This window comes from Phaenicophaeus curvirostris, chromosome 38 (genome assembly GCF_032191515.1).
Source record: "Phaenicophaeus curvirostris isolate KB17595 chromosome 38, BPBGC_Pcur_1.0, whole genome shotgun sequence".
NCBI classification, from domain to species: Eukaryota; Metazoa; Chordata; class Aves; order Cuculiformes; family Cuculidae; genus Phaenicophaeus; species Phaenicophaeus curvirostris.
The window spans coordinates 22,501-1,067,811 of NC_091429.1; the positions used below are offsets into that span (position 1 = coordinate 22,501).

Here is a 1,045,311-nt window from a genome sequence, read left to right on the forward strand (position 1 = left end):
GAGGGGGTGGGGCGAGTGGGCGGGTCCTGGGGGAGGGGTGAGGGGGCGGGGCGAGTGGGCGGTTCTGGGGGAGGGGTTAGTCGTCAGGTCCTGGGGAGGGGTCATGGGGGCGGGGCGAGCGGGTCCGGGGGCGGGTCCGGGGGCGGGGTGAGTCTGGAGGAGGGGTCCGGGGGCGGGTCCGGGGGAGGGGCGAGTCTGGAGGAGGGGTCCGGGGGCGGGTCCGGGGGAGGGGCGAGTCTGGAGGAGGGGTCCGGGGGCGGGTCCGGGGGAGGGGCGAGTCTGGAGGAGGGGTCCGGGGGCGGGTCCGGGGGAGGGGCGAGTGTGGGGGAGGGGTCCGGGGGCGGGTCCGGGGGAGGGGCGAGTCTGGAGGAGGGGTCCGGGGGCGGGTCCGGGGGAGGGGTCCGGGGGCGGGTCCGGGGGAGGGGCGAGTCTGGAGGAGGGGTCCGGGGGCGGGTCCGGGGGAGGGGTCCGGGGGCGGGTCCGGGGGAGGGGCGAGTCTGGAGGAGGGGTCCGGGGGCGGGTCCGGGGGCGGGGCGAGTCTGGAGGAGGGGTCCGGGGGCGGGGCGAGTCTGGAGGAGGGGTCCGGGGGCGGGGCGAGTCTGGAGGAGGGGTCCGGGGGCGGGGCGAGTCTGGAGGAGGGGTCCGGGGGAGGGGCGAGTCTGGAGGAGGGGTCCGGGGGCGGGGCGAGTCTGGAGGAGGGGTGAGTCTGGAGGAGGGGTCCGGGGGCGGGTCCGGGGGCGGGGCGAGTCTGGAGGAGGGGTCCGGGGGCGGGGCGAGTCTGGAGGAGGGTTCCGGGGGCGGGGCGAGTCTGGAGGAGGGGTTCGGGGGCGGGGCGAGTCTGGAGGAGGGGTCCGGGGGCGGGGCGAGTCTGGAGGAGGGGTCCGGGGGCGGGGCGAGTCTGGAGGAGGGGTCCGGGGGAGGGGCGAGTCTGGAGGAGGGGTCCGGGGGCGGGGCGAGTCTGGAGGAGGGGTCCGGGGGCGGGGCGAGTCTGGAGGAGGGGTGAGTCTGGAGGAGGGGTCTGGGGGCGTGGTTTCTGGGGCAGGGGAGTGGTGAGGGTGTGGTGAGTGCTCAGTGGGGGTATGGTGTTGTGTGGGGGTGTAATTAGGTGTATGTTGTGGGGGTGTGGTGGGTGTGTGGGTGGTGGAGTGTGATTAAGGCTGTATGGTGGGTGTGTGAGGGGTGTACAGGTGGTGGGGGAGGGTAATTTCCCTATATAGTGGTATATATAAAAGAAGAAAAATATCAAGTATACAGCCTGGTGCAGCCCTCGAACATGGGTTGGTCTCTGGGAGTAAATTTTTTTTTAAATTTTTTATTTTTTTAATTAAAAATTTATTTTTTACTCCCAGAGACCAAGTGATGTTCTAGGGCTGCTCTGATTCAAAAAATTGAATCAGAAAACTAAAGTGAAAGTTAAAAGGAAAGAAAAGGAATCACAACAACAGGCGCAACAAGAAAAACTCTGACACCACAACAGGAAAAAAGTTTATTACAGTGTTTAAGATGGAAATATGTGAGTTTTGGATTCCTTTATTAGTGAAAAAGTAGGACAGCATGTTTTCAATTACAAGACATGAATACAACATTACAGAGTTCAACACAACACTACAAAGTCAAACACGGAGCAATATACAAAGTTGAGGCGCAACACAACACTACAAAGTCAAACACGGAGCAATATACAAAGTTGAGGCGCAACACAACAGAGTCAAACACGGAGCAATATACAAAGTTGAGGCGCAACACAACAGAGTCAAACACGGAGCAATATACAAAGTCAAACAGAGCAATATACAAAGTTAGGGCACAATACAACAAAGTCAAACACAGAGCAATACAACAAAGTCAAACACAATGCAATATGCAAAGTTGGGGCACAACACTACAAAGTCAAACAGAGCAATATACAAAGTTAGGGCGTATTACAACAAAGTCAAACAGAGCAACGCAACAAAGTTAAACACAGTGCAATATACAAAGTTAGGGCACAACACAACAAAGTCAAACACAGAGCAATATACAAAGTTAGGGCGCAATACAACAAAGTCAAACACAGAGCAACGCAACAAAGTCAAACACAGAGCAACGCAACAAAGTCAAACAGTGCAATATACAAAGTTAGGGCACAACACAACAAAGTCAAACACAGAGCAATATACAAAGTTAGGGCGCAATACAACAAAGTCAAACACAGAGCAATACAACAAAGTCAAACACAATGCAATATGCAAAGTTGGGGCACAACACTACAAAATCAAACACAGAGCAATATACAAAGTTAGGGCGCATTACAACCAAGTCAAACACAGAGCAATGCAACAAAGCCAAACAGAGCAAAGCAACAAAGCCAAACAGCGCAATATACAAAGTTGAGGCGCAATACAAAGTCAGACACAGCAATATACAAAGTTGGGGCGCAATACAACAAAGTCAGACACAGAGCAATACAAAGTCAAACACAATGCAATATACAAAGTTAGGGCACAATACAGCAAAGTCAAACACAGAGCAATACAAAGTTAGGGCAGAAAACAGAGTCAAACACAGTTCAATACAACAAAGTCCAAGACAAACACACTGCAGTACACAAAGTCAAACAATACAATAAACAAAGTCAGATCACAACAGTACTAAGTCAAGGACAATACCATACTACAAAGTTCAGACACAATGCATGAGTACACACTTAGGGAACCACACAGCAGTACAAAGTCAGACATAATGCGAGACAATAGTAGAAACTTAAACACAAAGCAATACTACAAAGTTACAGCATAACACAAGAGTACTAATTTAAACACACTGTAAGACAACACAGTTAAAGGTGCAACACCACAGTACAGAGTTAAGGCGCAACACCACAGTACAGAGCTAAAGGCGCAACACCACAGTACAGAGCTAAAGGCGCAACACCACAGTACAGAGCTAAAGGCGCAACACCACAGTACAGAGCTAAAGGCGCAATGCAATACAACAGCACCAGGTTAAACATGGCACAACACAACAGTACAGTGACACAATGTAACACAAGACTACAGAAGTAGACACAACATAACACTACATATTTAGACACAAAGATCACTGTGTGCATTAAACAACTCCACTGGCCATCCCGAGGCGCAGCTCCACAGCGACTCCGCTGGCCGTCCCGAGGCGCAGCTCCACAGCGACTCCGCTGGCCGTCCCGAGGCGCAGCTCCACAGCGACTCCGCTGGCCGTCCCGAGGCGCAGCTCCACAGCGACTCCGCTGGCCGTCCCGAGGCGCAGCTCCACAGCGACTCCGCTGGCCGTCCCGAGGCGCAGCTCCACAGCGACTCCGCTGGCCGTCCCGAGGCGCAGCTCCACAGCGACTCCGCTGGCCGTCCCGAGGCGCAGCTCCACAGCGACTCCGCTGGCCGTCCCGAGGCGCAGCTCCACAGCGACTCCGCTGGCCGTCCCGAGGCGCAGCTCCACAGCGACTCCGCTGGCCGTCCCGAGGCGCAGCTCCACAGCGACTCCGCTGGCCGTCCCAAACACGTCTTATTTTTAGCTTTAAGCTGCCTGCAAAGCAAAAAATAACACACAGAACATTACACACACAACCTCAAAAAGCAACCCCTCCACCCCCAAACCCTCTCCCACAAACCCCTCCTCATGCTCCAGCCATGCATTCAACCTCCTGCCAGCCACAACAGGCCATCCCTCCTAGGCCCCTGGCTCCCCAGGAACAGTGTTCCCGGGCGCCTCAAAATTTAGCCCTGCCTCGAGAAAACCCAGCCCCAGGTCAGTCTGCACCCAAACCTTGGCGATGAACATCGCCTCACAGACTGGCCGGGACCGGGGAAAAAAAACCCAGCTGGGGGAAAAAAAAAAATCCCCCAGCTGGGAGTTTTTTATTCTAAAATTTATATTTTTTTTAAAAAAGCTAAAGTACCTGCAAAGCAAAACATCACACACTCACAACCTCAAAAAGCAACCCCTCCACCCCCAAACCACACACACACAAACCCTCTCCCACAAACCCCTCCTCATGCTCCAGCCATGCATTCAACCTCCTGCCGGCCACAACAGGCCATCCCTCCTAGGCCCCTGGCTCCCCAGGAACAGTGGTCCCCGGGCGCCTCAAAATTTAGCCCTGCCTCGAGAAAACCTGGCCCCAGGTCAGTCTGCACCCAAACCTTGGCGATTAACATCACCTCACAGACCGGCCAGGTCCAGGGAAAAAAAACCTAGCTGGGGGAAGAAATATTACAAATCCCAGCAGGACTTTCTTCAATCTATTCTCAATTTTCGGTCCTAACTGCTTGCAAAGGAAAACATTCCATTCCACATACAAACACGAAAGAGACAACAAGAAGTGACACCCACCTCCACACACCCAGCCACTACTACACCTTCACAAATACACCTCCATGCACCAAAACCCTCAACCCTAGACAGTCTCACAGAGCAAATCTTAAGTCCCACATAAGTAACCATAAGTAACATACTGGATTATGAACTGCTTTCCTCCTGCTTCAATAGTTCAGCCCCAGAGCCTTGATCATCGCTCCTGCAGCTGTGTAGCCAAGAAAATTCTACTCTCCTCACCTGCTTCACCTATGGCTACTTGTTCAGCAGTGTATGACCCTAGACTACAAGTACTCAGCATATCCACATATTAACCATATCATTACTTCATTGCCTTGGGCAGAGCAGCTCCAGCCAGACAAACACATAGAGCAACACCACACGTGATAGACCAATTGCAATGCAGATAGAAAAGAAGACTCTAAGGAGGAAGACACCCAGACCAGAGATGCCATGGGGCAGGAAGACCTAGAGACTGAAAGGAGAACTCAATAACAGTTCTGCAAAAGTAGCCCCTCACAAAGGGATATGGCCACAAGTGGGAGGATGGACATACAAGTAAGCTGTGCTTAAAGACTTAAAATGTAGGAAACAGATGCAAAAAGTCCCAGGAGCGGGGGCGAGGGACGCAAAAAGTCCCAGGAGCGGGGGCGAGGGACGCAAAAAGTCCCAGGAGCGGGGGCGAGGGACGCAAAAAGTCCCAGGAGCGGGGGCGAGGGACGCAAAAAGTCCCAGGAGCGGGGGCGAGGGACGCAAAAAGTCCCAGGAGCGGGGGCGAGGGACGCAAAAAGTCCCAGGAGCGGGGGCGAGGGACGCAAAAAGTCCCAGGAGCGGGGGCGAGGGACGCAAAAAGAGACCACAGAGATGAAGGCCAAGTGTGCCTTGAGCACAGACAGCATCAAGACCTGTGGAAGACCCAAGACACAGTACACATACTACATCAACAACACAACAGCTGGAACTGCCCTGCCCAACACATGCTACATCAACAACACAACACCACAACGGCTGGAACAACCCTGCCCAGCACATGCTACATCAACAACACAACAGCTGGAACTACCTTGCCCAGCACATGCTACATCAACAACACAACAACACAACGGCTGGAACAACCCTGCCCAGCACATGCTACATCAACAACACAACAACACAACAGCTGGAACAACCCTGCCCAGCACATGCTACATCAACAACACCACAACGGCTGGAACGACCCTGCCCAGCACATGCTACATCAACAACACAACGGCTGGAACAACCCTGCCCAGCACATGCTATCTTCAGCCTGAGAAGTAGGCCCCTCTGCCTTTACCTGCCCAAACAGGATTGTCACAACATAGTACTCTTCTCTATGCTACTGCTAAAACCCCTCCAGGCTAGGACAAACCACCTCCCTTCTTCTCAACATAACCTCAGCCCCAATCCCTCAACTTAACTGTCAGAGGTCCAAGAGCCTGAAGCCATGCTCGGCAGAAGCAGCCCAAACCGCATCCACTGTCAAGGATGATCCTGCAGTCACCAGGTTCCTCTGCATCTACAAGAAGACAGAACAACAAACACTATGTCAACAGTCAGCTCCACACTACACAGGGCCCTGCTTGTGGCAAATCCACAGGCCCATGCTTCACCTCCCCGCTACCGAACTGACCTCAAATACTCTTCCCGTTGCAAAGGCAGCCCACGTGGCACCTACAAAACAAAAGAGAAACGCTCAGCTGAGTTGCTCTGTCAAACTTGCCTCTCAGACATCTGTTCAAATAACAGCCTCCTCACCTCTCAGACTAATTGTCTATGTGAAGCTTCACCCCCGCTAGGCTGCATGTGGCACCTACAGAAGATAAAGCAAAAAACACACATGCTCAGATACTACCCTAAAACAAAGACAGCCCACTGTCCTTATTGCCCAGCTCCTGCTCCCTTACCTTGACCGCTCCCCACCTCAGGCACCACCATCTTCTCCTCTCAATTTCAGGCTTACGCACCACCTGTAATACACAAACAGCAAGGAAGGCTTGCAAATCCATAAACTAAGAAATGCGAGCAATAAGTGCTTCTTCAAGTAACTCACCATTGCTGTCCTTCACCAACATGGCTCCCAGACTGGTATTCCATTTTGCTCGTTGCTCTGTATCTTGAAAGACAAAAAATATAACCAAAAAACAATTACTAGCTGTGTAGGTACAAATAATACCTAACTGCTGACTAAGCAGCCAACCCACCTGGCTATGGGAATCTACCCCCGATTCAATTGTCACCCCTTGCTGCCAGACCCGATGCCTCTGCACCTGTAAAACTCAACATTCAATAACTCACCCCCACACTCAAAAAGAACTAAACAATTCCGCATGCTGCTTTGAGTCAGGAATACCACCTCTTCTTCACACAACAGTCAGGCAGAAAAAAAAAAATAAAATCAAATCTTAACAACCATACACACCAGATTTATTGCCCCAAGAATATAAACTGCCCTACCGATGCTCCAGCAGCATACCTCAGACGGCTTTGGTCATTCCCTCTGTGGCTGCATAACCAACCAAAAATAATTCTCCTCACCCCATATATCTATGGTTACTTGCTCTGTAATGCACCGTATGGCCTCACCCATCAAAGTCTAACTATATGGGTATATCTAAAGATAGAATTTCACTGCTATTCTTCTGCTAACTACCATTTCTTCAGCTCAGGCAGAGCAGCTCCAGCCAAATACAAACATGCACAGACTCACTCTGCACAGAAAACCAATGACAGGATGCAAAAACAAAAAGGAAAGTCAGTAAGAATGACTCTCAAAAGAGAGCTGGCACTGGGCAAGAAGATGTAGGGAGCTGCAAGAAAGATTATGTGAGCCCTTGAAAAATGGAAGGCTGTGGCCCCTTAAAGAGACATAGCCACAACTACAAGGATGCAAGGATGAGCCCTGCTTAAAGACAACAAAACAGTATGTATGGAAGAAGTCCCAGAACAGGGATTTAAGAAAATTGAACAATAAGGGCTGAGGATGCTGACATGTCCTGCAATGCCTATCCAATAGGCAACTGACCGCAAATTGCCAAAAGGCAAGACCTATCTGCGCTTCAAGATCGCAATGCAAGAAAAGCAGTGCCCGATCGGCACCTTACTAAGAACAGACATCCAAGAGTCTAGAGATGACACGTGGCTCAAACGCAAAGATGACATCAAGACCTGCAGAAGATTTAAGACCCAGCAGAGTCTACATAGTCTAAACAACAAGACAGATATAGGCTGGAACTGCCCTGCCTGGCACACGCTAGCTTGAGGCAGAAGATTAAACCCATCTCCAACCGTGTAACAAAGCGTACTCTTCCTGCAGAACCCTCTACCCTATGCTAAATGCCCTCCCTGCAATTCTCAACATTCTGCCCTCTTCCCAGCCCAAAACCACAGCCCCCTTAACTTTCAGAGGACCGAGGGACTGAAGCCATCCTTGGCAGAAAAAACTCAAACTGCATCAACTAACTGGAAAAATCCTGCACACTCACATTGTCCTGGACTATAATCTTCAAAAAAAAACAGGCAGAAAACACAATGCCAAACCAGCATCACACCGCTCGCCGCTAACATCTTGTTCTACAGCCACTGTAAAAATCTTGTTCTACACCCACTGCAAAACTGCTGAGGCATTCTGCTCACCTGTTCAGTGCCAATTCAAACATTGGATGCTGCAGTCATCACCACCTAGGGCACTTCAGGTAGACAGAAAATTCACTACTGCGCTTCTGAGAAATCAGTCCCATGCTCCATCTCTCTACTGTCCATTTCACCTCAACTGCTCTTCACGTGCTAAAAGTGGACCGCACAGCATCTACAAAACCAAAGGCCAATGTTCAATGGAGTTGCTGTGTACTACGGGGTTCTAACACACCTATTCGAACAACCTCCTCACCTCTCAGACCACATGTCAGCATGAAGCTTCACCCCTTTGAGGCTGTATTTGGCACCTGCCACAGAAAAAGCATGCTTATGTAGTATACTAAAGCACAGGCTGCCTCAAGTGACACCCATCTCCCACTGCATTACCTTGACTGCTCAGATGCCCAGCTTCCCTCATCCTCTGTGGCTGTGCTGAGGCTCGAGCTCCACCTGTAATATACAAACAGCAAGGATGATTATCGCTTCACAGACTAAGACCAGCACACAGTAACTGATCATACAGCCACCAGTTACATTTCCCTACCGACACAACAGCCAACACACCTCGCTATGACACTGAGCCCACTACTCCATCAACAGTCTTTGGCAGACAAGACATCCCTCTGAATCTGAAAAAAAGAAAAAAAAAAAAAAAAAAGTAGTTACCCCATCGCTCAGTGAAAACTCGCAGTTCCAGACCTCTTGCTTCATCTCAGCAGAACCATCTGTACTGCACATTACAGCCAAGCAAAGCTAGTCCACAACCAAACCCAAACATGAATTGCCGCTCCCTTCACATACAAACCCCTTCGCCACCCCTACCACTGCCTTCTCCCAAGCAGTTATGCTTGTCCCCTCATTGGCTCCAGAGAGTAGCAGAAACTACCCTCCTCACCCGCCACACCAAGGGCTGCTACTTCTGCAAAGTAATGGACACCCCTAGACTGCAAAGTAATGGACGCCCCTAGACTGCAAAGTAATGGACGCCCCTAGACTGCAAAGTAATGGACGCCCCTAGACCGCAAAGTAATGGACGCCCCTAGACCGCAAAGTAATGGACGCCCCTAGACCGCAAAGTAATGGACGCCCCTAGACCGCAAAGTAATGGACGCCCCTAGACCGCAAAGTAATGGACGCCCCTAGACCGCAACGTCTAGTCTCGTCAAAACCTTAAGCATGCAATCAGGCCACTCTACCTCGGCTGACTCTTATCAATTCCTCTACGCACCGGGCAGAGCAGCTCCAACCAGACACAAATACGCACACAACACCAGCACACAAGACCAACGTCGGGAACCGGGCACAAAAGAAGACTCACAGCGACAGAGAGGACTCCGGGACTACCCCTGCCAATGGGCAAGGCAATGGACAGGGCTCCGAGGGAGAACCTACGGCAGCCCTGGAAAAGCCGTGAACCGTGCAGGGTTCCAAAGAGATGTGGCCGCAACTGGCTAGATGGACGGGCAAGAAGCCCCTTTTAAAGGCCTAAAGATGCAGAGGACGCGTGGAACGAGTCCCACAACAGGGATCCAAGAAAGTTTAAGACACAGCACGTGGACTACAAAACCTAGACAACAACAGATACAGGCTGGAACTGCCCTGCCCAGGCAAGGTTTGGGCTCAGAAGTAGGCCCCTCTGCCTTCACCTGCCCAAAGAAGACTCTCCCTGTACTGCCCTCTCCCCTGTTCTACTTTTAAAACCCCTCCCTGCCATTCCCAGCTCACCAGCACCCCAAAAGTCCATGCCATCTGCTTACCTCTCCTCTCCACCACACACATTGTAGCAACATAGTAGTGCTGATACCCAGGACAAAAGAAAGATGAGCCATGGAGATCTCAGCTCTAAGAAGTTACAACACTTCAGTCACAGGAGTGAACAAAAAGAACTTGAAAAATTATAACCTCTACTACTTTTCAAAAAGAACAAACACAGAAGGCCTAAAAACAGAGAACACTCACCACACAGCAAAGGAGACTGGAATTACAGAGGCTGTCAGCCAGTGAAAAACTCACAGCAGTGAGATTTGACAAATTTTAGACCTAGATTGGAAACTCAATGAACGTTAAGAAACCCACAACAGATAACAGGGACAAAATAACAACCACTGTGAGCAATAATAGAGCAAACCTCACCGGTAAGTTCAGGAAAAACCCAAAACTCTACTAAATAAGGGAGACTTGTGTGCTCACAGACCAGATGAAGACAAGTTGCTCAGCTGCTAACAGTTACAAGTCAAAACAACAACCAGCCTCTTCCCTGAGAAATACAGAAGACAGGGACAGAACCCTGCACTGTAGAGAGGCAGCGAGTCCATACCTTTAAGTAGCGAAGTCTTTGACATTCGGATGGATGGAGACAGGACAGATGCAAAGAAGTCAGTCGAGGAATGCAATAAGTAGAAGGTACGAGGCAGCAGACATCTTAGAGTCCTAGAGATTACATTTCCTAGGGCAACTAATGCTTCTCAAGATAAAACTCCTCTGATGGGCAAACCAGACAATTGCTGTACAAGGGTCCAGATGATCCATACCTTATGTTTCATCCTCATCGTGACCTCCCATCGACTACAGAGAGACTACAATGACAAAAACCTGAATGGCACTTACCTCTGACTGCCCAACCGACCCAAGTAAAACAGATGAACCCATCTCCCTTTCCCCAATTCCAAACCGCTAAAGCCTTTTTCCACCCCTGAAGAGTCAGAGAAGGAACTCTGCTCCTTCCTAACAGAACCTACCCTATATTTTAACCCCTTGACCCTTCCATGTTGATGTTCTTTGGGAGCTGTGCTTCTAAGCTTTTCCCAGGGTTCCCCTAGTCCCTTCTGTCCTCCACCAGCCTACAGAATGAACTTACTCCCTCCTAGGCTAACGCAGCAAAACCTAAATTACTATCCCCCGTGAGGTGCCTGCTACAAACTGTAGAGACTCTAGGATGAATATGTCATCCCCCACAGAATGAGAAACAGCCATATGTTGCCCCATAACCAGAAATCCTAAACAAAGGGAAAACACACAGGAAAAAAAGCCAACAAACAAACAACCCCCCCCACCCTCCAAAAAAAAAAAACCTGCTAAAACATCATACCCCCTCAAACACCCAATCAAAAAGTACTGACCTAAAACAAAACATGCACCTACGTACAAAAGAAAAAAAAAACATTCGCAGCAACATGAACTGTAAAAAAAAAAAAGCTTACCGCTCCAGCATACCCTCATCAAAAGGCACAATGAGCTAAAACAACAGCAAAGCTCCGATCTCAAGGAGAGCCAGAGGCTGAATGACTTCCCCAGGCCAGGCCTGTGGCTTATATACCCCCTGAGCCTTCACACACATCACCTGTGAATGAGGTGGGGCGAACCCCCTGCAAGGTATAAATAGGGCCTGGGGAGCAGCTGTGTTTTGTAAATGCTACCTTACATTTTTGGTAAGAATGATGCTGTTACTCTGCCCGAAAACCTCCTTGTAAGGAGTAAGGGTATGTGTGCTTTTACTGGAACGCTGCTTCTTGTGACAGCAATGGGACTAGGTAGTGAACATTTTAGAGCTGGACTTCTTGGTTCCTATCCTTTATTGTGCCGCAAGACAATTTTTATTCTTTGGCATTCCTTCACCCCTACTCTTTTATTTTTCTGTGGTGCTTTCTCTTTCTTCCCCCCCCCCCCCCCAATCTTTAGTATCTGTCTTGTGTCCGTAGTTCTTTTTTTCTTTTTCCGTCTTTGTTCCAATCTGCATTTTTCTCTTTTTCCCCACAATGTTATTGGCCTAGTCCCTGGAGTTCGTTTGTTCTTTCTCTGCACCTGCGACTGCCTTGCCTTCCTTTCTCTTTTCCCATTCCTCTATTTCTTTCTCAATCCCTTTGTTTTGCTCGCCGTTGCTGTTCCAGTTTTTCCATTCCCTTTGTATATTGATATTCCCCTTTACCGCTCCGCTTGCTGTTTTAGAATCTTTGTGCTAGTCCCTGCCCTTTTTTTATAATCCTTTGTCTGTCTGTAGGACTCCTAGTTCCTCTCAAACATGTCAGTTCTTCTTTATGTACACACGTGGCTCTATAAGAGGCCCAGGCTGAAATGGTCCTCTTAGCTTCTGCTCAGAAAACTGCTGCTAAAAAGATCCGTGTGTTGTTATCTTCAGGATGACTGAAGTGGCAGAGTTTTAGGGTATTTTGTTTCCCTCTCCTCCTCCCCACCCAAGTGCTCTGTAACTCAGAGGCACGGGACCCTAGCTGACTTGATTTTGGCACGTGCCAGGGATTCACAGACCCCTGCAACTGACTAATGATGTTGCAGCAGTGATCGTATTGAGTTAGCTCTGTGAGAGGAAGGGCCATAACTCAGCTGATAAAAGCGCAGGCTGTCTCTGCCCTTGCACAGCCTTTCCTATTATGTCTGGAGTCTGCTATTACAGTTAGCTTCTCTGTGACAGCTTTATTGTTCTTCTCAGCCTGGACATTTTGGCCTGATGACCGCCCAAAAGATGCGGCTGCGTGCAGTGGTAAGGCTGGTAGGAAAAAGGCCAGGGGAGAATCAATGACAGAGTTGAAAATGCCCTTTAGAGTTTGCTGCTTCATTGGCTGCTGACAAATAGCGACGCCTCTGTGATTTTGCTACCCTAGAGACAGATCAAAGGCATTTAAGCAGTACTCAGAATCACAGAATCACAGAATAACCAGGTTGGAAGAGACCCACCGGATCATCGAGTCCAACCGTTCCCATCAAACACTAAACCATATCCTTCAGCACCTCATCCACCCATGCCTTAAACACCTCCAGGGAAGGTGACTCAACCACCTCCCTGGGCAGCCTCTGCCAGGGACCAATGACCCTTTCTGTAAAGAATTTTTTCCTAACGTCTAGCCTAAACCTCCCCTGGCGGAGCTTGAGGCCATTCCCTCTTGTCCTGTCCCCTGTCACTTGGGAGAAGAGGCCAGCACCCTCCTCTCTACAACCTCCTTTCAGGTATTTGTAGAGAGCAATGAGGTCTCCCCTCAGCCTCCTCTTCTCCAGGCTAAACAACCCCAGCTCTCTCAGCCGTTCCTCTTAAGGCTTGTTCTCCAGCCCCTTCGCCAGCTTTGTTGCCCTTCTCTGGACTCGTTCTAGAGCCTCAACATCCTTTTTCTGGTGAGGGGCCCAGAACTGAACACATTATTCGAGGAGGGGCCTCACCAGTGCCGAGTACAGAGGGAGAAGAACCTCCCTGGACCTGCTGGTCACGCCGTTTCTGATCCAAGCCAAGATGCCATTGGCCTTCTTGGCCACCTGGGCACACTGCTGGCTCATGTTCAGTCGGTTGTCAACCAACACCCCCAGGTCCCTCTCCTCCAGGCAGGTTTCTAGACAGACTTCTCCTAGTCTGTAGCACTGCATAGGGTTGTTGTGCCCCAAGTGCAGGACCTGGCACTTGGCCTTGATAAACCTCATGCCATTGGTCTCAGCCCAGTGGTCCAGCCTGTTCAGATCCCTTTGCAGAGCCTCCCTGCCCTCCAGCAGATCCACACTTCCACCCAGCTTAGTGTCGTCCGCAAACTTGCTAAGGGTGCACTCGATGCCTTCATCCAGATCATTGATGAAGACATTGAACAGGGCTGGACCCAGCACTGAGCCCTGGGGAACCCCACTTGTCCCTGGCCTCCAGCTGGATTTCACACCATTTCCCACCACTCTCTGGGCCCGGCCAGCCAACCGGTTTTCCACCCAGGAGAGTGTGCGCCTCTCCAGGCCAGAGGCTGACAGTTTCTCAAGCAGAACGCTGTGAGAGACTGTGTCAAAGGCTTTGCTGAAGTCCAGGAAGACCACATCCACAGCCTTTCCCCCATCCAGCAGCCGAGTCACTTTGTCATAGAAGGCGATCGGGTTTCTTTGGCAAGACGTGCCTTTTGTGAACCTGTCTGGACTGGGCCTGATCACCTGGTTCTCTTGCATGTGCTTCATGAGAGCACTCAAGATCACCTGCTCCATGACTTTCCCTGGCACTGAGGTCAGACTTACAGTCTAACTGAGACCCTACTCAGTTCTATCTAAATGATGTGTTAGAGTCTTATTATTGTACATGCAATTAAGTTACGTAATTTAAATAGAGCTTCGCCATGCTACTTACGTAAAAACTTTCATTGAACCACCAACACATTTTATTTAAGTTGCCCAGTGACAGAAGAGAGCTTGGATCTCTCGCTCCACTATGCGTGCGGGTCACCCGGGCAGGGGTGCCGCATGTCCGTCACCCGATGGCAAAAGAGAGCCGGGTTGATCTATTCAGGTTGCGACACCACGTATGTGTCACTCCATAGCGGCAGAGAGCTCGGTGGGACGACTCGGCCTGCAGTAGCACGAGTCGGTGACCGGGCAACAGCAGAGAGTCGGGTTTGATAACTCGTGGTGCAGAACCACATTTTTGTCACGCAGTGGAAGCAGAGAGCAGGCCTGCACGGCTCGGGCTGCGGTACTGCTTTTCGGTGTCCCGGTGGCAGCAGAGAGCCACCCTAATCGATTCGGGCTGCAGCAGCGCAACTCGCTCCCCCGCCAGCAGCAGAGCGTCGGCTTCGACGACTCGGGCTGCAGTACCGCGTTTTGGTGACCTGGTGGCAGTAGAGAACCGGGTTAGGAGACTGGGGTGACAGAACCGACTCGCTTTCGCTCTGTGGCAGTAAAGCACCGTGTGTGACGACATGGGCTGCGGTAGTGTGATTCGGTCACCCGCTGGCAGCAGAGACTGACAACAGATTGGACAACTTGGACTACGGTACTGCGTTTTAATCACTCGATGCCAACGGCGAGCCAGGTTAATAGACTCGGGCTACGGAACGACCTTTCTTTTACCCGGTGGCAGCAAAGAGCCGGGTTTGACGACTAGGGCTGCAGTAGCGCCTTTCGGTCACCCGATGGCAGAGAGCCGTGTTAATAGATTAAGGCTGCAGCACCGCATTTTGGTCATTCGGTGGCAGCACAGAACGGTATCTGACAATTAGGGGCTACGGAACCGCTTTTCGGTCACCCGGTGGCAGCAAAGAGACGGGTTAATGAGAAGAAGAGGCCGTCGGCCCTCCCGGACGGGAGGGCTTTCCTCTTTCGCCCATTGTCCCTTCTTTGTCCTTCCGGTTCCCGCCATCCTGGGCTGTTACGCATCTAAATAATGGTGAGAAGATAATCTCTTTCAAATTAGTAGCAAAAGCTTTTACTTGTGCCCCTGAAAGTAAAATGCGAGCTAAGTGAGGACGTGCGAGACTGTAAGCGGCATCGCTGGACTGAGTTTTATAAATCACCAGGAAGAATCTGATTTGTTTAAGTATTTATTCTGTTATACGTACATCAGTAACAATCATTACATTACTAAATAAACAATCGTGTTATTAGTGCATGATTAATAGTAGTTAAAGCAAACTCTATTGCCGGGATGGGAGGGACCAAGCGATCGAATCAATATGATTGATAAAGCAAGGCTGTCTTTATTGAAAAAGAATCAGGTTATATACTTTTCTTCTACTTGATTACATCATTGTTTTATAATTTCATTGGTTGATCAAAGACATAATTATACGTTCCATGGTTACAAGCATATTGAATATCCATCCCCCCTTATACTAATATATCACTACCTGTCACACGCTATTTTACTCTTAACGTCTTGTGCGACCGCTATGATCGAGAACGCAGCATACTGTTACGGTTTCTGCATCCGTGAACACGCTACCTTATCTATAGCTAAACTTAATGTTCTACCAGGGAATTGCTTGTACGGCCAACCGCTCCCAGCTATTGTTCAGCTAGGAGCCTGTTTGTACAATTCCTCCAAAGGAAAATGTACTTGCTCGTTTAACCGTTTCTCAACACTCTATCTCACCAAATACGAATGCTATACGCTAAGGGGTTATCAATCTTGTTCCCGTGAAAGTTTGCCGCAGAAAAGCAGCCCGGACACCCTCTTAGTGTTGAAGCACGCTATTTCTAGCAATGTTTACAGAAAAGCGTAGCGAGAGGAATAACTCATTCAGACCGTACCGCTCAATATGCTTCTACAGACAGACAGTGCTGTGCTGAACACATGTGCTCTGGGCTCGTTTGAGGGATAAAGGGGGCTTGCGTTGGGGTCTCTGGGCCGATGCTGGGGACTGCTGTACTTGCTTTAGGGTGTCTTTACTCAACTGGGGGGGGCTCTAGTCCCATCTGGGGGATCCAGAGGCTTCTTTTTTAAGTCTGTTCCCATTTGAGGGACTCAGTTTGCTGGGTGTCTGAAGCATTTTGGGGTTGTCTGCGTGCATGTTGGAGTACCTGGGGTTTGGGTCTCCGTGCTTTGGTTCAACGTGTCTGTGCCCATTTTTGTCATCTCTGGCCTTGTTTTGTGGATGTCTGCGCTCGCTCTTTCTTTGTCTCTCTGCTCCTTGTTGTGTCCTCTGTGTGTGCGCCACCCCGGGATCTCTATTAATCGTAGCATCTTACTGTTAGTTTTCTCTTGACTAGCATTTCTATGCTTTAGGAAGAGCAGCTCCGACCAGACGCAAACATCCACAGGCGGGCCTGGCTGAGTAAATGACTCCGGCTGGAAGTCGGAAAAAGGAGGAAAATGTACAAGTTCTGGCACGAGGGGCAAGTAAGTAACGAGAAGTACAAAGGTGAAGTGGGATCGCGTAAAGAAAAGAATCGGAAGGGCTAAAGACCAATTAGAACTCAGATTGGCTCATTGTCTGAACGATAACGAAGAAATCCTTCTAAAATATATTGATAATGAAGGAAGGACTGAGGAGATTCTCCATCCTTTGCTGAATGTAGAGGGAAATATAGTGACAAAAGATGAGAATAAGGTGGAAAGGCCGCCTTTGCCTCAGTCTTTAATAGTAAAACAAGATGTTCCCTGGATGCTCCGCCTCACGAGGCTGCAGGCAGAACGGAACGTGACTCCCTTGAACTGAGAGGAAGCGGCCATCGGTTCCAGATGAGAGAGGGCTTTCCTCTTTTACCTATTTCCCCCCATCCTGGGCTGGGACCCATTCAGATGAAGATGAGAAGAAAAACATCCTTCGATTTAGCGTCAGAAGTTGTCGCTTGTGCCCCTGAATGGAAAAGGCATGGAAATTTAGGAATTGCAAGACTCAAAATGGCATCGCTAGCGTAAGTTTCATAAATAATTGAAACAAAGTAACTTACGCTTAGTAGTTTTATTTAACTGTTAACGCAGGTATAGTTTATACAGCACTAGAGAAGACCCAGAAATGGTCCTCAGAGTGCTTCTGCTGATCAGGCATTTCAGAGAACTTTACATACGCGGAACTGTTTTCGTATCCATATTTTTCCCTAAAATGACAGGTACGTTTAGCTCCTGGAACGTCATCTCATGTCGGGGGGGAAAGGGGGGATGAGTCATTAAGGTATGGCCGTATCTAAGCGGTCGATCTCAACGATCCTGAGTGACAAGAAAATAAGAGTAGTTACCATTATCTTAGTTGTTAATCTTGTCGTTTAACACGCTGCAGTTGACGTTCCATCCTACCATTTACAAATCACTGTTTCGTAATCAGAGAGAATCCGATTGAAGTATTTATTCTGTTATTTGTACGTGATTAACAATCGTTACATTACGAAATAATGAATCGTGTTATAGTACACGATTAGATGTTATTTAAACCATAGGATCTCACCAAATATAAATGCTGTACGCTGAGGTATTCTTAATCGTGTTCGTGTGAATGTTTGCCGCGGAAAAGCAGCGCAGGCACCCTCTTAGTGTTGAAGCACATGATTTCTAGCAATGTTTACAGAAAGGTGTGGCAAGAGGCATAATTTGTTCAGACTGTACCGCTCAAAATGCTTCTACAGACAGACAGCACTGCAGTGAACACACGTGCTCTGGGCTTGTTTTAGGGGTAAACGGGGCTTGTGTTTGGGTCTCTGGGCCAATTTCGGGGACCGCTGTACTTATTTTAGGGTGGGTTTGCTCATTTGGAGGGGGGCTCTTGTCCCATTTGGGAGGCCTGAGGCTTCTTTTTGGGGTCTCGGTGCCCATTTGAGGGACTCTGTGCCCCTTTGAGGGACTTGTTTTTCTTGGGATCTCTGAGCCCATTTTGGGGTTCTCTCTGCACATTTTGGGGGGCCTTAGGTTTGGATCTCCAACTTGGTTTCAGCATTTCTGTGCCCATTGTTGTTATGTCTGGCCTTGTTTTGTAGGTGTCTGTGCTCTTCCTGTGTGTCGCTACTCCTATTTTTGTGCTCTCTGTGTGCGCCACCCCAGGTGCTCTATTTATCATAAGATCATACTGTTATTCTGCACTTGACTAGCGTTTCTGCATTTCAGGAAAAGCAGCTCTAGCCGGACACAAACATCCACAGATAGGCCTTGCTGAATAAGACTATGGAAAGCAGGAAAAGGAGGAAAATACGCAAGCTCTGGCAGAAGGGACAGGTAACTCGTGAGGACTACAAAGACAAAATGGGATAGTGTACAAAAAAGAAGCAGAAGAGCTGAAGAGGGATTAAATTCAGATTAGCCTGTGCTCTAAAAGATAAAATAAAAATCATTCTAAAAATCTATTAATAAAGAATGAAGGACTGAGGAGAATCTCCATCCTTCCCTGGATGCGGGGAGAAGAATAAGGATGAGGATACAGTGAAAAGGCCACGCTTCCCTCAATCTTTTTTATAGTAAAATGAGATGTTCCCTGGATACTCAACTTCACGAGGCTGCAGGCAGGAAGAACAGAACGAGGTTCCTTTGAATAGAGAAGAAAGGACTAGATACCCTCTAGGCAAACTTGGTATTCATAAGTCTATGGACCCAGAGGGGATTCACCCAAGGGTATTGAGAGTGAGAGTGGGTGGAGGTGCTTACCAAATCTTTTTGCGTGATCTCAGCAGTCGTGGCTGACCGGTGAAGTTCCGTTGGACTGGAGGCTGGCAAATATTGCACCCATTTTTAAGAAGGACGGGAGAGAGGAACTAGGAAACTACAGACCCGTCAGCCTGACCTCAGTGCCAGGGAAGGGTGTGAAGATGTTTTACAGGGAAGAAGGACTCGATGCTGTAGGCCTTGTTGATATTGAGCAACTCTGACAAGACCTTGAAACAGAGAGCTGGGAAGAGACAGCCTCCTGATAAACAAGAGGCAGCCGAGAGAAAAACAAGATCTAGTTCAGTGGGAACACGTACCGACTGAGAGAAAAACAAAAGAAGAAAAATATCAACATAGTTAATTTTAGTGTAGCTTGTCTTTTTAGCATGTGCAGTTGTTTAGCCAATAATATGTTAGTAATAGCTTTATGGAAGGCTACATTCAGCCGATGATATTCTGTAGATAGCCTCACGGACGGCCTGTTATGTAACCCAAAAGGGTATATAAAGAAACAGCTAACTCAATAAAGTGTCTTGGATCCATCACGTTGAAGTCTGTGCCTTAATCCCCTCGTCATATGGTGACCCCGACGTGATGCGACTGGCAGCCTGATTCTGGAAGACAACCGGAGATACTGAAGATAGCTGGAGATGCTGAAGATGACAGGAGATACTGCAATACGCTGGATCAATAAAGCACACCGCATTGACGTGTGTCCAGGGGGGAACACTTGGCTGATCCATCATCTACTGGCTGGACCAATTAGGCACACAGCTTGAAAAGGAGAAGAAATAGAATAAGTTCCAGAACTGCCTGTTCTCTTCAGGATCAGGTGAGCAGCTGAGATGGTAATGGGGAAGAATATGTGAGCAGAAGAAAAGTCTGTGTTGAAGATGGTTAAGCGGTTTCAAAGAAACAGGGGGGGAGTATAAAAGGAAAAACCTTCAAACTTTTATTGACCTGGTTAAAGAGTAAATGAATGCCCCCAGAGGGCTCTCGAGTGTTTAATTCAGAAAAACATGGAAGGACACCGGAGGACAGTGATATTCCAAATTTGGAGTTGAGTGCAGGGGCATCAGCACCTCCCGATAATCCCTTAGATCTGTGGCCAGCAGCCCTGGAGAGAACTTTGATTTATTTTCGTCCGTGGAGTTGTGGTGACCTTAAACAGCTACAAAGTCTTCCTGGGATTTGTTTGTGGGAGGCCGGAGACTCAAAATCATAGAATAACCAGGTTGGAAGAGACCCACCGGATCATCGAGTCCAACCGTTCCTATCAAACACTAAACCACGCCCCTCAGCACCTCATCCACCCATGCCTTAAACACCTCCAGGGAAGGTGACTCAACCACCTCCCTGGGCAGCCTCTGCCAGGGACCAATGACCCTTTCTGTAAAGAATTTTTTTCCTAATGTCCAGCCTAAACCTCCCCTGGCAGAGCTTGAGGCCATTCCCTCTCGTCCTGTCCCCTGTCACTTGGGAGAAGAGCCCGCTCCCTCCTCTCCACAACCTCCTTTCAGGTAGTTGTAGAGAGCAATGAGGTCTCCCCGCAGCCTCCTCTTCTCCAGGCTAAACAACCCCAGCTCTCTCAGCCGCTCCTCGTAAGGCCTGGTCTCCAGCCCCCTCACCAGCTTCGTTGCTCTTCTCTGGCCTCAGTCCAGAGCCTCAACATCCTTTTTCTGGTGAGGGGCCCAGAACTGAACACAGGATTCGAGGAGCGGTCTCACCAGTGCCGACTACAGAGGGAGAAGAACCTCCCTGGACCTGCTGGTCACGCCGTTTCTGATCCAAGCCAAGATGCCATTGGCCTTCTTGGCCACCTGGGCACACTGCTGGCTCATGTTCAGTCGGCTGTCAACCAACACCCCCAGGTCCCTCTCCTCCAGGCAGGTTTCTAGACAGACTTCTCCTAGTCTGTAGCACTGCATAGGGTTGTTGTGCCCCAAGTGCAGGACCTGGCACTTGGCCTTGATAAACCTCATGCCATTGGTCTCAGCCCAGTGGTCCAGCCTGTTCAGATCCCTTTGCAGAGCCTCCCTGCCCTCCAGCAGATCCACACTTCCACCCAGCTTAGTGTCGTCCGCAAACTTGCTAAGGGTGCACTCGATGCCTTCATCCAGATCATTGATGAAGACATTGAACAGGGCTGGACCCAGCACTGAGCCCTGGGGAACCCCACTTGTCCCTGGCCTCCAGCTGGATTTCACACCATTTCCCACCACTCTCTGGGCCCGGCCAGCCAACCGGTTTTCCACCCAGGAGAGTGTGCGCCTCTCCAGGCCAGAGGCTGACAGTTTCTCAAGCAGAACGCTGTGAGAGACTGTGTCAAAGGCTTTACTGAAGTCCAGGAAGACCACATCCACAGCCTTTCCCTCATCCAGCAGCCGAGTCACTTTGTCATAGAAGGCGATCAGGTTTCTTTGGCAAGACCTGCCTTTTGTGAACCTGTCTGGACTGGGCCTGATCACCTGGTTCTCTTGCATGTGCTTCATGAGAGCACTCAAGATCACCTGCTCCATGATTTTCCCTGGCACTGAGGTCAGACTGACAGGCCTGTAGTTCCCTGGATCCTCCCTGCGACCCTTCTTGTAGATGGGCACAACATCAGCCAGCCTCCAGTCCAGTGGGACTTCCCCAGTCTTCCAGGACTACTGGAAGACAATGGAAAGGGGTTTGGTCAGCACATCTGCCAGCTCCTTCAATCCTCTTGGATCACGGGAGCCTCATTTTACTCCTCTGGCTCCTGGGTTTGTACACAGAGGGGACAACTTTCTTTACAATTAAAGACTGAGGCAAAGAAGGCATTAAGTACCTCAGCCTTTTCCTCATCCCCTGTCACTGTTGTTCCTTCTGTGTCCAATAGGGACTGTATGGTCTCCCTAGTCCTCGTTTGATTATTTATGTATTTGTAGAAAGATTTTTTGTTATCTTTCACAGACTTGGCCAATCTGATTTCTAGCTGAGCCTTAGCCCTTCTGATTTTTCCCCTACACAATCTCACTTCCCTCCTGTAGTCCACCCAAGAGGCCTGTCCCCTCTTCCAGAGCCCATAAACGTTTCTCCTCTTCTTGATATCACTCACGATCTCTCTGTTCAACCAAGCTGATTTTCTCCCCTGCCGGCTTTTTTTCTGGAACATAGGCATGGCCTTCTCCTGAGCTGCTAGGATTTCCTTTTTGAAGAGCTCCCAGCCCTCCTGGGCTCCCTTGCCCTTGAGTACTGTCTCCCACGAGACTTCGCCAACCAGCCTTCTGAAGAGATCAAAGTCTGCCCTCTGGAAATTTAATGCTACCGCCCTACTAACGACCCTCTTCACTTCTCCTAGAACAGAAAACCCCATCATCTCATGGTCACTTAGTCCTAGGTGTCCACCTACTGCCACATCCCCCACGAGGCCTTCTCTGCTCACAAACAGCAGGTCAAGGAGGGCACCCTCCCTTGTTGGTTCATTCCCCAGCTGTGCGAGGAAGTTGTCTCCCACGCACTCCAGGAACCTCCTAGACTGCTTCCTTTCTGCTCTGTTGTACTCCCAGCAGATGTCAGGCAGATTGAAGTCTCCCACAAGAATGAAAGGCATTGATCTAGAGATTGACCCCAGCTGTTTATAGAAGAGCTCATCAGCTGCTTCTCCTTGGCTGGGTGGTCTGTAACAGACTCCCATCACAAAATCTACCTTCTTATGGGCTCCTCTGATTTTAACCCACAGGCACTCGACCTCCTGATCGCCACAATCCATCTCAACGGAGTCCAAGTCCTCCCTTACAAAGAGGGCTACCCCGCCTCCTCTCCTACCCTTCCTGTCCCGCCTGAAGAGCTTGTACCCCACCATAGCTGCACTCCAGTTATATGAGTCGTCCCACCACCTTTCCGTGATGGCAACGACATCATAGGCCCCTTGCCCTACGACAGCTTCCAGCTCTTCCTTCTTATTCCCCGTGCTGCGTGCAGTGGTGTAAATGCACTTCAGCTGAGCTGCCGAGCCTTCAGCCCTCTTAGAGGGAACAGAGTTCGTTCCCAATGGCCTGGTAACTGCAGTAGCTCACTCCAGAGCGCCCGTATCTCCCTTAGCACCCCCAGAGCTGTTCTCCCCCATCTTTCTGTATGGTGAGGTACTGGCGGTCCAGACAAGCACACCCTCTCCAAATCACCATTGCCCCATGTCCAGGCTTGTTCCTGTCTAGCCTGGGCTCAACCCCCTCCCCCTTCACATCTAGTTTAAAGCTCGATTTATGAGCTTAGCTAGGTTTTTAGCAAGGGCTTTAGCCCCCCTAGGAGACCCGCGTGAGCCACCCCACGATCAAAGAAACCAAAGCCTCTCTCCTCAAACCAGGCTCGGAGCCAGGCATTAATTGAATTGTTCTTCCTGACTTTCAGCTCCTCTCTATTTAGCCTTGGGATGGAGCAGAATGCTACTTGTGCCCCAGAGCCCTCCACCATTTTCCCAATGGCCCTGAAGTCTTTCTTGATCGTTTTGGTCCTTCTGTTTACTAGATCATCGTTACCGGTTTCGACTACTATCAGAGGATAGTAGTCTGTCTCGTGGACGAGGGAAGGAAGTTTTCTAGCTACCTCCTTCACTGATGTCCCCGGTAAGCAGCAGATCTCTCTGTGGAGAGGGTCCGGTCTGCAAATGGGTCCCTCCGTTCCTTTAAGGAGGGAGTCTCCTACAACAATCACCTTCTTCTTAATGGAGGATGTTTTTATCTTTTTCTGGGGATGCTGCGGCCTAGGGAAGGATTCTAGGCTGTGGGAGCCAAAAAGCTGTAGAGAAAGTACTGACTGCTCCGCTACTGCTGGGGGGGGCCGCTGCCCTGGGCCGACGGTTGGGAGGGGGGCACCCACCACTGCTTATGCCACCGCTTTCTGTAACCCAGGCAGTTTTGGCATTACGGAAGGGACTGTTAGCGGATACAATACGAAATGACTCAATTAAACAATGTTGGTAGCAGTTCAAGAATCAAGACAGCTTAAATAATGCCATTTTACAACAGGTGCAGCTTTTAGGTTTATCAAACACTTTTAAAGACGCTGGATTTTGGAAAGTTGAAATAGGCATGACCTGTACGTGGCGTTTGTAGACAGATTGAAGCATGCGCTCGACAAACAGATAGAAGACGGAGCAGTTAAAGAAGCCTTAATCTTGCAATTAGCAATAAAAAAGCCTAATGATGAATATAGAAAGACATGTGGTGGTCTGAAAACTCCTACAACAACAGCAGTGATCATTTACCTAGCAAGCACAGCTCGTGGCTGCTGTCCTGACTGTACACAGGGACAGAAAGACGTTTTGTTATAGATGCAAGCTTTACTGGAATAATTCAAGCAAGGGAAATCATATACGGGGAGACGGAGGCTTTGGCTTGACGGACCGGTCCACGATTCTACAAATCAGAAACTACAAAAATCATCAACCTACAAAGGACGACACTTGCAGAGCAAAGAAGAATAATATTTTATCAGACATGAAATATTTGTTAGACAATCGATGTAAGCTTTATTAGATAATGTATATGCATATTTTAAGTATTGTATGTGCTCGGTACTGTGTGTAGTTTAAATATTAACAGCATCAAAAAACTGTGGATCCAATGGTGATAACCAACACGGTATGAATGTATTTGGCTAGCTTGGAAATGAGTGGTAGAGTATGCGTCTGTGTGTGTGTGTGTTTGAAGCACTTCAAACATTTGTAAGACTTACAAATTAGTTTTGATTACTCTTGGAAATACGTGTCTGGGACCTTTCACTCCCAAAGGTCCACTAAAGCAACAAACAGGTAGATTTACCTGGGAGGATCTTTGGAATGGAAGACTTCAGAAGGAAAAATTTTAAAATGCCTAGCAAAACAAAAAAATACCAAAAAAACAATGGAAAAAGCCTTGCAGCTATGTGTGTGAGTGCCCACCCACCCCCCACAACCCCCCCCCACGGCCCCTTCAGCTTTGTAGAAGTCCAGAGGACTTAACGGTATTATCGCTTTAGGGGAATGCCAATTTGTGAGAACATTCTGCGTTCTAGTGTCCCTTATCAGATCACCAATTGCTGGGCCCTAGCACAGACAGCCGTGAGGGATATTAAGCCAAGGAATAGATGAAAATTCAAAAGACTCGTTACGAGTTATTGAGTGGGTATTTTACCACATCAACCTTAAAAACAAAGAAACCAACCAGAATCACGAGTTTTGAAAGGACTGAAGGCGGACGCTGTTTCACCAGACCTTATGTGGTGGCAATCCCAAGGAACCTCACAAGAAGGGATTTGTTATCACATTTGAAATGTATCATCCATACACCGGCGATGGCCCCTTTTCAATATTGGCCACCGGTCAGCGACGGACGCTCAAGCTGAAGTGGAAAACAGATTTGGGGTAGATCAGTCGCCGCTATCAAAAGGAAAGGTCACAATCTTACAACAGTTAATTTTAGAGCAATTGGACGTGGACGTATTAAAGAATCTGGTAGTCCATAGAATACACCACTGTTCATGACCGCGAAGAAATCAGGCAAGTGGAGACTGTTACATGACTTGCGAAAGATCAGGGAGATAATGGGAGATATGGGAGCGTTAGAGCCAGGACTACAATCGCCGACCGTGACTCCGAGAGACTGAAACATTTTGATCATAGATCTCAAAGGTTGGTTTTTTACCATACCTATTTGTCCAGAGGATGACGACAAGTTTGCCCTTTTGGCGTCAGAAGTGAATAAGCAAGCACCTATGAAAAGATATCAATGGGTAGTATTGCCACAAGGCGAGAAATCCCACCGACGATTTGTCAACAATAGGTGGCTAAGGCACTGGAACATTTCCAACAACAGCATCCGCATTTGATAGTCCTTCCTTATATGGATGACAGGTTGATAGTAGAACAAGATCAGCTTGAACAATGTCAAACAGAGCTTGTAGATGACTTAGACCGATTAGGGTTATCCATAGCCTCAGAGAAGGTACAGGCCCAACCGCCATGGAAGTATTGGGGTTGGAAGGTACTGGACCAAACTGTTGTACTACAGAAGTTGACGCTACGGGTTGACATCAAAACACTAAACGATGTGCAAAAGGTGTTGGGAAATATCAGTTGGGTGCGATAGAACCTTTGTTTAATTTATTGAAGGGCAATACAGATTTGAACACCCCAAGAAAATTGACAAAAGAGGCAGAAAGGGCATTAGAGCAAATTAAGAGGGCCATGGAAGAGCGTCAAACGCATCCAGTGATGTTTGAACAGCCTGTGCATTTACGGTTAATTAACAATAAAGTTCAGTCTGTGGGAAGTATAATGCACTAGCTGGAAGACAGAGTAGAAAGTGATAAATGGGGAATTATAGAACTGTTGTTTGTAAAACATCAGATGAATAAAACAATAGTAACCAGACCCGAAGCTTTTGCCATGCTGCTGATTAGACGTAGAGAAAGAGTTTTCAAGTTAAGAGGGTATGAGCCAGACAGCGTTATAATTCCCATGAAAAAAGAATATTTACAATGCTGTTTGCAAAAGAATTTAGCTTTGCAAGTGGCATGAGAAAATTATAAAGGACAATTAAAGACTCATCATCCTAGTAGTAAGTTGACAACCTTATTAGAGAATCAAGTTATTAAAGAGAAAACAAAGTTAAGTCTGGTGCGGGTGCAAGGCCAGACTTTTTGTCCAGATGGAAGCGGAAGAAAGGGAAAAGCGGTAAGTGTAGGGTTGGAGGAAGAAGAAAGGAAAAAGGTAACATTTTTGATACAGTCATCTCCGCAAACTGGAGAGCTAAAGGCCGTGGTCGAGGCTTTGAATAAGTGGCCCGACCTACCTTTGAATGTTATCGCTGATTCAAAGTATGGAGCAGGAATCATGCAAAGAATGGAAAGACCAATTCTGAAAGACATTTCAAATCAGCAATTGAGTTATTAAAACAGCTGTTACAGTTGTTGAATCAGCAAAGAGAGATGTAGTATGTATGCAATCATAGGAGTCGCATGAGTTAGCCAAGGTTTTGCACAGAAGGAAATGGTAAAGCAGACAAGTTACAGTTATGGCAAGCTGATGTGACTCACATTGCAGAGTTTGGAAGATGGAAATATGTACCTCTTTCTATAGACACATACTCAATGGCAGTCATATTGACGGCGTTATCAGGGGAAACATCACAGCATGTACAAACACACTTTAGACAAGCTTTTGCCACTTTAGGAATTCTGCAGGTAATCGAGACGGATAATGCAGCAGCATACGTTTCACAGCGTACGCAACCCTTTCTAAGAAAGGGGGGTATATCACATAAAACAGGAATCCCAAATTCCCACACCGGCCAAGCCGTTACTGAACATACCTATCAAACAGTAACACAATTGTTAGCAAAACAAAAAAGGGGGGAATCGGGAGAGACACTGCAAACCAAATGGATGAAGGAGCAATAGGGGATGAATATTTTGCAATTAGCAGGAGGTGATCAAATTGTGCCAGTGTAAAAGCATATGCAAACCATGTTGTCAAAACCAGACCAAGTACAAGACAATGTGAAAGTGCTATTGAACAACAGAAAAGGGCAAAGGACAGGTCCCTATAAGCTATTAACGTAGGGATGAGGTTATGCCTGTGTTTTAACAGATAAAGGACCGCTTTGGGCACCAGTGAGGTGGATTGAGCCTGCATTGCCGTGTGATAACTGTGAAGCCCCAGCTATGATAGCAGTCGACAAGAATGAGAAGGATGTTAACAGTAGATATGCTCTTAATCCCATGTGTGATACTTTACGGAGGTCCTGGGCAATTGATACTGAAAAGAATGCGTGGATAACATTTGCGACCATGACAGGTCAAGATTTAGTTTGTCTCTCTTCAGCCACTCCAAGACATCTGTTTAGAACATGTCTGGTAGGATTGCCATTACTGCAAAGAAACTATTCGAGTTTTAAACCTTTCGTAAACCATAACTCGACCCTTACGGTACGTAAGACCACAGATGTCAAAATCTTTATACTAAGTTTAAAGTACAGTGGCTTGGAGCCTCAAGACTTAGCACTGTTACATGCACTGAGAAATAGAAGCTGCGTATTTAGTTATGCACAGGAAGCCCCAGGATGTTGGGAAGGATCTTCTAGCCACCAATTTGTTTATGCTGAAAGCAGGTGGGATAATGTATCATGATGATGTAAAGGAAAAAAAAAACCATAGAAGAAACCATACTTGGCACTGGTGAGACCGCTCGTTGAATACTGTGTTTGGTTCTGGGCTCCTCACCACAAGAAGGATGATAAGGCTCTGGAGCGAGGCCAGAGAAGAACGAAGCTGTTGAAGGGGCTGGAGAACAGGCCTTATGAGGAACAGCTGAGAGAGCTGGGGTTGTTTAGCCTGGAGAAGAGAAGGCTGAGGGGAGACCTCATTGCTCTCTACAACTACCTGAAAGGACGTTGTGGAGAGGAGGGAGCTGGCCTCTTCTCCCAAGTAACAGGGGACAGGACAGGAGGGAATGGCCTCAAGCCCTGTCAGGGCAGATTTAGGCTGGGCATTAGGAAAAAATTTTTCACAGAAAGGGTCATTGGGCACCGGCAGAGGCTGCCCAGGGAGGTGGTTGAGTCACCTTCCCTGGAGGGGTTTAAGGCACGGGTGGATGAGGTGCTAAGGGGCATGGTTTAGAGATTAGTGGGAATGATTGGACTCGATGATCCGGTGGGTCTCTTCCAACCTGGTTATTCTATGATTCTAAGTTAATACAACCTATAGTGGGAAGAAATTAGCTCCTGGCATCTTCCTGATATGTGGCAATCGAGCCTGGTCAGGAATCCCCTCCAGACCTAAGGCGGACCCTGAATTCTGCGGTGGGTAACCATGTTTGTGCCACCTATGCAACAACTACTGTGGCAGCACAAAAGAAACAAAAGTCAAGCTAGAGGTAGAGTCACTTATGCTGAAAATTTTAATAGTCAGATACAGAACTGGGATCGTACTTCCCAAATTTTAACTGCCATTTTGGCACCACAACTAGGAGTAGCCAAAGCACTGAAGTTGGCCATTTGTAAAACAGGTGAATTTAACTTCAAGAGTATTGACAACACTTAGAGCAAATGTAGATTCTATAAGACATGCCAGGCTTCAGAATCGAGCAATAGATATATTATTAGCACAAGGCCATGGATGTGAGGAGTTAGAAGGAATGTGTTGTATGAATTGATCAGATCATTCCAAATCCATATATAAAACCATAAAGAAGCTACAAGGTATGACAGAGCAATTAATGCATGAGCAAGGGTTTGTAGAGAATTGTCAAGCAAGGTTTGGGATAGCAAGATGGGTACAAGAACTGTTGATCAAAGAAGGAATGTTATTCTTAATGGTGTTAATTGCTGTTACAATTAGCAAGTGTGTTACAGTGTATGCAACATCAAGTCAATCATATGTGTCACGCGAATGCTTTACTCTTAAAACAAAAACAGGGAATTGTAGAGACATAAAGGGAAGGACAAGTCAATCCTGTAGGGCATGTGGATATCGAGCAACTCTGACAAGACCTTGAAACAGAGAGCTGGAAAAAGACAGCCTCCTGAAAAACAAGAACCAGCTACTAGAAAAACAAGAGCTAATTCAGTGCAAACAAGTACCAACTGAGAGAAAAACAAAAGAAGAGAAACATCAACATAGTTTTTTTAGTGTAACTTGGTTTTTTTAGCATACACAGTTGTTTAGCCAATAATATGTTAGTAATAGCTTTATGGACGGCTACCTTTATCAAATAATATACTGTAGATAGATAGCCTCATGGACAGCCTGTTATGTAACCCAAAAGGGTATATAAAGAAACAGCTAGGAGTCTTGGATCCATTACACTCAAGTCCGTGCCTTAATCCACTCAAAATATTGTGGAAGAGTTTATCTTGGGTACGATCGCAAAACACATACAGGGCAACTGGGCAACCAGACCCACTCAACATGAGTTTATTAAATGCAGTTCCTGCCAAACTAACCTAATGGCATTCTATAACAATGCAATCCACTTGCTGGATAGGGGAAAAGCTATGGATATGATCTACCTGGACTTCAGCAAAGCCTTTCACACAGTATGTCACAGTATCCTACTTGCAAAACTGGCATGGACAAGCATACCCTCAGCCTAGTTAACATCGGGGTCGAAGGCTAAGCCTCAAGAGTGGGGATAAACATACTTGAATGCACAGGGAGACGGGTAACAAAATACGGTCCCAAGGGCATTGTGCTGAACCCAGAGCAGTTCAATATCTTAATCAAGAACCTGGATGATGGGGTGGAATGTACCCTTAAAAACCTTATAGATGATATTAAAATAGAATCATAGAATAACCAGGTTGGAAGAGACGCACTGGATCATCGAGTCCAACCCTTCCTACCAAACACTAAACTATTCACTTCAGCACCTCGTCCACCCGTGCCTTAAACACCTCCATGGAAGGTGAATCAACCACCTCCCTGGGCAGCCTGTTCCAGTGCCCAATGACAGTTTCTGTGCAGAATTTTTTCCTAATGCCTAGCCTAAATCTGCCCTGACAGGGCTTGAGGCCATTCCCTCCTGTCCTGTCCCTTTTCCCTTGGGAGAAGAGGCCAGTACCCTCCTGCCAATCTCCCGCTACATTACTTTCACCGCTCGGCCACAGAACCTCCATCACCTGGGGCTGCCACGTCGAGGACGCGCTCCACCTGGAATCCACAAGCAGTCAAGGACGGCTGTACCTTCACGGACTCGAGGACACATGAACAACAACTGCTGCTTCACGCAACTCACCGTTGCTCTCTTCATCCAAGCCAGCTCCTCTGCCACTCTGCTGCTTTGACCACGGCCCCGTACCTTCAAAGCAAAACCAAAACCCATGATCTAGTCGCAGAGCCCCCGGCCACATCTTCCCACCGACACCGCGGCAGACCCACCTCGCTACGGCACTCGACCCGCACGCATCTCCATCCCTGCCTCTCGGCGGGCAGGTCCGGCCTCTACATCTGAAAAACACAACGGCAAAGACATCACCCTGACGCTCAGCAACGCCCTAAGAAATCCAAGCCTCTCGCTTGCTTTTACTGAGGCCGCCTCCACTGGGCATTACAGCCAAGCAAAGCTAGTCCACAACCAAGCCCAAACGTGAATTGCTGCTCCCTTCACGTACAAACCCCTTCGCCACCGCTCCCACTGCCTTCTCCCACGCAGTTTTGGCTGTCCCCTCCGTGGCTCCGAGAGTAGCAGAAACTACCCTCCTCACCCGCCACACCAAGGGCCGCTACTTCTGCAAAGGAATGGACGCCCCTAGACTGCAACGTCAAGTCTTGTCAAAACCTTAAGCACGCAATCAGGCCACTCGACCTCGGCTGACTCTTATCAATTCCTCTACGCACCGGGCAGAGCAGCTCCAACCAGACACAAATACGCACACAACACCAGCACACAAGACCAACGTCAGGAACCGGGCACAAAAGAAGGCTCACAGCGACAGAGAGGACTCCGGGACCACGCATGCCAATGGGCAAGGCAACGGACAGGGCTCCGAGGGAGAACCTACGGCAGCCCTGGAAAAGCCGTGAACCGTGCAGGGTTCCAAAGAGATGTGGCCGCAACTGGCTAGACGAACGGGTCAGAAGCCCCTTTTAAAGGCCTAAAGATGCAGAGGATGCGCGGAACGGGTCCCGCAACAGGGATCCAAGAAAACGGAAGAGTAGCTCTTCCGGATGGCGAGGCGGGCTGCAAGGCCGCAGCAAAAGCCCGGCGTGCCTTGACCACAAAAGAGGACATCAAGACCTGCAGAACATTTCAGACGTGGCACGGTGACTAGACAAACTAGACCCCAACAGATACAGGCTGGAACTGCCCTGCCCGTGCAGGGTTTGGGCTCAGAAGTACGCCCCTCTGCCTTCACCGGCCCAAAGACGACTCTCCCTGCACAGCCTAGGCTACCTTCAAAACCCCTCCCTGCTAGCCCCAGCCCGCCTCCCGCTTCCCAGCTCTGCTCCCTCAATTTAGCTTTCAGAGGGCCACGACTCAAGCTGTCCTGGGCCAAAGCAGCTCAAATCACAGCGGCTAACGGAAATAATCCCGCAGTCACGGGGTTCCTCTTCGGCATCTGCAAGAAAAGAACAAAGAGGAAAACACAGGGCCAGCCGTCGGCACCACACCGCTCGCCGCCAACATCTTCTACTACGCCCCGTCACCCATCGCAAAACCGCCCGGGCATTCTGCTCACCTGCCCCTTGCTCGCTCAAACGTCAGAACTGGCAGCTGACACGGCCTGGGGCACCTGCAGTTCCAAGACCAAAACCTGCTTTTGTGACCATGAGAAATCTACGCTCCCACGCTCCTCCTCACGACGACCCAGTCTCCCCTCAGGCGCTCACCCTCTTCCAGAGGCTCCCCGCACAGCACCTGCCAAAACCAAAAACGCTCAGCTGAGTTGCTACATAGCACTCGGCTCTTAGACACCGCCTCGGACAACCACCTCACCTTCTCACGCCGTTTGCTGACACGAAGCTGGGCCCCTCCGACGCCGCATGCTGAACCTGCAAGAAGAGACCTGCTTAGACACAACCCAAATAGACAGGCAGCTCCCAGCGAATCCCATCTCCCGCTACGTTACCTTCACCGCTCGGCCACCGAACCTCCGTCACCTTGGGCTGCCACGTCCAGGACGCGCTCCACCTGGAATCCACAAGCAGTCAAGGACGGCTGTACCTTCACCGACTCGAGGACACACGAACAACAACTGCTGCTTCACGCAACTCACCGTTGCTCTCTTCATCCAAGCCAGCTCCTCTGCCACTCTGCTGCTTTGACCACGGCCCCGAACCTTCAAAGCAAAACCAAAACCCATTACCTAGTCGCAGAGCCCCCGGCCACATCTTCCCCCCCGACACCGCAGCAGACCCACCTCGCTACGGCACTCGACCCGCACGCATCTCCATCCGTGCCTCTCGGCGCGCAGGTCCGGCCTCTACACCTGAAAAACGCAACGGCAAAGACATCACCCTGACGCTCAGCAACGCCCTAAGAAATCCAAGCCTCCCGCTTGCTTTTACTGAGGCCGCCTCTACTGGGCATTACAGCCAAGCAAAGCTAGCCCACAACCAAACCCAAACAGGAATTGCCGCTCCCTTCACGTACAAACCCCTTCGCCACCGCTCCCACTGCCTTCTCCCACGCAGTTTCGGTCGTCCCCTCCGTGGCTCCGGAGAGTAGCAGAAACTACCCTCCTCCCCCACCGCACCAAGGGCCGCTACTTCTGCAAAGTAATGGACGCCCCTAGACTGCAACGTCTAGTCTCGTCAAAACCTTAAGCACGCAATCAGGCCACTCGACCTCGGCTCGCTCTTATCAATTCCTCTACGCACCGGGCAGAGCAGCTCCAACCAGACACAAATACGCACACAACACCAGCACACAAGACCAACGTCGGGAACCGGGCACAAAAGAAGACTCACAGCGACAGAGAGGACTCCGGGACCACGCATGCCAATGGGCAAGGCAACGGACAGGGCTCCGAGGGAGAACCTACGGCAGCCCTGGAAAAGCCGTGAACCGTGCAGGGTTCCAAAGAGATGTGGCCGCAACTGGCTAGACGAACGGGCCAGAAGCCCCTTTTAAAGGCCTAAAGATGCAGAGGATGCGCGGAACGGGTCCCGCAACAGGGATCCAAGAAAACGGAAGAGTAGCTCTTCCGGATGGCGAGGCGGGCTGCAAGGCCGCAGCAAAAGCCCGGCGTGCCTTGACCACAAAAGAGGACATCAAGACCTGCAGAACATTTCAGACGCGGCACGGTGACTTGACAGACTAGACCCCAACAGATACAGGCTGGAACTGCCCTGCCCGTGCAGGGTTTGGGCTCAGAAGTACGCCCCTCTGCCTTCACCGGCCCAAAGACGACTCTCCCTGCACAGCCTAGGCTACCTTCAAAACCCCTCCCTGCTAGCCCCAGCCCGCCTCCCGCTTCCCAGCTCTGCTCCCTCAACTTAGCTTTCAGAGGGCCACGACTCAAGCTGTCCTGGGCCAAAGCAGCTCAAATCACAGCGGCTAACGGAAATAATCCCGCAGTCACGGGGTTCCTCTTCGGCATCTGCAAGAAAAGAACAAAGAGGAAAACACAGGGCCAGCCGTCGGCACCACACCGCTCGCCGCCAACATCTTCTACTACGCCCCGTCACCCATCGCAAAACCGCCCGGGCATTCTGCTCACCTGCCCCTTGCTCGCTCAAACGTCAGAACCGGCAGCTGACACGGCCTGGGGCACCTGCAGTTCCAAGACCAAAACCTGCTTTTGTGACCATGAGAAATCTACGCTCCTCCTCACGACGACCCAGTCTCCCCTCAGGCGCTCACCCTCTTCCAGAGGCTCCCCGCACAGCACCTGCCAAAACCAAAAACGCTCAGCTGAGTTGCTACATAGCACTCGGCTCTTAGACACCGCCTCGGACAACCACCTCACCTTCTCACGCCGTTTGCTGACACGAAGCTGGGCCCCTCTGACGCCGCATGCTGAACCTGCAAGAAGAGACCTGCTTAGACACAACCCAAATAGACAGGCAGCTCCCAGCGAATCCCACCTCCCGCTACGTTACCTTCACCGCTCGGCCACCGAACCTCCGTCACCTTGGGCTGCCACGTCCAGGACGCGCTCCACCTGGAATCCACAAGCAGTCAAGGACGGCTGTACCTTCACCGACTCGAGGACACACGAACAACAACTGCTGCTTCACGCAACTCACCGTTGCTCTCTTCATCCAAGCCAGCTCCTCTGCCACTCTGCTGCTTTGACCACGGCCCCGTACCTTCAAAGCAAAACCAAAACCCATGATCTAGTCGCAGAGCCCCCGGCCACATCTTCCCCCCCGACACCGCAGCAGACCCACCTCGCTACGGCACTCGACCCGCACGCATCTCCATCCGTGCCTCTCGGCGCGCAGGTCCGGCCTCTACACCTGAAAAATGCAACGGCAAAGACATCACCCTGACGCTCAGCAACGCCCTAAGAAATCCAAGCCTCCCGCTTGCTTTTACTGAGGCCGCCTCCACTGGGCATTACAGCCAAGCAAAGCTAGCCCACAACCAAACCCAAACAGGAATTGCCGCTCCCTTCACGTACAAACCCCTTCGCCACCGCTCCCACTGCCTTCTCCCACGCAGTTTCGGTCGTCCCCTCCGTGGCTCCAGAGAGTAGCAGAAACTACCCTCCTCCCCCACCGCACCAAGGGCTGCTACTTCTGCAAAGGAATGGACGCCCCTAGACTGCAACGTCTAGTCTCGTCAAAACCTTAAGCACGCAATCAGGCCACTCGACCTCGGCTCGCTCTTATCAATTCCTCTACGCACCGGGCAGAGCAGCTCCAACCAGACACAAATACGCACACAACACCAGCACACAAGACCAACGTCGGGAACCGGGCACAAAAGAAGACTCACAGCGACAGAGAGGACTCCGGGACCACGCATGCCAATGGGCAAGGCAACGGACAGGGCTCCGAGGGAGAACCTACGGCAGCCCTGGAAAAGCCGTGAACCGTGCAGGGTTCCAAAGAGATGTGGCCGCAACTGGCTAGACGAACGGGCCAGAAGCCCCTTTTAAAGGCCTAAAGATGCAGAGGATGCGCGGAACGGGTCCCGCAACAGGGATCCAAGAAAACGGAAGAGTAGCTCTTCCGGATGGCGAGGCGGGCTGCAAGGCCACAGCAAAAGCCCGGCGTGCCTTGACCACAAAAGAGGACATCAAGACCTGCAGAACATTTCAGACGCAGCACGGTGACTAGACAAACTAGACCCCAACAGATACAGGCTGGAACTGCCCTGCCCGTGCAGGGTTTGGGCTCAGAAGTACACCCCTCTGCCTTCACCGGCCCAAAGACGACTCTCCCTGCACAGCCTAGGCTACCTTCAAAACCCCTCCCTGCTAGCCCCAGCCCGCCTCCCGCTTCCCAGCTCTGCTCCCTCAACTTAGCTTTCAGAGGGCCACGACTCAAGCTGTCCTGGGCCAAAGCAGCTCAAATCACAGCAGCTAACGGAAATAATCCCGCAGTCACGGGGTTCCTCTTCGGCATCTGCAAGAAAAGAACAAAGAGGAAAACACAGGGCCAGCCGTCGGCACCACACCGCTCGCCGCCAACATCTTCTACTACGCCCCGTCACCCATCGCAAAACCGCCCGGGCATTCTGCTCACCTGCCCCTTGCTCGCTCAAACGTCAGAACCGGCAGCTGACACGGCCTGGGGCACCTGCAGTTCCAAGAGGAAAATCTGCTTTTGTGACCATGAGAAATCTACACTCCCACGCTCCTCCTCACGACAACCCAGTCTCCCCTCAGGCGCTCACCCTCTTCCAGACGCTCCCCGAACAGCACCTGCCAAAACCAAAACTGCTCAGCTGAGTTGCTACATAGCACTTGGCTCTTAGACACCACCTCGGACAACCACCTCACCTTCTCACACCACTGGCTGACACGAAGCTGGGCCCCCCTCACGCCGCAGGCTGAACCTGCAAGAAGAGACCTGCTTAGACACAACCCAAATAGACAGGCAGCTCCCAGCCAATCCCATCTCCCGCTACATTACCTTCACCGCTCCGCCACCGAACCTCCATCACCTCGGGCTGCCACGTCCAGGGCGTGCTCCACCTGTTATCCACAAGCAGTAAAGGATGGCTGTACCTTCACGGACTTGAGGACACAGGAACCACAGCTGCTGCTTCACGCAACTCACTGGTGCTCTCCTCATCCAAGCCAGCTCCTCTGCCACTGTTCTGCTTTGCCCCAGGCCCTGTGCCTGCAAAGCAAAACCAAACCCCGTTATCTAGTCACGTAGCCACCGGCCACATCTTCCCACCAACACCGCAGCAGACCCACCTCGCTATGGCACTCTACCCGCACGCAACTCCATCCGTGCCCCTTGGCGCACAGGTCGGCCCTCTACATCTGAAAAACACAACAGCAAAGAAGTCACCTTGACACTCAGCGACACCCTAAAAATTCCAAGCCCCTTGCTTGCTTTTAGCGAGACCACCTCTATCACACATTACAACCAAGCAAAGCTAGTCCACAACCAAAGCCAAACATGAATTGCCGCTCCCTTGACAAATTGCCTCGGTATCGCTCTACTGGCTTCTCCCATGCAGTTTTTGTCATCCCCACCATGGCTCCAGAGACAAGCAGAAACTACCCTCCTCACCCACCGCACCTAGGGCTGCTAGTTCTGCAAAGCAACAGACGTCCCTAGACCACGATATCTAGTCACGTCAAAACGTTAAGCACAGAATCAGGCCTCTATACCTCTGCTGACTCATATCACCTCCTCTATGCACCGGGCAGAGCAGCTCCAACCAGACACAAATACACACAGAACACCACCACCACATGCAAGACCAATGTCGTGAACTAGGGATAAAAGAAAACTCGCCGCAACAAGGAGGACTCTGGGACCAGCCTTGCCAACGGGCAAGGCGATGGACAGGGCTATGAGGAAGAACCTACGGCAGCCCTGGAAAAGCCATGAACCGTGCAGGGTTCCAAAGAGATGTGGCCGCAACTGGCTAGATGGACGGGCAAGAAGCCCCTTTTAAAGGCCTAAAGATGCGGAGGATGCGCGGAACGAGTCCCACAACAGGGATCCAAGAAAATGGATGACTAACTACCCCGGATGGCAATGCGGGCTGCAAGGCTGCAGCAAAAGAAGACTCACCAGATTCTTCCAAAACACAAGACTGATCCAGGCTTTAGGAGCGTGATGCAAGAAAAGCAGTGGCCGATCAACACTGCCTTGATGAGCATGAGCATTTAAGACCCTAGAGATGCTGCTCAAGGCACATCCTACATGCCTTTAAAGGAAGACAACATCAAGACCTGCAGAAAGTTTAAGACACAGCACACAGACTACAGAGACTAGACAGCCACAGACATAGGCTGAAACTGCCCTGCCCGTGCTAGGTTTGGGCTGAGAAGTAGGCCCCTCTGCCTTTACCTGCCCAAAGAGGACCCTCCCTGTACTGCCCTCTCCCCTACGCTACTTTTGAAACCCCTTCCTGCCATTCCCAGCCTCCCCCCTCTGCCACAGCCCACCCCAGCCCTGGTCCCTCAACTTAACTTTCAGACCGCCAAGAGACATGCTCAGCAGAAAAAAAACTCCAACGGCATCAGGTCACTGGGATGATCCTACAGTTGCCAGGTTCCTCTTTGCCATCTGCAAAAAAACCATACAGACAACTAAAATAGTGCAGACAGTCAGTGGAACACTTATCCATGTCAGCGTTTCACATGACAGCTTCCTCTGCCTAACTGCCATGTTGTTCCACTTGCTCTGCAGCAGTCCTCACGTCAGATGCTGCAGCAGTTATCTGCGGTAAGTAAGTTAAAAGAATTACTGTCGCACTTCTGAGAAGCGTCCCATGCTCCTTCTCCCAACTACCCAGCTCATCTCAAATGGTCTTCCCATTCCCGAGGTGGCCCGCACAGTGCCTGCCAAACCAAAAGTAAATACTGAGTTGCCAAATACTACTTTGCTCTTTGAGACATGCTTAACTTCCTCCTCACCATCAGCCCCACAATGGTGAGAATAAGCCTGACTGCCTCACCTGTGCTCCAGAACTCCATGCAGTCTGCTTACCCCTCCTCTCCACTGCTCCCACTGTAGGAACGTAGTGGTGGCGATACCCAGGACGAAAGAAAGATGAGCCATGGGGATCCAAATTCTAGGAAGTTACCAGACTTTAGTCACAGGAGTGAACAAAAAGAACTTGAAAAAATATAACCTTTACTGGTTTTCAAAAAGAATAAACACAGAAGGCCTAAAACCACAGGACACTTGCCACACAGCAAAGGAGACGGGAATTACAGAGGCGGTCAGCCAATGGAAAAACTCGCGACAGTGGAATTTGGCTACTCAAAGACCTAAACTGGAAACTCAACGAATATAAAGAAACCACAATGGATAGCAGGGACAAGGTAACAACTGCTCTGAGCAATAATAGAGCAAGCCTCACTGGTAAGTTCAGGAAAAACCCAAAACTCTACTAATAAGGGAGGCTTGCGTGCCCACAGACCAGATGAAGAGTTGCTCAGCTGTTAACTGTTACAAGCCAAAATAATATACCCCCTCTTCCCCGAGAAATGCAAGGGAAAGGAGGGACAGAATCCTGTACTGCAGGATAGGCAGCAAGTCCATACCTTTAAATAGTGAAGCCTCTGATATTCGGATGGATGGAGACAGGATGGATGCAAAGAAGTTCATCAAGGAACACAATAAGTAGAAGGTACAATGGAGCAGATATCTCAGAGCCCTAGGGATTACATTTTTTAGTGTCTCAACCTCATCATTACCTCCCATCGACTGCAGAGAGACTAGAACAATAGAAACCCAAATGGCACTTACATCCGACTGCCAAACCAACCCAAGAAAGGCTGATGAACCCATCTCCATTCCCCCAGTCCTAAACCATTAAAGCCCTTTTTCACTCCTGAAGGATCAGAGAAAGAGCCCTGCTCCTTCCTAACAGCACCTAACCCCGTAACCCTTCTGTGTTGCTGTTGCTTAGGAGCTGTTCTTTTGAGCCCTTCCCAGGGTTGCCCTGGCCCCTTCTATCTTCTACCAGCCCACAGACTCAACTTCCCACGCTAAGCTGACAAACTGAATTTCAGATTATTATCACCCATGAGGTTCCTGCTGCAAACTGCAGAGACTCTAGGACCAATGCATCATCCCACACAGAATGAGGAACAGCAACAAGTCATCGCATAAGCAGAAATCCTCAGCAAAGACCAAGCATCCAGGGAGGAAAACAAAAAAAGAAGGGAGGAAAACAAAAAAAGAAGGGAGGAAAACAAAAAAAGAAGGGAGGAAAACAAAAAAAGAAGGGAGGAAAACAAAAAAAGAAGGGAGGAAAACAAAAAAAAAAGGAGGAAAACAAAAAAAAAAGGAGGAAAACAAAAAAAAAAGGAGGAAAACAAAAAAAAAAGGAGGAAAACAAAAAAAAAGGAGGAAAACAAAAAAAAAGGAGGAAAACAAAAAAAAAGGAGGAAAACAAAAAAAAAGGAGGAAAACAAAAAAAAAGGAGGAAAACAAAAAAAAGGAGGAAAACAAAAAAAAAGGAGGAAAACAAAAAAAAAGGAGGAAAACAAAAAAAAAGGAGGAAAACAAAAAAAAGGAGGAAAACAAAAAAAAGGAGGAAAACAAAAAAAAGGAGGAAAACAAAAAAAAGGAGGAAAACAAAAAAAAAGGAGGAAAACAAAAAAAAAGGAGGAAAACAAAAAAAAAGGAGGAAAACAAAAAAAAAGGAGGAAAACAAAAAAAAGGAGGAAAACAAAAAAAAAGGAGGAAAACAAAAAAAAGGAAAAAAAAAAAGAAGGAAAAAAAAAGAAGGAAAAAAAAAAGAAGGAAAAAAAAAAAAGAAAGTATTAAAACATCTTACCCCTTCCAACACCCAATCAAAATTACTGACCTAAAACCAAACCTACACCTATACACAAAAATAAATAAGCATAGCTACAGCTATACATGCTGTAAAAAAAGCTTACCACTCCAGCATATCCTCATCAAAAGCTATAGCAAGCTGAAACAGCAGCAAAGCTCTGACCTCAAGGAAAACCAGAAGCTGAATAATCACCTGAAGAAATGCCTGTGGCTTATATACCCCCTGGGCCTTCACACCCACCACCTGTGAACAAGGCGGGGCAAACCCCTCAAAGTTATAAATAGGGCCTGGGGAGCAGCTGTGTTTTATTAGTTCTGACTTACATTCTCAGTGAGAACACCACCACTAAATGCCTGAAAGGATCCTTACAAGAAATGAAGTGCTTTCACTGCGACATCGCTTGTTGTGCCAGGGATGGGACTACGGAGCAAACATTTTAGAGCTGGACTGTTGGTTCCTTTCATTTACCATGCTGCCATACAATTTTTGTTCTCTGGCATCCCTGTACCCCTTTTCTTTTATTTTTCTGTTCTGTTTTCTCATCCTTTTCTTTTCAGTCTTCAGCGTCTGTCCTGTGTCCATAGTTCTTTTTTTCCTTTTCCATCTTTGTGCTAATCTGCCTGGTGAAATGCATCTCCTGTGGGCTGTCCAGGCTGAGCTCATTAGCGCCTTGGGTGAGGACAAGGAATCAGGGATGGATGCTGGGGTTTCCCGTGTACCCCTCCCCTCATGTTCTTCTCCCCAGGTTTGCAAAAGCTGTTGCTGTCTGTGACACACCTGCTGGCCCCTGCGTGAGCCCTTCTAGGGATGGGGGGACACGTCCCCTCCCACCATGGTGCCCCCAGGATGGGGCTACCAGCCATAGAGCCACCTTTTGGGGCTTCAGGGACATCGGAGCCCCCCCCAGACTGCAATACACAGTCCCTTTTTTTGATATAAAAATATCCGAATCAGGGGGCTTATTGTTCCCTAGGGCAGGGCCCGGTAGTGGGGCATGCCATGAGTTGGGGGGTGTCCAAGTCCTGCCCCTCCTCCTTCCTCTCTGCCTGGGGACCATAATTAATCTTTGTCCTGGCAGGGGGGTAATGACACTCATCCAGGAAGGGCCGAAGGTGAGGGACCCCGAGGGTGTTGGGGGGCATTGGGCTGCTTTGGCGGGGAACCTGAGCTGCCCCAAGTGAGTGGCACGGGGGGGCTTGATCCCCTGTGCTCCTGGTGATGCGGGAGGGTCGTGAGGCTGTAGTGGAAACTGCCCCGGGAAGCAGCACCCACACCCATCCTGCACCAGCTGGGGCCCTGCCAGGCTGCCCCCACCATGGCGAAGGTGGGGTCCCAGGCGCCCCCCCCGCCCCCCGCCATGGCCGGGGCCGGGGCCGAGCAGGAAGCGCAGGAAACCTGGTTTATATTGCAGGAAATGAGAACATCGGTGCCCGCGATTTCCCCGTGACCTCCTCCCCCTCCCAGTCACCCCGAGCTGGCACCAGGGCTGGGGGGGGGGGGGGGGCACTGAGGAGGGCTGGGTCCCCCCAAACCACTCCCAGTCCTGGGGTGCCCTGGTCCCGTGGATGCCTGAGCCCTGGGGTAGCCCTGTCCCATGGATGTCCCTGTCCTTGGGGGTGCCCTGATCGCTGGGGATGCGTCAGTCTTGGGGTGTCCCTGTCCCCGGGGCTCCTGTCCCACGAGTGCTCCTGTCCTCAGGGAGCCCAGTCCCGGGGTGCCCGGGTCCCATGGGTTCCCCAGTCCTTGGGGTGCCCTGGTCCCATACGTGCCGCTGTCCCCGAGGCAGCCCAATCCCTGGGTGCCCGGTCCCGGCGGGGCTTGGGGGGGGGCGGGCAGCGCGGGGGGGGGCGGCCCCGGGGGCTGTGGCCGCCGCTGCCGCCGCTCCCGGGGGCCGGGTCCGAGGCGGGGCTGGAGCCGAGCGGCCGCCGGTCGGGGACAGCTCGGCCGGGGCGGCTGCGGGCGGCGCACAGGGCGCACTGGCACCCCGGGCAGCCGGTACCGGCAGCCGGGCAAGAGCGGGGACCGATTCGGGGGACCGGTACCGGGCGTCGAACCGAGCAGCGAGGACCGGGACAGCGCCGGGAAGGGGTCCCGGAGCGCGGCTGTGCCGGGGACGGAGCAGGTGCCGGTACCGGCGGTGCAGCGTTAGGATACCGAGCGTCCCGGTATCCTAAAGTGCCGGGGCAGCGGTGGGAGAAGAGGGACCGGCAGAGGGGGCGGTCCCCGTTGCCAAGAGGTGGTGACAGGAGAGGGGAGAGATCCCGGGACCAAAAGCACGGCGTTAGGACCGGGATAAAGGGAATCCCGGTACGGGAACGCGGTGCTCGGAGCAGGGAGAGGAGCCGGTACTGGGTTCGGACTGGAAAGAAGAGGCGGAATCGGGTCCCGGTGCAGTACGAGAGGCGAGGGCAGGTGTCCGGTGCTAGGGCAGCGCCGGGAGCCGAGTGTCCGGTGTCCGGTACGGGGGCAGCGCCAGAAGACAGGTGCCCGGTGCCAGTGCCCGGTACCGGGACGCGGCGGTGGGAGGACTTTCCTAGAGGGTCGGGGAGCCCCGGGGCCGGGGTGCAGCGCTAGGCGAAGGGGAACCGGACCCGTGGGTGCGGAGCCTGCGGCGAGGGTGCTGTCCCGGTGCCCGGTGGCCGCTCTCCGTGCGGGTGGCGACACCGGCGGGGAGGGTGGTACGGGTGGGGGGTCTCAGGCATCCCGGGCAGCCGTGGGTGTGAGAGGGAAACGGCCCCGAACCCCTGGCCCTGCAACCGTCTAAGAGCCCCGGGGCCGCCGCACCGGGACCATGCCCGCCCCGGCCGCCCCCGGTGACTGAACGGGACCCGCGGAGGCAACGGCACCCGGTGGCCGGGATGCCCCGGTGGAGCCCGGTCGCCCTCGGGCTGCTCGGCCTCGCCGCTTGCCTGCTGGCCATCCCGGCGCTGGGCTGCGGGCCGGGCCGGGGCCCGGGGGGGCGGCGGCGGTCGGGGGGGCGGCGGCAGCTCTCGCCGCTGCTCTACAAGCAGTTCGTGCCCAACGTGCCCGAGCAGACGCTGGGGGCGAGCGGGAAGGCGGAGGGCAAAGTCCTGCGAGGCTCGGAGCGCTTCAAGGACCTGGTGCCCAACTACAACCCTGACATCATCTTCAAGGACGAGGAGAACACGGGGGCGGATCGGCTCATGACCGAGGTGGGGGCTGCAACCCGCCTGGCCTGGCTCCCGGGGGCAGGGGGGTGCCGAGGAGGGGCGGGCGGGAGAGGGGCGACCTTGCCCGGGGGGCACCGACCCCGCGAGGCACCGACCTTTCCCTGTGAGGTACCGACCCATCCCGAGGGGCATAGACCCTCTCTGTGGGGCACGGACCCTTCCCGGGGGGCACCGACCCCACCCGGGGGGCACGGACCCCTCTTGAGGGGCACGGACGCTTCCCCGAGGCTCAAGGACTCCTCCTGGGGGGCATCGACGCCTCCCGGTGGGTACGGACCCTTCGTGGGAAACACCGACCCTTCCCCGGTGGGCACGAAGTTCTCACGGGGGGCACCCACCCCTCTCGGGAGGCACTAACTCTTCCACGGTGAGCACTGACTCTTGCCGATGGGCAACGACCCTTCTCGGGGGGCACGGACTCTGCCGGGGGGCACCGGACCTTTTCCCGTGCTCACAGCCCCTCCCGGGCGGGCCCGATCCTCCCCCTCGCTGCTCCCCGGGCCGGGGCGATCGTTCTGCAGAGGGCACTGAGTAGCCGCCGTCGTCCGGAATTAACGGGGAGGGGGCGGCTCGAGATGCGCTGGGGGCACCGGCGGCTCCGTTCCCCCCGGGCCGGTACCGGTGGGGCGGGCCTGGTACCGGAGCGGGGGGGATTTCGGGCGGCGGGAGCCAGAGCTGCCCCGCCGGGATGCTCACGGTTGCCATGGCGAGGGGCGGCTCCGCGCCGCCATAGCAACGGGGGATGCTGCGAGTGGTCCAGGCGGCGGCGGCTGCGAACCGGGGCGGCGGGGCCGGGGCGGCGGGGCCTGGCGGGTGAAGGGGTGCGGGCGGCTGAAAGGGTTCTTTGTGGCCGGGCCGGCATTCCCGGGGCCTGAGGTCAGCGCCGGGATGGAAGGAGCCCATTGTGGCCGGGCCGGGCCGGGCCCAGCCTGGTGCATTCCTGCCCCCCCGCCGCTGTCCCCCACCGGCTCCCGGGAACGGCCGGCCCGCACCCCCGCCCCCGTCCTCCCGGGAGCGGCTTTGTTGCACGGGGGAGCGGGGGGTACTGGGGAGGGGGACACCAGGGTAAGACCACATTGCAGGGGAACCGGGGGGGCTCCGAGTCTTGCATCCCATGTCAGTGCTGGGGTGATGATGAGGAGAGGGACCCCCGCACCATCACCCTTGGCTCTGGGCACTGGAGTCCTGGATCCCCCTGTGCCCCCCCACTGCCTGGACCCCACATGGGTGCTAGGTGCTGATAGGGAGAGCCAATACCAATACCCTTGGCTCTGAGCAATGGAGTCTCAGACACACCTGTGCCCCCCCCAGGCCCTGTACCCCACATCGGTGTGGGGGTGCTGATGAGGAGAGGGACTCCAGAGCCCCCCCAAGGACATCTGCATTGCCCTAAGCTCTGGGCACTGGAGTCTTGGACCCCCTCTGTGCCACCCCCACAGGCCACAGTGTCCTTCCAGGACTCAGGGCAGGTTTAGACTCAGCTGCACCCCTACCTTTGCCCCACAGCCCCCCCGCCGTGGGTTAATCAGTCATGGCCATGGCCGTGGGGAAGGTGACCCTGTCCCGGTCCTCTGCCCATTCTGCCTGGCTGCCCGCACCGGGGAGCAGCTCCAGCGGGACCCCAGGGCATGTTAACATTCAACCTGTGCCCAGCCGGGGTGGGGTGTGGGGTGGGGAGGTGAAGGGGCAGATTGGTTACCTTAGGGGACTCCAATCTGCCCCCATCAGTGGCCCCTTCACCTTCCTTCCATGCCCCACACAGGCGTGGTGTCCGTTTGTCCATCTGTGTGCGTGCAGGACCCCCAGGGAGGGGTGCAGGCGCTGTGGTGGGGCTGGCGGTCACACCAGTGTTGGTGTCGTCCCCCCCCTCGGCAGCGCTGCAAGGAGCGGGTGAACTCGCTGGCCATCGCGGTGATGAACACATGGCCGGGAGTGAAGCTGCGGGTGACAGAGGGCTGGGATGAGGACGGGCACCACCTCCCCGACTCTCTGCACTACGAGGGCCGTGCGCTGGATATCACCACCTCGGACCGTGACCGCCACAAGTACGGCATGCTGGCACGCCTGGCCATCGAGGCTGGCTTCGATTGGGTCTACTACGAGTCCAAGGCGCACATCCACGTCTCCGTCAAAGCAGGTACCACATGGAGAGGGTTGTCACCACAGCAGGGGATGACACATCCTGATTCGCGGCCACACATAGGATCATTAGAGTGGAAAAGAGCTTTGAGACCATCCAGCCCAACCATGCTAAACCCTTTTTTGGCATCCTGGATCCATGTGGGATCCAGCCCCGCTCCAGCTCCACAGGCTCAGCCCATGCCTGGCCCCAGCCCAGCTCCCTTCAGCTTTTCCAGCCACCAGACTGGTGAAACACACACTTCCTCCCCCAAATTTTGCCCGTGTGGAGCAAATCTCACCATGCGGGGCACAGTGAAGGGTGCTGAGCTGCTCCGGCCAGAGGCCAGTTGTGACCCCAGCCCCGCGGCCGCTCTGGCTGCAGCCCTCGTGTCCAGCCCAGAAGTGACAATTGACAGAAAGCGAAAGCGGCCATAAATGTCACCGTGCCCAGTGCCAAACAAAGCACGTCAGTGCGGGGCGGACAAAGGGGCCCTGCAGCACCCAACGTCCCTGGAGCCATGCAGGAACCGGGGGGGCTCCAGAAAATACCCCCTTTGTTCTGGGAGCGGTTGGGGGGCAGCTCTGCCAAGGGCTGTGTCTGTCGCTGGGTGTGGTGGCTGGTGGAGGTAGCCGATGGGAATGGGCAACTCACAGCTTTGTCCATCTGCCCAGATAACTCATTGGCCATCCGCACTGGCGGCTGCTTCCCTGGCCACGCCACCGTAACGCTGCAGAGTGGCGAGCGCCGGGGCTTGGCCGACCTGCGCCAGGGTGACTGGGTGCTGGGTGCCGAGCCAGGCGGGCGCCTGGTGCCCACCAAGGTGCTGCTCTTCCTTGACCGCAACCTGAGCCAACGCGCCTCCTTCGTGGCCATTGAGACAACCAGTCCGGCTCGCCGGCTACTCCTCACGCCATCCCACCTTGTCTTCGCAGCCCGCAGTGCGGCCAACAGCACGACTGCATTCTTACCCGTTTTTGCCCACCGCGTGCGCCCAGGCGACGTGGTGCTGGCCCACGGGGCTGGCGGGCAGGGGCTGCACCCTGCGCAGGTGCTGCGGGTCTCGCGGGAGGAGGGGGTGGGGGTCTTTGCCCCTCTCACCTCCCATGGGACCTTGTTGGTCAACGGGGTGCTGGCATCCTGCTACGCCGTCCTGGAGAGCCATCGCTGGGCTCACCGCGCCTTCGCGCCCCTTCGCCTCTTCCAAGGGTTCCTTTCGCTGCTGCCCAGCCGTGATGAGGGCAATAGGACAGCACCAGAGGCCGGCATGCACTGGTACTCGCGCCTGCTCTACCGGCTGGCCGGAAGCATGTTGGGCCACGAGGCACTGCAGGTATAGGGGTCCCCAGCCCCCCAAGTCGCCGCACTGCAGACCATGCCATACACTGGAAAATGGGGGGGGGGTGCTCCAGCCTCTGCTCACACCTGGGGAAGAGGGACAGGGGCGCCTATGGGATGGTGGGGATGGGGTCCCTGCGGTGGGTGCTATGAGGTGGCCCCTTCCTGTGTCCTGGAGCCCCTCAAAGTGCTGCCAGGTCCTGGCTGCATCCCCGGACACACCCCCCCCCCACCTCATCCCCTGTATTTATTGCTTTATTAACCACTGCAGCCAGGACATGGCTGCTGCTTTTCAAGCTGAGTCTGGGCACCACCAGACCCTGCCCCATGGGCCAAATCCAGCCCAGAGGATGAAATAACCCCAACCCCAAACACCTGGCACAGCTCCTGCCTGTCCCCCAGCTCCAGATTGTCCCTCTGTCCCCCGCGCTGTCTCTGTCCCCATCCCTGTGCAGCTCAGTGCCCAGGGCAGCTGGAGAGGGGTATCTGCCACAGGCATCTTGCACTGCACCCGGCTCTAACCATGCTAACCGCTAACCCACCCTGCTTGAGAGGTTTATTTTTCTATTTATAAATGGTAATATAAACACCCCCTGCACTGCCTGGCCTGGCTGCGGGGCAGGGGCGCAGCCTGTTTAACCACTTCTGTTTAAAGAAACACTACTATTTAATTGTTTAGGTCAATAAAGAGAATTTATGGCTTGGGTGGAGCCGTGGCTGGGAGCAGGGGCTGCACAAAGCTGGGATTGGGGGGCTAGGGTATCCTGGGGGGCTGTGAGTCCCTGGGGCTGGGGGTCCTGGAGACTGGGGCCCTGGAGTTGGGGTGGGGTGTTTCAAGGGGGCTGGGGCATCTGAGGGGGGCTGGGGTATCCCTGAGGTGACGTAAGTCCCTGGAGTTGGGGTCATGCATTCTAGGGGGCTGGGACTGGGCATCGTGGGGGCCTGGGGGTCCCTGAAGCTGGGGTTGGGCATTCCTGGGGTCCGAGGGGCTTGAAGGCACAATTTGGCACCTCTGAGGTCTGGGGAATCCCCGAGGGGCTGGGGATCCCTGGGGCTTGGATTGGGCGTTCTTGGGGTCTAGGGGTCCCTGGGTCTGGGGTCGAGCATCTAGGGGGGGACTGGGGCATCCCCAGGGTGCTGGGGGTCCCCGAGGCTAGAGTCGGGTATCCAGGGGCTGGGCGTACCTGCGGCTGGGGTCCGGCATTTCTGGGGACCCTGGGGCTGGGCATCCTGTGAGGCTGGGGTGTCCCTGGGGGTCTGGGAGCCCCTGGGCGTGGTGTCGGGCATTCCTGGGGTCTGGGGAAGTTGGGGGTCCCTGGGGGGCGGCTGGCAGTCCCTGGGAGGGCTGGTGGGAGGGCATTCCTGGGGCCTGCGGGGCCTGGGTCTGGGTTTCCCCGGCGGGGGGGAGGTGTCTGGGGATCCCTGAGGGGTCTGGGGGTCCCTGGGGCTGGAGATCCTTGGTGGGGCTGGAGTCCCTGGGGCGACTGGGAGTCCCTGGGGCTGGGCTTCCCCAGGGTGGGTCTGGGGTCGGGCATTCCTGGGGTCTGGGGCATCCCCGGGGGTTCCCTGGGGCTGGAGGAGGCCGAGGCTGGGCTCTCTAGAGGGATGTGTGGGTGCCCCCCCGCCCCAGCCCAGGTGCGCGGCCACCACGTGGCCCCGGCCGTTCCCCGGGTTTTCATGAATGGAGCCGTGGGAGCCAGCGCGCACGCGCCGCCGCCTGGCGGCCAATGGGCGCCGTGTTGTGGTCACGTGGCCCCGCCGCTGTAGTGGCGGCGGCGGCGGCGGCGCGGCCGTGGCGGGAGGTTTTTACTCCGCTGTTTGCCGCGCCCGCCCGCCCCGCGGGCCATGGCGCCCGTCCGGCACCGCAAAGTGCTCCTCCTCGGGTACCGCGCCGTGGGTCAGTGCGGGGGGGGCGGGGACGGAACGGGACGGGACTCAACTCTGTCACCTGCCCCATGCGGGTCAGGTCGGGGGCGGGGGGGTGGTCCCGCCCCACAGCGGGGCACCGGAGTCTCTCGTGGGTGCCTCTTGCAGTCGCGGGCTCGGAACACGGGGGTCTCCACCCCATGGGGGGATGCGGGAGCCTCGACGCCCACCCCGAGGGTCCCCATCACCCCCAGGGGTCCCCATCACCCCTCGAACCCCCCGATAAACCCTAGGGATGGGTATCGTGGGGAGGGGGCTGCGGGAGCCTCGACGCCCACCCCTGGGGTCCCTATCGCCCCCCGAACCCCCCATAACCCCCAGGGATGGGTACCATGGGGAGAGGGCTGCGGGAGCCGTGCTCAGCCTGGACGCCCACCCCGGGACCCCCATCATCGCCGGGGCAGGGATTTGGGGAGGGGGCGGCGTGGAGGCGGTTCCCTTCCTTCAGTGGGGCTCCCTCCCCACCCCTGGGGTGATGTTGGGACCCCAGCTCCACGCTTTCCTCCACCTCAAGGTGATGCTGAGACCCCAGCCCTGTGCTTCCCCACCCCAGGTAAAACCTCCCTGGCTCACCAGTTTGTGGAGGGGAAGTTCGTGGAGTGCTATGAGCCCACGGTGGAGAGCAGTAAGTTTGGGGGGGTGCCTGGGGTCCCCCTTCCTGTTGCCTCTGTGGGCCCACAGGTGATGAGGAGAGACGTGTCCCCACTTCTGGGCTGTGCCCGAAAAACCTTGTGCGTGGGGGGCATTAACCCCCCTTGGAGCGGGGTGGAGAAGTTGGTGCTGGGGTGGGGGGGCCTGGGGTTCCTGGCTCCCCCCAGTGACCCTGTGCCACCCTCACAGCCTACAACAAGGTGGTGGTGGTGGGCAAGGATGAGTTCCAGCTGCAGCTGGTGGACACGGCCGGGCAGGTAATGCTGAGAGGACACAGAGGGGACACAGAGGGGCTGATGGCCACAGAACAGCCCCTGACACCATCCCCATCCCCTCCTCAGGATGAGTACAGCATCCTGCCGCACTCCTTCGTCATCGGCATCCACGGCTACGTCCTGGTCTACTCGGTGACGTCCCTTCGGAGGTGAGGGACACGGCCGTGGGGCTGGGAATGGGTCTCCTCGTGGCAGGGGCGACAGAGACCCTGGGGTGGGGCTGATCCCCAAGCTCCCCTTCTCCCCACAGCTTCCAGGTGGTGAAGACCCTTCACACCAAGCTGTATGAGAGCCGGGGGAGGACGCGGTAGGTGCTGTCCCAGGCGGGAGGCGGGGGCCCGGGGTGGGGGGCCACATCCTGACCCTCCCCATGCCCGCAGCATGCCCGTGGTGCTGGTGGGGAACAAGGCGGACCTGGCCCTGCAGAGGTAAGGGGGGCTCTGGGGGCCCCCTCCTGCTCTGTCCCCTCCCAGGGACACATCCTGCCCGTCCTGTGCTGTGTCCCCAGCCGGGAGGTGAGGACGGATGAAGGGAAGAAGCTGGCAGAGTCGTGGGGGGCCGTGTTCCTCGAGTCCTCAGCCAAGGAGAACCAGGTGTGGGGTGGGGAGGGCTGTGTCCCATCTAGGGCTGGGAGTGGGGTCCCTGGGGATGCTGGCACTGATGTCCCGTGGGAGCAGGGGGGCCTGGGCTGATGTCCCCCAAAAATGAGGTCCCATGGGAGTAGGGTCCCCTGGCTGATGTCCCCTAAGTACGGGGTCCCTGAAGTGCTGGGACCAATGTCCCCTGGGTGTGGGGTCCCTGAGGCGCTGGGACCGATATCCTCTGGGTGTGGGGTTCCCCAGGAGCAGGGTCTCCAGGGCTGCTGGGGCCGATGTCTCCCAGGAGCGGGGTCCCCGGAGGTGTCAGCACTGATGTCTCCTAGGATCTGGGGTCCTGAGGGTGCTGGTGCTGACACCCCCTCATCCCTAGGTGACCCAGGGAGTCTTCATGAGGATCATTGAGGAGATCGACCGGGTGGACAACTCGTACGGCGGGTCGGCCGGCTGCCGCCTGATGTGAGCCCTGCTTGGGGCAGCCCCCCCCCACCAACGATGGGGCACAATTGCCATGGGATTCCCCTCCCGCCAGGATCCAGGACTCTAGGGTCCCCACTTTTGTCTGGGACCCCTCCCTTTGCACGGGCTGGGGGCTCACGGAGGGCTGGGAGTCGGGGTCCCATCCCAAATGGGGGACACACCCTGCTCGTAGTCCCTGTGTCCTCCTCCACACCCCTTGCACAAGGACACGGTGGCAGCGTTCCTGTTCCAGCTGCGGGTCTCGGGGCTCAATGTGGGTGTTGTTGCTGCGGTCCGGCTGTGCCGCGCTGGCAGCCGCCGCTCGTGGGAGTCGGGGCTGGAACAATTAAAGGGTGTTTTGTCTGTAAACCCTCTCAAAACCCAGGCTATGGGGGGGCGCAAAGGGAGGCAGCAAGGGGGGATCCCCAAGCACCCCAGGATTGGGCTCCCTCCAATCTCAAATGCACTGGAAGCAGAGCTCTTACCACCCCCCGCCACAGGGCTGAGCCCCACAGGGACATCACTGGGATCCTTGGGACACCCCTGGGGTGGTCTGCAGCCCCCCCAGGGCCATCACTGGGACCCCAAGGTCTCTGCAGCCCCCTCGCTCCCTGGGGCCCTTGGAACCCCCCTGGGGTCTCTGCTCCCCCCACCACTCAGAGCCACTGCCTGGGCTGGAGGGGCCTGGGGGGCTCTGCAGTGGCGTGGGGGGTCACCCTGGCTGCAGTTCCCCAGGTGGCTTACCTCTGCTCAGGCAGGCTAATTACTGCTAATTACCCTAATTGGGTAATTAGGGCTGTTCGAGAAGGAAGGGGGGTGTTGGGGCTGGGGGGGCACTCTGTGCCCCCAGTGCTTGGTGGGAGCTGGGATCTTGCAGTTGGGGGAGAATGGGAGTCTGCACCCCCAAATTCCCCCCCAGAGGCTGCACTCTGGGTCTGGAGGTTATGGGGGGGGACCCTTCCCCCCTCTCTTGTCCCCCCGGGCTGAGGGGTCCTCGGGGTCCCCGGTGCTGGCCGCTGTGGTGGCTGCTACGGGGACACCGGGAGCCGGCACGGCACGAGCCCTGGGAACCGGGCAGGGTAGCAGAACCGGGGATACCGGGACCAGGTACGGCGGGAGCTTCGCAGACACCGGGAACCGGGCAGGGTGGCAGAGCCAGGGACACCAGGACCGGCCACGGAGCACACCGGGGTCCGGTGGGGCAGCAGCTCCAGAGAGACCGGGAACAGAGCGCAGAGGCAGCCCCGGCGACACGGCGGGAGCTCTACGGATACCGGGCACTGGGCACGACGGCAGCCCTGGGGGCACCAGCACCGTGCGCGGAGCCCCTCTCCACGGACACCGGGACCGGGCACAGCGGGATCTCCGGAGGCACCGGGCGCCGCGGCAGCCCCGGGGATTCCGGTACCGGGCGTGGCGGAGCCTCCGCGGACACCGAGAACCGAGCACAGCGGGAGCTCCGGAGGCACCGGGACTGGGGGGGGGGGGGGTGGTTCTATGCACGGTAGCCACAGAGCTTCCACGGCGCCCGGTTCCGGTGTCCCCGGAGTTCCTGGTGTTCGCGGTGGGGGCTTCAGTCCCGGGGCTCCCGCTGTGCCCGGGGCAGCCTCCCCTCCCCACTTCCTGTTGGTGCCGCTCCGCTTCCGCGAGGGTTTGGGGGGCGGAGCCTCCGCGTTGCCCACGTGCGCTCCGCCCGCCGCGGCGCCGCAGGGGTTAAGCGTGGCGGAGGGATCTCTCCCTCCCGGTAGCGCACGCTGCGGTCCGCGCCGTCACCACCTCCTCCTCCTCCCCCTTCTCCTCCGCAGGCCGCAGCGCGCGCGCCGCGAACCGTCGCCGTCCGCCCTCCCCCTGCCCCCCCACCCCAAAATCCCTTGCCGCTAAGTAGTGCGGCGGCGGCGCCCCGCGAACGCGGAGCCCAGGGTCGCAGAGCGGCAGAGGCGGCGGCGGGCGGGGCGGGCCGGGCCGGGGCGGGGCGGGGGCGGGCGGCGGGACCTACTTTCCTCTGGAAATGGCCGCGCCGGGAAGCAGCGCCCGGCCCGCGCCCCGAGCCCCGTGGGCGTAGGGCGATCGTGGGGGTAAGAGCGGGTGGGGGGGAAAGGGTGGGAAACGGCGATACCGCGACCTCCCCCACCCCCTCCCGCGCGATCGATACTGCGTCCTTTCCTGGTCTTGGGAATGGGGAAAGGGCCCTGGGCCGTCTCGTCCCTGGCCAGGCCTCTCCGGGGCCCTGGAGCGCGGCTCCCGCCTCCCTTTGTGTCCCGGTACCGGTACCGGCCGTGCCCGCCGCCCGCGGGCCCGGGAGGGCTGCAGGGCAGCTTTAGCTCCGGGACTGAGGCCGTGAGGCTCCAGGACCAGGTAGGCCGCGGCGGGTCCTGGCTGCAGGCGAGGCTCCGGTTTGCACGGGGGCTGGGAGCCTGGGGAGGCTCTGGTTGCACAGGGGCCTGGCTGGCTCTGAGGCTCCGTTTGCACCGGGGACGGAAGGTGGGGGCAGGGAGGCTCCGGTTGCACCGGGGTCGGGGGAGGCAGCGCGGTCCGGTTGCGCTGGGAGTGGGGTGGAAGAGGCGGCTCCGTTTGCTCCGGGAACGGAAAGGTTGGAGGGGGACATGACAGCACTGGCCGCTTGCATCGGACGCGGCGGTTGGGGTTTCTGGGTACCGGGGACTGCCCCAGCGCCTCCCCCCACACCGCACCCGGTTCTTTGGGGTGTGAGCCCTCCCCTTCCCCGTTTCCCCTCCCTTGGGGCTCGTGGTTGGGGTTGGGGTCCCCTTTGACCCTCCGCTTTCACTCCCTGTTTTTTTGGGGTGCACATAAATTACCACTCAGAGGGGGTACAGCCCCTTCTCCCGACTTTCACAGTGGTTCTTGGGGGTGACACCCCCCCTCAGCTGCCCCCATTCCGCTCCGCCCCATGTCAGTGCTGTGCATGGGGAGACTGAGGCACGGATGGCAGATCCCTGCGGGCACAGGGAACCCTGGGACTCCCCGCAGGTGGGAGGTACTGGGGGTGGGGCTGGCTTTGCCATTGGGCAGTGGGGGGCTTACCCCCCCCCCCGCCCCGAACTGGTGCTGCTGGGGGTCATAGTGGCTTCTCATGGGTCCCAGTGTGTGGTGGAACTGGGGTCCCCCCCAGGGTTAATCAGGGTCACACACCCTTAGGGTGTCCTTGTGCTGTCCCTGAATTTGGGAGAGGGATGTGAGGGGGACAGCAGGTGCTGGGGGTGGGCAAGGAGGCACAGGGTAGGGTTGGTGCCTCCTTGTCGTGGTCTCCCCCAGGAATCGAGACCCCCACCCACTCATACGTGGGTGGAATGAGAGCTCCCTTTAGGTTGGGACCCCCCAACTTCACTGCAGGCGGAGGAACGGGAGGCCCCCCTCTCCATCCGTTGGGGGGGGGGGGACCCGAGAGGGGTCCCTGTGCTGACCCCTCTCGCCCCCTGGCAGCCACAGGCCCCTCCAAGGGACAGGATGGACAGACAGAAGGCGCCCAGTGAGGAGAAGGACGTGGATGCGCCAGGTGAGGGTGGAGCCGTGGGTTTTGGCGGGGGGGCTGGCACTGTGTCCCCCCCTTGCCGTGTGGTGTGTGTCGTCCCCCCCCACCCCAGAACCGAAACCCTCTGACCCCACAGCTGATGGAGCCGTGGCCTCAGAGGAGATGGGCAGCGAGGGGGTGGACCCCCTGAAACCCCCCGAAGGAGCCTTTATGGAGGCAGAGAGCACGGACACGAAGGGACCTCCTCAGACTGGGTGAGGATAAGAGGGCTCAGGGGGTGGCATGGGGCAGATTTGGGGGGTCCCGAGTGTCTAACCCCCCCACCCCATCCTCCCAGCAGACCCACAGCCCCCCGCTGTGCTCTCTGCAACTGTGGGGACTGGAGCCCGCATGGGCAGCGGGAGCTACAGCGCTTCACGCCGGCACCTGACTGGTCCGAGCGGCTAGCGGGCTACCAGCCCCCCGAGGGTCCTGGCCAGTCCTCCCCGCAGCCAGCGGGCACTGACCTGGCACAGATTGGCTTCTCCGAGTGGGTGACGCCAGTCCAGCTCTTCGAGCCGACGGAGTGAGCGCCGTTACAGCTTTCGGGTCCCCGTCTCGGTGGCCGTTGTGGCTTGAGACCCCTACCCGATCGTGTGCTGGCCCCCCAGTATCGCTGCCCCCCCCTCCCTACAGGGCACTGCTGGGTGCACCACTGGTGCGCGGCGTGGGCGGCTGGCGTGCGTCCGGAGCCAGCAGGGCTTTCCGGAGTGGACAGAGCTGTTTTCTCAGGGATCTCACAGGTGAGCGGCGAGCACATGAGGGGCCGCGGGGGCTTCTCTTCAGTTTCGGAAACTCCAATGTGGTTTGTCTTTCAGAAATGTGACCACTGTTGGCGGCGGGGGGCCACCATCCCGTGCCAGGCGGGTGGTTGCCCCCATCTCTACCATTTGCCCTGCGCTGCCGCCAGCGCCTGCTTCCAGTCCCTGAAGACGCTCCGGCTCCTCTGCCCAGAGCACGTGGGCGAAGCCGTGCAGATGGGTACACGGGGCTGGGTCCTCTCCTGCTTTGGAGGTCAGGGGGCTTGGGGAGGGGCAGCTCTGACAGACTCCCCCATTCTGTTTCTCCCCACGCAGAGGACGCCCAGTGTTTGGTGTGCGCGGCGCTGGGTGATGTGCGGGATCTGGTGTTGTGCACGGGCTGTGGGCAGCACTACCATGGGCGCTGCCTGGACGTGGTGCTGACGCCCCACAAGCGCATGGGCTGGCAGTGCCCCGGCTGCAAAGTCTGCCCGGCTTGCAGGTGAGCACGTGGCACCGCCGTGAGGGGTGCAGGGTTTATTGGGGGGGGTATAACACAGCCCTCACGCTGCCCCCCTCGGGCCCCATAGGAAACCTGGCCGGGATTCCCCGATGCTGGTATGCGAGGTGTGCGATAAGGGCTACCATGACTCCTGCGTGGAGCCAGCCAGCCAGGGGCTCCCCGGTGGCTCCTGGAAGTGCAAGGTGAGTCCTGCCCCAACCGAGGGGCTACAGGGGTGCCTGGTTGTGCCCCCCACCCCTCATGTGCTTCTGCCTCTTCCCCCACCCCAAGAACTGCCAGGTCTGCTCCGACTGCGGCCGGTGCCTGGCAGGGCTCGATCCCGGCTCCTTGGTTTGTGAGGGCTGCCAGCATCACCGTGCTGCAGCAGAAGATGTCCACGGAGCACCAGCACATGCCCCCCAGCCAGACCCCTCTGCCCAGACGTGAGTGGGGATGGGGGGGACTGGTTGGGGGGCAATGCTGCTGGGTACCCCATCTTTTTGGGTGGGGGGATGTGGCCCCCGGGAGCCTGAGCTCCGCTCCCCTCACCCCGTCCCTCCCCATCCAGGTCGGCATCCCCTAGCCACAGCGAGCCAACGGATGTGCCCGTCCCCCAACCCGAGCTGGGGCCTGCGGGGTGTGATGAGAAGGCACAGCCAGGGGGGGACTCCCAAGAAGCCCCCCTAGGTGATGGTGGGGGTCGTACTGGCAAACCGAGCCCTGTGGAGGTGGCTCCTGATGAACTGCCCCTTGACAAGGCACCCCGTGACGTGCAGCCCGGCAACGAGCCCCCTCTTATCACGGTACCCCCTCCTCTCGAGGAGCCCCACGAGGAGCCCCCTCCTCTCATTCAGCCTCCTGAGGAGCCCCCTCCTCTCATGGAGCCCCCTCCTTTAATTCAGCCCCCCGAGGAACCCCCTTGTCTCGTGGAGCCCCCTCCTCTTATGCTGGCCCCCAATGAGCCACCCCCTGATGAGCTGCCCCTCGAGAGACTCCCCATTGATGAGCCCTCTCTTGAGGAGCTGCCCCGCACCAAACCCCACCTCGATGATCTGCCCATCAATGTAACCCCCCTTGAGGAGCTGCCCCCTGACAAACCACCCCTTGAAAAGCTGCCTCCCGACAAATCACCCCCTGATGAGCTGCCCCCTGAAAAATTACCCCCCAACGAGCTGCCCCCTGACAAGTCTCCCGCCAGCAAATCACCCCTCGATGAGCTGCCCCTTGAGGAGCTGCCCCCCAGCAAGTTGCACCTTGGGGAGCTGCCTGTTGAGGACCTGACCCACAATGAGCTGCCCCTTGGTGAGCTGCCCCTCAACGAGCTGCCCCCTGAAGAAGCTGCCCCTAATGAGCTGGTCCACGAAGAACCCCTCCCTGACCAGCTGCCCTCTGAAGAGCTGTTTTCCACCGAGCTGCCCCCCGAGAAGGACCCCAAGCCGCCAGGTGAGTGAGGGACTCCTGGCTCTGTCCACTTTTGCCTCCTGTGGGTGGGGAGGTCACACATCTTGGTCTTCTCCCAGCACTTGTGGGACCATCAACCTGTTAACCCTGTTTGATTCCCTATTTTGGGGATGGGTGGGGAGTTTGGGGGTCCCTTGGCCAAGCTGAGGCAATGCTTGTGGCCCCTCAGCCCCAGCCCAAGGGCACAGGGGACCCCCATACCCCCTTCACCCACCACCCCATCCCATAGGTCTCGTCCCTGAGGCAGCTGCGGTGGAGGAAGCACCAGCCCTGGCCCCCGAGGTGCCCTGTGAGGAGGAAATGGATCTGGAGACAGGGCCCTTGCTGCCCCCTGAGACGACCCCCCAGGCTCCGCCAGGTGAGGATGGAAACGCGGTGGGGTGGGTGGAGGTCTCCACTGGGGGCTGTGATGTCACCGTCCTCTCCTGTCCCATATCTAGATCTCTGTGCCATCTCGCCCCTTCGCCCCCCAGACCCTTTGCCAGACATCAAGGAGGATGAGATCCCTGAGCTGCCCCCCCGAGCCCTGCCTGAGCCCCCTGGCAGCACTATGGACACGGAGCCCCCTGGCTCCCCGCCGCCCCCCCTGGGCTCCCCAATTTGTGCCCCGGCTCCCACCGAGCCCCCCGAGGACGAGGAGATGGAGACGACTGGAGGCGAGAGGGAGTCACCTGCCAGCCCCACCAGAGACAACCCCCACGCCAGCCTGGCCCCAGAGCTGGGACCCTTCTCAGGCCTCCCAGAGGAGGAGGAAGAGGAGGAAGAAGAGGCGCCGAGGCTGGAACGGGAGGGCACCAGTGGGAGCTCCCCGCCACTGAGCGAGGAGGATGCACTAGAGGAAGGCCGTACTGAGGGGGACCCTGAAACCAAGGGGGGGTCCCCTTTGCTTCTGGAGCCGGAGGAGCTGGGTCTTGAGACCCCCATGGAGGTGTGCGCTGCCACAGAGAAGCTGCTGGGGCCTGGAGACGAGGGGGGCCCTGAGCCCCCAATCCTGCACCCCCGCCCTGACATCCTCAATGAGGTCTCCAACCTGAGCCAGGGGGACACGAGCAGCAGCTTCCCTGGCTCGGAGCCGCTGCTGGGCTCACCAGACCCTGAAGGCGGGGGCTCACTGTCCCTCGAGCTGGGGCTGCCCTCAGCCGACACCAGCCTGCAGAAGGAGGACACCGCGTCGCTGCCGTTGGGTACTGAGACCGATGACTCGCTTCTCTTCGAGCCTGCAGCCAAGGGTGATGGGGACAAGAGCCGTCGGCGCAGCTCCCCGGGGCGCTCCCGCGTCAAGCAGGTAGCAGGGAGACGCTGTCATCTGCATTCTTGGGGGGGGGGGGTTCCACCATCCTCACCACCTCGCTGGGGCTATGCCCCCCTCCTTGGGCTGCCCCTGCAAGGACCGAGCACGCAGTGAGTGTGGCATGGGGGCTGTGTTTCTCTGCCACTCTTGCCCCAGCTGGGGTGTATGGTGGGGGTCCAGCTGGGCCCACCAATTGCCTTAATCCCCCCCTAGTTGCCATAACCCCTCCTCTCCCCTTGGCCCTAGGGTCGCAGCAGCAGCTTTCCGGGGCGGAGGCGCCCCCGAGGTGGGTCCCATGGGAGCCGGGGCCGGGGCCGTGCCCGCCTGAAGTCAACCACCTCATCTGTTGACACCTTAGCAGTAAGGCTGGGCTGGGGCAGGGGTTGGGGAGCTGGGTGGGGGTCCCCAAGCTGTTAGGTGGTAGGGCTGTGAGCTGAGTGTGTCCCCTCACCTCCTTAGGAGCCTTCAGGGTGGTGGGTGGGAGATGTGACTGCCTGGGGCTTTGCTGTGGGTCTCGGGGCTTCACCCCACAAGTGCAGGGCTGGTGTGGGGATGGGTGGAAAATGGGGAGGGGGTTTATTACCCCTGTGTGTTCCTGTACCTCAAATTCAGCCCCAGGCTATGGCTGGTGCACCCCTAAACCCCTCAGTGCTTAGCCCCCTGCTCCGTCCCCAGCTCGCTGATGTGGAGAGCTCACCCAGCAAGGAGGAGGATGAGGATGATGATGACACCATGCAGAACACAGTCGTTCTCTTCTCCAACACTGACAAGTTTGTGCTCATGCAGGTAACTGGGGTGCTGTTGGACAGATGGATGGATGGGGCGGGACAGACTCCTGTCCTCCCGCTGCTCCTGTCTTCCCCAGCTCTCCTCACGGTCTCTCTTCCCCTAGGACATGTGCGTGGTGTGTGGCAGCTTTGGGCGTGGGGCCGAGGGACACCTCCTTGCCTGCTCCCAGTGCTCTCAGTGCTACCATCCCTACTGTGTCAACAGCAAGGTGAGGGGGACCGGGAGCTCTGAGCCTGTGCTGAGTGGGCAGTACTGTGCTGTGTCACCTTTGGGGACCCACGTGGCCAGGCTGAACAATTCTGTGGCCCCCATGGGACCCAGAAAGCCAGGCCACATCCCTTGGACGCTCACAGGGCCAGGCTGGACCATGCTCTGTCCGCTTTGAGGACCCAGAAATCCAGTCTGTGTCCCCTTGGGGACCCACATGGCCAGGCTGGAGCGTGCTGTGCTCTCTTTGGGGACCCAGAAATCCAGGCTATGTCCCCTCTAGGACCTATACAGCCAGGACATGTCCCTCAGACCCATATAGTCAGGCTGGACCATGCTGTGTCCCCCCTTGGGGACCTGCACGAGCAGGCTGTGTCCTTTAGAGGACCCATGTGAGGTCGTACCCAGTGTGTCCCTGGGGCAGTGCCATGCTCAGAGGTGTTCCTCACAGCCGGGCCGAGCCTAGGGTCCCCCATGGCTATGCCCAGGGCTCATGAAGCCACCACCTCGTCCCCAGATCACGAAGGTGATGCTGCTGAAGGGCTGGCGCTGCGTGGAATGCATCGTCTGCGAGGTTTGTGGCAAAGCATCTGACCCTTCCCGGCTCCTGCTCTGTGATGACTGCGACATCAGCTACCACACCTACTGCCTGGACCCCCCCCTGCAGACTGTCCCCAAGGGTGGCTGGAAATGCAAGTGGTGCGTGGGGAGCCTGAGGGCAGACTTGGTGGGGGCGGGTCTCAGGGCTATTGGGGAGGCACAAAGAGGAGCACCAGGGGGTTCTTGGGGCGTTGAGGGCAACAGAGAGGAGCCTCAGGGGGGAATTGGGGCTTTTGGGGGGTGCAAAGGCAGCCCTGGTCGGGGACTCAGAGCTGGTGGGGGCCACGAAGAGGAGCCCCAGGGGGAATTCAGGGCTGTTGAGGGGCAGAAAGAGGAGCCCTGGAGGGGACTTGGGGCTGGCAGGGGGCACTAGGGGATCATCAAGTGATGCTTGAGACCGATGAGGGAGGTGCTGGGGGGTGTCAGAGGTGGTGCTGACCTCTTGGGTTCCCCCCCAGGTGCGTGTGCTGCGTGCAGTGTGGGGCAGCTTCTCCTGGTTTCCACTGTGAATGGCAGAACAACTACACCCACTGCGCACCCTGCGCCAGCCTGGTCGTTTGCCCCTTCTGCCGTGAGAAATACGTGGAGGACGACCTGCTCATCCAGTGCCGGCACTGTGATCGGTGAGCACCGTGTTCCCCAGGGCTATGGGGGTGCATTTGCAGTCCCCTGAGGTGCGTTTGGGGTCGCCAGGGTGCTTGATGGGGTCTCCGCCGCTTGCAGGTGGCTGCACGCAGCGTGTGACAACCTTTTCACGGAGGAGGAGGTGGAGCAGGCTGCAGATGAAGGCTTCGACTGCAGCGCCTGCCAGCCTTATGTGGTCAAACCGGCTGGTGAGCAAACGGGAATGGGGGATGCTGTGGGGTATGGGGACGTGGGGACTCACCTCCCTGTCTGCCTTTCCATCTAGTGCCTGTGCCTCTACCAGAGATTGCATCGCTCAAGACCAAGGAACCAGGTACGTGCAATGCCAACATCAGTGCTCCCTGGTTTGTCCCTAATGGTGATTTTGTCCTTAACGTTGGCTTTCATCCCCACAGAGCCCCAGTATTTCCGCTTTGAGGGCGTGTGGCTGACGGAGACAGGGATGGCAGTGCTGCGCAACCTCACCCTGTCGCCTCTGCACAAGCGGCGGCAGCGCAAGGGCCGGCCAGGCGCCCTCAATGGGGATGGGGGGATGGAGGGCGGCGACCCCCTGGGCCCCGACGACAAGAAGGACGGCGACCTGGATGCTGAGGAGCTGCTCAAAGCTGAAGGTGGGTGTTCCAGGACTGAAAGAGGGTCCAGGAAGTCTGGGGAGGGGCGCTTGATCAGGGAGTGCAGGGATAGGATGAGGAGAATGGCTTTGAGCTGAAAGAAGGGAGATTGAGATGAGATCTTAGAATCATAGAATAACCAGGTTGGAAGAGACCCACCGGATCATCGAGTCCAACCATTCCTATCAAACACTAAACCATGCCCCTTAGCACCTCGTCCACCCATGCCTTAAACACCTCCAGGGAAGGTGAATCAACCACCTCCCTGGGCAGCCTGTTCCAGTGCCCAAGCGTTTCTTGAGGAGAAACATTTTGCTGTGAGGATGGGGAGGCCCTGCTCAGTTTGCCCAGAGAAGTGGTGGCTGCCCCATTCCTGGAGATGTTCAAGGCCAGGTTGGATGGGACTTGGAGCAACCTGCTTCAGCAGGAGGTGTCTCTGCTTGTGACAGAGGATGGAACTGGATGGGCTTTGAGGTTCCTTCTAACCCAAACCATTCCGTGATTCTCACTTGCTGTCAACCACAACCCCCAGATCCGATCCCTGGAGATGTCCGTGGCCAGGTTGGATGGGGCTTGGAGCCCCTAATCCAGTGGGAGGTGTCCCTGCCCATGGGAGGTGTGGGACTGGATGAGCTTTAAAGTCCCTTCCAACTCAAACCATTCCAGGATTCCTGTGGGTGGCTGTGGTGTGGGAATTTCAGGGGCCCCCACTAACGTGTGTCTCTCCCCTGGCAGTGGGTGTCGAGCACATGGAGTGCGAGATCAAACTGGAGGCTCCAGCCAGCCCTGACCGCGACATCGGGGCTGACGTGGACTTGGGGAAGGGTCTGGAGGATCCAGAGGAGAGCAAGAAGAGGAAGCGGAAGCCGTACCGGCCTGGTGAGTGTCACCCGGGACCACCCCCAGGGCTGGTTCCCCCCCTGGCCCCTGCCAGGCCTCACTGTGACCCCACCACCTCCTCTTCCTCTGCCCACCAGGCATCGGAGGCTTCATGGTGCGGCAGCGCAAGTCCCACACCCGCCTGAAGAAGGTGTCAGTGGTGCTGGGTGAAGTGGGGCGCGAGGGGCTGAGCACTGACGGGCACCCTGAGGACGGTAGGGCCTGCTGGCACCCCTTCCTTCTTCTGTCCTTCCCTTTCTCTTCTTCCTTCCATCCTTCTGTCCTTCCTTTTGCCTTTCCCTTACCTTCCCCTTCCTTTTCCCCCTCCTTTTCCCCCCCCTCCTTCCCCCTCTTTTTCCCCCCCCTTCCTTCCCCCTCCTTTTCCCCCCCCTTCCTTCCCCCTCCTTTTCCCCCCCCTTTCCTTCCCCCTCCTTTTCCCCCCCTTTCCTTCCCCCTCCTTTTCCCCCCCCTTTCCTTCCCCCTCCTTTTCCCCCCCTTTCCTTCCCCCTCCTTTTCCCCCCCTTTCCTTCCCCCTCGTTTTCCCCATGGAAAGGAACGAGGCCTGGTGAGGTTCTATGACAATCCCCTGTCCTTCCAGTGGCACGGGGACAGCCCCAAACTCTTTCGGGGGGAGGTGTTAACAGGGGTGGCTGTTGCAGGAGCTCCAGGTGACCTCCCGGCTGAGGGCGGCCTGGACCCAGGCTCGGCGGAGGGGGATGAGAAGAAGAAGCGTCGGGCCAGGAAGAAGAGCAAGCTGGAGGATATGTTCCCTCCATACCTGCAGGTGGAGTGGCCTGCGGGTGGATGGAGGGAGGTGGGACACCCAGGTGGGGCTGGAAGGAGATGGTCCAGGAGTGGAGAGAGGTGGCCCAGGGGCTGGAAGGGTGGAGGAAGGTGGCCCAAGGATGGAGGAGGGGACACCCAGGTGGGGCTGGAAGGAGGTGGCCCAGGAGTGGAGATGACACCCAGGTGGGGTGGCTGGAGGTGGCGATGGCCACAGAGGGGGCACCCAGCAGGTGCTGTGGTGCTGATGGCCGCTCCTCCTTTGACAGGAGGCATTTTTCGGGAAGGCACTGATGGATCTGAGCCGGAAGGCACTGTTGGCGGCAGGCGGCGTCGGGGACGGGGCCGCTCGCCCTTCCCTGGGCCAGGGTGCCCCGCGACCTAAAGGGGACCCCAACCTGGCTGGGGCACTGCAGGGAGCCCCCCCAAACAGGAGGGATACCCCCACGCACCCCCGAGGTGAGTGCAGCCACCACTTAGCCTGGGAAGCCCAGACCTTGGCCACCATCCCTGAGGGGTCCTGCTGCACTGGGGAGGGTTTGAGACTTGTCTGCGATACTTGGGGTTTGTTGGGGGGTAAATGGTTGGGATTTTGGGGGGTAAGGAGGGCTGGGGGATTGTTTGGAAGCTCCAGGGTTCTTTGTGGGTGCCTGGGGGTGGGGGTGAGGCTTTTGGGAGAGAACTAGGGGTTGTTTGGGGGCTCCTATAATTGAGGTGGGGGCTGGGGTTGTTGGGGAGGGGGACCTAGGGGTTGGGGGATCAGGGGCTTTTGAAGGGCTTAGGTTGTTGGAGGCCCCAAGGGCTGGAGGGGCAGTGTTTGGGGTGGGCTCCAGAGGTGGGGGGGGACGTAGGGATTGGCTGAGGGCCCCAGGGGTATGGGGGGATCAGGGTTATTTTGGGGGCTCCTGGGGTTGGTTTGGAGGCGGGGGGGTGGGGCGGGGAGGACAGACTTGGTTGTTTGGGAGCCCTGGAGTGGGTTGGTTTGGGGTGGGGGGGGTGGCCTGGGGTGCTGGCCCCCCCTTCTACCCTGAGGGTGAGGCCCGGTGCCCCCCCCCCCCGCCCCAGGGGATGACAGCACGGACGGCAACGCCGTCGCCCCTGACGACGATGGGAAGGACGACACGAAGGCCGAGGAGCTGGGTGAGGCCCGGACACACCCCCCCCCCCCACCCCCGCCATCCCTCCACCCCCGGCCATCCCTGTGGCTGCCGGGGCTGACCCAGACCCGGGGCTTTCGAGAGGCGGCCCAGAGCATCCGCAACCATAGAGACCGCTCTGTTCGGTGCTTGGGGAGGACGCTCTAGGCAGGCCGGGAAGTGCGGGTAGTAGTGGGGAACTCTATGGTTTTCCCAAAGGGCTTCATGGGGTGGATGACCATAGAGTGGTGCTTGGAGCACCTCCGCGTGGCGCGGCGCTTGACTGGCCGTGGAGGCCTCATGTCTCCCTGCGGGGGGCAGAGGGGATGGCGTTTGTGTCCCCCTGCAGAGGCTTGGGGGGGAAGGGGGGGCGATGAGGGGCCTTGTGTCCCCCTGCAGGGGCTGGGGGGGGCAATGAGGGCCTCGTGACACCCCCTGCAGGAGCTGGGGCGGTTGGTGATGGGGGCTGCCCCATGTGGGCCCCAGGCTTTGAGGTCTAGAGCCCTGCAATGAGGGGTTCCTGGGATGCTGAGAGCACTTGCTGATTCCTCCTTGTAGGGACTGATGAGCCAAAGGATTCCCCAGACCCTGGGGATGCTGAGAAACCAGCTACCCCAGGCGAGGGTGCGCTCAGCTCTGACCTCGACAAGATCCCGACAGAAGGTGAGGATCCTAGTGTCATCGTCCCCGTCCCCCCCCCCCCCCCCCCATCAACTGAAGCCCCTGGTGTGTCCCCCCCATCAGCTGAAGCAAGGTGATCGCAGAGCCAGGACCTCTGAGGACCCCCTCCTACCTCCCACCAACGTGAGCCTTGCCCTGTGTGATGGCTCAGCTCTCCCCTTTCTGCCTTCAGAACTGCCCAAGATGGAGAGCAAAGATGTCCAGCAGCTCTTCAAGGATGTGCTGGGCTCAGCTGAGCGCGGGGAGCAGCCTCTGAACTGTGTGGCCACAGGGGTGGAGGCCACCAGCAGTGCAGGTCAGGATCCCGCCTGGGTACAGAGTCTGTTCCTGCAAGGAGACCTCCAGCTGCCAGGCCAGGGTGGGTGGAGATGGCACGGGCTCAAGATGTGGCAGTCAGGGAGCAGGGGATCCCAGTGGGTGGGGGAGAAAGGCAGGGCACCCCATCTACCCTGGGAAAGTCGACACGCTGCATCCTCGTGGGGCTGAGCTGCTTAAGCAGCAGCGGTGCTGCGGTGCAGGACTCTTAGGTCTTCCTTGTACTCTGGGCATGAACATGGAAGCATTTTGGGGATGTACAGGGGGTCTTATATTGTCCGAAGGCCCCCAGGGCAGGCACAAGCTTGAACCTCAGCTCTACCTTCCCTGCAATGCGTCTCCTTTCCCTCACAGGAAGCGTTTCCCTGGGCTCGCTCTCTGGAGGTGTCTCCTTGGAGTCGTTCTCAGGCGTCTGCCAGTCCCCGTTCCTTGATAACAGGTATGTGGGGGGCTGGGGTGGGAGGGGTTGAACTCCAGAATGCTGCTGGGAACCCCGTCTTTCCCTTCTCTCTCTCGCCCTCTTTCCCCCCTTCTTACTGCTGGCCCATGAAGCACTTTTTCCCCCACACAGGGAGCGGAGTGGCTTCTTCAGCCCGGATCACTGCGAGCCTGAGAGCCCCTGGGCCAGCAGCTCAGCGGCCACCACCCCCTCAACACCTACAACGCCCACAACGGAGGGCGAGAGCGATGGGCTGTCCTACAACCAGCGCAGTCTGCAGCGCTGGGAGAAGGATGAGGAGCTGGGTGAGCTCTCCACCATCTCACCCGTCCTCTACGCCAACATGAACTTCCCCAATCTCAAGCAGGATTATCCAGGTAGGGCTCTGGGGGGGCTGTGGCCTCTCCATTTTGGGGGGAGATGAGTGCAATTTAATACCCTTGGTCCCTGTTTAAGTGGGAGATCCCATCTGCTCTGCCTGCGGACTTGTAGCAGCCCTGCGGGGGTTTCAGTGTCAGCTCAGGGCTGCTGGGGCATGTAAGAGATGCCCCGGGGGGTGCTTAGGGTTGCTGGGGGGCACGAAGAGAGCCCCGGGGGGTGCTTAGGGTTGCTGGGGGGCATGAAAAGAGCCCTGGGATGGAATCAGGGCTGTGAGGGGAGCCCCAAGGGGACGCTTGTGGCTGGCAGGGGGCATGAAGTGAGGGACCTCAGCACCAGCTCCTGGGCACAGGGCTGTCCCCACGCATGAAGGGGCACGGTTGCCCACCAAGGGCATGACTGGGATCATCAGGTATGGGCTAACGTCGTTTTCCTTCTCTCCCTCTGCTCCTACTGGTCTCCCAGACTGGTCGAGCCGCTGCAAACAGATCATGAAGCTGTGGAGGAAGGTGCCCGCCACAGACAAAGCTCCCTATTTGGTGAGTGTCAGGGTGTTGCTGGGACAGGGGGGCCTGGGTGCCGGGGGCTGCAAGTCAGCTGGCTTCGTGTTTTTGTTAGCAAAAGGCCAAAGATAACCGGGCGGCTCATCGCATCAACAAGGTGCAGAAGGTATGTGCTGCAGCGGGGAGGTGCCCGGCGGCCCTGGCCCAGCCCTGGGGGTTAATACAGATATGGTACAGCCACCCCCCATTCTCTCAGCCCCTTCCCCAGACCAGGCATGGGTCCCCTGACGGCCGGGCTCTCTCTGCAGCAGGCCGAGAGCCAGATCAACAAGCAGACCAAAGGGGAGGGACTGCGCAAGCCGGAGAGGCCCTCGCTGCACCTGCGGATCCCGGTGCCACCAGGGGCACAGCCTGTCTACATCGGCAGCCCCCCTGCTGCCAGCGAGGGCTTCCTGAAGCCCCCAGCGGGTGCCGGAGGTGGCCCGGAGTCACCCAGCGAGCTCTTCCTCAAGGTCCCGCCCCAGTCCCCTGCCCAAGTGCCTTCACACGATCCCTATGGCGCAGCCTACGCGCTGGAGCCCCGCTTCCCCTCACCCCTGGGCCAGAGCCCCACAGTGGGCACTGCCTTCCAGCCCTTTCCTGGCCAACCCCAGCCCCTCACCGGTCCCCGAGCTATCCCTGGCTCCCAGCCCCCTGATTTCCACCCCACGCCACCCGGTACCCCACGGCACCAGCCTAGTACCCCTGACCCTTTCCTGAAGCCCCGATGCCCCTCCTTGGACAACCTCTCGGTGCCGGGGAGCCCTGGGCCCCGCCCCCCTGAGGCCCTGCTCTCTCCCTTGCCTTTTGGGGAGCAGAAGAAGGGGCTGGAGGTGAAGAAGGAGGAAGGGGGGAGCCTGGGGGTCTGCTCGCCTGGTTACACCCCTGCCATGGGCTACGGGGACTCCCCAGGAGGCCCCCACCTCTCTGCTGCAGAGCTGAAGGCGGCCGATGTCTTCAAAGCCCCCCTGACCCCACGGGTCTCTCAGGTAGAGCCGCAGAGCCCGGGACTGGGGCACCGGCCCCCCGACACCCATCCCCTCACTCACTCGCCCCCTGGCCACCCCGATCTCTACCGCCAGTCTCCCTACCCAGACCCCTACTCGCAGCCCCCGCTGACGCCTCGGCCGCAGCCCCCAGAGCCCTGCTGTGCCCTCCCACCACGCTCCCTGCCCTCCGAGCCCTTCTCCCGTGTTCCTGCCAGCCCCCAGTCCCAGTCCAGCTCCCAGTCCCCCCTCACCCCCCGGCCGCTTTCTAATGAAGCCTTTTGCCAGTCCCCAGTCACCCCACGCTTCCAGTCTCCGGACCCTTATTCCCAGCCCCCCTCGCGGCCCCAGTCCCGAGATCCCTTCACGCCCCTGCACAAGCCCGCCCGACCCCAGATGCCGGAGATGGGGTTCAAGTCAGTGCCGCTCTTGCACAGCCCGGCGGCCAGTGGGGGCTTCGGGGCTACCACAGTGAGCGAGCCCCTCGCCAAGGTGCCAGGTGGGCAGCAGCCACCTTTTGCTCGCTCCCCTGGTGCCAGCGTCTTCCCTGGAAGCCAGGCCCCCATGCGCTTCACCTTCCCGCCATCTGTCTCGGAGCCACTCAAGGGCTCCCCGTCCCACCAACCCCATGGGATCAACAGCCATTACGGCCCCGGCAAGCCCCAGAGCTCAGCCTATGCCTCGTCTCCCGGCTTCCACCAAGCCAGCAGCCCACTGGCACCGGCTGCTGCTGACACCTACAGCCTCTCACCCCTTCGGCCACCCTCTGTGCTGCCACAGCAGCCGCCAGCCGCCCCACCACAGCCAGATGCCTCTGTCGCCTTCCTGCCCCGAGCCGCGCTGGGGCCGCCGGCCGAGAAGAGAGAGGAGGCAACCGTGGGGCTCTCAGCACCCCCAAACCGGGACCTGACAGAGCTGCCCAGCAGCCAGGACGGGACCTTGGGCACTTTGAGCCAATCAGAGCTGGAGAAGCAGCGGCAGGTAAGGGCTTACCAGTGGCTGAACTGGGAATGCGAGGGAGAAGGTGGGTTCCCATAGGAAACTGGGGCTCCAGGAAAGCTGGGGAGGGGCTCTTGATCAGGGAGTACAGGGAAAAGATGAGGGGGATCATTTTGAGCTGGAAGAGGGAAGATGGGGATGAGATCTTTGGGAGAAATGTTTTTCTGTGAGGGTGGGGAGGCCCTGGCCCAGGTTTCCCAGAGCAGTGGTGGCTGCCCCATCCCTGGAGGGATTCAAGGCCAGGTTGGACGGGCCTTGGGCAGCCTGATCCAGTGGGAGGTGTCCCTGCCCATGGCAGGGGGTGGGATGGGTGGTGAGGTCCCTTCCAACCCAAACCATTCACGGTTGGGCTCAATGATCTCAAAAGTCTTTTCCAACCTAGCGATTCTATGATTCCAGGATTCTATTTTATGATTCTGTGATCTCTGTGGTGAGGAGCCCAGCTCTGCTTGTGGCTTCACTAGATCTATGGAGGAGGCATGGGCCCCAGGGTTGGGTGCATAGATCGGTATGGCCATGCATGGTTTGTCTGTGGATCCTGAGGATGAGTTGGTTTTGTTCCTGCGTCCTTGTCTTCACTGGTTTCACCCCCATGACCCTGCCCTTGTTCCTAATGCTTGGTTTCTTCCAGCGCCAGCGGCTCCGTGAGCTGCTCATCCGCCAGCAGATCCAACGCAACAGCCTGCGGCAGGAGAAGGAGAGCGCAGCAGCGGCTGCTAGCTCCTCGCCGGCAGGCTGGGCCCCCGAGGCCGGTAGCCAGGCCTTTGGCATGGCTCCCTACCAGCCGGCACAGGTAAGAGAGCTTGGGTTAATGGTTTTGCTGGGAGGCTGGGGTGGATGGAAGGGTTGTGACATGTTCTTCTCTTCCAGGACAAGGGTCTTCTTGGGACGCTGGCCACGGCAGCCGGCACTGGAAAGCTGCCGGGCTCTGTCATGGTTCAGGCAGCATTCGCACAGGATGAGCGGCTTTCCCGGCCTCTGCCGGCAGCCACGCCATCTGCCCTGGACATCAACGGGAGGTGAGCACCTGTAGACGGGGCAGTGGGCTCTCTGCAGCTCTTGGGTAACAACAGGGGGTGTGCTCTGATGGGGCTCTTCCCCAGGATCACCCAAGAGGGACAGGGTGGCTGTGGGTTTGCTTGTTGCCCAGCGTGGTCCGAGGGCATAGGTTTAGTGAGAACCTCGTGAGGTTCAACAAGGCCAAGTACAGGGTCCTACACCTGGGTCAGGGCAATCCCTGATTTCAGTACAGGATGGGGGATGACATGATTGAGAGCTGCCCTGCAGAGAAGGACTTGGGGTGCTGATCGATGAGAGGCTTGAAACCTACCATGTCCTGGGTTGCATCAAAATAAGTGTGGCCAGCAGGGCGAGGGAGGTGATTCTGCCCCTCTGTTCCTCTCTTGTGAGACTTCACCTGGAGTATTGTCTCGTTCTGGAATCCTCAACATAAGAAGATGTAGCTGCTGAAACGGGTCCAGAGGAGGCTACAAAGATGATCCGAGGGCTGGAGCACCTCCCATATGAGGACAGGCTGAGACAGTTGGGCTTGTTCAGCCTGGAGAAGAGAAGGCTCCAAGGGGATCTTGGGGCAGCTTCCAGTACCTGAAGGGGCTCCGAGAAAGCTGGAGAGGGAGGGGCTGTTCACAAAGGTTTGGAGTGATAGGATGCAAGGGGCAATGGGTATAAACTGGAGAGGAGCAGATTTAGACTAGACATTAGGAAGAACTTCTTCACCGTGAGAGCTGTGAGGCCCTGGCCCAGGTTGCCCAGGAAAGTTGTGGCTGCCCCATCCCTGGAGGTGTTCAAGGCCAGGTTGGATGGCGCTTAGGCAGCCTGATCTAGTGGGAGGTGTCCCTGCCCATGGCAGGGAGTTAGAACTGGATGATCTTTAAGGTCCCTTCCAACCCAGACTATTCTATGATTCTGTGATCATGTGTTGTGGCTGTGGCAGCACCAATCTGGTCCAAACACCACGGTGTTTTGCAGGACAGCGGTGGGCCCCCCCCAGGCCTTCTACCCTCGCGGGGCCTTCCCGACACCATCCTCACAGCAGCAGCACCTTTGGCAGCAGCAGCAGCAGCAGCAGCAGGCGGTGGCCGCAGCCCTGCGGCTCCCAGTCACCTCTCGCTTTGCCCCGCCGGCCACCAGCCCCTCCATGGGCAACCTGGGCACACGCCTGCCACTGCCCGCCGAACCGGTGCCTGCCTCACCCGCCACAATGGGTGCCCCCTTCATCGAGCTGCGGCACAACATGCAGAAAGGACCAGGAGGCGTCATGGGCTCCCCCTTTGCCCCCCAAGCTCCACGGCCTCGCTTCTTTCTGCCCGGAGAGGAGGGCACTCCCCAGGCTCTCTGTGCTCCGGTTGTGCCCATGCAGGCGCTCCCTGCTGCAGCGGTGCAGCCGCAGAAGATGCCAGTGCCTCCCACCTCACCACAGGGCACAGAGATGAGCCACAGCCACCAACAGCCGCACGCCAAAGTGGCCGCCCCGCCGCCACTGCCAGCCCCTAGCTTGGAGTTGCCGCACGTTTCCCCACGTCCGCTGTCCTCCAGCTCCACTCTCCGCCCTGAGGGAGCCAAGGATGGCTCTGTGCTGGATCCTGCGGCAGGGAAAAGCCATCTGAGCCTGGAAGGGGCGCGTCTGCCTTGTGAGGTGCCTGTGGAGCCAGATTTGGATGATGACTTCGGCTCCCACAAGGATCTGGAAGACGATGATGATTTGGCCAACCTGAGCCTGGATCCGGATGTGGCCAAAGGGGACGATGACTTAGACAACTTGGACAGCCTAGAGACTGCGGATCCCCACCTCGATGACCTGCTGAATGGCGATGAATTCGACCTGCTGGCCTACACTGACCCTGAGCTGGACACTGGTGACAAGAAGGACATCTTCAATGAACACCTCCGCCTGGTTGAGTCTGCCAACGAGAAAGCTGAGCGCGAAGCCCAGCTCAAGACAGAGCCGCCAGTGCCTAGCTTGAAGCTCCCCAACCCTGAGGACAGCAAAGACGCAGTCCCATCCACAGCGGATCAGGAGGTGCCCAAGGAAGGGGTGGTGCCTGGGGTGGGCTTGGGACCCACTCCCTGTCCGACGGATGCTGCGTTGACACCTGACCCATCTTTCAAGGCGCAGGGCACAGAGGCGCAGGCAGGCTTGCTGCCCACTGAAGTCAAGCCCAAGCTGGAGGACGGCTGCCTGAAGACTTCACCCTGCCAGTTCACCACCAGTGGCCCCGAGCGCCTGTCGGGCCCTGTCAAGTCAGAGACTCTGCAGGGCACGGATAAGATCTCTGCCTCACTGGGGCTGAGCCTCAAATCCAGCCAGACCCTCCCGAGTCCTGGGGCTGGCCCAGCTCGCCTCGGCTTGACTCACTTTGCTAACAACAGCCATGCCAGTGTCCCTGTTCCAGAGAAGGATCCCTATGTTGGCCCCAGCCGTGGGCTGGCCCCTACCCAGCTAGGCAACCAGAGCAGCCCCTTGCTGGAGAAGTTTGAGCTGGATGGTGGAGCCCTGGGCCTGGGCAGTGCTCGGCAGTCACCAGCTGATGATCTAGACAAGATGGAGAGCTCGTTGGTGGCCAGTGAGTTGCCCCTGCTCATCGAGGACCTCCTGGAGCATGAGAAGAAGGAGCTCCAGAAGAAACAGCAGATGTCAGCTCACCTCCCCCGGGGCACCCCCCACCTCCCAGCCCCAGCGCACCCCATGCTGCACACAGCAGTGCCTGGGCAGCCCGCTGAGGGGCAGCCCCCCAGCCTGGGCGCCCCACAGCCCCAGCTGCAACTGGGACTAGTGGCCAGGCCACCCTTGATGCCACCACAGCCAGCCCGGCTGGGTGCGCCCCAGCAGGGCGCGGCACTGGCCCCACACATGGGTGGCATGGCCCCCGGGCAGCCCCACGTGCTGGCAGCTCCCCATGGCGTCCAGGTGGCCCTGGCGCAGCCGCAGCAGAGCCAGCAGCAGGTCCTAGCGCAGAAGCCAATGACCAGTGTACAGCCGCCCACCATGGGCCTGAAGCCGCCCCAGCTTGTCATGCAGCAGCAGTTGGCCAACAGCTTCTTCCCAGACACAGGTAGGGGCTGCAGGCGGTGGTTTTGGAGGGTGTGGGACCCTTTTGGGTGGTGGGTGTAGAATGAGCTCCCTATGGCATCGTTCGCGCACTCTTTCTTGGCAGACCTAGACAAGTTTGCAGCCGAAGACATCATGGACCCCATTGCCAAGGCCAAGATGGTGGCACTGAAGGGCATCAAGAAAGTAATGGCTCAGGGCAGCATCGGGGTGGCCCCAGGCATGAACAGGTAAGAGGGTGCAGCAGGGACGGGCAGGACACGGTTGGGGTAGGCAGGACATGGCTGAGGCGTGCAAAACATGGTGGCCCCAGCTCATCCCTCGTCTCTGTGTGTTCTCCCAAAAGGCAACAGGTTTCCCTCCTGGCCCAGCGGCTCTCGGGGGGCCCAGGCGTCTCTGAGATGCAGAATCACTTGTTGGTGGGGAGCGGGCAGGTGAGTGGGGGGCTCAAGGGGACAGGGTCCCCTTGGGGCTGCCTGGGTTGGTGCTCGGGGCCCTGCCAGGCAGGAGCTACTCTGGCCCTTGTCATCATGGTTGTCTGGGGGATGTGGAGAGGGGGCAGCGGGGCACTGGGAAGGGGGCATGGTGCAGCGCATGTCCCCAGCACTCCCCTCTCTTCCAGGAGCGAAGCAGCACCGACCCGACCCAGGCTCGCCCCAACCCACCCACCTTCGCACAGGGTGTCATCAGTGAGTGCCGAGGGGGAGCCAGGGATGCGCTGGCCGGGTCTCATCCCGCCCACGCCGGCTGGGCTGAGCAGGGCCGTGGCCAGGCTCACTCTCGAGCCGGGCTCCCTGCTGATTGGAATCCTCTCCATGCTCCCATAGATGAGGCCGACCAGAGGCAGTACGAGGAGTGGCTCTTCCACACGCAGCAGCTCCTGCAGATGCAGCTGAAGGTGCTGGAGGAGCAGATCGGGGCGCATCGCAAGTCTCGCAAAGCCCTCTGTGCCAAGCAACGCACCGCCAAGAAAGCTGGCCGGGAATTCCCAGAGGCCGATGCTGAGAAGCTGAAGCTGGTGACAGAGCAGCAGAGCAAAATCCAGAAGCAGCTGGACCAGGTAGGACCCTGCATGCATCCATCCCCATCTTTGCTGCAAATGCCATGTCCCCAGTGCTCAGGCTGTGGCATACCTGGCACTAATGCCATGCCATCCGAGGTGTGCGTGCTGTGCCATCTCTGGCGCTGATGGCATCCCATTCCCGGCAGGTCCGAAAGCAGCAGAAGGAGCACACCAATCTCATGGCCGAGTACCGCAATAAGCAGCAGCAGCACCAGCACCAGGCCTCAGCAGTCATGGCCCTGAGCCCCTCGCAGAGCCCCCGCCTCATGTCCAAGCTCCCCGGGCAGTTGCTCTCAGCGCACGGCGTCCAGCAGCCGGCTGGCACTGTGGCGGGCACGCAAGGCCTCGGCCAGCAGCCAGGGCAGGCTGGGGGTCTGCGGCTGCCGCAGGGCAGCATGTCCATGGCCATGCAGCAAAGCCTGTCCTTCATGGGCCAGCAAGCGGTGGGTAACGTGCCGGGGCCCAGCACCTCCAACGCCTTCTTTGCTGGGAACTCCACGCTCCGCGGGCTGGCCACCGACAGCCGCCTGATGCAGGAGAGGCAGCTTCAGAGGATGCAGCTGGCTCAGAAACTGCAGCAGCAGAGCATGCTGGGACAAGTGTCACTGCAGCAACAGCCAGGCATGATGGGCCAGGCGTCCATGCAGCAGTCAGGTGTGATGGGCCAGGCGTCCATGCAGCAGTCAGGTGTGATGGGCCAGGTGTCCATGCAGCAACCAGGCATGATGGCACAGGCGTCGATGCAGCAATCAGGTGTCATGGGACAGACCGTGATGCAGCAGTCAGGCTTGATGGGACAGGCATCCATGCAGCAGTCGGGTGTCATGGCACAAGCATCGATGCAACAACAGGGTGTCATGGCACAGGCATCCATGCAGCAGCCAGGTGCGATGGGTCAGGTGTCGATGCAGCAGTCGGGTGCAATGGGTCAGACCACGATGCAGCCGCAAGGCATCATGGCACAGACACCGCTGCAGCAGCCGGGCGTCGTGGCACAGACATCGATGCAGCAGCCGGGCCTGATGGCACAGACATCCGTGCAGCAGCCGGGCCTGATGGCACAGACATCCGTGCAGCAGCCGGGGATGATGGCACAGACATCCGTGCAGCAGCCTGGCGTCATGGGACAAACAGCTATGCAGCAGCCCGGCATCGTGGGCCAAGGCTCGCTGCAGCCAGCCCCTATGCTGGGGCAACAGCAGCTGGGCGCGGTGGGGCAGCCGATGATGCCGAAGCAGCCAGGGTTGCCGGGCAGTCAGCAGAGCCTGCTGGTGCAGCAGCTCTCACCACAGCAACAGCCAGGATTACTGGGCCACACGCAGACTGTGGGGCTGCAGCACCAGGCAGGGCTGGGCCAGCCCCAGCGCCAGGTCCTCCTGGCCCCCCAACAGCAGCGAGTGCTGGGGTCCCCCCAGCTGGCACCACAGACTCCGGGGATGCTGGGCCACCGCCTCGTGTTGTCCCAACACGCAGGAGGACAATCGCGGGCACTGCTGGCCCCGCAGCAGCAGAACTCTGCGGCCGCGCAGTCCAACCTCCTGGGGCTGGGCCAGGGGCAGCCCCCGATCCAGCACTTTCCGCAGCATGGGGCGGGGGGCCAGGCCCCCTCTGTGCTGCATCTGAGTCAGGGAATGCAGGCGGCTCCGGCGGTCCTGGCTGCCAAGGACCAGCCAGGAGGCACAGATGGCAGCACCCTGCCCACCGAGAGCAGCGAGAGCACAACGCAGCTGCCCGGGGTCCCCCAGGAGGTGCAGGGAGCCCTCAACCCTGCTGGGCTGGGGGGCCTGGAGCCCCCTGCCCCCAAGCACCAGGCTGAAGTGGGACAGAGCCAGCAGCTCCTCTTGGCCTCCCCGCAGCCTGGCAACCTGGGCTCGCAGCCAGCACTGCGGACAGCCCCAGTGCAGCCAGGCTCCCTGCTCACCACGCCACTGCAGAGCCCCAGCACTGTGCACCCCGAGCTGGTGGAGCTGCCACTGGGCTGTGGGATGGGTCATACGCAAGGTTTGGTGTTGCCACAGGTGCAGCGACCGCTGGAGCAGCCGGTTAAGGGGCTGTCGGGCTCACTGCAGGGGCAGCCGCAGCCCCCGCGGCTCCAGAGCCCTGGGCAGCACAAAGCAGGGCTGTCAGCAGGTACAGCTGCAGCTGCCCTGCCCCCAAACCTCCTGGGGCAAGTGCCAGGGCCGGTGATGGGCCAGATTCGGGCGCAGCTCCAGGGCGTCCTGGCCAAGAACCCGCAGCTGAGGCACCTGACACTGCAGCAGCAGCAGCAGCTTCAGGCACTCCTGGTGCAGCGGCACCAGCAGAGCCTGCTCCAGCAGAACCAGGTGCTCCGGTCCCCCGGACACTTCCCCGGGCAGGCCCCGGACCCCAGCTCCTTGGCCCCCACCACACGCCAGCTGCCTCGCCCGCTGGGGCCCCATTTCCAGGCACGACTGGGTGCCTTGGCTGAGGCACAGCCTGGCTTTGCCACAGAGCCAGGGCGAGCACTGCCGGCGCAGCCAACCCAGCAGCCGTTTGCCGAGGCGGTGCAGGCAGCCCTGGGTGCTCGTGGCCCCCAGCCCAGTCTTGTCCAGCTCCCCACACCACCAGCCTCCTCACCCCTGGGCTGTGCCAGCCCTGAGCAGAGCCCCCAAGAGCCAAAGAAGACATCACCAGGGGTCCCAGCCAAGGCCCCCAGCCCTTCAACACCAGCGGAGCAGGAATTGACGCCTACGCCGAGCAGCACCCTCCCTGAATTGGCACACGGCTCCTGGGACCCCGAGGTACCTGGCGCAGAGCCAGCTGGCCCTGGTGAGCCCCACATCAATGGGGCTGTGCCAGAGGGGGCCTCCACGGCCAGTGAGACCCCCCAGCTGCTGGTGAAGCAGGAGCCAAAGGAGGAGGCGGTGGTTGCGCAGTGTGAGGTAGACACAGATGAGGCAGTGGCGAAGCTGGAGGCCAACGGGGACCCCAGTGTGGGCCAAGCCAACTGTCTGGCACCGGGCAGCCGCGCTGAGGCCGGTCACCTCCTGTTGCAGAAGCTGCTGCGGGCTAAGAACGTGCAGCTCTCGGCGCAGAGCCCAGGCGAACTCAACGGACACACAGAGAACCGGGGCGCTGGGATAGAGCTGCAGCCACAGCCAATGGTACTGGGCCGGGAGGAGAGCGGGCGAGATGGGGTGGATGGGATAGGACACGGCTGCGCTCAGCACGGCTCCCACTTCCCTCTCCCTCCCTAGGACCCTTCCGTCGCCAGGAAGCCGGCGGCCACCAAGCCCAAGCGGGTGCAGAAGGGCAGCGAGCGGGTGCCAGCATCCCGCAAGAAGTTGCGGAAGGATGAGGGGCTGCATCCCAGTGAAGCCCTCATGAGGCAGCTGAAACAGGTATGGCTGTGGGCACGGCGAGGGGGCTGTGTGTTGCCCCTATCCCCTCCTCACCGCTCTCTGCCTGCAGGAGCTGTCGCTGCTGCCGTTGACGGAGCCGACCATCACAGCCAACTTCAGCCTCTTCGCGCCGTTCGGCAGCAGCCCCATCAATGGCAAGAGCCAGCTGCGCGGCACCTTCGGCAGCGCCGTGCTCGACAGTGTGCCTGACTACTACTCCCAGCTGCTCACTAAGGTTAGGCAGAGGTATCCCCTCACCCTCTACCCCATCTGGGTATCTCAGGCCACCTCATGTGCTTACCTCATTTTCTTCTCCACACCCCACCCAGAACAACCTCAGCAACCCCCCCACACCACCGTCTTCGCTGCCCCCCACGCCGCCCCCCTCCGTGCAGCAGAAGATGGTGAACGGTGTCACAGCCTCCGAGGAGCTGGGAGAGCAGCATAAGGACGCTGACCGTGAACCCCATGGCCAGAAAGGTGAGCGGGGCTGGCATCGGGGTGGTCCAGAGCCACTTTGAGGTGACAGAATCCCTCTCCCCACCCTGTGACACCCATTCTGTTCTCACTCAGACACCTCAGCTGTGGAGGTGAAGAGCCTGGACCTGCTGGCAGCTCTGCCCACTCCTCCCCACAACCAGACTGAGGATGTCAGGTGAGCCCTCAGCTGCTGTGACCCCCCCTTGGGTGACATTAGGCCTTCTTGGGTGACACCAACTTCCCCTCTGTGACCCCAAGTCTTCCACGGGTGACCCCAGCCCCTGACAGCTTCTTCCCTGCAGGATGGAGAGCGATGATGACAGCGACTCCCCCGACAGCATCGTCCCCGCTTCATCCCCCGAGAGCGTCCTGGGCGAGGAGCTGCTCCGCTTCCCGCTGCTCAGCGAGGCCAGACCAGAGCTGGAGGAGCGCGGGCTGTCCCCCATCATCCCCATCATCCCGCGGGCCAACATCCCAGGTGGGATTGAGATCAAGGGGTTTATGGAGCAGTGCACAAGAGGGGCTGTGGGGTGTGTGGATTGGGCACAAAAGGAGTCTGTAGGGCACATGGGTCCCGGATGAAGGGAGTTTGTGGGGTGTAGAGACTTGGGAGGGATCCCTAGGGTCATTAATGGGTCTGTGCAGGATACAGATGGGGCAGGAAGAGTTCCCTGGGTATGTGAAGGGGTCTTGGGGAGCATGCAGGCTGTGGGGAAGGGGGCTGTGGAGTGTGCACCCCCATGCGTGGGGCAATTCTCTCCTTGAAGCCTACCTGCCATTTCCTACTGACACTGGGTTCTCTGTCCCTGCACCCCTGTCTCCATCCTGCATGGTGGATTTCCAGTGGGAAAGGGCACATGGATGATTGTCAGCAGGGCTGGTGCTGCATGGCACTGATCCCCCTCTCCCCACTCCAGTGTTCCCCGATGCGAAGCCCTTTGAGGCTGTGGAGCCTTTTGGGGCACCCCCCGGGAAGGTGGGGACAGCCAGCCTAGGCACCCCGTGGGAGAAGAGCAGGAGCGGTGAGGTCTCCGTGATGCTGACGGTGTCCGCGGCAGCTGCCAAGGTGAGCAAGGGGCCAGGGGGCAGTGAGATCCTTGAGGGTCTTGGCTGGTGACCCTACATGGTGGCATCTGTGGTTCTGTACTCCCCTCATGCTCCCCTCTCCCAGAATCTCAATGGGGTGATGGTGGCTATGGCCGAGTTGCTGAGCGTGAAGATCCCCAGCTCCTACGAGGTGCTGTTCCCGGACGGGCCCGTGCGAGCAGCCGTGGTCGAGGCCAAGAAAGTGGAGATGGAAATGGCTGGTGAGCACCTGTCTTGTCCCCGTGGGATCCCCCGTGTCCCTTTTTGCCAGGTTCCCTATGGGCTCCCGCGTGTCCCTTTACCAGGTTCCCCCTGTCCCCATGGCTACTCCCTAAGCCAAGAACCCCCATGCCCCTGCACCAGGATCCTCTATGGGCTCCCTGGGATCCCTGCACTGGGATTTCCTGTGTCCCCGTGGGTTCCCCTATGTCTCTAAGCCGGGTTCTTCTGTGTCCCCCTGGGTTCCCCTGTGTCCCCACACCGGGTGCCCTGTGTCAGGCTGCCTCCGTCTCTTGCAGGGATGCTTGGGGGCAAGGAGAAGGTGGCCCTCGCCGGGAAGGTGCCAGACGGCAGCTCGGAGTGGCTGAAACAGTTCGACGCGGTGCTGCCTGGCTACAGCCTCAAGGGCGAGCTGGACCTCCTGACACTGCTCCGACAGGTCAGTGTGGCACTGGGGGCCCTGGGGGCTGCAACCCTGTGGGATGGGAGATATTGGGGTGCCTGTGAGGCTGTGGGGGTGCAGGAGGAACCCTTTGGGACCAAGCAGACTAGGGGGGCTCCCCGTAGGGCCCCCCTTACAACTGCAGGGTGGGACAGGGAGCCCTGAAGGGCCAGGTCCTCGCCTGGAGAGGTGCTGAGTCTCCTAGGACTGCTTGGAAGGGGTTGAGGGGGCCCTTATGGGGCTGCGGGGTCCCTGCAGGGGCAAGGACACCTTACCGTGATGCGCAGGGAGGTTGGGGGTCTACATCCTGGGTTGCTCTGACCCGTGTCCCCCTCCCCGTGGCGCAGGAGAGCCCTGCACCTGAGAAGCCCCTGCATCACTGCTACGTCAACAACGTCTCTAACCTGGACGTGCGGCAGCTCTCTATGCTGCCCCAGGAGCCCTCGCCTCCGCTGTCCCCCTCCGTCCCCTCCCCGTCAAGCCCTGCCGAGGCTGCCAGGGTCCCTGATCCTGAGGCAGCTCCCGAGGCAGCCCCGGCCCCTCCATCACCTCTGCCGCCAGCCCCCTCGCCAGCCCCCCAGGAGGAAGGGGCCACAGCCCCCCACTCGCCGCCCCGCTTCAAACCGCGCTCACGGCCGCCGGAGGATGGGGATGAAGCACGACCCCGGCTGAAGAAGTGGAAGGGAGTGCGGTGGAAACGGTTGCGCTTCCTTGTCACCATCCAGAAAGGGGGGGCTAAGCGGGATGGTGACAAAGAGATCGCGGAGTTCATCGATAAACTGGGCACCACCCTGCGCCCCGAAAAGGTCCCACGGGACCTGCGCAAGTGCTGCTTCTGCCATGAGGAGGGCGATGGCGCTACGGATGGGCCAGCCCGCTTGCTCAACCTCGACCTTGACCTTTGGGTCCACCTGAACTGCGCCCTATGGTCCACGGAGGTGTACGAGACACAGGGAGGGGCCCTGATCAACGTGGAGGTGGCCCTGCACCGCGGGCTGCTCACCAAATGCTCCCTATGCCAGAAAACTGGGGCTACCAACAGCTGCAACCGCATCCGTTGTCCCAGTGTCTACCACTTCGCCTGCGCCATCCGCGCCAAGTGCATGTTCTTCAAGGACAAGACCATGCTGTGCCCCTTGCACAAGCTGAAGGGCCCCTGTGAACAGGAGCTGAGCAGCTTCACCGTCTTCCGACGCGTCTACATCGAACGGGATGAGGTGAAGCAGATTGCCAGCATCATCCAGCGTGGCGAGCGGCTCCACATGTTCCGCGTTGGCGGCTTGGTCTTCCACGCCATCGGGCAGCTCTTGCCGCACCAGATGGCCGACTTCCACAGTGTCACAGCCCTCTACCCGGTGGGCTACGAGGCCACACGCATCTACTGGAGCCTGAGGACCAACAACCGCCGCTGCTGCTACCGCTGCACCATCTGCGAGAACAATGGCCGCCCCGAGTTCGTCATTCAAGTCATCGAGCAGGGCCTGGAGGATCTCATCTTCTCTGACTCCTCACCACAAGGTGAAGCGGGATCAGGAGCTGTGGGCGCTAGGCTGCTGCCTCCCTCTGTCGTCCCCTGCCTCCCTCTGTCGTCCCCTGCCTCCCTCTGTCGTCCCCTGCCTTCTTCCCTCCATACCTTGCTCTGCCAATGGCCAAGCCACCCTAAAACAGGGAGGACAGGGTGCTGGGAGGTCCCAGGTTGGCCCAGGCTTTGGGGTTCCTCGCTGAGGTCCCCGGCTCCATCCCTCCATTCCCTCGGCAGCCGTCTGGAACCGGATCATCGAGCCGGTGGCAATGATGAGGAAGGAAGCTGACATGCTGCGCCTCTTCCCTGAGTACCTGAAGGGCGAGGAGCTCTTTGGCCTCACGGTGCACGCAGTGCTGCGCATCGCTGAGTCGGTAGGTCCTGGACACGGGGAAGTTCTCTCTACCCTGGGAGTGGGGCTAGGAGCAGCTGTGGGACCCACGGCCCTTCTGCTTCCTCCTTGGCAGCTCCCTGGTGTTGAGAGCTGCCAGAACTACCTGTTCCGCTATGGCCGCCATCCGCTGATGGAGCTGCCGCTGATGATCAACCCCACTGGCTGCGCCCGCTCCGAGCCCAAGATCCTCACCCACTATAAGCGGTAAGCAGCGCTGGGGTCCACCAGGAGAGTTGTAATCAATGGGAATCATTTACCCTGGGAGCACTGGTCATCAGCGGCTGAACACGAGCCAGCAGTGGCCCAGGTGGCCAAGAAGGCCACCAGCATCCTGGCTTGGATCAGCCATAAGGTGGCCAGCAGGAGCAGGGACAGGTTTGTCTCCCTGGATTTGGCTGCACCTGGAATTGCGGGTTCAGTTTTGGGTCCCTTGCTTCAAAAGAGACCTTGAGGGGCTGGAGCGTGTCCAAAGGAGGGAATGGAGCTGGGGAAGGGGCTGGAGAACAGGGGTTGTGAGAGAGGCTAAGGGACCAGGGGGGTTTGGTGAAGAGAAGGCTGAGGACAGATGTCAACAAACTTGTCAACAAAAAGGTGACGGGGAGGTGGGTGCTGCTGGCTTCTCCCAAGTAACGGGATGAGAAGAAATAGCCTCAAATTGCTCCAGAAGAGGGTTAGATTGGATATTGGAAAGAATTCCTTCATGGAAAGTGTTCTTGGATGATGGCAGAGATTGCCCAGGGCAGTAGTGGAGCCATCATCACTGGAGAGGTTCAAAAGCCAGTTGGACTATGTCCTCAGGGATGGCTCAATGGTGAACAGGGATGGTTAGACTCAGTGATCTTAAAGGTCTTTCCCAACCTAACAATTCTATGGATTCCTCGGCTCTGAGCCCCTCTTGCCCCACAGGCCACACACGCTGAACAGCACAAGCATGTCCAAAGCGTACCAGAGCACCTTCACAGGCGAGACCAACACGCCTTACAGCAAACAGTTCGTGCATTCCAAGTCCTCCCAGTACCGGCGCCTCAAGACGGAGTGGAAAAACAACGTCTACCTGGCACGGTCCCGCATCCAGGGGCTGGGGCTCTACGCAGCCAAGGACATCGAGAAGCACACCATGGTCATCGAGTACATCGGTACCATCATCCGCAACGAGGTGGCCAACCGGCGCGAGAAGATCTATGAGGAGCAGGTGGAGCTCTGACCATATCTGGAGGGCTCCAGTGGGACGTTGGGGGTTCTGAGGGGCTCCAGTGTGATGTTGGGGGGGCTCTGATGTGATGCTGGGTATTCTGGGATGTTGAGGCTTCTAGTTGGGTTGTTGGGGGCTCTGATGAGGTGTGGGGAGCTCCGGGGTGGCAGGGTGGGGCTGTGACAGGATGCTGGGGGTTCTAGGATGTTGGGGGGCTCCAACGGGATGTTGGAGCTTTTGAGGGGCTTCAGTTAGATGTGGGGAGCTCCTGGGGGGCTCCAGTGGGATGCTGGGGGTTCTGAGGGGCTCCAGTTGGATGGAGGAGCATTCCTGGGGGCTCTTAGGGGATGTTGGGGGGCTCTGACAGGTATATGGGGAGCTCCTGCTGTGATTTGGGGCTCCTGGAGGGCTCTAATGGGACTGGGGGGGCTCTGACAGGACTAGGGGTCTTGGCATAGCTGCTGATGCCCTTTTCCCCCCCTCAGAACCGCGGGATCTACATGTTCCGCATCAACAATGAGCATGTCATTGATGCCACGCTGACAGGGGGCCCAGCCAGGTGAGCACAGGGAGGGAGGGGTTTGGGGTACTGGGGTCCCCCGTTTACCCCAAGAGGAGCAGTGTGTGTCCATCTGTCCTGCTGACCCCCGCTGTGCTCCCCTCTCAGGTACATCAACCACTCGTGCGCCCCAAACTGCGTGGCTGAAGTTGTCACCTTTGACAAGGAGGACAAGATAATCATCATCTCCAGCCGGCGCATCCCCAAGGGAGAGGAGGTTAGGGAGGGGCTTGTGGGACAGCTAGGGGGAAGCTGGGGGGCACTGGAGGGGCTTGGGGGGCAGCCTGGGGGGTTGCAGGGGGTGAGGGGTGCCTGGGGGTGTCTGTGAGGAGGCTGGGGGTGCCTGAGAAGAGGCTGGAGGGGCTCCTGGGAGAGCTTTGGGGGGGTTGGGGTGGAAGTTGGGATGGCTTGGTGCACCTGGATGGGGTCTAGAGTGGGGCTGGGGGGAGGATTTTGGGGAAGCTGGGGGCACTGGAGGGTAGCTTTGCGGGAGCTGCAGGGGGAGTGGGGGCCTGCAAGGGGTCGGAGGGAGCTTTGGGAGTCTAGGGGATTGTTGCAAGGTGCTGTGAGGAGTCTGGGGGAGCTTTGGGGAGGGTGGGAGGCTTAGGGGATGCTTTGGCGGGGGTGGGGGGTTGGGGTCCAGAAGGTTCCCGGTGTCATGTGTGACTCTCTGTGCCCACCCCCCGCCCCAGCTTACCTACGATTACCAGTTTGACTTTGAGGATGACCAGCACAAGATCCCGTGCCACTGCGGAGCCTGGAACTGCCGGAAATGGATGAATTAGGTGGGAGCAGGGGCTGGGAGGGGGACACACACACAAATCCCCTCTTCCCCCCCAAAAAAAAAAAAATACGGAGCCCATGGGGCTGCCAGGGCAGCCAGGCAGGCAGCGGCCGGAGCGCGTGGATGCTTCGGCGGGGAGACGGACGGACGGACAGACGGACTGGCAACTCAGGGTTTTCTTTGCTTCGTCCTGCGAGGAAGAAGAAGAAAGGAAGGAGGGGGGTGCTTAAGTGACATCCCCCCCCCGCCCCTGCCGCCCGCCTCCCTCCCTGCACGGGCATGGGAGCAGCGCGGTCCCAGCGAAGCCGGAGTGAGTTGGGAACCGGCCTGGATGTGACTTTATTAATGAATTCTTTCTTTTTAGAAACAAAAAAAAACCCCACAAAAAAATCAAAAAAATCAAAACAAAAACAAAAAAAACAAACAAAACTTAATCACCTTTGCTCGCTAATTACCAAGGTAACTCAGACTCCTTGAGCTCGACAATCCAGGCTCTGCCCCGTCGCTCGCTCGGCGGTCGGAGCTCATTCGGTTCCTTTTTCTTTTTTTTCTTCTTTTTCCCCTCATTTTTTTGGATCTCTGTTTTATTTTGTGTGTGGATGAGAGACGCGCCCCCCCCACCCACACCTTGGCGCAGGAGGAGGTGCCTGCGGTGAGGGCCCCCACTCCCTCCCTAGCAGACACAAGGAGCTTCTGCACCCGAACCTACCTCATTTTAAGTGTTAGATTCTCTTTTTTTGTTGGTGTTTTTAAATGTGAGCCCCTGCCCTTCCCGGACCCCCCCTTGGAGGCGGGGTTCTCTCTCTCCCTTGGGCCTCAGGGGATGCAGACCCTGCTCCCCTCCCTGCTCCTGTCCTGGGTTTGGGGTCCCCAGTGAGGAGGGAGGAACAGCAACCCTTACACACCCACACACACCCACACACCCCGCCTCAATCCTGGGATCCCTGCTGAGGGGGGGCACGCTTGTCTCATGTGTCCCCCCTAAATCCTGGCATCTCCAGTGAGGGAGGAGCACAGAGGGGACCCCAATCCTTGTCCCCACCCTTGCCCTGGGAGGTCCCAGCCCTGTGAGTGCCAAGGTGGGTATGGGAGGGGCCAGGCCTGTTCCCCAGTGCTGGGGTGGGGGGCTTGGGGGAGGGCCCTCCACCCGCCCCCAGGGCTGCGTAGCTGCCCTCAAGCACGGGGAGGTGGTGGTGGGGGAAGGTTATTTATCTATTTATACCTTATATTGTATATATTAGATGGGGGGGGCCGTTTGTGCTCTGCTGGGCTGAGATTTGATGATGCAGGGGCAAGGGGGAGGCATTTTTAAACCCAATCTCTGTGGTTTTGGGGGCGGGGGTGGCCCCTGGGGCAGCCTCGGAGGGCGAAGCAGCAAGTGGGCATTACACACCGTGCCCCCCACCCCGTGCATCCCAACTCCCCCCACCACCCCCAAGGCTGTTTCCTCCCCCCCCACCCAGGCTTGGAGGGGGCACTCAGAGCGGGGGACTGGGCTCTCTTAACGCACAAATGCACGGTGAGGGGGACCACCCTCCTGCCCCCCCATCCCAGGGGGTTCTGGAACCCCTTGGGGCTGGTGAGGAGGGGGGGAAGAGGGTCGTTACCTCCTCCTTTCACCCCCCCACGCCGGCACAGAGTTGGGGGGACGCAGGGGGGGTGTTTGAGGCAATCTTTAAAAGCTGCTTCCGCAACTTCGTCAAAAGCTGCAAAAAGGTTTAAGGTAAAAAAAAAAACAAAAAAAAATAAAAATTTAAAAATAAAAAACCCAAAAAAAATATTTAAAAAAATATAAGAGAAAAAATCAATTAAAAAAATATTAAAAAAGCGCAAGTGGGGGTGGGAGGAGGAGGTTGGAGCCGCGGCACTGAGGCTGAGCAGAGCAGGCGACAGCCCCATTTTTACCAATTCCGGAACCACTGGATGTTATTTTAAAATAAAGCGCGAGAGAAGCCAGGGCGGCTGCGCCCCTGCCTGGGGTGGGGGAAGAATAAGGGGGGTGGGGAGCTTGGGGGTGGGATTTGGGGGGGTGAGGGAAGGGCTTTGGGGAGGTTGGGGGAGATTTGGGGGGTTTGGAGAAGGGCACCAGGGGCGGCTGAGGAAAGGGTATAGAGGGGTTGGGGGGCTTGGGGAAGGGCGTTCAGGGGGGTTAGGAGGCTGAGGGGCTTGGGGAAGGGCACTGGGGGGGCGTGAAGAAGGGGGTTTGGGGGGCTGAGGGGCATAGGGGAGGGCAGTGGGAGGGCTTTGGGGGGCTGAGGGTCTTGGGAGGGGATCAGGGAAGGGCGTGGAGGTATGTCCGGGAGTCTTTGGTATTCGGGGGTGGGACGGTTCAGAGGGGATCTGAGTAGGGTTTTGGGGAGGGGGGGTTGGAGGGGCTCCAGGGAGGCTTGGCGGGGGTGTGGGTGGTGAGAAGAGGCCTGGTGGCCTGAGGAGAGCATCGGGGTTGGTTTGGGGGTGGGGGGTCAAGGCGGGGTGAGGAGGGGCTGAGGCATCTGGGAGGAGGGCTGGGGGAGGATGCATAGGGGCTGGGGGGGTTAGGGGCGGGCTATGGAGGAGTCCTAGAGGCTCTGAGGGGGAAATGGGGGGGTCCCAGCAGTTTTAACCAGGGACAGCCCACCCAACCCCAGCTCGGGGTCCTCCCTGCTGTTCCCCCGGCTCCTCATCTTCCCCAGGGCACCCCGAGGCCCTTGGGGACCCCAAGCCGCCTCCCGCTTCGTGACCCTGTGTGGGAGGGGGAAAGGTCGCGTTGCGGTCATGGGCTACGCGCTTCCGGTCACGTGAGAAGTGCTGGCGGGTGAGGCACAAAGCCGGGCGGAAGTAGAGCCCGGACCGGGCGGAAGTGAGGCGGCGGCGAGAGGGAGCGGGGGCCATGGAGGTGCAGGGGGACAGCGGGGCCGGGGGCACCGGGAGGAAACGGGGACCGGAAGTGGGGGCGCGGGGGTGCTGGGGGGAACGGTGACCCGGGGGGACCGGGCTGGGGGTAACGGGACAGGGAGGAGACGGGGGCCAGGGGGGGACGGGGACCAGGAGGGAATGGGGACAGGGATGGGGCTGCAGGTGCCAGGGGGTTATGGGACCGGGAGGAAACGGAGCCAGAGTGCACGGGGCGGGGGATCCAGGGATAGGAGTAACGGGCACCGGGAGGCTGGGCATGGAGGAGGTGGGGACGGGAGGGTAGCAGGGCTGGAGGGGACGGGAAATGGGGTGTTGGGGACTGGGAGGGAAGGGGGCCGGGGGCTAGGAGGAAAGGAGAAATGGGGAGGATAGAGCTGGGGGTGCTCGGGTTGAGGGGATCGAGGATGGGAGAAAACGGTTACAGGAGGCCATGAGGAGTTGGGGGAAGCAGGTACTGGGATACTAGGAACAGGGCCAGGAGAGTTGGCACGGAGGTGCTTGGACTGAGGTGAAGTGGGACTGGGAAGAAACGGGGACAGGAGGGGATGGGGTGCTGGGGGCAGGAGGATGTGGAGGGAATGGAGATCGAGGAGGAGACGGGGACTAGGGGGCTGGGAGGGAACGGGGGGACTGGGAGGGCAGGCATGGAGATGCTGAGAAGGGAACAAGGGGGACCGGGATGAGGAGGGAGGGGGGCAGTGGGTGCTAGTGGGTGCTGAGGCCGGCGAGGGGGGCACAGGGCAGGGGGAAATGCGGGCCAGGAGTGAACAGGACCAGAGGCTGCCGCCTGGCCTGACCTGGGTCTGCCTGCAGGATCCCGGCCCGGCCGCAGAGAGCCCGGCAGAGCTGAGCCCCCCGGGGCTGGAAGGTGCGGTGAGGGTGTTTGGGAAGGCAGGGTGTGGGGAGTCCCAGGAGGTACTGTGTAGGTTTGGGTGTCCTGGGGTCTACAGTGGCCTTGGGTGTCCCTGTACTGGAGTTTGAGGGGTCGCTGGGCCCCAGAGTGGGGATCTTGGGTGACCCTAGGTTTGGCGTTGTCCAGGGTTTAGGATACCCTGTGGCCCCACGGTGGGGGGGGTCTGGGCTGTTGCAGAGCCTGGGGCATACTGGGGTTTGGGCTGTCACAGGATTTGGGTGATTCCCAGGGTCTACGGTGTCCCAAGATTTGGGTATCTTGGGGTTTGGGGCTGTCCTGGATTCTGTGGTGTTCAGGCTTTGGGCTGTCTTTGGGTTTGGGGTGTCCTGGGGTGCCTCCTGGCTGCTGGCAGGTACCTCATGTTGCCTGTCCCCAGGGGAGCCCCCCCGCGGCCCCTACACCACCTTCATGAAGTCCCATCGCTGCTACGACCTCATCCCTACCAGCTCTAAACTGGTCGTCTTTGACACTTCTCTGCAGGTGGGATAGGGGGCAGAACTTGGGTTGGGGGACAGGGACCGGGCTGCAGTCTGGGGGCTTAACTGGGACCAGGTGTAGGATGGAGGCTGGAGGCTGGGGGGCAGGACCCTGGGGGCTTAAGTGGGACCAGGAGTAGAACTGGGTTTGGGAGACACAGACTGAACTGGGCTAGGGGCTTAACAGGGATCAGGAGCAGAATTGGGGCTGGGGGACAGAGACTGGGCTGGGGGCTTAACTGGGACCAGGGGCAGGGCTGGGGCTAGGGCCTGTGGGACAGGGACCAGGCTGGACCCTAGTGGCTCAACTGGCACCGGGGGGAGGGTTGGGGCTACAGGACAGGGACCAGGCTGGGATGTGGCTACTGCGGGGTCCTTGCTCCTGTGTGACGTCCTCTGTCCCCTCTGTGGTGTCCCCTGTCCCCCCATCCCCGGCCACAGGTGAAGAAGGCTTTCTTTGCGCTGGTCACCAATGGCGTGCGAGCCGCCCCGCTGTGGGACAGCAAGAAGCAAAGTTTTGTGGGTGAGTGAGCAGGAATGGGAGGGATCTTTGTGGGGCTGGCAGGACACCCCCTTACCCTGCCCGTCCCCCCCAGGCATGTTGACCATCACTGACTTCATCAACATCCTGCACCGCTACTACAAGTCGCCTATGGTGAGGAGCGGGTGTAGAGCTTGACCCTTTGGTATCCTGGAGTGGTTTGGGTGGGAAGGGATGTCAAAACCCACCCAGTTCCACCCCTGCTATGGGCAGGGACACCTCCCACTGGAGCAGGGGCTCCAAACCCCATCCAAGCTGGCCTTGAACCCCTCCAGGGATGGGGCAGCCACCACTTCTCTGGGCAACCTGTGCAAAATCTTCATCATGAAGAATTTCTTCCTGAGATCTCATCTCAATTTCCCCTCTTTCAGTTCAAAACCGGTCTCCCTTGTCCTCTCCCTGCCCTCCCTGATCAAGAGCCCCTCCTCAGCTTTCCTGGAGCCCCTTTCAGTCCTGGAAGCTGCTCTAAGGTCTCCCTGGAGCCTTCTCTTCTTCAGGCTGAACAACCCCAACTCTCAGCCTGTCCCTGTGGGATCCTGGCCTCTGCCTACCCCAGGGTTGATCCCTGTTTCTCTCCTTGTGCGTAGGTGCAGATCTACGAGCTGGAGGAGCACAAAATAGAGACCTGGAGAGGTGAGTGGGATCACTGCCACCTACCTCCCGTCCTCCCAGTCCTGCCTGTGTGGCCAGAGCCCTGCAGGCCCGCACCTCGCAGCACTGCCGGTCCCCTCAGCATCCCCTCTCCCCACAGAGGTCTACCTGCAGGACTCCTTCAAGCCACTGGTCTGCATCTCCCCCAACGCCAGGTACCCCCAGGCTCCAGGGAGGGAGGTACAGCTGGCAGCAGCACCCTCGGGTGCAAGGCTGGGGTCTGGGCAACCCTCAACTTCCTCTCTCCCTTTTTTCCCACAGCCTCTTCGATGCCGTCTCCTCCCTTATCCAGAACAAGATCCACCGCTTGCCTGTGATAGACCCTGACTCAGGGAACACACTCTACATCCTCACCCACAAACGCATCCTCAAGTTCCTCAAACTCTTTGTGAGTCCTGTCCCTGCTCCCTGCCCTGTGGCAGCGGCGGGGGACATGCCCAACCCCAGCTGTGCCAGGTGCCCCCAGCTCTGGGATGGGCGCAGCTCTGGTGTCTGGTGGATTTTGGGGTCCCCCAGGGCTCTGCGTGGACCCTGCTGCTCGTCCCCTGCGCCGTCGCCACCCGGGGTTCCCCAGACCCCGCTCTGCACCCAGCGCTCTCTGCTTTCACTCCTAGGACCGTGGCCCAGGCCCCCCACAAGGCAGGAGTGGCTGGAGCTGTCAGCGCCATGGGGCCTGGGGCGCGGCGGGCTGAGCCAGCGTCAGCACTGTCCCCCTCCCCGTCCCCTGCAGATTGCAGAGGTCCCAAAGCCTGAGTTCATGGCCAAGACACTGGAGGAGCTGCAGATTGGCACCTACAGCAACATCGCCGTGGTGCGAACCAGCACCCCCATCTATGTGGCGCTGGGCATCTTCGTGCAGCACCGCGTGTCCGCTCTGCCCGTTGTCGATGATTCGGGTAAGGATGGGGCATGGCGTGGGGCACGGCACATTCCGGTTGTCTCCAAACCACGAGACTAGACATAAGGAAGAATTTCTTCACCATGAGAGTGATGAGGCACTGGAACAGGTTGCCCAGGGAAGTTGTGGCTGCCCCATCCCTGGAGGTGTCCAAGGCCAGGTTGGATGGGGCTTGGGCAGCCTGATCCAGTGGGAGGTGTCCCTGCCCATGGCAGGGGTATTGGTGCTACATGATCTTTAAGGTCCCTTCCAACCCAAACCATTCTATGATTCTATGAGCTCAGGGTCCGCAACCCTCAATGTGCCGTGGACCCATCCGTACAGAAACCCAGCACCTCTCATGGCCATTTTTTACCCTCCTAGGGCGGGTGGTAGACATCTACTCCAAATTTGATGTTATTGTGAGTATTGAGGGGGCTGCAAAGGTGGGGAGGGGGGAAAGCCTGAGCTGTGAGGGTCCCATGGGATCTGGCTGTGTCTGTGACACCTCTCTGGAGGTGCTTGGAGCACAAGTCCTTGGAGGAGCGGCTGAGGGACATGGTGGGGTTTGATCTGGAGAGGAAGAGGCTGCGGGGAGACCTCATTGCTCTCTGCAGCTCCTGGAAAGGAGGTTGTGGTGAGGTGGGTGTTGGTGTCTTCTCCCAAATAACACATGATCAGATGAGAGGAGACAACCAGAAGTTATGCCAGGGGTGGTTTAGATTGGATATTAAGAAGAATTCTTTCACTGAAAGAGTGGTGAAGTCCTAATAGATGTTGCCTAGGGAAGCGGTGGAGCCTTCATCCCTGGAGGGGTTCAAACCCCATGCAGACGTGGCAACTTAGGACATGGTTTAGCAGACACAGTGGGGTTGGGCTGGTGGTTGGACTGGATGAGCTTAGAGGGCATTTCCAACTCTAATGATTCCATGTTTCTCTCTGCCCCAGAACCTGGCGGCAGAGAAGACCTACAACAACCTGGATGTGACGGTGACGCGGGCGCTGCAGCACCGCTCCCACTACTTTGAGGGCGTCCTCAAGTGTTACAAGTATGAGACGTTAGAAACCATCATCAACCGCCTGGTGGAAGCCGAGGTAACTGTCCCGGGGCGCCGGTAATGGGGCGTGATGGGGCTGGGGTCCCCGCGCCGGCTTCAGACCCCCTGTGTCCCCCAGGTTCACCGGTTGGTGGTGGTGGACGAGAGCGACGTGGTCAAGGGGATCGTTTCCCTTTCAGACATCCTGCAAGCCCTGGTCCTCCCACAGGGCCCTTGAGGTGGTGGGGATGGTGACGTGGGGGGGATTCAGCCCCTCCTGGTGCCGCCATCCTCCTCTCTTGCCACACTGTGCCCCCCCGCAAGCTGGCGGGGACCCCACAGCACGGACCACAGTCACCAGCAGCGTCCAGCAATAACCTCCAGTCGTGGGACAGCCCCACGCCACCGCACCCCTTCTCTAAGGGAGTGGGAGCCCCCATGGCTCCCCCTGCACCCTGAGGCTGCGTTTGTGGGGTGCTGGGGCCACCCCCTGACCCCCTCCAGGGGTGCAGGGCTGGGTTTGGGCACCTCCAGCCCAGGGCCATTCCTTGTGCGCACACTCACCCGACTTGCCCCACAAGGAATTTCACTGAGAGTGGCTTGAATCGCCCTCCTCTAGCTCCGTCCCTTTTGGGGCTGCCCCCCCGGTGCCCCCCACCCAGCATTATTCCCCTCTGTGCGCCCTCACTGTGCTTCCCGGCCGCTCTCCCACCATGCCTGCACCTGCTACTGCTTCGTGTGTGGAGAGGAATGGTGAATAAACACGGATCTGGCAGGCACAAATCCAGCCTCGCTGGTGGGGGGCAGCGCGGGGAGGGGATGCCCGGAGAGGGAGGAAGATGGGGGGGAATCTGCTGAGCTCACCCAGACCCTCAAATCCCTGTTTGTTCTGCCTGTGGCTTTTCTAAAAGGCTGGGATTGGGGACAGGGACCAGGCGGGACATGGGGACGCTGGTGGTGGGGACAGCAGTGAGCACGAGGCACTAGATGGCACTGGGGGGGTCACCAGGCACCTGGGTCATAGCCGGTGCAGCTCGGGGGAGGTGCGAGTCCCGGCTGTGTGCTGAGCACGGCACATTCCAGGCCAGGGGGGAGGCTGGGACGCGGCCACTGCCAGTGCCGAGGTCCGGCACAGAATCCGGCGCAGCGGTGCCAGGTGAGAGCTGGGACGGGTGCCTGTGGGGATGGGAGGTTTTGGGGGGGCCTGGTGCCACACTGGGGGGCTGTTACCGTTGCCATGCCGCCGCCGGAGGGTTGCTAAGCTCCGCTCGGAGCCCGCGTGGGCTGCAGCGCTCGGTGCCAAACCCGGCATCGCTTTGCTTTGGCGCAGGGGGGGAAGGGATCCCGGGGGGTAGGGGCACCCTGGGGACGGCCGGTGGAGTCCCCGCAGCGCGCGGGGCTCCCACCTGGCAAGGGCTTCGTTCACCACGGACGCTGGCCTCACGTGGCACCGGGCAGGACACGGGGTCACGCGTGAGGGTGGCCACACGCGCGGGCAGGCGGGCCCGTGGCTGTGGCGAGCGTGTGGCGGCGGGGTCCCCCGTGGCGGGGACCACCCCGGGGCCATGCTGGGTGGTCCTGAGCAGGGTGCTGGGCGCCTGCGGATCTGCGAGAGGACCAAGCTGCTGCTGGTGGAGATCGACACAGTAGCCTGCTGCAGCCCGGGCACTGGCATGGCCGCGGGGTGCCAGCCTGCGCCCCCCTGGACCTACCGCCGTGTCGCCGGGGAATACGCGTGAGTGGGGATGAGCAACGAGGTGGGGGGCTCTATCCTGTGCCCCAGCGCCCCCCCCCCAACCCCTCACACCCTCCCTTCTCTTTCTTGCAGGTACCTGGAGCAGCGCTTTGTGGCCGAGGTGGCCCCGCCCTGGCCCCCCGTGCCCCCCACTCTGCCCCAACGCCCACAGGACTTTGCCTCCCACCCCCCCCCGACCCGTTGCCCCCCAAGACGACGCGAGGGCATGTGGCGCAGAGCAGCCTGGGGCCAGCCCCCCCCATCTACTCCCCATCTTCCAGCACAGGGGGAGCGGCTTGGCCCCCCCAGCTACGTGGCCCACATGCAGCGGGTGCAGGTGGCTCCCCTTCGCCATGGGGGGCCCCCCCCTTACATCTCGCCCCCAGCTTATGACGCTCCCCACCGCACCCTGCAGCTTCGTCCCCCCCAGGGACCACACAGCGCCCCCCCTGCCCTCCCCACGGGCCGCAGGCCTGTGCCGGGGGGCTGGAGCCACACACTGCCCCGGGCAGCCACTGAAAGTGGCCACCAGCGGCCCCGCGGGACGCAGCCATCGCCGGGGTGGGGATCTGGCACCCCCCAGCACAGCCAGACGCTGCCCAGGGCGGCAGCCAGCAGGGAGCGTGGCTGGGGGGCTGGCAAGGGGGGGCGGCGGGGGACGGGGGGCCACGTCCTCATCGATGCCACCCGTGTGGTGGTGCGAGCTCAATATGTACCCACCCCACAGCGGCACCAGGTCCGTTACACTGGGGGGTCCCCAGGACCTGCCGCACCCCTGGGCACCTCCCTGGCACCTTCCAGCACTGCAACTCCCCCAGCAGCACCCAAGCCCAGCCAGGAGCCTCCAGGTAGTCCACGCAGTCCTTGGATTAGCCCAAACAGCCACTCCCGGGGGCATCCCCCACCGCGGCGGCCAGTGCTGTATGCTCAGGCGCTGCGCGAGGCCGTGTCACGTATCCGGCGGCGCACAGCGCCAGACTCCGATTCGGAGGTGGAAGGGGGCATGGGGGGGTCCTGGCGGCAGCTCTGCCGTGACGCCCACACCTACAGCAGCAGCAGCAGCAGCTTGGAGAGCATTGGGGGCCCCCCGCGCCGTGCCAGCCCCCCCTGTGTGTAAGGGGTGGTGCTTAGCAGGGTGTGACATATGTGGGTGGGGCTTAAGGGGGTGTGGGGGTTGTGTGGGTGGAGCTTAGCGGGGGGGTGGCTCAGGGGTGGTGGGGCCGTGGAGCCCAATAAAGGCTGCGACATCCAGGTGTCGGTGCTTCTGTGTGTGTGTGGTGAGGGAGGGGTTGATCAACCCTGGGGATCTAGCAGGACCAGGGATCCACCAGAAGACTTGGAATCTATGAGGGAAAAGGGGCTGGGGATGCTGGTTGACAATGGCCAAACATGAGGCAGCAGTGGCCCAGGTGGCCAAGTAGGCCACTGGTATCCTGGCTTGGATCAGCCAGGGGGTGGTCAGCAGGAGCAGGGATGGGATTGTGTCCCTGGTGAGCCCACACCTTGAATCTTAGGTTCAGTTTTGGGTCCCAAGAAGGACCTCAAGGGGTTGGAGAGCAGGGATTTGGGGAGAGGCTGAGGGACTGGGGTGGGGGGGGCTGGTCTGGAGGAGAGGAGGCTGAGGAGGGACTTCATTGCTCTACAACTGAAAGGAGGTGTGGGGAGGTGGATGTTGGTGTCTTCTCACGAAGTACAAGGGATGGGATGAGAGGAAATGGCCTTGAGTTGCACTAGAAGAGGTTTAGATTGGATATTGGGAAGAATTCCTTCACGGAAAGGGCTCTCAGGCACTGGCAGAGGCTGCGCAGGGCAGTGGTGGAGTCCCTATCCCTGGAGGGCTTCAAAAGCCACGGAGATGAGGTGCTCAGGGATGTCTCGGAGGTGGCAGGGATGGCTGGACTTGATGATCTCAAAGGTCTTTTCCAACCGGACTCTTCCAGGATTGTATAATGAGGGGGTGAGCGCGGCAGCCCCGGCCTCGCGTCATGGCCCCGGGGGGGACCCTGCATGAGTCACTGGGGGGTTCGGTCCACCCCCTGAGCTGCAGCCACCTCTGAGTCACAGCACGGGGGGCGAGGATCCCCGCGGCCAGGGGAAACCGCACAAACACCGCGTCCAATTTGCACGTTATTTAAAACCGGCTCCTCCTCCGCCCCGCTCTGGACCCTGTCATTATCCCGTGACACCGGCCTGGAGGTCGCGGTGTGGGGCAGCCAGCGCAGCGGGGGACCCAGGCGTCTGGGGGGGCCACTGTGGGGCAACCCTGTGGCCACGTCACCCCACGCATCCCTGTCCTGGCACGGGGCCTCAGGTGTCTGGCACAGCACCACTGTCTGGGTCTGACCTGAGCCGCAGTGGCAACCTTGGCCGCCATGGCGCAGCGGTGGGGCTGCTCCAGCTGCTCCGAGGCTGGCAGGGCTGGCGTCACCTGGCACAGTGCGGAATGGTCTGGCGTAGCGTTGCCTGGTATGGCACGGCTCATCACAGCACAGAAGAGCTCAGTATGGCCTGGCACGGCTCGGTGAGGCCTGGCGCGGCCCGGTGCGGCCTGACACAGCTCGGTGGGGCTTGGCACGGTTTGGTGGGGCCTGGCACGGCCCGGTGCGGCCTGGTACTGCTCGGTGAGGCCTGGCACGGCCCGGTGCGGCCTGGTGCCGCTCGGTGCCCTCGGAGCGGTGCCGCCCGCGGCCGCCAGGTGGCGCTAGGCACCGGGAACCGGGGTGGACGCCGAGAGGACCCGGAGATGGATGCGAGGGTTCCCAAGAGCCGTGACCCGTGTGTCACTCGTGTCCCCAGAGAGACACTGTCAGTGCCAGTGGCATGTGCCAGTGCCAGCCGTGTCCCCAAGAGCCGTGACCCCCACGTGCACCTGGCACTGGCCACACCACACCCGCCACGTGCTGGCAGCACTGGCCATGTCCCCAGAGAGTGGTGCCTCACGCCCCATGCTGGTGCCAACCGCCCCATGGCCACACAGTGCCACCTGCCATGTCCCTGCACCAGCACCTCCCACCTGCAGCCACTGTGCCCACCCTGTCCCTGCGCCACGCTGGCCACCTCATCTGCTGGCCACCCAATGCTGGCCGTGCCATGACCCACCTGCGCCACGGTGCCAGCCGTGTCCCTGTGGCACACTGTCTGTCTCGTTCGGTGGCCACAGGGTGCTGGCCGTACTGTGTCCCTGTGCCGCGCTGGCCATGCAGTGCCGGCCACGCTGCCGCCTCTCCCAGGCCGCTTGAAGGAGCCGGCGGGAAACGGCGATGCGGCGATGCGGTGAATGTGGCATTGTTGCGCAGGGTTGGAGTCACAGATAATTACCTCAATTAGTTACAATGGCAGAGTAATAAATACAGGCTTAGCGGCTCCTACCCCACTGTGGCTTCTCAGATTAATCCAGAGCGGGCGAGCAGAGCTGAAAGGAGTGATGGACAATTCATTAAACCCGCCGAATGCCGCACAAGGCACCCGTGAAGGCCGGCGTTAGCCCCCAGCAGCTCCGGCTTTGTCCCTAATTGTTCGTCTCGGGTCTTGGTCACCTATCGGGGTGTGGGTGACGGCGACGGTCCCCCCGCGGCTGGCATGCCCGGGGATTAGAGGCCAGACCTGCCACGGTTGCTGGGTGCTCTGGCCCCTCGCCCAAGGAATGTGGCAGCCAGGGAGGGGGGAACGGCGGCTGGACAAGCCAGGAGTTGGCGGGATGTGGGTCCACAGTGCCGGAGGCGAGGGCAGCCGGGATGGGGTGCAGTGAAGGCGGCAGCTCACGGGGTGTGGGATGGGATGGGATGAGATGGATGGGGATGGGATGGGATGGGATGGGATGGGATGGGATGGGATGGGATGGGATGGGATGGGATGGGATGGGATGGGATGGGATGGGATGGGATGAGAATGGGATAGGATAGGATAGGAATGGCAGTGGGATAGGGATAGGATGGTATGGGAATGGGAATGGGAATGGGAAAGGGCCCACAGCAGGGCAAAGGCCATTCACCAGCCTGTGCAGCTGGGCATGGTCCTGTCCCTCTGTCCTACAGTCCTGGGCGCAGCCCTGTCCTTCTGTCCCACACCTTTAGATGCAGCCCTGTCCTTCTGTCCCACACCTGTAGACACAGCCCTGTCCCTCTATGTGGCACCCCGGGCACTGTACTGTCCCTCTGTCCCACACCTCGGGGGTCCATTCTGTCCCTCTGTCCTGCACCCCTGGGCACAGCCTCATCCCTCTGTCCTGTCCCCGGGGATCCCAGCTCACACAGACCCCACTTGCCGCCCCTACCCAGCTGTCACCCACCTTCCCAGATGTGCTGGGCTGCCACGGGGTGGGACTTCTCTGTCCCTGTCCTATCCAGCCCTGGCTATTTCCAGCACCTGGCTGGATTTGGCCATGCTGGGTTGCCCCTGCCAGCCCGGGGGTCGTGGCCACCCGGGGTGCCCGGCAGTCACCAGCATGCAGGAAAAGCTGAGTAAGAGAGGTGACTTATGCGAATGTCATTATCTCTATTCCTCTCTCTACCGCAAGAAAACAGGCTATTTTCATGCCCTCTGCCTGGGCATAATTTAGCAGGCAGATAACTCCGGCAGGCGGGAGATGCTCCCGTGGTTATTTCGGGCTCTGTTCCTTTCCAGTCGTTTTCTCTCCCATTTTTTGCTTTCCTTTCCCCACACCAGGCTCTGTTTTTATCTTAGCATGGACAGCGGGGGCCCCCGGTGTTTTTTTACCACGCCCCCCCCTCCCCTCCTAGGTCTAAACATCAATTTTTCCACTATCGGATATTTTGGGTTGCAGCGTCATCGCCGCAGCCTTTGATGTCGCGGATCCCCAGGGGCCCCGCGAGGTTCCCGGCTCCGGCCGTGGGGCAACCCGGGCACCGGGGACCCCCCCGCCCCGGCGTTCACCCGGTGCTGGATACAGGGATGGGAGGTTGCAGCCCATGACTTTGTGCTATCCTGTTTCCAAGGTGAGGAGTTACGGAGCAGAAGGGGAATGTGAGCCCTGGAGGATGCCCTTCTCAGGGGTGCCTGTCCTGGAGCTGTGCCCATCCCCTTGGGATCCTTCTCCCAGGGTAAAACCCATCCCAAGGGAATGCCCACCTTGGTGGGATGCCCATCTCCATGGGATACCCGTCCCAGTGGGATACCTGTCCTGGAGAGATGTCGTTCCCAAGATGCCCACCCTGGGGATGTGCCCATCCCTCTGGGATCCTTTTCCCAGGGGAAAACCCAAACCCAGTGTGAAACCCACAAGCACTCACGCAGCACCTTGGTGGGATGCCCATGCCAGGTGAACGTCCCTTCTGGGGGGAAGCCCACCTTGATGGGACTCTTGTTCCAGTGGGAAACCCATCCTGGAGGGATGTTCTTCCCTGGGATGCCCATCCTGGGTCTGTGCCCATTTCCCGAGGTGAAAATACATCATGGAGGGATGCCCAGCCTGGGGGACACCTGTCCCAAGGGGATGCCACCACCACCACTGGTGCCCATCCCAGCAGGTAAATCCTAGCCATGGAGCTGCACGCCCCCACCCCTTTGCCTCCAGCTGCAGCCAGACCCCACGTGAGGGTATGGGGCTGCGTGTGGGCCTGGTGGCCGGTCCTGGCCCCGCTCCCAGCTCTGGTCACCGCGGTGCCCTCCCTGGCCCCCCTCCTCCCCCAGAGCCACGGGGAGCCGTCAACCCCAGCCGGGAGCGGTGATGGACGATGTTCATTCCCTGTCTGCCGTCTTGTACCTCCCGTCGGCTGCTCCCAACGCCTGGCCCCGACGGAACAAGCCGCACCACCCCGGTGAATTCCAGCGGCTGAGGATGCTGCAGCCAAGGTGCCATGGTGATGGGCGCCCTGGTCAGGAGTGGCAGCGGGGATGGCTGGACTGGAGACGGGCATGGGGGGAGAAAGAAGGAGGGGAGGGTATGGAGGGCAGAGGGGAAGAGGAGAAGGATGGGCAGACAGATGGTTGGAGGGGCTGATGAACATGGAATGGGGAGGTGATGGATGTAGGAAGGGATGGATGGATGATGAAGGGATGAAGTGATGGATGAAGGGAAGGATGCATGGATGATGAAGGAATGGATGGAGGGAAGGAAGGATGATGAAGGGACAGATGATGAAGGGATAGATGGATGGATAGATGGATGGATGGATGGATGGATGGACGGACGGACGGATGTGGGAGATGCCCATCCCCACTGTTTGGGGGACACTGCCCCTCTCCACACCTCATCCTCTCCCTCCTCCAGTCCCCCTCAAACCAATTCAAAGCAAGACTGATAAAAATATATCTTTTATTCTTTTCTAAAGGCTATCAGTGAAACCTGTACCAAAGTATTATTATTATTATTTATTATTATTAATTATTATTAATTATTATTATCTTTACTTATAAAAACCAGGGCCTGGGACCAGCAAAGCACGGCGGCGGCAGGGGTGGGGTGGGGTTGGCCTTGAACCGTCCACAATAAATATTTTATTTACAGCAAAAAGGGGCCCCCGCGAAGCCAGGAACATGGCCAGGAAGGTGCGTAGCCCCAAGTCCACCCAGGCCGGCTGCTGGCCCTGGGGTGGCCATTCTGCCCGGGGATGGGCAAAGCCACCCATGGGTGCCTTCAATTCAGCCGGGCATCCATCATGGGGGGCGACGCGGACCCCCTCTGGGGCTGGGCAGGAGGGTCCCTGGGGGCTCACAGGCACTCGTGCAGCACCTGGGTGTTGGTGCAGTTCAGGCAGCTGACGTGGCAGCACCAGTGGAAGGTGCAGTTGCAGCGCTCGGTGACACGTTGGGTGCGCGTGCGGTACCCGCGCCCACAGCACAGCAGCTCGCACCCGTCCAAGCCCGGCGAGGAGCTGTTGCAGAAGCGCCCGGCCGTGCCTGCCGTCCCCATCTTCCCGCTGTAGGTGCAGAAATTGGGCGACTTCTCGAAGTAGACGAGGTCGTGGGGTGAGGGAGGTTTGTGAGCTGGGTTCTCGGGCTCCAGGTGATGCAGCTCCACCCGCGACGCCCGGTTGCTGCCCTTGTTGCCATAGATGACGCGGGAAGCACCATCGAAGCGATCCTTCAGGACGTCGCCCACGGCGCGGAAGGTGGGCAGCCGCATCCAGCATGTGCGGACGGTGCAGGAACCTGACATGCCGTGGCACTTGCACTCCTGGCGCATCTCCGAGAAGACAGTCTGCAAGGGTCGGGGGGGACATAGGGTGCCATGAGCAGTCTGAGACTCCCCTAGGGACCAACACCCCCTCGCTCCTGCTTCCCCATGGCATCGCATCACACTCAGCTCATCAAAACCATATGGGAAATAACTCTCTGATGGTTCCCAACCCATGTTTGGGGTGGGGGGCTCCATGGCTGTGCCTGTCCCCCAACCCTGGCGCTGCCCTTGGCATCACCGTGCCCTCACCATGCGACCAGCCTCGTTGTTGTGCAGGTTCATGAGGAAACGCAGGTCACGGCCCTTCTCGCTGGAATCCACAAACTCCCTCCCGAAGAGGCGACCGAAGTCGATGTTGTCGCTGCAGCCCCCCCAGTGCCAGTCGGGCCCCCCAGGACCGCGGCGCCGGTAATCGCAGGTACAGGACTCAATGGAACCCTCGGAGCAGGACCGGGCTACCGAGTGGGTCACGCCGGCGCTGGTGATGGCGAAGATGAACGCTGTCTCCCGGCAGCCTACAGAGAGGAGCAGAGCCTTGGGGTGGTGCTGGGATGGGGACAAGGGGATTCCCAGCAGGCCCCCCAAACCATAGCCACGAGGGCTTGGGAATGGGTTGAACCAGGAGCTGTTTGCTGAGCAGCCCAGCTTGGGGATGCCACGGAGGGGATGTTGGGAGCCCCGTGTTGCCCCACGGTCTCACCTCGGTTAACGATTTTGCCAAAGATGTTGGGGCCTTGGGAGGTGGGACAATTCCAGCGGCGGTTGCGGAATTGCCACTTGCACTCCTTGATGGCCGTTTGGAGGCCAGAGCTGACGCTGTGCAGGATGCCGGGGTTCTGGCGGATCAGCTTGCGCTGCTTGCGGCTCAGGAGCTGCAGGCTGGGGTCCAGCACCAGCTGCACGTTCTTGGAGTCCGTCAGCAGGTTGGTGGACGAGGCCACGTTGATGATGCCCCTGCAGCACAGGAGGCAACAGCGATCACTGGGGAAGGGTCCCTGCACCCTGCTCCCCACATTTAACCCCACTGGGTGTCCCTAACTCAGCTCCTCTCCCACTATCTTAACCCCACCAGGGGTCCCTGCACCCCACTCCCCATATTTAACCCCACTGGGGGTCTCTGCACCCCTCTCTCCACCTTAATGCTGCCGGGAGTGCCTGACCTGGCCCCTCTCCCCCTACCGTGGGGAATGGCTGCACCCCACGGGGGTCCCTACACCCTGCTCCCCACATTAACCTCACCGGGGGGCCCATCTGAGCTCTAAGGGGTCCCTGCACCCCACTCCCCATGTTTAACACCCCCGGAGGGGTCCTTGTCCCCTGCTCCCCGCTTTAACCCACCCAGGGGTCCCTGCATCCCACTCCCCACCTTAATCCCAGCAGGGATCCCTGCACCCTATTCCTCTCCAGGGAGGGGTGCTTGCACTCCACTTTAACTGCACCCAGGGGTCCCTGCGCTCCTCTTCCCCACCCAAACCCCACGGGGGGACCCTGACCCAGTCCCTCTCGGTCACCAGAGCACCCTCCTCCCCGGGCACCCCTGAGGCTTCACAGCCCCGTGCACATCCCCGGTTGCACCGGGACAGCCGTGACAGTCCCAGCCCGGTTCCCCCCTGCCCCTCCCCGGTGCCGGTGCCGCCGGACTCACCACCAGCGCCCGCTGTTGTTGACGGCCAGGGTGTTAGAGAGCGAGGAGAGCGCCAGCGCCCAGAGCGCCCGCAGCGCCAGCCCCAGCGCGGCCGCTCGCATCGCTCCGGCGCCGGGAGCCCCGGCAGAGTGCGCGGGCGAGAGCCCGCCCGGTATTTATGGACCGCGGAGCCCCCGGCCCGGCCGCTACATCCACGCGTGTTTCCGGACACGCGGGGCGGGCGGCGACGGGAGGCGGCGGGGGGGAGCGACGGGCGGGACGGCCGCGGGACCGGCCACGGGACAGGCACCGGCTACGGGACCGGCAATGGTAGCGGGACCGGCTACGGGACCGGCACGGGGCTGCAGCCGGTGCCGCGGGGGCGGGAATGCGGTGCCCGGGGGTCCCGGCTCGATCCCCGGGTGCGGCGTCGGGTGGGACGAGCGCGGTGCCCGGTGCCGCTGCTCCGCTGTCCGTGCACGGTAGCCGGTGCCCGGTGCTCGGCTGTCCGTGCTCGATATCCTGTGTCGGTGCTCACTGCCCGGTGCAGGTGCTCAGCGGTCCGTGCACGGTGCCCGGTGCCGGGTGGTCCGTGAGTGCTACCCGTGCTCTGTGCCCGGTGCCCGGTGCCGGTTCCCAGTACCCAGGGCCGGTGTTCAGTGCCCGGTGCCGGTACACGTTGCCTGGCACCCGTTGCCGGTGCTCAGCGTCCGATGCCGGCACCCGGTACCGGGGCTCAGCGCCCGGTGCCAGTACCTGGTGCCGGTGCCCGGTACGCCGCGGCTCCCCGGGGAGATCGGACTCTCCTGGGCGCGGCGGGGGCGCAGCGCTCAGCACCCGGGAGCATCTTCCAGCCCCTTCCCTCTTATAGGGGCGGCGCGGAGGGTCCCCACGGGCCGCTCCCCGCGCCCTCGCCCGAACAATGACGGGGCGGCGGGAGCGGCGGCGCCGGGGCTGTCCGTCACGGACCGGATTACCCGGCGGGGCGGCTGCGCCCCGGCCCCGCGCGCGACCGGCGGGGGGGACCGGCTGCTGCCCCCCCTCCTCTTCGCATCCCCGGTACCGGCGGGGGGAACCGGCTGCTGCCCCCCCCCCCCCCGAGCACACACTCTACCGGTACCGGGGCGGAGGAGAGGGAGCAGGGGAGGGAGGGAGAGAGGGAAGAGCGGGTCCGGGAACGGCCCGGGATCTCCCGGGACAGCACGGGGGGAGCGGGGACCGGGACAGCCCCGGGCGCACGGTGGGGGCAGAGCTCAGGGACGCCGTCTGGGGACCACCGGGTTCGAGGGGGGCGGGGGGCGTCGTGCAGCACCCCGGGGCCGTCGGGGCTGCGCCGGGGCTGCTCCGAAGCTCCCGTTCCCCTCGGCCGCAGCCGGGCAGCAGCGGTCTTTGACCGGGCAGGGCTGTCCAGGTGGCGGAGCCGGTGGCACCGGAATTGGGATCGGTGTGGATGGGGATCCGCTACCGAGAACCGGGAGGGAGGGATGGGTAGATGATGGAGAAAAGGATGGATGAGGAGATGGATGGAGGGAGAGGGAGATGGAGGAATGGACAGTTGGATGGAGGGGTGGAGGGGCAGAAGGTTGGATGGGGAGATGGTTGGAGGAATAGAGGGAGAGATGGATGGTTGGATGGAGGGTGGATGGAGAGATGGACGGTTGGATGAGGAGATGGATGGAGGCGGGAGGGAAAGATGGATGGAGGGTGGATGGGGAGATGGATGGAGGGAGGAATGGATGGATGGAGGGATAGGGAGATGAGATAAGATTGGATGGTAAGATAGAGGGAGGGAGGGAGGGATGGTGGGATGGATGGTTGGATGGGGAGATGGAGGGAGGGATGGTGGGATGGAGGGGTGGAGAGATGGAAGGTTGCATGGGGAGATGGAAGAAAAGATGGAAGGAGGGATGGATGGAGGAATGGAAGTTTGGATGATGTTATGTATGGATGGTGAGATGTATGGGGGGTAGCTGGGGAGATGGAAGTTTAGAAGAGATGGAATGAGGGATGGACATGAAGACGGTGGAGGGCAGGTAGGGCAGGGGGGGCCCTGGGTGCCTGTGGCCAGGACACGGTTCTGTGGGGGCAATGCTGGCACGTGTCCCATGTGGATAAGGGGGGAGCAGGGGGGGCTGTAATCCCCCCGGGGCCGTTGCCCCGGACCAGTCATGCGGGGCCGGATTAGCCCCGCTCATGGCTTCAATTCAAGGTGGGACAAAGCCCGTGGCCGGGGGGGGGGGGTCACACCGCGCACCCGCCCCCCTCCCCCCTGCTCCAGCAGGCAGCTCCTCCCGCCCCTCCGCCCCCGTTCCCGGCCGGGCCGGGCCGTGTCCGCGCCCTCGAGCCGCCGCCCCGTCGGGGCTCCCGGGGCTGAGGTCAGCGGGGCCGGGGGGGGCCCTGCCCGGGGCCGTGCCCCCCCTCCCACCACTCCAGGGTCCCCGTTCCTCCTGATTCCACTCCCCCCACTTCCACTCCGAGGATCCTTGTTCTTCCTGACCGTCCCCGTCCTATCACGACCGTCCGTCCCGCCGTGCCGTTATTGGGGTCCTCGCCCCACCCCCCCGTTGTCGCCCCTCCCCAAAGCTGCTCACACCGGGGGAGGGGGTCCAGTGCCGATATTGAGGTCCTTGTCCCCCCGCCCTGCCGTTATTGGGGTCCCTTGGCCCCTCCCGTGCAATTAGCGGGGTCCCCGGTGCCCCCCTGCCTCAAGCACAGGGCACCCTCCACCCCCCCCCCCCGACATGGCCCCCCCAAAGCAGCCCGTATTTGTGGGGGACACCGCCCCCCGTGCCATTATTGGGGTCCTCGGTTCCCCTCGTGTCCCGTCCCCCCCCCCGTCGAGGCTCTGCCCCCCTCCCCAAGTTGCTCATACCAGGGGGGGCACCGGGACCCTCATGCAATTATTGGGGTCCTGGTCCCCCCCAGTGTCGTTATTGAGGATCCCGGTGCCCTTCATCAAATTATTGGAGTCCCCGCCACCGCCGTCCAACACAGCGCATCCCCGCGCCGTTCCCCACCAGAGCAGCTCATACCGGGGGGGGTGCACGGGGAGCCCCATGCAGTTATGAGGGTGTCCCCCCCATGTCGTTATCGGGCTCCCCCTGCAGCTGCTCATACCGGGGGGAGCGACACACGGGGAGCCCCGTGCAGCTACGGCGGGGGGGGACGACCCCGGCTTTTCTCCCCCCTCCCCGCCATCTCTCGCCGGTTCCCCCCTCCCCCGCACTGCTGCATCCGTTGCCGTGGGAACGGCTCGCGCCTCTCGCGAGCTCGGTGCCCCCCGCCCTGCGCGCGCCCCCAGCCCCGGTGCTTCGGCTTGGGGGGGGGGGGGGGGGGCGCACCGGGCGCTGCTCTCGCGAGATCGGCGCGATCGGGGCCTCCGCTTCCGGCGGCGGGAGCGGTGCAGAGTCAGAGCGGGCGGGGGCACCGGCACCAGGTGCGGGGGGGGGACACCGGGGGCGGGAGATGTACCGAGGCCGGTTCCGGAGAGGGAGGGGAGGCACCGGTGCTGCGCGAGGGGGGGTCACCGGGGAAAAGAGGGGGTGGGATACCCTCACCGTCTTCAGGTGCGGGGGGGGGGGGGGGTGTTCCTTGTGGGGGGCTGCACGGGGGTTGGGGGGGGCACTGCGACCGACACCGGGTGCGGGGTGTGGGGCACTGTGGGGGCTGCACGGGAGGGGGGACGGGATCCCTGTACCCCACCCCCTCCCCCGGTATGAGCAGCTGCGGGGGTTGCAGGGAGGGGGGGCACCGGGGGGGCAGCAGGCATCGCCGCACTAGGGGGGGGGCATTGGGAGTACGGAGCATCGGGGGTGGGGGAATCGCACCGGGCTGGGGGGGCACCGGTAGCAGGAGGAGCTGCACGGGGGGGGGGGGCACCGGGACCGACACTGGGTGCGGGGGCGTCTGCACGGGGTGGGGGGGGGTAACTGGCACCGGGGGCGGCTGCGCGAGGTGGGAGGGACACCGGCTATCGCCAGCTGGGGGGGGCAGCAGTGTCTTTTTTCGGGGTGGGGGGTGTGCATTTGGGTTATGGAGCGGGGGGGGGGGGCACCGGGCATCACTGCATGGGGGGTGGGGTTGGATGGGCAAGTGGATCTCAAGGCTCCCTCCCCCCAGTACGAGCCACCGGAGGGGGCAGAGCCCTGACATGGGGGACACGGGGGTGGGGGGGGCTGCGGTGCTTTTTTTTTGGGGGTGGGGTGTGCATTGAGGTTACAGAGCACCGACGGTAGGGTGGGATCTGTGCCTCAGTTTCCTCCAGTGCAGAACCCTGGCCTGGCCCCTTGTAGGGTGCAGCCTTGGTGGGGGGACTGCAGGCTGCACCCCCAGCACGTCACACACATCCCCACTCATTGAGCCCCATGGCCCCTCACAGCACACGGGGGGAGTCCATAATCCCCACAGCCTCCCTGCCTGCTCCCCCCGATATGGGGGGCCCACCATGTCCCTACTTGCATCCCTGTGTCCCCCACCATATTAGGGGGATCCTCAATCCCCAGAGTCTCCCTGTCCCCCCCAGTATGTTGAGGGAGTCCCCAATCCCCACTGCACGCCCCACCCGGTTTGGGGCCCCTTTGGAATCCCCCATTCTCCCCCCTCTGGTCCTCAGCCCCCACTCCAGCACCTGCCCCATTGTCCCCCAGCTGATGAGGAGGTCTCTAATCCCCATGGCCTCCCTGTGCCCCCATGTCCCCTCCTCTTCACTATGCCCCCCAGCATCTGCTTGTGTCCCCACTCCCCACCATCTCCCTGTGCCCCCCATGTCCCCACTGTCATCCTGTGCCCCACAGCATATGGGGCCCCCCATTTCCCCCCCCTTCCCTGTGCCCCCAGCACAGGGTGGGGTTCCAATCCCCACGGCCTCCCTGCATCCCCAGCTCCACATCCTCCCCGTTCCCCCAAGAGCTCAGGTCCCCATTGGAGCCCCCGGTTTCCCAGTGCTCAGCCCCCGCCCCAGCGCCTGCCCTGTGCCCCCGCAGGATCCGGCGTCACCTGCGGACGCAGCCAGCGCCGCCGTCACCATGGGCAACATCTTCGGGAACCTGCTGAAGAGCCTTATCGGGAAGAAGGAGATGCGGATCCTCATGGTGGGGCTGGATGCCGCCGGCAAGACCACCATCCTCTACAAGCTGAAGCTGGGTGAGATCGTCACCACCATCCCTACCATAGGTGTGTGGGCTTTAGGGGGCAGATGGGCAGAGACCCCTCCCTGCCTGGGCTCCTTAGGAGGGGGCTCGCAGCCCTGTGTGCCTCAGTTTCCCTGCACCGTTGCTCCCCACAGGGTTCAACGTAGAGACGGTGGAGTACAAGAACATCAGCTTCACCGTCTGGGACGTTGGTGGGCAGGACAAGATCCGGCCCCTCTGGCGACATTACTTCCAGAACACCCAGGGTAGGGAACGCTGGGAGGGAGTGGGTGCTTGGCAAGAAGCAGGGCAGCAGCAGGATTGGCCGCATCCTGCGTTCCCAGCACCGACCGCTCGCTGTTTCCAGGTCTCATCTTCGTGGTGGACAGCAACGACCGGTGAGCGGGTGAACGAAGCACGCGAGGAGCTGATGCGGATGCTGGCGGAGGACGAGCTGCGGGATGCCGTCCTCCTTGTCTTTGCCAACAAGCAGGTGGGGCTGGGAGCATCCCCAGGGTGTCGGGGCTGTGGGGTGGGCGCCCATCCCCGGGGCGTCAGTGCTGTGGGGCCACAGTGCTGGTGTTGGCACCTATGGCAGCATGGTGCCCATCCCTATGTCCTTGGGGCTGCTGTTGCTGCCCGTGGAAGCATGGTGCCCATCCCTACTAGGGTGTTTGAGCTCATCCCCATGGCCTTGGGGTTGCTGTTGGTACCTATGCTGGAGCTGGTACCCATCCCTGTTGTCTTGGGGATGGTTTTGGCACCCGTGGTGGAGCTGATGCCCATCCCCATGGCCTCAGGCCTGGTTCCAGTCCCTATGATGGTGTTGACGTTCATCACCATGGCATTGACATTGGTTTTGGTACCCGTGGTGGTGGTGGTGTTCATTCCCTTGGCCGTGGGGCTGGTTTTGATAGCCAGGGTGGTATTGACACCCATCCCCATGGCCTCAGGACTGGTTCCAACCCCCCCCTTTTTTTTTTTTCGCTTCCCAACCCAGGACCTGCCGAACGCCATGAACGCTGCTGAGATCACGGACAAGCTGGGGCTGCATTCCCTGCGCCATCGCAACTGGTACATCCAAGCTACCTGCGCCACCAGTGGTGACGGCCTCTACGAGGGCCTCGATTGGCTCGCCAACCAGCTCAAGAACAAGAAGTAGGGGGGGGACTGCCAGCCCCGGCCCCCCACGCCCTGGGACCCCCCCTTTTTGCCCCCCGGTGAGGGTTTTTTTTGCTTCCTTCTGGCACCGGTTGCTGTGGGGTTGATTTGCCTTCTGGTTTGGGGTTTAGTTTATTTTTTTGGGGGGCGGGGGGTGGTGTGGCTGGGTTCCTCGGATCTCGTGTGTGTGTGTGTGTGTGTGTGTGTGTGTGTGTGTGTGGAGTCAGAGCTCTGTGTAAAGGGTGGGGGGTGGAATTTCGGGGTGGGGGGCTATGCCAGGGTGTCCCCCCACCCCACTCCATGCATGTCCCTTGCCTTCCTCTGGACCAAATTGTGGAGGGGGGTGGCATTTGGGACCATAAACTGACCCCCCTGGAACAGTCGTGTGTCCCCCCCAGTCACTTCAGGGCAGCGGGGGGTGGGGGGGGGTGGGGGAGAGGCATTTGAGACCATAAACTGACCCCACCTCCCAGCTCTATGTGTCCCCACTAGATGGTTCTTTCCCCCCCTGCCCCCCATCAGAAGACAGGGGTGAGGGAGTGCATTTTGGACCATAAACTGATCCTCCCCAAGCCCTATGTGCCCCCCCTCGAACGGTATTCCCCCCCTCAATCACTTCAAGGCAGCGGGGGGGGCATTTGGGACCATAACCCCTGCAGCACCCCCTCCCAGCCCCATATCCCCCCCTCAGTCACTTCAAGGCAGCGGGGAGGGGAGGGTGGCATTTGGGAATATAACCCCCCTCAGCCCCCCCATCTCACCCCCATGTGTCCCCACCCCACCCCATCACTTTGAGGCATGTCCCTCCCCCATGGGAGGGCAGGGGGAGGGGATGACACAGCACTGCTCCAGCCATGCTCCCCTACTCCCATCAAGATCCCTAATGGGGAGGGGAGGGGCACAGCACTGTTGGGACACCCCTCCCAACCATCCCCCCCCCCCCCCATGCTAGCATAGTGATTGTATGGCCCTACCCCTCATGGATGGACATATGGACGCCCCCCTTTGCCCCCCCATACTGTTTCCCCCCTCCCCGGCACTGTATTTATGCCCCCCACCCCGGTCTGTGCTTGGTGTGACGTTGTCGCTGCGGCTCTGCCCTGGCCGGGGATGTGTGTGCTCGCCCCCCCCTTCCCCCCCCTGCACCTCAGATGGTGGGTGACCCTCCCCCCAAACCCCTGCCCCCTTGGATATTAAACATGTTTTATGTAGTGCTGCCCCCCCCCCAGAGGCTCTGCTTCCACTGCGGGGGGGTGGGGTATGAACAGCCCTGGGGTCTCAATGGGGAGGGTGGCGGGGGGTGAGTGCTGTGGTCCTGTACTGGGGGCAGGGTCACTGTGATGGATGGCCCTGGGGTCCCGTGGAGGTTGGGGTCCCGCGGAGGGGGGTGTCACTGTGATGGGCAGCCTTGGGGTCCCATGGAGGTTGGGGTCCCGCGGAGGGGGGTGTCACTGTGATGGGCAGCCCTGGGGTCCCATGGAGGTTGGGGTCCCGCGGAGGGGGGTGTCACTGTGATGGGCAGCCCTGGGGTCCCATGGAGGTTGGGGTCCCGCGGAGGGGGGTGTCACTGTGATGGACAGCCCTGGGGTCCCGCAGTGGGGGTTGATGATGGACAGCCCCGCGCTGGGTTTAATTAGAAAGGGCTTAGTGGGGCGTGGGGGCTGGGGCAGGAGGGGTTCCCCCATTCCCAGCCTCATCTTTAAGGCAATATGGGATGAATTGGTAAATCCCATTAGCGCTAATCCTGGCCGGGGGAGGAGGGAGGGGGACAACAGTGCCAGCGCCCCCCCCATATCACACACATTCACCCCAGCAGCACCCGGTGCTCTTGTCCCCACGTCCCCTCTCTTGGGGGTGTTGCCCCCCATCCTGTGCCGGTGATGCCAAACGGGGGGGAGCTGTGCCAGCTCCTGGAGTCCCCCTGGATTGGGGCGGGGGCAGCAGGACTCCCCCGGTGGCTTTTGTGCAGCGGGGGTCAGCGTGGTGCTGACCCGGTGGCCCTAATCCCATTAGCCCCTCGGCCGCCGCCGCCAGCCCGGCTGCCCCACCTCTTGGCAACCGGGGCCGGTATGTGGGTGCACCGTGGGGCCGGCGTGCCGGGGCCGTCGCCCGGGAGCTGCCCCGGGGCCTGCGCCGGCACCAGGGCCTCGGCTGCTCCAACGGAGCTACCGCCGCTGTCAACGGGGCCACCGCCAGGGGGCTGATGCAAGCGGGGAGCCTGGACCCGGGGCTGGGGGGGTGGACGCGACAAGTCCTGAGCCCCAGGGGTACCGGCTTCTCGGGCTTTGCTGCCGCCTGCTGGTATTGGCCCCCCTGGTGTCGGGACCCCCGGAGGCACCCGCCCCCCAGCCCGTGGCCCCAGACCCAGCACCCCCTCGGTCCAGCCCCTCCCTCCCCGCACCCACCGGGTTCCAGGACACCCCCGGGACCCCTTTCCCCCCAGCCCCGGTCCCTCCTGGGGCTCGGGTGGCCGCGGGGGCGGGTTGGGGGGGGTGGCTCCGGGGGCGGGGGGTGTCACCGGGGGTGTCACCGGGGGCGGTGCCGGTGCCGCCCCCCCCCGCAGCCCTGGCCATGCCGACCCCCACCGCGTTGCTGCTCCTGGCGCTGCTGCTGCCGCCCCCCGCCCGCGGCGAAACGGAGCCCCGCGAGCTGCGCCTCGAGACCCTCGTGAGGACCGGGGCGGGGGAAGGGGAGGTTGCACCGGGGGCGACCGGTGGCCGCTTGCGACGGGGAGCGGGGACTGGGGGGGGGGGGGAAACCAGGTACCCGGGGGGCACCGGGAGGGGAGGGAACGACGGGGCACCGGGGGAACCGGGAACACCGAGCTGCGGGGAGGGGATGGAACGATGGGGGACCGGGGGGATAGGGGGGCACCGGCTGCGGGGAGGCGGGGGGAGCGACAGGCCACCGGGAGGCACCGGCCGGACTGGGCTACGGGGAGGAGGGGGTACGACGGGGCAAAGCGGGGACTGGGTTGGGGAGGAGGGGGGGCACTGGGGGGACCGGGCTGCGAGGCGGGGGACACACGCAGGGCACTGGGATTCGAGGAGACCGACCCTCCGTGCCCCCTCCCGCCGCAGGTGCCCCCCCCCGAGGGCTGCTCGGAGCTGTCGGCGCCGGGGGACACGGTGCACATCCACTACACGGTGCGACGGGAGGAACACGTCAGCACCGGGGGGAGCCGGGGCGGGGAGCGGGCGGGGACGGGGGTGGAACCGGAGCGGCCCCGGGGGGAGCTCAGGGTGGGGGTGGGAGTGGAACCGGAGCAGTTCTGGGGTGGACGTAGAGGTGGCACTGGGGTGGGCACCAGGGTGGCGTTGGGGCAGGAAGGGGGTGGCACGGGAGTGACTGGTTTGGGCGTGGGGCTGGAACTGGAGTAGTATTGGGAGGGACACAGAGGTGGCACTGGGGCAGCACTGAGATAGGCATGAGAGTGCCACCGGGGTGGGCATGGGACGGGCTTGAAGATGGCACTGGGGTGGCACCAGGGTCTTGCCGAGGGGGCGTGGTGACAACCCTGGATGAGCCCTGGGTGGCGCCTGGACTGACACAGCCGGGGCACTGGGACTGGCACAGGGGCAGCACCAGGTTGGGCGTGGGTTGGCACTGGGACTGCTGCATCCTGGGGCTGACGGTGCCCGTGCCACGGTCTCGCAGGGCAGCCTGGAGGATGGCCGCATCATCGACACCTCACTGAGCCGGGACCCGCTCCAGGTGGAGCTGGGCAAGCGCCAAGTCATCCCCGGTAAGCGGGGGCCGGGGGGACTTGAGCGGGACCTGAGCATGATGGGATACCCTGGCTGCCCCCCACTCACCCTCTCCCCACTCCTCTCCTGGCAGGCCTGGAGCAGAGTCTGCTGGACATGTGTGTGGGGTAAGTGGGGCGAGGGGGGACAGCTAGGGGGCCCCCCAGCTTCCCTGCCATGGTTCAGCACGGGCATCGGCACCAAGTGTCTCTCGCCACGGCAGGGAGAAGCGCAGAGCCATCATCCCCCCTCACCTGGCCTACGGCAAGCGCGGCTCCCCTCCCACCATCCCAGGTGAGCGCAGCTCTCGAGGGTCCCCGGGGGGGTCGCTGCCAGCCCCCGCTCAGGCTCCGTGTCCCCCTCTCTCCTCTCCAGGTGACGCGGTGTTGCGGTTCGAGGTGGAGCTGGTGGCTTTATCCCGGGCCAGTTACTGGCAGAAGGTGGTGAACGAGGTGGTGCCGTTGCTGTGTTTGGCGCTGGTGCCGGCACTGCTGGGGCTCATCGGGTACCACCTTTACCGCAAGGCCAGCAGCCCCAAGCTCTCCAAGAAGAAGTTGAAGGAGGAGAAGAGGAACAAAGCCAAGAAGAAATAAAGCCTTCCCATCGGTATCCGTGGCTGCTCTGACTGGCTCCGGTGGCGAGGGGGATGCAGAATGGTGGGAAGGGCCTGTGCCCCCTCATGAGCGACTTGCCTGCTCCAGCAGCGGGGATTTGGTCACTGTCAGCCCTTCGCAGGAGGTGACAAACTCACGTCTGCCCTGACAAAGCTCGGTGTGACCAGAAAGAAGACCCCAGAGCACTTTTTTAGGCGTACTTTAGCTCTTTTATGGCTGCTTCAGGCAGTTGCGGTCCCTCTGGCGTCCCTGAGCAGCAGGCTGGGCACCATGCTCTGCAGGGGGATTCAGTGCCAGCGGAGCAGAGGATGGGGTCCAGGAGGGTGTTGGGGTGTGCTGCACTCTGCTGACCTTGTGCATGGTCTCCCGGGTGCAAGATGAGTCCCTGGGGACACAGTTCTTGTGCTCGATGGCAGGGAGCAGGTTGCATTCGCTGAGCATCTCCTGGGTGACGGAGAACCCCGCCAGGTACCGCCGGAGCAGCTCCCGCAGCCACTGGTTCCTTTGGCTCAGGGCCACCCGCTCCCGTTCCAGCGCCTTCTCCTCCAGCTTCACCTTGTTGAAGCGCTGCCAGAAGCGCTCCAGCCCCACATAATCCCTCATGGCCTGGGCGAGAGGCAGCGAGGTGGGCAGGGGGTCCTCACCCTGCCCATGCACCGTCCTGGCTGTCCCCAAAGCCAGATCCCAACCCTTGCTCCCCAGCAGCAGCGTTTGGGATCCCAGCGCTGCCTCCTCACCTGCGCCAGGGACTCTGTAGGTGACTCCTCAAGGATCCGTCGGGCATCTTGCTGCTCGTCCTCTGCCAGCGAGGAAGGATAGAAAGGCAGCACCTTCTCCTCCTCCGTCTCCAGCCTGCGGCACATCTCAGCAAGCCGCAGGATGCACTCTGCCTGGGAAGGGGACACAGGAGAGGAAGGTGGCACCATGGTGGCACCTCCCCCGTGCTCCCTCTTGCCACAGGGTGCCAACCTCACCTTCTTTACCACCTGCGTCAGCACCTTCAGGGCAGTGCCGCTCTGCACCGTGAGCGTTGCCAGGCGGTTGTGGGCACTGGTTCTGGCCTCCTTCATCTCAGCCTTGAGCTCCTGGAGCTGCCTGAGGACCTTTTTCTTCTCCTCCCGCATGCGCTGGTTCTGCTCCTCACTCTCGTGGAGGTGAGCCAGGATCCGGCCCTTGGTGGTTGCGACCAAGTCCTGGAGAGAGGTGGAACATGAGCGCTGGGTTGGATGTCACCATGCTCAGAGCCATCCCTGCACCTGTCCGCAACCTGGAGCTTTTGCAGCTTCTTTGTCTGCATCTCGATTTCCCTGGAGCGCTTCCTGTCCTTCTGCTTCAGCTCCTCAAACGCGATCTTCTGGTGCTCGGTGGCTTCCACATAGCTCCGCGTGGCGTGCTGGAACTGCTCCCAGAGCGCCTTCGCCCTCCCGCTCAGCTCTGTGCGGCAGTAGTGCTTCTTCAGCAGGCTCTGGGGACAGACAGGGCTTGGGGTGAGCCACGACCTCCAAAACCTCACTGCAGAGAAGCTGAAAAAGGCTCCTTGATGGTTACTCCTGCCCATGCCTTGTTCTTGGTGTCATCTCGCATGCTCTGGAAACTGATCACGGCCTCGTGGTTGTTCTTGGTGTAATTCTGCTCCGTGGCCATTGCCATGGCCTGCAGGTAGCAGCTTTCTTGCTCTTGCTGCTCGAGGATGGATCTCCTGGGGAAAAGATGGAGGAGCTGCTCATAGAGGGAAGGAAAAATGAGCCAGCAGCATGCCTAGGTGGCCAAGAAGGCCAATGGCGTCTTGGCTTGGATCAGAAACGGAATGGCCAGCAGGTCCAGGGAGGCGATTCTGCCTCTGGACTCGGCACTGGTGAGGCCGCACCTCGAATCCTGAGGTCAGTTCTGGGCCCCTCACTACAGGAAGGATGTTGAGGCTCTGGAGCGAGTCCAGAGAAGAGCGCCGAAGCTGGGGAAGGGGCTGGAGAACAAGTCTTATGAGGAACAGCTGAGGGAGCTGGGGTTGTTTAGTCTGGAGAAGAGGAGGCTGAGGGGAGACCTTGTTGCTCTCTTCAACTACCTGAAAAGAGGTTGTAGAGAGGAGGGAGCTGGCCTCTTCTCCCAAGTGCCCGGTGATAGGACGAGGGGCGATGGCCTCAAGTTGCACCAGGGGAGGGTCAGACTGGACATCAGGAAGAAATTTTTCACATAAAGGGTCCTTGGACACTGGCAGAGGCTGCCCAGGGAGGTGGTTGAGTCACCTTCCCTGGAGGCGTTTAAGGGATGGGTGGACGAGGTGCTGAGGGACATGGGTTAATGGCAGATAGGAATGGTTGGGCTCAATGACCTAAGAGATGTTTTCCAACCTAGTGATTCTATGAAAAGGGTTCTCAGGCGGATCCAGGAGCTCATGGGTGAGGTGAACCAGGCCAGGGACAAGGCTCATGGCAGCTAGTGGTGCCATGAGAGTGCTCAGCAGCAGGACAGGATAGCCAAGCATGTGCCACCATTGGCCCTCTCCCTTTCCATACCTCTCAGACTCAAATTCCATCTCCAGGACTTGCAGCTGGGCCCTGTATGCCTCCTCCAGGAATGCCAGGCGGCAGCGCTGCAGCTCCAGCAGGCGGTCAATGTTGTCCACGTGGCCGCGCAGGGCCCGAGCGTGCTGCTCCTCCGCCTGCTCCAGGTCGATCACCAGGGACTGGGAGCGGTTTGGGGACAGGTGATGGCTGGGTCCTAGTGTTGTGTCCCCCCACCAGCCCTGCGCTCTCACCTCGATGACCTTGTCCTTGCAGTCCATCACGCGTGCAAAGGTCTGGCTGAGGACCATGATGTCCTGGTGCAGCTCCTCGTCTTTGGCCTTGCGCAGCAGAGCCTGCCATTGCGTGTGGATCTTGTGGAGGCTCAGGGCGTTGTTCTGCTCCTCCCTGGCCAGTTTCTCCTGCGGAGGGCAGGGGCTAGGAGCTGAAAAAACCCTTGGGAAAACATGGTGTCACCCCACCCTGGCACCCCCTGGCACCTTCCGGAACCGGGTAAGCAGCTCCTCCTTAATCCTGGCCTCCTCCACCTTGGCCAGCACTTGACTCTGCAGCAGCAGGAGCTTGTCTGACGCTGTCATGGGGGTTTCCTTCCGCGAGTGGCGCTTCATGGGAAGGGTCACTTCACACTGGGCCTGGGGTGGTGGGAGGGGTAGGAGGGTTGCACAGGGTCCCTCCTAGATCCCTACCAAGCCCTGTTCCTCTCCAGACTCCCAGGCTCTGTTTCCTCCTGTCCATCCCTCTCCTCCTCGTGGGGTCTCTCCCAGACCCTCTCCGCTTTGGGGTAACTCTAGACCTCTCCACACTCCCCCAGGCCCTATTCCCTCCCACCCACCCCTATCTCCCCCTCCTGGGGACTCCCCCCCCACCAAGCACCTTCCCGCTATTACAGTCCCTAGGGACCCATTCCCCTCCCCCCGGCAGCACCCACTATTGGGGTCCCCCCAACACCCCCTCAGGCCCTGTTCTCCCTCAGACGCCCCCATTTTGGGGTCCCTCACACATCCAGACCCCGAGTTCCTGTTCCCTCCCACCCATCCCTATCTCCTCCTCTTGAGGTCCTCCCCAGGCCCTGTTCTCCCCCAGACTCCCTCCCCCATTTTGGGGTCCCCCCCCATCATGTGCTCTCCCCACTATTGTGGCAGCCCCAAACCCGCTCTAGCCCCCTCTCTCTGGTTCTTCCCCCAACCCTGGGAGCCCCAGAAAGCTCCCACCCGCTTTTTCCACCCCGGTACCGGTCGCGCCCCCTCCCCAACGTCCACAGCCCAGCAGCCGGCGTCGCACCGGTCTCCTCGCAACCGCCACTTCCGGTCCGCTTGCGCCCGCAGCTGCACGCGCGCCCCCTAGCGGGCAGGAGCAGCTTCGCACCCGAGAGGGCGACTTCCGGCTTCCCCTGCTTTTTCGCTATTGGCTGGCGGGCCTGCAGAAGCCACAGCAATTGGCTGGTGGGCGCATCGTGGGCGGGGCTTAGCGGCGGCGGGGTATATAAGGTGGCTGCGGCGGCAGCGTGCGGGGTTGGCGGGTGGCGGGAGCGGCTGTGCCGCCGCCATGCGGGAGCGGAGGCCGGTACCGGCGGCGCCGGCTCGCTGCAAGCTGGTGCTGGTGGGCGACGTGCAGTGCGGCAAGACCGCCATGCTGCAGGTGCTGGCTAAGGATTGCTACCCCGAGGTGAGCCGGTAGCCCGAGCACCGGGAAACCGAGCACCGGTAACGGGACCGAGCGCTGACGCTCTCGGTGCCGTTGCAGACGTACGTGCCCACCGTGTTTGAGAACTACACGGCGTGTCTGGTCAGCGAGGAGCAGCGGGTGGAGCTGAGCCTCTGGGACACCTCCGGTACCGGGAGGGGGTGGGAGGAAAAGGGCCCCCCCGGCCCGGTACCGAGGAGAGGAGAGGGGAACGGGGCTCCCCCCGGTACCGAGGGAGGAGAGGGGAACGGAATCGCCCCTCCCTGGGAGCCCTAAAGGGTTTGGGGAGGCCGGGGGGGGCTGATGCTGCACTGTGTCCCCCCTCCCCGTCAGAGGGGGGGTCCCCACCACCCGCGGTCCCCGCGTTGCCATGGCGATGCGCTGGCGCAGCCTCTTTGCTATTCTGTGCACGGAGCGTCTGGGCTGCCCCCCTCCCACCTCCCCCCCGAGGTCTTTTAGTAATGGGGAGGCACCCCTGCGCCCCGAGGCCCCCCCCTCATCCCAGCACGCCGCCTCCTCCCTGCCCCCCCACCCACTGCGGTGTTGTGGGGCCCAGCTCCCCACTGACCCCATCGGGGAGGCCGTCCTGCCTCGCTCACCCCTCCCGCGTGCCCCCAACACCCCAGCCCGCTGGGGGTCCTCCCTCCAGTGTTTAGGGGGGGCTGTTATATAAACACTGCGGGATCTGTTCCCCGTTAGGGGCAATGCGGATGATGATGTTAATAGGCTGCAGGGAGCGGAGGTGGCGGTTTAGGGGGTGGGCTCTGAAACTGGGTGGCCCCCTGCCCCCCAACACTGCATTTGGGGGCCCTGGGTTCCTGGGGGGGGTGCTGTGCAGTGACCCCCCCAGTTTTTCCAGCCATGGGTCCCTTGAGAGTGGGGTGGGGGTGCTACGCAGTGACCCACTCCCCGTTTCTATAGCCTTGCGTCCTGTGGGGGGGAGCCATATCCTTTGGGGGGTGCTGAGCAGCGCCCCCCACCCCTGTTCTCCACCCCTGGGTTTGTCAGGAGTGGGGTAGGGGGTGCTAAGCAGTGATACCTCCTCTTCTCCAGCCCTGGGTCCCTTTGTGGGGTGCTGTTCCCCTTGGGGGTGGGGGTACTGAACAGTGACTCCCCCTTTCTTCAGGCCTGGGTCCCTTGAGGGTGGGGTGGGGATGCTGTGCAGTGACCCCCCCGCCACTTTCTCCAGCCCTGGGTCCCTCAGAGGGAGTGCTGTGTCCCTTGGGGGTGGGGATGCTGAGCAGTGACCCCCCCCTGTCTCATTCCCTAGGCTCTCCGTACTATGACAACGTGCGGCCGCTCTGCTACAGTGACTCGGATGCCGTTCTGCTCTGCTTCGATGTCAGCCGCCCTGAGACCCTGGAGAGCGCGGCCAAGAAGGTGAGGAGGGGGCCGCAGGGGGCACTCCCTGGGGGCAAGCAGTTTGGGGTGGGGGGGATCCCTTAGATCTGACAACCCCCTTCCACCCCCTAAAACTGCAGTGGAAGACAGAGATCCTGGACTATTGCCCCAATACGCGGGTGCTGCTTATCGGCTGCAAGACGGATCTTCGGACAGACCTGAGCACCTTGATGGAGCTCTCCCACCAGAAGCAGGCGCCCATCTCTTATGAGCAGGTTTGGGGGGCCCCTGTGGTGAGGGGAAGGTGGTTTTGGCTTGGGGGGGTCACACAAGCCTCATGCTATGGTTGTTGGGTTGTAGGGTTGTGCAGCCGCCAGGCAGCTGGGAGCTGAGAGTTACCTGGAATGCTCGGCATTCACCTCGGAGAAGAGCGTGCACAGCATCTTCCGGATCGTATCTGGCATCTGTCTGAGCAGGGCCCCCCTGCGACCCCCACGCAGCCCGCCCCGCGGCCTCTCCAAGCGCATCCTCCACCTCCCCAGCCGCTCTGACCTCATCAGCTCCACCTTCAAGAAAGAAAAGGCAAAAAGCTGCTCTGTCATGTGAGGAATGGGGGGGCCCTAAATACACCCCCTCCAGTGTGTGTGTGTGTGTGTGTCCCACCAGAGTTGCCAGGATGAGCAAGGGGGGCAGACAGGGCCACAAGAGTCCCCTGCTTCAAAGGATGGGGTGCCTGCTGCCCTCTCATCACACTGCTCCCCCCCCAGCACCCATCTTGGGGGGAAACCCCTGTGAGTAGGAGTTGGGGGATAGACCTAAATGCCCTCCCCCCCGCCAAGTTACCAGTATATGGGGGGGTGGGGGCTGGCCAGACCCACAGAGTCCTTCCCATTATGGAGATTTGGGTTCCATCACACTGCTCTGCCACCCCCAGCACCCATCCTGGGGGTCAGTCCCCATCAAGCTGCCATGAATGGAGATTGGAGGGGGTGGGGGGGTTAAATACAACTCCCCCCAAAGCCCCCAGCCCCCCTGAGGCCATAGAATGGGGTGGGGTGACCAGACAGGGGCCCCCCCTCAAGGAGGATGGGGTTGTATCCCTACCACTTCCCCAGCACCTATCCTGGGGGCAGCCCCTAGAGGGGGGTGGGCAGGGGGGTGCTCAGCTGTGTCCCCATCTCTCTCCTTAGTTGGGGGGGGGGGGGGGTCCTTCATGGACTCATTCTACTTCCCCCCATCCCCCATGCTGCCCCCATCCTTCATCTGCTGCTTGGCCTCAGGACTCCCAGTGGGGAGGAGGGGGGACTGGTTTATTGAGGGGGGGGGGTGTCTGTTCCATGGTCAGTGTTATTAAAAAGCTTATTTATTATCAGAAATACAACAGTCACTCACGTGCAGCGGGGCCTGGGTCTGTGCTTTGGGGGGGGTTGTGTGGAGACCATGGACTGGGGGGGATCCTGTTTTTTGGGGAGGAATTGTTTGTTTTGGGGGGGGGAGAATTGTGGTTTTGGTGGGAGGATCTTGGGTTTGGTGGAGATCCTGTGGATTCTGGGGGGGTGAATCTTTGGTTGGAGGGGGGAATCTTCAGTTTTGGAGAGTAATTGTGTGTTTTGGGTGGGGGGAGTTGTGTTTTTTAGGGGTAGGATCTTGGGGTTTTGGAGTGGGGAGAGAATCTTGGGGTTTGGGGGGATGCTTTGGGTTTTTTTGGGGGGAGGAACAGGTTTGGGGGGAATCCTCTGGTTGTCTTAGGAGGAGGGAATCTTGTTTTCTCGGGGGAGGATCTTGAGTTTCTAGGGAGGGGGAGAGAATCGTGGGTCTGGAGGGAGAATCCCTGTGCTTTGGCGGGTAGAATCTTGGATTTTGAGGGGGGAATCCCTGTACGGTGGGGGGATCCTGTGGGTTTTCTTCAGGGGGGATGGGGGGTTAGAATTTTGGGGTTTTTTGGGGGGGGGGCAGGTTTGGGGGAGGATCCTGTGTGGTTTTTTGGGGGAGAGGATCTTGTGGGGTTTTTTTTTTGGGGGGAGAATGGAAGCCTGTGTTTCAAGATCTGGGAGTGTTATTGGGGTTCAGCAGATGGCAAAATCCCTGGGGTGGGTTGTGGGTCCCTGGGCATCCCCCCCCCCGCCTCTCCTCCTGCCCTCGCTTGTGCCTGGGCTCCCAGTTTGGCGATGAGGGTGTCAGTGGGGCTGGGGGGGTGCGTGGGGACACGGTGGGGGGGGGTACGGGGACAGTATGGGGTTTTGGGGTGCGCGGCGGAGGGATCTGCTAGCAGTTGTAGTTCCGGCACGCGCGCTTTGACGGGAGGGCTGATGGGAGATGTAGTCCTGGCAAGGGTGCAGTGGCCTCGCACGAGGGAGCTGCTGGGAAGTGTAGTCTCGACCCGGGCGGCTTCGCGTTCCCGGCGTGCCCCGCGGCAGATATGGCGGCGCGGCGGCGCTGAGGCCCGGGCTTGCGGGCGGCGGTGAGCGCGGGCCTCTCCCTTCTCCTTTCTTAGGTCCCCCAGCCCCTCGTGCTCCTTCCCGAGTTCCCCAGCCCTCCCTCTGCCAACCGCCCCCGTGCTCTTTCCTGGCCCTCCCACCCCGGGTGCATCAGTCCCCTCAGGGGACCCGTGTGCCCCCCCTGCTCCTTCCCGGGGTCCCTCAGCTGATGCTTCCCGGCTCTCCCCGTGCCCTGTGCTGGGGTCCCCTGTGCCCCCCGGCTCGTTCTGCTCCTTCTGTGAGCTCCCGGTGCTCCGACCCTGGAGCCAGCCCCCTCCCTGTGCCTTTTCTCCTCCTTTTCAGAGTTCCCCAGTTCTTCCCACTCCTTTTGGGGGTCCCCTGCTTCCTCCCCAGGTCCCCTGTCCTCCTGGGTCCCCCAGCTCTCCCTACTGCCTCTAAAGGTCCAGTTCTCCCAACTTCCCTCTCCCTAGATGCCCTCTGCCCCTTCCTGGGCTCCCAGCCCTCCCTGCTCCTTCCTAGGTTCCCCTGTGCCCCCACCTCGGGTTCCCCAGCCCTTCCCAGTTCCCCCAGCTCTCTTTACTCTCTCCTAGGGTCCATCCCTGCTCCTTTCTGGGATCTCCTATGCCCCCTGTACTACTTACTTCTCAGGTCCCCCAGCTCTCCCAGTGCCCACCCAGCTCTCCCCCAGTCTCACTCCCGGTCCCCCCAGCCTCCCATTCCACCTGACCTTCTCTCCCCTAGATGGCCAGAGAACTGGCAGACAAGAAGGACCGGGACATCTCCCCTGTCAAAGAGGAGAGGAAACGTTCCCGCTCCCCAGACAGGGACCGGGATCGGGACCGCAAGGGTTCCCCCTCCAAGGACAGGAAGCGACACCGGTCCCGGGACAGGAGACGTGGCAGCCGATCACGGTCCCGCTCCCGCTCCAAGTCAGCAGAGAGGTGAGGGATGTTACTGGGGGCTCCCCAGGTTTTAGAGAAGAGCTACCCTGCTTCCGTATCTCTGTGAAGGGATATGGGCGTGGGGTGTTGGGCTGGAGCCGTGCCATGATTGCTGTGCTTGGCAGGGATCGCCGGCACAAAGAACGTGACAGAGACCGGGGAAAGAAGGACCGGGAGCGCGAGAAGGATGGGCACCGGCGGGATAAGGACAGGAAGCGGTCAAGGTGAGCCTCCCCTCTCTTCTTGGGGGTTTCCTTGCTCTCCCATAAGTTTTTCCTTGTAGGAAGCATAGCACTGGGTGAGAAATGAGATTCCTGGAGTTGGTGGGAATGGAGTGACCTGGGATAGGGCCTGATTCCTCTTTGTTCCGCTGGGAAGTTTGTCCCCAAGCAGAGGAAAGGATTCCAAATCCCGGAAGGAGCGGGACTCGAGGAAAGTGGAGGAGGAGGAAGAGAATGCCCTGAAGAAGGAGAAGGTGAGGCGGAGGCAGAGGGGGCTTGGCTGGGAATGGCTCTGGGGTGGGGGGGGGGGGTGTGCTGCTAATGATCCAGCCCCTGTTCCCAGGCACAGCCGCTGTCCTTGGAGGAGCTGCTGGCCAAGAAAAAGGCTGAAGAGGAGGCAGAAGCCAAGGTAGGACTAGAAACTACCTCCTTGCGTTGGATCTCCTCTGTAATCCTGCCTTGACGGGATGGGGTGGGTGTTCGAGGGGGGAGGGATCCTGTCCCAGGCCAGCCCCAGCAGCGAGGCGGTTGTGGCCAGGCTCGGTGTGAGCCTTTGCATCTCATCTTCTAGCCCAAGTTCCTGTCCAAAGCAGAGCGCGAGGCTGAGGCCTTGCGGCGACGGCAGCAGGAGGTGGAGGAGCGACAGCGGCTGCTGGAGGAGGAGAGGAAGAAGAGGAAGCAGTTCCAGGAGATGGGGAGGAAAATGCTGGGTAAGGTGTCATTTCCTGTGCTCTGACTGGCCCAGAGGGACTGAGGCCAGAACCCCTGCAGCCCCCCTGGGAAGGGGGGGCTTGGCTCTGAGCCCCTTCCCCTGCTCCCCAGAAGACCCCCAGGAGCGTGAGCGCAGGGAACGCCGTGAGCGCATGGAGAGGGAAACCAATGGCACCGAGGACGAGGAGGGCAGGCAAAAGATCCGGGAGGAGAAGGATAAGAGTAAAGAGCTCCATGCCATTAAGGTAAGCCCTGGGACTGCACAGGGGCATGATGGTGGCAGTGCCAGGATGCCCAGATTCCTGCCCTGCTGATCCTCTGCTTCCTACAGGAACGTTACCTGGGCGGCGTGAAGAAGCGGAGGCGCACGCGGCACCTGAATGATCGCAAGTTTGTCTTCGAGTGGGATGCGTCGGAAGACACCTCCATTGACTACAATCCCCTGTGAGTGGTGGGGCGTCCGTGGGGCTGTGGGTGTCCCTGGGGGTTCCCCTAGGGATGTGGGTATCCCCTAGGCTTTCTTTGGGGCTGGGGGTGCTCCTAGGGCTGTCCGAGGCTGGAGGGCCTCCCATCCCTGATGCTCCCACCCCACTCCAGGTACAAGGAGCGGCACCAAGTGCAGCTGCTGGGCCGGGGCTTCATCGCAGGAATTGACCTGAAGCAGCAGAAACGGGAACAATCACGCTTCTACGGGGACCTGATGGAGAAGAGGCGGACGCTGGAGGAGAAGGAGCAGGAAGAGTGAGTGCCGGTCAGCTGGGAGGGCACTGGCAAGTGTTTGGGGTGCTGGCTGCCTCCATTTGTCTGGGCTTTGGAGCTGGGGGGTGGCTCTGGACTGTAGCACATCGTTCAGATGGTGGCAGGTTAATTCCAGCCTTTCCAGGGGCACAGGGATGAGCCCTGTCTCCTTCCTCGCCCTCCACCCAGGGCCCGGCTGCGGAAGCTGCGCAAGAAGGAGGCCAAGCAGCGCTGGGATGACCGGCACTGGTCCCAGAAGAAACTGGATGAGATGACAGACAGGGACTGGCGTATCTTCCGTGAGGATTATAGCATCACCACCAAGGGGGGCAAGATCCCTAACCCCATCCGCTCCTGGAAGGATTCCTCCCTGCCCCCCCACATCCTGGAGGTCATCGACAAGTGTGGCTACAAGGTGGGGTCAGGGGGCTGCCACCAGCAGAGCCCGATGGCCCTTGGGAAAGTTGGGTGGAGGGGAGAGGGCTGGCTGTCAGGATCTGGCCTTTGGAAGGATGAGAAGGAAAGTTCTGCTCCTAAATCTGCTGCTCCCCCCACCAGGAGCCCACCCCTATCCAGCGGCAGGCAATCCCCATCGGCCTCCAGAACCGCGACATCATCGGCGTGGCTGAAACTGGCAGCGGAAAAACCGCAGCATTCCTCATCCCGCTGCTGGTGTGGATAACCACGCTGCCCAAGATTGACCGGTAGGGGGGATGGGGCTGTGGGGGAATGCAGTTTGAGGAGCGGGACAGGGGGGGATGAGGGGATGGGACTGTGTGAGGATGTGGCCAAGCCATGGGATGGGACAGGGACGAAGGGGGATGCTTCCAAAGGCAGGATGGGATGGGGCTGTAGGGGCGATGCTGCTGATGGTGACATGTGACAGGATGGGAGGGGATGAGGTCACGGGGATGCAGTCAAGAGCAGGATGGGATGCGGCCATAGCGGGATGCTGCTGAGGGTGGGATGGGATGAGGCCACAGGAGTGTGCTGCAAAGGGTGAGATGGGATGCTGCTGAGAGTGGGATGGGATGAGACAGGATGGGATTGGGGTCACATGGGGACGCTGCCATGGGGCAAGGGTGTGGCTCAGTGCATGCCACGGCTGTGCCACAGGATTGAGGAGTCAGACCAGGGCCCCTACGCTATCATCCTGGCCCCAACCCGTGAGCTGGCCCAGCAGATTGAGGAGGAAACCATCAAGTTTGGGAAGCCTCTGGGTATCCGTACAGTGGCAGTGATTGGAGGGATCTCCCGTGAGGACCAAGGCTTCCGCCTTCGCATGGGCTGTGAGGTGAGTGGTGGGGGAACCTGGGGGGAGTGGTTTATCCCTGGGTTGCAGATGCTGACCCTCCTGACCCCCCCCAGATCGTCATTGCTACGCCGGGGCGTCTCATCGATGTGCTAGAGAACCGGTACCTGGTGCTGAGCCGCTGCACCTATGTGGTGCTTGACGAAGCGGATCGCATGATTGACATGGGCTTTGAGCCAGATGTGCAAAAGATCCTGGAGCACATGCCCGTCACCAACCAGAAACCAGACACTGATGAGGCTGAGGACCCTGAGAAGATGTTGGCCAATTTTGAGTCAGGAAAGCACAAGTACAGACAGGTGGGTGCAGGCTGGAGGTCTAGGGTGGTGGCATGGGTGTCCAGTGTGGTTCACGGGGTCGAAAGAGGACAAATTCGGCCTGGAGAACCAGCCAAAGGAGCAGCAGCCAGGTTCCTGCCCCAGGGAACGTTGCTCACTGCCCTGCTGTCTCGCAGACCGTCATGTTCACAGCCACCATGCCGCCAGCGGTGGAGCGCCTGGCCCGCAGCTACCTCCGTCGTCCGGCCGTGGTCTACATTGGCTCTGCTGGCAAACCTCATGAGCGGGTGGAGCAGAAGGTCTTCCTCATGTCAGAATCAGAAAAGAGGTGCGGAGGGGGGAGGCTGAGTTTTGGGGGGACAGTCTTGGGCGTTTAAGGGTGAGGGACCTCTGGGAGGAGATCCTTAGAGAACAGAGAGGTTCCTTTGTGAGTATCTTGGCCTCTCCTTGCCCAACCATCTTTCTCCTACCAGGAAGAAGTTGTTAGCCATCCTGGAGCAGGGTTTCGACCCACCCATCATCATCTTTGTCAACCAGAAGAAGGGCTGCGACGTGCTGGCAAAATCTCTGGAGAAGATGGGGGTAAGGCTGGGCTGGAGCCCTTCGGCTCTGGTGGTGGGGGTTGTTCTGACTCCCTGCACCCCATTTTCCTGGTTAATGACCCCCCCCCTTCATCCTACAGTACAACGCCTGCACTCTGCACGGCGGCAAAGGCCAGGAGCAACGAGAGTTTGCCCTCTCCAACCTGAAAGCTGGAGCCAAGGACATCTTGGTGGCTACAGATGTGGCTGGACGCGGTATCGACATTCACGACGTCTCTATGGTCGTCAACTATGACATGGCTAAGAATATAGAGGGTGAGTTGGGGGCTGTGGCGCGCGCCGGGGTCTTCCTGGTCCCACCACAGCCCTGCCTGATCTCCTTGCCCTACTCCAGATTACATCCACCGCATTGGGCGGACGGGCCGAGCTGGGAAAAGTGGTGTAGCCATCACCTTCCTCACCAAGGAGGATTCCAGCGTTTTCTATGACCTCAAGCAGGCCATCCTCGAGAGCCCGGTGTCCTCCTGCCCACCCGAGCTGGCCAACCACCCCGATGCCCAGCACAAGCCTGGCACCATCCTCACCAAGAAGCGGCGGGAGGAAACCATCTTCGCCTGAGTCCCTGGTGCAGGTGTCTCCTTCCTGGCCACTCCTTTGGGGACAACGGGACCAGCAGGGCCAAGGGCCACCAGGACGTTTCTTGCTTCTCTTTTCCCAGTCTCTGTGCACCCAGGACTGCCAAGAGCATTGACCGGAGCTGGGCCTGTCCCAAAGTGTGCCCCCTCTTCTCCCAGTCCCTCTCCCCATGCATCAGTGGAGCTGCCAGAGGCTGTTTGGGGGCAGGAACCTCGGTGCCTGCCTGCTGTTGGGCTGCCGCTGGCATTTGCGCACTGGTTTTTAGGCAGGGCAGGTGCAGGAATTGCATTCACTTCCTCCTTTTTTTAGCTGCACTTCCAGGCTGCGGGAATAAACCCACGGCTGCGTTGCTGGGTGTTGTCTTCTCCCACTCTTGCTTCCTGCTGGATCCCAGCGCCTTCCCGGGGTGCTGGGGACCAGGAGTTCCCCACAGGGAAGCACCTTTGGGTGCTCAGTGCCCACTAGAACTGGGCCCTTGCTCCGCCTCTATCCCCAACTCCCTGTCCCTCCCCAGCCCCACCATCCTCCTTCTGTGGTGTCCCTTGTCCTCTCTCCCAGCCCAACACCCTTTGTCCCACAACTCAATGTCCCTGTTCCATGGTGTCCCCTGTCCTGTTTCTCCCACTGCCAGAGACATGGATGCGGGCGCTTCCGAGCACTCTTGTGTTTCTGAAACCGGTTACAGGGAAATCAGTACTTTCTACAAAAGAAATTATAACAAATCGTGCCCCCCCCTGCCCCCACCCAGCTCCTCCTTGGGGAGGGTTTGCCCCAGGCCAGGCCCCCCTGCCCCCTGGCTGAGGCTGGTGGTGCTGTATTTACAGGACTGCGGTGACAGCTGTGTGGGGAGGGAGGGGGCAGGGAATGCAGGTGTGGGGCAGCCCTCACCTTCAGGTGGAGGTCCAGCTGCCCCCCTCTGCCCCCATCCCTTGTCTGGGGCAGTGGAAAGGAAGCATTTTGGCTGCGGTGACCAGGGAAATCAGTGCAGAGCAAAGCAAGTGATGTGGTCCCCTCCTCCTGGGGGTCCCATGCAGGGGAGGGGGACACCTTAACCTTCTTCCTTGGGTCTGTGGGGTGGGAGTGCTGCTAAAATTGTGTGTCCATTTGTTCCCCCCCCCCCCCCCCCGCAACCCATAGGCTTTTCTGGGGCTGTGCCTTCTGGTTATGGTAACTGCCCTGTGGAGAATGAACTGGCAATGTGGGGAAACTGAGGCAGGGAGAAGGCATATGCCTGTGCCCATATCCCCGAGAGCCAAGGTGGGGGAACCTGGGGGAGACCCAGGGTGTCTGAGGGTATCCTGGCCACCCCACAGCCCTGTGCTTATGGCTGAAGACGTATAGCCCCGGGCGTGAGGAAGCTGCGGGGTGGGGGGGTGGGGGGGGGGGGGGGATCCCGGAACGAGATTGTCTGAGCACCCCCAGCGTGGGGCTGGGGTGGGGGGGGGGGGGCCGGTTCCCAGCTGTGTCCCCCCACTCCTCACCCCCCTAATAACTGTCCTTGGCCCAGGGCCGGCTGCGCTGCCAATTCCTGTCGTGGTTGCGCTCGCCGTGGCGGTCGGGCGTGCCAGAGCCCTGCAGGCCGCTGTTGTGCCGGTGAGGCTGGTAGAGCTCAGGGTAGGGGTCCCCATATTCCTCCTCTTCCAGATGCCGGGAGCTGCGCTGTGACGTGGCCCCCCAGGGCTGGGGTGAGGTCTCCCCAGCTTCATCCGATGGCATCAGGCTGTCGTGCTCCAGGGGCGAGTGCTCACCCCGCTCCCCCAGCAGCTGCTGGCTCTGCGGGTGGGAAGGGGGCTGGTGACCCCCAATCTTGCTGCCTCTGTCTCCCCATCCCACTCCATGTGTCCCCCTCCCTGTGTCACACCCCCCCCGTGTCACTCCCCAAGTCCTGCTCCCAGGGTGCCCCCCCATCCCATTCTGAATGTCCCTCATCCCTCTCCATGTGTCCCCCTGTCCTCCTTCACTTCTCCCTCTGTGCATTCCCCTCCCATTCTCTCTGTCCCCCATCCTCCTCTGTGCCCCCCCCATCCTACTTCAGGTGCCTCCCTAGTTCTCCTCTGTGTGTCCTCCCCTCCCACTCTAGAAGTCCCCCTCTAGGTCTCCCCCCTGCCCCATCCTGCTGTCCTGCAGGGGGGTCCAGGGCCACCTGGAGGCCCGGGAGGCCGGTGGGCGAGGGTGCAGGATGGGGCGCGTGTGCGGGGTGGTGCGTGGCTCTCCAATAGACCTCCAGGTACTCGGCCAGGTGCTCACAGGCGTCTTCCAGCTGGTTCTCATCCAGGATCACATCAAAGAGCTCCTGGGGGGCAGGTGTAGAGGGGGGTTCAGGGTGCCCCCCAGGCATGGAATTATAATTACTTGGTTGGAAAATGAGATCATCAAGTCCAACTATCCCTGACCACTACTGAACCATTCCTGAGCCACCCTCTGGCTTTTGAACCCCTCCAGGCATCAGGCTCCACCACCTCCCTGGGCAACCCGTTCCAGTGCCTGAGAACCTTTCTCTGAAGAAACTCGTCCTGATGTCCACCCTAAATCTGTCCTAGCACAACTTAAGACCATTTCCTCTCATCCTGGCCCTTGCTCCTTGGGAGAACAACCTAGCACCCACCTCCCCATGTCTCCTTTCAGGAAGTTGTAGACAATGCTAAGGTCTCCCCCAGCCGCCTCTTCTCTAGGCTGAGCCCCCCACATCCCTCAGCTGCTCCTCAGACCACTTGTTCTCCAGCCCCTTCCCTTTCACTGGATGTGCTCCAGCCCCTACACGTCCTTCTTGGAGTGAGGGACCCAACATTGAACTCAGGATCACCAGGGGGATGAACCCTTCTGTGCTCCTGCTGGGCACCCCATAGCTGATCCAAGCCAGGATGCTGGTGGCCTTCTTGGCTACCTGGGCCACTGCTAGCTTGTGTTCAGCCGCTGTTGACCAACACCCCCAGGTCCCTTTCCAGCTACTCTTCCCCAAGCCTTGAGCCTTGCGCAGGGTTGTTGTGACCCAAGGACAGGACTCGGACCTGGACCTTGCTGGACTCCTACGGACTGTCACATCCAAGCCAGGATGCTATTGTCCTTCTTGGCCACCTAGGCCACTGCTGGCTCACGTTCAGCTGCTGTCAACCACCTCCCCCCAAGTCCTTCTCTGCCAGGCATCACAAGGGTGGGGGGGGAGCTGCTGCTCACCGGGGGACACTGCACCAGCTTGTCGGCTGCCATCATCTGCACATTGAGGTGCTTCACCTGGGATTTGCCGCGGGACTTGATGAGCCGCTGCAGGACCTGAGGAGGGGAGCGGAGGTTGATGGCACCATGGATGGTGATGGTGCCACGCGATGCAGCCAGAACCCTCCTCCCCAGAACCACGGTCACCGCTTACCTTGGGTGATGACACCTTGACGTACACGATGATGGGTGCCAAGGAGGTTTTGGCCAGCTGGGCGGGGTGGTTGATGGTGTCAGCATCCAGCACCACCAGCTGCAGGGACTTGGCCAACTCGAAGATGCGCTCGATCTCGCTCTGCACCTCAGCTGGGGTAGAGGGGGACATGGTGGGGACGTCAGGCTGGGCTGGCTCTTGGGGAGGTCACCACAGTGCGGGGCGAACCCAGCCTCTCACCGATGCTGGAGCGGGTGGTGGAGCGCTCCAGGATGGCCTGCTTGCCCAGGTTGTTGAGGATGGAGCGCTTGGCCAGCGAGAGGTCAGCTGTGATGTGGGTGATGGAGATCCTGGGGGAGAGGGGGCAGTGGGATGGTGGTGGGGACCTGGGTGTCCCCCCAGCCTTGGGCAAGGAGAGGAGGAGAAGGTCCTGGGATGGGGAGCCTCACCTGCCATCAAATCTGTGCTTGAGGAAGTCAAAGAGGGCTTTCTGCATCATGTCGGTGACCTGCCGGCAAGGCCACCCGTGGTGAACCGGTGGCAGATGGCACCGGCAGGGAGGTGGCGGCCACCCAGCCCCCTGCCAGCTGCCCCTGCCCCCTGCCTGGCACCGGGATGGGGTGGGCAGGGCGGGGACAAGAGGTACAGGCCACCACCCCAGGGATGCAGATGGGACACAGGGCGGACAGTGAGCCACCACCCTTGGGATGCAGATGAGCCACTACCCTGGGGAGGCAGATGGGCCACCATCCTGGGGACAGGGGATGCAGGGGGTGTTGTGTAGCACCCCCCCGTACCTCGTATCCTTTCAGCGAGGGCCCCACCAGCACCACGGGCCGCATGGAGGGGACCACGTCGTAGGGCGGGATGTGCTGTGTCTGGGGGGGGACATGGGGACACAAGGACACGTCAGCACCCTGCCAGGGGGGAGGGGGATCCATGCCCTATTCCAGAGAATCCTGGAACCCCCCAGCCCTATAACCGGGGGGGGTGTCTCTGACTCCCCATGGACTCACCTGCTTCTGCTTCTGCTTGGCTGGGGGAGAGAAGAGAGGAGACAGATGTTGGGGACAGCAAAAGGGGGACAGCCCCCCCCTCCCAGAACCCCCTTGGTGACAGCAAAGAGGGGGGACACACACAGCCAGGTTCCCCTGGGGGCCAAGACCTGCCCTTACCTAGGGAGGGGGGAGGCGATCGCCGGTTCCCGCTGTCGCCGAGGCCAGAGGCATTGCCAGCTCTCCTAAGGGAGAAGGAGGGGGAATGAACATTCTTGAGGGGGTGCCCGGGGGAGATGATGTTTCAAAGGTGGGGGGGGAGTCCTGTCCCCACCTGGCTTTCTGCTCCTGCTTAAGCCTCATGGCTTCCAGGCGCTGGGGGCTAGGGATGAAGGCGATGTCCCCCCCCTCCTTCACTAGGCGTCCGATCCACCAGTCATTGCTGTATTTCTGGGTGAGGGCGAGGGGTAAGGCTGGGGGGGGGGTGTGTCCCTTGATTCTGACACACCCCCCGACCCCCCTGTACCCCAACTCACCTCCTTGATGTGCAAGAAATCTTTGGCTTCAAAGTTGATGGCAGCTCCCTGCACTGGGCACTCCTCGTCCAGCGCCCCGCAGTAGCTGACATTGGTGCGGACGGCGAAGGCAACCGGCTTGTGCTGGGGGGGGTAGTCAGCACTCCAACAGCCCCCCCCCGGGCTGGGTTCTGGGTGTCTTTGCCCTCCCTCCCTGTTCCTGGTACCTTGGCGCTCTCATTGCTGTCCCCCACCCCAGCATCCTCAAGTCCCTCCCCAGCTCCCTCCTTCCCTGATTGCCATGCCTTTCCCCTCCCCAATCACCCCCCCCCCCCCCGATCCCCCCAGCATCCCCACCCCACCCTGGGTAACCACTCCCTTCCCTGATCCCCATATCTTGACCCTCTTACTGTCCCCCTCATCCTCAGCTCCCCCCCCCAGCATTCTCACCATACACTGGGTGCCCCCCCTTCCCATTCCTGGTACCTTGGCGCTCTCATTGCCCCCCTCCAGCATCCTGACCCCTCACCTCCCGCCGACATCCGCTCCATACCCTGGGTGCCCCCCTCCCCAATCCCCATATCTTAAGCCTCTCCCTGCCCCCCCCAGCCCCCTCCCTCCCCAATTGCCACACCTCAGCCCTTTCATTGCCCCCCCCAACACCCCCAGCATCCATCCCATACCCTGGGTGCCCCCCCCGGGCTCCCCCCCATACCTTGGCCCTCTCGAGCTGCTGCTGGGCCTGGTTCTCCACCTCGCGTCGCGCGCCCTCTCGCTCCTCGTCCAGGGAGACGTCGGAGTCGAGCGAGGGGCGGCTGGTATAGGAGTCTGCCGAGCCCTGCGGGGGTGGGACAGGACTGAGTAGGAAGGGGGGGGGGCACTAAAATGCAAGGAGCACCCCCCGAGGTGCTGTCGCCCCCAGAGTGACCCCCAGCCCCTTCCCATGGTGGCACTGAGCTGGGCAAACTTAGGGGTCATCGCCTGTGGGTGCAACCCCTTCAATATGGGGGGGGGGGGGTAAGAGGGGGGCCCCCCAAACCTGGGGCTATGAATCTGTGGCAGCTGCTCAGTGGGGCGTCAGTGCAGCCCCCCCTTCTCCTCTGCCCGCCCCCCCCCCGCTGCTTTCCCATCTCCCGCTGTGCCCGGAACAGGCACAGAAGCTGCGGTGAAATATTTATAGGTGCCTGGATGTGACTGAGCCCCCCCCCCCGCCACCCCCCGGGGCCCTGCTCACATCGAGCCCCCCCTCGACGCAGGCAATATGGTTTCCCAGCATAGCCCCCCCCAACATGGCCTCCACTGCACGACCCCCCCCCAGCATCGCCCGCATCCTCACCGCCCCCCCAGCATCATCACCGCCCCCCTTCCCGAGCATCCCCAGCACGCCCCCCCAGTACGCACCTCCCAGCCCAGAGACAGACCCCCCCAGCATCTTCCCCTCCTCCCAGTATCCCCAGTGCCCCCCACCCCGCACCCTTCCTCAGCCATGGGGGTCGCGTCCGTCCTCTCCACCCCCTGCCCGGTTTTGGTCCCGGTGGCACCGGGAAAGGGGGGGAACAAAGCGATCAGCGCTGCCGGGGGTGCAGTTGCCTCCCCAGAACCGGGATTTCCCCGGTACCGGGACAACCACCACCCCCGGTACCGCGATCACCCTCTCCCGGTCCCCATCACCGAGACCACAGCCCCGGTAATGCCACCACCCCCTCCGGCCCCCAGTCCCCGTTACCGGGACCAACCTCCCCCCGGTCCCTGGTACGGAGACTATCGCCCCCCTTTCCCGGTGCCGGGATGGGGTTCAACCCCCCCGGCATTCCCGGTGCCGGTACCGGGATCAACCTCCCCCACGTTCCCGTTCCCGGTACCTCGTTGAGCAGGAAGGTAGCGCTGGAGTCAGAAAACGACATAGACGGGGCGAGCCGAGCCGAGCCCCCCCTCCGCCGCCCGGCTCCGGTACCGGCACCGGCTGCGGCTCGGGCTCCGCCTGGCCCTGCCCGCTCCGCCGCCGCCCCTCCCCGCCCCTCCCCGCCCCCGCCGCTCCCCCGGTGCCGCACGGAGCCGCCCCCGCCGCTCAGCCGCCCCCTCCACGGGGGAGGAACGGGGCTGGAACGGGGGAATCACGGTTCCCCCTTCCCGGGGGGACGAGGGGCCCGGCTCCGTCTCCGGTGGGTCTCCCCCCGTGAGGGCTGCACCGGGAACCGGAGTCCCGAGGGACCCCGATGCCGGGAACTGGTTGTTTGGGGTCCCGGAGCGTCTCCCGGGGAATGCGATTCACAGAGCGGCTCCCGGTGCAGGGACGGGGGGGCAGTGCCGGGGGTCCCGGTGGGTACCTCCATGCTCCAGTGCGGCGGCCCCGGTCCTGCCCCGAGCCGGTAACAGCCCCGTCTGCGGGGCGAGCCCTGCGGCAGGGCCGGAGCCGCTCCCGCCCCCCCGCCGCACCCCCCCCCCCCCCGCCCCCGTGGAGGGGGGCAGCCCCGGGGGACCGGCCCGGCCCGCCCCGTCACCGGGCACCGGCCGCACCGGCGCCGGACGGGGCCGCACCGGGGGCCGCGCTCGGTGGGGCGGGGGCTCCGGTGCCGGGCACCGGCAGGACTGGCGGCGGGCTCCGGTACCGGGCTTTGGCCAGCGGGCACCGAGCCCCGGTAGCGGGCACCGGGCAGCGGATACCGGGCAGCAGACACCGGTACCGGTACCGAGCGGCGGGGCCGGGCTCTCTCCGTGGTGCTGAAGGGGCCGCGCCGGGGGCACCGGAGGGGTAGGTGCCACCCTGGGGGGCAAACCGGGCGCTCGAGCCTCCCTGCCCCCCCGGGGCCGCCCCTACCGGACCCACCGTGGCCGCCCCGTTCCCCCGGGGTTAAACCGGAGCGGCGGGGGTTGTCCTGCTCCCCGTGGCAGCGCGGGGAGGCGGCCCGGGGCAGGTTGATAGAGCGGGCGGGGCGGCACAGCGGACACCCCCCCCCCCCCAATCCCTGCCTCCCTGTTCCCCCTCCGCTGCCTCAGTTTCCCCGGAGCCGCCCCCCCACCCCCGGCGCCGCAGTGCCGGTACCGGGCGCCGAGCCCGGCCCTGACGCAGCACTCGCTATTTTTAGCCGCGGGGAGCGGCTGTTGCGATCCCACCGGTACCGGAGGGAGCGGCGGGGAAGAGGGGCGGCTTCCCGGTTCCCTCCCCGGTGCGAGGATTGGGGAGCCCGATCGCTACCCCCGGGCCCCCGGTCGGTGCTTCAATGCGGAGCCGCAGCCCCCGGAGCAAGCGGCGGCGGCCGGCGGGGTGCCCCGCCCCGGGGTCGGTTACCGGCGCCGGTCTCGGTCCCGCTCACCTGCCTGCGGAGGATGCTGGAGGTGGTGTCGGACGAGGTGCTGCCGTCCGAACGCTTGAACCGGCTCTTGCGCTTCGGGAGCCTCCGGGGGCTCTGCGGGAACGGGGGATACCGGTCAGCACCGGGCGTCGGCGGGGAGAACCGCTCAGCACCGGGAATCACCGGACGGAACGGAACCGGAGCGGGAGGGCTCCGGTATCCCTCACCTGGAAGGAGCCGGGAGCGGCGGGCTGCGCCGGGACGGACATTCCCGGTGCCTCCCCCCGGGATCCCGCCCCGCACCGGACCCGCGCTCTACCGGGAACGGCGCCGCCGCCGCGCTCCGCATCACACTGGGCCGCGGGGGGCGTCCCGGCCGTCCCCGCCCCCGCCCGCCCCCGCGGCCCCCGGGAAAGGACCGACAACACCCCCCCCCCCACCCCGGGAGCCCACGAGGGTTCGGGAGTCCCGTGTCGCGTGTGTGCGCGTCCCCGGTACCTTCCCCTCCCCCGGGTTACAAACCGCCCCCCCCCGCCCCGGGAGCCGCTCCCCCTGCCGCAGGGGTAACTATCCCCTCCTCGAAGTATCTCCCCCCTGGGGTATACCCCCCCCCCCGGTATCTGCCCCCCCCCCGCCCTGGGAGAAGGGCAGAATCGGTCCCGGGGATCCCCGCATTCCGAATCGGTGCCGGTTCCCGGGGGGGGTTTCACTGGCACCTGCCGTCCCGTCCCGTCCCGCCCCCCCGCTGCGGGGTTTCCTCTGCCCAGCCGTTGTTAATTACTGATTAATGATTAACTGCGCTCCCCGGGGCCCCGCGCTGCTGCGGGGGGGGGGGGGGGGGGGGGGGGCAGGGCCTGAGCCTCGCTCACGCGGGGGGGGAGCACCTGCAAGGAGGGGGTGTCTAAGGGAGGAGGGGGTGTCCAAGGAGGGAGCGTCCAAAGGGGGGGTGGGTGTGTGTGCCAGAGGTTCGGGGGGGATGCAAGGTGTTGGAGGGTGCAAAGGGGGGGGGCATGACAGGAGGTGGGGGGCTCAAGGAGGGCCTGCAAGGGGTGAGGGGTCACGCAAGAGGTTTTGGGGTGTAAGGGGTTGGGGGTTGCAAAGGGAGGGTGTGCAAGGAGGGGAGCCAAGCAAGAGGTGGATGGAAGCGTGCAAGCGTGTGTGTCTATGTGAGTCTGCAGGGGAGGGGGGTGTGCAAGGTGGGGCGTGTGAGGGTGGGGGGAGTGCAAGGGGGGGGGGTGTATGTGGGCAAAACAAGCACGTATGTGTGCCTGGATGCGTGTGTGTGTTTCATGTGTGCAAAACAGGTGTGTGTGTGCGGGGGGGTGTTTGTGAGGATGCCCACGCGTGCACAAGGGGGTGTGTGCGGGGGTGTGTGTGTGCAAGCGCTGGGCCTGCTTCAGGGCCGTGTAGGTGTGTGTCAGTGTGTGTGTGCACACGCAAAGGGACGTGTGAGTGTGCAAGGGGGCACCGGGGGGGTGCGTGCACAGACGGGTGTGCAAGGGTCACACTCCCACGGAAGGGTCCCCGTGCAGACCGGGGGGTGCCCGGTAGGGGGGTGCCCGTTGTCCCCGCCATGTCGGTGCGTGTGTCCGTGTGTCCGGGTGCGTGTGCGCAGCCCCCGGGGATCCCGGCTCGCCCGCCCCCCGCTCCGCCCGCGCCTCGCCCGCCGCTCCTACCGGGCAGCACCGGCCGTACCGGGCCCTACGGAGCCCGACCGAGCGGTACGGACCGGACCGAGCCCTGCCGGGCAGCACCGGCCGTACCGGGCGCCGCCGCTGCGCCTTTAAGGCCGCCGGCCGGGAGCGCCCGGGAGCGGATCCGGGCGGGGGGAGGGTGTGGAGGGGCGGGCACCGGCCGGGGCTGCGGCCGCCACCGGGACCGGAGCCGCCGCCGCCGCCGCCACCGGGGACCCGGCCGGGATGGGGCGGCGGGGGCGCAGCGCGGCCGCCGCGTAGGAACGGGCGGCGGGGCCGGAGCCCCCGAGGAGGCGGAGGTGAGCGGGGCCGGGCCGGGGGGACCGGGATCGGACGGCGGGGACGGGGGACGGGGGGGGGGGCGGGTATCGGGCGTACCGGGACCGGGCGCTGCGGGTGGGGGACACCGGGACCGGGAAGCAGCGGGAGAGCGGGGACCCCGGGGCCGGGGGTAACCGTGGCGCTGCGCGGGGTTCCAGGGCGGCGGCACCGCGCTGGGCCCCGGGGCGCGGTGCTCGGAGCAGCGAGGCGGCGGTTACCGGGGCCCGGCCGGCTCCCCACCGCCGCTCGCCCCGGGGCTGGGACCGGTTGCCACGTCCCCTCTGGTTCCCCGGTGCCCGGTGCTGCCCCTTGGCCGCCGTTCAAGATAAACAGAGCCGGGACGGTGCCAGCTCTGCCGCAGGTCACTGCGCCGGCACCGGGGAACGGGCCCGGGGCAGCCTCGGTAGGGCAGGCACCGGCACCGGGCACCGGCACCGGGGAGGATGGGCTCTGGGTGGCCTCTGTGGGGCGAAGCACCGGGTACCGGCACTCGGTACCGGCACTGGGACCAGGGTTGGGCTTGTGGTGGCCTCGGTAGGGACAAGCGCTGGGGCGCTGGGCTCCGGGACTGGGGACAGACACTGGGGCACTGGGACCAAGCATGGGCACTAGGCACTGGGACGCTGGGACTGTGCACTGGCAGATGGGGCACCAGTACTGGGCGTGAGCACTGGGGCACTGGGCACCAGGACTGGGACTGGGCGCTGGCCATTCCCACGGTGGCCGAAGCGCAGCCAGGGGTCTGTGGGGGGTCGGTCCCTGGCGCTGATGCCGTTCCGGCGCCCGCAGCATGTCGTGGTTCAGCGGCATCCTGGTGCCCAAGGTGGACGAGCGCAAGACGGCATGGGGCGAACGCAACGGCAAGAAGGGCGCCCGCGCTGCGCTCTGCGGCCCCCGCTACATGAGCTGCCTGCAGGACCCTGAGATGGAGCGGGGTGCCGGGCCCCCCCGGGGGCTGCGCTGGACCTGGCAGGAGGACCACTACGGCAAGAAGGGCACCGTGGGCGACCCGGCGCTCAAACCCGTAGATTTGGGTTTGGAGGAGAACGAAGCCAAGGGCCCCAAGGGCGCCAGAGCCAGCGAGCGGCCAGCGGCTGCTGAGTGCTGGCAACGCCTGCTCCAGGTTTTCCGCTCCAAACGCTTCCAGTCGCCCAAACTGGAGCGGCTTTACCAGCGCTACTTCTTCCAGATGAACCAGAGCAGCTTGACGGTCTTGATGGGAGTACTGGTGTTGGTGTGTGCCGTGATGCTGCTCTTCCACTGCTTGCCTGGCAAGCCACACGTGCCGGCTACCATCGCCTTAGCGGTGGCCACCGGTCTTTTCTTGCTCTTGATGGTGCTGTGCAGCTGCAGCGCCTTCCCGCACGACTCCATGTGGGTGGTGAGCTACGTGGTGCTGGGGCTGTTGGCTGGCGTGCAGGTGCTGGGCACGGTGGCCGTGGCGCCGCGCAGCGCGGCCGAGGGCGTTTGGTGGAGCGTCTTCTTCATCTACATCACCTACACGCTGCTGCCCGTGCGGATGCGGGCGGCCGTGCTGGCCGGGGGGCTCCTCTCCGTCCTGCACCTCGTGATCGCCTGGCATCGCAACGCCGATGACCCCTTCCTCTGGAAGCAGGTAGGGCTGGTGGGGACGGAGGACACCCCCCAACAGAAGGTGGGGGGCACCAAATCCCTGCCGGCTGCACCCTGGGTCCCGCTAAGATTGGGAATTTTGGTGCGGGATGGAAGGTTCTGGATACGGGAGGGGCCCCTCGGCTGTCAGCACTGAGGAGAGGGGGGTCCCATGGCTGGGGTCCCATGGGTGCTGCTGGCAGTGTGACCAGCGGTCACCCTGCGGGTTGTGGGGGCCCCTCGTCCCGGCAGGGCTGCACACAGACCCTCCATTGTGGGCTGTGCTGGCAGGATTTGGGGGGGGGGGGGGCACCCACAAAGCCCCCGTTGTGGGGCTGGCGGAAACCCCGCTGGGGGGGACACAGGGGGAGGACCCCAGGGTGGGGGTGAGCTGCCATGCAGGGGGGGCAGCTGGGACCCTGGTGGGGTCCCCTGTCCTGTGCCCCCTTCTCCACCCTGGGGTGGTGGTGGGTGCTCGTAGCGCGGTGCTCGCAGTGGGACTGGGGCTCCCCTCAGGGCTGCGTGTGTGTCCCTAAGCTCCCTAAGTGGAGGTGATGGGGCCGTGACCCCCAGCCGTGGGGTGCAATGGGGACAGTGCGGGGGTGCGAGGCCCTTGTTCCCCGCCTGCCCGGGCGTTATAAATAACCCTAGCCCTGATCCCGGGGGACAGGGGAAACCGCAGCGATCCCGCTGCAGCCACGGCCGCTTCCCGGCCCTCCCCCAGCTTCCTCCCCTTCCCCAGGGCCTGGCTGGGTCCCCATGGCCCCCCCGACCCACGTTCCCGTGCCCCCCAACCCCCATCCCCATGTGCCCCCTGACCTGCGTCCCTGTGTCCCCTTGGGTCCCCATGTGCCCCCCACCCTGGGTCCCTTCATCGCTGGGTTCCCACTCTCTCACCCCCCCACCCTTGTAGGTCTCCTGTGACCCCCTTTCCCCATGTCCCCAGGTCCCCTGTGACCCCCCTCCATGTCCCCACATCCCCTGTGCTCCCCCTTTCCCTGTGCCCCCTACCCTTTCCCTGTGTCCCCATGTCCCCTATGCCCCTCCCAGGTCCCTGCATCCCCCTGCTTTCCTGCAGCCTCAGGTGCCACCTGTCCTGGGTCTCCAGGTCCCCCGTGTCCCTGCTGCCCCCCCTGCTCTGGTTCCCCACGTCCCTGTGTGTCTTCCCCCCTTTGTCCGCTGTGTCCCCGTGTCTCTGCATCTCCATCTCCACCTCTTCTTGCCCCGCAGCCCCCCTTGCACCCCCCTGATACCAGCGCTGGCGTTTTGGGGGGCCGAGACGTGGAGGGCAGAGCTGACCAGGTCTCACCATAGGGCTGGTGGTCCCTGGGTGGCTCCACTGAGCCCTCATCCCATCCAACTCCCCCAGCTCCTCGCCAATGCCCTCATCTTCCTCTGCACCAATGTGGTGGGGGTCTGCACCCACTACCCGGCCGAGGTGTCGCAGCGCCAAGCCTTCCAGGAGACGCGTGGGTACATCCAGGCGCGCCTGCACCTCCAGCACGAGAACCGCCAGCAGGTGAGCTTGGGGGGATCCGTGGCAAGCTAGGGGATCCCTGCCAAGCTGGGGGGTCCATCGGAGCCCTGACACCCCCACTAACGATGGGTTCTGTGGGGCAGGAGCGCCTGCTGCTCTCAGTGCTGCCCCAACACGTGGCCATGGAGATGAAGGAGGACATCAACACCAAGAAGGAGGACATGATGTTCCACAAGATCTACATCCAGAAGCACGACAACGTCAGGTATTGTGGGGAGAGAGGAGGTTTGCGGGGGACTGGCAGCAGGTGAGGGAGGCTTCTACGGCTGGGGGTGGTCCCTTGCCACGCCATGCTCTTCTTCCCGGCAGCATCCTCTTCGCCGACATCGAGGGCTTCACCAGCCTGGCCTCGCAGTGCACAGCCCAGGAGCTGGTGATGACACTCAACGAGCTCTTCGCTCGCTTTGACAAGCTGGCGGCAGTGAGTGATGGGGCTGGGGGGCCTGGAAGGGGGTCCTAGAGCCCCCCTTGACCTGCCTGTGTCCCCCGATTCTCCAGGAGAACCACTGCCTGCGCATCAAGATCCTGGGCGACTGCTACTATTGTGTGTCAGGGCTGCCGGAGGCACGTGGGGACCACGCACACTGCTGCGTCGAGATGGGGGTGGACATGATCGAGGCCATCTCGTGAGTGGGGCAGAGCGTGGTGGGCGCGCACAGCCCCAGGGCTGGCACGTGGCACGTTCCTGGTGCCACAGCGGCTTGGGTGGCTGTGCCCATCCCTGGTGCTGGCACATCCCTGGTGCCACCACAGCTCCTGGTGCTGTGTCCGTCCCTGGTTCTCGTTGGCCTGGTCCCGGTGCTGCGTTGCCCGTTGCTGATGGTGCCGGTGCCGCCCACAGGCTGGTACGCGAGGTGACGGGAGTGAATGTCAACATGCGCGTGGGCATCCACAGCGGGCGCGTGCACTGTGGCGTCCTGGGGCTGCGCAAGTGGCAGTTTGACGTCTGGTCCAACGATGTCACCCTCGCCAACCACATGGAAGCGGGCGGCAAAGCCGGGTGAGCTGGGAATTGGGGCAGGGACACCGAGATGGGGACCGGGAGGAGGTGGGCACCGGGCAGGGATGTTCAGCGCCTTCTTCGCCCCCATTGCCAGGCGCATCCACATCACCTGGGCAACGCTGCAGTACTTGAACGGGGACTACGAGGTGGAACCGGGGCACGGGGGCGAACGCAATGCCTACCTCAAGGAGCACAACATCGAGACCTTCCTCATCGTTGGCTGCAGCCAGAAGCGCGTGAGTCAAAGGGGTGGCGTTTTAGGGTGGGGATGGGACACACAGAGGGGACCCCAAAGCTGAGCATCTTACGGCTGCGTTCACCCTGTAGAAGGAGGAGAAAGCCATCCTGGCCAAGCTGCAGCGGGCACGAGCCAACTCCACTGAGGGTTTAGTGCCACGCTGGGTCCCCGAGCGCTCCTTCTCCCGCACCAAGGACTCCAAGGCTTTCCGGCAGATGGTGAGTGGCTTTGGGGGAGGCACCGGGCACTGGCGGGGGGTCCACCGTGGTGATGTCAGCCGCTCAACACCTTTCTGGGGCTGCTGTTGGGCTTCCACAGCCCTCACTGGCTTCCTCCTGCCTGCCACAGCCTCAGGGAGCTTCTGGGATCTCCCTGTCCTCAGCAGCCCTTGGGGACCCCCAGATGTCCCCTCCATCCTCACCATCCCTTGTCCCCTCACCCCCGGCGTATCCGCCATCCTCAGCAGCCCGCGGGGATGTCCCCTGTCCTCCCTGACCCTGGGGACCCTTGAGGTCTCTCATCCTCACTGGTGCCATACGTCCCCCCTAGACCTTTCCTCCTCCCTTTGCAGACTCCTGGGGACCACCTCCATCCTTGACAGGCCTGAGGAATCTTTAGGGATCCCCCCCACCCCTTCCTGGTTACCCTTAGGACTCTGTCCCCCATCCTTGGTGACCCTGGGGGATGTCCTTATCATCTCTGGGGGTGCTGGTGTCCCCGACACCCCCCATCTCCCTCGTGTCTCCCCAGGGCATCGATGACTCCAGCAAGGACAAGTAAGTGTCCTCATGCCGGGGCACCCGGGGGGTTGTGACCAGCCCCTCCCTGGGGCAGAGACAGAGTTTGGGGGGGGCCTGACCCCCCTTTGTCCCCAGCCGTGGTGCCCAGGAGGCCCTCAACCCCGAGGATGAGGTGGATGAGTTCCTGAGCCGGGCCATTGATGCCCGCAGCATCGACCAGCTCCGCAAGGACCATGTCAAGAAGTTCCTGCTCACCTTCCAGACACCCGAGCTGGAGAAGAAGGTGGGAGTCCCTCTGTCCCACTCTGTCCTGGCCCTGGTGTCCCCTCCATCCCCTGAAGTCCTCTCTGTCCTGGTCCTGTCAGCACCCCCTCATCTCACCTGCATCCCCTGGGCTCCTTTCTGCTCCATCCCTCTTCATCCCTCACGGCTCTCTCTGTCCTAGTTTCAGGGTACCCTCCACCTGCCCCACCCCAGCTGTGGATCACCTCTGTCCCCTCTGATCTGTGAGATTCTCTCCACTCAACTGGCTTCACAATACTCTCTATTCTGGTCCCTCCATCCCATTCCATCCCTGGGGTCCCTTCCATCCCATCTCCTTCATCCCATCCCCTGGAGTCCCCCCTGTCCCCCTCCATCCCCCCAGTTCCCTCCGTCCCCCCACGTTACCCCTCTTTCGCCCCCCAGTACTCCAAGAAAGTGGACGACCGCTTTGGTGGCTACGTGGCCTGCACCCTCCTTGTCTTCTGCTTCATCTGCTGCCTCCAGATCGTGGTGTTCCCCCAGTGAGTGCCGCAGCCCTCCCAAACCCCAGCTCCCCCCCAGCCCCGAGCCTCCCTTGGCCCTCACAGCCCCCACCTCTCCTCAGCTCCTCGCTGATGCTCGGTGTCTTTGTCACCATCTTCATCCTCCTTGCCGCTATCCTCTTCATCTGCGCCATCTACTCCTGCGTCAACGTGAGTACGAAGTTGATGGGTGAGGGGCTCTGAAGGGGCTCAGCCACATGTGACGGGGTCTTTTCCCACCCCCCCAGCTCTTCCCCCCGGCCCTGCAGCAGCTCTCACGGACGATTGTCCAGTCCCGTGCCCACAGCACTGTCATCGGCGTCTTCTCCGTCCTCCTCGTCTTCATCGCTGCCTTCATCAACATGGTAGGGACGCAGGGTTGGGGGCTTTTTGGGGGGGAACTGGGGGCACCGCCTCAACCCTCTCATCTCCCCCAGTTCGCCTGCAGCCGTGTGGCCCTGCGAGACTGCGTTGCCCACGAGCTTAACGTCACCCCCGAGGCTGTGGGACCCTGCCAGCTCCGGGCCCTCAACTTCTCCTTGGGGACCCCCGCGGGTCCCTGTCACCTCGATGCACTGGCCTGTGACTTCCCTGAGGTAAGTGACTGCACAGCACCTACGGGTGTGGGGCTCCCGCGGCGGGATGGGGTCCTGTGTGGGTGCGACATGTGGCGCTGCGGGTGCCAGCTCCTCCTTGGGTGCTGGCTGGGGTTCCCGAAGGGGCCCCAAGGGTGCTGGAATGGGGGTCCCACAGATGCCGGGTGTTGGACCCTGTGGGGTCCCTGATGTGGGGTTCCTGAGTGTGCCAGCTGCTGGCATGGGGTCCCTGCAGGCACAGTGTCCCCAGGGGTGCTAGCACAGGGTCTCCAAGGGTGTAGGGTTCTGGCACAAAGTCCCCAAGGGGGCTGGGAGGGGGATCCCTAGGGATGCAAGGGGCCAGCATGGGGTCTCTGCAGGTGCAGTGTCTCCAGGGTTGCTGGCATAGGGTCCCCAAGGGTGCGGGGTGCTGGGAGGGGGTCCCCATGGGTTTCTGGTCCCCGTGAGTGTCTCCACAAGGTGCCGGTGCCTCCCATCAGTGTGTCCCCCCCGCAGTACTTCAGCTACAGCGTGGTGCTGAGCCTGCTGGCCTGCTCCGTCTTCCTGCACATCAGCAGCATCGGGAAGCTGCTGCTCATGGTGGCCATTGAGGCCACCTACCTGGTGCTGGTAGAAGGGCCCCACGCCGCCCTCTTCGACAATGCCGACCTGATGGTGGTGACCAATGCCCTGTGAGTGCCCCGTGCCCCTTCCTGGGGGTCCCCACGCTGGGAGCTGCGTTCCCACCCTGCTAACCCCTGGCTTCTCTCCCTGCAGGATCTCATTCAACGTCACCCAGGGTGAATGGTGAGTGGGGAACTGGGAGGAGGGGGCGGTGAGGGTGGGAGCAACAGGAGAGTGCCCTTGGGAGTCCCTGGGGTGTGGGTGAAGCTTTGGGGTCTGGGTGCAGGTTTAGGGGTCCCGTGGGTGGGTGCATCTTTGGGACCTGGGTGCATCTTTGGGAGTCCCTGGGGTGGATGAGTCTTTGAGGACTGGGTGCAGGTTTGGGGGGTCCCTGCAGTAGTTGCATCTTTGGCGACCCCTTAGTTGGGCACATCTTTGGGTTTTGGGTGCAGATTTGGGTTTTAGGCGCATCTTTGGGGATCCTTTGGGTGGGCACATTTTTGGGTTTAGGGTGCAGGTTTGGGGTCCCTGGGGTGGGCATGGATGGGTCTGTTCTCCCCCGGCTGATGCGGGCACGGGTGCCGGCAGCACGGCGGAGGGGAAGGTGGCTCTGCGGTACGTCACCCCCGTCATCCTGGCTGTCTTCGCGCTGGCACTTTACCTGCATGCGCAGCAAGTCGAGTCCACCGCCCGCCTCGACTTCCTCTGGAAGCTGCAGGTGGGGAGGGGCAGGGGCTGGGGATGAGGGATGTGGGGCTGGGAGCAAGGAATGAGGAGATGTGGGGCTGGAGATATGGGGCCAGGGATGAGGGTATGAGAGACATGTGGCTGGGGGTGAGGGACAAGGGGCTGAGGGGCAGGGGGCGAGGGATGAGGGATGAGTGGAGGAGGGATGAGGGGCTGGGGGCGAGGGATGACAGACGTGGGATGTGGGGACAAGGGATGAGGTGCCAGGGATGAGGGTTGCGGGATGCAGGGATGAGGGATAAGGGATGAGGAGCTGGGGGTGAGGGTTTGGGGGCGATTGACGTAGGGCTGGGGGTGATCCACCACCCCACATGGCCCCACGTGGCGCAGGCGACGGGTGAGAAGGAGGAGATGGAGGAGCTGCAGGCGTACAACCGCCGGCTGCTGCACAACATCCTGCCCAAGGACGTGGCGGCGCATTTCCTCGCGCGGGAGCGTCGCAACGATGAACTCTACTACCAGTCCTGCGAGTGCGTGGCCGTCATGTTCGCCTCCATCAGCAACTTCTCTGAGTTCTATGTTGAGCTGGAGGCCAACAACGAGGGCGTCGAGTGCCTGCGGCTGCTCAACGAGATCATTGCCGACTTCGATGAGGTGGGGTGCGATGGGATGCGTGGAGATGAATTGCTTGGGGCTGAGGTGCACGGGCTGGGGCGTAGGAGGTCCCAGAAAGTCCATGCATGCTGCTCCACAGCCTACACGGAGATGGGGTGCTGGAGAGGCCATGGGGAAGTGCATGTAGGGTGGACAGGCATGGGGGGCAGGAGCTGGGGTGCACGGGGTGCTGGAGAGGCCATGGAGCAGCGTGTGTGGGGTGCAGCAGGATGAGGTGCAGGAAGATAGGGGCGCAGGGGCTGCTGGAGAGGCCGTGGAGCAGCGTGCGTGAAGATGGGGTGCATGGATATGAAGTGCATGGGGCTGGGGTACAGGGGGGTTCTAGAGAGGCCATGGAGCCATGTGCATTGGGAGCACAGGGCATGGGCTGCAGGGCATCCTAGAAAGGCTGTGGGGTGCAGGGGGTCCTGGAAAGGCTGTGGAACCACATGTACGGGGTGCACGGGGATGGGGTGGGAGTGATGCTGCCTCCCGTGCCCCCTAGATCATCAGTGAGCAGAAGTACCGGCAGCTGGAGAAGATCAAGACGATCGGTAGCACCTACATGGCGGCGTCCGGGCTCAACGCGTCCACATACGACCGCGAGGGCCGGAGTCACATCGCGGCGCTTGCCGACTATGCCATGCACCTCATGGAGCAGATGAAGTACATCAATGAGCACTCCTTCAACAATTTCCAGATGAAGATTGGTGAGTGTCTCCCCCACACCCCACCTTTCTCCTATTTTCCCCCTTCCCCCCCCAAATCCAGCTCGGCGGGGGCCATGACCCTGTCCCCCCCGTGTCCGCCCCCCAGGTCTGAACATGGGGCCGGTGGTGGCCGGGGTGATCGGGGCACGCAAACCCCAGTATGACATTTGGGGTAACACCGTCAACGTCTCCAGCCGCATGGACAGCACTGGTGTCCCTGATCGCATCCAGGTCAGCTGGGCTAGGGGGTGGCGGGTAAAAAGCCCCCCTCAAAGACACCCCCCCTCACCCCAATATCTCTGTGTGTCCCCCCCCAGGTGACCACAGACTTGTACCAGGTGCTGGCAGCCAAGGGCTACGCGCTGGAGTGCAGGGGGGTGGTCAAGGTCAAGGGCAAAGGCGAGATGACCACCTATTTCCTCAATGCTGGCCCTGCAGGCAGTTAGGGGGGGGCCCTATGGAGCCCCCTCCCTTGCCCCCCCAGCCCCCTAAACCCCCTTACCCCCCTCTTCAGCCAGCCCTGGCATCAGGCAAAAAAGGAAAACACAACCCAATCCCTGGATTTCACACAAAAAAGGGAAGAATGGGCAGAAGGGAGGGGGGGTTAGGGGGTACCCTCCCCCCAAGGTGTGGGTTGGGGGGAGTTGTGTCCCCCAGGGTGGTGTGGTTTGGGGATGCCCCCCCCACCCCCCAAGGACAGGGAGGTTTGAGGGTGCCCCCCTTGAGGGCAACGTGGGTTGGGGGTTTGAGGGTGGCCTCCCCCTCCAAAACCACACTGCCCCCAGCCCCCCCCCTTTGCCAAAATCCCCCATGTGCCAAAGAGGGGAGATAGGGGCCCCCCTACCTTGGGAAGAGGTGGGGGTCTCCCTGTCCTCCCACTCCAAGAAAGGGATTTTTGGGGGGGAGGGGCTTTCTCCTGAGCCCCCTGTCTGGCGAAGGGGTTGGGGGTCTCCTTCCCCCCCCCCCTCAGGGAAGGAGGGGGGGTCAGAGGTCTCCCAGCTTCCCCCCCACTCCAAGGAAGGGGTTGGAGGGTGGTCTGCCCCCCCCCTTGACCTGGGGAAGGAGTTGGGGGTCTCTCAACCGCCCCCCCCCGTGTGCCAAACTGAAGTGCCACCGGCCCGGGGGCGTGGTGGGGGCACAGGCCCAGCATCTCAGCACCTCCCCCCCCACCCCTTCCCCAGCACCGGGAGGGGGGGCAGCTTCCCCCCCTTTTAAATGCAAAAAAAATAATGAAGTGACTTTTTTTTTTTTTCTTTTTCTTTTCTTTTACTTTTGAAGCAGTTTTGGGGCGGGGGGGGGACACACACACTCAGCCCTGTGCCCCCCCTCCCCCTGCGCAGACTGAGGTACCGTGTCCGTGTGTACAGATAAATTATATATAAACTCACTTTGGATACGAGATGGGGTCTGGCCTGTGGGGGGGGGAATCTTGGGGGGGGAGGGACAGGAACTTGTGAGGGGGGCTGAGAGCCGTGGTGGGTGGGGGAAAACAAGGATTTGGGGGGGCTTAGAGCCCCGGGGGTGGAAACCAGGGAACTGGGGGGGAGGGGGAGCCAGGGAATTGGGGTTAAGAGCCTCCGGGGGAAACCAGGGATTTGGGGTGGGGGGGGAACCAGGGAACTGGGGGGGCTGAGAGTCTGGAAAGGGAGGGAAACCGCAGAACTGGGGGGGGCTGAGAGCCCCGCGAGGGGAAGCTGGGTAACCTGGGGATGCTGAGAGCCTGGTAAGGTGACTTGGGAGGTGATGGACACGGGATGGGGGTGGGGGGGCGCTGAGAACCTGGGGACACGCCCCCCCCCGCCCCCAACAACGCAGAGTCCAATGCGCGTTCGCACAGGCGGCCCTGACCCGGTGAGGCCAATGCGCACGCGCACCCGTGACCCCGCCCTGCTCCTCTGGCCCCGCCCCGCGGGGCGACCAGGGCGCACGCGTCTCTCCCGTCCCCGCCCCGACAAAAGCGCATGCGCATAGCGCCCCTGCTCCTAGCCCCGCCCCCCGCAGCGCCAATGCGCATGCGCATTTCTCTCACAGATTCCCGCCCCTCAGTCTTTTGGCCACGCCCCCTCCGGAAACGGGACCAATGCGCACGCGTATCTCTAGCACTGACCCCGCCCCTTTGCCTCTACGGGCGCGACCAGTGCGCATGCGCATATCTATCACTGACCCCCCCCCCCCGCCCCTCCACCCTTTTGGCCCCCCGCCCCAAACAGAGCCCAATGCGCATGCGCACCACTAGCCCCGCCCCCTCCCTGTGACGCCACCATGCGAGCGCGCCACCGTCCCCTGTGACGTCACCGCGCCCGTGGCGGCGGCTGCAGCGCGCGCGCGCGCGCGTTCCGCCATGGAGGCCTCGGCGGGCGGCGGGCCCGGCCGGCGCTGGTACTTTACCCGCGAGCAGTTGGACCGAAGCCCCTCCCGCCGGGCCGGGCTCGACCCGGATAAGGAGCTCTCGTACCGGCAGCAGGCGGCGAATCTACTGCAGGACATGGGGCAGCGCCTCAACGTGTATCCGGCCTCCGCCAGGCCGCGCGGCCTACACCGGGGCGGCGGGGAGAGCGGGAACGGAGAGAGAGCGGGGTTGAACGGGGGTGTGGGGAGAGACCAGGATTGAACTGGAGCCCAGAGAGACCGGAACGTGGGGGGAGAGCGGGGTGGGATCGGAGTTTGGGATCAGAGCGGGGTGTGGGGAGAGAGCGGGCTGGAACCGGAGAGACTGGGATTAAACAAGAGCGTGGGGAGAGACTGGGGTGTGCTGAGAGAGAGCGGATTGGAACCGGAGCTGGGAGAGACGGGAGCCGGGAGCGGGGAGAGGCCGGGGCGTGTGGAGAGGCATGGCTGGAACTGGAGTGTAGGGAGAGACCACAGCATGAGGAGAGACTGGGCTAGGAGTGCGGAGAGGCCGGGCTGGAACTGGATTGGGCGGAGAGACCAGAGTGTGGGGAGAGACCGAGCTAGGAGCTGGGGGAGAAATCGGGCTGGAACTGGAGCTACAGGGGAGAGACCGGAGCAGAAAGAGAGAACGGGATGGAGCCAGAGTGTGGAAAGAGACCAGGCTGGAACCGGAGGGTGGGGAGACTGGGATTGAGTCAGAGCATAGGGAGAGATTGGGCTGGAACCAGAACGTGGGGAGAGCTGAATTCATTTTGGGAGCTAGGAGAACCACCCTGGGAGAACTGAGCCTGGCCTGGGAGCAGGGAAAGAGAACGGGCTGGAACTGGATCACGGGGAGAACCAGGCTGGGAAGCTGGGAGAGTGAGATTGGAATGTGGGGAGAAGCGGGACTGGCAGGAGCTGAGTGTGTTTTCAGAGAGCCCTATCTAGGAGTGGGGAGAGCCCTATTCATCCCAGCTGCAGGGAAAGTGAGGTCCATCCCGGGAGCAGGGAGAGCTGAGAGTTTTAGGAGCTGGGAGAGTTCGGCCCAGGAGTAGGGAGAGCCAGATCCAGGAGTGGGAAGAGCCAAGTGTGTTTTGGGTGCTGGGAGAGCTCGGCCCAGGAGCGAGAAGAGCCAGTGGGATGTCTGGAGCTGAGGGTGCTGCTCAGGGATGGCCCTGTGCATTTCCTTAACCGCCCCACCAGCTCCCAGCTCACCATCAACACGGCCATCGTGTACATGCACCGCTTCTATATGGTGCAGTCCTTCACCCAGTTCCACAGGAACGTAAGTGCACTGGGGCCTGGCTGCTGCCGGTCAGCCAGTGGGAGGGGGTGATGCGGTGGGGTGAGAAGGGAGGGGGCCTGGGAAAGGGAAGGGCTGTCACAGGAGACCCTTTCCCTCCTGGTGGCGTTTGGACTTGCGCTGACTTTGTTTACTCGAGGATATTTGTTTCGGATGTGAGAAGTAGCTGGATTTATTGGTTTCATCGAGGAATATTTGTTTCAGATGGAGAATTACCTGGATTTATTTGTTTTAATATTGAACTTAATCATTTTATTAAAACACCGTTATTTTTTCTCCACAGTCGGTGGTACCGGCGGCTCTGTTCCTGGCGGCCAAAGTGGAGGAGCAGCCTCGGAAGCTGGATTATGTCATCAAGGTAGCCCATGCCTGTCTCCATCCCCAGGAACCTCCTCTAGACACCAAGAGTGAGGTAAGTGTCGAGAGCAGAGGCACGAGGAATGGGAATGGCAGAAGCCTGCGGCATCCCGAATCATATGGCTACAGCAGCTCATGAAGTTGGGTTTGGCAGGACCTGCTCTGTAAGCGAGCGGCCGCGTCTCAGGATGGTCAGACCTTGCTTTCAACTGCTCTGATGCTGCCGGAAGCTTTTTGGCTTCTGTACAGCAGGAGGCTTCCCTCTCCTGCTCTTTGGTGGCCTCTTTTCCCTTCTGCTCTGCTGTGCTGCTGCAAACATGACTTGAGTGTGCTGTGTCTGTCTGAAACGCTGCTGAGGAGGGTGTAGATCTTGGCTGCTGTGATTGAGTAGCACCTGTGGCAGAGCCAGGAGCTGCTGCGCATGGCTTGGTTTGGTTCTGTCTGGGCACCTTTAACAGTGGGTCTGTTAAAAACGTTGCCCATTCCCCATCTCTTGAGACAGACCCTGTCTTACCTGGAACCAAGCAGCCAACCCTGCAAGGGGTAGCTCGATCCAGGAAAGCTTAATAAAAAGCGGATAATTCCTCTCTGGTAGCCGTCCCTGTGTGGTGCGAGGGACCAGGACTGAGAGGGCCACTGGATCCCGAAGGAATTACTCCCTCGTAGAGGCAGTGGCAGGGAGCAGGGCCACCCCAGCGCTCTGCTTTATCTTTCTGTGGCAGGGAATCCATGCCTGTTCCCCCAGCACAGAGCAGCAAGAAAGATTCCCCTTTGCTTTTTTTTGCCTCCCTGAGAAAAAGGGGATTTGAAATGTGCAGGCTTTATCTGGAGTGCCTCCTCGTAACTTGCCTGTCCTCTCAACCCCAGGCTTACCTGCAACAAGCCCAAGACCTGGTCATTCTAGAGAGCATAATACTGCAGACCCTGGGTAAGTTTTTCAAAGCGGCCGGGCTGCCACATGAATTCGAGACCCAGGAGTTGTTCCGCAGAGCGGAGAGCGTAACCACTCAGCCTTCTCCACAGCCGGAGGGCAGATGTACAGCTGGCCAGTGGGAAAGCAAGAGCCCAGGCAACAAATTCCGTTTTTCACACACCTGCTCCTTCCCTTTTCCTTCATAACATTGTTTTTTTGCAGGTGGAACTCACACTCAGAGAAATTAAAGCATAGAAGCGTAGTTTGTCTTCTTTTTTTCCCCCTCCCACAGCAGGTTTTGTTGTGTTTGGATGCTGATTGCTGGCCTCTGTTGCTCTCTTGAGCTCGGGAGTGGCTGGGAAGCAGTTTTCACTGCTAGATGTCTCACAAAACCTGGGCTGAAAGTTAAGATTTTGATCAGATAGCTGAATATGAGGGAAAAAAATGAATAGCAACAGCTTTGGGTTTCTTTATTTGAAAGTAGAAGCTGGAGCCAGCACTTGGGGCTATGGCCATTAGGTCTGATACCCTGTTCCTTTCTAAAATGTGTCTTTACTCCCTGTTTGTACTCACATGGGTTTAATTCCAGAGGCATCACAGTGGTAGGCAGTGTCTGGCTCTTGAATACACAGCAGCCCTTCATTTATTCCTGTCTTGGTGCTGCAAATGCCACAAATCCCTCACCTGCGAAACCCCAGGGGGCAGGAACACCCGTGGGTTGCACGCACTGGCCTGGCAAGCAGCTAAACTGGGATCTCAGCTCTGCCCCGACTCCCTTCTCCAGTTGCCTTTTTTAACATCTCAGTTCTTCCAGAATGTTCCTCATGGGAAGAACCAAATCTGTTGCACACATGGACTGACTGGAATCCTTTTTCCCTTTTAAAACGTAATGCCCAAACTGAATAGGAAACCGAAGTGAGGATGGTTCAATTGTCTTTAGCGCTGTAGGCTCCTTCAAAGGGAAAATGTCTGCTTCCTCTTAGCTTTTTGGGTGACACAAATTCCTTTGAGCAGATGCCATTGTCTTCTCCTTCCTCCCAGCTGCTGTAAGAGACTTTGTCCTGCTATTTTTAAAATCCTTAATAGTTGTTTTGTTTGCAGCAAGGTTCTACTGAGTGCAGAAGTCCTTTAGCTGCTTGGAGGTCTGGCAGCAGCAGTGTCCTTTGGGTTTTGTGACCAGAGAACCTGAGTCTTCTGGATACAGGAAAACAGGCTCCTTTATTCCTGCTGGCCTCTGAGCAGAAATCTGGGGCTGTAGGAGGGAAGGGAAGAAGGCCTTGTCCCCCAGGAGTAGGGAACGTGGGGTTTTGGGATGCATTGCTGCTTTCCTGATGTCCGTATGTCTTGTGTTCCTCCAGGTTTTGAGATCACCATCGATCATCCCCATACCCATGTGGTGAAGTGCACGCAGCTGGTGCGAGGTGAGCAGCACAGGCGGGCGCTTGCGGCTTCTCCTCCACATAGCGAGAAGAGCTGTGAAAATCGTGGAATGGGTTGGGTTGGAAGAGACCTTTAAGCCCAGACAGTTCCAACTGCCATGGGTGGGGATGCCTCCCACTACATCTGGGGCTCCCAAGCCCCATCCAACCTGGCCTTGAACCCCTCCAGGGATGGGCCAGCCACCACTGCTCTGGGCAACCTGGGCCAGGGCCTCCCCACACTCACAGGAGAACATTTCTCCCTAAGATCTCATCTCAATCTCCCTTCTTTCAGCTCAGAACCATTCCCCCTTGTCTTTTCCCTGTACTCCCTGATCAGGAACCCTTCCCCAGCTTTCCTGGAGCCCCTTTCTGTACTGAAGGCTGCTTTAAGGTCTCCCCGCAGCCTTCTGTCCTCCAGGCTGGACAACCCCAACTCTGTCAGCCTAGCCTGCACCCGTTCTAGTGCTCAGCCAAGAGCTGGCCTGCAGTCGCTCTCCTTAATAACCGTAACAAAGGTCCAAATAGAGGCAGTTTCAAATGCCTGATGCAAGTGTTGTGGCTCTGTCGAACCACACAGAGCTCATTACTTACAGTAATTCCTAAACCCCTTCTTGCTGTGGCGGGGTCGCACCGTGCTGGGTGTTTTGGGGGGCGGGGGCGGTGGCAAGATGCCTGTGGGTCTTGCACTCAAACATCACAATATTGGTTGGGATGCGCAGACTAACGTCCCACTTTCTCATTTTCTCTTCCAGCCAGCAAGGACTTGGCGCAAACTTCCTATTTCATGGCTACCAACAGGTTATTGTTTTACAATTGATTCATATTTGATGGAGGGTTTTATTTGGTGCTGCTAGTGACCCAGGGCGTTGGTTGGCCTTGTGGGTAACTGGGCAGCACTGGTTTGTTTCAGGGAGAGCAGGAACCCTTTCTCCTTTGAGCTGCTGGTCAGAACTAGCTTTAGAATTGGCCGTGGAAGCAAGGGAGATAAGATGCTCAGGAGCGTCACTGCTTGCATTTCTGGGCAGTTAGGTAGTTGGGAAAGTTTAAAAAAAATAAACTGAAACAAAAAGGGAGACTGGAAGTGAATAATTTTTAGTGGATTAGGGTCAGAGGGAGTTTTTCCATTGAACCAGGTGCTGTGCAAGTTGTCAGCCAGTTCAGTCCATACCCTGGAGAAGATGGATCTCGAGGATAAAGGAATAAGAAGGGGGATTGGGTGCAGGCACAAGGCATTCAAAAGGAAATGGTTGTTCAGGTTCTGTGACTGCATAGAGTCTTATAAGCTGAGCCTTGGAAAGGATAAAAGCTTTTTTTTTTTTTTTTTTTTCACCCTGAGGGGTTGCGGGTAGCTCTGTCTTGAGGTTTTCACCGATAGCTGGCCTTGTGTTGGGGCTTGTGATGCTGAAAACTGAGTTTTGTGGATTACGAGCTTTAGGCAAACTGTGGAGTTGACGTTTGGAACAGACCAAGTCATGGTAAATCTTGTGATGTTAAGAAAGAACTTGCAGAAGTGAAAGGAGGGGAGGAAAAGGTGGTTCATGCGCCAGCGCAGGGGAAGCTGTAGAGTCGGAGAATGCTTCCAATGCTTCCGAGCCCTGAACAGCCTCAGGCGAGTCTATTCTCCGTTCACAGCACCGTGTGGGTTCCTTGCGTAAATCAACATGAAGGGAAGGTGGTGGTGGTGGTAACATGTGTGGGTAAAGGCATCCTTGAAACGTGTTTTATCCCTGCAGCAATAACTGCAAACCCAAGGAATGACGAGATTAAGGTTGTAATTGAAAGAAATCCAGGTGGAAAGTACAAAACACAGCCAGGCAGCCTCAATTTTGCCTTAAAGTGATGCCATGGAGCGCCAAATGAAGGTGCTGAGGTGATAAACTGGGTTTATCAGGCATTGCTACAGATGTTTAACTTCTGCTTCCTTCTGGCATCATTCTGGGGCAGAGTTCAGGCTCTTTGTGCACCTGAATGTCGCTTCATACCTTGGCAGACCCCATAAGGGCTCCAAATTCCCCAGGTGTGTGTTCTCGATGTATGGATAAACACAGTACCCGTAAAACAGCTTCTGACTGTTTGGCTGTAGGTGCCTTTCCCTGTTCTCTCCGCTTTGCACTGATTGATGAAGGTTTAATAACTAGAGTGTGGTGCAGAAATGTGGTTTGTACCATCCTGTGGCTGCACAGAGACACTCAGAGCTCCACTTCCTCTTGGAAAGGGCTGATTCCTGAGCATGGCAGCGGGCAAATCCTGCGCTTGGCTTGCTGTTGTGGTTCTTGAGGCTTAGTGGACCTGGTGTTGCTGCGGGGAGGGAGCTGGATGCTTGCTTAGTCTATCAGATCTTTTCCGAGGGCTCCCAGCACTGACATCCGAGCTGTAACGTGGCAAATTAATTCACTAATTAAGGGGCTTGATAGGTATTCAGGCTCCCTTTCTGGCACTCCTGGGTCACATGGTGCTTTTCACAGCCAATGCTTTGCATAAAACTCATTTGGGAAAGCCCAGTCCCTTCTTAAAAGCCAAAGAGGGTCTGTTTGCTCCTTGAAGTTGAACTTGGAAGTGTCTTGAGTTCCCAGAGCCCATGGCGGCGATGCTGTGGCTTGTCAGGGAACAACACAGCAGCTTGCTTTCTCCCTTGGAGAAACCTTCGGCAGGAGCCACAGAGCCTTGAGCTGCTCAGTTCCCTGGGGAAGAGCAGGGAAGGAATAAGCACGTCGGCGGAGTTGGGATAGAGACACCTGTAACAGTAGGACTGTACTGGGAGAGGAATGGCAGGGACTTCCCCACCATGTGGTCTGAGTGCCGGTGTTGGGGCTCGGGAGTTGATGGCTTTCTGTTTCTCTCTCCCGCTGGTGTCAGCCTGCACCTGACCACCTTCAGCCTGCAGTACACCCCTCCCGTTGTGGCCTGCGTCTGTATCCACCTGGCTTGTAAGTGGTCCAACTGGGAGATCCCAGTCTCCACGGACGGGAAGCACTGGTGGGAATACGTTGATGGCACTGTAACTCTGGAGCTCTTAGATGGTAAGTTTTGGAGCGAGGATCTCCCTTCCCAAAGGGCTCTTCCATTATTTTGGCATCTCTCTTCCTGGGTCTGCCATTCCAATGCGGCCACTGGCCGGGCTCATGGACTCCAGGATTTTGGGTCTCGCCAAGGTTTCCAGGGCAGCAGAGATGGCAAAAGGCTCAGAGAGAGGAGTTGAAATGTGATCAGGGATACCAGCTCTCAGCATTTCCCCTCCTGGAGTAGCTCCATCTCCCCGGTAGCTCCATCCATCCATGCGCAGGGGGTTGCGCTGACACTGTCCCGTCCGCCTCTGACCCCTCTTGCCTGTGTTTGTGTCTCCTCTGCAGAACTGACTCATGAATTCCTGCAAATCCTCGAGAAAACTCCCAACCGGCTTAAACGCATCCGGAACTGGCGGGTAAGAACCTTGCTTTGGGCTGTGGGTGCTTGCGGGAGAACAGAGGCTGTGGTTTCATCCGTGTCTCTGGAATTACAGTGCAAGGCAGTATCCGAAGGGCTTGCGTAGTGGGGAACAGGAATGCTGCGCGTCTGCAAAATGTTTTGACACTCAGGTTCCTCTGTAGTGCATGAATGCTGTGGGGACCTTGGGTTGAAAGTGTTCTGGCAGCCCCGCTCCCACAGTTTGGATCTTTTCCCGCAAGGAGAGATGTGGGCAGAGCGGATTTGTCTTTAACTGAGTGCATGCGTATCATAGGAGGCGAGCTGTTTGCATCACCCCAGCTTCAGTGCGAGCCCAAAGGAAATGACCACTCGCTGCTTTTATTCCAGGCCTCTCAAGCAGCCAAGAAGTCTAAAGTTGACGACCATGGCGAAGACGAGAGCCTCTCGGAGCAGACGATCCTCAACATGATTTCCAGGAACAACAGCTCAGACATGAACATTGCTGGATTAATGAGCATGTCGACATCCTCGACTGCTGGAGCAGGGCCTTCTCTGCCGGCCGCAGCGGACTCTCCCAGTGAGCAGAGCGGTGCCGATGTGTCCCAGACTGACCACTGGCATCCTCCAGCCAAGCTGGACATCAGCCAGAGTCACAGGACTAACGAAAGCTCCTTGGCTGCCGAGCATCCATCACAGCAAGATGGTGCTGGCTATCAGAAACACCCCGGCAAGAACGCTCCGTCAGCCAAAGTCTCGCTTAAGGAATACCGGGCCAAGCACGCCGAGGAGCTGGCGGCGCAGAAGCGGCAGCTGGAGAACATGGAGGCCAACGTGCGCTCTCAGTACGCCTACGCCGCGCAGAACCTTCTGGTCCAGCAGCAGCGGGAGAGGGAAGTTCAACAGGACAGCAACCCCTCTCCCATCATCCTGAAAATCCCCATTGGGGGCCCCGAGAACCCTGAACGCCCTCCTGGGCCCGAAAAGGGTGACAAAGCATCAGCTCTGAAGCTGAGGCTCCCGGTGGCAGGTGGAGTTGGGGAAAACAGGCCGCTCCCCTCCAAGCAGGAGGAGATAAAAATGCGGATCAAGATGCCAACCGGTGCAGACAGGCACGGCTCCTCGGATGAGAGCAGTGCCAAGAACCGGGAGCACAAGGAGAAACACAAGGGCCATTCTTCCAACCACCACCACCACCACCATAACCACCATTCTCACAAACACTTGCACACCCAGCTCAGCGCTGGCCCCAGTGCTGTGCCTGGCAAGCGGCCAGGAGACTCTAAACACGGTGGCCCACCCGGCTCCCTGCCCCACAAGAGCTACGGACCCCTCGGCTCCTCATCCCGCAAGAGGCCCCTGCCTGAGGAGGCGGCAGCGGCGGCCCATGACCACCAACCTAAAGTCAGCAAAGCCTCCAAAGGCCCCGGTGTGCCGTTTCCGTACCCGCACCTCCCCGGAGCGGTCCATCTCCCGGGGCACGGCTCGGATACGAGCAATCTTCCTTTATCCCAAGCTAACAAAGCTCGGGGTACCCACAGCAAATCGGACAAGGGTCCCACGGGGGCCAACGGGCACAACGCCAGCCAGGCCAGTGACTACCAGGATACGGTCAATATGCTGCACTCTCTGTTGCACGCGCAGGGCATGCAACCCACCCAGCCCTCTGCCTTCGACTTCCACGCTTACGGCGAGCTCTTGAATCCCCGCGCTTCCACCAGCTCCAGAGTCGCTGCCAACACGGACAAACCCCGGCCCCCGCCCCTGCCCTCAGAACCGCCCCCTCCGCTCCCACCTCTCCCCAAGTAACAAAAACCCTTTTGACTACTGAGTTTATAGAGCCCGAGCCCGAAGCAGGGGCTGGGGAGGGCTTCGTTCCATCTCCACTGCCTCACGAAGAACTATTTTATTATATTATAACTTTTATTATTGATTATTTAGAGCACGGAGTTGTTGAAGCTGTGAAAGGATAAGAAACCCTTTCTCTGTTCCTTGCTCCCTCCTCCATTGCCTTCCAGTTCCCGGCTGGAATTGGAGCCTCCTCTGGTGAACACACATTGAGGAGGGGCTGGGGGCTATTTAAAAATATGTGGAAAAAAAGAATTTAAGGCGTTTTACAAATAATTTAAGCAGTAACTTATATCTTAGTGCTTTCTTCATTTTGATTTGGTGGGGGATCCTGTCGAGGAGCCAGCGGAGTAGTTCCTTTTGTGCTATTGGCAGTGGAAAGTGGATTGGGGAGGCTCTGCTTGAGCTGTTGGTGGCAAAAAGTGGATTGGGGAGTTTTAAGGGGCTGGAGGGTAGGAAAGGGGTGCAAGGAACTGCTCCCGGAGCGGAGGCTGCTTGGCCTGTGGGGTGAGGGAATTCCAGCTGCTGCAGCAGCTAGGCAATGGGAGCAGCTCCATGGGCTGCCACTCCTGTTTCCTTGCTCCCAAAGGAGCTCTGGTTTTGGGATCCAGTCTGCAGCTGTTCTACACCAGGGCTGCTCTGAAAAGTGGCCGCTGGGGGTGGTGGGAGAACCCTGGCAACATTGGGGTCAGAATTTAGGGTTCAGACTCCTGACTTCGGCTTCCCTCAGCTCCTTTTGAAGCCAGCTGCTCCCGGGATGTTTGGCGTTGCATTGAATCGCTTGCTCTCCCCTTTCCGTTAATCACCAGAGAGTGATGTCTGCCTACAGCCATCATGGGAAACTGAGGTAGAGCCAGAGGGGAGTTGGGGGTTCCTGGTGCTGTGGGATGGAACTGGTATTGCTGGGGCCACTGGGAGCTCCTGCTTGCCTGGAACTGCACCGCAACCGGCCCTGCTGCCCCAACGTGTGCACTGGAGAAGTGGCCTCTGCAAACCTCATGAGGTTCAACAAGGGCAAGGTCCTAGACCTGGGTCAGGGCAATCCCCAATTTCAGTACAGGATGGGGGATGACGTGATTGAGAGCTGCCCTGCTCAGAAGGACTTGGGGTGCTGGTCGATGAGAAGCTTGACATGACCCACGATGTGCTCTCGCAGCCCAGAAACGGTGTCCTGGGCTGCATCAAAAGCAGCATAGGGGAAGGGAAGTGATTCTGCCCCTCTGTGCCTCTCTTGTGAGACCTCAGCTGGAGTATTGTGCCTGGTTCTGGACTCCTCAACATAAGAAGGAGATGGAGCTGTTGGAACAGGCCCAGAGGAGGCTACAAAGATGATCTGAGGACAGGCTGGGAGCGTTGGGCTTGAGCCTGAGGAAGAAGAGGCTCCAAGGAGATCTTACAGTGACCTTCCAGTACCTGAAGGGGCTCCAAGAAAGCTGGAGAGGGGCTGTTCACAAAGGTGTGTAGTCATAGGACAAAGGGCAATGGGTATAAACTGGAGAGGGGCAGATTTAGACTAGACATAAGGAGAAATTTCTTCACTATATGAGAGTTGAGAGGCCCTGGAACAGGCAGGCTGCCCAGAGCAGTGGTGGTTGCCCCACCCCTGGAGGAGTTCATGGCCAGGTTGGATATGCCTTGGGGCCCCTGATCCCGTGGGAGGTGTCCCTGCCCCTGGCAGGAGTGGGACTGGATGATCCCTGAGGTCCTTTCCAACCCAAACTCGTCTCCGATCTTTTCCCGCCACGCCGCCGGGGGGGCGGGGCTGCCCCGCGGAGTGACAGCGGCCTCAGCCAATCACGGCCTGGACCCACCGCCAAGCCTTTAGCGGACTGGCTGCCGCGCTGACCAATCACACACAATCCCCGCCCCCGCCCCTGATTGGCAGCTGAGCTGACCCATCGCGTCACTAACCCGGCCACAGGCGCTGATTGACGTCCGGCCCGACCAATGAAGCTTTGGCCTCCCCTTTTCCCGCCGCGGATTGGCTGTCGCGCCGGCCAATGAGGAGGCGGGGCGGGCGCGCGGCGCCGGCGGCAGGGAAGCCGTGCAGCGAGGTAAGATGGCGGCTGCGGCGCCCGCGCGGAGTGGAGCCCTTTGAGCGCTTCACTGCCGCCTTTCCGCGTTCTCACGGGGCTCCTCCGCCCCGCCTCGCCCGGGGGGAGTCGGGCCCCGCCCCGTTTTTCCGCTCCGGCAGCGCTGCCCGGGCCTCGCTGGGGAGCGCCCCACACGCGCGCCGCCCGCGGACAAAATGGCGGCGCCGGGGCGTGGGGGGGGGGGGGGGGGGGGAACGGGAGCGAGTGCGCGTGCGCGGGGGGCGGCGGAGCACGTGGGGGGCACCGGGAGGCAGGGGACTGGCGTGTGTGACCACCGGCATGTAGGGGATGGGCACCGGCAGCAGGAACGGGGAACCGGGATGTGTGGGATGGGCACCGGCAGCAGGAACGGGGAACTGGGATGTGTGGGATGGGCACCGGGAGCAGGAACGGGGAACCGGGGGCCCGGGTGAGCACGGAAGCACAGGTGGGTACCAGGAGCACGGATGCGCATCAGAGTGCAGGAGCGGCACGGGTGAACACCGGGAACAGGAGCTGGGGACGGGCACCCGGAGCGCGGGAGGAGCACTGGGATGCAGCAGGTGGACACCGGGATCGTGGAGGGGGCACTGGGCAAGGTCAGGCAGGAGTGTGAGACAAGCGCATGGGTTATGGATGAGTCCTAGGGGCATGGGATAGGTTCCGGGAGGGTTGTAGGGTACAGGCACCAGGGACACAGATGAGCACTGGGATCCATGGGATTGGCACTGGGTGCAGGAACTGTCAGAGGGAGCATGGATGAGGACCCAGGAGCACAGCTGGAGTGGTTTTAAGCTGAAAGAAGAGGGGAAATTGAGATGAGATCTTGGGCACATCTTTTGCTGTGAGGGTGGGGAGGCCCTGGCCCAGGTTGCCCAGAGCAGTGGTGGCTGCCCCATCCCTGGAAGGGTTCAAGGACAGGTTGGATGGGGCTTGGAGACCCCTGATCCCATAGGAGGTGTCCCTGTCAAGGGCTGAGACTGGCTGGGCTTTGAGGTCCCTTCCAACCCGTCCCTTTCAGGTATTCTGTGATGTTCACAGGCGCTGCTTTTCCTTTTAATCAGCAGTTTGTTTTGTTTCATTTAACTGCTGTATTTGTCTCGAGCAGGTGTTGGCATGAACAGAATCCGGATCCATGTTCTGCCGTCCAGCCGAGGCCGCCTCACGCCTGTGCCACGGCTGCAAGAGCCTCTGTCCTGCGCCTTCACCCAGCGCCAGTGCTCCCAGCCACGCCTGGAGGGGCAGGAGTTCTGCATCAAGCACATCCTTGAAGACCGGAGTGCCCCGTTCAAGCAGTGCAGCTACATTTCAACAAAGAATGGAAGGCGATGTCCGAATGCTGCGCCCAAACCGGAGAAAAAGGATGGGTGAGTGCCTCTGTGTCCTTGTGCTCTGGTTCTGCGTGGTGCAGAATCAAAGAATCGTAGAATCCTGGAATGAGTTGGGTTGTAAGGGACCTCAAAGCCCATGCAGTTCCAACGCCTGTCTCATCCAACCTGGCCTTAGATACCTCCAGGGATGGGACAGCCACCACTTCTCTGGGCAACCTGTGCAAAACGAAGAATTTCTTTCTAAGATCTCATCTCAATCTCCCCACTTCCAGCACAAAACCGTTCCTCCATGTCCTCTCCCTGCACTCCCTGATCAAGAGCCCCTCCCCAGCTTTCCTAGGGCCCTTTTCTGTACTGGAAGTTGCTCTAAGGTCTCCCTGGAGCCTTCTCTTCTCCAGGCTGAACACTGCAATTCTCTCAGCCTGTCTTTGTACAGGAGGTGTTCCAGCCCTTTGGTCATCTTCGTAAACACCTCTGGACTCACTCCAACAGATCCATGTCCTTCCTGTGTTGAGGACTCCAGAACTGAATGCAGGGCTCCAGGTGGGGTCTGGGCTGTCTGATTCACCTGCTGTGCTTCAGACAAGCAGCTGCCTTTTCCTGAATTTTCTTTAAGCATGGAAAAGGCTCTGCTTGCTGGACTCTGTGGATTCATCTCAGTCCTGCAGGACTGCCGGGCCATCAGAAGGTGGCTGCAGTGATCAAGGGCCATCATACGAGCTGTGAGTGCGCCCACACTGTGCTGCAGCCCTGCTCAGCCCGGGAAATTCAGCTCACTGCTCGTAGTCCTTATGGTTAATCCTCAGCACAGACACTCTGGCTGCCTGTTTTGTGGAGCTGGTGACCTGGTTGTGCTCCTGGCAGTTTAGAGTGGTAGCTGTGGTCATGTTTGTGGAGGGGGTGTGCTTTCCTGGTGCCAGGGAACGTTTCTCACTGCATTGCTTGTTTGTTTTGCTGACTGAGGGCTCAGAGTCATAACAAGGTTGTGATTTCTTCCCGCAGCACATCATTCTGTGCTGAGCACGCCCGTCGGAATGCGCTGGCGCTCCAAGCTCAGATGAAGAAGCCCAATCCTGGACCTGCAAGTGAAACTCTTCTTTGCCAGCTTAGTTCTTACGCTAAAACAGAGCTGGGCTCCCAGACTGCCGAGAGCAGCCGCAGTGAAGCCAGTCGTATCCTCGGTAAGAAATTGAAAGTGAAAAGTAGTGAGAGAGGACCTGGACTTCTCTGTTTTGTGTGGAAATGCCAAGAATATCACTTAAATCCAGTATGAAAGAGATTCCATGGGTTTGTGGGTAGCAGATCACATTCTGCTCGCTCTGGCGTGCCCTGTTTGCTGCTGAATGTCACACCACCAGACCAAAACCCTGCCAGATTACTTCCCTTGCATTCGCAGAGTGGAAGTGCTGCTGGATTCCCTCTCTGCTGGGTCAGTCTCTAGTGGTGTCTGTCCATCCCCATCTTGTAGGGTTGCTCCGTGGGGGCAGCCAGCAGTTCGTGGTCCCTAGGAGGGCAGGAGCTTTCCCCCTCAGGAGCTCTGTGTGGTGGCTTTTGTCTTGTTCCGTGTCCCTTGCTCGCACTGTGCTGGGGAGAAGTTTCTCTTGACATGAGGCAGAGCTGCTTTGCTTCCTTGTGGCTGTGGAGCTGAGCTCCTGGAATCCCTCTCTGTCCTCACTGCTGGAGCAGTGAGTTTTGGGGTGCAGGGCAGTATCCTATCACTCCAGGTGATATCTCTTTCCAGATGAGGACAGCTGGAGCGATGGCGAGCAGGACCCTATCACAGTGGACCAGACATGGCGAGGGGACCCAGACAGCGAGGCCGACAGCATCGATAGCGACCAGGAGGATCCCTTGAAGTAAGTTGGATGCTGCTGGATGCGTGCAGAGTGTTTTGAGCTCTGTCTGGTACCAGGGGAGATGGCATTTCTATTGGAGAGGTGATGTTATCAATGGTGTTACAGTTAGAATTTGTGCCTTGTCTGGGTGTGAATGATTACAAGTCTGGGAGAAGCTCAGTGTGAGTTGGCAATGTGCTCTCGCAGCCCAGAAAGCCAAACCATTTCCTGAGCTGCGTCCAAAGCCATAGGACCAGCAGGGAGTGAGGGAATTGTGACTCTCTGCTCCACCCTGGTGAGACACCACCCGGAGCCTTGTGTCCAGTTCTGGAGTCCTCAACACAGGAAGGACATGGATCTGTTGGAGCAAATCCAGCGGTGGCCACAGAGGTGATCCAAGGGCTGGAGAACCTCCTGTATGAGGACAGGCTGAAAGAGTTGGGGTTGTTCAGCCTGGAGAAGAGAAGGCTCGGAAGAGACCTTAGAGCAGCTTCCAGGACTGAAAGGGGCTCCAGGAAAGCTGGGGGTGGGCTCTTTGTAAAGGAGTGCAGGGAGGGGATGAGAGGGAGGGGTTTTAAGAAGCAAGAGGGGAGATTGAGATGAATTGATTCAGTATTTCTGCTCATCCCCCATTGATCTGTCCAGTCCAGCCCGGCTCAGCACACACTTCCGATAACATCCATTTGGTCAGAGCAGCCTCGAGGGATCCTTGGAAACCTCACCCCATTTCTGTGGGTGTTTTTCAGGCACGCGGGCGTGTACACAGCTGAGGAAGTGGCTTTGATCATGCGAGAGAAGCTGATACGCCTGCAGTCTCTTTACATTGACCAGTTCAAACGTCTCCAACACTTACTAAAGGAGAAGAAACGTCGGTACCTGCACAGCCGCAAGGGCGAGCACGAAGCCATAGGCAAGTATGGGGCCAGGCAGTCATCAGGCTGGACTCACCCTGCAAGGGTGCAGTACTTCTCCGTAACACATGCACATTAAAACACTCTACATTAAAAAAACCTAGTTTGTTTTTTTTCCCTGTTAGAAGCAGATTTCAGAGCCGCACAGTCTTGGTAAGGGTGAAAATCGCTGTAGGAGTCAAACTTGGTTTGAGAAGGTATTTTTGTGTCTGGCCTCCTGCCCAGAGATTGGTATTGTCTGGGTTAGAAAGAGTTGCAGGGTTTCCTTGGTCTTCAAAGTTAGCAGCGTCATCAGGAAATGAGGCTACAAAGTGAATTCTGAGACAAAAGTTCTTTTTTTGTGGGGGATTTCCTGTTTTTAGTTTTATGAACAACAACATTTATTCATCTCTATGGCCCGTCCATGTTGGCCGAGGTTTCTTGCAGCGTAATGATGCATTCCTGCTTAGCACGAGTGCAGCTTTCCCTTGCAAAAGCATTTCTGCTTTGCTTGGAATCCTCTGTACGGCATACACGGAGGCAGTAATTTGTGGTTCAGCAGAGGCAGAGCCGTGCTGTGCAGCTGATGGCGAGGACTGCAGTGGGCAGAACGCAGTGCCTAGTGCAGTCTTAGAATAGCTCGTCCTGGAAGATGGCCTCGGGCAGCTCCGTCTCCGGTAAAAATAACTGCAAGTTTGGTACATAACAATTTTGTAGAGCTCTTTTTAGGAAACGCATGATAAAAAAGCACATCCCGAGTGTTGCCCTTTAATTACAGCCGGGAGCACGTACGGGAAGCTTCCAGAACTCGCACAGGAGCGAGGTGGTGTTTGGCAACTTCAGTTTTGCCTGCGGGAATCATGATAGACTTTGCAGAGGCCAGATGGTTTTAAAACCGCTCTGTCAGCCCAAGTGCAGCTGATGCACACGGGGAAGTTGGGAGAAAAGTCGGGATGGAATCTGCTTTGTCAGCTTCTTTTGTAAGTGAGAGACATTCCTGTTCATACCCGCAGCCCTGCGTGATGATGTAGATGCTGTTAAAGCCGTTGGAGCTCTCAACTGTGGGTTTTGGACAGTCCGGTGGCCATCAGGGTGGTGGTTTCTGAGCCCTCTCTTGCTCCCCGCAGGCAGCAGCCTCCTGACGGGCCCAGAGGGACTGATGGCCAAGGAACGGGAAAACCTGAAACGCCTCAAGTGTCTGCGCCGGTACCGGCAGCGCTACGGCGTGGAGGCCCTGCTGCACCGGCAGCTGAAGGAGCGCAGGATGCTGGCGACGGACGGTGCTGCCCAGCAGGTACGGCCAGTGCCTTGGGGTTGGCATTACAGCCTTGCTGGGAAGAGGAGTCTCTCCTCTCTTCCTGGGAGCAATCCTAGGCCAGGTCTGCTCTGGCCCTGCTGGATTGTCCCTTTGTGCCAGGATGTAAAGAGTGGGGAGAGTCCCACAGCCCTGTGCTGCAACGCCTCCTGAGGACAGGCTGAAAGAGTTGGGGTTATTCAGCCTGGAGAAGAGAAGGCTCCAGGGAGACCTTAGAGCAGTTTGCAGTGTGAGAAGGGGCTCCATGAGAGCAAGGGAGGGGCTCTTCATCAGGGGGGGCAGGGAGAGGATGAGGGGAAATGGTTTTGAGCTGAACGAGGGGAGATTGAGATGAGGTCTTGGGCTCTGGTTTCCCAGAGCAGTGGTGGCTGCCCCATCCCTGGAGGGGTTCAAGGCCAGGTTGGATGGGGCTTGGAGCCTCTGATCCAGTGGGAAGTGTCCTCACCCATGGGACTGGCTGGGCTTTGAGGCGCCTTCCAACCTAAACCATCCCAGGATTTCATGATCTGGTCTGGGCCGGCGCCCTCAGCATCCACACCTTGGAGTTCCTGGAGTTGTTCTTGATAGGCAAAACTGAATTTTGGGTTGGAGAGTTTTCCCTGTCGAAGGGGAAGGCTCAGCACGAGGCGACCAGGCTTCTGCCAGTGGAAAACATGTGGAAAAAAACTTGTAGTGCTGAGACCCTGATTGGTCCTGAGCCTGTGGGACCTCCAAGGCTTCTTGCACCACCCATGACACTGAATTTGAAGCTGTGTGCAGCCATTTCTTTGTAACCACTTTGAATTTGAAGTGTTCTCTTAACGAACTTCTGATAAGCCTGAGAGAGCTCATTCTTTGAGCTGTGCTTCCAAGGAGGTGGTCTTTGTGTTGAAGTGGAGCTGGGCTTTATTATGTTGTCTCTCTTTAATGAAAGCTTGATGTGGAAGGACCTGATGAGGAGTAGGGCTCTGCTGGAGTGCAGTGGGTGTGGTTTTGGCGTGTTTGGAAGGCAGGATGCGAGTGTCGTACAGCCAAGGGTGTTTCTCGGGCATGGAGCTGGCAACAGAGTGTGGATCTGAGCTCTTCTGTCTTGCAGGCGCACACAACTCGCTCCAGCCAGAGGTGCTTGGCCTTTGTTGATGACATCCGCTGCTCCAACCAGTCCCTCCCGATGACCCGGCACTGCCTTATGCGTATCCTTCGACCCATTTGGGCTGCGCTTCTGACCGTTTGAAGTGTGTCGGATCCTCCTTTCTGGCCCTGAATCAAGGCCATCGGTTTGCTGTAGCCGTTGGTTTCAAACAGGAGCCCAAAGGAAACGTCTCCCGGTCTGTTGGCGCTCCCGTCCCCATGGAATGGCCAATTCGTTTGGGAGTGACAAAAAGCTGGCCTTGTCCTCCCCTCTGCCTGGGCAGACGCTGCTGTAGCGGTTCTGTGGAGCGCTGGCCAATCCAAGCATCCAAACAAGGTGGCCAGTTCACTTGGAAGCGACCATGGAAGCTCACAAGGTCCAAACGAGACATGAGCCGGATTCAGGATGTGTGAAAGAGGGGTAGGAGCAAGTCTGTTCTTGGTTTGGCTGCGGGTGTTGAGTGCCAGTAGGCATCCTGAGCAGGATCTGTGAGTCCTGCTGGGAGGGAAGCTGGTAGGAAAGGGTGGCTCCCTGCTGAAGGATGTGCTTGGTGATTTTTGGGAGGATCTTGGAGCCCTGTGTTCAGTTCTGGAGTCCTCAGCACAGGATGGACATGGATCTGTTGAACCAAGTCCAGAGGAGGCCATGGAGATGATTGAGGGCTGGAGCGCCTCCCATATGAGGACAGGCTGAGGGAGTTGCAGTGTTCAGCCTGGAGAAGGCTCCAGGGGAACCTTGGAGCAGCTTCCAGCACTGAAAGGGGCTCCAGGAAAGCTGGAGAGGGGCTTTTGATCAGGGAGGGCAGGGATAGAATGAGGGGGAGTGGTTTTGAGCTGAAAGAGGGGAGGTTGAGGTGAGATCTTAAGAAGAAACATTTTGCTGTGAGGGCGGGGAAGCCCTGCCCCGGGTTGGCCAGAGCAGTGGTGGCTGCCCCATCCCTGGAGGTGTTCGAGGCCCTGCTGGATGGGACTCAGAGCAACCGGATCCAGTGGGAGGTGTCTCTGCCCATGGCAGTGATGGAACTGGGTGGTGCTTTGAGGTCCCTTCCAACCCGAACCGCTCCAAGGTTCCATGATCTGAATTGAGGGAGCAGTTCCTTGCCGTGTTTTTAGCTGCCATGGCCCAGCTCCATCTCCTTTTACTCCTTAAAAGCTTTGCACACGTGTGTGTGTGAGCAGCCTTGAGCTGTCCAACCTCAAACAGCCTTGGCTTTTCTAGGGCCAGCTCTGAAATTCCCACCGGGATCCCCCCTGCTCAGGGATCGCTGCTCCAACATGCGATCCACCAACCAAGCGGATCCACCAACCAAGCGGATCCACACGTGTGTTCGTGCTCCTCTTGTCCAAGTGGGTAGGTTTGGATAGTGTTGGAGCTGCATTAGCTGCTGTTGCTGGGCTGAGTCGGGAGAAGCCTGGGTCCCAGAGCAGAGCTGGCAGCCCGGGGAGGATGAGCTCTTTGTTTGAGCTCTTGGTTGTGTTTTGCTATTGAAGTTGGCAGAGTCTCTGTGCAGGGAGCAGCCTAGAGAGCAGGAAGCTGCCTTTTGTTTCTCTCTAGCGACCATCTACTTCAAAATAAAGGCAGAAGAATCACCTCTAAAGCACTCAGAGCCAGTTGCTGTTGGCAGCTGGCTCACTGGGAGAGGAGCAGGGCAAGGAGGGAATGGAAGAAGCAAGGTCTGATCACCTTATGTCGCAGCCGTGAGCTGGCTTTCACTGACACAAACAAGGTTTTACTTTGCCAATAACATCTGCAGCCCATGCTGCTCTGTATCTTGTCGAAGGCTCTTGGGCTTTGTTTGCTTTTTAGGAGCCGGATTGTTTGCCACGGTGCATTAAAGGGACCGAATCCAGCTGGGCTGCTGGGCTCCAGGTGGAGTGTGTGATGTTGTCAGCTTGGCAGTTGGTGCTTTTTGGCTACTGATAAAGTCAGCGCTTGAACTGGGAGTCCTTCAGGGAGATAAAAATGTGGCTTCCCCACCCAGCTGTTCATACTGAGGCGCTTCCCTTGAGGCTCTGCAGGGTGAGGCTCCCCACAGCCTTCCAGGAATCCTATCATGGAATCATTGAGTTTGGAAAAGCCCTCTAAACTCACCCAGTCCAACCGTCAGCCCAGCCCCACCGTGCTGACTAAACCATGTCCTGAAGCTCCACATCTACACAGTTTCTGAACCCCTCTGCCACTGCCCTGGGCAGACTCTGCCAGTGCTTCACCACTCTGCCAGTAAAGGCATTTTTCTCAATATCCAATCTAAACCTCTCCTAGCACAACTTGAGGCCATTTTCTCTCGTCCCTTCCCTTGTTCCTTGGGAGAAGAGGCCAACGTCCACTTTGCTGCAGCCTCCTTTCAGGGAGTGTCAGGTATCTGCACGTTCACAGCTGCCTCGGAGCAGGGAGGAGAGGAGGAAAGGATAGATCTGAAACTTAAATGGCTTCAGAAACTGGGTTAAACTTGGTGCCTTTTGCCAGTTTGTGTAGGTTTGGGGTTTTTCTTGGCTGCCCTGTGTGAAGAGGAAACGGTGATCAGAACCCTGCCAAGGTCAGCAGCAGCCAGGCGGTTGGGTGGGTGGGTTTGGTATTCAGGTATCTGACCCGAAAGCCTTGGTCTGCATCTATCGTCCGCTTTGACCTCAGCCCCAGGTTGTCACCGTTTCAGGGCTGTCAGCAAAGTATTTGTGGAATCACTCCTGCAGGCTTGGTGTTGGGTCCAGGCTGGCTGTTGTTCCCCGGGGCTTCTGGAAGAGGGTGGATTTGTGTCTGTGGCTTCTCTCTGCGAGTTCAGTGTGATCGGAGTGGAGTTTCTGTTTGTGATTAAAGGCAGGAAATCCCATTTACACCTCGAGCAGGAATAGGTTTTCCATTGGGAAGGAAAATGTACTGTGAAGACAGAAATACCGGAACAAAACTCCTGGCTGTGGAGAAAGCACTGTGTGTGCTTGCATCTCTGCTGTGTGTTCCACGTTGAGGCTTGGACGGGTGCTTTTCAAATGGGCGTAAGCCTGTGTTTGGAATCCCTTCCATCCAAGGATCAGCAAGTGCTTTACAGGGATCCAGCTGCATCTCCCAGCCCCCACTGGGAGTCTGTGCCTGTTGTCCCCATTTCCCATCGTGCAAGTAATGTGGCCCAGATCGCCAGGCAGTTGGGATGCGACTCTGGAATCTGGGCCTTGAGGAAGAATGAGGGGATTTTACGCTATTGGGTGGATGGGTAACATTTCTGTCTCTGGATGTGTCTGTAGCTTGGCTGCTATGCCCGTTTTCCTTGACCATACGTTCCCAGACATCTGTCAGGACACGAACCAGACGCTGTTCAAACCCTGCCAAGGCTCCGAGGAGGTGCCCTGCAACAAACCCGTTCCCGTCAGCCTCTCTGAGGATCCCTGCTGCCCGCTGCACCTCCGCTTGCCTCCACAGATGTACGTACCCGAGCAGGTCCTTGCTGTCCCTGAGGAGCTGGAAGCTGCTCCCACCGACCTCTACTTGAGCGCTGCTGAGCTCCAGCCCACGGAGAGCTTGCCCCTGGAGTTCAGCGATGTAAGTCGGAGTGGTGTGCGCTGCAGACCATGGCGTGCATGCAAGCTGCCCTGCAGGAAAACGTCCCCTGGATGATGCTCATTCCATTGTGTGCCATGAAGCCACACTGAGATACCCGGGAAGCACGTGGTAGAGCGGCTGCTCCCCACGTGGAGTTGGGCTCCAGGAAAGCTGGGGAGGGTTCTTAATCAGGGAGTGCAGGGAGAGGACAAGGAGGAACAGTTTTGAGCTGAAAGAGGGGAGATTGAGATGAGATCTTGGGGAGAAATTCTTCATGATCAGGAGTTTGCACAGGTTGCCCAGAGAAGTGGTGGCTGCCCCATCCCTGGAGGTGCTGAAGGCCAGGTTGGGTGGGACTTGGAGCCCCTGATCCAGTGGGAGGTGTCCCTGCCCATGGCAGGGGTGGGACTGGCTGGGCTTTGAGTTCCCTCTCAACCCAAAGCATTCCATGGTCCAGTGATTCTGTAGTAGGAAAGCACATGGGCATCGTGTAAAGCCCCTGCCTTGCAGCACAGACAGCCTGGAATTGGTTTTATTCTCGCTGGCTCAGAGAAGCAGAGTCTCTTGAGGAATATTCAGGAATGCAAAAGGTTTGGGATGAGTTTGTTTCTGCAGGGTTGGTGACCGCTCCTTCCGAAGGGCTGTGTGCTCATTTAAATCCCTATTTAGGGGCTTTTTAAAAAGAGGATTTCCTCCCCCTTCTTTCCCATGAGGAATCCATGAGGATTTTAATCCCCAGATTATTATGATGTCAGCACTTATGTTAAGCCTGCGTGCCTAAAATCCTCTGGGATTGGTTTTGTGACCATTTGGAGCTGCTCTCTGGACCAGGGGCTGCTGCCTTCAGTGTTTGGATGCTCCTGAGATTCTTGAGCACCGCTGTTAGGATGCAAATCCCACCACCACCTTGGAGTTTGCTGCTGGAGGAGGGATTGCCAGCAGCGATTAACACGGGAGAGGCTGTGGGGTCAGGCTGAGCCCAGGTAGGGGGAATGCTCTTCCTCCCTTCAGTGGGCGTTGCAGCAGATCCTAGCCCTCCTTTCCATGCTCTGGAACCACCCTTTGTGGGAGAGGTAGGTTTTCAGGTCAGAAATGAAAACCAGAGCTGTTCCCTTCCCTCAGCTTGACTTTCCGAGGGTCCTCAGCCCTGCACAGAAATTTGGGGGCTCCAGGCAAGACCCAGGGCGCCTTGTTTCTGCGTCTTCTCCCAGTCTGGGATGCTGGGTGCCTCACTACTCTCCCATACCCCAATCCATACCCTAGGGACTTCGTTCCTGCCCCGTATCCCGATCTGTGCCTGGATGTGACTGCAGGCTCCCTGTGCGAGCTCTGTGTCCTCAGCTCAGAGGCTTGTGGAGCTCCAACAGTGTTACGGCTGTGCAGGGCATCTGTGTTGTGTCTGGCATCACCCTGGGCTCATAGCGTGCCCTGCATGAATTGCAGACACCTCGCCAGGATGTCAAACGCCCTCCAGAGCCAAAACAAATCCCATCTTCTAACGGCAGCCTCGCAGGAATCCCAGCCTCTTGCCACAGCAGGGTTGTCCATGCCCACAGCAGCGAGCCAGGGTGATGGAAGAGGAAGCCAGAGATGTTAGGGCAAACAAAGGGCGTTGTGTGAAACCCTAGGAGAGGGCTGGCAGCTCTGGCTGCCCCAAGGAAGGCAGGATGGGATGGATTCTTTTACATCCCTCCTGGCTGCAGCAGGGGTGCATCCAGTGCAACGCGTCTCACTGGGCTCCAGACCTTGCACCCTACACCTTGATTATGGTGGGAGTGCAGCTGCCAGCCTAGACCCTGACGTTCCTGGAGGAGGTTCCTGGTGCGTTCCTGGCTCCCAAGGCTTGAGGATCGCAGTGGCACAGTGCCCACTGCTCTGTCTTTCTCCTCCCATGCCTGTAAAACTGAGGAGCAGCCTGCTCCTCACTCCTGCCCCACTGCTGAGGGTTCGAGAAGGGCTATGAGCATTCCCACTACCCCGTCCTCTGCCTGAGCCTCTCCTGGTGTTTTCTCTCCTAGGACCTGGACGTGGTGGGCGATGGAATGCAGTGTCCTCCGTCCCCGCTGCTCTTTGACCCGTCTGTGGCCCTCGATCCATCCCTCCGAGATGTCGCTGAGGCTGCCATAGACATCCTGGCCCTGGAGGAACCTTCCCACCCATCCCTCCCAACGCAAGTGTCGTCGGCAGATGGAGGGAGCTCCCTGGCTGCGGAGCCGGTGGCTGAGCTGCCCGCACAGGTACAGCCGGAACAACACCGGCAGCTCCCAGCACCACACAGTCCCCGCAGCACTGGGAGATGAGCCTTCATCCAGGGAAGTTGTAGCTGCCTCATCCCTGGAGGTGTTCAAGGCCGGGTTGGATGGGCCTTAAGGCAGCCTGATCTAGTGGGAGATGCCCCTGCCCGTGGCAGGGGGGTTGGAACTACATCATCTTTAACGTCTCTTCCAACCCAAAGTGTTCTGTGATTCTATGATTGATTCATCCCCGTTTGCCCCACAGCCGGGCCCTGGGGGGTTCCTCTCCCACGCAGTGGAGCTCAGCCCATGCCTGGATGGCGTTAAGAGTGGTGAGGGAGTGGAAGCCAGCCTAATCCTGCTGGCTGTCTCTTCTCTGTGGGTGGCTCGGTGCCACCCTCTTGCTGCGCGTGGGATGGGTGTCTGGGAAGCGATGGGGATGTCTCGCAGGCTTGGCATCCCCGCTGGCTCCCATCTGGGGAGGTGAAGAGAAGCTGTCGCCTTCCGGGCAGAGTCGTTCTGACTTCCCTGCCTTAAGAGCCTCACAACTCGCTCCCTTCATGGCTCACCCAGAGCCTGGGGCCACTGATGCCATGGAGTCTTGTCTTTGGGGGTGTCCTCACCCCCTCATCCTGCATTCCTCCCAAGGAATCCTTGTGGGAACCTAGGGTTGGGATGGGGGGACCCCAATCCCGGAGCCCCCCAGGCCCTGGCTGAAGACCACCGGTTTACCGTAGCCGTTGGTTTCAAGTAGGAGCCGAGAGGAAACGCCTCCTGCTCTTGGTGCTCCCGTCCTTGTGGAACGGCTGCTTCATGTGGGAGCCACACCGAGCTGCGTGTGCCGTCGGCTCCATTGGGGCACATCGCACTGCAGCCGGCTCACCGTCCCCTTTCTGTCCCCTCCAGGATCCCACGCTGATGGCAGCGGGACAGCCGGCACCTGGCAGTGACAGGCAACCGGAAGAAGCCACCTCGGCCAACGGGAGCCTGGAGCCGGCGCCCATGAGCTGAGACCGGTTGCTGCCAGTGAATCCTCATGGTGGGACATGTATGGGAATGGTGCCCATGTCCTTGCCAACAGGGACCTGGTGTCCATGAGCTGAGCCCAGCCGCACATCGTGGCTCCTTGCTCCCAGTGAATCCTCACACTGGGATATGTGTGGGAGCAGCGCCCACGTCCTCGCCAATGGGAGCCTGGAGCTGGCGTCCGTGAGCTGAGCCCAGCCGCAGGCCGTGGCTCCGTGCGTCTGGTGAATCCTCGTAGTGGGACACGCATGGAATGGTGCCCGTGTCCTCACCAGCCTGGAGCCGGTGTCCAAGAGCTGAGTCTGGCTGTGCAGCGCAGCTTGACGCTCCTGGTGAATCCTCGCGGTGGGACATGTGGAAACGACACCCCTGAGCTGAGGTTGGCGTTGGGCTGTGGCTCTGTGCTTCTGGCAAATGCTAATGGTGGGACATGTTCGGGAATGGTGACCGTGAGCTGAGCCTGGTCTGGTGCCGTGGCTCCCCGCTCCCCGTGAATCCTCGTGGTGGGACACGCGTGGAAGCAGCACCGTTGTCCTTGCCCAGCACCGGCTCCAGCTCCTCTGCAGGCAGCAGTGCCAGAGCAGCAGGGTTGGAACCCCAGGACTGAAGATCCTGGACCCTCAGTTGTGTGGAGAAGCCGTGGGGGCTGTCGGCGCTGTGGGGCCTTTGCCATGGGGAGCAGCCGGTGCCGCTGTGGGACGTGGGGGGGGCCCCCCAGTGTTTTTGGTCTGGGGGGAGAGGTTCCCCCGCCTTATATCTCCCATAATAAAGTGATGGACGGAGTGTTCCTGTGTCCTGCGGAGGAGGAATTAAAAGGTGGGAGTGCCCTAGGGGGCTTAGGAGTGCTCTGGGGGCTTGGGGGATGTGAGGATGCCTGGAGAAGGCTGTGGGATGTCTGGGGGGAAGTTTGGGGTGCCCTGAGGAGTTTGGGGGTGCATAGGAGGTACAAGGCTGTCCAGGGGAGTGGAGCCCCTTGGTGGGGCTGTGGGGTGTCGTGGGGGTGTCGTGGGGGTGTGTGGGGTACACAAAGGGGTGGGGGGTGCTTCAGGGGGCACAGAGGTCCCTGTGGGCTTCAGGGCTGTGCTGGAGTGCCTGGAGGGGTTTGGGGGTGCATGGAGGGGATTTGGGGCTGCTCTGAGAGGTTTTGGGGTCCCCAGATGGGTGTGGGGATGCCCTAGGGGGTGCAGGGGTCCCCTGAAGCGGGGTTGGGGGGTGTGGGGGTTGCCCTGCGGGGTTTGGAGGTACCTAGGGGGGTGTGGGGCTGCTCTCGGGGGTTTCGTGGTCCCCAGAGGGATGTGGGAGTGGCATGGGGGGGTTGGGGGTGTTCTGAGGAGTTTGGGGTGCCCTGGGGGGTTCGGGTGGCTCCGGGGGGGGGATGCGGCGGCCCCGGGACTTCCCCGCCCCTCCCGGCTCCGATTGGCGGGGGGGGGGGGGGGGGGGGGGGAGGCGGAGCCGGGGCGGCCGTGACGTCATCACCGGGTCCGCCGCCGCCGCAGCCCCGGTGAGTCCGGAGAGGGGGGGGGCAGCTCCCTGCGGGCGTCGGGAGGGGGGTCCCTGTACCCACAGTGCATCCCCGGTGGTCCCCAGTGTCCCCAGCATCCCCACTGCATCCTGGCTGTCCCCGGGGTCCCCAGTGCATCCCGACTGTCCCTGCTGTGTCCCCAGTGTCCCCACTGCATCCTGGGTGTCCCCAGTGTCCCCAGTATCCCCACTGCATCCTGGCTGTCCCCAGTGCATCCTGGGTGTCCCCGGGGTCCCCAGTGCATCCCGACTGTCCCTGCTGTGTCCCCAGTATCCCCACTGCATCCTGGGTGTCCCCAGTGTCCCCACTGCATCCTGGGTGTCCCCAGTGTCCCCAGTGTCCCCACTGCATCCTGGGTGTCCCCAGTGTCCCCAGTGTCCCCACTGCATCCTGGGTGTCCCCAGTGTCCCCAGTATCCCCACTGCATCCTGGGTGTCCCCAGTGTCCCCAGTGTCCCCACTGCATCCTGGCTGTCTGCGGCGTCCCCACTGCAGCCTGCATGTCCCCATTACATCCCTGGTGTCCCCACTGCAGCCTGGCTGTCCCCGGTGTCCCCAGTGCATCCTGGCTGTCCCCGGTGTCCTCACTGCTCCCCGGGTCTCCCCAGCGTGTCCCCCAGTGTCCCCAGTGCTGTCTGTCTGTCCCCAGTGCAGCCTGCACGTCTCTGTTACATCCCCGGTGTCCCCACCGCATCCCTGCTGTGAGTCCCCGCTGTCCCCAGGCTGTCCCTGCTCCCCCAAGGCTGTTTCTCCAGCACATCCCGCGTGTCCCTGCTGCATCCCGGCTGTCCCCAGGGTGTCCCCGCTGTCCCCAGTGCATCCAGGCTGCCCCGCGAGCAGCGCAGCCCCTGCAGCTCCGTGGGGTTGGGGACACTCGGGGTGTCACCCCACATCCCTGGGCTCGCGGAGGGGGGACTTTGGTGTGGGGCAGCCCGAGGCCAGACACATTGTCCTCAGCCGCGCCGTTTGGGCACGTGGGGGGTGCCAGCGGCTGCTGCCCCTCGGCCCAGGGTGACCGAGGGGCCTGGGGAGGGGGACACGGGCTCCAGGTGCCCCAGGAAGCATCCCCGTCCCCTAGGGACACACCAGGGAGAGGCGAGAGTCTGGATGGAGCGGGGGACAGCTGGACGGGATGGCAGAGGTGGGATACACTGGGGATACTGGGGACAGACAAGAGCCTGGATGGACTAGGGGATGGTGGAGATGGAATGGGGACACTGGGACGCACCAGAGACAGGGGAGAGCCTGGATGTCTTGGGGGACAGCGAGGATGGACGGGTGACAGGCGGGATGCACTGGGGACACTGGGAAACATCAGGGACAGACGAGAGCCTGGATGGACCAGGGGATGGTGGGGACAGCTGGGGGACAGCTGGGATGCACTGGGGACAGCTGGGATGTGCTGGGGGGGCCACGGAGTGTCCTGGGGACACCAGGGACACGCACCCTTGTGTTCCCCTCCCCATGGGGACGCTGGCGCTGCCGCTGTGGGGTCCCAAGCTGGGGGAGGTGACAGCCGCACCATCTATCTGTCAGGACCCCCATCTGTCCCCGCCGGCGGGGCCTGGGGGGGCTGTGGGCTGCTCTTCCCCTCCAGACAGAGCCTCATTTCCCACCATGACGCAGCCGGAGCTGCCGGACGGGGGCCGCTTCCTGACCTGGGGGCAGCAGGAGGGGGACACGCACCCACGGCCGCCACGGGGACCCTCTGGGCCCGTGGGCTGAGGGGATGGGGACAGTGCGGGTCACGTCTGGCTGCGTGCATGGTGCTGGACGTGGGGCCGGGGTCAAGGAGCTCAGTGGGTTGGGGACAGCCAGCGCAGGGCTTGGGGGGGACACGGGGAACATCCAGCACCATCCTAGAACAAATCCCGTCCAAGGAGGGCTGAGGAGAGTTGGGGTTGTCCAGCCTGGAGAAGAGAAGGCTCCAGGGAGACCTTAGAGCAGCTTCCAGGACTGAAAGGGGCTCCAGGAAAGCTGAGGAGGGGCTCTTGATCAGGGAGGGCAGGGAGAGGATGAGCGGGAACCGTTTTGAGCTGAAAGAGGGGAGATTGAGATGAGATCTTGGGGAGAAATGTTTTGCTGTGAGGGTGGGGAGGCCCTGGCCCAGGTTGCCCAGAGCAGGGGTGGCTGCCCCATCCCTGGAGGGGTTCAAGGCCAGGCTGGATGGGGCTTGGAGCCCCTGATCCTGTGGGAGGTGGGACTGGGTGGGCTTTGAGGTCCCTTCCAACCCAAACCGTTCCAGGGTTCTAGGATCTTATGCCTGTTGCTGCACTGAGTGGGGCTGGAGATACCAGCCCTCCGGTTCTTTGCTGGGTGCATCTCCCAGGATGCCCGGTGTCTGGTACCCGGGTTCTCCCTCTCCCGGGATGCTCGGAGGCCCCGGTGCCGTCTCTCCCGGGGTGCCCGGTGCCCGGTTCTCCCTGTGCCGGGGCTCCCGGGGCCGGGGGCGGGGGTCCCTCCCGGCTCCTCCCCGGTCGCGGCGGGGGAGGTGGAGCCGGGGCCGCCGCCGCCTCCCAACAATAGCGCGGCCGGGCCGGGCCGGAGCCGCCGCCGGGGCCGGGGCCGAGCCGGGCGAGCGGGTGAGTGCGGGGGGGCCGGGCCGGGGCTCGGGGGCCGGCGGCGGGGGGAGCCCCGGGGGCCCCTCGGCACCCCCGGCGTGCGGGCACCGGCTGCGGCCCGGCCGCCGCTCCGGAGATGGAGCCGGCGGGGGGCGCTGAGCGTCCCGGTGCCCCGGGGCTGGACCCAGGGGGCTCTGTGCCCCGGCTGCCCCGGGGCCAGTGCCAGTGCTGGTCCCAGTCCCAGTCTGGGGTGCTGTGCATCCCAGTGCTGGTCCCAGTCCCAGTTCTAGGGGTGCTGTGCATCGCAGTGCTGGTCCCAATCCCAATCCCAATCCCAATCCCAATCCCAATCCCAATCCCAATCCCAATCCTGGTCCTGGGGTGCTGTGCATCCCCCCGCCCCCCCCAGATGGGTCCCAGTCCCTGGGTGCTGTGGCCGGCAGGGTTGGGGCTCAGCTCGGGGTCCCCCCAGCTCTGTCCCCACTCACCCCGTTCTGCCCCACAGGTGTCACCGTGCTGGGACGGGGCTGGGGACGCCCCGAGCGAGGCAGAGGGGTCCGGGTTGCCCAGGGCCTGGCGGGCTGGGGGGCCAGTGGCCCGGGGCTAGCGGGCCACCCGGCCGGACACGTGTCCCCCCACAGCCAGCGATGTCGGAGAGTGCGGCCAAGGCGCCCGGAGATGGGAACCCCGCGGCACTCGCTGAGACAGGCACCAGCCAGGAGCTGCTGCAGCGGCTGCGGGAGCTGGAGGTATGAGCAGGGCCACCAGGAGCTGGGACTGGTGGCCACCATGCGGACGTGGCCATGACCGCTCTGCAGCTGCAGCTAGTGCCACCAGGCAGCTGCGGCCACCAGGCAACCGTGGCCATTGGCATCATGTAGCCACTGCCACTGGGCAGATGTGGCCACCAGGAACTGGGGTGACCAGGGCAGCCGTGGCCATCAGGCAACTGTGACTGGTGCCACCAGGCAACCTGTGGCTGTGTCACTATAGCTGTGACCATTGCCTTTGGGCAGCTGTGGCCACCGTGCATCCGTGGCCACAGAGCAGGGGGTGCCACAGCGCCAGCAGCCCAGACACCAGGGTGAGGGGCAGCACCTTCTTGTCATGGGGAGGCCCCGTCCCTGCAGGGGGGGTGGCCGGTCCCCTAGGGGCCAGAGGGGGAGTCCAGGCCCCTCTGTCCCCTGAGCCATCCCCACTGTCCCCAGGCGGAGAACTCGGCCCTGGCCCAGGCCAACGAGAACCAGCGGGAGACGTACGAGCGCTGCCTGGACGAGGTACGGGACGGGGGACACACAAACATGTGGTACGGGGGGGGACACGGGGAGGACACGCATGTGCTGTGGCATGGGGGCTGTGGGGGCCCTCGGCCCCCCTACCCAGACCCCCCCTCTGCTCCCCAGGTTGCCAACCATGTGGTGCAGGCGCTGCTCAACCAGAAGGTGGGTGCTGGCGGGGATACTGGGGGTGCTGGGGGGATACTGGGGGTGCTGGGGGGATACTGGGGGTGCTGTGGGGGATACTGGGTGTGCTGGAGGTAACTGGTGGGGCTGGATGGGGACTGAGGGGGGCCCGGCTGACACCCCCAACTCCTGTCCTTCCCAGGACCTGCGCGAGGAGTGCATCAAGCTGAAGAAACGTGTTTTTGACCTGGAGCGCCAAAACCAGGCGCTGAGCGACCTCTTCCAGCAGAAGCTGCAGCTCTCGGCCGGGTCCCTGCCCCAGGTATGGCCGGGGGGCAGTTGGTGCCAAGGCTGGGGGGTCACAGGGCAGAACCTCCCGTTCACCAGCCCCAAAACTTAATCTGGGGTCTCTCCCCTCTCCAGCTGCTGCTGCAGCCGGTGCCGCTGGACGCCCCGGTGAGCCCCGTGCCGGGCTCTGCCGAGCAGCCGCCCCCCCCGTTGCCTCCCAGCCGCTGCGTCCCCCCCCCAGAGGTGGGTCCCTGTGTCACCCCCAGCTCTGCCCGCGCTGTCCCACGTCCCAAACGTGGGGCACCCCGCTTCCTAATCCTGCTGTGTCCCCAGGGCGATGGGACCCTGCTTTCCGAGGCCACCCATGGTGCCACCCTCCCCGGGCCCATGGCATCCCTGTCCCTCCTTGTCGTTGTGCCTGTGGCGTCTCCCTTGCCACCTGCCCACAGTGTCCCTGTCCCCATCCTTGCATTGTCCCCCTCTCTGGGTTCGCGGCATCCCCGTCCTTGTGCCATCGCCCTTTCCAAGCCCGTGGTGTCCCCATCCCTGCAGTGTCCCCTTCTCCGAGCTGTGGCATCCCCAGTCCTCATGCCCACGGCATTGCCCTTTCCAAGCCCACCCGCCTACGGTGTCCCTGTCCCTGCAGTGTCCCCCTCTTGGGGCTGGCGCATCCCAATCCTTGTGCTAAATGCATTGCACTTTCCACGCCCACGGTGGCCTCGTCCCCATCCCCGTGGTGTCCCCCTTCCCAGGTCCAGGGCATCCCCCTCTCCAAGCCCCTCCGCCTGCCACCTCCTTGTCCCCAAACCCCTTTGTCCCCCACGTCCCCAGCCCTTTGTGTCCCCTCCAGGCCCCGCCGCATCCCTCTCCCCATCCTTCTCCCCCCACGCTGTCCCCAGGGTGTCCCCTCTCCCACCCTTGGGGCTCAGTTCTCCCTCTCCCGGTGTCCCGGTTCTCCCTCCGGGCGCGGTGACGGTGCCCGTTCCCGCAGGTGGCCCCCCCGGTGCCCTCGAGCAGCCCTGGGCTCGGCCCCGCTGCCCCCACCTTGGACGCCCTCTCGCCGTTCTTCAAGAAGAAAGCCCAGATCCTGGAGGTCCTTCGCAAGCTGGAGGAGACGGACACGCTGCTGGGGCCCTCACCGGGCTCCCCCGGCTCCCCCGAGGCCTGCGTGGCACCGGGCTGGGCCCCCTGCGCGCTGCGGGGGCCGGGGGGCTGCCAGGGGGCCGAGGGGAGCCCCTGCTCGTCGCCGGAGGAGCCGCCGCGGGGGGCTCTGCTCAGCGCCTTGGCCGAGCGGCTCCTGCTGCGGGGGGACGGCGGGTGCCGCCGGCGCAACGGCGAAGCCCCCGGGGGCCCCCCCCGCCCACGGCGCCCCGAGCACCCCGCTTTCCTCGGGCTCTACGCCCCGAGCGAGGACAACCCCGAGGGTGGCTTCCCTTCGCTCTCGCCCGCCCTGGGGGGCTCCGACCCCTTGGGGTCCCCCCCAAAGGTGCTCAAGCTGCCGCCCCCCCCCGGGGCGCTGCGCCTCAGCCCCCAGCTCGCCCGCGCCTCCAAGATTCCGTGTCGCGGTGCCAACCCCGAAGCCTCGCTGGCGCTCAGCCGCCGCGCCTCCCCCGACACCCCTCCCGAACCCGGCTCCCCTGAGGCCCCCGCTTTCCCCGCGCCGTGCGCCTGCGATGCGAGCGAGCGGCCCCCCAACCCGCCGGGACCCCCCACCTCCAGCGGGGAGCGGGCGGCCGCCTCGCCCCCCAGCGCCCGCCGCGGCACGGGGGGCTCGGTGCCCTCGCGCCGCCCCGGTAAGAAGCCCCCCGAGCCGGGCTACTTGCCGTTCAAGGAGCGCCTGGCCGCGCTGGGCAAGCTGCGGGGGGCTGAGAGCCGCGAGCCCCCCGCGCCGGGGCGGCCGGAGCGTGGCCACGGGGCCGAGCCGCGTCCCCCACCCCGGGGCAGCTTGGGGGGCAGCCTGAAGCACCCCGAGCCGGCGCACGGGGCCGAGCCCCTCGCCCGCTGCTACTCCTCGGGTTCCATGGGCGAGCCCGGCAAGCTGGGGGGCAAGGGGCGTCCCCCCGGCGGCAGGACCCCCCCGCGCGCCCCCCCGGCCGCCCCCGCCAAGGCCGCCCGCAGCCCCCACGGCAGCCCCACCAAGCTGCCCACCAAGGCGGGCGCCGGCAAAGCCGCTGCGCCGCGTGGCGAGGAGCCCGGCAGCGCCAAGGCGGCCGGGGGCTCTCGGAAAAGCCCCGCAGCTTCGGAACCTTCCAGCACGGGGCTGCCGGCAGGTGCTGCCGCACATTCGGCTATCGAGGAGAAGGTGATGAAGGGCATCGAGGAGAACATGCTGCGGCTGCAGGGCCAGGAGCGGGCGCCGGCCGGGGAAGCCAAGGGCAAGGCGGCCGGCGGCTTGGCCAGCTGGTTCGGTTTGCGCCGCAGCAAGTTGCCGGCTTTGAGCCGTCGCGGTGACGGCGGCCGAGGCCGCGAATGGGCCGGAACGCCGGCTCCGTTACGGCGAGAGGTCAAGTTGGCCGCTCGTAAGCTGGAAGCCGAGAGCCTCAACATCTCGAAGCTGATGGAGAAGGCGGAGGATCTGCGGAAGGCGCTGCGCGAGGAGCACGCGTTCCTGCAGGGGCTGGCGCTGGACAAGGGGCGCCCGCGAGGGCCCCCCCGCGCCCCCGGCCACGTCCCGGTGATGTACCAGGAGGTGACGGCTGAGACCTTCATGCAGCAGCTCCTGGATAGGTTAGAGGGGGTCCGGGGGGGGGGGTTATGGGATGTCTGTTCCCCCCCCACCAACAGATCGGGGGGTCTAGGGGGGGTTATGGGGTGTCTGTACCCACTCTGTAGCTCCTGGACAAGTTGGGGGGATCCAGAGGAGTTGTGGGGTGTCTTTTTCCCCCTGACACCATGTTGTCCCCAGGGTGGACGGGAAGGACGTGCCCTACGAGAGCCGCCGGGAGCACAAGCGAGAGCTCTGTGACCTCCGTCGGGTCCCCCCTGACGCCAAAGACCCCCGGCTCTGCCACCCGCCCCGCAACGGCATCGTGGGGCACCTGCAGGGCCCCCCCGACAAGGTGGGGACCCCCTTACTCCCCAACTATGTGTTTTGGGGGGACTCTGTGACCACTTAGGCTCTCCCCCTGCTGCAGGTGCCCGATGTGGGGCTCCGGGACGAGCTGCCTTCGGACGAGAGCTTCTCCGAGTTGGGAACGTCACAGCTCTTCACGGGTGAGGGGGTGCTGGGATGGGGGGGACCCAGTGGGGAGCAGGGAGGGACCCCGGCACTGACACCTCCCCTCGTGCCAGCAGCCTGTGGGTCACTGACACGGACGCTGGACAGCGGGATCGGGACCTTCCCACCCCCCGATTATGGGGGAGTCCCCGCCAAAAGCACCCCCAAACCACGAGGCCGGCCTGAGCCGCTGGCCGGAGCTGTGCTGGCGCGGCCACCTGCCATCACCAAAGTGCCACGCAAGGCTCGGACGCTGGAGCGCGAGGTGCCCAGTGCGGAGGAGCTGCTGGTGGCCGGCAAACACCGCAGCACCCCAGCGTGCCACGTCCCGGCACCCCCCAGCAGCCACGGCCACCGCACGGCTCCCCAAGGTCAGTGTCCAACCCTACGGCATGCCCCGATTCTTGTGCAAGGTGCTATGGGGCTCAGGACCCACTGGGGATGCTGGGGGGCCCAGTAGGCCAGCAGTGACCCCCCCCCCCCCCCAACTTTTCCCACAGACACTGGTGACGAGGCCGGGAAGCCGCGGCGTGTCCAGCAGAGCAAGAACTGGACCTTCCCCAATGCCAAAGCCTGTGGTGCCGCAGACCCCTTCCTCTGCCCAGCCGGGGGGCTGGAGGGGCTGCACCGACCCGCCATGGTAAGGGGGCTTCGGGGGGGTCTGTGGGGCCACCCCACCAGCCCCAGGGTGGGGATTTGGCATTGGTGGGGAGTGGGGGGCACAGGGACCCCGGCCACATCCCGGTGATGTACCAGGAGGTGATGACTGAGACCTTCTGGCAGCAGCTCCTGGACAGGTCAGGGGGTCCCGGGGGGTTATTGGTGGGGAGTGGGGGGCAGAGGGGACAGCGCTCTCTCTCCCCAGGCACCCGTCTGCAGCCCGGCTGGGTGTCGGGGGGCTTCCCCAGAGGCCCCCCCACCGCTACCCCCAACCCTGAGCGCCAGCAGCAGCCGAACACCCAGCGCCTCGGACGTGGGGGACGAGGGCAGCACGGAAGCCCAGTCACGGGATGGGGGGCACGGCCCCCTGGGCTTGGAACACTCGGAATCCCTCAGCGATTCCCTCTACGACAGCCTCTCCTCCTGTGGCAGCCAGGGCTGAGCCTCCTGCCTGGCTGCGCTCACATGTCTTCCACTCCCCAGCCCGCTCCCCACTACCCCGGTTTGGGGGTGCAACTGGGGCAGGGGGGTCCCGGTGCCCCGTGCCCCCTGCCCCAGCTCTCTCCAATGGTGCTATTGCAGTGTACAGCCCCTGCCACTGGGTTTTTAACTCAATAAAGTTGCCCTTGCCCTGGTTTATTTATATACGTTCTCATGCAGCTGCTGTTGTCTCTGCCTCGGCCGCATCCTGCCCAGGGGAGGAGGAGGAAGGGGTGGAAAAGAGGGAAGAGGGGCCAAAAAATTCCAACTCTGAAGATTTTATTGAATCTTCCCAGTGTACAAAGAGAGGCGACAGCGGGATTGGGAAGAGCTCGGAATCGCAACACCTTTGTCCCCGCCGGCTGGCTCGAGTGTGTTCCCGGCGCGGTTCTTGGCACTGGTGCTAAAGGAGAGGCTGCTCCGTTGAGTTTGGCTTTGGGCGAGCACCCCGTGGGGCGGCCTGGGGGTCTGCTGCCCCCCAACTTCCCCCGGCTGGTGTTGGGGGGCCCACAGGCTGCGGGGGAGAACGCCCCAGCTTCCTGCACAAGGGTGCAGCGAGGCCACAGCATCCATGGAGCCGGGGAGAAACCTCCTCCCGAGGGACACAGGCTCTGGGCTGGGGGCTTGGGGGGGTGTAAATCTCCAGCAGGATCTGCAAATTGGCCGCTTTCTACTCAACAGAAAAAAGCTCAACAAGAGAAAAACCCACAAGGTGCAAAAGCTTCCGGGCTGCTTTTCATCGGCAGCAAAGCGCAACCCCTTTAATGAAACAGAGAGGGGACAAGGATGGGGATGGGGACCGGACAGGGACAGGAGCTGCTTCACTTCTTCTCCTTCTTCTTGTTCTGCAAGAGGAGCGGCGTTTGGTCACTGCTGGCCCCGCGGTGGTGCCCGTCCCATGCCCGAGGGCCCCTCGCACCCACCACGCTGCCCCTGAGGCCCCTCACCCACCTTGGTCATGCCCAGGATCATCAGGAGCTCCTGGAAGATGTTGACGAAGTCAAGGAAGAGGTCGACGCAGTGCCTGCGGGCGGGAGGGAGCGTGGCGCTCAGGTGTGGGGTGGCCCACCCCTATTTCCCACTCCCCTGTCCACTACCTCTTCCCCTTCCCGTTTCCCCTCCCCCTTATTCCCTTCCCTCTCTATTTTTCCCTCTCCCCTTTTCCATTCACCTCCCCTTTCCCATTTCACCTCCCACCTTTTCCCTTTCCCTTCCCACCTTTTCCCTTTCCCTTCCCTCTTTCCCATTTCCCCCTCCTTTTCCCTCCTCCCTTTCCTGTTCACCTCCTTTTCCCAGTTCCCTACCCCCTTCCCATTTCCCCTCTCCTTTCCCATTTCCCTCCCCTTTCCCATTTACTCCTCCCTTTCCCGTTTCTCTCTCCCCTTTCCCTTCCTCTCCCCGCTCCCCACCAGATGTAATCCTTGTCCCCACTCTCCGCCTTCTCGATGATGAGCTGCGTGTCGAAGAGCACGAAGCCACACATGATCATCAGCCCCAGGTAGAGGTTGGCCTGTGGGAAGGAGAAGGGGGGGACATTAAAGGGGGGACAAGTCCCAGAGTGGCACCACCGGAGTGAGGTGACATCCGTCCATCAGTCTGTCCTCACCGTGAAGAGCCAAGTGGATCCCATGAAGGTGTTAACCACGGAAGAAAGGAGCATCAAGGTGAGGCCGGAGAGCAGGAAACCTGTGGGGTGAGGGCAGGGCTGGGGGTGAGGCCTGGACTCGGCCCCCCTGCCCCACACAGGGACCTCCCCCAGCAGCCCCCAGACCCCTGTGGGTCCCCAGATCCGCACAAGGAGCCCCTAACTCCCCTGTGCACCCCTCTCACCTCCCAGGTAGAGGAAGCTGCGGCGCCGGGCATACAGGGCACTCAGGGAGAAGCAGGCGAAGATGGTGGCGGTGCCGAGGAAGGCGGTGGGGATGACGCTAGGAGAGAGAAAAGGGGGTGAAGGAGGTCTGAGGGGGCAACAGGGAGGGGCGGGGGCGGGGGTATCACGCTCCTACCTGGGGTTGATGGAGATGCACATTTCCAGGAGGGGTCCCAGGTTGATGCCTGGAAGGACAGAGCAGGATGTCACCGGAATCATTTTGGGGGTGGTAGGTCTGTGCCGGAGTCCCCGTCCCCCCTTCCTCAGGGCCTGGGGTTCCGTGGGACTCAGGGTAACGAGGGAGGTTCCCGGTGCCCACCTACCTGTCAGGAAAGCAAAGCCAGCCAGCATCCCCAGCCGCTTCTGCTCCGTCTCCCGGCTGTGTGGGGTAGCCGTGAGCCAGATCATCAGCCCCAGAGCACCAAAACCAGTCAGGAAGCTGAACTGTGGGGCGAGAGGCAGTTTGGGGGCCCAGCATCGCCTCGCCAGGGTGGCACAGGCAGCGAGCTGCACACAGGGACCACCGCCACGCCCCTAAGGCCCCTCACCTGGAAGAGGTGGGTCACCACATTGATGTAGGCGCCTGTGGCCGCCACAAACATGCAGATGGCGAAGCTGGCATAGACCTTCTTGAGGTGCTCCTGGGTGGAGGCCGAGCTGCGGGCGAGGAGAAGGCAGTGAGGCCGGTGGCGAGGCCAGCGCAGCCCCCCGTGAGCCCCTGGCCCTGCTTGCTCGAGGGAGTTACTCACATGTGAGAGAACTTGAAGAGGGCATCAAAGTTGATGTTTCGATCAAAGACGTTCATGGTGCCAGGCTGCGAGTGGGCCCACCGGCCGCTTCGCAGAGGTGGAAGCTGCAAGAGAAGAGGTGGGCAAGGGGGCTCAGGGGTATGTTGGAGTCCTCCCGGGCTCCCAAAGCTCCTGCCTCGCTGTGCAGGAGCTCAGCGGGAGCTGAGGAGCTACCCGTCCCGTGCGGAGCGAGTGGCAGGAGCTGCGAGCTGCTGGGGCCGCGCCGCGCTCTGTGCCGGCTGGTGCAAGTGTTGCCGGCTGTTGCGAGACCAGGGCTGCCCCCGGGGAGGCTGCGACCCCGCGGGAGTGCTGCTGGCAGCTGGAAAGCGTCTTTCTGCCAGGCTACTATTAGTGCCCTTAATGACATCCCCGGAGGAGGCTTCGGCAGCGCGAGGCTCCCTTTGGGGCCTCCTCCTCCTCACTCCTTGCGCCGGCCTCTGGTTCGGCCGGCTTGGCCGCTGCTGTTTATCCTGGCACCTGCGGGAGCCCATCCTGCCCAGCGAGTCCCAAGGGAGGGGACTGACAGGATGGGGCTGTCAACCAGCTGCCCCGGCACACAAAAGGGCTTGGGGACCCCTCTGGCCATCCTGGTGCAAGAAAGGGCCCAGGATCTCCTCGCCGGGGGTTGAGCAGGCGGCGGAGCAGCCGAACCTGTGCGGCTGTGGCAGGCGCAGAGCTGCGTGCCAGCCTCCTCCCGGTGCGGCGGTGACAGCGAGTTTCGTCAGGCAGGGCCCACACTCCCTTTGGGGCTGGGGGCCTGAACCCCTGGGAATGCTGCCCTTCACCTCTCACGGGTGACTGAGACGCGGCTGAAGCTGCTTCGGCTTCACCTGGTGACGTCCAGGGGCAGAGACTGCAGCTGTTAATGGGGAACCGTGGCTGCCAAGCGACCTTTACCCATGGCCACAGCCCTGCCAGCCACCACCCGGGCACCACCGAGGGCGCTGGGGGCGGCTGACACTGGGCTGCAGTCCCCCCGACTGGAGGAGGCCCCTGAAACTGGGAGAACCCCCCCAAAAGCAGACCTGTCCAACTGTCCCCACCAACCACAGGCTCAGTTTGGGGGTGGGGGTGTCCAGAATGGCCCCCCCAAGGGCTGCGACCTGACTGGAACTCAGCGGAGGTTGCCAGGACCCCCAGGAAAAGGATGGAGCTGCCGGGGGGGGGCGGGTCCCCTATGTCCCCCAACTTCCCAGAGACTGAGTGTGGTGGGGGGCTGCTCAGGCCGGGTCCCCCCGGGGTTGAGACCTCCCAGGGCCCCGGTGGGGGCTGCCAGGGCCCCATGGGGAGATAAGGCCCCCCCCCCAGTGCTCAAACTCCCCATCTCCCCCAGACCCAGTGTGGGGGTCGGGGCTGCTCACACCGGCGTCCCCCCGGGTCTGAGACCTGCCAGGGCCCCATGGTGGGGGTTGGGACCTCGTGGGGGGCAGTGCGGGCTGAGCCATCCGGTATCCCCCCTTTGCCGCACCCCCCCGTTACTGAGACCTAACCGGGCCGTACTGGGGGCTGCAGACTCCCAGGGCCCCCCCATCCCCTCCCCTCTCCACCCCCCCCCAAGCCCCAGAGCCAGTGTGGGAGCGGGAGCTGACCAGACCGCCCCCTCCCCGGTTATTGAGACCTATCCGGGCCCTACCGGGGGCGGCAGCCGCCGCTCGGGATCCCCGCGGGGGGGAGGGCGGAGCCCTGGGGCGGGGCGGAGACCCCCGAGGCCGCCCCCTCCCCTTTCTCCCCCAGCCCTAGCGGGGGGGCGGGGGCTGCCCAGACCGCCCCCCAGCCCGTGTTTGACACCTGATCGGGCCCTACCGGGGCCGCGGCCGCCGCTCGGGCCCCGCAGGGCCTCGCCCTCACCTGCGCTGCGCCGTCCAGGCCAGGCCGCGAGCGTCGGCCGCTGCGCCACGCACGGGGCTACGATTGGCCAGCGCCCCCCGAGGCCCCGCCCCTCCCGCCTCGCGATTGGTCCGCTCCGGCCCCCTCCCCGCCGCTCATTGGTGTGTAGCCGCGCCATCCCCGCCCACGCGCCGGGTACGCGACGCTGATTGGTTGCCGAGGGCGGGGCGGGGGCCACTGGGAGCCGCCCGCTGGGCTCCTGCGCGCCCCCGCGTGGCGGCGCCGCGGCGCCCTCGAGCGCCCCCCGGCGGCTCCGGGCGGGCGGGGCGGGGCGGGCGGGGCCGGGACTCGACGGGCTGAGCCCCCCCCCCCAACCTCCTCCTCCGCGCCCCCCGGTGCCTGGACCGGGGATGGGGAACGTGGAGAGCGCGGATGGGGAGGCGCTGCCCCGGGGACCGGGAACGGCGGCGGTCCCCGGGGGACCCGGGCTGCTCGCCCCCGGGAAGATGCCGATGCCGGAGCCTTGCGAGTTGGAGGAGCGCTTTGCCTTGGTGCTGGTAAGAGACCGACCCCCTCCGGTACTGTTCCCCGGGGCTCCATCCCTCCTCCGGGGGCGCCCTCTCCGGTTCCCGCTGTTCTTCCCCGGGCTCCATCCCTGCTCCCGCTGCTCCGGTTCCCGGTGCTCAGCCCCTCCCGGGACCCCTCCCGGTGCGGTGTTCCCCCTCGGTTCCCCTCCCGGGACCCCTCCCGGTTTTCTCTTTCCCCCGGTTCTCCCCCCTCCCGCTGCCTCCCCCGGTGTCCGGTCGCGGGGTCGGGCGGCGATCGCCGGTGCCGGGACAGCCCTGGGTCTGGGGGGGACGGGGGCGTTTAGGACCCGTTCCCGGAGCCGCCGTTGCCCCGCAGCCCCGGGGCTTTTTGAGCAGGGGAAGTCCCGGGACTTGGGGATCCCCCGTGGGTGCTGGGGATCCCCCGTGGGGGCGACGTCCCCGTGGTTGGGGGTCCCCGATTCTGGGGTCCCCATGGATGCCATGTCCCCATGGTTGGGGGTCCCCGATTCTGGGGTCCCCATGGATGTGGTGTCCTTGTGGCTTGGGGTCCCCATGCGTGTGGTGTCCCCATGGTTGGGGGTCCCCGATTCTGGGGTCCCCATGGATGCGATGTCCCCATGGTTGGGGGTCCCTGATACTGGGGGTCCCCGTGGATGTGGTGTCCCTGTGGCTTGGGGTCCCCATGCGTGTGGTGTCCCCATGGTTGGGGGTCCCCAAGGATGTCCCCATCCCTGTGCATGTGATGTCCCCGTGGCTGGAGGTCCCTGGTGCTGAGGGTCCCCATGGCTGGGGGTCCCCGTGAGTGTGGAGCGTCCCCATGGCTGGGGGTCCCCATGGCTGGGGGTCCCCGGTACTGGGGGTCCTCGTGGCTGGAGTTCCCATGGGTGCAGGGTCCCCACGGGTGCCCTGCGTGACCCCCCATCCCGCTGTCCCTGCGGGGCGGTGGCCATCGTGCCGCGCTCACCAGCCAAAACTGTGATGCCAACCGCTTTCCGGGCACAGTGACCCCATCCCCACACCGTCCCCTCGGGGCCACGGGGGCCACCAGCCCCACGGGGGCCACCGCTGGCTCGCGGCGCAGCGAGGGGCTTTGTTTTGGGGGGGGCCACCGTGGCCAAGTGACACCGGGGCATGCGGCCTCCGGTACCACCATCCCAGTGGCCACGGCCAACGGAAGCCGCAGCCGGGCAGGAAATGCCGAGCGTGGTCCCAGGGGGCTCTGGGAGCTGGAACTGGGGGTACTGGGGGGCACTGGTCCCCCCCAGTGTGGGACTGTCCCACCCGTGGGGCCGTCGCTCATCCTCGCGTCCCACGCGGGGCGGATGTGGCACCCGGTCACCGCGGGGCCGGTGGCGGGGGGGACGCATCCTGCTTGACGATGCTGGGGGGGTTCATGGATTTTTGAGCCCATCCCAGTGTCGTCACCCCCAAAATCCATCGCCCCCTCCCCTCTGCCCCAGAGCATCATCCTGGAGGAAAACATCCTGTCGTGCGCCAGGGACCCCGAAGGGGCAGGATGGGACCCCGGTGTCCCCAAGCCGGGTGGGCTGGAGCCCCTGGTTCCCGGGGGGGCTCGGTGTGGGGCAGCCGGGATGGGGGTCCCGGGGGGGGCGTTGGCGGAGGAAGCGGCCGAGCTCCCGCCACAAAGGCAGGAAACCGAGCGGCTGGAACGTGGGCGAGGGCGGCTGCGCTTCCGAGCCCCCCTTGTATCCCCCCCAGCCCGCGACCCCGTGTACCCCCCAGCACTGCCCAGGACCCTCGTGTCCCCCTGTGCCCAGGGTTCCGTGTCCCCTGGGGTCTCCATGTCCCCCCTCCTAGGTTTCCGTGTCCCCTGGGGTCTCCATGTCCCCCTCTCCCCAGTGCCTCAGTGTCCCCCCTGCCTGGGTTTTCGTGTCCCCTGTGTCCCCCTGTGCCTGACACCTCCATGTCCCCCAGCACCTCCATGTCCCCTCCCCGTGTCCCGTGTCCCCTGCCATCTCTGTGTCCTGCCCTGCCCATGGCCTCCGTGTCCCCCCCCAACTTCTCCTCCATCCCTGGGGTCCCTGGGAACCCCTGGCTTTCTCCGGTGGCCGCAGCATATGAAGCCCCATCCCCGTCACAATTTTGGGGGTCCCCATCGCGGCGGTGATGCTCCTGTCCCGTGGGATTGTCCCCCCCCATTCGGGGGTCACGGCCGTGCCCAGGCTGGGGCTCGGTTTCCTGCGGGCCGGGATGACGGATAATTTTAGCTGCCACCGGGTGGGTGGAGTGCGGGCACCTCCCCGCTGCCGCGATGGCCAAGCGGCCACCGGCACTGCCCGGGGGCCACCTCGCTGCGGTGGCACCAGCCATTGGGGTGGCAGCGCTGCCCTGGTGGCGTTATTCTCTGTGGTGGCATTGCCCAACGTGGTGGCATCACTCCTTGGGGTGTCATTGATGCCCTGGTGGCATCATTTGTTGGGGTTGGCATTGTCCACCGTGGTGGCATCACTGCCCTGGTGGCATCACCTGCCACGGTGACATCTCCCATCAAAGTGGGTTTGGTGCTGCGGCAACATCACCCGCCGTGGTGACATCACCCACCAGGGTGGCATCTCCTGCCAGGGCAGCCCTGAGCCCGTGGCCCCCGGTGTCCCCGGGTTCCCCAGTGCCACCGCTGCGTGTCCCTGGTGGCAGCGGTGCCAGCGCCGCGCTGTGCCGGGCGCCCAGCCGGGCGTCGCGCCGCGGTCGGGGCTGCGGTTTGCGGGCGAGGAAGCGGGTGCAGACAGGAAGGAGGCGGCGGCGCTGGCGGGACTCGGTGCTGCTGGCAGCTGGCACGGGGCACTGGTGGCACTGGTGACACTGGTGTCCTGTGCTGTGCCCATGGCCTTGTGCCCACCACTGCCTCCCAGTGCCAGGGACCCTGGCTGTGAGGCTGGGTGACATCGGGGGGACCCTGACTTGTGCCATGGGGCTTGGTGACTTTTGGGACACCCTGGGGCTTGGTGACATCGGGGGTCCCTGGCCGTGCTGTGGGTCCCCTCGTGGGGGGGACAGTGTCCCCATGTCCCCCAGCGTGACCCCCCTTTCCCCCAGAGCTCCATGAACCTCCCCCCGGACAAAGCCCGCCTGCTGCGCCAGTACGACAACGAGAAGAAGTGGGATCTCATCTGCGACCAGGTGGGGGTTTAGGGGGTCTGAGGGGGGCTGGGGGAGCTGTGCCAGCATCACTGACCCCCCCAAATCTCCCCCCCAGGAGCGGTTCCAGGTGAAAAGCCCCCCACATGCCTACATCCAGAAACTGCGCAGCTTCTTGGAGCCGGGGGTGACACGGAAGGTGAGGGGCTGGATGGTTTCTGGGGGCTGGGGGTGTCTGGGGGGGCTGGGGAAGTTCTGGGGGACTGGGGAGACCCGGGGGGGTCCGGCTCAGCCTGGCTCTGCCCCCCAGAAGTTCAGGAGGAGGGTGCAGGAGTCGACCAAGGTCCTGCGGGAGCTGGAGATCAGCCTGAGGACCAACCACATCGGGTGAGTGGGGGTCGCAGGGAGGGGCACAAGGGGTCCTGGCGGGGGCACAGTGTCCTGGGGGGATGGCACAGGGTCCCCGTGCAGGAGGTGGGGGGTCTTGGGGGGGCACACAGGGTTCTGGGGGGCACAGGGTCCTAGGGCAGGAGGTGGCAGGGGTCCTGGGGGTCCTGGGGTGGGGGCACAGGTCCCTGGTTTCAGCCCCGCTGCAGCTGCAGGGGAAGTCGCAGGCGCTGCAGGAACTGGGCCTGTTCCTGCGCCGTCGGTGCTGCAGGTCAGGAGCGGATGCCGCGGGCGGATGCACCAGGATGACGCCCTGCGAGGAGCCGCGGGGCTACATCCTGCACCTCCTGGCACCGCAGGCTTCAGCGCTGACCCCGCACCGCGGGCTGCACGCCCTGGCTCCTCGTGCACCCACTGCGCTCGCCCCCCATGCACACACACCCCCATGCACACCCCAATGTGCACCCCCATGTCCCCATCACCCCGGGGTGCCCAGGGATGGGGTCACCGTCCCCTCAGCTTCGCGCTCTGCGCCCGCAGCCCAGCCCTCCCCGTGCTGCAGCCGGCAGATAAAACTGCGAGGGTGCTGACACGGGTGATAGCGGAGGGGCTGCAACTGTCACTGCAGCCCGAGGTGTCCCCAACGTCCCCACCCCAGCCCTGAGCCTGGCTGGGGGTCCCCATGGTTTGGGGAGGAGGGGTTTGTGCCAGGAACTGGAGCAGAGTGGGATGGGGGGACTGGGCGGACTGGGTAAGGCTGAGAGAGAGGATCAGGACCCAGGGAATGCAGGAATTTGAGGCACCAGTATGAGGCTGGGATGAGAGCACTGGGGGCACCAGGACCAGGCTGGGATGGAAGAGCAGAACTCGGAGGATGGAGGGACTAAGGGGACGGGAGCAGAGTGGGATTGGAGCACTGAGGCCACCAGGATCAGGCTGAGACAGAGGACCAGGACCCAGGGAGTGCAGGAACTGGGGGTACTGGGGGCACCAGGACCATAGTGGGATGGAAGAGCAGGACCCAGGGAATGGAGGAACTGGGGGGCCGGGAGCCTGCGGCTGCTGACGGGTGCTCGGTGCTGTAGGTGGGTGCGCGAGTTCCTCAACGATGAGAACAAGGGGCTGGATGTGCTGGTGAACTACCTGTCCTTCGCCCAGTGCGCTGTCATGTGAGTGGGGGCTGGGGGTCTGGGAGGCCCTGGGGATGGAGATGGGGAGAGTCCCAGTGTCACCGGGGCAGCCGTGGGGATCCATCTCCTGTGGGGTCCCGAGGGAAGCGGGGTCCCGAGGGCCGTGTGATGCTTGGTCCCCTCCTTTGTGCCCAATCCAAGGGTCCCAATGCCACCTTCGCGCCAATCCCTGCTGCTGCCGCCCGCTTCAGCGCTTGCCGCGGTGGCTGTGGCATCGCGCGTGCCGAAGCTGCGTGCGTGTCGCACCCAGGTTGGATTTTGAGGGCGTGGAAGGCGGCGAGGACGGCGCGCTGGAGAAGCTGCGCGCCTGGAGCAGGTCCATCGAGGATCTGCAGCCCCCCAGCTCCCTGCCCGCCCCCTTCGCCAGCAGCCTCGCCCGCTCGGCACGCCAGACTGCCCTACGGTACGTGTGCCCACCGCGGCCACCGGGCACGAACCGCAGCTGTGCTGCTCGGGGCTGCATGTCCGGCGCCGTGTGCCGTGCCCAGCGCCATCCTGGCACGGTGTGTGCCATGATGTGTGCCGTGCCATTGTGCCCTGCGCTGAGCGCTTGTCCTGGCTGTGCTGTGCGCCGTGCCAAGCGCTGTCTTGCCCGTGGCGTGTGCCATGCGCCATCCTGCCCATGGAGTGTGCCGTGCCAAGCACCATTGTGCCGTGGCATGTGCCTTGTGCCATCCTGCTGCGGTGTGTGCCGTGCCGCTGTGCCTTGTGCCACACGCTGTCCTGCCCACAGTGTGTGCCATGTGCCATCCTGCCGCGGTGCACGCCTGGCCACGCCGCATCCTGCCGTGTGGTGCGAACCACACCGTGCCCTGCCCTGCTCTGTGCATGGTGCATGCTCCATCCCGCCTGCCGCCTGCTCACGGTGCAGTTGGGCCTTGGCGCGCGCCGCCTCCTGTGCCGTCTCGCATGTCCCATTGTGCTGGTGGCATGCGCCGTGCCCTGTCCTGCTCTGCGCCATCGCATGCACAGCGCACGCCCCGTGGTGCCCCCCGAGCGCCGTGCCCACCGCTCCGCCGGCCACGCCGCCTCTGCTCGCCCTGCTCTGGCTGTGCCGCACGCTCGGGGTAACGCGCCCCATCTCTGCTTCCAGGCCTGGGTCCCCTCTCTCTGGCTGCGCTCTCTTCTCTCTCTCCTCTGCGCCCGCCTCGCCGGGTAAGTAACCGGCCCGGCACCGGTGGTGGCTTCGCTCCGCGTCTCTGCCAGCCTCTGTCCTCTCACCCTCCGGCCGCTTCTCTCTGCCTCTGCCCCTCTGAGACCCACGCCGTCCCCACGCCGTCCCCACCGTGGTGCCGGTTGAGTGCTGGCGGTTCCTGCTCACCGGTGTCCGGTTGTCCCCCAGTTACGGCACGCTGCCGAGCCGCAGAGCGCTGAAGAACTCGCGCCTGGTGAGCCAGAAGGATGATGTCCACCTCTGCATCATGTGCCTGCGAGCCATCATGAACTACCAGGTACCACTGCCCCGTGGAGGCGGGGGGGACGCCAATGTCACCGCGATGGCGTGGCTAATGCCGTCCCCGCTCCGACCCCACAGTACGGCTTCAACCTGGTCATGTCGCATCCCCACGCCGTCAACGAGATCGCCCTGAGCCTCAATAACAAGAACCCCAGGTGAGGAGCGAACCGGGGGTGTTTTTTGGGGGGGGTCCCTGGTGCCAGCCGGGGGTGACAGTGGTGGTGACGGTGATGGTGACGGTGCTGCTGGGTCCTAGGACGAAGGCGCTGGTGCTGGAGCTGCTGGCGGCCGTGTGCCTGGTGAGGGGCGGCCACGAGATCATCCTGGCCGCCTTCGACAACTTCAAGGAGGTACGAGGGGAGCCGGGGAACTGCGTGAGACTGGGATGGGGGCACTGGGGACACTAGAGCAGAGTGGGATGGGGGCCCCGGGGGCACCAGGACCACACTGGGATGGAAGAGCAGGGTCCGGGGAATGGAGGAACTGGGGACACCAAGTTCAGACTACAGTGGGAGCACTGGGGCCACCAGGATCGGGTTGAGATGGAGAACCAGGACCAAGGGAATGGAAGAACTGGGGCCACCAGGACCAGGCTGGGATGGGGAGACTGGAGCACAGGGGATGGAGAGATCTGGGAGGATGAGGTCAAGGTGGGACTGGTGGCTCCAGGACCATGCTGGGATCTGGGGCTTGGAATGTAGGAGATTTGGGGACAGTGGCTGGTGGAGGGGGGTCCAAGCCAGGTTAACCCCACAATCTGCCGCCTGCTCAGGTCTGCAAGGAGAAGCACCGCTTTGAGCGGCTGATGGAATATTTCCGCAACGAGGACAGCAGCATCGACTTCATGGTGGGACACCCGGTCTTGAGGGGGCTTTAGGGTGGCAGGAGGTGCTGGGCTGGGGGCTCCTGGTGACCCCTGTCCTACCCGCAGGTGGCCTGCATGCAGTTCATCAACATCGTGGTGCATTCGGTGGAGGACATGAACTTCCGCGTCCACCTCCAGTACGAGTTCACTAAACTGGGGCTGGAGGAGTTCCTGCAGGTACAGGGGGTCCTGCAGGGACAAGGGGAAGGAAGAGGGGGATGAGCCGCTCCCCCTGCAGCCCCACCACTTCTTTACTGGTGGAACTGGGAGCACTGGACCCTCAAGGGGAAGGAAAAGGGGCTCGGGGTGGGGCAATTTCTCTCCCCTGCTGTGAAGCTCCTGAAGATCCCAGGTGGATTTTGGGGTGGGAGAGTGGGAAACTGGGAGCCCAGACACTGATCCTAGGGGGTGGGTGTTCCAAGGAACACCCCAGTCCCTGATGTCGCCCCGGTGCCCACAGAAGTCGAGGCACACAGAGAGCGAGAAGCTGCAGGTGCAGATCCAGGCATACCTGGACAACGTCTTCGATGTTGGGGGCCTGCTGGAGGATGCTGAGACCAAGAACGTGGCTCTGGAGAAGGTGGAGGAGCTGGAGGAGCATCTGTCCCACGTATGTGAGCACAGGGGAAGCCGAGGATGCTCCTTTCTGGGTCCTGGGACATCTCTGCCCAGGGTCTGGATTTCGTAGAGTGGGTGGGATTGGAAGGGACCCGAAAGCCCATGCCAGGCAGGGACACCTCCTATGGGATCAGGGGTTTCCAAGCCCCATCCAGCCTGGCCTTGAACCTCTCCAGGGATGGGGCAGCCACCCCTGCTCTGGGCAACCTGGGCCAGGGCCTCCCCACCCTCATAATGAAGAATTTCTTCCTAATGTCCAATCTAAATCTTCCTCCTTCCAATTTAGAGGCATTCCCCCTCATCCTGTCACTCCAAGCCTTTGTGAACAGCCCCACCCCAGCTTTCCTGGAGCCCCTTTCAGTCCTGGACGCTGCTCTTAGGTCTCCCCTCAGCCTTCTTTTCTCCAGGCTGGACAACCCCAACTGGCCTCGTACAGGAGGTGCTCCAGCCCTTGCATCGTCTCTGTGACCTCTTCTCGACCTGCTCCAACAGCTCCGTGTCCTCCTTATGTTGTGCTTTTCCCCTGGGGAGGTTGGTTATGATACCCGGGAGGTCCCCAAGCTGGTGCCACAGCTGTGTCCCCCCCCGTAGCTAACAGAGAAGCTGCTGGACCTGGAGAACGAGAACATGATGCGGGTCGCGGAGCTGGAGAAGCAGCTGCTGCAGCGCGAAAAGGAGCTGGAGGTGGTCAAGGTGCGTGGGGGCCACCGTGAGGACCATGGGGAGCCTAGAAGGGTCCTGTTCCCCCCCCCAACCTGACACTTACTGTCCCCAGGAGACCTTCGAGCACACGAGCCACCAGGTGCACACGCTGCGGCGGTTGATCAAGGAGAAGGACGAGGCTTTCCGGCGGCGCTACGGCTCCGAGCCAGCCCCCAGCACTGAGCCCCCTCCTCAGCCTGAGCCCCTGCCCCTGGATGAGCCCCCCCGCCTCCCCGTCCTCCCCCCAGTGGAGCCTGCGCCCCCGCCGCCCCCCCCGCCACCTCCCCTGCCACCCCCCGCACCCCCACTGCCAGGTGAGGGGGTGGTGTCCCCAAAAATGAGGGGTCCCAGGGCTTGGAGCATCCCCAGGATGGGGCTGGGATCCAAAACTGGGGAGTCCCCAGTCCTGGGCCACTCTCAAGGCTGGGGGGTCCCCAGAACTGGGACACAGCGTCACCTTCTCCTCCCTCCACAGGCAAGTGTCCCCCAGCTCCGCCACTGCCCGGGGCCTCGCCCTCCATCGCCCTCACCGTCGGGCTCTCAGGTAGGGGTTGGGGTGCAGGGACCATGGGGATGGGGACAAGGAGGGTGCAGAGACCCTGGGGACGAGGACAATGAGGGTGCGGGGACAATGGGGACAGAGGAGGGTTGCATGGCTCAGGGTGTTTGGATTGCAGTGGCCAAGGGATGGGTGGAGGGACCCTTGGCTTGGGGATGGGGTGGCCCAGGGATCTGGGTCAGATGGACCAGGCTGGGGTGGCTCCTGGTGGGGCTGAGCTGGCTCCTGTCCCGCTGGCAGCCATCCGGATCAAGAAGCCCATCAAGACCAAGTTCCGCTTGCCCGTCTTCAACTGGACGGCGTTGAAGCCCAACCAGATCAGCGGGACAGTGTTCAGCGAGCTGGATGACGAGCGGGTGCTCGAGGTGAGCTCAGGACCTCAACTCGAGCGGCTGGATGAGCGTCTGGTGCCACCTCTGAGCTCCCAACTCTTTGTCCCCAAAGGACCTCGATCTGGAGCGCTTCGAGGAGCTGTTCAAGACCAAGGCGCAGGGACCAGCCCTCGACCTCGTCTGCGCCAAGAACAAGGCGTCGCAGAAGGCGGCCAGCAAGGTGACGCTGCTGGAGGCCAATCGTGCCAAGAACTTGGCCATCACCCTGCGCAAGGCCGGCCGCAGCGCCGAGGAGATCTGCAGGGCCATCCACACGTACGGGGGGACACGAGGGGTGGCTGGGGTGCAGTGGTGGGGGTGCAGGGTCTGATTTGGGTTCAAGAGGACCAGGCAGAATGCAGAAGGTCCAGTAGGGCTGCAGGGGGAATGCTTGGAGTGCACAGGGTCCAGTTGGGGTGCAGGGGGATTGGTTGTGGTGCAAGGGGTCTGGTTGGGGTACAGGGGGGCTAGACAGGGTGTAGGGGAACTGGTTGGGGTGCAAGGGCTCTGTTTGGGATGTGGAGTGACCAGGCAGGAGGTCTGGTTTGGGCTTAGGGGGACTGGTTGGGGTTCAGGGGGATTAGTTGGGGTTCAAGGGGACTGGTTGGGGTGCAAGGGGACTGGTTGGGGTGCGGGGGGTCTGACCGGGACACAGCGGGGATCCCATCTCCACCACTGTGGGCGCGGGGCAGGTTCGACCTGGCGACGGTGCCGGTGGACTTTGTGGAGTGCCTGATGCGGTTCCTGCCGACGGAGGCGGAGGCGAAGGCGCTGCGGCAGTACGAGCGGGAGCGCAAGCCGCTGGAGGAGCTGGCGGACGAGGATCGCTTCATGCTGCAGTTCAGCAAGGTGGAGCGGCTGCCGCAGCGCATGGCCATCATGGCCTTCCTGGGCAACTTCACCGAGAACCTCCAGATGCTGACACCGGTACGGAGCCGGGGACGGGGGAAAAAACCCAACATTTTATGGGCTTGGTTCCCAGCTGAACCCCCTTGTTCTGCCCCCCTGCAGCAGCTCAACGCCATCATCGCAGCCTCAGCCTCCGTCAAGTCCTCGCAGAAGCTGAAGCGGATGCTGGAGGTGAGTGTGGTGGGACAAAGGGATGACCTGGACAGACTGGAGAAGTGGGTCTGTGAGAACCTCATGAGGTTCAACAAGTCCAAGGGCAAAGTCCTACACCTGGGTTGGGGCAATCCCCAATTTCAGTACAGGATGGGGGATGGCGTGATTGAGAGCTGCCCTGCAGAGAAGGACTCGGGGTGCCCCATCCCTGGAGGGGTTCAAGGCCAGGTTGGATGGGCCTTGGGCAGCCTGATCCAGTGGGAGGTGTCCCTGCCCATGGTGGGGGCTGGAACTGGATGATCTTTAAGGTCCCTTCCAACCCAAACTCTTCTATGATTCTATGGGGGAGCCACAAGTCGCACCCTCTGTCCTCGCTGTAGCTGGGTCAGGAGGTCCTAGGGGACTCTTACTCCTCCCTGACCCCCCAAATCTTGTGCTTCCCCCCTTGCAGATCATCTTGGCGCTGGGCAACTACATGAACAGCAGCAAACGCGGCGCCGTCTACGGCTTCAAACTGCAGAGCTTGGACCTGGTGGGCAACCCCGAACCCCATGTCCCGGTCCTTGGGGCCACGTTGACTCCAGCCCATAGCCTTGACCCCCCCAAATTGTCCTGCAGCTCCTGGACACAAAGTCAACGGACAGGAAGATGACGCTGCTGCATTTCATCGCGCTGACGGTGCGGGAGAAGTACCCGGAGCTGGCGACCTTCTGGCAGGAGCTGCACTTCGTGGAGAAGGCGGCTGCAGGTGCCGTCCCTGCGCCCCTCAACTCGGCGTGTCCCCCCTTCCCGGGCTTCATGTGACATCTGTGACCCCATCGCCGTGTCCCCACAGTGTCCCTCGAGAACGTGCTGCTCGACGTGAAGGAGCTGGGCCGGGGCATGGAGCTGCTGCGGCGGGAGTGCGGGCTGCACGAGCACGGGGTGCTGCGCGCCTTCCTGGCCGGCAGCGAGGGCAAGCTGGAGCGGCTGCAGAAGGACGCGCGCACGGCCGAGGTGAGCGCCGTGCGGCCGCCGTGCCTCGCACGCACCTTGCTTTGCACGGCGCTTGTGCAAATCTTGCTTTGCATGCTCCTCGTGCACAGCTGCTTTGCTTCGCATGGCTCTTGTGCAAGCCTGGTCACACCTGCCTTGCTTTGCACGCTCCTTGTGCACACCTTGCTTTGCACTCTCCTCCTGCACAACTGGCTTTGCAAACTCCTCATGCACAACTGGCTTTGCAAACTCCTCATGCATGCCTTGTCACATTCCTCGTGCACACCTTGTTACACACACCTTGTTTTGCACACTCCTCGTGCACGCCTTGTCGCACTCCTCACGCACACCTTGTCACACACACCTTATTTTGCACTCCTCTCCTCCCATCGTGCTTTGCATAAACCACATGTGAGCCTTGCTTTGCACGCTCCTCGTGCATGCCTAGTCGCACGTCTTTGCACGCTCCTTGTGCACGCCCATCGTGCTTTCACACCCCTGGTCCGGTGACACCCGGTGCCGTTGCAGGACGCCTACAACGCCGTGGTTCGCTACTTCGGTGAGAGCCCCAAGACCACCCCCCCGTCCGTCTTCTTCCCGGTCTTCGTGCGCTTCATCCGCTCCTACAAGGTGAGGGGGAGGCCGGGAGGGGACAGGCGGAGGAGGGGGACCTTGGGGACAGCGGGGCTGGGGAGGGGGACGCTGGCTGCCACCGCTGTCACCCCAGGACGCGGAGCAGGAGAACGAGATGAGGAAGAAGCAGGAGGAGGTGATGCGGGAGAAGCTGCTGGCGCAGGAGGCAAAGAAGCAGGAGAAGGTGAGCAGGGAGAGGGCATGGGACACAGAGGGGACGCCTATGTCCCCAGCTTAACACCCTGGACCCTTTGTGGTCCAAACCTGGGCCCCCCATGTCCCCAACCTGTGACCTCTGTGTCTCTGATACGACACTTGTGTCCCCAACCTGGGACCACCCGTGTCCCCCACCCTGGACCCCCATCTCCCCAGTCTGGGACCCCCATCTTCTCAACCTGTGACCCTTTTGTCCCCACCGTGTCCCCCCCTCGCAGCGGAACAAGTGGCAGCAGCAGGAGCTGATCGCTGAGCTGCGCCGCCGCCAGGCCAAGGACCATCGCCCCGTCTACGAGGGCAAGGACGGCACCATCGAGGACATCATCACCGGTAACGGCCCCCCCCGTCCTCCCCGACGCCGGGGTCCCCGGGCGCACGGGGGCTGACGCGTCCCCGTGTCCCCCTGCCCCAACCCCCCTGCAGCGCTGAAGAGCGTCCCCTTCACCGCCCGCACTGCCAAGCGGGGCTCCCGCTTCTTCTGCGACCCCTCCCACCACGACGAGTCCACCTGTTAGCCCCCAGGTACCGCCGGCACGCCGGGACCCCCGAGAGCCCCCCGAGCGCCCCGCATGCCCCCTCCTGCACGCCCCCCAACCCGCATGCCTCACCCCGCGGCGCAGGGCACCGAGCGTGGGGCTCAGCATCCCGGCACGGGAGCCCGGGACGAGGATGGGACCTGGTGCAGGATCCTGGCACAGGATCCTGGTGCGAGACTGGGACCTGCTGTAGGATCCCAGCACAGGATCCCGGTGTGAAGCTGGGACCTGGTGTAGGATCCCAGCACAGGATCCTGGTTCAAGGCTGGGACACGCTGTAGGATCCCGGCACAGGATCCCGGCACAGGATCCCGGGGCGAGGCTGGGACCCAGTGTAGGATCCCAGCACAGGATCCCAGTTCAAGGCTGGGAGCCGGTGTGGGAACCCAGCACAGGATCCCGGGGCGAGGCTGGGTCCTGGTGGAGAATCCCGGCACAGGATCCCAGCACAGAATCCCGGTGCAAGGCTGGGTGTCCTGGTGGAGGATCCTGGTGCAAGGCTGGGATCTGGTGTAGGATCCTGGCACAGGATCCGGGTGCAAGGCTGGGTTCTGGCATGGGGTCTTTACTAGAGTACTGGGTCCCAGTGCAGCACTGGATCCTGGTGTGGGGTCCCTGACACTGTCCCTTCTGTCCCACAGCGCGATGGTGGATCCGCCTGTAGCCGAACGTGGGTAAGGCTGCAGAAAGGCGGGGATTCAGCTGCAGCAAGGGGGGGTCCAGCTGCCTCAGTTTCCCCTCCTCACCCCACTTCACCCCCCAGGACCCAGGGGACAGCTCCATCCTCGCAGGCAATGTCCCTGTACCCTCCAAACTGGGGGGACCCCGTGGCTGGGACCCCCTCCCCACAGCAGGGGCCAAATCCTGCCTGTGGCTGTGGTGGGGGCTGAGCCCATGGGGTGCCCCCCCTTCTGGATCGGGGGTCCTCAGGGGGGTCAAAGCCCCCGTGTCCCACCACAGGGACCCCCCTGACCCCGCGCTAGTCACTTTGACCACTGATATCAACACTAACTGCCAAAAAAAGGGACCAAAGCCAGGCTGGGGTGGGGGGGGGCAGAATGGCCCTCTTACCCCCCCAGCATTCCACCCCCCACCCCAAAACTCCAACCCCTCCCCAATTCCCGGTGACTTTTTGTACATGTGAAATATATGGAATCTTTTACGTGGTCGCTGCTTGCTTTGTGGGGGGGGCAAAGGTGACCCAGGGGTCCCAGGGTGTGTATGTGGGGCCACCATCCTGCCCTTAATTGTTAAAGCTGGGGGATTAAGGGGGGGGCACCCTTTAATTGGGGGGAGGAAGAAGCGCGCCCCCCCCCCCCATTCCCACCCCCACTTAGGGTGGGGTGGCCCCAGTTCATCCCAGTGGGGCAGCTGGGGGGCACTGGGAACCATTTGGTGGGGGGGAGCAGGATGAGGCCCTGGGAGGGAAGGAAAAGGGGGCAGAAGGGGTCCTGAGCACCCCCAGGGCAGAGCAAAAAGGGGATGGAGGGGCAGGATGGGGGCTGAGCACCCCCAGGGCAGGGTCTGTCGGGCTGGGAGGATTGCGGTGCTGTCCCCGTATCCCTCAGCGAGGGGCAGAAATGGTTTGGGGTGTCAGGATGTGTCCCCAGCATCTCTGCTGGGGTTCAGCTGGGGTTGGGGTTCAGAGGGGCAGGATGTGGCCCCGGACCCTCCCCACGCCCAGGGATTAGCCCTGAAACAGAGAATAAAAGTTTCCCCTAATCCTCTCCGATGGGATTACCAGCACTGCCGCGCCCAGGGCCGCATCCAGCCCTGGCTCAGGACCGATCCCTGGCTCCGCTGGCCCCGTTGCCTTTTAATCCATCTGTACAAGGCAGGGACGCCGTGACCCCAGCGCCATCCTGTTCCGTTCCCAAGTGCCATTGGAGGTGATGCTGGCTGGCTGTCCCTCCATCCATCCATCCATCCATCCATCCATCCGTCCATCATCTGGGCTCGGCACCGGTCCCTACGCCCTCTCGGCCTCACGAGACGCCCGTCGCTCACCCTGAGCCGGCGCTGCCGCCAACCCCTCCGCCTGCAGCAGCAGGTTGCAGCCGAGGAAGAAGACGGCAAAGGTGACGGCGAGGCAGAGCACGAGGACGACGGCGATTTGTGCGGCCTCAGCCACCATCATGTCCCCCCAGGCACCAGTCTGCGTGCTGGCATTCATCTCCTCTTCCTTTTCTTCCTCCCAGGAGCAGAATGTGGGCGTGCAGGGCGGTGGCCGCAATAATGGGAAGGGTTTAAGTGATGCAGCTGCCCGCATGGCCCCCCTCGCTCTGCCGCCACGCCGGTGCCTGCTGGATGCTGGATTCTTCCCCTCTGGAAAGGGGAACATGGCTTTGACCCTGCAGAGGCTCATGGAGTCCCGCAAGGAATGGGGATCACACCGTCCCCTCCTCTCAGGGCTGCCCCACGTGGGGTGTTGTGACACCATGGTGCCCCAGCCCCACAAAGAATGGGACAAAAATCCACGGGAAAGGAGAAATACTTTATTTTTGCCCCCCTAAATGGCAGCGAGCTCAGCTCCAGGCTGTGCAGGGAAGGGGCTCAGGGCCAGGGGACACACAGTATTGAGGGACAAGGCCAGCACTGGCTGTGGGTGCAGCCGCAAACAGGGCTGGATGGGATTTGGGTGCCATTGCTGCTCCGTGACGATCCCCAGTGCTGCGGTGTGGAAACCACAGCAGCTCCCACCCCTCAACCAACCCGGGAGCCACCCAGCCGGTTCTCCAGGACAGGCGAGCGTAAACCAAACCAGCAGCAACCCCCAATTAAGAGCCAGGAGAAGCCCAGGTTCTCACAGAGGCTTCTTGGAGGTGGAGAGGAGGAATCCAAGCAGATGGCAACCCAAAAATCCATGAGCTGTGCTGGCGAGGTGCCACCACGCTGTGGGGTGAACCTACAGAGCCAGCGTGTCCTTGATGAGCCGGCGCATGGTGGTGGTGACCGAGGTGCCCAAGGAGTCCGTGATCTGGTAGGAGATCTTGTAGAGGTAGGGCTGCACATCCTTCAAGCTGGTGTCAAAGACGTTGTCCACCTCCGACTGCGTGGGCATCTTGGGGAGGTACTCGTGGCGGTTCATCACCTCCACGATGTTAATGATCTTCTCGCAGAGCTTCTCACCCACCTTCTCACGGCAGATCTGCCGCTCCTGCTCATTGGCCAGGTTCACCACGTTCACCTTGATGGTCCACAGCTCCCACAGGATGCACTCATCGGAGAAGGGCCAACGCGACTTCTTCTTCTGGTAGAACTCCAGGGAGATCTGCCCCATCCCATCGCTGCCCGAGCTGCGCAGCGCGTCCTACAGAGAGAGTGCATGGCCCTGCTCAGGGGACAGGGACCACCCTGACCATCTCCAGGGATGGGGACTCCACCACTGCCCTGGGCAGCCCCTGCCAGTGACCAAGAGCCCTTTCCTTGAAGGAATTCTTCCCAATATCCAATCTAAACCTCCCCTGGTAAAGCTTGAGCCATTTCCTCTTCTCCCACAGAACAAGTGATGGGATAAGACACCAACAACCACTTCCCCACAACCTCCTTCCAGTTGTGGAGTGATGAAGTTTCCCATCAGCCTCCTCTTCTCCAGACCAAAACTCCCTGGTCCCTCAGGCACTCCCAGAGCCCCTGTTCTCCAGCCTCTTCCCCAGCTCTGTTCCCTTCTCTGGACACGCTCCAGCCTCTCAAGGCCCAAAACAACCCAGAATCCAAAGTGTGGCCTCACCAGGGGGACAATCCTGTCCCTGCTCCTGCTGGCCACCGCATGGCTGATCCAAGCCAGGATGCTGGTGGCCTGCTTGGCCATCTGGGACACTGCTGGCTCATGTTTAGCCCCTATTGACCAGTGCCCCAGGGCCTTTTCTGCAAGGCAGCTTTTCAGCCACTCTTCCCCAGGCCTGGAGCAGCACAGACCCAGCACTTGGCCTTGGTGAACCCCATCCCGTTGGCCTCAGTCCATTGATTCAGCCTGGGCTGATCCCTCTGTAGATCCTTCCTGCTCTTCAACCACGGATGCAGCCTGTTACAATCCCTCTGTAGATCCTCCTTGTCCTCCACCCATGGATACAGCCTGGCTTGATCACTCTCTGAACCCTTTCTGCCCTCCAGCCCACGGATCCAGCTTCTCCAGATCCCTCTGTAGATCCTCCCTGCCCTCCAGCTCATGGATCCAGCCTCTCCAAAGCTCCTGCTTTCCGCCCTGCCCATGGAGCTCCTCACCTTGAACTCCCCGACAGCCTTGCGGAGGGCCCGGTCGAGCTCCTCCGAGGAGACGCGGACGTAGGCGAAGTCGATGAAGTCGCAGTCCACATCCTGGGTGCCGACGGTGCCGATGGAGTAGGTGCCTTCCTTCTTGTAGTGGAACTTGCCGGTGCTGCGGTGCAGGAGGATGGTGTGGAGCACAGCCAGCATAGCCTCCTCCACCTGCCGCCCCTCCACCGACACCTCCAGCACCTCCGCACGGCAGTTCATGGCGGGGGCAGCTCTGGGGGGGGCACAACAGCGGCTCCTGTGGGGAAAAAAGAGGGTTTAGGGGGGTGTCAGTGCATGCCAACCCTTCTACCGACCCCTTCACCCACCCCTGGGGACACCGGTGGCCCAGTGTCTGCTCTCCCCACCCCACAGAGACCCAGCGGTCTCAGTCTGGGCTCCTTCAAGCACCACTGGGGCGGCCGACACCCCTCATCCCTTCCTGCCCCCCCGTTACCACCCCCCCAGCCTCAGACACCTCTTCCTAGCGCCCCATAACCACTCCCGAAGGACCCGCACCCACCCAGGACCCCCCCAGCCCCTCCCGGGGGTCCCGGTCCACTCCCCAGCCCCTCCCGGAGGTCCCGGTCCCGCCCCCAGCCCCTCCCGGAGGTCCCGGTCCCCCCCCAGCCCCTCCCGGAGGTCCCGGTCCCCCCCCACAGCCCCTCCCGAGGGTCCCGGCGCCCCCCGCACGCACCTCCCGGTCCCGACCATCCGAGAGCGGGGAGGCAGGAAGTGGAGCAGCCCATCTGCAAGGGGGGAGTCGGGACACACCATCTATAGAAACAGCCGCGCTGCCTCCAGCACCAGGCGTGTCCCCTCAATATAAAACCCTTGTCGTTCATGCTGTGCTCGTCGGTAGCGGGTCCCGACCCCGGGGATGCGGCGAAATCGCTGTCCCAGTTCCCCCGCCCACCCTCCCCGCTGCACACTTGGTTCGTTCCAGCATGAGCACGCCATAGAGCTGCGCGGTGGCGGTACAGAGCGGCAGAAAGCGGCCTCACTTCCTTGGGGCGTGTGTGGGCTCACAGCGCCCCCCTGGGCTGGAGGCTCCGAGGAGGAACTGCAGGGTGGACGGGGACCCCGGGGACAGGGGGACATAGGGATGCAGGGGATCCTGGGGACAGGGGGACATGGGGATGCAGGGGATCCTGGGGACACGGGGATGCAGGGGATCCTGGGGAGAGGGGGACATGGGGATGCAGGGGATCCTGGGGACACGGGGATGCAGGAGATCCTGGGGACAGGGGGACACGGGGATGCAGGGGATCCTGGGGACACGGGGATGCAGGAGATCCTGGGGACAGGGGGACACGGGGATGCAGGAGATCCTGGGGAGAGGGGGACATGGGGATGCAGGGGATCCTGGGGACACGGGGATGCAGGGGATCCTGGGGATCCTGGGGACAGGGGGACACAGGGACATGTGGGTGGATGGACATGGGACACAGGGTCATGGGGATGGACGGGCATGGGGACATGGGGACAGGAGATGGATGGACATGGGGACATGGGGAATGGATGGACGTGGGACACAGGCACGTGGGGATGGACGGACATGGGGACACAGAGGACACAGGGCTGGCTGGACATGGGGTCCCCCTCCTGCTGGGAGGCCCCGGAGCGAGCGCTACTGGGGACACCGAGGGCCGGCGTGGAACAAGGGCCACATTGAGGCGCTGGGCAGGGGGGTGCGGCCGCCACCAACAAGGGCCCCTCTGTGTCCCCCGCCCCGGGCCAGCGCTGACGCACCCGGGGCCGCGGCGTGGGAGGCCAGGGGACAGCGGCACGGCCGTGGGGTGGGAATGGCCACGCCACCCTGTGCCGTGTTGTCTCCCCATGTCCCTCTGTCCCCTGTGTCCACATGTCCCCATGGCCATCCACCCCCATGTCCCTCTGTCCCCCATGTCCCCACATCCCCCTGACCCCCCATGTCCCTCTGTCCCCCATGTCCCTCTGTCCCCCTGACCCCCCCATGTCCCCATGTCCATCCACCCCCATGTCCCTCTGTCCATCCACCCCCATGTCCCTCTGTCCCCCTGACCCCCCATGTCCCCATGTCCATCCACCCCCATGTCCCTCTGTCCCTCATGTCCCCACATCCATCCATCACCATTTTCTTCTATCCCCCATGTCCATCTGTCCCCATGTCCCCATGTCCCCCTGTCCTCTGCCACCCCAGGACCCCCCAGCCCACGTCCCAAGCTGTGATGGGAACCCCAAACCCTGTCCCCCCCCCCCGTCTCTGGCCACGTTCCCAGGGACCTGGGGAGCAGGGGTGGGGACGGGGACACCCGGTCACGCTTCCCGGTTATTTTGGGGATGATAAATCCATCGGGGACAGGTGCGGGGCCGCGGGTGAGCGCCGTTCAAGGGCAGCGGCGTGGGCGACGTGCGGCTCTGGTGCCCCCCCCAGCCCCCCCGAGTCCCTCCCCCCCCCCCCAACCACCAGATATTAAATAGAGATGATATCACCAAGGCGGGACACACACACACACATATTAGAGAAACGGCCCTCGCCGTCCGTACGAGTTTATATACAGAAAATGGCCCAAAAAAGAGAAAAAAATATATATAAAGGGGAGGGGGGTGAGACTGGGGTGGGGGACAGAGCCCCCCTCCCTGTCCCCTGCCCTCCGCTCTGTACAGGAAGAGGCCGCTCGCTATTTACACTGGGGGAGTTTGTACAGGGGAGGGGGGAGCATGGTGATGCCCCCCGGGGGGTAACGGCACCAGGGGCCGCTGTGCGTCCGCGTCCGGCACTGGGAAGGCACATGGGGGGGTCCCAAGGGGACCCAGGCATCTGAGACGGGACACAAGCGTCCCCAAGGGGATCCAAGTCTCCCTGGGGCTTTTCAGGCATCCCTGGGGGAGGGGTGTCCAAGTGCTCCCGTGGGGGGTGGGCACCCCCGGGGTGGATCCAGGCATCTCCAGGGGGGGTGCAGTTGTCCCTAGGTGGGACCCAAGCATCCCTGGGGGGACCCAAGCGTCCCCAAGGGGGGACTCAAGCATCCCTAGGAGGATTCGGGCACCCCTGGAGGGGTCCATGCCACCCCAAGGGGGGACCCAAGCATCGCTGGGGGAGACCCAGGTGTCCCCGGGGGGGATCCACGCATCCCCAGGTGGGTCCAGGTGTTCCTAGTGGGGGATCCAGGCACCCTAGGGGGATCCTAGGGGGTTCCCATCACGCCCTAGGGGGCAGGGGCTGGCAGCAGCCCCCCACAGGGGGCTCAGAAGGGCAGTGTGTCCATGAAGATCTTGTCAACGATGGGCGGTGGTGGCACCAGGTCCTCCAGCTTCAGGTAGAAGATGCGCTGGAGGCCCTGGGTGCAAAGGCTCCGTAGCTCGGGCAGTTTGCCCAGCAGCTTGGAGAGGCAGCCGGGACGTCCAGGCTCGGCCCCCGCCGCCGCGACGTGGTCCTTCAAGCAGCCCACGATGCGGTTCTGCAGCTCCTCCACCCGCTTTGGTTCCTTCAACCCGTGGCGATCTACGGGGAGGACACACGGGTGTGAGGCCAGGGTGACGGGCGCAGGGTGGGGAAGGGGATAGTGAGCGAAGTGGGGTCTCACCTGTGATGATGACGAGGGCAGCGAGGCAGGAGAAGGAGGGGACATCGACGTTCATGCGGTGGAGGCTCTGGGAGAACTCGAGGATGGCGTCGATCCACTCACCGAAGCCCCGCACGCACTGCAGGCGGTGCAGCACCACCCCGTTGCAAAAGATGAGCTTCCCTTCCTCCGGCTTTGAGCTGTGGGAATAACCACACTAGGTCACCACCCTGGCACGGGGCTGGGCTCCCCATATCCCCGTGTCCATCCATCCCTCATGTCCATCTGTTCCCCATGTCTCCATGTCCTGCATGTCCACCCATTTCCCATGTCCCTATGTCTGCTGTGTCCACCGTGTCTCCATGTCCATCCATTCCTCACGTCCCCGTGACCCCCATGTCCCCATGTCCATCCAGCCCGCAGTGCCCATATCCTCCATCTAGCCCCCAATTCCCATGTCCCCATGTCCATTCATCCCTCAGTCCCCATGTCCCCACATCCATCCAGCCCCAGTCCCTGTGTCCCCCCCGTCCCCATGTCCATCCCTCCCCAGTCCCCGCGTCGTGCCGTGGCTCACCGGTACGCCAGGCGCAGGATGAAGAGCTCGAGGAAGGCCGACTCCAGCAGCAGGTCTTGGTCCTCCTTGGGCAGCTCGGTGAAGCCTTGGATCTTCTCAGCCCACTTGCGGATGACGTCCATGGAGCCGGTGAGCAGGTCATAGAACTGCTGCACGTCCACCGAGTCCTCCTTCTCAAACTGGCACGGCACCGACTCCTGGAACTGCCGCAATGACGGGGTGGGGGGTCAGGATCCAGCTCCAGCGCAGCCCCGGGGAGGCCACGGCATGGGACCAGCCCTACCTTGGAGTAGTCGAGTTTGGTGGCGCTGGGGATGGAGTCGATGTGCGCCCGCACCAGGGAGGTGATGAGGCTGACGGGGGACGCGTCCGGTGGCTGCTTGGGCTTGGAGGGCAGCCGGCCCCGTCGCCCCTTCAGGCTGTCGGTCCGGACCACTGCGGCAAGGGACACGCAATGAGTGTGTCTGTTCTCAGCTCACGTCCCCATGTCCATCTGTTCCCCATTTCCCCATGTCCATGAATGCCCCAGTCCCTGCGTCCTCCTCGTCCCCATGCCCATCCATGTCCCCATGTCCATCCATGTCCCCCCAGTTCCTGCTGGGACCCCTCCCTGTTCCCGGATGGGCTCCTGGTACCTTCTTTGACCATTCCGACCGCCAGGCACTTCTGGAAGCGGCAGAACTGGCAGCGGTTCCTCCGCCGCTTGTCCACAGGGCAGTCCTTGTTGGCCAGGCAGATGTACTTGGCGTTCTTCTGCACCGTGCGCTGCGGGCGAGGAAGGAGCGGCCCAAGCTCAGCCCGGGGCGCTGAGCCACCGAACAAAAGCCCTTCTGTCCTCCTCCGCCTCCCGCTCCAACCCGGCATCCGGCTCCGCGTCCGCGGGGAGGGCTCCTAGGGCCACGCTCCTGCCCGTTCCCTCCTCGGGGTGACCCGCAGCATCCTCCGGCTGCCGCAAAGCATTGTGGGAGTATCCCGGCAGCGGGTTGAAAGGGGGTCCCCTTACCTTGAAGAAGCCCTTGCAGCCCTCGCAGGTGCGCACGCCGTAGTGCTGGCAGGAGGCGTTGTCCCCGCAGACGGCGCAGCGACCCTCGCCGGCCCCGGGGCTGCGCGCCTTGGCGGGGGCCAGCGGCGGCCCCTCCAGCAGCGGCGACGCGGGGGCCAAGGGCAGCGCCGCGAAGCCCCCCTGCGCCAGGGCGAAGGCGTCCGTGTCCAAGAGCCGCGGCTCCAAGCGGGGCGAAGGGCTCAGCTGCCCCTTCGAGGTCCCGGGGGTCCCACCAGGACCGGGTGCTGGGGGCGCGAAGGCGAAGAAGGGGGGCTGAGTGCCGCCGCCCTTGGCCGGCTCGGCCCAGGGGCGCCCACTTTCGTAGTTCAGCGTCGGGGAGTACGGCCCGAAGGAGCCCTCCCAGTTTGGGGCCTGGGGCGGCTGGAAGCCCGGCGTGGCGGGCGAGGGGATGGAGCAGGGGCTACCGTAACAGTCCGAGCCGCTGGAGGAGAGGGTCTCATCCTGCTGCGCCCCGAAGGCACCGGGGTAGCAGCCGTACACCTGGAAATCCTCCAGCTTGAAGGCAGCGCTGGTGGCGCTGGGTTGGCTGCCGGCGGGCAGCTGGTAGAGGAAGGCGTCGAACTCTCCGGCGTAGCCCTCCATGAAGGTGCTGAAGCTGGGCAAGGCGGGAGCGGCTGCCAAATCCGCTCCGGCCACCTCCATGGCGAAGCGGCCGCCGTCGGGGCTGAGCAGCTCGGTCGGGCAGCGCTCGCAGGGCCCGGTGCCCGCCGTGCCGTACTGCGCCTGGATGCAGGGCATCTCTGTTGGGGAGAGCGCGGCTTCAGCGGGGACCCCAGCACCGCGCCCCCCCCGCGCCGCGCAGACAACGGAGACGGGGCGAGAGCCACAAGGGGCTTCACCGGGGTCCCCCTTCGCGGGCAGCCGGACCCCCAGAGCCGCTGGCTGAGCCGTGGTGGCCGCCGTCGCCGTCCCTGTCCCCAGGAAAGGTCACGCCACAGCCAATGGGCGCAAAGGACATTGCCCAAAACGCTGGCTTAGCAAAGTCGCCGAAAGGGAAGGAGGTAGGAATGCGGCCGGCGGATTCCCGAGCCCTGGGGAAGCCAACGCCAGGGCTGAACCAGCACTTGAGGGTCCCGATCCCCCAATTTCGAGGTCTTTTGGAAACACAAATGCAGCCAGAGACATTGGATACAGGGGGTGAGGACTCTCCCCTCCATCCCTGCACCCCCTGGCACGGATCCGACCCCACGGAAGACAGAACAGGAGTCCCGCATCCGGCTGAAAGCCAAGCCAGGAGTGACCCCGATGGCAAGACGATAATGTAATTCATCTCGTAGACCTTTAAAGGTCACGCCTGGCTCCCGGCCGCCGTAGCCCCGGCACGACATCTTTTCCAGCTCACGCGCCGGCCCCCGGCTTCCCCCAGCCAAGTCCAGGCAGCTTTCGCCAGCGCCCGGAAAGCCGATACCCACTTGGGTATTAAAATACCCAGCGTGAGTTCAGTTCTGGCACCCACAGGTCCCGGTGTCCTGGTGGGGCTTGTGCCCCTTTGCCAGGGACTGGAGCTGTGCTGGGTGCCGGTGGTGGGTTCAGAGGGGACGGTGACCCCCCAGCTGCCTCCTGTCCCCAAACGCAGCCGTGGGACACAACAGGGACATGGCAACGGGGGACACCAGCTCTGCCTGCATGCAAATCCTGCTGCACAGCACCGGCGGGGCTATGCAAAGCCTCAACCCGTCCTGCAGCCCCAGCGCAGGGTTTGCCCGGCAGCAGCTTCCTTATTGTGGGAGGGAGAGAACGAGGGGAAGGGGTTTGAGCTGCTAGAGGGGAGATTGAGATGAGATCTTGGGGAGAAATGTTTTGCTGTGAGGCTGGGGAGGCCCTGGCCCAGGTTGCCCAGAGCAGGGGTGGCTGCCCCATCCCTGGAGGGGTTCAAGGCCAGGTTGGATGGGGCTTGGAGCCCCTGATCCAGTGGGAGGTGTCCCTGCCCATGGCCGGGGTGGGACTGGGTGGGCTTTGAGGTCCCTTCCCACCCAAACACGTCAGGTTCTATCACTCAAATAGTTTTGCCCCCACCCACTTGCTGGCGGCTTTTGGGGTCCCCCCTGCCATCAGCCCCCAGGGGAGCAGGCACAGCGTCCCACGCCACCCACAGCTGGGGTGGTCATTGCTTATTCCTTATCTGGGAGTGTGGGCAGCTGCCACCTCCACGTCCTGAGGACGCTGCCCACGGGGGCTGCTGGCGCCGCTGGCACCGGGCTCTGGGCGATAGCGGCCGGCAGCGCCAAAGGGGAGGCAGAGCTGCCCACTCCCTGCTGCACCTGCTGTGTCACCGCGCCAAAGCGCAGCCGCTGCCAGCCCTGCGAGGGTGGCAGGGGGTCTGTCTGCACGGCAGCGCCCCTGAGCCTGCTCGCCTGCCATGTCATAGAATCATAGAAGAGTTTGGGTTGGAAGGGACCTCAAAGATCATCCAGTTCCAACCCCCTGCCACTGGGTCAGGCTGCCCAAGCCCCATCCGACCTGGCCTGAACACCTCCAGGGATGGGGCAGCCACAGCTTCCCTGGGCAGCCTGTTCCAGTGCCTTTCCACTCTCATAGTGAAGAAATTTCTCCTTATGCCTAGTCTAAATCTGCCCCTCTCCAGTTTACACCCATCATCCCTCGTCCTAGCACTCCAAGCCTTTATGAACAGCCCCTCCCCAGCTTTCTTGTAGCCCCTTCGGGTACTGGAAGGTTGACCTAAGTTCTTCTCAGAGCCTTCTCTTCCCCAGGCTGAACAAGCCCAACTCTCTCAGCCGTCACTGCCGTGTCCTTGGTGCTGCCCACACGGTGCCCCCCGCACGGCGGTGCCCCTGGGGCTGCCTGCACCGCGACGGCCTCGCTGCTGCCGTCACCGACACGTCCTTGGTGCCACCTGCACCGCCGTGGCCCTGGGGCTGCCTGCATCGTCCTGGCCCAGTGCTGCCCGCACGGCGATGCCCGCACGGCGATGCCCGCACGGCGATGCCCGCACAGCGATGCTCCTGCTGCTGCCTGCAAGGTGCTGCCCGCACCATCCTGCCCGCTCCAGCTCCACCCCGGCTCTGCTCGGGACCCCTCGTTCCGCAGAACCCGCCCGTTGTGCTTCCCCTTCTCCCTGCCCGGTTCTCCCCGGTGCCACCGGGTAACCCTGAAGGGGCAGCCCCGCCTGGAACGCGCCGCCCGGTCCCTCTCCCCGGGACCCTCGGCTGCGCCCCCGATGGCACCCGGGACGCCCGGCCCCGTGCGCTTTGCGGGACGGCCCCGGTGCCCCCGGGACACCCGAACCGGCTCCCCCCGGGGACACCGGGACACCCGATCCCGGTGATCTCCCGGTGACACCCGGGACACCGGCCCCCGGGCACCTCCCAGGGCGCGCAGCCCTCATCCCCGGTGCTCCCCATCCCCATCCCCACCGCCCCGTCCCGCTCCCCGCACCCCGGTGCCGCCCGTACCCGGTGCCGGCGCGGGACACCCGAACCGGCTCCTCCGGTGGCCCCCGCGACACTGCACCCCGGGCACCCCCGGTGACACCCGTGACGCCCGACCCCCTGCACCTCCCGGTGCCCCGCAGACCCCGTGCCCCTCCCGGTGCCCCCGGCGCTGCCCCCGGCGCTCCCCGTCCCGCCGCCCCCCGGTGCCGCCCGTACCCGGTGCCGGCGCGGCGGCCGCTCCGGTTCCCGCTCCGGTTCCCGCTCCGGTCCGCGCTCCGCCGGGCTCCGGCCCCGCCACTACTTTCTCTTAAGCGGTCGGTGACGCGGGGGGCGGCCCCGGTGACGCGGGGGGCGGCGCGGCGGGGGCGCGGCCGTGACGCACTCGGGGTTCCATTGACGCACCCGCGGCCCCGGCTAAAAATACCCGCGGGCACCGGCTAAAAATAGCCCGGGCGCTCCTCGCCCCCCCCCGGGGCTCCCGGGGCCGCCGGAGGGGGGGGACGGGGGAGGGAGGCCCCGGTGGCGGCAGCGGGACCGGGACCCGCAGGGGGAGGACCGGGGCCGGTACCCCCGGTGCCCCCATCTCCCCGGTGCCCCCATCATCTCCGCTATCCCCGGTGCCCCCTTTCCCGGTGCCCCCATCATCTCCGCTATCCCCGGTGTCCCCTTTCCCGGTGCCCCTTCGGGACTGGTATCCCCGGGGCCGGTATTCCCGGTGCCCCCATCTCCGGACTCTCTATCTCCGTTGTCGATATCCCCGGTGCCCCCGTGCTCGGTGACCCCCGCCCCGCGGGGCCGGTATCTCCGTCGCCGGCTTCCCCGTAGCTCCCATCCTCGGTGCCGGTATCCCCGGTATCCCCGTCGCTGCGGGTCCCCCGGTGCTGGCATCCCCCTGTGCCCCCAACACCGGTGGCCGCTAAGTGTTGGCATCCCTGGAGCCCCCATCCCCGGTGCCGCTATCCCCGGTGTCAGTATCCCCGGTGCCGTTATCCCCGGTGCCGTTATCCCCGGTGCCCCCCGGTGCCCCCGGTGCCCCTTTCCAGCTCTCCCCCGCTATTCCCGGTGCCCCTCTGAGCCGGTATCTCCCAAGCTCGGCTCCCCCGCTGCCGGTACCCCCGGTTTCCTCCCGTCCGGAGCCCCGGTACGAGGCGGGGGGCCGGGGGGGCGGCTGCTCTCCCCCCTCGGTCCCCGCGGGAGCCCCTGGCCGGGGCGGTGGAAACAGCGGCGGCTGCTGGCGGGGACCCAGGGCCGGGAGCGGCGCCCGCGGGGTGGAAAGATGAGATCAGCCGGGGCGGGGCGCACCCGGGACCCCCCCGGGACCCCCCGGGACCCCCCCCGGACCCACCTGCGCCCCCCGCCACCCCCTCGGAACCCCCCCGGGGCCTCCTTGCGCCCCCCGGCACCCCACCGGGACCCTCCAGTACCTCCTCTCTTCCATCTGGGACCCCCCGGGACCCCCCCGGGACCCCCCGGCACCCCACCGGGACCCTCCGGTACCTCCTCCCTCCCCTCCCGGACCCTCCCGTCCCCGCTCCCAGAGGCGAACGGGGGGTGGGGGGTGGGGGGGCGGTCCCCTCTTCCCGGTGAGGCAGGTCGGGAAATGCCCCCCCGTTACTGCCCCCCCCTTAGTGCCCCCAGAACTGTCCCCCCCGCCGGTGCCGCCCCGAGAGGGGGGTCCCGGGGGTTCCTGCCGGGACCGGTGCCGCTGCCCCCCCCCGCCCCGTGACGTCACATCTGTCTGATGACGTCACCGGGATCCCAGGGCATCCCCGGGGCCGCCCCCGCGGGGATTCCTCCCCCCGCCCCTCCCCCCCCCGATCGGCTGACCCCCCGCGAGATGGAGCCGGGGCAAACGGGGGGGGGAGGTATTGGAGCCATGGAGTGTCCCAGAGATGGGGGGGGGGCTTGGAGCCAGGGGATGTCATGATGCCTGTAGGGGTCCTGGAGATGGTGGGGGGGTTCCAATGCCGGTGTGGGTCCTGGAGCTGGTGGGGGTCTTGGAGCCGCGGGGGGGGGAAACCCAGAGCCATTGGGGGGCTCCAAAGCTGGTGGGGGTCCAGGAGCCATCAGGGGGCTTGGAGCTGGTGGGGGCCCTGGAGATAGCGGGGGGATCCCAGAGGTGGTGGGAGGCTTGGATCCATGAGGGGGCCCAAAGCTGTTGGGGGGTCCCAGAGCTGTTGGGGGGCTTGGAACCATCGGGGGGCCAGAGGCTGTAGGGGTCCTGGAGACTGGGGTGGGGGTCTGGGAGCCTTAAGGGACCTGGAGCCCAAGGGGTTCCCGAAGGTGACGGGGTGCTGCTGCCCCCAGGACCGGGAGGCTGGGGTTGGGTGTCAGTCATGGGGGGCCCGTGGGCCAGCGGTGGCCTTAGGGCGCCCATAGGTGCCCACAGGCCCAGGGCTGCTCGCAGGACACCCCCGGGGGCTGCCAGGCCGCGGTGTCCCAGCCTCGCCCCGCGGGTGCCCCGTGTGCCCCGTGTCCCTGCCCAGCCCCGGCCACGCGTGGCTCCGCGTTGGGGCTATAAAAAGCCCGGCGTGGGCCTGCAGCTGGCGCACGGGTCCCGTGATGGGGACGGGGTGCCCCGACCTGGCAGCGTTGGCGGGCGCCACCGGCGCAACCCGACCATAAATGTCCAAGCCTTGAGCCGGCCTGGAACGGGGACAGGAGAGGGACAGGGAGCCACGCACGCGGCACAGCCCCGAGGCACACGCAGCCCTGCAGCTCGCACGCGCTCGCACACGCAGAGCATGCAGCCCTGCAGCCCCACACAGAGCATATACGCACACGCAGCCCTGCAGCACGTGTGCACACGCAGCCCTGCAACACACACAGAGCACACACATGCAGCCCTGCAGCATGCACACACAGAGCATGCAGCCCTGCAGCCCCAGAGAGCATATACGCACACGCAGCCCTGCAGCACGTGTGCACACACAGCCCTGCAGCACACACAGAGAGCACACACGCGTGCACATGCAACCCTGCAGCCCCCCACAGAGCATATATGCACACGCAGCCCTGCAGCTCCACGCAGCACGTGTGCACACATGCAGCCCTGCAGCACACACAGAGAGCACACACATGCAGCCCTGCAGCATGCACACGCACACAGAGCATGCAGCCCTGCAGCCTCGCACAGCACGTGTGCGCACAGGCAGCCCTGCAGCACACAGAGAGCGTGTGCACACACAGCCCTGCAGCCTGGAAGGAAAGGGAGAGCTTGGGGGGGGCAGAAAGGGGGGGGCAGCAGCTGGGGAGTCCCCAGGGCATGTGTGTGTGTCCCCCCCGCCAAAGTCACAGCCACAGCCGCTGCAAAAAGTCTCTGTATTGGCAAGTGCGGTACAAAAGCCCCTGGGGTCCCCTCAAAGTGGAGGGGACACAGCCCCCCCCCCCACCCCGCCCCCAATTCCTGAGCTGAGCGGAAGCTTTGCAGCCATGTCCCAGGGACTGGGACCCCCAGGGCTGAGACCCCACGGTCTTGGGGGCCAAACTGAGACCCCTGGGTCTGTGACACCCCCCACTCCTGGGATCTCCAGGGCTGAGACCCCCAACAGTCTGTGGGGGTTGCAAACTGGGACCCCCATGTCCATGATCCCCCATGATGGGGGGCGGTGACCCCCCTCGACTGGGTGTCCATGACCCTCCCCTGGGCTGGAGGGGGGCCAAGCTGGGACCCCCAGGCCCGACCCCGAGCTCCTTCCAGCAGCCTCAGGTGGGCTGGGGAGTGGGTTCCCCACAACCCCTTGCAATAAATAAATAAATAGTGGGGGGCGCAGTGCCCCCCCTCCGTCAGAGCTGGCTCTCCTCCTCCTCCAGCGCCCGGTTCAGCCCCGGGATGAACTTGAGCAGCCGCCGGCGGAAGCTGCTGTGCCGGCACTTTCGGGGCGCAGCCGCCCCCCCACCTTCAGGGGGGTCCCCGGCGCGTGCCCACAGCCGCCCCGCGGCCCCCGCGCCCCCCAGCTTGAGGCTGGCGCTGCGGCTCAGGGCTGGCCGGGGCCGCGGGGGGGGCGGCACGGGACCCCCACTGTCCGCATCCCTGGGTGCATCACTCGCTGCATCATTGTCTGCGACCCCGGCTGCATCCTCGGCTGCATCTCTGGCCGCATCCCCGGCCGCATCGCTGCACGCAGCATCCCCGGCTGCATCCTTGTCTGCATCCCCGTCGTCGGTGGCGAAGAGGCACGTTTGGTAGAGGGAATCGTCGCTGCCGCACGCGCTGCCGCGGGGGGAGCCGCCGGGGAGCCCCCCCGCAGCCTGCAGGCACCAGCGCACCGACTCCAGCGTGGCGTAGATGCTGGGGTCCTTGGCCACCACACCTGCTTGAGGGAGAGGGGGGACACGGAGGGAAGGATGATGGGGAGTCAAGGCGGGGGGGGTCTTCACCCCCCATACCACCCCCCCCTCCAACTCACCTCGCACCAAGCGCTGCTCCTGCACCATCAGCGAGCGGTACTCGCCCCACTTCTCGTAGAGCGTTTGCTGGGAGAGGGAGCAGAGGGGGGTGAGGATGCTGGGGTGGGGCTCCCAGCCCCATCTTGATCCCCCCAACCCCATCTTGACACCCCCTAACCTTCAGGTACTGCAGCCGGGCCTCCAGCTCAGCCCTCCGGACGGACGTCCCGTACAGCGTGTCGAGGCTGTGGGGCAGCAGCCGTCAGTGTTGGGGGGGGAGGTGGGGGGGCACATCCCCTGTGCCCCCCTCCCTTAAACCTCCTCCCCCCGGCTCACCGCAGCGCGTTCCCCGAGTTCTTGATGATCTCCACGATCTCGCGGTGCCGCACACCCTCCACATTGAGCCCATTCACCCCAGTGATGGCATCCCCTGTGCATTGGCGGGGGGCACAGGTTCAGGGGGCTGAACCCCACTGCTGGACCCCCCAACATCCAGGAGGCAGGAGGTGGGGCTTGGGAGGGGCACTGGGATGATACTGGGGCAGGACATGGGGCTTGGGGGTGAGCACTGGGATGGGGCTTGGAGCGGGGGCACTGGGATGGCCCTGGGGCAGGACGTGGGGCCTGGGGGGGCACCGGGGTGGCCCTGGGGCAGGATGGTGCTGTGCTCACCGGGCTGCAGCCCCGCCGCCTCGGCCGCGCTCCCGCCGTGCACGCGGCACACGAAGGTCAGCAGCTCCACGCGGTTCCTGTCAGGGTGGTGCAGCCCGTAGGTCTGAAATGGGGTGGGGGGGACACGGTGAGGGGCACAGGGTGGGGGGGACGCCCCTTTTGCCCCCCACCAGTAATCCCAGTATTTCCTTGCTGCTGGAACCCAGCGGGACTAAAAATACCCGAGGGGCTGCTTAAAAATAGACGGGAGGGAAAGAGCAGGGCAGGCGGGGAGGGTGGCGAGGGCGGCACGGCTCGGTACGGCACAGCTCGGCTCAGCACCCACCTGGATCTCGAAGCCAAAGGTCTCCTCCGCCTCCTTCTGCAGCGTCACCACCCTCCTGGGGGACACGGGGGTCAGGGACAGCGGAGCCCCTGCACCCCCGAACCCCCCCTGAGGCTCTGGGGGGGGCTGCTCTGTGCTGGATGAGACCCCAAGAACAAGCCCCCCGAGCCCCAAAGCCTCTCCCATGGGTGCTGGGTGGGACCCCAAGGACAGGACCCCCCTCCCCAAAGGATGGCCCCCCCCAGTGCCCCCCCAGCCTCTCCCATGGGTGCTGCGCAGGGTTCCCATGGGGTCCAGGGGTGCCAGCTCCCACCCCAGTAAGCAATCCCCTCCTTCACCCCCTCATGTCCCACTCATAACCCCCCCCACTTCCAGCCCCTGCGGGGACTCTGGGGCAGCGAGGGGACCCCAGCCCCACTCCTGTGTGTCCCCCCCTCCTTACCTGTGCTCCTGGGGGGACTCGCTCGGGGACGCCCACCGGAGCCCCTCACCCTGCGGCCGAGCAGGAACCATCAGGGGGGGCCCCATCGCCAGGGCCACCCGAAATGGGGTGTCCTAGCAGGGCCCCCCCCTGAATCCCAGCCCCAAACCAGCCCCCCCATTTAGGGACTGTCTGAATCCCTGGGCCAAACCACACCCCCCCCATTTGGGGACCCCTCAACCCCTTGGGCCAAATCAGCCCCCCCCGCATCCCTGGTCATAACAAGAGGCTTTGATGGGGGCTCCAGGCCCCCCCCATCTCCTCGGCACTCGCCCCACGCTTGGACGTCACCACATGTCACCCTCCCACCCCATGTCCCCGCCCGGGGGGGCCCCGGGCACAGAGGGGACCCTGTTTTGGGTCCAAAGGGGAGGGGTTTGTGGGCCAAATTTCCCCCCCTCCTTGGCCCAGACAAAGGCTCCGTTGTGGGGGACGCGGGGGTGGCCGGAGGGACAGGCAGGCAGGGCTGGACCCTCGCTGTGGGGTGGGGTGGGGGGGGCAGGGCTGTCCCCAAATGCCCCTCCGTGCCCGCTGGGCTCCGGTTCGGCACGGTTGACGTCATCATCTTGAGAGCGCCCCTTTGCTCTGGGCCACGCGGGTGGCACCAGCGTCACGGGTGTCACCACAACCCCCGTGGGTGCCACCAGCCTCGGTGGGTGTCCCTAGCCCTGTAGGTGCCCCCAGACCCTTGTGGGTGCCACCAGACCTCTGCAAGCACCTCCTGATCCTTATGGGTGCCACCATCCCCCCACGCATGTCCCCAGCTCTATGGGTGCCACCAATGCCCCACAGGCGCCACCAGTGTCAAATGTGTCACCAGCCTTTTGGATGCCACCAGTGCCAGTGTCACCAGAGCCCCTGTGGGCATCGCCTGCCCCCCACCATGGGTGCCACCAGAGCATTGTGGGTGTCCCCTAGACCTCCATGGGTACCCCCAGCCCTATAGGTGTCCCCAGCCTTATGGGCACCCCTAGCCCTATGGATGCCACCAGTCCCCATGGATGTCCCTGGCACCATGAGTGCCACCGGCCCATCGTGGGTGTCCCCAGTGCCCCATGGGTGCCACCAGCTCTATGGATGCTCCTAGTCCTCATGGGTGTCACCAGCCTTATGGGCATCCCCAGCCACCAAGGGCGTCCCCAGACTCCCACAGATGCCACCAGACCTACGGGTGTCCCCAGCTCCACGGGTGCCACCAGCTCCCCCAAGGACATCCTCCAGCCCTATGGGTGCCACCAGACCTCTGTGAGTGCCCTGAGCCCATGGGTGTCCCCAAGACCCCCGTGGGCATCCACCTCATGAGTCTCTATGACCATTTAAGTCCAATCTCCCCAAACCGAGCGCGTTGGCCGCTGGGAACGTTGCCACCTGTCCCGTTGAGCCCCCACGTCACCCCAGTGTCGGGGAGGTGACGCACGGCAGGCCACCCCCCTTGGGGACAGCTCTGGCCTCGGCCGGTGAACAGGAGCCAGGACCCGCACGTGACCCAGCGCCACTTCTGCTCCGGATGTCGGCTCCGCTCTCGCTTCCCCCACTCGACGCTCAGGAAGCGCCGTGGGGCCAGGGGGGACACTGGGGCGGTGGCAGCGCCGGCGCGAGGGGGCTCCCCTGGGGACATGGTGGCAGAGGGTCCCACGCTCCACCAAGCCGAGGAACCTCACGCCCCAGCCCCCAACCCTCTCCGCGGGGCAGAACGTGGGGAGATGCTGCCCCAGTTCCCGCGCCCCAAAGGCCGTGGGGCAGGGGGGGACACACTGGGGTGATGCTGGGGCAGGACATGGGGCTCGGGGGGGCACTGGGGCAATAGGTTAGGGGGTCAGTGGGGCAGGACAAGAGCCTGGGAGAGGACAACAGGGCAGCCTCACAGGCTGGAGACACCAGTAGCCCCTGGTCCATCTCTCCACTCTGTTCCCAGTCCTGGTGCAAAACCAGGGTGTCCCCCCTCAACCCAGTGTCCCCCCAAGCGCCACGTCCTGCCCCAGCATCGCCCCACTACCACCCCAGTGCCCTCCAAGCCCCCAGTCCCGCCCCAGTATCATCCCAGTGCCCTGTGTCCTGCCTCAGTATCACTTCAGTGTCACCCCAGTGACCCCCAAGCCCCCAGTCCTCCCCCAGTATCATCCCAGCGCTCCCGTCCAGCCCCGGTATTGCCCCGGTGCCCCCCCCCGAGCTCTACCTTCTGCCCCAGTATCGCCCCCTAAGCCCCCCGTCCCGCCCCAGTGCCCCCCCAGTCCCCTCCCAGTGCCCCCCAGTGCCCCCCTCTCACCGTGCGCACGCGGGGCAGGGTCCCCCCGGCGGCCGCCAGTGCCCGGTACAGCTCTGCGGGCGCGGGGCGCTCCGGAGCCGCCGCATCCTCCTCCTTGGTCCGGAGCCGCCGCAGCCGCCGCAGGGTCATGGCCGGGCGGCGCCGCGCCGAGCGCCGCTAAATCCGCGGGGGGACACGCCCCCCCGAGACCACGCCCCCAACCTAGAGACCACGCCCCCTCCGGGAGGAGCCACGCCCCCTTGCTAAGAGCCGCGCCTTCTTTGAGTAAGCCACGCCCCTTTAGGAGGGAACCACGCCCCTCCTGGAGGAAGCCACACCTCCTCGGGAGGAAGCCACGCCCACTTCGGGAGGCCACGCCTCCTTTTGAGGAAGCCACGCCCCCTTCGGAGCAGCCACGCCCCCTTCGGGCAATAACCACCCCCGTACAGGAACAAGGACCCCAACACCAAAGCCACGCCCCCTGCCGGCCAAGCCCCGCCCCCCCCGCGCTGTTAGACACGCCCACCGCCCCAAGCCCCGCCCACCCATGCCCTAAGCCCCGCCCACCTCCCTCCCAGGGGCCTGGGGGGGACCCAGTGGCTCCCGGGGGCTGCGGGGCCCCCAGTTCCTGAGCTGAGAGCTGCCAGCGGAGAGGGACTCGGGGTGCTGGTTGATGAGAAGCTCGACACAAGCCGGCAATGTGCCCCTGCAGCCCAGAAACCAACCGTGTCCCGCGGGGAGGGAGGGGATTCTGCCCCTCTGCTCCTCTCCTGGGAGACCTCAGCTGGAGGATTGTGTCCAGACCCGGGATCCTCAACACAAGGAGGAGATGGAGCTGTTGGAACGGGTCCAGAGGAGGCTGCAAAGATGATCTGAGGGCTGGAGCACCTTCCATACGAGCCCCTGCTCCAGTGGGAGGTGTCCCTGCCCATGGCAGGGGTGGGGCTGGATGATCTTTAAGGTCTCTTCCAACCCAAACTCGTCTATGATTCATCCAGGTGGGACACAGGGTTGGGAATGACATGAGGTTCTCTGGAACAGAAGCTCTGCTGATTCCTGGAGCTGGAATTGCAGCCAAGCATCCACAGTGGATTCACCCCATGGGACAGCATCCCACCACCACCGCTTTCAGGGGTGAATTCCAGGCAGCGGGAACACCGGGCTGCACTTCCAGCGAGGGTTTGAACCGTTCCTGCAAGGTCTTTGGATGCACTGAGGATGGGGACACAGAGGGAGGAACAATTCCCGGAGGCAGACGCAGTGTTGTGTGGCTCGGGGTGGTGGCAGGAATTTCCAGCTGGAATTAAAGGCTTTGCTCAGATGTTTATTTAAAATTGGCCCCCAAAAAATCCACTTTGGAACCATCCCAGCGACGTTCCCACCCACCGGCTCCGGCTGCTCCGGTTTGTAAGCGCTTGGGAAAGGCCAGGGTTGAACCTGCCACTCATCCCAGGGCACCACGCCACGACCCTCGCTCAGGGAGCGAAGAACATCCCACCCTGTTCCCACAACCTGGCAGGGATGATCCAGCCCCTCCACCGAAGCCATTCCAGATCTGTTTTCCCATTGAATTTCCTATAAAAAACAGGGGTAAAGATGAATTTTCCTATAAAAAACCCCTACATCCTCAACTTATGAAGCTGCTGCCTCCATTTCCAGGATGGGATCCAATCTCCAGAGCCGGAGAACAAGTCCAGATGGTGCCTCCACCCCCCCAGCTCCGTCTGAGCCCACGGGATCCCCCGGCCCCGGCAGATTTTCCCCTTGATCCGCTCCCACCAAGGAGGCCCCAGTTAGGGGGAAGGAGGGAGGGGCTCGCGCAGCCCCTGAGCAAACAGGATTTCCTCCTAACTGAGGACAGGCTGAGTTGGGCTTGGAGAAGGCTCCAAGATCTCATAGTGACCTTCCAGTACCTGAAGGGGCTCCAAGAAAGCTGGGGAGGGGCTGTTCACAAAGGCGTGTGGGGATAGGACGAGGGGCAGTGGGTATAAACTGGAGAGGGGCAGGTTTAGACTGGACATAAGGAGGAATTTCTTCATCATGACAGCGGGGAGGCCCTGGCCCAGGGAAGGTGTGGCTGCCCCAGCCCTGGAGGGGTTCAGGGCCAGGTGGGGCCAGAAGCTGCTCGGTTCCGATCCCTCCCCCTCCTCGCATCAAACCTCCAACGCTTCAAGTGAATAAAACCACCTTTAATCATGTACAGCAGAAAGACGGCCTCGTTTTATATTAAACAAAGATCTCCTATCTTACACGGTATGTACAGTTGCATACGGAAGAGGTAAAGTGTCTAAGTGGCTATTTTACAGTCCATTTCTAATCAAATAGACAAACCCAAACAAATAAAAAGGAGTGGGGAAGTACCAAGAGATCCGTTCCGATGCCGCCGAGATGGCGAGCTCCGTACCTTCTGCATCTCCCTGTTCGCCCTCGAGTATCCGACGTCTCCATTTGGAGCCGCTGCTCACGTCTCTCTCGTCCTGGAGTGCCTGTGGGGTTGGGTTTTCCCACAGCCACCTCGGAGCCGGGCGCGTTCCAGAGCTGGGCAGCAATTCCTATGTTTGCTCCCAGTCGTTAAGCGAGCACTGAGCCTCCCTGGCACGTGTTTGCATGAAAAGTGCTGGAGAAATGCTACATAGTCAGCGTTCCCACCTCGGATTTGACCATTTCACGATGGCATCGCTCTACAAACAAGGCTTATTCCGCGACCCTACTTCCACCTTCTCGCCCTGCCCTCATCCCTTCGGACTCCGCTCCGGTTTGGTTTAGCGCTGAGGCAGATGCGTGTGTGGCTACAGTTGAGGGGCAGGGAGGCAGTGCCAGTTCCACGGCTGGTTGAGCATCCTCGAGATGGGACGAGAGTCAGAAACGGCGCTCGCGGAGGAGCAGGCGGCAGCCGTGCCTACTGGCACGACGAGCTTTCCTACGACAGCTTATTTCAGTTGCTAAGGCTTCCAAACCCCGCATACCAGGACGGGCACCGAAGGGTCTGTAGGGCGAAGCGCCCACCACCTCAGTTTCTAAATGCAGAATTTGGTTAAAGGACGTGCGGTACCGGAGACACACGGCAACCTCTGGCTGAGAGATGGGTTAGAACACGTCGGAAAAGGAGGGAAGAAGCTGTACGTTCACCGAGCGGACACCCCGTGCTGCTCCGACCAGCGTCCCCGTCGAGGACACAAACCGACTCCGAACACGACGCCAACCCCGCGCTCCTCACTTGACACAGAGTCACGGACAAAAGACAGGGAGTGTGGGTGCAGACGGACACACAGACAACGAGAACAGAGTGTTTAGAAAGGAAAATTCACCCCAGAGCAGAGCTGAAACCTCACCTCAGAGCAGGCGCAAGGTTTGAGTAGAAACAGTTCCAGTGTAAATCGAGCTGTGTGCATTTGGTTTGTTTCTTCTCTTTTTGTTTCTTTTTTTTTTTTTGTTGTTGTTTTTGCAGTGATTTCTTTACAAACAAACAGGTCAAGAGGTAATCATTAGCGATTGGATTTCTTCTCTTAGAAAGAATTAACAACATTAAAAAAAGTTAAAATCCAGACCCTCCCATCAAATAATAATAACAATAATAATAATAATAAAAAAAAATAATAATCAAACCCACTCCAGTTAAAAGTTATGGCTTCAGAGTTCTATTCTGTAGATGCCGACCTAACCACCAAGCAACCGGCGCTTCCCAGTGGCAGGACAGGCTCAAAGCCTCAGCTGCTCCCATTCCAGCCGCAGCCACCGCCACAGCGGTGCTGCCGTCACCCCGACGCGGCGTTTAACCAAAGGAAAAAGCCATGCAGTTCCCCCCACCCGTTAACTACAGCCGCTTCCAGATTAGGAGATATTTCTATTATGGATATTAAAAAGATGGATATCGATTTCCAAACCCCACAGCCCGAGCGGCGGGAGGCGCAGAGCGCACCCGAGCCTTGAGATGTCGGTCGAGAGCGCCGGGATGTGGGAACCGCGTTCCTTGAAGGGTCTCCAGCATTTCCCCACAGCACAGTCGCCTTCCAGCCGCACTCCGAGGCATCTCCCCTCCCCAGGGCTCTCCACCCTAGCAAGAACTACAAACCTCAGGGGGCTCAAGACAAAATAAAACCTGGATTCCAGGAGTGAAGTCGCTTCCTCGTAAAAAAAGGGAGGAGGTGGCAGTGAGGCAACCTGCTGGGAAGCTCCTGCAGCCGGCGCGGGGACGGCGAGGCCGCAGCACCCATGGGAGAGCGAAGGACCTGGTTCCAAGCAGCCTGTCCAAGCCAGACAATGCTCACGACTCAACACGGAGAGCACCAGCGCGCACAGCTCAAAACAAGGACACTCTGGATTTTGTTTGCACATGCACGGAAAGCACGAACAAGAGAGGAGTTCGCCGCACGTCTACGGGAGATGAACAGGCACAGGGACACGCGCACCTCGCGCATGCATACACCATCGCGCACACGGACAGCCAGTCGGATTTTCGGGTTCGAATTGTTCAAGCTTAAGAAAAAGGAAGGAAATAGGGTCGTGAAGCTGATGAACTGCTCAGGCTCAGCCTCTCAGAAGGGAGCACCATTTGTTTTGCAAACCACTTTTTTTCCTGCATTAATGTGCCGGTCCCTGGAAAAAATTCCTCAGAGTACGGCAAGAAAACTTTCCCTTTCCCTTCCCGCTCCCGGCACCCCAGCCCCAAACGCTGCCAAGGGCTGCGCCGCGCGCAACTTTACAGGGGTTTCTGTTAAAGAAACAAAGAGTTAACGATCGTGGCTGAGATCCCCTCAGGTTGAGTCCCTCCTCATGTCTTCACGCTGTCAGGAGGTGATCGTAAAAGGTTTCTGATTGTTTCATACCCAAGCAGGGAAGAGAGCGATTCGATAGGCTCCGTCACCCCGCCTAGCAGCCTGCAGGTCACGCTGTCGGGTTGGTAGCAGTAGGTTGGGCAGAAACACGAGGTAGGCCTCCGTCGCACGTCTACTCTAGCATGGCAGCTTCTGTGCAGTTTCCTCCTGCTGGGGCTCAGGGTTTAGATTTTCACATCTTCCTGGACGCTGAGCTGCGAGAGGGTTTTCTTAATGCGGAGGGCGGTGAGCCGAGCCGCTCCGTTGGCGTACCAGCACTCCCGCATCATCTTCCCCATCACCCGTAGTGCCTAGAGGAGAAACAACGGCGGATGTTAGTGCTTTCCTCTCCTCTCCCCAGCCCTACGTAAGTCTCTGCCAACACTGATGCCGCCCCCACACCTCCTAAAATCGGATCTCAACTTACAGTGCTTCCATAGAATCACAAAACGCTTTGGGTTGGAAGGGACCACAAAGGTCATCCATTCCAACTCCCCTGCAGGAGCAGGGACGTCTTCAACCAGATCAGGTTGCTCAGAGCCTCAACCAACCTGACCTTGAATGCCTCCTGGGATGGAGCCTCCACTGCCTCCTTGGCCAACCTGGGCCAGTGTTTCACCACCCTGAGTGTAAAGAGGTCTTCCTTATTCAGTCCAAATCTCTCCTCCCTTAGTTTAAAACCATTCCTCCTCATCCTGTCACAACAGGTCTTGCTTAGAAGTCTGTTTCCAGCTTTCCTGAAGCCCCTTCCAGTATTGGAAGCTGCTCTAAGGTCTCCCCAGAACCTTCACTTCTCCAGGCTGAACAACCCCAAATCTCTCAGCTTGGCCTCATATCAGAGATGCCCCAGCCCTCGGATCATCTCCGTGGCCTCCTCTGGACTTGCTCTGACAGCTCCACATCCCTCCTGTGTTGGGGACTCCAGAACTGGACACAGGCCTCCAGGTGGGGTGTCACCAGCATGGAGCAGAGGGGCAGAATCCCCTCCCTCCCTGCTGGTCCCACGGCTTTGGATGCAGCCCAGGATGCTCACCTCATCAAGGGGGAAGGCATTTACAAGGTGAAAGCAGACCTTACCTCATAGCTTTGCCACCAGTTTGGGATATTAGGCCGTAATTTCTGATCACATACGACCTTCCGCATCTCCTCAATAGAAGGATCGGAGGGTACGAGGTCGTAATATGGCAGCTGATATTCCTCGTGGATACCTGAAAGGCAGAGAAGGGACGATGCAGCTCCTGGGGGAACAGATCATCCCCACAGGCTCGCTGACGGCAGACTGATACCGCTTTGGATGACATGACTCATCGCTGAGATGCGTCAAGGCTTTGCAGTTATTTAGAACAGAAACGGAGAATCTGGGATTTGAGTTTACAAGAAAAATTCAGGGAAATAAAATGCAGCTGCCCAAACTGGAACAGACTCAGCGGGCTGCGATCAGCACCTCCCAGCAGAGGCAGGGCCATCGCATCCCAGCTGAGCCAAAGGCAGAACCGTCAAGTGCATCATGGCTTCACACTCCTGCCCGCAGCCGGAGGGGCCAAAACACTCATTTCTACTGATGGGGGAAGAAACAAAAAGGGGGCCTCCAAGAAAGCTGAGGAGGGACTTTCTCCAAGGGCATGGAGTGACAGGATGAGGGGGAATGGCTTTAAACTGGAAGGGGAAAGATTTAGATTAGACATTAGGAAAAAATTCCTCATGATGAGGGTGGAGAGGCCCTGGCACAGGTTCCCCATCCCTGGAGGGGTTCAAGGCCAGGCTGGATGGGGCTTGGAGTCCCCCGATCCAGTGGGAGGTGTCCCTGCCCATGGCAGGGGTGGAACTGGATGGGCTTTGAGGCCCCTTCCAACTCAAACCATTCTCTGATTCCTTAAAACCCACCCAAGGGAACAGCAGCCACCAGCCAGAGCATTAACCCCCGTTTCCCCAGCTGCTGCAGGTCGCTCTTGTTCAATCCCTCAGCACCAACACACACGGATGCATCTTCACGCAGCCCAGTTGTCCAGGCTCCCCTCAAACCTCACAAGCTCTGATGAACAGGAGCCGCGGAGGCTGGGAAACCCAGGAACAAGCCAAGGTGACAGCTGCGGCACACGAAGGGCGTTACCTCCAGCATTACACCTTCGAGCAATCTCCCAGTAGACCAAGCCCAAGGCGTAGATATCGGCACATTTAAATGAGTCAAAATGCTTCATGTTAATGGTTTCATCCAGGACTTCTGGGGCCATGTATCTGCAGGACAGAAACAGAACAGCACGTTAATTCTGAGAGGAGATTCTCTGGAAGACAGTAAATGGCAAGTCTTCCCACACAGCACGTCTCGGCAGACAAAACTGCTCTGCACAGCCTTAATCACAACAGAACTGGGCCCCACGGTCTATTAGAGGGAATAAAATAACTCAAAAAGAATAGCAAGTTGGGAAAGAGGTAAGAACATCCAAAAGCCCATCAGGCTCCCAACAGCAGGATCCAAAGGGCTTTTGAGAACACTAAGCTTGTTGTCAAGTGTTATGTGAGCTCCCTGGCACTGAGTTCTCGTAGCTGGCCTACAGTTCTCAACCTGACGGCACCTGAAGATGATGAAGGAACTGATGTCCCTCCAACATCCACCCACTGCGAGACACCTGGAAACACCTGAGAACATCACCCATGCTCAACCAGCAGCTCAGATGTTTGCCAGTCATGCTCCAATGCCTTCCAACGTTGGCCAAGCAAACCATTCTCCTACCGTTTGGTTCCGACCCTTTGATTTGGTGCGATGTCAATCGTATCCGTAACAGAGTCGTGCCGGACGGCCAGGCCAAGGTCAGCGATGGCGCACGTGCCATTCTTCTTCACCAGGATGTTCTTGGATTTCAAGTCTCTGTGAGCAATCCCAGGCTTTCCTAACAGAGCGAGACAAAAAAAGGAGCAGGGGTCTGGTGAAATCTTGTTAGTCAAACTGGTGCAGAGGCAGGACCGGATTTCAGGGCGTTAGTTAAACTCAGTGTTGCAACACATTTTCCTGTTTGGATACGCTTCAACGCCAAGAACACAGTGGTGCTGACAGCCTATGGGATGCAAAGGCCCCACGGACGCTTCTGCGGCGCCGCCGATGCAGTAGCATCCAGAGGCCTCAAGAGGGACAAACTCCCTCCTCCCAGGCATTAGACAGAGTTTATAATCCTGCTGCTCACGCTAAGTACCATCGCACCCAAGCAGCACCAGTTTTAATATGAAGATGCTACAGGAAAGCTGGGGAGGGGCTCTTGATTGAGATGAGATCTTAGGCAGAAATGTTTTGCTGTGAGGGTGGGGAGGCCCTGGCCCAGGCTGCCCAGAGCAGGGGTGGCTGCCCCGTCCCTGGAGGGGTTCAAGGCCAGGCTGGATGGGGCTTGGAGCCCCTGATCCAGTGGGAGGTGTCCCTGCCCATGGGGATGGACTGTGGGGCTCCTTCCAACCCAATCCAATTCATTCCAGGATTCTGTGCCGCTACAACTCCCAGGGTCAGCACAAGGCTAATCCACCTGTTTCTGGTCAATGCTGACCAGATGGATCCACGCTGCCCTAGCCAGGGTTTTCCACACAGACCGCTCGACAACTCTGCTTTATTCTCCCCTCAAGAACTCCCAGCATCTTTTCAAACTTTGTTCTTACCCTGAGTTCCCACGATCTCCATGTGCAGGTGGGCCAGCCCGCTGGCAGCAGACAGGGCGAGCTTGATCATCCCCTCGATGGTCACCGTGTACCGATTTAGGTAGTCAAAGAGAGAGCCGTGCTCGTGGTAGTCAGAGACAAGCCACAACTGGGTCCACGTTCCGTTATCTGCAGCAGGAAAGACACTGCTCTCAGACAGGTACAGCGCACGGATATTTGGTACAGCACTTGAACATCAAGCGTTCTCAGAAGCATTCCAATAGGCAGCTACTTGAAAAGCATGCTGACAGCTTTCTGTAACCATTTAATTGCAAATCCAAGTGAAGAAACGCGACTCCCGAGTGCAGACCGCACGCTGGCGAGGTCTCTCCTCTCAGGACCGAGGTGCTTTTTTACCTTTATTATCTGCAGCAATAAATCCCAGGATGTTCTCATGGCGCAACATAACAGTTTGATAGATTTCTGCTTCCCTAAACCAGGACCGCTCCTCACGTGAAGAGAAGATTTTCACTGCTACGTCCCCTCCGCGCCACCTGCCACGCCACACTTCTCCGAATCGGCCTTTCCCAATGATCTCCTGCAGGACAATCGTTCGGGCCACAGTGCGCTGGACAAAAAGCGGCAACCCTAGGGACAAGAAATTGGAGGAATGAATGCCTGTTGCAGCCAGAGAAGCTCACGTAACCCTGGAGTCCAAAGCAGAGCATTGTCAAACGCAAAAGACTCCACATTGGATCACAAGCAGCAGCCTGAGCAAGCCCCGAATCGGCAGACGGTGCCAGCTCCCACGTAGGACGTTTGGCTGCCGGGGCAGCATCTGCCTATTGCTTTGAAGTAGCTCGCAAACCACCAGTGAGGAGGCACAGAGCAGTTGGGGAACTTCTGCTCTCCGCAGATCAAAGTCACTTTAGCCTGAATATGCAGACTGGAACTCGTTGAGGACAGGTTCTGTTGAAGAGCAGTAATCCCAGAGCTTCTCTAAGGAACAGAGTCTTAACATTGCTGCCGCTTCTTATGCAAGCGACAGAGCTCACCCCGGCACAGAAGAGATCTCTGAACAGTTTATACACAGCAGACGTGGTGCTAAAGGTTTATTCCCTGGCCAAATACCTGGTTGTTGTATTCTCTGCCCCTGTGGATTATCCTACAGTTCCTACCTGCTGCAAAATCCAATTTTCAAATCTATCTGCTTCCAGAGTTCAAAGCCATCGATAAAATGACTTCCCTGCCTGTTCTGGGGATGATTTCTTAGTGCGACAAAAGTCAACCCTGGACACCGTTTGCTTTGAAGACACCAGGATTCTTTGGGGTGAAATGAGCTGTGCCAAAGCAGTATTTGCACGCTGTAACATTTTCAGCTGCTGGGATCTTTCCCACTTTCCTACCAGCTTTGAGGCAGGCGATATCCTGCATCATCCTTTGAAAGCCAGCAACCCACAGGTAACAGTTAATGCCTGTTTCCAACCCAAATCCCACTCCAGGGCTAAATTTGAAGTAGATGTAGCTGCTTGGCTTGAGTTCTCCTCTCGCAGCCAAGGAAGAAAGCTACACAAAACTGTTCCCTCACATCAGCAGTTAAGGAGGAGCTGAACTATTGCTCTTCCCTTGCCTGAACACTGACACGAGGCCATGGCTAAGGAGACTCCTGCGTGACTGAATTTGAACCCTGCCCTTCGCATTGCTCATGCCAGGGCAACCCCGACAGGCTGATGAGGCAACCTGCAAAGCTGCGGCAACCAAGAGCCCAGAACAGGCTATTCCATTACAACTACAAAGTTCTCATCCCTCATTTCCAGTCGTTATCTTAATACCTGAGCCAGAGCCGGAGGTGGAGAGATCGTAGACCAGATCTTGCAAGGTCTTATCCTTCGACAGGCACATTTCACAAGAAGGGTCTTCCACGTCCAGCCGCTGGCGGTTGTGGTAGACGCGTTGGTGGTGAAGAAAACCAAAGACTACGATGATCACGACAACAAACAGAAGGAAGACAGGCCCGGCAATCACTGCCACTAGCTCCACAGGACCCCAGCTCGACGGGGGTTCGTTATCCTTCAGGTGTCCTTGAGGGGAAAAGGAGGAATAAAAAGAAATTTAGCTGGCAAACACCGGCTAGAACCTAGAAACAGGACAGTGCCTCAGTTGTAGGATCAGGGATGGAGGCACCTGCTCTCTGAAGGAGGATACCGAGCTGCTGAGTGCAGGTGGGGAAAAAAACACTGAACTTTGGAAGCTTCTCCTGCCCTGAAGTACAACCTCATCATCTGGTGACATTTTGTCAGCCACGGGGCAGGGGGGAATTCAGGCAACTTCACGTTTTAATTTGAAGCAGTCTTATTATTTCCACTTTGGAGATCAAGGAAATAAACCTAGCACTTGAATTCATGCAGCAACAGAAGGGAAGAAGTGAAACCAGGCCGAGAAATCCTTATTCCCAATCCCAAGCAGACAGTTTCTTCCCTCCCTGCTTCCAAGAGATGATTTATTGAGCTTTCTACTCACCACTGGGAACCATTAAATCAATTTTGTTGCAAAAATCAGAGTAGCAGCAGTGAGTATTACGCAGATCTTCTGAGCTCAGACAATAGAAGGGTTTCCCAGCAGGAATCAATTTTGCTTCAGGAATGCAGGTCCGAACGTGATGTTTGACACCATCGAGGTTGAAGACCGAGACCATGCAGGCGCCGTCTGTTTCGCAGGTGGAGTTCGCTTGTTTGCAGTCGGAGCACAAACAGGTCAAAGCTGCAGAAATGGAAACAAAACCACCTCTTTAAAATCCTCGAGACCAAAAGGCTCAAACGAAAGAAAGGTTTCTTCTCTACGTTTACTATTTCAGAGGGAACGGGTAATTTCTAGGCTCAGGAATTAAACGCTGGGAACAGAGCAAGTCATACTCTGATGAGAAGCTCAACATGAGCCAGGAATGAGTGCTCACAGCCCAGAAAGCCAAACGTGTCCTGGGCTGCATCCAAAGCAGTGGGACCACTGTTCTGCTCTGGTAAGACCCCACCTGGAGTCCTGTGTCCAGCTCTGGAGCCCCCAACATAAGGATATGGATCTGTTGGAAGGGGTCCAGAGGAGGCCACAGAGATGATCGGAGGGCTGGAGAACCTCTGCTATGAGGACAGGCTGAGAGAGTTGGGGTTCTCCAGCCTAGAGTCAAGAAGGCTCTGGGGAGACCTTAGAGCAGCTTCCAGGACCGAAAGGGGTTCCAGGAAAGCTTCGAAGGGACTCTTGATCAGGGAGGGCAGGGAGACGACGAGGGGAACAATTCTGAGCTGAAAGAAGGGAGATTGAGATGACATCTTGGGAAGAAACGTCTTCCAGTGAGGGTGGGGAGGCCCTGGCCCAGGCTGCCCAGAGCAGGGGTGGCTGCCCCATCCCTGGAGGGGTTCAAGGCCAGGCTGGATGGGGCTTGGAGCCCCTGAGCCAGTGGGAGGTGTCCCTGCCCATGGCAGGGGGTGGGATGGGCTGTGAGGTCCCTTCCAACCCAACCCATTCCATGGTTCTACGACACTCAGTGTTTCAGACCGGCAAGAACTCCACTGAAACACGAAACAGAGCGTGGACATTGAGAAGCCTTTCCCGGAGACAACTGCCCAGACAGTCTTTTTCCCCGCCCTGACTGCAACCACTAACTGAGACGGCCCAAGTCATCCCTGCCAGCATCCCAACCCAACCTGGGGCCAGAACTCACCCTGAAAACAGTAATTACTCAAACCAACACACTCGATTTCACCTGAGCTGCCTGCCCAGGCTTCCCCAGCTGCGCCCCAGAAGAGCTGCCTGCTTCTGGGCAGCGAGGAACGACCACCCCAGCCTGTGAGAGACAACAAGCGCCTGGCAGATGCCAAACCAAAACCGACTCAAACCAACTCCACCAGCCAAGCGTGCTACACCCAACTTGACTGGTCACTTATTTAGTAACTGCCTTCCTGATCCGAGACACTACCTGGGGTCAAATACATTCCTGGCTTTTTGCCGCTCCGCGAAGAATATTTGGGTAGAGAGCGAAGGAGGAACTCCAAGGCAGATTCCCACATCTTTCCACCTCCCAGCTGTCATTGTGCTTTTCTCAAGCTACCCAAAAAACTGGAAGCAAATCCCCAGGCCTCTCCATCCTTGTGAACAAAGAGCGAACACAACAATGTCAAGGAGAAGGGTGGGGCTTGTTGAGCAGCAGGCAGCACGTTCCACAGCTTCCATCAGATCTCAGCCTCCCTGGAGGGATTCCGGAACATGTACTTACCCGCTGTTGAGAGAGGCTGAAGAAGTGTTTTAAGAGATAAAAGTGCCATGGTTAACTCTTCCCAGCCTGACAGCTGAACCTTCAACGTCTGCTCCTATCTCTACTACCCCTGCGAGCCAGGGACCCACGCGGTTTAAAGGCACAAATGAAAGGCAACGTCAAGACTTAGGTGTCCATGTGTGCGTTCATGTCCCCTTCCTGGGGACAAGGGAACACCGAGCCTTCACATCTTTGCTGGCAACCAGAAGACTTAAGGAGGATCAGCATTCAAGGATGTTCACGGCACTGGAAGAGGCTCTTGCTCTCATCCAGCTCAAGCTTCACAGCAAACAAGCAGGTCCTGATCAACTCTGGGGCAGGTTTAGGAGGAAGATGCCCATTATCCCTTATCACCGGTGTCCTAGGTAAATCAGTCAGGCTAATTGCATCACTGTCCACTTAATTGTCTCTGGACGCTGCTCTTATTTCCTAGCTGTCGTTGTGAGCTGCTTCCCAGCGCGAAGGCGGCTGCAGGATTTCAGGCAGGGGAAATGCAGGCACTGGCGAGTTCTGAACCCCCAGATTCTACGCTGCTGAGGCAGGAGAAAGCCAGTAAAACCCCAGAGAGGTGGTAAGTGAGACACCTTAACAGCACCGCGAGCAAACTTCTTGCTGTGTGCTTGGCACAGGTCACAGAGCTGAAAACAGACAGGGAAGACCCTGCGTCTGAACCGAATCAGAAGGGCTGAGTGCTAAACACTCATTTATGCAGCTTCTAAGGAGAAACTGTACAATGAAAGGAAAAAAAAGAAACACTAATGTTCAACTTGACAAGCAGCGCTGAGCACCGTGTTCCCTCTGTTTGCAGCTGAGCACAGAAAAGACAATTCTGCCGAAAAATACCCACACTCGGAGGACCAAAGGTTAGCTATAATGGAGATTTTCTGCAAACATGAGAAAGGAAAAAGCAGCCAGGGCACGTTCCTACCTTCCAGGAAAGAGTGTTTTAAAGCATCTCCTATATTACTTTATCAAAAACTCAAGGTATGAATTAAAAACATTTAAACCACACACATTTCACCATGCAAGCTCTTTTCAACTTGATTCAGATACAACGAAGCTGAACTTGTTTCCTGTTAAGACTCATTTCTAAGGTCTCAAAGCCAAGATTTAGGCGAGGGCAGCTTTGCTTCCAGAAGCTCAGAAGTAAACAAAACACTTCAGTAAGAAGTTTACAAAACCCTTGAACTATCTGGCCAGGAACTAAGCATCTTCTCGTGAAGGAAAGGAGAGGAGCTGGTTGTATCAGCTCAGTTTCATTTGTAGGATTAAAAAAGGGAAGAAATCAGTTTACCTGTGGGGTAGGACAGCAGAGCCCTGGTGCAGAGTAAGAGGGGTATCAGCACAGAAAGGACACGGAGTCCAGAGACCATGAGGATGATCTGAGGGTTGGAGCATCTTCCATACAAAGACAGGCTGAGAGAGTTGGGGTTGTTCAGCCTGGAGAAGGGAAGGCTCTGGGGAGAACTCAGAGCAGCTTCTAGTATGGAAAGCAGCTCCAGGAAAGCTGGGGAGGGGCTGTTGATCAGGGAAGACAGGGATAGGATGAGGGGGAATGGTTCTGAGCTGAAAGAAGGGAGATTGAGATGAGATCTTTCAGAGAAATGTTTCGCTGTGAGGGTGGGGAGGCCCTGGCCCAGGTTGCCCAGAGCAGGGGTGGCTGCCCCATCCCTGGAGGGGTTCAAGACCAGGTTGGATGGGGCTTGGAGCCCCTGATCCAGTGGGAGGTGTCCCTGCCCATGGCAGGGGTGGGAGTGGGTGGGCTTTGAGGTCCCTTCCAACCCAAACCATTCCAGGATTCTAGGATCTGAGTGAGCGAGCAATTCCTGGCCTGTGTCTGTCTGTCTCTGAAGGACACACAGCTCCCATGGCTACAGCCGTGTTCTCCCTGAGCATCACCTCCCGCCGCCTGCCCGGCTCCCGCAGGTGCCAAGCGTGCCGGGAGGAAAGGCTCGTCTGCACCGGGGAGCTGCCAGCAGAGAGGAGAATTACAGGGCAACCCGCGCAGGGCCGGCATTTCAAGTCTGATTAACCAGAAGGGAAAATTCTTCTCCTATCAGTAACACCAGAAGCTGGGAAAAAAACCAAAACCCCGACTGTTCTTTTCCCTTGGGTCGGGGTCAGAAACCAGACAGGTACAGAGCTCCCTACCTGGCATCTCCCCGGTGCTCCGAGAGGAGCTGGGGATGCCCGGCAGAGCGAAGGGAGACGGGAGTGAATAAAGGCAGTTTTCATGCCAACAGCATTCTTTTTTCATTCAGGAAGAAAAGCTCCTATTGAGTAAAACATATAATCCACTTAATAAAAGAAACCAACCGGGTGAAAGAAAAGAGATGGGGCAAAGGAAAACAAAAGAGCAGTTCACAGAGCTGGGGCAGCAAGTTCCCCTCGCACAGAACACCTGGGGATGAGTCTGCATGAAAGGTGCTCCAGGAGCTGGCAGCAGAGCTTGCTCTATCTGCTCAGCACGCTCGCTCCGACGTCCTGCTCGCAGACAAACCCAGCCCTTTCCAGAAGCTGTTTAAACAAGCCTAGCATTAAGCTGCAGATCCTCGGAATGAAAGCTTTGTTCTCGCTCAAAGAGATGGATCAGGTTGGTATTTATACCGAAGCAAACCCGCGCTGAGACTTAATCCAAGGCAGAGGGCAGGCGGTTGTGGCATCAGTCGCAGGAGTGAGCCAGCCAGATGCCGCTCCTCATCGCTCTTCCTAGAATCCAGAGGGGTCAGGAGGCACTGCTGAAGACAAACTCTCCTCGACCCTTGCCTACCACGGCCCCCCCGAAGTGACCTTCCAAGTCTGTAAGGTCCCCAGCGTGGTTCAGAGAATCCTGGAATAGGCTGGGTTGGAAGGGCCCTCCAAGCCCATCCAGTCCCACCCCGGCCATGGGCAGGGACACCTCCCACTGGATCAGGGGCTCCAAGCCCCATCCAGCCTGGCCTTGAACCCCTCCAGGGATGGGGCAGCCACAACTTCCCAGAGTGACCTGGACGAGCGCCTCACCACTCTCATAATGAAGAATTTCTTCCTAATGTCTAATCTAAATCTTCCCCCTCCAATTTAAAGACATTCCCCCTCATCCTATCACTCCATGCCCTCGGAAAAAGTCCCTCCCCAGCTTTCCTGGAGCTGCTTTCAGTGCTTGAAGCTGCTCTAAGGTCTCCCCGCAGCCTTCTCTTCTCCAGGCTGAACAACCCCAACCAACTCTCTCAGACTGTCCTCATAGCAGAGGTTCTCCAGCCCTGGGATCATCTCCATGGTCTCCTCTGGACCCATTCCAACAGTTCAGGATCCTTCTTACGTTGGGGATTCCAAATCTGGACACAGGACTCCACGTGGGGTCTCACCAGGGTGGAATCGAGGGGCAGAATCCCCTCCCTCACCCTACTGGCCACGCTGCTGCTTTCGATGCAGCCTAACTGGGCGACATCAGAAGGTCTGTGGGTTCCAAGCGGCAGCAGGTTCACTCCCAGCAGGAATCGGGGGCACAGAGCTCTCGCTATCCCTTTGCGTTAACTACAGCAGAGAGGAAAACAAGATAAGGGGCCCTCTTGTCCCAAACTCCCTTGCTAAATGACATGCATTTACAACTGGATCCAAACAAACAGGCGGGGCTGGTGGATCACAGCTCCAGCGAGACGACAGCATCGAGCTCGGACAGGCAAAGCACATTTCTCTTTTTCCCCCAGCCACTCTCTGAGCTCATTTTGCACGTATTTATTCTCTCGCAGGATCGCATGTGTCAAGATGTCTACACAGCCAGACAGGGGCAAGTTTCACAGCAAAAACCTCACAGAATGGTGTCAAACAGCTCTTGGAATACATTTTCCAACGCTCCCGAAGCTGTGCTGTGCATCTTCTCAGGGCTAAACCCTACCTGCTCAGGATGCAGTATTGCGATAACGAACCTGAAGCTGATCACTGGTAATATTGCCAATAACCGCCCCCGTATTTACCAGATAAACAGATTTTTGTAGAGATTGCACGCTGCTGCTCTTTTTCAACAGTTTGGAAGAACAATGATTCCCCTTCGTAAGACTCTGGAGCAGGAGCTGCAATTTATTGTGTCTCTGTACAGCACCTAACTTAATGAGACCCAGTCTGGTCGTGATATTTTAACTCTGCAGCACCATAATGTTAGCAAAAGAAATGAAAAACAATTTGGTCTGTGCCTGTGCTGTTTCTTTAGATGCTGTAATGAAGAAGGACGTGTGTAAACATGCTTGGAAGAAAGAAATACCTTTCTATGTTTTGCCGTGTGCTGAAACAACTAACGAATAACCTTTATCAGAGTGTTTTGCCCCAAAGCAAAGTAGGAATAAACCTCATTCTCTTGTGGCAAGAGAACAGGGGCCTGTACCAAGAGCCCCTTCACGCTCCTCCTCCAACTGTACAACCCTGAGACACTCAAAGCCATTTGATGGAGACCTGAAATACGAAGATTTACTTTCCAATATGTTCACCTCCATCCTTGGTCTACAACTGGGATCCCTACATTCCTCTCTAGGATACATCCAATTCCAAAATGTCTGCTTTGTATGGCACACCAGTATCTTCTCTGTGCCCCAGAGCCACCTCAGCTACACCCACCACCCCCAAAGCCAAGTGTGAGCCCCGTTCTGGACGCTCACGTTGCCCCCGTTTCCTTGAAAAGGAGCTGAGGAAATGAATATGGAATTGCCCTCATGTAGATACAGCACCACCACCTCAAATACGCTTCCTACATGGCGCTGCCCTGTCTTCTCCTGCTTTCAGATCCCAACATCTCTTTTGCTCCTTGCTGGTGCTGATGAAATCTACTGACCCGCTGCTGTAACTGAAACAGAGTTAAAATTAGCTGCAAAGCACCGTGAAAAAAAAAAAAAGCGCTTTCACGCAAGTCAGCCGGCAACTAAAAATTATAGTAGGATATTTAAAGCTGGAAACAAGAATCCCAACTTTTTCAAGCTGGCTGCAGTCCCCTGGCACAGGCTGAACCTGACGTGAACACATCACGGCTGACTAGAAAACATACACTAAATGGAAAAAAAAAAGGCAGGAAGAATGTGTTCTCACTTTTAAAGTGACGAACTTTTCCTGCCTCTACTCCAGGAACACAAAAAGAGATCTCCCAAATGAATTTTAAATAAGCGAATTGACAGGAGTCTCATCATTAATAGGTAAATTAGAAGAAGCCTTGACATTTCTGCTGCTGTTGCTCTCAACTCAGAAAACAGCCATATGGCTCCCAACGCCTGCTCCAGGCTCTGGTCTGACACCTATTTTGTGTTTTAACTTGTGAGGAAACCAGTTCAAAGCCACCAGCGCTGTGGGAGAACATCCTGCAGCCCAGCTGAGAGTCAGGGAGACACAGGGATCGGTACCGATAGATTTCAGGACTTAAACCCAAAGCTGGGTACTCTGGCACAGGTTTTTTCAGTCTAAATAACCAGCTGGTTAATGTGTAGTTTGTGTTCCGACACCCAGCAGTCCACAGGTTACTTCCAGAAAACCCACAGAAAGCAGCAAGCACTAGAAACCAAGCCAAGAGGCTTCAACGTGCAGTGGAGCCCATATTTCTGATGAAAAAAAAAAAAAGAGTCCGTGGGCAAAAGGAAAAGAGACTGAAGGGGCTGCAACAAAAGAAGCATGTGCAGAAGGGTGAGGGAGGGGATTCTGCCCCTCTGCTCCTCTCTTGTGAGACCTTATCTGGAGTATTGTGGCCAGATCTGGAATCCTCAACATAAGGAGGAGATGGAGCTGTTGGAACAGGTCCAGAGGAGGCTGCAAAGATGATCTGAGGGCTGGAGCACCTCCCATACGAGGACAGGCTGAGAGAGTTGGGCTTGTTCAGCCTGGAGAAGAGAAGGCTCCAAGGAGACCTTATAGCAGCTTCCAGTACCTGAAGGGGTTCTGAGAAAGCTGGAGAGGGGCTGTTCACAAAGGCTTTTAGTGACAGCATGAAGGGCAATGGGTATAAACTGGAGAGGGGCAGATTTAGACTAGACAGAAGGAAGAATTTCTTCACCGTGAGAGTGGAGAGGCCCTGGCCCAGGTTGCCCAGGGAAGGTGTGGCTGCCCCAGCCCTGGAGGTGTTCAAGGCCAGGTTGGACGGGGCTTTAATCCCCCTGATCTAGTGGATGTCCCAGCCCATGGCAGGGGGGTTGGAACTGGATGGACTATAAAGTACCCCGCGAGGGCCGACTCCTCCTCAGCCTGCTCCGATAACCACGCCGGCCGTGCAGTGGAGAACATATTTCCATGGGTCAACACCCAGTGAACTTTGCTTGCTGTGAAGAGAATTGACGTTTTACTTCACTCCTTTCGCAACAGCCGTTTCCGCAGCATCCACTCCTGGCAGCGAGCGGCATACCCAGGGCAAAAAAAATCACCCGAGCTGTCTGGCCAAGGAGCTGAAGGAGTTCAAGAATGCTCGTTGGACACTGTTTTTAATTTCCAGTTAGAGAAGTCTTTCTTGGAAAGTTTTAAGATACAACTTGCGGACCACACGGAGTTTGCCTGATTTAACCGGGTAAATATTTTAAGCAGGTGTTAATAATAAAATCTGCTGGCCCGAGCCTGCTCCCCATGGGACTCTCGCTTTATTTCAAGCACGTGATTACCTACAACCTACCTTTCAAACAATGCCTACCTACAACCGATTCATCACCATTGCTGCAGAGGCACCTTTTGTATTTTCTTTCCCTAGTTTTTCAAGGAAGGAGTGCAAGGCAGTGCTTTCTGCTCTCTTTATGGATCCACACAGAGGTTCACAGCTCCCAAGCCACACAGAAAGCAGGATGCTTTTCCAGCCTACCCCAAAATAAGCACAGAATCATAGAATAGTTTGGGTTGGAAGGGACCTTAAAGATCATCCAGCTCCAAGCCCCCCGCCCTGGGCAGGGACATCGCAGGGGCAGCCACATCGTCCCTGGGCAACCTGGGCCAGGGCCTCACTCTCACAGTGAAGAAATTCTTCCTTATACCTAGTCCAAATCTGCCCCTCTCCAGTTTATCCCCACTGCCCCATGTCCTATCACCACAAGCCTTTGTGAACAGCCCCTTCCCAGCTCTCTTGGAGCCCCTGCAGGTACTGGAAGGTCTCTGAGGAGGCATAGCCAGTGCACATCATTGCTGCTCAAGCAGCATCCAAATCCCAGAGCGAAGTCTCTGTTCTCTGCCGTCCAAGCCCCAAGCTCCACAAACACAGCTCCCTCGTGTCCCCAAAGCCAGTCTGAGCTCACACCTTTCACCGGAGAGCACAAACACAACCGTACAGAGCATACCGAGCAGAAACAACAGCCCGATATCAAAGGCACCAAGAGTCAACCGAGCATCCAGCAGATATGCAGCCAACTGGCCCTTTCCTGCTTCTTTACTATTATTTCTTTAAATAAACACCAACAAAATGTGAAGTGAAAGTCTGAGACCAGTGGTGGGATGTCTCACTTGGTCCTGCTTTGCCATTTATCATCAAAAAGCTGAAACACCTTCCTAATTCTACTTTAGGTTCAAACAAAGCCCAGCTGCTCTCCTCTAAAGCACATTCGTATGACCAGGTTCAACAGGACTTGCAAATACACCCCTAACCTACTGCCCTACTGGGGTTTAAAGCAGTTTCTGAAGCTAACAAGTCCAGATCTGCACACACGAAGTTATTACCCTCCGACAGTCGGTTGGGAATACACAAAAGGTGAGAGGATTGGGGAGGAGAAACATATTTCAGCGCGGTTCCTGTTGGAACAGGTACCCACATTACGAAAGCAGCGATCACCCCCGATAGCCACGAGAGAGACGGACGGCACGGCAAAGCCTCGGATGCTGGAGGGGCTGCTGCCACCAGCCCTGCCAAGAGGTTCTGAGATGCTTCCAAGAGGTGCTCTGGGCCCATCCAGCTCCAGGGAAAAGGTCCAACCTCTTTAAGAGCTGAAACCTGTCTTCCCCCAGGAGCGGCAGTGGTTGCAACCCCCCAGGTAAATAAAGAGAATAGAACAGTCAAAACAAAGAGTTTCTCTCACTCGCCTCCCTCCAAACAAATATTTACAGTTGTTACAATCCAGAGGCACAGAGTTTTGGAAAGGTTTCTTATAAAACACCCCAAGAATTCCAAAAGGTGTATATTAAGCACGCACCGCAGTCTCTGGTGCCCGGGGGGCTCCTGATTCCCCCTCCTTGGCTGGGTCAACAGCCCAAGGGAAGAGGCCACAACTCCTGATGAGGCTCACAACATGGTAGCACCTCCCAGCCAGGGCTGAGATGCTCTCCCCATGACGAACCCCTGCTTCCCAGAGCTGCAAAACACCCTGGAGCCCCACTCGTCCAGACCCCCAATACACACAGCCCCCCCGACCCCAGCTCTTCCTCACTCTGGAAAAAGCCCATCCATCTCAGTTTCCTTCGTTATCTCTGCAAAACAAGCTGGAAGGTTCCCAGATCCCTTCTCAGTCAAAGCAAAAGCAAGCGTGTGCCTCCTCGCAGCATCCTCGGGCACGCAGATGGCCCCACTCCTCTGGTCCCCATCCCCACACGCTGCTGCCCCCACCCCGACACACAACAGCCCCCTTCGTGGGCTCCAAATAAGCCCAAGGGTCCCCTTCAAACCACACTCGACCCGCTAGCCAGACTTGGCCCCCTATCCTTGGGGGTCAGTGCTACCCACCCTACACAATGCCCTCCCCTCCACGGATCCCCATCTTGAAGCACCCTCCCTTGCCTGCCCCCTCGAACCCCTCAGGGCCCTCCCTATAGCCTCGGGGGCACCTCACGGCCCCCAAACCCTCTCACACTCCCTTGCCCCCCCAGTCTCATCCCTGGCTTCCCAATCCCCTCCTCCCCCCTGCCCCACAGACACCCCCCAAGGCGACCTTCACCCTGTTCCCCCTCCTCTGGTTCCCCTCATTCCCCCCCCCCCGCCTCCCCTTGGTTCTCCTCATCCCTCCCACCTCCGCTCCCCCCCATCCCCCTGTTCCCTTCTCGATTCCCCCCGAATCGCCCCAACCCACCCTCCCTGTTCACCCCCTGGTGCCCCCCATCTCGATCTCCCTGCTCCCCCTTGATCGCCCCCCCCCGTTTTCCTCCTCACCTCCCCTCCTGTTCCTCCTCTGCTCCCCGTTCCCACCACAATCCCCCTCCTCGTCCCCCCATCATCCTGTCCCCCTTCCCATCCATTGGATTCCCCAATGGATTCCCCTCCATCTCATCCCTACCTGCAACCCCCATTTACCCCCGCGCTCCCATCCCGCCCTCCCCGTTCCCATCGCTCTCTGCACCCCCATTTCCACCCCACCTCGCACCCCCTGTTCCCTGCTCCCCACCCCCCGTTGCTCCCGTTCTCCCCACGCACCCCCCGATCCCCGCAGTCCCCGTTTACCCCGGTTCCCATCCCTACCCGCCCCCCAATTCTCATTCCATTGCCCCCATCCCCTCCCCGTTGCCCCCGTTCCCCCCCCCGCGCCCCCATTTCCATCCCATCCCGCCCCCCCTCGATCCCCGTCACCCCCATTCCCATCTCCATCCGTTCCCCCCGTATCCATCCCACGGCGCGGCCCCCCCCGTTCTCCCCATTTCCATCGCTACCCGTCCCCCGGCTGCCCCCGTTCCCTCATTCCCACCCCCAATCCCCCCCGTTCCTCGGCTTCCCCCGTTCCCCCCCCCGGCCGCCCCCCCACTCCTCGTTCCCCCCCCCCCCCAGCCGCCCCCCGCTCCCCGGTTCCCCCCTCTCCCGTTCCCCCCCCGCTCCCCGGTTCCCCCCTCTCCCGTTCCCCCCCCGTTCCCGTTCCGGGGGGGGGGCGGGGCGCCGCCATGTTGCGCCTCGGCCCCGGCCCCGCACTCACCGCGGGCCCCGCCGATGGCCGCGGCCACGAGCAGCAGCGGGAGGGCGGCGGGCGGCGGGGGGCGGCGGGCGCGGCGCGGCGGGGGGGGCGCGGCGGCCATGGCGAGCGCCGCGGGGCCCGTGGAGAGCGGCCGGCAGCGCGGCGGGGGGGGCGGGGCCGCGCGGGGGCGGCGGGAGGGGCGGGGCGGGGGGAGCGTGAGGTGGGGGGGGGGAGGCGTGAGGGGGGGAGGGGGCGGGGGGAGTGTGCAAGGAGGCGTGTGCAACGGGGAGGGGGGAGGGGGAGTGTGCAAGGAGGAGGGTGCAACGGGGAGGGGGCAAGGGCGTGCGAGGGGAGCGTGCAAGGGGAGGGCAAGGGCAAGGGTTGGAGTGGGAGGAGGCAAAGGCGTGTGAGGGGAGCGTGCAAGCGGCAGTGTGCAAGGGTGGTGTGAGGGTGAGTGTGCAAGGAGGCGTGCAAGGGGGGAAAGGGTGTGCAAGGGGGCGCAGCTGAGCGTGCGAGGGTGTGCAAGAGTGGGGGGCAAAGGGCATGGCTGAGTGTGCAAGGGGGAGCGTGCAAAGGGGTGCCAGGGTAGCAAGAGTGAGCGAGCAAGGGGTGGCTGGGGAGGTGCGAGGGCGGCACGAGTGGACAAGAGGAGTGAGGGGGGAGTGCAAGGGGGACAAAGGTGTGCAAGGATGTCCACGGGGGGTCAAGGGTGAGTGTGCAAGGGGGCAAGGGTGGGGGTGCAGGGAGGGAAAGGGTGGGCAAGGGTGAGTGGGCAAGGGGGGCACTGGCTGGGGGGGCAAGGGGGGATGGAAAGGTGTGCAAAGGTGGGTGTGCAATGATGTGTGCGCAGCTGAGCACCCCAGCCCCCAGGGCCAGTAGCCACGGGGGCCAGTAGCCGGGGTCACACCCTGCCCCGTCGCCCCTTGGGAGAGGTTGGGCGGTCATTAAGCGCTAAAAGAGCTTTCCACTTTATTCAATATATTAAAATCTTAATAATTAAATAATTCTGGAGGAGGGCGCGAGGCTGCAGAACATCCTGGTCCTGGGGGCCGCGGACTGGAGGGGAGCTGGGGCGCTCTGGAGGACGTCAACATGTGGGCTTGGGAATGGTGACGGCTGGTGGCTCCTCAGGGAAGGACGAGGCCACCATGGCTGTGAAAACCACCATCCTAGGGGTCCCTGTGGCACTTGGGGTGCTGGGACCCTGTTTGGTGCCAGCATCTCCTCATCCTCGGAGCCCTGAGATGTGCCGGGTGCAGGTCCAGCCAGGCCACGGGGACGCTGCTCGGGGCCATCCTATCCCAACACCATCCGGATCTTTCCTTCTGCCCGGCCGGCGACGTCCCCGCTGCCAACGCGCCAGGAGGGCAGGTCTGGGCCTCCCCCGCAGTGGGTGCTCAGGGACGGGGTTGTCTCCGGTGCCCTCACCGTGGCGTCTGGCCGGGGGCTCGGGGTGGTCACCAGCTCTCGGCACCCGTGTCCCTCCGTGCTGCGCAGGCGAGACGAGCCGGCGTCGGGTGTCCGGTCTGGGGGTATTTTTATAACCGGGCTGGAAGATATGAAGATTCCTCCTTTGATTTTTTTTTTCTCCCCTCCTATTTTTTCCGTCCTTGCGAATCCAAAAGGGGTGGGAGAGGTGGGGGCTGTGGGTAGAACTCCTTCCATGACCGCGAGCCATCCCAGCGTTGGCTCCACCACCCGCAAGCAGCTCGGGCGCTCACTGCTCCGGTTTAGGCTTTTCCAAGGAGTTGTTCAGCTTCTTCAGCGTCTTTTTAATGCGCAGGGCGGTGAGGCGGGCCGAGGGGCTCTGGTACCAGCACTCCTTCATCACCTTCGCCAGTGCCGACAGAACCTGAGGGCAACATGGAAAGGTTTCATAGGATCCTGGGATGGGTTGGGTTGGAAGGGACCTCAAAGCCCATCCAGTCCCACCCCGGCCATGGGCAGGGACACCTCCCAGTGGATCAGGGGCTCCAAGCCCCATCCAACCTGGCCTTGAACCCCTCCAGGGATGGGGCAGCCACCCCTGCTCTGGGCAGCCTGGGCCAGGGCCTCCCCACCCTTTTTGTGAAGAATTTCCTCCTAAGATCTGATCTCGTCTCAATCGCCCTCTTTCAACTCAAAACTGTTCCCCCTCATCCTCTCCCGGACCAAGAGCCCCTCCCCAGCTTTCCTGGAGCCCCTTTCAGTCCTGGAAGCTGCTCTAAGGTCTCCCTTCTCTTCTCCCGGCTGAACAACCCCAACTCTCTCAGTCTGTCTCATACGGGATGTTCTCCAGCCCTCGGATCATCTCCGTGGCCTCCTCTGGCCTCGCTCCAACAGCTCCACATCCCTCCTGTGTTGGGAACTCCAGAGCTGGACGCAGGGCTCCAGGTTGTGTCTCTCCAGAGCGGAGCCGAGGGGCAGGATCCCCTCCCTCCCTGCTGGTCCCACGGCTTTGGATGCAGCCCAGGACATGGTTGGTTCCTGGGCTGCAAGTCCATGTTGCCGGCTTGTTTTGAGCGTCATGGGGAGCAACCGTCCGGCTCAGGGTGGGAGGCAGTGGCTCCACCTGGGACTCACCGGGTCGCAGAAGAGGCGGTTGGGGACCACGGGGGTCTGCTGGTCGATGCACACCACCTTCTTCATGTCCTCGAAGCTGGGGTCGCTGGGGACGGCGTCGAAGAAGGGCGGCCGGTACTCCTCCACGATGCCTGCGGGTGGGGGAGTTGGTGTGAGGGTAGGGAGGGCGCAGGATTCACTCCCCACCCTGCACATCACAGCACACGGGATGACCACGTTGCACCTTGCTCTGGGGGGCACGTGGGTGCCCCCTGGGACCTCTCCGGGGTGGCTGGGGCTGGGTCCAGCACTGACTCTAGTACTGGTGGTGACGCCAGCACCAGCTCCAGGACTGACTTCAGAACCATTAGTGAGTCCAGCACTGCTGGTGACCCCAGCACCAGTTCCAGAACTGCTGGCAGCTTCAGCACCAGTTCCCGAACCACTGGTGACTCCAACACCGTCTCCAGCACCAGTTCCAGAACCACTGGTAGCTTCAGTACCAGTTCCTGAACCAGCTCCAGCACCAGCACCTCCCTGATGGTGGCACTGATGGTGGCACTGCTGGTGGCACTGCTGGTGGTGCTGATGGTGGCGCCGATGGTGGCACTGATGGTGGTGCTGATACCACCTCGCAGCCCCACACCTCCACCCAGCAGCCCCATGGCGAGCCTGCCAGCTGGCCCAGCTAATCTCTGCTTAGCGCCTCCGTATGTCTGTGTGTCTGCAGGGTTTAACCTCTCAGGGCCACCTCGAGCACCCGTTGTCTCCCTGAACCCTATGAGGTGGCTCTTGAACCTCGAGGTCCTCTGGAACCTCCATCCCCGATGCCCTGGGGCCACGCGGGGGCTGCACGGCCCATCCTGGAGGGGGAGGGCTCCTGGAAGGGTTAAAAGTAGCCGGCTGAAGGTCATCCCGTGCATATGGCTTTATAATTCGGAGTAAATGTTTAATCTGAAGGAGCTCCAGGGCGGTAAATGAGATTATCTTGGCCAGACTGTGCCTCGGGGGGACCTCCTGCCTCACTCACCAGTGCCCACCATTTAATTAATGCTTCTAATGGACTTGGGTGATGGGGAGCAGTGCCGGCTTCGCAGCCCTGAGGAGGCTCCTCTGCAGCGTGGGGGACCCCATCCCTATCTGTGTCCCCCCAAAGCCAAGCCCTGCCGGCCAGAGGTCCCGGCCGTGGCCGGATTCCAGGCTGCGCTCCACGCTGCTTGTTTTCTAATCAGCACTGAACAAACAAAGCACTGATTGAGTCTAATGGGCCCTTTAATCAGGGAGCCGGGTGCTGACACTAGATTACAGTGTTTATAATTTACAGCTAATCTTCTGGGCGAAGGGAGAGAAAAAAAAACCCAACAGAAAAGAAGGGAAGGAGGGAGCAGGCGCTGAGCCCTCGCCGGAGCGCGGCAGCCGGCCTGGAGCTGCTCACCGTTCACCACCGTCCGCCGGGTGATCTCCCACAGCACCAGCCCGTACGCCCAGATGTCCGTCTTCTTGTAGGACTCAAAGCAGTCGGTGCGGATCTGCTCGCTGAGCACCTCGGGGGCCATGTAGCGCTTGGTGCCCACCCGGGGGTTGTTGCCGATGTCCAGATAGTCGCTGCCCTGGGAGTGCATGACGGCCAGTCCTGCAGGGATGCCGGGCCTGGTTAGAGCCGTGCTGGGCATTGTCAGGGTACCACATTCCCGGGGTACTGCCACCCCAGGGTACCACATCCCCAAGTTATTGCATCCTTGGGGTACCACATCCCCAGGGTAGCACATGCCCAGGGTACAGCATCCTCATGTTACCACATCCCCAAGTTACTGCATCCCCAAGTTACCACATCCCTGGGGTATCATCACATCATGGGGTACCGCATCCCTGGGGTACCGCATCCCTGGGGTATCACATCCCTGGGTTATGGCATCCCCAGGGTACCGCATCCCACCCCGCCTCACCCAGGTCTGCGATGCAGCACTGCCGGTTGCTTTTCACCAAGATGTTCCTGCTCTTCAGGTCACGGTGGGCGATGGCGGGCTTGCCCTGGGTGCCAAAGATCTCCACGTGGAGGTGGACAAGGCCACAGATGATGGAGGAGGCCAACCCCAGGCAGGTCTCCACGTCCAGGGCCGTTCTCTGCAGGTAGTCGTAGAGCGAGCCGTTCTCGTGGTAGTGTGTGATGAGCCAGAGCTGGGTGCTGGAGTTCCTTGACGTCATGTCAGAGGCGATGAAACCTGGATACAGAGAAGAGCTGGGACCGTGGAGCCACCACGCAGCCACCCCTGGCCATCTCGGCCCCCCACTCACCCAGAATGTTGTCGTGCCGGAGGAGGACGGTGTTGTAGATCTCTGTCTCGCGGAACCACGATTGCTCATCCCGGGAGGAGAAGATCTTCACGGCCACACTCTCCCCGTGCCACACGCCTCGCCACACCTCGCCATAGCGTCCTTTGCCTGCCGTGACCGTGGCACTGCGTCACGCAGCCCCTTCAGCTCCTGACCCCCTCCCCATACCCGGAGCGAGGAACCCAGCTCCTGGCGTGGAGCGCCTGGCGTGTCCATTGGCCTTGGCCAACCATGACCCACCCCCACGGCCACACTCTGCCCCCACCAGCAGGACAGGGGGACAACTTAGGGTCCTGGTGGGGTTTTGTCTGAGATGGTCACATCCAACCCCACCTCCTGGGTTTGGTGTTGTGGTGCCATCGCCGGTTGCTGTGGGGAAGGGGTCTGGCATGGGCCGAAACACCAACTGGAGGGGTTGGGGCAACCTCTCGCCATGCCTGGCTGCTCTCCTTACCCACACACTCCACGAGGGTGATTTGCCGAGCCACCGTGCGCTGGACGAGGAAGGGCAACCCTGAGCCGCTCCCCGTGGTGCAGTCGTCATTCATCAAGTCCTGCGAAGCCAGGGTGGCACGGGGTCAGCCCAGCGGCCACCCCAGAGCCGGCACATCCCTCCCTCCCACAGAGGGTCTTGGGGGTCCCTCCTGGGGCTCACCCACCTCCAGAGTGCTGTCTCCCACCATGGATGCTTTCAGCATGAGGTCCATGTCTCCAAAGTCACTTTTTTTGTGGCGATGCTGAGCGACCTTCCAGCAGAAGAGAGCCGTGAGCGCCACGAGGACGAGGAGGGCAAGCAGTGGGACGAAGATCATCAGGAGGAGGTTGGGCAGGGAAGGCTCCTTTCCCAGGGCCTCTTCTCCTGGGTGGAGGAAAGGATGGATGAGAGCACGAAGGTGACCCGTGAGGGTGGAGGTCTTGGTGCTCGGGCTTAGACCTAGGCAGGGCAGCTCTGCAGTGAGGTCAGCCCTGTGGGTGGCAGCTCTGCAGGCACAGCCCAAGAAGGGACACCTGCACACCTCACTGGCCCTGTCCTACTTGGAAAAAGGTGACTCTTGAGGTGCTGAGTGAGGATGAGGATAATCTGGAGACCCAACCACACCTCCAGCTGTGTGAGCAGCCCTGCCCCTCTCTGCCTGGCTCTTCGAAGAGGACCGTAGCCTTTGTACCTTGAAGGAAGATCTCCAGCTCGGCATTGCACATGCTGGACTCGCAGCACCTCATGCCGTAGTGCTCCGTCACAGGCGTTTGGCAGTTCTCCAGGATGTTCTGGGAGAAGCAGCCCCTGTGCTGGGTGATGGTCCCCTCTTCCTTCCTCTTGCTGATGAAGCACACCTTTCCAGTGCAGGTGGGGAGGCTACAGTATGGGACATCACAGGCGCACAGCAGCTCATCTGCAGACACGAGGAGAGGGTGCTTTGTGCCATGAGACCACCACGCTGGCGGATTTGGAGACAGTGACTTCTGTCCTAAAGACTCTTGAACCAGATTTCCAGAGCGGGCAGCCCAGGACTGGCAGGGTCTGGGCTGAGGGAGGCAGCTGTGGTTGCTCAGGACCTTGAAACCTCCTGGAAAATCGCTCTCTCATGATTAGGACCCAAGTGCCAGCTCTAAAGCTGGGGGTCACCTCTCCCCATGGTCCTGGAGAAGGAGTGGAGGGGCCGTGCATCCAGCCCCACCAACTGGGATTAACTGGGATGCACTGGCTCACAGCACACAGGGTCACATTCTGCCTGTGGGGTCCCCTAGGGATGTAGAAGCCCCCCGCTCTGGGGCCACCTGGGGCTTGGAAGCCAGGATGGGACCGAAAGCCTTGAATTCAGTATCTCCCCAGCAGGTGCCGCGGGGATGTTGTGTTTTGGGAGTTGGGCACCAAATCTGGAGCTACTTCAGCTGCCCCGAGGACGCTTCCCTGCGCCTCAGCACCGGCACAAGGGACGGCTGCGCCCCCAACCTCCCGATTTAGCTCTGCCCTTTCGCACAGAAAATATCCCTCCTGGAATCAGCGAGTTCAGCGTGAGGGCAGCCAGACCGACGGTGAGAGGATGGCCAGGCGGTGGCGAGGGCACGGGCGGCTCCTGCCCCAAGCCTGGATCCATTCCAGGTCACCCTGGTGCTCCCCTGGGATCCGGAGCATCTCCTCCTTGCTCCCCACCATCGCTACCTTCACCCCTGGGAGAAGCCAAGTTTCAAAGCACATGCACGCAAGCCTTTTCCCCATCTTCCCTCCTGTGACGTCAAAGCACTTGATGAACCATAATTAATTAAGCTGAGCTCCTCTCTGGGAAGGAGGTCACTGCCCCAAGGCGGACAAACCCCTCACTGGGGACACCGTGCGTCCCCGAGGAGCCCTGGCTCGCTGCTCGCTGGAGGCCAAGCTGCCCTCCTTGGTGGTTTATTTGGAGCAGAGAGAGCAATGATGCTCCCAAAGCCCCGAGGGTTTATTTTACACCCCTGTGTGTGGTGGGGAGCATCCAGCACCTTCACCACCTCGGTTTGGGACTCACCGGCGGCGACACCGAGGGAGAGGGTCAGCAGTGCCAGCAGCGCCCGGGCACACGCTCCGCACGGCATCGTCCTGCGGAGAGCACAGGGGGTGAGGGGCAGCCCCCCATGGCCCCCAGGAACCCTCTATGGAGGCCCTAGTGCTCTATAACCACCCCCCCAGCCCATCCCCAACCCTCTATAGCCCCCCACAGCCCTGCATAATCTTCCACAGCCCCCCCAACACTCTGTGGCCCCCCCAACCTTCTACAACCTCCACAGCCCCTCAGAGATCTCTGTGGTCCCCCAAAGCCCCTGACAACCTTCTGCAGCCCCCCCTCAACCCTCCATAGCCCCCCTTAACCCTCCATAGCCCCCCACAACCTTCCATAACCTCCCACAGTCCCCCAGAGCCACTCCACACCCTCAGAGACCCCCAATCTTACATAGCCCCCCAACCCTCCAGAATACCCCACAGCCCCTCACAACCTCCCACCGCAGCCCCCCAGCCCCCCAATGCCTCCTGCAGCTCCCCAGAGCCCCAACAGCCTTCCACCACTTTCCAGAGCCCATCAGAGCCCCCTCCCCGCAATCTTCAACAGCCCCCAGAGCCCCCCACATCCCGTGGGGCTCCTCACTGGGCTGGGGGCATCTGTGGGGGCTTTGGGAAGGAAGCAGGGGGGTCGTGGGGAGCGATGGAGGCTGGGGGGCAGGGAGAGGCGGAGGGGGGCGAGGTAGGATGTGCTGCTGCTTCCAAGAGGAGTTCGGCTCCGGACGTCCCGGGTACAGCCCTTCCTGAGAGCAGATCCCTGGGACCTCCTGAGCTCGAGGGACTTCCCAGCCATGGCATGGGAAGCCACAATCGGGAGCGTTCTAGAATTCCCACCATGGCTCACCTACCCCAGCATCCTGCCTTTATCCCATCTACCCCCTTCCTAGGGTCCCACCACCTCCCGCTCCATCTCTCTCCACCAGCCCCTTCGCTTTGCCCTCCACAGTGAAGATGTTCCCCTTCCCCAGGGCTGCTCCATCCTCCAGCCAGCGCCACAGCCCAGTCCCCGTCACTCCCAGCCACTCCTGCCCCCATTCCAAGAGGACTTAATTAGGTTTTTTTCCCCTTCTCCTAACACTGCTGCAGATCCCAAAGGATAGAAAGACGGAACACGGCAACATGAGTTGTCACGACCCTCCAGTCAGGCTGGGAAAGATGCTCTGGGTGGTGTGTGAGCTGCAGCTCCAGGGTGAGGGAGAAGGAATGAGAGGGAATAGCCTCAAGTTGCACCAGGGCAAGTTCAGATTGGACATCAGGAAAAATTTCCTCACCAAAAGGGTCCTCAGGCACTGGGAGAGGCTGCCAGAGAGGTGGTGGAGTCACCATCCCTGGAGGAGTTTAAGAGACAGGCAGATGAGGTGCTCAGGGATGGTTTAGCTGTGTTGGGCTTGATGACCTCAAAGGTCTTTTCCGACCAAATGATTCTATGAAGGGAGGTTGGGGACGGGGATAGGGACACAGAGGCCAGCTTGGCAGGGTGTTCTCCCCATGGGATGAAGCTGATGGCTCTGGGTTAAGGTTCGCTCTTGGTCAGCACCAACGACCCATGCGATGCTGTTTTACTTGGACAGCAAAGCTGTGAGAGAAACCTTCAACGCCCTTTGCTTCATGGCCAAAATCCCTCTGGATTTTATGGAAGGGAGTGAGCCCGAGATCCCAGCTCCAGCCAGGCCAGAGTTATGGGATGGAGCTGGAAGCCCCCACGCCGCATCGCTCACCCCTGGCTCCGGATCCTCTGGTTTGTCCCCGGGGGAGATTTTGTACGGAGCTGAGCGATGACACAAGCTGAGGCGCTGCAGGTAGCCAAGAATCCCAGAGCTGTGCCTTTGGGGGAAACCGAGCTATTTTTTCCTCTCTTTTTTCCTTAAAAAAGACACTTTTCTGCCAAGCCAAACACGACAAAGCCACCGCTGCCCCTTCCGCATGGCCGCGAGCTCGGCCGGCGGCAGCCGGGGCTCCCCAGCCCCTCCTGGGCTCATTCTTCGCCGTTCCTGACATAAACACGCCAAAGTCGCCGTTTCCTGCAATTGAAGGAGCCCTGCCCAGGGCTGCCGGGACAGGAATCAAGATTGTTTAGATTCTGGCCTTGATGGGGAAGCGGAGTCACGCAAACCCGGTCCTCGAGAGCACGCGCAGCTGGGGCCGATCCAGACAGGCTGCAGCCGCAGCCGAAAACGGGCTTTTCCTCCCCGAAATAGGTCACTAGCTTTTAGCTTGCAGGGAGGAAAGTAGCTTTTAGAAGGTATTTTCCTCCTTAGAAGTTTTAGAAGTCCATCAGATTGGATATCAGGAAAAATAACTTCACAGAAAGGTTCTCAGGCACTGATTGCCCAGGGAAGTGGTGGAGTTACCATCCCTGAGGGTGTTTAAAAGCCAAGAGGATGAGGTGATTCTATGGCATTCGATGATTCTATGAATCTGTGATTCCCCTGGAGCTGGGCTGCTGCACCCCAAGCCTCCAGGATGCTCCCAGGCATGGAGCTTCTCCTTGCAGTCCCGAGAACTACAAAACAAGTAGTCCGAAGTGGTGCATTCCCTCCTCAAGGGCTCCATGAAATCCTGAGGGATTTTTGCCGTGAAACACAGAACGCCGAGGGCACCTCCCGCAACTTTGCAGTATGAGTAACACAATCGCATGGATCGATGGTGCTAACCAAGAGTCAATCTTAACCCAGAGCCATCACCAGCATCCCATGGGAGAAACATCCCAGGTGCTTCCATAGTGGGTCAAACTGGATCCTGTGTCCCCATCCCTGTTCCCAACCTCCCTTCCTTCTCTCTCACCACGAGTTGCAGCTCACGCACCCTCCAGAGCATCTCTGCCAGCCTGGCCCGGGAGTGATGACAACTCATGTTGCCGTGTTCCATCCTTTGGGATTTGCAGCAGCATTAGAAGGGGAAAAAAACCCAATTAAATCCTCTTGGAGGGGGTGTGGGTGCCAGCAGAAGCGGCTGGGAGTGATGGGAACCGGGGGCTGGAGGATGGAGCAGCCCTGCAGAAGGGAGCAAAGTGAAGGGGCTGGTGGAGGGAGGTTGAGTGGGAGGTGGTGGGACCCCAGGAAGGGGGTGGCTGGGCACGGCAAGGAGGATCCTTTGCTCTTACTGGTGTGGCTTGGTGGAACTTTGCAACACCAGCGCTTCCCACACCCCTGTGGTTTCTGCTGCTGCTGGTGGGGGAAGATTCGTCGCGGGATGCAGCTCGTGACTCAGTTCCCCTCTGCTGCTTTTTCCCAGGGAGCCAAGAACAGCGAGACCCTCGTGCTGCCTGGGCAGTGCTGATGCCAGCACCGATGCTGGCACCGGCTGCAGGCGTGAAGGGCTGGATGGACACCACATTGGAGTCACCGAGAGCTTTGCTGCAGACTCCCAGGGCTTCAGCCTGGCTGCAGGCAACAGACAGAGGCTTTTCTCTCCCATCCCTGAGGCTGCAGGGCGAGCATGCACGCAGCAAAGCCGCTGGCACCGTCCGGTGCAGCCGGCGCAGCAGGGACGTTCAGCTCCAGCCCCTCTGGCATCGCTGCACCGTAAACAGGAGTCACATAAAGAGAGCAGCAAAACCAACTCGTGTTCATCTCTTCGCACGGCCGGTGCCACACGTGGCTCCTCGTGCAGGGCACAGACCAGGGAAGAGTCCCTGCCCCGGCCTCGTGGCAGGGTTCAGACGCCGGCGGTGGGGCAGAGCCCCCGGCACGGCTCACGCTGGCTTCACCGCGGACACTTTGCTCTGAAACTGGAGCATCTTTAGCAGCCATTCAGCCCTTCCCCACCCGCTCCTCCTCCGAGGGCCCTGGGGTTTGGCGTTACCGAAGGGGAGCAGTGAGATGGGGTGTCCTGCAGCATTGCTGTCGCCGGTGACCACTGCCCTCACTCCCACTTCCAGCCAGCAGAGCTGTCAACCCTCCTTTGTTTTTCCCCATGCTTTTTCAAAATATATTCAAATTCCCCATTTCCCGTGTCAGTTTTGGGCTTTTTGTAGCAGCCGGGTATCACTTCAGCTCTTTAGTAAGGACCTGGGGATGGATCCGGCTCCGGCTGCAATAATTTACATTCCCAGTCCCACCAGAGCCCCCATTCCAGCCCTCGCTAACCCTGACATCAACCTCAACGTCCCACCGAACGTGAAGGAAACGGGGCCAAATCCTGCTTTCAGCTCAAAGGGGTAAATCAGAAGGGAAACGCTGAGCCTGGTGCAGCCCTGGACCTTGCAAGCGCACGGCACTTCCCCACTCACCTACAGCATCCGCGTCCCGCAGCGCCCGCAGCGCAGCCCGGCTCCCGGCCGCGATCCCAAGCTCGGAAGCGACGCACGGCTCAGCCGGGGCAGCTCCGCTCCGTGCCCTGCGCCCCGCTTTGGGGAGGCTTCATGGGCCCACACGCCTCCCTCCACCCGTCCTGGCACCGCGGTGGCTCCCGCAGCCACGACAGTGCCCGTTGCGGGGGGAAATCGCCTCCGTGACCGGCCCGGGGGGCTCGGCGGCCCTGACCACAGCCGCTTGGCGAATGCTCTGTGGTCTGGATGTGGGAGAAGTCAAAAAAATGTTTCTTATTACTGCCTCTTCCTGCCTGGCTTCTCTCCACCACTCCCAGCTAATAAAGCATTTCCTATTGCTGAGCACACATCCACCGCCAGCCTCCTTTCCTCCCGCACACCGGGCCCCAGCTCCATCCTGGTTGCTCTCTTTGGACCATTCCTCCCTCCCCTGTCCTTCACCAAGCTCTTTCCCATCCCAGCTTCCCAGGCAAACACAAGCTCTCGGGCTACAGCTGGTGGGAGGATGTCCATCGTTGCTCCTTCTGTGAACACCTAAAGACCTTTGGCAGAACGCAGCTGGTTGATGGTGTTGAGGGTGGGAATCATAGAATAGTTTGGGTTGGAAGAGACCTCAAAACTCATCCAGTCCCACCACTGATGCCCTGGGCAGGGACACCTCCCATTGGATCAGGCTGCTCAAAGCCCCCAAGTGGCCTCGAACAGCTCCAGGCTGGGGCAGCCGTAACTTCTCTGGGCAGCCTGGGCCAGGGCCTCCCCACCCTCACAGGAAAACATTTATTTCTAAGAGCTCATCTCGATCTTCCGCCTTCCAATATGAAGTCATTCTCCCTTGATACGTGTAGTCCTCCCTCCTACTCCAGCATCCAACCATCACGATGTGCCATCCCTGGAGGTGTCCAAGGCCGGGTTGGATGGGGCTTGGAGCTGCCGAATGGTTGCCCTGTGAGGGATGCTCTAGATGCAGAGGTTTGGCTGGTGCCTCCTGCCACGCTGTCCCCGCATCCCCCAGACGTGGCTTTCGAGCCCTGGGGGCAGCAGGTGCTGGGACACGGGTGGCGAGGCTGTTCCCACGGGGAGGTTGGGCACTTCCCCCTCCCCATGATATGGGGGATGCTCAGGGCAGCGGAACCACTGCTTCCCCTTTTGCCACGTCGGGGTTGTTCTTTGAGCCTGCCCGTTCTCAGCAGCTTCACATTCCTCCTGCCCCCCTCCTGCACCTTTCCAAGCCCCATCCCTGCCCTCGTCCTGGCTGCTCCCCTGGTACGGGGACCCCATCCCCTGGGCAGAGGCAGCGCTCACGTTGGCATCACAGCCTCTTTCCTAACAAAGCCACGGGGCCCGAGTAACCTCCCTGCTCCCCATTACATCACCAACCCCAGTCACACCATGAACCCAAGTGGCACCGGGAGCCTCTCCCTGCCCGAGGAGCACAGCTGCGATGCTTTGAGGTCTCGCCACCTGCCTCTCCCCTCCTATCACCCATGATCTAGGAAGTTCAAACAAAACAAAAGCACAAAACCAGGATAAAACACGAAGGACCTTCACGCGTGACCTTGCCCGCGCCAGGGCTGGGAGCTTTGGGGAGCCGGCGCAGGGGAAACGGGTGGTTTCCATCAGATAGGAGCCACCCGGGAGGAAGCCGGTGCCTGCAGACGCTTTATCACCTTGACCATCTTTGCTCCAGCACACGGGTCTCAGATCTGACTGGCGATCGGCTGCTCCCAGGGTTATTCCTGGATGGCTCCTGTGACCCCGCTGCTGTCCAGAGGCACACGGTGGGTGCTGGCTCCCACTTCTACGGCTGCAGAAAGGAGTCTGCCCCCAGCAGCCAAGATCTCCAGTTCTCCAGTGAGGGTTGGTGCCGGCTGCTTCAGTTCCCGTGCTTTCATCTTCCAAATGGGGCAGCTTCTATTTTTGAACTGTCAGCATCACCAGGGATGCAAATCCTTGCTTGAAAACTTCTAAAAGATACTAAGTCCTAGCCCTGGGTGACTCAAAGAAGGGGGGTGGGTGGGAGCCCCAGGCCAGGCTGCAGCACCGGCCCTGCCGTGGTGGGAAAGCAAACTCCTCCAGAGCTGGGACCAGCCGTAGCGACACGTTAAACACCTCAAACCCAGCCCAGGCTCTCTCAGCTGTGGGCAGGGCGATCCCTGCCCCTCTCTGCACTCGCTGGGGCAGACGGGGGTGAATCAGCAGGGATGGGCACCCATCCGGGCACTGAGCTGAGCAACACGGTGCAACCACCCACCGCCTGCTCGAAGCCGGACTTCCCATCACCGCCGCTCGTCCCCGCACGCCGCCCTGCATCACACAGAGGGATGCGGGTCCTCTTGGACCGCGGTCGGATGCTTCCAGCCACCCCTTGGGGTCTCACCAAGGCATTCCTGCAGTGGCAGAGGGGGACAAGAGGCCCGCAAGAGCCCATCCCTCTGTTCCCCCTGAGCGGTGGGAGCCAGGCTGGCGCAGGCGAAGGCTGCTCCATGTGCCGCCCGCCCCCGGCTCATCTGCGAGTCCCCGCCAGGAGCTGGCGAAGGAGGGCAGACACGTGCCAGGGAGCCCAACACGAGCCAAGGGCTGGAGAGGAATGGACGGGGAGGTTGTAGATCCTTCCCACCAAGCATCCCTCCTCACCTGCCAGCAGCTTGGCCCGACTGGCCCCTGCACCCTGGAAATGGGGAGCGAGAGGGATGTGGGGGTTTTTGTCCCCCTGAAGAAGGGGGTGGCAAAACGTGCCCTTTGCCATGGGGAAGATGTATTTATTACCTGGATAATTAGTGCCTCAAGCACCTCTTGCTGCCAGTTCCAATCCCCCTGCATGGGAAGCAAACCCACCAGCCCAACAAGCAGCCCTGAGCTTTATTCATTAAATCAATCCTGTTAACATGGAAACTGCTTCCATTTCAGTTTGCATGGTTGTGTTCCACCATGTGCTGCAAGATGCAGACCTCGGGAAGATCAGAGAAAAAAAAAAACAAAACCAAAACTAGAAAAGCCCCTTCTGGCCCAGGTCAGGGTCCCAGCACAACCAGAGCAGTCACGCTCAAGGCAGGAGAGGACAAGGGGCTGGGGCAGGGGTTTGGGGACCCAGGACCACAGGGGCCAGGGCATCTCAGCCAGGTACGTCCACAGTGCCTCCTTCCCTCAGGCATCACCATCCCACCAGGGTAGGAAAACACCCCTGTGCCACGTGAGCAGGTCCAGGGGGACAGCTGGGACCTCGTCCTCACCCTGACATATCTCACTTAACGCGTCTTCCCCTCTTTCTTCTTCTTTTTCTCCTCTTTCTTTGCCTCCTTGGCTGCTTTCTTCTCCTCCTTCAGCTCCTTGTACTTCCACTTCGGTGGCTGCAGGAGGTTCTTGTCCCCCTTGCGCTGCCTCCGCTCCCTCGAGCTGGCAGGCGGGCAGGAGTCTTTGCTCACTCTGATTTTGGGGATGGGGTCTCCGGGGAAGATGCTGTTCCCGCGCCGCAGCCACAGGGGCAGGAAGCTCAGGAGGCCGCGGGCCTGCCGGCGCGAGGGCAGCAGCCGGATCTCCGACGTGGCTTGGCCGTTGCAAGAGGACGCGCCGGTGCTGAGACACGAGGTGGATTCCGCTTCATCATCCGGATCGAGTACGTGGTGCCCAAGGATCTCTGGCACGGAGAGCCGGCGCTTGCCCACCTCGGGAGGGCTGTCGGGGCAAACCGTTTGGCAAGCAGTGGCCACAAAGGGGCTGGCGAGGGAGGTGGTCATCCTCACCATGTGGTCCATCACCCCATCCTCCTCCGGGTCATGGGGGAAGCTGAAGGTGAATAAGGATCGGATCTTCTCCGACAGCCTCTTGCCTGTTGATTTGGGGCTCAGGGCTTTGGCTACCAACTCGGCCAGGGCTGGCCACTCGGGCCGGTACCGGGTGCTGAACTGCTCTGCCCGCGGGCGCCGCAGGAGGCTCCGGATCCTCACCGTTGTCTCAAAGCGGCCGGTGAAAGCTGCCCACTCCCTGGCAGTCTTCCCCTTGATGGGATCCATCGCCTGCAGGTCTGCTCCTAGAGCCACCACGATGCAAAGAGCATCACCACGCTGTCCCACCCCAGAGCGTAGGGTGCAGGAGCAGGGACACAGCCCTTCCCAAAAGGGTCCTGCCCTGGGAGATGCTCACCAGCTAGGAGGAGGGCGGACACGCAGTCCTGCCGCCCCTGCACCGCTGCCTTCATCAGCGCCGTCAGGCCCCGGGGGTCCCGCTTGTCCACCTCGAGCGCAGGGTAGTAGTTGAGGAGGTAGTTGACGATGGTGATGTGTCCTTAACAGCCAGAAAGAAGCTGCGTTAGAGTTTCGACAGTTAACAAAGGAGAACTGCTGATGCCCCGATGGAGAAAAAACATTTCACAAGCACATCTCACGAGGACAAAACTGCAGAAACTTGGAGGGACCAGGACTGAAAGGGTCTGGGCTTGTTTTGGGTTGGGCTTGGCAGCGTAGGGAGCAGCGCTGGCACACCAGCTGCTTCAGCAGAGAACGCAGGAAGGAGGCCAAAAATGCAAAACCCATCCTCAATTCCAGCACAGATAAAATGGGAACATAGGGTGATGCCCACTTTGAGAGCTGCCGCCTCTCCCCTGGGGTTAAAGCAGGGCAGAAGGAGGTGAACTCTCCTTGCTCTAGCAAGGAAAACCATCGTGACTGGAGATTTGGTCCCTACACACGGTGTTTGCCAGCTTGAACCTTGTGTGCAGGTAAATCACTGCAGCTCACGGGGCTTTGCTGGACCAGGTGGGGCAGCTCCAGCTCAGCTCTGCTGCTTGGATGGGATGTGTGGCAAGAGAACAGTGCTGCAGGCATCTCCAGCTTTGCATCCCCTAGCCAGTTTTAAAATGATGCTAAGATGAACTAGAAATTTGGATCGGAGGGTCACACCCCATGGGAGCATCGGCTTTCCCAACAGCTCATTTTGGGCACCACACCGTGTCTCGGGAGGGCTCACAGGGTCTGTCCCACGCCAAGCGTGGTGCCTACCTGCCTGTGCTGCCATCATGAGGGCCGTGTTCCCATCCTTGTCCTGCTGGTTGACGTTTACGTAGGGGCACTTCTGCAGCAGGGGCACGATGTCCACAAAGCCCTTGTAGCAGGCAACCATCAGAGCGTTCTGGAGAGGGAGCACGCTCAGCACCAGGGCCGGCATCGCACCTCCCCGTGGTCCCCCTGATTCTTCCTCCCACCCCAAACTACGCAGGCTCCAGATGTAGCAGAACCTCCTCTGCCCTCCCAAGATCAACCCCCGGAGACCCATCCTGCCCAGGACTCTTCCCTCCTCCTCCTCCACCTGCTTTAGCAGCCACCATCCTTCAGGACGTGCCTGTTCCCAGGGAATCCTCTTTCTGCTCCGCAGGGCGCCCACCCAGCCACTCACCCTCCCGTTGGCGTCCAGCTCCGTGGCCTCGCTCCGGGTCACCCCGTGCTCCAGCCTCTCCTGCACCAGCTTGGCATCGTTCCTGGCACAGCACTGGTAGAGGCTGAGGTCCCCAGCCCCACCAGCCCCCAGGGAGACCTCGTAGCAAGGGTAGACAGAGTCATCAGAGCAGATGCTGACGGTGTCCGAGGACTCCGATTCATCCTTCTCCTCTTCCTCCTCATAGTGCAGCTCCGGGTCGGAGGCATCCAGGCTGGAAGCAGGGGCTGCAGCAGGTTCTCCTCCACCGCAGGCATCTGTCATCCGGCCCAGCCAGGGGGAGCAAGCCCAGCTTGGCCCCGAGCCCCGTCTGGGACCAGGAGCCTCTCCCGGGGGGATGAGGGGGCACCGTGGACTGTTCACTCCCCCTGTGCAGACACAGAGCGGGCATGGGAACCGTGTGAGCTCCAGCATCCTTCATCCCACCAAGAAGCCTCATCCGGCTCCCGGCCTCCAGCACAGCCTGTGGGTCCAGTTCCCATCCTCTGCCCCTCACAAACGCTTCCACCGGGGGCTTGGATGAAGCAAAACCCCAGGGCTCAGCTCCCCCCAGCACCATCTCCAGCATAGAGTGGGGAAATAGAGGGGACAACACGGGAGTTTGAATGGACCACAGTCTAGGCATGGAAACCAGGAGGGTGAGGAGACTGGGAATGTCTCCGGGGTGGCAGGGATGCCAGCAATCAAGCTGCTGTGTCAAGCACCAGCAGGGAAGACCCTCTCCATCCCTTCCCAAGCAACACAGCTGGGGTCTGAGCCCTTCCACGGTGCCCTCCCCTCTTCACTGCTCCACATCAAAGCAGCTGCAAAGACCTTTCCCAGCAGCAGCAGATGAGCAGCGTGCAGAGGGAAGAATTAAATCCGGATTCTTACGCCCAAGCAGCCGGGGAGCAGGTGCCAAAGCAGCTCCCGGCTCCCAAAGAAGCCCCTTACACCACTCAGACCTGCAGCCCTGGTGCAGGAGCTCTGGGGCAAGGACAGCCTGGCAGCACAAACCCAACTGTTTTGCTTCTAAGCAGAAGCCAAACAATAACTGATTGGAGCTGTGAAAGGAAGGAAGACTTTGCAATTCCATTAAACTTTCCCACCCATCTAGGACACCCCAAAGCAGGATTTGAAGCTGAGAGATGCTTTTCTCCCTGTATCCTGGTCTTACCTGGGGATGCTCAGACCTTCCCTGTGGGTCCCTCTTCAGCTGGGCAGCATCACAGCTCCATCTGGGGAAAAAACAACCTTGAGACGGCTGAAACTGCCCCTAGCTTTTGTGGTGGGGAAGGGTTTTCTGCTCCAGGTCTGAGGTGGCCTTTAGGCACCAAAGCCGTGATAACCTGCACGTTGATGTGGGCTCAGCTGGCCAAGATAACTTAATTTAAACTGCTGCTTAAAATGGCTCCATTCATCCTGAGCAGGATCAGAGCTGCTTGGGCAGGATTTAGAATCTTTAGCTGAGGAGCTGCAGGGACTCCTGGGCTGTATTTTTATACCTGTCTCACCTTGGTAAGATGATGCTGCCTGAGCAACCCCCACCAGCTCAGCTAAACCCCTCCACCCCCCATCCAGCTCCCTTCATTGCAGGGGAATTTGCTGATCAGAAGCACCTGGGGAGCTGCTGCTCCATCAAGGACACCAGAACTGTGCAGGTGCATTAAATAAACTTGCAATCCTCCCTCCAGAGATGCCTTGGAGCCGCCCACCCTCCTCCTTCTCTGGGCACCTCGATGCCAAAGCTCAGGGCAGCGTTCACCAAGGAAATACAAATCCTGGTTTCCTGATTTCCACATGAAACCTGGCTGCACCCTTATCTTCATCATGGAATTAATTTTTTTTTTTTTTGCAGTTGGTTGTTTTTTACATGTTTTCCAAAGTACAGGGGCCTGTGGGATCTGGGAAAGTCCCGGGATCAGCTGTTTTCATAGCAAAAAGGCATAGATTTGGTCCCGGAGCAGACTGTGGGAGGCCGCATCCTCCGTTTAAAGCAATCATCAAGGCAGAGTCCCAAAGGTCACTTTGCTTGCATCTGTGAACTTGGAAACATGGAGCAGATGAAGGATCCCAGCTGTTCCCTCTGTGCCTGGCGCATCCTGCTGGGAAACACGAGCTGAGGATCCTGAACACAAGGATCCTGAACACCAGGATCCCGATGCTGAACATGAGGATCACGATGCTGAAGGCTGTGGGGCTGGAGCTGGGCTCTGCGCCTGCAACGTTCTCCCAAACCCTAGTGTCATCCTGGCCGTGTCCGTCCCTGCCAGGGGCCAGGACCTGCTCTGAGCCGCTCGGCACCGTGTGTAGCCGGGCTTCAGCCCCCTCTGAGCCGCTGTGCCTGGGAGAGCCCATGGGGGAACCTCGGCAGCGCTGGCTCCCCTCCTGCAGCACCAAACCCCGACCCTCGCCCCTTGCCTCGGGGCTGAGCCCTCTGCTCCTGCTGCAGCAGCGGGATCGCGGGGCCAGCGCGGTGTCACCCTTCTGTGACACCTCCTGCCCCTCAGCCACCCTCCCACACTGCCTTATCTCGGGAGGGGACTGGGAGCAGATTTAGGGCTTATAGAGTTATCCGGGGAGCTCCGTGCCATAATCTGACGCCTGCCGCGAGCAGCAGGCTCTGAGCCGGTTGCATAAGGGTGAGCGAGGTCTGGGCGGCCGTGGGCTCAACTCACCCTTTTGCTGGTGGTTTTGACACAAGAAGCAGTTATTATTATAAAAAGTGGAGTATTTTTCCCTTCCAACCCAAACGTCTTGGGTGAAGTAGGAGCTGTGCTGAACAGATTCCTCTTCTCCTGGAACCCCCTCTGCGCGCAGGATTTCCCTCTCTCAAAGCGAAGGTCAAGCAGAGCTGCAGCCTGCTCCAAACGGACAAGAGTTTTGACTGTTGTGGAGGTTCATAACAACATTAAAATGAGACCTTGGAAAGTGATAGAATATGCATCAGATTTCTGGGAAAATGGATACACACGCGTGTGAGAAATCTGTTCTGTCCCCAGCTCTGGTTCGGTCGCACGTGATCGATGGGGATGACTCTCTCCCGTTGCCCGGCTCTGGCAAAGGATGCTCGCCTTCCGAAACTCCAAAATGAGTCTTAGAGGGTTTGACTTGCCGGCGTTTTCGGTGTCTCTGGGCGGGGATGGGGCTCTGCTCCAGCCCGGAGCCGGGCAGGCAGGGCTGGCAGCGAGCGAACAGTCCTCGCTGCCGGTTGGTTTTGCAAAGCCAGCGGCTGCCACAAGGGGGCGCCGGAGCCCGCGGAGGAGGCTGAGCCCGCCCGGGAGGGACCGCATCCCGCCGCTCCTCCCTGCCTCCAGCGCATCCCTGTCCTCCCACCGGCTGGGGAGGCTCCTGCGGCTTCCCCGAGGGCAGCGGCGGGTCGGGATGAGGTCTCATCGGGTTTTATTTTTATTATTATGACTTATGTTTCTAAGAAGTTTGGATACAGACGTCACGGCATCCTCCCGAATGTTGTAGCATCCTCCCAGATGTCATAGCATCCTTCCAGATGTCATAGCATCCTCCTAGATGTCATAGCATCCTTCCAGATGTCATAGCATCCTTCCAGACTCGATGGCATCCTTCCAGATGTCATAGCATCCTTCCAGATGTCATAGCATCCTTCCAGACTCGATGGTATCCTTCCAGATGTCATAGCACCCTCCCAGATGTTACAGCATCTTCCCAGATGTGGTGGCATCCACCTCGATGTTGTATCATCCTCCCGGATGTGATGGCATCCTCCCAGATCTCATAGCACCTTCCCAGATGTCATAGCATCCTCCAGATGTGGTGGCATCCTTCCAAACATCATAGCACCCTCCCAGATGTGGTGGCATCCTCTCAGGCTTCGTTGTCTGTACCTGAGCCTCGCTGTCTGGGAACCTGTTAAGGACACCCTGGAGAGAGAGAGAGGGAGGGAACTGCAGCTCAGGGATGAATAACCCAGCCGACACATGGAAATGGTTGCAGGGAGAAGGATGTCCCTGCCCAGAGCACCAGCGCTGGCTGCTTCACTGCAGAGACGCTGTGGAGAGGGTCTGCTCTGGTGGCAGAGCATCACCCGCTCTCCCGGTGAGCTCGCACACACTAAATCACAGCTGACACTCAGGAGCATCCACACAGGGGAGGAAAGGGCTGGAGGACAGCCCTGATCTTTCACCCCTCGCCCATGGTCCAGCAGGGAGCCCCGAGCCTGGTGGTCTGGCCCAGGTCACTCATCCCTCACTGCCCGGTCATCTCCATCACAAAACCAGGGCGCAATAACTCAGCATGGAAGGGAAGTGGAGGGTGTTGATTTAAACCTGCGGTTGGGCTCTCCTAACCCTGGGTCTCCTGGCCGTGGTCAGCGCTGGGTCACGGCCGAGTGCAGCTCCTGCAACACGGTAACGGGCATCGCTGCGCGGCCGCAGCCAGCCCTGCCGCCTCCACTCCGGGATGATGCTCAGGGAAGATGCAGAGCAGCGGGGAAAGGGCTGGATGCCGCCGTGGCCGCGGAGTGTGAGGAGGTGTCTGGTGTGTCACAGCCTTGCTCCCAACCCGGCCGTAAATCAGTAGCCGGTGTCACTGCACGAGATGACGAGGCCAACCCTTCGCAGAGGGCCGGCAGGAGGTGCAAACCTGGGGTCAAGCCGTGATTTATGCCGCTGTGCTTGTGCGAGCACGGCAGTCGTGGCTGTTCCTGGCGCAGCTCCAGCGCACGCAGCAAAATCTGGTGCATGCAGGAGTTCACCGGGGTTTGGTGGAGGCAGGTGGGGGGGTTTATAATATCTGGGAGGGTGACCTCACATCTGGGAGGATGCTATGGTGTCTCGAGAATGCTGTGAGGTCTGGGAGGATGCCACCACATCTGTGAGGATGCTATGACATCTGTGAGGACGCTATGAGGTCTGGGAGGATGCTGTGATGTCAGGGAGGATGCCACCACATCTGGGAGGATGCTGTGTCATCGAGGATGCGGGGCAGGTGCCACGGACACAAAGTGGGATGTGAGGATTCCTGTATCTTGGTGCCAAACCCCATTTTCAACCTTTCCCATCAGCCCCGTGGCTGGAGACCAAACCATCTGCCTTCCCCGCTGCCTGCATCCCTTTTCCTTACCCAGAACACCACGGAGGAGGGATTGCCTCCCTCGGCGGGTGCTGTCCTGCCGAGGAATGTCACTCCCTGCCACCAGCCAGGACAAAGCGATCCCTGCGTCCGTCACACTTGGCGCCCTGGTGAGCTGCTGCCCACGGGGTGGGGGGACAATAACCCCTTGTCTTCTGCTGCCTGGTACCGTGCCAGGACATCCCGAGAGGTGACACGCACTGAGCGGGGCAGGAGCACGCCTGTTCGCTCCAGCACGTGCTCAAAACCAGGGGATTTCACTGGGATTTACCTCGGATACGCACTAAGACTATAAAGCGCCTTATCGGAGGCTGCGGGCGGGCGCTCTGGCAGGGATGTTATCTCCGAGCAGGCAGCGCTGAGGCACGCAGGGTGACAAGGATTGCAAGGAAAAGTTCTCTCAGGCAGTTGAAAACAAACACAAAATACAATGGGAATCAGGATTTCGTCCCCTTATTTAACGCGGGGTTTCTCAAACCCAGTGCCGGCAGAGGAACCTGAAAAGGACTTGGGTTTGTTTGTTAAAAGTGATTCCTTCCTCATTTTTGCTCCCGTGACAGCAGCATCAGGACAAAAGGGGTTTTACGAGGCTTTTGCATCCAAGTTTTGCCATTTGCCTTTGGTTCTGGAAGCCCAGCTTGAGCATAAGGTGACTAACAACCCCAAATCCAATCCAGATTCCAATCCAGCCCCAAATCCAGCCCCTGGATCGCGGGTGTCCATGGGGAGCAGGGTGCAGGACTGGACCCTGGGGACCAGGTTATCAAACCAGCCCTGCGTGGGGTCACCCGTCAGCAAAGCTCATGCAGAAGCTGGTGAGAAGCTCGGCTCCCCAAAACAGCAGCCGAGGCTCCAGCCGCTCCAATTCCCACCCCACCAGCATCCTTTTTAATTTAGGACCTTGGGGTTAAAAAAAATAAATAAATGCCAAGCGAGAGGCTTTTCTGATTAAATTACAGCTGCCCAGAGCCAGAGCCGGAGATCAATTTCAATTTCTCCCTTTTTTTTTTTTTTTTTTCTCCTTTCAGAGGAGAGGGAAGAGCTGGGAACAGCACAGGAGAAGGGGGAGAAAATCAGACTTGCTAATTCCCTGGCTGTAATTATACCTAAAGGGAGACGGTGCTGCGTGAGGTCCCTGGTGTGCGAGGGGTAATTTAGGGTTGCTTTGCGAAGCTTCTATGAAATTTGGAAGGAGAGAGGCTGCCCCCCACCTCGGTAATTGTATTTCTGGTCCCGCAGATGGTGCTGGCTCCGGATCCTTGCTATAAAGAAGATGGATCACAGCGCGTGGAGGGAGGCGAGGGGACGGCATCGCTCTCTCGCCTTCATGATGAGCGTTATCCATCAGACGCTTTACAAGGCAGCAGGAGCTGGGACAATAAGGAATTGCCCGGCAGGTAAAGGCCACCGCGTCCAGTGCCCGGTGTCCCTGTCCCCAGCCAGGGTCTCTGCCTCCACACAGTATTTTTTTCAGCCCATCTTCTTGGTTGTTGTCAGACCCTTCAGCCTTCCCACATCTCCAGAACGGCAGCTCTTAACCAGGAGCCCAGATCCAGGCCAGGGGGATGGAGCCGCGTGGTGGCCACGTCATCACTCGTCTCTCTGCACAAGCAGGGAGATGCCCAGTGCTCCCCGGATATTATCATGGAATCCTGGAATGGTTTGGGTAGGAAGGGACCTCACAGCCCATCCAGTCCCACCCCTGCCATGGGCAGGGACACCTCCCACTGGATCAGGGGCTCCAAGCCCCATCCAACCTGGCCTTGAACCCCTCCAGGGATGGGGCAGCCACCCCTGCTCTGGGCAGCCTGGGCCAGGGTCTTCTCACTCTCACAGGAGAACATTTCTTCCTAAGATCTCGTCTCAATTTCCCCTCTTTCAGCTCAAAACTGTTCCCCTCATCCTGTCCCTGCCCTCCCTGAGCAGGAGCCCCTCCCCAGCTTTCCTGCAGCCCCTTTCAGCGCTGGAAGGTGCCCTAAGGTCTCCCCAGACCCTTTTCTCCAGGCTGAACAACCCCAGCTCTCCCAGCCTGTCCTCGTTTGGGAGGTTCTCCAGCACAAGGTATTCAGGAAAACTCTTGAAATCCTGATCATGGAAGACCCATTATGTCACGTGTGTCTGTCCAGGGGCTGAGGAAGAGCTTGACCATCAGGGCTGCAAAGGAAAGCCTGGAAATGAGCCCGAGCCCAGCAGGACGCTCCCCTGAGCTGATGGGGACAGGGAATGAAGGAATTGGTATTTTTAATTGTGTGCAGCAGGGAAAGCGACTGCGTCGTTTGCAAGTATTTCCCCATGGTTGTAAAATGATGTTTCTTGAGTGTCTCTCCGGGTGTCTCCCAGCAGCACGAGCGAGCACAGACAAGCTCACAGACCCATCCTCTTCCTCATGCCGGGTCCCTCCCCACCTAATGCAGCTGCTGCTCAAGGAGGGGATTTCAAGCAGCTCCGTGTGATCCTCAGCTGGGGGAAAAGCAGCTCCTGGGGCAGAGGAAACCACCTCAAAACCTCCCCCACCACCCCAGCCCTCTGCAAGGTCTCCTGGTTTTGGAGCCCAGGGAGAAACAGGGGCCAGAGGAAACCTAATAACCACCCCGGGCGGCCGAGAGCGCAGAGCTAAAAGAGGAGCCGGGTTCCCGGCTATGTAAATAAACGTCAAGTTATCTGATCATGCAGCCAATAAATAGAAACAGGAGAGAGCGGTGATGGGAGCTGCATCTGCCTGGAGCGTCGCTGCGTGGATGAGAAGGGTGGGATGCCCAGGACCTGGGATGCTCCGGAGGAACCGAGGATGGAATCGGGTGGGTGATTTACAAGATGTGACAAAGTCAGCTGAAAATGATGGATAGGAGGTGGGGAACGCCGCTCCCCAGCTGGGCTCCGCTGGTGCTAGTGGAGAGGAGAGGACGTCCCCAGCTATTTATCATCTCTCCCCAGGCCCCTCCAGGACCGAGAACCCTCAGTGTCCAGCACACGCTGGGTGGGTTAACTCTTTCCGAGGATGCCTGGGGGTAAGACGCTGCTGCCTGTATCCTGGTTACCGCAGGAGGAGATGTTGATTCTTTGCTTCTCTGTTTTTGCCCCAAAGCACCCACGGATGGGTGGGCTCCTGCTGCTCCAGAGGAGAGCTGGGCGGGTCGGTTCCTGGATGGAAAACTGGGTTCCTGGATGGAAAAGATGGTCTTACCCTTTCTCCATGGCTTTTAGAGCTTGGGGTGATGCAGGGGGAGCGCTGGCAGGGAGGAGGGGCAGCACCAGGCAGGCTGAGGGCAGCAGCTCATCACAGGAATGAGGACGATGAACCCCAGCACGGGGAGGGGAAGGACAACAGAAAACTTTGAATGGCAGCTGAAGCCCCAGGGAACCCTCTTGGACCCCAGGCGTTGCTGATCCCTCCCACAGCCTCTCGGCCAGCGCTGCCTTATTAGATTTGGCAAAATATTAGGGGAGTGTTTGGAAGGTTAATTAACACAAGGCACGGCGGCGTTGTAACCCAGCGTCGCCAGTGGGTTAGCCCACGGCCAGCTGAGTTCGGGCTGTCGAGCTGAAATAAAACCTGCCTCAGCATCATGTGCTCAGGACCACCCGGCGCCTTTTACCGCCGTGAGGTCTGGGCAGGATTAGACCTGGCACGGTCCAGCCCTTCCCACCGCTGACTGTGCAGCGTCAGAGCGTGCGAGCAACCCTCAGAGCATCCCCGATGCGACCATTCCCAGTTATCCTGGCCTCGTGGGTCCCAGGACCTGCTTCATCAGTGGGAGAACTGAGGAGTGAGGCTGTGAGGGGAGCTGGGCTGGGGCTCTGCCCACACTTCACACATTCCTGCTGCTCAGTAGCAAGGAGCAGCCTCAGCCCCTGGCCTGGGAGCTCTTCTTGACTCAGGTGAGCCCCAAGTGATGGGGAAGCACCATCCCTGGCGTTGTTCAAGGCCAGGTTGGATGGGACTTTGAGCAACCAGACCCCATGGGAGGTGTCCCTGCACCTGGCAGAGAGTGGAACTGGATGGGCTTTGAGATCCCTTCCAACCCAAACCGTCCTATGATCCTCCAAGCCCCATCCAGCCTGGCCTTGAACCCCTCCAGGGATGGGGCAGCCACCCCTGCTCTGGGCAGCCTGGGCCAGGGCCTCCCCACCCTCACAGCAAAACATTTCTCCCTAAGATCTCACCTCAATCTCCTCTCTTCCAGCTCAAAACCGTTCCCCTTTGCTCTCTCCCTGCCCTCTCTGACCAAGAGCCCCTCCCCAGCTTTCCCGCAGCCCCTCTCAGTGCTGGAAGCTGCTCCGAGTCTCCCCAGAGCCCCCTCTTTCCCCTGGGTGTCAGGGTGCAGCCCCACAGCCCGTAACCCGATGCTCCCATTCCTGTCATGTTTTACATGGCCGGGCATGTGGTTGTATTTTGTTTTGCCAACCTTTGCTTTCCCCAAAGGAGGGAATGAAAGGGCCAGTGTGCCGCCAATTTATTGTGCCTCCCGAGAGCCCCTTGGCTGCCAAAAAAGCAGATGCCTTCTGCTTAATCTGGCCTGTTGCTATGTAAACCTCCTTCCCGCTTTGATGTCCTCTATAAATACTCCATGTGTTTCCAATAAACTGGCATTTTTATCACTGGAGCTGTTAAAGGCAGATCTGTGTCAGATTTGTCCCTGGGCTCGACCGGAGCTTCGCTGGGGATAACCTCCCTGCCCTCGTAAAGGGGCTTATTGTATCTGGGAACGATGGGGGGACGATGCCGCCACGGGGATGGCATCTCTCAGGTCCAACATGATGCTCCCAGGCGAAGGGGATGGTCCCTGAGGGTTGATCCCCATCCCCTGGGGCTGAACCCTGCACTGGGACCACTGTGACTCCAGGGACACTCAAGGCTTTGCTGATCCCCCCGGGCTGGTCTCTCCAGAAGTGCCGCTCGCCCATTTCTTCGCCTCTCACAGGCAAACAGGAATCTCAAGCTCCTTGGAGGTGGTCTCAGGCATCTCATTTTCCCTCCCCAGCCCCCAGTTTCGTAGCTTACGTGCTGCAACAGCCAGAGGGTGTGTGGGGAACGCAACCCAGAAGCAGGGACCTCCCTTCTTTCCGTTAATATGATTTCACAGTGACGTTAGGAGGAAACCCACCTCACCTGCTCACCAACACCTTCTTCATCTCCCTGTCATTCCCCCTTGCCCTTTCACCAATATAAATCTCTCTGATTATCGTTGTCACCCAAAGAGGGAGCACAAAGCTCCCCAGGCTGGGGTCACCTCCTCGCTCGTGGTCACGGGTCAGGCTGTGTCCCCTCCAGCGGGTTCTGCTGCTGCCGGTGATGCTGGCAGCACAAGAGGCTTTGGGGAGCTCAACCCTGAGGGGAGACCCCTGGGGGACCCAGGTTGTGGCTGGAGCATCAGCCTTGCTCCTCTCTCTGCAGGAGGAGATGCAGAAGGGTGAATAAGTCCCCGCATCCTGGGATGTTTTGGGGATGTTTGTGGTTTGGTGCATTAACAGCCTGGGACAGACCTGAGCTGGATGTGTGTGGTGCTTTCAAAGGGTGTTGGAACTGGATGATCTTTAAGGTTGCTTCCAACCCAACCCATTCTATGATTCTATGATTCTACGTTTCTGTGATTCTATGACTGAAGGTCTGGCTGTGCTCCTGCAGCTCCAGCATCTCCATCCAGATGCCCCACCACACACGGAGGGCTTGGACCATGCTCTGGGCACGACCAGCATGAAGCTGAGCTCCGCATCAAAGTCCAGTGGCAGCTGGGGCTGGGCAACCAGCATCTCTGCCCCATCGGGAAACTGGGGGAGGGGTTGTTGTGGGTTTGTTTTTTTTTTTTAATCCCTATTTTGGTCTGAAATGCAGTGTCAGGAGCCCGGCTGATATATGTTGCAAAAGAAGAGGTCGGCAGCACTGGTATTCTTTATTTTGACAGGGCAATGAAAGTGTTATGTAGTCGTGACGCCTCCCTGCTGCTCCACCCCCCTCCGCCTTTATCAACCTGAAAGAGCCCAGGATCCTATTTATAACCTAACCTGAATTGTGCGATGCATGGGGAAGGGGCCACAAAGAGCAGTGATTTATGAATGCAGGAAAAAAAAACAATGCAGACCCTCCACGCTCTCCTCGGTCTGGAGGGGATAGTCCTTCATCCAGCCCCAGCGTCGTGGGGAGGAACCCAAGGGGGGGTTCGAAACCTCCCTGCTTGGTTTGCACAAGGTGAAAGCAGCCCCTGTGCTCGGTTTTGGTGGTGAGATAGGAAAATAGAGCTGGAATCTATCATGGAACCTGATTCCTCCTCCAGGCACTCGATGCCCCCTCCCCAGGCGCTACAGCTGCTCTACAGACTGAGCGATGCGCCCTGTCCCGTTAGCTCCACGAGTGATTTGTGTTGAACATCCCAAGGGTGTTTGTACCCCAGGTTACCTCCTCGTGCTCTTCTGCAACGCTCCTCACCTCAAGAGGTCCAAGAGCTTCTTTCTACAATTCTTTAATAGGTTTTAAATTAATTACTTGGATAAAAAGCGCTTTCTGCTCGCGTGTCAGGAGCCCTGACAGATTGCAAAGCCCCTCGTTACGGCACGGGGGGAAGGGGAGGGATGACAGGGAAGCTTGTCTCTCCAAGGTCAAACCACTTCCATTCCTCACCCTCACGTTTCTAACAACGTTGTCAATGAACGCCGGCAACGGCAGCTTCGGGGGGAAGGAGATGCCATCAAGCTTGGCTCCATGCACATGAGCATCCACGACAGCATCTTGGGCACGGGTCTGGGGGGCTGAGGACTTCCCTGGCCCTTAAATGCCCGACAGCCGCCCTCATCAAGGGCAATTAAGGCTTTTGATATCTCTTGATGGCTGTGAGTAGTCAAGAGGAGAGCACCCACACTGTCCCTGGTTGTGCTGGGTCTGCTGGTCCCTCTCTCCCCTTCTCCAGCGCTCTGCTGGCATTTCTCCTTTTCCACCTCTTTTTCAGATTGAAACTGGGGAGCAGCCAGGGCAGGGATGGTGACGCCGGAGCCCCTTGCACGTGTATCAGGTTATTGCTGATGACATCTGAATTTGGCATTTGGAATACCTCCCTTCTGGGCCGTGACACGTTGATGGCTGAAGGAACCCAGCAGCGGGTTGACTTTCCCTGCCTAATTACTGCCAGATTGCTCAGCCCCCTCCACGCTCTCCAGGGACGCGGCTGCACGCGTGGGGAACCGGGCAGGGGCAGGTCGGGCTGCCCAGGCTCTCCTGGGCTTGGGGAAACTCACTCTCATCCCGGCTTCACCGACACCAGGCTCTGCTGAGAGACACATTGCACCAGAATTAATTTATTAGCAATTTCCAGTGCAAGCGTGTCTGGAAGTTGAGCCGGGCAGTACTGTTTCATTGAGGATGGGATGCGCCACTGGCTGGTGGAGATCTCCTCCATCTCCCCATCTCTGGCCCATCAGCTGGGGGTTGATGTGCTGGGTGCCGCCGTCCGCTGGTGTCGGTCCACAAATTCCCTGCTCCCGGCACCTCCCCTGTGCTGCCGTTTCACGCGGAAGAGCTTAACGAGGGTGTTTCTTCTATCTTAACTAATTTATTCTCATATACATGGAGGTCAAACAGGGTGCAGGGCACTGCAAGCAGAGTGAGAAAAGCTCTTGACAACGGAGATCTTGCTCTGCTTTCCATCAAGCGTCAGCCCCGCTGCCATCAGCGTTTTCCTTTGGTGTCGGAGCCGCGGGCTGGGGACGTGGCACCTCCTTGCTGCTGGTGTGGATTCAACGGGGAATGCTGCTGAGGACCAGCAGCCTGGGCACGCCAGGGACACTTTACACCAAGGTTCCGTCTTGCCTTATCAGCAGAGCCATGGGAGAGAGCGGAATGTGGCTTCGCGCGCCCGTTTGGAGCTGCGGTCACTTGAGGTGCCGGCTCCTGGGCTGTGGTGAGCGACGGCACCGGCAGGACTGCCCGGAGCTGAGAGGGGAAAAGAATAATAAAGAGATTTTTTACGAGGCAGCTGCTTGCAGGGGCTTGTTGTGGGAAAAGCAGATCCAGGTGCTGCACTCAACCAAGCATGAAAAATAGCAGAGGGGAAGGGGAAGAGCTGGGGTGGTCGCCTGGCTTTTACTGTTCAGGAGAGATCGAGAGGCTCTTCTCATGCCCCCAAGATACTGGGGGCAGGAGGACCCAAACTGGCAGGAGAGGTGGGATGTGGCTGGGTGGGAGATCTTGGGGATGCGAGGAAGCGATGGAGCTGCTGGGGCCCGGCTGTTCGGTGCTGGCCAAGCTGCTCCAGCACATTCCTCCCTCCCCCTTCGCTCGTTTGTATGAACGGGCTTTTGACCCCACTCCCCCTCAGAGTCCGCAGAGGGAACAGAGGCTGGAGGTCCTGCATCTGCCTTCTGAACTGCACCCACTGGTGTTCCTGCTGCAGGGAGCAGGTGTGTGGCTTCTCCTCCCTCCGGCCTCTTTGGTTTGGGGAGCTGGTGGGAAGATGTATTGGATGGTAAATGTCACCATCCTGGGTGCCAGACATCAGCACTTGCCTCCTCAGCCATCTTCTGCTCCCACCACAACCTCAACTCAGAAGAAAAGTGGTGTCTTGGTGGGTTCATGAGCAAGAAGGATCAAATCTGGACTTCTCTAAGCCTGGACATGGTCATATAGTCGGTGCTTTGTCCTAAATTCAGGTAACATTGGTACCGGTATAACTCCACCCTAGACCTATGGCTTTCTTCTTCCAAAACTGAACCAATTTTGACCCTCAGAGCTGTAGGGTCTTCAGATTTAGAACTTTATCAAAATACTGTTCTTTCCTGGTTTCTGGAGACAATGGGCACATTCATGATGTGTTCCAAGTTGTGCTACCTAACCAAAAGTCTTGCAGAAAGTCAAGAGGTTCCTCAATGGAGACATTCAAAATGTCTGTAGCGATGCCCGCCCAGAGTTCATGTTTCATTGCGCGTTGATTTATCATCCCTTGAGTTAATTATTGACCTTAGCTTTGCCTTGGTCAATATTTACCTCCCCAGGTCAATAAATCTTGACATTCACCTCAACAGAAGTCAATATCTCCTTAGTGTTTATCTATTCCTTCTGTTGCTAATTTTGCTGAAAGCTTTTATTTATTCTTATAGAGTGTGCTCGCTTGGCACAAGGCTCGCTTGGAGAGGAGCAACCTTTGCTTCTCTGCTACAGACAACATCTTTGCTTCTCTGTGATGGCTCACGTGGGATGTCACGGACACCAGCCGTGGGTGGCATCACTCCAGCTGAGGCAAGACCCTGCTTTCTGTCATCCGGCTGATGAGATCTGGTCCATTTTCCATCAGCAGCAGCACTGGCTTTTCTGATGGAGCTGACAGCTTTGCTGGGACCGCAGCCTGGCTGCTGAGAAGACCATGTGTTCCTACCAGCCAGGCTTGGAGATGATCAAATATTGGGGCAGGAGGAAGAAGAATCACAGCTTATCCTCAAATATTTATGGGAAGATAGGCCAACTCTTGAAGCTGTCGGCCCTGCTTTGCTGCTTTGTCCTTGAGCTTTGCAGGTGGCTTGTGGGTGCTGCTCTCCTGACCCCACTCCTGGCAGAGGAGACCATCTGTAATGGGGATGAACGAGGGGGTTGTCATCATAAAGATGTTATTTCCATGGTTTGAATAGTCTCCTTTGAGTCCAGCAGTACTGGGGTCTACGTCATTCCCCATTCCTGCCTGCAGAGGTGGGAGCATCCTACCGTGCCCTCAGCCTTGGGGGTCCAGGGGTCCTCCCAGGTGATGCGTCTGCCTCAAGACCCTGCCCTTCCCTTCTTTCCGTTAAATGGAATTAGATGAATTGCTGATGTGTCTGCACGCTCCGTCCTCTCTCCTTTTGATTACTCCCGTGACAAAGATTAATTGGAGTTGCTGTTGGAGGCTGCAAAAGGGTGGGAGAAGCCCTTTCGATGAGGATGTGAGTGGATTATGTACAACGCCAAGAGCCTGACCACCTCCTGAGTGCTCTGGCTCTGCTGTGGCCAAATGTCCTGGCCACCATCAGCAGAAAAGCCCTGAAATCCATGGAGACACAAACCAGAACCTGCAGGGCTCCTTCTGCCCCCAGACGCCGACACGGGTGGGTAGAGCCGCTCTCCAGTTGGTGCTTGTCCATGGCAATGCCACGCAGGCAGCATCGGCCCCTTGGTTCAGAAGCTGAATTCAACACCTTCTCCACCAATTTTCTGCAAGCCCAGCCCAAGTCCCAGCCCTCTTTTCACCAGCGCAAGTACCAAGGAGGCCCCTGGCTGGGGTGGGGACTCTAGTCCTTCAATAGTGCTGAGCAGCGGTAGGGATGGAGTGGAATCTGGTGGTGGGACACGTTGGCTGGAGGTGGCTGCTACCTCCCAGCATCCTAAAGCTAAGAACACACAAATTCATAGAATCATAGAATGGTGACCTTAATTTCATGGATTCTCCTCTCCTGTCCCTGATTCCATCCATGGCGTCTGGGCTCCTGGTTTTGGGCCAAGCTCTGATAGACACTGGCTTCTGTAGGATTGGAGATGATCAGAGATTCTGTCTTACAGTCATCAGGTTTGGGCCTAAATCTGATCCTTGCTTCTCATCTCATGCCTGCTTGCCTACCAGAACACCTCGACATAATCCCTGATCTCTCTCCCCCTGTGAGGAGGAGAGGGGAAGAACCTCCATCTCTGCGCTCCTGCCTCGAACTTTTAATATTTTAATTGAGTGAATTGACCTGGAGTAGTCTGTTGAACTCCGCCTGACCTTTTAAATAACAGGTCAAGGATTTAGCTTTGCAGCGCTGACCTCTTCCCTTATCTGCTAATACTGCTCCTCTCTCAATTAGCTGCCGTCCCCCCGACCCCGTGAAGTTGGGACCACTTTGCAGGCGTCACCGTGGCCTCCTCCACGCACGAGTGGGTAACGGTGCGAGGCACCCACCTCCGTGGCTCTGAAACGGAGATCATTGATGCTCCCTTGGGATTTGCTGCCTTTGTCCTGCAGCATCCTTCTTCGGTGGACCTGGGGCATGAGACTCTCCGCAATCCCATCAGCTCGAACACGATGTCCTGTGTCAAACACCCCCAGCAGGTCCCTTGTTCTCTGCACACCTGAGCATCTCACTCCTGTCCAGAAGATAGACTCCCATCTAGAAGAACCATGGGGGGTTTTAAGCCTCTCCGTGTGGCCCCTTGTTAGAGGTCGGAGCCTGTTTCTCAGGCCATGGCCATGCCACCCTCTCCCATCCAAGGCTGCCGGCTTGTCCATCTGCTCGGCGAGGCGGCCGGTGCCTTTGCAGGGAGCATCATTTCACTTTTATGGGGATCTGAGGGGGCCAGGGAACAAATGCAAAGATTTGTAAACCCATAAAAACTCTGCCTGGCCCAATTTCAGCTCCGCGAGAGCCCAGTTTGGAAAGCGGCCCTGGGTTGCCCAGCCCTGTTAAATTAGCACTGGGCTCTGCATTCCAGAGTATAAATATCTGCCATTGTAGAGCTGAGGAATGCAAGCGCGTTGGAGTCTAAAATTAAAGAGCTGGGACGAAGGCATCTCGGGTTACCAGAAACAAGACTCCATTGTGCTCCCGTTGGGGCTTCGCCTTGGTGTGGGGAAGTGGACTGTGAGTGTTTAGAAACTGCCTGGGTTAAATGCAAGGGGCAAACCAGCCTTTAATTACAACAGTTTGATACGTATCTTCAACCGAACCCCTCCAGCCTGCCACTCCGCAGGGCAGGGGGTCCCACCAGGGGCAAGGTGTGAGGGACGGGGTTCTGGAGCGTGTCCAGGGGCTTTTCTCTCACCCATGTGGGGGTTTTGGCTGTCCTGCCCACTTCTGCCTCCGCTCACCACATCTTTAAGCACACGCTCAAATGAAGAGACTGCGTTAACTCACATCCCGTGCCGCAGGGAGGAGCGGGCTGCGAGCCCCCATCTCGGCGCTCGGCCCCAGCCGTGCCCACCCTGAAACGCTCACGTCGCTTCGCTCTGCTGAACACGCGGAGCCAGAGATGCTCGGCTGATGTTTACTGGCCATGAGGCCACTTGCGCAGAGGAATTTTGGGCCCCTGGAAAATAACCTGGTGCCGGGGAAATGAGCGTCTTTTTACTTTTACCGATACTCTATATTCTGAAAAGGGGGGAAAATGGCTCAAGGCAGGGTTGTGCTGACATTTCACTGGGGATTCTCGGGTGTTGTTTGACCTCCCAGGTTTTCCTGAGCTGCAGCATCCCAAGGGTGACCCGGTCTTGGCGAGTTCTGCCCAGCGGCAACCTGGATTTAAATCCTTTAATGAAAGAATAGTTTGGGTTGGAAGGGACCTCAAAGATCATCCAGTTCCACCCCTGCCATGGGCAGGGACACCTCCCACGGGATCAGGGGCTCCAAGCCCCATCCAACCTGGCCTGGAACACTCCAGGGATGGGGCAGCCACCACTGCTCTGGGCAACCTGGGCCAGGGCCTCACAGCTCTCATAGTGAAAAAATTCTTCCTTATGTCTAGTCTAAATCTACCCATTCCCCCTTGTCCTGTCACTCCAAGCTTTTGTGAACAGCCCCTCCCCAGCTTTCTTGGAACCCCTTCAGGTACTGGAAGCTGCTACAAGGTCTCCTCGGAGCCTTCTCTTCTCCAGGCTGAACAAGCCCAACTCTCTCAGCCTGTCCTCGTATGGGAGGTTCTCCAGCCCTCGGATCATCCTTGCAGCCTCCTCTGGACCCGTTCCAGCAGCTCCATCTCCTCCTTATGTTGAGGATTCCAGATCTGGACACAGTAATCCAGATGAGGTCTCACAAGAGAGGAGCAGAGGGGCAGAATCCCCTCCCTCACTCTGCTGGCCACACTTCTTTTCATGCATTTCTTCAAGAGAAGCTCTCCCTGTTTTTCACTTCAGATGCAAACATCTCATTGGCGGAAGAGGGAGCAGGATTAGAAAGAAGAGAGGATGAAAGGACCAGAAAAAAAGTCAGATTTGCTTATTATTTGCTATTGTGCTCCACTGTTTTGGGGGAGGATGGTGTTCTCCAGAATGGGGTTGGGATGCTGACTGTTACTTCTCTGTGCCTGGAGCAGTTTTCTTGCAGGTTGTGTGCTCTCAGCTCCTATTTCCAAGCACCCGATGCTGCCAGAGCAGCAGCTGCAGAACGCGTGGCTCGTGGGATGCTGGAGGTGGTTCTGGGATGGTCTGCAGGGAGAGCTGTGACGTTCCTTGCTTTTGATGAGGATTTCGTTTCCCGCTGGTGGTTGCTGGCAGCATGGATAGGTGCTTACATAGCCACGGGGAGAGACTATGCAGAGACTCCAGTCGTCTCCTTTTAATCCCAACCCACCAGCATGGGCTTCGATTGCAGTTCCAGACTCATGTGCCTGCGGTCCGTGATGCGGAAAAAACACAGAAACCTCCGTAAACACGAAGCTGTTTCCTGTTGCCGTCGCCGTGTCCCCTGAGCAATCAATTTATGGCCCCTAAAGCTCCTCTAAGTGGATTTAGCCTCTCAAGATAAATCTTTTCCCTTTGTGCATGCAGAGCGCGGCCCCGTTTCTGCAGCCACTGTTGCTAAATCAGGCGTTTGGGGGGATCAGCGCCCCAGACCCATGTCCCCAGCCGGCATCGGTGGCCATACCAAGCCCTGTGGCAGCAGCTGCTCTGCTGGTCTGTGCTGGTGGCATCTCATTGTAATCAGGCTTCTCTTTTCTCTTTAATTCAGGGGCCATAGAATCGTGGAACCATTTGGTTGGAAAAGACCTTTCAGATTATTAAGTCTAACCATACCTGTCCACTACTAAACCATATCCCTGAGCATGTCTGCAAGATCTTAGGGCTTAGTTCGGATTTTTCAGGTACAAATGGACTTAACAGGAGCTCTCCAGCTCCTGGAAATGGCCTCCCTGCTCCCCTCTGCTACAGAGATAAACCCATGAGGACCCTTCTCAGGACGGACTGAGATCCTCAAGCTGCTATGTTTATCCCCAGGAGACACTTTAAGTAAATAAAGCTGCTCGTGGACCCTCTGCCTTCTCTGTCTTTGCACAGTTTGGGGTGGATGGGATCCCTGTATCCCCATGCTGGGGGTGATGCTCTGGGATGGCTCACCCATCCTGCTGCTCCTCTTCTGCAAAGCAGGCACCGCTGCTCTTCTCCCTCGCGGCAGGGAGCAGAGCAGCCAGGCCGTGGTTATTTCCTCTCCTCCGAAGAGAAAGGGGAAGGGGACTGAGGCAGCTTCACCTCTTGCTGGGTCTAATTGCAAACGGGAGCGGGGATGCTCGGGATGGGGGACGCTTCCCAGCCGCCAGCAGCGCAGCCCCCAGCTCCAGCCTTCTGCTTGCACCGGGCTGGAAAAAAAAGCCCTATTAGCTACACGAATTTTAAGCACAACCAGATGTGGGAGATGAAGCTGTTAAACTCCTTTTGTGCTCTCAGTGGAGGCTGAAGGGCAGGATCCTAGGCCCCCTCAGCACCCCGTGCCCCCTCTGCTGCGGTTACTGAAACCAGAGGCTTTGCTCGGGCCAGGGAGGGGACGGTGCCGCTCAGATATTGACCTTCATGGTCCCTCCCAACGCAAACCATTCTATGATACTATGGCTCTGTATTCCACACGTGACAATTCAGAGAGGCCCTCCTTGCTAAAATGAAGACTAAGGCTTTTGCCACCAGCTCCTTCCCCAGTTTCTCCCTATTTACAAGCGTCATCTCCTCCAGAAATTCAACACAAGCTCTTTATGAACAGGAGACCCATTTCCAAGAGGCAAACTGTGAGTTCTGGAGGTGGAAGGACTTTGCTTTCCAAAAGCATGGGAACACTGAGCTCCCTTTAGGAGCTGATGAGATTTTGGTGGCGTCGCTGGGAGCTGCTATCCCCGAACCCCCGAATCCCAGGAGGGAGCACGAGCAGCAAGGGCCCAGCAGCCCCCACTAATAAATCAGCAGCGCTCTGTAATTTTGTGTAACGTTAATAAATCAGACAAATGAAAATAGCTCAAGCCTTGTAAGGCATAAATCAACCTTCCGCCCTGGCATGGTGCTTTAAAATAATTTGTGGATTGATGGGTGTCTGCCTGAATGAGGGAGTTGGGGGCCTGGGAAGATTTTTAATGACCGCTGCAGTGCGATGGTTCCCCGGGCAGCGTCCCAGCTCCTCCCCCCTTCCCAGTTTGCCAGAAGTGGCTCCAGAGGGAGCTGGGGGATGGATGGAGCTCAGGGAGCAAGGGGGAAGGATCTGGGCTGGCTGCCCTGGCACCGCTGGGCACGCAGAGCCCTGGGTGCTCCTCGCCCTTGGCTGGGATCGGTGGCTTTGCTGGTGCGATGAAGCTGAGGTCCTTGGGCTCTGGGTGTGAATTCAGCGGGACCAGGTCCCCTTCCTCCTGCTGGCACAGGATCCATGCCCCCAGGTCCCCTTCCTCCTCCTGGCACAGGGTCCACGTCCCCATCACAAGGGGCTTTCATAGTTTTGGAAGAGGAAGAAGCAGCAGGAGATGCACAGCCTGGCAGAGTTTCTCACGCACCCTATGAAAGCAACGCTGATCGGAGTGCAAGGGACCCACCAGACCTGCTTCCAAAAACCCACCCCGCGCCCTCCCCTGCAGCTCCCGCGGGCTCAGCGTGGCCGCTCTGGGGCAAGTAAGGACCTCACGTTTAACAGCAATCCCAGGATAGTGTTGGCAGGCTTGGAAGGGACCTTAAAGATCATCTAGTTCCAACCCCAATTAGACCTACCCAGATGCTGTAACTGGTTATACTGGCACGACTGGTATCCTTCGCCTGCATTCGTAGGCTTGGTGCTCACCACCAGCCCAAGCTGGATGTCTCTGTGGACCTCTCAAACCTGCCTAAATCCCTGCCGAGCTCAGACCCCTCGGTAGCTGGTTTGCAGGCATCCAGCCCCTCTCCTCACCGCGGACACCTTGGCTCTTGCCCATCCCACCCCCTTTGGCCCAGGAGAGACTGGCTGCAGGTTTTGCACCAGGGATTTTTGTCGGGGCTGCGTGTTTTACTGCTTTTGGAGGTGTGAAGAGTTAAGTGTTCAGCCGGAGGGCGGTGGATCAGGGTAATTGCTCCCTGACACGAAGGCAGCGTGTTCCAGCAGGACAACCCGCTCTGCCTGCGGGTTTTATTCCTGCGCATGGGGCTTCCAGCGGGATCCCGGGTGCTTGGTGGGTCTGGGACTCCCCAGAGGCACCGCTGCATCTCCCGGCTGCCCCAGGGAAGGGTCCCTTTTGCTGGAGAGCAGCCAGATTCTTGGGATCCCCGGGGTTTTCATCCAGACTCCTGCTCTGAGGACAACGCGGAGAGGCCGGCACCGCAGGGCGATGCTGTGCCAGCAAAGCAGGGCTGGGATTAAAGCCACCGTGCAAGGCTCTTCATCCCAGTGTGGGGATTCACAGGGATGCGAGCGCCTGCCACGCCGCGCCGGCATCCCACGGCCACAATATCCACCGAGAGGAAAGCCAGATTGGATGGGGCTTGGAGCCCCTGATCCATGGGAGGGGTGGGACTGGATGGGCTTTGAGATCCCTTCTGACCCAAGACATTCCAGGGAGAACGCAGAAGCAGATCTAAACCTCATACCTTACCCTGGGATGAGCCAAGGGCGTTTCACCTCACCCTCTCACAGATTTGTGGCCAGATTTAAACCCTTTGTAGGGGGGATTTATATCTCTTCCCGGTCCCTAGGGAATGGGGACATTAAATAATTAGAGACCTCTTCAATTAATGCCTCTCGCTCAGCCTTGGGCATTTTGAGGACCTCAGATGTGCTCGTGGCACAGCTGCTCCCACCGAGGGACGCGCAAACGACGCAGGGAGACGGCAACCTCTGCATGAACCGGTAGGAAATATCAGGCATCACATGCCCGAACCCCCCAGCCCTCGGATTATCATATTTTGTCGTTAAAGCCTAATGTGAGCTGTGGAATGCCAGCTTCCCTGTGGGAGAAGAGAAACCCCAGCGTTTTGAAGCAGAAGGTGTCAGCACAGATTTTTGCTGATGGTTTCTATTGCTGATCAAACAGAGGAATAATTAACGAATTCGGACTTTTGATGAGGAGTTTATTTTTTAAAGGAATCATGGGGAGTGATTAGTGAAAATAAATTGTGTGACCCCAAGGTTCCCATCCAGCGTTTCCTTGGCTAATGAGGTGAGTTTGAACCCTGCAAGCAGGGCTAGAAACCCAGCTTCCCACTTTAATAAAAGGCGGCTTATACCTAGTGAAACCAGAACCACGGTAAATGTCAGGTTCGTTTTATAGCTCGCTGGGTTTAATATCAGTAGATACTGTTTTCAGGACAGCAGCACCCAGATGCACGCAGCCGAGGTCACGGTCCTGTGATGCCGGAGACCCCCAGCCCTGCAGGACCCACTGAGGGGAGCCCAAAATAAGCAACGTGGTCGAGGGCTGGAGGCGGTTGGCATCACCTCGACAAGCTGCCTCCTGGCGGGGCCCTCGTGGTGTCCTGGCTACGTGGAGATGACACCAGAACAAGCCAAGCTTGATCCCACCAGCAAAGATCATCCTGCTTTGTCCCTCCTGCAGCACTTGATTCCCAGGAAGAAACAGTGGTGGGTGCAGAGGTGGGTGACGGTCTTGGAGGGGAGCAGGTTTTAGGCATTTTCCCCTGATAAAACATTTAGTGGTGGGGATAAAATGGGAACTTCCAGCACCTGGTGGTTTCCTACCGACATGGGAAGAGCGAGAAGACCCTGCCAGGTCGCTGAGCAGGAAGCTAGGATGTATAACCCCTCTCCCAAAACTGAGCTGGAGAAGAACTGAGCCTCCAGTGTTTAAGCACCATGTCCACGCGCGCTCCCAGCGTTGAGCGGGGCTCGGTGCGTGTTAAATAACAGCTTCTTCTTTGTCACACCCAGATTCAGAAGCACAAGGGTGCATTGTTGCAGCTGGGAGTAGAAAGAAAGAGGGATTTTTTTTGCATGCAAATAAGCTGCACAAAGAGAATTGAAGGTGGGAGCAAAACGTGCTCACAGATGGGGGTGGATCCTCCTACCCCAGCATCCTGCACCCCTGCCCCCCTCCACCCCAGCCTCCATATCCCTGGGCCCCAGCCCGTTGCCCTCCAGCTTCAGCCTTGCTCGTACCCCCAGGGACCCAAGTCATTTGTCCTTTCCAAGCTTGGCTCAGGCGAGCCGGAGAAGCGATATTCCCGTGCCTGGATTGTGCATCCACTCCACAGCAGCCTTGGGGAGTCGGTGCTGAGCTGCATCGCTCGTGGATGGGTGGGTGGGTGGATGGATGGATGGATGGATGGATGGATGGATGGATGGATGGATGGATGCAGCTCTAACACCCGCCCAAGAACAGGCAATGCTCGCCTGTTCCTGAAAGGAAAAATGTGTCCTAATCCCTGAGGGCTACCACACAACATTCGTGTGAGGAGAATGAGGCCAGAATGTGATTACATTTGAGCAGAGCCTGAGCTGGTTAAAGTAAATGAAGCTGGGGTTCAGAGAGCAAAGGCGAGGTGGCTGCGGGGCATCCTTGGTGCAAATTGATCTGAAGAAGGGGAACGTTTGGGCCTGGAGAAGGGAGCATGTCACTCACCATCCCTGCTCCGCCGATCCCAGGCTGACTGGAGACAATGTGGGTGTGGAGGGTTTTCGGTGGGGTGGATAATCCTTAATAAACGGGTTGTCCCGTGGCCACCTCGCGCTGACACAGTATCCTTGGGGCAACTGTTTTATTTTTGCACGGTAAACTAATAGTAGGAAAATATTCCAGGTATTTGTGATTCCTCCGAGCGCAGTTCGGCAGCTGAGGACCCAGCCCAGGGCTGCCCGCACACAGCTGGGACCCCGGGGGTGTGGGCAAGGCCAGAGCCGGGGTGCAGGGGTGATGGAATGAGGGGGGGCAGGAGGATGAAATGCATGGGAGCTGGGGTGCTGGGGAGCTGGGGAGCTGGGGTGCATGGGTGCTGGGAGGCAGGGGTACAGGGTGTGAGGAGGCCGGGGGAGCAGGGAGCCAGGCAATGGAGCACATGGATGCTGGGGAGTCAGGGTGCAGGGGCGCTGGGATGCTGGGGTGCAGGAGGTCAATGTGCATGGGTGCTGGGGGACAGGAGGTGGGATGGACTGGGTGCACGGGTGCCGGTGTGCTGGGATGCAGGGGCTCAGGGTGCAGGGGCGCTGGGGTCGGGGTGCAGGGGGTCAGGGTGCACGTGTGCTTGGGATACTGGGGGTGGGAGGTCGGGGTGCATGGATGCAGAGAGTCGGGGTGCAGGGGCTCGGGATGCAGGGGTGCTGGGATGCTGGGGAGCAGGTATTGAGGTGCATGGGTGCCGGGCGTCGGGGTGCACATGTGCTTGGGATACTGGGGGTGGGAGTTCGGGGTGCATGGATGCAGAGGGTCGGGATGCAGGGGGTCGGGATGCAGGGGCTCGAGTTGCACGGGTGCAGGGGGTCGGGATGCAGGGGGTCGGAGTGCTGGGGTGCAGGGAGTCGGGATGCAGGGGCTCAGGGTACATGGATGCAGAGGCTCGGGATGCTGGGGTGCTGGGGGTCGGGATGCTGGGGCTCGGGATGCTGGGGTGCAGGGGCTCAGGGTGCTGGGGTGCCGGGTCTCGGGGTGCTGCGGCGCCGGCACCGCCCCCCTCCCCGCTGCCTTTGTGCCCGTCCCTCCCCTCCCCGGAGCCGCGGGTCCCCCGGCCCCTCTCGCCCCTCGGGCCGCCCCCTCCCGCTCCGCTCCTCCCCCCGCGGCTCGGGGGCGGGCGGTGGGCGGGGGGGGACGCGGATCCGGCCCCATCGGCCCCTTCCCCGCGCGGCCGCAGCCCCGCCGCCCGCGGGCCGCCCCGCATTGTCCGGCGGCAGCGCGAGGGACGCTGCGCCCCGCTCGGGCCCCGCCGGCATGAGGAGGTGAGCGGGGCGGGGGGCCGGGGGGCCCGGGGGGGGCCGGGGGGGCCGCGGGGGCCGCTCCCGCTCCGGGAGGAGGCGCCTCCCGAGTTTTGGGGAGAAAACGCACGGGTTACGGGCGCGGGGGGGGATGGGGCTGGCGGTAACCCAACCCCTCCCCCGGGATGGGGCATCCCCCTCGGTCTCTCCCCTCCCTCCCGTCCCCGAAAAGGGTTCAGGGAGCCCCGGGCAAACGTGCTCGTGACGTGAACCGCCCGACGGGGAGCTCCGGCGGCCGGAGGGGCGCACGGCGGGGGCAGCGTCCGACCACCCCCTTCCACCCCTCCTCTCCATCCATCCATGCATCCATCCATCCATCCATCCATCCCTGCATGCATCCATCCATCCATCCATCCATCCCTCTGTGCATCCACCCTTCCATCCATCCATCCATCCATCCATCCATCCATCCATCCCTCCCTCTGTGCATCCACCCTTACACCCACCCTTCCATCCACCAACCCTTGCATCCATCCATGCATCTATCCACCCTTCCTCCCATCCATCCATCCATCTGTGCATCCACCAACCTTTGCATCCACCCATGCATCCGTCCACCCTCCCATCCATCCATCCATCCGTCTATGGATCCACCCTTCCACCCACCACCCTTCCACCCACCCTTCCATCCATCCATCCATCCACCCACCCACCCACCCAGGAACAATGCATGCTCCCCTCGGCCGCTGTCGCACGTCAAGCGCGCGCTGGAGCGCTTGTCTTGAAAACAGTCGTGGTGTTGAGGAGCTGATGGCGATTTTTAATTAGGAGCTTTGCCTGAAAGGTCCTTTTTTTCTCCTTTCTAAGTGTGCTTTTTCCCCTTGGGGGACAAAAGGCGCTGGGGAAAAACCCAGACAGGTTATTAAATAGCTTTGTACTGTGCCTTCCAGTGTGAATTCTCCTGGATTTGGAGACACCATGTGTTGGTTTACATCATTCCTAGTTTCACAAAATTGACCGTTATCATTAGGTGGATCCCAGGTTTTGTGACAAATGGATTTCAATGGGCTAGATTGAATTCCAAAGAGAACTTGGGTGCGCGTGGTGGTTAAGTTGGATGCCTGCTCTCTGTGGAGGGTGCATGAGGACAATAATAAGGGCTCAGAATTGATGTCCTGAGTTGCCGGTGGCCGGGAGCTGCCTGGCTCGCTGCTGCCGGCGGTGACAGGGCGCTGGGTTGCCGTCCCCAGATGCCAGCGTGCGGCTCCGGCGCCTGTTTGTTCTTAGAGGTGGCTCTGAATTAAACATTTCTGCGGGGTCTGAGGCCCAGGAGTTGTTTATCACATTAAACATTTGTTTTAGCTCTTTTTAGCCAAAGTGTGTTGACATTTTCTCTTGGGGGACGGCGGGGGATAATGAATGGCACGTACTGTATTGTGTTCCTCGGAAAGCCGCGGGATCCTGCAATAACATAAACACCCAGGGCTGAATTCATCCCAGATCTGAGAGGAATGGGCCAGCTGTTTACATCAATGCCGCTCCGGAGCAGCATCTCACATTTCAAGTTTCTTATTGACGATGAAAACATCCGTATGAATCCTTCTCTGATATGGTTTTATTCCGTTGCCGGCAGCTGCAGTTTCACTCCCTGCTCCGTCTTTCAGTTGTGAGGCTTTCGGGGAGGAGAAGGCGTGAGCCGGGTGGGTTCTGGCCTCAGGAGGAGCGACCGCGGGCTCTCCCCGGTTCGGTGTCTCTGGGGCCGAGGGTTTCACAGCCGCCTTTGTTCTCCCACGGAGCCCCCGCCGCATTCTTCCCTTTTGCCATTATCATTTTGGTTAAACAGAAAGGCAAGTTGTGTACCATATGGATCATGTTAACAATTGCTTATCTGGAGATGGTGTTTTCTCCTCCCTCCCTTTCCCCCGGCCTTTTTCTCCCTCCTGAGCTCCGGCTCGGGGCTTTCACGGCACCTTGGGGTTGGCGGTGCCAGTGCGACGCAGTCCTGTAACCCAAACCTCCCCTCCTGCATCCCGCTGGAGTTAATTCCCCAAGGTAAAATACAGAATAAACGCTGAGAAATCTCCAAAGCAGCTTTCCCTGGATGCCCTGAAATACGGAGACCAGTTGTTGAAGAAACCAGCGTGTCTGTGTTCATAGATTCGTGCCTCTGGCCAGCGATGTTGCCTTTATTAGGTGAGGAGTTGATGGCCAGGGGATGATGAGGAGTGTAGTGAGAGGACGATGGGGAAATGGTTTTCAGCTGAAAGAGGGGAGATTGAGATGAGGTCTTAGGAAGAAATGTTTTGCTGTGAGGGTGGAGAGGCCCTGGCCCAGGTTCCCCATCCCTGGAGGGGTTCAAGGCCAGGCTGGATGGGGCTTGGAGCCCCTGATCCACTGGGAGGTGTCCCTGCCCATGGCCGGGGTGGGACTGGCTGGACCTTGAGGTCCCTTCCAACCCAAACCGTCCTATGATCCTGCTGCTGCTTTGCGTGGTTGTCCAGACTGATACAAGCAGGGGCTGTGGTTTTCCCAAATCCCTCTTCCAGGTGCTCCCAGGCTGGTATTGAGGCACCTCAGTAAGCGGGCTGAAAGTTTAGAGCCCTCATCCTGCATCCAGCCTCGGCTCCAGAGAACTCCAGTAGCTGCTGGAGAAAAAAAAGGCTGCTATTTTGGGTGCCCAAATACAGATTGGAGGGGCGAACCTTAGGCCAAGGGAGTGGCCATCGGGTCACTTCATCCACCTCCTCCTCCCCCGCGGAAAATGTAAACACAAAAGCCTCTGGGAACATTCGCTTCCAAAGCCGGTATCGAATCCTGCAGCAGCACTGGTGGATTAGAAGGAATGAAACGATTCTGCACGGCACATCGGCACCTCCGCCACGACGGCATCTCGAGCGTTGTTAAACAAATCCCTGGCAGGAGCCTGGAAGCGTGTGCTGTGTCACGCTGGCGTTTGTAGATGCCGCGGACTTAATTTGTATTAATTTATTCAGGTCCAGAGGAGGCCACGGAGATGATCCGAGGGCTGGAGAACCTCTGCTGTGAGGCCAGGCTGAGAGAGTTGGGGTTGTTCAGCCTGGAGAAGGCTCTGAGGAGATCTTAGAGCAGCTTCCAGGGCTGAAAGGGGCTCCAGGAAAGCTGGGGAGGGGCTCTGGAGCAGGGAGGGCAGGGTCTGAATGCAGGGGAAAGGTTTTGAGCTGAAAGAAGGGAGATTGAGATGCTCTGTCCCTGGGGGTGTTCAAGGCCAGGCTGGATGGGGCTTGGAGCCCCTGATCCAGTGGGAGGTGTCCCTGCCCATGGCAGGGGTGGAACTGGATGGGCTGTGAGGTCCCTTCCAACCCAAACCATTCCAGGATTCTATGATTCTATGATTTTTCTCACGGAGAAGCTTTTCCCAAGGAGGGAAATGCCATCTCCAGGTTGTTCTACAAATGGTCGCGTACATGCGTTTCTTCCCTTCTGTCCCTGCTCTTCTAAGGGTTCGGGATTCCTACACCTCCCTTCTTTCATCCCTGCAGCTGGAAGGGGATGGTTGTGCCTAGGGAAGGAGAAATCCCTCAACGCACAGTTTACGGCAGCAGATGTGGAAGCTCCAGATTTGAGTGAGGATTCCTAAAGGGAATTTCCCTGCAGGTGACATTAATGCATCCAGAGAAGCGATAGTGACCCTTGCACGACTCTGACCCTTGCATTTATGCCATTGCAAATACTTTTCAGTTGTATTTTTTGAGCTCCAGTGATTCTATGGCTGGAAGCAGAGCTTTGACGTTTGACAGGGGCCATTGGGGAGAATCGTTTTTGTCATCCCAGGGTAGATCTCCTCGCATCTGGCCAAATGTCAGCTGGAATTTTTCAGCGTGCAGGAAAGCTTGAGGCTCACGGCTCTGAGCGTCGCATTTGCTCGGCACGGTCCTTCCTCTGCTGCCTCCTCCAGCAGGCAGCCCCGGCTCAGGTGTTGGTGAGGCAGGTCCCTCTGTTGTGGCTTTTTAGCCAAATAAAGATGGTTTTCTTCCTTTTGGGGCATGGAGGGGCGTGCTGGGTAGTGCATGTGTTTAGGAACACAGTGACTCCCTTCTGCTGGCACTGGTGCTACTGGTGCTACCTGTGCTGGTGGCACTGGTGCTGCTGGTGCTTGGTCACCTGCTCGTGTCATCGTGCATCCAGCACTCTCGTCCCACAGGACACCTGAGCCAGCAGTGGTGCCCGGCTCCCTGTCCCCATCCCAGCTCCCCTGCAGCAAAGTTTATTTTGCTGCGTGACAAGGGTGTTGTAAAATCTCTCCCCTGGCCTTGTGGCCTTGTCATCAGCTGAAGTTAACGTTGGTTAAATTGTACAGATCACTAGCACAATTTTTCCTGCTGTGGTGATGCCTGGGATCGCTTATCAGCAGGTCCTGATCTTTATTGGGGCCCCAATAAACCCAGCCAAGGCCTCGCAGATGCTGCTGGCTTCGAGCTGAGAGCAGGGGAGGATGGAAATGAAGAGTTTTCTCCTTTAGCTCCGTTCTCCCGAGCACAGGCAGCTCAATTATGGAAAAATCGGCATGTTTGTTTAATTACAGCGACGCTGGCATGGTGTGCATTTGGCGGTGCCCTGGGCAGGATGCTGGGGTGCGCTGCCTGCTGTGGGATACTGGGATGCATTCCCATGCTCCGATGGTGGGATGTGCTCCCTGGTTGGGATGTGGTGCATTCCCAAGCTCAGATGCTCTCCCCACCCTGGGATACTGGGGTGTGCTCCCAAACACGATGCTCGGCTGACAGAGGTGTGATACCCAGGCGAGTGTTTTCCCTCAGAAGATAAAAGAGCCATTTTTTTCCCCTCCTTTTCCTCCAAGAAAGTGAAAACGAATGTCAAGACAAATTGCACTTTAACCCACACTTGTCTTGCCTACAAAAAAAAAGCTGAATAATAGCTCAATAAGTACCCCTTTCCCTGCCCCGGCCGCGCTCGGAAGAGGAGCCTGTTCCTCACAAAGAATTTGCTGTGTAAATAGATGAGAGGTGTGGCAGCACCGAGCTGGAGGGGACTCGTGGCATCAGAGGATGCTGGAACCCAGGTCCTCTTCCTGTGATTAATCTTCCTTGGCATTGCTTTCGGCCTCAAGAGCAGCAGGACCGGCTGCCGCGCGGCTTTGTTGGCTGCCTTGGCCGTGCTGCGGCGAGCGGATGCTCTTGTCGGAGGCCGTTTCTTGCCTTTGGAAAGAGTCTGAAGCACTTGACTCTGCTCCCTGTGTCCTGCTGGAAGGGGATAATGGGGCTGTAATTGATGGTGAGAGGACTAATGGCTGCAGAAATGTGTAATTAAAGGCCAGGGGTGACGTGCTGCGAGGCTGCACCGTGCACGGGAGGTTAGAGAGGTTGAGTGTGCTTTGAAGGGCTTGTCCTGCATGTCCTGCCTTGGGAGAGCAGGTCACCCTGCGCGGGGTGTCCCACACGCCTGGCACCTTCAACGTAAGAAGAAGGAACTGTTGGAACAGGTCCGGAGGAGGCCACAGGGATGATCTGAGGGCTGGAGAACCTCTGCTGTGAGGACAGGCTGAGAGAGTTGGGGTTGTTCAGCCTGGAGAAGAGAAGGCTCTGGGGAAACCTCAGAGTAGCTTCCAGTACAGAAAGAGGCTGCAGGAAAGCTGGGGTTGGAATTGGATGAGCTTTGGGGTCCCTTCCAACCCAAACCATCCCAGGATTCTGTGATTCTGTAATAATGAGATTTAAAACACACCTTTTGAAGCATTGATCCTGTTTTCCACCTTAAATGTTGTGGGTGCTTAGGGTCAAAGAGAGCGACATCCACGCAGCGCGACGCAGGGGCTCAGCCGCAGAGGCTGGCGGGCAGCACTCACAGAATCGAATACCTGCTACTATAAAGAGATTTCTGTTTGCATCTTAATCATCACTAACCCGAGCAGTGAGGCCGGACCCAGCCACGGCGCCGAAGCTGCCGGCTCTGCTGGGGCTGGGATCGTAGCGTGGCTGCTGATCAGCACGAGCCAGGTACACGCTCCAGAAATAACGTCATTATGGATCTGACCTTGGGCTGTTCATATCCTCCTCCTACAAGGTGATTACTTTTTAATGAGTGACTGCTGAAAAGGGAGGAAAATGAATTATTTCTGCCGTAGGATTAGCTCTAGGAGACCGAGGCGGCGCTGCCACGATCGATACGCTTGTACAGAGCCAGCCCGGCACCAAACTTCTCCCTGATTGCCCGGCAATACCTTCTGCCACTGTAATATCCTTTATTCTTTCTGAGCAGTAGCAGCTTGAAGTGTTTGCACCCTCTGCTGCGTAATGGTCATAGAATCGTGGAGTCGTTAAGGTTGGGGAAGCCCTTTAAGCTCTCCCAGTTCAACCACCAGCCCAACCCCACTGTGCCTGATAAACCATGTCCTGAAGTGCCACATCCACATGAATTTTGAACCTCTCCAGGGATGGGGACTCCACCACTGTCCTGGGCAGCCTCTGCTAGGGTTGACGGCTCTGTCAGGAAAGTCATTTTTCAAGATATCCAATCTAAACCGCCCCTTCCCGGCACAACTTGAGGCCGTTTCCTCTCATCCCATCGCTTGTTCCTTGGGAGAAGAGCCCAGCACCCACCTGGCTCCAACCTCCTTTCCGGGAGCTACAGAGAGCGACGAGCTCTCCCCTCAGCCCCCTCTTCTCCAGACTAAACAGCCCCAGGTCCCTCAGCCGCTCCTCTGAAGACTTGTTCTCCAGATAAATGATGTTTAACTATAATTGGCTTAATCGTAGCCGGGTATCTGTGCGAACTTCCCGGGTGCAGAAGGTGGGAGGCGTCGGGGCGGTGGGTCCATGTGTGGCTCACGGGTCCCCAGAGTCAAGCGTCCGTCCGTCCATCCCCCGGTGCAGGCGTGAGGCCGAGGGGACCCGTGGCCTCGGGCGTGGACGAGGGCAGTGGTGTCAGCAAAGAAAGCAGCCCCAAAAAAAGAGAACTTCTGGAAAATCCATTAGTGAATGGAGTTCGGGAGGGAGCTCGGCTTTTCAGGCTGCTGAGGCGGTGTTTGAAAAAAGAATCCGCGAGTCAAAAGGCTTGTGAAAACAAAAGCCACCGAGAGAGGCCTCCCCCAGCCCAGCTCCGGCCGGGGTGGCGAAGCTGCGGGTGCCGAGGGCGGGGAAGGTGCCCACAAGGCTTGGGGTCCCTCATCCCGCAGGGCGTGTGGCGGGGACGCATGGGGGTGGTGAGAAAGGAGATGCAGAAATGATGGAAAAGAGGAGGTTTTGCTCAATTCCCTGTGGAGCACGCTGCCCGGCAAGGCACCGAAGCGGAAAATACAACCGCGTTGCGCGGTGCTGGATAGGGCTGGGAGGCTCCTCAGAATTAGAGTTAATTAAGATTGATTCGTTCCGTGGAGGAGATGAGCTGGAGCGTTGCTGCTGCTGCTGCGGACAGGCTCTAGTGCACGGCACAAATTATCTCCCTGCTGCAGCCTGGTCCCCGCGTCCTCCACAGCCCCCAGCACTGACCCCGACCCAAGGCCAGATACTGGAGAAGATAGAGCAAGGGCTGGTGGCTCCTGCCTTGGCTTTTGCACCTGGCGGAGCTCATTGTTGGAGTTTTGTTTTGGAAAAAAAGTCCTGGGAGGAGAGGGCTTGGTCAAGGACTGGGGGTGCCCAGTCCCTGGGCCCCTTGCTGGTCTGCAAGAGCATCTCCTGCATTTGGTGACCTTCATCCAAGTGCCTGTGGGGAGATGAAATGTGATGGCAATGTTTTCTTCTTGGAAAATAAAAGTCATTGTGAATTGTTTTCAGCCTTCTGGGGTGTAGGTGGGTGTCAGGGTTTGTAGACACCCCCCCCCAGCACCTGCACAGCATGCACGGTGGTGGGTGTGGATCAGACCACGGTTCTCCAGGGTGGAGCAGTGCTCCAGCAGCCGGGCTCAGTGTCTGTCCCTGAAATGCTTTGGCTTCGCTTCTTCTCATTCCATCGTAGTGCAGATCCCAGAGGCTCCATCCTCCAGGTGTCCCACCACTGCTGACATCCCCCTGCGTGGTAGCACAGGCGCTAGCTGGGGTCTGGTGGGGTCCATCAGGAGAGCACGGTCCCCGAGATCCTCCTTCTGCAGGTCCAGGTGGGTCCAGTGGGGAAAGTGCTGAGTCCTGATGGTTTCCAACAAGTGGTTTTGAATAGAGTGAGGTCAGGACAAGAAGTTTTTCAGAGCAGCTTCTGTCTGTTTGCTGATATCATGTCCTTTGCTAAGTAGCTTCTGTAGGAGAAGAGCTGGAGCTGGTATAAAAATGCCTTTAAACTATTTCTCTACATCCCTCTATAGACCACGCGATTTGCATACACACAGCTGGAATGTCCTCAGGTGTTTTCCTGTGGAATGTTTCCAGGTGGGCTTGAGGAGGTGATCATAGAATCATGGAATGGTTTGGGTGGGAAGAGACCTTAAAGCCCACCTAATTCCACCCCCTGCCGTGGGCAGGGACACCTCCCACTGGATCAGGGGCTCAAAGCTGCATCCAACCTGGCCTTGAACCCCTTCAGGGATGGGGCAGCCACAGCTTGATGAGGGGCCACGGTCACATCCATGCCAAGCACAGACTTACAGCCCAGGTAGGAGAAGCAACATCCTCACTTCACCGTGTCCTCCATCATTGCTGTGGGTTGGGAGAAGAAGCAGGAGGCAAAGTCCAGTGTCAGCCTGGGGTGGTGGGACCAGGAGCTTTGAGGAACGCTCACCACCCTTTCTGTCTTGGCTGCTGTAACGCACATTGCCTGTAAATTTGGTCCATTTGATTTCCTGACCTTTTTATGAGGCCACGTCTGTTTGGGGAAATGGTTCTGCTGAATAGAAATGGATTTTCCTCTCTAACGTAATGCTCCAAAAGTGGACCGGGTCCAACCCCAGGTCCAGGGGAGCATCACCTACCTCAACATTTGTAATATCCAGCTTTTTTTTGCCCTACCCCACCGTTTCCCAGGGCCACGCGGTGGCTACGGTTTCCTCGCGGTGGCATTTAGCAGCGAGTTTCTCCTCGCACCGTGACAGATGGGTGATGCTCAGCTGCTGCCAGGCTGAGTAGATCCATATTAATTTTTCATCTGCCGGCCGAGTGCTGGAGCAGCACAGATGGGCGATGGCCCGTTGGTCACTCCCGGTTCGTGCTGGTGTCCAGCTGCTCTGCACTTGATATATGAGCGGACGGAGCGGACGTTGGAGCCTTCGGCTCACGCTGGCCGGGGCTGAGCCCATTTTTCCTGGGGGTGGGGAGAGGGCACGGTGGGGAGTTAGCCTAAATCCTTTTAACATATGTACATTGACCCTGCTCTGATTGCAACACCATCCTTCGCTTTGTCGGCCCCGGTTAGGAGGGGACGGGGAATGTGGCTCACAAAGAAATGCTGCTCCCTCCGTGGATTTGCCAAACAACCCAAATTTGCCTTGGAAAAAGCTCAATGTTTGCGCTGCGGCAGCGTGCCAAGAAATGGGCTGCACAGCCTGGGCGTGCGGGGAAGGGCTGGGGGATTTAAAGAGCTCGCCCTATGCAAATGCTCCCAAGTTCTTGGGTTCTGTTACGGCTTTGTGCTCTTCTTGCCCTGGTCCTGGCTTTGGGACTGACTCTGCCGCTGGTGTAAATTGCTGCCAGGCTGTTTGTCCTATTCTGGCCCTGCCGGTGCAGGGATTTATTCGAGATGAGCCGTATTTGGCTTAAACGTGTGCATCAACGTGCAGAAGCGTTGCCATAATCTACAGCATTAATGCAAAAGCATTTCAGAAACATCACCATGACCCATAGGTCCGTGGTGAGTGCAAGTGGAGCATCTGCAGGGGTTGTAATTCTGATTTATAGTGGTGATTTGACTTGTGATAATGCTGTCGCACTTTGCCTACGCTGTTCTTAAGAGGCAGGGATGAACCCCGGCCCAGGGCGAGCTCCTGGCAGCAGAAGCTGAACCGATCATCAGGAAATACCTCATTAAAACAGAAAAAAATCATTCCCCTGCCTCCTGTTCACTGAGTGGACTCGGGAGAGTCTCTTTTCTCTTGTCCTGCAATTTTTTCCCCCCCCCGGCTTGCCTTTAGCCTTGATAACATCCCTGCTGCTGCTTCAAGACCTGGAGCATCTCCGCATGCATGCGGGCACCTCTTGGTGGCGTGAAACCAGGTGCAGCAGCAAAGCTTCGGTGCAGGAGTTGCATCGATGTGAGGCCGCATTGCTGCTGTGGGTGCTGAGTCCAGGTCCTTGTCTGGAGCCACCAGCAGGAGCTGGTGGCAAAACTCAACACGGAAGATCCATCGTGTACAACATCCCTGATACCAATAGGGCTTCAAAGGGTTGGGAACACCAAGAGACAGCTGGGATATGGAACGGGTCTCCCAGCATCCTGGTTTGCTCCCTCTGGGTCCAAAGTTTGCACATCAGAGCTTACCTGGGAACTCAGGTAAGCCTGTAAGCAGGACGGGCTCTCCCGTGGGGAGATTGCAGGGGTAATGCAAGTGCTTGATGTCTTCTGAAAAAAGCATAAATCCTCCAAGCTGGCAGCTCTGCAGAAAAAGGAGCCGTTAGCATTTAAACCAGTGGTGATAGGAGTAAAGCATCACTGGGACGGCTCATCAGCTCATTCCTGCACCAGGAGCCTGAGGGTGGCATCCTGAGGGTGGCATCTTCTACTCCTTCCCAAGGGCTGGGGTGCTTCTGCAGAGCAGCAGGGGCTGCCCAGGGAGATGTTGAGCCACATCCAGCTCTTGTACTGGCAGGCTGCAGCTCCCTCTGAGGTGACCTTTGGAGCTGGTCCCTCTTCCCTGGGCGCAGGTGCTTGGGAGAGTTTGGTTGGATTTAAACCTGGATTTCGTGCATCCTCAGCTTGAACATGTTTGCTCTTGCACGCTCCCTCTCCTTCTTTGCCTTCCAAACCTATTTGAACACTTTCCTGATCCCTCTGGGGACGCCGGGTTGCTGCAGCCGTCAGTACATGCTGCTTGTGGGTCACCTCTGGACTCGCCTGCGTAGAATTAGCCGTGGAGTTTTATGCATGAGCATTAGTGATGGGTTCATGTAAGCGTGGCTGGGACAGGAGCATCTAAAATACATGTATGTGCGTGCATACGTGGTGTGCTCTGCATCCTCAGCGCTGGCCGTGGGTGCGTGTCCGTGTGGTTGGGACACGAGCATCCAAAACACGTGTGCATACATGGTGCGCTCTGCGTCCCAGGGCTGTGGACGAGCGACGTGCTCCAACAAAGGCGGCCAGTGCCAGGACGCCGCTCGGGGCTGCGCTTGAAATCCCTTGGCAGGAGCTTTTTCCCGGGGGAACGTCAGCGGGAGGGAGCGCACCCCATCCCCAACGCGGAGCCGTTGGACACCCTCGGCGGAGCGCCCCGCTAAAAAGCCCCCGAACAAAAGCCCAGTTCAGAGTCGCTGCTGAATAGATTAACAAGATTTCCATAATTAGGGCGGGCGGGAACAATAGGATTCTCCCCTGCCCAGCCCCCCCCGGCCGCCTTTGTCTTGCGCTGCGGATAATGGGCAGCAGCGAGGGTGGGAACCGGCCTGGCCATTTGGTCACTGGACAGTAATTTTCTCACACTGCCAAGGGGAGCATTGAAACATCTGTCCCGCTCCGCCGCCTCATTCATGTCCCATTTCAAACCCCTGACAACTTCTCCCTGCCTGCTGGCCCTCCCCCTCCGCCTGGTTTTCCAGGGTGCGACTGGGCTTTCCGGGAGTTTCGGCTTTTCGTCTTCCCCAACGCGTCTCGTCGTTAAAGGCTGGGATGGAGGCACGTTTGCTTCTCCGTCCTTCTGCGCTTGAGTTTGCTGTGGTGGCAGGAGCTCTTGCAGGCTCCCAGAAAAGCCATTCCCAGCCCTGTGCTTGTTTTGTAGGCGCCAGTTTTCAGCTGGCGTTGGAGCAGAGGGGATCAGGGGTTGGTGTTGATCCTAACTACGGGAAAGAGCTGGGCGCTCCTTGGAGAAATGACCGTTTGTGGCTGTCCTCGGGCTGTGTTGTCCCTGGAAATCAAGCTGCTCTATTGCAGAAGGCAGCTGTAGAGCTGCTTGGGCTCTGGGCTGCCAGCCTCCTATCTCCATCAGGGGGTGGGTGAGGGTCTCTGTGCCACCGCCAAGGGCAGCTCCAGAAGAAACAGCCTGGAAATGCTGCCAGGATTTGCTGGTTGTGGTGGTGGCAACTCGTTCCCACCGCGCCAAGCCCAGTGCTGTGGTGGATGCTGGAGCAATTGGCCACCCCCGGGCACTTCCCAAACCCCTTTGCTCCTCCCTGAGCTCCTTGTGGTTTGGGGGGACAGAAGCTGCCGCGCTGCACATCACCCACCGTGGCCTGATGCTCTGAGCAAGGGTGGAAACTCCTGGTGGTTTAGTGCCTTCAAAAAAGAGAAAGTCTTATTCCTTGTGGAGTCATCCCCACCCATTAAGAGATTCTCAATGCCTTTTGCTCTCCAGCAGGGAAGGGTCCCCTCTGCCCCTCTGTGTCTCAGGGAAGGGTTTGTTTCAGGAGCAGGGGTCTCAGGGAAGGTTTTGCTTCGGGAGCAGGGGTTTCGTGGGCAGTGTTGTCCTTTGTGTCCATTAAAAAAGGCCCTTTTCCCGCAGGCACTCGGGGCTGGCTCTGCCGGGCGCTGATCTATCAGAAGCACTTTAATAATGGCCAGTAAATGCAGGGAGGATGCCGGATAAAGCCCCGCAAAGCTGCCATTTAAATCCTCTTGTGTAAGTTTGATATCCAAAGTGGAAGTACAAATGCCATATAAGTCAATTAAAGCATTAAGTAATCTAATTGTGCGGTGGTCACAAAGTGGCTTAAAGGCTGAGAGAGGCGAGGGAATGGTGCGCGAGGTCCCCTCCTGGTTCCTGCTTTCGCCGTCCCCCGAGGCGCCAGGCAAAGAGCAGGGGGGACCCGCGCTGGGGGGGTGATGGGGGCACTGCCACCCCCTTTTGCAGGCACTCAAGGGCCACCTGGTACTTGGGGCTGGAGAAAGAAAAGGTGGCACCGACCTCTGCACCCTGGTGATGTGGAGCCGTTGTGGGGGACGGTGCCGCAGGGTTGGTGGGTCCCTGGACGTGCTCCAGGACCTCAATGTCCTTTTTGGAGTGAGGGGCCCAAAACTGAACCAAGGATTCGAGGTGTGGAGCTGCTTCCCTCGTGAAGGTGTTTGTGTGCACAATGCAGCTCCTATTTCCCCTGCCACCTGGCTACACGCTGTTCATCTGGTATTCATATTTTATGCATTATAATTGTAGTATTATAATTACACTTTGCTCCAGGTGGGGCATCTCAAGGCAGGGTGCTCAGCACCGCGGCACTGCCAGCAGCACCGGGGGCTGCACCGGTCCCGTCTCCTTGGCTTTGCCATGGTTTGGTAACCTGGATATTCGATTCTGTTGGGTGATGTGACCATCAAAACTTGAGCTGGCTGGGTTCTACAAAGTGCTGACAGTTACTGTTGCTGGGGGACGTTTGCCCTGGTGGTGGCTGGGGGTGGGTTGTGTGGGAAATGTACAGTGTGGGCATGACTGAGAGCAGGAGTTTGTGGTCACGAGGTGCAAGGTGGTCCAGGAGGACAGGGCAGCGCGGTGGTTTTTGGAGATGTTCAACGCAGAGAGGCGCTCGTCCCTGTTTTGCCGGTCTCACCCTGTGCTGTCCTGCCCCTCTCCAGGTCTGTTGAAGATGCACTGGTCACCAGAGCATGCCCAGTCCCTGAACCAGTGGCCGGAGCAGCACCTCGACGTCTCCTCCACCACCTCCTCGCCAGCCCACAAGTCCGACCTCTACCCCAGCACTCGCCAGCGCTTCAACTACGCCTGGGCCAACGACGACATTTCCGCTCTCACGGCCTCCAACCTCCTCAAGAGGTACGCCGAGAAGTACTCGGGGGTGCTGGACACGTCCTACGAGCGCTCGGCGCTGAGCAGCTACGGGGATGGAGCCTTCGGGCCGGTTAACGGGCAGAAAGGGGACGGGGAGCCCTGGCCGGTGGCGCACGGCTCCGACGGCACCTACCCGCTGACCCCCATCCACGATGGCCTCGCCAGCGCCAAGGGGGTGGTGCCGCCCGCCGTGCCCCCCAGCGGCGGGGCCATCGGGCTCGGGGGCTCCCCGGTGGTGTCCGCCAACCTCGCCGACCCCATGTACCCCGGGAATTCCTGCGGAGGAGCCGCCACCGGCTCCGGCGGGCTCGGGTCATCTCAGGAGTACCCCTCGGGCTACGGCGGCACCTACTTGCCCTCTGGCTACTGCACCCAGCCGGCGGCCGCGCTCCCTCCGCCTCACCCCCCTGCCCTCCACGGCTCAGGGCTCCTGCAGCCCCCGCACCCCTCGTCCGCGCTGGTGCCGGGCTACGGCTCCTCCGGCCCCATGTACAACTACACCGCCGGCAGCTACGCGCCGCAGCCGGGCTACGGGACCATCCACGCGCCCCATCCCTCTGCCTCCTACCTGCCCTCCGGCATCGCGGCGCCCACCCCCATCCCAGCCCCGCCGCCCGCCGCCCGCCCGCCTGGCGTCCCCGGCTACGGCTACCAGGGTGCCGGGTTGACCCCCCTGGCCGTGCCGCCCCTCGGCACCGAGGCGTCGGGCGCTCTGAAGAGGAAGGCGTTCGACATCTCTGGCGGGGAGGACGAGGGGGAGGGCAGGTATAGGAAATACAGCTATGAGCAACCAAAGTCCCCCTACCCCATGTCGGACAACGGCGAGTGCCGGGGCAACGGGTTTGTGAGCAACGCCGAGTCCCCCCAGGTGGCCTTCAAGCCTGGGAAGCAGCCGGCGGGAGCCGGGAACGCCGAGGAGCACGCCGGCAAGTACGGAGGGCAGACGATGAAGAGTATGGTCTCACCGCCCTACGGTGCCGGGGATGCTCCACTGCGGCCGACGGAGCCTTTTGAGAAGTTCAGCCCCCCCCTTGCCAATGGGGAGCGGGCGGCCGAGCCAGGACCCCCCTTCCCGCTGCGGCTGCCCCCCAAAGCACTGGTCTTCGGCAACCCGCCGATGGAGGAGCAACCCAAGAACGTCGATCCCTTGGTCTTGGAGCTGGTGAACAGCAAGATCGTGGAGCGGGGGCCTCCCGTGCAGTGGACAGACATCGCCGGGCAGGTGTCCGTGAAGGCCACCATCGAGGAGGAGTTGGTGTGGCCCATCCTGCGTCCCGGCGCCTACACTGGGGTGAGCCGACCGCCCCGAACCATCCTGCTGTTCGGTCCCCGTGGCACGGGGAAGACCCTGCTGAGCCGGTGCATCTCCACCCAGCTGGGCTCCACCTTGCTGAAGCTCAGCGGGGCGACCCTGCTCTCCACCTGGAAAGCTGAAGCCGAGAAGATCCTGCAGACCGTCTTCTTCGTGGCCAGCTGCCGGCAGCCCGCGGTGGTGCTCATCACCGAGACCGAGTCCTTGCTGGCAGCCCGGGCTGGTGAGGACGGCAGCCAAGCGAGCAACCTCAAGTCCCAGCTTCTCTCCTACCTGGACAACGTGGCTACCTCATCCGAGCAGAACGTGGTTGTCATCGGCACCACCTCCCGGCCCGGCAGCATGGATGAAGCTTCCCACCGGCGCTTCGCCAAGCGGTTCTACATCTCCCCGCCGGACAGCATCGCGCGGCGGCAGATCCTCCATCACGCCCTGGCCCAGCAGAGCTCCTGCCTTAGCGAGCGGGAGATGGCTTCCCTGGTGCAGCACACGGAGAGCTTCTCGGGCAGCGAGCTGCTCCAGCTCTGCCAGCACGCCGGGACCACCACGCTGCACGGTTTGCCGGGCCAGATCCAACCCACCTCCTACCAGGACTTTGAGAAGGCGTTCTGCAAGGTCAGCCCTGCCACCTCCCAGAAGGAGCTGGACTTGTTCCTGGAGTGGGATAAGATGTACGGCACCAGGCACTGACGGCGCGGCATCGGGGGGGCCGGGGGCGTGGGGACAGACCCTTTGCCCCAGCCCTGCTTTTGGGGAGGGCGTCCTCACCTCGTGGGATCCTCCAAGCCCCATCCAACCTGGTCTTGGACCCCTCCAGGGATGGGGCAGCAACCGCTTCTCTGGGCAGCCTGGGCCAGTGCCTCCCCACCCTCATCATGAGCAATTTCTTCCTAATATTTCATCTGATAGATATTAGGAATAATAGGATGTAATAATATCATGAATGCGGGGTTTGGAGGGGCCAGGTTGGGGGCTGCAGGGGCTTTGCTTCTCTAGCAGGGCTGGGCACCATCCAGCCGCTCAGGAGACCCTGGACAGCCCTGTCCACACGCGCCGTCCTCTTCTTCACCATTCTGGACTCCACTGGGCTTTCCTCTCCTCGGCAGCCGTCGCCCACTGAACTCAGGATCACCTATTTATTATTCTCCCGTTCATCCATCCCTGGACCAGCGATGTGGGGCCGGTGGCACCTCGGGATCCGCCTTTCGGACGCACGAGCCTCCCTCCCCCTGCCCCCCCCCCCCCCCGGCTCCCCAGGGGCTCAATTATCCTTATTTTTTAATTGCTTTTATTGTTCTGAACAGAAATACCTCGAGCGCCTTCAGAGCAAGGCAGCCCCTCGCAGCCCGGGGGCGATGGCCTCGATGGGGAAGGGAGGGGAATGGGATGAGGGGGGAACCCAAAACCAGGGCGTTTTGCAGTAAAACGCTGTAGATTGTTGAAGATACTAGACTTGGTTCTTTTATTTTTGTAAGGTATGTAGTATTTTTTTTTGTTGTTTTCTTTTTAACTACTCAGGAAAAGAATTACCTCAGAAAAAAAAAAGAAAAAGAATGTGTTTCTAAAAACTCTTCTCTCAGAAAAAAGGAAAAAAAAAGAGATTTTTAAGAGTTTTTCAGACCTACGACAAAGCTGCTTCGTGCATTCGCTTCCAAAGGGGGTGGAGGAAGAGAGGAAAGGAACAAAACTTGAAGCTGTTACAAAGATGAAAGTTGAATGTATTTTGGGTGCTTTTTCACATGTATTATGCCATAATTTTATTTTAAGATGGGTTGTTTGGTTGTTTTTTTTTCAAACATTGTTATTGTAGCGTTTGGTGGAGTAACGTGTCTGCAGCGGGAAGAGTGGTAGAGCCGTAGGTTGGACGCTGTCGCCAGCACCACTTTTTGCATCAGGTTGGGGCTGTTATAGAATCGCAGAACGGTTTGGGTTGGAAGGGACCTCAAAGCCCATCCAGATCTGCCCCTCCACGGGCAGGGACACCTCCCACCGCATCAGGGGCTCCAAGCCCCATCCAGCCTGGCCTTGAACCCCTCCAGGGAAGGGGCAGCCACCCCTGCTCTGGGCAACCTGGGCCAGGGCCTCCCCACCCTCATCATGAAGAATTTCTTCCTAATGTCTAATCTAAGCCTTCCTCCTCCAATTTAAAGGCATTCCCCCTCTTCCTATCACTCCGTTCCCTTCTAAAAAGTCCCTCCCCAGCTCTCCTGGAGCCCCTTTCCGCACTGGAGGCTGATCTAAGGTCTCCCCAGAGCCTTCTCTTCTCCAGGCTGACGAACCCCAACTCTCCCAGCCTGTCCTCAGAGCAGAGGGGCTCCAGGCCTTGGATCATCTCCACGGCCTCTGGATCCATTCCAGCAGTTCCATCTCCTTCTGATGTTGAGGATTCCAGAACTGGACGCAGGGCTCCAGATGAGGTCTCACGAGGTTCTCATCCATCAGCACCCCAAGTCCTTCTCTACATGGCTGCTCTCAATCCCATCGTCCTTCATCCTGTACTGAAACCACACTATCTGATAGCTGATCAATATGTATTTGCTATATCACAGAAGCTCATCCCTCCAGCCCCCCTGCAGGAGCAGGGACGTTTTCAACCAGATCAGGTTGCTCAGAGCCCCAACCAACCTGACTTTGAATGTTTCCAGGGAGGGGACGATCCTCCAGCATCTCCTGCTGCATCCCAGGTCCCCCCCACCTCACGTTAGGACTTTTGGGGGTGTCCAGGCTTACTGGAGTTGGGGTTTTTTTCCCCAATCAAAGAAAATATTCATTTTTATTTGTATTTTTTCAGAGCTTTACCTCATACCAGGGGTGGGGGGCAGTAGCTCTAGGGTCACCCACCAGCCGCTGCTCAGACCCCCCCAACCTCAGGGTCTGCACACGCAGAGGACACGCGAGCTCCCTCCCTCCCCCAGTCTGCCAATTTGGGGCAATTTACCCCGTTTTTCCACAGTTGCCTGCGTGCAAAGGGCATTACGGGGGGCAGATGCCCCTCTCCCTCCTTCCAAAAAGTGGTGCTGGGGTCCTGAAGCCTTTTTATTATTAATATTATTATTATTATCCTATTTGACTTTGTACACTCTCTGTAACCATTTCTACCTCATTTTGCAACGTATTTGTACATGAAAGTATTTAATTCATGGCTTATTAATGTCGGAGAGAGAGAAATGCTTTAGAGCTGCAATGGTCTACCTCAAGAAATGCTGTATTTTAAAAAAAAGAAAAGTATTACACAGTATTAAAGAGATTACCTGAAATCCACCCTGCCTGCACCCAGCGCTGACCCCCCCTCCCTGATTTTACAACCCTGGGGGGGCTGGAACGAAGATGGGGGGCACAGGGCGAGGGTGTGAGGAGAGGGAAGAGCCTCAGCCCCCTCTCCTCACCCCATTAGGGGTGATGGGGGGTGTCTAGGTGAGCCCCCCTCCTCGTTAGAGGTGTTTGGGGGGGGGGGTCTGGGAGTGGTTCCCCTCATTAAGGGTATTAGGGGTGTGTGGGTGAGCCCTCCTCCTCATTAAAGGTGTTGGAGGGGGGGTCTGGTTCTCCTCATTAAGGGTGTTTGGGGGGGTCAGGGTGTTGCCCCCACCCCCCATTACAGGTGATGGGGTGTCCAGGTGTGTTGCCCCTCACTAGGGATGCTGGGAGGTCCATTGGGTGATGGGAGGTCCAGCTGGGTTCCATCTCCTCGTTAGGGACGTTGGGTGTGTCCTGCTCATTAAGGCTGTTTGAGGGGGGTCCAGGTGGGCCCCTCCCCTCAATAGGGGCAGCTCCCAGGTAGGAATGGGCTGGGCTGGGCTGGGCTGGGCTGGGAGCAGGGTGGCTGTGGTGGGAGCTGTGACCTTAGCATTGCCGTAAGTACGCGATGGGGGGTCCCTGCTGATGCCCAGGAATCCTCGGCCCCGAGCTCCGGGCGGCAGCTCTGCTGCAGGGATGGATTTTTTTGCCCTTTGCTGCTGTAATTCATAGAATAGTTTGGGTTGGAAAGGACCTTAAAGACCATCCAGTTCCATGGCAACCCACTAGATCAGGCTGCCCCTAAGCCCTTCCAACCTGGCCTGGAACCCCTCCAGGGATGGGGCACCCACCCCTGGGCCAGGGCCTCCCCACCCTCATTGAGAAGAATTTCCTCCTTATGTCTAGTCTAAATCTGCCCCTCTCCAATTTATACCCAGGAATAACGATGACAATCAGTGGGGCGTCGTCAGGGTGTTTCTGTGGGCTGGGGGGCAAGGAATGGGGTGCCATCCCCACCGGGGGACGTGGTGGCATCCCCGGCTGGGGACCAGGAGGTGCCCGGAGCCTTTGTGCCGGCGCATCCAGCACAATGCAGCAGCTCTGGCCTTTTATTGGGACCCCCTGAGGTTACCACGCTATGAATAAATTACTTGGTGGCTGGGCTGCAGAGTCATGAGCCGGAAAAATAGGAGGAAGGCTCCCTCCTCCTCTTCTTCCTCCTCCAGCAAAGGGAGGCTGGGCTCCTCTCCACCTGTGCCAAGGATGCTGAGCACATCCCTGCTCCCAAGCCTCGCAGACGTTGTTTGTGCCTTCGTTTTGTCTGGGTTGAGGGTTGGGGTTCACCTCAGGTGTCGACCAGGGTGGCACCAGGCCAGTCTGGGCTTTCAGAGGGACCTCCCAGCTCAGCTGTGGTTGGTTTCTTTGCCAAGCCCAGCAGTAGCCGGCACAGGGTCCCAATCCATAAGCAGAAAGATAGGGAGACATGGATGGAGAACCCCTCCTGAGCCAATTATCCCGCCTGGGGTAACAACATCCAGCCACGCTCTGCCGACCCCATCCTGGGAAAACCCAGGCTTGGCCAGGGTGCTCCAAGTCGGGATGTGCTGGCGCCGAGGCAGAAGCTTCCCAGCATCTCAGGTTGTTCAGGTGAATTTGTGGCTGGACTCTGACCTGCTGGAGGCTCATTCCACCAAATTCATGAAACCCGCCTGCTCTTCCCAAACCCAGGCCAAGTCCCGCACAGGCTAACGGCTCCGGCATTCCTGGAATTCCTCCCCAGCCGGGCCACATGTGCTGCTCTCCTGCCTCCTCTTCGGCTGGACAGTGGGACACACACAGGGCTTTCCTCCTGCCCCATCGGTCTGGTGGATCTGCCCTGGCTTGTGTTTCCATCCCAGAGAGACATGGATGGCTTTGGCTCCTCCTTGGTCTCCCTCAGCCGAGCGCGGTGATGATACCACCTGAACCGATATCACCAGAACCTCCCGAGAGGCTCTCCTGAATCTTTTGGCAGCGAGGATGTGGAAGGGCACCTCCAGGGGCTTGATCCAAGCCAGGATGCTGGCGGCTTCCTTGGCCCCCTGGGCCACTGCTGGCTCGTGTTCTGCTGCTGAGTGGAGACAGAGCTGGGGCTGAGACCTTGGCACAAGGGCCGTGGATCCATCCTTACTCCAGCAAGGTGGCTGCAGCAGGAGGTGTTTTGCTTGGTGGGTTTGGGGCTCTGTTTGCCCAGTTTCCCATGTTTTCCTTATTTATTCTCTCAAAAGAGCCGTACGGGTCCCTTCCCTCCATCCCCATGGACCATCCTGGGGAGGGGGGATGTTGTGGAGCTGCTGCACCTTGGCTTTCCACCCCCTCAAATCAGCAGCATCTGCAAATCCTCATGGCAAGATGAGCCCCTTGGCCTCCGGCACGGCCAGCAGCTCTGGGGCTTGAAGGGTGGAGGATGCTCGGAAGGGTCAAATGTTTCCTGGAGCTGAGAGAGGCAGGAGTTGATGACAAATGATGGAGCCCCTTAAGTTAAGCCCAGGCAAACCTCCAGCGGGTGTTGGTGGGGAGGTGGCGCGGCTGCATTGCCACCTCGTGGTTATGGGCTCCTGGCCCCATCCCAGAGCTAAACCACCTCAACTCAACTCCACTCCTTTGATTTGGGCTGAACTCGCAGGTTCCTGGCAAGGAGTGTGGGGGCTCCGTCCCTGCTCCTTGTGGAGGGAAAGGAGCTTCTCCCTCTGCCTTGGGGCCTTCCAGAGGTGAAGGAGGGTGGTAGAAACATCCCAGGGAAGCAATGACCATCTCCTACCCCTGCTCTTGCACCTCCAGGGATGGGGCGGCCCATGGATTTTAGTTGCACCAAACCTGCACTGGGAGAGAGAGCAGGAAGGGAGCGAAGCCCCCAGATCATCAGCAGCTCAGGTGGCCGCAGCTCCGGGCACCCAAGATGACTCCAGGCAGCACAAAACTCCTCTACCGCAAGAGCAACCAGGCTGCTGGTGTTGTAATTAACCTCTCTGTGAGAATAATTAACACCAGGTGCTGGTGTTATAGCACAATAACCCAGCTGAGAGGGCTCGTGGCCTTGCTGGCTGTGGGGGCTGGGAGGTGGGGAGCCCCCGTGCTGGGCTGCGCGGCTGCAGGGAGGACCTGGTCAAGGCTGCTCTGCCCGCTCCCTCCCTGCTGTCACGTCCAGTGATAACTGGGGTCACCTCCAGCCCAGCCGAGGGTGATGGTGGTGACTGACCCATCCCTGGATGCTCCAGCAGGACCCAAGCCAAGACTGAGACCCTCCCTGTCCAGAAGAACGAGCAGGGTTGGTCTCTGAAACACCACAAGGCTTTATTTGGTCTCATTTTCCCTCCAACAGCTTCTGGGAGCTGCTCCAGTTTGGGTGACGTCCCAGTTTCAGGTGGTGTCCATGCCCACCGCCCAGCGGCAGGAGTACGCGGCGGCCACGAAGAAGAGGATGGAGGCGAGGAAGCCCCCCAGGATGCCCGAGACCACAGGGCCGACCCAGCCCAGGAGGCTGCGGGTGTACGGGGGTGGTGGGCGCCTCTCGAAGCGCAGGTCGCCCAGGTCCCCGTCCGGGGCTCTCCTGCCTCGCGCCCTGGCGAGCCGCTCGCCCTCCAGCAGCAGGGAGGAGCTGAGGTGCTGCCCGCTGCGGCCGTACCCCTGCACGTTCCTCCGCAGCTCCAGGGTCCGGTCCTGGTTCAGGTTCTTCCCCAGCTCATGGGCGATGTCGAGGCGTCCAATTCGGCGCAGGGTTCGGATCAGCCGGTCCCAGGTCGCCACCTCTCCTGCCGTCCTCAGCCAGTACCGTAGGGCATCCGAGCATCCCATGGGGCTGCGGACATGCCGCTGGTGGTGGGGATGGATGGGATTGTTCTCCTCAGAAAGCTTCTCCAGCTCGTGTTCCTCCAGGTCCTTGTCAGGTTCCACCAGCTGCTGCTGGAGCTGGCGGCACTCGGAGGGCGACAGCAGCTCAGCGATGCGGCTCATGGTGTGGAGGCCGACGCTGGCCGCCACCGTGTCCTCGCACCAGCCGCCCGCCACCAGCAAGAGCAGGATGAGTCCCACAGGTTCCAGCCCGGCTTGCATGCTCCTCAGCATCAAGGTGGCCCAGGAGTGCAGACCTGCCCCCTCCCACCCCGACTGACCTCACAAACCAGCGGTTTCTAGCGACGTCTCCCCCGGTGCGTTGTCCCCTGTCCACGCTGCTGTGCCCCAGCTCAGCCCCTCCAGCCTGGCCTCGCTCCCAGCACTGAGAGGACAAGGGGGACGGCTTTAAATTAGAAGGGGGAAGATTTAGACTAGACGTTAGGAAGAAATTCTTCATGGGGAAGGTGGCGAGACACTGGCACGTGCTGCCCCTTCCCTGGAGGGTTCAAGGCCAGGCTGGATGGGGCTTGGAGCCCCTGATCCAGGGGGAGGTGTCCCTGCCCGTGGCAGAGGGTGGCACTGGACGATCTTTAAGGTCCCTTCCAACCCAAACTAGTCCATGATTCTATGATTTTCTATTAAGAAACGGCTTGCATCAATGCGATCACCTAGCAGCGGCGTGCAAGTATTGGCAAGGAGAGGGAAGAACAAATAACCCTGAGTATGATTTTAAAAGATGAGCAAAAGAAAGGGTTAATAATTACTTACGTAATACATATGTTTTTTAAATGAAATTGTACCCACTGCCCTTCGAATTTGCCATTTCCAGAGTCGCCAGCACAGCCAGTTCCTGGCACCGAGCTGCTCCTCTCGGGGTGGCTCCTGACTGGGGGTGAAGGTCGGGGCTCAGCGGCCGCCCCGCTCCTGCTGCCGCCCCAGCGTGGGAACCGCAGCTCCTGGAGGGAAGGGCTGTTTCGCCATCTGCCACGCCAGCCTCCCTCGCTGCGGGGTGGTGGCATGGAGCTCAGAGGATGCTGCGTGGCTGACAGTGTTAGAGGTTTAAGGGAGAGCAGCGTTCACTCTGGAGCAGGAGGAGGGATGGTCTGAAAGCCAAAGGTGCTGTGCAGGGATGCAGATCTCCCTGGAGGGGTGTGTGCTTGCAGTGGGGGGTGAATGCAAGGGAGCTGATGCAGAATACGTCCTCTTTCCAGTATTTCAAGGTGCTACCTTGGCCATTTGACCTGCAACATCTTCAGGTTCAATCCTGCTCCCCGCTGAGGCAGAGCTGGTACCGAGCTCGTGCCCTGCTCAGCTCTTCGGGTTCAAAGGTTCTGGGGAGATGCTGGAGAGGGTGATGGGCTGGTGGTGGGTGTGGGTAGCAGCAGCCCCCCCGGCAGTGTCACCGCCCCCCAACCCGGCACCGCAGGATGGAGACCGAGGCTGAGCCGAGACCCGCAGAGCCCCGACACCAAATACCGAAGCCCTTGAAACAGCAACCGCCTCTGCTCTGTCTCCTTGGGGTACAACCCCGCTAAAAGAAGCCTCGAGGGGAAGCAGAACGCACTCAGTCAAATAATCGGGACACCAAGACGAGCTCTACCTTGTACAGTGAAAAGGGTAACGTTTATTTGATTCTCTTTTGGCTTATAGTAACGTAATCGTTCATCATGTTGGGTTAAGATCGTTATGAGCCACCATGCAATTCCTAATACACTAATTGATCTTCACTATTGGTCTTTTACAGCTTTAACAATTTATTTATTTTTTCTCTTTTTTTTTTCTTTTTCTTGCGGCGGAAAATTAAAGAATTCAAACTCGGGTGTGGCCTCTACGCAACATCATGGGTTTATTGGGTTTTTTTTGTTCAACATCTGATTCTATCATTTAAAAAAAAGAAAAGGTGAACAGGAAAAGTGAAGAAAAGCAGCTTGAGTTGGTATTTATCGCCCTTCCCCTCTCTGCGCGTTGAGGGGCGCAGTCGCAGCTTAACCCCAGAGGGAGGATTTCATACAGGCGGGGAGGAAAGTGAGTGACTTGTAGTCTTGATTTTTGGCTACGTCCTTTTGACGTCACCCCCTTGTTCGATTCCTCCAACCCGTAATCCAAATTCCACAGATGCGTTTGAACCGGGAGGTTTGCGTACGACCCCAACGTCCCCAACACTCTTTGACCAAAGGTTCCTCGCCTTCACCCAGTGAAGATGCACAGAGACCCCTCGCTCTCGGTGACCCACGCCGGATAGAAAGAGCTGGAAAACCACGAGAGAAGAACAACCCAACCCCACCCTTGGAGCAGAAGGATCGATCCCAGCCAACGAATGGTCCAAGAAACTCATTCCCGTGCCCTCTCAGCACGGCTGACGGCGGCACCACCGGCCTCGTGCCTTTAATACAGATCTAAAGGTAAAAAAAAATAAACTTCTATACATAGTTTGAAGGGAGTTTTTATTTTAAAGTAATTGAGTAGCTTAATGAAATTGCCAGCACAAACGCTAAACAAACCAAGCTTCACCTACGAGTCAGTAGCCCAGCTCAAGAACAAAGATGAAGTTTCACCAGATCTTGCATAGAAGTGGTCTACTTATTGCACGTTGGAACCCAAAAAAATAGAGGTTTTTGGCTGTTGCAAAGATCATTTGCAATAAAGCTTTTTTTTTTTTTTTTAATCTAGTTTGGGGGTAGGGTTTCGTTTGTATTTCTGGTTGGTTTTTTTTTTAACCTTTGGGGCCGTTTCCTGGCTCTCTAAAGTCAAAGGAAAACCGAAAACTATTAAAAAAATAAAAATAACCATGGACAATGGCAAAAGCCAGAAGCCATTCTATTATTTTTTTTTAGTTCTTTGTATTTACAAAAAGGCATGCCGATAAAATAAACTGATATATTACAGTATTTATAATATTCTCTTAAAAAGTTCAACCACACTTTTCAGCTATTTTTTTCTTTAGTTTTCTTTTTTTTTTTTTTGTGCTGTTTACAACGTAGCCTGTACAGATGTGTCGGTTTTTCTTTATTTTACATCGTATCCTAGGAGCAACTGGGGCAAGAGCTGACGGGATAGAAAAGGGTCCTTGCTGTGGTCCTGGGGGCAGCGGAACTGCTCCGCCGGCATGGCGATGGCTCGGCCGCGCCGCGAGGACGCCGGCCGCGGCACGGATGGCTGCTGGATGGCTTCCTGCTCGCTTTTGGTTTCTTTTGGAAGTGACTCCTGTCATTTTCTGGGTTGTGAGACTATGCAAAACCGGAGATTCAGCCTGTCACCGAGTTCTGGTCTCTTGGGTTTCGTTCTGCTGTTCTGGGGACCCTTCGTTTGGTCCACGCTCAACCTCGGCACCTCGGCACCGCCAACCCCGCGCTCCCCCTGGGGCGGCCGGGCTGCGGCTCTCCTACCCTGTGAGAAGATCCATGCTCGGCCCCGAAGGAAAAACATCGCAACTAGAGACGCCTTAGTCAAGAGGACACCACGAAACAGGATCTGGGGATGTCTGAGCCCGGTCAGTGAGAAAAAGAAACGGTTGGAGCCGGCCGGTGATGCCGTCGCGGCATCTTTCGCCGCTGCAGTGGGACCAGGCAAGAGGTAGCTCCGATTCCTACCCAACCTGCGGGGCCGTTTCAGTCGCTGCTCTATGAAAGTGTAAGAAATGGGAAGAAAGTGAAGGCACCTGACAGCCGGCTCTCCACCCTGCACCTCCTCAGAAACCCTCCTGGCTCCCCAAGGGAGAAGAACCACGCAGCGGCAACGTGCGGAGCTGCAAAAAAACCCAATGATGAGGGAGTGGAAGGAGGGGACAAGGGTTCTGAAAGCCGCCCGCACGCCTCGGCATCCCACCCGGAGCCCCAATCCCCACAGCTGGGGACAAGCGGGTGCCAAGAGTCGTGACCCCAGCCCCGCTACCGGGCTTGCTTCAGGCAAGCGCCACAAATGTCTACCGGTAGAGATAACGCTGCTTTTTTAGCACTTATCTCTACCAAAGAAGCATCTGCGCTGCAGGATGGAGGCTGAATAATAATTAATCTTAATGATAAATATTGCAGGATACAAAGGAATTTACTGAGTGGGATTTAAGCCCTAGAGTTTGAGTTGACATGACAGAGTAGAACAAGCCAGTCCCAGTTCTTATCATCTTTCTCTCCCCTCGCATGAGGTCCAGAGCAGCGTTTAGGTTTTGTTCTAGTTCAGTGTGCAAAAAAAGCTGGCTGTACGGGGGAAAAAAGACACATCGTTCAACACACACACACACACACACGCAATTATTTCATCTGCTTGGCTCTTTTTGTCAGTTGTGGTGGGTTTTTTTGCTCCCAGGGGTGGCTCAAGGAGCAGTCGCTAAGGACGGGGAGGTCCCGGTGAAGGGCACGGTTCTCCTGATCGGTTTCTCTCGGCTACAGTGCACGGTAGTCAGTGGAGCGCCTTGACTTTATGGCTTAACGCGCTGCTGTGGACAGGTTACTGAGTGTCTCGTGGTCTCATGGTTCCTCATGCATGGTTCCTGGTCGCGGCATGCCAGCATGCAGGTCGGTTCTAGGCATTGAACGAGCACTTTTAGGGGGGAAGGGGATCAACCCGAGCTGGCTCTGGGCTGAAGGGACCCGCTGACCCCATCTCCCAAACCAAGTAAAGCCCATGTAGAAAGTTGAATGCAGATAATAAATATCAAATAAACTATGACAATTAAACGGCATGGGCTAAATGGGGGGGGGGGGGGGGGGGAAGTGGGGTGTCTTTTTCCCTTTTTTTAACTCATTTTAACGTTTTTCCTTTTTTTCTTGTTTTTTTTTTCTCTTTTTTTGTTTTTTTTGCTGCTTAACTAAATGCAAACCTAGTTTTGCATGAACAAACCCTTTAAACATTGTGACTTCTGGGTTTTTGTGTCAAGAATAATCAACAAAATGGGAAAATAAAATCCGTTTTTTGGCTGCTTTGGAAAATATATGAATCCCAGCAGCGGGTTTCATTTCTGTGTGGGTGTGTGAGTGTGTTTTATTTTGCTTGTTTGTCCTAAGTTGCATTGACTGACGTGGAACATGCAGTATCCACCTGCCCAAACAATAGAAAAATCCATTTTTTTTCCTTTTTTTTGTGTGTTTAAATGTTTGTTTACAAGGGTCCTTTAAAGAGGTGGTAGGTCACTGCTTTAGATGCAACGCTGTCACACAGGAAGCAGACTATGTTTGGTATAAGATCTTCAGGTAAGTGTCTCCACAGCTGTTCTGTATTGATATTATTTCATGAAGTTTGTAAACAATCTTTTCACTCGCAAATAGTTTAATCTGTACAATGATATGATTTTGTTTGGGTTTTTTTTTTTGTCTCAACACTTGGATTCCCTGACGTCTTTTGGTCTTTTCGCTCTTTCTCGTCTTCCTTCCTCCGCCCGTTGTTGTTTCTCCTTCTCTGGTTTGGTGACGCTGTCGTAGGACGGGAGAGATGCAGTGGACGGGGTGCCTTCTTTTTTCTCCCTGTTTGTTCCTCCATTTTCCAGTTTCGTGGAGACAGGCCTTCGGCTAATAAAGCCCCGTCTGGCTAAGCGAGCCCTGTAAGCCCTCTGGATAACCACTGCTGAAACCTCCTCCTGCTTACGCCGGAGCGTGGTTGTGATAGGCTCATAAGACACTTTGGAAGGGTTGGATGCCACAAATCTTTCCTCCATCTGCTGTCTCAGTATATCCAGCTCTCCGCTGTCCCCGAGGACACGTTTGGTGAAGGCAAACAGGATGTCTAAACAGTGGATCCTGTCTCCACTCACCATAGGCAGGTCCATGGCAATGAGTTCAATGGTGTTGGGTTTTGGGACGCGGAGAGGATGTTCCAAAGCATCAGCAAAGTCTGCGAGCTTGCTGTACTCTATGAACTGTGTGGCGTCAGGGTCGAATTTCTCCCAGATCTCATAGAAGGTCTCAAAGTCATCCTCACTTAGTGGATCTGCGCTCTCCTCTGTCGCCACACTGAAGTTCTCCAGGATGATGGCGATGTACATGTTGACCACAATCAGGAAGGAGATGATGATGTAACTCACAAAGAAAAATATCCCCACCGAAGGGTTCCCACAATCCCCCTTAAAACCACTCCCAGGGTGCTCCTTGTCCAGGTCGCAGTCTGGAGGCCGGTTGAGGATCGGCAGCAGCAGGCCATCCCACCCAGCTGACGTGGTGATCTGGAACAAGCAGATCATGCTGTTGCCAAAGGTCTCAAAGTTGAACATATCATCTATGCCAGCCTCATGCTTGACGTAGGCAAAGTTTGACATGCCAAAGATGGAGAAGATGAACATGACCAAGAACAGCAAGAGGCCAATGTTGAACAAGGCAGGCAAGGACATCATTAAGGCAAAAAGCAAGGTGCGGATTCCTTTGGCTCCTTTGATCAAACGCAGGATACGTCCAATGCGAGCCAGTCGGATGACTCGGAAGAGAGTGGGTGACACAAAATACTTCTCAATTATTTCAGCCAGGAACATTCCTAAAGAAGAAGAGGAGAGACAAGCGTGACAATGGAGACGTGCTGTTTGCTGCTGCTTCTGAACCTAAGTCAAGGGATTGGGCACACAGGACACCTTGGTCAGGTTTTCAAAGAGGGGCTGCGATGAAGAGGCCTCCTAAAGGAACTCCTGAAGAGTTCTCTTAAATGGAGGGGGAGAGAGATACACCTGCAGAGTGATTCCTTCCATCTGGAGAAGGATGGAGGAGCTGTTTCTTGGAGGTGTTTAGCTCTCAGTGCCTCACTCTTATCACGAATGTGCTAAATAATATGGAAGATAAATCTTATTTCAAGCCTCAGACAATCCTGAATCACAGTTTTAGACCACAGGACAGTCTCTAAATATTGGTGTTTTGCCACGATGTCCGGGCAGAGCTGCATGCAGCTGAACTTTTTGAGTGACCCTGTTGTATTTGTGAAGTTAGGCGTATTTTACACACTAGCCGCTAAAACCCAAAAACCTGTTGGAGGAAACTGGTTGATTCAACATTCAACCAAACTGGAAACAAGAGTGCAACTCACACGCCGAGGTAGAAAGCACTGCAATGCTATTTTCAGGGGCTGGTGAGCATTCAAACTTTCTGATGAGGTGAGTAAAATTTCTGGTTTTAAAGACAGGACAAGTAATTGTCAAGTGTTTTACTCCGTACAACTGGAAATGAATGCCAGAACAGGGGTAAGAGGGTGAATTAGTCAGGATTGCAAGCTGCCAGCTTCTGCCACAGTCTCTTCACAGGGCTAAAAAGAGAACCTAGAAGTCCTGGTACCCCTTCAAAGACAAGAACGTGCTCTAGTCTGCAAACACCAAGACAGCCTAGCACTCACAGACCTCTAACTGGTGTCACACTTACCCACGATGGACAGAATCACAACCACGAAGTCAAAAATGTTCCACCCGATGGTGAAATAATAGTGCCGCAAGGCGAACATCTTCAGCACACACTCACAGGTGAAGAAGATGACAAACACAAAGTTGATCCAATAAAGGATGTCCTCCATCTGCTTGCTTTGCGTGTCTGTCTCTACCATCATGGTCACCATGTTGAGGCAAATGAGCATCATGATGACGATATCAAATGCTTGCTGAGTCACAAAATCAAAGACAGCCCCTTGGATGCGGTTCTGTGCAACAGGAGAGAGAAAATGAACCAGATGCATTTGAACAATATACCATTAGTCAACAAATTATTTCACTGTTGGAGGAAATAGGGATGAGGACACAGTTTGTTCAGTATCTTATGAAACTTTCAAGGTAAACCCTACCCATAATTCAATCTGGTTACGGGAGAGGTAGGAAAATGCTATTATTTATACCCCAAACATGCTGGCACAACCACATTACCAGCATTTCTTCGTTGAGATGAAAGGCAGAGTGATGCCCTTCCACTCACAACTAGAGAAAGCAGCCAGGTCTGCCTTGTGGTGGTGACTCTGGTTGCAGAGTACTGGTAAGAGATTTCAACTCCCTCTCTTGTGTCCTAGCAGTGGGCAGAGCAGCGGGATGCCTTATCCCCAGCAGAATCTATAAGATTCGCCCAATATCATGTACAAAGCCTTTCAGAAAGCCAGGAAACGTGCTTAGGTCCCGATGAACGTAACCATATGGCTGGCTGATTGTCCAAAACCCTGCTCCCTAGTGCTAGGAGGCCTCCTACTCTTCATCTACAGCCTCTCAGCCAGACAGGAGTTTCAGATCATTTTCTTGGTTGGAATGAGCCGACTGATTAACATCAAGCACAGCTGTAGCATTTTAACCTTTCTCAGATCATACCTGAATTACGATGACAAGAACCTGGTGATGTGGAGTCCACCCAGAGTCAGAACAAAGGATGCTTTTGGAGCCGAAGCTCCTTTGAAAGTCTACTCTGCAGGTTTTTTCCCTTCAGTTCCCTCTCTAACATACTCACCAGAGGTCGGGGAATAGGTTTTTGAGGCTTCTTTGAGCCCAGTTTTTTCATGGCATTATAGTACTTCTTTTGTTCTTCTGTCATGAAAATATCTTGACCTCCAAAGTAAAGGGGCAAAAAGAAAACTGGTTACAATCAGCTCATACACCAGCAGGGAAAGGAATAACATCCTAGCTAAGTCATGAGGATACCTGCCATATGGGAAGTTGGAGGCAGCTGTTTTAGACACAAATAACTTACGCCGATTCCCAAAGCGGACTGATTTGCCTTTAAAGAAAACAGGATTTTTCCTATGAGAAGCAGCTGAAGTCCCTTGGTTGGTTCAGTCTGGGGGAGACTGAGGGGAGACCTCATCCCCATCTCCAGCTTCCTCACAAGGGAAAGAGGAGGAGCAGGTGCTGAGCTTTTCCCTCTGGATCCAAGGGAATGGCAGGAAGATGCCAGGGGAGGGTGAGGTTGGAACTTAGGGAAAGGTTCTTCATCCCAAGGGTGCTGGAGTTCTGGAAGAGCTCCCCAGGGAAACAGTCACGGTGCCAAGCCTGACAATATTCCAGAAGCATTTGGCCAACACCCTCAGGCTACAGGAAAGCTGGGGAGGGATGGTCTACAAAGGCTTGGAGTGATAGGACGAGGGCCAATGGGGATAAACTGGAGGGGAGCAGATTTAGGCTACATGTAAGGAGGAATTTCCTCACAATGAGAGTGGAGAGACCCTGGCCCAGGCTGCCCAGAGCAGTGGTGGCTGCCCCATCCCTGGAGGTGTTCAAGGCCAGGTTGGATGGGGCTTGGAGCCCCTGATCCAGTGGGAGGTGTCCCTACCCATGGAACTGGATGATCGTTAAGGCCCCTTCCAACCCGAACTATTCTATGATTCTAATCAGCAAACAGAGATCACTTATCTTTTTCTTTTGTTGATTGAAGTTGTCAATGATGACACCAATGAACAAGTTCAGAGTGAAAAAGGAGCCAAAGATAATGAAGATAACGAAATAGATGTACATGTAAATGTTGTCCTCATACTTGGGTTGCTCTTCTTGCTGGAGAGGAGATGAGAAGAGAAATAAATGACACTTCAAAGACATCATACAAACATATTCAAAATAAGGTTGGCCCCCATAATTTATTCTGATGATGAAATATATGACTTCATTGTACTCCTTTCATCGCTGTATTCCAATTCCAGCAGGAGTTTCCCTGCCCCTCGAGCAACCAGAAGAACCTGGCCCTCTTTGGGATGGTCTTGATCATCATTTAACGTGGCCCAAGACCACTGAAAATTAAACAATCACAGCACAAAATACACAACATAACCATAATTCTATAATTTCTACCAAAGCAAAAGACCAGAGTGAAATACTGGGAGGTGGGATTGTGGTTATGCACGTTACCTTTCTGGAATCTACTGCTGCGTACATGATGTCCATCCAGCCCTTGAATGTAGCCTAAGGAAGAAAACACACATTCTCTTAGACAGAATTCAGCCGAAATAAAAGAACAAGTCAGATCCGAGCCAGCTACATCAAGGATTCCCCTGCTCTCCTGATCGCCCGTTAGACTGAACTTTAATATTAAAGATTTCTCTTTTCCTTGAATCTAAATGAACCTAGCAAGGCCAACTATTGCCTCATAAGAGGTTCGATAGACTCTTCCAAGACTAAAGTTGAGGCTGTGCTGGGAGACCCTGATTACGCACAAGGACAAAAGGCACCCCAAGACCCAAAACAGGGGCACCCTGACCCCAAACAGCACCTCCTGCCCCAAAGTGGGGGCACCTCGACCCGAAGTGTAGGGAGATGGTGGAAGCCAAACTTACGACTTGCAGCAGAGCCAGGTATCCTGCCCCAACGTTGTCAAAGTTAATTTTCACATTCTTCCATCGGATCTCGGTGGAGTTGGGCGACATCAGCGCTTCGCAGTCGGTCTTGTTGTTAACAATGTCTATTTCGAAGCGCTCCTCAGCTGTTTCATTAAAGCAGTAATGATATTTCCCGGCAAACAGGTTAACCCCCATAATGCTGAAAATCAGCCAGAAGATAAGGCAGACCAACAACACATTCATAATGGAAGGGATAGCGCCAACCAAGGCGTTGACAACCACCTGTGTTGGAAGGGGTGGGAAAAAGTTTCAGTATAAAACACGAGGCAGGAGACAGCAAGCATCAATACAGCTGTTTTTGGGGGGGAATAGGAGGTAAGGCCACTGACAGATCCGTGGCGTTTGCTCCACGCAAAAGTTGGCAGTGAACTTATTCCAAGCAGTACAAAAAAATCGGCTCAAAAGGCACCAAGGGAAGCTCTGTTTTTAAAACAAAACAGGCCAGGTTGTAAGATGGATTTGGTTTGTGTTTGGATCGGTACTTCTTTGGTTAAATAACCACGGGGTTAAATGATTTTATTTGCCAAAAAGGAGAGGGAGGGGCGTTACTGGGTGAGGTTCAGACTCTCTTCTGAGGAACAAGCAGGCTCCTAGCTAGAATTTTCTGAGGGCCAAGTTTGAGGACACTTTTGTTCATGGATTTATCCATGGGTCTCATCAGCCAGTGGCCATTCCGGCCATTCCCCACTTTCAAACAAGGCTGTTAGCACTTCAGAGCCTGTCTCCTGCTCCCACCGAGGTCACCAGCAAATAGGGTGGCACCGACTCCGGTGGGGACAGGACCAAGCCCAGCATTGCTCTGTTAAGACTAAGCAGTGAGTCGCCGTAAACATCAAGATCATATTTGTGACTAAGCAAGGCCAATCATGTTGTCTCAGGCAGACAGCTGAGCATGCAGCTAGGCAGGCTCAAGAAGACAGGAAAGCCATGTTCCTTCCTCCAAACTGCAGCAAACACCACGGGAAGCGATAACGGGTTTTGTCAGAGCTCGTATCTTCCACCTTCTCCTAATTTTAGCCCTTCAGAGGTTGGGAGCACCGTGTCCCTAAGCATCCCTGGCCACCGCGTGGCAAAACGTAAGCTATCAGGCTTTCAATAGAGTTAGGTCAGCAGGATATTAAATCTTTTATGATGACCTACTAATTTAGATTCCTTTAATATGTGAACAGAATCTAAACTGTTTTTACCCCTTTGCCTCAGTTCTGAAAGTTTGTTCAATTCCACGTGAGTCCTCACGTGGTGGCACCTGAGCCACGACTGCTCCTGGCCACCACCAAGCATCTTCTCTCCTCCTACAACACGGGTTTGCTGGATGCAACCGCCACACACGCGATAAGCTCTGCCTTCCACGGTAATGGGTGCGAAGGAGAGTTGAAGACAACAGTGAGGAGCACCACGACTGCTAAATGACATTATGAATTCCTTATTGTATCCCCAGTAAGGGATAATGGCACAGATTAGAGTCAGGCCGTCCAGACAGGCTCTATGCTCTGCTTTTGTTCTCCCTTCATCCAACTAGGATGCTCTGCTGCGGACACCACCACCGCAGCACCACGTCCTTAGGGTTCAAGCTCCTCCGGGTATTGATATGTTGGTTTATTCCAGCACGGCAAGCAAACAAAGGGTCAGATCCTCCTGAAATATGGTCACTTATGGGACATTAAATTTATCCAACGTTCAAGATGTGAGTGAAGGAACATGGCTTTTGTGTGCGGACTGACAAAAACGCATGCACGTTTCATAGCATTACTGTCAAAGTTCCTGAATAATTGAAGAGCAGAGCAAGCTCTTGAAAATGCAGATTACTATGGAGTAGAGAAAAGCAAAGAACTACATTTTTGGTTTCCTTTGCAAAGGCACTTCAGATCTCTATTCTCTGGCTCAGAAGAGTTGCTTTGGCTGTACGGGGCAGAAACACTTGTCTCCAAGTCAAACCAAAGGAAGAATAACTGGGTTTAGGCAACTACCAGGGCTGCAGCCACAATTCTCTATCAATTCTGCTGTGGGGAAAATCCCCCACTTTAAACATGAGAATTTCCTGACTGGGCATTAGAAATCACAGCTTCTCTCCAGCACGGCTTCAAAAATAGCTTTTAATATCTACAGGTTTAGTGCTAGGTCTTTTCCTTTGTGATCATTCTCCTAGGCGGGACCTGCACCCAGACCAGCAAAAGCGCCGGCTTTGGGTCGATGGAAGCGTTTTCATCCTTTCAGCCTGTATTCTACAATAAGGTTTGAAATGAAGCTGACTCACACAAAGAAAAAAATAGCAGGATAAGATATTAGGGGAAAAACCACCCTCTCTGGACTTGTTACGGTGTCGTTTACTCCTATCGCTTCTGGAATTTGAGGATCCCTGCTCAGGCTGTCGCCTCTCTCACGCTGTTACAGCAAATTCAAGGGAGAGCAGGAAGATCCAAGTGGATTAAAAAAATACATAATTTTATCTCTTGTCGCATCTCTAATTGTGAGCCGAATGGGATTTAGCACAAAAGATCTAAATTATTGCTCTAAGAGGAACTGGGAAGTCCATTAAGACACCGTACCCTTCACTTAATAGAAACACAACTGTTTTGCCTGTTCTTAGAGGGTTATTTCAATCCCAAATGGGGAAAAAAGCACCAAAATACAGAGTCCTAGGGGCAAAGTAAGGAGACGCTGCAATAATTTCGAATCCCCAAGGCGATGGTGCCGTCTAATAATTTAAGGAAAGCTTGTTAAGTTCAATGCTTTGCTTGTGCTTTGTTGCTGGTTCCACAGTGACAGGACAGGGGACCATAAAGCATGGTAGAAGGGAGGGAGTGGAAAGGAAAAGCTTCACTATCAGACAAGGCTTCCAGTCACCACCAGACTGGACCGAGAACAACAAGGTGCAACAAGAGGAATTAAACCAAAGCCTTTTTTTCAAAGAGCTGAGCTCCCCGCCAGTCCCTTCCTGAAGGTCTGAGTGATCCAAGAAAGGAAGCAGCCCTTTTCCCCCTTGCAGGCAGACTGCATTTTGAAAAACCCCTTTCGATATAGTGTTTCAATCCAACTCCACCAGCAGCCAACACTGAGAGGGGCTGGAGACACTGAGGTGGTTCAAATTCTGCTTCTTTGCACCTGGTGATTCTCCCTAGATAAGAAAAGTTACAGCTGAGAAGCCCCCTCAGATGCTAGAGGTCAAAGCCAGGCTCAATGAGAACAGCCAAGTGTTAACATCATCTACAAATGGCATGTGGTTTGGGCCAGTAATTAATGTAATGAGGCAGCTGGATGCATCTCCCGTTGTTAAGAGGGGAGGGTGCAGCGGTGGGCAGGGTGAGGGGACATCCACGGTAGAGGTGATCGAGTCAGCAGCTGCATCATGATTCTGTTTGGAATTGTCTTTCCACCAGTTTTGATCAGTTCTAGCATGCTTAAAAAAAAACGCTCCACGGGCATGCAGAAGGATCAGCTGCTAATGGCATCTTACCCTCATCCCCTCAAATCGGGACAACGCTCTTAAAGGCCTCAAAGCTCTTAGTGTCCTAAGGGACTTTATGGCACCTAGTTCCGAGTAGCCCAGGGCATTAGCTATAAGGCTGACTAAAGAGACCTACACAGGAAATAGAAAGAAAAAGAAAAGAAAGAAAGAAAAGAAAAAACAAAAAAAAAAAAGAAAGAAAACAAAGGTTCCAGACTGTTAGAATGAATCCCCTAGCACTGATTGCCCAGCCCAGCCTGCCAGCCAGGAATAAATACCGAAGACATGACACCAGCTGCCTACTTCACTTGACTGAAACGACCTGGAAGGAAATAATGCGGTTGAGAAAGGCATAAGAAAAGAACATAGGGGAAAGATAAGTGAGAGAGAGGCAGAGACACACAGACGGAGAAGGGGTCTGTCGGAAGGAAGAGCCCAAACGATGACAAAAACCTTACCCTCGCCCTTTACTGTCTGCAGGATCCCAGCGGCTCCCATTAAATTGAAGCCAGACAAATGTTAAAGGTACCTATGAGAAAGAATACAGATAAATACACACACTGCACCGCCTGCGCTCAACGCGTACAGCACGCCACGCGGAGCAGCGCGGCCTCACCCGTTTACGGGGCCTGGGCTTGCTGCTGCCAAAGCGACTCTGCAAAACACAAACAGGTGGCCGGTTCTAACTTTTACTGTCAGAAAACCCACGGCTGGGGCTTCTTTTTTCTGCTTGTGACACAGAGCAACTGACAGGCGCTTTTTTTGCCTGCTCCAAGCTGCTCCCTTTTGGGAAGTCGCTGAGCTGCACAGTGATCGTGGGGCTGCTCAGACGCCGACACCGCGAACCAGCTGGGGACAAGTTCCTTACACCCATTTTTCAGCACTAGAACCACAATCTCTTTTCTTGAGCAGCTTGGAATCAGCTTTAGGCTCTAACATGTGTGAATGACTGAACACCCACCACCAGACGGTTCTGAGGGCAGCTCAGGTCCTGCAGGATTAAATCCCATATGATTAAAGGTCTAAGAGTGTGGGGCCATCTACTTTTTGACCTGGCAGCCCTCCATTCCCCACATGAGCCAACTGAAAACCCTTTAGATTAGGATCAGACATGACTTGGCCATATATAAAGAGTTTCTACAGACACTGCGCCACCGGCATCCCACTGGCTTCCAGTTTTGGCCAGTACCACGTTACAGACACAGATAAACAGATGTATCAGCCATTTTCAAGGAAAAAAAAAAGACAACATCGATATACAGGAACAAATAATGGAAAATGGGAGCCCTCCTCCTACAAGAGGCGGGGTTTCAGCTTAATTCCCACAATAGGACACTTCCTACTTAGTGTTTTCTTTTTTAAAAAAAGAGACATTAAGATAATGACACGAAATTAATTACAAGGATGACTCAATCCACTCATATTCCAGGAAAACCACAGGACCAGATTTCAAATACAGAGACACACAGGAACACGAAGCGATTTCATCTCATTTGACTGTTCACACATGTGCTTTGTGCTTTTTCTGTCTTCCTATTTGCCCCAAAATGAGTGGCCACAACCTTTTGCAACACGGCTCTCTGGATTTTTCCATGTGGCTTTCTTGATTTTAAAATTCTACAGATTAAAACCATGCCAGGAGTGTCCCAAAGGTCCACAACAAAGCCTTAGGGAAGCAAAACCAGCCTATTCGGAACAAGGCTCAAGCCCACAGCGACACCAGTACATTCAAATCCTGTTCCCAAATGTCAAAGTGAGGATGGGATCTGGAGGTGTGGGATAAGCTGAAAAGAGGGGAGATTGAGATCAGATCCTGGGGAGAAATGTTTTGCTGTGAGGGTGGGGAGGCCCTGGCCCAGGCTGCCCAGAGCAGGGGTGGCTGCCCCATTCCTGGAGGGGTTCAAGGCCAGGTTGGACGGGGCTTGGAGCCCCTGAGCCAGTGGGAGGTGTCCCTGCACACAGCAGGGTTGGAACTGGATGGGCTTTGAGGTCTCTTACAACCCAAACTGTTCTATGATTCTATGATCCCAAGCAGGCAGGAACCCGCCTCGAGGCTGGTTTGGCTTTCGGGGGGTCTTGTCAGGGTTATTCTCTGGGGACACTCCAACAGGAGACACAGCAGGCAGCGATGTCAGACAAGGAATTCCAGATTGACTGAAAAGCAGAAGCCTTCATTATTACCCACAAAAAGACTTTGTCTTCACAAATACACCCAGCAAGCTTTGAGAATCAGAGGAGGGTTATTTGACAATGCTATCAAACCTGAAAAATAACATTCAAGAGCGTCGTTATGATGCAAAGTTTTATTTCTCTATCAGTTCCAGCTGCCATCCTGACTGCACTGAACCCCATCTATGGCACCTTAGAAAACTGGATTGAAAAAAATGTGATTTAACACATACAGGGCACACTGCAGAACTGAGATTTTGTTGATTTGGTATCTCAAATTCACATTTCAAGTTTTTTGTAGGCAAAAATGCTCAACTTCCCTATCCGTGATGCCAAGTAAAATGGGAGATTTTGCCTAAGGCACTGGGAATTCAGGATCCTTGTACATACACGCTTGTTCCTTCCTTGTAAACGTGTTACCTGGCTGGCAAGTGCCTTCCCTTTACTCCAGCAACCAAACACTTGGGAAGAAAATGAAACTTGTAACATAGCTGGCAATGAAACTGCACTTGGCTCCCAACACAGCTCAGTGACGCCCTGGTCCCGTACGTCGCTGGTGGGTGCTCATCATACAGCCCTGCCCTCCCACCCCGTCCCTAAAGCATCTCACTGGTCCACTAAAGACAAGACACTGGGCTGGATGGAGCCAGACCCTGAGTCCCTTCTGCCCCTGGATTCCAAGCCGAGCTGCTCCACCTGCTCAGCAATATTTCCAGAGTGATAATCACACTGAACAGCATCTTGGCATCACTGAATCAAAGCATTCCACATGGGAAGCTTTGAAAGATATAGATCCATTGGAGTGAGTCCAGAGGAGGCCACAGACGATCCGAGGGCTGGAGAACCTCCTGTATGAGGACAGGCTGAGAGAGTTGGGGTTGTTCAGCCTGGAGAAGAGAAGGCTCCAGAGAAACCTTAGAGCAGCTTCCAGCACTGAAAGGGGCTCCAGGAAAGCTGGGGAGGGGTTCTTGATCAGGGAGTGCAGGGAGAGGATGAGGGGGAATGTTTTTGAATCACAAGAGGGGAGATTGAGATGAGATCTTGGGGAGAAATGTTTAGCTGTGAGGGTGGGGAGGCCCTGGCCCAGGCTGCCCAGAGCAGGGGTGGCTGCCCCATCCCTGGAGGGGTTCAAGGCCAGGTTGGATGGGGCTTGGAGCCCCTGATCCTGTGGGAGGTGTCAGTGCCCATGGCAGGGGTGGAACTGGATGGGCTTTAAGTTCCCTTCCAACTCAAATCATTCTGTAAATCTATGATCTCACGCTATGCTCCACAGAGGAATTCCAGGGCAATCATACCCTGAACTGTCCAGACTGACCATTTCCCTTATTTGTGCTGCAATATCCTCTCACCGAGCTCTCTTTGCTGTTTGATCTGATCCTGCTTTTTCTCTTCTGAGCTTTAGATCTTTTTAGCAGGAGGAGGATGAAGTCGAACTTCATTTTGCATAAGAAGCTTTCAAAAGAATTAAACTTCCGCCAGTGCCTGCGCCCAGTGCTCAGAACAACGAACCTTGTTAGGTGGGAGGAGGGGAAGCCTTTGCCTGCCTCATCATCCCCTCACGGTTAATAACGCAAGCAAACGTTTACAGAAAGAGGATGTCACCGAGGAATACCACATCTGCCCAAGTTCTCCCACTGTTAACACCTCCCAGGAGCTCAGCATGCAGGCAGGCTGCTCAGAAACTGTATTTTCAGCGAAGCAGAAGAGCCAAGGGCTGGAAACCCCTTATTGTGTCTCTGCAGGCTCTTTAGGACCTGCAGGGCAGAAATTCCACAGTTGCATGGGAAACACCAGCTCAAAGGGCTCAAGGGTTTCATCCTGCGTTTGGAACCTTACAGGCATCTGGGACTGAATCCTCATTAAATACATGATTCAGTTAGGACACTTGTCAGGAGAAAACACAGCCCCATCGTGGCTCTAACATTTTTGCCCAAGCAGAAAAAAGGAGGAGAGGATACATACAGCCACAATGAGGAAATCCAGCCAGCACCAAGCGTTAGTGAAGAACTTGACGAATCCATAAGCACACCACTTTAGCAACATCTCCAGGATGAAAATGTAAGTGAAGACCTTGTCCGCGTACTCCAGGATGGTCCGTATGGTTTTTCGCTGTTCTATGTAAATATCCTCAAAAGCCTGGGAAATAAGCAGGAACTTGTGTTATTATATCAGATTTATTCCATGGTTCAATGTTGTTACCCACAAGCTTATTCAAAGGACACCGATATGAGCAGAGAATTACATTTTTTAAACAGCGCGCCTTATCTGCTCTGGTAGTTGCAATGCCAAGGGAAAAAACACCCCAAAAAAAGGGAAAGTCATCCTTCCCCTGTGCTCAGCGCTGTGGAGGCCGCACCTCAAATCCTGGGTTCAGTTTGTGCCCCTCACTCCAAGAAGGACACTGAGGGGCTGGAGCGTGTCGGGAGAAGGGAACGGAGTTGGGGAAGGGGCTGGAGAACAGGGGTTGTGGGAGAGAATGAGGGACCTGTAATGCATGAAAGCAAATGCACACAGTGGCTATTTGAGTTGGTGGAATACCAGGAGGTCAAGAAGCTCTGCAAACACAGAAAAGCAAATAAAGATAATAAATAATGTGAAAATGGAACATAGATACAGGCTTTGTCCAAAATCCTGGCATTTCTAGTCAAGCTGTGATCAGAATGCAGAATTGCAGGCATTCAGTCTTCATTCTTAACTTAAACTAAACAAAAATAATTAGAAAGGGCTTTTGTACAGCACCCGCCGCAACGGAACTGTGCTGTTTTCCAGGTAAGAATCATCATAACTTGCTTTTCCACCCAATTTACAGCATTCCCAGCCAGATGTTCCTACCTCAACCCCACTGGGCTGCACAGATTCCTGTATTTTACTCACCAGAGCCCCACTGCTCAGGAGGATCATAAAGATGATGAAAGTCTCAAACCAATTATGCTCCACAATCAGAAAACAAGTCTTCCTCAAGGTCCACCAAGACTTCCCCAGGCCTTCTTCAATATTGACCTGACAACATTTACAGCGCTGCATACAACCTGTGATGGGGAGAGTGCACAAAGCAAGATGAGCCTCAACTCTGTTAGGGACCATAGATCTATGTTAAATCTTAGCTAAGAACATAAAACTGTCATCATCTCAAAGCAAATATTAAATACGCTGAGTTTTAGTTGAAATTCTTGAATCCTTGAGGATTCGATGATTGCTTTCGCCACTTCTGCACCCAAGCACCTGAATTAACATCAATTTGGGGACAGACTGAACTCATTCTATTTGGTGAGGTATCCATGCACTCGACAAGAAAAGGAATGGAAAACTTGCGGATAAAATGACCTTGAACCACTTAGAACATCTTTGCCATGGGAATACCTGTAACAGAGCAGTTGCTGAAAGACATTGAGGCCAGGGATGGGAAGAAAAAACTGACCACAAGCCAGATTCTTCTCCCTCTAAGTACTCAAGACATCAGTTGTACAAAAGATCAACTTGCCCAACCTATAGGTCATCTACAGCCTTGAGAGGGCAACTGCATCCCTGAGGCTTCCACTTTGCAAGTGATGCAGGGTCCAAGAAGGGTCTCAAAATAAGCTGAAAGCCAGCCCAGATCCAGACTGAGATCTAACTTTAAGGGAAGTTTGCAGTGGAGAGGTCCCCAAAACAACCTGGAGGTTTCTTTCCACACTTATAGTCAGCTTACCTTCCGTGAAGCACGCATCTGGGTCCAGATACTCCTCTGGTGCCTCCACAGGGACTTCTTCCACTTCAGGCTTTATATCAATGGTGCTACCTTCAGAGGAGCTGGTATCATCGAGTTTCTTGAACACAAAATAAAAGCCCATCCAGTCTATAATTAGTTCCCAACAAATATTGAGTACATGATGACTCAGCATGGGCAGGGACACCTCCCCCTGGATCAGGGGCTCCAAGCCCCATCCAGCCTGGCCTTGGACACCTCCAGGGATGGGGCAGCCACCCCTGCTCTGGGCAGCCTGGGCCAGGGCCTCCCCACCCTCATCATGAAGAAATTCTTCCTAATGTCTAGTCTAAATCTTCCCCCTTCCAATTTAAAGCCATTTCCCCTCATCCTATTACTCCATGACCTTGGAAAAAGTCCCTCCCCAGCTTTCCTGGAGCCGCTTTCTGTGCTGGAAGCTGCTCTAAGGTCTCCCCGCAGTCTTCTCCTCTCTAGGCTGAATAACCCCAACTCTCTCAGCCTGCCCTCGTAGCAGAGGTGCTCCAGCCCTCAGGTCATCTCTGTGGCCTCCTCTGGACCCCTTCCAACAGTTCTATATCCTTATGATGTTGGAGATTCCAGAATCGGACACGGGACCCCAGGTAAGGTCTCATGAGAGTGGAGTAGAGAAGAAACCCCTCCCTCACGCTGCTGGCCACGCTGCTTCTGATGCAGCCTGGAATATGGATGGCCGCCTATATATAAATATATATATATATATATAAGTACTTGCGGCTCTCCATCAACCAAGACAATCCTGTCTCGAAGGCATCTGAATACGAACAGAAGTTTGTGCTGGGAACTGTCTAGTTCTCCCTCCCAAGACGCTTCCAGGCACTCCCACCAGGGCTAAATGACTAGAACGAAGTTTTAGTGTTTCATCCTACCTCTTTGCTGCCATCGGGGTCTGTGTCGCTGCTGAAATCTTCTGTGTTGAGGTTTTCAAAATCTGATTCCCCTACAGCAATAGGCACCCGGACAGTGAGGTTGGGGTTATTGATGAAGGACATGTGATCCTCATCGATGATGTACTTCTCCACACTGCTCCCAATCCCACTCGTCGTGCCGTTGCCGTTCTTCTGGTAATCAATGTCTCGGTTGATATCGGCCCCTGTATGGTTAGCGATACAGTTCACCTTCTTGTCATACAATTCATCCAAGGGTTTGACCTCATCTGCCTCTCTCTGCTTGAAATGAGCCTGCATGAACTCCCGCACTTTGGCCTTGGTCCAGGCAATGCCCTTCTTGATGCGAATAACAGAAATCTGCAGGTTGTTCATCTCTCCATCATCATCTGTTGCTGCCAAGTTGTCTGCGCTGAAGGAGCTCAGCAGCAAGGCTAAGAACAGGTTCAGCACCTGAAAGAGAGGAGGCCACGCTTGGCAGAGCTGACACACAAGGGCTTTATCTCCCCAGCCAAGTCCTGCTGATGTTAACAGGGGCTGCAGAGCTGATGCGGAGAACCAGCTTTGTGGCCCACAGACTTATTGAGGACTCGAGGAACAAGACGTTGACACTGCAACGTGTTCCATGAATGGGGGAGCCCTGTGCAGCACAACTCTGCTGGTGTCGGTGGGATCTGGTGCAGGTACTGGTTTAGTCTCATCTCCGTCTCAAAGGGAACGGGCCAAATCAAAGCATTTTGAGTGATGGCTCCTAGCTCTGCTTCCTCACTTGCATCTAGTGATAGTCCCCAAGACTTATTGTGTCAAAATCCCTTGGTGAGACAAGTCCTCTCAGCGAGGGCTCACAACGCTACTTCTAAGATATGCAACTGTTTACACTGCTTCATTCTTGCTTACATATTCCTCCATAGGCTTTTCTTCATAAAATTTAGGACCAGAAGGAAACATCATGATCCAGTCTAGCCTCCCACACAACAGGCCGTGCAACTCCACCAGCTGACTCTTCACACAACTCCACCTCATGACTAAGCTAGTGGGCAGATGAGAAGAAACTTCCGACCCAATTTGAACACTTCAGGTACCCTGTGTACCAAATTATTTCCTCTCCAGGCTTTTGGAAAGACAGGTTTTGCTTCTTTTAAGCTTCTTTTACCCCCTAAGGCAAGGGATGGGTCTGTTGCCCTCGACTGAGGGTTTTGTACCTCCAGCTTTTGTTTGCAAAGTGCTCAGATACTTTATTTGTAGCAACCATTTAAGGTCCTTATCAAGCAAAGCACATCCTTAATATTGTGCTATCAAAGTCAACAGGACTGTTCATATGTCAAAGGCCATGAAGGACCCCAAGAGACTCAAAAAACATTACTCCCTAACCCTGCGGTCTCCCCAGTGCCTACCCCACCCCAAGGCAACCAATAAAGACCATCAGTAACCATTTACTGACCACTAAATTTCCGATGACCATGACCATCATGAAGACAATCAAGCACATGGCCTGTCCTGCTACTTCCATACAATCCCACATGGTCTCAATCCATTCCCCACACAACACACGGAAGACAATAAGGAAGGAGTGGAAGAAATCGTGCATGTGCCAGCGGGGTAGCTCACACTCCGAATTGATCTTGCAGACACACTCCTTGTAGCTTTTGCCGAAGAGCTGCATGCCCACCACAGCAAAGATGAACACGATGATGGCTAGCACCAAGGTCAAGTTCCCCAGAGCACCCACTGAGTTACCGATGATTTTTATCAGCATGTTCAGAGTGGGCCAGGACTTGGCCAGTTTGAAGACTCTCAGCTACAAACAAACAAAACAAAAAACAGAAAAATGACAATTTAATTTCATCTCAAGCAAAGAGGAACATCAGGCAGAGCTTTCTAAATGGCAGCTATCTTGTATTTTGCATAAACATCAGCCCATGCTCCAGTGGGAGGAAGGACTGCTCAACTTCCCTTCGACTCTGGCCTCCTGTATTTTGTACTTCATTATCCCCCCAACAGTGATCTCCTTTTACAAAGGAAAAGTACGGAGCTTCTATCTTGCTTACGATACTGTAACATACAACCTGCCACATCCGAGCACATGAAATGAAGGCCATTCTTACGTGGTCCATCCCTATTCGTGTTGGGCACCATACACCAAGGTATCTCCCAAGCCATCCTTCACCACCTCCACTCCTCAAGTTTAGCCTCTACTCCTGTAAAAAGCTTTCTAGTGGCTCCAGTAACATTCAAAAAAGGACCAGAATATGGAATACCAATCGGAAAGATCGCAGCACAGAAAGTCCTTCCACGTCTGCTAGACTCAGTTCCATCAAACTGAGAGAGACAATAAATCCATCAAAGATGTTCCAGCCTTCTTGGAAATAATAGTAGGGATCCATGGCAATGAGCTTGAGGAACATTTCTGCTGTGAAAATGCCGGTGAAAACCTGGAGTGGTGAGGAGAGAGACAGACAAAGAACAGACAAAGTTTCACTTCAGTTCATTTTCTGATCTTCAGGTTAAACATCGAACAACGCAACCTGTCACACCAGCTCAAACGTGCAGTCTGTGTGATGCCACCTCCTTGTCCACAAGAGTCTCTGCTCCCCTGACGTGGCATGAGGATCGCTGTGATTCTAAGACCTCTGAGCGGCTGCAGACTACAGTGAGGACAAGCTCATGCCACTCAGTGTCCTCTAGAGCTGGGACTAGCCCTTCTTCTTGCTAAAGTCTAGATTAAGAAGCAACATATCCCAGCAGATCTGTAAAGAATAATTTCCAACAGTCTTACCAGATTTCCTACGGAGAGCACATGTTCAAACTCTGGGGTCATGGGATGGTGCTCCATGGCCATGAACAATGTGTTCAGCACAATACAGATGGTGATGGCCAAGTCAACAAAAGGATCCATGACGATTAAGTTCACTATCTCCTTCAGCTTGATCCAGTATGGGTGGCATTCCCAGATCAAGAACGTGTTGGCAAATTTGTACCAGCAAGGTGGACACTTCCTCTGAGACTCTTCCAGCTCTAGTTACAAAACAAAACAGCAAGAGGGTTCAGTCTTCACCTCTGAGGCTGCTGGATCCATCTGATGCTCAGCATGGCTAAAATACTGATTTTGCCTGTACTGGACCTCTCTTGTGTCTCCCTACTTCTACAACAACTCAATATTCTCGGGCCAAAGACACATTTTGCAGTATACATAGATGACACTCAAACCAAAAGAACCTCAGGACGGTTGGCAAGAGCTTCAGACAAAGAGTTCCTAAGCCATGAATCTTGTGACCATGGGCAATCGTGCAGAAGGCCACGAGAGAAGAGCCAAGCCCAGTCTTGGTACTGAGCTTCACCAACTTCTTGGCACCTACGCAATAGCTACAGCCCATCTGCACGGGGTTACAACGAAGCACGGTTCTAAAACAGCATCCTGTGGGTCCTCTGATTTGATCCCAATTATTTGAAACAAGGGGATCCACTTAACTCAGAACCGATCAAGGTAAAATGGTTTGAATGCAAGTTACGGATTCTGAACTGCCTTCAGTGCCAGCTTTTAAATAACTGAAATGAATTCTGTGCCGAATGCAGGCACGGTCTAAAAGAGGAAATCTATGACATAATCCTGCACAGGATTTTTGACAGGAATAACCCAATTAAGACAAACCACCTCCATTTACAGAAGTTAAGCGTGACACTGCATCCACTTCTTTAAACTGGCCTCTTTCAAGTGCTTAGGGGAAAAAACGAAGCCAGGAGTTCCCCCTCTCTCTGTTCTTTGACTTTTCAATGGTTCCATTCAGGCTGCACAGCTGTTCATGGCCAAGTTTTATTTTTTATGGGTAGGAAAAGGACCAGGGCGCTCTCCTTCTCATTGGTTCCCTGGTTGCTTAGTGTTTAGTTGCCTTGGAATTTCTAAAGTTAAAAAAGAGGAGCGTAGCCCTGGAGCCTGTGGGCGTTTGCGCAGGAGGGAGGCAGCAGCAGAACCTTGCTCTGTTTCTAAGTATATTTAGTTTTCATACAATTTTATTGCAGGAGACAGCAGGAATTTGAGATCATCGGCCTCACATGGCTGCTGTTCATAAATTCCTGCTGGCTCCTGCATAACGTAGTCGGAAATCTCATCCCCGTGTGCTGTCCATTTGAGAATTTCCCTCATGCAGAAGTCCCTCTCTCTTTTGACAGCTCTCACATTTCAGCTCCTCATGTAGCTCAAACCTTTTTCTCCTGCGGGCTGTAAGGAAGGGAGAGTTTCTCCAGTTCTTGGGAGATGGCAGAAGACAGAACACCTCTATCAGACGTTGTCTTACTCCTGTAATCTCCACACCGCATATTCATTAGCGTAAAATCACAACTCTTTGTTGCATCGACATAATTCAGATGCAAAACCAAGTACAAGAAAGTCTAATAAATACTTCTGTATCGATAATGACTCAAAAGATGCAGGTTTAGGCAAAATTAATGCAGGAATCTGTACTACCTGAAAGCAGCGACAGCTAAATGCTGGGTGTCTGAAGGACACACACGTTCCCTCCTGGGAACCTGAGGCTCAAAACTGATCTCTGCAGCACTTGCCCCAGCAGACAGGGCCTGACCTGAGCCTGCATTCCCAGCTGTCACTCTTCTCCCCTGAGCCACCATGAAGCCATCTCATGTAGTTTAACATGACCGTGCAGCACCCTCTTGGACAGACTGAGCAGACACACGTGTCCATTCCTGTATTTTGTGACCAGCCACCCCTCCGGCCATGCGGAGGGACAGCCAGCACAGCCCCAGCACAAGGAACCCAGGGCAGATGTGAGGCATGACCCTCTAACTGCCAAGCGGATGGGTCCTCTGTGTTCCTACAACAAACCACAAGAGGGCAATCGATACCTACGGACTGAAAATCCCCCCAGCAAACCTTCAAACCATACCTACCCTCAACAAGGGTATTTGTCAACCCGGTCATCACACTGTTGGTTCGATCCTTTCTTCCATAGGACGCGTTCACCTGATCCATCGAGACCAAGAGAGACCCACCAGGCTTCTTTCTAATTTCGATTTCAGTAGTACCCTGCAAAAATCCATATAATGATTAACAGAAACTCTTTGTCTTCCCAGTATTTTACATACTCTCAGCCTAGAAACACGGCACGTACACCCAAAAGAGAGAAACATCTTTGGTCCTGCTATCCTCCTCCATTTCCTACATTATGCAAGTGGTCAAACCAAGGCTCAAGCCCTCATTCCTGCCAGCACCAGTGCTCTGGAGCCTTAGACAAATTAAGGACTATATTTTAAAGAACATTTCTAATGAAGACTGCTGGAGCACAAAATAATTTACACTCTGTATCAATACCAAGGAGTTCAGGCAGCAGTAACTCTTCTAACCAGGCCACTTTACAATGGTCAGAGTGTGAACGTGCCCCAGCCTCATTGGAGCCACCCAAACCGATCAAGTTTATGAACTCAGCACTTAACAATATCAACATCAATTTCAATATCCGTATCGGAAAATTAGGATACAAGAAGCTCAGCCACATCCCTGTCTGGGAACTAACAGAGACTGGATCTCTCCCACTCTGAAGCTGATTTTCTAACACAACAGGGACATGAAACCGCACCTCGGTTTCATCCTTGTGGAGCAGCACCTCATTCCCCTCGACTCAAAGAGCTTGCACTGCTAAAGGTACCTTGCAGTTTCCCTTCTAAGACAGCTCTGGAGATGCCAGTCTCTGTCAGGCACAGACAATCTCTTGTACTAAGAGATAACTGTCTTTTTTTCCTCATCACGGGGCTGTCTGCTCGTGAACCGAGGTCTCTGTGCAGCCCATGCAGGTCTCCCCCCACGACAGCTAAGGAATTGCTTGTTGCATGTTGAACTCTACAGGCAGAGTCAGCAAAATCACTGCTAGGTAATCCCTTCTCTTTTACACATGCATCATGCAGATTGCTTCTCCTACCGCATTCATGCTGTGTTAGAAAGGAATTAAATACTGAAGCAAAACACTGTATTCACATGCTAACCAGGGAAGGAAAAAAAAACAGGTAGTAACTGATGCTTTAACATAACCAGTTAAGGTCAAAATAGCTTGGAATTTATAGGCACGGCAACCAGACTTGTCAGAAACAACTGATTCAGGGATCTCTCAGATGATGTTTTTTCAATCCTATCCAGATTATTTTACACCCTCCGAACTAATATTCCTTTTGTTGTTGTTGTTGTTTCTCTCTGCATTCTTAAGCGTTCTTGAAGTTACTCGGGACCAATTCAATTAACTGATTACAAAAAGCCACAGGCATGGCAAATTCAAACATTAAAATTACTTAGTTTTAAAAATCATTGTTTTCCTAACAGCCTCCTTTGCAAAAATGAGCAAGGGGGGAAAGACTGCTTGTATTTCCCTTTAAATCCCCAAATATTTGATCTTATTGTGGAGAATACTTGCAACAGACTTGGGTTGGTTTCCCCATTCCTTTGTTTTAAATAACAGCCCCTTGCAAATCGTCCTGACGTGCATCAGGGGTTCCTAATAATCTTAGTCCTTTAATTAAGGACTCAATTCCAAGCCTTTTTTTCCCCGGGAAGCCAGGGGGAGAAGGAGCTGCGTCGTTAAGTTCAAGAAGGAAAGAAAGGGGAAGTTAAAGCACGAGGTGTTAAATGTGATACAGACTTCATCGTCTGTGCTCAGAGCGAGTGACTCTCATTCCGCCAGGGTCTCTGGTTCACTCGGAGGGCGGCATTCAGGAGAGGAGAGGGCAGACTGGCACACCTACGCTACCCGCTCATCGACTTCCTTACACTGTCATTGGCAGCTGCCTTATCTATTTTCACCTCAGGCAGAAGGCGTCCCCCCGGCATGCTGGAAGGAGGGCCACCGATGAGGGACACCACGCCGTTACAATCCACCGTGCTGTTCCTCTTCACGTTGCGGCGCAGGTTGGGGAAGATCCGAGAGGACCGGCTGCCTTGGCTGTAACCGCTGTAGCCGCTGTAGCTGCTCCTTCGATCGCGACCGCGGATGGGGATGAACAGGGAGTCTCTCCTGCCTTCACTTTCCTCCACCGTGCTGTGCTCGTCATCAGCAAACTCATTCTCTGAACCTGGGTCACGAAATCGCCCTTTGTAGCTGAAGATGCTGCTCTTGCTATTGTGTCGGGAGAGAAAAGGGGAGCCGGGGATACTGAGGAGAGACTAGGAGGGAGAAAAGAAAGAATGACAACAGTGTGAGGAGTAAGAAAAGAAAACACTGCAGTGCTGTCAAGTGCTACTAAAGTGGTTTTGCTCCCTCTCCTGATCTACCCAAACAATCACCACTCAGCCTTCAGCTGCACTTAAAGAGTTGTTCACTCTTGGCTGGCTGAGCTGCGTCGGTGAAGAGTTATCTGGTTAGATTCACTGCTCTCAGGAACAATTTATGCCGGGCTAAGGGCATGCAAGGGCTGTGCCCTAAGTGCCCTCCTGCTCTGCTACAAGTTTAAGATGGTGAGCAGATGCCTTTGACAAGCTAATCAGGATCTAAACTAGAATATTATCTTGACTATAAGCAAGCATAAATATTAATGAAGGAAAATAAGACTACCTGGTTCATGATAGAAAACTTCCTTCCTAGCCTGTTATCTGGTAGCCTGAATGCTTTCCTCCTCAAGCCATCCTCAGATTCAGACTTGAACACCTTTTCACTGTCACACTTCTCCTCTCCTTCTGACAGTTCTTTGTCCTTTCGTTTCTTCCTCCTGTTTCGACGCTCCTTGGCGCTCTTGGAACTGAGTTTAGAAATCTCCGAAGAGCTCCGAGACATCCTCCCCCCACCATCATCCTCCACAGCATCTTCAGAGACCGTCCCTGCCGAAGTGACCATAGCAGCAGCCTGAGGGTGAAGGCAAGAGGATGGACAAATAAATCAGCTCTTACCATAATTAATACTCCATTTTCTGCTTTAAGAAAGGGCAGGGCTTAATTCACGTAAGCACAAGTCCTTGGAACAGGATTGAGATGTGTATTCTTTCTCTTAGAAAAAACCTGCAGCCAGGACTTGTAAACATTTTTAGTCTACTTTTGCAGGTATTAATATCTCTCTCAGCCCCTCAGCTTTGTGTACAGGCATTTCATAAAGGATCAACAAATATGTACTTGCTGTCTTGCAAAGATATTCCCGAACTTATCTAGAAATTCTGGGAGCATTTCGTAGAATCACAGGATCCTGGAACAGGCTGGTTGGAAGGGACCCCAAAGCCCATTCAGCCCCACCCCTGCCATGGGTAGGGACACCTCCCACTGCATCAGGGGCTCCAAGCCCCATCCAGCCTGGCCTTGAACCCCTCCAGGGATGGGGCAGCCACCATTGCTCTGGGCAACCTGGGCCAGGGCCTCACCATTCTAGCAGGAAACAATTTTTTGCCACCTAATGCTTCCAGACACACTCACCTGTGCTTCTTCCTGCTGCTTTTTCAATTGTTCTAACATGGCTTTAAATTCGGCCTCTTTCTGCTCTGCCTCCTCCAGCGTGGCCTGGTTCTGCTCTTCATAAGCCATTGCCACCACAGCCAGGATGAGATTAACCAGGTAGAACGATCCCACAAAGATCACCAAGACAAAGAAGATCATGTAGGTTTTTCCTGCCGCTCGTAAGGTCTGGAAGAAGAGGAGCATGGTAGGGGGAAGAGAAAAGTAAAGGAGAAAGTAGTTTCAGAGGGACACCCGATACAGGAACTGATCCCAAATTTCTTAACCTGAAAGCTTCTAAGAAAGTACAGCGGTGCCAAATATTTAACATCTCAGCACTTCCACTGCAAAGCACTAAGACACCTCACATTAAACACAAAAGGTGACATCCCTCTTCTTCAATGAAGGAAACACCCAGAGGATGCAAACTGAAGAGGATTCAGAAGCACAGTGTGAAACTCAATGCTAAGACTCCTTTAAAACAAAACAAAAGAGAACAAAAGCCATTTCAGCAAGGTCCACAAACCATCCTTGGGTTACAAGGAAACATGCTGCCCTCCAAAGCGCCTGAGCACCTTCCATGAGCAGAGCTGAACCACACACAGTTTTCTGTGGTGGAGGATCTATCACCCCTTCTGGACTTGTGAGTACAACACCCACTTAGAGGCGATGTCCCCTTCCTCCTCCACACACAACATCTCATTGTGCATCCTGACTTGTAGTTACTCTTCCAGACAGGAGGAATAAAGTAAAGCTTGGCACGTTTTCCTTTCCTGTACTACCCCCAAATTCCCATCTAACACCAAAGCAAAGTGTTTACTTACTAATTGATACAAGTTTTCCCAAAAGTCCTGAGTCATAAGGCGAAATAAAGCCAGAAAAGCCCAGCTGAAAGTGTCAAAGCTTGTGTAACCATAGTTGGGGTTCCGTCCTGCTTTCATGCACGTATAGCCCTCCGGACATTGGCTGCGGAGAAGATGACAATGCTGTTTCAGGGCATCAAGGTGGAACTGGATGATCTTTAAGGTTCCTTCCAATCCAAACTATTCTATGATTCTATCATCATCCGTGCTTACGGAGAGTTTCACAACTCTCGTAACAAACAGCATGCAATTTGCTTTCTGTGTCGAGTCAGGATGGCAGACGAGGCGACTGACAGGATTTCAGAAAAGCTCAGTTATCTTTGTCCTATGGAAACACGATGTGGTAACATGAGGCTTTTCACCCAATGAGAGCCAAAAGGACCAGCTTTTGCCGTAAAGGTCTTCAGAGCTGAAGGACTTGGGGAAAACCCAACTAGAGACAACAGCACATGGACAATTTCCATCTCTGAACATCCATCCCCTGCTCCTCTGGTGATTCCTATCACCGGATTCAGAGGGAAACGCTGCCACTCGTGATCATCCCCAGCCTTATCTGCCTCCTGAGATGACGTGCAGAACACCAGCTTACATCGTATTAGTCAAATAGACAGTAACAATAGATTAATAATTTGATTAAGAAATCTAAAACCTTTTACATATGAAATAACACCAGGACCAACAAAGGAAGCAGCATAAAATATCCCAAAGGTTCTGCCATCATTAGCCAACATCAGTGGTAATTAGAGTCTCTTAATAAAGCTTAACACTCACCCTGCATCTGAGCTGTTGCCACAGAGCAAAGGATCAGGGGCACCAGGAATTGTGTAAAAATTGGCTGAAGAAAATGAAAAAGAAAAGATAACATGCACATACATACGGAGTTAGAGGATTTAGACCACAAAACCCTTCCCTGACGAGCCCTCTAGATCCCCCCCGATAAATTTATCAGTAAAGTAGCTCAGCTTTCAATAACATTAACCCCGTGAACTGAGGTTAAACACCTTTCTGGGTTCCAGGACAGCATCTGATCTAAAACTGGCTGCCTGCACAGCAGAGAAGCTCGAAGTGAGAAGGGAGGAAGAAATCAAGTTACAAAAACCTGGAGGCTGGTTCCTTGCTCATCCACAGCATCATTTACAGCTGGGAAATCCTGCCAGCATGGAAGGATGCTGCAAGGCTCAAACAGGAACCAACAACTCCATGAGCATTTGCAGAAGAACTTAGCAAAACCAAATGAGGGACCTGATGTCCAAGCCCTGGCAGAGGCTGCCCAGGGAAGCGGTGGAGTCCCCATCACTAGAGGGGTTCAAAATTCATGTAGATGTGGTACCTGGGGACATGGGTTAGTACGCATGGTGGGTTTGGGCTGATGGTTGGACTGGATGAGCTCAGAGGGCTTTTCCAATCTTAATGATTCCGTGATTCTATGATATTCAGCCCAGGGGTTTAAATGGGCAGAGCTACTTCCCATTTACCATATTTAAACAGCTTTTAATTGGAAACAAAATGGAAAATACCAACATTTTAGACAAAATATTCAGATAAAAGAGCACAGCCCAGACTTTCTAGAGAACGAACCCAACCAGAAACACCTCAACAAGGCCAGGTTTCTAAAAACTGAAAAATACCCGAGGAAGGGGGGGTTTACTGCACAAAGCTGGACCCCCGCATTACCAGCCACGTCAGAAATCCTGGTTAGAAGAATTAAGTCAATTAAGAAGGTTTTAGGGAGTATCACTGCAGAAATACCTACACATATTGTTGGTGTATTCCTCCCAGTCAAAGCCCCTGGAGCCGTTATCCAGGAAAGTCTCGTTCACATTAATTGGCCAGATCACACACTTGTTCCTTAAATTGCCCATAAAGAGCTGCAACCCGATCAGAGCAAAGACACTGAGACAAAACACTGTCAAGATCATTACATCTGACAGCTTCTTCACAGACTGAATTAGGGCACCCACAATGGTCTTCAAGCCTGCAGAGAGGAAAAGAAGACTAGAAATCAGTCCTGTAGAACGAAAAGACATTGAAAATACAAATACATGCGTCACCTTCCAAAAGATTGCTGCCAGAAAGTGGCTGGGTTCCTGGGAACCACCACTCGCACTCTGTTTTTATCACACAGTGCAATAAAGGTGATGAATGAGCAGAGCTCAGCGGTTTCGATAGTTAGAACAACCCAAAATACCAGCGTTTGACCCTGAGAATACCTGAGCCTTGCAGCAGAGGATGCAAAGCGCGCTCAGGAGTCGCTACTGTGAAAGCAGGGGTTGTCCAAACAGAGATGTTCATTTAAGAGACAAACCTCTCCATGGACACATTCCGTTGTGTTTAAGCCTGGCTTATTGGCACAAACTACAACAACTTACAAAGATCAAATAACTTCCAAACTGTCTACATCTTAATGTCTTACTGCTTAACTAAACGGTTTCAGCTCTTCCCCTTCCCTTGTAGGAGCTGAATCTTTCATTTAGACCATGGGTTTTGTTACGAGTAGGGCAAGATTTCATCTGGAGTGCTGGCCCGTTGGGTTTTACCAAGGCCGTCAGGATCATTAATAGGCAAAGCTCAATAATAAAAGCAAGCTCAGGCGTAAGCCTGGATTTCCAAACCAGTCTGGTCCATATGAAGAACCATGCATGAACTTGGAGGAGAGAGCAGCACTAATGCTGCTCTAAAAGAGCGAGATGCAGAAACAACACAATATTAGGACCCTTCAATCAGCGTTTCTGATGTGATCTTGCATTTCTAAAGGAGAAGGAAGGAGGTGGAAGGGAGGAAGGAGGGAAAAAAGAAAAGAACGCAGATCCTGCTGAATTCAGGGCTGCTCAGACCCAAGGCTCTAGCTGAGGCCACAGGGGCATTCGGCAAGAAACCTTTGCTGGGGTGATCCCACCCCGGAGCCCGACACGATCAACCATGGTTTTGACACGTACAGTTGCAGGCAAACAGGAATCCTCGCAGCTGGGTGTAGCAAATCACCCCTTTAATCAAACGCATGGCTGCAAGGGACTAAGAAAGGCTGAGATTCCATCACCCCCTCCTTGCTTTCATTTGGAATTATTTTGCCTTTTGTGTCCAATATTCCACTCTGCACACAATTTAAATACACAACTAAAAGGCAAGTAGAAAAAGAGCAGAGACTCAAGAAAAATCAACAACCATGGGTGCAGAAATCAGCCAAAAAAGGCATTTTACATGATTAAAGCATATTACTAAAATTAAAAACAAGTGCTCTTGAAGGGAGGGAAATGCCCCATCCCTGGAAACGTTCAAGGCCAGGTTGGATGGGCCTTGGGCAGACTGGTCTAGTGGGAGGTGTCCCTGCCCATGGCAGGGGGTTGGAACCGAATGATCTTTAAGGTCATTTCCAAACCAAACCATTCCATGCTCCGACCCCGTGAAAACCAGGGCACGGAGCCTTCCAACATGACCTCTCAGTTTTCATCGGCTGTTGTCGACTACGCAGTTGAACAACTTCATTAGATTTGAGTAGTATGGAGAGAATGATCCAAAACGGAACTGTTCTGCTCCTTTCCATCAGAAGACAAGGCATGCTGTCGGTAAGCAGCTCATTAAAGTTGCATCATCTTCACTTTGCAACGATCATGAATGCAAATCACATACGGAACTTATCGTAACATCGATGCTTTTCTTGGAGCAAGGCAGTTGATACTCGCAGCAGGCTGATGGAACCACAACTGGACTTCAGGTCCACCTAGCACGCTGCTAACAGCAATAACCAAATCTCTTTTGTTCTTTTTATGTGCACTGCCAAACATCAAGGAAGGCTAAGGAAGAAGGTTATGCTAGCAAACTCTTATTCAGTGCAAGTAAAGCATATGCCTCTAGAGAACATCATGCACAACAGCCATGTACGTCTGATGGGGTTAGCAGTCTGGAAAGGGGACAAAAGTGACGAGCCCCTACAATTCCATAGTCTCTTTGCTGGCAAAGGTCTCTGCAAGTGTAGCCTGAGAAAGCAAAAGCACCCTTATCTGTTCATGCTGGTAACACAAAAAAATAGAAGAGAGTTGGGATTGTTCAGCTTGGAAAAGAGAAGACTCCAAGGAGACCTTATTGCAGCCTTTCAATACTTACAGGGGCTCTCAAGGCCAGGCAGGGTGGGCCTTGGGCAGCTTGATCTAGTGGGAGGTGACCCTGCCCAGGGCAGGGGGGTTGGAACTAGATGATCTTTAAGGTCCCTTCCAACTCAAACTATTCTAGGATTATAAGAAAGACGGGGAAAAACTTTTTACCAGGGCCTGTAGCAATAGGAAAAGTGGGGGTGGTTTTAAACTAACAGAGGAGAGGTTTAGATTAGGTATTAGGAAAAAATTTTTTACACTAAGAGTGGTGAAACACTAACCCAGAAGCCTTAATTTCAGACTTCTCTGTTTATACAGACTGCAAAGCCCATCAAAAACACCCCAATGCCATTTCTGAGGAATAAAGCGATGCAGGACCAGGGGGAAATACTGAAGAGAGATGCACGCAAGCCCAGCCTTTAATGCTTAATGGTTCTCACCTGGAATAACAGAGATAGTTTTCAAAGCTCGGAGAACTCTGAAAGTTCTCAATGCTGAGACATTCCCCAGGTCCACAAACTCTGTGACATATCTGCAATGAGGGAGGTCACACACAAAAAACACAATGACAATACACACACCAAAAGAAAACAACCACTACAGACAAAGCAATACATCACTCACAGGGGCCTGTACCCAACAGCTAACACCAACCGGAGGCCGCCTTACCTGGAATTACAGAAATAGTTTTCAAAGCTCTCAGAACCCTGAAAGTGCGCAGAGCTGAAACATTGCCTAGGTTTACAAACTCTGTTATATACCTGCAGAATTAAACCAGAGTTAATGGCACCGTTGGGGTCACCTTCCTTCGCACACAGCTGCCTGTAGGAAACAGTTTGTGATTTAAAATGGTTGCGAATTGACATTGAAAAGAGAGCGAGGGTCTGTCTACACTGCAAGCGGCTCACCCAGGAGCAGGGCTGGATTCCTGCGCTCTCATCTACATGGACGTGAACATCTAATGCTCTCTCTACAGAAAGTGGTAACAGTAAAACTGTCCAATATGTGAGGACTCTTGGGGACGTCTCCTCAGTTCAGTGGTTTTGGGTCTATTAGCTCCGTTTCATATTTTTAATCAAGCGTGATCATCTTTTGCTTTGATTAGCGCCCTCCGTTTGAATCCTTTATGCCTCACTACCTGTTTGTGAGCCCCAGCGAGGTACGGTTATCCCTGTTTTACAAGGGGATAAACCTGAACTACACAGAGAAGAGGCTTCACGCAAGGTTCACAGAGGGATATTTTACCCCAACCTAGAATCTTTCTGTTGTGCCATCTGGGCAGAAAAAGAAAAGAAATGCACAATATTCAAGATTCTTCCTGGTGCTGAAAGGCCACCACAAGTGATTAATAAAATTTAGACCCTCCTAGCAAGGTCTAAATAGCACACAGGCTCGCTTGACCCAAAAATAACCCCTTGGATTTGGGGTCTACAGGCAAGTTCAGAGGAAATAAGGAGGTTACAGAGTTAGATCAGCTAGAGATTCAGCACATCTATGCAAGACCAATGCATCGGGCCTTCAAAAGCTGGCATGCTTGTTAATTTATCAAGAGTTTAATTTACCAAGAATTCCAACTATCAAGAATTTCAATTATCAAGTATTTAATTCATCAAGAATTTAATTTATGGGCTTGTTAATTTATCAAAAATCAAAGGAAAGAAGCAATTCACAGGTTTAATCACAGCTGGGAGCCTCACCCACACACGTGTGTTTACGTCATGCACAGCAGATCCCCATCTATTCTGAAGTAAAACTACAGTGCGGATTGAGTCACCCGTTATTTTGCCTTTTGTGTACAACGTCCAACTCCCCATTTAAATTAAATACACAACTAAAAGGCAAGTAGAAAAAGAGCAGAAACTCAAGAAAATCAACAACTTTGGGTGCAGAATCCAGCCAAAAAAAAAGGGGGTTTACACGATTAAAGCACATAACTATAATTAAATTCAAGTGCTTTGAACCCTTGAAAACTACGGCCCTAAACAACAGGACTCCTTGGTTTTCATTGGCCAATGTTGACTCCGGGAGCCCAACCATGCACACGTACAGTATTCCAAGAAGAAATGGAAAAGGGAAAAAGAAATCTCTTCCACTGGCAAATCAAGCCTGCCAGGGAGCAGCGCCTGGGTTCCCCCAGAGCCCGAGCCACTGTCAATGCAGGCTTGGACAGAAAAAACAGAACCCTAGCGCACCTCTCCTGGTTCAACTGGGAATCCCAACATCCCCATGAGCTCCCCAGTGTCAGATCAACGTATGCTGATCCGGCACAAGAGAAAGGGCTGAGGAAGGACAACCAAGTGTCTCCTTTTCTGACACCGCACCCTCCTCGGCAGCGGGTTAGGAACGGGCCAACCGCAGCCACATCCCAGGAGATGTCAGCGTGCAAGGCCAAGGAGGGCAGGAGTTGCAGAGACTGGAATTGGCAGAGGTTTGGCTCCAGGTCCTGCGCTGAACAGGACACGCTGCCACTCTGGCACAGGAGCAATCAAAACGGCTGGGCACTGTTACAAAGCCTGATATTAATAAAGGTAATCTTTGGGGGATTCGCTTCCGTTTTCCTTCATTTCTTTTTTCCTTACACATCCAACCCCTTCCTAAGGTCTCGTCCCCTCCCGAATGCCACAAATACCTGCAAGAATCTGAAAACACAACTTACGCCATCATGATCACGCTGAAATCCAGCCAGTTCCATGGATCCCGTAGGAAAGTAAAGCCGTCTATACAGAAACCCCTTGCAATGATTTTCACAAGTGATTCAAACGTATAAATACCGGTGAACGTGTACCTGTTACGGAGAAGAAAAAGCACTGAGAAGCTTGTAGAAAAGCCATTATAGTCGTGAAAAATGACGAAGCACAAACACTTTTTGTCTAAACAAAGTGGAAACAAAAGACAAGTTGGAGTCATGCTCATGGAAAAGATTTCTCGATAGAAGAAAACAACATTCTGTGAGATTGGTAAAAATAAAAGCTTTACTTACTCCACATTCTTCGACCATTCGGGTGGGTTACTAAAAGTCATGAATACACAGTTGGTCAAAATAGTGCACATAATGATCATGCTAAATACTGTAGAGCAAAGTCAAGGATCAAAGGGACACTGACGTGGCTCTTTACATCACCTTACAGCTCCCTAAAATCACTGCACTACAACAAAATCCAACTACAATTGCCAGACCGTTCTCTGGAGACGACAGAGAAGAGCCAAGACGCTTCTAGCAGCCATGGGAAATAAGAGCAGGGTGACTACAGAGAAATAGTATTTTTACATCACCATTCCATTTATTTTCTATTTTCTTAGCAGTCTTAGCAGTTCAAAAAAACCACATGCCTGGATGAAAACATCTCCCCAGACAATTCCATCTATTCAGTTAACATCAAAACACATCGTCTGCTAATATATCCAACAGGAAAGCAGCACTGCAATCCATGGACATCGAGGACTAAGCTTGGAGAAAGGCTTACGGATCTTTCCAAACATCAACACTCCCTCTGAGTGTTCAAGATCTCCCGTGTCCCATTTGCACCTGGAAGGCGTTGGACTCCCTGATTCAAATCCAAGATCAGACCCAAAGCTGTTTGACTTCCCAAACTGTTTCAAGCCGAATCAAATGATCGTAGACCAAGGCCCAAGATCCACTGCCAGCATCTCGGTCTCAACCTGACAGATCTGCATCTCTCAGCTGCATCCCAGAGCAACCAGAGGGGAGGAAAGGCCACGAGAAATAGCACACGAGCCAAGGAAAACGTTCCCAGCCTCCCATCTCAAGCTGAGTTGTGACCATTAAAGGATGGAAAAGCTTTTTCTTCATAGGAGATGCAGGAAGTCAGGCTGCAGAAGCCTCTAAAACAACAAATGAAGGTGTTTCCATTTCAGAGCCGCTTTCTATAAATAAATAAATAGACGGGGCAAAGCAGCTCATTCAATGTACTTGTGGGGATTTTTTCTCTCCCAGTAATAACTCAGACCGATGGTGCTCCAAAGCTACCGGAGCGGCCTGAAGCCCTGCAGTGGGACTGTTTGGAATAGCCTTGCCGTTAGAAGGAAGCCCGAGAGATGCCAAAAGAGCAAGAAATTAGTCAGCGTCTAATTACATCCAACGGATCTTTGGCTCCTTCTCCAGACACTGATTCTATTGAACCGGCTAAAGCTCAACTCTTCTTCATGTGAGGCATAACCTTAAACCAGATCTACTCCACAACTTATCCGTGTCTGTGCACTCATGAAAGAGTGGGCACAGAGGCATAATTTAGCAGGGAAAAAGAACGAAAAGTTTACTTGATTGGCTGTCTAGAGGACCAGGCTTTTTCACTCAAAACCAGTACAGTTTGGGGTAGATCCAGCTTCACCAGATGCAGAACTATCATCCACAAACACTGTCTGAAAGGAGCAATAAGATCATAGATAAGAGATTTTTCAATCAAATTACAGAAGTAAACATAACTCCGTAATCAAAAGGATATGAATGTATCAAAATTTTAATAGCTATTCTTCTAAACAGATTAAAAGGACTTAAAATGTACAAGGCAGGTGTGGCACTAAATCGGAAGAGTGTTTTCCCTCTGTTTAGTACTACAAAGGTCTGTGGAGAGACAGAAAAAGAAAGAAAAAGAGAGAGAAAGAGTTAATGTACGAAAATCAAAGCACACACTGTACAAAAAAAGACAACTTCCACAGTAAGAAAGAGCATTTTCTGCTTTTTTAACGAGCAATCTCCTTGATGAAGTTCCCATTAGGGCAGAACATACCTACCAGTACCTCCTGAATAATTCTACTCCAAACCATCCACGTTACCAGGCACCTCGTCCAGAGTAGAAGCAAAATCTCCCATCCAAGAGCGCCCATTTTCATCGCGTGACGATAGAAGCACTGTTATCCCTATCTAACAGATAAGAACCGAGCCCCAAAGGAACGAAGGACCAGAAATTCAGGAGGAGAACCGGCAGCAGAACCAGACTTCACGCCACGGCCCAGCGCACAGGACCAGCTTTATGGCGGTGCCCGCGCCTCCTTCCCAAACCTGCCTAAGAGCTACCACAATGAATCCTGGTTTTATAAAGACAGCGCCTCACCTGCAAAGAAAGATTGACAGGTAAGAAGAAAGAGAATGTCACGGCAGAGGCCCCCACCCCAGCAGACACAAGGCAGAACCCACGGTCCCCGCTCACTGGCAGCTCTGGGCACGTTCCAGCCCGGTGCACCAACTCCAGGCAGAGTCATGCGCTCTCACTGCCTTTAATTAGCGAGATGTTGAGGTTCCCTATTTTATACAGAACCTGTGGAATGAATCATGTAAACGTGAGGCAGAATTGATCTCGTCCCTCCATCTCCAGCCTTAAAATACAGCCCCGCTAGTTCGGCTTCTCGCTAGCGAACACGCGGAGCAAAAAGCACCGGGAGAATCGCACGCAGCCATCTGGAGAGGCAAAATTAGAACGGTGAGTGCTTCATCCCAGCACACTCAATGCACCTCCCGCACGGCTTGAAGGGAAATAAGCAATTTTTGTGCGCTGAAAAGCCAAAGCCCTTTCCCCAGTAGCATTTTTCCCATTCTACATTCCCTCCGGGATGCCCCAGCAGGGCAGGAGGAAACCCAGAGCGCTGCAGAGGAGCAGAGAGAAGCCGGTCTCGCTGCAGGCTCGGTCCCCGGCACCAGCCCACCGGTTGGCACAGCCTCGAGCCTCCCGGAGTCCAACACAAGGGAATCCACAAGGGCTTTCTGCCAACGCAGTCGCTGTGCTTCCCCAGGAGACTCGCTCGTCTAAAATTTGTCATTTCCCTCCTAGTAAGTGAAACAACATCTTTTAGCTCGTTTGGCTCAATTAGACCATTGAGCAGTAAATTATTTGAAAAGGAAATCAAAATCAGATTGTGGTTCAGCACTGAGTGAAAAAGATTAGTTAGCATAACCACTAATGCATCTCCCTTTAAAGACAACCCTGGGCAGCTCTTGAATTGCAGCATCAAGAATTAATGAACAGATTACCCTGGCATGTGACAATAAAAGGCTATAAGATTTTCCAAAGTTGAGGTTTACAGAGTGGTCAAGGGGCAACCAGTTTGAAGAACCAGCTGTCTCTCCTTCCCTGACACCACAAACTTTTCAAGACTCAAATACCATTCTGTTTTAAACCTTCTTTCAGAGCCCTCTGCAGAGGCTTCGGAGCAGGAGCCCTGCACAGGAGCCTTTGTGGTTTGCTCAGGTACAGCTCAGTAAGGAGAAGGAAACCAGCTCTTCACACGGAGACACAGGCACGTGCGTGCTGCTCCACAGATGTAAACCAGCCTAAAGACTTTCAACATGCGTGAGAAGAGCAAGGCAGAACCAGGCAAGAAAAGCAGCTGGAAACCGCTCTGTATGGAAGGTCGGAGGGCATTTGCCTTGGCACACTGGAGTGATGACATGGGAACATACATTTGCAAAAGCTGTTTCACAAGGATCAACCCAGAAATTCGGCATTCCCTGCTGTAACAGAAGCCGTTTCATCCAATGATCAGGGCCATCGCCTACCAAAGATGAACTCTGCATTCTGCCAGCCAGCTTAGCCCTTCAAAGAATCATAGAATTGTTAAGGTTGGAAAAGACCTCTAAGACCATCAAGTCCATCTATTAAATTACTTACATAAGGCAACTCCTCGTTTTCTTCTCCATGCTCTGCACAGCTTTCTTTTTTTAAGACCATAATGCTTCTTGGACTTATTCCTTACTCTATAAAACCCATCACAACTGTGCCTCTCGGAACAACTGGAACACAAAGAGGATCCTGTACATTCCAGTCTGCTCATCGACGCCGACAGTTTCAACATCAGCTGCTCCAGTTCCCCTGTGTAGCTCCTAAAATCCTGGGTGAATCGCTGCTCCGCCCCATCAATCGAAAGAAGAGCACAAAAGCCAAAAAGCGTTTGGCAATTTAAAACCTTCACTTAGTTTTGCTTTATGCTGCTGACATATTAAAACTCAATTTCAAAATGGCTGCAGGCTCTTAAAATGTTTGCTGGTTCAGGTCCAAGAACATCCCTCAGCCCTTTTAAGATCTGCTGAGGCAAAGCTCAAAACTCGGAATGAGGCGATACCTGCATTTTGCAGTATCTTCGAAGAGACGAATCATAGAATCCTAGAACGATTTGGGTTGGAAGGGACCCCAAAGCCCATCCAGTCCCACCCCTGCCACAGGCAGGGACACCTCCCACTGGATCAGGGGCTCCAAGCCCCATCCAACCTGGCCTTGAACCCCTCCAGGGATGGGGCAGCCACCCCTGCTCTGGGCACCCTGGGCCAGGGCCTCCTCACCCTCACAGCTAAACGTTTCTCCCCAGGATCTCATCTCAATCTCCCCTCTTGTGATTCAAAAACATTCCCCCTCATCCCCTCCCTGCCCTCCCTCATCAAGACCCCCTCCCCAGCTTTCCTGGAGCCCCTTTCAGCACTAGAAGCTGCTCTAAGGTCTCCTCAGAGCCTTCCCTTCTCCAGGCTGAACAACTCCAACTCCCTCAGCCTGTCCTCGTACAGGAGGTTCTCCAGCCCTTGGATCATCTCCATGGCCTCCTCTGAACTTGCTCCAACAGATCCATGTCCTTTCTGTGAAAAGGACTCCAGAACTAGATGCAGGGCTCCAGGTGGGGTCACGAGAGCAGAGCAGCGGTGGAGAATACCCTCCCTCACTCTGATGCTCACAGTCCTTCTGATGCAGCCCAGGATATGGTTTGGCTGCACTTTCAAAAGTCTCAGTTTGTCGACAGAGTCGTGAGAAAGGCTCTGTCCACTTAAGTTCTTTTGAAGCTGGCCCGGAATCTGCACTTTACAGAAACTTTAGAAAAGTTCTTCTATGAAAAGAAGTCAGGTGACAAAACAGAAGTCTTCTCAAAATCAATTTGTATTAAAGCAGCTACGCTGGAGAACGTGACAGAAGCGATCAAGTGACGACAAAAAGCCTTCAAGTTCTATGAGGATTTAAACCACTTTGGCTTCTAGCAGGTTTTACATTAAGCAGTTCTGTAATGGCTGAAAAGTGAGGAAGAGTGGGCAGAAGACTGAAGATGAAAACAGCTTTACGAACAACCGAAGAACATATGGAACCACATCCCGACCGCAGTAAGCGCTGACTGACTGCCTTACTCTCGGTGTTAAGCAAGAGGGAGCGACGGCTTCCCGATGACGCCCTGAGCAATATACTTCACCAGAGCTATTTTCAAAATGCATTTACAGGGAGCTCTCACACCCTGTAGGCTGGAGAAGTATTTACAGAATTAAACGTCAATGCAAAATCCTTTTCAAGTCTGTTTTGGCTCATAGCACTGTGCTACCTACTACAGAAATCACTGTATTTAATATTTATTTGTCCATTCCCCCAAAAAGGGGATAAATTTATTCTTTTTAGGTAACTCATTCTTCACCACTGAAATGCTTACAGGGAAAAAAGGGCCTGCTCCATTTTTTGATACCTTTATTCTCTTGTTTCGAGCCCAATATAGGAAGAACTCTTAATATTTTTTTGACATGTAAGAAATAAAACATTCCTGAAAGAGATATTTTGTTAAATAAACAGTGTTCAACACACGATCTCGAGACACCGATCTGCATTCCAGTTCTAACGACATCGCAATCTGCCTATGTAAGGAAATTCATTCTGCCTCGGGAGCGGAAATGATTCTCCTTCCTTCCACTCCTCACCAGTGGGTTGCAGCTATTTAGGTGACTGCAGCAGAGATTCTCTCGCCTCCCGCTCCGTGCCGCACTCGACAGGCCCTGATCACACCACGAAAGCTCTTCTTGCTACGGCAACGCCTTGGGCTGGACGTGAGGAGCACCGTTCTCTGCCGTCTCACGAAACGCCACACAACAGCAAACAAGCCCAGACACTTTGCCTTCAACCCAACATCCAGAAAGGACTGGAGAAGACACCTGACAAGGATTACACTCTCCTTTCTTCATTCTATCATGACAGCGGGGAGGACAGCTAGGAAGGGCACACTCACTTTTCCTGCTCCTTTGAAGGCTACTGGAGAGACGGAGTGGAAGAACAAATAACACTAAACACACACGACCTTGAGAAATTAACTAGCTGTTGGAAATAAGGACAAAAGGTTGATTTTTGAGATGGTTCTGACTCTTCTCTCTTGTTTCAGTTACTTTACTGAAACGCAAATCCCATTATTGGTATTGTGACCTTGTAGGGCCCCTACCTTGCCATTCGGAAGTCGTAAGCAAAGGTTCCTTGAAGCACATGCTAAAGCCAGACAAGCTGGTCCCTCACATCCCTGTAATTTTCCCAGTTCCAGGCGGTCAAGGTGACATTCTGGACCGGAGGGCCCATTTCCAAACCGTGCACGTGACTTGACGAAGTTGCAAGTCACTCCATTGGCACATACACACTAGAAAGAGCCTCAGGTGCTCATCCGTAAGCTCTAGGTGACCTCAGACAATCCCACTCCAGCCTCAGATGGTCACAGATTTATAGACAGTCTTCTACAACTGCAGGGTTGATTCTTCCATTGAAACCAATCTACCTCAGCTTATACACGACCTCAGTTCCCAGAACTGAGGGACCTTCCATTCCCACAATTCAGGGACCTTCTACTACTTTGCCTTGTAAATGGAGCCACTGCAGGAGCACAAGCTTGTTCGGTAGCAAATATGAGCTTCATACCAAGTGAAATGGAAGTTACTTGAGGAAAATGACCACAACCTGGCAAAAGTCGCATTCAACGGACAAGACCAGGGTAAGGAATTGTTTAGTAGGAGTGATCGTCTAGGCCATAAATGGAAAAGAAGAGGCCTAACAGATAGAAAAACATTAAAGAATAGAAATCCTCATAAAGCTGTGGAAATAAGAGAGGATGATGGCCCTTACCTCTTGTTTAAGTGCACACTGAAGGAAGACCAGACCATTTGGCAATCGGCAGCTTTGCTTTCATCGCTCGGGGTGCTCACACAGGTCGCTTTCCTAGATTTTGTCTGCACGTGGACACAAGGATGTTGACATCGCTACCTTCTGGGTTTGTGTAATTGAAATGTTTCAGGTTTCCACAACAACTATCATGGGCAAGGATTGCTTCTACCATTGCTTTAGGCCAGGAATTGAAAGGCGATTACTACTTGCAAAACAAAGAATCATGAAAAACTTCTCTCTGGTACTTACATAAAGACAAAAAAGAGCTGAATTAGCACCAAAATCTACTCCCTGTGAGCAGAAGAGCCTTCCTGATTCCTCCAAGAATCATCGCTCCCATTTTGCAACATGAAACTGAGCAGAGAAAAGAGAAATAGCTCAGACAAAACCATCGCTCGCAAGGCTGGGCTCCAAACCCAGGAGTTTTGACTCCATGTACCACGGTTCTGTTTCTAGGTCACACTGTTTCTCCTTTAAATATCAGTTAACAGGCCACAGGCGAGTTCAGCTTCTCTGATAAAATGCAGTTTCAGTTTCCTTAGACAAACCAAGATCAGCGTGTCCTACCGCAAGGGAAAGCAACCAGCTGATTTGTCCCTGTGCATGCCGTACGTCTGGCTTTAAAAGACAGGACCTGTGATGCAAAACCTTCTGGCAAATGCTGGAGAGGAGGAAAATATCTTGGAAAACTTCCCATGATTCAAGCAGATTCACAATTCCCGATGATTCAGAGAAGGGCCTTTTTTAATGGTCTTAAAAAAACTCCTTGGTGGGAAGTTGCTGCCTGCTTGAAGCAGCAAAGAAGCAGCACAGACCTAAGCTATGGCCCTAATGAAGCTGAAGGAAAGAAGCAGAACCATAAAACATTAAACCAGGGTTGGTGGGAAGAGCGAGTCTCTTCGCACAGAATAGCGAGTGCAAGGTGGCAGGGCTGGGTGAGATTGTCTCCCATCTCCAGAACTTTCCCCTCCACCTACAGCTGCTCCAGCTCTGTGGGGAGCTTGTATCTCCACGCGGCAGGCAGTGAGCAGGGCCTCAAGGAGCCTCCACGTGCAGAAAACATCTCCGTCTCTTCTGGAGACAGGACAGATGCCTTCAAAGTTGGGAATGTGGCTTATTTTTCTCTAAAAATGAAAGATTTTTTAATAGCATCATCTTGGGAGGAAAATCTGGAGACTGGTAAAGCGTGAGGATTACTGGGGTTTCTCCATGCCTCCTACTTCTGGTAGAACATCAAGACAACAAAGAAGCTTTACCCAACGCTCCAGGACATGGCAATGCCCACTGCCCTTTCAGCACTTCTCTCTTATTTCAGCTAGGAAGAATAAGGCTCATTTCCCTCTCGTTCAGCTACACAAGCACAAAGAGAGCACAAAATGACACCCCACTGGTGACAGAATCACAGCCAAAAGTGGCAAGAAACGTCTGCCCCAACACAAAGCCATAAAATATGACCACTGACTGATTTGACATGACAGCCATTCCACTCAAGTTTTGTACAGTCACATCACAACTGTTGTCACATACACAGACAAAACCCCAGCTTCTCAGATGAGTTATAGATGAGAATTCCTTCAACTTGTTCACTTTAGATTTCTATCAAAGAAAGCAATGAAATCAAACAGGAGACAAGGACCTCAGTTTGAAGTCATCCAGCCTTCTAAGAAACTCGGTGACCGTGCTCTTCTGTATCTCACCAGTAGCAGTTTCCTCCCCTCCATTTCCAACACACGTTGCTTACTCACCACGACACCTATTCTTAACACAGCTTGGCACCATCGATGCCTCCTACCAGAGCATCTTCATTCCAAGGATATATGTTTTAAAATACAAAAATCAGGAAGATAAAAGCGAGTTAATTAGTTGATCTCACTTTTCTGTCACGTTTCCATACCCCACTGCTTCACAACCACCAAATTCAGCCCGAGTTCCACACAAGTCATGAAATACACACTTAAAACCATGTTACCCTCTCAATTAAATTCTTCTTATCGCCCTCACGGTTATAATTGGCACATTAGCATAACTTCATCTGTTAGCAGTTTCCAGACCTTGTTCTCCTAACTCCATCCAAGCAGGTGCTTCAAGATCGATCACACTGTCTCTATTAAACCTCCAAGAAACATACATAATGACCCAACCAACCAAGCCTGATCCAAAGATTCCATTCTTTGCCTTCTACTTAAACCACACCCAAACCTGCAATTTCCTAAGAAAAAGGCGGTTTAGCGACTTCTTTCTTGCAGAACTCACTTTCTGGGTCATATAATAAGGGTCAAAGTCCTCCAGTGGAACAGCAACCAGGCCTTTTGGGATGTCCCCGTAGATGAAAGGCAAATTCTTCCCCGCCTCAAGGTCACTGTTTGGTTTTGGTTTGCTGTCTTCGTCGTCATCCCGGTGGCTGCTGTCTTGCTTTGGACGCTGCTTCTTTTTCAATTCTGCGATGTGTTTCTCAATGTTAGCCAGGGACTCCGGAGTGAAGGGTTTAAAACTATCAGGGCCTGGTGGTGCGAGCAGCCGTGCTGCCATCTTTTCATCCTGCAGCTGCTTCTTTAGTTGTGTTGCACCCTGGACAGGTCAGCTCTGCAGAGGAGGAAAAAGCACAGGTAGAACAAAATCAGTCACTGCAGCATTGAGGATCCAAAGGAAACTCAGCGCTTCAGATTCTCACAGAGCCAGGCAAGGAGATCTGCTGCTTTTCACAGTCTCACAGAACCATTTGGTTGGAAAAGACCTTGGAGATCATCGAGGCCAACCGTCCCTGTCCACTACCAAACCATCCCTGAGCGCCTCATCTACACGGCTGTTAAACCCCTCCAGGAACAGGGACTCCACCACCGCCCTGGGCAGCCGGTTTTATTGCCTGAGAACCCTTGCAGTGAAGAATTTTTTCCTGATATCCCATCTAACCCTCCCCTGGTGCAACTTGAGGCTATTTCCTCCCATCCTATCGCTTTTTACTTGGGAGAAGAGACCAGCACCAATCTTGCTACAACCTCCTTGCAGGGAGTCGTGGACAATAACGTCTCTCCTCTGCCTCCTTTTCTCTAGGCTAAACAAGCCCAGTTCCCTCAGCCGCCTCTCATAAAGCTTGTTCTCCAGCCCAACCAGCAGAGGAGCACAGACGGGATTTGACCCTGTCCCTCCAAAGAGCACCTTGCTCTCTTCCCCCGACTCCTACAAAACATCAGAGCTGCAAGGAAGTTCATTTATCTGAATCCAGCCGCCTACAAACCCTCTGCAACTTTGCACCTTTTGCCAAGCCCTTGCACAAGAACCAGCAACAAGAATCCTTCGCATTTCTGAGCTCCCGGTACCTCTCTGAGCTTTTCACACTCCAGGAGGAGGCCAAGACAGGAGAGGAATTACAGAAACCCTGCACTGATGCAACAGCACTGCAGCACTGCAGGCTGGAATACAACCCAGCCCTGACAGGGCTCAGCACTTCAGGGAGGATCCCAAACACCAACGTGGCAATGAATTCAAGAGGAAAGGCAAAGTAACTACGAGTATACGGCACAGAAAGAAGACAAAAGCTCTGTGGGATAAGGTCTCTTAAGTACAGAAAAAAAGATCACCGGCGAAGTCCAATTTTTTGAGCTAACACACAGAGGGCATCAAAATACCAAGTCAAGATTTGGCATCTCTGAAAGAAGAATGACTTTCAGATTCCTTGGAAACATGATATAGGACTGAATTGTTAATATTCAGCTGTTTTACCATGAAGTTACCCCACAATGGCCTTTACAGCCCTGGGCTTTGAAGACTGTCCTGTGTTTCATAGAATCATAGACTGGTTTGGGTTGGAAGGGACCTCCAAGCCCATCCAGTCCCACCCCTGCCATGGGCAGGGACACCTCCCACGGGATGAGGGGCTCCAAGCCCCATCCAGCCTGGCCTTGAACCCCTCCAGGGATGGGGCAGCCACCCCTGCTCTGGGCAGCCTGGGCCAGGGTCTCCCCACCCCAGGGCCCCCAGGTCCTTCTCCGCAGGGCGGCTCTCAGTCTCACTGCATCCCGGGCGGGAGAGGCTGCCGCAAGCCTCCCTCGTATTAAAATATCAGCCATCAAATATATATGAAATATTTGATATATATTCAATATATGTTTGACATATTGTCAAATAGAGGCATCCCTCCCACAGCAGGAATTGGAACTGGGTGATCTTTAAGGTCCCTTCCAACCCAAACTGTTCTATCAGCCAGAAAACTTAAGCACAGATCCCTCTCCTGACTTAACTCCACACCATATTCCGAGTGAGGATTCTTTTCACGTAAACTTGACCAGGTATTCCTAGTGTAATAACACTAAAAACTCAAAAAAGATGGCAAGAGGGGAAAGAAAAGCCAGTGTCTTGGTCACATTATCTCTAGAAACATCACGGAATGGCCTGCTGATATTAAGGAAAAATTAATTTATTCTATTCTTGCAGCATTTGCATGCATTTAATTACCAAATTTCCCACATACTGAGAAACTCTCTAGCAGCATCGGGGATGTGGTCTAATTGAATGGCACAGATAAATATGTGAGGCCTGAATTTAGAAACCAAAGTAGCTCAGGGACACAGCATAAAAAAGGAAAAAGAAAAAAGAAGGCATAAATGAACGCCTGATTTGTATGCAGAATGCCACAACCGGCAACTGGAAGCAACCAACTCATCTGCTAAGCGGCCATTTAACAAACAAACCAAAACAAACCCAACAAAAGGAACCACCACCATGACCACACGCTCCCAGACCGGGCACCCAGCGGCACCTCACGGTGCTTTGGCAAAGATCTGTCTGTTAATAAACCGAGGGACACTCGGATGCTGCATCCATAAACCCGTTTGCCTCGTGCCACTCCCACTCCGAGTTCTGCCACGGCGCAGGCTGCTTTGCTGCTGGAGTTAGGAGAAGCGATCGCTTTGGTTTCAGCTTCTGGTACTCCCTCACCTGGCTGGTGCTTGTCTGGTATCAACACAGCACAGTGACCAGGGGCTTGCGGCGTCCTGGGAAGCTCTTGCCTGTTCTGACTTCATTTTCCTCCTAGTAAATTATCCCATATTAAGATAATGGACAAAACTAAGATGAAAACTGAAAGGATGGCAATGAAATGTTCATTGAATTTCTTAAACCAGACCCATAAAGCAGTTTTGATATCTTTAATAGCACAGCAGGAGTCACTCTTATGAGGACAGGCTGAGAGAGTTGGGTTTGTTCAGCCTGGAGAAGAGAAGGCTCTGAGGAGATCTTAGAGCAGCTCCCAGTACCTGAAGGGGCTCCAATAAAGCTGGGGAGGGGCTGTTCATAAAGGCTTGGAGTGACAGGACGAGGGGCAATGGGGATAAACTGGAGAGGAGCAGATTTAGGCTAGGCATAAGGAAGAATTTCTTCACCTCACAGCAAAACGTTTCTCCCAGTACCTCATCTCAATCTCCCCTCTTTCAGCTCAAACCTGCTCCCCGTCACGCTCTCCCTGCACTCCCTGATCGAAAGCCCCTCCCCAAGATTTAACATTTTTTCTCAGCAGGAAGTAAAGAAACCTCAATAACAACAAAAAATGCTTCGTATGAGGCTACAATAATATCTCTTTAATATCTGTCAGCATTTATCAAGGACAGAGTTTCCAGTGTTCATTGGAAACACAGGACGTGTTTAGAGTGCATGAATATCTGCTAAAAACCCCTCCAAATCCCCCCCAGAGCAGCTTCACGCTGCAAGGTTGTCAGCACATCGGCTCCTTGGGTGAACACAGGCTCCAGTCTCCACATTTTGGTCAAAGGTTCTGCTGGAGAGGCCTGTGTGGGACGGACAGCCAAGAGGGTAAGGTGGTTTTCATTCCTTTCCCTTTTATTTGTATTAAATTGTATTCCCTTTTATTTGTACCAGCCAATACCTAATTATTCGATTATTTAAAATAAAACTACTACTTAAAGACCTTCACTGCAATTAGTCCGTAGCCACATGTTGACTGAACGGACACTAAACCATCTTCCTGCTGAAGAGCTCAGGATTCAAGTAGAAAAGTTTCCCTGCAGAAAAAAAGAGAGACATAGAAAGGGAAAATACTTTGTCCAAGGTCACCTGGAAATTGGTGGTAGAACTGGAAGCTGATCACAAGCACTGGGACTCTCCCAGGCTCCGATGCTGTTAATAATGGGTCATGTATAACAGCCTCCTGCTTACATACTCTCTCCAGCCACCAGAACTGCTTTGCACTAGAGAGTGGGACAACAACTCCTTTTGTCTCCCACGTACCTGTCCCGTTAGAGCTGGGTGGCTCAACCCCAGCTCCATCAACAAAGACACCTCCACAACGGCTCCGCTGGAGCTCAGCCTGGGCAGTCCGACATGGGAAGTTTCTTCAGCCCAAAGCTTCTTCAGCTTGTCACTGTTATTTTATAAGTAAATGTGGTCTTGCTGGGACGTGCAGAAACTGGTAAGAACAAGAGGCCCGACACAAAAAAATCCCACGAGACTTGTCAGATGCTGTCAACATTCAAAGCAATCCCACAGATCATTTCCTGAAAGGCCGTTGAGGATCTCTGTCATTTTTGCTTTCCACCAACAAGAAATGGTTCCTTTGAGCACCAACCGGATCCTTGGGCAGAGGGAGCCAGGTCTGGCCAACAGGATGGGTGCTCAAACACAGGGATGTTGTCAGTGGCTAAAAACTGCTTCACAAAGCACCGTAGGCTGGCGCGCAGCGATATTTTCCATCCAGTGAGCGTCAGGAACACCACCACACTCAGCAGTGCTGCTCCCAGTGATTCCAGGGTGCCTCAAGTTCAGCACACAGAACTCCCTGGGCCCAGATCACGTATTCACACACACCGTTTTCCAAAGACCATAGAAGCATGGAATGGTTTAGACTGAAGGGACCTCCAAGCCCATCCAGTCCCACCCCTGCCATGGGCAGGGACACCTCCCACGGCATCAGGGGCTCCAAGCCCCATCCAACCTGGCCTCGAACCCCTCCAGGGATGGGGCAGCAGCCACTGCTCTGGGCGAGATCAAATATTTTACACCAGAAAAAAATCTGTATTGAGGTGCCCAGTTGCTAAGACTTAATTATTGTTTCTAAATGTTCCCAGCAGTCCATTTACTGGTACATTATGAAATATTCTAATAAATTATTCAAACTGATTGTCAAAATAAATTAAGAAACACTTTTGAGGCGAAATCTTTGCTTTAATACATTTCTTCATGTATTAATTGGCACGATTCAGTCACTCATAAGACATCTTTCCATTCCTTTGAGAGAGAACCCTTCGAGATGTGTTTTTATATAACCCACATAGACACACGTGGCTTCTGATTTGAACATGCAGGGTTGAGGCAGAAAGGAAAACAGTGTAGAGGAACAGTCAAGGAATGGAATGGAACAGAATGGTTTCGGTTGGAAAAGACCTTTAAGATCACTGAGTCCAACCACTGATCCAGCCCTGCTAAATCTGTCACCAAACCATGTCCCCAGGCACAACATCTACTCCTCCTTGAAACTCCTCCAGGGATGGGGACTCAACCACCTCCCTGGGCAGCCTCTTGCAATGCTTGACGTCCCTTTCAGTCAAGAAATTCCTCCTGATATCCAACCTAAATCTCCTCTGGCACATCTTGAGGTCATTCCTGTTTGTCCTGTCATTGGCTACCAGGAAGAACAGGCCAGCACCCACCACGCTACAACCTCCTTTCGTGCAGTGGCAGAGAGTAGTAAGGTTTTCCCTCAGGCTCATTCCTCTGAAATTCTACTGCATGAGAGTCTGAAACACTCAAAATATCCACGCATGAGAAAAATCCATGGCTGGAACTGGCCTTCAGAAGAACTTGGCGATCTTCTCCATCTGCAGGAAATTCCATGTGCCTGGAACAGGCTGGTTTTATCAATGAAAAGGTACAGCAGCACCGCTGGCTGAGTGGGAGGATGAACCTTTCCCTCAGAAAAGCTCTCAGGTCACATTTGATGCTATAAAGAGGAAGGAAGAGGAACTATTTTCCCCTTCAAGCACTATTTACTGGTTTGTTGCTGGTCATTTCCCCACTCTAGGTACGACACAGCAGAAGTCTCCTGGGCTCTCATCTCTAAGCAGACTCAAGGGCAGCCTCTGGACAGGACAGGGGAGTGGTTATGCTCTTGAAAGAGCAGCAGCAAACCTGAACTTAAACACACGCTTCTAAAGGTCAAAAAATGAACAGAAACATAAGGAAAAGAGAGCAGAAAAAATGCAATCCAAAACAACAGAAAAATATTAGAAATTAATAAAAACCTGAGAAACTAAAGATCCAAGACTGCAGGCATTTTCAGTCCCTATCAGTAGCAGAACGACTTCTGTAATAACACTCAGTAAGTTACAAGAACTCTACCCAATGAAGCCAGCTCTCCAGTTCCAACAGCTCCGTATCCTTCTTGTGCTGGGGATTCCAGAAGTGGACATGGGACTCCAGGTGGGGTCTCACAAGAGCAGAATCCAGGGGAAGAATCCCCTCCCTTGCCCTGCTGGCCATGCTGCTTTTGATGCAACCCAGGATAGGACTGGCCTCGCTGCGAGCACACGTCCCCATTCCCGGGCAGCCTTTCATCACAAGTGCTAAACACCAGGTTTGAACCGGAGCTAACGCCGAGGAGGAGTTTCAGCACACTCCTGCAGCCACCTCTTCTTGACTTGTATTCTCCAGCCTAGCGACTGCCCACTCCGCACAGAAACGGAATAATAGGGCACAAGGGGAAAGTCCAAGTATCTTGTTATTGTTATTTCTGATGCCCCCCACTTAAACTCAAGCCAACAGTCCAACAGCGACAAGCTCTCTGCCCGACTACCACTAACACGACCCAACACATGCAATTTCCTCTCTGTGGTTTCTCAAATTATTTGTCCCATGCTTGTTTTCAAGTCTAGCACTTTCGTTTTGTTATTTTACCGCATCTTCTTTAATCCAAACTATTTCTTTAAACACAATAATAAATGATCGATTCCAGTGTATTTGTTGATGTCAATGGCAGCTGCAGCCGCTTTGGGAGGAAGGCGATCGATAGTGAATGGAAATCATGTGACCGCATGAACACAGCATGCCCCGAGTCACATACGGCCTCTGCTGCCAATCGTGTCACCAGTCATTGAAAAATAGTACGGATCAATTGATATGTAAAGCCGTATCAGCTCACTTTAATGAAAAAGCAAGCCAAGCAAAGCCACAAACGAATGCAAACGTAACAACAGAAAGGAGGAAGATGATACATTCATTTAGATTTTCAAGCTGCTTTGTTTTCACTCAACGCTGACTTTGTTTCTGTTTTATTTCATCTCCTTTAACTGAGAAGTACATCCGTGCTCAATTCCTTGTAACACACAGTCACTCTCCCTTCTATTTATTAGCAACCCAGCTTTCCAGCTCTGTCACAAATATTCACATAATTACACTCATCCCACTGAGCTGCACGGTATCTATACCATGATCTAGAAATAAGCCATATGTATGAGCTTATATAACTGGTTAAATCATTTGCGATAGCTCTAGGCACTTTCACCCAGGATGAATGCCACCGGAGGAGTGTTGAAAAAAGACCAAGTAGCCCTTCTGTCACACAGTTAATCGTTTTAGTTAAACACCCCGGAAACTAAGAATGGTGTCTTTCTAAATACACAGCAAATGAAAACCACAAGGCGAGCTCTGACAGGCCTTGCATTTTACTTGTATGGAAAATCACACTGCGGAGCACCCCTACGAACACCAACCATTTGTTTATTACTCTAAAATGCATTAACACCTTTCCCGTCGCTTTATGGCTATTTATAGGTTACAAACGGCCTCACAAACTTTATGTAACAGCACCCTGTCCCCCGAGAAACAGCAAGAGCCACTGGGTGGGGATGAGCCCAGCTCTGCAGGGGTGGAGGAAAGGCTGTGGGCCCTGGCCCCGCTGCCCAGGGTGGGCAGCATGGTACTAGGAGAGGTCTGTTTTAGCACCTCCGGCCCTGGGAGGGGTCCTCTTCAGCACCCTTGGCCCTGGGAGTTATGGGTTTCAGCACCCATTGCGCCGGGGGGTGGGTCTGCTGCAGCCCCCATCGCCCCAGGAGCAGCACCCCTGGCCTCGCCACCCGGGGAGCTGTGGGTTCCGCGCCCCCGGCCCCCGGAGGGGCTCGAGTCAGCCCCCCCGTCCGTTCAGCACCCCCCGGGAGCTGTCCACTTCAGCACCACCGGCTGGGGGGCCCTTCAGCACCCCGACAGCCGCCCCCTTCAGCCCTGATCCCACCACCCAACCAAGGCCAACATGGCTTGTGCCGGCACCTCCAGCATCGCACACAACATTCCGAAGGTAAAACACGAGGGCAACGGCAAAAATGACCTCACCCCCCCTCCCCAAAGCCACCCCCTCCAGAAGGAAACGCTCCAAGGCAGCTGCCACTGGAGTTACCCCCGCACACTGCCTGGCCCGTATCCAGATTGCTTTTTAGAAGAGCTTCCGTCACGAAAACAGAAAAATAAGCATTCCTATGCAAGAATATTTCCAGGCCGCCTCCCTCCCAACCAGGACTGCCAGCCATGAGAAAAGCCCTGATGTAACGCTTTTGTCCCTTTTTGCCTCTAAAGGTAGGTGTAACGGGGCAGTCAGGCTCCTAAAACCCCCTCCTTCCTCATAATTAAATCTTCCCTCATGTGAAACGAGGACATAATGGTCACGGGTTCCCATTCGGAGCAGAATGCTGCAGTGTTACAAGGACCACGTTCCACGTCTCCACACCACGGAAAATCAACCAGCGCCCCACAGACTGACCCCACCTGCCCAGCTCCTCGAGGATCTCACACCTATAACACAGCACACATGGAAAGCCAGCAGTGGAGGAACCTACCGCACCTGGGATCCCTCTTCTAAATGGAGCTCAGGGCCCTCACAGAAGCCCAGATCCAGCTGTGCTGGCCCTCACGCTCAGGCTTTCTGCTCATACACTCCCCTTCCCGTCAGACTTTCAGACTTTACCTCGGCTCATCTGCAGCTCCTCTTCCAGCTTCCCCACCCCCACATCAGCTGGGCATAACCCGCACCAGAAAGGAGCCGGGGGGAGGGGAAGAAGACACCCAGATTTTTAATAGAAAAGGCTTGGGAACATGCAATTCCCTCTCCCCAGGAAGAAAGAAAAAAAAAAATCTGCCCTCACCTTTCCCCCAAAATCTATGCGGTGGAAGGAAGCAAGAATGCAAACCACGATGCCGACAATTGGGTCAGGGTGGAACCTCAAAGCCGCCCACGCATCTGCCCCCCAAAACTCTGTCCTCCAACTTCTCCCCCTCCCCTGAGCCTCAGGATGCTGAAGGGTGGGAGCAAAGCGGGGGGTGACGGGGGTGCTGAACCAGCTCTGCAGCGAGGGCTGCGGGGGGCAGGGATGCCGAGAGCTCCGATTCTCCCTTCTCTCTCCCTCCCCACAATGCAGACAAAGAGCACAGCCTGGCATTTTAGGGCCTGGGAGGAGGGCCCCGCAGGCTCCCCGGGCTGGGGGTGGGTGGAGGCGGCCCAGACGGTGCTTCTGCCCCAGGCTGAGGGTGGGGGCCGGCGGGCATCGCCCCCCCGGGCAGGGCTGCTGGGGGGCTGAGCCCCCCCTGGGCCCCCCTCCGCTCCACGGGGACCCCGGGGCGCACCGGGCGAGACGGGGAAGGGGCGGGCGGGACCCCGAGGGTCTCGGTTGCGGCTGGGGGCGCGGAGAGCGGCTTCGGGTGGGGAGAGAAGCGAGGCCCCCCCGGCGCCCCCTCCCCGAGCGCCCATCGGGGCAGCTCCCCTAAGCGAGGGCTGCGGAGGGAAGAGGCTGCCCCCCGCCCCAGCACCGCTACACGAGGCGCATTTGGGGAGGGGGCTGCCTTCGCCTCCCCCTCGGGGCTCCCACCTGCGCCCAGAGCGGCTGGAAAACCGCTCTGCGGCAAAAGGACCCGGAGGAGGAGGAGGTGGGGGGGGGGTGCGAGAAAGAGGACGTGCGGGGAGGAGGAAGAGGGGCGAACGTAAAAAAGCTGCTAAATGCGGGGGGCGAAGGCTGGGGACCCCGCCCGGGGCTGTCACTTACTGCGGCCGCTGCCCTAGCGCGTCTCCCGCAAGGCGGTGCTGGACTGCGGCGCTGGGGGAGCTGCGGGAGGAACTGCGGTTGTCGCCATCTTGGTTGGAGCGCGGCCGCCCCCCCCCCCCGCCCCCCCCGAGCGTGGGAACCGCCGGGCCGGGCGGGGAACCCCGGGCAGCCCCGGGGCCGCGGGGAGGGGAGAGAGCAGGGAGGGGATGGAGGGGGGACACGGGATGGATGGGAGAGGGGATGGGAGAGGGGATGGAGGGGGGATGGATGGGGAGTGGAGAGGGAATGGATGAGGAATGGAGAAGGAAGGGAGAGGGAATGGATGGGGAATGGATGGGGAATGGATATCAAATAGTGAATTGATAGTACATAGATAGTGAAGAGATAGGACATACTTAGAGAAAAGTTAGGAATTAGTGAATAGCTAATCAATAGGACATAGCAAAGAGAGAATAGATAGGAAACAGAGCGAATAGATAGGACAGCGAAGAGATGGGACATAGAAGAAATGGGACATAGATAGCGAAGAGATAATGAATAGACAGGAAATAGCAATTAGATAGGACAGATAGCGAATAGCGAATAGATAGGAAACAGATAGCAAATAGGACATAGCAAATGGAAATCGAATAGCAAATAGATACAGCGAATAGGTAGGAAACAGTGAATAGATGGGACAGACAGCGAATTGTTAGGAAACAGCAAATAGGACATAGGTAGCGAATAGATAGGGCATAGATATTGAATAGACATCAAATGGATAGGAAACATAGGAAATGGCAAACAGATCTCAAATAACGATTGAATAGATATCAAATATATACGAAACAGCAAATAGATATTAAGTAGATAGGAATCAGATCAAATAGATCCATTATAGATCAAATCAGATAGATTTATCTGATTATATATTTGATATCTATTTGCTATCTATCCAGTATCAATAATACATTTGATACATATCACATATACTTGGTATACATTATTTTATATATATTAAATATATGAAATAGAATATATATTGAACATATATAAAATATTTTATATCTATTTGATATCCACTATTTTATGGTTAATATATGTATCAAATAGATATCAAATATATATATTACCAAACTCTCTCAGCCTGTCCTTGTACAGGAGGTGCTCCAGCCCTCGGATCATCTCCGGGGCCTTCTCTGGACCTGTTCCAACATTTCCATTTCCTCCTTATATTGGCAATTCCAGAACTGGATGCAGAACTCGAGGCAGGGTCTCATCAGCGAAGAGTAGAGGGGGAGAATTCCCTCCCTCGCCCTGCTGATGCAGCCCAGGACACGACTGGCTTTCTGGGCTGTGAACACTTGCCTGTGAGCAGAACAGTGAAGCTGATTAAAACCATAAACCTCTTCCCTGGGTCAAAAAGGAGAACCAAACCACCCAGAACTTAGGCAACAGAATGAAGATACTTCCATCACTATCGATGGGGACAGTGACTACCTGGCTGTGCAGTGTCTCTTTAAGGAGCACACAGCTGCTCCGTACAGGAAAAATGCTTGATAAGGAAACTGCCTTCGCCAGATTTCATCATTACAGCCCTCGCTCCTCCCTTCCCCTTCAGCATAGTGACTCCTGAGCTGCCTCCTCCGTTCCTCAGCTCTCTGGACCGGGATGGGTCACATCCCCACCTCCCCAGGGCGTGCAGGGTGCTTGCACTTCGGTCCCTATAACCAAGCAATTGAATCTTTGCCCTGTCGCAAGGCAAGGGAAGCTGAAGAAAGTTTAAGAGCCAGCATGGCAATGCCATTTAAACGTGTGCATAGCCAGAGAGTCTAAAAGACCTCTCCTGTCTAAAACCCTTCCGTTACACAAGCACACCAGCACCCACCTCACCACAACCTTCTTTCAGGGAGCTGCAGGGAGCAATGAGGTCTCCCCTCAGCCTCCTCCAGCCTAAACAACCCCAGTCCCTTCAGCCACTTCGAGAACACCTGGGCTCCAGCTCTGTTCCCTTCTCCAGACGCGCTCCAGCATCTCAAAGTCTTTCTCGTAGTGAGGGGCCCAAACTGAACCCAGGATTCGAGGTGCAGCCTCACCAGTGGAACTTTGCGGTTCAAAACATGAATCTAACATCTAGGAAAGAAGCCTGGTCTTCAGAGAGGTAGTAAAAGGCAGCAGGTTTACCAATATGCAAGAGAGAAAATTCTCCATAGAGAGGTGAACAGCCCTAAGTTCTTTTCAATTCTCAGGGTCACTGTTTTCCAGGGTGGAGCTTTTTACTTCTTGGAGCACGTGGCTGCAGATCATTCCAGTTTGACTTACTTTTGGCAAAAGGTCTGTGACCCAGCCCGGCAGCACTTTGGAGATAGGTGTTCCTTGAGCAGAGACACACAGACAGAGCTGGAGAAAACCAATTTCTCAGAGCTGCATTTGAGATGCACTGATGTTGCGCCTCACTGGACTCCTACAAGTCCTCATATCATCGGGTGTGCAGTAAAATAAACAACCATGAGCGCTGCAGGGTGCAGGACCTCCCTTCAGTGCTCCTGTCATGCTTTATAAAAGATTTTTCACTCTTAAAGTCAGCCCAGAATAAAAGTACAGAAAACTTTCTGAGCATCTGTAGCACATTCCAGCCGGGAATTGCCTTCTTCCCTTTGTCAGGCAGGCTCTAAAATAGAGCTGCTGCACAGGGATCAGGCAAGCAGCAAAGCTGGCCGACAACACCTTTCAGTCCAACACAAAATAAAGGAGGAGTCAGCACCTTAGGGAGCTGAGAAGGAGGAAGGGGAACAGAGGATGCGTGCAAGCAACTACAAAGGCTAACGCTTTTCTAAGGGCAGAGAATAATACCTAGCCTCTAACGTTTCCGAGACAGGGCACATGCATAATAGATACAGCATCAGTACGAGCATTTTCATTTCACTCTTCCCATTAGGAGACAGATTTACGAGCAGGCGTTGGTCTGCCCATGCCAGTACAGTTTGCCCTGACAGGACCTGGGAAGTGCTCAACACCAGCTCCCTGGGCGTAATTCTCACCGGCCAGGGGATGCTAATGCCATCAGCACAGATTTAATGTGAAACAGCAACTCAAAAACCAGAACTTCTCTTTACGCGGGAAGAAAATTGGTGTTTGTTAAATCAGATGGCAGAAATCCCATCTCTGCTGTGAAAAGCTGTGACAGATCAGCCCTTTTGTCATGCTTTACTACCACGTTTCACCTCCAACCCAGATCACACTTTAAAGAAGTCTTTGTTAATAGCCAGGAGTTTCGTTAGGAACATTTCCCAGCTAAACTTCCCTGGGACACCAAGAGAAAGTGCTGCTGTCTTGGCCACCGTTTAACCTCTTCTGTGATGTCCTGCAGTAGAGAAGCAAGGACTTAAAGCCTGGTACAGATGTTATTTATAAGAAGACAATCCATTAATATCTCTATTTTGTGCTCCAGACATCCCTAATGGGTCTACACAGAAGGTAACTCCCATCATTCAAACTTGTTCAACTGATGTGGTCGCCACAAGGTGGAGATACGAAGGTCTCTGACAACAGAGCTCGTTAATAAAGCGGACTAATAACACGCCGCCGTATGCGGGATTTATACTTGCTTTATTACCACTAGAGGGAGGAGGTGCCTCATCAGACAAGGGGACTAAGACTACCTTCACCTCAACAAAGAAAAACAATTTTCCAATGCAGTTCACAACCGAACAGCCTCAATTAGGGACCTGGAGTCCTCCTTTCCCTGTACCAGGCTCACCTGGAGCAGAGCAATTAAATGCTGGTGGGCGACCCGCACTGCTCCCGGGTCCTCTGAAAAAGCCCTGGCGACTGCAGGGTTGAAACAAGTTTTACAGAATGCATTTAGCACAGAACAGCCCATTCCTTGTTGACTCAAGCTTAGAAGCCTACAGGAAAGCTGGGGAGGGCCTCTTGATCAGGGAATGCAGGGAGAGGATGAGGGGGAGCGGTTTTGAATTGAAAGAGGGGAGATTGAGATGAGGTATCATAGAATCACAGAATCATACAACAGTTTGAGTTGGAAGGGAACTTAAAGATCATCCAGTTCCAATCCCCATGGGCAGGGACACCTCCCACTGGGTCAGGCTGCCTGAGGCCCATCCAACCTGGCTTGGAACCCCTCCAGGGATGGGGCAGCCACAACTTCCCTGGGCAACCTGGGCCAGGGCCTCCCCACCCTCATGGTGAAGAAATTCTTCCTTATGCCTAGTCTAAATCTGCCCCTCTCCAGTTTATACCCATTGCCCCTTGTCCTAGCACTCCAAGCCTTTGGGAATACCCCCTCCCCAGCTTTCTTGTAGCCCCTTCAGGTACTGGAAGGTTGATCTAAGGTCTCCTCAGAGCCTTCTCTTCTCCAGGCTGAACAAGCCCAACTCTCAGCCTGTCCTCGTATGGGAGGTGCTCCAGCCCTCAGATCATCTTTGTAGCCTCCTCTGGATACAAAGGAAGAAATCGGGAAGAAATGTTTTGCTGTGAGGGTGGGGAGGCGCTGGCCCAGGCTGCCCAGAGCAGGGGTGGCTGCCTCATCCCTGGAGGGGTTCAAGGCCAGGTTGGATGGGGCTTGGAGCCCCTGAGCCAGCGGGAGGTGTCCCTGCCCAGGGCAGGGGGTTGGAACTGGATGGGCTTTAAGGTTCCTTCCAACTGAACCCATTCTGTGATTCTGTAAGTTAATAAAATCATATACTGTACGCAGCAATTACTGAATTAATACATTGATTTATGTCTGTGCCATGATTCCCATAAAATGTCTGAAAGATAACTAAGAAAATCAAGCTCTTTCACTGCAAAAGAGCCCACCTGCGCAGACCAAAGCATTTTAGATGTCCACGGAGTGGACAGACTGAGAACTGCTGTTGCAGAGAGAGCACAGAGACAACTAGCTCTCCCAGCTACTCACAATGGAGTGGAATATTAACTCTTAATCAGGTGCATTTTAGTTGAAACTTCAATCTAACTCCTCATGAAACGCCTACAGCAAATCCAGAGAGCACATTGGCTTCCTTCAGCTTGCCAAAGATAATAAAAAGCAGCTTTAAGAGATATGAACTGTAACTTGAAACTGCTCAACACCGAATTAGGGCATCCCATGACATTTTGCCAGTGGCTTCATGCCAAGTTGTTCTGCCTAGTTTACCCGGGTTGCATAAGAAAAGGCAGCCCCTCTCTGCCAGCACTGGGACACAGCGGTGGCTGTTTGCTATGCATGTCCTGCTTGTCCCTTCCTTGCCTGTGGCCACATTTTAGAATCGTCTTCAAAGTCTACCAGATAAACCCAAGGAGCTGAATATCCTTCAGGAGGAACACGCCCAGCACACACGCACAGCTCTGTCTGACTTTCAAGGGCTCCCACAGACAGAAGAACTAGTTCTGCTCTGCACGGATCCTCTGCCCCGCGCTGGAAATGCCAGAGCCCAGCGTCCTCTTCCTCCGCACCTGCCTCGCGGTGCTCGCCATGCCCATCTACCTGCTCTCTTTCCTGGGCATATGGGAGCCTTTCTGCAGGAAGATATTTTTTCCTTACTTCTTAGAGAGGATTTCTGTGATTCATGAAAAAAAAGTAAAGAAGAAAAAACAGGAGTTATTCCGTAACCTACCTGAATTCACCAGTCCATCAGGGGAGCTGAGGCTGCTGGAGATCGGGACCGGCTGTGGTGCCAACTTTCAGTACTACCCTCCAGGCTGTAAAGTCACCTGCACCGATGTAAACCCCCACTTCCAAGCATCTCTTTCGAGAAGCATGAGCAAGAACCCGCACATCCACTACGAGCGTTTCCTGGTAGCTGCAGGGGAAGATCTGCACCAGGTGGCCAGCGGTTCCGTTGACGCCGTCATCTGCACCTTGGTCCTCTGCTCTGTGCACGACGTGAACGGCACCCTCAAGGAGGTCCTGCGAGTGCTCAGACCAGTGAGTATCCGAATAATAGCTTTGTTATGACCTCTATCAGAATTCCAGAAGCACCGCACTAATAGAAAAGGAAAACAGAAGGGAAAAAGAAGGAAAAAAAAAAATTAATTTGAGCTTCCAAAACAGACCCAGTTTATTTCCCAAGTTAAATCAGATTTACAGCCACTCTGCACTGCTAAACCGTGCAAAGCAGTGGCAACATACGGGGCAGACTGTACTGTTCTTAAAAGTAAAGCCCTAAATATGACATAGTCTGGTAACTACAACTGCCACCCATTTCAGAAGTCATTACGGTGCATAATTTAATGCAGAACTGGTTCCTGAGGTCCTTTCACTCAGATTTGCTTTAGGTGAAAGGGTGAAAGTAGGTGACTTTGGCCTCTTAGAAGCGGGGCTGTTCTACCCGTCTGACTACAGCAGCCTCATTAAATGCCTTTGCTCCTTGGCCTGCACTGATCAAACCAAAGATTTAAAAAATGCTGGTTTATCAGGGTATTTTTGCAACAGACTTTCAACATCGAGGGCCGTTTTCAAGGCAATCTTATGGGTCATCAAAAAATGGATGAGTTTGAGTAGGATTTGTACATTTATCTTAGTTTCCCTTGAAAAAATGATGTCCTAGCAACTGTAATTAAAACAAAAAGACAACAAATAATTGCTATAATAAAAGAAGGGTCAAAGAGGTACATGATTCCTGGGTTTTGAATAGGCATTTTGAACCTGTGCACATTTCCTGCTTACATTAATTCCAGCCGACACGGCAAAAGCTAAATGCAGGCAGGGAAAGGGTGGGAGAATGCTGACGGACGAGTGGGCCACGGGTCTGTCCACAAGAGGAGGTGGGACAGCCGGAGGAGCTCGGCACGGCCCCAGCACCCGTTGCAGCTCTGTAAAGACGACTTTGTTTTTCCCAGGGAGGCGCTTTCTACTTCTTAGAGCACGTGGCCGCTGACCGTTCCAGCTGGAAGTATTTTTGGCAGCAGGTTTGCCACCCGACTTGGAAACTCATCTTTGCTGGATGCTGCATAACAAGAGAGCTGTGGAAGAATCTCGAAGAGGCTAGCTTCTCGGAGCTGAAGGTGCAACACATCAGCATTCCGCTGACTGGGACACCCATTACGCCTCACATCATCGGGTATGCTGTGAAATAACTCAGCCGCCCTGCCAGACCTTCTGCCCTACCCCATAGGAATTCCTCGACATAATCAACACAGCACAGGCGAATCTAGCGTCCGAATATGGCAAACATGGTGAAAAATTTGAGTTAAGTTTCTGATTCAAGTGTCAAATGAGAAGAAGGTCAGTTTTCCAAATGTATTTGAAGACCTGGTGGCGCTGACCATCCCCAGCCAGGCCCCGGCGCAGCCAGGGGGCATCCCAGGAGGCTGCAGGGAAGGGAAACAGCCCAGCAGGCAATAAAAAAGAACATTTATTCCCGGAAACTCCTGTCTTGGTCTGGTTAACTCTGGGGAAGAATTCCCTCAGGGGTGGCACATGCAGCCTGAGCTCGGTTGGCTATTGCATACAGCCCTTGGCCACCACACATGGGCTCTGGGCTCCTTTGGCCACGACACGTGGTCCCTTGGCCACCGTACAAGGGCTCTAAGCTCCCATGGGCACCAGACATGAACTCTGGGATCCCTTGACCACCACATGCAGTCCCTTGGATACCCCACAGAGTCTCTGGGCTCCCTTGGCCACCTCACGCAGTCTCTGGGCTCCTTTGGCCACCTCACGCAGTCTCTGGGCTCCCTTGGCCACCACACACAGTCTCTGGGCTCCCTTGGCCACCACACGCAGTCTCTGGGCTCCCTTGGCCACCACACACAGTCTCTGGGCTCCCTTGGCCACCACACGCAGTCTCTGGGCTCCCTTGGCCACCTCACGCAGTCTCTGGGCTCCTTTGGCCACCTCACGCAGTCTCTGGGCTCCCTTGGCCACCACACACAGTCTCTGGGCTCCCTTGGCCACCACACGCAGTCTCTGGGCTCCCTTGGCCACCTCACGCAGTCTCTGGGCTCCTTTGGCCACCTCACGCAGTCTCTGGGCTCCCTTGGCCACCTCACGCAGTCTCTGGGCTCCCTTGGCCACCACACGCAGTCTCTGGGCTCCCTTGGCCACCACACGCAGTCTCTGGGCTCCCTTGGCCACCTCACGCAGTCTCTGGGCTCCCTTGGCCACCTCACGCAGTCTCTGGGCTCCTTTGGCCACCACACACAGTCTCTGGACTCCCTTGGCCACCACACACAGTCTCTGGGCTCCCTTGGCCACCTCACGCAGTCTCTGGGCTCCCTTGGCCACCCCACGCAGTCTCTGGGCTCCTTTGGCCACCTCACGCAGTCTCTGGGCTCCCTTGGCCACCTCACGCAGTCTCTGGGCTCCTTTGGCCACCACACACAGTCTCTGGACTCCCTTGGCCACCACACACAGTCTCTGGGCTCCCTTGGCCACCTCACGCAGTCTCTGGGCTCCCTTGGCCACCCCACGCAGTCTCTGGGCTCCCTTGGCCACCTCACGCAGTCTCTGGGCTCCCTTGGCCACCTCACACAGTCTCTGGGCTCCCTTGGCCACCTCACGCAGTCTCTGGGCTCCCTTGGCCACCCCACGCAGTCTCTGGGCTCCTTTGGCCACCTCACGCAGTCTCTGGGCTCCCTTGGCCACCCCACGCAGTCTCTGGGCTCCCTTGGCCACCACACACAGTCTCTGGGCTCCTTTGGCCACCTCACGCAGTCTCTGGGCTCCCTTGGCCACCTCACGCAGTCTCTGGGCTCCCCCTTTCCCGCCCCCGCCGGGCGCCGTTGGCCGCGCGGGCGCCGCCGCCATTTTGCGCCCGGGGGGCAGGATGGGGCCGCCGGGGGCGGGGACGCTGCTCGCCACCGCGGGGATCCTGCTCGCCACCGCGGGCTCCGTGCTCGCCACCGCGGGCTCCCCGCCCTGCACCGTGTCCGCCGAGGGTAGCGGGGGTGCAGGGGGCGGGCGGGGACGCAGAGAGGGGGCAGTCGCAGCGGGACGAGGGCAGCAAACCGCCTGAAGCCCCCAAAAACAGCCCCCAGAACGCGGCCAGCGCTCCAGAAGCTCTGTTTGCCCCAAAAAAGCTGTTTCCCAAAAAAAGCTCTGCTTTAAAAACTGGTTCCCCCCAAAAAATCCCGTATTAAAAACCCTCTTTCCCCCAGAAGCTGTTTTAAAAACTGTTTCCCTCAAAAGATCTTCTAGAAATTCCGTTTTCCCCAAGGCTTTTATTCCCCAAAAGCTCTTTCCCCAAGAAATCTGTTATTCCTCAAAAGCTGTTACTTCCCAAAAGCTCTGCTTTTCCCAAAAAGCTCAGTTTCCCCTTAAAGGTTGTTTTCCCCCAAAAAAAGCTGGGTTTGCCTCAGAAGCTCAGTTTTGACCCGAAAGCTCTGTTTTCTCCCCAGAAGCTGGTTTTCCAAAAAAAGCTGTTTCCCTCAAACAGCTCAGTTTTCCCCAGAAGCTCTGTTTTGCCCCAAAAGCTCTGTTTACCTCCAAAAGCTCCATTTTGCCCCAGAAGCCGTTATCCCCCAAAAGCTCAGTTTGCCCAAAAAAGCTCTGTTTGGCCACCAAAAGCCGATTCCCCCCAAAAAAGCTCTGTTTTCCCCCTAAATCTCAGTTTGACGGTGTAACCACCTGTTCTCTGTGTTGCAGAGTGTGGACAACGTCCGCTCCTCAACGGCCCGGGGGGCTCTCGGATCGTGGGCGGCCACGAGGCGCGGACGGGAGCGTGGCCGTGGGCCGTCAGCCTCCAGCATTCCTACAGCCCCGGACGGTTCAGGCACATCTGCGGTGGGGTCCTGGTGAACCGGAGTTTCGTCCTGACGGCCGGGCACTGCACAAAGGATAAGACGTATGTATTGATGCCAGTACCTCTTCCACAGAATCGTGGAAGCGTTAGGGTTGGAAAAGCCCTCTCGGCTCATCCAGTCCAATCTCCAGCCCAATCCCAACAATTTCCCGCATTCCTGTCTAACAGAACCACGATTTGGCACTTTGCTTCTACTTTTTTTGACAGCATGGTGGTACCATTTCTCAGAACAAGCCTTTTTCTTGTCCTCACAGCAATTCTGCTGTGTTTCAGCACTCTCATTGCTATTTTCTGTTCTCTATAACACAGTTACAAAATCCGTTCATGCAAGTTCCTGTCAGATGTGTTGACGAAACCATGACCTGAGGGAAAACGAACTGTAAAAACCTCTGAACTTTGGAATTTCAACATTTATCAGGACCCTGTTAGATTAGTTCCTTGTTTCTTTAAGCAAACTTTTACAAACATTAATTTAGAGAGGGATTATATTGCAAATAATTTATTTTGATCATAGAATCACTTGGAGGTTTATCTGTGTCTTATAGCCTGCCCTTTGCTTTATCCCAGGCCAAATTCAGCTCCCACTTAATCATAGAGTCATTTGGTTGAAAAATGCCTTTGAGATCACTGAGTGCAACCATCCCTGTCCACTACTTAACCATCCCTGAGCACCTCGTCCACCCAAGTTTTAAATGCCTCTAGGGATGATGGGGACTTAACCACCTCCCTGGGCAGCCGGTTCCAGTCCCCAAGAACCTGATAACATCAATAAAGATATTATTTCAACCTGTTTTAATAGGAATCATTTCTGAGTGACCCCACCCCTATTTCTAAATCTAATTAATGTGTTAATAATCATTATTTGTAACTTCTAGTTGATGGATTTCCCAATGCTAGCTACAAGCACAGTCTTTGTAAGCACTGTGGGTACACAACTACTTCTTGCTGCAAAGTCTGTGTTGTCTTAAAACATTAATCTGAATTGACCTTAATGGCTATAACCAGGCAAAGCAAGTGTTCAAACCAGACAGAAGGGCAATGAGCCAGATTTGTTCCAGAAAATACAAAGGAATTGTCAATGGATCTTCCTAAAGGTGCACAAGGCAACAGTAAAACATTTGTTGAGACCCAGCGCTGTCAAGACACAGATGTGTGCTATCTGTAAAAAGTCCCTGAATTCTCTCTTAGGGATGTGCATTCCTGGAGAGCAGCTTTGGGAACGCGGAGCCTCTTGAAACACGATAAACACACAGCAAGGAGAAAAATCAGCAGCATCACCGTGCACCCCGAATTCAACATGGAAAGCTTTGAAAATGACCTTGCATTATTTAAACTTGATTCCGCTGTACACTACAGCAACTACATCCAGCCGATCTGCCTGCCGCCGGCAAACTTCTCCCAGGCCATCGAAAACCAGACCGAATGCTTCATTATCGGCTGGGGACGAACGGCAGAGAAAGGTACAACTTTGCTGGCGTTGTTGATGCATTTCTAAGCTCCTAATGTCGGTCCCAGCCCAGGCTCACCCAGAACTGTGTGTGTTCAGGCTTTAGTCTCATCACTCAACATCTTTAAATGCTTTTGCAAGAGAATAGCTGGTTTCTGTGCTTTTTTTTTTCCATCGAAAGCCAATTAGATCTACACAGATGTAACCAAAGGCACTAATTTTCTAGCCTTTTTTCCAAGTATAACATGAAAGAAAAGGAAAATAAACTACCTTGACTTTCAGATTAATGGTAGGGCCTGGCCTAGTGGGAAGCATCCCTGCCCATGGCAGGGGGTTGGAACTGGAGGGGCTGTTAGGTCCCTTCCAAACCAAACCATTACATGATTCTCTACTCTCGTGTTTCTGCTAGAAAGAACTTTTTTATTGAAAAACAACAATTCTGATGAACTTATGGGTCCCTGTGTGTTTTATGAATGGCTGCACTCCCTCAAATCCTGTCTTTAATCACAATGAGCACATTTTGATATGAGGACAGCCGGTGCACTCATCTTTCTTGTGTGACCAGGGAGACCTGAGGATCATGAGCTCCTTTGGTCCATCACCTCTGGCATTTGGAGCAAGGCTGGTGTGCAATGTTGTTATAATCTTATTCTTGAATACGAATTGCAAGACCCCACATCAAATCTAGATCTGCAAATCCCCTCAAGTTTAAATCCGTTTGGAGTAGGCACAGTCTCTGTGTTACACACATGTCTGAATACGTACAGAAACAAGCTTGAGATGCTAAACAGGAGAAAAGAGCGTGGTAGGAATTGCCACACGCAACAGAATAAATATTTTGACTTTCCATCTTCCATTACAGGTAAAATGTCCCCTGTGTTAAAAGAAGCACGAGTGGAAATCATTCCCTCTAATGTCTGTAACAGTCCTTATGCATACGGCGGCCTGATTAACAAGAACATGATCTGTGCCGGCTTGCCATTTGGAGGCATCGATAGCTGTCAGGTAGGAATAAACATTGTGTCTGACCTGCCAGCAGGGAAACCTTCCAGTTGTGGAAAGGTTTGGGTTGGAAGGGACCTTAAACCCCAAAGGGTTCAGCTTTCACTTGGTCATCAGTGTGGTTACTAACGCTGCTGTTACAGGTTTTGCAGTTTATATAAGTGGTATTTCATCATTTTTGAGCAGTTTTCATAATAAATTTCATAGAATCGTAGAATGGTTTGGGTTGGAAGAGACCTCAAAGCCCACTCAGTTCCACCGCCTGCCACATGCAGGGACACCTCCCACTGCATCAGGGGCTAGTGATGATACAGGCATGGTACCTGAGTCCAGAAGATCAGCATCACCAAATCTTGATTTTCCTGTGCACTCTGGTATCACCGTTGTTACTCCTGTCCAGTTAGCTCAGCTGATTAACAAGAGTTAAGAAAGCAGGTGCATTACTGACTTAATCATACATTGTTTCCTGGAAAGGCACATATGTTACTTGTTTTTTATGTTGTTTATTTACAGGGAGACAGCGGCGGACCCTTAGCGTGCTATCACCCCTGCACCAAAAGGTACTACCTCATCGGGATCACCAGTTTTGGAGTCGGCTGTGGCCGACCGACGTTTCCTGGAATCTATGTCCGTTTATCTCAGTACCTGCAATGGATCGAATCCGAACTCCTGCGTAACAAGGCTGTGAATCCCATCAGCACAACGCTTGCCCTCCTCCTGGCCGCGGTAGGTACGGTGCTGGCACAGACCTTCTAGCGAGATGAGCAGAGGCCTCTGAGCCTTTTGGAGAGAGATGGCTCCTGCTTCAGAATAAATCTAAGAGTGAACAGACACGTGCTTCTTGTGCCGAACTCGTCTTCGCAGTTGTGCTCTGGTTTATCTGCCTTTGTTCTCCACAGTCAGAGCAGAGGAAACATAACAGCCTTGGCCCCAGTAATGGAATCAAATATACAATCATTTCCAACTGAATGTGCTCTTTTCCCACCCTGTTTCTGGGCTCTCCCAGCAAGGGCAGCTCAGGTGCCCCCAACACGGCAGCCGGCAGGGACTCCCTCTGCAGGAAAAACCTTGCAGAGCACAAAGTGTGTTCAGTTACCGAACCCTAAAAAGGGATAAAATCCCTGCAGAAAGATGAAGATATTTCCTACTCATTATTTTTAGCAATGGCTAAAATTTATGCACGAATAACTCTGCCTGCTGAAAGAGCACAGAGAAAAGATCTCTGTGTGCTGTTCCAAACACTAAATTCAGTCTTGGTCACCATAAAACACCCAGTACCGCACACTGTGTGCATATTTGGGCAGAGCCACTGCAGAACGCTGTTAATTAAACACAAATAAGGGACATCACAATTATATTTTGGCGACTTTATTTACCAAGGTCAAAATTTGCAACCATCTATTGTTTCGACAACTATTTACATTTCATATAAAGCCCATACGTCTGTTTGGGACGACCAGAAGAACAGCAGGTGGTGCCGATCGCTCACTCTCAGGATACAGAATTTATTCCCTTACAATTGAGATTTTGAAGTAAATCCAAAATAAGTAACCTCATTCAAAGTAATTCTTTAAAGAGCAGACTCGTTACTGTTTAATATATCCACGATGAAAAGCCAGCTGCTCTTTCCAAAACGCTGTTTTAAGAGGACAGAGATTTACTAACATTGTCTGGCAGCGCCGCATTTGGTTCACTTGCTGAATACAGAATGAATTTGCCACTGTTTTCTTTTTACAGTCTTAACACTTAATGGCTTTTTTAATTATTATCCCGTATTACAAGAGAAAGTAAAGGAGCAACAGCACGCGGCAAGGATCAAACACCACACAGAGGAGTCACCAGTCAGGGCTGCAGTCAAACCCGATTTAGCACAGGCCGAATAGCACCTGACGGGAGACAGAGTGCAAAGGTCCAGCTTCCCAGGTGCCAAACACCTTCCGAGGTGTTTGTTTGTCCTGAAATCCCACCAAGAGAAACAGGAGGCACCAAGCTCCTCTGTGGAGCAGCTCCCAAACGGAATGACTTCCTCGACCTTGCTTATTCTTTTTGATGTGTAAAGCAGCGTTCTGTGACGCGATGGCAAACACAAACATTTGCTCCGGTTTAGCCTAAGGTATCAGGGATCACATCCAGAACCATCAGGTAGTGAGAAACTGCAGAAGAAAATACAATTTTGTAGCCTAGGACCAATGTGGTTGTGGAACGTGGTCTTTTTCCCACCGCTCCTACTGCTCACAGCGAGCGCTTCTTTCTCTGAAGTCCATTATTTGAAAAATGAGTAAAATAAAGAACACTGACTGACCGCATGATGAGTGTCAGACATCCAGGGAGCGAGCACAGCTTCAAATTCATCTCAGTCCAAGGTAGCATAACACACACGCGGAGCTCTAACACCTTGGTAAGAGCGCAGTCCATAGTGCAATTCCCGCTGACGTAACTGGAAGCAGGATTCAATCCTAACTATGGAAATAGTGTATTTATAATTCATGCAATAAGCACTGCAGACGCGTTTCTCTACGTCACAGAATCACAGACAGCCAAGGCCGGACGGGGCATCTGCGGGTGCCCTTGTCCCCTGCCCAGGTGCGGTGACCTCGAGCAGGATGCCCGGCACCGCGGCTTCAGAGATCTCCAAGAACGGAGATTCCACACCCAAGAGTCCTGATCACATCAAACATTTAATTTGCACCTGAAATAAAACCATACAAACTCGAGTCTCTGACAGCAATCAGATCGAATGTGCAGACATTATCACCTGGGGGAATAAAAAGCCCTGATCTCTCTTTTTTTTTTTTTTAACCTTTTTTTCCCCCAATATTCTTTAGGATCCTTTTTCTTTTGCAAGTTGCCTACAGACATACAAAATTAATTCAAATATTTCCTACACCAAAGAGGATCTCATTTGACTTTGTTCTATCCATAAAAATATAGGCTCGAAAATCTGGTTCACAAAATATTTCATTTGTTTACTAAAATGAAATCTATAAACTGTCAAAATACGAATATAAACTCAATTTCAGAATTTGTAAAGATCACAATTTAGCTACAAAATATACCAACTATCTCCCCGTTTGCAATAGAATTTGCTTATAAAGATACCATTCCTTTGCAAAATATCGCCTACCGTACAAAATGAGTCCGGACACTTTGCGCTTTCAGCACAGAAACCACATGTCGGAGCCTCCAGAACCCTTTGGTATAGATCTTCCATTTGTCACTTGATCATTCCTCTTCTATTTGGTTTAAAACTTCCAAAGCACAGCAGAATCTCCCGACAGAAGAAGCGTTTAATGGTACAGATAATCAGCACACAATTTATTTTCAATTATAGATGGTTATCATGCCCAGAACTAAGAACAAACAACCGTGAGATCACTCTGCAGAACCTTCTGGCCACCTGCCCTCGTCCTACCACGCCCTCCTTGGAAATAACGGGACGCGTTGGATTCTCTGAAGAGAAATCAACACCTCCTTTCCCTGGCCTCTCGCTGCTTCCTGCAGATCCTCTCCAAATCAGATATAAACACAGCAAACATTGAAAACAACCCCAACTTTTTAACCTGCCAGCTGAGAAAGAGTAAACATAATTTATACTTCTAGCAAAGTATCAGCTCTCATCACTCGCACCTGTAAAGAGTGACTTACAGGTTAAAAGAAGAATATTTACAGACAAGGAACTGAAAGAAAAAGTAAGGATTGAAAAAGAGTAAGAAAGCAAAACATATACTGGTTATAAAGGTACTAATAATGTCAGCTATGGTGAGGATTCCATTCCGTCCACGGTTTAACCCAGCGCTGCCTCTGTCTCCAGAGGCACCTGTAGGAATTCTCAAGCAGTTCTCGTCTGCCCAGGCGAACGCGGCTCTTGTCCACCTGGAGACGCAATCGCCGCTTTATGCGGTTTCCAGTTGTGCCAGCAGGAATTGTGGTGAGGTTTTCTCGTTTGTACTTTGTCACCAACACATTGTAAATAAAATCTAGACAAATCTTTAAGTTGTGAAATCTAGGTAGAAAAGTTTCATTTTTGACCTTTCATCTAGTTTAAAAAATTCAGTATAAAAAAACTTCTCCTCTGAAATTTCAGTCCACACAAGTTTTACCTCCTCCTCTTACACGCTTTTATGACAGTAAAGATCTTTCAAAGTTTTTAGCTCTTCAATTAGAGTTTTGTTCTGATTTTCCAGGACTGCAACTCGATTTTCCAGGCATTTCACATACTCCTTCTTCTTCCTGCGGCATTCTCGAGCAGCTTCCCTGGAACAGACAAGCAGAAATGAGTCCTGTGTCCAGATCTGGAATCCCCAACATAAGAAGGAGATGGAACTGTTGGAATGGGTCCAGAGGAGGCCACGGAGATGATCCGAGGGCTGGACCCCTCTGCTCTGAGGACAGGCTGAGAGAGTTGGGGTTGTTCAGCCTGGAGAAGTGAAGGGTCTGTGGAGACCTTAGAGCAGCTTCCAGTGCGGAAAGGGGCTCCAAGAAAGCTGGGCAAGGACTTTTTCCAAGGGCCTGGAGTGACAGGACGAGGGGGAATGGCTTTTAAATTGGAAGGGGGAAGATTTAGATTAGACAGTAGGAAGAAATTCTTCATGATGAGGGTTGAGTGGCCCTGACCCAGGTTGCCCAGAGCAGGGGTGGCTGCCCCATCCCTGGAGGTGTCCAAGGCCAGGCCGGATGGCGCTTGGAGCCCCTGATGCAGTGGGAGGTGTCCCTGCCCATGGAGGAGGTGGAATCGGATGGGCTTTGGGGTTCCTTCCAACCCAAACCATTACATGATTGGTTATTTGAGATTGGTCTGGCTCAGGAACGCTGCGAAAGGAGAGGAGAGCGCAGGTGCTGCACCCACAAGCTGAGCAAACCGGCAAGAACACGGGGATACGTGTGGAGAGCAGGAACTTAGCCAGACCTGACAGCGCACAGGGCAGTCAATCGGCAGGGGAAAACGCATGTGTACTCCTCAAAAGACACAGCGTGTGGTGTTGACGGACCTGCCCGTGGGTTTGCTTGCTAATGCGGCGCATCAGCTAACAGCACAGGCAGTAAAAACAGCTCGCGGGACTCAGAATCCCTGCTCTGAAGCTACATTTTCAGCACCCTAAACAAACAAATCCAAGCAGCCCATGTGCACAGTTGTACCTGTTCTTCATCAGTCTTATTTCTCGTTTCAACTGCGGATCATCGGTCTTGCTCGTCTGTGACGTCAGAGTGACTGGAGATGTCATCACCACAGTCTGGGGCAGAGACGTGGTCGTCGGTGTGGTGCGGATCTGGTAGGTCTGCATGTCTCCCGATGCAGCTGTAGTGATGAGACATCAAAACAAGGTGGTGTTCGGAGGTTCCATCTCCGTTAGGGATGGGATTTGGGAGCGTTTCCAGGCGTACTCACTCTGCACCACCACTTGGTTGCTGGGGACCAGGATCTGCTGGCCGTCCGAGGTCTGTGCGTACTGCAGGATCGTCGTCCCAGGCTGAGCGCCACTGGCGTTCGTCATCGTTAGCGTCTGCAGCCCTTGCACGCCGTCGGAGCCCGGGCTGGCCAGCTGCAAGCCATTCGCAGCAATGGCAACTTAAAGAAAAAGAACAGACACAACAGTGTCAACATTTGTAGCTGTACCTTACGACAGAAAGGGAAATCTGTGGGCTGTGCATCTGCCCCCACTGCTGAAAAATAGAACCAGAGAATCATGGAGGTTGGAAAAGACCTCTAAGCTCATCCAGGCCAACTGCAGCACAACCCCACTGTGCCCAATAAACCATGACTTAAAGGTGCAACATCTACATGAGTTTTGAACCCCCCCAGGGATGGGGACTCCAGCACTGTCCTGAGCAGCCTCTGCCAGGGCTTCACCACTCCTTCAGTAACAAAATTTTTCCCAATATCCAATCTAAACCTCCCCTGGCGCAACTTGAGGCTGGTTCCTCTCATCCTATCCTTGTTACTTGGGAGAAGACCAACAACCGCTTGACTCCAACCTTTCTGGAAGCTGTAGAAAGTGTGCAAAAATTAAGACTGAGTTTATCTGGAGCCCCTGATCCAGTGGGAGGTGTCCCTGCCTGTGGGGTTGGAACTGGATGGGCTTTGGGGTCTCTTCCAACCCAAACCATTCCAGGATTCTATGATTCTGAGGCAAGTTGACAGCTGCGTCCAGTTAGGCATAAGCTTTGTGTAACGTACTGTACTGTCCCGTGCTCGTCTGGTAGATCGGGGTGGGAACGGACATGGATGTAACAGTGGAGACCCCCGGACTCTCCTCATCTCCTTTCCGATCACGCGTGTCATCAGAAGAAAGGTCTTTCAAAATTTTTCTATAAAAAAGGAGTTTATCAGCTCGAATAGTAGGCAAACCCCACAAATCACTGCAACAGTGACAAACAACCATCCCCATTTTCTGTTACTGAAATATTAAAGCATGACAGCTTTTGGAATTAACAACAAATTGTACGAGCAGATCGAACACACATTTCAAGAGAAAAACAACCCAGAGGCTGACAAAGTGTACGATGCAATTTTGGTTTCAGGTAAGAATACAAAATATATCAGGTACGGTACTCACCGGTAAGAGGGACGGCGAGCAAGGATGCCGCGAGCTTTCTGCGAGGAGCCGATGCTATCCGATGAATCCTGAGAATCTTCGCTCTCAGACAAAGATACCTAAAAAGACATTCCGTGGGTTTATCCAGTGCATTTCCAAAGAAACATCCAGAAGCGGTTACACATTTTAATTGCGTATAAGCTAAAACTGCACAAAAACTGCACAAACTGAGAGACTCCTAAACTCTATCACACCAAGAGCCACTTCAGTGCTACAAAGAATTTCAAGCCTAAAAATCTTTATCTATGATGTCTCCCCCAGTTTCCACCACTGGGTCGCTGGCCACCTCCTACAGCTGGGCCAGAAAGGCCGCGCTGTGGCAGCGTCGGCTGAGTCAAACAAGCCTTCACAAGCCTCTTCCTGCACGGAACACGGGATTCCGGGTGGTTTAGCAGACATTCTGTAGTTACCTGCACTGTTTGCACCTGGGGTGAGTGGATGACAGAAGAAGACTGAGCCGTCTGGATGACTCCCTGGACCTGGACTTGTTCTCCAGGAAGCTGGACGACGGTCAGGGGAGCAGGACCTCTCAGAGACATCTACAACAAACCACAGGTTCATTAACAGAAGTTTGTAATCAGAAAGGTTACATACATGCGGGACAAACAGTGGAAAAGACGCATCGGCAGAAGCTTCCTTTAAGTCATATTAGGTCACAGAAGTTACCCTTTAAAGGTGATATAGATCTGCATCCCACAAAGGCTGGAACGGTTCCTTCTTTGGCTTAGGTGAGGGGAAAAAATCAAACACACAGCACCGTGCCAGTGATTAAACAACTTCAACACACGCAGTTCTACTGTGAACCACAGGGAAGCCGAGTTCTTCCAAACAACACTGAGACTGCACATGCTGCTTTCATCCAACTCCATCCACCTGCCTATGGGTTAGTGACACATGATCCAACAGAACCATGGGCTGTGTTTTCGCATTGAGCAAGCATGAAAACTAATTTTGCTCCTTTTAATCCAACCCATTGCATTCATTTTGTGCCGCCCATCACCAAACTGGTCCGTTTTTCTCAACCTTCTTTAGTTTTTTCTTTTCTGTGCGTTTCTAAACCTCAAGAATTAATAATCTGTAGTACGTAAAAAATTGCTTTTAACTACCTCAAATGTTTGCTGAGATTTGGCCAGGCTTTACCTGTTGAGCAATATGAGAGAGCTGAGCTGCCTGTAGTGTTGTACCTTGTACGGCGGCTGTTTGGGAAGGCGCCCCGGAGCTGTTGCTGCCGCTCTTGTGCACCTCTTCCATAATCAGCTACGAGAAAAGCAACAAGTTAAATGCAGTTAATGATCAATTTCAACAGCAGACAGGTGCCTGACTTCATGGAATCTCAGCCCATCATGCTTTTAGCCTAATTTGGATGTTTCTAATTCACCCTTTGATGTCATTTTCTATTACAAAACAGCATTGTGTGCTGCAACGTCCCGCGTCTTGTTGTGCCTTCAGATGGGGCACGAGGGGAGCGACGTGGTGGGGATGAGGTGGTGGGGGCTTTCCACGCAGCCCCCACGGCAGCACAAAGCCTGCTCAGCACAGGAGACTCGCTCTGCAGATGCCGCAGATCAAGCAGCCGACAGCACAGCCCCTGCCCCACCCCAGGCTGTGGGCGCTGTCAAACCCATCTACTGAATTTCCTGGCTTTCCATAAAAATAAACAAAGAGGTCATGAGAATTTGGACGAAAACCAGGATAAAGCATTTATACTAAAGAATATCCTGCTCCAAGTAAAATAGTTTTCTAACATATTTTACCCAAGCACCAGCCAAACCTATTTTAAAACATCTGAAGGTGCAGAAAAACAAAACCAGGAGTCACAATCGAAGCACAGAGAACAGTTTTGAACTTTAAGCCCTGCAGAACTCGCTCCGTCTCCATATAATGCGGACAGTTACGCTTCCCTCCTTTCCAAGACCTGATATTTAACTGTCCAGCGCGTCCTGACAGCATCTCCCCTCCGACACTGTGCGCGCAGGGGTGGAAACCGCCTGCTGTCGGAAGCCTGAGTGGGTGGAGGAGACGAGAGCACCGGGAGCTGATGGGTGAGCGTTAAACATTTTGTCACAGAAGGGTTGAAACTGTTGAGAGGACAGTTGCTATGAGACTGGAAATTACATTTCTTTCTGTGGAAATGTGAGTCATTGATTTTTCCCTACTGAGATAAAACCACAGCTCCGGCAGCCTGACGTACACCGAGAGGGTAAAAAGTCAGCCAGTGCCGAGAGCAGAGCCACATTCTGGTGATCCTTACTCATCCGAGGAGTCCCCTGCACAACTCCTCCACGGCGTTACCAAACAGGGCTTTGGGGGGAGAAAACTGATAGTCTGGTGACACACGAAGCTGTGTCCTTTACAGCACAGAGCAAACCTTCTCCAAGATACGATAGAACTGCTGCCCCTCTGTTTCTCTCCTGTGAAACTTCATCTGGAGTATTGCGTCCAGTTCTGGAATAGTCAACACAAGAAGGAGATGGAGCTGTTGGAATGGGACCAGAGGAGGCTACAAAGATGATCCGAGGCCTGGAGCACCTCCCATACGAGGACAGGCTGAGAGAGTCGGGCTTGTTCAGCCTGGAGAAGAGAAGCCTCCAAGGAGACCTTAGAGCGACCTTCCAGTACCTGAAAGGGCCTACAAGAAAGCTGGAGAGGGGCTGTTCATAAAGGCTGATGGTGATAGGATGAGGAGGAACGGGTATGAACTGGAGAGGGGCAGATTTAGGCTTACTGTGAGGAAGAATTTCTTCACCATGGGGGTGGGGAGGCCCTGGCCCAGGTTGCCCAGAGAAGCTGTGGTTGCCCTGTCCCTGGAGGGTTCAAGGCCAGGTTGGATGGGGCTTGGAGCCCCTGATCCCGTGGGAGGTGTCCCTGCCCATGGCAGGAGGATTGGAACTGGATGACCTTTAAGGTCCCTTCCAACCCAAACGATTCCATGATTCTATGATTCCCGACAAAGCGGTGTTTATAAACATAAACCAATCTGTCCATAGTTTTGGCTGAAGCAGCAAAACGAAGGCTTTGCTTTGGAATAAACGCAAGGAATAGCTTTGGCTGTTCCCAGCTCCTGGACCTCTTCAGATTCCCAACCCTACCCTGACGGCCTTTGCTAGGATCATCCCATCGCCACAGTGCTTCTCCTCCGCATGGCCCAGAGCTGGGGATCCCACACGGCCTTGGGAGAGCCGGCCCCACGGCACCGTCCTGAGCCCTCTCCTTGTCTGCAGAGCAGCGAAAGCTGGGAAGGTCGCTTGGGCTTCTTTTTATTAGGGAAAGAAAATCAAAAACTAAAGTAATTTAAGAATCTTGAAGCTATAAAAAAAATGAAGAGCAGAATTAACAACAGGCCAGTAATGGGATGCAGCTTTATCCTCCCTCGAGTGTAGCTTTAGGTTCTTACGAAGGCAAATCCACATTTTGTGCCCCTGCGCACCGTGTCATGGTTAAAGAGGGCACTGCTAAACAGAAATCCAGCCAACAGCAACAATTAAAATAAGTTTCCAGCACTACAGAAACCCCCAACTCATTTCTGTAGCACTAAACCACCCTCTGCCTCACCCTCTCTTCTTATGTTTTTCTACTGTGAAAGGGTAACAACAGCCCCAAAAATGACCACAAGAAACAATGAAACAGAGACAGAAACCAACTGAAAATAAACAAACCAGGGAGAAAGCACAGAGGGTTTTGCTAATCTTTCTCTCCCAGGTGTGAAGTCCCACTTACAGGAAGAAAAGAGTAAGTATTTCCCATTATAAATCTGATTTTTGAAGTTTACTTCATCTCTGCTCGCCTGTGATATTTAACTGCACATTCATTCACCATCTATCGGTTTTAGTCAAATAATATTAATACCAAAAAGATGTAGAAAGCAATTTTAACAGCGTGAACCACATCCGACACCCTGGGCCTGGCCAGGACAACACCTCTGCCCAGTTAAAACCACCTCGTTAGCTGGAAACCTGCAAGTTTTTTGCTGGGAACCTGCAAGTTTTTCACTGGAACGACCCTCTATTAACACCTGAAACAGCGGTTCCCATCTGTTGACTTTTAGAGAGGATGTTCCAAGGAAAAACCTCAACCTGCAAGGTCTCAGCTCAGAAAAGCAGCATCAAAGGTGGAAAATGTATCAGGGCTTTAGCTTTTCATGGGTAAAACTGCCTCCAACAACAGAAGACGCGTTTAGCTGAAGCCGCACACCTTGGGGTGAAGGATCAGTCTCACCACCACCATGATGAGGAGCATCACTTAAAGAACAAACAGACAAACAAGAAAACCCCATTCCAACAACTTTCACTAATCCTGATGAAAAACACCCTAAAATGCCAAAGACCTGCATATGCTGCACCTGCGCACCCTGAACTTTGCAAGATCTCGCTCCGAATCCCTCCTCGCTCCTGTGTCCCACAGCCGCTGCCCTGCGCTCACAGCTTCAGCTCTGCCCTTTCACATCGTGGAGCAGCCGAGACAGCGAGTGTCTGCAGTCGAATGCTCATAAAATGACAAAAATTGTGGATTCTCAGCCTCAGCTGAAGCTTCAAAGCATAATTAGGAGGCAAAGGATGAGAGAATAGAATGTAAAAGCTGTCATCAAGGCAGAGAGGAGCGAGCTGGCCTTCGGCACCTCCAGGGATGGGGCAGCCACCCCTGCTCTGGGCAACCTGGGCCAGGGCCTCCCCACCCTCACAGCAAAACATTTCTGCCTAAGATCTCATCTAAGTTCTGTTTTGCGCTTTGAAACCCAGCAGAGGAGAGGCCTGGGAGGTTCCTCAGGGTTGAAATATTGCAAGAGGCAAATGCTTTATTTTAAAGCCTTTATAAAGTCAGAAATCAAAGAACCCCGGACACAGAATTTCATTCTCGAGTACCAAGTGACCAGAGTCAAACACTGAGACACAGGAAGCGATTAAAGCACTCAGTGAGATTATACTCCAGCGATCCAGTGAAATTCTGCATCCTTTAAGGTCTCGCACGAGCTGCCGTCACAAGCCACAGCAGTTCAAGCCCCACTGACTTTATTCTGCAATTAAGACACGTGGGGAAGGTTTATTTCATCCAGCAGACTGGCAGAACTCCATTTTTTTCCATAAATGAGGGGAAAGCGGAGGCCAAGGGCAGCACGTCCCAGCCCGCGCCAGGAGCCTGCGAGGACCCCGCTCGGCACGCGGAGGCTGCTCGGAGTGCCAGGGGCGCTTCCCATGCGCGTTCGGCTCCGCCGGCGCCGCCCGGGGCCCCCGCGGCCACTCGGAGCTCGGCGAGCGGCCCCGCGAGCAGCGGCTGCGGGAACAGGAGCCCGAGCCCGGCCCCACGTGCGCTGCCCCGGCGGGAGGGAACACGGCGGGACCGCACCCCCCGCGGCCCCCAGCGGGGAGCACGAGGCTCCCCGAGCGGAAACCAGCGGGGAAAAGGCGGAGGGCGACGCCTGCGGACCCCGAGGGGCTCGGGGAAAGGGACCCTCTCACCAACACCCCCTCAAACGGCGCTGGAGCCGGAGGGAGCCCAGTCCCCGCGTCCCTCCCCGCGCAAGAGCCCTCGAGAAGGGCCGGGGCCGGGGGGAACTCGGTGCCCGTGTCCCCCGCGGGGCCCTCAGCAGGGGCTGGAGACAGGGGGCTCGGTCCCCGTGTCCCCCCGCACGGGCCGGTGGAGCCGGGAGGGGGCTCGGCGCCGGCCCGCGGGGCGCAGCCCGAGGCGCGGGGGAGCAGCGGCCGGGGCGGCGGGGCAGGAGGGTCCCGGGGTCCCCGGGGAGGGCCGAGCCGTGCCGGGAGCCGCCCCGGGAAGGGGCCGGGGGGGCCCGGTCCGCGCCGGGCCCCGGAGCTGCGGGAGCGGCCTGGCCCGGGCCTGGGCCCGGCGGGAGCGGCCGCGCGGGGCCCGGCGGAGGGGAGCGGGGTGGGGGGGGCTCCCCCTGCTCTTACCTCGGAGGCCCGCGGGGCCCCGGCAGCAGCGCGGGGGGAGCCGCCGTCTCCGCCTCAGGACGCCGGCGGCATCGCTAACCCGGCGGGGCCGCGCGGGACGGGCGGGCTGCGACCATAGAGTCCCCGCCGAGGCCTCGCCTAGAAAGGCCCACCATAGAGATCCCGCTTCGAGAACAGCGCGGGCGGGGGGATAGAGCGGCCAGGCACCGCCTCCGGCCGCCGCGCCAAAGAGCGGGAACCATAGAGAGGACGAGATGGAGCGGCGCCGCCGGCCCGCAGGAAGTGCGGGCGCCCTGGAGGACCGAGGGGCTCGCCCGGAAGGGGCTGCGCGGCCTGAGGAGGCTGAGGGGGAGCGGCTTCCAGCGCTGAGTGGGCCCCGGGAGGGCTGGGGAGCGGCCCTGGGTCAGGGAGGGCGCGGACAGGTCGAGGGGGACGGGCTTGAGCTGCAACAGGGGAGGTTAGGCTGGACATTAGGAAAAAATTCTTCACAGAAAGGGTCATTGGTCCGTGTCTGAGGCTGCCCAGGGAGGGGGTTGAGTCCCCTTCCCTGGAGGGGTTTGAGGGCCGGGTGGACGAGGTGCTGAGGGACATGGGTTAGTGATTGATGGGAATGGTTGGACTCGATGATCCGATGGGTCTCTTCCAACCTGGTGATTCTAGGATTCTAGGATTCTATGATCTGAGGAAGGAATTCTTCATGCCTGCTGAAAGGCTTCGTGGCTGCTCAGCGGCAGCGTCTCTCCCAGCACCAGAACAGCCTCCTCCTTCCAGCAGCTGCAGCGACCAAGCTGGGGAGAATCCTGGAAAGGACCTCAAAGCCCACCCAGTTCCAACCCCATGGGCAGGGACACCTCCCACGGGATCAGGGGGCTCAAAACCTCATCCAGCCTGGCCTTGAACCCCTCCAGGGGTGGGGCAGCCACAGCTTCCCTGGGCAACCTGGGCCAGGGCCTCCTCACCCTCACAACAAAACATTTCTGCCTAAGATCTCATCTCAATCTAAATTTCCACACACAAGTGGCAGAACCATCTGCAAAAATACTTCCAAGTTCTCCCCTTCCCCGGGAAAAATGCTCCCTGGTGTCTGCTTCCTTCAAAAAATCAAATCTCCTCCCGAAGAACAACAGCAGAAGAACCAAGCGAACTCAGGCATCAATATTTATTAACACAAGACAAAGGAAACACAATCAATGCGTTAATGGAACACTGTCCAGTCAGGTGTTAAATTTAAAAACTTATATCTAATCTAATTTTTAAATAAATAAAAACTTTATACATAATTACAGGACGCTGTAGTTGGAATTTGACAATGGTGAATAGGTTGACAGAAATGAAAGAAAAATTGCATCTAGGGCTAAAATTTACCTCATTTTTCCAGCCTTTTTAGACAGTTAGTAGGACACATTGCAATTACAGTTTTTTAAATCCGAAATGCAGTGCAAATTGTAACAAAACAGGACTTGAAGTTACCTGTACCCATGGATTTTGCTTGGGGAATATTCATAAACAGGAAGAAATAAAACCATTTTAGTTCAAAGCATTAAGAATTCCTAGTTCTTAAGTTTCACGGTAGGTCTGAGCACGGGAGCTGATGGACAATAGGAGGAAATAATTTGCCTTCTGCAAATGGATAAAGAGAAACTGGCACTGAGTCTGCGTCCTGGGACTCGGCACTGGATTCAGTGGGTACGGAAAAGCCTCCGACTCCCAGCCTGGAGCTGAAACATCAGCGTCCCGGCTGGTTTTCCGGAGGGAAGCACCTCAGGTTGTTCTCCTGTGGGGAAGATACCAAGGAACTGCTATAAAGCAGAGCAGCCCGGTCCTTTTCTGGCCTTCCCACATCAACCGATCAGTCGGGAAGAACAAACCGAGCTCAGCTCAGCGAGCAATGAAGCACACAGGGCTCAGCAGTCGCGCTGCGAAGATGAGCTGCAATCATCAGCAGAGGGAGAAACGGGAGAGGGAATGGCCTGGCTGAGGGCTCTGTCCCAAGTCATCAGCAGAGCCAGAGCTGGGAATCGGGGATTCTGGATTCCCAGCTCCACGCTTCCCTCCCCAGTCCATCACTTCCCTGCGCCAGAGCTGAACAGCATTCAGTGAAGTGAAAACGGGGCGGCTGCTCCGCGCCACTGGCCGTCGAGGAGGGAGCATCACCTCATCCCCCAGGCAGGACTGTAAACACACGCAGAGAAATGCCACCCGCCCGGAGAAAGATGAGGAGTACACAGTAAACTTGCAGGATAAAACCCCAAATCCTAAGAAACTGTCAATGCCAACATCAAAAGCCAAATAAAAAACAAGGGAAGAAATCAAATCAATCCAGTACATCACGCAAAAACACCATTTCCCAAAGTCCATCGGCCGCCTGCTGGGAATCTCCGATCAGATCGATATCGGCAGCTTTTACATCTGAAAAACCGTGAGTGAAAATAAAAGACAATCCTAGAATTGTACTCAAAATCCACTTCAATGAACAAATAACATATTTTTCAGGACAATTTATCCAAAGCTTTAATTTGGGGAAGAAAAAGGTCAAGACCATCAGATTTTTTTCTGGAACGGGCAACTGCGAGTCACTTTGTGGTGCAAGGGAACATGAACAAGGAAGTGACAAACAGAGACCACCAGGACTGGCTGAAAAGGGAGAGCAGTTTCTGTGCATTTGACACCCCTGGTAAAATCGTGGCACTAGCAGCGTCTGCCCCTTCCCTCAATCCGTGGCCAATCTGTTCAAAACTAAATCTGTTCAAGACTTGATGCAGAGGTGGGTTTGGATACACGCCGTAAGGAGCCAGACAGCATCCCCACTGCTAAGAGAGCCACCGTCCGCACCACGAGAGTCCCAGCCGCATCGCTGTCCTGCAGCCGTGGCAGCACCAGAAAAGGAAACGGCTTAAAAACCCGTGAACCAAAGCGTTCACCAAGAACTCAAGTCCAGGCTCGCCACGGTAACTTCTAAATAGATTCACCCACCAGATATTTATCAAACAGATCATTCAGAACTCCCCGTCTGGATGTTCAGGCTCCTCTCTGCGAGAAAAAGCTGACAGAATGCACTAGGAGTTGTTGAAGGACGGGATTAGGGTTTGCTTAGAGACGCCCCACGTCAGCTCCACCAGCTGCCTCGGGATCTCCAGCCTTCCTGCCGTAACCCTTGTCAGGACGACCTGCCCTCCGAGTGAGGAACCTCTGAATATCGCAGCGATCGAGGCTGCGCATCACATCGGACTCAAAATCCCCAATGTGGCACCTGGCATCAGCTCTCGCTGCTCTCACAACTGTATTTCCTTAACATCCCCAGGAATTTCAATGCTTTTAGAGGATTATTAAGCATTAGACAAAACAAAGGTAATTTGGAGTCAAATAAGCACCATCTAAATCTCAAGCACCATCTCACTCCTCCTTGAAGGAGCAGCTCACACCCCCTACGCCAGGGCTCCCGTCTGCTGACTTTTACTCATTTTTACACCAACACTGCCTTTTGCAGACTGGGTTATTCGTTTTCCCAGTTATTTAGCGATGCGTTTACCAGAACTTCTCTGTCTCAGTTTTGTGCTCCTCCTGTAAAAACAAAACTGCGTTCAAGTCAAACCTCACAGTTATCCGCGGGAAAGCTTTGAGGAGAACTGGGTTGTTGCCTCCCAGGTTACATTAAAGCCTGTTTACAAGATTTCTTGCTCTGCCAAGCCGACTGAATCGCAGAGGGAATTTAACCGTCTGAAGGTTATTTTCCTTTCAACACGAGGGGTCTCAGAGGCAGAGGTCGCTCAGCGACATCATTTCAGTCGAGCATTTTGGATTTGCACTGCGATTTCTACCCAATTCCACATTCCTGTTTCGATTCAGCCTCCTTCAGAGAGCTGTGCCTTAAACCCGGGGGTTTCAAGGCGCTGGGACACACTTCTGGCCAGCAATAAAAGACTATGGACTGAAATAAGAAAACCCGTGACGGTCGTGCGTCTCTCACACTCGTTGTTGAACCAAACGTAATTATGCCAAGAACCACAAAAGTTAATTCATCCTTAAAAACGCCTAATTCATCCTTAAAAACGCCTCCCTTCCACTGTCATCGTTATCCAAGTTAATTTTCTATCTAAGTGAATTATGTATAATAATATTTACATATTTAAAATATAGGCAAAATTCTTTTTAAAGTCAAGAAGTCTCTATAGGAATAAGTAACTCTTCGATTCCGTAAGTTATCGATTTGGTCATGGCACGATCTTAAATAGGTTGTGTGATCCCATGGAACGAGAAGCTACAGCAGAGATGCAGAGCACGTTATAGAGCAGGGAACTGCAGAACTCTGATGACCCTTTTCTTAATAGTTTATTATCTTAACTAAATAAACCCTCCCCTTATAGAATCCTAAAACAGTATTAGATAAAAATACAAATATGTACAACGGATGAAAAAGTAACACTACTGTAAAGGCCTTAGGAATCTCGTAGCTCACACGTTTGCCAACTCTGCGTTTGCTATAAAGCTAATATTTCAGTAAACTGTTACGAGTGTTTTCCATCGCCTACCACATCGCCTTGTGCCCGTCGGTAGCGACTGGGATCTTACCACCACAGGAGGAGATGAAGGGAATATGGCAGCAATCTCAAACTTTAGCTCAAGTATTAGTAATTTTCACCAGCTTCATTTCTAGAGCCACCCTCTGTCAGTCCGTGGTCCCACCAAGCTCTGACCATCCCTTCCCCGTCCACGTTACATGTTATAAGCCACATAGATGGGGTCTAATTGATCCGCTAGGAAACTGTCACGGAGGTGCATTCGCTGTTTCTCCCCTCTGGAGTTGATAGGGATAACTCCAGGATCCACTACCACCACCACTCCCACAATTAGGTAATGTTCTTCCAAGACCACGTTTGTAACGAGAGGAACCAAATCCAGGGCTTCCTGTTCACAGCCGCACAGCTCGACCACCACCACCAGCAGGTTGGTCCACGTGAATACAGCACTAGAAGTGAAAAAGTAACAACAAACCAGAAAACCCAGTTATTCTCACAAACGCCAAGATCCAGAGTTCACAACTCTTTATCCTTGGATGGAGTTGGCCACCTGCTGTGGGCTGCGACCTAACTCCAAGAAGTCCTCGTCCCAGCACGTCAGAAATCTTGCACAGGCTGCCCAGAGCAGGGGTGGCTGCCCCATCCCTGGAGGGGTTCAAGGCCAGGTTGGATGGGGCTTGGAGCCCCTGATCCCGTGGGAGGTGTCCCTGCCCATGGCAGGGGTGGAACTGGATGGGCTTTGAGGTCCCTTCCAACCCAACCCATTCCAGGATTCTATGATTCTGATGGTAACACAAAAACGGAACTGAATTTGCGTGGTGTATTTTTTTCTGTCAAACCCTGCATAAGTGTGGCTACACCTCAGCTGGGGGAGGACGAGTTTATTTTTCAAGGCCATTTTACCATTCAGCGATGCTTCTGTGCGTTCGAGATACAGAAGTTTCGATATCGATTGGATGGTAACGCAGTCCCCTCAGCTCCAACGTTTCATCCAGTGCTCCGACAACATACAGTGCATCGTGGCGCTCTGGGAAGGAGAGATGGGACATGAGGTGTGCATATAGCATGAAAACAGACAACATCAGATGGCATTTGGATAAAGCAAAGCCTCTCTTATATCCAGACAAGCCAATCAGGACTGATTCGCTGTGTGGTATGAAAGAAACTCATCTTCATTTAAAAGATAACACCTCATTCCGGCTGTACCTCCGCTGGCAGCCGTGAGCTCTGTCCGACGAACAAACCCGAGGTACCCAGTCCGAGCCCAAAGTGTCTGAGCGGCGTCGCCAAAGCTCAGCCGGGTGTTGAAATGATCAGCTTGCAGGGTTTCGTTGTCATAGATGGTGTAGTAGCCACTGGCCGTGTGGGGGCTGTTCACCCAGATCTGTACGGGAAGCAGAAAAGAAATCAGGTCCAGATGGTACCAAACCAGAGCGTCTGTTGTGTACAGAGATGAAGCAGCTGATACAAGGAGAATCTTCTTACAGTTTATCTAAGATTTTTCAGATCCAAAAATCAAGTCCAGAAACTTATAATAATCTCTCGACACAGATCAGATAAACTGGTGTGTAGTCAAGAAAAGAAAAGGAAAAATGTAAATTAGATGATTTGGAAGCCAGTTATACAGGATTTAGAGTGGAATAAGCCTCCCTTTCTGGCAGGCTGTCTTTTTCTTTAAACTTAACAGTGAAATAACACATCCAAATTCTTCTCTTATGGAGAAAAGAAGGCTCCGAGGAGATCTTAGAGCGAACTTCCAGTATCTGAAGGGGCTCCAAGAAAGCTGGGGAGGGGCTGTTCATAAAGGCTTGGAGTGACAGGATGAGGGGCAGTGGTAATAAACTGGAGAGGGGCAGATTTAGACTGGACAGAGGGAGGAATTTCTTCACCATGAGAGGAGTGAGGCTCTAGCCCAGGTTGCAAATAACCAGAGAAGTGACCCCAAGAGTGAAATCTGCATTTACCTCTCCTAGGTGAGAATCTCCAAGAGGCCCTTTTGTCTCAGGATTAACGATGACTACTTTGACTCCAGGTAATATCTAAGGATCAGAAGATGGAATACGTTATCTGTAAGTGAATTATCTTCACACGCAACTTGCATGCAAACGCTGCTCGTTTACCTCCAGAAAGGCAGGATTTCACCCACAGGAATTAAATAGAGGTATAAAACAGGCTAGGACACACACGCTGAAGTTCCAGCAGTGCTATGAGTGGATTTCATGACTAAAGAGCCGCACAGGTAAGGCCCTCCAGGCCTGGAAACTTTGCTAGCTCTTGATTTTGAAGAATTCAATGTTAAAAACTACTGAGAAATATCGTTTTATTAAGGCAAATCTTACTCCCACTTAAGGAGGTAATGGCTAGAGGAAATCTCAAATGCAGGAGGATTCCAAGGACGCAACAGCAGATACTTTTGATGTGGTTCATTGACCATAAACAGAACCAATTGTCCTAGTTGCTTTAGCAAAGCACACTCCTAAATCAATATTACTTCATTATAAACCAAAACTAACTTCCCAGAGGAGCAGTGCAGCCAACTATCACCTCAGCCACGCCACGAGGCTGCCTGTCCTAGCTCCACATCTACAGCAGAAGGGGCAGAAAAAGCAAAGCCCAGTGATGGGACGCCACATGCCACGTCTCTACGCAGTAACACGACGTTACCTTCCCAGATTCCGAAAGCAGCAGGCTCTGTGGAGCTCCCCTTTCCACCAGACGTACTCTGAACGGAAAGAAAACATTGTCAGGGAAGAAAAGAGCTGAAATCTACTGAGAGGCGCTACAGCTCCTCATCACAATGTTTTATATATTATCTTACTGTACCTGTCATGTCTCAAGGATTTCAGGTCTACGTACACTGTGGTGGGATCAGGCCCAGATGTTCCCTGAGGAGTGAAAGTTTGTAAAGCAAGTTGACATCTCTGGATAAGTCGGGGTAACTCCTGTCTGAGTGCATAAACGTTCCCCAGGGTTTCTTACTGGCAGCAAAGTTCACGTTCCCATTTCCCCACCTTTGCTGTCCCACTAAAGGGAAATACTTCCACAAACAGGCTGTTTTTCCCTCTCTACTGAGTGTCACACCCATGCGGGATGCAAATTTGGGGAGGTGGGAGCTGCTACAGAGACAGCCCAAGCACCCTCAGCTACTGGCCCTGGGGCAACTCGTCATCCTAGATGGCAACGAGCCGTTCTCCGAGGCCACGTCTCAGTTATTTTGAGCACCGGAGATGATATCTGGCAGCTGGGAACAAGAGAAGCTGCTCACATCTGGTGCCAGCTGTTCTGCACAGAGCAGATGTCAGGCCACGCTGACAACACAGGAGCATGTGCCGATTAGGAAGTCTGCCAATTCACACAACGGAATCTAGGAACCTGACGCCAGTGAGAACACCCGCACTAAAATGCCTCGTGTTACCTGCAAACAGATAGCGACGTTGACTCTGGAGCCAAAGGTGGTGCTGACAGCACGGGACGAGAGGCCAATGTCTTTGAAGAGTTTGGAGAAGGACTGAGTGAGAGAAACCCGCGGCCGTTCCTCTGCAACCACCACACAAGTCCGGACACAGGACAGATTAATCCCTCGGGCCTGGAGAAGACACAAGGAATGCAAAGGACTGTGTGTGTTACTGATCTCCAGCACACCGCACAAGATCTGTGCGCGCACCAGGAGCAGCATTTGCTTTTTATCCCTGGAATCCCAAAGAAATCTCTCAAGAAATGCAGGACAAACCCTGTTCTTCTATTCAAGTTATTCCCACTTTTCAGTTTCCGTTTGTAATGATAAAATGGTGTCTGACCAGTGCCCTCGTATGGGAGGTGCCTCTTGCACCATGGAAACCGTATTTAATAACCCTGTTGCTTTGCTTTACAACCACAGTTTCCTTAATTCATAACACAAACTTCAGGAAACATTTCTTACCTTTAACATCTCAACTTGGTTTCCAAGTCCCTTCGTGCACAGTTCCATGACTGAATAGGAACAAAACGTGTCCCTTATTTTATACTGGCTGACAGTAGATAACCAGAGAAAAAGGTTGGATTCCAGCTCCATAGGAGGAATTAAAACTGACTGGTGTCCAGAATACACGCTGTGAAGAACATCAAGGAAGAAAACATTTTTGTGCAGCACGTAGTTATCTTTCAATTAATATTGACTGTATTTTTGTGTTACATTCCTGCCAGCCCAAAAGCTGCATGTAGGATTCTGCATTGGAGACAGACTCAGAGCGCCTGTGCCCACTTTAATTGGCAAGAGCGCTTTAAAAATACAACTTACTGTATCAGAATAATGATTTCTAGACACACAAACATGCACACACGCTGCCAGAGCGAAGGAAGAGAATTGGCTCAACCACACAATTCACAGAAAGAGAATTCCCTTCCTGCACCATATAATCAAGGAAAAAAGGCAAGAGAAACGTTCTGGAGCCAGAAATATTTGGCAGCACAAATACCCGTTATCAAGAGAGGATAAATTCTTGCTAATCTGGAGGAAAAGGGAACATATTATTGTCTGTTCAAAGACGAAGTCTCCCCTTACTGTAAAGCAGTCATTTTTGGTAACATCACCATATTTGCCTGTAACCCCAGCAGGTAAAGACCCAGGCTGCCAGTTCCCATTCATAACCAGCCAAGAGTTCCTCTCGAAGCCGTACCTGCAAAGGCACCAGAGCACAAACCCGAGCCCACAATAGGGGTCCAGACAAATCGCAATCTGCCGAGAGGAGTAGAGCTCACACTGGAGCTTGATGGCCCTGCAAAGGCCGCTCACCGCCGCGTGGGACATCTGCGAGAGACAGAGAAACCCTGCTGGAATCCGAGCACATCAGAACACGGCTTCATCGAGACAGGTACACGAGAATATAGACAGGTTTGCCTTGGTAACACTTCTCCCTAAATTGTTTTTAATTCCCTTATCCTCCCTAGCAGACGGAGAGCACTCGGAGCCCTCTGAGGCCCAGTAAACCGGACAGTGATACCTACAGCTACTGCTGCAGCTTTGGGCACCCCAAACCCAGCCCATTAATGGCAGCCTAAGCCCTTCCTTTTCTAGTTTCTGCTCGGTCAGCTCCATTCCCATCCTGCTCTTGGTGGGGAGAAAACAGCAGCTCACAGCTACGCTGCTCACATTGCTCCCTGCTCCCCTAACAGGCAGCTCGCTGGTGGAAGCCCCGATTCTCGCTGCAGAGACCCAGCTTCCCCCCTGCAGAACTAATGCTCTGGCACAGGAGTACCGCATCGTCTGCAATGAACCCACAGCTCTATCGCAATAAAAGCACAGTCTTTATTTAAGCTGCAAGAGCAAACTTTGGTGGAGGGAGAGGCGACCCAGAAGATCAGGCAAAGACAAGACTCCAAAAACTCCACCTTCTAAAACCATTTGACTGTACCTTTACTCCTGTAAGCATGCCCGTTGTGGAAACACTAAAATCTAAGTAGGCTAACATTTCAGGTGTAGGTGGCTTATAGATCTGCGTCAGCCGCTTCCTGGGCAGGTCATCTGTACGAGAAAGGAAGAAATGTGGTTAACTTTTGATTAATCAAAAGGCTTTCTATCAATTCTCCTTCCAAAAGAGGCAACCTAGTTTATGAGAAGGCTCTCCTCAAAGTTCCCACATAGGAAATTATTTATTCTCAGGAAAAAGGAGAAAAAACTAACTTGCTGTCTGAAGGAAATTAAGAGTTGTCTGCAAGGTGTCTCACATCTGAGATGGGGATGGCCCCGTCCTGTTCGCAGTCAATGGTAACCCCTACACGGAACTTCAGGCACTCTCTTGACCCACAGACCTCACCTGTGTCGATGATGGTTGGCCAGGTTTTCACATCTACGGCAGCCGCTGCCTCTCTGGATTTCAGGAGCCTCATTAAAGTCTGGGTTGTGAGAATACAGGCAGCTTTGCTCACCTAGAAAGATAAACACTTACTACAAAGTAAAAGACAGCCAAAAGCCCGTTGCAGCGGCGCTGTCACTACCAGACGCGATGGTCCGAGGGCACATTTCACCCCCTGCAGTCTGCTTCACCCAGCAAACTTCCCTTCATTTCTCTGGGTTTCACAACACTATTCTCTACTCTTCCTTCACTACAACCCCAGAGACTAAAATGCAAATAACCACGCTTAGAGCAGGTGAGAGCGCTACATGGTCTAAATCCAGCTTTCTTCCCACCATTAGAACAGGGAGGCATCCTTTGCTGGTTACTGGGCTGGGAAGTAACCAACAGTAGGACCTGCGCTTGCCCAGCAGGAAGGGGCATGAACCTCACACGCTGCTATCACTCTGACACCACCAATTTCAGTTTCACAGCAATTCATCCTGCCACACAAGGAGAGATGCTTCTCCCTGGCATTTTGAGAAGGAAGACACTGTCCTTCAGTTTTAAGACGCGCTTCAATCACGGCTGTCTTGTAACCAGCACGGGTTGGACAGCGGGGTTAACCACTCGTGCTAGAGGCTGAAGGGCAAGCGCTCCGGCCACGCTCTCAGCCTGTTACTCACTTCCACGATCATTCGCACAGTGGGCAAAGTAGCAGTGAGGCTCTGAGCATGAGGTGGTCTGACGGTCACAGGGATGCAGCCAGCGTACAAACAGCCATAGAAGGCGGTGATTAGCTCAATGCCTGCAAGGACACAAGAGGTGTGGTGGGTGGGCAGCCTGGGGACACCAGCTTTTCCTCCGAGGGCTTCTTCTCCAAGCGTCGGTTTTCATTAGAAGATACACACACATATACCAGTCACTTCCACAGCGTGGATGTGCAACGCAGGCAGTCCCGACACCGTGAGGAGCACAACAAGAAAGCTGAGAAAGCTTAGGAAAGGGGGCTGGGGAAGTAGGGAATCATAGAATAATAGAATAGTTTGGGCTGGAAGGAAGTCTGAGTCCTGATACAGCAAGACGTTAGAACAGCCCTCTCTGGAGTCAAAGCAAGACCAGTGAGTTCCACAAGCCCTAAGGTATCGCTGTTGCGATACCCTCCTCTACTTCCAGATCTCAGTGAGATTTCAAAGGAAGACCGTGCTGTGTTGCCACACTGGGACACAGTCATCGGGAAAGCTTGCTTACCAGGAGGATAAAGAAGCACCACATTGTCTCCTGCATTGAGATGTCCTTTGTCACACAGAACTGATGCAATTCTTTCTGCTTTTTTGTGCAACTGAAGGCAGGTGGCTGTGCACACAGTGGTTCCCTTGAAAGGAGACAAAAATGCTCTCAAGAGGGCCTGGCGCAACCCGTGTGTCAGTAAAATGCCTGCTGCAAAAAGAAAACCCACCCAAACTTGCTTTCTAGCATCAGTCTCTAGCTACTGGTTATCTAAATCTATAGCTGCTGGCATTTAACGAGTCATTTATCCACTACAATATCAAACAGAGATGGAGTTAGATCTGCTCTAGAAAATTCTACCTTCCAGGAAGTCAGTTCAGGTCTTCTTGCACCAGAACCTTGCCAGAATATACTCAACAGGGACACACCATTAACTGACACCGGAATCAGTGGGACCTACAAGCAGGCTCAGTTTTAAAACGAAGCACTGAACCACGGCAGTTGTTCAGGTGAAAGAACCCAGAGGTCCAAATATTATGTTACAAATCCATGGGCAAAATCAGATACAGAGATTAAAGAGAGGACACTGGAACGGGCAGAAGATTTTAAACAAAGCCTCAAACTTGGTGCTGAATAACACGGTGACCTTGCTCACAGCTCGGCACTGACTGTACCTTGGCGTTTAATAAAAGGAAGAGTGGGTGGTCAGGAGTTGCTTGAGCTCTCCACTGCAACACCTCTGTCAGGAACTGGTGCTGCAAAAGAGAGGCAGGAATTAAACCCCAGTGCTTCTACTTCGGTCCATTCCACATTGCTGCTTTGTGTTCAGCTGCAGGGTAAATCCTTTCCCTATTCTCTAGCTCTAACAAATACCCATTTACCTTTTTAACTAAATCGTTGTCTTCTATTTGACCAAGATCTCTTCCAGAGGCTTGGGCAATGCGCTTCCCAGCAACCAGGTTCCCCACCATCACAGAGGCAGGGCCAACGCCTGTTGATAAAGAACAGCCACATGAAATCCTGACACGTGCGAGGGGCTCAAGACAAGCTCTGGGATGGTGAACCTCAGGTTACCAACAGTGAAGCCAAAGGGGTTCACATTACCTGGCTGTTTCTGTCTGGGTTTTGGCAAGTTTGTCACACACGTGTGCGGGCACATGAGGATGTTGCACGGATGCAGAGAGCCCTCCAGAAAGTGCTGTTTAGTTTGAGAGATATGGATCCCTCCCAGCGGCGTTTTTGGCAAGGTGTTGGCTGGCACAAGAGCAAGGCAATACACACCCACTTGGTGAATGCTGTCGATTGCCTGGAGAAAGGAAAGACAGAGAATTCTGGGGACTCCCGCGGACAGCCCAGCTCCTGGCCGCACTGCAAGGAAACCCAGCAGTTAGAAGGTACCAGAGGAGCACACCGGCCACTACCATTCCATTTCACCTCTAGGATTCATCTCATACACAAGAGATCCCTTCTGAAACCTTTCGTGACCAATGACCCAGAATATACACAGCTGCTCAATGAATCGTGATTTTAGGGTTTGATCCATCTGTCTCCTCCGAACCATCACACTCTGTTCCGTTGTGTCTGCCTCAGCATTATTCAGACCATCAGGTACTTCCCTAATTTTCCTCCCCAGTTTGCATACATTACAACCTGAACCATTCCCAAGAATGACACATGTGCAAGGCAGGCAACTCTCAAAGTATTTGCTCCTCATTTTCCATTCTTAGGACTGCACTCATTCAGCTGTTTTAACCTTTCTCTTACTGCTTCCCTGCTGAAAGTGCATCTCCAAAGAGAAAGGCGGCTTTAAAGCCGAACTCTGAGCCCCAGCCTGATCCAAAACTAAAAGCAGAACTAGGCTTGACCACTGGATCTGCTTTGCAGTGCTGAGAGGGAACTGTGTTTCTCCTCACAGTCATCTTGGTAGCAGAATGCTGACTGTTTGGTCTGAGCCCACGTTGTTCTATGCTACAGTTGCTTTCCCAGGACCTTCAGGACAGAACAGAACAGCTTGCACGCAGCAGATGAACCCAGCTTGTGATCCTGTAACAACGCCTGGTGCCAAGAGGGGCCGTAAGCCTGTGCTCTTCCCATCTGCGGCACGCTGGCGGCCTCCGATCTGCCCACACAAACTCACCTCAGCCACCTCCACAAGAGGCCTCACCTGCAGCACTCGACTCATCCACTGGAAACTGTCCTCTTCAGACGCATCCGGCCTCTGCTCCGCAACCACCACAATCCTCTCGTCATAGAAGACGGACACTGAGAACACAGCAATCCTGAGGAAAAGCAGAAAACCATATTGGCACGAGTTCCAGTTTTACTGGAAGAGGAAGCCAAAGACACAGTGTAAAGACAGAGCTCATAAAAAAGAGAAAACCCATGGGGCAAAGCCTGAGAAAAAACATTAGACAATTAAAACTGAATCGAAAAGGAAAGACTTTGTGAAGTACAGAAGAGATTAATTCCATTTTCTGATGAAATTTCTACCTAGCACAGTCCCCTGCCTCTCATCCTGCGGTCCCATTGCTGTTTCAAGCTGGCAAATCGCCAATGAAACAGAAGCTTTAAAGCATTTATGTGATGTAGGGGGCTTAAAATCTCCTGTTAAGTCTGAGATGTGAGCTCCATCCCTGCTCGAAGATCTAGAACATGGTATCGACAACTGCTGAGTTAAATTAAGTGTCTTTGGGCATTAATGAAACTCTTCCTTGCTTCAGAGAAATCAGACAGAGACAGAGAATTAAGTTCTCCATGTGAAGAATTACCTTGTTATTTGATTCCTTCCCCTAAAGTGCGCAGGCTTGATGAAAAAACAGACAGGAGATTGGGGAAAACACACCTGTGTTGGGCAGGATCAGGCCCGCTACTGTCCAACCCAAACCATTTTCATTTTAACCAAGCTACGCAAACATCCCAGTTACCAATATTGAAGATCCTGTTTCATTACAGCACATGCAGAAGCTTATATGGAGGGGCAAGGTTTACTTTGCTGACCTTCCTCTGTAAACTGTTTTTATCGACTCTACTGCCAATCCCGTCGCTACGATGTCATCAGCGTTATGTCTGCGGCCGCTAACTGTCAGCAACCCATCCATTTTCCCAACCACAAACACCAAACTGCCCTGAAAGACAAAAAGGTATCAGTGAGTGACTTACCTACAGCAGATATTCAAACGTCTTTGATGATTTGCATGTTTCCTACCTACAGCCAGATCAACAGAATTTGTATAATACAGTTTCTTTCGTTTTAAATGACAGGTTGTCCAGGGAAGCTGTGGATCCTGGAGGTGTTCAAGGCCAGGTGAGAAGGGCCTTGGGCAGCCTGATCTAGTGGGAGGTGTCCCTGCCCATGGCAGGGGCGTTGGAACTGGATGATCTTTGAGGTCCCTTCCAACCCAAACTGTTCTATGATTCTATGATTAACATGAATAAAAGAATACAGCAAGGCAAGCTCAAAAAACTTATTACGTACAGGTCCAACAAAGCCCAGCAAGCCGGAACGGACGAAGGGCACATCGCCCACCGGAGAGCCTGCTGAGTTCACAGGGATGACCTGCAATGGAAGGGAGGACACTGGAGGCAAAGTGGATTTGCCTGAGGATAGGAAAACATTCCCCACATCAAGGATTGCACTGTATGCGAGTGAAGGGATGAGAAGCGGAGGGAATCCTCAGCACAGTCACCATTTTAGCAGTGTGGGAGACCTTTATGAAAGGGGAACACTGAGTTATTTCAAACTGTAAGTTTGTCAGAGTATCTTTAAAAAACAATGTTAACACTAAGTAACAAAAGCAAGACATTATATAAAGGCTACCAGCTCTAGGCAGGAAACAGGGAAAGAAAGATGTGTTCCATTATACATACCTCGAATGTGTTCTTTGTCACTCCTGCCAGCCCATAATACATCATTCCTCCTGCTCTGGAGCTAACACAGATCTCACCGATCTCATCAGTTTTACAGAGCTGAGGCGGCCCGTCGGGTTTCACGATACACATCATTCCTAGGACAAAGCAGGCCCGGTTACATCAGTCCCCGACATCCGCCTCGCGTAGGAACGGACACGTCTAACGGCGACAGACAGACGCTGCGGTACAGGGACTGCCCGACCGCCCCCAGCACCGAGCCGAATACGGGAGAGAATATTGATAGCTTCTTGTTCTAAAACATCTCAGACCGTTCCCAAAAAGGTCTTAAAGGGGCCCCTGCTGCACATTTTTACCTCCTGGCATCACGTGGCCAACGTCCTGGACAGTAAGAGCGGAGTTTTTATCTTCAGTGTTGACACGAATCACACCAAAGCTCAGCCCGTTCATGGACAGGATGGCTCTTCCAGGCAAAGGCGCCCCGGGGACCCCAGGCCTTTGAAGGACACAAGATCAATACACTCAATCAGGAATGCAAACCATTATTAGACTCGGACGAGGATAATGCAGTGACAGAAATACGTGCATTTCAGTGCCTCTTCTTTGTGTAAGAGATTTAAAGCTGTGAGATGGCAGCAGAGATTGCCTCCCAGAAGAGCCGAGATGAAAAAAGAAACGCTATTCTTGGGCAAGCGCAACACTTCAGCTTCAGGAATACCACACTGGCTGCGTAAACTGAGGAGAAGGCAGCGCACAGTCCATACAGGCACTGTTCACAGAATCACAGAATGACCCAAGTTGGAAGAGACCACGAGGATCACCAAGTCCAACTCCTATCCCTGCACCGGACACCCCAACATTCCCACCGTGGGGCTGAGGGTGTTGGTCAAACGCTTCTGGAATATTGTCAGGCTCGGTGCTGTGACTGCTTCCCTGGGAGCTGTTCCAGATCCCTTCCCGCAAGGCTGCTCTCCAGCCTCTTGCTCCTCAGTCTCTGTCCATCCAGGGCTGCTGTGTCCCAGGTACAAAACCCAGCACCTGCCCCTGTTAAACTTCATGCTTCACGTTGAGCTGACAGATGTCTTAGAGGGAAACAAAACCCACTCGTATCTTCAGAGAAATGTTTAACCACTGAGCCCCTGAATACCTGAGCATACACAGTAAAAGTCAGAAGAGCTTAAGGCAACTACGACTAACCAACACATGAACAAACCTCAGCCTGACCACTTCATCTAGCAAACAGACCACTTGTTACCTCCTTATTGCAATGGTCATCGCTTCTGGAGATGTGGCACAGGGACAAATCGCCTCTGGTTTGAGCCCATGGCTCTGAAACAAGCTCAGGAAGGCATCGCATGAGGAAACAGACCCTGGAAAGAAAGAGAATACACACCACTAGGACTTTACATAGCTTAATTTAAAAAGCTGGCTGTAAAATAACCTAGAAATAAGAGCAGCACACCTGCCGAGTCACATAAAGAATCGTCTCTGAAACCTGCAAGTAGCATGTCCAGGACACCAGCCACACAGGAGCTGCTGTGCCCAGGGATCGTGGCTCGGGAACAGGCGTGTTCTCTTGAAGCAGCCTGTTACAGGCTCGCTGTAGCGATTATGCACACATAAACAGGTCTGGAATTCCTGGTATCCCTCTCAGCTGGGGCCATCCAGACAAAGGTTCCTTAAGCCTTTTCACTAAGAGCATTCCTCGCAGACTTTTCTGGGCATTTTTTCCCCTTCGCAGTTCTTCTTGCGAGCCTTCACACTCTCCCTTCTCTCCTCCTCTCTCACCCTGTCTGCCAGAATTGTGTTTTACACACATGAGCTGCCCATTCAGCTCTCGTTCCTTACTCTGCAGCGCTTTTCGCAACAGAAGCACAGAACACTCCTTGCCCTGGTGCTTGAGCATCACAATGCCGAGCTCCGTGTTCCAGACAGCTGCCCTAACCCAAACCTTCTCGGAAGGATCTCCGAAAGGAGTCAAGTTGGAGCCTGCGAGACAACGAGCTGAGAAACCTCCCTCCTGAAGGCAGCAGGATGTCATACTCACAAGGATTTGCACCATCAGTTACAATCAGCATACGTAGAGAACTCAAACTGACGTCTCTTTGGTCTCGATGGGCCATCATGGCCCAGTGCAAGTCGCGACACTTGACTAAAGCAACTTTTGCTGCAAATCAACACAAAAAAAAAAGCACATAAGGACAAACGAAAGCTCCATGATCTCAATGCGTTCAACTGTTCTCTTGGTCTGATAAAAGGCATTGGCTTCAAGCACACAGGTCGTGAGTCCTCATGGAGTTCACCGCCACCTGGCTCGGGGCAATTCCTACAATTCTTTGATTCACTGACATAGAATCATAGACTGGTTTGGGTTGGAAGGGACCTTAAAGATCATCCAGTTCCAACCCCCCTGCCACGGCACGCACACGGCATTAGGAATTTGCGCATATTTAGACACAAGTTAGAGTTTTGGCTCTTGGGATTCATCACGGATGAGCAAGAAGACAGGCACCAAAGCATTTGAGACTAGCCCCTTACTAGTTTATCCTCAGCACTTCAAGCTAGAGTTGTGGAAGACGCAGTTACCTTTGTGGGCGTGAACTCTCTGCACCCAGGACAGCGGGCAGGTTTTCATCACAGAATAGGGCACGCTGATCGTATGCAGTTTGTTCATTACATTCTGAAAGCAGAAAGGGATTTTTAGATAAGGGCTCACAAAATTTATGATGGAGCAAAAAAAGGTTTCACCCACGCTCCCCACCACCACTCCCCACCGCAAAGGCACATGAGTTCACTGAAGATGTTTCCACGCTTCCCCAGAGAATTCCCCATCTAGCAGGGAGAGAGATGGTCGATTTAACAGGTAACAGTCCGCGACCATGTCCTCAATCACTGCAACTATAAAGGGTTATGAAATGCTTCAGGAAGGCCTTACAGGCTCAACTCACCGTTAGAATGCCATGCCATAACCCTGCATCCTTCTTAAAATCCAAAACATTCACTATCGTTTCACCTGGGGAAAGAAAGTTGTAGTTGAAGTGAAGTGAAACGTGGCAGGACAGCTGTGACCATCACTTAGGCTCGAATCCGCGTATGTTTGAATCTGTCAGCTCTGCTCCAGGAGGTACCCAGGCAGCAAGGGCAGAGCCTCATCTGTCTGATTACATGTCTGACTGTCAAGAGCTCCTTGTTATGCAAAAGAACACAACTGAACATCAATTTAAGAGAAGGAACACGTCCCAGAGTTGCTAGAAAATTCCATTCCAGCCTGTAAAGTGCGTCTGGAGAACAGAAAGGGTCTGAAGCGCATTATGCGTGAGTGGCAGCAGCAGGGGAAGAGAGCAGAGAACATCACTCAAGCACTGACTCCCAGAAGCAATGGAAATTAAAAGCGAGGGCTTCCAGAAGACAAACTCTGCATTTTAAATTACTATGACATACAGCTCTAAAAATACCATTTCAGTCATGGATACATAAATTAGCTTTATTTAGAAGACAGATCAGACAAAAACCATATCCTGTAGCAGAACTCTCTGCCCTCGCACCAGCAATATCCAGACTCTGTTTCCAGGTCAGCCCAAAAGGCTCCTATGATGAATACAGAAGCAGTTCATGCGAGAGGTGCCGAGGCATTTACAGCCACTATCAAGAACTAAAGCAGAAAAGACATTTTCATGGCTGATCTTTCAGTGCAGCAAAAGACTTAAGCTTAGAGAACGCTTCACTTTTGATTGATCTGAACAGACCTATTAACTTTCTAGACAGGCTGCAAATCTCTTTTCATTCCTTTTCACTTCGGCAGTGAAAATTATGCAGCTTTGGATTAAAAAGGTTATAGATAGTCTTCGCTTTTGGGGGAAGAGTTCATCTGCACTTTGTACTCGAAGCAGATACTATTGTGCATTGCTTCTTCATAGAGAGCTGTTAAAAACATGAGAGGCAACTCCCAAAAATGACATTGCTGGCCTTTCCTTTCTTTGATGTTTCTGTGACATCACCTACCTTCAGAATAGTTGCAGGCCTGCGACAAGGCTTGACAGTGAGCCAGCATGGCAATCCGAGACACCGTCACGCCCATCACGCTGCCCTCCTTGCTTGTCTTGTACTATGGAAGAGAAGAAAAAGTCAGAGCACGACTCTGGTTCCCACACACAGAGGAAACCAAGTCACAGAATCCATATTACAGAAAATTTTGTTTCTCTAAAGCTGCTGAGACCAACTCGGAGAAGTACCTGCTTGTAGAAAGGTACCAGCAGGGTTCACTCCTGAGAAGAGAGTTATTCAGGTAGCAAACACGTTCCAATAACCCCAGAGACACGATATAAAGATGCCAATTGAACGTATTTATGTTTATTTCTGTTACTGCTTCTCACAGCATCTCTCCCTGCTCCCAGAAGTAAACTGAGAAGCCAATGTGTAATTTCAGAGTGGCCAAATCCCTAAGCTCCTGCGATTCCTAGGTATAAAAATGAGAATAAGCTCTGCTAGGAGAAAAGAAAACCCAAAATGCTGTTGGCTTAAGTGGTTTCAGGAATTCGTGTTATCAACTGCACTGTTCCGGAGAGCTTGGTCATCTCAATTATGAGCTTTCTGGAACAAGACTAGCTTCTCCCATTCATTCTGAGCAGCACTCAAGGCCACAAAGGTATTCAACACTAAATGAAGCTCCACAGCCAGTCATATACAGTGGAAGATGTGCTTCAGTGGCTACAAACCGGGAAGTTTAGGGTAGCGAGGTGAAAGCATTGTCTCTCTGGTAATGAGAACATTAAATTCAGCTCACAGAAACCGCTTTCTGTTCCCCATCCGCTGCTTACCTCAATATACGCTGGCTCAGTTCCCGCAGCTGAAATGTTGGGCTGCCAGTCCTTTGGAGATTTGGAGAGATACTTTGAATCTGTCACAACCCACTTGAGTCTGGGCCAACCTAGAGCCAAAATTAAAGTGGAATATTAATACCAGTTTATTTATTGAGGGATTTATATTCTGCAAGAAGACACTAAACTCCCACCCTTTGTCCAAGTTCAGATAAACAAGCAAAATGCCAAGCCATGCCACTAGCCAGAAGGTTCATCTCACGGCTCATCAGGGAGTTCAGTGGGCAACAAGACGCTTCCTCCCCTCAGGGAAGAGCCCTGCAGTACTTCTAAATATAACTTAAATTAATAAAACTGCATTTGGACCAGCCAAATGCCACTGAAGGGATCTGAGGACAACCCTGGCTCGCGAGGTGGATTCACTGTGACTTCCAGAATACAGAGCGATTCCGTCAGACACACGACTCAACCGACACCACAGGCACCAAACCTACAACGGTTCAGTGATGCAGCCAGAGAAGTCACTTGCTTTGCCCTCCCTTTGCACTCAGACTTCTGATGGGCGTTTTCAGATGGTTCAGCTACAGCAAAAATAGAATGAAAAGCAAGCGCAAAACTGATCTGACCTTTAAACTGCACAATTTCTCCATTTTGGGTTTTTGGAAGCCCTTTCAGACAAACTTCAGTGGTGAGGGCCAGAGCGATCCCACAGCTCCCCAGCAGAAAACCAATCTGCTGACCACCAGCATCCTGAGGGAAGAGGGGGAAGAAAGTCATTTCTGTTTAAAGATGACAGAAGTCAACTTTCCCCTTACCGAAATCCAAGGTCTGGGGATGCTCTAACTGGATGGTAACATTATGGATCACAGGGGGAGGAAAAAGAAGCAACCTACACCCTCAAACATGTTTTCCATTGGTTTGGCCTTCTGCTCCCACATCCACTGTGTGGCAACACTTTGAAACTCAAATGATTAAGACGATCCGAGTGCTGGAGAACTTCCCAGATAAGGACAGGCTGAGAGAGCTGGGTTTGTTCAGCCTGGAGAAGAGGAGGCTCCAGGGAGACCTTAGAGCAGCTTCCAGTATGGAAAGGGGCTCCAGGAAAGCTGGGGAGGGGCCCCAAGCAGTGGTGGCTGCCCCATCCCTGGAGGGGTTCAAGGCCAGGCTGGATGGGGCTTGGAGCTCCTGATCCAGCGGGAGGTGTCCCTGCCCATGGGGTTGGAACTGGATGGGCTTTGAGGTCCCTTCCGACCCAAACCATTCCAGGATTCCATGGTTCTGTGACAGCTGCTGCCTGGCAGGGATGAATACAACTGCTTCTAAGCTTCCATAATAACACATTTTGGATCAGGATGAATATCCAGCACCGAGGCCTGCTGGCTGACAATGGAGATGCACCCACAAGCCAATAAAAGTCCACAGGGAACCAATAAGCCACTGTAAAACCGCAGAGGGGCCACTGGCCTCTCTGCATAGACAGTCTGCTCTTCTCAATTCATTTTGTTCAAAAATGAAATGATTACATAAACTGGGGATGGATTGCAGAGAAATCCGGCGATTCTAAAAAAGGGAACCCTTCGTACATAAAACAAATATTACATTAGCAGGACTAAAATGCTCTGGATCTGAAATCCAACAAGTGCTCTTGCCCAGCATCCCAGCAGTGAGCACACACCATTCATTTTCATTAATGGAAGCTCAGATGCTTCAAAGAGGAATCATGAGGCAAAAAAAGCAAACCGTATAATTATACTGAAACAACCTGCATCTAATTTCTGTTGGCCAATGACAAAACCACTGGAATGAGGTAGCTCACTAAGAAATCTGATTGAGCAAACACTTAATTTTGAGTTTTGTTGCTACGGCAGTTGTCACGCTGCAGACAAATGAAAGCAGAGCCTTGTGACTCCTGCAGCATTGTCAGCCTCGCTCACCACCTCATTACCACCTCTCTTGCCACGTGTTTGCCATTACCCTGCTGCTTTTGACTCCTCTTATGAGATCTAAAGTTTTAGACAGTTAGTGACATGGAAAGAATATGACAATATTGCAAAAATTCTGGTCAAGGTAAAGAAAATGCTTCATCGGGCAAAGAATTTACAAGAAGAGCCACAAATTCTTCAGGAATACTCAGCAGCTTCAGTCTGTAGCCAAGTCAAGACTGGCAGATGCGAAGCAAGGCTGGAAACAAGACCCACTTAGCATCGAACAGAGGGCAGAGTCCCAATATTATCTGTACCACTTGCAATAACAGAAGGAAGACAACAGCATTTAAGTGAATCGACCATTTCCAGCTACCCAGCACAGCTCTCTGGTCGATGTCTTTCCATTTTTAAACAGCTATTCCAGGTTCACAAATGCCTTGCACACTGCGTTGGAGCTGCTAAGGCAGCAGCTGGATGCTATGAAACACTTTGAGGTTGATGGTCCGGCTTGGTTTTCATCCAACATCAGCCTATTGCTCCTCTATGTTCCATCAACGTTACCTTTCTGGTAAGAGGTACCTCTATAGGCACTGGTATGACTTCTGCAAGGAGACAGCCGTAAAACGCCACCATGAACATGACGGGGTCGTTGTTGGGATAAACGAGGGCTACCTACAATCCACAAAGAACATTTTGTTAGTTGAAATACAAGGAGAAACTGTGAAGTGTAGATCTACAGTGACTAAAAGTCAGAAAACATTGTGTTATTTCAAATTCTACCGCATCATTTTTCACAGGGCATCTTCAAGCTCTCTTTCTTCCACAGAATACCTGGTACGCGCATGAGCTCCTCATGCAGTAACGTCAGCATTCCCTGTGTGCCTGTACTTACAAAGATGCACACACAGCAAAACCCCACAGAGATCTAAAGCCCTGTGCTTCTCTCAGAGGTGCAATGCTCTTCCTTAGATGCATTTTGAAGTCCAGAGTTTGCTTAGAGGAGCCAGCAGGGCTGAAAAATCACAAAAGGTTCTTTCCCAAACAGCCTGCCCCTGGGATAAAAGCTTTGCTATTAAAAGAACAAGATTACAGTGCCTGCGGTTAAGTTACAGCCCCCCAGAACACTCTTTGGATTTCAGAGGGAGGACCAGGCGGTCCCAAACTCATTACCCTATCTCCAGGTTTTAACACGGGTTCATTTTTGGTCCCCAGTTTATTAAGCAGTGTGTAGGCCAGCTTGAGACTTCTGCTCCACAATTTGCCTAGAACACAAAGAAGAGAGACTTGCACAACTCTAAAGCAACCCAGCATACAAGAGAACATTTCAATTCTTGACTGCTTTTACCCTCTATAGCCACATCCTCCATTTCAGTTGCGCTGCTTTCTCTACAAAGCTCTCAAAATCCAGGAAGGACTTTGCAACCACACCAAAACCAACCACCCTGTGTTCTATCCTCCACTCTTCCTTTGGAGTGATGGAAACCACAGCTCAACTCACCATAGGTGAGGGTATAAACCGGTTTTCCTGTGACATCCAGTGCTGTCAGGCAGGGGCACTTGGCTTGCGTGGTTCCCCAGCGCTGCAGAGCTGCTTCTAGGGCAGGAGGCCAGTTACAAACAACTCCCAGGGGTTCTCCCTTCACAGGCGTCATCTGGCGACCCTCCGGCTTCGGCTGGTTGGGGTCGGGCTGGGGAACTGAAGGAAATTCAATCATGTTTCCAGTTCATCTTTGCCCGTTGGTTCCCTGACGGTTAAGCTGGAAAGACATGCTGAAAACAAATGCTTTTCCTCATCGCCTTTAGGTTTAACAAGCCCTATCCTGGTTCGTTTTCTAGGAAGCCTCGCACCAAAATCGCGAATACAGGCTTCTCCCGTGCCGTTAACAGGAACTCAACCCCACAGCAAGGGAGGGGGCACAGAATCGGAGGAAAAAACAACAGTCCTACAAAATCAGGTTGTAATGAAATTACCAGTGAAACAAATCCCTTCTGGGAATTAATTAAAGCAGCCTAAGCGCATAAAAAGGGGTTTAAAATAATATTTAAGTATTTTTGCTAATAAGTTTTAGTTATTGTACGAAGTTTTGGGTTGAGAAGGCCACTCGGCACTCGGCTGTACAGGGAATTACTCAAAACATTGGCTTGGTATCACTGTTCACAAAGGCTGCTGCTGCAAAGAGTGAATCCCTAGGCTTCAAAACCAATGGCATAAATAAACCCAGCACTGGCCATGTCTGAGTAATTCAACAAATTAATAATAAACCCCATTATTTGCTGCTATTACCTTCTACAATTTCTTCAAAATCATCCACAAAGAACTCCTTCAGCGGTGGCCGTTTGGGTCTTTTCAAGGTGTTAAGCAACTGCTGAATTTTCGTGGAGACTCTGCTACTCACAGGAACACCTGGAGAGAAAGATTTTGGCTCAGCAAAGTGTTCATCGCGGCTCTAACCATTGATGCCTCCCTCCTCCCACCTCTGGACACCTCTCTGAGCACCTGCTCACTCTGCTACCTGCTCCCACCGCTCGAGGCTGTGCCAGGCAGGACGACCCAGGTGTTGTATCAGTTCTCTATCGACTCGGCTGCCAGAAAATGCCAGTAATGGAAATTGGGTTTTAAAGCATTTACTCCCTCCCAAAGCCCGATTTCCATCTCTCTCTCTCTCTCTCACCGTGAACGCCAGCAGCATCGACTGAAGGCAGCGCAACGCTGCCAGCAGAAGGAGGACACAGCCAGGCCAGAAGCATCAACGCTGCTCCACTGCACAAAGGTTTAGGCCAGCTGCGAGGTGTGTTATCAGCTTCATGGGAGCTTAATTACAGCTAAGAATTCCATTATTTCATTGATCTTACCTTTCCTTTGGCACATTCTAGGAGAAAAGCTTTTAAAAGCATGTGATTGTCACTTTTTACTTAAAAAGCTGTAGAGGGGGAAAGTCTATCATCTCTCCTGTGGTATTTTCCAGTTCAGTCCACGGCAGAGAACTGCAGCGCAGGGATGTGTTAATGCCGATGCCATAACTGTGACACAGGGATGTGTGAATCACAGAATCATAGACTAGTTGGGGTTGGAAGGGACCTCAAAGCCCATCCAGTCCCACCCCTGCCCTGGGCAGGGACACCTCCCACTGGCTCAGGGGCTCCAAGCCCCATCCAACCTGGCCTTGAACCCCTCCAGGGATGGGGCAGCCACCCCTGCTCTGGGCAGCCTGGGCCAGGGCCTCCCCACCCTCATCAATCCCAATGCCATAATCATGTACGAAGTCCTTAAATGGGATAAATAGGAATTGGGAGAATAAACCCCATGACTGAGGTCCTTCCTTAACACCTTCCCAACGTCTGGTGACTCCGAACGGCTCCATACCATCAGCAGTATCCATGAGACTGGATCGGTTTGATCCCTTGTGCATCCCTTTCACGATCCCTGCGGGAGGCAGGTCAATCACTGCCGGGCGTGCCGAGGACAAGGAGGTAGTTGCTGTGACATCGGGGGGAACCGAGACATTTTCTAAAGAAAGGGAGAAAATTGAGACGGCAATTAACATCACCCTGTCGTTAGAGAAGGAAACAGCACAGTGTGAGTTACCTGTTACCACCTCTCTTAAGAGTTTAAAGAGTTGAGAGGGCAAGAGCTGTTACTAAGGCTAAACACACCACTTCCTAAACAGAAGTTGCTCTAGGAGGTGCACGTTGTTCTGGAAAACAGAATACAGAGGCATAAGATCATAGAATCCTGGAATGGTTCGGGCTGGAAGGGACCTTTGCAGTCCATCCTGTTCAAACCCCACTGGATCACTGGACACCACCCACGGGGTCAGGTCATTGAGTGGCTCTGTCCACGTCAGGACAGTGGGTCACCAGAACAAGGTTCCTATTCTTGGTCTCTAACCCTCAAACCCAGCTGAACCTCTTCTCCTCCAGCACTGGGAAAAAGAAAAAAGGGAAAAAAGGGAAAAAAATGTTTGAGATCTGTATGAGCTCCACAATATTCCAAGCTCCACAGCAAACCGCTCCATTGCCTACGCAGGAACTTCGCTTGTTAGAATTGTGCTCTTTCACTTTTTGGTCAGTAAGAGCTTCCTAAAACAAAACACACAGAAGGCTGTTGGCTAAAGCAGATCAGCAAAATATCAGGCTGGGTTTAAACTTCTTCCAGCTCGGTGGCTGAGCAGCATCAGTCCATCCAGCAGTTCAATAACAAATTGAAAATCTAATGAATCGAGTGAGCCGGGTCTTACTTTTGCTTTAAGTTGCCAACCCTGTTCTGCTTTTCAGATGTGAGCTTCAAAACCACAAGCAACTCGGAAGATTTCAAGGATTCGCTCCTTTGCTTTCTCTTAAATACGTCATTTTTGCTTACATTTGTTTATATAAGAATATTTCTTTATATGTTCTTTTATATAATTTTCTTATTTCTCTATACAACGCAGCAGGTTCAACCCTCCGATAGGGCACGCATATTCTACTCCAGCTTAACAGAACCAGCAGCCGCTGCTTGTGAAGGAAAAAATCCAACGCCTTTGGAACTGCCTGTTGGCTTGTGCAGGGAGGCAAAGGAAGTCAGACTCCAATTAACGAGGTTTTGCGGATGATTGGATTCTCTGTGCCTCTTTCTAGGAAGGAAAAAAAGTCATTTTCTGCATCCCTTTGGTGGCAAGGAATATTTCTGAGGTATTAGAGCTTTGGAGATTGCTGTGAAGGACCCAGGTTTTGTACAACTCCAAATATTTGTAGGAATCGTCACTGCTCTCTCCAGAGAGATGGATGAAATTGAGTCTGTGAGAGCTCCTACTCATTTAAATCAGGCATTAACACAGGATGCACGTGGCGTCTACACAGCAAAGGCAACTCCAACTGAGATTTAAAACTTCTGTTTTGCATAAAACACTGATTATATCAGCTAGGAGTTATTCTGTAGGTAAAAAGCTAAATTACGTTCCTTCATTACAAAAGGCAACATGGCTTTCTGTGTGCTCCATTAAAAACAGCCTCCCTGCTTCAAAGACACATTAGTTATACTGGTTCCATTTTATGGGCAATTTCCCCAGTTTTCCACGCCAGAAAAGAACTTGCATTCCCACAAATAAACAAAAATAACAGCGATAAAAACAATCGAGTGAGACAGTTAAACCCCCAGCATTTCTAGGCACTGCTCGCCCCAAACCAGTTAAGCATAAGCAGAGAGCGTTGCAAACACCTCCTGAGATGCAGGAACGTCCTCAGCAGCAGATTAAATTAAAAAAAGACAAACGTACACAGAGCAAAACCAAACTTTGGCATTTCAAACAGAAGCATCAGCAGCAAGGAGCACCTCAGAGCCTCAGAAAACTGAGCCTGGAGGATCCAGATCTGTGGATTTCCCTCCATCTTCTCAGGAACCTCGATGCTCTGAACATTCCTAAGAGCGGTCACCAAATGTCTGTGCTAAATCTTTCCTCTGCTATCACAAATTTTTTTGAATCACGTGCTCTTTTGTTCGCATGTATGGCTGGGGTTGGTCCTTTTTCTTTTCTTTTTTAATCTAACATAAACAATAAACCATCAGGGCTCAGAGCAAAAGGAGAATATTAGAACACAGCATTTTCCCCACCCGCCAGGCAGAGACTGCGGTATCTGTCAGGACACGGATGCCAAACGCTACTCGCAGACGGAGCTCTGCGCACACAGGAGCTCAAGCGGCCGTAGACGGAAGCAGCACAGGAGACAGAACAGATGTTGTGCCTGACGAAGCTGTCGATACTGCCATCACCCCTGGAGCTTCTCTACTTGGACACGCTCCTGCTCCCCACCCTCTTTTCCAATCAACTCAATGTGCTGGAATTGTTGAGGGAAAAAGAAACTGTGACAGTGCAGCTCCACCAAATCCTAGTGACTTCCATCAAAACTACCTCAGCTCTTGGTCTGAATTTCCCTCGCGCAAGGGACAACTCCGGCTTTATTTACACAGTCTGAACTTGAAGCGATTTTTCTGTTCATACCCATCTCCTACCTATTCGAGTATTGGCAAACACATCAGCTAGTGACCCACTGGTCCCTTTGCCTTCTCCATGGGAAAGTGTAGAAGATGCTGATGAGGATGTGGATGACCCCTGAATAGATCGGTTGATCCAAGACTCAGCATTCTGTAAGCTCTGATGCAATGCAGCAGAAAGAGCAGCTTGGCGCCTTAGCGAGCCCTCATCCTCGGATGCGGAAGACGTGTCTGTGTGGAAGCAGAAAAGAAAATCTAGCTGCTTAGGGAAAAGCACATCACACCGAACATGCCCTCCTTCCCGTTCACACAGCAACGCACAGGCTTGCAAAACAAACATCTTTTTTAATTTGCAGGCTGTGTCAAACAAGGTTACATCAGCCAAAACAGAAGTTAAGGAGCAGACATCTCCAACGTGAACGCATTCCCCCCTGGTGTTTTGCTCCTGTTCAAAGCACACACAAGATTCACCTCCTCGGGATCCTTTCCCTGAGTTTTCCAAGTTTATTAACTTCTCTCGTTACTTTTCCATTCATATTCTGGAATATCTGAGGCTGCCTTGCTTAGCTTTGCTAATTCCGGAATGGAAAGCGAGGAGTCAGTATCGCTGTCAGAACCAAAAGTTCACAGAACAAAGCAGAGCGCGGGCACTGGGAAACAAATGTGCCAGGGTCACACACAGACAAACACTGTTGTTTGCTTTTCTAAAGGGTCCCTTTCAATTGTAGAAAACAAACAAAACAAAAATGCCAACCATAAAACAAAAGAGAAAATTACAACAAGGAACTGCATCCTGCCTTTCCAAGAGAGCGGATCCCTCATCTGTCCTAAAGCTGAGAATGAATTATTTACCATGAAGAAAGTGCTCGTCACTCGGTATCTCCAGCTACACAAATACTCAAGGCGGGCTCTGGCCTGAAATGCCCGTGTTCTTCCAGGCGATTGCCTGCCTGTGGCCTGGTTGTAAATCAAGCTGTTAAATCTGGCTGGAGTAGAATGCAATGAGGAAGAAAAGCCCGATTCCAGACCCAGCGAGGACCTGCGTGTGTGCGGGACCCACAGCTCAGAGCGCGCTGCAGCGCCGGACAAGTCGGTACAGAGCAGAGAGCGAGGAAACAGGGAACGTGCACCAGGCCCCGGGAGAAAGGAGAAGACGAAGCGTGAAGGAAAAAGGAGGTAAAGGAATCGTGGCGAGTGAAGCGGGCTAGCAGAGCTGTTTCAGAGCGGCATATGAATTCACAATGAGGTATGAATTCATAATCTGCAGGTGACTTCACCACCAACACAAGTGACTGTGATGCTTTTGCACAAGGAGACACAACACAAAAGTCATCGCCGAGAATGACACGCGTTCGTCTTAGAAGCCAGCGCATGCAGCTGCTTGAAAACAGGGCGCTTGATTAACATCTGAGGCACATGCACCACAGCAGACAGCACGTTATCCGAGGGATTCTGCTGCAGTCGTTTCATGGGAGGGGTTAGCAAGGAAAGTCCCCGAGTCACAGAATCCCACAGGACCCCCTCAAGGTCCTTGCCCAGAAATGTACATTGCTGCAAATCCTTTTCTGGTATTCCCTGAGTATTAAACCTGAACAAAATGAAAATGTGAATTATGCAACTGAAAGAGGTGCGAGGGAAGCAGAAGAAGCAGCCTCAGTCCAGAAAAGCCTGCTCAGCTCTCGCCAATCTAATGGTTCCCAGAAGAGAAGTCATTCTCACAGCCCCACCAGCAGCTCCCTGAACACAAGCAGCTGCTCAAACAGCATGAGAGTTGCAGGAGTAACAGAGACTCACAGGACTGTTAGGGCTGGAAGAGACCTTAAAGCCATCCAGCCCTGCTCCCGGCCACGGGCAGGGACACCTCCCACTGGATCAGGGGCTCCAAGCCCCATCCAACCTGGCCTTGAACCCCTCCAGGGATGGGGCAGCCGCCCCTGCTCTGGGCAGCCTGGGCCAGGGCCTCCACCCCTCACAGCAAAACATTTCTCCCTAAGATCTCATCTCAATCTCCCCTTTTTTAGCTCAAAACTGTTTCCCCTCGTTCTCTCCCTGCACTCTCTGATCCAGAGCCCCTCCCCAGCTTTCCTGGAGCCCCTTTCTGTACTGGAAGGTAACTATAAGGTCTCCCCAGAGCCTTCTCTTCTCCAGGCTGAACAACCCCAATCCTCTCAGTCCTCATACGGGAGGTGCTTCAGTCCTCAGACCATCTCCGTGACCCTGAGATGCACTAGGACCTACAGACGTGTGGAGAAGCCTGGCTGCTGTGACACCTGCAGCCTCTGGCTTTGGGTCCTGTGTCTACCACGTACCTCAGCATCCCCGGACACGCACGCAGCGGGGCCTAACCTGGGGGAGTGCAGGCATCCGCTGGGGACTGGACGAACGTAGACCGCCTTTTTGTGGGCATGGGCAGGGCCATCTTCTGTTCTTTGTGTTTTGCCAGCGCTGCTTGAACTGCTTCTGTGTGGATATCTGCAAATAGAAGCTCGTATGTTCAGTTCTGCAACAGGAGTGGAGGAGAAAAAGGCTCAGGGCTGACACATGTGCAACTACTGCTAGTCCTCTGGATTTGTACAACCCCTCATTCTACAGCACCTTCCCAGACAACCACATTTTGCCACTGCAAGAGCAACAGTTCCCTTTTGGTTTTCTGTTTAAATGAGATAAGGAGCTGAGGTCCCTCCTCGTTACAGGAATCCCAGATGAGTTCTTGCCCTGCCCTTACCGGATCGGTAGCGTTCATCCCTGGCTCCCCCTGAGCGAGCTCGGTGAAATTTGGATGAGGAAGATGATGATGCTGAGGCCGGGGTTGCAGACGGAACAGACATCTGAGTTCTGGATTCCTTCTGTAATGCTGGATCAACTCCTGGAAAACAGGCCACAAATCTCTAAGAGCAGGAAATAAAAGGAGCTTTTTCTGACCATGCTTTTCTCTTTCACTATAGACAAGATTTCCCCTTTTTTTTTTTTAATTCTTTCATAGTGAAGCGGATCTAATTAGTTAATACATTTGTGCAATTACACCTTAATCGGTTCAGAAATACCTGGCCCTCCTCTGACCTTGCCCTTAAAGAAGTTTTTTCCAGCTGTTTTCTTCTCAAGGGGTTGTTGGGCGCTGGAAGTGTAAGGCAAATTCACAGCACCTCTGGAGCAGGGGACAGAATACACATTTCATGTAATTTATGTAACCTCTCAGGGATAAAGGGGGATGGAGTCACCTTTAAAGAGTCCATAACAAAGTACAAAAGCAAAGGTGATGAGATTCAGACAAATCTTGAGTCATGAAACAGCCAAGTCCTGCGTTTCCACACCCTGAACAGGGCATTCACAATGAACTTCAGTGTCTTGTCATTCAATATCTGTGTGTTTTGCTCCTGTTTTACCATAGAATCATGGAATGGTTTGGTTTGGAAGGGACCTCAAAGCCCATCCAAGCCCCATCCAACCTGGCCTTGGACACCTCCAAGGATGGGCAGCCACCACGGCTTTGGGCAACCTGGGCCAATGCTTCACCACGTTTCCAATGGGAACAGGATTGCACCACACTCATTAATGCATTAAGATGGAAAAGAATTAGCAGTTTAACTCATAGTAAAGCGATGCAGCAAGCTGCTTTTAGAGATCCCAGTCACTTCCCCGAGTTTCCTTCCATCGCTGCCACAGGCACGATGCACAAAGGGCTCTTACTGATGCAGTCAGTCATTATCCCAAATTAAGCCTGAGCTGTGAGGAAGAGCAAACCCAGAGGAAAATAACGTTGAGAAGCCAGGTTCGTTACCCTGGGCTCCACTGACCCGTGCACATTATTGACAGGAAAACCAATAATCCACCCGCGGAAAGAGCCTCTGCCACTCAGTGATTACAAAACCAAATGGACCTCTGGCTGTCCAGGTTCTGGCTCCTTTCAGCGTGTCAAGAAGCGAGTGGCTTTATCGTTGGGCAGCCTGGTCTAGTGGGAGGTGTCCCTGCCCATGGCAGGGGGCTGGAACTAGATGATCTTTAAGGTCCTTTCCAACCCAAACTATTCTATGATCCCATAATCATCCTGGAAAAGTTTGTTTTTCCCATGAACACGGGGAGCTAAATAGATAATTGGATAAGAAATCACCATTTCACAATTCAGCAAGAGACACTGGGAATCAAGGCTACCGGAGTTTCTATTCCAAAATGAATCTGTGCGCCCATGAGGACCCAGAGGTCACAGAGCTGTGATTTCCTCCGTGCTGTCACCCCAAGTCATGCAAAAAGAGGAGCAGCTGTGCCAGTTCAATACACGCTGCTCACGAATTCTCACAGCCAACCAAAGGATTCAAGAAATGAAGAGGAAACCACAAATGCTGGAGCCCAATTCCAGTTTCACCACTTTCGCAGTGTGTGGTTTTAGGTAAACAACTTCAGGCCAGCGCCTCAAGCTCAGGGAACCAACAATACCAGCAAATCACATCCAACTCGTTGCAGAAATCTTCAGGCGCCTCCTGTACCTCCCAACATTCTGAAGAGCAGAATATTAATTGAGTGTTACAGAAAACACCCTCTCCCCTCAGCCCAGTGCCACAGGCTTTGGGAAAAACCCAAGCACGCGGGGACACCGTGCTCCTGGAAGCCGTTCTCTCTCTTCACCCCAGCATCACCACACTCCAACCTCCTTTCCGGGAACTGCAGACAGCGATGGAGTCTCCCTTGTAAATCACAAGCTCTGTATTTGCTCATCTGAGGACAATCATCACCGTACAGTGGTGCCAAAGGAAGAAACCTTGGTGGTTTAGGTGCAATCAGAAGACCTGAACTTCAGAGCAAGGTTTTCAGTTCAAAACATCAGTTTAACTCCATCCAAGAGAGTCGGTGTTTGCAGCCCCTCCACACCGCTCTGGAATGCCACTCACCGATAACCAGTTTAACGTCTCCATAGCATCTGTTTGCCTTAACCAAAACCAAAAGGCTTTTATTTCGATCCCAAGACAACTTCACAGACTGAGAAGAAAAGCTCAGAGCTCTCTGATCATCTGGGTATTTAGGAATTCGAGCACCCACTAGATGTCAGCAGCAGATTTGACACTATTTTAAATGAATTATTAAATTCATATTCAGTTTTCTCTTACAAGTCGTACAAAAGCATCTCATCTGCTCTGCAGGGCATCACGAGGAGAACATGACATTCCGTTTAGGAAGGGATCAAATGTGTCTGTAAGCGATGCGACACACCAAGAGTGAGCTCTTTGTTTTGATATCTTGCTATGACATAACAACACGTCAAAGCACGGATGACAAAACGTCCCCGACAGCTGCGGGGAGCAGTGAAGAAGCCACAGTAAATCACAAAGGTTTCTACAGCAAAGCGACCTGAGCGAGCCAAGCCTGGCAGGTGAGAGGTGACCGACATAGCATTTGCTTTGCAATAACCCAAGGAAAATTAATTATTTCATAGAATGGGTTGGGTTGGAAAAGATCTCCAAGCCCATCCTGTCCGCCCCCTGCCATGGGCAGGGACAGCTCCCACGGGATCAGGGGCTCCAAGCCCCATCCAGCCTGGCCTTGAACCCCTCCAGGGATGGGGCAGCCACCACTGCTCTGGGCAACCTGCCTTCTATGAGTTAATCGTTGTGAGTGTTTAAGCAGAACTGACTGCTGGGCGATTCCACCATTCTGGTGAAGGTTTGATGATTTAGGGATTATATTTTTTTCCATAAAAAGATTTTTAGATTAAAAGACTCATTATGAGCATCATATGTGGTGAAGGATAAACATTTACATGAATAACAAGGACAGTAAGTGCTGGATTCACCTGGCAGAAGAAAAGCAGCAGGCAAACCTGTTATTCTGCTGTTTTGCATACAGAATAGAACAGAAGTGCTAGTGCTGTGATGGTTATTCCTTACAACATGATTTTTCCAAGCTACGTGCCTATAAAGTTCATGTAAATGACAAACTCCAGATGTATGAGTTTACAAGTCAGGCTGAACACGGGGACAGGGTCTCAGCAGCTGTGGCTGCACGGGCTTTGCACGATTGCTGCAGTCTTCCCATGCCGAGAACTCACCAGACCTAAAGGATTCAGAGACTCCTGCAGGAGTTTCCAGCTAGATTTTAGTCCTGCCCTTTACAAGACATGGCTCAGCTGAAAGAGGGGAGATTGAGATGAGATCTTAGGAAGAAATCTTTTCCTGTGAGGGTGGGGAGGCCCTGGACCAGGTTGCCCAGAGCAGGGGTGGCTGCCCCATCCCTGGAGGGGTTCAAGGCCAGGTTGGATGGGGCCTGGAGCCCCTGATCCCGTGGCAGGAGTCCCTGCCAATGACAAGGGGGTTGGACCTGGATGGGCTTTAAGGTCTCTTCCAATTCAAAGCATTCCAAGATCTATGATGATTCTTTGGTTCTGTGAACCTGCCAGCATTGCTCCAACACAAGAGGTCTCCCAAAGCCCCAAGAGTTTCAAAGGGAGCGGGTGAGTTCCCAAAGTTCCGAAGGGAGTGGGTGGCTTGGCCGCAGCTCTGCATGTTCAAAAGGACATCACAGCAGGGATGACAACCAGGCAGCCTGGGCTTTATCTCGCGGGCGGTCAGTCAGCAGCGTAAGATGGAATCAGCCCTTGTCCTTCCATCTGGGCCCAGGCCACGGTGAAATCAGCAGCATCGTTTAACACGCAGAGCCCAAGAAGTGACTCAAATCACTCCCTCTCCAGCCTTTCTGTGCAGCAGCCAGCACGTACCAGAGGAGGAACAATCCCGGTATCGCAGCTTCATCACCTCCGTGAGTTCCATTTACAAAAATGGATGTTGCACCAGGAAAACATGTATCTTTAGGTAATTAACATTGCTGCCTTAACTCTGCAGTAATGAGGCAAGCTCCCAGAGGCAATGTGAACGGAGAACAGATTGAGCAATAGGCATCTGCCCAATTCCAACACCGACGTGCGCTGACGTGCCATCATGCCTCCCTTTGCCTCCTCTCATCTCCAAAATGGAGACAACGCACTCGTAACATCAGGAAGGTGCTTGGAGAAACGTAACGCACTAAATTTAGGAGTAAATATCTTATTTTGTGGTGGACTATGTTAATTCTCTTCTCATTAACAAGGTGACCTGGTTCTGAATCCCTCGTGCATGACTTCAGATGGATTTTTACAACAGGAGAATCCTAGATACAGGAGCAGCTGGTTGTAAGACAGATGAAAAGCTGGAGGGCTAAGCCAGAACTGCAGTGAAGATGCTGTCCTAACTGGTGACCTCCTACCCGCCTCTGTCTCCTCCAGAACTCCGGCTCATCGAGCAGCTTCCAAAAGCACAATAATCGAAGAAGGAGGGCCACAGACCGAGAGGCTGTAAAACCTGCTGGACAAATATCTCCTTACAAAGACCATAAAGAGGGATTAGTCATGTGTTTCACTTTTTGGTTTCTTTAAATAATAGGAACAGATTTGATACAAAGGCAGCAATCGAGCCTGCAGAGATTCCTATCGCATCCTGGGTCAGAGAGGCAGTCCCGGCACTCGGAGTCGCTTGGAACAACAGCTCGAGGTCAAAGGCTACGAAGTTTTGCCTTGCCTCCCTCGGAGCAGGCAGAACCCACTCTTCTTCTGCATCTAGAGAACCCACCATGGCAATAAAAGGGAAAGGGCACCAGCTTTTGTTGGATACGCAAGGAAAACCAAATTGAGAAACAAGTGGGATGGAGCAGAGCAGGAATGCACCCACAAGTGTTACGGGGTGGCAGAGCCCACAAGCTCCACATGACAGCAACAGAGTCCTTCATGCTCCTCATGTGACTGCCTGAAGCGAACTGCTGGCATTTCAGCAGCAAACCCCGCACCACCTTCCCCCAGAGGACACGTGGCTGACGGGCAATAAAGGCACTTTTAGCCTTTGCTCTTGTTTTTCAGCCTCGGCAAATGCCACCATGTCCAGCCCCGTCTGCCCAGCATCCCCGTCACTCCCCACACTGCGAAGACCCAGACGCATCTGTTCTTACGGTGAAGCATCTCAGCGTATGAGGACTGTAATTATTTTGGGTAAGCATCCCCACAGTAATTAGCAGGCGCACTTTCGGCAGGGTCCTTCAGTTTACAATTATATATAACTATCTCGCATACAATCAGCTCTGCCGCCGAGGAGCTCCAAACCAAGAGAAACAGAAGTACACGATGGACGTGAATTCAGCTACTCTGGTAAATAAACCAACAAATGATGAAAAACCTCATGTTTCTCCAGCAAAGAATTAGGGTGGCAGAGAAGACACGGCCTGGCCCACCTCTGCAGCTCAGCCATTCCTACGAAGGTTTCAAGAATGATTCCGGAGGAGCTCACACTGCAGGACTGATTCCAGACCTGGCAGTTCTCAGCCGACAAGGGAGCAGGATGTGCGTTACGGATGTGGAAGATGAAGACGGGGGATATGAAATGCTGAACTACACCGCACTCTGCAGAGGCCCAAACTGCTCCAGAACTGCCAGCAACCCCTAGAGATCAAAATGAACAAGAAAACCAGAGGGAAAGCACTGCTCACGACTCCTTGACCTCCGTGCAGCCCCCACAGCGTAGCTATCAGGCAGCTATGGAAGCACACGTGGAACAGAAGAGTTTGGAGTTGGCAAATAAGTCCCAGAGCTCTGCTCCATGGCCATTCCGTGGATCCCTTCAACATCAAGGCTACACGAAACACTCCCGCCAGCCGAAAGGTACCTACCTTGGGTCTGTGGAACATAGGGAGCCAGCAGCTTCGCTCTCTTCTTCTCATACCCCTTTTGCGTGATGTCCCCTAAAACCAATGAAAGAAGACTCACTTAATCATGCCCACGTTTTTCAGTTTGAGGGCTGTTTGCTTTTCATTTCGGTAACACAGAAGCTTCACCTCACATACAGCAATGGATACGCTGAAGAAAATCTGAGACCAAATAAATACGAGTAGGTTGCAATTTCAAAGCCTCCACATTACAGAACTGCTGCAGTTTCCCTTGGGAGCAGAGAGACACACCGCACACTATTTAAATTTGATAATTTGAATCAAAACAGCTATCTAAATGGAATATCAAAGCAATGGAAACTTTAAAAAGGGAGACTCGGAGTGCCTGAAAATATTCTGTAACCACAAAGCCAGCACAGGTTGACACAGATGAGCAATTCCCAAACAACACAGTAGAGGGAAAGCTCAAATCCTTGTCTTCAACTGATCAAATTGAGAACAGCTTTTAGCAAATAAAGCGGGCCCCAGGCAGGAACCGCCTAGAGCACATCCAAAAACTGAGGCGAGGGCAAACAGAGTCAACTTCTGCAGCGCCACCCAGCCAGAAAATCAGACTTTTAACCAGGTCTATTTGCTATTCAGGGAAAGCTGGGGGGTTGTGGGTTTTTAACCCAGTCATAGCTGCAATTCCACTGTTTGTTGACTGTGAGAAGCATGCAGGAGAGATGCTTGAGCTCCACAGAAGCAAAAATTCCAGAAGAGAATAAGCATTAGCAAACTTTTCCCCTTTTTAAAAATCTAATCTGTCTGATCCTGGACATGAACCATCTGGCTGCCGCCTTTTGTTTTAATTTCTCACATTACATCAGAACCACAAGAAAGACTGAAACCTTGGAGGGATTAAAACAAAAAGCCCTGCAGCATTTCAAGCCTTCTCATAGCCTGACCTGCACTCGTAACCTCTTATCTCTTGGGACCAAAGATTGGAAGCGACGAAACCCCGAGCAGTAAGAAAACAGTGTTATTTGGTATTGCTTCTTAAGCTAAAATTGAGCCCATACTTGCACTGCGTGAAGAAACCTGTGATGGCACACGGCGTCTTTGCTGTGCCACAGCCCGGTTCCTGCGGGGCAGCAGAGTATTAGAGCAGCGCAGGGCGCCGTGTGTGCTCCTTCCCGCATCCTTCTGCCAGACGCTGCCAGCCTGATCCGGAGCAGCCGCATCAGGAAAGGTGATTACAGGGTTTAGGCTCTAAGCTTCCCAACACAGCCAGCGTCTTGGCGAAAACCTCCCAGCTAAGTGGCCGTTTGGGTTATAAAGGCGATTGTGCAGCACTGAAATACTTGGCAAGGGAATGGCCTTCCCTCCTTTGCGCTGGGCAGCCCGACGTCAGCGTCGCTTGGAATGCCAAGAGCAAGAGTTCTGAAACTGAAGTGGGTACTCACACTGCTTAGCGGAGGGCGTGCATTTGCACACAAACCTTTATCTCGCTGCTCTAACACTATGGTTGAGTCAGGCCCCAGCAAGTCCAAACAAATCCAGCAGCTGAAAATTAGAATGTCCACGAAGCACTGAAATGCCAAGCAAAGCAGTAATTTTAATGCTTGATTGCAATACCGCGCTCGGTTAAATTAACCCAGCTCACAGGAAAGGTATGCTGCTGTGTCGGAAAAGTGCACCTTCGGCAAGAGCCCTACAGAGAACGTACACCAAAAGGACAACGTTTGGATCCACCACGAGCTCCAAAACCCAGAAGCTTTCCCACACAACGGCAGCTTTACTGCTTCACATTCGTTCACTCGGGGTGCAGACAGACCGGGGTGACTGCTGCATCAGGAAAACCAAACCTAGACGGAACAGGGAGGGATTTGTCCTTATAAGCCAACTCATAGATTTGTTTGCAGCTTGTTATTTTGTGATTAATTGCTCCACAACCTTTAATTGGGCTCCTGACATTGGTGGTTACACTTCGAATATAATGAAACATTCGTCACAGAAAACTGACGGAATTACTAAGGAACAAGAGGACATCACCACGAAATAACAGCACACTCAGTTCATAGATTCACAGAATGGGTTGGGTTGGAAGAGACCTCAAAGCCCATCCAGTTCCACCCCCTGCCATGGGCAGGGACACCTCCCACTGGATCAGGGGCTCCAAGCCCCATCCAGCCTGGCCTTGAACCCCTCCAGGGATGGGGCAGCCACCCCTGCTCTGGGCACCCTGGGCCAGGGCCTCCCCACCCTCACAGCAAAACTCTTCTCCCTAAGATTTCATCTCAGTCTCCCCTCTTGCAACTCAAAACTGTTCCCCCTCGTTCTTTCCCTGCCCTCCTTGATCAAGGGCCCCTCCCCAGCTTTCCTGGAGCCCCTTTCAGTCCTGGAAGCTGCTCTAAGGTCTCCCTGGAGCCTTCTCCTCTCCAGGCTGAACAACCCCAACTCTCTCAGCCTGTCCTCATACAGGAGGTTCTCCAGCCCTCTGATCATCTCCGCAGACTCCTCTGGACTTGCTCCAATAGCTCCACGTCCGCCCCGTGCCAAGGGCTCCAGAACTGAATTTTGATAAACTCATGATCCGATTACCACAACCACAACAGTTACACCCACATGGACATCTCAGCTCTTGGAAACAAGCGTCCCTTCACTTTGCTGCTTGAGCTTCTTCTCTCTGATCACATATCCAGACTTGGTATCAATTCACAGAGACAGAAAGCAAAGACTAACTGAAAGAGACATTTCCTTTCACCCTTTTCCTTTCCTGTGGATCTACAGGAAATGGAAATAGCTTGATCCAAACATGAAGGCGGACGGACGTCCTCAGTGAGTATCAGAAGTTCCAGCCACAGGAAGAGAATCGAGACAATAGGGCTACAATCTCACCAACCGATCACTCCTACTGCACAAACCTGGTAAATCATCAACCCCGCTCCCATAAATCAAACACTTTGTGATGTTTGGTGTGCTGAATCCTTCCAGACAGCTGAAAAAAACCAACCCAAGAACCGCAAGTCTTCTGCAACACAGATGCAGCAGAAGGGATTCTGGTGAGCTGCAGCTCATCTACCTGGATGTTACACCTCCATTCAAATCATGGAATTGAGAACCTGGAACTTCAGGAGTCTCATCACCCTGTGACGCCAGACTGCTTTTTAGCAATTAAGAGTTGATGATCTATTCTAAACCATGGTGCTCAATCAGTGCAAGGTGGTAACACCAGCTAATCCTGCTACACGCAGACAATGCTCCTCTTTCAACATCCTTGCTCCCCTTCCCCCCATGGAATGAGAACACTGAATCATTTACTGTCGAACAAAACCATAATTACTACAGTGGAGAAATTAAGGAAAATGATCACGTAGTGCACAGCATCTCCCCAACAAAGACTCCAAACACTTGACTGTATCAAGCACAAGACTCAAATTTGAAAGCAGTTTGCACACATTTGTATGCTTTTTGAAAATCCAGCGACGTTTCCAGCAGTTTGTGCTGACAGAGACCCACGGAAACGCTTCTGATCCATCCACTACCCCAAAACACAGAGAGCCACTCTATTTAACAGCAAATACTGTAACAAGATCTATTAGCACCACTGCATCTGCTCTTCTAGTCTCACCTTTGGTAATGACTTGGATGACTTTGACCTCCTTGCCTACTCCCCTGCTTGATCTCTCAGGATACGGAACAGGGAGTGCCTCCCTCTAGTTCTCGTGCGGCTCAGTGCTGGTGACTCTCTCAGTTATGGTCTTGGCAGAAAACAGACACCGAACCAATCCACCCAGCACAGCAATTTAAGTTCGGTACCCTCTGTTTTCTGTCTCCTGGAGGACTGGTAACCTGCACACCCCCTCACTTCCCGATGTCTCACCAAGGCGTGAAGCTGGATGTCCTCGATCCCAGGCTCCAGCAAACGAACTGACAACATCAAATCCTTTTTTCCAAGGCTCTGCATTCAAACAGACTCTACCTGTGAGATGGTCTCGCCTTCGTAACACTCTCCAGCTGTAATTTCACCACAAAAATGATGTTTGGAACAAGTTTAGACAATCGCCTCTTTCTGTCTGAGGCCAAAAGATGATGCAGCTTCAAAGATTCCCTCCTCCTTCCTTTGGGTGAAGCTGTTTATCAGGTTTCCTCCTTGAAGACAACACCAAGGCCTACAAACTAGAAAGCCTTCAAGAAAAAAAAAGCCATTGGGTTCTTGAAAGAAATAAAACCTCACTCACTCTATGTCACTCCCTCAAAAATACCAAATTGAAGCCAACCAGTAAAAAAAAAGACAGCAAGTTGGTGCTTTGCAGTTTCCCTTTAACAGCACCATTCTGCTCCCATTAGGAACATGAATAGTCTACAGAAAAAAACAGCAACTCTCACAAAGCTGTGTTTGTTGAGCGCAGGCATTATCCCCCGACAGTTCCAGCACTCAAAGTTTCACGGGCAGATCAGCCGCAGATTAATTTATACACACAGTACAAGGCCACTTGGCTCCAGCACTGCGGGGGCTCTGTTCTACCACTTCAGGAATCTCTCCTAAAGGCTTATGAATGTTGCTTTACCAAATTAAAACTACTTTAATCTCCATGTTTCTTATTTCTAAGGAATGCGATTCAAGATGAGGTTCTTGTGGCACAAGGTCCCTGCGCACACGGTCACTGCTCCACGCCCTTCGAGGCCCCATTCACCACCGGTCGCTTAACGTGGACCTTAAGCCTCTTCAATTCTTTGGTTGTTTCACCTTTCAATAATAAATCCAACGACTGAAGCTCTGCTGAAGAATCTCTGATCTTACTGCAGCGTTGCGGCTGATCCACTGTCCTCGGCTCACCCGTCTGGGTCCGTGCTTTACGGGCCGTAATCTCCGCTGCCATATGCGACGCCTCGGCGCGCTGGGTGAGCTGAGGACAGGGTTCGGTTTGCTTTGTGTGCGTGGGCAGGGGGGACCATTGAAACGGAGGGGTCACCAACTTCAGCCAAAGCCCCTCCCTCCCAAAAAATACACATACAGTAATTTATCATCACCATTTCTGCTGAAAACAGCACTAGTTGGAGGCACGAGCGCTACGAGGAGCAGCTGAGGGACCTGGGACTGCCTAGCCCGGAGAAGAGGAGGCTGAGGGGACCTCATCGCTCTCTACAGATCCCGGAAAGGAGGTTGGAGTCAGGTGGGTGTTGGTCTCTTCTCCCAAGTAACAAGTGATGGGATGAGAGGAAACGGCCTCAAGTCGCGCCAGGGGAGGTTTAGGCTAAATACTGGGAAAAAATTCTTTACTGATAAGAGTGGTGAAGCCCCAGCAGAGGCTGCCCAAGGTGGAGGCTCCATCCCTGGAGGAGTTCAAAAAAACATGTAGACGTGGCACTTTGGAGCATGGTTTAGTTCCCATGGTGGGTTGGGCTGACAGTTGCAGTGGGTGAGCTCTATTCCAGCCTTAATGATTCTGTGATTCTATCAGATCCATGTACTTCCCGCAGCAAGGACTGCAAACCTGGGTGCAAGCACCACGTGAGGTCTCACCAGAGCCAAGCAGAGAGGCAGAATCCCCTCCCTCACCATGCTGGTCACACTATTGATGCAGGGGGAACATCTACCTTTACAAAAGCTGAAGTCTTTAAAAATGTTCAGAAAACTCTTGAAGAAAACCCCTTAAAACCCTTAAATACATCACCAAATGCTGTTAACCCAAGAACCCTACAGGCTCTGCTCACCACCTCTAAGAACTATCAGCAAAACACAGTCACTGAAGTCAGCTTTATACACGCTATCACGTTGCGAAGTGCAGCCATTTCAATTGTACGTTACCCATAAAACCAGCACATGTACATAAATAGCTAAATCCCACAGACAAATGATAAATCTTGCCTGCAACCCCATCCTGGGAAAAGAAAATCTTTTAAAATAGCTACAACTTCTCATGGGGAAAAAATGCATTTTCCCTTCCGAATGCTCTAAAGGGCCCAGACCGAAGGCTTTGTCACAAATAGGATTTCACCAAATCTATTCAAGAGAAACATTTTCATCTATTTTTAATAATTAGTCAATGAGAAGAAAGTGGATTCTATATCAGAGTGCTTCACAGCGTGTATAATACTTGTGCCGCATCAGAACAAGGCACTGAAATCATAGAATGGTTTGAGTTGGAAGGGACCCCAAATCCCATCCAGTCCCACCCCGGCCACGTGCAGGGACACCTCCCACTGGATCAGGGGCTCCAAGCTCCATCCAACCTGGCCTTGAACCCCTCCAGGGATGGGGCAGCCACCACTGCTCTCGGCAATCTGTGCAAAATCCTCAAACTGAAGAATTTATTCACAAGATCTCTTCTCAGTCTCCCTACTTCCAGCTCAAAACTGTTCCCTCTCATCCTCTCCCTGCCCTCCCCCACCAAAAGACCCTCCTCAGCTTTCCTGGAGCCCCTTTCCGCACTGGAGGCTGATCTAAGGTCTCCCCAGAGCTTTCTCTTCTCCAGGCTGAACAACCCCAACTCTCTGAGCCTGTTCTCAGAGCAGAGGGGCTCCAGCCCTCAGATCATCCCCGTGGCCTCCTCTGGACCCGTTCCAACAGTTCCATCTCCTTCTTATGTTGGGGATTCCAGAACTGGACACAGGGTTCCAGGTGAGATCTCACGAGAGCAGAGAAGAGGGGAAGGATCACCCTGAATGAGGAGGAACACCTGCAGAAGAGGCGGCTTTGCACTCACGGTCTGTGCTGAGTAAGGCAGGGCAAGGCATCGAAAATCCCCGGTGAGGCGATTCTGCCCTGAGTAACGCTCCGCTCTGACTAACCCGCGGGTCAGACACCAGCAGAATCCAACCAGCATTCTCTCCGCAGCCCCAGCGCACAGACCGGGCCCTCCACCACCCGCCTGCAAGCCAGAGCTTCCCAGGAAGTGACTAAACTTTGTGCAGGAGCGGCTGCCCTGTGATTCAGCAGGAATTCTGCAGGCAGGGACATCCCCGTCTCCCTTAAGGTAGGAAGGCAATGGCTGGAACAGTGAGCGCTGATACCTCTCTCCTCGGAGTCACCTGTCCAGCCCGACTGCACGGATTACACGCAGATTCGCTCCGCGGCTTCTGACCGCACGCGCTTTCTCCACAACTGACTGGCAGGGAAAGATGATTTTCCAAATCAAGCCCGTTTTTAGCCCAGGAATAAAACCAAAACCGCACAGGCCCCCTAAGAGAACTCTGCATGTCACCGCAAAACACTGAGACTGCGGATGGGCTCTTGATCAGGGAGGGCAGGGAGAGAGCGAGGGGGAATGGTTTTGAGCTGCAGGAGGGGAGATTGAGGTGAGATCTCAGGGAGAAATGTTCTCCTGTGAGGGTGGGGAGGCCCTGGCCCAGGCTGCCCAGAGCAGGGGTGGCTGCCCCATCCCTGGAGGGGTTCAAGGCCAGGTTGGATGGGGCTTGGAGCCCCTGAGCCAGTAGAAGGTGTCCCTTCAAACCCATTTGGTCCCTTGCAATCACTCCATGATCCTCACACGCAAGCCCCAGAGTCTGTGCAGGCTTCTCAATGCCAAGATCAGGCCATCTTTTCCAGACTGAAGAGCACAAGCCATTCAAATTCATTACAAGCTTGGGAAACCAGATTTAAATAGACAGAGCAGAAGAAAACTGCACTGTACAGCATGGCAGAAGCAGCAGATTCCAGGCCCTGAGCTCAGTAAGGGCTGTGTTTGGCTTTCAGTTACATTTACATCAGCAACCACGGCTTCTTGAGGAATTTCACTGCTAAGGAAACCATGTTGGCACGTCACCAGCAAGCCTAAAAAACCCATTATTCTGTCAGCTGCAATGTGCTTTGCAAGAAAGATCATGCAGGGAAGGACTTCTGTTCGGGGCTCTCTCAGTGCACTAAAGAGGAGTCGACATCTGTGGCAGAATCACTTTGTTCAGAGGCTGGAGAGCAGGATGTGGCAAGATTCTTCTATGAAAGCCTTTAAGCTGCGTGGAAGATCAAAATAATGAGCAAAGCGTTCGCAGAAGAGAGAGGAAATGGCCTCAAGTTGCACCAGGGGAGGTTTAGATTGGATATTGGGAAAAATTTCTTTACCAAAGGAGTGATGAAGCCCTGGCAGAGGCTGCCCGGGGCAGTGGTGGAGTCTCCATCCCCGGAAGGGTTCAAAAAACATGTAAATGTGGTGTTTCAGCACATGGCTCAGTAGGCACGGAGGGGTTGGGCTGACGGTTGGACTGGATGAACTTACAGGGCTTTCCCAACCTTCACAATTCCATGATTCTATGACTGATGTCCTTCCTACGTTGACACCAATAGACCTTGAATCCAAACTAACTGGCTCAGAAGTAAGGAAGACCTCATTCAACGAGCTATCTCCAAACCCACAGCTACGATCAACAGTAAATTTTCCTGCCGTGGCCTCTCTGAGGGTGCAACATCTCCTTCTCCAACTTAAATAAACTGAATTCTCAAATGTCTGACTTGCAGAGGGAAGGAAGTGTGGAGCAATCAGAGAGGTTAGTTCAGAGCACAGTCAGCAACTTGACAAAAAGAAAAGGCAAACAAAGAGCTTACGCAAAGACTGCAGTTTCACATGCGATTCCGTTTGAAAACTGAAGCCTTTGACAGCAAATTAATACAGAAATCATGTATAATCCAACACGCTTCCAAAAGCGTCTTTATTACATAATTGGTCACTGCAACCTTGTGAAAAAGCTCCTTCTGAGATCACATTTTCTCATCAAACATTTGCACAATCAAACTCCATGCAAGAATGTTTCTGTCTTGGTAATTTTTCACTAATGCAAAACAAAGCGGATGATAACAGGGGAATAATCACAGCAAACGACTCTAAAACACCTTGCTTGAAACTCCAAGCGAGTCAGGGATTAAGACTCTCAATAAAACAAAACCAGAGGGGAAGACAAAGCCTTGGACAGTCGCTGTGCTGTTTGCAAAGTGACTCTGATCTCCACAGCAGCCGGGATGGAGCGGCTGAGCAAACACCTCGTCCTGGTTCCTCCCTGGGCCAGTGTTTCCATAAAACTGCTGTCAGACTCCAAACTGCTTGGAAAATCTGAAGGTGCTCCCTCCCCTCTTCTTTGCGGCCACAAAGGCCAATGGCATCTTGGCTTGTATCAAAAACAGCATGACCAGCAGGTCCAGGTAGGTTATTCTGCTCCTGGACTCGGCACTAGCGAGACCGCACCTCGAATACTGTGTTCAGTTCTGGACCCCTCACTCCAAGAAGGATGTTGAGGCTCTGGAGCGTGTCCGGAGAAGATTTAGACTAGACACAAGGAAGAATTTCTTCACCATGAGAGTGATGAGGCCCTGGAACAGACTGCCCCATCCCTGGAGGGGTTCGAGGCCAGGTTGGATGGGGCTTGGAGCCCCTGATCCCGTGGGAGGTGTCCCTGCCCATGGCAGGGTGGGACTGGATGGGCTTTGAGGTCCTTTCCAACCCAAACTATTCTATGATTCTGTGGTACGTGTAACATCGACAAGTCAGTCCCTGAACTGCACAGACAAGCCGAGCAGCGATGGAAAAGGAAGCAAGTTTTACCTCTGGCACATCGGAAGAGCTGCTGGGTAAGCAAACACCACAATACAATCACTCTCCACACTGTTCTGTTTTATTTTGATACTTCTGCACTCTGTTCCTGTGAAGGCCAGAGACATTTGATACAGTGGAAATAAACTGATTGTGGTTTATTTATAATAAAAAGGGAAGGAAAATAAACATGTTCCTCTGGAAAAGACCCAGCCTTCAGCAGGTAAGGGAAAGCTCCCGTTGGTAAATTCAGCAAATAAGTACGAAAAGCCAGAGTCAGCAGTAAACAAACTCTTTTAAGCAGCCGATGGACTGACCCAGCACAGCCAAAAGGACAGAAACACTCACTGGGAAATAGAAACAGCGCTGCCAGGGGCCAGGACGCCAAGGGCGCTTCCCCTTTGTTGTTTCCATCTTGAATCAGGAGTCTCGGGAGTCCCTCCAAGGGGACTCGGCCACAGCTCGCAGCACAGTCAGCTGAGAAGCATCGACTCCTGCCCAGGCTGAACCACAAACCCAGCAAGAACAGCAGAAAGCAGCGATGCAGGCAGAGGGGAAAAAAAACAACCCATCTCTAAACTGGTCCCAAATGTTTCTCAGGCCAGATTACCTCATTACACTGAACCTGCCAGCACCAGACCCGCCCTCACACTGCACGCTCTGCACCCAAAACACCTTCAACCTGGGAAGAGCAGGAACTTCATCTCTCACAACAGGCAAAAATTTCATGGTGTTTCAGCTACTAAGCTGCAATCTCACCAAGATCAAATACCCCCCATCCGAGGACAGGCTGAGAGAGTTGGGCTGGCTCAGCCTGGAGACGAGAAGGCTCCAAGCTGACCTCAGAGCAACCTCCAGCACTGAAAGGGGCTCCAAGAAAGCTGGGGAGGGGCTCTTGGTCAAGGAGGGCAGGGAGAGATGAGGGGGGAAAAGTTTTGAGCTGAAAGAAGGGAGATGGAGATGAGATCTTAGGGAAAAACGTTTTGCTGTGAGGGTGAGGAGGCCCTGGCCCAGGCTGCCCAGAGCAGTGGTGGCTGCCCCAGCCCTGGAGGGGTTCAAGGCCAGGCTGGATGGGAGTGGGAGGTGTCCCTGCCCATGGCAGAGGGTAGAATTGGATGGGCTTTGAGGTCCCTTCCAACCCAAACCATTCTACGATTCTGTGAAATGTATCACAAAAATGGCTCAAAAATGATGAAATATCATTTATATAAGCTGCTAAAACCATAAGAGCAGCGTCAGTAACCACACTGATGACCAAGTGAAAGCTGAACCCTTCCTAGTCACCAAAACACCCGTTTGTGTTGGCACTGCTCTCTGGCAGGAAAGCACCACAGGGCTCAGGCTGAGAACAGAAGGATTTCTATCCCACAAAATCCCGTCAGGATTCAGAGTCCAGTGGCAGCGCCCTGCCCCGCACCGAGCAGAGCGAGGGAACGGCAGTGGCAGAGGACGCACCACGAGGGCTCCTGCTGCTCCCCACACAGCACAGCCGACCGCATCCACCTTCTTCCCTGGAGAACCACAACGCAGGCTGGTCTTTACGGGCAAGAAAGTCTCATGGGATGTGGCAAAGGATCTGCTTGGCTACAGAAAAGGAAAAACTGCAGGATTTGTTTTATGGTTCAATTTATGGCGAAGTTACTTACGGAACAGGATGAGCTTCTTCAAAGTACTTCAGACACAAATCTAGTCATAAATAAAACCACTCTCCAATGTAAGTTAATCAGAACGCTCTCCTGAGTTGTCCTCACACGCACTTCCACAGGGATGAAACCCTGACAAAGCTGCTAAAAGCTTTAAAAAGACTAAATTAAATATTAATATTCTGAAAATGATTAAGCCAGTGCAAAAACACAAGGCTCCTTTGCCACTCCAGTTCTGTATGGCCCAGAGCAAGAGATGAAAGATTTCTTGCAAGCATCTATGCTGAGATGGAATTATGAATAAAAAAGAAAACCACCCAAGCTACAGCTGTGCAGGTCAGGAGCTGGAAGAGCAACAGCCGGTAAAACCATTCACAACAAACCAGTAACAACAGTGCATGGTAATCATGCAGCTGATGAAGAGTAGAGACGAAAGGTTACCAATAGAAACACAGAATCCTGGAATGGTTTGGGTTGGAAGGGACCTCAAAGCCCATCCAGTTCCACCCCTGCCACGGGTGCCACCTCCACAGCCTAATTCCTGCTCGCTTTTGGCTGGTAGCCTTGCTCCACCAGGATTTCACCATTCTTTCAGTAGAGAAATTTTTCCCAGTATCCAATCTAAACCTCCCCCGCTGCAACTTGAGGCCAACCATCGCCTGGCTCCTACCTTTCCAGGAGCTGCAGAGAGCGATGAGCTCTCCCCTCAGCCTCCTCTTCTCCAGACCAAACAGCCCCAGGTCCCTCAGCCGCCCCCACAACCCTTGTTCTCCAGCCCCTTCCCCAGCTCCATTCCTTCTCCGGACAATCTCCAGCCTCTCGATGAGCTACCTCCTCCTCGGTCACATCAATCTGAGCTCTCCAGTGCACCACATGCTGCACTCCCCAGCCTCAGGACCGAGGAGATGAGAATTTAACATGGCCTTTCATTTCAGCATTTCTGCTGTAGATGACAACAGAAAAAGCACTCCTCTAGTGACCATCTGTTCCTGCGCCTAACGGAGCCGTAATCACCAGATATCAAACCATTTCAAAGAGCTCTAGGATGTTTATAAAACCAGTGTGGCAGCGTAATAATACTAACAGGGAGATGCTTGTAACTTTTTGATAAAATATCATATTCGCACCAGGCTTTGCTTTCAACTACAAACATAATGGCCTTTTCCAGCCACCGCTGAGCAGCACAGGTTTGATAGTGAGGAATTTATCACATGGAGAAAGTAGTCCTCCCAGTAGCAGCCACCCTTCCCAGGGGTGACGCAGCAGAGCCTGACCACTGGAACCATCTCCTTCTTCAAGATGGGAATGAAATCACCTGCGGGCTCCAAGCAGATCGGTAAGAGACCGGTTTTGCAAGAATTCTTGCACAGAAGGTGCTTTCCTGATGGTTCAGTTTCAACAGATGGGTTAAGCACTGTACTGACAGACCCGCGGGATGAAAACCCCGAGAGTGGAGCGCAAGATCTTAGCATTCAAACCCAACCACCAGGGCCTGAAGAGCTAATGTAGGCTGACATGCAAAAGTGTGCGACCATTTCCATGTGGCTGCCTTCATCTTCTCTCCATAGGAGGCCAGGAAAGCCCCTGGGGCTGTATAGGAGCCTAATAGGCGCAGGTTTCCTTTAGTCTCCAACAAAGGCTTTGAGCAATTGGCAAGCTGCCCCTGCTTGGCTGCCTTCTCCCTTTTCAGATGTGCCTCCATCCAGAGATAAGGCAGGGCGGCTTTGGATTCGCACCCTGCACAATCCGAGGTAAAGGATATCGCAGGAAACCCAAGTCAGCTTTTCCCTTCCATGAGGTAACTCCCTGGAACAACCAGCACGGGCTTTCTCGTTGACGTATCTAACAGTCTGTGACACTTCAATTGCAGGCGATGCGTTCAAAGCTCAAGCGTTAACTGGTTTAGTGAGTTAAGGAGAGATGCTGTCTGCAATTGCTCAGGGCAGAATGCACTGAAGGAGCAGAAATCTACCTTTCAACTAGGAATCCATGAAAGAGCTTCAAACAAACCCTTTAGAACGTGGAAACAATCCAACGACTGCTGGCATGTTCTGATGTGACAATAATCCTTGGAGACTTGTTGTCACTTTTCACCCATAGAAAATTTAAGCCATTCTTAAATTCCTATTCCTGAGTTACAGACAAAAAACATCTTCAATGTCCCAGACCTCTTCACTTAACCAATCCCTTCCGTCCTCCATCCTCTGCCCTGTGCTGCAGGTTTTCCTCTCGCCATGTCGAGCACTCACCAGCAATACTGTTCATTTTTGAAGCCTGTCAACCCAGATCCCATGGCAGATCCTTGAGAAGCGCTACCGGCACAACCCGTCACTCCACACGGCCGCAGCGATAGGAAGCAGCAAACACGCTCCGAGCTGCACTGCTGCCAGATCTTTCATAACCTGAAGCCAAACTCCATCCTAATAGAAGACTATTTACTCCTTCACCAGTTCTCCATGCCAAGTCTTTCCTTTTATCCTTCTGCCCAAATAGCTCTGTCTCTGCTGGAAGAGGAGTGCGCCTGCAGTGCCATACAACGCGTCTGTGTCTTTCACACAACTTGATTGTTCACAGGAAGGTAATTCTGTAATTTTAAACACGAGAACACAAGGAGTAATTGCTCTCCTCAGAGAAGAAGTGAAGTTACAGCATCCTGCATGGCACAGAGAACTCTACCGCTATCGTCTGCCTTACTCCGTGACCCTCTTCCCTCGTAGCTTTGCCAACTCCATTTAAATCTCTTCAATGTGAAAAAAAATAAAGCGTCACCTCTGCTACAGACTCGATACAGACAAGCGTGAGCCTCCTTGGGTTGGAAGGGACCTTAAAGATCATCACTGCAGAGAAACAAATGGGGTGGATCCCCTGAGCCACCACATGACCAAACCAAGGATCACTGCAGGTGAGTGTGTGTAAGGGCAAACTCTACGACTCTTTGGAGCCAGAGGATCACATTCCACAGGCCACATCCAAAGCCCAAAGGAGAGCAGTCAGTACAAAAGAACAATGCAAAGTGTTTGGACAAGAACCAAAAACCAAACCCTGACCTCTGTCAAGAAGCCCTTGAAATCAGCGACAGCCAAGCTCAGCAGAGGAAACTTCAGGCCCCTCTTTATGAGAGCTACAACAGAAGAACTGGAATCAGAGGAGGGAGAGAGGGAGGGGAAGGGTTCAAATTGCCTTTTTTCTTCAAGTCCCACATGAAAAAAATCACTTGGTTCAGGTTTATTAAGGATCAGTTCATCCACCAGAGACGCGAGAAGAGACACATGCTGATAGGTACGTAATTACCCAGCGAGATACGTGACAGCAATCACGATACAGGAATGATTCTGCTGGACCCGCTTTGCTTTACAGCTTCCACGCTATAACCAGATACCATAAGTGTTTTACCAAGGCGTTCTACAATGAACATTCTGAAACGCAAAAGCCACGGAGCAATTACATCTTCCTGTTTGCTGTTGTAGCCAGGTTTTTTTTTTTTAAAGCCCTACTGAAAAGAAAAAAGAATCACCTTGAGAGCCCTGCAAGGCAACCCAACTGCAAGGGTTCCTTCTGATCTTCAATACTTAAAGAGGCCTTAGAAGAAAGATGGGGAAGAACTTTTTAGCAAGGCCTGTAACAATAGGACAAAGAGGGATGGTTTTAAACAAAACCAGGAGAGGTTTAAATGGGATATTAAGGAGAAATTTGTTACCATGAGTGTGGTGAGGCATGAGCACAGGTTGCCCAGAGGGGTGGTGGATGCCCCATCCCTGGGAACATTCAAGGTCAGGTTGGATGGGGCTTTGAGCAACCTGATCTGGTTGAAGAGTCCCTGCTCACGGCAGGGGCATTGGACTGGATGACCTTCATAGTTCCTTCCTTCCGACTCAAACCATTCTGTGATCTGGGGGACAGACAAGAGCACAGTAACACACTCCAGCACAGGCAGCCGTGCCTCCGGTCAGAATTACTAACCAGCATTGGGAAGCGTTTAACACCAATGGTGACCAGCTCTGCACCATTTTTGCAAGCTGCAATCTGAAAACAGGGCTTAACAAATAAAGTGTATCAAACACAGGAATAACTAAACAGAACAACAATGTTTGTTCAAGGTTTCTAGGTGTGGCTGCAGCCAAGACATAATAGGAGTATTTATACCTGACTCATTTGGTTTGTCTTCATCCACAATTCTCAACTATTGACTTTTTTCTGCACCGCAGGACTTCTTCAATTCAGAATATCTTCAAGAAGGACTTGAGATTGAAAGCAGAGAGGAGAAATCTCACAAACGCAGTTGGTTTACATCATGTTCAACCCAAACTCACTATCACCATTGTAGCACAACTTCAGATTACCTGAACACACAGAAGAGTGTGCAGACTCTTGGCACGCTGCACAGAAATCCACTCACTCATTACCAGACCGAGTACTTCAGAGTCTTTCTCCATTCACACCCTCAATCCACAGAGCAAAGGGCTGAGTGTCAGATCCCGGCTCTGCTGCTGCTCTGGGTGACCAGGCAACCCTCCTCACCCCCGTGCATCCCAGCTTCCCGTCCACGGACTAGAAATAACAGCACTTCCCCTTCGCGCTGCAGCAACTTCCAACTCAGGATTGCATAAGTACAGAGGTTTGCATTCCAACGACAATAAGAATTGTTCTTCTTTCTAATCCACAAGGGATCATTTAAGAGTTTCTGCCCTAAGAATAAACATAGCTCTCGGTCTCAAAAACCATTTACATGAGTATACAACTACTACAAGATCTGCTTTTTGCTCACATCAGACAAGCTGCAGTCTCGTGCGATCGGTATGTTTTTCAAGATTGCTACGGAAGATTAACACCCCACACCCCCCTGTATCAACCTGATTTGACAAACTGATTTGCTCTCACAATGGAAAAGAGCGAAGGGGTAAGAGGTGGGAGTACGTGGAGACAATGCTGCTGCCAAAGGTTTGTTAGGGAACGATGGCTGTGGTCTTTGAGGACACACCACAGGCACAGCCACGCTTTTCTCCAGGACCCACCTAGAGCAAAGTTTTCAGCACTATCCTTCTCCTTTCACATATACAAGCAGCGCTGCAAGAAGCCCTGCAGTTATCCAACCAAATGCCATCAGTCCCTTGCTGGAATAACCTGTGGATACAGAATATTTGGTTTACTGCCAGAAATTTTCTGCTTATATTCAATTAAAGAAGAAAAAAAAAAGACGGCAGAGTTTAATAAGCTTTATTCCTCTCCCAGAGCTGCGAAAGATCAAGGACCTTCTATCTCCGCTCAGATCACCTGACTCAGCTCTGCACCGCATAGTGAATAATCCCAGGCTGGAATTTGCCGTGCCACTTCCCAGATCTTCTCCTTCTCCTCACCACAGTGACAACGCACATTGTGAGCAGGAACGTCAGCTGCTGCCACACAGCACAAACCCCTGTAAGCTCCACTCCTCGTCCTCGACAGAGGGGCAGGAGCAGCCTTTCACAACACCCTGCCCCATCTCCCACTCTCCATCCTCGCAACAACACCTCATATGGAAAATTCTTAATGGGAAAATACTACTTCTTAGCTTTCTGCAATGAAATCCAGCGGCTCAAAAGGAAGAGCTGGAAGTACCACATGATGAGCAATTCCCAACAGAGCAGCGGGCTGTGCTCGCACGACAGAGATGCGCAAAGGCTGCACCAGCAGCAGCGTCTCCCCTCTCTGCAGGGCAGCTCTGTCAGGAGAGGAAAGGATAAAGAACCTCCCTCAGCGAGTCACCTGCACTGCTCCCAGAGGAATTAATTCTAAACTTGTACTGGAGCAACACCAACGCTGCTGCTCCTAAATCAGTGTCCTTACTGCGAAGTACAACCTGGAAACGCAGGCACCAACTCCCCCTCTTTGCAATTCACACTATTGCCAGCAACAGGATGGTTTATTTCTCAAACTCCTTTAGGACTAACGTACACGAACAACATCCCTGTTAAGAGAAAAGGACAGGAAAAACATCCCAAATTATTCTTTTCCATTGCTGCACTTTAGACCTGATGTTTGACATTAGTCCTGATCCCAGAGGCAAAGTGGGAGTGCTTTATCCACTAAGTCAACCAGCTCCCACGGCTACAGACATCCTAAATGGAATGCATTATTCCTGCATTAAAACATATGTTTTTCAAGGCAGCCATCCATCCGGCTGTTCCAAGAGAGATTACAGCAGACCTAATTTTATCAGGCAGGGATACAATTCTCCTGGTTGTTTTTACTCCCTAAGGACACGGAGCTGGAGAAAGCAGGTTGCCTGACTGCCGGGGAACAATTCCGAGAGGCTCAGTTGCTGCTCACTGAGGCAGCAACTCACGTTTCTGGGTTCCCAAAATACATTAATGCATGCCCTGGAGGCTCCATGGGCTCCCATCCCCATGGAATTCAAAGTCCAGGAGGACCCAGTTTGTATCAGCAATTCTCCAGTCAACCAGAATTAGAATAAGTTTATGTTGGCACGGAAGTGCTAAAACTCTAAGTAAGGGGTGTTTTTCTTTTAATCAGCTTAAGTTACACTAAACAAAATGAGGTGTTTGCTCTCAAGAGTGGCAGGGGACATTAAGTTACTCTTATGGTGACAATTTTTGGTGGAAACAGAACCTCTCCTGTCTGTAACTAATTCAGAAACCCTCAGCTTTGGAAAAAAGTTCAAGCTGACAGAAATCAGAAAGAATAGCCAGGCGAGAGTAAGCACTGACAAATATTGCTCCGAACGAGAAACACGGGCGCGAGGCTTCTCCCAAGACTTCTCATCAAAATGTAATGGGGAAATCCATGTAGCAGATGGAACACCGCTGCCTGCAGAGCATCCGTTCACTATAAATCACTGTTTCCTCACACATGGCACAAATTTAAGAGTCTTCCATTCTAATTAATCGAACGAGACATCCTGGCCTGATGACTCTTCCCCGATTTCATAAGCTCCAGGAAAAAAACGGAGCTCAACGGAGCGACGCTTCTATTCCTCTTGCTCTTAATCCAAGTCCAAAAAGCAGCCGAGCAATCCGCCGAGAGAGTCAGGAAATGCTTTTTATAACTTTGAGGGACACAGCGTAAAGAAAACCACTTTAAGAAATTATCTGCACATTGTATTCGAAACCAATGCAAACAGGATACTGCCCGGCTTCTGGTGCACCCCTGGGACTTCACACCATGAGTTCACTCTCTGGCTTCTGAAACTCGCCACTGAATAAACACGATAAATCCAATGGACAAGAACTAATCAGAGAGAGGGAATCAGGAAGGAACCCATCACCCTTTCCACAGCATCACTGATGAACTAGAAACACGAGGGGTCTTTGTGCATGTACTTTCCTATGGAACTCCAAGCATCGTCCGGTTAGAAGAACGTCTGAACGACCAGCGAGACGGCTCCATGCAGTTAAGCTCCCATCCATCACATTTACTGCTTAATATTTCATGCTACAGAATTTAAAATAGAAAACTGAAGATCGGTTATCTAGGACACCACGGCAAGAACACCAAACACGGCTCTAGCGCAGATATGTCAGGCTAACAGGTCTGATCAGCATTTCCTGCCCAAGCACCCAGCTGAAACTGCTCACACCACCCGTACGAGAGGCAGTGAGAATGAGAAAAGACAAACCGGGAGTCACCGCTACCAGATGTCCCGCCCACCCCACGAAGGAAACTGGTTCTGACTCCAGCACAGCTTCAGAGAAGCGGAGGTGGTGAAGGACTCTCCTTCAAGCCTCTAATTTCCTCCTCTCCCCGAGGTGAAGGGGTCAGATGTGCAGCTTTTAAAAATAGCCCCAAACTCACTCCTCATTTCCTAAGCACGAAAGGGGCAACACAAAACTATGCATGTTCTTTAACTCTCCCAGTTATTCTTTATTAAATCAGCCTGGATGCTCCAAACCCCTTCCTTTTCTTCACCATACTTACATGCTTCAATCATGAACCAACAGCAAAACCTACTCCCATCCACAGGAGTCAAAATATTTCTTTCAATATTTGTATTTAACTCGCTCTCTCCAAGCCATTAATCACCAGAATCATTCTGCTTTGACCATTTGCACAGTATAAATTTGTGACCATCTTTTGGACCTTCTGTGTGATGTGACAGATTTGTTCCTTTGCTCCTCCTGGTCATGACTTCAGCTGCATTTCCTCTTCCTGTGAGACAGGCTGGAAGGAACACGTGTGCTGCCAGGCTTGTATCACCATTTCCTGGGCTGCAAAGCTTAAGAAAACACAATATCATCTGCAGTGAAGGCTCTTATCGGAATAAGGCCAAACGAGGCAGGAATGATCATCTCAGAATGGCCACAAACAGCTCCCTCTGACATGCTCCGAAAGGTGTTTTACGTTCTTCAAAGCCAAACCTCTGCTGGCCACGTACAAAAATCCTGGGTCAAAGCCACGCACAGATTTCTCAGCAGATTTGCTCCCTACCAGCAGTCAGTCCCACAGGTAAATTAAGAAAGCAACATAAAAGCTTTCCCATTGCTGTTTTGCCTAATGCAAGTCTTGTGGGCGAGATGCTGCACAAACGCACACAAACCACCTGCAGGTCCTGCTAGCAATGAGATGATCAGACCCAGCTCGCGTTCCTAAGCTCTTCCACCTCTTCTGCACAGCAGCCACGGTTCTCCTTCTGCATGGCAGGGAAGAAAGTGAAATGAAACCTTCCGGCTTGCTCAGCAAAATCCATGTTACCCGTCTTCCCTCGGACAATCACTTCCTTTGATTCTTCTCTGATCTATTCAAATCCCGGGCTTCAGCTGCTGAATCTATAAACAAGACGTTCACGTAGTTTGATAGGTGCCAGGCAATCAAAAGAATGAAAACTGAAAGGCAAAGTTTTTGATAGAACAGAAAAACACCATGATTCCATAGGAAATTTTCAAGCCAAACAAAATAAAGATTCTACCTATTTGCTGGAGTCAACACGTTTTCTTCCAGGAAGGCTCTTTCCTCTTTGGCTGCCCTGCAATCCTGGGTTTCAACTGTTCTGCTGACACTACTTTTTCCACACGTGCCACCATCCTCGCTTGCTCTTTGGCTTCCAAAAACCCCAACGTGAGTCTTCTCTGCAGACAGAGCCTCAGCATTTCAGCAAGAGACAAACGGCTTTGAAAGGAACAAACGCAGGTGCACGAAGCCGTTCACAGAAACACCCACGCGGCATCACAAACCAGACAGCCCCATGCATGTTTAACCAGAAAAGCAAACAGAAACCAGCTCCTTCCGTACGTGAAGCAAGAGCGATGACATGGTAACCCTGTCGAACACAACCCTGTCACACAACCCAAAGGGACTGACTGGCATTATGTTCGAGGACGACGTTCATTCCCTAATAGGGGAATTCCTTGCTACTGCTCAGCGGAGTTTCCCCCTGCTCTCACACTTCCATGGATACCGCATACTGAAGTTCACTCTACTTTACCAGTTAAAAACATCGGACAAGACAGAAACCACAGCTAAACAAAACCCAGCAGCCAAGTAGGCTCTTTATGGGCGCTTAAACCTCTCGGAGACACGATGGCCCGTGCAGGCAGCCATCGGGCAGCTGTCCCCCTTCCCAAGTCAAAGCTCGTACCGAGAGAACAAATTTCACCACCAAGCTGGACAATGGTCTCAACATGCACTGCAGAAAGCAAATCTATGGAAGGAGCATAATTACAACCGTTGAATTGGTCGACTGAAGAGTTCTCAGCTCTATTAATAGAGCTCTGATGAGGTTAATGCCACAGGAGCTGCTTAAAAATTCCACCCAAAGTATCAGAGCACCCAGGCAACCCCCAAGCCCAGCGCTGAAGTGCTTCAAAACTCATATTAGGGGACAAAATCAGCCATTTACCTGTTCCGTGACCTCATCAGCACACACTGCAAACGTTTCAAGAAATAGCATCCCACAGCGGATCAAAGTCACCTTCACGCACAGTTGCGTTCAGCCCCCAAGGCATCAAACAGAGCCCCCATATTCATGGAAATGGGGGTAGCCGTCTACTCTGAAGTTCATATCCCTGGCAGCTTTACTCATGAAAAGGAGATGCAAATACCAAGCCAGCCCTTCCCATCATTAGCGATGCACAATGTGGGAGTCACTGACAGATGAAGAACAGCAGGAGGAAGGAAAAAACCCAAATGTGAGAAAAGAAGGAAAACGTGAGTAATCCCAGAATCACAGAATGGTTTCGGTTGGAAAAGACCTTTAAAATCGAGTCCAACCATCCCTGCTAAGTCCACCACCAGATCACGTCCCCAAGTACGACATCTACTCATTTTTTGAGCCCCTCCAGGGACGGTGACTCAAACACCTCCTTGGGCAGCCTCTGCCAGTGCCCAAGAACCCTTTCAGTAAAGAAATTCCTCCTACTATACAACGTAAACCTTTCCTGGTGCATCTTCAGGCCATCTTCCTTGTCCTGTCACTAGCTACCAGGGAGAAGAGACCAACGCTCACCGCACTACAATGTCCTTTTAGGCAGAGAGTGATCAGGTCTCCTTTCCTCCAGACTAAACAACCCCAGCTCCCTCAGCTGTTCCTCATAAGACTTGTGTTCTAAACCCTAATGTGCAAGGTCTAGTTTCGTAGAGTCCCGGGACCAAATCCACTGCTTACATACAGTTATTTATCATTTCATTTCAACGACACCCATCCCTTCTCTATGGGAATGGGACATCTCCATAACACATGCTGTTTAAGACTTGGGTATAACGTACTGCACGGTGATAGAAAACAACCCAATTCTTACCTACACTTAGAAATAAATGAGTTCAACTCAAACTGATTGCTGAGGTTGAATCACAGAATGCTTTGGATTGGAAGGGACCATGAAGGTCACCCAGTCCCACCCCCCTGCAGTGAGCAGGGACATCTTCAACCAGACCAGGCTGCTCAGAGCCCCAACCAACCTGACCTCGAGTGTTTCCAGGGATGGAGCATCCACCATCTCTCTGGGCAACCCGTGCCAGTGCTTCTTCGTAAAGAAACACAGTAAAAGACTGAAGAAACAATAACGAAATGCAATTTCAGTTGATTAATAAACAATTACTGATTCTTGAAACACATCCCACTAGTTTGCACAATTTCACTGTACTCAGGAACAGGACTAGGATTACTTCCACACTGACCACAGGGCTCCGTAAGGAATGATCCAGGGATGGCAGAGGTGTAATTAGTCCGGTTGCTCAGTCCGCACAGATTGCTCCTGAAGGAAGTTTCTTGGCTCATCGTTGCAAACTACGATTTCTATTTTAAGCAGATGTTAAACTCACCCTGCTCCACTTTGCATTCTACTTGCTGACACAGCACCTTTCACAAGCTGAACACCAGAGAAGATTTTAATATGATATTTCCCCGACATTGTTAGGAATTCTCTGCGCTGGCTTGGTTCATGGTAACACCACGCAGCATAGAACTCACTGCAAGGTTCAGCACACAAGCTGTTCATGCTGAGTCTGCATCCAAAGTCTCCAGGGACTTCTCACTGTAAGAACACAGAATCCTGGAATGGTTTGGGTTAGGAGGGACCTCAAAGCCCATCCAGTCCCACCCCTGCCATGGGGGCTCCAAGCCCCATCCAGCCTGGCCTTGAACCCCTCCAGGGATGGGGCAGCAGCCACTGCTCTGGGCAACCTGGGCCAGAGAACATTTCCTCCTAAGATCACCCCCCAGGACAAGACAATCTCCCAGTTCCTGCTGCCAGGGACCCTGAGGTCTTTGTACGGCCTCACTGCAGAAGCGGCTCCTCTCCTGTCCCAGAGGCGAGGGATTCTAATGCAGAAAAACCCACAAAAACACTTCCACATTCAAACCGAGGGACAAACACAGCTGCGACAAGGGAGTGGGGGAAAATAAAGGGATTGAGTGTTCTTATCTGAGCAGCAATTAATCAGTTAAACATGAAGCACTGCTGCCATTTTAATAAAATGCTTCTATTCAATATTGTTTACTATAAACAGCCCGTAGTTCTTACCCAGCTGAACAATGCACACATACGCCTCAAAATCTTTACACTTAAGCCTCAAACTAGGGTGTATTTTTCAGGACCTCCACAATGCCCTGAACTCATCGGCTCCCTCAGCTCCCAGACAGGTCAGGGCCCAGTTACCTCCACAACGAGACACCGCGAAACGCATCTCCAAGAGCTTGAGGACACAGCCACATGAAGTTCTTTGTCCTCATTGGGTTTTGATAGAAAAAAAAGTGATTTGCACACACAAATCCATACTAAGCATATGAAGAAACTTGAGGATTAAAGACACAGAGGAGCGGTGGGTGCAATAGTCATCAAATTACTGCCATAGCATAGAAAACTTCACTCATGGCCAGCAGGGTGAGGGAAGAGATTCTGCCCCCTTAAAATATGCAGGAAATCCTAAAATAAAAATGATACCATATCATATTGTGAGCAACAGAAGAGAATGCTCTTCAGTTCTTTGTTATCACCCAAACCCAAACACCAGATAGTGTTATCGCTGTAGTTAAATGTTTACAGAAAGTATATCACGTAACATCGGCCAAAAAAATGAAAAAAAGAAACCCAGCTAACATTAAAAGTTTAAATACAAACAACTCGTGCCAAGAACACGCTACCACGGCTTCTTCATCTGGCAAAACATCAACTGCCCTGTCCCAACGCGAGCAGCTGGGGCTCAGTGAATGAAATCCTGATCTTTGGATTAGTGAACAGGTCTCCTTTACACCCCGTGTGTTCTGAGACAACGCAAGAGTTATAAAGACATTAAATCAACTTGGGTTTTCATCAATTTTAGCGCCAAGAGCTCCAGAGAGGATTGCAACCAGGCAGTGAGCCCCACAATGATCCCGACAGTGGGTTTGCACCGTGACAGAGCGAGGGAACTCAGAGAGATGTAAAACAGAGCTACCTGCTCTGCAACCTTCACCCTCTCCCACAGCTTCATCCCTCGCCCTCCGGCTTCACGAGGGAACTTGACAACAAAGCTATATTAGGAGCAGCGTTTTAAGCACTAGAACACAAAGGCAAACCCATGCAAAAAAGGAAACAACAAAAAAAACAAAGCGCATGCTCTGTCCCGGTTATGGCTTTGCAAAAGAACTTATTCAGAAGTGGGAAGCAGAGCGGGCTCGGCTTCCATGTGGATCCCGAGCTCCTTCGCCTCGCCCCCAGACCCCCGGCTGCCCCCTCGGCGCAGAAACCGCAGGGGAGAGGCTGCACGAAGGAAAAGTGGAGGGGAGCGAACAAGAGGGCCCTGAGGACAGGCAGAGCCGGGGGGCTGGGGTCTTCCTCGCCCAAACAGACTGGAAGGGAGAGCAGGGAAGATATGGGGGTCTCCCTCTCCCAGGGCAGCCAGGAAGGGAGGCGGAGGGAGTCTCTCCAGCAGGACAAGCACGAGAGATGTGGGGGGGCTCCCTCCCCCAGGACAGGCAGGAGCGGAGGGGAGGGAGGTTCTCCCTCTGCCAGAGTAGGCAGGAGAGGAGGGGGCTCCCTCCTCCAGGACAGAAAGGAGGGAAGATATGTGGAGGGTCTCCTTCCCCCAGAGCAGAAAGGAGGGGAGATATGGGGGTGTCTCCTTCCCCCAGAACAGGCAGGGGAGGAGATGGGGGTCTCTCTTTCTCCCAGGATAGACAAGAGGGGAAGCGGGGGTGTCTCCCTCCCCCAGAACAGGCAGGGGAGGAGATGAGGGGAGATACGGGGGCCTCTCCCTCCCTCAGGAGAGAGAGAAGGGGAGGTGAGGGAGGCTGGGGGGTTCTCCCTCCCCCAGAACAGACAGGAGAGAAAGCAGGGGGGGGCCTCCCTCCCCCAGGACAGACTGGAGGAGAGATAAGAGGAGATAAGGGGAGATAAGGGGAGATACAGGGGCCCGTCCTTCCCTCAGGACAGGGAGAAGGGGGGGTGGGGGAGACGAGGGGGTTCTCTCTCCCCCAGAATAGAAAGGAGGGGAGGTGGGGGGTGTCCCCCCGCCCCTAGGAGCAAGCAGGGCCTTCCCTTTCGCCTCCCCCTCCCCTCACAGACGATCCCGGCGCCCCTCACCTTCCGAGAGCTCCAGCTCCAGCTCGGCCAGCTGCTCGCGGACCTCGCGGGGCAGCGACGAGATCCCCGCAGCCGTCGGCTCGGCCATGGCGGCGGCGGAAAGAGGAGGAGGAGGAGGAGAAAGGAGGGGGTGAGGGGAAGGGAAGAGCAGGCTCGGCGCGGCTCCGGCTTCAGCGCCGGCGGCTCCGGGTCGCGGGCGCTGCGGGAGCGGCCGCCGCCTCCGCCATGCTGGGCGCCGCGGTCACGTGACGGGGGGCGGCGCGGCGCGCGCGGGCGCCCCCTGGCGGCCACGCCCCCGCCCTGCAGGCCCCGCGCGCCCCCTGCTGGGGGCGCGCGGGGCCTGCAGGGCGGGGGCGTGGCCGCCAGGGGGCGCTCGTCAGCGCCTTCATTCCCCAGAAACCATAAAAGGAACCGTCTCTAGGGCCCCCCGGGACCCCTCTAGAGCCCCCCAGGACCCAGCTATGAAGCCGATCACCCCTCTAGGGACCCCAAGACCCCTCTAGAGCCCCCCAGGACGCAGCTAGGGAGCCGATCACCCCTCTAGGGACCCCAAGACCCCTCTAGAGCCCCCCCCGGGGTCCCTCCAGGACCCTCAGACTATTCAAGGGCCCCCCAGGACCCAGCTAGGAACCCGACCACCCCTCTAGGGACCCCAAGGAAAACTCTAGGACACCCGGGACCCGTTTAGGACTTCCAAGAACCTCACTAGGGCCCTCCAGACCCGTCTAGTACCCTCCCCCAGGGCCTCTCTAGGGACCTCAGAACATGCTCCAGGACCCCTCTTGGACCCCCAGGACCCCTCAGGTACCCCAAGGACATTGAAGGGACCCGCAGGACCCGCCTAGCCCCCCACCCCAGACCATTTAGGGACTCCCCCCTAGAGCCCCCCAGGACCCATCTAGGGACCCCAGTACCCCTCTACCCCCCCAAACCATTTAGAGACCCCCAAGACACATTTAGGGCCCTCCAGGACCCCCCCACCCCCTCCTCAGGTGCCCCCCTCAAGTGCCGCTAATCACCCCATAGCACCCCCCAATTTTTGTGGCCCCCCTCAATCCCCAGGTGCCCACATTAACTCAGAGACCCCCCCAACTGCACCCCATCCTCAGCCCCAGGTGACCCCCTCCCCTCCTCAAGCTGCCCCTCCATCATTCTGGGGTTGCCCCCCTCATAGCCCCCTCCAGGTACGTGTTCCCCCATCACACCAACCCCCACCAAAAAAATTCCATCACTTTATTTAGCAAAAATAGAAAAGTCCCGGGTCCCCCCCCAGCGTGGGGAGGGCGGGTGGGCTGTAAACATGGCAGGGCCCCCCCCCAAGGGGAGGGGGGGCAGCTTGGGCACTGGGGGGAGGCAGCAGGGGGGCAGCGGCACCACCACCCCCCCCAGGGCCGGGGGGGCCCTGGTGTAAACGCAAAGGAATAAATAAGGGGGGGCAAAGTGCTGCCCTGGGGGGGGCAACCCCCCCCCGGTAGTGTAACAGAACCCCCTCAGGGGCTGCACCCCTAAATTAAGGGGGAGGGAAGAGGGAGCCCCCTTCCAGCCAGTCTGGGGGTAACAGACATTTGGGGCAGGGGGCGAAGTTGGGGTGTGACCCCCCTAAACTGCCCCGGGGGGGGGGGCACTGTGCAGAGCCCCCCCATGGCATTGTCTTCCTTGTTCCTATGGCTTGGGACCCCTCCTCAATCCTTGGAGGGGTGGCAGGGGGAGCACCTTGTGCCCCCCCCTCTTTGGTCTCTGTAGTGTTCTGTGCTGGGGAGGGAGATTTTGGGGTTCTCCCCTAAAATAAAAGAGTCAAAAAGCAAAACCCACAAGCAGCGCCCCCCACCCCCATAGAAAATAAACCAGCACATAAGATGCCCACCCCCCCAAAATAAGGGGGAGGAATGGGGGTGTCCCCCCAAAAAAAATCCACCCTGTCTCCAATAAATAAAGCCCCCACCTCCAGCCTGATGGGGGGGGGCAGCCCAGGGGCATCAGGCATTAATTTGGGGGGTGGTGGTGAGTTTTGTCCCCCTTAAATCCCCCCCATTACAAAGGGGGGGCTGGCAGTGGGGTTTTGGGGGTGGGGGGGGACAGGCTTTGGCATGAAGCTGAGGTTGGGGTGGGGGGGCCAACCCGGCCCCCCAGCTTAAGGCAATAGCTGGGCCACGGGGTCCCCCCCGCACTGGCTCCATCAGTCTTGGGGACCCCCCCCCAACTTTGAGAGAGGGGGACACCATGGAGGGTCTGTGCCCCCCCCTCACCAGAGGGGGCAGAGGGGGTTATGGGGAGGCCGGGGGGCTGTCGTGGCCTGGGGGAGCGTCCAGGGGGGCCCCCCCTTCCTCGTCGTCCTGGAAGATGTCGGGGTTCTCCAGCATCTCGCGGATGAGGGGGGGCATCGGCCCCGGGATCTCCATCTTCAGCGAGATAGCTCGCTCAGCGCCTGCGGGGATCCCCCCAAGTCAGAAATAACACCCCCCTGAGCTCCAATCCCCCTTGGGGATCTTGGTGGGGGCCTGGGGGTTCCTGGGGGGGGTTCCTCTGGGTTCCTGGAGGGTTCATGGGGTTCCTGGAAGGGTCCAAGAGGGTCCCCTTTGGGTTCCTCTGGGTTCCTGAGGGGTTACTCTGGGTTCCTGGAGGGTGTGCTGGGGGAGGGAGGGTCCAGGGGGGTCCTAGGGGTCCTGGGGGTTCCTTTGGGTTCCTGGAAGCCCCTGGAGGTTGTCCTGTGGTTCCTGGGGTTCCTAGGGGTCCTGTGGAGTTCCTTTGGGTGCCTGGGGTCCCCGTGCCCCTCACCCTTGGTGCTGATGCCGCGCAGGTCCGTGATCTTCATGAGCATGCGGGGGAACATGTGGGGCTGGCGCGGGCGGCGGCGGCGCGCGTAAACCTTCAGCGCCTCCAGCAGCGGCTCCTGCAGCTTCTCCACCTTCTCTGGCTCCTCCAGGTCCATGCGGTCTGCGAGGGACAGGCGGTGGCAGGGGTCACCCCACACCCCGGGTCACCCCCTTCCGTCCTTGCTGCCCCCTTATCAGACCTGAGCCAGGGGGGCCTGGAGGTCATCATGTCCCCACCACCTCCTGGACCGAGATCCCCATGTCCCTGTGTCCCCTTGACCTCCTGGACCAGAGGTCTCCATATCCCTATCTCCCCGCTGCTTCCTGCTCCAGGAGGTCCCCAGTGTCCCTGTGTCCCCTTGTCCCTGCTGCTCCTGATGCAGAGGTCCCCTCTGTCCCCACCGCCCCTCAGCCCCCGTGTCCCCACGTCCCCACCTCCGCAGATGAGGCAGATGGCGCTGAGCAGCCCGGTCTCCGTGTCGTCCATCTCCAGCGGCAGGAGTTGCCCGGCAAAGGCGAAGACCAGGTCGGTGAGGGGCCCGAAGCCCGCGTTGTGCATCTGCGTGCGGTTGAGGGTCAGCCCATCCGAGAAGGTCATGGTGTCCTGCTCCGGCGTGTAGCGCGTGCAGATCCGCAGCATCTGTGGGGACAGCGCAGGATGGGGACCCAGCAGAGCCACCACAGCCCCGTGTCCTCATAGTCCCTCTGCCTCCTGATCCAGAGGCCCCCAGGGCCGAGCTGCCTCCTAATCCAGAAGTCCCATGTTCCTGCTACCTCCCGGACCAGAGGTCCTCGTGTCCCCGTATCCCTGTGTCCCCACATCTCAGCTGCCTCCTGCTTCAGAGGTCCCCGTGTCCCCACTACTCCCTGGACCAGAGGGTCTCCATGGCTCCATCTCCAAGCTGCCTCCTGATCCAGAGATCCCTCTGTCCCCGTGTCCTCACCAGGATGTCGAGGCAGGCGGCTTTGAGCAGGGTGATCTGATCGGCCATGGTGAGCCCGGTGAAGCCGGGCAGGCGCTTGGCGAACTCCACGATCTTGATGATGCACTTGGTGGCCAACTCGCTGAACTTGTCCCACAGCCCCAAGTCCAGCTGCACCCGGTGGTCGGCGCTCGAGTTCTGCAAGAGGGGGACAAGGACGGCGACTCAGCTATGGACCCGGTGACACCCTGTGTCCCCCCCAGGACCCCCCGGCTCACCGTGGTGTATTTCCCCAGCTGGCAGAGCGACGGGAAGGTCTCCTGGTGGGCTCGGCGCACCTTCTCCACCAGCTCCTCCAGCTCCGGACTCAGCTCATAGCTCTCCACCACCACCTCCTCCTTCACTTCTTTCTTCTTTTTCTTATCATTGCGGACGGCTGCGAGGGGACAAAGGGGACAGGGGAGGTCGGGGGTGTCCCCTGTCCCCACCCCATGTGGTGGTTCCTGCTCACCACCTCAGTTTGGGGCAGGAGGCCATAAATAGCACAGGGACGCAGGGGACACCAAGGGGCCCTCAACCCCCTGTCACCTCCATCTTGCCATAAGGGTCCCCATGTCCCTCTGTGCCACCCCCCATCCGTTCATCCATGTCCCCTGTGCCACCCCTTTTCCCACCTTGGGTCCCGAGGTCCCCTGTGTGACCTCACTTGTGTCCCAAGAGCCACCCCATGTCTCCCCGTGTCCACTTGTGCCACCCCCTATCCCTCCACGTGTCCCCACATCCCCTGATCCACCTCATGCCCCCCACCCCCCAAAACCCCTGCCACGTGTCCCCCCGCAGGGGCACCAGCTCCATGGGGCTGGACCTGCAGGACCCTGGGGACATGGAGGCAATGTTGGGGACCTCCCTGTCCCCCCGGACGCCCCATCGCGCACCTTCCTTGGACATGCCAACCTCGAGGCACTTCTGCAGGCGGCAGAACTGGCACCGGTTGCGCGTCACCTTGTTGATGTGACAGTTCTTGTCCCGGTGACACGTGTACACCATGTTCTTCTGGATGCTGCGCCGGAAAAAGCCCTGGGGGGGGGCACAAGGGGACTGCAGGGGGGCCTCCAGTGCTCCCAGTTTGGATCCCCAGTCCCAGCTCCTCAGTATCAGCTCCCCAGCATCCCTAGGGCGGAGGGGGCACAGGGTTTGGGGGGGCCAAGGCCATCCGGGGGTTCTCCCCAGTGCCTCCTAGTATCCTGGGGGGGCACACATGGATTGGGGGGGGCACTCCAGTGCTCCCAGTTTGGATCCTCAGCCCAGCTCCTTTGTATCAGCTTCCCAGTGCCTAGTACCAGTACTTGGGGGGGTGGGGGGCGACGTCCCTGTGCTCCCAGGGGGGTCCCCATTTTCATGGGGGTCCCCAGTATACCTAGCGGGGGGTCCCCATGTCCCCCTCCAAGCACCCCATGCCAGGGGGTCTCCATTGCCCAGGGGGTCCCCACTCTCCCCAGTAAGGCTCCCAGCTCCAGGGGGTCCCCGAGCCCCCCAGGGGGTTTCCCCATGCCGGGGGGGTCCCCGTGCCCCCCCTCACCTTGCAGCCCTCGCAGGAGCTGACGCCGTAGTGGTAGCCGGAGGATTTGTCGCTGCAGACGAAGCACGGCTTGTAGACGCGGGGCGGGGGGGGCGGCGAGGGCGAGCGGGGCGCCAGCTCCTCCGCGCTGCGGGCCTGGGGCTCTACGGCTGCGGGGGGCGGAAAAGGGGGGGTCAGACAGCCACCAGGGACCCCCCCAACATCAAACAGGAGCCCCCCAAAAAGGCTGCGAGCTGCCATCCCCCAGCAGAGCTGGTTGGGGAAACTGAGGCACAGGGGGAGGCAGGCGGGGGGGGTTCACACCCATGCCCCCAGCCCCAAAACCAGACCTGGGGAGGGGTGGGTCCCAGCCTTAAAATCCAGTTTGGGGGGGTCCCAGCCCCCCTTAATCGCCATTGCGGTGGCTGGGGGGGGTCACACCCACACACCCCCTGCCCCAACACCCAGTAAGAGCGGGGACGCCAGCCTTAACACCCAGTTTGAGGAGGTCCCAGCCCTAAAATCTGGTTTGGGGGGTCCCGCCCCCCCCCAAATCCCCCATTGTGTTGTTTGGAGGGGGGTGGGACCCCAGTGTCCCCTCTAGGGGGGTCCCAGCCGCCCCCCCTTGCGGCGCTGCCCGGGGCTGGGGGAGGCGGGGGTTGTTTTTTTCCCCTCTGTGTGTGTGTTTTTAGACAAAAAAAAAAAAAAAAGCCAAAATTGCTGAAATTGAGGAAATTCCTGCCCGCGCCCGGCGTCAAACGGGCCATTTATAACCCAAACCGCTTCCAGCTGGGCCGGGGGGGGCACGGGGGGGGGGGGGGCACAGAAAAGGGTGGGGGGCTCCCTATCCCCCATCCCCAGCCTCCTACACACACACCAGGGGCCCCCAAATAGAAACAGGGCCCCCCAAAACCACAGCCCCCTCCACCCTGGAAATAGAACCACACCCTGTGCCCCCCCCCGCACAAACCACAGCCCCCCCAGCCCCGTCCCAGTTCCCCCAGCGTCCCCAGTTCCTCCCCTCCAGTTCCCCTCACTCTCCCCCAGTGTCCCCATTTCCCTCCCCAGTTCCCCCCAGCGCCCCCAGTTCCACACCAGCCTCCCCCAGTGTCCCCAGTTCCTCCCCAGTGTCCCCAGTTCCCCCTCAGCCCCCTCCAGTTTTCCCCCAGCCTCTCTCAGTTCCTCCCAGTCCCCCCAGTTCCCCTCCAGTCCCCCCCAGTTCTGCCCCCAGTTCCCTCTCACCCCCTCAGCCTCCTCCCCACCTTCCCGGTGTCCCCCCCAGTTCTTTAATTAGGGGCCCTAATTAAGGGGGGGGTGTTCCCCCCCAATCTGGGGATGCTGCCCCCCCATGCCCATCCGAAGCGGGGTGGGGGGGGCAGTTTCAGAGCAGCCCTGAAAGGGTTAAATGCCACATTGGCAGCGGTGCTGGGCGGGGGCAAACTGGAACCAGTTGGGCCAGGGAGCTGGGAGGGGATGGGGGGGGCACAAAGAGGGAGGGGGGGGCACAAAGGAGGTTCCTCTCCTTCCAGCTCCCCCCCCAGACAGCTCTGGAACCCCAAATCGGGTCTAATTCACCCAAAAAAGAGGGTTCTTTTTGCTCCCCCCAGTCGGATTCACCCCCCTGTGCCTCCCACCCAAACTGGGTCCCAATTGCTGCTCCCCCCAACTGCTCCAGGACCCCAAAATTGGGTCTAAATCACCCCAAAAAGGGGTGATTCAACCCCCTGTGCCCCCCCCAGTAGTTCTAGGATCCCAAACCAGGTCCAGATCACCCCAAAATGGGGATTCTTTGTGCCCCCCCAGCTCCCTGTGCCCCCCTCCCCAAATTGGGTCCTGATTGTTGCCCCCCCAGTGGGCTCCAGGACCGCAAATTGGGTCTAAATCACCCCAAAAAAGGGGTTCTTTGTGCCCCCCCTGCCCCAAAGCGGATTCATCCCCTGTGTCCCCCCCAAACCGGACTCTGGGACCCCCCCATTTGTCACCCTCCCCCGGGTTACGTCACAGCCGCACCCCCCGTCCCACGCCTGCGGAGCCGCACACGCCGACACGCGCTGACACGCTTGCACGCCCACTCAGGGACACATGTGTACACGCAGCGACACACGTCACGGACACACGGACACACGCCCCGACACGCTGACACACGGACACGCAGAGCCACACACGGACACAAACCTGCGTGCAAAGGCTCTGACCCTTGCACACCCACTCGGACCCACACACGGGCACGGACACGCGTGCACACGCGCCGACACGTGTCACGGACACGCGTGCACACACGCTGACACACTCACCCCACTCCAGACACACCCGCGGCCTCACGCCCACTCCTGCGGCCGCACACGCCCCCACTCTGCCCCACGCAGGGTCCCAGACACGCGTGCACAGGGCACGCTCCCATTTACACACCCACTCCCACTCCAGTCGTGCTCAGGGACTCCCACACCCCCTTGCACGCTCAGAAACTCACGGCCACTCACCCACGCTCCCTCCCACCCTGCCCCACACAGGGGCACGGACACTCGTGGGCCATTTCACACACACATTTTCACACCCGCTCCCACTCCAGACACGCTCCCGTGGCCTCACCCCCCCTTGCACACTCAGGCACGCTCGACACGCTCCCTCCCCCTCGTCCAGCTACTCAGGAACCCACTCCCACGCCACACAGGGTCACGGACACGTGTGAACCATTGCACACTCGTATTTTCACACCCACTCCAGACACGTTCCCACAGAGTCACACCCCCTTGCACACTCCCCTATGCTCCAACACACCATGACACCCCTCTCGCCCCCTGCCCCACGCAGGGTCGCGGACACCCGTGGCCTATTGCACGCTCACATTTTCGCTCCCACAGCCTCGCGGCCCTCGCACGCTCACACACGCTGCCCCACTCACACCCGCGGAGCCTTGCACACTCACCCCCACACCCTGTCCCGCTCCACACCCCGCGCACACCCCACGCCGGGGCACGGACACGCGTGAGCCTTGCACACTCAGCCTCCCCCTCCCCTTGGACCCCCCCTCTCCCCTTGGACACCCCCCTCCTCCCCTTGGACAACCCCCCCCTCCTCCCCTCGGACCCCCCTCCTCCCCTTGGACACCCCCCCCTCCCCTTGGACCCCCCCTCTCCCCTTGGACAACCCCCTCCTCCCCTCGGACCACCCCCCCCTCCTCCCCTTGGACACCCCCGTCTCCCCCTACCCCCCCCCCCCTCCAGGTTCTTCCCTCTCCCAACCCCTCCTCACCCCCCTCCCCTTATCACCCACTGTCCCAGGTCCCCTCCATGACCCCCTCCCTCTGCGCCCCCGACCCCTCCTCACCCCCCGGTGCCCCCCGGTCCCTCTCAGCACCCCCGGTGCCCCCCACACCCCTCCTCACCCCCCTCCCGTGTCCCCCCCGGTCCCCCCTGCACTCTCGGTTCCCCCAACCCCTCCTCGCCCCCCCCCCCGCCCCCCGGTACTCCCCGCGCCCCCCCCCCCCCCAGCCCCCGGGGCCCCCCCGCTGCCCCCTCGCGCTCCTCGCCCCCGGGCCCCCCTCGCTCCCGTCACCCTCGCGGTCCCCCCGGCCCCCGCGGCGGGTCCCGTACCGCGGCGGGCGGGGGCCGGCCAGGCGCAGGGCGCCGCGGCCCCGCAGCGCGGCCCGAGAACCGCCTTGCGCAGGACGCAGCCGCCCCGGTTCGTCACGTCGTGCAGCCGCCGGGGCCCCGCCAGCGCCTCCAGGCAATCGTACATGGCGGCTCCGGGCGGCACCGGGCACCACCGGGCACCGGGAACCGCCCCCGCGGGCCCCGAGCGCGGCCCCGGCCCCGCGGCTCCGATCGGGCGGGGCGGGGGGCGGGGCCCTCGGCGGGGACGGGGCCCGGAGGGGGCGTGGCTTTTGGAAGGGGGCGTGGTTTGAGTGTGGGCGTGGCTTTGGGAGAGGGAGGGTTTGTGATTGGGCGCGGGTTGTGAAAGGGGCGGGGCTTGGGAAAACGAGGCTTTTGATTGGGCGTGGCTCGGCGGGGGGCGGGTCTTTTGAAGGGTCCTGCGTGGTGGGCGGGGCTTAGCGTGAAAGGGCGGGTCTGTGAATGGGCGTGGCTTGAGCAGGGGCGGGGCTCAGCGGGAAGGGGCACGTGCTTGGGGGCGGGGCTTGGCGGAAGGGGCGGGGCTTGTGTTAAAGCGCCGGGGGGGGCGGGGCTGGGGGGGGGCGGACACGGTGTCACACGAGGTGTCACCTGTCCAGTCCCTCCCAGCCTTCCCAGTCCCCGTGTCACCTCCCCAGTCCCTCCCAGTCCTCCCAGTCCCCGTGTCACCTCCCCAGTCCCTCCCAGTCCTCCCAGTCCCCGTGTCACCTCCCCAGTCCCTCCCAGTCCCTCCCAGTCCTCCCTGTCCCACCCCATGTCCCTCCATGCACGTGATTGTGCCCCCTCGCACACCCACGCAGCCCTTGCACAAACGGGGCAGGTGCATAAATGTGCACGAGCGGCTGTGAGCTCGCACGAGCATGTGCAAGCACGAGCGGGTGAGCGTGCACGAGCTCCGTGACCGTTCACGTGTATCGTGAGTGCGTGCTGGCCCACAGAAGCGTGCGCGAGCGTGCACGGGTGTGGGGTGAGCGTGCACGGGTGCGTACGGGCGTGCACAAGCATGCACAACCACGTGTGAGCACACCCAAGCGCACACGTGAGCGTGCATCAGGACCAACGAGTGTGCAAGCCCCCACTGAGGGGCACCCTGCACGCCCGCGTGTTGCTCGCACACGCGTGTGCCCTCCCTGCCGTGCCCCCCGCCGCCTGGTGGTGCTGCCTGGCGTGTCCCGGCGTGTCCTGGCGTGTCCCGGCGTGCGAGGCCGTGCGAGGCCGTGCGAGGCCTGCGCTGCTGCACCCGCCTGGCTGCATTCCTGCCCCCCCAGCACCCACCAGCCCCCCAGCCTTGGGGTGCAGCGGGGTGGGGGAGCCGGGGGAGCTGAAGGTGGGGGGGACGCTGGGAGGCGTGTTTCTTGCACGGCTCAGAGCTGCATCGCGCAGCACGGAGCTGCACGGCAGTGCTCCTTGTTGCACGGGGGGTCACGGGGGGATATGGGGGACACAAGCGGAGGCAGGACACGCACAAGAGATCTGGAGAGGGGACAGGGGTCCTGGGAGCCGGGGGGGGGCACAGGGGAGGGGACGGGGGGTCCCTCCGGGGGTGGCCGCAGTGGGGCTCAAGCAAACCCCCAGGGAGCAGGGGGGCATCTTCCATCCAGGCTTTTTCCCTGGCCACAGCGGCTGCGGGACCACCCCAGGCCCCTGGGGCCCTCTATGTCCCCATGCCCCCCCATGTCCCCCGATGTCCCCATGTCCTCTCAATATCCCCCCATGTCCCCATATCCCCATGGCCCTCTCTGTCCCCAATGTCCCCCCATGTCTCCATGTCCCCCCATGCCCCCCTATGCCCCCATGTCCCCTACACACCCCATGTCCCCATGTCCCCTCAATGCCCCCCCATGTCCCCCCATGCCCCCTGTCCCCATGTCCCCCCACAACTCCCCCCGTGTCCCTACGTCATCTCATGCCCCCCCATCTCCCCATGTCCCCCCTACACCTCATGCTCCCATATCCCCTCATGCCCCCCCATGTCCCCCTGTCCCCCCCGTCCCGTGTCCCCATGTCCCCCCATGTCCCCCATCCCCTCCATGCCCCCCATGCCCCCCCATCCCCTCCACGTCCCCCCTGCCCCCCCATGCCCCCCATGTCCCCCCACCCCCCCCCGTCCCCCTGTCCCTCGGGGTCCCCAGCAGAGCCGCCCCCGCCCCCTCGGGCGCTGCCACGTGCTCCCCCCCCGCCCCCCCGCGGCGGCCTCGGGCCGTAAATCCCCTGGGGGGGGCGAGGGGGGGGCCGCTATGGGGCTGGGCTGGCCGGGACCCCGCTGCCACCCCCCCATGGCCGGTCCTGCCTGCTGCTGCTGCCCCCCCCCCGGCCCCCCGCACCCCTGCTGCCCCCCCGCCTGCCCCCCCCCGGCTCACCCCCCCTGGCACCCCCCGACCTGCTGCCCCCCCCCATGTCACCCCCCCTGCTGTCCCTTCCCTTGCTGCCCCCCGCCCTGCTGCACCCCCCATTGCCCCCCACCCTGCTGCCCCCCCCACTGCACCCCCCAACCCTGCTGCCCCCCACCCTGCTGCCCCCCCCACTGCCCCCCGTGTTGCCCCCCTTGCTGTCCCCTCCCCTGCTGCCCCCCTCCTCCCTGCTGTCCCTTCCCCTGCTGCCCCCCCCACTGCCACCCCCCTTGCTGCCCTCCCCCCCGATGCCTCCCCTGTGTCCCCCCCTGCTGCCCCCCTCCCCACTGCCCCCCCCCCTGTTGCTCCCCTCCCCTGCCTTGCAGAGCCCCCCCCCGGTGCCGCCCCCGCCTCAGCATCAAGTGAGGGGGGGGCCCAGCATCTCCCCCCGGACCCCCCAGGGCAGGCACCCGGCGGCTGCGGTGAGTACGGGGGTGTCGTTTGCTCCCCCTTCCCATGGGGAAACTGAGGCACGGGCAGGGCTGACGATCCCCCCCCCAAACCCTGAGCTCCCACATTGTGCAGGGGGCAGGGGGGGTGTTTGCATGGGGAAAGAAGCAATTGCACAGTGGGCTGAGGTACTTGCACAGGGCTGGGGCAATTGCTATGGGGTATTTGCACTGGGGGGGCATTTGCACAAGGTCCTGGGGCAATTGCTATGGGGTATTTGCACTGGGGGGGCATTTGCACAAGGTCCTGGGGCAATTGCAGGGGGGTATTTGCACCAGAGCTGGGGTGTTTGCACCTGGGGGGCATTTGAGCAAGGGCTGGGGCATTTGCATGGGAGGGTGGGTGCATTTTGATGGGGAGGGGGCATTTGCACGGAGGGGAATGTGCACCGGGGTCATTTACACAAGGGCTGGGGTATTTGCACCATGCGGGGGGGGCACACCAGCTCAGCAATTGGGGCATTTGCACAACTAGGAGGAATTTGCACGGGGCCGTCGGTGCCCGCTGCAGGGGGGGCTACATGGGTGGGGGCTGCGCCTGCAGCGAGGGGCACGGGGGGGGACATGGAGCAGGACCTGGTGCCACGTGGGTTTATTCGCACGTGTTGGCGTGCGAGGAGGGGGCGGGCTGCCTGCTGTGACCCCCCCCCAGTTAATCCCGTGCAAGCGCAGCAGCTCAGCGTCGCACGGCTCCGCGTCGCACGGCTCAGCGTCGCACGGCTCAGCACCACTGCAGCTCAGCTGCACCAAACCCATGCAGGAAGGCGCCTCGCGGGATGCGGGTGCGATGCAGCCGCGCGGGGCTGCACCAGGGCATGGGATGCATCGCGCAGGGCTGTGCCAAGGTGTGTCCCTCAGCCACCGAGCAGGAAACCTTCTCGGAGAGGAAGATCAGGTTGGTCAGGCAGGACCTGCCTTTCCTCAACCCGCGTAGGCTGCGATCGTGAGGCTGACTTCAGATTAAACCTTCATTTAACCCTGTTCTTAGAATCCTGGGATGGTTTGGGTTGGAAGGGACCTCAAAGCCCATGTGGTTCTGTGCCAGAAGAGATGCTGAGCGAGAACGACCACGAATGCTGCAGAGGCTCTGGAGATAAGACTGCAAAGAGCTTTGATAACCAGCTAGCCTCCAGCCTGAGATAATTGACCATCAGTGGCAAAACCAAGAAGGCGTAGAAACAACAACAGTGGTCACGAGGAGCTGGGAAGGAGGAGAACAGCTGTGGAAACTTTTATGAAGGATTTGCAGGACCGTTGTTGACATTTCACTGAGGTACAAACACGAGGTTGTAGCAATAAACTTGGTCTCAGCTTGAAATGAAAGCAGAGTCCGTGTCGGTTTAATACGCCGCAGTCCCACCCCGGCCATGGGCAGGGACCCCTCCCGCTGGACCAGGGGCTCCAAGCCCCGTCCCACCTTGGCCGCTCAGGAGTTGCTTAACGTTTGCACCAGCTGGAAAATGAACAAAATTTCACAAATGGGGCTGCAGGAGCAGAACAAAAATCAAAATCACTGTGACGGAGCCTGCTCTGTGGCACTTTTGTGCCACAAAACAGATTCAATCCTTGGTGACTTGAGCACCTCGAGAGCTTCCCGCGAGAGAATTCCACCAGTTTCCATGTTTCCAAGCATCCTGAGAGCTTCCTGCAAGAGAACAACTGAGCAGCAGCCCAGAACACCTTCAAAAGGCTCCAGGCTTCCAGGACTCCAGAATTCTCCGCTACTAAAATAAATAGACTTGTTTCTTGTAGGCAAAAATGCATTGATTTTAATTGTTCTTATTTCAATTAATGAATTTACTCTAAGCTGAGATCATAGAACCATAGCGTCGCTAAGCTGGAAAAGACCTTTGAGATCACCAAGTCCAACCATCCCTGTTCACTACGAAATCACATCCCTGAGCAGCTCATCCACCCGGGTTATGAACCCCCCGGGACGGGGACCGACCACTGCCCCGGGCAGCCCCTGCCAGGGCCCGAGAGCCCTTTCTGTGAAGGAATTCCTCCCAATATCCAACCTAAACCTCCCCTGGTGCAACTTGAGGCCATTTCCCTTCATCCCATCACTTGTTATTTGGGAGAAGAGCCCAGCACCCGCCTCACCACAAACTCCTCTCCAGGAGCTGCAGAGAGCGATGAGGCCTCCCCTCAGCCTCCTCTTCTCCACACAAGCCCCTCCAGCTCCCTCAGCTGCTCCCACAATCCCCATTCTCCAGCTCCATTCCCTTCTCCGGACACGCTCCAGCCCCTCAAGGTCTTTCTTGGAGCGAGGGGCCCAAAACTGAACCAGGATTTGAGGTGCCACCTCATGGCACGAGCCCAGGGGGACGATCCCTTCCCTGCTCCTGCTGGCCACCCCAGGGCTGATCCAAGCTGCGTGCTGGTGGCCTCCTGGGCTGCTGCTGGCTCATGTTCAGCCCCTGTTGACCAGCACCCCCAGGTCCTTCTCCTCCAGGCAGCTTTCCAGCTGCTCTTCCCCAGGCCTGGGGCTGCCTGGGGTTGGTGTGACCCGAGTGCTTGACTCCGGGATACAGAATCACCTGAGACATGGAATCCTCGAGTCACAGGGCGCTGCCGCCTGCTGCCGGAGAAACCTCTCCAAGCCATAAAATGGGATAAAACGTGCATGTCCTGGGGTGGCAGCGAGCATTGAGGGGGGGTCCCTGCACCCCAATCCCATTGCAGGGGGGTCCCTGCACCCCAATCCCATCGCGGGGGGGTCCCTGCACACCCACACTCATGGCGGGGGGCCCTGCGCACTGTGGGAGCCAGAGGTGGCCTTGAGGCCGCTCGGCATCAGCCAAAACACCCGAGCGGTGTCAGACACCGGTGGTTTTGCTCCTGAATCCACGGCAGCTGCGGGAACAAACGACTCTGTCCTGCCCGGAGCCGGACAGTGGGGGCTGCGCAGTCGCCACCATCGCACGGGGGGCCTTGCACACCAACCACTTTGCACAAGGGTCCCGGCGGGCTGGCCGCCATTGCACAGGGGTCTCTGCACCCCAATCCCATTGCACGGGGGTCTCTGCACCCCACAACCACTTCATGGGGGTCTCTGCACCCCACAACCATTTCAAGGGGGTCCCTGCACCCTGACCCCATTGCACGGGGGTCCCTGCACCCCACAGCCACTTCACGGGGGTCTTTGCATCCCAATCCCATTGCACGGGGGTCCCTACACCCTGACCCCATTGCAAGGGGATCCCTGCACCCCACAAGCATTGCAAAGGGTTCCCTGCACCCTGAAGCCACCGTACAGGGGTCCCCGCACCCCAACTCCGTCGCACGAGGGTCCCCGCAGCCCCTCCGCCTTCCGAGCCCCGCGCACAAACGCTGCCCCCAACGCCGGCGGTCTGGACTACAACTCCCGGCGTGCCCCGCGCGGGCGGCGGGCGACCATAGGGAGCTGGGGCAGGGACTACAACTCCCGGCGTGCCCCGCGCGGGCGGCGGGCGACCATAGGGATCTGGGACAGGGACCACAACTCCCGGCGTGCCCCGCGCGGGCGGCGGGCGGTGCCGCGCGCTGATTGGCCACGGCGGGTATTTGAACGCGGCGCGCGGCGGCGGCTCCATCAGTGCCGGCGGTGGCGGTGGGTGAGCGGCGGCGGCCTGGGGGGCCCCGGGGGGCTGGGGGGAGACCTTCGAGGGGCTGAGAGGGGGCGCTGGGGTGCCCTGAGAGGGGTGAGCTGGGGGGGACTGGGACCGGGGGGTGGGGGAGCAAGGCGTGGGACTCGGGGGGCTACGGTCTGGGCCTTGGGGGGTGCTGAGTGCCCTGTGGGGCTTAGGAGGGGGTCTGGGGGGATGCTGGGTGCCCTGTGGGGCTGGGGGGAGCGAGTAGTTGCATTGAGGGGGGCTTGGGACTGCTGGGGGCTGAGGTGTGGGGCTGGAGGGGGAGGGCTGGGTGTCCTGTGGGGCTGTGGAGAGGGGCTGGGGGTGAGCTGAGTGCCCTGAGGGGCTGGGAGAGGGGCTGGAGGGGCTCTGTGCCCTGTGGGGGTGGGGGTCAGCTTGTCCCCTATGGAGTAAGGAGTGGGGTTGTGTGCTCTGTGGGGCTGTGAAATAAGGCTAGGGATGTTCCAAGCCCCTGGGGGGGGGTTTGAGCCCTGGGGTCCTCGTCTTTTCCCTCCACCCCATCCCACCTGTGCCACCAGCCTGTTGCCATGTATGAAGGCCCCGCTCCAGGGAGCTGATCCATCTGCCCGCATGGACGCCCACAAGGACACAACCGAGCTGTTTGCCCAGCTAAGGGTGAGCTGGGACTGGGGGGTTCTGCTGTCAGCACCGGGGGCAATAGGGGCTGCTGGGCTGGGCACCGGCGTCTGACACCCTCCCCTCCACAGAAATGCCTCTCCTGCTCTCCGGGAGGCGATTCCACCACCAGCCAAGCCTCACGGCTGCGGAAAAGCCAAACCTGCGACCGCATCCTTCGCATTTGCGTCGAGCGGATGGGCCAGCCCGATGGCTCCCCAGCAGATGCCACCACCCTGGTGGCCCTGGCCAAGGAGGCTTGCCAGGGCTATCTGACAGCTGTGCCACAGCCTACCCACTTCTACCTTGAGAAGATCCTCTACCACCTCCTGCGGAATGCAGCCGGCCGGCGCAGCAGCGATGCTTGCAGTTCGGTGGCTGATCTCCTCCATGCCCGCCTGCTGAGCTACTGCCCCGTCCAGGTGCCCTGCGAGGACTTCACAGCCATCGCCTACAGCAGCTTCAGCGTTCTCTGGAGAGCAGCGGAGAGCCTGGTGGAGCCCGACAGGCTGCAGGAGAAGGGGAGAGCCACCCTTGTAATCCGTCTGCAAGCCTTGCGCTTCCTCCTGCTGCTGGAGGGTGACGGGGCAGCCTTGCCGCTGCTGCAGCCCCCCTTCTTCACCTCGCAAACGGCACAGCAGGCAGCAGCCGCTGCCACTTTGTATGAAGCTGAGCAGGCACCGTCCTCATCTTTCCTTGGCCGACAGCTCAGGGACTGCTTGCTTGCGGTCCTACGAAAGGAGGCAGCAGAGTCACCCACCCTTCAGCAGTGCCTCTGCTTCTTTGAGCTCACCCGAGAGCAGTGCCGGCACTTCTGCAAGGGAGGCCGGTACCAGCACACCGAGGAGGCGATTAAAAACTTAAGGGACTTTGTTGGGGCCGCTAGCAACTCTGCAATATCTTTTGATGCCCCCCTGTCCCTCCTGGATGCTGGAGTGCACCTGAGCCGGGCGCTGGCCAAGGGCACTGGCTCCACGGGGCTGCTCTTCTCCCAGGCCGCAGCAGCTCTCAGCGTGGCAGTGGAGGCCTCGGAGAGGTTCCTCATGGTGCTCGCTGAGAGCTGCCAGTTCATCATCTCCTTTCTCAGCGAGTCCATGAAGGGGAGCAAACCACAGCTCTTTAGCCGGGAGGACGTGCTTGGCCTCTGCACCTTCACCCAGGGGCACTGCCGTGTCCTCCACCGGCTGCTGGAGAGGGTGAGGATGGGGCTGGGAGTGGGGTGGCCATAGAGCATGGGTGGTTGGAGCCTCTGTGAGCAGCTTGAGGGGTTGTAACCACACTGTGGGGTCAATGCTCCCTTTAATCCATCAGTAGAGCATCCCTCTCCAGCGTCCCCATCCTGAGCAGAAGTATCCGGTGCTGCTGGGCACCATAAACACTGTTTTTTCCCCTTCTCTTTGCAGATTCCTTCTGATGGTGCAAAACGGAAGCTTATGGTGAAGCAGCTGCTCTACTACAACATCCAGCTCTTTGCCAACGTGGCCTACGATGCCTTCCAGTCCTGCCAGGTACTGGCACTGGGGGTGGGCGAGACCCTCACTGTGCCAGGTGGCTTCTCCCTTTGGAGATTATGCATTGAAAGGTTGGAAGGGGCTGCTCAAGCTGCTCTAGGTGGGTCTGGGGTGGGCTGTGGGTCCCCAGTTGCCCCTTGCTGGTCACCCTCTCCTTTTCCCCACAGCTGTCGGGCTGGCTGGCTCTGGAACAGCTGGTGGCGGGATGTGGGCAGAGCGTGACCTGGATGCTGGATGCACTGGAGGGGCTTTCTGGGAGCAAACGAACCAAATACCTCGATGTCACCGGTCAGTGGGCCCAAACCCAGCTCCGCAGCCCTGGCTGGGATCTGGTGTGGTTGCAGAGCTCTGTCTGCGTCCTTGCTGAGCGACAAGGGGCTTCTCTGCCGCGTGCATGTGGTTGTTGGGCAGTGGCAGAGGGTGACAGTCTCTGGATGGAGAAGAGGGGTGGTTCTCTCTCCATCACATCTTTAATATTTGGGTTTTGTTTGCGGCAGTGTCATGTGCCTTCAAGCTGGCCTACATCTTCTACCACCAGAACCTTCACGAGGAGGCCAGCTCCCTCTGCGAGCTCTTGTGTAAGAGGCTGCAGGCAGAAGATGCCTACGCATGTTCAGAGATACCCCCAGACAAGGTGAGCGCTTCTCTGATGCTTCAGAACCAGGGCTGAACTGAAGGGTCTGATCCCGGGTTAAGGAGAGGGTAGGAACAGATTTGCTCCTGGAACAACCTCAGTTCCCTGCTCTGAGGTCTTCCCTTTGCCCAGATGGGGAAGGGGCTGTGATACGGGCCATGGTAGGCAGGGAGTTTGCTCCTTCAAGACACCAAAGCGGGTTCTCTTTGCTCTCCTTGCAGCTGCACAAATGCTTCAGGCTGCAGATAGAAAGCTACTGCAAGCTGGGGCAGCTGGAGAGGGCCCTGCAGTGTGTGGTGCGATGGCTGGGCACCCTGTGTGGCCACAGCAAGGAGCTGCTGGCAGAGCCTATCTCCCTCTGGGTCAGAGTCAAAACAGATGCTGCAAAACAGGGGGATGAGGAGTTACGGTTACGGTAAGACCTGGAAGTCTGCCCGGTGCATGGGGGGTGGATGCCTTGAGAGCTCTGGCTCCCAGGCTGGTAAAATCAGGATGTTTCTCCTTATGAAACAAGATCATGGATGATTTGGGTCAGAGAGGACCTTGAAGCCCATCCAGTCCCACTCCTGCCCTGGGCAGGGACACCTCCCACGGGATCAGGGGCTCCAAGCCCCATCCAACCTGGCCTTGAACCCCTCCAGGGATGGGGCAGCCACCCCTGCTCTGAGCAACCTGGGCCAGGGCCTCCCCACCCTCATAGCAAAACATTTCTCCCCAAGATCTCATCTCAATCTCCCCTCTTTCAGCTCAAAACCATTCCCCCTTGTCCTCTCCCTGCTCTCCCTGATCAAGAGCCCCTCCCCAGCTTTCCTGGAGCCCCTTTCCATACTGGAAGCTGCTCTAAGGTCTCCCTTTTCTTCAGGCTGAACAACCCCAATTCTCCCAGCGTGTCAAGGCTGCACTGTGCTCAGCACAGTCCCCCTTACCGCTCCTGTTTCCCACAGGACCCTGAAGGAAGGCTTGGAGGGGCACAACCTGGACACGGATACCCTGGTGACTGTCCTCTTTGCGGAGCTGAAGGCCTACAAGGCCATCCGAGCTGACACAGGGCAGGAACGCTATAACACGCTCTGTGACCTGTTGGAGATCTGCTCGGAGGAGAGTGGCCGCCTGTACGAGCGAGCTCTCTGCTTGGTGGAACTGGCCCAGGTCTTGTGCTACCACAGCTACCCCCAGCACACGGAGTGGTGAGTGGACGCCAGCGCACCGGGATTGCGTCTCTGTGTTCCTGGGAGTCCTTAAGGAACATTTGAGGTTCCTTGGGGAGCTTCAAGGATCTGGAAGGTTATTGCTCTGGCTCCTTGCTGTTTGGGGCCTTGGGGTGTATCTGTTGCTCTCCCTAAAATAATCCAGGGATTTTGAGGCCTAAAAGCTGTTTCTAATACCTCTTTCTGGTAGCTCCTCCCTGGAATCGATCCATGAAGCTTTACGACTGCTGGAGTTGGTGCCCAGGAGCGAGCAGAAGCAGGACCAGCTCCTTGATGAGCAGGCACAGGCTCTGCTCTGGCTCTACATCTGCACCCTCGAGTCCAAGCTGGAGAAGGTGAGTGAGGGGGTTGTGGGATGCCGAAATGGATCCTGGTCTGGAAACACCATGGGACTCCATGCACATGTAGGGTGCCCTCCACAGTCTTTCTGGCAATGCTCAGCTCTGCAGTGAGGCCACCAAAAGCCACTCAGACCCCGCTGGAAAGCTTGTTGTGTACCTTAACGTGCATCTTCTCGCCTGCTGCAGAACATAGAGAGGGACCAGAGAGCCAAAGGTATGGGGCTGAAAAACCTGGATGTCTTTGAGACCAACGATCTCAACTACAAAGGCCGGCAGCTGGAGGACAGCTTCTTGTATGATGGCATCTGCTTCAATCTGGTGACAGAGACTGGTGAGAAGATGTTGGTGGGTTTGGGCTCTTCGGGAGCACCTGGTCGCAGGTCAGGGTGTCTCAGACCTGTGGTGTGCCCTCAGCTCTGTCTAAAAGCCTGGATGATGCCTTTGCCTTGTGGAAGCAGCTCCTTGCGAAGCCGGGTGTCCCAGCCTTGCGCAGCCCTGAGCAGACTGTGGCCTCCCTGCACCTCCTGGCAATTCTCTACAAGCTGATGGCCAAGGTAGCGCTGCTGGGGAGGAGGCAGGTGGGGTCAGCAGCTTCCCTAGGGACACAGAGCCCCTCCAGGGTGGTGTGGGGAGGTGGCTGGTTGGGTGACAGCTTCCCTGGGCCCACAAACCTTCTCTGGGGTGGTGTGGGGAGGTGGCTGGTGGGCACTGCGGCTTCTCCAGGCACAGAAAGTCCTTCCAAGGTGGTGTGGACAGGCGGCTGGTGGGACAGCAGCCTCCCCCAGTCCATGGGGCACCTCCAAGGTGGTCTCTGAGTTGTCACTGTGCGGGTTTTCCTGCCCCCCAGCCCTTGCAAGCTGTGGAGAGCTATATCCTGGTCAGAGCCCTGTGCAGCACGCTCGGGGACAGCCTGGGCATGGCCAATGCCCTGTGCCACATCACCAAGCTGCTCTTCGAGCTGGGATGCCCCAGCTATGCCCAGGTGAGTCTGGCAGGGAGGGAAGGGTCTGCAGGGTGAGCTCACCTGATCCCCGAGGCTACAGCCCTCGTGTTGGCGCTCTGGTTTCCAGCTTTTCCTGGAGGAGACAGAATCCTGCCTGCAGAAAGCAGACAGCAGCGACAATTCCTACCTGCTGGTGCAGCAAACCTGCCTTCTGCTCCGCAGCCAGCTCTGCTGTGTCAGCCACCAGGTAGGGCTCCAAACCCCTTTTTTCTGTCCCAGAAGTAGTGTCAGAGGACAAGAGGAGACGGCAGCAGCGCCGTCTGGCTGTCTCAATCCCTCTCGCTGAGAACCTTGGATGTGGAGACACCCTGTGGACTGCAAATGGTGACTTCTTCTCCCTCTGCAGACTGAGGAGGGTGTTGCCCTTTTGCTGAGGGTGCTCCAAAACCCAGCTCTGCAGAAACCCGTGAAGGTCTGGTACCTGCTACGAGCCTCTGTCCTCCAAGTGGTGGCCTTCTACCTGAGCCTGCCCCCTGCCCGCCTCTCCCCAGAGCTCCGGCAGCAGATCTCTGAGCAAGGTGAGTTGGTTCAAACCCTCCCAATGAGCACCAGGCTGACTGGGGGATATGGGTGAAGCTCCATGCTATGATTTGACCACCGAGTTTCTCCAAACCAACCCGTTTGGGGTGAGGAGAGAGGGGATATGGGGGAGTCATGCTGTGCTGGGGCTGGGGAGGGTCTTGGTTGGAGCCGATACCCATGACTGACCCTGGTGCAGGATGGAAGGTGCCCGAGATGGCTCTCGCTGAAGCCCACAAGCTCTTACGTAGCATCATCCTCATGCTGATGGGCAGCAAGGTGCTGGGCTGTCAGACAAAGCAACGTGACGTCCAGTTCCTGGATTATGGTGAGCTGGTCGGTGGTGGGGACTGAAACCCAACCTTGCTGCTCTGGAAAGAGTGAGGCTCCTGGCTCTGCCTCTCCAGGTCACCTCCGTGTCCTCCCTCGCAGGGGAAAACCTGCTGCTCAAGTGGCAAGTGCTGGCAGACGTGCTGGCCTGCTCGAAGCACCACGTGGCCCTGCTCAGCAGCTTGGAGCTGGTGTGCAGAGCCAAGGCCTTCTGCTTGGAGACCATCAAGCTGGCCATGAGGCTGCAAACCACCCGGTGGTGAGTTGGCTGTGGTTGTGGGACAACCTGATCCTGAGCTTGGGGGAGGCTTAGTTTGGATGGCCCCGTGGCCACAGGGAACATCGCTGTCTGTGTTACAGAATCATAGAATCCTGGAATGGGTTGGGATGGGAGGGACCTCAAAGCTCATCCAGATCCAACCCTCTGCCGTGGGCAGGGACACTGCCCGCTGGATCAGGGTGCAGTGTCCCTTGATGGGGGAGGCTTTGGGGTGTTTCTGTCCCTTGTTGAGGGAGGTTTTGGAGTGTCTGTCTCTTGGGGAACTAGCCCTGGTGCAGGAGGCTGTGGGGTGGCTGAGTCCCCTGGTGTGGGAGGCTTTGGGGTGCCTAAGCCTTGGTTTGGAGGCTGTGGAGGTGGCTGGGTCCTTTGGGGAACTGGGGGGAGCCTTTGGCACCTTCTCCACGTGATCTGGAGTAAGCAGCTGCTCTTGTGTGTGTTATCCCAGGAGTTCAGCTTGCCAGATCCAATGAGAGCATGTTCCTTGCTGCCTGCCTGCCTCTGTCCCAGACCTGGGGATGGCACAGGGGGGTGCTCTGAGGGCTGTTTTTTCACCCTCCATCCCCAGGTGTTGTTTTTTCCTGATGCTGAAGGCCCAGCTAGAACTGCAGGAGGATGAGCTGGAGCTGAGCCACCACGACCTCCAGCAGGCTCTGTTGCTCCTGGAGTCTGACACCGGTGAGTCCCCGCTCTGAAGGAACTTAGAGGAATGGGGGGCACTGAAGTGAACCCCAGGCCCCAGGGATGACCTCTCCTGTGCCCACTTTAGGCGTGGGATGGAAGATCTGCCTTGTGCAGATGCTGCTGGAGCGGTTGATCCCCGTCAGGCAGGAGGGAGCAGAGGGTGGTGGGATGACCGTGGGCTGTGTTTTGCTCTATCAAGCGACTCCTCCAGCTGATAAAGGCGTTGCTGGGGACAGAAGCGTTGGGTCTGTTTCCCTCACCTGTCCTCAGCCTGGCTGTGCCGGGAGCTGAAGGAGGGCTATGAAATAACCCTCTCCTCTTCCTGCAGAGTTTGAAGCTGTCAAGGAGCAGAAAGGCCAGACAAAGATCCTGCACAGGAAGGGCAAACTTGAGGGCAACAAGCCACCCAACCCCATCTCTGAGCCCCCGGGGGAAGAGGAGGCCTTCCTGAAGGGCCCTGCGCTGGAGTTTGTGGTCACAGTGAGTGAACCAGAGAAGATAGATGCTCTCACTGCCTCCCCGGAGCTGAAGTCCAAGAGGAGGAAGAGACTGGCCTTCCTCAGTCATCCAGCCGACTGCCCGTGCCACCTCTGCTCCGACGTGGTCCTCTCGGCCCTCTGCCTGCGCTGGCTCCTCTCCTGTGCCCAGATCGAGCTGGCAGAGGGCAGCCTGACCACAGGACTGGGTCTGATCCAAGCCACGTTGCCACGCTGCACCACTGTGGCCACCCGCTTTGATGCCGTGCTGCAAGACAAGCTGCAGCGCGGCTCTGTCGCCCGTGTCCCTGCGCTGGAACTGCTGGACAATCTGGTGGCCGCTGGCTATGCCACGTTAGCCCTGCAGAGCCTGGGCAGCCCCTGGCTGGCAGAGGAACTGGCGGAGGAGCTGGAGACGGGGTTGACCTTCCTAGCGTCCTGCAGACCCCACTTGCCCAGCCTGGAGGTGTCCAGGGCCAGCCTGCTGCTTGCCAAAGCCACGCGTGCCATCTGGCGCTTGGCCTCCAAGAGCGGTGACTCCGTGGATGGCGTCTTCGCCGGCTCTTGGACCTGCCAGCTGCCCACGCCGACACCAGCAGGAGGGCCCAAAGTGTCTTCCGTGCTCCAGACTCCCAAGAAGGACAATGCTCAACCCCAAAAGAGCAAAACGAAGACAGCGGTTGCCTCGGCTATTCCCAAGCCTGGAGTGAAGAAGCAGCAGAGAGCGAAGCCGCAGGCTCCGCCAAGTGCCGATGCCTTTGCTCCGGATGACCTGGACAGCGAGGTTCCCTCCATCGTCATCCGGCCAGTGATGCCCCGCACCCCACAGCACAGCGCCTGCCCCCCTGCCAAGGCACGCGTAGCTCCCAGCTCCAGGGTTCCCTTCACCATCTTCAGCGACGCTTCCCCGCCACCTGCCAAACCCCAGCCGCCGCCAGCGCCCAAGTGCTCGGGCAGAGTCAAATCTCGCTTAAAGGTGAGCGAGGAGGGAGGCGGGGGCAGCCTGGCACCCCCAGTACCAACCCTGACACCCTGTCCCTCTGCTTTAGGTGACGTTCAGTGATGACAGCGATAGGGAGAGTCCTCAAGTGACACGGACTCAACCAGCTACCCGCAAGACCTGTTGCACCCGGAAAGCTCTGCCCTCTGAGGACCCAGGGCCCCAGGTGAGCTCCCAGAGCAGCAGCTCCCAGCCCCGCAGAGGCCGGCCGGCCGCACGCCAACGGGGGGCTGTGGAGGAGAAGAAGGAGCAGACGAGGCGCAGGGCTCCTAGCAAGAAAGCGGAGAAAGAGATGAAGAAAGTGCTTGCTGTGACCTTTGAGGTTTTGCGGGCCTCCGAGGAAGAGGGAGGAGCCCCAGGTGAGCTGAGCTACCCCAGGGATTAGAGGAGCTCTTGCTTTTATGCACCCCTAAGTGGTTGCAGCCCACTGTCGTCACTGCTGCTGCCACCAGTCTGGGCACTTGACGCCTTTTTTCCCCTCTCCACAGGAAGGAGGCAGCTGCCCCGGCGTAGGCAGAAGGGAGCAGACGAGGAGCAAGAGGTCCTGCGGCGAGAGGCCTGCAAGGATGTCCTGGTAACGCAGCGGCCAGGCAGCGGGGACCCCATGAGCCTGGAGGGAGCCCTGTCCACCCTGCCTGCAGCCGGTGGTGAGCACCCGGCACGGTGCGGGGAGGGTTTGGAGCTGGGGAGCTGTCGGGGAGACAAGCTGAAGCTGAGCTGGGCGGTTGCCACATCTGTCCCTCCTGCTCCCTCCTCCTTGCCTGCTCAGCGGCTGATCCTGCCCTGGGATTTTGCTGCTTTGTCCTATCCAGACATCTCCCCGCTGGATACGGCTGTGGAGCTCCTGAAAGAGGCTTTCAACTGCATCAGCCACTGCCCTCCCAGTGCGCTTTACAGCCAGCTCTGCCAGCTCCTGGCTCTGGCCACGGGCAACCAGGACCCCCTCTCCACTGCCTTCCTGCTCTCCGAGTCTGTCTCCATCACCATCCGCCATCAGCTGCTCAGCATCATCCCCAGGAAGATCCAGTGAGGCCCTTGCTCACCCCTCTCCATCCCCACAGCATCCCAGAGCAGGGGCTCCTCCAAAAGGGACTTTTGAGGAGGCGATTCCTTGCTGACAGCATTTCCTTCCACAGTAAAGAGCAGAAGTCAGCGAGAGCCGTGGTCGAGCAGCTCTGTGAGCTCTCCTTGCAGGAGGAGAGTGCTGTCCAGTCTAGTCCCCACCTCGCCACTCTTGAGGGGTTCGCGTTCAGCTCCACAGGGCTGGGCCCTGAGGTGCGGGATGACTTCCAGAGGCAGCTCCAGCAGATCCCCAGTGGTATGGATGCCTGGGAGCGGGCAGTGGTGCACTGGGAAGGCACCCAGGGTGGGATGGTGCCCTCAGGGCTGTCCTCAAGGCCTGGTTGTGCCTTTCAGGGGTGACCGTGTGTATGCTGACCCTCACCAGCGCCCAGCTGGGTGCTGTGGGGGCCACGCTGCTGCTGACACGGCTGGAGAAGGGCACAGCTCCCATCACCATCCGCATCCCAAAGGTGAGGGCAGAGATGGGAGAGAGGCAGCCTGACCGTGTCCAGGGCTCAGATCACAGCTCCCTTTTCCTCCTGCAGGTCCCGCTGCACTCGCTGCTGAGCGAATTTGATGCCATCCTCAAGGAACAGAAGAAAGTCAATGGCTACACGGACAAACAGGCCTGGTGGCTGTGCCGCTCTGAGCTGGACCGCAGGATGAAGGTGGGGGAAAAAAAAAACCCTGTGCCCTGATGTGGGGCGTGTTTTGGAGTGGGCTGGGGGGGTCCTGCTGCCCTAGTGACACTGGGATCTCTTGTAGAGCATCATTGAGACCATGGAAACGCAGGTGCTGGGCTGCTGGCAGAGTGCCTTGATCCCCAGTGGCCCCGAGCAGCCCCGTCTGGCCAAGGAAGCCGCCTGCTTGTTCCCAAGGCTCCGCCAGTGCGGCTGGAGGGACGCGGAGCCCGGCCTGCTCCAGGTGCTCAGCGGGGGCAGGATCACAGGGAGCTGAGCTGCTGCTTTACCCCTTGCTCACCCCTTCTTGCTGTGGCTGCAGGTGCTGCTGAACGCCGCTCCCCTCCTCACCCCCCAGGAGGTGCAGGCCCTGGCCTTCGGCCTCTGCCCAGCGCAGCCCCACAAGGCTCAGCTCCTCTTGCAGAAGGCGGTGGAGAAGCAGAAAGCCCACACTGTGCAGGCTCGTGGCTCCCTAGTCCTGGTTCTGGATAAGGTGAGAGCCCAGCTCCTGTTTAGCCTGTCGCCCTGACCCCCCATTGCCCTGACCCCCCTGTACCTGTCGCCCTCGCAGCACCTGCAAAAACTACCCTGGGAGAGCATGGAGTGCCTGAAGACTGTGACCGTGACCAGGCTCCCTTCCCTGCGCTTCCTGCTCAGCTATTCCCTGGCGCAGAAGGTGGGAGCGTGGCAGACTCGGTGTTCCCCAGCCTTTAGGGGTTCTGGGGACCCCCCCAGACCTTGCGCTGGGCTGGCACCTACACTTGTGTCCCCCTGACAGCAGCCGGAGTCGGTGCTGAGCAGCGGTGTGAATCCCAGCAGCACTTTCTACCTTCTCAACCCCCACCGCAACCTCCCGAACACCGAGAAGCTGTTTCGGAGCTGGTTTGAGAGGTGGGTGGAGATCTCGGGGGCCTGGGAGGGAGGGGGTCCTGTGCCTTCCACCCTTTCTCACTAACTCTCCCGCAGCGAGCCGGGCTGGAAGGGGGTGACTGGAGCCATCCCAAGCCCCGAACAGATGCAGGCGGCCCTCCAGGAGCGTGACCTCTACATGTGAGCATCACCTGGGTGGCTCGGGGACAGCCCTGGGGTGGGGAGCAAGGCCTGGGGGCTCACCCGGCGAGGTGCTTCTTGCAGCTACATGGGGCACGGAGCGGGCGCCCGCTTTCTGGATGGACACAGCATCTCCAGGCTGACCTGCCGTGCTGTCACCCTGCTCTTCGGCTGCAGCAGCGCTGCGCTCGCCGTCCGGGGCAACCTCGAGGGCTCCGGCATCATCCTCCAGTACATCATGGCTGGCTGGTGAGTGCTGGGGGTGTCTCCTGGTGTTGGGGGGCTCTGTGTGCTCAGGGCTGGGTGTTCTTGGCGTGGGAAGGGGCGTTAACACCCTCCTCCCTTCCAGTCCCCTGGTTTTGGGGAACCTGTGGGACGTGACGGACCGGGACATCGACCGCTTCGCCTTCGCGCTGCTGGGGGGCTGGCTGCGGGGGGGCTCGGGCGCTTCGCTCTTGCAGCACGTCGCGCAAGCGCGCCAAGCCCCCAAGCTCAAGACCCTCATCGGGGCGGCCCCCATTGCCTACGGGCTGCCCGTCAGCCTGCAGTGACAGTGCCTGCTCCCCTTCCGAGTAAGAAAAGTGATTTTATTGGGTTATTGGAGGATAATAAAGCCGATGGGTTTGAAACCTTAAACCCCTCTCTCTCTGTTCTTTCTGCTCCTTCTTTGTCCTCAAAGTTCAACCCCTTGGAGGACGCCAAGGTCCCTCCCCTCCTCTGCTGCTCGAGGTGCCCTAGCCCCCCCTCTTTGCTCCTGCCCCTCATTCCTTGCGATGTGGGGAGTCCTGGGAAGCTGGGGGGCTCTCTCCCTAGGGCGGTGATGGAGGGTGAGGGTGAGCACTAGGACCATGCACGGGGCTCCTCTTTCCCCTGTGGGGCTGCTCATTAAGGGGGGGGCACTAGGACCCTGGATGACCTGGGAGCCCCTTTGGTTGCTCTGTGGGGCAGGGGAAGGCCTGACCTGGATCTGGGCAGGGCGGGGGGGTCTCTGTGGGGTAGAGGAAGCCCCCGGGAGCTGTGTCGGGTAGAGGAGGGGGGCCTCTGTGGGGCTGCGGGGGGGTCGGGCAGGGTGGGCACTAGGACCCGGCGCGGGGACGTTCTCCCCGCGGTCCGCCTGCCGCCAGGGGGCGCCCTCTGCCCGGGGGTGAGGTGGGGGCAGGGTGGGGCACTAGGACCCGGCGCGGGGCCGCTCTGCTGGGGGGTGAGGTGGGGGCAGGGTGGGGCACTAGGACCCGGCGCGGGGCCGTTCTCCCCGTGGTCCGCCTGCCGCCAGGGGGCGCCCTCTGCCCGGGGGTGAGGGGGCGGCAGGGTGGGGCACTAGGACCCGGCGCGCGGCTGCTCTCCCCGCGGTCCGCGCGCCGCCCAAGATGGCGCAGGCGGTGAATGTGGCGGAGCTGTCGCTGCCGCAGCTCGAGCTGCTGAAGGGGCAGCTGGAGCAGGTGGGGACGGGGCCTCTCCCCCCGCCGGCGCTCGGTGGGGCTGGGGGAGACCCCCTGGGGCTGACGTGGGGCGGTCTGGGGGCTCTGCGGGGCAGAGGGAGCGTTCTCTGGGGCTGGGAAGGGCTGACGTGGGCCTCTGTGGGGCGGGGGGAGCCTGTTTGGGGCTCTGTGGGGCAGAGAGGGGGCTGGGGGAGCCTGCGTGGGGCGAGGGGGTTGCTCCGTGGGTCTAGGGGAGCCACCTGGGGCTGTGTGGGGCTGGGGAAGGCCTCCCGGGGTTCTGTGGGGCAGAGAGGGGCCGTGTGGGGCCAGAGGGTCTAGCCTGGGGCTCTGTGGGGCAGAGAAGGGGGCCTGACCTGGGGGTCCCCTCCTGCTCCCCTCCATCCCCCTCTCACTCCCCCCGTCCCTCGGGCCTCCTCCAACTCCCCACAGCCCCCTGGGACACCCCCAGATCCCCTCCCGCTCCCCCAACCCCCCCCAGGCCCCTTCCTGCTCCCCAGACCCTCCAGTCCCCTCCCCACTGACGGGGCCGCGCTGCCTGCAGGAGGTGGAGTTCCTCTCGACGTCGGTGGCGCAGCTCAAGGTGGTGCAGACCAAGTACGTGGAAGCCAAGGAATGCCTCAACGTGCTCAACAAGAGCAACGAAGGCAAGTGAGATCCCCCACCTCAGCCTGGGGGGAGCCCTGCTGAGGGATGTCCCATCCCCCTGCCCAGGTGTTGAGCTTCGCCCCCGACATCTCCCCTTACCTGTCTCCACTTGCTTTTTCACAGGGAAGGACCTGCTGGTGCCGCTCACCGGCTCCGTATCCTTTCCTGCTCCCAGCAGCCCCAAATTCGCTCTCCTCGGGGCCGTTTGTGCCAAAGTGACACCCGGCACATCCTGCTCCCAACCTGGATTTTTGCCAGAGCCGCGTAACCCTCCTGGTTTAGAATCATGGAATCATTGTGGTTGGAAAAAGCCTCCAAGCTCACCCAGTCCAACCGCCAGCCCAACCCTGCTGTGACTGAACCCTGTCCCCAGGTGCCACACGGTGTTTGAACCCCTACAGGGACGGGGACTCCACCCCCGCCCTGGGCAGCCTCTGCTGGCTCGTGTTTAGCTGCTGTCGACCAGCACCTCCAGGTCCTTCTCCACCAGGCAGCTTTCCAGCCGCCCTTCCCCAAGCCTGGGGCTGCCTGGGGTTGGTGTCACCAAGAGCAGGACCCAGCACTGAGCCTGGTTGAACCCCATCCCGTCGGCCTCAGCCCATGGATCCAGCCTGTCCCGATCCCCCTGCAGAGCCTCCTGCCCTCCAGCCCATGGATCCGTGCCCAGATCCCTCTGCAGAACCTTCCTCAAGCTTTCCCTGACCGCTCCTCCCAGATGTACGTCCCTGGGAAGCTCTCGGATGTCGAGCGTGTCCTGATTGATGTAGGAACGGGTTACTATGTGGAGAAGGTGAGGGGTGCGCAAAGGGAAGATGCTATTGGGTTTGGGGTGGTGGCTCGATGCCTTCCCTGAGGAGCTTCTCCCCTTTCTCCTCTCTCCCTTCTTCTTCTCCTCATCCTCCTTCTCCCCTGCCTCATCCTCTCTTCTCGCAGTCGGCAGACGGCGCGCGCGAATTCTTCAAGCGCAAAATCGACTTCCTAACCAAGCAGATGGAGAAGATCCAGCCGTCGCTGCAGGAGAAACACGCCATGAAGCAGGGTGAGCACCCAGCTCCTCCCTGCTCTCGGGGGGCTCCCCCATTGCAGCCCCCCCAACCTCCCCAGCCCCCTTCTCTCCCCGCAGCCGTGGTGGAAATGATGAGCCAGAAGATCCAGCAGCTCACGGCCCTGGGAGCCGCGCAGGGAGCAACCACCAAGGCGTAGCCTTCGGCCTCGCGGGCCGCCCTCATCGCCATCACCGCTGGGACGGGAGCGGAGGGAGACGGGGGTGCAGCGCAGCCCCCCTGATCTTATCTCTCCCTCTCCCCATCCTGCTTTTCCAGCGGCTTTTCCCACCCTGGCAGTACCCGCCCCCTGGTTCTGGAGGCAGCTCCTCGCTGCTGGAGCACGGAATAAAGGAGAGACTTCTCAGAGCAGGGTGGTCCTGGGGGGCGGGGGGGCTGCAGCCTGATCCGGGAACGCTGCTGCTCCCGGGAATCCCACCGCCCACTTTACACGGTGCAAGGACTCATCGGGGCTCCCTGACACCCCCCGTGGGGCTTTTCAGCCTGCTGTGGGGCTCTAACCTCCCCCTGGAGATTTTCACTCCCTTATGGGACGTTTCGAACACCCCCTGGGGTCTTTTGTCTCCCCTGTGGGGCCTTTCACCCCCCCCCCAGTGGGGATTTTCATCTCCTGGTGGGGCCTATTCCCCCCCGTGGGGCATTAAACCCCCTGGCATGGTGCTTTTCACCCCCCCATAGTTCCTTTTACCCCTTATACCCCTGCCTGGGGCTTTTTGCCCCCGATGGGGCCTTTTACAACCCCATGAGGCATCAAACCCCCTACTGTGAGGCTTTTGATGCCCCCATAGGGCTTTTACCCCCCCGTGGGGCATTAAATCCCCTGCCATGGGGCTTTTCACACCCCTGCAGGGCTCTTACACCCCTGCTATGGGGCTCTAAGCTGCCCCCCTGGAGCCTTTTACCCCTCTCCCCGTGTGGATTAACCCCCCCCCCAGAGGAAACAGCCCACAGTTCCCAACCAGCTGTTGTTTATTTGGGGTCGAGGCCCCCCCCGGCCCCCTCCCCTGCACCCCCCCTACAGCTGGGGGCGCCCCACGGGGGTTGGATCAGGTCCTTGGGGGGCACATGAAGCGCAGTGGTGGCCGGGGTGGCTCTGTGTCACCGTGTCCCCTTCCCACAGCGCCATCCGTGTCCCTTGGCGTGGTGGCACAGTGTCCCCAGCACCGTCCGTGTGTCCTCCAGCTCCGTGCCACTGTGTCCCCTGCCTGCAGCGCTGTCCGTGTGTCCCCAGGCTCTAGGTCACCTTGTCCCCCACCCGCAGCACCGTGTCCCTTGGTGTCACTGCGTCTGTGCCCGCAGCGATGTGTCCTCCAGCTCCGTGTCACTGTGTCCCTTGCCCGCAGTGTCCCCTGCTGTAGTCACTGGGTCCTCTGCCCACGGCACTGTCCGTCTGTCCCCTAGCTGTGTCACCATGTCCCCGTGCCCACAGCGGTGTCCATGTGTCCTTTGGCATGGTGTCACTATGTCCCCTGCCCACAGCACCGTCCGTGTGTCCCCCAGCCCCGTGTCCCCTGCACACAGCACTGTCCACGTGTCCCACGATGTGGTGTCACCATGTCCTGCTGCCCACAGTGCCGTCCGTGTGTCCCATGACATGGTGTCACCACGTCCCTTTCCTGCAGTGCAGTCTGTCCTCCAGCTCCGTGTCACCATGTCCTGCTGCCCACAGCGCCGTCCGTGTGTCCCGTGACGTGGTGTCACCGTGTCCCCTGCCCACAGCGCTGTCCGTGTGTCCCGTGGCGTGGTGTCACCGCGTCCCCTGCCCACAGCGCCGTCCGTGTGTCCCGTGACGTGGTGTCACCGCGTCCCCTGCCCGCAGCGCCGTCCGTGTGTCCCGTGGCGTGGTGTCACCGCGTCCCCTGCCCGCAGCGCCATCCGTGTGTCCTGTGGCGTGGTGTCACCGCGTCTCCTGCCCGCAGCGCCGTCCGTGTGTCCCGTGGCGTGGTGTCACCGCGTCCCCTGCCCGCAGCGTCCCCCTCAGTGGACGAAGAGGGGCTTGTGGACGCGCTTGTGGCGGTTGAGCGTGGCGCTCTTGGCGAAGCTCTCCCCGCACTCCACGCAGATGAAGGGCTCGTGGCCGTGCGCCTGCGCCCGGTGCCGCTCCAGCTCGGCTCCGTCGCGGCAGCCGTGGCCGCAGTCGGGGCAGGCCGGGGCTGGGCCGCGGGCCGCGTGGACGCGCTGGTGTTTGAGCAGGTTGGTGCTCTGGGCGAAGCCGCGGCCGCACTGCCCGCAGCGGTGGGGCCGGGCGCCCGAGTGGGTGCGCTGGTGCTTGATGAGGTTCTTGCTCTGCGTGAAGCTCTTCCCGCACTGCCCGCAGCTGTAGGGCTTCTCTCCGGTGTGGATGCGCTGGTGCTGGATGAGGTTGGAGCTCCAGCTGAAGCTCTTGCCGCAGTCCCCGCAGCGATACGGCTTCTCCCCGGTGTGCGTGCGCCGGTGCTGCACCAGGTGGGAGTTTTGGCTGAAGCTCTTGCCGCACTCGCCGCACGTGCTGGGCCGCTCGCCGGTGTGAGTCCGCTGGTGCCGCAGCAGCTTCGACCAGTGGCTGAAGCTCTTGCCGCACTCGTTGCAGATGAAGGGGCGCTGGCGGCCGCCCCGGTGCCGGCCCGCGAGGCCTTCGCCCTCCTCTTCCTCGCCGAAGCCCCCGGCCGAGCTGGCGGCGGCCGCGCTGGGCTGCCCCCCGCGCTTCTTGGCTTTGGGGGCCAGCGGGCTGTGCGGGATCACGGTCTGGATGATCTCGTGCGGCAGCACCTCGTCCTCGCAGTCGCTCACGATGCCGATGCCGTCGTCGGCTGCCGAGGCGGGGGGCGAGGAAAGAGGATGGGGAGGGGGCTGGCAGCCTTCTCGGTGCCGCAGCCCCCTCCTCAGCACCAGATCCCCCTCTCCAACCCCAACTCCCCCTTCCCAGCACCACAAACCACCCCCCAAAACCAGATTCCCCTCTTCAGCCCCAAATCCCCCCTCCCCAGCCCCAAATCCCCTTCCTGAGCCCCAAATCCCCCCTCCCCAGCCCTAAATACCCCCTCCCCAGCCCCAAATCCCCCTCCCCAGCCCCAAATCCCCTTCCTCAGCCCCAAATCCCCTTCCTGAGCCCCAAATCCCCCCTCCCCAGCCCCAAATCTCCCCTCCCCAGCCCCAAATCTCCCCCCCATCTCCAAACCCCCCCCCTCCAATGCCACCTCCCCCCTCCCCAACCCCAAAAGGCCCCCCCGGCACCCCCTTTGCCCCCCATACCGATATAGACCCTACGGACCACATCCCCCTCATCCGAGTCGTGCAGCTCCACCACGCAGGGCTCCTCCTGCTCCATATCTGCGTGTCCTGGGGGGAAAGTGGGGACCCTTCAGCTCGGGAACCCCAAAACCTGCCCCCCCCCAGCCCCAATTGCTCCCCACAATTTGCATCGTGGCTCCTTTTCCCCCTCAAATCCCCCTTTACCCCTAAATGCCTCTGAGCCCAAACGCCCTCATGCCCCCCAAATCCCCTTTGGCCCCCAAATCCCCTTGTGCCCCCCAAATCTCCCTGTGCCAGCCCCAAATCCCTCTGTGCCCCCCAAAATCCCTTTGTGCCTCCTAAATCCCACTGTGTCTCCTAAAGCCTTTGTGCCCCCCCCCCAAACCCCTCTATGACCCCCAGAATCCCACAGTGTCCCCCAAATCCCTTGTTCAGTCCCCAAATCCCATTGTTTGGCCCTCAAACCACCCTCTGTACGCCCCCAAATCCCTCTGTACCCCCTAAATCCTATGGTGTCCCCCCCAAATCCCCTTGTTCAGCCCCCAAACTCCCCTGTGCCCCCCAAATCCCTCATTGCTCCCCCTAAATCCCACTGTGCCCCCCCTAAAATCTCAGAGTCCTGCCCCCAAGTCTTTCTGTGCCCCCAGATCCCCTTGGTTGGCCCCCAAAACCCTCTTTGCCCCCCCAAGCCACCTTATTCAGCCTCTAACCCCCCACTGCAGCCCCCCAAATCCCCCTGTGTCCCCCAAATCCCCATTTCCCCCCCTCAAATCGCCTTGTTCAGCCTCTGCCCCTGCACCCCCCCAAATCCCCCCTGTGCACCCCCAAATCCCCGTTTGGCCCCCCAAATCCCCTTGTTCAGCCCCCACCCCTGTGCCCCCCCAAATCTCCCTGTGCCCCCCCAAATCCTCGTTTGCCCCCTCAAATCCCCTTAATCAGCCCCCAAACCCCTCTGTGCCCCCCCAAATCCCCTTAATCAGCCCCCAAACCCCTCTGTGCCCCCCCAAACCCCCCTTTACCTTCACTGGGGGGGTCCCGCTCTGCTCTCAAGATCTGGGGGGTGGGGAGCAGAGACACAGGGGCTGTTACCAGTCTGCCCCTCCCTTATCTGCCCCCTCCAAGGACTTGGGGGGCTGCAACCACCCCCTGAACCCCTTTTCATGCCCCCCCAGCACAGAGCTGGGGGGTCCTGGACCTCGGGCACGAGGTGGGGGGGGCGGGTTCGAACCCCCCTTGTCTTGGGGGGGCTCAGACCCCGCCCCCCCTTCCGCTGCCGAGGGGGCGGGGACGGGGGGGGGGGGAACTGGGGGAAACTGGGAGGGGATGGAGGAAACGGGGGGGGGGCGAGAAACGGTGAAAAGGGGAGGAAAGGGGAAACGGGGGGGGAAGGGGGAAAAAGGAGGGGGAGAACATGGGGGGGTGGGGGGGAGTCCCCCAGGTTTCCCAGTGCCCCCCAAATCCTCCGAGGGCCCCCCCAGGGCCCCCCACCCCACTCCCCCTCCGTGCCTCAGTTTCCCCCCCTATTTATTGGGGGGGGGGGATCTGCAGTGCTGGGGCTGAAACACAAAGGAAACCAAAGCACCGCCTCCCCCCCCGCTCTCTGCCCCCCCAGCCCCTCCCCAAGAGGAGGGGGCGCCCCATTTTTAAGGGGGGGTCCCTCCCCTCCTATTTCCACCACCCCCCCCCAAGGAACCCTCAAGGACAACAGCTTCATCCCCCCCCGGCCCCATCCCTGACCGCCCCCCCTCCACCGCTCCCCACCTCCCCCAAGCCGCCCCCCCAGCCTCACCCCAAGACGAGGGGGTCCCCCATTTTTGAGGGGGGGTCCCCACTCTCCTGTGTCGTGTGTCCCCCCCCCAAGGACAACGGCTTCATCCATGAATGGCTTCATCCATCACCCCCACCATGGCCCCCCCAGCAGCTCCCACCCCAATATAAGGGGGTGCCCCATTTTGGGGGGTCCCCACTCTCCTGTCGTGTGTCCCCCCCCAAGTACAAAGGCTTCACCCACGCTCCCCCCCATCCACCATCATCCCCCGCGCCCCGCGGCATCTCCTCAGCCCCACCCCAAGAGGAGGGGGTGCCCCATTTTGGGGGGGGTCCCCACTCTCCTGCCGTGCCCCCCCCCCAACAGCTTCACCCACGAACATCTTCATCCGTGACCCCCCCATCCGCCGCTCCCCATCTCCCCGAAACCGCTCCTCAAGCCTCACCCCAAGAGGAGGGGGTCCCCCATTTTTGAGGGGGGGTCCCCACTCTCTATCCCCCCTCCCCTCGCCCTCAGCCCCCCCCCAAGGACAACAGCTTCACCCACCAACGGCTTCATCCATACCCCCATCCACCGCCGCTCCCCGCGTCCCCCAGCTCCCACCCCAAGAGGAGGGGGTCCCCCATTTTTGGGGGGGTCCCCACTCTCCTTCCCCCCCCCCAAGGACAACACCCTCATCCCTGCCCTCTCCCCCCCCTCAGCCCCCCACTCACCTCTCCGAGGCCGCAGGATGAGGATGGAGCGAAGGGCTCTGGGAGAGGGCGACGGGGGCTTTTGGGGGGCCCTGGCGGGGGGGTCTGGGGGAGCGGGGGGGCCCCGAGCTGGAGGCTGGTGGGGAAGGGAGGCTGAGAACAGGAAGGTCCCAGCCTCATCCCAGTCCCCCGGCCTCGCTGCCGCACGCCGGATGCTTTTTTCCGCTTGGCGAAGACAAAATGGGGGCCGAAAGCTTGGGAAAAAAGAACAGGATTGAGGATTTCGGGGGATGGGGGGGGGATCCCCAACCACGACCCCCCCCAAACCCCACAGCTGAAGGGGTTCCAAGGGGGGAAGAGGGTGGAAGGAGCTCAACCCCCTGCGGGGACGGGAAAAACGGGGATTTAGGGATTTATGGGGTGTTTTTTTCTCCCGCTCTGAAATCGTTTTCCGATCAGGAGGGTTTTGGGGGAGGGGGGGGCACAGAGCTGGGGGTTTTGGGGGGGAATGAGCAGCCAAAGCGTCCTTAACCCCCCCAGCTTTGTGTAACAGCTCCAACTCCAACCCTGACGTGTTTCCCGCCCCCCCCCGGCAAAATAAAATGGTTGGAAATTATGCAACCGGGCGCCTTCGTTAGCGGGATTGCGGCCAGCGCGGCACCAGCCCCAGGCAAAGGGGTTTTGGGGTGCCCTCAGCACCCCCTCCCTGCCAGGGAGCCCCCCAGGGGGGTTTGGGGGTGCACGGGTGGGAGCAGAGGGGTCCCTACGCTCCTGTCCCCCCCCTCGGCTGCCCCCAAGAACAACAGCTTCATCCATGCCCCTCACCCCATCCACTGCCGCTCCCTGTCCCCCCCAAGCAGCTCCCCCCCCGAGATGAGGGGGTGCCCCATTTTGGGGGGTCCGTCCCGTTTTGGGGAGTCCCCCCCTCAGCTACCCCCAAGGACAATCGTTTTGTTCATCAACAGCTTCATCCATGGAGCCCCCCGTCCACCGCCACTTCCCATCTACCAGCCCCATCCTAGGATGAGGGGGTGCCCCACTTTTGAGGGGGGGTCCCCCCCATTCTCCCGTTCCCTCCCCCCTCGCCCTCAGCCAGCCCCAAGGACAACGGCTTCATTCATGAACCTCCTCCATCCAACGCCCACCAGCCTCACCCCAAGATGAGGGGGTGCCCCATTTTTGAGGGGGGTCCCCACTCTCCTGTTCTCCCCCCCCGCCCTCAGCCAACCCAAAGGACAACGTCTTCATCCATGAACAGCTGAACCCCTGCAGCCCCCCAGGAGGGTTTGGGGGTGCCCAGGGGGGAGCAGGGTCCCCAGCGCCGCGGCTGCCGCAGGGAGGGTGGGTGACGCGTGGTGGCAGGCGGCGCGGGAGCAAACCCCGCAGGGCACCCGGCTCCGTGCCAGCACCCACTGGGGGGACGGGGAGAACCACACCATGGTGGCACTGGCAGGACTGGGATGGTGCCACCACCATCGACTCATCCCCAACACCGTGATGCTCGGCAAACGCTGCTGCTCAGGGACCTTTTATTGACCTCATCTGCACCCCAGCCCCGCAGCCCACACCTTCCCTGCCTTTTGGGGTGCAGATGGCAAACCTGGCTCCGCTCTGGGAGCATCCAGCCCCATTGCCGGCTGCCACAGTCACCGCGGTGATGCTGGTTCCCCCTCTTGGTGGGGATGTTCCCCCAAAACCATCCCTATCCCCATATCCTCATCTCCATCCCCACAACCCCAACCTGCTGTTCCCATCCCCATCCTGGTGTCCCCATCGCGGTGTCTTCATCCCCATCCCGGCATCCTCGTCCCAGTGTCCTTCATCCTCGTCCCAGTGTCCTTCATCCTCGTCCCAGTGTCCTTCATCCCCATCCCAGTGTCCTCATCCCCATCCCAGTGTCCTTCATCCCCATCCCTGTGTCCTCATCCCCATCCCAGTGTCCTTCATCCCCAACCCAGTGTCCTCAACTCCATCCCAGCATCTCCGTCCCAGTGCCTCTATCCCCATCCTGGTGTCCCCATCCCAGTCTCCTCATCCACATCCCGGTGTCCCCATGTGCGTCCTAATCCCAGTGCCAATGTTCCCATCTCAGTGTCCTCATCCGCATCCCACCATCCTCATCCCCATCTTGGCATCCCCATCCGTGTCCTCATCCCTGTCCTGGCAACCCCAACCCAGAGTCCTTCCTCCCCATCCCAGTGTCCTCATCCCCATCCTGGCGTCCCCAACCCAGCGCCCTTCATCCCCATCCCAGCGTCCTCATCCCCATCACGCCACGTGAAGCTTCTGATGCCGCCGGAGCTGGGACTTGTGGCGAAAGCCGTCCCCGCACTCCCCGCAGATGTAGGGCTTCTCGTCGGTGTGGGTGCGCCGGTGGCGGATGAGGTTGGAGCTGACGCTGAAGCGCTTCCCGCACTCGCCGCAGCTGTAGGGTTTCTCCCCGGTGTGGGTCCGCTGGTGCTGGATGAGGGCCGAGCTCTCGCTGAACCGTTTCCCGCAGGCGCCGCAGGCGTAGGGCTTCTCGCCGGTGTGGATGCGCTGGTGGGTCACCAGGTTGGAGTTTTGGCTGAAGCCTTTGCCGCAGGCGCCGCACGTGTAGGGTTTCTCGCCGGTGTGGGTGATCTGGTGCCGCGCCAAGTCCGAGCTGCGGCTGAAGCCCTTCCCGCACTCGCTGCAGATGGTGGGGCGCAGGCGCGTGCCCCGCAGCCCCAGCAGCTCCGTCAGCGGGCCCAGCCGGCCCGGGCGGCCTCGGGCTTTGGCCGCTCGCCGCGTTGGGGTTTTCCTTGGTGGCCTTGCCGGGCGGGCGGGCGACTCGCTGCCGGAGGCCGGTGGGCTGGGATCAGCTGCGGGGAGAGCAGAGCTGGGCACCGGGATGGCGTGAGGACTGAGGGCTGGGAGGACACCCAGGGCCGTGGCCCCTCTGCGCCATCCCAGTGGCACCTTCTCCAGCCCCCAGCCCTTCTCCAGTCCTACCACCCCGTCTCATCTCTTTCCCGCTGGAGAACCATGACTGGAGCTGGGACAACAGGAAACCCTGTGGCGAGGGATCAGGGCACCCCTGCACCCCAGAATTGGGGCATCCCCTCACTGGGGAATCAGGGCACCCCTGCACCCCAGAATTAAGACATCTCCACACCCTGGGTTTGGGGCACCCCTGCACCCCAGAAGTGGGGTACCCCCATGCTATAAGAGTGAGACATCCCTGCACCCCAAAAGTGGGGCACCCCCATATCTTGGGATCGGAATATCCATGTGCCAAGGGAATGGGACACCCCCGGATCCCCTAGGATACCCCCAGACCCCAGATTTGGGGTACCCCTCGTCATGGGAACCGGACCCTCGCACCCTCCAGGATCAGGGTTCCCCTGCCCCCCAAGATTGAGGGGTCCCCATGCTGTGATATTGGGGTACCCCACAAGAGGAGGGTGACACCCCCCACCCAAGCCCCTCGCCATGGCCGGGTGCCGCTCCGGGGGGGCTCACCTGCAGAGGTTCCCTCCGGCAGCTCTGTGTCCCGGGGGTCCCGGGCAGGTGGCTCCATGTCCAGAGCCGTCTCAACACTCAGAGGTGGGGGGACCCTATAAGGGGAGTGGGGGGGCATGCAAAGAAATGGGGTGGCAGGGGGGCACCCCAAGGGGAAGGAGCCTGGCTGCACCCTAAGGGGGGGTCCCACACCCCTCTGTGCTTCAGTTTCTTCTCCTGATGCTGGGGGAGCTCAATTTCCCTTCTTAATTCTTGGGGTTGGGGGCATCGATGCATCGCCCTCCCCACACCCAAGACCCCCCCCTTCCCTCCCCAAGACCCCCCCAAACTGGAGGGGGGAGGACTCATTTTCCCATCCTGATGCTGCGGCGAGATGTGGGGGGGCTCAGTTTCCCATCCTGGTTTGGTGGGGGGGGCTCAATTTCTCCTCTGGAATCCCGGGGCAGGGGGGGGTCCCAACACATCCCCCTCGCCCTCAGCCCCCTCCCCATCCCGAAGACCCCCCAAATTTTGGGGGGGGGGGTGTCAGTTTCCCATCCTGATGCTGAGATGGGGGGGGCTCAGCTTTCCTTCCTGATGCTGGTGGGGGGGCTCAGTTTCCCATCTTGATTTGGGGGGGGGGTGGCTCAGTTTCCCCGCTCGGGGTGGGGGTCCCTCAAGACATCCCCCTCCCCTTCCCCACGCCCCCTCTTCCCTCCCCAAGACCCCCCTAAATAAGGGGGGGGTTCCCTTCTCCCTCCCCCCCTCCCGCCTCGCCGCCATTGGGGGGGGGGGGTGTCGCTTCCCCTCTCAGTTTTTTGGGGTTGGGGGGTTTGTGACTCACCTCTGCAGCTCGGGGGGGGTCCCGGGGGTTCTGGGGGGGCCGTGGTGGTTGGGGGGGGCTGGGGATGGCGAGGAGGCAGCTGGAGCAGGGGCCGCTCCCGCATGGCCGCCTCGGCCCCGGCGCCGCCGCCGCCGCAGCCCCCCCGGACCCCGGCTCGGGGGGCAGAGCCCCCCCCCTCCGTGCCTGAAGGGGCTTTTGGGGGGGGCCCCCTCTCCCCAGTGTGCCTGAAGGGGCTTTGGGGCCCCCCCTCCCCTCCCCAGTGTGCCTGAAGGGGCTTTTGGGCCCCCCCCCCAATGTGTCTGAAGGGGCTTTTGGGGCCCCCCCCTCCCCTCTCCAGTGTGTCTGAAGGGGCCTTTGGGAGTCCCCCCCCCCCAGTGTGACTTAAGGGGGTTTTATGTGTTCTCCCCCTCTTCAGTGTGTCAGAAGGGGCTTTTGGGGGTCCCCCTCCCCCCGCTAGCATGTCTGAAGGGGAGTTCAGGGTTCCCCCCCTCACCTCAGTGTGTCTGAAGGGGGTTTTAGTGTGACCCCCACCCCCTTTGTGTGTCTGAAGGGGGTTTGGGGCCCCCGCCTCACTCCAAGTGTGTCTGAAGGGGGCTTTGGGGGGGTCCCCCCTCTCCCTTGTGTGACTTAAGGGGGTTTTGGGGTGTCCCTCCCTCCCTAGTGCGACTTAAGGGGGTTTTGTGGGTCCCTCCCTTCCTTGTGTGTCTGAAGAGGGGTTTGGGGTGACGCCCCCTTGCTCTGGGGTGTCCCCCCATCACTTGTGTGTCTGAAAGGGTTTGGGGACCCCCAGCTCCCCCCCACTCTGTGGTTTTAACCCTTCCTGCCCTGAGCTGTGGCTGTTGGCTGGGGGCGGTGGCTGGACTAGGAGTCACTGGGTTGAACTGGTGGCACTGGGAGCCACAGTTATTGCGAGGGTGGGGGCAGGTTTAGGGGTGCTGGTTCCCAGTGTCACCTGCTGGGGCTGTCAGTGTGCCAGGCTGGGTCACCCCTAGCCCCACTGTCACCCTGCTGGGGTGTCAGGCCACCCCCAGCCCCGTTGTCTCCGTGTCAGGGTGCTGGGTCACCCCTCGGCCCCATTGTCACTGTGGGGTTCAGGGGGTCCAGGGGGGGGCTCTGTCAACACCAGGACTGCCTCCAGCAGCTCCGGAGAGGTGTTCCCTGCACGAGAAGGCTCTGCAGTGGTGCTGGAACCACAAGAACCTCGTCTTGGAAGAGGCTGTAAGAACCATAGAATCAGCAAGTGGGATCATCGAGCCTAACCATTCCTATCTGCCCCTAATCGATGTCCCTGGGCACCTTGTCTCCCCATCTTTTAAACCCCTCCAGGGATGGAGACTCAACCACCTTCCTGGGCAGCCTCTGCCAGTGCCCAATGACCCTTTCAGTGAAAATTTTCTTTCTGATATCCAGTCTGACCCTCCCCTGGCGCAGCTTGAGGCCATTCCCCCTTGTCCTGTCACTTGGGAGAAGAGGCCAGCACCCTCCTCTCTACGATCTCCTTTCAGGGAGTTGGAGAGAGCAACAAGGTCACCCCTCAGCCTCCTCTTCTCAAGGCTAAACAATAGTTTGGATTGGAAGGGACCTTAAAGATCATCTAGTTCCAACCCCCCTGTGACGGGCAGGGACACGTCCCACTAGACCAGGCTGCAGGGCTCTTTCTCATCTTGGCACAAAGACCGTGGCTGGGGGGCAGAGGGATATTCCAGGATGGGCACCTGGACCCACGGTACGAACTCCAGAGGAGGCAACATCTTGAGGCCATTTCCTCTTGTCCTATCGCCTGTCACCTGGGAGAAGAGACCAACAACCACGCCACCACAACCTCCTTTCAGGCAGTTGTAGACAGTGATGAGGCCTCCCCTCAGCCTCCTCTTCTCCAGGATAAACCCCAGGTCCTTCAGCTGCTCCCACAGCCCCTGTTCTCCAGCCCCTTCCCCAGCTCCGTTTCCTTCTCCGGGCTCGCTCCAGCCCCTCAAGGTCTTTCTTGGAGCGAGGGGCCCAAAACTGAACCCAGGATTCGAGGTGCAGCCTCACCAGCGCCGAGCACAGGAGGATGATCCCTTCCCTGCTCCTGCTGGCCACCCCATGGCTGATCTGAGCCAGGTGCTGGTGGCCTCCTGGGCCACCTGGGCCACCACTGGCTCATGTTCAGCCCCTGTTGACCAGCATCACCAGGTTCTTTTCCACCAGGCAGCTTTCCAGCCGCACTTAGAATCATAGAATCCCCAGGTTGAAAAGACCCACAGGATGATCTCCCCAGGCCTGGAGCTGCCTGGGGTTGGTGTGACCCAAGTTCAAGGGTCAGCCCTGAGCCTGGTTGATCCCCATGGATCTCAGCCCATGGATCCAGCCCAGGTCCCCCTGCAGAGCCCCCTGCCCTGCAGCCCCATGGAGCCCGAGGGGCGCTCTGCGGGGATGGGGGGGGAGCAGGCCGAGGCGAGGGGGCGTGGCCTCGGGGATGCCGGGAGGTGATTGGTGGAGAGCCGGGAGTGGGCGGGGCTTTAGGGAGGTCGCGCCTGGCGATTGGAGGAGAGCGCCGCCAGGGGGCGGGGAGCGGGAAAGGCGGCAGGGGGCGTGGCCTCCGGGGGCGCCGCGAGCTGATTGGCGGATGAGCAGCGGCGAGGGGGCGTGGCCTCGATGGACGACGCGCTCTGATTGGCTAAGAGTAGCTAGGGGGCGTGGCTTCGCTTACCGCGCCTGCGCCGCCGCGCGCGCCCGTCACTTCCGGGTGGCGGCTCGTTCCCGCCGGTCGCCGCCGCCGCTCCGGGACCGCGCGAGGCCCCCGGGGAGCGCCGGGACCCCCCTGACCCCCCCTCTGCTCCCCCCGGGGCGGGGCGGGGCCTCCCGGGGCATGGGGCGAAGCGGCCCCCGCCATGTGGTACGTCATGCAGAGCATCCAGAGCAAATACTCGCTGTCCGAGCGCCTCATCCGCACCATCGCCGCCATCCGCTCCTTCCCCCGGGACAGCGTGGAGGATCTCATCGCCAGGGTGAGCCCCGCACCCCCTTCTCCCTTGTCCGGGGGCGGCAGGACTAACGGAGGGGCTCCCCGGCGCTGGGCCCGCCCGGGTGGGTGGATCCGGTGGGAAAAGCGAGCCCTGAGCTGCCTTGGGCTGGGAGAGAATCACAGAATCACCGGGTTGGAAGAGACCCACCGGATCATCGAGTCCAACCATTTCCATCAATCACTAACCCATGTCCCTCAGCACCTCGTCCACCCGTCCCTTAAACCCCTCCAGGGAAGGGGACTCAACCCCCTCCCTGGGCAGCCTCTGCTACTGCCCAAGGACCCTTTCTGTGAAGAATTTTTTCCTAATGTCCAGCCTGACCCTCCCCTGGTGGAGCTTGAGGCCATTCCCTCTCGTCCTGTCCCCTGGCCCTTGGGAGAAGAGCCCAGCTCCCTCCTCTCCACAACCTCCTCTCAGGGAGTTGCAGAGAGCAATGAGGTCTCCCCTCAGCCTCCTCTTCTCCAGGCTAAACACCCCCAGCTCTCTCAGCTGTTCCTTGTAAGCTGGTGAGCGGTGCTGGGGAGGAGGGTTTGGGTTGCTGGGGAGGAGGAGCTCAGTGGGAGCAGGCAAAGTGCCTTTCCTGACTGGTTTTCCCAAGTGACCCCTTCCCGTGGTGATTCCATGGGGGAAAACAAATCCCAGCTCTCCCGAGGCTTCGCCGTGGACCTGTGTGAACTTGAGGGAGTTCAACAAGGCCGAGTGCAGGTCCTGCACTGGGTTCAGGGTGAGCCCAAACACAAATCCAGGCTGGGCAGAGAATGGATTGGGAGCAGAAGGACTTGGTGTGCTGGAGGGGGAGACGCTCCACGTGAGCCAGCAAAGGGCACTCACAGCCCGGGAACCACACATGTCCTGGGCTGCACCCAAAGCAGAGGGACCAGCAGGGAGGGAGGGGAGGGATCCTGCCCCCCTGCTCCACTCTGATGAGACCAAACCTGGAGCCCTGTGTCCAGCTCTGGAGTCCTCAGCACAGGGAGGACATGGAGCTGTTGGAGCGAGGCCAGAGGAGGCCACAGAGATGATCCGAGGGCTGGAGAACCTCCTGTACGAGGACAGGCTGAGAGAGTTGGTGTTATTCAGCCTGGAGAAGAAAAGGCTCTGGGAAGACCTTGGAGCAGCTTCCAGGACTGAAAGGGGCTCCAGGAAAGCTGGGGAGGGGGTCTTGATAAGGAAGGGCAGGGAGAGGATGAGGATGAGCAGTTTTGAGCTACAAGAGGGGAGATTGAGATGAGATTTTAGGAAGAAATTCTTCACGATGAGGGTGAGGATCCTGAACCATTCCCTGATTCAATGAATTAATTAATTAAACCCAGCCTGAGAGCAGGGACGGAGACTCAAGCAGCCTGGCAGGGAGCAGCCGTGGTTCCCAGCCTTAAAACAAACCCCAGGGCTCCTGTGGGAGCCTTAACACTGGATAATCTGTTAATAAACCTTTTCTAATGATTCATATTGAGGTGCATCAGGCTTGAGGGTGGAGATGGAGCGGGTTTGTTAATCCTGGCTGTGGTTTCCTGTGCTCTTGCAGGGTGCGGATGTGAACTGCATGCACGGCACCCTGAAACCACTGCACTGTGCCTGCATGGTGGCTGATGCCGACTGCGTTGAGCTCCTGCTGCAGAAGGGAGCAGAGGTAAAGACATTTAAAGAACAAAAAACTCCTTAAAAAGGCAAAAATCCCTTGGAAAAGGGGCTGGGATTTGGGAGGTGGCGCCGGCTGCTGATAAACAGCTGGGATTTTTGGTGGTAGTTTGAAGCGGTGCTGGTTTTGTGCCCCCTTGCAGGGAAAATGGACCAGGGTGAGGATTTATTGTCTTGGTAGGGAGTGAAATGTTTGTGTCTGAGATCCGAGAGGCACAGCTGGTCTGGGAGGGCGGGGACTTTTGCTGTGGAAGCCTGAAGGAAGGGTTTAAACCTCTATATTGCCTGATTTTTGGCACTTCCTTCTGGCTGCTGCCCCTGCTCCATATGTTATTTTCCCCATCTGCTAAATTTGGGATATAGAAATGGTTTTGTGCGGCGCTGGCAGAGCTTCCTGTGATGCTGGTTGGAGCTGGGGCACCAAATCTGGTCTCCTGCCTCCATTTCTCCTGCAGGTCAACGCCCTGGATGGCTACAACCGAACGGCCCTTCACTACGCAGCGGAGAAGGATGAGACCTGCGTGGAAATCCTCCTGGAATACGGAGCCAACCCCAACGCGCTGGATGGCAACAAGGACACCCCGTTGCACTGGGCTGCCTTCAAGAACAACGCGGAGTGCGTGCGGTCGCTGCTGGAGAACGGCGCCTCGGTCAACGCCCGCGACTACAACGAGGACACCCCCTTGAGCTGGGCGGCCATGAAGGGCAACCTGGAGAGCGTCAGCATCCTGCTGGACTTCGGAGCCGAGGTGCGGGTGGTGAATTTGAAAGGGCAGACCCCGATCTCGCGCTTGGTGGCTTTGTTGGTTCGCGGATTGGGGACGGAACGGGAAGATTCCTGCTTCGAACTTCTCCATCGAGCTATCGGACACTTTGAGCTCAGGAAGAACGGCAGCATGCCCTGGGAAGTGGCCAGAGACCAGCAGCTCTGCCAGAAGCTCACCTTGCTGTGCTCGGCGCCCGGGAGCCTGCAGACGCTGTCGCGTTACGCCGTGCGGCGTAGCCTGGGGGTGCAGTTCCTGCCGGAGGCGGTGAAGCAGCTGCCCCTGCCCACCTCCCTGAAGGAATACGTCTTGCTCCTCAGCTAAGCGGAAAACCGGGTGCTGGGGCTCTTCCAGCTCTTCTTTCGGTACCCCCTCCTTGCAGGAGTGAGGTTTATCACTTGATTTGGACTCGCGGGGGCCGGATTGCCCTTCCTGGTTGCTGTTCTGGTTTGCGTCCCGCTCTGCTCTTCCACCGGAGCTGGTGTCGGGCAGCGAGGCTCCTCTGGCAGGCGGCTCCGTGTTGTCCCTCTGCCCACAGCGCCTGCTTGGCCGTTCCTCCCACTCCCCCTTCCCTCGATTTCAGCTTTAATGGCAAATTATATCCCAGCTGTTGGATTAACCTGGTTTTATTCCCTTTTTATTTGCATCGGGGCGGCCCTCGGGGAAAGGCAGGGTTCGTGGGGAGAGCAGGAAAACCCTCGTTCCTTGAAAGCAGAGGAAGTGTTGGACACACAGATTCCTGTGGGATGTGTTGACTGGAAAAGCTGACACCTTTGCCCGGAACAGCCTACGCATCGCTACTCCCAGTGGATGTGGGGGCCTCCCTTCTGTGCGCAGAAGTGTAGTTTTCCCTTCTTATTCGTAATTTCTAAGATAAATCAGCACGGAAGAGGGTGGGAGGACTCATACCCCCTGGTGGGTGAAAAACTGGCATCATGGCCGGGGCCAAAGAGTGATGGGGAGTGGAGTTCAATCCAGGTGGAGACCAGTCCCAGGTGGTGTCCCCAGGGCTCCAGGTTGGATCCAGTTCTGTTCAGTGTCTTTATCCGTGATCTGGATGAAGGGATCGAGTGCTCCCTCAGTCAGTTTGTGGATGACACTAAACTGGGTGGGAGTGTTGATCTGCTGGAGGGCAGGAGGCTCTGCAGGGGGATCGGGACAGGCTGGATCCATGGGCTGAGGCCAACAGGATGGGGTTCAACCAGGCTCAGTGCTGGGTCCTGCTCTTGGTGACACCAACCCCAGGCAGCTCCAGGCTTGGGGAAGAGCAGCTGGAAAGCTGTCAGGGAGCAGGAATGTGTGCAGGGAGCGGGGATGTACGAGGGGCTGTGGGAGCCTGTGGGAGGCGTGGTCGCCTTCCCAGAGGGCTGAATACCACAGGGTTGGAGCGCGATTCCCATTCGCCACCAAGAGTGAGCATTAAGTTTATTGAAGCATCTTTAATTCTGAATTTTTAAGACTAAAGCAGTGCCCCAGGGACTCGACTTGTCACCACATCCTGCCCCAGCACTTGGGAAATGGCTTTTCAGGGGGAAAACCCCATAAAATACCTAAACCAATCCCAAATTCATTCTGAGGAAACCCTCTGCTTCCAGAAACCTGAGGCAGTGGGTGCCCTCAGGGCAGGGAGGTGCTGTTCCTGTGACCAGAGTGATGCGGGGACACACGTTCCGAGGCGCGAGAGGCTGTGCCAGCCGTCACCTCTTAAATGTTGGACTCAAGCAAGACGTTCTTGCGCGTGATGTGCTCCAGGTGGGCTTTTTCCGAGGTGTCCAGCTCAATGTTGTACTTGGCCAGGATTTTCAGGATGGGGCGAAGCTTCAGCCACCACTGCTCCTTGGGAATGCGGTGCCTGGGTGAGAGAGAGAGGGTGATGTGATGATCCTGGAGGGAAACGGTGTTCCCAGCCCGTATTTCTCTTTTCGTGGGGCTGGGGAATGGTGTCAGGGCTGGGGGAAAAGGAGGAGGGCGCCTACTCGAAGTCCGTCTGCTCCTTGAGCTCGGTGATGGGTTGGAAGACGAGGCTGCGCTTCCGCATGCCCAGCAGGCAAGCGGAGTCAGCCGTGTTGGCAAAGATCCGACCTGCGAGGGGAGGTGGGAAGCGGGATGAGCATTTTGGGGCCTCTGAGATGAGAAAGCAGCCGCGAGCAGCCCCCGAGAATTTGCAGGGGAGCCCTGAGCTGTTGGCGTTGAAAGGTGGGAGCACAAGGAAAGGGCTGGGGTTTCCTTTTGGTCATCCCTGCCCTGCAGCTGGGGTGAACCATGGTGGGATTGGGGTCAGGAAGGGCACCCCCATCCCAGGATTCCCCATCCTGGGGGTTCCCCCTTCCCTGTGGGGCCACGGCTGCTGCTTTTCAGGGCCATACCCCACCCCATGCACCCCATTTTCCCGCTGGCTTTGGAAACAAAGCAGAGAAACCCCCTCCTCACCGTGCCGGGTACATTCCTTGATCTTCCCAGTGATCCAAGCCACCGCCTTGGCACCCATTTTAGTGCCAAAGTTCCTATCGAAGGGGGTCGGGGTGCCACCCTGTGCCAGAAAAGTCTCTGGATGAGGAGGGGGGAAGGTGAGGGTCTCCCAGCTCGCGGCCCCTTCCCCGGGGGCTGCGTTCCCGTTGCTTGGCGAGCGTCCGTACCTGCTGCATGTGTCCCAGGACGTTCTTGCGGCAGTCGAAGATGCCTTTCCCTTCCTCCGAGTACAGGTTGTAGATGAAGTCGGTGGTGTAGTTGTCGTTGCAGCGCTCGTTCCTGCGCCGGGAGAGGGAATTGAGCTCACAAGGGGAAGAACGACGATGGCTGGGCTCAGCCACCCCCGTCCCACCCTATTCCGGCACCGTACCGGAGCACCAGCCCCCTCTTCACCGTCGTCTTCATCTTCTCTGTTAAATGCTCCACGTTGATCTACGGGGAGCACAAAACAGGGTGCAGAAGCAGGAATAAATGCAGCCCCTGCTGCTCCAGGGCTGGGGAATAGGGGGACACGGGATGCAAGGGGGTCCCCAACCTGCAGGTCGTGGATGTTGAAGGGGTCCTCGTAGATGTAGGCGGCGTCGGCGCCGGCTGCCAGCCCGGCCATGGTGGCCAAGTACCCGCAGTAGCCCCCCATCGTCTCGATGATGAAGACGCGGCGCTTTGTCCCAGCTGCCGATTGCTTGATACGGTCACAGGTCTGCAGAGGTGGGAGAATCGGGGTGGAAAAAAGGGATTTTAGTGAAGGGACCGTTGTGAAATGGAGAAGGAATTGGAAGGGGGGTGAGGCTGTACCGTGGTGATGGTGTTGAGCGCCGTGTCGGCACCGACGCTGAAGTCGGAGCCGGGGACGTTGTTGGAGACGGTGGCGGGGATGATGCAGAGCGGGATGCAGAGCTCCTCGAACTTGGCTCTCCCTTCCATCAGCTCCAGGCTGCCTGTGAAAGCCTGCGGGGAGCAGGACGCAGGGTTTTGGTGCTGGCACAGCACCGGCACCGTGCCGGCGGCTGCCCTTCCTGCATCCCTGCTCACCTCAAAGCCACCGATGATGATCAGCCCGTGGATGCCGAAGTTGCTGATGTTTACGCTGATTTCCTCAAAGTATTTCTTGGGCAAGGTCCTGGGAAGGTGAAAATGCCCTGGCTGAGCCTGCCCGGTGTGGGGGCCTCAACCCGGGGTTCCCCCGGGATTCCCAGCGTGGGATCGTTACCTCTTTGTCCCCAGTTTGGATCCTCCCAGTCCTGTCCAGCCGCCGACCCTGTCCCAGCTGATCTCTTCCACCTGGGAAGAAGGAGTTTTGGGATGCAGTGGCCTTGGTGTGAGTGGATTGCAGCGATTTTGGGGTGACCCAGTGCCCTCCAGGCTGAAAGACGATGGTGGGAAGCTCCACGGTGGAGCTGGGCTTTGGAAGGGGGTCCAGCATCCCCATCCCGGGGGGGATTCCTATCCTCGGGGATCCCCCTTCCCTGTGGGGCTGCGTTTTGGCGCTGCACCCCGTGTTCCTCGGGGATCGCACCTGCCCGTGGGCGAGCCCTTCGAAGCCGTCGTGCACTGCCAGCATCCGGTGCCCGTGGATGAGGCCGATCCTCACGGTTGAGCGGACGGCGGCGTTCATGCCGGCAGCTGGAGCGCCCACGTTGAGCACGGCCACCGTGTAGCCGCTCTGCGGAGAGGAAGGAGCCGGTGTTGGGGGGCCCAGGGGGGTCCCCGTCACCCCCTCCCCGCTTCCGTACCTTGGTGGAGGGAGGGCGGATGTGCGCCAGCAGCTTATACACGTTCCAGTTGTTCTGGAAGCTCCTGCAATGGAGGGAAAGGGGGAGTGGGAGCCCTGGGGGTGCTGAAGCCCCGAATCCCCCCCAGGGATGGGGTGCGGGCGCTCACCGGCCCCGCAGCTTCAGGGCTTCCTCGAAGCGCCCCTCGTTCATCGCTGTCGTCACGTCCTTGGTCTGTGGGGAGCGAGGAGGGTGGGTTTGTGCGGCACGAGGTGGGTTTTTGCGGCACGAGGTGAGCCTGCGCCCACGCCGCGATGGATTCGCGTGGCACAGGGTGGGTTTGTGCAGCGTGGGGTGGGTTTGCACCCCTGGGGGATGAGTTTGTACCACGCCAGCCAGGTTTGCCTCGCGTGGGATGGGTTTCCACCATGCCAGCCAGGTTTGTGCCCCCGTCGGATGAGTTTGCGCCCACGCTGGATGCTTTTACGCAGCGTGGGATGGGGTCGCACAGCACGGAATGTGTTTGCACCCACGCTGGGATGGGTTTACACCCACATTGGATGGGTTTGCACCATGGGGCTTTGCAGTGTATTTGTTGGGCTTGCAGCTGTGCCTGCTGCATTTACACAGCACCAAATGGGCTTGCACCACGCTGGCTGGGCTGGTTTGCTGGACACCGGGGCGGGTTCGCACCCACGTAGGATGAGTTTGCATGGTGCTGGCTGGGTTTGCAAGGCATTAGACGGGTTTGCTCCACATGGGATGGGTTTGCTTCACCCCTGGCCAGGCTTGCACCGTGCCAGGTGGCTTTGCTGCCTGTGGGGTGGCTTTGCCGCCTGGATTTGCTGCCCATGGGATGGGTTTGCACCCCCTCTGTCAGCAGGGAGCTGGGGGTCCTCGAGGTCCCGTCCTACTCACCACCTGGACGCACTCCATGAGGGGCAGGCGCACGGCCTGGTTGCCCGAGAGGCTGACGACGCAGGCGGGGGTGTCGGGGGTTCCCTCCAGCAGAGCCATGACGGCTTCGACGCCCATCCGGCTGCCCTGTGGGGACGGGGATGGGGACAGGGACGGGGATGTAACCTCCTCTGGTTCCCTTCTGCCCCTGGATCGTGCCGGGAAGGAGCTCCCTACCAGGATGCGGTCGAAGGCGGAGGGTGTCCCACCACGCTGGACGTGGCCCAGGATGGTGACCCGGGTGTCGTATCCCAGACGCTTCACCACCAGCTGCAAAACCAGGGATGCGCTTGGATCCAGGGCCGGGAGAGGGCTGGGAAAAACCCAAGGGGCTTCTCCTTCCCCTCCCCGCTCACATTTTTGATGTCGTCGGAGGTGATGGTCTTGCCGTGCTTGTCAATGGCGCCCTCGGCCACGATGATGATGTTCAACCTCGAGCCGCCCACGCGGGTCTAGGGGGGAGCAGGGGGTGACAAAGATGGGGACGATGGGGATGAGGATCAGGGACAAGGATCAAGGACAAGGCACCTGCTGGAGCCCATCCTACCTCCGTCAGCCTCCGGCACAAGTGATCTTCCCAGTCATCCTCAGGGGGGGACTCGGGGATGAAGACCCAGTCGGCGCCGCAGGCCAGCGCGGTGATGAGCGCCAGGTAGCTGGAATTGGGGAAAAAAAAGGCCGTTTAGGTTTTTTTTTCCAACTTTCATTCCCGGGAGGCGGATCAGGGTGGTGGGACAGGGACATACCCGCAGTGGCGACCCATCACTTCCAGCACGAAGGTCCTCTGGTGGCTGTGGGAGACAGGAGTTTCACCCCACGGCGAGGTCGAGTGGGTTCCCTGTGGCGTTGGGGACGCCGGGACGGGGTCCCCTCGTCACCTCTGGGCCGTGGTGGTGATGGCGTCCACGATCTCCATGATGCGGTGCAGCGCCGAGTCGGTGCCGATGGTCATGTCGGTGCCGCAGAAGTCGTTGTCGATGGAGCCCACCATGCCCACGATGTTGAGGTAACTCGACTTCTTCGCCTCCTCCGCTGTGATCCCGCCTGCCGCAGCGTGGGGACCCCCTTGTCCCTCTGGATCCCCCCCAGACCATCCCCAACACCGGCGCAAGCCTGCTCTGGGCATCAGCTGGAGGGGATCTGGGGATCATTTCCCTCTGTGTCCCCCCCAAACCCATCCTGACGGGATCAAACACTGGCACAAACCTCCCAGCTGTAATGGGATTGGCTGTAGGGATCAACTGTGTTGGGATCTGCTCTGGGAATTGGCTGTAACGGGTTTGGATGCAGGGATTGGCTGTGGTGGGATCGGCTGTGATGGGATCTGCTCTAGGGATCAGTTGTGGTGGGATCTGCTCTAGGGATTGGCTGTGATGGGATGGGCTGTGATGGGATCTGTTCTAGGGATTGGCTGTGATGGGATCGGTTGTGATGGGATCTGCTCTAGGGATCAGTTGTGATGGGATCTGCTCTAGGGATTGGCTGTGATGGGATGGGCTGTCGCTTCAGCTATAGTGGGATCGGCTGTGATGGGATCTTCCCTAGGGATCCACTGTAATGGGATGGGCTGTAACAGGATCTGCTCCAGGGCAGTGGAACCCCCACCTTTCTGTGTTCGCCCCCTCTGATTTTGGTACCAAATCCCCTTTCTCTGTCCCGCTGGCCTCCCGGGGGCCACGCGCACGTACCCCCCTTCACCAGCTCGGCCAGGAGGCTGCTCCACTCGGCACGGAAGGTGTCGGCGCCGGTGAGGCTCCCATCGCCACCGATGACGCAGAGGTTGGTGATCCCACGTTTCACCAGGTTCCGGGCTGCTTTCAACCGTCCCTCGCGCGTCCGGAAGTCCTGGCAGCGGGCGCTGCCGATGACTGTGCCCCCCTGCGGGACCCCCAGGTTTCCATCTGGATCCCTCTCCCTCCTGCCCCCATCCCAGCTCCGGTTTCGGGTTATTTTCAGGCTTGACCCCGGTGCCGCGGCGTTGGGTTACACCACAACAAGCCCTCCGGCCTCCGCCACCGCTCACCAGCTGCAGCATCATGGAGACGCTCTCCCACGTGGCCTCCTTGATGTTGTCGCCTCCGTCCACCAGCCCCTGGTAGCCCTGGCATTCGGGAGACACAGACACGCTCTCATGTCAAAGGGATTGAATGGACCCTTAGCAATGTCACAGGTGACACCGAGCTGGGAGGAACCGTGGATCTGCTGGAGGGCAGGAAGGGTCTACAGAGGGATCTGGGCATGGATCCATGGGCGGGAGGGCAGGAGGCTCTGCAGGGGGATCGGGACAGGCTGGATCCATGGGCTGAGGCCAACGGGATGGGGTTCAACCAAGCCAAGTGCTGAGCCTCACACTGGGGTCACACCAACCCCAGGCAGCCCCAGGCCTGGGGAAGAGTGGCTGGAAAGGTGCCTGGTGGAAAAGGACCTGGAGGTGCTGGTCAACAGCAGCTGAACACGAGCCAGCAGCAGCCCAGGAGGCCACCAGCACGCGGCTTGGATCAGCCCTGGGGTGGCCAGCAGGAGCAGGGAAGGGATCGTCCCCCTGGGCTCGTGCCATGAGGCCGCACCGCGAATCCTGGGTTCAGTTTTGGGCCCCTCGCTCCAAGAAAGACCTTGAGGGGCTGGAGCGTGTCCAGAGAAGGGAACGGAGCTGGAGAACGGGGATTGTGGGAGCAGCTGAGGGAGCTGGAGGGGTTTGTGTGGAGAAGAGGAGGCTGAGGGGAGGCCTCATCGCTCTCTGCAGCTCCTGGAAAGGTTGGAGCCAGGCGGGTGCTGGGCTCTTCTCTCAAGGAACAAGTGAAGTGATGATGATGGTGCCTCAAGTTGTGCCAGGGGAGGTTTAGGTTGGATATTGGGAGCAATTCCTTCACGGAAAGGGCTCTCGGGCCCTGGCAGGGGCTGCCCGGGGCGGTTGTGGGGTCCCCGTCCCTGGGGGGTTCAAAAGCCGGTGGATGAACTGCTCAGGGTTGATTCAGTAGCGGACAGGGATGGTTGGACTCGATGCTCTCCGAAGTATTTTCCAACCAAGTGATTCCATGAAAAGACCCCCCCAAAAGCTTTAGGAGGGGCTGGGAATGTTGTGGGGTGGTGGGCTCAGCACCAACCTCATGCACGAAGTAGACTTTGGCACCGGTGTAGATGCCCACCCGCACCACGGCACGGACGGCGGCGTTCATGCCTGGAGTTGGGGGGACAGCACTGTCACCGTGGAGCCCCCCAACACCCCTCGGTGCCCCCCGGCTCGCACAGCGCCGGCCTCGGCCCCCCCAGCCCCCCCGGCCCTGCAGGTGCCCCCGGTTTATTTTTGCCGCGTTGACCTTTAGCGGCGCCGCGGTGACACCGCGTGACACGGGGGGATGAGGGGGGGGACACCCCTTTGGGCTGGATGATCCCCCCCAACTTGGGTTCCCCCCTTCCCCCACCCCCTGTGTCGCTTTGGGTTGAATCCTTGCATTTTTGGACAACCCCAACGCTTCTGCGGTGTTGGCTTTGTGCCGCCAGCCCCGTCAGCCCCCCCAGATCTCAGCGTGGGGGTCCAGCACCCAGACCCCCCGCACCCCAAAGCTCTCCCTCTTTCCACTCCACAGCTCCCTCCCCCCACTTTCTCCTCAAGGTCACCCCTAAAACCACAACTTGGAGTGAAGCCCCGGAGCGACTCCTCGACGTTTGGCCACCCAAGTCCCGTTTTCCCCTGGTTTCTCCCCAAAAGAGGGGCCACCCCCCCGCCCCGCCGGCTCTCGGGGTGCCCGGGTGCCCCTTACCCTGTGCGTCCCCCCCCGAGGTGAGGACGGCGATGGCTTTGCCGGCGCCCAGGCTCTCGCCGTGCCCGCGTCCCGCCGTCGGGGCCATCGGGGCCATCGTCTTGGCTGGAAAAAGAGGGAACTGGGCAACGAGCAACGGTGGGAGACGCTGCGGAGACCCCCGGCAGTGGCACCAGCGCCCGCCCCGAGCCCTAAATGGGGCACCCAGGGGGAGGGGCGGCCGTGCGGGGCACCGGGCCAGCCTGCCCTTACTGGGACCAGGCTGCTCACCTTACTGGGACCAGGCTGCTCACCTTACTGGGACCAGGCTCCCCTCCCCACTGGTTCTAGCCCATGTTCCTCACTGGTTCCAGTCTGCCTTCCTTACTGGAGCCAGTCTGCCTTCCCTACTGGTTCCAATCTACTCTCCTTGCTGGTTCCAATCTACTCTCCATACTGGTTCCAGTCTACTCTCCTTGCTGGTTCCAGTCTACTATCCGTACTGGTTCCAGTCAGCCCTTACTGGTTCCAGTCAGCCCTCACTGGTTCCGCTCAGTATTCCGTACTGGTCCCAGTTTGCCCTCGCGGCACTGACCTGGGGGGCTCCGCCGCCTCGGGGCCGGGGGGAGGAAGCAGAGGAAGACGAGGAGGGCGGCGAGCGAGAGCGCGGCCGGGACGAGGAGCCGGGAGAGCTCGGGGGAGACCTCGGGCACCGGCACCATCGCCCCGCGAGGGCCGGCTGGAGCGGGATCGGCCCTGGGGAGCGGCTGTAACGGGATCGGCTGTAATGGGATCGGCTCTAGGGATCGGCTGTAATGGGATCGGCTGTAACGGGATCAGCTCTAGGGATCGGCTGTAACGGGATCGGCTCTAGGGATCAGCTGTAATGGGATCATCTGTAACGGGATCAGCTCTAGGGATCGGCTGTAAGGGGATCATCTGTAACGGGATCAGCTCTAGGGATCGGCTGTAAGAGGATCAACTCCAGGGATCGGCTGTAACAGGATCAGCTCTAGGGATCAGCTCCAGGGATCGGCTGTAACGGGATCAACTCTAGGGATCGGCTGTAAGGGGATCAGCTCCAGGGATCGGCTGTAAGGGGATCAACCCTAGGGATCAGCTGTAAGGGAATCAGCTCCAGGGATCGGCTGTAACGGGATCAACTCTAGGGATCGGCTGTAACGGGATCAGCTCCAGGGATCGGCTGTAAGGGGATCAGCTCCAGGGATCAGCTGTAAGGGGATCAGCTCCAGGGATCGGCTGTAAGGGGATCAACCCTAGGGATCAGCTGTAAGGGAATCAGCTCCAGGGATCAGCTGTAAGGGGATCAACTGTAATGGGATCAGCTCTAGGGATCGTCTGTAATGGGATCAACTCCAGGGATCGGCTGTAAGGGGATCAACTCCAGGGATCAGCTGTAACAGGATCAGCTCTAGGGATCAGCTCCAGGGATCGGCTGTAACGGGATCAACTCTAGGGATCGGCTGTAAGGGGATCAGCTCTAGGGATCGGCTGTAATGGGATCAACCCTAGGGATCAGCTGTAACGGGATCAGCTCTAGGGATCGGCTGTAACGGGATCAGCTCCAGGGATCAGCTGTAAGGGGATCAGCTCCAGGGATCGGCTGTAAGGGGATCAACCCTAGGGATCAGCTGTAAGGGAATCAGCTCCAGGGATCAGCTGTAAGGGGATCAACTCCAGGGATCGGCTGTAACGGGATCAACTGTAATGGGATCAGCTCTAGGGATCGTCTGTAATGGGATCAACTCCAGGGATCGGCTGTAACAGGATCAGCTCTAGGGATCAGCTCCAGGGATCGGCTGTAATGGGATCAACTCTAGGGATCAGCTGTAACGGGATCAACTCTAGGGATTGGCTGTAAGGGGATCAGCTCCAGGGATCGGCTGTAAGGGGATCAACTCCAGGGATCGGCTGTAACGGGATCAACTCTAGGGATCGGCTGTAAGGGGATCAACTCCGGGAATCGGCTGGAACAGGATCAGCCCTGGGGATCGGCTGTATCAGGGTCTGTGGTAACAGGTTCCAGGATCCCTCCAGGGATCGGCTGCAGCAGGATCAGCTCTAGGGATCAGCTGGAACGGGATTGAGACGAGGGATCAGCTGTAACAGCATTTTCTGTAACGGGGTCGGCTTGAGGGATCAGCTGGAGGGATCAATAACGCGATTCCCTCCCTCCCCAATAATCGATTTCCCCCCCGGGTCCTCCAAGCCGTTAGGAGGGCGCCTTTCTCCCTCCCGCTCCCCACAGCGCATGCGCCTATCTAGCCCAGCCCCCTGCCCGTTTCTCTATCGTCACTTCCGGTAACGGCGCTTCCGCTTCCGCCCGCCTGGCTGCCGGTAGCCGCCACCGCGCCCGGCACAGGTAGAGGCGGCCCCGAGCCCCCGCCACGAGCTCCGAGCCCCGAGCCCCCCGCCACGAGCCCCCCACCCCGAGCCCCCGCCCCGAACCCGAGCCCCTGAGCCCCCGCCCCGAGCTCCCGCCCGGCGGCTCCCTCTCTCTCCCGGTCCCGCTCGAGGGCTCCGTCCCCGCCCCGCTCGGTGGCTCCGTTCCTGTTCCCTTCCCTGCCCCGTTCGGCAGCTCCATCCCCGTCTCCCGTCCCCGCCCCGTTTGGCGGCTCCGTCTGCGTCCCGGTCGGTGGCTCCGTCCCCGCTCCGTTCGCTCCCATCCCGCGTGAAGTTTCGCGATGCTTTTTCTCTTTATCTTCGTCTTTTAGGGCAAAACCCGGAGTCGCCGCCGCCTGTCGCTCTCCCTCCGAGCCGCCCCCGCTCCTCCGCTTCCCCCCGCGGCTCCCGGGGCGGCTTTGGGGCTCCGCGCCCTCCATGCGGGGCCGGCGCCCATGAGGATGGAGGCCCGGGACGGGGCGCGGGCCGAGCGGGGCTCCGTCTTCCAGGCCTTCTCCCTGCCCTCGGCGGCCGGCCTGCGGGATCCCCGCTCCCCGCCTGACACCAAGGTGAGGCGGCAGGGGCGGGAGGAGGGGGTTTGCGGGGCCCGACTCCTTCCCTGGCACCGTTGAACTCATCGTGTGGGGTTTCCTGGGGGCTGGGGGGGCTGTGGGCAGCATTCCCAGAGCCTGGAGATCCAAACCTGCCTGGGGCCGGGAGGGCTGACAGCTGTCAGTGACCTGCATGTGGAACTGAATTCCCGTGTGGAGCCAAAATCCACCTTGGAACCTGCCCGTGGGGATAACCCCGTACCTGAACGAGCTCATCTCTCAGCCCTGGTGGGTGCGTGCAGCGAAAATCTTGTGTGGATCCTGCCTGTGGGGTAAACCCACCCCTCGCTCACGGCCCCAGCGAGTGCCTGCTCCTGTCTTGCCGCTGCTGTTGTCTCTGGAGGAGTTGACAGCATAGCTGGAAGCAGCTCTTTTCCCCTGTACCGAGATGAAATCGGTGTTTATCTCTTTCCTCATTAAAACGGCTCTTGTGCCAGCAGAGCAGATTTTGGGAGGGACTGGGAGAGCGAGTGATGCTCTGGCTGCGTCACCAGCCCCATGCTGATGTCTCAGGGCACCGCGCTGCTTTGCTAATTGCTAGTTCCTAACGATGGAGCTGGAGAGGATGTTCCCCTCCTTTTCTCATCCCTGGGATTGTGCCATGCTTCCTTCTGATAACCTCCTGTGCTCTTTCCATGCAGTTTTTGCCCAACAAGACCAGTGGTTTTACGTGCCCGGCTGGAAACGCATCATGTGCTCTCAATTACAGCCCAGGTAAGAGCGTTTTCCCGTTTAGAGTGTTGTTTTTTCTGGCTGTTACCCTGCCCCAAGCATCCTTGGGAGGAAGCTGTGGCTCTTTCTTACTGCTGCTATCTCTCTCTCCCCTGCAGAAATCCACTGCTCCGAGAGCTACCGGGCAGCGGCGGAACCGCGAGCCTTCAGCTCCAGTGCCAACGGGCAGTGGAGGGGCTTGGCTTCGCTGTGCTCCGTGCCACCGAAGCTGAGGCTGAGCCGAGGCTCTTACCTCGAAGCTCGTAAAACCCCCAGGTACGTCCAGCTCTCTTCTGTGTTCAGCGCTCCGTGCAGAGCCCAGTGGGAGCCTCCAGCAGGGATTTTATCCCCCACAAACCATTTGAATCAATACAAAGTGTGTTCGTGGTGGAAACAGTTGTGTGGGTCAAGGGTGTGGTTGGGTCTGTAGGCACTTTTGGTGTTGATAAAGCTCCCCGTGGCAAAGATGCCTCGAGCAGGGTGCTAGCGGCGCTTTGGAGAGGGTGCAGAATGGTGTAACCTGCCCGTCTGGGAAGCTGCTAGTGGAACGGATCCGTTTGGGATGCTGGGAAAAGAATGGGAGCGATCACTGCGCTGCTGGGAAACTGGGAGGAAGAGCATGTTGTTGTTTTGGGGCGACAGCACGCTGATTAGGGCACAGTGCGGGAGCTCGTTTGGCAGCTGATGGGAGCTGTCGCTCTGGACTGGGTTGAGCCTTTATGGCTTCTGAAAATCCCCGTGGTGGCCAGTGGTTGTTTGGAAACAGGGAAAATAAATTTCAAGGGCAGAAACGCCTGATGGATCCAGGTGTTTTGTCACGAGCTGTTAGGTGGAAGCGTGGGAGTGGGGAGCAGCGAGGCGAGGGTGGGAAGAGGCTCCCAGCAGATGCCGATGGTGGCGGTGCCGGCGGTTCAGCCATTTTGTGTGCGGGCTTGGAGTGGGAGCGGTGGATGTTGGCGGGAAGCGAAGCGCCGCGGGCTTGGCGGCTTTGGCTCCTTGGCCTTGCAGTGCCATCTGCTGGCATCTGCTCCGGAGAGCCGGACTCCGGCGTCTAAGCGGTGTTTAAATCATAAATGGAATACTTGGTTCTGGTCGTGGTCAGGCAGCCAGGTTTTTGGCTGGGTTTGGGGATGAAGGAGAATGAAAGTATGGACTATAACAAGCATAAAATCAAATAAAGCGTTTTCCTTCTCACAGCGGGACGTCCAACAGTTTTGTAGGAAAATCAAACCACCATTGCCATGCGTCGGCTTTTCCGATCAAACCCGCTCAGAGTCCGTCCTGGAGCGGTCCGTGTCGTCGCAGCCTGCTTAGCCCCAAGAAGACTCCCCGGCGGTTCGTCAGCACGGCAGAAGAGGTAAGGAAGAGGCTGGGAGACATTCCATGCGTGGGTTTCTCCAAAGAGATCCGTTTGTGCGTGTGGTGGCTCTGACTGTCTGTCCTGCGCTGGATTCACTCCTCTGCCAGGCAGAAACGGCCTTTGGTTCTGCTCGCACTGAGACCTCGGCCGTGGTTGCTCTCGTCGCACCTGATGGCTGGATGCTTCGAGAGCCCTGGATGTTCTTCCATCAATACAATTCCACACGTATCTACTCATTATTCACGGTGTTGATGTTGAAATTGTGTTGGTGATTCATATTTGGTTGTTTCCCTGCAGACTGTTCGAGAGGAGGAGCGGGAGATCTACAGGCAGTTGCTTCAGATGGTCACAGGAAAGCAGTTTTCCACATCCAAGCTCTCTTCACTGTCCCCCTTCCATCTGTGAGTCCATAAATTGCTCTCCCCCAGCTTACGGTGCCACAAGTTTTTGCAGGGAGCTTACTTTCCGTTGGTCCTAGGTCCAGATGTTCCAATTCCAGCAAATCTGCAGTGAAAGAAACTCCCAGCAAGAACTCAAAGCTGTTTGAAGCGCCCAGGGTTGCGCCAGCCAGTTCGGCAGCCAGTGTTCTTGGAGTGCCAGAGCAGCTCTCCCACAAACCAGCACTCTACTCTGCCCCCACTTATCCCACCAGGAGCTTCGAGTCCAGTAACTCCACAATCCAGCACCAGCAGGAAGATCTACCAGCATCAAATTCGCAGTCAGAAGGTAAAAAAGAAAACCTCAGCCAGCCAAAAACAGAACCCAAAGGAAAACCTTAAAAACTGACAATCAAGTTAAATACGCATTTCCTACAGGAAAGCTGCTGCAGTGGGAGGTGTCCCTGCCCCTGGCAGGGGGTGGAGCTGGATGGGCTTTGGGGTCCCTTGCAGCCCAAACGATTCCATGATTCTGTGTGGCAAACTCTCTGTATTTGGACCCCTGCAGCAGTGACTGCGAGGTAACGACAGTCTCTGAACTTCTCTCTCTCTTTAGGGTCGGACTCTGTCATTTTACTCAAAGTAAAGGATTCCAGAACTCCAGCACCGAGGTAAGCGGCTGTAAAATGCTGTCTGGAGGGAGGGGTGGATTTTGCAGCTGACACTAAGCCGGGCAGAAGCATTGATCTGCTCGAGGGCAGGAAGGTTCTGCAGAGGGATTGGTTCAGGCTGGATCCTTGGGCTTAGACCACCGTGACGAAGTTCAGTAAGACCAAGTGCCAAGTCCTGCACTTGAGACTCTACAGCCCCGAGCAGCTCCAGGCCTGGAGAAGAGCGGCTGGAAAGCTGCTTGAAGGAAAAGGACCTGGGGGTGCTGGTTGACAGCAGCTGAACATGAGCCAGCAGCAGCCTGGTTGGACAAGAAGGCCAGTGGCTTCTTGGCTTGTATCAGAAACAGTGTGGCCAGCAGGAGCAGGGAAGTGCTTGTGCCCCTCTATGTGGCACTGGAGAGGCTGCACCATGAATCCTGGGTTTGGTTTTGAGCCCCACGCTCCAAGAAGGACATTGAGGAGCTGGAGCGTGTCCGGAGAAGGGGACAGAGCTGGGGAAGGGGCTGGAGAACAAGAGTTATGAGAGGCAGCTGAACCAGTTGGGGTTTAGCCTGGGGAAGAGGAGGTTGAGGGGAGACCTCATCACTGTCTACAACTACCTGAAAGAAGGTTGGAGCGAGGCGGGTGCTTGTCTTTTCTCCCAGGCGTCAGGTGATGTGATGAGAGAAAATGGATTCAGGTTGCACCAGCGGAGGTTTAAATTGGATATTGGGAAATATTCCTCCACAGAAAGGGTTCTTGGATGCTGGCAGAGGCTGCCCAGGGCAGTGATGGAGTCTTTATCCCTGAAGGGTTTAAAAGCCAGGCAGATGAAGTGCTCAGGGATGGCTCAGTAGAGGAAAGAGATGGTTGGGCTCAACCTCAAAGGTCTCATCTAACCCAGTGATTCTGTAATTCTATTCTGTTTACTGCTGGCTCTTCCTGCTCAGGCAGCAGCGCTGTCCTCAGGTCGTACTTAGAAACCACTCTTCAGGGAATTCCTCCCTTCCCACATGGAGGAGCACGCTGACACCTCTCCTTTCTCCCTCTCTCTAGCCTTCCGTTCTTCCAGGCAGAACTGTGGATCAAAGAACTGTAAGTCCGTGTTTTCTGCTCTGTTTTCCTGATCACATGTGGAAATAAAACGTGGATTTGTTGACACAAACTCTGCTTTTCAGAACCAGCGTCTATGACTCGCGTGCTCGGGAGAGATGGCGGCAAATCGAAGAGCAGAAGGCGCTGGCCTTACAGCTGCAGAGCCAGGTAACAGGGAGCAGTTACTGCAGGGGCAGGCTCTGTGAGTCCAGCTGTTCAACCACAGAATAGAAAGTCAAATCTGAAATAGAAAAGTGACAGAAATCAACTTCTTGGGGCTCTGGTGTCTCCATTGCTTCCCCTTGCCATGGCAGGGCTCTCGGTCCTGTCATTCTCAGGATAAATGCTCCCCCTCCCTACCCCTTTCTGCATCTCGTGTAGTGATTTGCTCACGTAGCTCCCTCACGAGCCCTTGGAAACCCCCTGATCCCAAGGTCTTTCCTTCAGCGGTTGCAGGAACAGGAACACTCAGTGCAGGATCTGGTAGATTTAAATCTTCGAGTACCCCTTGAGAAGGAAATCCCTGTCACGGTGGTCCCGGAAGAGAAAGAGGACGCAAAGTCAGCTGATGGCGAAGAGGAGTTCCCTGAGATCACCGAGGTGAGTCCTTCTGCATCTGTGTATGTGCACAGGTGGATAAAAGACCTGGATATGAAGGTGAGTTCAGTTCTGAAGTTCTCAGCACAGGGAAATCTGTGCGTAGAAATTGGTAGCTGTTCCTTTTGCCGTGTGGATTTTGTAGTGAGTTTATCCTTGTGGAGCAAATAATAAACCCAGGTTTGAATCCAACCTTTGTGATGGGAATAGCAGGAGCTTCCCTTATCTGCTCCTCTTTCCAAACCTGCCCGTGTCCTCCCTGCAGGAAATGGAGAAGGAAATCAAGAACGTGTTCCGTGGTGGGAACCAGGACGAGGTCCTCAGTGAAGCTTTCCGGTTAACAATCACTCGGAAGGACATCCAGACTCTCAATAACCTGAACTGGCTCAACGATGAGGTGAGGATCCCCCTTTGGCTGGTAATGGCAGTTTCCTTTGGCAGTTGGAAGCATTCCGTGCTCCAAACCATTCCATGATCTGTGGAGAAAAGCCAGCGTAGAGCAGGCATGTGAGGAAATGGCAATACTGGGAGGTGTGGGACATGGGGAATCTCTAATAGAGACAACTGCGTTCTTAAATCTCTCTGGGATTTGGGGGGTTTTAGGGCTGCAATTCCCCTCAGGACACATCTTTGAAGGGACTGGTAGAGCCCAAACCAGTTTCTTCTGTATTTTTGCACAGGGACAGAGCACCTTGTGCTGAAATGTCGCTAGTCTTAACACATCCTGGCTGCCTTTTCTTCTCCAGATCATTAATTTCTATATGAATTTGCTGATGGAGCGGAGCAAAGAGAAGGGGTTGCCAGCAGTTCACGCCTTCAACACTTTCTTCTTTACCAAATTGAAAACGGCGGGGTACCAGGCTGTGAAACGATGGACTAAAAAAGTGGATATCTTCTCCGTGGATCTCCTCTTGGTGCCCATCCATCTGGGAGTGCACTGGTGCCTAGCGGTGAGTGAATAATCACAGGAGAGCATTGCCAGAGTGTGTTCTCCTTTAAACCCACCCTGCTGAGGCTCAAATTCCACGGATTTTGAGACGCAGCCGTTGGTACAGGGAGTTAAGGTTGGCGTTCGTGCCTCAAATCGAAGTCGAGATCAAGTAGAAAGATAACTGTGGCTTTTCGGTGTGGTTCGAGTCTTTAGAGATAGAACACACAGTCGTGAAGGTCACAGCGGGCTCGCTTGGTCTCCAGAGAATGATCTTGTTTCCACGTTCCCACAAACTGGCCTTTAGAGGCGTTGCTGCGGGATCATTTGGGGGAGATTTAGAGGACTGATACCGCGCGGTGCTCTGCCTCCTGCCCTGTCCCGGCCCGGCTCTTGGGCACCGGCGCAGGAACAGATCGCGTGTGGCTGTCGAGCCTGCGTCAGCCTCCAAGCTCAACCCTCCTGGAAGGTGTGGAAATGGGGCATGGGGCCCCCAGGATCCCACTGGGGGCACTCGTGTCTCGAACTGCTCGGTTATGTGTGCGGAGCAAAGCCTTTGTAAACCTAACAATAAGCATAACAGAGCACTCTTGTGTTGTACTCAATTTAGAGATTCAGGTGCTTAAGTAACACAGCAGGAAGGGGTGGGGTTGGGAAGGATGTGGAGGATGACAGAAGTCCTCTGAAATCCTCTCTGCTTTGAAATGGTGAAAACTTGCTTCGTTCCAGGAGCAAAGCCCGTGGTCCTGGCAGAGAGACGAGCTCCCTGTGCTCTGTGTTGTTAATGAATCTCTCCTTGTTTAGGTCGTAGACTTCAGGAAAAAAACCATCACCTATTATGACTCCATGGGTGGAATAAACAGCGAAGCCTGCAGGATCCTGTTGTGAGTAACGCTTCTTTGAGTTGTGCTTCTTTAAAAACCAAACAGCTTCTTGGCTCACCCTGGAAGCAACAGGACAGTCACTTTCTGGGTCCTGAAAGGAGGATTTGGAGGAATAACCTGGTTTACTCTGCGTGTTTCACCACGTGTTGTCAATGTTGTCTGCAGTTACAAAGCTGATGTGCGGAGAGCCCTGTGCTGATGCCGGCTCTTCGCCTCGTCCCAGGAGGCTGGCATGGCCTTTGTGGGTCTGGAGAGGTCTTGGAGCCATTCACTCAGGACAGCAGGCTCTGCCGGTCTGACAGAGGGTCCTGGGCATCGTTTTTAGGAGGAAAACAGCATCCAGGCCCCTGAGGGACATGGGACCCTCCCTTGGGGGAGTAGCTGCTTGGAGAAATGGCATCTCCTGGCCCTCCCTCCAGGTGGGAGCTGTTCCTGCCTGTGGCAAAGCTCAGCTCAGGAGCTCGGCCCTTTGTTTCCAGGAGGAGATTCTGGAGAGCGTGGTGGTAGATGCAGGGTGTGTGAGCGTCTCTTGCATCGGGCCATAGATAAAGGCTTGCACGGGTCACTTCATTCCAAGGCCCAGCAGGGCGTTACGTGCTGCGCTGTGCCTGCACCCCAGAACTCAGAGAAAGCTGTTCTTCTGGTGATCAGACCACAGAGGATGTCTTGGTTTTCCCATCCTGAGCTGTGCTCTGCGAGGGAGCCGAGCTGGCTGCCTGTGCTCTTGAGCTCTTGTAGAAGAGAGGTGTTCTTGTATCACATCCAGAGTTGTTTTCCCATATTTGGAAGCTGCTCCTGAATGGAGTGCGATTAAAAATGAGCTGGTTAAGGGAAGGTAGTGAACCATCCCCCCTTTTCCAAGGTCCCCGATCACGTCAGGCTGTCAGGTTTGATATGAATCAGATCGCAAAGTGATTGACAGAGCAGTCGCCAGCCCCTCTATCGCTGCGACGTTGACCCTGGGGCGGCCGTCCGTTCTGCTTCTCGTCTCAGTTGCTCTGACGCTGACTTGGGAATCTGATCCTGAGTCTGGTGTGAGGCTGAGTGTGTCAGCGGGGCTGTCACTCATCCGGTCAAGGAATGTGAATCATGATAAAGAGAGACAGCAGGGAAATGCCATTTCCAGTCCACTTAGCGCCTTCCTTTTCCAGTTCAGGTGCTTTGCAGTCTGCGCACAGCGGGTTCGTTCAGATAACTCTGAAAATGCCTGTTTCCCTTTTTGTAGAATCCTGTGAAAGTTTGGGTTGGAAGGGACCTCAAAGCCCATCCAGTCCCACCCCTGCCATGGGCAGGGACACCTCCCACTGGATCAGGGGCTCCAAGCCCCATCCAACCTGGCCTTGAACCCCTCCAGGGATGGGGCAGCCACCCCTCTGGGCAACCTGGGCCAGGGCCTCTCATACTCAGATCAAAACATTTCTTCTTAATGTCTAATCTAAGTCTTCCCCCTTCCAATTTAAAGCCATTCCTCCTTGTCATGTCACTCCATGCTCTTGTATAAAGTCTCCTCCAGATTTCCTGGAGCCCCTTTCAGTCCTGGAAGCTGCTCTAAGGTCTCCCCAGAGCCTTCTCTTCTCCAGGCTGAACAACCCCAACTCTCTCAGCCTGGCCTCACAGCAGAGGGGCTCCAGCCCTTGGATCATCTAGTGAAATGAAGCACCTGGGAGGTGAGAGAGGGACCCAGGGGTTCTTCCCATGCTTCCTTTACGGATCTGGGATGAGGAAGGAGGTCCCCAAGCTTGTGGCAGAGAACAGCGGAGGATACAGAGCATTCCAGTTACGCAGGGTGAGTGGTAGAGAGCCAGGATTTCAGGTCGCTGTTGCCCTGGCCGTAATTGTTTTCCCTCTGTTTCCTTTTAGGAGGCTTTTATTGGTTGAATGCAGTGGGAGGATCACACCGGGAAGAAGGGACGGAGGTCCTATTCATGGTTAGTGACCCTTTCATGCTTTCAATCTTTAGAGCTTCCTAAAGGTGTGGTGAGTGTCATACAGTTAGCCAGACTTCACTGAGGAGGGAAACTGAGGCACAGGGAACGCAACTGATTCCATACAAGGGCCACTGGCTGGGCTAGGAGTGAGCCAGGGCTGCAGGCGTTTGTGGCTTGGTGGCTGCCAGGCTTTGCTTCATAGACGAGTAGATGAGGTGCTCAGGGATGGGTCAGTTGTGGACAGGGACAGTTGGACTCGATGATCTCAAAAGTCTTTTCCAACCAAATGATTCTATCATTCTAAATCGCCGAGGCACCCAGTCAGGCTTTTGTGTGTGTGTGTGAGCGCTGGAGAGGACAACCCCCTGTTTTCTGAGTTAGGAAAATGAGATTAAAAGCCTGCAGTACTGGATGGGGCATCTTGGGCCTGGTGGGGTTTGGTTCGGTGTGTAATTATGCTTAAAAAACTGGCATGGCAGCCAGGGCTTCTGGTAGCTGCAGATAAAACTGGATGTGCTGAAGCCACCCGATGACTTTATTCGCAGGAGAGCCAGACCTGTTTCAACTTCCCTGGTCCCTTCTTTGCCTGCCAGACGAGTCTGGCGCTGGGATCCTCCTGCCGCCCTCGCTCCGTATGTGCACACCACGTGGAGATGTGCTTGGAGGCCCCTCTTGGTTCCTTGTGTGACGCGTCCTTTTATTTATCTACACAGCTTCACTCCCCATCTCCCAGCGTGCGGAACAGCGTGGGCTGTGCACTGCTGCTCTTTTTTCAGTCGAGGATTCGAGTGGGGTCTGTAGGTAGGCAGCAATTCCAGGGATTTGTTTTCTATTTCAATTTGAAATGAGGCTGTTTCATTAACAAACATTTTCACCGTGGTTGTGTTGTGCAGATAGGCTGCTCCCTTCCTCCAGCTGCTGTGCTGGAGGCTCAGCTCACCCTTATTCTCACTCAACGCAAGGAGTTTCTTCTCCATATATTGGGTTTTCACTTGGAGATGAGACATGGAGACTCCTCGTGCTGGGATTAACCCCCTGCTGCTCTCGTCTTGTCCAAACTGCAGCCGAGCAGAGAAGCTTCCCAGGAGCAATTACAGCCGGCGCTGGCAGCCCCTGCGCCTGGGGAACGGGGCTGGGATCCCACCTCGGCTAATGAAGGCCGACAGAAAATGCTTGTCTGGACCTGATCTGGGCCTGCCCGGAGGGAGAATCCCCTCCTTGACCCTCTGACATCCAGCAAAAGCTATTTCTGGCGGGTTTTTTAGAGACACGATCGCTGGGATGGCACCGTATCTGCGTTCAGAGGCTGCTGGGGGGCTCTGCTGCCCTTTTGAGGACTAAGTTCAGCAGCCCCCCCCTGTATTTCAGGGCCTCTTCAGCCCAGGAGGGTTTTCTTTGAGTACCTCTTTAAAGCTTTGATAAAGAGAAGCTCCCTGACGGGCAGCAGGTCAGCAAGTTCCACCCAACATCTCATCTGTGGGGCACATCACCCCCTTCTCCCACCACATTCCAGCGTTTACTAACAGCAAGATGCGATTTCGCCAAGTCTTTGTGGATCAGATTTCCAAAAGATGGCACATCTCCTCGCATTGGCAGCCAAACCTGCTTCCCTCTCCGCGCCAGCTGCTCTCTTGACCCCTCTGTTCGAGCCAGCAGCATCTAATCCCTCGCTTTTCCTTTCCAATCTTTCTGATCGCAGCTGTGACGGTGAGAAGGCTCCTTGGGTTGTTTTGAGAAGATGCCAAAGGTGGAAGAGGTGGTTTCAGAGGCTCTTCCTGGTCTGTTTGGTAACTGGGATGAGCAGAGGGAGCCTGCAGAGCTGAATGTCACTTACTGATGCGGGCAGCCAGCAGAGAGGGACTTTATTAGGGCTGTTAAGAACATCCTGGGCCCTCATCTCATCTCTTTGGGCTCCCTCTGGTCCTGCTTTGTGTCTGTGTCATCAGATCATAGAATCATGGAAAGCTTTAGGTCAGAAGAGACCTCAAAGCCCATCCTTCTCCAACCCCCTGCAGGATCAGGGACACAATCCCACTGGATTAGGTTGCTCCAGTCCCCATCCAACTTGGCCTTGAACCCCTCCAGGGATGGGGCAGCCACCCCTGCTCTGGGCAACCTGGGCCAGGGCCTCCCCACCCTTATTGTGAAGAATTTCTTCCTAGTGTCTAATCTAAATCTTCCCACTTCCAATATAAAGCCGTTCTTGCTCGTCCTATCACTCCATGCCCTTGCATAAAGACTCTCCCCAGCTTTCCTCAAGCCCCCTTCAGGTACTTGGAGGCCACTCTTCAGGTCACCCTGGAGCCTTCTCCAGGCTGAACAACCCCAATTCTCTCAGCCTGGCCTCGTAGCAGAGGTTCTTCAGCTCTCGCATCATCTTCGTGGCCTCCTCTGGACCTGTTCCAATGGTTCCATATCCTTCTTCTGCTGGGGATTCCAGAACTGGACACTGCACTCCTGGACACTCCAGTGTCCTTCCTGATCAATCAACCTTGATGATCCTGTGATGATTCTAAGATCCTCGAACGCCAAGAAGCCCTGGTTCACAGGAGGCCATCGGAGATGGAGCTCAGCCCTCCAGTCTCCCCTGGAGGATAACGCTCTGCTTGCCGGAGCCTGCGGAAGCAGCAGTGGCTGCTGAGCTTTTCCCTGCCATGACTCACTGATGAATTAGGTTTGTTTATGGTTCTGACTCCCTGCTTGGCAGGTACTGATTTGGATGGGTGTTTAAGCTCTACGTGGTCCTTTTCACTACCTCGACGCCCTTTTGAAAGGGCCGAGACGAAAATATTGGACTTCCATTTAGCATTAATTCTGCAAACATGGCAGAGGACACCTTAGGTAAACGGACATGTCCTGTCCTGGCTAGTGTCCCAGCTCCTCTGAGTGAGCTTTCCTTGTTCTCTTATTCCTACAGGCAATACCTAAAGCAGGAAAGTCTGGACAAGAAGAGGAAAGAGTTTGACACTAATGGCTGGTCGCTGTTAAGCAAGAAGAGTCAGGTGGGTGCGGAGAAGAGATCTGTCTTGCTTTTTTTCTTGGCCCTGATGTGCATTTCCTGACTGGTTTTCCCAACGGACCTCTTCCCGTGGTGATTCCGTGGGGGGAAACAAATCCCAGCTCTCCTGAGGCTTCGCTGTGGGCCTGTGTGAACTTGATGGAGTTCAACAAGGCCGAGTGCGAGGTCCTGCACCGGGGTCAGGGCGATCTGAGGGCTGGAGAACCTCGTGTGGAGCTCCTCACCCTTAGTAGCTGGGAAGTGGGCACCGTCTCCTCTGGAAATAACGTTTGATTTTGTGTCTGTTAAAGGAGATTCCTCAGCAGATGAACGGCAGCGACTGTGGGATGTTCGCCTGCAAATACGCTGACTGCATCACCAAAGACAAACCCATCAACTTCACCCAGGTAACCCCCACCCTGGGCTGTCCCTCCTGTTCACTGGCTCGTGGTGCTCATCCGGGCACATTCCTGTTGTCCCAAATGCCCTTTGCTTCCTTCCCTGTGGATTTGAAGCGCAATCAGCATACGCAGGGATTGTTCTGCTCCTGCCCAGGGCAGAGCTGACTCAGTTGGTCCTTTACACCACAACAAATTGATCCTCTGGAGCCGTCCCTGCTCCTTCTGTTGTGCTCAGATCCATGGGGAAAGCTTGTGGGCCTGTAACACGACCCACTTGTAGCAGGAACAAAAATGAGACGTTGCAGCCCAAATCCCAGGGAATTTCAGTGTTGGTTAATGCTATCAGCCTCCACAGGATGAATATTTTACTTCTAATTATTAGATAATATCATCAGAGCTACATTATTCCCCAAGCCTCATCTGTGTCCTGGTTTCTGTAACTGGAAAGTGAGTGTCCCCCAAGAAAGGGGGTCCAGCAGTTGTGTCCAGCAGTGAGCGATGTTGGCCTGGACAGACGGACTCTCTGTGTCCCAAACTGGCCAGGTGACCCAAAGGGTGGTGGGGAGTGGAGTTCAGGCCAGTCGGAGGCTGGACAAGGGATGAGATGAGAGGAAATGGCCTCAAGTTGCACCAAAGGAGGTTTAGATTGGATATTGGGAACAATTCCTTCATGGAAGGGGCTCTCAGGCCCTGGCAGAGGCTGCTCAGGGTGGTGATGGGGTCCCCGTCCCTGGAGGGGTTTATAGCCGGGTGGATGAGCTGCTCAGGGATGGCTCGGTAGTGGACAGGGATGGTTGGACTCGATCTCAAAGGTCTTTTCCGACCAAACGATTTGATGACGTGCCGATGTACCTTCTCTTCTCTCCTCTTCCCCCCTCGCACAGCAACACATGCCCTATTTCCGCAAGCGGATGGCCTGGGAAATCCTTCACCGCAAGCTGTTATGATGCCGTAGTGCCCAGAGCCGCTTCCTTAGGCCCTTGTAGCAGAAGTGCCCGGACTTGGCTCTGCCTGGCGGCCTGCGAGCCGTGACGCCACAGACCCGCCTGGGGCTCCACTCAACGACACGGCAGACGAGCTCTGCGGTGTATTTTTGGTAACCCACCCTCCACGGACCAAGGGAAACATTCAGAAGCACACTTGCTTTTTTTGTCTTTTCTTTTTGTATTCCGAGACCTATTTTTACAAGCGATTTCAGGTGCTGAGACTCGCGGGGGGCAGCTTCAGGCATTCAAGGAACTTTGGTTGCTCTGTTTTTTCTCTGCTGGCTTCGAGCCGACGGCGTCGCTTCGGGAGGGAGACTGGATGCCAGGGGAGGGGAAAGCACTTAACACGGCTTGGGATGCTCCGTGCGCCGAGTCGGGTGAGAAAACCCTGCCTGGGGGTGGATATCGGGAAGATTTGCTTGCAGAGGGCGTGTCCTCTGCTCCTGTGTTATCTCCCCGTGGTCCTCAAAGCCAGCATTTTCTCACCCATCACAAACTCTCCCCTAATCCTACCACGATAACCCAGCGCTCTTGCTTCTTGGCGCTGCCTGGCTGGGACCTTCGAACAAGAAGCGTCCCTCGAGGGCGGCAGCCGGAGCCAAACGATCTCCGAAAAGCTCTGGTTTGTTAAATGCCACTCCTGCCAAGTCCTTTTTTGCCCGAGGAATTGTCTCCCGGTCCTTTAGCATCAACTGTTTACGGATATTCAGGTACAAAACTCAAGCAGAGCCGTCGGATCGGTTTGTAAATATTCCCAAACGTTTAATCCGGAGTGACAAAAGAACAAAGTCTTGCGTTGGGTTTGGGTTTTGCTTTTCCTACCTCCTTGTGGGAGCTGGGGCTGCAGCTTTGTCCCTGTGCCGGGGGCCCTGGCCGCGCAGGATCAATTGTTCCTGCTCTCTCCGCGATGTTTTGCACATGTTCTGCCTGCGGAGAAAAGCTGCGGCGGGGTCAGGGGTTGCGTTGGGAGCCCGGGAACCGCAGGCGAGTGCTTCCAAAGGCATCTCCGAGGCCCTTCAGGGCGAGCTGCGGCCCCAGCACTCACAGAGGGAAAAAGTGAAATGTTCAGAAGCACCAAAATGGGGTTTTTTTGGGAGTTGTGCGGTGCTTCCAAACCCTTCACCCTGGGCTCCGGGTGGTCCCGAAGGGGCCGTGTTGGCGTTTTTCCACTGGGTTAATTTATTCTCGGGGCGCTGTGGGAGGAAGCAGCCGGGGTTCGAGGAGCTTCCCAGGCCTCTGAACCTGCTTCTTTTCGTGTACAGAACCTTTTTACGTACGAGTAAAGAACGAAATGATCTCCATTTTTGTATTTTTGTCTCCAGAAAGAGAGAGAGGGATATTTTTTACGTTTTTCTCTACCCGTAAGCAGTAGTTTTGTACAAAATTCCTCCCTCGCTCCCGCCTGGTTGTCGTCTTTGTAGACTGGTTTGTATCCTTTCCCCTTCCCCTCTGCGTGTTTTATACCGAGTTCATTTATTACCTTTTTCTATCTTTTACTGCAAGTAAAATTCAAAGCGTACAAAACCCGTGAATGTAACGTATCTGTTCTCTTGTTGGGTAAAGGAAAACTCGTCGGGAGCTGCATCCCAACCCCTGGAGCCGCAGCATCACTGTGGGGAGCAGCCCTCGCGCAGGGAAAGCAGTTTTGGGTCATTCACCCTCTTGAGTTAAAATAAATCCCTCTCGGCAGGTTCGGGCGCTCACAATCCAGGGTCTTTTATCCCAATTGGATGGAGGAAGGAGTCGGAGCTGGAGTGCAAAGGCCTTTTTGCTGCATTCCCAAGCCGGAGGTGGGGAGGTGGGACCGGGGATCCCGTCCCAGTAACCTGCTTTAGGTCTTCATCCCTTCCCACCCTTTGGAAGGAGCTTCCAACCCACGTTGCCCCCGCTCGGAACAGTAGTTCTGGGCTGAAAGAGCCCCTTACAATGTCCCAGCAACAAAATCAACAAGTCCCTTGTTTTCCTTGGCTCCCTTGCTCCCAAAAAAGCCAGGGAGCAAATGGTCCCGTCAAAGGCGGCTTGTGCCCGGGCTGTGCCGATCCCCGCAGGGATCGCACCCCCTCCCCGGCCCGTGGCTCCCAGCCCTCTGCGGCCGCTAGAAATGCATTCAGCATTTATTCCTACCCTTCTTTCTGGCTTATTAATAGAATAAATCACATCGCCCAGCCCGCCCGACCGTCCCAGCCTGGGGATTTTCAGGTCATATTGACTTTTTTTGCCTCCTTCCTGTATCCTTATTCCTAGACATGAGGGAGATTTTTACCCACTGTTTCCAAAGAGCCAGTTATTAGCGTCGCTGCCGCTCTTCACAAACACACACGTGGCTTCTGTAAATACCCCCGGCGCTGTCTCCCACCTCAATGCTCCATTCATCCTGCCCAAGGCCGTGCCTAGAAGTCGGGAACTACCTGCTCGGTGCTGAAGGAGCCGCGCTGCCCCTCGCAGCCCCCGGGGATTTACAGCCAGGAGGGGGCTTTGCTGGGGGCTTCTCCCTCCACCCTGTGGCTCTCGAGGAGCCGCGCTCCTCGCCTCCTTCTCGGGATGCTGCTGTCTGGGAGCGACGCTCCCTGCTCCGCTCCCACGCGAGAGCGCGGTTGTGCCTCTGCCGGCCAACAGGCTTTTCTAGACTGCGTGGGGTTGGTTTCTTCTCTCCGTTTCTCCCCAGGGATCCTTCTCTCCCACCCCGGGCATCCCTTTGGGCTCCCAGAAGGAGGAAAATAGGGGTCGTATCCGCTGTTTCAGTGCAGGTTGGGGGCTGATGTGATTGAGAGCAGCCCTGATGAGGAGGGCTTGGGGTGCTGCTTGATGAGAAGCTCGATGTGAGCCGGCAACGTGCGTTCAGAGCCCAGAAAGCCAAACCCTGTCCTGGGCTCCCGCAGAAGCAGCGAGGGAGGGGATTCTGTCCCTCTGCTCTGCTCTGGTGAGACCACTTGGAGTCCCCGACACCAGAAGGGGGATGGAACTGTTGGAACGGGTCCAGAGGACGCCACGGAGGTGATGTGAGAGGTGAAGAACCTCTGCCTTGAGGACGGACTGAGAGAGTTGGGGTTGTTCAGCCTGGAGAAGAGAGGGGAGACCTTAGAGCAGCCTCCAGGACTGAAAGGGGCTCCAGGAAAGGACCAGGTGGATTCAAAGAGGGAGCGAGCCCACTGCCCTGTTGGGTCATCCCAAAACAATCCTTAATGGAGAACTGCTGGCTTCCTGCTCAGCTGAGTGGGTCGATGATCTCCAGCACTTGGTGTGGAGCAAGGATAAGCCAGGACCTCCTCTCGGGCCACTGGGCCACCTCTGCCCGGGCTCCCTCGCCTCGTCTTTGCCTTCCTGGGATCTGCTGACCCCTAAATCCCTTGAGCAAAGGACCAAGAGGTCTTGACACCAGGAGGTCCCTCACGGGGCCACGGGGGTGCAACCATTTATCCAACGGGCATGCCTGGAGGAGGTCGGCATCCTTAGGGATGGTTGAGGGAGCAGGGAGGAGGCACCACGGGGAGTCCCGGCGCAGACCCTGCATCCCAACCTTCTCCCCATCCCCAGGAGCTCCTCATCCAACCAGCCCCCAAGTCCCCCCAGCGCATCCCCCTGCCGAAGGTGACACAGTGACAAAACCTCCATCCCTCTCCCCCCCGCCTTGATGCCGAATCCATGGAAAAGGGAAGCCTGGAGGGGGGGCAATGAAGCCGTTTGGGACACAACCGCCCTTTGTGGGGCCGGAGCGCGCGGCCGCGTGTTGCGATTGGCGGCCGCATTGTTGGGTAAACGCTGTCCAGGCTCCGGCAAAATAATTAGGCGAGTTCCTATAAAGCCGAGTCCCAGATTTACGGCGTGTGTGGACACAGACGCCCCTTGTGCCGGGAGTGGAAGGAGTTGCGGGGGGGAACCCCCAGATCGCAGCCCCTCGTACCCCAAAACCACGTGTGGGTGCCCCAAAACCATCAGCCCTGAGAGGGGCTGGGGAGGGGATCCCAGCCCAGACCTGGGGGGCTTCTGGAGCCCCCACATCCCGAGATGGGGGGACTCGAGGCTTAAGGGGGGTGGGAATCTGCTTTGGGTTCAGTTCCTGGCATTTAGGGATCCAGCAGGGGTTAACCCTGATGTTCTGCTTGTGACCCTCCCTCTGCAGCAGCCTGGGACCCCTGATCCCCCCCAAAAGCCGTGACCCCCCAAGTCTCCCCCTACCCATCAGTCTCGAACCTCCATGTCCCCCCCTTCCCAGCAGCCTGGGACCCCCAAGTCCCCTCCATCTCAGCAGCCTGGGACCCCCAAGTCCCCTCCATCTCAGCAGCCTGGGACCCCTAAATAATCCCCATCCCAGAATCCTGGGACCCCCATGCCCCCCCTGGGAACCACCCTGCTCGGAGCCGGCCGGGGCGCAGGATTCGGCCAGCGATGCCGGCTCAGCCTGGGGGACCCCAGCCCCACTCGGGGCTGTGACTCAGTTTCCCCTTTCACCCTCTAACTTGGGGGGGCTGTTTAACAAACACCCCTCGCCCCCTTAACTCTCCCTACCCCCTCATCACAATCCTTGCTCCCCAAACCAGACAAGCTGGGGGGGCTGCACACTCCACAACGTTCCTGATTATAATTCCTCCTAACGACAGACCCAGCACAGCCGGGGCCCCCCCAGACCCCCCACCCCCAGCTCCTCATTAGCCCTCGCGCCCCCGCTGCTTTATTTCCACTCCTACCCCCCCAAACCCCCTGCAGCCCCATCCTGCCCCGAGCCCAGTCTCCGTTCAAGCCGCGGGACCCTCGAGCCGTAAGAAAAGTTGCTTTTAGAGTTGGGATTTTTTTTTTTTTTCATTTTTTTTCCTGATTTATTTAATTTATTTATTTATTTTTCTTCCCTTTTTTTTTTTTTTATCCATCATCCTCCAGCCAGGGACACAGAGGGCGGCTTTGTGCCGGCGGCAGGACTCCGCGGGGCAGCGCTTGGGGCTCTGGCTCTTTGCCACCCCAAATAGATGCCCCTTTTTTTTCGGGGGGAGACACGCTCACACGATACCCAGCATCAAAAGATGCTGAATCCCTTGCTATCCCACCCCACCCCCAAATCCAGGGTGGAAAAACAGGGTGAAACCCCCTCCTGTGCCTCAGGGTTGAGAGAGGGACTGGGTTTGGGGGTCCTGGGGGATCCCCAGGCCTGGATTTGGGGTCAGCTTTTGGGTTTGAGATGGGTATTTTGGGGGTTGGGATGGATATTCGGGGGTCAAGGATGGATATTCTAGGGTTGGGGTGGATATTTTGGGGTTCGCAATGGATACTTTGGGGTTTAGGATGAATATATTGGGGTTGGGATGGATATTTTGGGGTTGGAGATGGATATTTTGGGGTTTTGGATGGATATTTTGGGGTTTCGGATGGATACTTTGGGGTTTAGGATGAATATATTGGGTTGGAGATGGATATTTTGGGGTTGAGGATGGATATTTTGGGGTTTCGGATGGATACTTTGGGATTTAGGATGGATATATTGGGGTGGAGATGGATATTTTGGGGTTGAGGATAGATATTCTAAGGCTGGGTGGATATTTTAGGGTTCAGGATTGATATTTTAGGGTCAACATTGGATATTTTGGGGTTTAGGATGGATATTTTAGGGTTTAGGGTGGATATTTTAGGGTTTAGAACAGATATTTTGGGGTTGGCGTTGGATATTTTAGGGTTGGGATGGAAATTTTGGGTTTGGAGAGGGATGAGGAGGGGATGTCACAGCAGGGACGGCTTTTGGGGTGCTCAGAGCAGCAGGGGGGTCCCCAAGCGATGGAGTTTGGGGGCATCATCCCCCCCAGCCCCTTATCCCAACCAGCTCCCCCCAGACCAGCCTGGAGGTCGCAGTGGGTGGATCTGGGGGGTCCCGGGCTCATCGAGGGGTCGGATCCTGCAGCGCCACAGATAAGCGGGGCCGGAATCGGGGTTTCTATTTCTGGTCGTTTATTTAACCTCGGTGGTGGCCGGGAGGTATTTTTAGCTCCCCAAACCCCCCCCAACCCCATTCCCCTCCGGTGCCGCATCCGACCCCCACAGCCGCCACGGGGCTCAACCTTCGAACCCCCCAAAATTTGGGGGTTTGCCCTTATTCTGCCTTTTTTAGGCCACTTTACCCCATTTTGGGGGACAGGGATGAGGCCAAGCATGGGGGGGGGGGGTGCTATCATCCCAATCCCCCCCCCCTTTTTATTCGCACCCCAATACTCGAGGCTGCAGCCCTCGTTTCCCTAACAAAAATTGCCCTTTTTGCACCCTCTGTCCCAAATCCGCAGGGTTTGACCCCAAAGCCGAGGGCCATTCCCGCACCGGGATGGTTTCATCCAGCCCCCCCAGCCCCCCAGCCCTTCCCCCCCCCACCCCCAGCCCCACAAACATCGTCGGCCTCTTTCCAGCCCTCATTAATTTGGGATAATCAAGGCTCTCATTAGCAGGGTGCACGCCTGCCAGTGCCCCCCGCCCCCCCCCAGCACTGGCACCCGCAGCTTTGTGTCCTATTTTGGGGGGGGGGGAAGAAGACACCCCCCCCTCCCATCCCATAAGGATTTTGGGGGGGCTGCCGACCCCCTAATATTATTATTTTCCCCATCCCTGAAGCTGCTTTCACCCTGGGGATTCTCTGCTGTCTCGTACAAGGGTTGTGCAGGGGTGGGCTCTAAATTTTTGAGCTCTAACTATTTTGGGGTGGGGTGGGGATGAGAACCCCTAAAAAAAGAGGGGGGGCTTCTTGTCACAAACTCCTGCTTTTGGGGTGAAACTCCTTGTTTTTTTGGATGGAATGCACTGGCCCCCCAGCCTTAACGCTGAATTCTCTGCTCCCCCCCCCCCCAATAAAAACCAGACCCAAAATCACCACGATCGCCCTCAAACCCCCCCGTCTGCGAGGCAGGAGGCTCAAAGGGGCCCTTTGTGTGGTTCTACCTTCCCAAAGAGTCGCCTTTTCATCCCAACCTCTGAGGAGGAGGAGGAGGAGGAGGAGGAGGAGGAGGAAGAGGCCGCGATCGGGGGGCCCCAACGTGGGGGAATTATTTGACATCATCTCACAAAAATGCTGGCATCTTCCCCCCCACCCCCCCTTTTTTTTTGTTTCCAGGGGGGGTGATGCCAGAGGAGCCCCTTGGTGGGGAACAAAGGGTCTGTGTGCGATAAACACCCCCAAAATGAGGGGAAAAAGGGGCTTTTTGGGGAGGTTCGAGTGAACCCAGATTGGGGGGGGGGTGTCCCAGATGGAGAAAGGGGGTGAAATGGGGGGGGGGGGTCCTGGGTGTTTATTGAGCTTAAAGGTGGCTGGGAGCGTGGGGGGGCTGCCAAACCAGCCTTTTTGAGGTAAATTCACCCAAAATAGTGTCGCTGAGGGGATGGTGTGTGTCCCATCCCCCTGAAAAGTCACTGCTTGGGTGCCCCCCCCCCATCCATTTGGGCTCAAACCCTGTTTTAGGGGGCAAAAATATCCACCTAAAAATATCACCTTTGATTGCAACAAGTGGAGAGGGAGAAGTATGTTAAAAAGTCCTTTTTTTGGCCGTGCAGGCGCAGTTTGGGGGGGTTCGGGGGGGACTCACAAAGCTCCTTTCTGCTCCCCGTTCCCATGCCGGCCAGGGGAAATATTTGGGGGAAGCTCTGAGGTTCAGGGGAGGTGCCAGCAGCGAAAAATGGTGATTTTCTCTTCCCTTTTACTGAACCCCCCCTGTTTTTAAAGAAAAAAAAAATAAGGGGAGGGGGGATCATCTGTGCCTGCCCCGTAAAGCAAACAGGAGAGCGAATGTTGGGGCCAGCGAGCCTGGAAATCCCTCTGTTTTGAGCCCGGTTGTAGGGGATTTGGGGGAGATGTCCCCCAAAACTGGAGAGAAATGGGGCAAAATGGGGCTGAAATGGGATAAAACGGGGGAAAATGGGGCTGAAATGGGATAAAATGTGGTCAAATGGGGCTGAAATGGGACAAAATGGGGACAGTCCCCACGGCTGGTGGCATCAAAGTGGGGACAATCCCCCTGGATAGGGAGAGTAGGTGACAGCAGCCCCCACAGCTGGTGGCATCAGGGTAGGGATTGTCCCCATGGCCGGTGGCATCAGGCTGGTGGCATCGAAGCAGAGACGATCTCTCCGCTGGTGGCATCGGGCTGGGAAGAGCATCCTGCCTCGTGGCATCGGGGTGGGGACAGCATCCCCGGCACCATCGCCGCGGTGGGGACCGTCACCCAGTGCGGGGACAAGCCCCAGGGAGGGGACATCCCTGCTGGGTAGCACCGGCGGGGCAGCGACAACCCCAGTGGGCGGCGGGGATGCCGACGATGCCGGTGTCGCTGCTGGTGTCGGTGCCGATGCTGGGGCCAAACGCCGATGCTGGGGCCAACGGTGACAATGATGATGATGCCGGTGCCAACGCTGATGCCGGTGGCGATGGTGGGGATGGTGCCGGTGCCCATGGTGATGGTGCTGGTACCAACGCCAGTGCCGATGCTGGTAGTGGTGGTGCTGGTGGTGCTGGTGATGCCGGTGCCCGTGGTGAGGATGCTGGTACCAACGCCGATGCCGATGCCGATGCTGGTGCCGATGCTGGTGGTGCCGGTGGCACGGAGACGCCGGGACGGGCAGAGTTAAGGCTCATTCCTTCCACTCCTGCCACACGAATTCCAGAGCTGCCTTGGCGATTCCCGCGATTCCCTGATGGCCTTTCCAGAGCCCGAAAACGGGGAAAGCGGGGAAAGCGCCCGGCGAAGGGACTGAGGGAAGGGAGGGGGGTAAAAAGCAGAAGGATTTGGTTTGGATTTTTGGGGTGGATTGGAGCTATAGAATGAGATTTGGGTTACAAAATCCCAGTTTGGGGTCACCTGGCCTTGCTGGGTGATGCCTCGACGCCCAGCGGGGCCGGGAGATCCGGAGGCTGCCAGCGATGGTGGGAACCACACGGAGCCCCGGCTCCTTTGGGAAGGTTTTGGGGTGAAAGAGACCCCAGGAATGGGGACCCCTCTGTCCGCTGAGCCCCTCGCCTGGAGCTGAGGCTTGGGGGGATTGGAGTCGGGGGGCAGGGGGATCGGAGCTGGGGTGCTGAGGGATTGGAGTCAGGGGGCAGGTGGATGCTCCGTCCCTCCCCCCTCTCTGGGCTCTGTCGTGCCGGGGAGCTGCTGGTGACACCGAAGCCCCCCAAAAAGCAGGGTGGGGGGAACCATCGCGTTGTTATTTACTCCCAACCCCATTTTCCAGTGGAAAGCGGCGTCGGCAGCCAAATCCTGGCCCCTTTCCCGGCCGCCGTCCCCAGCCAGAGCGGCCGAGCGCAGCCTCCTCCACCTGCCTGGCACTGGACCCCCAACCTCCCCCCAGGTTTGGTCTCCCCTTACCAGCTGGGGAAACTGAGGCACGGAGCCGAGCAGGAGCACGTCCCGCAAACAGCAGGGACATCACCCAGCACCTGTGGGAGCGGTTTTGGGGTGCAAAGAGGATTTTGGGGAGGCTGGTTTGTTCATTTGGGGGGGTGAGGGTCCAGCTGGAGCTGCTGCCATCCCAGCTCCAGCCGAGGGAGTTATTTTTGGCCCCGTTTGCCGGTGTCCGACGGCAGCGCCGGTAACACAGCAGCTTTGTCCTTGTCTGTGGGAGCCTCCCGGGGGGCTGGGGGGCTCGGGGGCGGGGATGGAGAGGAGATGGGGGGCACCCGGGGGGCTTGGGAGGATCTGGGGGGTGAGGAGGATCTGGGGGATGAGGAGGATCTGGGGGGGATGAGGTGGATTTAACTGGGGATGGGGATGTTTTGGGGAGGGATTAGGAGGATCTGGGGGTGAATGAGGAGCATTTGGGGGGCTTGGGGAGGCTGGGGGGGATGAGTTGGATCTGAAGGGGATAAGGAGGATCTGGAGGGGATGAGGAGAATCTGGAGGGGATGAGAAGGATCTGGAGGGGATGGGAAGGATCTGGAGGGGATGTGGAGGATCTGGAGGGGATGGGGAGGACCTGGAGGGGATGGGGAGGATCTGGGGGGCTTGAAAAAGATCTTGGTGGATGGGAAAGCTTGGGAGGGGAGGATCTGGAGGTGCAGCTGTAGCAGAGATGCTCCATGGTTGCAGAGCGAGGGGCTGGGTCTCTGGTGGCTGCGTGCTGACTCTCCACCTGCCCTGTCTCCATCCATCCAACCATCCATCCCTCCCTCTCCCCATCCACCTCCGTCCCTCCCCAGCTCCATCCCTCCCTGGTCCCATCCTTCCATCCTCCATCCTTCCCAGCTCCATCCTTCCCTGGTCCTGTCCTCTGGCTCCATCCCTCTCAAACTCCATCCTTCCCAGCTCCATCCCTCCTTGATCCCATCTTTCCCTGGTCCTCTCCATCTCCAGCTCCATCCCCCTGGTCCCGTCCCACCCCTTCCCCCCCAGGAGCCCAAGGCAGGATGGAGCCCCCCATCCCAAACCCTGACCCCCCCGGACCTGTGACCCCCAACACCCACCCATGAGCCCCCCTTTTCCATTTCACAGAGTGTTTTTGAGGTGGGTAGGAGATGGGGGGACCCCTTTTTGTGCACCCCCTTTTTGAGGACCCCCATTAACTGGTTGGGGGGGGCACAGGGGGTCCGATAGAGCCTGGTCTCTGCAGCCTGGGGCTGCCGGGGGGAGCCCCAAAGCCCTTTTAAACACCAAGGTACCCCCCCCATCACCTGACGGCACCCAGCACCCTCCCCATTTCGGGGGGGTCAGGGGTGGGATGGCCCCCCCCATTTTCTCTGCTCCCCACTGGCTGCTTTGTCCACACAGAGCTGGGGTGCAGACGTGGCAAGGGGGGGGGCAAGCCCCCCACTTTGGAGTTGAGCCCTGGGATGGGAAATTTGCCCCCCCCCCCAAACCCCACTGCAAAGTGCTCATTCTGTGTGTCATCCCCCCCACCGTGTTGGGGTGCAGGGACGCCCCCCATCCTCCTGAACCCCTTCCCAAAGGTGGGGGGGGGGCTTGGAAGGGTCAGGCTGCATCCTGTGCCCCCCCCCTTGCACTCCCTGTTTTTCCTGGGGGGGGGAATGATGGTCCTGGGCCCAGTTCCAGGCAGAGGAATGATAGGGGGGATGGATGTAGTGAGGGGGAGCAGAGATGGGGGGGGCTGGGAAGGGGAGGGGGTCCCTCCAGGATGGGTAGCCGAGGGGTCTCACTCCTTGGATGAGCTGGAATGGGGGGGGGGTCGGGGGTCTCACACCCCCAGAATAGGATGAAGTTGGGGGGGGGGGGTCTCACTCCTCCGGAATGGGGGTTTGGAAGCCTCGCCCCTCAGGAACCCCCGGGATGGGATGAAAGGGGGGTCTCACCCCCCCAGGATGGGCTGGAATGGGGGGGTTGGAGGTCTCACCCCCCCAGGACGGGATGCAGGGGGGGGTCACTGCTTGGATAGGATGAAGGGGGGGGTCTCACCCCCCCCAGGAGGGGATGCAGGGGGGGGTCATTCCTTGGACAGGATGAAGGGGTCTTATTCCTTGGATGGGACGAAAGGGGGGGGGTCTCACCCCCTCCGGATGGGATTCGGGGGGGGTCACCCCTCAGGATGGGCTGCGGGGGGGTCACCCCTCGTCTGGGATGAGGGGGGGGGATCACCCCTCGCCTGGGATGGAGGGGGGGGGGGTCACCCCTCGCCTGGGATGAAGGGGGGGGGTCACCCCTCGTCTGGGATGAAGGGGGGGGGGTCACCCCTCGCCTGGGATGGGGGGGGGTCACCCCTCGCCTGAGCCGCAGGGTCTCTGCGGGGCCGGGGCCGGTGCGGGGCGGTCCCTGGGCCCCGAGCCCCCCGCCCCCCCCCCGCCCCGGGTCGGGTTTCAGGGCCCGGGGGGCCGCGCCGGGACTTATACCGGGGTCCGGGGCGGCGCGGGCACCGCTCGGCCCAGCGCTCGGTGAGGGGCAGCCCCGCCATGGCCGCCCCCCCCCCGCCCCGGGCCCGCGCCGCTGCCCTCATCGCCCTCGTCCTCGTCCTCGGAGCCGCCGCGCAGGACAGGGACCTCCGTGAGTCACCGGGGACCGGGGGGTGAGGGGAGAAGGGTTAGAGGTAGCGGGATGGGGGCAAAGCTTGGGATGGAGGGGGCGCTGGGGGCTGTGTGGGGTACAGGGGGACAAGGTGAGATGGAAGGGGGTGAAGATGGAGAGTTTAGAGGTAGCTGGGGGGGAAAACTTGGGATGGAGGGGGCTGTGGGGACTGTGGGATGGAGGGAGAAAGCTTAAAAGTAGTTGGGGGACAACTTGGGATGGAGGGAGAAAGTTTAGAGGGAGTTGGGGGGCAAAGCTTGGGATGGAGGGAGAAATTTTAAAGGTATCTGGGGGTGGAGAAAGTTTAGAAGTAGTTGGGGGCAAAGCTTGGGATGGAGAGGGCTCTGGGGACTGTGGGATGGAGGGAGAAAGCTTAAAAGTAGTTGCGGGACAACTTGGGATGGAGGGAGAAAGTTTAGAGGGAGTTGAGGGGCAAAGCTTGGGATGGAGGGGGCTCTGGGGACTGTGAGATGGAGGGGGACAAGGTGAGATGGAAGGGGATGAAGATGGAAAGTTTAGAGGTAGTTGGGGGGGAAAACTTGGGATGGAAGGGGCTCTGGGGACAGTGTGGGGTGGAGGGGGGGCATGGGGTACAGGGGGACAAGGTGAAGGTGGAAGGGGATGAAGATGGAGAGTTTAGAGGTAGCTGGGGGGGAAAGCTTGGGATGCGAGGGGGCTTTGGGGACTGTGGGATGGAGGGAGAAAGCTTAAAAGCGGTTGTGGGGACAACTCGGGATGGAGGGAGAAATGTTTAGAGGTAGTGGAGGGGACAGCTTGGGATGGAGGGAGAAATTTTAAAGGTAACTGGGGGGTGGAGAAAGTTTAGAAGTAGTTGGGGGGGAAAGCTTGGGATGGAGAGGGACGAGGTGTGATGGGGGGAAGTTTAAAGGTAATTGAGGGGGGGAAGCTTGGGATGCAGGGGACACCGGGGACAGTGTGGGATGGGGGGGACCACGTAGGATGAAGAGGGACAGCGTGGGATGGAGGGGGACAAGGTGGGATGGAGGGGGAAAGTTTAGAGGTAGTGGTGGGGGACAGCTTGGGATGGAAGAGACAGCGTGGGATGGATAGAGGGAGTTTAAAAGTACTTCGGGGGACAACTTGGGATGCAGGGGATGCTGGGGGACAGCGTGGGATGGAGGGGGAAAGTTTAGAGGTAGTGGGGGGGGATGGACAGCTTGGGATGGAGGGGACACTGGGGACAGTGTGGGATACAGGGGGGACCACCTGGGATGGAGGGGGACACGGTGGGATGGGGGGGAAAGGTGGGATGGAGGGGAGAAAGTTTAAAGGTAATTGGGGGGAACAAATTGGGATGCAGGGGAGACGGGGGATGACGTAGGATGGAGGGGGAAAGTTTAAGGGTAGGGTGAGGGGACACGGGGGGGGGCACCATGGGCTATGGGGGTGCCACCTGGGATGGATGGGGACAAGGTGGGCTACAGGGAGACATCGTGGGGTGGAGGGACAACCTGGAGTACTGAGGGGGGACGGTGTGGGACAGAGACAGCCTGGGATGGGGGACACATGGGGACAGCAGGTGTGGGGACAGCGGGGGACAGCTTGGGGTGTAGGAGATGAGCAGAGGCAGGGCATGGCAGGGACACTGGGGGGCTGCTTGGGGACAGCCTGGGGACACGGGGTCCAGCTGGAGACACAGGGTGCAGCTGGAGACAGGGGGGTCCAGCCTGGGGATGTGGGGTCCAGTCTTGGGGTACATCATGGGGACACATCTCGGGGAGCCTGGAGAACAGCCTGGGGACATGGGGGAACAACCTCTGGACTCTCGGGACAGCAAGAAATATCCCAGAGACCCTGGGGACGCCAAGGCATCTCCTGGAGATCCTGGGGCACCTCCTGGGGACCTTGGGCTGCAGCCTGAGCATCACTGGGGACCCTGGGACACCTCCTGAGGTCACTGGGACACATCCCAGAGACTCTGGGGTGCAGCCTGGGGACAGTGTCACCACCTCCGTCCTGGGTACCCACAGCTAGTGGTGGTGACGCCAAATCCCCACCATTATCAATGGGACAGCAGTGCCACCGGCTCTATCCTGGGTCCCTGCAGCCCCTTGCCACCCCAGGGTGGTGGTGACTGATGCAATTCCCATTATCACCACTGTTACTATGAGGTGACAGTGCCACCACCTCCATCCCAGGTCGCTGTGGTGCCTTGTCACTCCAGGTGGTGGTGATGGTGATTCCATTCCCATTATAACCATTATCCCTGCTGTTATCAATGGGATGGTGGTGCCACCACCTCCGGTGATGGTGGTTCCATTCCCATTATAACTATTATCCCTGCTGTTATCAATGGGATGGCAGTGCTACCACCTCCATCCTTGGTCCCCATGGTCCCTTGCCACCTTCATCCTCCCCTAGGTTGGTGGTGGTGATTCCATTCCCATTATAACCATTATCCCTGCAATTATCAATGGGATGGCAGTGCCACCACCTCCATCCCGGGTCCCCGTGGTCCCTTGCCACCCCGGCTCGGGGGGTTGGTGATGCCATCTCCATCATCCCCGCCGTGTCCCCCCCTCTTCCCCGCTCCCCATCCCTTCTCCCCGCAGCCGCCGCGGGCAGCTGCCTGCAGGACGGGCAGACCTATAGCGATAAGGACGTCTGGAAGCCGGAGCCGTGCCGTATCTGCGTGTGCGACACGGGAACCGTCCTCTGCGACGACATCATCTGCGAGGACCACCACGATTGTCCCAGCCCCGAAATCCCCTTCGGAGAATGCTGCCCCATTTGCCCCACTGACCAACCCAGCGGTTGTAATTTATTTATTCCCCCTCTTCCTTCGTTAATAAATAAATTACCCGGCCATGGATGGTCTTTGACGGGGGGAACATCCATGGGGACCCCCAGGAAAAAGGCAACTTGGCCAAAAAATCATCCCAGGGTGGACAAAATCCTCTTTTTTTTGGCCCCCAAATCGCAGCCGGTGTCAAAGCCAAAGCGGTTTGGGGGGGGTTGGGTCAAACCCCTCAAGAGCCAATGGCTTTGAGGTGTTTTGGATCAAACCCATCAAGACTGAATGGGTTTGAGTTGCTTTGATTCAAATTCATTGTGAATTGATGGGTTTGGGGGGATTTTGGAGCAAATTCATCACGAAAGGATGGATTTTGGGTCAAATTCATTAAAAGTGGATGGATTTGGGGTGTTTTAGATAAAATCCATCGAGAATGGATGGATTTGGGTTGTTTTGGGTCAAATCCATTAAGGACCGATGGGTTTAGGGTGTTTTGGGCCAAATCCATCAAGAAAGGATGGATTTTGGGGTGCAGGGGAGGGTCCCACAACCATGAACCCCCCAGGTGTCCCAGCAAAAGGGATGTTTAAATGGGATTTCTGTCCCCAAAATCATCATAATTCACCTGGAATTATGGAAAAACATCCCCCCGCCCCCCAAAAAAGGGCCCAAACCCCAATTCCCCAACCCTCAAGTTGCCTTTTTTTAACCCTTCCATGCCCTCCCTGGAGAGGGAGTGAAGAGTTGAGCACCCCCCCCCCCCAAAACTGTGTGTCCACGCTCCTGCATGCTGAACCCCGCTTTGCGCTTCCCCCACCCCCCCGTGCTCCTGTTCCCCCCCAGTTTGTCCCCCCAGCCCCCCAACAGCATCACCGCCCCCCGGGATGGGGATGAAGGTGCCTCGTGTTTCCCCCCTTGCGCCCCCCTCGCTCTAATTTCTCTTTATTCCTTTGTTTTCCAACAGGGCAGCCTGGTCCCAAGGTGAGTTTGGTGCCCCCCCCGGCACCCCCCCAGCCTTGCTGTGGTCCCAGTTTCCTGGAGTTTTGCCCCAAAATTGGAGGGGAGCTCAAGGCAGAACCCCTGAGCATGGGGCAAGAAGCTCAGGGGTGTCACCTCTTTGAGGGGGGGCGGTTGTCACCTCTTGGAGGGGGGTTGTGACCCTGGGGGGGGTTGGATATTTAGGGGGGCTCTTGGTTCACTCCATGCTTCTTCTTGCAGGGCCAGAAGGGCGAACCCGGTGACATCAAAGATGTAAGTGCTCCAGGGGGTGGAACTGGGGGGAGCCCCAAAATAGAGGGGGGGCTGCTGATCTGGGAGTGTCTCTGCCTGCACCCATCTCACCCAACATTTTCTTCCCCCCCCCCAGGTTGTAGGACCCCGAGGGCCTCCGGGACCACAGGTGGGAACGCGTTTCTGGAATTGCTGGAATATTTGGGGGAGGAGGGGGAGAGTATTTAGGGGAATGAGGGGAGAACTGATCCCCCCTCCTTTTCTTACAGGGCCCGGCAGGTGAGCAAGGACAACGAGGGGACCGTGGTGAGAAAGGGGAGAAGGTGAGAGCATCGTGTGTCGTGTTCCCCCTCTCTCCAAGAATCCACCCAGTGCTGCAGAGAACGAACACACTCAGCACATGGATGACACCCCCACCTTCTTTTTCTCCCCGCAGGGTGCTCCTGGCCCCCGGGGCAGGGATGGAGAACCCGGCACCCCTGGCAATCCTGGCCCCCCTGGCCCCCCCGGGCCTCCTGGCCCCCCTGGTCTCACTGGGGTGAGTATCGGGGTTCATTTTGGGGTGAAAGGAGGGGATTTTTTTTGGGGGGGGGGGCGCAGCATTCTCAGCGCTCCCCCTTCTCCCCCTTGGCAGAACTTCGCGGCGCAGATGGCTGGAGGCTTCGATGAGAAGGCTGGAGGCGCGCAGATGGGCGTCATGCAGGGCCCCATGGTAAGAGAACCCCCCCGAGCCCCCCCGAGGGACGTGGGGGCAGATCCCACCTTGGGACCCTGCGTCACCCACCCTGAGGACCGTCCCCATTTTGGGGAGACACCCCCCAGCTTTTAGCAGCCTGTCCCCCCCCAACACTGTTTTCTCTCCCCCCCAGGGCCCCATGGGACCCCGTGGCCCCCCCGGACCTTCAGGTGCTCCTGTAAGTAACCCCCCCCCATACCTCGGGGGTCTCTGGGTGGTCTCCCCACCGCCCCGCTGATGCCACCATCTCCCTTCCAGGGTCCCCAAGGCTTCCAAGGCAACCCCGGTGAACCCGGCGAGCCCGGTGCTGCTGTAAGTGTCCCCCCTCCGTGTCCCCCCCACCTTGGGGACCCCCCCTCCTGCTCACCCGCTGCCTCTCTGTCCCCTTTTTAGGGTCCGATGGGTCCTCGGGGACCGCCAGGACCTCCTGGGAAACCCGGTGACGATGTGAGTCCTTGGTGGCTGAGAATGGGCGACTCATTGCAGCAGTGGCCAGAGCCACAACCCAACGGGTGGTTTATCCCCCACCTCCAAATCTCATTTTTCCCTGCAGGGCGAGACGGGAAAACCTGGCAAAGCTGGAGAACGTGGCCCCCCCGGCCCCCAGGTAACGCTGGGTGCTGGGCTGGATGTGACCCCTCCAGGACAGAGCCCCCCACGTCCCCACAACCCGCTCTCTCTCTGCTCGCTCGCAGGGTGCTCGTGGCTTCCCCGGAACACCCGGCCTCCCCGGAGTGAAAGGACACAGGGTCAGTGTCCCCCCACTCCCCAATGTCCCCAGTGCCTGGTGGCACAGCGGGTGACACCCCCATCTCTGTCCCTAGGGCTATCCCGGCTTGGACGGCGCCAAGGGAGAGGCAGGAGCTCCTGGAGCCAAGGTGAGCTCTGGGTGACCATCCCCGTGGTGTCGGGGCTGCGGAGTGACCATCCCCGTGGTGTTGGGGCTGGTGACCATCCCCACAGCGTCAGGCCTGGTGCCCATCCCCGTGGCGTCGGGGCTGCGGGTGCCGCTCACCAGGCCTCACGCCCTCCTCCTTCTCTCCCCCACAGGGCGAATCCGGCTCCCCCGGCGAGAACGGCTCCCCCGGCCCCATGGTGAGCGGTAGGGCTGGGAAACGGGGAAACTGAGGCACGGGGTGGGGGTTGCCCCCCCGCAGCCCCTGACCCCCCATTTGCGTCTGTGTTCCCCCCCCCTGCAGGGTCCCCGCGGGCTGCCTGGCGAGCGAGGACGTCCTGGCCCCTCTGGTGCTGCGGTGAGTGTGACGCTGCCCTGGGGACACCCCGGGGACACCCCTGTGACTCGAGGTCCCCCTGCTGTGCCCCCCCCCCACTTAACCTCCCCTTGTCTCCCCCAGGGCGCTCGTGGCAATGATGGGCTCCCCGGCCCCGCTGGACCCCCTGTGAGTAAAGGGCTACCAGACCCCTTTTTGGGCTACCAAACCCCTTTTTGGGCTACCAGAGCCCTGTCACCCACCCTGGGGACAGCGGGGTTCCCCCCAGATCCCCCCCCTGAAGCCTGCGCAGACCCTCAGTCTCTTCTCCCCTGCAGGGACCCGTTGGCCCAGCCGGAGCCCCCGGCTTCCCCGGCGCCCCCGGCTCTAAGGTAACGGGGAAGGGGTTGTTTCCAGCTGGGGAAACTGAGGCACGGGGCCGGCTGCCCCCCCCAACCCCTCACCCCGTTTCTCCTCCTGCCAGGGTGAAGCTGGTCCCACCGGCGCTCGAGGTCCCGAGGGGGCCCAGGGACCCCGCGGCGAATCCGGCACCCCCGGCTCTCCTGGCCCTGCCGGCGCCCCGGTAAGTGCTGGCACTCGCTGTGTCCCCCCCGGCCTCGCACAGAGTGAGAGGTGGGGAAACTGAGGCACGAAGCAAGAAGTGGCGAAACTGATGCATGAAGCAAGAGATGGGGAAACTGAGGCACAGGAAAGAGGTGGGGAAACTGAGGCACAGAGTGAGATGATGGGGAAACTGAGGCACGATGTCTTTTTCTAGGGTAACCCAGGAACTGATGGCATTCCCGGCGCAAAGGGCTCGGCGGTGAGTACGGGGGATGCTGGAGGACACTGGGATGCTGGAGGACACTGGGGACACAAGATGCTGGTGTCTGTGGGGATGCTGGGGGCCACGGGGACACTGGGGACATGGGGTGTTGCCGTGCCCCCCCGACACCCCTGTTTTCCCGCAGGGCGCCCCTGGCATCGCCGGTGCTCCAGGCTTCCCCGGCCCCCGCGGCCCCCCTGGACCTCAAGGTGCCACCGGCCCGCTGGGACCCAAGGGACAGACGGTAAGAGCCACGGCCCCGTCCCAACCCCGCTGGGTCCCCTTCCCGTCACGCTTGGGTCACACCCAGGTCCCCAGAGGGGCCACCGGGATGGGATGGGGATGGAGATGGGATCAGGTGGGGATGGGGATGGAGATGGGATCAGGTGAGGGATGGAGGTAGGATTGGGTGGGGTTGGGATGGAGATGGGATCAGGTGAGCTTGGAGATGGAGATGATGGAGATGGAATCAGGTGAGGATGGAGATGGAAATAGGATCAGGTGGGGATGAAGATGGGATCATGTGAGGATGGAGATGGAGATGGAAATGGAGATGGAAATGGAAATGGAGATGGAGATGGAGATGGGATCAGGTGAGGATGGAGATGGAGATGGGATGGGGACAGGGACAGGTAAGAGGACCAGGACGGAGACAGGGATGGGGACAAGGATGAGGATGGGGGCAAGCATGGGGACAAGGTCAGAGCTGAGATTGGGGTCAGGAATGAGATTGGAAGAGGGGGATGGGGATGGGGACAGGGATGGGAACAGGAAAGGAGACAAGGATGGGGATGGGGACAGGGATGAGGTGGGGACAAAGGTGGAGACGGGCTTGTGGACAAGGATTGGAGAAGGAATGGAGGATGGAAACGAAGATGGGGACAAGCAAGAAGACGGACACAGGGCTGGGCCCGAGCCTCAGAGAAGGGATGGGGACGGGCACTGTGACCTTGTCCCCCATCTTTCCTCTCTCTCCACAGGGAGAACCCGGCATCGCAGGCTTCAAGGGCGAGCAGGGACCCAAGGGCGAGACGGTGAGTGTGGAGGGGGGGTCCCACTGGGGGTCCCATCCTGCACCCCCAGCCCTCTCTGGGTGTCCCATCCTGCATCCCTTACCAGGGCTGCGGCGTCTCATCGGTGTCTAATGAAGCTCTTCCCCTAACGAGGCCCCTCGAGGGGCAGCGTCCCCCCTCCCGTGGGGGAACAATAGAGCCTGTGTTTGTCCCCCCCCCATTTTTCCCCTCGCTTCATTAGCCAAGCTCAATGCGAGGGGCCGATCCCCGCTGCGCTCCCCCCGAGCCGCGGCGCCGGCGGGACGCGTGGGGCGGCCAAGGTTCTCCCAGCCGACACCTCTGGGGTCTGGGATTTATTGGGGAGGGGGTTGGGAGGCAGGCGGCCCCCCCCCAATGCATTATGGGGGGACGAAGGCTCCTTGTGACCCCTTTTCCTCCTCTTCCTCAGGGACCCGCAGGACCCCAAGGTGCCCCCGGGCCGGCTGGTGAGGAAGGCAAGAGAGGAGCTCGCGGTGAACCCGGTGCTGCCGGTCCTGTGGGGCCACCTGGAGAGAGGGTGTGTGGCCCCCCACGCCCCCCCAGCGAGCTGCCACCCCCCAAAACCTCCCTGACCTCACTGCTCCTCTTCCTCCTCCCTAGGGAGCTCCCGGCAATCGCGGCTTCCCCGGGCAGGACGGACTGGCCGGACCCAAGGTTGGATACCAGGGCGATGGACTCGGGGCGGGTCTAGAAGGTGTGAGCACCCCTGAACCCCCAAACTCACCCCTTCTCCCGCTCAGGGTGCTCCGGGCGAGCGCGGCCCCGCTGGCCTGGCGGGTCCCAAAGGAGCCACGGGGGATCCTGGACGTCCCGGAGAACCTGGGCTGCCCGGAGCCAGGGTAAGAGTTGGGGGGGTCATATCCTGCACCCCAACCTGAGGTGCAGCAGGACAGGGGGTTGCCTGGTGTCTGGGGGCTCCCTGTGGCACTGGGGGGGCGCTCGGCTGGGGCAGGACCACGTGGAGATGGTGGTGGGGCCTACTGGGGTCAACCAGGAGGTTCTCTGGGGTCAAAAAGGTACTTTGGGGGTCAGCTTGGGCACTTTTGGGGGTCCATAAGACGTGTTTTGAGTTGGTCAAGGAACTTCTAGAGCTGGTAAGGTGCTTTTGGGGGTGTTCAAACCACTTCTGGGGTCAATAAGGTCCTTTTGGGATCAATTAAGGCACTTTTGGCATTGGTTAAACCACTTCTGAGGTTGGTTAAGCCGCTTTTGGGGTTCATTGTTGTCTGTGGTTGGTTAAGCCATTTTTGGGGTCAATAAGGTGCTTTTGGGGGGTCAACTAAGACACCTTTGGGGTAAATAAGGTGTATTTTGGTTTCGTTAAGGAACTTTTGAGGTCAAGAAGGTGGTTTTGGGGCTGTTCAGACCACTTTTGGGGTCGATAAGGTCCTTTTGGGATCAGTTAAGGCACTTTTGGGCTCGATAATGCGCTTTTGGGGTTCATTAACATCTGTTTGTGGTTGGCCAAGGCACTTTTGGGGTTGGCCAAACCACTTCTGGGGTCGATGAGGTGCTTTCAGGATCAATTAAGGTGCATTTGGGGTTGGTTAAAGCACTTTTGGGGTCAATAAGGCACTTTTGGGGGTGTTCGAACAACTTTTGAGGTCGACAAGGTGCTTTTGGGATCAGTTGAGGCACTTTTGGGATCAGTTAAGGTTGCTTTCTGGGTTGCCTAAGGCACTTTTGGGTTTGTTAAGGCACTTTTGTGGTCAATAAGGTGCTTTCGTGGTCAATAAGGTGCTTTCAGGGTCAGTTAAGGCTCTTTTGGAGTCAGTTAAGGCATTTTGGGGATCAGTTAAGGTGCTTTTGAGGTCGGTTAAACCTCTTTTGTGGTCAATAAGGCACTTTTGATGCTGCTAAGCTGCTTTTGGGGTTGACAAGGTGGTTTTGGGGTTGATAAGGTGCTTTTGGGACCAGTTAAAGCACTTTTGGGGTCAGTTAAGGTGCATTTTGATATTAAGATGCTCTTTGGGCCTTGGTTCCGTTGCTCTTTGGTGCTAATTAAGACATTATTGAAGCAATCAAAGATGCATTTGGGGTTCCTGAAGATACAATTTGGCGTTAGCAAAGCTGCTTCTTGGTGCTAATTAAGATGCTCTTTGGGGTTAAATAAGATGCTTTTTGGGGTTTGCAAAGCTGCTGTTCGGGGTTAAGATGCAATTTGGGGCGAGCAAAGATGGATTTGGGGTCAGGCACCGTCTTCCTGGGGTTAAGCAGACCCTGTGCCCCCACGTGAGCCCCCGGGCTGGGAGCTGGGCAGGACGGGGTGCCCGGGGTCCCCCAATTCCTCCCCTTCACCGCAGGGTCTCACCGGCCGCCCGGGTGACGCTGGTCCTCAAGGCAAAGTCGGCCCAACTGTAAGTGATGCTCCAGGAGGGGTTTGTGTGTAGGGGGGGGGACACCCTGGGGTCCCGGCTGATGTCCCCCTTCCCTCAGGGCGCTCCCGGCGAGGACGGTCGCCCCGGTCCCCCAGGCCCGCAGGGTGCTCGTGGCCAGCCCGGCGTGATGGGTTTCCCGGGTCCCAAAGGCGCCAACGTGAGTATCAGCCGATTCCTCCCCAAAATGGGGCCACAGCCCAGGCAGGAGCCCATCGCCTCCCTCCCCTCTCTCTTTAGGGCGAGCCTGGAAAAGCCGGTGAGAAAGGACTCCCTGGTGCCCCAGGCCTGCGGGTGAGTTGGTTTTGCTCCGTTGCCACCCCCTGAAATCACATCTCGGGGTGCCTGGAGGCACCTGCAGGTGCTGGGTGGGGAAACTGAGGCACAGGGGGTGGAGCAAGGTGTGCAAGCCTGGAACTCAGCCATGGGTTTTCTCCTCTGTAGGGTCTTCCTGGCAAGGATGGTGAGACGGGAGCTGCCGGCCCCCCAGGACCCGCCGTGAGTGTCGCAGCCGCCTTCTCCAGGGGCCAAAATCCACTTGAAATTGAGGGGTTGGGAGTTGTACCCCACCCAGGATTGGGAACAACCACCCTGGGGCTGCTGGGATGGAGCCTCCACGCTCCCCAGCCCTCGTGCTGTTCGGGTCTGGGGGGTTTGGGGTCTTCATGTGATTCCTGGGGTGGGTGAAGCTTGAAGCCCTGGAGGTTTTGGGGTCCTTCACCACCGTCCTTCCCGCAGGGTCCTGCGGGTGAGAGAGGAGAGCAAGGAGCCCCCGGTCCCTCCGGTTTCCAGGTGAGCAGATGGAAAGGTGGGGAGTTTGGGGGGCATTGGGGCAGGGGTGACATTTGTGGGTGACCCCTGTCCCTGGGGGTCTCACTGAGCACTCGCTGACGCCTCTGCTTTCCCCTCCCAGGGGCTGCCCGGGCCACCAGGTCCCCCCGGCGAGAGCGGCAAACCCGGAGATCAGGTAAAGCCACATTTTTCCCTCCTCCCTGGCTGCAAAGTGGGGGTCAGGACCCCTGGCAGCCCCCCAGGATTGACCTCCCAACTCTTTTTTGCCCCCCCTGTTGCAGGGTGTTCCCGGAGAAGCTGGTGCCCCTGGTCTCGTCGGTCCCAGAGTAAGTGTCACCTGTCTTGGGGGGACAGGACGCCTCTCCCTGTGCCATGTTGGGGCTTGGTGGACCCTGGCCCCCCATGTTCAGGGCCATCGGGTCCCCCGTCGTGGTGGCTCAGCCTCTGCTGCGGCCCATCCCCTCTCCTCCCAGTCCATCCCAGTCCCTGCGGGGTGGACGCTCTGCCCTCTGTCCTCGGGGACATCTGCACCAAGGACACTGTGACCCTCACCGTGGCCTTTTCCTAACGCTGTCCCCCCTCATCCCAGGGTGAACGCGGCTTCCCCGGCGAGCGCGGCTCTCCCGGCGCACAAGGACTGCAGGGGCCCCGCGGGCTCCCCGGCACCCCGGGCACCGACGGCCCCAAGGTGGGTGATGAGAGGGGACAGGGCTGGGTGCTCCGGTGCCGCCGGAGGAGCCGCAAGGCTGAGGGTCTCCACGTGGCGAGTTGGCACCCCAAAAACCGCTCCTTTGCTCTGTTTTAGGGTGCAACCGGCCCGGTCGGCCCCACCGGTGCCCAAGGTCCCCCAGGGCTGCAGGGAATGCCCGGTGAGAGAGGAGCTGCCGGCATTGCTGGGCCCAAGGGAGACCGGGTAAGTGAGAGGTCCCGCAGGCGTCCTGAGTGGCATCAGGTCTCAGCTCAGCTCAAACCAACTCCCATCTCGCCCCACAGGGAGACGTCGGAGAGAAAGGCCCTGAGGGAGCTCCAGGAAAGGACGGCGCACGCGTAAGTGGGACAGGGAGGTGACAGGAGCAGGGTGGCTGGAGAGGGATGCTCGTGGTGGCTGGAGAGCGATGCTCCTGGTGGATGATGAAGGATGCTCCTGGTGGCTGGAGAGGGATGCTCGTGGTGACCTCCTCGTCTGTGTCTCCCCCTGTAGGGTCTGACAGGTCCTATCGGTCCCCCTGGCCCCGCTGGCCCCAACGGCGAGAAGGTGAGTGCCCAGGCAGCCCCTCGCCTGCTCCTGACCCAGGGAGATGCCGCCGACCCCCCCCAAACTCCCCATCCTTTCTTTTCCAGGGTGAATCTGGCCCTCCTGGTCCATCCGGTGCTGCCGGCGCCCGTGGTGCCCCTGTAAGTCCCCCCGCCCCGCAGCCTCTGCGTGCCGGCAGTGCCACCGCTGGCCTCGCTCCCTCCGTCCCCCCCGTTTGACCCCCGTCTCTCCCCACAGGGTGAACGCGGTGAGCCCGGTGCCCCCGGTCCCGCCGGATTTGCCGGCCCCCCTGTGAGTATTTGGCCCCGTTCCCCCCGCACGGATCCGGCGTCGGCTCCATCCGCTCACGGCGGCTGCTTCCCTGCAGGGCGCCGACGGGCAACCCGGTGCCAAAGGCGAGCAAGGAGAGCCCGGGCAGAAAGGTGACGCCGGCGCTCCAGGTCCCCAAGGTCCCTCTGGAGCTCCCGGCCCGCAGGTGGGTGCAGGGGGACACCCCAAAACCCAGGGGCGAACCCCACGGGGGTCCCTATCCCTGGAAAACTGGGGGAATCGCCCGGCAGGTGGGTTGTACCCCTCCTTCCTGGCACATTTCTAACCTATTTTCCTCCTCTTCCCAGGGTCCAACTGGTGTAACTGGTCCCAAAGGAGCTCGGGGCGCGCAGGGTCCTCCTGTGAGTACGAGGGGCTGCAGGGGGGGGCAGGGGGAGCGCCGTGCTGCAGCTCAGCCACCCTTCTCTTCTCCTTCCCCAGGGAGCCACCGGATTCCCTGGCGCTGCCGGACGTGTGGGACCACCCGGCCCTAACGTGAGTCGGGGGGTGGGAGGGGGAGCTGGGATCTCCTGGGAGCAGCCGGGATGGCTTGAGGGACAACCAGGATCACTTGGGAGTAGTTGGGATGACTTGGGGGACAACCAGGATCATCTGGAAGCACTGGGATCACTCAGGAGTAGCCAGGATCTCTTGGGAGCAGATGAGGTCGTTTGAGGGCAGCCAGGATTGCTTGGGAGCAGTTAGGATGGTTTGGTGGACAACCAGGATCACCCGGGAGTAGCTGGGACTGCTCAGAAGCAGCCAGGAGGGAGTCGGGGACAACAGGGATGAGCTGGGAACAGCCAGGATCATTTGAGGGCAGCCAGGATTGCTGAGGAGCAGCCGGGATGGCTTGGGGAACAACCAGGATCACCTGGGATCACTCGGGAGCAGCCCGATTGCTCCTCCCCGGGACTGGGAACTCGGGGAATGCTGCTTGCTCCATGCCAGGGGCCAGGCGGTGGAGGGTGTCCGAGCCAAAGAACCCCCAGGTGATGCCAGGCGCCTCTTCGCCCCATACCAAAAGGGGCTTTGCTGAGGGTCTTCAAGCACAGGAGCCAACCTGGAACCCCAGGACGCAGGCAATGAAGATGGGAAAGCCGCCTCTATTTGCACTAACCCTGTCTTCTCACCCCCAGGGTAACCCAGGCCCCCCTGGTCCTCCTGGCTCTGCTGGCAAAGAGGGTCCCAAAGGTGCTCGTGGCGATGCCGGCCCCCCGGGCCGGGCTGGTGACCCTGGTCTCCAAGGCCCTGCTGGACCTCCTGGCGAGAAAGGCGAACCCGGAGAAGATGGCCCCGCGGTACGATTTTTGGGGAGCCCCTCCCTCCCTGCTCATTTGGCGCCGTGCCTGGGTCTCATCCTCTCAATTCTGCCTCCCCGCAGGGTCCTGATGGTCCCCCTGGTCCCCAAGGCTTGGCAGGACAGCGTGGCATCGTTGGTCTCCCCGGCCAGCGTGGTGAACGAGGCTTCCCTGGGCTGCCAGGACCGTCGGTGAGTGGTGTCCCCCAGCCCCAGCTCAGCCCCCTCTGCCTCCCTGTGCCCGGCAGACGCAGCAGCCCTGCCAGGAGCTGTTGGAGCAGCTGAGCTTGGCTTTCCCAGCATCAGCACTGGGGTGCTCTGAAGTTCAGAAGCCCTGGAGGTCTACAAGGAGCTGGTTCTGAGGCCACTGGCCCCCTCGAGCCCCCCAGGGACCCCAATCCTGGGTGCGGGTTGGGTTTTATGAAGCTGCTGGGAGCTACTGGTGCCAGCGGCATTGGAGCTGGTCACAGGGCCACCAACCCGCTTGGTTTGAGCCCCCCAGGAACCCCAGTCCTGGTTGCTGGGAGCCACTGGTGCCAGTGGCGTTGGAGCACGGCAAAACCTGATGCTCACGTTGCCCCATCCCTGGAGGTGTCCCAGGCCGGCTTGGATGGGCCTCGGGCAGCCCGATGTTGTGGGGCGTCCCTGCCCATGGTGGGGGTGGAACCAGATGATCTTTGAGGTCCCTTCCAACCCAAACTATTCTATGATTCCGTGTGGGCAGAGGAGTCTTGGGAGCCTTGAAATGAAGTGACTGCGGGGTGAAGGGCTGTGCTGGGGCCTCCCCTGCTCACGCGGGACGCCTCATGGCTCTTTTTCCTCCTTCTCATCAGGGCGAACCTGGGAAACAAGGAGCTCCTGGCTCTGCAGGCGACCGAGGTCCCCCCGGCCCCGTGGGTCCCCCAGGTCTGACGGGTCCTGCTGGTGAACCCGGACGTGAGGTAGGCAGCGGGGGTGCTGGTGGGGCTGGGGTGAAGCAGGATGGTTCCTCCGTCCATGCTGGGCTCAGGATCATCCCCAGCAGCAGTGCCGGACGTGTCTGATCATGCAGGCAGAGCCCTGCACCACAACTCGGCTCCCGGCAATCACCGGCATCTTTTTGCTGGTGTTTTTTTGCTTTGAAAGGAGAGGTTTGGATCCTGTCCCATCCCAGGGTCAAGACTTAGTGTCTCTTCCTCTTCTCTCAGGGGAACCCCGGTGCAGACGGCCCCCCCGGCAGAGACGGCGCCGCCGGCGTGAAGGTGAGCTGGCCCGGTGCTTCTCCCGGCACTCGCTCTCCCCGTGCCCTCTCATCCAAGCCCAAAACCTCACGGGTTCGACCATCCCCTTGTCTTGGCACAGGGCGATCGCGGTGAGACGGGTCCCGTTGGTGCCCCCGGAGCCCCCGGTGCCCCCGGCGCTCCCGGTCCTGTCGGTCCCACTGGTAAACAAGGAGACAGAGGCGAGGCGGTGAGTGGTGACACGCTGGCGTGGGAAACGGCTCGTTGGGTTCGAGGTCTCGTTCGGGGAGATGGGAACCACCCTGAGTGGAGTTGAAGAAGAAGTAGCAGTGGCTCCCTGGGAGCCATGAATCGCTCGGAGTAAGTGGGAGAGCCGGGCCGGTGCCGTTAGCAGCTGTGGCTAATTCAGTGCCTCGAGTGCTGTTAGCGCCTCTGAGCATCTTCCCGAGGATTCACGAGCACCAAGAGTGCCGTTTGGGCTCTGCCTGCGCACAAGCTCTGCCCGGGGAGCCGTAAGCGCCAGGAGGCTCAGCGGGAAAAGCTGCCCAGGTCTTTATTAGCAAGGATCGTTCCTCGGCGATGACGCTCTGGCTGAGAGTATTTAGTGATGCATTCGGCACCGGCAGCTGCTGATTCCTGGTGCTGCGAGCAGGACCGTGGGGCCGGTTCAGTCCCCCCAGAGGCCCAGGGACACCCTCCATGCTCCTGGCTCCTTTTGACTCCCCTCTTTCCTCTCCCCAGGGTGCACAAGGTCCCATGGGTCCCGCCGGGCCTGCTGGTGCTCGAGGGATGCCGGTGAGTGATGCCGGGTTCATCGGGGCATCCCGGGTGTGAGGCACGAGGTCCTGGGGCGCATTGGGCAAAGGTCCTGAGCCTAACACGTCCCCTTCTTCCCTTCCAGGGTCCCCAAGGGCCTCGCGGTGACAAGGGTGAGACAGGAGAAGCTGGAGAGAGAGGGCTGAAGGGCCACCGCGGCTTCACCGGGCTGCAGGGTCTTCCCGGACCACCCGTAAGTGTTGGGTTTGGGATCCCATGTGGCTGTGGAGCTGGATGTGGCTTCTCCTGGGTGGCTGTGGCCACCGGAGGAGGCCCTGAGCCTGTGCAAAAGCTCTGTTAGGGTGAGCATCCCTTGATGCTGAACATGGAGCTGTATCCATCCACCCTCGCTTCCTTCTCAGGGTCCTTCTGGAGACCAAGGTGCTGCTGGTCCTGCGGGTCCCTCCGGTCCCAGGGTAAGTGCTGCTCGTGCTGTTCAGGGAGAGGGGAAGGAGCCACCCTTGTCCTCGAGCTGCCCTCGCCAGCTAACGGCAGGAGCTGACAGCTCCTCAGCACCTTCCCTACCTTCTTGCAACAACGTGGGGCTCTCTCGTAGGGTCCCCCCGGCCCCGTTGGCCCCTCTGGCAAGGATGGCTCTAACGGAATGCCCGGCCCCATCGGGCCTCCCGGCCCTCGAGGACGAAGCGGCGAACCGGGCCCTGCGGTGAGTAAAACGCCGGTGCTGGCAATGGAGGGGAGGGTCCAGCTCGCAGAGGAGCCCAGCGGGATTGCATCTTCTTCCTCCTGTAGGGTCCTCCTGGAAACCCAGGTCCCCCCGGCCCTCCCGGCCCTCCCGGCACCGGCATCGACATGTCAGCGTTCGCGGGGCTGGGGCAGCCGGAGAAGGGACCCGACCCCATCCGCTACATGCGGGCGGATGAGGCGGCCGGGGGCCTGCGGCAGCACGACGTCGAGGTCGACGCCACCCTCAAGGCCCTCAACAACCAGATCGAGAGCATCCGCAGCCCTGAGGGCTCCAAGAAGAACCCGGCCAGGACTTGCCGTGACATCAAGCTTTGCCACCCTGAGTGGAAGAGCGGTAAGCACCTCGATTCCTTCCTCCTCTCCTTCTCCTGTCCCTCTCGCACCCAGGAGGAGGGGGAAAGTCCACGATTTTAGCTCCAAAACCTCACGTTCATGCACTGTTTCTCCTCCCCGCTGCAGGAGACTACTGGATCGACCCGAACCAAGGCTGCACCTTGGATGCCATCAAAGTTTTCTGCAACATGGAGACGGGCGAGACCTGCGTCTACCCCACCCCCCGCAGCATCCCCAGGAAGAACTGGTGGACCAGCAAGACCAAAGACAAGAAGCACGTCTGGTTTGGAGAGACCATCAACGGTGGCTTCCACGTAAGTGGCACTCTGGGAAGCAGGAAGAGAGGTCGAGCAGGGAAAGGCCTGAGGTTGGAATGTCCTTCCTTGGGGTTGTGTTAGTGGGTGTTGTAGGCGGGACCGGCTCTTCTTGAGGACTATATTGAAAGCTTGGAGTTGGGTCAGTTGGGCTTTGATTTTTGCAGCCATCTAGGAACATAAAGTATGGAATTGCCCTCCAAAGGCAGCTGAAGAAAGGTTGTTGGCGACACCTGCAGGATTTAATGCCCCACCTCTCCCCTCCAGTTTAGCTACGGCGATGAAGACCTGGCTCCCAACACTGCCAACATCCAGATGACCTTCCTCCGCCTCCTGTCCACCGAGGGCTCTCAGAACGTCACCTACCACTGCAAGAACAGCATCGCCTACATGGACGAGGAGACGGGCAACCTGAAGAAAGCCGTCCTCATCCAGGGATCCAACGACGTGGAGATCAGAGCCGAGGGCAACAGCAGGTTCACCTACAGCGTCTTGGAGGATGGTTGCACGGTAAGGAAGGCTGGGGAGGCCCTGGCCCAGGTGGCTGCCCCCTCCTTGCGGTGTCCAGGGCCAGGTTGGATGGAGCTTTGAGCCTCCTGATCCCCTGGGAGGTGTTGCTGCCCACGGCAGGGGCGGAATCGGGTGGGCTTTGAGGTCCCTTCCACCCCAACCCATTCTAAGTCCATGGGTGCCTGCAAGAGAAAGACAAAGAAGACGCGTTGAGATTCAAGCCCTGGGGTTGCTGTTGGTTTGGAGGCCTCAAGAGCACCCAGGAACATCCTCCCTCCTTCTTTCCTCCCCAGAAACACACTGGCAAATGGGGCAAGACAGTCATCGAGTACCGATCGCAGAAGACCTCGCGCCTGCCCATTGTAGATATTGCACCTATGGACATTGGTGGAGCCGAGCAGGAGTTTGGCGTGGATATTGGCCCAGTCTGCTTCTTGTAAAAAGAGTCGTTGTATTTGTGTGTTTGTTTGTTGTTGTTTGGTTTGGATTTTGTTGTTTTTTTTTTGAACTCCAGCCCAATCCCATCAAAAGAAAACTTAAACAAAGCCCAAACCCTCTCCCCGTCCCCGAGGACCTGAGTGCTTTCCGATCGCTCGTACGACTTCTGCACTGAATGGCTGCGACGACTCCCCTCGATCCACGCCCGTCGGCGACCACCGCCTCGTTCCAACGCCGGCTGGGCAGGCTGCGAAATTCAAAAAACCTATGGTTTTATTTATTTATTCTCTTCCCGTAAGACCTATTTTTTAGGTCAGGGGGAGGTGGGAATTGAAACTGGCAGGTACGATGGTCCTTCCCTGCAAAAGGGATCTCAGCAATTCAGGTATCACGAATCCCCTCCCGCCCCTTTCCCTCCCACCGTGTATCACCAGCAGGAGCGCTGATGTATAATATGACAAAAAAAATGGTGCTATTCTTGTAAAACAAGTCTGTATTTTTTAACATCAGTTGATATAAAAAAAGGAAAAAAAACTTTTGGTGGAAAGTACGAAGCGGTCTGGGCTCGGTTTGTGTCGGCGTTTCTCGCGGTGTGACTCGGTTCTCCCCGTTTCTCAGCCGCAAGGGAAGCGTTTGGGTTAAAATCTGACTTCTGGGGCTTCTCGAGGTTTTTGAAGCTCCTTTAGGACCTAGAGGGAAGCTGCAGAGGGGCTCTTGATCAGGGAGAGGATGAGGGGGAACAGTTTTGAGCTGCAAGAGGGAGATTTAGGAATGAGGGGAACGATTTTGAGCTGCAAGAGGGGAGATTGAGATGAGATCTTAGAGAGAAATGTTTTGCTGTGAGGGTGGGGAGGCCCTGGCCCAGGCTGCCCAGAGCAGGGGTGGCTGCCCCATCCCTGGAGGGGTTCAAGGCCAGGTTGGATGGAGCTTGGAGCCCCTGAGCCCAGGATTTGAGATACAGGACGTCACAGGCAGTTGTTGGCTGGGGTTTTAGGAGTTTCACGATGGTGCTTTTGCTAAAACCTCTGCTTTCTGCCTTGCGGATTTTCATTAAGAGAAATTATGACTTTAAAGGATTAAAAAAAAAAACAAACCCAAACTCTTTTAAAACCCCACTACTTTGGGGCCCTCATCTCTATTTTAGACACTCGCAGCTGGCAGCACAGCAGCAACCGCTCCACCTGAGGCCACCGCTCCGCAGGACCAGGGGCTTTGGAAAACATTGGCAAGAGAAATTCATTAAAAAGGATTGTGGGATTAGGAAGGATTTTGAAAACAAGACACCCTTGAGAAGGCCAAATGCTTCACCGCATGACCCCGAGGGCGCCCCTAATGATCAGAGCTCTGGCTGTCGCACAGCAGCGCCGGGGCAGAGCGGTTCTGCTCAGCCAAGCGGCAGCGCTGGGGCTCCTGCTGCAGGCACCCCAAAACCACCCCAGTAAAAGCAACCCCTGCCACAAGCCACGGTGAAGAGGTGTGGGATAAGACGGGTGTTGGAGAGCAGGAGGCTGTCGCTCCCCCCGAAGAAGTGAAATCAGGCAGGACTGAGCTGCTGAAGCTCAGGAGAAAGAGCAAAGTTTGCTATTTCCTCATCTTCCTGAAAAAAAAAAGCTCAACTCCTAAACTGGGGGGTTTGAAGTCACACGAGAAGCTCGTGACAGAGATCAGCAGGGACAGTGTGAGAGCCCCTGTCGCTGGGGCAGTGACTGCAGCCCCAGCAGCTCCAGGTGGGACCCGAGAAGCTCTGCTGCTCCTTTGGGTTGAGTTTTTTGGCCCCAAAAATTATCCGCAAAACAGGTGCTTATGGGCAAAAGAGGAAAAGATACGAGTCAGAGCCTGGAGTGTGAACTCCGGGACAAAGCTGAGTTTCCCAGGAAGAAATCCAGAGCCTTTCCTCAAACACAGGACACAGTAACACACAACTCTGCTTTAATGAGTAGAATTCAGGTCTAGAAACCCTGCAGGGTAGAAATGCCCCTTCTTAAAAAAAAAAAAATAAATTCACATGTATTTATGGCACATTCCCCGTTCACACAGAATAAAGTCTCCTGCCCCAAAGGGCACCCCACTTCGCTTCCTTCACAGGGTGCTCCAATTCCACCTGCGCTCCCACGCAGAACCAGCAGCCGGAGGAGGCAGAGAGGGAACGAGGGCAGCCAGGGCCCTTGAATTCCAGAAAAACTACAAAGGGCAGGAGCGGAATTAAATCCTCCATGGGAAAAACAGGGTTCACAGCAAGAGCTGCAGCAGGCTGCACCTTCACGTTTATTTGCTTACAGTCTGCTCCATCGGTCAGGAACAGGCAGCTCCCAGGAGATAAGCCTTGGGAACACTAAACTCCCCAGAGTGAGGTTAAATCCACGCTTGCTCGCAGGAGGCACCAGTACAAAGCAAAACCGAGCTGCGAGGTCTCTGGCTTCAAACCCCAGAGACTCTGCGGAATGCAGGGAGCAGGAGGCTTGGAGCTGTGCGTGGAGGAGGAGGAGGGAGGTCACCCTGCTTACCGAGGCCGTTTTCATTAAGTGTTTTGGTGTCTGTTTGTGGCAGGAGGCCTCAGGGCCAGCAAACAAACTCTGCACCACAGAGAAAGCGTGTTCGGAATGTTTCTGACTCCTTTGCCTCCTTCTAGTGCGAATCACAGAAGGGGAAGCCATCTCCGTGTGTTCCTTACCAGAACGATCCCTTTTTAGCAAGCCTTGCTTTGAAACGAGACAGCAACACGCTGCCAGTGAACAGAAGCGGAATAAATTAATCACACAGAACTAATTAATTTACCCTGAAAGGACCCAACACGGTGCTAAGCTCCAGAACAGCTGCACGAGTCAACTCAAAACCTTTGGGATCTTCGGCCCCAAAGCTGGGAAGTCCGGTTTCCCTACCAAAAGCCAGATCCTGGAGCCAAAGAGCAGGATCCCAGCTTTGGGAAGGGATCTGCATGCTTGCACGTGAGCAACACTCAAGCAGGTTTTGTGGACAAGCCAGCAATGCAGCCCAGTTGCAGCTGGAAAAGCACAAGAGAGACGCAGAGCTCTCCCAAAGTCACTCACGATCCCTTTGCCTCCATTTGAAAGTTCTTGATCCCTTCCAGAAATCCATCTGCACCACCATCCACCTACGGAAAACATCAGCTGGGAGCTCAGGGGCTGCCCTTGAGTGGGGCCGTGCCTCGCAGGGACGGGGACGGCAGCAGGTCCAGCGCAGCCGTGGAGTTGGTGCTGCAATCGATGTAACGATACGTCTCCAACGCGCTCTGCGTCACGTGGCCGATGTACGAGAGCTTCACCGATGTCCTGGGAGGGAGGAGAACAGTTTAGTGGGGACAGAACGCGCAACAGCAGCTCCACTATCAAAACAAAAATCCTAGCAGGTTTTGCTTTCATCACATCATGCCTCTTCCCCCTTGGAAACTGCTGAGCCTCTCAGGTTTTTGCTCAGTTGAACCCTCAGCACAGAGAGGACACGGAGCTGTTCGTGAGCCCAGAGGAGGCCACGAGGATGATCCAAGGGCTGCAGCACCTCCTGTACGAGGACAGGCTGAGAGTTGGGGTTGTTCAGCCTGGAGGAAAGAAGGTTCCAGAGAAACCTTCGAGCAGCTTCCCAGTACTGAAAGGGGCTCCAGGAAAGCTGGGGAGGGGCTCTGGATCAGAGAGGGCAGGGAGAAGACAAGGCGGGATAGTTTTAAGCTGAAAGAGGGGAGATTGAGGTGAGACCTTAGGGGGAAATGTGACACTTCCATTCCAAGCACCACCTACCTCATGAAGATGACGATGTTGTGTACCTTCACCTTGGGAAAAGTGCAGAAGAGACTGGAAGAGACCAAAACACAGAAACAGGTCAGCATGAACTACATGGGGTTGCTGAGATGATTGTGTTTCTTGGCATCTTCTGATGATGCTTTCCCTTTGGTGTTAGATCAAGACACGGTGCAGAACCCCCGTCACAACATCCCAACAAAGCAGCCTCTCAAGTCATTTCTTAGCAAACAGCGACTTTCCAGGAAGCGAGCAAGAACTCAGTCATTTCTAGAGCTAATCCTAATTAAAGCAGTTTTAACGTGCCCTCTCCCCAGCTCTACAGAGAGCAACGTATCCTTACTACACATAGGAGAAAGGTCCACCCAGCTCTGCCTTCACAGTGAAATTCACCTGTAAAAGAGAAAAGAAAAGGACTTTTGCAAGCAGCTTGAGGACTCACTTAAATCTATCCCTTTCAGAGTCTTTCCTACCTTCTGCTGCCGTGTGTAAATCATGGAATCATACCACTGGTCTCAGCCCTTGGATCCAGCCTGCCCTGATCCCCCTGCAGACCCTCCCAGCCCTCCAGTAGCTCAACACTCCCACCCAGTTTAGCATCATCCACAAACTGACTGAGGGAGCACTCGATCCCTTCATCCAGATCATGAATGAAAACATTGAACAGAACTGGATCCAACACTGAGCCCTGGGGGCACCACTTGGCACTGGCCTCCAACGGGACTGAGCTGCATTCCCCATCGTTCTTTGGGGCCAGAATCCAGCTAGTTTTTTACCCAGCAGAGGGCTCAACTGTCCAGGCTAACGGCAGCCAGTTTCTCAAGCAGAATGCTGTGAGAAACAGCGTCAAAGGCTTTACTAAATCCAGGTACACTATATCCACAGCCTCTACCTTGCCCATCAAGCAGGTAACCTTGTCATAGAAGGAGATCAGGTGAGTTTGACAGGACCTGCCTTTCATAAACCCATGTTGACTGGGCCTGATCACCTGGCTGTCTCGTGTGCTGTGTGTTAGCACTCAAGATGACCAGCTCCATGATCTCTCCTGGCACTGAGGTCAGACTGACAGGCTACCAGCCTGCTTTGCCAAGCAAAGCTTTAAGGTATGGATAGATCATCAAGTTAACTCGCAGAAGCACACAGGTTCTGTGCTCGATTTGGTGATGGTTATGTTCTAAGCAGAAAGACAGACACATACCAGTTTGTCGCTCAGCGGCTGGATGCTGGAGATGTTGGTGATCTGCTGGGTGCCCACCACGGTGTTCATGTACTGCACCTGGCTCGTCAGGCTGGGCACTGCCACCGAGTAGAAGTTGGAATTCCTGATCCGTAACGTGGCCTGGACGGAGGAAAGGAGAGCTGTGAGCGGCAGCGACCTTCCTGCCAGCTCAGTGCAGGTTATTTCCCCCTCAGGAACACACACACACACAAATAAAACTTTACCGTGATGGCAAGAATGACAATGGAGTTCTTCTTGTCGAACCAGACGTGGACCACCTTGATCCCATCATCTTCCACCACAACAGAGTGCGGGAACAGGAAGAAAACCACCAGCCCCGATACCAGGAGGCAGAGCAGCACTGACAGCAGGACGTAGAGTTTCCTGGAAGACGCAGGGAAGGGGTCACCCCCTCCGCCCCAACACGGCAGCTGCAAGAGACCCTGCAGCCAAAACCCAACCCAGGCAGCAAACAGCACGTGCTTGTTCTTCCCTAGAAGAGGCACAGAAGCGCTGCTCTAACAGTTTCAATAGCTGAAATTCCTCAAAACCATCACCTTTAAACCATTTATTTTTCAGTAATGAATAACCAAAGAATCATTTTTGCCCCCAGAGCGTTTTCCCAATCCAGTATTTGTGGTGTTGGCAAGGCAGCTGCTGTCTAAAAGCTTCAGGAAATGGTGCAGGGATGAAGCATGTGAGTAGGATCTTTGTTTCCATGCTCACCCCACAGTGGGATTTCACAGGAAGCATTTAAAGTTAGACTTCAAATTGTATTTGTTGGCGTACTTGGATGAAAACAACCCCCCCCCCAGATGAAGTAGAGGCTGCAGGTTGGGTGAAACTGTAAATGACAAAAGAGCCCTGTTTGCAAAATTCGATGATTCTCCCTGCAACACTTACGTTCTCCGCGGGCGAAGCCGCTGGTCGCTGTAGGGTATCAGAGCCACCAACTCATTTACCTGCTCTGGGAAGCAAAAGGAACACGTTCACCAACTCGTCTACACATGTAAACGAGCAACGTTTGCACGCTGTATTTAGTCACCTGTGGGAATGCAGCCAGTGCCTTGGCAAGTGGGGCAGGTGATGCTGTCCTGCCCCGTGAACTCAACATATGGAAACTTGGCGATGTCTTCCACGCGGTCCCGGCTATCAAGTAAGTCATCATCATCCTCAGCCTTCGTCCCCTGCCTGGAGACAGGGGTTTTAACGGAGGGGGAAAGCACAGAACCCATCGCAGCAGCAGAAGGAAAGGTGCAGAGCCAATGGCAGGGGCGGCAAGAGCGGTCCTGGTCAGTGAGAGGGATTTCAGCCTACATTGGACAAACAAGGAAATCCTGAGAGGGGGGGAATGACTTCCCCCTCAGAGAGATGGTCCCTCCCAGGGAGGGCAACACCCACCAAAAAGAGCCTCTCTCCACAGGGGTGACTCCCCAGGACCCCACAGCAAGAGGCACCCTGCTCAGGGAGGCCTCAAGGGAAGCTCGTATCAAAAACCTCCACAGAGACAGAGCTACATCCCTCACGAGCCCCCAGAGGAGAGGCACCCCCTCTCCTCCACAGACAGGCATACCTTTTTAGACACCCCACCACCCCAAAAAGGAGACACAGCAACCCCACCCTACCCCTCCGGGGCCCTGCCTGCGCTCCACAGACCCCCTGGTCCCACTGCTCCCCCCGGCAAGGCCCTGCCAGCAGCCCCCCACAAGACCCTCAGCCCCATCCTCCCACACAGGGACCTGCCTGCTCCCTCCCCAGAGACCCTCAGCTCCCTGTCCCGAGACCCACAGCCCCTCACAACCCCCTCCCCCGAGATCCAAAGCCCCCCACAGACCCTATTCCTCGCCCCAGGGCCTACCTGCCCCCACAGCCCCTCACACACACAACCCCCAGACCTCAAACCCCTCAGACCCCCCCGCCCCATAACCAAACCCCCTCAGACCACCCCCCTAGACCCAAAACCCCCTCAGACCACACCCCCCTCCTCCTTCTCCTCCTCCTCCGGGCCTACCTGCCCTTCCCGATAGGCCCAAAACCCCCTCAGGCCCGCCCCCCAGCCCCAACCTCCGCGCAGGGCCTACCTGCCCCCCTCCCCCAATACACCTATGTCTCCTCAGCCCCTCCCAGCGAGAAACTCCCCCTTCAGGCCTCTCCCAGGTGAGGGGGACCCCCCCGGGCCCAGCGCATCCCTCACCCCGCCGCAGCCTCCCCGCTTCCCGCGCAGCCGCCGTCTCTATGGCAACGGCAACGGCGCATGCGCAAAGCGCGCAGACGGAGGGGGTGACCACGCCCCTTCACTTAGACCACGCCCCCTTCTCCGATCACCCACCCACTCATTACGCAGGGACCACGCCCCCACGTGACGCAGCCCGTCACAGGGCCACGCCCCCCGTAAGGCCACGCCCCCAGGACGGGGCGTCGCAGCCCCTCGTGACGTCACGCCACGCCCGGGCGCGGCTTTCCCTCACTGCGCATGCGCTCCGAGACCCCCGCCCCTTGGGCGCGGCTGAGGGCGCGGCCGGCTGTGCGCATGCGCGGAAGCCGGGCGGAGGGGGAGTCCCCGGTGGGCGGGGCGGGGAGGCGTGGCCGTGTGCGCATGCGCAAGAGCGTCGCGCGGGGTCCCCGGAGGGAGGAGGCGGGGTGGCGCTGTGCGCATGCGCAGTGCGGGGCGGCGCCTCCAGACCGGGGCTGGGGTGTGTGCTCGTGCAAGCGTGTGCAAGGCTGTAGGGGCTTGTGTGAGGCCGTGAGTGCTCCTGCGAGCTTGCACAAGGCTGTGAGTGCTTGTGCGAAGCCGTGGGGGCTTGTGAGGGGCTTGTGCAAGGCTGTGAGTGCTTGTACAAAGCCATGGGGGCTCGTGAGGGGCTTGTGCAAGGCTGTGAGTGCTTGTGCAAAACCATGGAGGCTTCTGTGGGGCTTGTGCAAGCTTGTGCAAGACTGAGTGCTTGTACAAAGTCATGTGGGCTTGTGAGGGGCTTGCACAAGCTTGTGCAAGGCTGTGAGTGCTTGTACAAAGCCATGGGGGCTTGTGAGGGGCTTGTGCAAGGCTGTGAGTGCTTGTGCAAAACCATGGGGGCTTCTGTGGGGCTTGTGCCAAGCCACAGGGGCTGGTGTGAGCCCGGCTGTGCAAAGTGTGCGAGGCCGCGTGAGCCCCGCACCCTCCGCCCTTTGCCTCCCCAGCACCCCAACCCCAAGCTCTGCGCCCCGGGATGGAGCCCAGTTCCCCCCAGAGCTGCCCTGTGGGATCACTGTGCTTGTGAGGGCAGCACCCAATCTGCTCCCTCTCTTCCTTCTCCCTTTCCTAACTCTCCAGATGGGTTTTTTTCCTTATTTTTTTCCCACTTTTCCAGCTCCAGGAGCCCAGAGCGACCGCCACATCAGGCCAGCATCGCCTCCAGCACGGGTGTCCCTAAACCTCTAGATTTTAGGGACTCAAAAGCCCAACCATTCCTTCCCTCCCAGCTTCGATGGCTCCAGGATGGGAACGAGCAAAAACACCCCTTTTGGGGCATCATTTATTGAATAAATTCACTCCTGCTTTTTTTTTTTCCCTGCTGCAATAAATGTAAGAGAGAGTGGAAAACTGAATTCCTTCCCCTCGTCATCGCCCAACCCATCCAAATCAACTTGATGGCAAAATTAAACCTTGCCGGCACCACCGCGGCCGCCGGAGCCGATGGAAACTTCATGGATCATTTATTCTCTCCTTCCCAGGAGCAAAATGCCGGGGAGAGGGGAGGCTTTCCAGGTCGCCTTCTCCCCTCCCTGTGCTCGTTGCCACCTTCTAATTGCCTGACTGGGGGCTGTGCGGCTCCTGTCGCCCCCTGCGCTGGGGGTTGCGCACCCGGGGATGGTGCTGGGGGCGTGTTTGGTCCATGGGGATGATGGATGGACCCCATCTGCGTGGACAGACCCCGCCAAGAGCACGTTGAGAGGGGACAGGGAGGAGAAAACCCACCCCGAGTCCCTCAGAGGCCGGCTCCGCGGTGAGCTCAAACCTACACGAGACAACAGAGAATCCCCAGAGTGGGGGGGCAAGAATCGTAGAAGAGTTTGGGTTGGAATGGACCTTAAAGCCCATCCAGTCCCACCTCCCGCTGGATCAGGGGCTCCAAGCCCCATCCAACCTGGCCTTGAACCCCTCCAGGGATGGGGCAGCCACCCCTGCTCTGGGCAGCCTGGGCCAGGGCCTCCCCACCCTCACAGCAAAACATTTCTTCCCAAGATCTCATCTCAATCTCCCCTCTTTCAGCTCAAAACTGTTCCCTTTCGCTCTCTCCCTGCCCTCCCTGACCAAGAGCCCCTCCCCAGCTTTCCTGGAGCCCTTTTCACCACTGGAAGCTGCTCTAAGGCCTCCCCGGAGCCTTCTCCAGGCTGAACAACCCCAACTCTCTCAGCCTGTCCTCATACAGGAGGTTCTCCAGCCCTCGGATCATCTCCGTGGCCTCCTCTGGCCTCACCCCAACATCTCCATGTCCTCCCTGTGCTCAGGACTCCAGAGCTGGACGTGGGGCTCCAGGTTTGGTCTCACAGAGCGGAGCAGAGGGGCAGGATCCCCTCCCTCACCCTCTGGTTCCACTAAAGCCACCGGTGCAAAACCCCGTGTTGTTGTATCTCACCCTTAATCCCTTTTCATCCCATTTTAAATCCATTTTCTCCCCTCAGAGCCAACAGGGATGGGGAAAAGGAGGGGACAGGCCACACCCCGGCGCTGAGCCAGCAGGATTTTGCAACCGCTTCCGCAGAACCTTTCCTTCCCCGGGATGGAGCGAGCACAAGTCACCCCGGAATGGTGAAGCTGGTGGCTGCCGAGCGATTCCCAGTCCAGCTGTGTTTGTGCTTTCTTTTCCCTTGTCCGTGTGTCCATCTGGGTTATCCAGGGTGGGGACAAGGAGGGCTTCCATTCCTCCCGCTCAGCCTCCCACCCCTCTGCTGAACCAGTGTCGTCTTCCTCCAGCCCCACGGAGCCAGGAGCCCCCTTCTCCCAGGCTGGAAGAGCGTGAAGATGCCAGCTCAGGGTCCCAGGTCTCAGTCTCTTCCCTCCCTGCCTCTATCCATACTGCAGGACCATCCTTCACCTTGTTGAACCGCACGAGGTTTTCACAATCCCGCTTCTCCAGCTTGGCAAGGTCAAGTCCTCCTGCCCCGTCCCATCCACAACCCCCTTCCCACCCTCCCCAAGAAGTTCTGCGCCACTAAATTGTCTCTAATGAACTCCCATTTCTTCCCAGACGCTGTTTTCTTTCGCTGGGCTCATTAAATCCATTTGAAAGCGGTTAGCGAAGCGCTTTCCCCACGCAAATTCGAGCTGCTGAACTCGCTGGCTGCGGCTGCGGGGCGGTGATTGCCGTCTGCAGGCACCGAGGGCTCATTTTCTCTGGGGATTTTGGGTTTAGGGGACACTTAATAAACCCGGGGAGCATCACACCTGTCAAAGCACTTGCTTGTCGCTTTTTGACGTGTTGCTGGTGGCTGCATCTCAGCTGCTTTTTGAGGATGGAAAGGGAGAAACTGCCAAATATCCTAAGTTTTTTGAACTCGGGGAGGGGGGTAGCTTGGCCGAGCAGGGGATCAGCTTCAGGTTGGGGCTGGGAACCTGCCCCCCCTTGGTCATACACATCTCCAGAACCTGGAGCTGCACCGAGGCCCTCAGAGATGCTGTTGTCTCCTGTCCAGGGGCAGAGGATGGATCAGCTCTCCCTTTGCTCTTCACCTGATCTAAGCACCAGAAAAACAAAAGACTCTCAAGGACGTCAGCAGAGGTTTTACAGCACGCGGTGGCTGGTCTCTCAGGTGTCCCTCTGAAAATGGGAGAGGAGGAGGATGAGTGGAACATCTGGTTTTGGATGCTCCTGCAGGATCTAGTGGCATTTAGAACAATCATAGAGTCCTGGAATGGTTTGAGTCGGGAGAGACCTCAAAGCCCATCCAGTTCCACCCCTGCCATGGGCAGGGACACCCCCCTCCTCGATCAAGGGCTCCAAGCCCCATTCAGCCTGGCCTTGAACCCCTCCAGGGATGGGGCAGCAGCCACTGCTCTGGGCAGCCTGGGCCAGGACCTCCCCACCCTCTCAGGAAAAGATTTCTTCCTCACATCTCATCTCAACCTCCCCTCTTGCAGCTCAAACCCATAAGCCAGATGGAGTTTGTTTGCCAGGTGATGAACGTGGTGAGCGGTCCTAGGACGTGGTGTCTTGTGACTGAGAGATCTGGAAGAGAAGCAGCCTCTGAACCACCTCCAGCTCTGAGGATGGAGCTCCGCAGCCCCTGGACTTCACGAGAACGAAGGTGAAACATGATGAGGGCACTCGAGCGTGCTCCAGCGAGACAGTTTGCCCAGGAGCGCTGGGGGGGGCACTATTGTACTGGTGCTGGTTATCTTCTCCCAGTAAGGGGCTGCCTACAGGCCAGGAGGAACTGGGTGAGCTGCCTGAGCCCACTGGGCTTTCTGGAGGGGTTGTGTCCCCTCAAAAGTGCCAGGTGGTGCCCCTCCAAATCCCCTAGCAGTATCTGTGAAGCCCCTGGCAGAGCTCAGGGCTCCCCACAAGCCATGGGAGCAGAAGGCTTGCCGGGCAGCGGGTTTCTAGGGTTTAGGGACCCCAGTTTTGGAAGCTCAGAATAGCCCCGAGAGCCCCCAGCTGAGGGGAGACAGAGGGTGTCAGGGGGTCCCACCCGGGGCAGGCAAACACACACAGGATCCCCAAACCAGGATGGGGACCACAAGGAGCCGCAAGCCCACGCAGGACTCCAAACTACGGAGCACAAAGGGCACGGAGGAGCCTTAATACACACAGGGCCCCCAAAGTGGGGGAGCCCCTGTGCACCCCCCACACCCTCTAGAACAGCAGAGAAGTCACCTCCCCACCATGGGCACCTCCTGGCCTGTGGGGGCACTGGGCCTTTCCCCACAACCACCTCCCTGGTGGGCACTCCCCGTGTCCCTGTTTGTGGGGACACCAGGGATCACACCCTCCCCCTGGTAGTGGGTATCCCCTGGTCTGTGGGGTATCATAAGTGATGTCCCACTAGGGTGGGCACCCCCCAACCCCCCCGGTCACCAATATTTTCCCCACGACCACCTCCCGGTGGGCATTCCCTATGTCCCCCTGTCTGTGGGGGCACTGGGAGTGTCCCCCACCTTCGGCAGTGGGTTCCCCTGGTCTGAGGAGCATTGGCAGTGATGCCCCTCTCCGGTGGGCACCTCCCACACCCCCCCCGGTCACCGATATTTCCCCACGACCACCCCCCGCTGGACACCAGCCCTCGGAGCCATGGCCGCCGCGGGCACCGGCTGGGGGTTCTGCCCCGAGAAACCGCAGCCCCCGGTGCCCTCAGCGCCGGGGGGAGCCCCGGTGGGATGGGCAGGGGCTGGCCGAGAGGCGGGGGCCGCGCCGGGCACCGGGGATCGCGGGGGCTGGGGGTCCCGGAGCCGCGCAGCCACGTGCCATCTCCCGCCAGCTCTGGCCACGCCCACGGGGGGCGGGGCTTGGATCGACGAACACCTTATATGGTGCTTGGAGGCGGGGCCAGCGCGGGGATTCCCCTCGAGGGGGCGTGGCCACGCGGTGATTGGCGGGGGCGCGGAGGGGGCGTGGCCTAAGGGGGCGTGGCCAGAGGGGGCGGGGCGGGGAGCCGCCGGTTCCCGTCAAAAGGCGGCACCGGGCGGTGGGGGGGAAAGGGAGGGGGCGGCGGCGCCGGGAGCTGCAGGTACCGGCTGGGAGCACCGGGAGCTCTCGGGGCAGGACCCCCACCCCCTGCCCGCTGCGGCTCGGGGGGCGTCGTGGCTCCTGCGCTGCTTGGTGCCCACCGGGGCGGGGGGGGAGCGTGGGGAGAGTCCGGGTGACCGGGGCACGCGGGGGGGAGGGGGGGGGTGTCACCGTGGGAGGGTCCCTCCCGGTGTCCCCGTAGCGTGTGTCACCGTGGGGTGTGGGGGGGGTGTCCTTCCCGGTGTCCCCAGAGACCTGGGACACTGGGGGTGTCACCATGGGGGGGGTCAAACTGGTGCCCCCAGACACCGAGGGACACTGGGGGTGTCGCTGTCACCGTGGTGGGGGGTCCCTTCCTGGTGCCCCCGCAGACCAGGGGACTCGGGGGGCTGACCCGAGGGTCACTCTCTGCCTCCTTCTCTGCTGGCCTAGGGGGGGCTCAGGGGGTGAACTGGTTTCCCCTCCCTTTTGGGGCTCTGTGGCTGTTGGGGTCCCCTATGGGCATGGGGTTCCCTGGGGTTCACATCCTGGTTTGGGGGTTCTAAATGTGTTTTCCCCCCCCCAACCCAGGTCGGGGACCCTGTGTGGGACACCCCACCCCCCAGCACCCGCTGTCCCCACTCAGCTGGGGCTCTCGAGCCTGTTTAGGGCTCCCCCTGCCAAAAGTGGGGTCCCCTTAGGGCTGGTTTGTTGCTTCCTCCCAGCCTCTCTATGAATTGTGGGGTGACCCCTGATTTGGGGGTGGGAGGAGAATTGGGGTCACCCCAGTCTCAGGTGTGACCCCCCCGTTACTGGGCTGAGGAGTGAGGGTTCTGCTTGGAGCTGGGGGGTGTGAATGTGACACTGTTTGGGGTCCTTTACCCCCCCACCCCAAATTCTGGCTGACTTAACCCTTTCCGGGCTGGCTGGTGTCTCAATGGCGAGAAGCTGGACCCAGTTGTGTACCCCTTGGTGGGATGAACCCCTATTTTTCCCCCTACACAGCCCCTTTTGGAGCTTCCCCCTCCAGCCCCTGTCTTGGTAGGCACCCCCTCCCTCTCTGGGGCTCCCCGTTCCCTTTGGGGGGGGCTGTGGAGCTGTGTATTCCCTGGGTGCTCTTGGGGTGCTTTGGGGGGTTCTTATCACCGGGCTGGTCTCTGACCTGAATTCATGGTCAGCTTCAAAGCGCATCTTAAACTTTAGCTCCCAATGAAGTGTTTCTCTGAAGGGAGGGGGTAGATCTTGGACGCGGGGCTGAAACCCTCCAGCACCCCCCTAATTCTGCTCCATTTTGATCCCCCAGCGACTTCTTGGCCATCTCGGAACCATCCCGGTGCCCGTGTTGGATGTGACTCCCAGGGTCTCTCAGCCACGAGGTTCTCCAGGCGAAGCAAACCAAGGTACTGCACATCTCCTGCAGCTCCTCTGCTCAGAATGAGGGGGGTTCTTTCTCCCCAGACCAAAGTGGGCGCCCCTGGACCAGGACTGAGCACCCAGGAGGTTGCGTTGGGCTGGTGTAGGGGTAGAGGTGCCCGTTCTTTGGGGTGAGCTGCTCCTTCCTCCTCTTCCGCCTCCTTATTTGAGCTCGGGGCTGGAACCTTCAGCGTGGAAAGTGTCTCCAGCAGCTGGTTTTCACCAGAAGGTGGTTTTCCTGAGAAGCCAGCGCTGGCTCTGCGTGGCGTGCTCTGCTCTCCTCCCACACGAGCCGGGCAGTGACTCATCTTCCTCCTAGGACTCGGGTAAAGGAGCTCCAACCATCTCAGGGCAACGTGCCTGTTGTCTTCTAAAGGGAGAAAGTCATCTGCTCGGTGTCCTGCTCGGCTTGGTGGGCTCCATCCCTGCTTCTTCTGGGTCTGCGGGGGAGAAAGAGCGAGCTGGTGCCCTTGGGTTGGTGCTTGGTGGGGCTGGGGGGGACCTGGAACCTGCCTTTTGGGGAGGAAGTCAGTAATTACTCGTTTGAATAAAACCTCCTCTTCCTTCTTCGAAGCAGCCGGGTGAAACCGAGTCGGAGCAGCCCCGGTCGGTGCTGTTGGCCGCGCGGTGGCTTTTCCCATGGGCCTTGTGAAAGGGGTTTTAATTGGGAGGGAAGGAGGGCTGGAAAATCCTGTGTTGGTGTCGCATGGCACGGGCAGGCGTCCCTCTGCGTCGCGTCCTACAAGGAGGGAGGACCAGTGGACGTTTGTCCCTCTGGCATCATCTCTCTGGCATCGTGAGTCCTGAGGAGAGGGAGGAAGAGTTTGCACGGGGTGGACAACCATCCTTCTAGCATCGCGTACCCCGAGGAGGGAGGCAGAGGTTGCGTGGAGCGGAAAACCATCCCTCCAGCATCATCCCTCCAGCATCATGCACTCCAAGGAGGGGGATGAGGCTGCATGGAGTGGAAAACCATCCCTCCAGTATCGTGTACCCCACGGAGGATGAGGTCGCAGCAGTGGGCAACCATCCCTCTTGTAATTGTGCGCCCCGAGGAGGGGTGGAGAGGCTGCATGGCAGCATCATCCACCCAGAGAGGGAGGAAGAGGAGCGAGAGGGCGGCTCGGGCACCGGGGGCGTTGGCAGATGTCTGCTCCAGATCCCGCGTGGCTGTAGGCACCACGGGTGGAAGATCTTGCGACCGGTTTTTGCATAACAAAGGCACAAAAATAAGTTCTTCATCAGGCAAGAACTTGCTGCGGGTCAGGTAGCTTTTCAGTGGGTGTTTGTTTCCCAAGTTCCAATGTGCTTAAGACAAAACAAGAGGATAATCCAGCCTTTTTTCCCCATTTGATCGCTAACTGGAAAGAAGCAGCTCACGTTCCTGGTGGCTGGAGGTGTGCTCAGGGATCATTTTTAACCTGTTGTTGAAAAGTCAGCCTGGTTCAAACCTTTTGTGGCTTTTGAAGGGGAAAGGGAGAGGAATAATAGGAGTTAAAAGCGCTTGGCAGTGGGTCTGGGTATCCCATGCGATGTCTGAGTGGGGAGATGGGGGGGGGGGGAAGCTGCTGGTCAAACTGGGGTGAAGCTCTGCTCGTGCTGGGCTGTTGGAGTCTGTGAGGCAAGAGGATGGGGATGTGTGGCTGGGGTGCCAGGTGAGGTCCCGTCCCTCCTGTACGAACCACCTCGCTCCGATTGTGGCCGCACAGGAGGGCAACGATGCTCAGCTGCTTATTTATCCCCTTTCTGCTGCTGCAGCCGAAGGGGGGGCAGGCACGGGGGCTGGGTGGGTGTTGGATGCTGCTAGAAGGGACTTTCCTGAAGCCCCGTTGTGTGGGAGGAATTAAATCCCCCTGCTGTGGAAGGAGGGGGTGGTGTCTGGGGTGCTCTGGAGGAGTCTCGTGGGCGGTAGGTTTTACGCGCTGCCCGTCTGTATTTGGCTGTGACGCAGGTGGCAAGTGAATAAATGCAGGTGGCATTGAAATAATGAGACGGCGTCGGCAGGGATGGGTCTGGGTGCTGGGTATGGTCCCATCCTTCAGGACTGGTCTCTCCTAGAGCTGGAGGCAGCAGCCCAGTCCAAGTTTCTGGTGGCACTGGGAGCCTGCGATCCATGCGGCGTCTCCCCAGCTCCTGCAGAAGAGGCTCCTTGGCCACCGACCGTGGCTGTGAGGGGTGGATCCTCCTGGTTGTGTCTCTTGGGTAAGAGCTGCCAGCCAAGCGATTCGGAGCTTGCACAACTCGTGCGAAATGGCTCACGCTCACCACGAGCACCGAGGCAGAAAGATGGGAGGGAGAGGAGGGGGGGAAGCAAAACAACCGTGGTGATTTTGGGCGGCGGGGGAAAGTTGTTGCGACAGCCGGCGGCTCGTCACGCAGCCCACGGAGAGCAGGCAACCAGCATCTGGGTCGTGTTGGAGGGGTTTGTGCTCTGGGGAGACCTCAGAGCAGCTTCCAGGATGGAAAGGGGCTCCAGGAAAGCTGGGGAGGGGCTCTGGGGCAGGGAGGGCAGGGAGAGGATGAGGGGGAACGGTTTTGAGCTGAAAGAGGGGAGGTTGAGATGAGATCTTAGGAAGAAATTCTTCATGATGAGGGTGACTGGCCCAGGTTGCCCAGAGCAGGGGTGGCTGCCCCATCCCTGGAGGGGTTCAAGGCCAGGTTGGATGGGGCTGGGAGCCCCTGATCCCGTGGGAGGTGTCCCTGCCCATGGATGGGGAGGGACTGGATGGGCTTGGAGGGCTTTTCCAACCTTAATGATTCCGTGATTCTATGATTATGGACAAAACTGAACACAAACAGCTCAAAAGTTGTACCCCCTGCGAGGAGGGCGAGTGAAGAACGATGTAAGGATGGAGTTGGCCCAGGTGATCCTTGTAGGTCCCTTCCAGTTGAACGGTTCCACTCTAAACATGGGAAATACCTTTGTTTTAATCAAACCCCACGAGCCGGTGCTCGGCCGCCAGCCCCTGAGGATGGGCTGGCAGAGGGAAGGGCGGTTGAACCGGGGCGTGAGGAGCATAAATGAGAAGTGGAGCAAAAGTCCAGGCAGATAAGGAAGATGAGAGGCTCTTAAGGGCTTTAAAACGCTGGCGGTGGCCCGAGGGAGCGGTCGCAGTGGTTGGGGACCAGGGCTGCTCTTGCAGCACAGAGGCTGCAGGACGCTCACCGCTCGCCTGCTTCCACCTTAGTGCTGACTCGGCTGGGATTAGAGAGCAGGCTCCTTATCTCTGGGGTTTAACGGCAGCATCGGTGTAAACCTCACATGTGCAAGTGACTCTTGGCTACTAATAAATGGAAATGGGGTGTAAAAGTGATGAAAAACAATACCTGGAACCTTTATCTCTCTATATAAATGTGGTTTCCTCTCTGCCAGGAGAACACGCTGCTTGCCTGAGGTATCAGGACTTGCTGCTGTGACTTCTGAGTTGTGATTTTCTTTCTTTTTCCTGGTTGATGGGACAATGGGGAGCAATTCCTGTCCTAGAAGCCCTGTGTGTGCTCCCAGCTCCCACAAGCTTTTGGTGGGAGCAGTGGTGTGGCTGGATGATAGAATCCTGGAATGGGTTGGGTTGGAAGGGACCTCAAAGCCCATCTGGTTCCAACCCAGATCATGAAATGGGCTGGAAGGGACCTCAAAGCCCACCCAGTCCCACCCCTGCTGTGGGCAGGGACACCTCCCATGGGATCAGGGGCTCCAAGCCCCATCCAGCCTGGCCTGGAACCCCTCCAGGGATGGGGCAGCCACCCCTGCTCTGGGCAGCCTGGGCCAGGACCTCCTGACCTTCACAGGAGAACATTTCTTCTTAACATCTGGTCTCAATCTCCCCTCTTTCAGCTCAAACCCAGTCTCCTAGTCTCATCCCAGCCCTGCACATTTTGATCAAGAGCCCCTCCTCAGTAAAACAGGTTGAAAAGAGGCACCATGTGTCCAGAATGCCCTTCTCCTCTCTCTCTCTGTGCCTTCTCCGAAGGGTTTGCCCACCCAAAGCCTGTGTTGCTCTTCCCCGCAGCCCTCTCCGTCCTGCTCGGCTCGCGTAGGTGCTCTTTGAATTTCCCAACCCCGGCTGCACCGTGCAACCACCCGCTGCTTTCTCAGAGCTCCCACTTGCTTGGGCAAGGAGCCTCCCACGGTCGGCTGGAGCGATGGGCGAGGGGAGCGGCAGCAGACGGGGAGGAATCGGTTCCCCCCAGGCAGCCTGGTGTCCTGCGCTGTCACCTGCGAAACATGGAGCTTTGGGAGCCGTCACGGAGATGATCCGAGGGCTGGAGAACTTCCCGTATGAGGACAGGCTGGGAGAGTTGGGGATGTTCAGCCTGGAGAAGAGAAGGCTCCGGAGAGACCTTAGAGCAGCTTCCAGGGCTGAACGGGGCTCCAGGAAAGCTGGGGAGGGACTTTTTCCAAGGGCCTGGAGTGACAGGGTGAGGGGGAATGGCTTTAAATTGGAAGGGAGGAGATTTAGATTGGACACTAGGAAGAAATTCTTCACGATGAGGGAGATGATGCCCTGGCCCAGGCTGCCCAGAGCAGGGGTGGCTGCCCCATCCCTGGAGGGGTTCAAGGCCAGGTTGGATGGGGCTTGGAGCCCCTGATCCAGTGGGAGGTGTCCCTGCCCACAGGGTTGGAACTGGATGGGCTTTGAGGTCCCTTCCAATGAAACCATTCCAGGATTCCATGACTCTCTCCGCTGCTGGCATGGAGGCTCCTTTGAAATAAGCACCCACAGCTCCATAAAGGCCTGTCTGACGACACAGATAAGATACCGGCGGTGTCTATATTTAGATTTGCTGAGTTCTGTGGAACTGGCAGCATCGTTGGGTAGCACTGTGAGCATCACCTCACCTCGGCAGCCCTGGAGGACCAGCGGCCACGTGTGGAGCTTAAACATGATGCCCTGCGAGGTGCAGTCTGGGGATCCTAGAATCGTTTGGATTGGAAAAGACCTCAAAGCCCATCCAGTCCCACCCCTGTCATGGGCAGGGACACCTCCCACTGGATCAGGGGCTCCAAGCCCCATCCAACCTGGCCTTGAACCCCTCCAGGGATGGGGCAGCCACCTCTGCTCTGGGCAGCCTGGGCCAGTGTGTCACCGCCCTCATATTGAAGAATTTCTTCCTAATGTCTAATTTAAATCTTTCCTCTTCTGTCTGCATCTTCCCAAGGCCCTCAGCAGGCAGTTCCTTCTCCAGCAATTTTACTCCTACTGAAGGAAGTGAGTGGGTGAGCCGGGTTAAAATTGTTCCCCTCCGCTAAGAAATTTGTGGGTAATTCTGGAAACTGCTCTGAGGTCTCCCCAGACCCTTCTCTTCTCCAGGCTGAACAACCCCGACTCTCCCAGCCTGTCCTCGTACAGGAGGTTCTCCAGCCCTCGGATCATCTCCGTGGCCTCCTCTGGACTCTCTCCCTGAGCCCCGTGTCCTCCCTGTGCTGAGGATTCCAGAGCTGGACACGGGGCTCCAGGTGAGAGGAGCAGAGGGGCAGGATCCCCTCCCTTGCGCTGCTGGTCCCAATTCTTAATTCAGATCCATTCAAGGGGCTTTAAAAGCAATTTATCTCGTGTCTGAGAGGCTTTTGCTTGCCACGAGGTAGGTTTGTGAGGGTAGCTGAGTATCTTGGACCTTTTCCAGCAACCATCTAACCCAATCTGCTCCCAGCACTGGTTGACCAAAGCTGCCAGGTCACTGATTCTGGGAGGTGTCCTCAGCTGTTGTCCTCTATCTCCTGGACTCTTAGTGAATGAGTTTATTATTTCAAAGGCCGCTGGAGCTGATCGGCAGCTTCAGAAGGGTCCTATCTTTTTCCACGTACGTTATGACTTTGTGAACCCCAAGGCCTTGAATTCTGGACTTTTTCCTGCAGAGCTCTAGGCTGGTGCCTTGCTCCTGGTGCTGGAGTGTCACTGGGACGCTGTGCCTGGCTGGGTTCCTTAGGGAATGGCTTTGTTGCAGCATCCAACCTGATGTTGTGGGTTTAGTTGTGGCTTTAAAGGGAGCTCCCAGGGCTCTCCCAGCCCTCCTGGGCAGCCTGAAACCAGCCCGGAGCTGCTTCTGCTGAGGAGAGGACGCTCAGCTGCTGGCGCTTGCTCCAAGTCAGGGGATGAAGGTTCAAATTCTCTCCCTCAGCTGTTCCTTCCTCTCCCAAATCCAGGCTGTGGCATTATTGCTTTGCAGACTTTGATAATATTCACAGAATCCTGGAATGGTTTGGCTTGGAAGGGACCCCAAAGCCCATCCAGTCCCACCCCTGCCATGGGCAGGGACACCTCCCGCTGGATCAGGGGCTCCAAGCCCCATCCAGCCTGGCCCTGGGCACCTCCAGGGATGGGGAATATTTCCAGTACCTGCGTTGCTGGGTTTCTGGGGGCTCTGTGTGTTCTCGGTGCGATTTCTCTCTCTGGTGGGGAGCAATGGAGCGATTTGCATTGTTAGCAGGAACCTATTTGCATGTATTTCGAAATAAGGGAGAAGCTCTGAGCGAGTCTGGTATTTGCCGCATGCAGGGGCAGCTCCTTCCCCTCGGCCTTTCCTGCATGTTTCGAACACAAACAAAACAATTCCTTGTCTGCTCTTACTTTGAAAACGAAGGCAGAGCCGAAGCGAGCAAAGCAGTTTGGAGAGGGAGGAGGAGGAGATGGTTAACGTCTAGGAAGGGTTCAGGCGATGTTAAGTGTCGCATCATGGAAATAATTGCCGTTCTTAATTATTGGAGCAGAATATTCCCTTTGCCCTGTCCTTGCTGTGTCCTGCAATTAGCCACCTTCCTCGGAGGCGCGACGGCGATATCAGCGCGGCGATCGTGTTGACTAAGCTAAAGGCAGAGTTTCCATCGGACACATCGACTTGGAGAAATAACTCTTGTAGATAAGAAGTGAAAATGGGGGAGAAGGGACGAGCTTTTAAGCGCTGCCTCTGTCCGGGGTTCGAATCATGAGCCACAGGGGAGGCAGAGACGTCGGCTCCTGGGAATTGGTGACCGGGTTGGGGTTACGGCTCCTCGCTGGGGTGGATTTAATTGAGGAGCCTGTTCTGCGCTTGGAAATGCTTCGTTCTCTGTGATCCTGCTGGATTTCTAGCCAGGAGCCCAGGTGAGCGAGTGCTTGTTGATGCTCATTCTGCCTCCTCCGGCCGAGGGCACAGACCCTGCACAGGGAGTTTGGCATCGTTAAAAGGCAATTTATCCCCAGAGGGTGAAATCAGAGCTGCTAGAGGGGAGATTGAGATGAGATCTTAGGAAGAAATTCTTCATGATGAGGATGGGGAGCCCTGGCCCCAGAGCAGGGGTGGCTGCCCCATCCCTGGAGGGGCTCAAGGCCAGGCTGGATGGGGCTTGGAGCCCCTGATGCAGTGGGAGGTGTCCCTGCCCATGGCAGGGGTGGCACTGGATGGGCTTTGAGGTCCCTTCCAACCCATTCTGTGATTCTTTGGGAACTCTAGACGTGATTTTTCTTTTCTCTTTGATTTTTGTTGATCACTTCCCATCCCCAGCTTGATTCTGCAGCTCGTGAACAGCAGTCAGACAGGATGCTCTGCAGCTCATCAGGCTCACACTGACTTTTCTCTGCTTCCCCAGCTTCTGCTAAGCCATAAAATACAGCACCCCCCTCCCTCTTAGCGGAACCAACCCCTTTCTGTACTTTGTCCTTCTTTTTCTCCCGGGCTAATGAATACTTGAGGTAGGGACGATGCTGCCTTGAGCAGCATCTCCAGGAGAAGCAAGTGGGGAGCTCTTGGCAGCCTCCTCCTTGCAGGGCTGGGAGCTCAGGGCGTTCCCCGAGGAGCCGGCTGGATGCACCCGAGGTGCAGCCAGGATCAGGCTCTTTCCCTGGATCCGGGCTGAGCGCCTTGCAGGCTGCTCCGATGGCTCAGAGGGGAAGTTGGATGCAGCCAAATCCTTCCCGTGAACTGGCATTTCGTGCACCTCTGTTCCTGGTAACCTTGAAGCTGAATGATCCTCTTTCAGCGTCTGCTCCAGCCTCTTGATCCCAAGAGAGAAGGAAAATGGGATTTCCACGCTGGTGCCAACGCGAGGGGAAGGAGCCTGGAGCCTTGGCTGATGTGCAAGTGTTCCTGTGGACCAGGTTTGAGAAACAGGAGCGTTTAAGGGCAAACCCACCCAGCCCAAACCCTGGGCTGCAGCGCTCTGGCCACCTCCACCCCAGCAGCTGTGGCCGTGCCCCTGGGTTTAGCAACCAGGTACCTTGGAGAAAGCTCTAACTGCTGAAACCCATCCCACCAACCACTCCATCACTCAGCTTGTGTCTTCCCTGGGCTCTCCGTCTCAGCAGAGCCGCTTGCCGGGATTCCAGCGTGGCGTAGGCTTCTTCCAGGAAGGTTTTAGGCTTAACCCAGCGGCGCTGGGGAGCTGAAAAGCTGAAGTCAAGCCTGAGGTGAGGAGGCATCATGCCTTCAGCTCCTGGGCAGGGTCTGGGAGAAGGTCCTCATGCTCTGGGATCATGCAGGGAAGCAATAAGTTGGGAAAACCTGGTATCTCCCAGTTTTTTCTAGCAGAATTAGAGCAAAATGACTGTCCTGGTCTGGGTGCAGCATAACTGGTGGTGGCTGTAATCCTGGAATGGGTTGGGTTGGGGTGAAAGGGACCTCAAAGCCCATCCAGTCCCACCCCAGCCACGGGCAGGGACACCTCCCATGGGGTCAGGGGCTCCAAGCCCCATCCTTGACATCAAGGGACCATCGTTTGGGTAGCGCAGACAGGTGGTTGTGCCAGGCTTTAAAATTCTGGTTGTAAACACAGTGTGTGAAGCTGCTTGAGATCATCCAGTTTAATGTCTCGCAGCTGCCTCTTGCCCTAAATCACAAACACACGCAGCCGATTGCGACTGGAAGAAAACCAGCGCAGTCGATGCAGCGCAGATCCAGCGCGGGTGGGTTTTGGTGTCGGACTCAACCTCTCTGGCTCACCGGCCGTGGGCTCAGCGACCGCCGTCACTTACTGTTTGTGAGTAACATCCTCCCGCGGCTCGGCTCAGGAAATGAGGCACCGCCGCTCGCTTGCTGGAGGCACCGAGCTCTCCCCACTCCAGGACATCCCTGGGTTTTAGGTGCTTCTTCAAGCTCTACTGCCTTGGGAAATGGTTTTTGCTCTACGTGGCTTGCGGACTCGGAGGTGCAGTCCCAGGTGGTGCCGTTTCCCTTGAGGAAAGGTTGTGGAGCAAACACGACGTCCGCAGGAGATCCTTGCTGGGAGAAGATGCATCCATGGCCAAGGATGAGCCCACAGCACCCAGAATGGGGGTGAGAAAGGGATGGGAAGGATGTGGAGATGTTGGAGCAAGTCCAGAGGAGGCCACGGAGATGATCTGAGGGCTGGAGAACGTCCTGTATGAGGACAGGCTGGGAGAGTTGGGGTTCTTTAACAAAGTGATGCTTCCAGGGCTGCTTTGCGAGATGTCAGGTCATGAATCATTGCTTGATGTTTTGTTTAAAATCCCAGCCCAGGAGAACGATGCTTTGCTGAAACTGTTCTCCTGCCTAAGAGCTGGATTTGGTTTTACTACAGAAATGTTTGGGCTCCAAGTTTCTAAGTGAATGGGTGAGAAATATTGAAGTGCAGGACCCCCTTCACCCTGGGTGATGTTCCAGGCAATTGAGAGCCTCGCTTGTCCGTTAGCTGTGATTAACGATCATGGAGGTGAGGAGCTGGTTTAGTCTCAGGAAGGGGCTTCAAACAAAGGGGAAAACCCTGGGTGTGGAGGTCTCTGCTGAGAAGATCGTGCAGGAAGCCCAGAAGTCTGATGGCGCCCAACTCAATTCCAGAGGATGCTCCACCCTTCCCAGTCCATATTTCTTCCCCGTTCCCGTGCCACGCTGCTTGGAGGTCCTCCAAGTGTTGAAACCCACTGTGTTTGAGCCAGCTCTTGCCTCTTCCACCATGTCAGCTTCTCGGGGCAGGGCCAGGGGGCTGTGGGTGCTCCTGTGATGCTGTCACCGAGCCTTCCTCTCTGTTATTACCTTTATCGGCGGCCGATGGCCTCTCCTCCGGCTGGGGTGTGCCGGGCTTGCTCATCGCCCTTGGCAGACGGGCTTGAGACCTGGCTCCCCGTCTGCAAACTCTTGCATCAAGCTGGTCCAGAGAGGAAGAGTGCTTGGAAGAAGCTCATCGGTTGGAAAGGAGGGCAGAGCCTGAGCCAGGTCGATGCCAAACAACCCTGTTCCATCTTCCCGCGACCAACCCATCGATAGGAACCAACTTGTGCTGCAAAGCTGCAGTGCAGGGGGGATCGTTTAATCCTGGAATGGGTTGGGTTGGAAGGGACCTCAAAGCCCTTCCAGTTCCACCCCTGCTACGGGCAGGGACACCCTCACTGGATGAGGTTGCTCCAAGCCCCATCCAACCTGGCCTTGAGAAATGCAAAAAGGGGAGCTCTGCCCGCAAAGTCACGGCCGTGGGAGAAGTTGCTTTCATTTATTTGTTGAAGGCCACATAAACATCCCCTGTTAAAGGGATCCAGCTGCCTAACATGGGCTGCTGGGGGCTCTCGGGGGCTGCTGCAGCGGGTGCTCCATCTCGTTTTTGTGGCTTCAATGACAAAGCGCCGTGCCGGCGAGGAGTCAGGTCGGAGGTATTTTTGATGCGCTGCCCAAAGCTCTAATCTGGAAATCTGTTTACTTCATTCCTTCCAGTCAGGGGAACGGCACTTATTTTCTGTTTTTACCTGCACATGGAAGGATTTGTTGCCCAACTGCAAGGTGAGAACCCATAAAGTTTCCCAGAGCAGGGGTGGCTGCCCCATCCCTGGAGGGGTTCAAGGCCAGGTTGGATGGGGCTTTGAGCCCCTGATCCACTGGGAGGTGTCCCTGCCTGTGGATGGGATGGAACTGGATGGGCTTTGAGGTCCCTTCCAACCCAAGTCATGCCAGGATTCTGCTTTGGGGACTGCCCTCTGCTCGCTTCTTGTTTCTCAGGTTCTTGATGCGATGCTGGAGGTGTTGGGTCACAGCGCAGCCCCAAGGGGCTGGCGAGAGCCCATCTGGGTTGAGAGCAGAGCTGCCTTTCCTCTCTCAACCCTGTTTTTTTTAGCGTGGCTGCTGGATGTCTCCTCCTAACCGCATTACTGGTGGCTGTAATCGAGTTCAGCGTGTCCTTGAGCTTGCTCGCTCCCATCCCACAAAGCGTTTAGGTAGCCCTTAAGTGCCTGATCCTTCACAGAGAATGAGATTAGCGTCTTGTTCCTCCGTGAGGGGTTTTTGGGAAGCCTCCCTGACCTCTTGAAACTCATTTGTCGCTCCTTTAGCTGTCGCTTTCCTCCAAAAGCTTCATCACAACAACATGTTGTTTGCAGACTGGGAGCATCTGGGCTCTCCGGGGTAGGAATCGTCGCGCTTCCGCAGTGCCCGGCACGGAGGAGCCTCCAGCCCTGGTCCGGGGGCGTTATCAGAAGCTCCAGGAGGGCTTTACGTCTGATCAGATTGATGGAGGAAGGGGTGGCACGAGCTGATTTGCATCAGGTAATGAGTCGCTGCCTGGCTTGGAGGACCTTGCCCAGCTCCCAGGAGGTTGCAGCCGCTCAGAGTCTCCAAAAAACCAATGTTCTTCCAACCTAGACAGGCAGGTCTGACCTGGTGCAGGAAAGTTGTGTGTGCTCTAGCCCTCCCCGGGCGATGCCTGTAGAGAGAGCTGGGGGGGTTCAGCCTGGAGAAGAGGAGGCTGAGGGGAGACCTCATTGTTCTCTACAACTACCTGAGAGGAGGTTGTGGAGAGGAGGGAGCTGGGCTCTTCTCCCAAGGGCCAGGGGACAGGACGAGAGGGAATGGCCTCAAGCTCCACCGGGGGGGGGGTCAGGCTGGACATTAGGAAAAAATATTTCATGGAAAGGATCATTGGTCCGTGTCCGAGGCTGCCCAGGGAGGGGGTTGAGTCCCCTTCCCTGGAGGGGTTTAAGGGCCGGGTGGACGAGGTGCTGAGGGACATGGGTTAGTGATTGATGGGAATGGTTGGACTCGATGATCCAGTGGGTCTTTTCCAACCTGGACATTCTGTGATTCTCTGATAGAGCCAGTGTCCCCGCAGCCGTGGGTGCTGGGCTGTGCAGTATCGGTGCTCTGCGGTCCCGGGAAGCTGTCAATCCACAGTCTAATAAATCTTATGGAAAGCAGCTGAAGAGCAGAACTCCCTGGAGCTCCAGAAGGAGCTGATTTCATCGCCTGCTTTAATAGAGAACGGGCTTGCTCGCGTGCCGCGACTCGATGTTCTGAATAGGCCGATTTGTAGTGGAAAGAGCTCATTAAGATGCGAGCGGGTTGCCAGAGGCTCTGGGGAGCTTCACTTTGTTTTGACGTGTCGAGGGTTGTGTTAATTGAGCACCAGCCAGGAGAAACCTCCAGTGGGAGCTGATGGGTCCCTCCAGGACCAGGAGAGTCAGAGCAGGGGTGAGGATTTGTCCAGCTTCAGCCACCGATCTGCTCTTTCAGGCCACGTGGGTTGAGTTTTTGTTGTTTTGCTTGGCAAATAAATTAACCAAAGAAATGCGCTTTGATGGAGCAATGGAGATATTGAGAATGTGACAAATGCTTTCGCAATATCGTCACCGCTTATTTTCTGCAGCCTGAAAATGATGAGCGGCCGTCGTCGTCACCAAACATCAAAGAGTTCAGTGCTTCTTTGATGGAACGGCTCTTTTCTTTTCTGGGAACGCTCAACTCTTCCCTGACTGGTTTGGGTTCTTCTCCAGGTGCAAAGGTTGAGCCTCCTGGGGAGCCGTTGGCTGAGCTAAAACCCGTATCCTTGCATCCTTGGCCTCGCTTCTAGGCATCCTCCACCTCTGCTCCTCACCTGGAGCCCTGTGCTCCATTCAAGATGAGGTTGGATGAGGTTTTGAGCCCCCTGATCCCGTGGGAGGTGGCCCTGCCCATGGGGTTGGAACTGGGTGGGCTTTGAGGTCCCTTCCAGGATTCTCCCCAGCTTGGTCGCTGCAGCTGCTGGAAGGAGGAGGCTGTTCTGGTGCTGGGAGAGACGCTGCCGCTGAGCAGCCAGGAAGCCTTTCAGCAGGACCCATTGTCCTCCGAAGCCTTTTCCCTTCTGCCGCTTCCTGATGAGCTGTGAGTGTGGTTTTTCAAGCTGCTGAGAGAAAAAGGAAAGTGATAAAGCTTGAGAAAACACTGCAGTGAAATCCTTCCTCCCGGCCTCCGAGCGGCTCCTGCGGGCGCTCGGCGATAAACTCGGACTGGAAAGCAGAGCAGCCTCCTTTGGGCTCGGCGTGAGGAAGAGCAGCAGATCCGAGCCTGTTTCTTTGTTCGAGAAGTCGATGCTGCTCGTTCTCATCTCTCGTAGCCCAGGTGCCCCCCACACCGCGGTCCCAGCTCCCGCGCAGCTGCCCTGGCTGGTAAGGAGAACATTTCTACCCAAGATCTCATCTCAATCTCCCCTCTAGCAGCTCAAAACTGTTCCCCTCATCCTCTCCCTGATCCACAGCCCCTCCCCAGCTTCCCTGGAGCCCCTTTTGGGACTGGAAAGCTTCCATGATTCTATGAAACCTCAGATTTTGTGAAGCTCAGAGCCAGCCCTGCGGCTTTACTGGGGCAACTCCACAACAACCAGTCACAAAACTGGTCCGACCTCGCGATGCCTGCTCAAAAGAGGTCAGTGCTTCTCATAGAAATGATTTTGCTTCTTCCGAGAGGTGAAGGCTGAATGTCTATGGGGGTGGAGGGGAACTCCCGTGCGCTCCACCCCACGCACCGACGTCACTTCCATTACGGGGCTGAGTAAGGTTTTCCAAGAAGTCAGAGACAGTTGAAGCTGTGGGAATCGCAGCTGGAACAGCCTTCTTCATCTCTAGTGGCTGTTCGGGACCACATCCCCTCTTGTATTTTTAACTGAGGGATGGAGAAAGCGAGAGGCGTGAGGAGCGTGGGAGGAGATCCCTCTCAGGTTGACCAGCGGCCGTCAGCACTTAGAATCCTGGCATGGTTTGCTTGGTAGGGACCTTAAAGCTCGTCCAGTCTCACCACACTGCCATGGGTAGGGACACCTCCCACTGGATTAGGGGCTCAAAACCTCATCCAACCTCATCTTGAAGCGCTTGCTTTCTCCATCCTGCCCCTTTCTCCGTCCTGCCCCGTGATGCTGGAGGTGCCGTTGTCCCCGTGCATGGTCCTGGGAAGTCGTGGTAGAGCAGGGAGCAACACGAACCACTTGAGGAGTATAAAATAGCGCATCAGGGTGTCTGTAGGGCAAGGAGAAGCTTTGCTGAGGTCTCCGTCAGGGTCTTCACCCAGGTGCAGCCCTGCTGCTTGCTCAGGAGAGGTGCCTTGCGCAGCCCAGGGAGCAGCTCCCAGGTTGGATGCTCCGTAGGTGTTTTGCCGCGGTCCAGCTGTCGGCACTCCTGGAATCCAGCCCTTCAGGAGGGCGAGACGCTGCGGGCTGGCTGTGCCCTACTTCCCACTCTCAACCTCGAAACCCGCTGGTGGGACAGAGGTGGATTCGTGGCAGGGAGCTGACCTTAGCGGGTTTCTGCCAAGCGAGGTGGAGTCTCGGGGTTGTCCTGGATCCAGAAGCTCCACCGTGTGCTGCTTCCCTAGGGAGAGATCCCCGAGTGCTGCTCTTGGCTCTTCACCTCTGACACCCCAGGATCCCTCTAATCTTGATGATCCGAGGGCTGGAGAACCTCCCACACGAGGACAGGCTGAGAGCGTTGGGGTTGTTCAGCCTGGAGAGGAGAAGGCTCCGGGGAGACCTTAGAGCAGCTTCCAGTGCTGAAAGGGGCTCCAGGAAAGCTGGGGAGGGGCTCTTGATCAGGGAGGGCAGGGAGAGGGCGAAGGGGGACGGTTTTGAGCTGAAAGAGGGGAGATTGAGATGAGATCTTGGGAAGAAATGTTTTGCTGTGAGGGTGAGAAGACCCTGGCCCAGGCTGCCCAGAGCAGGGGTGGCTGCCCCATCCCTGGAGGGGTTCAAGGCCAGGCTGGATGGGGCTTGGAGCCCCTGATCCTGTGGGAGGTGTCCCTGCCCAGGGCAGGGGTGGAATGGGATCATCTTTAAGGCCCTTTCCAACCCAACCCATTCCTGGATTCTATCCCGTGGTGGTCCCTGCAGGGCAGCACTGGGGGGAGAACAAACGCTCTGGCTGGGAATCCACGAGCTGACCCTCGATAAAACCTTCTCCCAGCTCTGTCCCAGCACCGTGTTATAGCGTGTGCTGCTTCCCAGCAAAGAGCAGAGCTCCTGGAAGAATAAACTGACACAAGGAGGGAGGAACCCCCCCCCCGTGTCCTGGGCGCCGCGGTGATCCCGTTGGCTTTGGCCGCACGTGCACTCTGGGATGAGGAACCTGCGCTCGTTGCAGCTTTTCAGCTTTTCAGCTCCGCTTTCTGCCATCCCACGCGAGCCGGCGACTCTCGAGCTGCCAGGTTGAATTGTGAAACTTAAATTGGTAGGAAAATATTAGTGAGGTGACGGGAACGAGCTGCGCACCTCGCTGTCTCCTACCCTTCCTGTGCCCTCCTTCTCGGTGACGGTGACCGGTTCGTTCCTCCAGCTCCCTTGGCAACCTCACCGCACGCCGAGGGCAGGTGAGGTGTTGCGATATCTCCTCCTGCATCCCTAGGGATGAGGTGGTGGTGTGGGAAGCAGACAAGTGGTACCTAATCTTTCCAGATCTCCCCACCCCGGGCAGGGTGGTCACGCCTCGCCGAGAGGCTGGAGCGAAGCCGTGACCGAGGCGTGCAGTTGGATCCTCTCCTTTGACTCATCAACCCTAATAAGTTTGGAGCTGTCTCAGGCTGTGTTCTGTCTGTCTTTTGGGGTTGCAGGTGACTCCATGTCCCAGCTCCAGAGCTCCTGGGAAATGCAGCAGCAGACCATGGCGTATCTTCCAGATACAGGTACGTGAGAACCTCTCCTAGGTGGGTCCCTTCCAGCGCAGAATATCCTATGATCAAGGGCAAGGTCCTTCCTTGTGTCAGTTGCCCAGAGCAGGGGTGGCTGCCCCATCCCTGGAGGGGTTCAAGGCCAGGTTGGATGGGGCTTGGAGCCCCTGATCCCGTGGGAGGTGTCCCTGCCCATGGCAGGGGTGGGACTGGATGGGCTTGGAAGTCCCTTCCAACCCAAACCATTCCTGGGTTCCATGATTTTACTGCCCCTTTTGGTGCTCTGTGCTAGGAGCACCGTTTCCTCTCACCTTTCTTGATGTCCCCATGAAGGATTTTGGTGGAACCATGTTCACTTGACTCGCGTTTGGGATTTTCCTCGCTTACGGGAGCTGGTGCGAAGCTGCCGGTGATGTTTCCTGTCACCGTGCAAGGGAAACTCTGCGCCAGCAAGCGGGCGGCGTGACCTCTTTCCCTGTGGTTTTGCAGCACCAGATTGGGTCAATTTTGCTCCTTTCAAGCTTTTTCTGAAATGAAGCCCAAAGCAGCATGTGGAGGGGGTGGTGGGAACCGATCTGGGCTGGAGCAGATCTGCCACCGCAGCACAGGGGGTTTGAGGCTGGGGGTGTGGGAAGGGGGATCCATCCTGCTCGTACCGGGGAGGTGAGGAAATGGGGAGATGCACAAAACCCAGACAGAACCTGCTTTTTTGGTGGTGTTAGTGCACAGGGCAAGAGGGAGCATAGAAACTTTCCATGCCAAGTTGTGTTGAAGCCAAGGAAAAAGTCCTTTATTTACTGTGTCTGGTTCTGGAATCCCAAATATAAGAAGGACATGGATCTGCTGGAACAGGTCTAGAGGAGGACGTGGAGGTGATCCAAAGGTTGGAGAACCTCTGCCATGAGGCCAGGCTGAGAGAGTTGGGGATGTTCATCCTGGAGAAGAGAAGGCTCCAGGGAGACCTTAAAGCAGCTTCCAGGACTGAAAGGGGCTCCAGGAAAGCTGGAGAGGGGTTGCTCTTGATCAGGGAGGGCAGGGAGAGGACAAGGGGAATGGTTTTGAGCTGCAAGAGAGGAGCTTGAGATGAGATCTTGGGGAGAAATGTTTTTCTGTGAGGGTGGGGAGGCCCTGGCCCAGGCAGGGGTGGGACTGGATGGGCTTTGAGGTCCCTTCCAACCCATTCTATGATTCTGTGATCCGATTTGCTTTGTTTGGAAAGCTGCGAGAGAGCTTTACAAACCCAATCGCTGGTTTTCTCTGCTCCCCCAGACATGGAGACCATGGCCGCGAGCACTTCGCTGCCCGACCCGGCCGGCGACCTTGACAGGAACGTTCCCCGCATCTGCGGCGTCTGCGGGGACCGAGCCACCGGCTTTCACTTCAACGCCATGACCTGCGAGGGCTGCAAGGGCTTCTTCAGGTGAGCGAGAGCCTGCAGGGGGAAGGAATCTTCCCCCATCACCAGCAAACCTCGAGGAGCAGGCGATGGGACCCTCGGGGAGCCGCTGGGCTGCTGCTGCGGTTACCCCGCAAACCTGGGCTCCCCCCAGCCCTGCGCTGAGACACCTGTGGATCTTGATAATGGAGAGATCACAAACTATTTCCCTGGTTGTGGCCCCCTGCTACTGCAAAATAGCTTGTTTTCCCCTTAGCCGGAGTTTTCCAGCTGTCTGGGAGCCTTGCAAGACCTCCTCGTGCTGTACGGGCTGGAGGGGAAGAGCCTGGGGTGGGTGGCACCTGGGAAAATACACCTGGCCTGAGCAGGCTTTGTAAACTGCACTGGTGCGAGGGGCACAAAGTTCATTTCTTTAACACAAGCTGCTTTTCCCGGCGGCTCTGAAGCTCCGTGTGCTTGCGGAGGGGGATGCACAGGGTCCTCTTCCCACCAGTACGAGCGAGGACTAAGGTTTTTCCAAAGCCATGCAGGTTTTCAGTCACTTCCAGGTCGTTTTCACTCACAAATCTGGTTCTTTAGGGGTTTAAATCCGCCGTGGGCTGCACGTGCAGCTGGTTTGAGGCTTCGATCCACTGTCAGATCGAGGGCTTGGAGCCCCTGATCCCATGGAAGGTGTCCCTGCCCGTGGCTGGGATGGGACTGGATGGACTTTGAGGTCTCTGAAAGCTGCTGGGGTCTCCGCGTCTGAGGAGCTGCAGGTTTGTGGCTGTTTGGTAGCAGCTCGGTTTTACCCCGGTGCCTGTCGAGGTGATGCTCTCACCCAGACAGCGATGAACCCTTCACGTGGGAGTCGTGATCGCTTGCACCAAGTGAGAGAATGACTCAGTGCCCGTGAAATGCGGGGAGATAAAGCCTCGCATGGGACCGGCTGGGAAAAAGACTTGCTCAAGTCTTGAGGGCTGGAATGGGACGGTGGCACGGGGATTGCAACCTCCAGAGCGCAGAGCTTCACACCAGGAGCTGAGCTCTTGCAGCAACCAGAGCTTGAACTTTCCCAGCAATGTCCCAACTCCTCCTCTGGCAGGAATTTTGGGGCTAGGTGAGGGTTTTCACATACCGCTCCCTCGCTGCCTGGCTCGGAACGGGGCGGCTTTGCAGCCCGGCCGACCTGAGGGACAACATTTTCCTCAATTACTGCTGCTAAACGAGGATCGACTCTTTCAGGTGCTCTTCTCCACGCTCTGCTACGTTGTCCCCGACCTTCCCTGTGATTCTGGTAGGGCAGAGCTGCCACGGGTCTCTAAAACTCTCCTAGAAAGCTCTGCACCCCTTTTCCAGCGCCTCATGGGTTGTTAGGGGCTGTGCTTTTGTGCGCTTGTTGGTTTTCAGCTTTCACCTTGCACTCCCTGACCTGAACCTTGAAACAAACCCCTCTGCTGGTATCGATTCCAGGCGGCTGATTGCGCTTCCCGGGGAGGTCGGACCCGCAGCCTCGGCTGGACGAGGCTGAAAGAGGGCGAGCGGCTGAGAATATCGAACTGCAAAACCTCGGGAGGGTTTCACAGCTATTTCCTAGCGCGCTCAGGCCACAGATGTGACTTGGTCTCCTCCATCCCCTGGGCCCCACAGCCCAGGGATGCTGCGATGCAGCCCAGGCGTTGGAAGAGGTGGGGCTGCGGGGGGGCGTCCTGCAGGATTTCACTCTGTGTGAGCAGATTGCGAAGCCCTCCAGGAGATCCTGGGTTTAAGGACTCTATAAATGGCACTAGGTGTTTCTCAGCACCCTGGGGTGCTCAGAAGGGCACGAAACCCGCGGCACAAACAGGCGTGAGGCAACCTTTGACCACTTGCTTCCAAGTCCACCGTTTACTAATGATGCCAACAGCAACGGCAGCTTTTATTGAGCTCTGCTGTTTGCTCAGGAGCTCTTGGAAAGGAGCTGAGCCCGAGTGGTTTATTCTGCTGTGACTTGTTTGAAGCACCCGTGGTTTCTCTGGTTTCTTCTGCAGCCCCAGTTTTCCCCCAGTGCGATGACACCAGGTGGTAAAAGCAAAGCTGGTTGGAAAGGAGCTGGGGATTTCAAAACCTCCCAGGTCCTCGCCCATCCTGTCTGCATCACTGCATCCTCCACTCCTGTCAGCCTCTCCAGTTCTATTTCTTTTCACCTGGAAGAGGGGAGATCGAGATGAGATCTTGGGAAGGAATTCCTCGTGATGAGGATTTTGCACAGGTTGCCCAGAGCAGGGGTGGCTGCCCCATCCCTGGAGGGGTTCAAGGCCAGGTTGGATGGGGCTTGGAGCCCCTGATCCAGCGGGAGGTGTCCCTGCCCATGGCAGGGGTGGGACTGGGTGGGCTTTGAGGTCCCTTCCAACCCAAAATGTCCCAGGATTCTATGAAATCGGGTGCCAGAGAGCTTCAGCTCTGCTCTTGGTGTTGGCTGTTGGTGTCTCCAGGGGCTTCCCTAGGTGGTTGTAGAGATGTGGTGGAGGACAAAGAGGGGATTATCCTGCCTCAAACGGTTTGTGATGGCTCCGCGAGGTGCTTCTGCCGCAGCCTTGGTGCCAGAATGACTACTTGCCTCCTCAGCACGTGGTGAGTGATGGGAAGACCGTGCCAGGAAAGCTGTGGTGGGGTTTGGTTATGAGTAGGGCAGCTTTCAGGAAACGGCGTTTGACGGATTCTGCAAATCTGAGAATTTTGTGTGGCAAAAGCCCCTTTTGCTGATAAAAATCTCTGAGTTGCTTTGAAAATCAATCCTGTCTGGTAAAAAGGAAGGACTGAGAGTGACTCACCTGGAGCCTCGTGTCCAGTTCTGGAGTTCTCAGCACAGGGAGGACACGGAGCTCTTGGAGAGAGTCCAGAGGAGGCCACGGAGACGATCTGAGGGCTGGAGAACCTCCTGTACGAGGACAGTCTGAGAGAGTTGGGGTTGCTCAGCGTGGAGAAGAGAAGGCTTCAGGGAGACCCTAGAGCAGCTTCCAGCGCTGAAAGGGGCTCCAGGAAAGCTGGGGAGGGGCTCTGGATCAGGGAGGGCAGCGAGAGGACGAGGGGGAATGGTTTCGGGCTGCAAGAGGGGGGATTGAATCATAGAATCACTAGGTTGGAAAAGACCCACTGGATCATCCAACCATTCCTATCAAAAATAGGATGGGACTGGGTGGGCTTTGAGGTCCCTTCCAACCCGACCCATTCTGTGATTCCCCCTCCACGCTTTGCAATCTCTGATTTTCACCTAGCGAGCGATGCCGGTGTGGAGCCCACATGGGATCCCAGTCCCTGTTTCCACCCCCGGTACATCCCCCGCGCTCAGAGCTCGTCGCTCCCTGCTCCCCAAACCCCTCGTCCCTCGCTCTGCCCGTGTTTACTCTCCCCCGACCGCTGGCTTTGCGCGGGGAGGCATCTCGTTATTTTTAACCGTCGGCAGCGTGCCTGGGACCCGAAAGGAGCCTTGGAAATGGCCAGTTTTAGAGCTTGATAAAAATACCGCGGAGCCAGACGGCGTGAGCTCCCGCTGCGGGGTCGCCGGCCGCTCCTCGACCTGCTGCTCTTCCTCGGGGCCCCTCGGAGCCAAGAGTTTTGGACCCTTGGGGCAGAGAAGCGGCTGCTTAGATAAAAACCCCAACCCTCTATTGTGCCCGGCCACCCTGTAGTTGAAGAAACTGCAATTTTCATACCAAGCCCGTCATCCTGGCTCGCCCTGGAGCACGGCGCATCTTTCCCTGCCCGAGGGCCTCGTGGGTTCTCTGGTTTGTTTGTGCATTCCCCGAGCCTCACCCGGGGCGACGGGGGAAAAGACGAGCCTCCTACCCACCCCAGGTGTTCGAACCCAAAGGTTTGCTCCCCCAAACTGGGAGATTTTGGAGGCTTTGGCTTCCAAATCCTGATTTAAGCAACATTTGTCCCTGTTTCTGGGCAAGCAAAGGTCCTGCTGGTCTTGGTGGAAGGGGAGAAGCACTAAACTGCGGGCCAGCTGCTGGGTGCAAGAGGAATTTCTCAGTGTAAAGCAGGTTAGGGAGGGCTTGGCCATCCGCCGCGCCTGGATTAATGTTCCTAAATGCATTTATTCATCTGGGAGGTGAAGGGAGAGTAAAGCCTCTTTGTTTACATCTCTCTTGCTAAAATAGCCTCTAATTGCACGCTGTGTCCCGCTCGGATCCGCAGCCCGACGACAGATTTTATATTTATACCCTATAAGCACAGGGTTGGCGCCGTTCCTCGCTGGAGGGGCCCCCGCGCCATCGCCCACCCGGCCCCTTCGCTCCGTCCTCGTTGCTCTCGGGGCTCAGCACCAGCAGCTCCAGCCCCTTCCCCAGCTCCGTTCCCTTCTCCGGACACGCTCCAGCCCCTCAAGGTCTTTCTTGGAGCAAGGGGCACAAACTGAATCCAGGATTTGAGATGCCACCTCATGGCACGAGTCCAGGGGGACGATCCCTTCCCTGCTCCTGCTGGTCACCCCAGGGCTGATCCAAGCCGCGTGCTGGTGGCCTCCTGGGCTGCTGCTGGCTCGTGTTCAGCCCCTGTTGACCAGCACCCCCAGGTCCTTCTCCTCCAGGCAGCTTTCCAGCTGCTCTTCCCCAAGGCTGGAGCTGCCTGGGGTTGGTGTCACCAAGAGCAGGACCCAGCACTGAGCCTGGTTGAACCCCATCCCGTTGGCCTCAGCCCATGGATCCAGCCCGTCCCGATCCCCCTGCAGAGCCTGCAAAGGAAACCAGAGGACATGCAGGGAAACAACTTTTGTTATTAAACATTTACCAGCCTTTAAGTCCTGGCTTTGCTGGAAGAACTGGCTGGAGCGCGTGTTTGTGTGAGCAGGAGAAAGAAACCTCACGGCAGGGTACAAGAGAAGCAACACTTAACATAATAACCCTCTCTTCCACCAAAACCACCTCGTGCCACGTTCATCCGCTGCTGCAATCGGGGCTGTCACTCTTCCAAGTACAAAGGGTCAACGCCAGAGCTCCCAGGGAGAAGTCACCCCGGCGCGGTGGCCACTAATGACACGCTGCAGGGATAGCTGAGCCGCTCCAGCCAGGGCGGTTTCTCCTCTGCCCTTCGGAGATGCCGCAGCTTCGCTTGGGAGAAAGTTACTCAAGGATTTGCCGTCGGCGAGCAGGGTCGGTCTCTGGATCGGCAACTGCTTCCGAAGGAGCCGCTCGCTGCAAATAGAGATCGTCCTCCGGCGCTCGTGGGGCCGCACCTCAAATCCTGGGTTCAGTTTTGGGTTCCTCGCTCCAAGAAAGACCTAGAAGGGCTGGAGTGTGTCTGGAGAAAGGAATGGAGCTGGGGAAGGGGCTGGAGAACTCTGTGGAGGAGAGCTCTGAGGGAGCTGGAGGGAGCTGGGGTGGAGAAAAGGAGGCTGAGGGGAGACCTCATCACACTCTGCAGCTCCCGGAAAGGTTGGAGCCAGGTGGGATCAGGCTCTGCTTCCAGGAACAAGGGATTGGATGTGAGGAAATGGGCTCAAATCACACCAGGAGAGGTTTAGATTGGATATTGGGAAATATTCCTCCATGGAAAGGGCTCTCAGGCACTGGCAGAGGCTGCCCAGGGTGGTGCTGGCGTCCCCATCCCTGGAGGGGTTCAAGAGCCGGGTGGCCGTGGCACTTGGGGACAGGGTTCAGTCACAGTGGGGTTGGACTGGATGAGCTTGGAGGGCTTTTCCAACCTCACTGATTCTGTGACCACTGAGATCAAACCCATAGATGCCCCCATCCAGCCTCTCCAACTGGCCCTTCTCAAGTGTCTGAGCTGAACAGAGTCAGGGCAGAGGTGCTTCCAACACCCTCTTAGCAATCCCTCTCCATCAATTTGCTGTCCCAAGGGCTGGATTTGTGCTTCCGTCTCCTCCCGACCTTCAGAGCAGCCTCTTGCATGATCCAAACGCTCTTGATTTGACCCAAACCATTTTTTTTCCCCGTTCCTCTCCAGGAGAAGCATGAAGAGGAAAGCCATGTTCACCTGCCCCTTCAACGGCGACTGCAAAATCACCAAGGACAACCGGCGGCACTGCCAGGCGTGCCGGCTGAAGCGCTGCGTGGACATCGGCATGATGAAAGAGTGTGAGTACGCGGACATGCATCCCACGGGGATCGCGCCTCCTCCGCTTCTTCCTTCTCGATTCAAGGTGGGCACGCGAGCGTGAAACCCAAAAGCCCTGGCAGGATCCGAAAGGGATGCAAAGGGCAAGGGATGCGGTGGGTAATGATTGAGAGGAGCTCGTTTAATGATTGAGGGGGTGGTTAGCAAGCCAGGGAGTCGCTTCTCTCAGAGCCAAGTCCCCTTTTCTTGGCTCTCGGGGGGCACCAGCGTAGTGGGAGCATCCGGAGCTGTTTCTGATTAACTCCTGTTTACACGGACTGAACTCACTCCAATCCCGCCTGGGCAAAGTCATTGTCTTCTCCAACACCTTTTTCCAAGCGGGGAGATGGAATGAGCTTCCCCACAGCCATTTCCATCAGCTGTGTCACCTCTTTCTTTGGTCTGGTCCCTTCTTCGCACCGTGTGGCTCCATCTGCCCAGCCGCATGCCCAGCAGTGACTTAAATAAATAGCAGAGGGAAGTAAAATAGTCTTTAACTCAATCCAAACAGACGGATGTTGTCCAAATATTTATTTTCTTCAACTCTATTTATAGATAAGCAGCTTTTAAAAATACAATATTTGGCACAGTTCTTCCTACCACCCCATGCTTGAGGAGAAGGCTGGTGCTCACGTCTTCTTCAACCCTAAGTAGAACCATGGAATCATTGAGGTTGGAACAGTCCCCCAAGCTCATCTGGTCCATCCTCCAGGGCAGGATCCCCTCCCTGGCCCTGCTGGTCCCTCTGCTTTGGGTGCAGCCCGGGACACGGGTGGTTTCTGGGCTGCGAGCACACTTTGCTGGCTCATGTGGAGCTTCTCCTCCCCCAGCACCCCAAGTCCTTCTCTCAGGGTCGCTGCTGGCTCGTGTTCAGTTTCCAATTGTCCCAAAGATCACGCAGATTCCTGATGAAGGGAAGCTCCGTGGGTGTCATTCTCTTAAGCTCGCATCCCCATCCCATGACGAGGGAGAAAAAGACGATACGATAAACCCTGTGTCCCCGTGGTCTGGGTGAGTCTGAGGACACGGGAGCCTGGTGGCCTGGGCCAGTTGGCACATCCGCTACTAACGAGGGAAATGTGTTGACTTGCACCGGTTAATGACCTAGGAAGGGCTGGAAAACTCAACAGCAAGTGATGCGTGAGGTGTTTGAACCCCAGCTGGGGTCAGGGATGGGCCAGGTCCCAGGGATGTTCACGCTTTCCGCAGGAGTTAACTTGTAAGCAACCCCGTTAGCAAATTGGTACCGGATTAACAAAACCCGACCTAAAGAGACCAAAAATAGCCTTTCCGCGGACTTTGCTGCCGGTTAAATGAAGGGGAACGAGGTGCTGCTGTTATTTTTAGGCTGAAACAGGGATCTGGAAGCTGGAGGGTGGTGGGGTGGTGTCTTCCCCACATTGTTGTTGAAGGCTTGGCCAGTTTGACCCGACGGACAACGGGGTCTGAGTGTGAAGTAGAAATGAGAGCGTGAGATGGGGAGGAAGAGGAAGAAGTAGAGGAAGAGGTAAAGGTGGTAGAGGTAGAGGTAGAGGTGGAGGAAGAGGAGGAAGAGGTAGAGGTAGAGGAGGAAGAGGTAGAGGAGGAAGAGGTAGAGGTAGAGGAGGTAGAGGTAGAGGAAGAGGAGGAAGAGGTAGAGGTAGAGGTAGAGGAGGTAGAGGAAGAGGAAGAGGTAGAGGTAGAGGTAGAGGTAGAGGTAGAGGTAGAGGTAGAGGTAGAGGTAGAGGAGGAAGAGGTAGAGGAGGTAGAGGTAGAGGTAGAGGTAGAGGTAGAGGTAGAGGTAGAGGAGGAAGAAGTAGAGGTAGAGGAAGAGGGCAGAACCTGGTGCCTGCATCAATCATGGTGAACAGCCAGGGCACCCCTAAGCTGGAGACGTGTTCACTTTGGAGCCACCTGGAGGAAACATCCCTCTGGAGCGAAGTGAAAGGAGCGTTCCCAAAAGCCGAGGCTCGAGCTGCGAGGTGGCTTCTGCCTCTCCCCATCGCCCGCCCCGCCAGCTTGCCCTGCACTTTACCCTGTGGAGATAAGATGGGTGGAAACCCACAAGTATTTGCTAACGTTGGCGGCCGGTGCCTTGGGGTGACCCCAGGTTTGCGGTGGGGGCTGTAAATCCTGCTCCAGCCCTATGGCCATGACCTTGGCCGCCCTCCAGCTTCCACCCTCCTCCCCTGTCTGGTCCCTCCTCGGGGGACGGCGGCCACCCCAGCGCTGTCCCCAGCTCCTGGTGGCTTTGCTTGAGCTTTAACGCAAGCCCTTCCTCTCCCCAGCAAGCACTGGCCCCTCCAGCCCATCACCACAGCCTCTGGTCTGCAGGAGGCCACGGAGATGATCTGAGGGCTGGAGAACCTCCCGTATGAGGACAGGCTGAGAGAGTTGGGGTTGTTCAGCCTGGAGAAGAGAAGGCTTCAGAGAGACCTCAGAGCAGCTTCCAGGATGGAAAGGGGCTCCAGGAAAGCTGTGAGGGACTCTGGATCAGGGAGGGCAGGGAGAGGATGAGGGGGAACGGTTTTGAGCTGCAAGAGGGGAGATTGAGATGAGATCTTAGGAAGAAATTCTTCACAACGAGGGTGGGAGGCCCTGGAGCAGAGGGGCAGGATCCTCTCCTTCACCCTGCTGGTCCCACGGCTTCAGATGCAGCCCAGTTTGATAAACTTGAAGTTTTGCTTTAGATTTGCTTGCTCCACGCCGTCCACGGCGCCTCCAGCCCTTTGGTTTTGGCCCCGGTGGCAGGGCTGGACCCTCGCCCGGCCGGCCCTGTCCCCCCCGGTGTCGGCCGCGGCTTTCCCGGCTGCCCTCGCGGTGTCCGCACGGCCGCCCAGCGTCCGTCTGGAGGGGATGGGCAGATGTTCTCTCAGCCTCCACGCGGCCCTTGGGTCGGGGCAGCCCACGAGCCCTCAGCCACATCTCCGGTCGTGCCAGGAGTCTGTGGCTGGACGTCTCCTGCTCAGCGTTTGGGAAGGGATCAGATGTGGGGTGTGAGCACCTCCCGGTCCCATATTCCCCCTCGAGGCTGGCAGGGCCGTGGTGGGCCACGTCCATCCTTCTGTGAGTACAAAGGAGGCTTGAATCCTTTTCCTGAGGACTTGATAAAGCCAGCAGGTCCCTGCGTCGACGTCCCTCGTCCACATCCCCTCCGATCCCACCGAAACACCCTTCCTCCAGCACGGCCAGGGGTGTTTCATAGAACTATAGAATCACGGAATCATTTAGTTGGAAAAGACCTTTTGAGATCAAGTCCAACCGTCCCTCAGCACCTCATCCATCCCATCCAGGTCCCTTTGGATCCATCCCTTCTCTCCAGTGCTTCAACCCCACCACGCAGCTTGGTGTCACGGGCCAAGTCGCTGGGGATGCCCTCAACCCCGCTGCCCAGATCCACGACAAAGAGATTAAACCCATTGGTTGGTCCCAAACCCACCCCTGAGGACGCCGCCCATTACTGGTTTCAAAGTGGAGTGACCTTTCAGGTCGTCCTCGTGCCTCTGAGCTCATCCAAGTCCCCTCTGAGGTTGTGCAAGCTGGGAATGTGTAGGAAACGTATCGGAAAAATGCCGTTGGCTAAAGGTGGTGGGAAGGAGCTGGGACTGCAAACAGCTCCTCGCCTCGAGCCCTGCGACCTTGGCTCCTGCCGCCCTTCGCCAACCTCTCGTCCTGAATTCCACCTCGACTTGCCCTGCAGCAAATCTCCCAAGCCGCCTTCTCGTCAGAAAACGTGCTTAGGGTTTTCTTTAATGGCTGGTTAAAGGGCTGACAATTCCTTCATGGAAAGGGTTCTCAGACCCTGGCAGAGGCTGGCGGCCCCGTCCCTGGGGGCTTCAAACACCGTGTGGCACCTGGGGACGGGGTTCAGTCACGGGCTTGGGCGGGTGCTTGGACTGGATGAGCTTGGAGGGTTCTCCAACCTTAACGATTCCATGATTCTACGATTCTTTTCTTCCAGCCCCATGAGCTATTCAGGTCTTTAAGTTCCTTTTATACAGATTTGAGCCCAAATTGCCTGTGGATGCTCCCCTTCCCTAAATAAATAGGAGAAGCCTTGAGTATCACCTTTGGGTCCAACCCTTGGAGGTTCCCCCCTAACAGAAGCCACAAATACCCAACGCTGGGAGCGAGGAGATGTTTATGTGACCCTTTAGCTTAAAATCACTGGATACCCAGACGATCGCAGCCGGAGCGACGCTGCATCGGGCTCCCTCTGTTGTCGAGCGGTGAAGGAGCCGTGCGGGAGCTTGATGAACCCACTGGCCTGAGTCTTGCAGGAGCGAGATTGAGATTTCTTCCACCTGAAAGCCCAGGACAAGCAGCAAGGTCACCGAGCAGACGTGTGGCAGCGCTGACGTGACCTTATTGCCCCCATTCCCTGCCTAAAAGCCCCCAAGTGGGCTATAAACTGGTCTGGAAGCGGGAAGCTGTGACCCAGCAGTTGAGGACAGGGGTGATGAGGGTTTAATGGTGATTAGCGAAGGGAGGGAGGTGCTGGCTGCAGCAGCCCAGGGTTGTTTCGGTCTCTCTTTCCCTGGTTTTGACGCTTTCCTTGTCCCTGCAGTCATCCTGACGGACGAGGAGGTCCAGAGGAAGCGCGAGATGATCTTGAAGCGCAAGGAGGAGGAGGCGCTCAAGGAGAGCCTGAAGCCCAGACTCTCAGAGGAGCAGCAGAAAGTCATCGACATCCTCCTCGAGGCACATCGCAAAACCTACGACCCCACATACGCCGACTTCACCAAGTTTCGGGTACGGCTGCGCCCCAAATCCCACACACAGGACCAAGCGGTTCCTACCCAGATGCTCCAAACCAGTTTCATCCCATGACTTCTCACTAGAGAGGAGTTAAAGATCTCAGTGCAAGAGCCTCAGCGAATGCCCCCAGCCCCATTCCTCACATTCCGCTCTCTCTTCCAGCCCCCTGTGAGGAGCAAACCCAACAACAGGGCGGCAGCCAGGTCCTCCTCCGTCCTCACCCAGGACTTGTCCTCGGAGGACTCCTCCGATCTCTTCAGTTCCGATGCCTTTGGTGCATTTCCAGGTACAGCACTGGCCTCTCTGCAGACAGTGGGGGTGGGAATCATAGAATCATGGAATCCTGGGATGGTTTGGGTCGGAAGGGGCCTCAAAGTCTCTTCCCTCAGGTTGCCCAGAGCAGGGGAGGCTGCCCCCTCCCTGGAGGGGTTCAAGGCCAGGTTGGATGGGGCTTGGAGCCCCTGATCCAGCAGGAGGTGTCCCTGCCCATGGCAGGGGTGGGACTGGGTGGGCTTTGGGGTCCCTTCCACCCCAACCCATTCTATGATTCTAAACGAGGCACCCCCTGACTGTCTCCTTTCCAGAGCCCGTAGAGCCCCCGATGTTTTCGAACCTGGTCCTCTCTGAGGAGAATGACGAGAGTTCCTCCATGAATATCGACTTCTCCCACCTCTCCATGCTCCCGCACTTGGCCGACCTGGTTAGCTACAGCATCCAGAAGGTGATCGGCTTTGCCAAAATGATCCCAGGATTCAGGTGAGACGTTTGCTCCCAGATCCAATCTCTGAGGAGGTTTCCACTCTTGGGAATCCCGTCCTGCTCTTCACAGCCAGATCATTTTTCTCTGTTTCATCCTCACAGCTGTCCCTCAGGCTCTGTTCCATCCTCAGGTCTGTTCCTACTTTCACGTTTGCTGTCTCTCCTCCTTCCTGAGGTTGTTCCGCTTCCATCTTTACCTTGGTGCCCCCCAACTCCATCAGCAAAATGCTTGAGCTCCTCAGACGCTTGATGCCACGTGAGAGGTCCCCGTCCTGGCTTGTGAAGGACCTCAGGTCCTGTTTATCTCTAGGCTGGTGCCCACGGTGCTGGGTGCTGCCTCTCATTAAACGTTGCTGCTGAAAAACCAGCTTAATTACAGAGAAAGCTGGGGTGGGGGAGAAGCTGGGGTGCCACCAGCCAAGCGACCAGGGTTCCTGGTGGCACAGGGGTGGCCTGGGTTCTTCTGTAGCTCACCAGACGGGTCTCTTCACCCTCTCCCGGCTCTGCAGGGACCTGGCAGCAGAGGACCAGATCGCCCTGCTGAAATCCAGTGCCATCGAGGTGATCATGCTGCGCTCGAACCAGTCCTTCACCCTCGAGGACATGACGTGGACCTGCGGCAGCAACGACTTCAAGTACAGGATCAGCGATGTCACCCAAGGTAAAGGTTGCCAGACGTGCTCCTGCTTGCTGTGGGCTTTAAACCTCATCCCAGCCTCAAATTCGGATGCAAAAATCCCATAGTGAGGAGTCTGGAAGCAGGGATTGAATCATGGAATCATGAAGGTTGGAGAAGACCTCTAAGCTCATCCAGTCCAACCACGCAGCACCTACCTCTGATGTAGAGCCTGGAGGTTCCCTGGGCTTGGTTTAGCTGCATTTCAAATCACATCTTATAGAATCATAGAATCATGAAGGTTGGAAAAGCCCTCCAAGCTCATCCAGTCCAACCACCAGCCCTGCCGCGCGGGTGCCACGATCCCACTGGATCCAAGCCCCATCCAACCTGGCCTTGAACACCTCCAGGGGTGGGGTATCCACAACTTTCTCTGGGCAACCTGTCTTGTTCTGGAACCGCCTGTGCTTAAAGGTCCTTTCTCTTCCCAGCCGGCCACAGCATGGACCTGCTGGAACCGCTCGTGAAATTCCAGGTTGGCTTGAAGAAGCTGAACCTTCATGAAGAAGAGCACGTGCTCCTCATGGCCATCTGCATCCTGTCCCCAGGTAGGATTTTGCGAGTCCCCCTGGATCAACAAGGCACTTGCCTCCAAACCCATTGTCTTTCCCTGCCTCTCCATCCCGGGAAGCTGGGAACAGGGGTGGGACTCATCCTACATCCATGGTGTCTCCTACATCCGTGGTGTCTCCTACATCCATGGTGTCTCCTAGATCGCCCCGGCGTGCAGGACACCTCGCTGGTGGAATCCCTCCAGGATCGCCTCTCGGAGATCCTCCAGACCTACATCCGCTGCCGGCATCCTCCTCCCGGCAGCCGCCTGCTCTACGCCAAGATGATCCAGAAGCTCGCCGACCTGCGGAGCCTCAACGAGGAGCACTCCAAGCAGTATCGCTGCCTCTCCTTCCAGCCCGAGCACAGCATGCAGCTCACGCCCCTGGTGCTCGAGGTCTTCGGCAACGAGATCTCCTGACTCCGACCACCGGGATGAGCGGCCGCCGGCAAAGGGATAAGTCAGCCCGGCTTCCCGAGCGGAGAGATGCGACCTCGGGCGGGAGTTCTGCCCCAGGGGTGGTTTGGATTCACACTACGGGAGCTCCTCCTGCATCTCCTCCTCCCCGATGACGAGGTTTGCAGGATCAGACCCAAATCTGGGGGGTTTCTCCACGTTCCGGGAGCAGCTTTGCCCGCTTCCCTGCCATCCGTGAGAGCTGATTTATCCCTTTAGGAATGTTTTGAGGCTGGGCTACCTCAAATCCTTTATTTCTTGCCCTAAAGAAGCCGGCCTAGGGTGGTTTTCGGGGGGGAACGTGGACTCTGCTCCCCTCTGGACACCTGTAGCGCTCGCTCCTTGTACCCGAAAGGAGACGATGATGGAATTTCACCCCAAATCCGGGATGTCCTCGCCCCAGAGAGCAGGAGGAGGCCGGAGGCGCCGGTGCCGGCCTGGAGAGGGGGATTTGGCCTCGGCCAGCGATGGAAGCAGCCGGATGAGCCGTTCCCGTGGGATCTGGGGGAGCAGGGCCTGCGCGGGGCCCCCCACAGCGATGGGATCTGGACGCTTACGGGGTCCCGGGGTGGGATGGGGGTTTGGGGTCCCAGCCCCCCTGGCTGGGGGGGACCCAGTGAGCCTCCTGGCAAATAAACTTGTGCTTGGGAACGGTGCCTGCGCGGCTCGGGGGGGGCTGCGCGTCCGTCTGTCCTGTGTGGACTGGGCAGGGCAGTGTCTGTCTGTCCCTGCCCATGTCCATCGGTCCCGGTCCCTGTCCATCTGCCCATGCCCCTGTCTGTCCCTGCCCATGTACGTCTGTCCGTCTCTCCCCATCCCCATCGGTCTGTTCCTGCCCGTGTCCTTCTGTCCTTGTCCCTGTCCATCTGCCCCTGCCTGTGTCTCTCTGTCCTTGTCCCCCTGTCCCTGTCCTTCTGTCCCTCTGTTCCCCTGTCCCCCTCTCCCTGTGTCCCTGTCCCCTTGTCCCCCTCCCCTGTTCCTCTGTCTCCCTGTCCCTCTGTCCCTTTGTCCTTCTGTCCCTGTCCCCCTCCCCTGTTCCTCTGTCTCCCTGTCCCTGTCCCTCTGTCCCTTTGTCCTTCTGTCCCTGTCCCCCTCCCCTGTTCCTCTGTCTCCCTGTCCCTGTGTCCCCCTGTCCCTCTGTCCCTGTCTCCCTGTCCCCTTGTCCCCCTCCCCTGTTCCTGTGTGTCCCTGTCCGTCCCTCTGTCCCTGTTCCCCTCTCCCTGTCCCCCTGTCCCTCTGTCCCTGTTCCCCTCTGTCTCCCTGTCCCTCTGTCTCCCTGTCCCTCTGTTCCCCTGTCCCCCCCTCTGTCCCTGTTCCCCTCTCCCTGTCCCCCTGTCCCTCTGTCCCTGTTCCCCTCTGTCTCCCTGTCCCCTTGTCCCCCTCCCCTGTCCCTCTGTCTCCCTGTCCCTCTGTCTCCCTGTCCCCCTCTCCCGGTCCGTGTGTCCCTCTGTTCCCCTGTCCGTGTGTCCCTCTGTTCCCCTGCCCCTCCGTTCCGTGTGTCCCTCTGTTCCCCTGTCCCCCTCTTCCTGCCTCTCCCGGAAGTGCCGCTCTAGCCCCGCCCCCGGGGCCGCGCGCGAGGCGAGGGGCGGGGCGGGGGGCCGCGAGGCGCATGCGCAGAGCCGACGGGCGGGGGCAGGGCGGGGCTCCGCGCGCGCGCGCGGGGAGAAAGGGCGGGGCCGGGCGGGGGGCGGCGCATGCGCAGAGCGGGAGGGAGGGGCCGGCGCGCGCAGGGTGCGCTCGGCGCATGCGCAGTGGGGGCGGGGCGGGGCTTGCGCGGGGTTTGCGCGGAGTTTGCGCGGGGGGATGCGCGGGGCGGTCCGCGCCGCCCGCCTCATGGCCGCCTCCCCGCGCATCGGCACCCACGACGGCGCCTTCCACTGCGATGAGGCCCTGGCCTGCGCCCTGCTGCGCCTGCTGCCGCCCTACCGGGTACCGGGGGGGGGGCCCAGGGCCGGCTGGGGGTCCCTGGTCCCACCTAGAGGCCCCCCTCTGGTCCCCAGTGCCATCTGCGGGTCCCCGGTCCCATCCAGAGGCCGCCCTTAGGTCCCCAGTGCCATTTGGGGGTCCCTGGTCCCACCTAGGTGCCATCTCGGGGTCCCCACTCCCTCCCCGGGGTCCCCAGTCCCACCCAGTGGCCACCCTCGGGTCCCCAGTGCCATTTGAGGGTCCCTGATCCCACTCAATGGCCACCCTTAGGTCCCCAGTCCCACCCAGTGGCCACCCTCGGGTCCCCAATACCATTTGGGTGTCCCTGGTCCCACGTAGAGGCCCACCTCTGGTCCCCAGTGCCATCTGCGGGTCTCCGGTCCCATCCAGAGGCCGCCCTTTGGGTTCCCTGTGCCATTTGGGGGTCCCTGGTCCCACCTAGAGGCCCCTCTTTGGTCCACAGTGCTATCTGCAGGTCCCTGATGCCATCCAGAAGCCATGCTTAGGTCCCCGGTCCCTCCTCAGGGTTCCTAGTCCCACCCCGTGGCCACCCTTGGGTCCCCAGTGCCATTTGGGGGTCCCTGGTCCCATCCAGAAGCCACCCTTAGGTCCCCAGTCCCTCCTCAGGGTCCCTAGTCCCACCCAGTGGCCTCCTCAGGGTCCCTAGTCCCACCCAGTGTCCACTCTTTCTGTCCCCAGTGCCATTTGAGGGTCCCTGGTCCCACCCAGGGGCTGCCCTTTGGGTCCCCGGTGCCATTTGGAGGTCCCTGGTCCCATTTAGGGGCCCCCTGTGTCCCCAGTCCCTCCTTGGGGTCCCCCCCAACGCTCCCCCACATTCCCCGCAGGACGCGGAGGTCGTGCGCAGCCGGGACCCGAAGCGCCTGGCGCCGTGCGAGGTGGTGGTGGATGTGGGGGGCGAGTACGACCCCGCACGGCACCGCTACGACCACCACCAGAGGTGAGATGCGCCCCCCCAGGCCCCAGGGTGCCCCTGAAGACCCCAGGATCCCCCTGAGACCCCTCAGAGCTGCCCCGCCTTGCCCCCCCCCCAGATCCTTCAGGGAGACCATGCAGAGCCTGCGGCCGGACAAGCCCTGGACCACGAAGCTGAGCAGCGCTGGGCTCGTTTATTGCCATTTCGGCTCCCAAATCCTAGCGGAGCTCCTGGGGCAACCAGAGGACAGTCCCGTGGTGACAGCGCTCTACGATAAAGTAGGGGGGGAAACCGGGGGGCTCTGACCTTGATCATCCTGGCTTGGGGGTGGCCTGTGTTGGTCCAGAGTGGCTGAACATGAGCCAGCGGTGGCCCAGGTGGCCCAGGAGGCCACCAGCACCTGGCTCAGATCAGCCATGGGGTGGCCAGCAGGAGCAGGGAAGGGATCATCCTCCTGTGCTCGGCGCTGGTGAGGCGGCACCTCGAATCCTGGGTTCAGTTTTGGGCCCCTCGCTCCAAGAAAGACCTTGAGGGGCTGGAGCGTGTCGGGAGAAAGGAACGGAGCTGGGGAAGGGGCTGGAGAACAGGGGTTGTGGGAGCAGTGAGGGACCTGGAGGGGTTTGTGTGGAGAAGAGGAGGCTGAGGGGAGAGCTCTGTGTTCCCTGCAGCTCCTGGAAAGGAGCTTGTGGTGAGGTGGGTGCTGGTCTCTTCTCCCAAGGAAGACGCGATGGGATGAAGGGAAATGGCCTCAAATTGTGCCAGGAGAGGTTTAGGTTGGATATTGGGAGCAATTCCTTGACGGAAAGGGCTCTCGGGCCCTGGCAGGGGCTGCCCGGGGCGGTTGTGGAGTCCCCGTCCCTGGAGGGGTTCAAAAGCCGGGTGGATGAGCTGCTCGGGGATGGTTGGACTCAATGAACTCCAAGATCTTTTGCAACCTAACAGTTCTGATTCTTCTCTGGAGAAATCCAACCCAGCTGGACGTGCTCTGATGCACCGAGTGACCCTGCTTTGGCCCACGATGAGGTCCAGAGATCCCTTCCAGCCCCACCATCTCGGGGGCAGCTGCAGGCCGGGCTGATCCTTGATTCCTCCTCTTCCCTCCTCAGATGTACGAGAGCTTTGTGGAGGAGATCGACGCCGTCGACAACGGGATCGCGCAGACCGAGGGCGAACCCCGCTACGCCGTCACCACCACCCTCAGCGCCCGCGTCGCCCGCCTCAACCCCCGCTGGAACGACCCCGACCAGGACACTGAGGTGAGAGGGGGTGGGAGGAATGCGAGGCCCACCACCCGGTCCTGGGGGGGCCCCTCTTGACCCCCATCTCTTCGTCCCCAGGCGGGGTTCAGGCGGGCGATGGAGCTGGTGAGGAACGAGTTCCTGGAGCGGCTCGATTTCTACCACCGGGCCTGGCTGCCGGCGCGGGCGCTGGTGGAGGACGCCGTGCGGAGACGTTTTGAGGTGCCCACCAGCTTTTGGGGGGGCTGGAAGGTTTTGGGGGTGAGGAGAGGGCAGGGCTTATTGGATTAACGCCCCCACTGTGGCTTCCAGGGGGCTTCTTGCAACCCAGAGCCCCAGGTGTGGCTGTGACCCCCCTCCCGTACCCAGATATCTCTGTCCCATACCCCAGAATTCTCACACGTGGCCTTGCACCCCCTTCCTGTACCCCGATAACCCCATCCTGTACCCCAAAATCCACACACCTGGCCCTACACCCCCTCCTGTACCCCCAAATCCACACACACAGCCCTGCACCCCCTCCTGTACCCTAAAATCCCTGGATCCTCCCCCCAGATCTCCCCACGCAGCCTCGCCACACAGATGCATGAGGATAGGGAAGGGGAAACTGAGGCACGGGGAGGTGGGGGTTGTCCAGGATGGATCTAGATGGAAAAAACACCCCGATTTCTCCGCAAAAAAGACCCTTTGTGACCTTGACCACAGCCTCTTCCTGCTCTGGAGCTGCAGGAGTGGGAAAGATGGGATTCGGTGACCACCCCGTGTTCCCACTTCCAGGTGGACGCGAGTGGCCTCATCCTGGAGCTGCCGCGGGGTGGTTGTCCCTGGAAGGAGCACCTTTTCCACCTGGAGAAGGAGCTCGCGCTGCCTGAGCCCCTCCAGCTGGTGCTGTTCCCGGACGGGAACGGGCAGTGGCGCGTGCAGAGCGTCCCCGTGGGACCAAACACCTTCCAGAGCCGGTGAGAACCGTCCCCTCCTGCGTGTCCAGGGGGTGTCCTCGGGGATGGACCAATTCCTCAAGGTCAACGTCTTTATCCGAGATCTGGATGAAGATCGAGTGCTCCCTTAGTCACTGTGGATGACTCCAAGCTGGGTGGAAGGGTGGATCTGCTGGAGGGATGGGAGGATCTGGACCTGGAGCAGCCTTGTCTATTGGGAGGTGGCCCTGGATGATCTTTAAGGTCCCTTCCAAGCCAATCCATTCCATGATTCTATGATCAGGACAGGCTGGATCCATGGGCTGGAGGGCAGGAGGCTCTGCAGGGGGATCGGGACAGGCTGGATCCATGGGCTGAGGCCGATGGGATGGGGTTCAACCAGGCTCAGTGCTGGGTCCTGCTCTTGGTGACACCAACCCCAGGCAGCTCCAGGCCTGGGGAAGGGCGGCTGGAAAGGTGCCTGGTGGAAAAGGACCTGGGGGTGCTGGTCAACAGGGGCTGAACACGAGCCAGCAGCAGCCCAGGAGGCCACCAGCACCTTGCTTGGATCAGCCCTGGGGTGGCCAGCAGGAGCAGGGAAGGGATCGTCCCCCTGGACTCATGCCATGAGGTGGCATCTCAAATCCTGGTTCATTTTTGGGCCCCTTGCTCCAAGAAAGACCTTGAGGGGCTGGAGCGTGTCCAGAGAAGGGAATGGAGCTGGGGAAGGGGCTGGAGAACAGGGATTGTGGGAGCGGCTGAGGGAGCTGGAGGGGTTTGTGTGGAGGAGGCTGAGGGGAGGCCTCATCACTCTCTGCAGCTCCTGGAAAGGCTGGACTCTGATCTCAAAGTTCTTTTCCAACCAAACGATTCTCTGTGCCCCCTGCCCCGCAGGCTGCCCCTCCCCGAGCCCTGGCGTGGGTTCCGTGACGAGGAACTCTCCCAACTCGCCGGCATCCCCGGCTGCGTCTTCGTCCACGCCAGCGGCTTCATCGGCGGCAACCGCAGCCGCGAGGGAGCCTTGGAGATGGCACGGCGGACGCTGGCGCAGCGGCACGAGGAGGGGGGAGCGCAGAGTGGATGAACTGCCCCCCGCCTCCCTCCACAGAGGCTTTGGGGCTCCACTTCCCTGAGGATTGGCCCCGTTTCCCAGTAAACAGCAGTAAAAAACAGTCCCTTCCCCGTGCAGTCATGGGGGGTGCACTGGGCGACCTTGGGGTGCAGGGGGACGTGAGGGAGGACAGGCCGCGCCCCCCCGTGCTGGGAGGGGCACCCCAGCCTCCCGCTGCCCCCCCCAATCCATCTGGCGATGCCAGAAGGTGGCGGAGGGGGGGACACCCAGAGCCCCCCCCGCGCTCCGGCGATGCCGCCAGCCTGGCTTCTCCTCCTGCTGCTCCCCCCCTGCTCGGGGGGCTGCGGGGGCGCAGGGGGGGCCCCCAACCCCACCAACGGGACCCTGGCAGGGGGGCCGCGGCCACGGGCACCGGACCCGGTGGTGCTGGTGGCCATGGGCGCCTGGCTGGTGGCCGTCCTGGGCTACCTGGGCCGCTACGTGCGGAGGAGCCGAGCCGAGACCCGGCTGCACCTCGAGTACCTGCGGGCACTGCCCTGCGAGGGGCCCCGGCACGAGGAGGAGGAGGAGGAAGGAGAGATGCTCAGCACCATCCTCTGAGGGGCAGCAGCAAGGGGAGAGCCCGGAGGAAGAAGTAGGAAAAGAAAGAGGAGGAAGAAGAGATGCTCAGCACTATCCTCTGAGGGGCAGCAGCAAGCCAGGAACCCCAAGGAAGAGGAGGAAGAAGAAGGAGGAGGAGAAGGAAAAGGAAAAGGAGGAGGAAGAAAAGATGCTCAGCACCATCCTCTGAGGCACAGCAGCAAGCAGGGAGCCCCGAGTAGGAGGTTTGGGGGCCCGGGGGTGCCTGCAGCGTGGGGTTGGAGCCTCCCCCCTCATCCAGGCCTTACCAGAGCGATAACAGCGTAATCCAGGGGATTAACCGCCTGTAATCCCAGCGCCCCGGCCTTGCCATTAATCCCGGCTCAGGGCAGGGCGGCCTCATCTGCTCCCTGGGCTCACACAGGGGAGCACAGGGAGAAGGGATGTTCTACAGGTTTCATCCCGAGCTATTTTGGACATTAAAAAGCACCATCGGAATCCCAGGAGCACCTCCAGAGCTGCAGGCCTTCAAGAACTCGCCCCCATCCATGAAAATTCCAGCCCCCCTGGGCTAAGAAGAGATCGAGGCAAGGAAAAGGTGGTGGCTTTAATCCCTCCAGCACCGGCCCTGGAGTTCTGAGACCCCGAGGAGGTATTTGAGGCCCCTGGGGCCCTGCCGTGTGTCCCAGGAGGAGGACGGAGGCCACGTCGCGGTGTCCGCTCCTTGGGAAGGCGCCGCCGAGGTCCTGGGTGTCGTCACAGCTCCGAGAAGAGCGGCTGCTCCCGCACACTGGCCACGACGGAGACGGGGCTGCGGCTGGGGCTGGCGCAGGAGACGTGGGCGCTCACGAAGAAGAAAGGGATGTGGGTGATCTTCCCTGTGGACCAGCACTGGAGGCAGATGAGAAAACAGTGGATCAGAGTCCAAGCTTCGCCTTCTCTTCTCCAACAAGGACACGTTCCCCACCTCTCCCTTCCCCAGGGAGGTTTCCCACCCCCCAGCTGCAGCCACCAGGCTGATTTCCCTCTGGGCTGGCGCTGCGGAACCCCGGATCCCGCACTCACCACGGTCAGGAGGGCGCCTTGCTTGAAGCAGGGGTGGAAGGCGATGAGCTGTGGCTGTGCCCCACACTCCCCTCGCAGGAACCCACTGCGGGGAAAGGAAAAAACTGTTATGGAACGGCCGCAGGCAGCACTCGCTCCCCCAGCCCCGCGTGAACGGCTGAGGGTGAAGCGGAGATGTTTGAGCCCTGCCAAGATGCACCCGAGAAGCTGAAGCAAAGGGGGTTTGAGGTGGATAATGGACAATACAGCCCGAACACAACTGGTTCTGGGGTAAAACGGCGGCACTGCCCGAGGCTGGAGCACAGGACGGCAGCGACGCTTCGCTCCCAGGTGGGTCTGCCCTTCCCCACCGTGTCCCAGGGGTCACTGGTATTCAACAACTCCAAACCAGACCATAACCGGCTCCAAAGAGACCCGAGTCCACCCCCAACACAGTCCCGAAGTCCAGCCCAACCCCCAGCCCCAAATGAGCTCAAACCCCACACCTCTACGCACCACGGCAGGAGCTCAAACACGGGGCTGTTGCGAGTGCGGAACACGGCGATGACCGTCTGGCTCCCAGGAGCATCAGGATGCCCTGGGGGAGAAGGCACCGTGAGGCTTTCCCTTCTCCCAGGGACAAGGCCAGGCAGGATCCCGTGGGAGGTGTCCCTGCCCGTGGCCGGGGTGGAACTGGCTGGGCTTTGAGGTCCCTTCCAACCTGAACCCTTCCAGGACTCTAGGGAAGGAAGGTGGGTGCTGCCTTTCCACCCCAATTCCAGCACCTACCCCTGATGATCACGGCGAGCCTCTCGCCCGTGGGATCCCACACCATGGAGTGGACTTCTCCTCCGATCCTGCAACCGGCACGAGCAGCAGTGAGATCCCTGCTCCCAGCCAACATCCCCAGGGCTGCCAAGGGGATACAGGCCCCTCCGCCTCCTGAGCACGGCCAGACCCACCTCTCCTCCCCGTAGAGCGTCTCAAAGATGGTCTCAGACAGGTCTGCCACGATCGAAGCTGTTTTTGAGCCTCCCACTTGCCCTTGCATCTCCCCTGAAACGGAATCCCAGGAGCCTGGTGGCTTCTGCTCTCCTGAAATCACTGCTCGGGGTTGTTTCGCTGCTCTAAATCACACTTTTCTTTCCACAGCGATACAATTTACCTCCATTTTTTAGAACGGCTGGGGAGCAACACGCTGCTACCCCAGCAGCATCTGCCTGTGCCTGGGATGGAGGACAGGGGCAGTTTCCCCTCAACAAACATCAGGACAAGCCACTTCCGTGAAAAAAAAGCCACATAAACTGGGTGTTTAACCCCTTTGCAAACAGTTTGTGACTGTCTGCAATCAAGAAGCAACATGAAAGGAGGAAAAACTCAACTCCATGGTGATTCTGTGCTGTGAGAGACCCCTGAGACCCCTTTGCCCCTACGTGTTGTGGCTTTCTATGACCCAGTGGGCCGGGAAACGCAGCCAGAAAGCAAAAACCCAAAGCCAGCCACAAGCAAAAGCTCAGGGAGCAGCTGCTGGCTCTTGGAAAACTTCACGTCGGGCAGACTCACCCCTGTATTCCGAGAAGGATAAGGAGTAGATGACGGACTCGCCCAGCACGGTGAAGAGCAGCCGGCTGCCGTCAGGGCTCCAGCACCCCGTCTGCGGGACACAGAGCCACGTTAGTGCCCGCCCTCCAGCTTCCCAGGGATGGTTGGAGCCAGCTCTAAGCACAGGAGTTTTACATAAACACCGTACGTGTCCCCCTCAAGGGTCTTAAAGGCAACGTCTGCCCCACACGGGTGGGAAATGCCTCGTCCTACCTGGCAGCGTCCTTTGAGAGTCGGCCAGCGCTCGCACGTCCACATCTGAGCCTCCCACACTCTGCAAGAGACACGGACAGGAGCGGGGGGATAAATTTCTCAGATCTGGGTTGGTGGTTGGACTGGGTGCACTCGGAGGGCTTTTCCAAGCCTAATGATTCCAGGATTCCACGATGGGGCAGGGTGGGAGCTCACCTGAACACGGCAGAGGGAGTGGCTGCCAGGACCTTGCTGCCATCAGGCGACCACGCCAAGTAGGTGACGCCACCGCCCCCAAACCACTGCAGCTGGACACAATTTTCCGTGGACACATTCCAGACCTGGAAGAGCAAACGAGGAGGATAAAGGACACCAGGACCTGAACGCTGAGCGGGTCGCGAGCACAGCTTTTGAATTGGTTTTGCCAAGATTGGGGAATACAGATGGATGCTTTCAGCTCTGAACGCTCCAGGTTCAATCCGAGGAGGGGCTGGCTCCATCCCCTGCTCGATGCCACCTGTCCCATGGTGACACCATGGTTTTATATGGTTCCCGTACCCCAAACGTGGCCCCGTGGGTGCAGGAGGAACTCACCAGCATGGCCGTGTCAACCGGAGACGCCGAGAGCAGCAGCTCCCCGCTGGGAGCCCAGGCCAGGCTGGTGACGGGGCTGTGCCCGGGGTAGGACAGCACCTGAGCGCAACCCGAGGACGGCCTGGAGGGCAAGAAACCCCCACGGTCAAACACAGCCCAAATCCAGCACCGCGTCCCCCCCAGCAGGCTGGGAACCTGCCTGGAATTAACTCCACGTCACCTTGTGGAGAGCGAGGTGGGATCCAGGTGCCAGACGAGGACGCAGCTCTGGCAGGCGACGGCGAGGATGGAGGCGCAGAGAGGCTTCCAGGCCATGGCGGCCACGTTCCTCTGCAGGCGATGCTTCAGCGAGGGGATGGTGGCGCTGCCGGAGAGGAGGGAAGCGTGTGAGAGGAGAAAATGAGGGATCGAGAGCGCTCGCACAGCCCAGCGCCACCTCCCTGAGTCCTCTCTCCAGCCGTGACCGTGGTGGGAGCCTAAAAGCACCGAGCGGGGAGGGAGGGGCCGTGCCGCAGCGTGTCCTGCTGCCGGGGGGGGACAGGGGGGACCCCAACCAAGTGCAGCGAGCCAGAGCGCACCTCGTGCCCTCCAGCAGGGCTCCCCGTGCTCCCCACAGCCCAGCCCGGGGGTGCGAGAAGGCGCTTGCTGGCCTGAAATCCCAGCTGGGCGAGAATGCCCGAGCAGGGAGGCGCAGGGGGGGCTGCAGGACCAGCCGGCAGAGTCTTCGCCTCAGGAGGGCTTTACATGCGCTGGGGGAGCAGGGAGACCTGGAGGAGAAAGGAGACTCAGGCTGCGTCTGCCCCCGGGGCGCGGAGGGAAGGAAACGCCAAAGTCTGAGTAGGGCCAGAGATTTTTGGAGATGGCCTTGAAGAGCTGCTGCCGCGCAAGGAGAAGCTCTGGGAGGGACGGTGCCAGTGAGGGCAAAGACTGAGGGAAGTCTTTCCCCACGTGCCTGGGGGAAGGAAGGTTCTGCGGAGGGATCGGGACAGGCTGGATCCGTGGGCTGAGGCCAACGGGATGGGGTTCAACCAGGCCAAGTGCCGGGTCCTGCACGTGGGTCACACCAAGCCCAGGCAGCCCCAGGCCTGGGCAAGAGCAGCTGGAAAGCTGCCTGGAGAAGGACCTACAAGCATTCAACAGCAGCTAAACGTGAGCCAGCGCTGGCCCAGGAGGCCAGGGAGCAGCCCAGCCCTCACCTGCTGGAGTTGTAGACGCGAATGGAATCGTCCACAAGGGCCACAGCAAACTTGCTGGTGTGAGGGTGCCACGCGAAGGCCCGGATGGTGCAGCCGGCCCTGCAGAGGGAGGGAAGGGGCAAGGGGGAGGCGTTTCAGGCTCTCGGGCACTGGGTAGGACCACCCAGCAGCTCCCAACCACGACAAAGGCAGCTCCCACCGTCTCCAGCGAAATAAAACTTCCTTTTCGCTGCTGACCGGGACCATTTTGTCCGTTATATTTCCCATTCCCAGCAATTATTTGCAGGGGCTGGGTAAACAGTCAAGGAGCAGGGGGTATTGATAGGGGTTTTTCAAGCTCTAATCCAGTTTAACGCCGCTTCCCCCTCATACAGTGCGTCAGGGAACACTTCGCCTCATGCCACTGTGCACAAACTGGAGGCAGCGGGGAAATATTTGCCCTAAAATCTTACTGGGGGGAGGCTGAGCAGGTGAAGGAGGAGTGATCCTTGCCGTGTGCCCCCTCCTCTTTCGCTCACAGCTCCCCATCCCCATCCCAAAGGTGTTTGTGCCGCAAAGGACTCACCAGTCGACCGCCTGGGAGAAGGCTGCGATCATGTCTTCGCTGGAGAGCTGCGGGGAGAGGGGTTAGCGCGGAGCTGGCGGCACAGGACGGAGCATCTCAGTCTCTTTCCCGTTAGCAAAGTCCCACAAAGACTCACCGAGAGGTGGGGGAATAAGGAGCCGTGCAGCGAGGAGAGCCAGTGGCACACGGCCAGCGTGTAGCTCGAGCCAGTCTTCACCCACTGCAGCCCTGGAGAGAGAAAAAGGACCACGAGGGCTTCCATGCTCTTCGGCCCAACAGGAGGAGGAAGGAGGCCACGGAGATGATCCGAGGCCTGGAGAAGAGAAGGCTCCAGGGAGACCTTAGAGCAGCTTCCAGGACTGAAAGGGACTCCGGGAAAGCTCGGGAGGGGGTCTTGATCAGGGAGGGCAGCGAGAGGATGAGGGGGAACGGTTTTGAGCTGAAAGAGGGGAGATTGAAAGCCAAGTTGGATGGAGCTTGGAGCCCCTGATCCAGTGGGAGGTGTCCCTGCCCACGGCAGGAGTGGGACTGGATGGACTTTGGGGTCCCTTCCAACCCAACCCATTCCAGGATTCTATGACTTAACCCTTGTGCTGAGGAAGGCAGGGATGACGCAGGATTCTATGATTCTATGACAGGCATGATGGAAAAGGGGATGAAAGGAACCAAAGGATCAAAGTGGGATCCAGAGAGACTCAGGGGATCCCCAAGTCCTTCACAAGCAGCCCAGACTCACCCTCCTCCTCGGCGCTGGCGAGCTCCTTCAGCACCCCGCAGAGCCCCACGTCCCGCCTGCAGCAGAGAGCGCGTCAGCCTCCCTCCCTTGCCACACACACCCCGTCCCCTCAAGATCTCTCAGCCTGGGGCCTCCAAGCCACCTTCGCCTCAGCCTGGGCCACTCATCCTGGTCACCAGCGACTGCTGAACCTGCCCCAGCTCCACCGAGCTCCCAGCGATGTTGCGACCCCAAAAATTCTCCCAAGAAGCTCTGGAGAGGTTCACAAACCGTGGGGACGGGACACTCGGGGCCAAGGTTTGGTGGTGGAGCTGGCAGTGCTGGGTGAAGGCTTGTCCTCCATGATCTAAAAGCTCTTTGCCAACCTCAACAATCCCATGGTTCTATCCCGGAGTGAGTGACCAGGCAGCTCCCGGCTCTGCCCCCCTAAAGGTGAGCTTTGGGGGGCTGGGGGGGGTCTGTGCGCTCACCAGGCGTTGAGGCATCGCTTCCAGAGGGCCTCGCGGTGGTGGATGAACGCCGGGCGGGTGCCGTGTTCCAGCCGGCCGGGAGCCTTGAGGGATTCCTTGGGCAGGCTGAGGACGGGCAGGTCTGCCAGCTGCGAGCAGACACGGCCCCCTCAGCCCCACACGCCCTCGAGGGGGGTCACAGCAGCCAGACAAGGCCCCCCCCTGCACTGAAAGCAACGATGGGAGAAGAAAGGGAGCCCCAAGAGGGGTGAGGAAGCACCGTGTGGCCAGGGGTGAGCTTAGAGAGGGCAGGGGGGCACCCCCAGGGGAAGGAGATGGAGCTGGGGGGGCCGTGATGGAACCGAGGGGTGCTGGGGGGGGGGGGGGGGGGGCGGTGACAGCCCCCCCCTTTCCCACAGCAGGGCCTCACCTGGCTCTGGAAGGCGAGCGGGAGCTGCTCATGGCGGCCGCAGACCAGGGCGTTGTGGAACTCGTAGAGGGTGACGTCCCCGGGGGGCGGCGGGGGCGGGAAGAGCCCCAAGGTGCACATGGTGCCACAGGGCCTGGGGGGGGCAAACAGAGGGGGGGGTTGGAGAAGGGGGAGGGAGCCCCCTCTAGGGTGCCCCCCACGCCCCTGGGGACACCCCAAACCCCCACCCCACCCCCAGGGACCTCACAACCCCCCTAGATGAACCCCTCACAGCCTCGGGGACCCCCCCTCACGCAACAGCCCCACCGGTTCCCTCCGCCAGGAGCCACAATGCTGCCCCCCGACCCCTCTCACTCCCCCCCAGCTGCCCTGTCGCCCCCTCCATTACCCCTCTTCGAGCTACCATGTCACCCCCTCCCCTGTCTCCCCCCCCCCGCCCCCTCAGGAGCTGCCATATCGCCCCCCCCCCTTACCCCTCAGGAGCTGCCATGTCACCCCCCTCCCCTCTGCCCCCCCCATCCTCCTCCCTTGACCCCCTCCTGCCTCTCAGGAGCTGCCATATCGCCCCTCCCCCCCCATCCTTAACCCTCAGGAGCTGCCATGTCACCCCCTCCCCTCTGTCCCCCCCCCGGAGGGGCCGTTGCTCCCCCGGACCCCCCCTCCACGTACCTGGTTTCCCCCGGCCCCTCGTGCCGCCCCGCACCTTCCTCTTTCCCGCCCCGCGCCGACGGGTCCCGCCGAGGGCCAATCTCCGCCGTCCCTGCCCCCTCGCGCCGCCAGCCGGGATTTAAAGGGGCCGCGGCCCCTTTCGAACAGCGCGAAGATGGGGCGGGTATGGAGGGGCTACACACACACACACACACCCACACACACCCACCCACACACACACCCGCGGTAGCACAGCTCGGTCTAACCCGTGCTGCGAATAACTCCAGGGAATTAGGGACTCTTCGTCTGAAAGAATGGGGAGGGGGGGGGAAGTGGGAGGGACCACCGGTGCGGGGGGGCATTGCCCCTTTAAGAGAGGCGGTGCCCACCCCTGGGTGGGGACCCCAAGGTGTGGGGACATGGGGATTTGGGGGCGCTGGGACAAAGCGTCAGGAGGACACGAGGACGTGGGGACAGCGGGAGATGGAGTCACAGGGACAGCAGGACATGGGGACAGTGGGACACAGAGTCACAAGGGCAGGGGGACATGGGGACACTGTGTCACAGGGGCACAGGGACATGGGGCTCTGGGGACATGGAGCCCCAGGGATGTGGGGACACAGGGAGATGGAGCCATGGGGCCATCAGGACGTGTCACAGGGCTCCAGGGGCGCCAGGGCTCCGTGTCACAGGGACGTGGAGCTCTTGGATCCTGGGGACGCTGGGATCCGGTGTCCCAGGGACATGAGGGTGCGGGGCTCTGGGGACACAGGGACCCCAGGATATGGTGTCACAGAGACATGGGGACACCAGGACACCATGTCAGGGAGAGGCAGGGACGTGGGGCTCTGAGATCCCAGGGACACTGGGATCCGGTGTCCCAGGGACATGGGGACACTGGGGCACAGGGCACCACGAGGAGCCAGTGGCTCCGGAGGCGCCGAGGCCCAGGGCAGGGGGACAAGGGGACAGCACTGACCCCACCCCACACCCCCCCCAGGAGGGGACACGGTGACCGTCCCCTCTGTGCCTCAGTTTCCCTCGGAGCCCATCGCTGTGACGAACCCGCGCGGCCTCAGCCCCGTGTTCTCACCTTCGCAATCCCTTTATTGCTAAAGGGGGGGGCTAAAAACAGGAGGGGGGGTACATGAGCGCGTAACGAACCACGCGTGCTAACGAGGCGGGGGCAGAGGAGGAGGGGGGGGGTCCCTGTCCCTGAGCTCGGGGTGGGGGCACGGGGTGTCCAATGAGATTTGGGGGGCAAGATGAGGGGGGGAGAAGAGGGGAGTCACCTTCACCCCCCCACTCCCAGCGAGCCCCAAAGTGGGTCCCCTGAGTGTCCCTGTCCCCCCCTGTGCCCCCCACCCCGGGTCCCATGGGTGTCCCTGTCCCCCCCACCCCATACTGGGGACCCATGGGTGTCCCTGTGTCCCCCTCTCACCTATGGGTGTCCCAGTCCCCCCCACCCCATCCCCAGGTCCCATGGGTGTCCCTGTCACCCTAACCCCATATGGGGACCCATGGCTGTCCCTGTCCCCCACCCCCACCCCATCCCTAGGTCCCAGGGGTGTCCCTGTCCCCCCCCCAATCCATAGGTGTCCCTGTCCCCGTCCCCCCCAGTCCCTGGGTCCCATGGGTGTCCCCATCTCATCCCGTCTCAGCCCCCCCCCATAACTTAAGACATAAATTACAACCGCTAACGAGGAACTGCCACCATCCCCAGGTTGAGGGGGTGGATTCGGGGTTTGGGGGCGAGCAGCACCCCCTAATAAATATCCCCAGCAGCCCAGAGGAGGAGGAGGCTGGAGGCCGAAGGCTCAGATCTCCAACAGGCTCCCAGCTTCGGGGCTCCCGGCGTCTTTGCCGGGCGACGCCGGCGCTGGGCGAGGCGAGGCCGGGGGTTGCTCGTTGGCGCCGCTGGGGTTGGGTTTTGGGGGGCCGCCTTCGGCGTGGGTCTTCTGGTGCTTGCTGAGGTGGTCGCTGCGGGTGAAGCGCTTGCTGCAGAGCAGGCAGGTGAACTTCTTCTCCCTCGTGTGGGTCCGGACGTGCCGCTCGAGCTCGTCGGAGCGCGTGAAGCGCTTGCCGCAGAAGAGCCAGTTGCAGACGAAGGGTCGCTCTCCCGTGTGCCAGCGCAGGTGGGCCTTGAGGTGGGAGGCTTTGCCGTAGACCTTCCCGCAGCCCGGGATGTGGCAGCTGTGAACCGGCTTCCGTCGGGCTCCTCCGGGCCCCCCAAACCTCTCCAGCTCCTGGCAGTTGGGGCAATCGCACGCCGGCCTCCCCGCGCCCACGGAACCGCCGCGGGGTCCCTTGGAGGTCTCGCCCGGGCTGGGTTTGGGGGTCGGGGCGGCCGCGGGGGGGTTGTTGGTGTAAGGCGGGGGGTTGAGAGCCCCAAAATCGGAGCCGTAAGCGGGAAGCGGGGGGCTGAGGGTGGGTTGGGCTTGCAGGGAGCCTTGGAGACCCTCGGCGCCCGCCGGGCCCCCCAGCCAGCCCCCGTTGGGGTGCACGTCCCACCAGGACGGGGCCGCCGGCCCCGAGCCCCCCGGCAGCCCCCCGCCGATGCCCCCCTTGTACCAGGAGCCGTAGGGGTGCGGCATCTCCAGGGAGGGGTAGACCCCCGGCAAGCAGTCGCCCGTGGGGTGCCCCTTGGCCGTCACCACCACGGGGGCCCCCAGCACCTCCTGGGCGCCCGCGGGGGCCGGGAACGGGTGGCCGAAGGGGCCGTAGTCGGGGCCGTAGGTGCCGGGGGACGCCTGGGGGCTGGCGGAGGGCGAGAGCAGCCCCGGGGCGCTGGGGAAGGCGGCCGTGTAGGAGTCGCCCATGGCCAAGGTTGGGGTGGTGGGTGGGAGCACCTAGAGGTGGTTGGAGATGATGGGTAGGAGCACCCGGAGATGGTTGGAGATGATGGGTAGGAGCACTCTGAGGTGTTTGGAGATGATGGGTGGGTGGGAGCACCTGGAGATGGTTGGAGATGATGGGTAGGAGCACTTCAAGGTGGTTGGAGATGATGGGTGGGAGCACTTTGAGGTGTTTGGAGATGATGGGTGGGTGGGAGCACCCAGAGGTGGTTGGAGATGATGGGTGGGAGCACCTCAAGGCGGTGGAGGTGCTGAGGGGGAGCTCCCGGAGGTGGCTGGAGGTGCTGAGTGAGTGGGAGCACCTAGAGGTGGTTGGAGATGATGAGTGGGAGCACCTCAAGGTGGTGGAGGTGCTGAGTGGGAGCACTCAGAGGTGGTTGGAGATGCTGAGTAGGTGGGAGCACCCAGAGGCGGTTGGAGATGATGGGTAGAAGCACCCAGAGATGGTTCGAGATGATGGGTAGGAGCACCTGGAGATGGTTGGAGATGATGGGTGGAAGCACTTCGAGGTGGTTGGGGACAATGAGGGGGAGCTCTTTGAGGTGTTTGGAGATGTTGGGTGAGTGAGAGCACCTTGAGATGGTTGGAGATGACGGGTGGGAGCACACAGAGGTGTTTGGAGATGATGAGTGGGGGCACCTCAAGGCGGTGGAGGTGCTGAGGGGGAGTGCTCAGAGGTGGTCGGAGATGCTGAGTAGGTGGGAGCGCTCGGAGGTGGTTGGAGGTGCTGGGTGGGAGCCCCCCGAGGCAGCGGGGACGGCGTCGCTGGGATCACAAGGCCATGGCGCCCGGTGGCCTGCGGGGAGAGGGACGTGGGTGTTAGGTTGCCGGGGTGGGGGGCAGAGAGGGGGTGCTGGGGGGCACTGGGGCACCCAGTGACGGGGCACCCAGGAGAACGGGGTGCCCACGCAACACCCCCATCCCTCCTGCCCCCATCCCCTCCCTCCCTGCGCTCCCCGTGCCTCAGTTTCCCCACCCCAAGGGCTACAAACTCCATTTCCACCCCTGCAGCAGCAGCAGCAGGGGCTTCTCCAAGGGCTCGTAACTGGGTTGGGCTGGGACGGGGCCCCCTTCTTGTCACCCCCCCCCACTCCCAATCTCAGCTCCCGCTCCCTTTATGGCCTTTTAATCAAATTACTCTGCGGCCTCCCCCCCCCCCCCCGACTTCCTTTGCTTTTATGCCCCTTCATGGCTTTCAGCTGCCAGGGTGGGGGCTGAGCCCGCGCGTCACGAGTTGCCCCTCACCCATTTTCCCCTTTATTCCAATTTCTCCCTCCCTTTTTACCCGTTTTGTGGCTTTTTGGGGAGTCGTGTCCCCCCCCCTTTCTTTTCTTTTTTTCTTTTTTTTTTTTTACTGTGGTTCTTGCTCCTATTTTTAAGGCGGCCGCAACGCGCTCCCGGTTTTCCAAGGATAACAAGGGCCAGGCCTGTGCCCCGGGAACGCTGCCCTGCCCGCCAGAGCCGAGGTAATTAAAACCAGGGCGAGCGTCTAACGGAGGCGACGCTTAAAATAGTGTAAACCTCCCATAAATCAGCTCCGCTTTGCGCCGGGAAATGAGGAGCAGAGCGAGCGCCGCGGGGAGCCGGACCCGGGGCTGAGGACGGACACAGCTCGGTGCACGAGTGGCAGCCGCGGGGCCTCCGCGGGCCTGGGGACCACGACCCCCCCAGCTCTGGGGGTCCCCAGCCCCTTCTCCCAGCTCCCAGTCCCTTCTCCCAGTTCCCCAGTGCTCAGATTCCTGCTTTCCAGTTCCCCACTCCCTTCTCCCAGTTCCCCAGGCCCTTCTCCCAGTTCGCAGTCCCCAGCTCCCAATCCCTTCTCCCAGTTCCCCAGTGCTCAGATTCCCAGTTCCCAATCCCTTCTCCCAGTTCCCCAGTGCTCAGGTTCCCAGTTCCCAGTCCTTCAGTGCTCAGATCCCCAGTTCCCAGTCCCTTATCCCAGTTCCCCAGTGCTCAGATCCCTGGTTTCCAGTTCCCCAGTCTCTTCTCCCAGTTCCCCAGTCTCTTCTCCCAGTTCCCCAGTGCTCAGATTCCCAATTCCCAGTCCCTTCTCCCAATTCTCCAGTGCTCAGATTCCCAGTTCCCATTTCCCCAGTGCTCAGATCCCTGGTTTCCAGTTCCCCAGTCTCTTCTCCCAGATCCCCAGTCTCTTCTCCCAGTTCCCAGTCCCTTCTTCCAGTTCCCCAATGCTCAGATTCTCAGTTCCCTGTCCCTTCTCCCAATTCCCCAGTGCTCAGGTTCCCAGCTCCCAGTCCCTTGTCCCAGTTCCCCAGTGCTCAGATTCCTGGTTTCCAGTTCCCCACTCCCTTCTCCCAGTGCTCAGATCCCCAGTTCCCAGTCCCTTCTCCCAGTTCCCCAGTGCTCAGGTTCCCAGTTCCCAGTCTGTTGTCCCAGTTCCCCAGCCCCCAGTTCCCAGTCCCTGCTCCCTGGTTCCCAGTCCCTGGACCCCAATCTCCAGTCCCTGGCTCCAGGTCCCCCAACCCCATCTCCGATGCCCCCAGTCCCTTGTCCCCAACCCCAGGTCCCCAGACCCCCCCCGACCCCAGTGGGAGCCCCCTCAGCCCCTGCCTCAGTTTCCCCTCCGCGTGTCACCCCTGTGTCCCCCCGGCGAGGGGACAATTGGAGCACGGAGGTGGCACTTGGCGTGGTCCTGGTGTCCCTGTCCCCTCCCTGGGGCTGGGGGTCTCCGGGGTGCAGGATTGGGCCCCTCGCAGAGATGGGGACTCAATGTCCCCAGCTCCGGGTCCCCACGGCTCCCAGGGACACTGGTGGCCTCTGGTGCCACCTCGGTGTCCTCCCAGGGAGCTGCTGTCCCCAGGTGGCCTCGTGCCACCGACAGACGTGTCCCCGTCACCAGGCTCTGGGTGCCACAGCCCTGGGGACAGACGTGTCCTCAGAGGGTGCCACGTCCTCAGGGCTGGATGTGTCCCCAAAGGGTGCCAGATTCCTGGGGACAGAAGTGTCCCCATCCCAGGCTCCAGGGTGCCACAGCCTTGGGGACAGATGTGTCCCCAAGGGGGGCCAGACCCCTGGGGACAGACACATCCCCATCAGCAGGTCTTGGGGTGACATGGCCCTGGGGACGGATGTGTCCCCAGGGGGTGTGAGGCTCCAGGGGACGGATGTGTCCCCACCAGCAGGTCTTGGGGGCCACAGCCCTGGGGACAGATGTGTCCCCATCAGCTGATTCAGGGGTCCCATGGCCCTGGGGACAGATGTGTCCCCACCAGCAGGTCTTGGGGTGTCACAGCCCTGGGGACAGATGTGTCCCCATCCACAGGTTCCAGGTCCCCTCCAACCCCTTCCAGCCCCCCAGCTCAGCCCCCCGGGGTCCCCCAGAGGGACTGGGACGCGGTGGCCGGGCTGGTGGTGGCAGCGGTGACACTGGGGGGGGACACACCCGGCTGGAAACACCCACGAGGTCCCAGGGCTGAAAATAACCCTGCGGCCACCACCCCCGCAGCCGGACACCTGGGGGACAGGGGGGGACAGGGAGGGTCCCCCCCACCCAGGGGACCCTCCTCACTCGGGGTGGGGGGCTGTCCCAGAGGGTCCCTGTCCCATTGCAATCCTCGTACTGGGAGGGACTGGAGTCCCCAGTACTGGAGGGGGGGTACCCAATACTGGAGGGGGGGTCCCCAATACAGGAGGGGGGGCCCCATCCTGCGTGGTCCCACATGTCGGGGGTCCCTGTCCTGGGAGGGGCCTCCAAACTGGGGGTCCCGCATCCCGGGGGGGATCCCCCATCCTGGGGGTCCCACATCCCGGGGTGTTGGGGGGGGGGAGAGTCCCGTCTCCCGGGATCCCAGTCCCGGGAGCGAGGGCATCCCCCATGCCACGGGACTCCCCACCTCGGGGGGTCCCCCCTCATCCCACGGGGTCCCGCATCCCACCCCGCATCCCGGGGGAAGGGCTCCCCCACCCCGGGGGGCTCGTATCCCATCCCGTATCCCGGGCTCCTCGTATCCCGGGGGGCTCCTCTCCCATCCCAAGGGTCCTGTATCCCGGGGGTCCCGTCTCCCGGGGGGTCCCCCATCCCGGGGCTCCCGTCTCCCATCCCGTATCCCGGGGTTCCCCTGTTCCAGGGATCCCGTATCCCCTCCTGTAGCCCCGGTGGTCCCTCATCTCAGGGATCCCGTATCCCGGGGTTCCCCCATCCCGGGGCTCCCGTCTCCCGGGATCCCGTATCCCGAGGATCCCGTCTCCCATCCCGGTCCTCACCGGGCGCTGCCGCGGGTGCCGGTGTCCCCGTGTCCCCGTGTCCCCGTGTCCCGGTCGGTGCCGTTGGGAGGAGGGAGCGAGCGGGGCTGAACGCGGCGGGACCGGAGCCCAACCCCGACCCGCCCCTCGCGGGGGGGAAAGGGGGGAGGAAAAGGGAAAGGATGAAAGGAAAAGGGGAGAGATAAAAGGAAAAGGGGAGAGATAAAAGGAAAAGGGGAGAGATAAAAGGAAAAGGGAAGAGGGAAAAAGGAAAAGGGAGGAAAGGAAAAGGGAAGAGAAAAAAGGAAAAGGGAAGAGAAAAAAGGAAAAAGGAAGAGGATAAAAGGAAAAGGGAGGAAAGGAAAAGGGAATAGGTAAAAGGAAAAGGGAAGAGATAAAAAGAAAAGGGAAGAGAAAAAAGGAAAAGGGAAGAGATAAAAAGAAAAGGGAAGAGAAAAAAGGAAAAGCGAGGAAAGGAAAAGGGAACAGGTAAAAGGAAAAGGGAGGAAAGGGAAAGAGGGAAAAGGAGAGAGGGAGAAAGGAAGGAAGAGAAAAAAGGAAAAGAGGGAAGGAAAAGGAGAGAGGGAGAAAGGAAAGTGAGGAAAGAAAAGGGGAAGGAAGAAGAGAAGGGAAGGGGAAAAGGGAATAGAAGGGAAATGGAGAGGGAGAAAGGAAAGGGAGGAAAGAAAAGGGGAAGGAAGAAGGGAAGGGAAGGGGAAAAGGGAATAAAAAGAAAAACGAAGGAAGAGGAAATTTGTGAGGAGAAGAAGATTAGAAGACTGAAGGAGGGTGGGGGCAGGAGAAGGGGAAGGGGAAAAGGAAAAGGGAGGAGGTGGAGGAGAGTGAAGGGGCAAAAGGCAGCTGGGAGGAGGTGGTGGAGGCAGAGGATGGAGAGGGAAGAGGAAGGGCCGGGGTGGGGAAGAGGAACGGGGGGATGAAGAGGAAAAGCGCTGGAAAGGAGGGAGGGAAAAAGACCAAAGTGGGAAGGGAGGACCAGGGGCCAAAGAGCAGGGATGGGAGTGGGATCTGGGATGGTGTGAGGGGAAAAGAGCCCCCGCAGAGCAGGGATGGGGACAAGCCAGGACCCAGCAGGGACCCGGGGTGGCAGGGACGGGGATGGAGCACAACCTGGGACAGAACTGGATCCAGGATGGGGACAGGGATGAGGAGAGGGGGGAGCGGGAGTGGGAGGGGGACGTGGATGCAGAGGAGATGGGGACAGGGAGGGATGGAGCAGGAATAGGGACAGGGAGGACCAGGAATGGAGGTGGAGGGACCAGGAATGGGGGTGGAAGTCGTGGATGGGCTGGAGACAGAGTGGGGATGGGGGAACCGGGGAGGAGGATAAAGGTCAGGGATGGGGATGGGGGGACCAGGGATGGGGATGGAGTCAGGGATGGGGACAGGAATGGGGACAGGGATGGGGATGGACTCAGGGATGGGGAGACCAGGGATGGGGATGGAGTCAGGGATGGGGACAGGAATGGGGACAGGGATGGGGATGGACTCAGGGATGGGGGGACCAGGGATGGGGATGGAGTCAGGGATGGGGACAGGGAGACCAGGAATGGGGATGGAAGGACCAGGGATGGGGATGGGGACAGGGATGAGGATGGACTCGGGCATGGGGATGGAGACGGGGATGGGGGGAGCAGAGAGGCTGGGGGGAGCCCGAGCTGGGGACAAGGACAAGGCAGCTTGGTCACAGGGACACACGTTTAATTCCAAGCACCGTCCACCACCTTTTTCTTCCTGTTTTCCTCTTTTTTTTTTTAATTCCTCTTTTTTTCTTTTTATTCCTCCCCCCCCTTTCCCAATTTTCCTCCCCGGTTGGGAGCCAGCGGGGCCCTTTCCCAACCCTGAGTCAGGGCTTTCCGCTCCGGAGCCGCGGCGCCGCGGCCGAAGGCCACAACCACCGGCCCCCCCGAAACCCCCCTCTCGCTGGGGCTTCCACCGCCCACAAACTGGGAGCAAACTGGGACGCCTGCTCCATCCTCCATCCCTCAGCTGGCCCCAATGGAGGGGGGGGCACGGGGTTGGATCCCATTGGGGTTGGTTCACTTGGTGGGGGGGGGGACTGGGAATACTGGGAGTGGGGACTGGAGGCGCTGGGAGTGGGACTGGGGGCACTGGGAGTGGGGACTGGGAGTGCAGGGAATGGGACTGGGGATGGAGGGTCCTGGGGCTGTGAAGTGGGGACTGGGAACACTGGAAGAGGGGACTGGGCGTGCTGGGGATGGGAACTGGGAGCACTGGGAGTGGGGAACCTGGGAATGGGACTAGGAGCACTGGGAGTCAGGAGTGGGGAACCTAGGAATGAGACTGGAAGCACTGGGAGCGGGACTGGGGACACTGGGATGAGGAATGGGGGCACTGGGGGTGGGTAATGCCGGCACTGGGACCAGTCTGGTGAGGAAGGGGGCACTGGGAGGAGGAGTGGGGGCACTGGGATAAGGAAAGGGGTACTGGGACTAGTCTGGGGGTGACCGGGAGCACTGGGAGTGGGGACTGGGGAACCCGGGAATGGGAGCACTGGGAGTGGGACTGGGCATTACTGAGCGCGGGGAGCGCTCGGGGGGGGTTGGGGGCTCCCAGGTGGCGGGGACCCCCCCTCCCCAGGGCCGGGGGCGGCGGGCGCTGATTACAGGGCGGCCCCCGCCCGCAATTACCCGGTATTTATACCCGGGCTGCGGCTCCGCTGAGCGCCCGCCGGCCCCCGCCCGGCCCCCTCGGCTCTTTCATCCCCCCATCCGCACACCCAGACCTCCCTCCCTCCATCCTTCATCCATCCATCCATCCATCCATCCATCCATCCATCCATCCATCCATCCATCCCTCTCTCCATCCTTCTCCCCCCATCCACCCATCCCTCCATCCTTCCCTCTATCCTTCCCTCCCTCCCTCCCTCCCTCCCTCCCTCCATCCTTCCCTCTATCCTTCCATCCACCCATCCCTCCCTCCCTCCATCCTTCCCTCTATCCTTCCATCCCTTCATCCCTCCCATCCTCCATCTCTCTCCCTGCCTTCATTCCTCTCTCCATCCCTCCCTCCCCGTTCTATCCCTCCTTCCATCCCTCCATCCCACCTCTCTCCATCCCTCCGTCCCCCTCATCCTTTCCTCCATCCACCCCTCCCTCTTTCTCTTCATCCCTTCATCCTCCATCCCTCCCTCCATCCCTCCCTCCATCCCTCCATCCATCCATCCATCCATCCATCCCTTCTTCTATCCCTCCCATCCTCCATCTCTCCCTCCATCCCTCCTTCCCTCTTTCTCCTCCCACCTTCCTTCCTTCCTTCCATCCCTCCCTCCAACCCTCCCTCCATCCATCCCTTCATCCTTCCTTTCCTCCATCCCTTCCTCCACGCTCCATCCCGCCTTCCATCCATCCTTCCCTCCCTCCTTTCCTCCATCCCTGAGGGTACTGGGAGCACTGGGAATGGGGCTGGGGGCAGTGGGGACTGGGAAATGGGAACAGTGGGAAAAGGGACTGGAAGTGCTGGAGATGTAGATGGGGAGCACTGGGAATGGGGAGCACTGGGACTGGGAGCGCTGGGAATGTGGAGCCCCCCTACGAGGACGCTGTCCCTGAGCCCCCCAGCCCGGTGTCCCCCATAGCACCGTGTCCCCCCCACAGTGTCTCCCACGACCCCCTGAGATATTGGTGACCCATGGGGTGATGGGGCCACCCAGGGGGACACGAGGGACCCACGGGGACCTCCCAGCCTTGCGTCCCCCCACCCAGCGTCCCCGAGCCCCCCCCGAAATTGTGAGGACCTGTGGGGAAGATAGGAGGATCTGTGGGGTGATGGGGCCATGGAGGGGACCTATGGGGACACGGGGGTCTCAGGGGACGTGGGGGTGATTGAGGGGACCCCTGGGGACATGGGGTGATGGGGGGACACACAGGGCCACCCGTGAGGCCGTGGGGAAGAAGGGGGAGTCCCATGGGGGCGTGGGGGACCCCCCATCCCGGCGTCCCCCCACTTTGGTGTCCCCAAGCTCCCCCCCCCGCTGTCCCCCTGCCCACACCCAGGGTGGCCTCCCCGGCCCCCCCTCCCCTCCCCGGCGGTGGCCACCGCGTCCCCCGTGTCCCCGTCCCCCCCGCGGCCCCCGGATGTTTCTCTTGCGGTCGGAGGCCCCAAAATAGCGTTGGGCCCAGCGCGTGTGGGTGCGCCGGCCACGGCTGCCAGCGCCCGCGGGGACACGGGGGGGACACGGGGGGGACACCCGCAGGCTCCGAGGGCTCCTGTGGGGATGAGCACCCCCCCAGCACCACTATGGGGAGACCCAGGGGACGTGGGGGGACCTGGATGGGGCGTGGGGACCCGTGGGGACGTGGGGGAGATAAGGGGACCATGGGGATGGGGGGGACCCATGGGGACCTGGATGGGATGTGGGGGACCAATGGGGACCTTCATGGGTCATGGGGACCCATGGGGATGTGGGGGACCCATGAAGACGTGCGGGACCCATGGGGACATGGGAGAACCATGAGGCACCTGGATGGGTCATGGGGACCCATGGGGATGTGGGGGACCATGGGGACCTGGATGGGTTGTGGGGACCCATGGGGATGTGGGGGACCAATGGGGACCTTCATGGGTCATGGGGACCCGTAGGGACATGGGGGAAATAGGGGGACCGTGAGGACGTGGGGGACCATGGGGACGTGGGGGACCATGGGGACATGGGGGACCCATGGAGAGGTAGATGGGTCATGGGGACCCATGGAGATGTGGGGGACCCATGAAGACATGGGGTACCCATGGAGAACCATGAGGAACCTGGATGAGTCATGGGGACCCATGGGGACATGGGGGAACCATGAGGACTTGGGGGACCCATGGGGAACCTGGATGGGTCGCAGGGACCCATACAGTCATGGGAAACCCAGGGGGAGATGGAGGAGATGGGGGGACCCATGGGGACATGAGGGACCTGGATGGATGCATGGGGTCATGGGGGACCCGGGGGGGAGATGGGGGGACCCATGGGACATGAGGGATCCGGATGGATCCATGGGGAGATGGGGGACCCATGGATGTGGTTGACCTGGGTGGATCCGTGGGGTCACGGGGGGGCCATGGGCTCATGGAGGAGATGGGGGGGGACCCATGGGGATGTGGGGGGACAGTGGGGAGGCTCCGAAGTCTCGTATGGGGCTGAGCCCACCCCCCCCCAGCTGCCCCCCCGGTTGTCCCCCCCGGGTCGCGGCCGCAGCGGAATCCGGGCGACGCCGGGCGACTCCCAGCAATTTTGGGTTGGGAACCACAGAAATGCAGAGCGGCGCGGGGGGGGGCACCGGGGGGGGGGAGGGCAGGGCAGCGAGGGGGGTGCTGGCAGCGTGGGGGGGTCACCAGGCTTGGAGGGGACCGGGAGGGGGACCCAGATTGTCATAGGGGAGCACTGGGGGGGCACTGGGGGGATTCAGCGTGGGGGGGGAACAAGGGGGGGGCACTGGGGAGTCACTGGGGGGACCCAGAGCATTGGTGGGGGGAGCACTGTGGGGATATGGAGCAGAATGGGGGACACTGGGGGGTACTGGGGAGACCCTGAGCTTCAGGGGGGCCCTGGGGGGGGCTCCAGGGCGCATGGGGGGGTCCCTTTGGCAGTGCCCCAACCCCCCCGGTGGCTGCTGCTGCCACCGCTTTGATGTGGGTTCTGCAGCGCAAGGGGGGGGCACGACAGATGGGGCCTCCCAGCTCCATCCCTGCCCCCCCAAACCATCCCTGCCCCCCAGGTCTCTCCCCCTCAATCCGCCCCGACCCCCAGTTCCACCCCTGACCCCCCTAGTCCATCCCTGCCCTCCTAGTCTCTCCCTCCCTCCCCGAAAGGGGGATACTGGGATGAGGACTGGGAGCACTGGGGTGGGTAATGCAGGCACTGGGACCAGTTTGGGGGAGAATGGGAGCACTGGGAGGTGGACTGGGGGCACTGGGGTGGGTGACATGGGCACTGGGACCAGTTAGGGGGGGGATGGGAACACTGGGATGAGGAAAGGGGGAACTGGGACCAGTTTGAGGGAGAATGGGAGCACTGGGATGAGGAAAGGGGGAACTGGGACCAGTTTGAGGGAGAATGAGAGCACTGAGGCGAGGAAAGGGGGAACTGGGACCAGTTTAGGAGGAGATGGAAGACTGGGATGAGGCAAGAGGGAACTGGGACCGGTTTGTGGGGACAGCGCCTCTGTGTCCCCCCCAGGCTGGTCCCAGTGCCCCCTTTCCACATCCCAGTCCTTCCATTCCCTCCCAGACTGGTCCCAGTGCCCCTGTTTTTCCTCCCTGCTGGGGACAGGGCAGAGACAGCCTCGGGGACCTCCTGGGGACACGAGGGGACACGAGGGGACAGGGACCCGCCGCCCCCGCTAGGCGGCAGCAGAGCCCCCGCCCGGGGCGGCACCGCCCGCTGCGACCACCGGGGGGCGCCAGCACGGGACTGGGGGGACTGGGGGGACTGGGGGGAACTGGGGGGACTGGACGGGAATGGGAGGACTAGGGGGACTGGGAAGGGTCTGGGGGACTAGGAGGAGACTGGGGGGACTGGGAGGGACTGGGGGGAACTGAGGAGGACTGGGGGGAGACTGGAGGGAACGGGGTCGGGGGCACTGGGAGGGACTGGAGGGGAATGGGAGGACTAGGGGTGATGTGTGGGCATATGATATAGAGGAAAAAGTTAGAACTGGGAAGACTGGGAAGAGTCTAGGGGACTGGGAGGAGATAGGAAGGCTGGGGAAGGACTGGGGTAACTAGGGGGCCTGAGGAGGGACTGGGGAAACTGGTAGGACTGGGGAAGGACTGGGAGGCCCTGGAGGGGACTAGGGGAAGATGAAGGGGGCTGGGGAATACTGGAGGGGGCTGGGAGGCGACTAGGGAGATTGCGAAGGCCTGGAGGGGACTGGGTGAACTGGGAGGACTGCAGAGGGCCAGGAGGGACTGGGAGGGACTGGGGTGAGATGAGAGGACTGGGGGGGTGGGTACTGGGGAGGCAATGGAGGGACTGGAAGTTGTGGGAGAAAACTGGGAGGACAGATTACAGGGCACTGGGAAGGGACTGGGGAAACTGGAGAGGGCTGGGAGGGAACTGGGAAGACTGGGGAGGGACTGTGGGGGGACTGGCAGGAACTGTGAGGACTGGGGAGGGACTGAGGGAACCGGGGGGGCTGGATGGGACGAGGAGGGGACTGGGGGAACTGGGAGGGAAATGAAGGGAACTGAGAGGACTGGGAAGGAACTGGGGGAGGACTGGGAAGGACTGGCAGGAAATGATGGGGACTGGGAGGGGATGGGGGCCACTATGGGGAGTCCCCGACTGCCACCGAGGCGGGTCAGGAGGGGAAACTGAGGCACAGGGACACACTTTGTGTCCCCACGGTGGGGCAGGAGGGGAAACTGAGGCACGGGGACACACTTTGTGTCCCCAAGCGCCACCCCTGCGGGTCAGGAGGGGAACCGAGGCCCGGGGACGGCGGCAGCGGGTCCCTCCCGGGCTCGGGGGGCGCCGGGGGGAGGCCGAGCCCCGGCCGCGGCCTGGGCGGAGCCAGGGCCAAGATGGCGCCTTTTCCCCCACGCTCCCGTCCCTCCAAGGGCGCAGCCGGCCCGCTGGCCCCGCCCCCCCGCGCCTCCCATTGGCCCGTTTGGAACGCTCCGCCCTTCTCATTGGCCGCGCGGCCCCGCGCCGCCACCTCCTCCGCGCCGCGATTGGCCCGCGGGGCCGTCAATCTTCCCGCCGCGGGCGCGGTCCTCGCGGCCGGTTGGCCGGCTCGGCTGTCAATCTCCGCTTAGCCCCGCCTCCCGCCTCCCGTTGGCTGCGCCGCGCGCCCCTCCCGCCGCCGCCCGCCTCTCCCGTACGGGGTCTCCCTGCGAGCCCGCGCGGGCGCTGATTGGCCGCCGCCGCCTCCCTCCCGCTTTCCCATTGGGTCCCGCCCGCCGCGCGCGGGGGGGGGAAGGCGCGCGGCGCCCCGCCCCCTCCGCCCCTCCCTCCCCTCCCATTGGCCGCCGCTGCCGTCCGTCTCCCGCCCGCGGCGCGGCGCCATTGGCGGAGGCGCCTCGGGGGGCGGGGCCCGGCGCGCGGGCGGGGGGCCGCGCTGCGATTGGCGGCGCCTCGCGTCCATCGAGGCCCGAGGCGAGCGCCGGTTGGCCGGGGGGGGGGCGCGGGGGGAGGGGGGAGGGGGGGGCGGGGCTCAGGGCCGGGTCCCGCGCGCCGCTCCCCTCCCCTCCCTCGGCAGCGCCTTGGCGGTCACCGGCGGGGATCGGCCGCCTCGACCCGCCCCGCCTCGTCCCGCCCCGCAGCCGCCGCCGCTGCCGCCCGGGCTCGGCCCACACCCTCCACCCCGCCCCGGCCCCGGCCCCCCCACCATGAGCGGTAAGGGCCGAGAGGAACGGGGGCTGAGAGAGAGAGAGAGAGAGAGGAGAGGAGGCGGTGGCGGAGTCGGAGGGGCCTGAGGCGGCTCCGCCCCGGGCCGGGCCTCGGCGGGGCCGGGAGATGGCGGGGGGGAACGGGCGGGGGAGGGACCCGGGGGAGGGCAGGGGAGGGAGAGGGGCGGGGGGACCCGGGGGAGGGAGCGGGGGGCGGGGATGGGGGAGACCCTGGGGATGGGGGGGAGACACCGAGAATTGGGGGGGGAGGATGGGGGAGATCCTGGCTTGGAGGGGTGGGGGAGAGACACGGGAATTGAAGGGGGAGACACAGGGAATTGGCGGGGGGGGAAGATGGGGGAGACCCTGGGGATGGGGTGGGGGGAATGACCCTGGGAATTGGAGGGGGGAGAACACGGGTATTGGGGGTGGAGATTGGGAGGGGAATGGGGGGAGGAATTGGGGAGACCCTGGGAATTGGGGGTAGCGGGAGTAGGGGGGGAAACACAGAAAATGGGGGAGACCCCGGGAGTGAGGGGAAGTGGGAATTGGGGGGCAGACTCTGGGAACTGGGGGAATGGGAATAGAAGGGGCAGGAATGGGAGAGGAGACTCTGGGAACTGGGGGGGGGGGCAGGAATTTGTGGGGGATGGGGGGAGATCCCAGGATTTGGGGGAATGGGGCTGGGGGGTCAGGAATGGGGGGAGAAGGAGAAGGGGTGAGAGAGGATTCGAAGGATTGGGGAGGGGGCAGGTAGGAAGGGGGAGCCCATGGGAATCAGGGAGCACCGGGGCTGGGAGTAATGGGGGCAGCAGGAATGAGGGAGGGGGGAGATGGAGGAGACCCCAGGATTCGGGGGGAGCATTGAGGGGGAAAGGTGGGATGGGGGAGATCCAGAAGAACCAGGAAGATGGCCTGGGGAGAGCCTGGTAAATGAAAAGGGTGGGGAGGCAGGAATAGAGGGGGCAGATGGGGTAGAGGAGACCCCAGGAATCGGGGAAAGGAAATGAGGATGGAGGAGACTCAGGGAATCAAGGGAACACGAGGGAGGTGGGATAGGATGGGGGAAGCCCCCTGGAATCGGGGAGCACCCGTGAAGGGGTAGAGGACACCAAGGGATCAGGCAAGGGGGGGTCTCAGGAATTGTGGGGAGAGGGCACCAAGGAGAGTGAGGATCCCAAGGGAACAGGCGTGGGGGGGAGGCCCCGGGAGTTGGGGGAAGCACGGAGGGGTTTGGGGAGTGAGGGAGGATCCTGAGATCTTTGCTCCCCACTCCAAACTCACCGAGGAAGGGCAGGGGGGGAGCCGGGCAGGGGAGGGTGTTTGGAGGGGGTTCAGGGAAGCCCTGGTGGGGACTGGAGGGGGAAAAACCAGGAGCAGAGGGAGCTCTGGGGAAGGAGGGAGAGTTTTGAGGAAGGGGGGGTCCAGGGAAGCCTTGTGGGGGGGGGAAACCAAGAGCAGGGGGAGCTGTGGGGAAGGAGGGGGGTGTTTTGAGGAAGTGGGGGGGTCCGGGAAAGCCATGGTGAGGGCTGGAGGGGACCCTGGTGAGAGGGGGCTGGGGGTTTGGGCCCCAGGTCCTGGGACTGGGGGGAAAGGAGGCATTTTTGGGAAGCAGGTCCCGGACTGGGGAGCAGGGCAGGCAGGATCCCGATCAGGGAATCCCGTGGGCAGGGCAGGGAGAGGAGGGCCGGGGCAGGACAGGGGCCAGGGAGTGTCCCGGGCAGGCAGGGAGGAGCTGGGGCCTGGAGAAGGGCCGGGGCCTCCTCCTGTCCCGCTGCCAGCTCCCCTTTGGCAGCTCCCTCCGCTTCCCAGCCCCTTTGCGCCAGCACTGGAGCAGCACAGGGTCCCTGCCAACTCTTCCCAGCCCTCCTGCCCGTGATTTCCATGTGTCCACGCATTCCTGTTCCCCCTTTCCTGCCCAGAAATGTCTTTAATTCCTGCTGTCGTTTCCCACCCCTCGCAGACCAAGAGAGCTCCGAGGAGATGTCGACAGTGAAGCCCGAGAAGGGCGAGGGAGATGCCAGCGGTAACAGCAGCCCGAGCGCTGAGGAGGCCCAGGTGAGTGCAGGGAACAGAAACAGCCCCGAGCCGGTGGCCTCACAGCTCCGCTCGCCATGGGGAACTCGTCATCCCCATGGCAAAGTCCAGGGTCAGGCTGAGATGTTTGTTTGGCCCAGCCGAGCGTTACGCCAGCTCCTCTCCCCAGGGAGAGGAAGAAAAGAGCTTGAGTGAGCGCCGATGGGGATTGTGACATTGCCAAACCCTCCAGAGCACCGACACCCAGCGCCTTTCCCTCCACCCCCAGCTTCACACGGCTCAGAAGCTCAGAAACGCAGACGGTGCCTCTGCTCCAGGGACACCTCCAGGGGTGGGGCAGCCACCCCTGCTCTGGGCAGCCTGGGCCAGGGCCTCCCCACCCTCACAGCAAAACATTTCTCCCCAAGATCTCATCTCAATCTCCCCTCTTGCAGCTCAAAACCTTTCCCCTCGTTCTCTCCCTGCTCTCCCTGATCATGAGCCCCTCCCCAGCCTTCCTGGAGCCCCTTTCAGTCCTGGAAGCTGCTCTAAGGTCTCTCTGGAGCCTTCCCTTCATCCAGGCTGAACAGCCCCGACTCTCTCAGCCTGTCCTCGTACAGGAGGTTCTCCAGCCCTCGGATCATCTCCGTGGCCTCCTCTGGGCTCACTCCAACAGCTCCATGTCCTTCTCAAGTTGGGGATTCCAGAACTGGACACAGGGCTCCAGATGGAGTCTCACGAGAGCAGATTAGAGGAGTAACTTCCCCAGGATTGTTCTCCTGTGGGGTGATTTGTCCGCTTTGGCTGGAGGAGATGCCTCTCCTTGCCTTTTCCACCCAGACTCCCTTCCCTTTCCTCCCTCCCTGTGGGTTTGGTCTGTCCCGGCCTGACAGCCCTACGTCTGGCAGTTGTATTTTTCCGGCTGTGGGTGGGTTTTTTCAGGAAGGAGTGTTTATCTTTTCCAAGCACGCTCCTCCCTGCTTTCTCTTTAACTTTTTTTAATTGCCCCTTTATTTTTTTTCCCCTTTTCGGCCTGCCCACTGTGCCGCCCCCTGCTTCCTTAACTCCTCCTCTCCTTCCCAGGAGTCGCAGCCTTCCCCGCTGGCTCTGCTGGCCGCCACCTGCAGCAGGATTGAGTCTCCCAACGAGAATTCCAACAGCTCCCAAGGCCAGCAGGGTGGGAGCGGCAGCGAGCTGGATCTCACAGCTCAGATCACCCAGTCTTCCAACGGCTGGCAGATCATTTCCACCGGCTCCACCACGCCGACCACTTCCAAGGAACAAGGCAGCAACGGCAACAACGGCGGTGATGCCTCCAAAAGCCGTTCTGTGAGCGCAGGGCAGTACGTGGTGACGACCGCTTCCACCCTGCAGAACCAGCAGGTGCTGACGAGCCTGCCGGGGGTTATCCCGAATATCCAGTACCAGGTCATTCCCCAGTTCCAAACCATCGATGGGCAGCAGCTCCAGTTTGCCACCGCCCCTACTCAAGTCAATGTGCAACAGGATGCCTCTGGGCAGCTCCAGATCATCCCCGGCACAAACCAGCAGATCATAACGAGCCGAGCGGGAACGAGTAACCTCATCGCCATGCCGAACCTGCTGCAGCAGGCCGTCCCCATCCAGGGCGTGGGCTTGGCCAACAATTCCCTCTCCGGGCAAACCCAGTACGTGGCCAACGTCCCCGTGGCTCTCAACGGCAACATCACCTTGCTGCCCGTCAACAGCGTGGCCGCCAGCTTGGCTCCCACCTCCCAAACCACCACCCTGAGCAGCGCCGGCTCTCCGGAGAGCAGCTCCCAGCCGGCCACCTCGGGCACGGCCACCAGTTCCACGGCCACGTCTCAGGCCAGTTCTGGCGCCTTTTTCACCAACGCCAACAGCTTCTCCACCACCACAACCACCAGTAACGTGGGGGTCATGAATTTTTCCACCGGCGCCACGGTGGGAACCAACTCCCAGGCCCAAACGCCCCAAAGACCCAGCAGCGAACAGAGCGCGGACTCTCTGCAGAGCCAGGTTTCTGGGGTGGCTTTGCAGTCGGGGCAGCAGAAGGAGGGGGATCAGAGCCAGCAGTCGCAGCAGCAGCAGATCCTGATCCAACCGCAGCTGGTCCAAGGCGGGCAGACGATCCAAGCCCTCCAAACCACCCCTCTCTCCGGCCAACCCTTTGCCGCTCAAGCCATCTCCCAAGACACCTTGCAGAACCTGCAGCTCCAAGCTGTCCCGAACTCCGGGCCCATCATCATCCGAACGCCCACGGTGGGTCCCAACGGGCAGGTGAGCTGGCAAACCATCCAGCTCCAAAACCTTCAGGTTCAAAACCCCCAGGCCCAGACAATCACCTTGGCCCCCATGCAGGGAGTTTCCTTGGGGCAGTCGGGCAGCACCAGCACCACGCTCACCCCCATCGCCTCCCTCCCCAGCGGCACTGTCACCGTCAACGCCGCCCAGCTCTCCTCCGTGCCAGGCCTCCAGACTATTAACCTCAGTGCCTTGGGAGCGTCTGGGATCCAAGTCCATCAGCTGCAAGGGCTGCCACTGGCCATAGCGAACACTGCCGGTAAGTTCTTTTCATCTCCATTCCTTTCTGTAACCGAGCAGAGGAAACTGAAGGTGAAACCACATTGCCTGGGCGGCTCCGTGCACCTCGCTGGGCACTGTGGGGTTTGGGGCGCCGGCACATCCGTGTTGGAGCCAGAGCTGGGGGCGTGCGATGCCAAACAGAGTTGGCAAGCCGGAGGTTGCTTCTGCTGGCCCTCAGGAGTAAGCGTAAAGCCTCTGCTAATGACCAGAAGATCCTGAAACTCATTTTGGGGAGTTTCTGATCTAGTTAAATCTCTTGGGCGTGAAAAGAAACGGCGGAGGGGGCAGTGAATCAGGAAAGAGTAGGATGAGGGGAGAGGCAGGCGTGGGGGGAGACGTTGAGGGTAAAGCAGGGTTGTGAGCCAGGCCACTGTCCCGACCCGACAGCTGCTCTGGGGGTCTCGGGGCAGGATTGGGGAGTGGAGCCGAGTGCAGCTCAGCTCCTGGGCTGCAGGAGCCCAGCAGAAAGAGTCAGGGCCTGATAAAGCTCAGGAATAACTGCAATCCCTTGCTCTCCCCCTAGAAAACAAACAAACGGCCCTGGGGAATTTCCTTGCAGGGGCGGAAGAACAGGCTCTTGAAGTGTATATTTAGCCTGAAGTTGGGTGCTGGCGTGGGACGCTGTGATCTCATCCTGCCCAAGACGGGCCCACGCTCGTGGCTGGCGCTGAGCTCCCTGCTCAGCTCCCTCCTGGATCGGCCCTGGCACCTCCCAGAGGCTCCCACCACCCCAGGGGGGTGCGCGGACACAGGGTGTGAGCTCGAAGCCGCTCGGCTTCCCCTTGGAAACCCTGTCCTGCCTGTCCGCGGGGGCCGTGGGCTTCAGCGGTGGAAGAAATCGGTGCGGAAAAGGAGCTCTGCTCCCTTTTCCAGTGTTTTTCCTTTGTGTTTTTGTGCTGGCTCCAGCTGAAAAGGCAGCACTCGGTTTAGTCACAGCTGAGGCGCAGCAAAAAAGCTGTTGCTCAATCGTGCTTCCTTCTCGCGAGAGGAGGCGGTGGCGGCGGCTGCTCTCCCCGGGGGTTGTTTTGCAGCAGTATTTTGGGCTGTTGCTACAGCAGCTCGGCTTGCAGGCGGCCGCCTGTTTATTACAGACCTCGCCGCTGTCTGGATTAGCCTGATCCTTGGATTTCCCCGGGCAGAGAGACCTGCTCGAGCAGGGGTTTCACCCAGAGGGGAGCTGGCGGTGCCTTGCCCCTTCTAGATGAGGGAATGCAGGTGGTGGAGGGTCCCTTCCACCGTTCCTGGCCTGGATTTGGTGTGTTCCCTGCATCCGCCGTCCAGGCGTGTTTTGAAGGTGCCGTAGAAGCACATGGACAACTGGTTCCTGTATTTGTGCCTGGCTCTGCCCTCGGAGGTGGGGCAGGGAGGAACGCTCCAGAGACCACCCATCAAACCCTCTGGCTCACGCTAGGGAGCCGCCTTCTCCTCCTCCTCCTCTTTTTTTTTCACTCAGCAGCATGTTTAGCTCCTGTTCCACGCTTGACCAACACCATCCGATTGCGGCTGCGCGGAGAACCGCAGCTCAGGGCTTTGCTGGGAGGATGTGACGTTCGGGCGACGCTTTGAAGTCATTAGGTTTGAAAAACCAGAGCGGGGTTCAGGTTTCAAAGGGGTTGCAGGGACCCACTGAGACCCCCAAGCTCCCTGGGGCTGTAACTTAGGCTCTTGGGATGGAATCGGAAGCTTCTTTGCTTCAAGGTCTCTTCCAACTCAAAGCAGGGAGGGCCACGACCTCCCTGGAGAAAACACCACCAGAAAAGGGCTTGGAAAATCAGCTTTCCAGTGCTGGGTGCTCTGTGCAGACTTAACTCACCCTGGGTTTGAGTTCACGAGGTGGTTTGCAGGCTGCAGCCTCGTCCTTGGCAGCGAATTAGCCCCAGTGGCCGAGACACGAGGAGGGATGTGACCGTACTGGGCTGGTATGTGGGCAAACAGGCCTTGGAGCCGGCTCCGCTCCAAGGGGAAGCAACCACGGAGCCAAGGAGGAGATTTTCCTCAGCTGGTGTCACCCCAAAACCCTGCATGGGTGCCTCAACAATGAAGGGAGGAGGTTTTGGGGGCCGTTCTGGGAGTTGGGGGGGGGTCCAAACCCCTCAAGTAGCAAATATTAGCCAGAGGAGCGACCTGCGTGAGGCCCCCATGCGCCGAAGCCTTGTGGTGAGCGGGGTGGGGGCCGTTTCAAGAAGTTTGCGCCGCCCAGGTTTCTCTTCCCCTTTTAACCGAGGAGAGGGGGCTTTTTTTAGCTCTGCGTCCATGTGGTTTTGCCATCAAAGGGCTTCTGCCCCCGCGTCCCTGGCAGAGCCCTGCTGCTTCCAGCTCCATCCCTCTGAGAAATGTGCTGGGTAAACTGGTGTCGCTGGGACAGGGCTGGAGATAAAGCCCTTGGGGGAGGGTTCTGGTTTTGGGAATGCTACAGGGTGTTTATTCCAGGGGGTGGATGGAGCTGGGAGGCAGCCTGGTGTACTGGTGGGACTGGGGAGATGCCCCTGCCCCAGGGTGTTTTGGTAGGGTAAGCTCTCTTTCTAGGCTGAGATGTAGCAGGGAGATCCTTCTGAAAGGAAAACAAAGCCTCTGTCGAGGAAATAACCCTTCGGAATCTGGTTTGGGAATGCATCCCCAGCTCTCTGCTGCAACGTTGTTCTTCCAGGGCTCTTCCCGGCATGGGGCTCTGACACAAAGACCTGATTGTCTCCTCTTCTCTGTTTTTAAGGGAAGCTTTGTAGCAGGGCGGTGATGAGGCATCCACATGGCATCGGGGAGGGGAGAACGGGAATCAAAACCTCGGCCAGCAAGCCCTGACAGGATCTTTCCTTGACGCGCTGTTATTGTTTGGTTCGTTCCGCCCATGACATCACGGCAGAAAACAATCTTGTTGTGAAATTTCCTTCTCTAAACTTTAGCTGGGCTGGACTTGAAATTCCCTCCTGGCTTCCTGGGCAGGCGCACCCTCTGCTGGGTGAAAAACTGGCTGCACGGCCGGGCCCAGAGCGCGCTGGGGAGTGGAACGCGATCCAGTTGGAGACCAGTCCCCAGTGGCTCAGAGCTGGATCCAGTTCTGTTCAGAGTCTTTATCCGTGATCTGGATGAAGGGATCGAGTGCTCCCTCAGTCAGTTTGTGTTGACACTAAACTGGGTGGGAGTGTTGAGCCACCCTGGGCTCTGCTTGGGGAAAGGCTACGGTTCTGCTCTAGAGGCTTTGTTATCGCGGGGGGGTTTGTCCTGGCGCAGTCGTGCTGTGGGTCTGGGCTCCGTGGGGCAGCCCTGCTCCTCTTCTTCCCCAAGGCCGGAGGGGGAGAGGGTTGGTGGTCATGCTGGTCGGACTGGTTGGGTGCTGTGCACCCCATGAGTTCCCTCACTCTGCTCTGGACTGTCTTGCTGGGCCCTAATCTTCCCTTTCCTTTTATCTGCGCCGACCTCGGCCCCACCAGCCACCTCTGAGTGAGGTTATCGCTGCTCCGCAGGAGCCGGAGCCTGGAACAGGGGTGGTTTCAGCGTGGCTCCCTTCCAGAGCATCAGATCTTGGGGCACCGGTTTCCCCCTCGGAGCAGCTGGCATCATCCAGGCATCTCTGCATCCCAGCGCAGGGCTCTGAGGTTCGATGCTGTGAGGGATGTGGGCACCAATTCCCCATATTTCCAGAAGAGAAGAATTAAAACCAACGGAATTTGAGGCTCAGGATGAGCCTCCACCCTTGGCTGCAGTGGAGAGGAGGAAAGCAGAGGGTCAGGTGCTTCGAGAAGGGATGTCCCCAGCTCCTGGGTGTGATACAGCCACCAGGAATGGGTTATCTGCCCTGGGTGGGGGTGCCCCGAGAGCTTCGTGGAGCCCCGGAGCTGCCACTGGGTTTTGCTCCCTTTTCTTTCAGCCTTCGCCGTTCCTCTCTCCTCTTCCCTCTGTGTCTGGAAGCCGAGGCAGCTTTGCGGTGCCTGCCTGCTCCGCGCGAGGATGCCTCAACTCCCCTTTTCCTCTACCAAAGCTGCAGGGTTGCTTTCTTTTCCACGTTCCCTAAAAACGAGCATCGAGCCCATTCCCCCTCTCCGGAGGCCGGCTGGGGTGAATCTAAATCCGCTCCTCGGTTTGGTTTGCTAAGTAAAATGACCAAACCCAGGCCTTTTCTCTCTTGATGACTGGCTGGAAGACAAGAAACACCTCGTCTGGAGAGAAGTCAGGCCAAGACTCAGGTGCTTTGGGTTATTTAGTGTTAGCCCAGCAAACACCAACCCCTCTTCTGGAGGGTCTTGGAGGCTGGAATCCCCATTCCTTGCTCCTGGCAGAGGATACAGGAGCCGAGTGCAGCTCCCGTTCCCCGTCCTCCCAGGCTTTTCCAAGGATTAACGCCCCCTCCTTGCTCTATTAATGTATTTTTTCAGGATTTGAATGGGGACCTGGCAGCCTCCACCAAAGCTTTTGTTTTAGGATTAATCTCTATTAGTGGAGATAATAAACATCAATTATCCAGCTGGATTCTCTCTGCCAAGCTTTCCCCTGCAACTGATATTCTGGGAGGCTTTGGTGCGTCCCAATATGTGAAGAGCAAAGCGTGTACGTACAGGATCCATCTTCCCTTGCCCTAATTTATTTATACCTTAATTAGATGCGAGCCATAGATTACCAGAAGGAGGATTTGGGTTTCTTTCCCCCTCTGAATGTCGTGCCAACAGACTATAAAATGCTGTGTAGGCCTTCGCATCTTGGAATATTGAAGCCATTCCAAGATATCAGGGCTGGATTCTCCCCCTCTCAAGCGTATTTTGGGGAGGGAGCGCCTGCGTCTTCTTCCTTTTCCCAATCTCCCTCCCCAGCCGGGGCAGATGTGATGGGGAAATCTCTGAGCTGTAGCTAGAACGCAAGCTGTCGTCGTTGGCTTAGAAAGCTTAAAACCACCCCCCTCGGTTCCCTCCGTGCTGGTTTTAGACTGTAAACAGATGTCGCAAGAGCTGGGGAGGGGACTGGGAAGGTTTTGTCCTAGAATTGCTAAACTGCAGGAGCACAGAGATATTGCTGACGAGGTACGGGAGCGCCCGGCTAAGAATCCAGAGGGGTTTTGAGGGGATCAAACTGTTTCCCTCCTCCTGCCCTTGCAGTCGACCAGCCAGACCTGGCGTGGTCGCTGCGGCTTGATGTGACGTTGTTCCTCCCCACCCTGGTGTCTCGGGGTGAGGGAACCGTCGCTGTTGGGGTTTTATCGTGGGCTGCCCCCAGAGCAGTGGCACCAGCAGGGATGAGAGAGGGGATCCTGCCCCTCTCTGCTCCGCTCTGCTGAGACCAAACCCGGAGCCCTGTGTCCCGTTCTGGAGTCCTGAGCACAGGGAGGACACGGAGCTGGGGATTCCAGAACTGGACGCAGGACTCCAGGTGTTCATTGGTAGGAAATTGGTAGGAAAAGGTGAATTTTGGGCTCGAATCCCAGGCTGCAGCCAGCCAAGGCTCTGACGGAAGCGCCTCGGCTCTAAATCTGCCATTAAACCTATTGGCATCTGTTAATTGCAGCTAAAAAACGATTACTCAGCCTTGGCGGCTCTGCTCCCGCTCCAGCTTTTCAGCCTGGAAATAATCAAGCAGTGGAGCTTGAAGGGATATAAACCACTTGGGAAAGCGTGGAGGGGGTGATTGGAGAAGCGATTAGATGACGGCGTAAGCGTAGAGCAATAAAACTGCAATGAAAACTGATCGGTTTAAAAACTTCCTACCCCACCGTTGATGTTTGCCTGCGTTCGGGAACTCGGCAGCACTGCCCGGCGGCTCCGACAGCGTTTTGAATTGGGGAGAGGGAGGGACTGTGCTCCACAATGATTTTTCAGCTTTATATCTCTTTCTCCTTTTCTGTAATCACAGTAATTAACCAACGAGTGCGTGCGATAACGTCTTGGCTGATGGATGCTGTGGAAGACTTCGCTCTCCCAGCCCGTCTTTATCCCTGCTGATCTCGGGATGGATTGGCAGGAGAGTTTGCACCTGTTTTGTAGCTTTGGAGCCATCTAATTGCTCCTGCATTGTTGTTTTCATCAGCTTGAAGCTGGAGAGATGGTTGACAAGAAAAAAATGCTTCTCAGACCAAAAAAAAAGGAAGGAGGGAAAAGGGACTTCTGGGATTTGGAGAAGCCCAGCTTTCCCCCAGTGATGTTTTCTCGTGGACACTGATCTCGGCTGCCCAGCGTTGCTCAGTTTACATTTTTCCCTCTGTTTGCAGTGCTGGGATGGTTGCAGGTGGCTTGGGAGTGACAGAGGAGGCTGTTTTTCCCAAGAGCCGTGGCTCTCACCTCTCCTCTGGACCAAATCAGAGGGCATGGACCAAACCCCTTGCTCTGGGGACGCTGGGGAGGGCGGCGAGTGCTCGGTCTGGGGTTGCCAGGGCTCAAAACCACAGGAAGCCCTGGAAAGCTGAGGGAAGAGGCAGGAATTAATAACACCCATGGGTTCAGTCGAGCCGAGACCCTCACAGCTTTGCAGCTGTGGGGAAAGGCTTGGGAAAGGCCCTCTTGCTTTCCTCCTGCTGCTCCTGGCTTTGCTGACCGAGAGCCCGCAGTAACCTGTGTTTTTTTCCAGGCGAGCACGGGGCTCAGCTGGGTCTTCACAGCGCGAGCGGAGACGGGCTGGGAGACGAGAATGCGGCTGTAGAGGAGGGAGAGTCCAGCCTGGACCCGCAGCCCCGGGAAGGGCGGAAAGTGCGGAGAGAAGCGTGTACCTGTCCCTACTGCAAAGACAGCGAGGGGAGGTGAGGCGGTGAATCCGGCAGCGCTGGGCTGCCCGAGCAACCTCTGCACCCCGAAAGTGCCTTATTTGGCCCCAGTCTCCCTCCCTCTGGTCAGCGGGAGCTTTTCATAGAGAATCATTTCACAGAATCGTTGAGGCTGGAAAAGAACTCCTAAGATTAGAGTCCAACTGCCAGCCCAGCAGCCCTCGTGACTGAGCCCTGTCCCCAAGTGCCACGGCCATGTGGGTTTTAAACCCCTTCAGGGATGGGGACTCCTGCTGGCCACCCCATGGCTGATCCAAGCCAGGATCCTTGACCACCTGGGCCACCGCTGGCTCATATTCAGCTGCTGTCAACCAACACCCCAGGTCTTTTTCTGCTGAGCAGCTTTCCAGCCGCTCTTCCCCAAGCCTGGAGCTGCCTGGGGTTGGTGTGACTCAAGAGCAGGACCCGGCCCTTGTCTTTCTTCAATCGCTGTTTTAACTCTTTCCCTCGGATTCTTTCAGGAGCTCTGGGGACCCAGGTAAAAAAAAGCAACACATCTGCCACATCCCGGGCTGCGGGAAGGTGTATGGGAAAACCTCCCACCTCCGGGCTCACCTGCGGTGGCACACCGGGGAGAGGCCCTTCGTCTGCTCCTGGACCCTCTGCGGGAAGCGTTTCACCCGGAGCGATGAGCTGCAGCGGCACAAGCGCACGCACACAGGTAGGGCCCGGAACGCTGCTTCCCGTGGGGTCTGTCACGTCTGCCAGCCGGGGATGGGGGAGGAAGCAGCTCAGGTTCTTCTGTCTGACCCTTGGGGCCTACTGGAAAGTGCCAGGGAGACCTTAGAGCTGAGAAGGGTTGAGAGAGGGGATTCTGCCCCTCCGCTCGTCTCACCTGGAGCGCTGTGTTCAGTTCTGGAGTCCTGAGCACAGGGAGGACATGGAGATGTTGGGGTGAGGCCAGAGGAGGCCACGGAGATGATCCGAGGGCTGGAGAACCTCCTGTTTGAGGACAGGCTGTGAGAGTTGGGGTTGTTCAGCCTGGAGAAGGCTCCAGAGAGGTCTTAGAGCAGCTTCCAGGACTGAAAGGGGCTCCAGGAAAGCTGGGGAGGGGCTCTTGATCAGGGAGGGCAGGGAGAGAACAAGGGGGAATGGTTTTGAGCTGAAAGAGGAGAGATTGAAGTGAGATCTTGGGAAGAAATTCTTCATGATGAGGGTGGGGAGGCCCTGGCCCAGGCTGCCCAGAGCAGGGGTGGCTGCCCCATCCCTGGAGGGGTTCAAGGCCAGGTTGGATGGGGCTTGGAGCCCCTGATCCAGCGGGAGGTGTCCCTGCCCATGGCAGGGGTGGGACTGGATGGTCTTTGAGGTCCCTTCCAGCATTCTCTGACCCCTCTGTCCCTCCCTTCATCCAGGGGAGAAGAAATTCGCCTGCCCCGAGTGCCCCAAACGCTTCATGCGGAGCGACCACCTCTCCAAACACATCAAGACCCACCAGAACAAGAAGGGCGGCACGGCCAACAGCGTGGCCATGAACGTCTCTGCCGTCCCCATGGACACCGCGGCCCTGGCGGAGGGGAACGGGGGAGCCACCCCTTCGGCTCTCATTGCCACCAACATGGTGGCCATGGAAGCCATCTGCCCCGAGGGCATCGCCCGCCTGGCCAGCAGCGGCATCAACGTCATGCAAGTGGCCGACCTCCAATCCATCAACATCAGCGGCAACGGCTTCTGAGGGCGACGCGGCCACGCGGGCACCGGCTGGCGGGCGCCGGGCAGCGACGGAGCCGACAGGCGAGCGGAGACGAAGCCGGGGAGCGGATTTTTTCACCGCGAGGACGACGTCCTCAGTCATCCTCCAGCACTAAAACCCAGCTCCTTCTTTCCTGGGATCGCAGCCTTCCCTTGAGCTCTCCGACCTCCGGGGCCCGGCGACCACACACGAAGGCCAGAGCTATATGTATATTTTTTTTTTTCATTTTGGCTTGACTTTAATATTATTATTTTCCAGCCCCTTTTTCTCCCTCCCCGAGATCCGTCTGCCCCCTCCGTAGCCTTCGACGCCGTCATGCCTTGGTTAAAACAAAACAAAACCCATACGATCATTGAAATAACTTTTTAGCAAAAAAAAAATAAAAATACAAAAAACCAACAAAACCAAAAAAAAACCCACCAAAAACACAAAAAAACCCACAAAAAAAAAGATAGGAAAAAAAAAAAAGAACAGATTCTATATTATTATTATATATATAAAAATATAAAATGTGTTGGTTTGAGAGAGGAGAGGTTTTGCTGCGACCATGGCTTGGTCTCTTTGATGCCTTATCTCGGAGCAGGGTGGATCGGATCCTCCGGAGCCGATTGCGCATTTTATAGCGGATCCCGAGTGGGGAAAAAAAAAAAAAAAAGAGAGGAAGCAAAACCCCCACCAATCCCCCACCCCGGGTCGGTTTTGTCCGCTTTTGCTTTTAGGTTCTTTAATTATGTTGTAATTATTTGGGTGAGGTTTCTGCTTTTTGCCCTCCTTCCAGCTTTTTTGTCCCCCTCGCCCTGGACTTTGCTGATCTTTCTTTTCCCAGCGCGGATCCCTTTTCCGATCCTGGCTCCGTAGGGGCTGAGCGGCGGGGGACGATGCGGGATCCGCGCGGTGCAGGGCTGCGGGTGGGTTCGCTCGGACCCAGCGCAGGGGAAAAAGGATCCTCGGGGAGTTTTTTTACCCCTTGTTGGGTTTAAGAAGAAGAATCTGGAAAACTCAGCGTCTCCGGAGCAGGACAGCGGGAAACGGTGCTTCCCCTACCCTGGAGAGGTGCTGGCGGTGAGGATGAAGCATCGGAGGGGACACGGGGCCCCGAACCTCCTGAGGCAGCTGGAGGCGGCTTCTTGGGCTCCTGCCAGGCAGAAGGAGGTTGGAAGTGGTGATAATCCAGGGAAAACCTTTCTGGTTTTCCACAACCTGGCTTTTCCTGCCCTGGGAAGACGGGGCTGCCTCAGTCCTCTTCCGTTCTTCCTCCCACACCCTCCTCTTCCTGCTCCATCCAGACAAAGGAGCCGAGGGGGCTGGATTTCATCTCAGGGTGCCACAAAGTACGCGGGACGGCGTCATTCCATCCTGGAATCCTGGCTGCGCATCCCAGTTCCCCCTCGAAGGCTTCAGGGAGTCCTGGAGGGAAATCCCTTCGTGCTTCCCAGGAGAAAGGTTGGGGTGAAAGGAGCTCCGAGCGGGAGAGGAGAGCTGAGAGCGGCAGCCTCGCTGCTGGGAACGACCTTGGGAAGCGGAATCCAAGCCCAGTTCGGAACTGGGAAGGATCCAGTCCCAGTTCAGAGATGGGAAGGAAGGGTCCAGTCCCAGTTGGGAACTGGGAGTGGTGTTGAGCTCACGTTAGGAGAGGCAGAGGTGGCCAGTGGCCTCGCTGGGTCATGTTCCCGGGGTCGAGTTCCCCACCGCTGTCCTCACCAGCCCCCGAGGTGCCTCCTCCCACCTTGGGCTCCAGCAGAGCTTGGGCTGCTGGGAATGAGCTGCTGGTTGCCCGGATTCCTCCGTTGGGCTGGAAAACTTCAGTTCCTCTGGACTGGAGTTGAGCCCAGGGCTGCATTTCCCACCCAACCCCAAGCTCTTCCATGCTTGGACGTTCCTGGAGATGCCTCCTTCCACCTTGGGCCTTGGCAGAGCCGGGACTGCCGAAAATGAGCCGATGGTTGCCCGAATTCTTCTGTTGGGCTGGAAAACTTCAGCTCTCTTGGACCAGAGTTGAACCCAGCGCTCCCAGGGTCGAATTCCCCACCAAACCCCAGGCTCTTCCATGCTTGGACGCTCCCGGAGCTGCCTCCTCCCGCTCTGGGCTCCGGGCAGAGCTGGGACCGCCACAAAGGATCTCATGGTTGCCCAAATCCTTCTGTCAGGCTGGAAAACTTCAACTCCCCTGGACCGGAGTTGAACCCGACGCTCCCAGGATCGAATTCCCCACCAAACCCCAAATTCCTCACCGAACCCCAAGCTCTTCCGTGCTCGGATGCTGCCAGGGAGCCCCGAAATCCGCCCCAGACCTAATGTGAAATGAAAATAGGGGTTTTTTACCTTGGTTTTTTTTTATTAAAGCAGCCGGAAAAAGCTGTGCCGGGAAGGGCCGGGAGCGCGGTGCCGCCTCCGGCCGGGCTCTCTCCGCTCGCTCTCTCTCTTCTCTCGATTATATATTTTTGCATTTGTATATTTTTATAATAGGAGACTTTAACGCCTTTGTATTTTAATAATCGGTGAAGCACTATGAGCTCCCCAGCGTCGGCTCCGTCTCCTCCCCCTCCCTCAAGACTGGAAGCTACAGACAATTGGTAGAGGAAAAAAAACAGGAGTTTTGGTTAATTTAATGGATAAATTTGCTTTTTTCCCACCCCTTTCTTCCCCTGAGCCCCCCCTCATCCCCAGCTCCCCCTTTACCCAACAGGAATCAAGTGCCAAACCCCGAACCCCAACCCTCGCCGTGGGGTTTTTGGGATGTCCAGGCTCTGTTGGGGGGGGGCTTGGGGTGTCCAGACTCTGCTGGGGGGGTGGGGGGGTGGGTTGGGGTGTCCTTGTCCCCCACCCCGCAAATATTCCCCATTATCCCTAAAGGAGCTTAATTTTCCTATGGAAACACGGCTGGGAAGGAGGGAATGGGGGGTTGGGATGGAGCCGAGGGGGGGGTCACCCCAATATTTTGGGGGGGGTCGGTGGATTTGGGGGGGGCCGATGCCACCGGGGAGGGGGCAGCTGGATCCATTTACCCCTGTCCCAACCCCTGGACCCCCCCCCCCGAACCCCACAAACGTGCCTTGATAAGGGGGTGAGGGGCTCACAACGACCCCCCCGCTCCCCTCCCACCCCCCCAAAGCTGTCAAAGGGGGGAGGAGGTGGGGAGGGGGCTCCCCAAAAGCATCTCCCACCTTTTAATCCCGCGGGATCTATGCAGGGCGGGGGGGTCCCCAGGACCCAGCCCCCCCCCCAGCAATAATTCCCCCATCAGGACTGTGTTGTACGTTGATTTTTTGGGGGGAGTTCTTGGTTTTTAGGAATTTGGTGGCTGATGTTCTAACACCCAAAATGTGGGGGAGGTTTTTTTTGGGGGGGAGGGGTCATTAGGGTTTGTTTTTTTTTTTTTGTGGTGCCCCACCTCCTCCAAAAAGTGCTATTTTTTTGTACAAAAGGACTTAGACGATGATGTTTAGGGGGTTTGGGGGGGCTCCTTTGTAAAACGGGGAATGACGATTTCTGGTTTTTGTAATAAACACGAGTCGCTGGCGTTGGCTGGAAACGTGCGGGGGCTTCGATTGGGGGGGAAACTGAGGCACGGGACGGGGGGGTCTGCTTGGGGAAAGGGGAAACTGAGGCAGGGAGTGAGATTTGGGGGTTGGGGGTGCACGGGGGGTTCAGTCTCATGTGGGGAAACTGAGGCAGGGAACTGGTTTGGGGGTGCAGGGGAGGCTGGGGAGGGGGGTCAGAACCAGGTGGGGAAACTGAGGCACGGCACAAGGTGGGTGATGTGAGGGGAGAGGGGAAACTGAGGCAGGGAGTGAGATTGGGGGGGTTGGGGAGGGGGGGGTTCGGGGGTGCACGGGGTGGGGGTCAGTCCCAGGTGGGGAAACTGAGGCACGTGGCCCCTGAGGCTGCGAGGAGGGGGGAGCGGAGGCTGGGAGGGCGATGTGGGGGCTGCGGCCGGGCCGGGGGGGGGGTTGGGTGCTGGGGGGGGGGGGCACCCGTCCCTCTCTCCTCCCCGCTGCGGGGGCAGTGCCTCCCTCCTCCTTCTCCCCCCCCCCCCCCCCAGCCTCCGGGCAGCACCCCCGCACGCATCCTGCTGCCCGGCCGGAGGCTCCCATGGGGCTGCCAGGTGGGGCTGGGGCCCCCCCCAGCTTTGGGGGGACCCTGGGGGGGCTCTGGGGACCCTTGGGGGGGGGGGGACTGGGACCCCCTCGCTTTAAGGTCTGGGGACCCATGGGGGGGGCTCTAGGGACACATGGGGTGCTGGGACCCCCCGCACTTTAAGGTCTGGGGACCCATAGGGGGACCCATGGGGTGCCGGGGGGGTCTGGGGGGGGGACAAACACCCATGGGGGGGTCCGGGGACCCATATAGGGAGGTGGGGACCCATAGGGGGGATCTGGAAACTGGGGGGGGGCCCTGGGGAGCCATAGGGTGTTGGGACTCCCCCCTTTAAGGTCTGGGGACCCATGGGGGGGGCTCTAGGGACACATGGAGTGCTGGGACCCCCCCCTTTAAGGTCTGGGGACCCATAAAGGGGTGGTGACCCATGAGGGGGTTCCCTGGGGACCCATGGGGGGGCTCTAGGGACACATGGAGTGCTGGGGAACCCCCCCTTTAAGGTCTGGGGACTCATAGGGGGACCCATGGGGTGCTGGGGGGGCCTGGGAGGAAGACAATCACCCATGGGGGGGTCCGGGGACCCATAGGGAGGATTTGGAAGCTATGGGGGGGCCCCTGGGGAGCCATAGGGTGCTGGGACCCCCCCCTTTAAGGTCTGGGGACCCATGGGGGGGTCTGGGAGCCCTCACGTCCCCTGTGTGCCCCCCCCCAGCCCCCCAGAACCTGAGCTGCATCTCCTACAAGGACCCCAGCGTGCGGGGGGGTTTGGGGGGCGCGGAGGGGGTCACGGGCGGCACCGTTCGCTGCCCCCCCGGCCGCTGCTGCATCGGGATCTGGAACCGCAGCCACGCGCTGGTGCAGGGTGAGGGGGGGGCTGAGAATGAGGGGGGGTCCTGAGAATCAAGGGGGGGGTCCTGAGCATGAGGGGGGGGGTCCTGAGCTGGGAGAGAGGGGTCTGAGATTGGGGAGGGGGGGGTGTCTGAGATGGAGGGGGGCTAAGCTAGGGGGTATCCTGGGCTGGGGGGAGACCTGAGCATGAGGGGGGGTCCTGAGCTGGGGGGGTGAAGGGTCTGGGGTCTCATCCTGCTGGGGGGGGGGGCAGAAGCTGAGGCTGCCCCTGCGGGGGGGGGGCGGGGGGGGGCAGGGCAGCCCGGGCTCCGCTCTGCTGCTTGACCTTGGCCTTGAGAAGGGGCTGGGGGGGGATCCCAGGCGGGGGGGGGGACGGGGGGGGTGTTCTTTGGAGAGGACTCGGGGGGGGGTCTGGGGGTCTTTGAGGCGGTTTCGGTGGGGGGGGTCTTTCAGGGGGTTCTTTAGGGGGTCTGGGGGGTCTTTCTTTGAGGGAGGGGGCTAGGGAGGGGGGGTCCCATGCATGGGGAGGCTTGGGGGGGGGCTTCTTTGAGGGGGGCTTGGGGGGTTCTGTGGGGGAGGGCTGGGGGGGGGGGGTTCTCGGGGGGGTCCCATCCAGTGACCCCCGGTGCCCCCCAGGCTGCTGGGGGGGGGGGCCCTGCCCCTCCCCGTCCTGCACCCCCAGCCCCGCGGGCCCCCCCGGCGGCTCCATCCTCGTCTGCCTCTGCCGGGGGCACCTCTGCAACGGGGGGGGTGCAGGGACCCCTCCCGGGACCCCCCCCGGGACACGGATCCCCCCCGGCCACCCCCTGGGGCTGGGGGGGGGCCGGCACCACCCTGGTATGGGGGGGACACATGGTGGGGGGGCATAGGGGGGTGCTGGGACCCCCCCATCCAGGTCTGGGGACTCACTGGGGGGGGGTGTCACCCATAGGGTTGGGGACTTATGGGGGGGGCACCCATAGGGGGTGGGGACCCCCCCAGACCTTAGGATCTAAAGGGGGGGGGAGGACCCAGGGGGTGGGTGATGGGACCCCCCCATCAAGGTCGGGGGGGAGGACGACCTGAAGGGGACTGGGGGGAACCATGGGGGGTGCTGGAGCCCCCCCAGCTTGAGGTCTGGGGGCACATGGAGGGGGACACCCCTGAAGGGGGCTTGGGGACCCATGGAGAGGATGGGGACCTATGGGGGGGCTCTGGGGACCCATGGGGGGGGGTCCGGGCAGGGGCTTTGGGAGCCACAAGGGGCTGGGGAGGCCATGGGGTGACCCAAAAGGGGGTCCCCGTGTCACCCCTCCTCGTCCCCTTCCCCAGGGCCCGGGGGGGCCGCGGGGAGCCTGTGGCTTTGGGGCGCCGGCCCCCTCCTCCTTCTCCTCCTCCTCGGCTGCTTCGCCCTGCTCGGTACAGGGGGACACGGGGGGGGACAGGGGGGGACAGGGGGGGACATGGGCACAGGCCACCCCTGCCAGGGGCCCTCTGGGTGGCCCTGGGTGTGGGGGTCCTGGGGTTCAGGGGGTCCCCAAATGCCACCTCTCTGGTGTCCCAGCTGTCCCTGGCTTGGGGGGGGGTCCTGGGGTGCAAGGTCTGCCCAGGCGCCACCTCCCTGGTGTCCCCAATGTCCCCAAATGCCACCTCCCTGGTGTCCCTGGGTGTGGGGTCCTGGGGCGCAGGGGTCCCCAGGTGCCACCTCGGCGATGGCCTCGGTGGCCTCGGTTGTGGGGGGTCCCCTGGCGGGGGGGCTCAGTGTCCCCGTGTCCCCCTCCCAGGGCTGCGCCGGGCGAGGGCTCCCACGGGGCGGCCCCCCCGGGGGATCGAGGTCCCCCCAAAGCCCCCCAGCCCCGACCTGCCCGCCCTGCGGTTCCTGCAGGTGAGGGACCCGGGGGCTGTTGGGGATCCCGGGGTGGGGTGGGCACCCAGGGGTGCCTGGGGATGGAGATCTGGGTATGGGGCACCCAGGGGTGCTCAGGGGTCCCTGACGCGGGTTCCGGGGGTTCCTGACGGGGGTTCCGGGGTTCCCGGGGTCCCTGATGCCGTTCCCGGGGGTCCCGAGAGCCCCTGACGCGGGTTCCGGGGTTCCCGGGTTCCCTGATGCGGTTCCCGGGGGTCCCTGACGCGGGTTCCTGGGTGCTCGGGGGTCCCTGACGCGGGTTCCGCGGTTCCCGGGGGTCCCTGATGTGGTTCCCGGGGGTCCCTGACGCGGGTTCCTGGGCGTTGGGTCCCCCCTGGGTTCTCAGGGGTCCCTGACGGGGGTTCCGGGGTTCCCGGGTTCCGGGGGTCCCTGACGCGGGTTCCCGGGGTCCCTGATGCGGTTCCCGGGGGTCCCTGACGCGGGGTCCCGGGGGTCCCTGACGGGGGTTCCGGGGTCCCCGGGTTCCGGGGGTCCCTGATGCGGTTCTCGGGGGTCCCTGACGCGGGCTCCGGGGTTCCCAGGGTCCCTGACGCGGGTTCCGCGGTTCCCGGGTTCCTGGGCGTTGGGTCCCCCCTGGGTTCCCGGGGGTCCCTGACGGGGGTTCCGGGGTCCCCGGGTTCCGGGGGTCCCTGACGCGGTTCCCGGGGTCCCGGCGCAGGTGCTGGCGGCGGGGCGGTTCTCGGCCGTGTGGCGGGGCACCCTGCAGCACCGGCCCGTGGCCATCAAGGCCTTCTCGGCCGGGGCCGCGGGGCGCTGCGCGGCGGAGCGGGCGGTGCTGCAGCTGCCGCTCATGGAGCACGAGAACGTCCTGAGGCTGCTGGGAACCCAGCGCGCGGGGCCCCGCGCCCGGGGGGGGCTGCTCGTCCTGCAACTCTACCCGGCCGTGAGTGGGGGGGGTCGGGGGGGGTCTGGGGGGGATCTTGGGGGACTCATGGGGGGCTTGGGGACCTTGGGGGGGGGCTTAGGGTGCATATGGGGGGCTCAGAGGGCTTGGGGACCTCGGAAGGGGGGTGCTTAGGGTGCTCATGGGGGGCTTGGAGGGCTTGGGGACCTTGGGGGGGGCTTAGGGTGCACATGGGGGGCTTGGGGACCTCAGGGGGGAGGGTTAGGGACTCATGGGGGGCTTGGAGGGCTTGGGGACCTCGGGAGGGGGGCGCTTAGGGTGCTCATGGGGGGCTTGGGGACCTCGTGGGGGGGGGTTAGGGTGCTCATGGGGGGCCTGGAGGGCTTGGGGACCTCGGGGGGGGGGGCTTAGAGTGCTCATGGGGGGCTCAGAGGGCTTGGGGACCTCGGGGTGGGGGGCTTAGGGTGCTCATGGGAGGCTCAGAGGGCTTGGGGACCTCGGGGTGGGGGGCTTAGGGTGCTCATGGGGGGCTTGGAGGGCTTGGGGACCTCGGGGAGGGGGCTTAGGGTGCTCATGGGGGGCTTGGAGGGCTTGGGGGGCTCAGGAGGGGTGTGGGGTGCATGGGGAGCTTGGGGGGCTCAGGGTGCTCATGTGGGGGGCACGGGGTGCCTGGGGTCTTGGAGGGCTCAGGGGGCTCATGGGGGGCTTGGGGGGGCTCAGGAGGGGTGTGGGGTGCATGGGGGGCTTGGGGGGCTCAAGGGGGGCTGAGGGTGCCTGGGGTCTTGGAGGGCTCAGGGTGCTCATGGGGGGCTTAGGGGCTCATGGGGGGCTTGGAGGGGTGTGGGGTGCAAGGAATGATTGGGGTGCTCCTGAGGTGCACATGGGGGGGGGTATGGGGGGCTTTGGGGGCTCAAGGTAAGTACGGGGCGTACGAGGGGCTCAAGGCGCTCATGGCGGGGGCTCCTGGGGTGCTTGGAATGATTGGGGTGCTCCTGGGGGGCTCAGGGTGCTCCTGGGGCTCTTGGCATGATTGAGGGGGGCATTCGGGGTGCTCACGGGGCACTTGGGGCTCACGCGGATGATCCCGGGGAGCCGTGCGTGCTCACAGGGGGGTGCGGGGGGGTCCGTGGGGCACACGCGGGTGTGCGCGGGGAGCTGGGGGGGCTGCTGCGTGTCCCCCACACGTGTCCCCACGCGTGTCCCCAGGGCTCCCTGCGGGGGTTCCTGGGGCAGCACGTGGGGACGTGGACGGGCAGCGTGCGCCTGGCCCTCTCGCTGGCCCGCGGCCTCGCCTTCCTGCACCAGGAGCTGTGGCGCGACGGTGAGAGCTACACGCGGGCACCGAGCTGCCCCGGGCTCTGCGGGGTGACCCCCCCCACCCCGTGTCACCTCCTCCTGTCCCTGTCCCCCCCCAAGGTCTGTACAAGCCCAGCGTGGTGCACCGGGACCTGAGCAGCCAGAACGTGCTGGTGCGTGAGGACGGCACCTGCGCCATCGGGGACTTCGGGCTGGCGCTGGCGCTGCCCCCGCGCGCACAGGACGGAGCCAGCGGCCACCACGTCGTCCCCATCCGCAAGGTGACGGGGCGGGGGGGGATGGAGATGGAGATGGGGATGGGGATGGGATTGAGATGGAGATGGAGATGGAGATGGAGATGGGGATGGGATGGAGACGGGATGGGATGGAGATGGGATGGGGATGGGGATGGGATGGGATGGGATGGAGATGGAGATGGGGATGGGATGGAGATGGGGATGGGATGGAGATGGGGATGGGATGGAGATGGGATGGGATGGAGATGGGATGGGATGGAGATGGGGATGGGGACGGGATGGGATGGAGACGGGATGGGATGGGATGGGACGGAGATGGGGATGGAGATGGGATGGAGATGGGGATGGAGGTGGAGATGCAGATGGAGGTGGTGGACAAGGATGGGGACAGGAATGGAATGGGATGGAGATGGGATGGGGACAGAGATGATGAAAACAGAGAGATAGAGATAGAGGAGATAGAGATGGAGATGGAGATAGAGATGTAGGCAGTGGAGATGGAGATAGAGATGAGGACTGGGATGGTATAGGATGGAGATGGAAAGAGAAGGGATGGGGATGGGACAGCAATGGAGATGGGGACGGGAATGGGATGGGAATGAGCTGGGCACAGGGACAGGGATGGGATGGGGATGGGGATGGAGATGGGGCAGGGATGGGGATAGGAATGGCATGGGATGGAGATGGGATGGGATGCTGGAGATTGGGACAGGGATGGGATGGGATGGGATGGGATGGGATGGGATGGGATGGGATGGGTGCCGTCACCTGCCGGCTGCGGGCTCGGCCCGGGGGCCGTGCGAGTGGTGTGGTGGGCGCAGGCGGGCACCCAGCGGTACCTGGCGCCCGAGATCCTGGACGAGAGCCTGGACCTGCGGGCGTGGGGCCGGGCGCTGCGGCAGGCGGACGTCTACGCGCTGGCTCTGCTCCTCTGGGAGATCCTCTCGCGCTGCCAAGCCCTCAGCCCCGGTGAGCACCCATGGGTGTCCCCCAGCTCCCCAGGGACGTTTACCCCTCCCCGAATCCCCCCTGACCTCCCCCACCCCGGCTCCCCAGGAGCCCCGGTGCCCGCGTTCCGGCTGGCGTACGAAGCGGAGCTGGGTGCCAGCCCCACGGGCGCCCAGCTCCGACACTTGGCTGTCGAGGAACGGAGGCGCCCGCTCATCCCCCCCGCCTGGCACTGCGCCCCCCAGGTCAGCGGAGGCTCTTGGGGTGCCCCGGGGTGCCCATGCCCAAGGGAGAGGTCCCTGCACGGGTGCCCAGGGGGGTTTGGGAGTCTCCAGGGGTGTCCCGGGGTGCCCACGCCCAAGGGAGAGGGGCCCTACTGGGACTTTTTGGGTGCCATGGGGGGTTTGGGGTGCCAATCCCTATGGGAAAGGGGCTCAGCTGGAGGGTTTGGTGTGCCGGGGGGTTTTGGGGTGCCCATACCCAAGGGAGGGGTCTCTTCCTAGGTGCCCAGGGGGCTTGGGGGTGCCCAGGGGGGTCCCTGCAGGGATGCTCGAGGATGCTGGGGGGGCGCAGTTCCTTGCTGGGGGGTCTCAGCTTGGGAGATCCCTGCTTGGGGGGGGGGAGTGTCTTTGCTTTAGGGGGGGTCCCAGCTTGGGGGCTCCCCGCTAAGCCCCCGGGGGGGCTGTTTCTGTGTCCCCACAGCCCGGGGGGGCCCTGCCCGAGCTGCTGGAGGATTGCTGGGACCCCGACCCCGAAGCCCGGCTCTCGGCCGAGCGGGCGCTGCAGCGGCTGCAGCGCCTGGCAGCGGGGCCCCCCCCGACCCCTGGCCCCCCCCCGACCCCCGCTGCCCCCCTCTGGACCCCCCTCCCCGCTACCAGCTGCCCCCCTCCCCCCGGGACCCCCCAGAACGCCAGAGCCCCCCCGCCCCCTGCTGCCCCCCCCCCGCTCGCTGCCGAATCCCCACCCCCACCTCTAGGACCCCCCTGACCACTGGGACCACCCCCACAACAATTTCCACCCCCCCCCGACCACCGGGACCCCCCCTAACAATTTCCACCCCCCCCCGACCACCGGGACCCTCCACCCTGCTGCCCCCCCACCCCCTGCTGTCCCCCTCCCCACTCCCCCCAGCCCAGAAACCCAAGCACAGCCCCCCCCGTGCCCCTCCTGCCCGCCCCCAGCCCCCCCCAGCGGAGCCGCAGAGGGAAACTGAGGCACGGGCGGGCGGGCACAGGGACCCGGCGGAGCCGCAGGGACCCGGCCCCGCCCCCAGGGGGAGGAGCCACAGCCGAGGCCACGCCCCCTTCCCGACGGGCGGGGCCGCACGGAGCGGAGGCGGCAGGTGGGGACGGAGACACCCCCCCCCCCCCCAACCCCGGGACCCCCCTGGACCCCTGTAGCCCCCCCCAGCCCCCCCTCTGCACCCCCAGAGCCCCCAGCCCCCCCTCTCTATGCACCCCCAGAGCCACCAGACACCCCCCCCGGGATCCCCAGAGCCCACAGACCCCCCCACTGCACCCCCAGAGTCCCCTCCCTGCACCCTCAGAGTCCCCTGACTCCCCCCTGCACCCCCACAGCCCTCCTGGACCCCCAGACCCCCCCCACTGCACCCCCACAGCCCCCCTGCACCCCCAGACCCCCCCACAGCCCCCCTACACCCCAAGAACACCCCCAGACCCTCAGACCTCTTCCCAGCCCCCCTGCACCCGAAGAGCCCCCCCGTCCCCCACCCTGCACCCCCAGAGCCCACTTGACCTCCCTGAACGCCCCCGACCCCTCTGCACCCCCAAATCCCCCCAGCCCCCCGAGCCTCCCTGCACTCCCAAGACCCCCCCCAGCCCCTCTGTACCCCCAAATCCCTTCTGACCCCCAGCCCCCTTCTCGCACCCCCCCAGCCCCCCAAGTTCTCCCCCAAGCTGCTGTGACTCAGTTTCCCCTTGGAGGCAGCAGGGGGGTCCCCACGACAGAGGGGGGGGTCCCCAAGGACCCCTCCTGGGGTTTGGGGGGGGCTCCACTCACCCTGTGTGTGTGTCCCCAGGTCCCTGAGCTGTCACCAACCATGTGGGACCCCAATGCAGGTAAAGGGGGGGTGATACACCCCAAAATCAAGGGGAGCTCCCCCTCCCTGGGGAGTAAATAAGGGGTCCCCTCTCATTTTTCTATTTTCTCCCCTCCAGGCCCACCTCCCAACCCCGTGTACCCCCCAACCCCCACGTACCCCCCCCAACCTGCCCCCCCCAACCCCCCATACCCCTCCCAACCCATCTGCCCCCCCCCAACCGTACCCCTAAACCCAATGGGGGGGCCCGGGCAGCCCCCCCACCCTGGGGTGCCCACCCCCCCGTACCCCATGGGACCTCCTGGGTGCCCCCCCTTGCAGCCCCCCCACCCTGGGGTGCCCCCCCTGCTCCCCCCCCACCCTGGGGTGCCCCCCCCGTACCCCCCCGGGCTGGACAAGAAGGCGATGAAGAAGATGAAGAAGAGGATGAAGAAGGCTCACAAGAGGCACAAGGTGAGGGGGGGGAACACGTGGGGACGAGGCGGGGGGGCACCCCCTGCGTGTCCCCGTCCCCCCCACAAGGTGCTCATGGCCATCCTGTTGCCCTGCAGCGCTCTTCGTCCTCCTCGTCCTCATCCTCCTCGTCCTCATCCTCCTCCAGCGACTCCGACTGAGGCCACCGCTGCAAGGACCACACGGGGCCTCCTGGGACCACCTGGGACCTCCTGGGACCACCTGGGACCTCCTGTGGTCTCTTGTGTCACCCGTGTCCTCCTGTGACCACCCGTAGCCTCCCACGGCGTCCAGTGACCACCCATAACAACCTGCGTTCTCCTGTGACCACCCATGGTCTTCCATGGCCTCCTGTGACCACCCATGGTCTCCTGTGTCACCCATGTCCTCCTGTGACCATCTGGGACTACTCACATCTTCCTGTGACCGCTGATGACCACCCAAGTCCTCCTGTGACCATGTCCATGCCCATGACCACCCTGCACTACCCACGCCTTGTGTGAAGCCACAACCACCTGTGACCTCCCGTGTCCATCCACAACCACGTGTGACCACCTGGAGCCACCCAGGACCTCCTGTGTCCACCTGTGACCTCCCGTGTCCGTCCATGACCACGTGTGACCACCTGGAGCAACCCAGGACCTCCTGTGTCCACCTGTGACCTCCTGTGTCCGTCCATGACCATGAGTGACCACCTGGAGCCACCCAGGACCTCCTGTGTCCACCTGTGACCTCCCGTGTCCGTCCACGTGTGACCAACCAGAACCACCCGTGACCAACCACCAGCTCATCCAGGACTGGAGCCTCCCACACCACCACGTCCCCTCGCCCCCCAATAAAGCCCTGGGCCCCCCAAGCTGTGTCGGCGTCTCCTCCGTGCCCCTGGGGGGGGAACACAGCCCCTCCTCCTGCCCCACTGCCCCCCAGCTGCCCCATTGCCCCCGTCACCCCTTTCCTGGCCCCTGTTCCCCTTTTCCTGCCCCTCATTACCTCATTACTCCTTTCCTGCCCCCCATCACCCCCTACTCCCCCTTTCCTGCCACCAATCACCCCGATTCCCTTTTCTGCCCCTCATTACCCTTTTTCTGCTCCCCATTCCCCTTTTCCTGCCCCTCATCACCCCCTATTCCTCATTCTTTGCCCTCATTCCCCTTTTCCTGCTCCCCATTCCCCTTTTTCTGCCCCTCATCAACCCTATTCCCCCTTTTCTGCCCCCCATTCCCCTTTTCCTGACTCCCATTCCCCTTTTCCTGCCCCCATCACCCCCTATTCCCCCTTTTCTGCCCCCCATTCCCCTTTTCCTGCCCCCATCACCCCCTATTCCCCCTTTTCCTGCCCCCATCACCCCCTATTCCTCTTTCTTTGCCCCCATTCCCCTTTTCCTGCCCCTCATCAACCCCTATTCCCCTTTCCTGCCCCCCATTCTCCCTTCCCTGTCCACTATTCCCCTTTCCTGCCTCCAGTTCCCTTTTCCTGTCCCCTATTCCCCTTTCCTGCCCCCAGTTCCCCTTTCCTGCCCCCATCCCCCCTCATTCCCCCTTTCCCTTCTCCCTATTCCCCTCTTCCAGCCCCCCATTTCCCTTTCCTGCCCCCCCCCCCACCCCAGTCCTCCAGCCCGCTGAGATGGCGCCGCAGCGCCGCGCTGCCTCTCTCTCCACCCCCTTCCCCCCCGTCTCTACTCTCCCCCGTCCGCTCAGCGCTGGGGTTGGGGGGGGCGCCCCCTCCCCTCCCCTCGGCGCGTACGTGCGCGCGCGTGGGCGTCGCCGCCGCTCTGTCCCCGCCTCTCGCTGGTCGGTGCGTGCGCGGCGTCCGTTTCCGGGTCGGGGCGGGGTGTAAAGCGCCGCCGCTCCCGCCGCCCCCTCCCAGACCCGCCGCGGACACCGCAGCAGGAGCAGCCGCCGCCTCCTCCTCCCGCCGCCATCCCGCCCGTCCCCCCCTCCCCGGCGCGCTCCCTCTTCCCCCCCCACCTCCCTCCCCTCCTCCCCGCCCGCCCTCCCTCCTCTCCCGCTCCGCCGCTCCCGGCGCCGTTACAGGTAGGCCCGACCCCTCCGCTCCAACCCCCCCCCAACCCCGAATCCCTCCTTTTCACGTTAAAATACCCTCGGAAAACCCTTCGCCGCTTCGTAAATCCGCCGGGCGAAGCTTTATTTCTTTTTTTTTTCCGCGGTCGGCGCCGCTTCCAGGCTAGGCCGCCGAGCCGCGGCCTCGCGTAGCGGCCCCGCCCCGCCCGGGCTGCGCCTCCGCCGGCCTCGCCCCTCACGCCGCCCCGAGGCCCCGCGCGAGGCCTGCGCTGCGGCCTAGGCCCGAGCCCGCGCGCGCCATTGAGGGGGGGCGATGGGATCCCCCCCTCCCTGCACCCCCCCCCCTCCGAGCCCCCCAAACCGGGGGGGGGGGGGGGGGGGGCGGGACCCGCTGCGTCACGTGGCGCCGCCGCCCCCCCCCCCCGCGGTACCGGGGCCGCTCGGGGCAAATTTCTGACTTTTTAGAGCCTTTTGGGGATTTTTTTGTTTTTTTTAGTGGTCTTTTGCGTTTTTTGGGGGCCTTTTTGTGCTTTTTGGGCCTTTCCGTGCTTTTTTTTGAGCCCCTTGGCGCTTTGTTTTGAGGCTTTCTGCGATTTTTGGGCCTTCTTGCGCTTTTCTGCGATTCTTTGAGCCTGTTTATATTTTCTTGAGCCTTTTTGTGCTTTTTTTTTGAGGCCTTTTCCGCTTTTTTGAGCTCTTTAGCGCTCTTTTGAACATTTTTGCGCTTTTTGGAGCCATTTAGCGTTTCTTTCAGCCCCTTCATTTTTTTGGGGGGGCTTTTTGCGGTTTTTTGAGCTTTTTCTTGCCTTTTTTAACCTTTTTCCTTATTTTTTTCCTTCTTTTGAGCTTTCTGCCTTCTTGAACCTTATTTTGCCTTTTTGAGCGTTTTTTAGATTTTTTCTTTTTGTGCCTTTTCACTATTTTTTTGAGCCTTTTGATTTTTTTGTCCCTTTTCCGCTATTTTTATGCCTTTTTTTTTTTCCTGTAGCCTTTTTATACTTTTTGGCCTTCTAAAATTTTTTTCCTATTATAAGTGCCTTTTTTTAGTGTTTTGGGGCCTTTTCTTACACATTTCCTGACTTTTTAATGCCTCTTCAGTGCGCTTTTTTTTGGCGCCCCCTTTTTGGTGTTTTTTTTGTGCTTTTTTTAGCCTCTTGGTGCTTTTTTGGGCCTTTTTTGGAGGCATTTTAGTGCCTTTGGGGGTCGATATTTGGTTTCTTTCTTTTTAGTTTAGTTTTTTTGCTTTATTTTTCCCTTTTTAACCTTTTTTTGGCCCTTTCTGTGCCTTTTTTCCCCTTATTTATTAATTTTTTAGCGGCTCGGCCTCTCTTTGCCGCCATCCCGAGTTGTTTTTCCGCGCGGCGCTGCCGCTGGGGGGGGGGAGGGAAGGGGGGGGCGGGCCTGGCTCAGAGCTGGCTCCTCCCGAGGATTTGGGGGTTCCCCCACCCCCTCGGGAACCCCCCCAGGCTCAGAGTCGCCCTTTCCCCCCATCCGAAGCTTTGGGGGTTCCCTCTTCCCCCCCCCAGCTCCCAGGACTATTTGGGGGGTCCCCCTTCACTTCTCTCCCTCCGGGACCCCCCCGGCTTAGAGCTGCTCCCCCGTGAGGATTTGGGGGTTCCCCTCTTACCCCCTCGCCCCAATTTGGGGTCGCGGTTCCCCCCTGCCCCGATACGAGGATTCAGGGGTCCCCACTTCACCCTCCTCTCCCCGAGGGTTTTGGGGTCCCCTTTTCATGCCGAGGACCCTCCCGCAGTTTCGAGGTGCCCCCTTGGGGATTTGGGGGCTCCTTCTTCACTGTCCCCCCGCATTGTTTTTCAAGCCCCGAAACTGGTTCCACCCCTCAATCCCAGTTTGGAGTCCAGACCCCCACCCCGGGATTACCCGGGGACCCCCCTCAGCCCCCCAACTTTGTGAATGTGCTGAATCTCAGGGCAGGGGATCAGCCTGTGTCCCCCCTCCCCAGGATTTGGGGGTTCCCCCTTTAGCCACCCCGCTTTAGAGCCACGATCCCAGGACTGGGGACCCCCCTCCCCTCTTTATGAACGGGCCCGATCTTGGGTCGGGGGGTTCAACCCGTGGCCCCCCCATTTCATACCCCCCCCAGCCGCAGGGATGAGCTGGATTTGGAGCCAGATCCCTCCGCCAGCAACCAGTTCCCCCTCCCGTAATGGTCCCAGTTTGGGATGGGGGGGCGGGGGGTGTTTATACTGGTGCAGGCAGGAGTCAGACCCTCCACGTGTGCCAAATCCTTTCACCACAAACCAGTTTCCCCCCAGTACTGGTCCCAGTTTGGGGCTGGGGGATTCCCTGGGGCGGGGGGTGATTCTGATGCAGGCAGGGGCCAAGCCCTCTGCTCCTCTGGCAACCAGTTCTCCCCCCATAATGGTCCCAGTTTGGGGTTGGGGGGGATTGATCCTGGTGCAGGCAGGGGCCGTGTGTGCCGAATCCCTCCCCCAGCAACTAGTTCTCCCCCAATAAAGGTCCCAGTTTGGGCTGGGGGGGTGATGCCAAGGCAGGCAGGGCAACTGGAATGGAGGTAAGGAGAAGTTTGGGGCGAGTTTTCCTCCGGAAGAGCCTCTCGACGAGCCTGGATCTGAGCGATGGCTTCGCTTCTCTCTCTGCGTGCGTCTCCCCCGCTGCCGCAGGCTGGGCCAGCTCCTTTTGTCCCTGGCCAGGAGCTTCGAGGCCACCTCATAACCAACCCAAGCTCGTTTGACTGGCAAAACCGCTGCTAGGAAAGCAAATTAATGCTAACGAAGGCAAACTGGGACGCTGAACTGGTGGGAGGAGGAGTGGGTTTGGAGCCGGAGAGACGGCGGCGGATGCCAGCCAACCTCCGGTGAACCGGGAAGCTCGTAAACAACCAACTCCTGGGCTCGGCTCTAGATTCTCCTCCTCGCTCTGCCGCTGCCAGGCTGCGATCCCGGGCCCTTTCTTTCCAAACTAGGCAAACGGGGGCCTTTTTGGGATGCCAGGCTGAGTTTTATGGAAGCTGTAAAACGAAAAACACCCCTTCTGTGCCAGCGGTGCCCCCTTAAAAGAGCATTAACGTGGAGCGTGGTCGCGCTTCCTGCTTGGCACAGACCCTGCTGGATTAATCCTTCAGGCTGCTTCGCTCCCTGGGCTTGGTTAAACTTTGATTTTAGTGACCACCCGCTCTGATAAAAAGGAGCTGAAGTGGAGGTTATTGAATAATTTTTAAGTTAACCAGCTGAGCTGGGGGCTGGCTGGGGTGTTTTGCAACTGTAGGTTGTCTGAAACCCGATCGTGCGCTCATGTGGCCTTATCTGCTTCGAGTAAATCAACTGGGAAGCTGGTCCCAAAGCCTCCTCGTGCGGGCTTGGGGCACAGGGAAATGGTTTAATTCCATTTTACTCCTCCTAAGGGCTCCCCACGCGGGCTCAGGGTGCAGAGAAGTTGTTCTGTTCCATTTTACCCCTCCAAAAGGCTCCCCATGCGGGTTCAGGGCACGAGGAGGCTATTTAATTCCATTTTACTGCCCCAAAAGCCTCCCCACACAGGCGCAGGGCGCAGAGAAGCTGTTTAATTCCATTTTAGCCCTCTGGAAGCCTCCCCACACAGACTTAGCATGCCGGGAAGTTGTTTTATTCCATTTTACCCTCCAAAAGCCTCTCCATGCAGACTCGGGGTGCAGAGAATTTGCTGTATTCCGTTTTCTTCCCAGCCTGGCTCCCTGTGCAGGTTAAACCAAAGGAAATAGGGGCGATGGCTCTGGCTGGCATGCGTGTGTCTCCACACGGCTGCGAACGGAAGCTCATAATCCAGATTAAGGTGTGGGGTTCGCACGTAGAGGAGAGTTCCCTGGAGCTGTAGGTGCAGAACTCTGCGAGGAGCAGGACTGGGGATGAGCAAGGCCCTCACGGCTCTGGCTCTTGCTCGATGCAGGTGGGATTGTGCCTCGCAAACTCCTGGGAGGAGGAGCCCGCTAGGGAGCCGAACCACTGCGGATCGACTCCGAATCCCTGCTTGGAGCGGAGGGTGGCCCTAAAGGTGCCAGGAGGGGGATATTCAGGGAGAGAAGAAAGCAGAGGGGCTTGAATTTCCCCCAGGATGGGTGTGAAACGGGCTGGGGAGGGTTGGCGCAGCCCCTCGGCCGCAACCCCTCTCTCTTTCCTAACTCAGCACTCCCAGTGACCAAAGATCCGCCCGCTGACAAAGCTCGACGCGACCCAACGCGGCTCAAGATGGACACCGGTGTCATTGAAGGTGGTTTAAATGTCACGCTCACCATCCGGCTACTTATGCACGGAAAGGTACGTCTCCAGGGGATGCCGGGCTTTGCCAAAGCTCCCCCTCGCCCAGGTCAGTGCTGGCTGCCCCCTCCTGCTGCTCGGATAGAGGCTGGATGCTTCCGTAGCGGTAAATCGGTGTCTCGGACCTCTCGGAGCTGCCCGGTCCCTGCAGCCATTAGGCAGTGGTGTTAGGAATGTGCCTTGGCAGCCAGCCGGCTCCCGGATATCGCATGACGGAATGAGGCAGCGCTTTAAAAGCGCAGCGTATCCATAAAATAGCAGCCTGGGAGAGGGGGAGAAGTGTCCTGATGGGGAGCGGGGCTAGGAGCAGGATGGAGGTGCCCCTGGAGGGGACTGCCTGGGCCCAGTGCCTCTGGAAGGGGACATAGGTGGGCTCTGGAGAGGGAATACATAGTCCCCGGTTCCCTTGGGAGCAAGGGATATCTGGAGTCTGGATGAATTTGTTTTGCCCTTAAAAGTGGGGAGTTTAGCTTGGAACACCCAGAGTCTCGGAACTCTGCTTAATTCCTGCTTTTGTTTTGATCCCAGGAGGTGGGAAGCATCATCGGGAAGGTAAGCGAGCACCAACCCCCTCTCCCTGCCTCCTTTTCCCTCCCCGCTGCTCGGTGCGGCCGTCCTAACGCCCTCTTCCTTCTCTCTTTCTCTCCACGCAGAAAGGGGAATCTGTGAAGAAGATGCGCGAGGAGGTGAGTTTGGGATTCGGTGGGGCTGGTGGGGCCGCTGGGGATTCGCGGGCTGCGCGGTGCCAGCACCGGCAGCAGATGGGAGCCGCGGGCTCGAGGCATGCCGGGAGGTGTAGGCAGCGCCGCGCAGGAAGCCGAGGAGGAGAAGATGGCTGCCCAGAGCCCAGCGAAGGATTCCTCACCAGCAGGGGATCCCGGGCTTCCGCCGAGCTCTGATCTTCTCTTACGCTTTCTTCCCACAGAGCGGTGCTCGCATTAACATCTCGGAAGGGAACTGTCCCGAGCGGATCATCACCCTGGCGGGCCCCACCAACGCCATCTTCAAAGCGTTTGCCATGATCATTGACAAACTGGAAGAGGTGCGTCCGCGGCCTCCAGCCCCTTTCCCTGCCTCCACTCATCCCTGGATAAATGTGTCCTGGGATCCGCCCTGGAGCGGGTCTGGAGGCTGAGGGAAAGATTATCCCTGGGGATGAGGAGCAGGATGAGCTTATTTTGCATGGGATCTGTCCTGGATGGCACACAGGGGGATCCAGAGCGTGAGGAAAAGCTCTTCCCTGGGCATGAGGAGTGGGATGGGTTCATTCCACATGGGCCCTGGGATCTGGCCTGGAGCATGCGGGGAGGGGATCTGGAACTCGAGGGAAGGCTCTGTCCTGGGGGTGAGGAGCGGGACGGGCTCATTCCCCATGGGATCAGCCCTGACGCGTGCAGGGGGATCCGGAGCATGAGGGAAAGGTTGTTGCTGGGGATAAGCACTGCATGGGTCCTGGGATCTGCCCTGGAGCGTTCAGGGGAGTCTGGAGCATGAGGGGAAAGCTCTTCCCTGGGGATGAGCACCGCGTGAGCCCTGGGATCTGCCCTGGAGTGTGCACAAAAGGAATCTGGAGCGCGAGGGAGGGAAAACTCTTCCTGTGTTTGAGCAGCGGGACAGGCTCATTCCACAGGGGCTGGTGGTGTTTTCCCCGCTCTTTGCCCAGGGGCCAAGGTGCAGGGAGCGACGCTCGCCCGCGTGCAGCTGTCCTTACGCAGCTGCTCGCTGAGTTGCCAGAGCCCCACAGGGGCTTCCCTGGGACATAACCACCCGGGTTAAATGGGTTAAAGTGGAGCACGGCTTCAGAACGTCCTTGGCTCTGCCTGGGCTGTAGGGTTGCTTCCCCTCTGGAACACCTTGGTGGGCAGCAGGGCTCAGCTTCATCCCTCGCCCCAACGAGGTTCCTGGGGCTGCGTGGCACTGAAGGGGAGGAGCTGCTTTGTGCCCCGTCTTCCCTGTAATCGGCTTCCCGAGGGAACGTTGATCCTGGCTAACATGGATCCAGGCTCTGTGGGCTTTAGCCCTGCCCAGGGCTGTGGTTTCAGAGGTTTCCATCGTGCTCTGCATCATTTGGAAGGCCTGAGCGCTCCTCGCCGGGTGCGGGGCAGGTTCCTCCACCACAGGGGTGAAATTCCTGTTGCCCTTTGGATTCGGGACCCTTCCTTGGGGAGAGGACACCACAGTGTGGGCAGCTTGGTCCCCAAGGCCCCTCTGCTCTTGCTGCTGCCTGAAAGGCTGCAGAGTCCGGAGATGTTCCTGCTGCATCCCGAGAGCTGGGAGCCCTCTGACGGCTCCCTGCCCAGCCCTGCTCCCAGCTGCTGGCATTCCGAGCGCTCCGAGTTAAGGCTTTGATTTTTAGTAGGTCAGTTGAGCCGCGGCCTTGTGCCTCCCCTCCCCCTGCCAGCACATGACCGCTGCTCTCAGAGCCAGGCTTGTTTTTCTTCAGCCTCGCTCTGCTCCGGCCCTGATCCCTCTGTTCCAGCGGGAGACTCCGTGCTGATCTTAAGGCCCCAAACCACTTGTCCCTATCCGGCACCAGCGCAGCCCGTTCCCGTTTTGACCCAGCTGCTGTCTCAGTGCTGGGCTGGCAGGGGTTAAACCCCCATTTTCATGGAAATAAGCGTTTAACCCCCCCCCTTTTCATAGAGATAAAGGTTTGGCTGCTGCTTCCTCTTGTCGAAAAGCAGCCATGTCCTTTCTGAGCTGATAAGGAAGGAAACAGAGCCTGGGGGTCACCTTGGCCTGGCCGGTGCCAGCGCTTTCCTCCCTCCGTGTCCCTCTGCCGGGCACGTTCCCTCCCCGCGTGCCGCTCCAGCGAGGGCGCCGTGCCGAGCTCCCCCTCTGAGTGAACTCCTCTTCCTCGCAGGACATCAGCAGCTCCATGACCAACAGCACCGCTGCCAGCCGGCCCCCGGTCACCCTCCGACTTGTGGTTCCTGCCAGCCAGTGCGGTTCCCTCATTGGAAAAGGAGGCTGCAAGATCAAAGAGATCAGAGAGGTGCGTGAGATGGGGCGAGGCTGGGGGCTGGGCGCCACAAGATGGAGCAAGGGCAGGGTCCGGGCCCCCCCCAGGGAAAAAATCCTCGTGCTCCAGCTGGTGCCGCATCCTGGAGACATGGAATCACTTGTCTTTTTTAGAGCTCTTCGTATTTTTAGTGCTTGGGAAATTGAGACTCGGGGCAGAACCTCCCCTTCCCAGCACTGTCCCCCGCAGCAGGATGCCTGAATTCTTGCTCCCCCCTTCACTGAGCTCTCGATTCCACCCTCCCAGCCTTTTCCCACTTGTTGGAGTGGAGAAAACGCGCTGCCAGGCCTGCGTTGCCTTCATGATGTCATTTTGTGCTGGACGCTGCCGACAAATCCCCTCTGTCTGGCTCCGCTGGCGGCAGAGCCAGGCTGGACTTGGATTACAGGGAACGGCTTCCCAGGTCCTCATCTCCTGCCCCAGGCTCCTAATGACCTTATTATTTGCAGCTAGGATTAAAAGACTTTATTTTGGGGCGAAAGGAGGAGGGAGGGGGGCAGTTTTGGCTCCGTATCACCTGCCGGCGGGGTTTGCTGCTGAGGTCACAGCCCTTCTGCGGGGTCTGAGGGCCTATTTTTATCCCTAAACCTTTGCAGAGCACGGGGGCACAGGTCCAGGTGGCTGGAGATATGCTGCCCAACTCGACCGAGCGAGCCATCACCATCGCCGGGATCCCACAGTCCATCATCGAGTGCGTCAAACAGATCTGCGTCGTCATGCTGGAGGTAGGGCCTGCTCTCTCCCCACCAGGAGAAGCACGTGCGAGCGCAGGGATCCCCCTGCCCTCGGGTGAACCAGGCCCTCCTCGCGAGTGGGAACCGCTGAGGGCAGAGAGACGCTGCTGGGGGATAAAGGGATAGCGAGGGATTATGGCCTCATCCAGGTGAGGCTTGGAGCCGCTTAAAGTCAGGGTTGAGCTGGGCCTCTCGAACCGGTTGTGCTGTCCTGCCGAGTCTTGTCGCACGTGCCCTCCCTCGGTTCCCTGCCCAGGGTGGGGAAGAAATAGGCTCGCTCTACATCTTCCCAAAGGGATTTTTCAATCCTGAAGCCGAGCGCTGGGGTAGCGGGGAGGGGTTTGTGGGTGCTGCTGGCACTGGGTGTGTAATTTTCCTCTCCGCCTGTCGCGCAGTCTCCCCCGAAGGGCGTCACCATCCCGTACCGGCCCAAGCCATCCAGCTCCCCCGTCATCTTTGCAGGCGGTCAGGTAAGGCCTCTCCTCTGCTCCCGGGGTTGTGGGCTGGGGAGAAAAAGAAGGTGGTGGGGTGGGTGTTCCCGAGCTGCTCGCTGCCAGCGCTCACCCAGCCGCTCCGCGTGCCTGTCGCCCTCGCCGCTGCCTCCGGCGCAGAGCGGCCCTGCCTGGCCTCGGCCTCGCAGAGCCTGCTCCGAGCCTCCCTGGCCGAGGGATGGAAGAGGGCAGAGGTGGGGTGAGGGGAGGGCAAGGCTGATTTCGGGAGGAGGGGGAGCTGGCAAGTGTTCGGGGAGTTAAGTAGCCAAAACCATCTCCCAGCCTGGTGGTGTTGGGGGGGGGCGGGATTTGAATCTGGCCGAGACTCCGAGTGCCGAATCCAGGCTCTGCCCCCCCTGCCTGGGGCTGCGGACTCGGTGTGAGGGCCCAGAGGGTTCTCTGCTCTCCAGGGCTGCCTGGTGGGGTGCAGAGGCTCAGCTGCGGGGTGGATTGGGGTGCCGAAAGGCCTCACCTTGCAGGAGGGGGAGGGTGTCGAATAGCAGTAGCACCAGGAGATGTGGGATTTAGTCTGTCCCGCGCTGAGCTGATCCAGGGGCGTTCCCTGCTGCCAGGAGTCAGGGCTCCCTTGGGATCCTCTTGGCTCTAAAAGCCCTGGATCCCCCGGCCCTGTTTGGGATGGTGGTGGTGGGGTCTGACTTGGGCGTCCTCGCCCACGGTGCCACCCTGGGTGAGAGAGGAGGCTCCGGCCTGGGTGCAGGTCACCCACCTCCCCACCCTGCGGTTCCCGGGGCTGCCGTAACGCCTGGAGAAAACACAGCGACTCAGTGCAAACGCATCCTGCTGTCAGGGAGACCCTTCCAGGGTGGGATTCGGCGGGGCCTGGAGCCCCTGGCCGGCCCGGGGCCAGCGCAGGCAGGGTCTGGCGTTGCGGACGGAGGCCTCCGTAGGCAGGGACCGGGGGTAGCTGCCGCAGGCCTCCCCGAGAGCCAGGCCTGCCTCCGCTCTTCCCCCACCCTGCCAGGCTGGCACGCCGTGCTTGATTTTTGGGGGACGGACCCTGCTGCCGTCCCCTTCCTCGCCTCGGCCCGTTCCCTCCTCCATCCCTTGCCCTCCCTGCCTCCTCCTCCTCCCTTCCCTGAACCTCATCAGCCCCCCCTCCCCGCCTCTCCGACAGCTTCTCCTGCCGCTCTGCGCCGCGGGGGAAGCGCCTGGCCGGGCCCTGCACGGCCCGCGCCGTCCTCCGCGCCTCTTGGAAGCGGAAGGCTGTACCTTTCGGCCCCCCCGCCGTGGCGCAGGAGCGAGGCCGCCTTCCCCGTTTAGAGCAGTGAGGAGCAGGCTTCCCACGGCCACGCATCTCTTCCCTCCCTTCCCCCCTTCTTTTCTCCCTGCTCCTTCTCTTCCAACCCCTCTCCCCTGGCCCAGGGCCGCGGCCAACCCCATCGCAGCCGTCCGGGCCCCGCTCCCGGTGGTGTTGCGCTCTTCTTTTCTCCGCAGCTCAGAGTCGTGCGTAGAGCAGGGATTTAGTCCTCGCAAAGCAGAGCTTAATGTCGATGTGACTTTGGTGTTAGCGGAAGGTTTCGGATTGACAGCCCTGGAGACTGAAGTCCTCTAATTTATCCACAGGACAGGTACAGCAGCGGCAGTGCGAGCTACCCCCACACCGCCCCATCCATGTGCCTCAACTCTGACTTGGAGGGACCACCTCAGGAGGTGAGAGGGGAGTTCAGTCTCCACGGCCCGTTCAATCCTTGGCCTCTCTGAGACTGCCAACAAGGGTGGCATTTCCCCGTCCCCGTCCCCCAAAACCGTCAACGGTGGCTTTTGTGCTGTGGACTCCTGTCCACTGGGAACTGGACTCTGAGCCCACCAACCTCTCCTCACGCAGGCCACCCGGCAGCCACTGCATGGCAACGAACTTGGGCCAATTCCAGCCTGGGCTGCAGTTCTTCCGGTGACCTGGAAGTGAGGCTGTGTACCCCCCTCTCCCCCTCCTCTCCCACCCGCCCCCACTTGCCCGGCCCCCCTTAAAACCCCCCAAAACCTTAGCCAGCCAGGCCCCAGCCAGTGAGTCGCCCTCTCTGGGTAGCTTCAGGAGGAATCTGAAGTCTGTGCCTGTCCCTTAACCCTCCAGACATGGAATCGTGGCAGGTCAGGCCCTCAGCCTTGTTCCCCCTGACCCCGACCGCCTCTCTTTTGCCTCGTTTAGCGATCGGTAGCCAGCTCCAGCTCTAGCTTGCCCGGCGACGTTTTCCTAGGCGTGCGGAAGTGACGAGAGGACTCGGAATGGGACATTTTTTTTTGAGAAGGGGGGGCTGCTGGGCCGGGGAAAGGAAGGGGCCGGGAGCTAGCAGGGCTGGCGGGGGCATCGCAGGCCTCCCCGAGGCGGGAGGCGCAGGGCTAGAAGCATTGTCGGACTCCACCACACCATACATCATCATCAAGATCCCAGCCGTTCTGTTTTGTTGTGGTTTTTTTTTTTTGGTTTTTGGTTTTTTTTTATTTTTTATTTTTTGTCTGCCACTTATATATATTATTTTTTTGGGGGGGACGGCGCCTTTTCTGTCCACTCCCTCCCCCCGTAACCGCCACGTCAGGCCAATTCAAGTAACCGCCCGGCTAGAAAACTGCTTGGTACAGCATTATCCGTCCCCTGCCTCTCCCTGCCCCACTTCCCTCGCCCCGGAGAACTCTCCACCTTGGCTCTCTGACTTCCTGGCTAGTTGAAATCTGTCCCTGGGTGGCTGTCCGATGGTTGTTAATAGGACTCTTTTCCTCCTTTTGTAGGCCTATACCATTCAAGGACAGTATGCCATTCCACAGCCAGATGTAAGTTTTGTTTACAACTTCTTGTTTTAAAAATCCACCCTTTTCCTCTTCCTCCCCTTCCAAAATTTTCTCCCTGCTTTCTGAACTCGAGCCGCAACCTTGGCCCAAATACTTGATCCGATCTGAACTCCCCCCCAAAAAACTCGCCTCCCTCCAATCCGCCCTCCCTGCAGCCAGCTTCACCCCGTCTCAGATCTCTCCTTTTTCCTTTCCCACCTTCTTTCCAACGCTTCCCTCCTATATATTTTGATTTTTTTACCGCCCCACCTCTCCCTGCCTTGGCATTTCACACCAGCTCCAGCTTATCCCTTTCTCCCCTCCCCTTTCTCCTTGAATTTGGCCTCAGCAGAGCAGTGGCACCCAGCAGCCGGCGGGTCGCTGTGGTTCTCCTGGGGCAGGGGGCGCAGGTGGCAGGCGCAGGGGGTTGGATTCGGCCCTCGGGCTGCTGCCAGCCTGGCAGGGACCGCTGGGGAGAGGAGAGACGATCCGGGCAGCGGGTTGTTGGACACCGCCATCCTCTGGCACCCATTCTCATCCCGTAGGCTCGTGGTGGGCTCCGATCTCCGCTCCTGGCACCCTTAGAGCAGCGAGGGGGAGGGCTCTGACGCGCCAGGCGAGGGAGGAGAAGGGTTAGAAGGAAGCTGGGCTGGAAGAGCCAAACGGAGCCGGGCTCCATGTCCCTTTGCGGCACCCTTGTCCCCGCAGCCGCTCCCTGCATGGTGTGGTGGGAGCTCCCTGCTGCCTCACCTCCCCTGCCTCTCTGCTTCTCTTCCTGAGCTCCTTCCATCCCTCGCTTCACCGGGGGGTGGGCGCAGCCCCCCCAGCCCCCTGTGGCCTCGCGCCATCCTCCTCGCCGTGGGGAGAGGCTTGGGTTGTGCTTAAGAGGGGTGGGGAGGGGGACATCGAGTGCTACCGGCAGCGTTTGTGTTGATCTGTGCTTCCTGGCTCTCCCTGGGCTTGGGAAACGGCTAACACGGGCCTTTCTCTTTCTCCTTCTCCCCTTTAGCTGACCAAGCTGCACCAGTTGGCAATGCAACAGTCACACTTTCCAATGTCTCATGGCAACACTGGATTCAGTGGTATGGAAACTCTTTCTCTCTTCTGTTACGCTAGCGTGGGCCAAAGGCCAGCCCGCGAGCCGGCTCCTCTCGCGCGGGGCCTCTGCTCGGGTCTCGTGCTCTCAGAAAACCAAACCAAAACGTTTCCCCTAAGAGCCGAGCCCAGACAGGTAACGAGTTTTGTCGCGACGTCTCTTAAGGGTGACTTGGTAGTGGCCTCTGTGAGTGGCAAGGGGGCCGCAGAGGGTAGAAACCGAACCGAACCACGGCGCAGGCAGGGCCTCCGTGCTGCTTTCTTTCCCCTTCACCCCCATCCTCCACAGCTCTGCCAATGCTCTGGGAGACCCCTGACCCGCAGCACCCTGTCTCTCCCCTCCGGCTACTCCAGTCCTGAGCAGGCAACTTGTTGAGTTGTACCAAATTTGCTGTAGATTTGCTAAGATGGCTAAAAAAAAAAGAAAAAATTTACCCGTTTGGGGCTCTAAACCTGAGACAGCCGAACTCATTGTCACTTGTATCTTAACAGGCATTGAATCCAGCTCTCCAGAGGTGAAAGGCTATTGGGGTAATGATTAAAAACCAAAATCTGTAGTTATTCTATTGTGTATTAATACTGACTGGGGTCTCGTTCTCCCTGTTAATTGCTGCCCGCCTGTGTGCACGGATGGGAGGGGAAAGGGGGGGTCAAGGGGACCCTTAGAAGGGCTGGAGGTACCTGGTTGTCTGTGCTCCGGAGTTGTCAGCTGGACAGTGGAGAGCAGCAGGAGTTGTTGGAGGGTTTGGTTGTTGGTTAGTGAGCCTTGGGCCCCCTCACTTTGCCCCCCTCAGCCACACAGCGATGGGGGAGCGACTCCTCCAGCCCAAGGAGTTTTTGGAGCGGATCTGCTGGCAGAGCCATGTTCACCACCTCAGCGTGGCCGCTTCGCCTCTGCTAAAGCCCTGGAGCGTGGTCTTGAGGCTCCTGCCGCTCCCTGTAGCAGGGAGTGAGCTGGGAAAGGGGGAAAAGCAGTAAAAAAGGAAAAAAAAAAAAAAAAGAGGGATGGGAAAATTGTGAAAAGGGGAGAAGAAAATCTAAATATGAGAAAAAAAATCCGTTTAGCGCATGCACTTGGCCCCATCTGAGGTGTGAGCATCTCAGTGGCCGGCGTAGCACTGCCCTGCCGGGGTCGTGGCAGCGAGGAGGAGGAAGAGGAGAGGGATAGCGTAGCCCTCAGAACCTGTTAACAGAGCTGAGGGCCCAGACGGAGCCCCCGCAGGGAAGAGTGTGCTGCTCTGGGACTGTCCTAACCAGAAGGAAGATCCTGTGGTGCCATCGCAGGGAGGGGAGCGAGGGGCAGAGAAATGGAGGGGAAAGGCAGGCGAGGTTGGGGAGCAGCGGGGAGGGTTTGGAGTAACCTCACAGCTTGCTCTGCCATTCCCCTCCCGTTTGAAACCGTCTTCAAGGGAGCCGTGAAGCCGGCAGCAAATGCCGGCTCGCCTGCTGTGGTCTGCGTGCTGCGCCTTGCAGTCCCACCGCCTCCTCCTCACCTTCTCCCGCTTTTTCCCTCTGTCTCCAAGCAGGTTTGGATGCCTCTGCTCAAACCACCTCTCATGAACTCACCATTCCAAATGATGTGAGTATCCGGCTGGGATCCCGCTCGCAGCAGGGGCTGAAGGGGTGGGTGGGGGGCAGGCAGCGGCTTCTCATCCCTGTGGGTCTCCCGCTCTTCAGACAAATCGGGGTTGTGGTTGCACCCAAAACCTTCGTTGAATCCTGGAATGGTTTGGAAGGGACCTCAAGGCCCATCCAGTTCCACCCCTGCCATGGGCAGGGACACCTCCCACTGGATCAGGAGCTCCAGGCTCCATCCAACCTGGCCTTGAACCCCTCCAGGGATGGGGCAGCCGCCCCTGCTCTGGGCAGCCTGGGCCAGGGCCTCCCCACCCTCACAGCAAAACATTTCTTCCTGAGATGAGATCTGAATTTCCCCTCTGCAGCTCAAAACTGTCCCCCTCGTCCTCTCCCTGCCCTCCCAGATCAAGAGCTTTCCTGGAGCCCCTTTCCGTACTGGAAGTTGCTCCGAGGTCTCCCGCAGCCTTCATTTGTCCAGGCTGAGCCCCAGCTCTCCCCAGCCTGTCCTCATACAGGAGGTGCTCCAGCCCTCGAGTCGTCTCTGCTGACGCCGCATCCCTCCTCCCCCTTCCAGCCACCTTTAGGGTGCAGAATCCCCTTCTCTGCCCCTCAGCCCCCGTGGGAGGTGCCAGCCTTGATCCCGTGGGACCCTGATGCAGGAGGAGGAGGGTGGATGACCACGCTCGGCTCTTCCCTCTCTAACGAAGCTGCTCTCTTCCCACCCAGTTGATTGGCTGCATCATCGGGCGTCAGGGCGCCAAAATCAATGAGATCCGCCAGATGTCTGGGGCGCAGATCAAAATTGCCAACCCGGTGGAAGGTTCTACTGACAGGCAGGTCACCATCACTGGATCTGCAGCCAGCATCAGCTTGGCCCAGTATCTAATTAATGTCAGGTAAGCCTCCAGCTGACGAGGGTCTCTGCTTGTTGGGAGGGGCTGGCACTGCACGCTCGCGCCGTAGGGTTCCTCCTCCTTGCGTCCTGGCACACGAGGGGAAGGGGGTTTGCTCTCCTGGTGTGATTTTAGTCCCCGACTCCTCTGCCCTTCCTTTCCCTCCCCGTGCCCGCTGTCCCGTTTTCCTCCTGCGATCGCCTCCTGGGCTGTGGGAAGCTCTCGGGGTATCAGACCCGGCTGGAAGGGGGCTGAGGGGAGCCCGTGGCTGCTCACGAAGCCGTCCCTGGCTCTGTGAGGCCCGTGGCAGCTCCGAAGCTGGGTGCCTGGCTCCATCTGGCTCTTGGTGTTAGGGCTGTGCTAGTTTGCTTTGGTGCTTTAAGTGGTGAGGCCATTTTTGTGGGGGTGACGGAGCCCTGGGCCGGCTTGGGGAGATCCCAGCCATCTCCCCGCGGGATTCTGCGATCCCAGGAGAGCAGCGGGCGCTGCTGGCAGCGCTCTGCTTGGCTCCGATGCCTCGGAGCGGCCAGATGGGGCCGGCGCGGGGCCTGGCTGTTTGCCTGCCATGCGGCACCGGCTCTGCCGCAGCAGGGGACTCGCGGCCTGGCTCGGGCTCCTCTGCTCAGTCTTGGCTGCGGTGCCCGTGGCCCTGGCGATGAGCCGGGCTGGGAATGCCACTTGGAGCCTTGTGGGGGCTCCGGGTGCAGGAGGAGGAGCTGGATGAGCCCCCAGCCCTCGCGGGGCCTTGGTGCCGCTCCGTGTCGCGGGGGTTGATGCCGGGGTGGCATGGCAACTCCAAACCTGCTCCCCAAGCAGGAGCAGAGGAGCCTCTGCCTGCGATTTTTCTCTTTTTGGCTTGTTCCACGCCGGTTGTGTCGTGGTCCCACGCTGAGGAGGTCCCGCTGCGAGCCCAGACTTTGCTGGGCACGGCAGCGCCCGCTCCCATCCCTCCCCTCCCTCGGCTCTTTGCGCTGTTCGTCCTGTGCGCTTTTTTTGTGCTGTTCCCCTCCACCCACCCGTATTTTTTTTTGTTTTGTTTTTTTTTTTTGTTTTTTTTTGTTCCTTTCTCCTCTGTTACAGTTTAGAAAGCGCTAAACCCTCCTCCCAGGCAGCCTCCGTCACGATCCCTGACCACCACCTCAGCATCAACCTCTCTCAACCCTCCACCCCTTCTTCTTCTTCTTCCTCCTCCACCACCACCACCACCCCCTCGCTCGCCACCGCGGGGGTTTCCGACGCACCCGCCAGCCTCCCCAACCCTCTTCCGACCGCCCCTTGTGTCTCCAGTCTGCTTGGCATGAAACCTGTCCCTCTCCTGGCTCTAAATGTCGTGTCCGCTGCTAAAGGCGCCTCCGCTCCGGCCCTGCCCTGTGCCACTAACAAACTGAAAGCGGAAAAGCAGAGGTTCTCGCCTTACTGAGGCTGCTTTGGGCCTTAGAGGGACCGGCAGATGGGGTGGCAGCGCGGAGAACCCGTAGAGGAGACTCACAAGAGGGATATTTTTCTCTTTTATGGGTTTTATTTTTTTTTTTTTCCTTTCTTCTTTTTTAACTCCAGAGTGAGCTCATGGTGTTCTTAGAACCGAGCTTTTGCCGCCTGTGAGACGGTCTCCCCGTTACATTCCTCTCGCTCCCACTATAGCTTGTAGCGTCACTCCTTATTTTTCTTTATTTCCATGTTTTTTCTAGTTGCTTGGTTGCAATTGTGTGGAGTTTTTTGGGGGGGTGGGGGGGCATTGGGTGGAGGGAGGGGTTTGTTCCCGATTAAACGAAGTGGGGTGGGATTTAATTGCATTCCCGACGCGGGGGCTTGTGGCCTCGCCTGTTTCTCTCTCTCTCTCTCTTTTAATGTCTGTACCTGTAATAAAGTTGCCACGGTGCGAATCTGCTCGCCTAGATCTGTGCTGGGGGGTGAGAGGGGGGGAAAAACTGGGTCCTCGTGGCCGGGGAAGGGGGCTCCCTGCCACCCCCCCACCCCCAAAACCACGGGGTCACCCTTGGAGGTGGCTGCATCACATGTGTGTGCTCCCCCACCTCCGTGGGTCCCCGATTTTGGGGGTTTGCCCCCCCCCCCCCCTTTGCCTTCCCTGCTGGAATCGCTGCTGGATTCCTGCTTGCCCCACTCCTCGGGGTCCCCCCCCTTTCCCCCTGGGTGCCCCCACCCCAAGTGCTTTGCCCTGCTCCAGATCCATCCCACCCCCTCTGGCTCCGTTTGGGGGGAGCAGCAGGCTGCACCCCCCTTCTTTCCGCACCCTCCCTGCCCTTTGTGCCTCCAGCAGCCCCCCTGCACCCCAAAACCCCTCTGTCCCCCTCAGGGGAGCAGCCCTTCCTTCCCTCTCCTCCCTGTTCCCCCCTCTGCCCTCCCCCAGAGGGGCAGCCTGCCCTTACCCCCCTCTGCACCCCAAAACCCGCTCTGTGCCCCTCAGGGGAGCAGCCTGCCCTGCACACAGATCCCCTCCCTCCCCTCACCTCCTCTGCACCCCAAAACAGTTTGCTCCCACTGCAAAGGGGCAGCTCCCCCTCCCCTCATCTCGGCCCCCCAGAACCTTCTGTTCCCCTCCCTGGAGGGGCAGCCCCCCCTCCCCTCCCTGCCAGCACCCCCTCTGCACCCCAAAATCCCTCTGTCCCTCTTGGAGGGCATCCTGCCCTCCCCTCACACCCCCAAACCCAACATTCCTTGAGGGAACAACTCTTTCTCCTCTGCATCCCTAAGAGCCTCTGCCTCCCCTCCCAAGGGGGCAACTCTCCCTCCCTTCTTGCTCTTCTCCTCCCCCCCAAACAGCCCTTCCTGCCCCCCAAAACCCCCGCTGACCCACCTTGAGGGGGCAGCTCTCCCTCAAACACCCCAAAACCCCCTCTGCTTCCCCTCCTGAAGGGCACCTCTCCCCCTCTCACTCGCCTCCCACTCAAGGAGCCCTTCAGCACCCCCAAACCTCCTCTGTCCTCCCCCAGCATCCTTCCTGCACCCCAAAACCCCCTCTGCCTCCCCTCCATCCTCTTGGGGGGCAGCTCTCCTTCCCCCAGGGCACCCCCTCAGCACCCCAAAACCCCTTCTGCCCCCCAGCACCCCTCAAGGGGTAGCTTTCCTTCTCCTCTCCCCCCAAACACCCCAAACCTCCTCCTGCTTCCCCTGCTGAGGGCTCAGCTCTCACTCTCCTGCCCCCGCATTCCCTTCTCAGCCCCCCGACACCCCTCGAGGGGGCAGCTCTCCCTCTCTTTTCCCCCTCAAACACCCCAAAACTCCCTCTACTTCCCCTCCAAAGGGGGCAGCTCTTTTTCCTGTACCCCAAAACTCCCTCTGCTTTCCTTCCTAGGGGAGCAACTCTCCCTCCCTCCCTCTCCTGCCTCCCCCGCAGCCCAAAACCCCTTCTACTCCCCCCCCGAAGGGGAGCAGCTCCCTCTCCCCTCACTCTCTTTCCTTCCCTGCACCCCAAAACCCCTGGGGACCCCCCTTTCTGACTGCTCTTCTTCCTTGCAGGCTCTCCTCGGAGACCGGGGGCATGGGCAGCAGCTAGGGCCGCGGCGGCCCCTCCTCACCTCGCCATCCATCTGCACCCCCAGAGCCGGCCCCAGGTTTTAATCTAGTTTGTACATTTTTCGGTTCATCCTCTCTCTTCTCTCTCTGCACCCGCTCATCAGGTTCCAGTTTTTTTGGTTCATTTTGGGTTTGTTTGTTGTTTGTTTTTTTTTTTTCTCCCCTTTACAGCATTTAAATCCCTCTTCTCCGCTCAGCCGGTCCCGCTGAGCCCCAGATCTTAGTTTTATAAAGCTTCTCTCTCCTTCCAACCCTTAAAAAAAACCCCTAAAACTCCCTTTTTTCGGCTCATGAAGTTCTGTTCTGTCACAAAATGTAAGAGTTGAAGCGAAACATTTCAGTTTGAGTTCTGTAACGTCAGGAGATTTTTCAAAAAAACAAATAATTAAATAAAAAGATGGACTGGAGCTTTTCCTTGTGAATAGAAACTGGAGGATATTTTCCTTACTCGAGCTGCCTGTCTCCGTCTTTATTTGACCCCCCCAGCCCCGTCTTCTCTGGGGAGGGGGGAGAAACCCACCCAGGGGCTCTCGGGGGGTTCTTGGCTTGGCCCTGTGTCTGGTAAACTGGTTTGTAATGGAAACCAGTTTCTCCCTCTCTCTGTTTCCCAGTTCTTGCTCCTTTTCTTTCTCTCCCAGTTCACTCCTTCCCTTTTCTCTCTCTCTCCCAGTTCTCCCCACTCCTTTTCTCTCCCTCCCTCTCTAAAATCCACCTTGGATCTTTGGAGTGGGGGGGACTGGGGCCAGTTGGGAGTTTCTTAAGATTTTTCCAGTGTCTGGCAAACTGCTCTGTACTGGGAACCAGTTCCCCCCCGCCTCCTCTCCCCCTCTAAACTCCCACTGGGATCTTTGGGAGCTTCAGGGTTGGGGGGGAACAATGGTGCCCCCCCAGCCCCTCTTCCTTCCCCTTGGGGGTCCAGTTCCCCCCTAGTTGTGCCCCCCCAGCCTCCTCCCCCTCCCAACAACCTCCCCTTTCCCCAGTCTTGTCCCCTCTAAGCCCTGTCACCCCCAAATAACCTCCCATTGCCCCCAACCTTGTGTCCCCCACCCCCAAACCCCCCCCCCACCAGGGACCGCACGGAGGTTTCTGTACAGATTGATAGATATTTATATAAATATTTGGGGCTGTACAAGTGTGTGGGGGGGTTGTGTGGGTGGGGGGGTGCAGGGGGTGCTGTGGGGGGGTCACAGGTCACAGGCCGGGGGGGGCTGTGGGCCGGGGGGGCCCCTCGCCGCTGCCTGAGTGATCGAGCTCCGCGCTGTCACAGTCCGAGTCCTCGGAGACCTGGGGGTGGGGGGGATGTAAGGGATGGAGGGGGGGGGGTTAAACCTTCTCAGTCCCCCCCACCTTTGCCCCACAATTGAGTGGGGGGTCCCCAAAGTCCCCCTAGGACCTGTTAGCAGGCGTGGGGCTCCCCAAAGCCCACCCCTCTGTAGGGCAGAGCCCCCCGCCCCGATAACTCCCCCCTCCCTGTGGTCTCTGGGGCGTCGTCCCTACCCCAAAATCTCCACCTGGGGACCTTAAAGACCCCCCCCCTCCCCATAGCACCTGGTCCTGGGGGGCTCCCGTGGCCCTAGGAGCCTCCTCTCCCTCCCATGTCTTGGGGGGGCTCTGGGTGCTCCCCAGCATCCACCTCAGGCTGGGACCGAGTTCCCCCCCCACCCATGGTGGTGGCTGGGCCTCCAGCACCTATCCCAGGTGTCCAACCACCCATGGATGGACCCCCAGCCCCCATCCCAGGTGTCCAACCACCCATGGATGGACCCCCAGCCCCCATCCCAGGTGTCCAACCACCCATGGATGGACCCCCAGCCCCCATCCCAGGTGTCCAACCACCCATGGAGAGACCCCCAGCTCCATCCCAGGTGTCCAACCACCCATGGAGAGACCCCCATCCCCCATCCCAGGTGTCCAACTACACCTGGATGGACCCCCAGCCCCCATCCCAGGTGTCCAACCACCCATGGATGGACCCCCAGCCCCCATCCCAGGTGTCCAACCACCCATGGAGAGACCCCCAGCCCCCATCCCAGGTGTCCAACTACACCTGGATGGACCCCCAGCTCCCATCCCAGGTGTCCAACCACCCCCGGACCATCCAGGGGTCCATCCAGGGGGGCCGGGGGTGGTTGGACACCTGGGATGGGTCGTGGTTGCTCCCCAGCACCCACCTTGGGGCTGAGCACCTTGGGCCCTTCGGGGGGGGCTGCGTCCAGGGGGATCTCGGAGCCCTGGGAGAGCAGGTCCTCGGAGCGGTCATCGGGACGCTCGTCGGTGTTGGTGCTGCCCACGTCCGGGGTGGCGCTGTGCGAGGGTTCGCTCGTGTGGCCCTCGTCCCCGTCCCCGTCTGAGAAGTTCTCCGAGCTGAAGGTCGACAGCGACTGACGCTTGGTCATCCCCGGGGGCCACCTGCTGACGGCGCCAGGTGAGTGAGGACCCAGGTGTCCTGGCACCCGCAGACTCCGCTAAGGCCACCTGAGGTGTCCCTGCACCCACGGATCCCCTCAAACCCAGCCCAGGTGTCCAACCACCCGTGGACCCCCCCAAATCCATCGTATTTCTCCAACCACACCCATAGATCCATCCCAGATGTCTGAGCATCTATGGAATCCCCATCCCATCCCAGGTGTCCAACCACTCCTAGACCCCCCTAAATCCATCATATTTATCCAACCACCCATGGATCCCCTCAAACCCATCCCAGGTATCCAACCACCCATGGATCCCCTCAAACCCATCCCAGTTGTCCAACCACCCCTGGACACCCCGAAATCCATCATATTTATCCAACCACCCGTGGACCCCTCAAACCCATCCCAGTTGTCCAACCACCCATGGACCCCCCCGAAACCCATTTTATTTATCTAACCACCCATGGATCCCCTCAAACCCATCCCAGTTGTCCCACCACCCCTGGACACCCCTAAATCCATCATATTTATCCAACCACCTATGGATCCCTCAAACCCATCTCAAGTATCCAACCACCCATGGATCCATCCCAGGTGTCCAACCACCCATGGACCCCCCCCTAGATCCATCATATTTGTCCAACCACCCATGGACCCCCCCAAAACCCATCCCAGGTGTCCAAGCATCCATAGACCCCCCCCAACCCCATTTTATTTATCCAACCACCCAAGGATCCCCTCAAACCCATCCCAGTTGTCCAACCACCCGTGGATCCATCCCAGGTGTCCAAGTACCCACAGAATCCCCATCCCAGGTGTCCAACCACCCACGGACCCCCCCAGACCCCCTATATTTCTCCACACCCCCCCCCCCCCAGGTGTCCGAGCCCCCCAGCCCCCCGGGATGGAGGTTTTGGGGTGTGTGTGGAGCCCCCACCTCTGCCGCAGCGGCAGCTCCACCTCGCTGTCCACCTCTCCCTCCTCTTCCTCCGACGAGACCCCCCGCTTCTGGAGGTGGGGGACACGGGGGACACTTGAGGTCCTGCTGCTGCCCCCAGGAGGGACCCTGACCCCCCCCAGACCCCCCCAGAAGGGATCCATGTCCCACCCCCCCCTGCTGGGATGGATCTGGGGGGTCCTGCCCCCCTCCCCACTCCAAAAAGGACCCAGGGGCCCTGAGCCCCCCCCAAAAATGGACCCAGGGACCCTGTCCCCCCATTTTGCCCCCCAAGGGGACCCAGGAACCTTGTCCTCCTCCCAAAAAGAGACCAGAGGGTCCTGTCCCACCCCCCACCCCCCAAAAAGGTACATAGGGGCCCTGACACCCCCAAAAAAGGGACCGTGGGGTTGAGTCCCCCCCCTTACCCCCCAAGGGGACCCTGTTGTCCCCCCCAGAAGGAACCATGGGGCCCTGTCCCCCTCCTTCCACCCCCCAAGGGGACCCAGTGACCCCCCCAGAAAAAGGGGGTGCTCACCTGCCCGCGGGTGACGGCCGCCCGGTACAGCAAGGCCGCGGGGGTGAGGTGCTGCCCGGCCCCCCCTTTGCCCCCCCGGCCCCCCCCGCTCTCCCTCTCCGCGTCCCCGGGGGCCGGGGGGGGCGGGGGGGGGCTCCCCTGGGTGCCCATCACCCCTTGGGGCCCCGCGTCGGGAGCCTCGTCTTGGGGGGCCCCCCCAGCCTCCAGGGTCCCCCCGAGGAGGTCGGGGCCCCGCGGGGGTTGGGGGGGATCCGGGGAGCCCTCGGGGGGGGCCGGGGTCGGGTCCCGCGTCGCCGCAGCCCCCCCGGGCCCCCGCTTTGCGGTGGTGACGCCCCTTGGTCCTGCGGCTGCGCCCCGGCGAGGGGGGCCCCTTGGGGCACCCCGATCCCTGCCCCACGGCTGCATCCAGCTTGGGCAGCAGCACCTCCGGCTTCAGGATGTCGGGGCTGGGGGGGGACACGGGGGGGGCTACAGAGCCCTGGAGACACCCCCCACCCCCCCAGACAGGGGGGACCCCGGGGGCTCAGCCCCCTCCCCCCCCCTCCAGGGGACACGAGCATCTGCACCCCCAGAGACCCCCCCCAACCCAAATCTGCACCCCCCCAGCCCCCCCAAAGACTCCCCCAAAGGCATCTCAGCACGAGACCCCCCCAACCCAACTCTGCCCCCCTGGAGAACCTCCAGAGCCCCCCCAAAGGCATCTCAACGCCTGCAAACACAGAGACCCCCCCGACTCAAATCTGACCCCCAAAAGGCATCCCAGCATCTGCCCCCCCAGAGACCCCCCCCAACCCAACCCCCCAACCATAAATGCCCCAAGCCAACCCCCCTAACCCAAGCCCCCCAACCCTCAGACCCCCCCACCTCAAAATTTTCCAACCCAACGCCCCCCACCTCAAAATTCTCCATCCCAACTCCCCGACCCCAAATCCCCCAACCCAAAATTCTCCGACCCTACCCCCCCAGACCCCCCAACTCAACCCCCTGCACCCCAACCCGCCCCCCCCCCCCAGCCCCCCAGGTCCCCCCGGGGCTGTGGCCGCACCGCTTGCCGTGGGGCGAGAGCTTCTGGGGGACGTTGCGTTTCTTGATGAGGGTCTCGACGGCGTTTCCGTGCAGCAGCCCCCGCGGCGCCCGCGGCTTGAAGAGCCCCGGGTAGCGCTTCTCCAGCGCCTGCTCCCGCCTGCACGGGGGGGCACGTGGGCACCCGCACGGGGCCGGGGGGCACAGCCTGGGGGGGCTGCGGGTGGCCCTGGGGCGCTGGCCACCTCCGGCGGCTCGTGGTAGCCGTGAGGTGGCCGTAGGGGCAGCTGTGGCCACGGACTAAGGGTTGGCCATGGACTAAGGGTTGGCCATGGACTAAGGGTTGGCCATGGGCTGGATGGAGGGTTGGCCACGGAGCAGCCACGGGATGGATGGAGGGTTGGTTATGGCCTTGGGGTGACCACAGGGTGGCCACGGGGTGGATGTAGAATCGTAGAATCATAGAATAACCAGGTTGGTAAAGACCCATCGGATCATCAAGTCCAACCATTCCCATCGATCACTAACCCATGTCCCTCAGCACCTCGTCCACCCGGCCCTTAAACCCCTCCAGGGAAGGGGACTCAACCCCCTCCCTGGGCAGCCTCGGACACTGCCCAGTGACCCTTTCTGTGAAATATTTTCTCCAGATGTCCAGCCTAAACCACCCCTGGTGGAGCTTGAGGCCATTCCCTCTCGTCCTGTCCCCTGTCCCTTGGGAGAAGAGCCCAGCTCCCTCCTCTCCACAACCTCCTCTCAGGGAGTTGGAGAGAGCAATGAGGTCTCCCCTCAGCCTCCTCTTCTCCAGGATAAACACCCCCAGGGCCCTCAGACCTGTTCTCCAGCCCCTTCCCCAGCTCCGTTGCTCTTCTCTGGACTCTCCAGAGCCTCAACATCCTCCTTGTGGTGAGGGGCCCAGGTCTAATGTTGGCCATGGGCTCGGAGTGGCCGTGGGGGGGATGCAGAGCTGATTATGACCTTGGGGGGGACCTTGGGGTGTCGTGGGGGGCTGCCCAAGACCTCAGGGTGGGTACGGGCTCACCTGAGCAGCTCCTTCTCCTTCAGCTCCAGCTGCAGCATGAGGGCGCTGAGCTCCATGTAGAGGTTGTTGGCGCGTTCCAACTTGCGCTCGTAGTGCTCCCGGATGTCCAACGCGTGCCTGGCACACGCGGCGTCACCGCACGCCCCCATGGCACCAACCGACCTCCCCCCCGGGGCTCCAGCCCCCCCGACGCCTCCCGCACCACGTCCTTGGCCTCCCAGTGCTCCCAGTGCTCCCAGTACCCGTGTCCTACCGCAGCTCCTCGCGCCGGCGGTTGATGAGCTCCTCCTCCAGCCGGTGCAGACACGTCCCCTCCGACTTGATCTTCTCGAAGTGCAGCTTCACCTCCTCCCGCCACTCCGCCTGCGGGGACCGGCTACCACCATGGCCACTGGCCACCGGCTACCACCACGGCCACTGGCCACACTGGCTACTGGGCAGCCTGGGCACCAGGTATGGGCGCTGGGGTCCCAGGTGCTGGGAATCCCAGAGGTTCTGGGGTGCTACTGTCCCTCAGTGTGGGAGGTTCTGGGGTTCCAGGGGTCCTGGGTACCTCAGGCATTGAGGTCCTGGGGGTTCTGGGGTCCTGGAGGTTCTGGGTCCTGGGGGCTCGGGGTCCTGGGGGTTCTGGGGTCTTGATGTCCCTCAGTGTTGAGGGTTCTGGGGTCCTGGAGGTTCTGGGGTCTTGATGTCCCTCAGTGCTGAGGGTTCTGGGGTGCTGGAGGTTCTGGGGTGTTGTGATCCTGGGGTGCTGGGGGTTCTGGGGTGCTGGGTCCCAGGGTGGTGGTACCTGGGATTTGAAGTAGGTCTCCTGGGGGGTGGAGAGGACGTCGGCGGAGGCGATGTCGAGGTGCAGCAGGATCTGGCGGAAGGACGGGCGGTTCCGGGGTTTGCTGTTCCTGGGGGGAGCGGCACGGAGCTGGGACAGGGCACTGGGAGCACTGGGGGGCACTGGGGGCTGAGGAGCTGCTGAGGCTTTTGGGGACCACGAGATGAGAAGCCCGGGACACATGGGGTGCATCTGGCAAGGGGTCCACGAGCACCCCAAGAGTGGGAGTCGCTATAACCAGTCGCTATAACTCACCAGCACTGGCGCAGCAGCACCTTGAAGCCATCGGGGCAGCCGGAGGGGACGGGCAGGTGGAGGCTGTTGCTGCCCACCCCCCAGATGATGGCAGACGAGTCCACGTCCTTGTAGGGGATCTCGCCCGTCAGCAGCTCCCACAGCACCACCCCGAAGGACCTGGGGACAATGTCACCCACAGCCACATCACCCACGGCCACATCACCCACGGCCCCATCTCCCACGGTCCCATCTCCCACGGTCCCATCACCCATGGTCTCATCACTCATGGTCGCATCTCCCACGGTCCCATCACCCATGGTCCCATCACTCATGGTCCCATCATCCACATCCAGACACCTCCAGTGTCCTCTCGCTGCCCTTGGTCCCCCTTGTCCTATCCTGGTGTCCCTGATGTCCCTCATCCCTGTCCTTGCAATGTCCTCACCTCCGTGTCCCCATCTCTGGTCCCTCCCAGTGTCCCCACTGCCTCCCAACCCCCCTCTGTTGCTACGTCCCCAGTGCCACCACGGCTCCCCGATGTCCCCAAGGTCCCTGTGCCCTCACCAGATGTCGACCTTCTCGGAGACGGGCTCGTTGCGGATGACCTCGGGCGCCATCCAGGCCACCGTGCCGGCAAAGGACATCTTGGTGCTCTTGTCGATGAGCTCCTTGGAGGTGCCGAAGTCCGAGATCTTCACCACGTCGTCGTAGGTGATGAGCATGCTGAGGAGGAGCAGCCGGTCAGTGCCGCACCAGCCACGCGGCTATGGCGCCACCGCGGACGTGCAACTGCTACGAGCAGCATCGGGTCACGGACACGCCGCCACCGCGGGCGCAGCACCAACACGGACACGGCATCACCACGGCACCGTCACGGACACGGCATCACCACGGCACCGTCACGGACACGGCATTGCCATGAGCTGCGGGCACAGCTCACCACGAGCACGGCTCCACCATCCTCATGCGACGGTCATGGTCACGGAGCTACCATGGATATGAAGTCGGCGTGGACGTACGACCAACGCGGACACGCAACCCCCAAGGTGACCACCACCCCGGGCATGGCATCGCCACCACCGACCATCACGGAGGTGCCACCACCGTGCTTGTGGCACGGCTGTGGGCACGGCAAAGCCATGGGAACCTCAACGTCATGGACGTGTCGCTCCACCACGGGCACCACGTCACCGTGGGCACGGTCACAGTCCCGTCACTGCCACGGTTACACCGTCACCATGAATGTGGCACCAGCGCGGTCACGGCTCTGCCATGGACACATCACCGGCACGGACACGGCACCACCACGGCCACGGCACCACCACAGCCACGCAACCGTCTCGGACGTGCGACCACCACCGCAGGCACCACCACGATCATGCAACCACCGCATGCGTGTCCCACCAAGGGGGGTCCCTCTCCCAGCGCCCCCCAAGCCCCTCGTCCCCGCTCACTTGGGCGACTTGAGGTCGCGGTGGATGATCTTGTGCAGGTGCAGGTAGTTCATGCCGCCGGCGATGCCCATGGACCAGTCGACCAGGAGGGACGGGGTGACCTTGCGCCCGGCGCGCAGCACCTCGTAGAGCTGGCCCTGGGCGCAGAACTCCATGATGATGCAGTAGCAGGGGGCCTGCGTGCACACGCCCCTGCGGGCACAGCGGCACCTTCAGCGCCCGGGGCAGCGGCACCACCACGGCACCCAACCTCAACCACGGGCACTCAAACTCAACCACGGGCACCCAACCTCAACCATGAGCACCCAACCTCAACCACGGGCACTCAAACTCAACCACGGGCACTCAAACTCCACCACAGGCACCCAACCTCAACCACGGGCACTCAGCTTCATAGCGTCCAACTGCAACCACATCATCCAGCTTCAACCATAGCATCCAACCAACTTCAACCACGGGCACCCAACCTCAAGCAGAGCACCTCAACTAACTTCAACCACAGGCACTCAACTCACTTCAACCACGGGCACCCAACCTCAACTGGGGCACCCAACCTCAACTGGAGCACCCAACCTCAACCACAGGCACCCAACTAACTTCAACCACAGGCACCCAACTAACTTCAACCACAGGCACCCAACCTCAACCACAGGCACTCAAACTCAACCACTGGCACCCAACTTCAACCATGGGCACTCAGCTTCATAGCGTCCAACTGCAACCACATCATCCAGCCTCAACCATAGCATCCAACCAACTTCAACCACGGGCACCCAACCTCAACTGGAGCACCCAACCTCAACCACAGCACCCAACTAACTTCAACCACGGGCACCCAACCTCAACTGGAGCACCCAACCTCAACCACAGCACCCAACTAACTTCAACCACGCCACCCAACTCCAACCACAGCATCAATCTCCTTGGGTACCTGTGAGCACCACCGGGGCTGGGGCACCCGTCTCAACCAGGGCACCCTCTGCACCCCCTCACCATGCCCCGCGGGTGCCCAGCTGGTGACCGACCTTGTCCCATGCGAGGTTGTCCCCTGTGCCAGGCGTGGGCCATGCCGTGCACCCCCTGCCCCCAGCGCGTCTCAGCCCGTGCCGTGTCCTGCCCCCCCAGGTCCATGCTGGACGTGCCGTGTCGGTGCCCCGTGCCCACGGCGTGTCCGTGTCCGTGCTGTGTCCATGCTCATGCCATGCTCATGCTTAGGCCCATGTCCCCGTGGTGTCCTCCATGTCCACGCCGTGTCCGTGTCCATGCCCGTGGTGTTCCCCATGCCCCAAGACCATGGTCTGCCCATGGCAAGGCCGTGCCTCGTGCCGTGTTCATGCCCCATATCACGCCCATGCCACCTCCACGCCCTCTGCTCGTGGTGTTCCCCATCCCTGCGGCTTGTCCATGCCTCCACCCTTCATGTCCACGTCTATGTTCCACGACCGCGGCACCTCCATGCCCCAGGCGATGTCCATGCACATGATGTTCTCCATGCTTGTGGTTTCCCCATGCCACGTCCCCACCACACGCCACGTCCACGCCTCACGCCTGTGGTGCTCCCCACGACCTCAGCATCTCCGTCCCTCATCCCCATGCCATGCCGTGTCCGTGCCGTGTCCATGCTGGTGCCCCATGCCGTGTCCGTGCCGTGTCCATGTCCCTGCACCCACGGTGCCCCCCAGCCCCTCCACGTCCCCCCACCTTGGCGGCCCCCTCTCTCACTTGAAGGTGATGATGTTGGGGTGCTTCAGCTTGCGCAGGTGCTTGATGTCGGTCTCCTTGAGGTCCCGCACCTTCTTGACGGCCACCTCCTCGCCGTGGAAGCGGCCCAGGAAGACGGCGCCCTGCGCCCCGCTGCCCACCCACTGCAGGTCCAGGATCTCCTCAAACGGCACCTCCCAGGGGTCTGGGGGCACAGCCGAGACCGTGGCACCCCCACACTGGCACCGGCACCCCCCCCAGCACCCACCTGCTCTGGAGCCCCTGGGACCTTCTGGCCCCATCGCCTCCTCCTGCCCTCACCGCATCCTTTTGTCCTCTTGCACCTCCTTGCCCCACAGCTCCTTCCCTGCCCCACAGCACCCTCCCTGCCCCATAGCCCCCTTGTAGCCCCATAGCCCCCTCCCTGGCACCTTGCACCTTGCCTCCTTGCCCCCTCCTGGCCCCATATCACCCTCCCTGCCCCATACCCCCTCTTTTGCCCCATAGCCCCCCTCCTTTACCCCACAGCACCCTCCCTGCCCCATAGCCCCCTCGTAGCCCCCTCCTGGCCCCACTGCCCCCTCCCTGGCACCTTGCACCTTGTCTCCTGGCATCCTCCCAGCCCCATACCCCCTCTTTTGCCCCATAGCCCCCCTCCTTTACCCCACTGCACCCTCCCTGGCCCCTTGCACCTTGCCTCCTTGCATCCTCCCAGCCCCATAGCCCCCTCCCAGCCTCACTGCCCCCTCTTTTGCCCCATAGCCCCCCTCCTTTACCCCACTGCACCCTCCCTACCCCGTAGCCCCCTCATAGCCCCCTCCTTTACCCCACTGCCCCCTCCCTAACACCTTGCACCTTGCCTCCTTGCCCCCTCCTTTACGCCCCAGCCCCCCCCAGCCCCCCAGCCCCCCCGGCCCCCCACCTTCCTGGGGGTGCTTGTGCTCGGCGGCGTAGGCTTTGCCGATCATGGTCCAGACGGGGCGCAGGCAGCCGAAGAGCCCCTCAAGGAAGCCCCCCCCGGGCTGGCAGCGCAGGTGGGTGGCCTCGGCGGCCAGGGGTCCCACGGGGGGCTCGGGGGCCAGGTCGGGGTGCCGGGGGGGTCCCCGTCGGGGCCGGGTCTCGGGGGCTGCGGCGGGGGGCGCGGCGGGGGGCGCGGAGGGGAGCACGTCGCGCAGCACGCACTGGGTGGGGGTCAGCTCCTGCTCGGGGGTCCCGTCCGAGCCCAGCGCCAGCGAGGGCGACGGCGTCCGCGTCTCGTGCAGGCAGGCCATGGTGAGACCCCCGGCCCCCCGAGCCTGCGGGCACCCCAGGTATGCACCTGAAGGCACCTGCACCCCCTAATACACCTGCACCCCCTGCATGCACCTGCACCCCCTAATACACCTGCGTCCCAGGGGCACCCCCTGTATGCACCTGCGACCCCTGCATGCACCTGCGACCCCTAAATACACCTGCATCCCCTGCATGCACCTGCACACCCCTTGACCTCTCTGTCCACCCCTTGCATGCACCTGCACCCCCTGTATGCACCTGCACCCCCCAAATACACCTGCACTCCTGCATGCACCTGCACCCCCTAAATACACCTGCACCCCAGGGGCACCCCCTAAATGCACCTGCACTCCCTAAATACACCTGCACCCCAGGGGCACCCCCTAAATGCACCTGCACTCCCTAAATACACCTGCACCCCAGGGGCACCCCCTAAATGCACTTGCACCCCCTAAATACACCTGCACCCCAGGGGCACCCTCTGAATGCACCTGCACCCCATAAATACACCTGCACCCCAGGGGCACCCTCTGAATGCACCTGCACCCCCTAAATACACCTGCACCCCCTGTATGCACCTGCACCCCCTAAATACACCTGCACCCCTGCATGCACCTGTGACCCATAAATACACCTGCGCCCCAGATGCACCCCCTGAATGCACCTGCACCCCCTAAATACACCTGCACCCACTGAATACACCTGTGCCCCTGCATGCACCCATGACCCCTAAGTACACCTGCACCCCTGCATGCACCTGCACCCCCCTGCACCTCTGTGTGCACCCCGTTTGCACCTGTACCCCCTGCATGCACCTGCACCCCCCCTGCACCTCTGTGTGCACCCCCTGTTTGCACCTGTACCCCCTGCATCCCCTAAATACACCTGCACCCCCTGTATGCACCTGCACCCCCGTGTGCACCCCCCCTGCACCCAGAGGCTCCCCATGCATGCACCTGCACCCCCTGAAGGCACCTGCACCCCCTGCACCTCTGCATGCACCCCCCCCCGCACCCATGGGCACCCCCTGCACGCACCTGCCCCCCCCCTGCACCCACGTGGGCCCCCCCCGCACCTCTGCGTGCACCCCCCCTGCACCCCAGGGGCTCCCCCTGCACCCCAGGGCCCCCCCCTGCATGCACCTGCCCCCCCCTGCGCCCCCGGTTGCCCCTGAGGCACACACCTGCACCCCCTGACACACGTGTGTGCCCCCCCCCGGGATGGGAGGGGCTCCTAGGGGAGGGGGGGGGGGTCATGGGGGGGGGGGTGCACTGAATGCACACGCGTGTGCAAGAGGCTGTAAGGGGGGGGGGGACAGGAGTGTGTGACTGTAACAAGGGAAACTGAGGCAGGGCTGAGAGCGGGGGGGGGGGCCCGGGAAGGGGGGTGTGTGTGTGGAATCAGCCCCCAATCCGGGTCCCCTGGATATCTTTGGGGGGGGGGGGAGTTGCCATGGCAACAGAGGGGGGGTGACGTCATCACTAAAATTAGGTGGGGGGGGTTGAATCACCACGGGGTGGGGGGGGGGCTCAGCCTCACCCCCAGGGACCCGGGGGAGGGGGAGGTGAAGGGGGGGGGGGGCAGGTCCCTCCCCTCCAGGTGTCGCGTGTGTGTGTGTGTGTGTCCCCCGGTGACGTCACGTCACGCGGTGACGTCATCCAGGTGAGGGATGACACCCCCCCCCAGCCCCCCCCCCACCCCCCCCCGGTGGGGAAACTGAGGTAGAAACGGGGAAAGGGCAGCTTGGGGGGGGAGGGGGGTGTGCAAGGGGGGGGCACACGCGTGTGCAAGGGGGTGAACACGGCGGGGGGGGCGTACAGAGGTGTGCAAGGGGGTGCACAGCCCTGGGGGGGGCACACGAGTGTGCAAGGGGGGAGGTGTGCAGGGACATGAGGGTGCAGATGTGTGTGCAAAGGAGGGTGCACGGCCTCGAGGGGGGCACACGCGTGTGCAAGGGTTGTGTGGCCCTGGGTGAGTGCACACGCGTGTGCAAGGGGGTGAATGCACACACAGGGGGTGCACACGCGTGTGCAAGGGATGCACACACATGGGGGTGCACTCTCTTGTGCAAGGGCTGGTCACGCTTGCGTGCAAGGGGGTCACCTACGGGTGCAAGGAGACGCACAAGGGTGCGGGGGGGGGCCCCGGGGGGCTTGCACACGCGTGTGCAAGGGGAGCTGGCGCCTGCTGGTGCAAAACCGCCTGCAGTGGGGGGGGTCACGCGTGTGCAAGGAGCTCCCCGAGCGTGTGCGGGGCCTCCTCCGGGGGTGGGGGGGGCACACGCGTGTGCAAGAGGCCGCTGCCCACCCCCTCCTGAGCCCCCAGGCCCCTCCGAGCCCCCGGGGGGGGCACATCCCCCCCGTTCCTGCCCCCCCGGGACCGGCTGGTGGGGGGATACGAGCTCTCCCCCCCCCTCCCCGGGCCTGGTCGCCCCCCCCCTCCCCCATCCCAGTTGCATCCCTGGTCCTACCCCCCCCCAACCCTCCGGTACCGGTTGCGGGGGAGGGAACAGCCCCCCCCCCCAACTCCGGTACCGATTGTGGGGGGAAAGCAGCCCCCCCGGTGCCCTCCCCCTCTCCGGTACCGGGGTGGGGGGGGAGATAGGAGGACCCCCCCTCTCCCTGCATCCCGGCCGCATCCCTGGTCCTACCCCCCCCCTTCATCTCCCGGTAACGGGGGGGGATGTGAGCACGCCCCCCCCGCCCCCCAGCATCCCCGGTCCTGCCCCCCCCCCCCCCCTCCCCCCGGTACCTGCGGGGCCGGAGCTGCCGGTGCGGCCGGGGCTGGGCCGGGCGGAGCGAGAGGAACGGAACGAACGGAGCGGAACGGAGCGACCCCGCCCGGAGCTCAGCCCCGCCCCCGCCCCGCCCCGCCGGCACCGGCAGCAGCACCGGGACCCACCGGCAGCATCACCGAGACCAGCAGCATCACCGGGACCCACCGGCACCGGCAGCATCACCGGCACCGGGACCACCGGCAGCATCACCGGGACCGGCAGCATCACCGGGACCCACCGGCACCGGCAGCATCACCGGCACCGGGACCACCGGCAGCATCACCGGGACCAGCAGCATCACCGGGACCCACTGGCACCGGCAGCATCACCAGCACCGGCACCGGCAGCATCACCGGGACCGACAGCATCACCGGGACCCACCGGCACCGGCAGCATCACCGGGACCGGCATCAGCACCGGGACCCACCGGCACCGGCAGCATCACCGGCACCGGCAGCATCACCGGGACCCACCGGGACCGGCATCAGCACCGGCTCCAGCAGCACCGGGACCACCGGCACCGGCAGCACTGGGACCAACAGCATCACTAGCATCACCGGGACCGGCAGCAGCACCGGGAGCACCGGCTCCAGCCGCACCAGGACCGACAGCACCGGGACCACTGGGACCGGCAGCATCCCCGGTACCGGGACCGACAGCACCGGGACCGGCGGCACTGGGACCACCAGCAGCACCGGCACCGCCGGTACCGCGGGCACCGGGACCGTTACACCGGCGCTGGGACCACCGGGACCCTCTACCGGGACCCACAGGCACCGGGCCCCCTCACAGGCACCGGGCCCCCCCCGCACCGGGCCCTCAGGACCGGACAGGGACCCTTCTACCGGGACCCCCGGGACTGGGACCCCGAACAGCAACCAGACCCTTCCCGGTGCCCCTGGTGCCCCCCGGGCCCGGGAGCCCCCGGTATCCTCCACTGGGGCCCCAGTACGGTCCCAGTGCTCCCAGTTCAGCTCTGCTTCTGACCCCAGAGCTCCCAGTAGGGGTGTCTGTCCGTCCCCAGTGCTCCCAGTCTGACCCCAGAGCTCCCAGTATGGGTGTCTGTCCGTCCCCAGCGCTCCCAGTCTGACCCCAGAGCTCCCAGTCCGGGTGTCTGTCCGTCCCCAGAGCTCCCAGTATGGGTGTCTGTCCGTCCCCAGCGCTCCCAGTCTGACCCCAGAGCTCCCAGTCCGGGTGTCTGTCCGTCCCCAGCGCTCCCAGTCTGACCCCAGAGCTCCCAGTATGGGTGTCTGTCCATCCCCAGTGCTCCCAGTATAGGTCTGCTTCTGTCCCCAGTGCTCCCAGTGTGTCCCTAGAGCTCTCAGTACGGGTGTCCCTGTCCGTCTGCCCCCATCCATTGTCCCCTATCTATCCCTGTCCCCCCCTGTCCGTCTGTCCCCACCCTTTGACCCCTGTCCATCCCTATCCCACCTTGCCTGTCCCCACTGACCCCTGTCCATCCTGTCTGTCCTTGCCCCACCCCGTCCATCCCTCCCTGTCCCCACCCACTGATCCCCTCCATGTCTGTCTGTCTGTCTGTCCCTGTCATTCCCTCCCTCATTGTCCACATCCACTAGCCCCCTTCTTGGCCCAGCGCCGGAAATGGCGAGCCCCACGTGATCCCACCTTCCGCCGCGGGGGGTTGTGGGAAGTGTAGTTCGTGGGGGACAAGGAGCGGCGGCAAAGCCGCCGCTCCCTGCCCCCCCCACGAACTACACTTCCCACAACCCCCCGCGCGCGCGCCACTTCCCGTCGTGCCCCGCGGCGCCCCCTGGCGGCGCGGGCGGCGGGGACGGAGCGCGGCGGGGATGAGCGAGGAGGGGGCGGGCGGCGGGGCCAGGCGGAGCGGCGGCTTCTCCAGGTACCGGATCCCCCCCCTCCCCCCCTTTCCCGAGCCGGGAAACCCCCCTGAGGACCGGGAGAGCCCTACGCTACCGGGAAAACCCCACACGGGACGGGGGGGTGGGCACGGCCTGGGGGGCGGGGGGGTCGGGGCCTAGGCCTGGGATGCCCCCCCACACCCTTCGAGGGCTTGAGGTGGGGGGAAAGGCCTGTCCCCTTGTCCCCACGTCCCCCTGTCGTGTTGTCTTGCTGCCTGATGAAAAGACCCTAAGCCTGGATGCTTTTTTTGGAACAGGGTTTAATTAGAAATAGCAAAGAGTGAATAAATTTTAGATCTCAGTAAATATTCGTAGAATCACAGAATCACCAGGTTGGAAAGGACCCACTGGATCATCGAGTCCAACCATTCCCATCAATCACTAACCCATGGCCCTCAGCACCTCGTCCACACGGCCCTTAAACCCCTCCAGGGAAGGGGACTCAACCCCCTCCCTGGGCAGCCTCGGACAGGGACCAATCACCCTTTCCATGAAATATTTTTTCCTAATGTCCAGCCTGACCCTCCGCTGGTGGAGCTTGAGGCCATTCCCTCTCATCCTGTCCCCTGTCCCTTGGGAGAAGAGCCCAGCTCCCTCCTCTCCACAACCTCCTTTCAGGGAGTTGGAGAGAGCAGTGAGGTCTCCCCTCAGCCTCCTTTTCAGTGTGTAGCCTATTTTTATTTACTTTTAGCAAGCATTCACTTTAGTTGAAACAGATTTTTTTCAGTGATCTCCAAGACCGTGGCCATTTTATAACTTCTTCCAACTTTAACTAGACTAAGAAAATAAATTTGATGGGCTAGTAGCTAACTACATCGCACTTTAAGCATCTGTTAGTCTCTCATTTGGAAACGGATTTATTGGAAAGATGAAAGTTGGAGAAAAGAGTGGGTGTTGTTCAGAAAACACAAACTGCTGACACTCCTTCCGTAATCAGTAAAGAGGAGAGATGTCCCCATACATGCCACCCCTTTCCCCGCCTTGTGGGAGGCTCTAGATCTGTCCCCAGGCTGTGTGACGGTGCCACCCCTGTCCCCCTGTTCCCATGCTATGTAGTGGTGCCACCTCTGTCTCCGCTCAGTGTGGCAGTGCCATCCTTGTCTCCACGCTGTGCGTGGGCTCCAGATGTGCCCCGGTGTCCCCGTGCCGTGTGGTGATGCCGTGGCTGTCCCCGTGTCCCCCTGCTACACAGCAGTGCCACCTCTGTCCCTGTGTCCCATGCTGAATGGCCGTGTCACCCCTGTCCCCGTGCTGTGTGGCGATGCCATCCTTTTTCCCTGCATCCCCACGCCATATGGCAGTGCCAGCCGTGTCCCCGGTGTCCCCGTGCCACCCCGACCCCTTCTGACCTCTCCTCGGCCTTGGTGACAGCCCTGTCCCCAGCCTGGAGCAGATGCTGGCCGCCAATCCCGGGAAGACACCCATCAGCCTCCTGCAGGAATATGGCACTCGCATAGGCAAGACTCCCGGTTACGACCTCCTCAAGGCTGAAGGACAAGCCCACCAGCCCAACTTCACCTTCCGTGTCACCGTCGGGGACATCAGCTGCACCGGTGGGTCCTTCAAATCCAGCGCTTCCCGGCTGGCCCATCGCCTCCCCCAGGAACCCCCCGCCGGGGCGGTGAGGCAGGGGGAGGGCCTGGAGAAGCTGATCTGGAGTCAATCTGGTTTGGTTGAGGTGTTGGGGGGACAGTGTGGACGTGGGGGTTGTCCCCAGGGTGAGGACAGGTCCCTAAAAGAGGGTTGGCTTCTGGGATCCCTTCAAAAGTGGGTGCTGGGGTGGGGGGATCCTTTGGGACCCCAAAAAGTGGGTCCTGGTGGGGGATTGAATGGGATCCTGATGCCTTGGGTGCTCAAGGATACCTTGGGATCCCCAAAAAGGGGATTGTGGTGGACAATCACCTGGGATCCTGGTGCTTAGGACACTCGGGCATCCCTTGGGACCCCCAAAAGTGGGTCCTGGTGGGGAATGCCCTGGGATCCGGATGCCTGGGGATCCTCTGGAACCCCTAAACGTGGCTTGTGGTGGGGGCTCACCCAGGACCCCGATACCTGGGACACTTGGGGATGCCCTGGTGCCCCTTATGGCAGAGGGATCCCCTGGGACTGGGATCTGGGGGGGGTCTCGGGGGGCGCCCCCCGCCTCGCTCAGCCGGTGCCTCCCCCAGGGCAGGGGCCCAGCAAGAAGGCGGCGAAGCACAAAGCGGCCGAGGTGGCTCTGAAGCTGCTGAAAGGGGGGGACATGCTGGAAGCCACCACCCCCGAGGAGCCCAGGTGAGGGGGGGACAGGGTCCCCGGGGGGGCTGAAGGGGGGGCTGAGTGCGCAGGGGAGGGCGCTGAGGGTGTCCAGGAGGTGCTGGGGGGAGTTTGGGGTATTGGGAGGGGTCCTAGATGGTCTGGGGGTGCCCAGGGTGGGGGTGCGGGGGTGACTTAGAGGTGTCCCCAGGGAATTGGGGGTGCCTGGCAGGATTTGGGGCTCTGGGGGGGTCGCCTGGCCATTAACCTCTCCCCCTTTCTCCCCAAGCTCTCCTTTCCCTCCAGAGCCCCCGGCTGAGCCTGGCCCCCCCGCCACCCCCCCAGCACCCGCCGTGCCCACTCCCTCACCCAGGTAACAGGGTGTCCCCCCCACGATGGGGTGTCCCCCCTCCTCCAGTTCCCTCCTTTCCACATCCCCTGCCCCCCCGTGGCCTCCCAAACATGGGGGTCCTGGCTGTGAGCGGGGGGGGGGGGCTCGGAGCTGCCCCCCACCCCTCACCTCATCTTCCCCCGCCTAGGGGAGCCCCCCCAGAGATGAAGACGCCCGTGTCCCCCCCCCAGTCGGAGTGCAACCCCGTGGGGGCTCTGCAGGTGGGTGACAAGGGGCCCCCCCTTCCTCCCTGGTGACCCCCTCCCCGCCCTCAGTGGCCTTTCTGGGGCTGCTCAGCCTGTTTTGGGGACGCCCATCCCTGCCTGGGGGGGGTTGTGCCCTTTGGGGGGGTGACCTTGCCTGTTTTGGGGGGGGAGGGGGCGGGAATTGGGGCTGCTGCTCCCCAGCTGAGGGAGCGCGTGCGCAGTTTGGGGACAGTTCCCCACATTTTTGGGGACAGCGGACCCATTTTGGGGACCATTATCCTCATTTTGGGTATGGTTATTCCCACTTGGAGGATGATTATCCTCATTTTGGGGACAGTTATCCCTATTTTGGGGGCAATGGAGGCACTTTGGGGACAGTGTTCCTAAGTCTGGGGATGATTATCCCCGTTTTGGGGACAGTTATCCCTATTTTGGGGGCAATGGAGGCATTTTGGGGACAGTTTTCCTAAGTCTAGGGACAGTTATCCCCATTTTGAGGACATTTTGGGGACAGTTATTCCTATTTTGGGGGCAGTGAAGGCATTTTGGGGGCAGTTTTCCTAAGAATGGCGACGGTTATCCCTATTTTGGGGACAGTTATCCCCACTATGGGGACAATTATTCTTATTTCAGGGGCAGTGGACCCGTTTTGGGGACAGTTCTCCTCATTTTGGGGACAGTTACCTCATTTTGGGGACAGTTATCCTCATTATGGGGGCAATTATTCTTATTTTGGGGGCAGTGGACCCGTTTCGGGGATGGTTATCCTCATTTTGGGGACAGTTACCTCATTTTGGGGACAGTTATCCCTATTTTGGGGGCAGTGGACCCACTTTGGGGGCAGTTATCCTCATTTTGGGGACAGTTACCTCATTTTGGGGACAGTTATCCCTATTTCGAGGGCAGTGGACCCACTTTGGGGGCAGTTATCCTCATTTTGGGGACAGTTATCCTCATTTTGGGGACGGTTATCCCCATTTAAGTGACGCTTATCCCCGTTTGTCCCCCAGGAGCTGGTGGTGCAGAAGGGCTGGCGCCTGCCTGAGTACACGGTGACGCAGGAGTCGGGGCCGGCGCATCGCAAGGAGTTCACCATGACCTGCCGCGTGGAACGCTTCGTGGAGATCGGTGCGAGGCCGGGGGTCGCCCCCGGGGTTGGGAGAGGGACATAACGGGGTGCCAGGCTCACCCCCGCGTCCCTTTGTCCCCTCCCTGCAGGCAGCGGCACCTCCAAGAAGCTGGCGAAGCGCAACGCGGCTGCCAAGATGCTCGTGCGGATCCACAACGTCCCCATGGAGCCGCGCGAGGGCAGCGAGGCCGAGGTGGAGGAGGACCAGTTCTCCATGGTACCTCCAGGCTGGGGACACGGGCACCCCAACATCATCCAGGGGGGATTAACCGGGGACATGGGGCACCCCGAGGTCACCCGGAGGTTACCAGGGTTCACGAGGATCCCAAGGCCGTCCTGAGGGGTTAATGGGGGACGTGGGTACTCCAAGGAGTTAATGGGGTACGTGGGGTCCCCAAGGTCACCCTGAAGAGTGAACAGGGGGGTCTAGGTGGTCCCTGCATCCCCGTGGCCTTGGGGTGACTAGGATCTGGGGGGGCTCCAGGTGGTCTCTGCATCTCCAGGATCTATGGGTGGGTCCAAGCGATCCCTGCCTACCCGTAGAGGGCTTCAGGTTCCATGGGGAGGGGGTTCTGGGATTCGTGGAAGGGAGTTCTGGGATCCATGGGGGGGTTCTGGGATTTGGGGGGGTTCTGAGACCCGGGGAAGAGGATCTAGGGGGTCCCTGCAACCCCAGGAGCCTCCAGGATCTGTGGGAGCTCTGGGTGGTCCCTGCATCTCCAGGATCTATGGGTGGGTCCAGGCGCTCCCTGCATCCCTGGGGGCAGATCCGGGTGGTCCCTGCATCCCCACGGGGTGGGGTCTGGGATTCAGGGTGGGTTTCTGGGATTCAGGGGGTGCTCTGGGATTCAGGGGGGCTCTGGGGCCTGTCCGCAGGCGGGTCCCCGGCTGGAGGGGCTGCGAGGCCGGGCTCCCGGCTGCACGTGGGACTCGCTGCGCAACTCGGCGGGCGAGAAGATGCTGCAGCTGCGGAGCCGAGCGCTGGCGCCCGTGGGTGCTGGAGCCTGCGCGCTGCTGCAGGAGCTCTCCGAGGAGCAGAGCTTCGCCATCAGCTACCTTGACATCGGTGAGGGGGGGCCCCGACTCTCAGAGACCCCCATCTCAGCCCCGCAGGCGCCCCAGCGCGGGCTCGGGGCAGTTTGGGGATGGGTTTGGGGGTGATGAGAGCAGTTTGGGGGTGATGGGGATGGTTCTGGGGGTGACGGGAGTAGTTTTGGGGGCAGTAGGGATGGTTTGGGGTTGATGGGAGTGTTTTGGGGGTGATGGGAGCAGTTTAAGGGTGGTTCTGGGGGTGATGGGAGCAGTTTTGGGGGGAATAGGGATGGTTTGGGGGTGATGGAAGCAGTTTAAGGGTGTTTTTGGGGGTGATGGGAGCAGTTTGGGGGTGATGGGAGCAGTTTAAGGGTGGTTCTGGGGGTGATGGGAGCAGTTTTGGGGGGAATAGGGATGGTTTGGGGGTGATGGAAGCAGTTTAAGGGTGTTTTTGGGGGTGATGGGAGCAGTTTAAGTGTGGTTTGGGGGATGATGAGAGTGGTTTGGGGGCAATAGGGATGGTTTGGGGGTGATGGAAGCAGTTTAAGGGTGGTTCTGGGGGTGATGGGAGCAGTTTGGGGGTGATGGGGACGGTTTGGGGGGTGATGGGAGCAGTTTAAGCGTGGTTTTGGGGATGATGAGAGTGGTTTGGGGGCAATAGGGATGGTTTGGGGTTGATGGGAGTGTTTTAGGGGTGATGGGAGCAGTTTAAGCGTGGTTTTGGGGATGATGAGAGTCGTTTGGGGGTGATGGGGGTGGTTTGGGGGTGATGGGAGCAGTTAAGGTGTGGTTTTGGGGGTGATGAGAGTGGTTTAGGGGCAATAGGGATGGTTTGGGGTTGATGGGAGCGTTTTGGGGATGATGGGAGCAGTTTAAGGGTGGTTTTGGGGGTGATGGAAGCAGTTTAAGGGTGGTTTTGGGGGTGATGGGAGCAGTTTGGGGGTGATGGGGATGGTTTTGGGGGTGATGGGAGCAGTTTAAGGGTGGTTTTGGGGTTGATGAGAGTGGTTTGGGTGCAAATAGGGATGGTTTGGGGTTGCTCAGAGTGTTTTGGGGGTGATGGGAGCAGTTTGGGGGGTGATGGGGATGGTTTGGGGGTTGACGGGGCTGGTTTTGGGGGCACGGGGAGAGGTTTGGGGTGACGGGGTGCCCTCGTGTCCCCCCAGACGCACTGAGCCTCAGCGGGCTGCACCAGTGCCTGGTGGAGCTGTCGACGCAGCCGGCCACCGTGTGCCACGGGGCAGCCGCCTCCCGCGACGACGCCCGCGCCCAGGCCGCCCGCAACGCCCTCCAGTACCTGCGCATCATGGCGGGAGGCAAGTGACAGGCCCACGGACAGACCCACGGACAGACCCACGGACGCCCGGCCAGACCCCACGGACCTCGGGGTGGGGGCCTGGCCCCGTGGGGGGACACCCGGCACCGCCCTCACGGACACCTGGACGGACGCACAGCCCCGCTGACGCGCCCTGGGGGTGCTCGGAGCTGCTGACGGACAGACAGATGGACACAGCCCCCCCCCGGACTCAGGGCTGGGGTCACCTCCCCCCCAGCTCCAGCACGGGAGCCCCGGGAGCCTGGGAATAAAACCGGGGGGGTTTGTAAACTCGGTGTCTTTTTGGGGGGTTGGGGACCCCCCTTTCCTCGGGGACGAGCAGGACGAGCGCTCAGGGTGGTGGCGTCGGTTTATTGGGTGACGGACGGACTCGCAGACGGCGTTCGGGGCAGACGGACGGACAGACGGACGCTCAGCGGCGGCGGCCGAAGCGCTGCGGGGTCGCCATGGTCCAAAAGGGAGCGGCCGGGGGGTCCCAACTGCGGGGGCTGAGCTGGGACCCCCCCTGAGCCCCCCGCCCGAGCCTGCCGGGGGACAGCGCAGCGCTGGGGCGGACGGACAGACAGACAGACACGGGGACAGGGACGGACAAAGGGAGAGGGATGGAGGGGGAGGGAGGGATGGAAGAGGATCCAGGCGCACAGGATGGATGGGGACAGGGGATGGACAGACGGGAGGGGACCAGCTTAGTGCCTCGGGGACAGACAGACGGATCGATGGGAATGGACTGAGGACACGGGGGACAGACGGACGCTATTGGGGACCCCCACCCCCCCCAGGCCCTCTGAGCGCCCCCAGGCCACGCCGTGCGCGCCCCCCCGGTGCCCCCCAAGCCTCGGGTCCCGCCCCCCGGGGCCCCCAAGCCCCCTCGGTGCCCCCAGGACCCCCCGGTGCCCCCCCCGCAGCCCCCCGGTTCCCCCTCACCTCGGGCCGGTCCCGGGGCTGCGCTCGGGGCGCCGCAGGGACCGGAGCAGCGCGGCCAGAGCGGCGGCGGGGAGCGGGGGGGGCGGCCCCGGGGGGGCGACCCCGGTCTGGGGAGGGGGCGGAGGGGTCGGTCGGGGGGGGGGGTCACGGCCGCCCCAGGCCTGGGGGTCGCCCCTCGCCCCCTCCCCAACCCGAAAAGCCCCTTTTCTCACCCCCCCCCCCCATCCCCGACGGGGCTCACCGGCGGCGGGGCGGGCGCGGGGCGGCTCCCGGGGGTCCCGGGGCAGCAGCGGGAGGAGGATCGCGGGGTCCCCGCCAGCAGCAGCAGCAGCAGCGGCAGCAGCGGCCCCGGCAGCCCCATCCCCACCGTCAGCCCCAGCCCCGTCGCCGCCGCCGCCTCTTATAGCGCGGCCGGTCCCGGGGGAGCCGCGAATCGAGCCCATTTAGCAGCCGCGACAGCCGCCGGGGGGCACGGGGAAGGGGGGGGGGGGGGCGTGTGCTGCAACCGGGACCCCCCCCAGCCTGGATCTGGAGCCACCCAAGACAGGGAACCCCCTCAGACAGGGACCCCCCCTCCTCATCTCACACCGGGACCCCAACACCCCCCCCAAATCTGGACTGGGACCCCCTGAAACGACGACCCCCCCCCAATCCCAAAACAGAGACCCCTCCCCTCTGCACCCCACTTCCCCCCAGGAGCCACCGGCTTCCCCGAAGACAGGGACACCCCCCCCCACCATTCCCCCCATACCCCAGGACCTTCTGACATGGGGATCTGACCGCCCCCCCCACCCCCCGGGATCCCTCGAGTCAGGGACCCCCCCTTGCACCCCCCACGAATCAGCCCCCCCCCACCCCGAGCCTTTCCCGGCGCCGCTCGCTGCTGCCACCGCGTGGCCGCGCCGCGTCCCTGCAGCCCCGACGGGGCGGCCCGGGCTGCCCGCTCCCCGAGACCCAAACTGGGCTGGAACGGCCCCAAACTGGGCTGAAAGGGCCCCAAACTAGGCTGAAAGGGCCCAAACTAGCCTGGAACGGCCCCAAACTAGGCTGAAGTGGCCCCAAAATCGGCTGAAAGGGCCCCCAAATCGGCTGAAAGGGCCCCAAACTGGGCTGGAACGGCCCCAAACTGGGCTGGAACGGCCCCAAACTAGCCTGGAACGGCCCCAAACTGGGCTGGAACGGCCCCAAACTGGGCTGGAACGGCCCAAACTAGCCTGGAACGGCCCCAAACGGGGCTGAAGTGGCCCCAAACTGGGCTGAAAGGGCCCCAAACTGGGCTGAAAGGGCCCCAAACTGGGCTGGAACGGCCCCAAACTGGGCTGAAAGGCCCCAAACTGGGCTGAAAGGCCCCAAACTGGGCTGAAAGGGCCCCAAACTGGGCTGGAACGGCCCCAAACTGGGCTGGAACGGCCCCAAACTGGGCTGAAAGGGCCCAAACTAGGCTGAAAGGGCCCCAAACTAGGCTGAAAGGGCCCCAAACTAGGCTGGAACGGCCCCAAAATCGGCTGAAAGGGCCCCAAACTAGGCTGAAAGGGCCTAGCTGAAAGGATGTGGGGGACGATTCCTTGCTGGGAAGGGGGTGAAGCGCTGGCAGAGGCTGCCCAGGGCGGCCGTGGAGCCCCCATCCCTGTTGGGGTTCACACAGTGAGTAGACACAGCGCTTCGGACACAGTTCATCGGCCTGGATGAACTCGGAGATCATTTCCAACCCCACCGATTCCCCGAGAGGCCCCCCGCGGCGACCCCAAGCTCCGGGCCCCCGGGAAGCAGCGGGCGGCAGCTCCTGGGTAACAGTTTAATGTGATATCTGCAGCATAAATAAAGGCACGTTACATGTTTGGTACGGCGCGGCGGGGAAGGGGGCTGCGATGCGTACCCCCCGCGTCCCCCCTGGACCCCCCGGGGCTGTGAGGACCCGCTCACAGGATCCCTCGGGGCCGGGGGGGCCGCGGGAAGGGGTTACAGCGAGGGAACCATTCCGGTGCGTAAGGAGCTGCGCATCCGCTCGGGAAGTCGATACACGTCTATATAGGACTGGATATACGCATAGATATGTGTTTTATAGATACAACACCTTGAGTTACGCTGGCTGGGGGGTTCCTCCTTCTTCTTCTTGGCTTCTTCCGCTGGTCAGAACTGAAGGGAGGAGGCAGCCGGGGGTGGGGGACGCCCAGGACCCTCCTCCCGCATCCCAAAGGCTCATTTCAGAGCAGGAGAGCGTCTCCACCGCTGGAGCCCGCGGGTGCACGAAGCCAGGGCGGAATCAACCAGAAACAGGGCCGCAAGTCCCCATGCAACCAATTTCCCAGCTGAGCCTTCAAAATCCAGAATCGAGGAGCCAGTTTAGGGGGAAAAGATGGCACCGAATCCCCCCAGACCCTTCCAATCCCAAGGGATTTGGAGGCTGGCGAGATCTGAGCCACACGGAGAGGACAGAGAGCTCCCCTCCAGCACGGGTTCAACATCGCCCCGGGATGGGTTTTTCCAGCCATTTATTCCTGTTTGACATCCTGGATGGATAAAAATCCCAACTCCCAAAGGTGACACCACCGTCCCAGCTCTCCCTGATTCCATCACCACCTAAACGCGACCTTTAAACCTGCAGGGCTTTTCCAGGCTCCTGCCAGGAGCCCGAACACTCACTCTCTCCCCATTGATTTGGCTACGGAGGAGGGAAGGAGATCCCAGGAGATCCCAACGGCACCGTGTGGAGCTGGGCTTTGGGGGAAGACATGTGGGAAGCCCACGACTGACGCTGGCACCAGCCGGGGTCCCGGTTAAGGCACCGCGGCCGAGCTCCGACAGAGGAAAGTGCACGTGCCCCGCGAGCGGCTGAGCGGAGCCGGCCAGGCAGCCCCCAGGAGCCTCTGGAAAGCAGGGAATAAAACCCTGGAGCTGAAACCAGGGTACCCTGCCCCATCCAAAGCTGTCTGCAAGGTCTTCAGCAACAGTCGAAGCAGCGTGGGACGAAGGAGAAGAGAAAGCCACCTTCACCCTCACCACCGAGGGGAATCTGGCATCACCAACGTGCCGGGAAGCCTGTCTTCCCGACCCAAAAAATCCCTAACTCTCACCAAAACCAAAGCCCGGCCTCTGCAGCTGCTGAGCTGAAGGAACTGGCTCAGAGAGGAGGGATGAGGGAGGAGAAGAGGGCAGACACCCCACAGCCGTTTGACTCCTGAAGTGCTCAGCTCCACGCGTGGAGACCAAACCAACCCCGGCTTTTCATCACCCGGGCACCCGAGGCACCCGCGCGCGGCCGCTCCATCGCCAGGGAGGTGCTGGAACAAGCACTCGCTCCCCAGCCTCCTCTCCAAAAAGCCTGGGAAGAGTCAACTCCAACCCCAACCTTGTCCGTCCTGCTGGAAAAGCGACAACCACCTCGTCGCTGGGACGCTCGGCTCCGCCAGAGCTTTAGGATCAGCTCAGCATTGGCTCTGCTGGGCACCTTCTGTGACTCTAACAAGGGAGGAACCTCACCCCCGAGCCCCAAAGTCTGGCTTGGGACGCCCGTCTGTCCATCCGTCTGGATGGGGCTGGAGAATTCCCGGCGGGGAGGATGCTAAGGGTCACGCTGGGGTTTTCTTTTTGGCTTCGTTCCTCAAGGTGGGCTTGTCCTGCCCAGAGAGGGAGGACTCCTGCTTCTCTCCATCTCCCTCCCTGCAAGCAGGGACGCTGCTGGCAAGAGAAATGGGGACCTGAATCCTACTCCAACAGCGGCGTCGGTGTGGAGTAAAATACACCCAAAAGGACACAGAAAAAATAATTAACGTAATTAAATCTTAGGGTATGGCCAAACACTTGTTCCCTGATTGTCACTGCCTACGTCTGGAGCTTTCTGACCACGTTTTCAGGGATGTGTGGATTTTCCAAGGCATGAAGCACGTGCAGAGGGGGGTCTGAAGTGGGGAGATGGTGGAGCGGAGCGGCAGCGATGCCATCAGGAGCACCGAGGAGCAGAGGGATGGGGAGAAAACTGCTCTCCGCGTCCCTTCACTCGTTACCAGGTGATGCCCAACGGAGCTACGAGGGTCGGAGCAGCCGGGGCAGGGAAAGCGCTTCCCTGGGCCACAGGCAGGGGTGATCCCAGCTCTCAAACAGCATAAAACAGGGTCACTTTTAGTCCCTAAGGGTAAAAAACGGGTCAGGGAAGCTGCTGCAATCAGTGCCAGCGCTGCCAAGCGCGTCCCCATCCTGGATTTGCTCTCCAGCCGCCCTTCACTCCCTCTTTCCAACCCTGCTGGCAAAGCCACCGCCTGGTCCTTGCCTCGACCTCACCCACCAGGCCCTGACACCATGAAGAAAACAAGAAACCAGCAGTAGGATCAGCCCCAAGCTCAATTCCTCCTCTCTCTTTTCTTCCAACAAATGCTTTTCCAGGCTGGAAAAGTGCTTGGTGAGCCTAGGAGGAGCTGCTGCGCTGCTGGACACGCTCGCTCCTGCGGCTGTAGCTGCTCCGAGCTCTACGAACCAAGGGACAGGGACCCACCAGCTGCTGGGTGATGAAGCAAACATGTTTACAACACATTTTTGTCATTCCTGCTATTCCCAGACAAAGAAAAAAAAGAGCGAGACTTGTTTTGAAGTCCCCTGAAGGGAACCGAGTGGATTTGAAAACCAGAGTCAATCCCTACGCTGCCAGACGGGTCATTTCGACACCTTTTTGGTGTAAAGGAGCACAGGGTTTAACGCAGTTCCCTGTCGCAGCTCCACAACCTGCATCCAGCAGCAGCTCCAAGAGAGGAAGCAGAGCCAGGATGGTTCCTTGTCCCTCCTGAAAAGCTTCTGCCTTAGATCCTGCCTCCCAAAATAGGCCCTGAGCTCCCTTTTTGTCCAGGTCACCCGGCTTTAAGAGATGCTAAACCCTGCCGTGTCCTGTCTTCACGGCTCACGCTCGCTGCAAACACCGTGTCGGGTGGCAAGAACCAAAATATCCGTGCACACCCGGAATCTGCAGCAACAAAGCCGGGGCTGGGGGGCCACGGAGGATCCACACCCAAAGTGCAAAGCGCCGAGGCCAGAAGTGACCCCGATTACACGGGAGATGAGCAAGAGAAAGCAGGGGAGCGCGGGAGCATCACGGCATCGAGACGAAGGAAACGCAGGGAACGCTGCGGTCGCAGCTGCTGGGAGGCCGAGGAACACCTGGAAAAAGAAGGGAGGGGGAGAAGACGGATCCCACCGATAGGAAAACCAAACCGCTGAACCTCCCCGTCCGTAACAGGATCCGGATCCTTGCTCAGACTTCGCTTTGGGTTTTGCTGTCCCTGGAAACCTTCCAAGTCTGGCCAAGCCAATAAAATGACTTCAACAAACCAACTTGGCTCAAAAGTGGCGAGTGCGGCACGAGGCGGGCGAGAGCTCAGGAGGGGAGGGGGAGGCCGACCAAGGGCTGCTGCAGCTCGGCAGACTTGGACGAGGTTCCTTCTAAGAGCCTGGGCGCACGCAGCACCCCTTCCCACTTCCGAACTCCCAACTCCGATCGCTCCCCAGCAACCACCTCGGGAAGCGCACGCAGACACACGCAGGCTACGCCCGCCCGGCACGAGAACAGACCCGATTCCAAGCGTCTTTCAACATCGAGGCTGGTTTTTAACGTGCTCAATAAAAGCGGAAGCTCCGTGACGCCTCGGTTTGCTCTGGCTGGGAAGCACCGGCTGCTCCATCACCGAGAGAGGAAGAGACTCGTGAAGAAGAGGTAAAAGACCGGGCAAATAGAAACACTGCTTCGTGCTCCCTTCCCTTCAACAGGCAACTAATTCATGATTTAAGGCCACCATTATTAAGGTCATCGAGGTCATGAGTAAAGGAGATGATCCTTGGAAATGGAGGGGTTTGTTTGCTGAGGTGTGGAGTGGAGTTGGGAGCAGATGATGCCTTCCGGGACTCACATTATTATCACCTGCTGGGCCGGTTTATCCTTTCGGGGACCTCCCAGAGCGCCTCTGCGCCGGTCCCAGCAGACGCAGCACCGATCTCAGCACCGATTTGCTGTAAGGAAGACCAAGAGCGGCCTCTCTGCTGCCAGAGCAGCCGGTCCCTTTCGTCCAGCAGCTGTTGGGAGCGGCACGACGACCCCTGTGCCTCCCGGTGCGACACAAGCAACCAGAAACACGGGTGTCCCCTCCGAGGCCTCGCTTCCCCCTCTCCCAACCCCCGGACACAACCGAATTTACAGCGATTACACTCCCATCGTGTCCGTGTGAGCCCCAAAATCTGTTGCTGGCACCCTGGGACAAGGCCAGCCTCGATGCCTTTAACCTCAGAGCTCACGGAGGCTCGTGGTGCGAAGGTGCAACGGTTCAGGTAGCGAGAGCAGAGGGGGGAGCAGGTGCCTGGAAGCAACATGCCGTAAAAAATAAACTACATTGACAGCACAGCTAAATGTCACAACCTCCCAAGAGCCGTTTTCCTTTGCTGAGAGTGGAGGAGGAGGGAGGAGGGGGACCTGGAGAAGTGAAAGCGCCAGGGGGATCCACCAAGCACGGAGGTTTAGTGTTAACGTAACCGATACCTGAAAGCGAACCGTTCAAAGCGAGGCTTTGTGTGTTTGGATGACTCGGAAGGATGGAGGGAAGCGCTCAATCCGCAGCCGTGACGGCGAGGCAGCTGCGGGGCCAGGGTCTGTACAGGCTACGCGGTGTCACAAGCGCCAGAGCTGCCCTCAACTCACTTGGAAAAAAAAAAAAAAAGAAGAAAAACAACAACAAAAAAAAAGAAGAAATACAACTCCTTATGGGCCCCCACTCGTCAGGGACTCGGCTGCGGCCCGCGGCTCCGGCTGGGAGTTCTCGGTTAGCTCCGTGTCACGCGCAGCGGCTGCGCCATCATCTGCCAGCAGACTGGGACTGTGGAGCCATGATGACGTGCGAGGGCAGGCTCAGTTCTGTCCTTTGATTCGCCATCTGCGTCAGCACCGAGGTGGCCACGGCCTCGGCCGCCGAGCGGACGCTGAGCCCGTTGGGGGAGCCCGTCACGGAGCTGTGCTGGATGACGGGAGCCGGGGAGCCGGTGGGCTCGGAGCTCTCCTTGGGGCTTTCTGCTTGAGCAGAGAAGGGGATGGGGGCAGAAAGGAGGAAAAAGAAGGTTAGAGAGAGGCTGTGCGCGTTGCGATCGGGGGCACGAGCGCGGCGATGGGATGGGAGACTGCTTCCTGCCTGCAGCAGAGCCAGGGGGGGGCTCTTGATCAGGGAGGGCAGGGAGAGGATGAGGGGGGAAACGGTTTTGAGCTGAAAGAGGGGAGATTGAGGCGAGATCTTAGAGAGAAATGTTTTGCTGTGAGGGTGGGGAGGCCCTGGCCCAGGCTGCCCAGAGCAGGGGTGGCTGCCCCATCCCTGGAGGGGTTCAAGGCCAGGTTGGATGGAGCCTGGAGCCCCTGATCCAGCGGGAGGTGCCCCTGCCCAGGGCCAGGGTGGGACTGGAGGGGCTTTGAGGTCCCTTGCAGCCAAAACCATCCCAGGATTCCACCTCGGAGGCTGTGCAGGAACCAGGCAGGCATTTACTTAACACTCACCTTTCCAGCCAAAGCAGCCTGGAACCAAGAGGCTGATCCCTACAGGCTCCCCAGCTCCCTCCACCAAGCTGGTTTGGGAAAGGCAGGGGAGGGCTGGGAATTAAACTAATTAGAGCTGGGACCTAATGACCAACTGGATTCAGCTGGCCCCATCCCTTGGAGAAACATCGCCCCACCCTGCCACCAGGACCCTGGGAGGGTGTAAAGCCTGGAGGCTTCGCCCCAGGAACAGCAGACCCAGCGCTACCTTTATCCTAATAAATCTGCTTCCTCGTTATAACAAATGAACTTTCCTAACATGTCGTTTCCTGGCGTGGTGCTTGGTTCAAGGCCATTTAGCCCACAGACGGAACCGCTCCTTCCGAGTCCTCGCCATCTGCCGGGTGAGCACGCAGAGACGCGTGCGGCACAAACCCTTCTGCAAAGGCAGGGCTTGCTTTCCCATTTTTTCTATAAATCACCTGGTTTGCTCTTTATTGTTCTCTAGGACATTAAAATCAATTAGAGCCCGTTACAACTGTTTGCTTGCTCGATTTCCTTCGGTAACTTGAAGGGATGGGAGGCAAACAAAAGGTGAAGGAGCCTTCTGCGCTCTTTTCTGAGCGACGCAGATTGGTTTCTCCAACTTTGGATTCTCTCCCACAACCAGCCCCTCGCGCCCCGGCAAAGCTCCTAACGCCGAGGATAATTTGTGACCTATCAAACGCCAAGGCGAGAGCAATCAGACCTCTCTCGTTGGGGGGAGACACTCATTATCTACAGATGTCAGGAGGAAATTCCCTCCTGTGCACTTGGCGAGATGAATTACGGGGAAGACGCGGTCACCTTCGTTTAAAAGAGCAAAATAATGGCAGGAGCTGGGATACTTCTTCCACGTCAAGAGGGTAAACCCCAGGATACTGGGAGGGAAGAGGTTTACAGCCTTATTGGGCATCAAAAAATGGATTTTAGGGCTCAATTTCCTACCGGGTGCTTGAATATTGAGCCCCTTTTCCCCCTTCCCTGGTGGAACCTCGGCGTGGCCTTCGCCAGCGCGTCGAGCGACGCGTCCAGCACAGCAGGTTTGCAAAGCAACTTGGCCAGGGGGGAGAGAGAGAGAAGGTCAAGCAGAGCCATAGAGCAGTTCGGCATCCCAAAAAGGAGATTTACAAGGTATTACAAATAAAACAAGCCAACTGCACACGAGGCAGCTGTAATTCCGTGGAGGGAATCTGGCATTTTTGTTTAAGGAGCTGCTTAGTCACAAATCTCAATAATAAAAAAGGCAGGCGGGGATGGGGGGGCACGGGGCGGGAGGGGGGAAATTCATTTTTATTATTCAGATGTGTGATGAATTCCTATTATTGGAGTAGACAGGCCGTGAGGAATAATAATGGGAACAGTAAACTCGGGGAAGTTAACAGGAAAAAAATCATGTCACCTCTCCATATTCTAGACAAGAGCGAACACCTGCAGGGGCTGGGGACAGCGAGGATATTCACGACCACATTATTCAAGCCCTGAGTCGCTGTAACGAGTGAAAATAAAGCAGGCCCTGTAGAGCACGGATCTGTGCCTCGTCACACAGGCCAAGAGCATCTCTGAGAGCCCGGAGAGGAGCCGGCAACGGGCGCTCGCGGCCCAGAAAGCCAACGGTACCCTGGGCTGCATCTAAAGAAACGTGGGCAGCAGGGAGGGAGGGGATTCTGTCCCTCTGCTCTCGTCAGACCCCATCTTGAGTCCTGTGTCCAGTTCTGGAATCCTCAACATAAGAAGGAGATGGAGCTGTTGGAACGCGTCCAGAGGAGACAACGGAGGTGATGCGAGGGCTGGAGAACCTCTGCTACGTGGACAGGCTGAGAGAGTTGGGGATGTTCAGCCTGGAGAAAAGGCTCTGGGGAGACCTTAGAGCAGCTTCCAGCACTGAAAGGGGCTCCAGGAAAGCTGGGGGGGGAACTTTTTCCAAGGGCCTGGAGCAACAGGGCGAGGGGGAATGGCTTTAGATTGGAAGGGAGGAGATTTAGATTAGAGATTAGGAAGAAATTCTTCAGGATGAGGGTGGGGAGGCCCTGGCCCAGGCTGCCCAGAGCAGGGGTGGCTGCCCCATCCCTGGAGGGGTTCCAGGCCAGGCTGGATGGGGCTTGGAGAAGCCACTCCATGAGATGGGAACTGGAAGGCAATGAGGAAGAGCAGCGGCTGCCACCTTAGCCTTTGTTTTCTCCCCTTTCCTTATCTCCATCCATCCATCCCTGCCTCTCGCCCTCTTAATCTCAGCAACACTAGGGGCCTCCAGCATTCTCCCAAAGTCTTTGCGCGAACAATACAGCGCAGACTTGTTATTGCAGGAATGACATAAGAATCCAGACATAATGTTTAGCTCCCGGGTTGATTATAATGAAATAGGCGGCATTAAAGAAAAAAATGAAAGAAAGAAAAGAAGATAAAAAAAGAGGCCTGGTTAGTTCCAAAGCCGAGCCAATTTGATGTGAATTGCGGAGAGCGAGATGTAGAGCCCCATGATGTCATTTATAGAGTCTGGCCTTTTCTGACTCTGGCTTTGCTTGCAGAACAGCAACAGTTTTTAACTTCAAAGAGAATATCGAGTGCTTGGCACGCAGCCTGGGAGCGGGTGGAGAGAGACTGGCCCTCGCCCCAGGGAGAAGCGGAGATACGGATCTCCGTCAAGTATTCCATGCTCCAGAGATGTGGAGGGAGATGCACCACCTCCTTCCCTCGGCGCTTTCGCACCGTGGTTGCCCTCACTGCCTGGCTGCGAGACCTTATAAACCAGGATAAAGTGCTGATTTGCAGTGCAAATGTGTGGGGACCTTTCTCAGTGCAGACACTGTGGAAGACACAGGACCAGGCCTGTCCTGTCCTGCCACGTGCAAGAGCTGGAAGACCTTAGAGCAGCTTCCAGGACTGAAAGGGGCTCCAGGAAAGCTGGGGAGGCGCTCTCGATCAGGGAGGGCAGGGAGAGGGCGAGGGGGAACGGTTTTGAGCTGCAAGAGGAGAGATTGAAGTGAGATCTTGGGAAGAAATTCTTCATGATGAGGGTGGGGAGGCCCTGGCCCAGGTTGCCCAGAGCAGTGGCTGCTGCTCCATCCCTGGAGGGGTTCAAGGCCAGGTTGGATGGGGCTTGGAGCTCCTGATGCAGTGGGAGGTGTCCCTGCCCAGGGCAGGGGTGGCACTGGATGGGCTTTGAGGTCCCTTCCAACCCAAACCATTCCAGGAGTCTATGAAGACTCCCTCACTCAGGTTTCATCTGCTTACGTAAAGGGCAGTAAGGACCAGGAGAAGGCGTCACTCACCGAGATAGCCCTGTGTTTTCTTCTGTAGTGCAGTGACGGGGCAATCCTTGTGAGCCAGTAGGAGCTGTTTCAGTTGAGCAACTTCATTCTTCAGTAGCATAACTTCATTCTGCGATTGAAAAACAAACGCGCACGTATGCATCACTCACGCTCTCGACAGCAGCCTCTGGCAATGACAGGACGTTCGTTTATGCGTCCTGCAAGCTCACAATTTGTTATCTCGTTTGAGATGCCTCCGGCCCAAGGAAACCAACCACAATTTCTGGGTTTGGGGAATTTAGAGTGGAGGGCAGTGTTTCCCCCCAGCAGCGCCTCCTGGAGAGGCCGTGGCTGTGTTAATCATCTAATCCTGGACAGGCGTGAGCCCTGCTGCTGACACCAACAGCTTGAGTCAGAGGCTCCGGCGTTCTGCCGGCTCCAGGAGAAAACTACCCAGAGCGAGAAGCTGAGCATCCACCCAGCTCAGCTCACGCCAGGCCGTGGGGAACATCTCAGCTCCTCCGAGCTCTCAGAACCTCCATGAGCTGCTTCCGTAAACCAGGTCCTCTGAAGTCTTCGTGCAGCACATTATTCCTCTACTGAAATGTTTGGAGGAACAGCTGAAATTCAGCATTTCAACATCGCCCTAGGAAACAGTTCTATAATTATCTTGGGAAGGGAATTAAAATACCACGATCGGCGCTATTGAAAAAATCCAACCACGTGAGTCACTGGCTGCCAGCGAAAGACAAAGCCCACCACGGACACGAGTTCCATCTTTGCAGCCCCTTGGCCAGCACTGAGAGCATTAACGAAGCGGGTAACGGCAACGGAAGGGAAATCTGTGCTTTTCAATGTGCTGCACTTCTGCTCAGCGTGCTGGGGGTGCTGCCAGAGAGCCGGGAAACCCAGCTCTGCAGAAAATAGCAGGATGGCTGCAGCTGCAGAGCCTCGCTGCTCAGCCTGGCGCCGGGAGGGGAGCTGGGCCTGCTCCTTCTGACCCCGTGCCAGCGGAGAGCTCTCCCTCGTGCAGGGGAGGGTTCCACTCTGCAAACGCTGCTGCTTCCCGTGGCCTCCGCGCTCTGCTCCGGAGGCTGGTGTTGCTCCTTGAGCTGCTGCCTCGATGGGGTAAAAAGCAGAGCCCTTTCGAGGGGGACAAGGATTGAAACAAGAGCACTGAAGCTCTTCCCCCACAATCTGCTCAGGGCAGAGCATGTGGATGGAAAGCAGGGAGTAAAATCTAGGCAAAGAGGCAACAATCCTGCTCCTGAGAGCAGCACCCAGATGCACGTTGTCTCTGCAGCACAGGGAAGGTTTCCCTCCAGAGCGACGCTCCGAATGCTGCCAAAGGGCTCGGCCTCCGCGGTTACATACTCACGCTCAGCTGGATGTTCTGGGTTGTGAGCTCCTCGGCTTTCTTCTCCAAGGAAGACACCCAGAGCTTGCGTTTCTGCCGGCAGCGGGACGCGGCAGCTCGGTTTCGCTCCAGGAACCGCTGCCGGCGCTCGTCTGGGTCTTCGTCAACCGTGCGTCGCCGGCGCCCGCCGGTGCTCGGGGTGGGCTGGGCAGGGGAAACCTGGAGGTGGGAACAGGAAGGAGAGATACTGGAAAGCAGCTCTGGTGGAACTGGGTGTGCTTTGAGGTCCCTTCCAACCCAAACCATGCTGTGACCCTGAGCTGAGGAGCTAAGCTGGTAACACAGAGGAAACATCCTTTGAACTTCACTTAAGAGACTTTAAAAAGCCTTTTGTGCTGCAGCAGCCTGGGAGATCCCCACATGAGCAGCGAGCACCAGGATCTGAGGGAAACTGAATTCCAGCTGCAAGGCTGGGAGCGCTCGATCCCGATCTGACACACAGAACCACACGCGGTTAAAGCACCGTCTCCATTTGGGTTCAGTAACTCCCTTGCAGAGCACAAATTCCAGATTTTGAGGGGGCAATTTGCTTTAAAAATGAATTTGCATTCGATTTTGCCCGAGTACCTTCAGCAAAACAAGCAACTGGTACAAAAAGATTTCGTAACGCCCTGCATTTCCCGGCTTTATGTCGGGAGAACAAAAGAAAAGTCAGCGAGGGCGAACAGTCCTGCAGCTCCAGCCGCACCGACGCTTTGCGAGGGCTCGGTAATGACACGGCCACAACCGGGGAGTGCGGTTCCACTCCGGCACTCGCTGTCAGGCAGCATATGGATATTAAACTTTTGGAAGGCTATCGAACCGACGGAGCAGGTGGCGATCCTGATGGAAGGTTGGCATTTGGTTCGCTGGCGGGAGCCAGCGGTGTTGATTGCCTAAGAGGGGAGCGTTTAACCCCAGTAATTGAGCAGGGAGAAGAGAGCAAAACAGTCTTTCAAAACTCCAAACCTTGTCAAGCAAATTAACATCTTGCTGAAGTTTCCCGCCTGGTGGTGTTTGAGAACATTAGTGCTGAAGCGGCACTGGAAAAACAAGGTTTTTAACCCATTCCACAAAGCAGGAAGCCATAAGGTTTTCCTTCTCTTTCCCCAAGACCCAGAAAGCCCCAGCACGCCCAGCCCAGCCTGGAGGGCTGAGCTGCAGCAGACCTGGGGCTGAGCTGGGGACGGGGCGTCCGGGTGCTGCACGAGGATCTGACTCTGCTCCGGACGCGCTGTCACCATCGTGCTGGCTGAGCCCACCACCAGGTTGCTGCCATTCAGCGAGGAAGATGCCGTCAAGCTGGCCTTCAGCCTCTGTTAAAGGAGAAACAAGGACATCAGTGGACCTGTTCTCCATGCTTTTCAGGCTTTAACCAGCTCCTCTCTCATCCAAGGAGATGGACCGCTGGGGAACAGGCTCTTTGGGGGCTGCAGCTGAGTCAAATCCAACTGAAAGCCATCGCCATCTGGCCTCCCCAAGGACAGACAGTGGCTTCCAACTTAGGCTCGAGCAGACAGGTGTCCACATCCCAAAATTGCTACTGCAACTGGCACCGATCTGCTCCCCAGCTGGTGGGCTCGGCACGAAGACCACGAACTGAGCCGCTTGTGGAGACCCAGCTGCCCTGGGGCGCTCGCAGAGGGGACCTGGGATGGAGAAGGATCAAGACTGTGTCTTGCACGTTCCTCCTCTAGGCAGCCAGATTCATGTTGTGTCATCTTCACCCTTTGAGTTCAAGGTCTCTCATCCCACTCTGATTTGACCAGGAACCCTGCAGGCAGCTAAGAGGGTGAGATGGGAGAGGTAGCGGGGAACAGCATCACTGGAAGAGGCGGCTTTGCCAACCCCTTCACCCCACGGGCCAAAAATCCTGCGGGGCTTTGCTGCTCTTTGTTCACAAACTGAGGTTCGCTTCCCAACTCTGCGTGCACCTACTCTGAGCCACGAAGAGCCAGGAGAGGAGAATTCGTTTTGTTAACTTTATAGTTAGAGCTGTCTACATGAAAACCACCACCAGGATCCTTGGATTACAGCACGACAACTCTTCTCTTGGCTCGGCCTTCTTCAAACCCACCTCCAACCCATCTGTCATCTTGGAACTAGAAGCAGCAGCTTTCCCGAACAGCCGCAGTTCGGCTGGGGCCGAGGTTTGTCGTGACAATAGCCGGCCTGCTCTGCGTGCCAGCGCCGCAGAGCTCATTGCTCTCATATTCCTGGTGGCGTTTCCAACACCTGCTCTCGGTGCAGGGCAGACGCAATGCAGGATTTGGGAAAAGAATCATAGAATCGCTTGGTTGGAAAAGACCTTTGAGATCATTGCGTCCCACCGTCCCTGTCCTCTACTGAATCATCCCTGAGCACCTCATCTGGGTGCCTTTCAAACCCCTCCAAGGATGGGGACTCCACCACCACCCTGGGCAGCCTCTGCCAGGGCCTGAGAACCCTTTCAGTGAAGAAATATTTCCTAATATCTAATCTGAACGTTCCCTGGCCATTCCCTTATTTCCTCATCTGAACCTTCTCTTGAAGCCATTTCCTCTCATCCTACCACTTGTTACCTGGGAGAAGAAACCAACAACCACCTGGCTCCAACCTCCTTTCCAGCAACTGCAGAGAGCGATGAGCCTCCTTTTCTCCAGGCTAGATAACCCCAGGTCTCTCTTCTGCCTCTCATAAGGCTTGTTCTCCAGACCCTTCCCCGGCTCCGTTCCCTTCTCCAGACTCGCTCCAGCCCCTCGAGGTCTTTCTTGAAGTGAGGGGCCCAAAACTGAACCCAGGATTTGAGGTGCAGCCTCAACAATGCCACGTACACAGGCAAGATCCTTGGGGACAACACTATGGACTCCACACCTTCCCCGGGACACTCACCATTTTGGCTTCTGAGTGCACTGGAAGTCCTGAGGGGGAGATGGACCCACTGCTGCTGAGGGGCGGCCCAGGAATCCCGGGAATGTTGGGCACCATGGTCATCGGCCGAGCCAGCTATTGGGGGAGGAAGCAACGCGTGGGTTTTAGAAGACGAGGTGCTTTTGCAGGCGCGCCCTGCGAAGCGGCTCCGTAATAATTCCCCAACCAAGCACATTTATAAATCCTGACAAACGTTCAGCGTTTAACTACCGCCATCAATCGTGCCGCCTGTCACCGAGGGCCGGCAGCCACTCCTTTGGTGGCCGTTGCAGAGTCACCCAGCCATGCCAGCCGGGCGCTGAGGACAGGGAGGAGGGCAGCCCTAAAGCCTCTCTCCTTCCTTCCCCTTCCAGAGGGCTTCTCCCCACCAGTCCCGGAGGGCGGACGGAGAGGGAGGGTGTGAGATCCCCTCTGGTTCTCTGCCCGGCTCCACAGCAAAGCTCTTGCAACAGCAAGGGTAGAGCATCCCCTCCTCAACACGGAGAGCTTCCTCCCTCACCAAAGAGGCTCAAACCCACTCAGGTTCGCTGTTGCGAAGCACTACAAGCCGAGTCGTGTTTCAGGAAGGTGTGATGATGTTTCTAGACCCACAAACCGCCTGCCTACTCTGACATTGACATTCCTGTTACCTGAGGCAGAAGGTTTTGGCCATTACTCACTTCTAACCAAGAAGACACGCCCGGCAGGACAGAGAGGATCCACACGGGATGCTTGGTCGGGAGCTGGAGAAGATGTACAAGCCACCCACCAGGCAAATCTGCTCTCAAGTTTTGCACCACGGCAAATTCTCCGTATGCAAAAAGCACAACGCGCGAGGCTGCTATTCGAGCAGCTCTTTAGCGCGCTGGCGAGGTTAGGGTGGCTCTCCTGGCCTGCAAAGACCAACATGTTCTCTGCAAGCTCGAACGGTTTCAATTGAGGCCCGCTGTTCCAAATGGAAGCAGCTAATCAGGGATCCTGCAGTTCCCAGCCCTGGATCAATGGCGTGAGCCATCTGTCCAGCCAAAGCTTTGTTTTGTTCCAGACTTATTGCCCTCTAGTGCGATCGACGTGTTATTACCACCTTGCCAGCGCTGGCCCCCTCCTCCTCCTCTTCCAGCCTCATCTTGAGCAGAGAGGGAGATATATTTTCATTTTTACAAAATGGAAGTGGAACGCGTGTGTTTGGCAGGGGAAAAGCATCGTCCCCTCCTCTGAGCTGGAAGCTTCTCTCACCGATATAACAGACGGCATCTGTACGGGAGGCCCGGGGAGGACAGGCATGGTCTGTCCGTTCGCGAGCTGCACCACAAGCGGAAGGGAAGCGGTGGGAGACCTGGAGAAACAACAATTTGAGTTCTCGTGGATTATTTCAAGTTTACGCTGCCCCAACAGCCTCGTAAGCTCCATCCCTGCCGGCAAGGACTGATCTCCCGCTCCTCCTCAGCTGGTGACAGCGCAGCAAGGAGCCGAATGGAGGCAGAGATGAGCCGGGAAGAGAAAAGCGGAGCTGCTGGGAGCCTGGCTTTGGGGGAAGGAGGAAAAAATCTGCTGTTGCCTCCTCTGCCGAGTCCAAAGAAGGGGAGGGAGGAGGCTGGGCTGCTTGGGATCCTCGGAGGAAACCGCGCTGGCACGGAGTAACGGCAGGGTGGGGAAAAGCAGGGGACGGGGGTCAGAGGGGGGAGTTCATCGTGCCAATAACTCAGGCTGGAATTTTTAAGGCTGCCTGGGGAACGTGAATGCTCGACTCTCATTCATTTCGATTGGGCATCCCAAATCCTCCAGGCTGCTTTGAAAATCCCAACCTAACAAGTCGAGTTACAGGGAGGTCACAGCCTCCCCTCCATCTCTGTCACGTTGACAACCCCACCACGTCCGCAGCGGCTCTAACGCAGGGACCCTCGCTCCAGCTGCAGCCCAGCCTCTCCGCAGAGCGCGTTCGACTCGATTCCCTCGCAGGGATCAATCCCCACAGGCTGCAAAGGGCACGTTACATCGTGTTATAGTCGAGCTCACTCCAGTTCTGTCTTTTTTGGGCCTCCCAGCATGAGGGGACTGGGTTCCAACCAGAGCCTCTCCCTGTGCTGGGTTGCAGAAGGAATAGAATGGCCTTTCAAAACCCAGGACCATCACTTAACCCCTTAATGCCTCCAGACAGGATTTAAAACTTTCCGTCAGGAAGCCTGGATTGATGGTGCCAGAGGGTCAAAGTGAAAACACACACAAAAATATGAACTGACAGCCCAAAAAAATGGCCTGGTTAATGTAAGGAGCCAGCCTGAAACCAGAGTAATTAGAAAGAGGCCAGGACCACGGCAAAAAAGAAGCATCCTGACACCAAACAACAGAAGTGGGGCTAAATATACGTCTCCTGAGGGCTCATTGTAATGCGTTTCCTGCATCCTTCAGGCTCCTTCCTTTTATGTGCAGGGTTGGAGCTACCTAACAGCCTGGCAGGCTCATAACCGCTGCGCGAACGCTCTGGAGCCTCGACTCCAGATTGTTAGAGGGGCAGAAAGAAGCAGGTCATTAGAGCTGCTGCAACAAACAGCTCCCGAGGCAGGGGCTGACCACGAAGGAGGCCAGCAGGTTGCAGGAGAGGTTACACTTCAGAGGCAGCAGCTGTCTGAGAAAATCCCAAAGCCATTAAAGATCCAGACGATTTCCTACCGCCACCCTAGCCGAGCTCTTCCCACCGCATCCAGGCTGCAAAAGCAACTCCGGAGTCCCCAGTCAGGCCGCACTCCCATCGCAGACAGCGAACGTCGTGTCAACGTGTTTGGGGACCGAGTTGAATTTCTCCCCGCAGTGAGTTTTGCCTCGTTTCGTTACACTACGACAATTAGTTCCTGCTTTCTGCACTTACACCCCATTCTGCTTTTGCAGACAGTGCCGCAAGGAGGCCCTTATGCCCAAGGAGCCGCAGCGGGAATCGCGGCACCTCGGTTGTTGTGACAATCAAGGAACTTATTTAGGTACCTAATTACTGCCCAGGAAGCCTGACAGCACAGGAGAAAAACCTCGGCACAGGTTTCCCTGCCCCGTACTTACCCCAGTTGCCTGTTGGAAGGGGGAGCCTGGGTGATGACGGAGGTCGGGGAAGGCAGCGTGGGGTGGAGCGGGTCGTAACCCAAGTGGAGCGGCAGCGAGCCCGGACGCACGATGGTGGGAGTAGGCGTAGAAATGATAACAGGCTTGGAGGTGATCTCCTGAAGAGGATAGACAGAGAAGAGGAGACGTGCTCTTACTTATTAGCTTAATAATCACCCGGCAGCGTCTTCCTTCTGACGGCTTCAAAGGCACCTTCGCCCCCAAAGCTGAGGTGCGAAGGGGAGCCGCTTGCCCAAAGCCACATGGATTTCACGGCAGTGGGGAGTGCGGCACAGAAATTCGGACTGGGAAAGAATCCCTCTCTCTGAATTCCCATTCCAGTCCTGGCTAGCATCTCTGGATCGGGAAGTAATGCAGGTAGAGACTGTGTCATCAGGACTACTCAGCTCTGAATCGCCAGCCAGTCAGGGACACGAGGAGCTGGTCCTGGAGAAGATGCGCTTGGCACCTCTGCCCTGCCAGGGAAGCATCCCCAGGGTTTCTGCTTTCACCAAATCCACCTGGAGACTTGATGGCAGCAAATGTGTCTTTTAGCGAACAAGCTTTTGTCTTTCTTTTTAGAAGTATTGAATGGTTCGGCTTGGAAGGGACCATGAAGATCACCCAGTCCAACCCCCATGCAGTGAGCACTGACAACTTCAACCAGATGAGGTTCCTCAGAGCCCCATCCAACCTGACCTTGAATGTTGCCAGGGATGGGGCATCTACCACCTCTCTGGGCAACCGATTCCAGCATTTCACCACCCTCAGCGTAAACAATTTCTTCCCAATATCTAGTCTACAAGGGGAAGCTGAAGCCCAAATCAGGCCTTGGCATCCAAGGGGGAAAAAAAGCATCTGGAAAACAGAGATGAACTGCTCTGTCAGGCACAGCCAGGGAGCCCTACCTTCTCCTTGCTCTGTGGGGACTGTGGTTTAGACGCAGGGCTGTCTGGTGGGGAAGAGTCCACCTCCACCGGCTCTTCCTCCTTTATCTTGACGTCTGGGGTGGAGGGCAGTGACATATCCAGGGCTCCAGCACTCTACGGGAAAACCAGCCATGGATTGAAAGGACAATTAGTTCATATTGTTTGTGAAACATTCAGCTGCTCCCAAAGGAAGAGCTCCAGCTCTGAGCTCTTGCCAAATTATTATTATTTATTTGTACTGAAGTAGCATCTGGGAGCCCGAGGCGGAGAGCGGAGCCGCGCCGGCCCCATCCAAACAGAGACGCAGGCCTAGCAAAGCCGGACTCTGCCCCAGATGGCACCATTTGGTGGTTTCTCAGTAACACACACACAATTCTTTCCCTGGGTTAGCTTTGGAGCTTATTTTTTTCATAAAAGGAGACCAGGTAACAAAGCCAAACGCCTGCAAGTTACAGAAGGCACTTTCATTCACAGAAGAGCTGTAAAGCATTGTATAAATCAGCCTGAATTATTTTATTACCCGATTATCAAAAGCAAACAAAGAGCCATGCAAGTTATTAAATATCTATGAGCGCCCCATTAAAATAAAACCCAACCATATGCCTGAACCTGGCAATTTGCCACCACCCCGGGTTCCAGTGGTGCCACGTGCCCCGTTTTAACCAGTTAATGACAGGGAAAGGGCAAGGTGACAAGAGAAGGGAATTAAACCAAGCGGTCAGTGGTCACCTCTCCCCTCCCCAGACCCGGAGGAAGAGAAGACTTGGGAGAAGATGATGGGAGCTCCAGGCAAGGGAGCAAGACTCTGCAGGATGCTGCATTCAGTCGGGCTCCAACCAGACCTCGCAGATCACCCAGTCCCTCCCTCCCTCCCTCCGTCCCGGGCAGGAGAAACTCGCCCTAAATCAGTCCTGACGGCTGTTTGTCCAACCTGCTCTCCCTCCCTCCCCAATCAATCCCGGCGCTTTCCCAACGCTGACAGTTCGTCCTGGCATCCAACCTAAACCTCCTCCCTTTGCTGCAGTCGAAGGCCTCTCCAGGGAGGGGAAATTGCAGCAAGAGGCTAAATCCGGGCATCTCCAGATGCTCTGGAGCGGGGTGCGGCTCCAGCACCTCCACTCCGTGCTGATTTACAGAGCCGAGCAGGAACCATTTACCTGCTCTCTTAAGCAGAGATGTCGCACTGGGAACCACAAAGGAGAAGGGATTAACATGCAGGAAAGTTTCAAACCACTTAAAGCGCCTCCAGGGAAGCTCCTGCTGTGCTTATGGTTTTAATTAACATGCTGGTGCGGAGACCACCCTTGGAACGGGGAGGACGAAACACAACTGGGCTCAGTGTGGCCAAACAGGGAAAGCATCTCAAAATGGCAAAGAGCCACCTGGGCCCCGGGATGCGGGATGTTCCTAGGAGGAATAACGCCTTCCCTAACGCACGAACCCCTTCCCGAGCTCCACGCTGCCCTGCTGGCAGAAATATTTAGACTGCAGTCATCCTAAAGCAAAAAAAAAAGGCACCAGCTTGAGGACCTCGGCTGCAGCGATGGAGCGGCGCGGCCTAGGAGATGGGTGGTCTCACGTCTAAACCGCCTGGCTAGACTGTGGGCTGCTCAACCATTTATACACGAAACCACAGGCGAAAAGCTACCTTCTCCCAGAGTCTGGGCTGCAGAGAACAAAAGGCAGGGAATTCAGAGCAGAAAATGCCAGGCGGCCCCGCCAGACGAGGCCCTGCAGCATACCAATGAGAGAGATCAATTTATGCTTTAAAGAGCCCTGTTATTAAGAGAGCGGCTGAAAGACAGTTTTCAGTTTTAATTCTGAATTCCTCCGTTCCCCATCTCAGTGAAGATTTACGCGGCTGTGCTCCCGCAGTTTATTTCCGAGCAGCGCCGCTGACTGCGAGCGTATGTACGTACATAGATCAATTTAGTAAATGTATGTGCCAGCCTAAGAGCCCAATACGCATCTGCCGCTCCTCGGATCCTGGAAAGGAGCAAGGGAGGGGGGAAAATGTCCTTAATTAGCTGCTATCTGACGAGATCCCGTTGTCCTTCAGCCCCTCTTGCTCCTGAGGTTGGCAGGGGCGGCCCGGATCGATACGGCTTGCAGATGAGGGAGCTCTTTGTTCGAAAAAGCCCCCCCCTCTCTCTGTTTGACACCGTTCGATTGCAAAAGCCTGAGCTCCAGCCCTTCCCTGCCCACTGCACCGTCAAGGCATCGCGGTTAAGGATCTGGATCCCCAAGGAGGCTCTGAGTGAATTTTTGCTCAGATCCTGAGCACTTTAACAGAGCTCCTCTCTTCTCCTGCATCTCCTTCCCAAGGCACGAAGTATTTCGGGTCCTGCCTATTTTTTTTTTTCCTTTTTTGAAGTGAAAAGCCAAAGGAATAATAAACCATTAAAATCCGCTCCTGCCAGGCTTCGCGTTTCAGGAGAGGCAGCCAAAGTCACCCGAGCTAAAACAATAAAGCCCCGTGTAAGGCAGCGCATTAAACCCCAGACCACACTTGGTTACCCGGCACCAGATGCCTCTCGGCAGAGCCCCCTCCAGCCCCCAGACCAGGCACCCGGCTCCGTTTTATGGCAACGCTGCCCTTTGCCTCTTGCCTTTTTCTCCTCATCCTCTGCGGCTTTCTTGAACTCGTGCTCAAAGGAGCTGGCCAGCTCGTTGAAAAGTCCCACTTCTTCGCAGTTCTTCAGGAACCTCGTTGGGGTCGGAGTCTGATCTGGTTGGGTCGGAACACCAAACACCGGTTAGAGGCAGGTTAGACAATTCCATTTAACCACCCCGGTCCTGCCCGCTAGCAAATGTGGCCTCTGGTTAGGGAAAGGCTGGACGCTTTTCTGCTTTGTGTCACAAAGCAAGGGGGAAAGAATTTCTGGGTGATTTTGTTTCTCTGGTAAATGTTGTTTAAAAAAAGTCTTATCAATGTAGGAAAAGGCACGGAGGGATTTCTGTGAGATTCCTGCCCTCGGGTCGTGTCCTGCTCCCTCCACCCCAAGGTTTTGCTTTTCCTCATGCTGCGTGGAAGGAAAAGAGTGGGGTTTAAGCTCCAGATCTAAAAACTATGGAGGGATGAGAGGGGAAATGGCTGCTCGGAGCAGCTCCACCGTTGGGCTGAGCTGCCTCCCTCCTCGCGCCGCCTCCGTGCATTCACGCGCATCCGAGGACGGGTGGCTACGTGGGAGTGCTAATAATTACCAGCACTGTCCAGAGCAATCCCTCCGGGGCCCGTTTTCCACCGTATTAACACGTTGAGTCATGATCTCTCTGGCCATCACCCAGGCTATAAAGCAGACAGAAAGCTCCCTGCTCCCAGCGAGCCTCCTTTTTCTGCCTGACGCTAGGTCAGGAGTCCAGGTACCAGTGAGAGCCCGGCAGGAGCACGTTACACCGCAAGAATCTGTCTAGCAGAAAACTCCATAGGTTTTTTAAGCACAAAGGGGATCCCTGGGACAGTTTAGCCTGACCTCTCCCATAAAACATCAGCTGGCACGGCTGCTGCCCGTTTGAGCGCAGGAGCAGCGCTTGAACTGAAGGGTCTGTGGAAAACACCCCCTTTGCTTTCGACCCAGCCCCTAGCGGAGTCTCCCGCAGCCTTCGGGAAGCGACTCCAGCGATAACTTCGCCTTGCTGTGCTAGAACGGCTCTTTATTTGCACTCTGACTTCAAACCCTCCCTCTCGGTTCTGTTGACACAGCGAAGGCCTCTGAGCGCGCTTCGCCTTCCCCCAAACCTCTCTTCACTAAACCAAGGCACTTTGTCAACTCCAATTCTCAGCAGGAGGCTGGTTTTTTCAGTGCTTGAACAGCTCTCGGGGCTCATTTTGGACCATTCCCTGTTTAGCCATGTCCTTCTCGGGGCCCAAATCTCCAGCAGAAGCATCCACGATGCCTCAAAGAGAAGCCCTCTCGTCCTACCCTTCCCCAGCGCGTTCCTCCAGGAGCTGCAGCGTTCCCAAGTGCACCCTCCTGGTTAAATAAGTCTATAACTGGCAGAGAGAGAACAATTCTTTACAACCCTTTAGCTTAACCGCGGAGTTACGGCAAGAGATGGATCTGAATCCTCCTGCTCATTAACGCACGGGCTGCTGCCCTGGACTCGGCACAAAGCAAGGGGGAGGGAAAGAACAAGGAAACCCAAAGACAAAACAGTGCCTTAAAAAAAGGGATAGCAGGAATGTAGGGCAATAAGGCCCTGGATCTCAAAGCTGGTGTGGTTTACAGCCCTTGCAACCCCCGCAACAGCTCTGTCTGCCATCAGGATCTCAGCCAGGGAGATTCAGTGTTAAAGGCTGTCACAGTGGAATTGCTTTAGGGGTGTTTTTGCTGTGTGGTTTTCCCCAGAGCAACCCACGGAGCACCAGTCCGGAGGAGCTGGGACGAGATCGGCCTCGGCTGCTGCTCCGCGTGCTAAAACTGAAGCGCTTCATCCCACCCCCAGCGTGTGCAGGAGGAGAACGCACCTCTGGGAGCGGCAAAGACAAGGACTTTGAATGCTGCCTCCCAGCTAGAGCAGGTGGGAAGCCATCTAGAGATGGTTCCGCACCCCATCCCCACCCGGCCAATGTACACCCCGGGGTTATCAAACAAAAGCCAAAGTCCCGGTTTGAACGGGACTGAACTGAAGGGAAAACGACCTCTAAGAAGCTGGTGTTTCTTTCAGCCCCTGCCCCACATTCTTCGCCATCAACTCTGATGCCATTTGAGATGAATTCTCCCTCTGGGAGCCTGTTCTGTCTCTGCGAGCACTCCCCTGGGAGAAGCTTTCTGCCTTTCCCTCTTATGACCCTCCCCGCAGCCACAATTAACTCGAAGCCTTTAAAAACCCAACGGAATCGCTCTTTCCTACTTCAACACCCACTTTGGGCTGGATGTGTAGGTGGGAAAAGGGTGCCAGGCTCTTGCAGCAGATGCTTCGCTTCCCCTTACGAGCTCTCAAGGCTCTGCAAAGCACTTCCTCCTCCTTCCCCGCTCCCTTTCCCTCCAGCGGCAACACAAAAGCTTTTAGGACGCGCGAAGGCAAAGGGGCTGACAAGGCAGGAGCGTATCCGTAAGCGACGATCCTCTCCTGCCACATAATATCCAGGGGGTTTGTTCCCAACCTTATAAAGGCTGCGCTGACCGCGCTGCCGGAGCGTTCGGGCTCTGTAAATGCACCCTCGGCAGTAGCCAGCGCACTCGACGGCGTTTTAATTTATTAACTGCTAGCCTAAAAGCTCAAGAAAATCGACACCCAGGCTGCGGAGAGGAAGCTGGGTTTGTCAGATTTTGTTCACCGTCCTCAAAGCCCCATGCAGAAACGTGAAAAGACCTTTTGTCCATAAATCTTCCAGTCTTAATAAAGAGGGTGAGAGCTACCCTACCCCCCCTTAAAAAGAAAAAAACCCACAAAACCTGATACTACCATAAAAAAGGGGGGAAAAAAAAAAAAAAAAGCAACTTGGAAGCCTCTGGCTTTCCTTTCCTCCTGATTAAATGCAGATCACAAGAGGTTTTTATGAGAGGTAGAGACGTTTTGCAGTGCATCTGGTCCCTGGTATTAATCTTGCAGTCATGCTATATTAATGTGCACCATTTTCGGCGCTGGCCTGGATCGAGCGCCGCATACCTGCGATGATGACTGAGTCGGTTCGAGCGGGGCCGAATTTCAATGTCATCTCATGCTTGTGTTTATGAACCGCCAGGTGGTCCTCGTTTGTAAACCTCTGAAATGAAACAATTTAGGAAAATGGTGAATAAATGCATTTTTGCCGTTTACGGGGACGATCCTGCAGCAGGGGAAGGGAGGGGAGAGACGGAGCCGCGACGCCATCGCGGCCGAGCATGAAACAAAACCAGAGCGGGACAGATTGGATGCCAAGCGGCGCGCAAACGCGTCGCTCCAAACGAAAAAGCCATTTACGTGGAGCTTCTGGGGCACAAATATTGTTAATAATCCTTTTCTTTTTTTTTTTTTAAGGGCTGGGGCTTCAGGAATGCGAAGCTGCCCCGAACAGGGCCAGACTAGGTGCTCTGAGGGGTCAGGAAGGTGTTTTCGTGCCACGGCGCCGGCACCCGCCTGGCAATTGGGGTTTTACGGAGCAGGACGGAGGCGGCTGCCTCATCGTCCCTGCCCGCGGCTCTTTGCGGAGCGGCTCGAAGCGCGGGGTTGGCGCTCCCCATGTCGTAAAGATGCCATCTGAAATTCCACCTGCAGGAGACCCACAGAATAAAAACCCACCCGCGATGGTTTTTTAGGGCTGCGCTTGGGTGAGGGGCTCGCATCCCCCCCACGGGAGCACGGCGGAAGGGCTGACGCCGCCCCGGGAAGAGGCAGGGAGGGGGTTAAAGCAAAGAATCATAAAGAGCAGAGGATGGATTGCGCCTCTCCTGATCGACTGCGACAAAGCGGGTGGCTGAGGGCGTCGCGCGGGCCGTACCGCAGGGTTTGGATGCAGCCAGGAGCCGCGCAGCAGCGGGCTCGCTGTCTCTAGAAAGAGCCGCCGCCGCAGCCAACAATCCCTGCCCTTTTCCCCTTCCTTTTTTTCCTCCCTCCTTAACCAACCACCAACCAAACCCACCCAACGCCACCTGTGTCCATGAACGAGCTTGAGCGCGATAGCCCAGCTCCCTCTTTCCTATCCTTATTTACGTCTCCTTTATTTTATCGAGCAAAAGCGGCTTCTTGCAGGCTGGAAGCTGCGGCGGCGCCTTCCCGGGAGCCGTGGGGACGCGAGGAGAGGCAAGGGACAGCATCCACGCATCCATCCATCTTCCCCTTCGGCGCAGCAACAAGCGCGGACGCAAAGCATCCTTCAAACACGTCGTATCGAAAGCGTTTTTGATAGTGACTCATAATTGGGGCTCAAATTAAAAGAAATTAAAACCTGGGTTGTTAACACACTTGCAGGGAGAGAACTGAGGGGGTTCAAATATAATCGTTGGGTTTAAATATAACACGCTCCGGCTTTCCCGGCTCCCCGAGCTGGTCCGTAATGAAGCCTTAAATCAAAATCCTCAATGGTTTTGCTCAAGATCCCCGTGGTCTGGGTTTCTTTCCTCCCCACAGCCTCCAGCCCCCCAGCCCAAGCGTGACCCGTCCCCAGCCGGCGTTTCCAAGCCAAAACGCCGCTGAACAAAGGGAGAAGCCAGCGAGCAGTCGCCGTTTTCCAAGAGAGGCAGAATTTGCGGCATCGTTCCGCGTGGGGAAGGAGGGAGCGGGGACGGAGGCTGAGCCCCCACATTTTGCCATCCTCCTGGCCCCGAAGCCCCCTGGTTTTTCCAACCCGGCCGGTCCCTGAGCCGATAGCAGAGAATAGGTGGGAGAAAAAACAATCGGGTTTGGTGTGAGGCCAGAGGAGCAGCGGTTTCACATGAATATTTAGCAGGCAGGTGGCTGGGATAAAAAAAAAAAAAGGAAAAAGGCAAAAATTCCCAATTCTCTGACTCAGTTTTGTCCTAAAGACAGCGGAGATTTTTCAGTTAAGGGATGAGCGGAGGACGAGGTCGCGTTTCTCTCCACGAAGGCCCCGGTTCAGCCTCGGCACCACTGAATTTATTTTAATCTTTCATTTTCCTCCATCGCAGGACTGGGGTTTTTTAATGTTTTTGTTCTTTTTTTTTTTTTTTTTTTTCCAGGGCACTTTTCCTGCTTTCGGTGCGCGTTACAGCTCTATTTAACATCTTTATGTGGTCTCCCCTAGCTTGGGAGCTCTCTCTTTCTCTGCACAGAAACGCTCACAGACACAATATATCTTTCTCCCTACATTTCCAAACGCCGAAACCTAGAGGCTGGGTCTGGCACTTCAGTTCTAAATCATGTCATTTTACACAGAGAAGCAAAGCAGGGGGGGAAGAAAGGGGGAAGAGTAGGGGGAAAAAAAAGTGGAATGAGTTAAAGCCACAGCGCCCGGCTTTAATATTTAATCTCCTTCCATCAGCAGCTGACATATAGCGGCGTTATTTCAGCCTGCTATTTTGCGGGTGTCTGAATTAAAAAGAAGATGTCGGCTGTAAACTCTTCGGGGCGAGGGACAGGCGCTGGGATAACGCTGCTGCCGAGCGGCCGCCGCGAGCTCTCACAGCGCGGCGGCCAAAGGCTGCGGCAAAAACTAGTTTAAAGACGGCACAGAGCCCCAATTTCTGCTTTTCTCTCCCCGTTTGGGCAGGGGATGGAGCAGAGAAGGGATTGGGGAGCAGGGGATGGAGCAGAGATGGATTGGGGAGCAGGGGATGGAGCAGAGAAGGGATTGGGGAGCAGGGGATGGAGCAGAGATGGATTGGGGAGCAGGGGATGGAGCAGAGAGAAGGGATTGGGGGGCAGGGGATGGAGCAGAGAAGGGATTGGGGAGCAGGGGATGGAGCAGAGATGGATTGGGGAGCAGGGGATGGAGCAGAGAAGGGATTGGGGAGCAGGGGATGGAGCAGAGAAGGGATTGGGGAGCAGGGGATGGAGCAGAGAAGGGATTGGGGAGCAGGGGATGGAGCAGAGATGGATTGGGGAGCAGGGGATGGAGCAGAGAAGGGATTGGGGAGCAGGGGATGGAGCAGAGATGGATTGGGGAGCAGGGGATGGAGCAGAGATGGATTGGGGAGCGGGAGATGGAGCAGAGAAGGATTTGGGAGCAGGGGATGGAGCAGAGATGGATTGGGGAGCAGGGGATGGAGCAGAGAAGGGATTGGGGGGCAGGGGATGGAGCAGAGGGATGGGATTGGGGGTTTGGGCAAGGACAGGGCTGGGTTTATGAGCAGCTTTTTGAAGCCACAACAGATTTGAGGCAGACTAAGGCTGGCCAGCCCGCATCTTTACTCAAGAGGCTGTGACAGCTCGCTGAATAAATGTGCTCATTTTAAAATCTTTATTTAATAGGACACAACACTTCCAGCTGGACTGACGCACCATCTCTGTTAGAGTGGGAGCCAGAGGATAAACGCAGTCGGGCTGAAGCCCGGATCTTTAGGCAGAAGGAGATTTTTCCCTGGGTTTAATAAGCACAACATGAGAAACAAGGGGGTTTCATTGCTTTTTCGTAAAGTCGACAACTGGATGTGAAAGGAGGGTCAGACGAGCGCTGAACCCACCGCATTCAACCCTCTGGCCGCGCAGGAGCCGGCACCGGCTGCCTCCCCCGGCAGCTCCGTGGCTATTTTTTAACCTTGACAGTAATTTTCAGAGAACATAAACACCGGCTGCACATCGAGGCAGTCGCCCGGCCAAACTTCAGCTTCAGTACAGGCTGCAGCAGCACAAACCATCCGAAAAGGAGACTTTACCTTGCTGAAAGCACGAGCTCTGGTTCAGGTTCTCCTGACCTGAAATGGGTGGAGGAGCCAAACCTGTCCCCATCCAGCTCATCGCGCGGCGGAATTAATAAGTTCTCATTAATACAAGGAGGCCAAAACGCTCCTCTAAGCTTAACTCCAGCACAGGGGGGTTATTCTGGGAGGGGACAAGGACTCTTCATCAGAGAGTGCAAGGATAGGATGAGAGGGCTGCAAGAGGGGAGATTGAGATGAGATCTTAGAAGAAACGCTCTCCTGGGAGGGTGGGGGGGCCCTGGCCCAGGCTGCCCAGAGCAGGGGAGGCTGCCCCATCCCTGGAGGGGTTCAAGGCCAGGCTGGATGGAGCCCCTGATCCCGTGGGAGGTGTCCCTGCCCATGGCCGGGGTGGCACTAGGTGGGTTTTGAGGTCCCTTCCACCCCAACCCTCTCCAGGATTCTACGTCTCTGCCCACAGACACGGCAGGTGCTGCCACGACACGACTGAAACACCCGGATACCAGAGGGAACAAAAGAAACGGGCCCCGTGTCTCGCGGCTGCGGTGCTGGATGGCAGCGGCCGCACTAAAGGCTCCAGCGTGGATCAGCTGAGCTCCAAGTCACCGGCTTTAAAAGGAACCACAACACGTTTCACTCCCAAATCCACCGGGTCGCTGCGGTGCCCCACAGCGAGCGATCCCGGTGGGAATGCCCCGCGTTTGGTCTTGCTCTCCTGGCACCATCTTGGGCGAGGGGAACCTCCCTCCTTCGTCCGGCTCCATCCCAGTGGGAAGGACCCAGGCCAGCCAGGAGACAGCGGAGCTGCCGGACCTCCTGCATGAATCGCAGCCCACCCAGCGTCCTCCCCGCGCTCGCCGGCTGCGGCAGCCCCGTCGCCTCCGCCCCATCCATCCAGCTCGCCGTGACAGGGCTCAGATGGATTTCTAGCCGCGTGGCAGGCTGGCTAACGATTCCCCGTTCGCTCGGCGCAACGGCAGAGGTAACTAATGCGGGGTCACGGGTGCCCCCGAGGGCTGGGTGCCCAAAGGTTGGCCGTTACGGCTCTGAGTGATGTGACCCCCCCAAGTTCTGGCACAGAGCTGGGCTCCATCTCACCCATTTCCCATCTGAGCAATGACAACGATAATTCCCTCCCTCGCAAAGAGGCTGTAAGGATTAATTCACTAATGTGCATAAAGTGCCCCGATACCGGAGTGATTCATAGATTTCAAAGGCCGGGGGGACCATTACAATTATCTACCCGGGACCACGTGAATCCCCAGATGGGCCCGTTTCCATCGGAAAGGAGGCGTCGAGGAGACAGCGCCGCAAAGACTTGTTGGTTTGAAAGAATGCAGCAATGATCTGGCCAAGTTGTCTCATTTTTACACTTAGGAGAGACAATATGCAAAGATTTCGGACCCGTTTCCTCTTGGAGGGTTCCCTGGAAGGGGCGGTGCTCACCGAGCCAGGTTTCAGAAGAGCTCGGAGCCACTGGGAAGCTGCTCCCACTGGGAAGCTGATCCCTCTGGGAAGCTGATCCCTCTGAAAGCTGCTCCCTCTGAAAGCTGCTCCCACTGGAAAGCTCGTGGCTCCAGTTTTGAACGCAGCCAAAGCAGCTCGAAGGTGGCTGCAGCACCTACGGTTACCGAGTGCTTCTGGAAAGCCGGTTTGGGTGGCAGCATCCTTCTGCTAGGGAAGAGACGGCATCGCCACGAGCCTGAACGAGGATAAACGAGAAGAGGAGGGGAGGTTTATGAGTGATCAGCTCAAGAACAAAAAAAAACCAGACGGTGTATCGCACGTACAGGTACTCAAAGAGCTTCGCCGCTCCTGTTTGAGCACGAAGCAGGAGGGGAAGTGGATGCTCCGTGGGCTGCGCAGGTTTTATACCGAGAACGCCCCTAAGCCAAGGTCATTTCACACCAGTGCACGCAGGGGAGAAAGGAAAAGCTGAAAGAGGAGCGAGAGGTAATTTCAGCTCAGCCTCCACATCAGGGCTCTGCTTTGTCGCTGCCGCAGTGGGGCTGTTTCTTAGCGCTGCGGCAGGATGCTTGTCTGCAAAATGTTCGGGCATTAAGTGCCCTTCCCAAGCCGTAGGCAGCAGGAAAAGCTCATTTCTGCTCACTCAGGCCCTGGGAAAAGCAGGAAGGTCACAGCCAGCTCAGTCACCTTTGAGAAGAGTGGGCTTGGATGCATTTTGTCCCCCCTGTCCCTAAAACTGCATCGAGATTTAACCTTGCAATGTTATTTTCAGCTCAGGCAACTTCAGGGATCCATGTGGCAATGCCTTTCACTTCACCAATCTGCTTACATCCTGCCCTGTGACTAATTCACGATCCTTTCCTTGTTTTTAAAAGCAAAAAAAAGAATAAGAACTAGGCACTTCAGCCTGTCTGCAGGCAGCAAAGGTTGCTGCCGTCAGGGAGCCGCGTCCAGCCAGCCATAAAACCCTTCAACAAACACTTTGTTTTGGATGAACATTGTTCAACCCACAGAAATTTGCCTTTTCTGATTGTTTTTTTCACTTAGAGAGCAGCACCTGCCTTCAGATAGTGCTCCCTCCCAGCAAGGGAGAGCGGCAGCGAGGTTCAGAGCGTGACTCGGGGCACTGTGGCTTCCCTGAGCTCAGCACCTGGGAGGTGACAGCCAAGCTGTTTGTTTATAGGGCAGCGAGGACCAGGGAGCAGGTTTTTAGGGGCAGTTTGGTATTTGGGATCCTCCGGTCGCTCCCCAAACTTCCCTACAATTCAAACAAAGAGTTAAGCAGATTCTGAAGCTCATCCCATCCCGTCCCATCCCTGTTCCTCCTTGGCCAGAAGGGCAGAGCATTTAACTGGGAGTAAGTAAATAATTTAATTTACATTTCTATAGCTTCCCTTATCCCAGAGGGCTTCTCATACACATGCCCTCCGCTGGAATGCAGGTGTTTCGGAAGGGGGGAAGGCAGCAACCATCTGGCCTCCAGCACAGCACGGAGAGGGTGAAGAGGGAAGCGTTTGGCCAAGGACACAGCGGGCAAACTCCTACAATAAACTATGGAACCAACTTTTTCAAGTCTCACGTGGCAGCGACGCCCTCTCCTCCATCTCCAGCCTATCTCAGCTGAGCAGCAGCACATCTGGGTGCAGACAAAGCCAATCGAAGCGGCCAGCAGCCAACTTGCCCGGCTAGGAAGGTGCCCACCCCAGCTGGATTTAACCCATGTGGACACTGGGCGCTGTAGGTATCAACCCCAGCCCTTCAGCTACCAAGGAATTCCTCCACCGCACCCAGAGGAGCACGAACCCACCTTCTCTCCTGTTTAAAAGGGGCAGATGTAGGGGCAACCAGCAGATGGTTGCGGTGGTTTATGGAGCACCGGGGAGGAAAACAGCTTTATTTTGCTCAGAGGACGTCCAGCCCCACAGACAAGGAGCCCTGGGTGCCTCGTAGGCGCAGCTCCTCCGGGACAACTGCTGCGCTTACAGCCCGGGATGCAAACCTTGAGCTGGCTTCTCAATCCCTAATGGGTCTCTGTTGGGTGGAAGCAGGATTTTCTAAGACATCACTACCTTCCTCGAGGAGAAGAACAGGCATCTCCAGGACTCAGCCTGCTCCTCCTGAGCTCCCTGCAAGCACTGGCTGCTCCATCTCGAGCTCCGCAGACGGATGCAGACAATGCGGGGATGTATCCGCAGTGGCACAAAGCCTGCAGCCCTGGGCTATGACCTGGAAATGCAATAATTATTTACTTCCACACGGTGGAGCATTTTTAGCCTTGTTTCGACTCCAAGTGAAGGTTATTAAAATCCATGTATTAATTACCGCTGCCACATAACTTAAGAGGAGAGGCACAGCGGTAATTAACGGAGGTGAGCGAGGGGGTGGAGTTGCAGAGCGTCAGCGACTCCGCGGCTTGTGCCTTCGGATACGCTCTTGTCCCATGGGAACCCCGATAGCTCCAATGTGGATGTGAATCATTATTACGTCCCCGACTCGAATCCCAGCAGCAGCGCAGGTTTTCAGTGTGACCTTGGGCAAGCCATCAATTCTTCCCCTACCTACCAGACAGAGCAAATAAAAAGGAAAAGGCTCCATAACTTCAGGAGGGCGTTAGGAGAGGGAGCCGACCGCGCATGCAAGGACCAGGAGCCATGTGAGAAGCAAAACCATTAACAAAGGCAATTACAGCCGCGGTTCCCCAACCGTATTTCAAGTGTAGGCGCTCGGTGATTCATTAGGAGCTCAGCATCCAAGAGCTGGGGAAGAGAGAGCAGAGAAAGCAGGCAGAGGGACAGCAGAGGGCAGGGAGCTGGGGCTAAAGTGGAATTCCTGCCCTGCCCGACAGCAGAGAGCTGCTCGGGCTGAGCAGTTTAGGAAGGCAAGAGGCATTGAGGGAGGAAAAGGGTGAATTAGGCAGCTGTGTTGTTCGTGGCGCCAACGCCAAGAAAGACGCGCGAGCTCCTGGTAGAAAAGAAAGGGTAAAAAATGAAGGGAGGTGCAGAAAAAATCCCCCCCAAAGCCTTCAGCTCTGCCACAGAAACCCAATCCGGGCTCCTGCCTTTCCCTGCAAGCCTCTGCTGTTTGTGGAATGAGTCACCCTTCCTGCCTCAACCACTCGACAGCTCCTGAATGAATAATCTTGGAGCAAAGACTCTTTTCTCAGCAAACAAACAGCGTCGGCAGCCAGCCCCGCACGGTGCAGGCATGCGAGAGATAATTTATAGAGTGAAAAGAAAAGAATAACAGGAAACTCCTTCTCATACCCCGAGAAACAAGAATGTACGTGTAAAAATAATTAAATCCGAACTGGAGTCGATTAATTTGTCTACAGAGCTGAGGATTTGTGCTTGGGGAGACTTAAAAGAGTCTCTGGACGGTGGCCAAGGCTGTCCGTACCGCACGGGCGCGGAGAGGCGCTGGCAGCAGGTTGTGGAAGCACATGCAGCTCCAGCAGCGCCGTGGGACGAGCTGCTCGGGCTTCCCTGCTCCCTGCCAAGCCGCGCATCGCAGTCGAGAGCTTGGCCTCACTGGAAACGCAGCCCTTAAAACTGGGGTGACAACGGGGAGTCTCGTAGCCCGCACCCAGCAGGGATGTCACGATGCTCTCTCGGCACCGGGGAGGCGAGCTTAAAAACGGAGGTAAAGGGAAAGAGAGCGACTAAAGCCAGCAGGACTGAGCCAAATCCAAGACTCGGCTGTCTGCCTTGGATGCTGAGATACCCAACGCCGTTGTGCTGGGTCCTGGAGCTACAGGACTCGCTGCATGGAGCTGCCATGCCCGCACGGAGCTGCCGTGCCCACACGCGGGACGGCGATGTCTCCCTTTCCATACTGACCCTGATAAGAGCATAAGAGAAAGCAGATTCTGCTCCAGACAGGTGGTCCCTCAACTCCAATCCAACCCCCTTACGGTCATTTCCAAAGCAAACTCCCCACCGAGGGAGCAGAGGTTGAATTCAGTTTCATCCAAGAGGTTTGGTGGTTGTTCCTCTCAGAAGACACCTCACACCGAGCCGGGGCGATCCCTCTTGACTGCACTATTGTTTCAGGGCTAGGATAAAGCTGAGCCTAAAAACAAAAAGTTAGCTGCAGCGGAAAAAAAAGCGCTCATTGTGCAGCTTGAAAGAGTCGACGTGACTCAGCCTTGACCTTTGAGCACCACTACAATTAGAAAAAGGGACGCGCGGTCCCCATTCAGGTTTTTAATGCACTGGAAGGTTGATTTCCTTCAATTCATTTGTGATATTGGGTCGGTTCCCAGCCATTCATGGTGTGTGAGCCTCTCCTCACGGCCTGAAAATAGGTGTGGATGTTGTGGACCTGAGCTAGGGTCTCGCCTGGGGAAGCTCCAGAAGCACGGCGTTAAATGAAGTCAGGATTTAAGGGGCTGAGAGGCCTGGTGGGTTTCCCCTTTAACATCAGCGTTTACCAGTTGGAGGGAACGAGCTGTAAGGAAGCGCAGATCCACATCACTGGATGCACGTGGGCATGACTTAAATACGTTCACACAGTCTGGAAACCAGGGGGGTGATTCCTGAGGTTGGTGGATGGGATATCGCCAAGAGGAGACACAAAATACAGCAGGCAAATAGATTTATGGATTCTTGGCCACCTTAAGATGCACCTGAGGCTTTTTGGAAATGAGCTGCAGAAATAAGAAGGGTCTTTGCCTACATCGAGAGGTACAAGCGCTCTGTGGAGACCCTTGTGTCCACCTCTGGCTTCTACAGGTGTCCCAGAGCGACATGTGAGAGGCTGAGGGGTTCACCAAACCCCTGCAGCAACTCCCATCGGGGCAGTGTCAGTCCTGCCCTCGCATCCCTTCCATCCATCCGCATCCCTTCTATCCATCCGCATCCCTTCCATCCATCCGCATCCCTTCCATCCATCCGCATCCCTTCTATCCATCCGCATCCCTTCTATCCATCCGCATCCCTTCCATCCATCTGCATCCCTTCCATCCATCCGCATCCCTTCCATCCATCCGCATCCCTTCTATCCATCTGCATCCCTCCCATCCTTCCGTATCCCCTCCATCCATCCGCATCCCTTCCATCCATCCGCAGCCCTTCCATCCATCCTCATCTTTTCCAGCCCTCCTCATCCCTTCCATCCATCCGCATCCCTTCCATCCATCTGCACCCCTTCCAGCCCTCCTCATCTTTTCCAGCCCTCCTCATCCCTTCCATCCATCCACACCCATGGCGCCCCCAGACCGTTAGCCCCATGCCCAACCCCTCCTGCTGCTCCCTTCTCCTTCTTTATCCTCTTCAAGCCCTAAGAGCTTCCCAGCACCAGCCTCACCACCACCGCCCGTGAAAACCCATCCTGTCTTTGTGCCTCTCCTCATCCTTCTCCCAGAGATTTCTTGCCAACCTGAGCTCCTTTCCTCTTTTTCTGCCCCTGCTTTCCAGGCGCGGATGCAAACCCAAGCCCTGCATTTTACAAAGGGCCACGATCGCCCATGATGAGTTGCTGGATGTCAGCGCGCCGCCGTAATTAAGCTTTTAAAAGGAGATAGGCAGCAGCAGGAAAAAAACTCCGGGCGTTTGACTATTTTTGCCTCTTGGAAGAGCCACCTGTTTTATCGGAACAGGTAGATTTATGGGCACATTAACGCGGCGCTGCTGCTCCCACCCTGATGAGGTTCTCAGTGACCCTCTTCTCTCTCCAGATTTATGACTTCTCCGAGCAGCCTATTGCAGAAGGGGTCGAACTCGGAGCTCTTTGCCTTCCTCCTGCACCCGGGAGATCTTTCACGCTGAGGATCTGGATCCTTTTTGTCCCCCCAAGCCCCCTGCAACCATTACGCAGCCGTACCCTCTTTCCCAAGGTGCCAGGTTTGTCCCCAGTGAGTCGGCTCGGGTTTACGAGGAAGCGAAGCCTCCTCGCTCCTCTCACGTTCATCTCCAAACACCTCGCAGCGCCTGCCGCGACGGGAGCTCACAACGGGGAGCTTCGGGCTGTCTGCACCACAGGATTACGTTCGAGGAGTGCATTAACGCGCTCCCACCTCGCCGTCACTCGTCTGTGGACTCGGTGACCCAACCAAACCCCCGGCAAAAGCCTTTCTGGGGCTGACGTGGACCCCCCAGCTGCGATTCGCACCAGCCCAGGGCTCTCACTCGCTTCTAATTGCCTCCTCCGCCGCTCCTAGCTAATGGCAAAGCCTTTTAACATCGCTCTCCACCTGCAGCCCTTAATAAAAATTAAGTGGATAAACTCTTTAAGTGCAAGAAAAATCAGAGGGGAGAGGAGGCGAGCACGAGGCAAGCAGCTCGGCCCCGGGTTGCGTGATGTACGGCCCCGCTCCCAGCCCCATCCGAGCTCCCGGCCCCGCGAGCAGAGATTATCCCCGCCGAGGTGCCAACCGGGTGATGATTCAGCGATGTAGAAATATACAGCTGAGGTCACCAAAATCGCTTTCCTCGCATCCTTAAAGGCTTAACAATTTTTTCCGCCTCCGTTATGGGCCGCAGATAATAAAATTTCATGCGCAGGCAAAGCAAAACGCATTTAAATTTTCTTCTAAAGCTTACAAATGTTCGAGGTTTATAGCAAACACCACGCAAGGCTCTTAAAAGGGAGACAAGCTAACGCAGCAATCACAAATTGGTTTTAATACCTAACCCGTGAGCAGGGAACGCTCCCCCCCCAGCCCCAGAAACAAAAGCTTGGATTAACACCCGGGCGAGGAGGGGAATTAGCAGATTTACAGTGCGGGAGGCAGAAGGAAGATGTTGACGGGGAGGAAGAGCTTGTGCTTGGACCTCCAGCCCAGCAAGCACTGGGTGCCACGTCGCGCGGGGGCTTCGCAGGGGTGGCAGAGGCAGGAGGAAACCAGGAGCCTCACCCCGAAACACAGAGCCAAGAGCCAGGAAGATGCCCACGAGCAAGACGCCAGCGGAACGATGCGCTCCTTACTTTTCAATCGAGCTCGGATTGCCTCAAATCTCGTCCTTTGAATATTTATTCTTATAAACGAGCTCGGTTTTGAAATTGGACCACTCACCTCCCTGCCCGCAGCACGGATTAAGGGGGTTCGAGAGGAGGTGATGCTGTGAATTCCAGTCAATTATTCCCTCCCCATCTGTCCCCCAAAATAAACGCAGCTTCTCTGCCTAGAAGCAGTGCCTGACACGGTTCCCATTTATAAATAACCCGAAGAAGCCAAAAAGCCCTTTAACTGCCCCAAAACCAAACCGATACCCCCTTTTGCAAGATCGTCACTCCACAGAACGGTTTCGTTCCGCAGCCTTTACAGCCGAGATGAATTTACAGCTTGTTTTGCAGCGCAGCAAAACTCTCCCACCCCATCCCCTACCCGCACGCAAATCTTTATTGTCTCGATATTTACTCTCGGGGGGGAATTTTAGGACTTTTAATGTTTTTATTGTTTTAATCCGGCATATAAAAAAATTATTGGAGGGAACCAGCTGGTAGAAGCGCTGGGGAAGTGGCGCTGCCGTTTCTCAGCTCGCACCATTAAGCAGGTGTTAAATAAAGGCGATGCCACGGCTCCTCTTGGAGATTTACCCCTGTAGGAGGTTTCCAAGGGGATCTTTTAGGAACGGCAGGGATGTTATGGAGCCGACAGCTCAGCTTCTCCCACACGGCCCTTTGCTTTCCTGCCAGGAGCCCCAATTCCTCCAGCATCACCACCCCGAGGTTCGTCCTGAAGTGTGGCAAAGGGAAAAATCCCTGTTTGCTTCCCTTACACATACAAAGCGGACTTTGCAGACCGGCCACGTGCCCTGTTCTTTACACACAGAGAAGAAAAAGCCCCAAAGGTCCTTTTTCTTCCCTTTCTTTGTGCTACAGCATCGCAACCCCCAGTGGTGGGACTAAGGCAGCGTTTGCCCTGGGAATCCATCACTCCTCCACAAACCTCCTGGCTCCTCCTGCATCACAATTGCTACTGGAAAGAAAAGTATTGCTACTGGAAAGAAAAGTATTGCTACTGGAAAGAAAAGTATTGCTACTGGAAAGAGAAGTATTGCTGCTGGGAGCTTTTCCTCCTCAGCCCAAGAAGTGATTCTTTAAGGCAGCTTCTCACGCAAATCGGCAACCACTGGGGAGGGAGAAATGTGACCCAAAAATCCCCTAAAGCTTAAAAAAAGCATCCCTGGAAATCCCCCTCCTTTTTTACTTGCAACCTCATGAGAAACAGCTCTTGAAAGGACCTGACATGTTATTGCTTAAGGGTTTTTTTCCACCCTGCTCTCCAGCAAGGAGAGATGCTCGGGGTTTTCTCCCCACACGGCATCGTCTCCGACATCCCCGCATGGCCGGGAGAGCCGCATCCAGCGCTCGCTGCGCTGCTCTGCGCCAGCTGCTGCACCGGCCTGGCTGCCGCAGAGGGGCGGAGCGGCCTCCGCATCCAACAATCCTTGCAGAGCATCCTTGGGAGAGAGGGAAAAAAGAGGATTTTAGCTGCCTTGCTCATTGCCGAGAGCTGCCTCCTCGCTTCTGGGTGAATCTCGGTCACGTCGTTCTGGGATTCGGGAGCCGGAATGACAAAAAAATCATAGAACCGCAGAATCCTGGAATGGTTTGAGTTGGAAGGGACCTCAAAGCCCATCCAGTTCCAACCCCATGGGCAGGGACACCTCCCAGGGGACCAGGGGCTCCAAGCCCCATCCAGCCTGGCCTTGAACCCCTCCAGGGATGGGGCAGCCACCCCTGCTCTGGGCAACCTGGGCCTCCCCACCCTCACAGCAAAACATTTCTCCCCAAGATCTCATCTCAAACTCCCCTCTTTCTGCTCAAAACCGTTCCCCCTCGCCCTCTCCTTACCCTCCCTGATCCAGAGCCCCTGGTTATTTAGATATTGAACCTAAACCAGGCCATTTGTTACCAATAACCCCACGTAGCCTCTAAAAAGCTGAAGGAAAACCTGCCTCTCCTTTTCCTCGTGAGCAAAACAGCCTCCTCAGCGCTGGTTTTGATGGGGAATGGGATGCAAATCCCACGCCGAGTCCCCTCCCACTTATTTTTCTATCTTTCAGTGACAATTTTGGCTGGATTTTACGCAAGAAGTTTACAGAAAACCCTGCAAACTCAGGCACCTTTTTCAAAATCAAAGGCATCCGTGAGAATGACGAGGGCTTTGTGAGAGCTCGGGCTGCGTCCTCACCTGGGGAACACATTGTTCAGGTAGAACACTGAGCATTCTGTATTATGTCAGACTTGCTTTTTAACAGAAGGAAATATTTTACTGGCCAAGAAAAGGCTGGAGTTATGAAGAGGGAGGAAAAAATCAATCCTGAGCTCTGACGGTGCCTTTCTTGTTTCCTAAATAAATCCCTTCTCCCTTCAACACCTCCAAAGCCAGAACCCGATTTCTCCTGTAGTTTACGGGGTGGGTGCCAAACGGGTTTTGCAGTCGGGAAGATCAGGTCGGAGGAGGTGGAACGCGCGAGCCACGGCCAAGGGGGCAACGCACGCGGGTTTGTGTTCGCTGCAGGAATCAGGCAGCTCTCGGCTCCAGCCCACAAGCGAGCTTTTCGATCAGACTCATTTCAAGTTAATAAAAGAGCCCGGCTCAATTTATGGCTTCGTGCTCGCGGCACACGCGGTTTGCATCTTTGATAGGGGACGAGAGGTTTGGGTGAGGAGCGGGCTGAGAGCCGTTCATTCCAAGCAGAAACTCCAGGGCTGTGAAACTCCCTTAAATCAAAAAGAGCAGAAACCATTCCCCGCGAGCGCGGGGCCGTGTTCCTTTGTGAGTATTTTTGCAGCCCTGATCATATTCCCAAGAAAGGGGAAACCCTCCTTCCTCATCCCCACCTGCTGTGGAAAGTGGAAACCCTCCCTTCATCTGGGAACAAGACTTAAGGGAGGCAAACCCAAACCTAAATCAGTTATTAACACCGTTAGAAGCCTGGTGGAGCCCAAGAACCGATCCGATGGGCTCTGGTGGGTGTGAGCGGCACAGCCAGTGGCGCCGCTGGTGCAAGGTTCATGTGGGGCTCTGCTGGGATCAAACAGCACCAGCAAAGGGGGACCAGCAGCCGGGATTTGCTCATGTCCATGTAAATACTCGACATGAAGCTCATTGTGAGCTGGCAACGTGTGCTTGCAGCCCAGAAACAAAACTGTATCCTGGGCTGCCCCCGAAGCAGCGGGACCAACAGGGAGGGAGGGGATCCTGCCCCTCTGCTCCGCTCTGGTGAGACCAAATCTGGAGCCTGTGTCCAGTTCTGGAGTCCTCAGCACAGGGAGGACTTGGAGCTGTTGGAGCGAGTGCAGAGGAGGCCACAGAGATGACCTGAGGGCTGGAGAACCTCCTGTACGAAGACAGGCTGAGAGAGTTGGGGTTGTTCAGCCTGGAGATGAGAAGGCTCCAGAGAGACCTTAGAGCAGCTTCCAGTATGGAAAGGGGCTCCAGGAAAGCTGGGGAGGGACTCTCGATCACCCACGGCAGGGGTGGGACTGGATGGGCTTTGAGGCCCCTTCCAACCCAAACCATTCTGCGACTCTAAATACATCTGCAGTTATACATACATGACCGTTTATACAGGAACAGGTCCCGGCGCGCGCGCTCTCTCTATATTTATAGCTGCTGAGTCTGCAAGTCGCCCTTCGGAAAACAGATGGCTGAACAGCCCAGCTTTCCCTGGAAATAAGGCTCGACGCCCCGCAGCGCTGCTCAGCGCCCTTCCTCCCAAACCAGGAAGGTTAAATGAAGTTTTAAGCGGCTCTCAAGAAAACCATTTGGCTGTCTCCGAGCTCTCAGCCCCCGTCTCGCTGGCGGGAGGAGCTGCCTTTGTGCAGGAGACGGGGATCGCGCCCTCCCCAGCGCCGCGACTCAGCCGTAGGGGTATTTCTGAGGTGATTTGTGACCCGTTGAAGAATCCGTTGGGACAAGGAGGTGCTCCAAAAGGGCAATTAGATCCATTACTGGCTATTCTATTGCCACATGAAACAGGTTTACTGGTTGTGTGCCGCCTCATATACTCCGTTTGACGCCAAAATGAACAAGGATGCTAATGAAGCGACGGGCGAGCGTGCCCGATACGGCGGTGGCGATGGAGAGCCGGCGCTTTGCAGCACCGTTTGTCCTCCGATAGTGTTTTCTCTAGTAGGACCTGCATTAAAACTGGCTTCTGCATATCATTAAAGCATTATTTGGTATTCTCACAGCATCTCTAAGACGGTAGAGGGGCAAACCACGCAGCCATCTCCTCATCTGAATCACTGCAGCAGCCACTCTGGCTCTGAAATCCTAACAGCGCTTGTTCTACAAGAGGCATTCCCTGCACCAGGAACGTAAAAGCTGTTGCCAGACCTCCCTGCCTCTTCATAGTGAGAAGTCCAAGTCACAGCCCAGGTTTCCCTCCGCAAATCCAAACTAGAAAGGAACTAAGAGGAGTTGAAGTTACTGATCTCTACGTACACGCTAAGCCTGTTTGTGCTAATAAGCAATTACTTCCCACCAAAAAAACCCTTAAGCACCCAGATCTGGGAGGTTTCAAGTGGAAGATGCAGCAGAACCTCCTCCTGCACGGCCACTGCGGCTTCCAGAGCCCTCTCGCCAGTGCAATTCCAGCTCTGCATGCGCAGTACACGCTGCAGGAACACTGCGACAGCCAAAAACACACGGCATACGCTTCCAGATACATTTTGCTTGAATGCTTGTGCCGTAACGCAGCCTCATCCCCAAAGGGGTGGGTGTCCCAGCTCGCGGCTGTCCCTGCAGGGGAAGGAAACGCTGCTTTTGCACCCCTAGCCCCTCACACGCGGCGGCGGAAGGGAGAGCAGCTCCTGGAAGAGAAGAAGGAGGGCGAGCAGCAGCGTGCACACACACAAGCAGGATTCTGACATTGCAGGGTTCTGCCTCCAACCACTCCCAATTTCCTGGTCAAGTTGCCTCGTACCAGGTGCCAGAAGACTTTCCAAATAAACCAACCCTACCCAAGCCCCATCACCCCGGAAGATCTGGGTGAGGATCAACCAGGGCTCAGCCTCCTGCTCTCAGCATCCCTAAGGCTGTCACGGCGCGTTCAGACGTGGGGATAAAGCCAGGAGGCTCCTTCACGACGGAGAGCAAGAAAGCCAGGAGGCAAACGGAGCGGACACCCCGCGGTAACCGTTCCTCTCCATACACAGGAACCGGGTGTCGCAACAATCCCTGCACCAGCCACCCAGGGGTTATTTTTAAACAGCAGCATTTCACGTTGGGAGGAGGAGGGAAAGGAAGGCAGAGGAGCAGAGGAGTTAGGGGGCAGGGATGGAAGCCGAGGCTCAGGCTGGCTGGGGTGCAGCGGCCGTGCAGCAATGTTAAACCCAAAAAGGACACCAGGGAAGGCTGCAGTCCGGACTTGCAACAGCACTCACACCCCTCCGGGAGCACGGAGAAGCCAGCACAAAGCCCTCGTGAAGGAAAAGCCTTTCCTTTTTTCCTGCAGGGATGGCTCTGCAGCTTGAGGGGCTTCCAGGTTCATCGCAGCTGCTTGGCCAGCAGCTTTCCAAGGCTCCCCGACAGGCTGTCAGCATGTGACGAGAACATCAGAGCCACCACCCTGCTACAAGAACTACTCCTAATTAACATCTAATCAGCCAGAGTGGATGCAAATATGTTTTCCTGCAAAGAATGAACCACTGGCGTTCAAAGCCGAGACTCTGGCAGAGCTGCTGGTGAGCAGGGAGGGAGAGGATCCTCCCGTTCTACTCTGCTCTCATGAGACCCAACCTGGAATCTGTGTCCACTTCTGGAATCCTCAACATAAGAAGGAGACAGAGCTGTCGGAAGGGGTGCAGAGGAGGCCACGGGGATGATCTGAAGGCTGGAGAACCTCCACTATGAGGACAAGCTGGGAGAGTTGGGGTTGTTCAGCCTGGAGAAGAGAAGGCTGAGAGACCTTAAAGCAGCTTCCAGTATGGAAAAGGGCTCCAGGAAAGCTGGGGAGGGGCTCTTGATAAGGGAGGGCAGGGAGAAGACGAGGGGAACGGTTTTGAGCTGCAAGAGGGAAGATTGAGATGAGATCTGAGATGGGCTTTGAGGTCCCTTCCAACCCAAACCATTCCACGATTCCATAATTTGTGCGAGAGGTCCAGTGAGCCCTTTGGCATCCAGGCTCTAATTTCAAAAGGGAGAATTTGGAAAGCAGTCCAGACCCATTTCCATTTGACAGACAAGTGTCTGGGTCAGCTCAGCACCGCGCACGTGCTCCAACTGCAGAGCAGACCTGGCGCTCTTGGAGCTGGCAATGAATCCCAGCCATAGGAATGATAAAGATTTTAACTTACAGGAAACGCTGCTATTAAATAATATTTAAGTCTTAATTATATTTTAAACCAGCCATTTTATAAAAAAAGAAGTTGTATTATAGTGCTTTTGTAGTTAAAGGTCTGTCAACATTTCCATTTTAAACCTTCATTTCTAGGGGGTTTATAATTTGGTCATAAAAATTCATTCTCGACTGGAACTTGGCATCGAGGGGCTCAGCCTAGGAGCAATATTTTTTATGATCCAATTTGGTTTAAATTGGTTTGGCCGTTTTTAAGTTATAGGAGTGTAAAAAATAAACGTTTACTGGTTTCAGATGCCTTCTCAAGCTTATTATTATTCAAAATTAGCTTTTTCCCTCCCCACCTCCCCAAAATACCTTCAGAAAGAAGTGGGAGATATCGTTTTACCCCGCTGACGATACACGAGTTACAATTCAAATGGATTCACTTTTTTTCGATGCTAATGACCTCGAGTCACTACAACCAACCACTTCTTCTCTGCAGACCCTTTCTGTACTGTAAACGCTCAGAGATGAGAAGCTCAACACAAATCAGTGAAGCGCGCTCGCAGCCCAGAAAGCCAAACCTTGTCCTCAGGAGCTGCGCAGCCAGCAGGGTGAGGGAGGGGATTCTGCCCCTCTGCTCTGCTCTTTCGAGACCTCACCTGGAATTCTGTGTCCAGATCTAGAATCCTCAACGTAAGAAGGAGATGGAACTGAGGAGCGGGTCCAGAGGAGGCCACGGAGATGATCTGAGGGCTGGAGAACCTCCTGTATGAGGACAGGCTGGGAGAGTTGGGGTTGTTCAGCCTGGAGAAGAGAAGGCTGTGGGGAGACCTCAGAGCAGCTTCCAGGGCTGAAAGGGGCTCCAGGAAAGCTGGGGAGGGACTTTTTACATGGGCCTGGAGTGATAGGACGAGGGGGGATGGCTTTAAATAGGAACGGTGAAGATTTAGATTGGACACTAGGAACAAATTCTTCAAAATGAGAGCAGGGAGGCCCTGGCCCAGGTTGCCCAGAGCAGGGGTGGCTGCCCCATCCCTGGAGGGGTTCAAGGCCAGGCTGGATGGGGCTTGGAGCCCCTGAGCCAGTGGGAGGCGTCCCTTCCCGTGGCAGGGGTGGGACTGGGTGGGCTTTGAGGTCCCTTCCTACCCAAGTCATTCCAGGATTCTATGATTTGTGGAACCTCTGCTGTTTTGGCTCTGGATGTGCAGGTACTGCAGCTGTAAGGGCCTTAATTTGAAATAAATAATTAAACTCTGGAAACCTGCATTGCTGTAAAATAACAGAATACCTTTAATCAAGATGTTTCTCTGTAGGATTTTATTTCAGCTGTGGCAGCTCCAAATAAAAAGCTGCAGATGTGAAGAGAGGAGGTGTGTACAGCCAGGAATTCCTCGCCACGGAGCTTCAGACGTTTCCTTCCATTTAAAAACCAGGAAAGAAACTCTGGTTTACGGCTCAGCTCCTCAAATCACTTGGGTGCAGTAGGGACACAACATCAACGTGACTCTGCATGCTAACAACGAACCAGGGTTATCTGTGCCTGAGCATGACAAAAACGCTCTGAGAGGAGATTTTATTCTGGCTCTATCATTTTAATATTGGACTGATTCGAGGGCTGGAGCACCTCTGCTATGAGGACAGGCTGAGAGAGCTGGGGTTGTTCAGCCTGGAGAAGAGAGGGCACTGAGGAGACCTTAGAGCAGCTTCCAGGGCTGAAAGGGGCTCCAGGAAAGTCAGGGTGCAGCTTTTTATAAGGGCCTGGAGTGATAGGATGAGGGGGAATGGCTTTAAATTGGAAGGGGAAGATTTAGATTAGACATTAGGAAGAAATTCTTCACGATGAGGGTGAGGAGGCCCAGGTTGCCCAGAGCAGTGGTGGCTGCCCCATCCCTGGAGGTGTTGAGGCCAGGTTGGATGGGGCTTGGAGCCCCTGATCCCATGGGAGGTGTCCCTGCCCGTGGTGGGACTGGATGGGCTTTGAGGTCCCTTCCAGCCCAACCCATTCCAGGACTCTGTGACCTACAGAGACACGGACAAGGCTCATTCCTCAGAGTGGTGAAGCTGGTCCCTACCGGACACTGAGATGAAGACACACTGGAACAAATTCCAGATCAGGCTGTCGACCTAAACAACCCCATGGCTGGAAACCCACCACAAAGCTCTAAGCAGCTCAGGCTCCGCGCACAACCTGTGCCACTGGAAAGTTTGAACCACAACAAGGAGAGCTCGCTGCTTCTTGGAAAGAGAAGAGGGTAATTTTTTTCCTCCTAGGACTCATATAAAAGGAATAATCTATATTCGTTTGGATTATACAAGCTACAAAACACACCTTAGCTTCAGTTCCACATTTAACCAATCGTCGAAGCCATTTGTTGCCTCGTATATTACAAAGCAATAGAGATTTAAGGGATAATGGTCATGGCGGCAGAGTATACAAAGCAATAAACTGCTTTTGAGGTTGGTTAAATGCCAAGTGATGCTGAGGCCTCAATGTCATAAACATTATTTCTATTATATGACAAGATAAGAGGATACAATAAACCACAAAGAAGAAAAATCATTTTCTGGCCGCGTGAAACTTCTGGGCTTTGCGTTTCTCGGACGCTGCCCGAGCATCACATCAGCAGCACGGGTTTAAGGGGAATAAATTGTTAAATTAAGGGTGGGTTTAAAAAGCAAACAATTGTTTGAGGAAATGGCCCGGATAACCGTAGCACTGGAATTAGGGCCTGAGTTATGATTTGTAGCACTTATAAAACGTGAAATGGGGTGGAGTGAGGAGGCAGGGGTGACGGAGAGGCCTGCTCCCAGTAGGATATATTCAACGTTACAGCCCCTCCATTAGTTTGAGCAACAGGAGTGGACAAAATAGTTTTATTAATAAAGATGTTCCTCAGTTATGACACTTCATAAAGCATCCGGGCGCTGCCGGAGCCTTCAGGAGACGAGCAGAAGAGGCCTGAGTGCTGGAGAGACACATCAGCCTGCCAGGCTACACCTCACGCTGCCAGCACCCCTGCCCCAAGCAGCCCTCCAGCCCTCGAGAGGCGCTCAGCACCCTTGGATCAGGGGGGATATCAAGCCAGACACTGAGTGGCTTCCTTCTACACCACCAGCTCATGGAAATGAAGGGGCACAGAGCCCCCCAGCTTCACAGAATCCTGGAATGGGTTGGGTCGGAAGGGACCTCCAAGCCCATCCAGTCCCACCTGCCACGGGCAGGGACACCTCCGCTGGATCAGAGGCTCCGAGCCCCATCCAACCTGGCCTGGAACCCCTCCAGGGATGGGGCAGCCAAACCCAAAGGAATAGAAAGAGGCTGTGAAGCTTTTCAGGGAAATGAGGAGGGGGAAGAGGGAACAGCCACCAAAAATAGATGAGCAGATCTCGCCATCCCCCCTGTGTCGCCACAGCCAGTGGGCTCCCGGGGCGGGTGTAAACATGTTGTGGTTGCTAGGTCTGTAAGGGGTGTTATTTTTGGATGCTCTACGCGATCGCTTCCCAACAGCCAGTCTGCTGCAACACAGCTGACTCCTAAATGTGCCACATATACTGATTTCAAAAAAGATTCGTCCCAAGGCCATCGCTCCGGTTTCTTCTCCAAGGGGACAGGTGACACATTTTTGTCTGACCCCCTTCCCGCTGACCCTCTCAGAGCAGAGGGAGAAGGGCCTGGAGTGATAGGATGAGGAGGAGCCATAAGGCTGTGAGAACTGGGTTTGAGAGAACTTTAGATAGGAAGGCTTAGGGGAGACCTTATTTAAAGCCCTGGTACATGGTAGAGTGCCTGCCAAGAGGATGGAGACGCCCTTTTCATGAGGAGTCACATGGAAAAGACAAGGGCTAATGGATAGAAGTTGCTCCTGGGGAGATTCCGAGTGGATTCCAGAAGAAACTGTTTCACCATGAGAACAGTGAAACATCGGAATCACCTCCCCGGGGAAGTGGTGGATTCCTCTACCCAGGACACGTGTAAGGCTCAGCTCGACAAGGTGCTGAGCCATCTCATTTAAACTATAGATCACCTGAAAGGTTGGACCAGATGATCCCTGAGGTCCCTTCCAAGCTGGAGTTCTGTGACTCAGTGTGATCTTCAGCAAAGAGGGAATGAACTGAGATAGGTGCAGGCGCCTCTGACTCTTCTTAAGGCTTCACTTAACAGGAGCCTACACAAAGATGCCATTTCTGACGGGACGATCCACAGTAGCTCACCAAGGATCAGGGTTTAGTGCCAAAAGGAAATCACGGAAACAATGCAGTGCATGCTTCCGAGGCTGAGCCCTGCCAGCAGGTGCTGGTCACCATCCGTCTCCACCTTTAAATCTGGGTTTATATTTAAAATATAAAGCCACCAGCTGTGCTGTCCTGTCCAGCTCAGCGCCACCAGCCAGTTCCACTCCACTTGCCCCATAAAGCGTGGCTCAATGAACACCAACTGGAGCTAAGGATCCCTCCACAGCTCTTGGGAACCACGGTGCTTCCGCAGTAGTCCTGGTGGTGGTGAGCAGGGCTCGTAAGGGCTCTTAAAACCCTTCAATGGGAAGCTGAGGTGTGTGGCCTCACTGAGCTGAGTGTGGCCAGCAGGAGCAGGGAAGGGATCCTTCCCCTGGACTCAGTGCTGCTGAGGCCATACCTCAAATCCTGGGTTCAGTTTGGGCCCCTCACTCCAAGAAAGACCTTGAGGGGCTGGAGTGTGTCCAGAGAAGGGAACGGAGCTGGGGAAGGGGCTCGAGAACAGGGGTTCTGGGAGCAGCTGAGGGATCTGGAGGGGTTTGGTGTGGAGAGGGGGAGGCTGAAGGGAGACCTCATCGCTCCCTGCAGCTTCCAGAAAGGTTGGATATCAGGAGGAATCTCTTTACTGAAAGGGTTGTCAAGCATTGGAACCTCAGCTCAGGGAGGTGGTTGAGACCCCATCCTTAGAGAGTTTTCAAAGACGAGCAGATGTTGTACTTGGGGACATGGTCAAGTGTTGGACTTATCAGGGATGAATCAATGGTTGGACTCAATGATCTTAAGGGTCTTTTCCAATCAAAGCCATTCTGGGATTCTCACGTATGGAATAGAAGATAAACAAATGCACGTAAGACATTAGGACTTACAGCGAGAGGCTCCAGGTGTTTGCTTGGTCCAAAGGACTGTTAAGGGATGACAGGATCAGTCAGCAAACACCTACAGACCTCAGAACTGTGATGGGAAGGATCTGCTGTCTACCAAACACAAATTAACAAGATCCACAGCCTGAAAGCCACAGCTGAACAGGTTTAGACTGGAAATAAGGCATATTTTTTCCTTACCAGCGAGAACAATTAACCATTAGAACAACTTAACCGAGGGCTGCGGTGAATTTTCCATCACTGGAAATCTTTTAAATCAAGCTCGGATCATCATTATTTAAAACGCGCTCTGGTTCGAGCAGGTATTGAAGGACGTTCTAGGAAACTGTGCGCGAGGTCAGGTTAGATCACAATGAATCATAGCGGGATGAATTACCCGGATTCTAACATTTCAATATTAACATGAAGAATTGTCAGAATTACCCATAAGCAGCAGTCTGGAACAGCGAAAAGAGGAAGCAACCACCTTTATATGTCATTTGTGGGAGATTGTGGGAGATTAAATTTAAATACATTGTTGTTTGCCTTAATTGCTTGTTTGAATCCGATTTTCAGGTTGTATGATTGAAGTCCTCACATCATTAAGTGCTCAAATACAGCTAATACATTTTATAAATGGCTTGCACAATTTCACAGGCAAAGAAGTTCAAGATAAAAAGCAGCCTACAAGGCGGGGGGGGAAAAAAAGAGAGAGAGAAAAAGAGGAAGATCACCTGCAAGTGGATGGAAAATGCTTGAAATGAGACCAGTGCCAGAATGCTCCAAAAGCCAAGAAGTTCTGTGTGTTTTTACTGAGCTCCCACCTCCTGGAGTCCCCAGATGAGATTTTTGACCCATTTCTGCGCCACAAAAATAAACATGACATAAAATTCACCTGCAGTCTCAGAGGTCGTGCCCTAGGGATGCAGAGTTACCTTTCATTTCAATTGAGAGACCCACAGGAGGCATTAAGATATTGAATACACAGCAGAATTGGGGCAGGTGGGAGCATGGGGAGCTCCCTGAGATGGGTTTGAGCTCCTTGGGATCAGGTAGAGCTCCCTCAGTTGGGTTAGAGCTCCCTGGGATGGGTTAGAGCGCCCTAGGATCAGGTAGAGGTCCCTGGGATGGGTTAGAGCACCCTAGGATCAGATAGAGCTCCCTGGGATGGGTTAGAGCGCCCTAGGATCAGGTAGAGCTCCCTGGGATGGGTTAGAGCACCCTAGGATCAGGTAGAGCTCCCTGGGATGGGTTAGAGCACCCTAGGATCAGGTAGAGCTCCCTGGGATGGGTTAGAGCACCCTAGGATCAGGTAGAGGTCCCTGGAATGGGTTAGAGCACCCTAGGATCAGATAGAGCTCCGAAATAAACCACAGTCGGAACAGTTTGGCAACCTGATATCCAACAGCTGCAGCCAGAAAACCAGGTACGTGCGCATCACTTCACATCTAACAAAAAGCCACACTCATCCCACTTCTTCCTCCCCATTTTCACATTCTGAGGTTCAAATGCCTCAGAACAGGCCAGCACCGAGCGCCAGAGAGACCTTGAGCTCAGTGCTGGGAAAGCACCAGCCTTCCCAGGCCAGTGAGCTTGAAGGGAAAGGTCTTACGACTGAAAAGAGGCTGTGACTATAATTAATCAGGTACCGGCAGAGGCTGCCCAGGGCAGTGGTGGAGTCTCCATCCCTGCAGGAGTTTAAATACCAGGTAGATGAGGTGCTCAGGGATGGTTCAGTAGTGGACAGGGATGGCTGATGATCTCAAAGGTCTTTTCCAACCCAACCATTCTATGACCCATTCAAAGTGGTGGCCTTAGGAGAGCGAGCAGAAATTTTGCAAGGCCGTAGCCAGCTCCAACACTGAGGAAAAAAACTCACAATGGGTCTTTTTTTCATGTTTGGAAGCCCAAAATAGATGGCAGGCAGCACTTTGGGGTTCACATATCACAAACCATCAACTGTCACATTCTCAGCTGCTTTACAGAGCAGCAGCAAACTCACCCTGCCGAGAAGGAAGATCTGTGCTTTGGTTAAAGAGCCTTGAAAGAAGATGAGTGGGGAAATGTTACCAGGAGATCAGCATGTTTCCTCCAGTCTCATGGAAAACACCAGCAGAATAACAATATGCCACAAAGCAAGGTGGGTTTCATTACTTTGGAGAGCCTGCACTCGCTCATAACTGGGATTTACACACTGCAAATCCTCTGATCTGATTACCTCCAGTGATCACGTAAAACACCGGCTTTAAACTCTTTGCCTCAGTGATAAAACAGCCACTTTGATTCACAACGACACGTTCACAATAAAGTATCCTGTAAACGTACCTGTCCGCAGCCGGGGGCATTGCACACAAACGGCCTGTCGTCTCCCATATTTCATGCAGCTCAGCCACACTGAGGAGAGAAGAGAGAAGAGGAAATTGTTAAATAAGCTAAAAAAATTCAAAATATCAAGAGCAGAAGTTGCCCTTTGCGGGGCCACAATTAATCTTAACACCACACTCGCAAGGAAGGAGGATCTCGTTGTGCCCTGGATGCAGTCAGGGAAGAGAAATGAATCCAACCCAAGTTTCAATAAGACTTTGGAGGGCGCAGCTGATTTTTTACATCTGAAGAGAAAGGACAGCATCGCCGCTGGAACCGTGACAGGCAGGAAAGGAGCTTTCCAGGCCTGGGCTCCCACCACCGACTCTCCAGAGGGTCCAGTGCCATTCAATATCCTCACTGATGGCACAGACAGCAAGACCGAGGGCACCTGCAGCAACTCTGCAGGTGACACCAAGCTGAGGGCTGCAGCTGGCACACCAGAAGGACGCGATGCCATCCAGAGGGACCTGGACAGGCTGGAGAAGTGGGGCTGTGGGAACTTCAGGAGGTTCAACAAGGCCAAGTGCAAGGTCCTACACCTGGGACAGGGCAACCTGCGGTTTCAATACAGGCTGGGGGATGAGGTAAATGACCCGACTGGGAGCCCTGTGTCCAGTTCTGGAATCCTCAGCATAAGAAGGAGATGGAACTGTTGGAACGGGTCCAGAGGAGGCCACGGAGATGATCCAAGGGCTGGAGCACCTCCGCTACGAGGAGAGGCCGAGAGAGTTGGGGTTGGTGAGCCTGGAGTTGGTCAGTCCCCCTGACCCCGTGGGAGGTGTCCCTGCCCATGGCAGGGGTGGGACTGGATGGGCTTTGAGGTCCCTTCCAACCCAAACCATTCTAAGATGGGACTAACGCATCCCTTGCGCAGCACAGACCTACAGAACGGCCCCAAACAAGAGGAACCCGCTTCATCCTCCTCAGTGTTTACAGAAGGAAGCACGGACACACAGGCAAAGACAGTGACAATATGCAGGAAAAAAAAACCAAAACAAGAGTGCCAGCAAGAAGCGATCCAATAAATCCAAGTCCTCTCTATGTACAAGTTATATTTTCAATGGGAGAGAACTAAAATTTGTCATTTAATTAATTAAGGGATTATAGGAGTGGTGCTCCGTTTTACAAGGCAATAATCTGGCTCCCTAGTGGGTAAACTACGAGGCGGATGGCAGGGGTAGTTTATCACAGATTACAGCCAAGGATAACAAAACACTCAGTCCTATTATGCCACAAGTGAAGCTATTCTTATTAATAAAAAATAAGAGTAAATAAAGTAACACCCACCACCTCAAATACAAGAAATAATGATTCCCTCCACCCACTGCTATTTTTATAGCAGGATTTTAAAAAGCCATAATAAAGCAAATGCTGTCTCTTCAGGGGGTTTAGTGTGCGAACATGTTCTGGCTGTTCACGTTGCTTCCAGCATCTCTTAACTCCAAGTTCGGGAACTTGGCTTCAGCGACACACGGCAGCGCACGGCCAAGAGCAGAAATGAACCCAGAACGTGGCCAAAAGGCATTTGTGAAGGCGCTTTTGGTGGGCTCGGTGTGTTTCTAGCCATCCCTCAGGGTCCGTACTGCGACCAGTGCCGTTCAATATCCTCATTGATGGCACAGACAGCAAGACTGAGGGCACCCGCAGCAACTCTGCAGGTGACACCAAGCTGAGGGCTGCAGCTGGCACACCAGAAGGACGCGATGCCATCCAGAGGGACCTGGACAGGCTGGAGAAGTGGGGCTGTGGGAACTTCAGGAGGTTCAACAAGGCCAAGTGCAAGGTCCTACACCTGGGACAGGGCAACCTGCGGCTTCAATACAGGCTGGGGGATGAGGTAAATGACCCGACCGGGAGCCCTGTGTCCAGTTCTGGAATCCTCAACATAAGAAGGAGATGGAACTGTTGGAACGGGTCCAGACGAGGCCACGGAGATGATCCAAGGGCTGGAGCACCTCCGCTACGAGGAGAGGCCGAGAGAGTTGGGGTTGGAGAGCCTGGAGTTGGTCAGTCCCCCTGATCCAGCAGGAGGTGTCCCTGCCCATGGCAGGGGTGGGACTGGATGGGCTTTGAGGTCCCTTCCAACCCAACCCATTCTGTGATTCTATGAATGCACATGCTGAACAGCAGCAAGGCAGTGAGGAGATTCGTTATTTTTAGGAGCTACATGAGAAGTGCTCCAAGAAGATGACTTAGCACATGCGATCATTCTCTGCTGCTGCAGAAAAGTCCCCTTTTGCTTTAACTGAGAAGACACAGCAATCAATTATTGCTTAATATGAGAAAAAAAGATTATTTTTCTATTACAGCACAGCTGAAATGGGTGGCTACGAGAGGTGGAATCGCCCTCCCTGAGCGCTGGCTCGGCCGCAGCACAACGGCAACAACCGTAAGCTATGAGAACACAGCTGCCAGTTCTTCTCCCACAGAAAGTGGAGACGTCCACGACGCCAGACTGTGTTTAGATTTATTAAGCAAAACACCAGGGCCTAAGCAAACATGAGCTCACAAAGGATAAGCAGTGCTCACACAAACGGAACAGGCGAGCGGCCAAAATCATAGAATAGAATCATAGAATCGCTTGGTTGGAAAAGACTCTTGAGATCATGAAGTCCAAACGTACCTGTCCCACTGCGGAACCATCCCTGAACACCTCATCCACCCAGTTTTTAAATGCCTCCAGGGATGGGGACTCAACCATCCCATGCAACTGAGTTTAAATGCAGGAGGATGATTTAAACCATCACAAACACCTCCAGCACCAGCCTGGAGTGTTCAGGGCCAGCTTGGATGGGGCTTGGAGCCCCTGATGCAGTGGGAGGTGTCCCTGCCCAGGGCAGGGGTGGGACTGGATGGGCTTTGAGGTCCCTTCCAACGCAAACTATTCCATGAGTCTATGATGCACAAAAGCTATTTGAGAAATCAAAGAAATACATCAGCCATCACTCCTGGAGCTTCAAGAACCCCAACTGAAATGGAGAGCAGGAAAATCAAACAGAAACCTGCCAGGCCCTTCCAAGACCAGAACAAGCCGCTCAGTTACAAAAAGACGGGACCAACACCCTGCAAAGCCCTCAGTTTACTTGATCTTGTGAAGCATCAGGAGGATTCACTCGTTCTTTAAAGCAAGATTTAGCTGCTAGTTCGCTGCAGAATATGACTGGTACATACATACATGTGCTCAGATTTATATCACATTTAGTCAGGATAAATTGCTTCAATAAATTCTATTCTTAAGAACAGGCAGAATAAGCAGATGATTGGATACTGGGAACCCATTCTCATCCCTCTTCCTGCAGCCGCGGGACAGTATTTCACCGTTTTGATGATTTTTAGCATGTTGCAAACAGCAAGGGGAAGGAAAGAAATGCAGATGGATCACTGAAACGCGCGGCAAAGTTCAGTCAGCACGGAGCTGACAGGCGGCTGCCGGAGCAGGGAGAACAGAAAAGATGGTTTTACCCCAACCAGACCGTGCTCCCCAAAGTTCACGCGTGTCTCTCCATCTCTCTCTTCACTTACGAATAACCTACAGGCTGTTGGGAAAGAGAAGAAAACTCAAATGAGGCTTCGCAGCAGCCACGACTGCATGTTGTGCTGATAATCAGGCACCCCTCGGGGTCTGCGCGGGGTGGGTAAGAGGAGAGATTTGCTGGAGAGCAGCTTGTACAGAGCGCTGATCTCAACGGGAGCAGCTCCTCTGGAGCACACACGGCACGCGGAAAAGAATTAACACCGACTTTGTGTCTTTGGGGCAATCCCAAGCACAAATCCAGCCTGAGCAGGGAATGGATTGGGAACAGCCTTGAAGAGAAGGACTTGAGGTGTCCCTGCCCACGGCAGGGGTGGGACTGGGTGGACTTTGAAGTCCCTTCCAACCCAAACTGCCCCATCATTCTAGGACTCCACACCTGGGTGGTGGTTTATCTCCACGTTCAGTGTTAGTGTCTGAGGTACCTGCCAGCTGAGGCTCTTATCCAGGGATGGTGGGGTCTGGGATGAGGGGGGTGTGGGAAAAGGAGTGACTGAGAAATTCAGCAGCGACGGTGGGGGAAAAGCATCACTTCCAGGTTAAACTGGGGGGAACTGTGTGCAAGAGAGGGAGGGAAAATGAACTCTGCTAAAAAAAGACTCTCACGTAGGTCCTAGGCTGGACCTCCTCCCTGCTTCCCATCCCAGCAATTCCTTTGCACTTTCTTGTTCCCTCGTGGATTTCTGTGAGAAGTTGTAAGGAAGAATAATAGCAAAGCAGGTTTCAAAGCACCCATTTGGGAAGTAAGTGGAGCTTTACATCCCTAAAACGGTGCGTGTGGAGGGGCTGTGAATCTCCTCCAACTGACAACACACTTTGTCATCAGAAAATTGGGGAAGGCTTGCCCAGCTCTGACGGAGGGCCTCGCGCAGCTCTTTGGGAAGAGCCCTCTCTTCTCTTTCTGTCGTGTAGAAGGAGGCACAGCAAACATCGTGGCACGTAATCCCTTCCTGTGCCAGCACCGGAGCTGCCGGCAAAACTCTCCGCTTCCACGTCTGCCTCCCCTTCGCAGGGCCTGGCCTCGACAGGGATCCTCTCGCCTCCCTCGGGTTGCGGCTGCTGCTCTCTACGCCAGGCGTTGCAAACAGGTTAGTTAAACCATGGAATCGTGGAACGGTTTGGGTTGGAAGGGACTTCAAAGTCCACCCAGTCCCAGCCCCATGGGCCCCACTGGTGATATAAGGTATGATGGAGACATTCTGAAATGTGGAGAAGACCTTCTGTTAAAGTTAAACACTGAGAGGACAAACCAGTTCACAAGAGGTAACTTTAGCACAGCTGGATATCTCCTGACGTCTGTTCTAGGGCCAACTTGCCGCTGCCTTCATCGCCGAGAGCCAACGCTTGTGCTCGGCTTCAGCCCGTGATAGATTTGTCCTTTACGAGCCTCCACAGTTCTAAGGGGATTTTGTACGGTTTGAGTTCTGCAGGTGCTAATTTGATATTTTGATTTGTTTGAGGGTTTTCACTTTTTAATTCTCTCGACAAGGGAATTCTTCCAGCAAGTTTCAGGTGGGTCTGCGGACTGAATTATTTATGAAGCAATCTGCAGTGGGCTTGGAGTATTGCACACAAAATTGATGAGGAGTCTGCGCCACCACGATCATGCTCTTGACTCAGATTTTCCAAAGCCTCAAAGTAAAGTAGGTTGTCTCCAGTTATTTCTTCATCAACCCGATAATCATCTCCAAAACATCGTCCTTTAGTTCTTCAGAATTTAATAGAAGCCCTCTGCTATGCACTTTACCCATCTCTTAGTACCTGCAAGAGCTGGAGGGGAAAGGCTGCAGGTACCAATAAAAGCTGAAGCCTCCCTTTCCCATCCAAACAAACTGAGCTTCCTCTCACTCTGAGGAAGAACTTGACTGGGATGCTGCTCTGGGGTGGCTAAGCTGGTTTTGCTTCTCTCAATAACCAAAATTTCCACTTATTTAGAAATATAATTCTTCCTGCAGACACTAAAGGCAGCCCATATGCTCCTCTCCCCCTGGTACACCACTCCATAAACTGAAGCAGTCCCAAAGCGCAGTAACGAACCCATTAAGAACAAACGGAGCCCGTTATCCGAGTCTAGACAGACACCGAGGGGTAATATCTTCTCTCCCTGGGAAGGAATTAGACGTGTTACACGCACTGACAGCAGCAATGAAAGACCAGCCTTCCTGAAAAGGATTCCCCCTAGGATGCGTGTTGGCACCTCACGGAATCCACTTGAAAAACTTCCTTTTGGAAAGGGCGTAAGAAGAGACGCGAAAAGCACGATTCGCGCTCTCAAAAGCATGTTTGGTGTTTATGGATCCTTCCATCCAAGATGCTCTATGTACTTTCAAACACACTGGTTTTGCTTCGCAGAGGAAAGGAGTTGCTATGAAAAATGCTCTAAAAATAAGGCTCTATTGTTGTCCATGCGTGTGACTCTCATTACTGCAGGAATGCTGGTGCCCACCACTCCTGCTTCCATGCCTCGTAAGACAAGCTGAAATACTTTGGATCGCAGGGAACGCTTGGGTGTACGCAAAAATTCTCTGCTTTGAGTCTGCCAGCACCGCTCTGCTCCCCAGCACAAACCCGCTCACCAGTACAAGCACATCTATGGTTTATGCCCATAAATCATCAGGATAAACTTTACATTAATACGACCACAAAATTAAAGCTCGAGGTTGCACCAATTATGAAACAAAACCAGAAGAGCTGCAGAGCAACCTCCTAAAAAAAAAAAAGGCTGAAAGGGGAAGAGGAAACAACAGCAAACTGCACGCGCTGCTGCGAGAAGCTTCGCTCTGCTAAGATTTCACGGGGTAGGAAGGACCGAGTGAAGAATGAGCAGCAGAATGAGTTCGAATAGAATCCTGGAATGGTTTGGGACATCAAAGCCCATCCAGTCCCACCCCGGCCCTGGGCAGGGACACCTCCTATGGGATCAGGGGCTCCAAGCCCCATCCAGCCTGGTCTTGAACCCCTCCAGGGATGGGGCAGCCACCCCTGCTCTGGGCAACCTGGGCCAGGGCCTCCCCACCCTCACAGGAGAGAATTTCTTCCTAAAATCTCATCTCAACCTCCCCTCTTGCAGCTCAAAACCGTTCCCCTCGTTCTACGCCTGCCCTCCCTGATCAAGAGCCCCTCACAGCTTCTGTTTTACTGACACAGCTTATAAATGTTTTGCTCTCCCAAATGACAAAGCACCCTTCACAGCCACCAACCCCTCACAGACACCAGCCTCAGGCAGGCTGAACAAGCCCAAGCGAAGGGAAGATGTCTTTCTACCAAAAGGCAGCACAGAAAACTTGTTTGCAGTTGCCCCAGGCTACTAAATACGGCACAAAGTTTTCCAGAAGGGCAGAGGAACCAGGGAGGGCGGTGGCTCTTGTAGTAAAACCACTCACCAGACAGCAGGGGCAAAGGCAGAACTGGGTCAGAAACTGTGTTCTAATAATCTCCACATCTCACAAGAACCAAGTCTCATAGAATCGTGGAATCATTAAGGTTGGAAAAGCCCTCTAAACTCATCCAGTCCAACCGTCAGCCCAACCCCAGTGTGACTGAACCCTGTCCCCAAGTGTCACAGCCACACAGTTCCTGAACCCCTCTCGGGGGATGGGGACTCCACCACTGCCCAAGAACCCTTTCCACGCAGAAATATCTCCCAATATCCAATCTAAATCTCCCCTGGCACAACCTGTGGCCGTTTCCTCTCATCCCATCACTTGCTCCTTGGGAGAAGAGCCCAGCACCTGCCTGACTCCAACCTCCTTCCCAGGAGCTGCAGGGAACACTGATGTCTCCCCTCAGCCTCCTCTTCTCCACACCAAACCCCTCCAGCTCCCTCAGCCGCTCCCACAATCCCTGTTCTCCAGCCCCTTCCCCAGCTCCGTTCCCTTCTCCGGACACGCTCCAGCCCCTCAAGGTCTTTCTTGGAGCGAGGGGCCCAAAACTGAACCCAGGATTCAAGGTGTCACCTCATGGCACGAGTCCAGCGGGACGATCCCTTCCCTGCTCCTGCTGGCCACCCCAGGGCTGATCCAAGCCAGGTGCTGGTGGCCTCCTTGGCCACCGTTGAACTCATCTGTGTTGCTTCCCACCAAAGGCTTTGTCACCTGGGATTATTGCGAGGTACAGCCTGGTACTGCTGCAGCTACAGCAGGTGGAACTGTTTTTCTCTCTGCTCACATTCCCGCGCTCCACGCTGTTCTCCTCCTTTCGATGCTTCAGCTTAATGCAAGAGGGAAAACAGAGCTAGGAGTTAACTTTTTATGAAACTGAGCTACATGGGATTAATTCTCGGTGACTAATGAGTCGCAGGGCCATCCCAGATCAATTTGGGTAACTTTGTTGAGACCTGGGAGCCGTGCCAAGAGCATTAACAACCCGAGCTGCGACACAAACAAGCCTATTCAAACCCAAACAGCGCTCAAGACACCAGAGCAAGCCCCAAGGACAGGCAGTACTGCTGCCGCTCCGGGGAAGGAGAGATAAAACCACAATAAACTAGACTATTATAGATAGCGGCACAGAATCGGTGCTGCAGCACACATCTTCCTGCAGGAGGATACACGAGAGCGCAGGCAGAGCCGAGGCAGAAAGCGTAACTGCCACTGGGAGATGGAACTGGAAGAGAGGTTGGTTGCAATCAAAAACCAAACTGCCTTTTGGTAAGTAGGAGGGAAGAAAGACAAAGCCACTTCTACTCCGCCAGCCAAAAGAGAAGGAAGTGTCAGGCAGTGCCCCAAGCTCTCAAAAATAGTAAGAGATTTCCCACTAAAATGCAAGGAAGGAAACATGTTGCTTTGAGACCAGTCCAGGAAAGGCTTTTTTATTATTTTCTAAGTGCAGTCATTAACAGTTCTCTGCCTTGAGCTTCCTGACCATGGAAACCAATATTCAGCACAGTGCTCGGAATAGGTTAGGATCAGCAGGGTCAGGGAGGCAGCTGAACCCAGAAAACACACGGAGCAGAACCCAATCCCTCCTCAGAGCTTGGCTGGGGTTCAGGGTCGGCTGCCCTGGAGTAACGATGGACACCGTGGGGACGATTCAGAGCACCATAAGCCATTAATAAAAGGGGTAAAAACAAACAGGTCAAATGATTCCTTAAAATAAACCCCAAGAAGTTGTCAGAAACATTTCCTACCTGGAGAGTAGAAGGCGTCAGGGAGATCTTAGAGCAGTCCTGTGCTTTAAAGGCGTAACACCCTTACACTTTGTAAGCTTGATAGAGCAAACCCAACTGAATAAACTGGAATATTGGCAAGGAACTCTCCCGAAATAAATCTCCAACAGACACAGAGTGTTTAACAAGTCATTACGAGTTAACCTACAGCACAGGGTGAAAGCAAAGTCCAACCACTTCTGTGCTTTCTGGGTGCTCAGCGCTGCTCTCGGCCTCGTAGGGGGTCCCCATCCACAAAAGGATTCAGGGAGTGAAGGGAGAGGACGAGGGGGAGTGATTTTAGAGCTGAAAGAGTGGAGATTGAGACGAGATATTAGGGAGAAATTCTTCACAATGAGGATCTTTCCTACCAGGCACAAGATTTGGTCCTAACGCGAGTCAAAAAGCCGCTCTCGGAGAGCAGGAGCAGGTCGACAGGGTCTCAGGGAGCAGGCTAACAGCCTGGCTGCAAAGAGCAGTCCCACATCAAACCTCCCAGGAAGGAACATGTCCCTCTCCTCTTCTCCGTGAGTGATGGGATCGGGAGGCATTGTCGGCGCTCTGTCAAACGTAAAACAAACTCCAGCGAAAGGAATAACAACGGGTCCCAAACCAGCACAGCGGCCAGGAGAGGTGGCCGAGACCAGAAAAGGTTTTCCCCCGCCGCCAGAGCCACAAAGCCCCTTGGCTGAGGGATGCAGGAGACTTTTCCCAGCATGGCTTCCCCTAGTCCTCCCAACTTAGACCAGTTATTAGTCTCCTCTGAACAGTGAGGAGTTTACCATAACAAGAAGTGCAGTTTGTGAACGCTGCCTCCCCATCGGGGTCTGGCAGGATAAAACCCCTTACAGAGGCTCCATTGTCCAAGAGCCTCCTCGCGCTGGCCGGCCTCCAGATCAGATCTGGCCTGGCCTCCCGACTTCAGAGCAAGGTGTCAGAGAAAGTCTCATGTCATCTCAGCACGGCTGGGCCCCAGGGCTGCCCCCAAACCCCAGGCAGCGCGAAGGGAAGGATACTGGCGGGGGAGGTTAATCTAAGCAAAACACCAAGGTGAAAAAAGCAAGTGAGATCAACCACAAGGAGCCCGGGTGATCTCGAAGTGTCTTCAGGAGGTCCTCCTGCTCTCCAACATTACCCATGATCTGGATGGCTGATCCAAGCCAGGATGCTGGTGGCCTCCTTGGCCACTGCTGGCTCACGTTCAGCTGCTGCTGACCAGCTTCACCAGGTCCTTTCCCACCAGGCAACTTTCCAGGCAGTTTCTCACCACCCCCACCAGGAAACACTCTCGCTCATTAAAACGCTGCCAATACACTCAGGATGACGTTCAAAAACTCACGTTCCATCACACCGGCTCTGCGCGTGGCTCTGTCAGGCAGAGGATCTGGATGATGAGGAACATTCACTCCTATCCAAGCCAGCCAGGTCTGTAACAGCGCTCTCTGCCATACAAAGACTTCTAATCTGATTAAGTTTGTAGATAAACTACCTTAATGCTGTTTAGGGACAGTAAATCTACCCCACGCCGCGGGACGCGCAGCCAAGTCTGTGCCTTCGTGTTTTTATGACCCAACAGTGAATTCTGCAGGCCAGCACCCAGCTGCTGTCAGCCCTGCCTTTGGATCTCACCTCCCTTCGCTTCTTGTCCGCTTCTAATTTACCAACACTCGAAGAAAGAAGAGAATATTCCTACAGCAGGAACAGTGGAAGAATGGGCCAGGAGCAGCTGCCAAGCCTCAATTCAGATCCCACAGCGACGGGAACGGCACGAGGTAGAAGAAAACCGCATTCCCCTGAGCGAAGATCAACTGGGAAAGCTTCACCTGCCCACATGCATCCCACCTCACCTCCACCAGACGCAGCCCAACCTCGCTTTCGAAACTCCTAAGCATTTCCAGCATCCTCAACCACGGACACAACCAGCTGTACCTCGAGAAAGAAGCTTATTTTAAACGCCAGCTACTTTAAATAATTGCAACCAGCATCTGCTGAGCAATGTGAAGATTCATGCCCTTCATCTCCGCAGACTCAGCACCAACAAGAGCTTTCAGCAGAAAGCCCAAAGGCTGTGTTTTGCTCCAAGTCTGGTTTCCTCACTTTGGAAACAGTTAAAGGGTGTGAGGCAGCTCAGAGCGGTTTGTTACGCAGGTAGAAATACACCCCTTAGGGGATTGCTTACTCCCTAGCGCTGCCAAGCCCCTGAAGTCTGTAAAAGACTGCTTTTTAATTATTATTTTGAATAGTAATGGTATTTGGAATGAGATCTCACCCAGCCAGGCCGAAAACCTTCTCCACAAGCCAAAAAATAAGGAAGCTGTGCAAGAGCCCTGCTAAAGGCAGCACGGCGAGAGCAGCAGCGCGTCCCAGGAGACAGGGATGCAGGGAACTCCCAAGCTTTTCACACTTTTGAACTTCAGGCACGACTTGCACTTCAGACTAAGAGTTCAAGCACGTTTTTTGGGGAAAAGAGGAGGAAAACGGCTTGGTATGGCTTCTCCTTTTGGCTATTTCAGCGGCTGTGGCTCACAAGGAGAGCTCAGAAGCGAGGGTTGCTCTGCAGAGAAACACCCCAGCGGGGAGCGCGGCCCGGAGCTGGCAGAGCAGCTTTGTTTATTCACGACCCAGCTTGCAGCGGCTGGCACCGCGTCTCCAGCGCCGCTTTATTCTCTCGCAGAAGGGTGGGACGATTCCAGACCGCTGCGGGCTCTCCCCGGGCCGGCTCGCTCCCGCGACGACAGCGCTGCTCCCTGCGAGCCAAACACGTTGTTTTCATCGGGAAACTTCACTACATGGCGGCTGTCGCTCGGCTCCGCGCTCGGCCCACGGCGGGACGGCAGCCGCCAAGGGGAGACGAGGAGGAAGGAAAAGCCACCCTGGCTAGCTTGGCTCCTTACCACCGTCCTGGAAAAGCGTGGAAAGAGCTTAGAGGAAAGAGGTGCAAGCCAAAACTAGGATTTAGCCTCGGTGAAACCGCACCGCGGTGGCGTTGGTGGAGTTGGAACGGAGCGGGTGCCAAAGAAAGGCTCCTGTACGGCCAACGGCCACACCGCACGCGGCCACCAGGTGCATCGGGGTGGGAAGAAAAGGCAAGGGGCCTCATGGTGAAATGGAACTTTAGAGAAGCAATCAAGCCCAACTCCCACGAGCCAAGACTAATTGCAGCAAGAGACACTGTAAATACGAGCCCTAAATACAAGAGGGAGAAGAAACCTGAGCACATGAACATCAACCAGCACCTCCAGGGGCTGCGGATTAGGGAATCCCAGTGCCCTCCCTGGCCTGGTCCCACTGCACAGACCCTCAGATCCCTCAGATCCCACCTGTGGATCACCTGGAGAAGGGCCGAGGCCACGGGGACAGCGGGGCTGGCCTCAGGCTTGCGGCTGCCACCAGCAGAGCAAGACAAACCTGAGCTTCTCGGATCCCGTTGGAGCGATTCAGAGGAGGGGCAGAATTAAGAGATTCACTGAGGACTTGAGCGAGGAATTCCTCAGCCAAAAAGATTTGATAATAATAAATATTGTGATGAGAAGGCTGATGAAAACCCCAGTTTTACATCCAGAAGGAAGCGAGGTTATAAATGTGCTTTTTATTCTCTACAAGCAGCTTCCCACACACCTCTACACCAAGAGAAACCATTTCTCACTCAGCACTCGCTAACTGCACTGCAAGTTCCTTGAAACCAAACCCAAGAAACAGGATTACTGTAAAATGGGTAAAAACCCCCAATAAACAGAGTTAGAGGAAGCATCAGGTCCCCAGTCCCGAGTGCTGTGAAAAAGTATTTTCTTCCAGCACTGGAAAAACTTCTCCAAATGCATCGTCGTTGGGTGCTAAGTGATGGGGAAGAACAGTTTTGGCCTCAATTCTTGGTGCTAGGAATGTAAAAAAAAAAAAAAAAGGACTCAGGAAAAAAAAAAACCAGGAGAAAACACAAATAGAACATGAAAAAGCCTCACATGATCCAGCAGAAAATGAGTCCAAAACCCAATCCAACCCAGAGATTCTTTACTAACACACACTGCAACACAACTCGTGCACCACGAGGTCTGCTGGACATGGAGTGTGTTTTACTGAGCTGTTTTCAAGTGTTTCCACCCCAGGGAGGCAGCGACCAGCTCAGGACAAGGCTGCGTCCTCACTGCCTGATCCAGGACATGCACCCCGAGCCGAGCTCCTGTCCCTCCTGGCTGCTGCATCGTGTGGAATTGCTGGACGTCACAAACTCCCGTGTGTACAAAGAGGATGGAGGAAAGGTTTGGTGTTTTCCCCCCAGGCTGTCCTCTCACACTCATCCACTGGTGCTCCCTCCCTCAAACTTCACCATCTTTCAAAACAGGCGAGGGAGGCGTCCTGCCTGCCCTGGGCCACGTCCACAAATCCCCTTTCAGCCATCCCGAGACGTCCTCCACAGCCAGCAGCTCCTCCAGGTGGGTTCCCAAAGAGATGGTAATAAAGAGATTAAACATAGACCTTAAAGATCACCCAGTTCCAACCCCACGGGCAGGGACACGTCCCACTGGAGCAGGGGGCTCCAAGCCTGGGATGGGGCAGCCACCCCTGCTCTGGGCAACCTGGGACAGGGCCTCCCCACCCTCATTTTGAAGAATTTGTTCCTAATGTCCAATCTAAATCTTCTCTCTTCCAATTTAAAGCCATTTCCCCCCATCTGATTACTCCATGGTCTCGTAAAAAGTCCCTCCTCAGCCTTCCTGGAGCCCCTTTCAGTACAGGAAGCTGCTGCCTCCACAGTCTTCTCCTCTCCAGGCTGAACAACCCCAACTCTCTCAGCCTGTCCTCACACAGGAGGCTCTCCAGCCCTCGGATCATCTCCGTGGCCTCCTCTGGACCCGCTCCAACAGCTCCGTCTCCTTCTTACGTTGGGGACTTCAGCTCTGGACACAGGATTTCCAGGTGGGGTCTCATGAGAGCAGAGTAGAGGGGCAGAACCCCCTCCCTTTCCCTGCTGGCCGCGCGGCTCCTGATGCAGCCCAGGGCAGGGTTGTCCTTCTGGGCTGCAAGTGCACAATGAGAACGAGCACATTGATGAGAAATTTGATTTTTACAAGCCACATCCTTTGATTTTTGCCATCTTCCTACCCAGAATATCTACGCAATCACCACTACGCAATCGTGCCACACAGATTGTGTTGAGCTTCCAAGTGAATTCCAACCGGTGACAGCCCTGTCAACCAGCTTAAAAAAAGGAACAACACTCACAACCTGCCAAGGTGGGCTGAGCGTTTGGCAGCAGGACTCGGCAAAGCTCAAGCACGAGTGCGGTTTCGTCTTCGCAAACCACAGTGAAAAAGAATCTGAGCACTAAATACACAGTGGGAAATGCTGGAGAAGACTGGCAAAGAAGGAACCTTGAGAAAACAGAAATACGAGCAAGAACGAGTAGAAATGGATGTTAGAAATACCTCACAAGAGGAGGAATGTTAAAGACAAATTGCAAGTGGAAGACGTAACGTGTTCACGAAGTTTGTGTAAAGCTTTTCCTTCCTATGATCTGAGGAGAAGGAGAGCAAGGAGGGAAGGTCCCGATGTCCAACACCCTGATGCAAACCAGGTTTGACTTCGAGCCGTTCGGTATCAGAAGGATATGGGCAAACCTGAAGGCATTCAGGAAAACAGAGTTAAGCAGCTGAAGGGATTGATTTACAGGGAGAGATTAAAATAACGAGGGGGACGGTTTGGCGACCCAGTGAGGACGGTGGACAGGGTGGGTTGTTCCAGCTGGTCGACAGGCAAGTGCCAAAAGGAAGCGTTTAACCTGCTCGGACTGGGATTAACCAAAAGACCAGCATGCAGGGAAGGAAATCCATTCAAGTTCTCAAAGCAGTGGCATCTATCGGATACAGAAACAACCTCCTGCTTCTCAATTCTGAACCAATTTCTAGGAGCAGGAAAAAAACACACTTCTGTGCAAAGATCAGCTGCAGGTGATCCCTGGAAACCTCACAGGCACGATCCTGAACCCACTCCTGGTTTGGTTGTTTATTTTTCCCAGGAAGAGCAAACAAGCGCTCCAGCCGCAAAGCTGGCAACGGGAATTACCTGACCCCAATCACGAGTGGTGAAAAGCAACTCTGGCTTTAGGGAAGAGTGAGGATGTCAAGCCTACTCCTTTTCCAAAAGGGTTCTGGCTGTTCAACCCACTTCCCACAAACTTCTCCCCCCAGATTCAAGCAGCGAGGTTATTCTTCATCTCTGCTCTGAAAATCCCACTCCAAAAACCCAACCAACAGAGCTGACGGTGCTGGATTCCTTTCTCCAGAAACAACTGTGACAACTACTTTTGAAGCAGTTTGCAAAGAACCAGACAACCCCCCTTCGGATCGTGCCCTCCCCTGCTGCCAGCGGAGGAAAGTCCCTGCCCCACAAGCATCGTAAAATAAATCGGGAAGCGTTCCCAACCCTGTAACGTTGTACTCCCAAACGCTACACTGGAATGTTGTCTTTTGAGGGACCTGAGCAGGGAAAGAATCATAGAACCCTGGAATGGTTTAAGTTGGAATGGACCTCAAAGCCCACCCAGTCCCACCCCTGCCATGGGCACGGACACCTCCCACTGGATCAGGGGCTCCAAGCCCCATCCAGCCTGGCCTTGAACCCCTCCAGGGATGGGGCAGCCACCCCTGCTCTGAGCAGCCTGGGCCAGGGCCTCCCCACCCCCACAGCAAAACATTTCTGCCTCAGATCTCATCTCAATCTCCCCTCTTTCAGCTCAAAACTGTTCCCCCTCATCCTCTTTGTGCACTCCCTGAGCAGGAGCCCCTCCCCGGCTTTCCTGCAGCCCCCACTTTGAGTCCTGGAAGCTGCTCTAAGATCTCCCCAGAGCCTTCCCTTCTCCAGAACGGACAACCCCAACTCTTTCAACCTGTCCTCATACAGGAGGTGCTCCAAGTCCTTGCGTCACCTCCGTGGCCTTCTCTGGACCCCTTCCAACAGTTCCATCTCCTTCTTATGTTGGGGATTCCAGAACTGGACACAGGGCTCCAGGTGGGGACTCATGAGAGCAGAGTAGAGGGGGAGAATCTCCTCCCTCATCCTGCTGGCCACGCTTCTTCTGATGCGGCACAAGAAAGATAATGACAGGACTCGGTGAAGAAAAGGCAACAAAACAATGAGGCAGAAAGGGCAAAACAGGGAAAGCCGAGCAGAACAAGAGGTTTTTGTTGCCGCACGCATTTCATCTCACAACTGAGCTGGACAATGTTTTCTTTAGAAAGGCTGAGGGACTCCAGATCAAAGCTCCTGGCAGTAGGAACAAATCATCTTCGGGACGTGACACGGGTTGTGCTTGCAAAGTCAGAGCTACCAAGAGGCAAGAGATTTCACAGCACAGTGAAACCTCACTGCTTCAACACACTCTCGAAAGTTTGAGCTCTCAAAGTCCCCCCGTGGGAATTAATTGCTCTTTCAGACTTTGGAAGAAACTACTGACTTCCCAACCTTCACAATTCAGCAGTGGAGGAGACTTTCAACACCCCTCGGACTGCACGAGGTGGGATGGGGCCTAGAGCCCCCGACCCCCTGCAGACCCACAGCCTGCACCCCATTTTCTGCTTCACCCCACAACCTCTCCACATCCGCGTGTCACTACGAACTGCCCCACATGTAGGTGTGGGTCCTCCCCAGCTGCCCCAGCAGCGCCTCAAGCCACCACGCTGAGCCCAAAGCCCTCCTCATCCAGAGGGCAGAGCCCACATTCATAGGGTTCAACCAGCACCTGCACCTCAGGGGGTCCCCCCTATGAACCCCTGAGGTCCCCATATCTGCAACCCCTGCCCTGACACCCCGTATCCCTTCAGGATCCTGCACACCAAAGGGTCTTCCACATCTACAACCTCCAAAGAACTCCCTCACTTTTCTCTTAACTTCTAAAGCTCCCCTAACCCCTCAGTCCAGCACCCTCTCCCGCCTCTCAGGGCTCCCCAAGATCTCTCCAGAGTCCATCCCCAAAATGCAACTGCAAGACCCCCCCTCCCTTCAAAGCCTCCCACATTTCCAACCCCCACCAGCCCCTCATCCTTCCTGGACCCCCAAGGCCCCCATCCCACAGGCTCCCCCAGCCCTCCATCCTTTCTGGACCCCCAAGGCCCCCATCCCAGAGGCTCCCCCAGCCCCCCATCCTTTCTGGACCCACAAAGACCCTAGCCCAGAGGCTCCCCCAGACCCTCATGCTTTCTGGACCCCCAAGACCCCAATCCCACAGGCTCCCCCAGCCCCTCATCCTTTCTGGACCCCCCCAGCCCCTCCAATGGCCCCCGAGCCCTCCATCCTTCCTAGATCTCCACAGACCCCCCTCAGCCCCCCAGAGCCCTCAGTCTAGAGGCTCTCCCAGCCCCCCATCCTCTCTGGACCCCTCCAGCCCCTCCAATGCCCCCCCAGGCCCCCATCCCAGAGGCCTCCCCAGCCCCCCAACCCATCCTGCCTTCCTCAGCCCCCCCATTCCTTGTGTGTGTCCCCCAAACCTCAGCCTCCCCCCTCCCCCCACCAGGGGCCCCCGGCCTCCTCCCCCACCCCCGGCCCCGCCTGGGCCCCTCGCTCTCCTTAGCCCCGCCCCCTTGTGGGCGTGGCCTCACCGCCCCCCGAGCCGCCATTGGCCGCGCCGCGCGCGCGCCCCGCCCCGCCGCGCTCCCATTGGCTGAGGGAGCCGCCCGTCACCCAGAGGGGCGGCCGAGCGCGCCACAACTCACGGAGAGTTGGGGGGGGGGTGGGGGGAAGGGGGGGGACACACGGACGGACACGGGACGCACAGACACGACTCCTCGGCCTTCCGACTGACCCCCCCACCACCTCCCCTCCCGCCGAGCTCCCGCTGGCCCCGGTTACCTGCCGGGAAGCGCCGCGCCGCCGCCGGGGCCTCGCGCTGGCTGCGCTCGCGCTGGGCAGCGCCCCCCCCCGGCCCCCCCCGCTCCGCTCGCCCGCGTCCCTCCGCGCGAGGCTCTCGCGAGATTTCAGCGCCACCACCCCGAGGGGCGGGAACGGCGCGCGGGCCAATGGGGAGGGGAGGGGGCGTGGCCTCGGCGTGGAGAGGCGGGGTTATAAGGGGAGGGGCGGGGCTTCGGTCACGCCGCTTCGAGAGGAGGGAGCAGCGAGAGGGAGGCCTCCGAGGGGGATAGAGAGGCCGCGCGGGGGGCCCGTCCGTCCTGCGGGGACAGCGAGACGGGGACAGCAGGACACAGGGATACTGGGACAGAAGGACACGGGGCTATCAGGACACAGGGACACCCCTGCTCTGGGCAGCCTGGGCCATGGCCTCGCCACCTTCACAGCTAAACATTTCTCCCCAAGATCTCATCTCAATCTCCCCTCTTCCAGCTCAAAACCGTTTCCCCTCGTCCTCTCCCTGCTCCAGAGCCCCTCCCCAGCTTTCCTGGAGCCCCTTTCCACACTGGAAGCTGCTCTGAGGTCTCCCCAGAGCCTTCTCTTCTCCCGGCTGAACAACCCCCTCTCTCAGCTTGTCCTACAGGAGGTTCTCCAGCCCTCGGATCATCTCCATGGCCTCCTCTGGCCTCGCTCCAACAGCTCCAAGTTCTCCCTGTGCTGAGGATCCAGAGCTGGACCCAGGGCTCCAGGTTTGGTCTCTCCAGAGCGGAGCAGAGGGGACAATCCCCTCCCTCCCTGCTGGTCCCGCTGCTTTGGGTGCAGCCCGGGACACGGTTTGGCCTTCTGGGCAGTGAGAGCACATCGCTGCTCCCAATCCATTAATTGCGTCCCTAAGGGGGTGACCACAGGGACAACTCCAGGTAGGGACAGACAGAGGGGACAGTCCTGAGGGCTCCTGGCTGTCTCCAGGGACCAAGGATGTCTCCGTCCCCTCAGGGATGCGGCCAAGGGCTCAGAGTGGCAGCAGAGCTCAGCCCCAGGCACCTGGTCCCTGTTCTGGGGACCCTGCCACCTGTCCCCAGGGTGACCTGGTGGGCAGCGTGGTGGCCTCAGCGCTAGCCCCAGGCAAGTGACTCCAGACGGGGCCACCAAGGAGACACCTGGAGCCGAGACCCCGTTATCAAACCGTCTTTATTCCCCTCCCCGGCCCTGCTGCTGGCATTTGCGGCCTGGGGTGGGGGGCGGCCACCGGGCGCTGTCTCTGTCACCATCACTGGCTCAACTCACATGGCGAAGAGGATGAGGAAGGCCACCATGAGGCAGAAGAGCCCCATGGCCTCGGAGAGGGCAAAGCCCAAGATGGCATAGGAGAAGAGCTGCTGCTTGAGAGAGGGGTTCCTGGGGAAGAGGAGAAGCCGGTCAGCAGGGTGCAGCTGGACCCCCATCCCCATTTCCACCCCCTTGGTATCCCCAATCCCTCAATTTCCACCCGCTGGTGCCCCAATTGCTCCATTTCCACTCCCCTGGAGCCCCTGACACCATTTCCACCCCCACTGTTACCCCCAACCCCTCAACTGCAACCCCCTGGTGCCCCCAACCCCCCCATCTCCACTTCCCTGGGGCCTACGACCCCATTTCCACCCGCACTGTTACCACCCACCCCCCCATTTCCACCTCCCCCAATACCCACCCCCCCATTTCCACCACCCCAGTACCCCAGCCCCCCATTTCCATTCCCACGACACCCCAAACCCCCCAATTTCCACTCCCCAGAGGCCCCCAGCTCCATTTCCACCCCCTTGATGCCCCCATCTCCCCCATTGATCGCTCGGTGCCTCTCCTGACCTGGCGTAGCCGATGATGAGGCTGCCGAAGACAGTCCCGATGCCGGCGCCGGAGCCGGCCACCCCCACGGTGGCAGCGCCTGCGCCGATGAACTTGGCTGCGGTGTCGATGTCCCGGTGAGCCGCGCTCGTCTGGATGGGCCTGGGGGCGCTCGGTTGCACCCGCTGGGGGGACAACAGAGGGTGGGCAAGCAGGTTTGGAGTGGGGGCAACCTCCCGAGGGGCTCAGTTGCCCCGTATCGTGCTTCCCGCAGCTGCTCGCAGACCCCTGGCGCTTCCCAGTGTCCCCCAACCCGAGCTGGATGCGTTACCTGCTCCGTCCGGGCCTCAGGGCTGCTCAGCACCGAGGAAGCGAGCGGCTGGCACAGCACCCGCGAGCTCCTCCTCACCTGCAAGGCACAAACACCCTCAGATCTGGGGTTGGAGCAACCAGACGGAGCCCACCCAGCTCCTGGGCACCCTCAGCCCCACCACGGGCACTGCCACCCTGTCCGCTGCCCCCCAAAAACGCTCGGACCCTCGGCAGCACCCAAACAGAGCTCATCCTGGCACCGAAACGGAGGTTCTGAGCACCTCACGGTGCTGCCACGGCCGCTGCCACCCCCTCCGTGTCCCCCAAACCCGCTCAGCCCCTCGGGAGCAGCTGGAGAAAGCCCATCCTGCTGGGTGCAGCACCGAAGCCGAGCCCCCAGGCGCTCCTCAGCGCCCCAGAGCCGCAGGGCTCGGCACACGGATCCGCATCCACCTCCACGTGGGTAATTAGTAACCACAAAGGGACGGCTAATGATCTTTAACCAGAGCAGCCGAGCGCTCGGGGCTCTGCTCACCTTCAGCGGCCCTAAACCTGCAAGCACCCCCAAATCTCTCCCACTTGCTCCCCGTGGGGGCACCTGTGACCCCCCCTCCAGGCTCTAATCCCACCGAGGGCAAAGGGGGGCACGTCAACGGTAAAGGAGGGGACACTGGGGGCAAAGGGGGTGACATCGAGGGCAAAGGAGGCTTCGTCACTACTCACTAGCACAGGAGCGGAGACGAACTTTGCACAGGCGTACATGGTGAGGGACGGAGGGACAGAGGCGTGGGACAGAGCTGGAAGAGACAGACGGACAGCAGGGTGTGAGGAGCCGCCACCTGGGGGGTCCAGGGTGGCCCTGGACAGGCAGGGGACTTGGGGACACACGGGAGGTCAGAGCCGTTCAGGAATGGCAGGGCAGGACTGAGTGTGGGGGGCTTTGTCACCCCAAAATTCAGTGTTGGACGGGGTGTCACCCCAGAACTCAATGACTGTGGGAGGTGTCACCCCAAAGCTCAATGTCTGAGGAAGGTTTTCACCCCAAAATGCACCGTTTTGGGGGGTGTCACCCCAGAACTCAGTGTTTGGTGGGGGCTTCACTCCAAAACTCAGTGTGTGGGGGTTGTCACCCCAAAATTCAGTGTTTGAGGGAGGTGTCAGCCCAGAACTCAATGCCTGGGGGGGCTGTCAGCCCAAAATTCAGTGCATGAGGGCTGGGTTCACCCAAAACCGCAGCGTTTGGTGGGGGGTTTGCCCCAAAACTCAGTGATTGGGGGGTGTCTCACCCCAAAACCCAGAGGAGGGGGTACCCCAACCCCATCCACTTCCTCGGGGGGGACGACGATCGCCTGTCCCTGTCCCCCCTCCCCGGTAGGGAGGGGTCCCTTATTCGCCCCCCCCCACCCCCTCAGGAGGCCTCTCCCACCTCAGAATCCCCCTGCCACCCTCCCCCAACCCAAGAGGGACCCCCTCACCCCCAGAGGGCCTCCCCCGCTCCTCGTGCCCCTCGGGGTGGCCTGGGACCCCCGGGCCCCCCACCCCAGCCCCGACCCGCTCACCCGAGACACCGATCGCAGGGAGGGCCGCGGAGGCACCGACTGAGCAGGCGCAACCGGAAGCGCCAACCGGAAGCACCACTGAGAGGCGCCGGATGGCGGTGCGCAGAGCGTCGCGCCTGGGCGAGAGGATGCCCAGAGCGTCGCCTCGCAGCGCCCTCCTGCTGGTTAGGAGGACTCAGGGCAGGGGGGCGCAGTGGCGGGGGAGCGCGGCGCCCTCTGGCGGCTCCTAGGGGAACTGCAAGGGCGGGGGTCGAGGTGGGGGGGACACAGGGACACCCCAGGATTCAGGGGATCCCGGGGGGGGGGGGCAGGGACACCCCAGGGTGCTGGGGATCCCCAGAGTGGGGGGCTCAGTGTCCCCAGAGAGTGGGGGGGGGGTCCCCAGGGTGGGGGGGTCAGTGTCCCCAAAGAGTAGGGGGGTCCCCAGGGTGGGGGATGACACCCCAAGATTCAGGGGTTCCCCAGGGTCGGGGTCCCTAAAGTGGGGGTCCCAGGGTTGGGGGGGACAAGAACACCCCAGGATCTTGGGAACATGGGGTCCCCCCAGGGTGCTGGGGATCCCCAGGGTGGGGGGGGCAGTGTCCCCAAAGAGTAGGGGGGTCCCCAGGGTGGGGGGGTTCAGTGTCACCCCAGGGCTTGGGGGTCTTTGGTGTCACCCCAGGGCACAGGAGGGTGTTTTGAGACCCCAGGGTGGGGGGACAGGGACACCCCAGGATTCAGGGGGTCCCCAGAGTTGGGGGGTCGGTGTCTCCCCAGGGTTTGGGGGGGGGGTGTCTCTGCAGCCGGGGGGGGGGCTCCTGGCAGCCTCTGGATTTATGGGCAGCCCTAATGCGGGAAGCCGTAAAGGCAGAGAGAGCCGCTATTAATTAAATCATTGTTATAATTAACTTTCATTAAAGGAAAATCAATAACGAGGAGCCGGGATTGAAAGGAGGCATCCATCAACTTGGGGGGGGGGGCGGGGAGGCGTGTGTGTGAGTGTGTGAGTGTGTGTGAGCATCCAACCCCCCAAAAACACAGACCAGGGCCCCCCAAACCACCCCCCAACCTGCCCCAGTGACCCCCAAAACCCCCACCCCACTGCCCCCCAATCTGTCCCCCAATTCACCACTCCCCAACCTGCCCCGGTGACCCCCAAAACCCCCACTCCGCTGCCCCCCAACCTGCCCCAGTGACCCCTAAACCATCCCTCAACCTGCTCCCCAATTCACCACCCCCTAAACTGCCCCAGTGACCCCCAAAACCCCCACCCCGCTGCCCCCCAATCTGCCCCCCAATTCACCACCCCATAAACTGTCCCAGTGCCCCCCAAAACCCCAAACCACTGCCCCCCCACCTGCCCCAGTGACCCCAACTCACCACCCCCAACCTGCCCCAGTGACCCCCAAAACCCCACCCCACTCCTCCCCCCACCTGCCCCCCAATTCACCACCCCCTAAACTGCCCCAGTGCCCCCCAAAACCCCCACCCCACTGCCCCCCCACCTCCCCCAGTGACCCCTAAACCACCCCCCAACCTGCCCCCCAATTCACCACCCCCCAACCTGCCCCAGTGACCCCCAAAACCCCCACCCCACTGCCCCCCACCTGCCCCAGGGACCACCCCCCCAACCTGCCCCCCAATTCACCACCCCCCAGCCTGCCCCAATTCCCCATTTCCCCTCTCCCCCCCCCCCAGCCCCCCCAAACCTCCCTTCTCCCTCTTTTCCTCCCCCCTCTTCTTTTTTTCCCTTTTCCCATTTTTTTTATTAATTCCCTGATTTAAACCCCGGCTCCGTTCGCTGCCGCTGACCTTAACAGCTTAAATTAAAAACCAATGTTCTGTGCGCGCTTCCCCCGAGCTGAGAGGTTGGGGGGGGCCCCTCGACCCCCCCTTTCCTCCCCTCCACCCCCCCCAGTTTCATATCCCAGCGATGGCTTTGACCTTGTCAGCGCGACCGCCAAGGACTCGATGGCAGCTGCGCTGGGTTTGGGGGGGACCCCACTTTATTTGGGGGGGCATCCCACTTTTTGGGGGTTTATCCCACTTTTGGGAGGCTTATCCTACTTTTTTGAGGGGGTATCCCATTTTTTGTAGGGGTTATCCCAATTTTTTGGGGTGTTATCCCAGGTTTTGGGGGGGTTATCACACTTTTGGGGGGCTTATCCTACCTTTTTGAGGAGGTTATCTCACTTTTTGGAGGGGGTTATCACACTTTTGGGGGTCTTATCCCATTTTTTTGAGGGGTATCCCATTTTTTGTAGGGGTTATCCCAATTTTTGGGGGTTATCACACTTTTGGGGGGCTTATCCTACTTTTTGAGGGGGTTATCTCACATTTTGGAGGGGGTTATCACACTTTGGGGGGTCTTATCCCATTTTTTGTAGGGGTTATCCCATTTTTTGTAGGGGTTATCCCACTTTTTGGGAGGTTATCCCAGGTTTTGGGGTGTTATCCCACTTTTGGGGGGCTTATCCTACTTTTTTGAGGGGGTTATCTCAATTTTTGGGGGGGTTATCACACCTTTGGGGGGGTTATTCCATTTCTTGGGATGGGAACGGGAACGGGGATGGGAATGGGGACAGGGATGGGATTGGGGATGGAGGTGGGAATGGGGACAAGGACAGGGACGGGGATGAGGATGACACCCGCACAGCTGGATCGTGGGAGTCACCGCTGCAGCCCCCCACATCTGGATCCCAGGGAGAACTGTTACACCCACAGCTGGATCCCAGGAATCCAGGACATCAGGTGGGACCCGACACGCCTCTGGACGGTGGGGGACACTGGACAGAGGGTGACATCAGGCTGCGGGTGACACTGTGTGGGGCGTGTGCGGGATCCTGCACCCAGGTATGGGTGGCATCCAGGTGGGATGCTCACCTGGTGTCCCCAAGGTGTCATCCAGGTGGGATTCCCAGCCAGTGTCCCCAAGTTGCCATCCAGGCAGGACACTCAGCTGGTGTCCCCAAGGTGTCATCCAGGTGGGATGTCCAGCTGGTATCTCCAAGGTGTCATCCAGGTGTGATGCTCGCCTGGTGTGTCCAAGGTGTCATCCAGGTGAGATGTCCAGCTGGTGTCCCCAAGGTGTCATCCAGGTGGGATGTCCAGCCGGTGTCTCCTGGGTGTCATCTAGGTGTGACACTCACCTGGTGTCTCCAAGGTGTCATCCAGGTGGGATTTCCAGTCAGTGTCCCCAAGGTGCCATCCAGGCAGGACACTCAGCTGGTGTCCCCTGGGTATCATCCAGGTGTGATGCTCACCTGGTGTCCCCAAGGTGCCATCCAGGTGGGATGTCCAGCCCCGTCAGGGTCTCACCGCCTCCCTCTGCGTCTCCCACCTCCTCCGTGATGCTCGCGCGTCACAGGTGGCACCACAGACCGCGCCGCGTCCCTCGGGGTGGCCACCAGGACCCCCAAGGTGGCCGGTGGGACCTTTGGGCAGGTGTTTTGGGACCCTCGGGTGCTGGGGCCGCGGGGGGAGCCGGCCGCTCGGTGCCACCGCGCTCCTGACGCCTGAAATACGGCCCCGTAAATTCATGCCCCGTTGTGTCTTATTGCTTAATTAGGACGTGAAACGACGTGATTCCGAGGAGCCCGAGTGGGACGGCGTCATGGGACGCGTTAACGCCGACGGGAATGAGCGGCTGGCGAGCCAGGCGGGGAGAAAAAACGGGGGGGTTGGAATCTTTGGGGGGAGAATTGAGGTTTTTGGGGCTCCCTGGTGATGTGAGTGAAGGGCTGGGGGGCGATTTATCCCTTGGTTGTGCCCCCCCAAACCCCGCTGTAACCCTCCCCCACCAGCCCCATCCTCTCTCATCCCTGGAGCTCAGTGGAGCCTTTTTAAGGTGAAAAGGGTCAAAAATGGGTCCCCATCTCCTCCACAACGATGGGGACCTGGAACACCCCCCAGCGCCTTCGGATGCCGCTTCGCTCCGGCTCCCGGCCCTTCGTGATGGGATGTTGGCTCTTTTTTTTTTTTTTTTCCTTCTTTTACAGGCTTTTTTTATGACAAACTTTACTTTACGTTTGACATTTAAAAGCTGATCGGATCTTCCCTCCAGGACAGCAGGAAATGGAGATATTTATTGGGGTCTCAGCGATGCTGGGAGAGCCGCGAGATTTACTCCGACAGCAGCGGGATTGGAGATAGCGCCTGTCCGGCCGGGACGCGCCGCAGCCACAGGACAGCGATTCAGTGGGGGCTTAGGGCTCCTTCGAAACCCCCTGGGAAGGGCTGGTAGGAAGGTGATGAGAACCCAGGCTGGTTGGGCTCAGCGGGGATTCTCTGGTGGCAGGTATGGGGTTGTGCTGGGGCAACCCTGCTGCACCTTGGAGGGGGTTTTGCTGTTTGAAAGTGAGAGGTTTGGCTTTTCCGTGGAATCGTGGGGTGGGTTGGGTTGGAAGGGACCTCAGCGCCCCATGTGAGTGTGACCCCTCTGTGTGTGACCCCCCCAGGAAGGTGTGATCCCCATGGGGGGGGCCTAGCCTGGGGGTCCAGGGGGTCCGGGATGCTGTGGGCTCCATGACGATGGTTGCCAGGGCAACTGTGGAGCTGATGCGGGGCCAGTGGGAGCAGGGAGAGCGTGGCCCCAAGGAGATCGATGAAGCTTGAGGGACTGGGATCAATGGGATCGATGGGGATTGATAGATGGGGATTGATGAGATCAGTGGGGACTGATGGGAATCGATGGATGAAGACCAGTGGGGTCACTGGATGGGGATCAATGGGGTTCGATTGGGTTTGATGGGGTTGATGGGGATCGATGGGGATCAATGGGGTAAATTGATGGGGATTGATGGGGTTGAAGGATAGGGATCAGTGGGGATCAAAGGATGGGGATTGATGGGATCTGTGAGGATCAAGGGATAGGGATTGATGGGATCGATGGGATCAATAGGGTTCAAGGGATGGGGATTGATGGAGTTGATGGGATCGATGGGGATCAAGGGATGGGGATCGATGGGGTTGATGGGATTGATGGGGATCAAGGGATGAGGATCTATGGGATTGATGGGATCAATGGGAATCAAGGGATGGGGATCAATGGGATCAGTGGGGATCGAGGGATGGGGATCGATGGGATCAATGGGGATCAATGGGGATTGATGGATGGGGATGGATGGGCATTGGTGGGATTGATGGCTGGGGATCGATGGGATCGATGGGGATCAATGGGGCCAGGAGAGGATGAGGCATCATCTGCCACCGCGCTGGGAGCAGGGACGGCGCTGGACGGAGGGGAAGGGGACACGTGTGTGAGTGTGACACCCTGTGTGTGACACCGTGCGTGTGCGAGAGACTCTGCAGGGGGGACACGTACCGCGGGCGTGAACACCATATATGCGTGTGAGCAGGCGTGGGGACCTGCACACGCGTGTGCACACACGCTGCTTCCCTCCCCTCTGCCCTCACCGTTCCCATGGAGCCCCCTTGGGGTCCCAGCCCAGCCCAGTCCCTGTGTTCCCCCAGCCCGGCTGTGCTCCCCTTATTTTTTGGGGGGAAAAGAAGCGTTTTTGGGGCTCCCTCGCCCGGTGCCGCCCTGCGGAGCTGGGGGTTTCAGCTCTTTCTCCCGCACTGCACCACAGCGCACAGAAAATGAAATCCCCGCAGCGGGAGAACATAAAAAAGATGGGGAAAAGAGCAAGGAGAGGGGGAGGCAGAGCCGGGAAAGGTCGTGAAGCCGTTTGGGGACGCGTCGGGTCCTTCTCGTGTCCCCCTCTTCCCGCTCCACTTCATCCAGAGCCGGGAACCCCACAGGGTCCCCCCCAAACTGCTGAGCCAACCCCTTCTCAACCCCTAAGGTTGAGTTGAGTTGAGTTTGGGACACCCCTGACTGAGGATCGGGGTGCTGGCAGCTTCGTTAGGGGCCTTAATTAGCACAGCCGATGAGGAGCAGTGATTTATGGGCACCAAGCTCCCCCCCTCCCCACGCCATCAACCTGCAATAAAAGCTGGGGGGAGCGAATCAATCCAGCATCTTTTACTCCCAATATGTTCAGCTGATCCTTTGTTCTCCTAACGAAGGTCTGAAACGAGCGGCGCTGCAGGAACGAGCATCATCTTCTCCCACGGTTTTCATATTTTCCCCTTCTCCTTCAGGTTTTCCATCTACACCAGGGTGGTTTTTACCCCCTGTTGTCCCCCTCTCTGGATCCTCATCGCCAGCAGCAGGATGGGATGGAGAGAAGATGAGGGTTGATGAAGCCGGGGATGGGTGGTGGGATGGGTGAGGAGTGATGGGATGGATGAGGAACGATGGGATGGGTGAGGAACGATGGGATGGGTGAGGAGAAATGGGATGGATGAGGAGGAATGGGATGGGTGAGGAGCAATGGGATGGGTGAGGAGCAATGGGATGGGTGAGGAGAAATGGGATGGGTGAGGAGCGATGGGATGGGTGAGGAGCGATGGGATGGGTGAGGAACAATGGGATGGATGGGGAGTGATGGGATGGATGGGGAGAAATGGGATGAGTGAGGAGCAATGGGATGGATGGGGAGTGATGGGATGGGTGAGGAGAAATGGGATGAGGTGATGGGACGTGGGGTGGTGGGACAAGAGAGAGGGTGGGATGGCGGAATCTAGGATGGATTGATGGGACACGGGGTGGTGGAATGTTTGATGAAGTGGTGGGACGTGGGATGGAGGGTGGGCTGTGAGACGGATGGGGAGCAAGGGGATGAGATAGTGGATCACAGAGCGTCTTGGTGGGACATGGAGTGGGGTGATGGGGCGTTGGATGGGGTGGTGGAACGTGAAATGGAGGAGGAGTTGTGGGATGGGTGGGGAGCAAGGGGATGAGCTTGTGGGACGTGAGATGGGGCCGTGGGTGACGGGATGGGACCCACAGGGAAGTGAAGCAGGATGGGACCCGGAGCACCCAGGGATGCTGAGGACAAGGGATGCAGGACAGGAGACCCTGGGAATCTTGGGGGGCACCCGGGGATCCTGGGGGGGAGCGATGGGGGGTGCTGGGTGGCCTTGGGGCTCCCAGGGGTGCTCGGGTGGCACCCAAGGACCTGGTGCAGGACACAGGGGACATTTGGGTGCTGCCAGGTCTCCTGGGCTGGACTCCCTGAGATGGGGAGGGGGGAGATGGAGCCAGCGAGTCCCATTTTCGGGACAACTGCTCCACCCTCCGGGCTCGCCCAGGAACGCAGCGAGGTGGCCACCCCCTGGGGCCCCCCAGGACCTGCCACCCACCCAGGAGGGTCCCCGGGGTGGGGTGTGTGGGGGGGTCGGGCTCGGGGAGGCTCCCCAACAACTCGCATCCCCTCCCAAAAAGCCCCAGTGACCCCAGGCACCATGCAACCCTCCTCCAGTACTGGATAGAAGTGGATTCTCTGATGTCTCGTAAAGGTTGTGCCCGCCAGGCTGGTCCCCACGGGGTCACACAGGCTCTCGGCCCTGTTTGCCCCAGATTTAGCCAAACAGGAGAATTCTGCATTTTTTTTTCTCCTCGTCTCCTAGATTTGGTTGAGGAAAGCCAAAAAAAAGGGGCAAAAGTAATTAAAGGGGGGGGGGGCACAATGAGCTTGGGGAGAGCAGAGGGGCTGGATCACACGCTGACCTCCCTCCTGCTGTCACCCCCAGTCCTGGCTCCTTACTAGGCTGCCCCAAAGCGAGGGCTGAGACTTGTCCCGGGTTCCCCCAGTCCCCTCAGTGCCCCCCCATTGCTCCCCCCAAGCACCCCCAGGTCCTCCCAGTCCTCCCAGTGTCCCCCTATCGCTTCCTCAAAGCAGCCTAGGGTCCTTCCAGTCCTCCCAGTGCCCCCATTGCCCCCCCGCCAAGCACCCCTGGGTCCCCCCACTCCTCCCAGTCCCCCCAGTTCCAGGGCTTTGTCCCCCCCATCAGCGTTTTTGGGGAGCGGTGACTCCCCAGGCCCCTCGGCCACCCGGAAAGCCGCCCGCGTCCCACACGAGCTGGGAAATGGGATTCGTTCCACCAGCCCCGGTGACAAAAGGAGCGAAAGGAGCCTCCAGCGCCGCTGGAAAATGAATATTTAAAAGAGAAGGAAACCCATTAAAACGGCTTCATTTTTATTCCCATTACAGCCCATTAAATCAACGCCGGGGCAGGCAGAGGCAGGAGAAGAAGGGGGGGGACAATCCTTCACTGGGGACAAAGCTGACCACCAGCTCTACCCAGTGCAGCCCCTCCCTCCCGTGCCTCAGTTTCCCCACGTACAACCCCCAGGAGGGTCCCCAGATCCCTCCACCTCTCAGTGTTTCCCCACCCGGAGGTGAAATTCCGTGGGTTAGAGAGGATGAAGGTGCCTCAGGGTCCTGAGTTGTATTTTGGGGTTGGAATTGACCCCCCCCAAAATCCTGCTAATACCAAAGCCACGAGGACGCGGCGCTGCCTGAACCCCAAAGCTGATAAAAACGGAGCTGCCGCAGCCGCTTTTATGGTGCTGAACGTTGGGTGATGCAGGCAGGTCATAAAACCAACACGAGCAGAGCCGCAAAATGGCTGGGGATGAGCATTTTGAGGAGAAAAAGGGCAAAATGGGGAGCGGTGCCCACGCTGGCGTCTCAGCCGTCACTGTGGGAAAATTGCTTTGGAGGGGCTGCTCCTCCAGGGATGCTGGAGGGATCTGCTTCACCTTGGAGGGGTTTCTCCTCCAGGGATGCTGGTGGGATCTGCTTCACCTTGGAGGGGTTTCTCCTCCAGGGATGCTGGAGCGGTTTCTCCTCCGGGGATGCTGGTGGGATTTCTCCTCCAGGGATGCTGGTGGGATCCGATCCACCTTGGAGGGGTTTCTCCTCCAGGGATGCTGGTGGGATCTGCTTCACCTTGGAGGGGTTTCTCCTCCAGGGATGCTGGTGGGATCTGCTCCACCTTGGAGGGGTTTCTCCTCCAGGGATGCTGGTGGGATCTGATCCACCCTGGAGGGGTTTCTCCTCCAGGGATGCTGGTGGGATCTGCTCCACCTTGGAGGGGTTTCTCCTCCAGGGATGCTGGTGGGATCTGATCCACCCTGGAGGGGTTTCTCCTCCAGGGATGCTGGAGGGATCTGCTCCACCTTGGAGGGGTTTCTCCTCCAGGGATGCTGGAGGGATCTGCTCCACCTTGGAGGGGTTTCTCCTCCAGGGATGCTGGTGGGATCTGCTCCACCTTGGAGGGGTTTCTCATCGCCAGGGTGGGGGACACCCATGGTCACGCTTGTGTTGGGGACCAAGGCGTCGTGTCCCTCCCCATCACCCAGCGCGTGTCGCGTCCTCCAACCATCCCTTCGAGTCCTCTCTGGGGAGGCCGCAGGGACCACTTTCCAGCTGAACGGCCGCCACGCTGGCCAAGGGGATGCTTGGAAAGCTGAAGAGCCACCGAGGGAAGGAAGGTTTCCATGGCAACAGCAAAAAAAAATAAAAAAAAAAACCCTTCTATCTGCATTTCTGGATGTGAGGGTAAAGGGTGTCATTTGTATGCAGGCGGGCGCGCGGCGCCTTTGAAATTCAAGCAGAAAATCAAAAAGGCGAAGGCAGCAGCGTAGCTGCTGGGTGATTATGCGGGAGGTGGGAGTGCGACACGGCCCCGCTGTTATTTAGTGCCGTCCCCGGCAAGGAGGACAGCGATGAGGATGGGGACAAGGACAGTGGGGAGGTGTGAGGGGTCCAGGCGCTGCTGGTGTGGGAGTAGGTGAAGCCAAGATGAAGGAGAAGGGGGTCGGGGAGGAAGGAGATGCACAAGGAGCTCCCAAGGAGAGATAAATGCTCTGGCTGTTTGTCCGTCCTTCCTTCTTTCTTTCCTTCCTTCCTTCCTTTCTTCCTTCCTTCATCTCACTCTCCTTTCTCTCCATCCACACAGCCTTCCTATCCCTGTATCCTCCCTATTCTTCTGACCCACCTCTGTCCTTTCTACCTGTCTGTCTGTCCTTTCTGTCTGCACTTTCCTTCTAGACACCCTTTCTAACCTACGTAGCTGTCTGTCTGTCCTTTCTAATTGTTTATTGATCTTTTCTGTCCGGCTTTCCTATCCATCCATCTGTACCTCCCTTACTTCTTCCTCCCAGTCCCCCCATCCTTTACCTTGGAGGGTTTGAACCTCCCAGTTCCTCCATCCTTATCCCAGTAGGTCTCAGCTTCCCCGTCTCCCCATCCTTATCTCAGTGGGTTTCAGCTTCCCTGTCCCTTCCATCCTGATCCCAATGGCTTTGAGTTTCCCAGTCTCCCCATCCTTGTCCCAGTGGATCTGGATTTCCCAGTCTCGCCATCCTTATCCCAGTGGATTTCAGTTTCCCAGTCCCCCAAATCTTATCCCAGTGGGTCTGAGCTTCCCAGTCCCCCCATCCTGAGCCTCCTAGTTCCTCCATTCTTATCCCAGTAGGTCTCAGCTTCCCAGTCTCCCCATCCTTATCTCAGTGGGTTTCAGCTTCCCTGTCCCTTCCATCCCGATCCCAATAGCTTTGAGTTTCCCAGTCTCCTCATCCTTATCCCAGTGGGTTTGAGCCTCCCGGTCCCCATCCTTACCTCGATGGGTTTGATCTTCCCGGTCCCCCCACCCTTATCCCTCCTGCTTTGCTCCATCCCACTTCCCAACCATTTTCGTGCTGGCTAAACGAGCTGAACTGTCCAGATCGGAGCCCAGTGACAGGGGACACAACCCAGACCCCAACCCACACACCAACCCCCCCGTCCCTACTGGTGCTCGGACACCTTGGGCTTGGGTGACGCTGCAGGCCCCACGACCCCGGGTGCTTCGCAGGAGGTGGCACCAACCCGGGGCAACCCGAGATCACGTTCCAGCTCCAAGGATGAGGAAACGGGTCGGGAAACGCGTCGGCGCGGGCGTGATTTACTAACGGCAGCTCCTCGGGAGACATCTGCCTTCTGCCAGGGCTTTGTTTGGCGCCGCAGTCCTTTGTCCGCGCGGCGCTCCCAAAATGAGCTCTTTTTCTAACCTTTTTTTCCCTCTTCCCGCAGCGTTTTCCCTCTTCCCGCAGCTTCCCCGTGGAAACGGGGATGGGGACAACACGGAGGCGAAGGTGAAAGCGTCGGGGTTATGGTTTCCCCTTGGATCGTGAAGCTTTGGGGGATGCAGCCCAGATGCCACGGTGAGGGGCACCCCCCAGCCCCGATTCACTTCTCTCCCTTCACACCACACACACCCCCCCACAACAAATCTCTGATGGGATCAATTTGGGTTAGAAACACCTCAAAATAGAGCAGCGAAGAGCTTCGCCGTGGTCCCTTGGCCAAAATATCCATGGGGTGGCACCTGCCCTGGGATGGGCCTGGGAGAGGCAGGGGATGGATTTGAGGCAGGATGCTCAGCTCCATCCCTCAGGATCACGACTTCCCAGGAAAGATCCTTCCTCCTTTGGGACAGGACGCTCCCTTTTCTCCCCGAAAATCCAACCTTATTTCCTTGCACCATCTCCTCTCCAGCATCTCCCACTGGGATGCTCCTGAGAAGACGCCGAGATCACAAAAACCCAGGAGGACGATGGCAAAATACATGTTTTTTCCATCATTTTTCATACAGTTTTTCCCCTCTGCCTCGTTTTGGGTGCGAGTGGTTTTATCGGAACCACCACTTCCCATAGAGAAGACTCATTTTTGGTGAAGAAACCCCAAATTTGGCCATTTTCAACCTTCAGGTGGGACATTTAACCAGATTCAGTCTGGTTACAGCAACCTTAATCCCTAAAGGATATTTTTGGCTCCTAGATTTCACCCTGGAGGCTTTTGAAGCCTCTCAGGATTTGGCTGCTGTGGTTTGGGTTATTTTTGCATGCTTAAAAACTGCCTTTACATGAAAAATCACCCAAAATCCAAAATATTCACCAAAAAAAGTGCTTTTTTCCCCCATCCTTTTCATTTCTCTCACTGGCATTTCTGCTCCTCGCAACAAGAGGAGGTGAAACCTTTTGCCGATGGGTGGAGGTTGGCTCTGTCCCTCTAATATATCATTTTTATTTCCTGTAGTAACTGACAAATTGTTCTGTATTTTATATCGGATCCCTCCAGGCAAAGGGGCTTTTTTTTTTTTTTGGTATTACCTGGGAAAGAGAAGAAAAAAAAAAAAAGGGTCGTAAAATCAAATAATAAAATAAAAAAAGAGTTAAAATAGTCCAAAAGAACAGATACGGTGGTAATGAGCACCGCAGAGATGCTCTATAAACCCGAGCAAGGCTGCAGGGATGGGGAAGGAGGAGGAATAAAAAGCAACCAGGCAGAACCCCCCCTCCTCAAACACCCGTTATCGCCTCCAAAAAAAAAAAACAAGGATATTTTCACCCCCTAATTCCCATCGGCAGGTTCAAACACCCCCAAACCCCACTTATTTCCCCATCAACCAGCCCTGCTCACTGCATTATTTCAGCTGGTGCAAGGAAAAAAAACTCCTTGGGGAGAAAAAAACTCCTTGGGATAAAAAAACCTGATTTTATTCTTTTTTTTTTCCATGCAAAGCTTTGATTATTCGCCTTAAAACGCCGTTTCCGTCAGGATTTTAATTGTCTTTGAAAAGGTCAGGCGCTGCTCCTTCCCCCAGGTTTCATTCCCCTTTATTTATTTGCCCCTGGAGGAGCAGCAGCGTTCGCTGCCTTCTGCTCGAGAACCCGCCGCCCGGGCAAGAAATAATGCTCCAAAAATCAAAAAGAAAACGGGAAAAGAAAGAGGAGGGTTTTTGCTGATCGGAAATCCTCGTATGGCTCTCACTCATCTTTGCTGCCAGGGGCTGCTTGGCTCCAAGCGCCCTGCAATGCTCCCATTTTTTCCCCCTATATCCATGGCTTTTGCCCCGTATCCGTGTATTTTGCCTCTCTATTCATGGGTTTTGTCCCGATATCCATGTATTTTGCCCCTATATCCATGTTTCTTGCCCCAAATCCATGTATTTTGCTCCTTTGTTCACGTTTTTGCCCTTCTATTCATGTATTTTGCCCCTATATCCATGTTTCTTGCTCCAAATTCATGTATTTTGCCATGCTGCTCATGTTTTTGCCCTTCTATTCATGTTTTTTGCCCCTATATTCATGGGTTTCCCCCTCTATTTGTGGTTTTTGTCCCTATATCCATGTATTTTGCCCCTATATCCATGTATTTTGCCCCTATATCCATGTACTTTGCCCTTCTATGCATGTTTTTGCCCCTATATTCATGGTTTTTGTCCCTATATTCATGGTTTTTGTACCTGTATCCCTGTATTTTGCCCCTATATCCATATTTCTCGCCCCAAATCCATGTATTTTGCCCCTCTGTTCATGTTTTTGCCCCTCTAGTCAAGGGTTTTTGCCCCTCTAGTCATGCTTTTTTGCCCCTATATCCATGGGGAATGGAGACAGGTGGGATTTTGGTACTTAATTTATTTGAGCTGGGAGTTTAATCAAAGCACAAACCCCTTCCCAGCCATCCCGTCCGGTGACGTGCCCACGACAGGATGCAGGGATGAACCATCCTTTTTTTGTCATCAGAAGGGCCCCCAAAATCCCTGATAACTGCCCCAAATTGTGCTCCTTCTCCTGCCATTCCAACCATTGCGTGCTGGGGCAGCATTTGGGGTGAAACTACCTTTTTGGGGTCCATGGAGGTGGCAGAAGGTGGGGTTAGTGGCCACCGCTCTGCTTTTAGTGGCCGTGAACCTCACATCCATCGCCAAGAGCTGCTAAGACCCTTGGAGAGATTTTTGAGTGGAAACCCAAGAGCTGCTGAGACCCTCGGGGCTATTTTTGGGTGAAAAACCATCATTTCCCAGCCTGAAGACCTAAATCCTTGGGGGAGAGGGAGCAGATCTCCACCTCTAATGCCCCACAGCCAGAAGATGCTCCGCGATGCTGCAGCCCCCTTGCAAATCTCCCGATTTTTATGGGTTTTTCGATCCATTCAGAGCATTTCTGGCTTGTTTATAAATATCCTCGTCTATAAATAGCAGCGTGGGGAGAAAGGAGCCGTTAGCCCAGGGCTCTTCAAGCCGGGGAGCTGCAGGTAAATCAATTCAAGTAGGAAACGAGATGCTCCTCACCAGCAGGGCGATAGCATCGCGGCAAATACGGATTCATGAGGCAGAGAGGGGTTTTTTTTTGAGATAAGGTGACTGCGCTGAAACATGTCCCACACGGGAGGGTCCTTGCCCCGGCAACCGCAGGGGTTGGCTGGGGAAGGGGACATTGGTTTCAGGTGGTGGCAGTGGCAGAGGGACACCCCCGTTTCCCCCAGGGTTGGCTGCTGCAGGGTGGCTCGCCTGGGTCAAAAAAGCAATTAAATGGTTGTATTGAGGGAAAGCGAGTAATGAATTGAATGCAACCTGTGGGGCTGCATGAATATGGATGCCAGGACCTCAGGTTGGTGGATAAACAGCCCTGCACACCCCTCCAGGCACCCCAAAAAGGAGCCAGCAGCCAAATCAATGTCTTTTGCCCCCCTGACACCCCCACTCGGCTGCTCCCCCTCAGTCTGAAGCCACTTCCCCAGGGTTAAACCTCCCCCAGAGTTTTATTTCTTTGCAGGGAGTGAAATCGAGGAGCTGAAGCAGAGCCAAAAGCCTGGAAATGTGGGGGTGCCCAAATGCTGTGCCGAAGCCCCCGGCGTTGAGCATCTTTGCAATCCATCGTCTTCCTTCTCTGAGCTGACAAAGGGTTTTGTGGGGGCAGATTTAGCATTTCATGATGGGGCTGATAAGGTTTTTGGGGCTGAATTCCTCCTTCCCCAGCCCTGTTTTCTCCCAGCTGGAAGCAGCAGCCCTGGCTCTGCGGCAGCACTGAGGGATCCCGGATTTCCAACACGGTTTTCCAGCCCGGCTTCGACAGGGGGAGCGTTGTGTCCGCGCATCCGCAGCGCTGCTCACAGCAGGGACACCATCAGCATCCCACAACCATCAGCATCCTCAGCATCTTCACGACACCCAGCACCCTGGGGTGCTCCCAGCTCTGATTTCAGAGCATTTCTTGCCACCTCGAGCAAGCGTTATTGAAAGTAGCTCATCTATCGCCAAAATGGAACTGGATTTGGCCAATTCTCAGTGATTTTCATACTGGGGAGAAAAACTCTAGGTTATCCCAAACGAGGCAGATGGGAAAAGCAAAGACACAGCACGGATGCTGGAGCACAACCTCATATTAGCCACTAGAGAAGCCGAGGCAATGGTGGTGAGCCCCAGGGATGCAATCCCGGCTGATGGGGCTTTGCAGCCCGGTTAAATCCTGCTGCAGGCACTCTCTAAAAGGCCAAATCCTGCACTGTTTGCCGAGGAGCATCACTGGTGGGGGTGGGATCCCACTGTTTCAGGTGGAGAAAGGACAAAAAAAAGGGAAGAAATAAACATTAGAAACACTGAAATCCCCCCCTCGTCGGTCTCTGTGCTGACAGTGAAAATAAAAAAGGCAGAAAAAGCCCTGACTAATTATATTTTATTCGCTGATCAAAAGGAAAACGACTTGCTGCAGGCGAGGAGGGTTTGTAAGGGCGGTCGGTGGAAAGGCGGTGTCTGAAGGTTTGCATAATCTGTGAGGGTTTCACCTCTCCAGGGTGCATTTTCTGGGCAGCTGCCTCCCGTCTGGGCTCTAACGAGTCCCAGCTTGCTGCCGCGCCGGCGGTTTGGGCTCCTTTGAACGCCTCCCAAAGTGACCAGGCCGAGGGCGCAGGGGGAGACGTCCCCCCATGGAAATGTTGGGGTGGGAGGCAGTGGAAGCGGGTGCTGGTTGGGTTTGAGCAGGGCTGGGGGTGCAGAGAGGTGGTGTGGGACCTTTCTGGCTTTGCTTTTGCATGGAGGAGCATGTCTGCCCTGGTTTTGCACCATGGGAGCATCCCTAGCTCTGTTTGCACAGAAGGAGCATCCGCACCTCAGCAGGCTTCGCGATTCCAGGCAACATTCCAGCCTAGATTCGGCTTTTGAACCAGGGAACCATCCATGTTGCAGCTTTGCTCTTGCACCACTGGAATCCCCATCCCAGCTTTGCTTTTGCACCACTGGAATCCCCATCCCAGCTTTGCTCTTGCACCACTGGACCTTCCCCATCCCAGCTTTGCTTTTACACTTCTGGATCATTCCCATCCCAGCTCCACTTTTCTCCTTGGGGAACGTCCCCACCTTGGCTCTGCTCTTGCACCCCGGGAGCATCCAAGCAGCAGAATAAAGCCAAGCAAAGACTTCACCCTGGTTCTGCTCCCATTCCACTTCAACCTCTCCACGAGCTCCGCTGGGTGATTCTCCACAAGAATTGCATGGAGATGCCAAAGGGGAAACAAAAAACCAAACAAAAACCACTTGAGAAAAAATGTGAGGTGAGCACTTTTCTCCTCGTGCTCCATCCCGAGCGCAGCCGGGGCGAGCCGGGCGCAGCGGGTGGCTGGAGCTTGGGCGGCTTGGCCTGTTGCAGCTTGTTCCTTGCATATTTTATGGATGCGTCGGTGAGGTTCTACCTCCCTTTGGGGCTCCACGAGGCTCCAGAGGCTGCAAAGCAATTACCCCCCTCCTCGCTCCCGCGATTTCACCATTCCTGCCAAAAGACTGCCCCAAATTTCCCTGCCTGCCTCAAACCAGGCCAGATCCTGCCCCCCATCTGCAGCCAGGATGGAGCCTCCCTGCATCAAGCAGGAGAAGTCCTATGGCTGGGGTTTTTTTTTTGCATGAAAATGAACAAAAACCTTATAAAAAGATGAAAATAAACCAACGTGCGGCCGTGCAATCACCCCCGCGTTACCCCATAATTAATGCCGTGATGAAATTCAAACAGGTTTCACTCCATGGAAAGTCCGTCTCGCCTCTCAGTAAACTCTGTCATGGTTTAATTGGCTCTAATTTGCATGAAAACAATTATCGGCCGCGTTTTTGCCTCTGGAAATGTTGGGAAAGTTATGGAAGTGTCTGTAAAAAGAAAAGGGATTTGTGAATCACCAGCATCAGCAGCCGCATTGCATCTGGGGCGAGCTGGAGCCTTTGTGTCTTGGGGTGTGAAGCTTGAAATGGCCCATGAGGTCAGAAAGGGAAGGAGGAGGCTGGAGAAGGAGACAAGGGTTGGTTGTAGGGGGTGGAAATAGGTGCCCTGATGCCCCGGTGATGGGCTGGGGAAGCCAAGCGCAAGCATCACCCCGGTGGATTGGGATGAACCAACCCAGAGGAAACACGTTCCCTCAATGGAAAAAATTAGGGTGAAAGAGCCTAAAATCAGGGTTCATTTAGGTGTCTGGGTTGTCCAGTACTAGAGGTCCATTCCCAGCCTGTTCCCAGCTTTCCAGGCACAGCAACGATCCTTGCAGTGAAAACACATTTTTGCCTTCTATTTTTTTTTTCCTTGCTTGCTTTCTAAAGCCAAAAAAAGCACCGTTCGCTGCAGAAAACAAAACAAACCAAAAATCCCCCTTGTGCATCCCATCGGCCTCCGCAGGGATTTGGGGGCTCAGGCCAGGCGCCCACAGGAGCTTCGGCCACGTGGCGAGAGCCGTAAATCACAGCTGCTGAGTGGGGAAAGCAGAGAAGAAACCCCGTGGTGGCTGCGGTTGGAGCCTCCCGGTCCCTCATCCTCATCCCAGTGGATTTGAGCCTCCCGGTCGCCCCTCCTTATCCCAGTGGGTTGGAGCTCCCAGTTCCTCCCTCCTCACCCCAGTGGATTGGAGCCTCCGAGACCCTCATCGTTACCTCAGTGCGTTTGAGCCTCCCAGTCCCTCCATCCTCATCCCTCCTGCTTTGCCCCATCCTGCAGGTTCACTGAGCTCCTGGGGTGAGGACACCTCAAGCTGCCCCACACATCTCCAGTTTGGGGACACGCGAGGGTCTCGATGTCACCGTCTCAGGCTTTTGGGTGGCTTGACACAGGTGACACACCCAACCTGCCCACCCAAAAGATTTTGATTTGGGGTGGTATTTTCCAGGACCTCTCGTTCCATCCGGTGTTTATTTGGCCCCTAAATGATCTGGGAGCATCCCAAATGATTTGGGAGCATCTCAAATGCTTTGCAGCACCGTGCGCCTTGCTATGCGTGCTGTGGTCACTAGATGGGGAGATAACAGCTTAGCATGAGCGTGTGGAGCTGCTGCCTGCTCCTGCTGGGCTGCCAGAGCTCCTCTAGCCCCACAGAACTGGGATTCCCAGCCCTGAGATGGAGATGGGTGCGTGCTGGGGATGCATCACTGCGTTGATGCAACGGGCTTCATCCCACCTGGGTCCATTGAGATGGGGGTTTATGGTCCAAGGTTTCTCCTGGCACTGCGTCCACCTGCATCCTGCCTCGCTCAGGGGTGGGAGATGATGATGGATCAACCCCAGCCCCTCAATATCTGGCCCAGCACCAAAACCCACCGGGTGCAGCTGCAGGAGATGCGACGGGGGCTCCATCAGCAGCTGGGTGGTGCCATTCCCTTCCTCCCCAGGAGGTGAAGAGGATAGCAAAGCCGCTGCCCAGCACCCCAAAAGAGCTGTTCAAAGAGCACACGCTCCCCTCCCTCCTCAGCCCCACCTCCGCTTTCCCACAGGCCGTGAGCGTCCCAGCTTTGGGGCACCAAGCCCTCCTTGCCACGCGCCCACGGCAGCTCGAAAACCCCGAGTCCTTGGCGGTGAGGGCTGAACAATCGGCTGGAGCCGTATCTTCCCAGTGCCACGAGACTCCTCTCTATCTCGCCTCCCCAGGCATGAGTTATAATGTGCAATAAAAAGAAAATCAGTGCATTGATGCCAGTTAGTGTGACTAATCCAAGACCCAGCCTATTAACTGGTGAGTGGAGCATCCGTCTTGGCTCTCATTAGAAACTCAGCCAACTACCCAGGGATAAATCTTTCAGCGCATGTGGGAGCGCAGCTCCATGGTCAGAGAAGCCAGGTTACTGGGGATTTGCTCCTGGAGCTGGATTTAGTGTTTTGAAGGAGCCAAAGGGCGTGTTGGGCTCTGAGGAATGCACAGGGAAGAATGAGATTGAGGGGAACTGGTGCATTGGGGCAGGGGACAAGGAAGCAACAAGAGCCCCAGGAGCTTCCCATGCAGATGAAGGTGGGGAAGGGAAACTGAGGGATGGGGCAGTTAGTGCCAGCAGCATCCTACCACCAACATCATCCCATCACCAACAGCTTCATCCACCCTTCCCTGAAGGACACGGCGGCTCTCAGGCCGCTCCTGCACATGCCCTTATTTGCTTTATCTCCCGCTCTCTCCATTAATCTCAGCAGGATTTACGGGGATGTGTTATTTATCTTTTTCCCCCTCCTTCGCCAGGCTGGACTGGAAGGTCCACACCTTTTTATAGCGCAATAAAGCCCGAGCATTGAAAAGGATTTCATGAGGTTTTCCAGCCATGGAGGAGCAAAGGGATATTGCAGGAGGCAAGGTGGGGACCTGGGACACCACAGCCGCCCGTGCAAGGAAGGGAGAGCTCATGGATGGACCACACTCCATCCAAATTGCCTCCCAGAGATGTTTGGTGGCATCTTGCAGAAGACTGTGGCTGTTCATGAGGAAAGTGGGTCCTCCTGGCTCAGTTTCCCTCCTGGCCACATGAATTTGATGGGGGTGTCCCTCTGTATGCGGGGTGACGCAGCTTAGGACACAGTGATGGGATGAAGGAAATGGCCTCAAGTTGTGCCAGGGCAGGTTCGGAATAGACATCAGAGAAAATTTCTTCACCAAAAGGGTTCTCAGACACTGAGTGAGGCTGCCCAGGGAGGTGGTGGAGTCACCATCCCTGGAGGAGTTTAGAAGCCAGGTAGATGAGGTGCTCGGAGGTCTGGTTTAGTAGTAAACAGGGACGATTAGACTCGATGATCTCAAAGGTCTTTTCCAACCAAACTGTTCTATGATTTTATGATTCTTAGCCCAGCAATGATCACAGTGGTGCATCCACAGTAGCTCCTCTACCCATCCCAAAGCAACAGAGCTTGTGCTGGACATTCACTCCCTTTGATTCAAAAGCTTCCCACAACCCCTTCCTCCCTGAAAATCTCTGGTTCTAAACCCCACTTTGGTCTTGAACATAAAATGGTTTCAGTTGGAAAAGACCTTTAAGATCATCGAGTCCAACCGTCGATCCAGCCCTGCTAAGCCTTCCAACAGACCATGTCCCCAGGTGCAACATCTACTCATCTTTTAAACCATTCCAGGGATGGGGTCTCAACCACCTCCCTGGGCAGCCAGTTCCAATGCTTGACAACCCTTTCAGTAAAGAGATTCCTCCTGATATTCAACCTAAATCTCCCCTGGTGTGTTTTGAGGCCATTTTATTTTAAATAAAACCGCATTCCATTTGCTTCCAGCCAGCAATGGTGCAGATCCTGGCTTCCAGATGACCAGCACTTTACGGGAATACCTCCCTATTAAGCTGCCAGTGCCAGCGTTGCGTTGGCCAAGGGTGTTGATTTAAAAGCGCCTTACGGCTGCTTAACATAAAGCGATCGTCTACCGACTTCAGCTAAATCAATAGAAAGCAGGTTCGAATCAATTTGAAAATACCCAGATCCAGGGCCTGGTTGCCATAAATTGATATTAAAATCAGACGTGGAATTAAACAGGTGTGAGCCCGAGGGGAGATGGGGAGCTCAGATTTCCCTGTGTGTTTCTCAGTGAGGCCAAGAGACCATCTGGGGAGCATGGATGGACCCATCTCGCTGTGGCTGCATTGCTCTGATATTGGCTGGAGAGTGGTCGCCGGGTTGGAAGGGCAGTGCAGGGTAGCAGGAGGTGGAAAGGGACTTCTGATCCCTTCATGCCAACAAGAAGAAAAATCTGGGCTCTTGTTGAAGGTCATTAGTGTGTCACAGCAGGATTTGGCTTAATTGAGGTTGCAGGGATGAGCAGCATTTGCTGGAATGGACTCTGGAGGACTCTTGGCCAACCTTGAACCATTGGAGATGGCCAAGGCTTGAAGATCTCAGTGATGAAGATGTCAAGGATGGAGACTCTCCACTTAGCCCAGGGCTTCATCCTCCTCATCCCATGCAAGCCTTAAGAGCTGGGACAGAGTTAATGGCAGGGAGGAATGTGAGGACCTTCAAGGTCATTTTTCTATTCCCGGCTTCAATATCATCTGTCCAATGGGGCAGGTTGGAGGATGCCATTAGCTCAAAACAACTGAAGATCAGTGAGGCGAGACCCATCCCATGCATCTTGGCCTTTGATAATGTTCTCTTCTCGCCAGCCTGGAGCAGACCTCAACATTGATCTTGAATTGGCCAATTCTGAGCAGTTTTCTGACTCATCTACACGTCACTGCAGACAGGGAGCCAACATCCAGCTGCCTGCCACCAGACCTCCTCCTGGAGGACCTAAATCTTTTTGGAAGCAAGTCATAAAATCCCCAGGCATGGAGGTGTTTTTACAACTCCCCCTTCCCACCCGCGGCTGCGGCTGGGGCCGGTGTGGAGCGGTGTTCCTGCAGGGAGCTGGCCCTCGCCTCTTGGCCAGGGCTCATCTGGCATCGCTGTGTGTGAGTAGTCACCTTGTCAAGGAGCTGGAGCGTCTCCAACCTGATGTTTTTCATTTCGTTGTCAGCTCCTTGCCAGCATCTGGCCTCGTTGGCTCTCCAGCAGCTGCCGACCGTGGGGGGAGTGTCCGTTGGGTGGGAGAGACCTGCCAGAGTAGGTGGTGGTATCATCCTGACCGCTGCTGAGCACCTTCCAGCCTGCGCTGATCGGTTTCCCTCATGTGCCCTTTTTTCACAGGTTTATTTTTGGCAGAAATACTGCCCAGACAGGCTCTGGAGGTTGACTTGTGGTTTCTGGATTGTCCTGGAACATCTTCGCCACCCCGAGGACACGCGTAGCTCCTGGCATGTCGCATGTGTGGTGGGAGCAAGAGGTACCAGGGGCTGGGGTCATTGCATATGTGTGTTACCACGCACGTGGTCACCTTTGGGTGATCCTGGCTGTTCTTCCCAGCATCAAATGCCACCTTGTCATCAGCTCAAAGGTGTTAACTTGGTGGCCACAAGCCATCATCGTGGATTCAGTGATCTAGGAGACCCCACGGGTGTCGTGCCAGCCCCTGAGGACGGAGACGCATCTCAGCTCCCTGACGCAGAGCCTGGCTTCTCATCCTCAACCCAGGAGAAACCTGGCCAAGTGCCCGCATCTCATTAACGTCAGGGGGATTGATGGGGCTTTGGTATCACCCCCAAATGCCTTGACCTTGGAGAACTGGCCATTTCACATGAGCTTAATGGATAAAACAACACTTGAGCATTGGCTGGGCACGCTCTGCCCTTATCGCTCGCGCAGGCTGTAGTGTTGGGGGCTATTACAGTAGCATACTGTACCGCGATCGCTTTATAAGGATGGATGGTTAGATAGAGATAATAAAGCCCAAGAGCATTAAATCTTCTCAAGACACCGGCCACACTGCCTCATCCACCAGGCTGAAAAGGCTATATATGTTTTTCATAATTCGTAATTACTTTTTTACAGTTCTCTCCCATAACTCTGTCCATCATCTGGGTCAAAATATACAACGTGTGTGGGAGTACGAGCCATAAAAACGTGAAAACAAACAGTTTGTCTTCAGGGAGATTAACGCACATTTAAAAGACCCATTTTAACACCCTCTCCGTGCCGTCAGCCAATTAGTCGATAAAATGGGCTCCGCTTGATATTTTCGTTTTATTCCCTTTTGCAATGATACCAACGCGCTTAATTGTGAACACATGATCCCTAATTGGCGGTGGTGTCATCTTCGAGGCACGCAGCTTATGCAAGAGAGCAGCGATTTGGGGCTAATGCAGAGGGGATCAGGCAAGGGAATTCTCTCTGCAATTCAGACCCTGGCAAAAGGCATCCTGAGTGGGAAGAAGGAGATCGTAAGTGGTAGATGGGGTGGTGCTGGGTCCATGGGAAGTGACTGTGAAGGATGGATTCTGGATTCTCTGATGTCCTTAGCACAGGAAGGACGTGGATCTATTGGAGCAAGTCCAGAGGAGGCCACGAAGGTGATCTGAGGCTGGATGTGGAATGGATTGGGGCAGCCCTGAGGAGAAGGACTTGAGGTTGCACAGAGCAGGGGTGGCTGCCCCATCCCTGGAGGGGTTCAAGGCCAGGTTGGATGGGGCTTGGAGCCCCTGATCCAGCGGGAGATGTCCCTGCCCATGGCAGGGGTGGGACTGGATGGGCTTTGAGGTCCCTTCCAACCCAAACCATTCCAAGATTCTATGATTCTATGTCTACAAAAGGTTGAGGGAGATCTACTAACATCCTTTGAGGAGCTTTCTTCTCTGCTGGTTCAGTGGATCTGAGCATCACTGCCTAATTCAGTTGGTATTGGCCTCCAGGTTTGAAGTTATTAGGTTGCACACACACTCCCATGCTGAGAAGAATTGCATAAAGAGTCATTTTTTACCCTTTCACCTTTTCCCTTTTTCTGCTTCTAAAATAAATGATGTCAGAGATGTCTCCTAAAAAAAAACCCAACCCAGCAGCCCTCTTGCCCCTCCTTCTGCTCTTTGAGAATTCCTTAAAAAAACACTAACTGCTTTCCAAACATCCCATTCATGGGAGCTGGAAAGGGGCCACATTTGGCTCCAACGGAGCCGTGTCTTTTCTTGGCTGCAGCCAGAGAGATCTGGGGCAAAATATCCTGTGTTTCATTTCTCTGCTGGCTGGAAGGGATCCTGTGTTGGAGGGATGGGGGTAGGGAAGGTTTTTGCCCTGAGAGAGGAAGCAGAAAACCATAACTCCTAGTGAAAAAGATATTTTTGGAAAGTTTTCTTCAGCTGGTGGTGCTGGAATGTGGCTCCTCACAGTGAGTGACAAGGAGGAATTATGCTGGGACAGAAAATGGCCTTTCTTCACCCTCCTGGCCAGCTCACGTCAAGACTGGCACCCAACATGATTTTTTTAGGAGAGGAATGGCTGCATTTCCCAGGGCGGCCCTGGCACTTTCCCACCCCTGTGTCTGCAGGGACGGCATCATCCCCCCCAAAATGCTCCATCCCATAGATACTTGGAAGGGTTTGGGTTGGAAGGGACCTCAAAGCCCATCCAGTTCCAACCCCTGGTCCTCCCAGTGGATAAGGGGCTCCAAGCCCCATCCAACCTGGCCTTGAACCCCTCCAGGGATGGGATCTGAGGGTTCTGGTTGACAGCAAGTTAGAATCATGGAACCATGAGGTGGTTTGGGTTGGAAGGGACCTCAGAGACCATCCAGTTGCAACCCAAGGACACCTCCCACTGGATCAGGGGCTCCAAGCCCCATCCAACCTGGTCTTGAACCCTTCCAGGGATGGAGCAGCCACTCCTGCTCTGGGCAGCCTGGGCCAGGGCCTCCCCACCCTCCCAGAGGAACATTTCTCCCTAAAATCTCATCTCAATCTCCCCTCTTTCAGCTCAAAACTGTCCCCCCTCATCCTCTCCCTGTCCTCCTTGACCAAGAGCCCCTCCCCAGCTTTCCTGGAGCCCCTTTCAGCACTGGAAGCTGCTCTAAGGCCTCCCCGGACCCGGCCTTCCCTTCTCCAGGCCGAACGACCCCAGCTCTCTCAGCCTGTCCTCATAGCAGAGGTGCTCCAGCCCTCAGATCATCTTCACGGCCTCCTCTGGACTTGCTCCCACAGCTCCATGTCTTTGTTGCCCTCGTTGTTGCCCTTGCTGTCCTCCCTCCTCCTCCCAGGCCCCATCTCCTGCCCCACCTCCCTTCACTGACCCGTGAGGGCCGCTTGCTTCAGTCGATGGGCCCACGGATGGAGTTTAGCCACCTTTTATTCCCTTCCTAGGCTTTTTTTGCTATGAATTTCTTTCTTTGCTTTAGATAGATCCATTCGAGTAGGAAAGCAGCCCCTGAACAAGAGAGATATAGCCTTTTTCTCTTAAAAACCAAAAGCCGGTTGCTGGTAAAGGACGGCTCCCCAGTGCCACCTCCACCCTGAGCGGCCCAGGACCTTCCACCCATCCTGAGGGACTGGGGTGGAGAGAAATGGCTGAGAAGGACCTTTCTGGGGAAGGCATGGCCTTAGCGCATCCTCGTGGCCTGCGGATTTGAGATCCTGACTCACTTCTAACCCAGAGATGCTTAAAAAGACATTTTGGCCTATGGGAGCTGGCTGGAGCAGGGCTGGAGGGAGGTTACCCCTGCGAGGAGGGAGAGAGCAAGCTGGGTTTGTAGCTTGGAATGAAGAGAGGGGGGAAAAAAGACGCCTATGGGAAGGGAAGAGGGGAAAAAAGCATGAGGAAAATGAAAGCGACTGATGACTAAATTGCTTTGGTTAAACATCTGCACAGTGTTAGGGACACGGCGCTGTCTTCAAACCAGACACGCTGCTCCAGCCGCTCCGCTTCGCCTCGCCCAGACTGGGTGAGCCCCCCTCCCTCTCCCGCTCGGCTCTAACGAAAGCAGCAGCTTTTATAAATAGCAGCTGAGAGGTCCAGGAGGGAAATTCGCCTGACTTAACAGTCCTCTATTTAGACTAAATTTTGGCAGCTCCTGGGAAGGGTAATCGAGCGTGAGCCGGCATCCCGGGTGACTCGATCCTGGCCCTCACAAGCAGTGGGAGACGAGGGTCCGAGGCAGGGCTTAAGTTGTGTTTCCATCTCAGCAGTTTGGTGGCACCTCTGGCACCTCCCAGCTACTTGTGACAATGACCCACAGCCAAGCTTCATCACCTTTAAAGCCAGGAGCTCCCCACAGGTGGATTTAGGACCATCTCTCCTCTTCCTTCATTGCTAATGGATAATTTGGGGAGGCTGCAGATCAAACAGCCACCTCGACGTCTCCTGAGATGCATCCCGGGCTGAAATCAGGACGGGTGGCAGGTGAAACCCCCCTGACTGCTCCACACGTTGGTCCATCTGTATGGATCTTGGGCTGCTCATTCACAACAGGGTCTCCAGAGGCCCCCACACACCCACCCTCATGGGCACAACAAAGCCCACCTGTATCCCACTGGGATTTTAGGAGCAGCAAGAGGAAGAACCACAGCCACCGGGTGTCCCTGCCACAGCATGGACCAGCCCGAACCCCCCAGAGAGGCAGGGATGCTCGGTGGCCAAGCAGCCATGGGACGAGCCAAGAAACTGTTTATATCCAGCAACTCAAAATCTGGCAACGGCTCCGTCTGCGCAAAACTTTTCACTTGGCTACCAGGCTGTTTTCCATCCTCGGGTTATTTCTCCAGCTCGGTTCATGTTTATAGTGGATTAACCTGCTGTGAGGAGCCTAGGTATTATTTATGGCTAATTATTGGCATTTGGCTGGCTGGGAGGATTGCAGGAATACGATACCATGGTGCTTACACGGCTTGTTCCAAACTGCGTTCAGCTCCTCCGTCTGAGTGTGCATGTTTACGATGCCAGCTCACGTTATTTTCATTACCCCCTTTCCACTAATAAACTTTTGCTTGAACCAGACTTGAGAAGAGAAAAAAAAAATCCTTTGCAGAAAATGTTTTGGTGTCTTTCCAAAGAGCCATTGTCAAGAAATCAAGGCTCAGCCTTACTCCGGGATGTAAGGAGTTCAGCTGCAGTGGATTCGACGCATTTGCATCACATTAACTCCGTCTGCTGGCTGCCAAACGGCTCGCTCTTTGCATCTGAAAATAATAAGGCTGTGGGTATAATAGTCCTAAAGTGAATTTTTCAAAGCATCTTTTAAAAATACCAGGGCCGGGCTTGTGTTTACACTCAAGGCTTTTCTGCATGGTTGGGAGACGCCGATTTCTTCAAAGGCGGGAAGAGAAAATGTCTTCGGGTCAGAGCTCAGCCTGGAGAGTTTGAGGGAAGGAGATGAGCAAGAGTTGATGCCATGCAGATCCCATCCCTGGGATGTGCTGGAAGGGGTTAAATGCAAAAATGCAAACAGCTATGGACTGTGGTGGTCAAAGGCCATGCTGTAGTGGCAGTGCCTTCTTCTGCTGGGCTGGTTGGAAAACCTATTCCTTTTGACCAGGAGAACAAAAAAAAAGAGATATAGCCCTTGGGCCAGCAGTGAGTCAGCAGCAGGAGGCTCTGATGCTGCTGCCTTCAACCAAAATCCCCCAATCTTGCCCCAAAATGATGCTCTGGAAGAGTCATTCTGCCAGCACAACATTTGCTGAGCCAAGACATAAAGGATCCCACCATAAGTCCTGGCTGCAGCTGGTGGTTCCTCAAGATCCACTTCCCTGTAGCATCTTCAAAAGTGACAGCACTGAGCCCTCAAAAAGCTTATAGGGAATTTCCTCCCATGGTGGCCACCAAGCCAGGGTCTTTGGCAGGTCCGTCACCTCCACACAGCATGTCTAAGGGGTGTCCCCAAGCTTGACTGGCTGCATCCATCAGGAGATGATGCTGGCGGGTTCCTTCGAGGTCATCCCATATATTTCTCATTTCTCCCCAGTCGCATTCCCTGCTGGAGAAGATTCTGGGGATAAGGTTTTGCCCAGCTCGGGGCGAAGAGCAACTCAATGATCTCTGAGTCTACAGTTGCCTCTGGCAGAAGCCGCTTTTTTTTTCCCCACACATCAGCACAACAAAATATTTTATTGCCACACCTCGATGGGCAATTTTTATTTATTTCTTCAAAATCTTAAATAAACCTGTTTTTTAAAAGTACCTCTGGAACAAGGGAAATGTATTATTATGGTAATTGTCTTGTGCTAATTATACTTATTACTATAATAACCATTTTGTTGTCACACAAATAAAGTGGATTACATCATTTGTAAGTGCCAGAGGCAAGCGATGGCTGTGGAGCAGTGAGCAGGCGAGTTATGCGGGTTTTCTCCGTGGGCTTGGGTGAGATGGTGCCCAGCAAAGGCACCTTCCATGTGGGATCCACATGGAGCAGGCGGATGTGTTCGACGGGGAGGATGGAGCCTCCGCAGCCGCAAATCTGTCTGTAGGGACATTGAGAAGCGGGTGATGAAGGCAAGATGAAAAGTGGGTGAGGAAGGCAAGATGAGAGGAGCTGTCGTTCCTCCAACAATGCCTTCCCACTGGTCTTGGTCACCTCCCTCATCCTTGGAAGGATTTTGGGTGCTATCAGGGATGCAATTGCAAAAGCACCTACTATCTAATCCACTTTGTGGTTGCTTGAGTAGCTGGTGAGTGAGATGCCACCTCTCGTCCCTGTTCACCGTTGCACGCGGCGCTCAGCCACCTGGGATTTAGCATCCCACGGCCATGGAACCTCCAGAAACCCCCAGACTCAATGATCCAAGAGGTCTTGGGTTGGAAAGGACTTTAAAGATCATCCAGTTCCAACCACCCTGCCGTGGGGGGAGCTTCACCCAGCTGCCTTCAACTCAGCATCCACAATCACCCATCCAGCCCCCAACACAACCCCACGTCATCCCCATTTTCCTTTCATCCTTCCAGCCTCACCACCTATGTGAAAAAACACCAACCCCCACGTAACCAGACCCTCATTTTCCAGGGTATTCAACAAAAGCAGGTGTTTTGCCTTTTTTTGTGTGCATGCACGTGTGTGTGTGTGTCTCTCGCCTCCTCTCTCACGCTGATGGGCCCCTGGAGCTTATTTTACACGAAAGCAACACAGGTTGATGTATTTTTAAATGGCTTGATTTTATCACCCTGCTTAATGATTTGTCGCGTTATTTATTAGACAGTGTGATATCCAGAGGGATTCATCGCATTAACGTATAAATAATGTGGCAAATAGTTCAATAGAGCCATAAAAAAGGGGATTTAGAAATAAATTGACCTATGTTTGCTACATGTAAACGAAGGTGGTGAATGATAATGTGTGTCATGCCCTTAAGCGTGAAAAATGGGGGCCAAGAATAAATCAGAAAGTTTCTTTCATGGGTAAGACTGCAAGGCAAAAATCAAAATCCCAAATTCTTGGATTTTTTACCCATTGTGTGCCCCCCGCTCCAGCCGTGCCGGCATTTGGATGCCGCTCTCCATCTCCCACGGGCATGGAGACGCCTCTAAGCTTCTTGCCGCAAAGACACGTGGAGCTGTGTCCCCACCGGGAGGTCTGCAGGATCCGGCACGGAGCGGAAACATGCTCTCACCTACCCAATAAATAAGACCCCGCGTCCACATCGACACCCTGCAACGCTGATTAAAGCAATAACCCAACCGCTCTGCGTTCCCACGCTGAGTTACGAGTTCACAATATCGCCTGATGTTGGGCAATAATTATTTCTGAATAGGTTTTCCCATCTCCTGGAAAAAAAAACCAAACCCCTTCCACCATGGCAGGGCCAGAGAGCTTTTCCTTCTGCTTTGGGGGCCAAATCCAGCACCGGGGTCGTCCGAAATCCTGCAGATCTGCTGGGCCACAAACCCCAACCCGCGCCTGGCTTTGGCACCGGTGCCTGCCAGAACGATATCTGATCTCGGCTTCGGTGCCAAATGATTTTATTCCGCAGCTGTAAGACAGATCCCTATTTTTTTTTCCTCTTTTACAACGTGCTACGGTTTAATTATTTAACACCATGGGGGTACGCGAGATGACACAGACAGTTGCGAGGGAGAGCGTGCCAAGCCGGTTGATGGATGGGCTTGATGAAGGATGGGTCGTGGTGCCAAGCAGCAAAGGAAAAGGGAATGTTCTACTGGCGTCGTGAGGCACCGTCAGGAGAGTGGGAGGGAAGAGTTGGGCACCTCCAGGTGGGTCCCAGCCCCCCCCGAACCTCCTGGTTGTTGGCACCGGCCTGACTTGGACCATGCGCAAGAGCTGGAATAATTGCAAATGTTGGAGCTCCCCACTCCAAAACGCGGAGGTTTGCAAACTCCAGGCTCAATTCCTAAAGTTTTGTAAAATTAAAAGATGAAAAAAAAAGGTGGAAATTCCACCCCAGGAGCCTCCAGTGCATCCCGAGCATCTCAGGGCTGCCAGGTTTTAGCATCAGGCTCCTGGTCGGAGCCAAGCTCGTCTCTTTGCCCGGTGCTGGCTGCAAAACCAGGGCTCCAGCTTTGGACTTGCTCCCTCGTTCCTTGCCAACGCAGCGGGATGCGAGGCTCTAAGCTGGTGAGTCAAACTCACCTCCTCCTCTGCTTTGCACGCACAGAGCTGGCATCGCTCACAGCCACGGGCTGGGAACATCCCCATGGCTCCTGGCTTAAACGCCCTTGCCTCAGTTTCCCCTGCTCCAGCTCACAAACCCACGGTTGGAGGGCACAAGGAAGCTTATGGATAAGGAGGTATTAGTACTACTGGCCCTTCAGAGGAGCTTAAGAGTTGGGCAACCAATTTTGCTCCTTTTTTTTTTCCATAGCATGGTTATTTTCTCCCCAGCATGTTTCTTACTCTTGCTGGAGTTGATTCCAGCAGCAAACCCCTTCCTCTCCCGGCTTTGTCATCCTGAGCTCCTTTGCGTTGTATTTCTTAATCTTGTGCACGGGATGGGTTTTCCAGCAGGTAAATGCATCTACTAGGCAAATATTTCTTTCCTTTTCCCCCTCCTGGCTGCCTCCAGCTCTGTCCAGCTCTTGGAGAAAAACAACTCTCAACAGCTAAACCCTCCCAAAACCTGGAAGTGGCTCAGAGATCCCTTCCTGGAAAAGGAGGATGGGATCTTCCAGCTTCCTTCACAAGGAATAAACGCTCATTTTAGTAGCCAATTTGATTCACTTTTCAAGGAACAGGTTTTCATGCTTTGTGCATTTATTTCCTAATTTTATTATGCCATTTAATTAGATCATGCACATTGGTTTTATTGTTAAAACATGTCCTTGTTTTCTTTATAACTGGATTTCATGGCACTACAGGGACATTTAGGAAAATATCACATTCCAGCATCGACCGTCGAAATCAGACCTAGATCTGAACGGAGCTGCCGGGTCGTAAATCTAGTCACAGATGGAAAAAGCGGAATATTATTCACAGCATGCCGAGCGCCAGCGGTTCCAGGAAGGGACGCACACCCCCTACGAGCCCTTAAATTACAGCCCGAGGAGGGACGAAGCGGAGCAGCAGCTCCCTTGGAAGGACACCGAGAAGTTGTTTGCAGGATTCCTTTTTATGGGCTGACAACGGTTGGGGCTGGCCCCCCGAGATGCCCCGTTTCACGGCACCGCAGATGCTACCGAGCTCGCCCTCTTCCCCGAAAGCTTTCTGCCTGCTCCAGGTTTCCTTTGAGGTCCTCTCCTGCCGAGGAGCTGTTTCCCACGTCCCTTGCAAAAAAAGCCATGTGCGACCCAACCGGCTTGGATTAACGCGGTTTTAAGGGGAGTTTGGGAGGAAGGGAGACTTTTCTCGCCGTGGGTCGGAGCAGATGGCTGGAAGAAATGAGGAATGGTTGTGGGAACTTCCCTAGGGATGCCTGAGAAAGGGGAAGGGGGAAAAAAAGAGAAATCCACACAACTTAAGACACTTGATCAGATGTTTGGAGGTTGACTACAGGAAACTGAGACCCTGGGGCTTTATCTCTGGGTTCCTGAGGGCTGGGGGCTGAAAGGGAGCTGGCTGCAAGCAGAAATCAATTAGTGCTGGGGGGAACTTGAGCTGGTTCAGACGGATCCATTTGGAGAAGGCACGCAGCGAGCTGGACTGGGCCGAGCTGCAAATCATCACCGCACTGAGAGGCACCCGCAGGTCCTCACTGGGCTGGGGCTCAGCAGCACCACAGCTGTAATTCATGGGAGGGTTCTGGTCTCATCCTGCTCCCTTTCCTGGCTCTGGACCATGAGATGGAGGAGCTGTGACCTCAGCTTGCTCCCATTGGGCACTTAAGGTTCCGGCTGATGAGTGCAATTTGGGGTGGCCCCTCTTGGATGGGTGATGAAACCAGCCCCAGTCTCACGGCTGAATCAGGTGAAAAGGACTTTAGGGCAATTGCTGGATGCCAGGAGATGTCAGCTTCTTCTTTCCATTCTTCCCAGTGACCATCACCCTAGGAGACATCGAGGTGGCAACCAGGGTTGATGGACCTAGTGGAGCAAAGCAAAAGATGTGTAATAAATGCTGGAGGGATGTGAAGAGGAAAGGAGACGCTGGGGAGGTGACTGCTCGTTGGAAAACACCCTGAGGAAATCACCTCCCCCTTTGGAATCAGATGCGGCCCCCAAGGGCGAGGGTGAACCCCATGCTCTGACACTGTCCACTGCACCACCCAGAGCCATGCAAAGATCTCCTTTTTTCACTCTTCACCCTTGTCCTTGTGTCTTTCACCTCTTGGGCCTGAAAAACGGGACCCTGAGCTTGCACATCACTCCCAGTCTCAGCACCTCCAGCCGAGGCGCTTGGTCCCTCCTAATGCTCTTCATCCCCTGCAATGCCAGGGGGGTTCATCGCATCCACCCTGCCTCGGGGACCTCACTGCAGCCTCGCCTCCCCTGCTGGCCCCTACCAAGAACAGGCAGTGAAGGGTGCAGAGAGGCCCCAGGGAGCAGCCCCCAGCCCCAAACGCTGCATCATCCGTCCTAATGCTCCTCATCCCCTGCCATATCGGGGGATTCGTTGCATTCCCACTTGAAATGGGGTCCCTGCTGCAGCCTTGCCCTCCTTGCTACAGAGAGTGTGAGCCCTCCTCAGGCCCTTCGTCCCCTGCAATACCTGGGGGGTTCATCGCATCCCCCCGACACGGGGCTGCCACGAACGGTCCCCAGCGACCACGGGGAGCAGCCCCCAGCCCCAACCGCCACGGCCTTTCGCATCTGCCCAGCCACGGCTTTTACAGCCCAATGTAAACCCAGTGGCTCAGGACGTGTCAGTCCTGATTTATACCGGCATAAACCGCAAAAAAAAATAAAACCCGCCGAGGCGCAGGTACTGAGCTCCGTTACACCAAGCACAGGCTGACGGCACCCGCGAGCAGCTCCAGCCAGGCTGAATTTGGCCCGACTTGTTTAAAATTCCTTTCTCTGCACACGAACCCATTTTCGGCGAAGTTTAGCCTTGGGGAGATTTATTTCCTTGTTAGCTCAAGATTTTCCTATTAGCCCATCTCCAAGAAACATGGCTGCGTTTTCTCCAGCGCACCAGCTGTTGTGCGAGATGCAGGTACATATTACAGCCGTCATTAAACGGCCTGTCATCCCCAGCTTTCTAATTACCGTATGAATAGAGAGGAGCACGAACAGAACGGTCGATTGTTCCACTGTGACTTGCAAGGGGAAGCAAAAATGGAAGACGCATCCATTGCGTTTGGGTGATTCTTTCCCTTTCCGACAAGGAAATTCGCGTCGGATTTGGCTGCGAACAAAGCGCCGTGCAGCGTTTGTCGAGCTGGTTTCACCAAAGGAAAGACACCCCCCCGGTGTGTTTGCGGGCTCCCCCTCTTCTCTTTCCCACTTTGGTTGGCTTTAAACATGTAATTTAGCAAAGCAGCACAACCTAAAATGAGGGAGGACAAACATATGGTGAAGTAGATGCAGGGAATATTCCAATAAGCAGTAATATACTGCGAAGATGTGTCCTGGTTGCAGTCAGCAGGGTGGGTTGTTTTTTTGGGTTTTTTTTGCAGTAATAGCTCCCTCCTTTGTTGCAGGAAGTCAGGGCTTAGTTTTGCAGAGAAATTATCTTTTCCAAGCTCTTTTTCTGTGCAAGGGAAAAAAAAATCAACATCGCTGTGCCGGGGTCACAAATTGCCCATCGGCGAGTGGCAGCATGTTTAGCATCCAGACACCCTTGATTTGCAGCACCTATTACTGGCATTTTATAGACTGGGAAAGAAATAAAAATGAAAATACAACAAAAGGCGGCACAGAGGTACCAAGGGCTGGTCCTGGGAAAGGAAGAGATGAAGACTTAGCTCAAAATGTGATCCCAAAATGAAGTGTGAGAGCCAGCACACAGGCTCCTGGTGTGGGAGAGGTGATGGCTGCTCTCCTAAGGCTTCAGCATCCATTTTGGGAAGGTCTAGGAGAAAGAGGTTGCTTAGATGTAGTTTGTTTTCCATATTTTCTTAAACTGTTTGATGACTGGAGATGGCCCACGATGTCCTTTCTCCTGGAGGTGCCACCTCCACCTCAGCCGTGTGGACTCACTGGTGTCTAAGGGAGGTTGGGTGTGAGACCCCAGGGTATCTTCTGCTCTCCCCAGCTGCCCAAGTGCACAAAACTTGTGAGAGATGAGCTCTTTGGGGTTTCTACCTAATACAACCCGTCTCATCCTTTACAGGGGCAGTTTTCCTGGTGAAAGGTAAAAAATGAACTTCACAGCATCCCTCGAGATCAGCACATCAGGGGGTTTGGATCCAAAAGAAGGTCATTTTTTTTTAGGGGTCAAGGGAAGCCAAGCAAGCAGATCTCTGCAAAGATGCCTCATCTCTTCCTCACCCACATCAAAGAATCTGGACCCTATCAGGCCACACATCTGCCAGAAGATGGAGCTGTGGTTGGACGTGCACCTAACCGAGGAGCCCCACCAGGATGCCCAACATCTGGAGATGCAGCAGCCGTCGGGATGGATTCAGGAAAGCCGAGAGCCCGACCTCTGCCAAAGAGGCCAAGGCGAGGAGGAGCGAGCTCTCAAACCGCCTGCTCTCAGGCTGCTCAGGTTTTATAGACCGACCCCGTCCCCTTCCCATCGCGCCAGAAACCCAGCAGCATTCTTGGGATTAACGATTTCCAGACATTCCTGCCTGCAGCCGAGGAGGAGGAGGCACAACACCAGCCAGCGGCCTCGGTGGGAACGCGGGCAGATCGGGAGGAGAACCAGGTTTAGGGGGTTGGGGCATGAGAGCTGCCTGTGGAGAAGCGGAGTTGCACCTCCCAGTGTCCTCAAATGGAGATGCCATCCTGGAGGTGCATGAACCCATCTGAGTCTTGGGCATCCCTCAGGGAAACAGAGCGCTCTGGGATGCGAGGAGGAAACCACCTCATCCCTTTTGCCCCCCAGCCACCCCCAAGTGCTTGTTTTAAACAAATCTGAGCAACCTGGGACACTGTCAGCCCCACGGCTCGTCCTTGTGGGCACCCAAACCCAGCACCGCCTGCTGTCCCCCCCAGCTTCGCAGCACGGCTCTGAACCACCACGGCCGCAGCAAAGCGGGTGTTTTCTTCCCTCCCTTCTTTGTTTCTCACCAGCTCCATCTGCCTGACTCCCCACCTGAAGGCAGCGCGGTCCTCTGTGGCATCTCAGAGCGTTGCCATGGAAACTATAATATCACAATCCGGAGGATGATGGCTTGGAGTGGGAAGGGAACAGCAGGAAACAGTTTCCATGCAAATATCCGTTGCAATAAAAGGCCAATAAATAAACAAGCAAAGGAACTGGGGAGACTTGAGGAGAAAGAGGAGGAGGGGGGGAAGATATAAAACAAAAAAATGGGATGCCAGCTCACTCCTGAAGAGCTCGTTACCTGGAGCTCGGCATGCAAATGAGCTTTGTTTTAATTGTGGCTTTTTGAGGTACGTTGGCAGAGCAGTGACACCAGGCGAGGGTTAATGAAAGCCCCTGTGCCCGTATTGGCTCTGAAAGGCAATTAGCACCAGGCTTTAACAAGCTCAGGTGGCATTGGAGGAGGAGGTTTTGTGGGGCACAGGGTGTCCTTTTGCCCCACACGGGGCACAGGTTTGGGTGCACTGGGGTGGCCTCGGGAAGCTAAAAGAGTCCAAAAAAAAAAAAGGTTTGTATGGACCCTATAGGGCAGCAGCTGCTGAGGTTTTATAGAGCCCTGGAGGGGGCAGAAGGGGATTGGCTGGGAATGGGGGTGGTGCCACAGGATTGGCTGGAAGCAGAGCCAGGTGGGAGCACGGGATTGGTCAGAGCACAGATGGCAGAAGGGGATTGGCTGAGGGGGGACGCAATGGCCAATGAGGAGCGACACCAGGGGCAGGGAGAGCTGGAACCCTGGGAGATGCAGAACCAGGGATGCTCTGTGGGTTGGGATGAGATGGGATGGGTATGGGTATGGGTATGGGTATGGGTATGGGTATGGGTATGGGCATGGGCACGAGATGGGATGGGATGGGATGGGATGGGATGGGATGGGATGGGGATGGGATGGGAGGAGGGTACGGGGCTCTTCTCCCAAGTGACAGGGGACAGGATGAGAGGGAATGGCCTCAAGCTCCACCAGGGGAGGTTCAGGCTGAACATTAGGAAAAAAATTTTCATGGAAAGGGTCTTTGGGCACTGAAACAGGCTGCCCAGGGAGGGGGTTGAGTCCCCTTCCCTGGAGGGGTTTAAGGATCAGGTGGACGAGGTGCTGAGGGACATGGGTTAGTGATTGATGGGAATGGTTGGACTCGATGATCCGATGGGTCTTTTCCAACCTGGTGATTCTGTGATTCTATGATGGGATGAGATGGGATGGGATGGGATGGGATGGGATGGGATGGGATGGGATGGGATGGGATGGGATGGGGCCCCTGGAGCAGGATGTGGCCCCACCAAGGACGCACCACAAGGGGAGGTGCCATGGACCATCTAGTTTACAAAATTCCCACTGCCTGAATGAGTGACCCCTTCCTCTGAGCCCTCCAGAGCTGCTGGGGTGGGGATGAGGGACAAGGACAGCCAGAGGGATGCCATGCCCTCATCTCTGACCCTCAAACCAATCCCATCAGGACAAGGTGGGAAATCATTCCCACAGATCCCCACCTCCCTGCTCTTTGGGGTGTCCCAATGCCTGCATTTTGGACCCCACCACAGCGCGGCGCCGCGCTGCCCGGCTGCAGCCGCACCGACAGGGATTAACCCAGCTCCAGCGTGTGCGAGCTTGCAGCATCGCTCCCGACACCGAGCCCTGGCTCCGCTTAATAACCCAGGAGCCCTCACGTAGGATATCGTGCGAGAAGCTCCCAGCCGTGGGCTGCCGAGGAGAGGGAGGAATGTGAAACGCGGCGGCGGTGAGGGGTGAGGCCAGCTCTGACAGTGGCTGGCCTTGAGCAAGTCGTGGCCTCGTGCCTCGGTTTCCCTGCCCGTGATGCCAGAATGGTGGCGCTGGCACCTTCTTCTGAGGGTGCTGGGGTAGACGTGATCTCTTGAGGGCTCCTCTCCTCCAGACCCTTCTTTGGCACCTCGATGCCGTTGGAACCATGTCCCCCATGGGGTTTTGTTGGCGTAATTATAGTTTGTGTAAGCAGCCACACCTAGAATCGAAATATCTATGCCTAAACTCAAACTATGTGCGAGGCAGGTCTTGGATTCACCAAAACCCTGAGCCCCAGGAGGAAAAAGGCAATAACTGCATGGGGCATCAAGAGTTTTTTGGCAAAATGGAGCTCTTTGGGGTAAACTTGATCTGCACACAGAGTTACTGGTTGTGTTTGGCTGGAGAAAAACTAAAGCGTAACCCCCTTTTGGTGTCTCTGCAGCTTCTCTTCGCACTGTGATGGCCAGGGATGCAACGTGCTCAGCCTGGCTACCGGCTGCCCAGAGGCCACGGTGATGGGCGCCCTTGGAAAAGCCTGGAGGAATGCAGGAGTGCCGCCTCACCAGGGTCCTATCCTTCCACAGCCACCCAGCATGGCCTGAGCTGGCCGTGCAGCGAGGCCAGACCTGCTCTTGGTGCCGGGGTCAGTCCTCGGTGGTGGCATTTTCTGACTTAGGTTGCTCCTTGCTCGCAGTTACGGGCTCCGACGATGGGTGGGTGGCGGATAAAGTCACCTACGAGCATCCACGGTCTGGGGATTTCCTAAACCCCAGATGATATCGGCACCTGCGGGTGAAAGTCCTGCAGAGCCGCTCACTCATGCATTTGCCCTGTGGGGGTTGATCCTGAATTAGCATCGCTCTTGGCCCCATCTGCCCTTTCCGGGCTTGCATTTTCTGAGCAGCAACACTTGGGGTGCTGCCACCCCACTGCTTGGCCACGAGGACCTCTACGGAAGGTGCCCAGGATCTGCCCTCTGCCCTACCTCTCCCTGGCCCCTGTTTGTTCCCAAACCTCCGATTCTCTAATTTTCCTTTTAAAAAAACCATTAGGCTTATACAACCACATTAAATGTCTCCTGACGGACAAGAAAGGACACGAATCCAACCTTTCATCATTCCCACCCCCAAATAAATCCAGACAAGGTTCCTTTGTAGCAGCTAAGCTGAGACACCTTAACACTTCCCTGCTAGCAAGCTCCAAGTTTCTTTACTCACCATATATTTCCCCTGACAGTTTGTACAGATACTTAAGACACCATATAATTATCATCACAGCTAAAAGGCAAGGGCTGATTTATTTGTGACAAGCACCACCTTTCCGCGATGACGCCATTGACACTTACACCGAGGGTTTTTTTGGCGTGGGGAGGTATGGAGAGCAGCAGCCAGGCTGCTTTCTCCTCCCTTTGCTTTTTTTTTTTGCTCTCCGTGCTCATCCTTTTCCCCGCCGGCGCTTCTCTGCGAGACAACCGGCTCCTGGTCCCAGGACCGTCCCCACCATCCCCTGAGCCCCCAAGGCTCTCGTGATTTCACGGCTTGGGCTGGTGCAGGTCTCTCCGTCTGCACTTCTTTTGACTCTTGGCGTGTGAACAATGCGTGCACTTATCTCAGTACTTATTTAGTGCCCAGCTCCACACCCTGAAATTGCCTGATTATAGCTTTCGGAGCCTGTGTGATGCATTGGGTTAGGCAAACAGATGTGCCAAGCAGTCTTGTTGAAAACCCACATCCAGGCAGCAGCTTTCAGCTCTCCAGGTTGTTCCCTTATTTTTTTTTTTTCCCTTTCCCCTCCTCTCCCTCCCCCTTTCCCTTTCAGAAGCAGCTCTAATAATTGCCTTCATATTGCTCTCAGCGAGGGAAGGGCTGGGGAGAAACGCTCAATGTTTCAGCCACTTGCCAGTAATTTTCTCTCCGAGGAATGGGCCCCTCCATAGCCAAGAACTCATGACTCTTTTGCCTGGTTGTCTCCTTGCCTAGAACAAACCCACCTCCTCGCCTCCTCCCTGCCTCCTCCGCCAACCAAACCGCCAAGACGTCTCCTCTCAACTCGTGACCTCTTCAGGTGCACGTCTCCACATGGCAAGAGCTGCAGGGGGAAAGCAAGTAAGACTGGGCTTTGTTGGCACCAAGGGTGGCCTTCTCCAAGCCATCCTCTACCTCTCATGGCACTTCCCAACCCTACAGTTCACCTTGAATGGGCTCGAAGGCAGAGGGCGACTTGTTGGCCCTGGTGTGGAGTCCAGGAGTTGTTTCATCCCAGCCTCATGTTGTGAATTTGCCTGCTCTTCTTTTGGAGCCTGTGGAGCACCCTGTGAGGGCCATCTGCCCATCTAAGAGAGCAAAATCAGGATGGGAGGAGGGTTTTTTAGAGGTACCGGTCTCTCTGCTGAGTAAAAAGGCTTTCCTGGCTGTTGATAGACAAGATAAAATCTTACCCCAGAGGACCAGGAGAGATTTGATAGGAATCTCTTGGTTCTTCCAGATCCTCCTCCCAGCACAGCTCACAACTCAGCCCTCACGGTAGGAAACCTCCATGTGGGGAACAAGCCCTGTGAGACCTGAGCTGCCCAAATCATCCCCTGGGCCCCCTGGGATCACTGCTCCCACCAGGGCTGCCCTGAGCCTCGCTTTGCCCTTGAAAGCTGCTCTCAGATGCCCATAGCTGAGGGCTTATGGCCCATCGGTTGGGTTCTTCCTCCTCCTTGCCATGCTCTGATGCTTTGAGGGGTTGTTTAAGACTTGGGCCAACAAGGAAGGTGCAGCTCACTAGCACTTTGTCATTGCTCCCAGGCCAGCAGATGCAGAGACCAGCAGATGCAGAGACCGAGGTGACGTTTGCCGGCACTGAGGCTTGAAGGGAAGGTGACTGGAGCACCTGCTCCGTGCATCATCTCCGTAAACACCAGTGTTTGAATCTCATGAGGAGTATTGTTGAGATGGAGACCAACGTGCTGCTCTGGGGGCTGATACAGGAATCCCGGCAAGAGCAACTTGCATGGGGACATCCGTGGTCTTCAAAGATTGCATGAGTTCAAGGACTCAATGTCCTTCCTGTGCTGAGGACTCCAGAACTGAATGCAGGGCTCCAGGTGAGGTCTCAAAGAAGCCACAGCTTTCTTCTCGGCTTCTGCCCTGTCGATCCTAACTCTGCCTGCCTTCCCTTGCCCACTTTCACGTGCAGTGACGGGCTCAGACTAGCTCCTTTCCTAGCAGCAGCTACAGCGGCTTTCTGAGTCACCCTAACATTCCTGCATGCCCCAGAGAAGAAGGGATTGCAACCACTCAGCTCGGTGCCTTTGCTGCTGGTTTGCATCACCAAGCTCCCCTTGGAGTGGCGAATTAAGCCGGTAGATCCGAGCTTAACTCTAGGACAGATCTCTTCCCTGCCCCTCCTCCTGCTAATTCAGAAAACTATTTAAAAAATGTCCTGGAATCAACCCAATGCTCTGTGGAAAATGAGGAAAAAGGGAAAAAAAAAAAAAAAGGGCAAGGAAAATAATAATAATATCAAATATTAAAAAGGGAAACCAGATGCTGTTTGCTCTTGAGTAGCACATCCAGGCAATTCCAGGCTGTTGCACACGTTCACACCAGCTTCCTGCGAGGATGCTTAAATGAGAAGGACAAAGGGTGAGAGAGGGGAAAGCATCCCCCCCTCCTTCCATCAGCGTGAAATGCCATCCCATGCCCACCTGAATCCTGTGACGTCTCAATTTCAGCAGGTTCCACCTGGTTCCTGACGTAGGCAGAGGGGGGAAATACGCGCACGCCGACAATTCATCTGCGCTATCTCGGGTACCGATCTCCAGTGATTCACCCTCTGCAGGTGCCTCTCACCTTTGATTATAACGGGAGTTTTTGATACCTCAGCCTTTATCGTAGACAGGTCCTACCTGTGCGTCCGCTTTTGAGCACCTCATTCAAGACCGGTGAGGAAGATAACGCAGGAAAAATATTGAGAGTGATCAGAAGGCTTAATAAAACCCAACCCTGCTTGTGCTTTCTTTCCAAGGGTTCCAGAGAAGAGGAAGCAAAGGGAGCAATAGCTGCTTCGTGTGAAAGTTTGCTGGAGAGGGAAGAGTCAGTTATTCTCTCTATCTGCTGGGGACATGAGAAGGCTCATAGACTCATAGAATCATGGAATGGTTTGGGTTGGAAGGACCTCAAAGCCCATCCAGTTCCAACCCCCTGCATGGGCAGGGACACCTCCCACTGGACCAGCAAGGCAAGAGATGGGATTCTGCCCCTCTGCTCCGCTCTGGTGAGAACTTACCTGGAGCCCTGTGGAAGGACATGGAGCTGTTGGAGCGAGTCCAGAGGAGGCCACGGAGATAGTACAAGGGCTGGAGCACCTCTGCTAGGAGGACAGACTGAGAGACTTGGAGGTTGTTCAGCCTGGAGCCTCCTTGTGTTACCAAAGGAGAGTCTTGGAGGTCTGATAACCATAAATTATTCTTCTTCTCCTGCCTAAGATAAACTTGGGGCATTACAGTCACTTTTAATTGAACACCTCTTGAGAATGACCCAATCTCAATTGCAGTTGCTGCTGGTCAACACTCATCCCACAAAACGGGTTCTCCATGCCCTGCTGGGTTAAATTTAGGAGTATAGAGAAGGTCCACCTGAAAAACTCTGACCTTTTCCCCCAGGGGCTCAGAAACAGATGAATTACAGGCAGAGGTTGGCCAGCGTTGTGGTGGAGAGGAGCCAAGGTGTCCTGCATCCCAAGCCTGTGGCTTCATGGTAAAGTCTCCCAACTCTTGCATATTTCTTGGCCCGAAAGTAGTGTAGCTGCAGGCCCAAGTGGTGCAGGGAACCAAAGGCTGTGTGAATTCCATTTACCCTCTCCCATGGGCTTTTCAAATAAGAAAAAAAAAGAAAAAAGAGAACACCCAACCCCGGAATGGCAAGGAGAAAGACCTTGGGTGGCAAAACCACATGTTTATAGCCCTTAGGCTTTGACAGATCGTTGGCTTTAGAGCCTTTCTAGCTCCAGAGAAGTAGGAGACAGCCAGCTGCAAAAATATGTCATTGCCAGGGTTTTGGGAGACACATTTTTGGCAGGCCGGCTCACGAAGACAGCCCCGCTGTCACCACAAAGCGCTCGTGGGTTTGACCACATGTTGACGACAGCTTTGAGGTTCCCTTGTCTTCTCGGAGGCTTTTCTCAGGAGGAAGGGTGCCGAGCCATGGGTGCGCTGCAGTTTGTGGCTGGAAACGATCCCTGCGTGCAAGGAGGAATGCGAAAAACCTGAACCCACAACCACGTTGAGTTATTGTCCGTGACAGGCAGCTGCGAGCACAGCTGCCAGCCAAGCCTTGAGCCTCTTGCCCTGGTGGGGTGGCTTTCTGTCATGTTTTGGTCTTCCTCCATGGAAATCCTTGCCTGGTGTCAGAGGAAGGCTGTGGAGTTTGGCTTTTGTCAGCAGAAACATCTCTAAGGTCTCGTAGAGTCCATGCATGTCGGGTAATACAAAGGAAGAGCGGTACCCACCTGAATGGTGGGTTTTTTCATCTTCCAAGAGCAGCCACATCACTGGGAGCCATCTCAAGACCTATTCTCTGTCCCGGAATGTTCTTTGGAGCAGCTGGGAGCAGAATGTGCTTCACATGATCCATCCCACAGCTGTGTGGGCTGCCCATGATGTGGCCAGCGTAGGGATTGTTTGGGTTTGGAACCACCAGCAGCAAAGCAGCGAGGAAGGCGGTTATTGAAATCCACCCTTGCTATGTTCAGCATCTCAATTTGAGGCTCTCAGCTCCCCCTTACAGCTCATCCAGGCCTCTGCATGACACAAACCCCACCTGATGGCACCGCATCTCCTTGGGATGCTGCAAGACGAGAGTCCCGAAAGGATCCAGGAGATCCGAGACACCTACCTGAAGGGGAGATTTGGGGTCAGTAGCTGGGGAGCTACCTTCTGCAGCACAGCTCTCCCATCTGGGGCTGCTCTGGGGGATCCTACCCCACAGACCTCTCTGCCCCACCAATGTTTGGTCCTTTTTATGCTGATGACCAGTTGGAAAATTCCTCTTTGGAAAAGTAGCTCTCAATGAAGAGCCTTGTCCCAGTAGCTCAGCAGCTCCTCCCAAGCCCTCAAAACCAGATTTGGCTTTGGGACCTTTCCTTTGCTCCCATGTGAGGCTTTTCTTCTGCATCCTAATACTCACCCGCATGCTGTTTACAGGCTGTGAGATGCATCTCAAACCCAAACTGCTGCGACTTGCTGGTTTGGGTCTGCCCTGAGCCCTTCCCCTCCCCATATCTGAAATGACACTTTAAAAAATCCTGCTTAGCTCGCATTTGGCTGCAAAAAAACTCAAATCATCACCATCAGGAGCCGCGGCGTCTGCAGGGATCACGCTGGCAAAGCAGGGATATATCCAGGAGGAAATAATGTAGATTCGTGTGTAGGCAGAGGGAGAGGATTTGGGGTATTAAAAGCTGTTACAGGTGGGTGATGCAGCAGGCTGGGAGAAAATAATATGGGAAATGGAGGGAGAATGTTGAGGAAAAAGGATGGGTGGATAGATGGATGGGTGTAGGAACCCTGAGGAACCTTGTGTGACCCCATAGCTGACCCTACCTCGGCCAGGAGCTTGGACTCAGGACCTGAGATCGCATCCAACCCCATGATCCAACCCAAATTTCTCTGTAATCCCTGCACACCGCACCCCACTATCCCACACCACGTCTAAATCCAGACACATTCTTGTCTCTCTTTGCAGGAGATGTTGCACAAGTGAAGGGGTTAGCAGCACGCGAGGCACTAAATAAAAGGTGGAAAGTCCTTGTCTGGTTCCCCTCCCAGGCATTTCGGAGCCATCCCAACCCCAGAGGCTCGAGTGCATCCCGGGGAGAGCCTGGAACAGGTCCCTGCCTTGTGGTCGTGATGGGCTGAATCAGCTCAAGGCAGTTCTTATCCTGACATGTCTAATTGATACCTTGGGTCCAAGGTGTCATTAAAACGCTTGGATAATCGCTACGGGTACAGAAAGCCGGACTGTCTGTTTAGAGGAGGGTGATTAATGTTCCCAAAATCCAGCGTGGGGTGTGGGAGGTGGGACGGAGCGGAGCAGAGGGGCCCGAGGGCTGGAGCAGCCCCTACGGAGAAGGACCCAGGGGTAGGGGGTGTCCCCAGGGGGGGTCAGTCCCAGGTCCTCCAGCCTGGATGGGCTGCGAGTGCTGTGTTGGCACTGGTAGGCTCGGCGGGTGATTACGACCTCTCGTTTAATCTTTTTTTATTAGCATCAAACACCCATAGTCTTGTAAGTACATGTGTTCTCCTATTGACGCGAGGGAGCCTTTGATGCTGATTTACAGCGGCGAGGTGCAGCCAATCTATAATTGTACCCTAAAAAAGGGGGATATTAAGGAATTAAAGGTATTTCTGCGGAGCCAAGTGCTCCAGTTCCCCACTCTGGCACCGTCCCCCACCACTTTGCTGTGTCTCTCCCACAGACAAGAGGTTGCACCCACTGGGGACGTAGCACAGAGTCAAACCACCCTTGGCTTATGGGTACAAGGTGATTCCCCCAAACGCCTTGTCCTGGGACCCACAAAACCAAGAAAGCCTGGGGAAGATGTTACTTTTCTAACCACAGGAAGGGATAAATGCTAATTCAATCTCATATTAAGGAGCAAGGAAGGAGAAGGTTGGAGAGAACCCTTTATGGTCAAGTTGGTTGTGGCTCTGAGCAACCTGATCTAGTTGGCAATGTCCCTGCTCAGTGCAGGGGGCTTGGAACAGATGACCTTCACGGTCTCTTCCAACCCAAACCATTCTATGATTCTATGATTCTATGATTCTATGATTCTATGATTCTATGATTCTATGATTCTATGATTCTATGATTCTATGCATCATCTTTGGGCACGTACGTTCCTCCAGTACCTCGTGCCACCGCGATGGGCTGGAGGCATTGGTCGTGCAAGAAACAGGTCATTGCCGCGGCATTTCTTGGCAGAGGAGTCTTTGCTGCTGCTAAAGAGGTGGGTTGGTATATAGGCCACTGAAAGCGGAGCAGATTTAGTTAAAGGCATTTATTTTCTTCTTAGCACGGAGTTAAACTCCGCAGCAAGTAGGTCACCCCATACTTTTCACGATGGCGATTTCTCCAGGACCTGCTGGCTTCCTTCATTTTAGGAGAAGTTTTTGGCAGCACCTGTCTGCATCTTTGCCCTTTCCCATGAGCTGCAGATGCTGGATCTGGTCCCTCACCAGCTACGAGGGATGCTGAGGGGCACGGTGTCTGTCCTCGCTGTCCCCCCGCTCTCATCCATCACCTGGTGCAGCTTTACCTGCGCCCACACTCCAGCCCTTGTCCATCTGAGCTCCCTCACTGTATCCCAGGCAGCTACACCCCAAGCACCTGGGCCTGATCCAGTTGTCCTCAGCACCCTTTGGAGGCCCCCAGGAGACAGAGCTGTTCCCAGCAGCTGGGGAAATGGGGTGCAACGAGACGTTTTGGAGCATAAGGATGGGATTGTGCTACAGGATCAAGGCAGGGCTCACTGGGATCCCTCCTGGGGCTCTTTGGGGTCTCCCATCTGCAGATAACCCACCCCATAGCTCATGTTTTTTTGGCCGTGTCTCACTCCGGGGCTCGCTGAGACCTCTCCCAGCAAGCAGTGTGGTGGTTTAAAGATGGGCAAACGGAGGTACAGAGTGGCAATAGGACTAATTCACATCAGGGCACTAAGACATCACACAGCGTGGCACCGGGCAGGGGCTGGGTGGAAAGAGCACTCAATGATGTCAAATTAGACAGCCAGGTGCCCAGATCTTTTGCTCATTTTTTGTGGTTTTTTTTTTTTATTCACTCTCCACCAGTGTTTTTCCCCCTCATTTCTTCCAACGGGTCATTTACTGAGTCAGAGATCCCCCGAGCGATGAGCTCATGGAGCGGCTGGCGCGAGGCAGACACGGGGACACGGGGACGTGCCACAGCCCCTCACTCCGACCCCGCTGTGAGGAGGGATGTTTGCTCCGGCGTTGGGGCACCCTGCACAGACCCCGCGGGGCCGAGCCTCACCTGGAGGCGCCGAGCCCCAGGGACCTCGCGTCGCGCTTCCCACCCACGGCTCGCTGCAGGCGGCTTCGGCATCCGCAGGCAGCAGATTTACAACCACCCCGTCGTCATTCACTGTCAAATTAACAGCTGAGTCAAAACAGGAGAAAGAGCCAGCATGCTTCCTTAGCCCCCTTCCCCTCAATATTCCCTTTTCCCCCCTAATAAAAGCCTTCTGGTGCTGCCCCTCTCCTCCTTGGCCTCGAACCAAAGCTTTCGTCCCGTTCGGGATGGTCCATCCATGCAGAATCCCCCCGCCTGGGCGCATCAGATTTATACCAGCTTCGAAACATAAATGTCAAGTGATGGGGCTGCGTAAATTACTTTTAATAAGAATAATGCTGCGTCTCACTGCCATGTTAATACATATATTACCCATGCTGAGCACAGAGGGCTCGGCGGGACGCTGAGCGTTTAATACACTTGTTCGAAATGCTCATCAGAGAGAAATCAGAGGCTCCCACTGGCAAAGCCCAACGCGCGCAGCTCAAGCGTTGAGCAGTTAATGCTCTCTAGCTGGGGCACAGGCGCACACCCCCTCCGAGTGGCTCCATCACTAACATGCTCAGGGCTGGAACAAAACCTTTCTATATAACCGAAGACACCGAGCCTCGGCCAGCGGCTCCCTGGGGCCAGTCCCAGCAGGGGACTGGATTGCAGTGGGTGCAGAGGCTGAGAGGTGATAAATGCATGAAGGTCTCCACATCCCAAAGGGACTCAAACAGGACGAAGCCACACTCAGACCTCGTTTCCCCAAAATCCAAGTGGGAAAGGTGCTCCAGCTCTAATCCCCTTAACGATCCCCCCCTTAATCCTCCCCTATCTAAATACCCATCATTTCCAGGGCCCCTTTTACCACCCTCCTGCGTCTGCCCACTCTGAATGAAGGGCTTTTACACTCTCAAGACTTCTTTATATTTCGGAGAGTGTTTTTCTTGCCAGAGTCACATGCAGACTGTGAAGCGTGAGCTTCGCCATCGCCTCATTGCATTCGCCGACTGGAGGGCTCGGGAAGAGATTGATTTACGATTCCCTAGGAGTGATTTATGCTCTTAGCGGAGCAGTGCGGCAGAGTCCCCCCCCACCTCCTCCGACGCACACCCCTTCTCTGTTGAAAGTTTTAAGGCGAATTCACAAGCAGCCTCCAAAAAAACAAAAAAGGGGCTTCCCCCCACAGCCCTCCAACCGCCAGCGTTGCGACTATAATTACCCAACCTGTAATCAAGGTAATTTGCATCCAGCTCGACCCAGAGTTGCACATGCCTAGCAGAATTTTCCAGCCCGCTGCAATCCTGCAGAGCAGGGTGATTTTTTTTATTTTTTTTTTTTTAATAAGGAAAATCCTGCCACGTCATTGTGTTCCTTGGGGGTCTTGCGCAAGAGCCCAGCGCTGAGGAAAGCAGTGGGAGAGGGTGCAATCCAGCTGCATTTGAGTCTTAACTGAAATTTAGGTGGTGCTGAGCAATCATTCCTAGATGTGGGGCTTCTCCTCCAACCGTGCATCCCTGGTTTGCCTGGGGTTGTTCAGCCTGGAGAAGAGAAGGCTGCGAGGAGACCTTAGAGCAGCTTCCAGTACAGAAAGGGGCTGCAGGAAAGCTGGGGAGGGGCTGTTTATAAGGATCTGGAGTGATGGAACGAGGAGGAATGGCTTTAAATTGGAACGGGGAAGATTTAGATTAGATATAAGGAAGAAAGTCTTCACAATGATGGTGGAGAAGCACAGACACAAGTTGCCCATCCTTGTAGGTGTTCAAGGCCAGGTTGGATGGGGTCTTGAGTTCCTTCATCCAGTGGGATGTCCCTGCCCATGGCAGGCGGGTGGAACTGGGTGAGCTTTAAGGTCTTTTCCAACCCAAACCATTCTATGATTCTATGATCCACCCTCAAAAATCCCTGCTGAACCCATAGATGAATCTCAGCTGCTTTCTTAAAGAAATTATAGCTCGTGCTCTGTGTGTGTCCATGTGAGCCAGGGTATAAATTCCCCCCTCTCTATGTCTTTTAGACCTGTTGGCCATATTGATATCAGTTCTGAGCTAAAGGTCTCAAAGGTAATTAAATTCCTACTGTATTGATGTAACCGGGTGAAGGCGAGAGACGGTATTTCTATCTCAGGGAGGTCTGGGTGAGCTCTACCCCAGCCTAACCTTTGGAGCCTCCCTGCCAGAGAGAGACATTAATGCAGTCCAAAGCCCAGCAGAAACTTCACCCGGAGCCCTGATCCTGCTAGTGAATGGAAAATCCTTTTTTTCAGGTCGTACTTTAAAGTTAGTGAGATTCTGCTCAAAAGGGCAAGGTATGAACCCCTTGTGACCATCTTTCCTCTGTCCCAGGACTCGTGAATAGCTGCTGGCTCAAACAGCACCAAAAACTCACAGGTATCACATCCTGGGGAGCCCTCACCCAACCCCAACTCCCCTTCAGTGCCACCACTCCCAAGGATGGGGTGCAAAGCCACGGTGCCGTGACCCTGTTGGGCATCCTACAGCCTTCAACACAAACAGGGCCCCCCTCTCCATCCTCCCTTCCCTAAGGATCTTCTCCCAGTGGGACCAGTAGCAGGACGGTGATGTGATGCTGGTGCCCGAGCGGTGATGGAGCCCGGTCTGCGAGGAGCAAGCCATTAACTCCCCCCTCAGCTCATAAATCTCCGTCCGTCCCGTGGCTCGGCATTATCATTCATCTTTGAGTCCACACAAATCAATGTGGGTGACGGCTGCCGTCTGCGAAACACCTCTTTTCGCTGGATAACGTGGCATTAGGAGCTGGAGGGAGAGGCCATTTTTAAAAGCTGCCAGTAAAGTGTTTTACAGGACGGCCGGTAATTTATTTTAAAATAAATAAGTTCAGGGGAGGGATGACAGGAGGAAACTGAACGCACCGGCTCCCAGCTTTTCCTGGATTGAGTTATTTTGCAGAACAATAATTGTTGGTTTCTCCTTCGGACTTTCTTTTCAGGGTGTCGTGAGCGTTTCTGCATGATTGTACCAGCGGCTACGTGGGGACAGGGTGAGTCTTCAAAACTGGCTGGGGATTTCAGGCTTGAGCGGTGAGCACTCAACGCGTGCAGCTTCTGCAACCAAGAGATGAGGATTTACACTGGGATTAGGCAAAGGGCAGGGACTCTTGGCTAGAGCTTCCTCACAAGGGAAAGAGGAGGAGAAGGCGCTGGTCTTTTCTTTTTCTGGTGACCGATGATAGAACCCAAGAGAACAACAGGAAGATGCACCAGAAGAGGGTTAGGTTGACTATTAGGAAAAGGTTCTTCACCCAGAGGGTGGTGGAGCACTGGAGCAGCTCCCCAGAGAAGTAGTCATGGGACCAAGCCTGATAATATTCCAGAAACATTTGATCAACGCTCTCAGACCCCTGGTGTGAATGTCCAGGTTGTCCTGTGCAGGGCTAGGAGTTGTACTCAATGATCCTTGTAGGTCCCTTCCAACTCACGTCATTCTAAGATTCTACGATTCTATGAATGGAGTGAAAGAGCAAAAGCATCTGCCAAAGTAGAAGGAAGGCAACAGCTCGGCATTGAGCTCACCCAAGTACCCCGTGGTAGGACCAAAGGCATCTGTAGATTTGCAGGATGAGTTTGAGGCTTGGTGGAGTCAATGAGAGAAATTGCAGCCTGTTTCTGGTGGGTCTTAGGTGGGATCAGACTTGGCCATGGACAAAGGATATGAGGGCTGGTTTCTTAAGATCACGGTGAAGCATTATGAGATGTATGGGGTGAACTCAGGCTAAGAAGACAAAGCCTGCTCTGTCCTATCACGTTCAGAGGGACATGTTTGAAGGCATCTTGCACCCTCCAGGTCTCACCCTTGCTCCAGGTTCTGCCCAAAGGCCATGCCTAAAGCAGCTCGGAGTGCTGGGAGCCCTCCAAAATACAAGTGACTTGAGTGTGGACGGGGGATTTGGACTGAAATGCTGGCATTTGTTCTTCCCTCACCCCTCGCACCATGTCCCAGCTCCGGTGCGCATCAAATCTCAGCTTGGCTCCACGTCGAGCTGCCCTGGTTGAACCAGCCCAGCCTGGGGAAGCTGCAAAGCTGCATTCACGCTGTGCGTCTCTTGACCTGCTAATCCCTCCTGGAATTGGCAGACCTGGGTGGAGGCCAGCTGGGCACCAATTTTTTTTGCAATTCATCCCATATTTAACCTGCCTACAACCAGCGCCATGGACTCCAAAGCATCGCTGGGGGGTTAGACACACACACTCCCTCCTTCCTATTGGAAAGAGCTATGGAGGCAGAGGAATGTTATTTATATCTCCGATGTGATTTCTGCAGGATGCCTAACTCTGCCCGCTCCTGTCCACGCTGCTCTTCCTATTCATTTGTCCAGGTCTATAGGGGCTACCAAAATCCAATAGGGGAGCTGATGCCTTTGATTTGATGGATGGATGTAAGTGGAGAAAATAGGTATATTTTCCAGCTTGTATCAGACCACCAAAGCATTTCCCAGAAGAGGCACCCCTGGCCTCCATTAGCTCATCCCTAAGTACCATCCTCCAAGCTTATAAATTTTTCTAATGCAGGATCTCTGGGGATGAGGGATGAAATACGGCCCCGACTGTTGCAAAAAGGGAGCGTTAAAATCTGTTGCTCGCAAGGAACATTGAATCTCAAGTGCTGGAAGACCAACTCAGACAAATCTCCACCAGGAAAGCTTTCTGCTTGAGCCAAGATAACCAAGAGGGTGACTTGGTCCCATCCCATCTCGTTGACCGTAACTTCAGGTTAACAACCACTTGGCTTTGGTTGGAAGTGGGCCTTGAGGTGGGGAGTCCTCTCCTCATTCAGGGTCTGGTTTGCTTTTATGAGTTTAAAACAGCTCAGTAAATGCTTGAGAGCCACACAATTCTCAGCAACCCCAAATCTAACTGTGAGGTAGTGATAAAACCATCCTCTGAGCGCACTGGTTGCTAGAAAGCTTTTCCACTGGCGATGTCTGAGTGTTTTGCCAGGGAAATCACAGTCATTATCTCCATTTTATAGAATAAGAAACTAGAGCACGCGGAAGGGAAATGACGTGGCTGAGGTCACCCGTGAGCTGATGGCAGAGCCAGGAATAAGCACAGAGATAAGGTGGGAGGAGAGATGTTTTAGGGCTCCCAGCTCTTTCCAGAGATGGATGGGGCAGGTGGAGCTGAAAACTCAAAGATCTCCAGAAGATGAGCCTGCTTTCAGTTCGGAAAGGTAGAACTGCAACGAATCTGGTTGCTTGAGAAAAGATTTTGTGGGGTGAGAGTGGGCTAAAGTAATGATGGATTTGGATGAAAAGATGGAGCAATGCTAGGAAACGTGTCCAGCTCACTGCATATGGTGCTCACCCCTTAATACACACCTTTGCCACTCCTTGGACTTGCAATTCGTAGGGCAAAGCAAGGAGAGCAAAAAAAAAGCATGGATAAGCCATTTTTTCACCTTTCCTCCTAGCCAATGCACCTCCGTCCAGGTATGGGAAGAGATGGACCTAGGAGCTGAGGGGAAGGGGTTTTGCAGAGGACATTCTTGAAGAGGGAGCTGAGCAAACAGAGAGGCCAATGGGTCATCCCTGGTTTCTGGGTTGATGAAGTGCGATGGATGTGGCAGTGGAAGGGTCCCCATCTCCCCGGTGTCTGCAGCGAGGTGCGCTGCTTCGTTAGAAAGAAACAACGTGCAAGCGGGGATGGCTCATCCCCGGAGCTTAGTCATGGAGTTAAAGGGTGGTGTCCTCAGCACACAAACAGAAAACTCCCTGGTCTGCGTTTCATCCCGGCATGATGACAGGGGCAGATTGAACTGGCTTTGCTCCCCAAAGCTGTTGAGTTTCCAGGGAAGAAGATGCTGAGTGTGCATAAAGCTTTGCAGCAGCCAACCTTGCAAGAGGGAGCTGAGACCCCCGGTTGCAATCGGGGCTCGTGCAGACATGGGACCAAAGAGGAGCTGACCAGTACAGAGGGATCCATCACACCCAGTTTCACTGCCCCCAGCAAGTGTTTGCCCTGAGCTGAACGTGCAACAGCCCAAAAATCTTCTGTAGCTTCAGAAATCATGAAGCTGAAGGTGTCCCAAATCCCAGACACTCTCTGCTCGGCTGGGCTGGTGCCATCAGCTGCTGCAGAACTGGTTCGTGTGTGACTGGCCAGGCAGCTCCCGCCTCTCCAGGTGGATAAAGGGGTGAGTTTTCTTCGCCGTCCCCTCAGCTGACTGTAGTCATCCTAATCCATCATGATGATGCTAATTAATGGGCATTTTGCTGGGAGGAAGAACACCGTGCCACGCTTTGATACCCAAGCTCCAAAATCCCAGGGTGAAAGCACGATTCCCTGGATGGGGCAGCTTTATTCGTGATAGTGGATTTTGCTCGGGTCCCAGGACCTCCTGGGAGAATAAAATTGTCCTGCCTGGTGGCACTTGGAGTACACATCCCTAAAAACAGCAGTTCTGACCCTTTTAGATGCTGAACCATGTGCCGATGCCTTGGTACCTACGCATCTGAAACCCAAAGCCACTGCTGGATTTCATTACGTCTGTTCCTTCTCCCCATCACTCTGTCTTATTTTTAGCTCACCAGACAGAGACTTGAAAAGAAAATCTCTTTGCAAACAGAAAAGCGAGCCCGGCTCATGCTGGCGGAGGTTGTTTCGAGGTGGAATCGCTGCGCGTGGGTATGAGCAGCCACCGGCTGCTGTGAATCACTGGGTTGCGAATGCTGAGTAAATGTCCACTCCCCGAGCCGGGCGCCGTGATTCAGGGAGCCGTGCCTATCCTGGAGATTTTGGGGCTTAGAACCTATTCCCTATTAGCAATCCCTAGGTTTGGGTGAGATCTTCCAACTCAATGGGCATTAATCCCTTTAAAGCCCAACCAAGTAGGGATTGAGGGTGGGCAGTGACATCTGGTGTGGTCCAACTGCTGAGATTTTCTGTGTTCAAGCACTTAATTCCCACTGAGATGGGCTGGGGCCAGAGGAAGCCTTGGGGAACTGAGTGCTGAAATCCTGAAGGAACGAGGAACTGGGCCTGGAGGATCATTTCATGGGGGAAAGGAAAGGAAAATGGGGAAGAGGAATACTTCCTATAATGCTAGCAAATTGAATGCCCTGGGGGGAAAAATAACCATGAGTTCCCTCCCCAATGTTTGTTTTTGAAAATACTGTTGCTAAACATGAACCATGGGCCAAACCCAGCTTGGGCGTAAATTGGCTCGGCTCCAGACACTTCAAAGGAGCCAAGGCTTGTCTTACACCACCAACACATTTGGCCCAAGGAAGACTTTTTCTTGGCAGCTGGAGCTTCCAGCCACGCCAGGGCTCACCTCGCCCTGGCCTGAGCGAGATGCTCTGATGAAAGCTCCCCTCGTTTGGCTCCGCAGCCCAACACCATCCCGGGCGGGAGCCTTGGACGAGCCGACAGTGCCAGCGCTTGGGTTGGGTTTGCTCCCCTCCTCACCCGTGACGGGCTGAGCATTCCATTTATGGAAATCCATGCATTCATCATCCAGAAGTCAGAATAATCTCCGCAGGTCCAAAATGCGCTGTGCATGCGTGCAGGGGAGACCACAAAATAGCTTCGGTGGGAAAAGACCTTTCAGGTCATCGAGTCTAACCATCAATCCAGCCCTGCTAAATCCACCACCAGACCATGTCCCCAAGTATGACATCTACGACCCCTTAAACCCCTCCGGGGGTGGTGACTCAATCACCTCCCTGGGCAGCCTGTTCCAATCCTTGACAACCCTTTCAGTAAAGAAATTCCTCCTGATATCCAACCTAAATCTCCCCTGGCGCATCTTGAGGCCATTTCCCCTTGTCCTGTTACTTTCTACCAGGGAGAAGAGACCAGCTCCCTTTGCAATACAACCTCCTTTTAGGGAGTTGTAGAGAGCGATGAGATCTCCCCTCAGTCTTCTTTTCTCCAGGCTAAGCAATCCCAGCTCCTTCAGCCTTTCCTCATAAGGCTTGTGCTCCAAACCCTTCACCAGTTTTGTTGCCCTTCTTTGGACACATTCCAACATCTCCATGTCCTTCTTGTAGTGAGGGACCCAAAACTGAACACAAGATTTGAGGTGTTTGGGTGTGCAGGAGGAAAGCCAAGCCATTTCTTTGTGTGCACAAGGGCTGGCTCTTAGCTTAATAAACCCAGGAGAAATCCTTCTTTTGGCTCTAGCACCAACCTAAGAGATCTACATGAGCATTGAAGAATAAACCACTTTAAGTTGGGGGATTATGGAGGGAATTTACCTTTCATTTCTGTAGCTGCTCTCGTCACTGCTCATCCCAGCTTGTGTCAATCGGAGCCCCTACGGCGAGTTGGGACTCATCTAGACAGGCTTTTTACCACTGCTGAAACTCAGAAAGAAAAGTCGATTGAGAGGGAAACAGGATGGAGAACTTCAGCCCCAGACCCATCTCTCCCATTTCCCACCTGCCTCTAGCCCCGCCAGGGTGCAATTTTCAAAGGATCCTGCCCAAATTCCAAGCCCTGAAATAAGCAGGATTGGAGGCAAGAGAGGTGACACGATCTGCCTTACGTCTAAGTGATTTAGGAGCCAAAGAGTTAATTCCTTCTTGGCTTGGGCAATTTTGAAGCTCCTGAGGTGAACAGGCACTTCTGAAACCATTCCCCTGATGATTTTCCAAGCCTTTAGAAACGGCATCCCTGGGGCTGAAGTCCCCTGGCCATTTACTGCCATTTTTCTCCCTCCTGACTCGGAAAGTTTTGCTCTAGTGATGGAAATAAATAAGACAAAAATGTCCAAGAGAAGGGGAAAAAAACTCAGATTTGGGGGAGGGGAGAAAGGTCTGGGAGAGGAATATTTCCAGAGCCAGCGAGTCATGGGAAAAATCTGCTTTTTGACTGGAAAACAGATTTTTAACCATGCGAGACATGGCAGAGCGGGAAGGTTTCTTTGGCTTGGCCAACTGGGGGTATATTTAGTCGTGGGTGAGTGTGAGGGAGGGTTTTTTTAAGTTGTTGTTAATCAGTTCACATAACGACAGCCAATCCCGTTCCCCACTGCGTTCACATCCATCTCTTATCCCCCAGCCTGTATCGATAGTCACCGTTGCCCAATCCCAGCGTTGGACCTTGCACTTTGCCGTGTTGAACCTCATGAGATCTTTACCTTTCCTCTCTCTGCTGCTTCCAACTCCTCAACATTCTTTTTTATTGCCAAAGCCAGTCCTCGACTACAATATTTTGTTAATTATATGGAATTGTCTCTAGTCTTCAATTTTGAAGGATAACCCCAGTCCAGGTCAAGAGGGAACTTTGTTTAAACCCAGCAAAAGTGCCATTTTCCTACCAAGAGAACTATTTCATAGAAACGTGAGTCATTTCTCTTCCTGTTGACGTGTTTTATTTTGTTGAATTTACGCCTGACAAATTTAGGAGGCAAAGAATGAGCCTGGACATCTCGTAAGGGCAGCGATTTTTCATAAAGGGCTGTTGCGAGAGGGAGGCATTTAAAGCAGAATAAATCTCTCCTTGCACAGGGAAGAACATGGGGGAAGAAAAAAATCCCGACAACCCTATAACATGGTCAATTTTAAAGTTGTTTCTTAAAAATCCCTCAGAAGTCTCCAAGCTCTGGTCGTTGTTTAGAAAATCAGGTTTTTTTGGCAGCTGGGCAAGAAGAGAAGGGAAAAAGAACAACAACAAAAAGTCAAGTGGAATCTTCCCACCAAGAAATAATTTATCCAAGATTTCATCTGCAGGCACATCCAAAAGCAATTACAGGAGCCTCATTACCATTATTTATTGAACCACCCCCTCCAGCTAGAGGAAAAGCAAAATACATAACGAAAACAAGAGGAAAAGGCCTCTTGTAAAGTAGTTAAAAGTCCATAAAGGCTGACGGACGATGAGAAGGAAAACCAACAAAGAGACTATGCTGGAAAGCAAATGAAATCCTTGTGTGATGCCTTGGAGGCAGGGGAAACCGAGGAGGTCAAGCTCAGTTGGGTGTCCAGGAGGTCCTGGCTGGGTTCAGATGCCTTCAACCCTCCTCCTCCTCCTCCTTGCAGGGAGCTGGAGGAAGGTTTGGTTCTTCTTGTGCTGTGCCCAGCTCCTCGGTTTGCAGACAAAATATCCTGGAAACATAATTTACAGCCTGGGAAAACATTCCAGAGAATAGGTGTGGGCTGCCAGGACGCTGAGAGAGGCACACGTTGAGGAGGGCATCGCTCAGCCAGGACGCTGCCCCCCTTTCTCCTTCACCATCCCCAAGTTGGAAGTGGTGAAGAACATCAAGAGTGTATGAGGTCCACGTTCACACGATGCGCATTGTGATGGATGGATGGATGGATGGATGGACGGACGGATGGACGGACAGGCAGCCCTGAGTGGACCTTCCTTTTCTTTTTGTTTCCAGTGGTAATTTTCTTTGGAGACTCTTGCGTTTGTAAAGAGCACCCAAGATTTAAAAAGCCCGACGACTCTGCACTGGAAAGGAATTTAATATTTTGAATAAAAATGAACATTTATGCCAAAAATAGCATCTGGAGATGAAACCCCTGTGTGCAATGACCCAGGTCATTGGGAACAGATGCACACATTCATTTACATGTTGAATATCACCTCAACACTGGTCCTTGCAACCCAATTTCCTTGTAGAGCACCTTCACAAGGACTTCAGCATTGTCCAGGCTGGAAAATCAGCCCTCTAGTCCTTCCTCCCTTCTTCTCCTCTCTCTGTCCATGACCTTCTTCCTGGTGATACTGGGAACCACAGATCTCCAGAGGTGGCCACCCAAGAAGCTGCAGAGAGGACCAGGTCTTCCAGAAGAAGCAGTATTTCTTGCCCCACATGTCCTGCTGTGGGAAAGGGAGGTTTATCCCTCATGCCTCTCCTCCCCCTGCCTCCTCCCCAGCTCCTGCTTCCAGCACACCTGCGCATCGAGAAGGAAAGCGGGGGTTTCCCAAAATGTACAGAATTCCCCTACACCTTTGAAGTCATTCTTACAATAGACGTATTTGTACAACTGGTCTTGAACCCGTTGGGTCCCCTGTCCTGTACGTTGTCCTCCTCTGGGTCCTTCCCTCATAGCTAGAAGCATAAATCAAGCGATCCCCTCAAGATCAGTCGTGCCCCGGGATACCTGGCATTTGGGGCATGTGATAATGGTCTCTGGAGATGCAGACTGAAACCTCAACTGGAGTCTTACATACCCAGGAGGGGAATAATGCATCATTTTTCACTGAGAGACCTCCAGTCTGTTGGAAATGATGCGTCTGAATAGCGCGATGGGGTCATCAGGAGAAGAGAATGACCAGAAACACAAGGGGAGCACGAAGATATGGGCGGTGGGTGGGAGGCACCGATCTCCCACGCTCTGACCACCAGAGCCTTGATCTGAGGATGAAATGCACCCAGGAGTCATCTTGACACCCCAAAAAAGGGGTTACAGAGACAACTGATGTCACAGAGGTTACAGACTGAGGTGGGGTTCCCACCAGCCCAAACCCAGCCAGGGGTCAACCCTACCAGGGCAGAGCTGGGGTGTCACCAGATGTTGATGTTACCCAACAACCAGGAGAAAGAGAAAATAAAAATGGGTGAGAACGGAAGGAGGGAGATTGTGGGTTTATCATTTATTGTTTTCTTATGTATTTTTTATTCAAAGGGGTGGGGTTGGGGGGGAACACAGAAGAGAGAATCATGATTCCTGGGGGGAAAAAAGGGGGAATTGGGGCTGTAGAACTGCCTGGGAGAGGCGTCTGTGCAGCTCCACCACCGCGCTCTTTCCGCAGGCTGGGAAGCAGAAGATGCGCGCCTTTGGAGCCTGGCATTCCCCAGCTCCTAAAATGCGATTTTTTTCAAGGAAAATAAATAAAATATATATATATATCAGGATGCTCAGCAGCAGGAGGTGCTGCAGGTGCCTGGCGGGGGGTGCAGAGCTTCCCCCTCCTCCTCCTCCTCCTTTCCCCGGCTGAGCCTGGAAGCCTCATGGCATGAGTCACAGGTCACTGGGAAGGCTCCGAGTTAAGACTTGCAGAAATCATCATGGAAATCTCTCCCCATTCCCACGGGAGCGAGTTGGCACCGACCCACCCGTGCAGGGCTGCTTTTTCCTCCTAGGAAAGCCCCGAGTGGGTCCATCCTGCCTCCTCCCTCCCCAAAAAAAAGGACCCACCGATGGGTTTGAAAAGCCCCCTCCCTCCCGGGGAGGTGAAAGGAGAACCCTGAGCCCTGAAAGCAAAAAGAAAATCAAGCCCGAAGAAGCGATTTCCTCCCTTAAATAAATTATTAGCAGTTCAAAGCGCGGCGCTGCGGTTTCGCGACTGATAATGATCGAATTTTTTTCCTATCAATGCTTTGCCTGCCTAAATTAATAGGCATTTAATTATTATATTGGGGGGGGATGGACTCGGTAGGAAGGTGGGGAGATATTTCCAAGGTTGGTTCCTAAATTGAAATTCCCGAAGGGAGAACGTAAATACTTCTTGTATCATTAACTTGGAAAATATGCAATCGCTTTTATTTAGGATTTTGTGTTTTTATTTGCATTTGTGTCCTTACAGAAAACCTTAACCTCCTCAAGAACCTCCTTTTGCTCTTTATAAACCAGAATTTCTTGTTTTCGAGGCTTTTCCTTTCAGTACTTGCGATTTTTGCCCATTGGATAACAAATCCACAAGTTTAAAAAGCAGCTTTTTGGTAGGGAAAAGGGAGAAATTGGATAAAAATCCGATATTTAAGGGCTTGTTCGCTTTTTAAATATTATCTCCGAGTTTCAACTGATTTGTGCTTTTTTTGAAAAGACACAAAGCCTGCAATAACGACCCGCACGGAGCACCAAGAGGACAAATCCCTTCGGATGCTGCTGCGATCGGATGTCGGAGGGTGACGACTTCCCAGTTTTGCACAGTTTCACCTGTTTTCGAGCAATTCCTGTGCCCAAAGCGGATTCAAACGCTGGGCTTGGAGCGGGTGGGGGTTTTTTTTCGGAGTATCGATTGCCCAATATATTCGATATTTTGTCCTGGGGCTCGGAAAACAACCGAATCGGGGATTTGCGAAATTTTTAAAAAAAATAAATAAATAAAAAAGGGGGGAAAAGGAAATAATGATAAGGAAAGAACGGTTTAATTGACAACCTACTTTAAAAATAGGAAGGAAAACGCTGGCAAGGGGATGAGGCGTGAGGAGGGGAACGGGGCAGCCCCACCGCCTCCCCCCTTCGAGGGATACTGGGAGGGAAAATGCGGGATAAAGGGGGTTGAGGAAACTGGGGAGCTGAAATCATGGGGGAAAAAATAGGCCTTTGCTAGGGAAAAAGGGGAAAAAAAGGATCGCAAAGGGAAATTCAACCAAAGCGGAGAAAATCAGCATCAAATGAAGTGGGGAAAGTGAATCGCGGTGCCTCCCCTGTTCGCTCTGGGTGAGCGGGAGGCGGATTTTCCGGGTTTAAACCCAAACGTGTAATTATAATAATTTTTTTGGGGTAATTCTTCTCTGCCAGTCGCTGGTTTTGTTTCTTTGGGCATCTCAGAGCTGCTGGGTTTCAGCGTCGGGTTAAAAGCATCGCCCGGAGCATCTTTTCTATCGACTAAAGAGCAAAATCTGCTCCAGATACCCAGGAGCACGACACCCCCACTCCCCTCTCCCCGAGCCCCAGGTTCATTAGCGCATCATAATGCTCAATTAACACCTTCATCGCATTGAATCGGAGCCGGTGAATGAGCATCGATTGGGCTTTGGTTGCATGGGTGGAGGGATGGATGGATGGATGGATGGATGGATGGATGGATGGATGGATGGATGGATGGATGGATGGATGGAGGGACAGACGGACGGACGGATATGCAGGTAGATGAGAGGATGGACACAGAGATACACGTTCCTGTGTGGTGACTGCTACAAAAAAATGAAGATGTGGGCTCAGGCTGTGCTTGGGATGAAAATAGAAGTTGCCACCATGCAGTTCCTGCACCAAGAGTGTGTGTTTTGGTCATTGCTCCACCCCAGACTGTCCCACTGGACAAGAGACGAAGGTCTCCTGCCCCTGGGTCTCCTCTCCTGGTGCCAGCTGGGATTTCATCCAGGGTGAGGGCAGGCAGAGAGGGAGAAAGGACACGAATTTCTCATGCGAAATGCACACGTAAATGCAGCTTTTGAGTAGTGATCTCTCCTCTCTGGTCTTCCAGAGAAAATGAACCAAGCAAGATGCCACAGGCAGAAGGTGCCACTCGAGGATGGCACAAGGAGGTGGCGAAGGGGACAATAAAACGCAGACTCTGGGAAATTCCTGCATCCTAGCAGTCCTGGATTCGGCAAAACAAACCGATGGACCCATACCCCAAATACCACAAGGCCAAGGGGAGAGGGGAGGGGGCATGTCTCTGGCACAGTAGAGGCCAGATCCCCACTCACCACTGCTCCTCTTGTTTTTAGGAGGATGGAAATGTCCTCGTGGTCCTCCTGAGGGACACGAAGGGACCTTGTTTGCTCTTACCCATGGCAGCTGCTGGTACCTCTCCATTTTCTGGGGACCATGAGCTCTCTTCTCTTCTCTTCTCTTCTCTTCTCTTCTCTTCTCTTCTCTTCTTCTCTTCTCTTCTCTTCTCTTCTCTTCTCTTCTCTTCTCTTCTCTTCTCTTCTCTTCTCTTCTCTTCTCTTCTCTTCTCTTCTCTTCTCTTCTCTTCTCTTCTCTTCTCTTCTCTTCTCTTTCTCTTCTCTTCTCTTCTCTTCTCTTCTCTTCTCTTCTCTTCTCTCTTCTCTTCTCTTCTCTTCTCTTCTCTTCTCTTCTCTTCTCTTCTCTTCTCTTCTCTTCTCTTCTCTTCTCTTCTCTTCTCTTATCTCTTCCCTGCTCTTCCTTTCTCTCACTCCCTCTCTCTCATTTCTCCTTTCCTCTCTCCCTTCTCCCCTTTTCTTTACCAAAGAGGCCACAACACTTTGCAGGATTTGCAAGATCATCGGCTTTTTCATCCTCAGTGCCCTCTGCCTGCCCCAAAAGCTGCTCCAGAATTCCCAAATTCGCCTATAAAGCCTAAAAAGTCACAGCTTTGCTCCAGCTAATCCTGACCAGCCAATTAAATCAGCTTGATAAACTCTTAATTAAATTCCCCCAACTATTTATCCATATCTGCATGCAAATATTCATGTATATATACATAACCACAGGCATAACCATAAATATATACATGCTTCTGTGTAGGCTTGGACCCTTTTATCCTTAAATCTCTGGCTGTGCATGGATGAGCGGGGTAACAGGAACAAATCAGCTTTAAATTACTTAACTTCTCCTTCAGGAATATTATTTCTCAATGGAATGTGGAGCAATCTGGATCGTTCACCATCAGATGAGTGGCAGATGCAGGATTTGGGTCTTTGGGGGGGTGTTTGTGTTCCAAGGGCTATTTAGGGGGTAAATAAACTCTTTTGAGACGGTATCTGAAGGGGTCGAGGTGGCAGAAGCATCTTGAGCTTGAGCTCAAAGCATCCTGCATCCTTCCACGAGGCTCTGGGGCAGAAAACCTGAGGCTTGGTCCAGACTCTTTCTTTTTTTCTTTATTTTCTCAGAGAGAAACGGCACATTTGAAGATTTTTAACTCCTCGGTGCCAATAAATTCCCGAAGAGTCGGAGCTGGTGGACACCGTGGGGTACCCGTGAGCCAGCAAAGGCAAAGCAGCAAGAAAAAGCATCTCTTTATACCACTTTATTATTTGGGACCCCTCCAGCCCTCGGGGAAGCTCCCGACAAGGCGAAATTCGTCGAAATAAAATCCTTTTACCCCGTTTTTTTTTTTCCTTCATCCCATCCGGCTCCAAAAACTAATTGGGGCAAAAAAATCGTGTATTATCCTCCTAAATCTGCACTCACGGCATCAAACGGGGGGGTTAATATTTTCATTATTATTACTAACGATCTAATCTGCATTCAAATGGCCCAACTCTCAAAAGACTCCGTTTTTTTTTTTTCTCTTTTCATTGAAAACCTCCAGTCCTCCTCAAATCCCTGCTCTTTTCCTCGTTGCAGGAGCAAAACCTCTTCTCAAGAAGAATCAAATCCAGGAATTGCAAGAACCTCAAAACACGGCTGGAAAAATAAGGCGGAAAATATTAAGGTGGGGGTTGGAGATTGGAAAAAAAAAAAAAGAAGAAGGAATTTTTACCTGTAAATATTTAAATATTTGGAGCCAAGAAAGCTGATAGAGGCCGGTAACTGGTGTTTAAGTATTTGGCAGCCAACAATGCGAAAAGAGCTGCTGCAAGAGGAGAAATGGCCAGTTTCGTGGGGGAAAAATAACACAAAATGCAGAAGGGACCCGGCTGGGGCTTTGCCTGCAAATCTGGAAAGGAGCTGGCTTTGCAAAGTTTTGTAATATACCAAAATAAATGGGGGTTTGACCGCTCTTTCTTGGTTTTTTCCTTGGAAAAAAATCTTCTTCTCCGTTAGTTTGTCACTATTTCTTCTTTAGGGGCGACAGGAAAGAGAGGGAGGAATTAACATAGGGAAGATGCCTAAGCAGGGGTGACACCCAGGGAAAATCGCTCCCTTCCACGGAATTTATGCCTATTTTTAATGTGAACACTCAAACACAGGTTCTCCATTTATTTTCTTTTTAGTGAGGCTCTTGATCTGCACAGATAAAAAGTGTTAATTGCTTTTCCAAAGCTCGATCGTTTCCCCCTCAGATCTTCAGGTGCCTCTACCAGGAACTGGAGAGAAAAAGAATTGGAGAGAAGAATTGGAGAGAAGGAGAAATGGGGAGAAGGAGAAATGGGGAGAAGGAGAAATGGGGAGAAGGAGAATTGGAGAGAAGGAGAATTGGAGACAAGAAGAACTGGAGAGAAGGAGAATTGGAGACAAGAAACCAAAGGACTGCTCCCCAACAGCACCTTCAGGGTTTTATTTTTCCCCGTAGATACTTCTAAGAGTTCTCCAGCTCACAGGGTGTATTTGCATACAATAAAATTATCTTACGAAAGGTTGATATGAGATGGGGAAATCTCTGCAGAAGCCACCCAACCACTTTCTTTCCCAGAGCCAACGCAACCCCAAGAGCTGAAATCGCCACTAAATTCCTCATTTCTCTCCCCCTAATCCCCCACCTGGTGAATATTTGGGAGAGATTCAACTCCAGAATTAACTCCTCGAGTGCTTTGGCTTCTCCACCTGATCTGTAAGGAAGGACAGAGGGTCAATACCACTTTAAAAGCTTGAGGAGCCCAAACAGTCCCTGTGCGAGTCACCAGGCGTTAATTAAAGGACATAATTATATATTCATCATTGGAAAGACACAATCTGCCATGAGGCTTCCAAAGGGAGATGTGGGAAGATGAAATATATAGCAAGACATGGAAGAGAGGTTGGAACTGGATGGTCTTTGAGGTCCCTTCCAACCCAAACTATTCCCTGATTTTCTATGCCTGCAATGCTTTTGCGAGAAACATTTGATAAGTGACTCTTTGGAGTTGTTTTTGTTTGGTTTGGCTTTTATTTTTAGCAAAAGGAGGAACGAGGAATTAATTGGAGAGTAAATAAAACGAGAAGCATCTCCGAGGGCTTCATCATCCCTCCCAGGCAGAGCTGGAAACTGTTTTATTTTCGGGATAGAGACACAGGGACAGATATAAGCACAGCGGGGAAGATGTGCTGGAGGAAAATAGTGTGAGGGAGTGTCTTAAATATAGATCTGGTGTATAATCGGTGTGGGAATAGGCAGAGGGATGGAGGAGTGGAGGGAGAGGTAGAGAGGGATGGATGCATCACTCAGATTTTCCTTGGCTCCCGGTTTACCTGACGCAGCCACGCGCTCTAGATAGTTGAATTTTGAATTTTACACCTATTTTCAGCTAATTTTTTTGTGAGAAACTGGGGTGCTCCTCCCCTCCCTGCCTCCACAGAGTGATGCGGCTTCGTGAAGGGGGGTACGGGGAGCACCCCCCTCCCCAGGAACCCCCCTGTCCCAAGGGGGCGAGGGGCAGCATCCCCCAAAGGGGCCAGAGGGGACCCTCACCTGAGCCACCTCGTGTCCCTACGTGGGTCATTGTCCTGCTTTAAGTCCCTGTCCCTGAGTCCCTCTCCTTGTGCGCATCCCTGTCCCCGCCCTGGCTCTTTGTCCCTCAGTGCCCTTATCGAAATTTGCCTAAATCGAGCAAACGGCTCTTACACCTGAACCCCGAATCTCTTACAGCTCCCAAAAAATCAATATAAAATAGAAGGAAACACGGATTTTTTCGCTTCATTTGCCCCTCAGCCCTTCCACCTCCCGCAAAGCAGGATGAATCCTCACCCAACACCCAGTATTACAGGGAAAAAACGACATTATTTTCACAAAAGCCTTTTCTTAAGAGAAAACTCCGCATTCTGCAGCACCCACAGGTTCCCCAGGAGCTACATCCTCCGATTTAACTTGTTTTTCCCTCCCAGCTCAGCAAACACAAGCCCCCCAGCCCCCTCATTCCTGCCTCCCCTGCTCATCTCTGTCCCCGAGGAAGATTCTGTTCTTCGCTCTTGCCTTTTAACCCTGAAAAACCCACAAAAGTCGATTTTTTTCTTCACCTTGCCAAGACGCGTCCTCGAGGAAGGAATAAAAATACCAGAAAGGGTTGTATTTTTTTTTCCCCACGTGTTTGAGGAGGGAAAAGCTCACAGGCACCGTGCAGGTCACTCGTGTCACGCTGGAGCCTTGCAGGACAAGGAGGAAAAACATTTTTTGCCAATAATGGAGCAAAATCCTCTTTTCAGCCCTTTTTAACCGAATGCAGAATGAAAATACATCTTCCTGGTAACAAAGCTTTGCTGAGGCTTTGGACGTGCTGGAGCTTGGGTCCTGCCAGGGATTTTTTTCAGCCTCTCTCGAAGCCCCAAACCTGCATTTGGGGTTTAACCTCGGCAAAGAAGAATTTCCCTGAGTTCTTGAAAATTAAAATTAAATCAGTGCTATTAATTGCCCTGGGAAATAAATAGCCATACCTGAGATGGAGGCTCAGTCCCACTCCGGGATGAAAATCCGAGTTATTTCCATCCAGGCAGATAAATATCCTAAAAAAAAAAAAAAAAAGCAGCAAAACGTCCCATCCACACACAACCTGCACAAGTTTTGGGGGAAAACACAGCGATTTCAGCCTCTCCCTGCCAAGGTGGAGTCATATATGGCTTTATTTCCCCAAACATTTCTTGTCCTTTGCATTTCAGCCCAGCAAACGATTTTTTGGAACCGGCTGGGATCTCTCCATTTACCAAAACCAACAATGTTTTTTTGAAGAGAAACACAAGCCTTTTTTTTTTTTTTTTTTTTCCATTTTCTTGCTTCTTTGCTTATTGCACACATACTTTCCCTAGTTAATGCCTAATAAATCCCAGGTTTTCCACGGAGAGTTCTACATCTCCCCTCATGATGCTGCTTGGAATTGGAGCTCGTATCACTCTTTTTTACGCTCAGTGTGAACGCCTGGACGTCGTTGGAGCCTGTTCCTCATTTATATCCCTCAGTTTAATCCACACCAAACCCCAGTTTGGCAAACCCAGTTCAGCTTCTACCTCTGGAAGTGAAATTTGAGGGTTTTGCTTTCAAAAAATGTGAATAAACTTGGCGAAGAGCTCTCACTCTCCCTTCTCAACCCCTCCAAGCAGCCCTGAGGAATGAAATAGTTGGACATCAAGTGGACCAAGGAGTAAATAATTTGGATAGGAGAAGGGGAGAAGGAGCCCTGAGCACATTTCTCTCATACATCTAATTCTGAATGATATTTGGCAAGGAAAGAAGGTTTCTTACGTTGGCCTCGTGTTGGTCTCCGTCCTTCCAAAACGCATCTTGAGTTAATTTGGTACCAGGAGATGGAGGAGAAAACAAGCCCAGATCTCTGCAATTCCATGGCCAAAGAAAAAAAAAAATGGGGGGGGGGGGGAGGAACAGCAAATAAATAAATAAAATTACATTTAAAGGGGGAAAAAATAAAGCCTTATCCAAGCGCAAAGTGTGGTGAAGCACCTGAGCGTCCCCAGCTCCTCTCCCTCTTTTTCTCCCTGAGAATATGAAGCAGAAATGATGAGAAGGGATAATTACGCTCTCTAGAAAGCACTTTGTTGACACCAGCCGGACCAAATGGCCCCTTTTCCTTTTGTCGGAGCTCCAGGCGACCTCCTGTTTTTTAACTTGGAATTGAACTTGGACTTCCGACCAGACAGGGGCCCTAAAGTGATGAGATTTTATTTGTCTGTCTCCGAATCGCTCAGTCAAGAAGCACCGAACGCACCAGGTCAGCCTGGAAATAATAATAATAATTAACGGGGTTGGGGGGGGAGGAACTGCCGAGAGCTGGGACATTCCGGAGAGGCTGTAAAAAAAAGAGAAAAAGCCGCTATTTGCTTCAAAAATGTGGTGAGGAGGAGAGAAAAGGGGCTGCGGGATTTGGGGAGCCCCCCAATAATCTGCCACGTCCCCTGGGGTGACGGGTTAGAGAAGGGACCGAGGGGGTTTTATCTTTATCCTCTTCTCCCTCTCAGCTTCTTCCCGGGGTTGGGGAGGGGAAAGAGGGAAAAAAGGGATAAAACGCAGTAATAAAGCCACGGGGTTGAAGAAAAGGAGATTTGGCTTTGCAAATGCACCTCTGGCCCTGTCTTGGGGCGAGACGGAGAGATTTTATATATATGTGTGTGTGTTATTTTATATATATATATATCAATATATATTTCTCCAAGAGCTTAATAATAATATAAAGTATATGCTTATCTGTATTTTTATAGATAAATATATAGTTATATATTTCTTTTTGCTATCCAGAAAGGGAAAAAATATATATAGTTATGTATTTCTATATAATTATATATTTCCATATAACTATATATATTGTTTTCCCTTTCTGGATAGCAAAATGCAGGGAGGCCAAGGCAAAACACACCAAGAAGATCCTCCAGGTCTAGCAAATCCCCCCCATCCCAAACTACTGGGAGTGCTGGGAAGGTGCTTTGTGGATGGCAGCTAAAAAAATCATGAAAAAAAGGCTGAAAACCAGCCCCAGGGTGGATTTTCTCCAAACAGGTTGCAGGAATCTGACAGGTTAGGAAGGAGAAAAGCCGGATGGTCTCGGGTTTGATGCAGCTGGGAGGGGGGTGGGAAGGGGGGAGTAACTCGAGCTTGTGTTTCCATCCTGGATGTGTCTCCCCTCCCAGCTCCTGCTCTAAAATCATTGAAATTACATATTAGCTTGGGGGGTGGTTCATTATTTCAATTTTCTGTATAAGCATCTCCAAAGCAAGAAGTGGGGGTGAGGAACTGGGGATAATACCAAAGATAATTTAATATACAACTCTACTTTTATTAATATTTTTATTTTAGGATTTTTTTTTTAGGATTTTTTTTTAGGATTTTTTTTTTAGAAATTTTTTTTGGTCCCTTTTTGGGTACAAAACAGAGCAAACTGCATTTAATCTTCTTTTCCTGCATTGCTGCTGCAGGAACATCGCGAAGCCTTGACCACAGCCCCCCTGGTTGCATTTATTCAGCAATGAGGCCAACCAGGGATGCTGGGATTTAATTTTTCTTTCGGAAAGGAAAATAAAAAAAATAAATTTAAAAGCCATGCAAAGTTTGGGAAAAAAAGCAATCGACTTCAGCTTTTATTTATCCAAAGCACATTTTGAACCAAGCCTGGGAAAGCTTCCCTTGGACTCCTCTGCAAATAGATGAGATGGAGTGGAATAGTTTCTTCACTAAATTGCTATTCCGGTGGGAAAATTGGATGTTGAGCTCAGATTTTCTCATACCACGGGCTTTAATTTCCCGGAGGGCTCGAAAGAAAAAAAAAAAAAAATCTCCCCCACCTAAAAAAAAATATAACGGAAAAACAGATTTTCTTTCCCAATCTAGGTAGGGATTTTCTGCGTGTTTTAGAGGCACCGACAGCGCCTGGAGTCGATTTTCCCTCAATAAAACTCCTACCTTGGCCATTTTCCTTTGTATGGGAGGTAGGAAGAATCATAAAGGAGGTTTTTCCTCCAGAAAATCCTGTATTGATGGGGGGGTCTGAACCTTTCAGACACCAGCGAGGAGGGGAAATGGGGGAAAATTAGGTTATAAAAGTAGAACATTTGAAAAAAAAAAGTAAAATACCCATGTGCTGCTGCTTTGTGCTGAATTATTTCCATCTCTCCTCTAACTGAAATAAAGGATTCTCCTTTTTTTCTGTATTATCCAGCCTGTTTTTTTTTTCTCTTAGCAGATGCTAAAAAGCAATTCTATGATAAAATTATGTGACTGAATAATTTTCTTTCAGATGAGGATTCCCTGGCCTGGAGAAGCAGCTCTTGGCTTGGTTGGCACAGATGTGGGTGTTTGGCCAAGGACACATCTGGATTTTCAGGGTCAGAGTCACCTTCACACGTCTGGGGCAAAAATCCCTCTTTTGGAGAGATTTCCTTGAATATCTGCACGTCGACTCAGCCCTTTAACAAGCAAAATGCACTGAAAACCACAATATTTCTGGCTACAAGCAGGCGTTCACCTGCAAAACTGGGTTCAACCCTACATTTCTGTGTTTTTCTTCTTTAAAGGGGAGAATGGCAATTAAAAAAAGGGCTAATTGAGAGGAGAGAGGGTAAAAAAAACTGCCTTAAAACCCAGCAGCTAAATTGTTGGAGATACATATATACATATAAAAATAAATAAAATTAAATTTCTTCCCATGGACTCTGTTTCTCTTTTCCTTTCCAATAGGAATCAAAATATAAGGAATAAATACTGAATTTATCTCCAGGTCTGTCTTCAAGGCGGCAGAGAAAGGGGACAAGGCAAACCCATCCTTGGCTTCAGAAGAAGAAAATAGAGCTTCTTTCTTCTCGGAGCAGGGAGAGGGAACCGCTCCCCGCAGAAATATCCATATAAAACCTTTTTTTCCAGAGCAATCTGCAAGTCTGGAGCCGGTAGGAGGAATTTATATGTCAAAATGAGTTCATATCGGTCAATTTTCCCCTCTGATTTCCCTCATTTCAACAATAACCCTGACAATGAGATGCTGCGGGGATGGGAGGGAGGGATACGGGCTCTTCCAGCTTTAAATGCTCAAGCAGAGGAACATTCTGCTGTAAAATAGAAAAAAAAAAAAGCTTTTGCGTGCTGGTGGAGGGAAATGGGAAATTCTGTATAAAAAACCAACCCTAACGGGTCTCACATCTGCTCTTCTTTCTAATCGCTCCTTCCCCTCTCCCTATTTTTTATTTGTGGGTACCTAAGCGGTTCCACATTTGGATAAGTGCGAACATCCCTGGGCTGGGTTGGGTTCATTCACCCTCAAAGATGACAAAGAGGAATAAATAATGAAATAAATAATTCTTTAAAATAGCATTTTGGGAAAAGGAATCCTGAATTTGGGAGCTGAGGGAACATTTAGAACATCGTCCCTCTCCTCCCTTCCCAGCCGCCGACCCTTCCCCAGGAAACCACTGCTTTAAATGGGATTTCTCTCCTCTTTTACCTCTAAAAAGAGACCTTTTTTCTTTTGCGTTCTTCTCTTTTTTCTTATTTTTCATCTCTTTTTTCCTCTGTTTTCTTTTTCTCTCTAGTTTTCTTCTGTTTCCCCCATGTTTTCTTCATTTTCTCCTGTTTCCTCCTCTTTTTCTCTTGTTTTCTTCTCTTTTTCTCTTCTCTTTTTCCCTTATTTTCTTCCTTTTTTCTCCCGTTTTCTTCTCTTTCCCCCTTATTTTCTTCCTTTTTTCTCCTGTTTCCTTCTCTTTCCGTCCTGTGGGATTATTTCTCTCTCTCTTTCCCTCTTGTTTTGTTCTTTTTTCCCCTTCTTTTCACCCCCTCCTCTAATTTTCGCCTTCCAACCCAAATCCAGCCTTCATTTCCCGTGGATTCGAGGTGGAAAATCCCTTTCCCAAACCTTCCAGCCCAATTTGCTGCTATTTTTTCCTTTCCCCGTGGTATTTTCCCTTCCACCTCCGCTCCGCGCATCCCCCGTTCCGCCTCTCTTACCCTTATACCATAAATCTTTACATTTTTAACATTTAATCCCCTTCCCGATCCGCGCAGAGAGCACAGATGCTACAAAGTGTTAACTAGTTCATAAAAATTAAAGGAGCAAAAAAAAAAAAAATCGAGCTCTAGCTGCACGGGGAGGGAAAAGGGGGGGTTTGTTCGGCTCCCCCCGTCCCTTCCCCCCGACGTGGCGGACACGCGGCTTTAATTTACGTATCAGTTCTTGCTCGGCTTCTTCCATCAGCCCTGCGAGCCATGTGGGATGGGGAGGGATGCTCCTCCTGGGTGGACTGGCAGCGCTCTGTGGAATTCAAAGGATGCGGACACGGGTTTTATTCATTTTGTGTTTGGCTGTTTCATTTTATTTTATTTTATTTTATTTTATTTTATTTTATTTTATTTTATTTTATTTTATTTTATTTTATTTTATTTTATTTTATTTTATTTTATTTTATTTTATTTTATTTTATTTTATTTTATTTTATTTTATTTTATTTTCTGCTTGCACTGTTTAATTTTATTTTATCTTCTTTTATTATTGCATTATTTTCTTCCACTTCATTTCATTCCAACCCATTCCCATTCACCCCATCCCACCCTATTTCATTCCATTTATATTATTTTTCTCTTTCCCCACCGCAGCCTCGATGAGCTCCCACTTTTAACCCCTTTGGGAGGTTCCCGGGGACCCGCTCGGGCTCCTCCGCCTTGAACTTGGACTTCGGCAGCTCCTCAGGGCGCCCCAAACCCCCCCCCGGGCAGCCCAGAAGGGGCAGGTTGAGCTGGAATTCGCCTCTTAGGGGCTTCCTCGAGGGGGGGGGGGTCTCTCCACCTATAGAATTTGGGGCGGTTTGGAGGGTTTTTGCTTTTTTTCCAGCTGGTTTTGTAGCTCGTGGGAAGAGCTGGAGGAGGATGAGCACCCCGGGAGGGGGGGTGTCACCCCCAAAACCAGCAGCACCAAGGAAGGGGTTGGGGATTCACGGAGGGGTCCGGGGAGGGGGGGGGGCAGGATCAGGTGGGGACCACCTGGATGTTCCCTCTCCCCGCACCCCAAGGAAATCTGGGGGGAGGGAGCAGTACAGGCCGAGCTCACCTCCCTTCACACGCGCTAAGGCCCTCGATTCCTTCAAAATATACTATTTTCTCACTTTTTTTTCTCTATTTCTGTGCTTTTGGGGTGGTGAAGACCTCTGACCCCCCTCCCTCCCTTAAAAACTCGCTCCCCGGGGGTTCCCTGAGGGCTCTGAGCCCTTCTGCGAGTTCCCCTGCTCCATCCTCATCCTTCCCTACCGTTTTTCTCTTTTTTTCCCATTTTTTTCTGCCAATCTCACGGCAGCAGGGGCTCGATTTCTGAATTATTTCACCTTTTCACAAACCCTCACAGACCAGCCTGGACCACCCCCCCAGTGCCTCTCCCTCCCCACTTCGCCCCTACCCCACTGAAATATTTATCCCCAAACTCTTCCACGCGTACCGAGAGGGAGAAAATCGGATTAATTCGGAATCTGGGAGGAAAATTGGGGCTGGGGGAGGGCTTTGGGGCAGGATTTTTGCCTTATTTTCATTTATTTTCGCACCTTGCGAAGGGAAATCGAGTCGGGGGGGTTCCCCCCGCACATGAAAAGGGAAAGGGGGGTGACGTTTGGCCACCCCTCGAAGCGATGTAGGGGGGATGCTCGTCGTTTCGCCTTGAAATATAGCGGGGGGGGAATATCTTTGTGTGTGCCCCCCAATATATCGCTCAGAGCATCCTTCCCCGGGGAGTGGGGGGAATTCAAGGAAAAGGGGAGGCTTTAAAGAAAAGGATGCTCTGAGTGAGCGTTTTTCTTCAAGGGAAAGTGGAGGGGGGGGCATCAAGGGAAAGGTTCTTTGTGAGCATCCTTGCCGGGGGGAGGGCTTCAAGAAAAAGGGGGGGCTCCAACAATAAGGGGGGACTCCAAGGGAAAGGGTCTCTGTGATCACCCTTCCCTATGTGGGTGCTTCAAGGGGAAGGGGGGGGCTTTAAGAAAAAGGGTCTATGTGGGCATCCTTCTCTCGGGGTGGGGGGCTAAAGGCAAAGGGGGGGGTCTTCAAGGGAAAGTGTCGGTGTGAGCATCCTTCCCTCGTGGCGGGGGGGGATGTGAAAGGGGTTTCAAGAGAAAGCGAGCGGCTTCAAGGTAAAATCTCTGTATCCCGCGTGTGTTTCGGAGCGGGGGGGGGGGGGGGAGGACACGAGGTGAGTTGGAGGGGGGGGACACGCGTGGGCAGGGACACCCCGCAAGAGGGGAGTGGGAAGGGGGGGGCCTTTTGCTTCTTCTCTTCGTACCGCCCCCCCCTCCCCCCCCCGATTCCCCCACGCCGGGAGCCAATGAGCGCGGCGACGGGGCCGGGGGGGGGAGGGGCCCCGTCGGGGCGGGGGGGGGGGAGGGGAGGGGCCCGGGGGGGGGGCGGGTCGGCGGCGGATTTCTTAATGGGGCGCGGGGCGGCGGCGCATGCGCGGGGGGCCCCGATATGTTGGGGGGGTCGCGGGGCGGCGGGGCGCGGCGCGGAGCTTCCCCCGACGGCGGCCGAGGAAGAGGAGGAGGAGGAGGAGGAAGAGGAAGGAGAAGAGGAGGAGGTGGATGTGGAAGCGGAGGAAGCGCCGGGAAGGCACCGGCATGACATGACGGCTCCCCTCGGCCTCCCCCCGCGCTGGCCCGACGGCCTCGCCTGCCGCTGCGAGGAGCCCCCCCCCCGGGAGAAGAGCCGCATGGAGGGGCTGGGGCACTGCCGGGAGATGATGCCCCACGCGGGGCTCCCGGTGCCCGCGGCCGCCCCGCCGCCCCCGCCGCAGGGAGCCGCCTACGCCGAGCTGGGAGCCGCCGAGCCCCCCCGGCAGTGCCCGTCGGGGGCGGCTTCCAGCGCCGCGCTGGGCTACGGTTACCCGTTCGGGGGGGGCTACTACGGCTGCAGGTTGTCCCACGGAGTCAACTTGCAGCAGAAACCCTGCGCCTACCACCCCGGCGACAAATACCCCGAGGCCGGGGGGCCCCTGCCCGGCGAGGAGCTGCCGTCGAGGGCCAAGGAATTCGCCTTTTATCCCGGTTTCGCCAGCTCCTACCAGGCTGTCCCTGGCTATTTGGACGTGTCCGTGGTCCCGGGGCTCGGGGCTCACCCGGAGCCCAGACACGACGCTTTGCTTCCCATGGAAGGTTACCAGCACTGGGCTCTGTCGAACGGCTGGGACGGGCAGGTTTACTGCCCCAAGGAGCAATCGCAGTCCGCGCACCTCTGGAAATCACCTTTCCCAGGTAGGCTGCCCCGGGAAAAGCGGCGCGTCCGCCACCGGCGGGGAGGATGCGCGTGTGCGGAGGAGAGGAGGCACGGAGAGGTGTCTGCCTGCGTATGTAATTAAAGGGGAAGAAATGGCTCTGGAATGCCTCCCGTGCAAGGCAATGTGTACGAACATGTAAGGGAAGAAGGTGAAGCAATCGTTTCTGAATCAAAATACACGCCGTGAGCTCGCTGGGGAAGTAACTTTGCCGTTTAATTCTTCCCTTTCTTCTCTCCTCCCTCTTGCCTCACCTAAAGAGCGTCTCTCGGTGCCTTTCCCTTCATTTTCCCCCTCCGTTTGCAGCTTCTCTACGTGCAGGAAGCTTAAAAAAGGGGGAAAATTAATTTTATAAACCCTTTATCTACTAGTTCGGTCAATGAGAAGCGTCGGGGGCCGGGACGGTAAATCATATCGCAATTACACACAATTATAGGAATAGGTGTCAAGTGACAAATGAATCTGCTTGGAGGGGAAGGAGGGAGGTAGAGGGGTCGGGGGGGGAGCCGGGGGGGCTTCTCGGCCAGGTCAGGCGGGCATCATGCCCCCCTGACAGCCAGGAGGGTAAAACCCTCCTTGGAGAAATCCTTTAGCCCCACAAACCCCCCGCTCCCTTCCCCTCCTGCTCCCCCCGGGCCCCGACGAGGGGAGGAAGGTGATGGGGGGTGCGGGGGGAGGAAGGTGATGGTGGGTGCTGCCTCCCAGTCCCCCTCCAGTCCCGGCTTCGTGTGGGGAAGGACGCAGGAGCCGCTCGGGGGGTGGGGGGAATAACCACAATGAATGGGGCGGGGGGGACCCTGCAGCATCTTGGATGGGGAGAAGGGACAGGTCGTGTTAGTCGGGGGGGGGGGTATTTATTTTTCTTCTTCGGGACAAAGAGGGATGGAGGAATGTGCTTTCCTGGAAGCTTTTAGGGGAGGCGGGGGGGGCTGGTGATGCTTTGTTGGCTGCATGATGGATTTGTGGGGTTTTTTGGGGGGGTCCTTCCATCCAAGCTGTATTGTGGGGGGCTGATCGCCCCCGAAGCTCCCCCAGGGACTCCCCAATTAACTCCTGCCAGCCTTAATTGGGGCTGCGAGGAGATCTCGCCTCCATCTTCCAGCTCCAGCCAGCTGGGTTCGCACCTTTGCGGCGAGAAGCCTCCTCGCCCAGGTCACCCCCAAACCCCGAGGGGCGGCTGGTGGAGGGCTGAGGCTCCCCGAGAGCTGGGGGAGAGCTTTGTGCGTGTGTGTCCCCCCCCAGCACCCACAGAGCAGGGTGTGAAGATGCTCCCCGCATTCCCAATAACCCCTTTGCAAAGCCCAGAGCATCTCCCCCTCTTCACCCCCTGCAAAAGTCACTGCGAGGAGGGGGCTGGGGTTCTTCTTGCAGTGTTGTCCCCACCTTTTCCTCCCCCCCAGAGGCTCCCGTGGCTGCACCGAGGCGGGTGCGAGGGATGCACTTGTCTCCCCACCGGGCTCGGAGCTCGGGGATGCGCAGCCGCGGGGCTCCCGGAGGAGATTTGCTGCTGGGGAGCCGGGAAAGGGAGGGAGGGAAGAGGAAAAGAAAGAGAAAAAATCGGGGAGCAGCTCCAGAGGTCCAAAATCTACCCATTTGTAAGGTCCCTTTGGTTATCCGCGCGTAGAGTCCGCGGGTTGACCTGATGCTCCTTGTGTATCAGCGTAGGCTGTCGCCAAGAAAAACAGGCTTTCACCACATGAATTATGAATATTACGTTATTTTTATTATACTGTTATTCCCTCGCTGTGTTCATTTTCCTCCTGCCGTGTCTTCCCCCCCCTCATTCTCTTGCATTCCTCTATTCTTTATCCTTCTTTTTCTCCCCTTTCTTTCTCTCCACGACGTGCAGAATTCCTAACCCTAGTCCTAGGGATGCAAAAACTCCCCCTTCTCCCTCTTCCTTATGATGTTTTATTCTGTTTTTTAACGCAGACGTGGTCCCCTTACAACCCGAAGTCAGCAGCTACCGGAGGGGACGGAAAAAAAGGGTCCCTTACACCAAAATCCAACTGAAGGAGTTGGAAAAGGAGTACGCGGCCAGCAAATTCATCACCAAAGAGAAGAGGAGGAGGATTTCGGCCACCACCAACCTGTCCGAGCGCCAAGTGACTATCTGGTTCCAGAACCGGAGGGTCAAGGAGAAGAAAGTGGTGAGCAAATCCAAGACAGCGCATCTCCACACCACCTGACAGAGGGTCACTTCGGAGAAGGGGCAAGGAAAAGGAAGCAAGGAGCGTAAATATTTATCTGGTAGTTTGTATGATAACATCCATCATCGGGACTCTGCTGATTCCAAGTCATTATTTAAAATAATAATAATCGACATTTGCCAATGCACACGCGCATCCCCCCCTCAAAAAAAACCACCGAGCGCATCTTTGATTTATCCCTCTGACTGTGAAACCCCCAGTTTTGCTCTGAGAAACCCATCGATAAGGTTAAACCGTGTATATTTTTTAGAAGAAAATAATAATAATAAGCTAAGAGTGTAGTTACGTTAAAGGAGAGATGAACTCTGAGTGTTTTCCTGTAATGCTGTATAGTCCGACCCCCCTCACCATCCTTCATATCTCGGGCCATTTCACCCACCGATGTATAAATGTCTGGAGAACCTATGGAAAAGTCGCATCAGCTTCGTATTTTCTCGGCGCTAGGGACCGAAAATAAGAATTCCAGCTGCTATTGTGGGAAGAAAACCAGCGCTCGGTACCGCTTCAACATCCCAACCACTGATTTTTAGGTCCCACATGGACGTGAGATGCTGTACGAGACTTTTTGGGGTATGTTCTCACGAAGGTTTCTCTGTCATTAAACTGGAATGCGTGGTCTTCGCTGCCAAGATGGAAAATGCACAATGTTGTCTTTGGGGTTTGTTCCTTTCCCTCTCTAACCCGGCTAATGATCGACAGTGTTCTTTGGATCTGTAAAAGCATCATTTCTTTTTTTTTTTTTTTTTTAAATGTCTTGTATATGTATATAATATTGTGGTGTCCAGATGATACGTACCGACTGCAGATGACATTTCTTAAAAATAAATCTCTTTTTTTTTTGTGGTCGTTTCGCCTTGAGGAGAGGCTCTTTGTGCACCTCTTTGTGACCCTCTGCCTCTCCCCCCGCTCCCTCCAGCCTCCTCCTCTCCCCATCCCCGCAAATACAGCTCGGGGAGGGGGGGGGAACCTCCGCAGTGAAAGGATTTGGGGGAGGAAAAGGGGGAATCCGGTAAATTTGGATAGAAAACGCTTCATAAAGGGCTCCCTGGAAGATGCGAGGGGCAGATGCCTTGTCCCTGAGGGGTTCCCAGGGGGAGTAAAAAGCGGAGAAAATAAATACAGCCAGCTGACTGCTAATTTTTTTTTATTTTTTTTTTTTATTTCTACTTTTCCTCCTTTTTTTCCCCTTTATTTCGACCTTATTTTCCCCCCCCACCCGCAATTACCGCTGCTGCAAACGCGATGACTTCTCAGAGACGCTTCTAATCTCTTTAAATCTCCCTCCCAAGGGACGCGCTGCGCTAAAACCTGTTTGACTCCAGCTCGAGCCCCAGATTAAAATCTCCCAACCCGGCCCGGCCCCGCGGTTCTCCCGGCTCCGCACCCGCGGAATTTACGCGGCCCTGAGCAGCTCGGGAAGAAATACGAGAGAGGAAATTGTTTCCATAGGCGGATTACAATCTGCCTTAATATCTGCTGGATTTAATCACCTCGTTAAATGATGCGAAGGGGAGGGGAAGGGGGGGAGAAGAGGCTTTTAAAGGGATGTAACCTAAAACAATGTTATTGCGGGTTAAATTTGCATGGAATGTGCGCATATATTTATATATTTAGAGCAGGCAGAGGCTCTATAGAAAAGGGATTAACCCTGGTGTGCACAGAAATGCGAATTGGGGGTTCAAGACGATGTGGATAAGCGCATATATATCGAATATATATCCATTTATCCATCACGGCATGTGTGTGTCTGTCTCTTTTTATGAATATATATTTTATATATATGTTACATGTATGTGTGCGGGGCTCAATGGTGTGCGTGTAATTTATATAAATCTGGGTATTAAGGTGGTTTCTGTCTATCCCATATAATCTACAGCATGTAACAACGTCTCTATACTCTCTATATAAATTTATATGTGTGTGTGTGCGTGCAAGTGCAACCCTCTCCTTTATTATATGAAATTATGGGTAGATGTTATGTATGTTATATATAAATTTTTATATATAAATATGTGTGCAAGAGCGACCCTCGAATTTACTGTGTGCAGGGGTGTGTAAATAGCTTTATAAATAGATCTAGAAGAGATACGCGGGGTGCGTAAACACAGCGCCTCTCCGCTTAGGGGTGGAGGTTACTCTGCGGAGCCACCAGAAATTCCAGGAGAGCCCCACATGGATTTGGATTCTTCCCAAAATCTCCAGCAAGGTGGGATGCGGTTTTGTCGCCGACTGGGAATGGGGAGAAACAGGGTCGGGGATCCCCTCTCTCCGCTCCCCATCCTCTCGGGGTCTGGAAAAAGGGGTCTCTGATTCCTCCTGGTTCCTGATTTCTGCCTCAGTCCCTCGATGCTCCGAGGGCGAAGCTGGTGGGGATGATGTCGCGGTGCGTCCTGCGCTTATCCTGGAGAATTTCGGTGGTCCAGAAAGGCAGGCGGAGATTTTATTTTGATATTTAAAAGATGCTCAGCTAGGAACTAGCGCAATATCTCGAAAAACCCATCGCTGCTCCCATAGCGGGGTGAAATCCTCGGTAAAACCTGCCCTAACACACAAGAATATGGATTTTTATGTGTGAAAAAAAAATGCTCTTCCTCTTAAAACAAAACAAAGCTCCTGCGAGCAGCTCCAGACAAGCCCAAATCCGACACCCCGATAGCTCGCGAGCTGCTCGCTGGGGCTCCGACCTTCTCCTTGTACCTGAATTTCACTGGTTCTGGGGATGAAACACACAAAAAAAAAGAGTTGTTGAAGCTGAGATTAATGAGCGAGGATTATCAGAGGAAACGGGGACACGTGGATAAATAAATTTTTTTTCCCCCTTACAGCTGTGGGTGATTGAGCCCAAATTATTCCCCGAGTTTCCAATTCGGGAGGGTTTTGGTAATTATGATTTAATCTTTTGGAAGGGGATCAGGCTGCCTGGGTGTCGGTTTGAGTGGCCGTCGCTCTTTCACATCGCAAGAGGGGAATTAAAAGCGGGCGGCGGGGATGTTGGGGGAAGAAATCAGGAGCAAAAATAAAGAAGAAATAAGAAATACGCTCATTGCGCTTCAAGGCATCAAGAGATTTGGATGGGCTTGGTTGGCAGATACCGGCGACACCGTGAAACCAGGAGCCCTCCTGCCATTTCTCATGATATTTTCAAATATTCTGATTTTCCTGCGTCCCCCGACACCCCCTTCTACCCGGTCACACACCCCCCGGGCTTCCCCCCCGCCCCAGAGCCGGGAAAGCGCAGGGATGCAAACAGGAGATGCTGAGATTTACGGAAGGTGCAGACGATGGGGAATCGCATCCCAGGGAAAGGGGAACCGCATCCTGCTCAGGACTTCGTGGTTCAACCCCCACGCCCCAAAGTGAAGCCGAATCTTCCCCACGTCGGGTCAGGATTGGACCCCCAGGAGCAGAAAGAGAATCTGGGAGCTCCGGACGGACAAACCTTCCCCTTCCCCTCGCCTCATACCCACGGACACTCGGTCCTCCCTTTAATTCTGGCGATTTGAGTGAAAAAAAAAACAAAAAAACCCATATTTTCTGGGCTGGTTGGAGAAAAATAATCGCTCACTGAATTTTTTAGCTCAACCCTTCCTCACGGTCGCTTGGTTGGGGCTCTTTGTGCTAGAAGGGGGGTAAAATATCATCTACAACCCAAGTTATTTGGTCAAGGGAGCTTTGAAGGAGGCTCTTGGCTGGAGGAGGGAGAATTCAAACAAAGATTGTGGAGACACGCACGAAACCTGAAGAAGTAGTTGTTCATTTAGTAGAATCGTAGAATCATAGAATCGTAGAATAGTAGAATCATAGAGTCATAGAATCATAGACTCATAGAGTCATAGAATTATAGAATCGTAGAACTAGAGTATCATAGAATTATAGAATCGTAGAATTAGAGAATCATAGAATCATAGAATAGTAGAATCATAGAGTCATAGACTCATAGAGTCATAGAATTATAGAATCGTAGAATTATAGAATCATAGAATCATAGAGTCATAGAATCATAGAGTCATAGAATCATAGAATTATAGGTTCATAGAATCGTAGAATCATAGAATCATAGAATCATAGAATTACAGAATCATAGAGTCATAGAATCACAGAATCATAGACTCAGACTCATAGAATCGTAGACTCATAGAATCACGGAATCACAGAGTCATAGACTCATAGAGTCATAGAATCATAGACTCATAGAATGATAGAATCATAGAATTATAGAATCATAGAGTCATAGAATTACAGAATCATAGAATCATAGAATTTCCCTGCTGAAGTTCCACGGCCACAGAAGCCGGGTTCCCCCTAGAAGCAGAAATCCAATGATTTTTCTACCTTTTCCCACTTATTTCTTCCCACCCTTGTTGGGAAACGGCTTTGGGGACCTCTTGCTTCTCTCCTTCTTTGCTTATTTGTCCTTTAACGCCCAGCAGCCCGTGACGTCACGCCTGAATTACCCTTGACCGTGACTGGGTGTTGTTTGACCTTGACATCATGAGCTGCGGGATCATCAGCGAGGGGACCCTCACCCTTGATCTTCTCCTCAGCGGAGCCCCCGGCAGCTCCCGCTCCTGTTTACAGATAAACAAGGTGTTATTTGAAGTCTAGACAGGCGGCTAATGGCCAACAATAAAGCCCTGAAAAGGAAGTTTCCCAAGTTTAGCCTTTTCTTTCCTTTGTATCGAGGACTTTGAATAACTTCCCAACCTCAGCCTTTATGGTAAAATCCCGGACAAGGGATTTCCCTCGTCTTTTTTTTTTTTTTCCCTACCATTTTATTTTTTCTTCCTTTTATCTTTTTTTAAATTTTATTTTCTATTTTTTTATTTGAGGTCTTTTAAGTTTTCATATTTTTTCTTTTATTTTTCTTCTTATCTCTCCTTTTTCCTTTTATTTCTTTTTTCCTTTTATTTTTTTTCCTCGTACTTTTCCTTTTTTCTTCTATTTCTTTTTTCCTTGTACTTTTCCTTTTAGTTTTCCTTTTACTTCTTTTTTTTCTTGTACTTTTCCTTTATTTTTCCTTTTTCCTTCTCTTTCCCCTTTTTGTCCTTGTCTTTTTGTTTTCTTCAGCCCAATCACATTGCGTACATTTTTTTATCTCTAACGCGTTTTTTTGAAGAATAACTTCCTAATCTGGAGGAGGAATCCTGCTCTCGCAGCTCTGTGCTCAGTGCAGAGGTGAGTATAACTCTTGCTGGTTAACTTTTTATTTGCTATAGGAGTGCTTGGTCTTAGAAGAAAAAAAAAAAAGAAGAAAAAAAAAGAAAAGACGGTATTTTTTTTGTTGTTGTTAGCAGCAAAATCGAAGAGGCTTCCAAGGGCTTTGCCAAGAAATTATTCCTTAAGACAGTGACAGCCAACCTGGGGTGCGTGTGTACACGCATCCCACAAACTCCTCCAGCTCTGCTGGTTCCTCGCTTATTAACTGCCTTGACTACGCGGTTCCACGCGTTTTGGGGAAAGCCTCGTGTTTATGGGTATTTAAGGATTATATCCAGCAAAATATCGTGTCTCCCGCTCCGGGGAGAAGCTGGAGCCTGGCAGGAGCTCAGTTGGACCAGCCGAGGATTTAATAAACTCCCTTTCCTCCCCAGCAATTTCTCTTCCTTTACAAGGAACATTAAATAAGTGAGATCAAGCTTTTCGGGCTCTCCGGTTGCGATTTGCTCGAGAGTCGTGAATTCAGCCCATTTCACCGGGTTGTTGCTCCAGTTGTTGGGGGGTTTCAGCCCTCCCAGGGAAGCAGAAAACTCCAACTTCTCACCCCAAACTGAGCTGGTGGAGAAAGCCAATTTCTCTAAACCTTGCAATGAATGGAGGCATCACTTTACATTAATTTAATAGGAGGAGAAGATCCTCTGCTGGCAAAGCTGGGGAAAAATATAATGATATTCCAGGCATTTAACTCTTCCCTGCACCGAGGCTGCGCTCGAACTGGGAGCTGCCCCAGATGATTTGTGCTTCGGATGAGCTGAAGTGTCGTAGACGGTTTTATTCGAATCCGCTTTTCCACCTTCACATTTTGGGGTTGCCCAGCTCTGTTTTATTGCCCTCTCTCTCTCTAGTCCGTGAGGTGTCCTCAGCTCTTCTAGAAGGGATCCGCAAACACCCATTTTCCCCATCAGAAAATGCACCCGGGGTAGGTTGCAGTGATATATAGCGACCCCGAAATAGCAGTTCTGGGGGCTTCCCAGAGCCTGTCTCTGTTTTATTCCCCGTGTCATGTATCTATATATTTATTCTAAATCCTTCCTTCTTGACCCTGGCAGCGAACTTCTTGTTCGAATCACAACTCCTTACAACTCCCGACTAATTCAGTTGAGCACAAATCCCGAGCCATGACAGGATCTAGTTTTTCCAACCTGCACACGCATGAAGAGACCTTTTAATCCGCTTTTTTTTTTTTTTCCGGGTAGAAGGACTCAATATCCATGTTCCAGACTGTTTTTGCCCTATAAGGATTAAATTTCCATTATTTTTCCTGGGGAAAAAATGAAAGCAGAGCAGGGTCCTTCCCATCTCCAACATAAATATTTTGCCGGGGCCACTGGGTTGGGGGTATTTTTATTGATTTTTCGTGTTATTTTGGATTTGTTGGAGAGACGAGGCTGGAGGGATGGGGGAGAAAGAGCCTGAGCTCAGCCCTGGGGGGAGATGAAGGGGAGGAGGAAGGGAAGGGGAAATCTTTATTTCTCACGCTTGGGAGTGAGGGATGCGATGGTGCAAAAAGGGAAGAGGAGGAAGGGAGGAGCGCGGGGATAAACCCCCCAAACAGAGAGGGAAAAAGACAAAGCCCAGAAGCCTCAATCCCAAACTTGAGGCTGTTGTTCCTCCCGAGCAGCGATGATGCTCACCCGAGACACTCATTAGCATAAGATGTCGATCCTATTTACTACACTAGACAGTGACCTTGAACTGAGACGTTGCTATCTCGCTTTTCCAGCTCTTTTTCCCTCTCCTTCTTTTGATTCGGGGCCATTTATTTTTTTTTGTCCGGCTCCCACGAGCAGGGGAGCTTCTTCCCACCAGCATTTCCGATGGAGGTGATCAAAAAATCAACCCTCCCCGAGGATTCTTAAAAATCTGCTTCGAGGGGTCTCCCTACCTGGAAACCGGGATTCCTGCAGATGGAGAAAAGCTCAGGGATTTTTATTTTGCTGGGCTGGGCAAATTGTTTCTGGGGAGGAACATGACAAGAAAGAAAAAAAAAAAAAGAGAAAAAAAAAAAGGAAAAGGAGTTGCGTAAAGCAATCGGAGGGAGAAATCGTGATGCATTTTTTGGAAAGCTGGAGCTCGGGGTGGGTTGTGCAGGGAGGAGGCTGAGCAGCCTCCAGCACTCGGCTCAGGCTTTCGCTTTTAAGCCCCTCTCCTCCTCCTCTGAGCGTTAAAAAAAGCCCAAGCGCTCAACCTGAGCTGGGAGATGCATTTTGAATGGGGGGAAGAAAAATCAGGGGGAAACGAGGAGCTTTGCTTAAGGGTCCTTTGGATTTTTTTCTCTTTTTCCTTGGACCTGCTGGCTGTTTGCAGCTGGGGAGCTCAGGCCACCAAGGGCAGGGAGTTACTCCCCACGCTCTGCATCGCTTAATATATTTCTGAGCACGGCTGTAGCGTTTCCCAGCTCTGGAAAAAAAAAAAAATGTTAAATAAGGGAACCGGAGGTACTTTTCTCCCTCTCCTTCGCTGTGATGCCCACGCTGACATTGTCCCTTCGCACAGGACTCTAGAAATTTGATTCACTTGCTCCACTGCTCAGCCCTGCAGCCGCCTCCAAAAAGGTTTTCTTGGAGGTAAATGTTAGATTTTATTGATTTGAATATTTTTTTGCGCCCGGCAAAAATTAAAATGAAGATAAAAAGCCCTAAATACTCGAAGATTCCTCTGAAGCGAAAAAAAAAATGACTTTCCCGAGGTCCAAAGGAGAACAAAGCCGAGCAGCACCCGGGCACGGCTCCTGGGGGGAATTTCACAAAGGAAAAAATCAAGGTAGAGGAAGGGTTTTCTTTAAAAAAACAGCACACAAAGCCAATTCGGATGGCATCCTCCGGGGATCACGTGCTCATTTTTATATAAACTTATTCCTCCCCAGCGTTTCGAGCTTCTCCTGCAGCGGGAAGACACTTGGAGGGATCGCGAGCAGCTTTTTTACCTCATACCTGCAGGGAGAAAAATTCCTTGGCAAGGTTTTTAGAACAAAAAAAAAAAAAGAGGGTTAAACTTTCATTCTAGCAAAATATTTCTAGTAGTCGTATTTCTTCCTTCGCGTAGGAAGGTGAACGTATCTCACAAGGTATGTATGTAGCGCATCCCTAGAGGGAGAAGGAGAAGAGGGAGAGGTGGAAAATGTCTTTTTCCACCTTCAGGAGCTGTTTATGGAAGACGAAAAAGCACCTAAATGAGTTATTTTATTGGCACCTGATTTTTCTTGCAGGGCTGGGAAAGTGGGGGGTGTAGCTGAAGCCCCAGATGAGGAAAAAAAAAAAAGAAAAGGGTTCATGGTTGAGAAATAGATGAAATATTGGTAAGGGAGGGTGGTTGCCGGCTGGAAAGGCAGCGACTGGGGAGGCGCGCAGCCTCCGCGGAGCCTCCGCCCCCGCGCAGCGGTTTTACCTCTATAGGAGTATTTACGGTACTTCGCAGAGTCAACCTGGCAAGGGGAGCAGCTTGGGAGTTGCTGAAGGCAGGGAGCAAAAAACCGGGTGGGCAATTCGGTTTCTTAAAAAATAAAAAAAAAAATAAAAAGGGGAGGAGGGAAGCAGCAAGAAAAAAAAAAAAAGAGAGAGAAGGAAAAAACACTCCTGGAAAAAAAAATCTAACATAAACCACCCTCGAATATCTTTGCATCCTCCCGGTTTCCATACCAGCGTTTTATTTTCTTCTCCCAACGTGTTTATTTTGCACTGGATGAAGCCAATATTGATTTTTTCCCACATCCCTCGTATTCCCCTGCAGCAGCTCCTCTCAGAGCGAGCAGGAGAAGGCGATGGGTGGGAGGGAAGAGGAGCTCGGTGGTGTTACGAGGGCAGAATAAATCGCTATAAGGTGGCGAGGAACCAGTTCCCTGCGTGTGCATCTCTGCTTCCAGGGCTGGGGACCAAAGAAATAGAGGGAGAACTACCATTTTTATCATTTCCACAAAAATAAGCGAAAAAATATCGTATGCGAGCACTGATTCTACACGTGTGAACACTTATTTTATATGCGTGTGCGTATGGAATATATACCGGGTGAGTTAGGGCTGTACACAGCCGTGTTCTCCTGGCTGCTTTATTCGACACAGATCATTAATAAAAGTGATTGAGGATGGTTAAAAACACCTTCCATCCCTTCTTGAGAGAGCGGAAAAATTCTGCGTTTCCCCAGCCGCCTCGTCCGAGAAGGGGGGGAAAGAAAATAATAATAATAATAATAATAGTAATAATAGTAATAATAATAATAATAATAATAATAATAATAATAATAATAATAATAATAATAATAATAATAATAAAAAGAGTAGGAAAGGTCGCAAATCGCCTCCAAGTCTCCTGTCCCACCGCGTGTAAATATGAGCCTGTTGCGGGCACCATCATTCGTCTCCTTAAAAAGCCCGTAAACTTTATATGACACAATATCTAATAGTAATTTATCGGGGAGATAGAGTAAATTCGAACTGTTTTAGTTAATAAAGGAGCTAATTAATGAGAAGCAGCCTCGCTTTGGCAGCTGCCGGAGGGCCCCGAGGTGGAGGGTTTTGGGGCAAAACCCCCTCCTATCGATTATTTTATGCTAAAAACTGACATTTTAGGGCGTTTCGCGGTCCTCGAGGCAGCGCTGGGAGTCGTTGCTGCTTTTTTTTTTTTTAATAAAACGCTTTATGGGATTTTTTTATGATTTTTATGCCCGGGGAGGGGGGCGAAGAAGGGTCGGGGGGGGAGAAAAAGGCGTAAAAAGGCGGAACTCGCTGTTGTGTTTTGTCTCGGCGGCCAAAGGAGGGGAGGGCCCCCCCCTTCCCAGCGCAATTTGGGGCTCACGTGACCCCCCCGGACCAATGGGGCCGAGCCGTCGGTTTAACTATGTTTAATGTCAGATAAGCAATAAAGTAGAAGCTTTCGGTCCGGCCCGCGGAAATGGGCGAGCACAACCTCCTGAATCCCGGCTTTGTGGGGCCTCTGGTGAACATCCACACGGGAGACACCTTCTACTTCCCCAATTTCCGAGCCTCCGGGGGGCAGCTGCCCGGGCTGCCCTCCCTCTCCTACCCCCGACGGGAGAACGTCTGCTCCCTGCCCTGGGCATCCTCGGAACCCTGCAACGGGTACCCCCAGCCCTACCTGGGCAGCCCCGTCTCCATTAACCCTTCGTTCGGCAGAGCCTGCGACCTCGCCCGGGTGGAGGAAACCAAATGCTATTACCGGGAAACCTGCTCCGAAGCTTCCGGGCTCAAGCGGGAGGAAAGAGGGAGGGACGGTGCTTTGCTGCCCCTCGAATCCAGCCTCCCCGCCGGCTTGGGGGGCAATTTCAGCAAATATGACTATCCCAGCAGCGAGGCGGTGCCCCACGACCCCCCCTCCTGCCAGTCCCTGGAGTCAGATTCCAGCTCCTCTTTGCTAAATGAAGGGAATAAAGGCACCGCCGGAGAAGCTGGGGGGCTGGTGTCCCCCCTGAACCAAGGCAGCGCTCTAGGCAACGGTGGTAAGAGCTGCGAAAGGGGGGGGGTGGACGGGGGGGTCTCGGGGCTGGGGCTGGTGGGGTTTGAAGATAAGAGGAGGGGGGTTTTGCTTAGGAACTTGCCGGCTCGGGGCTCCTTGGTGGTGTAATTCATGGGCTCAGCGATGGGGAGCGGCGCGTCTATGTGAGCTGAGACCGCTAGGGGTAGCACCGAAATCCCTAATGTTTTATTAGGTGGTGCTTCTTTTAAAAGAAAAGGCTATAAACATGTAAATATCCCATAAAAAAAAAAAAAAAGAAGAAGGGAGAGAGAGAGAGAGAGAGAGACTCAGGGAAGGGGAGCGGTTGCGCATCCCTGCTTGGTGTGGAGAGTTTGGGGGGCATCGCAGAGGTGTGTCTGCCCCAGGGATGGGGGAGGAAAAGGAGGGTGCTGAAAAAAAAACCCCAAACAAGCCAACAAAACAGCCCAAAGTCCTCAAAGTTGGCATGGGAGTGGAGTTTGTTTTTTTTTTCCCCCCGTTAGCCCCTCTGGGCTGAGCCCCGGACTTGTCGCCTTCTCTTTGCTCCTTTCCCCGGTTATAACGCCCCCTCTTTTCCCTTCTTCTGCCTCCTGTGCCCTCCCCACGCATCCCCCGTGGGCCCAAGGAGCATCCCTGAGCACCCCCGGCCAGGACCGCGGGGGGTTTGGGGCAGGGGGGTGCAGGAAGGGGCGTTGGGGGTGTCCCTTTTTTTTTTAAAAAAAAAAAAAAGAGGGTTTTTTTCTTTCCTTTCCCAACTCTCGCTCCCCCTTTGCCAGGTGCTCCTTGGTACCCGATGCACACACGGTCCCGGAAAAAGCGAAAACCTTATTCCAAGCTGCAACTGGCAGAGCTGGAAGGGGAGTTTATGGTCAATGAATTCATTACTCGCCAAAGAAGGAGGGAGCTCTCAGATCGATTAAACCTGAGCGACCAGCAGGTGAAGATCTGGTTCCAGAACCGGCGGATGAAAAAGAAAAGACTCCTCCTGAGAGAGCAAGCTCTTTCTTTCTTTTAAAGTTTCAAAAGCGTCCGTGTCGGGTGTTAAAAAAAAAAGAGCAAATCCATCAAAAAACAAAACAAAACAGCCTACATAGACTCTCGAGCCCCTGGGACTTTACCTGATCACTCAATCCCCCCACCCCTCCCTATCCAGAAAGCAATGAATAAAGAAATAATATTAATAAATAACCAGTTTCCCTTAAAATATGAAACCCGACAGCGAGGAAAAAAAAAAAAAAAGATAATAACGCATCTGCTTCATCGGAACGGCCTCCAGAGATGCTCGGCGGGCTGAAGGGGAGGTTTTGAGAGCGACTTTAGCCGCTTGTCCCTGGCCAGCAGCTCAGGTAGGGACTCCGGGCAACGTCGGGGGCCCCCGGTCCCCCCCTTCCATCCCTGCACCCCCCCGGCCTCGGGGGTTGAGGGTGAGGAGGGGGGATCCTGACCCCTTTCCTGGGCTGCCAGGCAGCGATTGGGGCTGGTTTGGGGTTTAGTGGGAAGGCGGGAGGGGAAAATGTCAAAAATAAAGGAGATGGGATGAATAGAGAAGGAGATGGAGATGTTGTCTTAAAGGACCGGCCCCGCATCCTTATCTGAGATGCTTTTTTTCTCAGTGCATGATGTGGTTTTCTCAGTCTAAATTGAGGGTTTGCGGCTCCTCAGCATCTCCAGGCTGAATCAGTATCTCCAGGCAGGGACGAGAGACAAGGGCTGTGTATATATCCGCTGTATATGGTATATATCTATATAATATATGAGGTATGTGTAATCCCACTATGTCCCTATAGATACGAGGCTTTGATGTAGGCGGTGGTGTTGTCCTCAACGCCAGAATGGCACAAGGAGACGGAAAACGCACACGCACATCCCTAAAAAACCCTCCCAGGGAAAAAAATCTGAATTTCTTTCCATGTAAACTGAGCCTTTCAGAGATTTTTTTCCCCCCTCTCTGAATTCACAGCGTTTCTCTGCACTACCCCTGAGTTACATCCTTCCTCTTAAAAAAGAAAAAATATATTCCTTTGCAACAGCACTGCTGGCGGAGTTTGCGTGGGGGGTTTTTTTTGATGACATCGTAGGAAAATAGGTAGGAAAAAAGCCCTTTTTGGACCCTCCGGTGAGAACAGCCTGTTGGATTCTGAGCGAATCGCATCTCTTTTCCCTGGAATAACTCGGATCATGATGCGCTTTGTCGCCTGGGTGCTATTTTCTCCATTACAGGAAAAAAAAATTAAAAAAAAAAAAGGAAAATGTGGGGTTTGAGAAGGAAATATATCTCATTCAGCTCTGTCTGCCTTCCCCAGCTGCCCATCAGGTCAAATAACTGCAGGTTTGGAGCAGGGACGATGCTTTCCTTCCCTCCCTGAAGGCTCCAGCAGAGACAAAACCATCTTTAAGAGGAGATTTTGGTCCTTGGGTGACAGCGAGGGATTTTTTTTTTTTTTGCTCCCTAAAACCCTGTTTGGCTTTTTCCTTTTCAGGGCAGTAGAGAGGGGCCTGGTAGGACGCGATGTGGGGTTTTTTTAATAAGTGTGCTCGATTTTTTAGACAAAACCACCGATTTTCGCGATGCTCAGTCAGATCCGTCCCTAAGGCACCTTGAGGTGGGGGGAAAGGAGGCAAAGGAGGGGGAAGCAGCAGGTTTAGGAGCTTTGCCTCCATGGGAAATGGTAATTCAGGATAAAAAGGACAAAATATAGGGATTTTTAATTGAGGTTGAAGGGGGAGAAGGCGGCGGCGGGGCTGGAGCCCGGTGCCTCGCCGCTCCGCGTTTTGCTCCATTCGTTTTATATCAGAGGGGGGATTAATTTTATGGCAAAGCAGCGTTTTCTGGGAAGTCGGGATGCTCACCACGTGCTCCCGCTTCCCCGCGTTCATGGTCATGACCAGCAGCGCCCAGGAATGCTTTTTATTTACGAGCTGCAAAGGACGGAGCCGACTCCTTGGGAGAAAAAAAAAAAAAAAAATCCCTCCCTGGGCTGAAAGGAGCTTTTTCCTTCAGCTTTATTTCTGCAGGAGCATCCAGCACACCCTCTTCCCTCCATCCCCATCCCGTCCCCGACTCTCCTTCATTTTTTCCGGCTGGTATAAAAATTCCCAGCCCGGGAATTGCCACCGATTTCATTCCCCCTACTTGTTTTTGCAAGAGAAGACACCTCCATCTCCTCTTTCAATGATGCTTCTAGGTGAGGGTCCCTTTTTGCTCCCTCCTCCCCACAAAATAACTGCCGGGGGGGGTATCTCCTGTCGCGATAAAGCCTGGGATGCGGTAAACCTCGCATCCTCATAGATAAAATCTCTAGATGCTCCAACTCAGTCGTGTGGAATTCAAAGAGGAAGGCGATGGGCCGGGGTGCAACGTCTTGGGGAGCTCTGGGGGACGGTTTGGGGGGATAATTGTGGATTTGGGGGTTCTCAGAGCCGAGTCGAGGGGCTGAGGTGACTCCGCTGAGGGTAACTCCAGGCTGTGCAGCATCCTGGGGGCAGGCGAGGTGGAGAAAAAGGATTAAATCCGCACAGGTTCCAGTGAATTGAGCCCCAAGAGCACACCCCCCCCCCCGCAACTCGGGGCGGTGAGGGGGCTGAGGTTGGGGGGCTGAGGGAGGCAGGAGAGAGGGTGAGTTACGGGGCGATGTCAGGGATGCTGTGTTGGATTTCAATCCCACCACCTCCAAAAAGCAAATCAATCCGTCTCGTTATTCTTCACCCACAGAGGGGCGTTTGTATCCCCCGAAAAAAAAAAAATCCAGAACAATCCCCCCACCACCACCCTCCCCAACACAAAGACAGAGACACCAGCAACAACCCCTAGAGAAAATGCCGAAGGAAATGAAAATATATGCAATATTCTCTTCCAGATCGCTTTAAAAAGGCTGCTCGGTAGGATTTCTGTTGGCTCTGTGTTTGTTCTGCGTGTACGTGGTCTCGTTTTTTCTGCTTGTACCCCCTAGTCTAGGTTCTTGCGGTTGTTTATACGCATCCTTCGCACTATAGTCCATATAGAATGTCTCTTACCTCAAGCTATTCTATGTAGGGTCTATACAAATGTCTGTTATAGCACGTTCCGGCTTTATATAGTCATGTAAAAAGTCGCTTCTAAATAATAATAATAAAAAAAATAATGTATTATTATGTGATTTCTTGATAATAAATAAAATTGCCCAAACATCTCCTTGGTGATTTACTGTTTACTATTTAAAATGAGGATGAACTCGCAAGGTTAATAAAAGAGTAAAGAAAAAATATATTGGCCGGCGTCGCCTTCTGCGGCTTGTAGATCATCTTTTGTTTTTTTTTTAAAAAAAAGTAATTAAATGAATGTGTAAAATGCGTTGTAAAAGGGGAGAAGTATCGCTTGCTCCGTCGCTCTAAATATAATTAGAAAAATCCTGGGGAAACGAGAAACATAAGTTAATCTCCGAATTGCTGGTTTAATGAGAGTTAGTCTTGTATGTGGAAGATTAATTGGAAGCAAAACTCAAGCGAGGGGCTGTAATTTTGGAAAAGAAGTTTGGATATGGGCTAATTGGGGTTTTTTTTGTCTCTGGTGGAAGGTGCAGAGGGATTGTAGCTCTCCTGGAAGAAGGAGAGGTGCCTATGTCCATATGGGAAATGCTATAGGGATGGATTTTCACATAGATCCAGAGGAACCTCAAAGAAATCCAGGGTAGGACTTGGAAGATGGGAACGAGACGTGAAAGCGCGGCTCTTAAATAAGAAATATGTTCGATTTGGTTTAGATTCGAGCGTATTGATGCTGATGGTTATGGGGATTAGGACCAGCGTTATTGCATCTCTTCAGAGTAAATTCGCAGCGAGTTCATTTAATGAGAAGAAAAAAAATAACCCCGTCAGGCCAATTTAAATAAATTAGATTATGATTTCCTCGATCTCTCTCCGAGCGGAGATTATATTATACATAATGGATCCTCGAGATGCCCTACGCTTCCCGAAGCAGGGGAAAAATAGCTTTTAGAAGATCGATAAGGGATTTTCATTCAAGAAAAGCACCGTGGGGTCTATAGAGGATCCTCTCGCTCTCCCTCCGGTCCCAGTTGTATCCAGCCCCACGCCCAGTAACCCCCAGCTCAGCCAAACTGGGTGCACTGGGAGCCCCCGAGTCTCAGCCTGGTGGAATTCAGATTTTTTTTTTCTGCAGAAAAACACATGATTAAGATAAATTGATAAATTAAGATAAATTGATGCATTTTTCCTCACTCTGCCAGGAAGGATCCCCCAAACCAGGCTGGGTGCCCTCCAGGTCTTCCAGAATTAAGAGAGGATTCATCCAGTCCTGAGCAGTTCCATATTTTTTTTTTTTTCCCAGGAGCTGCTTGATTTGGACCAGAGTAGAAGAAGAAGGAAAGCAAATATTTCTGTAGGAATGGGCCCCATTTCTGCTCCTTCCAGCAGCAAATTCCCACCAACCCTTCAGAGACATTGAAATTTGGGATATGAAGAAGCAATAATCGGGGCTGGGGTTTCTGCAGGGTGAAAATTCACTTTTTTTCCCCTGTAATAGTTGCTTTTTAAACTTTATTTATTCATGTTTTTTAATCACAGATGCACACCCTTTCCCTGTGGTTCTCTTCCAGGAGGATTTATGCAGGAATATATTGTACAACCAAACTCCAGATAGACTTTTATCCACTTTTATTTCCTTTTTTCTATGTCCCTGCTCCGTTCTGGCAGGAAAATAGGCAGGAGGAGGAATTATGCCTAACAGATCTGAGAGCTATAGGGTGACATAAATTGTATATATCACCAGTCGGTTCACCTTGAACAGGAATAGTTGGATTTCAAAGACATTCAAACACTCACGAAAATAGATAAAACTTATTTATTACCAGCGAGCGGATAGAACAAATTGTTGCTTCGCCATAAAAATCTGTATTATTTCTGGGCCGGTTTCTTTTATTCCGCAGCGTATTTCATCGCTTCGGCTTTAAAATTAATTCGTTAGCGAGGGGAGAGAACCCTCATCTCTTTAATTGCGAGGAATATTTCTGCTGCTAATGACAAAGAGCGAGGTGCGATTTCACGGCTCCTGCAAAAGTCGTAGAAAATATTAATGCATGAGGATCAATTTTGGGGATTTATTCCTGCTTCGGTGCTTCCAGCGTGAGCTTAATGTGGGAAATATGATGTGCAAAGCAGGAATACACAGAGGGATTTTTTTCTCTGAGTCAGGACACCTTCATGTGGAAGAAAATTCTGATTTCTTTTAATTCCTTCTGCAAAACCCGACTTAGCCCTGAGCCCATTTCAAACCCATCAAGAGCCTCTTTAAGCCAAGTTTAACCAGGCAGCCCACGAGCAAAACCGAAAACGCAAAGCAGAGAGTCACAAAACCTTTTTTTTTCCGCTCCTCGTGTTCTCACAACCCCTTTATTTTTTTTTCTGAGCCAACTCGGGGTTTTTCACCCCCATATCCCGGTGGTTTGGCAGGAGGGAAAATAAGAATTAAAGATGCAGGAAAAAAAATAAAAAGAAAGCTGCTGATACCTTTTTCCTGGAGGGGAAGGGTGGGGAAACCCTTTTTTTTTTCTTCTATAGGTCTCCCAAAATAAAGAGTAAAAAAAATATAGAGCCCGGGAGCTGTAAGTGCCCTCGGACCTGGCGCAAAGGCTCAAAGCGAGGGGCTAAAGGAGCCCTGGGGAGGGGGGTTTGGGGGTGCAGGGGGGGATGCTGCGTGGGGATAACGGAGCCGGGGATAAAGACCCTCTGGGCTCGGGTCCCGCACCCCGGAGGTGCCGTGTCCACGCGTGGGATTATTTTTAATTCCCTCCTCAACCCACACACCCCCCCGAAGCCCCCAAAAACCAGACACCACCACCACCCCCCCCAGCACCTCCTCGCAGCTGCGTTTTACGGGGCTGCAGCTTAAGGTATTAGAGTAATTAACAATACATATAATAATTCCCATTAAAGCGAGCAGAACGACTGGATTTCCTCCTCCCGGTCTGTGTGTGGCTCGGGCTCAGTCCTTGGGCTAATTCCGTGGTATATTAACTATTTACTTTCCTCTCCAGCGCTATTCTGGGGGTTGTTTCCAGCCCCAAGCCCCCCTCCCCTTATCCTGAATCTCCTGTTGCTGTTTCCCTGCTTTGGGTCCGAGTGGGGGGTTCATAAATATAAAATAAACACAGAGAGGGAATAATTAGCAGCATTTATCAGCATATGGGCCACCCACCCCACTCTGAAACCTTCCAGACCCTGCGAGGGGAAAATGAAGTGCGTTGCAAGTAATTAGTTTTAAGCAAATCATTTCAAATGGAAACTTAGAGGTAAAAGCCCTAATGAAGTGCAGGGTGGGGAGAGCCTTTTTTTTTTTTTTTTTTTTTTTTTTTATTGCTTGGTAGGTAGCAAGTAGACACAGCGATATTTTACTGTTGAGAGAATAAATTAATTAATATATCTGCAGCTAGCAACTACAATGGCTCCATGGATGACTGCGTTTAAAGGAGATATATGTACCCAGTCTCATTGGTGTTGTTAACAAGAGTGATAATAAAGATGAAAAGGATAAGAAAGATAAAAAGATCAGTCGCCTTGTGCTCCTTACTGCGGCTAAATTGCGCGGATTTTCTAGTGGCTGCGTCTTGTTGACTCTCCCCAAACTCCTTTTTTTTTTTTTTCCCCAGTCAGACTTCATTAAGCGAATTTATTTTCCTGTTGCTCCAATAGGAAATAAAGATACGCGCCCCTCGCCCCTCAGTAAATTTCGTATTAACTATTCTCTGCAGCTTCAGGAGAGGAGGGGTCTCTCTCCTCCCTATTTCAGAATAAAAAAAAAGTCTATTTTTTAAAAATAAAGCGTTTTTCCTGCTTTTACCAGTGCGGAAATTAAAATATTATTTTTCCTTCTGCTTTCCTTGTACCAGAAAATTGCAGAAATCTTATATCTCCCCCAGTCCGAATAAATCCTATTTAGCCCACGTTTTGGTCTAGCTGGAATATGAGACCCTGCGCCTCAAATCCGCGTTAAAAATCTACCTGTATTGTATTAATATTCTTTTTTTTTTCCACGTACTCCAACCCTCTGCGTCGAGCGGAGAAGTGTCGATAATTACAGAGAGTGTGGAAATTCATTTCATTTTTATGATTAACCAGTAAACTATTATGAGGTGAGGCGAGACGCTGCTAAAGGAGAAAACATTTAAAAAATTAGGTTTGGAAAAGTCCAATGTGAGACCCAAGGTAGCAATGAGGAACCTTGGGGAGACTTCAGGTTCAGTAAAACGAGGGGAAAAAAGGAAGAAAGGAGGTGGAAAGGAGGAAAAAGGGGGAGAAAGGAATAAAAAAAGGGGGTGAAGGAGCAAAAAGGGGGTTGGAAGACCAGACACAGAGCAAATCAATCTATCTCAAGGCAGAAATGATATTAAAAATTATATTTTCATGGATGGTGTGAGCCAAGGGTTTTTTACTTGGCCTGAAAAATAAATCCCGGGAGGGGTTGGGAGTCCTGCTCATTTTTTTTTGGGGGGGGACGAGGCTTCTCCTTGGATTTTCGGTGCCTCTTTACGCTTCCTTCCTCCCCCCTCTAAAAAAAAAAAATCCCACTTAATTCCAACTCCCAGCCAGAGCCCAAACCCTGACTTTATGGGTGTTTAAACCAACCATCTTCATCTGTAATTGGGGATGAAGAGTATTTATTGCTCTGGTGGATAACTAGATATATAATTATCTCTTTATAGAGACCCCGTGAAATAAAGCATCTGTCTGCCCCCCCAGACACACACAAAGCTGGTGAACACTGACCAAGTTCCGCATCTGCACAAGCACTTCTGGGTTTATTTCCTTTTTTTTTTCCACCCAAAACGCGTTTATAAAAGACCGAGGAACTTTCTCCACCCAAAAATGCATTTATTAAACTTAAAAAAAAATAAAAATCAAATCCTCCTAACCCAATGGATTTGTTCTGCCTCGGATTTCTTTTTTTTTTGGTAAAAGGGGCTAAAATAAATACCTGTTTTCAAAGAGGAGCCGGGCTGGCGGCCGCGGTTCCGCGTTGATTTTTTTTTTTTTAATAGGGGAAAAGGGATTTTTGGGGTGGATTTCTGGGGAAATGAAGGAAGAAAAAAAAAAAAGTGCTGCAGGATATTTCGGAGCCTCTTTAGGAGGCGGGGGGGCTCGGGGAAGAGGATGCGATGGGGTGAAAGGGGATTTCAGAGGGAGACAAAAGGGTCTGCGGGGCTTTAAAAGCGATTTTTTTTTGTAGGAAGCAGCTAAAATTTGGCTTTGCGCTGCGAGAAATGTTGCTTGGGGGGCTCGGGGGGGGGGGGGGTTGGGGATGGGAGATGCCTCACCCCCTTCCCCCCCCCAGCTCTCCGCGGGCGCGGAGGGAGCTGCGGGAGGAGCCGTCGGGGCCGCGCGTCGGGGTGGGCGGGGGGCGCCCTCGCAAAGTGAAGGTCAAGTTAAGCCCCAACCCCCCTTCCGCGGCCCCTTCCGCGGCCCCTCCGCGGGCAATGCCATTGCCGACCACCCTATTCTCACTAAACCCCCCCCCTCTTTTTTTCTTTTTTTTTTTTTTTCCACGAGGAGCAAAAAGATGAGCCGAGCGCTGAGAAAAAAACAGAAGGGGGGTAGGTTTATGGAGCATTTTTTCCTCCAAATCCTGAATTTTCCACCCTCCCAATCTGGACTGCAGACTTCAAACAAGGTTTTCTCCCCCCTTTCCCCTTTTTCTTCTCTTTCCACCCCCCTTCCCCTTTTTCTTCCCTTTCCACCCCCTTTCCCTTTTTTCTTCCCTTTCCACCCCCCTTCCCCTTTTTCTTCTCTTCCCACCCCCCCCTTCCCCTTCTTCTTCTCTTCCCACCCCCCCTTCTCCTCTTTTCCCAGCAAGATGCAAACCCGTCTGCCGCGGAGGAAATTAAACATCATAAAGAAAAGCCCAATTAAGGTTTAATGCCATTTCCTCCAGAAAACAATGAAGTTCGGTAAGGAGAGAGGCAGAGAGAAAGAAAAAAAAAAAAAAAGGGAGGGTGGAGGGATGGAGAAGGGCAGAAATGTTTTTGTCTCAGAGAGGGGGAATATCGAGCAGAGAGAGATAATCGTGAAATAAAAGGGGGGGAGGATTTCGTGGTGGGGGGAGATCTTTGGGGTCTGCGCTCTCTGCTCAGAAATGGGGATAAATTAAATAAAATCCTGTAGGTTTTTGCGCAGACAAAGCCGGTTTCTGCTCATATTTGACTCCTCGGAAAGGCCTGAGCAGGGGCTGGCTCGGGGGGGGGGGGAAGGGGTTAATAATAAACAAGCAATAACCCAGGGAAAGGGGTGAAAAGGGGGGGTCGGGGGGATAAAAAATCCCAATCCCTTTACCTTGCAATAAGCGGCACGGTCCTTCCCCGGTTTCCCTTCCTCCTCGTTGATTTCACCCTGAATTTTTGCATCCCAGTAATAAAAAAAAAAATAAAATAAAAAAAAATCACCAACAAAATGGGGCGAGGGGGCCGTTAAAAAAAAAAATAACGAGAAGGAGAAACCCAAAAGGGCAAAATCGCCTCAACCCGCTGCTCGGGGCGGTGGGAAATCGGCAATAAAGAGGATAAAGGGTGTCCGGGAGGCTTTTTTTTTGCCAGGTTGGTGTCTTTGCACCTCGATTTTCCTCTCCGAACCCCCAAATCCCCCCCCCCGCCCCAAATCCCCTGCGAGCGGTGGGGGCCGCGTGCGCGGAGCCGAGCGCGGAGTGCGGGCGGCGCTCCCCAAAACGCGGATTTTCCGCGGGTTTAGGGGGGGGTTTGCTCCTTCTGCCTCTTCTAACTGGAGGATCTGAGGGGGAGAGGGGGCGCTGGGCCCCCCCGGACTCCACAAACAGGACAATGACCGGTGAGAAGCTCCGAGATGGGACCGAGGGTCGCTTGATGCTGCAGCCCCGCAGCCCCCAAGCCTCTCGGGGGTGGGAAAAAAAGGCTCCGCTTCCCTTTATTTTCCTTTTCCGCAAGAAAAAATCGCATTAAACATTCCCCTGGGTTTTGCATCTCTGCCTTAGGGTCTTCTCCGAGGGCAGCGGGGAGGATGGGAGGAGATTTTGCATCTCCTCGCCCTCGTTTAATATAAAAACATAAGTTATTTGAGCAAATCTATGCTCTGCAGGATAGAAATGCTCAGAATTCTTGCACGCGAACGCAAACATGGGGTGATAGAGCAGGGAATAAAGGTCTCTGTGTATTTATGGTGTGAGAGCAAATAAGTGAATCTTTCTGCAGAGTTGAGATAGACTCATTATTTTCTAATAAATGTGGAAAAGAGAGTGAAGAAAAGAGAGAGAGAGAAAGAGAGAGAGAAAGAGAGAGAAAGAAAGAGAGAAAAAGAGAAATGAAGAAAGAAAGAGAGAAAGAAAAAGGGGAAGAAAGAAAGAGAGAAATAAAGAGAGAGAGAAAGAGAGAAAGAAAGGAAGAGAGTGAAGAAAAGAGAGAGAGAAAGAGAGAAAGAAAGAGAGAGAAGAAAAGAGAGAGAAAGAAAGAGAGAAAAAGAGAAATGAAGAAAGAAAGAGAGAAAGAAAAAGGGGAAGAAAGAAAGAGAGAAATAAAGAGAGAGAGAAAGAGAGAAAGAAAGGAAGAGAGTGAAGAAAAGAGAGAGAGAAAGAGAGAAAGAAAGAGAGAGAAGAAAAGAGAGAGAAAGAAAGAGAGAAAAAGAGAAAGGAAGAAAGAAAGACAGAAAGAAAGAGGGGAAGAAAGAAAGAGAAATAAAGAGAGAGGGAAAGAGAGGAAGGAAGGAAGGAAGGAAGGAAGGAAGGAAGGAAGGAAGGAAGGAAGGAAGGAAGGAAGGAAGGAAGGAAGGAAGGAAGGAAGGAAGGAAGGAAGGAAGGAAGGAAGGAAGGAAGGAAGGAAGGAAGGAAGGAAGGAAGGAAGAAAATACACATGGGGGACCAGAAGGAGGGATTAGATAAGAGTCCGATTATTGGAACGACTCTCAATTCATAATTTATCTGCTCTCAATACCCGAGTAGCTTGTTAAAGGAGAGCTCCGGCTCCGTTAATTTATATATAACCTCATTTCAACTGACCAGGGCACCAACAAAACATTCAACCTTCATTCCCAGTGAAGAAAAAGATGGGAAATCTTTTTTTTTTTTTTTATTCTACAGGGGAGCAGGACCCGAGCTGCTCGCTGAGAGCACAGAGCAAAGCGACTTGTTAGAAGAGGGGGGGTTTGTGCCACGACCCCTCTGCTTCTCCAACCGAAAATAAGAGATGGATGCGGTTCTGCATGCGGGGCCACATTTTATAGGTGAAGGGGAGGGCAGGTACATCCATCAGCTCCATAGGTGGATGGAGAAGGATGGACACAGACTTCTTCCACCTTCCACTCATCAGCAGGCAGCTTTTCTCTTCTAAAAGCTGGATATGAACCTGGGAAACACCCCCCCGTGAAGCAGCTGGAGGGTTTTGTTCCATTTTATATTGATTCTTGATCAAAGTGAGAGCCCAGCACCCCCAAAATCGCAAATTATTGAAGTTTATCCCTATCAAACCGCTGAGATTGGCTTTCCATCAGTGTTTCTCGGAAGGGAAACACACCTCGGTGTGAGCTGCTGAGGAAAAAAAACACTGTAAAAAATAATAAAAAAGAGCAGAAGCAGGAGCCGAAGTATTAAAGTGCAATATTTGGACGCGATTTCCTGAGTATTTAAGGATTAAAGACCACGCATTGGAACGTGTGCGCGGTTTTAATGGGGCTGGGGCAGATCAGTCGCCCACTTTCTATCCTGAACTTTTCATTTCGGGCTCTCTCGCTCATAAATGGGTTCCCCAACAAAAAAAATACACGTTTTCCCTGCCACCATTTCCGACTTTTTAGACGGTTTTGCACGTTTTAGCGTCGCTGCTAAAGTTATCAAGAGGGAATGCCTGGTGAATAAAGGTATTTTTTTTTTATTTTTAAAGGGTTGGGCGTGTTTTATACGTCTTCCTTCGGGTTTAAGTGAGTGTTTGTAGAAGGGGAGAGGCTGTGGGATAGAAATAGGTGTTGGTTAACGAGCTCCTCTGGGTTTCCTGTCTCCTCCAAGCTGGATTTCGAAGCGGCTCTGGGAGCGACTTCAGCATCGCTGTGAAGTTTTACTCGAATTCCCCAAACTCGGTTCCCATGCCTCAGGAAAATAAAATAAATAAATAGCTGGAGACCCACAGGCTTCATATTCCCCCGGCCTCGGCTCTCCCTGTGCAGAAGTACCCGTGGCTGCTGAAAAAAAATCAAATTAACTCATAGGCTGAGTGTTACTTATATTAGTTATCATTAATCCCGACCCTTCTTAACGCCTCCTCGGCATCTTTTCTCTCTGAATCACACCCCCTCCTCGCATTCTGATCCCAGACAGCCCCAGCCCAGCCTGCGGTTGGGAAGCGGAGCTCAATCTGCTTTTATCTTGATTAAGTCCACATGATTTTGAACTTGCAGCTCAGGTCTGAAGAGATCTAAGTCATATTTTTTTTTTCCCCTTTCCCTTTGAATTGTTCGCAGCTTATACAGTTTTCTCTCGCAGCCTGGCATCCATCCAGTTAAATTTATCTTTGCCATTTGGGGGTAAATAATATTTCCCACTTGTAGCTATTGTCTCTCCCTCCAGATTTCCTGCACACACTCGCGGTGGCTGCTGATCTGTTTACTGGCCTGACTTTCCTCTCTTTCTCTCTCTTGTTTTATTTTTTTTTTTAAGTCCATCCAAGGAAGTGATTGTGATACCGTCGGGGAAGGGAGGGAAAAATCACTTTGAGAACATCTTATAGGCCAAAGTCCTTAGAAAGCAGGAGCTGGAGCCTCTTTAGCGAAAATAAAACGCATCCCAGCAGCTGCTGGGAGCTGCATCTGCTCCAGAAAAGGCTTTTTGCGGCCCCGACTGAGCACAGGTTAGCGAGGCAGGTTGGAAAAACTTTTATTTTTGTCTCCCGAAAGCAAGAGGCAAAGCAAATTCTGATCAAGGGGTTGAAAAATTCAGGTTCTAAATAATGCGTCAGATACCTTGAGAGCCCAGTAAGCGGCAATGGGTAACGTGGTGAGCCAGGTTGGTATAAAATCTATTATATATTTTTTTTTTTTAAATTTTCTTCCTTTTTCTCCCCTTCCTTCCTCCCTCAGTCTAGAGTTTCTCTACTGTACGAGCTCGGACAAAGGCTTCTTTATGTCAATACTTACAAAAAAGGTTTTGACTGAAGCTGGGAGGTTACTAATGAATTTACTTTATGCTCAGACCACTCCAGCTTTGGGCTGGAGGGGGAGGAAATAAAAATAATATCTTGTCTCCCCAACAGAAAGACCAAAAATGAGGCGTGATTTATTGAGAAGAGTTCAAGGACAGGATTAACCTAAATCAAAATATAACTTCAGATGTTTGCACAGATCAGCTAAAGCCAACTTTCACAACTCCAGCTTCTTGATTTCCGTGCAACCGCTGAGATGGTTTTGGTAACGAAAAGCTCCTGACATCCCCTGAAAATTCATGTTAGTGACGCCAAACAGCATCTTCCAAGCCTTGAGCCTCTTTGCCTGCTGAAAACGCTGTTAAATGTGTTAATTGTTCGCATTATATCGGGCGAGAGGAGAGTTGAGGTGGCTTGCGGGTGGCTGGAAATTTATTTTTTCCTTGTATTTTGCTTTTTCTGCTGGGACGGAGAGGAGGCTGCGGCTGAGCTGCTAGAATAAAGGTGAATATTTACACACAGAAGAGGGACGAGGAGCGACGGGGTCGGTGCTGCCGCCTCCTTTCTCTCTGCCTGAGAATTAATTAACTAAATAAAGGCGGGGGGGGCTCCTAGATGGGACACTTTCATCTTACATCATATCAAAACCAGCTAAATCAGACCTTTCCTCCCCTCTCCTCAAGATCCGTTAGCTATTTTTGCCTTTAAAGAACACAAATACAGCTTTTTTATTGTTTTTATTTTATTATTATTATTTGTTATTATTATTATTTTTCCCTTTCCCAGTCGCTAGGAAGTGAACCAGGTTTTGTATTTTTTTTCTTTTTTTAAATGAAGGAATTGAAGTGTTCTGGATGCTTTAAGGCCATGCCTTGAAGTTATTTGAATTTTTTTTTTTTTTTTTAAGGGCAACCAAAAGGAATGCGAGCTGCCAGCCCCCATTCCGTTTTATGGTGGTCCCTTTGGTGGTCAAATTCAAGTGCTGTGACTCCACAGCTGCCTCTTCTCCGCTTCCTCGCAGGAAGCAGCCAAATCCTCTCCTTTAAACCGGGTTTAAAAACCAAAAAACGACACCAGGGCTGGGTTTAGATGTATTTACCTACCAAGAGCAATAAATTATTCACGCACCTAGAGGGGAGACGGCGAGGTTTGTGCCACACTGGGTTTTGTTGTTTGCTATGGTCTTACTTGTTTTTTTTTTGAGGGGTGTGTGCGCTGTGTTGTGGGTTTTAAAAGCTTCTCAGATTTTTTTTTTTTTCAACACCATGTTCTAATTCCTCTCCTGGATGCGAAGCTTCAAGCCTACAACCTTCCTATGGAATCTAGATTGGAATAAATATAAGAAAAATACAATTTTTAGACCCTTTCTCCTTTTAATTGGAGGGAGAAGATGCTCCCCGCAGCTCGCAAACAGGAGGGAATTAGGGGGAAAAATATAATTACGCTCGTAAACAATAGCTTAACGTTATTAGTTTGTAGTTAGTATTAATATTGGACCATAAAAAGCCAAGTTAAAAGATCGCTGACACTTTAATTAAAAGTTTTGCCCAAAACGGCGTCCAAGTCATAAAATAGAGCAGGTTCCAAACCTGGAGAAATTCATCTCTGCCCTTGTACATATATATATGGGGGTGTGTATATATATATATATGTATTTATATATATATTCATCAGCCAAACGGTGCATTAGAGAGGAAAACAGCTCATTTTGGATCTCCAGAGATATTTATATGTGTGTTTATCTCTGTCTCCACACACACATCCAGGGAGACTCACACGCCCCGGTCCCTTATAAAAAGGGTTTTATGAGAACAGCTCTTTAAACAGAAAATACAAAGCTGGAGAAGGCGGGGGGGGAGCAGGAAGAGGGGAAATCCAGAAATTAATGAGAATAAATGATGGGGAGCGCGAGGCAGGGAGTGAGGAGGAGAAAACAACCTCAACATCTCAAGCCGCCACGTTCCCCTTCCAGATATCCCAATAAATACATAAAATTTAAGGATAAACACTACAATTTGGGAAACCCTTACTCGAATATTTTTTAATTTTTTTTTTTTAATTTGCCCAGGCATCTTGAAATCCTCAGCTCGGCTGCAAGGAACGGGCTGACGAGGCTGTTTTATTCCATCAAAAATCAACTTTTTTTTTTTTTTTTTCTTCTCCCTCTTTTCTTAATTTGTCTCCTTGCGGCAGAATATTCCCGTTTTCAGCAGAGGCTGCGGCCTCCGCCCGGTTGCTCCAGGTTCGTTTTCTTCCCCAATTTCCCTACAACGAAGCAAATTCCCGTTTGAAAAGGCAAAGAGCAGGTCGGGCGCTAGGACATGAAATACAATTAAATAGAGAAATAGTGAAAAAGTAGCTGCCCAGGGATGCTCAGAACCAAGGGGGGACATGGAATTGGTTATTTTCGGATGAGTTTCTGCCTTCTTTTTTTTCGGGGAGCAAAGTGAAAAACAGGGCAGCCGCCGACGCTTTTTTCTTTTTTTATTTTTTTTTCTATTGCAAAAGCTCAGTGTTCAAAGGCTGAAAATTGCCTTTTTTTTTTTCTTTCTTGCTGTTTGAATTCCTTGCAACTCGGTTTGACAAGATCCTCTCTCTAAGAGCATCTCACTCTCTCTTAGTGCTTTTAGTTTTGTTAGAAGCGCTCAACCAGCCACCAAAAAGATCCCACAATGGGGCTGAATTCGGGTTTGTGCGTGAATAACTCAATATTTTTATTTATTCTTCCTTTCCCTGGGTGTTTAAAAGGGATAATTCAGGGGAATATAATATCGTTGAAGGGATAATAAGGCACCAAAGTGGCATCCTATAAAGAAAAAGACAAAAAAAAAGGAGGGATGCGCTGCGATATTTTCATCTCTAGCTGGAAGAAGGAATATTTTGCACCTCAGGCGGATGATTTCGAGCTCAGGTGAAAATCCGACTAAGAGCCCTGTAGTTGCAGGGAATTTTGTCCCTTCAAGACTATTTAAAGGTACCAGGACACCCCCTCGGATCCTGGTGCTGCAGAAGTTCCGAGGCCTCCAGGTGCATCTTTCCAGAGGGTTTGCAAAGAGATTTTTATTAATAATTCTTCGCAGAACTCAGAAAATATCTGGCAGCACCTCCGTATCCCCAGGATTTTATGGTATGAAAATGCAAAAGGATGGAGAACGCGGAGGCTCCCGGGGCACAGATAGAAGACAAATGACTTTAATAAGAATATCTTTTTTAATTCAGCTGGAAGAATAAATGATGAGAGTGTTGCTGAAAGTCCATTCATTGATTGACAATAAACAATTGCATTAAATATTCAATATGCCACTCTTATGCAATAAATATTTAACCAAACATTAAAGGAGGTTTTCGAATATTTATTAGGCATTGACTTAATTCATTTGCGCTATTCCTTGATATATCGCTAATTCGATATCAAAAGTCATTAAACCAGGCCTGATTTAACTTTAAAGTTGGAAACTTTACCGGATCCCTCGCACAGTCACTGCTGAAATGATATTTTCTCCACAAAACGTTCCAGCTTGGTTGATGTAGAGTTGATGTGCGCATAGAGATCAACATAATTAGCGTATGTTAGAAGCTTGTTAATTAGTACCAACCCCCTCACTCCCAGACAGAGAGATAGATGAGAGATTTACTTATAATTTAGCAGCCCAGCAGCAGCAAGGATTGGAGAAATGTTGGAAAACTTACTTTCTGCGTCGCCAGAGACTTTATTGAGCTACCTAATGCCTGTTCAGGAGCGCTTCTAGGGATAGGAATATCCATAATAATAAATTATAATAATCAGCGTAATTAAAATATTGAAAAAAAAAGAGTGGAAAAGCACGGTTCGAGCTCCCTAAGACCCTCCCTCTTCTCCCCCCTCTCCCCTCCCCAGCCCAAATCGCCCCCACCCCATCTCCAAACCCTGGCTGGAAAGCAGCGAGTAGAGTCCAGATAGGAAGGAGAGGAGGGGGGAAAAAAAAAAAAGAAAAAAAAGAAAAGCGGGGGGTGTGGGAGAAGAAAAGCAAGGGGAAGAAAAGCAAGGGGAAAAAAGCAAGAGAAAAAAAGCAAGAGAAAAAAAGCAAGAGAAAAAAAAGCAAGAGGAAAAAAAGCAAGAGGAAAAAAAAGCAAGAGAAAAAAAAAAAAAGCAAGGGGGGAAAGGCAAGGAGAGAAAAAAAAAGGCAAGGGAGGAAAAAAAAAAAAAGCAGCAAGTTCCCAAGCCGCCCCCTGCGCTGGTTCTGCTGTGGGTGCTCGCGAGGGGTGTTGCCTTCAGGAAAATGAATACAAATCTGCGATTGATTTTCATAATGTTTCTGCGGTGTTTGCAAACCAATCGTTTGAACCTCTGAGATCTTACCTAAGTGAACCACCCCTACGCATCTAAGTGCTCCAAACTGATATATGACAATATCTACTTTGGGATCACGTGTCCTCGGGAGCGACTAAGACGGACAACGCGTCATCCAGCCTCCCCAAATTTTTTCCCCTCCGCACGTCGGATCCCAAAACCCTCCAGCTCCTAGGAGCGAGGAAAAAAAAAAGGGAGAAAGATGTTTAACTCGGTCAACCTGGGCAACTTCTGCTCCCAGTCGCGCAAGGAGAGGAGCGCGGAGTTTGGAGAGAGGGCAGGGTGTGGGTCCAACCTCTATCTTCCCAGCTGCACCTATTACGTCCCCGAATTTTCCACCGTGTCCTCTTTTCTGCCACAGGGCCCCTCTCGCCAAATCTCCTACCCCTACTCCACCAACCTGTCTCAGGTGCAGCCCGTGCGGGAGGTCTCCTACGGTCTGGACCCCTCGAGTAAGTGGCACCCCCGGAGCAATTACGCCTCGTGTTACTCTGCAGAAGATTTGATGCACAGAGAGTGCATCCCGCCTTCCACCATGACCGAAATGCTAATGAAAAACGAGAGCGTGTACAACCACCACCACCACCCCAGCTCCAACCACCCGGCTCCGACGGGATTTTACTCCAGCATGAACAAAAACACCGTCCTGCCTCAAGGCTTCGACCGCTTCTTCGAAAACGCCTATTGCGGGGCGGAAAACGCCAGCGAGGCTTGCCTGCAGAAATCCGAGGGGAAAGGGGACCCCGAACCCCAACCCCACGCGCTGTCAAGCCGCGGAGAGCAAGGGACCGACCCGGAGGATGAGGAGGAAAACACAAACCCGGGCTCTTCAGCCTCGTCCTCTTCTGTCACCAAGGAAGGGAGCAAAAGCATCAACTCGAGTAGGTAGAGCAGTAAATGCAAAGGTTAAGGGACTAGCCCGTGTGTTTTGTCGGTCAAATTTTATGTGGAGTTTTATAAGCATTCAAAGGATTTTATTATAACCTACAAAGCGCTTTCTTCCAACGAGAAGAATTTTTACGATGGGAAAAGCTCTTTGGAAAAAAAAAAAAAAAATGGAGATGTTAGGCGCAGACACAGTATCTGAGAGTCTGTGAAATTTTAAAAGCACACCGTCGTGACAAATATTAACTTTGATCATGAACTTACACGAGCATTTTAAAAGGATTCGGTCCCGGGTTGCTGAGGGTAAAAGGCAATTGGGCAGAACGCTATTCAGCAGCCTCTGCTTTCTTTTAGGCGTTAAGATGCATGCAAAATGTTTGGGGAATTTTTTTTTTATTTTTTTTTTTTTCTTAATTAAAACTGTCTGTCGAGCCTTTTCTCTTGGTGGGGGTGCCGGGCTGAGGGGGAAATCGGCGAAGCTGCGCATTTTCCTCGACTTTTTCTGTTTAAAGTGGCATTTTTCCTCCCCCAAGCGCTCAGCTTTTGTCAGGAGGGGCTTTTCCTTACGTGGCTGTTCGCTTGGGTCTTGTGGGGTTTTTTAGTTTTGCACGCACCCACATTTTCTAGGCAGCCTTAGAGGAGCTTTTCTCAAGGCTGAATCCAAGGAACTTTGCAAGTTAGCAGCCAGCGAGGGGCTTTTTTGGGAAGAGGGGAGGGTTGTTTTGTTTTCCTATTTGCTCTCCTGATGCAAATTCCCCTTTTGCAGCTCAGATGCTGGGGTCTCGCTGACTTTGATTCCTTTTTGCGTGTGTGGCGAGGGCTGGAGTTAATCAAAAACTTGTGCGGAACATCATATCTCGTTCCTCTAATTCCAACCTTGCTCCCGCTGTTCCTGTACAGATAACAGATTCGCAGCTGAGCGTGGGGCTGTGTTTGCACCCAGCCCCTCCAAACCCTGCTGTCTCCCCTCTCAGCCTCATTTTCAGGGTCAAAAATAACCTATTTGCTCCGAAAATGTCTCCATGTGCTGTGGGAAAAGAGTTAAAACCTCCTCAAGACCCTGGGTAACCTCAGCTCTGCTCCCCCTAACAATAGGAGAACCCCTAGAAGATCTCTCCCCCTGCATTAATAATTGGAATAATTTAGCTGCTCCTCTCTATCTGGTGACGATGAGCCTGTGCTTTGCGTTTTAGGGTATTTATTATGCCTTCTGGTTCTTTTAAGGTGCTCCCAGAACGAGGAAGAAGAGGTGCCCCTACTCGAAATTCCAGATCAGAGAGCTAGAGAGAGAATTTTTCTTCAATGTCTATATAAACAAAGAAAAAAGGCTCCAGCTGTCTAGGATGCTAAATCTCACCGACCGACAGGTTAAAATCTGGTTCCAGAACAGAAGAATGAAAGAAAAAAAATTAAGCAGAGACCGCCTGCAGTATTTCTCTGGAAATCCCTTGTTGTGAACATCTTTTGGAATCCCCTCTGCTGGCGAAGCGTGTGAGGAGGAGGAACAGTGCGAGCAGGGGTCGACAAAGCAACCTCAACGTTTAAACCTTTTCGTTACTTCTATTTGTATGTCTGGGACTGTGCTGAGTAACAAAAAGGAGTGAGATTTTTCTTTCAGTTCCCGCTCCAAGGACTTGAATTCCACGAACATTTTATTTAACTTTCCTTTTTTTCTTTATATATATATATTTTTTTCCTGAACAGGTTGGGATTCCCTTTTTTTTATTATTATTTTTTTTTTATTATTATTATTTAGGCGCCCTGTCCAGTTGAATAAATGGAGTGCTCTGTGCTACCACCCTGGTGATTTCAGTACGCAGCTTGTTATCAAGAGAGAGGCCAAAGTCTCCCTGTAGGATCAAATCCCTTTATCTGGGGTGAGTGTGTGAGTGTGTGTGGATGCACAGACATGTGTGTCCATCCCTCTGTGTGTGTGCACATTCACACCCACCCTGCTCCTCTACGATCATCATTTCCACCTCCTCCATCACCCTTTCTAGCTCAAAAATATATATATGCATAGATATATGGGCGTGGGAGCTTATATCCATCCATATATATATTCCCTGCAGCATCATTTCTGCACTTGGAATCGGGAAAGTGGGAAATCCATTTGCAATAACTGTCTTTGAAATGGTTTGTAAATAAATTCCGTAGTGCATTTCTTTTCCCCCCCTCTGGAAATTGGAGAGGAAGAAATACAAAAGACGAAAAAAAAAAAAAATCCTGAAAAAACTCAATAATAATTAACAACAACAACAACAAAAAAATCTTTGTGTCTGTAAAGTGAGTCCCCGGGATACTCTGTGAAATTCTGTGGCAAATAAAGACATTGCAAGCTGTTCTACATTATGATTTTATTTGACCATTTTATTAGAATTTCCCCTCTCAGAAGCCTCTTTGCGGTCATTGTGGTGTTGGGTTCTTCTCGACGAGTTTCAATACCTGCCTGCAGATCCCAAATATCATCATCCATATTCATGGGGCCGGTTTTCCTAGGAAATCTCCACCTCGGAGCCCACGTTTGGTTGGGGAGCTCAGAGCATCCACCAGCGAGCTGCGATTTATAGGATTTTTCTTGGCCCAGTAATCTTGCTCTGGATTTGGCTCCAGATGCCTCTCGCTGTTTTCCGGTTGTAGTTAATCTTTTTTTTTTTTTTTTTTTGCATTTTCATGAGAAATTTTTTTTTTTTTAGGAAAAAAAAACACCAACAATTTTTTTTTAAGAAAAAAAAAAACAACAATTTTTTGTTAAGAAAAAAAATCAATTTTTTTTTTAAGGAAAAAAAAAACCCACACCAACAAAATGAATGAAACTCTAATTTCACCGCGAATCGAGCTGCATTTCCAGGAGTCAAGGATACCTTATAGCGACAAAGCACAAATGCAAAGTCAAGTCCTTCAATTCCTGCTTAAGGAAAACAAGTTCAACTCCCAGGCGCAGGGCATTAAAGTGATTTTTTTTTTTCCTCTCCCCTCTTCCCCTTGGCACAATGACTTTTTTTTTTTTTCCTCGCAGTGTTCGAGTTTTCGAGGACAAAGAAATCCCGACGATGGTGACGTGGTGCATGAATTTTGTGTAAATACAACAAGGTGGCTATGGTTATTTTATTTTATTTTTTAATTGGGGGGTTATTTTTGAGGTTTCCAGGCTGGATGCTGTTTGCTGATGGGATTTCGCCTATGGATGAGGAGGGGGGGGGACAAAGGAGAGGGGGGAATCGCCAAGAAACAGCACATTATATTCCCATCCATGAGCGTGTTCTTGTAAAATTCTCATCCTTGCTTTTAAATACAAACCCTGTTTACTGAAAAAACCCCTTTGATGGTCTCCTCTGTTTTTATTTGACCGCGGTGGGGGGCGAAAAATCAAATTATAAACCCGCAAAACCCTCCCCGCAACCCAACGCAAAGCAAGTTGGAGCTTTCCTGATGATCCCATCCTGCTTCCACCACCACAGCCTCTTGAAAGGATGTTTCAGAGGCGTGTTTCTCATTAAAAAGAGTGGGAAAGGGAGGAAAAAAAAAAAAGGGGGGGGGCCTCGGTGGATGGCAAAACGCTCCTTTCTTTTCTTCTATTTATTTTTGCAAAGAGCGAGGGCTGAAAGGACGTTTGTCCCCGGCTGAAAATCTTACGCTAAGCTTGAAATTCAATAAATTAGGTGTAAGGAGAGGATTTTTTTTTTTTTTCTTTCTTGGCTGCAAAGTAAAAATAGACAAGGGGATTGGAGCATCTTCCAGGCAGATGGAGCTGCAGGCCGAGGAGGGGGCTTCTCCACGGAAAAAAACAAGGAAAAAAAGCACCTTTTTTTAATGAGTGTTTGCCAACCCTTCCCAAGGTTAGGAAAACTCCGGAGAGGTGCAATAAGGTGAATTTCGGGGGGTCAGAAGCTGCAGTTAATGCTCCGTAACAGCAGCGGCTGCCCGGACAAAAGCCGCTCGTCTAGACGTTGTAATAAAGGCTGCGGCACTAAACAGCTTAATTTTTCTTAATTACCCCGTCTGGCTAAAGGAAAAGACTTCCGCAGTAAATAGTAAACAAATAAGGGAGTCTTGCCCAGGGAATTTATTTTTTTTTTCCCCTCTTCTCTCTCCCCCTCCCTCCTTTTTCTCCCCCCCTTCCCTCTTCTCCCCCCCTTCCCCTTTCTCCCCCCTCCCCTTTTCTCCCCCCCTTCCGTTTTCTCCCCCCCTTCCCTTTTTTCCCCCCCATTCCCTTTTCTCCCCCCCCATTCCCTTTTCTCCCCCCCCTTCCCTTCTCCAAGGCTCCAGTTCAACTGCAGCACAATGAAGCTGTAGGCCTAGTTCAAAGTTTTCTCTGGCTAAAATGGAATGTTAGCTGTAAAATCCAAGTTTATAGACCATGTGGGAGTTTACAGCAGCATTAAGCATCAGGGCCATGTAGGAAAAGGGCTGTTAATGTTCGAGGGGGGGGGTTGAAGGGGATGGAGGAGGATGAGGGGGGCACCGAGGATGCTCTGGGTACCACAATGAGGGGGGGGGTTACAAGCAGAACAGGGCTGGGACATATGGATGTGGCTGCACCTAGATGGAGGGTGGGGAGAGGGGATTTTGGGGCCTTTTCCCATTAGAAACAGCAGAAAAAAGCAAAATTTGCAACGGCGAGGGTTTGTTTTGTTTTTTTTTCCAAGGCGGGATGGGGGGTGCAGGGGTGGGAGCGAGCCCCACAGGGAGAAAAATGTGAATATATGATGTCTTTGAACTTCAATAAAGTCAAGTCCATCACCTTTAACCCTTTTGTAATAAAGCGGAATCAGAGAGGGTCGCCCCGCCTCCAGGGACCCGGGGGGGGGGACACCCACAGATCCCCCCGAAAATAAAAAAAAAAACAACCCCAACTCTAATTTTGAGCCCCGCGTGGCTTTTATGATGCTTAATATTTAACTCCGCCGCTCGGCATTTAATGCATTTCGGAGCAGGTTTAACACACCCGGCGCACACTCTTTATTATTGTTATAAACCTTTTGATATCTTAACGCATGAAAAGTTTTTATAACTTTGTTTGGCGTAAAAGTTTTACAAGTTTTTCCTCTTCCCCCCCCACCCCCCCCTTTTTTTTTTTTTTTTTTAATTCCCAGCACGCATTTAAGCTTTTTCCATCAACTTTCTTCCTACCTCGGGTGTCCATCACAACAAAACCTCCCTCATAGGCTGGGGAGCTCGCTCTGTGCTCCGCGTTAATGACTCCCAGACTAATTACGAAGGCTCTTTCCATGTGACGTACAAACACACCAACCCAACCTGTTTCCTATTGCTCCCTGGATTTCATACACAACATCTTGGGAGCAGCTCTGGGTGACTTTGTTGTGAAATATTGAGGAGGGAGAAGGAGGCGAGGGGGGTGGCTTCTAATTGGCTTCTAATGTTCACTTGTTTTGGCTTCTTCACAAAGCAATTTAATTCTAATTTTGAAAGAAAGGAAAAGGAAAGAAAGGGAAAAGGGGAAAGGAAAAAAAAGAAAAGAAGGGAAAAAGAAAGAAAGGAAGAAAGAAAGGAGAAAAGAAAGGAAAAGAAAAAGGAAAAAAGGAAAGAAAGGAAGAAAGAAAGGAAAAAAGAAAGTAAAAGAAAATAAAGGAAAAAATGAAAAATGAAAGAAAGGAAGAAAGAAAGGAAAAAGAAAGGTAAAGAAAAGAAAGGAAAAAAGGAAAAATGAAAGGCAGGAAGACGGAAAAGGATAAGAAGAAAGAAAAGGAAAGAAAAAAAGAAAAAATTGAAAAGAGAAAGGCAGAAAAAAAGGAAAATGGAAAAAGAAAGGGAGAAAGGAAAAGAAAGGGCAAAACAAAACGAGGAAAAAAAGAAAAATGAGGAAAAAAAGAAAGAAGAAACAAGAAGCGTAGGTGGGAGGGGGGATCTGTAGGAGCTGGATGAAGGGGTGCAGAGCTTGGGTGCGTGGGATGGGGTCTCGCACCCCCAAGCCCCCTCCCCACCCCCCTCCCCGAGGTGCCAGGAGCTCCTAAACTTGACTGTGAGCTCAGAGAAGCCTCCTGGGTGTAAATAAAGAGCTTCAGCGCAGCAAAGAGCAGCCACGAGGGGAACCTCAACCCCTGGGGCCGCTTCCACCTCTCCTCCCGGCTTGGACGTCGCAGCTTGGGATCTGGGATTTGGGATTTCGCAAAAGCGAAGAGGAGAAGCCAGAGGGATTTGGCAAGCGGAGCAGCCTCGACCATCAATCGAGCTCAATCCTCGCCTGTGGATACGAGGGTGAATTCATTTCTTTGCCTACGAGCATCTTTTAGAGGAGCAGAAGCTGGATATAATTCCCAAATCCGTGATCCCCCTCCTAGGGACCCTGGTGGCCAATAACTTTGGCAAAAGGCGACTAAATCGCTTCTCCTGGCGAATTTGCTGCTCAAATATTGGGAAACCACCGGAAAAAAAAGGAGGAGGGAGAGTGGGGAGGGAGAAGGATCCAACACTGGGGGAGAAATTGCGGCTTGGAAGCAAAGGGTTTGCAAAATTGCGGTTTGGTTTCGCAATCCTCGCCAAGAATAGAAAGAGCCCCTCGAAAAATATAAAGGGACCCCCCCAGATAAAGAGGCTCCTGTAAGTAAATAGACACCCGAACTAAACAGGCACCAAAGGAAAGAAATAGGCACCAAAGAAAAGATATAGGGCCCCCAAAAGAAACAGGTCCCCCCCAAAATTCATAAAGAGCAAAAATAAATAGACCCCAGAAATACACGGAGCCCCTCAAAAATAAGTGGACCTCGAAAAATAGATCCAACAAGCCTAAATAGACCCCCAACAACTAAATAACAACCGAATAACCCTTCATAAATAAATAAATAGCCCCCTAAAAATAAATAGCACCCCCAAAAAGGAGACGCAGCGAGGGGAGCTCAAGGATGCTGAGAAATGTATTAAAAATATGAGTTATTTAGCCCCAAAATGGCTGCTCCTCAAGGCCTGGATTCTCATCCCATAAAGTTGGGGAATCCAGGGATGCGCAGCACATGTTGGATGGAAGCACGTTCCTCTGCTTTTGATAACTTCTAAATTACAAGATGAAACCACGAGAATGTGGTTTGCAACCTCATAAGGTTTGGGTTTTATTTTTTCTTAATCTGGAGTTGGGGAACGAGGCCATAAAAAAAACTTTATTCCTTTTGGGAAAGAGGGGGAAAAAAAAAAAAAAAGGAGGGGGGAAAGATTAATGTAAACATTACGATTGTTTATGTGCTACAAGTAGCAGAGTAAATTCGGTTTAATTGTTCGAAAGCGGATTCCTCGCTTTGAGGGAAGAGGCTGAGGGAAAAGTGCAGCCTCTGCTTTAAGGATGCTCTGGATCCAAACCGTCAGGGATGCAGAGGAGAAAATCTCTGGGGTGTGGGAAGCTTGGGAAGTGGGGGGATGCTCGGGTCCCCCCTGGGGCCAAAAGCTGCAGGAACGGGAAAAAAAAATACTAAAAAATACTAAAAAATTTTTTAAAAAGCGAGATTTCCAGCGCTTTTTAACTCAAATCCTCTCCCCGCACATCTGGTTCGTAGCACTTTGCGGCGCTGCCTGAGTTTGGGAGGTAAAACCCTTCAAAATTCGGCTAATAAAGCAAAATAAAGAGGTTTGGGTTCAGCCCCAACATCCCCAGCTGAGTTCAGTGCTAGAAATGCGGGATTTAGTTGTATAGATGTACAATATCTGTATTTATTCCTATTTTTTTCCTCCTCCAATCCCTTCTTCCTTTCTTACCCAAGGAGAAAAGGGGGAGTTGGTGGCCCCTGCTCCCAATATTCCATAAAAACTAGAATTAGGGCAATTCTGGAAGTGCAGCCGCTCGTTCAATTATCAGATTTTTAGCAAAGTTTGAAAGAATTAAATTTCCCTCTCGTCGTAGGAGAAGAAGAGGAGCCCTTGGCGCTTTGCTGTATTTTAACACGTCCTTGATTGTTCCTAATTTTTACCTTTCATCGTTTCTCCTCGCCTCTTCCAGCTCCACTTTTTCACTCTATCAAAGAGATTCTCCCAAATCCACGTTTCCCACTAACCGCTCGGCTCTTTCACAGCTTCAAAACCGCGTTTCCCACACCAAAAAGAAATAAATAAAAAAAAAAATCCCACCACTTTAAATTTTCCAAACGTGCAATAATCCGCATTTCACCCAGATTTCCCCACCTCTGTTAGAAATAATTATCTTTTGGGGGGTTGGATTTTATTTTTTGGGGGGAGAGGGGTGCGTGTGCAACCTTGAAGTTTATTAACGCGGTTGGAAAATTAAAGGAAACCTTTCAGCACTAAATAAACTCCAAAATCCCCGTGTCACCCTGCCTGCTCTCGCTTTATATATGAATTACACGACCCAAAAATTCGCTTTTAGGATCAAAGGGAAAAGGAAAAACGGGTCCCAACGCCAATCCAGGACTTGGGTGCTTGGAGCCTGCGATGTTGGGGGTAGAAAAGCAGTTTTCAATACCACCTCAAGGAACATAATATCATTCCATAATTCTTTGACTTAAGTTACTCGGGAAGAAGGAAGCAGAGTAAGAGGGATTGTAAAGTTTGATAGATTTCTTGTGGTGATAGTTTACAGTTTCTAAGCCAACATATAAAGGCGTGGGTTTTATTTTTGCATCGCTGTTATTGTACTCCAGTGTACTTTGTCATAAATCAGAATTATTTCCGCTACAACGCGGGGCGTAATACCGGCCAGAAATACAAATTTAAGGTAATCATTAAAGCGTTGCTACCAAATACTTCCTCGAAGCAAAAAAAAAAAAAGAAAAGAAAAGGAAAAAAAAATGTTTGTCATAAAAACGTAAGAAAATTTGGTAAAAAAAAAAAATACAATGGGCGCAAGAAGCGCTTTCTGCACATAACTCACGGTTAAATAATTAGATTGAAAAGGGGACAGGTAAAATATTCCGGGAAAGCCTGAGAGATGCTTTGTCTTGGGAATTGTAGACATTTATATACTTATTCCTCGGGGTGAAGGGGTTTTCTGCTCCCCCCCCCATTTCCCTGGCATCCCCAGCTCTGGTTTGGGGATACTGGGAGGATGCGGGGACATCCCGCTCCCTGCATCCCCCGCCTCGGACCCAGGAAAAGAAGGATAAAACCCATTTATTTTTGTGTGTATGTCTTGAAATTCATTGGCTAGAAGCCGCTGAACTGGCCCAAAAAGGCCGAGTGGGAGCCAGGACGCGGTTCCCCTAAAAGTGTGTAAAATTCCAAGTAGGTTATTAAAGTCCTTGCCACGGGTAGCCTCTCTCCTTTTAAGTTTTAATAGCGTTTGCTCGTATTTATTTTCTGTAATTAGAGTCGAGCATTTCTCCCAACGGGGGTTCCACTTAAGCTGATGAATTTTATTTCTCTCCCCATTAATGACCCATGTTTATCATACTTCTAATTATTTTTAACTTTAAACAATATTCGTTCTCCTGGAGACGCCTCCGTGCTGCTTCCCAACGCCAACTTTTCCTTTTTCCGAGGCCATAAAAACCCATCACGTCCAAGCCCCAAGATCTACCCGAGTCATATTTTGATGATCAATCTGATTTTATATTTATTCATCCCCCCCTTGGTCCTGAAGATGCTGATGAGCAACTCAATAAGAGGCTTGAAACCCTTCAAACATCCACATCGGTACCTTATGCTGGTAAAAACTGGCAACCAAGACGCCTGTGGAACGTGTAAATCTTTATTTTATACTCACAACGTTTACACATTCATAAAAGATGAAGTTTCCAGCGCTGGAATATTTTTTTTTTTCCTCCTCTCTCTAGCAACCTGGATTGGAAGGTTCCGCTCGACACGCTCTTGGTTCTGCAGAGGAGCAAATTCCAATTATTTCATGTCACGTTTGAGGTGTTCCCTGCAACTCCTTCACCAAAATGCAGAGAAATGCAGGGGAAAAAAAAAAAAGAAAATATCAGGAAAACATATTTAATCTTCAGGCAGACAATACAGGAAACTATGAGGTCAAATTTTTGCTGTCCCCCAAAATTCACATGTGTAACTGTTTGACTGAGCAGCATAAATTATTGAGCAGCCACATCAGCTGCAAAAATAAAGTAGAAGAGGGGGGGGGAAAAAAATCAAACCGGGGTTAAAAAAAAAAAAAAAGCAGCAATATAATACAAAATTGCATTGGTCTTTAATTTCATCACCTATAAATGAGAAAATATTGGCTCCCGTACTAAAGTTTTATTCTTTGCTTATAAATATTATGTGGAATTTTCGTTGGATATCATAAAAGTGAACGATTTCTATCAAACTGGTTTAAAAAGACCTATGCAGATAACACAAATAGAGGCAATAAAGAGGCAAAGAGCTTTCCAGGGGAACCAAATGGCGCCTGCAGCCTCCAGAGCTTTTTCTGGGCTGGGAAAGGGGCTCAAGGACCAGGATTAGCCACTTTTAGGCTTTTTCGGCCTAAGATATCGAAACTTCTTCCCCTTGATGCCCCGACAAGACCCGCGAAGCTCTTGGAAGTGAAGTCGAGGGGGATTTTACTGCCCCGCTTTTGAAAATCGTCGGGAAAAACAGGTTTGCAGACGTGAGAATATTTAAGCAGGACTTTGCCCTAAACCGTTACAAATCACCCCAAACGGTCAAGTTCCACTTTCTCTGCTCCAATGTTCTTTTTTTTTTTTTTCCCCACTATTTACCCCTTTTCCTTTTTTCTTCTTTTTCTCCCTCCCTTCGTTTTCTTCTTCTTTTTCTTCTTCTTTTTCTTCTTTTTTCGCCCCCTCCTTTTTTGTGTGTGTGTTTTGTTTTAATGAAAGGTGGCGTTTTCTTTTTGTTTCCCTTGAAAGTGACTCTGAACCCGTGTCTTTCTAATCGTAATGATCTTGAAATTCTGGGCTATCTCCCTTTTTTATTTATTTATTCGCCGTCCCCCTAATCCGCTGCTTCACCTCAAATCAGAATTCACCCCCCAGCACTTCAACATTATCTAAAATCTTAATTACTCCACGATTTAGTAAAGAAAAGCAAGTTGAGGGTGAGGGCACGACAGCCACAAAGGTTTCAATTCCGTCCTATTTAAGGCGTCAAATCTTGCTCGAAGATTTAAAATTTAAAAGAAAACAACAACCTGAGCTGCCACCGCAGCGATTTGCGCCGTGGAAGAGGAGAGAAAGTAAATTTTTGAGAGAAAAGTAACTTTCCTCGTGAAATCACCCCAGGAAAAATAAAATAAAAAAAAAAAAAAGGAATCAAACACAATCAAATCGGGAAAGTTTCCGCTTCCAAAGGTTTTTGCGTTATAGTTAGTGAATCCCAGGTTTGATTTTTTTTTTTTAATTTTTTTTTGTGCTTTCTAGCAGATATTTCCCGGAGAAAAAGAAGAAGCAGACAGAGAGACAGACAGACAGACAGGAGGGGAGAAAACCCACCTCACTCTTTTCACCAATGCGACCCCTTTTTTTTCCTCGCCACGAGGAATTTTTGGTTTTTTTTCCTTCCCTGCACAACGCCCCAGATGCCATTTTAGCCCAGAAACTTAAGACACTTCGGGAAGGAAAGTGGATAATTAAAAAAAGCTGTTTTCGCGGAGTCAGAGAGGGCGAAGCTGCTTTGCTGCGGGAAAACAAAAACCAGGGGAAAATAAAGCAAATCGAAGCTTTTCATCGTCTTTTCCTTCATTTAAAAAGCTGCTTGGGAAATATCCAACCTGCTCCGGGGTTTCAGGGAAGCGCCTGGCTGGAGGGTGTTCGAATTATTCCCCAATTTTTTCCACCCCCTCCCCTTCTTTTCCCACAAAAGCGGCTCCGAGCTCATCCCGCACCCCCCCCCCCCGCACCCCCAAACCCCTCCGGCCCCCCTAAAATCCCACATCTATTTAATAAGACTAAAAATAACGCCAAGAAGCAGCATCGGAGCAGCCGCTGAGCCCAGAGGAGCTCGCCCATCGCCAGCCTCGCTAGCCCAGAGGAGCTCGCCCAGCGCCAGCTTTACTAGCCCAGAGGAACTAGCCCCTTCCCAGCCTCGTTGCCCGGAGGAGCTCGCCCATTCCCAGATTTACTGAGCCCGGAGGAGCTCGCCCATCCCTAATCTCACTAGCCCAGCGGAGCTAGCCCATCCCCAGCCTTACTAGCCCGAAGATGCTCGCCCATCCCCAGCCTCGCCGAGAACGAAGGGGGGGTGGGGGGCACAAGTCGCACCCGAGCGGAGAAAGAAGCAGGGGGGGAGGCAACAATTAAAAATTTCAGTCCATTTTGGGGCTGAAAAAGCCGTTTTTTCCTAGAAAAATTGGGGAGACGGGGGTGGGGACGTTTTTTATTTTTAATTTAAATTTTACCCTCTGCCCCCTTCCTATTCGATTTTTTTAATTTTTGTATGTATATATATAATTTTAACATTTTTGTATGTATATATATAATTTTTTTATGGACATATATTTTTTTATTTTTAATGTATATATAATTTTTAATACTTTTAGTGTATATATATATAATTTTTAATTTTTTTTAATGCGTATATATAATTTTTTTTTAATTTTATGTATATATATAATTATTTTTTTTAAAATAGCGTTTCCCCCCGACCCCAAACTGGCTTCGCCCCCTCCCCACGCGTGGCCCCGTTGGTAAACAAACGCTCGGCGGGTCTCTCCGCCTTTGTTCGACGGGCAGGACCCGGCCCGGGGCTGCCAGATGTCGCTGTTGCTCCACGGAGCCGCTCCCGGTCCCGACAACTTGACCCCCGTGACGTCGCCCCCGTCTGAATCATCAAGGCCATTTTCAATCCTCATTGGCCTGGGCGTCACGTGGGGGGGGGGCTGGAAGGGGAGGGGGGTGGGGGGGGAGAGCGATGCGTGGATAATTATGGTGCTTGATATTTTTTTTTTTTTTTTTCCCCCCTAAAAAAAAGATGTCAGCCCCTGGCTGGAGTATTCCTCCTTAAAAACCCTCTCTGAAAATGTCATGTCCCAACAATGTGACTTCCAACTCGTTTTTGATGGACTCGTTGGCCGGTACCTGTAGAGGGGAGAATTATTCCTCCAGCCAAGGGATGTACATGCAGCCTGGGAGCGATTTCAGCTGCGGAGTCATGAGGAACTGTGGAATTATCCCTCCTCTTTCCAAAAGGGACGAGGTGAATAGCGCATCCCTGTCTCTCAGCACCTACCCGTCTTACCTGTCTCCGCTAGACACCTGGTGTGACCCCAAAAACACCTACAGGATCGAGCAACCTGTTGCGAGGCAGCTCCCATCCTGCTCCTTCCCGGCCAACGTCAAGGAAGAGAATGTTTGCTGCATGTTTAACGCTGATAAAAGAGCGAAAAATGCCACCGAGGCTGCTCTCTACCCCAACCAAATGCCTGAGTCCTGCCTCGGTGACCATGAAGTCCCCGTCCCCAGCTACTACCGAGCCAGCCAAGGTTACCCCTCCATGGAGAAGACGTCAAACTGCAGCAACCCCAACGAGTTTGAGGCGAGTTTTGAGTCCAGGGCGAGCCTGAACCCCAGGAACGAGCATCTGGAACCAGCACCGCCACCTCCTCCACCTCCTCCTCCTCCTCCTCCTCCTCATCCCCCGGTGGCTAAAGTGAGTTTCCCCGAAAACACAAACCCAGAGCAGACTCAGAACTCGTCCACGAGCGAGATTAAAACAGAAAAAAGCGCCCCAGCGCCTAAAATCAGCCCTTCGGAGGCAGAGAAAGAGCTGAATAAAAACACTGACACCAGCACTGACAACTCTGACAATGAAGCGAAAGGTAAGGGAGCCCTTCGTTACCACGAGCTAATTTCAGCAATTAGTAACCATCCATAGCTAATAAGAGCCCTGCGAATATGCAGCGAGGTGCTCTCTGCCCTGCCAACTTCTCCTCCAGAAATTGGCTCAATAATCTTGTGTATTGCTGCTGTCTTTGCGAAAAAAAAATATGGTTTTCCTAGAAATGTTGGGTTTGGTGCTCGGTTTGCTTGTGATGGTTTGGTTTTTTTGTTCTTTATATGCGTTCGAGCTTGAAAAAGGAGCAGAGAGCGATGTGAGAACTCGTCCTCTCGCTGTTTATCTGGAGGAAAATTGCTGTGCATGGGCTTATGCAAAGGAAAAAAATTGGTCCTTGCAATCAGAGCTGCAGAATGTGACGAGATGAGGTGGTTTTGCTGCGAAATCGCAGAGATTTGGGGTCGGTTGGTTGAGGTTTCGAGGTGTTTTCGAGGTGTTTTGTGGTTGGTTTTTTTTTTTAAGGTAAATGAACCTTGATTTTTTTTTTCTCTCCCTTCGTCTGTGCAAGCGCTTTATTTCCACGTACTCAGCGAAATCGTCCTCTTTGGCTTCTCTCGGGGCTCAAGTGGGGTGAAAAATTAAACTGCGTCGAGTCTAATTTGCAGTTATAAACATCTCAGGCTGGAGTTGTTGGCTGGGGTTGGTTTCCTTGCTTGGGAGCCTCAGAGAGGGAAAAGATGCTGCTTTGCTGCCTTTTATTCTTTTTATTTTTTTTTTCTTGGCGAATTGAGGTCTCGTTTGCGAAGGCAAAACCCGTTTCTGTGTGTGGAGCAGATGTTTTAAGTTTGGGGTTGTCTGAAAAGAGGCGTTCATGGAGCACATTTTATTTTCATCGTGGAGGTTGCATATGGCTTGAAATCTCTCTGTGCGAATATTCGGGTCGGTTTCTCTGATCATTCGATGCTGGTGGGTTCAGGAGCTTCTCTCAGGTCGATAAGTGGGAATCGTGTGAAGGGCTGGATTGAATTTCCCTAAAAAAAGTTGGAGTGAAAAATCTCCCTGCAGATCCAAGCGGCGGGTTGCAGGGTTTTGCCTGGGGTATGTGGATTAAAATATCCGCCGTGTGCGGGGCTCTGGGCTATAATTAGGGCGCTGGGTTATAATTAGGGCTCCAGAGCTGAGGGGCTGGGGTCTGGGGTGTGTGTGGGGACCCCCCTGCGCACACATCTTGGGGCTGTGGCGCCTCAAAACCTCCCCTCTGGCGTTTCCCCCTCTCAAATTGGCCTTTTTAAATCACAACCCAGAAATATATCTATTTTTTCCCTATATTTTTTAAATTATTTTCCCTTCCTCCCCCCATTTGTTGTTATTTTTTAATTTTTTTTTTAAAACACCGTTCCGCATCCAAAGGGAAATCATATTATCTGACAGATGAGTTACAATTACACACCAAAAAAAGCAGCAAAGTCAAGGTTATCAAAACCCCTACAAACTTATCTGCCTTCGCTCTCCACGCCAAGAGAGGTTTTGGTGGGAGTTAACCCCAAAAAAGGATGAAATCGGGCTGCGTTTGGCAATAAAAGGAGGAAATAAATGCAGATAAAGGGTGTTTTTTCACTTCAGGTGTTCAATTTAAAATAGGTGCGTGGAGAAAACGTGGTTTCAGGGATTTTGGTGGCGTTTCCAGAGGTTTTTCGTGCTGTTTGCAGCGTCCTCCCAGGCTCAGACCCATCTGAGGAAGAATTTCGTTTGTTTCTGGGTTTGTCGCTTCCTTTTCGAAATGTTCGATGGTTTCGCTTTTTCGTTTCGCTCGAATCCGAATTCGTGATTCGCGAGGAAGCCCTTTCTGATGTAATTTTGGGGCGAGGTGGAGTTTCCAAGGGGATTTCCAGGGCTTGGTGGAATTCGAGGTTTGCTCCAAACTCTTAAAGCGGCTCCAGGTCCCACCAGCAAATTTTGAAGGTGCCTTTGGCTAAATCCATATATTTTTAAATTTATTTTTTTCCCCTCAAATTTTACGAAGAAATCACTTCAATCTCAGGATCCACTTTGGTTTTTTTTCCCCCTCTCAGCTGAGGCTGCTGGTGCCAGGATTTTCTCATGACCAAATTCAAAGCCCAAGGATTCTCTGTGTTTATTTATGAACGTGTGAAATACGTTTTGCTTTTTGCCTATGGAGAAGAGCGTGTGGAGTGAGGAGAGTGTAGATGGGATTAAAATCACCTCCGGATTTACCTCTTTGTGCCCGCACGGCTCCTAAAGGCAAATCTATTTCATACATGGAAAATACACTTGACTGAAAGGCACCTCGGGAGGTCTCCGGGATGATCGAAAAAGGTTTATTTCCCCCCAAATAACACGGTTTGGGTAAATATTTCAGCCTCTGCGGTTCGTTCTCAAAACCTGGTGAAATTCTATATTTTTTGGATGGCAAAGGGTGACTTGGAGCAGCCCCAGGAGCTGCGGGGGGACTCCAAAAGCCCTTCTCCCAGATTATTTGGAATAAATGGCGTTTTCAACCCCTCCACCCAGCTTAGCGAAGGCAGAATAAACCCACACGGTGCTGAAGGAGCGCGGAGAGGGGCGTTTTCTCAGGGTTTTCAATCCCTGAGAGGTGGAGGTGTGTGGGGTTTTTTTTTCCATCAATTTGCACCCAACCACCTCTTTACCTCTTCCCGACCTGCTCTTTCCTCCCTGAAACCTGCAGGACAGCAAAGCTCCTTTTTTTCTGTTTTATTTTTTTTTTTTGCCCATAGGCGAGCTGCTTTCTTGTTTAAAAATTTAAAAAAAAAATAAAATATATATATATATATAATAAAATATTTTTTATCCAAGAGGATGGAGCCGTCGGGTAAGTTCTCCCCCCCATTCCCCGGGTACTTATGTGACGATGTTATTTTTAACAGAGGATATAAAGGCAGAAAACACGACAGGGAACTGGCTGACAGCAAAGAGCGGAAGAAAGAAAAGGTGCCCTTACACCAAGCACCAGACGCTGGAGCTGGAGAAGGAATTCTTGTTCAATATGTACTTGACCCGCGAGCGCCGCCTGGAGATTAGCAAGAGCATAAACCTGACTGACAGACAAGTCAAAATCTGGTTTCAGAACCGCAGGATGAAACTCAAGAAAATGAACAGGGAGAACCGAATCCGCGAACTGACTTCGAATTTTAATTTCACCTGAGGGGTCCCCACCCCCCCACCCCCCCCCCGTGCAGGCGAGGGAGACAGAGAGAGGCAACACACACACAAATCAATAAGCCCTGCGCAGTTTGAGGGCTTATTTTATTTTATTTTATTTTATTTCTCTTTTCTCCTGGGTATAACTGCAATGCGTATGCAAAAATTAAAGGACCTCAAGTGATGTGGGTATTTACAGTTGGTAGAGAGCAGACGCAGCGCTCTGAGCATGAGGGTATATATTGCATCCGTGTTTCTATGTAAAATAAAGATGGAGATGGTTGCTAAAAAACCACCTTGTAAAATGATTAAGTTATTTACGTGCAGCACAAGCCAGAAGGACCTTTCTCTATGCATTTTATGTTTAGGATAATAGGTGCGTCCAGAAGTTTGCTTTTCATATTCTAGTGTAGTCTGCCTATTGTATAATAATTAAAAAAAAAAAAAAGGCTAAAAGATGGATTTCATATAAGTGTCTGTAAATTAAAGTTGCAGTGGGAACATCCTCACATCCCGTAGTTACCCAGTTTCCCCCAATGAAGTGATACTATCCACCATATATTTAAGGCAAAAAGAAAAAAAATTAAAAAATAAAGCAGTATTGGTATCTTATGATGAAAAAGTCCATTTCTCGTGGCTGTGTTATTTAAATATATTCTGTATGTGTTATACTTTGCATGTATCTTCCTTTATGGAGCAAAATAAATTTCATAGAACCGTGTACAAGTGGGTTTTTTAAAGTGTATTTTTTTAGAAACACTTTTTTTTTTTTTCCCTCCTATGTAGGTTTATTTTTTCCCCAGGACTCATCCTTTTAAGGCTTCCAGGAGAGTATCCTAGCGGGTTTAATATAAGTGAGAGACCATAACGTTGATTTAAATATTATCCAGGTGACCACAATAAGTCAAGGTCATAAAACAGTAATGTCAGGACAGTCTTGGTAAGCGCTGGAGGTGGATTTTATGATCTGCAAATATAATGTGCTGCAGCAGTAAAAGATGCATTTAAAGGTGACTGTGGAGGAGGGAAGGAAGGCAGAGCTGGAGCAGCAACCTTGGGATGCACACTCCTCATTGCTTTGGGTCTTTTTGAGGGAAGACACGCTCCTTATGGGGTCTAAGGGAGAATCTCTATCCAAGGGAATACACTTCAATAAAACAGACCATGGGATGTCAAGTGGAAGGAGCAGCAAGGTAAGGGAAGCGATTTCTTGGCTGTCTGCATGCCTGGAGCACCAGTGGAGATATTTTCCTCGGTTCCAAGGTAAAACGAGCCGAGCTGAACTTACACTTTGAAGCTGCAGCCTCACCGATGTGTCTCTGCTCCGCGTTTCTTGGAGGATTGGAGGATTGTTTTCTCCCCGGGAGAGGTTTCTATGCGTCTGACAGCTCATTTTCAGCGAGAAAATGCAGGGTTGAGGAAGGATTACGCATATAATTCCGGTTTTTTTTTTTTCCCTACCCCCCCTCAACCTCCTCCCTGGAAACTTACTTGTGTGAAGTTGGCTCAGGGAATGATAGAGGCTTGTCTAGAGGTGTGGATTCTCGGATTATGAGGCTTTTTTTGGGATGGCTGGAGGACTTGGGAAGCAGATGTTGCCTCGGTGCGTGCAGAGATGCCTCTATATTCCAGGGATGCCTGCAGTGTCCTGGTGGCTGAGGGCAGGGGAGGCAGGAGATGAGCGGTTTTGGTGGCAGTTTGTCTGTCTGGAGTGGTCTTAGAGAAGCTTTTTCTCGCTTGCAGCAGGAGTTATCAACGCAATTGAACGGGGATAATGTCAGGATGCAGCCACATCGCAATAATTCAAGATTTTCAGGGCTCTCCTGCTCAACGCCCCCATCGCACACAGGCTGCGAAGAGCCGAGCGCCTATTAAAAGGGGTTTAATGCAGAGATTAAAGACTCCGATTCGGGTTTTGGGGGCTGTTTCCCCCCTTTCCCCCCCAATCCCCCTCCCCAAGCATTTTCTAGCGGAGGCTGCTCAGCGTTTGCGAGGCTGGAATTGCAATTTCGGGGAGAAAGGGGAGGGGGGAACCGAGAAAAGCAACAAAGAGGGCGAATTTCTTTCTCTCTATCTGTCTTCCTTTCTCTCTTTCCTCCTCTCTCTGTCTTCCTTTCTCTCTTTCCTCCTCTCCCTGTCTCCTCTACCTACCTATACATATATTTTTTTTATCTCCTTCCCTCCTCTCTGACAGAAATGAGTGGATCTTCCGCCCCTCTCCGCGCAGCTGATCTGTGGTTTAGGTAGTTTCATGTTGTTGGGATTGGCTTTTTAGCTCGGCAACAAGAAACTGCCTTAATTACGTCAGTTAAGTCTTCATCAAGGGCAGCCGCTCCCGCTGGCAAAACGCGCAGCAGCTCCGCCGGGCGCGCCCCGGGGCGCAACTTGCGCGGGGGGCGCCGGGGACCCCCCAAAACCCACCCCAGCGAGGTGGTGGTGGCGGCGACGGGGCTGGGGGGGGGTCAGCACCAGCACAACCACCTCCCTGCTCCATCACCCCCCTCCCTTTTAAATCCCCGAGTTAGGGAGGTGGGTTTATTCCCCCCGCCCCGGCTCCTTTCCACCCCCCCCCTTTTTTTTTTTTCCTACCCTCCGCGCTATTGTTGCTGCTCCGCGGATAAGGGAGGAGGACAAAGGAGGCAGCTTTTCCTACCCCAAATTATTAAGAGCGTAGCACCCCCACAAAGCCAAGGAGAGGTGATGGGCGCTCGCTCTTCCTTTCAAAAGGGGGGGGGAGAGAATAAATAAATAACAAAAAATCCTCCCCTCTGCTCCCCCGTGGTCGCTTAATCAATAAATTAAATAAGGTGGTCACTCCCTGCCTGGTCATTCCCAGAAATTGGAAAAGATATTTTTATTATTATTTTTTTTTTAAAGAGGGGGGAATGTGTGCTTGGGAAAAACAGTCAGGATGGTGCTGGCGGGGGCTCCTGTTGCCACCTTCTGCTGAGCCTCCTCGCTCTTAAAACCCGAGAAGTGGCAGCGGATTCGGTTTCGTGGAAGGTGGACGGAGGAACAAAGCAGAAACTGGGTTTTTTTCCAACTTCTCCTCCGCTCTGTCCCCACCCCAGCATCAGAGATCAAATTTAAAACCCCTTTTTCCACGCTTGAATCAGGGGCTGGGGTTTCACTTCCAAGAACACGGTTCCTTATGTTGCGGCTGGTCCAGCCTGGATTATGGGTTAGTTTCCAGTAAAGATGGATATAAAAGCTAAATAACTGCTGATGAGGAAAATCAGACCTCTGTGTTACATGACCAGTGCCTTTCTTGAGGAAAAAAAAAAAAGATTATTTTACCCCCTTTCCTCCCCTAAAAAAAAAAAGCACTATGAAAGTTGTGAAAGTTCTATATGCGTCTCAGCGTTTTAGTGGAATAAGAAGTGGAAAAAAAGGCAAAGCAAAGAAAACCTCAGTAAAAATCCAGATGTAAAGAGTGTGAGGTGTGGGATTAGCGACGTTGGTGGAATGGAACGAAGGAGAAGTCAATATGCGGAAAGGAAAATAGAGTAAAATCTGCTGAGGGTGAGCGAGGGGCTGATCTTGGTGTGTTGTGATGGTTAAAAAGTCCAGTGGGTGCTGGTCTTGGCGTGGAAAGGCGCAGGTTGGCGTGGAGAAATAAAGCCTTATATTCGGAATATTTGGATTTTTCTGGGTTGGGGAAATGTCAGGCTAGCAGGTTTTCCCAAGGCAGGTTCAGAGCTGGTGGAAATGATGCTTTTGGGGATTATTTGGCTGGTAGATTGTGATATTTCGGTTTTTTTGCTCTGCTTTGACTTCTTCCTTGTGAGCCTCAAGGCAAAGTTGGTGGGCAAGGAGAGAATTCGATTGCAAAAATAGCAACGTCCTTGCGCTTGGTCTGAGTGTTGTAACCCAGAGAAGAGGAAAAAATCAAGTGCGATGAATTAATGTGCATTTTTCAGCGTTGGTTTGAAAACATCTCGCTTTGGTTTTCTCTGCTGTGTTAAAGATGCTGCGTTTTAAGTGTGGAAAAGACGAAAGAGTTGTTGATTTGTTTCGAAGCGATGTGCGTGGAGAACGGTTGGTTTTCATCATCCTTTTAAGCTGGAAAAAAAATGTAATAAGCGAGTTTAAAAAAAAAAAAAGAGTAAGAAAAAAAAAAGAAGAAACTAATTCACGAAACTGTAAATTAATATTTCAACAGGGGCAATGTTGGTTACTGGTGCTTTTACCCGTAATTATTTGATATTAGTGCTGTGATAATTGAATGATTTAAAGGATTCATTACGTGTATGATGAGTTTGCCTTCTTTGTATTAACTATCTGCAGATTTCTTCCCCTTTCTTCTAACAGCGTGTACAAGACAAAACAATATCTGTTATGTGTATATTAAGATTGATTTTATTTCTGAGAGACCACCCCCCTGGAGAGAAAGAGGAGAATCTAAAGTTAATATATGTTGAGCAACCCAACTCCAGAAACGCAATAAAAGTTAAAATCTCCCCTACTGGTTTTTAATTATGATATTAGATCAGGGAGAAGGACGGTGGGAATTTATCGCTCCGACTCTTTGGGATGGATGGGCTTGTTTTTTATGTAAAAACATGGGTAGTCAAACAGACACCACGCTGCTCGCCTTCATCCCCCTTCGCCTGAGACTCTTTGCTGTGTGGCTGATGCTCCTGCGCCTCCCGATGCTCTCATCAGAGTAAATTATTAGCGATATTACGATAAAACCGGATTGCATAATTTTTTTCCTCGCGTCTGCTTCCACAAAGCTCCCCTCCCAGCAGGTGGAATTTTAAATCCTAGAGGCTTTTTGCTTCTTTCTCTGTGCGCGGTGCCTATGGATGAACTTTATCCTCGTGCTGCTTGGGGATGAACTTTATCCTCGTGCTGCCTGGGGATGATTTTTGGGGTGGTTTGGTGAAAAGCGAAGCTGTGGGGCGACTCTCCTCGTTTTGTAGCTGGGGGGGGGGGGAGGAACTGGGCTCCGTGTTGCTTTCCCCCTTCCCCAGATGAAAACTCTTCTAGGTATCCGCTTGGATGGACCTGGGGGGACCCTCCCCTGAAAGTCTCAGCTCTTCCCTACTGGACAAACCCGCTCCGGGGCTGGAAAACAAAGTGGAGGGGTGGTGTAAATGGTGGCAAATGTCCCTGCTCAAGGTTGTTATTTTTAGGTGTCTGGGTGTCTGGCTCAGACCCCGAGGATTTCCAGAGGTATTGGCTCTGCGAGGTGACCTCTACAAACAGCGCCTGGAGGGGAGGAGGGTGGGGGGAGGAAATTAAGGCGGAAAACGCGGTATTGCCTGAATATTCCTTATTTTAAGCCATATTTGTGGGGGATAGAGACGGTTTCAAGGCTGGGCTGATCTCCTGGAGGAGACGTTTGCACCAGGCCAGAGCTATTGCCGCTCAGACTGGGCTGGAATCCATCGCCTGGAGCAGCATCATTCCCCCCCCCATCCCTTTCCCCCCCCTTTTCCATACACTGCGTGGGGTGATTCTCTTAGTTGGGGGCACGGGATCTTCCTCACACCTTGGGCTCCCTTTTCCAGCTCGCTGCTGTGCAACCCGAGCAGCCAAACAATAGGATTTGCAGACACAACTTGGAGCTGGCAACTCTAGTTATCTATGCTAATTACAGGGTGTCTGACAGAAACATAATAAATGCAAAGGGAGAAGGACAGAAATATGTTTCTCCAGGCAGTATGCACTTCGCCTCTCTGGGTTCAGGCTTGTTTCCTCGCTCTTCTTTTAATTTACTTCGCTGGGAATTTTTTTTTTCCCCTTTTGTTGACCTGCCTCACACCCCAAACCCAGTGAACCTGGGGAGCAGCCTGGAGAGGGGCTGTATTCCTGCCCCCCCCCCCCGGCTGCTGCAGGCGAGATGCTGGTTGTGAACATCTGCAGCAGCCTCCGTCTGGGGGAGACCTGAAGTTTTGGGAAAAGGAGACCATAATCCACTTAAAGAAATTGTTCTTGGCTTTAATTGCACCTCGGAATTTATTGTCTATTAACCGCACCTCCAGCAAGGGAGAGACAGGAATTCTGAGCAACAAACAGGAGGGGGGGGACTGTGGCTGGGGGGAGCGCTTTAAGCAGGTAAAAAACTCCTGCAGTGTCATTTTCAGCTGGATGCTGATTTTCTTTGCTTTCGCTCTGACTCCCTCCCTGGCTCGGATTGAAGTGTTCAGGGTGATAGAAACCTGCGTGCAAGTTCCAGCGGTCAATTATTATCCTGGGGGGGAGCAGGGGTGGCTTTTTCCATAGAATAACTTTTAAAAACGTCTGAATAAATATGATTTTCAAGAATTTAGAGGGGAGGGGTGAGGGGAATGCAAAGCCTACAGCCTGCAAGCGCGCTGCTGCAGGATTCAAGGATGGTATCTGGCCTGAAATTAATCTTTCCCCGTATTTATTTACTTTAAGAGACAATCCTGGAATAAACAGAAGCGTCTGGGGGATCAGGAAATATTTTGTAGCCTGGCTGAGACTCTGTGGTAGAGTCATTCAAGCCATTGTGTGCAATTTTTTTCCTCTTTTTTTGTTTGCTTTTTTTTTTTTTAGGAAAGGAGGAGTGAAGAAGGAACAAAAGGAAGAGATAAGGAACTTGGGAAGGGGAAGGAGAAGGGAAAGGACAAAGAATGGGGGGGAAAGGGAACTTTATTCCGGGTTGGGGCTGGAAATGCAGGCGGAGAGAGGGAGCTGGGGGTGGCCGGAGGGTTTTTGCTTTCGCTTCGCTTCTTGGAGAGAGAGATGGAGCCAGCAGCGCCCTTCCCTCTCCCCTCCGAGCAGGGGCTGAGGTGTGCGGGAGGGGGGGGAGAAGGAGCCGAGGTAACCCCCCTTCCTTTTTTAATCCGAACTTGACAGTGTTAATTGAACCGAGGGGATGCGCCTGCCCCCCCCCCACCCCCATCCCCGATCAGGCTCCGTTTGTCCGGCTGCAGGGGGGGTGAGGTGCCCCCTTCACCCCCCCCCCCCCAACTTCATCCCTCGGGATGCGGCCCCAGGGATGCTCCGGGGGCTCCGGAATCGGGGTGTTGGTGTCTTGGGGTGTCCCGGTGGGCAGCGGTGATGCTTGGGGGGAGGCAGCTGATGGAGCTGGGCCTGGAGCTGCGACTGGGAAAGGGGGATCCTCCCCCCCCATTACTGGGGAGCGCAGGCTGGCTTTGCCTTACTAACACTTTTTGAAACAAAAAAAATTAATAAAACCAATTAAAAGCAAGAAAACTCCAAAAAAGCAGCGTTACAGGCTGCCCAAGAGTTGATTTTTTTGATTTTTTGCTTTCTTTTTCTTCTCCCCCCTCTTTTTTTTTTTTTTTTTATTAGGGTTATTTTTTTGTCTTCGTTCCTTCCAATCAGGGGAGAATTTCTCAAAGCGAAAGCAAAAGATTTGGAAGTGGAGGGAAAAGAGCCTGGCTGCTCGCAAAGAGCTGGGATGCAGCCTGAGCACAAGCAGCTCTTGCAGGAGCAGGGGAAGAACCATTTAGCTCCGAAAAAGGTGTCAGAAGTCAACTGGGCAGGACAGTGCTCAGACAAAGCCTTGATTTTCTGTTACCTCCTCATTTGCGACTCGTCTTTTTTTTTTTTTTAAATGATGATTTTCTTTTTTTTTTTTTTTTTAATGATGATTTTCCTTTTTTATTTTTTCTCCTCCCGGAAAATAAAATATAAATCTTCCTCCAGCTTGTGGACTGCTGCTATGAGCTTGGCTCAATGTGGTTTAAGTTTCTTTCCCCTGAAGATTCAAAAAAAAAAAAAAGGGGAGGTGAGAGGAAAAGATGATTAGTCTGCCTGGAAGGGATGTGATAGTTCCCCATCATTTCAGAAGAGGTAATTTCCCATTAAACCAGTCCCGAAGCTTTTGTGGAGGCAATAGGAGGCTGGCTGGAGCAGAAAAGCTGCGAGATAACCTTGTAGCTGCCGAATTCAATAGCAAGGCGTGTTTTAGTCCCACTCTGGATATTCGCTTGGAGACCCTGCTAGAGAAAAAAAGAAGAATATTTCAGGATGTTGCTTTATTTTCCCTGCGCTCTGAGCGGACTCGACTCACAGAACTTTGCATCCAGCCACGGGGAAGGTTTCACGTCGAGATAAGCGTGAAAGGACCGTGTTTTATGTGTTAAATTTTATGGGGGGGGTTCAACGTCGTGTTACGGGGTTGTGCAAGCAGAGAAAACGTTGTCTGGAGCCTCAGTGCCTTTAGTCTTGAGCCTTTATTTTGCATTAAGGTGAAGTGTCTCCATCCCTCGCTTTGTGCTGCTCAATTCTCCGCAGCCGCGGAGTGAGAGGGGAGTTTGTCTGCCAACCCCTACCTTGTTTTTCAGTTCAGATTCCCCCAACAAATGCGGGGAGGGAATAATTCCGGGCGCTGCAGGTTCCCGTGCAGAGAAAAAAAAAAACCTTTTCCAGCTCCGTTTGCCTTTTGTGTGACACCAACAGAGCATCCTCCCCCAACTCAGTGACCTTGCCTGCTCGCTTTAAGGTTACAAAAACTGCTGCTACTTATTAAAACTGCCTGGCTTGGGCGATTTCTGCTCATTTTTGCGGTTCGTCTGTGGTATATCCTGATTTTATTTTATTTTTTCCCCTCTTTTCTTTCCCCACTGCCTCTGCTTCTCTCCCTCTGCCTGCATCCCTCCTTCCTTTCTCTCTCCCTCCCTGTTTTTGCTTTCTCCCTCTCCCCTTCTTCATATACATCTGCAGACAATCCTTCTTTTGTAAGGATTCCCTTTAAAATATTCCACTGAAGTCGAAAACCCGAGCTGCTTTTTCCCTCCACACGTCACATTCCATTATATTAGTATTTTAAAAATAGGAATAGGTAAAAGAATGATGAGAAGTTGTATCCATACATATATATTTTCTGGCGAACGTAAAAATAATCGTCATTGGAGACCGGTGATTGACAGATAAATTGGTCTCGATAAAGGCCAAAGAAGAGATTCCTCTCCTGCAGGAATATTTCTCTTGAAGGGCTCACATAAAGCAGGGGACTTAAAACGGAATGAGGAATAAATTCTAGGGGGGAGCAGGTCCACTACTTTTGCCTTCGAATGTGGAAAATTCGGACTCCCTTGCCTAACACCCCTCGTCGTATTTTGATTTTAAAGCCTTTCCTATTTTCCAAGAGGGAAATCCTGCAGCCTTGGGCATTAATTTTTGTTGCTGGGACCTTGTGAATTGAGGATTTTACCCCTGGCTGAGGGGGGTAAGTTTGGAGGAGCTGGTGGGGGGGGGAAGGATTTTTGGCAGCATCGCTCCCTCTTGCGTGGTTTTCCCTGAATCCTCCTTCATCCCTTTCCTCCTCCTGCTCGCGTTTCCCATGCAACTTGCTGAGGAGGGAAATAAACGTTAATAATTGAAGAGGTTTCTGCCGTGTGTGTCGGTGGGGTCTGTGCGGAACCCCTGGCACCGGTGACCCCCCCATCCCTGGTGGCTCCCCAGGCTCCTTCTCCCTCCGAGGAGCCCCCAGCACTTTCTGAGCTCACATTTTCCTCCTTCTTGCACATTTTATCCATTTCCCTCCGTGTCTCCCCAGCCCTAGAAAACCCGAGGTGATGGGGAGCCCTGGAGAACCCAGAAAATCCATATATTTGGGGGTTCACTTTCTAAAAAAAAAAAAAAAAAATTTATGAGAGGTTCATTTTTGTTAGATATCTTAATTTTTTTTTTTCTTTCCGGATAAATGTCCTAATTCCCTTCTTTCAGACTTAGATGGGCGTGAGCTCTTCACCTACCTGTCTTTCCTTACAAAGGAAAGGTTATTCTCTCAAAACGCAGCCAGGCTACCACCGATTTTTTAACGCTCCCAACTTCTTCAATCGATTTGATGCGAAAGGAAAAGTTTCCAGGCGTTGAGAGAAAAACAAAAAGGAAAAAAAAAAAAAATACGAAGAGGCGTGTGCCCAGCACACATTGTTGCTTCCTTCTGATACGCAAAAGCTCCCTCATCCTCAGCCTCACAGCTGAAACTCAGTCCTACGGTTTTATTTAATGAACGACACATTTATGAACAATCAAATGATCCTCGTAAAAATTTTATTGAAGGACATAAAAACATCCACGACTACTTGCCGAATAATGCAGCCTCTCACTGGGAAGGCTCAGGCTTCCCCTTTTTTTTTTTTTTTTAATTTGGGGGGGTGTATTATTATTATTATTGTTATTATTTCCCCCTCCTCTTTGCTCCTCATAGTCTGTATATTTATTTTTCCTCCTGAAGATGTTTTATTTCTTAGAGCAGGACTGGATGTGCCTGTGCCCCTCGGGTTTCTCAGCTGCTGAGCAGCCTGAGGAGGAGACAGCGCTGCAAAAGATGACAAAAGCCCCTTTGCTTTTAGGTTAAAAGCTTCTCTCCCCCCCCACAAGCTCCTTCCTCCAAGTGGGGAGCCCACCTCCACCTCACTTCTTCCCCTTCCCAGCAATATTCAATTTAATGCGCCCATTAGAGGCTGAGGAGCCGCGAGAGGCAAAGGACAGAGACAAATTACGTCAAGAAATAGTTCCTGGGCTACCTTCCACGATTACCTTCCACCACCTTCCTCAGCACCAGGACCAGCCTCCCCCCTCCTCATTGCCGGGGTTGAGCATCCCCCAGCCCGGCCGAGCCTCTCTCTCCCTCCTCCCCATCCCCGCCCCGTTTCCAGCAGGTTTAGGAAAAGCCGGGGGGGGCGTTATTAGAGAGAGAAAAAAAAAAAAAAAAAGAAAAAAAAGGAAAAAAAAAAAAAGGAGAAAAAAAAAAAAGGAGAGAAAAAAAAAAGGAAGGAAAAAAAAAAAAAAAAAAGCCCTGCGGATTGATCCACGCTATATTTTTGGGTAAATACAATCACGTGAGGGCGGGCAGCCAATGGCGCAGTGGGAAAGGCTGAAAAAATAATTACCTGCCCTGATTGTTCTATGAGAAGATAAAAAGTACAACATACAGTTCATACAATAATCTTATGAATGTAAAAGAGGGGGGAACCATGTCGGCTTCGGGCCCCATAAGCAACTACTATGTTGACTCCCTGATAAGCCACGAGAACGACGAGCTCTTGGCCTCCCGCTTCCCCGCTTCTTCCTCCCTCCCGGCCGCCTCCCGAGCGGCAGGATTAGTCCCGGACTGTGCCGACTTCCCATCGTGCAGTTTCGCCCCCAAGCCGGCCGTGTTCGCCACCTCGTGGGCCCCCGTGCCCCCCCAAAGCTCCGTGGGCTACCACCCCTACGCTCCCCCGGCGCCCGTCGGGGCCGAGCCCCGCTACGTGAGGACTTGGCTGGAGCCCCTGGCCGGGGCCGTCTCCTTCCCGGCCGCTTTCCCCGCCGGGGCTCGCCCCTACGGCCTCAAACCCGACGCCTTCCCCGGGCGCAGGGGGGAGTGCGGCCCCCCCGACGGCCGCGGCTACCCGGACTACGTGTACGCGGCTCCCGGGGAGCTGAGAGACAGAGCAGCGCAGACAATTCCTCCTTCCCCGGAGTCCGAAGCCATCGCTTCCAGCAAACACAAAGAAGAAAAGCACGAATTAGACCCTAGTAAGTCGAAGTCATTCTTGTTTACGACCGGGGAAGGCATTACGGCTTCCAGGACCCGACTCAATAAAATGAAATTACCTTAGAGAGCCCGACCCTAAAACTCCAGAGACGCAGGAAGATCTGGGGGTTGGAGCGAGTCCGCCTAGCACAGCAAAAAATCCCGACTTTGTTTGGGGCTCTTTAGATTTTTTTTTTTTTAACGATTACTATTTTTTTTTTTTTAAACGATTACTCTTTTTTTTTTTTTTGCAGGGGAGAGGGGGGCGCCTTTCACCTTCTACCGGGGGGGATTAAACCCAAAATGCTTGTGCGAGAGGGGGTTAAGCAGAGGGAGAAGCCTCTTGGCTTGCAAATATGCCCACTTTCAAAGAACAAGGAAGAGTTGGAGCTGGCTGGAAGCGAGTGGATTGATGTGGGGTTTGGTTTTTAGGGAGGGGAAAGGAATTATCTCTGGATAAAGGCAGAGGTGTCTGTTTATCTGTTTTAAGAATCAATAAAAGCTCCACCGGTGCAATTATTCATAAAATGCGCCAGCACGTGGGAATAAAATGAAAAGGTGGGTGCCCTGGGTGGGGGGCCGGGGGTGGATGTGAGCGTCGGGGAGAGGAAAAGGAGGAAAAGGAGAAAAAACTGGAATTGTAGAGGCAGAAACTCAGTGTGTGGAGGTGGCTGAGGGCAGCGAGCGCAGGACATTGGACCATAGACTTGAAGAAACATCTTCTGCAGCCCAAGGGAGAGAGGGAGGAGGGGGGGAAACTGGAAAAAAAAAAAAATTAAAATAAACCAAACCCCCAAACCAACAGACCCCAGAGCAAATCACCCCAAGCCAGGCAGCAGGAAACCTTGAAAATTATAGGGACAGGAGTCAGGTAGCGGCCCCCATCACCTCCAGCCCCACAGAGGGGACCAGTTCCTGGGGGATGCAGGCAGGAGCTCAGCCCCCAGCTCCAGGGGTTGCAAATAAACCGCAAATCCTGGGATTTTCCTGGGAAAATCCTCCCGGAGAGGAGCTCAGCATCCTCTGGGGGATGCAGGGGGGACCGCGCACCCCCGGATCCCCCCGGCCTAAGGGTGCGGGGTGACCCCCAAGCTGGGTAGCAGGAGGTGGGAGCATCTCGGTGTCTCCTTCTCCATCAGGAAAGGCGCTCGCCCCCCTGTTTATGTCAGGAGGGCTGGTGCCAGGCACCCTCCTGATAAAAAATAAGGAGAGAAATCAGCTTTCCTGAGCTGGGAAAACCTCGCAAGGAAGGGAGCGGTGGGATTTCTCCCCTTGGCCAAGCGGGAAGGTCCTTGAGGCTGGGGAGGGAGAGGGGAAAAAGCCAATTTCTGGAAGCCAGTGGGACACCTCGCGTGTCACCCCCAAGATATTAAAAAAACAAACTCGGCTTTCCAGGTCTGGGAAAGCTTCTAGGGAAAAGTATTGGAGAGCTGAGGTTGTAAAAAGAGTTTATGGGCCTATGAAATGGTGGGAATTTTGACTTTTTATGACTATGTTCTTAGATTACCGCTAGCAGCAGTCATGTGGATAATTATTATTTTAAACCCATTGCTACAGTTTTATTTACTGAAACTTTTATGTGAGAACAGCAGCAAAAGAAAAGGAAATGACCCCTCCAAAATAAACAGATTAAACTCTTCTGAAGGTCACTTAAAATATTTAGGTAAGATCTGCTAATTAAACAGGTTCCTTTCTATAAGATGCTCCAGGGTGTGGAGGGGGGAGGGAAGCAAGGCCAGCTGTATACATTGATTTTTTTTTTCCCACCCCCCAAAAATATATAAAAAAAATCTTCTTTCTCAGACAATCCCGTCGCAAATTGGATTCATGCGCGCTCCACGAGGAAGAAAAGATGCCCTTACACAAAGTATCAGACCCTGGAACTGGAAAAAGAGTTTTTATTCAATATGTACCTTACACGGGACCGGAGGTACGAAGTAGCCAGAGTCCTAAATCTCACTGAACGCCAAGTCAAAATCTGGTTTCAGAACAGGCGAATGAAAATGAAGAAAATGAATAAAGAAAAAACCGATAAAGAACAGCAATAAAGTTGGCAAAGTGCGGTCATTGAGAAACGAGGGTGGAGAGAGAAAAAAAGGAAAAAAAAAATGAAAGAAAGAAAGAAAAACCCAGGAAAAAAAAAAAAGGAGGCTGTTTTTGGGGGTTGAAATGTTTCTGACTTTGAATGTGTGGATGGATGTTTAGCGTTCTAGGCAAACACAGCGTTTTGGGACACGAGTCTTTTCTAAAATGCAACTAAATAAAAGAAAGATGCTCGGGGGGGGGGTGTTTTCCTTTCTTCTTTCTCGCTTTGTCCTCCGAAAACAAACACAAGAAGTACTTGAATTTTTTGTTGTTGTTGTTGTTTTTAGTATTTTATTTCATAAATTAAACTTATCCAGTATTTTTATTTTTTTTTTGGGGGGGGGGAAATCCCGCGAGCTCGTGAGTGAATATTTTGTACAAAAAAAAGAGAGGAAAAAAGACATAAAAAGCTAAGCCTGAAGGGCTTGTGGCTCGATGATGTTCTGTCACGGTGTTGAACGTTTCTGCTGTACTTATTTGTGTATTTTATTCTCGTCTCAGAACCGTTCTGTAATATTGTTATGTTCGCTATTGTAGAGCAGCTCTATGTAAATATACAAAAGAAAAAAAAAAAAAGAGAACAAAAAAAATATATATATCAGTATTAGGTGTCTTTTTCTTCCAAGCCTTTTGGGGAGCAGCTAAGCTCGAGGGTTTTTTATCAAGCGATGCTGGAGCCGGAGGAGAGTGGAGCTTTTTTCCTCCTTCCCAGCCTTTTTCCATCTCAAAATATCGTAATAAAAAAGGCGCTGAGGTAAGGGTTATATGTGCCATCAATTTTTAGATGGGGATAATTAATTGTACTAATTTATGACCGCAGGCAATCGAAGGATATGTTAAAAGACTAAATATGGATGCTGGGAAGAGAGGAGCTGGCAGAGGCATCCGCTCCCTGCCAGCCCCTTCTGGCTTTGCCAAAACTCGGAGGGCTACTGGAAATGCTGCTTCCCGCAAGAAAAACCCGAGGAAAATGGGAAAAAACAGTGTCTGGGGTGGTGAAGGGCTAGGGGGAAAGGAAAAGCAGGAAAAAATAGGGGGGGGCGACGCTCAGCCTGCAGATTTCGAGCTAAAAGGGAAAAAAAATTAAAATTAAATAAAATAAAATTGCATCGCCCACCCCGTTCGCGCTGCGAGATTAGGGGAAATGAAATGAAATAAAATAAAATAATAAAAATAATTGTATTCCCCATCCCCTGCACGCTGCGAGATTAGGGGAAAAAAATATAAAGTAAAATAAAAATATAAAAAAATTGCATTTCCCACCCCCTTCACGCTGCGAGATTAGGGGAAATAAAATAAAATAAATAAAAAAAAATTAAAAAATTGCATTTCCCACCCCCTTCACGCCGCGAGATTAAGGGGAAAAAAAAAAAGAAAGAAATAACAAAAAAAAAAAGGGGAAAAAAATGCTTGTTGGCTGGGAAAAGGTCAAACCCCAACGTGCTGCCAGGGGCTGCAGAGGCGAGAGGAGCCAGAATCCTCCATGGCTCCTTCCCGGGGCTCTTTCCAAGCTGCTGAGCGAGGAGCGAGAGGCAGGAGATGGTGTAAAAAACGAGCAGCGAGGGATGTTTAATCATAAAAACTTGTTATAGGTCCCTTTCTTTAATGAAATGAGTGGGGCAGCGTTTTAATCTTCCTAATCAGAACCAGACCCGGCGAGCGAGATGCGTTTGTCGCCCTCGTCCCGGTTCCTCCGAAAAAATCAAAAAATCTGGAAGCGATTACTTGTGTAAAATATTGCTCTTTAATATTTCTTGCTGAAGGATTTGGAGGTTCCTTTTCCTTCCCCCCAGCCCTGATTTGTGTTCTCTCTCTCCTGAAATCGGGGTCCTTCAGCATCCCTGGAGCTCTGGAGGCTCCAAAGCCCTTTTTTTTACAATCCCAGTTTTGTGCTAGGTCTGTTTGAAAAAAAAATAAAAAAAAAAATAAAAAAAACTTAACGAGCGCAATGAAATGGTCAGGTTAGAAAACATTTTAGCAGAGGGAAAGATTTATGGACCCAGGAAAAAAAAAAAAAAAGAAGAAGGGGGAAATCTTTCCGTCTAAGTCATGTCCATTCATCTTTTTTTTTTCTTTTATTATTTATTGTAATTATTATTATTATTTTCCCTCCCGTCTGCTTCTCTCTCATTCCGCCTCGAATAAAGGATCCGAGAGGATGGGAAGCGGTTCTCTTGGCGAGGGGGGGAGGAAGCATCCCTGCTTTGTCATTATTAATTAAGAGGAAAAACGAGATATATAGAGAAAAAGAAACAATCCTGATCCTCGCTCGGACTTTGGAGGCGGTTTCGGACCCGGCTCTCTGAGGGGCTTGTCAGGAGCGTTTAGAGATGCTGAAAACCCGTGATATATGGAAATTCATTTTGCCCCCCCTTTTCAGTCAAGCGGGTCTCATTCCCAGCGAGATTTCCCTCCCTCTGCCCCCCCCAGCGCTCCCCTTATCCCCTTCCCCCCCATCCCCATCCTCTCTCTCCCTCTCCCCATCCCCTCCTCATCCCCCCACCCCTCTTTCCAGCTATTTTCCCCCTCCCCATCTCTTCTGACCCCCCTCCCCATCCCTTCTGACCCCCCCATCCCTCCTGACCCCTCTCCCCAGCCTCTCTCCCCCCACTGCAGCCTCTACCCCCCCTCCATCCCTTCTACCCCCCTCCCCCGCCTCTCCCCCCCCTCCCCATCCCTTCTGACCCCCCTCCCCAGCCTCTCCCCCCCTTTTTCCCCGGCGAGCAGAGGAGATGATGCCCCTTTGTCTCCCTCGAGCTGCTCGTTGGGTTTTTTTTTCTTTTGTTGTTGGTGGGTTGGGTTAAAATCCTGCCGCAGTTTTAGTTCATGTGCAAGGCCCCCGGTATCCTCAACACCCCCCCCAGTCCCTCCAGTCCCCCGGTGAAGGGTTATACCAGTTATAAAATGCCATTTGGCCCTGCTGGGAGGCTGCGCTGGTGCGGCTCAGCCATTTCATTTCTCCTCCACAGGACTTAAAAAAAAAAAAAAAAAATTTAAAAAAAAAATCCCACCTCGGTGTGGCTCAAAATAAAGAATAATAATGTAAAAACAAAAAAAGAAATAGGCGTCTCGCACCCAGCAGCACACCCTGCGGCCAGCCTTTCCCGGGATTAATGCATCAAAATGCTCCGATTTCTTCATTCTTTGACATATGGCGCGTGTGTGCAGCCGCATACTGATACAGCTATTGTGTGCCTGGGAACGTGGCTTTCTGCCTGGGGAGAGATGCACTTGCAGGGCTGGGAGAGAAAAAATTAAATATATATATACCCTTATAAAGTGAGAGTTGGGTTTTTTAAAATTTTTTTATTTTGTTTTTTTTGGGTTTGTTTTTTTTTGATTTTTTTCTTATTTTTGGGGTTTTTTTGTTATTTTTTGGGGTGGTTTTTTTTTATTTTGTGGGTTTTTTTTATTTTTGGGGTTTTTTTTCTTTTTTTTTCTTTTTTTTTTTTTTTTCCAGGGTGCGTGTGTGGTGTGTGTGTGCCTGGTTTGGACTCAGCCCTTTTGTAAGGGGACACAAAACCGACAGGACCCTCCAGCTGTCCATAGGTACATTTCCGCAGCCAAAAAAAAAAAAAAAAAAAAAAAAAAGCCCCTTTTACAACTCTGTTTGTCTCCCTGCTATGCGGGGCTGAATAGGGGCGAACAAAACAGGACCCTAGATCTGGCTAGACGTCTGGCTTTAATTGTTTTATGGTTTAAAGAAGGTGGGTGCTCTTCTCTTTGAAACCGGATTATTGGAATGTTTTGTCTACAAGCTACAAACAACAGACCCCGCTCGCTTTGGGGGGGGGGGAGGCCAAAAAGGAGAAGAAAATGCTAAAAACTGATAAAAGAGGGGAGGGGGCGGCACATCTGGTGGGTTTGTTTGGTCCTGTGTGCGTGTGCTGCTCTGTTTTCTTATTTTTATGAGTGAGAAAAGGGGGGGGGGAGCAAAAAAGGGGGGGGTGAGGCTTTAAAACTAAGAGTGATGCTCTTGAGTGCGGATATTGGGGGGCTGGGGGGTCCCACGCCCTCGTCCCCCACCCCCCCACCTCCCAGAAGGGGGTTCTGGGTTAGGATGAGCAGCTGGGGGGGGTCCTGGGGGGCCCCCCCCGAGCCCCGAGGCGCTGAGCCCCCGCGCGGCCGCGAGATGGCGCTGTTGCCCAATGTTCAAGGCGGGGGCCCCGCACCCGCGGGACCCTCCGCACCCGCGGAACGGGGCTGCGCTCCCGGGAGGTGCGAAGGGGGGGCTCTCACCCTTCACCCCCCGAACCCCGCACCCCGATATCCTGCTGGAAAAAAAAACCATCAAGAGCCTTTTTACTGGATTTTTTTGTTCCGCGGGGAGCGCATAAATGCATAAAAATGCATATTTTGAAGTGGTTGTGGTTCTTTATTTTATTTTCCTCCCCTTTCTTTCTCTTTATTGAGGCGCCTCACGTATCTCCCCAAACCCTCCTCGTTTTGGGCTGGGGGAGGAGGGAATGACATTTTTTTTTTTCAGTGAAGGTCAGGGCAAAGGGAAAGGGAGGGGGGGAATAAAATAAACTCCGGGAAGGCACAGTGAGACACCTAAAAGTACAATAAAGCCAACAGGGATAGAGCCACATTGGGGTGCAGGAACCCTCAAGACACCCCCCTGCACCCCTCCCCACGTCTAAATAGCGAAGATGAAGAGCAGCACCTTCCCCAGACACTAAATATCAAGATATTTTCCTTTCAAAAAGCAGCAGGCGATTGCATATATCTTATTTCGTGAAATCTAGGAGGGAGTGGTGGGTCCTTTCAGACACTGGAGGCAAAGATTCCCTCCCCAGCCTAAGGAAAGGTTGGAAAAGCCTCGTTGCACCTTTACTTTCTGCATAATAATGATTGGGAAAATGCAGCAGCTCTTCCTAATCCCGACCTCAACTGCCCAGATCCCACAACTTGAATTTTATTTAGTTTTTTTTTTGATTTTTTTTTGCACTTTCATTCGCTGCTTTATGGCCTCGGGCTTTTAAAAATAGAAATGCTATTGATTAGAGGAGGAAAGCGGTCACCTCGCCTATTAGATGTTAATTAAGGAGTCTCTGTCCCCAGTTGCTCTTCTCTTAATTTTTCTGGGGGGAGGCTTCTAGGGATGGGGAGATGTGGGAAATAGGGGATGAAGTGGATGAGTTCTGTAAAAATGAATCTGGTGCCGTCCTTGAGATGATGCGGGTGTGAAGATTATTCGCTTCTCTTTAAGGTATTTTCACAATAGGCGGGGGGGGGGGGAATAAAAATCCCTGTTCTCCTGCACCGCTCATTGTTTGGTTACGAGGAGGGAAAACCCACCACATGTAAATGGAAAAATACAACCTTGATGTATGGAAATGGAATAAAGGTGGGCTGGGTGGCTACTGGGGCTTTTCCTCTTCTTGGGAAGGTGTCTGCAAAAAGGGAAAAAACCCACTATTTCCACCTCACCAGAGGTTTAAGCCTCAAAAAACCCACACGAGCGTGACCTTTCTGTGCACAAAACCACCTCAAAGATGGATTTTCTTCTCCCTTCCACACTCCAAATCGGTCAGAGTCACCCAGGTCCCTCCTGAAAATAATTAGGCTGCCGGGTTGGCTTTTTTTTTATGTGGAAGAACATGAGGGAAAGGTTTGAAGGTCTGTTTGGAGAGAAGCACCAGCCCTGTGTCATTCATGGGCTTGATGATGGGTTTTTTGCGACTCTAAGGAAAATATTCACAAAGTGTTGGTGTCGTGTGGGGGTCCCCTCCCCGAAAAAAAAAAACGAACCTGGTGATTTGGTGCGATTCTGTTTTAATGAGCTTTTTGGTGCGGTCGTAAAAATGAAGGGTCCGAAGCGAGGGATGCAAAAAGTGAGATTCTCCCTGCCAGAGTGGAAAAAAAACCGAGATAAATCGCTACGTGGGAGAGGGAAACGATGCAAAAATAAAGGTGGGGGGCTATTTTTTCCAGGCATCCACATACTTTCTGCCTCACTTTGCCTCTTTCAGCCAAAGTAGCTCTCCTGGAGCACTGGTCCCACTTTATTCCCATGAAGGATGCTCCCCTCTTATTTCCAGCCGTGGGTTTTCAGTGGTTGGTTTGAAAGGAAGCAAAGAGAGGTGGGGGGGGGAGGAAGAAGAAAAATAAATAATAAATAACTCCCCATGATTTTCTGCCTTTATTTTCTTTAAAGAAGGGCAGCCAGGAGCAGCCAATCAATAGGGAGACGCTTCCCCTCGCCCTCTCGCTCCCGTTTTGCTTTTGTTTGCTTGTTTGATCCCAATCTCCCAACCACCAGCCCCACAATAACAACACCACACGCGCACCTCCCAATCCCAAAAAATAAAAGGAATTAAGAGGGAAAAATACCCCCAAACCCAGGAAACGTGGGCTCAGCGGCTCCAACCACACCAGGAACACCCCCCCTCTCCCTTACTGCCCCCCTCTAGCTGGGACCAAGCCCACCCCACGACCCCCCCAAACCCCAACACAAGGACAACAACATCAACACCCCCAGTCCCCGTCCCCCCTGGCCCCATAGCGGGGAGAAGGGGAGGGATGCTGAGCAGCAGAAGCAGCTCACCCCGAATTTTTTTGGATGGAGGGGGTGGGGGTGACGGGGAGTGCAAAGGGGGGTGCTGCTCGGGCTCCCTTTACCTGTTGAGGTTACCTAGGCTGACCTCGTATTTGCTGCCATCAGTGAAGAGGCTGCTGCTGGGAAATAAAAAAAAAAAAAGGGGGGGGGGTGGTGGATATTAATGCGCACCTTCACCCTCCCCTACACACTAGGTGTGGGTCCCCCCCCCACCTCCGGAGGGCTCTGTGTGTTTTTCTCTTCTCCCACCCCCCCCTCCCGGCATACTCCACCTTTTCTTCTCCCCCCCCCCCAAAAAAAAAAAGGGAAAGCGCCCCAAAACGCTGTGATTTGGCTGGCGGAGGGTGGCGGAGGGATGTGTACACATCGCGTGTGAGGGGAGAGAGGAGGGAAAAAAAAAAAAAGAGAAGAAGAAGAAAAAAAAAAAAAAAAAGCCACACCACCGGGATTTTGAGGAATTTGCCTGTGGTGTTAAAGGGAAGGAGCAGAGTTACAGAGAAATTGAGAGAGAGAGCTCTACCTACCGACAGATTACCAGAGAAGTCAAGAGCACCGCGAACCAACCGTGCAGGCACACAGAGGCACCATGAAACGCCTTTGAGATCGCATTAAAAAAAAAAAAAAAAACCAAAACAAGCCACTAAAAAAGCAGGACTTGAGACAGTCCAGGGACAATCTCGCTCTGATCTAGAATTAAAGCCGTCTTGGTTGTTTTGTTGTTTTTTTTTTTTTTTTCGATTTTTTTTTCTCTCTCTGTCTTTTTTTTTTTTTTTTTTTTTTTTTTGCATGCGAGGGTCATGAGCTCCTACTTTGTAAATCCTCTCTTTTCCAAGTACAAAGGCGGTGAATCGCTGGAGCCAACTTACTACGACTGCAGATTTCCACAAAGTGTTAGCAGGAGCCATGCTCTCGTGTATGGTCCGGGCACCACTGCTCCCACCTTCCAGCACCCTTCACACCACGTCCAAGAGTTTTTCCACCACGGAACCTCCAGCATCTCCAACTCTGGATACCAGCAAAACCCATGCGCCTTGGCGTGTCACGGAGACGCTTCTAAATTCTATGGATATGAAGCTCTGCCGAGGCAATCGCTTTATGGTGCTCAGCAAGAGACGACTGTTGTACAATATCCTGACTGTAAATCGTCTTCCAACAGTAACTCTAGCGAGGGACAAGGGCATTTAAATCAAAATTCGTCTCCCAGTCTCATGTTCCCATGGATGAGACCTCACGGTTAGGACCTTTTTTTCCTCCTCCTTAAATGTTTTCCTTTATTTCCTTCTCTCTTTCTTTCTCTCCTTCCTCTCCTTCTCTCTTTCTCTCTTTCTCTCCTTCTCTTCTTCTCTCTTTCTCTCTTTCTCTCCTTCTCTTCTTCTCTCCTTCTTTCTTTCTCTCCTTCCTCTCCTTCTTTCTTTCTCTCTTCCTCTCCTTCTCTCCTTCTTTCTTTCTCTCTTTCTCTCTTTCTCTCCTTCCTCTCCTTCTCTCCTTCTCTCTTTCTCTCCTTCTCTTCTTCTTCTCCTTCTCTCCTTCTTTCTTTCTCTCCTTCCTCTCCTCTCTCTCTCTGTCTCTCTCTCTCTCTATATATATATGTATGCATATAGAGGCACCAACATCTCTCTCTCTATCTCTCAACATGCACATACACACTTATGCATACATATATATATAAAAATATAAATATAAGAGGCGTAGATGTAAAATATGAAAGAAATGAGCAGGTTTTGTGCTAATGTTTCTTCTTTTTAGGAAGAGCAAACAAGGCAGCAGTTGCTAGAGAGCCAGCAAGGTGATTCCCTGCAAAAGGCTTAAATCACAATAAAGTAAAACTTGGGTTTTATTGCTTGCCTTGAGGATAGGCAATAAGATACAGCTCCCACGAGGTTATTTGCATGTTGATAATACACTGCTCTTTAAAATGTCATATCGCCTTTCATAACCGCTTGGAGATGAAGCCTGAAAGGTGGGGAACTCGTAATAAGTGTTACTAATACTTTACATCTGTTTCTGAAAGCCTAGAGATAAAAGTTTAAGCAGAAACTTAGCTCAGAGCTATGGGGTGGGGTGGAGGAGAAGAGGCTGCTGTCCTGGGTTAGGAGAGGGAAGAAAAAAAAAAAAAGGGGGTGGGAAATTCAAAATAATTTGGGTTGAATGGAACTTTGCTGCTGTGGAGTCCAGTTAGTTGCGCAGAGAGCGCAGGACTTCAAAGTACAAGTTTCCTCCACCTAAGGACCCAGGTTGGCTACAAGCCTCGTTAATTCAAAACATGTGAAGGTTAGTGCTAATTTTCAGGATAATCAGAGCCCCTAAGTTTTTCCTCTCCTGCCCCCAGCAAAATTTAAGGGGAAAAAAAAGAGAAAATGGGAAGGAGTTGTGGCTGATGAGAGGATGTGGCCCAGCGACTGGGCGATAGATTCAGAGGAAAACACGTTATTTATTTAAGCTTTGACCTAGAGGCAGCCTCAAGGATGCAATCAGCTCGAACTGGAGGATATTTTTTTGCAAATACATTGGTTTTCTCCTTCAGAAAGGGCTGTGCTGAGGCTCAGCCTCAGCCCTCTTTATTTCCCTTTTTCTTTTTTTATGCCTATTGCTGCAAATGTCCATCTCGACTTGTTTTTAAATCCAATCTCTGTGTTTGCAGAGGCAAATATTCCTCTCTGTGTGTGCTCTGCAGCCACACCGCCCTGGCCAAGAGAGCAGAGGGGGTTTAAGAGAAAATTCCAGTTTTCAGAGCATAAATATTAGCAAATAGGAGGACTCTGAGCCTGTATTTTGGGAAGAATATTTGGGAAATGAAAACAGAATTGGACATTTTGAGGGGGAAAGAGGGTAAGAAAGAGAGAAAGAAAGAAAAAAGGGAAGGAGAGAAAGAGAGGGAGAAAGAGAGAAAGAAAGAAAGAAAGAAAGAGAAAGGAAAGAGAAAGAAAGGAAAGAAAGAAGGAAGGAAAGGGAAAGGAATAAAGAGGGAGGGAAGGAATGAAAGGAAAAGGAAGAAAGAAAAAGGCATAGGGAGAAGGAGAAAGGCTGGAAAAGATTTTATGGCGAACAATGCACCTTTCATAGGAAAATATGTAATTTTTTTTTATAAATCGAAGCTGCCCACCAGGACTCCTCATCCAGAATCACCTTTTAGGGAGCAGGAAAAGGCTCTTTTGTGCATGAGCTTGACACACACCCCTGCACCCCGGGAAGAGCCAGGGAAGGGCTCATCAGCATCCCCAGCACCATCAGCCCTGGGATTATCCATAATAACCCAGCGGCTTTCTATTTTAATACGGAAAGGATTGAGAAGGGTTGATTTTTTTGGGTTTTTTAGGGGTTTTAAGTGGGTTTAGCAGCAGTTTATCTAGGAAAATTGAGGCGAAGAGGGCTGGGGGGGCAAGAGGAGGGGGAGCAGAGAATCCGAAGGGGGGGAATGAAGAAGTTATTTGGTGTTTGTGTCCTACAGCTCCCGGGAGGCGCAGTGGCAGACAAACTTACAGCCGGTACCAGACCCTGGAGTTAGAAAAAGAATTCCTCTTCAACCCGTATTTGACACGGAAGCGGCGGATCGAGGTCTCTCACGCCCTGGGACTGACCGAGAGACAAGTGAAGATCTGGTTCCAGAACAGGAGGATGAAGTGGAAAAAAGAAAACAATAAAGATAAGCTGCCGGGGGCCAGGGACGAGGAGAAAACGGAAGAAGAAGGGAACGAAGAAGAGGAAAAAGAAGAGGAAGAAAAAGAAGAAAGCAAGGACTGAGTTCTCAGCCCCTTGAAGTCTCGTTTTATGGCAGATGATAAATCGAGATGTTTACGACGGTCATTTGCTTTTATAGAGTATAGAATGGAGAGGCTCACACAGCAGTAACTACCTGTCAAACAGTTGTAGCCTTTTTTATTGTCATAGAAACTTCCCCTACTTTTTTTCCCCCTTCTTCTTCTGCTTCTTCTTATTTTTTTTTTTCAATTTTTTTTCAAATTTTTTTTATTTTTTTTTTTTAATAGCTGCGTTTTTAGTTCAAGAAATACATCTCTGGCTTGGCTGCAAGAGCAAGGGGAAGGCAAAACTGAAATGATGCAGCAAAGCCCCCAGCAGGGCTCACCCCAGCCTGGAAGCAAATGTCACAAATGTCACCGCTCGTCCCCTGCGCAGGGTTGGGTGCAGAATCTCTATTTATTTGAACAGCTTTGACTTTGCCTTCTTCTTTTTTTCGTTGTTGTTGTTGTTTTTTTAAGAGGGTTTTGCCTCTCCCGAGTGACCCCAGGGGAAGGGCGCAGGGTGCTTCCCTTGGCTTGTTTGTGTCTGTCTGTCTGTCTGTGGAGATCTCCATCCCCACCAGCCATTTATCACCCCCTGGAGGGGCCCCCCACCCCCAGGACCCCCCCATTTCCATAGGGCTGAGGCTTGTATATACCTTGATAGGCCAAAATAGGCACCCCAAGCCTTCCCTTCTCCCTATAGGCGCCGTTTACCTTTTGCCTGTGTGAGCACTCGAAATTCTTCCTGTACTACCTAAAGGGAAAACCTGCAATAATTATCAAACCTATTATCCAAAAGGGGCTTACGTATCCAAAATTTGACGTGGTCAGGATTTATTTAAGAGCGAGCGAGCTGCGTTTTTGCCCTGATGCAAGCTACTAAGTAGCAGAAAATAATAATAATAATAAAAAAAATACGATTTAAAAAAAAAAAAACAACCAACCAACCTTGTATTGTACTTTATCACTACCTATAGAAGGAGTCATGCTTTGAAAGTATTTGTAATGCGGTTTTATTGTCGTTTGTTGCTGCTTATTTTCTTGGAAATAAAAAAAAATACAAAAAAAAAAAAATATCCCAACAACTGAAACTGCCTAGTTGAGAACGCACAGTATTGTATTATTTTATTGTGCTTATAAAGTAGTGTAGAACTAAATTGCACTGAATGTATAGTTATCTATTTGTCTTGACTTATCTGTTAATGCAACATGCTCGAGAGGAACAAAAAAAAAAAAAAATCGTCATTTGTTTTATGTAAAAATCATAGTTCTGCGTGTTCAAACTCTGAATGTAGCAATTACCGCCAGAAAAAAAAATAAGAAAAAGAAAAAAGGAAAAAAAAAAAACATTTCTGGACACCGTGGATTTGTATTGTATACGTGAGACATTACGTAAATAATAATAATTATAATAATGATGATGATGATGATAATAATAAAAGATTTTAAAAGGATTGCGTTGCCTACAGTGCTGAGTCTCTATTTCTAAGCACCCGCACATCCCTCCGAGTGGGCTCTGACTCATAGTTCACCCTTCAAATCATCTTTGGAACGCTTGGAAAAACCAAAACTCATCTTGATTTGGGAGGAAATCAGAATATTTTGGCTCAGGAGGCGGCTTGGGGCAAAGGGGGAGGATTCCCCCTCCCGCATCCCTAACCGGGCGTTTCACTGCTGCGATGGCAAAAAGCTCATTAAAATAAATAAAAAAAAAAAAAAAAAAGGCGATGTTGCTGCTAATTGTCTGCCTGAAGCTGTAGGTCCGCCAAAAAAAAAAAAAAATTTAAATAAAATCAAATATCACAATGATTCCAGCACTCGAGTCCTTATTTACTTTGGGAAAAGGCTCCTTTGTGGGGTGGGAAGGGGGGAATAGAGCGAATGAAGGGGGTGCGGGTGGATTTTTGCTTCTCCCAGACATCTGAAGGGTCTGGGAAGCGTAAAACCCCGCGCAGAAAAATCCTCTCCTTGCTCGGGCAGGAGATGCTCGTTCCCCCCCCTCGTTCCTGGGTTCCTGGGGGAGGCTGGAGGGGGGTGAGGTGCGCGGGGAACCTGCTGGCTGCGCCTTTCCCTGCGGGAAAACACCTCGGAACACGCCAAAAACATGAAGTTGGCGAGAAAGCAGTTTATTTATTTCCATTTCCCTCCCCTCAGGCGCAAAGTCCCTGTTACTCTCCCCTCAACTTCATACCTCCCTCCCTATGGACACCACCCCTAGCGTAACACGTAATTTTATTTTAGCTCTACTATTATTACATTTTATTTTATTTTATTTTATTTTATTTTATTTTATTTTATTTTATTTTATTTTATTTTATTTTATTTTATTTTATTTTATTTTATTTATTTAATTTAATTTATATTTTATTTTATTTATTTTATATTTTATTTTATTTTATTTTACTCTACTTTCTTTTACTTTACTTTACTTTCTTTTACTTTACTTTCTTTTACTTTACATTATTGTACTTTATTTTGGATTCTACTGGATTCTACCCTATTTAATTCTATCCTATTTGATTCTATTTCACCTTATTTCCAGCCAAACCTATCTCTGATCCCTTCACCTCTCCTTCCAACTTCTCTGATGGGGGATGAACTTCCTAAATATTCCTCTTCTCGCCAGCCTCATTTCGTTGAACGAGGTCTATTGATCTGGAAAACCGGGTCTACGTCTCTTTCTCTTTTTTTTTTTTTCTAATTTTTTTTTTTTATTCCCCCTGCTGATAAATGGGCCGCAGCCCCCAGAGCCCAGGGCTGTTTACTCAGATATTGGAGATAAGGGAGCCTGATGCTGGGTCTGGAGGCTTCTCCTGTGGGATACAGACATTCCTAACCCAAAACCCTCAAGGATTTAAAGACCTCAGGGCTTCAAATCGCTGCCCAGGAGGGCTGGGAAGCCTAGAGGGGGGGGGAAAGGAGGAATATTTGAGTTGAGCAGGAAAAGGGAACCGGGGTGGGTTTCCCTACAATAATTTCTTGGCTCTTCCCCCTCTTCCCTGCAAAGCCAAGGGGAGATGGGGATGGGGAGGGGGAGAGTTGAGGGGGATGCATCGAAAATAGCATCAGAAGGGTCCGATCCTGCCTGGGGATGGGGCTGAAACTCCGCGTGTGCGCAGCTCCCGCGGGTACCCGCTCCCCAACCCCACGAAATAGCCCCCCAGGCAAGAATCCCAGGGATGCAGAACCCGGAATGTTCCCCTCATCCCCCTAGAAATAGATAAAACCCCTCCACGAAGCTTTAGTCTAGACTTTTCCACCTCGAGGCGCGGAAGATACGCGGGTTTATGAGCGTAGACCAGACTGGTTTATTCTAACAGAGCTTTTTTTTTCTCTGGGAATATTGATCCAGCGTTTATTAGGGAGATATATACATATTTTCCCTCTCCCTCGTTTTCTATCCTAGGATGGATGGGAGCTCATCCCCTCCAGCGATGAAAAAATACGTTGAAATCAGTGAAAATAAAATATTTGCTGTTATATTCCTTCAAAAAAAAAAATCGCGATAAGGGCTTGGCAGAGAAAAAAATCCTCCAAACGACGGGGGAAGGAGAGGAAGAACTTCTCAAAGTGTTTAAAAATAATAATAATAATAAAAAAGAAGCTGCATCCGCACTCTATCCATCATATTTAAATCCCCAAATCTAAGTAGTTTTACCCGAACGAATGACATTTATCTCTCAAAAAGGGTCTGGAGTTAAATTATGGGAATTACAGTTCGTTTTGGGGTAAATGTTTATGTTCTCTAGTCAACACGGGAGAGTCGCATCTCGAGATGACATCGAATTATTTCAGTAATCGCTCCATCATTTCAAGAGAAAAAGAGAAAAGAGAATTTTATGGGGGAAAGTAATTTGAAAGGAGATTCGCTCTCGCAAAGTGGCTTATTCAGAAATGATCATCGCGTGGGTATTACAGAAATTAGACTCATCTCCCCGCCTGGAGTAAGAAATATCGTCCTATTCCAGGCTTTTTATTAGCCAATCAAATTTTCCTTCGGATCTCCCGCTTGTGATTTGTGAAAAATATAATTCGGCGAAAAGCTGAGTTCGAGCATATTGCTTATTTTCCCTTAATTTATTATTCTAATCACAAGCCGCCGCCGCGCCATTAGGCGACAAAATTCGTTTAGTTTTTATACCCCGGGATGAGATTGGAGACAAAACGAATTTCTCGGGCGTTAAATGTTTTTTTTCTTCAATTTTTTTTTTTTTTTTGCGCGGGGGAAGGCGAGAAAGGAGCGGGGGGAGGACGATGCGCGGGGGCGGAAACTTTGTGAACTGGATTGGGGGGGTGAAAAGCGCAATTCGCAGCAATTCTGCTCATTTTTTTTGTTGTAGCTTGACTTATTTTTTTTTTTTTACCCCCATCCCTGAATCCCCAGCTCCTTTATTCCCTGGATAATATTGAGATTGGATAGAGGGGGGGGTGGGTGGGAAGCGATGGTTCGAAATCCTCAGCAAATATGCGCTCAGGTTACTTTTTAGGATCAAAAATTCCTTTTCACATTATGGACTTTATTATCTTGTCTGCTCTGTGGGAAAAAAAAAAAAAAAATAAATGGGATCCCTATTGTGCTCTGGAAGCTGTTGTGGTCGCCGTTATCCTCCCCCCATCCCCTCGCCTCGTAACTTTTAACTACCTGTTATAAAATTTATTGGTGGTTTGTAAAGTGAATAAAGTAATTTCCCTTCCATCCGGTTGTATTACAAGCTTTGTGCTGTTTGGGCAGCCAGACACGCAGCCAAGGGGAGGCAAAATAAATAAATCCGAGGGGTAGGGAGGGAGATCACCCCTTTCCTCCCCCCCTCCTTCTTTATTTTTTTTGTATTTTTCCCAATTAGAAGAAATTAAAGCCCAAATACCTGAAAGAAATAAAAAAATTAAAAATAAATAAAAAATAAAAATAAAAATAATTTAAAAAAAATGATGCTTGCATTAGAAATGTGTGTGAAAAGAGGGAAATGGCTAAATTTAAGGAAAAAATAACTCCTGAGTTTTTCTGGCTGCAGCGGCGTGGGGCGTACGCGGCTCCAGAAAGTGGAATTTGGGATCGGAGGGTGGGGAAAAAAAATATAGATGGGTCTTTCTATAAGAAAATGAGGAGCAGAAAGGGAAGGGGTTAGCGTGGAGGAGCAGGATGAGTTTGCGGTTGCATCTTGACACCCGCTGTGGTTACGCGGTGCAGGCCTCGACACGGAGGAAAAATGCAATTCCCCTTCCTAAATCCATAATTTCCAGCCCTTTACACGGAAACCTCCTCCCCCCCCGCCCCGGGCTTGTGGGGGAAAAAATAATAATGGAAAATCAAAGAGTAAAAAAAAAAAAAAATTTAAAAAAAATCATAATTCTGCATTTTATCCCCGTGGCGTGGAAAAACAAAAGGCTGAGGGGGAAATAGCAGAGGAAAAAATTAGATTTAAGCGGTTTAAAAACAGGTTTGGGGGGATCCCACCTGCAAATCCCAAAGCTGAGTGGGTTTAGGGATTTTTTCCCAGGGGATGCGGGAGTTTTGGGGTCGGTAGAGCCGCTTTGGCTCAAGTTCTGGGGGGAATTCGAGCAGTTCCAGGTGCCCTCGGGGCTCTGTGGGTGCTCGGGGTGGGGGGACCGGGGGGTATTTGTGAAGGGAAATTCAAAAATAGCTGAAAGGACATTTTTAACCCTGAGAAGGTTGTGTTTTTTTTTTTTTTTGCGGCGGACACACCCTTGACGGAGAGAGGTGGGATGAAATTACCATTTCCCTTATTTTTTCCCTTGATTTTTAACTGAATTTAATTTAAAATTCACATCTCGTTGTCACTTTAAGGATTTAATTTCGAATCCAGTGCGCTCCATATTTTTTTTTCTCCAGCCCTCGATGTTTCCTTATCATCTCAACCCCCCCTCCGCAATTAATTAATTACCAACACGGAGATTAATAACGCTCAGCGCTAAAGGCCAAAGCTCCTTAGTTAACAATAAAAAAAAAATTGTTGAGGAGAAACCGGTTAATAATCATGAAATGAAAGCGAAATTAAAGCGAAAAGGGACAAAAAAAATTAAGAATGGACCCTGCGTTGTATTAACGCGGTGGCTTAAAGGATAAAAAAGGGGGGGGACGAGGAGAGGGGGGGGAAAATGCAAATATTAGAGGAGAATTGTATAAACATGGCGACAGAGGAGCAGCATTTGCACTCGTCACAAAAAAATGCAACGCATTCCTGGTTGTTTGCAGAAAATTTACAGCTGAGCAATAAAAGTTTACGACTGAATCACAAGTTGGATTGGCCACAGGAAGTCATGTGGACTCCATCCATGAACGTGAACTTTTTATTGTGGTTTCTCTTATGACTCTTTCGCAGTTGTCTTGCCTTTAACAGTCCAAGCAGTGCCAGGGGTAGGATGGTATTTTTTCCCCCCCTTTAATTATTAGCTTGATGATGATGATGATTTTTTAATTTTTTTTTCTGCGCGCTTTTTTAAAAAAAAAAAAAATCGATTTTTTTTTTTTTTTTTTTTTTTACCCCCCCTCCCCTCGTCTCCTTGGGGTTGGAATTCTTGGTTGCTTTGGGCATTTTGGCATTAATGAGTTTACTGCTGCGTCTGGTCGCCGCCTCCTCTTCCCCACCCCTAGGGGCAAAACGCAACGTGCGTTTCCTTTGCAGGATGCGATGATGAGGGGGCACAACCAGTTGTAAATACCTTTTTTTTTTTTTTTTAAGCCCAAAAAAACAACCCTAGAGAGAGACAGAGTCTTCCTTCAGCTTCCCCCATGCCCAACCAGAGGAGAATTGTTTTGCTTTTGTTTCCAGCTTGGGGGTTTTTTTCCCTTTTTTTTTTTTTTTCTTTTTTTTGTGTTTTTTTTTCTTTTTAATGTTTCTGTGGAGCTGAGCTGCAGCGCCAGTGGATCAGAAAGAGGGAGAGACAGAGAAAAAAGTGGGAGAGAGGGAGAGGGGGAGACAGGAGCCTCTGGTAAGTGTTCCCTTATTGGTTAAAATGTGTAACTAATGATCCATAGCCCGGGTGTTAAGGATAATGATGCATCGCGGTGCGAGCGAGGGGTGTAGCTTGAATATGAGGAAAAGCTGCTGCGGGGGGGGGGCAGAAATGCAGTTAATTCGGGGGGGGGAGAGGGAGAAAAAAAGGATTTGCTGTTGCTGATGTCATATTCGGGGTACGGGGAGGGGGGGGGTCGGCGTTGAGGGGAGGGGGACGCATTGGAGGGAGAGGGGAGTAAAGGGAAGGGGAGAAAAAAATAGAAATGCGTCGAGATGGGGGGAAATAAGCCAAACTTTGCCTTTAAAAATAAATAAATAAGCGCGGGGGAAGCGCATGCGCGGAGGGGCCGGCCCCGCGCAGCGAGGTTGGAGGGGGGGGGTGCTGCCGGCATGGCCATATTTAATGAGCTTGGCTGCTAATTGGGGGTGCGGGGGCTTGGCTGGCACCCCCAGGCACCCCCCCGGTCCCCCCCTCGAAGAGCTCTCGGGCCGCGCATCTTCCGCGGGGCTGCGCCTTCTTCCTCCTTCCCCCCCCCCGATAATAATTAATATTAAGCGCCAATTGATTAACAATCAACTCTTTGCATCCCACGACGTCGCTTTTTGCAGCCGCGCGTGTGCGTAAAGTTCTCCGGGAAAAGGGTTTTCATTGAATTCTATTGAATTTTACGGAATTTTAATATATTTTATGGAAATGTATGGAATTCTATCGCGCTTTATGAAATTCTATTGTGTTTTATGACATTCTACTTTGTTTTATGGAATTATACGGAATCCTGTTGTGTTTTATTGAATCTGATGGAATTTCATTGAATTTTATGGAATTCCTCCCTCTCCCCCCCACAAACATCACTAGAACCGGGCTCCACATCGTAAAAATTAACAATAATCCCTTCCAGGAATGATTATTACCCGGTTTTCTTGCGAAGCGGTTAACGAGGTGTTGGCTTTTTTTTTTTCATTGGATTTGCATGCGAGTCCCGCCCCTTCCCCCTTATTTTTATTATTTTTATTATTATTATTCCCCACACCCCACCCCACCCTTCCTCCAGCAACTTTAATACAGGTCCCCATCCACCTTTCCTTCTACCTCCCTCCCACCCATCCGAATTATCCATCCCCCTCTCTTTACCGCTGCCCTGTAAAGATATATATATATAAAAATAAAATTATATATATAATTATATATAAAAATAAAATTATATGTATCATTTTATATGTATAATTATATATATATAGTTACTGCATTACTGCATTTTATATATATATAATTACTGTATTTCCTCTCGAGGCTGCATTTCTCGCCTTTTAAATTTTTTTTTGATAAATCCTCTGGATTTAAATAATAATAATAATAAATAATAATAATAATAATAATAATTATAAGGGTGTGCAGGAGCAGGAATGTGTTGCTGGGGGTGCCAGTTTGAGCATTTATGGGGCTTGGATGCTCACATATAGGGGCTGGGTACACACATATAGGGTCTGGATGCTCGCATATAGAGCTTGGATGCTCGCATATAGAGCTTGGATGCTCGCATATAGAGCTTGGATGCTCGCATATAGGGGCTTGGTGCTCACATATAGGGCTTGGATGCTCACATATAGGGCTGGATGCTCGCATATAGAGCTTGGATGCTCACATATAGGGGCTGGGTGCTCACATATAGGGGCTGGATGCTCTCATATGGGGCTGTATGTCCCCATCTATAGGGGCAGACATTAAATAAACCCGGGGAGGGGGTGGGTGGCGAATAAACCAATTTTTCTGCCTTTTTATAAGTTATTTTGCGGGGGTTCCCCCAGTGTGGGGGGGAATGAGAAGCTGGGGGAGGGCTTTTTGCTGCTTTGCTGCTTTTTATTTGGTTGGTGATGTTGTTTTCTGGTGCTTTTTTTTTAAATAAAAGAGGCCTCCTCGATTTTAATTTCCAGTGTGCGCCGGGAGAGGTTAATTAGCGAAGGCTGTTTGTGAAGTTTTGGGGTGTTAAATTTAATTAAGGTTAAAAAAAAAAAAAGAGAGAGAGAGATGGAGGGAAAAAACCAACAAAACAAGAAAAAACCCGAGTTACCCAAATTGTTTTCCCTTTTTCTTTGGAGAAATGTGGGAATTACCGGCGGAACAAACCCTGCAAAGGGAATTTTAGGGAATTTTAGTGGGATTTGCAGCTTCTGAGACCGTGCGCCGCTCCCTTGATTTTTTTTTTATTTTCCAAGCATGAGAGAAATAAAGGATCCGTGGGGGGAGAAGGGGGGAAAGAGGCTTTTTCGCGTTGGTTTTGTTCGCTGGGAAAATCCCGTTGTGCGGAGGCCAGTCGTAAAGACATTTTATGAGCAAACAATGAGTGTTTATTGGAACCACATGATTACAGAAATGGGATCTTTTATTGTTTTCAGACTGGAATCCGTCTGCTCCCCCTCCCCGAGCCCCCCCCTCCCCGCTCCCGGGATGCTCCCCCCCATCCCACCTCCCTCTGCCAGGCCTGGAAGCCCCTAAACCACCTCAAATATATTGATTTTTCTGCTTTCTCTTGGCGTATCGCGAGGCTGAGAAACATTTTGAGGATGTAGAGCTGGAATAACGGAGTGATTTATATTCTCTGAGATTTTTTTTTTTTTTGCTTTATATCCTACCCTAAACCAGAGGAAATAAATCGCTGCTTGTATCTCTAACATCAGGGATTAGAGGAAAATCGCTTTGTGTTATTAACAGGGGCTTGAAGGAAATAATATATTATATAAAACAACGCAAATAGTTTTTCTTCGGCAGTTGGTGGAGGGGGGAAAAAAAAAATCAAATCAGCATCCTACATATTTTTTTTTTTTAATGGGAATTGCGCTGTCCCGAACGCCTTTTAATTTATTTCTGGGGGTGGTTGATTCCGAGGTGTTGAGGACCAGCCCGCTGGGTGTAAATACAATCTGTGCAACACGAGGAATCCACATTTTACACGTTTCACACATCCCCACGCGGCCAGAAAACCCTTTGGAGCCGTGGGCGTTAAGCTCGACTCTATAAAAACGTGTTACGATCAAATATCTCGAAATACAGGGCGGGGGGGGGGTGGTTTGAGCCAAATCCCTGTGTTGTAAAAGCCTGGAAAAAGCTGTAACTACAGAAAAAAAAAAAAAAGATCAGAAAAAAGCGATTTCCCAGCTTGGCGCGTGATGGAATTTGGGGTTGGAGAACGAATTAACCAAACCCACCAGAAATAACGTGGAATATTGTAAAAAGAGATAAAACCGGCTCCGAAACAAGCAGTAAAAGTGATGATGCTCGCATCGATTTGAGATGAAAGTAGGTGTTTTAAGGGCTCTTCCCCCAATTAATGTGATTTTTCAGGGCTGTATTTCTACCCGGAGCTTAGTGCAGCCAAAGTGGTTTGGTTGGATGCGATTTTTTTTTAATCCGAGAGATAAATTTGCGGAGGAGAAGAAGAAGCGAAGGGAGATTAAAAAATTAGTCATAGAGGGGAAAAAATGCGCTTTGGGAAGAAATGGAGCGTGACTTGGGGGATCAAGGGGTTTAGTTCTGGAGGAGAGAGTTGGGGATCCTGTTACTGGTGTTGGAGGAGATGAGGGGGGTTAATCCCTGCAGCTCGACCTCTCCGGGGAAGAAGAAAAGGAGAAAAGGAGGAAGGAAGAAAAAAAAAAGGAGGGAGAGAAAAAAGGAAGAGAGAAATAAAAAAAAGGGGGAGAAAGAAAAAAGGGAGAGAGATACAGGGAGAGAGAGAAAAAAGGAGAAAAATAAAAAAGGAGAAAAATAAAAAAAGGAGAAAAATAAAAAAAGGAGAAAAAGGGAAGAAAAAAGAGAAAAGGAGAGAAAAAAGTAGAAAAGGGGACAAAAAAGGGGGAAGAAAAAGAGGAGAAAAAAGATAAAAGGAGAAAAAGAAGAGGAGGGACCAAAAAAAAAGCGATTTTCAATGCTAACATTTGAGGTCAGGGCTAAAATAAAAATACAAATTAAACCGACAAGGCCTTTCCCCCTCGGATTTGGGAGGCGGGGGGGGAGCTGCAAGCTCGGGATTTGGGGGAAAAGGCGAGGAAGTGAGGGTAGAAACACCCCAAATCTGAATTTACGGCGGGGGGGGGGGGGGGAGGTCAGCTTGACCTCCAGCCTCGAAGGGGGAGGAAGATGAAGATGTTGAGGAGGAAGGAGGCGAAAAGAGCGTCTCCCCGCCCCCCCCCCCCTTTCCTCCCCAGACACAAACACAATAAAAGGCCGAAATGCCCGAAATTGCGGTGTCTGGACACAGTCTGCAGGGGGGAGGCTGCTCGGGTCGCCTTTGTCGCATTGGGGACACACCTTGCTGTAAAAAGGCTTTGTCCCCAGACTAAAGACCCCGCGGTTCAATGGGGGGCGGGGAGGGGGGGAAACAAAAAGCTGGGGGGGCGGGGGGGGGGGCGCGGAAGAGACAGGGAGCGAGGCGGAAAAAAAAAATAAAGAAAAAAAGAGAAAAAAAGAAACAAAAAGAAAAAAAAGAAAAAAGAGAGGGGAAAAAAAAAGAAAAAAAAGGAAAAATCACGAAAAACCAACCAAAAAATCCCTAAGCCCCCCGTAAAATCACCCGCAGACAAGGCCCAAGGGATGTAGGAGCACGAGGGGGTGTCCCACAGGTGGGGTCGCCTTGATCCTCCCCCCCCCGAGCGTTTAAATTTCTCCCCGTTGTTGTTTACTTGTTTTGTCTGCTGCCACCAAGTGACAGAAACCTGCATTTTTTTTGAGGTTTTGGGCCTTCCCCCCCGCCTCTGTCTGTGTCTGTAACTGCGGGGGGGGGGGGTGTGCTGGGTGACCCCCCCCTCCTGGGCGCAAAACCCCGAAAAACCTCCTCCTTCCCTTAAAAAAAAAAAAAAAAATCACTTCACAAAGAAGTTTTAACACCTTCAGCATCGTGGCTTGGGCCCCCCCCTCCTCATCCCTAAACTTCCTCAACTTTCCCAAAGCCCTTGGAAACTCCTCCCTTCCACTTTTTGCTCATTCGAGGTAGTTTTGGGGTTGGATTTTTTTTTTTAATTTTTTTTTTTTTGCTCTTTTTAGTCCTTTCGTTCCGTGTTTAAATCATCCCAATGGACGCGAACTCATAAAACCAGATAAAGCCTGTCAGCTCGGGAACGGTATTTTCCCCCTGAAAATATGAGTGTGTTTAAGCAAATCCTGAAATATTAAATTGTTGCTCGATTAAAGACGATGTCAATGTATAAATTCCACAAGAGGTTGTCTCCAAATATATAGTTTAATTCTGCCTAAGTGATCGCCTCTAAAAAAAAAAAAAAAAACCCCACATCATTAAGGCAACTATTATTGTTTCCTGAATTATTATTTTTTATCCCAGCCACCTATGATTAAATTTCTGCCTCCGGATCGCAAAGAATAAAGGAGAAAACTGCCTATAGTTAATGACAATAATTTTTCACTGCTGAGTTATCCTTGCGGAACGTAATCGCATCCCACTCCTCTTGGATTTTTGAAGCCCCACACCCAGCAGAAACGAGAGGATGCAGCAAAAAATGTCGCTTTTTACCCTTTTCACCTCAAAATCTTGCCTGTGACGTCATAAGCGCCTCTGTCACCATTTCACCTTTTTTTAATTTTAGGGATTTTAGGGAATAACTTGGCTCCATCACGAAAAGAGACCCGAATTTAAAACAATAATTATATTTATCATTATTTAATATTATCATTCTTATTATTTATGACTTAGAATAACACCTAATATAAGTTTGAAAGCAGAATTATTTTTATTTCTCGGGGAAAATTGCCACCTGAGCAGGTTTTACCTCCATTTTGGGGCAAAACAAGCTCTTTTCCTGGATGCAGCAGAATTAAACTCCACACTTTTAGCTGAGGAGCCACCGGGGGTGTTTCCACAACCTCCCTATAAACAAAACCCCACTCCGCGGTTTCACATCTTTTCAAATATCAGGAATTACTATTTTTTTTCCTCCTCATTTTAAGTTTTTTTTCCTCTCTTTCCTAGCGCTGCTGAGATTGATTCCGCAGCGCATTTAATCAGTAAATAAAATCAAATCGAGCCGATGTTGCAGGGCAGGGAGGGGGTTTCTCCCCCTGATATTTTTTTTTTTTTCACTACTGGTAACTTTTCTTCTTTTGCAACGTGGTTACTTGGGGATTTAAGCCCGAGCGAAGTTTCCGCGGGGAGATTTTCGGTGCTGCCTCCTTTTGTTGGGTTGAGATTCGCCAATAAATCTGGGAAGGAGAAGAAAATAATGAAATAAATCACACCCACACCCCTCTTTTAAAAAGAATATTTGAGAATTTAAAAAAAAAATAATAAAGAAGCCACAACAAAAAAAAAACAACCCCTCCTGTCGCCATATAAAAAAAAAAATTAAATAAACGCTTAAAAAAAATGCTTCAAAATCTAAATAAACGCTTCAAAGTGTCAGAAAGTCCGAGTCTCGGCAGGGATAAATTTCAGAAGCAGATTAATTCCTCTTCCCCACACACCTCCCGGGTTCCTGCTTCCCAGACGTGTTTTGACAATTGCCAGAATTCTCTCTCTCTTTCTTTTTTTTTTTTTTTTTCCCCTTTCCAACCCTTGGAAACGTGCGCAGCGCCCGAGAAGTTTTTGCAAGAGAGAAAAACCTTCTCCCCCCATTATTATTATTATATATATTCATTTTTTTTTCCCCCTCTGAGCAACTTGAAGGGACCCGCCCTGAACTTTGGTTGCACTTCCCTGAAGTGAGAATAAAATAAAGAAATAGAGACAAGCAGAACATGTTGAAGGCCATTTCTCAGCAACAACAACAACAAAAAAAAAAATCAGGAGGAAAAAGCAAAGAAATAACTCGTTTGGGCAACTACGGGCGAGGCTCGGGGTGGGAAATTCTCTTCTTTATCCACCTAAGGCAAAAAAAATAGGGGGTTGCATGGAAAAAACTAGGAGAAAAGGCGCTGGTTGTATTTTTTTTCAGCCCCTCCTCTTGGAAAGATATAGGGGGGAATGGGTGTTTTCGCTAATTACGGCTTTGGGGGCAGAAAATGCCTTTTAATTAGGAAATAAAGGTCCCGAATAGGCCAACGCGGGGTCTGCAGCGCCGGAATAAAACTTTAAACCCTCTCTGAATACAAGTGTTGAGGGCAAGGAGAGATTTAATCTCCTTTTTCTTTTTTTTTTTTCTTTTTTTTTTTTTATGTTTAATTAAGAGCTGCCCAGACTCTGACTCCGAGGTTGTAATTACAGAGAATAGAAATGGTTCCAAAACAATGAGAATCAGACCAGGCTGGGGGAGAGGTAAATAAACTCCATATAAACCTCGAGGATTTGGGGTTATCCTGCTGCCCCCTTTTTTTTTTTCGGGTGGTTCTATAACTTGTTTAATTTTATTGTTACCTTTTTAAGCGTTATTTACAGGGAAAGGGGGGGGGAAAAAAGCAATATTTGACTAGGAAAAGCCTATTGTAAAGAGCAGGAATAAATTCCCAGCGCAAGCCCCAAATAAATAATTAGGACTCACGTGCGCCATAAATGTCAAGTTAAAAAAAAAAAAAAAAAGGCGAACGGGAGGGGGGAGAGAAAGCAGAGATCCCAGATAGAGGTGAAATCAGCTTTAATAAAAAGGCTTTTAATGGAATAATTCGTATTTACCCCTAAGAGCTGCGGGTGTTTGGGCTGCGTGGGCGCCTTGAGGTGTATTTGGGGGGGACACAGGGATCCAAGGTGCCCCCCACCCCCTTGTTCATCCCCAACCAGAGGTTTTTGCGCAGCTGCTTGCAGAAAACCAGCCTCACTCTGCTCAATTAATTCTAAGATTTAACTGGGGGGGGGGTCACACAGCAGATCCATACCCCGAGCGGGTGGGGGGGTCTCCCTGCCCCTCCAAACCGGGACACGCGTGGAAAAGGTCGGGGGGGTCCCCATCTTTTGGGATCAGGCCCTACTGGGCAATGGGGTTGGAAATAAAATTTTAAAAACCAGCCCCCTCTCCTCCCCCTTTTCCCCAAATCCAGGGCTGGGCAGCAGCTCCCTGGCAGTAGCTGTGGGGAGGGTTGGGGGGGGCACGACTTGGATTTGTTTCCTTCCAGTAATTACTAAGGGATAGAAAACACATGTGTGGGGATTGCTTTTTTTTTTTTTTTTAAAGCCTCCCCCCCCCAATCAGTTCATCAATTCGCTAATTACAGCTGGGAGGGGGAAATCTCCCGACACATATTTTTTTCTTCCTATTTCCCCCCCCATCCCTTCCCTGTGTTGAGCATCAGTGGGGGGAGAAGGCAAAAATAAAAATAAAAATAAATAAATGGGGGGAGAATATGAGTGGTGAGTGTTATTTCAGATTTCTATGGGCGCTTTTCTTTTTCTGGGAACAAAGAGCAACTCCTATTAAAGAGCTACTCGAAGACTTGTCTATATTTCTACTGCTGTGTTGCACTTTTAATAAAACATCTGTTCTTGCTTCTGCTGATGAGTTTACATAATTGTTTGCAGACCAATTTAACCAGAAAAAGCGCCCCACATATTCCCTCCCCATGTTTTCAGGGAGAGGGGGAAAAAAAAATAAATAAATTTTTGGATGAAATACTTGCAAGAAATCCCCAAACTGCAAGAAAATATCAAGGGGGTGGAAAAAAAAAAATATATATATATACAGTGCGTTCAGAACGTGAGCTTGTGGGATTGTAATGAGTAAAATCCACTTTAATGATGCTTAATTTCTATTTGCAGATTTTGGGGTGGTTGTGCTCTATTTTTTCGTTCCCCCCCTCCTCTTTCTCTGCCTTTTCTGGGGTTTTAACGTGGGGAGAGGATTCTATTTTAAGTTTCTTTACGGCAGCTGGTTTCTGTTCACTATAAATCGACCAGACTTTTAAGACTTGCCCTCTGTTTAGAGAAGTAATAAAACACTTAACTTTCTCGGCTCCTAGTCACACGGTTATCACACAGGTCTCGGTACCACAGCCCCCAGCACCTATACAACTAAAAAAAAAAAAAATACAAAGAAGGGGGAAGGAGGACAAAAAGAATCAAAAATAAAAATAATAATAAAAAAAAATCATAATTTAAAAAGAAAAAAAAGAAAAAAAACAACAAAACCAAAAATCTCCTTGGAAGGAACCTTTCCAGAAACTCCTTCAAACTTTGGGGAGGCTGGAGGGGGTGTAAATGCCCTCGAATAGGTGCAGCCCCCCCCGAAACACCCCAGGCTGCTCCAGCTAAAGGTCCAACTCCATCCAGCTACATCTACTTTTAATTTAATCGCCAAATTAGAGCGGGCTGGGAGCACTGAGCAAGGTGAGAAGCTCAGCCCAAGGGCTGCAGAGCTGCTTCTTCCTCCATCTCTGCCTCCAAGTCCATTTCTGGGACCTTCACAAGAGTTTCTCCTCGCCTTGCGAAGACCAGGATGCAAGGAAGATGCACCCATGGATAATAATATTATTTACAACACATCCCTGGCTCTCCAGATCCATCCTGTGCCTCTGGCTGGGGCTCCCACAGCTCAGCAGAAGGCAGGGGGAAAAAAAAAAAAAAAGGAATAATAAAAAATACTACCCCAAATAATCGCATTTCTTGCCTAGTTTCTTTATTTGCGCCTCTTGCTTTGATTCCAGCAGGCTCCGGGCTGGCTGTGGGGGAACGAAACGCTGCTGAAGTTGATTTTCGGGGGGGGAAAGAGCCTGTAAACGGCCCCCCCGAGCCTGAATTTGGTTCTCCAGGCTGGGCAGCTCTAGGTGGGTCCCCTAAGAGGGTCCCCACTCCCAGCCACCCCCTTTTTTTTGGTGGGAAACTTTATTTTTTCCCCTAGTGACACTCAGGGGAAGCCTGAACGTTATAGAAGATGAATACACGAGCTTTTTTTTTGTCAGTTGTAGTCTCGTTTATGGTTTTATTGCTACCATTGATTACTTTGCTTTGTTACAGAGAGGAAAAAGAGCATAAAATCCGGTGGCATCCGGGTTCCTGTTATAGCTGGGGAAAAAAATATACACACACCCCTCAACCCTTCTTTGTCAGCTAAAATCTTTTAGGGATATATCGAAAAAAAAAAAAGGAATTAAGTCTATTGATGGAGAGAAAAGCAAATAAATACACTCAGTTTGGGGGCACCCACCAACCTTCCTCTCCCCAGCCCCCCCACCCCCTCAGATTTAAAATAAAAACGTGGACACGATGGAGGTTAAAAAAAAAAAATCCCAACACAACAAACCACCCAGAAGAGGCCAGGGTTTCCCTGCCATAATTGAATTTTTAAATAGCAAGCCACCAGAATGATAAAGATACCTCACAATATTTACAGATCAGCAGGTATGTTTTACATTTAAGGGGCAATTTATGGCTCTAGATTGAAATTAAAATTAGATTAGCTGTCTTCATTTCAATTAGTTCTAGGTGCAATCTAGCCAGAGAAGATAGAATATAATCCCCCCCCCTTTCTTCTAACTAAATATTTGCAATAGAAGTTTCCCCATCACTTGTAAATATCTGCAAATAAATCGCTGCAAACCCAAACACGAGGCTCCTAATTGCAAATACAAATCCTCTTTTTTCTTTTTTCTTTCCCTCCCCCTCCAACCTTGTTGTTGTTGTTGTTGAAAAACCTAAATATCCTCCAGCATTGAAAAATGAGCAAAGGGAAAGGTTGGAAGGGAGAAATGTCAAACTAGAGGAGAATTCCAACTTCCAGGCAAGGTTGGATGTGGCTTTCCTGGATGGTTTTTTTTTTTCCCTCCCCTCCCAGGACCCACTTTGGGAAGGCTCTAAACCACGTTATCAATTCAGAAGTCGCCATGTTTTCCCCCCTCTCTTTATCTCATATTTTCTCATCAGGAACACAACCATTTGATTCCATAATATTGACCATGAGAACAAGAAGAGGGGAGGGAAACAAAAAAAAAAAAAAAAAAAAAAGAGAGGAAGAAAAGGAGGGTAATTTATGGCTTAATATTCTGTGGACATCTGAGATTTATTACTGTGAATTCTGAGCTATTTTATTACAAGATATTAAGCAAACATTTCTTTAAAAAGCTCACAACACCCACAACAAGGCTCATCATGCACTGAGACACAGGCGGTGCTGCCAAGCGTCAGCAGCAAAGGGGGGTGAGAGATGGGGCGGGGAGGGGGGGGAAGAAGGAAAAGTTAAGAAATTTGTGCCTCCCCCCCCCCTTAAGCCCCACTACCTCCCCCCCCCCTCCATCCAAGCAGCCCCCCAACCCCAGGGCTATGGGGGCTGCTCCCCATCCCCACCGCATCCTCCCCACCCCCCGGGGGTGCTGGGGGGGGGGGTTTGGGGGTGCAGGACTTACTTTCCATGCCCACTTAGTTTCAACTAGGGAATCAACAGAAGCAAAAGCAATTTTTTCCCTTTTTGACACCCGCCTCCCCATTGGCTCCCCCCGGGTCAGCTGACTTTGTCATTTTGTCTGTCCTGGAGCAGAGCCTTCCCTATAACAATCTAGTTCAGACTACAAACTGGAGACAGAAATAAATATTAAAGAAATCACACAGCCAGGTGTAGAGGACGCTATGAATTCCTATTTTACAAACCCATCTTTATCCTGCCATCTCACCAGTGGCCAAGAGGTGCTTCCCAACGTAGCCCTCAATTCAACTGCCTATGACCCTGTCAGGCATTTTTCTACTTATGGAGCAGCCGTTGCTCAAAACCGGATTTATTCTTCTCCTTTTTATTCACCGCAAGATAATGTTGTGTTTAGCTCCAGCCGAGGACCTTATGACTATGGATCTAATGCTTTTTACCAAGAAAAAGACATGCTCTCTAGCTGCAGGCAAAATTCTATGGGACATAACACACAGACATCAATCGCACAGGATTTTACCAGTGACCAAAACAGGAACACTTCGCAAGAACAAAAAACTAGCATTCAAATATACCCCTGGATGCAGCGTATGAACTCCCACAGTGGTAAGTTTTACAGCTCGGAGATATAAATTAAATAAACTGAACCATCTTTACGACCTTCTCCCTAGCAGAACAGGCTGAGCGACTTTTTATGGCCCCATAAAAACAATAATATAGCTCCTTCACAGTTGCAGCTACAGGCCTTTTATTTGTTAAGTTGTTGCAAGCAAATATGGCTTGTTATGCTCTTTCTAATTAAAAGACTTGGAGAGTGTAAAATATCCATAATAAAGTGCAGCGAGCTCTGCTCGGGACTTAAGCACAAAATATTACCGGGCTGAAAATAAGTTTTTTAAGGACGGGGACGGAGTGCGGTGGGTCCCCCCGCATCGAGAGGGGCCGGGGGGGCTCCTATTTCCCCCCTAAATCCTCTAATTGGCAAAAATAATGTGGGAAAAGAAGCGGGGGGAGGGGTGGAGTGGGGGGGGGGCAGCATCCCGGGAGAAAATTTTGCGTGCAGAGGGTCAATTTAATCCCAAATTAGAGGGGTTTGGGGGTGTTTTGTTTTATTAAAGGGGGGGGATGATGATGGGGTGGGGGGAGGAGGAGGAGCGGGGTTGCGCGGGTGCGGATGTCGCGCATCTCTCCCTCCCCACCCCCCACCCCCCCCCCCCCCGCTTTCTCCTGCGCCTCCTGGTTCCTCGTTCTCCCCGAGGTGACGATTTTTAGTGTTTTTTCTTGTCTCGGGGTCCCCAGGGGTGGGGTACGGGGCCGATCGCCGTCGGGGCCGCCAGATCTACTCGCGGTACCAGACGCTGGAGCTGGAGAAGGAATTTCACTTCAACCGCTACCTGACCCGGAGGAGGAGGATCGAGATCGCCAACGCGCTCTGCCTCACCGAGCGCCAGATCAAGATCTGGTTCCAGAACCGGCGGATGAAGTGGAAAAAAGAGAGTAATTTGAGTTCCACCCTCTCCGGGGCCGCGGGGGGAGCGGCCGCCGCCGCCGCCGACAGTTTAGCCAAGGAGGAGAAGAGGGAAGAGACAGAGGAGGAGAAGCAGAAGGAGTGAAGATGTGACAGGACCCCCCCCCCACCACCCTCAACCCCTTCCCGACCCCCCCCCGGCCCGTATTTATCACTGGCACAACGTTTGGCTATGTAAAAAAAAAAAAAAAAATTAAAATCATCATAATTAAGGGAGGTGCTGCAGAATAAGGCGTAAAGTGGAAAGACACCCCCTCCCCCCGGCTACACAGCCCCCCCCCCACCCCGATCCCCCCCCACCCCACCCCGGCCCGTATTTATCGCTGGCACAACGTTTGGCTCCGTTAAAAAAAAAAAAAAAAATTAAAATAATCATAATTAAAGGGAGGTGCTGCAAAATAAGGCGTAAAGTGGAAAGACACCCCCTCCCCACGGCTACACAGCCCCCCCCGGCTCTCCCCCGCCCCCCCGCACACCCCCTATTTATCTCACTGTTTCAAAGCCGCACACTCTGACCCCCCCATCTCCCATCCCTCCTCTCCCCAAAAAATTGGGCTCCCACCCTCCTCCCAGCCGCTTCTCCTCCCCCCAAACCAGAATAATCCTTCCCCCCCGGTGAAAAACCTGATTTCCCTGAAAATAAAGCCTCCTTCCACCTAAATATAACATTTCCAAGAGCATCCTCCTTGTATTTAAGCAGATACCTGGGCTCATCGCTGCATATGACAAACTGTGACAGTTTCTGTGTGAATATTTTTAACTGTGTTCGTGGTACCTGTATTTATATTTATGTTTAGCACTGTAATGTTCCACGGTATAAAGTGAATGGAGTTCTATAGCAGTAGAAAAGGACAAAAAAAAATAATGATAAAAAAAGAAAATCTTGTGTTACACCCTCTCATGTATAAAGGTCATGTCCAGAGGACTATGTTGAGTATTTAATAAAAGCTGAATATTATTTTTAAAGTTTATAGAATGGCCTCTGAGCTTCAGTTGGAACCCTTCGTGGTGATATCAGCCTGTTTAGAGAGTTCACTTATCTTCTGTGTGTTGTTCCTGAAAAAAAAAAAAAATCAGCTCCCTCTCTCCTCTCTTTCTCCCTCCTCCGTATCTCTCTCATTCAAGAGTATTCAGCAACAAAAAAAAAAAAAAAAAAAAGGGAGGGGGGTTTTTCCATTTTGCATTGTCTCCTTGAATGAGTCTTGTTACTGTATTGTTCGGTGGCATCAGGAATCTATGCCATACCTCTCGCTTCATGATTAAAAATGCATTTCCAAAGTTCAAACCAGTATATATTCCTTATTGCACCCTCCCCAGTCAAACGCCAGGTCAAAGGTTTGGCTTCTTTTTATTCTTATTTTGATTTAATTCCAGCTCCGCACAGCTGAGAACCCCCCAGCTCTGCGCCAGGACCTGCACCCCCCCCCCTTCCTCTGAGTTATTTCAACCCAATAAACCTTTCCAGGGAGGGGGGGAGTCACTTTTATTCAGAAATTCATCCTTAGGAGAGCGAAAATTGTGGACAGAACACTAGGAAACAAGCCCTGGTGCTGAGGATCGCGGATAAACCATTGCGAAGGATGGATAAAAAAAAAAACAAACCACCAATACATTGAATTTTTCTCTCCTCTTTGTCGCTGCTTTAATATTTGCTGTTCAGTAGGTAGCACTTAGCCAGGGATGAGATTTCCCTGGAAGCAGCTTAATTATTCCCTTCGAGTTTTGTAGTGAAACAACCAGGATTTGTCGTTAAGCGACCATAAACAGGAGGGGGGGAAAAAAGTAGGAAAAAAAAGGTAGAAGGAAAAATAGGGAGAAGGAAAAAAAGGGAGAAGGAAAAATAGGGAGAAGGAAAAATAGGGAGAAGGAAAAAAGGGAGAAGAAAAAAAGGGAGAAGAAAAAAGGGAGAAGAAAAAAAAAGGGAGAAGAAAAAACAAAAAGAAAAAAAAGTGAGGGGAAGGAAAAAGAGAAAAAACCCAGCAGCCTGGGGAGGTTTTTTTTTCAGCCCATCCTTTGCTCGTCTCCAGCCTGGAATGTGCAGGCGATTTTTACAAGGCTCAAGGAAGACGAGAAAAAAAAAAACGACCCCAACAAGCCCCATATCTCTCTTAAAACAAAAAAACCGAAGCAAACAGCGTCAACAAGCAGGAGCCAAGAGGGTTTTGCAAGAGGGGAACGACCTGGCCGGGGAGCAGGAGGCTCCCTGGGTGGGGAAGAGGCTGAGTATCCCCAAAAAAAGGGATTAAAAAAGAGAAAAAAGACCCAAACCCTAACAGATCTCCACAACCCCACGTCTCTAACTCAGAGGAGGAAGGCGACGAGCAACCCCCGGCGCGTTCAAGGCTTTTCTCTGCTGAATGGAGATGGAATAGAAGGGGAAAAAAAAAAAAAAAGTGCTCAGGTCTGCGAGGAAAAGCCCGAAAGGAGCTGGAAGGGGGGGGGGGCTCAGAGCTGCCCCTCTCCCACCGCCCCCCTCCTCGCTCCCTGCTCCAGAGGGCTGGAAATTCGGATTTGGAGGGATTTCTTTCCCCTTCTCCTCGGAGAAGGGTTGGATTCTCCAGCGAGGAGCAGACAGGGAAGAGCCAGGCTCCTGCCAGCAATAAATTTCGAGGCTGGGAGCGGGGTGGGGGGATAAAAAAAAAAAGGTCCCAGGAATGTAAACTTTGGCGCATCCGAGGAGCTTCCAGGCGAGGAGAAGCCCCCGAGAACCGCTCAGGAGCTTCCCCGCTGCCCAGCGCTCCCCAAAACCTCCAAAATCCGCGCTGGGAACGCGCATCCTCCCCCTCCCAGCCTGCAAAGCTTCGCGCAATTAAAGAAATTAAAACAGAGGCGGAGGTTACGCGCTGCTGCCCGCTGCCCCTCCTGGTTGCAGCCACCGAGAAGAGTTAAAAAAACACGTTTATTTGCGACCCCCCCCGCGCAGTTGTGAGTTCGGGGTGGAAGAAATAAAGCGCGCAAGTAAAATGGAAAGAAAATGCACTGGAAAAGGGCGGAGGGGGCGCGGAGGCCGAAGGGAGCTGCCCTCCCCATCCCCTCCTCCGCAGGTTTGCGCAGGGGGGTGCGGAGAGGTACACAAGCATCCATCCCCATCCTCCGCAGGCCTGCGCGGGGGGGGGGTGTGCAGAGAGGTGCACAGGCATCCTTCCCCATCCACCTTCCGCAGGTCTGCGCGGGGGGGCGCGGAGAGGTGCACAAGCATCCTCCTTCTGTCCTCCGCAGGTCTGGGCGGAGAGGTGCACAGACATCTCCCCCCTTCCATCCTCCGCAGGCCTGCGCGGGGGGGCGCGGAGGGGTGCACACGCATCCATCCTCCGCAGGTCTGCGCGGGGGGGGGGGTTGCGGAGGGGTGCACACGCATCCTTCCCCATCCACCCTCCGCAGACATGCGCGGGTGGCGCGGAGAGGTGCACGAGCATCCATCCCCACCCCCCCACCCCCCCCCATCCTCCGCAGGGGGGTGCGGAGGGGTGCGCAGGCATCCCTCCCCATCCACCCTCCGCAGGCCTGCGCGGGGTGGGGTGGGGGGGGGGGTGCGGAGAGGTGCACACGCACCCATCCCCATCCGCAGAGCTGCGCGGGGGGGTGCGGAGCGGCGGTGCGCTGCCGCGGAGCAGCACTAGGTGCCGCTGCCGCCTCGCCGTCCCGCGGCGCGCTCCCCCGCGCACCCCCCGCGTACCCCCCGCGTACCCCCCCGGGCTCCTTCCGCGGGCGCCCATCAATTAACCCGCCCCGGGGTCATCAAGGCAAATTGATGAGTGGCCGGCGCCGTCACGTGACGCCACTTATAGATCCCATATTTGGGCAGCGCGGAGAGGGGGGAAAAAAAGGAAAGAAGAATCCCCACCTATAAATTCTGCACTTTAGGAGGAACAAAACGCGCCCCCCCCCCCCAGCCCTGAACTTCAAAGGGCCACAAATCACCCTAATCAAAGCGGTTGAAAAAAAAAAAAAAAAAGAGGGGGAAAAAGGAAGAGAAAAAGAAGAAAAAAGAGGAATAAAAAGAAGAATAAAGAGGAAAAGAGAGGAAACAAAAAGAAAAAAGAGGAAACAAAAAGGAAAAAAAGAGGAAACAAAAAGAAAAAAGAGGAAAGAAAAAGAGAGGAAACAAAAAGAAAAAAAAGGGAAACAAAAAGAGAAAAGGGGGAACAAAAAGAGAAAAGGGGAAACAAAAAGAAAAAAAGAGGAAACAAAAAGGAAAAAGAGGAAACAAAAAGAGAAAAAAAGGAAACAGGGGAATCAAAAAGGAAAAAGGGAAACAAAAAAAGAAAAAAGAGGAAAAAAAGATAAAAAGGGGGGGAAAGAAAAAAAAAGAGGGGGAAAAAGGGGGAATTCGATCCCCCCTCCCCAAATTTTCATTCCTCCCCCCCTTTTTATTGTGGTTTTTTTTTTCCTCCCCTCCTCCGCCATGAGTTCTTACGTCGCCAACTCGTTCTATAAGCCAAGTCCCCCCGTGCCTGCCTGTGCCATGCAAAGTTATGGAAATTATGGGATTGTGCCTGAGGTTCAGTCCCCCCGGTACCGCTCGGACCTGAGCGTCTCCCTCCCCTCCTCGGGGGCTCCCGGATCCCTGGACGCGGCTGCGACCCCCCGAGCTCCCCCCGAGCGACCCTCCTGCCCGGTGATGGGTTCTTCGGGGCATCCTCTAGGCAGGGACGAGCCCGCATCCCTAAATCCCGGGATTTACAGCCAGAAGAGCGCAAACAACCCGCTGGAGGAGAGATCTAAGAGCTCGGCTGAAATCAAAGCTGAGCCCCTGCAAACAGCTCAGCAAGGAGGACCCCAACTGCAGCAGCAACAACCTCCTCAAATATACCCCTGGATGACCAAACTACACATGAGCCATGGTAAAAAAACTTTCACTTCTTGATTTTTTTTTTTTTGTTTCACAGGATTTTTTTTTTCCTTCACAGGATTTTTTTTTTCCTTTTTTTTTTTTTTTTTTTTTTGCCTTGGGTTTTTATAGGCCATACGGGGCAAATAATAAAAAACCTGAGGTCGTAAATTTTACGACTAAGGCATCAATTGCTCGTAAAACTGTCCACTAAAAGGCTTAGAGGCTATAGACGCCCAAATTTATGACGGCATAATTGGATCATAGAAACAAAACGTGTATAAAAGGCAATATTCCATTTTTTTTTGGGAAAGGGGGGTTAAAAATAACTTGAAATACACACGTTCTTGGAGGGTGAGCTTTGAAAAAAAAGAAGGAAAGCGTGGAGAGGTTTCTCCCCTCCACCTTCCCAGGGCTGGAGAGGGGGGGAAAAAGAGACAAGATCTCCAAGAAAAGATATTTTCCTCCTTTGTACACTTATTTATTGTCCGAGAGGAAACAGGTTCAGTTCTGGCTCATCTACATGCGTTTGATCTTTAGAAAGGAAAATGGAAGGAGGGGGCTGAAGGTGTTGGGGAGCGGAGGATTTGAGCCTCTCCACTCCCTGCCTGCCCCCAGCCCCAGAAAACTTCTGTATCTTCTGATTTGTAACCGGATTTTATCATTAAATAATAAAACAAATAAACACAACCCACCCACGATCGCTTTGCTTTTTCATGCGGTGTCCCTATATATATATATATATATTTATTTATTTTTTCCCCCCTAGAAACGGATGGGAAACGCTCCCGAACCAGCTACACCCGCTACCAAACTCTGGAATTAGAGAAAGAATTTCATTTTAACAGATACCTGACCCGGCGGAGGCGCATTGAGATCGCCAACAACCTCTGCCTCAACGAGAGACAAATCAAAATCTGGTTTCAAAACCGGAGGATGAAGTGGAAGAAAGATTCCAAGTTGAAAAGCAAAGATGCTCTTTAGGTGGGATGGCAGGAGATGGGGTGGGGGGGTCCCTGCTTTTATTTTTATTGTTTTATTAGGGGTTTTTTTGTTGTTGTTGTTATTGTCTTTTCCATCCTGGAGGAAGCGACCTTGAGGAAACTTTGATTTTTGGGGTGGGGAGGGAGGGAGCTGCTGGATGGACCCTCATCATCCCTCAGACAAAGAGAAGCTCTAACTCGTATGCAAAAAAAAAAAAAACCAACCCCGCTGTTAGCTTCGAGCAAAAATTGAGTGTCTCGCTCTTTAGGTTGGTACTAAGTGTCCTAACCTGTGCGCTTTTTGTGGGAAAAAATCACCAAGAAACATAAAAACCCACCAAAAAGGCTTAAAAAAATCCGCAGGGAGACTGGGCCCTGTCCTCTCAGCTCAAAAAACCGCAATATTCCCAGGAAAAATGAAACAAGGAGCTGGTGAAGAAGAAAAAAAATACAAAAAAAAAAAGAAAATAAGGGGAAAAACCCCCACAAACCAGTGAGTTTTGCGAACTCCCAACCTCGCTCTCTGCTCGCCCTGATGGGAGAAGGGATTTAATGTGGGAATTGCCCTGGAAAGATGCTCTGGCACCTCCGCTTTGGCTCCCTCGAGTCGGAAAGGAAAATATTGCCCCTCGCTGGGACTCGGAACTCCTTAAAATCCACTTATAGAAGCCCAGAGAGGGGGGGTCCCTGGTGTCTGTTTGCGCTGGGACTCGGCTGGCATCATTTTATTATTATTTGCATATAAAAGAAACGAATAGAATGGGGTGGGGGGTGTGTGGGGGGGGGACACGACACCGGTTTGAGCGGCTCCCCCGGAATCTCCGAGCAGGAAAATTGCAGCATGGGAGGTGGGGGAGGGAGAGAAAAAAAAAAAACCACCAAACCGACCTCTGGACTTAATATTATTGTGTATTTATTTGTCGCGTAATTACTGTAGATTTTGCTAAATGCTAAGATGTATATTAAAAGAAGCCAAGGCGAACCCCAAATTTCTACATCTCTGTCTAAATTCAGTCCTTTGCAGTAACTTCTTTTATTCTCCCCCTCCAATGATGTATATTTATCAGTTACATATCTATATATCAGTTTTATATGTATATATATAGGTCAATTCATCGGTTATCTGTAGAGATCAATTCATCAGTTATATGTAGAGATCAATTCATCAGTTATATATATACATATATATATATCTTGGTATATTTATCGGTTGCCATTTCATCTGCCAATGGGGTAAGGAAACTTCTATTTTGTTATATGGAATAAACAGTAAATAAGAGCAAAGTTGGCGCGCCGGGCAGATACTTCTGTGTTTTCCCACCTTGGAGCAGCTTTTTCCTCCTCTGGTGCTTTGCCAAAGTAGTGATTTTTATAAATATTCTTATTTATGCACTAAAAAAAAAAGCATGTTTCAGGAGGGATGAGGGGATGCTTGAGCTCAGAGCATCCTTTTCCCCCACACTGGAAAAGGGATGGGATGATTTTCCTGTTTCCCGGAGGATGGGAAAGGGGAAAAAGGGCTTTTTATTTTATTAAGGGTTAAGCTCTGGCTGGGCCCTGAGGAAGGTGAGCTCCTCTCTGTCCCAGTGCAGACTTCTTCATCTTTATTTCTCGTAAGCTTTTCATTCCAGGCTGGCAGATGGCATTTTAATAGGAATATCTGATAAAATTACCTTCTCTCTCTCCTCCCCCTCTTCTCTCCCTAATGCATACTCGGGATAAAAGGATTTATTTTTCGGTTTTTTGCCCCCAAATCTGGCAGCTGCTGCCTCTCGCTGCAGGTTTGGATGCGGGAAGGACGTCCCAGTGCCTGACTGGAGGTGACTGGGATGGGGATGAGGTGAGGGGGGGGGGATGCTTGGGGACTGGGGATCTCAGGCCCTGCTGGACCCCTATTCCTCTTCCCTAGGGAGCAGCCCCTGGGGATGCTGCAGGGGGGCTACAACCCCTTATTGGCTTTGGTTTATATATAGGATGTTTTAAAACATATTATATTATATTATATTATATTATATTATATTATATTATATTATATTATATTATATTATATTATATTATATTATATTATATTATATTATATTATATTATATTATATTATATTATATTATATTCGGGTTTTTTAATCTACAATATGCATCATTTTCAGTCCCTGCTAGGGCTGAGGGGCCTAACGAGATGCTCCCAGCTCAGCTCCTGGGATGGCAACTCGCCTTCCAGGGGGTGTCCATCCATCCTAGAGGCCAGGACTCGGATCCATATGGATTTTTTCCATACCCTTCCAGCCATATGGCAGGGCTGGGAGCAGCCCCCTCCCCTCCAGCCCCACCCGTGGGTGCTGGGGAATTTGCATAGAGCTCACCCCCCTCCTTTTCCCAGGCTCCAGACGCCCAGGGTGGCTCCTCCTGTGCCTTCCCAGCTATTTACAGGCGGAAAACAAATGCTGGGAGAAGCCAATAAGCTCCCATAAAACTTTATAGGATTTCCTTTAACACACGGGAAACAAGGGAACAATTTCCTGAACCTGCAAAACAAAAGTTCCTTCCAGCAGCGGCTGCCTCGAGGGGTACAATTAGCAAATTGGGCTCAACTGGGGCTTTGATTTTAATCCTCATCAGCTGATTTGATGATTTTGCTACTCGTGGACGTGGGGTTCTGGTTCTTTTGGCGACTTGCGAGGCTATTTAATTTTCCTGCCGTTTCACAGCCGCTGGATAAAAAAAAATCCTCTTTATTTTACCGCCTCGCCTGTCATTTCTCCACCGGTTTGGGGTGAAATAGTGCAAAAACTAGCAAGGTTCTGAGGTGTTTCTGTGCTGCCTCTGCCTTGGGGGGCTCCTGGGGCCTGAGGGGGGGATTGTGAGCAGCCTGGGAGGGCTCCGGAACGATTCCAATCATCTCTTTTACCTCTTTTATTCCGTTTTTTTATTCTTTTTCCCCATGCTGCGTCAATCTATTGACTGGTGGTTGAGGCACAAAACCCCTCTTGGCGTCTGCTGGTAATTGCTCGTTATTCCGTTCAATTTTCTCTTAAGCAACGTTCTCCCCTTCGCTCTCACCGGTGTTATTGTAGCCTCTCTGGGCTTTTATTTTTGATTTTGATTACATTTCGCTCTCTAACAACACCTCCCCCCCCTCTTTTTGAACCTGGAAGCTGTCAAGGCAGTTGGCTTTGTCCAGGTAAGGGTTAAACCAGCTCCTACCCCACGCGTGTTTTATCCCCAGGGAGGGGAAAACCACCCCAAACAGCCCAAAAAAATCACTTTAAATCCCAAACTTTCGCATTTCCACCCTGCGGAAAGGAGTGGCGGCTACTTATGATTAATTAGTGGCTTCTCCTGCCCTGGGAGGGGGCTGGGGGGCTCTCTGCACCCCCTCATCCCTCTTCTTTAGGTTTTTTTTTAGGGGTGGATGTTGTTGCTGGTGCTGTCTGGAAGAGATTTGCCTTTTGATTTCCCCTCTCGGCTCCTCAATCCCTTCCCAAAGGCTCAAGAAGGAAATAGAAAAGGACTTACCTTGCCCCGTCATCCGTGTCAACCCCGTGAGAACTTAAACTGGCCAAAAAAAACCAGCAAACCAACCAAACTTCCATATTTTTTTTTTTTTTTAGAAATCCAGGGCTTTTGTTGTTTGTTTTGATTTTTTTTTTGTTTCTTTTGGGGAAAAAAAACCAAAAACTAAAAAAAAAAACAAGGCAAAGCTCTTTTAGTTTCACCGAGAACATGAGAACATTAGCAGAAATACTCATGGCTTCTACGTGAATTTAGTAGTTTAAAACTTTTGAAGGTTATTTATGTGGATGGCCCTAAGCAAAAGCCCTGAATGGCTCTCAGGGAGCACGTGATGTCATTAAACTAAGTTTTATGGTTTGGGGGAGCTGACAAACCCACAATATATTTACATCATATATAATCTTAACTGTCCACCACCGCAGCTGCTAGAGCTGTTTAATGCTGGGACAGTGGGACAAGGCGCTTAGTGCTGAGCGAGGCGGCTCCTGGACCAGCATCTCCCTGGCCACCCCAGTAAGTTTTTCATCTAAGTCTCTCTCTCTTTTTTTTTTTTTTTTTTTTAATGTACTTTAATTATTTAATTTTAAAAAAACCCCACATATAGGAATGGCAAAACATTTTTTGCATTCCCCACCCTGCGTGGGAAAGGGGGATGTGTTGAGTTGGAGGGGGGTATGTAGGGGATATAAAGCTGGAATGTGAGTTTTGCAAAGGGGAGCTGCAGGCAAGGATCTTATCTAGCAGGAATCTCCACGTTCCTCCCTCCCTCACATCCTCAGGGCTGCTGGAGAGGAGATAAGGCCAAAAGAAGGTCTCTATGTTACTGGTTCGGCAAGCAACCCCCCCTTTTCCCCATCAATCCCCCCCTTTTCCCCCTCAATCCCCCCTTTTCCCCACCAACCTCCCCCCCTTTTCCTCATCAACCACCCCCTTATCCCATCAACCTCCCCTTTTTCCCCTCAACCCTCCCTTAACCCATCAACCTCCCCTCCTTTTCCTCATCAACCTCCCCCCTCACCCCATCAACCTCCCCATTTTCCCCTCAACCCTCCCTTAACCCATCAACCACCCCCTTTTCCCCACCAACCTCCCCCCTTTTCCTCATCAACCACCCCTCTCATCCCCTCAACCCCCCCCCTTAACCCATCAACCCCCCCCCTTTTCCCCATTAACCCCCCCTCAAGGTACAGCCTGAAGGTAGCCTGGGTGAATCCCTAAGTTTCTGCCTCATCCCTAAGTCTGGAGAGGGAGGGGGCTTGGTGTGTGTGTGTAGGTTTTATTTGGGTTTGGGTTTTGCAAAAAAGAGGAGAGGAAAGGAATGAGAAGGAAATAAAAGCAGAGGGGCTGGGGCAGGTGTGTGAGGTGGGGGCTCCGTCTGCATCCTCCCAGTATGCATGGGGGGGGTCATGCAGCGGGGAGAGGGGCTTTGAGGAGGGGGCTTTGGACCCCTCTCCCTGCTTGGGAGGTGTTTAGTGAAATTTAGGGGGATGACGAGTGGGATAGGGTGTGCGTGGCAGCTGGGGGAGCCCTTTTGGGGATCCCTTGGGGTGCTGGGATGCTCCCCATCACTCCCCTTCGGGACCAAACCTCCTGGGGGGGGGAAGGAATAGAGGGGATGCAGCTGGAGTTGTGGGGGGGGAAGTGGCCTCACCATCTGCTCCCCACGCCGAGGTCCCCTCCAGGTGGAGAAACAACGGGGTACCCCCTTCCCACCCCTCCCACTCAATAACCAGGCCCCTTTTCCTCTCAGGATGGGGGGGGATGTGGATGCTGATGCTCAGTTTTGTGCCCTCCCCTCCAGAAGGCCCCATCCTGCTGGTACTCCAGGCCTGGGATTTAGGGGGGCACATCCAGGGTTGGGGGACACATTTGTAACTGGAGGGGGGGGGGGCAGGTGTTTCCACTGTGACACGGATTGTCTGGAGGGGTTTCCAGCTGGGAACGCACACGGACACACAGGAAAACACGTGTGTGTGCACAGGCAGGTGTGCAAACGCACGCATATAGGCATGAACATGCATTCCACGCAGGTGAGTGTGCAAATGCACACACCTGAATGCACCTTTTGCACACACATGTGCATATGCTCGCACACGTGTGCTCACAGGGGCGTGCGCACACCCCATCACACGTGTGACTGTGGGCACGAGGCGTTGTGCACACGCAAACGCTCACGCATCACGTGTGCAGCTTCCCCTGGAGGGACTTCGGGGGCTCTGTGGATGCTTTAGGGGTGCAGGGAGATTCTGTGGGTGCTGGAGAGGCTCTGGGGTGCTGAGGGGGGTCTGTGAGGGCTGGAGGGGTGTCTCTGTGGGTGCTCAGAAGTTTCTGGGGGTCTCTGTGGGTGTAGAGAGAGGTCTGGAGGTGCTGGGGGAAAGCTCTGGGGGTGCTGGGGAGGGATTCTGTGGAGCTTGGAGTTGCTGAGGTGTGTTCGTAGATGCTGGGGGGGCCCTGTGGGTGCTAAGCTTCACCTAACTGCTCCCTCGCAGAGATGGGGACCCCCTTTCAGCCAGGCCGGACCTCAGGGACCTCCTCTGCACCTCAGGGACCGATATTCCCCACCCAGAGCAGGGGACAGGGCTGCCCCCCACCCCAGGGTGCTCGGGGAGGTCACCCCCAGCTCTGCAAGCACAAACTTTGGGGAAAGGATGGAGTAAAAGGCAGGAACATGATGAAGCACTTGGGAACCCACAATTTCTTTCCTCTCCAGGCCCCTGTGGGGGCTCAATCCCCCTGCAAAGTCAGGGGAGTGAGCCAGGAGGAGGGTCTAGGGCTGCCCCCCCGGTACCTGTGGCCCTTTTGGGGCTCCCTCTGTGTGTGTGTGTGTACTTTAACCTCCTTCACTATAAGCTTTATTTGTAGATCTTCATTTGGGGGGGGTCCTGTAGGGGCTGAGCCCTTTTGAGGGGATCAGTGCTCTGTGCAAAGGGTCTCGGTGACTTTAGAGGGTGGGTTTCAGCAGTTTTGGGGGTGAACTTCCCTTCTGCACGGATCTTATGAGCTCCCCCCAGCCCTTTTCACCCCCCCTCTTTGCCGCCAGGGCCGGGGGCTGCACAAACCCACGGGGGGGGGTGTAATTTGGGAGCTCGATTTTAGTATCCATCATGGTTCTATGATTATTTTTTCCTCCCAGTCCCATTGGGAAGGTGGATTCCCATGGGACAAGGCCAGTATTCCCAGCTCAGGGATCTCAGGTTGGGGGGTACCTGGAGTACCTACCCCCCCCCCCCCCCCGCCAAGTTCTATCCCAGCCAGGTTGGGTGCTGCAGGCTTGGAAAGTGGGGGAAAATTGCTAAAAATTAGAGTTTATTCCTTTATTTAGTGGTGGGAGAGGTACCTCCAGCTTCCCTAGGGGCCACCAGAGCTTTTTGGGGCTGAAAGGGGATGTTCTCCCACGTGTGTCCCGTCTGGTTGTGGCTGAAACGCGGCGGGGATCCCAAATTTGGGGAGAAAAAATGAAATTTTTTTGCATCCCACATGAAACTCGGCTCTTCCTTTCCCCTGCGACCTCTCATTTCCCACCTCTTCCTCTCGGTGATGGATGGAGGGGGGGGGAGGTTGTCATTAAAAATAAATGCCGGGTTGGAGACATTTCTTCCGAATATTTGGATTTTTTTTTCGCCTTGGTACCATTTAATTCGAGTTTAGATGCTGCGTGCGAGACCGGGAGAGCTTCCAATCGTCTGGGGTGGGAATTGCAGGATTAAAAAAAATCCAGCGTTCTTGAGAAATTCCCCCTTTGGAGTCACAAATAAAATAATTTTCTGCGTAATTGGACAGGAGAAAGAAAAAAAAACTCTGGAGAATGGCTCTGAGGAGCAGAATCTCCTCGTATTTTCAGCTCGGGGCTGGAAAAGAAACAGGTTATTGGGGGGTGGGAGGCAAATCGGCTGCAATAGGTGCAGCTCGAGGTTTCTAACCCATCATCTGGGGCTTTTTTCTTGCCTCCCCGAGGTGGGGACGAGTTTCCAAGCCTCATTTTCCGTGTCCCCCCCTCCCATTCCGCAGCAGCCGAGCTGCCTGTCCCTGCACATGCTATTGATGGATTGATTTTATTGATTTATTATCCGCTCCGCAAAGCGCCTTTTCTATCAAATGATGTTTTGATCTGGGTTTTCCCGGTCAAGAGTTGAATCCCGACTTATCGATTTCTATTCCCTCCCCTCCTTTTTTTTTTCTTTTTTTTTTTCCTTTTTTTTCTTTTTTTTCTTTTTTTTCTTTTTTTTTTTTCTTTTTTTTTCTGAGAGGCGACTCACCTCCTTTTTTTCCCAGCAGGGACCGGGAATTTCCACCCTCTCCATCCACTTTTTCTGCTTTTAGGACGAAAAAAACCAAACACACCGATTTCTTTCCCTCCGAATAGCTCCTTTCTATCTCTTTATCCCAACTCTCACCTTCTCCTTAGGGGGAAAAGTCTCAAAGCAACAAGATTTGGCTGGATATGAAATAAAATCCACCTTTATTTCTGCCTGCACACAATTTATCCGCCTTTTTCTTCTTGCTCGGGGTGTGTTTGCAAGGATATTTATGTTACCGGTGTGCTGTATATGTGTCAGGGTGCATGTATATGTGTGTATATATATTTATGTGTGGATATATATTTATATATATATATATAAAAACACACAGTCCATAGGGGTGAGGGGGTATCCCCTCCTGGCCACACAGACACACACACAGAGTCATGTCAGCAGGCACAGATCTATTTAAATGTTTTCTTGGCACTTAGCAGATTCCTCTGATTCCCTCTCAGCAGTAAAATAAGCAGCAGGGAAAGGAGAGCGGCTACTGTTGACCTCTGCTATTTAGCCGCGTCCGGGAGCTGAGAGTTTTGCTGGAGTTTGGGAAAGAGGAGCTGCTGCTCGCTCTGATTTTTAAAAATTGAACTTCTTCTCCTGGTGGTTTAGGGGGAAAAAAAAAAAAAAAAAGACTGGGTGGGGGGAGTCAGCAAAGTGTAATATTGAGATTTTTTTGAAGCTCCCCGCTTCTTCCAGTCCCTCCTGGGGCTTTAGTTCCTCCCTTCCTCCCTTCCTCCCTTCCTCCCTTCCTTCCTTCCTTCCTTCCTTCCCTTTAATTCCTTCTCTTCCTTTCTCTCCTTCCTTCCTTCCCTTTAATTCCTTCTCTTCTTTTCTCTCCTTCCTTCCTTCCTTCCTTCCTTCCTTCCTTCCTTCCTTCCTTCCTTCCTTCCTTCCTTCCTTCCTTCCTTCCTTCCTTCCTTCCTTCCTTCCTTCCTTCCTTCCTTCCTTCCTTCCTTCCTTCCTTCCTTCCTTCCTTCCTTCCTTCCTTCCTTCCTTCCTTCCTTCCTTCCTTCCTTCCTTCCTTCCTTCCTTCCTTCCTTCCTTCCTTCCTTCCTTCCCCTCTCCTTTAATTCCTTCTCTTCTTCTCTCCTCCTCCTCTCCTTCTCTCTCTCCCTTTCTCTCCATCTTTTCCTTTCCTCATTCCCTCTCTTCCCACCCATCCCCATCTCTTTCTCTTCCTTCCCTCACCCTCCAAACTCTGTTTTTCCTCCCCAAACACAAATTCCCTCGCTGGAAACCCCCTTAGGTTTATTTTTAAGGCCTCTCCCCCCCAGTAAATCCTCTGCGTGCACCTTAGGGGGGGACAGAGCTTGGGGGAGGGGGGGGACACAGCTCCTGCAAAGCTCAACCCCCATTTTCCTTAGTGTGGGGTGGGGGGAACCACAACCCCCCCCCCGACAAAGCTCCCATTAGGGGGTTTGCAGGCTGAGCTTGATGAGTTTCTGTAATTAATAACGAGGTAGCTCGTGTGTATTCCCCCCATCACCTCCACCAAGGTGTCCCCCCCACCCTCTCCTCTGCATTTTTCGCTAGGATCCAGCAGAACAGCCCCCCCCCCATCACAAAAATATCCTCTAAATTTGGAATTTAGGCAAATCCCCCCCAAAATATTCCACAAATTTGGAATCTAAGCAAATTTCCCCTCCCCAATCCCCCACATTTGGAATCTAAGCAAATTTTCCCCCCCCAAATCTCCCAAATTTTGAGTCCCCCCCCCCCAAATATCTCCCAAACTTGGAATCTAAGCAAATCCTCCTATATATTCCCCAAATTTCAGATCTACACCCCCCCCCCCCAATATCTCCCAAATATTGAATCTAAGCAAATCCCCCCACCCCAAAAAATCCCCCCGGGTGGTTCAACCCCCTCCCCCCGGTTGCTGAGAGAGATTTGGGGGGAGCACTGAGGGTTTCTTTGCTGGGAGGGGTTTCTGAGCATCCCTTGGGGAGGTTTCTTCTCCCTCCGGAGCATCCAGCAGGGATTGTCTGGGGGTAAAAAAAAAAAGGCGTGGGCTTATTCGTGTCCATGCAAACAAAAATCCTATTTTCCTATTATTTCCCTAGCCTTTCCGAGGTGGAAAAAACCTTTTTACGTGTTGGGAAAAGGGGAAATATTTACCTGCAGACTCAAGCTGACACTTTACATCTGTGTCTGCTCCTCTTCGGTACCTGGATCTTGTCGGAATTAATTCTCTTTAATATTGTGGAGACATAGAAAGCTTTAAAAAATGGGCTGGGGCGTAGAAGGGGGGAAGTGGAGTATGAACAAACCGATATTTTATGGGAGGCTCTCGGCGCGCTGCACCAGTGCCCCAATTCTTCAATCAAGCCCCAAACGAGTCAAATCTGGGGCTGAAAAGAAGATTTTGGGGGGAGCTGCGGGTCCACAGCCCCTCGTGGGCTTCTCCAGGCCAAGGGCTGCTCCCCACCCCCCAAAAAAAATCCCAGCTCACCTTTCCCAGTTTTCCCAGCAAACCCAAAGGACCGAGGGCACCTTTAACGTTGATAAATACGATTTTCCCCAAAAGATCCGTCCTAGGCAAGTGGGCTGTTACGTTTTTTTCTTTTCCCCTTCCTCTTTTTTTTCCTTCTTTTCCCCCCTCTCTTTCTTACCTTTTCTTTCTCATTTCCCACACTCCCTCTTTTTGTCCATTTTTCTTTTTTCCTTTTCTCCTATTTTCCCTCTTTACTTCTTCTTTCTCATTTGCTCCTTCCTACCCTTTTTCTATTATCTTTTTTCCATTTTCCTCTATTTCCTTCCCCTTTTTATTTTTCCTTTTACCCTCCCCTCCTTTTTTTCCTATTTCTTTCTATTTTTCTTCCCCCTTTTCAATTTTTCTCTTCCCTTTTTCCTCTCCCCCACCTTTTTCCCTATCATTTCCCCCCCTTTTCTTTTTCTTTTTTTTTTTTAATTTTTCCTCTCTTTTTTTTCCTCCCCGATTTTTTTTTTTTTATTTTTTTTTTCCCCGGGAAGCAGCCGATTTCTTATCAGCTCTGGATTGATGCTGCCGGCCTCCTTCTCTATATCATCCTCACGGCTCCTCTTGTTCCCTTTGCTCTGGGGGCCGTGAGTGATGGATCCCACAGCTCCAGAATCCTAATGGCCCCATAGAGACGGGGGGGGGGGGACACCCTCACCCCCCATTTTCCTAGCAGGAAATTTTAGGGAGACCCCCCCACCCCCTCAAAAAAACAACCCAGGGCTCTCCCTTCCGCAGCCCCTGTTGCTGAAGCCCCCGCGGATGCCACGAAAACGCTTTTTATTAAAAGGTTTTGATGGATTCGCCTTGGGGATTAACTAAGATAATAGTTTATTGCGCTGCGAAAGATTAAACTGAAAGTACCCTAGTGAAAAAAAAATATAAATAAACATTAAAAGGGAGCGGGGAGTGCCTTCGCTGAGCCCTGAATCCCTGTTTCCCACCCAAACAAGAGTCCCAGGATGGGCGTATTATTATTATTATTATTATTATTATTATTATTATTATTATTATTATTATTATTATTATTATTATTATTATTATTATTTAAATACATGGGGGGGCTGCGGGTGCGGAGGGGACACCCTCCCCCATCCCTCATCCCCAGGGGAGTGGAATTAACCCCTGGGAAAAGTCGAATTTCCCTGCCTCGCTTCGAGCCGTCGGGGCTGGGGCTGCGCCCAGGGGCGCGGAGCTGCGCGCATCGCGTAGGAAGAGGGTGTTTGCACCTCCCGAGAGTTCCAAACGCGTCCCCAAAGGCGATAAACCCGGGGTTTTAAATCATCCTGCCCCTCAACACCCCCCTCCATCCCTCACCCCCCTCCTCTCCGCATCCCTCTCCGTGGGATGCTGCCCCCCCCTACGAGGGCAGGACCCCCCCCCCCCCCAACTTGTGTCCCCCCCCAGCGCGTGTCCCCCCCCTCCTCCATCCCTCCCCACCCCAGTTTTGATTGACCTTCAGCCTCGGGAAGGGTTAACTCGAGGTTTTAATAACAACAGGGTATTGATCCGAGCTTCCAGCAGCCTCCGAGCTGCGTGGGGCTGGGGGCGGGGGGGGGGGGGGGTTTGCTCGGAGCAACGCGGCCTTCGAGCACCGAGGAGATAAAAAAAAGGGGTTCTGCATGGGTTTTTTTGGGTTTTTTCCTTAAAAAGTGCTGAGTCGCCTCCCTAGAGGCAGCATCTGTCGGGATCGATTTTAATCGCAAAGGGGGTTGAACAGGGATGAGCTCGGGCTGGTGAAAATTTGGCTTCGTCTTCTCTTGGGGAGGCTCAAAATGCACCGAAAAGAGGGAATTTTCGCTTATTTTACCCCCCTCCACCTCTTTTTTTGGTGCCAGGCCAGGGGCTCCGCATCCCTGAGCATCCTCTGCCACTTCTCTGCAGCAACAGCCGCTCAGGGCTCCCCCCTCCCCAAATTCCCTGGGATAATTCCCACCCCCAGCTGGCGCTGGATCAACTTTCTGGGGACAATCCCTTCGATTTTGGTGCTCTTAGCCCCACACGGAAACTTTTTCCCACTCCCCTTCCCCCTGGCCCAAGGATTCAGGATCAGAGAGGGGATTTGCAACCCGGGAGGGGCTGGAGGAGGAGGCTGGAGGGGGGAAAAGGGGGAGATGATGATGTTAATTATTAATATTATCATCCCAGAGGATGATTTCCAGGGGGGAGAGCAGTAAGTGGCACTCAAAGAGGAGCATCCTCAAGTTTATATTTGTCTCCATCCCACACAATGAGAGCCAAGGAGCTGCTGATGGGCTCCCTGGACACTTTCTCCTCCAACTTTCACTTCCTCCCCCCCCAAAAAACACGCCCTTTCCCTCAATGTTTTCTTTTCAACTTAACCCAGGGCTCAGCGATTATCCGCTGGGTCAGAAAAAGTCGCCTTTGTCTATGAAAAAGTCAAGGAGAAAGCTCAGCTCCTGTATTTATCCCACTTAAAAGCATCCTCCTCCTCTTCCTCCTCTTCCTTTCCATTCAAATAAATATTTTAAGCCTATAAAATGATGGATCTGAAGAAAAAAAAGAGAGGAAAACCCTCCCCAAGGCGAATAAACCAGGGTAGAGCCTAGAGGTGCTCACAGGAAAGAGGGAGACCCAGCACATAAATAACATATAATAAATATGGAATAAAAAGGGAATAAAATGAGGGAGAGGGTTTATTGCTGGGTTCCAGCTCCGAGAGGGGCTTTGAGGGTTGGTTTTGGTTTCAGGAGAGAGGTGCGAGCGGATCGCGGGAGCGGTGGGTTGATTTGAAACAGAAATTCTCCTAGAAAGAAGAGGGGAAGGGGGAAAAAGGAAGAGAAGGTAGGTAAAAATAAAAAAAAAAAAGAAAAAGGAAAGGAAAAAAGGGTAAAAGAAAAGAAAAAGAGACGGAAAAGAGGAAAGAAAAAAGAAAAATAGAAAAAAATAGGAAAAAAGACGGAAAAGAGGAAAGGAAAAAAAGAAAAAACAGGAAAAAAAGACGGAAAAGAGGAAAAATCTAAAAATAGGGAAAGAAAATTTAAAAAATTAGCTTTTTTTTCGTCGTACGCAGCAAGTTTCACTCTTGCTGGGCTCCCCAAGTCCCGAAGAGTTCCCGGCCTGGAGCGCCGGTGCCAATTAAATAAATAAATAAAAATAAAATAAAAATAGGAGCGATTTCCAGCGATTTTGGAAGGGGCTTCGCTCCGACCCAGGTTATTTTGAATTTTATTTTTTTTTTTCCACCCCCTCTCCTTGTTTTGGGGGAAGCGGAGGAGGAGGCGAGGGGCTCAAAAAACCAACAATTTCTCCAGCATAAAAATGAAACATCAAATTAGTTTGCCTCTGGGCTTCATTTTTCCCCTTCTACATTATAACTAGTTATTGAACTCGCTAGAAGATCTAAAGGCCATTTGTGAGGAGAGAAATTTCAATGGAGTTCCCCCATCAATAACTCCTTGGCAGTGACCTATTGGATCAAGTCAAACAGTTGAGGTGAAATTCAGGTCACGCTGTCTAACCAATATTAAAATGCGGCCACTTTTTAAAAAGCCACTTTCAACGAGATTCGAAGAAAATTGAATTCCTGGGTGGGGTGAGAAGGGAGGGGGGGGGAGGGAAAAAGAGAGAAACTGGTTTGCATATTTTATTTTTTTTTTTTTTTTGGGTGGTTCTTTCCTCCACCAGAAAGATTCATCTCGGACGCGTTAAAATGATAAAATAAATATTTACATTATTCGTTTCTTTGAGGCGAAAAAAAAAGCCTCCAAAGAAAAATGTAGAGGGTAGGACTTTGGGGTGACAGGCTCTGCTTATTAAAATCGTTTTAGGCCGATTCATTACTTTTACTGACAACAGATTTAAGGACAAAAAAAAAAATCAATTAAACATTTGCATATTTCTTTGCATAAATTAGAGCTTGTCTGTTTGCGTTAGGAAGGGACAAAAAAGCAAAGGTCGCCTTCGCTTTCGAGCCGGTGAGGGGAAATTAAGATTTAATTAATTACGTCTCGTCGCCTAGAGTGGAGAGAACCCAACTCTTGATAAAAAAAATAATAATAAAAAAAATATTTTTAGTTCTCCAAGCCCTGATTGTGCAATAATCAGCTCCAAACAAGCTGGGAATAAAACCTCCCCTCTAAAAAATGGAATCCTCGCATCCCAAGGAGGTTTTTGCCCCCCAGCTCTCCCTATTTTTATGGAATACGGGATAACGAAGCCCCAGTCGATAGGTACTTCATTTTTTCCTGGGAAGCACAGATTGCTAATGGGCTGAGGTACAGGTTACCAAACGGTCAGTATGGTAATAGCCAACACAATGAATCCGCAGAGACAATGAATACTTATTTTTCTTCGGTACTGTCAAAAAAAAAAAAAAAAAAGCCAAAAAAAAAAAGCCTCTTTGTACTTAAAACCATCCCCGCATCGCTGTTTCGCAGCCCTCGCCCTGGGTAGGAAAAGGAGACAGAGCCCAAAATGAAATTTTGGATGTTTTCTTCTCATTTTTTTGGGGTGTTTTTCTCTCCACCGAGGTGGTTTTTGTCCCTCGCAAAGTGGTTTCTGGCCACGGTTGTGCTGGTGGGGGCCGGGGGGGGGGGGGGAGAGCGGTGGGAGGGCGGCTTTATAGACAAAAGAGCCAGATTCTTGTACAACTATTCTTCACACGGCCCCGCAGACTTTATTTTACAGAGAAAGAAAAAAAAACCCACATAAAAAGGGGGAGTGGGTGTCAAATAAATAACCAAATGCAAACATCTCAGCTCTAAACTCCAGTTAAAAAGCGTTTGGAGGAAAACAGGAATCCACAAAGAATAAAAAAAAAACGGAAAAATTTGATTTTGGAGTCAAATTTTAAGGAATCAAGGGGGATTTTAAAAATAATTTGTAGGAAATTCCTAGGCAGCCCCTCCAGCCACACGGAGGATGGAGAAAGTCCTCAAAAAACCGAGATATTTGGGTGGGAATTGGGATGCAGGCGCTGCAAATAAAGTTGCGTTTCCCCCCCTTGAGAAAGGAGGAGAGGCCGGAGCCGCCCAGTTTGTGACCTTCACGCCTTGATTTTTTTTTTTTTTTTTTTAATACTTTGATTGCGGCCGGTTTGTTTCCTGCTTTATTTTCCTATTTTAGTATTTTTTAATTATTATTTTATTTTTTTTAACCAATCCGGCACAGCCCTAAGAGAAACAACCTGTGGATATTTATTTATTCTACTAGTTCTTATTGAAAACCATATATTTAGGGGGGGGGGGAGGATGTGCGTAGGTAAAAATTACTTTATTAACTCTCCATCTTTATTCAACATCCCCTCAGCCTTGGAATAAAGTTGTTTGCATCACTCTGAACTATAAATGTCAGAGCCCTGCATGTGTCTGAGGTGGTTGAGGGGGATGAAGTATAGCTGGAAAAAAGGAATTTATTGGATATATTTAAATCAGTGTTTTGGATTCTGGAAGATATTTTTATTCATGTCTTTCCCCAAACCTCCCAGCTCCCCCCCCCCTCCCCCCCAGCCCCAAAATCTCGCTGGAAGGGGGAGGATTCCCCCTTCTATAGGTACCTCCTATAGGATTTACAACTTTAGGAAGGAGCTGGGTGCGTGGGGGCAGCAATTAGCGAAGCCTCGCGAATCACCCCCCTAATAAAAAAAGCAGAAAACGACTTATTCCACGCCCCAAAAGATGCTCAGACCCCCTTTTTTACCCCCCCCACCCCCCCCGTCGCCTATATGTACCCTGTAGACTCGAATTTGTGTGAGCGTCTCCCAGTCACAAATTCGTCTCTAGGGGAATATATGGGCGATGCCAGAGCCTTGGGAAGTTCTGCTTTCCTCTAATTGCTGCGCCCCTAATTAAATCTCCTCCATCCTTGCTGCTGATGGCGTTTGCTAAAGGTGGTTTCTCCGGAGCAAAAACTCTTTGCCAGGGCTTCATCTTCTTCTTCTCCTTCTCCTTCTTCTTCTCCTTCTTCTTCTTATTATTAATTATAATATATAACATTATCTATTATCTAATATTATCTATTATTATATAACATCTAATATATATAATATATAATATATAATATATAATATATAATATATAATATATAATATATAATATATAATATATAATATATAATATATAATATATAATATATAATAATAAAATAAAGGGTCAAACCCAGCATCTCCGTGATGCCTGGGGGGGGAACGTGCGTGGGTGGGTGGTGATAATAATCCAAATAAAACCCCGTTTATGACTTTTTTCCCCCTCTCCAGAAGCAGCAGCAGCCACCGCAAACACCCAACTCCCAGGCAGGAGCACAAAGAGCCCCGACCATTCCTCCCTGACTGATTTATGGCGTTTTACAACCCCATAAAAAGCTGTAACAACCAGCCAAAAGCCTCCGACACCGCTGGCACATTTAGTCTAATAAATAAAACATAAACAGTTAACTTTATGTGTCACTTTTATTGTTATCAAGTAAAATATGGCAATGCCCTGCGAGCTATGATTTTCGACTATAATTGTTATCAAGCGCGAGGAGGGGATCCCCCACCTCCCTCCTCTGCCCCTCTCTTTAGGGCGAGATGATTAAAAAAAAAAAGCTTTAATTGAGGGAGTTAAACCCTCCTAAAATGTTTGACATCCCCTTGCAGCTCCCTGACCTGCGCAGGGGAGGTAGGAGCCATTTTTAACGCATCCCTCTGGTTTTCACCCCAAATATATATATATATATATATATTTATTTTTTTTTTTTTCTAAACACACAGAGAGGAGGTTGAGGAAGGAGAGAAGCAAAGGTCGAGTGGTTTGTGAGGGATGCCCACGCGTGGCAACATCCCATTTTTAACGCATCCCTCTGGTTTTCACCCCCCAATATATATATATACATATATTTATTTATTTTTATTTTTTTTTCTAAACACACAGAGACGAGGTTGAGGATGGAGAGATCAGGGCTGCAAGCAAAGGTCGAGTGGTCTGTGAGGGACCCCCACGCGTAAACGATGCCCACGCTCATCAACATCCCATTTTTAACGCATCCCTCCAGTTTTCACCCCAAAAATTAGATCGCTTGGTCTCTAAACACACAGAGAAGAGGCTGAGGATGGAGAGGTCGGGGTTGAAAGCTTGGACCGAGCGGTCTGGGGTGAAGGGGGGGCGCCCCCCCCCCCAAAAAAAAAAAAAACAAACCAACCTCAGGGGCTGAGCCAAGGGGGAGGGGAATTTGGGGAGCAAAGGGGGGGTCCCTGCTCTCTGGAGGGACACGGACCCCCCCGCCTCGCCCTGCAGGTGGGGGCAGTGATGGAGCTGCGAACCCCACCTCCACCTTCCAGGTAAATTCCCACCCCCCCCAAAAAAAAAAAAAAAGGGGTGCTGAGGGGGTTTAACCCTCTCCAGGCCGGGATGGGGGGGTCTGGGATGGGGAATTGGGGGTGAACCCGCTGCAGGCTCCCCAACCTTGGGAAAGGGGGGGGGTTGGTGGGGATGGGGGTAGAGTTTTGGGGGGGGTGGGGGAAACACTCGCTCTTACACGCTGAAACCGAGGGTGGGGGGCTCATTGTACCCAGCTCGGATTGCGGGGGGGTGCCCGGTGCCCCCCAACACCCCCATCCTTGCACCTCAACCTTACACCCCCCCCCACCAAGTGGGGGTGTCCCCCCATTGTACCCCCCCAAACACCCTCTGGGGACGCTGACACCCACACTACCCCCCACCCTTGCACACTCCCCCCATCCTTGCACACTCACCTCACCTTTACCCCCCTACACAAACCCCCCAAAGCAGGGGGGGCCCCCATTGTGTACAACCCCCAAACATCTTCAAGGATACTGACACCCACACTCCCCCCCCTTGCACACTCACCTCCCCCTCCTACATCTCCCCCCTTGCACACTCCCCCCCCCTTGCACATTCACCTCACCCTTACTTCCCTACCCACACCCCAAAGCAGGGGGTGCCCCCATTGTGCACCCCCCCAAAAGACTTTCAGGGACGCTGACACCTACACTCCCCCCCCCTTGCACACTCCCCCCCCCTTGCACACTCACCTCACCCTTACCTCCCTACCCCACCCCAAAAGCAGGGGGTGCCCCTATTGTGCAGCACCCCAAAACACCTTCAGGGATGCTGACACCCACACTCCCCCCTCCTTGCACACCCACCTCCCCCTCCCACACCCCTCCACCCTTGCACCCTCCCCCCCCTTGCACACTCACCTCACCCTTACCCCCCTACCCCCCCCCCAAAGCAGGGGGTACCTCTATTTTGCACCCCCCAAACACCTTCAGGGATGCTGACACCCACACTCCCCCCCCCTTGCACACCCACCTCCCCCTCCCACCCCCCCAAGGGGGGGTTACCTCCCCCTCCCACACCCCCCCTTCCCTCCCAGACACCTTCAGGTAACCCCACTCCCCTCAGGTCTCTCCCCACGTCTCCCTCGCCCCCCCCCGCCCCGACTCCGGCTCCCACGCCCCCCCCCCCTCCAATTTGGGTTCATTTGCAGCAGCTTTTGGTTCCTTATCCGGGGACTGGGCTGCCGGGTGTGATTGGCCGGGGATGTCACATGGTGAAAGTAACTTTACAGGGTCGCCAGCTAGTAGGAGGGCTTTATGGAGCAGAAAAACGACAAAGCGAGAAAAATTATTTTCCACTCCAGAAATTAATGATCATGAGCTCTTATTTGATGGACTCTAACTACATCGATCCGAAATTTCCTCCATGCGAGGAATATTCGCAAAATAATTACATCCCAGACCACAGTCCGGAATATTATAGCCGGACGAGGGAGTCCAGCTACCAGCATCACCACCCGGAGCTGTTCCCCGTGCCTCGAGCCTCCTTCCCCGAGCGCCCCTACAGCTGCGGGGGGCTCCAGGCTCCGGGGGCTCCAGCCGCTCTCCAAAGGGGACCGGGGCAAAGCGCCGGAGCCCAACACCTCGCAGAGAAAGCTCAGCAGCTCTGCGAGCAGGCTGCCCTGTCCTCCTCCTCCACCACCACCCCATCCCCAGCCCCTCCAGCCTGCAGCCAGCCACCCCCCGAGCACCCCACCAGCACAGCATCCAAACAGCCCATAGTCTATCCCTGGATGAAAAAAATCCACGTCAGTACTGGTATGCAACTTTTATTTTCCTCTTCTGTCTCTCTGCTCTCTTATTTTCACCCCATGCCTGCTCCTTCTCTCTCTCTCTCTCTCTCTCTATTTTTTTTTTTTATCTCCTTCCATGAGAGGCTTTGGGTTAGCACAATTGAACTGGATTTACGACTCCGAATGGGTAATTACACCCACCATAAATTTTATAGCCGAGCTACTGTGGGCAGCCTCAGCCATGTGGCTCGTTCTGTTATGTATGTGTGAAACTCGGAAAGCTTTGTAAGGGCTGCATAAATAATTCAGTCTTTTGAGCCAGGGAAACCCCTTCCTATTAGAATAGAAACTCTTGAGCTGCCCAAAGTTCTTTATTACCTATTTAGCCTACTACTTTCCCCCCCTCCCTCCCTCCCCCGGCTCCTCCAGTCGCCTCTCCCGACCCTCTCTCTCCATCCACGCTGATTTTCCTTGTGTGTTTTTTTTTTCCCCCCTGTGTTATTTTTTTTTATTATTATTTTTTATCCTCCGCTTTGTTATTTTTCTTTGCTTGTGTTTTTTTTGTCTTTTTGTTGTTGGGGTTGTTTTTTCGTTTCTTTTTTTGTTTTCTTGGCTTTGGGTTGTGTTCGGTGTTTTTTTTTTTGTTTGTTTGGATTTTTTTTTTTTTTTTGGTTTTGTTTTCCTTCCCCTCCTTTCCAGTGAATCCCAATTACAATGGAGGCGAACCCAAGCGATCCCGGACAGCCTACACCAGGCAGCAGGTTTTGGAGCTGGAAAAGGAGTTTCACTATAACAGGTACCTGACCCGGCGGCGACGCATCGAGATCGCCCACTCGCTTTGCCTCTCGGAGCGACAGATCAAAATCTGGTTTCAGAACAGGAGGATGAAGTGGAAAAAAGACCACAGGCTCCCCAACACCAAAGTCCGCGCAGCCCCCGCCGCCTCGGCCCCCGCCAGCGCCGCCGCGGGCGAGGAGCTGCCCTCCGCCCCCGCGCAGGATCCGCGCCCCGAGGACATCACCAGGTTGTGAGCACCCCCAGACCCGCGCACAAATGACTCTGGATTATTTATAGAATCTAATATATATATATATATATATTTTGGTTCTTTCCCCCCTCACCCTTTCCCTTCGTAATATTTTTTTTTTTTGTCTTTTATTCTAATTATTTTTTTTTTTCCCCCTGTGCGTATTAAAACAAACCAACAATGGGTCTCCCCCAAGACCACGGGTTTTAGATGCATGCCGGATAGCATGAGGCCAGGTGTCTATACCTGTTTGTTTGGGTTTTTTTGTTGTTTTTAAAGGCCATTTGAGGGTTTTATTTATTTTTGAAAGCTGGGGGATGGGGAGGGAGGGTGGGGAGGGGGTAGGAAGAGGGGAAACGTTCTGTTTGGATGAATTGAAAGGCGAAAAGAGGAGAATATTGACGGCAAAACCAAAACACACACACAAAAAAGGATTTTCCCCCCCCCCTGCGTTACAAGCGGTCAAGGGGCTCTGAAGTTCTTTTGTAGCACTGTGGAAAAAAAGAGCTAAAAATAATATAAATCAGCGTTTAGAGAGGAAAAAAAAGGCAAACAAAACAGCTACGAAACAGCACACGAGGCTTTGCTGAGGAATTGAGAAGAAAAAGGGGGAGAGGGAGAGCGAGAGGGGAAGAAAGTGGCATCTCGAAAAAAATAAAAGCAGCAGAAGGTTTGGAAAAGTCAGTAGTTAGGGGGTTTTGTCGTGGTTATTTGTGTTTTTGGACTGATTTTACATGCTCATTGTAAACTTGCAATAAAGAGTTTTAGTGTGTCTGTGAAAGTCCCAGTGTTCAATAAACCAGTCAGTGTGAATTAGTTTTACTTTTTTTTTTTTTTTTTAATGTCTGGTGACTTCGTTTTATCCCCCCCGCTTCTCCCTGCAAACCTGCCCCAAAATAACAATAATAATAATAATAATAATGACAATAAAAAGCTGGGGCGATTGCAATGGATCCCCGGGCACCGGTGGCCGCTTAAGTTAAGTTTAAACAAACCTAAATATAAGTCCCCACTCCAGATTTTTATGACGTGGCCGGTGACTTTAACCCCGAGACCCTCCCAACCTGGAAATAGAGGAGGGGGAAAGGGAGAAAAATGGGTTTTCAGGCAAGTGCTGGGGCTGGGTTGTGGTTTTTCTTCTTTATTTGCTTTCCAAACAGCAGATATTTGTCAGGTTTTAGTTCCTCTCCCTGCCTTGAACTTTTTTCCTCGTGGTTTTCTTTTTTTTTTTTGTTAAGTATAATTAATTATATTATTATTACTGTTAGTATTATTATTTTCGCTGTCGTGATGCGCTCGTGTTGACTCGCTCAAGCCAAGAGGTTGCGTTGAATTGGACCAGGCAATGAAAAGGCTCTTAAATAACAGTAATAATAACAATAATGAGAATAATGGCAGTAGCAGTGCTAATAACTCTAATTCATCGCTGCTGGACTTGGGAGGCAGCCTGCAAATTGGAAACGGGGGGGGATGGGGCAGGATTTTAGGGAAAACCTGGATTTCCCCCCCCGTCCTGGTGTTTGAGCTTCCCTGGAAGGGTTAGGGGGTAAAAGGGAGGTGGGGGAGAAGCTGGGGCTGAGCCCCTTTTTTTTTTTGTTGTTGTTAGGCCTTGGATTTTTCAAGTTTGCTGCTTAAAAATCCCAAGGGCAGGGGGTTGGGAGAGGGAGGCCTGCTGGAATCCACCCCCCCTAAACCCTAGGATGTGGAATTCTTGAAGAGGATGCTTCGCAAGCACCTTTATTGAGGTTTTACCCTATTTATTTGTATTTTCTTCCTCTCTCTCCAGCATCGATTCCAGCTGCCATTAAACAAATCATGGTCTCAGCCCCCTTTGTGGGAGCTGGAGAAGGTTCTCATTTATCCTAGGAGTTTATATATAAAGCTCATCAGCTTCCCCCCCCGATTTTCAAATGCTGCCTTAATGATATTAATATAAAGACGAGGCTGGAAAGATTAAACGTGTCCACAGGACTCGTAACCATCTTTAAATCTTGTCCCCACAGAGCAGGGAAAGGTGCTGGGAGCCAGCTGGGATTTGGGCTTTTTCCAAGGAAGATCCCAACCCGAGCAGCTGAGCCAGAGAAAACCCAGCCCTTAAAAAAAAATCAGATTAAATCACACAAGGATCAGTAAACAGCACCCAAGGCTCAGGCCATCCTGTAGGGGTTCGAGTATTTTTGATGTTGTCTTATTTAGGCAAGAAATTCAAGCAGAAAGGGGGGAATTAGGAGGGAGAAAGCACCAAGGAGGAGAGGAAAGGTGGTTTAATATAGGGAAAAAATCCAAAATCTGCAGGGAAAGTGCAGCCCCAGGTGCTGGGAGGCGGATTCTTCCCCCAAAGCTGAGGCAGGGCAGCCCCCCAAATCTCTGGGGTGGGGAGCAGAGCTGGGCTGGAGCCAGGAGGAGGAGGAGGAGGGCAGGGAGGAAGGAGCATCTCTCAAAGATGGGTCTCTCCCTCTTTATTTTTGGAGTTTGGAGATGTGGGTTGGGTGGTTTTAGGTGCTGGGGGGCAGGCGTACCCCCTCTTCTCCCCAGGATGGGGTGTATCCTGGGGAATGGGGTGCTGGGGGTCCCTTGGGTGCCAAGGACATCGAGGCGGGGGGGGGGGATGGGGGCTCCAGCCTGCTGCCCCCCAGCATCTCAGCCTTGGCTGTGACAGAGCTGGGGTTGAGGAGGGAGAGGAGAACTGGGTGAGGGGAGAAAAAAGGGAAGGAAAGGAAAAAAAGAAGGGGAACAAAAAGAGAAAAAAGGGAGGGAGAGGGAAGAAAAGGGGGAGGAAAGGGGGGAAAAAAGGAGAAGAAGGGGAATAAAAAGAGAAAAAATGGGGGGGAGGAAAGGAAAAAAAAGGAGAAGAAGGGGAACAAAAAGAGAAAAAAATGGGGGGAAAGGGAGAAAAAATAAAGAAAAGGGAGAAAAAATAAAGAAAAAGGAGAAAAAAGAGGGAAAGAAGGGATGTAAAGAGAGGGGGAAGGGGAAGAAAGGAAAATAAATAAGAAACAAGGGGGGAAAGGGAAACGAAAGAAAGAGAAAAAGGAAAACTAGGGAAAATAGAGGGGAAAAGGGGGGGGGAAATGACTTTCCTGCCGCAAACAGCCCCGAGCACGGTCCCTTTTTAGCCCCTTGACGCCTCCACGTAGAGAGGCTGAAAGAAAACTTTATTGAAGTTCGGGTAAACGGCAAAAGCGGGTTCATGGAGAGGCCAAACTTTTCTCTGGCAGCAGCTCCTTTGGAGGCGAGCGAGCTGACCCCGGAGCCCTCTGACCCGCTGCCTCTCCCCGCGTTGTACCCTCTGTGTCTGGGGACACAGATCCAGAGGCACCATCGCTGTTTGGAGGCTTTGTGGGTTTTTATCATAGTAATGGGGTGTCCGGGGGGGGCTGGGGGGGGGGAGCTGGGGCAGATGATGCGTGTTATGGCTTTGTTCCCTCGCCAAAATAAGCCAGGAGAAAAGGGGAGAGGAGGGTGAAGGGGAGGCCAAACTTCTCTCCCCTCTTTTCCTCCAGAGATGCTCTCGCTCCAGGCTGGTCCAGGAGGGCTCCCAGCCACGTAAGTAACCCCCATTCCAGGAAAAAAACTATATAAGATAATAGAAAAGAATGTAAAAATATGAAGAAAATTAAAATATTTTTAAGTAATTTAATTTTTTTTTAAATTAACCTAAAATAGAACGAAAAAAAAAAAAAAAAGAACCTCTGAAAGTTTGGGAGACGCAGGGATGAAAATCGGGATGCAAATCGGAGGGGTGGGGGGGGAAAAAGCAGAGATTTGGTGATGAGCAGCGATGCCAAAGGACTCCGGGTTTCTCCAGCGGCCAAGGAGCTGCGGGACAGACAGAGGGACAGACAGAAACACGGATGGATGGAGGAAGAACCGCTCCCCCCCCCACCCCGGGTTCCGCACCTAGAGATGCGGCTGCCCCCCCGGGGGCCGCATTTATTGTTCAGGGCTCGGATAATTCGCTTTACTTTGCTTATTGGGCTATAAAACTCCCAGCAACAACGTGTTTCTGGAGGCTCCAATTAACATCTGAGGCCAGGGCTCTTTTTCCTCCCCCCTTTTTTATGTTCTTCTTGTTTTGAAGTCCCCTGATAAGTTTCCACCGGTTCCTTTCGCAGCTCGGGTTTTATTTTATGTTATTTCCTCCACTTCTCTTTTCTTTAACTCGCTTCGCCGAGGATTCCGTCTCTAAGGGGGCTGCAAAGTCGTTTTACGAAGGGTTCAACTGGCAATAAAAAAGGAAAAGAAAGCGTGAGGAAGGCTTTGTATCCAGAGGCTGCGAGGGATGGGGACCCCCTCCTAAATTTACATCAATTCCCTTCCTGTATTGCCTGTTAAAAAAAAAGGGGGAAAAAAGGAAAACACCAGCTCCTGAGATGCTTTGGGAGATAATTACAGGATCCCCAGCAGCTCCACTTTTATCATAACTTCATTTTATTTTTGTATGCAGTGGAAATACCTGTTTTCCCTTATTTTTTGCTGTTGCCCCAGGGCTCTCCTGTTGAGTCGCAGTTAACCCGGCTCCTTCCAGCTTTTTCCTCCCCTCCAAACGGCTTCTCTCCGGCGTTAATTGGAATTAAAAGCTTTAAAAAACCCAACAAACCCTCAACCCGGGTTACCGGTTCGCCCCAGACCTGACAGCACCTCCAACTCTTATTTATTGGGCTCCCCCAGATCATTACCCAGAGATAGAGTTTTATTCACTTCCGAATCTGTCGCAGTGATTAATTTGCATGGGCAAGGCACCAAGCTAAATATTTTTGGGATGTATTTTTATTTCAAGCCAAAGACTCGGATTTCCTTCTCCAGCAGCCGCCGGGAGGAGGCTGATAGAGATTTTTAAATATCATCTACTCTTTTTTTTTTTTTTTCTGCTTGCTTGGGTGTTTGAACCATATTCTACCCTTTTATTTCTTCCTTTTAATTTTGGTTTTGAGGAAAAAAAGGCGTCTTGGTGGCTTTTTAGGGAGATTTTTCCCCCTCTCTGGGCTTGGGACAAGCTCCAGGCTTCTGGAGTGAGCAAAATAAATAATAGGTAAATAAATAAATCATCCCTTCCTGCGGAGGGAATTCCATCCTACTTTGTAAATGATTAACTTTTTTTCCTCTCCCGTGTCTTAATCAACATTTTTCCCCTTACTCTCTAATCCAACATATGTAAAGTATAATTTCCCGAGCCGTGTAATGGATAATCTGGGATGCAGCAAAGGGGAAAGGTGGGAGCTCTCTCTGCCTCAGAAGGAGCATTTAGCCGGATCCCCCAAGGAAAGTGATTTTTAATACATTTTCCTCTTGGTTTTTCCTTCTTTACGAGGAGTTTGGAGCCCCGGAGCCACTTTTGAAGCCCCTGCCCTTCCTCTGAGGAGGAGGATGGGGCTCCCCCAGCTCAGCAGCAGCCAGAAAATAGATAATCCTGCTAGGGTATAAATTGTTATTTCTCCCGCTGGGGATGTCAGGAGGTTCTGGGCAAAGGATGTCTCCCAGTTTTATCTGTATTTACTGGTTTTTGGATGGATTTATTTTCACTGTCTGCTTCTGACAGCTGCCACTCCAACCCAGCCCCATATTGGGGGGTGACTCTTATCCCTCCCTGCTCACCTTATTCCAGGGAAAATAAGAGTAGGAAGGAGCCCAAGCCCCCTTGGCTTGGCAGATCCCTCCCTTTCGAGTGAGAAACAGCAAAAATATCCCAGGAGGGAAGGAGCGGAGCCTCCAATAAACCCCGTTCCGGAGCAGATTCCCCCCCTGCGACCATAAAATACTGATTTTTAGCACCGAAAAGGCAGGCGCACGCTGGAAGGTGGGAAACGAGAGGTAATTTATGGCCAGAGCATCCCCCCTTCTCAATTCCTTCTCCCTTTCCCCCCACCTCCCTGCTCTGCTCTCTCCTTAGGAGCCGCTCTCTATTTATTCCCAATTAATTCCCTGATTATGCAATCAGCGACTTAAACAAGCTGAAAGTGCGCTGCGAGTCGGGAATTCGACGAGGGTTTTATTATTATTTTTATTTTTATTATTATTTATTTAGCTTCTCATGGATAAACTGGCAGATTAAACCCTCCAGCTTCCAACTGGCCCCCCTAGAAAACCCCTAGAAATAAACCTGCGGAGGTTCTTGCTCCTCTTCAGGTTAATGCTCTAAATAAATATTTATTCCCTCTCCGAGAGGGCGATTTTAAGTGAGAAAAGTGCTTTTCCGCGGGTGCTCAGCGGAGCGCATCTGGGTTCGTGGCTGGGGACGGTGGAGCTGGGAGGTGCAAGTGCCTGGGTAATGATCATTTATAATTTTAGAGGGATAATTAGAGGCAGGAGCTGCAGGACAAAGGCAAAGGGGACCCACGCGTGTCCCCCCGGCACCCGAAGGGTTAAGCGCAGCCACTCCGGAGTCGATCCGGTTCGTTCCAAGGGGCTCCAGCCTTGCTCAGAACCTCACGACACCCCAGCGTTTAAATACACCCCTTCACTTTCCCTATTTTATTCCTATTTTATACCTATTTATTCCCATTTTATACCTATGTATTCCTATTTTATACCTTTTCATACCTATTTTCTACCTCTTTAAGCCTATTTCATATCTCTTTATGCCTATTTCATGCCTATTTATACCTATTTTCCCTATTTAATTCTTATTTTATCCCTATTTATTCCTATTTATACCTATTTTATTCCTGTTCATACCTATTTTATACCTATTTCATTCCTACTTATATGTATTTAATTCCTACTTATCCCTATTTATTCCTATTTATACCTACTTTATTCCTATTCATACCTATTTTATCCCTATTTATCCCTATTTTATTCCTACCTTACACCTATTTATACCTATTTCATTCCTACTTTGTACCTCTTCCTACCTATTTATTCCTATTGTATTCCTACTTTATACCTATTTCTACCTAGTTATTCCTATTGTATTCTTACTTTATACCTCTTTATACCTATTTAATGCCTATTTTATACCTATTCATTCCTATTTTATGCCTATTTGTACCTACTTATAAATGTTTATTCCCATTTTCTTCCTATTTATACCTTTTTATTCCAATTTATCCCAATTTTATACCTATTTATTCCAATTTTATTCCTTTTCACACCTATTTATTCCAATTTTATTCCTTTTCACACCTATTTATTCCAATTTTATACCTTTTTTACACCTATTTATTCCTATTTTATACTTGCTTACCCCTATTTCCAAGCCCAGTTTATTTCTGGAGGAGGAGGAGGGGGGTTCTTTTACAAAGAAGGATGCGAGATAAAGGATCCCCCCTCCCCAATAACCCCCCGGCCCCAGCCCAAGTTGCTTCAAGTGCCTTTAAATATTTAAAGAAAAGCCTCTCAAGTGTTTCCGTCCAGGTCGGCTCCGCATCAACCAGGTCACGACCCTGTTTTTGGGACAAAAGAGGCTTTTTTTGGTGAGGGGGGGGGGCTGGTTGGGGACCTGCAGGTTCCTCTGGTGACCCTAAAAATTTCGGGGGGGGGGTAAGGCAGGAGCAGGGAAGGGAGGTGGTGATTTAATCCATCACTTTGAATTTTTATTCTATATTTTTATGATTTTTTTTAAATAGATTTTTTAAATCTATTTAAGCTGGAGAGAGGCGGGGGGTGAGGCTCCTTCTCCTGGGTGGGTAAATTCGCTCCATTCCTCCCCCAACGACTTATTTCAGAGGAAAGGGGCTCAACCTCCTTCCCTGGACTCGAGGGGAATTTTAATTGTACCTGGGAAATGGGTTTATTGCCCCTCCCGGAGCTGGGATTTGCCCCCTTTGCCCTTTCCCCCCTTCTCCTCCACCTCTTTTAACTTTATTTTCCACCTTGCTGTTTGCAAACTTATCTTAAGGCGGGGGGAGATGCTAAATTGAGGCGGAAAAATCTTTATTTAACTTTATCTGGATGAGAAAAAATTAAAATCCCCCCTCCGGGAAGGGGCCTTGGCTGCTCGGAGCGAGTTTCCTCCTGAAAATAACATAAATTTATTGGGTTAAACGCCTTGTGAGGGGGGAAATTTCGAGTTTTTCCCTGTTTGGGGTTAAAAGAATCGTTCCAGCACTTCAGGAGCATCTTTAATTATTAGAAATATTTATTAGCAATAATACGCGGGGCATTTACCGCTAATGGGCAGCAGCGTTTGCAGAGATGTAATTGCGCAGAGACTTAATTAGACATGCATTGGGGTAATTGGTGCAGCTATAAATACTTTTTTTTTTGCCTCCGTGCTTGTGTTTATATCGCGATATTCGCCGACAGACACAGAAAACAACTTTTTGCCCCTCAATCCCTGCTCCGCAAGGGAGGAAAAGGTGAATATTCAGTAATTCCCAACACGGTTCAGTCCGTTTTCCCCCTTAGGAAAATTTATAGAGTTTATTACCGATTTTTTCCCCTGCTTTTTATTTATTTTCACCCCAAAATTCCCAGTCAAAACTCCTCCCTAGCTTAAAAAACCCCAATTTAAATGGGGAATGAAATGCAGAAGGGGAATAAATAGAGGGAGGTGTGGGAAGGGAGGGGGTCTGCGGAAAAGTGGGGGGCAGGGGGAACCCCGGGGGTGGGAGAGTGGACAGATGTGGGGGTGATGTCCAGATGTGGAGGTGATGCCCACATGTGGGGGTGATGTCCAGATGTGGAGGTGATGTCCAGATGTGGGGGTGATGCCGAGATGTGGGGTACCGCTGCGGGAGTGCGTCCCAGCACGGGTATTGATACGGGGAGGGGGTGTCCAGATGTGGGGTGAGGCTCTTTGAGGGATGCCCAGATGTGAGGCGCTGCTGTGCTCGGCCGTCCAGCTGTGGCCTGACCCTGAGGATGTCCAGATGTGGGGGCATCCCCCTAAGATGCTGTCCAGAAGGCACCGGGGTGTCCTTGCGCGGGGGGGTCACCAGAGAGATGCTCTCCAGAGGTGGGGGTGCCAGTTTGGACGCTGTCCAGATGTGGGGTGTCACCCCAGGATGTTCTCCAGATGTGGGGCGCTTCTTGGGGTGCTGCTGGGATACCGGCTGTCACCTCGACAGGGGGGTGCCAGCTGTGGGGTGCCCCCCCCCGGCACCCCCCCATCACCTCCAGCCGAGGTGACAGCGATGGTGCCACACACGCGTGTGAACAGAGATGGTGCACGTGAATGGTGGCGGTGACACACGCGCGTGACCAGCCACAGTACATGCGTGTGTGATTAGTGATGGTGGCGCACACGCATGTGAGCAGCGATGCACACGCGTGTGAGTAGTGACGGTGCCGCTGATGCATTTGAGGAGTGACAGCGACGACACACGCGTGTGGGAGTAGTGATGGTGATGCACACGCGTGTGAACAGCGATGCACACGCGTGAGGAGTGGCCGTGCATGATAGGAATGGTTGGACTCGATGATCCAGGGGGTCTTTTCCAACCTGGTGATTCCATGATTCTATGATTCTATGTGATCAGTGATGTTGCACACGCGTGTGAGCAGCGATGGCGACGCGTGTTGGGAGCAACGATGATGCACACGCGTGGGTGAGAAGCAACGGTGCCGTGGATGCGTGTGGGGAGCGACCGTGCACACGCGTGAGCAGAGATGCTGCTGCACACACGCGTGAGCAGCGATGATGCCCATCCTGGGTACCAGCCCTGGGGCCCCCTGCTCCGCTCTCCCCCTGCACACGCGTGTGCTGCTGCCCGTCTCTCCCCACCGTAGAGCAGGGAATCCCTCGGAAAGGCTTCGCGGGTTCTCCTGGCAGCTCCAAGCCGTAAATCCAACTGCTTTATGGCCCTGGCAGCAGATGTTTTAAAGCCCCCTTGCCCTCCCCCTGTGCCGTCGTTCATCACCCACACTCCAGGCCTGCGCTTTATTCCCCTTCTCCCCACTCCAACCCCATTTTCCCCCCTATTCCGCACCAAAATCCCTTCGGATCCGCGCTCAGCACCTCCCAAACACCCCCCCAGCTGCATCCCGGGGGGGTGGTTGGGATCCATGGGGAAGATGCCCAGGAGGGGAGGGAGAAAAGTCGCTTCCCTCTTGGCAACAGCAAAAACCTCAATCCCCTCTTTCCTTCTCAAAGCATCCGCGTGGGCATGTTCTCCCTGGAAAGCCTGGAGATGATTATCCAGGATGGATTCTATTGTTTCCTATCATAGCCCCCCCCCCAAAAAAAATAAGAATAAAAAGAAATTTTTTTTTTTGCTGCGGTTTGGAAAATCCTTGGAAATCGAAGTTAAAAATCATAAATATATTGGGAAAGCCTCCAGTTTGCCCTTTTCTCCCTCTAAATGCTTGGTTTTAGGGAACCCTAGGGAAGTTGTGGCTGGACCTGGGCGCATCCCCCCCCTGCACCTCTTGGTTTGGAGAGCAGGATGCGGCTCCCAGGCCTCGGTAACCATGGCGATGCGGAGCTGGAGCATCCAAACCTTCCCTCTCCTCGTTAGCAGGGCCTGCCACGCTCCTGCCATGCATACAATATTTATCTTGATTAGCCAAACACGCTCACCTACCATATTGCGCCTCTGCTGAAGGAGAAGGGGCTTTTTTTTCTTTCCTCCCCAGCCCTGGCTACAACTCGAGGAGAAGGGAAAATCATCCCTTCCCACCACGTCCTCCAGCATCGCTGCCATGGCCAGAGCCCAAATCGTGCATCCAGGGAAGGGGCATTAGTGAGTGGATGCTCTTAATTAAGGATTTTATTTTTTTTTCCCAAAATAGAAGTGATTCGAGAGCTTCCCTGAGCCAACCCTGGTAAAATTTGCGGGGAGACACCTTGTTGTCCTAAAACACCCTCATTGCAGGGGGAAATAAAGCAGAAAAAGGCGATTTCTTGCCTGGAAGGACTTTGCTCCTGTGTGTGATGCTAAATTAATTAACATGGTTCTTCCCGCTCCCCCTTTCCCACCCTGGATGCAGCATTCGGGACCCCTGATTCATTTAAAGTGCTTTTTGAGGGTTGCAGCATCTCTCCATCCCCTTTAATTCTCTTCCACATTTGGATTTATGAGCATTGAAGTGGGGGGCATGAAGGGGTTGGGGGTCCAGGATGCAGGGATGCTGGGGGATTCATTGAGGGGGGGGCTGGATATTTTAATGAAGTATTTTAATGAAGTATTTTAATGAAGGGCACCCAGAGGTCATGTACAGGTGGAGAACTGGGCTGTCCTTGTGTGCGTGCGGGGGGGGGCTTAGGGATGGGGGGGACCCCCAGGTAGTGGGAGGTGCCACCCCAAACCCCATGGATGAGTTTTATGGGGGGGTGTCACTGTCCCCAAACCCCCAGGGATGAGTTTTCTGCTTGGGCTGAGAGTAGTTTTGGGGGTGTTGAGAGCTCTGGGTAATTGGAGACCCCCCCGCTGTGGGGCTGGGGGGTGCCAGCGTGATAAGGGGGGGGGGGAAGTGCCCCTGGATGGGGGAGATTTTACTCCTAGGAGGTGTCCCTATAAAACAGGGGGGTGGGAGGGGGCATTTTGGGGTTGTTCTGCACTATGGGAGAATCTTGGGGGGGGGTCGATCTTCATTGGGTGTGCACCTTTGTGGGGGGGAGGTCCTGCACCAGATGCCCTCTGGGGTGTTTGAGGGGGTCTGGACTGTCCTTACACCTTAGTTGGGGGGGGGTTGCACTTTGAGGGGGGGTCTGAAGGGCTCTGCATTGAGTGTGCAACTTGGAGCCTCTGTGCTTGGCCCGTGTGCTCCGTGCACACGCGTGTGTGTGTGTTGCACACAGCTCAGCCCCCCCCACCCCCAGCTTGTGCTGCAGCTTTTTTGGAGGTGGGGGGTCCCTACAAAGCCCCCAGCTTTGTCCCAGCACCTGAATGAAGCTCGGTGCCCTGTTTTGGGGCTGCAGCAGCATTTTTATCCCCGTGGGGGTGTTTCATCCCCCCCAAACCCAGCGAGGCTGCGCCACACGCGTGTGCACCTGGTTTGCCGTGTGCACGCGCTGCATCCCGCTGGCGAGGAAATGAGGGGCGGCCTTGCCGTAAATCCTCGTTTTATGACCCAAATCCTCATTTCAAGCTGCTTTCCGGAAAGCTCTAGTTTTGCTTGGTCCCGCCGTGCCTCAGTTTCCCCTCACGCCGGTTGGGGGTCCCCTCTCTGCTGCTGCAGCCGAGCGGGTGCGTGTGTATGTGCGTGTACATACGTGTGAGCGTGTGCATGTGCACATGTGCACGTGGGATCACGTGTGTGTGCACGTGTGCATGTGCACCAGCGTGTGTGTCCATACCCGTGGGCACGTGTGTGTGTTTGCACACGCGTGTGTGCATGTATCTGAGGAGATAATAGTGATATTATGATCAATAATAGTAACGAGAGTGAAGAACAATAAGGATTGATAAGTAACTCTTGGGTAAGTAATAGTGATGAGAAGAGTAACAGCAATAATAGAAATAATAGCAATAATGGTGATTATATGAGTGATAGTGATCATAGGAATAATGGCAATAATATCAATAATATCAACAAGATCAATAAGATCAGTAAAAGCAATGATAATAATAGCGATAATATCAATAAGATCAATAATAGCAGCGATACTAATAATAATAATAGGAATAATGGCACTAATATCAATAATATAAATAATAGGGACAATACTAATAGTGATAATAGGAATAATGGCAATAATATCAATAATCACAATGATACTAATAGCGATAATATGAAAAATCGCAAAAATAGGAACAATATAAATAATAGCTACGATATCGGGGCAACCTGATCTAGTGGGATGGCCCTGCCCATGGTTGGGGGGTGGAACTGGATGAGCTTTAAGGTCCCTTCCAACCCAAACTATTCTATGATTCTATGATTCTGTGATTCTGTGATTCTGTGATTCTGTGATTCTGTGATTTTATGATCCTAGTAGCAATAAGAGCAATAAGAAGCTATTATTGATAAACTAATGAATAAAATACAATAGTAATAGTAACAGCAGTAGCAATAGTATTAGTAATAATAATAATAATAATAATAATAATAAAGAGGGGGGAGGTTCTCGAGGACCCTGACCCCCCCGCTGTCTCGGGGCAGGCAGCGCGGGGACTCGAACCCACGTCCGTGCGGGGTGGGGGGGGGGCGCTGGGGGGTCCCGGGGGGGGTTTTGGGGGGTCGGGGGGGTCTGGGGGCTCTTCAGAGGCTCTTTAGGGCCCTCCAGGCGGTGAGTTATTGCCGAGCCGAGCCAAAGGTTATGAGGCAGGAGAAGGGCGGCCATAAAACCAGCACAACCAGCGCGCTCTTCCTGGAGAGATTATCATTATTGGCTTATTAATACGCGATAATTTTGAATTATACGCCGCAATAAATAGAAAAAGGCTTGACTCGGGGCTTTAAATATTTGATGAATCTCCAAGCAGACGTTTCCAGGAGCGCCGCGTGGCCCCGGCCAAGCTCGCCTGGGTTTATTCCTTATTTTTTTTTATCTTTAATCCCTTCTCCCTCCCCTAAATAATAAGGAAAAAGCGGGGTTCGAGAGCGCTGGGGTTCGATCGGGAGGAGACGTGTCCCGGGGGGCTGAAGGGGGTTTGGAACAACCTTGGGAGAGGGCGAGGAGGTCCCCCTGCTCCTCTAGAGAGCGAAAAACGTGACGCCCTAGGCTTTTGGGGGGCTTGGGGGTTGTAGGGGCTCTTATCCTCCGTGTAAAGCAAGCAGCTTCCTGATTGCATATATATATATATATAAAAATATATATATATGTATACCTCTGTATTCTATAGATATAAAGCCTGCATGTGTATGTATAAAAATATATTCCATTATATATAATATAATAATGGTGATTCTATGATTCTATATCCTATAGAATACATAATATATGCATGTTATATGTTGTATTTCCTATCCTATCCTATCCTACTCTACTCTACTCTACTCTACTCTACTCTACTCTACTCTACTCTACTCTACTCTATTCTAGGATATAGTATATAGGATTGAATATATCAGAAATACTGAATATATTAGAAATAGGCAACGTGTGAGTGAGGAGGAGGCGTGTTCTGCACATCCCCAAAATATCCTACTTGAGGTTGAAGAGGATTTTTAGACAACTTTGGGAGTCAACTCTAATACATTCTATCCTCTATGCTATATTCTATTCCATATTCTATTTCCTATTGGGAGCCAATTCTAATATATTCTATGGTCTATGCTATATTCTATTCTATAGTCTATTTCCTACATCCTAATATATTCTGTATTCTACTCTGTATTCCAATAGATATTCAATTTTACGTTCTGTATTCTAACGTACTCTATATTCTATCTTCCATATCCTAATATATTCTATATTCTATATATATTCTACTATATATATTCTATATTCTATATATATTCTACTATATATATAGAATATATTCTATATATATTCTACTACATATATTCTATATATATTCTACTATATATATTATATATTCTATAAATATTCTACTATATATATTATATATTCTATTGCTCAGGTACATGGGTTAGTGGTTAATAGGAATGGTTGGACTCGATGATTCTGGAGGTCTTTTCCAACCTAGTGATTCTGTGATTCTATTCTATATTCTAACATACTCTATATTCTATTCTATATTCTATATCCTAATATATTCTATATTCTACTCTATATAATAGTCTACAGCCTGTATTCTAACACATTCTATTTTCTATTCGATTCTATTCTATATTCTATATCCTCTATCCTTCAGAACATGGAATATATTAGACTTGGCTCCCAGATTTACTTCAAAATCCCCTTCAACCCCGCCTGGGATATTTTGAGGGAGCGCAGAGCACGCCTCCTCCTCACTCGCACGTGGCTAATTCTAATATAGAATCAAAAATATAGATTGGAGAACAGAATATCCAACATATAACACGCCATATAGAGAATCACTAGGTTGGAAAAGACCCCCAGGATCATCGAGCCCAAAACATATACAACATATATATATATAATCGACTAAAATACATCTATAAATTTAATATATTCGATATTTTAGATTCTGTATCTTATATTCTGTCTTATCTATAATATATTATGTAGAATCTAGACTATAATACACTGCATATAACGCAATATACAACCTATATAATTTATATAATGAGCCCCGACAACCACAACTCTACCAAGAAATTGAGTTCCTTTTCCTTAAAACCCCGCAATAATCGGGAAAAGAAAATCAAAGAGGAACTTATCGCGGTTTAACCCCCCCCCGCCCCCCTCCCTCCTCCACTTTGGGTCGGGTTTTCCCCCCAAAACCCGCATTTTCGGGGCCTCCCGGAGCTCCCCCCGCGCCGCTCAAAAAACTCAACTTGCGCTTCCCAAATCTTTGCCTTTTGCCCCCAAAACCCGGCACCTTCGTCCCGCTCCGGCGGCTGCGATCGCGGCGGAAAAAAACGCGGAGAAGAGAAGATTTTCCCCAAAATTCCTCTTTTTTTTTTTCCCCCCAAATTCCCTTTTTTTTTTTTTTTTGTCTTGCTGCATTTCGGATTTTTTCCCCCTTTCCTTCATTATATTTTTTTTCCTCTTTTTCTTTTCTTTTTTTTTTTTTTTTCCAGCTGGAATCTCTTCCGGGGGCAGCGGGAATTCCTGGGGGAGGACCCAGCCGCCGCTCCCCTTTTCCTTTCTAAAAACAGAGAAAAAAACACAATTATTACAAATAACCCACCCCCCCAGCTGCGCTAATTCCGCGCGGCTCCGCGTGTTCCCCCCTCCCGACCCTCAAACCCCCCTCACCCCGAGCCGCTCCGGGATGCGCAAAGATGCGCTCTGCACCGCGGACGAGCGTTAAAACCCCCTTGGGACCGAGTCCCTTCGTCTCTACCGACCCAACGTGGAAATTTCCTCCAGCCGGAGCTGCAAGAAAAAAAAAATAATTCAATTTTCAACCTGAAAAAGAGGCTAAAAAAATGAAAATAATTCAAAATATTCAAGTTTTGCGCCCGGTTGCCGCCTCCGCTTTTTTTTCCCGGCTCCTTCAGGTAGAAAGGGTTGCAGGGACTGGCTTTTTTATTTTTTTTCCTGCCTTGTTTACAGCTAGAGAAGGCAAAAGAGCCATAAATCTTGGGGCAGCCCACAGAGACAAGTACATTTGTATGCATCGTTAGAAGCAGCTAATACCTCAGCCCATTAGCGGAGCAGGGAGAGCTGGAGTTTCCGGTGTACATTAACTTACAGTTAAATTCTGGAGGAAAGGGCATTGCGAATTAACATAAACCGTATCCATCATATTGTTTGTCAGCTTAGATTAACCAGGAGAGAGGGGCAACTTTCCCCCGAGCGGCCCAGGCCCGGTCGAAGTGGTATTTGATTTTTCCTCGATTTTTTTTTTTTTTTTTTTGAGCTGAAGGGATGCTCAGGGCAATGAGTTTTGATTTAAAAAAGGGGAAAATAATCCCCCCACCCCGCATGTGGCTGGGGGGTGAGGTGGGATGCGGGATGCAGGGATGCTGCCGGCTGGGGGGGGGCTCTGGGGGGGGGCTCAGGGACCCCTATCTGGATGCGGCGCACACTTAATAGGCTTTTTATATCTATTTTTTCTCCTCGCTCCCATTTTCTTTCTCCCATTAGCGGATCGATGGCCCTCTCCTCCGAATCCATTACGCCAGCTATTTCCTTTTCGCTAATCAATGCAGTTTTTTCTCCTCCATCTCCCCTTCCCACCCCTTTCCTTCCTCCACCCCCCTTCCCAACCTCCTCCTCCTCCCTTCCACGCCCCCCCTTCCTCCTCCAGCACCCCAAAACCCCCCAACCCATCGAGCGAGGGGGCAAGACCCTTCATTAACCCCCCCTTCCTACCCCAAACCCCCCAACCTATAGAGGGAGAGGGCAAGAGCCTTTATTCCACCCCCTTTCCCACCCCAGCCCCCCAACCTATAGAGGGGGAGGGCAAAGAACCTTCTTTCCCCACCCCCTCCCCACCCCAGCACCCCCCCCCCCAATTTATTGAGGAGGAGGGCAAAGAGCTTTTATTTCCCCCTCCGACTGCTCCAGCATCCCTCTCCTTCCCCATCCTCACGCCTCCCACCTCAGCCAGCGCACGGATAATGCGCATTTTTATTTTTTTTTTTAAATATATTTTATTTTTTTTGCCATTTCCCCCCCCTTCTTCTTTTCCTTCTTCGCCCGTGAAAGCGTTAAAGGTAGGAGCCCGGCACCCGCATCCAGCAGCAGGCTTTTGTAGGGCTGATTTATGACTTCAATCTTGGTTCACCCAGAGTTCACGGGGATTTGCTGTTCCTGAGGGCTAAAAGATGGTCTCACTTGACAAGTGTGACTATTGGAAATGCCTCTCCCGCTCCCTCGCTCTCTCAACCGCTGCCTCGCCAGAGAGTAAAAGGTTTTCTAATTGAGAATGAGACTCCCCCCCCCCCCCACCACCTCCTCCTTCCTTGGTTTTCCAGCCTCAGGTAGCAGCTGGAGGCTGAAAAGGGGACCTGGAGGGCTTCCGCACCCTGAAATTCCACCTTGGTGTTGGGGGGACACGGTCAGCGGTGGCCGCAGGGATGCGACAGCCCCCTCCCCAGCTCTAATTCCCTAAGGAAATACAACCCCCCCCTCCTCAAATTCCTTCCCAGCCGCCGCCGCTGTGGGTTTTAAACAAGTAAAATAGTTTATGGAAGGCATCGAGGTCTTAAACTCCCGCAAAAAGCATCGACCATAAATTACCCGACGTGACTCGCTTCCCAATGTGCTCGACTCCGCGTCTCCCACCACCGGCTCCCATCGCTGCCCCCCTGGCCCTTCCTCCCCCCCAAACCCACCCTCCTCCTCCTCCTCCTGCACCCCAAAGCTTGAGGAGGAGGTGTATATATATATATATATTTTTTTTTTTCCACTCTGCGCAGCGAGCACCCGCCCGCTTTTGGCTGTAAAATAACCCTTGTGGGAATGTTAATAAGATGCAAATTTGAGCGGCAGCTAATCGCTTTCTGGGCCAGCGCACGCGTGTGTCTGCATGTGTGAGTGTGTGTGTACACGCACCTAATTTATGCTCCGAGGTAACGAAGCGGCTGAACTCCAGGCATGCATCTTCCTAGGATGCTGCCGGTGCAGGATGCGGCCCCCGTTGCTGCCTGGGTACCCGGTGCAACAGCTGGATTTACGCGTACGGTGTCGCAGCCTCCGTGTAGATGAGCTTCTATACATCTCGATGTGTCTGGATAAGGTCCTGGGCTCGCAGGCTGCGAAAGGCACCCAGGGGCGATGTGGGGGTGCTCAGAGACAGCCCCAAACGCGTGATGTGGCCACATTTTCTGCCTCGATATCGTGTCCTTACGTACAGGGGGACCGCGGGGATGCGTGTCAGGTCATGGCATGGACAGAGCTGGGGAGGGCTATAGGGTGCTGGTTAGGGATGGAGCTATAGCTTGTCTGCAGGGCAGCGTGTCCCCGTTTCCATATGTCTGCAACCCCATTCGTCCCCGTTTTTATGCGTCTGCAATCCTATCCATTCCCATTTCCACCTCGGTAACCCTACACATCCCCATTTCCATACATCTGCAATCCTATCCGTTCCCATTCCCTTACGCCTGCAATCCCATACATCTCCATTCCCATACGTCTGCAATCCTATCCGTTCCCATTTCCATATGTTTGCAATCCCACACATTCCTGTTTCGATAAGTCTGCAATCCCATACGTTCCTGCTCCGATGCATCTGTAATCCTATACATCCCCGTTTCCATAGGTCTGCAATCCCATTCATCCCCGTTTCCATGCGTGGATGAGTTTTCCGCATGCACGGAGGCAGTGGGGGCTAGTGGGGTCCCTTTTCTGTGCCACCTGGTCACAGAGGGATGGGATCCCACCAAGGGGACCAGCATGAGGGGCTTCAGGTCCCCCCCAAAGGAGAAGAACCTCCCGAGAGTGCAGGGGGTGCCTCGTAGGACCCCCCTCCAGGACTCTCTGCTCCTTCACCCTCCCGCACCCAGGACCCTGTGGGTCCCGTGGGTGACTTTGGTAGGACTCAAGGTCACCCTTCCCCTCCCAGGGGACCAATTTAAAGGCGTTTTGTCCGCAAACTTGATGGGCAGGAGCCCATCCCAATGCATACTCCCAGAAAACCTTCATCTGAACCCCTTCTACCTCTCAGCATCTCCCAGAGCAGCATCCCAGGAGCCCTCGGGATTTGTCACCAGGGTCCCAGTAAAGTCACCATTCTTAGGGGTACCGGTACCCGGAAAGCATCTGCAGCCGAGCAGCATCATGATCCTGATGCTGAACCTCCACCTCTCTCCAAACCTGGAATTACAGGAAAACAAGCCAGATCCCACCCCAGCATGTTATGTAGCTTTTTAAACTTCAATTAATTGCCTTAAAATGACAATTCTTACGGAAATGAGCTTTAATACAGCTCCTGAATTCTCCTCCTCGCTCCCACATCCCAATCCAGTACGTGGCAGGCAATAGATTTCACTGTCGCTTCGGTTCCCGGCGCGTTCCAGAAGGTGTAATGGGATGGAGAGAGGGATGCAGGATGTAGCAAGAAAGGAAAATGGAAAGAAAGATGGGAGGGAGGGCAGAGCAGCCCCACACGGGGCTCGGTATCCCCCAGCATCCCCCCAGCCTGGGATTTCACCCTGTATCCTGGGCTGGTTGGAGTCTGTGAGGATCTGCTGGACTTCAGCATCTGGGAAAACCATGGAATCCAGGCTGGGAAAATCACTCCCGACTTCTTATATCATTAAAACCCCACAGCTGAGTGCAACCCCCAGCATCCTGTGCTCCCCTCTCTGTTCTGTCCCCTCCGGCTCCCCAGGTATTAAATTAGGGGGAGACGTAGCACGAAGAGCAGCGATGCCACTTCCCACCTTGCTCCAACCCTTTTGGGGTGGTTTTGGGGTCAACAACCCCCTCCGGTCCAGCCCCAGGGACGGCAGGAAGGGGAAGCTGGAAACGAGCATCATCAGCGCGTGAAACCTGCTGCTTTGCAACAAAACCTCCGCTGGGATTTGGGTCCGGTTGTGGGGTTCCCCCCACGCTGGCCCCCCAAAACTGCTTTTTATCAGCTCCTCCAGCACCTCCCCTCCTTCCTCCTCAGGGGTTATTGTTTTCTAAGCAAATAGAGATGTAAATATATGGCAGCTCCCAGGCGGCTTTGAGCCGGCAGCGCGGTGCAGTTCTCGCTGCCATTTACACGTCCTCGTTGCACTTATTTATTTTTATTAAAATAGTTGAGGAAAAAAACCAAACCCAAACCAGCCAGAAAAAAAAGAAAAACCAAACCCCAAGCAACACAACAAGGAGGAGAGGAACCCTCAGCTCTGCAGGCTACCGGGAATAAAGTGTATTTTCTTTCTTCCAGGAGGCTTTCTGGGCGAACACTGCTCTCTTGTTCTTCGAATCACTTTGCCATCTTGTGGCTCTGGGGAAGGAGGGGCCTCACCCTCCACTCACCCCCATCCATCACCCCGACAGCCTTCGCTTGCCGAGGCCTCTCACCCTTTTCATCTCCGGGTTTGCAAGCAGCCGCCCCAGCGCTGCCCTGCTCTGGCCTCGCACAATGATGCCGTCGCTGGGCATCCTCTCCGTGATGCATCCCGCATCCCGCATCCCGCATCCCGCATCCCGCATCCCAGAGGGGCCAAAGGATGGGGACCCTTCCCCAGTGGGCAAGCGACAACATAGCTCCCATTTTATATTCCCCCCTTTCCAAAGGGAGCAGATCTCTTTCTTGTAATGAGCTGATTAATATTTCATCGCAGGGAGAGCCGCTCCTTTGGGTGGCTCCACTCCAGCCTCGCACAACGATGCTGCCATCGCGTCTCCTCCCTGCATCCCGGCATCTCAGAGGGGCTGGATGGTGGGGACCCTTCCCTGGGTCAGGAGGATGATAACGCGACTCCCGTCTGTATTTTACTTCCCCTTCCAAAATGAGCAAATCTCCTTGCGATGAGCTGTTTAATAATTCATTGCGGGACGAGCAGCTCCTTTGGGTGTCTCTGCTCCAGCCTCGCACAACGATGTTGCTGGGACATCCCCTCCGTGACTGATCTGCATTTCAGCATCTCTGAGAGGCTGAAGGATGCAGATCCTTCCCTGGATTGGGGGGGGTGATAATGCAACTCCAATATATCTTTTATTTCCCCCACCAAAATGAGCAAATTTCCTTCTTGCAATGAGCTGATTAATATTTCATTGTGGGGAGAGCAGCTCCTTTGGGTTTCCCCACTGTGGCCTCGCACAATGATGCTGCATCCCAATTCCCAGCATCTCGGAGGGGGTTGAGGATGGGGATCCTTCCCCGGATGGAGGGGGGATAACACAACTTGCATCTGTATTTTATTTCCCCCTCCGAAAGGAGCAAATCTCCTTCTTGTGATTTGCTGATTAACATTTCATTGCCGAGAGAGCAGTTCCTTTTGGTGCCAGGTCTGAGAAAACACATCCCAGCCTGGAGCACCAGTTCTGGTTGGAGCATCCCTGCAAATAAAAACAACTGCAAAGGTGGAAAATGGGAGAAAAAGCATCGATCCCCCTCTCATTGCAGACGGGGACTGTTTTTCCCCTCCTTTAGGAGACGAGCATCCACCTCGTGCCTGAGTCGCAGGATGGATGGAGCTCAAATGGATACAGGGATGCGTGTGTCCCAGTGTGTGTTTTCACCTCTGTGAGGGATTCCGAGCAGCCATCGCACGCGTCCAGCGTGTATTTTTGCACAAGGCAGGAGGATTTGATCTACCTGGTGCTTTTAAGAGCCCTGGCTGGTGGGATAAGAACTGCTGAGGGGGGAGAACCCCAACACGGCCGCGTGGATTCCCAGTTCCGCGGCAGAGCCGGCAGCTCCGGCGCTGCCGGAAAATGGCTGCGGTAAGCGAATTACAGCTCCATCCCGGGAATTAAATCACAACTTGGCGTTAACTCGATTGCACCTCGAACGGCGGAAAGGTCAAATGGGACTCGTGCTTGCTCCTCGCTGCTCTGCGTGACAGCAACGAAGGGTCCCAGGCAGCTCCTCCCTGTGCTAACGAGCCCTGTGGGAGGGTTTGAAGGGCTCTGCATTGCCCCCAGACCTGCCAGGGCCCTGAATTTGCACCCACCAGCCCCTCTCTGAGGCTGGTTTGCACCCTTGTGCTCAGCGTGCAAATCCTGTGGCTGTGGGGATGGGGGAACAGAGCTCACAGTGCTCGCACGCGTGTGCACGGGGTTGTGTGCGAGGGGAAGGCTGCAGGGCAAGGCTCACGTGGAAGATGTGGCCACGTGCAAGACAAAGCTCACGAGCTTTACACAGGTTTAGCACAGCCAAGGGTGATGCCGGGGGGTGGATGCCAAAGCATCGCCCCCATCTCACCTCCACTTGCACCCCCAGCCGTGCAGCAGCCCCCCCTAAGTCATTTATTGGGGTGCAGGGCCAGAGCAGGGCTGGGACCCGGCTTGAGTTGGGCAGGGGGGACACTGATCCCACCCAAACTCCTTCTTCTTCAGGCAGAGCCCAACCTCCCACGGGTGAGTGTGGGTGGCTGAAGGTGCTGGAGGGTGTCCGGAGCATCCTCCCTCCCCGACCTATGGGGGAATTCATGGGGCGGTGTCAAAAATCCAGGAAAATGGCATAAATCCATCTCCACCGGATCCAAAGAGTCAGGGATACGTGTTACACCAGCACACAGAGAAAGAGATGTTTGCCTTCCTTATCCACTGAACTGGAAATGCTGCAGGGAGAGGTTGGGGGCTCGGCTCCCCCCTCTTTGAGGCTGTAAATTTGGGAAACCCTTGGCTGCAAACCCCCTCATTCCCTCTCTAGCCTCGTGCGATGGGCGTTTATCTAGATTTTTGGCCACCCGTTCCCACGCCGCTGAGCAAACAATGGATGATCAAGAAATCAAGACCAGGTTGGATGAGGATTTGAGCCCCTGATGCTGCGGGAGGCGTCCCGGCTCATGACGTGGGGTTGGAACTGGATGGGTTTTGAGGTCCCTTCCAACCCAACCCCTTCCAGGATGCTGTGATTCTAAATAAACACGTTGACGATGGGTGATCCCAGTGGTGCATTAGCATGCAAGGCGTCGGGAGCCGTCGCGCGGTGCTGCTGCGTGTGACCTTTCCTTGCACCCAGTGCCGGGGAGGAGCCCAGCGCGGTGGCTGCGCCCGGCGAGCGCGAGGGGCTCGCGATGCAGATTCTAATTTGGCGATTACTGTCACAAAGTCATTTGTCAGCCGCCCCGGGGAGACTCGGCGGCCGTCAGCCCTCCGATGCTCCTTATTGCTGGCTTAATCTTTACAGATTGAATTAAGATTGGGGGACTTTATCAGCGGATGGAGCCGGGTGAAGGGTTAGGTGCAGGTTTCATTTATTCAGTGGTAGGAGGGACGGAGGCTTCCACCCCATCCTACCCAAAAGGAAATCGAAATAAGATCCCAAACCAGCAAAAAGCCTGCAGAAAGGAGTTGGGGTTGCTCAGCCTGGAGAAGAGAAGGCTGCAGGGAGATGCTAGAGCAGCTTCCAGGACTGAAAGGGGCTCCAGGAAAGCTGGGGAGCGGCTCCTGAGCAGAGAATGCAGGGATAGGATGAGGGGGAACGGTTTTGAGCTGAAAGAGGGGAGATTGAGATGAGATCTTAGGAAGAAATGTTGTGCTGTGAAGGTGAGGAGGCCCTGGCCCAGGTTTCCCTCAGAAGTGGTGGCTGCCCCATCCCTGGAGGGGTTCAAGGCCAGGTTGGATGGGGCCTGGAGCCCCTGATCCACTGGGAGGTGTCCCTGCCCAGGTAGAACTGGATGGGCTTTGAGGTCCTTTCCAACCCAAACCATTCCAGGATTCTATGAAAACCACCTCTTACCATGGAATCAAATCAACTTTGAGATGCTCTTCAGAAAAAAACAAAGATGGATGGAGCATCCTTCCCCCTGCCCGTGGAGCAGAGGCGATCGCCCTCCATCCCGATATTAATTCTCCTATTAAATTAAATAACACAAAGGGTTGTGCTGCTTTCATTAAGCGTCATGGGCGAACGAGCTCCCTGCAGCCTCCCGTCCTCTGGGCAGTGCACTAATTAGCAACAGGCAGGAGCAACGACCCTCCTGCCTCCCCCCTTTTTCTTGCTTATTAATTGCTGTGAGTAATAAATAGACTTCAGGGAGCTCGAGGCAGGAACGTGGGTGCTAGCGGATCTGGGGCTTGAGGTGGGGACGTGGTTGTTCATGGAGCTGGGGGCACTGGCTGACACCCCCTGCTTTGGTCCAGAAACCCCAGGAGGAAGAGGAGGGTGAGAGTCATCCCTTCCTGCTGCTGGTGGTGGGAAAAAGTCAGCACCCCAGGGATGTGACCTGCTAACGAAGTCAGGACTTGTAATTACATGTGGTTGGGGCATAAACAACGGATGAATCCTGATTTAAGCCAGGGCTGGAACGTGATGCTTTGGGATGCTGATGTAGGCAATCTTGTGTGTCTCAGGGAGTTTTAGTCCTGGTATTGGTGGGGAAGATTAATTCCCTTCTTATGGTTGGGATATAAACCCGTCATCGCTTGTCCAGGCTCCCTCTGGAGTCGGTGGAGAGAATTGGCACAAAGCTGGGAAATACAAGAAAACAGCCCAAAGTGACCCAATCCCTTTGCACCCAGGGAAGTGGATGGACGTCGTGATAAGTCACGCTGGAAGGGGAAAGATGAGGCTTAATTATGAAGGGCGACTCATCACATTGGCCACGGCGATGGTCATCACCCATCCAAACACCACTGGGAGCAGGTGTCCGGGTACCACGGCAAAGCTGATGGGGGATTGCTCGTTAACGGAGGCAGGATCCATAGAATCCTGGAATGGTTTGGGTTGGAAGGGACCTCCGAGCCCATCCAGTCCCACCCCTGCCATGGGCAGGGACGCTTCCCGCTGGATCAGGGGCTCCAAGCCCCATCCAACCTGGCCTTGAACCCCTCCAGGGATGGGGCAGCCTGGTCCAGGGCCTCCCATCCTCATGGTGAAGAATTTCTTCCTAATGTCTCATCTAAAGCTTCCCCCTTCCAATTTAAAGCTGTTCCCCCTCATCCCGGCGCTCCATACCCTTGTGAAAAGTCCCTCCCCAGCTTTCCTGGAGCCCCTTTAGGTACTGGAAGCTGCTCTAAAGTCTCCCTGGAGACTTTCCCGGTCGTGCTCATCTGTCTGGCCTTTACTAAGAAGCGATTGATTTAAAACCTGGAGCTCAAAGCTGAAAATCTTTCCTAAAACCAGCATTGCTGCTCATTAGGATAATTGGTTCTACTTGCTCTGTTTGCAAGACCCCGGCTCATCCCTGTGGCTCCTTCAAGGTCTTGGCTCTGCTCGAGGATTATTGAGTTTCACGCTGAACTTCACGTTAAACATGCTGGGGTTTAGGAGAGCTCAACTATTCTCCACCCTTTTTCTCGCCCTGGAAAAGCGAGAGTTTCAGTTACATCACCGTGGGAAGCGCCTCAACCCCTGCTGATTTACCCCTCGCGCCCCGTTTTTGCTCATCTCTCTAAAGCCCGTTGGCTTTGCATGTCAACGCTAGGGCTTTGCCTGAATATTTGGGATGCTCCTGCAGTATTCCTGGCTTTTCTCTTCAAAGGACCAGCTTTCTCTTGAAAATCTCTAGGAAAAGAGGAGGTCTCACCCCAATTTGCTACAAAAACATCCCTGAGCTGGGGGATTTCAGCTCTCTCCAAGACAACTTGCTTCAAGCGCGGTCCTTTGGGTTTAAAAGCCTGGACTTTGGCATCCAGTCCTTGGCTTTCACGGTGCTCAGCGGCTCTGGTTGACCTTTATTTTGCAAGGCAACGCTCCACAGTTCTGGCTGAGCTTCTCGGAGCCGCCTGTCCGGGGTTGTTGGCTTCTCAGTAAGATTCATGGGACCCATAAAACCATCATTTTTCTTTTCTAAACAAAGCTGTTGCTGGCTGCTTCGTGGGGGAGAAGCTGGAGGGAGGGAGGATGCTGTGCGTTTTTTTCTGAGCTGGCAAGTTGTTTATTTTGTCGCTGTAAATAAGGCAGCAGGGCTGGCAGAGCCGCTGGGTTGAGGGCAGGGGCTCAGGAATCTCAGCGGCTCGCCACCCACGTGGGGAGGGATGGAGATGGTGTCGTAAAACGAGTTGCAAAGGGATGCTCTGCCCCTGCACCTCCTGGCCATCCACGAGGGATGCGTCTCCTTTGAAGACGCTCCAGGTTGCAATCCAGATCAACGTTGGCCTTCTGGAAGCTGCTCCTCATTCAGGTTTTCCTTCCAACAAGACGGATCCTGCTTCCCTCCTCCTAGAAGTCAACCGGTGACTTGAGACATCTCCCCGGGTGCATTTCCATACGGGAAAGCAAGAGCAATCGGAGGGTGAGATGCTCCCCTGGCTCTTGGTTACTCAATGCCCTGCGAGGTGTTGTCCATCCTCTTCCCAACCCCGACTCGGGGAGAGGGGTAACTGCGGGAAGCGATTTGCTGCATCCCGTAAGCCGCGGTTCACAGCGGGGAATCACCCTTGCTGAGGAAGATGCTCATCGGGAGGAGCTGAGCTGAGCAGCTCATCTTTGCTGACGAACCTGTGGGCATCTACGGTAAAGAGAGATGGATCCTGACCGAAACGCCAGGGGACAGGCAGTAAATTAGCTCCCGCTGACGGAGAGGCACTTTCATTTGGACCAAAGTGCACTTTGCATGCATTTTGCCTGCTCTTTAAATGCACTTTAAATTAAAGCGCTTGCAACTCAAACCCTTAGTTAATTCAGATTCGCCTGCCTGAACGTTGCCCTGCAGACACGTCTCCTCTGCAGGATCCAATCCAACGACTCTTGAAGATGCGAGAAGGGCCTTCCCAGAATCATGGAATGGCTTGGAAGGGACCTCAAAGCCCATCCAGTCCCACCCCTGCCACGGGCAGGGACACCTCCCACTGGATCAGGGGCTCCAAGCCCCATCCAACCTGGCCTGGAACCCCTCCAGGGATGGGGCAGCCACCCCTGCTCTGGGCAACCTGTTCCAGGGCCTCCCCACCCTCATCGTGAAGAATTTCTTCCTAAAATCTCATCTCAATCTCTCCTCTTTCAGCTCAAAACCATTCCCCCTTGTCCTGTCCCTACATTCTCTGATCGAGAGCCTCTCCCCAGCTTTCCTGGAGCCCCTTTCAAACCTGGAAGCTGCTCTAAGGTCTCCCCACAGCCTTCTCTTCTCCAGGCTGAACAACCCCAACTCTCCCAGGATGCCATTTACCATCACGAGGATCTTCTCCCCTCTATGCGCTGAGCGTGGGACGATCCCTGTTGCCATCAGAGCCACGTGGACGCTCCAAGAGTGATTTTCCGTGTTGCTCCACCTGGAGCGCGGCTTCATCACTCACAGCCCTGTCCTTGTACATCATTTGGTCTCACATCACGCTGCTGGATGTGTCGTGAGAGACCTCTCGGGGCAACCACAACTCAGTCGAGTGGCAGGATGGCAGCCCGGCATATGGCTCTGACAGGGAAAGGACGGATTCTCCGGGAGCGAGCGCAGCAAAGCCCTAACGAAGAAAAGACGCTGTAATTTTTACCTTGAGGTTACCTGCCAAGCTGCTTCCCTGGGGGAGCATAGATCAGCCACGGGTGTGAATTTAAAGTGGGCCAGCTAAATTATATTAAACTCACGCACGGACCTTCTGGTTCAAAATGCAGCCTGCCTTAATTCGGTTTAGCTTTGAGAATTAAGCTAAACTGAATTAAACCAACTGTAATTCTGAATAAGTGTCCAGAAAGAGGCTTCGTGTGCTCTAGCTAATCCACTTTAAAAGCTGATTTGGATTAATGCTGATGGATGTCCCCTTATAGATACGTCCCGGTGCCGCTGGGCTCTGCCAACACATCGTGCGGCGAGGATTTACGGCATCCCACATCCCCTTATGGACCTGCTCCAAGATCATGAGCTCCTTCCTCCTTCCAGGAGGTGCCGAGGCTGGCGTTCAACCACATTCTTGAAGGATAGAACACACCTGGCTTCACCAATTAAACAGCATCAGGTTTAGCTGGGTGTTCGGTCCCTGTTGGGTCAACAGAAGGAGGTAAGACACTTATTTTGGGAGATTCCTGGTGCCTTGGCACCGAGTACTTGAATTTCACTCTTCCTAAAGACCTGGAGACACTGGTCTCTCTGCATTGACCGTATAGAGGAGTTCGGGCATGAAGGTCCTCATTTAGATGCATCTATTAAATCACTAACATGGAAAGCATCCACACAACTAATTAATATTATAAAATCACCCCCCTCTAGATGCGAAATGAAAGCAGACACAGCATGGAGCCAACCTTTGCAATGCCAAGGCTGCTTGTGCAAGGAGGGACTGAGAGGAACCCGCAAATATTCCCACACCCGTAGGTTTGTCCACCCACCTCCCACCACCGGCGTGAGGCTGTGGAGTTACCAGACCCCAAACATCTTCAGCTGTTTCCAAAACCGGCTTGGAATAGGATAGGTCTTCACCTCCTCTTGCAGTCACCGACCACCCTCCAGGTCCTTTCCAGAGGTCAGACCCCAATTTCATCCTTCCTCCTCCCCAGCCACATCACTTTACTCCCTCCATGCACAGTCTGAGCCTCCTGCCACCTCAGCAGGGTCACCAAACTATGGGTGAGGTTGGAGGGAGAAGATTTTTGTTGTCTGGGTGTCTCCTGCAGCCACTGAGATGTGGCCGTTGGGGGGGATTTGGACCACAGGAGACCAGGAGCAGGATGGCACCGTTCAATCCTCTGAGCAAACACTATCTAGGCACAGATCGCAGTGGAATTCGGCTGCAAACGACCTCGTCGAGCTGGGCACTGGGAGGGGAAATGCCTCCACCAAGGCTTTGAGGAGGTTTCTTGTCTTCTCCTTATTAATCATAGAAAAGAAAGCTGGTCCCTTCCCCTCCCATAAATCCTGCAGTGGCGTCAGCCCTGTTTCTCCGACTCTTGGCTCACGACGCTCCCCAGCTCTGCTCCCAGGATGGACAAACCAGGGAGGAAAACTACCTGGCAGCACTGAGCTCCCGCGGGTGTTAAGCACACGCTTAAAGTTAAGCAAACCTTTCCATGCTCTGGTGAGCCCAGACGTTAAACCCCTAAGGTTTGCTTTAAATTTCTGCTATGAATTTCCCGGCGCCTCTGGAGAGCCTTTGATTTTGAGGATTTAGGTTTTCTGCAAATGATCAGAGGAAAAATTTGTCTTTTCATGGAAAACTGAGGCTCTTGTCCCGTGTCTGGGTGGGATCTGGTGGCTTCATCACCAGGTTCTTGATAACTCGTCAAGAAGCCCCAAAACACTGAACTTGGATGGAGTTGTGAACGTTTTAGTACTGACCTAAGAGCCTTCAGATGTGGGTGATGGAAACCCAGATGTCACCACTCCAGCTTCACTCCTTTCACTTGTTGGTGATGGAGAAACGAAGACCTCTCTGGATGCAGAGGGGTGCTCAACGTCTCCAATCAACTCTTCCTTATGATGCAATTGGCTTTGATCTCCATCTACCACTTCGCTATCTCATTCACCACCACTCTACCTCATCCACCACTGTTTGACCTCATCCACTATCTATCTCAACCACCCAGGACTAAAGGAAGGTCTGGGGTTTGGAAGAGATGTGGAGCTGGAAGAACTCCCCGCGCCATCCTTCTTTCTCCTATAAATAAGGCCAAAACATTCCTCATGTCCCATCTTGGTCTCTTGTTTCCATTAGTGGAAGAACAGCTCCTGAAGTGGCTCAGCAGAAGGATTTTAATACGAACCACTCTCCAGGTAACCAGCACTATAGCTTGAAACCATTTTATTACAAAGGCAAGGGAATGTTTTAGCAAAGCTCAGATGGCCACTTAATGTCATGTTTATCCCAGGCCAGACGCTTCTCAAAATGAATGAGACTTTAAGATCCAAGTTTCCCCTTTGTTTAATGGATTTTAAGTTGTTTAAATCATCAGCTTCACTTAAACGTCTCCCTTAAATAGGACGATCTATTTTTCTCCATTAAAAGTTCATTCATCACAAGTGGGGGATGAGCCTTTCCATGAAGCCTCGATGGAGAAGGAGAGCATCCGTGGTAGCTCCTGATCATTCTTTGGCTGTTTCCATGCAGGGATGGACCATTTCTTGATAGAACAGGCTCAAAATCACCTGAGAGACAATGACGTAACCTCCAGCCTCCCACACACCGTGGCTGGGATGGATACTCTCGGCTCTGGTGGTCGGAGGGATAACCTGGACCCCGTTCTTTCTTCTTCTTTGAGATGGAGACCCCCAAACCATCCTCCTACCAAGACACTCAGCCCCCACAGTCCCCTCATGGTGCAGAACGACTGATCATAGAATCACCAGGTTGGAAGAGACCCATCGGATCATGGAGTCCAACCATTCCCATCAAACACTGGTGGCAAAAGCTACCATTGGATGTCCACCTGGGCATGGACCGTGGAGAAGGACGACACTCCCCTTGGAGAAGAGCAAGGCAGCGAAGAGCAAACCCAGACAGTGCAGCTGGTGTGGCAAAGCCTGAAATGGCGTTGGCTCCAGCTGGTGGGTTTTGCATTGATTTAGGATGCTGAGATTGGACCAAGAGAAAAGGTCTCCACCAACACGCAAAGGTCTCCGCCAACGTGTGCAACCAGCCCCTGCGATGGACTCTCCATCCACGGCAAGCATTAAATCCAAACGCTTTCCTCTTAACTCTAAGAGCGGAGAATCCCTGCAGCAGAAACGCAGACAGACCTTGCACTCGCCATCACCCCTTCTATTCCCTGTGCACCCACAAATTTACGGCTGCCCCCTCGGTAACTCACCAAACCCACCCAAACCGACGCGCTGGAAGCCGTCGCCTCTGTGACTTTGTATTCTCCTTGCAACATCCGTGCGCGCAGGGCACAAATGTAAATACATCCAGGCTGTCCCGCTTTGATTCATGCTTCGGTATCGAATCACATGTGCTTCCCCATCCGCAATAAATCTCCTCACGGTAACTCCACCTGAATTGTTCTTTGTGTGTTTCTCAGATCAGGATGAAGAACTGCGGCTCGGAGGGGGTTGTAGACCCACCCCCATCGGTGAAATATCACCCAGCACGCGCAGAGGTTGATGTCTTCGGTGGGGTGGATGGGATCACCCTCAGGTTGGTCCAGCGTCTCTGGTGCAGAGCTCAGAGAATGGGGGAAAAAAAGTGGTTTTGGGGAGATTTGATGTGCTATAAACTCCGAATCTCATTTCTCTCTGGAGACAACAACCTGGGGTCTGGACTGGGAGGAGGAATGCTGTCGGGGCAGTGCTGGAGAAGCGTGGTCAGATGTCCCCTTCCTTTTGCTGTTAGCCCAGTCATCGCCTCGAGACTTTTTGGCCGCCCAGAAGACAAGGTCCATCTGCTGATGGAGCCCCAAGGCCAGCAGAGGGACGCTGGCACATCCAGAGCCCAATTCCTTCCACTGGAGAGCAGTATCTGAGCCAAGCGCATCGCCCTGGGGAGCTGAATTCAGCTGGGAGCTGTCTCACCTCACTGTGACCACGTAGGAGTCAGGATCTGGTCTCAGCTGGTCCCCAAGACTCGCTCGGCCACAAGACAGAGAGATGGGAGCATCATAGAATCATGAAATGCTGTGGGTTGGAAGGGATCTTAAAGATCCTCTGGTTCCAACCCCCTGCCAGGGACCTGCAGGGACCCCTCGCACCTCCCCAGGGTGCTCAAAGCCTCATCCAACTGGTCTTGAACACCTCCAGGTGTTCCATGGGTGGACACAGGGGATAACTGGGATGCTTTTCTCCCTGGCAGCAGCAACGTCTCCACAGGAGCATCCCAGTCCTCACAGCCAGAGAGAATTGATGGAATTCCACCTAAAACCACCCTGAGAAAGGGCCAGTCACGGGACGGGGCTGCTCCATCCCAGCGAGAGCTTGAGATGCTCCAGTTCACATCTCCCCAGGACGGGGCAGGAGCAGCAATGTGGGAGCAGCGACCACCCCTTGGCCGAGCTCTGGATTTCAGAGGAGGTTTGGAGCCCCCCACGCTCACGTCCGGGCTCCCCCGAGGCTCGTCCTCTCCTTGACATGAGACGCTTCGCATACCAAAACTCCCTCTAATTAAGATAACACGGAGCAAAACCTCAGTGGAAAACTTGGGCTGAGCTCACAGATTCCAGGAAAAAAAAAAAGGGGAGGGGGGTGGGTGCTATTTTTTAACTTGGATCCTGGGGAAAAAAAAAAAAAAAAGAGAAAAAAGGGAGAGAAACCCTCACATACTTTCAGGGAGAGCAAGAAGGATTGGAGACAATTACAGAGCCCGGCACGAAGCCCTCGATATCTTTCATTCTATCGGCAAAATTAAAAGGCGGGGAGTTGAGCATCGCAAATCCGCCGGCTAATAACAGAAGTAAAAAGTTGTTAATCAGGCACGTGACTCTATAAAATAAAGGGAATAATTGAAAAGATATCTAATTTATCTATTGAATGCCTCCAACGCTCTCTTTATCACTTAGATGGACAGAATATAATTGGTACGGTGAAAGCCATCAATCTTGGGAAGTGGGCTTTCTGTACAAGATACAACTATTACTGTCATATTATGACACCATAATATCAAGATCAATGACATTTTAAATGCACTCCAGTTATGGGCAATTGGTGACAATAAAAACAGTGACAAATTGATGAAACAAGCGCCAAATGATCTGGTGTCTAAAATAAACCATAAATAATCTACTTGGGGGAAAAAAAAAAAAAAAAAAGAGAGGGATCTCTCCGCCGAATTCGTCGTGGCTGGGGGATGACTTCAACCCATCCATTGGTCCGGGGATGCGATGATCTGATTTTCACGACCAGGCAACTTTCTGGGTTGATTTAGGGGTCGTTCCCATGCCGTTTAATGATGTTATCGTTAGCGTAATTGTTGTCATAAAAAGCGAGGCTCTCATTTAGCTGCGGAAGTGAACTCCCAGCTGAGGAGTCAACAGGATTGCGCTGTAAGCACCGCGACACTTCGTTACCTGTTACGGCATTGGGAAGGCGTTGAGCCCTCGCGGCATCCTCAACTCTTAAATAAAAGCGGTAATAACGTTGTGATAATGGGTGGATCTTGATGGAACTTTCTGTCAGTGCTCCTCGGACAGAAGGGAAATTGGTTTCCTGGGAAAAACAGGGTGAAATCTCTCTTCTAGCCTGGAGTAGAGGAAGCTGGAGGTGTTCAAAGCCAGGTTGGATGGAGCTTGAAGCCCCTGATGCAGTGGGAGGTGTCCCTGCTCATGGCAGGGGTGGGACTGGATGGGCTTGGAGGTCCCTTCCAACCCATTCCATGATTCTTGGAGGTCCCGTTGGCTCCCAGTCCCATCCCTAACTATTTTCACCTTCCTTTCGTGGTCAGGAACAAAACACCCCAGGGACTTTATAAGAAGTGAGAACAGATCCTATGGGAATGCACCTGATAGGATCCCACAGGGACAGATCCAATAAGGAATGAACCCCCTAGGAAATGCTCCTGTTGAAATTCATCCTACAGGAAGAGATCCTATAGGAACAAATCCCGTGAGAAGAGATCTCCTAAGAATGGATCCCAGGAAAATGCATCATGGATCCTATGGGAACAGATCCCACAGGAAGAGATCCCATGTGCTGTAGGAGCAGATCCTATAGGAGTGTATCCCAGAGAAATGGATCTTATAGGAATGGATCCTAGAGGTATAGAACCTATAGGAATGGATGGCAGAGAAATGGATCCTGTAGGGATGGATCCAGTAGGGATGGTCCCCATAGGGATGGATCCTGTGGGAACGTATCCTACGGAAGCGGAGACTATAGGAAAGGGTCTTGTAGAAGCAGATCCTGTAGGAATGCATCCCACAGGAACGGATCCCATAGGAACAGATCCTATGGGACTTGATCCTGTAGGAAAATCCTCTGCAGCAAGTCTAGGGGGGTGCACAAGGGGGACCAGGGAGCTCCTGGCATTCCAGGGAGTGTGATCGGAGTCCTGGGCTCCAAGCCCAGCAGTGGTCAGGCAGGATGCTGAAGCCAGGACACGCTGGTCCTCATGTCCCCTCCCTGCCCATGGTTCCATCCCACCCTCCTCCCTTCCTGAGCTCCTCAGCCCTTCTTGGCCTCACCCTGCAGCATCCCCAGCCACCTCGGATGCTCCGGCATCGTCCGGATGCTCGTTGCTTGGAGCAGCCAAAAACTGTTTGTCCTTGGAGGCAGACGCCACCTCCTCATTTCCCAGACTTCTCTGGATCGATGATATTTTACATCCTTCAAGGTTCTTTGAGCAGCAGTTATTGAATTTGGCTCCAAACGGCTCCCTCTGATGTACTTTCCCCATCCCCTCTTGCTCCATCTTTTTGATGGATATGGAACCTGGCCGAGAGCTGCGGACTGTGGAAGCCTGACAGATCTTTCGTGGAGCCCGGGGTCATTTTCCTGGAGGCATTAATGGCTTTTCCTTGGCTGGAGGAAATGCTTTGGCAGCGAGCAGCAGGGCTATTGACCCTTGGCAGGGATGTGGAAGACGCTCTTCCCATAACTTCCCAGCTCCAGCCCCATAAGAGTGGATGGAGGAGCCCTCGCATCACCGCTCGGATCCAGGGATGGGGGCACGTGTGCGCAGGAACTCCGGGACAAGTGGTCACCTCCAGCCTTTCAGAAGTTCTACCCCATTTTAGGCATTTCAAGCACCTCAAATCCAGCCCTCGGGCAGCGCTGGGTTGTTAAAGCCACTCTTTTGGGGGCAGATTGGAATCGTGACTCTCTGGAGATTAAAAATTGGGGGGTTTTACCCTTCTGGGAGTGAACCCTTGGCTGGATCAGGTCCAGGGCGTGTGTGTCTGAAGGGGAGGTGCTATGAGAGCACTTTGGGGGCACAGAGAGGTCTCCCTTGCTGATTTGGGCACCTTGAGAAGAAAACCAATGTCTCCAGGGATGGTTCATCCCTCCCCCTCCACGTACGACTCCCCAGACGGACAATCCAGCCCCTGGAGCTGATGATCTCTTTCTGGAGCCCTCACACTGCCCCTGATCAGACCCTCGACTCCCTTATTCCTGCTGATGACCTTTTTCTCCAGGGCTGGAGCAAGTGTGGGACCAGCAGCAGGACCCCAGGACTCAGAGTGACCTTTCCTGGACTTGAGGAAGCACCATAAGATGTTGGGAGCAGGGAAGCAGCCCCTAAACGAGGGGCATGACCCAACCCCTATGCAGTCATGGGCACATTAGCTTTTGCGGAGATGCCAAGAAGCTGACCTCACCCAGGAGCTCCAAGTACTCATCCATGGCTCTGTGCCTTGACCTGGTCTTCAAGAGGGGATGGAGCCAGAGTTTTCTGGGATGATTCGTCCCCACCCAGTTGATTTTGGGAGTTAAAATGGAATGTTGAACCCGGCTGCCCCTCAGTGACCCCGCTGGAGCGGGATCTGGCTGCAGCATCTCCCTCCAGAGCAGCTCCCTGGGGCGACCTGAGCCCCTGAGCCTCGGTCAAGAGTCAACTGGAGACAAGGGAAGGAAAAATAGGGACAAAAAAAAGAAAGGAAAGGGGCCAATGCAAGAGAAGAGAAGAGAAGAGAAGAGAAGAGAAGAGAAGAGAAGAGAAGAGAAGAGAAGAGAAGAGAAGAGAAGAGAAGAGAAGAGAAGAGAAGAGAAGAGAAGAGAAGAGAGAGAAGAGAAGAGAAGAGAAGAGAAGAGAAGAGAAGAGAAGAGAAGAGAAGAGAAGAGAAGAGAAGAGAAGAGAAGAGAAAAATCAGGAGCGACTCTGTGATTCCCAGTCTCAGAGGTCACTTCTCTGTTTGATCCAACATGTAAAAATAAAGGAGAAAATCTTTTTGTGTTGCTTCATGCCATAAAAACACCCCAAAAAACCAAACAAAACCCACACTCAACTTCTTGGGTTGTTTCCCTTTGTTTTGGGGAGGGTTTTTTCCGCCTCCAAGAGTAAAGGAGAAGGAAATAAGGTGGTGCTGAAGGTTGCTCTGGGTTTTCAGGGCTGGGATCCATGTGGAGAGGGCTGGGATGGGGTCCTATGTCAGAATGGATCCCATCACCAGCAGACACATCAGCACATGGACTTCCCTTGAGATCTTATGCCTCAGCAGCACCAACCCCTGGAGACATTGCTGGGCTCCTCCTTGACGGGAGGTGGAGTTTAGGCAAACCCAAGAAAGTTCCCCTTTTCCAGCACTGCCTGGCAACGGCTTCAAACACCACCTACAAACAAAAAAAACCCCCCATGAATCATTCATTTCAACCCCGTGGACCACACGAGCCTCGGAGCATCACAGCGAGGAAATTCAGCCCTTCACCTCCAAGCCAGCCTCCCTTGTCCCCAAAGACATCAGAGTCCGTGCCAGTGCCACACAGGGTGTCCAGCAGCATCTTGGCACCCTCCGGGCTCTCCCAGCTGCTCCCCATCAGCAGCTCACATCTGCCGGCCGTCTGCAGATGTTTGAAGCTCCAGGGCATCTCCAAGGGTGCTGGAGTCTTCTGTCCACTCATTTCTAAGTCCTTAGGGGCTCAACGAGGAGCCCGACACCCCTGTAGGCGTCTACATATTGATATACCTGCACTGAGGCATCAACGTAGAGACCTCCTCGAGGACTTGGCCAGTGGGTCAGTGCACCAGGACTCATCATCTGCTTGGCTAGGGAAGAAAGGAACGGGACGTGATGCTGTGTGCTGAGGGAAACATCTCTTTGTTTCTTTCTGCACCCAAAGAAAGGCAATTTTTTTCCCCAGCTGGCTCCAGAAAAGCATCGTGCGGATCACAGGCGACGACCAACCACCCCGCTGAGCCCCAGAATGAGCCTCTACTGAAGGTGACCTTGAGCGTGATGGTTGGTCTCCAGCAAGGATCACCACTCTCCATGGCAACCAAACAGCTCTTGACCTCCACCTTTTGAACTGGCTTCAAAAAATCAAGAAGTGAAGCAAACCCATTAAAAAAAAACGAGTCACTGCTTTGCGAAAGAAACCCTGAAGGAGAAACCCAAGGGGAAGGGGACATAGAGAGCAACCTCCCATGGCTGGAAATGGAAACCACTCCTGGCCCCGTCCTGGATATTCACTCTTTCTCCAGGAATTTGCACCAGAACCATTTCTGGGCTTTCAACACATCATTTCCCAATGGCTCTGTATGTTGCTGCCAACCACATGTGGTCTTCAGCCCCTTTTCTTTGGAGTTTCATCCCAAAAACGTCTGTGTGGCAGCCAGGGACTTCGCTTCAAGCCTTGGGTTGGAGGGGAATGGAAAATCCCTCCCTGGCGCCTTCCCTCCAAGTGGGGAAAGGGTGGGAGGTGGTTTTAGGGGCTGGGCTGGTCCCGAGCCTGTGATGTTAGTGCAAGTTGCAAGGTTTCACCTCAAAACTAAGAGGCTCTAACAGAGGGGGAAGCTCTCGTATAGGAGTTGCATCACGCGCGAGAAGGAAGTAACTGAAAATCCATGGTTTTGAGGAGAAGTCATAGAATCCTGGAATGGGTTGGGTTGGAAGGGACCTCAAAGCCCATCCAGTCCCACCCCTGCCATGTGCAGGGACACCTCCCACGGGATCAGGAGGCTCAAAGTCCCATCTAGCCTGGCCTTGGACACCTCCAAGCTGAGCAACCCCAACTCTCCCAGCCTGTCCTCTTACGGGAGATGCTCCAGCCCTCGGATCACGGGCCCCAGGGTGGCACACAGGAGCATCCTGGGCTGCGAAAGCCATGGAAGCATCTCAGGAGACCTCCAAGGACCTTCTCCCCTCACCCACGAACCTCCAGGCAAACCCAAAGAGCGGCCGTTGTCCCATGAAACATTATCCCAGGCAGGATTGGGGATGATGGGGCGCGGGCTCCTCTGTTTTGGGAGGAGTTCAGCTTAATCCAAAGCGGAGAACCCAGCCCTTGGGCTGCACCCAAGAAGGACTCACTCCTGGAAAAGGCGACGGTCTGGCTTAGCTCGACTTCCTGAGGGAAACTGAGGCAGGGAACTGGCTGCCGGGGAGGGAAGGAGATGTTCCCCCCACTTCTCTGTCCACCGATATCTTCTCGGTGAGGACGAGCAAGACAGAAGGAACAGTTTGCCTGGGTCTGAATCCCACCTGGCTCCGGGAAGGTCTCTCCCTGCCCGGCATCTTCGCTGGAATTTGCCCAGAGAGGTGGTTGAGTCCCCATCCCCGGTGGGGGATTGAGAGACGAGTGGACGAGGTGCTCGGAGAGATGATGTAGTAGCGGACAAGGATGGTTGGACTCGATGATCTCAAAGGTCTTCTTCCAACGAAGCGACTCTCCGGTGGTGACCCCTCCGTAACGTCCGACTCCCACTTAATTCAACTCCAGGAGAGGCTGGAGCCGCAGGCAGCGCCGGCTCCGCTTCCCGCAGGCATCGCTCACGCCCGCGATGATAGCGAGCGCCTTTAATATTGAAATATGTGCCATTTAGGAAACGGAAGCCATCGCCGGGTACAAAATAAAACAACTTCTGGCTTGATGAAAGATACAGAGAGTAAATACATTAATAGGAGGTAATTGAAAACTCATGGGTAATCTTTAAGCAATCATGAACTTCATCCGTCGGGAGGCTCGGGTGTATAAACGGCTCCGGCCGCCTCGCTACGGCTTTAACAAATCACAGCGCGGGTGTTTGATGGTGCCGGGTGTCGGAGTGTAACGGCGATGTCATATTTAGATTTCTAATTATATTTCGAGCTGCTTCAGTGGGTTTTCCTGCAGACGGAGCTGAACAAAGAGAGGAATCGCAGAGAGGGAGCAAACCAGTCGTGAGCCATAAAAGAGAGAGAGGACAAGGTATCACCTAATGGAAAAGATCAAGATGTTCCCTCTCCTCTTCCCGGGCTGGTTGATATTAATATGCCGGGAGTCAGTTTTGCTCCATAAATGGATGGATGAGAAGGCTGCGCTGTGGGTTTTTATTCTCTGCTGCCGCTTTGCAATTTGCTTTCTCTCCGCCGGGCAGACGCCAGCCCGGAGCAATGGTCCGTGCAGCACGACTCGTGTTCAGCACCTTCCTCCCCTCCCTCCTCGCTCAGCAAAATCGCTCTCCGGGATGCTCGTCCTTGGGAGATGCTCCCCCGGGAGCTGGGGGACAAGGTGGCTCCTCTTGTGAGCCGGACCCAGGGATGAGATGGGGGTCCTGATGGCAGCTGGGGGGGCGGTTTGGGGCTGGGGGACCAGGGATAGAGCAGCCCAGGAGCAAGGGGCAACCTCCAAAGTCCCCCCACCCATGGAAACCTCCAGGGCTCCTTGCTGGAGGATGCTGGTGGCGGGTTTGCGGGATGCTCTTCCTCCAGCATCCACGGAGCAAGGCAAGGGTGGCTTCTCCATCTTTCCATCCATCCCTGCCTCATTCCATCTCTCCAGCACCGTATCCTACTGAAATTCATGTGGCTAAAGCAGAGTATAAATCTCATCCAGCCTCAAAGCCAAGAGATATTTTGGCTGGGCTGGAGCTGCCATGGAGAATCATAGAATCACAGGGTGCTTTGGGTTGGAAGGGACCTCAAAGCCCACCCGGTTCCAATCCCATGGGCAGGGACACCTCCCGCTGGCTCAGGGGCTCCAAGCCCCATCCAACCTGGCCTTGAACCCCTCCAGGGACGGGGTAACCATCCCTGAGCCGTCAGGGCTGCTGCGGGTGGTGATTTCCAGCTCCCTGGCCCCGGTTCTCCGCGTCTCCCTGCCCTGGTTGGCAAAGGCTCCACAGTCCTGCGGGGAACGGGACATAAATCTAGAGGTCAGAGCTAATACCCATTAACAAGCAGCGCTGCTTGTAGGTGATTGCAAGGGATTCTTTATAAGGCTTTTGCAGATGAATGGACTGCCTGCAGCCATAAATACACTGATCCACGGCCTCCTGCCTCGGGCACCGGCTCTCTGCCTACGCTTGACTTGTTTCCTTAAGTTTCCTACCCAGCTGGAAGGATGATTACGGGTCAGAGCCTCCCCCTGTAACGTGGGATGCTCTGCAACTCCCTCGGTTGGGGGAAAAGGTCCCTCCTGAGGGTCCCCGTGAGCCTGGAGGCTCCAAACCTGCAGCCCAGGTGATGCTGCTGCCTCGTGGGTTCTCAGCATCCCTTTGGGAATGGGGTGGGAGGGACCAGCTGGAGCGAGGCCGGGTGGGGAAAAGTCCTATGGGAAACAGCTCAGTTTGGGAATTGCCTTTGGTAAATAGAGGAGTGAGTGGAAAGTGGGGAGGGCCCACAGTGAGACCTCCACACGCTCATCCTGGCGTTTCTTGCTTGTCCCAGCAAGTGACTGGGCACCAACGCCGCATCCATCATCCCGACCCTGAGATCGTCTTTCCCTAAGGAACAGTTTAGCCCAGCCTGAGCAGCCCTGGCTGCAAGTTTCACCCCCCTCCCAATAAATTTTGAGGCTGGAATGGGTGTTTTCAGGAATATCCATCAATTTGAGGATGGAACAGGGAAAAAACGGGATAGCAGAGGTGGGAAACATCCTCCCACCCCGATGCCGATGGGTTCAATGTTCCCCTGGGAAATAAAGGGGATAAGAGAGGAGCACCCCAAGAGGAAAAGTCCTCGCTTTGTTTTATTCCAGTGACTCCCACCCCCAGGAACTTGCCCTTCTAGTTGTGGGGCTGTCGGCATCACCAGCTCCAGGCAGACCCAGCTCTGCGGGTGCCGAGTGGCTGGTGCCACCTGAATTTTCCCTTCTGAATTTTATGTATCTGGAGAGGTTTTATCCATTTAGAAGCCCCCTCACCAGCCTGGCCCCATCCTCCCTCTGTCCCAACCAGCACCACGTGCGTGGAAACCTTTGAGTCGGGGGCATTCCTGCCCCTCGGAAATAGGAAGAGAGGGACACAAGAAGGACCAAACCCCACTCCGAACCCTCTTTGGTGCGTTGAGATCTGTCTTCACACAGAAAAGGGGCCAGGAGGTGGGAGGAGACGCAAGGAGCCACCAGATCCAGACAATTCCCAGTCCCGTCAGCCGCCCTTTCCGATGCCAAACAAATAAATAAGGCGAAGAGAGAAAGACGGAGCTGACAAAGAGGCCCAGAGGGAGCCGAGCCCGCGCCAGGCGGCCCCGGGAGCACAAAGGCGATCTCCTCGCCCTGTGCAAAATGCATCACGGCCACGCAGCCCTGGGTAAATACCGGGAATTTATGGCTCCTTCTCTCCCTGCCCGTCGCCTCTTTGCATTCCCGGAGCTCCAGCAGGAGTTTAACTGCCTCTTTCCCAGGCGCCGCTGGGAGAGGGTTTGGTTTGCAGCCGGCACAGCCTTGAGGAGGACCCCAAGATATAGAAAAGCGATAAAGAATCGTAGGATGATGGGCTCGTTAAGGTTGGAAAAGACTTCTCAGCTCATCCAGTCCAACCCCACCGTGCTGGCACATCCCCGTGCCCAAGTGCCACCTCTACGTGGTTTTTGAACCCCTCCAGGGATGGGGACTCCACCACCACCCTGGGCAGCCTCGGACAGGGCTTGACAACCCTTTCCATGAAGGGATTTTCCCCAGTATCCAATCTAAACCTCCCCTGGTGGAGCTTGAGGCCATTCCCTCTCGTCCTGTCCCCTGTCCCTTGGGAGAAGAGCCCAGCTCCCTCCTCTCCACAACCTCCTCTCAGGGAGTTGCAGAGAGCAATGAGGTCTCCCCTCAGCCTCCTCTTCTCCAGGTTAAACACCTCCAGACCCCTCAGCAGCTCCTGGGACCCCTGGGCTCCAGCCTCTTCCCCAGCTCCATGAAAAAACTGAAGTTAAAGATGCCCCAAGGCCACCCAAAGGCAGCGACATCGTCCCCCCACACCTTGAGAAACTTGCTCCTCGCTCTCAAGCGTCGGAGACTCAGAGCTGAAGGTCTCCAGAGCTTTTTATTTCGTGCCCAGACACAACGTTTAACCTTAAGGAAGCGCAAGCAAAGCCAGCAAAAAGGTCCCTTGTGCAAAAGGACTGTGGTCCTCCTGGTGGAGGTGCCCATGGTCAATCCTCATCGTTCCTCCAGCTGCGGGAAGGAATAAAATCAGCATCAAAATGCAGGTGGGCGCCACGTAACCGTGGCTGGAAGCTCCCTCAAGGCTGGTTTTGCTGGGAAAAACGAGGCTGTTCCAATTCAAGGGAAGCCGGCAGAGCGGAGCCTGTTAATGCGGCAAAAGTTGTTCTAACGAGGCCGGCAACTCGTTACACTCATTAGCAAATGGGAAGAGTCAGAGGAGCGGGGAGTGATGCTGCAGCGGGGAAAAATTAAGTGAAACATTAGGCGTGACTTCGGCGCTGGAAGAGCTGTTGGGAGGGAGGAACAGGCGGCTGGAAGCTGCTCGGGGGGCACGAGTGGGGAGAGGCTCCCGGCGGGGGACCCATTCGTCGAGGATGGTTTAGGGGTAATGGAGCCGCACCAGGGGGGAGGACGGCTTGGAGGGGGTGCCGGTTACCTCAACCCCCCCCAATCCACCCTCTCTGGGAGAAGAAAACACATTGAGGTTGGTTGGTATGATTTTTGCAGCCTAAAATTCCCCAATTATGGGTGAAAACGTCTATTCGCAACAGATATTTTTGGGGGGGGGCAGGAGTTTGTTTATTCATTAACACCTTGAGGTCCCAAAACGCTTTTTCTTTCCTTCGCAGTGGGTCCCGCGCTCAGAAAGCAAAAGAAACTCAACCCGTTTGGGTGGGGAAGGGGATATTTGCTGGGCGCTGCGGTGCCCGTCGGAGCCCAAGCTCCAAACGAGGATGGGAAACGCTTCCCAACACCTTCGCATAGGGAGGCTACAAATAAACCACTCAAACGAATGGCTCTTGTTCTAATCACCCCATAAAACGTATTTAAGCGGCCAGCCGGAGACTTTCCAGGCCTTTATTTATCTATTTATTATTGCGGCTGACCGGAGCATCCTTCTCCTAAAGAGCCCAGTGCCAAGCGCCGTGAGTTATGCAAAGGCAGGAGAGCGAGCGGGGAAGCGGTGCCGTAACTCACGCCAGGAGCCCAGCCACAGGGATTTTGGGGGGCAGGGGGCACCCCAGAGCTCTCCACAAAGGGGTTTTGCCTCCTCTTTGTGCCATTTGAAGGAATCGGCTCCGGTGAGGCTGCAGCCCCATCCACGGGGCTGGGATGCTGCCAGCTGGGAATCTGGAGCGATGGTGGGGTCTGGAATGAGGTGGTTTTTGGGAGGGGGGTTAAGTGGAAAAGGTGTTTCCAGGCATCTGTTGCTGAGTTCGTTTGGAGCTGGTCCTCCCTAAAAACCTGCTTTGCAGAGGGGATGCTCCAAGGAGGCACTGAGATGCTCCAAGGAGGCATTGGGATGCTCCAAGAGGCACTGGGATGCCCCAAGAGGCAGCAGGATGCACCAAAGAGGCATTGGGATGCTCCAAGGAGGCAGTGGGATGCTCCAAGGAAGCAGTGGGATGCTCCAAGAGGCAGTGGGACGCTCCACAGAGGCAGTGGGATGCTCCAAGGAAGCAGTGGGATGCTCCAAGGAGGCAGCAGGATGCTCCAAGAGGCAGTAGGATGCTCCAAGAGGCAGTGAGATGCTCCAAGAGGCAGTGGGATGCTCCAAGGAGGCATTGGGATGCTCCAAGAGGCAATTCGATGCTCCGAGGAAGCATTGGGATGCTCCAAGGAGGCAGTGGGATGCTCCAAGAGGCAGCAGGATGCTCCAAGGAGGCATTGGGATTCCCCAAGGAGGCAGTGGGATGCTCCAAGAAGGCATTGGGATGCTCCAAGGAGGCAGTTCAATGCTCCAAGAGGCATTGGGATGCTCCAAGGAGGCATTGGGATGCTCCAAGAGGCAGCAGGATGCCCCAAGGAGGCAGTGGGATGCCCCAAGGAGGCAGCGGGATGCCCCAAGGAGGCAGCGGGATGCTCCAAGAGGCAGTGGGATGCCCCAAGGAGGCAGTGGGATGCTCCAAGAGGCAGTGGGATGCTCCAAGGAGGCACTGGGATGCTCCAAGAGGCAGTTTGATGCTCCAAGGGGGCAGTGGGATGCTCCAAGGAGGCAGTGGGATGCAATCTGAGGGATGCAGCTGCAGCTTGAGGGATGCAGCTGCAGTTTAGGGGGTGCAGCTGCAATCTGAGGGATGCGATTGCAACCTGGGGAGGGGCGTGACTGCACTTTGAGGATGCAATTGCATTTTGGAGCTGCAGCGGGGAGCTCGGTGGCAGCGCAGAGTCACCCCCTGTCCCCCAGCACCCTTGGGTGGCCCTTGGAGGTGGGAGCCTGGCACCCAGGGGTCCCTACATGCAGCCCTCGGGGAGGGCAGCGCACGGTTCCCACCACACTGGGGTGAACTGGGTGGACTGGGAATGTTGCATCTTAGGGGAACTGGTTATTCTGGGCTCTTTGGGGCTCTTTTCCCCTCCCACACGGCTAAGCCGGGAGCTGATCTGACTGAAAACTGAGCCAAAAAACCACTGCATCCCACTCCCTTGTGCTTCCAACGCCCCCATCCTCTTCCCTCCACCCATCCCACCCCCTAAAAAAGTGGGATCAGCATCCCATCCCGCCCTGCTCCCGACTTTATCCCATTGGAAAGGGGATGCTCAGTCTCCGAGTCGAACCATCGCCCTCCCCAACACCCCTTAAAAAAAAATATTAACTCCCAATCCCTGCCAGTGCCAAAAACCCACCCCCTTTTCCAGCCTTTTCCCCTCCGGCTCGGCCCTATCCGCACTCAGAACAAGCCTCCACGCGGATTCGAGCGCCGGAGCCCTGTAAATATTAATCAAATCAGGCTCTTTTTTGCTCTGTTTAGCTCTGCAGGATGCAAACAGATGGGAGACGAGAGGGTTTTCTAACCCAGCCGAGGAGCGGGGGGAACGCCAACCTCATGAATTCCAGCGGCGGAGCCGTTTTCCATCAAATCAGTAGCAGAATCCGAGGGCGTAAATGTTTTCTTTGGGACTGGAGAGGACGGCAAGGCTCTCCCGGGGCGTGGGATGGGAGCGGAGACCTGGCTGCTCGGAAAAAAAAAGGGAAGGTTTCTCCTGGGAAAGCTGGAAAAGAAGAGGGGCTGGAAGAGGAGAAGCAGGATTCGGCCCCCAGCGTTGCTCTGGGGTCGGGAATTTCGGGGGATCCCACAGGCAGGACCAACCCCCCCATCTGGGGCGAAGGCGCCGGCTGCTCGTTCCGTCCTAACAAATGGAAATGAATTCTTTTAATGCCAATTAATTTGTAGCTGAGCCTTATTAATAGGAATTTCGATTAAGAATTCCTGGAAGCGGGAATGCCGGGCTTGGGGGCAACGCGATTCCTATATTGGAGCATGGGGGCTTGTTTATTTTGTAGCTGAATCTTCACTTTTTCAACCCAAAATTGGGCTGGATGCTGTGTTCTTTGCAAGGGGGGGGAAGCCTGTTTGGGAAACTCGGGGAATTTCCTCTAAAAATCGGATTTGGCCCAAGGATCCCATTGCAGAAGCCTTGGGAAAAGCCGCATCCACCCACAAGGGAAAAAGAGGGGAAGGGGAAGAAGAGGAATGAAAGAAAAAGGGAAAGAAAAAGGGAAAGAAAAAGGGAAAGAAAAAGGGAAGAAAAAGGGAAGAAAAAGGGAAGAAAAAGGGAAGAAAAAGGGAAGAAAAAGGGAAGAAAAAGGGAAGAAAAAGGAAAAAAGGGAAATAGGAAAAAGAGAGGGAAAGAAAAAGGAAAAGGAAAGAAAGAGTAAGAAAAGGTAAAGAAAGAGGGGGGGAAAGGAAGAAAAGGGAAAAAAACCCTAAAGAAAATGGGAAATAGGAATAAAAGATAAAAAAAAAAAAAAAGGAAAAAGGGGGAGAGTGGAAAAGGAAGGAAAGGGGAAAGACAAGGAGAGAAAGCAAAGGGGCTGGAGCTCCTCGTACCTGCGGGTCCGGGGGGTCCTGGGGGTCCCGTCCCTGGCGGCTGCTGCCCCCACCCCGGGGGGGGGATGTTACTATTTCTGCCCCCTAGAGCTCCCAAACCCCTAGGACCTCCCGCTAGAGCCCCCCAAAGCCCCTCAAACCCCCCAGAGTCCTTCAGAGCCCCCCAGGATCCCCAGCACCTCCCCCTAGTGCCCCCCCAAGACCTATGGAACCTCTCTGAGACCCCCCTGAAGCCCTCAGAGCCCACTCACCTCCCCCCAAGACCTCCAGGACCTCAGGGACCTCCCTGCAGAGTCCCTCAGAGCCCCCCGAGACCCCACCAGAGCCCCCGGGGGAGATGGAGATGAGATCTTGGGAAGAAATTCTTCACGATGAGGGTGGGGAGGCCCTGGAACAGGTTGCCCAGAGCAGGGGTGGCTGCCTCATCCCTGGAGGGGTTCAAGGCCAGGTTGGATGGGGCTTGGAGCCCCTGATCCAGTGGGAGGTGTCCCTGCCCGTGGCAGGGGTGGCACTGGATGGGCTTTGAGGTCCCTTCCAACCCAAACCAAGGTGTCCCACGGGTTGGAATTGGATGAGCTTTGAGGCCCCTTTCAACCCAACCCATCCCATGATTCTAAGACACGTTGCTTATCAAATTGCCTTCCAACCCAACCCAAGACGTCCCATGGGGTTGGAACTGGATGGACTTTAAGGTCCCTTTGAACCCAAATCAAGGAGTCCCACTGGCTTGGAACTCGATGAGCTTTTGAGGTCCCTTCCAACCCAACCCAACCCAACCCAACCCAACCCAACCCAACCCAACCCATGATTCTAAGACACGTTGCTTATCAAATTCCCTTCCAACCCAACCCAAGGTGTCCCACAGAGCTGGAACTGGGTGAGCTTTGAGATGCCTTCCAACCCAACCCATCCCATGATTCCAAGACAGGTTGCTTATCAAATTCCAGGTGTTTGGTATCAAACCCATCGCCCGCCGTGCCCTCCTTGCCCTTTTCACCCCGGCCGGCCCGGGGCCAGGCGTGACCCGGTCATTGAGTGAGGCCGAGTCAATAACCGCGTCGGCATTAGCATCGCGCCCGGCCGCGGTGGCAGCGTGATGGATGAGCGCGAGGGAAGGACCCGCCGAGCGGCTCCGGCCTGGAACGACGATTCATCATCGGGGAATCGGAGGAATCCAGATGACTTAATTATTCAGATAAAGGGGGGAAAAAAATGGATTTGGGTGCTGGGAAGTGGTCAGGGCAGGGGAAAAATAATCGGGTGCTTTGAAAATTCGGGTTAAAGGTCAGTTAAATATTAAATGTTTGGTTAAATAGTCAGTTAAATATCAAATATTTGGTTCAATGGTTAAATACCAAATATGCAGTTAAATATTCAATTAAATATGAATATATATAAATATGAATATTCAGCTAAATATCAAATATTCAGTTACATATATGGTTAAGTATCAAATATTCGGTTAAATAGTTGGCTAAAGACCAAATATTTGGTTAAATATCAAATATTTGTTAAATATTCAGTTAAAATACCAAATATTCTGTTAAATATTTGGTTAAATATCAAATATTCAGTTAAATATTAAATATTCAGTTAAATATTCGGTTAAATACCAAATATTCGGTTAAATATTCAGTTAACTATTAAATATTTGGCTATAAAATATGAAAAGGGGAAGAAATTAAGAGAGGGAAAGACTCAGAGATGTAAAACTCAGATCGAAGAGTATTCAGACGGGAAAAGGATCAGAGAGGGATGGAGTGAGAGAGAAAAATATTAAGAGAAAAGTATTTGGATGTAAAAATATTAAGGGAAAAATCAGATCTAAATATGTCCGGGTGTTTCAAACTGCAGATATTAAAGAATTCAGGTTAAAAAAATCAGCTCTGAAAATATTCCAATGTAAAGTCCGGGCTGAGGAGGAGGAGACTTGGGATGAGGAGATGGATGAAGATGAGGAAGAGGAGGCTTGGGATGAGGAGATGGATGACGATGAGGAAGAGGAGGCTTGGGATGAGGAGATGGATGAAGATGAGGAGGCGGCAGCTTAGGATGATGATAATGACGACAACGAGGAAGAAGAGGAGGAAGACGAGGATGATGATGAGGAAGATAAGAAGGAAGAATATGAAGAGGAGGAGGAAGACGAGGCTAAGAACGAGGCTCAGGATGAGACTGAGGATGGTGAGGCCGAAGCTGGAGCCTTCGTGCCGCTCGTTTCTCTTTGTCTGGGCCCTGGCTCCTTCTTTGTTTCTCCACCGCAGCTCTTTGTCTCCCACCAGCTGCTGCCTTCCTCCTCCTCCTCCTCTTCCTCCAGGATGGGGCCTGAGGGGGCAGGATCCAGCCCCTGGGTACCAGGGTGATACCTGTAAATGGACTTTACCCCCATCTAAAATGTTTTTTTCCCCTCTACATGGGCTTTCCCCCATCTATATTAATTTTTTGACTATTAAATAGCCTTTCCTTCTCTAGAAGGGCTTTCCCCCAACCTAAAAGGACTTTTTTTCCTTCTAAAATGGCTTTCTTCCCCTCTAAATCGACTTTTTCCTCTCTAGAAGGCCTTTTTACCCCTCCAAATGGACCTTTTTCTCTCAAAAACAGCTTTTCCACCTAAATAGGCTTTTTCCACACTCTAAAAGGACCTCCCCCCCCAAAATATGGCTTTGCCTCTCTAAATGGGCTTTTTTTCTGCTCCAAAAGGGCCAGTTTTCCCTCCGAGCACCTTTTTCCCTATAAATGGACTTTTCTCCGATAAATGTTCTTTTCCCCCCTAAATGGGATTTTTTTCCCCTCTAAAAGGCCTTTTTTCCCCCCTTTAGAAGAGCCTTTCCCCATCCAAAATGACTTTTCCCTCTCTAAAAGGGCTGTTTCCACCTCCAAAATGGTCTTTTTCCCCCTCTAAAGGGGTTTTTTTTCCTCCTCCATCCTTCCTTCCTCCCCTTCTACGTTTCCTCACCTTCCCCGTGTCCTCACAAGCCGGGGATCCAAACCCATCGCGTGCGGAGCAGCCAGCGCGGGGCGGGGGGGGAATAAAAGAAGAGATGGTTTTTATTGGGAAAGATGACATTTTTATTGTCGCTCGTATTGCGCTATTTTCTTTTCTTTATTACCCAGCTCCAGCTTGATTTTAGCCACTAACAGAAGCAAAATGATTTTTCCAAGAGGGTTTTTACTCTAGTTTTTTTCGCTGTTCCCCCTCCTTTTTTTCCTACCCACGTTCCCTTTTTAAACACTCCATTAGAAAAATACCGCCTGGCAGCTGGGATGTCGGCACCGGGAAGGGGGAGCAGCCAGCGATAAAGGATAAAAGGAACCAATAAAGATTAATTATCTAATTAACAGAGACATAAAATATCGAGAGGAATAAATAAACCCCTTGCCCAAATTTGAGGAAGGGGGGTGGGGATCCAACCCCAGGATGGGAATCGCAGCCCCATCCCATGGGTCCCCAGCCCTTCGCTGGGCACGACCCTCCACAATTTGCTTCTTTTTGCCCCAAAATGGGTTTGGGGAGCAGTGAGGGGGTTCCATGGGACAAGGGGGGACGCAAAAGCCACTGGGTCCTGTGGGAAACAGCGTCAGAGCTGCCAGAGCTGGGGTGGGGGGCAAATTGGAAGCATCTCCAGCCCGCAGCATCCGCATCCCACAGCGTATCCCAACCCTACAGCATCTCAGCTCCACGATCCCACCCATCCCAGCCTCACAGCATCCTGGTCCCGCGCATCCCAGTCCCGCAGCACCCTCATCCCGCAGCATCCCAACCCACACACCCTCAATCCTTCCTATCCCAAACCCGCAGCATCCCGGTCCTGCACATCCCAACCCTGCAGCATCCCGGTCCCGCACACCCCAACGCCACAGCATCTGCATCCTGCAGTTTTCCCTCATCCGAGAGGATCCCCATCCCACAGCTTCCTTCACCTTGTAGCATCCCAATCCACACATCCCAGTCTCCCAGCATCTCCAGCCTTGCAGCTTCCCAGTCCTGCACGCTCCTCCAGAACCCCGATCCTCCAGCATCCCAGTACTGCAGATCCCAAGCCCAGAGCATCCCCATCCTGCAGTATCCTGATCCCACAGCTTCCCAGTCCTGCAGCATCCTGGCCCCACACATCCCAACCATGCAGCATGTCCATCCTGCATCATCCCAATCCCACAGATCCCAGCCCCGCAGTATCCAGGTCCCACACATCCCAGTCTTGCAGCATCCAAGTCCCAAAACTTCCCAGTCCCACAAGTTCCCAATCCCGCGGATCCTCAGCCCTGCAACTTCCCAATCCTGCAGATCCTCAGCCCTGCAACTTCCCAATCCTGCAGATCCTCAGCCCTGCAACTTCCCAATCCTGCAGATCCTCAGCCCTGCAACTTCCCAATCCTGCAGATCCTCAGCCCTGCAACTTCCCAATCCTGCAGATCCCAGCCCTGCAACTTCCCAATCCTGCAGATCCCAGCCCTGCAACTTCCCAATCTTGCAGATCCTCAGCCCTGCAACTTCCCAATCTTGCAGATCCCAGCCCTGCAACTTCCCAATCCTGCAGATCCCAGCCCTGCAACTTCCAATCCTGCAGATCCCAGCCCTGCAACTTCCCAATCTTGCAGATCCTCAGCCCTGCAACTTCCCAATCTTGCAGATCCCCAGTCCCACAACTTCCCAGTCCCGCAGACCCCCAGCCCTGCAGTACCCTGATTCCACACATCCCAGCCTTGCAGCCTGTCCATCCTGCAGCATCCCAGTCCCGCAGACCCCAGCCCTGCAGCATCCTGGTCCCAAACATCCCAGTCCCGCAGATCCCAGTCCCAGTTTCCCAGTCCCGTGCTGGGTGCCGGCAGCTCTCTGCCTCCCTCTAGCGGCCTCTCCCCGCACAGCGGCGCCTGCACGAGCCCAGCGTCCCCAGTCCAGCCCAGCGCTTCCCAGTTCAACCCAGGACCCTCCCAGTTCAGCCCAGTGCTTCCCAGTCTGGCCCCAAATCCTCACAGTCCAGCCCAGAGCCCCTCCCTCCCTCTTCTTCCCCTTCCCCAGGCTGATAACAGCATCTTACCATAAGTGAGCTGATTCATTAACAGCCACATTAATTATGCGTCATCATTAGTCAGGGCCAGGCTGGGGCTGGGCACCTCACAGGGTGGGGTGGGGGAGGCAAGGAACACCTCAAATTCAGCCTCCTCCCCCGACCCTGCACCCCAAATCAGGGTGAACCCCCAAACTGGGTTGTACCCCCAACCCCGCACCCCGATCTGGGGTCTCCGAAAAGGGGCGACCCCCAAAGATGAGACGCAGGCCAGGACGCAGCGTTTATTGACTGTGGGGGAAACTGAGGCACAGGGACACGCGGACACCTCAGGGAGCACCCCCCAACACCCCCCACCCCCGTGCCTCAGTTTCCCTCCCAACAAAGCTGCTGCCCCATGGGTTAAATAGCTTAAAAACCCCAAAAAGGGGGATTGGAGAGGAAATCAAAGGGTGAGGAAGGGAAACTGAGGCATGGCTGGAGCTAGCACCTTGTTAGTGTTGAACTGGTTCAGCTGGGGAGACTGGAGTGTCCTGCCCCTGGGGAGGGGAAACGGAGGCACGAGGGGGCAGGGGTTGATCCTGCTTGGCTCTCAGTGGGGAAACTGAGGCACAGATCGGTTCTACTCCTCAAAGGGAGACCCTGGGCTTGGTCCTGGGGGGTAAACTGAGGCACAGATCTGTCCTCCACCTCCTAAAGGGACCCCAAACCAGTTCTCAACTGGAGGAACAGGCACAGATCCATTAACGCCCCTCCCCGTAACCCTGACCTTGCTCTCAGTAGGGAAAACTGAGACAGGGACCTATTAATGCCTCCTTAAGACCCCGATCTCGCTTCCCAGATGGGGAAACTGAGGCCGAGACCTATTAAAGCTCCCCCCAAACCCCCAACCTTGCTCTCAGCAGGGGAAACTGAGGCACAGATCCATTAATGCCCCCTTAAGACCCCCACCTTGCTTCCCAGATGAGGAAACTGAGGCTGAAGCCTATTAAAGCTCCCCCCAAACCCCCAAACTTGCTCTCAGCAGGGGAAACTGAGGCACGGCTCCACCTTCTCCCCCAAAGCGAGACCCTGGGCTTGGTCCTGCGAGGGTAAACCGGGGCACGGCTCCGTCCTCCCCACCTCCAACAACTCCAGTACCCCCAGCTCTCCCAGTCGCGCCTTGGCGAGCTCCTCCCAGCCCCGGTTGGCGCGGGGGTTTCGGGGCGAGGGGTGGGGGAACCCCTCGACGCGCACCGAGAGGCCGGAGGCCGCCAGGGCACGCCGCGCGCGCCGCTCGGCGAAGCGCCCCACGCCGATCACCAGCCCCACGCCCAGCAGCCCCACGGCTCGCGCCAAGGCCTGGTCGCACAGCACCATTAATCGGTCGCGCTGGGCGGGGGGCAACTCGTTGGGGGTGAGGTTGCGGCCGCTAGAGGCCAAGAAGAGGAGGGGGCAGTGGTTGTGGACGAAGCAGTGACGGAAAAAAAGGTGGGGGTCCGGGCAGAGGGTCCGGATGAGACCCCAAAACCGGGCGCCGCTCACCTCGGCCCGTTGGCAGCTCAAACCCAGCACCGGGCGCTTGGGGTGCTCGCACGGCGGCTTCTGCGCCGTCCCGGAGACACGCAGCCACTCACGCACGTGCCAGGCTTCCCCAAAAGGGACCTGCGAGATCAGGGAGAGAGGTTAGGAGGGGATGGGGGCACCCCAAACCCCTGCCCAGGGCAGCTTGACCCCCCTGGGAATTGGGGGGAGCCCTAGAAGCTGAGCCAGTTGCCTCCGTGCCTCAGTTTCCCTCACCTGGGGCCACATGGTGATGGACTGCGACCCCCCAGCCACCCCTGTGCCTCAGTTTCCCCTCACCTGGTGCCCCAAAGGGATGAACTGGGAACACCCAGCACCCCATAACCAACATCGTGCCTCAGTTTCCCTCACCCGAGACCCCACGGAGATGGATTGGAAGCCCTGGCATCCTCATGCCTCAGTTTCTCTCACTTGGGGCCCCATAGGGATGAACTAGGAACCCCCAGACACTCCTGTGCCTCAGTTTCCCTCACCTGGGGCCCCCCAACCACCTCCACGCCTCCAACTGTCTCCCCTGAGGCACAATGAGGATGAACTGGGAGCCCCCAACCAACCCCAGGCCTCAGATTCTCTCACCTGGGGTCCCCCGACCACCTCTGCACCTCCGATTCTCTCACCTGAGGCCCCATGGGGACGAACCGGGACCCCCAAACCACTCCCGTGCCTCAGTTTCCCCCACCCGGCGTCCCACAGTGATGGATGAGGATCCCCCAAGCCCCCCCCGTGCCTCAGTTTCCCCGTGCCGCACCCCAGTCTGGGCCATGCCGAAGGGGCCGGGGTTCATGCCGAGGAAGAGGACGCGTTTCGGGGCACGGCAGTAACGGCGCACGAAGTCGCGGTGGAGCTCCCAGGCGTAGTCGAGCGGGCGGTAAACGTGGCTGACGGGCTCACCGAAAGGCGGCAGCGCCCGCAGCAGCTCGTTCTGCTCCCGCTCCAGCCGCAGGAACCGCCCGGCCAGGCCGCCCTCCTCATCCTCATCTTCTTGCCTCTGCGACACCGGCTCCATCACCGGCACCGCCGCCGCCTCCTCCACGCTGCCATCGCCTGAGGTGGCGGAGAAAGGGGGGGGGACATGGGGACAGGGCATCCTTGCAACCACCCCCAACTGCCCCCCCTGCTCCCTGACTGCCCCCTCAGGGACCCAAACTGCCCCCAGACTCAAAACTGCCCCCTCAGGACCCCCAAACTGCCCCCTTCACCCAGCCCTGTGCCCCTAGGGCCTCTCAACCACCCCACAGAGCAGCTTTACAACCCCCCCAGTTACCCCCTAACCACCCCCAGCCCCACAACTGCCCCTCCCCTGCCCCCTAACTGCCCCTTCGGGTGCCCCAGGTGCCCCACAGAGCAGCCCTACACCCTCACAATCCTCTCAATTGCCCCCCCAGCCCACTAACTGCCCCTTCAGGGCACCCCAACGACCCCAAAGAGCAGCCCTGCACCCCCACAACCCCCTTAATTGCTCCCCCAAATCCCTAATCTCCTCACAGCCCCACAAATGCCCCCCCAGCTCCCTAACTGCCCCTTCAGGGCACCCCAACTACCCCACAGAGCAGCTCTGCACCCCCACAACCCCCTCAATTGCCCCCCATGCCCCCTAATCACCCTCCAACCGCTCCCTCAGGACCCCCCAACCGCCCCACAGAGCGGCACTGCACCCCTCCACAGCCCCCCAGCTGCCCCCCCCCCCAGCCCCGTGCCCACCAGGGCCTCTATCTGCCCCACAGCCCTACAACTACACCTCCAGACCCCTAACTGCCCCTTGAGGGCACCCCAAATGCCCCACAGAGCAGCCCAACACCCCCACAATCCCCTTAATTGCCCCCCAGGCCCCCTAATAACCCCCCAACCACCCCACAGAGCAGCCTTGCACCCCCCCCAGGGCCTCTATCTGCCTCCCAGCCCCACAAATGCCCCTTCAGGGCACCCCAACTGCCCCACAGAGCAGCCCCGCACCCCCACAACCCCCTCAATTGCCCCCCCAGGCCCCCTAACCCCCCCCAACCGCCCCACAGAGCGGCCTTGCACCCCCCCCCAGCGCCTTCCACCCAGCCCTGCGCCCCCAGGGCCTCCTTCTGCCCCACAGAGTAGCCTTAAACCCCCCCAGCTGCCCCCTAACTGCTCCCCCACGTCCCCCCGGCCCCTCGTGACGTCATCAGGCCGCCCCGTGACGTCATCAGGCCGCCCCTCCGCACCTACCCGCGCCCCGCAGGCCTCAGCGCCGCCACCGCCCCCCCCACAGCCGCGGCCTTTAACCCCCCCCGCGCGGGGCATGCCGGGAGCCGCGGTCCGCCCCCTTCCCGGCGTGCCTTGCGCGCCCTGTGGTGGGAAGGGGGGTCGGGAGCTGCAGTCCGCCGCCTTCCCGGCGTGCCTTGCGCGCTGGCCCCACTGTGGGGCGGGGAGGGAGCTTCCCGTCGTGCCTTGCGGCGGGAAGGGATAAAGGGGCGGGGCCTATAGTAGCCACGCCCCTCTGCGCGCGCCGGGGTGGGCGGCGCCGCGCGGGAGGCGGCGGCGCAAGGGCGACCCCTGGCGGGGGAGGGCGAGGACAGCAGGGAGGGGGCAAAGGGGGTGGGGGTCCCCAAACCCCTCTCATGCCCCCAACCCCCCCCCTTATGGCTCTGTGCATCCCACACGCCCCCCCCAGTGACTCCCTGCCCGCCCCCCCCATGTGTCCCCCCCCATTCCCCATTCTCCTCCACCCCCTGCTCCCCCATTCCCCTCACTCCCCCCCTCCCCAATCCCCCCCCCTAAATCCCTACCTCCCCCGTTCTCCCCCTATCCACTCCCCATTCCCCCCTCAATTCGTCCTCCCCATTCCGTCTCCCCCCCATTCCCCGTCTCCTCCCTATTAGTCCCCCCCATTCCCTATCTCCCCCTTCTTCGCCCCCCATTGTTCCCCCCAATTCTTCCCCCCATTCTGTCTCCCCCCTATTCTTTCACCCCCATTCCCCGTCTCCTCCATTCTTTCCCCCCCCATTCCCTGTCTCCCCCTCCACTTCCCTGTGTCCCCCCATTCCCTGTCTCCCCCCACATTCTTACCCCCTATTCCCTGTCTCCTCCCCCATTCCGTGTCTCCCCCCCACTTTCCTGTGTCCCCCCATTCCCTGTGTCCCCCCATTCCCTGTGTCCCCCCCATTCCCTGTGTCCTCCCAACTTCCCTGTCTCCCCATTCTTTTCCCCCCCATTCCGTGTCCCCCCATTCCCTGTCTCCTATCCTATTCCATCTCCACATTCTTTTCCCCCCCGTTCCCTGTGTCCCCCCATTCTGTCTCCCCCCCATTCCCTGTGTCCCCCCATTCCCTGTGTCCCCCCAACTTCCCTGTGTCCCCCCAACTTCCCTGTGTCCCCATTCCTTTCCCCCCATTCCCTGTCTCTCCCCCCATTCCCTGTCTCCCCCTTCTCCCCCCGCAGTGTCGCTCAGCGCCCACCAGGTGGCGCCACCGCCGCACCGAGGGGACACGGGGCGGGGACCCCCTGAAATAGAGGGGGACACACACACACAACCCTGATCCCCCCCCAACCCAGCACTGGGGCTGAACTGGGCCATACTGGGGCCGGGAGCAGGTTTCCCCCCCCCTCAGTGAAGCAGAAGCTCCTGAAAAGTGACCGTTTATTGGAAGCAAATGGGGGAGAGGGATGGGGACCCCCGGGATGGGGCCAGGGACACCCCGAGATGGGGACACCCCGAGATGGGGACACCCCAGGACGGCTCTGGGGACACCCCAGGATGGGGTCACTCCGGGATGGCCATGGGGACATCCTTGGGTTGGCTGTGGGGACATCCTTGGGGGGCTCTGGATAGGGACACCCCGAGATGGGGACACCCCAGGACGGCTCTGGGGACACCCTAGGGGGGGGTGTCCCGACAGGGAGAGCCTAGGATGGGGTCCCTCTGGAATGGGGACACCCCAAGATGGTCACAGGGACACCCCAAAGAGCTCTGGGGACACCCTGGGGGGGTCAGGACAGGGGCACCCCGGGATGGGGACACCCCAAAGAGCTCTGGGGACATCCTGGGGGGGTCAGGACAGGGACACCCCGGGATGGGGACACCCCAAAGAGCTCTGGGGACATCCTGGGGGGTCAGGACAGGGGCACCCCGGGATGGGGACACCCCAAAGAGCTCTGGGGACACCCTGGGGGGGTCAGGACAGGGACACCCCGGGATGGGGACACCCCAAATGAGCTCTGGGGACATCCTGGGGGGGTCAGGACAGGGACACCCCGGGATGGGGACACCCCAAATGAGCTCTGGGGACATCCTGGGGGGGTCAGGACAGGGACACCCCGGGATGGGGACACCCCAAAGAGCTCTGGGGACATCCTGGGGGGGTCAGGACAGGGACACCCCGGGGTGGGGACACCCCAAAGAGCTCTGGGGACATCCTGGGGGGGTCAGGACAGGGACACCCCGGGGTGGGGACACCCCAAAGAGCTCTGGGGACATCCTGGGGGGGTCAGGACAGGGACACCCCGGGGGGACCCCAGCTAAAAACATCCACCTTAGAAAAAACAGCAAAAATCGGAGGTGGGGGGCGGTGTGAGCCCCCCCAAAACCCACCCCCACCCCTCTTCTGGGACCGAGGGGGGGGATGGGGACACAGGGGGGTCCCTGGGGACACTGGGGGACACACGCACGGGGGGAGGGGACACGGGGGGGGCTATGTACAGGCGGGGGGGCCGCCTTAGCTGCGGGGGGCGTCGCGGTCTTTGCTGTCCGTGTCCTCGGGGTACGCGTGCCAGGTCAGCCGCTCCTCGTAGAACGCGATGACAATTTGGGGACACTTGAGGTTCGCCTCCTTCGCCAGCACCAGGTCGGCCTCGTCCGTGTCCTTCCTGGGGGGGGGGACACACAAATTAGAGGGGTGGGAGGGACACAGATTAGGGGGGAGAAACTATGGGGGATAAGGGGTTAAATTAGGGGGGGGATCAGGGGACAAAGGGGACACAAATTGGGGGGGCAGGGGGACAAATGAGGGGAACAAAGGGGACAAATTGGGGGATGGGGGGACACAGATTGGGGGGAGAAATTATGGGGGATAAATTATGAGGGACAGGGAGACAAATTAGGGGGGATAAGAGGACACAAATTAGGGGGACAAAGGGGAGGGGGCACACAAAGGAGGTGTCCCTGTCCCCTCCAGCCAGGGCGAGTGAGGTGGCCTCACCACTTCATGAGGAACATGAGGTCCCCGCAGGAGTCGGTGGCCCCGATGATCTTCTCGGGCTCCAGGCCCCGCTCGAAGCCCCGGGCGATGTCGTTGCTCTGCGGATTTTTTTTTTTGGGGTGAAAAAAGGGGTTTTGAGGCAGTGAAGGGAGGTTTGGGAATGGGGGGGAGGGGACAGCGGGGTGCTGGCCCTTCCTGGGGGAAAAGGGTCCATGTCCCCATCCCTGTGAGCCCGTTCCTGTCCCCGAGGTGCCCATCCGCATCCCCAGGTCCCTGTCCCCTGGGTGTCCATCCCCACCCTTTGGTCCCACGTGCCTGTCCCCAACACTGTGTCCCTGTCCCCATCCCTATGTCCCTGTTTCTTTGTCCCTGTCCCCATCGCTGGGTCCCCACATGCCTGTCCCCTTCCCTGTGTCCCTGTCTCTGCGTCTCTGTCCCCATTCCTTGGTCCTTGTCCCTCTCCCTGTCCCTATGTCCCTGTCCCCATCACTGGGTCCCTGTTTCTTTGTCCCTGTCCCCATCTCTTAGTCCCTGTTCTCATCCCTGGGTCCCCATGTGCCTGTCCCCTTCCCTGTGTCCCTGTCTCTGCATCTCTGTCCCGATTCCTTGGTCCTTGTCCCTCTCCCTGTCCCTATGTCCCTGTCCCCATCACTGGGTCCCTGTCTCTGAGTCTCTGAGTCCCTGTCCCCACCCCTGTGTCCCTGTTTCTTTGTCCCTGTCCCCATCGCTAGGTCCCCATGTGCCTGTCCCCTTCCCTATGTCCCTGTCTCTGCGTCCCCGTCCCCATCGCTGCCTCCCTGCCCCCATTCCTTGGTCCTTTTCCCTGTCTCTGTGTCCCCATCCCTGCATCCCTCCCCCTGTCACTATGTCCCTGTCCTCATCTCTTAATCCCTGTGTCCCTCTCCCTGTCTGTATGTCCCTGTCCCAGTCACTGCGTCCCTGTGTCCCCATCACTGTGCGCCTGTCCCCATCGCTGGGTCCCTGTCTCTGAGTCCCTGTCCCCATCCCTATGCCCCTGTTTCTTTGTCCCTATCCCCATCCCTTAGTCCTTCTTCTCATCCCTGGGTCCCCATGTGCCTGTCCCCTTCCCTGTGTCCCTGTCCCCACTCCTTGGTCCCTGTCCCTGTCTCTGAGTCCCTGTCCCCATCCCTGCGTCCCTGAGGCCCCGGGATGATCGGGCTTTTCCCCTGGGAACACCTCGCTCAGCGGGGGCAGCAGGAGGAGCCGAGGCCTCCAGCTGCGCCGACCCAGCCTAAACTTCCTGATAAAAGAAACGCCACAAAGACCAAACTCGCCAAATCCACATGCGCTGGGAGCGGGACAAGGGAGATAAGGAGCAAGGAAACAATTCCAAAGGAATGAGGTCATTTCAGAACGCTCAGGGACAAATCCAGACCCAGACCAGAAGGACAGGATGGGATCGAGGAGTGGGTGCTGGGGGGGTGCAGCTGGAACTGGGTCCCTGGCCCCGTCCCTGGGTCCCTGGATTCATCCCTGAGTGACTATTCCCTTCTCTGAGCGCCTGTCCCCATCCCTGGGTTCCCATCCCTTTCCCTGGTCCCTGTCCCCATCCCTGCGTTCCCATCCCTTTCCCTAGTCCCTGACCCCATCCCTGGGTTCCCATCCCCATCCCTGGGTCCCTGTCCTCGTCCCCGTGTGCCCACCCCCCAACCTCGTGTGCCTTTCCCGGTGCCTGTCCCCACATCCGAGCGCCCATCCTTGCCCCTGGACCCCTGTCCCCATTGTTTGGTCCCTGTCCTCGTGGCTGGATCCCCATCCCTGCGTGCCTGTCCCCCTCCTCGTCCCCGGCTCCCTGTCCGTGGGTCCATCCCCTGCGTACCTGTGCCCGTCCCATTCCTCGCGCGCCTTTTCCCGTCCCCATCCCATTCCGTACCTGTCCCTGCGTGCCCATCCTCTTCCCCTACGTGCCTATCCCCGACACGCCCCCCTCTTCCTCACCTCCCTCTTCTTCTTGGCCTTGACGTCGTCCCCGCCGCCGGGCAGGGCTCCTTTCCTCTTGGCACCCTCTGCTTTCTCCCGCTGTTTGTTCCCGTCACCTTCCTTCATCTTTTTATACTTCCTCATAAACTCCGAAATCAACTCCGGGCAATCCAGGTTCTTCTCCGGCTCCCAAGTGTTGTGTTCCCTGTCACCAAACCCCCATCATCATCATCATCATCATCATCACCACCATCCTCCTCCTCGCCGCTCCCAGCCCTCGTTCCTCTCGGATACTCACTCGGAGAAGCCCTTCCACTTGAGCAGGTACTCAGCCTGGCCCTTCACCACGCGCCGGTCCAGCACCTTTTCCACCACATATTCCTCCTCGTCTCCCGAGGACGAGCTGTCGGCTGCCCGCTTGCTCCTCTTGCCCATAGCGCAGCGCCCACAGGTCCTGGGGGGGTGACACGGGGTGTGTGGGGGGGGGGGTTAGGGGGACCCCCCATCGCCCCCAAAGCCCCGCGAACGGGAGGCGGCGGCGAAGGGGACAGCGGCTTCCGTGGGGATTTGGGTTAAAATGCCTTAAAACGGTCGCATTTAGGCACAGAGAAGGGTTAAAAGCAAAACCGCCGGTTTAGGAACAGAGGATGGTGGGTTTTGAGGGGAAAATCCATAGAAATGGAGAGATTCGGAACAGGGAATGGTGGGTTTGGGGAGAAAAAACATGAAAATGGAGAGATTTGGAACAGGGAATGGTGAGTTTGGGGAGAAAAAACATGAAAATGGAGAGATTTGGAACAGGGAATGGTGAGTTTGGGGAAAAATCCGTAAAAATGGAGAGATTTGTAACAGGGAATGGTGGGTTTGGGGAAAAACCCATAAAAATGGAGAGATTTGAAACAGGGAACAGTGGATTTGAGGGGAAAATTTATAAAACAGAGAGATTTGGAACAGGGAATGGTGGGTTTGGGGTGAAAATCCATAAAAATGGAGAGATTTGGAACAGGGAACAGTGGGTTTGGGGTGAAAAAACATAAAAATGGAGAGATTTGAAACAGGGAACAGTGGGTTTGGGGTGAAAATCCATAAAAATGGAGACTTGGAACAGGGAATGGTAGGTTTTGGGGCGAAAATCCATAAAAATGGAGAGGAACAGGGGATGGTTGCCTTTTTTAGTGAAACACCACAAAAATAGTGGTGATTTAGACGGGGGGGAAGTAATATGGGTTAAAAGCTTTAAAAATAATATAATATTTGGCACGGGGAAGGGTGATTTGGGTGAAAACCCCTAAAACCAGTAGGGTTTAGGCACAGAAATGGTGGTTTTGGGGAGTGAAACCCCCTGAAACCAGTAGGGATTTAGGCACAAGGTGTAATTAGGGCTTTGGGAAGGAAGAGGGCTCGGTTTGGGTGGAAAAGGAGCCGCTTTGGGTCGAAAAGGGTTTGATTTGGGTGGAAAAGGAGCCGTTTTGGGTCAAAAAGGGCGGCCAGGGGCGCCGTACGCCTCCAGCAGCGCGCGGGAGGCATGAGAACAAAAGAAAAGCACCGTTTTGAGTCAAAAAAGCGTCGTTTTGAGGTAAGAACAGAGCCGTTTTGAGGCCCAAAGCCCCGTTTCGAGGCCCAAACCCGCCAGAGCGGCTCTGAGGGGGCCGGTCCCGGGAGCGGCGCGGCCGGCGCGCGCCGAGGGGGGGCGGGGCGAGCGTCCCGCCACGGGTTCCTATTGGCTGAGCGCCGCGCGGCGCGGCCGCTGATTGGCTGAGCGCGGCAGAAGCCCCGCCCACCACCCGCCTCAGCGCGCCAGCGACGCCCCGTTCTGATTGGCCTAGCGCCCCAGCGGGGCCCGCCCACTCAATGGGGGGGGGTGAGCGCGCCAAGCAGCCCGCGCGCCCATTGGCTGAGCGCGCCGCCGCGTGGCCGCCGATTGGCCCAGCGCCCTCGCAGCCCCGCGCGCTGATTGGCTGAGCCGCCTGTCAGCGCCGGCCAAGCCCCGCCCACCCCGCGCTCCCATTGGCGGAGCCGCCCGCCCGTCCCGCCGGCGGGTCCCGCGCCGCCCGTCCCTCCCCCCTCCCCTCCATTCATCCGCCGCCCCGCTCGCCGCTTCACCTGGGCGGCTCCGGCTCCGGCGCGGGCCCTTCCGCCGCGGTCTGACCGCCCCACCGAGCCGCCTCCTCCGCCGCCAAAACCGCCCGCAGCGCGCAGGCGCCGCCAGCCCCGCTCCGCGCATGCGTTTCCCCCCCCCCCCATCCCATCCCTCCCCGTTCGCCACCCCTCCCCCCTCCGTTTTCCCTCCTCGCTCCGCGCGCATGCGTCGAACCGGACCCACCTTAGGCGCCCACCGGCGCGAGGCCGCTCCTCGCCGCCGCCGGGACTCGCCGCCGCGGCGCCGCCACCGCCGCCGCCGCCTTCCTGCTGCTGCGTGCCCGCCCGCCGCGGCGCGCTCGCCGATCTCCGCCGGGGCCCGCGCCGGGCAGCGCTGAGCGGCGGCGGCCGCGGCCAATGGGAGCGGCGGAGGCGCGGCGGCGGCCAATGGGAGCGAGGCGGGGGGCGGGACCGAGGGCGCCGCAGCCAATGGGCCGCGCGCTGGGGGAGTCGCCGTGCTGGAGCGGGAAAAGCGGGGCGGGGCGGGGCCGCGGCGGAGCCGGCCAATCAGCGCGGTGAGGGGGCGGGGCCGCGCGCGCCGCTGTCCAATCAGAGCGAGCGGAGCCGCGGGGCTCCGCCAATGAGGACGCGCCGCTCTGTCCCAGCGCGCGGCGGGGGGCGGTGAGGGGGGCGTGGCCTGAGCGGAGCCGCCCAATGAGTGCGGCGAGGGGGCGGGGCCTAACGGGCTCCGCCCAATGAGAGGCGGCCGGGGGGCGGGGCCTCGGCGGGGCCGCCCAATGGGAGCGCGCGTGGGGCGGGCGGACGGCGGGGGCGGCGGAGTGAGGCGGCGGAGCTCGCGTCGCTCGGCCCCTTTCTGTGTCGGCGCCTCGCAGAGGGAGCATCGCGCGCAGAGCCGCCGAGCCCCCCGCGCTGCCGCCGCCGCCGCCGCCATGGCCAAATCCGAGGTGAGCGCCTTCCATTCCCTGCCGCCCTCCCCTTTTTCCACGCGCGGCCTCCGCGCTCCCCCCCCACTCCCCCGCCCCTCGCCGGCCCCGCTCGCCGCCGCGCGCGCGGGCCCGTCGCGCGCACCGCGCCTGCGCGCGCCGCCCGCCCCGCCGCTCCCGCGCAGGCGCGCGCCGCGGGGAGGGGGGGGGAGGGGGTCGCAGGGCGCATGCGCGGCCCCCGGCGCGCGCGCCCGCTCCTTCTCTTTTATTCCCCCCCCCCCCCCCCCTCTTTTCCCGCGCGCGCGCCGGGGGCCACGTGCGCGCCTTTGTGCTCGGGTGGGCGATGGCGGCCGCGCATGCGCGGTGGAGGGAGCAGGGATGGGGGGGGTGGGGGGTGAAGGATGGAGTGAGGGGGGGGGGAAGCAAGGAGAGAGGACCCTGGTGGGGATCCCCAAAGATGGAGGCTTGGGGAGAGCCCAAAGATGAGACTTGCAGGGCTCAAAGATGGGGGTGGGGGATGCTTGAGGGATGTGGGGGTGTCAGGGGCCTTCGTAGTCCTCACAGATGGGGCGGAGGGGGGGGATCAGGAGGGTGGGGGCGCTCATGGGCCTGGGTGACCCCGAAGATGGGGTCTGGGGGTCCTTCAAGGTGGGGTTGGGGGGTGCTCTGGGGATTGGGGTCTCGGAGGCCTTGGTGACGCCAAAGATGGAGGTTGGGGGCTGCAAAGATGGGGTTGGGGGGATAATCAGGGAGTTGGGGGGGGGTCAGGGCCTTGGTGACCCCAAAGCTGGGGATGGGGGGGCTCAAAGATGGGGATGGGGGAGGCTTAGAGCATTGGGGAGGGATCAGGAGCCTTGGTGACCCCAAAGCTGGGGATGGGGGGCCTCAAAGATGGGGATGGGGGGGGCAAAGGACTCAGAGGCCTTTGTGACCCCAGAAATGGGGCCTGAGGGACCCCAGAGATGGAATCGAGGAGGAGGGGTGAGGGGCCTGAGTGACCCTAAAGATGGGGCTAGGGAGGCTCAGGGGTTTGGCCCCAAAGGTGGAGGCTCGATGTCCTGAGAGAAGGGGGGTCAGGAGTCTTGCACACCCCAGAACAGGGGATGTGGGACCAAAAATCTGGAGGGGGTGAAGTGTTTGGGTGGCCCTAAAGATGAGGTTGAGGGGGGGTGTTGGGCTCCTAGGTCTTGGTGGCCCTAAAGATGGGGTTGAGGTGTAGGACCAGGGAAGGGGGCTGGGTGCATGGTGGCCTCCCTGGAGCAGTGAGGGTACAGGACACTCCTGGGGGGTGTTTTGGGGTGTCAGGACATCCCAGGGGGTGTGGGAAGGTCCTGGGAGGGTGTTTTGGGGTGATGGGGCCTCCCTAGAGCTGAGAGGATAGAAAGGGAGGGATGCTCTGCCACCCCCCAGCCTCCCCTCACCTCCCTGCCTCTGCCTTGCAGTCTCCGAAGGAGCCCGAGCAGCTCCGCAAGCTTTTCATCGGCGGCCTCAGCTTCGAAACCACAGACGAGAGCCTGCGCAGCCACTTCGAGCAATGGGGCACGCTGACCGACTGCGTGGTGAGGACCCCCGCCCCACACCGTGCCCCCCAGCTCCTGCCTCGTGCCCCCAGCACCTCTGGGGCAGGGACAGGGGTGACAAATGTCTGCTCTTGGTGACCCAGCGTGGACGGGGTTTGAGGTCTAATGATGTGGGTAACGAGGGAACAGGTTGGAAGGGCCCTTAGACCCTATTTAGCTCCAGCTCTACCTCCACCTCTGGAGTGGTTTGCGTTGGGAGGGACCTCAAAGTTCACCCAGTTCCACCCATGAGCAGCTACACGCTCCCACTGGATCAGGGGCTCCAAGCCCCATCCAACCTGGCCTTGAACCCCTCCAGGGATGGGGCAGCCACCACTGCTCTGGGGAACCCGGGCCAGGGCCTCCCCACCCTTGTAGAACATTTCTCCCTAAGATCTCATCTAAATTTCCTTTGTTTAAGCTCAAAACCTTTCCTATTTAAGCTCATGTTTAAGCTCATCCTTTCCCATTGAGGGTTAGACTAGATGACCCTCATGGTCCCTTCCAACCCAAACCATTCCATGATTCCAGGCCTGCACCATGCCCAACCTTTCCTGTAGACCACAAGGGGTTGAGCTGAGGGAAAGGAGGGACCGCATCCCTGTTTTTTGGGGCTGCTCTGTTCCGGAGGGGGCTCCACATCGTGGCCTGACATCTCTCTCTGTCCTCCCAGGTGATGAGGGACCCAAACACCAAACGCTCGCGAGGCTTCGGCTTCGTAACGTACTCCTCAGTGGAAGAGGTCGACGCCGCCATGAATGCCCGACCACACAAAGTGGACGGCAGAGTCGTTGAACCAAAGAGGGCCGTGTCCCGAGAGGTAGGAGGACCCGACGCTCCCTCAGGAGCTCCGGAGGGGCTGCCAGAGCCCGCAGCCGGATTGAGGGAACCACGTTGGATCCCCAAGCCACCCTGCCATCTTCCCGCAGGATTCGCAGCGGCCCGGAGCCCACCTCACAGTCAAGAAGATCTTTGTGGGAGGTATCAAGGAGGACACGGAGGAGCATCACTTGAGAGACTATTTTGGCCAATATGGCAAAATCGAAGTCATCGAGATCATGACAGATCGCGGCAGCGGCAAGAAGAGGGGCTTTGCCTTTGTCACCTTCGACGACCACGACTCCGTTGACAAGATAGTCAGTAAGTCAGGAAAAAGTCCTTCACGGAGAGGGTTCTCTGGCCCTGGCAGAAGCTGCTCAGGGCGGTGGTGGCGTCTCCATCCTTGGAGGGGTTCGAAAAGCAGGTAGATGAGGTGCTCAGGGATGGGTGTAGTCGGTGATCTCAAAGATCTTTGCCAAGCAAGCAATTCTGCGATTCTAAGAAAGAACTTTTGGGGCTGGAGCGCCTCTGGAGAAGGGGAGTGGAGCTGGGGAACGTTCTGGGGAACGTTCTGGAGAAACAAGGGTTATGAGGAAGGTTCTGGAGAAACAAGGGTTATGAAGACCAGTTGTGGGACATATCCTGGAGAAGAAGGGGCTGAGGGAAAACCTTCTAATTGTCTGCAACAATATGAAAGGAGGTTGTAGTGAGGTGGGGATTGATGTCTCCTCCCAAATGATAGGTGATAAGATGAGATGGAGTGGCCTCAAGTTGCAGCAGGGGAGGTTTAGATTGGATATTGTGAATAATTCCTTCATGGAAAGTGTTCTCAGGCCCTGGGAAAAGCTGCCCAGGGTGGTGATGGATTCTGCATCCCTGGAGGGGTTTAGAAGCCGAGTGGATGAGGTGCTCAGGGATAGTTCAGTAGTGGACAGGTTGGACTCGATGATCTCGAAGATCTTTCCCAACTAAACCGTTGCACGATTCTCCAAGGGGGATTCTCCATGGGGGGGAAGAGGGCACCTAACCTCGTGCCCCGCTCCCCTCAATCTCCCCCCTCCCCGCAGTTCAGAAGTACCACACTGTGAACGGGCACAACTGCGAGGTGAGGAAAGCCCTGTCCAAGCAGGAGATGGCCAGCGCCTCGGCCAGCCAGCGAGGTGAGCCCGCGCCTCGGCCCCCGCGTCCCCCCGCGCCCCGAGCCGCCGCTGGACCCTGCTGCCTGTGCTGTTCCTAAAGGCTGTCCCCCCCCCCCGCCCCCTCTCCTAGGCCGTAGCGGATCCGGGAACTTCGGCGGCGGCCGCGGAGGCGGATTCGGCGGCAACGACAACTTCAGTCGCGGCGGCAACTTCGGCGGCCGCGGTAAGTGCTCCGGTGGGATCCATCCGATTGCCAGCCGCAAAGAACGCCGCGCCGGCTCGAGACGCAGCCGAAACCTTAACCCAACGCCGCCGCCGCTGCTCCGGCTGCCACCGTCCTTCCTCCCTCCACACCGGGATTTTTGCCACCCCCAACGGGTTTTCCTTTTGCTCCGGCAGCCCTAAACCACCGGCGTGGACGGATTGAACCACAACGGTTTGTTCTTTTCAGGTGGGTTTGGTGGCAGCCGCGGTGGTGGCGGTTATGGCGGCGGCGGAGACGGCTATAATGGATTTGGCAATAACGGTAAGGCCAGAGCGGGATTTCTCCGCCCGAGGACGCCCGCCGGCCCCGTGGCCCGGCCCCGACAGCGGACGCCGCCCGTCATCGCCTTGCCGAACCCGGAGCCTGGCCGCCACGCGCCCGCCGGGGCGGCTCTCGGACCTCAGCGCCCTCCTTCCTCCCCTCCAGGTTACGGCGGCAGCGGCCCCGGTTACTCCGGTGGCAACCGGGGCTACGGCGGCAGCAGCACCTATGACGGTTACAACAACGGTGGCGGCGGCTTCGGCGGTGGCAGCGGCGGACGGCGTCCAGCCCGGGGACCCGCGCTCGCCGTGAGGAACGGCCTCTCTGAAGCAGGCACAGGTGAGACCTTCTTGGTCCCCAAAATCTCCCTCTCAGTCCCCAAAATTCCCTTCTGGACCCCTAAATCCCCCCTCAGCCCCCTGAAATCTTCTCCCTGGCAGTGAGATGCCTCCAGAATCCCAGTTAACCCCCCCCAACCAAGTCTTGTTGTCTCTGGCCTCCCCGTTAAACCTCTCTGAAGCTCCCACTGCTTCCAGGTCCCCCCTTAACCCCCACTGAACACCTCGGGGCTCCCCATTAACCCCCCCGAGCTCCCCAGTGCCTCCAGATCCATCATTACGCCCCCAAACTCTGGGTTCCCCATGAACCTCGCCCTCCCCAACCTCCCAGTGCCTCCAGTCCCCCAATTAATACCCACCCCCCAACCTCCCAGGGCCTCCAGGCTCCCCCTTAAACATCCTCTGACCTCTGGGCTCCCCATAAACACCCTCCAATTCTCTTGGATGCCCCCCGTGCCCCTCACTGACCCTCGTTTTCCTCTTTTTTTCCCTCCCCAGGCAGCAACTTTGGTGGCGGGGGGAACTACAATGATTTTGGCAGTTACAACAACCAGTCGTCCAATTTCGGCCCCATGAAGGGGGGCAACTTCGGGGGCCGGAGCTCGGGGCCGTACGGCGGCGGTGAGTCCCGGGGCAGGGGGTTCTCCCTACACCCCAAAGTCCTTTTTATCCCACCCCGAAAATGTATCTCTAACCCCTCTTTCTGCAGGCGGCTATGGCAGCTCGAGCGGCGGCGGCAGCTACGGCGGCGGCAGGAGGTTTTAACACCCAGGTGAGGATGTTCTCCGCACAGCATTCCCATTGCTCCGATTATTCCAATCCTGGAAAGGTTTGGGACCTCAAAGCCCATCCAGTCCCACCCCTGCCATGGGCAGGGACACCTCCCGCTGGCTCAGGGGCTCCAAGCCCCATCCAACCTGGCCTTGAACCCCTCCAGGGATGGGGCAGCCACCCCTGCTCTGGGCAACCTGGGCCAGGGCCTCCCCATCCTCACAGGAGAACATTTCTCCCTAAAATCTCATCTCAATCTCTCCTCTTTCAGCTCAAAACTGTTCCCCCTCGCCCTCTCCCTGCCCTCCCTGATCAAGAGCCCCTCCCCAGCTTTCCTGGAGCCGCTTTCCATACTGGAAGCTGCTCTAAGGTCTCTCTGGAGCCTTCTCTTACCCAGATTGAACAACCCCAACTCTCCCAGCCTGTCCTTCTAGCAGAGGTTCTCCAGCCCTCAGATCATCTCCGTGGCCTCTGGACTCGCTCCAACAGCTCCATGTCCTTCCTGAGCTGAGGATCCAGAGCTGGACTCATCCCCACCCTCTGACCCTCACCTGAGTCACTGGAGAACTCAGTGGTGCTGAAGGCGACTCACCTCGAGAGGGGGACAGTCTCCTCAGCCTGCTCCACACCTAACCCTCCATGTCCCTAAGATACTCCTCAGAACCCCTGTTCTCCAGCCCCTTCCCAGCTCCGTTCCCTTCTCCAGACACACTCCAGCCCCTCAAGGTCTTTCTTGGAGCGAGGGGCCCAAAACTGAACCCAGGATTCGCGGTGCGGCCTCATGGCACGAGTCCAGGGGGACAATCCCTTCCCTGCTCCTGCTGGTCACCCCAGGGCTGATCCAAGCCAGGTGCTGGTGGCCTCCTGGGCCACCTGGGCTGCTGCTGGCTCGTGTTCAGCCCCTGTTGACCAGCACCCCCAGCTCCTTTTCTGCTGAGCAGCTTCCCAGCCGCTCTTCCCCAAGCCTGGAGCTGCCTGGGGTTGGTGGGACCCAAGTGCAGTGTCATCTGCAACCTTAGTGAGGGTCCAGGGTGTTCCCAGCACACACCCTGATATATTTCAGTTTATATTGATATATTTTTGTAGATACACTGATATATCCCAGTATATACAAATATATTCCAGTATATACACCGTTATACTGCAATTTTTATTCCAGTATATGCCAATATATTATATACTTCAGTATATATTGGGGTATATACTGATGTAGTCCAGTGCATTCCAGTATCTACTGATGGATTCCAGTATTTATTCCAGCATGGAGCAATGTATTCCAGTATATACTGATAAATTCCGGTATATATTCCAGTATATACTGATATATTTCAGTATATACTGATATAGTCCAGTATATGCCAATATATTCCAGTATTTATTCCCTCATGGAACAACATATTCCAGTATATGCTGATATATTCCAGTATATACCAATATATTCCAGTATTTATTCCCACATGGAGCAATATATTCCAGTATATGCCAATATATTCCAGTATATACCGATATATTCCAGTGTTTATTCCCGCATGGAGCAATATATTCCAGTATATGCCAATATATTCCAGTATATACCGATATATTCCAGTATATACCGATATATTCCAGTGTTTATTCCCGCATGGAGCAATATATTCCAGTATATGCCGATATATTCCAGTATATACCGATATATTCCAGTATATGCTGATATATTCCAGTATTTATTCCCACATGGAGCAATATATTCCAGTATATATTGTGATATTCCAGTATATACTGATATATTCCAGTATATGCAATTATATTCCAGTATTTACTGATGTTTTCCAGTATATACTGATATATTCCAGTATATGCTGATGTAGCCCAGTGCATTCCAGTATACTGATATATTCCATTGTATACTGGTATGTTCCAGTATTTATTCCAGTATATACCGATATATTCCAGTATTTATTCCAGCATGGAACAATGTTTTCCAGTATATACCAATATATCCCAGCATATACAGATATATCAGCATGCACCCCAGTCCGTACCGATACACTCCAGTCCGTTCCAGTCTGAGCCGATGGCTCCCAGTCCGTCCCCGCAGCGGCTCGGTCGCATTCACTGTCTCCGCGTTCCCGCAGGATCCCAGCGGAGCGGGATTGGAGCCGGCGGCGGTGGGGACGACGGGGGCTCGGCCGCTCCCGAAGACGCGCGGTGGCCGCCGACGTCCTTTGCCACCCAGGACTGTGTTTGTGACTAAATTGTACACCAGGTTCTTTTAGTTTTTCTGTGCCGTGGAAGCATTCCGACGAGGGCTCCCGGAGCCTCGGGTTTTATTTGCGCGCCCGTGCTGTCGATCACTCACTGTAACTCAACGATGACGCTGAATAAATGTCTCCTTTTTTTTTTTTTTTTTTTACTTTTTTACTATTTTTTTTACCATTTTGATATCGTTTCGGACCTTTCCACCCCCTCCCAGGCTCAGCCTCCTCTTCCCCCTCTTGAGCTTTTCCCCCTCCTCAGCCCCCTGCCTTATCCTGGGGTCTCCCCATGGCGTTGCCCCCCCCAGCAGCACCACAGGGACAATGTAGGTAAGAGTGGCTTCGTGTGTCCCCCCCGTGTCCCCGTCGCCCCATCCTGACCCCCCCGGCATCGCTAACGGCTCCCTTCGCTTTTCCAGGAGCTGCCAGCACAGTGAGAGGAGCTCACGGGCCGGTGGCAGAGGTGAGGGGGGGACACACGCCATAAAGGGGGGTGAAGGGACACTGGTGACACCCCCGGGGCTCGTCCCACGCCCGCAGCACCTGCTGGAGCCCAGGAAAGGGGAGGGGGCTTGGAAATAAAGGGAGTTTTTGAAAGTGTGTCCCTTCTGTGGGGACGAGGGATTGAGGATGGGGACGAGGATGGGATAGGATGGAGAAGGAGGATAAGATGAGATAGGATGGAGGAGACAGGATGAAGACAAGGATGTAGAAGGAGTTTAAGATATAGGGTGGAGGAGAAAAGAGGATGGGGACAAGGTTGGAGTGGGTGGGATAGGATGGAGGAGACAGGAGAGGATGAAGACGAGCATGTAGAAGGAGTTTAAGATATAGGGTGGAGAAGAAGAGAGGATAGGGACAAGGTTGGAGAGGGTGGAGTAGGATGTAGAGGGAGGATAAGATGGGATAGGATGGAGGAGACGGGAGAGGATGAGGATCTAGAAGGAGTTTAAGATGTGATAGGGTGGAGGAGAGGAGAGGATGGGGACAAGGATGGAGGAGAGAGGATAGGATAGGATAGGATAGGATAGGATAGGATAGGATAGGATAGGATAGGATAGGATAGGATAGGATAGGATAGGATAGGATAGGATAGGATAGGATAGGATAGGATAGGATAGGATAGGATAGGATAGGATAGGATGGAGGAGACAGGAGGATGAGGATGTAGAAGGAGTTTAGGATGGGATAGGATGGAGAAGAGGAGAGGATGGGGACAAGTTGGAGAGGATGGGATAGGATGTAGAAGGAGGATAAGATGTGATAGGATGGAGGAGACAGGAGAGGATGAAGATGTAGGAGTTTAGGATGTAGGAGAGGAGAGGATGGGGACAAGGTTGGATAGGATGGAGAGGATGAGGATGTAAAAGGAGTTTAGGATGGGATAGGATGGAGGATGAGGACAAGGATTAAGAGGCCACGGAGATGGAAGGATGGGATAAGGATGGCAGAGAGGATAAGGGTGCAGGGGCTGGAGTGGCCGTGGAAGGGGACAAGGATGGAGGGAATGGAGCAACCATGAAAGGGAGAGGATAGAACAGCTGTGGAGAGAGTAGGATTGGGAAAAGGATGGAGATAGTGGAGGTGTGGAGCAGCCAGGGTGGGAGGAGACAGAGCAGCCACCGAGAGGTCAGGAACAGCAGGGATGCAGTGGGACTTAGTGACAGGGCTGGAGATGGAGGGACAGGAGTGGGAGGAGGTGGCATGGGGACATCTCACCCAGGGAGACAGAGGAGGACAGGAGGTGGCAGTCGGGTGTCATCCCTGGGTGACGGGGCTGAGGGACACGTGGTGACAGATGGCGCAGATGCTGGCACCTTCTGGGATGGTTTATTGTCTCTGTACAGGGGTGGCAGGAACAGGGCTGGGGACCCGAGGGGACAGAGCAGAGTGTCCTGGGGTGCAGGGGACAGCGCAGGGACCTGGGAGTGGGTGTGCAGGTTTTGGGGTTGTTTAGGCTGGAGAAGAGGAGGCTGAGGGGAGACCTCATTGCTCTCTGCAACTCCCTGAGAGGAGGTTGTGGAGAGGAGGGAGCTGGGCTCTTCTCCCAAGGGACAGGGGACAGGACGAGAGGGAATGGCCTCAAGCTCCCCCAGGGGAGGGTCAGGCTGGACATTAGGAAAAAATATTTCCCAGAAAGGGTGATTGGTCCCTGTCCGAGGCTGCCCAGGGAGGGGGTTGAGTCCCCTTCCCTGGAGGGGTTTAAGGGCCGGGTGGACGAGGTGCTGAGGGACATGGGTTAGTGATTGATGGGAGTGGTTGGACTCGATGATCCAGTGGGTCTTCTCCAACCTGGTGATTCTGTGATTCTAGGCGTCACCCACGGGTGCTAAGGGGCTCCAGGAGGTGCAGGGTGGTACCCAAGGGCTCCTCACTCCCCCAGCGCCGGGCTCTCCACGCTGAGCCCCCCGTCGGGCGCCAGGCGCAGCCCGAAGCGCTCAAGGGGCAGAGGGTTCCCCGCGGCGTCCCTCAGCGCCCCGAGCACCTGCGCCGAAACTCTCGCCAGGTCGCGGCGCAGAGCCCCCAGCGCCCGCTCCGCTTGGCCCCGCACGCGCAGCAGCCGCTCCCGTTCCTTCGCCAGCCTCGCCAGCTCGGCTTGCAAGCGCGCGATGGCCTCTAATTTGCGGCGGCGGCATTTCTGCGCCGCCACTTTGTTCTTGCCCCGGCGGCGAATGTCTCGCGCCAAGGCCAGCTCCGCGCCCGATAAGCGCGCGCGGCCCAGCGCCGCGTTGAAATCCTCCACGGGGAGGTTGACGAGGGCATCGGTGCCAATGGGTAACGCCGAAGCCAAAGCCCGGCGAGCGTCTCGGCTGCTCCCCAGCGCCTGGGGGACGAGGGGCTCCGCGGGGAAGGGGGGTGCTGGGGGGGGGGGAGCAGGGAAAGGGGGGGCGAAGGAGGGGGGGGCGAAGGAATGGGGGGGAGGGGGGAAAGGGGGGTAAGGAGGAGGAGGGAGGGGGCAGAAGGGGGGGTCGAAGGGGGGGTCTGCAGCCATCTCCAGGCCCTGGGGGGAGACAGAGGGTGTTTAGGGGTGGGGGGGCAATTCCAAGGGTGATGGGGAGAGAGGGGAAAGGGGGGCGATACAGGGGGTTGGGGTCTTGCAGGGGATGGTTAGAGGGGTTGCAGTGGGGGGGGGTTCTCCCAGCAAGGATGGGATGATGGGGATGGGGGGAGTGATATGGGGGGGGTCTCCCAGCAAGGATGGGATGATGGGGAGCGGGGTGATAATGGGGGGGGGTCTCCCAGCAAGGATGGGATGATGGGGATGGGGGGAGTGATATGAGGGGGGGCCCTGGGGGTGCAGGAATGTGGATGAAGGTTTTAGAGGGGTCGCAAGAGACGACGAGGGGGTATCCCAGGGGTGAATGGATGGGGGAGGTTAGAGAAATCTCCCAATGGAAAGTGGGTGCAGGGGTGGGGGGGGGGCATCACCCAGGGGAAGTGTGTGTAGTGTGTGTAGAGAAGGGGGCGGGCGCTAGGACCCGGTCTGTGGGTACAGCGAGGGGGCGTGGCCAAGCCGGGAGGGGGCGTGGTTACCTGCAGCTCGCTGAGGGACAGGATCTCTTGCCACGTGACTTCCGCATCGCCGGGGGTGGGCGGGGCCAAGGTCACGTGCCCGCGCCCGTCCGCGAGCGCCGCCAGCGTCTGCGGGGCCGGGCGCCTCGTGGGCCGCTGGGTCCTAGTGCCCGCCCAGCCCTCCCCGTGCCTCCCGTACACTGGGGACCCACAGGACCCCCCCCCCTCCCCGAGCTCCCCCCCAAAGCCGCCTTCGGACCTCACCAAGCCTCCCTAGAGCCCCCCCATCCCTCCCTGTGCACCTGAGTCAGTGGGGACCCCCCCCCCAGCACCCCCTAAGATGCACTTGGACCCCCCGCAGGGGCACCTGACACCCCCAGACCCCTAATTCCCCCCTCGGATCCCCACAGGGGCCCTGACCCCCCCCACCCCCAGGACTCCATGTCCCTCATGATGCCCCCTCAGGGACCTCAAACCCCCCCCGAGATCCCTCTCTGTCCCTCCATGAGGTCCCCCAGGATCTTGAAAGCCCCCAGGGACCCCAACACCCATCACTCCCCCTGCATGAGGCCCCCCCCAGGACACCTCCCCCCCGCTCCAGGTGACCCCGAAAGCCCCTAGATGCCCCTCAAGAACCCTCCCCGAGCCCCCCCCTCACCCCAGGGCCCCCAACACCCTCCCAGCCCCCCCAGTTCCCCCCAAGGACCCCACCAAGTGACCTCAAAATCCCCTCCAGTTCCACAACCGACCCCCAGGGACCTTGACACCCCCAAATTCTCCCCCCCCCCCGACCCCTTAGCCCCCCTGTCAAGCCCCCCAGGTGACCCCAACAGCCACTCACCTCGGGGTCCCCCATTTCGGAGCCACGGTGCCGGCTCCCCCTGCGCCCAGAGAGGGGCTGAGGGCCGAGTGGGGTGGGGGGGGGCACCCCTTGTCCCCCCCCACCTGACACCTCCCAATTCCGCTTTGGGGGGGGCCGGGGGGGAGCCCCCACCCATGGGTTCCCCCGCCTTGCGCCACCCCATTGCCCAACGGCGGGGGTTGCGCAACAAGCAACGGGCAGGGCTGGGTGTCACCCCCCCCCGTCACCCCAAATGTCACCCCCTGTCACCTCCCGGACACCCCAAATGTCATCCCCATCCTTTCCCTGCCACCCACTGTGTCCCCTCCTTGTCACCCCCCCATCAGCTCCACTATCACTGCAGTGTCACCCCCCCGTCACCCCAAATCTCACCCCCTGTCACCTCCCAGACACCCCAAATATCACCCCCATCCTCTCCCTGCCACCCACTGGGTCCCCTCCCTGTCACCCCCAGTGTCACCCCCCAGTGTCACCCCCCCATCACCCCAAATGTCACCCCCTGTCACCTCCCAGACACCCCAAATATCACCCCCATCTTCTCCCTGCCACCCACTGTGTCCCCTCCTTGTCACCCCCCAGTGTCACCCCCCCAGTGTCACCCCCCCGTCACCCCAAATGTCACCCCCTGTCACCTCCCGGACACCCCAAATATCACCCCCATCTTCTCCCTGCCACCCACTGTGTCCCCTCCTTGTCACCCCCCAGTGTCACCCCCCCCAGTGTCACCCCCCCGTCACCCCAAATGTCACCCCCTGTCACCTCCCAGACACCCCAAATATCATCCCCATCTTCTCCCTGCCACCCACTGTGTCCCTTCCTTGTCACCCCCCATCAGCTCCACTCTCACTGCAGTGTCACCCCCAGTGTCACCTCCATCTCCCAAATGTCACCCCCTGTCACCTCCCAGACACCCCAAATATCACCCCCATCCTCTCCCTGCCACCCACTGTGTCCCCTCCTTGTCACCCCCAGTGTCACCCTCCACCAGCTCCACTATCACTGCAGTGTCACCCCCAGTGTCACCCCCATCCCCCCAAATGTCACCTCCTGGACACCCCAATATGTGCTCCCGGTGCGGGGACCCACCTGGTGCGATGCTCGGGGGACACAGGGACACGGGGACAGCCCCCAGCGAGGCCCCCCGCCCGCTGTCACCGCGTCCCCGCCTTGGGGACACCTTGGGGACAATGGGGGGGGGGGGACAGGAACCCCGGGGGGGGGAAGTGATGGGGGATGTGGGAAGGGGAGATGGAGACTTGGGGACGTGGGGGCACAGGGAGGGGGAAAGGGGGGACAGGAATGGGACATGGGGACACTGGTAGAGGGGTGGGGGGCAGAGGTGACATGGGGACGCTTGTGGGGTCACAGGGGAGAGGGGAGGGGGGGACATGAAGGCAGAAATGGGGGACAGGAGGAGGGGGGGACATAGGGGTGCAGCTGGGGGACATGGGGACACGGGGACAGGAGTTTGAGGGGACAGGGGGACACAACTGGGGTCATGGAGACAGGGGGACATCAATGGTGGCTGTGGGGACACAAGGTTGGGGGCCATGGGGACAGAAATGGGGGCCGTGGGGACACTGAGGGGGGTCCCAGGGCCATGGGGACACTGGGGGGGGTGGTCCCAGGGCCATGGGGACAGGGGGTGCAGTGACAGGGACACTGAGGGGGGTCCCAGGGCCATGGGGACAGGGGGTGCAGTGACAGGGACACTCCTGTGTCCCCCTTGTCCCCCCCCAGGCGTCCGGAAGCCACCAGTGGTTGCTCAACTCAGGGACACGGGGGGGACACACACAGGGGACCCCCCCCACCCCCCCAGCGTTATCAGCCGGGCCCAGGGCATCCGCCACCCCCCCTCCCGTGTCCGGTGTCCCCAACCCCCCCTGTTGGTGTCACCCCCTGGGACATGGGGACCTGCCTGGGCCCCTGTGTCCCCCCCTCCACCATCGCCGTGGGCCCCACTCCACCTTCCATGTCCCCTCCAGCCCCTCGCTGTCCCCCTTTGTCCCCACCCCAGGCCCCTTTGTACCCCCCCCGGTGTCCTCCATGTCCCCTCCAAGCCTCCCACGTCCCTGCCACCCCCCTCCACGTCCCTCTTGTCCCCCCCGAGCCCCCTCCATGTTCCTCCCCTCACAGGTAAGGGGGTAACTGGGTGCAATGGGGGGTAACTGGGGGGGCTAATGGGGGGTAAATGAGGGACTGATGGAGTAAATGGGGGTAACTGGGGGGGTAACTGGGGGGGGAGTGGGGTGCGAGGGGGGTAAATGAGGGACTGATGGAGTAAATGGGAGTAACTGGGGGGGTAACTGAGGGGGCAGTGGGGTGCAAGAGGAGTAAATGAGGGAGTAATGGGGCAACTGGGGGGGCAGTGGGGTGCAAGGGGGGTAAGTGAGGGGGTAATGGAGTAAATGGGGGTAACTGGGGGCCAAACGGGGGTCAGTGGAGGGCAAGGGAGGTAAATGGGTGCAGTGGGGGGTAGTTGTGGGTTAAATGGGGGGCGATGGGGGTAGACGGGTGCAAGGGGAGTAAATGAAGGAGTAATGGGGGGCAATGGGGAGCAATGGGGGGCAATGGGGGGTAATTGGAGGGGTGAAGGGGGGGCACTGGGGGTAAATGGGGGGTAATGGGGTAAGTGGGTGCCACAGGGACAAATGGGGGGCAGTGGGGTAGAAGCAGGGGCAATGGTGGGGTAAATGCCCCACGTCCCCTTGTGTCACCCCTGTCCCCCCCCCCAAGCCCTCATGACCCCTCACCCCCCCCCAAGTTCAGGGCCGTGACCCCATTGGGGCTCTGCAGGGCCAACACTTCCGGCCACGTGCCTCGTCGATTCCCGCCAATCACAGCGCGAGCCCGCCAAAGCGGTTACGTCAGCGCTTCCTCGGTCGCCATGGTTACAGCGCCGCCCCCTAGCCGCGCGCGGCGGCGACGGACGGGACGCTCCTCCAATCAGCGCCCGCCTCGGGGAGGGCGGGAAGGTCTTGGCCACGCCCACTACCCTGAGGCGCACAGCGATTGGTTAGTTCGCGCCGCTCTAGGCCAATCAGAGTGAAGGGGCGTGGCCAAGCGGCGTGATTGACAGGTGAGCGGCCAATCAGCGCCCGGCGCGCTTCCGGCTCCACGTCGGCAGCGGCGAGAGCAAAATGGAGGCGCTGATCCTGGTAGGAGCAAAGGGGGGGGCCGGGGGGAACGGGGGAATGAGGGGGCCGGGAGGGCGGGGAGGGGGGTAAATGAGTGAAATGGGGGGGGGAGTGGAGGGGGAAGGGGGTAAATTGGGGGAGAAGGGAGTAAATCGGGGGTAAATGGGGGTTTGAGAGGGTAAATGGGGGGATTGGGGGGCTGAGAGGACAGAGGGAGGGAGGAAGGGGGGAGGCAGTGGGGGGGTTGGGGGTAAATTGGGGGAGAAGGGGGTAAATTGGGGGTAAATGGGGTAATTTGGGGGTAAATGGGGGGTTTGGGAGGGTAAATGGGGGGATTGGGGGGCTGGGGGGACAGAGGGAGGGAGGAAGGGGGGAGGCAGTGGGGGGGTTGGGGGTAAATTGGGGTAGAATGGGGTAAATGGGGTAGTTTGGGGGTAAATGGGGTAATTTGGGGGTAAATGGGGCTTTGGGAGGGTAAATGGGGGGTTGAGGGGCTGAGGGGGGAGAGGGAGGAGGCAGTGGAGGGAATGGGGGCAAATTGGGGTAGAATGGGGTAATTTGGGGGAAAACGGGGGGGTAATGAGGGTAAATGAGTGGAATGGGGGGCTGGGGGGGGAAATGGGGAGGGCCTAGGGGCTGGGGGCAGGGAGGTGGTGAAAGAGGGATAAATGGGGAGGGAATGGGGGTAAAGGGGTGAAATGGGGGGGTAAATGAGGGGAGAAGAGGGTAAATCGGGGGGGATGGGGCAAATTGGGGGTAATTGGGGTAAATTGGGGGGCAGTGGGGGTGAATGGGGGGGGGTGGGCTGGCTGGGGGTGACGGTGGTGGCCAGCCGTGGCTGTCAGTGGCCACGAGTGGCTGGTGGTGGCCTCAGTGGCTGTGAGTGGTCATCGGTCGCCTCAGAGTGACCGTCAGTGGCTGGTGGTGGCCTCGGTGGCTGTCGATGGCCAGTGGTGGCCTCGGTGGCCAGTGGTGGCCAGTGGTGGCTGTTGGTGGCTGGCAGCGCCCGGGGCTGGGTTCTGTCCTACACTCCGGCTGTGGCTACGGGGCAGTCAGTGCATCACAGAACTTGGTCCCAGGAGCTCGGGAGCACCTGGATCGATGGGGACACGGGGACAGGGATGGGGACACGGGGACAGGGACACGGGGACCCCCACCCCCACCTGGCTCCGCAGTGACCCTCTCGCCAGGATGGGGAGGGAAAACAGAGCCAAGGTCCTTCCCGGTGTCCTCGGTGCCACCGTGGCGGCATTGGGGTGACACCGGTGGCGTGCCAGGGTCCCCCTCGCTGGGCTGGGTGTGGCCCTGTCCCCTGAGGGTGGCAGCGGGGGTGACGGTGGCCGTGTCCCCGCAGGAACCGTCGCTCTACACCATCAAAGCCGTCATCATCCTGGACAACGACGGGGACCGGCTCTTTGCCAAGGTGGGGGACAGGGGACAAGGGACAGGGATGGGGACAGAGCTCCAGGGAGACGTGGGGACAGGGATGGGGACAAGGGTTGGGGACAGAGCTCCAGGGAGATGTGGGGACAGGGATGGGGACAAGGGATGGGGACAGAGCTCCAGGGAGATGTGGGGACAGGGATGGGGACAAGGGATGGGGACAGAGCTCCAAGGAGACATGGGGACAGGGATGGGGACAAGGGATGGGGACAGAGCACCAGGGAGATATGGGGACAGGGACAGCGATGGGATGGGGATGAGCCCCCAGGGAGATGTGGGGACAGGGATGGGGACAAGGGATGGGGACAGAGCTCCAGGGAGATGTGGGGACAGGGATGGGGACAAGGGATGGGGACAGAGCTCCAAGGAGATGTGGGGACAGGGATGGGGACAAGGGATGGGGACAGAGCTCCAGGGAGATGTGGGGACAGGGATGGGGACAAGGGATGAGGACAGAGCTCCAGGGAGATGTGGGGACAGGGATGGGGACAGAGCTCCAGGGAGGAGTGGGGACAGCACCTTAGAGAGGTGTGGGAACACTGGGTGGCATGGGGCAGGGAGATGGGGACTTTTGGTGGCCCAGCGGGGGTGGGGGGGGGCTGGAGGTGGAGGTGATGGGGGGCTCCTCGGAGTGTCCCCAAGTGCCACTGTCCCCGCAGTACTACGACGACACCTACCCCAGTGCCAAGGAGCAGAAAGCCTTCGAGAAGAACATCTTCAACAAAACCCATCGCACCGACAGTGCGTGTGACGGGGACAGGGACCGGCGTGTCCCCTGGGGAGGGGGGTGGCACTGCCCTGGGGACAGCGGGGACACGGGGGGGCGTGACACTGTGCTGTCCCTGCAGGTGAGATCGCGCTGTTGGAGGGGCTGACGGTCGTCTACAAGAGCAGCATCGACCTCTACTTCTACGTCATCGGCAGCTCCTACGAGAATGAGGTGACAAGGGACACCGGGGTGGCAGGAGGGACACGTGGGGTGGCAGGGGGGACACTGAGGTGGCAGAGGGGACACATGGGGTGGCAGGGGGGACACTGAGGTGGCAGGGGGGACACATGGGGTGGCAGAGGGCACACATGGGATGGCAGGGGGATCATGTGGGGTGGCAGGGGGGACACTGAGGTGGCAGGGGGGGACACGTGGGGTGGCAGGGGGGACACATGGGGTGGCAGGGGGGACACTGAGGTGGCAGGGGGGACACATGGGATGGCAGAGGGGACACATGGGATGGCAGGGGGGTACATGTGGGGTGGCAGGGGGGACACTGAGGTGGCAGGAAGGACACATGGGGTGGCAGGGGGGACACATGGGGTGGCGGGGGGGACACGTGGGGTGATGGGGGGGACACAAGGGGTGGCAGGGGGGACACCGGGGTGGTGGGGGGACACCAGGGTGGCGGGGGACACACACACAAGGGGTATCGGGGACGCTGAGGGGTGACACAAGTGGTGGGGGGACACCCAAGGTGGCACAGGGTGGGGTGGGGGTGGGGATTCCTCTGGGTTGCCAGGGAGGGGACACCAGGCTGGGGGGGCCACCTGGTGCCTCCCCCCGCCATCGCTGGCAGAGCCCCCCCGGTGACGTCCCTGTCCCCAGCTGATGCTCACGGCCGTGCTCAACTGCCTCTTCGACTCCCTCAGCCAGATGCTGCGGTGCGGGGGGAGCCGGGGGGGGCACCTATGGGCTGGGGGGGCCACCTATGGGTGCTTGGGGGTCAGTTGTGGGCCTGGGGGGGCATTCATGGGTCTGAGGGATTACCTAGAGGGTCCTGGGGGGCTCCCGTGGGTCTTGGGGGGGCACCTATGGGTCTGCTATGGGTCTGGGAGATGCCCATGGGCAGGGGGTGGCATCTGGGGGGGCCCCTGGTGGGTCGGGGGGGCCACCCATGATCCTGCAGGGGAACTTTTGGAGCCTGGGGGGGCATTTGTGGGTGCTGTGAGGGTGTCTGTGGATCGGGGGGGGGCACCTATGGGTGCTTGGGGGTCTAAGGGGGGTTATGGGGGGCACCCTTGGGTGTAGGGGGGCACCAATGGGTCTGTTATTGGGGGGGGCCACATGGGGGGGCGCCTTTGGGTCTAGGGGGGCACCCGTGGCTCCTGGGAGGAACCTTGGGGGGGCATTTATGGGTCTGGGGGGCTCCCTTGGGTCCTGGGGTTGGTGGGTGTTGTGGGGGGGCTTCCTGGGTGTTGGGGGGCATTCCCGGTGCTGGGAGGGGGGTGCTGAGCTGCCAGGGCCCCCCCCAGGAAGAACGTGGAGAAGCGGGCGCTGCTGGAGAACATGGAGGGGCTCTTCCTGGCTGTGGACGAGATCGTGGATGGGGGGTGAGCGCCCTGTGCCCCACCCCAGGGCACTAACCCCCCCCCTCCCCCGCCAGGGACCCCCCCAATCCCTCTCCCTGACATTTTGGGGGGGCTCCTGGGTGCTGAATGTCTCTGTGTCCCCCCCGCCAGCGTCGTCCTGGAGAGCGACCCCCAGCAAGTTGTTCATCGCGTGGCCGTGCGGGTACGGGGGGTCAGGGGGGCACGGGGTGGGGGGGGGTCAGGGATGGAGGGGGGGTGCGACGGGGGAGGGGGGACATGGGTGTCCCCCCCCCTCCCAACCCCCCCTTTGCTCTGTGCAGGGCGAGGACGTCCCCCTCACCGAGCAGACGGTGTCACAGGTATGGATGGGCCCCCCCCCCCGAGGACCCCAACCACCCCCCTGGACCCCCCCCGGGACCCCAACCACCCCCGCAGACCCTCCTGGGTCCCCAACCACCCCCTCAGACGCCCTCGGACCCCCCTGGGACCCCAACCACCCCTCAGACCCCCTCCTGTGACCCCAACCACCCCTCAGACCCCCGCTCAGACCCCCCCGGGGACCCCAACCACCCTTCAGAACCCCCTCAGCCCCCCCAGGGACCCCAACCACCCCTCAACCCCGTCAGGCCCCCTCGGGGACCCCAACCACCCCCTCAGACCCCCCTGGGACCCCCCCCCAGACCCCCCTGAAAATCATGAGACACCTCTGACCCCCCCCGATCCCTTGAACCCCCCCAACCTCTAACCCCCCCGCCACCTCGAGCCTTCCAACCCCTCTTAGACCCCCCGACACCCTCCAAAGACTCCTTGGATGCCCCCGACCCCCCCAAATTCCTGGGACCCCCCTGCTCCTCCGCCCCCAGCACCCATGGGTGCCCTGGGACCCCCCCCAAAGACTCCCATGTCCCCCCATTTGTGCCCCCCCCCCCCCGCAGGTGCTGCAGTCGGCGAAGGAGCAGATCAAGTGGTCGTTGCTGCGCTAACGCCCCCCCCCAACCCCATCCCGGGACCCCCCAACATGCGAGACCCCCCCCCCAAAATCCTGTGTCGCCTCCTCTCTGCGCCGAGGGGGGAGGGGGACACACACATTGGGGGGGGCACATGTGTGATTGGGGGAGTCTTGGGTAAATGGGGGGGGGTCTGGGGACCCTCTTTGTTGAGGGGACACACACACAGATGTAATTGGGGGGCTGGGGGTCCCTTCATGGTTTGGGGGGTCATGGAAGGGCTCTGGGGTCCCTTTTTGGTGAGGGGGGGGTACACAGGGACACGTAAAGGACATGCAGCCCCCCCCAAATACAACACAGGCTCAAACCTCGTCCTTTTATTGGGGCAAAGCCGGGGGGGCAGGCAGATGCAGGGGGGGTTCGGGGCTCAGGGCCCCCCCATATTCCTTTCCCCCCCCCTGCTTCTATTGCTTTGTTTGAGTCACAGTATTGGGGAGGGGACGGGGGGGCAGGATGGGGGGGGTCACAGTGCCAAGTGGGGGGGCTGTAGTGATAAGGGGGGGCACAGTGATAGCAGGGGGGGATGATAAAGTGGGGGGGGGGGTGCACAGTGCGAAGTAGGGGGGTGTAGTGATAAGGGGATGGGGGGGGCTCAGAGAAGGGGGGGGTCACAGTGATGGATTTGGGGGCCAGTGCCAAGTGGGGGTGAGGGGCACAGTGATAGCAGGAACGGGGGGGTGTAATGAGGATGGGGGGGTCACAGTGCTGGGGGGGGGGTCACAGTGCTAGCAGGGGACAAGGATGGGGGGTCACAGTGATGGGTTGGGGGGGCTGTAGTGATAAGGGAGGGGCACAGTGATAGTGGGGGGAGTGATAAGGATGCTGGGGGGGCCACAGTGCTTATGGGGCGGGGGGGGGCATGGGCGCTATTTACAGTGGGGGGGTGCCCCGGCCCCCCCGCATTATTGCAATGGGCTGGGCCCTGGGGGGGGAGAGGGGGTTGGGGGCCCCCCCGGGCGTGTGCGGGGCGCGCGGCCCTCAGTGCAAGAGGTCATGGCTTGGGGGGGCACCCTGGGGGGTAGGGGCGGTCCCTTTTAAAGGGGAGGGGTGCACCCCATTTTGGGGGGTGTCTTGAGCGGGGAGGACCCTGAGTGGGGGCTCCCTTGAGATGGGGGGGCACCCTCTTTTAGGGGGGGCTCCTTTGAGGGGGGGGCTCCCTTGAGATGGGGGGGCTACAAGCTTTGAGGGGGGGGAACCCTTATTGGGGGGCGGGCACCTCCTTTTTGGGGGGGGTGTCTCAATTTGAGGGGGAGGCCCTGGGTTTGGGGGCGGGGGGCGCTGGGGGGGGTTCCATCCCCCTGAGCCATCACTGATTGCTTCGCAGATCCCTGAGGTGCCGGGAGTGGGGGAGCGATGCTGGGGACCCCCCTGGGCCCCCCCCCAACCCCGAGGTGCTGGGGGGTCCCCGTCCCCGCGGGGTTTGTGCAGGGGGGCGAGGGGGGGCAGAGCTTTCCTGCCAAAAATCCCAATTCCAGTTAAAAAAGAAATAGCTGAGCTGGGGTTGGGGGGGAAGCTAAGGGTGGTTGCTAGGGGACGGTTGCTAGGGATGGTCGCCAGGTCCCCTTGTCTGGTTGCTAGGCAACCGTCACTGGGTAGCATCAGCGAGTGATGGGTACCGCTGCTGGGCAGGGTTGCTAGGTAACCGTTGCCAGGAGCGACTGCAGGGGAAGCATCTCCTGGTTGCCAGGCAACCGCTGCTCTGAGGGTTGCTGGGTAACCGTTGCCAGGCAGGATCCTGTTGCCGGGCAGATTGGAGCTGGGTGACCATTGGCGCCTGGTTGCTAGGAAACTGTTGCCAAGGAACCATGCTGGGATGGACGGTGGGTTGGGCCGCAGGGCGGCCGTTGCCAGGCGATGTCTGGGTACCGGTTGCTAGGTAACAGCTGCCGGGTCCTGGGGGATGGTTGGGTACCGGTTGCTAGGTGACAGTTGCCAGGTGATGGTTGGGTACCAGGTGATGGTTGCCAGGCGATGGTTGCCGGTAAGAGTACCAGTTGATGGCTGGGTACTGGTTGCTAGGCGACAGTTACTGGGTGATGGTTGGGTACCGGTCCCCGGTTGCCAGGTACCGTTTTCTGGATGATGGTTTGGTGCCGGTTGCCAGGCAACGGCTGATGCTTTGGGTACCGGTTGCTGTTCCGGAGCCGCCTCAGTACGGGGAGAAGAGCAGGGGGGCGTGCGTGGGGCGCAGGGGGCCGGGCGCGGGGCGCAGCAGGGCGGGCGCCAGGGGGGGCCCGGGTAGCAGGGCGGGTGCCGGGGGGCGCAGCAGCGGGGGGGCGGCCATGGCAGCGGCGGCGGCTGCGAGGGCCAGGGGGGGCGGCAGCAGCGCCTTGGGGAGCTCCTTGGGGAACGGCAGCGGCGTCTGGGGGGGGGCAGAGGGGTGGTCAGCGCCCCGCAGCGCAACCCCCTGCTCCATAGCGTGTCCCCCAGGCACCCCCCGTGCCCCACAGCGCAACCCCCTGCCCCATAGCGTGCCCCCCAGGCACCCCCCCCGCCCCCCAGCCCCATAGCGTGCCCCCCAGGCAACCCCCTGCCCCACAGCGCAACCCCCAGCCCCATAGCGTGCCCCCCAGGCACCCCCCCTGCCCCACAGCCCCATAGCATGCCCCCCAGGCACCCCCCCTGCCCCACAGCATGCCCCCCAGGAACACCCCCTGCCCCCCAGCGCAACCCCCTGCCCCACAGCGTGCCCCCCAGGCACCCCCCCTGCCCCACAGCGCAACCCCCTGCCCCACAGCGTGCCCCCCAGGAACGCCCCCTGCCCCACAGCGCAACCCCCTGCCCCACAGCGTGCCCCCCAGGCACCCCCCCTGCCCCACAGCGCAACCCCCTGCCCCACAGCGTGCCCCCCAGGCACCCCCCCTGCCCCACAGCGCAACCCCCTGCCCCACAGCGTGCCCCCCAGGCACCCCCCCTGCCCCACAGCGCAACCCCCTGCCCCACAGCGTGCCCCCCAGGCACCCCCCCTGCCCCACAGCGCAACCCCCTGCCCCATAGCGTGCCCCCCAGGCACTCCCCTGCCCCACAGCGCAACCCCCAGCCCCACAGCGTGCCCCCCAGGCACCCCCCCTGCCCCACAGCGCAACCCCCTGCCCCACAGCGTGCCCCCCAGGACCCCCTCTATAGGTAACTGCTGCCCCCCAGGATCCCCTTTAGTCACCCCATAATCTCCCCCCAGCCTCATAAAATGCTCCATAGACACCCCGTGACCCCCCCACTCCACAGACCCCCCCCAGCCGTACCAGCTCGGGGGGGCTGCGGGGTTTCTTGCGGCCGAGCAGGGGGTTGGGTTTCCCGGCCACCCCGTCCCGGTGCCGGCGGCTCGAGATGTGCTGGGGGGGGCGGAAAGAAAAATGGGGGGCTGAGAGGGGGCAACAAGGGATCCTGAAGGGTCCCCGAGGCCCAAAGGGGAGGTTTGGAGGGGGCCCGAGGTGTAGTTTGGGGTCCTGGGGGAATATTTAGGGGTCCTGGGGATATTTAGGGTCCCCGGGGACGTGTGGATTTTCAGGGTCTCAGGGTGGAGGTTTGAGAGGGACTTCTGGGGTCCCTGTGAGGGTTTAGGGTGCTGGAGGGAGGGGGATTTTTGGGGTCCTCAGGGGGATTTTTGCAGTCTTGGGGGGAACTGGAGTCCTAGGATGATTTCTGGTGTCAGGGGAGGTCCCGGGGGGTGATTTTGGAGTCGGGGGGAGGATTTTTGGGGGGTGCCTGAGGTGTTTTGGGGTCCCAGAGGGGATTTTTGGGAGTGCCTGAGATGTTTTTGGGTCCCCAGGGGGGATTTTTGAGGGTGTCTGGGGTGTTCAGGGTCCCAGGTGGATTTCTGGGGGGTGCCTGGGGTGTTTTGGGGTCCCTGGGTGGATTTTGGGGGCGGCACCTGCTTGAGCTGCAGCTCGGAGTTGAGGCGCACGTTGCAGATCTGCAGTGGAAGGCTCGCTCGGGCGCCTCGGCCGGGGGGGTCCCCGCAGCCGCCCCCCCCCGCGGGAAGGCCCGGATGGGCCCCAGCCCGCTGCGAGCCTCCACCAGCGTCTTGTGCTTCGTCCCTGTGATTTTGGGGGCGGGGGGGGGGGTGTCACCCTGTGCCAGGGAACCCCCTTGTCCCCCAGACCCCACCCATGTCCCCCCTAGACCCCTCGAGCCCCCCATGTCTGCCCTGTCCCCATGTCCCTGTACCCTCCAGCCCCCTCATGTCCCCCCAGCACCTCCCATGTCCCTAGACCTTATGTCCCCCTCACGTTAACTGTGTCCCCATGTCCCCCAGACCCCATATCCCCCCCAGACTCCTCTCCTCCCCCCATATCACCTGCATCCCCGTGTCCCCCAGACCCCCCCTAGACCCCTCAAACCCTCTCTGGTCTCCCAGTCCCCTCTCTTCTCCCCCTGTTACCTGTGTCCCCGTGTCCCCCATGTCCCCCAGACCCCATATCCCCCCCAGACCCCTCTCTTCCCCCATGTCACCTGTGTCCCCATGTCCCTGAGCCCCCCAGACCCCACCATGTCCCCCAGCAGCCCCCATGTCCCTCAGACCCCATATCCCCCCCCATGTCTCTCAGACCTGTCTCTTCACTCGTGTCACCTGCGTCCCCATGTCCCCTAGACCCACGTCCCCCCACAGACCCCTCTCTTCCCCCATGTCACCTGTGTCCCTGTGCCCCCAGAACCCCCATGTCCCCCACACCCCTCTCTTCCCCCATGTCCCCCAGACCCCACTGTGTCCCCCAGAGCCCTCTCTTCCCCCATGTCACCTGTGTCCCCGTGCCCCCCAGAACCCTCATGTCCCCCACACCCCTCTCTTCCCCCATGTCCCTCGTGTCCCCCAGCCCCCCCGTGTCCCCCAGAGCCCCCCCCGTGTCCCCCTGTCCCCCCCCCACCTTTGTTTGTGCGCCTCCAGCTGGGAGAGGGAGTTGACGGCCACCTTGCAGAGGGCGCAGTACAGCAGCCGCTTGGCCTTCGCCTTCTCCTCCTCCTCCTCCTCCACCTCCTCGCCCCCCACCCCCCGGCCCCCCCGGGCGCCTCCGCAGTCACAGCCGGGGGGGGCGAGGGGGGGCCGGGGGCTCCGGGGGCTGCGGGCGCGGGGGGCTGCTCGCCTGCTGGGACACCAAGAGTTAAGGGGGCACCCCAAGATTTAGTGGGGGGGGGGGAGAAAGGGGGAGGGGGGGGGGAATAGGACCCACCTGCGCGATCGGGGGTCTCGGGGGCCGGGGGGGGCTCGGTGGGGTCCCCCCCCCGGCGGGCGCGGGCAGCCTCGAGGCCCTTCAGGCGCCGCGCATGCCGGTTGCCCTGGTAGTGGGCGGCCGCCTGGCTCTGGGCGGGGGGGGGCAGGTTAGCTCCCCCCCCGTACCCCCAAATGGCCCCCCCCCCCCCCCACAAATAACCCCCCGCAGCCAGAGAGCCCCCCCCCACTCAGGGATACCCCCAAACTGATACCCCCGGGGAAAGCATCAGCACCTCAGGACCCCCAAAACAGACCCCCCCCGCAGGGAACCCCCAAACAGACTCACAGGGACCCCTTCAGGGACCCCCCCCAAACTGAGACCCCAGGGAGAGTATCAGCACCCCAGGGAACCCCCAAACAGACACCCACTCTGGGGGTGGGGGGCTCTGGGTTTTGGGGGGCATTGTATCCTGGGTTCTGGGGGTGGGTCCTGAGTGCAGGGGTTTGGCTCTGGATGCTGGGGGGGGGGTCCCAGGTATTGGGGGGCAGGTCCCTGAGTGCAGAGGGGGGTTCCCAGGTATTGGGGGGGGGATCTCTAGGTGCTGGACGGGTGTCCCAGGTATTGGGGGCAGGTCCCTTAGTGCAGGGGGGTGCTCTGGATGCTCGGGGGGGGTCCCAGGTATTGGGGGGGGGGGCCTGGGTGGAGGGGTTTTGCTCTGGGTGCTGGGGGGGTGTCCCAGGTATTGGGGGGCAGGTCTCCGAGTGCAGGGGGGTGGCTCTGGATGCTGGGGGTGGGTCCCAGCTATTAGGGGGGGTCCCTGGGTGCAGAGGGGTGGCTCTGGGTGCTGGGGGGGTTCCCAGGTATTGGGGGGGGTGTCCCTGGGTGCAGGGGTTTGGCTCTGGGTGCTGGGGGGGGTGTCCCAGGTATTGGGGGTAGGTCCCTGAGTGCAGGGGGGTGCTCTGGGTGCTGGGGGGGGAGTCTCAGACATTGGGGGGGTGTCTCTCGGTGCTGGGGGGGCCCTCACCTCGGAGTTGAAGCGGATCTGGCAGACGCTGCAGGCGATCACGGGCGCCGGGGTTTGCTCAGCGCCGCCCCCAGCACGGCCTTGGGCACCGGCTCCATCTGGGGAGGGGGGCAGGAGGGTCACATCCTGCCCTGGGGGGGGCCAGCACCCAAACCCTCCCCATTCCCACCCCCCGCCACCCCCAAATTGCCCCCAACACCCCTCAAAGTGCCCCCCACCCCTCAAGCTGCCCCAGCACCACTTGGGGGGGGCTCAGTGGGGCACAGTGGGGTGGGGGGGGCTGTGGGGCAGGGCTGGGGG

The 1,045,311-nt window shown here is 55.9% G+C and overlaps 67 protein-coding genes, 2 long non-coding RNA genes and 1 other non-coding gene across 129 annotated transcripts; 41 read left to right on the plus strand and 29 right to left on the minus strand.

Annotated features, from left to right (window-relative positions):
• Positions 1 to 14,661: 14,661 nt before the first annotated feature.
• LOC138732814 (uncharacterized) lies at positions 14,662 to 19,397 on the plus strand. 2 transcript variants are annotated; one of them, XR_011339325.1, is made up of 3 exons: positions 14,662 to 14,722; positions 16,454 to 16,567; positions 18,266 to 19,397. It is a non-coding gene; the product is annotated as an uncharacterized lncRNA (long non-coding RNA). The 2 variants fall into 2 exon arrangements; XR_011339324.1 differs by lacking the exon at positions 14,662 to 14,722 and adding an exon at positions 15,038 to 15,115.
• Positions 19,398 to 32,245: 12,848 nt separating this feature from the next.
• LOC138732868 (uncharacterized) lies at positions 32,246 to 32,582 on the minus strand. Its single transcript, XR_011339332.1, has 3 exons — positions 32,518 to 32,582; positions 32,371 to 32,432; positions 32,246 to 32,293 (listed from the first exon to the last, which is right to left on the minus strand). It is a non-coding gene; the product is annotated as an uncharacterized lncRNA (long non-coding RNA).
• Positions 32,583 to 42,109: 9,527 nt separating this feature from the next.
• DHH (desert hedgehog signaling molecule) lies at positions 42,110 to 47,526 on the plus strand. The gene is made up of 3 exons (XM_069879513.1): positions 42,110 to 43,348; positions 45,242 to 45,503; positions 46,160 to 47,526. Exons 1-3 carry the CDS (start codon positions 43,034 to 43,036, stop codon positions 46,822 to 46,824), a joined length of 1,242 nt encoding a protein of 413 aa, XP_069735614.1. The 5' UTR covers positions 42,110 to 43,033; the 3' UTR covers positions 46,825 to 47,526.
• Positions 47,527 to 48,596: 1,070 nt separating this feature from the next.
• RHEBL1 (RHEB like 1) lies at positions 48,597 to 51,076 on the plus strand. Its single transcript, XM_069879485.1, has 8 exons — positions 48,597 to 48,720; positions 49,303 to 49,374; positions 49,590 to 49,657; positions 49,742 to 49,824; positions 49,926 to 49,982; positions 50,056 to 50,103; positions 50,184 to 50,268; positions 50,645 to 51,076. The coding sequence occupies exons 1-8, from the start codon at positions 48,669 to 48,671 to the stop codon at positions 50,732 to 50,734; spliced, it is 555 nt and encodes a 184-aa protein (XP_069735586.1). The 5' UTR covers positions 48,597 to 48,668; the 3' UTR covers positions 50,735 to 51,076.
• A 1,635-nt stretch (positions 51,077 to 52,711) lies between these two features.
• Positions 52,712 to 85,371, plus strand: KMT2D (lysine methyltransferase 2D). The gene is made up of 55 exons (XM_069879520.1): positions 52,712 to 52,805; positions 54,172 to 54,244; positions 54,357 to 54,474; positions 54,558 to 54,780; positions 54,892 to 55,002; positions 55,078 to 55,240; positions 55,336 to 55,501; positions 55,590 to 55,704; positions 55,793 to 55,944; positions 56,070 to 56,944; positions 57,192 to 57,320; positions 57,403 to 58,247; positions 58,500 to 58,613; positions 58,929 to 59,039; positions 59,146 to 59,250; positions 59,767 to 59,948; positions 60,308 to 60,472; positions 60,573 to 60,682; positions 60,760 to 60,807; positions 60,890 to 61,105; positions 61,841 to 61,984; positions 62,083 to 62,199; positions 62,644 to 62,768; positions 63,037 to 63,226; positions 63,833 to 63,907; positions 64,462 to 64,566; positions 64,757 to 64,879; positions 65,254 to 65,338; positions 65,471 to 65,715; positions 66,182 to 66,255; positions 66,335 to 66,385; positions 66,528 to 68,225; positions 68,875 to 69,036; positions 69,114 to 69,262; positions 70,233 to 72,316; positions 72,419 to 72,542; positions 72,659 to 72,746; positions 72,935 to 73,001; positions 73,140 to 73,372; positions 73,522 to 76,500; positions 76,594 to 76,737; positions 76,808 to 76,972; positions 77,067 to 77,217; positions 77,311 to 77,392; positions 77,520 to 77,695; positions 78,135 to 78,283; positions 78,389 to 78,524; positions 78,822 to 78,961; positions 79,312 to 80,482; positions 80,724 to 80,860; positions 80,954 to 81,084; positions 81,787 to 82,072; positions 82,558 to 82,631; positions 82,740 to 82,848; positions 83,324 to 85,371. Exons 2-55 carry the CDS (start codon positions 54,196 to 54,198, stop codon positions 83,414 to 83,416), a joined length of 16,059 nt encoding a protein of 5,352 aa, XP_069735621.1. The 5' UTR covers positions 52,712 to 52,805; positions 54,172 to 54,195; the 3' UTR covers positions 83,417 to 85,371.
• Positions 85,372 to 86,255: 884 nt separating this feature from the next.
• Positions 86,256 to 91,588, plus strand: PRKAG1 (protein kinase AMP-activated non-catalytic subunit gamma 1). The gene is made up of 12 exons (XM_069879522.1): positions 86,256 to 86,290; positions 87,124 to 87,178; positions 87,600 to 87,703; positions 88,141 to 88,222; positions 88,296 to 88,354; positions 88,828 to 88,873; positions 88,992 to 89,046; positions 89,153 to 89,279; positions 89,622 to 89,787; positions 90,153 to 90,190; positions 90,717 to 90,863; positions 90,945 to 91,588. Exons 1-12 carry the CDS (start codon positions 86,285 to 86,287, stop codon positions 91,041 to 91,043), a joined length of 984 nt encoding a protein of 327 aa, XP_069735623.1. The 5' UTR covers positions 86,256 to 86,284; the 3' UTR covers positions 91,044 to 91,588.
• Positions 91,589 to 92,173: 585 nt separating this feature from the next.
• On the plus strand, positions 92,174 to 93,685 carry DDN (dendrin). The gene is made up of 2 exons (XM_069879521.1): positions 92,174 to 92,540; positions 92,634 to 93,685. The coding sequence occupies exons 1-2, from the start codon at positions 92,371 to 92,373 to the stop codon at positions 93,655 to 93,657; spliced, it is 1,194 nt and encodes a 397-aa protein (XP_069735622.1). The 5' UTR covers positions 92,174 to 92,370; the 3' UTR covers positions 93,658 to 93,685.
• A 5,416-nt stretch (positions 93,686 to 99,101) lies between these two features.
• Positions 99,102 to 101,646, minus strand: WNT1 (Wnt family member 1). Its single transcript, XM_069879458.1, has 4 exons — positions 101,324 to 101,646; positions 100,379 to 100,632; positions 99,928 to 100,193; positions 99,102 to 99,699 (listed from the first exon to the last, which is right to left on the minus strand). Exons 1-4 carry the CDS (start codon positions 101,422 to 101,424, stop codon positions 99,211 to 99,213), a joined length of 1,110 nt encoding a protein of 369 aa, XP_069735559.1. The 5' UTR covers positions 101,425 to 101,646; the 3' UTR covers positions 99,102 to 99,210.
• On the minus strand, positions 101,509 to 106,328 carry LOC138732766 (serine/arginine repetitive matrix protein 1-like). The gene is made up of 4 exons (XM_069879427.1): positions 106,298 to 106,328; positions 102,423 to 102,763; positions 101,946 to 102,256; positions 101,509 to 101,839 (listed from the first exon to the last, which is right to left on the minus strand). The coding sequence occupies exons 1-4, from the start codon at positions 106,326 to 106,328 to the stop codon at positions 101,509 to 101,511; spliced, it is 1,014 nt and encodes a 337-aa protein (XP_069735528.1).
• ARF3 (ARF GTPase 3) lies at positions 104,635 to 107,970 on the plus strand. The gene is given in 6 exon segments (XM_069879695.1): positions 104,635 to 104,738; positions 106,285 to 106,474; positions 106,587 to 106,697; positions 106,799 to 106,830; positions 106,832 to 106,924; positions 107,432 to 107,970. Coding segments are annotated over 5 exon segments (546 nt in total). The 5' UTR covers positions 104,635 to 104,738; positions 106,285 to 106,326; the 3' UTR covers positions 107,594 to 107,970.
• A 2,158-nt stretch (positions 107,971 to 110,128) lies between these two features.
• On the plus strand, positions 110,129 to 111,932 carry FKBP11 (FKBP prolyl isomerase 11). Its single transcript, XM_069879484.1, has 6 exons — positions 110,129 to 110,259; positions 110,673 to 110,738; positions 111,250 to 111,337; positions 111,433 to 111,466; positions 111,562 to 111,632; positions 111,714 to 111,932. The coding sequence occupies exons 1-6, from the start codon at positions 110,164 to 110,166 to the stop codon at positions 111,929 to 111,931; spliced, it is 573 nt and encodes a 190-aa protein (XP_069735585.1). The 5' UTR covers positions 110,129 to 110,163; the 3' UTR covers position 111,932.
• Positions 111,933 to 112,151: 219 nt separating this feature from the next.
• Positions 112,152 to 115,783, minus strand: CCDC65 (coiled-coil domain containing 65). 3 transcript variants are annotated; one of them, XM_069879468.1, is made up of 8 exons: positions 115,756 to 115,783; positions 114,954 to 115,106; positions 114,708 to 114,875; positions 114,466 to 114,635; positions 113,513 to 113,651; positions 113,220 to 113,417; positions 112,690 to 113,145; positions 112,152 to 112,558 (listed from the first exon to the last, which is right to left on the minus strand). In XM_069879468.1, exons 2-8 carry the CDS (start codon positions 115,080 to 115,082, stop codon positions 112,163 to 112,165), a joined length of 1,656 nt encoding a protein of 551 aa, XP_069735569.1. In that variant the 5' UTR covers positions 115,083 to 115,106; positions 115,756 to 115,783; the 3' UTR covers positions 112,152 to 112,162. The 3 variants fall into 3 exon arrangements, with proteins under 3 accessions (XP_069735569.1, XP_069735570.1, XP_069735568.1); XM_069879469.1 differs by having other exon boundaries at positions 112,690 to 112,842; positions 112,927 to 113,145; positions 114,466 to 114,875; XM_069879467.1 differs by lacking the exon at positions 115,756 to 115,783 and having other exon boundaries at positions 114,466 to 114,875; positions 114,954 to 115,167.
• Positions 115,784 to 115,994: 211 nt separating this feature from the next.
• RND1 (Rho family GTPase 1) lies at positions 115,995 to 118,836 on the plus strand. The gene is made up of 5 exons (XM_069879604.1): positions 115,995 to 116,139; positions 116,218 to 116,305; positions 117,428 to 117,537; positions 117,639 to 117,773; positions 117,859 to 118,836. The coding sequence occupies exons 1-5, from the start codon at positions 116,020 to 116,022 to the stop codon at positions 118,102 to 118,104; spliced, it is 699 nt and encodes a 232-aa protein (XP_069735705.1). The 5' UTR covers positions 115,995 to 116,019; the 3' UTR covers positions 118,105 to 118,836.
• A 1,015-nt stretch (positions 118,837 to 119,851) lies between these two features.
• Positions 119,852 to 125,685, plus strand: DDX23 (DEAD-box helicase 23). Of its 2 annotated transcripts, none has more exons than XM_069879493.1 (17): positions 119,852 to 119,959; positions 120,678 to 120,877; positions 121,003 to 121,101; positions 121,256 to 121,352; positions 121,442 to 121,507; positions 121,670 to 121,808; positions 121,921 to 122,054; positions 122,141 to 122,253; positions 122,407 to 122,550; positions 122,737 to 122,962; positions 123,106 to 123,251; positions 123,664 to 123,841; positions 123,916 to 124,158; positions 124,314 to 124,465; positions 124,611 to 124,719; positions 124,820 to 124,994; positions 125,074 to 125,685. In XM_069879493.1, exons 2-17 carry the CDS (start codon positions 120,678 to 120,680, stop codon positions 125,295 to 125,297), a joined length of 2,445 nt encoding a protein of 814 aa, XP_069735594.1. In that variant the 5' UTR covers positions 119,852 to 119,959; the 3' UTR covers positions 125,298 to 125,685. The 2 variants fall into 2 exon arrangements, with proteins under 2 accessions (XP_069735594.1, XP_069735595.1); XM_069879494.1 differs by having other exon boundaries at positions 121,924 to 122,054.
• Positions 125,686 to 126,706: 1,021 nt separating this feature from the next.
• CACNB3 (calcium voltage-gated channel auxiliary subunit beta 3) lies at positions 126,707 to 254,113 on the minus strand. Of its 3 annotated transcripts, none has more exons than XM_069879555.1 (14): positions 133,713 to 133,841; positions 133,507 to 133,599; positions 130,908 to 131,030; positions 130,214 to 130,336; positions 130,012 to 130,127; positions 129,858 to 129,922; positions 129,699 to 129,718; positions 129,480 to 129,560; positions 129,132 to 129,190; positions 128,923 to 129,032; positions 128,683 to 128,834; positions 128,490 to 128,585; positions 127,459 to 127,608; positions 126,707 to 127,088 (listed from the first exon to the last, which is right to left on the minus strand). In XM_069879555.1, exons 1-14 carry the CDS (start codon positions 133,752 to 133,754, stop codon positions 126,801 to 126,803), a joined length of 1,518 nt encoding a protein of 505 aa, XP_069735656.1. In that variant the 5' UTR covers positions 133,755 to 133,841; the 3' UTR covers positions 126,707 to 126,800. The 3 variants fall into 3 exon arrangements, with proteins under 3 accessions (XP_069735656.1, XP_069735658.1, XP_069735657.1); XM_069879557.1 differs by lacking the exons at positions 133,507 to 133,599; positions 133,713 to 133,841 and adding exons at positions 132,055 to 132,124; positions 254,106 to 254,113 and having other exon boundaries at positions 126,710 to 127,088; XM_069879556.1 differs by lacking the exons at positions 133,507 to 133,599; positions 133,713 to 133,841 and adding an exon at positions 132,055 to 132,153 and having other exon boundaries at positions 126,710 to 127,088.
• ADCY6 (adenylate cyclase 6) lies at positions 135,333 to 146,051 on the plus strand. Of its 2 annotated transcripts, none has more exons than XM_069879534.1 (22): positions 135,333 to 135,478; positions 136,290 to 137,115; positions 138,481 to 138,630; positions 138,732 to 138,853; positions 138,958 to 139,069; positions 139,147 to 139,274; positions 139,490 to 139,648; positions 139,746 to 139,887; positions 139,979 to 140,107; positions 140,640 to 140,665; positions 140,765 to 140,912; positions 141,317 to 141,414; positions 141,498 to 141,585; positions 141,663 to 141,779; positions 141,852 to 142,010; positions 142,506 to 142,681; positions 142,767 to 142,796; positions 143,202 to 143,331; positions 143,691 to 143,954; positions 144,460 to 144,664; positions 144,771 to 144,895; positions 144,982 to 146,051. In XM_069879534.1, the coding sequence occupies exons 2-22, from the start codon at positions 136,291 to 136,293 to the stop codon at positions 145,108 to 145,110; spliced, it is 3,462 nt and encodes a 1,153-aa protein (XP_069735635.1). In that variant the 5' UTR covers positions 135,333 to 135,478; position 136,290; the 3' UTR covers positions 145,111 to 146,051. The 2 variants fall into 2 exon arrangements, with proteins under 2 accessions (XP_069735635.1, XP_069735636.1); XM_069879535.1 differs by lacking the exon at positions 135,333 to 135,478 and adding an exon at positions 135,881 to 135,903.
• CCNT1 (cyclin T1) lies at positions 146,952 to 156,377 on the plus strand. The gene is made up of 9 exons (XM_069879394.1): positions 146,952 to 147,169; positions 148,241 to 148,322; positions 148,624 to 148,752; positions 149,565 to 149,625; positions 150,969 to 151,031; positions 151,784 to 151,829; positions 153,888 to 154,051; positions 154,382 to 154,452; positions 154,824 to 156,377. Exons 1-9 carry the CDS (start codon positions 147,006 to 147,008, stop codon positions 156,240 to 156,242), a joined length of 2,199 nt encoding a protein of 732 aa, XP_069735495.1. The 5' UTR covers positions 146,952 to 147,005; the 3' UTR covers positions 156,243 to 156,377.
• Positions 158,312 to 172,403, plus strand: KANSL2 (KAT8 regulatory NSL complex subunit 2). Its single transcript, XM_069879486.1, has 10 exons — positions 158,312 to 158,335; positions 159,462 to 159,720; positions 160,687 to 160,865; positions 161,426 to 161,540; positions 162,266 to 162,433; positions 163,541 to 163,703; positions 164,800 to 164,896; positions 168,113 to 168,366; positions 170,385 to 170,603; positions 171,507 to 172,403. The coding sequence occupies exons 2-10, from the start codon at positions 159,470 to 159,472 to the stop codon at positions 171,609 to 171,611; spliced, it is 1,551 nt and encodes a 516-aa protein (XP_069735587.1). The 5' UTR covers positions 158,312 to 158,335; positions 159,462 to 159,469; the 3' UTR covers positions 171,612 to 172,403.
• On the plus strand, positions 164,958 to 165,086 carry LOC138732916 (small nucleolar RNA SNORA2/SNORA34 family). The gene has a single exon (XR_011339336.1). It is a non-coding gene; the product is annotated as a small nucleolar RNA SNORA2/SNORA34 family (small nucleolar RNA).
• On the plus strand, positions 173,086 to 181,918 carry NCKAP5L (NCK associated protein 5 like). Of its 3 annotated transcripts, none has more exons than XM_069879451.1 (12): positions 173,086 to 173,127; positions 176,214 to 176,457; positions 176,917 to 176,985; positions 177,112 to 177,150; positions 177,314 to 177,433; positions 177,535 to 177,642; positions 178,391 to 180,126; positions 180,305 to 180,458; positions 180,534 to 180,612; positions 180,691 to 180,987; positions 181,117 to 181,256; positions 181,482 to 181,918. In XM_069879451.1, the coding sequence occupies exons 2-12, from the start codon at positions 176,356 to 176,358 to the stop codon at positions 181,716 to 181,718; spliced, it is 3,081 nt and encodes a 1,026-aa protein (XP_069735552.1). In that variant the 5' UTR covers positions 173,086 to 173,127; positions 176,214 to 176,355; the 3' UTR covers positions 181,719 to 181,918. The 3 variants fall into 3 exon arrangements, with proteins under 3 accessions (XP_069735552.1, XP_069735554.1, XP_069735553.1); XM_069879453.1 differs by having other exon boundaries at positions 180,694 to 180,987; XM_069879452.1 differs by lacking the exon at positions 173,086 to 173,127 and adding an exon at positions 175,564 to 175,729.
• TMBIM6 (transmembrane BAX inhibitor motif containing 6) lies at positions 182,019 to 186,366 on the minus strand. 2 transcript variants are annotated; one of them, XM_069879454.1, is made up of 10 exons: positions 186,263 to 186,366; positions 184,376 to 184,479; positions 184,175 to 184,283; positions 183,950 to 184,070; positions 183,763 to 183,811; positions 183,587 to 183,684; positions 183,363 to 183,442; positions 183,166 to 183,266; positions 182,708 to 182,780; positions 182,019 to 182,601 (listed from the first exon to the last, which is right to left on the minus strand). In XM_069879454.1, exons 2-10 carry the CDS (start codon positions 184,429 to 184,431, stop codon positions 182,578 to 182,580), a joined length of 711 nt encoding a protein of 236 aa, XP_069735555.1. In that variant the 5' UTR covers positions 184,432 to 184,479; positions 186,263 to 186,366; the 3' UTR covers positions 182,019 to 182,577. The 2 variants fall into 2 exon arrangements, with proteins under 2 accessions (XP_069735555.1, XP_069735556.1); XM_069879455.1 differs by lacking the exon at positions 186,263 to 186,366 and adding an exon at positions 185,200 to 185,324.
• On the plus strand, positions 186,579 to 200,621 carry FMNL3 (formin like 3). Of its 5 annotated transcripts, none has more exons than XM_069879537.1 (27): positions 186,579 to 186,798; positions 189,844 to 189,927; positions 190,004 to 190,272; positions 191,358 to 191,441; positions 191,713 to 191,865; positions 192,805 to 192,913; positions 192,997 to 193,073; positions 193,175 to 193,268; positions 193,691 to 193,765; positions 193,850 to 193,960; positions 194,244 to 194,393; positions 194,993 to 195,094; positions 195,177 to 195,417; positions 195,579 to 195,647; positions 195,903 to 196,027; positions 196,107 to 196,309; positions 196,726 to 196,960; positions 197,045 to 197,113; positions 197,547 to 197,627; positions 197,714 to 197,843; positions 197,931 to 198,091; positions 198,599 to 198,700; positions 198,798 to 198,887; positions 199,138 to 199,249; positions 199,343 to 199,441; positions 200,097 to 200,129; positions 200,219 to 200,621. In XM_069879537.1, the coding sequence occupies exons 1-25, from the start codon at positions 186,652 to 186,654 to the stop codon at positions 199,432 to 199,434; spliced, it is 3,165 nt and encodes a 1,054-aa protein (XP_069735638.1). In that variant the 5' UTR covers positions 186,579 to 186,651; the 3' UTR covers positions 199,435 to 199,441; positions 200,097 to 200,129; positions 200,219 to 200,621. The 5 variants fall into 5 exon arrangements, with proteins under 5 accessions (XP_069735638.1, XP_069735640.1, XP_069735637.1 ...); XM_069879539.1 differs by having other exon boundaries at positions 190,004 to 190,084; positions 190,196 to 190,272; positions 194,247 to 194,393; positions 200,097 to 200,621; XM_069879538.1 differs by having other exon boundaries at positions 186,580 to 186,798; positions 190,004 to 190,084; positions 190,196 to 190,272; positions 200,097 to 200,621.
• On the minus strand, positions 201,931 to 204,473 carry ATG101 (autophagy related 101). The gene is made up of 3 exons (XM_069879421.1): positions 204,407 to 204,473; positions 203,680 to 203,968; positions 201,931 to 202,765 (listed from the first exon to the last, which is right to left on the minus strand). The coding sequence occupies exons 1-3, from the start codon at positions 204,421 to 204,423 to the stop codon at positions 202,361 to 202,363; spliced, it is 711 nt and encodes a 236-aa protein (XP_069735522.1). The 5' UTR covers positions 204,424 to 204,473; the 3' UTR covers positions 201,931 to 202,360.
• NR4A1 (nuclear receptor subfamily 4 group A member 1) lies at positions 206,211 to 212,562 on the minus strand. The gene is made up of 7 exons (XM_069879496.1): positions 212,506 to 212,562; positions 208,838 to 209,637; positions 208,470 to 208,599; positions 208,118 to 208,269; positions 207,835 to 208,037; positions 207,279 to 207,457; positions 206,211 to 207,196 (listed from the first exon to the last, which is right to left on the minus strand). Exons 2-7 carry the CDS (start codon positions 209,633 to 209,635, stop codon positions 206,940 to 206,942), a joined length of 1,719 nt encoding a protein of 572 aa, XP_069735597.1. The 5' UTR covers positions 209,636 to 209,637; positions 212,506 to 212,562; the 3' UTR covers positions 206,211 to 206,939.
• Positions 215,597 to 220,582, minus strand: TAMALIN (trafficking regulator and scaffold protein tamalin). 2 transcript variants are annotated; one of them, XM_069879589.1, is made up of 8 exons: positions 220,423 to 220,582; positions 218,118 to 218,167; positions 217,676 to 217,730; positions 217,351 to 217,453; positions 217,015 to 217,108; positions 216,857 to 216,923; positions 216,699 to 216,765; positions 215,597 to 216,602 (listed from the first exon to the last, which is right to left on the minus strand). In XM_069879589.1, the coding sequence occupies exons 1-8, from the start codon at positions 220,549 to 220,551 to the stop codon at positions 216,076 to 216,078; spliced, it is 1,092 nt and encodes a 363-aa protein (XP_069735690.1). In that variant the 5' UTR covers positions 220,552 to 220,582; the 3' UTR covers positions 215,597 to 216,075. The 2 variants fall into 2 exon arrangements, with proteins under 2 accessions (XP_069735690.1, XP_069735691.1); XM_069879590.1 differs by lacking the exon at positions 218,118 to 218,167.
• Positions 223,811 to 243,063, minus strand: ACVR1B (activin A receptor type 1B). Its single transcript, XM_069879553.1, has 9 exons — positions 242,952 to 243,063; positions 231,354 to 231,593; positions 230,666 to 230,914; positions 229,251 to 229,481; positions 228,855 to 229,022; positions 227,947 to 228,103; positions 227,326 to 227,450; positions 226,293 to 226,423; positions 223,811 to 225,526 (listed from the first exon to the last, which is right to left on the minus strand). Exons 1-9 carry the CDS (start codon positions 243,049 to 243,051, stop codon positions 225,401 to 225,403), a joined length of 1,527 nt encoding a protein of 508 aa, XP_069735654.1. The 5' UTR covers positions 243,052 to 243,063; the 3' UTR covers positions 223,811 to 225,400.
• Positions 243,875 to 254,845, minus strand: ACVRL1 (activin A receptor like type 1). Its single transcript, XM_069879558.1, has 10 exons — positions 254,570 to 254,845; positions 250,310 to 250,380; positions 248,972 to 249,196; positions 248,465 to 248,664; positions 248,260 to 248,359; positions 247,767 to 247,913; positions 247,418 to 247,693; positions 246,907 to 247,104; positions 245,493 to 245,623; positions 243,875 to 244,782 (listed from the first exon to the last, which is right to left on the minus strand). Exons 2-10 carry the CDS (start codon positions 250,374 to 250,376, stop codon positions 244,648 to 244,650), a joined length of 1,479 nt encoding a protein of 492 aa, XP_069735659.1. The 5' UTR covers positions 250,377 to 250,380; positions 254,570 to 254,845; the 3' UTR covers positions 243,875 to 244,647.
• Positions 254,846 to 257,779: 2,934 nt separating this feature from the next.
• On the minus strand, positions 257,780 to 261,268 carry ANKRD33 (ankyrin repeat domain 33). 2 transcript variants are annotated; one of them, XM_069879479.1, is made up of 5 exons: positions 261,192 to 261,268; positions 259,997 to 260,403; positions 259,603 to 259,732; positions 258,749 to 258,889; positions 257,780 to 258,635 (listed from the first exon to the last, which is right to left on the minus strand). In XM_069879479.1, the coding sequence occupies exons 2-5, from the start codon at positions 260,297 to 260,299 to the stop codon at positions 257,854 to 257,856; spliced, it is 1,356 nt and encodes a 451-aa protein (XP_069735580.1). In that variant the 5' UTR covers positions 260,300 to 260,403; positions 261,192 to 261,268; the 3' UTR covers positions 257,780 to 257,853. The 2 variants fall into 2 exon arrangements, with proteins under 2 accessions (XP_069735580.1, XP_069735579.1); XM_069879478.1 differs by lacking the exon at positions 261,192 to 261,268 and having other exon boundaries at positions 259,997 to 260,514.
• A 23,573-nt stretch (positions 261,269 to 284,841) lies between these two features.
• On the plus strand, positions 284,842 to 301,275 carry FIGNL2 (fidgetin like 2). The gene is made up of 2 exons (XM_069879548.1): positions 284,842 to 284,926; positions 298,535 to 301,275. The coding sequence occupies exon 2, from the start codon at positions 298,546 to 298,548 to the stop codon at positions 300,745 to 300,747; it is 2,202 nt and encodes a 733-aa protein (XP_069735649.1). The 5' UTR covers positions 284,842 to 284,926; positions 298,535 to 298,545; the 3' UTR covers positions 300,748 to 301,275.
• A 5,415-nt stretch (positions 301,276 to 306,690) lies between these two features.
• On the minus strand, positions 306,691 to 307,395 carry TMDD1 (transmembrane and death domain 1). The gene has a single exon (XM_069879432.1). It carries the CDS (start codon positions 307,393 to 307,395, stop codon positions 306,691 to 306,693), a length of 705 nt encoding a protein of 234 aa, XP_069735533.1.
• Positions 307,396 to 309,004: 1,609 nt separating this feature from the next.
• SCN8A (sodium voltage-gated channel alpha subunit 8) lies at positions 309,005 to 363,063 on the minus strand. Of its 4 annotated transcripts, none has more exons than XM_069879525.1 (27): positions 362,948 to 363,063; positions 353,169 to 353,498; positions 345,488 to 345,607; positions 344,006 to 344,094; positions 343,682 to 343,810; positions 341,466 to 341,557; positions 338,691 to 338,912; positions 337,709 to 337,772; positions 336,899 to 337,040; positions 336,057 to 336,263; positions 335,212 to 335,499; positions 334,464 to 334,823; positions 332,567 to 332,702; positions 330,441 to 330,679; positions 329,923 to 330,096; positions 329,106 to 329,462; positions 327,647 to 328,117; positions 326,724 to 326,841; positions 325,910 to 326,064; positions 324,998 to 325,171; positions 320,876 to 320,998; positions 317,359 to 317,643; positions 316,934 to 316,987; positions 316,445 to 316,582; positions 315,546 to 315,650; positions 314,490 to 314,760; positions 309,005 to 313,620 (listed from the first exon to the last, which is right to left on the minus strand). In XM_069879525.1, exons 2-27 carry the CDS (start codon positions 353,442 to 353,444, stop codon positions 312,473 to 312,475), a joined length of 5,937 nt encoding a protein of 1,978 aa, XP_069735626.1. In that variant the 5' UTR covers positions 353,445 to 353,498; positions 362,948 to 363,063; the 3' UTR covers positions 309,005 to 312,472. The 4 variants fall into 4 exon arrangements, with proteins under 4 accessions (XP_069735626.1, XP_069735627.1, XP_069735628.1 ...); XM_069879526.1 differs by lacking the exon at positions 341,466 to 341,557 and adding an exon at positions 341,695 to 341,786; XM_069879527.1 differs by lacking the exons at positions 344,006 to 344,094; positions 345,488 to 345,607; positions 362,948 to 363,063 and having other exon boundaries at positions 353,169 to 353,307.
• Positions 363,064 to 368,022: 4,959 nt separating this feature from the next.
• TMT1A (thiol methyltransferase 1A) lies at positions 368,023 to 370,278 on the plus strand. Its single transcript, XM_069879602.1, has 2 exons — positions 368,023 to 368,852; positions 369,767 to 370,278. The coding sequence occupies exons 1-2, from the start codon at positions 368,349 to 368,351 to the stop codon at positions 370,001 to 370,003; spliced, it is 741 nt and encodes a 246-aa protein (XP_069735703.1). The 5' UTR covers positions 368,023 to 368,348; the 3' UTR covers positions 370,004 to 370,278.
• Positions 370,279 to 371,694: 1,416 nt separating this feature from the next.
• Positions 371,695 to 375,878, plus strand: LOC138732770 (transmembrane protease serine 12-like). Its single transcript, XM_069879433.1, has 5 exons — positions 371,695 to 371,806; positions 372,513 to 372,711; positions 373,858 to 374,129; positions 374,979 to 375,121; positions 375,632 to 375,878. The coding sequence occupies exons 1-5, from the start codon at positions 371,695 to 371,697 to the stop codon at positions 375,872 to 375,874; spliced, it is 969 nt and encodes a 322-aa protein (XP_069735534.1). The 3' UTR covers positions 375,875 to 375,878.
• Positions 375,879 to 376,470: 592 nt separating this feature from the next.
• On the minus strand, positions 376,471 to 387,743 carry ATF1 (activating transcription factor 1). Its single transcript, XM_069879596.1, has 8 exons — positions 387,615 to 387,743; positions 382,852 to 382,968; positions 382,122 to 382,250; positions 381,673 to 381,770; positions 381,294 to 381,424; positions 380,505 to 380,684; positions 380,255 to 380,414; positions 376,471 to 379,372 (listed from the first exon to the last, which is right to left on the minus strand). Exons 2-8 carry the CDS (start codon positions 382,960 to 382,962, stop codon positions 379,228 to 379,230), a joined length of 954 nt encoding a protein of 317 aa, XP_069735697.1. The 5' UTR covers positions 382,963 to 382,968; positions 387,615 to 387,743; the 3' UTR covers positions 376,471 to 379,227.
• A 1,016-nt stretch (positions 387,744 to 388,759) lies between these two features.
• Positions 388,760 to 449,682, minus strand: DIP2B (disco interacting protein 2 homolog B). Of its 4 annotated transcripts, none has more exons than XM_069879530.1 (38): positions 449,565 to 449,681; positions 424,428 to 424,499; positions 418,477 to 418,617; positions 418,098 to 418,223; positions 415,770 to 415,982; positions 413,145 to 413,288; positions 412,065 to 412,184; positions 411,279 to 411,476; positions 410,951 to 411,042; positions 410,360 to 410,452; positions 408,482 to 408,605; positions 407,856 to 407,965; positions 407,041 to 407,143; positions 405,987 to 406,051; positions 405,625 to 405,718; positions 405,086 to 405,205; positions 404,294 to 404,408; positions 403,395 to 403,534; positions 403,039 to 403,175; positions 402,647 to 402,727; positions 402,169 to 402,296; positions 401,336 to 401,450; positions 400,276 to 400,477; positions 400,053 to 400,162; positions 399,846 to 399,926; positions 399,193 to 399,316; positions 398,628 to 398,749; positions 397,924 to 398,035; positions 397,522 to 397,631; positions 396,787 to 396,917; positions 396,051 to 396,219; positions 395,547 to 395,717; positions 394,955 to 395,016; positions 394,796 to 394,853; positions 394,096 to 394,170; positions 393,338 to 393,515; positions 393,035 to 393,158; positions 388,760 to 392,580 (listed from the first exon to the last, which is right to left on the minus strand). In XM_069879530.1, exons 1-38 carry the CDS (start codon positions 449,650 to 449,652, stop codon positions 392,328 to 392,330), a joined length of 4,701 nt encoding a protein of 1,566 aa, XP_069735631.1. In that variant the 5' UTR covers positions 449,653 to 449,681; the 3' UTR covers positions 388,760 to 392,327. The 4 variants fall into 4 exon arrangements, with proteins under 4 accessions (XP_069735631.1, XP_069735630.1, XP_069735633.1 ...); XM_069879529.1 differs by having other exon boundaries at positions 410,342 to 410,452; XM_069879532.1 differs by lacking the exon at positions 415,770 to 415,982 and having other exon boundaries at positions 410,342 to 410,452.
• Positions 449,683 to 450,782: 1,100 nt separating this feature from the next.
• Positions 450,783 to 458,611, minus strand: RARG (retinoic acid receptor gamma). The gene is made up of 8 exons (XM_069879588.1): positions 458,452 to 458,611; positions 454,880 to 455,028; positions 454,236 to 454,377; positions 453,579 to 453,736; positions 453,322 to 453,498; positions 452,813 to 453,017; positions 452,340 to 452,498; positions 450,783 to 451,989 (listed from the first exon to the last, which is right to left on the minus strand). Exons 1-8 carry the CDS (start codon positions 458,594 to 458,596, stop codon positions 451,829 to 451,831), a joined length of 1,296 nt encoding a protein of 431 aa, XP_069735689.1. The 5' UTR covers positions 458,597 to 458,611; the 3' UTR covers positions 450,783 to 451,828.
• A 6,917-nt stretch (positions 458,612 to 465,528) lies between these two features.
• ESPL1 (extra spindle pole bodies like 1, separase) lies at positions 465,529 to 476,902 on the plus strand. The gene is made up of 30 exons (XM_069879434.1): positions 465,529 to 465,573; positions 465,666 to 466,769; positions 466,977 to 467,096; positions 467,252 to 467,372; positions 467,582 to 467,718; positions 467,940 to 468,133; positions 468,663 to 468,905; positions 469,117 to 469,261; positions 469,454 to 469,598; positions 469,682 to 469,821; positions 470,115 to 470,249; positions 470,338 to 470,457; positions 470,617 to 470,788; positions 470,989 to 471,117; positions 471,222 to 471,378; positions 471,965 to 472,074; positions 472,409 to 473,532; positions 473,606 to 473,915; positions 474,045 to 474,203; positions 474,369 to 474,582; positions 474,693 to 474,874; positions 474,973 to 475,088; positions 475,164 to 475,286; positions 475,384 to 475,542; positions 475,621 to 475,791; positions 475,870 to 475,974; positions 476,077 to 476,189; positions 476,265 to 476,348; positions 476,433 to 476,597; positions 476,698 to 476,902. Exons 1-30 carry the CDS (start codon positions 465,529 to 465,531, stop codon positions 476,897 to 476,899), a joined length of 6,444 nt encoding a protein of 2,147 aa, XP_069735535.1. The 3' UTR covers positions 476,900 to 476,902.
• Positions 476,903 to 477,652: 750 nt separating this feature from the next.
• PFDN5 (prefoldin subunit 5) lies at positions 477,653 to 479,844 on the plus strand. The gene is made up of 6 exons (XM_069879605.1): positions 477,653 to 477,787; positions 478,329 to 478,431; positions 478,556 to 478,587; positions 479,148 to 479,222; positions 479,366 to 479,471; positions 479,556 to 479,844. Exons 1-6 carry the CDS (start codon positions 477,716 to 477,718, stop codon positions 479,633 to 479,635), a joined length of 468 nt encoding a protein of 155 aa, XP_069735706.1. The 5' UTR covers positions 477,653 to 477,715; the 3' UTR covers positions 479,636 to 479,844.
• Positions 479,845 to 480,461: 617 nt separating this feature from the next.
• Positions 480,462 to 489,631, minus strand: LOC138732857 (zinc finger protein 436-like). Of its 2 annotated transcripts, XM_069879592.1 has the most exons (5): positions 489,494 to 489,631; positions 488,671 to 488,765; positions 487,465 to 488,030; positions 486,756 to 486,764; positions 480,462 to 482,076 (listed from the first exon to the last, which is right to left on the minus strand). In XM_069879592.1, the coding sequence occupies exons 2-5, from the start codon at positions 488,726 to 488,728 to the stop codon at positions 481,474 to 481,476; spliced, it is 1,236 nt and encodes a 411-aa protein (XP_069735693.1). In that variant the 5' UTR covers positions 488,729 to 488,765; positions 489,494 to 489,631; the 3' UTR covers positions 480,462 to 481,473. The 2 variants fall into 2 exon arrangements, with proteins under 2 accessions (XP_069735693.1, XP_069735692.1); XM_069879591.1 differs by lacking the exons at positions 486,756 to 486,764; positions 487,465 to 488,030; positions 488,671 to 488,765; positions 489,494 to 489,631 and adding exons at positions 482,728 to 482,814; positions 483,747 to 483,780; positions 485,209 to 485,731 and having other exon boundaries at positions 480,462 to 482,285.
• A 2,594-nt stretch (positions 489,632 to 492,225) lies between these two features.
• On the plus strand, positions 492,226 to 495,522 carry ASB8 (ankyrin repeat and SOCS box containing 8). Its single transcript, XM_069879599.1, has 3 exons — positions 492,226 to 492,483; positions 494,027 to 494,131; positions 494,595 to 495,522. The coding sequence occupies exons 1-3, from the start codon at positions 492,367 to 492,369 to the stop codon at positions 495,225 to 495,227; spliced, it is 855 nt and encodes a 284-aa protein (XP_069735700.1). The 5' UTR covers positions 492,226 to 492,366; the 3' UTR covers positions 495,228 to 495,522.
• Positions 495,523 to 496,322: 800 nt separating this feature from the next.
• Positions 496,323 to 503,907, minus strand: PFKM (phosphofructokinase, muscle). Its single transcript, XM_069879541.1, has 22 exons — positions 503,803 to 503,907; positions 503,146 to 503,219; positions 502,065 to 502,142; positions 501,730 to 501,919; positions 500,920 to 501,085; positions 500,788 to 500,832; positions 500,589 to 500,697; positions 500,398 to 500,493; positions 500,219 to 500,311; positions 500,003 to 500,128; positions 499,254 to 499,318; positions 499,106 to 499,169; positions 498,889 to 499,035; positions 498,583 to 498,653; positions 498,405 to 498,492; positions 498,168 to 498,320; positions 497,908 to 498,072; positions 497,743 to 497,804; positions 497,540 to 497,651; positions 497,334 to 497,433; positions 496,880 to 496,985; positions 496,323 to 496,755 (listed from the first exon to the last, which is right to left on the minus strand). Exons 1-22 carry the CDS (start codon positions 503,897 to 503,899, stop codon positions 496,608 to 496,610), a joined length of 2,355 nt encoding a protein of 784 aa, XP_069735642.1. The 5' UTR covers positions 503,900 to 503,907; the 3' UTR covers positions 496,323 to 496,607.
• Positions 503,908 to 506,119: 2,212 nt separating this feature from the next.
• Positions 506,120 to 519,861, plus strand: SENP1 (SUMO specific peptidase 1). 2 transcript variants are annotated; one of them, XR_011339331.1, is made up of 17 exons: positions 506,120 to 506,164; positions 506,517 to 506,753; positions 507,437 to 507,509; positions 507,626 to 507,782; positions 508,704 to 508,863; positions 509,164 to 509,267; positions 509,345 to 509,592; positions 509,860 to 509,914; positions 510,950 to 510,988; positions 511,072 to 511,156; positions 511,436 to 511,588; positions 511,851 to 511,982; positions 512,332 to 512,535; positions 513,318 to 513,397; positions 515,258 to 515,325; positions 518,243 to 518,327; positions 518,635 to 518,697. XR_011339331.1 is itself a non-coding variant. In XM_069879549.1 (17 exons), the coding sequence occupies exons 2-17, from the start codon at positions 506,640 to 506,642 to the stop codon at positions 519,669 to 519,671; spliced, it is 1,848 nt and encodes a 615-aa protein (XP_069735650.1). In that variant the 5' UTR covers positions 506,120 to 506,164; positions 506,517 to 506,639; the 3' UTR covers positions 519,672 to 519,861. The 2 variants fall into 2 exon arrangements, 1 of the variants encoding a protein (XP_069735650.1); XM_069879549.1 differs by lacking the exon at positions 515,258 to 515,325 and adding an exon at positions 519,609 to 519,861 and having other exon boundaries at positions 518,635 to 518,730.
• Positions 519,862 to 531,556: 11,695 nt separating this feature from the next.
• On the plus strand, positions 531,557 to 550,393 carry COL2A1 (collagen type II alpha 1 chain). The gene is made up of 54 exons (XM_069879606.1): positions 531,557 to 531,655; positions 534,250 to 534,453; positions 535,396 to 535,412; positions 535,650 to 535,682; positions 535,798 to 535,830; positions 535,931 to 535,984; positions 536,098 to 536,199; positions 536,296 to 536,373; positions 536,531 to 536,575; positions 536,656 to 536,709; positions 536,791 to 536,844; positions 536,951 to 537,004; positions 537,093 to 537,146; positions 537,222 to 537,275; positions 537,448 to 537,492; positions 537,597 to 537,650; positions 537,753 to 537,797; positions 537,947 to 538,000; positions 538,093 to 538,191; positions 538,387 to 538,431; positions 538,580 to 538,678; positions 539,415 to 539,468; positions 539,896 to 540,003; positions 540,087 to 540,140; positions 540,227 to 540,325; positions 541,790 to 541,843; positions 541,923 to 542,021; positions 542,102 to 542,155; positions 542,306 to 542,359; positions 542,600 to 542,653; positions 542,775 to 542,828; positions 542,935 to 542,979; positions 543,243 to 543,341; positions 543,459 to 543,566; positions 543,647 to 543,700; positions 543,855 to 543,908; positions 543,995 to 544,048; positions 544,146 to 544,199; positions 544,276 to 544,383; positions 544,526 to 544,579; positions 544,659 to 544,712; positions 545,357 to 545,518; positions 545,602 to 545,709; positions 546,351 to 546,458; positions 546,705 to 546,758; positions 546,859 to 546,966; positions 547,479 to 547,532; positions 547,639 to 547,746; positions 547,916 to 547,969; positions 548,110 to 548,217; positions 548,304 to 548,592; positions 548,718 to 548,905; positions 549,173 to 549,415; positions 549,709 to 550,393. Exons 1-54 carry the CDS (start codon positions 531,565 to 531,567, stop codon positions 549,853 to 549,855), a joined length of 4,467 nt encoding a protein of 1,488 aa, XP_069735707.1. The 5' UTR covers positions 531,557 to 531,564; the 3' UTR covers positions 549,856 to 550,393.
• A 2,058-nt stretch (positions 550,394 to 552,451) lies between these two features.
• TMEM106C (transmembrane protein 106C) lies at positions 552,452 to 557,039 on the minus strand. 2 transcript variants are annotated; one of them, XM_069879601.1, is made up of 8 exons: positions 557,019 to 557,039; positions 555,870 to 556,137; positions 555,728 to 555,791; positions 555,094 to 555,208; positions 554,804 to 554,944; positions 553,949 to 553,998; positions 553,606 to 553,659; positions 552,452 to 553,143 (listed from the first exon to the last, which is right to left on the minus strand). In XM_069879601.1, the coding sequence occupies exons 2-8, from the start codon at positions 556,057 to 556,059 to the stop codon at positions 552,990 to 552,992; spliced, it is 768 nt and encodes a 255-aa protein (XP_069735702.1). In that variant the 5' UTR covers positions 556,060 to 556,137; positions 557,019 to 557,039; the 3' UTR covers positions 552,452 to 552,989. The 2 variants fall into 2 exon arrangements, with proteins under 2 accessions (XP_069735702.1, XP_069735701.1); XM_069879600.1 differs by having other exon boundaries at positions 555,049 to 555,208; positions 557,019 to 557,038.
• Positions 557,040 to 562,513: 5,474 nt separating this feature from the next.
• Positions 562,514 to 595,047, plus strand: VDR (vitamin D receptor). Its single transcript, XM_069879597.1, has 11 exons — positions 562,514 to 562,528; positions 563,810 to 563,906; positions 579,682 to 579,753; positions 581,008 to 581,158; positions 587,063 to 587,193; positions 591,759 to 591,943; positions 592,112 to 592,235; positions 592,534 to 592,705; positions 593,218 to 593,369; positions 593,816 to 593,932; positions 594,098 to 595,047. Exons 3-11 carry the CDS (start codon positions 579,690 to 579,692, stop codon positions 594,355 to 594,357), a joined length of 1,356 nt encoding a protein of 451 aa, XP_069735698.1. The 5' UTR covers positions 562,514 to 562,528; positions 563,810 to 563,906; positions 579,682 to 579,689; the 3' UTR covers positions 594,358 to 595,047.
• Positions 595,048 to 596,169: 1,122 nt separating this feature from the next.
• On the plus strand, positions 596,170 to 600,580 carry MYG1 (MYG1 exonuclease). Its single transcript, XM_069879593.1, has 7 exons — positions 596,170 to 596,322; positions 597,165 to 597,277; positions 597,372 to 597,531; positions 598,360 to 598,509; positions 598,591 to 598,713; positions 599,269 to 599,450; positions 600,303 to 600,580. The coding sequence occupies exons 1-7, from the start codon at positions 596,197 to 596,199 to the stop codon at positions 600,490 to 600,492; spliced, it is 1,044 nt and encodes a 347-aa protein (XP_069735694.1). The 5' UTR covers positions 596,170 to 596,196; the 3' UTR covers positions 600,493 to 600,580.
• Positions 600,581 to 601,647: 1,067 nt separating this feature from the next.
• On the minus strand, positions 601,648 to 608,624 carry AAAS (aladin WD repeat nucleoporin). 3 transcript variants are annotated; one of them, XM_069879552.1, is made up of 17 exons: positions 608,571 to 608,624; positions 607,868 to 608,000; positions 607,459 to 607,586; positions 606,989 to 607,044; positions 606,389 to 606,480; positions 606,253 to 606,299; positions 605,688 to 605,786; positions 604,712 to 604,855; positions 604,492 to 604,612; positions 604,114 to 604,238; positions 603,919 to 603,979; positions 603,667 to 603,757; positions 603,066 to 603,159; positions 602,893 to 602,960; positions 602,620 to 602,701; positions 602,125 to 602,209; positions 601,648 to 601,950 (listed from the first exon to the last, which is right to left on the minus strand). In XM_069879552.1, the coding sequence occupies exons 2-17, from the start codon at positions 607,985 to 607,987 to the stop codon at positions 601,816 to 601,818; spliced, it is 1,548 nt and encodes a 515-aa protein (XP_069735653.1). In that variant the 5' UTR covers positions 607,988 to 608,000; positions 608,571 to 608,624; the 3' UTR covers positions 601,648 to 601,815. The 3 variants fall into 3 exon arrangements, with proteins under 3 accessions (XP_069735653.1, XP_069735652.1, XP_069735651.1); XM_069879551.1 differs by having other exon boundaries at positions 608,537 to 608,585; XM_069879550.1 differs by lacking the exon at positions 608,571 to 608,624 and adding an exon at positions 608,341 to 608,363.
• A 1,625-nt stretch (positions 608,625 to 610,249) lies between these two features.
• On the minus strand, positions 610,250 to 611,393 carry SP7 (Sp7 transcription factor). Its single transcript, XM_069879595.1, has one exon. It carries the CDS (start codon positions 611,332 to 611,334, stop codon positions 610,333 to 610,335), a length of 1,002 nt encoding a protein of 333 aa, XP_069735696.1. The 5' UTR covers positions 611,335 to 611,393; the 3' UTR covers positions 610,250 to 610,332.
• On the plus strand, positions 610,537 to 640,488 carry SP1 (Sp1 transcription factor). 5 transcript variants are annotated; one of them, XM_069879546.1, is made up of 7 exons: positions 610,537 to 610,650; positions 612,751 to 612,836; positions 625,889 to 625,983; positions 627,025 to 628,504; positions 635,074 to 635,242; positions 635,728 to 635,927; positions 636,619 to 640,488. In XM_069879546.1, the coding sequence occupies exons 3-7, from the start codon at positions 625,909 to 625,911 to the stop codon at positions 636,936 to 636,938; spliced, it is 2,244 nt and encodes a 747-aa protein (XP_069735647.1). In that variant the 5' UTR covers positions 610,537 to 610,650; positions 612,751 to 612,836; positions 625,889 to 625,908; the 3' UTR covers positions 636,939 to 640,488. The 5 variants fall into 5 exon arrangements, with proteins under 5 accessions (XP_069735647.1, XP_069735645.1, XP_069735644.1 ...); XM_069879544.1 differs by lacking the exons at positions 610,537 to 610,650; positions 612,751 to 612,836 and adding an exon at positions 618,090 to 618,108 and having other exon boundaries at positions 625,899 to 625,983; XM_069879543.1 differs by lacking the exons at positions 610,537 to 610,650; positions 612,751 to 612,836 and adding an exon at positions 623,826 to 623,932.
• On the plus strand, positions 637,835 to 649,827 carry AMHR2 (anti-Mullerian hormone receptor type 2). The gene is made up of 18 exons (XM_069879435.1): positions 637,835 to 637,864; positions 637,938 to 638,118; positions 640,999 to 641,061; positions 641,767 to 641,916; positions 642,540 to 642,740; positions 643,215 to 643,301; positions 643,667 to 643,767; positions 644,468 to 644,692; positions 645,860 to 645,974; positions 646,070 to 646,230; positions 647,028 to 647,175; positions 647,263 to 647,399; positions 647,857 to 648,000; positions 648,071 to 648,092; positions 649,206 to 649,232; positions 649,332 to 649,435; positions 649,535 to 649,666; positions 649,765 to 649,827. The coding sequence occupies exons 1-18, from the start codon at positions 637,835 to 637,837 to the stop codon at positions 649,825 to 649,827; spliced, it is 2,091 nt and encodes a 696-aa protein (XP_069735536.1).
• Positions 649,828 to 651,558: 1,731 nt separating this feature from the next.
• On the plus strand, positions 651,559 to 670,520 carry PCBP2 (poly(rC) binding protein 2). Of its 23 annotated transcripts, none has more exons than XM_069879559.1 (16): positions 651,561 to 651,699; positions 655,831 to 655,961; positions 656,490 to 656,513; positions 656,615 to 656,647; positions 656,887 to 657,003; positions 658,825 to 658,956; positions 659,580 to 659,708; positions 660,113 to 660,187; positions 661,793 to 661,879; positions 662,055 to 662,120; positions 662,954 to 662,995; positions 664,002 to 664,074; positions 664,580 to 664,618; positions 665,614 to 665,666; positions 666,392 to 666,561; positions 667,639 to 668,228. In XM_069879559.1, the coding sequence occupies exons 2-16, from the start codon at positions 655,893 to 655,895 to the stop codon at positions 667,976 to 667,978; spliced, it is 1,449 nt and encodes a 482-aa protein (XP_069735660.1). In that variant the 5' UTR covers positions 651,561 to 651,699; positions 655,831 to 655,892; the 3' UTR covers positions 667,979 to 668,228. The 23 variants fall into 23 exon arrangements, with proteins under 23 accessions (XP_069735661.1, XP_069735671.1, XP_069735674.1 ...); XM_069879576.1 differs by lacking the exon at positions 667,639 to 668,228 and adding an exon at positions 670,036 to 670,520 and having other exon boundaries at positions 651,579 to 651,699; XM_069879560.1 differs by lacking the exon at positions 664,580 to 664,618 and having other exon boundaries at positions 651,559 to 651,699; positions 665,611 to 665,666; positions 667,639 to 668,229.
• A 673-nt stretch (positions 670,521 to 671,193) lies between these two features.
• On the minus strand, positions 671,194 to 681,549 carry MAP3K12 (mitogen-activated protein kinase kinase kinase 12). Its single transcript, XM_069879395.1, is given in 14 exon segments — positions 671,194 to 671,376; positions 672,264 to 672,501; positions 673,441 to 673,511; positions 673,979 to 674,227; positions 674,229 to 674,424; positions 675,024 to 675,161; positions 676,044 to 676,160; positions 676,297 to 676,406; positions 676,834 to 676,942; positions 677,128 to 677,286; positions 677,674 to 677,832; positions 678,564 to 678,755; positions 680,286 to 680,469; positions 681,187 to 681,549. Coding segments are annotated over 14 exon segments (2,364 nt in total). The 5' UTR covers positions 681,536 to 681,549; the 3' UTR covers positions 671,194 to 671,283.
• Positions 681,550 to 686,081: 4,532 nt separating this feature from the next.
• On the plus strand, positions 686,082 to 692,791 carry TARBP2 (TARBP2 subunit of RISC loading complex). 2 transcript variants are annotated; one of them, XM_069879510.1, is made up of 9 exons: positions 686,082 to 686,173; positions 687,564 to 687,745; positions 688,361 to 688,466; positions 688,717 to 688,800; positions 688,967 to 689,039; positions 690,035 to 690,152; positions 690,243 to 690,370; positions 691,030 to 691,219; positions 692,352 to 692,791. In XM_069879510.1, exons 1-9 carry the CDS (start codon positions 686,121 to 686,123, stop codon positions 692,507 to 692,509), a joined length of 1,092 nt encoding a protein of 363 aa, XP_069735611.1. In that variant the 5' UTR covers positions 686,082 to 686,120; the 3' UTR covers positions 692,510 to 692,791. The 2 variants fall into 2 exon arrangements, with proteins under 2 accessions (XP_069735611.1, XP_069735612.1); XM_069879511.1 differs by lacking the exon at positions 688,717 to 688,800.
• Positions 692,792 to 699,016: 6,225 nt separating this feature from the next.
• On the minus strand, positions 699,017 to 761,566 carry LOC138732854 (cyclic AMP-dependent transcription factor ATF-7). 3 transcript variants are annotated; one of them, XM_069879586.1, is made up of 12 exons: positions 761,476 to 761,566; positions 743,915 to 743,983; positions 718,145 to 718,241; positions 715,141 to 715,259; positions 712,511 to 712,645; positions 711,564 to 711,721; positions 709,749 to 709,848; positions 708,495 to 708,608; positions 706,793 to 706,939; positions 705,606 to 705,803; positions 704,249 to 704,357; positions 699,017 to 700,484 (listed from the first exon to the last, which is right to left on the minus strand). In XM_069879586.1, the coding sequence occupies exons 2-12, from the start codon at positions 743,960 to 743,962 to the stop codon at positions 700,273 to 700,275; spliced, it is 1,437 nt and encodes a 478-aa protein (XP_069735687.1). In that variant the 5' UTR covers positions 743,963 to 743,983; positions 761,476 to 761,566; the 3' UTR covers positions 699,017 to 700,272. The 3 variants fall into 3 exon arrangements, with proteins under 3 accessions (XP_069735687.1, XP_069735688.1, XP_069735685.1); XM_069879587.1 differs by lacking the exon at positions 761,476 to 761,566 and adding an exon at positions 751,583 to 751,606; XM_069879584.1 differs by lacking the exon at positions 761,476 to 761,566 and having other exon boundaries at positions 743,915 to 744,052.
• A 1,078-nt stretch (positions 761,567 to 762,644) lies between these two features.
• On the minus strand, positions 762,645 to 765,251 carry ATP5MC2 (ATP synthase membrane subunit c locus 2). The gene is made up of 5 exons (XM_069879462.1): positions 765,168 to 765,251; positions 764,332 to 764,405; positions 763,628 to 763,705; positions 763,318 to 763,481; positions 762,645 to 762,870 (listed from the first exon to the last, which is right to left on the minus strand). The coding sequence occupies exons 2-5, from the start codon at positions 764,368 to 764,370 to the stop codon at positions 762,756 to 762,758; spliced, it is 396 nt and encodes a 131-aa protein (XP_069735563.1). The 5' UTR covers positions 764,371 to 764,405; positions 765,168 to 765,251; the 3' UTR covers positions 762,645 to 762,755.
• A 72,139-nt stretch (positions 765,252 to 837,390) lies between these two features.
• Positions 837,391 to 840,426, plus strand: HOXC13 (homeobox C13). The gene is made up of 2 exons (XM_069879504.1): positions 837,391 to 838,018; positions 839,971 to 840,426. Exons 1-2 carry the CDS (start codon positions 837,391 to 837,393, stop codon positions 840,225 to 840,227), a joined length of 885 nt encoding a protein of 294 aa, XP_069735605.1. The 3' UTR covers positions 840,228 to 840,426.
• A 9,925-nt stretch (positions 840,427 to 850,351) lies between these two features.
• On the plus strand, positions 850,352 to 851,927 carry HOXC12 (homeobox C12). Its single transcript, XM_069879685.1, has 2 exons — positions 850,352 to 850,916; positions 851,689 to 851,927. The coding sequence occupies exons 1-2, from the start codon at positions 850,352 to 850,354 to the stop codon at positions 851,925 to 851,927; spliced, it is 804 nt and encodes a 267-aa protein (XP_069735786.1).
• A 17,655-nt stretch (positions 851,928 to 869,582) lies between these two features.
• On the plus strand, positions 869,583 to 871,722 carry HOXC11 (homeobox C11). The gene is made up of 2 exons (XM_069879505.1): positions 869,583 to 870,261; positions 871,490 to 871,722. Exons 1-2 carry the CDS (start codon positions 869,583 to 869,585, stop codon positions 871,720 to 871,722), a joined length of 912 nt encoding a protein of 303 aa, XP_069735606.1.
• Positions 871,723 to 883,075: 11,353 nt separating this feature from the next.
• Positions 883,076 to 887,087, plus strand: HOXC10 (homeobox C10). The gene is made up of 2 exons (XM_069879495.1): positions 883,076 to 883,937; positions 886,801 to 887,087. Exons 1-2 carry the CDS (start codon positions 883,139 to 883,141, stop codon positions 887,076 to 887,078), a joined length of 1,077 nt encoding a protein of 358 aa, XP_069735596.1. The 5' UTR covers positions 883,076 to 883,138; the 3' UTR covers positions 887,079 to 887,087.
• Positions 887,088 to 897,838: 10,751 nt separating this feature from the next.
• HOXC9 (homeobox C9) lies at positions 897,839 to 900,625 on the plus strand. The gene is made up of 2 exons (XM_069879466.1): positions 897,839 to 898,546; positions 900,348 to 900,625. Exons 1-2 carry the CDS (start codon positions 897,979 to 897,981, stop codon positions 900,590 to 900,592), a joined length of 813 nt encoding a protein of 270 aa, XP_069735567.1. The 5' UTR covers positions 897,839 to 897,978; the 3' UTR covers positions 900,593 to 900,625.
• Positions 900,626 to 907,986: 7,361 nt separating this feature from the next.
• HOXC8 (homeobox C8) lies at positions 907,987 to 911,124 on the plus strand. The gene is made up of 2 exons (XM_069879483.1): positions 907,987 to 908,424; positions 910,640 to 911,124. Exons 1-2 carry the CDS (start codon positions 907,989 to 907,991, stop codon positions 910,930 to 910,932), a joined length of 729 nt encoding a protein of 242 aa, XP_069735584.1. The 5' UTR covers positions 907,987 to 907,988; the 3' UTR covers positions 910,933 to 911,124.
• A 17,982-nt stretch (positions 911,125 to 929,106) lies between these two features.
• HOXC6 (homeobox C6) lies at positions 929,107 to 930,806 on the plus strand. Its single transcript, XM_069879692.1, has 2 exons — positions 929,107 to 929,794; positions 930,488 to 930,806. The coding sequence occupies exons 1-2, from the start codon at positions 929,395 to 929,397 to the stop codon at positions 930,799 to 930,801; spliced, it is 714 nt and encodes a 237-aa protein (XP_069735793.1). The 5' UTR covers positions 929,107 to 929,394; the 3' UTR covers positions 930,802 to 930,806.
• Positions 930,807 to 935,076: 4,270 nt separating this feature from the next.
• Positions 935,077 to 953,466, plus strand: HOXC5 (homeobox C5). The gene is made up of 3 exons (XM_069879693.1): positions 935,077 to 935,560; positions 936,317 to 936,531; positions 953,034 to 953,466. Exons 1-2 carry the CDS (start codon positions 935,122 to 935,124, stop codon positions 936,529 to 936,531), a joined length of 654 nt encoding a protein of 217 aa, XP_069735794.1. The 5' UTR covers positions 935,077 to 935,121; the 3' UTR covers positions 953,034 to 953,466.
• A 1,775-nt stretch (positions 953,467 to 955,241) lies between these two features.
• HOXC4 (homeobox C4) lies at positions 955,242 to 957,023 on the plus strand. The gene is made up of 2 exons (XM_069879472.1): positions 955,242 to 955,874; positions 956,549 to 957,023. Exons 1-2 carry the CDS (start codon positions 955,328 to 955,330, stop codon positions 956,878 to 956,880), a joined length of 879 nt encoding a protein of 292 aa, XP_069735573.1. The 5' UTR covers positions 955,242 to 955,327; the 3' UTR covers positions 956,881 to 957,023.
• Positions 957,024 to 1,008,195: 51,172 nt separating this feature from the next.
• On the minus strand, positions 1,008,196 to 1,011,308 carry SMUG1 (single-strand-selective monofunctional uracil-DNA glycosylase 1). Its single transcript, XM_069879506.1, has 3 exons — positions 1,011,256 to 1,011,308; positions 1,009,808 to 1,010,103; positions 1,008,196 to 1,009,140 (listed from the first exon to the last, which is right to left on the minus strand). The coding sequence occupies exons 2-3, from the start codon at positions 1,010,063 to 1,010,065 to the stop codon at positions 1,008,517 to 1,008,519; spliced, it is 882 nt and encodes a 293-aa protein (XP_069735607.1). The 5' UTR covers positions 1,010,066 to 1,010,103; positions 1,011,256 to 1,011,308; the 3' UTR covers positions 1,008,196 to 1,008,516.
• A 1,344-nt stretch (positions 1,011,309 to 1,012,652) lies between these two features.
• CBX5 (chromobox 5) lies at positions 1,012,653 to 1,018,649 on the minus strand. The gene is made up of 5 exons (XM_069879426.1): positions 1,018,489 to 1,018,649; positions 1,016,464 to 1,016,619; positions 1,016,184 to 1,016,370; positions 1,014,225 to 1,014,322; positions 1,012,653 to 1,013,892 (listed from the first exon to the last, which is right to left on the minus strand). Exons 2-5 carry the CDS (start codon positions 1,016,598 to 1,016,600, stop codon positions 1,013,742 to 1,013,744), a joined length of 573 nt encoding a protein of 190 aa, XP_069735527.1. The 5' UTR covers positions 1,016,601 to 1,016,619; positions 1,018,489 to 1,018,649; the 3' UTR covers positions 1,012,653 to 1,013,741.
• Positions 1,018,650 to 1,019,057: 408 nt separating this feature from the next.
• On the plus strand, positions 1,019,058 to 1,026,732 carry HNRNPA1 (heterogeneous nuclear ribonucleoprotein A1). 4 transcript variants are annotated; one of them, XM_069879686.1, is made up of 11 exons: positions 1,019,058 to 1,019,209; positions 1,020,631 to 1,020,747; positions 1,021,421 to 1,021,567; positions 1,021,677 to 1,021,887; positions 1,022,634 to 1,022,726; positions 1,022,806 to 1,022,928; positions 1,023,157 to 1,023,231; positions 1,023,397 to 1,023,570; positions 1,024,068 to 1,024,190; positions 1,024,279 to 1,024,341; positions 1,026,455 to 1,026,732. In XM_069879686.1, the coding sequence occupies exons 1-10, from the start codon at positions 1,019,195 to 1,019,197 to the stop codon at positions 1,024,332 to 1,024,334; spliced, it is 1,134 nt and encodes a 377-aa protein (XP_069735787.1). In that variant the 5' UTR covers positions 1,019,058 to 1,019,194; the 3' UTR covers positions 1,024,335 to 1,024,341; positions 1,026,455 to 1,026,732. The 4 variants fall into 4 exon arrangements, with proteins under 4 accessions (XP_069735787.1, XP_069735788.1, XP_069735789.1 ...); XM_069879687.1 differs by having other exon boundaries at positions 1,022,836 to 1,022,928; XM_069879688.1 differs by lacking the exon at positions 1,023,157 to 1,023,231.
• Positions 1,026,733 to 1,027,655: 923 nt separating this feature from the next.
• NFE2 (nuclear factor, erythroid 2) lies at positions 1,027,656 to 1,032,116 on the minus strand. The gene is made up of 4 exons (XM_069879691.1): positions 1,032,036 to 1,032,116; positions 1,030,929 to 1,030,968; positions 1,030,109 to 1,030,216; positions 1,027,656 to 1,029,575 (listed from the first exon to the last, which is right to left on the minus strand). Exons 2-4 carry the CDS (start codon positions 1,030,941 to 1,030,943, stop codon positions 1,028,946 to 1,028,948), a joined length of 753 nt encoding a protein of 250 aa, XP_069735792.1. The 5' UTR covers positions 1,030,944 to 1,030,968; positions 1,032,036 to 1,032,116; the 3' UTR covers positions 1,027,656 to 1,028,945.
• A 1,921-nt stretch (positions 1,032,117 to 1,034,037) lies between these two features.
• COPZ1 (COPI coat complex subunit zeta 1) lies at positions 1,034,038 to 1,038,878 on the plus strand. The gene is made up of 9 exons (XM_069879450.1): positions 1,034,038 to 1,034,107; positions 1,035,441 to 1,035,509; positions 1,036,189 to 1,036,270; positions 1,036,378 to 1,036,469; positions 1,037,127 to 1,037,182; positions 1,037,774 to 1,037,851; positions 1,037,981 to 1,038,032; positions 1,038,151 to 1,038,189; positions 1,038,766 to 1,038,878. Exons 1-9 carry the CDS (start codon positions 1,034,090 to 1,034,092, stop codon positions 1,038,811 to 1,038,813), a joined length of 534 nt encoding a protein of 177 aa, XP_069735551.1. The 5' UTR covers positions 1,034,038 to 1,034,089; the 3' UTR covers positions 1,038,814 to 1,038,878.
• Positions 1,038,879 to 1,040,237: 1,359 nt separating this feature from the next.
• Positions 1,040,238 to 1,045,109, minus strand: LOC138732773 (zinc finger protein 385A-like). The gene is given in 7 exon segments (XM_069879437.1): positions 1,040,238 to 1,041,199; positions 1,042,080 to 1,042,169; positions 1,042,709 to 1,042,874; positions 1,043,825 to 1,043,918; positions 1,044,006 to 1,044,135; positions 1,045,012 to 1,045,055; positions 1,045,058 to 1,045,109. Coding segments are annotated over 7 exon segments (789 nt in total). The 3' UTR covers positions 1,040,238 to 1,040,986.
• Between the last annotated feature and the right edge of the window lie 202 nt (positions 1,045,110 to 1,045,311).

Bases quoted from the DNA above. Each gene is read 5' to 3' on its own strand.
- SP1 (XM_069879547.1), top strand. From the start codon at position 625,810: ATGTGTCCACGCATTCCTGTTCCCCCTTTCCTGCCCAGAAATGTCTTT. The intron at 625,984-627,024 runs GTGAGTGCAGGG...TCTCCTTCCCAG, and splicing joins CGAGCGCTGAGGAGGCCCAG to GAGTCGCAGCCTTCCCCGCT. The intron at 628,505-635,073 runs GTAAGTTCTTTT...GTTTTTTTCCAG, and splicing joins GGCCATAGCGAACACTGCCG to GCGAGCACGGGGCTCAGCTG.
- CACNB3 (XM_069879555.1), bottom strand. From the start codon at position 133,754: ATGTCCGTCCCGGCGCAGCCCGCCGCTCCCGGCTCCTTCCAG. The intron at 129,719-129,857 runs GTAAGGGCAGGT...TCTCTCCCCCAG, and splicing joins ATCGCCTCCCCCCTCCCTAG to CCAAGCAGAAGCAGAAGCAG. The intron at 129,561-129,698 runs GTGAGTCCATGG...GTCCCCCCCCAG, and splicing joins CCAAGCAGAAGCAGAAGCAG to ACACAGCACATCCCGCCCTA.
- TAMALIN (XM_069879589.1), bottom strand. From the start codon at position 220,551: ATGACCCTGCGGCGGCTGCGGCGGCTCCGGACCAAGGAGGAGGATGCG. The intron at 217,109-217,350 runs GTGAGCACAGCA...GCCAATGCACAG, and splicing joins GGCGGCGGGGCTGCAGCCCG to GGGATGCCATCACTGGGGTG. The intron at 216,924-217,014 runs GTGAGCCGGGGG...GCTGCCCCACAG, and splicing joins AACTCGGGGAACGCGCTGCG to CCTCGACACGCTGTACGGGA.
- PRKAG1 (XM_069879522.1), top strand. The intron at 88,355-88,827 runs GTGAGGAGCGGG...CCTTGTGCGTAG, and splicing joins GCTACTACAAGTCGCCTATG to GTGCAGATCTACGAGCTGGA. The intron at 89,047-89,152 runs GTACCCCCAGGC...TTTTTCCCACAG, and splicing joins TGCATCTCCCCCAACGCCAG to CCTCTTCGATGCCGTCTCCT.
- HOXC4 (XM_069879472.1), top strand. From the start codon at position 955,328: ATGGTGAAAGTAACTTTACAGGGTCGCCAGCTAGTAGGAGGGCTTTAT. The intron at 955,875-956,548 runs GTATGCAACTTT...CCTCCTTTCCAG, and splicing joins AAAAATCCACGTCAGTACTG to TGAATCCCAATTACAATGGA.
- HOXC12 (XM_069879685.1), top strand. From the start codon at position 850,352: ATGGGCGAGCACAACCTCCTGAATCCCGGCTTTGTGGGGCCTCTGGTG. The intron at 850,917-851,688 runs GTAAGAGCTGCG...CCCCTTTGCCAG, and splicing joins CAGCGCTCTAGGCAACGGTG to GTGCTCCTTGGTACCCGATG.
- WNT1 (XM_069879458.1), bottom strand. From the start codon at position 101,424: ATGCGAGCGGCCGCGCTGGGGCTGGCGCTGCGGGCGCTCTGGGCGCTG. The intron at 100,633-101,323 runs GTGAGTCCGGCG...CCTGTGCTGCAG, and splicing joins AACAACAGCGGGCGCTGGTG to GGGCATCATCAACGTGGCCT. The intron at 99,700-99,927 runs GTGAGGGCACGG...CGACCCTTGCAG, and splicing joins ACAACGAGGCTGGTCGCATG to ACTGTCTTCTCGGAGATGCG.
- ACVRL1 (XM_069879558.1), bottom strand. From the start codon at position 250,376: ATGCCGTGCGGAGCGTGTGCCCGGGCGCTGCTGGCACTGCTGACCCTC. The intron at 247,105-247,417 runs GTGAGGCGGGGT...GCATCCCTGCAG, and splicing joins GTGCTGCATCGCAGACCTGG to GACTGGCCGTCATGCACTCC. The intron at 245,624-246,906 runs GTGAGCAGCTCC...CCCCACCCGCAG, and splicing joins CCGGCGGACGGTGGTGAACG to GCATCGTGGAGGAGTACCGG.
- FMNL3 (XM_069879536.1), top strand. From the start codon at position 186,652: ATGGGGAACGTGGAGAGCGCGGATGGGGAGGCGCTGCCCCGGGGACCG. The intron at 194,394-194,992 runs GTATGTGAGCAC...CCCCCCCCGTAG, and splicing joins TGGAGGAGCATCTGTCCCAC to CTAACAGAGAAGCTGCTGGA. The intron at 195,418-195,578 runs GTGAGGGGGTGG...CTCCCTCCACAG, and splicing joins CCCCGCACCCCCACTGCCAG to GCAAGTGTCCCCCAGCTCCG.
- ANKRD33 (XM_069879478.1), bottom strand. From the start codon at position 260,449: ATGCTGGAGCTCACACGGTTCCCATGCCCGCTCTGTGTCTGCACAGGG. The intron at 258,890-259,602 runs GTAGGCACCACG...CTGGCTGTTAAG, and splicing joins CATGATGGCAGCACAGGCAG to GACACATCACCATCGTCAAC. The intron at 258,636-258,748 runs GTGAGCATCTCC...TGGTGGCTCTAG, and splicing joins GTCCGCCCTCCTCCTAGCTG to GAGCAGACCTGCAGGCGATG.
- LOC138732766 (XM_069879427.1), bottom strand. From the start codon at position 106,328: ATGGTGACGGCGGCGCTGGCTGCGTCCGCAG. The intron at 102,764-106,297 runs GTGACGCCGGAT...GGTTCTCGGTAG, and splicing joins GGCGCTGGCTGCGTCCGCAG to CGGATCCCCATCCACACCGA. The intron at 102,257-102,422 runs GTACCGGTAGAG...CGTGACGGACAG, and splicing joins GCTCCCTCTCCTCCGCCCCG to CCCCGGCGCCGCCGCTCCCG.
- DDN (XM_069879521.1), top strand. From the start codon at position 92,371: ATGCTGGGTGGTCCTGAGCAGGGTGCTGGGCGCCTGCGGATCTGCGAG. The intron at 92,541-92,633 runs GTGAGTGGGGAT...TCTTTCTTGCAG, and splicing joins CGTGTCGCCGGGGAATACGC to GTACCTGGAGCAGCGCTTTG.
- HOXC9 (XM_069879466.1), top strand. From the start codon at position 897,979: ATGAATGTAAAAGAGGGGGGAACCATGTCGGCTTCGGGCCCCATAAGC. The intron at 898,547-900,347 runs GTAAGTCGAAGT...CTTCTTTCTCAG, and splicing joins AAAGCACGAATTAGACCCTA to ACAATCCCGTCGCAAATTGG.
- ATG101 (XM_069879421.1), bottom strand. The intron at 202,766-203,679 runs GTGAGGAGCTCC...CTCTCTCTGTAG, and splicing joins AGGCTGTCGGGGAGTTCAAG to GACGCGCTGCGCAGCTCGGG.
- TMDD1 (XM_069879432.1), bottom strand. From the start codon at position 307,395: ATGCTGAGGAGCATGCAAGCCGGGCTGGAACCTGTGGGACTCATCCTG.
- RARG (XM_069879588.1), bottom strand. From the start codon at position 458,596: ATGTACGATTGCCTGGAGGCGCTGGCGGGGCCCCGGCGGCTGCACGAC. The intron at 453,499-453,578 runs GTGAGCCGGGGG...CCCCTCTTGCAG, and splicing joins AGCTGGGGAAATACACCACG to AACTCGAGCGCCGACCACCG. The intron at 451,990-452,339 runs GTGAGGGGCACG...GGATCCCCGCAG, and splicing joins GCGCGGCATCAGCACCAAGG to GCGCTGAGCGAGCTATCTCG.
- CBX5 (XM_069879426.1), bottom strand. From the start codon at position 1,016,600: ATGGGCAAGAGGAGCAAGCGGGCAGCCGACAGCTCGTCCTCGGGAGAC. The intron at 1,014,323-1,016,183 runs GTGAGGAAGAGG...AAAAATCCGCAG, and splicing joins AGGCCAAGAAGAAGAGGGAG to AGCAACGACATCGCCCGGGG. The intron at 1,013,893-1,014,224 runs GTGAGGCCACCT...CCCCCCCCCCAG, and splicing joins CTCATGTTCCTCATGAAGTG to GAAGGACACGGACGAGGCCG.
- NR4A1 (XM_069879496.1), bottom strand. From the start codon at position 209,635: ATGCCCTGCATCCAGGCGCAGTACGGCACGGCGGGCACCGGGCCCTGC. The intron at 208,038-208,117 runs GTAGGGCTGGTC...TCATTGCGGCAG, and splicing joins CCAAACTCGACTACTCCAAG to TTCCAGGAGTCGGTGCCGTG. The intron at 207,197-207,278 runs GTGAGACCCCAC...TCCTCCCCGTAG, and splicing joins TGCCCTCGTCATCATCACAG to ATCGCCACGGGTTGAAGGAA.
- TMBIM6 (XM_069879454.1), bottom strand. From the start codon at position 184,431: ATGAACGTCTTTGATCGAAACATCAACTTTGATGCCCTCTTCAAGTTC. The intron at 184,284-184,375 runs GTGAGTAACTCC...CCTCGCCCGCAG, and splicing joins CTCTTCAAGTTCTCTCACAT to CTCGGCCTCCACCCAGGAGC. The intron at 182,781-183,165 runs GTGGGGAGCGGG...TCCCGCCCGCAG, and splicing joins GGGGACAAGGATTACATCTG to GCACTGCGTCGACCTCTTCC.
- HOXC13 (XM_069879504.1), top strand. From the start codon at position 837,391: ATGACGGCTCCCCTCGGCCTCCCCCCGCGCTGGCCCGACGGCCTCGCC. The intron at 838,019-839,970 runs GTAGGCTGCCCC...TTTTTAACGCAG, and splicing joins CTGGAAATCACCTTTCCCAG to ACGTGGTCCCCTTACAACCC.
- NCKAP5L (XM_069879451.1), top strand. From the start codon at position 176,356: ATGTCGGAGAGTGCGGCCAAGGCGCCCGGAGATGGGAACCCCGCGGCA. The intron at 177,151-177,313 runs GTGGGTGCTGGC...TGTCCTTCCCAG, and splicing joins AGGCGCTGCTCAACCAGAAG to GACCTGCGCGAGGAGTGCAT. The intron at 180,613-180,690 runs GTGAGGGGGTGC...CCCTCGTGCCAG, and splicing joins AACGTCACAGCTCTTCACGG to CAGCCTGTGGGTCACTGACA.
- TARBP2 (XM_069879510.1), top strand. From the start codon at position 686,121: ATGAGCGAGGAGGGGGCGGGCGGCGGGGCCAGGCGGAGCGGCGGCTTC. The intron at 688,467-688,716 runs GTGAGGGGGGGA...TTTCTCCCCAAG, and splicing joins ACCACCCCCGAGGAGCCCAG to CTCTCCTTTCCCTCCAGAGC. The intron at 690,153-690,242 runs GTGCGAGGCCGG...CCCTCCCTGCAG, and splicing joins GGAACGCTTCGTGGAGATCG to GCAGCGGCACCTCCAAGAAG.
- HOXC8 (XM_069879483.1), top strand. From the start codon at position 907,989: ATGAGCTCCTACTTTGTAAATCCTCTCTTTTCCAAGTACAAAGGCGGT. The intron at 908,425-910,639 runs GTTAGGACCTTT...TGTGTCCTACAG, and splicing joins CCCATGGATGAGACCTCACG to CTCCCGGGAGGCGCAGTGGC.
- KANSL2 (XM_069879486.1), top strand. From the start codon at position 159,470: ATGAACAGAATCCGGATCCATGTTCTGCCGTCCAGCCGAGGCCGCCTC. The intron at 162,434-163,540 runs GTATGGGGCCAG...CCCCGCAGGCAG, and splicing joins GAGCACGAAGCCATAGGCAA to CAGCCTCCTGACGGGCCCAG. The intron at 163,704-164,799 runs GTACGGCCAGTG...TCTGTCTTGCAG, and splicing joins CGGACGGTGCTGCCCAGCAG to GCGCACACAACTCGCTCCAG.
- HOXC11 (XM_069879505.1), top strand. From the start codon at position 869,583: ATGTTTAACTCGGTCAACCTGGGCAACTTCTGCTCCCAGTCGCGCAAG. The intron at 870,262-871,489 runs GTAGGTAGAGCA...GGTTCTTTTAAG, and splicing joins GAGCAAAAGCATCAACTCGA to GTGCTCCCAGAACGAGGAAG.
- HOXC6 (XM_069879692.1), top strand. From the start codon at position 929,395: ATGAATTCCTATTTTACAAACCCATCTTTATCCTGCCATCTCACCAGT. The intron at 929,795-930,487 runs GTAAGTTTTACA...CGGGGTCCCCAG, and splicing joins GCGTATGAACTCCCACAGTG to GGGTGGGGTACGGGGCCGAT.
- COL2A1 (XM_069879606.1), top strand. From the start codon at position 531,565: ATGGCCGCCCCCCCCCCGCCCCGGGCCCGCGCCGCTGCCCTCATCGCC. The intron at 540,326-541,789 runs GTAAGAGTTGGG...CCTTCACCGCAG, and splicing joins CTGGGCTGCCCGGAGCCAGG to GGTCTCACCGGCCGCCCGGG. The intron at 545,519-545,601 runs GTACGATTTTTG...GCCTCCCCGCAG, and splicing joins CCGGAGAAGATGGCCCCGCG to GGTCCTGATGGTCCCCCTGG.
- CCDC65 (XM_069879467.1), bottom strand. From the start codon at position 115,082: ATGAAGCGCCACTCGCGGAAGGAAACCCCCATGACAGCGTCAGACAAG. The intron at 113,652-114,465 runs GTATGGAAAGGG...TCTTTTCCCCAG, and splicing joins ATGGAATTTGAGTCTGAGAG to GAGATCCATCCTCGAGCAGC. The intron at 113,418-113,512 runs GCATGGGCAGGA...GTCTGTCCCCAG, and splicing joins GAGATGACACCAAGAACAAG to AGCCTGCTGAAGAAGCACTA.
- COPZ1 (XM_069879450.1), top strand. The intron at 1,035,510-1,036,188 runs GTGGGGGACAGG...CTGTCCCCGCAG, and splicing joins GGGACCGGCTCTTTGCCAAG to TACTACGACGACACCTACCC. The intron at 1,037,852-1,037,980 runs GTGAGCGCCCTG...CCCCCCCGCCAG, and splicing joins GACGAGATCGTGGATGGGGG to CGTCGTCCTGGAGAGCGACC.
- ASB8 (XM_069879599.1), top strand. From the start codon at position 492,367: ATGTGGTACGTCATGCAGAGCATCCAGAGCAAATACTCGCTGTCCGAG. The intron at 492,484-494,026 runs GTGAGCCCCGCA...GTGCTCTTGCAG, and splicing joins TGGAGGATCTCATCGCCAGG to GGTGCGGATGTGAACTGCAT. The intron at 494,132-494,594 runs GTAAAGACATTT...TTTCTCCTGCAG, and splicing joins TGCTGCAGAAGGGAGCAGAG to GTCAACGCCCTGGATGGCTA.
- RND1 (XM_069879604.1), top strand. From the start codon at position 116,020: ATGCGGGAGCGGAGGCCGGTACCGGCGGCGCCGGCTCGCTGCAAGCTG. The intron at 117,538-117,638 runs GTGAGGAGGGGG...CTAAAACTGCAG, and splicing joins TGGAGAGCGCGGCCAAGAAG to TGGAAGACAGAGATCCTGGA. The intron at 117,774-117,858 runs GTTTGGGGGGCC...GTTGGGTTGTAG, and splicing joins CGCCCATCTCTTATGAGCAG to GGTTGTGCAGCCGCCAGGCA.
- TMT1A (XM_069879602.1), top strand. From the start codon at position 368,349: ATGCCAGAGCCCAGCGTCCTCTTCCTCCGCACCTGCCTCGCGGTGCTC. The intron at 368,853-369,766 runs GTGAGTATCCGA...TGTTTTTCCCAG, and splicing joins TCCTGCGAGTGCTCAGACCA to GGAGGCGCTTTCTACTTCTT.
- DHH (XM_069879513.1), top strand. From the start codon at position 43,034: ATGCCCCGGTGGAGCCCGGTCGCCCTCGGGCTGCTCGGCCTCGCCGCT. The intron at 43,349-45,241 runs GTGGGGGCTGCA...CCCCCTCGGCAG, and splicing joins CGGATCGGCTCATGACCGAG to CGCTGCAAGGAGCGGGTGAA. The intron at 45,504-46,159 runs GTACCACATGGA...CCATCTGCCCAG, and splicing joins CCACGTCTCCGTCAAAGCAG to ATAACTCATTGGCCATCCGC.
- AMHR2 (XM_069879435.1), top strand. From the start codon at position 637,835: ATGCGGGATCCGCGCGGTGCAGGGCTGCGG. The intron at 643,768-644,467 runs GTGAGGGACCCG...GTCCCGGCGCAG, and splicing joins CCGCCCTGCGGTTCCTGCAG to GTGCTGGCGGCGGGGCGGTT. The intron at 648,093-649,205 runs CCCCCCGCTCGC...TCCCTGAGCTGT, and splicing joins CCCCCGCCCCCTGCTGCCCC to CACCAACCATGTGGGACCCC.
- ACVR1B (XM_069879553.1), bottom strand. From the start codon at position 243,051: ATGGCCGCCGCGCCCCCCCCGCCGCGCCGCGCCCGCCGCCCCCCGCCG. The intron at 228,104-228,854 runs GTAAGAACAAAG...TCGCTCTGTTAG, and splicing joins GGAGATCGTGGGAACTCAGG to GAAAGCCTGGGATTGCTCAC. The intron at 227,451-227,946 runs GTAGGAGAATGG...TCTGTCCTGCAG, and splicing joins CAAAGGGTCGGAACCAAACG to ATACATGGCCCCAGAAGTCC.
- SCN8A (XM_069879525.1), bottom strand. From the start codon at position 353,444: ATGGCAGCACGGCTGCTCGCACCACCAGGCCCTGATAGTTTTAAACCC. The intron at 334,824-335,211 runs GTAGTCTTATTT...TCTCCCTCCTAG, and splicing joins AGTTTTCTATCATGAACCAG to TCTCTCCTCAGTATCCCCGG. The intron at 326,842-327,646 runs GTAGGATGAAAC...TTTGTGTTCAAG, and splicing joins ACCCCGATGGCAGCAAAGAG to AAACTCGATGATACCAGCTC.
- SENP1 (XM_069879549.1), top strand. From the start codon at position 506,640: ATGAGGATGGAGGCCCGGGACGGGGCGCGGGCCGAGCGGGGCTCCGTC. The intron at 510,989-511,071 runs GTAAGTCCGTGT...TCTGCTTTTCAG, and splicing joins GAACTGTGGATCAAAGAACT to AACCAGCGTCTATGACTCGC. The intron at 512,536-513,317 runs GTGAGTGAATAA...CTCCTTGTTTAG, and splicing joins GAGTGCACTGGTGCCTAGCG to GTCGTAGACTTCAGGAAAAA.
- DDX23 (XM_069879493.1), top strand. From the start codon at position 120,678: ATGGCCAGAGAACTGGCAGACAAGAAGGACCGGGACATCTCCCCTGTC. The intron at 121,353-121,441 runs GTGAGGCGGAGG...CCCTGTTCCCAG, and splicing joins ATGCCCTGAAGAAGGAGAAG to GCACAGCCGCTGTCCTTGGA. The intron at 122,963-123,105 runs GTGGGGTCAGGG...TCCCCCCACCAG, and splicing joins TCGACAAGTGTGGCTACAAG to GAGCCCACCCCTATCCAGCG.
- AAAS (XM_069879550.1), bottom strand. The intron at 604,613-604,711 runs GTGACGTGGAGT...CTTGCCCTCCAG, and splicing joins CCCACCTCGCTCTCCACAAG to GCCGTCCTCGGGTTGCGCTC. The intron at 602,961-603,065 runs GTGGGTCTGGCC...TGCCGGTTGCAG, and splicing joins ACGCTCTACGGGGAGGAGAG to GATCGGAGGAGAAGTCCACT.
- LOC138732770 (XM_069879433.1), top strand. From the start codon at position 371,695: ATGGGGCCGCCGGGGGCGGGGACGCTGCTCGCCACCGCGGGGATCCTG. The intron at 372,712-373,857 runs GTATGTATTGAT...ATTCTCTCTTAG, and splicing joins CACTGCACAAAGGATAAGAC to GGATGTGCATTCCTGGAGAG. The intron at 375,122-375,631 runs GTAGGAATAAAC...GTTTATTTACAG, and splicing joins GAGGCATCGATAGCTGTCAG to GGAGACAGCGGCGGACCCTT.
- PFKM (XM_069879541.1), bottom strand. From the start codon at position 503,899: ATGGCCCCGATGGCCCCGACGGCGGGACGCGGGCACGGCGAGAGCCTG. The intron at 502,143-503,145 runs GTTGGTGCTGAG...CCCGAATGCCAG, and splicing joins AAGTCTACTTCGTGCATGAG to GGCTACCAGGGGCTGGTGGA. The intron at 498,321-498,404 runs GTGAGCAGGGAT...TGCTCCCCGCAG, and splicing joins TCATCATCGGTGGCTTTGAG to GCTTTCACAGGCAGCCTGGA.
- NFE2 (XM_069879691.1), bottom strand. The intron at 1,029,576-1,030,108 runs GTAACCACGCCC...GTCTCCCCCCAG, and splicing joins TGTCCCTCAGCGAGCTGCAG to GGCCTGGAGATGGCTGCAGA.
- TMEM106C (XM_069879600.1), bottom strand. From the start codon at position 556,059: ATGGGTTCTGTGCTTTCCCCCTCCGTTAAAACCCCTGTCTCCAGGCAG. The intron at 554,945-555,048 runs GTAAAGTTTTAT...TCCTCCGTCCAG, and splicing joins TTGTCATTCTTGCCATCACG to GCCACGTTACGGATCAGGAA. The intron at 553,660-553,948 runs GTAAGGATACGT...GGTCTCTTCCAG, and splicing joins GGACCTTTCTCCTATGTGTA to TCTCTTCTGCACTTTTCCCA.
- VDR (XM_069879597.1), top strand. From the start codon at position 579,690: ATGTCCCAGCTCCAGAGCTCCTGGGAAATGCAGCAGCAGACCATGGCG. The intron at 587,194-591,758 runs GTGAGTACGCGG...TTGTCCCTGCAG, and splicing joins CATCGGCATGATGAAAGAGT to TCATCCTGACGGACGAGGAG. The intron at 593,933-594,097 runs GTAGGATTTTGC...GGTGTCTCCTAG, and splicing joins CATCTGCATCCTGTCCCCAG to ATCGCCCCGGCGTGCAGGAC.
- SP7 (XM_069879595.1), bottom strand. From the start codon at position 611,334: ATGGGCGACTCCTACACGGCCGCCTTCCCCAGCGCCCCGGGGCTGCTC.
- ESPL1 (XM_069879434.1), top strand. From the start codon at position 465,529: ATGGACGCCCACAAGGACACAACCGAGCTGTTTGCCCAGCTAAGG. The intron at 466,770-466,976 runs GTGAGGATGGGG...TTCTCTTTGCAG, and splicing joins TCCACCGGCTGCTGGAGAGG to ATTCCTTCTGATGGTGCAAA. The intron at 470,458-470,616 runs GTAGGGCTCCAA...CTCCCTCTGCAG, and splicing joins TCTGCTGTGTCAGCCACCAG to ACTGAGGAGGGTGTTGCCCT.
- LOC138732854 (XM_069879586.1), bottom strand. From the start codon at position 743,962: ATGGGAGACGACAGGCCGTTTGTGTGCAATGCCCCCGGCTGCGGACAG. The intron at 712,646-715,140 runs GCAAGAGGCAAA...GTTTTCCCGTAG, and splicing joins CAGAGGATGAGGAGAAAAAG to AGTGCTGGAGCCCTGGATAT. The intron at 705,804-706,792 runs GTCTGCTGCAGC...TCCCACCTCCAG, and splicing joins CGTCCCCAGCTCAGCCCCAG to GTTTCCCCTGCCCAGCCCAC.
- MYG1 (XM_069879593.1), top strand. From the start codon at position 596,197: ATGCGCGGGGCGGTCCGCGCCGCCCGCCTCATGGCCGCCTCCCCGCGC. The intron at 598,714-599,268 runs GTGCCCACCAGC...TCCCACTTCCAG, and splicing joins CCGTGCGGAGACGTTTTGAG to GTGGACGCGAGTGGCCTCAT. The intron at 599,451-600,302 runs GTGAGAACCGTC...CCTGCCCCGCAG, and splicing joins CCAAACACCTTCCAGAGCCG to GCTGCCCCTCCCCGAGCCCT.
- HNRNPA1 (XM_069879686.1), top strand. The intron at 1,023,232-1,023,396 runs GTAAGGCCAGAG...CCTCCCCTCCAG, and splicing joins TAATGGATTTGGCAATAACG to GTTACGGCGGCAGCGGCCCC. The intron at 1,023,571-1,024,067 runs GTGAGACCTTCT...TTCCCTCCCCAG, and splicing joins CCTCTCTGAAGCAGGCACAG to GCAGCAACTTTGGTGGCGGG.
- PCBP2 (XM_069879559.1), top strand. From the start codon at position 655,893: ATGGACACCGGTGTCATTGAAGGTGGTTTAAATGTCACGCTCACCATC. The intron at 664,619-665,613 runs GTAATGATTAAA...GTCTCCAAGCAG, and splicing joins AGAGGTGAAAGGCTATTGGG to GTTTGGATGCCTCTGCTCAA. The intron at 665,667-666,391 runs GTGAGTATCCGG...CTTCCCACCCAG, and splicing joins AACTCACCATTCCAAATGAT to TTGATTGGCTGCATCATCGG.
- PFDN5 (XM_069879605.1), top strand. From the start codon at position 477,716: ATGGCGCAGGCGGTGAATGTGGCGGAGCTGTCGCTGCCGCAGCTCGAG. The intron at 478,432-478,555 runs GCAAGTGAGATC...GCTTTTTCACAG, and splicing joins GCTCAACAAGAGCAACGAAG to GGAAGGACCTGCTGGTGCCG. The intron at 479,472-479,555 runs GTGAGCACCCAG...CTCTCCCCGCAG, and splicing joins GAAACACGCCATGAAGCAGG to CCGTGGTGGAAATGATGAGC.
- CCNT1 (XM_069879394.1), top strand. From the start codon at position 147,006: ATGGAGGCCTCGGCGGGCGGCGGGCCCGGCCGGCGCTGGTACTTTACC. The intron at 148,323-148,623 runs GTAAGTGCACTG...TTTTCTCCACAG, and splicing joins TCACCCAGTTCCACAGGAAC to TCGGTGGTACCGGCGGCTCT. The intron at 151,032-151,783 runs GTGAGCAGCACA...TTTCTCTTCCAG, and splicing joins GTGCACGCAGCTGGTGCGAG to CCAGCAAGGACTTGGCGCAA.
- SMUG1 (XM_069879506.1), bottom strand. From the start codon at position 1,010,065: ATGGAGCCGGTGTCGCAGAGGCAAGAAGATGAGGATGAGGAGGGCGGC. The intron at 1,009,141-1,009,807 runs GTGCGGCACGGG...CTGATCTCGCAG, and splicing joins TCGGCATGGCCCAGACTGGG to GTCCCTTTTGGGGAAGCCTG.
- DIP2B (XM_069879529.1), bottom strand. From the start codon at position 449,652: ATGGCCGAGCCGACGGCTGCGGGGATCTCGTCGCTGCCCCGCGAGGTC. The intron at 401,451-402,168 runs GTCAGCAAAGTA...GCTTTTCCTCAG, and splicing joins AAAACAGTTTACAGAGGAAG to GATTGCTGTGTTCTCAGTGT. The intron at 398,750-399,192 runs GTAAGCAAGCTT...GTGTCCTTGCAG, and splicing joins GGTGCTTCTTTATCCTCCTG to GCATTGAGCTAATCACCGCC.
- ATP5MC2 (XM_069879462.1), bottom strand. From the start codon at position 764,370: ATGTACGCCTGTGCAAAGTTCGTCTCCGCTCCTGTGCTA. The intron at 763,706-764,331 runs GTGAGTAGTGAC...TGTGCCTTGCAG, and splicing joins TCGTCTCCGCTCCTGTGCTA to GTGAGGAGGAGCTCGCGGGT. The intron at 762,871-763,317 runs GTCAGGAGAGGC...CCTCTTCCCCAG, and splicing joins CTCATCATCGGCTACGCCAG to GAACCCCTCTCTCAAGCAGC.
- HOXC10 (XM_069879495.1), top strand. From the start codon at position 883,139: ATGTCATGTCCCAACAATGTGACTTCCAACTCGTTTTTGATGGACTCG. The intron at 883,938-886,800 runs GTAAGGGAGCCC...TATTTTTAACAG, and splicing joins CTCTGACAATGAAGCGAAAG to AGGATATAAAGGCAGAAAAC.
- LOC138732857 (XM_069879592.1), bottom strand. From the start codon at position 488,728: ATGGAGCCACCTGCCCGGGACCCCCGGGACACAGAGCTGCCGGAGGGA. The intron at 488,031-488,670 runs GTGAGCCCCCCC...CTCTCCCCGCAG, and splicing joins GCCGGAGGGAACCTCTGCAG to CTGATCCCAGCCCACCGGCC.
- FIGNL2 (XM_069879548.1), top strand. From the start codon at position 298,546: ATGCACTGGTCACCAGAGCATGCCCAGTCCCTGAACCAGTGGCCGGAG.
- ATF1 (XM_069879596.1), bottom strand. From the start codon at position 382,962: ATGGAAGAGGTGCACAAGAGCGGCAGCAACAGCTCCGGGGCGCCTTCC. The intron at 381,771-382,121 runs GTAACTACAGAA...ATGTCTTTTTAG, and splicing joins CCCAGGTGCAAACAGTGCAG to GTATCTTTGTCTGAGAGCGA. The intron at 379,373-380,254 runs GTACAACTGTGC...TGTCTGTTCCAG, and splicing joins ATAAGACTGATGAAGAACAG to GGAAGCTGCTCGAGAATGCC.
- HOXC5 (XM_069879693.1), top strand. From the start codon at position 935,122: ATGAGTTCTTACGTCGCCAACTCGTTCTATAAGCCAAGTCCCCCCGTG. The intron at 935,561-936,316 runs GTAAAAAAACTT...TTTCCCCCCTAG, and splicing joins CAAACTACACATGAGCCATG to AAACGGATGGGAAACGCTCC.
- ADCY6 (XM_069879534.1), top strand. From the start codon at position 136,291: ATGTCGTGGTTCAGCGGCATCCTGGTGCCCAAGGTGGACGAGCGCAAG. The intron at 138,854-138,957 runs GTATTGTGGGGA...TCTTCCCGGCAG, and splicing joins CAGAAGCACGACAACGTCAG to CATCCTCTTCGCCGACATCG. The intron at 141,780-141,851 runs GTAGGGACGCAG...CATCTCCCCCAG, and splicing joins TCGCTGCCTTCATCAACATG to TTCGCCTGCAGCCGTGTGGC.
- RHEBL1 (XM_069879485.1), top strand. From the start codon at position 48,669: ATGGCGCCCGTCCGGCACCGCAAAGTGCTCCTCCTCGGGTACCGCGCC. The intron at 49,658-49,741 runs GTAATGCTGAGA...TCCCCTCCTCAG, and splicing joins TGGTGGACACGGCCGGGCAG to GATGAGTACAGCATCCTGCC. The intron at 49,825-49,925 runs GTGAGGGACACG...TTCTCCCCACAG, and splicing joins TCGGTGACGTCCCTTCGGAG to CTTCCAGGTGGTGAAGACCC.
- KMT2D (XM_069879520.1), top strand. From the start codon at position 54,196: ATGGACAGACAGAAGGCGCCCAGTGAGGAGAAGGACGTGGATGCGCCA. The intron at 54,245-54,356 runs GTGAGGGTGGAG...CTGACCCCACAG, and splicing joins GAAGGACGTGGATGCGCCAG to CTGATGGAGCCGTGGCCTCA. The intron at 60,473-60,572 runs GTGAGCACCGTG...CGCCGCTTGCAG, and splicing joins CAGTGCCGGCACTGTGATCG to GTGGCTGCACGCAGCGTGTG.
- FKBP11 (XM_069879484.1), top strand. From the start codon at position 110,164: ATGCCGACCCCCACCGCGTTGCTGCTCCTGGCGCTGCTGCTGCCGCCC. The intron at 110,260-110,672 runs GTGAGGACCGGG...CTCCCGCCGCAG, and splicing joins AGCTGCGCCTCGAGACCCTC to GTGCCCCCCCCCGAGGGCTG. The intron at 111,633-111,713 runs GTGAGCGCAGCT...TCTCCTCTCCAG, and splicing joins CTCCCCTCCCACCATCCCAG to GTGACGCGGTGTTGCGGTTC.